The sequence below is a fragment of the Neopsephotus bourkii genome, unplaced genomic scaffold (genome assembly GCF_033783945.1).
Source record: "Neopsephotus bourkii isolate Nb327-2 ecotype Australia unplaced genomic scaffold, CSIRO-AGI_Nbou_v1 NB_795, whole genome shotgun sequence".
NCBI lineage: Eukaryota > Metazoa > Chordata > Aves > Psittaciformes > Psittacidae > Neopsephotus > Neopsephotus bourkii.
In genome coordinates, this window is record NW_026901291.1 from 66,920 (window position 1) to 1,057,455 (window position 990,536).

Here is a 990,536-nt window from a genome sequence, read left to right on the forward strand (position 1 = left end):
GACTGCTGCTCCCAGCATTTGGACCCCTGCCGGCCTACTGAGTGCAAGTTTGCAGAGGGTTACAATACTCTGTCTGGGCATTGGATGAAAACCACAGAACCTCAGAACACTGGCTTTTAGGTGTGAATGGTGTGTGCTGACTCGTAATGTGGAGCTGCTCTGACATGGGCAGTGGGGAAACATGATTTCTCAGGATTTGTTTACCCTTTTCTTCCCCTCCTAAACAGGAATCTTAGGATGCCCTGTTAACGCTCCTTGAACAATTATGTATGCAAGAAAGATATTATACATTCACTTTTCTGCAACAGTTACTACCTTGTGGAGGGGGGCAGACAGATGGAAACACAGTCTGGAAGAAAGTTCTTATTCTTCATTTAAATTTGTGTTGGAATATTTAGTCAACATATTTGAACTATACCTACAGTGTATGAGGAATTTCTAAAAACCTCACAGATGTAAATGTTCTTCCCTCTTTTCAGATGTTGTAAGCAGAAAATAAGTCTTTCTTCTGCTATTTCTAGCATAGAGGATTTTAGAACTGGTCAGATGGGAAGAACTGCAAACCAGTCACAGACAAAACACGCTGCAGCTAGCAACTGCCTTGAGAGACTGCTAATACAAGACCTTCCACTTCAGCATCCCTCAGGTAAGAACCTGCCCTAGGTATGTGATACACTTCAATAAAACAGAACAGTTGCAACACATTTCAACATGGAAAAACAGAAGATAAGAAAACAAAACAGTTGATCTACACAGAAGTTAACAGCTACAAAGCCTGCACAGTTGGACTGAATCAGGGTCAAAGTTTAAAGGTTTAATACAAAGAATTCAAAGTTAACATTTTGGCATTCAAATATGTATTCATCTTTGGAAGCCAAAGTATCTTCCACAATAAAGGATTGTACTTGTACATCTGAGGGAAGCTTAGCTTTAACGATGGAACTGGTAGAGCCAAGCAACAGAAGAGCAAAGTGCTCAGACAAAAATTCATAGAGGGGTATAAAATTCTAGGAGACTAGGCCGATTTAGATTCAGAAGCAGAACAAGAAAAGTGAAAATATCACAGTACAAAATAAAAGTAGGTAGACAAACACACACAGCTGCCTTTTCGAAGGGACACTGAACCAAAGATAGCCCCAGAACAGGCAATGGACTCTTAACATGCAATTTAATATATAATGGTGGTAGTACACATGTTACAAGAAGCAGCATACATGCAGTACAGCAACTGTAAATAGAGAGGACAGCCTTGGGCTGAAGAGCAATGTGTTTAAGAAAACAAAAATTGGCACAGGGTACCACAGGTATTTCAGACTCAAGTGTTAAGAGAAGAAACAAGGGGAATATAAATCATTACTGCTCAGCCACAAACACCAACCTCTAATTAGAATTAGAGGCTTCTCTAATTCATAGATACTTCTAATTATGCCATGGTAAAGGTTTTGTAAAGCAAGGAGTGTCTGTACAGCCCCACAATGTAAACCCTGCCCAAGAACCTAGAAGTAAACCATTTTTGTCTTTGAAGGAGAAGGAAACTGTTTCTACCTGCACGAGGAGCCCAGAAGAAATGTACCATTCCTGAAAATTAAGCCCACCAGTGAGTAGAATTGAATGGCTAGACATCAAGACAGTTTTAATATCATAACTAGTTACTGTTACTAATTATAAAGGAATGCAGCAGTAATTCTCCTGCCCGTGATAGACATGCAGATGTTCCTTTTAGTGTGGGATGCTAAGTCTGGTTTTTAGCAGTACTGTAGCTCATGGCCATCGGTGCCTACTTGAGTCACCAAATGAGGTTTGAGATCAATAACCTCAGATTAACTCCTTAAAAAACAGTTAAGTGTACCAACCGAAGTACACCTCAAAAATAACAGCCTCTACCTGCTACCTCAACATGTGTTGCTTAGAGCCTCAGCTGCTTCTAAGCAAACTTGCCCTTCACACTGCTGGGAATTTCAAGTCTATTGGAGAATAAAACTGAAGAAGAGCAGAAGTATACACACTTGAAAGGTGAAAAATCCAATTTCCTCATTAAAACCAATATTAAGCAGAAATTACCACTTTAAACAGTTCTGTCACCATAGGGAGGTCTCAGCATGCTTTCTACCTAGCAGGAATAATATTTTAAACATTTTCTAATGGCTAATTTGTTTCATTTGTGCAGATAAGCTCAAGAAGCTGTTGTTCGACACCTAGGATGCTGTAAGGTAACCAGCTCTCCTTTGGAGAGAGATTCTGTAGCACTTCTCTCTGGATTTTCAAGAGCTTCTTAATTAGAACATGCATTTTACCTTTCCATACAGGTGGGAAAAAGACACACGCAAAGAACTGAAGGCATAGGCATGGAGTAAAAAACAGAATTAAGAAGTTTTATATTCATTTGTCCTTTAACTCTTAGTCAAATGCTGAGACCACACTGCTTTGGTTTTGCTGAAATTAAATACTTTGTGGCAAAATACAGAATTATATTTGTTTTGGGTTTATTCAGGTTTTCAGTTTGTATAGAGAAGGGTAAAACCAGAAAGGTCATGCTTCAGTGGGATGCTGGAATATTTTCTCATTAAGAAATAGTTTCAATAATTCAAGAGCAAAGAGTTTACCACCAAAAAGCTTTTTTTAGCGAAAGTGACAGAACATATTCACAAGTTAGTGAAAATGCATTGGGCATGTGACAGTTATCTGTGCCTTTCACTCTATGCATCAGGCAAATCACTCCTTGAACTGTGTTTTCTTCAGCTAACTCGTTCAACCTGCCCTGTCCCTGACCTTCAGGGAAATTCTCCATAATGCCAAAGAAACACAAAACCTGCTCTACCTAAAAAAGAAGTTACGTTCAAGAACAACTGGAAAGACATGACACTGACACCTGTCTTTATGACTTTGGACTTACCAGGTATTTGAATCCTCTAGGCCAAGGAGGAAAGCCACAGAAACGGAAATGTTCTTTTTTATGCCTAGTTTTGGACCCTCAGTGAAACCTCTGCAGCACTCTGCAGACTGAACCACCTCTCTGCAATACAGTGCAAGTGGCAGAAACTGTAGCTGAAGGCCAGTTTGGGAAGCATTTCAAGGGTAGAATGCTGGATGCTCCTTTTTCAAAACTAACCCACCTTAATCGTTACTCCCACACCTCATCTTCAGGAGTTGCAACGCCCTAGCTCAGTGCCAGAGTTGCTTTCTGCCAAGTCTGACACAAGGTTTTGCCAGGCCTGTGGGCTGGCATACAGAAGATGTGCTGTCCTGCTTTGCCTGTTTGCTCTTGGCTTTCAAGACTGCTTTAATAGGCAGCACGTACAAGGAATACGAACTGCTGATTGCCACCAGGGAGTCCATGTCAGGACCACAGGACTTTCTTTCCCCCCTCCGGTTTAGATTTAAGCCTAGAACAAGGCAGAATCCCCCCAACCCCTAAGTATTAGGAAGCCAAGCCAGAGGGTGCTTCAGTCTGCATTCCTAGGAAGCATTTTAACCATTTAATAGAAAAGCACATTATTTACTTCCAAAAGGTGTGATAGATATTAGCTAGCTATGACTGAGATAAGCCTCAAAGACAAAGTTTAACAACTATACTGTCTGCTCAGGAACACGAGAAGGCATGATCAGCCTTGGTCTTACCAAATATTAGGGGCCTGTCATTTGCTGCCTGCCTTGGGGCAGCAGAACATTTTTCCTGTTCAGGTCTGAGGATGCCAAGCTCCAGACTACCCTCATCACCCTTCACTGTTCCTTACATTATGGGTTAAGGACAAAAATCACACAGCATAATATATTCCTATTATTTGTCTTTAGAAATCTATTTCTCACAAGATAGGAAAACTCACACCAAATTTCAACATACTTCAAGTTTTGAGAGAACGACATAAAAGGTTGTATTATCTCTAGCTTACTTTTCCTATGAAACAGTGACTAGATACTGATTAAACTGAACACTTGTATCTCACCACGAGGAAAGAAGCCTTACACACAACTGGTGTATAGCTATGGCTACTCCCCTGCTGATCTACTGGAAGTTTTGTTTCTTCTTCGTAAAACAAGTACAAACGCACACCAGGAGCCAGATACTTTTTACATTTATCTTCCACCTGGTTCTATGTGGTACACGCTTAAATGAGAATTCAGTGACCACCACAGGGCCCATTGTACAATGGGCATTACTGCTGAATTCTTCCACAATAAAGAAAAACCCAGCCTGTTTGGCTATTTAAGCGTAGTAACTCATTGAATTCCTTCCCACCTGCTGCCAGAATGGAGCAGGAACAGCTCATGATCTTCAGATAAATTTTGTTATTCAGAAATCATCTATGGAATTATCTCCAGGAATTACTATTTACTTATACCTTCTCCCTGAATAGATAGGTGCTCTTATTTGCTGTTGGAAATTCCAGCTGTTTTCGTTGGCACTTAGCTCACATCACACATCTCTCCTCCTCCCCTGAGCACAGGCACTTACTAGGAATTCATACAATTATCTATTTTAATCTTAAACCTCATCCAGGGATTTGTTTTCTGCAAACCTGGTAGAATATTTCCTTGCAAGCAGAGAGCATTCATACCACTGCTACAGGCTATGCAGCCACACTGAAAGAGCTCTGAACACAGAGACCTGGGCTCTAGGTCTTGGGCAGATGGTCACCTCTCAATACTCAAGTACTACCTGCATCAGAGCAGCTTCCTTTAACAGCCACTACCAGTGGATGACAGTGTGCTGTAGAGGACTCAGGTATTAACAAACTCATACAACAGGTATGAACCTGGAAACGTTCACAAACCTTCTGTGCCATATTTACTCCAGCTCTATCAACACAAATACACTGCTCATTTCTAAAACCCTCCTGCCCATGTGTGAATAGAATGGTCTTGGGCTGAAGACTACATTAGCTGTGCAGAGGGCTGGACAACCTAGAGGATGTTCCAGATGACTGTTTCCAACATAGCAATGTAACAGATGATAATGTACTCTTTACAAAAGTGTATCTAGTTTTCATGGGTTTTTTTCTGGATTTACCACCATTTTTAGTCAGATACTTACTTTGTTCATTCACACAAAAAGCACTTGTCAAACATATGCCCTAAACTTCTTAAAGCTTTATCTCCAGATGTGAAGTCTTTAATCTGCTGTCAAGTAATCTACAAATAAAGCCTTTGAAATTGGCTCTCTCATTCAGGATCTTAGTATAAAAGTGCCCTTAATTTCTGTGTTAGGAACTTGAGAAAGGAGGTAGTTGTTTGGTTGTGAGGTTTGATTTTTTTTCTTCTTATTTAGAAAGAGAATCCCCCTTACGACCAACTTTTTTGTCTCTTTGGGAAGCAAGGGGAGCTGCTGAGCTGAAATACAGTTGCTCAGGATAGCCTGTGTTCAAATCAGTCACTCTGCAATGTGAATCCTGCAAAGCTATCCCTAGAGTAGTCAAAACCCCCACACATTTCAAAGGAATGTGTTTATTTTTTATGGAGAAAGTGGAACTTCAATAGCATTAAAATATTTTGGGTTACTTTTATATTAAAAAAAATCAAAACGCAACTTTCACTGGGTTTTTTTTCCACAGTTTGAAGTATGCACAAAAAAATTAACAGAATAAAAAAGCAAAAAATTATCACTTGGTTTCAACTCCAGCAGAAATACCTTCATGATCTCGTATAAGCTGGAAAAGACAGAGGGAGGGATTTGATAATGTTTCAAAACTCAGCTTGGCTTTCCAACAAAAACAAACTCATAAAGGTAAAACTTCCTGACCAAGCTTGGGTCCAACAACCAGTCCAGATGACAACTCTGCTAAAAGCAGCACTACTTCTATTTAGGAACAACCCACCAAGGTCCAAAAAAATGCAGACCAAAACAATGGGCAAACATAGAGAGAAAGGCTTATAGTATCTCACTATTTAGTTGTAGGCAACATGCACTTTGCATCCTACTTCCATACAGGCATCACAATGAAATCTGAACATTAGGCTCATACCCATTAAAGTGTCAAAGCAATTTTGGGATGAATGTGAAGCAGTTAAGTGATCCAGGGCCAGTTTTTAAAGGTCAAATGCCTCTAGAAATAGTACATTTGTCAGCACGTCAGCTGATGCAAGGAATTGCACTAGCACAGGAATTTAACTACTACTCATCAGCGCTAGAGCAAGTCCCTGAGGAGCAATGCTAAGGTACATTAATAGGGCAATGTGGAATAAATATTTTTAAAATGTGAAGTTGTACTTCTGCCAAAGCAATTCACAGGCCTTCAAGTGAGACAAGGATGTCATCCTTAGCACACCAAGGATTCCTGTGCACTAAGGATTACCTACACCTATGTAGTACCTAGGATTATTCTTAGTAAGCAATGCCTAATGGAAAAACCAATGATCAAAAAGCATCCTCCTTGATGCAAAGGACAATTAAACCATACAGAAAGGCAGTATGCACATTTACAGCATGTGTTGCTAGAATCTTTCAGCTACAGGTGTCCAAACACTTTCCAAGCAACTTGCTGTGTGTTCTCGCAAGAAAAGGCACAGTAACTTGGAGAGGTTAAGCAATTTCCTCAAGAATATTCAAGGCTGGGCAACAACAGCTCAGTGACAGCCCTATGAATAGACTCCTGCTCTCCTGATTTCCAACTCCCCATCCCAGAAAGCAGGCCAGCAGCACCAAGCCTTCCATTAAGAACTGCCTATCAGGTAAGTTCTCTACCCACAGAAGATATATTAACCAAGATGTTACATATACTCCAGCAAACACATCCACAGGATAATGAGAGGATGACACAGCAGCATTTGCATGAAACAACACCTCACCAAAGTGAGTGATGCCAATATTACATCTTTTCTAAAGGCCTTGGCTACAAACTTAAAATATTTGGAAGTGTAAATATTGCCTCTGCGTTTTATGACACAATAAAAACTGCTTTAATACACCAATAAAAACTCAAATATGCCTTGACAGAGTTACTTTTAAGCTATGAGCTTTAGAACTGCGTTTAAGTTTTAGACAGATATAATTTCATTAGGGCCTTGACACAATTCCATTTAAAATGAAAGTATTCTGCATATCAAGACTTACTAAATAAATCTCAGGGGCTTTTATTGCACTAATGAATGAGTATGAGCACATAGGGACTGTCGAGTAATTTGCATTAAAGCTATATATTGCAGATGCAAAAGCAGAAAGTGGCATATGCCTTAGTAGTGAAAATGGCGTTATGCACGCACACATACACACACATGTGCACACCCTGAGCTCTCCACTTCTCCTACCCTTCCCACATTTAGCAAGCAGTAGAAGTGTCAGAATGCTCTTGACAAGTAATGCTTGTGTCGACAGGAAGTTTTCCACTCCATGCTGCCTTCAGAACTACCAAGTTTATTGTTCAAGGTCAGAATTCTGGAAATAGCTTGCCTGTTTTTTTGAAAGTGATAACTGAAAGACTGATCAAAGTCATAAGGGATAACATTGTGTTGTCAACCAAAAATACCCCATTTTGATAAATTCCAGTTTGTACTTGACTTTTCAAAATGCCATTCAGGATGCACAAAAACGTAGGAGAATCTTTCTTCCAAAAAAAAAAAAAAATAGAGTCTTTTTGACACCTCTAACCACATAATTTTTAACACTTTAAATATGAAAGAATGCCCATTTTGAAAAATATTGCTAAAAAATTAGCTGATTTGCTTTTCATCAGCATTAACAGCTGCTCAAAGGAGCAAGAGATGACCTGAACTCTTGTCTTCCCCGTGACTTGTATGCCGACTCCAGTCCAATGGCTGTATAAAGCAGCAGCCCTAGGATCAAGGTGGCAGCCCTGCCAGCATGATCACTGGGCTAGTGCCATGATGACAAACCTGCCAGCTAAAGCAGTCTCACAGCTAATCTTCCTGTGCAGAGGAATGTGGTTCTGCCTATATAACATCCATATAGAAATGCCTGCAGCAAAACCCCAGCCTAACATACATTAGGAGCTTATCTACTCATGGCATGCTCAGGTAAGTCAAGGCAAATCAGCTGAAGGCCCAAACTTAAAGCCAGGAAATGAGAGTATTATTAGATGATAGCTACTTCTAAGAGGGAATACTGAGATGATACTTTAAAGCAATATACCCTTATTTCCAATTTGCAGTCCCAGTAGGGAAGTTAGGGAATAGACGGGCACATAGAATACGCTGCTTCCCGTGTACTTGTTACAAAACTTCCTGCAGCAGTAGCTCCAACTTTTGGGACATTGAATTTCATTTGCTTCCCACCACATCAAAACCCTCCACACTCCAACAGGGTTAACCAGACACTTCAATGAGATGTTCTGCCTCTTTCCCCCCACTGGCTCTTGCTGCCAATTAAGTTTTGCCAGTGTATGAGAAGTCACACCATGGATCTGTATTCTTGACTGACTTCAAATGCTTGACCTCATGCCAGACTCATGGCTATTACGGCCACAAGACTATCATGGCTGTATTTCAATATATTCATCCTTTTCACTATATACAGAAGCATACTGCCCAATTGAGCACAGAGTTACAGGGTTAAACACAGTCAATTCTGCGACTGAAGCCTTACCTCCTTAAAACTTGCTCTGCAGTCACTCCCTATCACACTGAAACAAGCACAAAATCAGATCCAAAACCCTGGAAGACTGGCTTGGTAACACAACCAAACCAGGCTTGCTCAAGAGGTGTGTGTGAATTTTTGGCACACATAACACTAGAGAACCTATGTCAAGCTAGTTCAAAAAGCATAGGTAAGTATTGCTGGAGGCTGGCAATTTGACTACAGGACTACCTAGGTGACCTGGTTTTGGGTAATTGCAACACCACAGACCTCCCCTGGGAAAATGGCCAAGTCCTGTTGATTGCAGGGAGGTAAGAATCTCACTTTCTCCTTCTTTCCAGGTTTTCCTTGGCAGATTATCCTCATTATCCCATACCAGGCACTTCACAAGACAAATCTGTTTAAGAAAGGTGCTCAGATACAAGATGATTATATACCACCAGCAGTTAGAGAAGGTATTACTTTATTTTCAGTGTTTATCTAAAGCTCTTCCAGCTCTCCATGAATGTATGCTGCCCAGTATACCTGTGCTAAAACAAGTAATACATGTTTCCCTTCAAGAGCCTAAAGGAAAAAAAACCCGCTTATTTTACAGCATCCATCATTAGAAGGTTTCTGGAGCCCTCCCAGTAGTAGTAATAATAATAAAAAAAATAAATAAATCAAAACAGGCTCATTTTACTCACTGATTTTCCTCCCAAGGCATTCAGAAACATTCTCCTGCTGGTCTGCGCATTTATTTACTTATCCCTCTTTCCGGTTCCCTCTCTTTCCCTATCCTCCTTACTTATTTATATTTCCTCACCTCCTTTATATTGTTGTCCTTCTTTTCACCTCTCTAATTCATTATGGTCTGCAGGGAAACTAAGTCAAATTGTATGCTTCAGCCTGAGCACAAGAAGACCGGTCGCTCTCTTCTCCTCTCAGAATGAGTTTGAAAACTTAGGTCTTCATACCAAAACTGCACTGTCTGTGAAAAGAAGCATAAAGCAGAAGTAAGAATTGGGAAATACCAAATAATAAAGACTTACAGACAACAGGGTGCCTCTGGGCTCTGACACATGCTCTCCCACCACACACACAGATACAAGAGGACAACATACTTGGCATTGGCAAAATCCAGGCTCTGCAATAGTGTTTGGCCAAATTAAAAAACCAAACCTCCCATCAGAGATCAGAAAACAGTGGCAGGTCACTTTATAGGCAAACACCTAAAAGCAGGAATGTACCTGGACAGGGAAAAGTCACACAGCTCCTGGGCAGCCCACTAAGAGAAATGCATCCTGAAATCCTGCTCAGAGAGTTTCAAGTAAACACATCAGTGGTAAGGACTATTTGTGCAGACAATTAACAAATGACACAGAAGTCAAATATGGGCTTTCTGTAAATCCAGTTCTATTACTAACCTTATTTCAGAAGTCAGTTGATTTATTTTCTCTTTTCAAAGGATGGATGTGAACAGGAAGACAGAAAAGAAAGCAGTAAAGGGACAGTAAACACCAGTCTTTCAGAAAGTACTAGTCATATATGTATCATCCAAAGAAACGTAATTATATGCAAATTCCATTCAAAAACAGAATACAGAGACTGGGGGGTTCTATTCTGAGGCAACGTGCGTTCATTCCCAACACCAAACCTGAAAGAAGGAAGTTTGGGAACCTCTTTTGGAAACCCTTGAGAATGCTCTCTGTTCTAGCACCTCTGTTGCTACTGTGGTAGGTCTACATTTCTGTTTTCCTAAAATCAGGATTATAAAACTACAATCTTACTGCAATTTACCAGCACTAACTCCAGTAGGTCTCACTTCAGTACAACATCAGCCACTGTCTTTTCAGTCTGGAACAGCAACATTATGAATCAGTGTGAGGATGGAGGCACAGACCCAGAAGTAGAGTGCAAGCTGAATCATTTATTGCGAAGATTACACGATATTTATACGCTTCCAAGCAAATAGCCAAGCACATCTGTTTGCCTTGTGGTTACATCAGGTGAAAGGTCCATCTGATTTTCTTATCGACATCCTCTTCCCAGTTCCGACATCCTTGTTCCTTGCCAGTTCCAACATCTTCCAAGTACCAGTCTGGGACAGGTCACTCTTGATTGCCTGCTGTAGTTCCTAATTCCTATGGTCACTCTTAATTGCCTGCCATAGCTTCTCCTTCCCATGGTCTCTGACAGTTTCGATACATTGCACCCCCCCAAATCAGGGACCTGACATCTTGCGCAAGGCAAAATGTCATTTAGTTTTAAAACAAAAACCACAATTAAAAAATCTTCATAAAAATACAAAATGTGCACATTTATCGAATATTATATACCAATTACATGGGACCTTGGGCATGAAGACAACTTTATGCAGCTCACTACTGTCCTGTGTCCCTTAAGAACCCCCTGAGCTCATTTCCCAAATGCTTCTTTAAACCCTTTCACCTCTTGATGCTCAGATTCTTCACCTACAACTACAGCAAATTAAGTCTAGAGAAATTCCTGCAGTGCAGAAAGATCAGTGCCATTTAACCTTTTACTGGTTTGCATTATTTAACCAATAATCTGAGCCAAGAGCTAATCCTTATAAAGTCCTTCCAAGCCTTGTAGAGTCTGTTCCTTGTGGCAAAATCATCCTACACATACCAGGAGTTAAACCTCCAAGTTTTTCTTCTCTTGAGATTTTATATCTTTAAAATGAGATTATCTAAGCTTTGTTCAAAGCATTCTGAATTCAGTTTCAAGGTACAATCCATTAAAAGAAAAAATTTCAAACTGCAAAGTAAAAAAAAAGGCTGGCTTCCACACAGGCTTCTACACCATTCCATTTGGGTCAATTAACTTGAAATTCATACACCAGTTTGTGCAAATGGGACTGTAAGTATTCAATAAGATTACGCATCAGTTTCTGTTCCTCACTGAACTGGTCTCCTATATGTGATTCTTTTATGGAGATAAGTATTTCAGAGGGAAAAACAAAAAAAAAAGAAGACTTGCTAGAACTCTTCCATCACCCAAATAAAACATGAAGACAAGAACATGGAAATAATCCCGGCCTGATATTTCGGTCACATGTCTATTTTACTTTGTTCATCTCCATAAAACGCTATGAATTATAATTGCACAGATGGAAAATGCAACTCCTAATTAATGAATCTATCTGAACAGCATTTGAACTACTGTTTTAATATAAGGAGGCTTATGCTTCCCGCCTCTCCCTCCCAAAAGATTATGCATTCCTTCCTTGCTCATCTGCAAGGAATTTACAGGTGTTAAACTAGCCACAGCAGCCTTACCTTTTGTTCCCTGAATGCTATCAAAACATATTGAGAATTACAATAGAAACATATTGAGAATTACAGAGGAAAAGTTAATTAAAAACTTAAGCACTAGAAAGTTCAAACAAAAGATTTTTCCCCAGATTATACCAAGACCTGGCTGCATGCAAAACTACACAAAAACCAGAGTGCTTTGCTTCTTCAAAGAAGAAATCACAAACCTTTCCCCTTGTAATGTGGCTATACATTTATAAATAGCCAGGGCTCCTATTATGGTCAATTATCTTACAGATGTGATGTTGAAGTGATAAGATATGCGCAAAAGGACCAAAAAATCCCAGTGATTCGTACTTCCGGGGCAGTTTGCCAGGTTCCCTGTCTGAATCCATCCTATAAATAGAGGTATTCTAATGGAAAAAAAGTTTCACAAGTATCCACTCTAGTCTAAAGACAAGTTCTGTGTCAGCTTTCCACAAATAAATGAGTTTAGCTCATAAATGTCATCTGAAAGCAAATTTAAGATTGCTGCCTCCAATATTCATACTAAAATAGCAAGTTTTATGTTAAAGGCCACTGTCTGATAGACAGGAAGAACCTTCGCCCCATTTCTCAGCAAAGCTTCGGCACCCAAGTACTGTGATTAACTAGGCAAGGATCTGATTACACTCCTTATGGAAAGGCTGATGCGCATCCATTTATTTATTTCATTTTACAGTAACCAAAACTTAAAGCTGCCCATACACCTCAGAAGCCATCATTGTTAACTTCTCCTCTCAAACATTATTTTTCTACCACAGCTTCTGTAAGGCAGATTTGATTAAGCATCACTGGGGAGTGTTCATGATTCCAGTTTCTGTGGCTAGTACTAGTAGTAGAAAACTCAAAAAGGTACTCATGTAAATGTTGAAGATGTTAAGAGCCAAAGTAGAACATACTGCCAGGAGAGCACAGATAGAGCATGATACATCCTAGAAAGCTCATGCGTAGAAGACCTGACCATTACACTGCCCTGACCTGGCACCAGTACAGAAGATTATTTAACAGGTACCACCCGTTAGGTTCTGCTCTTTTCACTTAGCATGTGCACTTCTGTCTCTCCATCTTTGCTAAATTCTTATTCCAAGCATACAACCTGCTTTCTCCAGATGAAAACACTCCAAACTAAAGCAAATATATAATCCAGCAACACATTTCCACAGTAACAACAAATACTCCTCTCCTGCAGCAGCCATCAAAATCCATGCATCCTACACATACTTTCTAGAGCATACTTGCATTGCCCTAAGGAAGAAACTAGGCAGCCACTATGCTGACAGTAACTCATAGACATGTCTATGAAAAACAATCACCCAACAGTTAGCATGACAACTCACAAAAAACTCTAACTCATCTCTCTGTCTTCAAGGAAGACCTAGAAACGTCAAGTGATTAAGATTAATAACTCTAGTAGATATTACATACCCAACATTGAAAGTAATCAAGAATTTGGAGAGATCCTTTGGTAACCCATTAAAATTTCCCCTCTTTTCACCCTAAGGGAACCTCTCCATGCAGGGAGGAAAATGGCCACCCCCACAGAGATGAGCAAGTCTCTTAAAATGAGATCATGAACTTTTCAAGTGATGTGTGCAGCAGTTAAGTATAAAAATTAAACCCTGTGTTTGTTTATCTTCTACTAGTCTGGGAGTGATTTAAAGGTTTTCTCCTGATAAGGAAAAATGCAGCTCAGAAGCTGAAGGTCAAGGAAACTGCTCAGCTTCCTTCCCTGGATTAAAAAAAGGGGCAAATACTGAATTGTGTAAAAGCCTCTGACAAGTACTAAATTCAAGAAAACTGCTATCTGCCTCTGACCATCTCAGCAGTGAAAAAAAGAAGCTCAGTAAATTGTTAATTTCTAATCACATGCACAGTTAGAACCAAATGTAAAAGTAGCTAGCACTTGGGCATTGTTTCCTCTCTCTCCTCGTAACTTCACAGGCTAATCCTCCAGCACTTGTTTCTAGAAGCTGGGAATCCCATGCTGTGTGCAGGTTATGCTCACTTACAGGGCACAAAGACTCAGAAAAATATTTCAGGAGCCCCAGTCCTGCAAAGAACTCAGTTTCATGACTAACCCTGGGAACCTGGGCCAAAATCAATTCGATAGAAAGCCCAAGTTACCCAGAACCAATGCAGAAGTACAAAATAGCCTAACGTAACAAGGACTAACTTTAAACAGCTGTACATATACAAATAATCACAAGACATGCTTTTTAACTACATGATAGACATATAACAAAGGGTCTCAATACAGAAAATCTAGCATCACTGCTATATAGTCTTAAGCACCTCTTTACAGAATCACAGAATCCCAAGGGTTGGAAGGGACCTCAAGAGATCATCTGGTCCAACCCCCCTGCAAGAGCAGGGTAACCTAGAGTACATCACACAGGAACTTGTCCAGGCAGGCCTTGAATATCTCCAATGTGGGAGACTCCACAACCCCCCTGGGCAACCTATTCCAGTGCTCTGTCACTCTCACAGTAAAGAAGTTCTTCCTGATGTTAACGTGGAACCTTCTATGCTCCAGTCTGCACCCATTGCCCCTTGTCCTATCACTGGATATCACTGAAAAAAGCCTAGCTCCATCATCCTGACATCCACCCGTTACATATTTGTAAACACTGATGAGGTCACCCCTCAGTCTCCTCTTCTCCAAGCTGAAGAGACCCAGCTCCTTCAGCCTCTCCTCATAAGGGAGGTGTTCCACTCCCTTAATCATCTTTGTGGCTCTGCGCTGGACTCTTTCAAGCAATTCCCTATCCTTCTTGAACTGAGGGGCCCAGAACTGGACGCAATATTCCAGATGCGGCCTAACCAAGGCAGAATAGAGGGGAAGGAGAACCTCTCTTGACCTACTAACCACACCCTTTCTAATGCACCCCAGGATGCCATTGGCCTTCTTGGCCACAAGGGCACATTGCTGGCTTATGGTCATCCTCCTATCCACTAGGACCCCCAGGTCCCTTTCCCCTTTGCTACTTTCCAGCAGGTCAGTCCCCAACCTGTACTAGTACATGGGATTGTTCTTCCCCAGATGCAAGACTCTACACTTGCCCTTGTTGAATTTCATCAAATTTCTCCCCGCCCAACTCTCCAGCCTGTCCAGGTCTTGCTGAATGGCAACACAGCCTTCTGGTGTGTCAGCCACTCCTCCCAGTTTAGTGTCATCAGCAAACTTGCTGAGAGTACACTCGGTTCCCTCATCCAGATCGTTGATGAAAATATTAAACAGCACTGGTCCCAGCACCGACACCTGAGGCACTCCACTAGTCACAGACCTCCAGCTAGATTCTGCACCATTGACCACAACTCTCTGCCTTCTTCCTTCCAACCAGTTCTTGATCCGCCTCACTACCTGATCATCAAGCTCACACTTCCTTAGCTTATCTATGAGAATGCTGTGGCAGACAGTATCAAATGCCTTACTGAAATCAAGAAAAACCACATCTACTGCTCTACCATCATCCCTCCACCTAGTCACTTCCTCATAGAAGGCTGTAAGGTTGGTCAAACATGACTTCCCCCTCATAAAACCATGTTGGCTGTTCTTAATAACCCCCTCATCCTTGATATGCCTAGAAATGGAGTCAAGAATAAGTTGTTCCATCACCTTTCCAGGGATGGAGGTAAGGCTGACCGGTCTATAATAACCCAGGTCCTCCTTCTTGCCCTTCTTATAGACTGGTGTGACATTTGCCATCCTCCAATCCTCAGGCACCTCTCCCGTTTCCCACGACTTACCAAAGACGATGGAGAGTGGCCTAGCAATGACCTCCGCCAGCTCCCTCAGCACCCGTGGGTGCATTCCATCCGGACCCATCGATTCATAGACGTCCAGATCGCATACCTGATCCCTAACCCAACCCTCATCTACCAAAGCAAACTCCTCCTTTGTCCTGACTCCTTCTGGGGCAAATAGGAACCTGGGGCCCCCGGGGAGAGTCTGCAGGAGTAAAGACAAAGGCAAAGAAGGCATTCAGCACCTCTGCCTTCTTTATATCCTCTGTCTCCAAGGCACCCACCTTGTTCAGCAGTGGGCCTATATTGCCTCTTGTGTTAGTTTTATTTGCTATGTATTTGAAGAAGCCCTTTCTATTGTCCTTAACCCAACTAGCAGGATTAAGTTCCAAGGAGGCCTTAGCTATCCTAATTGCCTCCCTACATCCTCTAACAACTGGCTTATATTCCTCCCAAGTGGCCAGCCCCTCTTTCCATAATCCATAGATTCTCCTTTTCCACTTGAGTTTGCCCAGCAACTCCTTGTGTAACCACGCTGGTCTCCTAGCTCCCTTACTTGAATTCCTGACCATTGGGACGCTCAGATCCTGAGTTTGGAAGAAGTGGTCCTTGAATGCTGACCAACTATCTTGAGCCCCTTTACCACCTAGTACCCTTTCCCATGAGACTTCTCTTAGCAGTTTATTGAACAGGCCAAAGTTGGCCCTTCGGAAATCTAGAACTGTGGCCTTGCTAGGTATTCTATTCCTCCCACACAGGATCCTAAACTCCACCATCTCATGGTCACTGCAGCCAAGGCTGCCATTGATCACCACCCCTTCAACCAAACCCTCCTCATTGGTGAGTACTAAATCTAGCAGTGCTCCTCTCCTAGTTGGTTTGTCCACCATTTGCATTAAGAAGTTATCATCAATGCACTGGAGGAACCTCATAGACTGTGAATGATTGGCTGTGTGAGTCTTCCAGCAAATACTGGGATAGTTAAAATCCCCCATGAGGACTAAGGCATGTAGTCGCAAGGCTACTTCCAGTTGCCTGTAGAAAGCCTCATCAACTCCTTCATCCTGATCAGGAGATCTATAATAGACCCCCACAACTGTATCACCCATACCAGTCTGTCCCTTAATTTGTACCCATGGACATTCCACTTGCTCCTCATCTGGCCCCAGACAGAACTCAATACAATCTAGTTGCTCTCTCACATAAAGAGCAACTCCACCACCTCGCTTTGCTGACCTATCTTTCCTAAAAAGGACATAGCCAATGACCACATTCCAGTCATGTGAGCCGTCCCACCATGTCTCTGTAATTGCCACTAGATCATAGCCTTTAGACTGCACACAGACTTCTAACTCCTCCTGTTTATTCCCCATGCTGTGTGCATTGGTGTACAGGCATTTCAGGGAGCGAGCAGAGCAAGCTGATGGCTCCCTCGGGAGGCAGGAAGCCTTCTGATCTTCATTAATACTAGAACAATAGTCCTCCCTAGTCCGCCATCCTTTAAGCCCTAGCATGTTCCTCCATGGGCTTGCCCCTAACAGGCCCAGATAAATCCCCTCCCCCCTTCATATCTAGTTTAAAGCCCTGTCAATAAGCCCTGCTAACTCCTGCCCCAAAACTCTTTTCCCTCTCTGGGACTGGTGTATCCCACCTGCCACCAGCAAACCAGGTGTCTCATACAGCAGCCCGTGATTGAAAAACCCAAACCCCTGCCTTTGGCACCAGTCACATAGCCATACATTCATCTGCAGACTCTTCCTATTTATCTCTTCACCCTTGCTTGTAACAGGTGTAGAGGCAAACACCACTTGTGCACCAGACCCTTTAACCAGCCGTCCCAGGGCTCTGAAGTCTCTCTTCATTGCCCTTGCCCTTCTTGTAATAATTTCATCACCACCAAGCTGAAAAACCAGCAGCGGATAGTAGTCAGAGGGCTGCACCAGATCAGAGAGTTTCTTTTTAACATCTCTAATCTGAGCCCCAGGTAGGCAGCAGACTTCCCTATGGGATGGATCCGGTCAACAAATAGGCCCTTCTGTTCCCCTCAGAAGGGAGTCACCCACCACAATTACTCTTCTTTTCTTCTTGGTTGGTGAAGTTCTAAGGCATGGGGGTGAGTGGCAAGCCCTAGGTGACTCACTAGAGAGATTTACCTCTCCATCTCCATTTACCTGGCCCTGTAGTTCCAAGACCTCATACCTGTTATTCAAGGGCAACTGGGAGGGAGGAAGGGATTGCGAGGGTTTTCGCTTACCTCTGTACCACCCTCCATACATCCTTGTCCCTTAAGTTCTCTCCTGTCTGATGGTAGGAGGGAAGGGGATCCATCACTTGTTCAACCACTTCCCTCTGCCCTTGCCTTAGGGTGTGGCTCCACCAATCTATTTCCCTTTCGCATTCTCTGATGGCTCTCAACCTGTCTACCTCCTCCCTCAGTTCAACCACCTGCCTGAGCAGATCACTTACTTGCTCACAGCGAACACAAGCAGTGCCACTGGCTCCCTCCAATACAAGCGCCAGGCCCAGGCATTCGCTGCAGCCAGAGACCTGCACAGCCACACGTCTGCAGAAAGGCTCAGTCTGGATACCCACATTATTACTCACTACAGCTTTTGATTGCGTTACAACCATGATCTACCTGATCGATCAATCCATCTACGTCTCTCCACACAAACAGCACTCTTTCCTCCTCCTGTTCTCCAGGCGAGCCCTCTTGATGAGGCGGTTAGCCCGCTCACCGGCCCGCGCAAACTGCCTCGACCTGCTCTGGTCGCCGTGCTCCCTGGGTAGGTTTTTTAACCACTCACAGCTGGTGCCACCGAGCATCCTGGCTCCGCCCCCGGTGAGTCAGCCCCTCGCGGGAGCGGAGCTGCCGGCTCCTGGGCAAGTCCTATGGAGGACTCAAGGCTTCCTCCTCAGTTGCTCTTGTCGCTCTGACGTGAGGCTCCTGGACACTGATCTCTCATTACCACCACACAGGTACACTTCTTTTCCATAAGGCATTCCCTCCCCAGCCAGCATAGAAACAGGGTTAGACACAGCTGTAGCCTCCCAGACAGAAGGATTCACTCACTGCCCTGAGGAAAGGTAATGGAAACCTCACCAGGCTGAAGAAGATGGAGCAACACCTGCATCACAGGTTCAACCAGCTCTGGCAGGCCTGTAGCTCACCTGAGGAGACAAACACCATGCAAAGACATCTCTTCCAAGACAAACCTTGGAAATACATGCAGTATTGTGTACCTGTGCACACACAGTAATACTTGCTCAGTTACTGAGACCCATAGAAAGCTTGATTAGTATCTGTATGTTTGCTTTCAGTACCCTTGCAGCTCCTGCTAAGCCTTACTCTGAAGGGCTTTATCACCTGGTAGCTGTACCAACCCTGAGGAACACCAGAGCACACAGACACACAAAATAGCTTTCAGATGCATTTGAGACACATCAATAGAAGTTTGTCTATGCAAATATACATAGAAGCATTTACATATGTTCGGCATACTGCTTTAAAAAGTCTTATCAGTAAAAGCAATAAGGCTCAACACTTTTACCTTGCTTTAGCTGCATTAGAAATGACTGCTTGAGACTGGCTGAAGCTCCTCTTAATGGATTGTGAATGGAGAACTCTTTCTCCACCTCCTGTTTTAGAAGCCTCTTATCCTCTTTCGATGGACATCTCTCCATGTCTCTCCAATTAGCTGGTTAACTCGCAGTCAAACTGGGAGCTGTGTCAGCCTCAGCAAGACTCCCCCCACAAGCTTGACCTGAAACACTGCAATTAAATGCCACTTCCAAGCGAAGTGACATATACAGCAGAGCACAGGGCACACCAGTCCCACATGGTCAAGCCAGGCAGTCAGGCTACAGCTTGAAGTCCAGAATAAGAAACTTCACAGGCACAAACAGAGCTCAAGAGAAGCCTTCCCCCAACAAAGCCCAAACAGAGAGCAAAGGCACAGAGCTGGGTTTAAATAGGGCTCCTGGGTGTGGTTGGATGCACAGGTGAGGCTGCTTAGGGTCATTAAGGCTTACTGATGCCCTCAGGGCCTCAACGAGGGCACCTGAGAGCAAAGGAAAATTCTAGATCTATCCACTGGGCACATTACCACAGAGTGAGGGGTGATTGCAGTGCTGTGATGGGGTTTTATTCCCTCGGCTAGCTGCTTGGTCTTCCTCCTCACCTATCCCCAGAAGGATTCTATCAGATCAATGTTCTGTGCATGAGAAGACACAGCCAAGCAAGCACTTTATTTCTTTGTGGTCCAGTAAATTCTCTTGGGGGCTTTCTGATTCTGTTCACTTCTGGGAGACTTTGGAAGAGAGGGTACATAAATACAACCCTCAGCAAGGCAGGCACCATTCCGAATGGGTAGTTCGTAGTAGCCCCTGTACTGTTTATCTCACCCTACAAGGAAGCAAGGTGTTGACTTTCCATTCAGATCTGAACAGAAATCTAAGACAGGAATTTTGCCTGGTCTCCCAGAAGGAGGAAGGTAGAGAAACAGAAGACAACAACCTGATGTCAAAGCTGGAGGGATCAGGATGAGGGTTAATGTGCAAATCTGGCAATCTGTTTGGTGGTTGTTCTGAATTACTGCAGAATTTGACAGTCTATATTAAACTTTTATAAGCAACAAGGATAAAAAAAATCAGCTACGCAGAACACAAAGCCTATGTCTACTCTTGAATGAATTGATGCTCCTTGAGATAACTTTTCTCCCAGCAGATGCCAAGATATTTTTCTTGAAGCTTGACAAAGAAAATGCTGTCACTTTCACAGAAAAAAAGAGAGGTAGAGGAAACAAGCAAAAAGTAATACAAGTGTTTCAAATAGAAATACTGCTGAAGAATTCCTGGAACAGGTTGCTTATGAAATAAGCAAATGAACATTTGCCAATTGTGCTTTCCTGAGGCAACTGGTATGGTATTTTGGGTTTGGTGGTAGTCCTTCTCCAGCTGAATTAATCCCCTTTGGATTTTTTCACCTTGACTCACCTGAAGTGGTCTTGAAAGAGCTTTTTTGGCTGTCTTGACTGCAATTATCACTTCCAAGGAAAATCAAAACAATTGTGCAGTCATCAGTGTATGATAAATCTTGCTCCTTCCTGCAGCTCGCACGCCTAAGGTCCTCAAAGAGTAAGGGTTCAGTTTCATGAATCACTGACTGGGAGCAATGTGTTCTTACACTTTTATCTCCCAAATCTAGGTGATGTTTCTCCATACACACTATACATGTTGTCTCATAGAAAGGAGGTCTGCCAATGAAACGTATGCAATTGCAAAGAAGTCTAAAAAGAGAAGAAGGAAGAAACCTTTGTGCTATTACATCACTTAAAGTTGTTAAAGTAATGATAAATCCTTTATCAGGTTTTTAAGCCCATCCCAACATAGGCAAAGTTTCAGTTTTCTGCTTCGTCTGTGCTAGATTGCTACATTGCTTATAGAAAGGATCACATTTTACACCCAGACACATGGATGATCATGTAGTGACAAATTTCCTGGCCTGTCCTTCTGCAGCCCCATGTTTTATACCCCATAGTCACTGTGCTCTTTGATTTTTGTTTTTTCCCTCTGCAGGTTCCTCGGGTATTTTTGAGGAAATCAACTGGACAACAGTAGCAATTAGCATAGTGAGGCAGAGGCTAATTGCACTGATTAGCTGCTGGATGCCCAAGGGAGATTAAGAGACCAAGGCCAATTAGAAAAGGAAGGACAGATAGAAAAAGGTCTCTCCAGGCGGTAAAAGGTATGAAATTTGTATGCATGCAGTACAGCTAATGGTTGAAGCAGGTTTTGGTGTCTTCTGCCAGTTTTACAAAGCCGGCTGGTAACGTGACACTTCTTCACCTATCTAAAGGAAAAAAGTAATCTGGTTCTCATGCATGCAACAGTGAAGCTGACTAGCTAGGATTACCTCTTCTTGCCCCATGAAAAATTACATTCAATTGCCAGAGAAAAGGCTATGAAACTGTGGGGAGACGATGCTTCAATATGGTTCTCAGAGAAGGCCCATGTATCATAAGGCTACTCTGAGTTTGGCTCACACTTGGTAGCAAGCACTTCAGTATCCCCCTTCTCCTCCCTCCCCTGCCACGCAAGCAGAGTGCATCAGTCAAAAGGACAACAGCTAGAAGAAAAATTATAGTAATAGCTAGTTCTGAAAGAAAAAAGAGTTTTCAGTAAACTCAGGCAAATGAGGCTAATTTGAGAAGGATGTTCCTACTCATAAAAGTGAAATAGTTCAGAGAGAAGTTTTAAAGAAACAGAGGGTGAAAATCCAGAAGAATTTGTGACCGGTTTAAGGCTAAAGAGCTAATCCTGCAATTGCAGTTAGCAGTCATGGTAATTGAGCTCGTGATTAGAGACCAGACAGTGATTACAACTGGGAGAAAACACCCAGAGAAACTGATTACTAAAAGGTTTGGTTTAACTTGAAACTTAAAATAATAATAACACATTAATTAAAAAAAAAAAAATAAAGAGAGACTATAGCAAAGACATTTATTTACGTCAGGTAGATGCTGGGAATGTCCAAAGTGTTTGTTGCTAAAGCCACCACAGAGAATGTAAAACTGACAGAAACAGAACAGCATGAATGACTCAAAGAACTCAGAAACGTAGCACAAAGACCTCCTCACAATGCTCTCATAAAATGGTAAATCTCAAGTCCCGTAAGCCCGGGAATGTATAAATGATTTTCCCACAAATGCTTTCAACCAAGGAAGTGTCAGAGTCCTCCTGAAAAGATGAGGTCAAACCCAGAGACCACTGATTTACATCCCACAGGTTGAATAGCAGACCTACGCTCAAGCACAGAAGGTGACTGGGACTTTGCCCACATGTGGAAAATGTTAAGTGATTACATAAAGCCCAGATGAGCTGAAACAGCTATGAACAATTTAATGTCTTGGTCAAAATGGGCTTGGCAAACAGCCTACTTCCCTAAAATAGGAAGATGAGGTTTTCCATCTGCAATGTATGAGTTATAAAAGTCATGCAAACTTGAAAATGATTTAATAGCTAATGGCACAAACAGTTCACCTTTGACAGAAATCTGAGGAGCCGAGTTTAAACCTGCAGTACCTACAAGTCACTAGCCATTTCTTTTGAGTTCAGTTTCAAAAGGAGTGTCAATTGCTAGGTCATCTTCCAAAGCTGGAAATACCTACAGAAAGAAATGACCAAATTCATCATCATCATCTTCTGATCTAAAAATAAAACTGCAATAAATTGAAATGTTGACCTTTAGAAAAGAGAGACATGGAGAAAGGTGTTTTGCAAAGTCAACCAACCGAGTCCTTCATGGCAGCAGGGGAATAAATGATGCACTGGAGCAAAGCAGGCACATATATGGATGCCTGAAAAATAGGAAAACAACTGTCCTATACAAAACAATCTTATTTCCAATTCAGCCTCTCTAAAAGTTTCTACAAATAAAGAGTTGATTGTCAAATCCTATTTTTATTAGACCCACTGGTGGGATTCATATAATTTAGTATTAGCTGTCAAAAAGTGAGTACCTGGTCTAAGCTAGTTAGTTAGCTTCCTTCTCCAGTAAGTGAAGAAAATTAGGTACTTTGAGAGGATACATAATTTTCATGTCGTTCTAGGATGGTTATCTAAGGTAGTAGAATCAACTGCTCTCTGTAGCAATTGATCTTTATTGACTACAGACAGAGTCTATAAACATTTACCTTTAATGTGATACTTCATTTTTAGATGGCTAAAATCAGATACAAAACTCCCACTTACTATGCCTGGGAGAAATGCAGAAATACGAAGTCTTCACAACCAAACCGTATGAAGACTGAAAACACATCCTCTTGTCTGAGAATCAGCAGGAGAAAGTCAGGACCGAAAAAAAGATTTTTTGTTTTTACTTTCAAAAGGATTCCAAAACTGGGGTTTAATGTAAAATTAGGGTTTAATCGTGCACTTCATTATTCTCTAATGAACTAAATGGAGAAACACAAAATTACATACTTTTTTCCTTCCCAGACTTCACTGGGGGAGTTATGAAGGGGTTAATTCCTTAATTTAAAAATATATATATATTAAAACACATTAATACTTATTCTCCCTCAGGTAAAACTGTAATACCAAATGCTATCTCTGAGCATGCTGTCACAGTGCATTCATAATTTCTTTTGCAAAATTACAGATGTGTGAACAGAAACTTAAAATAATGAAAAAAAATAACCCTGAACACCTATTGCCAAAAAAAAAAAAAAAAAAAAAAAGCGTGGTAACACAGGATAGCAAATAATTCTCTTATACAGTCGGGAAGCTCTACGCATGGGAGAATAGAGAAGCCTTGTTGACTTCAGGCATGTATTCACATCATCTTCCTCGCCCTCTGATTCCCTCCAGCACAAGCATCTCTGTTTCATTCCTCCCTTCCTTCAGCACTGCCTGAGCTCCCATGCTGCTGCTTTCAGCTCTCCCATATCCCCATGGGTCTCCCCAGGGAGAGAGCATGGGAGGATGAGTGCACACATGTCCCACCTGAGCCTCATCAGCCACTGGCTGGCAGGAGAACCTGAGGGTCCCACAGGCTTCACGTCACCCCTAGACCGTGCATCCTGTGGGATTTCTTGGTCTCTACCTGTCTGACAAATTTGCCTAAAATTAAGCAAGAGGTGACGGACAGCTGGAGAGTGGGAGGATGGCTGACTGACATACTCACAGAGAGCAATCCATTGATCTTCATTGCTGCCTTAGAAAACAAGATATGTAAGAAGGCTTCCGAAAGAGGAAATCATACCTTAACATCAGGCCCACACTACTTAACTCTGCATGTGGGTATGACCACTTACTTGGAATAATTTTAGCTTCTAATTAATCCAACAATTTTCTAAGACATTGAAATCTACTGCCTACAAGCTCATTTCTATTTAGTCTATGAAGGAAAATGCTTAATGTTGTTTGAGCAAGTTTGGAAAGTCCTATTTATGATATGTACTATTTTTATCTGCTCTTATAAATACCACTCCCTTAGAAATAAAATGTTTCTGGAGTTTGCTACATTAAATGGAAAAGAAAACATAGCAGAAACTTTGAGTCCTGTTTTAAAGCATAAAAAGGTTTATCTTATCTAGAGCAACCCATACAGGATAACCAGTGTTATCTTATCACCACATATTGATGTCAGGGTTTAAAAGGACATACCCACATTTATTTTGTTAGAAGAGTGTCCACACAGTGATATTTCAACAGCAGTGGTGTTAATTTTAAAGTAGTTGCTTTTAATTAACATGAAACTACTTCTGTGGAAGTATTGCTTGAGAAAGCATTATGGGGCATTTCCATTTTGCATTAAAAGCTGGGACTAAGTCTCTCTGTGAAAGCCAGTATATCCATAAATCTACAGCACTGACTCTTCAAGCAGAGACTACATCTTTGGAGAATTTAGAAACACATCCACTCATTAGTGAGTTAAAATTAATAACTAGGTCTTTTATGAAATTTAGCACTTTAGTCTTGTTTGCCCCAAATGATTTTAACAATGGAGTAACAGACTCTTCACATTTTCCATATAATTAAAATTAATTGAAATGATGTGCATTAGTTGTAATTAAGCTATGCAGCTAAGAGTGGTTGTATCTAATTGCTATGATTATATAGGCTACAAACAAGCTCTAGTAATAAAAGTGGAGTTATTGTGACACAAGAACTCAACCACCTGCCACCTTCCCATAACTGACGGTCTGCATGGGGGGATTCCCTGGTCTGTAGACTGTTCCCTGGGATGAGGCAGTGCTAGAGCAGCAGGAGATGCTTTGGTAGTTGAGCTGGCTGCCCATATCCTAAAGCTCACGACAAACCTGAATGTTAAAGGGTGCCATTGCACCCTTTGCTCAATATGGCACTAGCTGGGGAGAAACTGAGGCAGGAGTGCAGCTCATGTAAAGCACAGAAGCCCTTGGTGCAGGGTCTGGCACAGTCTATAGATCACTGAATTAACTGGAAATTTAGCTCCATGTTCACCAATGCATCCTAGTTACATGAGGCACCCCCTCAGCCCAGTACCAGATGTGCAGTATGCAGGTGACCACTTGCATAGCTCTGACTATCCCCATGTCCCTGTGAAGACATTCTGTGGCTGCAAAGCATATCCAGGCTGCTTTGTCCAGCCACTTCCCACCGAAACTGCCCACAGCAGTGCCACAAAGGAACAAGGAAACAAAACAAAAAATTCCTCCACTGCTCCTTAAAGCTCAGTTTGAAGTAATCAGGCCTAAATTGCAAATTTGTGGTCATTATGTAGGTCACTACAGGGTCAGGTTGAGGTTGCTTTGGATGTCGTACCCATGCGATCACCTTTTTTTGCATGCTCTGCTTAGACTTTTCTGAGCAGACTTGAGAGTGGAACTCTAATTGTGGGTTTCGTACATTCGTAATGCACGGTTTGGGGAATAAAAAGTCCTTTATATTATTTTTTTGGTTGTTTTTTTTTTCCTTTTCACTGCCCTGTGGATACTGAGCTTCATTCCATGGCAAACCCAGGGGAAAATTGTTTGTAGGCTTCCTGGTATAGATATAAAAACAAAGATTTGAACTGATGCTGTTGTAATCTGCCCTCTCACCACCTGCAGCTGGTTTGTGCACAATGGGCCCCAAAACACCAGGCTGTGTCATGTCTTGCAGGATGTTAGAAAAATGAACATTTCAGCAAGGTTTTGGCCTCTACAGCACACAGGAGGAGGAGGGATATGGCTTAGCTTTGCCAGCTGTTCAGATGCCCACATTACTAAGCAAAACAGCCCCATTAAAACATTTGCCTGGTACACCAGCAGCAGAGCAGATGCAAAATCTCAATACACAGTAGGCAACAAAGAATTATAAGCTGCCCAAATTTCCTCTCTTACAGTGCATTGGGAACAATTGACAAGGCTGCCAAGCAAAGCCTCTTGGAATGTGTAGCACATGGAAACCTTCATGTTAATTAATGGGGCATCGTGCTTTGGGTGACTCCTAAAGCACTTCTCCCACCCCATCCCTAACTCAGGGCTGGTCTCTGCCAAGGAAGCTCTGTTTACTTCCATACTCCAAACACTCCAGATGAGGATGTAACCTTCAGGCATCCACCTTGGATGAAACTTCTTGGCATGCCTCAGCCTGCTCCCCCATAAAATCCCAGAAATCAACTTTCTGCAGTACTGTTTTGTAGCCCAATGTCGCAATACCAGTTTTAGCCTTGAAAGACTCAGCTGTCTACCTTCAGGCTGAGTAACATGATTGAAAGAAAATATTTATTCCTTACACATAGGTGTAAATTAGTGACACACTCTCACAAGTGTGGCAATCTGCTGACTTCCATCTTATCATTTCTTTGATGATCTGCATGCTGTGACGTTCAGTGTACATATTTAGATAGCCAAGGGATAACCACAGGGCCCGTGTGTGCTAGCACTAATGAAGCTCCACTAATACTATTACAGTGGGGAAACAGAGCCTTAAAAAACCCAAACAAAACCAACCCCAAACCCAACAAAAATCCAAACCACTCAGGATGGAGAGGCTGTGACACTGGATGGGGGGGCGGGTGGGAGAGTGCAGAGAAGTGAGAGAAACCCCATTAACACTTTGAAGCATTAGTCAGGAGCCTGAGGACCCAATATGGCAAATAAAATGCCAGATAATTCAGTAAAGGAAATTCAGCCAAAAAACTGAGAAGTGTCAGTTTTTCAATGTCTTTTTTTTTTTTCACCATTTAATCTCCTGTTTAGCAATTTGAACAGATGATAAAGTACTGTGAGATAAGAAATAATCAGAACTGAAGTAAAGGTGAGAAATAATGCTCAGAAACATGTAAGAGTCATCCAGTATACCAGGAGGCAAGTAAATCAGGACAAAACCAGAGCCTCCTACCCCTATCCCAGGAAATGTGAGGAACCTGCTGTGCATTTCCATCAGACAGCAGTGCAGACCAGCACAGGGCCTGTGTACACAAGATCCCACCAATAACTCCAGGCCTGCAGACTCTGTGCCCTCCAGTCTCCAGCTATTGCTGGAGAGTTCAAGTCACACACTCAGCAATGAGACATTGGACTGTGACGAAGGTGCAGCTCTTGCCATTGCCCCTTCTTACTCAAAAGGAAAATTTCGATTTGGGATTTTCTGCCAGTGAAGCCAAGAACCTTAGCAGGAGCAGAGTCAGACTTTGATGTCCCATTTACTCTGTTTAAAAGTTAGTATTTTAACTTCTGTACACCTTTTGTCTGTACTTACCTTTGCTAGTAAATATTTCGGAGTGAATTAAGCAGCTGAGATTTAATTCCACCCTTCCTGGTCATGTTGTGTCTTTGTCCTCTAATTATAGAAATTTCAAGAGGCTAAAATATAGATATAAAAAAAGCTGAAAAATATAGGTTCAGGTATACATGGTAGTGTGCATCTCACCACTGCTCTGCTTATGTGATAGGGCACGTGCTCACACACATACTCAAAGCCATGCTCCTATTAAAGTCAAAGCCACAGATGAAGATACCAGTTAAAGTCCAATATTTCAAACATAAAATTTCCATCATGCATTTCTAAAGATCTGAGTTGCTACAATGTAAAGTTTGGGGTTGAAAGACTATGAAGGTGAGAATATGGGGAGCTTTGGTTTTGCGCCTAGTAAAACCGAGACGCATCCTGGGGGGACAAGATGTGCACTGGTGTGGAACAGCAGGCATAGGCCAGCCAGAGCTGTCCACCCAGGAACAGAACTTGTCTCCTCCACTTGCAAGAAGTGGTGCAGTTGCCCAGCCACTGGGATTGCTTCCCTGTCCTCTGCCCAAAATAAAACTTCATTAAAAGGAAAGGCTGATGGTACATGAGGTCTAAATGGATTCATGTGTCTGGGGGGCAGAGGTGCACAACACCGATGGATTCATGAGGTTGAGCTGCCAACCATTTTAGAAGTGAAGAAAAACATCACATTAAAGCATTCAGTAGGGATTGGGGTTGGCTGAACATGAGACATGCCGCTGGAGCCCAGCCAGGAAAGGGAGCTCAGCACAAGAGGGCTGTAGAGGGAGCAGACAGGGGCTGGCAGGAGCCCAGCAGCCATCCTATGGTACCATTGCAAGGAGAACCACACTACCAGTGATCCTGCTGCTGGCTAGGCTAAACAGAGAGGAGCTGGGAGTGTGCTGCTACTGGAGTGACCTTGTGAGCAAGCCAGGGACACCAGGACAGGTAGCTGGTCCGCTTGTGGCAGCAGCAGTCCTCTCACTGCCTGGCAATCCCTGCCTACCTGTGCTGTGGGGAGGCAAAAGAACCACAGCAACCAAAGCCAAACCAGGCCTATCTTGGAAGAACCAATGCTGCTGGCCAGCTCTGCAGACTGAGGTCAGGCAGCCTGCTGCTTGGCAGCCGGGCTTGAAAGGGTCTGCTGCAGGGCGGGGGGGGGTGTTTTCCCCAGGCTGTGCAGAACATTTAACACAGCACCTCTGAGGCTGGGGTGTGCAGGCAAGCAGGGCTGCCTTCTGAGCTGCAGGAACTACTCTGAAGTATTTAGTATCTGCCTGGTGTGATCTGAAGAAAACGTTTTTTGACTTTGTTCAAAGCAAACAAGCAAGGTGGCTCATGTCTAAAAACAAGCACTTGAAAAAGGATATGTTTTTAGATATTAAAACATGTGGATTCCTTAAGTGTACATGCTTCCCAATTGACCTTATTTCATACTCATTTAGTATCTGATAGTCAGTTTTCCAAAAGATCATCTTTGTTTAATGATCTTTAAAGGCTGTGTTATGTCCTTTGCCCCTGATGGATTTCACACAAACTGTATAGCTCTTAAACACATCCTAGCTAAGGTGTTTGGGCCTTTGGTATCCAGGCTTTCTACAAATATTTCCTATCTATCTTCCTCACAATACTCCCGTATCCTCCCCAAAACCTCAAATACATCTTGAGAGTAATCAAGAAGCCACAGCAACTGCTCCTGGCAAGAAGCTGCTGAGCTGTTATCCAGAAGCCTGACCGGCATTATTTGGAACAGATGCTCTTTCAGCTTTGTAATTTTCAGCCAAAAACAATGGCAGTAAGTAAAAGTAAAGCTGTAGGTCAAAGGAAGGCTAAAATGTATGAGAATCATGTGAAAATATTTTTGATTTCACACATCCTCTCATTCACAGCACGTGCTTCTGAAATGCTCTGTGAACTCTAATGTACAGCTGCAGGTTTGACCTCCACACCCATGACCTGCATTTGCCACCAAAACTCACTGGGAGAAGCCAAGCACAGAGTCACCATCCCAATGGAGCCCTGGAAGCAGACAGTGCTGCAGGAAATGACCCATGTGCCTCTGTGCTGGGGAGCTGGGACAGACCTCAAGATCTGTTGCTGCTTGTACCTGTGACGACTGTCAGCCCATGGGAAGCTGGATGACACTGGATGAACTTGATGACATTACTGGCCAAGCAGAGGGATGCTCTTGACACCGGCCAGCATCTGGATGGCTGAAATCTTTTGGCTTACGTGAGAGCAAACACCAGCTACCAGTGTAGGAACCAAGGTGGCAGCCTGCTCACCTACATGGCTGTCCTAGCACCCAGGAGCTCATGTGGCCTCGGAGGCAGGTCCCATCCTCAGGGGATCCCAGGGCTGCTTAGGACAAGGGCTACAGAGCAGAATGAAGCTTTCAGTTACTACGACCAGGTAGGCAAATCTAGGTCTCCCCAGCTGAATGGAGGGTCTGCGGGCTCTTGCCATCCCTTCCCTTCGCTAGGCATGTGCAGTTTAACAGAGCTCAAGAAATGAGCAAGTCTCAGGAAATAAATGTTTTCAGTCTCTCTTTTTTATTGCCTGTAAAATAGCAGGAGGCTTTCAAAGCAACAGCAAATCCTGTTAAAAAAAAAAGGTAGAGAAAATTAAAGAAATGTTTCTTGTCTCAGATCCAGCCCTTTTCACCTCAACTTTCCATCATGGTACATAAAATTTTGTATATTTTGGCAGAGCAAAGAAATAGCTTTTCCCCCTTCTCTTCCTTGCACAGCCCAGGAGCTCCGAGTGAGCTTTAAAACAGAGTTTTGCACAAACACAGAATGGCCGAATAGTAGAGCAAGAAAACAGCATTAAACTTTGTAGACAATCAGCTTCATTCTGTGTCCAGCAGCTCGTTTCTCCTGCTCTGAGCAGAAATAAAAATTTACAAGTGTTCTGGGAAAGCATTAAAACCCAAACACGTCCAGACAAAGTCTAGTGCAAACTACTTGGAAATAGATCTGTGCATCACCTTCTGAAAGGCTCATTCCAGCTGCCCTGATGTAGCTAAGCTGACAGCATCCAAAATAAATACACCCTGAAAGTTCAGGGTGGGATTTGAGGGTTGGGATTTTGATACCAGTCATTGGTGTGTCCCAGAGAGATAGTCACAGTTCTCTGCTCTTGTGAATCTTCTCATCAAAGACCTTTCCTGCACCATTGCTTGCACACTGTCACAGAGGGAGGATGCCTATGTATTTGGGAGAAGGTGGAACCTCCCAGCACCAGAAGGAAAAACCCAGCTACTAAAGAGAAGGGATCAAAGATAAGATGATGGGATGCATTCACTGACACACACCTCAGCCCTTTCCATAGGGAGCATATTAGGTTTGCTGTACAGTCTTATTGCACCGAATGTCATCTTCCAAGCATAGCAAATAACATTTTTATAAAGCACTGCTTTTAATCAAGCACAACCTTCACATCCCCAAAGGAGCTATCTGGAGTCTATCTCTGTTGTCTACTGTTCTTTTTTTTGCCCCCCTTTAACCCCCTCCCTTAGAGGCTTGTGCCTCCAGCAAGGAGGGCTCCATGTGGTTCCCTTCGGAGCTCATTAACACAGGTCCATCCATCAGGCCATGGGGCTCAGAACAAGATGCATGGTGCCCACAGCCCCCGGGGAGCAAGCACGCAGCCTGTGCACAGGGCTTGGCTGTCACACAGCAATGCATCAATAACCACAGTGCTCACATGAAAACCCACTGCAGTACCTGATCATACAGCCCCCTGCATGCTGGGACACTCAAGCAGGATGCCAGGCTTGATGAGGCAGTGGGATCCATCACATGTGCTTGTGCAGTATATGAAAACTGCTAATTCAGTGTCATCCAAACACAGAGTGGATTACTTGCATGCCCAATCACTCTTGCAGATGGGGTCAGAGGCTGGGGCATCTGGATTGAAACTGCCTAAAATTTGTTTCATAATATCAATCCAAAACACTACAGTCATTACTGCTGCAGTAGTGACCAGTCCCTTTTCAAGCACCAGCTCCATGACTTTATGAGTGATCACCAGTGAGCCTGTTGATGGGCGAGCAGCATGTGGGGGTGTCAGCAACGCAAGCTTCCCAAAGAGTCAGACAGTTATTTCCTGTGTGGCAGATGCTTTCTATCCAACACAGAGAAAAACGTTTGAAATGCGTTTGTTTCTTCAGCAAGTACTAATGCCTGGGGCAAGGGGCTGAATTCCTCTTCCTTGCACAGTTTGCAGTAAGTGTTCCTGAACAGAAAGGCAGAGCCACCACGAGCTGTACAGAGGATAGGACTGATGTCTAACGAGTGGCCAAGGAGCACTGACGCAAGCACAGTCTTAGCTAAACACATAGCACTGTGGTCAGATTTACCTTTCCTCCCGGCTGGCTCTGGGCAGAACCTATGATGTCTGAGTCTCAGAGCACAAAGACTGATCAGGAATGTAGCAGACAGAAGGCTTTTGCTCTCAGGTGCAAATGGTTCATTATGGCCTTTCTCAGGCTATGCTGATGAGAGGAATCGTTCTTCATTGATGAGAAATCCTGCATTTTCTTCTCTGGGAGAACACAGCTTTGTTCCCTTCCCCCATTTAAGAATGCACAATTTATCAGGCTTAAATTGGTGAGCCTGGTAGCGAGTGATTCAAATCAACTTCAGCAGCTATGAGCAATCACGTATACTTGAAGAAACCCACTTATACCACTTTCTGCAAAACCTGAGAAAAGCTGCCTATGAATGCACTAGTGTAGGCTATTAATGCTCAAGAAAACCCATTTAAATGAACCTCTAATGGCTGACTGAGACATCTGTAACGAAACTCCATAAAGAGTCAGCTCCTTCCTTCAGCAAAGTGCCTCCCTGACTCTCTTGCTAGCTGTGGGTAGGGAAAGCAAAAGGACATGGAAGGATGGAAGGACAGCTGCTGTGCTGTGGGGAGAAAGGAGGGAAGTGATCTTGTTTTCTAAGGGTTGACACTCTCAGATAGCCTCATCAAGGTCACAAGGTTGTAAGTCTCACCTGTGTCTCCTGATGCTCTGGGAAGCAGTTTACTGGAGTGCAGTGACCACTGCGCACAGAAGAGCTGTCTGACACCTTCCTCCTACACAAAGCACAAAAGTGTCTGAAGGTGCAGAAGGGCGGGCTGAAATCTGACGCAGTTTCGCAGACTGAGCTCTGTCCTTGTTCCCACAGGAGACCTGCCAGGCCACATGGGCAGCTCTGATGGAGCCCTTCCCCTAATTTGTCACTGATTCAGTGACCCAGCAAAGGGCACCGAACCCCTGAGGGTGCTTTGAGTCCTGACGATGAGCAGAAAAGCCTCCAGCACACATTTACTGTGATGGCACAGAGGGTGTTTAACCCTTGGTGGCTGGTCTGCATTCCACCATGGGGTCAGGACTGCCCTACTCAGCTCATTGAGCACCTTTCCCCTCCTAGCATTTTCAATAGCTCAAGTCACAGTTTGCTAACAAACAACTATGCTTCGCTGCAAGGAAAAAGCCAGTCTGCAGACTGCAAATCCAAGCATTGTCCTACTGGCAAAAAAGGCATCTCTATGTTCCCTTACAGCCCATATTAGCCCAGTATTTTAAGCCTGCCCAAAATTAGAGATGCTACATAGACTGAAGGTATGGACGGGGAAGACACTCCCTTCCAATCCTAACTGCTTATCTCACCTCTTCTCATCTCCTGCTGCTGCCTGTCCTTGAGTGCATCTGAACAAGGATGTGGTCAGCAGGGAGCTGCCTTGCCCCATCAGCCTTTTTCAGCATGTAGCAGGGCCCTCACATAGCAAAACATGAGATAAAAAACGGCCACAAACCTTTCAAAAGCATTTATGTGCCAAACACCCACCTCCCCTTCCAAGCAGCAGCAGCACAACTGAAAAACATCCCTTTGCTCAAGAAAGAAGCAGCATGACTCCCTTCCCATCCCTATGAACCCTTCAGGTTCCCAGTGCCTCCCAGGTGCCTCTGTTTTGGGCAGATTGGCACTTGCCAGCAGCTGAGGGGGGATTTGCCAAGCACTGTGTCTGCAGGCAGCTGGCAATGGGATCCTGTGAGCCTGGGCTGTGGCACAAGCCTCCTCCTGAGCCTGGCTGTCCTGTGCCCTCCCCAGGCCACAGCCACCGGCCCCGGTGGTCCCTGAGGGGTTGCATCACGCCACTCGAGATGTGGGTGGCCATCAGAGGGAGTTGGGGCACAGAGCTCAGCACGCCTGAGCCCTCCAGCTTGCAAAGGCTGTGGGTGCCTCCAGAAAATGAGGACTGTTCTCCCGTCCCTGCTTTGTGGTAGCAACTGCTGTGCTGAGATAAAAGCTTTTGTTTGCATTTCCTCTCCTGCATTCCTCATCTCCCCCTGTGCTGGTCTCCCCTATAGTCCATCAAGCACTTTTAATCTCTAATTGCGTATGACTGATGAGCCTGAACTCCATACACAGGGTTGCCAAGAACCACTTTTTTTCAGAGCCTGCTTTAGCTCTTTAGGCCAGTCATAACACACTGCAGGACCATTAAGAGTTTATCGTTTGTATACATAACACCCTTGGAGTACCAGAGGGTGGTTTATCCAAACAGAAAGGAATTGAGATGAATGAATGCAAAAATGACTTTTGGCCAGGAAATACTTTAATTTTAATTAGGGGGGAAGGGGGCGCTGGGGGAATGAAGAGGCTTTCTTCTCTCACAAAAGACAAGACTAATGAGTTTACAGATGCAGGCACTGACCTTGGAGCATCCCGTAAAATGCTAGTGCTGAAATGTTTGGATGTGATGTTAGACCCGATAACCTTGCTTCTAAAAGGAAGGAATAAAGGGAAATGGCTGAATGGGGAGGGATTCATTTCATGGGGATGTACGGATGTATTTATTTATTTCCCCCCCCCCCCCCCCGCATTCCCGTTCAGCTGCCTTTGGCAAAGCAGCCGTTCGCCCAGCTGCTGACATTCCTATGGGCCTCCTCTCTTTTGCAGACAAAATAGCCGCCTACAGCAGTTTTCCCATATTTAGGACCCTCCCTCATACCAAAGCCTCTCTTTGCAAGTCCTCACCTCCTTGGAGCCATGACTGGAGGGAACAGGGTGCCAGAGCCCAGTGGAGCCCCAGCGCTGGGCAGCCCCTGCATGGGGGAAGATGCACCCACAGTGCTGGGCTCAGCCATCCCCAGCCCGGGGGGCTCCTCCTGCCCTGGCAGCATCACAGCGCGGGGACCCCTGTCGAGGCAAGGGCAGGCAAGGAGCCGCCTGTCCATGGGTCATGAACTGACTTGAGTTGTCAGTGGGGTCATCCTGGGGCTGGTGTCAGAACAGCAGCGACAAAGCCCTGGGATCGCTCTGTCTCATGCTGGGCTGGTCCTGCTCCTCCATCCCTTGGCACTGCTGCACAAGGGTGCCGCTTGCACGTCTTCCAAAGCCTGCAGAGCTGCTGCTCCCACCTCGCCCGTCCCCTCCGGGCTGGGGACATCAGCCATAAAGTCCGCCAGCAGCTTCCAGGCACCCTGGCACCTCCTTCCTCCTCTGGAGCTCTTTCCATGGTCCCATAAAGCCTCATCTGGCCCTGCAGATCCTCTCATGGATGCTGCCATGCTACAGCCAGGACGATTATTAAACTCTCGTGCCACAGCGTGAAGCTGCTGTGAGCTGTTGTGGCTGTGAAGCCAATTTTGCCTCCTAGGAATCAACACCCCCTGCCCTGCTGAGTCGGCAGCCAGACAGGCTGGAACAATAGTGCAAGTTAATGGAGCAAAACAACCATCGGTGTTTCCTATTAAAAGTATTTTTATGATGATGATTATTATTAATATTATGCAGGGGCTGTAATTTTCTCCCGACTCACTGCAACATCTCACAAAATAAACAGTTGCTGTATTATCCCCTTGTAAATGAGACCACAGGATTGTAAACTTTAATTTGTTACTTTTGGCTGCTCTCAGGTTTGGCAGACAATTAAACCAATTCATTAGTTCACAGAGGCACATTTTTGGCCATGTCTGGCTGTGTGAAGTCATCCAGTGAACACACTGGAGGCAGGGTGCAGAAAACCCTTGCAGTGTCTTTGCCACTTGATCTGTCAGTAGTGGTCCAAGTGGGCTGGCAGGGACTTTGCAGACCCAGGTGGGAGGCGTCTGGTTCCTCCTGTTGCTCTGCTGTGCCCTGGGCACATGCCATTGGCAGCCCTGTGCCCTGACGTGCTGGCCAGGGATGCAGTATTGATCCTGTATCTGACCAGAAGCTGGGTCATGCCTGAGGCTTAACCTTTAAGTTCTGCAGAGTTTGATCAGTGAAGCTCCAACTGGAGAAAATGCTGAGCTCTTGGAAAGGCTCATCTGGCCATGGGGGACCTCCAGAGCCATCCCCACCAGCTGAATTAACTCCTTGATTAGCTAGACTGCTTTCCACCCCTGCTTTCTCAGCCGCAGACACACAGTTAGCCTGTGTAGCCCCATGACAGCAGTGCCTGGCTTTTGGCCTTTATGGGGCTATCAGGCAGTTAAGTTGTGTTTTATCAAATGGAAGACATAACAGTGTATTTTATGGCACTATCACCTCCCCTGTACAAAGGGGCTTAGTTCAAACCACCAGCCAGGTGAGGTTCCCTTGTCAGACGTTTTTCACACGCTGTAGTTTCTTAGATGTCCATAAAAACCCCAAGGGAGCCTACAAGAAATCTGGAGAGAGACTTTTCATAAGGATGTGCAGTGAGAAGGCAAGGGGATAATGGCTTTAACCTGACAGGGGGGAGATGAGCTCTTAGGCAGAAGCTCTTCCCTGTGAGGGTGCTGAGGCGCTGGCACAGGGTGTGCAGAGAAGCTGTGGCTGCCCCATCCCTGGCAGTGCTCAAGGCCAGGTTGGACACAGGGGCTTGGAGCAAGCTGCTCCAGTGGAAGGGGTCCATGCCCGTGGCAGGGGTTGGAACTGAATGAGCTTTAAGGTCCCTTCCAACACAAACCAATCCGGATTCTATGATAGGCAAAGTATGGCTGCCCACATCCTAATGTTTTTATAGGAATCTACACACAATTGCCTGAATGCATCCTTAAAAGCAGGCAGGAGGTTTTCAGTTTGCAGCTCATATTGGTGAAACATCAAGAATAATACAGATTCTGTAAGGGAACTTAAAATGCTTCAGGTCAGTTTTCTTCCAGCTTTTTCACTCAACAAGCCATTAAGGACACGCTCTTAAAATCCTTCCACCCTCCTTCTAAAGCATTGCATTGGCCCCGTGTCTGTGACAGTAATGCAGCAAGACCCCAGGAAGGATTTTACAGGTCATGGTGGTTCCTGCATGTTCAAGAGCCATTGACCTGGATGAAAGGACTTTCCAAGTCACACAGGACATGAGTCAGGAAGGATTTTTGCCTTCTGGTATAATTAAGAGGAATTTCCAGCATCTCCACTCTGCTGGTACCATTAAACTGATGTGGAAGAGATCCCAACTCTCTGAGGCTTGGTCTCACCAGCACAAGGCTCTGATGTGGTGCTCAGCTGGATTCATTCCCCCTCAAGTTAAAATTAAACATTCCTTTCTTATTTCATCAAACTGCCTCTCTCTCAAAAATTGCTTTTTCTCAGGGGTTTTGGAGTCAAAATTTTGAGTGCTATTCTATAGCACTCAGAATGAAAGATTTTTGGATGATGAAACCTAAAAGCTCCCCCAGAACAGGTCCCCACTGCTGCGTTTATCACTGCCCAGTCCTTTAGATTCGGATTTCCACAGATTTCTCCTGGTCTGCAGTTTTCTCTGATCAATCCCTCCACTGCCACTCACTCCACAACAGATGCTGAGGAGCATTGCTGGGCACTGACTCTCCATCGGCTGGCAATGATGGAGAGAAGGAGAGGCTGCCATAGGGAGCACAGCTCCCATATGTGAAAAGCTGGTCACTTCCTTCAGTGTCTGGGTTTTCCTTTTCCTGAAATAGTATTTATTAACAAAAGTGTTGGTAAACCAGCAGCAAATGCTGCAGAAGAGCTCACTGACTGCTCACATTGAGACAGCTTTTCTGCAAACCAGCAGCAGAATCTTCCCTGCCCCGGCTGAGCTGTTGTCCTCAGTGGCTCCTCCTGCCACTGGCAAGGACAGTGTGTGACGGAGGCTGATGCGGGTGTGAGCTGGGCTCTGGTCTCCTTTGGGTGTTCGATACATTCTCTGCTCCACAAACTGCTTTCTGGGGGGGGGGGTGGGGTGGGGTGGGGGGGGTGATGAAGGACTTCACCCTGCTGTGGGCAGCTGCATGAATTCATGTCAGGAGCTGGAGGATGAAGCTGGCTGGGTTTGGAGTCAAAAAGTCCTCTCTTTTTCTCCTCTCAGCTGTTTACCAAGGCTCAGTGCAAAGGGCCTGACATCTGGCCCAGCTGCTGTGATCTCTGACACACACAACCTGCCATGGAGCCAGTAATGAGGGACCTTCTGCTGCCTGCGCACAGCTCCATTGGCTGGATGAGTATGTCTCTATTTGAAACATCCTGGATGAATGAGGAGCAGAACAAGCAGAAAATGGCTGATGATAAATGCAGCAATTAGGGGAGCTTAATGGAGCAGAAGGGTTTTTGTGAGCAGACAAAGAAATCGCCGTGCTGACACCTGCAAGGAGGTCCCAGCTCTGCCACAGGGAGGGCTCCAACTGTGCCGCAGCAGCAGGGGCTGGGGTGGGGGGAGAGGACCCTTTTCCTTCACACACATCCCTCAAAGGCCTTGGAGAAATATTTTCCAGGTTAAACTCCAAAACACCGCTTGATTTTTCCTTTTTTCCCCATCATGTTCAGAAATGGCAGCCTGTAACGTAGGCCCGTCGTAGCCCTCCCCTGCTCCCTACTATTGGGTTCCACATAATGCAGCGTGCTACAGCTACACTCTTCCCAAAGCACCATGCTTCCGAGCTAAGCCGTGGGCTACCAGCTCCCCAGGATATCAGTGGAAGTGCTAGCTTTGCCAAAGCCCCCTTTAACTGTATTTCCTTGGTTGGCCTCTTCCCAAAGAAAAGTGCCTGTGCGAAGGGACACCAAGAAGCACTGGGAAAGCTCTGTAAGGGGGTGTGCAGAGAAAGTCCCGGAAGCCCCTGGCATGCTGAAGCCCAAGTTTCAGTGATGGGCAATGCCACTTTGGTCTCTCAAGACCATTACCAAAATCCCCTGGCCCAAACCACAACACAGACTGGCAAAGAGGAATTTCCTGAAGGAGGTGAAGGAAAAGTTTCCTTTCTCTGTTCAGTACGAGCCAAAGCAAACACAAACCCTCTTTTCCCCGCCACCGAGGGCTTCCTGGCTAAAGCCTGAGCTGCGTGCCACTGGTGCACCCCTTCTCTTATCCTGGGGCTCGCTCTCCTGCTCAAAGCCAAGCCGGTGCTCCTGGCTCTTGCCTCAGCTCCCAGGATACTGCATTTCTGTAAAGCTGGTTCCTTGTGCTGCCGCTCCTCTGCACCCAGGTGATACTGGCATTGCAGATCTGGTGGCGGCAGCTCAGGCTGCTGCAGAGTCCTTGGGTTCCCCTGCATCAACCCTTTGTTCGTCTGACTTGGGGTCACCGGTAACTAAGTATTTATGGTGTCTATAAAGGCTGGAATGGACAATTGCCACCTGCTTATTTTAGGCAATAAAGCTTGCTTTTTAGGGAAGTACTAGATCTTTTTCTCACGGAACAGCTCTGAGGATTCATTACAGCTTTACAGATTGGCTCTTTCCCTCACTCCATGAGCTCCTGGATATTCGTCTGTTTTATTGACCAGTTCCCCATTAACTGAGGGGGGTGCACACCAAATCCCATCCCACTGAGCTGCGGTGGCATGCAGCATCCCAGTTTAGACAAAAGGTGACACAAGTACAGGAGCTGATCTCCTTCCTTGTGCTTTCCTGAGCAACTTCTCAAAGACTGGTTGCCTGAAGCAAGCAAAGAGCCTCACAAATCCCATCCTCTTCCTCCCTCCCACTGCCATTTGTTTGCTAAATCCCACCCTTTGTCAGTGACGGAGAGAAGTCTCAAGGGAGGCAAAAGAATTAAAATGGTGAAAACGGCACAAAACAAAAGCTCAACAGTGGCAGAAATGCACAAACCCAGGGAGTCCTCGTGCACCAGCCCTTTCTAGCAGAAGGCAGCTCAGCTGGGGTGGCTTATAGGAATAAGCCTGAATTAATCACTTTCTCTCTTTAGGTAATAAAACCATTAATCACGATGAACCATTCCGTGAGCAGGCGGGTACTCGGCACTGCGTAATTCTGCAGGAATCCCACTGTAGTGCAGCATTATTGATGGCTCATCCTCTGGAAGCTCAGAGCAATGCCTCCCAACACAGAGACTGGCAAACCCCTGAGTCTCTTTTAATATTCAGGCTGCCACAACATCAGTCACGATGAATTCTTCTGGCACCGGCATGGCTGCAATAAGCAGTCCTTCAGGAATGACAGGGGAGCATGGCATCGATTTAATGTTCACTTTTTAAATTGCACATGGAACAAATGCTCCCAAAGGGTAAAGTCTTGCATCGCTCTGAAGTGTGCAGTAATCACCCCTTGCTAGCAGCCATCTGCACCTGGGAGATGCAGTTCTGGCCTCTTTCCAACAGAGGTTTGGGAAGCCCATTTACATGGCTCTGCCTTAGCAGCGGTGTCAAGTAAGATGCCATGATGGACAACGGCACCAGGAGAGAATTACAATCCCTCAGGCCAGCATTATGAGTATCTTTGTGCTGAGCCCAACACACTTTTCACTTCCACCATGTGTTATATGTTCCTCTGATTTCAGCTGGCAGAGCAGGTGCTGATTTTTAACTCCTATTTTGTTTTAAGCCTCCTTTCATCAGATTAAGCACCCTGCTATTTTATTTCATCTTATTTTTTTATGCTCGGTAATTTAGTCACATGCAAACTTAAAACCAGAAGCTGTAATATGCTGTTAAAGCACAGGCGCCCACTGTTAAATCAGTTACTGAGAGCGAGGGGGCTTGGAGCACTTCTCCATCCCCCTGCAGATGTCTGCTCTCAGCCTACGGGAGAAGCTGGGGAAGTGAATGCAAACGCACATGGGGACAGTGCTTGAGGCAATGCCCTTTCTGTGGTGGTGCTGGCAGCACCATCCCTTTAGCAAGCTGCTGCACAGAGCCTGTGCTGCCCTTTCCATCCTCTGTCCCCCAGCAGAAGTGTCAGATCAATGCACGAGCCAGGAGCACCTCTCTCCTCCCCAAGCCCTGATCCCACAGCGACCGCTTCCCAAGCACTTCATGGGCCACACTGCTTGTGCCGGGCAAGACCCACCAACAAAACAAACACCTCTCCCAGCACCGAGCCATTCGCCAGCAGCCGAAGCGCTGTCAATAATCCATTAGCCTCCGAGTCAACAGCGGTGGCTCCGACACACAAACACTCAACTGCCTTTTTCATCCAAAATCAATGTTGTATTTATCTTCATTGATCTACAAGGAAACTGAATGTTTAAAATTACAGGGGGTGCAGGGGGGAGGATGGGGGGGGGGGAACAAGAGTTACAGAGCCAAGAAAATAGTAGCGGATGGCTGAATTAACTAGAGAGAAAAAGCCCAGGATATATAAAACATGGACACTGAAAAATAAAATAAGGGAGGGGGGATGGTACAGCAAGTAAAACATGGCAAAATTTACATATGGATGAAAAGTAAAATTGGAAATAAAAAATAAATCATGCCAAAAAGCAGTTCAAGGCAGAACCACACTGAAACAAACATCTGCTGATGGTCTTCATGTACTAGAGAGAGTATATCAGAATTGCTTTTTTTTGTTTTTTTTTTTTTTGTTTTTTTAATCAACCATTAGACTTTTTTTTTCTTTTTTTTTTTTGTTGCACTCCTAAAATTCTACTTTGTCTTGTATACAGATTCCAATAAGAACACTGCACGATTAGCACAAGGGGTCCACGGAAAATTGTCCTTTGTCCTTGCTTGCCAGCGATCCTGCCCACAACACAAAAAAAGAGGGAAAAAAAGAAAAAAAAAAGAAAAAAAACAGGAAAAAAGAAAACCAAAAACCAAGGAAAGGGTCTGCCGCATGGGTCTGTGCCAGTTCCATCTGTTTTTGCCAGCTTCAGAAGTAGGAAACCAAAAGTCCCTTCCAGGAGCGTGTGCCTCTCTTTCCTTGACAAACTGTCCCTTGTGTTTGTACAAAAAAATACAGTCTCTCTTTTAGCTTCTTTTGTTGAACACAAGCATCCCTCTTGCCGCTCACTTGCCATTCCCGTTCTGTCTCCAGCGTTGCGAGTTGGTTGTTTTTTTTGGGTTGGTTGTGGTGGTTTTATTTTTTTTTTATTTTTTATTATTTTTTTTAAACCTTCCTCCCCCCAACATCCACTACGACCTGCCTCCGAGTTCTTGCATAGTTGAAGTATATATGCCGTACTTAGCTTTCTGAGTGTGAATTTCTGACTGTGACGAGAGTATGAGTTGTAACCATGTTAACAAATAACCAGAGTGGTTCTAGAAACCATTTTTATAAAGTCTACCTATGTTAAGAATTTAATATTGGTGTACATTTATATTAACAGAGTATTTACAGTTTGCTTTGTTTTGTTTTTTTTTTCTTTTCTGTTTTGTTTAAAACAAGAAGTCAAAAAAAATTCCTCTTAAATTTCTGCATAATATAATAAGGCAAAAAACAAACAGTTTTGTACATTATTATTATTATTAATAATATTTTAATATATATCTGTAACTTCGGTTCCAAAGTACCAAGGTAAGTGATCAATTGGCCTCAGAAGGGAACCTCACAGTGGACTGTAAAACTACAGTATTTCCATAAATAATACTTTTAAGAAACCCTGGGTATTTTTTTTTTCTTAAGGATCTGAGGCCTTTCAAATGCAAATTTAACTAAAAACAAAAGCAAAATTTCTTTTTTTTTTTTTTAAGTGAATAAAGAGCACAAAATTAAAAAAAATACAAATTCATTAAAAATGTTTCTCACATTTGGGAAAAAAATGTACAAACTTGCTCTTTGCATTCCTTTTTTTTTTTTTTTTTTTTTTTTTTTTTTAGCACAGAAACAAAAAAAAAAAAACCAAAAATCAAGACCTATATATTAAATTCCCATTCTCAGCAACCTTCTTGTTGGAAAGTCTGCATCCCCGACCCCGTTATTTATGGAAATGTGCTTAACTTCTACAAATTTTACATTTAAAAACAAAAAAAAGAAAAGTTTACAGCAGTGCATTTTGTAAAAGGTTTGTTGGTTTCTGGTGTTGGGTTTTTCTGTTTGTTTTCCTGTTTGTTTCTTTGTTTGCTTGTGTTATATACAGGCAAGTTGAAAATTCACTGGTGGGGACTATCGTGCCTCTACTTCTTTGGGGTTCCTAGAGGGGGAGTAGTCCCTGGCCTCTGAGTTTGTGAGTGGAGTAGTCCTGCGTGGGGAGGCAGGTCTGGTGCTGCTTGCTGGTACAAGAGGTGGTGGGGCGCTCAGCGCTGCGGTTGGTGGGTTCCTGTTTAAAATCCCATTGTGCATGGCAGCAGATGGACTCAGTCTGGGGTAATGCATCCCGCTTAAATGAGGCATGAAGGATGGCACGTGTGCCAGGTGACTTTCGATGGGGGATGAGTGCAAGTGGTGCATTCTGGCACGCTCAAGTTCTTCCCGTAAGTGCAAGCGCTCTCTTTCCTCCACTTGCCGCAACCGCTCCTGCTCTCGGCGGGCTTCAAGAAGGTTTTCATGGTTATAGTCGTGTGGTTCCCTGTCTCTATAAGAACGCTCATGGTCGTAAAATCCGGAGGTGGTAGGGAACCTATGGATAGGATCTGTCCGGAGCTGGAAGTCCATTCGACGGTGCAGGTCTAAGCTCCGGTAGGCATCTCGCAGTGGGTCCCTCATTGGGTCCCAAGAAAATCCAGGATGTGGCAGCCTTTCTCTTCCTGACAAAGGATTCATGCCTATGAGCGGTGTCATCATTCTGCTGCGGTCCAGAACATTCATGTTGTTCATCTGGTGCACGCTACCCATGGAGATGGGCATAGAGGCAGCCATTGAGTGAGGCAATGATAATCCATGCAAATTAGGTGGTGGGGGATGCTCCACTGATCGGGAGTGCTGTGAGGGTTCAGATCCTACCACCAGCACATCACTGTCTTCCTTCCTCTCCTCTTTGACTTTGATGTCATTCTTAATCTTCTGGAGGTCGCTGGGAAGCTCTGTCTTTCTCTCCATGTCCTTGCTCATTAGATTGGTAAGCTTCAAGCTCTCACTTAGTGCAGGTTTGCTGTATGGGGATACAGACTGGATTACTGGCTTTGTGTTGTCCTCAGAGGGTCTCTTATCATGGCTTGGAGTTTCCTTCACTGGGGAACGGCTCTCTTTAATCTTGTGTTCTGCTATGGGCGGCTCTCTCAGCCGGTCAGGGTGCTCTCGCTCGGGTTCTTTGGACCTTTCCCTTTCATTGAGGCTAACCTGCCTGATGGGATCACTGGAGGTTTGGCTGTTGCTGCGGATGAGATTGCTTATCTGATGTGTCACTGGAGCCGATGCCGGTGAGGATCTGTTTGAATGTCTGTTTTTATCCATGAGGTCTCTGTAAGAAGAGAGAACATACACCCCTGGTTTTGTGCGAACAAACATGTGACACTGGACATGCACAGTGCTGTGTCTAGTTGTGCAATTTGAGGCTGATCAGAAAGCTATTTGAAAAGCTCTGCTAGCATAAGTTATAGATGTGATGCTACACTAAAAGACATGCACTACCTGCCTTTACATACTACATAGAAAATAATCTTAAATGTCCACAAGCTGGGGGCTAAACTGGGGATGCATTTGACAGAACAGTCTATTCACCCTAAGAGAAAGACCACTTCACTGAGAAATGGAGGACAACAAGAATTCTAGACAGCTTATTTTAAAGAAATGATACTTATTGTGTGTTCATGTACACATCTGGCTGCCAGACAACAATCTTCTCGGCTGCAACACTCTTAACTCAGGTTTCTTTCCTAAAATACCAGTCCAGAAGCCTACAGAAATGTATGTAGGCCCTTCACAAGATAGCCTGTTGACTGGAAGCGGTGATAATGCTTATTTTCCTATGGAGCTGCAGGGGAGTTTTTGCTGTTGCTGGTTTTGGCAGGTAAGCTAGGTGCTTAAGGAAAAAATCTGTGAATAGGCCACAAAAGCGAGTCATCGACCTCTGCTTTGAGGACCTGCTATGATGAACAAGGGGTTGATGACAATGACCATGGTTTAGAAAGAGAGGCATGAGGGTTTACATTTATAAATGCACCTCTGTCTGAGCAAGCCAATTAGTCACGGTTAATCCCACCTCTTTAAGATGGGAATAAATAATGCTCAGCTTTTAAAAGCACTTTGCTCTACCTGAGAGACACTTTAAATGCAAAGTATGATGGTACGATTGAGAGAACTGCATTATGCAGCTGAGAGGCTCACTGATGCTGAAGTTTTATGCTGGGTTTGCTTTAGAGAGCTGTAAGGCCCCAGTGCTAAAAGCTGAGTGTTCTGGGGAGTTCTGTAAGTATTTATCCCTTATGATTACATTTGCTAACCCAAATTTCTTCCTCTGTGGTAGTCTTGATTGCTGGTCAAGGATGTGGTATTTAAACCATATCCAAATAGGGATGCTTGAGGACAGCTTAAGCTGAATTAATAGAAAAGTAATAGACATGTTAACCCCTGTGTGAACACTCTTGAGAGTAACCTTGGTTTGCAAACAAATTACACTAAAGCCAAGAAGGGAGTTTCCTATCTGGATGACTATCCACGCAAAGGTGTCAGACAATTTAACATTTAAAGCAAGATGTTTTTCAGCCTATTGCTTCCACATAATCTTGTTCACAGGCACTGCCTGAAGATCTCATTAAAAGCACTCCAGGCAAACTATTCACTACGCAAATACACACATCTAAGACTTGCAGGCTGTTATTGCCTACAAAGAAATAGCCTGCTGGGGACAACTGGGCTTTGAAATACAAAGGGCTTTACATCTTCAAAATGATATAACTAGAAGCTAATGAAGTATCTATAGCCCAGGTGATCCAGTCCTGTCACTGTTAATAAGGGTTTGTCTACAATGCAATTTTTTAAGATCAGTTTTATTAATGGCTTCATGCACTCTGCTCCACACACAGGCATTTGCATTTTTATCTCATTAATGTCCAGCTAACATTTGAATTCATCAGCATATTTGTACACTAATGAGAACTATGACTGTCTCCAAAGGATCCATCACAATGCTACTTTCCTGATTTCAGAACATACAGTGACCCTAAAGCAGCTGCACTGAAAACAGCCAAGTATACCTTGAAAACACACCAACATGCTCATTTCCTCAGACTGGTGCTTTTTATTAACCTACTAGCAGAGACTGGTTTACCATATTTTAACAGAGGACAAATCCTAAAAGAGGTGGTTTTTTTGCGTTGGTAGTCCTTGTACTTATCTGAAGAAGAGGCCTATTGGCTGCTTCAAAGACAAGCAATGCTTTGCTGTGAAGATCATTTTACGAGTGGAAAATCTGGGAAAAATATAGAGGAAAAACAGGGCCAGAAAGAAGGGCTCAAAAGCTGCTTACCTCTCTTTGTCTCTGTCGTCTTTGCTCAGAGAAAGATCCCTCTTCTCGGGCTCTCGCTCCCGCTCTCTGTCTCTGTCATGGTTTGTCACTGACGAGCTTCGCTCAGAATCAGTGGGTTTGGGCCACTGTGGAGGTGTTGGGAAGGACGGTGGCGTTCGATGGAGTCTATTCCATGGCTCATGGGGATTGTTGAAATTCTGCAGGTTTGGGCCGTCTTTGTGAGTAAAAATGTTGTTGTGAGCTACAATAATGGCAGGGGGAGGTACAGTTAAAAATAATCAAACCAAATAATTACATACAAATTTTGGACAAGGCTAATCACAACCAGAACTGTCCTTTCAAGTCTTTTTCACATGGAACTAATGGTGAGTGGGAGCTACTAATAGGTGGACACAGATACCTCCAACACTGGGTTGGAGGCTACGGGTGGAGGAAGCTTTAACTACACATCTGAGTAAGTCAGGGATGACTGAAAAATGCCCAGCTCCTCCTCTCCCCCCACCCCAGCAAAGGTTCCAGCACAAACTCATTATTTTTCCTCAGCTCCTCTCACTGGCAGAAACTTTTAACCTGTGGATAGTTACAAGCTATCAGCTGCCTGCAGCTGAAGGCTTCGAGGACTTTTTTTGTTAAAGAAACAAGTCTATTTGGTGGTATGTATGTGTGTGCATAAGAACAGAGCTTGGCTGTAGGCTTTTCAGAACAGTCACATGATTTTCTTCCATCAATCTTAAGCTGATTTCTGTTGAGCCATAAGATGCAAAAGCATGCTCTCTTATGTGTGGCTCTCAAGCATGTCTTGACTACAGGTAAGATGTTTTTGAACAATTTTATACAGGTAATTTAAACTTTAGACAATGGGTACAGAGGAAGTCTACATGCTGCATTAGGAGAAGTATCAATAGCTGTTCCACTATGCATCTTCGCTGTTGAAGGGTGTTACTTTAGATGCCCATAGGGACCCAGAGCTCAGTGGGCTCTTGCAGCTATAGCACCTCTAGGAGCACACAAGGTACCAACCTTCAGCAGTGAGGAGACACAGAGCACAGCTAGTGATGTTTGTGACATGCAGAAAAGCTCCCACCGCAGAGACCTGGAAATCTTAGGTGCAGTGTTTTCAGATAGGAGAATGGAGGTTAGGAATTAAACTTCTTTAAAAACTACCACCAGCTGCTGTAAATATTAGCATGTGGCTTTTCTGGAAGGGATGTTTGTCTGCAGTAACCCAGCCAGTACTTACTCAGAGCATGACTGCCTAATCCTCCAAAGGCATTGCTGCCTAAGTTCCCAAGGCCGCTGAAGGTGCTTGACCTGCTAAATGGATCTGGAAAGGCAAACAGGGATTTAGCAGGCATTTAGCCAAGAATGCTGGAGAATGAAATGCACCCCTCCCCTTCTTAACGGTCTGAATCCAAGTAGGATTAGGCCAGACTTTAAGCTGATCCTTCTCATTGAAAGGTTCTTTGCGCGGAAAATTCCCATCATGTTAAAATGGAGAAGGGATTCAGTGCTCTGCAAACAGATGCTGTAATAAACTTTTGTATGCCAGAGGGGAGCTAGAAATTAAGGTCTAACAGCTGAAATTAGGGTGGCTGCTGCTGAGCCTTCCTTATCAGTACTAATAGTAGAAGCATTGCTGTTGCCTTGAAAGAACCTCAGCATGCTCCTCAGTCAGCATACTGAGGGAATGCATCGTTTCACTCTTTTCTCTATACAGTCTTCTACCCTCTTTGTAACAGGGCAGAGAGACAGTCTTAAGCTAATTGCTATGGATATGTACTTTGCTACATCCATCCTTACACCAATTAACTCTGGCCTGTTTGTGCCAAAGTTCTCTCCCATAATAGCTTCCTTGATCCCAGTGGTGATGGAAATGATAGTGTAGTCTTAGGAGCTACTACAGCAAAGGGATGGGAGGATTGTAGCCTTTGAGGCGAAAGATGAATCTTGCCTTTCCTCATCAAGTATCTATTTGGCTACTGGCACTTGTTTTTATAAAAAGTCCTGCTTTTCTTTTTTTTCAGTATAAAGATTCCTCTCTGACTGGATACAGCCAGACTCAGGTTTCTGCCCTCCAGAGATGGCTAGCGGTTAAATCATACCAATGTATTTGTTTTCTTTCTTACTGGGCATCTCTAAACAACTCCTTCTGACCTCCTCCTTCATGACTGCCCCTTTAAAGTCTTTATCTCACCATATTACAGGAGCTATTTTGCTCTCCACTTCCTCATGGATATCCTTATATTTAAAATACCAGTGCAAATAGCACAAATAGCTTGGATCCTTAAGCAAACAGCTCTTTGCTTATTTACTTATTTTTAAATAGCCATTCTTGCTCTTTCCCTTTGACATCAAGTAACCGAGTGACTCTAGAGATATACAGTTAATTTTGACAGAGTGTTCAGGAGTTGATGTAAATCTGGGTATCTGCAATAGAAAAAAGTCTACCAGGTCATGTGGCATGCCACATGTACTGATTGGATGAGTGTTACTAAAACAGTAATCAACAGAGCTTGAACTTTAATTGGCAATGAGCTGCTTGTGAGCTTCTAAAATGAGGAAATTTGAGAAAATCAGGCTCTACCTACTGCCAATTAGGAAACTGAAAGCCTGGCAGAACGTGCAGAACAGCTATTTGCCAGGAACTGTTCACTGAACTTTATTAAAGAACCTAGCCAAGAACTCTCATAGGTGGGAAACAGCATGGGAGGAGCCCATTTTAAGCTGTGGCTTGTTTGAGGTACCTTTGCATACATTTCCCCCCTTTCCTTGGGCACATTCAGCAGCAAAGGGCTCTAAAGGTCACATTTCAGCTCCTGTGCAGTGTCTCAGCAGTGACAGACTTGACTGCTTTGCAATGCCCTCTTCTCTTGCAAGAGAGGGTCTGCTAATCCTGCCCCTTCTTTGGAAGAGAGCAGAGGGAATGTGCTGGGAAGCTGGCATGGGTGAGAACCTGGCTAGCTTCTGGTTCCTGAGACAGTTTAAACCTCTCTCCCTCCCCTTGTGCTACAGTGCCTCAAGGCAGGACCACGCTGGAGAGCCAGAAATGCATCACATGTATAAAGGTGTAAGGGTGAAGGTGTGATTTACTTACACTTACCTGCCAAGTGGTTAGTGGGCAGGAAACTGCTGTGGTGAGGTGAAGGACCAAAAGGGGTGGTGGCTGGATGTGTCGCACCTGTGAGAACAAGGTCCCTTTTTAGTTCAGTTTCAAGTGACTGCTTGCATACACAGAGGTCCTGGCCACCACATTCAGGAGCCAGATACAAAGGCACAGGACAGACTTGAACACAGCAAAGGCAGGGGAAGACCCTGAACACCAGCTGAGTGAGATACAGGCAGGATTGCTCAGAGTGCCCTTCAAAGAGTCCGTGGGCACTAGGAGGCAGGAGGAGACCTTTCCTGATGTGTTGCTGTTCACCTGTAGTCATGAGGAAGTCAATCTCTTTGTCTGGCATTTTCAGTCATTACTCTGTGTTTACATTAAAAAAGGTCAGCCCAGGTTATGGGCCCAGACAGAAGGTGCTCGGAAGTGGCTGATTAGAGTCTATATGGAACATCAGTTAATGACAGGCATGCAGGGAACATCAATCATGCCTCTCCCATGAGAGCTCCATCTACGCCCTCACATCTGTCTCTGCATCCACAAGCTCCCATTGCGGCTCCCCCCATCCTCCATCCTCTTTCCTAGACACTACTCATTGCCATGGAGCCATGCTACCTCGTGGGAAAGCAGCATCACTGCTGAGCATGCTGTATTACATTAGGTTGAAGCAAGGGGCAAGAATGGGCTGAAACAAGCTGCTCTGCCCTGTATTTCAAGGTGGACCAGGCTCACACAGAAAATTTTGCTCTCCTTTCAAAGCAGAAAATGAGAGATTTGCTTCCTTTGCAGGCAGACACATGCAAACCTGAACAGGCTTGCAACTGCAGTGTGAAAAGCACTGATGTCACCTGCCACTGGGATACGTGGCTTTTGGAAGAACATTAATTCCCATGTATCCTTCAAATGACTGTATGTTTGGGCAATCTCATGGGCCCGGCTTTTGCTCCCTCAAGTTACTAGAGATGATTTTCAGGATGCACCTGAAATCAACTTTTGAATATTTATGTTTCAGATGTGAGTGACAAAATGTTCCTGTGGCTCCAGTATTATACTGACAAAACCAGCCCTCTCCAACTGTTCAGACTATGAATGTCCTTTTGGTGCCTCCTCCCTGCCAGTTCTTCCACCACTGCAGACAAAGCAGAATTAGCAACTATCATAACTTTCAGATGCTGCCTGGAGGCAAACACAACTTCTGCCTCCCTTGCAGGAAGCAAGACTTGCCATACCTGTACATTAACTGTCTCATTTTGTTAGAAAGTAGTCATTGCACACAATGATAGAAGCAGCACTTTCCCAAGGATACGTTACATCATGCGCAAAACAGACCAACCTCTAAATAAAGATTTTCAGTGCTTGTCTCATGTATTTTGTTGGTGAAAAGTTAACTTCCCTTACTGGGAAGTAACAGGTCAACTCTAGCAAACATCAGCATACTACGTGTAAGCGTGGGCTCTTCACTAACAGCTCCCTTACCCAGTCACTGCTTTCTCAAATGGTAACTCTACGTTATAGAAAAGAGGATTACAATCCTTCTCCTCCCACCTGGCACTCAGCTCTTCTGTCACCTTCACCACAAAGACTTCTCCTTGTCTGTGGCCCATATGGATGATTCCCACCAGAGGCAGGCCTGCCCCTCCAAACCACATCAAATGCATGTTTCCACCATATGACATCAGTGCTGGTAATGCTATGGAAGGTCACAGCAGAAGTGGAGGGAAATGGAGAGATGAAATGAAAATGCACAGGATAAACTGTATCCCAAACACAGCCCAAACAGTGTTTCATGGAGGTGCTGGTCAGTCCCTGATCTGGTCTTGGTATCAGCCCAACAACAGACAGCCACTGTAAAATGCACTTATGTGTTCAGAACATGAGCAGACTATAAAGCTGGAGAGGGAGACAGCACTGCATGTCTCTCACCAGCTTGGGCACCACAAACCTAAGCAATCAGAAAATGAGTTGAGGAAACTTAAGGGAGACCATGGCAACGAGATCTGGAGTTATCTATAAACATTCTGACTGCTCCAATGCTTCAAGACGGATGGAGACTGTCATCTTTCTAATCCTTTAAGATTTCAGGAGGTGTATAATGGATGGGAGATTTCTTCAAAGGAGATGGCTTACAAACTCAACTACACGGGCTGACAATAAAAAATCCTCTGGAGAAAGCCAGGAGCAGCATTGCAGGCTGTCAGGTAGTTATTAAATATAGCGTCTGCCAGGCAGCTGAACATCCGTCCTGCAGACAGGTGGCCCTCCCTAAGATAACTTATGTCTCCCACAGTAACTAGGCAATGCAGCAGAACCAATGATTCACATCAGCTGCACACTTGCTGGATAAGGTGAAAAGAATGCCTTGGATATTGCAGAGTAAAAGATTTATTCATCTATATATTACTGCTGCAATGTTTGTTCACTTTGATAGCACTCTTTACCTAGATTTACTGTGCGATGGCTCTTGTGATTAATATAGTCACAGACAAGTTGCTGTAAGGATGTTTATCTCTTGTGAAAGTTTTCTATTAATTTGCCTCCTTTAATCTTTCTATTTCATACTATTTCCCCTCTTGCTTTTATGAATGGAAAAGCAAACCATGCTGGCATGTTTAGGAGAAAAATCTCAAGATACCAACTGCACCAGTGCTTTTCTGCTTGTTTGGGTAAACTCTGCCCAATAGAGCCTCCAATAGCAAAATCATACACAAAACAATAATGACAGCACAGGACAGACTAAGGACTGTGATTAGGAAAGAGCTGCCATATGAAAACTGTCAGAGGTTTTAAATAAGCTGTGCTTATGCATCCAACCAGATGCAACAAATATCTTGGCCCTGTACTATCAAAGTAACTTTACAGAGACCAAAATACAGGGCAGCATTCTACAATGTACAGCTAGTATGAGCACTGATTGTATGTGGTAGAAAAATGCATCTGATGTTTAAGAATTTCCATTCAGATAAGGGAAAAAAAGACAGACTGAATCACTGGTGGGATTCCTGAAGGCTATCTGAGATCTGTATTTGAAACTCAGCTCTCACAGAGGTTTCAGCCTGATTCTTACCTGTTGCTTCAAACCATTTCTACCCTCATTCATTTCAAAAGGGCTGAATCAAGGCTGAATATGACCATGTCTGCAGTGAGTTAGAATAACAGCACAATACTGCATGATAAAAACAGATTAACATTAGGAAAGAAAATACATTATTTGCTAATTAATTATACACACAAAGAACTCAGTTACATCTCATCAATTGATACAGCTCATTCAGAAGGCAGATTTTAGCATCTCAAACACAGAACAAAAACCTGAAAAAGTCTAGAGGGAAGATTAAGCCTGGGAACAGAGCAAAACCAAGATCTAGTAGACTGACATCGACATGAATTTACAGTGATCTCCAAAACCAGAATGTCAGAGTTGCAGTCTCCTATGGTCAGAGCCATTGAGTACAGTGCAGTGGAGCCTACTTCACTTTGGTAATTACATTAATTGTAATTGCTTCGCCAACAGATTGGAAAGCAATTGATCAAGGTAAACTATTTAATTCTTTGGGTTTTTAAAATCCAATATGCCATTTTAAGCCTTAAGGACTGCTGGACTTTGTAACACACAGGGGGGTTCATATTTAAAAAACAAACACTTCACAAACATGTTCTGTGATATTTTCAATGCTGTTACTTGGAAGTTTTCCTTTTACAGGAAACCCTTGTTTTCAGAAAACAAACAGAAACTTGGTGAGTGGAGGAGCTGAGAAGAGCAACACGGCAAATATAAGAGCGAGAAAGAGACCGAGACCACTTCCAATCCTGTGCAATGGAAACATTTTCAAGCGTTTTGTCAAAATCACTTTTAAAAATCACTCCATAGCCTATTAATCAGGCACACAGGAACCAGCTGCACAGACTTGAATGTAAGAGCCAACTGCTGCAGCTCAGCGTTGTGCAGAGGATCCTGCACTGGAGGCGGTGGAGAGCCCAGCCCAACTCTGAGAGCCCCAGTCACAACAGTTGTCAGTGTCTCCACACCCTCTGAACTAATCTTGTCTGCTTCTGAGGCATACATATCTGTATGGATACACATCATGTATATTGACTGTTTTCTGTTTTTTTTCTTTCTTCTACAAATGATGATGTTCCCTTACCTGTGGTAGAAAACAGAGGCCTGGCAAGATCCTGTGGATAATGGAAGCCTGGAAACACTCCAGGGGCAGGAGGTCTGCTGAACAGGTCAAGTTTACCACCTATCTCTAGCTTGTGGGGATCCAGCTGCATCTGCTGTCAAATGATATAAAAACAATCTCATTATACACTTCCTTTTTTAAGGGAGAAACAGAGAGGGAGTTCAGGCTCACTCCTGCTTAGCCCTGCCAGGGAGAGTTAGCGAGAGTGACAGCAGTGTCTGTGGTCACGTACTGCAGTCATGCTCTGACAGCATCTGTAAAGCCGTTTTGCTCCACAGCCTCTCGGCTGCCTGCCTCATTCACATGAATAAGGTCTGAAGTGAGCTCTCAGCCCCTCAGCACACACAGTGGAGCATGCAAGATGATACACTGAGTGTACTGCACCCTAGGATCACTTGGTGCTCTCAGCCTGACAAAAAACATTCTGCAGGCGGAAAGCTGCTGGCAGAAGTCTTGAGAGCGGTGATGGACTTGTCTGTTTTGCTTCTCCAGTTTGGAAAGAGTTCCTAGACTATGCCCTTCTTGCAGCTAGCCTAGCTCAGAATGCAGACAAGGGACAAAAGGATAAAGAAAACTATGATGCTCCTCCAGAGGCTATATTTATCCTTCCCTTATAGAAAGGAGCATGGTCAGAACTGCACGAAAGTCCTGTAAGTCTCTCAATAGCTTAAAGGTGATATACTTGTCTATTAAAAAAAAGGGACATAAATCACTTGTAGAGACACTAATTACAATGCACCTACTTAAGCACTGAATAATCTTCATTAATGGGACAAAAAAACTACAGCAGGAGCTATGAAAAACCAGACAACTGAAGTCCCATTATCGACTACTCTGCCTGTCACAGGGAACTTTGAGTCTGTAACAGCACCCCAGAGTACCTACATCTTGTTACCTCTTGAGTTGTAACAAGAGGTTACAACTCCCTCTCCCTCTGCCCATCATCGCTGCAGTGCAGAAAGCCCAACACAGCCTAACACAGTAACTATCTATCTACTCGCCTGCTCTGTTTTCTAATATGCTCTTCACCGTATCTGTCATTTCATTACCTCCTCCCAAGGAGGTACCAATACAGAAGGGGAATGACATTAAATATATATGCTTTGTAAAAAAGATTGATCTGGGGCAAAATTACCCTCTGCCTCCATCTCTTCAGCTCTTTCTGGCTGTGCACTTAGTATCTCTTGCTCGTTTTGTTACCCTTCAACCCAATTCCTTTGCCCTCAGATAAACTTTATGCTTGCTACAGTAAATGTTAAAGGACTGAAAGTGTTAGTTAATCAATACAGGCAAGCTTGAGAATCACCAACAGAAACTGCTTCCTGCTCATTACTCACTAAAACATAAGCCAGAAGACTTGGCTTTGTTCCAGAAACTGTCTGAATTACCTTTATCTTCTGCTGGTGATGGTAGATCTGCCAGGCAATCTGTACATGAACTGCACACCACTTCCCGGGTTTCTGCAATGGAAAGCACAAGAATTTAGATTAATTTATACGTTAGCAATCTACATCAGATAGAACGTTTCATTTCCCTTACTGTCAAACAGGCAGCTAAGCAAAGAGAAAGGCTGATTACTAAAATGGCACAATAGGTGATCAACACTTCTATGTGTACTGCAGCAGATGATGTTTAAATTCAGGAAACAAACAGGAAGAATGTGGGATACCTTTCTCATCTCATGGAGACCTGAGATGCTTGCCTGTCCTACTTGCGCTCCCCACTTCCCAAATGGAAATAAATAGCAGCAAAGGCAGGTATGCCATGCTTGAGAGAAAGCAAGTAATAGTTAACAGTTCTGTTTCTGAAAAGAGCCCTGTTCATTCATTCCTGCTGCATTGCAGGCCAAGTCATGTGTGGTTATTATGGCTACTTGCATTTGAGGAGGAAAAGGGTACAGACAAACAATCACCAGGGATGAGCAGGGGCACAGCTGAACAAGTTACTGTTTCACAGCTGAGCTGTGGCTCTCACTGCTGGGTGACTTTTTGAACACGAGAAGCACAAATAAAACTCACAGACCTAAGCCACCATAAATCTGATCACTGCTGAATGTCTGTCCATGCTTACAGTTGCTTATTTCTGTGACCCTTATTTCATACTGTGGACTATTAATGTACATAAAGGGATGCAAAATAAGGTTGGGATTCAACCTAAACGTTATTAATCAGAAGCAGTTAAGAGTTTATGATGACAGTTTGCTTTAAATGAAGGATAAGCATGACATTTTCTACTAGGCATGTTAGATTTCAAAAATGCATGCACAATATTTGAAGTGTGTGTATATATATGTATATAAAATCCCCCACAAACCTTACTTACTCTTACTGGAGGCCTGTAAGGGTCTGACACCTAGGGAAAAAGCAGAAATAAAACAATCAGCCTAAAACTAGCCAATATACCAAAAGGCAGAGAACTTCCTTCCTCTGAACAGTAAAAGTGTTTAAAAAGCGATGTTCCAGAGAAGTCCCCTGTGACACAGGAAACCTAAAGGGTTTAAAGAAGGCTTAAAACTTCTCTTTCATTCCTTGCACCAAGCTCAGCAGAATTTTATGATAAACAAAGCAGCTTCATGCCAGCAACTGAACAGTGTGAGTGCTTTTCTGTACCTTATAATCATTCTGAAATGGAGCACATAAAACTACGCTCCAAGCAATGCTTAGGGGAAAGACCTTGAAGGGGGTTCCTGCCCCACTTCCCTCTGACTTTGAAAAAGTCAATACATCCCTCTGTATTCACGACCGGTGGAGGCTACTGTTGTCTCACCAGAAAAAGAAACTTCTGCTCTGACTGCTTGCTCCGAGTCTAGAAGGCAAATTTGCTCAGCAGCTGCTCTATTTTTTATGAGCAATCACTGTGTTTACCATAAAGCCAGATAAGCTGAAAGGAAGGTTATATATTGTTGCCTACCCCTGGAGTCTTCTGCAGCAGTGTATGGTGGACTGTGCCTGGTCTACCTGCTACATCAATAGGGTTTGAAGTCTGAAAGACAAGAACAGAGCGTGAATAATACTGTATCACACCAGCGGTACATTTAACATCTCTATCTGATGTTAATGGCATTAATTAGTCCATGTTTGTACTGTGCTTTGAACACACATATTGCTACATTAGTGCTAAATGTTATCTCTTAATGACAGCCAACGGCATTTAACCACCATGTCATCTATTATTCTTTAGCAGCAGCAAGAGTATTACAGCAGCACCCCTAAGCCCCAGTTAAATCACAACCCCATTGTGTTATGCAGTATGCAAGTAGATGTGAAGAGATAGTCCCTGCCCCCCAAGCTTACTCTTTAGACAAAACAGGCAGGCAGTAGGACAGAGAATGAGAGGTGGACTGACTCCCTCCGTGTTTCAGGCAGCAACCAGTACAGCAGTCAGGAATGGAACAACTCAAGCATCCTACTCACATATTCCACCTACTGGACTGCAGCCCCTCTCCAACTGGGGCTAGATAACACAATGGCTAAAACGGCAACAGCCCATCTATTTGCTTTGACAAGGCAAAATGAGAAACCTTATAAGGTGCTTGTGGGTCTTTTATAGCTCTGTAGTGTTTATCCCATCATCTTCCAGCAAGGATTAAACACTCCATTGAATGAATCCCTGTTCCTCCTCCGGATCCCACCTGCTGCCCTGCCCTAGACGATCCCTAAGAACTCGTTCATCTTCTCACTCTGGCATTCCTCCATCTCCCACTCCCAGAGCAACTGCAGCTGGTGCCTCCACACAGCTGAGCGCAGAGGGGTTAAACCTTATTCCCCAAAAGATTATTTCACTCACATTTTAGGTCAAATTACAGTAGATTTCAAATAGTCAAACTGTACGAGCCATGAATATAATCATGGGGGTGGGAAGAAAGATAGGCTTTAATTTGGCTAAATCTACGTAACTTTCAGACTCATTAAAAAGAGAACTCTTGTGTGTTGGTAAGTCAATGAACTCCCCAGGCAGATCTGTGCTCTCAGGGGCTGTCTGACAGCTGAGGTATATATAAGGTGGCAAATAAGTTACAGCTATCATACAGGCAAGAACTTTAAGATCACAACATGTTAACAGCATGGTGTCATCCTGTCCCTTTGTCCCCTGGAGAAAGACGTGACTGCTTCCTCCAGCAAAGTAAACTGAATACTTCTGACCTTTTCAAGTTCTTAGCTTGTGAGAAACGGCCTTCGGGACACTCACTGAGAAATTTACCGTCAGCCTGGATTTATGTGCAGTGGATTTACATGCACAGCTGTAGGCAACTGACATGGGAAGGAGAAAAACAAAACCAAGACCTCTGCTTTGAAAAGCAAGAAGTGCTGGACTCAGTGTGCCAAAACCACATCATCAGGTCTGTAGCGATTACGAAGGCTTTAGTCAAACAGCTTGGGAGGGAGAGAGCATAGAAAAATGAAACAGTAATGATGACAAGAGTGGCTATGCCTAGCTGTTCAGCTCTGTCTCCTCTAGGAAACTGGAGAATAATGTGCCAAAGTGGCAGATCCATTTTTCAGCCTGTCCATCTTTTTTTCAGATGTTAGACTGCATCTAAACACAGCACTGTACAGAGATCAAGTGATGGTAGTGATTAACCATGGCACCAGAGCATGACCTTCTGCTCCTTAAACTCAACCTAGCACATATTCTATATATCTATCATTAAAATGAATTAAAAGCTAAGTTATAATTCAGCACAAAGAACTGTTCAAAAATGTAATGGATCTCCTTCTTTCTCGCTACGTAACTGCTTCTCTTTGGTCTAATGATATTTTGCAGTGAGATGGTATCTATAAAGCTCTTTAACGAAGATGGAAACCAGAAGAACATGCTATTGTTGTATCAGAAGCTGCTCATTAACAGTAAGTAGCCTTATGGCAAAACTGAAGCCTATCTTCACATCAGCAAAAAATTGCCAATTCCGCCTTATCTGTGCAGCTCTTTTGCTTGGAAAGTCAAGTTCACACCCTGACACCTCAGGGTCTGCAGGGACTCCATGGCATCCCTTGCAAGAACAGAAACAATTAACACTGGCAGGCAACTCCATCAAGGGATAGCTATGTTCTGTCCCTCCTGCTCCCTCTGATTCGACTGCTCCTTTTCTATGCCTGTAGCAACTTCATACAGAACCTGTGTTGAAAAAAGCCATTTTAGAGACTGCTATTTGCAATGTATCCAGAAAATAAGGGATTTGATAGACACTGAGGAATACTCCAGCTTCCATTAAAAATATGAAGTGGGAAGGCTGCTAGAGGCCTTATTTACAGCAGTTGCTAACTACTGACTTCCACTGACGTCAATGAGACTGCGGAGGGAAGCACACCCCACAGCCCTGCTCGGTGTGATTACAGAAATCACCTTCCAAATGCAAACAGAAACAGCCTGGCTACAGTGCTGCTCCTTCCAGGCTTCTGACACAGCAGCAAAGCTCTATGGAAATGCAGTTCAAGATAAGAAATCTCCAAAATCACAGAATGTAAAGAAACCAAACACATCACCTTACAAACAGAGTAAATGCTCCATTTTCAAACAAATATTACATAGATACAATGCATATTTCTTGTTTGGAAAGATTTCACAGTTTCTGTACATTCAAAAATAGTTAATAAAAAGAACACGTTGGGGAAAGAAAAAAAAAAAAGCAGTGCACACCACAGAATTTGTCAAAAATGGTGGTTATCATGGCAACATTTCCAAATGCCAGTCAGTGCTTGTTATAATGATATGTTACAGTCGCAGTGCACCTTTCAAACACACTATCTCAAAGGAGCTTGCAGGCATTAATCAACCCTTATAAAACCCACTGCAAGATCAACTTTATAGATGAGGAAGCTGAGGAACAGAAGATTTAAGCGACTTGCCCAAGGTCAGACAGTGCTGGAGCTGGGAATAAAGATTCAGTGCCTTGAAATTGCTCTACGCACTTACAGCAGTCTCTCCCTACTGTTCCCACACTTACACAGTCAATTTATCTTTTTTTTTTTCTGGGAATAAACACAGTTTATCTTTTGCCATCTCAGACCATTAAATTTATAAAATGATTTGGGACTCTTTGGTCTATTATTAGCTATAAATATTTCAATCAAATAATGCATTTGACTGTATGCTTCTCCTTCAGTTTCAGCTGACCTCCTGAGTGAACCACTATATCCTTCTTCAAGGAATGATCTGTAGCACCAAGAGAAAATGCCTAAAGTGTTGGCTGTTTTGTGCAGAGGATGCTCATAGGTCTGCAGGGTGATCAGTTCCAACCCTGTGCTGCACGTGCTAGTTAAATCACCAGAGACACGACTCTGAATACAGTAAAAGAACAAAGCCTTCAGAAGAAGAAGTTTGTACCTTCGGTTGAAATGCTCCCTGAAGTGACCCAAAGGGACCTGAATGTGGAAGCATGGGTGGCATTCCAGGCATTGCTGGAGGATAGGTTGGAAAGAACTACAAAAGAAAAAGAGATGCTTATGTCACAGGACAACTTGAACAATAATGGAGGTAGGTGCCAATCCTGGCACACGCAAAAATAGTACTGTGTTGAACAAGTGCCACGGTGAAAACACGCACTGAATTTGCTTTCAAAATTTGTGAGAGCAAAGCCAAAACTTGAAAAATGCGCTCAACTGATGAATTTTCTAGATAGTGCTGAACAAGTGTGCCTTTAAAATTGGTGGACTATTGCAGGAAGCACAGAGCATTCATTCACCATTTTCAGAGGAATCAGAATAATCTGGGTTTTATGTTCACTTCTTGTTAACTCTGCATTTTTCTGCAGTAGCAAACAAATCGACCCTGTTTTGAAATGTGCCCTGCTTTAATTGTCAAAGCAAAAAAGAACCACAAGATGCTGCATTGCACACCAACCACAGGCAACATGCACACCACCTTGTAGTTGTGTAGGCTGGGTTAAGTTTTGCTTAGGCCTCTCCTGAGCTCATACAGAAGTTTCACAAGTCCTAGAACATGTAGTTTTTGTGCTTTGGAGCAGTGGGGAGCACCAGGAGGAAACCACCAGTTTGACTTACTCCTGTGACCTGAGCAAAATCTTGTGAGAGAGCCATGCACTCCAGGCTGCGGCACTGTGAGAAGCACCAGCGGCAAAGATACTGCAATGACCACTGATTTAGCCATTTGTGCGCATTCCCTGCCATCCCAGGCACAGCAATATAGAGCTGCAGCAGCAAAAATGCAGTAGGCAAAGATTAAAAAAAAAAAAAAAAATAAAGCCCAAAGAAAATTCTGTACCTTAAAAAAAATAAATAAATCAAGACAGAAAAAGAGCTTTAGGAATGGATGAATCAAACCACTACCAATCAATCAAAAACAAGCAAAGGAAGTGCAAGCAGAACCATTAGCAAAGACACCACCTAGAAAGGTAAGCACTCACGTTGGAATGTCGAAAGTAAGGGTTGTCTAATTTGGGAGCGTACTTGTCAAACTGGAAAGAAAAAAGAAAAAAAGGAAACACGTGAGTCGGGTTTCAATAGTAGTGGACACACCAGGATTTCAACACAGACAAATATCACGGCCCATCTGTACAGCATTTAACAGAGCAGAACTGACTGGTTATTCCATTCTCGCTCGTCAGGGAGCTGACTGATTTCCCAAAGCTAATGGAGACAGAAAGGTGCTAGCCCCTGGGTTGTGCTGGGTACTGCCGAGCATCTCTGCAGAACCCTGTTTGCAGGCACTACATGAAGAGGATCCTTCACTATGAAGAGAGCAGTGCTGATAGCTGCAGTGCAGTGAAACACCGTGAAGTTCAGCTCCAGGTCCAGGTCTGAGACTTGCCCCTGGAACACTGAACTACATCACAACACTAGAAGGTAGGGAATACTTTCCACTAGACCCCAGCTTCTACTGTGGGGCAATCAATACCAATTCCCCATTTCCTGAGTTCCTGTAAGTGCCAAAATTGTTTGGAATAGGGCTTAATTGCTCCGGATGCACAGGTCTCTCCATATTCCCCCAACCCCTGCAGAAGACAGAGCACCCCAGAGAAAAGGTGATTGCTATTGTTTTCTCTTCCAGCATGGGGTTTTAACACCTCCATGTGTGCAGTCTGTGCCCCATATTTATTTTTATGACCATTTGTCCTGTACCACCTTGGAAACAAAACCAAGCATATATACATTGCATTTTTGAACAGTATGTGCATTCTGCTGGGGAGGAGGGAGAGGGGAAAAGGCAGGGAAGGGAGCTGTAGGACCCCATGAAAAGCTGCTTATTTGGCAAGTCAGCTGCTGTTTCACACTCCTCTATGTGCAGGAGAGTAGATTTGTAATTTCATTAATTACAGTTATTACTGGAGCCATGTCCCCTCCAGTGTAAATACCATAAATTACCAAACACATGCAGCTGTAAATTTCAACACTCTTCTCTGGTGTTGGGATTAGCAGACCTGATCTAGCGGAATATAAGAAGATGTGAGTGAAATATAACAAAGGAGCCTTGCAAGTTGTTTTTGGTGTGAAGGCTGACATCAACAGGACAGTGGTGGGAGGGGAGGAAGCTGTTCACAGGATCGGAGATCATGATTCTTAAATAATGGAGGAAGTTTCTGAGGAAAGATTCAAGAGTGTTTTACACAGACCGAGAAGGGAAGGTGCTTACACACGAGTACATTGAGCAAACACCTGGGGCTGGATTTTGGGTGGATGATACTACTTCTAATTGTCTTGCTGCTAAGCAGATTACAGCCCAAGAATGTCATCAGGCACTCAGCAGTGGGAAAGAAAAGTGAGAAACATTCTCCTCCTCGAACCCTTGGTAGTTCTTCCCAAATGCTGCTGTTGTTGTTACTCTTGGCTTTTGCTAGCCTTAGCAGAAGAGGGCTGTTTCTACATTTTGGACACAGTGTGAAACTGAGAAGGGGAAAAAAGCTAAACCTTGTTCTTTCAATTTCACAAAGTAAGTGCCAGAAATGGGGAGAGTGCGTTTTAAAGCACTGACAAAATCCATTTGTGGCAGACCTCTAACAATTCTGTAACAGCTGCAGCAAATTCAATGGTAAAACGCTAACGCTTATGACATGGCCAGGAGGATCTCTCCTGCAAGAAGAAACAGCTCACACAAATTACTGCTTGTTGATGTAATCAAATAATAAATGCCAAAATTGATATAGATTAGGGAATTAGGAGGAAGAGGGGCAAAACTCATATCCGATGAGATGCTGCATTGGTGAGAGTAAGTATGGTCTGGGTAAGCAAGCATGGTCTGCCCTACAATCAATAGCTGTGGGGACTGTGTTTGGTACATTAGATGCCATTGATCTTGTGGTGTTTTGGTGTCATGGCACCTGGCTCTGGGAAAGGGAGAACAGAAATACACAGCAGGACACACAAAAAGGGAAACTAAAGGGACTCTGGACTTGTCTCATGGGTGTGCTATCTGCTCATGGGTAGCAGCGTAGCAGACCCAGAGGCTCAGTGTGGAGGCTCTGGATGGAAAAGGGATCCCTTTGGGAGTGCTGGGCCTGTCTGTCCAGGCCTCCAGTCAGAAGGTCAGGGACAGCACGCCTGGCTGAAATGCAGAGGACTGGGTTTTGTCTGACAAGAGTGGGTTAGGCTTTTTGACCAGAGATGCTCTACTTATCCTCACATTTTGGGCTGGGGTACGCACCATGGGAGGTGCAGAGGGCGGCATGAGCGGCGTCTGGGGCAAGCTGGATGGAAAAGGAGTGAATGTGTGCTGGTGGGTGTGTTGGTGCTGATGCGTGTGTTGGTGCTGGTGAAACTCCGCTCTCAGCAGCGGCACCGGGCCAAGTGAGGCAGCGGCCCGGTCCGAACTCTGAACCAAAAACCGGTTGTTCAGCTCTTGCCTGAGCAGTTCGTGATCTAGAGGAGAGAGAGAGAGAAAAAAAAAAGACACAGAGGCCCGTGGGCCCGTGAGTACCACAAAGACGGAGGAGAAAGAGTCAATATTCACCTGGCATTCCCTGTTTCTGCAGGTCATGCTGTGGTGGTTTTCTACGTGAGGACTCATTGGTGGAGGTAAGAGAGATGCCTGTGACAAAGTACCAATCAGAATCCCCGAATGAGGCTGGCAATACATGATTGGTTGGTTGAATGATATCAACAGGCTGGTATCTAAAGACAAGAGAGAACACCATGAGTCATCACAGCAGAAAACATCATGGGGGCTCAGCAAGCACCGCCCACCGCCCCCCAACCCGCCCCCCGCGCGGCTCCCAAAGGATGCTCCTCCTCCTCCTCCCCGGCACCTGCTGGCCCATGGCTCCTAGGTGCCTCCGGGAACGGACCGTGGAGGTCTGGTCTTGAGGCCACGGTGGCCGAACCTTCCCATGCCAACGAGATGCTAGGGAGTGCCCTCGAGGACAATGGCTCGCTTTAAAATGAGTAATACTGACCTGTTTCATTTGGAAGTGTGAAAGGCAGCAGCATACATGTACACTGAAAATGGATAGTGGCCTAATGCATGTGTTAAATCAAATATATATACTTAGAGAGGTGAAATTGTGACAGGATCTACAATGTGGTGACATAACCATGGATTTGGGTAGCTGGAAACTACCTGCTTGGCCTGTACCATCATCCTCCTTCTCAGCCCCACGACACGCACACAGAGATCAAGAACATCCATCCTACAAATTGAGGCCTTCTTTGGGTTTTTTGGAGATTTTAAATACTAAGCAGTCCTTTCCTCAACGTCTAACAGGTTATAATCATCATTTTTTTGTCCTTGCCTCCAGGCTTTTCTCCTATGAGAAAATCCGGAGGAGGATCACTGGCAAGAGGAGAAACATTGAACTGGCTCAGGGTTGCAACAACTGCAGAAACAAAATTACATGTGGCCTCTTCTCAGCATCTTCCTCCGGAAGAAAAACCTCCACTGAATTTGATGTGGTTTAGGGCAGTGGAAGATACCAGCACTTCAGAAATGACAGAAATGGTGTGACTGAATACAGTAAGGACAAATTCCAAAGTCCACTTCCCCAGAAAGTTGGCTGGTATCAATTAAATCCGTCTGTGCTTTTGCCTAAGAACTTCAAACAGGAATCAGCACCCAATGTGTTATGTATTTTCTAAGCTAAGAGTAACCTCTGTCACCAGCTGTGGATGACATCCACCCAGTCCTGACTGACCTACTTGCTTCTAAATTTACATGAATCCACTTTTTTCAGTATAACACCCCTTTTTAAACTACAGCACTGAATATAAAAGGGTGAAAGAATACATGTGCTTTGAAGTTTTATTTCATGTTCTACAGGCATTTCTTTTACTTAAATTTTCTAGAGTAACATTAGAAATGTCTAAATCAATCACCTTCTGAAGTGACACGATTAAGATCTATAAAAACAGGCACTTTGATGGGGAACTTCAAGGTCTCTACTACCACTTAGAAGCCTACATCCTATTAAAAGTAAATTCTGAAAGCAAATTTTAGGTGCTTTTCAGTAATACATGTACTGCTAAAAGCAACTACTGTGTACTGCTACAATCTTTATAATAATTAATATAAAAGCAGAACGTATATAGACTCGTGATACTGAAGCCTAAGGCACTGGAGAAAAAGAGCCTACAATGGAGCAAGCAAACAAGAAAAAAATAGTAACTAGGCTTGAAAGCACTTAGGTCCAAACCCTAACCTCTTTAAATAATATGAGTATTATTTCATGTGTGTGTGTTTACGCATTTAAATCTGGCATGACTTAAAGAAACTGAATCCTTCTGTTCGCATCAAGATAATCCACTTTTCTGGAGGGAGAGATAAAAGCAAGCTGGCACTTGTAAGTGCTCTGATATCCAATTTCTTTTAAGAGACTTGAAGTCAGACTGATAGATTTGCAGCTGGCTCTAGCCCATAGTCCTGTACCACAACTTTGGCCTTTGTCAGAAGAAGCAAAGGCCTGGGGATGTTTGGAGAAGCAGTGTGGCACTTGGGCGAGGTGGCTGCTTCATAGTAAGGATGGGACTGCACAGTAATAACCAGCTCTGTGAGGGGCTCTGGGCAATGTCAAGATCAGAACTGGTCTGGTTATGTAATAACACAACTAGCAGAGCAACTGAGCAGCCCTTTGAATGTCCAGACACTAGTGCTCTGTGTATACACATGAGGTGGGCATGGCAGAAAAAGATCAACCCTGCTAATGTTGGTAAGGTGTCCTCATGTGCAGAAGATAAGACACAAAGACGGCTGTTTCCTCTGTGTATCCTACATGAGGGCCAGCCTCAGTGCCCTTTAGTAGAGGGCAGCAGCCCACACAAGGGTTGTTCCTAACTTACTTGTATAAGCTTCAGGTTTCAAAGGGAAGAAATGCCACCAGAAGTACATTCCTGTTATTCAAAGACCTGAGTCTGAATCAGTGAATGCAGGAGCTCTCAGCCCTGCTTCTCTTCTTGGTAACACCAACAAGCGTGCCAAAGTAAATTTAAAGGATGAGCACATTTTCATCCAAAGTGTGTGTGTGGGGAAGATGACAATAAGGAGACTTCAAAGGGCCATACCCTCTCCTGATGGTTTTTCTAAGCTGCGCTTTTACTGAGAGCACACATGCACTCAAATGGCACAGCAAGGACTATGCTGCTAGTGGCAGTTGGATCCTAGCTCTTCAGGGCTGCTTAGCAATATTGTTTGCTTTTAAGACACTTTTATGGGAATGACAACAGAAGCTCCTGGCTCTGCAGCACTCGGTATTGATTTTATGATGTGCCAGTTTGCAGGCATTTCATATAATGCAGACAAGAGGCATTTCGCTGTCTGCAGGGTTAGACGCCCAGACCTTTCTCTCCACTAACTTAGGCTTCTCCTGCTTAAATTGCAGGAGAAACCCTTTTAGTAGGAGCAAGACTGTTACCGTTTCCTGGCAAGCTGCTGAATGTGAATAGGTCACTTGATCTTGCACCTCCTGAAGTTAATGATGAAAACATACTTGCTTTCAGTGACTGCAGTATCACGCTTTTAGTGAGCACACTGCTATTTCCTTTTGCAGTACTTTCAAAGCCTCCATCACAGTAGTCCTTTGCCTTAAACAGGGGAAGCAATGAATAGGTCTCCCACAGTGCTGCCAACATCTTCCCAGCCATGTGGTTGAAATTCTAGATGGTGCCAGGGCCTGTGAAAGCCAGCAGCTTTGGCCTATGTGGTCCTGTTTCTGGCTGGAACCCCAAGCACTTCTGTCTATCAACATTCTGAGAGCTTGCTTTGGACCAATTCACATGTTTCTTTCATTTAAAGAAGCAGTTATAAATAACGGGACATTATTTAGCTCTTGGGACAAAAAAAAAGGGGATGCAAGGCCATCACATTTTTCCACAGCAAATCTGCCCTCTCCTTACTCCTTTAACTGGCTTCATAGGAAACAAGTGAAATGCTTGTCCTGTGTAAATCCTTGCTGAGTTAGTTGTGGAGTCAAATGCCAGATCAAAAGGAGGCCCCAGCAAGTCAAAGTCGCAGGGAAGTCTCCAGCTGCCAGGGTCTCTTTCAGGGACAGCTGTAGGCTAATGGATAAGCTATAAACAGGACATTTAGGGCAGAAGTGACAATAGAATGGGGGCCAGGGTGAACAAAGGAAACGTTTTTAAAGGATGCAAAGACAGTGAGAGCTGAACAGCAGAGCCTGTCAGCTTGTCTCTGCCTCAGACAGAGAGGCTACGGAGCCACAGGCACACAGAGACTTTGTGCTGGCACAGGCAGAGAATCCTGCTCTGCCAGCAGGATGTCCTGCTTGTCTAAAGGGGGAATAGGTGTTCAGTTACAACAGCTTTCTGGCATGATTGGAAAGTTTTTTCAAGTCATTTCTAACAGCAGAGCTTTCATTAGTGGGGACAAAGAAGGGGAGAATGGAAAACCATACATCAGTCCTTTCTTAACATAAAAAATGTCTGATGACTGTAGAATGCCACAGTGTTTTGAGACTTCTTACAGGAAGCTACATGCTGTCTGTATGAAATCTCTCATCTGGTAAAACATGTCCATGTCTCCTACCTGCTTCACAAGCACTTCCAGTTCCAGTACACACTGCCTGTGGAGGGGTCTGTGTCACTATATTTTACCTGCCCACCAGCCAGCCCATCTCTCAACACCCTCCAGTACATGCACAGTACATAAGCCCTGGAAGAGGAGGGGAACCTACCTGCAGGGTGACCTGGTATCACGAGGCTGTTGGTAGGTAACGCTGGTGGAGGTGGCAGCGTAGGTGGGGTGGCGAACATGGCCGGATGGTGCTGGTGCTGGGTCTGTGATCTGAGAGAGAAGTGCGAGGTAGCAAGATTAGATATGGAGAGGGGCAGAGCTGGGCCGGAGGAATGGTGTGGAGGAATCTGGGGCGACAGGGGAAGGTGCTTCGGGAGGCTGATGCTTGTTGCACTGCTAGCACTGCTGCTCCGGCTGCAGAGAGAAAAAGATGGGGGGAAGAGAGGGGAGAAAGAGTGTGTTACAAGATTGAAAAAGTGCAAGAAATGTACCACCAGAAACAACATAACAATGTAACCCTGACCTCCCCAAGCTTATGTTTTTGTTTTTCATAATGGCAGTGGTGACGTTAACAAATCTCAGTGAACTTCTCCAGCTGGGCAGGATGGGGCTTGGGATCTCCAGAGTGACGTTTCCTCTGGTGCTTGAACAAGTTATAATCCTCAGAGCTATCTATGAGGTAATGATGAAGGCCACAGAGGCAGCTGAATTTTCCACCTTTATTTAGCCTCTGATGACCTTGCAGTGGCCATGTGCGTCCTTGTGATCATACGATGCAATTACTTCAATTCTGTTTTCTGTGGCTCTGGGTACACACAGTTGCATAGTGTGAGTGACTTTGGGAACATGCTGTATTTGCTGTGCATGCTGTGCAGTTACATTCACAAGCATTCACACACACCATCTTAATAATTTTTTTCTTGTAATAGTTTTGTATTTTACATCTTCTTTTATTATTATTACTCCACTGTGAGTGACTGAAGTTTTTCTGGGGTGAAAGGCACTACCACTGCAGTTAGTATTCAGTGTAATTCCTACCACAGCAATTAGTTGTTGCCATCTAAACCTCTGACGTATCTTGAATAGTCTGCAAGATTATTAACCATTTATTTTGTGGTTGCATTTACAGGGTAAAATCACAACAGAGCTTAAGTATGCAGGATACTATGAAATACACATTAATGGCAGCTCTCCATTCATATTTTGACCCTTGTGTGGCCAAATACTATGTTTTAAACCAGTTTTTTCATCTTGTTTAAACTAGCCTGGCTCTGGTTTGGGAGGCAAGGTGTGTTTTCTGTACCAGCACAAAGACTGCCTCCAGTTGACTGGCTAAACCCTTTTCTCTAGAAACATTTTATCCATACCATTTTCACCCATCCTACTTACTGGATGGAGGTAATTTAAACAGTGAAGCTAAGCCTCCTTCTACATCTGAATGTGTCAGATTGAAGCAGATTTCTCAGCCTACATGGAAGCCCTGCTCTAAGGGACACAGCATTTTCCAATATAGGTATCCCTCTTTTGATGCTGGTGAACAAAAAAAATCCTGTGATAACCATGAACAAACCTACTTCAATGGAAATCGTTCTTGATATGAAACAAGGGAGTTGCTCAGACTCTAACCACCTTAAATTTCTAAGGCACAAATTAGCTCAGACAAGACACTGTGAAACTCCACTGGAGGCTGGACAATAAAGGTTCAACCTTAACCATGTGTAACCTTGGTTACAGATGCCTTTTTCCTAGAAAGGGAGAATTTATCACCATGTTTCGGTTATCCACCACTACTGGAAAATCCAGCCCGTGGAGTCAGAAAGTCCAGTATCTAAAACCTGCAGCATCTTAGACAGACAGAGTGCTTGTCTTGCCTCTCAGCAATTTCTAACCCATTTGAAACAAGCTGTAGCCCAGCATCAGGACAGGATAGATGACATGAGTATCCCTTTCCCATACCTGATATTATTGAGTCCGTTGTGGGCCACCTGGTGATGCACTTGGTAGTTGAGAGGTGGAGGGATGTGACTCGGAGGCTGGGTCCGAAGCTCAGGTATTAACTGAGGCTGCGACTGCGGCCGAGGTTGAGGTTGTGACTGTGGCCGAGGCTGTGGCTGAGGCGTGAGCCTTGGTGGTGCTGGTGCTGAAATGACTGGCTCCTTCTTCAACAGTGGGCTTGCTCTGGCACTTGACGTGGGCGCTGAGGAAGTAGAAGTCACAACGGCAGCTACTGGCTGGGGGCTGGGGATAGGCAGGGCGAAGGGCACGTCGGTGCTCAGTTCCCGGCTCCGCTCTAGCCCAGACACCTTTGGGACATTGGCTGCCTTTGCTTCTGGCTTGTCATTCAAGGTGGGACCTTAGAGAGCAATGAGAAGAAGAACAAAGCGCATGCTGAAAGGTCTGTTTGTTTCTCTGCCTGGTAGAACATATGCCTGAGAAAAAAACAAGTCATGTTTCAGCTCGTGGGAGCACTGCTGCTACAAGATGGATGTGTGTGTGTCTGTCCTTCTGCTGTCCTTGACTGGCCAGTCTACAGTACTCGCTAGTGTGTGTAAGAGACTTAGTTGTCATTAAACGAATGCATTCATACAATGAATATACAGCTCTATGACTTCTACAGAGTCCCAAGGTTACGTACAGTAGGAGTGTGAACCTATCTCAGGTTACTGCTACAGTATTTCCTGCTCAATCCAAGTTTTGAGGCTGATAATGAGCTCACAAACAAACCTGATCATGAAGACATTTCATTTCTCAGCACTCTTTCAAGGTAATCTACACTGTGTTCAGGCTCAACTCCAGCTATAACTCACTGAGACCCAAGCACTAATCACAGAATCCCAAGGGTTGGAAGGGACCTCAAGAGATCATCTAGTCCAACCCCCCTGCAAGAGCAGGGTAACCTAGGGTACATCACACAGTAACTTGTCCAGGCGGGCCTTGATAATCCCATGTGGCTTCTAGGGAGGAAGCTACCCAGAATCTTCGTGTAGCAAAGGATGGGACAGTTCTGCAGCAAAGCCATATCGCTGCTGCTCCCTGGACACATGCTTGCTTGGAAGAATGGAACAGAGAAGGCTGGAAAAACCCAGTCAGAAGCACAGTGAGCAGCCAGGTGTAGTCCTGCTCACCCTAAGTATTGCACACGCCTGTATGCACAGCATACCAAAACTATCAGGAATGCTGCAATGTTGCAAAATGCACCTACAGTGAGAATTCCATATGGAATTACTCAGTCTACAATGCCAAGCATTTCCTTTTTTTTTTTTTCTTCCAAATTAAGCTAAACAAAGCAGCCCAAAGGGCTGGAAAGAAAAAAGAGAAAAGGGAGGAACAGACAGGTATTTCAGATCAAACAGTATCCAAAAGGTCAAAGACAAGTGAAAGGACCAATATGCACATGATTCAACTCCCACTGTGACTCCCTTTTCGACATTATCTCTGTATCCTTGTGTGCACAAATACTTACAAGACAAGCTGTTCATGGGTTACAAGAACTAGTATTGTTTCACATGCATACACCCCACTGCACACACAGCACTTCAATCTGACGTTTAGGATACATACTTCTATTGTCCACCAAAACGTGTTGGGGGCTGTTTGCTTTTAGCTGGCTTGCAGACATGCAAGAGATGCTACCTACACTCACTAACATGTTCCCAACACCCTCATGAACGAATTCCACCTTTGAAATTTTCCCTTCTCATCAAAGGACTGAGCCAGTTCCTGATGTAGGAAGTGTGGAAATACAACACACACCACAGGCTAATTCTGGCCGTGCAGATGCTCTAACCAGGCATTTGTGAACACAACCTATGTGAGGCCAAGAGTCATCACTGCTGCTGCTTGGGTGACTGGAACACCACCCTGCTGGTGTTAGGTGAGAGGAGGACAGGGATCAATCAGAACCTGTAGCACAACCGCTTGCCTTCTGTACAGAAAATGCCTGCGTGGTGATGGCATCTCCTTCCTTGAGATGAAAGGCAGTTTCCCACAGTGCAGCTGGCTTGCTTGCACACTCACCATTGCACCATTTCCTTCATCTATCAATCAATCAATGAATTAATAAATCTGTATAAATTTGGAATGTGAAAAAAGAAAGAATGGAAACATATGAACTGTATTTACCAGTTGAAGAAGGCTGAGGACTTATGGCCTGAAACTCACAAATAACAGGAGCAGAAGTCTTTCCAAACACTAGCACTTTGGCTGGCCACAAGTATGATCAACCCTGTATTTTCCAGCACCTTATACATCTTCACAGGTTTGACACAATGTCTGAAGGTCCTAAATTATTCCCTACAACAAATATAAGGCTAACTCTTGTTTCAGTGAATTTCTTTTTCAAATATGAGATCATGAATCACAGGTACCCTGGTTCTGAGATGTACCCAGACTTGGTTCCAATGTTATTTAAGGTGTCAATTTATTTCTAAAATAGATTTCTCTTGTGCACCATTATTTTTTATAATGCCACCTATGTTTGTAAATTTTCCTGAACTGAAAAATTACCACTGACTAGGCAAGTCAGGAATGCTCACGCTGGGTATTTAGGATGCCCAATGTAGATCCCTCTTTTTTTCAGGAGCTACACATTAAAAGCAATTGTGTTTCATTCCTGTTTCATCCACAGGTTTCCTGAGAGCCTAGAATTTAGCCCAGCAGTAGGATAAAGCTGACGTGAGTATCACTTTCCCATGAGTCTGTTGTCGGCCACTGGCGGAGCACTTGGTAGATGAGAGGTGGATCCCACAGCTGTAGATCCCACTGTTTTTCAGGAGCTACCCATTAAAAGAAATTGGCTTAATTCCTGATTCATTCATAAGTTTCCTGAGAGCCTATTAGTTCATTCCATCCAACAGGCCTCTTCCTACAGTTAAACTTATTGTGTAATTACAGACAATGTAGACAACTGGTATATATTCAAAACACACTGGCACCACAAAAATTAGTTGAGTATAAAATCAATTAGATCCAAAACAAATCAGTGAAGTCCTGTATTAAAAGCAGCTGTTTGACCAGTGTTATGTACAACTATTGATTCCCTGTGGTTTTTGCATTAGTCTTCATTTGCAATTTTCTCCAAGCAAAAGCTCATGCTCCCATGCTGACTGCACTGACCAGTCACCAGCCAGCCTGGTTGTACGAGTTGCCACTAGGGGTACTGACTGTTTTTTGCTGCTAACTTGCATCTCTCAGGTTGCAGTACTGAAATTTTCATGTGTTTCATTCTTGACAACAGTGAAAATAGCCCAGTGCCTTTTCCCCCCCTCTGGAAAAGCTACAGGCATGAGTGTGTGGGAGTATCTTCTGTAGCCACACAGCGCAAAAGCAGAAGCAATGAGAAGGAAAAGATACAGCGTGAATTCATAGGCAAGCATGGAGAAGCACGTGAGAGACAGTAAAATCCCCAAGCCAGCGCAGCCACCACACAGGAAGGATGGTGGTGAATCCTGGTGTTTTGGTGACTTTGCTGTTTTATCTTCTGATGGCTATGGTGCAATACAAGACAGAGAAGCTGCTTCGTGTGGCTGACTTGAGGGTGAACTGCAATAGGTGAAGGGGAGGAAATCACATGTGAACAAAGGCAGGACAAACTTTTTTCTTTGAAACTTCTATCAGCACTTATTCCTACCTGTTCACTGCCTGTTTCCAGTACCACTCAGTAGCTAACCATACCCAAGAGGAGTACTTTCCCTGTGCAACCAAAGAAACAATGAATTTTGAAGGCTATAATTACCTTAGGGTTTCTTAGGTACTTAACAAGATCCTTATCACGTTACTTATCACAAAAATCTCTTCAAGACCTTCTTTTCCATTCACATGGAAGTCTTGGAGCTACCTTCCCTGAAATCAATCAGGGAGTTAATTTTAATGATTTTAACAAGTCCATGGGTCCTGATGAAATCCATCCGCAGGTCCTGCAGCAGCTGGCGAATGAAGTTGCTAAGCCACTGGCCATCATATTTGAAAAATCATGGCAGTCAGGTGAAGTTCCCGACGACTGGAAAAAGGGAAATATAACCCCCATTTTCAAGAAGGGGAAAACAGATGACCCGGGGAATTACAGACCAGTCAGTCTCACCTCTGTGCCTGGCAAAATCTTGGAGCAGATTCTCCTGGAAGGCATGCTAAGGCACATGAAAATCAACAAGGTGCTTGGTGACAGCCAGCATGGCTTCACTAAGGGGAAATCCTGCATGACCAATTTGGTTGCCTTCTGTGATGGGGCTACAGAACTGATGGACAGGGGTAGAGCAGTTGATGTCATCTACCTGGATTTGTGTAAAGCGTTCGACACTGTCCCACACGACATTCTTGTCTCTAAATTAGAGAGACATCAATTTGATGAATGGACCACTCGGTGGATAAAGAACTGGCTGAACGGCCGCACACAAAGAGTTGTGGTCAATGGCTCAATGTCTGGCTGGAGACCAGTAACGAGTGGTGTCCCTCAGGGATCGGTGTTGGGACCGGTCTTGTTCAACATCTTTGTCGCTGACATGGACAGTGGGATTGAGTGCACCCTCAGCAAGTTTGGCGATGACACCAAGCTGTGTGGTTCAGTTGATCCGCTGGAGGGAACTAATGCCATCCAGAGGGACCTGGACACGCTTGTGAGGTGGGCTGATGCCAACCTCATGAAGTTTAACCATGTCAAGTGCAAGGTCCTACACCTGGGGCGGAGCAATCCCAGGCACAGCTACAGGCTGGGCAGAGAAGAGATTCAGAGCAGCCCAAGGAGAAGGACTTGGGGGTGCTGGCTGATGAGAAAATGAACATGAGCCGGCTTCAGTGTGTGCTTGCAGCCCAGAAAGCAACCGTATCCTGGGCTGCATCAAAAGGAGCGTGACCGGCAGGTCGGAGGAGGTGATCCTGCCCCTTTATTCTGCTCTCATGAGACCTCACCTGGAGTATTGTGTACAGTTCTGGTGTCCTCAACATAAAAAGGACATGGAACTGTTGGAACAAGTCCAGAGGAGGGACATGAGAATGATCAGGGGACTGGAACACCTCCTGTATGAAGACAGACTGAGAAAGTTGGGGCTCTTCAGCCTGGAGAAGAGAAGGCTGCGTGGAGACCTCATAGCAGACTTCCAGTATCTGAAGGGGGCCTATAGGGATGCTGGGGATGGACTCTTCATTAGGGACTGTAGTGGTAGGACAAGGGGTAATGGGTTAAAACTTAAACAGAGGAAGTTTAGATTGGCTATAAGGAGGAAATTCTTTCCTGTTAGGGTGGTGAGGCACTGGAATTGGTTGCCCAGGGAGGTTGTGAATGCTCCATCCCTGGCAGTGTTCAAGGCCAGGCTGGACGAGGCCCTGGGTGATATGGTTTACAGCAAGGTGTCCCTTGCATGTCCCCCCATGGCAGGGGGGTTGGAACCTGATGATCTTAAGGTCCTTTCCAACCCTAACTATTCTATGATTCTATGTTGCCCATTTTGGTCATGATCTCAAACTTTGCAGTTTCTCTGTAGGATGCTCAACTATCCCTCCTGTAGGAACTATACTTTTGTATGCCCAAGTTCCTTCCAACTGGCTGGGGTGACTGCTTGTCACATATGGAAATATCCCAAGGAAAAAACCAAAATATTCCTTTTTGTGCATGCTGGATCAGGTTTCATCAAGATCCTTTCAGGAATTTCTGTACTTTGGCTCCTCATCTACCCCTTCTGAGCAGATGGAGCTGAGCACAACTGCTCCGACACACAAGCCCATCAAACCACACCTAAATGTTCTAGAGGCAAAAACGTGTTTATTTTTACTGAGTCCTAGAGTAATTTTCGTGCTTAATGATAATGGGCTGAGCCAATTTGCCTAAGACTTGACAGTCGGCTCCAATAATTCAACTTTAATTAAACCTGAACGCATGTCAGTTCAGCTCGTCCCTTCACAGGAAATCTGACATTTGCAATGATTCATGTTTCAGCCATGCTATGGGAAGGCTGGATCACATCTGCCACTCTCCACCATGCAGAGCACTACCCCTTTTCAGCATGCCAACTTTATTTTCTAACCAAACACTTTGGACTTCTTCCATTGAGAGGCTTTCTTAAATGAACAGACAGTGAAACATGTCTTGATCTCACAGGGATGAATGATGACCAGGGAACAGGGAAGAAAGGGCTGAAACTGCTCTAACAAGAAAATAACAACCACCTGGGATTAGCAATTCCTGCCCCCTTGATTGACTGATTCTTCATTTGGAGTGTTGCAAAGTTTTAACCTCTCTGTGTCTTGGGCTATGTCCCATTCCAATTTAACCTGGTAAAGATGAAAACTTTCAGCAACTTTTAAAAGCACAGAGATATTCAGCTACTGCTGCTCTACGTGAAGTGTAAGGGAAATCCCAATGTTGACCACAGTTGAATTTGCTCCTAAAAGTATGTTTCAAAAGGAGTTACCTGAACCTGAAAGACCATCAGCACAGATCCAACATGAACCTTGTGAGTTCAAACTCTGTGATTGGAATAAACATGTGCTGCCCATCCCCATGGCTGCATAGGGTGACATGCTTGCCAGGGTATAACTACACAGCATTATAGGCTAAATACAATACAGAAAGCCCCAGACACAAATTAAACCTTTCTGCTACAGGAATTTGCTTTCAAGCTGATTAACAGCAGCTCAAGTGCAAGGGATTAAACATGTAAAGGCTGCTTTGAGAAATCCAATAAGCAGTTACTGCGTCATACAAACAGTACTTAGGGCAACAGCAGTTCCAGCCCTGCCTCTTGCTCTTTGCAAGCTGCTGGTTGCTGCTGAAAGCGGACTGTCAACACACGTACAATGTGATTGGAAATAATCTAATCTTGCCTGCACGCCTTTCCTTTGTCTCTTGAAAAGAAAGTGGAGTCATTCAGATGTCTTTCTGCAGTCTCCCTTGTTGTATTCAAACAGCACGGGTGATGGGGTGATGTGAGAAAGAAATTCCTCTCCTACATCCATCAATGACATCTTTACCAATGGCAATTTCCCAAGAAACACAACAACCACCATCTGCAGCCTATCTATCCACCCTGTACACATCCCTGAAAACAGACACAGGCCAGGCTGGCTGTGATGAACCCTGCTCCGTATTAGAATTCCAGCAAGAAACACTGCAAAAGCATAACCACCGCAATTAACGACGTATGTGGCAAGAAGCTGAGTATTTCAAAGTTGGCTGATGAGTCCCAGAGACAAGTTTTGAACCATCAGCACAGGGAATGAATACAGAAGAGCATGATTTTACAGCAAATTGCTTCAGGAGTGTATTCAGTGAAAGCCAATAAACCCTCTTTTTTAAAAAACAGAGCTTTTAGAGTGCTGCATAATGTATTGTGGATATGCAACATATATAAGCACAAGAGAGAATGAAGCATTTTGCATTGGCAACGATAGCACTGACACTGGTAGAGTGCTTACAAGTGAAAATCAATATTTAAGTGCTAATTCTTTACCCCTAGCTGGCTTTTGCTTTTATACAGATCGCTTTTTCACTGCATTTTAGGAGGGAAGCACTACTTAAGACATGAGACAATTAGCTTGGTCTGCAAAGGTAAGGCAAGTGGAGCTACAACACAGAAGCTACCCAGTATGTGGGACACCGAGTTCCTCCACCTATTTCAAGGCAAAACAGATTAAGCTAAGAAATAAAGACTTGGGACTTGTACACAAAACCACTGTCTGGAGGCTCCATGGTGTGGAACGTGAACCATTTTTAACATTATAGTGAAGCAAAAGCCAAATTTCCATGATGACAGCAGTGTACTGCTCATGTTAGGTCGTGTCAAATAAATGTTCTCCTGTGACGAGGTCTCCTCAGAACATCACAGGCCGCTGCTGGATGTTCCACAAGTAACTGCAGTGTTTTTTCACTGAGAAAAGCTGAGAGTAAGCACAAACCCTCATGCGTGGCCTGGGACCCGCACTGCCGAGCACAGCGCCTGCATGCAGGGAGCAGGGCTTTGTTCATGGCTTTCAGTGTGAGCTCCTCTGCAACCTGGTTTGGATCCAGCCCCTATCACTCAGTTCATTTGTACAGAGCTGTCCATCAAGTCAAATCGTCTTGCTGTAATCTGAAACACCCCCCGAACAGCTGCCACTATCAATTACTCTCCCAGACAGCCTTGACTATCAGGAAGAGAAATGGAGTGAGCACTTGCCAGTTTTAATAAACTGTGTTGCCCAAGTCACTTAACCTGCTAGATTGCTGTACGCTGGGGCTGTAACAAGCCTTCAGCTTTTCAACCTAGAAGAAAGCAACGGTGGCAAAAAGCTGTCAGCTTAGTCCTCAGAATTAACATCCAAGGGTGTCTTCCCTCCCCCCCCCCCCTTTCTGAAGCACTCAAGTTTAGGAGTGAAATATCTTCAAGTCATTTTCATAAAGTCATGACAAAGAAAGCATCTCACATGTTTAACACAAAGCCAGCAAACCCAAGACTGATGGCTGACATGCTCCACAAGCTTCATGTTGGGAGCACACGGAGAGATCTCCTCTCTTCTGTCACACCTGTGTGGGCATGCCCCAGCATCAGCTCTATCCATGGTCACCACCACCCCAGCGATGCTGATGCAGCCAAGGGCTTTAGGCTCAGCTCCCCTCCACTCCAGCCAAGTTCCTTACACTCTCAGTACAGTTTCCCATCCAACTGAAAACTCAAGCATGGCCAATTTACATTTACTCTGGTACTTTCAGGACCAGTAGGAAAGATTACCTAAGGAAACATTTACTTAAAACACTTCCATCTGGATCAGTGTTTTCAGTTTGTGGCTCATGTATATACCACCATATCTGTGAATGTTAATGAAAAAGAAAAGGTCTGTTGTCATTAGGATTAATTTGCCATACAGGAATCTGCACTTCCCGTAGAAAGCTTATTGGACTCTGCAAATCAAGAAGATTCAAAACCACTGTGCTAAATAGTCTCCTTAGCCAGCTATGTAGATAAGAGCCTTCACTGTGAAAGCTTGGAGCACAGGAAGATTTCACGGCCTCCCCTAGAAACTGGGAGCCTCAGCATTAAGACCTACGGACCTGATTTGCTGCATTATGGTTCTTTAATGGGATGTTTTATTCCTAGAGATTTGGGAGCTTTCCATGCTCTATCCAGGCATGTTAGCTGTAAGCATGCACGATGACACTCCAAAGCTGCAGGAGCTGAATGAAAATGGGTGCCAAACACAGGGATTGGGGCCAGAGCATAAGGAAGAAGGATCACCATTCAAATCCCCCCAAAGTAAAGTCACACTGCATTTGCCTAGCAATGCTGCTTCTGGCAACATTTCAATGCAAAGTTGAGACTGGATTTGCAGCTAAAGCACCTACTGTGGATGCTGGTGTTGTAATGAGATTGAAAGTTTCATACAGGCTTTTAATCTAAGGCTATAATGGTGGATCAAACGCTGCAGGGTTAAATCTCCTCAGCAGTGCTCCTAAGCAGATGCTGGATGCCAAAAAACCAGCGACGTAAGAGTCACTCTATTGCTCTGGCCATAAAATGCTAGTAAAGCTTCCTGTAGTTACTACTAAAGGTGTATTAGTCTTGTTTTGTTCTGGGTTTTTTGTGTGCAATGGCATAATGTACACCTAATCTGAGCAACACACAAGCAACAAGGTAAATAAGCTATTACAACTGCCCCCAACGTGAAAGCAAGCAAGCACAAATACTAAACTCCAGATGTAAGCTTTTAAACAGACAAAATTCCTATATACCAAGGAATCTCATGATTTTAATTAGTCAAACAACGGCAAATAATAAACCATCAAGTACTACATTACAGGAGAAAATGTACTACTTCTGCTGTTTGAAATCTGTATTGATTCCCATCTAGCCTGCGAGTGAGTTATTAATCACTTCAATTAAATCATGAACACAGGTCTTTATGCTGAAATTTAACCCCCACCAATAGATCGATAACTCAAACCTCCAAGAGCAATTACCGCTCAGCATAATAGAGCAGCCTCTTAGAGAGCGCTTCATGCAGACCACAATTCTCTGTCACATCTTTCACAGGCAGTGCAAACAAACTGGGGAAAGATTTTATAACTATTATTTTCACAATAAACAGACATCTGCTTAGAGTTACCTAATCTCTCACATCACAGAGACAGAGCTGCCAAGGTCACATTGGAGACATGGTTACATTTTTCCCCAATTTGTTATTCTAGCAAAGCCCTGATAAGATTGAACTATTGAAGTTCACACTCTGCTTTAATTTCAAGAGGTTAAATGCCAAATCCTTTTCTTATTGCTACAAGGAAGGGATCTGCCAGGCAGCATAATACCTTGTGTGGGCTAAAACAACAGTTTTGTTTCATCTGCACAGCCTTATGAAGGTTTTTATTTTTTTTATGACATAAGAGAACTCCAAACTCCCAAAGACTCATTCAAAGTAAGATCAGAAAGAGAGACTGTTCCGCAGGAGTGCGAGTGACCTTTCAGACCTTCCAGCTTGGAGAAGTTAAGTCAATGGCTGGCTGAGAAAGCACACTTGCTAACCAAAACCAGAGAAAGGCAAGAAAGAACATTCTCAAACACCAGATCATCTCTGCTGGGAACAGGAGACAATTACCCTAACCAGCCAAGCATATGCAGGGTCACAGAAATGACCATCTCTGCCTTGGAAGACAACTGATGCTTGTCCTGATGCGAGGAAAAGAGGAACTGCCTGCGCTCAATCTCTGCAAGTGTTGCCATGCTGCTTAGCTCCACCTCCCATGGCCTTTCCAGGTGAGAGCTGTATTTCTGCACGCATCCTTGCTTCTCATGGGTTGGACCCTTCAAACAGGTCTCTGAGCACTATCCATCATCCTTCATTAGGGAAGCTATTGGCAGCCAATTAAGTGGTGATGGACCCACACCATGAAGCTAATCAAGATGAGTTCATACCATACCCTTTAGCCTGCAGGCTCTGGATCCTGTTTACCATGTGTGTCAAATTACTGCTCTGTCCCTTGCTGGCTCACTGCAGATATACCAAAGCAGCCTTCACCAAGGCTGAGCATACATATGGAAAACTGACACCAAATCAGGCAACACAAGGAAACAAGCAGGCAGAGGGGCAGTGCTAGGATCTCTCCATGGCTTTCCACCTCTAGACACACAAGTAGCTTTTATAAAAGAGAGTGGAAGACAGATCATCTATTCCCCACTGCAGCAGAAAGAGCCCAAAGCACAGTTTTCTTCGTACCTGAAGACCTAGAGATTGTTATTGGGGTTTGAAAGATCAAATCGTGTTGCCCAATCATCTAGACTGTGGTATGTGCTACTCATGTGAACTACATCAGCTCAAAATCCAACATCCTACACAGATTTCCTGAAAGAGAGCTCATCTCAGGTCTCTAGATGACCACTTGTATTAAAGTCTGTGTTCATGGTTGGCTTTCCAAACGTTTTTACTGGAAACACACAACAGAAGCACACAACAGACCCTTTAACACACGCACATCCAAATTCGGCAACCAGACAGACGCATGGATTTAAACTGGCTTCTCAAGGAAGAGGAGAATGCTGTAAAATCCAAAATTCTAAGGGAAAAAGAACTCCTTCATTTTCACACCTTCCCGAGTCTACAGATAAGAGCATTACTTAGAGCAGAGAATTGTTTGTAACAGTGTGTGGGATCCCCCTTCCCCAGAATTCAAAGGCCAAGATGCACAAATTCTGTTAGGCTTCTAACTGACACCATTCTAAACTACTGATCTTCAATGCTGAACAGCAAAGGGATCCAGACTTGCTTGAAGGCAGCTGTGATTGACTTCCTCAGTTCCAAGCATAAAGTAGGAGACTCTGTGCTGAACCCTACCATTTAAATTTTCAGGGATGACAAAAGCAGCAGTAATAATTTCTGATGCTTAAAGCCTGCACTGTTTTGTTTCAAGATGTCAGAAGAGTGCAGAAAAAGACCTGGTGTGCCTGTGTGCAAGACAAAGCTGCTTTTCTGGCCCAGGAGGGTCAGAACTGAAAGATGTAAAAAGGTGACAAACAGAACTGTTTAGATACCTGTCTCAGGAACTTGACTAACTTCCATACCCGATGTTATGGCTGGAGTTGTGAGAATGGGAAGTTCTGCTGCAAAGTTACTTGGTCTCTGCTAAACAGGAACTGAAAGGAGTGACTGACATGTACAAGTTAGCAAAATCCTGTCTCACTTATTTGTTAAGTGCAGCCCGCACAGCTCAGTAACACATTAGCACTAAAATGCTTATAACTGGGAAAACGTCAAGTGGGGCCAGTGCTTTCTAGCCAGCAACTCCACATACCCTGCAGGTTTCCACTGTCCTCCCTCTCCATCCCCAGACACAAGGAGGCACCTTCCAGGCAGATCCTTCCCTTACAGTCAGTGGCAGCACATCACTACTCTACACCAATACATCTAGCTGTTACCAAACCGCCCTCATTTTACTGGCAGTTGTGCAGTAGCACCTCTTTCCCTGAACTTTCTTGAGAATTTAGAGTCAAGATAAAGACAAACTGGAAGAATTTTCCTACAAGCTGAGGAACAATCAGGTCTCTCCCACCTCACTCCTATCTGCCTGGTCAAAATCCAGCTCTAGTGCTGGAATAGCATCTTAAGAAAAAATTGAGATATCGAAATTAACAGACTGAATACATTAGACAACATTTCAAATTGCCTCATGGATAATTAAAATATTTAATGGACAAGCTGCAAGTTGTTAATCAGGGAACATTTACTTGAATGGTGTGTGCCCTTTGGATTGGTCCCTATGGCAACCAAATACCCACTCCAAAAGGATGCGCTGGAAGAAGCATGTCAGGAGCTGCCTCAATGTTTTAATTCACAGAGTGAGCAATGAATAAAGCTACTGACAAGCACAGCACAGGCAAAAAAGGTTTGTAAACAGCATTAGGAAGCCACAGATGGCCTTTTGCTTTTTAAGCTTGAAAGAGTCCACTTCTCCTTTAAATACACCCACTATAAAGATCAAGAAAACTGAACTGCATTGCACATGGGGTGTTGAATCACATCTATTAGCTACTGATAATAGAAGTTTCATGATAAAGGAGCTTTTCTTCTCAATTCTTCAGAAATTGTGATGGTTTCCACTCTCCACGTTGGAAGATGTTACATCTAGCTCAAAAGGAGACAAAACTCTGAGAATGCAAGACCACGTGAAGGACAGCTTGGCAGCATGCTCAAGAAGGAAAATGTGAGGGATGACTGGCTTTTCCTTCAAAACAGGAAGAGTGGCTTGCTATGCAATAAACAGAAGAATACTTCATTGCACTGCAGAAGGCAAACACCTTCAGCGTGATCTCAGTGTGCGCAGCTGTGAAGCTCCTTCCAGCTTTCTCCTTTGATGAAGTGTGAATTCTTCAATGGGCAGTAGAAATTTTGGAAGCACTTTGGTGCCGGATATGCTTGAGGATCATGTAGGATCTGGCATCTAGTAAGATCTAACAGAGGAATATTGTGTTGTGCACTGCAATGGAATCACACCCCATTAATGAGAAGGTACTCTTGAATCTCTTCTTGCATAAAGGTTTATGGCTGTGGAAAGAAACCTTACAAGGCTAGAGGTGCTGGACTGCCGTGATGCCAGCCTGAATGTGCAAAAAGCCTGAAACAGTAACTCAAGACTTGTAAACCCAAATGCTTGCTCTACTCCTCTTCCTGTTAATTCCTTGGAGTCCCTTTCTGCCCACGGTAGTGGCCCTGCAATGACTGTTAGACATAAGCACAATTTCTACAAGCTGCAGGTTGTCAAGGCCATGGGAGGCACTTGTGATTCTGACATGCATGAGGACTACTCATTGTAGTGAGGGAGAGCCAGTCAGCTGAGCATTCACTGAGCCACCAAGTGATGTATTTTGTTTTCTTGGTGCCAAGGGTTTGCTGGGAGCCCCACAGCATACACCTCTGTTCTCTCCTACTTCCCAGGCAGAACCACAACTCGCAATACCCATGTTACCTCTGAGATGGAACTGAGCTGGCACAACTCAGCACAATCTTAGGCAGCAAACCAGTACACACTCAGACATCTGTAAGGATAATCACGGGAACTGTTTCATACAAAACTGCTGCACATTTTTATTTCAGTATTGGGTGAAAGAAAGAGACAAGTATCTGGGTTTAGCCTGAAGATACTTTTCCAAGACAGTAACTGCTGCATAATTCGTATTCTTGTTTTCGTGTGTTTGCCATGTGTACCAACAATCCTATTGAATTCACTGTAAATTTTTCCTTCAAGCCTTCTCTATCACACAGTTTTTCATAAGCAGCAGAATGACAAACAAGCAGAAACCTGGTGTTAAGCAACAACTTGGGTTTGGCAATTTCCTGTAATCCCAAATTCTTGCACATTAGGAGGGGAAAGCAGGGTCCAAGCTAATACTTTATAGAGTTTCCACTCCACATTAGCACAGCAGACAACACCTTTCACTCATTAGACCTGTATTTTTCCCTGCAATCAGTTCTCTGTAAAGTCGGAACTGAGCCTTCATATCTCTACCCAAAGCCACCTGCTCCCCATCAAATCCAGACCACACAGGCTGGAGGAATGCTGCCCCCTACATGAGGCAAGACTCCCTAAGTAGAATCATAGAACCATTTGTACTGGAAAAAACCTTTTAGATTGGGTACAACCATTACCACCACCAGATTATACCCTTAAAAGTGCCACATATACATGCCATGTAAATGGTAAGTATTTGTGACTGATAGAAAATCTTGGCACAGTTAGAAGGAATTCACAGATTCAGCACCAGAAAGGCTGACAAAGAAGTGGTAGTGATGATGCGGGTCCTCAACTCAGCCTTTCAGCAATGGTTTGAGGCAGCTTTGCTCATATTAAACAAACTGGAGATTACACAGAAGTTACTTGCAGAGAGCAGATTCCTTCTGTTAGGAAATGCATTTGTTCTAATGGACACCGAATGGTTAATCAATCCAATGATTACAAATCACATGCCTCATCTCTCAGTGGGCAGAATCCAAGTTCTGGTGCCACTGGTTTTGAGGACACAATATGGTTTTGGTCTTGAGGACAACACTCCAAACTGCCAGCAGCGAGTTTCAGGGAGCCACCTCCTCCCACATTAACGTATTAATTTGCAAAATCTATCACATATGTTGCGTGCAGACTGGCTGAGAGTTTGATTCAGCTTTGACAGCTGAAAACCCTCTAGCCCAAATATCTGAAAGTAATAAAACCCACACCATCCTCCCAATGCCTCACCCTAACTGTGAATTCACTTAGGTTTACTTTGCACTATCAGTAGTAGGGAATGTACAGAGATATGTAACCACAATTACAGACAAAACAGAAGGGGTATCAGTTTCTAACATCTTCATTTTAGCTTCCTTCTCCCTTGGTTTGAAGTAGGCATACCAACCCTGCATCTAGTGTTTTGATCTTCTGCTCTAACAATGGAAACAGGAAGCCCTGTTCAGCCCTCAGATGCAATTGTAACAAGGATGACAGATGAAGCTGAAGGACCAGAGCAATGCAGGACTGGGATGCTGCAGTGGAGGAGAGCAAACCTGTCTGGCTGGGCTGCTAAGCATGGAACACCGCAGAGCATCTGCATCCCTCTGCCCTGCCTTCTTGCTTTCCCAGCCCATTCCAATGCGGTTTTCTTGGGTATCTAACCAAACTGCAACAGCAACTCTTCATCTTACGCAGAGGCACATGCATGTTCCTAGGAAATGGCAAGCGATATCAGTGGTCCATGGCTGTGGATTGCACAGTGGGATAAATGTCACATGAAATCCACAAGCAATAGTGCTTTTTGTTACAGTATATGCCCATGGCTAATGTTAATGATGGGACTACCACAGCCTACCTTATGATCACTTCACAAACAGAAATTCGGCCAGAAGGGACAGAGCACCCATTATTTCCTATACAGACATGTGAAGCAAAGAAAATCACAGAATAACCCCTTGCAGACAGTAGGTGTTCCTGTGATTTTTAAAACCTTCTCCCCACCCCTTTGGCAGGCAGGCGGCCTCAGGGCTGGGCTGTTCCCACAGACCCTGCGCTCCCCAGATCTGTCCGGCTGCCACATGCTCCAAGTGGCTGCTCTAAATGGTTTCTTCCCATTAATTCATGAAAACTAAAGCCACATTTTCCTTACAAAAGGTGCTGCGTGTTTCTGAAAAACCCCATCCTCTTCCAAGACCAAACACAGCCAAGAGTGGCAGGAAGGAAGCAAGGATATTTCCTGTCATGAAAGGAGGAAAAATGCACAGAGGGAGCAGTCAGCCTCTCTGATGCCACACCGCATCTCCAGGGACTGAAGCTTCACTGCATCCACAAGATAAATCCACCTTCTGCTCCTCTTCCCACAGCAGCAGAGAACAACTCCCCTGTTACCAGTGCTGCATGCCAGTAAAGGTCTCCCTTTTTCTTCCTTATGTAAGGCATTTCCCTCTCCTTTATTTTATAAATTACCAGAACAGACATTTAAATGTTCAAGAGTAATCAGAACAGAGTATTCATGCCTTGGGCATTTTTATGCTCTACAAGGAGAGAAACAAAAAGGCCTCATTTAATACCTCCCTACAGCATTCCCTGTTCCTGCTCCTCCCTTGTGAATCTCCACAGGCAAACCCTCAGTAGTTCAAGGCTTCTGCAATACCCCAGGCCTTCCCCTCTCCCCTTTTAAGAGCAAGGTGGGCTTTTAATACAACCCTTGCTGGCTGACTGGAACACGTGGTGGGAATTCTTTAAAGGACAGAAAAATCATTTGTAACTAATAAAAAGAGAAGGAAATTCTTATTCCCGCTGTTCTATTAAGCCTCCAAGGGAGTCATTCGGACTATAGCACATCTGCTTCTTCTATGTGCTTCTGTGGCTCCCTTGGCACCCCAGCACCGGAGCTGCGGGACAGACGGGACAAACGGCCCCTGTGCACCTGCAACCTCTCCTCCCAGAATGCGGAGGAGAGGGGTGGCTCTGCCTGCTTTATACTTTTATCTGGGACTGATACCAGCACTGTTACCAGTCCCAGAGCCTGATGGCCAGGGGCTGAGCCTATCTTCTGCCCAGGATCTAGCTTTACAGAACCAGGAAAACCCTCTACATTCTCCAACACACAGAAACCATCCAATGTTTGAACAAAGTTTTGTGCTAGATCAAAAAGCAAAACCTGCAAAACCATCCCTGGGGCTTTACTTTTGTTCTTTAACAAAACCCTCCCTTACAGTAAATTTCAGATTCTCAGCCTCAGAGAGAAACATCACAATATACCCAGGCTAACAATATACCTTAATCTCTTGCCTTATAATTGTCATGTAAAGAAGTGTAACTAGGAAAGGACCCCCAGGGCACAGCTGGCAAAAGGTGGGTTTGCTGTATGGCACTTGGAGATAGCAGCTTTCCCAGAAGGTAGGGAAAGAACTGCAGCCCTGGGACAGCAGCTTGCTCCCACCTCCCCTTTCCAGCTGCGCCGTCCACCTTTCATCTTCCCTTATTGTCAAAACTGAATAAGGGATAGGTGACAAACTGGAAAGGCATAGCCAAGACTCAAGAACGAGAATTCAAAGCACTCCTGCTGCACTCCAAAGTGCTGTTACGGCTGCTCCAAGTGTGCAGGGAATTAGGATATGGTCCCAATCCAGCTAAGATCAAAGGAAGCAGGGAAATAGATGTGCTTTCTGCAGAGACCTCAGGTACTGCTCCTTTTCTGTATTAGCTGGCAAGCACAAGGTACAGAAAGATCCATGGCTATGAGCAAATGCTGGAATCCAGGTTTATCTGAATGTGATCTAAGGGATGCTTTGCTATGATGTGGCTGACACAGTTGTTAGTTCAAGAGCTAAAAGGAAAGGATATTTCTTCCTATGGAGGAGGATCAGGAAATTAAACCCAGACTTAACTCAGATCTCCTTCCTTTCTCATATGGGTTTCTCTCCACAAAGAGGGGGTGGTGGTGGGCTGGAATATTCTCCAAATGTGACCTCCTTTTCCTCCACAAGTAATTTAGAGAGAAAAGGGTCTGAAGTTCCTGCAGTCTTCTACAGATAAGCTGCATTCTTGAGCTCTGGGCTTCCCCTTGATTCTCTGTTTTCCCATATCAATTTAACCAGTTCACAACCTGCACTGTTGTCATTTCAAGACGCATATGCCCACTGGTCTCCATGCCCAGCAACTGGTGATGTCTCCATCTGTGTCTGGAGACATGTTATCGCTGAACAGCTTTTCAGCAGCCATTCCCAGCAGTATCAGAAAGCCTATTTCATTTGTAAGTCTACAAAACCTGGCATATACCTTTACACAGTCTGAAACACCACTGCAGCATTTATATCCCTTCCAAAGAACCACAGAAACATTTATCACTGTATGATCCAGCTCTAGTCACATACCAGCACTGGCATCCTGGAGAGGAACTGTACGCAAACAAGCGCCCGTCTCAAGCACTTCTGGAGTATTCAGCATGTTGTGGCTGCACTGAATTAAGTTTCTGACCAGAAAAGGGAACACTTTCTTCAATCACACCATAGAAATATTTTCCTTATGGCCACACTTTAGAAATATTCTCCACCCCACACTGAGGTTAGTTTCTCTAAAAGCTGAAGATCATTAAGTAGCCATGTGTTTAAACAAGAGGTCATTATCCACCAGCTCCAGGGTTCAGTGCAAGCTCCTCAGCAAAGAGCAATTTGAAAATAGAGCTGTTAAAGCACTAACAGTAATTTAGAACAGTTTAAGTTTCTGTTTTACTGATTTTTCTGGCTAAGATTCACAGGGCTATCAAATTAGCATCTGGATATCTTGTTGAGGGGAGTAAAGTCAATAATCTAACAGGCCCATTTCGCTTCTCTTTACTGCCGCAATTGTGTGACTTCACTGATACTCAGACCTGAAGGCAAAGGACGCAGGGACAATGCCCCATGGCAGGTGTCGAGCCCCTGTTTAGTGTGTCATACAGCACAGTCCAACGGATGAGATCTCTGAAACAGCAGCCAGAACTGGTTCTACTCAAGATTCCACAACACCAAAGGTTTAATACTAACTTATTGGTTCCCACCACAATTACACGAAGGGAGATCTTTCAAAGTATAAAGCTAGCAAGAGATTGAGGGTTTAACCCAAACCTTTAAAAGCCTCGTAACCACAGAGTCCATGGGCATCACATGCTGGAAACTTTTCTGGGCCAACAACAGCAGCAAATAATATTTGTAACGTAAATAAATCATAGAATCACAGAATAGTTAGGGTTGGAAAGGACCTTAAGATCATCAAGTTCCAAGCCCCCTGCCATGGGCAGGGACACCTCGCTCTAAACCGTATCACCCAAGGCCTACTCCAACCTGGCCTTGAACACTGCCAAGGATGGAGCATTCACAACCTCCCTGGGCAACCAATTCCAGGGCCTCACCACCCTAACAGGAAAGAATTTCCTCCTTATAGCCAATCTAAACTTCCCCTGTTTAAGTTTTAACCCATTACCCCTTGTCCTACCACTACAGTCCCTAATGAAGAGTCCATCCCCAGCATCCCTATAGGCCCCCTTCAGATACTGGAAGTCTGCTATGAGGTCTCCACGCAGCCTTCTCTTCTCCAGGCTGAAGAGCCCCAACTTTCTCAGTCTGTCTTCATACAGGAGGTGTTCCAGTCCCCTGATCATTCTCATGGCCCTCCTCTGGACTTGTTCCAACAGATCCATGTCCTTTTTATGTTGAGAACACCAGAACTGTACACAATACTCCAGGTGAGGTCTCACGAGAGCAGAATAAAGGGGCAGGATCACCTCCTTCGACCTGCTGGTCACACTCCTTTTGATGCAGCCCAGGATACGGTTGCTTTCTGGGCTGCAAGCACACACTGAAGCCGGCTCATGTTCATTTTCTCATCGACCAGCACCCCCAAGTCCTTCTCCTTGGGCTGCTCTGAATCTCTTCTCTGCCCAGCCTGTAGCTGTGCCTGGGATTGCTCCGACCCAGGTGTAGGACCTTGCACTTGGCATGGTTAAACTTCATGAGGTTGGCATCAGCCCACCTCACAAGCGTGTCCAGGTCCCTCTGGATGGCATTCCTTCCCTCCAGCGGATCAACCGAACCACACAGCTTGGTGTCATCGGCAAACTTGCTGAGGGTGCACTCAATCCCACTGTCCATGTCACTGACAAAGATGTTGAACAAGACCGGTCCCAACACCGATCCCTGAGGGACACCACTTGTAACTGGTCTCCAGCCAGACACTGAGCCATTGACCACAACTCTTTGTGTGCGGCCATCCAGCCAGTTCTTTATCCACTGAGTGGTCCATTCATCAAATTGATGTCTCTCTAATTTAGACACAAGAATGTCGTGTGGGACAGTGTCGAACGCTTTACACAAGTCCAGGTAGATGACATCAACTGCTTTACCCCTGTCCATCAGTTCTGTAGCCCCATCACAGAAGGCCACCAAATTGGTCATGCAGGATTTCCCCTTAGTGAAGCCATGCTGGCTGTCACCAAGCACCTTGTTGATTTTCATGTGCCTTAGCATGCCTTCCAGGAAAATCTGCTCCAAGATTTTGCCAGGCACAGAGGTGAGACTGACTGTTCTGTAATTCCCCGGGTCATCTGTTTTCCCCTTCTTGAAAATGGGGGTTATATTTCCCTTTTTCCAGTCGTCGGGAACTTCACCTGACTGCCATGATTTTTCAAATACGATGGCCAGTGGCTTAGCAACTTCATTCGCCAGCTCCTTCAGGACCTGCGGATGGATTTCATCAGGACCCATGGACTTGTGCACGTTCAGATTTTTAAGATGGTCTCGAACCAATTCCTCTCCTACAGTGGGCCCAAGGTCTTCATTCTCACAGTCCCTGCGTCTGCCTTCCAAGACTTGGGTGGTGTGGTCAGAGCCTTTGCTAGAGAAGACCGAAGCAAAGAAGTCATTCAGAACCTCAGCCTTCTCCAAATCCTGTGCAGCTAGCTCACCCAAGAGCTTCCTGAGGGGGGCTACGTTCTCCCTCATCTGTTTTTTATTTGCTATGTACCTGTAGAATCCCTTCCTGTTATCCCTAATATCCCTAGCCAAGTTTAATTCTAACTGGGCCTTAGCTTTCCTAACCTGGTCCCTAGCTTCCTGGACAACATCCCTGTACTATTCCCAGGCCACCTGTCCTTGCAGGACAATGTAAATGTACCCTATTAACTCTGCAGAGAAATCTGCATTACCCAACACCAACCTCCTCAGTCTCTCTAGCTTCATCTACCCAATGTGACAAGAACAGAAGCTCCTCCTTGCCCTTCCCTCCTCTCCCTCTCCGCCTCTAGACATCATTTCCAGTATGGGTTTGTGCTGCACTCAGGGCTCCACGTCGACAGACTGGTCAAACTTGCAGATGGAAGGAAAGATGCCTTTCCATCCCCACCTCTGGAAAGATGCAGATGTGGTAGGAAAAGCCCTCGTTCCTTTTGAAACCCGAGGATAACAGATGAGCAGCACATTTGAAATTAATTATAGCAAAACCTACTGCATTGTTCTCTCCTCCCCTTCCTTTTTCCCCTGACCCCCTCCTCGCAGAGCTCTCACTGAGACCTCTGTGGTGTGTATATTTTCCTTAAGTTGCCAGGGCCAGAACGGTACAGCTGAGACATTCACAGAAGTCAAAGAAAGTGCAGACCCGGGTTAGTGCACAGGGGTACAATAGTTCCTTAAGAGTGAGCGTCAACCCCGCCACTGCCCCCCTCCTCCCAAACCTTCCATCTCTAATGACCCTTTGGTGTCTGTCCACAAAAAACAAACATCAATCAGGCAACAGGCTGTTCCTTTTCCCCCGTTGCTAGTCTGAAATAACAGTCATCCCTCCGCTGGGCTGGGAACGCCACTTCCCTCTCCAGCACACATACGGGATAATAAGGGGGAGGCGAAGGAGGGAGGAAAACCCGCTCCAAGGTGCCAGAATACACAGTGAGCCGTGCCTTTTGAGCCAGAAAAAACTTGGGAACACAACAGCTTTTGATTCCTCCTGCCCCACTGGGTACGTTAATTATTTAATAGCTGGCCTGTGAATTGGTGGTGGTGGTAGGAACAGGGTGGAAGGGAAATCAGGCTTTTCCCCCTCCTTGTGCTGGCAGTGTGTGTGTGTGCGCACACACAAGTGTGTGTGTGAGGCTTCAGGCATGCCTGGGAGACTGCTCGGAGCTGCATCCTTCCCCACTGCTCTCACAAGACTCTCCTTGTTGGCTTGTGACCACAGTGGCTGTAGACAGCATGGGACAGCATCTGGATCAAATGAGTTACGGGGCAAAGAAACACACCCAGTCTGCTCTCTGTTTGGAGGCCAGTACTTTTCACATATCAGGGGAAGGGCACGTCAGAGTTTACATTGGATTTCGACAGAGTTGGAAACGGAGCTGCAAATCAGAGATTGGCTTATGATTTGCAACCAGGGCTTTCTAGGTGTCTGAAGCAACACTTTGGAAGGAGCATGGGGAAAAAGAGAATGTAACTACATCTCATTTGGATGGAGAGGACTCACAGATGTTAGGAATATTTTTGATCAACAGCTTTCCTGGCACTGTTTGTGGTGGAATCCACAACCTTGACGGCTAGCTGAGTAAGAAAGTGCTGGCAAGCTCCTTTCTGCATGCAGGCAATTTGCAATGCTGCCAGTCAATATTTCAGTGAAAACAAAATTGCAGGGAACATATTAAAAGAGGGGAAAAGGGAAAATAAAACAAAACATACCCCAGCCTTGCTTTTTAAGAGAAACTCTGATATGACCTGATGGGAAAGACCTTCCCAAATCAGAACACCCTCTTTGCTTGTTTAAAATTAACACACTGTGATGGGAGTCCTGCCGTGAGCATGCAAAGGCAAGCCTGCCAGCAGCAACAGAAGTAGGCTCAGCAAGAAGTGGCTTTACACGGGGACACCTGGGTGGCATGTTTAGTACAGGCCTGCAGGAAATGATGCAGAAAGAGGTTTATAGTTGTGTCCATTTGGTGGAGGAAATGTATGCAGCAGGCACGGGTCTGGGCCAAAAACCTGGAGCTAGTCCTCTCCAGCTGCTGGGAGGGGAGGGAAAGGGATGGCAGGAAAAGAGGGTGGCAGTATTTTCAAGATCCACGTCTGATGTAGCCATGCCGGCCTAGTCTTAGCTTAAAACAACAGTATTCTTGGGGGAGAGTGTAAGCAGTGTAGCCCAGGCAGTATTTCTCACTGGACCAGTCTTGCGATGGCTGACACAGGCTCTCTTCAGGGGCACCTAAGCTCCTTGTGCAGCTCTCACCACCATTTGGAGTATCTTTAGGGTGTCTCTGAATTACTGCATGGATTGTGGAAGGGGTGCTCTGCTGCTCACTGCCACTGGAGTCAGGCCCTTCCCTGCCCTGGCCTCAGGACTAGGCTTGGCTGACTACACTGCCACTGCCAGTGGGGAGTCCTCAGACGTCTGCTTGCACTGAACTGATGGAATGACACAAAGGGTCCAGAGACTGGCCTGCAATGCAAAAATATTCCAGGCCAAAAGGTACACTACGCTCAGAGAATTTTTTCATTGAGCCAATGAAAGATACAAAATAATCTGCTCTGCTTTGGTTATTAAATCACATGGGATGGACCTATTCTAGTTGCTGGCTTCAGGTTTCTAGCTCAGTTTTGAAGAACGGTTCACTAATAAAAATGATGACGATGTTCATTATTGTATAAACATTCAGTGCTCACACCATAAATTTCTTCCTCTAGCCATTAAGCCTGTATTAAATCAGGTTGTCTCTGCAGAGCTTGCACTGTGAGCACCTCTTGCTGTGCTCAGGGAAGGCCAGCCACATAGGAAAGCAACTGGCGGGGGACAGCTTAGCTGTTTGGAAGCCAAATCACATAGTACTGAGAAAATTAAAATGTTAGCTGCCTCATCCAAGGCTGGGCCTTTCCTGCCACCCAGCTCTGTGGATAGCTGCCCAGGGAGCAGGCTCTGGCTGCGCTTTCACAGTTTAACATTCACAAGTCAATGTGGTTTGAGGTGGGTTTGCAAACTCTGGTGTCATCTTTGGCGATGCTGCCTGGCCCCACACTTCCCAAGATGTCACAGGGACTCATAGGCCTGCAGGGACAATCTCTTCTTCCGTGGGTTTCACACCGTGAGACAAGGAGACAGTCTCAAAACTGGATCATCAATAAACACGGAAATACAGAACAAACTGAGCATACACCAGCAGCAGATGCAGGTTCATAGATGTCTGCTTATTACCAAACCTCACTCCAGCTGAGACTTAAACAGCCTCCTTTACGCAAAATGGGAGAGGGAGCGGGATGGAAGGAAACTGGCAATTACACAATTTTATTTCCCTCCTAGCCCATTCGCTTTTCATCAGGTGGCTCTGTGCTCACATACGAAAGGCGCTTGTGAGTGCTAAGTTAAGCACAAAGGCAGCTTGATACTTTCACTGGGAGGAAGTCTCCGTGGGATGTTCTGCATGCAGTGGAAAAGCACAGTGCACACATTATTTTATATTACTCTGAAAGCACCAGGAGTGCCTGACAAACAGGGACTTCCAGGCTGCAGCATCCTCTTTTCCACCTCTCCCAAACTCCATGGCGCTCATGAACACATGCCAAGACCTAAGTTTAACCCCACGCTGGGATTTATCTAGATGTACAAATCCATCTGGAGTCTTCTTCCTCCTCACCTTTTAAAACAAACTCTTCCTTTCTAAAACCCCCATCCAGACTCTAGTGGGTTGACGGGTGAAGAACCCCCACCTCACAGTGCTGGATGACGTACCTGGCTGCAATCAGGCTTTTCCAGCTTGGCTGCTCACCTTGCTGGTATCTTTGAAGAATATTATCTCCAACAGGGAAAAAAGTTAACATCCATTTCATTGGAGAGAGATCTGGAAGTCTGACTATTCCCTTACGGATAAGAGTTAAAGAATTTATTAGTGATGAAACCAGTATGTTTCTTCAGAAACTTAACAGGGTTCCATAAAAATTGCTTCAATAACTTTTAAAATTTAATGGCAAATGAGAACCTTTCCACAGGCTTTTTGAACTGTCCGACAGGATCCCAGAGCAGGGATTTAACTCTGCAATAAATTCTGCAGGATGGTTAAAAAAAAACTAGAGAGATTTTAATTTCCTATTACCTCCTGTAAGACTTTGCCATCAATTTAAAGCAAATAAATGAACTGAAAGCACTGCAGTCACTTTTCTGTCCCAGCGATTTACAAGAAAATATTTACTGTTTGGGAAGAAACCCAACAAACTAGAACAAGTATCCTTTTCAGAAACACAGACACGCAAACACAAACACTGTGCCAAGTCCTGCTCTTTTATACATAAATCCAGCAAAGTCAATGGAGTCAGTATGGCTTTACCTGGCTGAACTGAGCCCGAGAGCCAGGGCAGAGCGCAGAGCAGCAGAGATGGAAGGAAAGCCTCACGCTGCGAGTCCCCAGGCAGCCTGGCAGCAACATTAATAAGGCTCCACAGGGAACTGTGTTCAGCCCTTGCTAGCAGGAAGGATGGTCAGTGAAGCACAGAGGTGAGAGCACTGGCGAGTACATGCGTGCTTGGCTTGAGCAGTTATTAAGGGAGAAAATGGCAGGAACCCTGTGGGCTGAAAGCAAGCCCCAACCCTAGCCTCCCTCCTCCCCTCCCATGGGACAGGACCAGAGAGCTACATCACTTACAGCAGTGATTTCAAATGGAGCTAATATATTAAAACAAAACAAAAAACCAGCATGAACTACTACTGCTTGCCATACAAGCTGATTGGGACAGCAGGGTCCTGCTCATCAGCCACATCCCTGTTCCAGGAGGAAGTCCTCGGTCTATGTGGGGACAGAGAGAGGAGAGGAAGAAGCAGTGAGATGCTGACAGCATCCCCTTTTCCTGAAGTCTCCGCTGCTGGATGCTGGGGCCTCGTTGGCACTTACAGACCCTGCCAGCACTGCACACAAAAGAGTAACCTGATCCATTTACAATTCAACAGCACACCCTGGTCCCATTGATCACTCCCATTGATTGCCCAGAAGAAAACACAAGCCAGCCTGGGGTCAGATCCAGCTTTCCCCAGCACCAGCCTCCTTATCCCCCACTGCCTTGTCAAATTACCTGTCGACCATCAGGCTACCCTGTTCTATGCTGGTGACCTGCATGGACTGTGGGGTTACCGTGTCCCCAGGAGTCCCTAATGGGCTATTACACAGCACAGGATAGCTGCCCATCGGTAACCTGTCAAGAGCTTCACTGAGACACAAACACAGAGAGCAGAGTGGACAGCAGCACGGAAAGGAGCATCAGAGAGCTTAAAAACCCAGCAGTGAACACACAGTGCACACCTCCAGCACAGGCCATGGGCGGCTGCAGATGAGGAGGACTTTGTGAGCAGCGAGCCTGATGTAAATGGGAAATGGTGGTCACAGCATGCTCAGACCTGTAGAAGTCCAGACACCTCCCCAGCATTAGTTCACATGAAGAGTGAATCAGGTTTATACCCAGCATTTAATTTTCTAAGAAACTGAAGCTTTACAAAATCTTACATGAATAAAACATGTCTCTGAGGGATTTTAAAAGCAGAGTTGAGAAGACCCGATAGCTTTGTGGGGGTTGCAACTGCTGCTGTTAACATCAGCACCCAACAGCATCCTTCTGGTGCTGAGATAGAACCTGTACCGACATCCTGCAATCAGGGACAGCAGCTGGAAACAGCACTAAGGCTTGGCTTTTGCTCCTCAGGAAGGCAGATAAGCAAACTATAAACAAGGAGTAAAAAGATGGTATCTTTCAAATATCCTTTAAAAGTCCAGGCAATGTAAACTACTGCATGCATTTGGAAGGAACTTCCTTTTTCTTCCTGATTTACCATTTGATGATCCTTTTATCTACTTTCACATGAACCAAGGAAAGCTAGAATGTGCCTCCTCCATCAATACAAGTTTATGCTGGCTTTCAGGGTTTATTTTAAATAAAAAATATAATTAAAGAAAATAAACCACTCACTTCATAACATTTATACAGCGAAGACTTTCTTTATTTTATTTACGTTTTGGTTGGCAAGGCACAGCATGCAGTTAGCTTGCCGTGACACTTAACAAAGCCACATTTGAAATTGAAAATCTTGGAGGAAATGAACAAATCCTGTGGAGGAAGGGCAGCCGAGCAAAGAGACTTCTTACGTTACCCTAGGTAATTGTGCATATATATGTTTCTGCGTGCCTCCCTACTCCAAAAGCATAGCCAGAACTTGGATGCTTTAAATCAAAAAAGCAATCTCAGTCTGTAATGCTCAACTAAACAATTAAACACATTTTATCTCCTACAGTATTGGTTCTATTCATTTTAATCCCATTGACAGGAATGCAGCAACATACCCCACATCCTTAAAATAACAAAACAAACACAAGATACCAACCATAAGGCCTGGAAATGTTTATAATTCAACTTTTTAACTCTCTTGGCTGCAGCCTGAAGCTACAAAGAAAGCTCTATGCTGGCTCATTTGGAGGAGACAAACCCGGAGGTAGCTGTGCAAACTGCTCAGCAAATGGTGCAAGAAATCCTGCCCACTTGAAGGAGGCAGCTCTCACCCTGGGAGCCATACAGCTCTGTGCTGAAATTAATGAGTTATCCCCTTCTGCAGCCTGAGTTTTCCACAGTTCACCGGACAGTGTGGTTAAGGTGAATGGTATCTTCTACCCGTCCATCATATTTTCACAAGACAGCTGCTATGGATAGGGAACTACCAACAAATACATGTAACATAGCTAACGGGAGACACAGAGTACACTGCCATTCCCTGAAGAAAGGCTGAGAGCTTTCCAGAGCCTGCAAAACCAGAAACTGCAAGAAGACTGAGACACTGCACCGAGAGCACTATTTTCTGTGTTGGGTTTTGTTTTGAAATGCAGCTAACTGGCTGTGATTTGGGTGATTATCTCAGTTACCCACACTGTTTGAAAATCAAAGTCCTCTTCCTTCTCAGGCCGCTGTATAATTCCATATCTGCATATGCAAGAAAGCCAATGTTCTCATCTAGGGTGACAAAATTAAATAGAACTTTTCAAAACGAGGGTGCCAGGATGGGTGCACAGGCTGGATTTAGCAGTAGTTCAGGGTATCAAGTACTGCCAACTCCCCAAGCACTTACAAATCACAAACCATCCTTAAAAGGTTAAAACCAAAGTACTTGGGTTTCTTTTTGACTGCCTCTGGCTTTGAAGCACAGAAGAATCAGAGTTCCAGGCTCTTCTCTGTAGCCAGGAAGACTAAAGTCTTGTGTAAAAAATGAAACTAAAGCACAGATTTTTGTACAGTCCTCCAAGGGCATGGGTTTCATGAAAACACGGAACATTCTAAGGTTGTGATAAAATCACAAGAGATGCAACATGGGGAGCACAGCAGCTGCAGAGCATTCTCAGCACTGTGTAAATCATAACAAAGTGGTTGCTATCTAAATAAATGTATTACTTGATTTATTATTACAGATGCTGCTGCTGCGGAAGATTTTGCATGCCTGTAATTACGGTGGATTAGCGTCCAAAGATTCAGCTGTAAATTATCATCCCCTCAAGGTCACTGACTGTGCAGGTAATCACAGAAAAGATGGTGACCTCATTGAAACGTAACCAAAACCTGGGTATAAAACAGATCAGGAGACAGGATACACCACTGTGTTTCCTGCATCTCAGATCCCGCTGTGGACCCACACAAGAAAACTGGGCAAATTTATGGCATCTCTGTTGACCTCCATTCATGTAAAACACAGCTAATTGCCTGACAGGGTGCTGGGGGACTTGTTTGTCTAAGCAGACCTTCTTGTGATGGAAAGCCCTACATCCTGCATGCTAAGGTGGAGGCCCGAAGGAGAGGTGGACTTGATTACAGGAGATGCTGTCTCAGCCTAGACAGGAAGTCTCTGACCCTGACAACTGCAGAGAGCGCCAGGGGAACAGACCAAAGCACGTGAGCAGCACAGCGAGCACAGGACACACTGGGCTCTTGATTCCCCTGTCAGTGCTGAGCAACCATTAAGCTATGCTGCTGCTGCAAACCTGTGCCAAGCACGTAACTTGCTGCTCAGCTGCATTCAGGTTGTTTTCTGCTTCACTAGGCACTCAGAGGTTCCTCCTGGAGAGAGCTCACTTGCTGCCCTCCCATCCTGCTCCTGCCCTGTTGCCCCCCTTTTCCCCTCTCACCCCATCTCACAGTAATAACCATCAGTTTTTAACAGCATGTCCTACACTGGAGGTTTTGTAGTTTTAGCTTTTAAAATGATTTAGTGTGATGGTTTAGTGCTGAATTAAAAAAAAAAAAAGAAAAAAGGAAGAGAAGAAGCAGAGAGAAAAAGGAGAGACAGTCCCCTTAAGGCAACAACATTATGAAGCAGTGATCTCAGAGGAACAAGGGTTCTTCTCTGGTTCAGATGTGCTTGTCAGAGTTCAGCGTCGTCTCTGAACAAGAAATCTCCCTTGCTGGCTCAAGGCACAGTTTTATGGTCAAGAGGACAGAAAATAAAGGGAGGGAACTTCAAAGAACCATAAGCTGCATTAGCCCGCTGGGGCGGGTGGCTGTGGCACATCCCATGGCTGACAATTACGACCTGCACGCTGGGAGAGCTTGCCTCCCTCTTGTCAGAGGGATAAGACACAGGCTGTGAGCTTTAGAGCTTTGAGGATGTGTACAGTTCATGATGAAAGATAGCACTTCAAAGCCCTCTGCCTAGAAACCAAGGGAGAAGTGAGAGCAGAGGGTAAGCAATCTTTTTTCCTGGGGGGTGCATACGTGGGGGAAGGATAACTTATTTTCACTGTCATTTACTATTGCCATGAAAATGGAGCCTTGCACTGTTTATGGAATCTCTCATTAAAAGGATCTCTTGATAAATTCCCTGATAAACATTCATTAATTAAGTCTCTCAGCGCACTTGGCTGACAAGCATTACCCTTCATTTTGCAGGAAGGGGAAATGGAGGCATGGAGCTCAGTAAGCCCCCAACCAGCCTGGGGCAGAGCTGGGTCCCAGACAGTCGTTCCATGCCACCAGACAGATGGATTACGCTGCTCCCTCCATGTCCAGCTTGATTTTGATCCAAGGATAGGAGCCATATACTTGGCTTCAATAAACTTCAAAGCTCTTGTACTGCCAGTGCCACTCAGGGCCGCAGGGCAAATGTAGCTGTGTAGGTCTGTCTCCTCCATGGGAGGCTGATGCCCTGGGGGGCCCCTTAACACCCCCACACCAATAGCCTGCTTGGGATTATGAATGGAGGAGACACCATAGCTGCTGCCCAGCCTCTACTTACTTCCTGATCAATGTTAAAGCTGTTTGGGAGACATATACTGTAACAGTCATTTCACCCTAACCTCACTAGTGGCCATAGGTTCAAACACTGGCAACTCAGCAGGTCTCCCAGGTTACAGCTGCAAGGTTACTGTAGTCGCAGACACCACATCTCTCACTTTCCCTGGCATACAGCAGGGCTGGAACAAGGACAGGTGGGAGACAACTCACCCGCCTTCAGCCAGACCCGTCAGGGAAGCCCACTGTAGGAGAGAGCCAGCAGCAGTAACGCATCACTCAAGTCCTTAAAACACAAACCATCCTGCCCCACACACACCTGAAAATCTCATCACAGCCGGTAGGCAGAGGTCCTCCCAGTGAGATGGGGGTGAACATCCCTCTCACCTCCTCAGACCCACAACACATCTGCCCTCCTATCAATCATTGTCACTCCCCTTGCCTCATCCACCCACTGGGAGACAGAGGCACATATTCAGCTTTCGCCTACACCTCCTCAGCCAGCAGTCCAGCACTTGCCCTTCAGAAAAAGAGAAGGACTGGTGGGAGATCCCTGTGAGAAAGGAGCTGCATGAGAGAGCAAACAGGCTTTTATTATTTGTTTATTGATTTATTCACCAGGAGGATGTAACACCCCGCCCTCGGCAGCAAATGCCCTTGTAACTCTGTGCTGCAGTGACAAGTTGGCTCAATAAATGCTTTTCTTCGCCAGAAAACAAAGACCTGTCAGCAGAGCAGATCAGGGATCCTCTGCTTTTACTTTTAATTATTATTTCCTTACACAGAGGATTTAATCTCCTCTTCTCCTGGAAGCTCGAAGTGCACCATTCAGCCTGTTTCACAGCTGTGAGTACCGAGGTCACCCCGGGTCAGGACACCTCTCACTGTCACATAATAGCGACTGGTCCCTGAAGTGGACATCTACGTTGTGCATCTGTTGCTGCAGATGAACTGATGTCAAAAGGAGGAGCACCACCACTGCCGCAGCAAGGGGGCAAAAACAAAGGTTACCCACAGAGCCTCAGACAAAGGATGCTGCTCCCCAGGCCTTTTGTGGAGTTGTGAAATACGGTCAAAGGTTATGTTTTACAGCTGTTCCAGCCTCAAATAAGCAAAACCTGTCTAGCTTAATACTTAATTGCATTGGTAAGCTGCTGATAAACTAGGACAGCATAAAACAAATACATGGGGCTAAATGCATCCCCAGGGAAAGTTTGTGGTAACAGGGGGAGTTGCACCAGACAATGAATCCACTTCACTGTGCTTTAAAAGCCTCGTTACCTTCAATAAAAGCTGTAGCATGGATGCTGCAGATTGCTACTTCATATCTCTCCAAAAAGGCCGCAAGTGTTTACAAAAGAAGGGCACAGTGCAAATGCCCACGGGAGAAGACGAGCACGTGCTGCACCACACGTGTGCCCATCGGGAAACCGTGCTGAGCTAATCCCCTCCCCAGGCAGCCACCAGGGCTCCAGCCCTGCAGAACACGGCCTTAAATCAACGCTCTTATCTCACAAAAGGAATTTAAGCACAACACTTTGAAAGTCACTTTCTCTTGGCCATATGGCATCACTGAGCCTGGTCCTGTCGGAGCGGCCTTCATCTGCATGTGCGAGAGACAAATCTGGCTCTTGTGTTGTGGGAGTGGTAACAAGGCGAGGGGTAGAATTTAGCAACTGTTTGGGTTTCTACACAAAATCTCACCAAAGCAAACTTCCCCCACCTCTCAAGCCAAGGGTCAAATGCTGATGTAGCCCAAGCAGAGCTTGCCCTCAGCTGCAGCCCATGCTGACCAGCCAGGCTCCACCAGTATGGGGCCACAGAGAAAGAGATGTCCAAGAAAAAAATGATGAACTGAACAATGTCTACACCCCCAGTACACCAAACAGGAATATGCTTAAGCTACAGGGATATAAACAGCAGTGAACACAAACTTCAAGACAGCAAATTCACAGGCATTCACACATTTAACTTCCTGATAGGGAGGTATTTTGAAAACTCATGTTGCTGAGCTGCGCCATGACACGAAGGGGTGGGGGATCTCAGGCTTCAGCACAAGGAGGAGCCAACAAAGCTGCTAACGCTTCAGCATAAGCCTCTCCGGCAGATCTCTGTGCCATGCATTTATGTAGGATGACAAGATTTGTGTTTTGCTGAGGCAGTGCCGTATGGGCAATCTGGTCTGCCTTATCAGTGAGCCAAGGCTGAGGGAAGAGAAATGCTCTTCCCCACCATTTGTTTAAACTTCCCTCCTTCCTCCAGATAAAGCTGCATACTTTCATGAAAATATCTGCAAATGTAATAACATAATGGGCTTGTCATCAGTTTCCACATTTGGCATTGAAAATCTGCAAAGCTTGGAAAGAAAGAGAATTCCTAATACTTGCTGCTGATATAGAGCCCAGCTACACAATGGGCCTGGATCCAGGTAATGAAGCACACAACCGCCAAAATGCCTTTCCATCTCCAGCACCTACTCCTATGGAACTGCAAACTATTCCTTCCTTGGCCCTCTTGAAACAATGCAAGAAGGTTATTTCATCACTCCTTATTAATGGGCTTCATCTCTCCTCTTTGGAGTATGTGCATGTCCTTAGTATTCATTGCTGCTCTGAACTGATTTTAGTCTGCAGAACAGCACCAGGACCTGACAATGCATTCAGAGCCGTACCACCAACCTCCTCACATGATAAAGAGGAACCATTCCCAGCGCAATGCTTTCCGTCATGTACCACACTTTCCCTTTCCAAGGCTGTTCCTTCAGTATTTTTGCCCAGTGAGATTATCCCTGGGAACACATGAAACTAGAGCAGCCTGTTTTACAGCTGTACCGAGCCCTCAAAGGAGGGCTGGGTGTATTTTGAGATCTGTCACTGCTCCTCCCCAGGGGAATGGGAAATGGCACAGTCTCTTAGCAACACCCAGCACGTGTCACAGGTAACTCTCAATTAATAGGAATAGTAGGAGCTGTGAGCTGAGACCCTGCAACACACCAAGCACCTTCCACCTCACTGTGGAGAAGTGAGACATACAGACACAAATGCTCGCTGTGCACTGGCAGCTCTGAGAAGGATGTGCAAGCCCTTGTAAGGATAATACAGATAACATTAAAATATTGATTTGTTTAAAAGAAATGAGGGTTTGATTGTATTAGAGGGAAAAGCGTATCCCCTACAGTAAAGGCTGACTTCTCCTTTGTCCTTCTCTTGAAGACATTTATTACAAATCTCACTGGCAGGGAAGAAGTCCCACCCCACACTGAGACAATGCAGCTCTAAATTTTAACTTAATCATCGCAAGGCTGTAAAGCTGATCTTTATGACAACGTGTGTGGCACAATTAAAGGCGCTGGCGAAACCGATGTCCTGCTCTTCACACGATATGGATTTACAGCTCAAATCTCTTGCTCTAAGATAAGGAAAGCATTTCTCCAGATCACTTACCTTTATTTGCTGCAGGGGAGAACAGCTTCTCAGAGCCTACAGAAGCCTGAAAAAGAAAGGGAAGAAAGGGATGAGCAATACTAAAGGAGACTTTAGGAAGGCTTGCTCACAAAAACACAGCTCATAAAACAAGTTGGTTATCTGTAGACCTGCAATTACACATTGCACCTGGAGGGTGCAATGTTGTGCCATTAAAGAATAAGCATGCATCCTAAGATGAAAGCAAAGCAGATACAAGTACTGTCCTGATCTCACCCAACTATACCCTCCTGTCTCGTTTATTTAGGCAGCCATGCAGTGCACAGCTATTTTATCCACGATTCCTCTTATAAAAACAAAACTAGTGAAACTGTTATCAAGCTAAGGAGAAAAACAAATTAAAAAACAACAACAAAAACCATTTCAAAGCCCCTCTCATTGAAAATAAGCTCTTTTTTTTGCTGAACATGCAAAATGTAATTTGTGTATTGGGTACACAAGCTGCAACTGAACACATCCATATGAAAGAGGGTACTATTTAACATTATGCCAAATGATAGGTACGTGCTGCTATGCACTTAGTTGATTATGAAACAGAATGACTTCCTCTTGGAAGAAGCCCATCTCCTTGCAAACTGGGTTGCACCATGCTGTTTCAACTCCACAGCAGTGTATTTGTGCTCCTCACAGCTCTGGGAAATAGTTAAAGAAATCCAATTAACCTGAACCTTGTAAACAGCTTCACGATAATCAGGGTCACTGGGTTACAGACAAGATTATAACGACAGACAGGGAAAAAAGTCCATTCATCCTAAATAAAGCTTTTATGAGTTAATTTAATGGCTTCCTCCCCCTCATTCCCCGATATGAAACAGTCAATGTATTTTGGCATGAGCTTTTCCTCCTCACTATCTGATAAAACAGCAAAAGTAGCCTCTCCAGAATCAAAGCTGGTCTGAGAGCAAAGAGCATGATCAACATTACCACCATCCACAAGATAGCTGAAAATACCATCAATGTTTTGGCACTGCTGCACGAATTAAATGGGGTGAAGTACAGAGCTGAAGAGCAAAAGATACTGAAAGTGGAGAAAGTCTTTCTCCCCTGGCTCTGCTTTAAAAACAACGACTTAATTCAACACATGGCTGAATGAAGTTGATTTTCTTTTTTATTTTACTGATTTTATTCTAAGGTGCCTTGGGAGATCTGCATGAAAAAGAGCACTATGAATTGCATCACACTGTTACAGATTTTAAATGACGATTCAGAAGGAAAAAAACAAATAGTAAAATGCAAGATCTACATGAGATATAGTAAGGAGCAAAAAAGAGCGATTTATTAATGTTACTTCTAAGGAAAGTGGCACTGCAAGCGCTGAATGCCTTACTAAACACAGATGCATAAAAAAGAGGGAAAACAACATGAAAAATAGGTTAAGGCTGAGACACATAAAGAAATTCTGAATCATGTCCACGATAAAGCTGCATGTGTAGCTGTGGCATGTATGATCGTTACACAGCTCAGCAAAAGGATCCTGAAATTACCTGCACAGTCCCTTCACTGCATGGATTAAAGAGAGGAAGAATCAGGATTAAACAAGGTTTTGCCTAGGCTGGTTTGCAAAGAAAGTGTAACAGCATCACACAGCAGCGACAACAGTGGTACATAAAACATCTGACAGCCAACTCTGAATTTACAACCCATTGTTAAGAGATTTTTCACTTATAATCACCCCAAAGTCACCACGGATGCAGAATGCATCTGGCAGGTTCCAGGAACTCACCCGTACTAACAGCCCACACAAAGGCAGGACCTAGGCTCAGAGCACTCCATAAGCACTAGGACACGTGGCAGGTGGATAAATAAGATTCCCCCATTTTACAGGCAATGAAACTCTGGCATGGCTTGCACTAAAGCCCAAGCAGTAAATTGGCAGCTGAGGCACAAATCCTAAGCACCGGGTGTGCAGCCCATGAGAGGAGCCTGCTCTTTGGCAGCAGGACCCACTGGGAGAAGCTCTGTGTGTCGCCTGGTCTGGAAAGTTGGGTCCTGCCCACAGGGCTTTATGACAACCACCACCTTCTGTATAATTCAGCACCAAAGATCCAATATAGACTGGCACTGTTTAATCATGAGCCAAATGTCTCAGTGTTACAGGTCCAGACTACATAAAAACAATGTTTAAGGAAGACAAGCAAGAAAACACACTTTTAAGAGAAAGTAAAACACACGGATTATTGCTCAGTCTTCTGATATCACTACGTGGCACCGCCTTCAACAATCAGTCAACATTTGCAGAGCAGCATTTTCAACATCACAGCCACAGTTTACAGACACAAACCTTCACACCTAGAGTTCACAGCAACTTTTGCTCTCACTTCTGATGATTCCTAGCTCCAGATCTGAGCAGTTTTTGGCATGAGCACCGTTCTGAAACAGTGAATGCCTGTTATTAGGATATTCTGCGAGCTGCTGTAAAGGCAGGAGGGAAGCTGGGGGAGGAAGAGCCTGAATACATAATTCAATTCCATCAGCCACCCTTTAAAGGAAGCGTACAATAAAACCTATGTGTCTGAGGGAGTCCACTAATGAGTGCAAAAATCCAGCAAACCAACGCATCTGCTAAAACAAGTCTCCTCCCAATTTTTCTGCTGTTTCAAGCAAATCATTTGCATATGTTTAAGAAGGGATTAAAAAAAAAAAGAAAAAAGGAATCTTCCCTTGTGAGCAAACCCAGGCGTTTGGAGTCCGTTTTGTGAGAGGTTCAAGTCATCACAGGAAATCACACTTTTGATTACAAAATGAAACGAGGCATTTCCCTTTCCCCTCCCTCTCACTGCCTCCTGCCTGTTTCCATCTGAAGGACCACCTCAGGGATGAGGGCAGCTGGAGCAGCTCTGTGCACCCCTTAAGTCTTTCACTGCCCCCCCCCCCCATTTCTTTTTGTTGCTTCATAAGGCAGAGAGGCATCCCCAGCATGAAACCTGGACAAAAGCCACCTCCAGCCTTCCTTGTACTGTTGCTGCTCATCTCCCTCCCCATGGAGCACCACCACAGAGCCCAAGGCAGGCCTGTGTTCATAAAGCTGCCGCTTACAAAGTCCCACCCCCAGTAACGACCTTTGCATTTTAAACGTATCTAAAATCTGTCCCCAAAGTGAAACACACACAAATGCTTTCAGAGAGCAGCAGATTCTGAGGCAGACTCATGTTACCCAAAGTTTTAAGACCCAGCACGCTGTTGACACGCTAAGATCTGCACCAAGCATTGCAGGCCACCATTTGTGGTTTATTCAACAAAGTGAGCGATTCTCTGTCCCATTTTGATTTTCTTTCTTTTCTACACCAGATCTAAAAGGCAAAATGTCTCCACCCAGTTCTGCAATGGTTTGAAACCAGGCTGAATACACTGCAGAGAAAACACATTTCTACCCTTTACTACTTTGTGCAGAGCAGGAGCAGTGGGTGCTCCAGTCCCTCATCCCTCCTCCCCTTGATCACATACAAACACTGAGTCAATTTTCCTCACTAAAAGCTTATCAAAGGCAGCTTTTTCCTCAAAATACAAGGTGGTAACCACAAAGGATGTAGCACACCCTCTCCTCTGAAGGTGAACACTGAGGTATAATGAAGTCCATGACTCATTCATCCTGGTTTCCACTAAACCAAGGCAGCTGAAAGGTGTAAGAGCTCTTGCAGATTAATAATTTAATGATTATATATAACAGAACAACATCATCTGGCAGGGACAGCATTATAAACTATGCCAGGCCTCACAGTAGTTACTTTTGTTTCTTTCTTTCCTGTAGCCTATAGAATGGCTAACAGGGAATAAAAATGTTCCTTACCACCAACCACAGAGGCTCTGCAGACTTCCATGCAGTCTCCTGGAGCACCAAATGCCAGATCCAAGCCTGATACTTCAAGACACTGGAAAATTGCTAATAAGGCTGCAGTTCTGGTTCACAAGGAGCAAGGGCACGTGGTGTTAGGGATCTAGCACATATGCTTTGTACAGGGCAAAAGCTGAGCATTCCCCCCAAATATGAGTCCAGTATGGCAGGCAGGAAGAAAAGGAGGCAGTAAATTACAGATTGAATGTGATTTCTGGATAGCTGCCTATCTTCTGGACAGCCAAGAGCCAGTCTCAAGAGTGGCTGTTTTCACACTGTTACGGAACTTAGCAAACACTAAAATGCCTACAAGAAAACCCTTCTCCAGGAGATTTTCTACCTAGAAGTGTCAGACAGATTTAGAGAAACCTTCGGGATAAAGCATGAATGCTACCTGAAAATTCTGGATGAATTTTCATTCATCCCTTTGTTCCATTTCCCGTGCTTTTACCTACCACTCTCACGCCACTTGACTGCTTCTCTAGCGGAGAATTTCACTGCATGTCAGTATTGCTTTACTAGTTTCCACTTAATTCTATATGCCATTCATAACAGACCCCTTCAGTAATATGAGAACAATAACTAAAACAGGAAGGTATTGTTTGGGTTGTGATTCTTCTATAGGAAATGGAAATCGATATGTATGGAACGGTGCAAGAGAAGCCTAGAAATCAAACACACGCACATACAAAAAACAAACTAAAATTCCCCCTTAAGACCAAGAAAGTATTCAACACATTCCAGCATACAGAAGCAACCCACGGTAACACTGCCTGCATTGTGAGGGGGTGTTTCAAGTGAACCTATGGTCTTTTCAAAACCGGGATTATTTTTGGGAGGAAAGCTCAAAAGACAAATTAGACCTGTAAGTCAGCCACTTCATGCACCACCACTGGAAAAAAGCTGGAGTAAGCAGTACATGGACTATCTTCTTGGAAAATCCAGCACTCTGGTACACATCTGGCTCAGAAAGCGCACAACCCATCTGTGTAAGGGATTAACCAAGAGGGAAACAGGATGCACGCACACTGGACTACAAATCCACACTGCTTATTGTGATTGCCTTCACCCAGAATTTATAGACCGGGCTTTCAAGAGGGCTCAGTGCTCAGCAGCTGCCCTTGGGGCACAAACCTGATGAAGGTTTCCAGGTATGGAACATTTCCAGAAATCCATTTAGACACTTGAATGGTTGTCTATTCCAGACCAGGTTGTTCTGAAAAGTCTGGTTCTGGCTGATGGTGCAGATCACTTATGCAATGCTGGCTGTTGATGTCAAGTAAGAGCTAATAAGAAATAATATTCCCGGAGCAAGAATGAATGCCAGTCATGTCCAGCTTTCTAGCAACAATCCTAATACTTCAGTTGTGCCTTTAGCTACACTATAACATGTCACAGTGAAACACTCTAAACAGACAACTGCTTATTAAAATGGCAATGCCTTAAATGATACTTCTAGTTCAATTTTGATTCAGTGCTCTCTCTAGGATGGCTCCTCCTTATCTTGCATGAAAGCTCAGTCTACAGAAGGTCCACTAGAAACAAAAAGCTTTTTAGACTGTACTTTCACCCAGCAACATACTTGTTTGGGTTCACACCTCACATTCATTTAGCACACGCATATTCAGTACTGCTGTAGCCCTGGAAAGGGCCTTTCACCATGCACCTCTCTCTGTGTCACTTTTTCTTCCAAGAACACTTCTCTCGCTCAGCAGTTTATATAACCAGGACTATTTTTTGCAACAGCCCCTTTGAGAAGCTAGCACAAGTCTGGGAACCAAGAATTAAATTAGGCCATAGAGGGCCCAGAAGCAGAGATCACTGGTCACAATTTACCACTGAGTTACATTGACTTTACATGCCAGCAAACGGAAAACAAGGCAAACTGGATGATGACTGGAAGGCACCAAAGGAAATGCTGTGTAGACAGTTTGATTCAGCGCAGGACAATGAGGAGCCAAGCCCATTGCTTCAAGTTTGATGTTATGGTTTTGCTTTAGACCTTCCCTTCTGGTGAGCTTACAATAACACCATTCTAAATCCAGAACATGTTCCTTATTGTTTTATAACCATTTGGGGATAGATCAAATTAGTTTAGATTAAGCAGCAATTGTAATTCTTAAACATACGCTGCTGTGGTCTGTTGACGTGCCTCTCACCATGATGAAGGCTGACCTAGTGCTCTGAACGCAGCGGGAGGCCTGACCTACAGCATGTCTGCTCTCAGAGCCTTGGGGCACGGCCTTGCTAACTCCTCTTCCCTCTCATCAAAAACCATCCCTTCAGCCCCTGGAGAATGGCTATAGCCCAGAGTTCTCCCCTTCCTATCCTCTCCATTAGCCAGGCTTTATGATTCATCTTCCTCTGAGCAGTTGCTGTCTCCCAAAGGAGAAGATCAAACTCCCTCTCCTTCCAAGCTCAGCTCCAATAAATAAATAAATAAATACATGCACTGAAAAAAACCTCAGTGAAGGAGGAGAAGGGAGGAAGCTGGGGAGTTCCTGGGTCTCACCAAGGCTGGTCATAAAGCTGCAATAGGTCCCTTGGCTGTTTGCAAAGACTCTGAAAAGCAAATTTCCAGCTGTCCCCTATTAAGCCCAGCCAAAACACTTGCTTAATGTTACTGTGCCTGTGTGTTCTAATTTACATTAAGGTGCACTGTGTCCTTATCTCAGTATCCTCCTCCCTCAAACCTCAGCTCCTAAATTGCTACCAAAACCAACCCTGGTTTTACACTCCTGGCTATTTTCCGTATCAACCAGCACTGATTTCCCCTTTACTGCATGTTTGCATGCTCCATGTCCTGACTTACTCCCACCAAGCAAGTGCCAGTCACAGTTAGCAGGAAAAAAAGGCAAAGCAGAATGTGAAGATGCTCCTGTTCTTTTTCTCACACTGGATTGTGTTTGTTTCTGCTTTCAGGGACATCACCATCAGCATAGCTTCTGGGCTGTCTGGTCTGTGAATGGCATCCAGAGGACAGTCTTCTCCCTGTGTCACTGGATTAGGCTGCACCTCTCACCATACACCAGAGGCTGCAGTGTGTCTATGCTAAGGGCAGCTGACAGATGCCCCAGCCAGTGTAAAGCAATTCTCCACGATACACTTATAAAAGGGCTTTGTGCAACATGCTGTTAAGCATCTCAAACATCAGAGATACCATGCTTTTTCCCGAGAGCTGATCTCAACCCTGAACAGATAGGCTTGTCAGCCTGGACTTCCACAGTTAAAATTCTTCCATTACCCAGGCATTGACTTGGGCAACCACAGATCTGATTACTGATCGAGCTTTTTCTACACAAGTAGATGAAAACCTGACTATGAGTAGTGAAGGTTGGGACCACTGTGTTACATGCTACTACAGTAGTTTGTGTTACTGTTGTTACAGCTTGAAACTATCTAGCCAGACCATCTATTTGGCTGGGATACGGGTTTTTATTGCCACTAAATCAAACGGAATGGCGAGTGCTCTTTGCAGAACTACCTAAAACTTCTTATAATTCAAAGGCTGCATTGTAGGAAGAGCGATGGGGGAGAGCAGGGACTGTACTGCAAATGACAGGTGGCAGACTGTTGTTTGGTACCTACCAAATTACTCTGCTGCTCCCAGGGCTGCCTTGGCATTTCATTACCCCAACTCTCTCCTGGAAGGATGCAGACATAAATTCACACCTCATGTCCTGGTTTCCGTCAAACTGAGTAAGAGTGCAAATGCTGGCACCAACTGGGAATGCCAAGCAGCGCCTGGCATGCTAGAACAAACTCTCAGCTCTGGTCTTTGCCAGCTACCTGCATTTATCATTGTAATGGCCTGCCAGACAGGACTTGGCAACCGACGGAGGAGGGTGGGAGGAGGAGGGCCAGGCTGTGCACTGCCAAGCAATTCACTCCTGTAGCTCCTGCCATCACTGTACCAGCAGGGCAACCTTCATTTTATTTTATCTTTTAACCAATTACGTGTCACCCAAACCCCACCTGCAGCCTTCTCCAACACAAATGGCTATAAATCACAGTTCAGAGACCAAGAGGGCTTTCTCAAGACATCTGATTTCATAAAAAGGTCACTGTCTGTCTGCGAATTGCTGCAGTTCAAAACCGCACTGAGTAACAACCTGCACTGGCAGACAGGGAAGGAACCGCTTCCATGGTCTGCTGCATGTTGTCAGATAATATTAGAACAATTAGGGAGGCCAACAATGGCAGAATCATTAGGATTGAGCCGAACCAAAGGGCTGATACAGATTCAGTGAAATATCTCCTCCTTTCAATTTTTGATGACAACACAACTGATTCAATAAAAAAGTGAAAATTGCATGAGCACTCCAGAAACACTGACATAACCACCCCGAACAGGCAAAAGCGATATACTCCTGTCACCACTGCAGCCTGCTCCTGTCCGCCTGGTTGCTTCAGAGCTTAACACCATGCTTTGCTACTCCCCAGGACGCTGCAATACTCCATGGCCTCAGACCACTCAGGCTAGTCTGCTGCTCAGGGGAAATACTGTCATCTCCATATGGTGGAGATGCAGTGGACCTTCATGTGAACACATCGCAGAGGTTTCGGGACACTCAAAAATGATTTGACACTGATGGTGTTCTGGATGCCCTCTGTGTCCACCCCTTTTTTGCAGTAGGTTACCCTGCTCTTGCAGGGGGGGTTGGACCAGATGATCTCTTGAGGTCCCTTCCAACCCTTGGGATTCTGTGATTCTGTCAGACAGCCCTCTGACAGACCAGAGTCCAATTCTCTGCACAGGATCAGGCTAAGTGCAATAGATACACGAGATGCAGAGAAGCCTGCACTGTCCTCCTAGCCTGGAACACAACGTATGACACATGGACATCGTTCTGACACAAGTCTCCAGTTAGGGGTGGGATCCTGGCGTGGCTCTTTCCTGGCCTGGGTGGTCAGGGAGCTTAGGGAGGCAGCTCTTGTCCGCCACTATGGAAACTTGCTGTATTACCCGCAGCAACCTCAAAGGAGCGCCTCTGCAGAAGGCTCTTTTGTTGTTGTTGTTTCTAATTCACTGCTCCAAAATACGTCTTGGCTGCATCCCAGGGCTGAAGCCTTATCTGCCCATCCCCCCGGCAGACACACAGCAGCTGCGGAGGCTTATCACGGCTGCCTGTCCACTGAGTTTACAAATTAACACCCCATCGAGGCTGCACGAGGGCTGATTAATCAGAGAGAGGCAGTCTGAGGGCCTTTATCACCGTGAGCGGCTGCCGGGAGAGAAGTCACAAATCTCTCCGGAGGCCGGAGATGCCTTACAAATGGAAGAGCAGGAGGCCAGAGAGGAGGAGGGCGCAGTGCTACGGGAGGCAGATATTTTAGAGATAGTGGTGGTGGAGGTAATGGAGCTGTGGGAGGGGGCAAGCTGCAGGCAAACGCCAGTACATTATGACAGCTAAAAAAAAAGATAATTAACAGCCTATTCCTCATGATTCTAGCTTTCCCTCCCCAGGCTATAATTTAGCCTATTGCTCCTTTGCTCCAGAGGACAATAAACATTTATTATGTTAAACACATAACTGTGCTGCACAAAAGCACCGTTCTTTCCCAGGTCCACTCCTTTCACAGCTGTGCAATCCAGGAGGAGGATGGGGCTTCTGAAGTGGGTTCCCTTTTCATGCACAAAACAACTCTGCTTGGACACAAAACGCTTCCCTGGCTTCATCCAAAGCTGCAGCATGCTGGGTGAACATTCGTAATGAAACTGGAGGCAAATCCTAAGAGACCAAGAGCGCTTACATGGGTCTGCTGATCCACCAGCATCTGATAGCCAGCGTAAAGGATGCTCCTGGGTGAGAGCATCAGCACTCTGGAGCAGCTCCCACTGCAACTGCACAGATCATGTGGCTCAGGCACGCTTCACCACCTCAGAAGTATCTCCTCTTAATTCACAGCCCTGTTAAGAAGTTTACAGGGAAATTTCCAATTCCACCAGAATTACACATAGAAGATATTCTTATTACAAGATGTGTATTACAGTTGCGTGAATCATTCTGGAGCAGTGCTGGCCCTGCCCCCTCTGAGCACTTCATCCACTGTAATAGCACAGAGATTCAGGAGATTTGCCTATGCTAGTGCACTGTGGTTCAGGCACTGCTCTTCCTTTACTTCACTGCTAGTACCCACTGCAGCCCTCCAGCCTTGTGCTTGTGCCAGGACAATGAGAGGTAGTTACACAGATCAAGGGGTCTCACACTAAAGAGATTTAAAAACTAATATATCTTTAAAGGAAACCAGACTGGCATCTGTCTGCATTTGTCAACGTTCTTTTGTATCTTTTCAAGTATAATCCTTGCAATAAAAACACAGATCTATCCTTTGAAGTGTAATATATGTCAGCTGAAATTCTCATGCAGCAACATGGCTCTAGAAGGCTGAGCTTTTAGGAGAACATTACCAACATGAAGACACGCATAAACAATCACTGTGATCACCTCCTGCCCAGTCCTTTCTATTATCACACCAGTAAACAACCCAACAAATAACCTCTGGATAAAAACCTCATTCACTGCAGCTTTGCCACCAGCAGCCCTGGGCTTGTGCATGATGCTGGGCAATGTCCATTCCCATTCTGCCCATGGAAATTGCAGAAATCCAGAGGAGGACTGGCAGGCTTACTGAACACCTTCAGGCTAGCTCTGTCAGACAGCATCAGAAAGCAAAATCAAACAAGAATGAATCATCTGCCTTCTCCTCCTCTCTTGATCCAATGAGAAAACTATTTCCTGAACCACCCCGATTACTGGTCTGTGAACTCTTGCAGATGCCCAAGTTTTAATAATATCCATTAGGTTAATTAGAAATGAGCAAGTAGATTCTGAATATCAGTCTAGGAAAGGAATGACAGCTTTTTTTTATTAGAGAACTCCCTGCCAGGCTCTGTGCAGTAGGCAGCTGCAGGTCTTCTGATAGCTTCGCTCCATGAGCAGACACCAGATTAACCTGAGCTGGGCTGGCCACCATGCATCACATCCAGCAGACCCATGGGTAATCAGACAAAGCAGCTACAAGGTGATGATACCACCCATCACCCCAATCAGATAAGAGCAACTCTATGCATGAAGGAAACATCAAATATTCACTGGGTAAGCAATACCAATGTGGTAATCCCGAAACGTGAAATTCTAGAAGCTGTCTCTCCGGTGTTTATCAGATCGACTCTTTTAACTTCATTATCAAGTCTGCCCATCAGCCCTTCTCCCTCTCACATCTTGTGTTTCTATGTTGTAGGGAAAATATGCTCCTGTTGGGCTAGCTGCTCCCCATAGCTCTGTTCCTGCATGTGGATACCCCCACACTGCAGAGTGCAGTAGTATTTGAAGACCCAACAGATGGGATAAGGAATACCTAAAAAAGGGAACCAGGACAGCACACAGGTTTTCCTACAAATGGAGGCTGTAAGGGAAAAAATATGGAAGACAGACTACGGTAAACATCTGCAAAGCATCTGGCTCCCTACCCCTCACTCATTCAAGGACAGTGCAGTGCATTCACCTACTTTTTACAGGGAAGAGGCACCAGGCATTTCTCCTGTGCTATCAAGCAAGTCTTGAAAGAAGCTCTCATCATTATACTTTGATTAAATATGGCATTAACTGACCTCATCTTCTGTGTAAGAAGGCGGTGAAGGGGGCAGTCCACCGTTTGCGGCTAACATGTAATCTGTCTTCTCCAATTAGATATGCTCTCCAACAAGTGTGGTGGATCCATTTATTTCCATACTGCAATAATGCAGATAAATCCAACTCTGGCTCCAGTCCCACTGCTTTCAAAGCTGGGGCTCCGCATTTTCAGTCCCTGCCCTCATTTTTTTTGTTCCCTTTCTGCTGCAAAATGTCACCAATTTACTTTAGCCTGGGGGCCCATTTCGAGTTTTACCGCTAATATACGAGAAATGCATTTTTCAAGCTGTTACCACTTAACTGTACTGATATCAGCCACTCAGGGGACACAATATTGTTTACACATCCTGCTCTATGGAATAAGCACGGATGCCAAAACTCTGCCTGGGTTGTGAAGGAGACGTTTACTCTCTGTTTTATGAGATTTCCTCGATTTGTGGCTGCCTCAATGGTCGTAAAACCAGCTGTAAATCAAAAGAGCACCACAAAATTGCAATAACAACTGTCGAACTCGGCTCTAAAGAGCATAACTCCCAGCAACAGAAGGTGGAAGGCTTTCTTCTGATTTAATACCAGGTGTGGGGGAGCCATAGCAAGTCTATGTGCAGCACCGTGTCTGCCCACAGTCACACACACACAAGGCTCAGCCAAACCCCTCTTTTTGGGTGCTCCCCTACCACTTGCCCCCACTCTGCCCCATGTAGCTCCTTCCGGTCTCTTTCCTCCTCTTTTCTGGAAAACAGAAGGCTTTTTCAAATGCCTGGAGAATGCTTATACAAATAACTGCTGAATGCACAGCCCTGTTTAAAGCATTAAAATAGACAGCAAAGTCAGTCCAGTGTTCAAACACGACTGTGCTTTGAATTGTGGCTGCTTTGCAACATGGGAATGGCTTTAGCAGATTACCTCAGCAAGAGCCCGTCGTCTTGCTGCTGGCCTACCCGAGAGAGCCCAAATTCCTGCACAGTCTCTCAGCCCACACTTTTAGGGAGTGGAGTGAAGGAGGAGAGGGCTGGTGAGACATGAGTTATTAAAACCCGTCTTCTGGGAGCCGATTCTAACTAAAATGGTTCCAGAACAGGCAGCTCCATTTGCCCTGACAGTCTCCAGCAAGGACCGGCCAAGCAGCAGATGCACGAATTCCATCGTTTCTGTTACTCTGTGCCACTGGCTACAGTCCAAACCAAAGAGAGAGAGTTTCACCTCGTGGGTAAAACAGCCTTCCTGGATTTTTCCATGCCCCATTCCAGTTGCTTTCACAAACAATCTTCTCATCCCTGTCTCCAAAAAACCCTAAAAGCCTCTCAGTTCCTGAATCTCACCCCCCTCCGCAATCTAAGACTATCTCAGCCAACAACAAACTTCCTTCACCACCTCCCAGCTCCTGGAGACGTCAGCTGCGGCACTGACAACCCACACTATAAACCCCAGGCCAGGGGTTTGCCAAGCTTCTCTGTGTCCTCTGTCCAAAGCACAGACATCTTTCCTGTCCTCACCAGCCAGGTCTTCACTCTCTTTTTCAAGTTTCCTCTTAAATCAGTCTTCTTTCACAGCATTTAAATAGCCTGACTTCCTTAGAGAAGGAGGTTTATATATGAATAAGCCAAAGTACGTGAAGAAACTGAGAGATATTTCATGGGAAGTAAGTTTTGATGCTGCTCGTCTCAGTTCCCTTTCTATCATCCACACTAGACTAAAACACACTTGGGTTCCAGTGTATCACTGTATCTGTGCCTGGTAGTGGTTTTTTCCAGATGCATATCCTAATTATGCTCTTCAAATAAATGTCCCGTGGAGCAAGGCAGTGGAATAGAAAACCTCTTTACAGTCACCACCATGCTGTGATCCATTCTGGACAGGAACTCCCCCCTGCACTGAGAGGGCAATTTAATTTCCATGGACCACCTGATGTGAACGAAAAAAAGGATCTATATTCTTTTGTCTGAACCCCACAAAGTATCAGCCCTTCTTTTCCCATTCTTCTGGTAGACATGTACATTTACATTCCTGAGAAAATCCCCAATAGACGGGAATGGTCTTTCACTTCCATACATTATGCCTCCCTGCTATAATCTTTTCCTTCTTGTACAATGCCTCTTGACTTTCCTTTTGCTCTCTTCTTTGCAATTTTTCCTTTATGAATACAATCAGAGACAAAACAAAAAAATCCCCCAAATTCAAATGAACAAACCCCATCATTCAGAGCCTCTGCCAATGATGTTATTGGCTAATCCAGTTGAGAAACCATCTGTACAGACATGAACTGATCTGACATAGGGAACAGCTAGTTTTATTTGAAAAAGCTATGTGTTCTCAATGTTCTGGGTACAGGAACTCTACAAGCCAGCTGAAGCTAATAGGGTGAAAATGCCATCAGCTACACCCATGCAGCTCTTCCAAGTGTGTTTCTTTTGTACAACAGCAACTATCTCGGGTGGGGTTGCAAAAAAACCCATTAAAGCAGTCAAACATATACTATGCCAACTGCTGACCACAAACCAGGCCATTCCCTCACGCACAAGCCATAAAGAACTTTCTTCCAGTTACTGGCCTGTAACAGTAACCAACTATTTTCAACAAAAACCATGGTTCTGCCTGCTAAAAGTTACCAGATTTGGAGCCTGGTAAGTCTCAAGAAGGATGGAAGATTGAACTCTAGATGCATGTCTTGTACTGGGAAGGTGGTGTACTTTAGCAGGACCGTCCATCTAACACCAGTTGTTATGATAAGGCTTAATTACATGGCTCTTACTACAGTTATTTTCCATACATGCCGATACGATTTCACCTGTTAAGTTTCATTTGCCTGTGGTGAGTGGTAGATGTCTGCCAAGGGGTTTGTGTTCTGAAACCTTCTCCTGTGTTTGCTGATGGACCTGTGACTAAGCAGAGCACCACTGACCTGGCTTTGCTTTTCTCCCTTCATGGTGATGTCTAAAGGTCTGGTTTTGAGTCATCAGCTAATGCTTGCCATGCTCAGACACCTACTGGAAACTTCCCAGGACACTCACATACACAGGGACTGCAAAGGGCCAGGCTGGCTCTGGACAGAAGCAAGCTGGCCAAGTTGGAGGAGAGGGAACACGACTGGTGTGTGTGCTCAACCACCACCTTTGCACAAGAGATGCTTTAAGAAGGAATAGGTGAACAAGCTGTACTTGACCTCTCTGGCCAACTATGTGCTCATTTGCCAAGACGAACAACTCAATTGTGCTGTCAGGTCTTTTACCCCTCCCCCAGACAACTGCACCTTCAGGAGCCAAGTGCTGAGCTCCCTGGCAGGGTCCTGGCTCATCTCCCCTTGGCCTCTTAGTGTCTAGGGCTGAAGCCACCAGTGCCCTTTCCCTACCTCCCTTCAAAAGTCATACAACACCTAACAGTGCCTTTCACTGGAGCTTGTTTCTTGAACTGAAGGCACAAATGTAGTGCTGCAAGACACCTCTGTGAATCTGTGCCTGCTTAGTAAGGAGATGAAAAGCCTACAGTGAGAAAAGAGGCAGAATAATCCTGTATGTTAATACACAGTAACTAACACCTTCCTGGTGACAATCTCCTTGTACTCACTGCAGAGGGATGCGTGTAATGATCCTCCAGAGACACTGTCTTGAAAATGCACAAAAGGTTCTGATCAGATCCCAGCATGTTCAGATTAGCTTAGCAAGAGCAGTAAAAGGGACATAAATTTTCTAGAAAGTGCATTCAGAAAAGCTCTTGATCACGCACTGTCCTGGGTTTAGCAGTGGCAGTCATTTTTCTCTTTCTTGGTAGCTGGTGCAGTGCTGTGTTTTGACTTTTGGCCTGGGAACAGAGCTGAAAAACAATGATGTTTTGGTCTGGCCAAGGACTTTGTGAGCCTCATGCTCTGCCAGGGAAGAGGGAAGCCGGGAGGAAGCAGAGACAGGACACCTGACCCAAACTGACCAAAGAGGTATTCCATACCACAGCACGTCATGCCCTGGATGTAACTGGGAGTGACCCGGAAGGGGCTAGAAGGGACTGCAGGGTTGGAGGAGGTATCGGTCGGTGCTTGATCGGGCTGGGGGGGCAAGTTATCGGTCAGCTGGTGCTGAGGTGTTGTATTCTCTTCCCTTGTTATTTTTCTTTATTATTACTGGTGGTAGCAGTAGTGATTTGTGTTATACCTTAGTTACTAAACTGTTCTTATCTCAACCCGTGGGAGTTGCATTCTTTCTGATTCTCCTCTCCATCCCTCCAGGAGTAGGGGGAGGGCAAGAAGGGGGGGGAGTGGGTGAACAAGCTGTCTGGCTGGGGTTAAACCACGACACACACTTAGCTCCACGTATGTGTTTAATCTCATTGTAGCTGAAGCACTTTTCTAAACCTACATCTTGTTTACTTCCTCTGCAAAGACGAGGATGCAAAGTGATGGAAAGGCCTCCGAAACTAAAAATGTAGACTTCAGTAAGTCAACAGTTCAGGAAATTCTGATGAGGCTCTGGATTTCTGTGGCTTTCAGCTTATCTGCAAAACAATCTGGAAGTGCTGACTTTGGCAAATGAGAGGAGGAAAGAAACAGAAAATAAAGAGAAATGGCCACAGTGAATAAAGGTGCTACTGTGTTGCAAAGATAGGCTGGATTCGTCCAAAGCAAATGTATATACTCTCTGTTGGGAATCATCCTCAGATTTTACTGATTTTTTTTAACTTTACTAAAACAATACCAGACATACCTTGACACATCTGGCACGCTGCAGCCAATCCCTCTGCTTCTCTGCATGGGGCATGTTGCAGGAAATGGAGTTTTTCTCTCCCATTTGCCTCCCAGTCTCACTGCTGCTGCGCCCCACTAACACACTCCAGCTCCTTTCCCTGCTCCCCTGGCTGGTGACTGATTGCTGGACTTGGAGCAGATGGCTGATGGAGCCAGGACTGCTGTTTCCTATGCACCTCAGTAGTTCCAATCTGACCTCAGTGTTTCCTGCGTAGCTCTGGAATAACACAAAGCAAAAGGTGCAGCAGTTCTATACCCAATGAGCCAAAGCCACTTTTTAAGCTCATTCCAAATACATATTTTGCTAGATATTCTCAAAGTAGGCATTTGCAAATGAACAAGCTAAAAGCAGTGAAAAGTCAGGCACTTAATTTGTAGTTTTAATCCATTCCCCCCCAACACACCTAGTCCAACTTTATCATTTTGGACAACACAATCTTGTGCAAGACCATACGCACAACTCTGCAAGACTGACTAAGCTCCTCTTTAGCACAATCAAGGAAATGCTGGGTTTTCTACCTTTAATCCAACCTTTAAGGTCCCAAGACTTATTGCTGTACCTCATGGGAAGAGAAATGCAAAGAAGTCAATCCCTACACCACTACCTTAATCTCCAGACAAGCAATTCTAGTGCCCAAAGTCCTCGTCCAGAGACACAGGGCAGCCTGAAGGTGGTTCTGAACTGGGTACTCACAAAAAAACCACCGTGGTTTTTGTTGTCTTTATTGTGAACACTTCAGGGCAATGACCACCTTTAATTTGTGCCTTCCACAACATCAAACATGATATTAAAGCCTAAGAAACAGTCGTGCCTCTGCACTATAACCTGAAGGCTTTTTATTTGCTCTAAACCACTTCCAGCATGTACACACAAAAGGAATAATGTCATCCTGCCTCCAACACTCTCAGCCATCAGAGGCAACATTAGCCAGAACTTTGCTTCTGCTCTACATTAATGTTTCTCTGCATTATAAATAAGCACCTCATTCAAAGATCTCTCCCCAATTTATTCCACTCCAAAAAAGGAGACAGATGGCAGAAGACAGAGGGTTTTACAGTAAGAGGGGTTGGGGTTTTTTTTCCTCTTCATTTGTTCCCTATGCTGTTTCTTATCCTTGGGGACCTGGAGTTTCTTTCGATAGCACCATGCTGCCTAATAGACACACATACAAGCACAGTCACAAGTATACATCTATCATCAAAGAGCCCTTCTTGTCTCCACTCCCCACAAAGTTGATTAATGATTACGTGTTTAACACATACATTATACATGGGAGGGGGGGACAAAGAGAGTAAATCCAAGTCCCTGTATACATTTACATATATTTACATACTCATATAAAAAAAAAGCAGAGGAAAGCAAGACAGGGCCATTCCCAATAGGGCAAAAATCCATTTTGGTAAACATACCCTCCTGGTTCCCCTTTTAAAACATAAAAGGCATAGGGAAGGCTCTACCTGGCCTATGGAAGACACTAAAGAAGAAGCAAGCAGCCTTGCTTGGTTCCTGCAGCTCCATCTTGACACAAAATTATTAACTCCTTTATCAGCAGGCACATTACTTATGGTTTGTAAATGTGATCTTACAGCTGCAATGTGGTTTAACAGAAAGGGGTTAAGGTTTTAAAGGTGCTCTTGGTTTGTATTATTAATTTATCCAGCTAAAGTCCCAGTTTGGCAGGCAATAAATTAGATAATTAATTCAATTAAATGTCTCCTTTATGTAGGAAGAAAAAGAATGATCTATCTTGTCACATCCATCAATACCCAAGACGTACTGAGAGAATTTCATGGACTACAACCTGGGGTGACTGCAGCTCAGCCACAAAGCCAGGCCTGATCTTTAAATGCAGATGAAGGAGAGATGTAATGCAGAAGGGGTACAATATGGCAAACTTCCTTCTACATCTTTCCAGGCTGAGCCAAAGCTTGGACCTGGATAACTGCCCATGTAAAATAAAGCAGCCTGAAGGCTGCTTTAATGATGCTGACTGCCAGTGGTCTCAAGCAATTGTTCTAGCAGCTGGGGTACCAGCACTATCGTAAAGGACTCCCTTGACAAAGTCCCTTCTGGCAACTGGGACAAAGCTGGCACCGAAGCTGCTATTGTGGCTCTGCTCTCCAAAGTGTCCTCGTGCAGAGTTAATCTTCCAGCCACCCGTGCTGCTGGGTTTCAAACATCTTTGCAAGGTTCAGATTTAATACTGCTCCATTCAGAGGGGGTTCTTGTAGCACACTGGTGACAGACAATTGTGTCTGGCACTAAATCACTGCTGAACCAAGCTTTCTGCTGGTCCAGCTCCACCAGACAGAGCCCCAGCACATGAGCTGGTGAACACAAAGTGTCCAGCAGCAGCCACTGACAGTATTTCTGTAATGTACCTGCCTAGAATCAATCCTAAAGAGTGGAAGGCATAGACTGGGGAAGCAACTGGATGACACATTAGAAAAGGAAACTTTCCTTACACAGGTTTAGCCATGTACCTAAGCCTGTGGTAGCTGGACACCCAGAAAGCTCAACTACCCAGAAGGCACAAATAACAAGCTCCATTATTCTCCCTCTTGTTTTTCACCCCATAACCTTTCAACTCTGAGTCATGACCACTGACCCTGGGACTTAACACTTTCTCATTCCATAAAGCACAGGTCCTGAACTAAACAAAGCAGTCACTTTCTTACACCTTATTTCAAATATAAACACAATCAAAACACAAACACAATCAAAACACAAACATTAGCTTTAGAAGTGTGGAAGAGATTTGCCTTTTTTAAATAGCAAAATTCACTAGCTGCAGCTAGGAGCCTCCACTTAAATTCAATCACCAGCGTGCTTTATCTTGCCTGTATCCTTTCCTTTGCTCCCTGATCTCTCCAGGTCCTCTCAGACCAGGTTGTTTCAATACACTTCACCACGCCAGGAACTGAAGTGGATGTAGAACATTGCCACAAACACATAATAACATAAATCTGCAGCAGCCATTCTAAAGTATTAAGTTAATTTGTGCTGAAATGAAGCAGTCCAGAGGTGAACTGTGTCATGATGCATGGCAGCATATCCTTCTGCTGTGCGTGGTCACTGCGTACCAACATCAACTGTAGGACCAGGGCTTGCATCGGCTAAGCACACACGATTTCCTGGGTACACTTTATCATTGCCTTATATAAATACAAGCATACTTATTTTGCATTCTACTAGTAGGTATTTCAGCTCTACCCTGGCTACAGCCATGAGATTTCATCTTTACAACAGTAAAGAAGTTAATAAATAAATACAGCTCCATCAAAGTACTCTTGGCTCACCTCCATTAGTACTGACTGTGTACCTGATCTCAGCCAGTGCTTATTTGTTTAAAACCCTAAAAACCATCTCCAACACACAATGGAAAGACATGCGTAGTAAAACTACAACAAATATTAAGGCATCCTTTCCCAGTCTAGAGGTTTGAGAGCCACATCTGCTTTGTCTGCGTTTGTATCTAGTTGGCCTCCAAACCAGAGAGCCAGATTTCTGAGATGAGAGGTAAGAATGTAGACACTTTTGATTCTGAGACAGGGAAAATGATCCCATTCAAGGTGCCATGGCTCAAGCGAGATGTTAGCATCATGTCCCTTCTACCACTCCTTGGCTGATGTCCAGATGGAAGTCACAGCGCTGTCTTTCAACAGCAGCAGTCGCTCATGCCCACTGTTTATGTACTCAGTGAAATGGGTTACGGTGTCAAACATGTGCTACGTGAGCTGGCTGAATGTGCTGCCTGTTCCATTGTCTTGCATGTGTCCAGCGGTTTGACAAGCACTGTAATGAAATTCACTTTTACCTTCACTACTACTAGATTGCAAGTTCTTTTGTTTCCAAACTGACAAAATGAGCAGGACAGTGACCCTGTAGACTGTTCCAACAACACATGGCCGAAGCCTCAAGACTACATAGCTGCCATCTCTGAATAATGCCCTTGCACAAATCTGTGCCAGCAGAAAAATGGCTCAACTTGCAGACTCTGGGGACTTTGGGGTTGAAGAAACCAACAAATGATGCATGCAAAACCTGTGACTGGTCTTTGCACCTTTTAAAGCATGGAGATTATGGTAGAACAAAGAGAGAAAAGCCAAGAAGAAAGAAACTCTTTCTAACCGAACAGTGTGTAAGACAAGGAGAGAGCCACCACTGACTAAACAGGGACCAGCACTCCTGCACCCGCCTGAAGACAGATTACAGTCCCAGCTGAAGTGATATGACATTTCTAAATCAAAGAGATTTTGAACTATCTCAGACACAGATGCTATGAAAATATGAAGCATGACTGGAAGATCCCCAAATACCATTTGAAGAAAAGATTTTGCTCTCTGAAGTAGTTTCAAGACAGTTGATATCTCTATCGTGTCATCTTGCCAAAACAAAAGCCACATAAAATTCCAAGTGGGATAAGGGCCATCTTCAACCTGCTGTCGGGTAGGTACCCAGGAATGATGCCCCATAGTGACCACACCTAAGACATCTTTCAACAGGCAACAGTGAAGAGCAGGACATGAGAAAGCGAAGGGGTGCAACAAGCCCAGAGGGAAGGTTTGGATTATCAGGTTCAAGGTCTGGGATTATTTCACTTTATTACACAAAGAGGCTTACGAGTTCATATTAAACACTCAAAGGGAAAGTGGTGGTTTCAGAGCTTGCCTTGAGGAAGCAAAATGTGCGAGTGACCAAGAGAAGTATGTTGCACCTCGCACCTGGTGCCTTACCCTGTGCTTTGCACAGGAATGACATGCTGGGCTGCTGGCATGGCTGCATTGCTGCATCTCTTCAGCCACCCAACCAACAAAGATGGCTGCAGGGCCCTTCCTCACTACATGGAGACAAACTGAACACATGAAAACATGGGAGGGGAAAAAATCACATTAGACAGGAGGAGCAGAAGTTTTCCTGCTGTTAATGCCTTGGGTGGGCAGCGAATCCAGTGTTGGGCACCAGAATAAAATGAAGGCAAACGGGTAAGAAATAAGGAGCACGCAAAGGAGCACTACAACTGAGATACTCAAGAGACTGAGCAAGGTTTAAAGCTCTCGTATTACACAAAGTGTAACATGATAGAGTAGGCAAGCTTCTTCAGTACTGAAGTGACTCAAACTTGGACATTCTGGCTTTGAAATTCCTGTTCCAATATGACTTTCTCTCCAGCTACAAAAGCAACGAAAAAACCCCATAGCCACATCTCAAAAAACCTGAGTCTGCTGCACAGAATCCTTCTTCCCCCCTCCATGTTTGCACAGCATATAGTGCAGTGAAATCCTGGTCTGTCACTCAGGCTTTCAGGTGCATGCAAATAGCAATAAAAGCCCCACCCCTTGAAACAGCAGTCTTGAAAAACGTTACCTTTGGTACCACAGATACCCCTATAATAATCTCTACGTAAATTGAAAATGTTACAATCGCACCAAGAGGAGCTGGACATATGTGGTGCTACTGTTATCAACCTGGGTTTAGTTTCATTAGTAGTCCAGACATATGGTAATGAAGAACCCATTCAATTCTCTATCTCTGTTAGTGGTACACTTCATGGGCTCAAGGAAAGCACGCATAAACCCGTTATCTCTGACAGGGACGGACACATGTGTGCATGCCCCAGATTTGGAAATTGCATTGCAGCGAGTGCAGCCTTCACGTCACTCAACTGCAAAGCTTAGAATTTTACATTTTAATTTTTTTGATGTCTGGGGAGATTAAAATGAGAACTGGCAGCATGTGCAAGGGATACTGCACTTTGAATGTGTTATCTGTAGTGATTCAGGCTTCCCAGAGCTCCAGCTGAAGCAGGTTTTTCACGATGGAAGAAACCACATTACATTGCTCCCTAGGAAGTGAAACAAAACAATAAAGGACGGTTAATCTCTTCTCTAATTCTGCTCTGTGGGACAACTCCTTCAGCAAGCAGCGCCAGGCTGTATCTACCTGGGAGGGGGTCATTTTACTTCGGCTTCCTCTTCTGCTTCCCTCTGTCCCTGGGAGCACTCTGTCTCCCTGCTGCATCTTTCAATGGCTTTATCAGAGCTTGCACCAACTCAAGCGTGAGAAGTAGCTCTGGGCCCAGCAGGGAGAGTTGGGGGAGTGTGTGTCTGTGTGTGTTGCAGAGGGGGGAGAGAGGGGAAGACGAGGGAGGAAATGTTATTCTGTCCTTTGTCTTTTCAACAATTTCTTTTTAATGCAACTTGCAGAGCAGCATATAATTAGGGGTCTTGCGGAGCAGGCTTAAACTCAGGAGTAACCCTTCTAACGACCTCAGCAACGGATAATCAGGTACGCGGCTGTGGGGCACAGCACGCCAACCCACCCGCCGCGCAGCTCGGCCTCGTAATTAGAAGCCTCCACACTCCGCTGCATAAAGGCAGATTGCAAGGACAGCGTGAAGCCCTTGTTTGAAGCTGGGGGCACAAAGATTGCAGTGCTTGTGATGGATGGAGACAAAGACTCCAACACTGGAACACTTCCAGCAGCCTCCGAATACTTGCAGCATCGCTGATGGACATTCTCTTGGATGGATTTCTTACAGCGACAAGGTTTATTCTCCTGCATCCCCCGCAGAATTCCTCCACAGTTCAACTAAGGCAGGGTATGGATGTGTCACTGCTCAGGCACACATCTCCAGAGATGCTGCCGCGGTTTTATCACAAGAAAAATGTGTTGCCCCCTTTTTCCCCCTTCTATTTTTGTTAGTTCTTGTTCTGACTGGGAGGAACATGTTGACACTTAGAAATACATTGTGCTGAGGACATGGGGCTCAACATCCCCCTGAAATTCCCAAGCCAGAAGGGTGTTTTAGCTGACTATGTTCACATCAATTTGAAACTGTGGCAGCTAGCACTATGTTTAAGTTGTAGGTGCTGTTAGCGTAACTTCCCTTAACCCTTCAGCATGAATACAAAAAATTCCCCTTCTTCAAAAGGCACGTAAATCCCCTCCCTCTTTGCTGATCACACCTTGTTTTTCTCTCACTATCTGCATAACCTTAAGCACAGGAGTAAATGAAAACTGACACTGAAGTGTACCCCAGCTACAGGAGGGAGAGAGGGGGAAGAAGAAAAGGATGGAGGACAGGATCTCGGGGTAAAAGAAATCTGAGAGGGCAGGGTCAGTTTGTATCACACAGCCTCTTACCAAACAGACACTGACTTCTCTTTTACCCCAATTCCAATGCCTTCTCATCTTTTGGGCTGCTGCTGTGGCTTGTCTGTGACTCTGTGTACCTGACCTCTCCCAGCAGCGCAGCAGCAACTCATCCCACCGTAGCCACGGAAGCAGCAAAGCAACAGGGAGAAAACCAGACAGCTCAGACAACTCCAGCACAGCAACAGGCTGAAAAAAGCAGCAAGGCCAAAAGTGCTTGAATAATACAAAGGGAAGAAGAAAAACCAGTAGGGCCACTCAGCAGCTGCCAACTGCCAGGCAGACAAGCTCCCCTGGAAAGAGATAGGAGCAGGTTCAGGGAAGAGCAATATCCGTAAGGCAACATAGTGCCAGTGGTTTTTTTCCCCTTAGTTTATAACGATGAGTTTAAGAAGGGCTGGAAGAAAGCAAAACATGGAGGATTTCTGCAGGAGAAATGAGGACACCCTGTCACGGACAGCTGCCCTGAACTCACGTTATCCAAGAACTCACATTTGTAGGCACTTAAAACCCAGGAAGATCATTAACAAGATAGTAAGAACCACCAGCAAAAGGAACATAACCTGAACTCGCTAATGTGCTTCGTTCTGAATAATGAAAGGGCAAAAGCACCCAGACTGAGCCACTACAGCTAAAAAAAATAACACAATGTGCTGTGATTCATACTGTCTCCTACCCTATTCCTTCCTTCCTCAACTGCTGTTGCGTGAAAACGGCCTCCATCCTAGTTCTCAGTGTCTTTCCTGTGTTCTCCCGACTGCTCAAAAAGCACAGTGATTTCACATGTGCTACAACACTCCCCAGAACAGCAGACTGTAACATACTCTGTATAACACCGCTTAAAAATACCCTCTGCCTCTGGCAGAGATCACTGAAACACAGGGCTCCAAGAGCAGTCTCTGTTCTTTGGAAATCAGGAGATGCAATAGCATGAAGGAAAAGCAACCTTACAGCACTGGATCCCACAGGATTTCAACTCCAGACTCGTGCCTACTTCCAATTGATCAGGGTATGGGTAGATAACAGCATGGCAGTCCTGATTTGGCAGTCCATTCCAACCTTGCACTCTAGCCTTTTGCTCTGGCTAGCTGTATTCAGGGGAAAACCTGTTCATGCCTTCTCTCTGAGTTGATTTTACAAGCTTCAGATCTGCTTTTATGTGGGTTGTATCACATATTTCAGCAAAAAGCAGCATGGTTTCATCACACAGCAGCTCTGCTCTACTTTTTCTGCAGCAAGACATGCAGTCACCCGAACAAAATCTTTTCACCAGATCTTTTGGGGGAACTGATGATGAATACAGATTTGGAGACCTAGAAGGAGCAGAGAACTTCTGAATGTTTAAAAGCTGGTACAGATCTGTGACATTCAGAAATAACATAAAATAAACCTACCTTTGCTTCTTTCAGCTTCCCATACAATGCACTTGCTGCACAGTTTCACTACCTCATACATCCTGAATTTACTTAAGAAAGCACCTCTGCCAACACCTTTCTTCCAGCCCCATTAACTTCCTACAGCTCTCCTCCCAAGAGAACATGCATTAACTCCCATTAAAGAGGTGGGAGAGCACGGCCTGGCTCTGGAGCGTGCAGCCCATTTCAGCACAGCCACAAGCAGCCTCCTACCCACCATCAAGTGGAGAAATCCCTTTCTCCCAAGTCCCATCCTGCAGCCCTCCAGCCTCTTGGAAAAGCAACCTCCCAGTTTATCTCTCTGGGCTGTGAAGCCATGCAGAGGCTGCTGCTGTCCTCAGTGATGGGGGCTCCTCACTGCAAAGCATGGCAGGCAGAGCTGGATGGGGTCGGACAAGGAGAGTAATAGAACAGGAGTAGGAGATTCCAGAGGGCTCTTCTGCCTCTGAAGTCGTGTTACTGTTGACTCCTTTATTGTGATTAACTTCTTGACATCCTCCTTCTGTGACAAGTGGGGGAGGACAGACTGAAGTTGGTGATTAATTTATCAGTGAATTACCCTCTTCCCTTTCAAACCTCGCCCCCACCAATAATCTTTATGACTTGGTTCTACCTCATTAAAGGGTTTACAGCCTGGTACAGGTTTGACAGTTGTCATTTCATCAGCAAGAAATTCAGTTTGGGGCATGCCACACTCCTTTGCCAGACCTCGTGGTAATACCATTTGCAAGCTTAGGCCCACCCCACGAGCTCCATATGAGAAGAAACCCTCTCCTCCCCAACCTCTCATTCAAATGACAGTAATTAGAGAATCTCATCACTTCAGACCTGGAGAGGGAGGGGATGAGCACGGTAATTGGAGACATTACATGAAGCCACACTGTGCTTAGAAAAAAAACCCCAACCACCACACACAGAAGAAACCAGCCCCCTGCCCCCAACCTGGCTAGCATCTCCTGAATAAATTGCCTTTTTTTCAGGCACATTGGTGTGCTTTTTAATACTGGAGACTACTGGAAGGACTCCTGCAGCCCGATTAAGTGTAATGCAGTGTAAGAAAAATAGGAAGGAGGGGGGAAGCCCTCAGAAAGGCAATTGAAGTGAAAAATCTATCAACAGCGCGGTGGCTCCAGTGGAGCCAGGAGTCCTGCTCTGAACACGCTCCGACTTCCCAGTCATTTGCTCTGCCGGACACTCTGGGGACCCCAGCACAGCAAACTACAATTTCTAGTAAATATATCCCAGGGACACAATTAGTTTTTCAGCTGGGGGCATGATAAATTGGTCATGCATAATTCAAAGCCAGAGCAGGCTGGAGTGTAAACTGCTCCATGGCAGCTTCCAGCTCCCTGACAGAAGAATGCAAATGGGCTGCCTGGCGCAGGGGCTGCTGGACCCTGCAAACGCTGCCGACTTCATCCCACTGCCTGCTTGTTCCCGTGTCCTCCTGCACGCACAGAAGCCCTTCCTCTGTGCATCAATGGCAATTTTAATTTCACAGCAATGCATCCATCACTGTCTGATGGCCTTTCGGGACTGAATTCACATTGTCATCACAACAAACACTGCTCTCCGCTCGCCCAACTATGTTTTCTTCCATACACAGACACAAGAGAATGGTTTTGGCACAGAAAGAGGCTGAGGGACTGTGTGGTCTACTGTCAGCATTAGGTGGCCTGGGGCAAGTAATTTCAAATCTGCCTCAGTGTTCCCATCTACACAATGGAGATAATTCCAACCACACAACTGCAAGATTAGCAAGAAGGGCTCAGTCTGGTGACTGATAAAGGTCTGAGAGGTGGCTGAGGAGATGCAGCATACCTAAACAACAGCCAAGTTCTCTGAGCTTCTGTTGGGTATTTAAATAAATGCAACTATCTGTTCAGAATGATCACGTAGAAGAAGAGCACTTGCTGCTTTACAGAAGTTAGCTTAGTGATGAATGAAACAGCACCTTCCAAGGGAACTTTGGGAGTCCTTCAAAATGATGTCCCTGTGTTTCTCAGTGCGTGCCCTGCCCAGTCTCCCAGCTGGGCAGGGATCACCGTGTACATGCTGGAAAAATCATCTGGTTGAAAAATCATTCCAAGTAGTCTCACTGCATGTGAAATTTGGGGTCTCAGGCACGGGCATCTGTCTCCATTTCACCAGCTGCAGTTCTGCTTTCTTACACAATTCTGAAACCACTTCCCTGGATGCATTGCCATTTTCTGCTTTCCAGGAACAGAACAGGCATTTTGAGTCCAGTGTCTGGGAAATATTCTTAAGAAGCAGGGCTGAGGAAGAGCTGAGGTGTTCATAAAGGAACGCTTCGTTTTATTTTGGCAGCGTATCTAGAGATATAGCAGCCCTTTAATTTCACAGTCAGTTCGCATACACAAATAGGTGACTCTGGTTTACCTAACAGTTACAGACAATACTCCATGCTTGCCTGTTTTAATGGGAATACTGTTGGGTTTTTCTCTTGAGCTTCACTGTCTTGTATAGAGCTGGGTTTTCCTAGAACGAGACCAACTAGAATCCAAGCAGAGATACACGGAGTACAAATCCAGGGACCACAGATGTTAACCTCAGTAAGACTGGACATCCTCATCAACTTAACTGACACAATTCTGCCAATACTGTAAGTATCACTGACAATCATCAAGTCCAGGGAAAAACACACTGCTTAACGCAGTAACACTGTGATTAAACAGTTCCTCATTGTAATGTTCTGAACAGAAAACGTCAGCACTCCCGTCCCTTCCATACATGGCACTCCTCATTTTTTTGTCTCAATTTCCATTTCTCTAACTAAGCTGGTGTGCATCCATGTGCACACACACAAATAATTACCTGCAAAACTGTCAGAGGACTAAGTAGGCCAGCCCAAATTTCCCTTTGGACTAGATTAATAAAATTAGTTCTTCAAAAATACACCACATCTTTAACTACACTTGCATAGTTTTACATGATGCAGCAAGTCTGGCCTGTGGGGACACCTTCACCCTAAAGAGCAATCCTGCAATGACAAAGCATTGAGAACTATATTTACGGGGCTTGTCCTACAGGTGCTCCTGAAGCCCAGACATTTGCAGGGCTGAATCTGAAGACTGCATTTTGGTCCCTGAAGGCTTTTTGGTCACAAAAAGCTCTGCAAGCTTGGATGTTTGCCAGCAGACCGTGGAGGAGCTGGTGGGTGCAACAGCAGTAACTTAACCAACAAATCAAGTGATGCCAAGCTAAATTCTGGGCTGGAGTGCAAGCCAGTACAGAGCAGGAGGTGAGGGTGGACTGAGGGACCAAATCACTGCACTCTTGGCAAGAATTACATTTCCTCCAAGCCACCAAGTCCCTTCCTTTCCCAATTACATGAAAAAATATACAAACCTTCTCAAATTTAAGTAGGGTTTCAAAGGTCAGCTCTGTTCACACCAGCCCACAGGGATTACACGAAAAGAACCCACCAATAACAACATTTTTTTGCTTTGTGAAACCAGGGGGGACAAAACAGAGCTAACGAGGATTATTATTTTTATGCACATTGCTCGGCTTTTTATCCCCACACATGAATGTCTTCTCCATTAAAATAAAACTCCCTGACACACATGGTACACTAACTGTTGGCCCAGCTGAAGTTTATCTGCCTCATAGCAATTACACCCATGTAAACAATTTGGTCAGTTTGGGGGTTTGTGTGTGCGTGTTTATTTAATTTCAGCATATGTTAAATCCTGTATCTGAACAAAAGTGTTTAATTTAATTGTATACAAACCCAGGAGTGTTTGTGTATTCAGGTATGCAGTCATATTGCTCACAGGCTGAAGTATAGGTACAGCCAGAACACCCAAATCAATACACAGCTGGCAACACCGCAGAACACCAGAAGATGGTTAGGAAAAAAGTTGCAAGTGGAATCCCATCAGGAAGAGAAAATTGGGGATAGTCAAGTATTGAAACCATTGTCCTCAGCTTCCCAGTGAGCATTTCTAGGTAGAGAAGTGAAAAGACCCTTAATATCCGCTATCAGAAACATGACCATGAACTGTCAGTGTCAGAAGCCCTGTGAAGACGGCTTCACAAACCATCCGTTTAAGCATGATTTCCCTATCCCTATCCACACAGGGAAGAAGAACAAAAAACCTGACGTATTAAGTGGCACTGCTACATAGCCTGAAGGCCAACAAGCACTGGCTCTGATGAACCAAGGTGTAAGAGGCAATTGTGGCATGAAGGGCCCTCTGTGGAGAACTCGCTGCTGCCAGCCATTACAGTCAAGAGCCCGTCAAGCCTTGTGGCCCAGATGCTCTCAGCTGGCAAGGTTAAAATGAGCAAGGAGGAAGCTTCAAGATACTACAGCACAACAACAGTCCTCTGGGATAATCAATGCAGAAGGCTCTCCACAAACACAGCGAAAGCTTTGTCCTGGTAACCCTGTCCACACACAGGGTTATGGGATGATGATGTGCAGAGAGGCAATACCTGTGTAACCACCATCATTTACACGGCTCATACGTACAACACATCATAAGCGGAGCCTCCCAGGCTTTTACAAGGCTACAAAATTAAAACTGCAGCTTGGTCAGAAATATTAAAAAGCCTTGATGGCTCCACGAGGCCAAGAGCCCCTGATGGAGGCTGAACCAGCAATTCCTTCCTGGGTTTCAACTGGAAAAAGATTAGAAGCACATTAGATATAATATACCTGTATGCTTTGTTTTGCTGGCTTTTTGTTTTGCCTTTTAAGAAAGGAAGAGCAAGATAGAAACTCCCCCTCCAGAATATTAAAAGTAACAAATTTCACATTTTTTAACAAACCCTCCCCTCAGATCATTAGCCAGCCTGGCAACCGACCAGAGAAAATTTATAGCCAACGTGCAACATCAGCTTTCATCCAGAAATGCTAATTTCAGTAAAATGAATAGTGTGTGGGCTTTTCATACTGCTTTGCATTTGGCTCCTCACAGCCCTGTTTAAAGCCTGGGAACCGGCCATATAGTTAAACTGCACAGATGTTCAACAATCTGTACTTGTGTTAATTACCCTAATGTGAGCAGAAACTCAACAGATCCCTGCTAATGAAGGAGAAAGTTTTCCAGTGTGATTACCGTATGTTTCATTGTCACTGTATTACCAAGCTTCTCCCCCTCCTTCCTCTGCCCCCCCAACTCCTATTCTCTCCATCTCCTTTGCATTCACATCACCCTCCTACCTCAGCACGCATGAATTGGACCAACTAATGACTGTGTATTCTCAACATGGCAGACACTATTAGGCTGATCGGAGGTGCGGCTGCTGAATTTTAACAGGCAATTTTAAACAAGGTAAGAAAAACAGATTCATCATGCTCCTGATTCTCTCATCCCCACCCATCTGCCACACTTCTGCCCTTGCCACAGCTCAAAAACACTCGCAAAGTGCAAATACACTTCCCCTTCTATAAAACACAGAAGCGTACAAAGCAATGCAAATAGATGTTGCTGGGCAATTACTGGAGATGGAAGCCAGATAGTCGGGTGCATCCAGGAGGACAGAATAACAAGATGGCTCAGAAGCAAGGCTGGAGCCTGGGCTCGGGGAGGAGCACACTGCTTCACCTCGACAGGCAGCACAGTAGCCAGAAGAGGCTGAGGGTGATTCTGTCTGCTGCTCTGCTCCCCTATCAAGAAGTGAGAGCGACAAATTTCATTGTGGAAACCAGAGAAGCAGCAAGTTGTATGTTCAGCTGCAGACAGGAGGCAAGATGGGTTTTCTAAAGGGCATGATGGGAAAGAGTAAGGCAATGCTCAAGTGATCAGTGCTGCCAGTAGCAATGAACCAATACTGCTGCGCAACTTAACCTGGCATTAAAACATACTCAACCTCCGAAGAACTGTTCCTCCCACTGAGGATCTCGCTTTCTCTTCCAGCATCTCTCTGCTCCGCTCCCTGCTGCCAATCATCACGTCCAGCCACTGCTCTCAAAGCAATCTGCTTGGCAAGTAAAAGGCAAAGGGGACCGGGTAAGGGCAACTGACTCTCAGCTTGTTAAGCCTTAGGTGACCTCTGAATGATATCAGCCCTGGCCTAAGCCAGAGTTCACATCTCCCAGGTGCCACCACTTCACAGTCAGGCCAGTCTTCACCAGCAAATTGTATTACAATGACCCTCATGGGAACAAACGTACTTGCCATGATCGACTTGACTGGCAGACTCCCCCCTACAGAGGAAGGGGGGGGAGCAGACAACTTCGCTCATTTACTACATCCATCCTGCTAGCTCAGCCTCCTTTGTCATTCACAGAGCCAACAGCCTGCAGACTCAGGGATGGAGCAGCAGCTGCTGATCCAGGGAACTCACCATTGTACACCACCCCTCCACATGGGACAGGGCACTAGCTTCCAGCTCTTTATCCACAAAAACTGGAGTTCCTTCTCAAAAACCTTGTTCTTCATGAACTGAGGAGAGACGGAGGAGAAACGTCACACAAAAAGGTGGGGAGGGTATGCTGCATAACCCAGAAAGAGCTGAAAATTATTTGGAGAGCACTTGGCTCTTTTCTCCCACCTCTTCATCATTAGCACTGGAAGCAACACAGCTGTCTAATGGCAACTTCAGGCACCCATGGGCCAGCGAAGCGACATTTTCCACACTTAAATAACACTGAGCTGATTTAATTACTGCACTTAATAGTAACAAAAGATGTCTCAATTTAATCTTCAAATGGCCCTCCAAGATCAAAACACAGCTGGCTGGATAACAAGATGGCCTAGGCCAGCAAACAAGTAGGTCCAATTTGTTCAAGAGCCACATCCACTCCTCGGTATGAAAGGCCAAGGAACACTTGTGTGTCGAATGAATCAAAGACAGCAGCAGTCCCGTCACCCTCCTCCCTCCCTGCCAGACTTCTGTTATATAGAAAAAAATTAAAAGGCAGCTGATTCACGGGTAAAGAAATGCAACATGATAAAGGAACAAATGATGATGTTGGGGGGAGGAAGAAAAGAAGTAAGAACTAACAGGTTTTGCTTTTATAATCCTTCAAGATGATTAGGAATGAATGGATCACATTAAAACCACATGGAGACAAAGGAAGGCCTCTAACTCTTTTGTTTTTCTTTCCATACTGGACAGAAGGAGACAGCTCATTAGGGAAAGCCTTCAAGAAACAGCTACAGTGAGGAACAACCCAGCTTTTTTCATTTAGGGTTTTTCTAAGTGTCTGTTGGCTCTGTTTGGGCAGAAGAAGTTGGAAATGAACCATTTACTTCTAACACTCTCTAATTGTCCCTGCTGGGATGTGATTGTTACTTTGTGCAGACTACTCTGCGGAACGTCCCTCCCTTGAGCAGCGGTCAGTGTGTACTGCTACCCGCACCAGGGCTGGGTGTCTCCAGGCTCCATCAAGGAATTGTTATGCTTTTGCACATTCCATTACAGCTAAACATGGAAAAGTTACTGCCAAGCTTTCAGCCACTGCAACATTCCTGTGATCCCCTGAGCAGTGTAAGAGGCCAAATTAACTTCCATGTTGTACACAAGATGTATGTAGCTTTCCCGCTCCCCCTTACAACTACTGATAGTAACATGAGGGGCACACAGCCCAGGTTCTTGATCCAAGTTCTACTAGAATGAGATGCAAACAAGTTCAACAGACATCAATTTGTTGAGCTTTGTGGAACTACTTTGGACTGACAACAGCTTGTGGGATATCATTGCTGACAGCTTCAAAGGTTTTCCTAGTAATTTTTCCTAAACTCTCTCTTGATGGAGAACCATGATTAGGTAACTTAAGTGTTCCATTTTCCTGGAGCCCTGAATCATGTGTTTTGGGGATTATGGTTTCTTTGAGTCCTGTTTTTCATTATATACAGAGCTTACTCCATCAACAGCGGCAGTTCTTAAACAACAGATGATGTCACTGGCCAGTGCACAATGAATATGGAAGACTTGAGGACAAAGTGGAATTTACTGCAAGTCTCGTGACTCTCCTCTCCATGGCCCATGACATGATAGAGGAATACGATGTCCTTCTTTACAATGACCGGAGTCAGACAATTGAGTGGTTTGCTCAAATACCCTGGGAAGGCATGAGACATCAAACAGAGAACCACAGAGTCACTTGAGTGGGAGGGACTTCGAGACATTGCCTGGCTCAACCTCCTGCTCAGACAGGGATCTTCTATGAACTTCTATGTTCAGCCGAATCTGCACACAAATTCTGGACTAATTCCCTCACTGACCATTTAAGTACCTTCTTTTCCAGTGACTTTGACCCTGGATAAACCTGTACTTTTAAAAACACATTATCTTGCAATAAACTGGTGAAGAAGTACTCATAGCTTCAATTCATAATGCAGCTTCCCTACTGATCTGTGCTGAAGCTCAGAGACCAAACCTTCACACTTCTAACGAGCTCGGTTCAGCCATCTGCAAGTAGGAATGAAATTTCCCATCTCTCTGCTGAATTGGTTTCATTTAAGCAGGGTTGAACCTTAGCTTAAAACCACATTCCCAACCAGTTTCAGTTCTAGATCAGTAACAAGAGCTCTTGAGGAAGCATTACTGCTCAAACTTGAGCAAGTGCACGTTTCCACTTTGCCTATTTGTTTAAGTAAGTGACAAAGATGGGGGGCACCAAAAGCAATTCCCTTAACTAGAATTCACAAGTGCAACCAGCTAGAAAACCTCCTGCCTGCTTCCAAGGAGGGAGTCAAGACTTTCTCAAAGCCTGAAAGCCGGCCCCGCTCAATGTACATACAAAGCGCCAAGTGTGAAATCCTGACCCCACTGCAGTCAGCAGCGAAATTCCCATAGATTTCCTCAGGGCCAGGATGTTCAAACCTGTTCAGACAACTCATAAACCACCATTTCAAGGGCACACCTTTGCATGAGATTCCCAAGGGCCTTTTGAGTTTTGACTTAAATGCCTGGATTATTTTTACAATTCCACTTATGGGTTCTTTGTTCGCAGGGAGTTAAGCAATACAAAGAACACAGTGAGAGAACAATGGAGGTATTACCATGCATGATTTGCCTTAAAAAAAAAATTCTCTTTCTTTTCATGAAGTTATAGATCCAATTTCAGCCTTTATTATCACTTTGCCATGTGAGAAAGTGCTTCTTAATTTTAATAAAGGAAAGGAGCTTCATATTTCAACAAGAGCTAAAATGCTTCATGTGATACAGAAGGTGGAAAGCTCTTGCTAGCAGCTACTGCAAACCAGATTTGGGGAGAGAAAGGGAAATAATCTGTCCACACCGAGTAAATCAATCTTGTCTAGGACATACCTAACAGTGGGCAGTAGCCCAAAGACATCTTGTCCCATGAGATCGTTCCTGCCTCCTCCATTTTAAGGGAAATGAAGACCTTGCTCTGCCAAGCACGTATTAACATGTCACTTATCACCAAACTTGGGGCCCAAGCAAGTCCATACCTTCCTGTAGTCTATGGTGCACCACTGGACTACTGAGCATCCTTCCACTGTGTTAACCAATCTGGAGAAAGAGCCGTAAATGATTCAGAACCCTTAAATCTATTTTGCCCTGAAAAAGGAGTCTGTGGTATATTTAAGGAGGTTCTCATCTAAAACTTAACTGCATTCTATTTTACGTGAAGAATGACAAATTTAACCCAATCCACAAAGGCATCTAAGTGCCCTCAGTAGACACAAGCTTGTGCAGTTTACCTCGAAAAAACAGGATTAGAGGCCCACCACTCCCATTTCATGCTACTGTACACATTTTAATGCAGAAATGTTAGTTGTGTTTGGTCAGCCAAAGCTTCAGATCCATTTCAGTTTGAAGTGCATTATGTAAATTCCTTTTTCCCCAAAGATGACCAATAGCCCTATTACTTTACAGCCTTTCCCATCAGATCCTGTTTACACTAGCACTGGAGCTGTAATAGAAAATCCATCTTTAAATATTGTCTTCAGTGGTAAGAAGTAAACATAATTTAGTAAAATTATTTCTAATACTGTTCCATCTCTGTCTGTTCTAGCAAAGGAAATGAAGTTCTGTTTAAGCAGAGTACCTACAATCTGCTTTAAACATGCCCCACATGCAGCAGCTCTGCCACAGTGGGGGCAGAACAGTGAAGCCCCTTCACCTACTGTCAGGGCCCATTTGTTTGATATGAACAAAAAGCAAAGCGAGAGAAAGCAGTTCCCTAACCTCAGCTCTATAATATTTGTAGCCTTTTTTTTTTTTTTTTTTTGCAAAAGACTGAAAAATTCAGTTTTACAAAGTAAAAACTCTCCTCTGGTCCCAATACCAACAGGCTCCTTTCAACCACGTGCAACTTCTTCCTTCACTCCTCAACCTTGGCAAGTACCACACAACAAACTGAAGGAAATACAGAGTCCTTTGTAAAAGGCCTTACTTGGGCTGCAGCTACATGGTCATCTAAACAAACGCTACCATGCACAGTCTCAGTCTTCTAATTTTCCACCAAAAAACCTCAGGCACAGGTAGGTGAGGTGTCCTGCACAGCACGGTGTGCCCTAAGGGAACACACAGCACAGGTCTCAGCCCTGGATGCCCCAGCCACTGGGGCATGTTACCTAGGCATTTGACAGAGGAGCACTGAGAGGGACAACATGCTATTCACTGCACTTGTTATCCATTGTTATTCATTCTGTACTCTGAATCTCAGCACAAGGGAAAAAGTAACCCTATGAAACTGGGAGCCATGCATGGAACACGTTCCTACTCAAATGGTAGCAACAAAAAAATCAGCAAGACACCTCCTGACAAATTTCAAGCCAGATCCAAAGAGTGAAATGGAGAAACCAAAGCAGTAGAAGCAATTAGCATTTATATATTCCAAGTCTCTTGCATACAATTCCCAGCAAAGGGATTTAGCTGTGATGAACAGGGCTGCAAGATACAGAGGCGAGATACAGTGTGTTTTTATGATTCTTTTCAGGTAGCTGAGTACGAAATCCCTGCCCTTCTCTCTCCTAGGGCTATTCATCTTCTGCAGGTGATGGAAAGCCGCTCTCCCAGCGGGTGGTCCTGCTCTCACAGACCTCAATGTTTAATTGCCACAAATCAATTCCAACCTCGATGCTCAGGCTGCAGATACCCTGTCCCGCTTTCTACCCCTTTCTCTTTACACTGATCGCAGCCCAGGATCCTCTCATGTTACTAAATCAATCTTCAGACACACCACTTCGGAAGAACAAAGAGGCAGCACCAGGCGCTGCTCACCATGGCCAGCGTGATGAGTGGACCTTATGCACGACCACCAGCTTAAAACCAAGAGTCAACGCCGTGTGTCTGTGTGTGTGCGCATGTGTGCACACACACACACCTCCTATTTTGTTTTTTTGATCAACTGGAATTAATCAGGGACGATAAACACTGTTTGTCTCCTGAAAACAGCAGCAGGGGGATGAAATATGCCTCTTAAGCTGATCAGCTTCAGTGCCACTGAAGAGAAAGCTGGCTTCTAAGCCCAGGGATAATGGGCTGTCCTTTCAGGAAGGTATCAGAGGTCTCAGGAGAGGGAGACAGCACAATGGTGTGACCTTCAGCTAATAAAGCCCACCCTAGAGTCCAAAGAAGCTTGGGGAATATTGACAAAAGTTCATATTTACAACAGCCTGGACTCTTTCCAGATACCATTACCAGTTAAGAGCTGCGGCCTCTCTACATACACTCACACAGGCTTTTATTCTGCCTCCTCCTTTATTTCTTTGTTCCCAGGCTGGCAAAAGAAAAAATTAGTCAGAAAATGGCAATTCTTCAAGCTAATGAGGCCCCACCAGCATCTTCTGTAACGAAGACACTTCTTTAAAATTCCAATTTCAAGCTCAGCACTATCCTCTACTCGAAGGAGATTCAAGGCCTCTCGCAAGGATTCGCAGTGCGTCATCACACTCACCAGGAAGAAAGCATATGTGTTTTTGTGGAAAATCTGCTGATGTATTTATAATTCTTTAAACAAAAAGGCAGCCAACATATTGTAAAATGAGAAGGCTGGGGTTTGGGTTTTTTTGCTGCTTTTTAGTTTTTCTTTCTTTTGGAAACAGGCACCCTCAATCAATGCAGCCCCAGTAAGAAATACAAACCCAAAGCTTTTTCAGGCAGAAACTGATCCCCCTCCCCCTGTCTGCATTGTGGTTAGCAGAATGACGTGTAGGCCGTAACTAGAGTGCATAGGCATGACTGGAATACAAATAATAAATAATATCTTTTAAACTGTTCATACAGTGAAAAAAGCCGATTTCAAAACATAAAAACTGTTTGAAGCAGAAGTTTCATTTTTTCTGCCTCCTAAAGGAGTTCCAAAACAAATACCTAAAAGTAAAGGTTTGGAGGAAATCTGTTTTCAAGGGTAATTTCACTGAAATCAATAATAAATCTCAAAACATTTAATGGAAATAATGTCCTCGGTGACAGAGCTGTTTTGACCGCACTTTTCAATCCAGTCATGCCACTCTGCCGCTTTTATTTATCTGCCTCATAATTCATCTTTTCCATCCTGAAACTAACCCTGCTCAGAAGGGATCCAAAAACTGGAATATGTCAGAGCTTCTCCCATTAACATCTTCTAAAAGGTGCCTCTGTATCCTGGCAGTCTCATTTACCATGCTGGTATTTAACAGGCAGGAAGAAGGCTGAACCGACCACTACAAAGACCACAATTTTCTTGCTTTTGCCTTACAGTGAAGAACCCGTTTCCACCAACCGCTACAGTTATAGCAACTACACAGGCTCACTAGCAGGTTTCTAGTTTCCTACAGTTTAGGCCCAAGCATGCATTTCATCTATTCTCCTTATCCTGCCCAGCCATATTCGCTGTCAAGAGAGTTCAGATGATTGATTACAGCCTGTCTGAATTCAAAGTAGTCAAATTAGGTATTAATGTTGTGCTTAATGTGCTCACACAAACAAGGTCACTGGTTGCATCAAGACTAATAGGAGATGACACACACTGGGACTGCATGGCCCAAGGGACTGGTAGCAGGATGAAGAATCTTCAGTTTATGGCCACTGTTTCAAAATAAAGCCCTACAGAGTGTAACAATTACTCAGCAACCTGCCCAAGATCCACTCAGAACAAACCCAGGGTCCTCCATAAACTCATGACAGAGGCACTATCATCTCGACTGCAGCCAGATTTTGATCACTGTCAAGATTAACTACCCTCTGTCCTTGCTCCCAAACATTGCTCCAAATCACATCTATCCTCCCTCTAGAGGTGAGCTAACAAAATCAATAAGCAGTACTGAATTTAGGACGTAGTGTAAAACACCAGGGAAGAAATATAGAGTCCTAGAAAGTCAATAGTGTCATCAGAAAGACAAAACCATGTTCCTCCTGGGAAAACAGAAACTAATTCATCTGTGGAAAAGTAACACAGAACCATGATATTCAGCAAAAAAGAGAAAGATGGAAAAGGGAAAGGTGTTAGGTTCTTCCAGAAGGAACCTGCTTGGAAAGCTAGCAGCCAGTAGGGCAAAATACCCACTACGTGTATGGGGATGCTACTGAAGTAAACCACAATTTTCTATGGATGAGAGAAGGTGCTGCTAATGATAACATGAAACACTTGGAATCGGTCTCCAAGACCACCTCTCTACACACTATTTCAAGGATGGGAGGTTGTGTCTCCTGGCTGCCACCAAAGCCCTAGCTGACTGCTTTTCATTGCCTAACCTTTAAATCAGAATTGTTTTAACAGTGAGTTCCTATTGAGAAGCTCCAGCAACAACTGTGTCTGGTTGTAATTTTATACCTGTTTTCCATGGCAGAACCCCCTGGCTTTCAGGAAGCCATGGGGTATTAACTGTATCCCAGAGAAAGAGGCAGATCCAGGACACGTCTTCTGCTGCAGTGGATGGCCAACTGCTCAGAACTGCTGCCTTCTTCACTTTCAAATCCCAGCCCTCAGAAAGTCTGCTTTTAAGGTATGAATTTAATAATGAGTATTGGAGATAGGAGGCTGAAAAATCAAGCTCTAGCCTGAGAAGATGTGAATCTTCAAGGATTCAGATGCCATCTGTCTTGGGCACGTTCTCCTGTACCCTGCCTTTGAGCACCATAATGAGAAACCTACATGACCTGCTCATGTTGTTGCACGACACGGCACAAGACTTTGTCTTCCTTGAGCCAAAAGGCAAAAAAATATTCAGGGCTTGAAACTGCAAAGAATTAAGGCTTAACATCAGCCAAGATGGTGATTGGATCTCAGAGGCCCGTTTCCCTCTGAATTTCTTGCTGCCGTGACGTGTTCACACTGAAAATCCTCCCTTAAGCAACTGCCTGCCTAAAATACAGCACACCCTTACCATAAAGCTCTTTGTTAAAACATCTTTACCATAAAGCTGCAAAACCTTGGCTCCTAAGTACATTAAATCCTTATAAACCTGCCTTCATTTTAACCGCACAGTATTTCAAGACACAAAGCGCTTCTTCCGAGAGATAGCACTTTAATGAGGAAAGGGGTAAAATATATAAACCATACCTCATTATAGCATAATTTCTAGGAGACAAGCATACTGTTATAAAAAGAAGCCATGGCAATTGCATTTCACATAGCTTGAAGATTTAACACTTCTAAGGAGCCACTGCTACTTCCAGCCATTGGTGGTGTTTTGTTTTGAACATAACTGAAAGCAACCAGAAAAATGGGTCCACTGGCAGCTGTGTACTTTATATTCCGTAAATTGCTGCAAACGGTGGATTCAGCTCTGCTGCACACTCACAAAATGTAAGGTGGACTGGACAGTAAGAGACTGACTACAAGTTACTGTGTATACTTTCACCTTTAAACCTCTGTGCTCTTAAAGGTTGTTGCTTTAACACGTAGCATGGACATGGTAAATTACCCAAACCACATCCAATTCAGACTGGACTGAAAGCACTTACAGTGATACAGCTTGTTCACGTGTTAACAATGAAGTAGAAGAAACCCATCAACTAAACACACTACAGGATGTATCTGGGGTACTGACAGATAAATGAAAGTGATGGATATAATGCCCTTTAATACCACCTGCCAGATAAACCAGTGTAACTGGTGCACCAAAGGGACTCAACTGGTTTCAAAAAGTGAGAATACTCAATGTTTTTAAAACTGAAACTCAGTTGCTTTCTACAAAATGTCAAATGCAACTCCCCTCCCCAACCAGAAAACCCTTACTGGAAAAAAACGTTCTCCCCAAGAACAAACTATCTATCAAAGGAGCATCTTGAATTACATTGGTCTAGAAGACTTTTAAACTTAATCTAATAACAAAAGCCATTATTGATTACAGTTCTTCCACATTAGTCTTCCAGTTGTAACTTCTGAAATAAAAGCTTAGCAGTGATTAGGTATTTACCACAATCAGCAGAGGGAAATAGTGAAAAAAAGATGAGCAGAAAGGTCACCAGAAAGACAATGAACCTTTTGGGGTTTTTTGAGAGGAGGAAAACAAAACCAAACACAAGAAACAACCACCCCCCTCCCAAGCAACCCTCCCCAAACCCCAATGACAGCAGGGGGATGCACTTCACGGCAGCTTTGACTTGAAGCACATACAACACTGATTGATGGATACTGAAAGCAAAGACACCAGTGGAAAATTAAACCCAACCAAGCACCAAAATTGGGACAGGTTTTTTTTTGTGTTTCTTGGTACGACTTCACTAAATTGTGCAAGAAGAGTCAAAATTTCAGCAAATGATCCTTCTAGCTACTGTTACAGATCTGGGTCAACAGCGGCGTAAAAACTGACATATAACTGACGCCTATAACCTGGTCAGGATAAGTATTTCCTCTTCTCTCTCTGCTGTAGCTTATAGTGAATGAAATTCTGAACTGAAGGGTGCTTGTTCTCCCTGATTACCAGAAGGTTCAACACTCACTTCACAGCTACAGCGATGGAGTAACACTTCTGATTGCAGTTCTGAGAGAGGACATCTGAAGAGAACATAATACACCAACCCTTTCTCTAAGTACAAAATCAATAACCTTGCCTTTGGGTCCTGGTTCAGAGATACTTCTACAATTTTCATTTCTACTGACTCTTCTTCTTTCCATGTTTACAGTGAAAGGATAACAGGTCCCTCCTTCACCATCATCACTCCCTTGTAAGTCACAAGGGACTTTTCCAGCTCTTATCAACTTTGCCACAGAAGACAGCAGACTGGACAAGTCTGGGCCAGCATGTCAGCACAGCACACAAATCCTCACAGCATGGCTGGTATTAAGGTAACCCAGCCTAGCACGTGCCTTCCCTGAACTCAACTTTAATATGTTTTTCTGCTTGGCTGTGCAACTAAAGCTCAAGAAAGAAGATAGCTGCAAGCAAGAGCACGTGTTACTTTTGTTTTACAACCTTCCCACTTCCTCGCTTAATAACAGAGGGTTTGGGGCGCTAAAAATGAGAAACCTTATCACAAACGTGTAATGAGACCCTGAGCTAACAGGTTAGCTGACATGGAGCTGTTAACAGTGAATTGGCTTGGAGACAGCGGAGGGGAAAAAAAAGAAAGCAAAAAGGGGAGACAAAGCGAGAGACACAGAGACAGCAACCAATTCAGCTGTAAGAAATAAAGCTAAATCAGTCCCAGGTGCCCATGTTGGAGAGACTTGATCTCATACCTTGCTTGTTATCAAGGCACTCCTGATACGAGTCAGCTCCAGTTCCGTTGCGGTCTACAGACAAAACAAAAAGTTTCATTCATATCAAACGTAAGTATTAGAAACTTCTCAAACGGCAGCCTTGCTGGAGCAACATGTTACGTGCAAACAGTGCTAGCTCTTTAGGAGGCCACGCTGGTTTGCTGACATAAACTGAGAGTTCTTACCAACAAGCTGCAATGAACTGACACCAGCCTGCTTGAAGGAATGTGTTTTATGTTCGGGGCAGTGGGTGCAGCCAGCCTGCCCATCTTTCTCCACAAAGCAAGTACCTTAAGCACATAGAAGATGAAATACTTGGAGTTAAATTAGTTATTACCCTGTCTACTCTAGGCAACCAACAGTTTAAACCAGCAGAACCCAAACTATTGTCTGGAATAAACTTCCCTGTGGCTCATGGTGCTGAGCTCCCTTTTGGTTTTTGGCTTCTCCATCATATTAAAGGTAACTGAAAATACAAGAATATGGTTTCCAAGCACTACTCTTCTACAGAAGCAATGCTTACTGTAGTTACAACTAGGGTTATTTGACCCAGCAGGAAAGGAGTTGGTCTGTGCCATGAGAACAGGCAGAAGCTGAGACTCCTGTACTCGTTGGTGCTTCACACAAGGAAGAAACCAGACAGCTCCCAAACACACATGTAGTCACACACGTGGTTTTCACAGCCAGTATGGATATCACCTACCAAACCCCTTCATCTGCATTAAACGTTCAGCTAGATCTCATTGGCTGTGTGTAAAAGTGGTTTAAACTGCAGGTTAGCAGAATCAGGTTACAACATGCTTGGTCCTCAAACACAAACCAAAAAATGTTCCAGCAGGGCTTCTCCTGCTTCCCAATTCAGTTCAACCACAAAAAAAAAGTCTGGATGGTCCTTGCGAAAAATATTAAATACATCTGTAAGCCCTGGATAAGCTAATGCTTTTTCAGCAGCTTACATGCACCTTACATGCTTTGTTGAACATGAGGAATAAAGCCACTGAGCCCATGAGACAGGTGTTGGCCCACACTGAGGGTCCTCAAAAAGTGAATGTCCTGTACATCACAGGCACAAGAAAGCACACAGTGCTAACTCAGTCCTGTTGTTTAACTACCAAGCCATTTGGTGAGCTCACCCATGGCACATACTCCTACCATACCAGCTCCAGTGGCACTGCAGGCAGCTCCTCTGCCAAAACAGTCTTACCTGTGTGGGTATCACAGCTAACAAAAAAAGCCACAGCTGTGGAACTCTGAGTTAGCAGTACCCCATGAGGCTGAATGGGCGGACAAGCTGTCCAGGAATAGTATTTTAGTCTCACCATCAAGAGAACCAGCACAACAGCACTATGTTAATTTCTTTCTGAAGATGCTCTTCAGGGCCAAAAGATTAGAAATGCCATTCACAACAGGAAAAATGATGCTACTGGGAATCCTCCTGCCCAGGCACCTGCAAACAGTTGTATTTCTGCACCTCCAGAAAGCGACTGGCCCCTGAACATGATGGGGTCTGGCACTTCTCATGTGTGGCAAATGCATTCCCACACGAACTGCCCTTCCATCTTTCCTCAACCAACAGCGGTGATGGCTCCTTGAAATGACGAAGAGATCCAGATCAGAGTTAAAAGGCTTCACATTCAGCAATACTATTTAGCGAACAAAGCAGCAAAAATTAAAGTTGCCCCAGTGTTTGTGTTGTGTAAATCCCAGATAATAGATCTTCTCCCTAATCCTAATGAGGCCTTCCTATTAAAATCTTTATTAGCTTTCAGCTCTGCAGATAGCCCAAAGGCTCATCAGTTTCCCTATCTCTCAGTACCAAGATCTGCTTTAACTTTTACAAATAGCTCTAAGATATTTCTCACCTTATCTGCATTGCCAAGCAGTCTGTCTTATCATTACTATTGCAGATAAAATAAATGAGCTCACGATGATATGAATAATGGCATTTTCTGTAGGCTGGTTTCCTATTAACGTTTTCAACAGATTGTAGATTTCAACTTAGGCACGAAAGCAAGGACTACAAGAGGAGGGGGAAGGGTGGGGGCTTTCTTTCCTGTCTTAGGGCACAAGCTATGGTTTTAGGTTCACCTGATGCAAGCTAGCAATTAGTTTTGAAAGGGAGCAGAAGCACCTCAGCTTTGCCCTCTCTGAAGACCAAAAGCACAGCTACTTGTGGGATGTTTTTTCAGCTGCATTTGCTGGAGAGAAGCAAGGGCTAAACCGCACTGCCTAATGAAGCCATCTTCATTAGTTTGCTCCCTTCCCTTGCAGACTAGGAATACCAGTCAGGTTGGGAATGGAAAGCATGAAAAGCAACAGAACTGCATTGGAATTAAAAGACAAAGCTACAAAGGTCTCTGACGCCTGCTCCGGGCTGATTAGCAAGATGCGCATATGGCACCAGGGTGGCACAGAGAGGATTCCACAGCGCAGGCTGTGGGAGAGGCACCGCATCCGTGGGGAAGGAGGAGGATGAACACATCGCTCCCCTCGCTGACAGCAAGCAGGGAGGTCATGTTCTGGCAACCATTTTCTGGCTGGTCCCTGCAGCAATCACTACAGGGTTAACAGCTTCTCCGCTCCCCAAATTCCTTGCCCTGTCACTGTATCAAGGTTATCTATTATTGGCAGTGACAGGTGAAAATTAATCTCCTAATTATTTCTTGCTGTGTAATCTGCACTGAAGTAGTAACGTAAAAGGATTACAGTACACCCTCTACGGAAGGCTTTGCTGGAGAGCCAATCATCCAGGGAGATAGGAGGTACATAGTAAGGAGATATTTATGACAGATTTCCAACCATTTTGAAGGCAGACTATAAGTTTATAACCTACAGTTCTGGAGGAAGGAGCTCCCTGCAGGTCTCTTAATGGCCAAAAGGCTTTCTATTGTTGATTAATCCATGGGAAAAAAATCCCTCAAATTTATACCCGTTATGTCCATGATTCCTCTTTGGTACAGCAGTTACTCCAGAGCCAGCATCCACGTACAGATGTTTTTTACCCCTAACAACATTATTGCAAACAACGCACCCAGCTTGCTTTGACTCAGTATTAAAAAGCCTGTAGCTATCTTCCATGGCAACATTCTTTCCACAAGAAGCCAGGCTGAGTGCTTTCAAAATTAAAAGTATTTCTAAAAAATCTCATTTTTTAAGCAAGCTAGAAATATCTTTGGTAACAGCACAAACAGCCACCTTGAAAAGCTGCCCTCATGTAAACTCTAACACTTCTCCTACCACCCACCAGAAAGCAAGGCTTATTTTTATAGTATTAAAGAATACACTTTTTTTAATCATTTACCCCTTCAATGCAGCCATATAAGGTACAGATGGATGTTCTGGAGAGCCTATTTTTCTATATCCATGTCAACAGCACCATCCTAGTTTAAGTTTAGAAGAACCAGCAATCACAGGTCTCCATTCTTACAGTTTGAAATGGCATTAGCTACCTTGAGAGACGCTCTCATGCTAAATCCCGCCTGTGAGGTGGTTAATGCAGGGATCACTGTTTGTAAAGCTCTGGCAGGGTAAGGGGCTGGGGCAGCAGGGAAGATGACCACCCTGGTGTCACCGTTTACAGTGAAGCCCTTCCACCAGTATCAGTCACAGTTTTCAGTTCCCTTGATGGCAACCATTTCTACAGGGCACAGAAACATCACCGATTCCGCCCTCAGTACTTAAATCTAGCACTGTTCTTCACCTTTTGGGAAAGCCAAGCCCTACCACAAACTTTGAAAGCCACACAGTAGTCAGCAGCGAGTGGCCACCACTCTGGTTTGCATTTCCACCCGACTCACTGTTAGGTGAACCAGAACAGATAACTGACACAAAGCAAAACCACCAAGACCACCCCAAAACGGGTCCCAGGCACCCCTCCGGGCTGCAATGTGCGCCCGCAGCCACGAGGTGGCACACGGAATATTATGAAATATCAATGAAACACTGAAATCAAGGCCAGGACTTGAGAACAGCCACTGCACCTCCAACTTCCTCATGAAGAGACAGCAGTGCAGACCTGCCTCCCCCTCCAGAGCCTCCTTCTGGGGTCCCTGCACCACCTCGGCTGCTGGAACCGGCCCCAGGGCCATGTTCAGGGAAACTCGCGCATCCCTAACTCAGGGGACAAAAGCTGGACAAGAATTACCCGAGTCACCAGCACTCGGGTTTTAACCTAGCAGCTCCAATTAGGCAAATTCCCCAGCAGTGACAGAGGTGTTAAGGCTGTTCACCTTTTCCTCTGTTGGTTTTAACACCTCTGTGCCTGAGCAGCTCCGTGCTCACCACTGGGCTCCGAGTGTGAAACGCGGCGAAGGGCAGGTGTGTGGGGATGAATTATGTTCCTGTTTAAAGCAACTGCTACTAAAGAAGTTAAGGCTGTATTTAAGTCACTTTAAAGTGTTTTCTTCTCCTTTCTTCAGTCAGCTCCTAGGCAATCCTTCGGATATTACAAGGACTCTGAAAACACGTATCCAGCTACCAAGTTCTATTGAATCCACAGCATCACATATATGCATTTCTACGTATCTTATTCGCACCAGCATGATGATAAGGTCATTTGTGTTTACACCATTAAGACTAGAGATTTTCTTGTCCTTAGGACCTATTTTCAATACAGAAACAGAAATAATTTAATGCAGCCTAGAACAGAACATAAGCCCTTAATGGTTTACCCTTGGTGTTAAATAAGTAAGGGAATTATTCAAGAGCATCTCTCGTTTTGCAGACGTTTTAATCTTATGGTTACCTAATCTCTTACATAGTAGTTATGAGAACAAAAGAAATGTGTGTAAAGGCAAAGCACGCACCTACTAACGTATCAGTACTACTTTTAACAAGCCTATTTTTCAATAATACGTTTTCCTTATGGAAATCTGAAGAAGAAATTCCTATCCATAGGTATTTTCCCCAAATGCTCCATCACCAACCTCATTACGCGATACAGAAATTATCCCAGGGGATATTATGTAATGGCAATCCCTCCTTCCCCTCCCTAAGGAATATATTTCTCATTACATCTCCTGGTAATTGATCAGTGTAGGAAATAATTTCTGGTAAAACCATATGTTTCTTTACCTAGTGCAGAATTTCCGTCTTATTCAGAAGAATAAAAGGCTGCAAGAAACCCTAAAATTTCCATTTCTGATGCAGAAAGCCAATCTTTGCTCAAACATGCTATTAGGTGAGGAGCAACATGTTCTTATACCTGTCTGACTTCAGATCTTGTGAATTCATAAAGTCATTAAAATTAAGGTTACATTTCCTATTCCAATGATACAAATATTTTGACTTGCCTATATCTTCCATAATAGCCTTCAAAAGACTGCTTCATATTCAAATGTATCCAGACAGCACAACCCCTAGCTATTATGGGTCACTTGACACAAGGATGATGGGAGCCAAGGAAAAAAGAAGAAATAAAAGATTTAAGGCAGAAAATGACATACACACATCTGTGCTTCCCCAAAGCAGTGCAGCACAGGGGCTCACTGAAGAACGCAGCCCTCTTCATTGCCACTTTTGTCAACATCTCACCACTAAACATCTTAACAGCTCTTGGTTTAAAAAGCAACAACAGCAAACACTGGTATCTGTACCCCTTACCAAAAGTTAACACTTTAAATTGCATCATTCTTGCAAAATAAAATACCAACTACTGCTAAATATCTGTAGTTTATCACTGGAATTTGAAGCACACTCCAATCCCTTCTTTAACTTAAAAAGGCAAGAGCTACTTGTGACACCACTATTCGATTCAGCCAGCCCAGGCCACAAGGTCCAACATGACTGCGTGTCCTGCCAGAGTAATACTAGGTTGTATTTTGCTCCTACATTTATTTATGAGAACAGAGTGCCACTCTCCGATAAACAAGGCTTTAGGTTTCACTCAGAATAACACACCTTCCAATTTAAAAATCACTCTGTACCAGCAAAAACTAAGTATCCAGCTACATAAAACGTGCCTGTTTGTTTTACACCATTAATCTCCTCTGGAAAAGAGGATCCGGCAGCCCGAGCTAGTGCCTTTTGGCTTTAGCACAGGGCATTTTGAGGGAACCGTGTTCAGCAAAGAAGAAAATTCTTGAAGAGCTTTGTAAGTCTGCCACTTGTAGGAAGTTAATGCTGTGTGTATAAATCAAGCAGCTCGCCCTTGTAAGCCTGTATGTGGGGAAAATCGGATTTATACATAAACATAAACCTCTGATCAGGGATGACCAGAGATTTAACTCTCTAGAAAGAAGAATGGGGAGACTGTTTTCCTGTAATACCTCAGCAGCCTTTCCCAGCTGAGCGAGGCTTTCTGTCAAGAATCGATAACGAAGTAAATAATTCCAGTTTTGGCGGCGCAGGGGAGAGCGGTTAAGGACGATCTCCAAGACCCAAAGCAATCATTCAGAACAGTAACTTACATAACAAGAAATTATCTTTGTTACAGAATTAGGTTAAAAGGACCTCAGATACTGTAACGTTTCAAAAAAATCAGGACATGCCTTGAGAAGATTAGCTCGGGAGCAGCCTCCCGAGATAAATGCGCAACTTCAAGAAGATTTTACAAGCCTAAAAACCGGTTTAAATTCCAGAGAGACATACAAGCCTTTGCCATTTAAAAAGGTCCCCTCTTGCCTTCCCTCTGCCTTCGCCTTATTCCTGAGCTCTTCTTCCAAACCATCTTTAGCTAACCAGTGATCTGGAAATCTGCCTTCACCCTCCCTTTCCCCTTTCAAATTTGCCACTTTAAACACACAAGGTTTAGTTTCTTAATTGGATTAATTTTTCTCTGGAGCTGGGAAGTGGGGCACAGCAGCAGCGCCTCCAGCACCGTCTGCCAAGCTGGGAGGAGGACGGGGCAGCTCTGAGGCCAAAAGACACACGGAGAAAATAACGCACGAAAACCATGTTAAGAGTTGTCGTTTCTTTGTGCGCAGACGGGGCTCGGGCCGGCTCCGAAGGGGTTAAATCGCCGGCTACAGATCTGGGAGTTTGTCACCGGTTTTGATCGCCAGCAATGCCGGACCTTACGCTGTCCTCGCCCGGCCCCCCCGGTACAGCTCCACCTGCCCAGAGAGCACCCCAAGGAGCAAAACCGCCGCGTTCTGCCGAAGAGGAGCACTAACGGGCAGCGGTCACCGAGGGGGGAAAACCGGGTCCGCACGGCTCGGGAGCACCTGGGTATCGGAGAGGGGGGGGTGTCTCACCCTGCCCCGCTCTCGGTACCCTGACGAAGACAGCGGTTCAATCGCTATTAGTTTTGTGTGTGTATCCCCTCCTGGAAGTGGGATGCGGTCGCACTAGAGGAATGTGCGAAACGGGGTGAAAAAAAAACCAGCTTAGGAGCGCAGCGCATCCCAGCAGCTCCCCGCTGCTGCGGCTCTGTTTTATTATGTTATTTAATTCACACACACACAGTCTCCCCCCAGAACAATCCTTCTCCATAATTCCGTACGCAGAACTCCCCGGTTCGCCTCCGGCAACGGGTAAAGGCCGGTTTCTGCCTCTCCGCGCTTCGCCCCGCCGCACCCCAAAATCCCACCCCCCCGCAGAAAGGGACGTGAAACGGCCTCGAAAGCAGCCGGGGCTGGGCAGGGGAAGGGGGGTACCGAGCAAACGGCGCGGCCGGAAAAACCAAACCACCTCGTCGGCTGCACCGAAAAAGGCACAAGAAAAAGAAACAGACAAAAAGCCCCGCACGCACCCAGCGATCGCAACGGCGGAAAGCGCGGCGATTTCCTTCTCCCGTCTGCCCGAGAACCCGCCCAGCTCCCCGGCTCCCACAGCCCGGCAGAAAAGCGCTGCCCCTCAGCGCAACGGGGCTCCGGGTATGGAGGAAACAGCGCGGGGATCCTACCCGCCGCGCCGGTACTTACCCCGCGGCGCGCAGACCATGGCGAGCCCCGCCGGTGAGCCGGGCCCCCGCGGGACGATCCACGGGGTGAGACCGGGCGGCCCCCGCGGACGCGGTGAGGAGCGGAGCCGCTCGGGGCCCCCCCGCAGCGGCACAACGCGGAGCACGGCCCAGAGGTGCCCCGGGGGTCCCGCCGGCCCCCGCCGCAGTCCTCTGCCGCTCGCAGCTGCTCCTTCGCTCCTCCGTGGCGTGCAGGCAGCACGTCTCTTCACCTTTCTTTATCCCCTTCTTTTCTTCCCCCGTGTTCTTTTCTTCCCCCCGGCCGGCCAAACCCAGGGCTAGAAGTTCGCGCCCAGCGGGCCGCGTCCAAGCCGCCCGGTCAGCCCCGGAGGAGCCGCGCAGACGGCGCTACGGGTCCATCACCCTCGGGGCCGCGGCGGGGCCGAAAACAAGCGGGGAGGGCGAAAAGCCCACGGACACACCAAAAAAAGGAAAAAAAAAGAAAAAGGAGGTGGGGGGGGAAGAATAAAAAAAAAAAAAAAAAAAGAAACCAGCAAAAGAAGCGACCCCGGCTGCTCCGGCCGGCATCCGACGAGGGAGAGGGGGAAAGCTCAGCCCCGCAGGCAGCCCCAGCCCGGCCCCATGCAGGGGCTTCCCCCAGCGGCGGGTGTCTCACTCTCGCTGCGGCTCACGCCTCGGTAACCATTATTCCCACACATGGACGAGGAACGCCCGCTCCGCTCCGCCGCGGCGGTGCCGCTCCTCGAGAGCTCCGCGGCGCGACTGCTCCGCGCCCAGCACCGCCCACCCCGCGCCGCGCCCGCCCGCCGCCAGGCCAGACCAATCCACCCGCGAGACGCCGATCCCCGCCGCGCGCGCCCGCCCCGCCCCGCCCCGCCGCGGGGCACGCGCGGGACGCGCCGTCGAGGCGGCTGCCGCGGAGCGCGCGCACCCGGATGAGGGCGCGCGCGCGGCCCCGGAGTTGGGGTGGAGGAGGGGGGAGAAAGCGCGCGTGTGCGTGTGTGTGCGCGTGTGCACACTGTGAGTGCAATGTGTGTGTGTGCATGGCCTACAGCTCTGGGCGGTCTGGGCACGAGCTGTGTCCGCGTGCACGGTCAGCATGTGCCTGGCTCATGCATGCAATTTACATGTGTGTTATGTGTGTGCAGGTGGTGTGTGCATGCATGGCATCTGTATCAATGCGCATGGCCCGGGTGTTATGCACGGTTTGTATTCATGGTGTGTGTGCATCACTGATGTGTGCATGCGCGCAGCCGCTATCTGTGCACTCATGGTGATGGTGTGTGCACGGTGTGTGTGTTGTGCCTGTGTGCACAGAGCATGTGCTCACGGGGGGGGAGAGGGGGGGATGTGTGTGCACAGTCTGTAGCTGTGTGCAGCGGGTGCACATGGCCCCCAAAAGTGCACAGAGCACATGTTTGTGCTCTCTGAACACACAGACTTGCGTGTGCACACTGACGGCCACCCAGTCCTTCTGGTGGGCTGAGGTTGGGCACCTTTGCCTTCTATGCTGGTTGCAGCCTCCAGTGTCCCTGACGTGCATTTGGACCTCTGGGGTTTGGATCCGGGTGGAAGGATAGAAGAAAACCAAAGGAAATGTTTAATCGTGATTAACCTTCACATTGCAAAGCGGTTGTTAATAGGTACATTTCATACAGTCACCACTGTGGTGATTCATAGGTGCTTTGAAGGGTTGATCAATGGCCACACTGCTCCCTGCGGTGACCCCGCACTCACCAGCAGCCGGCACAGCCCCAGCACTGCGGCTGCTCAGGGGTTGGGATCGGAACTGCCCGAGCACGGCCTTGAGGAGCTGTATGAAAACCTTTGGGGAGAACGGCGGTAAACATCTGTATACTATTAAACCCATTAGATGTGTTCATTATTTTATATTGATTGGTATATCACTACACAAAGTTAATATATTATGATTATTAGTATATTGTTAAATCATTAAATACGACAGCAGATGCAATAAATAATTTCCAGGGGATCTCTGCTGACATTTAGAAATTGATGGCTATGTTTTTCCTCTTGCATCCAGGCTGCCTGCAGGACTGCAGCAATGCACTGCCTGCTCTGATCTCCTTCCCCTGCTCTCGTCTGCAAGTAAAGGCAGATGAAGGAGCCTGCTCTGCCATGCCCAAGTTTGCATTTTAAAAGATGAAGCTGAATTATTACAAGCCCCAAAGAAACCTGTTGGACAAGGATATTCAAACCGCTTGCATAGAAAGGGGAGCCACAAGAAGGATCTGCACTGGAGGCCGTATCTCGGTGTTGCTCAGGGAGAAGAACACCTCCTGCAACACCGACAAGGTTTTCACGTAAAAACACAAGGACAGAGCTTGCCCTTCTACCAGCAGCACTGCCACCTGCATCTTGCAGGTACCTGTCCTGTGAGCTGTCCTGACCATGAAACACAGGAGCAAAAGCATCCCCAAAGCCTCAGCTCAGACTCCAGGTCACTGGGGCTCATGGATTTATGGCACAGCTCCTCATGAAACAGCAGATGTTGGAGAGCGCACACATCTGTATCTCTACAGCAGGGGAGCTGGATGCCAATCAGGGTTAATTCGGGATAAATTTACAAGAGCGCACAGCATGACCCAAGGTACCTCTTTATTGGCCTACTACAGGCCTGCTAAATACATTGGCCGACTACTACACATTAAAGCCACATGAGCTTATATGTTCAAAATGAATTTTACAGGAAGACACAGGGATAGAAAAAGGAGGAGAGCCTGTGTCACAAATGACATCCAGATGTGAAAACACTGTAAATACAAACATCAAAAGGCTCACCCCTCCAGATTTTGCAAAGACAACATTGGAGAAAGGACTTGCTGCATTTAAACAAGTATGCTCGGCAAGGAAGCCAAGGAGTCTGCTGGCCTCAGTGCTCAGCAAACCCCCACGATCCAACTGGGAATTAATCATTCATCAAGGCAAACACAGCAGATATTATGCCATCCTCTGGATAGTCCAACCTTGGTTCAGGGGCAGTGAGGTGTTTTCATAAGAAGACCAGGAGTTTAGTAACTCAAATCTGAAACCTGCACACCACAAAGCATGTGAGTATTTAGATAAAGTCTCCAGAGCTATGACATACTTCTCACTAGACTGCTATCATCCAGGGATGGCTCTTAACCCTTGCCAGCTGCATGGAATTACTAAATAAATAAGTGCCTCTTAAAGCCCTGCTATTTTCTGCAGTGAAGATATGACTGGAGTGATATCCTAGAAAACAGGGGGTATCTGGTAAACTACTCGGTACCTTTGTCTCAAAATGTGGCAAAAGGCCATTGCCCTGGAAGAGCTCTTGAGCTCAAAATCACCATTCACATTGACCTACAAGAGGAGGATAAACCAGCAACTAGTCACCGTGGACCAAGGACTCCACCCATCCCATCCATCACCTGTCACACTGTCCTTTTGCCTTCTTACATACATGACTGCAGTGACCACCACAGGGGCAAAGCTGGCTTGAAGCAGGGCAGAGAAAACCTAAAGGAGCAGAAACTGCCTAACACCCTTCCAGGAAAGCAGGGAATGGAGGGGTGAGTGGAGCAGGAAGGGTGCAATATAGGATGCTTATTTTTAGTGTCCTCTGTTCAGCCCTTGAATGTGCAAACCACAGTGTCAATGTTGAGCATTCCTTGCTTGAACTCTCCCCTCGGAGCAACGTGGCCAGGCATGGGCTGGGGCACTGTGAAGGTGAAGCTTAGGTAAGGTGTATTCTTCCTTTCTCATCTTTTCAAGATGCTGTCTGACCACCAACACCTTACACATAAGTGTGAGAAGGCCACACAAGGGACTCCATACCAAGCTTGAACTAACCTTGTGAAGATGCTAGGATACCAGGGCGTGGGGACAGTGTGAGTACTTGCAGAGAGATGAGATGAGATGAGATGAGATGAGATGAGATGAGATGAGATGAGATGAGATGAGATGAGATGAGATGAGATGAGATGAGATGAGATGAGATAGGCTGCTATCACTTTTACTCAGATCTGACTCAAGGCAGCAGTACCCCAGCCAGCCTTTCTACCAGCATTGTCTATCCCAAGGGGAGAACCCTCCCTCCAGACAGGTCTCCATCTGACCTGACTGGTGCTTGGAAGAGAGCACAGAGAACTCTCCTCACACTCCAAGCCAGACCATGCTACTTGTTTTGGAGCTAAAAGCTTCAACCAGTTTGCGACTGGCAGTGCTAACAATAGGAGAAGAAAGCACTTAACCATAGCGCTGCATAAAGATGTCATGGGGAAATCAGGATTTTACAGTAGGGAGAGTAGAAAAACACTCAGGAAGAGCTTGGATAAACTCCGAGCTAGAATCAGTAAGAGATGCCAGCCGCCTCCTGTACTGCATGCCCCCACCTGGACTTCCACTGCGAGGCAGACAGAGAGAAGTTTTAGTGAATCTTGTCTCGAGTCTGTCTCTAGGCTGGTAGCTGTGCCTGGTACCCTCACCAGGGCCTAAAAATAGAAATGGAGTGACACAGGAATTTGCAGGGAGACTGTTAAGATATGTTCTGATTTGCTTAAAGAGAAGGTGCTGGGAGCCAGTGTGGTGTTCTAGCCTGCTGGACACTGGGAGCTGCTGGACACTGGAAGCCACGGGCCTGAATGCGGACTGTGAGGCTGAACTCTCCATCCCTGAGTGCTGGTGGGGCACGGCTCTTCTCCCATCCTAATAACACTGCAGAACTATTTAGCCATTGCAGTATCACATTACATGCAAAATCTACAGCTGCTCAAGAGCTTAATTTCGACATACAATTTTCACTTGCTGAACAGAAAAGGGAGGGGAAGCCTGAAACTGTCTAAACAAAAGAATGTTTTTTTCCACTGCACTTTCAAATGCTCATGAACCGAACAGAATACAGTTAGAGACGGCCCTTTGCCTCAGGGCATCCAAGGCTATGGCTCCAATTAAAGAGAACAAGGATACAGGAGGTGGTACCTCCAGTCTGATTGCTCTCGCCTGGGGCAGCTAAGCCTCATGAATAAACACTGTTGACTCTAACTCTCAACAAAACAATTACACATTTGTTTTTAGAATACATTTTCTTAGCCTTTCCACTTGCAATTTTTGCTACTATAAACTAGCCAGGACAAGAATAAATACCTTTGTGATTCTCTAAACATCCTTGTAATTGCACTACTTCACTCATGAATGTGTATTTCAACAGAAGAAAAGATCCCAAGCAATATGAAGAAATGTTTCTTTGAAGGAACCTTTCAGAATTAGATGCAAAATGTTTACAGCTTATTATTGTTACAAGAACTCCTGTACACGCTGCCAGCTACAGGAGTGAAAACCTCAAGCACAAATCCAGTTAGACACAAGGAGATGGCAAGACTTGTCTTCAGGACTCCTTGCCTGTGTGGTCACCAGTGTGGGGCAGTCCCCAGGGCTCCTCAGCTCCCCATGTACCCCTCAGCCCTGTGGGACCTCCTTCCTGGCCACCCCCCCATGCAGCCAGCCTGCAAACAGGGACCCAGAGGGATGCTGCTGAGCTGGGAGAAGGTGCTCCCACACCTCCTAAGTGATGGCTCAACTGTCTCCTGGATGCAAATGAAAGGAGTGGCAGGACTTCTGTTGTTGGGGAAAGCCTAAACAGAATAGGCAGCAGATGAATCGAAGTGAAAGTGGACGCATAACTTCCACCCACCCCAAGTACCCAGCTATTCCAACAACCAGGACAAAACCAGGATTTATGAAGAAGATAGCCCCAGCTGGCCCTTACAGGCTTAGGGTTCTCATAAAGATGAGTGCAGAGGTAAAGCAGAACTCTCTTTCCTTTTGAGGACAGCTGGGAAGGAGAAGGAGGATTTAGTCAACTTTCTAAGGATTTTTCCCAGAAAAACAAGCTACTTCTGCAAAGCTGAGCAGCCAACCACCAACCATTATTTCAAAATACCAGGCCTTAAACTGCAGTTTCTGTGCTTGGCAGAAAGATTCTGGCCAATAAATACACTTCTTTTTTTTTTTTTTTAATTCCTTAGAAGTGCTTCCTGACTGGATTATTATCCTCCTCCTCACTGTTAAGTGTACGGATGAGAAAATACGGAACAGGAAAGTAAGGCACAGCCTGCTACCCTGCACGGGCAACACGCTGTGGATTTGGGAGCGACTAAGCGATACGTTAGCGATACTGGTTCCACATCCAGAGACAAGCAATGTTGCCTGTTCCGAGATGTTATTTATATATTGTGTTAAGCAACAATGTGTAAATGAGCTGGAGAACAAAATATCAGACGTGGCAAGATGTTACAGTGCAGTACTACACAGCACAACAAAGATAAGTGACTCTCCGTATGGGGCTCTGTATCCTAGGAGTGTTTATACTTGATTGTATAATTGGGACCACAGCCAGCTCATCCTAAAATATACAGCATGACTATGGTTAGGCATTGCATCTGTAACATATACAACTTTAGATGTCAAAGCATCTTTGTTTGAAGTCAACAGCAATAAAAACTGCATTTGTACGAGAGCTTAGCATGTGGGAATACATATTGCTAAACCAGGATGTTAACACATGGCCCTCCTCAGCCTGCTGCTGCCAAAAGTATGCCTTTCAAAATTGGGATGAGCATGCCAATAATCTGTAGGTTATTTTAAAACTTGGAGAGATGTACAGCAATCATCCAGTGTTGGAGGAGACTCTTTCTGGGCAAATTTGCCTTTGGTGGAAACTGGCATAACTTCTCCGCTTTGAAAGATTTGGGTCCTTCGCATATATGGTCATGGTATGTGTAAAACACCCACACCAGGATTTTCCCGTTGTGTTTCCTATTGCAGACCCTTTGCTTAGTCACTTAGTGATCAATTATTCACTTACATAAATGAAACTTTCAAATGTATATGAACTTTCAAAAGCATACAAACCTATCTTTTGAAGGCCTCTATCTTGATATTACTTCATTAAGGCACAGAAATGACATTAGAACTGTGTTAAACTCATGGGATTTCTGTGAATTCCTTTCCTGGATATTAAACTTTAAACAAATACTATGATTGTATTCCAAAAGCTTGAATGGGCTCATAATTTTGAAAGTGCTACTTTGGCATCAGTGTACAGCTTCGTTCTTTTATGTATGTTTTGTTAAAACACAAAGAAGCTCTATTTATGAAAAGCCAGTCTTAAATCTATAGTTTGTGAAGCCATAATTTGTGGTTGCAATTGTGGTTAATTTAACAAAGAAAGCCTTTTGGTTCACAGTGCACCATACTTACTATTTTTCATAAACTATCAGAGCAAAAGAACACCCCTTCAACATGTCAGATATATGATGATCCAGCAATGTTGCAATTTTCCAACTCCTATTTTGTGGTATACCATATTACAGGCACAGGAATGCTACATCATTTATTCTGGAGCACAGCCCTGTAATTATTGCTGGCAAACTACTAATTACATACCACCATCAAATCTAACAATTTTCCCAATAAAAAAAAATAACTACTTTCGTGTGGAATATAGCAAATAGAGCCGTGAGTGCACGCATGTTTTTATTTTAACACACATGCCATATGGTATTGATCCTTCACTCACATACCCTTCACCTAAAATATCCATCCCGACCACGGGATACTGCAAGCTCTGCGTTATGGTACAACACCATGGGGCATGGGAGGTCTCACCCCTGAGCTCTGGGTCTGAACTGGCATCTCCGTCCACCCGAGGACCAAACCTCTCAGCTCACATGTTTTTTGGCTCGGTCTGTTTAAGATTCAGGCCCTGCCACAAAATGGGGGTCTTGACCCTGAGCTCCTCAAACTAAAGGATTGTTTGGTTTGGAATTTTGCCATTGGTTCATCTTTACAATATGGTTCTACTTCTGTGTCCCTCTGTGAAAGCAATGGTTAGACTGTGGAGAAAGCCTGTCAGCTGGGCAGAAACCTGCTTCTGTGCATCCCAAGGAGCTCCAAGAGCCATGGCAAATTCCAATTGCAGAACTGCACAGCTTTGAATCACTTCTAGGAAAAAAGGAGTGATTGTGGGGAACAGGGAGCAAGCAACAACAATTCCCTTAAGATAATGCCCTACATGCACTGACATTTCCAGAAATCAGCCACAGATTCGACAGCTTGGACCAGCACCACCGTTCCCTCGCAGTGCAGGAGGAGCACGGGCAGGAAAGCAGCAGACGCAACGTGGAATCTACATGCTTCTACTGGAGGCTGTCAGTGCCGCACACACTGGGGTGATGATTTAATGTACTGTCCATAGCCGGGCTGCCCATGGGCTGTCAGGGCACGGCGGCAGGGACGGTGCTGCAGCCTCCCAGGGAGATCGCGGGTGAAGAGGGAGCCGCGGCGCTGCAGGGAGCCAATTACGGAAGCGAGGCTCCAGGCTGCTCGCTCGCAGCATCTGCCCGAGCGGCTGCGGGGCTCCTGCGCTCACAGCATGCTACCTGCGGGGCGGTGCAGGGTGCCGGGGGAGCTCAGCAGCGTGCCGGGATGCATGGCACTATAGGAGTCTCTTTCCCCCAGCGGCAGGTACAGCCCTGGAGGGTATTCCCAGTGCTCTGGGCTGTCCAGCGGCCAGGGGCAGGGGGGAGAAGCCCAAATCGGCATCAGCTTCTGCTGCATAATTTTTCTCCATTCACAGAACCCCCTTCTGGCTCTTGGGGGGCTATTTTGACAGGCAGGAGGAAGGGAACAGCGGTGCCAATTCCCCCCGCTGTGACACAAGTTCCCCTGTGCTGCACCCTCCCGAGCGGTGCGTCTCTGACTTGGCAATCAAACCATGTGCCAGACTCGCTCCCTTCTAAAACCATGACAAACTGCGTAGGTATGCGAGGCAATTTTCTTAATCTTTCTCAATTTTCTCCTGTTTCAAAACTGCAGTTAAAAATGACGGTGGAACAAAACCTTTTCCTGCTTGTTTGAAGGTATGGAGCAACGTAAGGGGCTTGCTGCACACTTCAATGATAATGTGTGAAATGAAGCAGCCAGGGGCGTTTGTGAAGGATGTCAGAAAAATCCCATCAGAGAACAGTCACCTCAACACCTCCATGGCAGTGCAGGGCACATGCTGCCAGCACAGAGCTGCAAAATCTGGCACAGTTCTGGTAAAGCACGGGCTGTTCACTGAAGTTTCTGGCATTTACTCCTCAGTGTCCTTAGCAGCTTCCACAAGGATAAAGCATGCTTTGCATGCCAAGCCAGCTGGCTGATCTTAGCCACGGCCTTGGTCAAACACAACTTGTTGCTTGACAAGAAAGAACTGCAACTAAAAACATTTAAAAATGTTTGCCAGTTCGGTGTCGTATCTGCAGCCTGATGGTCTCTGGGAGCTACCCTCAACACCCATCGCAGCAGCAGTTCTCAGGCACCAACACTGCTCCTCTTTATATCCCTGTTCTTGTTTATTTTGCAACTACAGAAATGGTCTGGTTATATTTAGAAAAAAAAAGGGGGGGGGGGGGAAGAGAAGTGACAGGTACAAGACTGAGCTCATATGGATAACTCTGGAGAAAGAGATTTCCTTCCCCAAGTCTACTTTCAGGTTTGCTGCTATCAGTCGAGGATTAGTCAGCTAACATGGCATCTCTGTTGACATACATTTTCTCCTCACAGCTAAGACAGCTTAACTACTTTATACACCAGAATATGCAATGGTTAACCAGATGCTTTCAAAAAAGAAAAGTATCTCCTACTTGTTCATTTCTAATTCTGTTTTTAGTATTGAATTGGAATCCACAGACAAAGAAACAAGCATCCAAACCCCTTGTGCCTCTACAATATGCACACATGCAAAGCTTGAATTATGGTTAGATAAATAAATGAACAGAAGTAGTTACTTGGCCAGTCTTGCAAGCACACAGAATCCATTCAAAATCTTGCATATGTTTTCTTCTTCAGCATATACACATTACAAGGATTAAACAGAAAGGGAAACTTACAGCTTTAGACACACTTTGTGTCTCAATACCAACTGCAGCACTAGCTTCTCTGCAAGGATTATCAAGGCTACACCCCCATGCAGCTGTCAGTCCCTGGGGCTGTAATTCAGCTATCCTGCTCTCACTCTATCCATCACATTTACAGAAATCCCCAAGGTGGACTGCCTTCTAAATGTCTTTACCTTGTGCATTATCCTGGGGCTTAACAATCCAATATTGGTGCAGCCAAGGATAATTACTCTCCATTGATGATAAAACACCCTGAATCCTGTCAGGCATGGCAATTTGCATCTTACAGTGCTGAGGATCAATAGATACAACAAAGGAGTGAAACCTGATTAGATACTGCTGCCTCTCAATGGAAAGGGAAGAGCTGATTGTTTTGCTGGGTTTAAGTCCTGGTTAAAAGGGAAACAGAGGTTTCCCATTACAACACAGTCCCCAAACCTGCTGCTCGCCCAGAAACTGCTCCAGGGAGTGTGAGACTCAAGGAGAAACTAGGTGAATAAACAACCAGGTCTCTCAGACTCCTGGTGAATAAGGAGTGGTATTTACTTGTGCTGGTGTGGCTTGTGCAGCTTCACCCAAGAGAATACAGTGGATGTGAATTGTCTGGAGCTCCCCAAGGTTCTACTTTTCTACCAGTTTTATAGACTTACAGTATAAAGAGGTCAAGTGACTAGTTCACAATCACACACTGCTTCAATGATGTGACTGGGAGCTGGCTTTTGCCTCTCTGAATTGATCTGTTTCTGAAGCATCCTCTAGCAGTGTGGGCCCAGCACAGAGCTCCTGCCCTGCCGAGGCAGCAGAAATGTCATATGTATTTAAAACCAGGGCTTGCAGGATTTTTCAACCACAGCTAACCAGGTAAGCAGATGTATGAAGGTGGGGGTGGAATAAAGAATTATCCCAACTCATTCAACAGTCTTCTAACATTAATCTAACACTGAATCTGATTGAAGATAAGAAGAGCAGTGGGTGAACTTCAGTTCCCACATATAATCTAGAGAGACATCACAAGCTTCCGCCTCTTCAAGTCTTTATTTGGAGGCCAGCAACACATTGACAGAAAACCACGGTTTGGCTCACAGCACTGCTGGGCTGCAGGCAGGGAATGCAATCCCATTTGGACGCGATTCTCCACCACTGACACTCCCTAGACTCAGCTGTGCCCATATCCCACAGCACGCCCAGATCCGTGATACCAAAGCTCAGCCCTGGGCTGGGGACCAAGAGCTTCCAGAATGGATGTAGCTGTGTTAAATCTGGATTTTTATTGGTTTTCTGATGGCAGAGCTACATTAAGCAGCGACTGCATCTCTCCATGCTCTTGCCAGACTGGAAGAAATGCAGTCTTTTCTTCCAGGGAAATCAGTTAGTGAAGGAAAAGCAGAATTTGAGAGATTCTCAACCATGCGAAGGACGATGTTTCAAAAAAGCCTCAAAACATGAATGATGCGGAAAACAAACCAACAACAAGAACAGAACTGGGCACATCCTTTGAGAATGCATGCTCTGAGCCTGATGAAGAAGGGATCAAAGCAAGAGAAAAGGAAAGCAGAGAAAAACTCTTCAGAAACCAGCTGGGAATAGTCTGTTCTTATCAAAACACACTGCTGACACAGACCTGTCACAGAGCCAACATCTGCTCCTAACTCGCAGAGTCAGTCCAAGGCATGCTGAGCATCTACTACACAGGAACACCAAGAGTTGACTTGGCACATTGGACATAAATGAGAAGAGCTTCTGAAAGCACCAGTGAGCTCAATGGGAAGGAAACTTGCTCCTTTGATGGAAAAATGTTTTATTTTGACCTACAGGCAAACTTGCAGATTTTCTCTGCAGAAAGGGAGTCTCTTCCAACATGGGAAATAGGCTGATTCTGGACCTCTGACACATATGGTAATGTCTACTAAAGCCATAAGGGGGGTTGCATATGGCAAGCATGAAAAACTGAGGCTCATTAACATTATGGCATAGGATTATCAGTATTTGATGGTCCTAAGGATATGTCTCTTTCATGCTGATGGCTGCTCAGCATCGGTTGGTTCAGTTGCCCCATAATAATGCCTAAGAATAAATTTAATATTGTTGAGAACTACCAACCCCTCATGTGAAATCCTTTGCCTCCTTCACTTGTGCAATGGAGTAGAAGCATGCTTTCTCACCCTGACCTCCTATTAACCTGAAATCTACTCTAGACCGATTGAAGGCTTTCACTCCCCTTGCCTGCCTCCATGTCCAGCATTCTGGGGGTACCAGAGAGGATTTGCAAACAGCCTGAGACACCACCACTACAGCACAGATGGCAACCATCCCACTTAGGGCAAGACACCAAACAACACCCGCTGGATTGTCACACAGCATCCACCTGTGCCTCAGCAGTGGCACTCCAAACCTCTCCTGCATTGTGGGAACCCATCACTCATCATGAAGAAAGGGACGTTATTATAGCTTTCCATCTGTCAGTACAAAGTGAAATGTAACTTTGTATTGGGCTCTCCACTCTGCACTCAGGCATGGAAGATTTAGAGCTTGCTGCTCTGTGTTTGAAATGGGAAATTGGAGTGGAGCTGCTGAGTCATGAGAACAGAGGCCAGTATCACCAGTCGTTTCTCCCTGGAGAAAACCACTAATCCCTTTGGATGCACCTGGGTGCAATGATTCCTCAGGACCACTGACACAATCTCAGACTGTTGGAGGTGCATTGATTTGTTCAGCAGTGGAGAACAGAATGGGTATAAATGGAGGTGATTTTTAAGGAGATGATTGCTATGGATGGGTAAAGATGTAGCTGTACTAAATAAGCAGCCATTAGAACTTAAAACTGAGCAGCTCAGGTGCCTGCTCCTGCCCTCTGAAAGGAGGATGATAATACTGCCACATGCACCTAACACAGGTGAGCTGGAGTGTAATGAATTCACAGGGTGTAATAAACCTGATGGAAACTGGCTGAAAATAGACTTGTGGTAATAATGCATCCTCTTACAACACAGGGCACTCAAGGACATTGTCCTCATCAAAAAGACATTATGTATGGTGGAAGAAAACAGAAGACCATAAATGTAGGGACCTCATAAACAGCCACAACCAAGTTCCGGACAAAAGCATCCTATTAAAGACAATGATGCTGAACCCTTGAAAACAAATGTAAATTAGCAAAACTGCTAGGCAGAGATTGCCAGGAAAGCTTCTGGTCATTGTTAACTGCTCTGCACAACTGGAACAGAGAGGAAAAGGGTCAGCATAAAGACCTATTTCCCTATCATTTCATCACATCACTCCTCACATAAGCACCCTGCTGACCAGCCTTCTCCCAGAACTTCTCTAACCAGTGATTAGCACCATGCTGTTTCTTACTGTGAATTCAAACAAGAGCAGCACAAAGCTATCAGCAGGGACTTCAGTGATCAGAAACTGCTCAGCCAATTTTCACTATCATTTTTCTGTGTCAAACAAATGCCTATTGTCACCGCGCCTGCTCCTGTGGCATGTTGAGAGCTTCTGCAAATTGCAGAGACCCGTCTCGGATTTTAAATCATTAAAATGTTAGCTTTCACATTATAGATCAACAGATGAGCAAAGGACAGGGAGCCAGGAGCCAGGTGGTAATTCTGGCTATTGATGTGCGGTATCCTAGGTACCCTGCCCCTGCCTCAACCATACCTGTCTCCAGAACAGGGATGGAAAACAGCAGTATCTCCTGCCATGAGGCAAAGGGAACCTAAGATTTTTTAAGATGCAAAGTGTTAATTGCTAGTATTCAGACTGCAAGTCTTGGAATTAGAGGTAGCAAAACTATGCAAGCTACTGTTGCAGTCACCACATACAAGAGGCCTGCAACAGACTTTGCCATTAAGAAAAAGGGCAGTGGGATTTTACCCAGCTGCTTCACAGAAAGGTTTCAACTGTGACCCTAGCAACAAGTTTTCTCCTAGAACAGAAACCTACTCTGCCTGCAGAGAGACCCTGTTCAACCTTGAGTGAAGCCATGAACTTGGACTTACAAGATCACAATCAGCTGCGATGGTCATGTCACACACTGATGTCATCATTCAGCAATATGACTCAGGTGGAAGCAGAGAGAGAAGGGGCAGATGGACTATGAAGTGTAGAACCCTATTTGATGTCATTAATGCCATTTGATAACTAGCAGAGGTGTTACAGGCCTTACAGAAGAACAAGGGAAAGAGAAATGGATTTGGGCAAATACAGGATGTAATTTAGAGCCTCCTCCAGACTGCAGATTTCTTTTCAATGCCACATATATTGCATTTTTTTCTTAAAGCAGCCGCTGTAGGGGCCAGGGCGTTGTATAACAAGAAGAATGGTCAAACACAATTTTAATGTGTCTAGTAAGGCAGAGTGCAATCCTTATATATATATCAGAACAAGCGATGTGCCAAAGTGCCTGATGATAAGGAAGAAATGTGTCCTCAATCAAGAAAAAACAGTTTAATGTGCACACTGGGGGCAGAGTATTACACAGATACCGCTTTCTCCTGGCCATGTGAATTCAAGGAGCCCCTGCTGGTAACTGAGATTCCTTGCAGACACCCAGACCAGAAGCAAAATGTTATAAATTCCTAAGGTACTGTACAACGTGAGATAGATCCTTACATTTTATACAAAACCAAGAAGGGAAGATAGCATGTAAGCATCCGAACTCCCTTCCATACAACAAATGCCATTTCAAGCACCATTTATTATGCTGCCTTTCACAGACTTTTACAGTCCTCAATATGGTTAGCAATTCCAGCTGACTCGTAAAGCGCTTTTAAAATTCATCACTGAAAAGAATGTTTATCTCTGTATTTTCTCCAGTTCGGGAGTAAAATTAGACTCTTAAAACCTGGGGATGGCGTGTCTTTAATTTTGTTTAGAACAGAAAATAACTGCGATATGAAAGGTTTAATGAGGTTAGAAATCTAAAAGGAAATGGAGTGGGAATAGATTATCAAGAGAAATAAAGCCAACCGCTGGAGAGTACACTAATATTAAATATTAGGTTTCTAAACCAAATATATATAATCCATTTAGGGACTTAATGGTGGTTCTCAGAAGCACATTTATCTACAGCTTATGGTTCAACAACCAATATTATAACTCCATTTGTCATTGTTAGGCGAGGGGAATGGATGTCAGGGAGGCGAGGGTCAGCAGATGAGGAGGAGCTCGGAGAAGCCTCAGCTACCGTAGGTTACAGACTGCAGCTGGAGGGGAAGAGCTCACCTGCACATTGGCACATTGGTGGCTCCCTGCTCAAGAACTGATAGCTGCCCCAAAACCATCTCCTTACAAAAATACTCGTTTCATTTTCCTCATGAAGAACAAAGGCAGCACACTCAAGCAGGAATTTGCCTTAAATTAGGCTTTATACCCATTTTTCATTCAGCGAGATACTTACACGTGTGCCTAACTGAATGTGGGATTATGCACTTGATTAAAATTAGTGACATGCTTAAACTATTTGATGAATTGGGTCATTAGACACCTAAGTCAATATGAGATAAGGAGCTCTGGAAATCAAGACAAATGGAAAACTCAAAAATGGATTTTGGTTCTTAGCTTTTGGCACCTACATTAACAAGTTTACAGCATAGGCAAAGATTTAAGTAAACCTCCTGATATTAACACCTAAAGTGAAATCCCTGCTTGGGAAACACCTGTTCTCCTTCTGGGTCTCCCAGACACCAAAGCAGTAAGATGATGAGCTGTGGGACAGCTCTGCCCTCTGCAACTCCTCATCTTCAAGTAGCCCCTGAAGCTGAAGAAAAAACTTCCACCACTAAGAGACTAGGACATGGAATATTTAGGGAAAAAGTATGGAAAGATGCATGGGTTTTCACACTTCTACTTTAGAAAAAGCCAAAAGAGCCCTGTGTTCTATTACTGTCAGATACCCAGCAATACGAAAAGAGAGCTGCTGGATGAATGATGATTCCTTATCACCTAGTTAAACCCTCTGTACCACCATCAGAACAGGCTGAGGTTTATAGGCAGAGGTGATCTTTTTAATTACATTAACCAGATGGATAGCAAATGCCAAGTACACTGATTCCTCCTGAAGAAGCCTTTGCTGTGGCCTTTCTGTAAGGGCTGTGTGCCAGAAAACTTACCCTTTTGCCACAATTCCATCTGCTGGCCAAACACCAGGCACCCTCTCCTTCCCTCTGCATCCTTCCCCCCTGGATCCCCTCAGTGAAGAAGGAGGCTGATGTTCCATTTCACACTTGGGATCACTGTGTTATTTTGGCTATTCATTGTGTTTTCCCTGTCTTTTCCTTTCTGAAGGAAGGCCTGCTGTCAGGGACCCACCACTTCCAAGTGAGCGCTCAGCCTGCCAGCTCCAGGCTTCTGGAAGCAGTCAGCAGCTCACTGAGGACTCCCAGGCGTGCTTCCTTTCTGGTTTTGCGGAGAGGGGGGAAGCTGAGATGGGAGGATGACACAGTAGGAAACAGAAGTGTGCTCCTTTCTCTTGAAAGGCTCCAAATCTGCTCCCTCTCCAGCCCCGGAGTAATTCTTGGGCCAATTCTCTGTTGACTGAAGTCTTGAAATGTCACCAAGAACTGGAGCAAGCCAATGCAACGTGTTTGTTTGAAGTGGTCAAAATGAAGTAAAACATGCTCCACTACAAATAACGCCTGGCTACTTCCAGCACAAATGCTTTTTGCTATCAATGAAACTGTGAGGAAACTCAGGGACTTCAGTTAGCACCATATGTTGGCTATCACTCTACTCCTAGGCTGGGTATTAGTAAGCTTTTACTACTAACACCATCAATAAGAGCAACTGTAAGCTGTAAGAGTCACAAACCCATCCCCTGAGTGGTATGACCAAATTCTTTCACATAATTTGCCTGAGTGACAGAAAAATATGTTGTGAGTGTAAAACAAGTCTGGAGACTTAGAACACTTTTAATTCTGACCAAAAAATATAATGAAGAACTTCTCATTGACTTCAGAGAGCTCTGAATCAAGACCTCGCTTCAGAAAAGTGCTTACTTTTGATGTTTACCTTGAACCGAAATCAGTTTCGCTGAATGAAACCTGTAGACTTCTTTTTTAACAGCGAACTCAAGGAAGCAGTTTTTCCACATGACATGTCATTAAACTGTGGAATTCGCTACCACAGGATGTTACAGAGGCCAAAAATATAAATGAGTTCAAAAAAAGATTAGACAAATTCACGGGGGGATAAGCCCACCAGTGGCAATTAAACACAATGGTCTGGATATGACCTCTGGCTCAGGAAGTTCCTAAAGTACCGATTGCCAGACGCAGGGAGGATAAGACCGGGGAAAGGTTCACGCTGTACAATCCTGTTTCTTATATTCCTTCCTGAGCATCTCCTGTTGACCGCTGATGGAGCAGGGATTTCTGTGCTAGACAAACTGTCCCCATATGGCAATTCCTCTGATCTTCACGTTTGGATCTGAGCTAAAATATGCTGCAAAGCAGGGAATTTGGTAACATGTGGAATGCTGTTTTCTCACATCTTGAAAAGTTTTCCACGATTCTCAATAAAAACAAAGCTTTACTAATCACTTCAGTGACAATTCATCTCGCACTTCTTGCCCCTCTCCCCATTTAGAAAGGAGATCCAAAGACACTAAACCTTGCAGAATACATTGTTTATTCCTATAGGTATCATGCAGCTGTACTATAACTGGTTTTATTCTTTCAATCAAACCCTGGCGAAACAGCTGAACACATTCAGCAGTTTCTTGACTCATATTCCTTTCAGTAATTTAAACAACGGTGTGTCCAAATGTCTTGCAAAAGTAGAATTATTACAGCTTTTTATGCAGGAGGAGTCTGCTTCAATGAGGTGCAGACACACAGGGGTATAACTGAGGGCTAGAGCTCCTTCTCAGACTTATTTACAGTGCAATTCTTAAGTCTTATGATTGTTGGTGCTTTTCGTGAAGCCCATCTCTAAGTGTAATTTTGTGAGAATCTTGGTGTTCGATGAAACAGAAAATGATAAATTTCTAGCACTGTGAAGCTTAAAAATGTGATCTAAATGCATTCCCTCATCCCCAAAGGCTGGGGTAAGGTAGAGAAAAAGACCTCATTTAAAAACCAAGACCTCCTGCTTAAAAACAAAGTATTTTCTGAGACCCATAATATTTGATGATGTGGCTTGAATCTCTACTAGACACAACTGAGACCTAAAGTGCAAGCACCTAGATGTAGTTTAAATTTTCTATTCTGCGAGCCCCAGAGTAGCAAAAGTTCTCTGGTCTCATATCTCAATTATAGAGCATGACACAGATTTGGAATGAACCTGTATGAGTCTGTTGCAAGATGTAAGGAAAATGTCATGAACCAACATCCTTGGTTAACCACTAGCCAGAGACATCTAATCCGTTAAAAAGCCAAATTCACAGGAACAACCCATCTATATATAAATTCCCACTGGTTTAAAAACCAGCTTTGCTCATGTGTGGCAAAACTTGCATCAGTTGTTTCAAATTCAATTTGATTTAAGCTTAGTCAAATTTAAATGAAGATCAAGATAAATCTATTCAGCCCCAGTTTAAAAAGAAAGAAAAATGTCCATGCAGAGTTTCACGTAGTTGAAGCTCAATGATTTAAATCATGCTCTTAGCTACTGACTGATAATGACTGTGAATACAAACAATACCTAGGGCAGGAGTTTTACTTTTTAGCACTTCTAAAATGATTCTTAGAAAAGACTTCTTTAAGAAGCTGTTTGCTTGTGCTTTTTGTGTTAACTTGTCCTGTACAAGGCCCTTCTAAATATATTTAACATTATGTGTATACACCTGCTGAGATTTTATCCACTGTATTTGTAACACAAGAAACTTCAGCAGCAGCAAGCCTAAACAGCACCAGTAAAAATATTTTTTTCTTCCAAGCTTTCCATGTCATGGTCCTTCATGGGTGTGTAATTTCATGGATTCCATAGGTCCTTAACAGCCTGCTGGACAACGCATGACCAAATGTCTAGCAGAAAATCACCAGGATTTAAAGAACAAACCAACCCCCTAACTTCCCCAGTCAGCCTTTAGCTTTTTAAAGCATGGAGAAGCACACCAGCCTCTCTTTTCCTTTCTAAAGGTACCATCTGTAGACAAGACAAACATTGGTTTCTTTCAGTTTCTATTAGGCACAAATTTAGCAAAATTAAAGAAAAGGCATGAGCAGGGCCTGAGTGCTGAAGCCAGTTTGAAGCCAGGGATCGAGATGAATGCTCACACAGCGAGTTCCACACCATCAGCATATTCTTTAAGTAGATCTAAACTATATTTCAGTGCCATTTTATTCAATTTGTTCCATCAGATTCAGTTGTTTTCAGGTCAGATATCAGCAACCACTTAGTAACTGAACATCTCCTTAATTTCAATCAGAACTACTCTATGCTAACGCAGTTCCAGCCATTTTAATTTCTGTTGCCTTATCCTAATTTGCTTTTTGTCTTTTAGTCCCAGAAGTCCGTAAGTGATGGTGTTACCACTTATCATCCCCATCAGTTGCCAACATACTGGAAACTGCACTAAGTTGCCCGCACTGAGCTCAAGGCATCTGAAATCAGTGTGGTGACATCAGGAAAACCCAAGCAAGGCCTGGTCCCCACTTCCAAACTTTTCCCTGTGGTCTACTCTTCTTTCTTATCCCCTCCCGTCCTATTTTTCTCCTATTTATTTGGAGGCAATGGGAAGGCAGGAAGAGGATTCTTCAATGATTATTAGGAAAGGTTTTTTTGCTTCCAACCTGTGGCAGCTTCTACTAGGAGGAAAACAAAGAGAGTGAGCAGATCCTGTTGTGGTGACGTAAAGCCTAAGAGATATTTCAGGGTCACCAGCTATCTTATGCAGACAACATCTGGCAAACCCATCCAGCAGCAATATGGATACCAGCCCCAGGAAATACTGGTACACATAGCCAGAAAAAAAGTAGAGTATTCAGCGTTTTATTTAAATAAAGTCCTTTTTTGTCGAGAATAAAAAAGTGACATAGCCACAAACAGCAGCGGAGACTTGCCGGCGCAGGCAGTGATAGATGAGGACTTTTGCTCACTCTCAGATGATTGCAAGAGAATAGTTTTTTTGTGTTAAAAGTTCATTACAGCTTCAGCCCTCCTACTGCACTGTTTCCTCTGAAATCAGGGGCAAGATTAAATCTGTTGTAGCGGAGCGCTCCGTAATGGCTCTGACAGACGTTGTTTTTCCTCGGCCTCACATCTGGGAGTTAACCAGCAGAGTGCTTGAAACCAACCAGGTCAGCTCTTTAGTTGAGTTTCGTGTCTAATCAGCCAGGAAGGCTGAGGCCTGAGGTCACACATGGAAATCACTAGAGCTATTTAAGTCGCCAGAGGTTATTAATAAATCTCCCACTATTTCCTTAAGTAAATAATTGGAGGCCCATCTTTCAAACAAGTTATGTCTGGCCATGTTATGGTACCAATTTTATCCTTCCTTTTTTCCCCCTCACCAGGCAGGAAGAACAAATCTCTGGTGACAACAATGGCAAAACTGTGAATTATAAACATCCATGTGTCTCTCATTTGAATGCCTCCTCGAGTTTCCTTGACAGCTGGGGGAGAAAGAGACTCTTTAAGTCTTTCCACCGGAGCCTGAGCCACCGAAAGTGCTCTTACACCAGCAGAGATGTTGGGGGAAAGCAACTGAGCACTGACTGACGGGCGAAATACGAGCACGGTCTCTCCATGTGGAGCTGTTAGGTAGCCAGCTCAGGTCCTTCTGGGCTGCCATGAGGGAAACGAGGGGAAGAGCCTGACCGTGAAACACAGCCGGAGACAGGGCTTGGGGGGTTCTGGAAAGGAAGAAAGGTGCTGAGGGAGATCGGGTTCGCGATGCTGCATCCTCCCTTCAAGTCACTCACAGGCACAAGGCTTAACTGAGTGCAGGGAACTGAATCCAGGCCTGACACACATGGGTCCTGTGAGACCTGCAACCACTTGTCCCAAGGCCAAATTCACCCACAGCCGCAAAAAACAAATCCTGGCATACCAGAGACCCCAGTCTTTGCTGCGTATCTTACCCTTTCAACTTTGGAAATAACAGACCACTTTGTTTTCACTGTCACTGCACTAACTAAAGTAGATAGGCATGTGCTTAGACACGGAGAAATTAATACCAGCCCAGGCCATTGCTCATTGCCAGAACTGCATCGAAGCATCAATTCACTCCGCTGGTGTGACCAGCCAGGTGAGCACCCAAGGGGCTGTGACGCCTCCAGCACGTTCCATATCCCTCCTGCTCACCCCGACTCACACGCATTCAACTAGGGGTGGTTACTGCCTGCCTCTTGTGCCCCTACATACGCCAAGCCACTGCACCAAGCTCCTTGCAGGTCTCAGAGATATTTATGGCAGCTGCAATAACCCCAACACATCTTCCAGCTGCCAGATCACCTCCACCGCTGTACTGTTACAAGTTGCCTTTGAACTTCTTTCAAGATGATGCAGAGCCTCAGACATTAGGAATACAGAATGGGTGCTTTAAACGAAGCAAAAACCTACATGCAAACATATATCTTGTGAATATATGTGTATACAGATGTATCTGCTCCTTTACAACAAATAACCTAAAGCTTGCCTCTAAACAACACCGGCTCCATCCTTCAAATCACATCAGCAAAACAGCAGGTTAGTAACCACTGCAACCCGCACACATACGGAAATATTTGTAATTTGCATAACAGACTTTTCTTGGCATTTTTCAGCAAATGGAGGATCCACTCCCTCAAATGACAACACTGTCTTTTATTTGGGATCTAAATTGTCATACTTGAGTCATGGCTGCTTTCCCTTCCTTTACCTCACTCTTGCAAAGATTAATGCCTTGAACCTAAAAGCCAGTCTTTCGGTAGGAGGATTCTCCTCACACGATCATCACTTTGTGGCATTTCTAATAGGGTCTATCGACTTTATTAACTACAACTTTAGACCTGAATCTCCCAATGGAGAGCAAATGTGAGCTGTAGCTATGCAGAGCTTCAGCAAGCCATATTGAGGTATCATCCTGTAAAAAAACACAGCCTTCCATCTTTGCGGCATGCTCAGGAGATGCAGCCACGCTGGACCTGAGGAGTCCCCAGGCAGGCTGACGGGTATCTCAGGTCACCAGCAGCAGAGCTTTGTTCACAGGTGACATACTGAGTCCGTATGGGTAGGGGAGGATGGGGAGAGGTGGAGGTAGTGCAGCTCCCTGGCACCTGGCTGTCACCCAGCCATCACTGATGCAGGCACTGCAGGGAGTTGCTTGCCAATCCTTCTGGCAGAAGAAAAATTGCTACAGATGGCAACTGCCAGCAGGGAACGAACAGCAAAAACAGAGGAATTCATGACAGAAATTATGGAGAGAAAGAGAAAAAAGCATTTCCAATGTACTCATTTCATCTTTCCAGTTAGAGGAAAACCTGTTATCAAGAGCCCAAATGAACAGCTCCACTAAAGCTGAAGGTGGAAATCACTGTAGAGCCATCAGTGCCAGTGGAGCTCCTTCAATTAAAAACTGCACAGTGCTCACAGACAGTACACACACATAATGTGTGCATTTGCCTGTAAGGACTCGGGTGCACTAAATGAGCGACATTATTTATGCTCGTACATATTTTTGTGGCTGTAGCTCAAGAACTAGGTTGAAGCCACGCAAAATCTGTGGAACTTGCACATCTTTCTGTGTGACAGAAGGTGTCAGATGAAGATATTTGCTGTCCTATCCACTTTAGAGAGCAAAAGGAGGGAGTGGGAAAGGAAAAAGAAGAAGAAAAAGTGCAGCAAGCAGAAACACTTAAAATGAGTTACTGTGTCTGGTCACTCAATCCTTTAAGCCCTGCCAACACTTTTCTGTGATTAGTTAGTAAATCTGACAAGGCCTGCGTTTGTTCACAGCTTATTGACAGAACGGTATTGATAAAGCAATATCCAAGCCTGGGGAAAGAAAGCCCACAATCTCATTTTACTTTCTCAAGTCTTTATTGCACAAAGGCGTTTTTTGTGGATGAATTCATTTTCCCGAAACTAAAAGTTTGAATTTTCTGATAGTGTGGCTCTTATATCATTGCTTAATAATTATTTACCAACTGGCTTGACATTAAACACGGGAGAGGAAAAACAAGTCACATAAATTTTCTTGTGCAGATTTCTGACCTGATGATGCAGGGACATTTGTTCAGAGTCCATGAGAGACAGAACAATGGTAGCTGTGGGGGTTATAATTTCTCCATGTCCCAGAGACACCCTGTGCCTTGGTTCCTCATGCCCCATTCATTCCAAGCTTCTTCCTAGAACCCGCCTCCATGTCCCCTGGAGGTTTGTGTCACGGTTATCATGTCCTGGATGAGACTGCTGATGGGGTCCCTTGAGGGCCCGTTAGTGCTGCTCATAAATTAGCCAGATGGGGTTTGCCTTGACCGAGCTGCAGAGGGTTGGAGGGGAACCCAGGGCTCCCACCCCATGCAGAGGGAACTGACTGTGTTCTCAAAGATCAGGAGCACTGCAATATGAAACAGTAGGAAGGGACAGGATTAAATGCAGAGATGATTTCATGTTAAAACCACGTTATTACTGAAGCCTAATTGCAGCATTTCACATCCAGTTGAATTTTACAGCTTGACAAATCCAGAGTGTCAGTAAAGAAGTGGCAGTGGGACTGTTCCATGATTTTAAACCAAAATGAGGGGAAATGGGTTCAGTAACAACCTCAGGATATAGGCACTAGGAGTGAGCAATCAGTGGTGCAACAGCTTTGCTTTGAGAGGCTGCAGAAAGTGCCAAACACTTCTATGTGCTCCTGCTTGAGATTGCACAGTTTAAAGAGATCTAATGGCTACTGCTGAAGCTGGGAGTTGACAGAAACTGTTGAAAAACCCAAATATTTTGGTGTTTCATTTACTGTTTCTTTTTCTCTTTGCTGTGAATAGTGGAAATTGGCAGATGTAAGCCAGTGAAGAAATGGAACATCACCGAAACATGGAGTTACAGGGAAAATCTCTTTTTAAGTTAAACCATCATCAGATATCAATGAATTGTATCTCAAAAGCCTACCCAGGCTTCCCTGGCATTACAAAACCAGAGAGTCCTCTGGGCTCTTCTGCAATCTCTATTGATTATGACTTTAAAACAAAAAAAAAAACTCCTCCTCACAACAATAAAAACCACTTGTTCTAAAGGAAAAATAAAGCATTTTTCCAAAAATGGGCTGAAGGAAGGTACAAACTTCTCTTCAAAGGCCATTTTCACTATTGTAGGCATGCATGTATTAAGCCTAAAATTTATGAAGTAAAGAATAAGTAGGAGAACTTATCACTACCTGAAAAATAGGCTGTGCTAGGAAGAGGCTAATAAAATCTATATTCTTCAAAGGGTGACATGTTTATTACTAATAATCTGTAACAACACTGCCCCTTTATTACACAATACTTATAGAAGTAAAATATAATTCTTTTGCTATAAGGGAAAGACGGGAGTGTAGGTGATGTCATGGAGGCTGATCACAGAACCTGGACCCAAGGAATCTCAAGGTCCAAGCATCACATTCATGTGACAGCATTCTTTACCTGGTAGGGTGCATTGCGTTGTATTAGTAAGGAAAGTAGCAAGAACCTACAGATGTTACATGTGTTTTGAAAGGATACGTTCATGTACCATTGACTTTCTGAAGCAATGGAGGCATTACTGCAGCCTCAGGCTTACTCAACTCCAACTTGACAGTGAAACTGGAGAAAGGAGCCACCTCTTAAGTGTGGGTTCACAGAAGTGATGTGAGGTGTTCACAGTGAGTGCTCACATCTCTCCCTCCCCAGGTCTTGTTTCCCCAGAGGCAGATCCCCTCCTGGCTGACAGCTGGGCATTGCTCACACTGCCTGAGGAGAAGCTGTGCTCACACAATGTCTTTCAGGACGGTGGTTGTGGCACACTAGAGACATGACTCAGCCATGTAGGTTCTTGCTAGCTTCCTTATGAATGTGACACTGGTGAGACGCCACAGCTCTTGCTTAAGCCAAGTGGGGTTGCAGTCTCACAATTCTTATTTTGACTGTAAACAAAGAGCCCGGCCCTCTGTGGTAAGGATCTGGGGCTGACTTATTGTTAGAGCTCAGTGTTGGAAATTATTGCTGTGGCAACACTTTGTTCTGCAGCAAATGCCATTTCATAGCATAATCATCTTAACCCCACCACAAACATGGATGATGTTCCATTCAGAAGAACTTTTAACAGTTTGTCAAATGCTATTTTACAACTGAGTTACCTCCAGTGCAGTCTGTGTTTCATGCACTGCTGAGCTGGACAGAAGGAGAATGAAAGAACAAAAAATTAAGCTGGTACGTAAACAGTCCTTAGCAGTACAGTGGCATGAGAACCAGTGCAAGTCTTCTCCATTGTTGCCATTTCTGAGCAATGTAAATTTAATTTCCTCACTACGGCTTTTCAAAATACCCCCAGATTTGGAACTGAGTCTTTTCCTGACAGAATTTACCATTATGGCACAGGACAAAATGTTCTTGCTTTTCAGAAACTTCCAAGAATGCAGATTCTTAGAAGTGGAAAGTCTGGTTTTGTCGAAGATTTGCCACATGGAACTGGACACAAATCTCATAATCACAATGTCTTAAGAAAAAGAACAGCAAAGTAATCCTGTGTCCCTGAATTTCAGGATGTGTTTCTTGAAACATCTTTGGCCCAGCTTCCCAAGGAGGTGAACATCTGCAAACCCTCCTACGGTCACAGGAGTATTGAGTGCTCAACAACTTTTGCACTGGGTATTTCAAGGGACAATTCTTGAAAATCAATCTCTGTACCTCACTTGCATCATCTGTTTCATGGCAATGCTCATATAGGTCACATCAGAGATATGAGATTTGTTACATTATGAATATCTAACAAACACTTTGCAAGTGCAGGTTGGAAGAAGCTCTGTGCTTTAAACACCTTCAACTGCTGAGTAGTCATGTGAATACTGCCATGCTTCCACTGCTTCCAGCAGAAGCAAAACCATACCTGCAGATGATGATTTACTCTACAGCCATACATCCCTCTCTAACCCTTGGCTGTATGCACAGTTTGGTGGAGTAACAGTGGAGGTGGGATGTCTATTTGAAGAGCAGAGATGATGGGGGTAAGATAGGACAGTTTATGCTCTGTTGATCTTCAGTGTAATTATGTTCAGTCTACTCAATGCTGTTCTGGCTGCACAGGAGAATGTAAGGAGTACAAATACAGTTTCTGTTATACATTATCTCATAGGGCCACACTAGGTATGAATGACCTTTAGTTTAAGTGAGAACCAGGCTTTGCATGCAAAAGAGCTGTCTGTTTGACCATGAGAGCTATTAGGTTCTGCAATGATATGCTAAGGGCGCTGATGAAGCTGTCATTTGGTTACTTAAGGCTGAATTGGACAAGAACTGGAAAATATATTTAAATAGAAAATACTATCTTGTCATCAGGATGGATGAAGTGACCTAACACATGTTCTCCAATTACGACTACCTGCAGGTTAGGCCTTATGTATGCTGAAAAGGATCTACCAAGAAAGTTTTAGCAGAAGATGGAGACTCAGCTTCTGCTGACCAAGAGAATACCAGTTTCCTAAAAAAACAAACAAGTTGAGCCAACGACAGAATTTCTTGTTGATAGAACTGTATCTATGCTGGTGCTTGGTCTTCCATTTTTGTTTGGTTTAAATCCCTGTCTTTCTCTACATTGCTTGTTGACATAACTGTGCCATCCTAAAACTTAAGTGATTTGATCTCCAACCAGGCTATATCTACACCACACCAAATAGAGATGGGCAATGCACACACACTAGTGGAAAACAGACCTAATCATGAAATATGCCAGCTCACTGTCATTATATGCACAGCTACAAGCTCTGGTTATAACAATAAATATTCACTAATCAGTAACATGATTACTCAAAAGGCAGGAGGAGGAGGGCTGCAGAGGGGAGGAACGTGCCCCTTTTATTTTCACAGTTTCTCTGAAGCCATGATATATCTTTCCAGAGCATTTTCCTACCACATGTGTTGATCCAGAACTAAACAGGAGATGGATGCTGAAGAGAGCCCTTTTCATCACCCCTGGAGAGATTTGTAAAACAAGAGAGAGGGGTTTTTATTCTCCTCTTTCTCAAAGAGGCACTGGCTCCTTTCCACTTCCAATTTCATCATGGCTGCACACGACTAAACATCCATTTTGACACTAATGTGGAGTGGTGCTCTATACTAGGCTGGGTCAGCCAGCTCTCCTGCCTGACTGGCCAAGTGATTGTAAAATCATTAATGGTATATTTTACACCCCATATTTCTTAAAAAACACAATTACCAGGGAAATGATTCTTCTTTACTCCAGGATTTTTTCTTTATTTTTTTTTCCCAAAGACACATGTGCTCACTCTCTCATAACAGTCAAAATGAGGTCAGAAACTTGAACATATGTGGCTGTGTGTGCTTTCTCCTCCAACCAGAAATGACAAAGCAGAGTTTGGCAAGGCAATAAAGGAATGGCCACAAATCAGCCAGGATTATCTGACTTCCTTTAAGAAAGCCATAAATTGTTTACAGCAGCATTGGTCTTTAATGGCAGAATGGGGGGTGATGGAGGGGAAAGCTTTAATCTAACAATTTCAACACGTTGCCAAAGTCCTTTCCTGTAGTTTACAATAAAAGAACCTCCAAAGCATCTAACTTATGTTGGCTGGACTTTTTATTTTCAGGGAAAAGATCCTTCCCATGCTCCCTTCTCCTTCAATGCAGAAATAGACTGGAGACTAATGAGGTTAAGTTTTAAAGCACTAAGCTTTTGTCAAAAATGCTTGCAAAGATTTTAGCACTAGGAAACCTCTAGAGAAACTGGACAGAGCCTGGGATAATGCACAGGAGACTCCTCCAAGCTTAATGCACTGGGAATTGGAAGTGCATTAGGATTTTGGCTGCAGCTGGGCTTTTTACGGCCACTGGATTCTCGGCACCACTGCTGCTAATAAATACACATAGGTGAGGGGACATGGAGACAGGCAGTGTGCTGGGACTGCTACTCACCCTACACTGCAAAACAGTTCCAAACAGGAAAAGGCAGTAGTTAAACAAAACACTCTGGAAACAGAGCCGATCTGCACAATTCATATATACGAATTTGCAACACTGAACCCTCCTTGTCCCTCCAGTGCAATTCTAGATTCAAAGTTGTTTGGTTTTATCCTTTTGTTCTTGCTTATCCTAGAGGGCAATTGTGAAATTCAGAACCATCACTGGAATTTGGACAATGAATATTTGTGAAGTTTGAGGGCACCCATAGTGAGATGCTTAGAGATAGGGTTTATGCCTCCTGTGTCTCTTTGTATATCTTCCCCTTCAGGGCCGCTTCCCAGATGGCACGGTAGTACAACACGAACCTAACACAAATTGCACAAGCATCTCCACTGCCCGAGATGGAAATCCCCAAAAATCCTTTCCTGCAGCTCCTCTGAATTTTGGGATCATCCCTGCTGCTGCATTGTACTTCTCTGGTCACACACCAGTTTTGGCAAACACATTTCTACTGCAGGAATGACGTAAATAAATACAGCACAGCTCACATGGTTTGAAGAGTTTGTCAACAGAAAATATTCATTCCAGACTACTGGCTTCTGAGAACTGGAATGTTTCCAGATCTATTTATCTCATCACTTTGTAGAAGCTCTTTCCTCCCTCCTCTTCATATTTCAGAAATTTATTTGCCTCCCATTATAAAAATAAATACAAGTGCTCTCCCTCCCCAATGCCCAAACAGTAATTAGTTATCATGATTATTATTTATGTTGTGGCAGTGCCTTGGAGCCTCAGACACAGGCTGGGACCTGATATGGTTATATGTTTATAATCCCTTCTCTACACGCTGCTTAACAGCATATTGCTCGAAAGCCAGTAAAAGCAGATTCTTCAAGTATCACAAAGGAGACTGCCAGCAAAGTTTCCCCAAAGCTTTGGATAAAAACCCCAGGAAGATGAGTGGTTCCCCATACTCCAAACTTCAGAAGGAGTCGGTCATCCTAGCTGAAGTTTTTGTTTGACTGAAAACAAATGCAAAAGGCTGGAGTACAAAAAGGCAAAGGTGCAGTGTTGCAAGGGCAAGAAAGAAACCTTGAAAAGCTGCTCTTTAATAATTAAGGCTGAAAAATGACTTGCATTTTCCCACACGCTGATGAGAAAGTTATAGGAAGGAAGGAAACACAGGAAGATCCGAAAGGCACAGATGCATAGGATGGAGTACTTTTATGGGTAATTGCCATGTAAATCTCCATTTTGCTTCTGGTGCCTAGATATTATTGAATAAAACTAATTAGAAATGTGATAGATAAACATACTCGGAATTCCTCATATCCTCTGAGTGATTCCAATACCACCCATCGGAAGCCCTGCATTTGCTGGGTAGGGAAATGATTTTCTCATAAAAAGCTGGACGGCTGTTATCATGGTTCATTTTCTCCTTTAACCTATACTCTCCCTGCTCCTCCTCCTCCAAAGTGAAATACAACACCCGTCTGGACTGTAATGATTCCTTAACTAGAGATGCAAGGCAAAAGCAAAGTGAACCCCCCAAACTCTCAGCACAAAGGCAAGATGAGCACAGCTAGTTAGCCCTGGCTCTAATTAAGGCAGTTTGCTTTCCTGCCAGGTGTGGTCCCATTTCTCACTCACTGGTTTCCCTCCTCAACAATTTATTCTTCAAAAGCAGAAGCAAATGATGGAAACAGAACAAATAATGAAGCAAATCAGTGTTGCTTTCTTTTTTTCCTTGTTGCTCGAGAACTTTAAAGATGTTTGGAGGAAAAAAAGCAACAAAAACCCCCAACCAAAACAAAAACCTTTCCACTAAGTAATTGAGTCTATGCTCATGTATCAGACATTCAATGCTAATTTGGAGTCCTGTCTTATCGCATTACAGACAAACACAAGGCCCCTTACATCAAGTGCAACAAAATAGCTACACTCGGCATTATTAATGAAGTAGATGGATTAATTTCCTATTTATGAGAAGCTAACCAACTGGCTAGCTTGCTGACAGCACTATTAATGATCCTTAATGCCCCACAGGCGGTAATGGGTCCCGCTGGGAGATCTGGGAGCGCTGCAATTTGTATTGAGGATTTAGACATAACACACACAAAAAAAAAGCCCTCCTGGGAGAAGGCAGTTGATCAGCGGGCGCCCCAGCGGAACACAGCAGACAAATAATAAATGACAGCCTTGCGATTAAATCAAACCTTCTACTTTAAGTGTTAAAGTGTCTGACTGTCACTAACAATCTAGTGGTTGTTAAAGCCTCCCGGGGCCTCCAGGAACAGACGCAGTGAGCTGGAAGGTAAAAGCAGGGGGGGTGAGCGGCCATGGCAGCCGCAGAGCTGTGCTATCTGCAGAAGGGAAGCTGCACTGAGGTGGGAATTCAGACAAGCACCAAACCCTGGCTCTGCTTTTTGATGGACCACAGGCTGGGGGCACAGGATCCCCCCAATATCTCCATGATCCTTAAAAGAGGAAATTCATCTGGGAATAAAACAGCCGGAAGCTTCCCTAATCCCAGTTCTCCAGCCCTGCAAACCTGCTTACAGTGGACTTAACAGATCAGAGTGAGAGGGACTCCCTGGTGTAAGATCACAGCTTGGGTAAATGAACGGTCTTGCCTGCTGCTATCTAGGAATTTCAGTTTCCATTCATATGTCTGTGCATTCAGGATTGAAACCAGAGGGTCCTGCTTCTAGATTCAAAAGGGATAGGTCGAGGTGTCAACAAAAGTCCTGGAGGCAACATGGATTTCATTCACTTAGTCTTCTTGATAAATACTGCCATACACACTCTGTCTTCCTTTAGTTTCCTTGCTGCCCTAGATTGATCACATCCCAGGGCTGGGTGACAGCTTGGAGAAATCCCAAAGCTTTCTCTTCTAGAGATCAGTGTTCAGAGATAGAGATGAAAGAGGCAAGTAGGTGAGATTAAAATGAGCCCTTTGCCTGTCACCCTCTCTCAAAACACCAAAGCAAGAGCTGAGGCTTAATGAGTTAAGGAGGCACAAGGCCAACATTTTGTTCTGATTGGGAACATCTCCCTCCTTTTTGCAATCCTCTCTCCATGCCATGACCAAGCAGAAGCTTCTGCCTTCCTGGGTCTTCTCCCACCCTGGTTTAAAAGCCCAGTGATACATATAATTAAGGTGACTAATGTGAAGGTTTCAAACAGTGTTAGTTGATCTTCAAAGAAACATTCAGAAAATCCAGGGGGGTTGGATGCTGTGTCCCTGCCAACAGCAGGAATAAAAATACATTCTTGTAACCCAACTCAGGTAGTGTCAGATTCACTCAAGCCTCTCTCAAAGAGCGGAGGACGAACCTTTGTCTTGTGCAGGACAAAGCAATACCATTAAACCTGCTGGTAAGATTTCTATGCATGATGACTGTATGTATCATTTGCAGATGTTCTTAATGAAAAAACAAAAGCTAACAAACAGAGAAACAGCCCAGTTCTAAAGTCATAAGCAGTTTTTTATATTAAAAAAAAAAAAAAGTTTTTTCAACGGGTATTTCTTATAGTGAGAAAGAGCAAAGGGGAAAACAGAAAACCATAGAATAATTCCAACATATCTTGTGGGGTGTTTTTAAAAGGAAATAGAAAACAAATATCAGCCCCAGTCACATACTCATGAGTTAATTACTGGATATTCACCTTCAGAAATGATATACAACTATCACAGTGAAATTCAACCTTTCTCTTGAAGTCCCATAGAGTTACATCACTACAAAATCAGCATCCATTAAATCAGAAATCACACTGGGCATCTGTGTGCTCATACAAGCCTACCCCATTTGGGAAGTATGTACACCAAGCACGTATTATATCTACCATATATAAATGAAAAGATCTTGTTTCAGCACATTGACAAACTCATTCAAAGCAACATCTCTCAGCTACCTTTGCAATACCCAGAGGCCATAGGGCAGAGCCTGGCTGGGGCGTGAGTGCAGCTCCACCATGCTCTGCAGATGACAGAGCCTCAGGTGATGCCTAAACTGGAATGAATGTTCTGGCTTGTCAGAGGCAGTGGAAGTACAGTACTTCATTTTTTTAAAGGAAGTTACTTGCCACTTACTGCATGACACCCATTCAAGCTCTATCTCAATACTGTTCTACTGACGAGAAGATAAGAAGGGCACATGAGTAATTTGTCTGAAGCTACAGAGGGAGTCAACCAGAGGAAAGGAGATGGAAGTCACAGCTCTTACTCCTTCCTCCGCTCAGGCCACTTGCTGATAATAATATGGCAATGCTTTAGTGAGATAACCAGGAACACAATGCATGACACATGGCAAAGCTGTTCTCCATTCTCACACACATGGTGAAGACTGTTCTCTGTCCTCCTCTCCTGCAAGTGTCAGTGTACTTTTCAAAAGGACAAAACCCAGACAAATCTAAGAATGAAGACCAGCAAAAATGAAGAAAAGCTTGCACAAGAATTCCCATGCCAGTCAAGAGCACCTGAGTCCCAGCTCATACCCTTTCCATGCTGCTTTTCACGGACATCCCCAGACCCAATGCAAATTTTGAGGGAAGACCTACTGAAGCCAGTGGGACTTTTCCTGATGACATGTTGGGTCTCGACCAGGCCCAGCGTATCTTCAAAGTAACAATGGGCAGCTGTTCCCAGCCTGACCCAGCAATGCTTGGAGCTGGGATCCAGCAGGATCCCTTGTCCTCAGGCACCATGTTAGGAGACACACTGCTGGCAGCAGTATGCTCCAGCCAACACCTTCCAAGAGAACAACCCACCCTTTGATAGACCAGAATAATCAAGTGTTTGCTCAGCAAAATCACTGCCTACACACACCTCTTCATACCCCATGTTCTCTTCTGTGCTAACATACTTGCAGAAAACAGGAAAGGTCCTTCCACCTTCTTCCTCCTCCTCATCTGCTATTCCCATAATCCGTTTTTCTTCTAGATGCTTTGTAAAACCTGTGTGGAGGTTTATGACTTCCTGAACTGTAGCACTAGGTTTCACAGGCACTGAAAGCTGGTCCATCTGCCAGGACATGACAGAGAGGCCACGCAGTGGATTCTCCACCCATACAAGAACCTCAGTGCAGCACGTAGCTGTGAGAAACAGCAGTTCAGGAGAGGGAACTGGAATTCTGTCTTGTTTTTATACAGACTCCCCGAGGCCACCCCTATAGCCCATAATGGTGTGAGATGATACCTGCTCTGTTGCCTTGCAAGACACTGTCATGCAATTTATGGCATGATCATATCTTGGTACTGCAGCCTCGGAAGAGAGCCATAAATAATCATCTCAGCTCATATATATGAATTTATTCTTTTACCAATCCATGTGTGTTCTCTGGCAGAATTAGTCTTTTCTCTGTTTAATCACACAATTTAACAACAGGCCACTGGAAAGAACCCACAAAACACAGCAGCCAATTGGGATTTTCTTCCCCTTATGTGAGCTTCAGTAAAGAACACGTAATGGAAAAAAATACAGTGTATGATGGGGAACAATGGTGAGCACCGGCTGCCAAGAAGGTAGCATCTACAGAACCACACTTACTTATCGATGTTTCAGTTCATACAAGCTGCTCTATTATAGCCTCCGGGTGTGGAAACATCGATTTTTATACATCACAAGCTAAAGAACAACTGATCTGACAAAATGTCAGAGTAGAACAGCATCCTCCTGACGCAGAGAAGGCAAAGCACTGCCCTCACCCTTGGGTAGGAGCCTCAGTCCAAAGGCTGAGAGATGTGCCCAGAGGCGCTTGAGGGTAAAGGGTTGCTGAAGCCCCCCCGTGAGATCACTATCACGGTTTAAATATAGGGGCAACAAACAGGCCTGGCTCCACATTGGGTATCACCTGAATTATCACCATGGTCTAAAGAGCACAGGTAGGACTGGGCAGCATCACAGCAGCGAGGAGGTCTCTGGGTAGAAGCACTGACACCAGAGGGCAACAGCCTCTGAGTGGCTGTAGTGAGGACCCAAGTTTTGGAAAAGGGTCAAGAACTGCACATCAGCTTCATGAACCCATTTAGGAGCTCCAGTTTCTCCTGGGAAGACTGCCAAATTTTGCTTTGGCTGATGAACTATCACCCACGACTTATGGTCAAGTGGATCAAAAAAAGGTGGAACTGCATGTACATCAAATGACAACAAAGTCACTATGTATAGAAAAAATGCTCTTTGTAAGGCACCTTCCTCCCATTTGTCCCACAAAGAGTTAAGACACTGCTAATTTCTTTAGCCTGTCCTCTTCTGTCTTCCAAGTGCTGGCATAAAATCAGATGCTGAGCCTTGTTTGCTTGATCACACTTCCCCTCCTCCAACCTGTCCTCACCCCCTGCACCTCCCCATCACTTTGCCCCCACTGTCCTCGCTCGGGTGGGGAAGGCAAAAAATAACAGAGACAGCCCCCATGGGAAAGCCAAGAGGTCCTTGCAGAGTGCACCACAAAAATGAACGTGCCTGCTCACTCATCACATTTCGCATTCGTTCTGCCACTCGCTGTCAAATTAAAACGTGGCCAACAACTCATTTCTCCTGCTCTCACAGTTACAAATTAGTCCATTAAGCTGTCTGCAGAAAGCCTTTTTTCCTCTTCCCAGTAATGGCCTCCGAGAATTCCTTCATAATCGCCAAGTCCTCCTGGGATGCCCACCGAAAGCAGATGGAGAAGCTCCCGGGTAATACAAGGCACTTTTTAATGACACAACATGCTGTGGGGCTTTCTTTTGTATTTTCTTTTTTCACGTCCCTGCTCTCCCTCCATCCTCTTTCCCCCTTCCCTGCTTTTTTCCACCAGGATGATTAGGAATTAAAAGAAATAAATAAAAGAGAAGCAGGGACGGAGGGGCACGGATTCTTCTGTGCCGAGGCTGACAGCTACAGGAAGGGGTGGGGGGGACTCAGCTTCAACTCCCTAATTAAAACCTCCTAATTGAATTATCTTTATTGAAAAATTAGATCTTCCATTGGAAGCATAGAGATCTGGGAAGACAGACAACCAAGTCCTCCTGTAGATGACTAATCTCTTTCATTTATCGTGTCTCCTCCTCCCCAGGCAGAGGCTGCACAGACGACGACTGTCTCTTCTGTGGGCCAGACCTGTCGCAGAGTGAATCGCTCCTGACAGAACAAGTTGCTTAATGCAGAATCCACTCTCTTAAGGGATGTTTTGGAGAGCCAAAAGGACTTGAGTGTTATTAGCAAGCAAAGGGCTAGTATCTGCTGGGAGTTGTCTTTATTTATTTAAAAGAGCATCTTATAAAGTGAGGCTGTTACAGCAGTCTGTTCATGCAGGTGGTATGGGGAATGGGCTGACGACCCCAGCACTGGGAGGTCACTGTAACCTCCAGAAAGCTGCTGTGTATAGAAACATGGCATTTAAAATAAGGCAAACATTTTCTGTACATTGATGATGCATAGAAAAAAAATCATAGTGACTAAATACAGCCAGCTGGTATTCATGCTGCCCTTTAAATAATAGCAACTACACACAAATATTCTCTATCTGTTAACCCAAAGGCTTAGTCCTGGAGATGCTGTTTGAGAGCAGCACTGTTCAACCACAGCTCGTGCAGCAGATGATGATCCTGGTGAACACTGGGACTGGAGCATAGCTGTGACAAACTGGGACCTGTTCTGGGCTGGCATGGGCTCCCTTTCCCAATATGGGGCTTAGCAGCCACTGCCTTGCTCACAACAATGGGCACAGCTCTGAGGGACATCACCTTCCAGACACAATCCCGCACTGAAGAGGCTGGATAGGAGGATGCTTTGCTTTATACAGTAAGAAAAATCACTGTTTGGAGTAGTGGACTTGGTCCTTACTTCCCAGGATACTGACCCAAACTGAGTCCAGCCTCTATGTTTCCTTTGATGCTTACTTGGTGGTCAGAGAGGAAAAGGCTCAATCTGCCTCTTACTCACAAAATCACCTCACAAAATCACAGCCAGCCTTTTCTGGAAGTCTCTGGAGACAGAGGAAAAATTACTGGTGCCTGGGAAGATTCCACCCTATCCCATCTCACCCTTTTACTTCTTCATAATAAGGAGGAAAAGCTCTTCCTAGTGGAAACTACTAGTCATATGTGCTGGCAATTCTTATTTACAACAAATAGGTAAAGGGGTACAAAACCCAAATCAATCTTTGCTCATTTATCTTTCTCCTTCTCTCCCCACCAAGTCAGGGAATTGTTTCAAAATAGTAAGATGAAAACCTGATTTAACAAATACAAGTGCGCATTCCTTTACTATGCTTGCTGGCTTTGCAGTGGGGTGAGTCCTATTGACAAATCTCCTTAGTGACTGCATGGGTTAATTTTTCTTGAACATCAGACATTAGACATGGAAGTCAAACATCCTCTTCTCACTGCAGAATTCCAGGGGCTGTGCCTTTAAGGGAACACTTAGCAGTAAAATGACAGGATTCAGTGACACTACAGTGGTCCGTCCCTCTTCAGCCTCCTCCCACATCAAATAGCATTCAGCGCCTGGGCTGCCACCCTGCCGCTCCCCTCCCAGCTCTGCTGTGAGTGACAGCCATGCCGTGCTCACACCATCCTGGGGAACAGCCAAAGGATTCCTGGACCTTATTGCTAGACAGGCTGCGGTAAGGCTGTTCTCATGGCTACGCACCCCACAGACAGGCAGAAAGAGAAATGAGAAAGAAGGTGGCAACAGAGAGTAGAGTCCTCTCAACACCTTTTAGGAGATGATGCGTGCTTGAGGGCGAGAGGAGCTTTTTCATGGCAAGGAGCTGTGTTATGAATATATATTTTGAGTTGGGGAGGGGAAGGAATAAACCAGTTTCCTGGAAGTGAAGAAAAACTGTCTGTCTTTGCAAAGGCTGGGGCTAGCTGGGAAGACAGAGGCGTGATTCAACTTTTTGTTTAAAGAAACCCCATAAAAAGTGGCAGAAATGTCAAAAAAAAAAAAACAAACAACCCACCCCATAACCAACCCCAACCCCCAAAGCCCTGTACTAGGAGAAGGAAGAACTCAACTTTCTTTAAACACAGACAAGTCAGTGTGAAATAAAAAGTGTCCTTCATATATCATAAATTATTACTTTAGGAAGAAAACAGGCAGGTTTTCTTTGAACAGTAATATACAAATATTCCCACTGGCAGAACAGAAAAGGAAAGGAAGACTTCAAGTACATCACTGCACCCCTGGATTTTGTTACCACTATCTGCTCATTCATGCTATTTTCACAAGATAAAGACTTCCTGATTGTATTCTAACAAATAACGAGTCAACCTCCCTAGGCTTTTTCAAACCGTTCTTTTCTGTTCTTTACAATAAATGCTGTGGAAGGAAAGAAGTAACCTTTTATCTTCCCTATTTACATGTGTACTCTATACAAAGGTAACAGCTAGAAGAAATCAGCTAGAAATGCCATAGTGCTTAGTAGGTGGTGAGGGAAATAGGTACGTGTAGGCTTGGACGCAAATAGAAGAGCATCCATCCATGCGGCCTTTGATTTTGGAGCAGTAATTAGCTAAAGAAGGCTTGGCCAGCATGAAAACTGACTGGATGACATCTGCAAGGAGGTCTGCTAGCTCTTCTCTATTTCTGCTGCACTGTTAGACCAAAATATGAAGAGAAGGGACATGCTTTGGAATGCTAATTCATATTAAAAAAAAACCCTTAAATCATTGACACATGGGTTATGCAGATGCTTTTTTCAATGCACATACTCAACACTGCACATAAAATCAAGGTTAACCAGCTGAAGTCCCACTCACTTTCTTCAGGAGTCAATACCTTTGCCATGGCCAAGTGGGAAAGATTTTGGTGTGGCCATGTGTGACAGCAATTCAACTTGCACGCATCTCCACAGCCACTGTGCACACCCATCCGTCTGCATACACATCTTTTTAACTGGCTCTCTGCTGTGCTTGAAACGTCTCCTCGAAACAACACTGAACCTGCAGCTAAGTGCGTACCCAAGTTCAGTGGTACCATTATAAAAACGTTACAGTACAGTAATGCTTCAGTTAAGCACCAAAACTCCACAGCTTATAATTTTACTCCACTACTTGGGGCTACTTCTGAGAAATACTTCAGTATTTTTTACAGCATGTATACGAGAGACCATATATACTGCTGCTGGCCGCTGCTTTCCATAAATCTTTCAAGACCAATATTTATACTCCCATGAAGGAGTGCTGGCTGCTTATTTTCCATCTCCGTAAAAGTGGTCAGATCAATAGCTCTGTGTATGTTTCTTGGAAACATGTCACAGCAGCCTCTAAACCCTCTTTCTCCTTTGTCTGAAATTGATTTCTGTAATATGCAAATATTAAGAAAAAGGAAGCTTTAAGTTTCCTCTTAGGATCCTTTGTGAAGCCTGCAGAATCCAGATACCACTAGGGTGGAAAACGAAACCCCTGCCAGCAGTTTGCTGTCTCCCCCGAGCGCCAGGCACGCTGTGATCCCAACACTTTGCTCCAAGCTATGAAATCCTGAAATCTGCATATGCCTCACTTTGGGATTGTTTCAGCGAAAAGGTAGAACACCGCGGAGCCGCCTGCAACCACAGCCCTCTCCTCGGACAACCTGCCGCCGTCTGAACATGACAAAAGAGGAGAAGGAGGATTTCCACCGCTCCTCTGTGCCAATGCAAAGATAACACCACTCACTCTCTTGCTTTAGATGTTGCTGCACACCCAATTTTTTAGTTAATATGCAGAACGAGGAAAATTAAACTTGTGTTCTGGAGCCTTACTTTGAGAAGGAGCAAAGAGACGTGCTATTCACTGAAGCTTTTGGTGAGAGACTTTTGCCTCCCCAACTCCCTTTTTTTTTTTCAGCACAGCTTGAGCCCTGAAGCTTTTATTAAAAAAATAAAAAAGGGAAAAAACCCCAAACCAAGCAATGTACAAAAGCGGGGGGAGCAGAGAAGCTTTAACAAGCTCCAAGTCATAGATTATAAGCCGCTGCTAAAAATTTATGGCTGTTTGGATCTTTGCCACACTGAACAGATTGGCAAGCTGATCAGAATCGCAGCAGGCTGCCTAATGAGTCCCACACAATTTTTCACCCCATATTTTTCCAATAAAAAAGCAGTTAAATACCAACCGCAGCCACAGCAGAGCCTGCCATCTGGCTGCTTTTTTCTCCAGCCATCATTAAAATGGTTCTTGGCAGTTTACACCTCGCTCTTTTCTGTACAGATGTGGAATGAATTTTCTGACAACCCTTGGATGAAACAGGGGGCTTTATTGAGCTTTACAGATTAACTGCCTAACTTCTGGTCCTAATTTTAAGTGTCTTAGCACACCGGAGGCATCATTTTAAGTGAGCTAATTGTACATATCTGAGCCCACCAGCAACATTTGGTTAAGTTAAAGTGAGATTCACAATCAGCATTTTGAGGAGCTGTAGTGTAACCCACGCCATCATGGTCACCAGCGTCTGGCCCACGCTGTGAGTCCGCAGGGATTAACAATAATAACTGTAAGGACGGCGTTTGAAAGTGTCTACAGAGGAAACCAAAGAATTATGTTTTAAACCCATTTTTTTGCAGCAAAATGACTATAAGCAGCTTTATTTCTTATTATTTGTTTTTACTGTTATTCCCATGCAGCATTCGGGTTAGCCGGGGAGTAACAGAGCCCCGTATTTGTGGTTACTCCACTGACCCGAGCACAGTGGAACGAAGCTGCAGCATGAGTATCTAGTGAGATGTGTTCAAACCATGGGACAGCTTACTTAAAAGAGGCTCAACTCGCCTCTTTGTCAGCAGAGGGAGAAGAAAGGAGGCACAGTATTTATGCAGAGAATAACTGTTTTACAATCAAAGTTTTAAACGAGAAATGCAAAGCAAAGGGCCTTTAGAAACCTCAAAAAATCAAAATACAGCTAAGAAGCACATTTAAGAACTATTTAAGGGCCAAACAGAAGCAGGATAGGCTGGAGATGAATACAACTGGCTGAATGTCTATGGACAGCTTTGATTAATGCAGTCTGCAAGTCTGGGCAGTCTGGGGGATGGGAGCAGGAGGGCAGCCAGCTGAAAGCACAGTTAAGATGCTCAGAAGTGTTTCAGTTTTTCCCTAATGGCTTGTCAAGACCACAAAAGGAGCACTGGAAGTGCAGGGACTGGAGCCCAGGTCCTGTGAGGGCAAAGCTGGAGGTCTGTCAGAGCCCTCTTTCTCTCCAAAAAGATGACAAACAGCAGCAGAACATCAAGGAGGCTTTTTATCATTTTGCTTTCCCTCGCATCCCTAACACAGATTATTACTTATGCCAATCATTTTATAATGACCAGTGGATTTAAAAAATGAATAATTTATAGGAATGTTGATAACATTTATTTGTTTTCAGCAAGGACTTCACAGAATCATACAAATGCAGTACAGAAAGGGACCTTAAAAGGTCATTCTAGACCCCCTGCTCTGAAAGAGATTATGGTGGAGATTATGTGCATAATAATGTAAATGACCCTATAACTGTACTCCAGAATCAACATTCTCATTAAGAAATATATTGCCCTTGTAATCCTACTGGTTGGGTAGATAACCTTCAGAGTGCAAGCTGATGCAACCAGGCTATCTGAGCCTGGAAACAGGCAGAAACAGTGACCCTGAGACAGCACGAGTGGGCATCTATTCAGAAACCCACCAAGCACAGGCTGGAGATGAATACAACTGCCTGACTATGTAACAGTGGCTTTAATATATATTTCTATGGCTGTCCAGAGACACCAGCAGTTTTGGGGGACAGGAACAGCAGAGCAGTCAGGTGAAGCTGAGAGTTGGTGTGATAAAGACAGAGGGCTATACTTTTCTTATGCTCTGCTGTTGAAGTCACCCTTAGCCCCCAAACTGTGATGTGTCCTATCCCCATTACTGGAAATGGCTCGGCCAATTGCCAATGAAAAAGAGAAAAAAAATTACCTCCATCTCTTTAGTGGGTGCTGAAAGCTCCAATTTGTCTCCTACCGATCAACCTAAAACACCAGTTCACCCTAAAAGCACTGATGCACTTCCAGTGCACAACCCTGCAGCCCGCTGCAAACCTCATGGCAATAATAACAAGAATTGACTTGAGCATCGGCAGTCAGGTCAGACAGTTGTGGGGTTCCAAACCCTGTAATTTGGGCCTGGCATGCAGTGTAGGGTAAAGGACCTTGTTTTGTAGCAAAGTAAATTAAAACCCAAGAGCATCTGCCAAAGCAACTTTTTGTCGTATTACACTTGTGGTAAATTCTGCTTTTAAGAAGCACTGCTGTAGGAAGAGGTGTTCACATCCACACACACTGCCCTGACATTTGCACTTTTTTATATAAACATTTTTACAATATTCCATTACCACAGAAGGCACCAGCTAATAGCCAAATCCCTAAAGCTGCTAACAATCAAGTCTGGCTCCAAGTTGCCTCTGAATAACTTCAATTTCTTCAATGCTTTTGCACAGCAGGATCGCTAATAAACAACCGGGCAGTAAAACTACAAGACAGCCAGTACTGCCTCTGTCCTCTCCAGTTTAGGGAATTGCTCTAATACAATGTGGAAATACATCCTGTGACCAAACAGCCTCTGGGAATTCTTACATTTCAGGTTGGGTTGTCTTCATTTGGGTTATTTTGGGATATCCACAAAAAATGTCCCAATTCCCTTTCCCTTGCTCTCTACCCCCCACAGTCACACACTCCACCAAGCAAAACATTCTAGCTACTTAAATGTGGTCAGGGAATAAACTTTTTTTCAAGGAGAAAAAAGCAAATAGTCTGATCTTCAATGGTTTCCATCCATTAAATCAAATAATTTAGCCCAGAGGCTAAAATGATTTAGCCCTTACACAAGTCTAACACAATAGGGTTTGCATAACTTACTCGAGCTTGCTCTGTCCCATGGAGAGTTCCCAGCCCATAAAGAAGACACAAAGATAACTGGGCATTTGATCCAAGGCTAATTCTCCTTTTAGTTAGGACTCATTTAAAGTGAAGGTCTGGTAGGTTACCTGTGCATGACAAAAATCTCTTTGTTTCATAGATGCATCGCCAGCTATGTCCTTGGTGTTGCATGAGCATTTTCTAGCTTTGGGGCTAATGAAGAGTAGGAGAAAGGGCAGAAACCCTGAATCCAGGAGCCTTTTGTGCCCTGGACACGTCCCTATAGAACATCCTAAAATTCACGTTTCAGGGTTTCCATGCTTGGTTGCGCCCTGCAGTGTGTTCTATTTTTATTGCTTATTATTGCTAAGTCAGTGTAACTGACACGTTGCTTTTACAGATAATGTTCTTATGGTGAGTCTGAAAACTAGGTTTAGGGTTATTAATGATCCTTTCTTCCTCACTATTTTTAAGGGTTTATGGTTTAGATTTGAGATTTTAGCTGTAGGCAGAAATATGGTGCAAACTGAGCCAAGATTTTTTTCCCTTCGATCCTATTAAAAATAAATTCCCTTTATTGCAAAGGTAAAAGAAAATTCGAAGGGAAAAGGTAACAAATGGTTTGGGGGGATTTTCAAGTCATTCATTTTCAGTCAAAAAAAGAATAAACCGCATTTCCTTCCTAAGAAATAAGGCTTTGCTCTTGTCATTAAAAAAGGCTCAGTGCTTCAAATCCATGGATGCATGCAGAAAAAAGGAAAATAAATAAGCAGAGCAGCTGTGGACTCCTGATGGAAGAGCTGGACTAAGAGAGAGAATCATACAGCAGCCACTTGGACGTCTTGAGGTTATACAGTTCGAATTCTGCATTTATAGGCATCAGCAGGAATTTTGCCAATGACTTAACTGACTTTTATGCTATAAAGCTAGAATGATCCATTTTGATTAACTGTTCTGACCTCCTGCATACAGCACAGGGCCAAGATTTCATCCCAAATCTGGACAGAAGAGAGATGCACAGCATATGAGTCAGCAGGACAAGCACAACAATTTTGATTTTCAAATGCCAAGTCGTGCTGGCAGGGAAAACAGGCTGGATGATGGACAGATCTGGATACTGAGAGGTTTCTTCAGTTATTGTGAGATACTTGGCTGTGTCAAGCAAGCTGACTGAGCTAGCTTTCATCTCTTGCTTTTAATTATCTTTACTCTTTTAGAATTTCCTTGTTGTGCTAAAAGTTCTCCTGGTGTAAGCCTCCTCCCCAGATCTAATCTTTCCGCTTGCGGCAATTGGGGCAGGGCTATTTTGACATGCAAACGAAGAGGACATATGTTGCATGCAAATGAAAGGGCCACAGCTTAGAGCAGACAGATTTTTTTCCTCTGCCCCAGGCAGTTCTGTTGTTGCTTAACAGGATTTCCTGGGGATCTAGATCAACACTTTCACATCAGGGTCTCTAAACGCCGGCTGCCTGTCCGGCCACGCCAGGGCAGCCGTGGGAAGCAGGTCAGGCTCCCCTGGGTGCTGTGCATAGCCCAGCCACAGCTCCTGCTTTCAGAGGCAGAGGAAATGGGTGCTGGTTGCTTGCAAAGGCTCAGCCCCACCGAGGAGCAAGCTCACCTTCAGCAGGCTGACTTCAGAGCCCTGCCTGGGGAAGAGCTGGCCCCTGGCCACCAGACTGGCCAGCCTCGCTGTTTGTTGTTCTCAGGTATTAACATTGGAAAATTGGCTACTGTGGCAGTAACTTCTTAATGTTACTTAATACACGTTATTGTATTCACATTGTAAAGGGCCAACACCCTGTTCTGATTCAAGACCTAGATACACAGTCATTATGGTGCTATAAACACCACTTTTAAAAGCCTGACTACGTATTGACACAGTTTTTAATACGTGCAGAAGAGACTCTCAAAACTTTCAAACACTGTGATGATGTTTTACACTGGGCTCATGTGTCCCCAGGATGGCATTAATTGAAATAGTACCGTGAAAGCAAAGGGATACATACAAAACAGCAAGATCTGTGAAAAATAATTCTGCTTCAGAGATAAGAAATCAAGGCAATTTGGACAGGAGGGCAGATTCTGTGCTTGATCCTTCATCTCTGCTTGCCAAGTTTGTAACAGTCATCCAAGAGTGACTGTTACCAAGGGAAGCATATGAGAACCTGCCTTTGCTACTAAGAAAAGTGCTTAAATTTTGAAATACCCAAAGATAAGTACCCATCCCCAGACAAAAGTACTGGCAATCACACCACAGGGCTTAAATATGTGAATATTCAGGAAAAAAAAAAAAAAAAGAGAGAGAAAAAAAAGCCGGCCTCGTAACACTTGGCACAAATCACACCATTCATTGCAAGAAATCACTTCTGGCCAATCTATCCCCATGGGGTTAGAGGGCTGTCAGCAAACACAACCAGAATGAACTTGCAGGTCCCTCCCTTTGGTGGGTCTGCTCCGGCTGGGATGGGACTGCTGACTGTCGGGGCTTGGCTTTTCCAGGATAAACTAATTACATCAGCATACTTGCCCACCCCCCTAAAGAAGGCGGATCTGGAACAGAAGCAGAGGAAGAAAGTCTTACAGATGGTACTGCCACTCCGCAGTTTACAAGGATTTGGTGCCCTCCTGACCTTTGTGCTCTCCCCAGAGAGGAGCCCAACAGGCACATGCAAGAGCAAGTCAGATGGGGTCAACAGATGGCTGAGAATATGGTGCACATTAACACACATTCTTCATGGGCCTGTATCTGGGCCAGAAATAAGCAGGAGAGGGATTTGGCCCTGGTACATTCAGCAAAACCATGGTCATACTGCACTGAAACCTTTACTGGCATCCATGAGGTAGACAAGCACTTGCTGCCAGAGCTAAATATTTCACTCTTAATGCACCATGGCTTTGCTTTTGTGGTTTTGAGAGAGGCATGTTAAATTCTCTTCCAATGTGTTAGGATAAACCCTGGTGCATGATCTGAGTTCAAATGGATGCCGTGGTGTTGCACATGTCAAACTGTGCATATGGGTAAACTAATCATCAGATGATTTGCCTTGATGCCTCTCTAAAAAGACATCATTGTCCCTCTAAGTTTTATTCCTCCTAAATAACCAATCAATCAATCAATCAATCAATCAGCTAATCTGCTCCAACACTCCCCCCACCCCTTTATGTTTTCAATTCAAAGTGTGAAAGGCAAGTGCAGACAGATTTACACGACATTCCAGAGGCAATGGGTATTTTTTCACTGATCCTATCAGGTGCCCTTTAAGTATACTTGGGGTTTCTGGTGATCTTCTCTGCTAAGCAGTTCTGAGCATTCATTCTTTCTCCTGATGGAAGACATGTCTTTATGGGGTTGCCTTTTGGGAAATTCCTCATACAGACTATCCACCAAATTACGTAGGAAATAGTCTTTTGTTTTCAAAAGCTTACCTGTGCAACCATGAGGACTTTGTTCTCCTGAAAACTGATGCTTTGAATGTGCAAACTGATCCTTTGAGGAGTATTCTGACTTGTCTGGATCTGATGCAACTTTTGCAGGGATAGCAAAAGGCATCTGTCTCACACGAGGCTAAGCCCCTGCCAAATTTCACATCCTTACTCCAAAATACAGAAGTGTGCAAGCTTCTCATCAAATTACTTGCAAGTGCTTATAGGATGACCAAACCAATTTATTTCCCTCCCATCTTATTTTTTTGAGAGAGCCAAATCTTTTTATTTGAACTTTCAAAGAAAAGGAAATCAGCTGCAGGCAGACATACGACATGGAAAATTTCAGCTCCAACAGCTTAAGTTTGGCAAAGCTACAAGCAATTGACAGCAGCCCTGCAAGGGGAAGTGCCAGACAATCCCAGAGCTGGGAAGGGCTTCCAGCTCCACCTGCAGCCTGGCCAGGACTGCGTGGGCATTGAGTCAGGCCCATACCCTCTCCCAAGCAGCTATTCTTAAGGAGTCAGGAGAAGTGATTTGTGGTGTGTATTGTGAGCTGATTGCTAACAACGTGGAGGCTGGAGTGTAAGAAGGCACAGCCATACAGCTTGCGAACTTTACAGTAGTGGAGGATGAATCCACCACAGCTACTCTGTACAACATGAAAGACTTACCCATTATTCATATTTGGAATCTGCTTTAGACATTTCAGGTGACACTTGCTGCAATACATTTTTTACATGTATTAAATTGTATCGTCAATCAAAAGGAAATGGAAATTCCTCAAACTGCAAAATAACAAGTCAAGACCTTGACAGGATAAAAATCAAAGAAAAAGAATTAGAACGCCACAAAACAGAGCAGTAACTGGAAAGGCACATCACTTTCCCCATGCCAAAGCTTGGGGGAACAAATAAGCTTGTTATACAAATATGTATAACATATTCTTTCAGGAACTAGCTAAAGATTATGTTTTTGACTGAACACAACCAAGCTTATCATTAAATTTTAACCATCTGTAAGTGGCAAGGATGTATTTGTCAGCATAAAGCACTAGTGATCACAACGATCTCTGGTTTTCAGATGAGAAGTGGATTAAGAATGGCATTGCAGGTAAGATGCATGCAAATCCCCACAGGGTTATTAATTCCTGGGAGCACTGAGGCAATGCCACACTCACTCATTTCTCGCACATCACTATCTAATATCCTTTCTGTGACACAAACATTGCACTGGAGCTGGAAGGAGAGCCACTGGTACTTTAAAAGCAACAGCCAGTGATCTCAGTTATTCCAAGTGAAGATCTAGTTGCACTGGGGTCTGTTAGAATTTTGTTGTCAATTCTAATGCACTAGGATCTCACCTTTGGTACGATATTTCCCTAATAAAACAAGGATGATCACACTTGCTGATCTATTAGAGTGGGACAAGGACAAGTTAATGTGCGTTCCTCATTCTGAATGTGTAGCATAATAAGTGCATGAATTATTTATGTGTATAAATTTAAACTCTTTGATTGAAATGTAACACCGGTTGATTAGAAACTTCCTCCGTCTTTGATACTTAGGTGCTCTGCCAGAGCAGCTTCAAACAGCGTGGGCTCCCTGGTTGCATGTTTCCATCTCCTCCTCAGTGCTAGCACTAGTATTCATGAAGTAACATAGAAATCCAGAGCAGACCCAGCTGGAGAGAAGCCATACACAAGTATCCCTAAATCCTCAACTTTTCAGCTAGACGAGTCTACTGGACTAGCTCACTGCACGAGTACAGGTGGTGGCAGTGCCAGGGGAATGGGTGGCCACAGCAACACCAGCTTAGACCAGCCTCAGTTGCCATCAAACCTCACACCAGGCTAAACACCAGTCACTATTAAACCTAACTCCTTCTACAAATGTTCTCCTTGAAAACACACATCTATATTTCTAAGTATCAATCCCAGTAGTGCAGTAGCTTGAGAGGCCCATTGATGGTATCCTGCATGTAATGTTTAAACATTAACAATCATTTGATAATCTGCAAAAAGGAAAAAGTCCCAATGATGTGACAGTGATTTATCAGGGGGTCCCAAAAGCAGAGCTGCAAGAATAAGATGTGGGTTTAAGTCAGAGTTTTTAATGCTCTTTTCTCCAGTAACCAGGTAGGTATCAACTAAAATATGGCTTTCTGTAAGAAGAGCATAACTCTTAATCTGAAAAACTGACCACTTACTATCCCTTCTCTTCGTCATGATCAACCAGTGCTCTAAGTTACTGGGCGAAAAGTCTTCCAGCAACTTCAGTTGCTGTTGATACAATTTATGTCCATGGTACAGCACTAAACCGAGTCCCCGTCCCTGACGTCAGAGCAGCATGCTCAGTGAGGGAATGTGTGCAGTTCTGTCATCTTGCCCATTCTAGCTGCAGATGTGGAGTGAGGAGTTTGTATACTATATGAAATGGGGCAAGAGAACATCTATTATTAATGCAGTTGCACGAAGCAATTAATTTCTGGGCTATTGACTCATCATTTACTCAGGAATTTTAAAATCCCACAGCAGAAAAATCCTGTCCTGAGTTGCGCTGAAGAAACTTACATTTTGGGGAGTGTCTCCAAAGCCCAAGGCCAAAGACCTGCAGGAGTTCACAGTAAGTCTCGTGCTATGGACCAGTACAAATCCTACCACATTTACTCCAGTAGATCTTCATGACCACCCCAGTGGAGATCACCCCATCACTCCTCTGCTTAGTTTACAGCTGCCCTCATTAGGCTCAATGCATATTTACTCCAGGTTCACATAACCCATGATTTACACTGAGCAGAAACACCACACTTGGTTCATCTTTTATTTCTAAACCACATCTGCTCACTGTTTTGCTCACAAAGGGTGGCCTTTGCGCACAGGCACACGAGGCTGGACTTCCAATACATGTGAAGTCTTTCAGAGCAGCTGTATAACAGCGCTGACACAACTCGGAGCTGAGGCAGAGGAAGGTGAAGAGGAAATACTCATTTTTGAAATCATTTTCAATCAAATGACAGCTTTCACACTTCCCTGCCTCCAAGGTAAGACATGCTGGCTTCCCTTCACCTAAGGCAGCCTTCCCTCCCAGCCATTATCAATAATCACTGTTCCAGCAGCCTGATGCATATGCTGGCTGGCTTTGCCACATGAAGTCTCTCTCTGCTGGAAGAGGCACTAATTATAAGCAGGCAAGAAGAAACTTCTGCAGCATTGATAGCTGCTCTGCTGGGTGCTTTTCCTTGTACTAAGCTTGTTTTCATTAACTTTCCAAATAAATGATAAAAGGCACAGGCATGGGCAACAGAAAGACAAAACCGTAATCAATGGTGTAGCTGGCAGGCTTCCTGTATGTATATAAGGAGCACTGTTTAGATCTGTGCAAGTGCATGCATACACAGGCTTTCCTGCCGAGCAGTTTAACTAATCCAACCATGAGTATAAACTAGTGAGCTCCAACGCTTGCCTACCTTCTTGGTACTGCTGTTTCAAGCTAAACCCAAACTCACTTAGGATAGGGAGTTTTGTGTTCTACCTATAGACTTAGATAAAAATGAGTCAACAAAGGGGCGAATCAATGCCACCCTGTTCTTACCAAGATGCAATGATGAGAGTACTCAGGATTTTAATATGAAGTATTGATGACTGTTATATTGACGAGTATGTTGATTAAAATGATGGTTGTTGATTGTGTTGATAATTATCACATCTTCAATACAAGTAGGTATTCAGAGCCTTGGCCAGAAAAGAGACTTCCCTCCAAGTGCTGCCCAGACAAACAGCAAGAACATGTGAGAAACACTGTGCTTCAGAAGTTCCCAGATTCAGTTTTAAAGGAGTCCTGTGCTCAAGCAGGAGTCACAGCTTCCACTGGCAACTGCAGATCAACCTTCCAGACCTTTTAGATACATTAAAAAAGAGCCTGAAAAGCACCAGCAGCAGAAATACTGAAAGGCAGATTAAAACCCATACCCCTAATTCAATGCATTGTTCTGAATGATGATGTTGAAGAACAATCACATTATTTTCTGGAGCCTGACTCATGATTTTAAAGCATCTGGGGTTTGCCAAACTGCTTGTATAAATCTGGAACTGCTCCACTGACGCCACTGAAACTACACCGATGTAAAAATGGCATCAGGGAGAACAGAAACAGGCTGAGAGAGTTGGACAGCTGTGACCACTAACACAGGCTGCGCATCAGGCAAGATCAAAGACTAATTTTTACAAAACATTTTGGCTTGGGTTTTATTTTACTGAATTAGGGTAAAACATGGCCCACATTTACTCTCAGTAGCTTGATGGGCTAAAAATTCCTTACTGACTTTTGGACATAGCATAATACCAACGGGTATTCAGTGAGCTGTTCTTTTGAGAGGTATTTCTCCTGTTAGGAGGCTTCACTCACTCGAAATACAAGATTATCTTTCCTCCCAACTGCATGACTGCGGTGAGGATGCCACAGCAGATAAACACAACCTTCTGGTCTCAAGTCCCACCCCACTCCCAGACTTCATTACTCAGAAACATCCCCATCCTCTTGGCAAGGGGAACAGAGACCAACAGGAATGCCTCTAAAGGTTAAACACATGAACCTTTTGTCATGGTAAAAAACGAGAAAAGGGAGAGGGAAAAAAAGAGCGCAGGCAGAGGAGAGCATTACAAATCAGCCAACTGACTGCTCAGCAGAAACAGAGGGCAAAGGGTGGGAGCACCATTATGGGGCAGGGAACACACTACCCAGCACCACTGCTCAGCCCGGCCTCTGCTGGGAAAACAACCATCGTAATCGAAAACCCTCAGAGCTGCAACTTTTAGGCACAGATTCTGTATCAGGAAATGCTGGATCTTAGCAGCAAGCATGTTACTGATACAAATGATAAAACTGCAGGGTTATATGAACATGTCTATCTCCGAGGCCACAAGAAAGGAAAAGCTAAAATCTCCAAGGCCCTTTTTGGAGAAGAATCATAAACTCTACAGACTGCATTTCCCAGGTATTTTGTGTCGTGATTAAATCTGTTTCTAGCATTACACCTTTAAGGAAGATCAAAGGTAGGCAGCGAGGGAAGGAGGTGCACGCTGACTTCCACTAATTGAAGCAAGCTGAGGCCTCCAGCACCTTCTGGGTTCTCCCAGGTTTCCCTCTCTATCTCAGTATTTCCTCTGTCCTCCCCTGCGGCCTCCCTCCCTGCCCCAGCCTTTGTAAAAGTGAGTGCATCCAGATGACTGACACAACAGAGACGGCTTTTATAGCTGCCTGGGTATAGGAGCAGGAATAAAAACATCCCAAATCTCAGTATAATCACTGGCAGAAACTCGCTGCAGTTCTTTCATTGTTTAATGTCTGTGCCTCATTTCTTCCACCTCTAAGAAAGGACATCTAGGTTTAGGAGCCATTAACAATGTGTGTGTGTCAATACCAGCAACAGAAAACACTGCATGTAACTCAACCAGCAGCCAAACCTACCAAAGCAAAGCTGTACTGGAAAAAAACTTGTTTCTCAGCACAACTGCATGTGCAGCAAGGGTTTTTGCCGATCTCCTCCTACCCCAAACCAACTTAATTAAGCTGCTAGAACCTGTGGAGTAAAGATAACCAAGGCATCCCACATGGGGCTTTGTAATAACCTGACTGACTCAAGCGTGATAATGCTAAGAGCATCGTGGATTCTGCACTCAGCTAGACAAGCGTACTTGGATACCTCTTTTCTTACCATTTACCTTCTCCTGTGTCTCTGCTTCCTTCTCTCATGCATCTGTGCTTTGATTATAAGCTCTCAGGAAAATCCTGAGAGGCGCTGGCTTCCCTGGAAAGGCTGCAAGTCAGGGTCTGCACTGGCCTCTACGGAGGCTACAGTTTCCATCCACTAATCCCACTGAGCTTGTGTATTAGCAAGGAAGAGTTCCTTGTAAATGCCTCCAAGGGTCAAGCACAATTTTCCTTTGATGCTTAATAAAGTTTTGAAATCAAGCCGACTATGTAAATGTCGCTCTTATTATCAGGTAGGCGTGCTCTGGTTTTCTTCCAGGAGAGCTCAGCTGCTGGAAGTGGCTGGTATTAGAAGCAGGTCTTGGATGTTCAGCATTCAGCTTTGCAGGGGGAAGACTGACAGAAGAGCTTGGCACAGAGCAGTGAAAGGATGCAATCTGATTTGGCAAATTAGCCCCTGGGATGATGCAGTTGCCATATGTACCTAGGTGCCAAATTTCAAATGGAGCAGAGTGACCTGACCCTGACCTTTGGCTCAGAGTGCTAAATTCCCTCTCCAGGGAGCCTCTCTAGCCTGAAGCGTGTTTCAAAGCTGTGAAGAGAATAAACGTATTCACCCGGGGGATATTTACAGCAGAACATTTGTTTTCACTTATGCTGAAATCTAAGGAGAGTTTTGGTAGAGTCCCTGCATATCATTCATTCCAGCAACAGGTTTTGCAACTCTTATGCAGGTGTCTGAGGCCTGTGCAAATCTCTCTGGCTGACCACAAGTATCTGATGAACTCTCTGTTTTCATCAGTAATCTGCCTAATTTAGGCTTTTTCAAAAAGAAGGAACCACCATCTTGTTTCTCACTGCTTACCAAAGACACTGCTACAAGATAAGGAGCCTGTCAGTTACAAACCTTTACTGCTTTTAATAAATACACTCAAGAAGCTTACAAGTAGTACTGTGAATCATTCAACCCGCACTTCCCAGAAGCTGAATGTTTTATTTTGCTGTTGAATCCTTGCATTGCAAACCAGTTGTTTGCTTGCTAATCACAAGCAATCGCTTAATGGGTCATCAGACAGCAAGTTAGACAGGTTTGACAGAAGAATGAATGTTAACTAGAGGCAACAGTCAGAGCTTTCTCAGCTTCAGACTAGTATTATGATACCTAGAATAGAGGAACAGTAAAGAAAGATAAGAGAAGGCAAGTAAAGGTTTAAAGACAGGCACATTAGTTCAGATAGTTCTACAACACAAAACAGCTTTGGATCTTTATAGTATAGTTCAGTAATTAAATGCCACTTATGCTCAAAAGGCAACCTCCATGTGGACATGCTTTTACTTGGCTTTATCATTTTAGATGACTTGCGTTAGTTTTTCTCAGTACCCTGGTAGACACAAAGCCAGGGATCACCTCAAACACACCCCTGCTCTTCTGGAAAGCAGCATCAGGCCTAGAAAATCCTGCTTTCCGTTTTTCCACCCTACTCAAATATTGGTGGTTTGAAAACTTACCCAAACACTTTCTTCAGATTGAAATTGTACTTGAAAGAGATTGTAGAAGTATTCAGGGAAAAGTTGAGAGAACTCAATGCAGCATTATGGGCTATGAAGTAGGCTTTGGGCAAGGCAGCATATAGATAAACTAGGCTTCCACTTGGTCAGCTAGCAGAAACACATCTTTATTTTAAGGAACTGAGTCAGTTTTGAAATGTATCGCCTGTTTAAATTACAGGAAATAAAGGTTTACAATCAGGGACAAGTTTGGCAAACCTTGTTAGGAAAAAACAATGGCTTGTATGATCTGCAGAACATGAGCTCTGAAAGGCTGATACATCCCTAAAAGCAGCAGCAAAAGTGGAGAGAAGGCTTTGCTAAACTGTGTTTCTATCCAAGTTTCACATACAGAACATCTGTTTGCACCCTAAAACATACACAGGAATTTGATAAACACTTTCTTCTCACTTTAGGATGGCTCTTTGGCTCACACAAAATTTAACACCTTTTATGTAGTCTCACCCATTTTGAGTGCCATACAACCAGGCATGAAAAAAATAAATGCTTAAAGACACAAAGTAAAGCATTTAAAAAAACGGGGGTGAAAAATACTGAGGGCTATCCACACAACCTGAATGTAGCTCTCCTTTGCACGCATGTTTTAGTTGTGCAGTAAACCCCTTTTTGTTTTCAAAACTGGCACCCCCGTTTCCTCAGCAACCCCATCACAGGCTCTGGTTCCCCTATCAGCACATCAGGCCCACACCTCCGCCATGCAGCATCTGCCATCTTCCTCCCCACTGCTGGGTGCCAACAGGAAAAGCTGTAAGTGTAAACGGGATGTGCTTTTGCCATCTACCATCTTCTGTGCTCCAGAACTTTGCTGGCAGCCAGAAGGAGATGTAAGTGGATGAACATCCTGTGCTGAAGTGTTTCGGCTAAAATCCACCCAAATTATTCAGTCTGAAGAAGATTCTCAGCAAAGAAATTCTCAGTGACGAAGTCTGGCCAGACTGCAAGCGCAATAAAGCAAAGCCTCATGTACCAATTGTAAAGACAACCATAACATCTGGCTTCCCTTCCTGTCCTGTTTACAGGAGGATGGGAAAGACCTCTGTATTTTGTGACTTAGAGAATGAAGAGAACACACCTCTCAAGATCCACCCATATAAACAAGGACAAGTTGTGTATCCAGGATGACAGTAGAGCTTGTCAGTAAAGAAGCTTCTAGCAGAGAATGAAGCACATGACAGAGACAAATACCATTTCAAGGGAAAAAATAGTGCTGAGATGGGACAAGATTTTCCATAGTCATCTTGCCTTTAGAAAATAACCCTGAACTTAGACTTACAGACACACACTGAGACAAAAGCATCCTCTACCTTGCCTTGGCAGTTTCAGAAGAACGCTAGGAATAAATCGTAGGGGCAAACAAAATCCTCATAAAAATCCCCTTGTTGCATGACATACTGGAGCAGAGGATGCACTGAAACACTGATTCATGCGCAGTACCTCTGAATCTGCTATTGTAAATGTCATTTTGCAATACCTCCCCATTCCTACCACCAGGCTAAAGCAGCAATCAGAGAAGTGGGAGTGCTTTGCAAGCCTTTCCTGTCTGTAACAGACCCACATCCAGCTATTTATTAGGTAATCCAATTATTCTGATGTGACCTTACTCTACGCATTTATGTCTCATCAGACTACAGGATAGCCTATCAACCGGGTGTTTTTCTTATGATGCAAACCTCTGTTCCTCTAATAACAGAGGTTATTACAAAACACAGCTAGTGCAGAAAACATTGCATCTCCTTTGCATTTCCCTTTCTCTCATCATTTTCCATTTGTCTGGAGAGCAATTACACCCCCAGCCGCAAAGAGGAACAGGTTGAGACCAGTCTCCTGCACCCACTTCTTGGGCCATGCTTTGTTCCAGTCCTCCTCTCACACCTGGGAGGAGCTTCCCACTGACATCTACAGAGCTGCCTCATTATTCTCCTCAAGATTTTCCTTTATGGCAATAGCACTGATGGCAGCGAGGCCTATCAGGTATGATGAGGCCACTGCTTACCATGTTGGCTTATGGGACCCCTTTAGAGCCCATGCATACTCTCTCTTCCTTTTCCTTGGAACATGAACTCCCTACAGTGGGGACAGGCTTTTCATGAGTTACATAGCCCAGCATGGACATGGTCCTTAGCCAGAGCTTCTGGAGCCTTTGATAAAGCAAATAAGACTGGTATGATTTCCAGCATCACAAAACAGAGCTTCCTTTGGAAATCAATGACAAAGTTGCAAGACTGGCTATCAAAGCATCTAATCTACAGCCTCTCCTGCAACAAGGGTTCAAAAAGCTGCAAACAGACCCACAACAAAACTTAGAAGAACCTGGATTCCTAGCCAGTGTTTGAGGCAAATCCCAGTTTTATACTTCATTTGAAGCAGGCTCTTTCAAGGAGCATGGGGCTTTTGCTTGGAAGTATGCCAAAGGAGGACCTTGGCCTGTATCCATTGACTTCTGATGACAGAGATTAGATAACAAGTGAATGGAAGTGCTTTCAGCAGTGACTGTGTGCGCTGCGAGACATATTAAAGAGTATCATGGCAATACTCAGCATACAGAATTCTCTGGCGATATTACCCATCGAGAAAAAAAGGCTTTGGTATGCCCCTGTTTGTTGCACTGACTTTCCTGAAGTAAAAACCACTTCCCATCTTTCTCCTGCTCTTAGAAACACTACAGGCCCTGCAGACTCCTGAAGAAACCTGCAGTTCTTGATGTTCAAGGGTCACCTCTTTAAACACCCTTTACTTCCTTCTCTTCAATGCTGTTCACACTATGCTACAACACAGAGTGTTTGATAAAATAAGACCCAAAAGCTAGGGCACAGAAGGTGTAGAAATGGGCACACCTATGACCATGTGAAAATGGTAAATAAACCCCAAACCAGTAGGGGAGTTTCTAAAAGCAAAGGGTCACTGTGGCCTGTCTAAAGGTTCACGAGGCAAGGGCTCAAGGCTAGATTGCTCGCTAAAACAATCAGCTTTTCTTATTTTGGGGGGCACTATTATGCAACACAGCCCATAAAAATCTGTGCAGTGGCCAAAATTCGGAGGTTCGGACACTTTGCCAGCCTGTGCTTCCCAAAACACTTTGGGCTTTTCTGGTGCCATGGTAAGTAAATCAGTAATCAGTGCTGCTTAATACCCCAAGGAAGCCCGCAAACCAGGAAATTCTGCTGTATTAGTGAGAAACAGGTATCCAAGGCAGGGTTCACTTTGAATAGACACACTTGCCTATGCAAAATACAAAGCTGTGCAAAGTGTAAGAGGCTTGTTTCATTAGCTAAAGCCTTTGATCACCTGCAGGTAGAGGAAAAGCCACAGTGCTTGTATTAACTCACACAGAGATTTTGTCATGCTTCTGACTAAGCCTGCCTGGTTTTACACTCAAGTGAGCTCACACCTTTGGGTCTGCAATTATTTCTAATTGTATAATTTTACACCTTTCACTTTGCTGTGTCTTAATGCCTCTCTTCCAACCTTTGCCCCGGTCAAAGATGTGTACAAACCTCTGCCTATGAGAAAACTCATCTCAGGTGGCTTCAACAGAGGCAGAAACTACTGTCCACCTCCTCTGCACCTGGTGGTGCTACTAGACACAGGGTCTGCTACAAGCTGGACATCATGCAAGCCGCAGGCACCATCCAGGTACGGAGCCCAAAGCTATGCTCCTGTTGCGTGTCTCCTTCACCCTGCGCAGGCAGAGGCAGCTGCTACAAGGAACGCCTCTTTCCTGTGTGAAGCTTTTCCAAGCCCTGGAAACATCACAGCTGCCTCCGTGAGCAGCTGATTTGCACAGGAACCCCAGTAATCAAATCGCGGTGGTGGCTTCACTGCTATCCCTCCACCACTGTACGAAAGGCACCAGGTAAGGATTACCCAAAATGATTTAATCATGTGCAAAAACTGCTGCCAAGCTCTATAGGGTTTGAAGGCTGTTGCTCTTTGGATAGGAAGGGGGGAAAAGTGAAGGAATTAGATGTGGAGTGAGCTGGCTGAGGCTGACCTGTGATCACAAGGAAGCACAGTCACACACACCAGCCAAAGATTAAGGACTGATACATATGAAGCTGTTTTGTTCTAAGGATTTGCTTTTCATGACTTGTCACCTGGAACAGGGTCACTGTGACTCACTCTGTCTCCTGCACTCTCAGTGCCATGAGAGACGACCGCTCATTTCCTGCACCCAACTTCTCCATCAAAGCAAAAGACTGCTTTGCCACTATTTACCTATACTTTTGTGTTAAAAGACCATGGTGGCCTAAGGGGAAGTGAGGTGTATTCTTGCTGATATGAGCTGAAATCCTGGTCATATTAAATAGAGTTTTATAACTGCTTCTGAACACACCAGAGTTTCACCCATGAGAATACAGTGTCTGGAGAACAGAAGGTAACAAAGTCCAAGGAAAAACTATACATTATCTTTTGAACCACCTTGTCTGAGATATTTTGCCCTCCCCGATTCCCTTAAAAGGTCTTTGTGCCTTGCAAAATATCTGCAGAGGAAAACAAACCACCACAGAGAATAATTCACTTAATATTAACTTTCATCAGGCCCGATGACAGCTCATCAATGCAGTCAAAGCCGGTTGATTTAAGGACTCCCCAAAACATGTCTCATACAGAAATTACAATACATGTGGTATTTGTTTTTATTTCAATTTTATTTCTGGATTCTACTTTGCTTTGTAAGTTGTTTTTCTTGCATGACAAGCAATATCCAATTATTCGTGCACTGCCTTTTTTGTTTTGTTTGAAGTTGATATTTTGCCCAAGTTTGAGACACAAGATGCTTACTAGAGCAGTTCTGGCTTCAACCAGGTCTCCTGTATTGCTGGCTCTTAAAAATTAGTATACTAAACCTAAGACACATAAAAACATAGCATGAAGTGAGTGACATCAGCCACAATCTCCCCTCCACATGTGTGTGTATATTTCCTCCATCTATGCACAATGGTGTTTCCAACCTGAAAACAATGCATTCAAGGAAAACATATGGGTTTCTGTGATGGGATTTCCAATGGAGTCTGAAAGACATTGGTACCCCTGGACTATGAAGTCCAGAGAACAGAACGCTTAACATCTCCAGCCTCCTTTGAATTCCCAGCCTTACTGAACCAAGAATAAAGAAAGCCTGGCCCATAAGCAGGAATCCAGTAATTAAAGAGAAATGGGGCTTATTTGTCTTGGTTTCTGAAGTCACAGTTCTCCACTTCTGAAAACACAAGTTTCTCACCAGTTCTTTTCCGCCCTAGGGCTGTGACCTAAGCAGCTTAAATGATACACAGATTTTGGTCAAAATCTGGTCCTTATTTACTGGACTTCAAATGTGCAAGCAATTACTGAATGGGTCTCGTTTATTGAATAGAAGTATTTAGGCATTATGTTTACAAAGGCCTAGAAACATTAAAATCTAGTGAAAAACAATTATTTTTACAGAATACATCTGCAAGCAATATGAAGTCATTTTGTTTTTGTAAATTTCTCCGTAATAGACTTATTGTTGATGTGGAAAATGTTCACATTGCAGCAGTGAATTATTTTGAAATGCCAAACTTAATAAAGGAGAAATTATTGCAAATAATATCACAACCCTGAAGGAAAAAACCTAAAACCCCAAAAGCCTAAAAAGCCAAAATACCAGTGGTTTCCTGCCTAGTCAATCCTCTCCAGATTGGCAGACCTCTTCAGACTAATCAGGAAGAGTTAGACAAATAGTTACTTTATTACGGAGGCTGTCAAATAAATCAGAATCTGGCGAGCAACTGTTTCTGAGCCCCGCAGCCTGCCTGGCTTCTCCTCCTGTAAAACCAAAGCACTTCCAACAGAGCCATGGATGTGTGGATTTGTCTGCACAGCAACATGTAGGCTTCAGGCCTCTAAACAAAACTTCTCAGTTTGGGCCAGCATTTTTCTTGGCTTCCCCAGGTTTTGTTGTGGAACATGGCTGAGAGAAGAAATGTTTTCTAAGCAATTAATTCAAGTCACTGCTGTTATTTTAATGGAGAGCTCTGAAGCTCAGCTCACAAAGGGTAATGAGAAAATAATGTTTTAAACAACATCACGAGAGGAATTAGGCCATGGACTTGAACTGCATTATCCGATTCTCACCACAGTTATTTTGCCCCCCAAATGTTTCTCTTTGCAGTGGCACGATGAATGGGAATTTTGCCTAAGGTACAAGCCTGAGACACAGCCACAACTGAAGGTCTCAGAACAGCGAGTTTCAGCCATCAGCCACAAGAAATAGTTGCTTCTCCCACTGCATCCTGGACTCCAAACATGCTCCTAATGCCTGTAGGCTTTGTAAGTTTAGGAATGAGTGAAAACAGAGGTCTCGTTTTAGCAGGGCACTGGGGCACATTTAACCCCCTGTCTCACAGCATTTCAGCATGTATTTATAGGTCCCCGCTACTATCTGTGCATCCTGGCCTGTATCAGCAATAGTGTGGCTAGCGGGACCAGGGCAGTGATCATCCCCCTCTACTCAGCACTGGTGAGGCTGCACATTGAATACTCTGTTCAGTTCTGGGCCCCTCACTACAAGAGACACATTGAGGTGCTGGACTGTGTCCAAAGAAGAGCAACGAAGCTTGTGAAGGATCTGGAGAAAAGTTTTATGAGGAATGGCTGAGGGAACTGGGGTTATTTAGCCTGCATAAAAAGAGGCTCCGGGGGACCTTACAGCTCTCTACAACTACCTGAAAGGAGGTTGTGTCTTTTCTCCCAAGTAAAAAGCAATAGGACAACAGGAAATGTCCTCAAGTTACGCCAGAGAAGGTTTAGATTGGATATTTGCAAAAATTTCTTCACCAAAAGGGCTGCCCAGAGACTTGGTTGAGTCATCATCCCTGCAGGTACTCAAAAGATGTGTAGATGTGCTCAGGAATATGGTTTAGTGGTGGACTTGGCAGTGCTGGAGTAAGGGTTGCACTTGATGATCTTAAAGATCTTTTCCAACCTAAGCCAATTCCATGATTCTATGATTGTTTTGACTAAACACAGAAACGCACACCAAGAAGCTGTCGCTGCTGTCACTTCTTCCAACCCTGCTCTCCCTCCCTGAAGCCACCTTTTAATCTGTTGCAGTTGTATAAATGATCTCTGTATGTCCAAAGGAAACAGTCACCCAAAAAACATCTTGATACTCCACGCCTTAAAAGACACTTCTCCTGTGAAGTTTTGAAAACAGGCTCCACTGCCTCAGAATAAGATTTCCAATGTAATATATAAAGCTTTATGGCTTCTTAACAAAGCAAAACTAAAACATATTCCAGTTCAGCTAAAGGTAATTATTTTTTCAGGAACTGTCTATCACCAGTGGGGACAGGGTGTAGAAGGCAAACATCCAATGGTTAGTGTTGGCTGAGACAGCACAATCTGCCATCCAGGCTTGCATGGAGAGGGGTTAGAGCAAAGAACAAGACAATCAGGAATCTGTGTCCTGCAATACTTCTGACTGATTCACCGCAGGACCACAGGTAAGTTACATTTTATCTCAGCCTGTTTCTTCAGTGGAAAATACTGATAATGGTGTTTATTCAATCTCCTAACAGATTTTGGATAAAACATCCTCACAAATAACTTCTTTGTGCTATTTGTACTCCAGGAATTATCATGAAATGCTAGGTCTTCATAGGAGGACACACTCTCTGTCTTACAGGTCCTAAATATAATGTTTGCAGTAAATACAAACTACCACTTCATGCACACCACCTTGCATGTAACATTTGGTAGGCTTTGTGGGGAAGAAACTACAGCTTAGTCCTTGTAGACAGCCTATCTCCTGGAGAAAACCACCCATGAGAGATTGCGGGCTCACAGCCCAGAGGCCGTAGCGTGGGCAAAGCAGAGAAGGTGCAAGTGATGCCATCAGATAAAAAGAGAGATAGAGAAAAGTAGCATGGTTCAGGATCTGTAAAAGCAGGAGGGAAAACTCACATTTCACAAAAAAGGGGAGACTAAAAATGGACAAGGATGGGAGAGAGACCTTTTTGGTGTTATATACAATGTCTTTTTTATGGGGACAAGCTGAATAACCACAATACAAGAAATTCTACTTAAACTGCGCCTTCTCCTGGTAGGATGAGGTTATCTAAGGATTTACAGAGGGGGAAAGTGACTGCAGTCACTCAGTAATCAGGATCTGAGTGTCCATAATACATAGTGACATGTGTAACACATTGGTCACTTCAGCCACCTTTGTGGAGATTAATAAAAAGAACAGACTTTGTTGGTTATCAAAGGTTACTCTGCAGTTTTATCCTCATATGATATCCTTAACTCAGTTTATATATAAATGGGATCCCTTTCAATTTTAGGCTAATGTTCTTTTATATTTATAATATTCAGTATAGCTACACAAGCTTGATTAGCTTTAAAACACTTATCATGATTCCATTTAAAAATAAATGAATCCCATTTAAAAGTGACTTGTCCCTATCTTCTAGTATTTATGGACAAGGACATATGGGGCTGATTTCTCTCATTAAGCAGCATGTCTGAGGCTTAAATCATTTAAATTATTCATTGACAGCAATTGGGCTATTCATGCAAACTCCCACTTACATAAGGAGTCCCAGTGACAGGACCAGTCAAGTGGATGAAGATAGCTGAGCACACTTTGGGATGCACTGAGCATCCACAGATACTGCTAACTTTGACTGGGGTGAGGGGTACTTTTGAAAATTGAGCCCCTTCTTCACTAATATAATATAATTTAACCAGGACTTTCAACGTGGTGATTCTGAACAATATTTTATTCAAAGGTTACCAGGACTGATGATCTTAATGGTGACTGCCCATAGCTGAAGGAGTATGAGTGAGTGTGCACTGAGTACCATGACAAAACCCATGCCTGCTTCAAGACTTTTCTAGAACACTGCATTACCTCTTCAGTGTTGGTTCCAGGTGTTCCTGACGGTGGCCAGACACAAGGGGGACATCTCTGCAGAACCTAGGCTATGAAAGCCTTCACTAAGAATAAAATGGACTCTAAGCAAACGAAGAAAAGCATCTCCAAGCAGCAGAAACTGCCCATCTCTACTATGAATACTACTGTTCCAGCAACACTGAAATCTGAGACAGGAGATGGATAAATCAACTGCACTATTGAGCCTGGACTACGACAGTCCAAGTGACAAAGGCTGCAGACAATTAGAACTCTGCTATAAAGAGACTTTCCAGCCTATCAGAGATTACTCTGCTCTCTCACCACCCCCACTGGTGGAAGACCTTAAGCTAAGCATTAGTGTGTTTTTCATCAGTGGGCTCAGAGTGAGTGAACAGGAACCATCCTTCATGGAAAAACAAGTTATGGTTATTATTTGCAACATTTTCTTTTTAATTAAAAAGCCATATTTCTTGTTCTCTTCAGAATGAGCCCAAGGAATGTTTGTAATCAATTTCAGGTTACTTTAGATTGTACCTAATGCAGCTGATTTCACAGCTACGTGGTCAGATTACTGGTTTTCTGCACAACTGAATCATTATCAAGATACCAGCAGACAGCAAGTGTCACCAACAGCTAGTGGTTACAGTGCATTTTAGGAAAACATGATCTAGATCTGGGAAGAAGAAACTCCCATATTTCAGTCAGATCTTCCCTGCCCAGCCCCACCTCCGAGCCCCAGCATGTCCCGGACTTTGTCCCCTGTATGTGGTGTTGATGGTAAAGATTCTGTTTTGTTTCTTTTTCCCCTAAGAAAGGCAGAAAGGTTAGTAAGTCTTTAAACTCTCAGTTCTTAAGGCTGTTAATATTTCACATTGCCAGCAGGGAAAGGAATTAAAACTGCCAGTAGCTATCCAGATAGATTTTAAAATCCCCTTCCCTCCCCCTTCTCTCTGCCTCCCTCAGCTTCAGAGGATATTTTCCCCGCAAATTGGTTTTAAATTAAAGAAGGTGATGAAGGCAATGTGCCGTCTCAGCATTTTCCCAGGTGCACTTAATCTAATTTCATTAAGGAGATCAGGACAGATGATCGCTACAGTCGAAACATTAAGTCTGTCCATTTTTGTATAAAAAAACCATTAAGTCTGTCAAAGTGTCGGCGGGTGGGCTGTTTATTATTGGAGATGAAGGCGCGCTTTGCTTCCCCAATAAACTGTCAGGAGTACTAAACCACAAATTAAGTCAGCTGCTGCCACAGATTTAGGCAAAGATCTCCAACTCATTTTGACACAGGTGTATGAAAGGCCAAAGAAATAGAGGCTGTAAGTCAGGCTGTATGCTTTGGAAACCAAAGGCTTTTGTGTGTGTGTGTGAGATGTTTCAATCTGACCCATCAAAGAGTGGAAGACTAGGCATCAGTGGATAGGATCAAGCAGAACTGCTGATGCTAATGACACTCTGCACACAATACTGATGGGAATGTGCAATGGTGTGTACCATGGAGCCCAAACCACAGAGTCTGTCTTTGCTTTAACCTGCACTCATCCTGCCCAGACTCATCATCTTGTCTTATGCAGGGAGTGGGAGACATGGGAGGAAGCCAACCTACACCATGAAAAAAGCCTGGCTCAACCCTGGGCAGACCCAGAGCTGAAGGTTCACACGTGAATGAAAGACAAAGACTTTTCCTTGCTGCTGGGGAAGAACTGCATGGAGCCAGTGTGTGTACCACAGCCAGCACTAGAACCAAGAGGTGACCCTGCAGGGAGCAGAGGGAGACTTATTTACACAGTTGTTTCGATCTCTCTTGCTTTGAGTTTTCTCTGTTTGAGAAGTACCTCACTTGGTTTGTGTATGTGGAATGCCAGGACTCTGGCTCTGGGGGACTCTGTACAGCAAAGGCTGGGCAGCACCACCTGAAACTTCTCCCCTGACTCAGGGTGCCATGGCAAGCCCCTTACTGATTTTGTAGACAAAAGCAGCAGTTGGTAAGCAGCTGATAAGTGAAAACAGCAGCTGATAAGTGTTAGGAGACTCACTTAGGCAAAGGAATACCCATTTCAATCATGATGCTTTGGATAAGGGTGAATTCCCAAGCAAGGTCAGGCAGACATTACTTTCAGTCTTTACTACTGATTCAAATGTTGTTGCTGCCTCATACATATCTGGAAAACTCCCTCAGTAAAACCTAGTCTGGATTTTACTGCAAATTGGACCCAGAAGCAGGAACCCAAAGTTGACTCTTGGGCCACCCTCGAGCTGTATCCTTTATGCCTGCCTAGAACACACAGTGCTGAATACTGTGCTTTTCTGTTTTATTTAACCTGGTGAAACAATTTCGGAATACAGTGATGAGAAACTCTGTAAGCCAAATGAGGGCCTGCAATTGCAGCTATTGGAGTATGTGTTCTCCAAAATTCCCATCTTCTTGGCACCTTTACAGTTAATTAAATCATTCAATGTAATTAATGGAACTGCTTAACTCATCTGCCAATTCCCATCACCCGCCTGTTCTATCTGATCATCTTCCAAGGAGTTACTGCTATAGCACAGGTAGGCCTTTGGATTTGTGACTGTGTTACAGCTGATGTGGGCAGAAGCTGTGCAAGACTGCTCTCTTCCCCATTGCCTCAGGTCTTAAAAAGTTTCTGCAGAAGGTCCATGGCAAGATAAGAAAAGGCTTATGAATGGGGAACTGGAATAGGGAGATGCTAAATAATAGACAGTTAGGGACATTATGACTGCCAGCGGCAGAACTGGTATTATCCTGTCTTGCCCAAGACCTCTCCATAAGATCTCTTCAGTTCTTCTATGTGAGTTAATGATGGAGTTTTGTCAGCAAACTAGAAGGCTCTTCTCATTGTTTGCTCTGAATTTTTTTCCCCTACATTTTCAAGAATGAATATGGACACCACAGCCTGTGATGACTCAGCTTGCCACATAGAGACTAACGTACTTAAAATTTGAGGGTTTTGTCTGGATAAAAGAAAAATAAAATCTCAGTAGGAGGGGAGAACATTGGTGCTGAATCTTTGAGTCTGATTAATCTGTTCTATTGCATTCTTGCTTGACTTAAATAAAAAGATCATGAAAGACCATTATTACTAATACTTTTCCTGGAGTTGCAGACTCTCTTCTTGGGAAGGACAACTTAGAGGGCTCCTTTCCCCCTGGAAGGGCTTACAGGGCCTAACTCAGTTGCCCCAGTTCTCTGTGGGAACCTCTGCGTCTGCTCCATGCACATGGTGGGTGGAACAATGGAAGCTGAGGGCATGCCAAGCCTCTCCCCCATCTGGCATTTCCTAAAAAGCAACTGAGTGAGCTGGGTGTTCAGTGGGCTTGCAGGGTTCAATCTCCCTTGTAAAATTGCTCATGGAGAATGATGACATAAAAGAAATTCACTGAGTAGTGAATTTCTGTCCTCCTGTACTGCCAACAACATCATGTTTGCCTGTTTATAGCACCCGAATGTTTCAAGGGCTACAAGGTTATTCTAAATTCAGTATTTTCACATTGTTTAGAAAGCAGATCTGTTTAATAACAACATGCAGCTCATCTGTTGAACTTTCTTCCATTAAGAGAACTAACCACCTCTACCCAGTTATTATTACATGGGAGTCAGGTTTCTCACTGATTCTCACTCCCTACCACTTGAGTTTTAGTCTGTAAGAATTAAACCTTAGAAGAAATACCAATTCTGTGCATCTACGTGCACGCACATGTGTATATGCTATAATACTGCATGCTGCTAAGCCTGCAACACAGCCCGGGAACATGCTTCTGCAAATCCATTCAGTGCTGCTCTCCATAAGAAAGAGCATACTATGGTTAAAGGACCACTTAAATACTATCTGAAAACCCAGCTGGGAAGTAACTGGCAAATGGAGACTTCTTGTTGTTAGTTACAGCTGAAAACTGTCATAGATTGAAGAGTAATGCTAACAGAAGTGCAAATACTGCCATGTGAAAGCCCGCAGTTCAATTCCATGTTTGATCTTTCCCTTCTGCTGCAACTAGTAAGAATTGGGATTGCTGGAAAAGTACCAAGTTTCATTTATCAGAGAAAGGGACAATCTAAAGATGAATAAAACCAATTTGTGGACCTTGGCTTGTGTACGCTTCAAATACAGCAAACAGCAGATTACCTGAGGTGGGAACTAAACTTCCAGCCTCACAGAAACGATAGACAGATGGAACCCAGTTTTTCCATCACTAGGGTAAAATATGAGGCACAGGGACAAAGAAACCTCTGGCAATAATGGCCCACATGGACTTCAAACGAGTGGTATTGTGGGGTCTAGGGACTGAAGGCTTATTCCAGCATCATGAAACAACACACTGATGTACTGGTGCACTGACAAATGAGGCCATGAGAGCAGGATTGTAAAGATGCAACAAAACACATGGAAATTTGGACTGATGTAGGATCTTTGGGAACAGACACTGTGCAGTTTGGCTGCACTGAACTGCATCTCAATTTCAAAAGTCTTTCATAATCCCCTTCTCTGGATCTCACCAGCTATACGACACAGCTCTTTCCTCTCTCGGCTTCAGCAGTTCCTGTCTCCTCTGTTCCTGCCTCTGCAACCACTGCTGTAATTCTGAGCACTGTTAAGACCATATTCCTTGAGCTTTTTCATCTGGTGTCATGCGGCTTTATGTTATTTCTGGATAATCTACACAAACACATACATGGAGTGACCACTGCTACTACAGTGACTCCTGTATTTCTCTTCATTTCTCATCCCCTTCTCCTGCTGCCTTAACTATGAGTTTTCCTGTGTGCTTGTAAACACTCTTTCAAGGTTAACACAGCTGAAACAGAAGCGATAATTTCATCCCCCACATCTTCCACACAGTTTACTCTCCTCATTGCTTCCACTCTTATCACTTCCACCTCTCACACAAGCCCGTAGTTCTCAGCACTCTCTCTGACTCACACCACTCCCAACATCTTGACGTCCAACCTATGTTTAAGTTCCGTATATCCTCTTTCCTTATGACATAATGAGCATCCTCTGTTCATGCATACAACTGAGTTCTTGGTCAAGCTTTCACTACTCCACCCTTCATTTATCATTTTATCCTCTCCTATAGTGATAGCAGACGCAGCTGTCGTCCTTGTGCCAAGGAAAAAGCTGCTGCAAGATCGTTTTCCTAGTCCATGGCTTTGCTCCCTACACGGCTTCCCACTTCCCAAATTGCAAACTATCATTCTCCATATTTTGACTCTTTCACAGCTTACCTCTTCTTCCCAACACTGACAGTATGGATGTAAACTCTCATCTCTCACTAGTCTGACTTGATCTCCCCCTTGTTAAACTTTCAAATAAGCAGTAGCAGGGGAACCCAGTCTGTGGTGGAGCGATCAGAGCCCTACTATGTTCTCCTAGATATTAAGGGCTAAATCTCTACTGCTCATGCAGTGCTGCAAGCTTCCAGGCACCTACTGGGACTCAGAAATTAGCACAGCAAATGACAGCACAGCAAGGCTGAATTCACACCGCTGCAAGCAGAGCCTAATAAACTCACTGTGGTGGTGCAGAAAGTAGTGGGAAAACACTGTTTTTGACACCTGACTTTGAAACTTTCTTCTTCCATCTTGGATATAGCTAAAAAACTCCCATAAACTACAGAACAAATATACAAGAAACACTCATTCAACTTAGAAATATGGTATCATTCTTTGTACATCTCACTTAGCAGCACATAAATGAAGGAATGCCTGATATCTAACCCCTGATCTGGAGACTCACACAGTGGGGCCATGTAATTAAGCTGACAACCCACAATTTGGCACACAGCAGACAGAAGTCCAAGACTGAAGGAACATGAACACTGAATTACTTTTAAAGAAAGCAACAGACTTTTTTTTCAATGCAATCTTGAACACTGTTATTAAAGAAATGACAGCAACATTTTGGAGTAACGAGCAGAGATTACTCATTCCCTTGTTTTACACAAGTTGACTTTTGGCTTTCTGCAGAACACCATTTAACAGGGCACATTACCAAGCTGCTAGCCACTTTTCACAGTGAGGCTAAAGCAGGTAAGAGACAATAAGTGGAACTGTTGATGGCTTGTATTACTCTATTATGTTAATGTTCACTAAAGTATGCCATAAGCTCTCTCATTACATGTGTATAAACCAATTCTCTGTGGTGTTATTCCTGTGCTAAATGCTATAACTACATAAATCTTGAATTAATGGAGACTTTATAGTTCCTGAAAATGAAGGGTAATTGCTATCTGTTAATGCTGTTGTTGCTATTAAAGGAAGTATATATTTTCAGTAACAATGTTTATGGACCGTGAGCCTCACATCACAGCTATTGCGCGGAGCAGAGACAGTGTAATACGATTATCAGACTAACTCCCTTTCTCTCCCTCCTCCTTCACAAAAAACACAGTATCATTTCCACAGCTTCCACAAACTGTTCTGCAATCCTCCTAACAGTAGCAGAGTCCAAACTGACATTGTTCAAGGAATATACAGTAAAAGAAATAGGATTTGCATTTCCATTTCTGGGAATGCATGACTTGCTAAGTTTCTCGCTTGGTTAAATGGCTGGACAGCTCACTTCATTAGTTTGGTATTTCAAACAGCTGGAGAAGCATGTGGTGACAGAATGATAGGTGTGAGAACGTATCATCCCACTTACTTCCTTTGAGATTTCAGCAGTGATGCAGAAGTGAAAGGCTACACTTGGCCAGAGACAGTTCTCAGAAAGCAGATGAGATGGACAAGTCCTCCAGCTTTGAGCTGCTCTTCTCTGATTATTAAAACCAGCAGCGCACTGGTTGGAAATGCTCTCACAATCTGCTGCAAAACTGCCTTGCACTGAAATAATGGCTCCTCAATTTGAACAGACACTACGTACAACTGACTATGCTCAATTACTTTTCTCCCCTGGAGTCCTGCACAACACTGTGCAAGTTAAAAACCAAAACCATCAGGAGTGTGTTTATATTTTTCAATGCAGTGAAGGTAAAGCCTTAATTTTACTCTATGTTTTAAAACATCAAGAGTTCCAATAGCTCATATAGGAATGAACTAAATGAATAGTGGATAATTAGTAACATGGTATAGAGAGAGAAGTAGGAGGTAGAAAATTTCAGTTTTGCTTCACTGGCTCAATTTGTACTTGCACATGAACTTCTTTTTTTGTCTGCTTTCCTCATGAGTTACACACAGATGACAGTGATCCGCTGTTTATGACTAGCAAAAAATGTTAGGCAAATCAGAAGTACATTAGTACTGCCCTGCCCTTCATTAGTGCCTGTGTGTAGGTGTACCTAGAGAAAGCTGCTTCTTTCTGACCACGCAGGAAAGCAGGGTTGTTCCACAGTAAAATGAAGCCAACCCTACATGTCATTCAGGAAGCCTGGTACTGGGCTAGACCAGAGTTGAATAATCCATCTAGCTGTAATAGCCAGAGAGCATTATTAGAAGATACGTCTTGCCAACACATGGAAGTGGGGAAAAACCACTCAGGTAATCCCTCGGGACATTCACACCAATACTTTTATAGCTTCTTGTTGCATCAGCCAGGTGAAGTTTTAGACAAATACTGAGCATCCTTCCAGGGGAAGAAGCCAGGCTGCCCTTGTGCTCCCCAACTGGAAGGCAATGTTGCATTTACATCATTCCCATGAAAGGTTTGAAGTCTCTTCACTTCAACCTTGGTGAGGTGAGTTGAGTGCATGTAAACTTGGTGAGTTTACATGCATGTGCACATGTTTTTGCTGACAGGAAAAGCAACCCCACCTAATTCCAGAGACCTGTTAAACATAACCAATGACATGTCTCATATCTCTACAGATCAGGAAAGAGAGAGAAAGATTATGATCTCATGCTGTTCCCCTTATGGAGAAAATAAATGTTATTATTAAGATGGAGTCACCTTAAGGAGAAGGTAGCTGGGAAATATGTGAGCCTAGAAGGTCGAATTACAGTTGTAGATATGTAAAGAAATGCCATATTAATGGTAAGGAACACCGTAATAGCCTTTCACTGCTGTAAAGGACAGTAAGTTACCAGCCAAACACAATGCAGCTTCCTCTGAAGGTAACCTCAGATCCCACATTCTGAAAGCTAATCAATGTTGTTCAGATTTCAATTTCTTCTCTACAAGGTGAAGTCAAACGTAATCTAACAAATGTCAGTCTCAGATGTAATGCCGCTAGCTGGGTCTACCAGTGTAATTTAGATAATCATTAATAGCATAGCTGTATAATAAAACTACATGTCACTTACAACTTCATCTGGGGTTTGACTGGCAGATCTTTAAACAGTTTTCTAAGTGATTGCTTTTACTTTCTTTGATTGGGCAGCCTAAGAAATGTTTTAACCCCATGGTATCTAAGCTTTTAGGGAATCATTTTTCACCCTCACCATCAGCTCTGCTGCTATGTAACCTTGTGAGAAACAGAACTCAGGGAGCAGGGGTGGTTTCAGGGAGTGACTTTATACCTATAAATTAAATTAAAATAAAATAAAATAAAAACATGCACAGTATCTTTCACTCAACATATATGATTTAAGTGTTTCTCTTCAATCAAGCTTTCATCTCGGAACACAGCTTATGCCATACTCCAGGGATATTTGGTGTCTGATGGGATTTTAGAAGAAGCAGATGAAAAAACCTTAATGCTTCCCAAACTGTAACAATATTAAAATAGGGAAAAAAAAAAAAAAAAAAAGACCTAACCAGAAGAAGCTTTTAGCGTAGTCTCTTGAACTCATGGTAACCTCTGATATATGTATGGCTGCAGCCAAGTGTGCTGCCAAGGAGACAGGGCTATCTGAAGTCAGCCTTTACTTTTGTAATGCTGATCCAGTAGAAACCTCCGTGCCACAGCTTCTCATGAATGAATGCAAGAGACTGGACAGCCAAAATACGATAAAAGTTTGATGAAGATCTAACCTGAGACTGCAAGTTTGATCTGCCAGAAGAGAAGTCAGCAAGGGATAGTCGAGCCTTTTACACATTTGATGCTTAAAAGCACAGTGCAACTGTTGCTACATAGTGGGACTTCTCTGCCTTGCAAAGTGAAACAAGGAATCCCTATAGAAAACCACACAACTACAGCCTTTCAGTGACCAACCTCTATATCCAACAGAAGGTCAGGGAAATCATTGCTCTGTGATAAATATGCATGCAACATGACAAAACACTCCTTGACAGTTACCATACTGCCTTTGAGGGCAGGTACCAGTTGTCCCATCTTCTAAGCTGATTACAAAATTGATATCTTCAAGGTTAGTATAAATAAAATATGTGCTCCTGACAAGTTATGGGAGGAGACTTCCTCTGAAACAGCACTAAACGTTATGAGCTGGGTCTCACCAAATACTCACTAATCCAGAAGGACTATTATGTTAATGGAGTTCCCCTCCTGTAAACAGAAGCTAGTAAAGATCACACACGGCCAGATCCAATGTTTTTTCATTCAATCATAGGTATTTTAAATTTGACATGAAGACCGGAGGAAAAATATTATTTTCAAATTCATCCTTATTTTGACTATGAGGGATTTTCCAATCTAGTAAAGCACATGAAAGAAGAAAATTCAGTCTTACCTTATCGTCAATATCACTCTCGCTGTCACACTGTGGATTAGAGAGAGAAAAAAAGATTTTGATAAACACCTTTATGTATAGGGATCTGTTGCATCATCCTCTTAAATCTTTAGCATAGCTGTTTATGATGTTCTCAGTTCAATAAAACACACTTTTGATGTCTGTGGTAATGCCTTCTAGATTGCTAGCATAAACCAGACCAAGCCAGATTCTCCCTTCTTATACAAAAATATGGAATACTCTTACATGGATGGGGAAAGTGAACTTTAAACAAAAAAGACTATCAGTGATGCATTATAGTAATGACTGTAATGAATACCACAACAAAAAGCATGCCTTTTTATCATCTCAAATTGTGGAATATATAGTAACAGTTTTGCATTGCTTCACCTTGATAAGCACTTTGTCATCTAACAAGGAAACTGTGAAACTGGCAATCAATTTCTAATTTAATGAGTGGTACCAAGAATACTAATTAAAATACATCATAAATTCTGATACATTTTTTAGTTTGAATAAGATCGCGATCCCAGGAGGAAGTGTTTACTTAAAGAGTTTTGGAGTGTAATCTCTTACAGACTCTGAAAATGAAATGCTCGATTTCCACAGCACAAATGATAGCTTTAGCCTCGAACATATCAGGACATGCATATCTTGTTGGCTAGAGCTGAGAAAGATTCATAATGGGCAACAGAAATAAATCTCTTGGTGTCTCTTACACTGACAAAGAGTAGCCAGTGTATTTTGTAGCTTTTGTGCCTAATGGGAATTTTCTCCTTCAGCCACCCACTGATAGGGATGGATGGTCCATGGTTTTCTGTAACTGGCAGCACCCTATTGAGTCCCTTGTTTCAACAAGAGGGGACTCTGCAAGACAGTAATGACAAGCTAGAGATGTGGAAATGGGCCACAAGGATGCACATGGTTCAGTTTCATGAATGTAAAAGAAGGAATAGTTTGCTCATTTTGTCCAGATCCTGCTCCTCAGAGCAGAAAGGGGAAATGTTCCTGTCACACCCTTTTATCCTAAATGATGAAGCAGAAATTTCAGCTGTTCCATTCTTAGTTTTCTGTAGATTTGTGAGAGATTATTTAATCTCCTCTTCTATTTGGTACATAAAATGATTGACCCCAAGCATCTGAACAAACTTTTAAATTCTCTGAAACACACCAAGCATGTGAAGAACCATGATAGAGTGAAGGGGGTCCCCCATGGTGATTCTGCAGTAAGACTGCTCAGCTTCCCAACTAACTCCTTATTTCCATTTAACTGCAGGGAAAATGCTTGGTTTAAGGCACCTGGTTTTCTATAGTCTTGACTAAGCAGACCTCTTTTTCTTTCAAAATTAACCCATTTTACACTGCCCCGCCTGGTCCACAGCATGTTTCTGCACAAAGAAATCCAACCGTTTATATCTGCACACAGACCTAATCGTATTTCTAAGCATTTGGGAAAAAAGCAGCAGAACTGGAAGAAATGAGACGAAGGCAGGACACTACTCTGCAGGGGCTGTGGAGCCCACAAATTAGACATTCAGACCAAAAGTAGTATCAGTCCTGACAAATCGCCATCAGCAGCTTTTTGCTCAGTCTCCCAACCCCATGCCACGTAACCACCAACAATCAGAAGTCTCTGCTCTTGGCCTAGGATGGTACTAAATGAACATCACCACTGAGACACGCTGAAGCAGGTTTGGTGGGCAAAGGCTGCTCCAGTACCTGCTGCATTTGTGCCGGCTCAAGACAGTGCTAATTTATGCTGAGGAAGCAACACATTCATCAAAACCAAGGTGGGGGGCGGGGGAAGATGCAAGCACAGCAATACACTCGTTATTATTTACAGGCTCCAAGAAACCCTGGCTGACTCAAGGGAAACCTTTCACCTCCACCCGAGTGGCTCAAATCAAGTCAGAGTGCTGCAGGGAGTGAGTGTGCATCCCCTCAAATTACCAGCATAATTGAGTGGGTCACGAAGACTACGTTATTTTACCCTTTAAACTGGTCTATGCTAAAGTATCCTAAGTCACCATTTTAATCACAGTGCTCATTCAAGCTGCGCACTCCTATTTTAGAGGCAGAATATTTGGATAATGTGATTCAACCTGCACAGTTCAGACTAAAGCATGTTACAGGGGAATTACACCTATCACAAAATGGCATAAAACTTAGAGTTAGTATACTCAGACTGTGTTGCCTAAAATTGTATGTTTAGGCAATACAAGTGTTAATGTTTACAGGGACTTCAAGAATGATACACTGAAGTAATAAAACCCCCAAATAAATTAAATTCAGAAATATATTGACTAGAAAACATTCAAAATTATCATTAAAACTCAGACACTTTTGCCTATGAGCCTGGGTTTAATAAAACCACAGTACTGTAACCCTTAATCAGTTTGAGATTAAAAATATTTGACAGCAAATGTAAACAATTTTGGGAGCTTTATTATTCAAATAAAATTTAGTATTTCAGTCTTGCTCTCTGGTTTTGTAACAATACTTGTCTTCCTATTTCTTACAGCATTGTAGTATTTAAATAAAAAGTGCACAGGCTTTTTCTTGCTGAAACCAAATTTGACCTCAAAAAGTATAATGAGTATAAAACCCTACTACAGATGGGTTGCATTACTAAAAGGTGCAGAGTTGCTTTATTTAGATGCCTAATTTTGCTTTGTACCAATACGAAACTTTGTCTCATGTAGGTAAGTGGAAGATGCAAAAAGCCAGTGAACCATCAAATCCACATGCTAAATTTCATAAATAGGCATACAAATGAAGCAAACATCTGCTCTCTGAGGATGCATTTTTCCCCATGCAGGATCTGTAAATAGTCCGTAATTAATTGTTTTTGAAATGGAAAGAACAGCGGAGAACTTTGTTTCATTTTAGCTTACATCTTCCTTACTTTAATCATGACTGCATCAGTTGCAACCGAAGAAGCCAGCGGGGCTGTGGATGCAGGTCTACATGTGAATGCAGCTCTGTGCGGACAGGAAGCCTGCCATGCAGCTGCGACTGCAACATGGGTGCTTTAAAAACATATTTCTGACAGCAGGTTGCATAATTTCTTGTTTGCTGTATGAAACAGCTGTCCTCTCACACCTCTCCAAGCTATGCAGTGCTTACGCACACAAAATGTCCTCATCAATTCCCACAACGTGGCTTTTAAACCACCAAAATACATCTTAATCCACGTGGATGAAGTCACAGTCTGACCCAAAAGCAGTCTATATGATGAGAGATGTTGGGGAAGAATTAACACACCATTATTTATAAAATCTGGAGTTCCGCTTAACATACAGACAGCATCCTGGAAAATGGAGAGCTTGAGGCTCATGGCTGCCAACCCATCCTCATCCCCCACCGACTCCTGAAGAAAATACAGCCAGCTTTGGTGGAAAACCTCCTAAGCTTCATAATTCACTTAGGTTTTCTTCTTTTTGTTTTAAAGGAAAAGGGTCCCACATTCATATTGAGAAACAGGGACTCACAGGCTGCTGAACACGCTAAAAAACCCCAACTACAGCAAAACTAAACCCTCCTGAACAGACCTGTGAAAACCAGAGCCGCTGCTGACCCCTTCCCTTTGGGAGGGGGTGTTAAATCCCACCATTTCACTGTCCTGGTTCAGTTTCTGTGGTAACAGCCCTCGGTCTCTACACACCCGCTCTTCTCCAGCCTTCCTCGCCCCTGCAAAGCCCTGGGTCAACAAAGAGAGACCGAGGCTGGTGCTGCGTGGCTGGGATGTTTAAACTAATAATGAAGCCATAGGAGAAACTTCTGCTTTGACCCAGAGGGTTTTCTGTGTCTTAAAAGACAACTTACTCTGGTCTGGTGAGGAGGAGGCCGGTGGCGCTCCCGGGGAAGGCCACTGCCTCCCACACAGCTGTTGTGAAGGGACAAAAGCCCTCGCCAAAACAAAAAAGTTAAAGAAAACGTGGAGAATGGCAACTGTTGACAGCTCATTGAAAGACAAAAGCTTCAATTACCTGGATTTTTCTAAAGGCCTGTTAACACTCCTGGTCTATAAGCGAAACTGTAAACAGCCATTGTGCCGGGTTCATAAAGGCTCCTAAAAGGATTATTCACTGGGCTGTGCCAATTGCCTCTCAATTCCAGCAAGAATGTTTGCAAAGCCGACCCCTAATTGTGCTGCTTTCTGGAAACAATTTCTTGTAGTGACAGATTCCCGTCAGAAAAAAAAAGCCTCCCGTGAGGTAAAGTTAAGCAGAAACAACACGTAATTCAGGTGGAATTGCCTCAGTGAGCTGTGCAAAGGCCTCTTCCCCCCTCCTTCCTGCTGCCCCTCCACAGAGATGCCGGTGTTGAAGATGTCGGCCCTCCACACAGGATGACTTGGCGCCAAAAAACTTCCGCTCCGTGGTGCCCATGGGTCACCAGGCCAGGGCAGAATGTGGCTACAGATGAAGGTTCAGGCTCCAGATGAAGCAGGGAGTGAAGCAGGAAGAGAAGCTGTTGCTTTTCTAATCTCCACCTGAGCAACTGCAGCAAGTCCTTCATTCCCCTCTTGCACCCAAAACATCTGAGAAAGAGTTCCTGTAAGTGTAAACCAGGCCCTGTGGCTTCTTTCTTCTTCTGATGGCTCAGATGGAAATTCACATTTCAAGACCCCCTCCATTACACCAGGCTCCTTGCAATGTGTATTAAAATTGTTTGTCCTGTAATTCTGGATGTTTTCTTGTGACTTTGAGAACCATGAAAACATCCTTTGACTCTTTTCTTACTCCCAATGTTTTAACTTCCAGATTTCCTTCACATTGTAAAAGCACCACACTGGTTAACATGAAATCAGATACTTGTATTAACTGCCTCATGCCAGGAATGAGAGCTCCAAGAAACATAAATAAAAACAACGCAAGACTTGCAAGACTGCAACATTGGCAACACTTGGGTGTTATGCCATCAGTGAGGTACAGAGAAACACTCTTATCTGAAATGGGGCCACATCCTCCAAGCTGCTGAGACTGCATAGAGGTTACCTCAGCTTATTCACATCGGTGTGGTATATCCTATTCCACCCAAACACAGAGGTTTATGATGTAGGTTGTGCCTACACAGCCTCAAGGCTGTAGGGCCCTGTTGTGCCAGACTCTACACAGCACTGAAGTTACAGGTTCCTGCCCAGACAGCTGACAGAAAGGCTTGTTTTTCCTTGGCACACATACCTACAGATATTATTTATATTATGGTTAAGCAGAGGGTGATAGGCATCTAAGCTAAGCTGTGTGAAAAAACAGATCCTTGCCCAGAGGGACATGTAATCTAACCAGTCTACCTGCAACTAAAATTGTCTGGGGAAGTGTAAGGCTGAGAGGAGGTAAAAATGTTAACTATACAGTCCATAATATTACAATGCACGCTGGCAGGGTAGAATACATATGTAAATCATTGCACAGAACATGTGAACAACGTAGATACCTCTGGAGTCGGCACACCCACTCACACAGTCCCGGAGGACAGCCACGTTACCGCTATCTTATTATTTCCAACCATATTTAGTTACTGAATTTTCCTTTAATAGCAAGGCTCAGGGAAGCATTAGGCTTAAATCCCGGCCTGTTAATGTTTCTTTTAAAGGAAGAAGTAAAGTCAAGCCTATTTATAAGAGCCCTCCCCCTCTCCCTATCCTCTGAGCCAACTTCCCAGGAGCAGCTCGCAGCATCAGCAGTGCGTATGGATGCGCGCTTGTGTGTGCAAGGGGAAGGTGTTGTTTCCTATTAAGTCTGGCATTGGATTCGTGTCTGCAGGGGCTTGCTTAAGATGATAGGAAGAGAGAGTTTTATCATGAGCCAGACTGACAGAAAAGCCTGCTAATGGGACTTGAGGCATACACAGGAAAGAAAGTGCCAAAACATTAAGCTACCGCCAAGTGTCAGAGGGCCACTGATTTATTGCAGCAATTTTGCCACTGTGTCCTTTATAAGGTCCCACAAGTCCTTCCTCCTGGCAAGAAGCTGTGAGCTGCTGCAGCTCCGGGAGAAGTTTAGATCCAGAGCACAGAAAGTGTCCAAGCGAAAGGCGGGGGCCGGGGGGAGGATGGAAATCGAATGTTGACTTGAACTTGCCCCAGGCAGCAGAGTCCTCTTAGCTCCACTGCCTCCCTGACAGTTTGATGAAATGAGTCAGGGCCTCCCTATGGCTAGACCAGCTCAGGCTTCCAAGTGCCGGGGTAGAGCTGTAAGAAACAGATTGAGCCTCAGGGCAGCAATTTTTTTTTTCCCCTTCCCTTTCTCTCCTCAGCATTTGGCTGGGGGAAGGGGGAGGTTATGAGCACTACAGATGTATAGGCTGAGCCTTTGTCTGCGCAGGGGGGGTGAAGGGGAGAGAGAAGAACAGCAAGAGAGTATTAGCTATGGCAGCCGGGAATAGCCCTGAGCACTATAACTAATTTTGAGGGGCAGTGATGCATTGTACGGGCTATGTGCTGTTTGGTCTGAGGGGGCCCCTGTTGTGAAGCAGCAATCAAGAGGACATTTTGTTAAGTGACCAACAGCTGTCATCTGCAAGCCCAGAGTAGGGAAGGAGGGAGCAAGGGGAAGGGAAGAGGGAAAAAAGGAAAGGGGGGGGGAGGGGGGGGGGGAGAGCATCATTTGTCCCTTGGAGGCAGAGCACATTAATCCACCAATCTGCCACAGCTTTAACTCTAAAAAGGTTCGGTGCTTGCAAAGAGACAAACCCCATCAGCCAGCAGGAGAGATGGGTACCTCTCTCCCTGCTTCAGCCTGCCAGACACAGGGAGCTTCCCTACCTCTGCAGGTCGAGGAACCAATGCTAAAAATACTGTTTAAGTCTCTTTTCATTCCATAAAATTGAGTTGATCTGCTGCAGCTTAGGGTCAATCCCTCAAGGACTGTTTTTTCCCCCCTTCCCTTTTTCTTAGCACTCATAAATTAATCAGGAAGACCCTGACGAAGTCATTTCATGCTGTACAACATAAAAGAAAGTCCCCTGATGATCCATGCAAGGATCTATTAAAGCGGGAGGAGGGAGGGAGGAAGGGTTAGGGAAGAGGGAGAAAAGGAAAGGGGGGGGGGTGGGTGGGAAATCTCAACCTTTTTGATATTTTAGGATAAAAGCTGGAGGACTTTGTTACAAATTCTAGCCAACATCAAAACACCTTAAATAATTCAAAGAACATGTTAAAGGGAAGAAACTGAACGTTGCTCTGATGTTCAGTTGATGCAACGCAGAATATTACCCAAAACAGCACAGCCTGTTAAGGGAGACAGCAGCCTTGAGCATTTCAGTTCTTTAGAAAAATGTCAGAACCTGTAAAAATCATAATTTCCAGCAACTTTTTTTTTTCCCCCTTTTTTTTTTCTTTGCATGATATAAACTCAGCGAGACTGAAATGTAGGTTTCTGACAAGCTGTTAACAAGACAACTTTAGAAATCTGTCTGGAACTCTCAGGGAGATGGGCTGCCATTTCACTGCTTCGAAGAAGTTCATGACATGACAAGCAAAAATCAGGGAACAGAGACCTAAAAACCACGGTGTAATTTTCATTTGCTTCTGTCGTGAACGAATTCAAGCAGAAATATTAAAAGGCTGCGAAACTAAAAAAGCCAGCAACTGGAAAATCATTGCTGTGGTTTGACAAGCACATCTTTAAAGCTGAAAATGGTTTCCTTATTATTACACCTATATACAGGAAAGCACTCGTGGAAAAAAAAAGGGATAATCACAAATTATTCCTTGAGATCTACAAAGTAGGATCTACACCTGCCTACTTTCAAGCCAAGTCAAAAAATGGCCTAGCTCATGGGGAGTGACCAACCCATCTTGAAAAAGCTGTTAAAAGCCACCAGATCCCTGCCCTTCCCTCCTGTAGGAAAGGTGCAAATATCTTTCCATAATGCAGTGTTTCACTGGAGCCTACACAGATGAATATCGCTACATAAGCGTTTAATAAAGACACGTTCATTAAAAATAGAAATGTCAGCATCTAGGGCCATCTACACAGCAATGTTTGTACCACATTCAAGAGAGGCTTTCTGCCTGGTTTACCATATGATACCTCCTACTTTCGGCCTTAATATACCAGTATAATGTTTTTGCGTAATTTTTGGATGATTTAATGATGCCTTTTCCAGGATCAATCTATTCTGTTCTATGGTTAGAAAAAAAGTAGACTGATTGATTGATTGATCTCCATGTAATATATCTCTTCCAATATATAATCTCTCCCTCCCTCTCTCTATCTGGGCTCATTCTAAGTACGTAATGGTAGGTTGATATAGCTGCCTTGAAGTCAATTTACTGATTGTGATTGACTCATTGTATCCACGGTTGCAGAATCCTGGTACCCTTGGGATGGATGCTCTGGGAAACCCAAAGACAGCCATTTCATACTTACAATCTTACGCTTAATTTCAGCCCACATTTGCCAAGAAAGAGGGAGATCAGACAAAGCAGGAGGTCACTTTCACTTGTAACACCAAGGGGTAATGTGAATTACAGGCCAAATTTAGCTCAGCATTTGCAAGGACCACACAAACAATGAACTGAGGCTTTTTCACCTCTTCCCTATTTCAGCTGATTTCCACACAGCCCTGGTGGTGCAATCCTACAGCCATGCTTGGGTAATTGAAAGGAGAGTGCACACAAAGTTGAATGGCTGACACTGCATTTCACCAATTTATGAAACGGAGGAGACTCTGACAAGAAAAGAGATGCTGTTTGCTTCTCCTGTGAAGTGCTCAGAGGTTCTTTTCATTCTCCCCTGGCTTGGGCATTGTGTCACCTGTCACTCATTTTCTTTTCATTAGACAGACACTCTTGGAGACATTTACAGCTTCAATGCTGTATGCGGGTTTTCACGAAGGAACCAAAGAAACACCCATTACTTTCTTGTTGTACAGTTTTAAGCTATGAGCAACATGATTTGCTTGCAAGAGACATCTTGTCTTGCTGCCTGCCCTTTATCATGAGACTCCTGGCTTTGAGCTACCTGGACCCCTCTGTCCAGGTGCTTTGGTGCCTCACACTCTCCAGGGAGGAGCAGAAACCAGGAGAGGATTTGCAGTGACTCCCTAGACAGAGCAACTCTGATTTTGTTTACTCCAAGGATGCTTAGACAGGACATCCAACAGAAAAAAAGTGGCTACAAGCCATTATTTACAATGATGAGAGGCTGCTGCAGTTTGGAGGGAGGGTTATAAGCTTTCTTTAAAATTAAGAGGAGTTTAGGACTTCATATGCATATAGCCAAAAGCCACTTTAACCATAATGGTCTGTCTAGTAATTCTCCACTTACTATAAACATCAGTTTTCTTCTTCAATTTGGACTGCAAACCTAGTCCATTACTATGCCATGTCCATGTCACTAAGGAGTGGCCAAAAAGTACTCGACCACTACGAAACAGTAAGATTTGTTAAAGTAGCCTTGCTTTAATGGAAATCATTTAGTTATTCTCAGCTCCATGACTCCACTCTGTTTGGAAGTTTCATTTACATATTTATTTAGTGGAGCACATGCATGGCTGTCTTCCCTCAGTGCAGAAACATTATTAGCTGCAGGCAGCTGTTAGAGGGGATTTCAGCATGGAACTCAGGAGGAAAGGCACTTCTTAATACTTTAGTATCCTGCTTAGTAACAGTCACCCTCCAGAGTGAGAGTGATGGATTTCTGGTTATGAAACTAGCTGTGGTTTGTTAGAGCTGATTCACATTAATGTTTATTTTATTTCATTTATGCATTTCAATCTTTTATATACATACATATACATTCACACACAGTTTTTCTGACAACTGCTTTCTTCCTTACTTCTCCCTGCAAGTCTAAGTGGTGCAGTGACAAAAGAACATACCAGACTATGCATGAAGACATCCACCTGATGACTCTGAAGTTCCCCCCCTATCACAGATTTTCCCATTCGAATGTGAGCTGGACACCCCAAGAATTCCTAACACAAACACTCAGAAGCAGGGACTATTTTCAGAATCAGAACCGGTACTTTTTAGGTATGAAGGCAAATATCTGTTGTCCTTGTAACCATTCATTCTGGACCTGGCAGGATGAATGCGCTGAATTCAATTTGAATTCAGGTGGAGTGACAGACTACCTTGAAACATAGCACTATGATGCTATATGTAATATTTTAACACACTATTCATTTAGGAGCTGTGGACTTGGAAAACAATCGAAAGCACTTACTGTGTTCTCAACATACATGAATTCAGTAAAATGAAGTAGAGTTCATTCTTAATGAATCTAGGAAGTTATGTGAATCAGCTGCTTTGTTTTTTTGAATTCCTTTAGCCACTGAGAAGACAAGTCCCTGTTGCTGTCAGGGACAAGATTTACAATACTTATATATAATTAATACAATAAAATTATTTAATTCCACTCTATTTAACTCATATCAAGGTTTATGTTGTTGCAGCTGAAAAATATAAAGCTTATAATGGCTCCCAATAATGTCTGCATTATTGAACATTAAAATTCAAAGCTGGTAAAAGATCTAGCACAAGAATTGAGCCATCTATGGAAGACCTATTCCTCCAAGGAAACCCTCAGAGCATGTGCTTGCAGATTTCAACCACTGCTTTTAACATAAACCTTGAGGATGGATGCCTCACTTGCCACAGGCAAGCTACCCTGCAACAAAGAAATTCACCAAGATAGAAAGAAAAGATTTTAAATCTGAAAAGTAAAACCACACCTACCCCACAAAAAAAAGATCTCCATCAGAAGTCATTAATACAATGCTAATTAATTTTTTTTTTCCTTTCATTCCATTTAGATCTTAAAAATATCAAAGTAGGTAAGTCTTGGAAGTGAAGGACAAGCATTGACCAGGGCATATGCTTGGGTGTCTTCAATATAATCTAAGGAATATAGCAGAGGCTGCAAGCTAAATGAATAAGAAAATAACGTAGTTGGTTATTTGCTCTTACAGAATTACGTCTTGACAAAGCTAAACATAAAAGATTCAAGGTCTATGCCACTACCTGGAAAATATTTCTTTGGACCACTAAATGACAAGCCTTTAAACATTAAGCAATTTTAAAAAATATATTTGCTATTTGAGGTGAAATTGTAAGGACTCTCCACTCTCTCAGTCCTGCTTTAAGTACTACTGCTCCTCTCTTCTGACCCCCCTGAGATACTAATTTGTTCTTGTCAGCTCCCAAAATGTCAATGATGGATGTAAATGTAATGATTTACAAGATGAAGCCTCCTACCTCACTGTTCTGCTTTCACATTGCAAAGGTAGTTTGACCTGCATTGACCTCAGAGATCAAGCCATGGGCTGGTAGTACATACTGAAAGATGGGAACGAAAGTATCTTCAGCTAAACTATCCTGAAACCTTCTGAACAGGCTTGGGGATATTTATCCTTCCTGTTGTCACTACAGACTTCTTTAATTTGTGTTTTTCTGCCAGGACTGAAGTGGAAATGCTCATTTGTGTGGACAGATGCCATTCATGAATAGAAGCTCCAATACACTGAAGTCTTTCCTCAGTAGTGACAGCTCCCACTATGGCTAATGCAGACCAGAGTGATGAGAGAATGAAAGAGGAAACATCTCAACAGGAAGGGAAATAAGGAAGAACAGAATACTGAAGAGCAAGAATGAAATAAACAGCTTACTGAACTGTGGACCAATAATGAGAGGGGAATACAAACATTGTTTGGAAATGAACTCTGTCACCTTTAATCAGAAACCATTATTACTAGCACAAAGATAAAACTGCTAGTAATTAGATGGAACAAGCCACTACGTATTCATCATGGAGTGAATTATAGAAACTTTTCATTTTCCAATAGGTTATTATGAACAAAGGTGAATGTGAAATCTGTTTGAAAAACTGGAAAATGCCTTGACCATGGTGTTTCAGCTCCTCTCAGTCTGTGTGCACTGGCACTATGCAGTAGGCAGGTCTTCCTGCTCCAGAGGGATGTGCAGCACAGACAGTACTTCCTTTGTCACTTGTGATTTTTGCTGCATCAGCTGTGATAAACCAACCAACTCACGTGTGGTTTGCAGCTACACGTAGCAATAAAATGTATAAACAGCAACTCATGGTAATGCTATTATTAGTATGTGTCGCTACTGCACATATAATAACAACAGGGGCTTTCATGGATTGCAGAGTAATTAGGCATCTTTAAATATGCTTTAAATCCTTTTCACAGAGATGGAGTGTGGGAAGGTTCTCCTCAGCATTTATGTGAAGTACTTACAGAGATAACCGAAAGCTCAAGAACTTCTGGCCGGCTTTTAGCAGCACAGGTTGAGAATGACAGGGTCTCATGCTAATCAATGTGCATTAAAGAAATTCTTTTACATTCACCCCTAGCACTTTTGTTTATGAATCAGAAACTGCATTCAAACCAAAGCACTTTGTTAGCTCAGCCAGCTAATGAAAAACTGACACAATTACAAAACCAAATCTTTGTTTTCAGTTTTTAGTAAGCAGAGTTTTAAAAGAAGAAGCTTCTCTTGAAAGCATGATCGGTCTTTTTTTCCTAAAAAAGGAAAGAGCGAAATCCTTCCTAGCAACTGCAATTATGATACTTTCATGTCAAATGAATTATATTACTGAAAATAAATCTTTCTAAGATGCACAAGAGGGTTATCTGGCTCCAGTCAGACTTATGCATTACTGGTTTTATATGTTGTACTCTACTTGATTAATATAGGTAATCAAATTATATTGCCTTCCACTGTGCTCTCAAATTCAAGGCTATAATGTTTTCAATGACAAAGTTCATAGAGTTGTATAAAAATGTACCTCATGCTGTACTAGCCCTTTATTGCTGTAGTAAAACACCATTTTCAATTTAGTAATAAGTGATATAAAACAGAGTGTCTTGATTGGCAGGGTCGTATTCATTATGCAGTGCCCTATGACACAGCACAGTTCAGAATGAAAATTTAAGGACAGAATCTACCACAATCTCAGATGCTCATACTTCAGGGAATAAAATTACACCCTTTTCATGAATTGTCCAAAGGAAGGACAAGGAATCAGACACAAACACACACATATCTATGGATGGAAAGGACAAAGGAGCAGTAGGAGACTCATCATAGCATGCTACTATTCCATACAGGCTTTCACGTTCTGGAGCCAATCCTATGCTAATGAAAAAAGGGAATAACTGAAAAAGAGGAATTGCTACACTCTGAGTAGCAGCAAATACTGGAGAGCTCTCTTTGGCTCTGCCACTGGCCTGACTTGTGACCAGAAGAAAGATTTCAGGGCTTTGCGATTCTGAGTATCTAACTCGAGGTGCCTTAATGAAGTTGTGTTATCAATTGCTCTTCACTTCATGAACATCAGGATTCTCTAAAGGCCTGCAAATTAGACTGTCAAAACTGGTAAAATCTTAAGTTTGCAGCTACCTCTGAATATGTAAATCTTAAGCCTTCCCTTTGTTCTTTTCCCTTCTGTATATCAGGAATAATATTTACCATATCTGTAAATCATCAGATGAACCAATCTGAGTTCTATAGAGGCAGAGTGTTCTGGTGAGCCTTGTCATCACTACAAACGCTATCTAAAAAAGCAAGAATTATAAATCCATTTTCTGTTGAGCAATTGGCAGAGATACTGTGAGCTGGTATCTTTTCTAAGCATGTATGTTGAGCAAATGATATGATCAGGAAAGACAACTCTTGGACTCAGGAATTAGTAATGTTATCTTAGTTTTGTTTCCTTGGCAACTTGACCTTTCATAATTTGCCCAAAGGCAAAATATGGGCAGCATATCCCTTTCAAATCATACCTCAATAATCTTGTGATTAAAAGCATCACCAGAATGTGGCCTTGCCGTAAGATGGAGAATTAACGACTCTCTACTAAATGATCCACTGATGTTGAATCTAATTTAAGTAGCCTTGCAAGAATATTTAACACTTAATGATAGGCTCTGTATTAGAGTAGGTTTAATCTAGGATGCAGCCACAGATGTCATGAGAAGGAATTAATCAGCATTGCTTCCACTAAAACAGAAATGCAAAATTGCTGAACAGAATGTATTAGAAACAGATTAAGGAACTGGGACTTAAACATAAAAGAAACAGAGCTGATGCCACCCTCAGAGAGCTAATTTGAAATACAGGAAAACTTAATTCGCCTTTAACTGAAGAATTGGGCTGTTTGAAGTTACTAAAGAGAAGCCTGTGTTATCAAGAAGGAAAGAAAGGCAGACAGTCTTTTCCCTCATCAATTAAAAATGAAAGCCCAACCCAAATATTAATGCCTGCCTCAAAATCCCAACAAAATGAAGTTATTGATGCTCTAGGGACTACTGCTGCATCCTACAGAAAGCTCTAGACTCAAAGAAGTGCTGTGCAAGTTTCACTGATTTGGAAAACTCCTGCCCAATGCAGGTAAGTTACGTTTCAGAAAAGCAAATCTGGGAAATAGGGAAATGTAGCCTAGGGTTATTCAACTGCTTGCAGTTGGGATTCACTCCATATAGAGAGAACTAGTCCATTCAAAAGTTTGTGTAAAGATCTACATTAGAATTACTAATTGTTGCTTCAGACAATTTACCATCTCCCCTATTATTTGAGGACTTCATGCTGTGCACAGGGTTTACGCTGCCCAGACTCTTTCATTAACAAAGACAGGTTAGAGTATAAAGCCAGAAGTGACCACAGTCCATCAGTTCAAAGCACCTACATAGCACAGGTCATTAAGTTTCAACCAGTTCTTCAGTTAAAGATATTGACAGTGAATCCCCTGATCTTATGAATTATCAGAAGCACATGTCATGCATTAAATACTGCAATCTTCAAATTTGTGAGTTACAGTTAATGATCCTGGTAATGATGAGGACAACCTAAGTTTAGCACAATTGTATTTCTGCTGAAAACATCTGGGAGTATGCTGAATACTCCAGTGGCCTGATTCAACTAGTGCACTCCTGATTGACTATTACTGCTGTTCAGAAGGTTTTTGACTGGGTTGAGTGGACATTCCTTGAAAAATTACAGAACAATCTAGCTCTGCTCCTGATTTTCATTAATAGCCTAATAGAACATACAAATCACCTCAGTGCTTGTTCCCAAATTAATGAAAAACTTATACAAAGCTTTGATCTTGATGGAAGAATCCATCAAGACTTCCCATTTGTCTCCCTAATTACTTGCTTTGATGCTCACGGCTTGCAATCACTGCATAAGTTAATGTCCTGAGGTTGCCATAGCTACCATTAGTGAAGCAGAACAAGAGGCATTGCTCTGCACATGAGCCACCTTTGCTACATGTTTGCTTCTTGACCCTGGCCCTTCCTCCACCAGTGATGGTACAAAGGTACTCCTCCACTGCACCAGGAGTTGATAAAATAGTTCCTATTAATTTTATTACAAATGTTACTGGTAAGATTCATTTTTCCTTCCTCTCTGCTGCTGCTCAAACACTGGAGGTTTTGAAAGCAGTGGTTAGAAAGCAAGAGTGCAAGCAAGGACTGAGTTTACTTCCTAACTTGAACAACAGTTTGCTGTGTGATCGTGTGCCTCAAACTTCTTGACTCCTTAAGGATAGCAATGATGCATCTTTTATCACACAGTCCTGTTTTGAGAACATTCTGCTCAAGAAACTGATGAAGAAAATGTGTAACTATTCACCTTCCATAAAAAATCTGCTTGAAGTGAGTGCCTGCCATTTCTACAACTTTCTGATTACCTAAACCCTTTCACTAAACCTCTACACTTCTCCTTTTTTAATAAGGACACTGAACAACTAATGATGCATAATATACTTCAACATTACTAGTAATTACTCATTGAAAATAAGAAATGAGAAATCACTTTTTTATTTGCTTATCGGATGACCTCTAAGGACAATGATGTGCATGGTAAATGCACAGTGTAGTGTATTTCCTCCTTTACTGTATTGATCTGATTTAATGTAATATCAAGACATGCAGTACTAAGCCATTAAATACCCACAAAAAGTACATTTTGCTCTAAAGTGTATTTGTAACTTTGGTCCACACATGTTTTTGTACTTTCTGAAGTTAGTTCATAAAGGTTTTCAGCACAATCTGTGCTCAGAAGTTCTCCACACTAAACAAGATGACAAACAAGTGAAATATCTGAGTGGGAACCATCATCCTAACATACTTCAAATAACTAACCAAGGCTGACTGAAAAAAATCCTACAGCAGCAACACAATCCTGCTTATTTTGGATATTAGGAAGATACATCACTTTAATATTCTATTCAGGACTTAGTTTTATGCTTTCTTCTAAGTGTATGAACTCTAAATCTTTTTTGTTCTGAATACAGTATTTTCCTCTGGGAGGTACAGTACATGGTAAGTATGGGAAGTTAACATGTAATTAGCATGGTAATGTCTAAGCAAATTACATCATGCTAGAGTTAATAGAGGTTCAGATCAGAAACAATCCCCTGAGCACAGCCAGCCTGAATTACAAGTTCATATGATGCTCAGTAACCTGAAAGCCTACAGGATTGTGCAGTACTCACAAAACACCCTGCCAACTCAGATGCTCTGCTGCTCATTACCAACCCATGGTGCTAGGCACTGCTCCTGGAGGATCTGTCTGAAGTTTGGAAATCACTTGGGCACAGCTTTTGCAATGAGCTGTAGATGGTGGAAAATGATGAACTCGTATCCTGTAGGACTGGGTTCTAAGTCTTCACCTGCAGTGTGAGAGCAGGCCACTTTATTAGATGCTCTCTTGCTAATTTTCCCCACAATTAAATTTGCTTATTTTCCTCAAGCAGTGATTATTTAAAAAAAACCCTACTGTGGTTTTATTTTTAGCAGATCCTGTAACTAAGTCACGCCTGACAAGATGCAAATCAGAGCCATTGCACTAGCAACAGGGTTGCATTTATAACAGACAGACCTAGCACAGTGCTAATGCACTCATTGAATGACCCACTATTGGTATCCTAACAACTTTTTACTGTTTTATTTAGGAACAAGTAATGAGGACAGAGAGGGAGATTCCAAATTAATTAAATGGGTTTAGTGAAGAATACTGATAGTAATCAATTTTGGCACGAACACTATGCACATTTTTTTTCTTAAATTAAACCAATACTACATGCTATTTCGCTACTCCAGAACCCACATAATGACAGAGAACAGCAAAGGGAATCAACAATCAGAATAAACAGAAATCAGAGTGAAAGTATTACAGCAATCGTCATTAATCCATAGAAATAAGGATACTCATTTTTCAAATGACTAATGATAGTACCAAATGTTAAGGACAATGAAGAGAAGCAGTAGCAGTTATTTTGAGACAGTTGCCTTTTTCTGAAGAACACAAAGCTGAAGAGCTTGGATTCATCTCTCAAATACTATAGCTTATAATATGACAGGTTGTAATGCACAGCACACGAGAGAGAATTCATAAGCCAACATAAAACTCAGCATGATTAATATATGATTAGTTCACGTTTGTACAATGCTTTGAAGATGTGAAGTGCTAATTAGAATTTCTGGATTAGGCTGGTTGTTGCCCCAGTGCAATCCAGATCAGTAAATAAAAAACCATGCACAAGTTTAAACTAACTGCCCAAAGATTGACGAACCCATGAGACACTAAGAAATGCTTGAAAATTCAAGTCGATAAACAAGTGTATTAAAGAGAGAGAGAGGGAGGATTCAATGCCCCAGTGAAGACATTTACAACAGAAACATATAGCTGGTAATTATATGAAAAACACAGGTTCACCTCCCTATACCATCACCAGAAATACTCCTGTTAGCTCATGAGATACAGACGTATCTCAGCACAGGAACTTGTAAATATTTGTGAACCAAAACTTTAAAATCTAATGACTTCAGTGGAACATAAACAAGTATCTTCCCAAGAGTCGTTCTGTAGTAATGAGAAGGAAAAAAAAACTTAGTTTGACAAGTGCAAAGGAGACAAGGATGTAGCCTCAGACTGGAGAGTGGAAAGGAGAGAAAAAGAGGAAAATCCTCTCTAGCTTTCATCATAAATTTCAAAAGTGAACTTGAGGATGGGGGGACAGAATGTGCACATGAACAATACGTGGCTCACAGCATCCAATTATTTTTAGTGAGCAGAATATGTAAAATCACCTACAGCAAAAAGGCCACCCTAATACATCACTTGCATGGGGCCAATATAGAGCTCAGAATCAAACCAGAAATGCCACCCAACAGAGAGAGGTTGACTGTGCTACTGATCTGGCCTTTTCCTGCTTGATTAAAGCTCCTGAACACTCAAGCTGGAAAACCCCATTAAAGTGTCATTTTAGCCGTAGGTGATCAGACCTTTCAAGCTACACTAAGTAATTTTGCTAGCAGGAACCATGTGTAGTATTAATGCTCCCATAGGAAGATGGTTACTGCACAATCTGGTAACCAGCTAAGGATTCCCAGGCAAACCAGTACTTTCAGCTCCAGCCACATCTGGATTGAGACTGATGTAGCAGGAGGCAGCTGTGCTCCGTGCCACCAAGAGGAGACGTGTGGCTCCAATTCTCTATAGGTACTAAATTCCATTGGACAACCATATCTGTGGGAGGAGAGACTGCATGTAATGGTCCTTTACCCTTCGGTTTGAAATCAAATAAAGATGAAATGTACTAAAACAGTAGGTGCCAAACAAGGAAATACTTGGCATATGTATATTTACTTTTGATCTCCATTATGATGCAGAAATAGATGTGGAAGCGTAGAGAACAAAAATTGGTTTTGTACTGTGGTATGTTTTATGGAATAAGAAATGTGACTGAGGAAAGTCCCAGTAATACAAAAAACATGTAGACTTAAAGCCACTACAGATGCAATGCAGTTGCACTTCAAGCTTAGCAAATCCTTTGTGAGCTGACTTCAAAACCAGCATTTGGGGGACAGGGAAAGAGGGGTCCGCTGGAGATGCCCAGTGGTTAGAAGGCATGTTGTCATGATGCAGAAACCACATTAAACCACTCATCTTCCAATGCCTGAATTACTGGAAAGAACTGAGAAAAAAGAAAGCCAAAACAAAGCAAAGCTCCTAATTAGTGTTAAAATGAAACAAAGGCACTTTCTTATTAAGCAGGAGGCACATTTTTCTGTAGCGTGCTCTTGTAGAGGTCTAGGACTATCACTCACATAATGTATGAACAGATGTAATCCCTAGGTATATACAAATCTTTTCCAAGTGTTTTTAAAGCTAGCCTCGGTAGCAACACATATTTTGCAGCAAATATTTAGAATAAAATATTTCATAAAGTACTTCAGCACTTCTTTGAGAGTTTAATTTATCTGACAATAAAAGAACAAGAGTGTGTAGCATTTTCCTGTAAGTGGATGTAAAATACGCATTGCATGGATCCCTATAATTAAAAAAACAGCAAATCATTGTCATTAATGCATAAGCAAGATCATAAATGAATACATTATTAAGTCCTACTGAATTAATGTTTAACTGCAATAGAGTTGAAATTGAATGAGGCAATTAATCAGAGTAAGAACTGGGAAAAAAAAAGCCACATCTGTCTCACTTTGAATACATTGAGCACAACGACCTTCAAAACGGTGCTGCCAATCAAACCACGCCGCCCACCGACTTGACAGGCTGGGTGCCACCACAGAGAGAAAGTGTAGTCAGTATAACAGATACAAGCTTTCCATCTGAGTCACTTCATGGGTACATCTCGCCCCCAGGGAATAAAACATTATGTCTCAAGGGTCTTATTTCATAAAATCATGAATGTTCAGATGGTGAAGATCATGCTGGTTATAAATGTGAACTACATCTGCTCAAAGTCTCTAGAAAATGAAACTGGGGGAGTTGACATACATTAATGCTAATTTTTAAAGACTTAATGCTCTTCAACATCTAGGGGAGGTGAAAAGAATTATGTTCAGAAGCTTTTGTTCCATGGATTGTGCTTTGATCAACTAAAATACATTAAGTTAAATTTTTCCTCATCAGTCTTAAACTGTAGTGGAATTCTCTTTAACGGGTTAATTAAACTCCATCAGGTTCTTAACTGTTGAAAAGTCTTAGTTCAATTTATTTCAGAGTTTAAGGAGGGATAAAATGATAATACTAATGATGATAATGACCCTTATCCTAGCTAAAGCTTTTTGCATTTCCCATGTAGAACAGTATCTATTGTTCATGAGTCCTACCTTTGACAGATAGGCAGGTATATGTACTTTTCTTTGGTGTAACAGATTATGAATATTAAACAATATTTTAAAAGAAAAAAAATCCATTGGTATTTTTGTAACAAGTTCTTAAGCAATAATTATCTTTGAATAAAGATTTTTTTTCTCTCGTAATGCAAATGAACTGCAAATTTTCCAAACCATAATTGTTTTCCTACACTGACTTGATGGAGCAACTGGCATGTAGGTAATCAGCATACTCATTTCCCTTTCAGCAGCAATAAGGACTAGATTCAGGATTTTCCATTTAAAAACCAAATGCTGAGATATTCATTGATAAAGCAGCTGATAATTAGGGGTTAGGAGAGTTTGCCAGCAAGCTGAATGGTGGTTAACCTGTTCCTACACTCCCGCTATCATATCGCGGATCACGCTAAAGCCATTGTGCTACTTCATAATGCACAATAATTTGTCATCTGTGCACAATCCATCACTTTTTGCACCAAAAAAGCCAAGTGAGATGATACAGTTCTTTACATTAACACTTGTAATCTCACATTTGCTCACAGTGCACAGAACAGGTACCACTGCTTGGAGATCTGCACAACTGGGTCTACACAGCACGCATCATCTCAGTTCATCAGGGGAGAGATGGTACCCCAGGCTCCAATGTACCTGAGTTACTGCAGTTTTTACGGCGCATTTGAAAAGCAACTCCCAGCACTGGAAAGTTTAAGAAGTTGTTGGGAAGCTGAAGCCTAGCGTGGGGAATGACATCAGACTGCAGGATGAAAATGGTTCTGGGCCAGAGAGGAGGAGGATGCCAGGGAGGGTTCCTGCTCTCCTCCAGCTTTAGGACGTTGAGGAGTTTGCTTCATGTGCATTTCCTCACACCTTAAGCAGAAGAAGTCCCATCAGTGAGAAGGGAAACTGTGCTGAACTCCTGGGTAGTAGTCTAGAGCTACACTCTTGTGTGCTGCTCCACACATCCCTCTCCTTCAGTAAGAGTAATAGTAACTCTATAATAACAAATACTGCAGAGAAGCTTATTCATCTGTTATTTGGTTTCAGACTCAGTACAAAGAGATGGTGGGCTTGGTGGGAATGCACAACAGTTGTGCAAACGTTTTGATTTTCATAATCCTCTACCAAAACCAGCAACTCAAAGCCACAGTCACAGACTATGAGGAACATTAACATGATGGAAAGTTCATTTCAGCTACTATAGAAAGGCTGAGGAATACAGATCTCATGCATCTTCTCTCTGGTCATACTTATTAATGAGTGCAGGTCAGAGAAGGAACTGGAAAGTGCAACTCTAGGATGCATCAGATCTCATTTCCTGAGAAAAGTGACACCTGGAATGTGCCAATTCTCACACTGGATAAAGATTATTCCCTTTGAGGACAACGAATCTCTCTCTATATTTTAAGGGCTCTTCCACATTTTAAGGGCTTTTAGATAAACTTTAGACAATTCCCCAGGATATATTTTCAGGCTGGCAGTATTATACTGGGATAGCGGTGTGAGATCTAGGCATGTCTGGATACATGCCAGTGTGTCTCAGTCTACCCTTCTCCAACACAAGGTTTGTTCTGACTGTAACTTCAAATATGAAGCTTTTAACAGAACTGTGATACTGGGTATCAACCTGATACAAACTCAGGATGGAAGAGCACAACAGGATGGAGTAATTGCTGCACAGACTGTTTCAGTCTTGGCTGCCAAGTGCAAGATACCATCACTTTTACTAAACCAATCATGACAAAACAGTTTATCAACACCTAATGCAAAGGAAAGCAACTGTCTGCAGGGCTAGAGAACTAATCCTGTTAGTGAGAAGATGTAGGATCCAAGACTGAATCCTGACCTGACCATAGCCAATGGTCTACAGACTAATGCTGACATCTGTAATTTGAAGGGCGAGCCAGGAAGAAGGAAGAGAAAGAAGAGAGGGTGAGCGGGGGCAATTCACTAACAAACCCAAACCCAAAAGATAAAATTAACAAAGCAATTAGGCTTCAACAGAAACAAAGAGAGTTCTTTTCGTTTTGTTTTGGGTTTTTTTTCCCAGTGTGAATGTTAATTACTGTGCCTTACAGCACCGATAACAAGAGGGTTTTACTGCCGAGCATTTTTCAGACAAAGACATAAAAAATTCATGAGCAGGGAAGACCTTGGTGTTGAGCTTCGGTTTTCTTGTCAAATACTTCAGCTCTGGAGGTCCTTGGGAAGGTTACACAGCAATATTCAAGTCTAAAGGATGCCTGTCAGCTGGATCTAAAGCAACAGGAATTTTATAGGCTACATGTGACCTTGTCAATGTATTTTCACTGGCCAACAGTGTCTTCCAGCATCATTCACCCAGCTTACAATAAAACTCAAACACTAAAATGCCTCTCCTCCTAAGGACAGAGCACTTTCAACACCAATCTGCCCATAGCATAGCAACTAAGATGGTTCATCTGATGTCAAGAAATGCCGATGACCGCACATCACTCCAAAATGGTCCAGATGTACCCTTGTGCTGACAACCAGACACTGGGCTCCAGGGAAACTTTGCCAGTTGCAGATTGTGATTGGACTCTGTGCAGTCCAAAATGTCACCCTTTAACTGGGAGTAGAGACCCCACCATGTCTGGCATGGCTTCTAAGATCTAAAATCTCTTCTCAAAGAACTGGCTTTAGACATGTGGCTGTTTTGCAAGTTGGCTGTTCCTTTATTAAATCTCAGCTGAGGGTTTTTTTAAAGGTTACAAAAAGGAGCTGCTGTTTGCTGACATGTAGGTCAGGCACAGATCAAGTGTGAGGAGAATATGGCTGTTTAGTGGACTAACAAGAAACAAGTATAACACAAAAGCTTTTGGGATCATGTGAAACTCCCTCCCTTCCCTAATCAAATTCACCACAGCAGAAGCAGGAATTTGATGAGGTCTTTGCAGTCTGAACCGCTCAGTGTTTTCTTTCCTTGTTAGCTTAATATAGAGAAATCCCTCAGGTGAGTCACGAAGAATCATTCTTCAAATAAAAACCTTCTTTAATCCATGGCCCCACACTTTTAAAAAAGATTCTGCACCAGAAGTCTCAACATAGCACCTCTTCCAGAACACAGACTATTGGGCAAGACAAGGTGACAGTCACAAACATAATCTCTGTGCTCTACCTGCACTGATCTTCACACAAACACGACAACTTGGTAGCACAGAATATGCTGCAAGATAAGAATCCTGAACTGTGAATTTAAGCCAATTTTTTATTTCATTTCCTTCCCAAAAAGCCTTTAGGTAACATATGCTGAAGTCTCTGAAGTTAGGCAAGTGTCAGCTAAAAATACTAAAAAACAAGGCGAAACCTCTCATAATCATGTAAGTGTTTAAGAACTCACTGCAGCCAAAGGCTCAAACATGTACACTGATTCTCTCCTCAAGTAAGTTTTGCAATTAGACTCTTCTTTAGAACCAGTTTCCTAGTCTGAATGGTTTGCAGGTGTTTCCTATACCTGTGCTTGGCTCATATTCCTGAGTTTCATAGCTTGGTTTCATAAGGGACACCACACTGCTGCATGTACCTGAGAGATGTTTCTCTTACTAGTGTTGGCACCACTAAACTCAGAAGGGTTTTCACAGTCACAGAGGTACTTAGCAGTGTTTTGTAACAAGGACACTGGAACTAGAAGGCAACATCCATTTCCCAGCACTAACTGGAAACTAAGGAGTACTTTACTCCTAAGCCTTTAGAAGTAAGGCTGTAGCCCATCAGTTAAAGCGGGAGACTGAACACTCACATGACTCTCAGATGAGTGATGTAGACAAATATATCTAGGGCTTTTTTTCCCCCAAGTTGTTGCCACCAAAATAAAGAAGTTCCAGGTTCCAGAGAACTACAAACCATTACAAGCAGCAAACCCTCCAGTCAAAATACTTTGTCCTTCACATCTGCTGAGATGTCACTCAATTGTTGCCACCATCTCCCTGACTAGAAGAGCAATGGTTCAGTTTCTAGGCTAAAAGCAAGAAGTTACTAAGAATATTAAGTCTTTGTTTTACAATCAAGTGACAGGAAAGAATGCTAGCAGCTTCCTTTATAAGCCGTTGCTGATGAATGCCATTCTGGTCTTTGAGAGATAACTGTTGATGTTTAGAGAAAACACAGTAAATTGAAATGAAAAGTCAAAGGAGAAGTAAATAAGCACACTGGTTTCATCAGTTCTGTGTCTAGACTGGTGCTAAAGAAAGATACAGTGCATTTAACCTCAACATGCATCTCTGGAGTACCCACACTGCTCTGTGTGCTGTGAGCACCGTAGCTCTCAGCTAACCACATTCAGCTTTCATGCCGCAGCCTTCCATCACTGCCTCCGCCACCCCCCTCAGCTCTTCTGGGTGCAACAAGGCACAATATTGCTCGTCCCAGCTGTTCTTTTCCACACTTTGCTCCCTGGCTGCACTCCTCTGAGCAAACAATCCTCTCCTACTCACATATTTTTGTTGCAGGAAACATCTTTCAGAGATTTGCCTTACCAGCAAAATTGTGAGGATGGATTCTCAGATGCACTCGAAATCTGCTGGGAACAGTGAGAGGGGAAAGAGCACTGATGTAAATTACTGCTTTTACTTTCTTAAGGCTGACCCTGTGCTCACTGTGTCCTTTGGACAGACCATGCTAGCAAACCCCGTCCATACATGGCTGTTTCAGTGCTTGTGGACCTGGCAGAGATTTCAGCATGGGGTGGGGAGCATTTAAGTTGGATTTCTGGTCCCAGCTTGAGCCTGATTCCAGCATGACCCAAGCACAACAAGACACTGCGGTTCCTAAGAAACTACCTGGCCTGATAAAAGAACAGAATAATCCAAAATCCAGTTCTTCATCACACAAAGCACTGGAATGGGTTGCCCAGGGAGGTTGTGAATGCTCCATCCCTGGCAGTGTTCAAGGCCAGGTCGGACGAGGCCTTGGGTGATATGGTTCAGAGCAAGGTGTCCCTGCCCATGACAGGGGGGTTGGAACTTGATGATCTTAAGGTCCTTTCCAACCCTGACTATTCTATGATTCTGTGATTCTATAACACTGCTGTGACCCCAATAGGAAAAGAAAAAATAAATATCCATCTGTAAGAATTTCTGACTCTGCACTTGGGAACAGCAGAGACGACTGATGCAAAGTTTCCTTCTGCTGGTACAGGCTCCCACTGAGGTTACTGAGATCCTGACCAGCTTCCTTCTGAAATGAGTGTTTGGACTCCACCACTTGCTTTCACTGTGAGCTACCGTGAATCCTACACAAACCATTTTTTTCCAAGTTCTCACTCTTGCCAAGTGCCTTCCTCCTTCCTGTCTCTTCCCCTGCCTGCTCTTCCCTCGCAATCCTTTTTGTTCCTGCCATGGTGGGAAGCACTGTCTTTCATTTCAGATCACTGCAGCTGCAGGTGAAGTCTGCCAGACCACAGAGCAGCGAATGCAACAGAGTGCCCTGTAGATTTTCGTATCAGTATCTCAGGTTGACCAGTTTGTAGTTTGGGTTGTGCCCTGGGGCTCCTCACTTAGAACATCATGGGGTAAATCAGGGCAGGTTTTGTCCTGTGTTCCTCACCCAACACATTTATCACACTGGAGCTGCAGACACAGCAAACTGCACCACGGTGCTCCAGTTTTGAGTATGAAAGTGTCTAAATATGAGTCACCAGTACTACCAGCATGACCAATTTGGTTTCTACTTTACCAGAAATCCTGTAATTAAACCTCCACGGGAGTAGACAAGCCTAATGACTTACATATTCAGACAGTGGGTCCCTTGTGTTTTTCCCAGATATCCCTGGAATCAGAAAGATTGAGCTGAAACAGTGCTGGAAATGGCTTTGCAAAAGATTAGTACGTCTCAGTATTCAGAAAGTAAAGAAGGAACTCAGAGCTGGTGTATCATGTGTCATTTAAAAAGGCATTTGCCTTAGATATGAGGGGAAACTTATATGGTACCAAACTAGATGACACCTTGAGACACCTCTCTTTGCTTGTGTATTTTCCCATTTCAGCTCTGGGTCCAACGTACAAGATAAACTCTGACTGACGACACAGAACTCAGAAAGGAAAAATCCTTGATCGAAGAAGAGAAGATTTAAAGCATGTCTGTTCCCAGAATTCTTTCATTTAAGAGGTTTATTTCCATTTATTACTTGCTAATAAGTTTAAACTGCACTAATATCTAATCCTGACATTTTAAAGATCTAGGTTTAAAGAATGATCTGTCTCCACTAGCAATGCAAATAAGATTAATAATCACAGATTCATCTCTGTGGAAGCGTGTCAATATCCCTCGAACACCTGACAACTGGATACTGCTGAAGGGTACAGTTACACTTGAATAGAGTGGCAGTTTCGGGTCTCAACTGAGGTGCAGAGCGCGGTTATGACTGGAGGGCTCGTGCAGCACCTGCACGCACTGAGCCTGGCCACCCTTCACTTCTCGCTTTCATGAGAACCAAAATCCAGCCTCCCACACACCCACCACAAAGACAGAACTCTCTATAGATATGGCCCAAACTGAGCGTGGCTGGTGGGGAAATGGAGGGGAATATAACCCAGCAAAGCCAGTAGAGCAGTGACTAATGCGTTGCGTGAAACAGTCCCATGGCAAATCTCCACCATTTTGATCTTGCAATCACAGCATCCTCCATCAGATGGTTATTTACCCAAGAAAGTAATGCAGCTGCAGGGTCGGTTTTTATCATGGCTTAAGCTATTTTCCTGCTGAGCTTAATAAAAGATGGAGAGTACTCAAGTGATTTAGGCATGTCTTACACTGGGTTAGTGACTCATCTGGGTTTAGAAAAAACTCAGGGTTTTTCCTTGCTCACAGGCCTATATTTCAAACACAGTGTTTTCTTTTGACTATTCTTGTTTTCATTCATCTGGTTTCCATTGAGTAAAATTAGAAACATAAAGTTCAAGCTATATTGTGGACTGGTGAAACATTCAAACACACAAGAGAGTTTATACTGAATGCAGGCCATTTGCTGAGACTCATTATCAGCTAAGCATCGACTAACGAAGGCAGCCAGATTAACTGTCCTCAGCCGTGCAATGGTAGGACATTTTCCTTGTCTCCAGCTGGCTATCCAGGGTTTTTTTTTTCATGGATATGGCCTATAGAACAGAGATCACTAGACACAGGCAGGCTGCCTTGGTTGTGCTGAATGTAATCCCGAAGGAGTTTTTGAGCATATAAGCCTGATACCTGCTATTTCACCAGCATCAGAAATATTGCAAGGTACAGATATCACAAAAAGGAAGCCATACCTTTGTGATAAAAGAAAAAAACATTAAGAACAGAGTAGATTTGTTTTCAATAAAGCAACTTTACAGAGTTTAGAGACACAGTTCCTTTACATCCATCTGCTAGATCATCTTCATAGTAGGATAAATGGTTTCAGTTCACCCTCACATTCACATGTTAGATTCTAAACTCTAGATCCAGGTCATTCACTGGGTTAAGAACACAGGAAAAGACAGTGAAAAAGACTTAAACTGGAGAGGCTATCCAGTATTACTGCCTCACATTAAGCATTGCTTTGTATGCAATGAACACAAACTTTCAAGCAAACTCATTTGAGGGTTTAATTCAAAATAGATCAAGCTGTTAAAAGTCTGTATTTGTATGCAGTCTACTGTGAGCTACCATTAATGAAGAAATGGCTGCAAATTGGATTCATTATGCCCTGTAGTGCGCAGAAAACTTCTCGTTGAGAGAACTTGCTACTGCAGGTAACCATGGACCCACTCAGGAAAACAAAATTCACCCAAAGAAGAAATCAAACAGGATTGCTCAGATGCTTGTCTCAGCCATGGCAGTCCATGGCAGTGCATGACCATAGGCACAAGTGCTGGGTGCCATCGCAAGGCATGAACCTCAAGCACTGGCAGTGCCTGGCAGTAACAAATTGCTTTCAGCCAAGGCTGAGCCCATCAGTGATCATGGTAATGCCTCTGGGATAACATATTTAAGAAGGAGGAAAAAAAACCACAACAGAAGCAACAATTGCAGCTGGAGAGAAGAGTGAGAATGTGTGAAAGGAACTCCTAGAGCCTCACAGAGATGCTGTGCAGACACCAAGGTTGGTGAAGGATGAGGTACTCCAGACTCTGGAACAGAGACTCCCCTGCAGCCTGTGGTGCAGATTATGGTGAGGCAGGCTGTGCCCCTGTAGCACATGGAGGTCCATGCTGGAGCATGGGAAGAGTGTAAGGTGTCCTCCTCTGAGGAGGCAGGAGTGGCAGAAACAATGTGTGATGAACTGACCACAGCTTCCATTCTACGTCCCCCCCTCCTTGCTGCTGGTGGGGAGGTTGTAGGGAAATTGGGACTGAAGTTCAGCCTGGGAAGAAAGGGGGGGGGGGGGAGTATTTTAAGATTTAGGTTTTTGTGGGTTTTTTAAATTTTCTCATTATTCTACTCTGATAATAAATTAAACTGATTTCCCCCAGTTGAGTCCGTTTTGCCTGTGAAGGTAATTTCTGACTGATCTCTCCCTGTCCTTCTGTTGACCCAGGATCCTTTCATTGTATTTTCTTTCCCCTTCCAGCTGAGGAGGGCACTGATAGAACAGCTTTGGTGGGCAATTGGTGTCCAGCCAGGGTCAACCCACCTGAAAAAGTCTGCTGTGAAAAGCACTTTTAGCCACATCTGAACTATGAATTGAGATTCAGAATCAAGGCGGGGGGGGTTGTTCATTTCTGGTCTATGAAACCCAGAACTGCTCGTCGTGGAAGTAGCTCTTTTACCAAAACACTGAATCATTTTTGATGTTAGCAGTATGGGAATTCACTGTAAGAGTGATCTATATTCCCATGCTGCTTTCAGATTGGTTTAGCAAGCAGAATTTATGAATGCTGAATTATTACAACAGATATATCTACCACTCCTGCTCTTCTGAGAACAACAACAAAAAATCACACAGGCAGGCAGGCAAAATCCTGTGTTTTCTATATGAAAAAGAACCTGTCAGAAAAAAATGTTCATGATTAAAGGTCCGGATTATGTCCCAGTTAGAAACCAGGCCTATCAACACACTAAACTCTTGACAATTAGGAAGAAGTTCTTCTCCATTTGAAGGGAACTAAGACTGTCCTCCCCGTTATCACACTATTAAGCAGGATATTATGCCAGGATTTCCACATGGGAATGCTTTTTTTTTTTTTTTTAATAACACCACAACACTTCTTTAAAATGGTATGACAAGTGTCATGCCTCTTAATGACACTTTGTTATCTGAGCAGCTGGCTTTTCAAACGACACGTGGCACAAGAGGCTTGAGAGGCAGAAGCAGGCTGCCAATCACGGCTACGTCCCACAGACATCTCCTTCGCTGTCATAACTCACCCTTGCCCTATTTTGGAAGAAGACAAAGGACTGGAATCTGTTATTTAGATGCTATTCAACAAGCCTGTTTAGCATTCATGGCATTCTCCAGGGAATCAGTGCTCAGGGATCCACCACAGCAGTTGATTGGTTTTGCTCAGCACTGCTGGTGGCAGGTCCCTGGCTGGTGGCTCTCGCTCGGGTTGAGCGGAGCCCAGTACAGGCATACAGCCCAACTCATTATTATATTTAAACTGTTTCAGGAACCTCAAAAACAGATTAAGTAATGCAATAATAAAACTCTCAGTGAACCTGTGCAATAAAATCCATCAACAGAGGAGATGGGTAATATAATCTCTTTAGGAAAAAAAAAATCCTCTGCTCTATGCCTGAATTACCTTGTGCACCAGAAGATAGAGGATTTAGACTATGGCAACGGATTGAAATCTCTCTTCAGGGACATCCTTCTCATAATTGTACATTCATGCCTCTCTCCCCAGTAGTAGCCTAAATACAATTTACCATTGCACACATTTTTATAGGGTTTCTGCAAATCCGCCACTTTATTACCACCCCGGTTATAAGGGGCCACATGGCAATTCCTAAGGGTTCACTAACTGAGCAAGATATTAAGCTTGAATAAAAAGAATGAAAAACGTCTATCTACAATTTATAGTTCTCTATAAAGGACCTTGGGGAACTGCAATTTGAAGGTGAAAAGTAAATGGAAAGCAGATTTCAGCTGAAAAATTCCTTATGATCGATGGAGGAGACTTACGGAGAATTATCCAGAGAGATTTTTAAGGTGTGCTAGAGGTAAAAACATACAACTCCAAATTACACACAAGGCACACAACAGCCCGGTGTGGATACATCAGATTAATCAGGTCTGTTCAGAGCTTGGTAACAGCTGCTGCCTTTATACACTCCTCGTGAAAGCAATCCTATTTAACACCTTTCTTCAGAGGAAAGAAAGGTAAAAACATGATTTGAAAGCCTTTGAGGAGGCCCACAGAACCTAACAGCTTCCCAGTTTGTCTGAGAGATCCTGAGGTCCAGAGGAGAGACCTCTGCTCCTAACTGAGCCACAGACCATTTGGTTCAGCTGTGCCTTGGTTTCTCTGTTGGGGGAGTTTCAGTTCCTTCACCACTGCTGGGTTTTCCAGAATTGGAATGAAAATGCTACAGAAATTAAAGCTATTATCTCATAGTAGCTTTATAGGTTTTGTCTTCCTAACATTATAAGAACAATAATATGAAGTCACTGTAACATGTAATTACAACTGGCAAAAATGGAGAGAAGAACTATGGAGTTATTTATAAGTAACTACAGAAACCATGGAACAAATTAAACTATTATTAGGAGTAAAAAGGAGTAAAAAGTAGATGATGTGGCTAATGCCAAACACAGAAGGCAGGTGTCTGAATATGGCAGTCCATCACTAACACCATAATACCTTGTAACACTTGAAAATCAAGATGGGATATTTTAGTGAAAGAAAACCTGCCTCCAGAGCTCCAACATACCTCCACATCTGGCTGACTGCAGACCCCCCTGGGCACATTAGGAACCAGGCAATGAAGTCAGGATAAGTGATTCTTACTTCTGAAGAGATGGCCCAAAACCTCTGCTGTCCTCTTTCCTTAACTGCAAAACATCCAGTGATGAGTTCAGCCACCAATTCTGTGAACCAGAATAAGCCTACAGGAATGACTTGGTTCTGAAATGCTTTCCTTCCTACCCAAGAGTGTGGTAAAACGTAGTCTCTGCTTCAGTTTGGGATCACATGTGCTGGAAGGATGGGATGTTTCCAGAGAGGGAACTTTCTTGTTGATGAGGAGCAAAACATTTACCTTTGAATCTCTGGCAATTTTTTGAATAGTGTCATAATTCCCAGAATCTGTAGATTCTGATGCACTAATATGGGGTAATTAACCCTCTTTTCACCTCATTCTGATTCAGTTGCAGAGGATGAGTACAGTAATGCAGAACTGGTGGCAGAACCTGTGTGTTACTTATTTTTGCTTTGAGGAGATGGAGATAAGAATTGTAGACTGTATTTGATGCTGAATCAAATGAAGATGTGGTGCATTCGGACTGCTGCATATCCACTACTGCCAGGATGTTTCTATTAGCTCTCCTTCTAAGTCTACCACTAAGTCTAGGAATAATGGTTAAGAAACCAAGCTGTGAAGGTGACACTTTTCTGCATGTGCTGTGACCTTCATCATGCTGGTGCTCTGGACATCAGCACAGCTCCACCAAGCTCAGATCCCATTATTTACGGCATTTTAATTTGAGCCTTAATAAATCATACTCAGAGACAGTGTGATTTCCCAGCTAAGGAAATGCACAGAAGGAAGAGGTAGGTGCAATCAAATGTCTTGGGAGTTCATGGATGATGAGCTATTAAAGGAAGATGTGTGGGGAGGCAACCTTGGTTTTATTCTGCCTCGGCTGCAGGCTTTCAGTGGAGGGTTTTTTTGGAAATCCAATTCTCTATTGGTTCTTGGTTAATCCTCCAACCTCCCTTTCCTCCTCCTCTTCCATACTTCTTCCCACTTCAGCTATCCAGAAGGCTTTTGGCAAAGACTATCTCTAATATGTGCTTGCATATGGCAGAGCATCTATCTTGATTGAAGCAACCAGTCACTAATGTAAAACACAAAGAATGAACAATGATTCACTGAACAGGCTTGATATGAAGGGCTGCTTTTCTTCTAATCTGGGCCTCAGTAAAGCTTTGAAGGCTGATTTCCACTAAAAGTTGGATCAGCTCCACCAAGAAGAACACAAATCCCTGTTTCCTCCAGATTGTTTCACTCGATTCACTAAAATGTTTATTCTATACTCAGAAAAAAAGTTGCTGGAATTTCTAAACTGCATTAAAATTAATCCTTTGCTTCTTTACAGTTGCCTTTTTCAGTGTTTCCTTTGTTCCAAGCTGGCGCTCATGGGAGCTTTCATAACCAGCAGGCAATCACATACATCCTTCCTATTTGCAGCTTTTACTGTACTTTACACAAACAAAAAATGTAGAACAGTCCAAAGTACATCTCAAACATCTGAGAAAGAAGAAAGTAAATGCTGCTAATAGTTCTCAGCAGAAGACACGAAGTGGATAAAGACACCTAGGCTTTGAAATGGAGCTACCTTACGAACTCTCTTTCTACCTTGCAAAAGTAAGTGCACAGGATGATGCAGCAAGACTCCAACAATCCCACAGTGCTCCTGAAGCACAGGTCTGCTCTGAAGGGTCCATTCAAAAACCAGGATATGAGCCTTACAAAGGAAGGTGGACGTTAGTGCACAGAAAGCCCATTGTAACAGCATCAGCCCTGGCAACTAGGAAAAGACATACAGCATTTATAACAAATTAACATGTAAAATACCATGAGCCTCCTCTCCCTGCAGTGCTGTTCAACTATCCGGCCCATACTACGCTCTAATTCCAACTGAGTTTTAATTAAAGGGCTCTTTCCAGCGCATACCTCAAGCGGGTTTGAATAGCTTTTTTTCAAGGTAACAGTGAACAGTGACACTTTTCTGTCCCTCTTCTTAATATGTGGGGAACAGATACAGTGAATGTGTCACAGCACTGGCCAACAAATGTCCTTTCCCATCAGCTGACACTGAAAACAGACACCTACCTTTGGAGCAAGCACTGCAGGATGGTTAACAAACTCTTATTACCTTTTGTGAACCCGTGTCTCATCAAAATTTAAACAGACACATTGTCACACTTCAAAAACATCTTATTTCCTGCCAACGAAAGGGCGAATTGCTGCTTAATGTTCTCCCGCGGTATTTGTTACAGACTGAGAAGCTTGGTCTCTGTGGTCTCTGGTACGCTACAAAACATACCCATTTTTCAACAGCCATGTACCTGAAAATAGACAGGGCTCAGGTGCTATTAGTACAATGTCATAAGAAAAACTGAGAGCGCACAGATAAAATAGGCCTTGTCTACATGAGCATTCGGTTTTTGCTAGCCCTGCTGCAGCTGTACCGCTACTGAAAATAGTACAGAATATTCAAGCGTACTTGGAGGTGAAAAGAAGCTGCATGGTTTTATGCGCTCACCTGATATGCATCAGTGGGAGAGGGCAGTCTAACTGCTGCAGCTTGAAACAGAATAAATATTTTTAGTTGCATCCTTATCTATCTAACTACGCACCTATCTATCTATTTGGTGGTAGAGCAGGAAAAAAGAGTTCTTTCTCACTTGCACCTTTTTGCTGCTCCCAAGCTAAAGAAGCTGCAGGGAATTGCCCTTGCCGAGTATTGCTGCAGCTTTGGAAGTGGAGCTGAAGGCAGAGCCCTGCTCTTCTAACAGACCCACCACATCCTGCCTAAGGCTCACACTTGGTACTTGGAGACAGCTCTTTATTCTCTGTAGGGTGATGCAGCCAGCGCAGAGGGGTGGAAGGAAGCTGAGTCCTATAGTGTACTAAGCGTCTGGAATGCAAACAGCATCAGAGGGCAAAACTGCCTTTGGTCTCACAGCAAAGGTCTCTGAAATTACTCTCCCACCAACACATGTTTGCTGTCACACAGCTACTGCTTGACCATCAGCCAGTTGGTAACATGCTTTACTTTCTTCTGAAGGAGAACGATGCTTTTAATAGCAAAAAATAACAGTTAAAACGTCTTTGCAGACAATTTCAATTGGGGAATAATAATAATGAATATATGTATGAAACTTTAAACAGTCACAATGGATTAGAGACAGTCCTTTGCCAAGAAGGCTGCAACTAGAACAAAATGCAGCCTAGATTTTTTTTTTTTCCAGTGTTTATTGCTTGAATGAATGATGCTCATAAGGCTTCCCATAGCCGCTCAGAGTACTGATTGATATCAGTGCCATGCTACACAGGTCAATAAAGAAGAGAATTTCTCTATTACCACAATGATTCATGAAAGTGATTACTCCCACTTTGACTTGCTTTCCAAAAAAACCTGCATGCAGCAAAACACTTGCCAAATGCTCCTTGTGTGCTCCTGGTGAGCATCCTGAATGTGCTGCAGACACAGATTTCTGCAACAGGACTGGAAATACTGAGAAATGTGGAGGACATGGAGCACGCATGGGCTCTGATGTAGCTAAGAACAATTTCCATGCTCCTGGACTGACCAGGAACAGTGGAGTGTAACAGCTTCCCACTCTGTCACACCTCTTGCCACAAGGAATACAGAGAGATGGGATGAAGTCAAATGTCACCTGAGAACTCTCAGCTCCCATTCCAGCCCCACTTCAGGATTTCACTGAGGAAAAGCATCTCCGCAGCTGTAACCCAGATCCTGTCAGCCACACCCTGCATCCCTCTGTCCATCTCCCTCACACACACACTCTTGCTTTCTTTTTTCCTGCTGGCAGGAGACACCTTATCTGGAAGGTTATGCATTACTGCCATACATTTGCTTTTGAAGTACTGAGTGGCTTTTAGACTCTGGCATTTTGAACTTTCAGGAAGGAAGAATGTTACTCTCACAACAAACTTTGAAGTCTGTTTCCTGAACGTGTTAACTGTTTACTCTCTTCTCTTTCTTGGCCACTTTAAGCTCCTTTAGAGTAAACACAGTCCTCACACCCAAAAAATCTTATCATCCAGGAAACAAGTAACATCCCAAACCCAAGAAATCAATGCAACTATTTAGAAAACATGGAGTCTGAGAGAGGAACAAGATCACTGCTGTAATGGAGACTACAGCCCCTCTTCACACATTTGTTACTGACACTCTATGAATGTAGCATCTTTTCCCACGCAGGTATGTACTTCACAAGAAGCAGAAGCTATCACCAAGTATTTCCCCTTTTCCACATCTCCTCAACACAAGCAAATCTGGGTCTCAAATACTCTTTCAAGGGCAAGCATTTTGGTTCCTAATCATCACCTTTGTCTCACAGGTTTTAGCAAAAGCTTATTTGCATGCTTAAAAACTACAGCTTCAAAAAAACAAAGACCACATCAAAGAAATCTTTGGTTGTATTTGTGTATTCTCCCACTTCCAAAAAACTAGGTCATAATTTCACATTCAGTTACACAATCACGAAATCCAGCAGTGACTAGAGAGGAACCCAATCCTGTAATTTATTCTATTCCAAACAGAAGTTTAGAATAACAAAGATTCAGCCTGATAACTTCCCCCATTTAATGTAATTCTTTGTCATGAAAACAGAAACAAAAGCAAGTTCTTTACGCTGGGCTGTGTTGTCAATTTAAATACCTTTGAAAAGTCATCTGTGGTTGAGTGACCTGGCATGGCTATGTGCTAAAAACACCCAACCTTCCATTTAGGAACAAAGAAAGTGTGCTTTTCATCTGATAAACTTACATCCTCATCTGAATGGGTGGGACAGTTTTGCAAGATTTGTCTTCTTTTGCATTAAAGAAACAAAATTTCTTACTAGTGCCAGATTATTTTATTAAACCTGGCCATTTGTAGGATATTAATGTCAACAAACGTAAACCCCCAAAACTCCACTCAACACAGACACTGGAGTTTTGTCAGTGAGTCACCCTTCCTTCCTTCACAGCAATTAAAATATATATTGATTCTTTAGCTTCTTTGCAGCAAAACACATTCAAAACAAGCGTTAATAAACATTTCTCAGTTCCTGCTTCAACCTGATCTGCTTCTCGATGTCCTTCTAAGAAGCAGGAGGAGGAAACTTGCTCAACTCACTGAAAAGAAATGGCTTTTGCATAACTGTAACTTCATGAGAAAGCCAGTGACACAACCACCCTGCAGGAGCCTGGGTGATGATGTAAACCAGGCGGTTTCAAAGCACAACTCTCCTCCTAAAACTGGAGTTACGGTCTGAGCTGAGGAATCCAACAGAAAGGTGCACCAGGAGGGTAGAGCAGAGAAGATACAAGCATGTCTTGCTCATACTCATTCTCCTTTTGTCCCCCGTCACAAGTGCACCCAATGAGAATTCATCAGGAAAATGCATCTTGTGCCCAGAGTTCCCTCTCTAGTGCCTCCATCTTAAGAGAACATTCCTTCCACGTGTGTATTCCCAAGTTACTGTATCATTTTCCCTGTGAAGGCTTGCGAGAACATTCTGTACCTTATTTTTGCTCCCACCCTTTCCAAGAACAGAGAGATCTGAGAATCTCATAGCTTTTGAGTTCATACTTACCCTCCAAATTTGGGTGGAATCCCTACGGATGATTCAGGAGCTTCAGAAGACAGAAACTAGAATTACATATATGCTGGACACCCAAGGGTTTCTTTCCTTTAAGCCAAAGCTAGGGCCACAACATCTCAATTATTTCACAATTTCCTTCACTGGGTTTGAAGATATTTATTGCTAATATAATTGGTTTTATTCCTTAGTGAACAGAGAACTTATAAAGAAGAAATGGTGGGATGGTAAAGCTGGACAAATTCAGAAATATGGTGCAAGATGTTGTTGAGTCACCACTGCGGATAACATACACCAAAAGGAGAAAGAGAAATGGTGGATTTGCCCTGTTCTGAAGGATGCAGCTGTGGTATGCAGTGTGTGTGATATGCAGGTAAGAGGTATCTGTCCAGCTGTTCCCACTAAGGTGCCACTCAGAACACTCCCTGCCCCAGCTGCCAGCCTAGCTGCTACACTGCATCACTGCCCAAAGTCTTCTGATCCAGACTAGGCAATCTGATGGATGACGTGAACTAGTTGAACACAAGCTAACTGCTCACAATAAGACTGAAAGGATAGTATTACTTGGCTTGGGTAATACATAAGCTGAAGTGACTGAAGGAGCTAGTTCCATCTGGCCCTAAAAACTACTTCCTTTGAAAGAATACTTTGCTATGTTGGCTTAAAACTCCCTAAAGTTTCTAGCCAAATGTATTTGATTCCTGCAGTCTGACTGTGAGGTGACTGCTTGGCATCACTCATCTAGATACCCTCCTAGTGCTCAGTCTGCTCTCATGCACCTCCTCTTTCATGCCTTCATAGCTGCTCTCTGCATCACAAGCACCACTTTCACTCTGAAATTTAAACATTTCTTTGAGAAACCAGGACATGAAAGAATGGTAAAAAGAATACATTGAAAATCGGCTTGAGGAATCAGAATTGTACACTTCTGTGTTGACTTCACTTGTTTTTCCTAAAAAGTCATTACTTCTGCCCCGAGAACTTGCTTTTCCTAAAAAGAGACTTGGAGGGCTCTTTCCTTTGGAAAAACCCCACTGCCACCAATACTGGCTGCTTCCCTGCAAGGGAAGGGGATCTTTCGCCATAATGACTAATTACCACATGTCAGACTGTGCTGTGCTCCCACTTGCTGGCCTCTGGCCTACGAGCTGCACTCTGCTTCCTGGCTGCCTTTTGGCGTGTTTTCCCTATTTTTGGTTTAACTCTTTTTCCTTTCTTAGAAGATTTTCCAGGCTTGGAAATTCAATCGTAGGCTGCCCCCAGCAGCTTGGCTGCCAGCAGGGAGGTTTGCCAGCCTGGAGCTGGCAGGGTGAGAACTGGATGCTTCTGCTCTTGTCTCCCGATGGAGCTCGTGTCCCTGGCTTGGCCTGCGCACTGCTGCTAAAGCAGTGGTGTCTGTGGTTTCTCTGCTTCCCCACTTCCCTTGGGCAACCACCAGGACTCCTGTCTTTCAGGAACTTGACTATTCCTTTCAATGACAGCATATTGAGGAAAGACAGGACGTGTTCTCATCCTTGCACTAACAAGTCAACAGCAACGGCTCTTGAAGGCTCATCACCATGGAATGACCTCAGTTTCAAGAAGGCAGAAACAAACCCAAAAAGTCTCCAAAGTGTCACATGCCTCCATCACTTGACTTTCAAGCTGCCACCACTTTTGTGTTTTCACTGCCACAGAAAGCTCAGAAACTTCATACAAGAATGGATTTGTCTTCATATGAAAGATCTACATAGAAAAGTTAAAAATCTGGGGTGAAACTAAAGGACACAGTCAGGAGGGGAGGGTGGACTGCAGTTGCCATGCTGTTGTGTAGGTCACACAACTGATGGCATGAAGTATACAGCACTCAAAAAACCCTAAGTAATATAAAATACTGGAATTTGTCCCATTGGCAAGAGAACTTACTGTAAGAACATAAAAATCTTCATGTTGACAATAAGTTTCCATACAATTTTGAATCAAGTTCAAAGCCTTGGACCTTATTGCTACGGCACTCCCCGGCTTACATCCAATTTATCTAAGAGATTATTGAGTGTTCTGGGATGACAAAGGAAACGTTGACATATTTACAGTTAGCTTTGCTGGAACTTTTAAGTTACAGAACTGATATCTGGTATCCACAGACAATGTGCATGATACAGACACTGGAAAAAGAAGGTATTTGCTCGTTTGCTCCTTAGACCTTTTGCTGCAAGGATTCATAACATAAGTAACAGCTACAAATATTATCTCACTCCCAATGCAATTATTTATGCTCCCCTACACAGCCTAATAACAAACATATTTCTTTTGGGGGAAGAGAGATCGCAAGGGGTTTAAGGACTATGCTGCTTTTATCAGAATGGCAAAACACACCGCAGCCACGTCGGAGCACAGGCGCAGTCAGGGTAACCCTTCAGGTTATTGGAAGAGTTATAAATACACTTAGGCCACAGAAAATCCATGTGTGTGTATTTTTCTTTTGGAAGGAGAAGAATCTGTCAATAAGTTTCAAAGGTCCAAGATAAGAGCTGAGTTTTCTGACCCGTCACCAAGCCAACATGGGGGAGCACATGGTCCATCAGGAGGGTCTTTTGCTGGGGATGCTCACAGAGAGAGGGGCAGTTCACCCTCTTTGCTTTCAGCATGAGATAATTGCACCTCTCTTGCACTTCCTAACCCACCCATGTCTGAAGGATTTCCTTGGGGAAAACCCTGTGAAGCACTTCTGGCCCTTGTGCCTACTGCTCCCTTGGAAGGGTGTCTCCTCCATAGAAAAAGGTAGGATTTCCACCTTCTGCAAGCACAAAGGGGATCTGGACCAACCTACAATAGATGTATGGGCACTTTGTGTCCCCACATACAGTGATACTAGAAAGAAAGTATTTGCCTATGTGCTGTTTCTATCAACACAGCATGGTACTACAAGCCAAGGCTGAGTAAGTATTGCAACATATGAAGCAAATACTGCTTTTTCTGCTTCAGCCATGATTCGTCTCCAGCCCCGTTTTAACTGTGCGTGTGTGGGATGCAAGAGAATTTCAAATAAATTATTTAAAGCTTTTTTCTTTCCTTAAAAACCTGCCCAAACAGAAACCCCGAACACTAACACTAACAGTTTGACAGTTAAGAGTAACCCTCCAGTTCAGTGCCAGACTCAGTGCAAGAGAAAACATACGGAAACGTTTTCATTTTGAAGCTCCCCAGAGACTCTTCCAAACAATACCAAGAAAAAACATTTCAGAAGTGCCAAAAATCAGGGGAGTGCTCCATTTACTTATTTTTATGGTCAGTCACTGATGATGCTGATACTTGATTTTTGCTCTGAAATCTTAGCTGTGTTAAAATTCAGATAATACACAACTCACTCAGGGTAAATCCACAGACAAACCGAGGCGTCCACAGGACTTCAAGAGAACTGCAGGCTGTCACCATCTCTAAATGCTAACAGAAATTTGTAGTTCATTTTGTTATATTTTTACCTTACAGATTACTAGGCCAGCCTTCTGTATCTTCCTGCATTACATTCCATGCAGCAGTTAATTTTCTATTTGATTTTCACACGACTTTGTGTGCAAGTACCTAAAACAGTTATTCTTTTAGCAGCAGAAGAACAAATTGATATGTTTAAACTACCATGACGCTTATCACAAGTTTTAAGACTCTCAGTGACATCAAAAGGCTTTAAATCAAAGCATAAGGTGCTATAAAATACAAGAAATAACAGCAAGCGGCCAATTAAAATGACTTCCAACCTTCCCATATGCTCCTTCAGACTACGGCAATTACATATCTTCAGACAACAGCCAACACTGAAATCACCTTTAAGGTACCAGCGGTCTCAAACACTTAAGCCTCCACAAACATCCAGGCTGTGCAGTGACTGGGAAAGCTACTGACTCCTGGATGCTATCCAATAGCACATCCAAGCTCTGCAGAGCCCACAGGTTGAACAGATTACAGAGGCAAGACCTGTCACAAATAATGTGCTCTCCCATAGTACCTGGTGATGTATTATACAAAAATCACTGTTTCTAGTGTATTTTTGAGCCTTGGTGCAATAGGGAAAACATATCAATTCTCAGATTAGGTACCACCCACCGAACAAAACATGCCAGGCTGCATGCTCCTCAGGGGTGAATTCAAGATTTTACAACATTCCACAGATGAAGCATCTCACAACACCTCAGTGCCTGTATCTGGGTTTATTTGACGCTGCCAAATTCCCTCCTCCAATCCCATCTATCTCCTTTCTCACTGGCCTTTGTATCAATGAGACTGAGGTAACAGATTGCGGCATGTCAACATGCTGAGCTGACATCCTGCTGCCCCCTCCATGTCTGTCTGACTTTTAAGCTTTTTCTTTCCATTTCCCTTCTGGATTATGTGTAACACGCACTGTAGTCCAGGAATGCCTCTTGCTTTGGCTGCCGTGTCTCTCTTTTTGGCATGCTCATGGAGCCAGAGGGGATCTTGCTGAGGCTGGATAAGTCACATGCTTGCCCTTTAATGAACATTAAAAAGAAAGCAGAATCTATGGCATTTTGATGTTTCCATTAATGCAGGCCACAAGAAAGCTCAGGATCCTGCTACAAAGATCACAAAAACACAAAGGGATTTGTAGCAGTTGATGCACAGAAGGGCTTGATCGTGTTGCAAAGAGCAGTTATTAGGCAATACAAGGCATGTGTATTTAGTTTAAATTTGCTCAGCACAGCTATTTGGTATATTTTGCTGTCACTTTCTGGCATTCCTGAACTTCCTCTTGAATGACCTTTACTTAAGGGTTTATCTTCACTCACTGAGCTAAAGAAGTTCAGCACGACGGGAACACGTTTGTTAAAAGTCACTTTATGGGATACATCTTGAGGCTGGAAGCTAGAACAGTGATGTTCTGCCATAACCCTTTCCTGCCCTCTCTTGGATCCAACAAAGGTGGAAAACACTTGGGGGATTATAATTTGTTTTTCCATAGATGTGCCACACAGCAGGGTCTCCCAGAGAACAACAAAGGCAGGTGCAAAGGCCAGGGGAAGGCAAGAAGAGTGAAGGACAGCACCCACAGCACCACAATTTCAAGTTCAGCTATGAACATGTCTGAGAAACTAAAGCTCAGGTTCCTGAGCAGTGGTTTGCTGTGTCAAAAAAAGCAACCACCAAACCAAAATATGACAGTGCTCAGCCAGAGTGACCTTTGTAAGAAATCCAGGGAAAGAGAGAAGAGCAGGATCTTCCCTTCCTAGGGAGGCTTGTGAATTGTCTCCCAACTGCACTCCTGAGCGTGAATCAATTTTCTTCCAGTCGATAACTAGCGCAAAGGTTCTAACCTTCATTTGTGCTCCAAATACTCAATCGGGGATGTAGAACACATACCAATTAAGCAATTCAGCTAAAATAAGAAGGCCGTGAACCAACATCGTTGCTGCAGCTGCCCCTGAGGGATCGAGGGTTAGCAGCTTGGGGAAAAGGTAATTTATTGAGCTTAATACTCTGCGAAATGTTCTCATGATAATAAGATTGTAAGATCGTTTTAATATCTGAAGTCATGTTGAAAAGGTCATTTCTCACTTTTTACGCCTACCTAAGTCATGTAAATTAGAGCTACTCAAACAGAGTTGAGGATGTTTCCAGACTAAGTTTTTCTGTATTTTTGAACGCCAGAGAAAAATATCACTAATCCCAAGTGGCGGACACAATCAGACAGTGCCCATGAGTTTTAGAATAGCAGCATTAAGGGATGCAGCTAATTTTGCTATGCATTAGGCCAGCATTTCATCTCTGACCTAGTAGATTTTACTCATACTTTTAATGTTGTGATTTGGGGAATGTTTAAAAAAGTATTTTAAACGTTATATGTAACTCACAGGGGTGGGGAATACAGCTGATATATGCCAGAAGTTTTATATCCCAGGGAAATGGGGCATTGGCAATTTCACAAGGTACTCGCCTCTTTTCCAACATGCTTTTTTTCCATAAGAGAGAATTAACTTTGAAGGGGTGTTTTTTTTTCTGTTTTTGTTTTTTTTTTGTTTTTTTTTTTTTAATGCTTTCTAGGCAGAAACTGTGTGGACTCCCAGCCAACATCCTTAAATCACAACTCGCAGCTGCCCTTGCTATTGCAGCCTTGGAGCTTCCATTTGGCAGAGCACCAGCGTCATGCCAAGATGTGATGTTTCTGTGATGTGCACAATTACCCAACAGGGATGGAGCTGAGATCCCCAAACGCATTTCACTAAGGCCCTTGAATCATATTTGAAACTAGGTCTTCAAAATTTATAACAGCATTAGGCTATCTAGGCCCTTAGTTTCATTTATGTTTTGAAGCTTCAAATCCATCACACAACTGAGCTAAACGAGGGCATTATTCAGAGTAGTAATGCATTGGATCCCGTATAGTCTGAAGGATAGAAATCCCTTCCTGCTCTATTCTTTTGCTTTCTAACAGTTCCAACATCTTCCTCCTTCATCTTTCAGGTACCCCAATAGCCCCAACTCCTGTCCTCTTCCACAGCCACTATATAAAACAGCCCTCTCAGGAAACACTCCTTTGCCATTCTGCTTCCTAATAATTCTTCTATCTCCTCCTCACTGCCCCATTTGTGACTCTCCACTGGTCAGGCTGAAGGCTTTTCAGAGGAAAAGTGGTCTCTATTTTTCTGCTGGCAGTGTGCTCCAGAGGTGCTATGCAAACGATTTACTGTAACAGACTGCAGCCCACAGTAATTTAATAGAGTGTAAACCCCAGCTCAGGAGAGCTGGCCATCCAGCATTTTACAAAGCATGCCACGCTTGTATGTTTCAATACATAAGACATAAATCTCTCTGTTGCTGTGGCTCTGTTTGCAGATTTGCTGCCATTTGTATGTGAAATTTTCTCACTATTTATCAGCTGGATCTTCCCCATCAGCCTTTACCATCCCCTACAGTCCTGAAAACTCCCTGAAGACAGAGAGATTGAGGCAGCTTCCAAACAATATCACAGCCTTCCAAGGGCGGGACTCTCTACAGAGGGCTGTATCCCTGGCAGGACAAGACTCTCACCCTTGTTATTATATTAGCGATAATAATGATGACAACATCAAGCTGAACCACTCCGTCACAGCAGAAGAGCTGGGAGGGAGAAGAAACGTCTGCATGCTTGTCTTCTGGTTTCATTGGTTTGGTCCAAAGGCTTGAGGGGAGGATGCTTAAAAACAAGAATCCCATCCCATCATTCATTTGACATCTGGGTGATTCACTGACAAAGGCTCTCCCACAGTAAAGCTGCACCCCACTGCAATCTCTCTGCTTTCATTACTGGGTGGCCACATCTAATAACAAGCCTGCCAGAAACTTCGCTGATCCCTGTTACCGCTAGAAGTCAGTGCCAGCTTCCAGGTAACAACTCCCCTCAGCTCTATCAGTGCTCAGTTTCTTCCTTAAGCTCAATTTTGGTAAGGAATACATGGCACACACTAAAGGGTTTTTCCACTATGAACTGTGCTTTCAAGGAAGGTGATTCACAAATGAAAATGGAAAAATATAATCCTAAAAAACAGAGAAAACGTAGTAGCAACAAAGCTCTTGTGCAAAAGTGAGAGGATTTTTCATTTGGCCGGTGAGTTAAACCCACTGAAATGGGTTAACCAAATGGGTAAACCTACCTTTCACTTGGTTAGATATGTGTATGAGTGTGTATATTGTGTGCTTCATCAAAGGCAAAACACACAAGAAGCTCAGTTGCAAAGATTGTCTTCACTGGAAGAGTTCCAATTTGGATGCTGACTGCTACTAATAGACTATTGCATCAAAAGAGACAGATAGTGCACAACTCACTGAGCACTGGTGCTTACCAGGTTGCCTCCTCCTTTTCCCATTTCCTACTGAGCAAGCAAAGTTTCCAAAACACAAGCAGAACCTACACAACTGTGAAACAATAAATCAAGTTTGCCTCACTTCAGCAGCAGTCTGCTTTGCAAATCTGCACCCTGTTTGGGGTGAACGTGGATGTGTGTATTTCATGTGCAGAGGCAAGCAGTGGTAAACGGGAAACCTGCCGTCTACTCAGTGCAGCATGTGCCAGACACTGCAGCCTGCATATTAATAGATGACAAATTGCTATTTGGTAGAAATATATATTTTACACATAGCTTAATAGGTGTTCATATTAAAAGGTTGAAATTTGTTAATCCCGGGCATTTAAACCTTCAGCCAAGTTCAGAAATTCCAGTCTAGTTTTGGAGGAGCCAGTATTTCATTGTAGACTGGAAAAATCTCTGCAAAAGGGAAAAATAACCCTGAAACTACACGAATAGTACAAATTATTGAATACATTTTCTGCAATCCCCCCAAACTTACCTGGAATGCTTCTTAAAAAGAAAGGTAAGTGTATTAAGATTACATGGAAAAAAAAAAAATACCCACCTTTTTTAACTCAGGGTTTTTGTAGGGAATTTTGCAGCACGGACAATAAAAGCACATCAGAGAGACAAGGTATTTCAAATAGCTTCAATTTTTTTCATTAAGATCACTCATTCAAGTTTCCTCCAATTCTCTTCATACCAGCAGCCTGTCTCTTTCCTGAGTTTTTATAGGTTTTGTACAGCCCAGTGCCTCAAGAAGTAAAACAGTAAGTGATGGTCTAGTGGACTTACTGCAATCAACTAAAGAGAAATATTTATTGCTTAATTAGTGACTTCAAGAAAGGCCAGGTCTGTAAGAGGTGATCAACACAGGATTCATGGGGCTACTGTAACTCCAGACACACAAGTTCCTACACCTGGCCAGGCCTTCCTTTTATTTGAGCTGTACTTGTGAATGAAATGACCATATCCAATTGGCATTTTGAACAGTCACGGCACCAGCTAGCCATTACCATGCTCTAATCTTTTATAACCCAGCATTGTCTACATGGCAAAATTCTGCACGTTAGTGACAAAGGGGTTTTAAGTGAAAGCACACACCAAACCAGATCTCAAAGAAACTCTGCTCCCAGGAGGCCATCTGCAGCCAACCTACAACGTTGAAGGGAACAGCCTGATGCTCTCCTTCACAGGCCATTTAGCCCTTCGTTAACTGACAACCATACAGAGCACAGCCAAGAAAGCAACCATAGACAGTGCTGAATCTGGAAAACGTGCTGCATGAAAGAAGTGCTTGACTTTATAAGTATTCAACCAGATCAAAGATTTCTAACTTAAACTTTCTATGCGTCAAACTTCACAGCTGCTCCCTTTATCAGCTCCCTAGGAAAAAGCCTCCGTGGATTGGTTCCAGTCTTCGTAAAACCTCAATTGCTCTACAATAAAGGAGGTCTAATTTTTACAGTAAAGTTCTGCTTATATTTAGTATCAACATCTGACCACAAGTGCCAAATATAAAAGTTACTAGGACTCGCTTTCATTGCGTTTTGTGAGCCAGATCCTTTAGCTGTACTCAGTGCACGCTCAGGCAACTATGACATTAGCTTCTACCAGTAAATACTTAACCTCCCTTCAACGTGGAAATCCAGCATTAACTTCCATCACATTATATTGGGACCAAAATATCCTTTACATGTAGAATTCTACATGCAATATTATACTACACAAGTAGTATTCTATGTCAGCTTCCCTCCTTTTAAGTTCTTCTCTAAAGCAAGGATAAATATTAAAAATACTCACACATTCCTTTCTTGCCAGCTGTCCTCCTCTGGAGGCATTCTCAAAGCCAATTAAGACATCATTAAACAGTCAGGCCCAGCAATGTAAGAAAGAGCAGCATGGAGCACCTACAGCACTGCTGCAACTGCTCCTCAGAGCAAAGGCTGTAATCCCAATTAAGGACACTCACTGTTTAAGCAGTGCAAGCAATTGCAGTCCTTCCGGCACTCAAGACCCTGTGTGCCCCTGGCAGAGACAGGGGGGGCTGCAATCCTGTCTGGGGTGCAAATTAAGCCTCCTATAGTTGGGTGCAAACAGGATTTCCATTAACTTTTCCCTCTTCCAATATTTAGTTTAACTACCTGTGTTAAAGCTGGGAGGAATATTTGCTGCTAAGTGCATTCATTTGCAGGTCCATCTCTTGCCCAAATACCTAAAGTAGTACAGCAACAGTTTCATGATAATGCACATCTTGGTTAAATAAACCAGTTTTCCAGGCTGCTAGGTTTTCATTTACATTTCTGGTAGATTAGTCTGCGCTATGGAACTGAACACCACGTACACTGGGAAATGGGAAGAGGTAATGAGTCCCTTCTTGTGCAACTTCTCACCTAAGAGCCACTTGGCTCCACCAGGTCCTGGCCGCTTGGGCTGCCCATGAACCTCTCTACTTCTGGGGGCAGAGAGTGGTGCTGGGGCTGTACACAAACTACCTTTGACTGCGGAATACAGGTACCAGCCTCAGCTTAATGAGATGTACTCGGGACGCCTTCCTTGGGGTTTGAGCTGAGATGTTTACCCAGCCTACCTGAGGCAGTCACCTCAGGCGGAGGGGGAAAAAAAAGGAATGATAATAAAAGGTTGATTAATTATGTGCAATATCTGGGACAGCATAGCATGAACATTCCATTCTTGTTTACTCAGCTAATTCACTTTTTATGAGTGTTTAGGCTTTAAAGCAAAACAAAGCACTAATTACCCAATTAACGAGCAATTAAGTTACTGCAGCCTAATAGCCTGTACAGTGGCTGCCTTTATGAGTCTGATGGTGAGTTAGAGACCCATTAAACAAATTTATACACAGCTGTAGCAAACATTACATTTCCAGAGATGTTACATTACATGCTAATATTTTCACAGCCTTGGAACATCATTCACTGCTTTAGTGAACAGAGTTTGCCAGTTAACTCAGCCAAGGCCTGCCAAAAGGAAGGGCTCTCACACTTTACCAGCAGCTGTTGCCCAGGGGGTGAAAAGAAGTGGGACTCTATTTTAAAGCCTTCTTGAAATATAAGGTGACTTTTAACCAAGGTGAGTGACATTTACCTTTAAACTTTTAAGTTCTGCCTTAATTTAGGAAGAAATCTTATTCCATTCCTTTTCAACAAATGTGTGTACTTATTTGCAGGAGTCTAAGATGCTCTGGAGCAGGTGACATTGTGCTGAAAGCTTTAGGTTTGCAAACAGGTTGTGAAGGTTTTATTGTGTGAAGAGGTAAGTTTTAGTAAACTCCTTTAGGCAGATGGGATTACCTTTGGCAAAGCATGATAACCCCAAATTATGGTCTACTGTTAGAAGTGGGCTCTCCACTCATACACACTGAGCAGTGCCAAGACATAGTAGCATGAAAGTGAAGGGCAGAGTTTTGGTCTCAGCTCCTCTGCTGTCTTCTCCTCAATGATTATATCAAACCCATGGTATTATAACTGTATTTCAATGTGGCTCAATTTTCACATCAATAGTGGGTGTCTCTTTTAATACTTTGGATTGCAGGGAGAAAAGCCTTATTTTTAAAACATCCATTTCATCTTTGTTAAAGAAAACGTATTTTTTCTGAGCGAGACTAACTGAAGCTCAAAACAGATGGGTCATATAGCTCATTTATTTCTCCCCATACTAGACAGGTTTCCATGTACCTACTAGCACACATAAAACCTTAGCTCACCTCTTTCACAGGCATAGTATCACTTCAAAACACAGGCTGCACTATATAAATAAGGTATGTTTCACAGAGCAGAATAACGTAAGCAGTGCAGTTCTGCAAGCATGTTTTATTTCCTGAGTAACACCACAGAAACCTGCAGTAAGCAGTAAAGATTACTGGGTATATTGTTGGCCTGACTTTAACCTGATGTTAAAGATAAGCCATTATCTGGAAGTCCAGGAGCTGGAAGTGTATATTTTTCCACGTTCCATCCACACATCAAACTCTCAAGCTGGCATCACCACAGTCCCACTGAATCCCATGAACTGCACTGATTTATAGCAGTCACTAAAGATCTGGTTCCTGCACATTCCTTAATAAACAGACACACCTATGTTAATGAATGCAAAACCATGAGGCTCTCTCACTTGTCTTAGGGATAAAGAGAGTTCTGCTCATGCCCTGTACCTTACAGACACTTTCCCAATCAGAGCTCCTAATGAGGCCCTGTTGCCTTTGGCCTAGTGCTTAGAGTTCCTTCTTGCATAAATTCTCTGATATCTAATAAGGCATAAGCTTAAGCTTCCACATTTTGCCTCGTGGGAATACTGAAGATGAGCTCTTTTCTTTTCTCCTCATAAACATTGCAAGAATTTACTAGGTTTGAGATGTTTATTCCAACAAATCTGATGGACCAACTAGCTTGATGGGCTTAACAAAATTAATTAGAATGGGGGAAGCACAGGGAGAGACACAAGGACACATGATTGTATAAATCTAGTTTTCTTAGGAAACCAGGCTAAAGTATAAAACAATCTCCTTTTAGGGTAGATTGCTGCAAGGTCGAGTGTATCAAGGTAGGTTTTGTAAGGTATTTAAAACCAACATGGCGTGGAAAAAGTATGGGAAAACATCAGGCAACAACAGCACAAAGCCAGAGCAATACTTGTTTGGAGATCATAAACAGTGCAGGAAGGTAAATGGTCAGCCAAGATAAAAAATGTGGAAAACAAACCTGAAGGCAACAAACAAGATTCAAAGCAACTACATCTCACCTAGAGAGGGCCATCTTTTAATCATGCCTATATTAATGCTTTCTTAGAAACTTCATCACCCACCAGCCACTCAAACTTGCAACCCAGCAGCATCTGTGCTTTGATTGAATGTCTCCCAACTCTATCTTTAGTCTTTCATTTTTTAATTTTAAGTTTTATTAAAGTAAAGGTCTTACCTGGCCTGTTTTGTATTGTTCTCTCTGCTCTCTCTTTTTTTTTAATCTAAAGTCATTTCAAAGAGTGAGCGTCAGATATCAAACCCAATATCCTTTTTCTCATTAGCACTTTTCCCGTGCAGACCTTCAAATGCGGTAATAATTAATGAGTCTGTGTCAGAAAATGAATAAAAGATGGCTCAGATGCTTCACTGTTCAGGGCTGACCTTTAGCTGAGCCTACTGTATTAATATATTCTTGTGTTGTCAGACTCAAAGAGCTAACTGCCTTATGAATTATTTATCAACACAAAAAGTCTTAACCAGAAACAGTGTTAACATTAATTTCTAACCCTCTGTGTCACAGCAAAGCCTGCCTGCACTGCATAATTGAATTTTAGTTTTAGACAAGCAATCAAAGCACAAGTCGCTGTTGTTGTAAGTGTGGCTGCCTATGATAGCAAGAGGAACGGCTGCTCTTTTTGCACATCTGGTGCATTACAGGCAGTTCAGGTTTCTGTAAGCAATAAGCCCAACTAGAGACAAATGTGGAATGGGTCTGCAGCAGCGAGAAGTGCTGTGACTCCCTCCTCCCCAGAACAATTCTAGATGCTGAACTGCTTATTGTCCTGCTATTGTTACTTCTGATTGGGTCTGGTATGGACATGTGTTACGTCTTCATGCTGAGGGGTTGTCTGGTACACCTGTACCACAGGGCATAGGGCTGGGAAGACTGTCCAAAGGCTCTGGCACTTGGTTCTGCTCTTCCATCTGTCTCAGCTGAGTCCATCAATCTCCCTGCTCTCCCCTGGATGCTCCCCAAACACATAAGCTTCTGCAACTCCCATCATTTGCAGCCACAGAAGTGGGTTTCAACTGCTGTCCCCTGCTGATTTTGCGTAATGCTCAAACTGATTTACAGGTTAGGCTTCATTTATGTCAACCCAACCCTATCAAGTCCTAAGATATAAGGGCTCAGTTAGGACTTAAGGCTTGTATTCACAGTTGTTCCCCCACAAGTGTCTTCGGAAATTATGTTCGTGCTGGACCAAGAGCAGAGATGTACCAACACGTGCAGGAGGGAAACGCCTCTGCACCCTGGTGGAATACACCAGCCTCTGGTCACAGCTCCTGCAAAATCAGCACCAGCCCACTATTTGTTTTTTTCAGTTCACACTCAGCAACCAAAGTTTGCTCATCCCCGAAGAAACAGTTCAGAAATTACCAACAGAGCATGAGGGCCTTCCAGAAATGAGACATGACTTTAGGCTCTAAATCCTGGAACAACTCAGCCAAACAGCAGCTTTGGCAGGTTTCTGTCTCCGTTCTCAGGGTCAGCAAGGACAAGGAGAGAGGAATTAAATCCTTTCTCATCTAAGTGAAGAACGAAGTGGGAACTCTTTAGCCTTGCAAAGGTATCTTCTCTTTTCCTGGAAACCTAAACCCAGAGGCTGAACGGGAACCAGGACAGTCCAGCACAGGGAAAGGCTGCTGACAGACCTCCAGAAGAACATGGGTCTGAACAGTAATGACAGAAGCACCAAGAGCTCAAACAAGTGACCATGCTGCTAAGGAAGAGAAAGGCAGACACTCTGTGAAGCATGTAAGCTGCAGCTCAAGGAGCTACTTCAAGGGACAGTAACCTCACCTAAAGAAAAAAGGGAAAAAAAGAAAAGAAACCTATCACTTAGCTATCCATCATCTTGTTGGTCTGATAAAGGGAATGAGTTTGACTACATTTGCTAAACCTGCTGCTGCTTCACGCTGAACCTCTCCTCCCTGGCTCAGGAACTACAGCTGCTGCTGGGGATGTTGAGATCCACACGAAAACCTCTGAACCAGAGGAACATGAACTGTGAGACAGGAAAGCTGTGCTTTCACAAAGCTGCCAGCAGGATCTGGAGCCTTAAATTAACGGAAACTTGGTGCCTTAATCCCCAGAGGGCTTTGAAAAATCTTAATAAAGAACATCTCCACCATCTCTGAAGTGAGGAATGAGCATTGCCCCTCACCTAACGACTAACCTGGTAATCAGACGTTCATTCCTCTCAGGAGCTGTGCCTATCACACCTTTGCTACAAGAAAGCAGAAGACTACAAGTGCTTTAATCTGAGCTGAAAAGTGCTGAGCTTTGCGGGTGTCAGGCTCCATGATCCTGGGTTTTGTGTCCAAGACTGCCAGCCAAGTTTCAATGGAAAACAAGACATGACATTTTTCAACACTCTGCTAACTCTTCTGAAGACTGATCTTTTATAGGCACTGGGATCTTCAGAGCAGACTTTTTTCTGTAGTTGTTTTTATTTTTACTCTGGAGCCTATGATGGAATAAATCAGTCTTTGCCAAACCAGATACTTTTCTTTGGCAGACATCTGCATATTAAATCTAAAATTGTTTGTCAAGACACAGTGAACAGCAACTCTTGAAAGCCACTTCACATCCTTCCTGCAAGATCTCACTAGCACCTCCGTAAGTAACACCAACCTGTTTTTCTGGAGACCTGATAACCTGGCACATTCAGCTGCTCCTTGTACTGTCAGTGCTCTGAGCAAAACCCATGATAGAAGGTCTGGGAGACACGCACTTCTGCAGTAAATCCCTAAGACAGCTCAGGTCTCCCTTCAATTTAGTATTTATTAGTTTTTTCCCCAAACACAGCAGAAGATGGTGATAACTAGTTCCCATCAGTACATGCGTGCTCCCGAGCTATGGAAAATGACTCTGTAGGCCAACTGGAAGCTGAATAGTTTCTACATGAGCCAAACAAATGAGGTTTAAGGATGACTGATATGCTGGGATTGACTCTTTGCCCCCACCAAAGGCTCATGGAAGCTATATCCTACACAAGGCGTCGCAACGTTGGCAAACAGATAAAAATAGCTCCTTGCTTTATAACTCTTCAACAGCACGGTGACCTGCTTCCTATCCCATTGCTTTCTGTGTCCCAAACTCTGTCAGTTGGATAAAATATGTTGCAATTGGGGATATTATGACTTTTTTTAATCTTCCACTTCAATATACCAGACTAAGCTAGTAAAAAAATGAGACGGTCATGCTCTTTTAAAATAACAAAACACCCACCCTGGCAGTTATGACATAACCCGGCAGATTTTTCTTGTTACTTTGCTGTTTTAAGTGCCTCACTCAATGTGAATCCAATTACCAAGGCCTTTGTTTTCTCTAACAAAGGGACTGTGTTTCGGGGCTCTGTCTCATCTGGCTTTAATCACCTCTCATGAGGGGAGCTCACTAACAACCACCTTGGGATACCTTTTATGACAGATTTGGGAAGGCGCATGAAAGAAGGGGTGGTTTGAAGAAAGGGGAGACGAGGTAGGTCCATCCCCCCCCGGTTTTTGGTTGTTTTTTTTGACAAGTGCACAGGCTTTGCCCAGAGCTCCAGTAAACCCCGGTGTGACATACCCCCGACCACGCATGGAAATCATTTTGGAGTGGCTATTTTCTTGGCCTCAACCCTGGCTTATTTTAGAAGTCTCCAAAGTCTTCTGAAAGAAGGAAGGAAAAAAGCCCAGTTCTGGATCTTCCCTGGCCCATGTGGCTGAAAATTACCCATTTTACTACTACGGAGGCCTGTGCCAGTTGGCCCGCCTGGACAGACATGTTTTCTTTCCCCTTTTAGGCTTATTCTGTAACAGATTTTTCCTCATAAAACTTACAACCGGTGCAGCTCTTCTGAAGTTTAAAAAGCAAAACTCTTGGAATCAGTAGGACTCAATTAATGCGGCCAAGCACGACAGATCCCTCAAGCGACACAAGGAAAGAGACTTTCCTCTGCTAGAAATGGGGATTTCATTCTCTCCCCCTTCATTGCACCAGGCAATCATGATTGCTCAAGTCACGCTTTAAAAGTAATCATTTCAGTACCAGCCTAGTAAACAAAGTCTTATTCCATCCTGAAATGTTGTATTTAAAAGGGAAAACCCTTCCCCAAAGCAATCTTTCCCTGTTAATTGCAGTGTAAAAGACCATCAAACATACTGTTAGTATTATTTTCTCAGTGTTCCATGTACAATTTACAGTGCAATTTCCATTGTATTCAATAACCAGCACAAGAACTAGTGCTAAGCCTAGAAAAGCTTGTTTTAATCACATATTAATCTAAATTGTTTTGGTTTTATTCAGTTTATTTTTTTCATAGGGCCAAAAGCAGGCAACTCCCAAATACCTGATAGAGAAAAGCACTTGAGGTTTCTGGGTCAAACCTTTTTTCACTGCATGTGATGAGGACAGGAATCTGCCAACTTTCCCCTCTCAACATTTTGGTAACCCCAGCAAATGGTTCACACTTATACAAAGCCTTCTGAAGACTGGGCTATCGTCTCAAAGGTTCCTGGCTGTTGCAGCACTTGCTCTCAGAGCCCATCATTCGCTTGGGTATTAGGGAAAAAGAAACCTCCAAAGAGCTGCCATGACAAAAAAACTCATTGGGAATTAAAGAGGAATAGAGAACTGCCCAACCTTTGGTGAGAATCCCAGGTGCTTCCTGAAGCCCCGGGAAATGAGTAAAATTAGGCAAACGCTCAGTGAGAAGTAGCAGCCTCCAGGCCCTGCCACCCAACTTTGGCTTTTGACTGGTTAAATTGGGATTATTATTTGGGAAGAACTTCATCACCCTGCAGTGTTCACAGCACGACAGCTCCAAATGGGACCATCTAGTCCCTCCTTTGCCTTAGCAGGATCAGCCACCAGCTGCTGTTTGCTGGAAGAGCAGTGATCCACCCCAGCACGTCTGTGCCCTCACCTTTGCAAAGTTTTTCATAGTGTCCTCATGTACTTTTCCACCCCTGTTTGCCTCTGGGTTTCAACAGCCATTTTAGATGAATTCCCAAAACACAGGGGAGAATCTTGCTCTGGAACAGCCTAATCACAATTCCTTTTTGGTCTGCAAACAACACATAGACCTGTACCAGACACAGCCCTGCACTGACAACCCAAACAAATCACAAGAGCTACTGTGTTAGGCTAATGTGGGCAATGACCCAGGCAACATGATTTACCAGTACAGTAAGTACCATACATTTCATGTTGATTTACTAAGTCCTTACATGACTGCTGGAACTAAAACTTATGTTGGATGTTGCAGAACTCAAATGATAATTGTTTTGATGTACTCAGAGCTCCCTGGTTTCCAGCTGAGCTAGAGCACAGGCACCCTACCTCCTACCAATCCATAATGCCCACCCAACAGCAGGTAATAGAGGACCACACAAAGATCATAGAGTGAATCACAGACTGTAGAAAAAGTAGCATGTTCCTCCTGGAACAAAGGAAAATGTTTACCTACTTATGTGCTTTCCCATCTGGCTTAGAAAGTTTGTTGAAATGGGATTGCTCTGCTAGGCTTGCAGAAATGTAATGGGATGTGAACCACTGGGTTCAAAACCGGTTCAAAACAGTAACTATGCAAACCTTGACATCAGTAGTGAAGGGTGTAACTGAGAAACATTCAGGTACTGTGAGCTGATAGGTGTACTGAGGTTAGACAAGATGCTGCAGCCAAGACTTCACAAGAAACTAAGCTGCCTTCCATAGCCTATCATTATTATTTACTATCTGCTGAGCTTCAGTGGACTGGCTTCTCTTCTTCATAAACGCATTTGCAGGGTTAAAGCCCACCATTGCTACAGAGCAAAAAGCCTGTGACACGAAACCACTGGAACCCCAAGAGTTTATGGGCTTAAGCACCTCATGCGATTTTGACAAACATTCCTATACCATCACACTCCTGCTGCCACCCCAGCCCCTGTTACTTGTAGGTAGTTAACATCAACTGGACAGCAGAACCATTCAGGCACAAGGAATTTATGCCTTGGGTTTGTGTGGGTATTTTTAATATACAGAAATATGAATGCATTTTTTTTCCTCAAGCACTCACATTCTAACTCTCACTATGAATAATTAAGAGCATTAATCATATTTCAGGCAAATATTTCAATTCAGTTTATTAATATATCCCAATCAGACCAGAAAGACTTAAGACCAGTAATAACTGAGCTTCTAAGCCCTACTAAAAACAGCCTTTTAAGACATACTGTGGTTCCAGATGTTTTGCACTGCTATTTATTTAGCTTGTAAACAAGCCACCAAAAACATTCCACATAATGATGGGAGAACCACAATTACATTGTTGTGGGGATTTACAAAGAGCTCGGCATACTTTTGTGATTTAGAGAAATCTCTCATTCTTTCTGAGAGCCGATTTCCAGATTTATGTCTGTGCTGTGAAGCACCCTGGGAATCATTAAAATGGTGACAAAGAAAAGTGATTTTCTTTATTAAAAGACGAATGATGGAGGGGAGGATGAAATAAGAGAAGCCTCCCTGCTCTTCCCCCTCCAACAGATTGCTTTCCTCCTCAGGGATTTTAAGCAAATGACCATCAGGTAGCATTGGTACTCTTTTGTTTCTATTTTTATACATATTTATTAACAGGACATTGCTAGAATAGCAGCTCTTCAGTTTATCATACAACAAGCACCATCCTCTGCCTTATCAAACCCTGCTTAAGGCAGGATACCACTAGTACAACAGCACCAGGACCTGCTGTCCATGCAGCACCTTAAAGTTTCTAGTTCCAGAACTTGAAGAAATGGCACAAAATTCCCTAAACACCACAGCAGGTTCCTGCTCCTGTACTGCTATGGGGTCACATTTGTGCTAGCTAGCTTGGGACTACCACAGCTGCACCTTCCCTAGGCTGTCTCCACTCTGGCTGACGCAAAGGTGCATGCAGGCTTCAGAGTAAGATCAGAGCCCAGCATCCAAGGGGCCAGCCCCACTGCAGAGGTGTCTGGATAACACCCACCACTAACTGCAGGGACACAGTATGACATCATCCAGTCCATTTTTTGGACTGAGTGCTAGCCAGCCATCAGGTACCTACAATTTTTAACTGATACTGATTTGCGCTGGTCAGTGAAAACGGAAATCTCTGCACCCCACTAGCGGTCCCCCAAGCTTGGGAGACCTCATCATCACCTTCTCTCATTCTGTAATTTGTAATAGAAGCTAATCACTCCAAGCCAAACAAGGCGCTGCCTTCATCTCCAGATGCTGTTCTTTGGTCTTGCAAAGAGGCACTCCAGTTCAACAGTCACACCTTATTCTACTTCTACAGCATGAAAATATAACTATATATTCCTTAACAGAATAAAGACCAAAGAAACAAATCACTGTTTTCAGCACTCCAAAGATGTGCTGCTTTCATTCAAATACAGCTGCAACTCCAACCGCTCACTCCAGGAATTCCTTGTTTTCCTCCAAGTCCCACACTCTGTATGGCTACAGGAGCACAGCTCACCTTCCTGCTGTGGCTTACACTGTCTGCCTGCTACTGCGAGCAACGAGGAACACTGCATCATCAAAAACCTGCCCTGGGGCTTCGATCTAAAGGCAGCCACCTACAGAACCAAATGCTGCTTAATTCAGCCTACAAGGACACAAAGGTCCCTTTTTGAGTTTAATTGTTTTTACTATTTCACCAAAAAGCCCAGGTTTTATAACTGCTGGGTAGGTGGCTCTAGCTGAAGATCAAGCCCTAGGGCACTGTTAGTCCCTGAGCTGCAGGTGACCTACTCCCATGGGCAGAGATCACTTGTGCCCATGGGCTGGACAGCATGCTCCCTGTGTCCCCCATGTCTCCGAATGAGCACTCACTGAACAGGTAAATCCTGAGCCTGCCTGCAGTAAATTAATGAAGAAATGACATCCCCACCATAATTTCTAGGAGAGAGTGATGAGAGGCCTTAAATGTGATTGCTTTCCATCTGTATATGTGCTTAAAGACTGTAAAATAAATTAATGAGGAAATCTAAAGCATAATGATAAGGATTCCCCACTGAACAGGTGTTTTTTCCATCCATGAAATTACAAGTTGCCAAGAAAAGATATGGGCCCAGCTCAGTTTTATTTCAGTCTCAGCTCTTTCCGTTAAAATAATAACAGGCTTTATGTTCCTGAAGCTGTAATTAAACAAGTGCTTTGGAAGGAAAACCTACAGCTTGTTGTACTGGAAGTAAAAGGGAAGCGGCAGCAAACTGCTCAGATTGGCCATCCCCCACTTCTCCTTCTCCCCACCTCCTGGTGTGACCTTGCTCCCCCATGTACTGTCCCCCGCATGTCTTAAATGGAGAATATATAATCACTGAAGTACATTTAAAATGTAGCCAGAAAACAAACTAGAAATAAAGTAGAACCTCCAAGATCAGCACAGACACAGCCTGTGCCTCCATCCCTCACAGGCATTTGCCACCAGTATCTGACAGGGACAAACCCAAACAACTTGTGCATGGCACTGAGCATCCTTCCAGTTAGAGTGTAAATGATGAATTCTGCTCTCAAACATGTAACATAATGTATGGTGTGAAAAAAGAGAAAACCCACGAGTGCTGTCGCTGCATATTTATGATATAAAATGAACATTAGCATATGGGAGAGCTCTAAAGGGAAAACAGAGCAGAGCTTCCTCCAAATTTAGAACAATTGAATCAGTTTTAGAATATAGGACTTTCAAGAGAAACACGGGTTTTTACTAAGTCAGAAGTTAGTTAACCTGTCTGTAACCCCTTTAAATAAAAGATCTGTCTTTGACATACATGATAGGAGAACAGTAACATAAGCTTAAGATGCAGTTCAACTTGTAATTCTTAGTTTTAAATACAATTATAGAAGATCAGGAGGACTTTCTGACTCCTCTGCCATTCACTTTTCTAAGTAGTGGAATATAATAATGAAGCAATGGTATAACACTTAGAGAGAGCACTGAATATGGAATGTTACTACAGTAACTAACAGAATAGTTACTAATAAGCAGCTACAGTGAATTTTTTATTTGCACATGCAGTCCAGAATTTCACATTATGAAATAACATGCACTGATGATGGGTACTCTCTACCAGTACATGCAGCTGATATGCAGCAAACATCTACCTCAACAAGGTCTCTAGTCACTAAGCTTTATATGATTTAGCAATACAGTTGAAATAGAGAACAATTTAACACTGGGAGAATACAAGTAGCTCTAGCAGACAGCTCCTGACTATCAGAAGAAGGCCATGGCTGTGGAAGGAAGAAGTCACTCGATGGGCACGACCAGGCTAGATACCCAGGACAGCACTGGTGTCCACCTCCAGTTCAACTGAGTTCACAGTTAGTGCCTGCTGGCTCTGACTAGTGTAAAGATTTACAGTACAGAGGCTCTAGCTACAAGCAGCCCTCAGTGAATGATAACTGGCGGCAGCACGAATGCAGTTTTCCAGCCATTTGGTATGTAGAGGCTGATTTCTTTCTAGACAGTGCAAAATGGACATCAAGTTCTTTTTATTCCAAAACATACAATGCTTGGCCAGAGCAGGAAAGCCATGAAAGACAACAGTGGTACAGCCATCAGTAAAACAATGATGAAGATGAACCCTAGCTGTTTGCCACCACCTCTTTGCTGTTTCAGCTACAGAGTGCCCAGAACATTACTGTAAGTTTGAAAAACATTATCTTCTCGTGCTTCCTTAAAGACACACCACATGAGGAATTTCCCCCCCTCTTACTGTATTTTAACTGTTGTCCAAATTGTTTCCAAGCAGATATCGCCATGCAAATGTAATGTTTTGGGTTTATCTTTCAGCTTCAAGATTAGAGTTCAAATGAAAACGGAAAGGTTGGGTTCCAGACTTCAAGAAGTGAGGTATAAATAACGTCGAGTTAATTAGCAGTGTGCTGATAGGTGCCGGCACAACAAAGACAACACCCCTGTCTTTGTGCCTTAGCATAAGGGCTCATCTACTCCAGGAGAGCACCACGCTTCCCACCAGTCCTTCAGAGTAAGGTGCTGAGATGGTGTATTTATGAGAGCTACAAAAGGGTAGATGTAAATGAAGGTCCCACATGTTGATAAATGCTCAGTATCACGGAAGAAAATGTAACCTCAGGAGACTGACTGTGAATTCATCAAAGGTCTGCACAAGCTTCACCCACAGCATACAACATGGAAATACAGGGCAGCCTCGTGCCAGATGGGAGGAGAGGAGGAGATCTACTCAGACTCTGTAATTTAATGTTGTCTTTTTCAATAAAAGTTGAAGATACTTGGAAGCTCAGGGTACATAAATGCTGGGATTTATAGCTGTCTCAGACAGCTGTATGATATACAGTTTGATGGGAAGGCCACCACAATTAGCCTGGCTTCCAGGATTATTTTATTGGAGGAAGGGGGTGATAGGCACTGTTTAGAAAGTGGGAAGTAACAGAACAAAGTCTGTCTTTAGAATCATTTTACAAGCATACGTAAGTGTAAGATAAACATACATGCAACTCATTTGATGAGGGCGGGTCCCAAATCCAGGACCCAGGCAAGGGAGGGGACTGCAACACAGCACTTGTAATACTAAAAGGTATTTTGCTGCTGCAGGATTACCTTTCTTTTCTTGTGTTGTCCATGATACTGTAAAAACTCACAGTTCCTAACTCCCTTAGGAGGGTCACGCACAACACAACAGACACATTTCTTTTCTGGTGCCTGCAGATGGAATCCAATGTGCTGCAAGGTATTTAGGAGCCTTCGTACCATGATAAGATCACACTGTACAAATAAAAGCATGTAGGTCACATAAAGTAATTAATTGTTAGAAAGTTGCCTTTGTAAAGCTCCCAACGAGAATCAAACAGCATTTGCCTAGGAGGTAACAGGCACAGATGGTAGGTACCTGCCTAAGGTCATACCACCAAGATTTTACGTTTTCAACTGAGGAAACACAGAAGTGAATGTGCAGATACAGACTGTGTATGCAGAAAGGGGTGTCTGATCAGTGTGCATGTCCAACTTCATTTACTGATTTTGCAACTCCATTAAATTGATGTTATGTTATGTATCCAACTATACACCTTGAAGTGCATTGTAACTCAGCACTCCCTGCACCAGGTTTAGTTCTCCCGTACAGATCCCACACCACTAATACAGGGAGGAAAAAGCCATCACGGCCACGGAGGAATGCTGTCGACAGGCATTTTTGTGGGAAAACGGGTATTTCAGCATACAGAGCAGGTACTTCCTGTGTCACTTCACAGTAAGCACCTCCCGGTCCATGCTAGATAACTACTCTGTTTTCATGAAGAGCTGACACCTCACAGTTGAGGCCGAGTTGAGAGTTCTGAACAATATGCCACATGTTTTGCCTAGTGTTTGAAATATCTAATGCCTTCCAAGAACATATAACCACCCAGCAAGAGAAAAACTTACCACATTGTGAGCCTCAACAGGCTGAATTAAGCTGGATTTGCTTTTGCTTCCTTGTATTTTATATTTCTAACTAAGACTAGAGGTGCTTAAAGAACACAATAAGCTCATCCCATTTACCTGTTCCCAAGCTGCACTCAGCGTGAAGTCTGATACTTCTGCTCCAGACCTAAGGAGGGGCTTGTCTGTTTTCTCCAGCTAGAACAGTTTGTCCAATAAAAGATTGTCTGGGTACCTCACCTCTTCCCTAACCTTTCCTGAGGAAGCTTTTTACTGAGATTCAATGGCAAGTAAAGTGAGAAAAGGATAAAGCTACAGCTGCTGACTTTGCGAGGAAATCACTGCACCACCATTTTTAAGGAAAAAAGAAAAGGAAAAAAAGAAAAAAGGAAAGGGTGAGGATGAAGCCAGCAGTGTTTCAAATGCAGGAGCTGATGTGGTTAAACGTTATCATCAAGGGATGAAGACAGGTAGGATGGTCTGTGCTCTGAGTGGAGAAGTATCACATTCCTGGCCTCATCCTCAGCGGCACCAAGGCCGTCCCTGTTGTACTGAACATGCTCCTCAGGGGAACGGGGCAAAGAGAAGGGAATTTCAGGTGTCTTATTTTAACTCTGTCTTTCACAATAATGGGCCATATGTACAGCAACGCAATTAGTCCACAAAACAGGATTGATCTACCATTCCTCCCCTTTGAATCCAACTTACGTGTTAATATCTGTAGCATTCTTTGTCTCATTACCTATACAGGTGAGTAAGAAACCAGGATGCCTAGGACCAGTTCCCAGCACCAGGGAGTTTTGTCATCTTCCACAAAAGAAGCACTGGCAAAAATTTCCTTCAGCTCATGTGAAACTTAGGGGAGGAGTAAATGAATTGCTCTTGTATCATCATGTTTTATTAAGAACGCTCAGGATATAACCCATTCTCCAAATTATGCTCTGTTGAAACAGTCAGATAATCATATTAAAAACGTGAATGGAAGAGGAGAGCAGCACAGTTAGTACCTGTCACTTTAGTAAAAGCAGATGTGAGCATGGCTAATAGGTTTGTTTCTCAACCAGGACTCTAAAATAGTGTATGTTAGAGCCTTGTATTTCACTAAGTAATACCATGTACTGCAATAATACACTGTAATGTTACTCAAATTGCTGCCACAAATGAAAACTCAGGTTCTTAAATACAGCTACTGTACTGCAGTAGTATTTCTTTACCACCACCACCACCCCCCAGTCACTACAATATGAGGGAGGCAGCAGGGCTCTGGGAGAAAGAAGCTCACAGAAGGTCACACAAATGCAGTGGCATCACAGAGAAAGCACATCCAGCCATCTGCAAATAGACATTTTAGGCGCTGGAATAAAATATCTTCACCTTTCATTGCTATATAAGTATCAAACAGTAAAGTACATCTACATAATATGTATTATGCAGCTTTATTTTTATCACAGGGCTCTTCTAGCTGAATGCAGCAACCACTTTGACTCTGCTGTCATGATTTATTTTATCACCCTGAAACCCCAGTGAAAGGGAGCCTGTTATATGCAGTTTGACAAGAGATGGTCTCTATTTATTTCACACTACAGCACATCACAGGGGTGTTGTGTTGCTCCTCTGTGCAAGGGACCCAGACTGAGCTTTACGGCTCTCTTCTGTCATTCTCATTTCTGTATTTCTCCATGTGAACACTTGCCATGGTCCTACTAGCTGCTCTCTGATGCTTTGCACAGTGGCAGCAGGAGGGTCACCAAGTGACTTGACCCTTCTTGTCTTTTCCCAAGAGCTGCTGCTGACTCAAATCATGGTCTTTACCCAGTCAGCTAATAAAGAGCTGTGTTACACTGACGTGCAGGATCTTTTCAACAAGAAAATACATGCAAACCTGACCCACTGGCTAAAAATTTCACCCACTGTGTAACACCACAGCTCTCACTATGCAAGTGAAGATTTTATCATGTGATGTCTCACATTTGTCCTCACAACATCTGGTTTAAGAAGAGAGTGTTCTTTCCAGTGCTTACAGGAATGTTCTGACAGCAAAAGGAAAACAATCCGTCTGTTACAAGTTAAGGACTCTTCAGACTTTTACATTTGTCGCTTAGCATGTTCAAGGCTTTCCTTATGTCTTTGTACTTTCCAGCAGTAGAGATCCCTCTCCCACTCTGCAGTTCTGACCAAGGCATCACTTCATTTCTTTTTCTGCTTCAAGAACTTTCTTTAAATGATCACTGAATCATGAAATGGCCTGGGTTTGCCAGTCCTGGGCTCTCCACTGAAGTGTTCCCACCAGATTTGCTTATCAAAGGTCATAAACCTTATGCTGCTGCTAATAACAGCAGCAGCTCCGTGCTATTGTTCTGCCAAATTTCTGTACCTAGCTGCTGGCTGCAGTTAAACTTCTGATCCCATGTACAGCAGATAAAAACATGGTACCATTTCACCTGGAAACAGCTATGCAAGAACTGAGGTTTTGGGGTAACTTTTTTTTTTCTTAAAGTTTCTTTCTCCTTCCCAAAGTAAAAGCTTCTTTTACTTACAGCTCTGACGTAGGAGTCAGGAATTTTGGTTCCTGTAGCAGTGCTGCTACTATTTTCTATGCTAACAATCTGCATGTATCTACATAAAAAATATATGCATTAGCACGTAGATCTGACGTGCAAGTATACACATGTGAACGCACATACATACACAAAGCTGGCAGGTTAGAAATAGAGAACTATTTGGAATATGTCTTTTTTTGTCGAAATCATTGACAAACCTCCTTAAGAAGCACCAGTAAGGCAAGTAAGCTAATCAGTCTACTGCTAGTATTAAGTCTAAAACAATCTCCAGCTGAAATGTGATTAATCCATGCATGACAGCTTAAAGGTCAAAGCTAGAATGCAGAGCTTCTTGACTGCAAAGAAAGAACTGACTTATTTTTATCTCTTCTTTAAAAATTACAGCAGCCATGAAGTGGCTCAAGGAGCAGAGTAATGAACGTCATAAACCTGCCTCATAAAAATGGCATTCATGCAGTAATACAGCAGGTCAGATGAGCAGGGAACATTTCATTAAAAATTCCCCTTCTTGCCTACCCAAGAGAGACTTAAAACTAATCATATAAAATGGCTGAGTGACACCATTAACGAGCATTAATATTTTAAAGCTTTAATAGTACAACAGAGCTAGGCTGTTATATCAAAATTATACAACCTTATTAGACAGTGCACTTGGCTGCATTGTACTTGAACTGTCAGTACCCCTGACTGGAAACATTAAGGTGGCCATGAACCACAGCACAAATACTTTAGCTGTTGTTTTTCCATACTTTAAAGGCTTGGTAGTTTCCTGACATGTACCAAATTCTGGACAATTTGGCAAGGAACTAGCTGATTTACCTTACCTGTACCAAAGGAGGGACCTTTGCTGTGGGGAATGGGAAAGGCTGCTTTCAGAAAGCTATTCATTTTAAAAGATGCCAATTAGAATTCAGATTCTTTGATCAGAATTACAGCTTTGCACTACATTAGCACAACCATGTGGGTAAGAAAACATCTTCTAGGCTGCCCCTCGGCAGCAAGAAGTGATACAACTGGAGAAAGCAGACTGGTGTATACATGTATCCTTAACTCTAAAGACAAAGGTAAATGTCATCCATATTACCCTTCTGGGGACAACTAAGGATCTAGTTGACAAGCTCGACTAAAAGCTTCACTGGGGATCACCTGCAATCACATGCAGTAATCCTGTGAATTAGAACCACTTGCTTGATAATTTCTAACTTTGCCTCTTTTCCTTGTGGCAAAATCCAGTCTTGATAATAGCTCCTGGACATGAAATGCTTGAAAGGGAACTGGAGGAGGAGATACAAATACAGGGTTTAAAGCAAGAGGTGTATCTTTCGTTTTGTGAGGAGCATAGATGCTATCAAACCTCCTCAATGTAAGAAACGCTCGCTGCCTTCACTGCTGCTTTCTTCCATGATGTTGTACTTCCAAGCATACACAAAACTAGCAGCAACCAGCACTGCTCTTCTTTTAAACTTTAATGATTTGTAGGGCAGTAATTAACTGACTCTGACAATAATGTAGCCTGTACATTGCAACCTTAGCAGACATCCTACTTTAGGAACATTTGAAAGCTCAGCAAAGTTGTCATTTAAGAGAACCTCTTAATTACTCTGGCATTATAATGAATGTTTCTCATAGGCACCCAGCTGTTTTGTTTCCTCTTGCATAGAGGCAGAGAAATGAATTGCTCAACAACTGCCTGAGTGATAAGACACTGGTATTCTTTAGATTGAAGAGATAATGTTGATGACTGTGAGCTATTTCCCTCTCCCTAAATGGTACAATTTTACTGAGCAATTTAAGAAGGGATTTCTCAGACAAGAGAGGAATGGAAGGAGTTGCCTCACTGTTGGTTGCTTAGGCAATATTTATAGTAAATCGATAGTATGATTTTCAAGAAGAGAGACTTAAGGAAACTGCAATAATCCAGTACTGGGCAGTCTTGTTGAATACTGCACATAATCCTAATCAGCACTGCTTTCTGCATTGCATAAATGAGAGAGTTGAAAGAAATATTAATATTCCACACCTAGAAATGCCATTGAGCTCAGGTAATGAATTTTCTTGGCCATATGTAATGACAGGTTACCAGATCTTGAGCTTGCTGAAGGAATAGCCTCCCTCCCAAAATGTACGAGCACCTGACAACATGGCAATTCATGAGGTCAAGTAATAAAATGGTACCCACCAAAAAACCTGCAATAGACCTTCCTGAAAAGACATAAGACAATAAAACCATGAAATGGGCAGCAGTAAAGGCTGGTTAAAACATCAAGGGGTTTATATTCAGTACCACATTCTCAGCCTACCCATACAGTAGTCTTGCAGAATTCTGTTCCTTTGCTCATCCAGAACAAACAAGTTGACATCTACATGTACTGCTGCAGTATTGCTGTCTTCTGTTTCCAAATCACAAGCATTAATACCAGCATTAGTTAAGGCTAGCTGGTTGGGTCATATGTTTTCAGTTCAATACACTCATTTAAAAAACTTATAGTAATGATGTATCACCATGTCGTATGACCAGCACTACATGACAGAGAGGAGGAAGATCCATCATTCTGTGTCTAACAGCTTTGACACTGCTTGAAGACCATGGTCAGCAACAGACCTTTCTGAATTACAATGTTACTCAACTGGAGAGAATCAAACAGCAAAAATAATTAGGGAACTGAAGCAGTCTGCTCATGAGTTACAACAGAACAGACTGAACAAGAAGGCCCTGACAGCAGTAGCCATACAAAAATGCAATGACAGAGTGCAAGTATGTTGTCATTAAAACAATGCTGAGAAAAACTACAACAAAACACTGAACAACATAGGCACCTAAAAGAGGGAAATATTAATGTAGCACGTGCATGGCAGGGCACATCCCAGTTATCTGCAAGAGGATGAACTGAGACAAGCTGTCTTTTCCATCTCTATCTTCCACAATAATTTGAAATTCAAATCTGGCCTGCCTGTAAATAACCTCTCTCACAGCTAGAAAATAAAATATGATACAAACCAGAACTTTTCATTTATCAGTGCTTTAGGATTCAGACTCCCCTGAGAGTCTCATACTTGGTTACACAAGCAAGCTGCAAAAGCAGAGAGAAGCTGCTGCAAAGCAAGCTGACAGTAGCTCCACTCGAACGTCAAAAGAAACATAATTGATAGGACTGTTTGGAAGGCTGAGAAGTATCTCTGACAACTGAAACTGTGCTAGAAATACGCAGTAATTTGCCAGATAGAGTTTACAACCCATAATCATTTCAGAAGTTCCTCTCTTTCAATAGTGGATCTTGACTGAAAATTAATATGAGACCTGCAGGGAGCAAACATCCATTATTAGTCGCACATAAGTGTAAGGTAATTGCCACAAAGCAGGTGCAGAGCTGCTCTGAACTGCAAGAAGGGATGAGGGAGGTGGGGTAGCACACCTGAATTCAGGAATCAGCGCAAAATGCCTGGCCTTAAATACGACATTTCAGCCCCCACCAAGCTTGTTCTGTGTTCCAGTGGTAAGCAGCTGCTCCTCAAGCTTTTCATCCATACCTCAAGGCTCTCTACTCCCTGGCTGGTAAAGAAGAAATGGCAAGTAAGAAAAGAGAGAAAGGGGCAACACACAAAACAGGCAAGCAAAACGCTAAGGCTTTGGGAATCACGGCAGCCTACAGACTGCTCTGGAGGGCAAAACTACCTGGTTTCTATTAGCCTTAGCAAACCGCTCCTCATACAAATGAAGAATGATTTCAATGTTGTCATGGGGGCATGGTTTCGCTTTGCACTCCAGAGTATTTACAGAATCATGCAGAGAAAGAAATCTCAGTACCCAGAAGGTTAACTGAGGAAAACTGTACCGAGTCTGATGTACACCAGCAAAAGGACTAAAAAGAGAGACCAAGTCATCATACCCCTCCTGCCTGTCAACCAGTTTGTCTCATTTCCAGCTTAATCCTGCATTTCATACCACATATCCTGAAAAGCTTCCAAGCCCTCCACTTCCCAATTTCACCTCTGCTTTTGCTGCGTTGTTCTTAAACCAGGAGATGAGCAAACATGATGATGATTTCAGTAGTATAAACACTGTGGATGGTAGAGTTAAAAAAAAATAATAAATCAGCGCTGAACTGTTCACTTGCCCGAATAATTACTGAGGATGCAGAATCCCCTTCGTGGGATGTGTTCTTCTGTGGCAGTGAGGATGGAGGCAGAAACAGTCCATCAATCAAGCCAGACAGAGCAAGCCTGTCCTTTTTATTCAAAAAGGATTTTGCATTTCCAAGTGTGTTGCTCCACTTTAATGAAACCAGCCATTGCAAGCTCCCATGTAGCACTTCAGCTCGGTGCAAGGACACGCAAAGCCTTCCAGCCTTTTACACAATTTATTTCTTTATCTAATAAATCAAGTCAGGCCTTTTTGAGTAAAGCATCGCTCCTTGTGAAGGAGTGAAGAGCCGCCTCATTTGACAGTGCAAGGAAGGGGAAAAAACCTAATGGGGGAGCCAGCTTCATTTCAAGGTGACACTAAGCAGAGAAAGAGGAGAGGCAGCAGATTGGTATTCTGTGAGGCTCCACGCAGGCGTTGGACATGAGATTCCTCTGAATTGAGGGAGTCTCACTCCATTAATTCAAAAACCGATTGAGGTGGAGGGAAAATAGAGCAATATGCATTATGTATTTGTTACAAAACTATTGTGTCAAAGCAATATTTAGTGGTAAATTATGGCACTATCAGGAGTAGGATGCCACATACATAAATCAATTTGTCTCCTCTGCTGGCAGGAGTGTGACAAAAAGATAAGAGCTCATCAGTGGCGTTATTTCCCTGGGCTGGAGGAGGAGAAGGGACGAGGGGGTGGGGAATAGCTGCCAGGAGAGCCAAACACACCATTGATTGTAAGTGACAAAAGGAGGAAGGCCTTTAACTTGGAGGAGCAGAGTTAAGATGCTATCACCAAGTTAAAACAAAGAAACCAAACCCCTGCTAAGGGAAGATTGTTCAGTACAAACAAACTCATCTCCTCCCTACAGGAGAGGGAAGGGGAGGACACTGACTCCTCGTCTTCTTTTGTTTTTCTAAAGTCAGCTTGAAAATTCGATGAAGATTGGAACAATAATATTTTCCATGGCAGAAGAGGATAAAAAAGGAGTAAGGGTTTATTAGAATAAAAGGAAGTACAAATAGCACCCTGCTAAATGGCAATTATGCCTTTATGGAAATATCCTGCTAATTACTAGGTCATTTTTTGTTTTACAATTGAGTTGTCAATTTGCAGTTAATTTAGGCCATGCCAGTCTAATAGCTATTTACAGATCACACAATTGCCTATACAGGAGGAGCATGTGGCCTCCGGGCAACAGATGCCATTTTGGGAGTGCTGGAGGTAAAGTATCATTGAACAAATGCAAGCTATCAACCGAAAGGCTTCTCCGGCGGGGGGAGATGTGCACAGGAACAATAAACACAGCGAGTGGAATAGCGAAGAGGCTTCTTCACTTCACTTAGTGCTTAGCTTATGGTAATAAGATAAAGCAGCATGTTAGAGGAGCTGTTAAATAAAATCATAATTATCCCTCTTTAACAACACCAAGCAGTTGTTAGCTCTTCTCTAACTGTAACACATCTCAAGTCACAAACCCAAAATAAAAACACTATGAGCTACTAAAACACCACCAAAACCAACGTTTGATCTGCGGTGTGTCCATTTACCTGTTCACCATGGGGATCTTCACATGAGCTTGGCCGTGAGATAGCTGAAAGCATCTTTATTTCTGGCATCTCTTTAGCGCATGTGTGTTCACATCAGGGTAATGGGCACAGAGCAGAAGAGGATGAAACATGAACATGAGAGCCAGAGATTTAGTTTGAGAGGTGAAGAGGTAAAACCACCCAGAACAGGTGTTAGCCAGGCTGCAACCAAATACTGGTCCAAATGAGCAATCTGCCACGGTACCAGGGAGGCATCATCACTACTATGGAGGAGGAACACAGAGCTCTCGGCAGTGGAATATCACATAAAATATCTCCAGAAATGGCCTTCCCCTCTGAAAATACAAAGATCTTTGAGGCACCCACAAGCATCTTTGAGGCATCCACATCTACAAGTCATTTAGCTATGTAAAATACAAACCAAATACTTGATGCTTTTCAACATGCTCATTTGTTTGTTCCCAAATACAGCTTTACATATTTCAAAGGATAAACCACCACCGGTGTCCATGTAATGACTGGAAATACAAAAGCCTAGCATAATTGTCTAGTCATGAACTTCAAGGAAGCCCAAAAGTTGCTCCTGAAGTTCCCTTCCTCAATGTCTTTGAGGACAGTGGGAACATGCTAGATTGCTCAGTTCCAGCCTTCAGGTTTTAGGAGTTTAAAACAGGTGAAGTCAGAGGACTTCTCACCAACATATGTTTGAATATAACTAAACTAATGAAACAAGGGATCTTATGCACTACATTTCACATGGAGACCTTATCTGAAGACCTCCTGAGGTGCTGTCATGCGTATTAGAAGTTAAAGCCCTGATTTTGTTTGATGAAATGAAGGGAGTCTATTCTTAGCAATATGTTGAGACAACAACATGAGAAGTCTTGACAAGCCATTGTACTTTCAGTTTACTCCAATGCATGATATCAACTTCCCATAATAACTACAAATGGAAGTAATGAAGGGCAAAGAGGAAAAACACAAACTAAAATACAACAAACAACTCAAGCAGATTAGCAGGCACTTTATGAAATTATCAGTTTGCAACAGTATAAACAATTTTAAGTCAATTTATAAAAAATATTCCCAGAAGGCAATCAAGTAAATCAGGTAATTATATCCTGTAAAGGGAGATAACATCAGGAAAATTAGAAACACTTCTGCACATAAATCAGAGGAAGGAAAGCCTTCACACTTCATTTACTTATTATCACATTTTATGTGTTTCTTTGCAGAAGACAGGGAGCTGGCATGGTTAATGTTGGCTGCTGGGCACCCTGATAATCATCTGTGCTTATGGCAATGCTTTGAGGTCAGCTTACTTAATACTGCCCATCAAATAAACATGGAAAATTTGACAAAGAGATGACAGAGCAGTGACAGGACCTTACCCCACAGGAACAGGGTTTGCACTGTGAATACACAGGAGGGAACCTTAGATTTCAAAACTGAACCTTGCTCAGACAGGATCAAAGACATCCAAGGCTTTGGAGGAGCTTGGAATTTCAGATCCGGGGTCAGCTCATACATTTAGTGCTGCAGTGATCACACCAATGAGCAGCCTCCAGTGAAAACAGAAGTCTAAAAGAAGAAGGAACTCTGTGAGTTTCTCTGGTTTCTTGTCTAGAAGCTTAGACTGTTTACTGGCCACACTAAAGGCTTCCTGAAGTCTTGGCCATGAAAAGACGGACCACTGACTGATTTTTAGATATAACACTTCCAGCACAGCTCTGTGTTTGGTGTGCTTAGTATCACATCTACCTACCACAGTTCTATCTGCCTTAGGATGGAAACGGCAAGCAACCTTCATAAGCAGACTGAAAGGTGGAGTCTAATTCCACTTCAACTTCTGTCATCAACACCTGCGGTGTGTCATTTTGCTCTCTCTGTCTGCAGTCAATCACAGCACGTCTCAATGTCTTTTAGTAATCGGAGCCATGGGAAATTATTGTTTCTTTTCATGAGAAAAAGAAGACCACCAGTGTCACATATCTAAAATGCAGCACTCCACCAAGCTGCTAAACATCTATTTAAAGTTAGACACATGCTTAAATTTCATTAAAATTAACAGGACTTAAAGCAAGTGCCTGGAGCTAAGCATGTTTTAAGTGCTTTGTTGAACAAGAATGTACTTAAGCAAATGCTTAAATGCTTCCCTGAATTGGTGTCAAACTTGTATTAAATTGGGGTGCTTGCTGTTTTTATTCCAGCATGTCACGAGTCATGCAGAAGAGATTGTATTTAACCAGATCTTCCATTTTTTCCTTAGGATACATAGGAGCTGTCCTGTGTCCTGCTGTAAGCAAAACACATTAAAAAATGTCAAAGGGGAATCGCTAGTTGCCAAAGCATCTCTAAGATATTATGGCAGATAAGCCTTTCAGTAGTTAATATTTGTCCCCAGCCACATCCCTACTTTATAGATTATCATTTCTCTTTAATAAAGGAAAACTCTAAATCCCGCAGCTTCAGCTGGAGATGGATTTTCATTTATTTGGTTGCAAGAAACCAAATTAAGAAAATTACTTTCTAACTAATTTTATAGTGCTAAAGAACATCTGATGGTGTGCTGGGGAAAAGCTTCAAGCTTTCTGGATGAAGCCGTTCAGACATGAGTAATAATTGGAAATTTACTGTGAATAAATCTTGATGAAATTAAACCGCACTTAAGTACATTCTATAAAACGCAGGTCAAACGGCAAATGACGAATGCCCTGTGCCACTCAGTGTAGGGAAAGGTATTGCACAAAACCAGAATAATTAGTTCCTGCAAGCACTAAGCACAGGTAAACTTCACCCCCACCCCCCGTTTACAAGAAATCGAAGCATAAAAGTACCAAATTTTTCTTTGCCATTCCTGACTCAAACTCAAATCTGGAAGGAAATGGCTGGAGCTGCATGTGGCACAGTACAACAGAAGACAGAGCCTCCTTTAACATCACACTCACCACCATTACACAGTGCTTTGTAATAGTCTTCACTGAATCAGCCCAAATGCTTTTGGCACAGGGGTGGGATTATGTACGTCAAAATTCTTCTGTGATAATTTTTATAGGTTGATCCAGATTTCTAACTGATGTGAAATAAAGACAATGCTGCCCATTTATTCCAGCTGCTGACCCAATCTATTGTACTAAGCCCTCAAACTCACAAGCATTCCCCCATCACTGTACATTACTGGCAGATAATGTGCAAGTGCAGTACAAATCATACCCTGTCATTCATGGGCGGAGGTTTAAAGTGGTAACTATAAAGGAGAAGGTCCAATTCAAGTCCCATGGAGCTCAGATTTCACCAGCATTTGCAAAGCATCCTCACTGTGAAACAAATACTCTGAACACAGAAAGAGATCTCTCTCCTTAAGAGAACAAAAAATAATAAAATTCAGGAAAAAGGACAAAAAGATAATTCAATCATGAGCCATCATCCTTCTAAAGACTGTCACAGTACATTAAAACAAGAGAAAACTACAAATGTGATAATCAAATGTTTTTGTAAGTTAATCATTTCAGCTTACAGGACAGATTTTTCACTGGGAAAGCTGACATATTCAGTTGAAATCAATGGAGCTATGACAATTTACTCTTGCTAAAGGTCTGGCCCATTGGTTTCTGAAATTCAAGCAGAATTAGAGGAAGAAACCATAAATTCACATGAAAAAAAGATTGAGAGAGGCAATGAACCATCCTGACCCTTACTTCCCAAGTCACAGACCAGAAAGCACAGCCCAGGCTAAGGCAATGGGGAAGAAACTGCGCTCTTCATTTACTTCACCTGTATTTCCTAAAAGGGCAGAAAAATAAGCAAATCAGGATCAGATTTGCTATGTAGAAATGCAGTTTGTGCAACAAATTAGTAGCTATACAAGTAAAACATGCTGTATCACCTTAGCATTAATGACACCAGGAACAGACAGAAAGTTCATCACAATCTAATTCCCAGAACTCACTTTATAAAGCTCAGAACCTTGGTTTTACAAAATCTGCTCATCAAGTCATCTTAGCAGAGTTAGCAGCAAAGCTAGAAACACAACATACACCTCAGATTCTCAGCCCCCTCCTATTCCATAGCTCACCTATATTTCCCTTTTCATAATTCCCTTCCTCAGAAGTCTTTCGTACCTACAAGGAATTTATCCCATGTCACCTTTTGAAGCAGGAAAATTCAACCCATTTTATGGGTGGACAAGTAAGTATAACCAGTGCGAATTTATCAGCTCAGTGCCTTGTGGATATAGACCACAAAAGTTAATTGAAACTGAACCCACACATCGTCAATCCCAGTCCAGCATCGTATGTTATGAAAGCATCCTTCTAGAAAGCCTAGGCTGAAAAGATATAAGCTAGGACAGGAATGTCAGAAAAAAAGTGGATACAGGGGAAGAAAATCAACTACCAGCATGAAAAGCACCTGCATTTGGACGGAAGAGACAATGAAGCTGTGAATAGCACCTTCTCTGATGGTAACATGGGCTGTGGGCAGAGAAGGGGCAGGCCAAGCACGTGGCTCAGAGATGCAGGGAGGGAGGAAGGCATGGAAAATTCCATGGACATAGCTCAGACTTCAGCATGAAACAGAAATACTATAATTTAGCATGACAAGCAAAGGTTCTTCCTAAGGAAAACATTGGGAAGAAGGAATTTTCTTGCAACCCTGAACAGAAGCATACTGTCCTTTTATGAGATTATACAGCAAGTATCTGCTGGCAGGTATGTATTAAATACTACTAGTTTTCCCTTCACAATATGTTGCATTTATCACCATTTGGTTAAAACCAAAGAACCCTGCTGATCCAAACCCTTTCAAGTAATGTTTGTTGTGGTTCCTGCTGTTCCTATTTGTACAGTAATACTTTGCTACAGAACCCAGGCAAGCTTATCACAGGAAGTGTTTTGAGATCCCCAGGGCAGCTGGCCCAGAGCCCTGCCCTGCTCTCACACCAGCTCGGGGGCCTCCAAACTGCAAGACAGTTTAGTTTAATCTAGAGGAAAGGAAGATAGGACTTGATGTTATTGATCAGCCCAACTGACCATCAAGACTTAGCAGATATGGCTGCTACTAATCTATACTTTCTGGTTCACAGGAAGGTAACTGTACATGACATACGTGCAATTCATCTCTGATAAGGCACTGAGAATAATTAGCTTGTGATGTTTCTTTGTACCTACTTATCTTTGTATCTCTGCCTATCTCTGTTTTCTTTTCTGAGACATCCTTTTAGACTACCCTATTTTTGATATTTATTTGCCATGAGCACACCACTAGCAGACATTGTTAACTTCAAGGCACCAAGAAGAAAGAGCTCTATGCTATTTAAATTATTTGTAACATTTCTTGGCTGAATGTGTTTCAAAAATCAGAACATCAAAGAGGAGAGAGAAGGATGAGTTACCTGGAAAGACTTTATAAAGGGTTCAGGGTAGACTGATTAGGTAACATCTACTCACAAGGAGGCTGCAGCTCTAGGAAAAGGTGGAAAACAGCCAAGGCTGTGAATTACATGTTGTACCCTCCTGAATACAGACAGCTTTGTGGAAACGGAGCACACTGTCAGCACAGCTTCCTGACAGCCTCAGGTAGCACTTGCTAACAAGGATGAGCTTTACTTACTTATTTTTCAAGAAACTCATTTTTACAATTACTCCAAACCAAAGTGAGATTTTGGGATTCAGTTTGAGAACTACTATTAAGTGCTGCACAAATGCAGGGACCCTTTCTGGAAGGTCACAGCTCAGCCAAACAGGGAACCAATTACCCACGTTCTCCCACAGCTTGCACTTCTGCTACACTGAAGTACGATGCCAGTTTCCTCTTTCAAGCATTGGGGATAAATCAGATCTGGGAATAGATATCACCACCTCTTTAGACAAGCAGGGCTACAGTTTCCTGGAGTGAACTGTCCAATTCTTGCTGCCTTTAGTGGAAAGGATGAGGCTTGTGTCTTCCCCTAGGACCAGTGTTACTGCAGCCCCTGGAGATAAGGATGCTCACTGAGCACACAGCTCTTGCTGCACCAGAGAGAAAATAACTTCTGCTTCAGGACAAAATATATCTTGGTGGCATGGAACAGCAGTACTCACTGCCTTTTGCCCAATTATTCATCAGCATTAGCCACCAACTGAGCTGGTCAAAGGCTGCCTCTGACTGTTTGTTGTCCTCCAAGAAGTCAGCAGCAGGATGCTGCTTTTACACTCCAGGTTAGGTTTCCTCTCCCATCTGGCCTCTTCTATGTCTTCAGAGAAAAGATTTCATTTACAGGCTGTCTGCCATGAAGGAGCTGTCTGATACTTCTGTTCTCCACAGGGATGATGATACAGCGTGCTTGCTCCACTAACTATCTGCTACTGCTCTGTAGCATACAAGAAAAACATCTACTGACTGCCACTGGCTGTTACTAATAGTCACGAGAAATACACCTATCAATTTCATCATGAATATGCTGCTCTTGAGTCCCCACTCAGGTTAAAATTGGCACTTTTAGAGGAAGAACAACGAGATGGGCAATGGCAGTGGAGAGGGACAGGACTCTCCATTACTTGTAATTCAGCTTTGCATGGAAGAGATGAATACAAGCTTTTCCTCTTGTCCTCTCCAGCTGTAAAGCCCAAGGGATTCCATCACATTCAAGAAGACAGCAAATGTTGCTGCTCTTTCTTCTTTATGCTTTGTTCTTATTTCCTTTTAAAAATACACTTCACCAGGATGCTGCAACTCAGTACCCTGGATAGGAGGAAGGGGAAGAAAGCAGATCTCTTGCCATTGAAGGTTTTATGCATGTGGCATAGCCTCATCACAGGTCTCTTAAGGAGCTGGTATCATTCCCCTATGGATATCCGACAACTGTGATTTTCTCCTGTCTTTTTCAGTTCAAAGTGCGTGAAAATCAGAGAGCTACACTGCAGCCTTCCCAGGTGGCATCCCCACAGCACACAGCTGAGGCTGTGCCCTGACATGCTGGGCAGAACTGGGCACACTGGGGTAGTGCGGGAAAAAGGCCCAATGCTATGGGGCTGGTCACCTGAAGTCACCTTCTGCGTCACTTGTACCCAGATGACCTCAGGAAAGGAGCCAGCCAGGCCCATGTGGACCAGAGCCCAGGAGCAAACTGAGAGGCAGGCTGGCGGGGACAGCTGCGGCCCCTCTTGTGGCACACAGGACCAAACATTCCCCTCAGCTACGGCTTCCCATGGCTCCGATCCACGGAGCCAAATTCACACATGCATCCTGCTCACTATGAAGACAAAGGGATTTTGATGATTAAAGTTGCAAGAAAGTAACAAAGAATATTAGGTTTTTTCCCAACAACCTGAGCCTCATGTTTACGGTTCAAGTTCAGGCTTGGGCTTGTGTATTTCCTTAGCCCTCCCCCAACCCTCAAACAGTCCTGTTATTCTCAGCTCAGCTGAGGCACCTGCAGTTAAGCCATCAATACCCCCCTCCTTCCACTGTCTCCTTTTAATTGTACCAAATTCCTTTGGCACTGATCCCTGGGTAGTACATAACTCTGCAGGAATTCCACTGTCATGTAGCATTAATTTAATGTCCACTTATTATAAAGTATTATGCAGAAATAATACACTCTTCGTGGATGAAAAGATTACATTAGAAACCTGACTATAATGAAGATGACGTTTTGAAAGGTGCTGCCTATTGTTCAGCATCTTACACTCCCTAGAAGGAAAGCGCTGCTTGTTTTGACAAGCAACTGAAATTTCCGTTTGCTGCTTTAACAGCAATGTTTTAACTGTCATTCTGCAAGGCTAGAAATGTTCTGTAGCTCAAAACACACTTCTCAAGGATTGATTTGGACATACTTACTTGCCTGTTTATATATATTTTTAAATGTCAAATTAACTCGGAAGTCTAATTTTCTTGTCCTGCCTGATAAAGGATTTCAGGGCACAGGACCCAGCGGCATTTCAGACCACACCTGTTATATGATTAATGGGCAATTTGCAGCTCCTGGTTTTATTTTACTTCAAAAGACAAAACCTGTCTACTGAAGACAGGTGCTCGCACTGTCAGTCTTTAAAAAACATGTTAATCTACTTAGTTGGAACAGATACCACTGAGAGTACATAGCTGTGCTGCAGGGAGATAGCTCCTGCTGCAGTTCAACTAGGATGCTCGAATTAGCACCCATGGCTCAGTGAAGCCCCTGTGTGACCAAGGGAGACGACAGCTCATAGGACTGTAACCCTCTGGGGGCTGTGTGCACTGCTCTGCACCATCGCTTCTGAACTGGATTTGGTGTGGACCGGAGATGATTAGTGTCATTTTAACATCTCATCTGTGCCCCATCTGCACTGGCACTAGGAAAGTAGCTGCTGGTACTTTTGTAATGATAAGCATCTACACAAACAATTATGAAAAGGTGCTAATGACTTTGGCAGCTGGTTTCAATAGTGACAGGATGAGCCCTGGCTAAAGTTAAGCTGAACTGAACAGAACACAGGGCTTGGCATTTAATGCAAGTGGGATCCTTACACATTGCCACAATAAACATAATGACTAAAAACAACAGGAACGTAAAAATACCGAAATCCACAGGCAACGTCTAAATAAATCCAACTGAAAGAGCACTGAAGTTGCTGAAACAATGCTCCTTCATTCCATATTTTCCTGTTTTCATTTGCAATATTGCCAACAATGTTCATTTCACAACAATAGGCAGGGGGTTACCATTCTGCTAGTTATTTTCATATTTGATGCTGTGAGACATAACTGAGACACAAGCTTTCTCCATTAAGATGCCTGAGTTCGAAAGCTGAAAGTGTTTTGCTAAAGCAAAGATGTTTCAGTTGGATGCCAGAGGATGGTGAACATTGACAATCATGTAGCAAACTCGCCACATTGCTTCCAATGTCCCCTTTTGTGCCTGTCAACACTCTGTTTTAGTCTCACAGCTATGGAACAGCAATGAAAAAGTAGACACAAGCTGGAACTAATGTAATTAAATTCGTATATTTAATCCTCTGGGTCAGTGCAGAGGTGGAAGACTGTGGGCATCACTCATCAGGACACAGCAGAGCAGGGACACCTGACTTTGGTCACACTTCAGCCATTTTGCTTCCAAAAAAGCAGGAATAATTTCCCTGTCATTCCAAAGATCACTTTCACACTTAAGATTACAGTGTGTTAACTCAGTGAAGTTGATGGCGTGAATAATTAAAATTAACCAGTAAAGGAAAAATCAAAAAACTCTTTTCTCCCAAGTTTGAAACAGTTGTGGGATATTAATTAAAAAGTAACCAGAGGGAAAAACCCCACAACATTATGCTCAGATAAAACTCTCTGAAAACCACAGGCTGAAGTGTAACTAAGCAGATCCAGGCAAGACAATGCAGATGGCAGGTAGCCCTTTCCAGTTTCTCCACAGTAGTCCGTGAACAATATAGGGTAGTGTTGGAAATGAAGTGTCTGTAACTTTTCTAACACAGTGACAGTGACAAGGCACATGTGTCTGTTTAGCTTCAATGAAAGCACTGTAAATACTGATGGTAAATAGTTGTCTGGACAATTAAATCAGGGGAAATCATTACCAAACATTGCCAAAGTTCCTGCAGCACGAGGCAGACCTGATATCTTCTCATAGCACTCATCTCCCAGGCAGACAAAATTCCCCTGCACCAAAGGTGAAGAGCAGGGCAAGAAGGAGCCCAGAGAGCTGATGGACCTACCCATAGCATGGAGACAACCTCGTGCCCTAGAGCACAGTTCCAGGGCTTTTCCTCTCACTGCTCAGCCCTAAATTAGGCACTTGATCATGGAAACAGATTTTTGCCCAGATCCCTACCAGCAACATTGCAAGGTCTTGTGCCAGCACAGCTGTCCCTGTCCCCCCTGCGCCTCAAAAGCAAAGCCTTATCCTGGGCAAGGCAGTAGCTTCAGGGTAGGCTCCCTGGCTCACACAGCAGCAGGGCTTCGAAAGACTGGATTGGCTGATGGCTTCAGATGCTCACTGACAACTTACATCAGCGTATGGCAACAATCCACCAGCACAAAACTGATATTGCAAGTTATCAAGACTATTTAAAGATGAGTGGCAGCTAGGAGAGCTCTCAGCAGAAGGGATGAGGTAAGGGAAAGTTCAACAATGAGAGAGAAAACACAAGATGGGGAAACAGAGAAGGAAAACAAGAACCTATTCCAATCTGTTGTTTCCTCTGTTATGACTGATACCTCTCCCTGCTAAAAATGCAGCAGGCTGTCAGGGGCTAAAGACTCATAACTTATTTGGTCTGATGAAATTGAGGGAGATGCTGTGTAAGTTGCCAGGCACAAGGCTATGCAGACGAGTTGCTGAGGATACAGATCCAACATGCTCTGCTTCCCTGTTTCATCCCAGGTACGTGAGATTATCTCAGTGACATACAAGGACCTGTATTTTATATTAAGACAATAATCACTTTAATCCTCCAGGATAACATCAGAATTTCAATTATCACTTACAATAACAAGAATTAGGAAGGAAATCGCTGAAGGAAACATTTATTTTGTATTTTAACTGAAGTTACTGAGTGTGTTTATTATTTCATTTGCATATCATCATGGGATGGGAAAAGATGTCAATCTGAGAATAAGTACCAAGGTCTTAAAGTCTTACTGTGTTCCTTCAAAGCTGATCATTTCTATATCCATCAAATTTGTGCTCATGGTAATATTATTCCTCTTGAACATGCCAGGAGCTGCTGCACAAGAGCTGTTATTTACTGAAAGCAGGTCATGAAGGTGTTGCACTTCAGGGTACAAGAACATTCTGTATAAATGAACACAAAACCCGTTAGGTTTATCTAATGTGCACCTTGTGACAGTTCTGATTTCACCGTCCCATGGGCCAGAGGTCTCATTACCGCATTCAAAGGGAGATTTGGAGAAAACTGGAATTGTCTTACAACCATTTCCATGACCAATGTGCAGCCATCCTCCACTTTAAACAGGGGTGCCTCACTGGTTGCATTGAATTACATCACTTTTCAGAGAGGGAGAGGAACTATCCAGCTATCACATGAAGGTGAACCTCAGACCTATTTATTTGGTATCAGCATAAAGCCTCAAACCTTCTGTTACACATACAACCAACATTTTTTTCCATTAAGTGAAAATTTACAGCCTCTGAAACAATACATGAGATACAGCTGTTAGGCACCAACTAATAACATCTATGGCTAATGATCCCTACAGCATTTAAGTATGAGCCAGCACAAAGATCATAGAGAAGAAATAGAGAGACTACTGCTCACAGCCCCTGTCCCCAAGCAAAGAATCAGTGGTAATGACTTGCTTAAGTTTCTGCCTTGTTTTCATATGGAGTGCTGTGCTGGCATTTGATTTAGGGGTGGTGGAAGCACACAGATAACAGGGGATAAAGAGCTGCAGGGAGACACGTTCTTTGTAAATCCACAGGAGCAGAGAACTCTGGCATAGAGAAGGACACACTGTGAGGGTGATTGTTGCTCTTTTAGATGGATGAGACAATTTTACCCAAATCTAAAGCCCCACCTATAGCACTTTAGAGATCCTTTGCCATTCAGCTTCTGCTACCACTGAGTAAACCATATAGGAGCAGAAGGCACTGGAGAAGCAGCAAAGCTGATAGCAGTGGCTCCAGCCAGCAGCCATGGAGACAGGGGTTTTCTGCCTCACCATACCATTTTCCTCTGTTGTTGCAGGGCTATGTACATCATACATGCCTTTTGCTTTACCAGTTGTACCTTGGCAACACAGAATTCACACTCTTTTTAAAGGTCAGCCTTTAATCATGCAGCTGTGCAGCTGTAACTGCAATGGTGTACAGAAGGCTCACAGTGTTCTCCAATATGGGTAAATAGCAGCCAAACCTAAATATTTCAAAGTTCCAGACAAATTATCTTCTTCCATACCCACTGGGCTATAGTCCAGTAAAGTATGTTTCAACTTGTATTTAATGCAAGACTCTACAATGGCTTTTTCAGCACACCTTTAAAGCACACAGGTACTTGCCAGAGCAGACTGCTCAACTGCATTCCCTATATAATTTCTATGGCTTCCAGTAGAGATCACTCCATAAATGTATTTTTCAGTGCTACAAGGCAGGATTCTGGTCTCAGTCACGCTGGTGTAGATCTGTAATAATATCATAATCTAGGCTTTAGCATTTTTAATTTCTAAGAATGCCACTGGGATATATTTACTTCCTATTTTCTACAGCCTGTTAGGTGAGAATTATAGTCATGGTGTCCAAAGCACACTCTAATCTTATATGCATCCATTAGTGGCTTAAGAAAAATAATCAGAGTGTCCAATCAGCCTAACAGATAATGCAGAAGCCATCATTTACATGTTATCCCTTTCTGCAATCCTGTGATTTCCACTTGGCCCCAGGGTAATACGCTATCAGTATTAGCAACTTTCCTTGTAAATTAATCAGAACCACCTAGCAAATAATTATAAACTTCTCTTCCAAATCTATTATCTTCAAGTTTAAATGTGGGCAGATGGTAGGCCTCAGGGCATGTTTTATTCCAGGTATGGAATTAATTGATGATTCCTCACATTATAAACAGAGAATTTTGAATTATTGTTGAACCTCTAATTTTTCCCCCTCTCATCCTATTAATGCTCATACTAGGTAAATGTCTGGCAGCAATGAAATGTGCATTTTAAATACTTGGCCAATTTCAATTCAGGTATGAGAATCACAAGCTTCCTTCCCACCAGCACACTGATATTCAAAGTTTCTCTGTAATACTCACTCTCTGATGGGTAAGAATTAATTTGTTCCTCAGGCTGCCTGCCCTTGAGTGAAGTTAGACACTTTTCTAAATAGGACAATGACATGCACAGGAGTTTCAGAATATAAATGGTCTAAGTATAAGACATTTGGGTTTGAAAATCAATTTTTCCTTCAAATTGATACCCTAGAGCTGAGAACTGATTACTCATTAATTAATTAAGCTTTCAATGAGCACAGGATCTTTGGAAGCCAAGACGAGGGGGACTCCTGGAATACCTGGTCCAACACATACATGGAATATCTAACCTTCATGATTTAGAAGGCCTTTTCTTATTAAGCCAATGAGCTGAGATACCATCGCCCTTAAAACCGGTATGTAAGGACAGGTTCATGAAAAAGCCTTCCCTTGCCTGTTAGACGAGTTCTGATTTTCAGGATTAGACATCCAGGGACCTGGGAAGTCTCCATTCAGTTTGAACACCCACCTAACACAGAGTTAGACAGACAGCAAGGTTTGCCTTGGAGGCAACAGCATTGTACTGCGTCATTTGAAGCCATCAGATCAACAAAAACAGTTTTGTAATTAAGAATGTATTTTATGCTAAATACCTTTTCCTCAGAACAGGGTGGTACTTGTTACTCATTACTCCTCTCAAAATGGGGATATACCAAAAATAAAACTGTTGCCTATTGCTTGGACTTCCAGCATCAGTGCTATTGTCTGCTTTGCAATACCTAGTATATCTAGTGTAAATAGAATCATAGGCTCATAGAAGAAAATGAATGTGAGCTGATCACAGACAGCCAAGGTCCAGGATGGACACAGGAATACTTTATTTTTAAACATTAGTATTCATCTTACCCTATGCAGATGTGGAATTCTTTCAGCAAGAAATAAATAAATACCTCTTTATAAATCACAGCCATACAACAAAGCATTGGGACTTTAATTCATTGCTTCCTTCCTTTATTATTTTTCTTTATGACTTCCTCATTTGGAACTTCTCCTATTCCATCAGTCACATGAGTAAAAACAAGCTTATGCAATCATACATCACATTTCCCTCCCTTTCCTCCAAGAAGGGGGAGGAAACCAGCTCAAAACAATTGAAACCATCAGAGAGCTTTCCCCAGTTGAGACAAGTGACAAACATGCAGCTGGCACAGCGTCCCTCTCGCTATCATCTGTGACAGCCTATCAGCACTGCACATGGAAATACCTCAGTCAAGGAAAACCCCAGCAAAATAGCTATTAAAGAACATTTGTTCTTAGATGTTCTCAAGAACTACATAGCTATTAATATAAAGCCAGGGTAGGATGGTATGAACAGAAAGCTTTGTTCTTGCTTTTCACTTGAGGAATGCCTGTTCTTTGTCAGCAATTCACGATCAGCAAAATAAAATCAGAACAACTAACTGGGTAAAAGACTGAAAGACAAACAGCTTTTAATAATGTATAAGGTTGATCACAGCGCATTCCCAAGACTGAGATCCAATGCCAGTATCTAGCAAACAAACCATTATGATTGCATTAACAGAAGATGCCTGATGTACAGGGAGCATGATTAATTTTAAACAAGTAACTTCACTGGCTAAGGTTCTCAGGAGCAATGTATCACTTTGAACATCCAACCTTTCCCCTAGCCGTGTCTGCAACTTGAGCCACTTGAAGAGTAGCCTTGCTTTCAGAATATGAAGCTTATCTTGAAGTATCTAGAGCTACAGGTGGGAGAAAGGGGTTGTTTGGCATTCAAAATCATTACTGGTAGCCAAAATTACAGGCTTTCTTTGAAACAACTGGTACTGAGTCCAACCGGAAGGGTGTTAACAGAAGCACACATGTTCTGCTGCACAAAGCAAGAGCCTTAAGTGGCACAACCAAACAAATCAGCCATCACAGTGAGAGTGGTGATGGACGCTGTGATGGGAAATGGGGTCTCAAATGATTACTTACCAAGCAGTGTATCCTGAGGGGCTGGAAGAAGGATGTATAAAGAGATGGAAGTTTAAGAAACAGGCAAGGATCAGGGTTTCCACAGATCAGATTCAACTTCCTTGAACTGGAAAAATCTGATTTTGTTTATCTTAGTGAGGAAGCTTCTATTACCTCTGTTGGCCTCTTCCCTGATTTGGAATTGTGTAGGTAATGCTTGGAAAGGGAAAGGCAAACATGGTATAACCAGAAACCATGAACTGCATTCTCTCAGTGACACACTAAGCCTTTTGAAGACAAACAGAAATATTTAATGGTACTTCTTTAAATAAAAAGGATGGATGCAACTTAATTCTATAATTAAAGGGTTAATTATATGCATGATAAAAATAAGTTTTATGTTTTACTGTGCACACCCAATCCCTATAATCTGGTCATAAATAAAAGGGCTGGTGATAAGGAAAGCTGCAGGCAGGAGAGCAACTCACCATCTTTAATGGGCAGTTATATGACATGCTGCTAGTACATTGGCAGTAAATCAGCAGAAACATCTTTTATAGAGTTCTAGTTTTTATGATGTCATTAACTTTCCTCCTTATACTTAAGGGATAATGAAATAAAGTCATGAGGAGGGATCAAAGGATGAGCCCGAACTGTGTAGTTTGAAACAGCCACAGGGGAATGAATTTTGCCCACGCTTTCCTGCAGACATTTTGACGGCGGAGAGGAGTGAAGAGTGGAGGAGGCAAGACAGACCACAAAACTTCTGGCAACCCCTTAATAGCACACATACTAATGAGCTGTTTTATGAGAAGAGTTCTTTAAGCAATATTCCTGTGGCTTCAAAATCATGCACTTGAGCAATAATTTAAACACATGAGGTAGCGGGACCAACACCACGGTCAAAGAAGTGGCAAGATAGGCCCCAGTGTTAGCACCCCCATACTGGAAAGATGCCATGTACAACAACTTCATCTCAACCTCTTGTGGATTAGAAACATGAGTCGGATGGTGATCAGTAGGGTGATGCACACCAGTGGACACCATTAAACTAAGGCAGTAACACTGGAAAGTTATGATAGCTATGAACTGTCTAGGTCGAGGCAGGCATCAATCTAACACAAATGGAAGCAAACATTGCCAACAGAACTGCATGTAATTAAAAGAACTAAAGCAAACCTGCCTCTGCCTAGCAGTGGTCACTGTGATTAAAATGATTCCCAAAATGTACCTATCAAAAAGCCTTAAAAACCAGGATGAAGCTTCCTGGTTTTCTGTTTAGAAGCAGCTTTCAGAGGGATTACCAAAGGGGACAGGCTCTGGATTCCCTTTCAACAATACACTATGTATGAAAAAGAAACAGAACCAATATAGGGTGGGTGTCAGGGCCCACTTTTGAGCAACACCTACAACAGCTCTGTGAGCAATACATTATGTCAACACGTATTAGCTGCCATTTATAACTCACAATGCCATTCAAAAGTCATGGCCTAGTTTGTGTAGAAAAACAAGAAAACTTTGATATCTTCTACAAAAAAACCCCATTTCTTCTATCCCAAGGAATGGCATCCTATTAAGGCAAAAGCACAATGTCTTTTTTTCCATTATCACAGAGTATCTTACATATTAGCTTAGACTTGCACAGGAAATGCCATTTATTCAACACTTCTTGACTGTTTACAGTTGCAGAGCTCAGATGTGATCCAACTCCCTGTGAAGTGCAGAGCCTGCATAGCCTGAAACAAGCAACTGGAGGGTGCCTGCAGCCAGTGAGGCGTGACAGCTCCCTGGGTTCAGGTGAGCATTTACTCCATTTGCTCACCCCAGTGATTTGTTCAGCTTTAGAGGAGCTATTTCCAAGTTTAAGGTCTTCTAGATCTGTCCCAAACAAGACCCCATGCTAACTCTAGTTTAAAACTACTGCTATCAGCCTATTGAGGGCAAATAAAGCTTAAAAAAAATGCCATTACTACTGAAGAATTGAGAGCTTCAATTCTATTAAATGACAATCAAAAAATTTGTAGGGAAAACATAATCCTGACTTTCTGATCATTCCTTACTGTCTATTATACTCTTATCTACCCACTGAAGAGGACATTTTGTGTCTTTCCACTGAAGGAAGACATCCAGCATTGGCTGATTCTTAACACGCTAACTATATGCAACCTGGGTCTCCTCCTCCTCATAGCCCAATGTTTTCTTTTACTTGTTTTGCATAACCCTGTTAAGTGGGTTTTGCCATGGAAATGAAGATGGAGAACTTAATTAGCCCATCTCAGGGATCTGCACGAGCATGTGGGAAGCTTTAGGTCAGCACATCTGTCTGCAAACACGGTGGTCAATTAGCACAAAGAACATTTATCAACAAGTGCTGCTGCATTTTCCACAAGCAGCCTTTTCAGCACAACACTGGCCATGCTGTACAGCAAGGATCAGACATGCTAGTTAAGATTCTGGAAGCTGCTCTGCCCAAGTATCATGCATCTTGTAGCAAGGTACTGACTCCACTCGTCTTCTCGTTCAGACTGAAACTGTCTTGTGTCTGATATATGCGTGCAGCGGTGCAATGGAAGAGAAACCCATCCTGTCTGCCATGGAATAATCATGGCCATGTCAATGTGCCTGTCAATCTCCTGCCCGGGGATCTCTCACGGGCCCCCCCATCCTCCTCTCAACTGCAGCTACACTGAAAGTTCAACCCTGACAAGGCAGTATTAGAGATGGAGGTAAGCTCAACTGGAGTTATTAAAAGAGGGAAGGGGAGGGAATGGAGGAGCTAATTGTATGCACTGCAACTCTTCCTAAAAAGAAGAAACTGAGTTATCACAGTGTTTCTTAGAGGGCTTTATGCATTCAAACTTCTCTAAATGAGGGACTACACCATGCACAGCACATCGCCGTATAGATGATTATATACCATTACCTAAAATTGAACCGAGCCTGTTCAACCTAGCCTGCACTCCAATTTGTCAGAGAAACAGTTTCCCTGGCCTATTCACATAATGGATGTGGATATGAAGTTAATGCCAAGGAAGATAAGCACCATCAGGGTTATTTAAGCCTACCCTCCCCTGTCATTCTCTGCATTATTTCTTAGGCAGCATTATATAGGAATTAAAAAAAAAGGCAGAAGGAAGAACAGGATAGTGGGACCATTCAGACCTGAGGCAGGCATTTACAGTGACCTTGATTGCTGAAAAATATTTTACTGTTGCCTATTTCAAAATCCACCAGGATCAATTTTAACATTTCTTTTGTCTTCAGAGAAGATACTGAAGGACATAACTGCATGAGTGTACCTTTTCAGGCTGATGTCCCTCCTGTTTCTACAGGAAACTTCTCAAATTCTTCATCATATTCATCCAGTGAAGTATGAAACACATACCACAAAGCAACAAGTCACACTTCAGAAGCTCAGTGCTTTGTTAAACGCATTCTGGATGAAGTCTTTTCTACCTGAAAGGAAAGGCTCACCTCCCATTAGTACCAGCCAGGTGAGAATTTAACTTTTTCTAATTGTCCCTTTTAGATTAAACGTTACCATACAAGCAAGAAGAAGGTAACGTAGACCAGCTTCTGGATTATGGTTTCAGCCAACCTGTCCAGCTGCTGCTGGAGTCCATGATCCAACTAAGAAACATTGAGCAGGCTGTAAAATTCTCCAGGGTTCTTTGTCACCTAATGAGCAGCAGTGCACATGCACTGATCCAGCCTGTACTTGGAAGATACCAGCAGAACTGAGGTGTCTTGAAATGCAAGGCTTGTAAGCTGGGAGGTTAAAAGCAGCATTAGAGAATTAGGTGTCCAATTCCCACTGAGAACTAGTGGTAATTAGTATCTACAATACAAAGGCCCATGCAATTAGTATGCAAAGATGCTTGTGCAGGAGGCAGGCTGACTGAGGTTTAATTTTTAGGGTTTCCACAGAGATTTTATTTGTGACCTAACACTTGATTTTACCTTCAGCATCTCACTATATCCTACCTAGCCTACCCTTACAGCAGCAAGATTGCAAAATAAGGCTTCTCTACAGAGTTTCCCTGCCATAAACCTGTGATGTCGCTCAATTTAAACTGCATTGGTTTCTTCTTTGAAGGATTGCTAAGTGGCAAGAACAAAACCTATGACTGTCAGGCTCTAAGCATCACAATTTCTTATGGCTTTACAGCAGAGCATTAAGACAGGATGAAGAATTAGCTGTGTCAAGGAGAAAATTTGCTACTGTCAAATTTGTTTAGTTATTTGGAGTTACAAATATGATTTGCTGTTACCAAAAAATCAACTAGGCTGTATTAAAAGTGTAATTTGATACTTGGCTATAAATCTCTTTAATAAAGGTGTGGTGGAAATGATGTTATCCATATATAAAGATTAATCTCTATTTAAATATATATAAATTCAGGAAGCTGAATGCTGCTGAAGCCAAGAGAGGCGTCTTCTAAAGTGCTGAGTTGTTTTGTTACTGCTAGTAATGCTAATTCCTTTTGCTGCCTGTTGGGTTGTACTTTACATTTAACCACACCGTTTTATTTATTATTCTCATTCTGAACTTCCACGGCATCCCTTTCATGGGGGAAATTCCCCCTTTCGAAACAAACATCTATTTGAACAAAAACAGTCTTCTAAAAAGAAGGAAAAAGGAATCAAAGCATTTTTAGTGAAATGAAGTTTTCTGGACTGAATTACCCAGCCTACACCATAGCATGCTCAGCCACTGGAAATTATTTAGAAACAACCGAGGGATAGGGCCAAAGGCCCGAGGCCTTTATCTGGGCCAGATGATTGATGTGCTGTGGGCCCCGCTGTGGTTAACAGTGATTTTTATCTGTTGCTAGCAGCAACAGTCGGGGGCGCAGCGTGAGGCCAGCAGCCGGCCGCGGCGCTGCAGCAGGCCCGCACACAGGGACAGACAAATAGTCTTTTCAGCCGGACAGGTCTCGTGGGGGGCTTTGACATAAAGGGCCCTTTGGAAAGGCTGGAATTGTCAGCCCTTTGATGGCCGCATGCTGGGCCATTAGCTTCTGTTACTAATTAGCGGTGCATGTGAGAGGGCAGATCCACGGGAACACCTGCGAGCAGCTCGGGTGCATTGTGGGATGGGTTTTGTAGGGAGAGCCGAGGAATAAAGGACGAGGCATAACCCTTCCATCTAAAGGGCAGATGACACAGGCTATTATCGTTTCCAGCCATCAAAAGGACTTCTCAGAAGTAACATCAAGCCAGCTAACTCAAACCTGGAAAAGCAAAGAAACTACGGAAATTCAGAGTTAATAAGGGGCCATCTGTAACATGCTGTGCCAGGCTTCTGCAGAACTTTTACAGGGAGAGGTAACCTTACACATGGATACCCAAGCGGGATTCAAGCACAAGCCATCACCTGTGCTTTCACTGATTCCAAAATTCCCCTTCTTCTTGAGCCTCTCTATGCAAAATATAACAGAGGAAAATACTACTGAAGATGAAGATGTTCAGAGCAGATGTCAGCCCTGTATAGAAGTGGAAGAAACTCCAATTTTAATTCTTGGGGTTAAATTTAAACCCACAGATTCCTGTGCTTTGAACAACATCACATTCTTCCACCAGCAGATCTCACAGACCATTAAAGCCTTCACACAACTGGGCCTGTCAACGCACCCCGAAGGTCTCCCTGCCCCACGCATGAGTTAACTGAGGCACAAAAAACAGCATGCCTGAGATCGCAGGGCAAGATTATAGGAGTACTGGGAATATAACACAGACCTCCTGTCTCCTCCTCCTGACTTTGAACACAAAACCATGCTTCCTTTGTTGGTTAACATTCAGGATGCTAAAATTATAAGCATTCAAGGCTGCAACTTTAAAGATTAATATAAAAGCAACTTTTGTATTGCATTTGTGCAAGCAACCAGAGAAGCAGCTACTGTAAAATAATCCACAAGCCATACTACTGTAGGCTACTTCAGTGGCTAATGAACACGGTACCTTTCAGGCTTAGTTTCACTGCAAAGCAATTCTCCAACCAAATTCAAAGTCTATTTGAGTAATGGGATCATTTACAGCTCTCACGGCACCACAGTGTCACAAAAATACCACTGACAAAATTAAGTAGGAGTCAGAGTCCACCACAACATCCAAACCAATCTGACCCTACTCCAGTCAGAAGGAGGGAAGCCCACTGCAGCAGAGTCTGCTCTGATGCTAAATATAGACTTTTATAGAACACAGTTTCTGTAAAATGTGGTTTGCAGAGTCTATATACATGCTACAGCAGTGCTCAGAGGCAGAGGCCAGAAACCGCCCTACGGCATCAAGCTACCGGTTTTCAGCACTGGGACATCAGACCTCCAGCACTGCTGAGTACTTCCTCAATGAGCTGTAAAAAGATAGTGAAGAAAACCAAGCCTGTGGTCAAGATGGCCTTAAACTGAATGTATGGGGCTCTGCAATTCTCTGGGTCTTTCTCTTAGGGTGTTTGCAAACTGGAAGAGGTTGAAAACAACCAAGTGAGGTATGAGAGAAACCTACCGTGATACAGGAGATTTGGGTGAAAGAACAACAGACTTTGAGCCAACTGAAACCCCCAAAATATTAAAAGCACATTACTGTAAGTCTGAAATCAAAAGATGCCAACAGGAAGGCTCCATGGAATTCTGAATCTGGCTCCTCACAATGCAACTTTAATTGTGAGTCCTTCCTACCTGTGCTCCCAGCTTTACAGCAATTGAACCCATTTAAATGCCTGAAAACCTCAATTCATGAGATCTTGATCAAGCCATTGTAAGCTTATTTTCAGTGACATGTTTGCCTTAGGTTTCACAACTGCTGATAAGAATTCACTTCTTTTAACTCAAATTCTGACAAAATCAATCCATTTGATTGAGAAGGTACTGGTGAGTGAAAAACATCACATGCAGTAAAGCCGCAGGTCACAACCACGCTGTGGTCCTGCTTAGCCAACGAAGACCCTCTCCCTCCATGTATTGGGCTTTCTTGGGACTCCTGCAATTTCCTACAGCTGCCACTGGTAGAGATGAAAGAAATCCTACCGTTCTCCCACTCATTGTCTGAGGCCAGTGAGGTAAAGAGCTACCTGAACAGAACACGCACAGGGATGTTTGCCCAAGGCAAAGACAGATCAGAGATAAGGTTCTGATCAGATCAGGTGTAAAACATATGTGAGGTGAAGCAGAAACTAGACCTATTGAGGATCTTTCACATTCCTCAAGTAAAACAAAGCCAAAACCTCCAAAACCCCCTTCCTTGCCCCTCAAAAACTCTAGATAAAACCAGTAGGTGCCAAATGTGCTGTTGTTCTAGTCTCAAGGTAAGGAGATGGAGCTGTTGGAGCAAATCCAGAGGACTCAGCTCTTCCATGCAATCATCATCTCACTTTCTCTGGCTGTGCAGCATAGCAATGAAGAAAATTAATGTGAAACTGCAAACTGCCCTTCTAATTTCTCTTTCTCTTTTGTGGACCTGCCCTCCTCTTTGATCTTCCCAGTGAGCCTGTTTTGATTGCTGACCCAACCACCTGCAATGAAACTTTAAAGCACAAGTTGCTGATGCACACACAGTGTGCCAGAGCACTTTGGGCCAGCAAGATGGGCAGCACGTGGGCACTTCAGTTAAAAACATGTCAAACTCCTCCTTCCTAAGCACCAGGTTAATCCAAAGTTCATTTGCACTGCTCTTCATGCATGTTTAAACATGCACACTTCATTTAAACTGCAATGCCTAGAACAGGTTCCATTATTTCTCTCATTCAATGCTGCAGTAGTACTGGAAGCTTTTGAGGAACTGACTTCCTCAATATTTGCAAGACTATTCAGATTTCAGTATTTAGTTCCAAAAGGCAACTGCCACATCAATCCTGCCAACCCAACAGCTCAGCAGCCATCATTCAATGGAGGAACTCAACAGAAACACTGCAAAACCTCAGGGTTGGTTTTCTGTCCCTCTCTTCCCCAAAGATGCTTCAAAACCTATCAAGTTCATGGATGAAGCTGGGCCTGACAAACCTATGCTCTCTGCACCAACCACAGTGAAACCCATCAGTGATGCACAGACTGCCTGCTTGTGCTTACACCTTTCAGATAAGATGATTAACTTTACATCAATCATTGGCCATTACACAAATAAAGTCACTGAAATAAAACACCACTGCAGACATTTCGTTTTGATAATGAATGCCTTGGCTCTTATTTCCTCCATATTTGCCTATTTTTTTCATACATATATCAAGAACCCATCATACCACAGCAATGTAACAGATTGGCGAGTTTATCTTGTTTAATGTCTACTAAGGATTTCTATATTGCCCCTCATTCTGCAGACCCAGCCCAGTTCCCTAGGCCTTCGCCCTGCTGCTTAGGTCCTCAGTCTCTGCCCCAGTGTCTGATGAAGGAAATAGTGCAGAAGAAACATTGAGAAGAAAAAAGAAAGAAACAAACCAAAGCCTTTCTTCCAGGGAAGTACTATAATTTCCTTGACATATTAACTAACTTTTACCCCACCTTCTTACATGACACCACATACAGAGTTTGTGGAAACAGCCTCTTTAATTCCCTGCCCTCTCATGCTCTAAATAGGATCCATAAATAGGATTCATATAATGAAGCTGATTCTGGCATGCCTGAAAGAGTTCTACTTGTTAAGAAAAATATTAGAAGAATGATGCACTGAGAGAAATACCATTGTTTGTTTGTTCTGAAATGCAAATATGCAAATAAGGACATAATGTGTTTTAAAAAATAATAAAAGTCTTAAATAGCTGCCCAAAAAAAATGCAGGCAAGCTTGAGAAAAAGATGTATATCTGAAAGTCGTAATTATCTAGCAGTAGGACTAATCCAAAGAGATTAGCTGGAAATAGGAAATGAAAGAAAACAAGGAAAGTGATAAACACATGAGACTGCAGCATTTGGTTTCAAAGTGGGCCAGGTGGCTTCCTTGGCACCTTGGCAGCAGAGAGCATTTCAGGCTCTCTGAAGTCACAATCTGAAGGCAGAGAAGCTGCCTGCTCAAGCCCCAGCCTGCTTGGTCGGCGCAGGTTCACAGACCATGCTCACTATCCTGCAACAGCAGCTGTACTTGCCCACTAATGGCCAGATTTAGATGGCAGAGCCAGATATCTTCATACTACCATGTGTCTTTGCAAATCTGGGCACTGACTAATGCTGCTGCAGGCTGCAGGTTAACCCAAATTAGGGATCTGATACTCCAGTTCATCTTATCATCATCATCCAGGTGGGTGACAGGTGGACTGAGCAGTGGCTTGTACTTTGAGAGTGTCACCAGGACATCAGAGACCAGGGCAAAAGAGAGATGCCATCAGCTCTTGGTTCTGCAGGTTCACAGTGACCTGTTCTTTTGTCACTGGAGCTGATGACTCCTAGTCCTGTCTACTGCCAGTGCTGCTCTGCTTTGCCCTTTGAGTCTCAGCTTACACTCCACACAATCTCATCCCCTGGAGCATGCTCTGGGCCACAGGCTCTCCAAGACCAGCAAGACAGTTTTGGATATGGTGAGTCCCTGTTGCATCCAAGGGATGCAAACAGGGAAGGTCATTGACCTGATATTACCCAAGGCAAAGGGCTGGGAGGAAGAGGTGAGAAGGAAAGAAAAAAAAAATAAAATAAAAAACTCTTTCAAGTTTGTGGGCAGTGTTTTAAGAATTAAATCTTTTCTTCTAGTCCCTTCAGGTGCTCTCTATCCCACACCCTCCAAACTGGCCCATTATGCTGCAGGAATGATCTTCACAAAGCCTGGCATTCTAGGAAGGGCAGCAGTTTAGCAACCTCCTCAGTGTTCTGTGCAACAATTAGTAGGCGCTTCATCGCTATACATCAAAGATGTGGTCTTGCCTTGGATAAGATTTCATAGGAACTCTTAAAAGGGATGTGTTAAATGCATTTATCAGGAAAAACAGTGTAACAACAACAAAACCTGCGAAGAAAACCCACAAGAAACCAACCACACACACACAAGCTTCCAGACATTTAATTACAAAATATATGCGTATGACAGACATCAACAAGCCTACAGGAAGATTCCTGTTTCAGTATTCAATGCAGCCTCAATAAATATTTCAAGGTTTCAAATGGATGCTTTGCAATAGCACAGTTTCCATTTGCACAAGTGCCAGAAGGAAGATTCAACACAGGCTTAAAGCTAAACCAGAGTATTTTCCTGTAAAACTTTAATTGGGAAACTGATACTATATAATCTGTACATCATTGCCCTCGAGCTGTTGTTAAAAAATTAAAGCTGTATCAAAAGAACTGCTTTGTTAAATTAACACATTATGCATACCAGACATAATCTGCACCAGGAAAGGAAATAGCTTTGAGTCAAAAATGCACTGATTGTTATGGTTGTCATTGACAGAGGCTGAGCCAAGCAACATCAGCAGACAAAAGCATCCTACATGCCTCCTGTACAGACACATGCCCTTACAAACACATCGGCTTTATTTCAAAACCTGAACAAAACCAACAGACAAGCAGGAGCTGAGGAGACGGATAGTCAGACAGGGACACAGGACAAACAGCACAGAGCTCCTTCTGCTTTAGGCACAAAACACAAAAATTAGGAGGCCCCTTTATTCAGAACTATCTTGCCTGTTTTAGTAAATACTCGGTAAAATTCAATCTGTGCATCTCATTGTACAAAGGAGATGAGTATCATACCCCATTTTAAAGCTAGAGAAATTCAGGCACTGAGGCTCAAATCAACCTGCTCAAGGCCACTTTGAGAATACTAATTTAAAATCTCATTTGTTCAAGGTCTCTTACTGAAACTTGTCCCTTCTAACCCCGGGGTTTGCTCATCAAATATATGATAAAACATATGATAAAACCAAACCCTAAGTGGTCCCAAGGATGTGACCACCTTCTCTGGTTTAATCCTTGAAAGCCCATGCCACAGTCACCATCATTTTGGCTTCAGGTTAGTACAGGCTCATCAAACAGGCTATGCTTTAGAAAGTGTCTTTTCACTTTGCACCCCTACCTCCTGACAATGTGTCAGCCTGAAAAGAGGCTGAGTTCCCTAAAAATATGGAGGGAAAACTCCCTTAGGAAACACTGGTTCTTCTGATACATTTCTAGTTGTTCACCTCTGAATTTGAAGCACCAAAGTAATTTTGGAAGATCTGAACTATAACATTTCCTCAGTAAGATTTTACAGCTTCGCACGCGATGGTCTGTAGGCTTCATTCCGTGCACCAAGAGTCTAAGGCCCTGCTGTGGTCTGCAGCAGCGAAGACAGGTTAACTGTTCTGAGGCTCTTAAGATAAGCAAAATTTCCCTTGACGTTGTAACCTCCTCAGGTGGTTAGAGCCAACAGATTCTGCTGCTTTGATATCTTCTCAGAAAAGAGCTAACATAATTTTATCAGTCTCTGGGGTGACCATCAGATAACCAAGCTATTCCTGTCTGAACCACTCAATGCATCTCCTTCCTGTCACTGGCAATCCACAAGACAACCAGGGGATTCGAGCTAACCACACAGCTCACAACTTAACTGATTAAGTAGGTGGGAACTGATGCCAGCTCAGCTCAAAGTGTCTTTCTCTGCTAACCAGAAGCCAGCCACAAGCTGGGGAGGGGAATGACCACAGATAACACACTGATACCGAAACTGTTTGGTGAATTTGCAGCTTCCTGTTTGAGTGCTCTCACAATCTCTTCAAAATGAATCTTCAGCAGGAAACTGGCTGCAGTTAAACAGGCTGTCTAGGTCCTCACGTGGTGTGCGTTACTGACTCTTGTTTTCAAGGGACCATTTACTACTCTTTCCTGCCCCCTTTCCTGGCTCTCCAGAAATGAGATGAATTAGAGCTCTTCAGAGCACAGGAAGTCCTTAGTGGGAGGGGAAGATGCTTAGAAGTCTGTGACCACCCTCCACCTGTTACAACTCAATGCCTGCCAGTTACACAGTGCCTAGTGGCCTTGGGCATCTTCACCGCGATATCCTAATCTTCATGCTTCAGGCTCTTTTTCTCTTAAACCAGTGTGCCACCTGGCCTAAGTGCTATTAAGCAGCTTTAGAAGAACAACATAAATACAGCGGGGAGAATGTCTTCTGCAAGGGGAGGTTTGATCTAACTTTGATCACAAGCCTTACTATCATGCTTGTGCCAACACCTGCTTGTATTTTGCTACAAAGAATGCTTACAGAGAAAAGCCTTTTAAATAAGTGATTTTGAATCTCTGGTTCATTACAAGTATTGCATTAAGTTTAGCTTCTCGGCTGCTCACACTGCTGCTCCCAGAGCCTGTGGTCCTAGTCCTCACCTAGTGAAACCAGTCAGAAATGTCTCTCACTGCCACCACTGTAACCATTTCTCCTTTGGTAATTACCAACTGCTGTGAGTATGATGCTGCATAAGTTAAAAGCACACACTACTAAGCAGTCTATACCATCCTTCACCTGTAGCACCCCAACTGCTATGTCATGTCCATCATCCTGCTTTGGTTAGCCAATTTCAGGGGTAGCATGAACCATTTCAACATCAAGCATGACCATGTACAGAAGACTCCAGAACCACACTAACAGCTTCTGAACCAAACCAAAAAACTTCTTGCTGCTTACAGATAGCCAAGTTCCAACAGAACTGAGGTTTGCAAACACATAGCATCTACATAGCCCTAACATGTTTCTCAAAGACTGCCAATGTCATGAGGCTTTCTGGAGAACACATGCGCTGAATTAATCAGACAAGAAAATTTCTCACAGTACTACAGATCTAGGCCCTAAGTGTTCAGGCACATAAGGTCTCATACATCTTACAGTACAGGGATGAAACGCAGACAATAAAGGTGTGACTCAGGCTACATTCCTGTAGAAACCGCTGCAGGCGTGTCCACAGTCATGGAACTGTGTGCTGATTTTCCATCATCCTGGTTGCAAAACTTCGAATATTCACAACCATTAGCACAGTAGTAAAGAATTAAAGCAGTTAATTCCATTAAAATCTAGATGTGATCCCATTTGAGCATGTCACTCAGCAGCACCATGTGAGAACCACCAGTGCTTGCTGGATTTCTTGATTTTTTTCTGAGGCACATACTAACACCATAATCAAAAGCAATTTTGAGCTTAAAACTGACCCCAAGGTTACAAGAATCTATGGCAGACTGCTTCCTTTCATTGGAAGTGCATTGTACAGCCAAGACGTTAGCACATACACACCGGATGGACCACAGGGCTAATTAAAAAGCAGCTTTGGTGGTTGTATCTGTTTCAGGAGCAAGTTAGTAAACCAAACTTTAAAAAAGCCATGAAACCAAAGGTCTACAGAAGCAGACAATTCCCACAAAAACAAAGCAGAGCTCGGAGTGAGGAACTGTTGCTTCACTCAACCTCAGCACCTTTCAGTTCCTGACCTGTGATAAGCTGAAAAACGAGAGAACAGCTACAATCACTTGAAAACTAGGCTGAAACGCTGAGTATTGGGGACTGGAAGTTAAAAATGTCTCCAAGAAATTAGTCTCGTTGATCAATGGTTTTAAAACAACTTTTGGGTATGGCAGTGCCTGGATTACCTCATTGTTTCCCTAAAGCCATTTAATAAAACAAAGAGTTGAAGAAAAAGCAGAGAGAACTTGGCCTTACCAGTTGCCAGATGGTATTGCAAAGATCTCCCACCCTGCATGATTCCTACCTCAAGTGCAAGTTATGTATAATGCAGTTGCCTACATTTCTGCCTCTGCCCTGCATTCCCTGGTTTTCTAGAATTGCAGTTGGTACTTTTGCATCAAGATGAAAACTCTTAAGTTTCATTTACTTATTTGCTATAAAAAGGAGAAAGGACACCTTTCTAACACAATACCAGCAAGTCATGGTGACTGGGGCTGGAGCTGAGCATGAGGAACTCAGTGCTGAAATGCTAAGGTGGTGGGAATTGAAAACGCTGACCCTGTGCTAGAAACATTTCACGTGGCTGACCAGGGCTTCCTCCCAAACACTCCCCTTCCAGCAACGTGAGCACTGCAGATGAGAAACCCAGGCTCTTCAGCAGCCATTTTACTCTTGCAGCAGGAGCTTAACCATTCCTAGAAAGGCAGCCTATGAACCCTGGGATCCTTCCTGAACCACCTTCTTACAGAAGCAAGCACAGAATCATAGAATGGTTTGGGTGGGAAGGGACCTTAAAGCTCATCCAGTTCCAATCCCCTGCCACGGGCATGGACACCTTCCACTGAGCAGGTTGCTCCAAGCCCCTGTGTCCAACCTGGCCTTGAACACTGCCAGGGATGGGGCAGCCACAGCTTCCTCAGCGCCTCAGCACCCTCACAGGGAAGAATTTCTTCTTAATACCTAATCTAAACCTCCCCTCTGTTCGTGGTGAGGTGCCACTTCTCTGTTCTCTCACTCCTCGGGAATGGGGGAGTGCTGCCTTTCCACTGCAGATGCAACTACATGCCTCAGTATATTTACATTTTAGCAGCCAGGTATATCACAGCCAAGCTGAAACATGAAGCGAGAAAGAGAGAAACCTCAGCCTACACCAGATTTCCCCCCATTTGCAGTTTTCACAGCAGAGCCACCACACCTTCAGCATGTTACTGAAAGCTTTCTTTGGTGTGAGATCTGACTTAGGATTGCATCTGTTGTTTTGTTAAAGTTGCATCTTTATCTTCTGTCAGGACAGGGAAGAAACTGAAGATCTCTCTCCAGCCTTCAATATATATCCCAGATAAAGAAAAAAACAGTGAGGAAAAAATACAAGTGATGAAACTGAGTAAAGACCACTGACCCACAGAGAACCTTCCTCATCTTCAGGATGTGTAGTGACCAGTTTTATCACTAACCTAAATAACCTACCCTCTGGAGGCTAACTTTTTTCGGTGCAGTTTAACACAGGGAAAACCATTTTGGGACTGAGCAGAGATTACAACAGGGTATTCCACTGAGCCACACAATTAAGTATTTTAAATCTTATAATGCTTTAAGACAATGGACAATGTTCTCTAAGAGAACACCACCCACAAAGTTGATGCATTCAATCCTTTTTCCTTGTTCTCTTTTATTTACCTGCTATTGTTCATCTTTTTTTTCTACAATAGCATTCAGAGTTGGTGCTGCTCCCCTTACACTCCGTGCTTTTGGGTGCAGGTTTCTGCAAGAGCACATTGAGATATACGATCAAACAAGAGCGTGAACCCTGTTTCCCCCCTCCCTCCCCAATGAACCTACCACAGCACCCAGCACAACAAACACTGTGCTCTGGCAGCCCTCAGAAATGGGCTATTTTAACACCTTCTCTTGTTATAAAACCCCAGCACTGCCAATTCTCACTGCCCAGGACTCTCAGGGAATTAAAGAAAAATCAAAAGTAAATCCCCCAAGGGGCCCCACACTTAACCCCTGCTCATCAGATAAGTAGCCCTGATTATAATCAACAGTCTGCTTTAATCATCTTTTGCTTGGGTTTGGTAAAGGGAAAAGAGAATTAAAACAAGGCAATGGATTGTAAGGAAAGAGAGCCATGAGAGCAAACAACAATGTGAAAACAGCTGAGACAGACAAGCAAACACCTAGCCCTATTACACAAAGAAAGCTACAGCATATCTATGACACAACTGCCGCAGGACAGTCTTAATCAAAAAGGTCCAGAAAAAAAGACCAGATACTCTCCAAATCCTTTGCCTTCCCTCTTCAGCAGGATGTAATCCTTTCCAGGCTGGTGAATTCAAGATGGATTTAGGACAACTCTTCATTTTAACACGCAAGACCAGTGACAGCAAGGTTATCCTACCCCAAAAACTACGGAGCACTGGGAATTTCGGGGGCTTCATCTGTGTAACAATAGTGTCTTTCTAGTCAGGTTAGAGAGCTGTTCCACCACCACCCTGAGCTGAGTTGAGGGCTATGGCAGGGGAGATTAAAAAAGTGGGCAAAAATCACACAGCAGTCATATGCTCCGTTCCCCAAGGGGCTCGCAAGGGCTCGTGGTGTCAGCTGGCTGTGCTTCCCCTGCAGCTGGGAGGTATGGAAATCACCATCGTCCCATCGTGCTCCAGCTGCAGAAACAAAGGGGCACTGCTACCAGGATGGGAGCCCCTCAGTAGCCCTCTGCCATGCATGGCCACTGGTTAAAGCAGAGAAATTCAGCCAGAGAGAGCCCTTTGTGCTGATTTACAGCTGTGGAAAGGAGCAAAAACTTATCAGACTTTCTGTCCTAATTAAAAACAGAGGTCATCTAAGAAGAAACAGACTTTCAAAAAAAGGAACTTCAAAAGGAAAATGTGTCGTAAGAAGTTCACAGACTACAGTATTTGTAAAGCTGAAGTATGTAGTTTATTTATGTTTGTACTTCTGCTCACGCTTTTCATGGGACATTTCAAAAACCCTCAAGAGCTCCCACAGATCTGGGATAATACGTGCACTAATTGCTCCAAAGCATTTGAGTTCATGGGTTATGGGGCAACCTCTGGAGTGAAGGGGACAGCTGCCTGGTTGGTTTACAGCAACCTGGCTCCACTGCACACAGCACTCCCAGCAACTCTTCATTTCTTCAGTGAACTCAGCTTACCCACATGAATTCAAGCATGGGGATAGTTCTTGTAAAGTTAAGCTTAAAAGCTGTTTAGGAACACATGAAAAGAAAACCAGCAGAAGCTAAGTGCTTTGGATTGACACCCACCATTATATGCCTGGCTCTCCAAAATTCCTGCTGTCTTAAGAGGGAAAACTGCTTTCAAAATTATTTATGTTTATATTACATATTATTACTTATCTGTTTTATTTTGATCTTTTTTTTGCTGTCATTGCTCTTGCAGGCCACATCACTTCATTATAGTCCCTTTTTCTTTTCTCTAAGTATCTGTCTTCAAAGAAGACAGAGTATTGTTCCACCTCAAGGAGACATATCTGCTATTCTTTTTCTTGTCCAGAAGAAAAAGACAATTATAGTCCCTCTTTTCTACTTGGCATCATGGCAAAATGAGATTGATACTTATTTTGGAATTATTACTTCCCTGTTCATAAATCTCATCCAGAATGTCTTGCTCATGTTGCCAGATCACAGGCACACTACTGTAGGAAATACATATTAAATTAACTTTTATCATTTAACTTTGGCTTCAGATCAAGGATTTTTAGATTCTTAACAAGAGCCCTGTTTCCAATATTGATTTTTGGCAAGGAAAAATGCTAATTTATCAAAGGTCCTAAAACACAATGGATTTTCCAGTCCAGCTAAAAAATGTTACCTTCCTACCTACAGAGGAGAGCTTTTTCATTAGTGGAGAAAGCCCATTAGTTACAATTCAGGTTTGCCTCTCATCACCCATCCTGCTTCCACACCCATGAGCTGAAGCACACTCAATTCCCAACCAATACAGCAGTAACTTTGTTGATCATGTAGAAACATATCCTTTTCAGGACAGCAGTTTCTCTATTGCAATCTCAAGGACAGCAAGGTACCTGAGGGTCTTGGACCATGGTCCATGTAGAAAATGGTACTGACTTAAGCTCTGTAAAGATGCTGTTGAAGGTGCTTTTCCAAGACTGCCAATTTGGTCCCCAACCACAAAAGCATCCTTGAAGCACAGAGCGGATCAGGAGAATGCTGCTGGCATGATCTTCAGCAGGCTTCTGTAACCATTACACTGAGACAGAGAACCTGCCTGTGCATGCACTGAGGATTTCTGGCGTAGGAACAGCCTCCTTAGCGGGAACCATCTGCTTCAGTGTTTCACAGAACTGCACTCAGCTGGCACAGAACTAAAACAGGCCATAAGAAGAGCTTTGTAGGGTATACAAGGGTATATAAACCTGCTAAGAGTCAACAGTTCCTAGGCTGATGATTACCCACTGCTTTGCAGTCATTCATATCTGTGCTGCTGCCCCCTGAGCTCGTTGCACTGGACACTACCTCCATGCTGTAAATCAGGTGAATTACAGCTCAGCACTTGCTGTTCTGGCAAGTGTGTTCATGGGTTTGAGCTAAAAAGATGCGAGTGGCAGTCACAGGCAGCTGTTTTGGGTGACAGCCCACTGGACAGCAACACCAAGCACATAGCACAGGACAGGAGTCCCGGGAGGCTGCTGTAAAGATCATCATTAGCAATTGGAAAGCCAGTCCTAAAAATCAACAATATAATTAGAGAGAAACACCAAGGAAGGAGCAGACTGGCATGAAGGCAAAGGCTCAGGGTGCTCACTGCTTGCCTGTACCACCTCAGGTTCCAGCTTCATTGGATAAGGTGTTAATCACTCTCAGGCTACATCACCAAGCAGAAGGCAAGAAGGATGCAGAGAGCACTAAGTGGATTCTGGATGACCCAAATGTTTCTGCAAGCCTTATGGTGCTTTGCATGTTCCTCTCTATCCATGAGCTGCAGTCTGAGTTATCCGAGACACTGGTTTCCGGCGCTCAACAAGGAAGATGTAAAATCAACAGAATCTGATGAGCTGCCAGGGATTTGACTAGGCTGCAAAGACTTTGATATTTTACAGAAGCTCGGAATAAGAATCAGCTGCTGCTGTTGCCAAGTGTGTGTTACTGTTTTTATTAAAAAAATAATCTTCCAAGAACAAATAAACCTAAACAAAGACATCTCATCCTCCTGTACTTTTGTTCCAAGGTACAGGTTGCTTCACTGGCTTATCCATCTGCCATATGCTTTCAAGTTTATTCTTTCATTCATTCCTACATTTTAGCCCCTTCCATTTCAGCAGAGGAACAGCTGCACAGATACTCTATAAATAAGCGACATAATTTATTGGAAGAGGTTTCTTGTTTATTTTTTTAAGCTACTACATATTTCCAGTGCTCTCTACAAAACTGAGCTGAGTTCAACTGCAACTTGGGTTTGCCTACGCAATGTGCTCACCCTTATAAACAATTGCAACTATTCAGCCACTAACAAGAAACTGCATGTACTGATTCTATGTTCACTGTAACTACTTTCTGACTTTGTTAGGTCCTAAATTGACTTCACGATCAGAAATGCATTTGAAAAATGCTCCACAGGATGGGTATGTATCAGTGATTTATGGAAACCTCAACATATGGCTACTTTCTAATTCTCTCTGTATTTGTAGGCAAATTGGTGCATTTTCAGGTACACAGGCCTCACCCTGTTACCATAAAGAAAATATGTTTTGCCTGCTCAACAGGACAGACCAACGTTTCTGACTAAAATCATTAATCTCATTTGTGCGTGCAGGAAGTGTGACAAATGGCTGGAGTAGTTTATCACACGTATGTAACCATCAAGTCATAAAGGGAGTAAGATACCAACCTTCAACAAACTAACATCTATTTCTCAGCACAGCGGAATTATACATTTAATAAGATAAGGATATGAAACATATGCTGCTGATGAGATAAGGAGCTTGCAGAAACAGCACAGGCTTTGATATGTCTCATGTTATCCAAGTAAAAGTAAATGCCACTCAAAACTTTATTTTGGGAGATAGATTTATAAGAAATGTTGTCGGTGATATCTGCAGATACCGTGAAACAATGTGCCAAATCTAGGTGCAGCTGAAGTTAACCAGAGGTTATGTGGTAACTTCAATCAGACCAGAATTTCGTGGAGTTATTTCAAGCATGGTCTTTATTTAAGCACTTAACATTCCATGGGAAGCCTGAAGTCAATGAAGTTGCTGGAATATTCAATGCTCAGGAGTTATTATTTAGACATTTGAATTTAGTTTTCTTTTTAACTCTAGCTCCAGTGTCTGTACCTTATATATGAGCAATTTGCCAAGGTTTTCAGTAGTAGCCTGGCTGTACAGACAGGCCTTGCCTGCGTTCCCTCTGCAGCCCAGCCTGGTGAGCTGGACTTTCTACTATGATCTTTCATACAAGATTACTCCTACAGGGTTTAAGTCCTCTTTCTGCAAATGCACATTTCCTTTAAATGTTCATTTTCTACAAATGCTTCTGAAGCAAGTATCTCTCAAGGAGGGATGAAGTGAGTGGATGGTGAAGCATGCAGATCTGAAACGGGCTAATTAAAAAGGAACAGGCACAGAATAGTCTGTGGTATTTAAACAGCTAGCTTATGAAACCCAGTACAAGAACTTCACTGAGTAACGACATATATCATCACTCCACTCCACAAGTGACAGTCTTCCACACAAGCCCTGCACAGATATCAAGAGGAGCACTCAGTGCAGGAACGGTGTTTCTATCATCCCTCCTGCTAGCGCTATTTTCTATCATGCTTTCACCTTGTCTGGCAAACTATTTGATGTAAACAGGGGTAGAGCCAAAATACTGACTTAGTGTTTCATATACAGCTGCTTTCAAGAGAGAAAGAAAAGTGTTACAAGATATTATGGACAACCCCTGGTTTGGGGCCACTTGTCTTGAACTGGTGGGTTTGAACACCTCTCTGCCACCTGGGAGAATCAACTTCCAATGCAGGTTTGGGCCAGCAAGGTCTGGTAGTGCTGGAAATGATAGTGTCTGCCTTATGCTAAATCAATTTAGAGCGGCGTCAGAGTCTTAAGGGAAATGGTCAGACTCAACAGCTGGTATATGGTGAGGCAGAAGGCAGCTTAATAGGCAAAACGACAACCCATAAGGAAAAGCAACCCCAGCTCACACTGCTCATGATCTCAAAATGCTGCTTAGGCACACAGAAAGCTTTTACCTCCCTTGAGAAGTTATGGGTTGGCTGAAGAAAAGAACCTTGTCCCCATACATGCACAGAGAAGGAGCTAGAAACTTTCTCCAAATCATTTCTCTGAGAGACAAAACCAAATTTCTTAACAGCCAGCAAGGGAGGAAAACAGCCCTATGATTTATTGACCTTGAGACTGCAAAAAGAATTCTTTGGCCTTTTTCCGTTGAGATTTTGCAACCTATGTTATAGCCAGTGGGAAACTGTTTAATTCCCAAACCATGCCTTCAGCCATAAAATCTGTGAAGATGATTCATTATTATTTATGTGGTGCCACAGGCATGCATGGCATTTTACAGACAAACAGAAGATACAGCATCTGCCTTTAGAAACTTAGGTGAATCCAACTGTTCATGTGTATGGGAGGCAGCGCTCAACTGGTCCTAGAACAAACATTCCTCATCACTCAATGAATTAAGCAATGATACTCACCTGGGATGCTGAAAAGATTTAGGATACTTAGGAGATGTGTCATTACTGTCTAAAAATTTGTGACATTATTTCATTAAAAGCGTAAGACTTTTCAAGTCACATGTTATCCTGTAATGGCCTTATGATTTAAATGGAGTCTTGTATTATGGATTTCTGACAGCATGTATGATAGCCTGCGACAGTGGCACTATGACATAAAACCATAAATTCTTGCACTGCCAAGTAATTTTTCTCTGTGCACACAGCACTGAGTAGGAGCTCACAGGATCCATCACACAACTCTGAACATATGACAAATGTTGAAAGAAAAATCAGTCATATGATTATCACCGACAGTGTACCAGGTCTCCACCTCAACTTTCTGCACTATATAAAATCCAGCCTTGTTCTGCTCTATGAAAAATGAAGTTATAGCTCTAGGTAAGAAACAGAGTTTGGAACCATCCCTCTAGGAGGCCAAACTTTATCACATCAGAGGGGATGAAATGGCAACTGTCAGTAAGAGCAGGCAGGAACTGTAGCTGGACTGAGACATTCTCATTCAGACTTGCATATGAGGTTAGAATTACACCTTCATCTACAGTCTTTCCCCTAGCAAGTACACATGACTTACTGGCTGAACAACCAGGGTTTGATAACAGACATCCACACATCATACATTTGTTATGAGAGTCAGATATAATGTGATTCTGGGAATTTCCATGTTGCAATTACTAAGCCACTCACACCCTTCTCCTGTTTCCTTATTAATATATAAAATAAGGTCTACGTGCCTGTCTTTGGGACAGCTGAGCAGCAAAGGTACTCAAAACACACAAAACTATACCACCTCTATGTGAACAAATGTCATTATTGCACATACAAATAAGGTACATGTGAACAGAAATGGGTAATTAAACATCACAGTTGTATCGCATACTCATGCAGACATGTCCTGGCCCAGTAACACTGGTACCTATAGCACTCCTGTAAAGAAAACACCAGCAACACCCTTCTCTGAAAACAAGGGATCTTGTTTTCTAAGTCACAGCTTGTAAATAAGAGAATATTGATCTTTTTTTGTTCACACTGGTGAGGGTCACAGTTCTCAAAACGCACTAAATTTGATCCTTGTATTTAATGCACAAATGAAAACCTGTATGGTGGAGGGAAGAGAGGAGGGAAGCACCTCCCTCTAATGTTGAAAACTCCCCCTACTCTTAATTCTAAGGAGGTAATGTAGCTGAAGTCCACTATTTAACAACAAAAAACCCTCTCTAGAAGTATAAAACTAAACTGAAGCAGCTCCCAGACTCTCTTCATGTGCTCTCGCAGATTAGGGCTGTCCCCTTCCGGGTGCCTGATGGTCCTGTGCTCTAACCCTAGTTTTTATGTTCCACGTTTCTTTCATGTCAGTGGATATGCAACAGGTAGTGTAAACCTCTGCAATCAACATCAACAGAAGTGAAAGAATTAGCTGTAAAATGACTTACGGAGTAGCCTCTTCCTGAAAGCGACTGAGCAGAACTCTGTGGGAGGAAACAATATGCCACAGTAAGTAATGCAAGAGATTCTGTGTAATGTAAGATAAGAATCATTTTGTGATTCCCTCCCCCAGCCCAGTATTCCTTAGGGGAAAACTTTACAACCAGAACACCTCAAATGATCTTCTGACATTCTGCGTGCTGCCACAGGAGTAACAGCAAAAGCATTTCCAGGTGAGGGCTCCAGGGCTGTGTCAAACAAGGGTTTCATAAGCTACAGCAGGGCTTTGACAGCACCTCCCAACTAAGGTGAAAACTCTCAGTGTTGGATATGTCTTCACAGCAGCAGAGTACATGTTCTGAACAGTCCTTCTTCAGCTTCCAAGGAACAGCACGCATGTGTCAGGATGCTCTCCTGAATCGGGGCTGCACATTTTGCCTCATCAACTCCAACTTTCAATCATGTAACCATATATCCCACTTTCATTCCCCTGTATGAATTCATGAGCCTCCAGCTTTCATCACTGCAGTATTACCATATGACAACTCTATCTGGAACAACAATAGCAGCAAAGCTCTGATTTATCATCTCTCAGAGCTTTAATAAGCATTCTGTCCCTTTTGAATAAGTTAAATTACATTGTTTACTCCTGCTCTCCATTTCAGCTCCTCCTGCTCCTTTCTCTACCACATCCTTACCTCTTTCACATGCTGCCAAATCATTTGGTTCTTTTCCTTTTCATTACACCATCTACAGTCACTTGGATCCTTTCCCCTCTCTCAGACCCAAGGGCTGTTGAGCGGCTGTTTTCTGCTGCCAATGGCTTTCTCAAAGCGGCTAAATGAATTCCACCTCTATCTCCAGCTGCTGCTATTTGCTTTGTTTTCAGAAATTAAAAAGAAGCCAGGAACAGTGGTGGCATATGACACCACATGACCCAACAAGTACTCTGCAGGGCAATTTCCAAGTGTGATTTATAATCCTGATGCCCTTGCTATGTGATTTTACTAAACAAGATTCAGGGAGGCTTAGCAGTCCTGTTTCCAAGACTGATGTTCGAGAGGGTACCAAAGCCTGAACAAAACCAAGGAATTGTTGCAGGCTGGTCTTGACGATTATTTGTCCTTTTGTAGCAGCGCCAGAAGTTATCGTGTTACTAAATCAGCACAACAGCACAAAACCCTCAAAGATTGATGCAAACTGATGGCAGGCTACTGCAAATACTTGTAATTTTCCACCGGTAAGATAACAGTTCCTTTGTACTACCAGTCTGCAAAGCTTTTGATCAGAAGATATCTAGGTAAATGCTGAAACCTTTCCAGACTCCTGCTCTCAATGGAAGATGTGATTGTCTTGTTGGTCTGCCCATGCATGCTCTGTGCCACTGTCTTGCAAATGCCCTGGGCATCAGAGAGGTGATTTGCCAGCCAAGTGCCCAAGGAGAAAAGTTTCCAAAGCGAAGAGGAGACAACAGCAAAGCCCTACAATTAAGTGAGTGTAACCATAAACCCTGTCAGCAGCTGGTACAGGAACCAGGGTGCAGCAGAAGGAAGGCTGGAGCACAGCTCTTCATGGTCCTTACACACAGGTCTGCAGCCAGTGTGTGGCTGGGTGACAGTCCCCATCCCTGGCATGCAGCACCCGCACCTCTGTCCTGCTGTAGCTCAAGAGACCTCTGTTCTGCAAGGAAAGAACAGCTTCCACAGAGTGTCTGAGATAGCAATAACAAACCGGTGACAGCATTTAACTTCCCACCTTTTCCATATTGCATATTGATTTGGCCTCTGCCTTCAAGCACTACAAAAAAGTAGAGTTATTTATAAGCCTCTTTAATGTAAACTGTACAGAAATAAAGCCACAGACTGGTGAAATGAAGGGCAGTGGCATTTATCTGGTTTTGAGAAACTAAGACAAACCTATGCCTCCCTCCAAATACTTCTTAAAAAAACCCCAAACAACTCATGGAATTCAGCCTTGCCTAGAAAAAAAGGTTAATAACAATATCCTGCTATCTACACAAGTATGCTGAACAGCTGAACACGATCATCTGTTCTGACACTTTGGATAGCTTGATCAAGCAGTTCACCTAAAGTACACAGAGAAATGAGGAGAAGGCAAATTACCAGCTTGAAGAGGCAGGAAAGGAGAAAGGGTGGCAGTTCTCTTTCCCCATCAACTCAGATTTAACAAAGATTGACAACATCTAACAAATTGGAAATAATAATCAAAACCAGAAACAAGAGGTTTCATTAAAAGCTTCTCTCCAGGGAAACAACCTCTCAGAGCATTCTCACTGTTAACAGTTATTTTCAGTCTTTGAGTCTTGTGCACGCCCAAAATATTTTCCTGGGATGGAGCAGAGCCTTGGATAACACACTCAAGCATGCTAACAACAGACCTGCTTTTCATAGATAACTTTCAGGCATCCCAAGCTGTCCAAGAACCCCAGGAATCTCCAGACCACTGGTTTAAGACCACTGAGTAGAAAACAATAAAAACAGTTGCTGAATAAAGTGTTACATCAGAAATAATTAAAACTGAATAGCAATTTACTCTGGCATTTCTCACATCTAAGAACTTCCTCCCTTTACAAATAATAACATTAGATTTCCTGGAAATCAGGGGGGGAAAGGGGACTTCCCCTCTCTCCCCCCCAAATTTTTATTGCATGCATGAAGTTAGTAACTGGTGAATACTTGGATTCAACTCATAAAATCCCTTCCAACAATTAGGTATATATGCAGCCATGTCCCATACTCTCCAGAGCTGTTTGCATGCATTTTTCTGCACATGTAGCAAACTGCTATTGCTTTCTTGGTTAGCTGGGAACCCTGCGGGCTGTTTAGGAGGATCCACACCAACAGCCACATGGAGAAACTTTGAAAGCCCCAGCTCATATGAGCTATGAGTGCCAGGGCAGAACAGTTTGCGTGCAACTGTAATGGATGTTCCTAAACAAAAAAATCTTTGGGGGTTGATATAAACATAGCTCAATCCATATGTCTCTATATCAAGATCAAATAATGAGAAAAGTAATCAATTGTGGCTGCAAATACAAGAAATCTTAGTGGAAGTTTAACTTGGCATCTACCCAAAGTTGAAGAAACCTCCTTTGACTATGAATGAGTGCTTGTCTGGCAAGAGCAGTTACTAGGGCAGATCTTCAGCTGGAATGACTTAACAGAGGCTCTTACCTATGTGATAGGAGCACTTACATCGAGGGCTGTTGTAAAATTCTTCTCAAAATAGTCAATTTGTTATTTTGGCCAATTTTTAACTTGTCTGAAGGTGCCTCAAGCAGCAAGGCATGATGGTCACTATGGTACCCAGCAAGCCAAACACATGTTAGTGCTGCACTGACCAAAACAGCATCTGCCTAGTAGCTTTAGTTCACCCAAGAGCAAAACCCAAGCTAGCTCTTACTGTGTCAACCCCGGCACCAAGCAGGCTCAGCTCTGGTCCTCCAAAGAAGAAAGCAGCCAAACACACCATTCAAAGAGTGCGGGTCCTGACTCCACCTAGCCAACTCTACAGCCAGATGCAGAACAGCTGCCACATCAGACCTTTCCAAAACCCTCACATCTACAAACCCCAACACTGTAGAAGTGAGATAAGTGAGAGCCACATGTCCGTGATCCCATGTATTTCCCACTCAGAGGCAGCAGGGCCAGTGGGCAGGGACTGAAGTTGCTGCAGCAGACATCCATGCCAAGCTTACAGACACTGCTCCCACTCGCTGCAGCTGCCACTTGGAGTGATCCTCAGCAGACCCCTGGGGAGGGCACAGACCCTCCTGCCTGGCTTAAGCACCGGCTTTTGTGCCTCCCGTGCCTCTTTCAGTGCTGGGTTTCTAAGGGCGACTGTTACTAGTTAGGGGCAAAATGAGTGTGGTCTGTGCATTTAAAGATGCGTAAGTGGAACTACAGTGCTAGATGGCATTTGTGCATAAAGATAAATGGCTCATAATACTTTGCAGATGATGTGCTCTTTTACAACTAAAGATTTTTTGTTCCTTTTAAGCCCAAGGTTAAAAACAAAACCAGACAGCACAGACAAGACATTTCAGTTATGTCACAGAGTGAATTATTTCTACCCCGGGATAGCTCTCGTTTAATTACACTGGATATAAAAAATACACCTTTCTGGCAGCAAAGACAAAATCTCACTGTTGAAAGACTCTACTATCCCAGACCCCAATGTCCTTGAGAGTTTGAGTTACACTACAATCTGCAATAGTATTTAAAAGATTTCTTCCTTTATCCCTGATAAACACTGTAATTACAATTTAGGAAAGAAAATCATACAGGTTTTCCAAAGATCTAGTCTATTAAATTGTCAGAAAATTTATTTCCCTTGTACAAATAAAAGCATGGCTTTCCATGGTTCTCATGATGCAAAAGAAATCAAGACACCCTCTGTTCAGTTTCTTAAACTAGAGAGACAGTAGGAAGCACTTTAAAATCCAGTAATAATCAAAGTAATAGCCAATTCACCACTCTCAATGGGTCAGTCAGGTTTCAACTTGGATCCTCTGTATCCCTGATATATGAACTAACTGTAAGGAGGTGACGCAGCATGGCAACAGAATTAGCTCTTGGGTTTAGTATACACTCCCCTCCTTGTACACTCCCCTCCTTGTTAGCTAAAAGACTCAAATTCACATATTCCAGACATGTCAAGAGTTCATTCCAGCTTTTCTGAAATGTGCCACTTCTGTTAGCTCAAAGGAAAAGTGCATCAAGTGACTCCAAATCAGCTGCTGACACAACCAGTTTCAGCAAGCAGCTACTCCTATGTGGGCACAGGACCATCCCCCAGAAGAGCCTCCCAGCACTGCCGTCAACACTACCCCCATGGTAATGTGGAAACTGAGGCAGAGAAAGACTGAGACATGCCCAGTGTCACCTGAGGAGACCCCAGCAGAGGGGGGAACTGAGGCAGACTTCCCAGCTCCTACTTAGCGCCAAATACAGGCCTAAACTACCATATGGCCTGATGCTACAATCCTGACTTGGCTGATGGGTGCTAAGCAGCATTCAGCAATAATACAGAGAGAACTAATTTGCAGTTATGTTTTAGAGCACTGATGAAACTCGTGATGAAAACTCACCTCAGCTGTACCTCTCTCCCACTATTTCTCAGTTACTCCAATCCTACAGCTAGATAGGACCGAGGCACAAGGAAGCATGCACATTTACCCATCTGCTAGGTCATTTATAGAGCATTCAACAACAGAATACCAGGTCATCTTTAAATACTGAAGAAATCTAGTATTCCCTTTGCAAGCAAGTCCCTTATACATCTCAAGTGTCTTGGAATGAGAGGAGTAAGTGGGAAGGAGGGCAAAAAGGGCCAAGGGCAGAAGATATCCCAGACCTTAACACCGAGTCTCTTAACACAACTGATTTCCACAGTCACATGCCTGTCTGTTAATACAATGAGTTCAATTGACTTGGCAAAGGTCACAGAGTGCATCTGATGTTCAGTTAGATTAGAAGCCAGGACCTGAGAAGATAATCACAATACATGATGAATGATTTTGGATGTCATGCAAAACTTCAATATGTTCCTTCTTTAATTCACTTATTATTTGGATAAGCAAAGGAGGTTATGCTTGGAAATACTGCAAAACCAGTTAAGTAAGACAGCAAACTACACAAGGTCTAAACATCTGTAACTGGCTTGATTAAGCTACATAACAGCTTCCAACCAAGACACTTTGATTCCTACAGCTGATGGCCATAGACAGTGGAAGAAAAGATGGAACGAGTGAATTGCATCCAGCAACCCAGGAACAATATGAAAAGACCTCACATTTCCAAAAGATAGGGAACATGCAGAAGTGCTGCTCCTGTTCAAATCATCACGCCTCAGACAACTTCACAAAACCTTCTCCAGACTTCCTTTCTTCCTAGCTATGCTTCACTACCTGAAGTTTCATGCAAGTCTTAACTTCTGCTGCAGCAGCTTTCATGCAACCTTTTGCTATTTTGAGGGCCACAAACATAGCATGCTCGAGGGACATGAAATTTTTGCCTACAGAAGAATGTGACTTGAAAGGTTTCAGAATCCTTGCATGTATATTCAAAGCAGTTTCCCAAGACTCATGGTTTGAGGAGGGGGTCTTAAAACTATCCTCTTGCTGCCTTTATTTCAACTAAGCCATGCAATGCTCTTTAAACTGCAGATGAGATTCTAGTGTGCTATACATAGGGAATAGAGACAGCATGTCCCACAGAGTTTGTAGCCCACATGTTGCTCTCTCCCAGGCTTTCAAAACATCTCCTTCAACACACTCTGTAACATCCCTGACTATTGCACTCGCTTGAGACATGCCAAGCTCTGCTGTCCCACCACCACCCTGCCCAAAGCCAAGACCAAGCATGCCGCATGTGCCAAAGTTTGCAAAGTACATAAATATGGACCTTGTGGTACATCTGTGGTCCAGTTCTCACTTCAGAGGCTCATTTGATCATGGCAAGGTACTTAAGCCTAAGGCACACACAACGGACCTGCAGCTTTGTATCCTGCTGCTGCTTTAATCCTTTTGCCCCAGGAGAGGAAGCATAATACAGAAAGTAGGAGGGTAGGAAGAGACGGTGCCTGTGATGGCACACAAAGAAAAACAGATCACTGTGAACTGTCTGAATTAGAAATCACAGAAGTTATTTTGCATTCATCTACCAGAGAGAGAATTTTATATCTAGTCTATACAATATGCTAAACACTTATCAAAGAACATTTAGAGAGAAGAAAATCTCCGTGCTTCCTGAAAGACTGCTTTTCGTTTATTATGGTTAAAGAAAAAACAAACAAACATATGAGTATAGAGGATGATGGAAAATTAGAGAAGATAGCCTGGGGCATGGGGGACGAGTAGAAAAAGCTCTGAACAACTTAGTAGCAGCGCTTGCTGCTTTTACCCGCAGTTGAAGCCAATCCCTTGAAAAGGAGAGTTTTGACTCTTAAGTGGCCAGCACCTCTTGCAACATATTTCCTAATCAGTGGGTATTTATGGTCGATATTTTATATTTTCAATTTCCCCCTAAGGGCTCGTGAGAAAGCAGCACACCTGCCAACCTTTTCAGCTGGGCCAATAATTGCCAATTTGCTCTTTGCCTTAGTATATCACTCAATTTAGCCCTGACTGTGCCCTGCATACATCCTCATTCATCTCTGTGCCCCCATGACAATTAGAGTGTTAGCTTCAGCTAACTAGGGCAACTATTCTACTAGGGTTGGAAGACAATTATTAGTCTATTTTCCCATCTTGTGGCAACAAAATTGAGAATCCATGACAATTACATTCAGCAATTCTGCACTCTGCCGCCTGCTCCCCCTCCGTGCCCCCACCTTCCGAATATTTCAAATTATCACAGCTCTACTACCACATTCAAATCTTCCATGTTCACAGGGAGTGAGGCTTCTATTTAAATGATAATGAGGGACGATCCATTCAATTTAGTGAGGGAGAAAATCCATTAAAAAGCAGGCAGTTCTTAAGCTGATGGGTCAAGAAAAAGATAAAACCCTTTTTTTTCAAGCCATTATACAAGGTTCTGTCTGGATTTTTGGACTGTTCAGGACATCAGAAAAGATTAGGTCAATTATGGAACATGGGGAAAAGCCAAAACAAAATGCCCAAGCCGTCCACTTTTACTTGAGTCAACACAACAAAATAGCAATATGGCTTATCTGGCTCTTAATTCTCTGGCAACTTCCAATTACCTCACTATGAAAGACAGCAGAGGAAAATCCCATTTTGGAAAAAGGCTGTTGACTCTATGTTGGCTGTAGAAGACCTGAGAGTACATGTGTAAGAGGGATGTCAGCTTTGTAGTAGATTTTAAGGGAATTTTACATTGACACTGGGAACATAAAGGACCATCAAATTCCCACCCTCTCTCCCCACACCCCACTGTCTGCTGTGCAGACCTGGGCTAAAACTTTAGTTCTCTGCTCTGAAGTTGCATCATCCCAAAGAGGAGACCTGCCTCAACAAATCAAACCTCTGCAGCCAGAGATGATTTCACTAGATCATAATAAGCATTTTTTCCCCAATGACCCATAATAAATGGCACTCAGTGTAATGTCTGTGAAGACATACTAGACAAGACAGACAACTGCTGTCTTACTATGAAGTTGTAGCCCTCTCTCCCCACAGAAGTTTCATTGTGGCAAAGAAGCAGCAAAACGCTCTGGGTTTTGTTGTGGACAGACCAATGTCTCTGTGTGTGCTTGTGCAAGACATAATCAATCATTTGCTTCAGTTTTCTTTAGAGTGTAATTATTTCATGACAGACCAGGCCACCTTTTGACTTCATGGTCCATTAGAGACTAATGACATGCATTAATGTAAATAAAGAACAACTTGCTGGCATCCCATTGAACAAGTCACCTCAAGAAACAAATCACACAGAGGAGCTAAGCTGTTCATAATAGTGCTTTCTAAATGGAGACCAACAATGAAGCCAAAGGGAGGACGCCAGTGCTCCTGAGGTGGCAACACTGAACACTACAGCCAACACTTTCATACACACACATTTCCCACCACACCTGTTGTGTGCTTCCATACAGTAGCCAAACCTGCCACCTCCCGCCTCATTTACTCCATTGTTCACCCAAGCTAATGGGGAAAGAGATAGGAGGGAACAGCAGCATGAAAAACAGTCCTGAAGGCCAAAAGCACCAAGAAACAGCAGGAGAGCTCCTCAGGGGAGAGTGAGAAACAGCCCAGGTGCCTCCTGCCACAGAGCATCCGTCTGCAAGGGCAAGAGCAACCCCAGCACAGCCGTGTGCTACAGCCTCCATTTGTAACTGCTACATCCTTGCCTTCCCCTTTATGCCCTTACTGTGGCTTTTTAATCCTCAGTATCACATGTATAGGGTTGCCTCACTTCAGCCGCACACAGCGTGCTGCTAAGTATCCTCAGAGCCACGCAGAGACCAGGCATGACTGGACAGAAATCCTGCAGGAATCAACACTCAGTAACACGTCCTCATCTTCTCACCCCTTCCCTGCTCCCTCTATGAAAAGGAGAAGCCTGCTGCCTTATTCCCATGCACAGAAATGGGGAAAACCATCTGATTGCACCTGTGGGACTTTCGAAGACTTTCTGACAGTCACTAAATAGACTACAGAACATTTACTAGTACGCGAGGAAGCGTTATACGTAATTAAAGCTAAATTGCACTCATCAAATAATGAACGAAGAGCATTCTGTGATTCATGAACCTTACTTTTCAAACTGTTTAATTACTAATTTGAAAAATTCTCATTTGCAATGGGTCGCCAGGTCATGGGAGCAGCTTCAGCAAAGCTCTGAAGTGTGCCCCAGCCTTCAGGCACTGCCTGCATGTCCCCGTTGACTAAAAAGGAATGGAGTGCCTATTTCCCACTGAATTCCACTGACTGCTGAACTACCTTTGAAGATTTTGCAGGATTTAGGCACTTAGATGCAATTCTTGCCTGTTCAGCTGCAACTCTGGGGGGCAAAAGGAAAGGAAAAACTGCAAGTGCATCAGCTTGACTCAAAAAGTGTCCAAAATGACTTCCTGCTTAGACCTAAGCTAACCACAAAGTCTGAAGATCTTACTCCTCTCCCACAGCCCCACGTTATGGAACAGCAGTGCTAGCAGGCGGCCCTGCTCAAGTACCTGTCAAGAGCGGCCAAGGGGAGGGGAAGGAGAGAATCACGTAAATATATGTATATATAAAATGACGATCATTACCGACTAATAACACAGCCAAGACACCCCGCAGCAAGGGGATTTGTTTAAAGACACCCTCCCCCCCACTGACTTTCTCCACCACAGCGCGTGGGTTTGCAATCCTGGAAGCAGATCACAGGACAACGTTATTTTTCTCTTCCTCCCACTGCGCCGGCTGTTTACAGCGCCCCATTCGCACTCCAAACATGTAGAGAGAATTTTCCCCCGTCACATTTCCCTGTCAGAGCTGTCAAGCTGAATCCCGCTTTAATCTGCCAAAAGCACTTTTCTGCTGACATTTTTAATAAATACTTTCAGCTTTTAAACACATTTGTGGGAGCCATTTTTTCCCCTTTTTCTCCCTTCTCCTCCTGTAGAATGGGCTCTGAAAGCCTTAATAGCAAATACATTACACTTATCAAAGGCTTCCCCCCCCCCTTCTTTTGCATCCTGAAGCGGATGTAGTGTTTTCAATTTTAAAGCTAAATTAACTGTCCAATTGAATTTAGCTGGTGTGAGCCGTTTTCTGTGACAGGTTTTAGTTATGAAGCATATTTTACATTAATAGAACTCAACATGAAAACCACTCACTCTGGGATTTCTGTGGCTTGCCATTGAAATGGCAAATTTAATATTTCAGACATGCTCGTGCCAGCGTTTGATTATTGTTCTTCATTTAAATCTCTCCTAACGGGAAAGGTCCTAATTAGTAAAAAATCATGTTTTAATGAAGGCGAAATGCTAATTGCTAACACAAAAAGCCTTCATATAAAATTATCCCAGCACTGCCATTGATTTCTTGGTGACTCAAAAGCCCATTTGTGTGTTTACACACTAAGGCACCGTTTGCTTTTGTTTTATCATAACATTTCACTCAACATACCATAGAATTTCCTGAGAGAAAGGCAGCTTTCCCCAAAAAACCTTTCTTATCTTGAAGGCAGGAAGCACAAAATCAGATGAAGTGACTTTGCACCCAAACTACGTGGTTATGTGCAGTAGCTAAACCCAAAGACACTGTAAGAAGCTTTTTAACACAACTTCTTTGAGAAAACAAAACATCAAGCCATTTCTCCCCAAGGAATAACAATTCCATTTTGTTTTCCCATCTCTGATCTTTCGCTTATCATATTATTTGCACCATGATTATAGTGTTTGCAAGGCAGCTCAACCACTTATGCCATAACACTCAATCATGACATAAAAAAAAGTTATTACACAGTGACCTCTGGATGCCAACATTTGTTCAGCAAGATTTATGAAAAGCCATGTCAGCAGCGGGAATTGCTGCAATGAAGCGATGCTTTCTCCTGAATGGTACTTACATCACTGAGACGGTCCCTTGAGCTGCTCCGCTGAGAGCTTGTGGCCTCCCTGATGCTGTCTTCCTCGCTATTTCTGCCACTTCTGCTTGTAGGGACCTTCATCTAGAGGGAGAAGAAGGAGGGGGAAAAAGGAGATTTTCAAGCACTGCTCTGCCACCTGTTCCCGAGGTTGCCAACAGTGGTTTACTCAATGTCTCGCTCCTACACCCATGGCACTGTGGAGAGGATGCATTTGAGTGCATGGGGCTTCTCTGGAGTTGTGCTTGATCACACGTGTCCGTATTCCCTTTCACTCACATGCAAGGGAAGGAGTGCTTTTAGCACTCCTGGAAGCAGGCAGGGCTGTGCCAAAGTCCTGGGGCCCAAGGCAAGAGGGAAGCAGACAGACAAGCCCCCTTCACTCTTTGCTACCAGCAAACCTTAACTATGATGCTGGTGTTTCAACAGTGTTATTTGCTGACAGGCTGTAACTGACCCAATAGGCAGGTCTCCAGTTCCTAGTCCAGAGATGTGTCCTGCACTGGGAGGTCAGTACCAGCATGATGGCTGGGTGCCTAAATGCCATCAGGGATGCTGGCCTGAAACTTGCTTGAGATAACACAAAAAACTTGAAGTAGAGCATGATTAAATCCTATAGCCGACGCGAGTTTTCTAACCACTAAATCATCCTTCTTCCTTGTCTTGAAGTTGTGCTTGTCATTTGTACATAAGGACAGGTACCAGTGTTTGACATCACAGCAACTTTCCACTTACACCTGCAGAGTTTTACAGGGGAGGAGAAGGATAGGATAGATGTCATTCACAGCTTCATTCCTGGGCTCATTTACTAACAAATTATTCTGCTAATTCCCTTGTGAAATATTGGGTGGAAAGAAGTGTTTAATTTATTAATAGGTTCTATTCATATCAGTTTGGTTCCATTAAAATTACACTATTTAAAATGTCGGCTTGTACAAATTGGTACTTTAGCTGGCAATAAAATCCCCTTGTTTCTTTCTGTCCTGTCTCCCTGCAGTCTCAGCAGCTAGTGAGGTTTGCTATGGTGCTCTGATAAAACCTGCCTGCCCCTGCAGCCCAAGGAACCGTGCTGGGTGGGCACACTGCCACAATCCACGCACTGCAACCTTACCCCCAGAGCACACTGAGAGCTGCAATCCCATGGATGTTTGACACTGCTGCCAGCTAAGCTCCCCACAGCCTATTCATATTTGAATACGATATTCAGAATACTACATGGAGAACAAGTTCCAGTACTCATCCGCTCTGGAGTACACAGCCCCATAGAGTAGAAGACAGGGAAAATACCATGCTCATTTTCAAGCAACAGTACATTTCTGATTGAAGTCCTTCCTCTGCATGCTTTTCTGCCACCTTACACCTCACCAATACGCTTCTTTCCTAAGGATAAGACTTTCAGACTCAGCCACATCAGAGTGTTAGAAACAGGAATTTGCTCACAGCCTTGTCACACAACCACTGCTCTCACCATCAGCTGCCTGTCTCAGCCATTGTAAACCAGTTTTTCAGTATGTTGCCCACCTGCAAACTTTTATCAGGAATAATTTTTTGTCTTTGCTCCTACATCAAAATGTTCAAACAACGCCGCAATGGGAGGTAATCCCTGCTGGGATCTGCTAGGAGCATTTCCAACCAACAGTGATCCTGCATTCACAACTACCAGCATCAGGTGTAAAAGCAGGAAATAATCCACTTGAAATTCAGCGTGTTGAATCCATACTATCTGTTTCCCCAATAAAAAGGTCAACAGAATCAAGCACAGAAATTTAGTTATACTACATCAATGCTATGGCCATTATCAATCAATTTTTTAAACCCACATTTAATTCAATAAATTTGATAAGAATTTTTTCTAAATATATGATTGCCATTCACTTATTTTTTTCTGTTTTAGGTCTTTATTAACCAACTACTGTTTCAGCTATCCTGTTATCCTGCCAAGGACTGATGCCAAGCCAATAGGCCAAGTGGTAATACCCCATTAATCACAGCCTTCCAAACCCACTGGCACACCAGCTTTTTTGAGTCATCTGGGTCTTTGCACACTTACTCAAACCCCAACTCTACCAGTTCCCAGTCATCAGCCAGCTCTCCTGAGAACCCAGACATGAAGTATCTGACCTGCCAATTCTAACGCTTCCAGACACAGCAGGTGCTGTTTCTCCCTGAAACAGGAGCACTTCACCATTACAGTGGAATTACAATTTTCCTAAATACAGTACAACACCCCCCATGGAGTTCTGTGGCTTACTGATTTCTGACCCATAGACCCAGCGCTCCCACCCAGGAACACGTCAAAGCCTGTCAAAACCATTATGCGTTTGACCGAAACAACCCATAGACAGCTGCTTCAAGTTAGCACAGTCTCACCCAACCTGTTACCAGACTCAAGCCTTTTGCTGTTTTCCTTGAGTTACAGTCGGCTCCCAACACCACCTGCTTCTTTTCTCCAAATTTCATTAAAACTACACCTACACCCACGGTAACAAATTGAGACAATTTGACCTGACAGGGTCTTGCACGGGCAAGCAAATTAGAAGCATCACTGCTGCCATTAACCTTTCCAAGTAAATATCAATTATTAAACTTGCTGCACTACCTCTGTCCCCAGTTTGCTGCTGTGAATTAAGAGGGTCATCAGCCTTTTTGACAGATCTTGTTCATTTACACCTGCTGTCTGCCAGCAGGGGAGCCCGCACACCCGCCGCCGAGCGCTGAGCCAAGCTGCCTTAATTCATCAGTAATTACCCTAATGAGCCACATGCAGGACCCAACCAGGGGGACAAGTTGTTCTGCTAAATGGATGCATTGGTTTCACGGGCACTCTCTGCAGACCTGGGTATTAGCGAACTGGTCAAAAGCTTCTTTCCCGAAGTTGCTTCTGGCTTGGCTGCTTGATCTCTAGTGATTTTCTCTGGGTGTTTTTCCTTGAGTTCCAGGAATTCCTCCTGACCATGCTCCTTGATTGAGCTTTACTATTAAAACTTGTAATTCCTCTCCCTTTGGAAAGGTCACCGCTTTTCCAGAGCCTACAAAGTCTCTGAGGGCCACAGGCGAAGTGGGCTCCCAGCCCCAGCACGGGCACAAAATGGCAGCCACACCTCATACCCAAACAAGCACCTCCCTGAAGCCACCCACAGAACATGCTGCGTCTCCTGGTACAACACATCACCAGAGAGACGTTGCTTACCAGAGCAACCAGCTGCCATTATTAATTACCTCAGGCAGAGCAGCCACACAACCCACCTGAACACAGGCTTGGGGAGGGGAGGGCCATCTGAGAGAAGCTGCCTCCCCACTAAGATAAAGCTGCCTTACTACTGTGTCAGCAAAGCATTAAAATCACCTACAAGCAGCATTTCGGAAGGAGCCCCCTCTCTCCTCTCATTGCTTTGCCCGTCTGAAAGCACCCAGAGCGCTGCTGTTTTCAGCTCTGAGGGCAGCGAAGGGCCCTCCCCAGGCCCTGCCACGGTGCCTTCCCATCAGTGCCACAGAAACGGGGGATGCAGCAGGTAGAAGCGTATGTGGGCCAAATCGGAGCGTGGTTGGCGGTGCTGCCTTCAGGTCTGCACAGAGTATTTCAGGATGAGAAACAGAAGCTCTCAAAATAACCCACAGCTCAGCAAGAGACAGTGTGGGGAAGGTGCTCCTCAGCCTCGCCTCCGGGGGGCAGGGGTGGGAGGGAACCTGTTCTTAAACGTAGGCTGGCTGCTGTGCCACTTCGGGACAGCTATGCTGGAGCAACGCAAAAAGGCACAAGGGGGAAAGTGAAGTTTTCTGGTGATTTATCTCTTCCAAAGGCCAAATCCTGTCCACATCCAAACCCTAAGTCAGCAAGACATTCACGTCAGTATGTATTCACTGAAACATTAAACAGGTGCCCAAGTTTCACTCAAGCAGAGCCTATTTAATCACTGAAGTTAACAGGAGTCTCCAAAAGCATTAATTCAACCCAAAGCTGCTTTAAAATCAGTCCAGTGCAGCCTCCCACAAGGTAACTAACACACCTCACACTGCAGAGAAAACTGGTGGTAAGCAATCCCACCTACGTGCAACAGCTCCCATTCGGCCTCTACCACAAACCGCACATTCCTGTTAGAGAGTGGGGAAGACGCCATTTCCAGCTCTTGTGAGAGTGAGCCAGCACTGCAGCCTGGGCTGGCTTGGCAGGGAGCAACCAGGGGCAAGGTTTGTAAAGCCATGATCAATTTGTATGCTGCAGGTGCTCACGGACAGTCCCAGGCCATGTTCGGAGCCAAGAATTATGAACCTTGCGCTGTTGGACATCATGTAGCATGATTAAATATCATAACTCATTCCGGTAATAACTCCAGCTCTCATTAAAGCCCAGCTCTGCCATCCTGGATTGCTGCTGCCTTTTCATCTCTCCCATCCAACTTCCCCCTCCCTAGTTCATCTTATGGGGCAGGGGTGGAGGAATATATGAATGGGCAGAGCAGGTCTTGCTTCTCTAAAATGGCTTTTTCATTATTGCTAGGCTGGCTCTCAGCCCCTGCTTTTTCATCATAATACATCAGCCTACTCACCATTTATTTAAGCTTTTCCAGTGTCAGAGGAAAGCACACTTTTACTGGGTGCACCTATTTTCAAATCATGAGCACGCTGTCCCTGCTCATTATTAATAAATACACTTCGATTTATCACAAGCTCCGTTTGAGTGCCATGGGGAGCCTGGAGCAAAAGGAGACAAATTCTTTTCTTAAGTTGTTCTGAAAGGTGCTGGGCTTCCTGACCCTCACCCCCATTAACCCAGCACAGCTAGTGTGCTCCTACTGGGAGCTCCACGGCTTGCGCAGCGGCAAACTTGGACTGATCTTGTGCCATCTCAATATATTTGTTCATTATCTTGCGCACACACAGAAGCATTTGGAAATGTACTCGGGGCACAGGCCAAATTGAATCATCTGCCTTCATTTTCCACACGATCTGAAGCTACAGCTGCTACAACAGGCTGTGGGATTTTTATTTTCCTTCCTTAACAGTTTTTTTTCCTCACTCTTAAAGTCACAGCAGTCTGATTTTAAACCTCTTGCTCGTGCTTGCGTTTGTGTCTGCTTTTTACGAAACAGATCTTGCATATACCCATGGTGGGAAACGGATCCTCAACAACCTCCCTCTGTTCTGAATGCAGGAGAGAAAGCAGCACCCTCGGGGAGAGACATCATTAAAATACTCATCTCAGATATGCCTTCTCCAGTGCCTCAGATGGGTCTATTACTACACTAATCCTCTCACTTCTGCCAGTGGACAGGCTCCCGCAGGAATGGCACCCACACCTCTGTGCTACACTTGGGAGCAGGGAATAGTCCCATGAAAACAAGCAGCCCATCCAGATCAGAAGGGGCAAAGACTCCCCTCACAGCAGTGACCACACTGACTCCATTCAGGAACACATTAACTCCTCAAGAAGGAAAGTTTAATTCCTTTTTTAGAGCCCTGGGAGATCAACTTTCATTTGTCTTGCGAGAAAGGATAGACCAAACACAACCTTCAGATTCAGGATTTTACTGACTTCATGGCAAATCTGTTTTGGCAGAAGCTACTTGGAGATAAGCAAGTACAGCTGAGAAGCGTCCAAGTCCCAGAGCTTAGGTCCAAGCTTTCAGATCACCAGAGATAGGGATGGATTCACCTTATCATGCTCATCTATCTAAACTAATGCTGCTGAACGCCACTTTACATCTCATCAGTGTGTAATGACTTTATCATCTGTTCTGCCAAAGGATTCTTTTCCAACTCTTTCTATAGGGTCAATCTAAGGAAGAAAAATGTACTGCAGGCAACATTTCCTGCTAACAAAGTTGATGATTCCCCACGGCTATAAGGATTGTTAAGAACAACTGTTCCAAAAACTTACCAAACTAATTGTATGGCCTGTCTCCTTCCCAACACACATGAACATGATGCTTAAACAATATTTTGGGAAGACGTTTTTGCTAACATATGCCTGTGCTTTATTATCCCAGATAAGCTCATGTTTCTATTGGTAGACTATCAGCAGTAGCAGCTTTCTGCAGCAGGAGACAGTAAACTGCCTTAATAAATACAAATGGACAATTTAATTAAAATATATTGAAGACTTGGAAAAAAGTACTATTTGTGGACGAAACAGTCTGTTAAGGGATTGCACTCAAGGCTAGTTCAGTGTATTTTAAACAGGCAACAATAAGTGGCAGTGAAACATACTGCACAGAGCTCTACCCCGATGATTAAAGAGCATGCTGAAATTATAAACGTCTGTTTTCCAGCAGGGAGAAAAACAAAAGTCACCCAGTTGCCTCTGGTTTTAATGCTTGAAACAAAACAAACCATTTGGCTTTAAAAATGTACTCCTTTAAACCTGAAAAGACCCATGTATCAAAACAAGGTGGAATCAGCTAAACACATTACTTCTGATTTGTTTCCTTGAAAATCCAGCCTTAATGCATTCTAACAAAATTTATCTATCCCAAGCATACCTCATAATGAGATCAACTGGGAAAAATATCAGGCTTGTTTGTATATTTTATACTTGCTCTAACTTGGCAGTTTGGAGATTATGTATTCCCCAGGTCCCTTCTTAAATCGTTTCACACGCTGCAATTTGATTTTCTTTGCTTGCCCTTTTCCACAATTTTTTTGATACATTTTATTGAGCTCTGGCTCAGAGGGAAACGTTCCCTTTGAATTAAGGGTGCAATCATTTTTTTTCCTCTAAATAAGGACATATGGTGTAGAAAGCACTGTTATGGTCCAAGTATTTTATGATTGAAGTAGGACTCATTTTAAAAAATGACAGTAGCATCAGGTTAGATTAGAGCAGTTTTTCTAATTGGGTGGTGCTGCTGCGGATGCTGTGACCTGCTCCCTTTGCTATAACTCATTTTAAATATGACATGGCCATTTTTACTTATTGGGATGAAGAAGAAAACAGCAGTAGTGTTATGAAACTGAGGAAATTTGTCCTTTTCCTTTTAGCATTCATTCATTCATTTTGAAGGTTACCATTTGAGACCTCACCTGGACTATTGTGTACAGTTCTGGTGTCCTCAACATAAAAAGGACATGGAACTGTTGGAACAAGTCCAGAGGAGGGCCATGAGGATGATCAGGGGACTGGAGCACCTCCCATATGAAGATAGGCTGAGAAAGTTGGGGCTGTTCAGCCTGGAGAAGAGAAGGCTGCGTGGAGACCTCAGAGCAGCTTCCAGTATCTGAAGGGGGCCTATAGGGATGCTGGGGATGGACTCTTCATTAGGGACTGTAGTGATAGGACAAGGGGTAATGGGTTCAAACTTAAACAGGGGAAGTTTAGATTGGATATAAGGAGGAAATTCTTTCCTGTTAGGGTGGTGAGGCACTGGAATGGGTTGCCCAGGGAGGTTGTGAATGCTCCATCCCTGGCAGTGCTCAAGGGCAGGTTGGACAAAGCCTAGGTTGGCATGGTTTAGTGTGAGGTGTCCCTGCCCACGGAAGGGGATTGGAACTGGATGATCTTAAGGTCCTTTCCAACCCTAACTATTCTATGATTTATACATTTAACTGGCATTCAGACTTCTGGTCTCTAATCCTGGCTTACCTGTTTCCTCTGGTTAAGCTACTTCAATAATGTGTACTGCACTCAAGCAGTCTGTGACACTGTGGTTAATTTTAACCTCTCCCTGGGATGCAGGGAGGTTGAATTAATGTTAGCTAAAGGATTTCTGTGCTTAGAGGCTGTCAGAGTCAGCTGCTGCAGGAAGGCAAATACAACAACCTACTGTAATAAAAGGTATTACTAGTGAAAAATCTAAATACTCAAAAGCTATTATTAGTTTCTCAGCTACTTAAGCAGTGTTAACTACTCATTAAAAACCTGTCCTTGCATCCTAGCAAACGTGTGGGCCACCTTCCATTTTTAAAACCAAATGAAAGCCAAGTTCATTTTTGGGAGAACTGCTAAAGAGGGCTCTGATTAGCCAGTGTAACATCCTGCAACAAGCACAGCTTTAGCTCTCAAAGAGACACTTCTCCAGATCTGGTGCCATATTCTCACTAGAGAGGAAATATCTTTGATCTCATCATTTTTGAGAGGTGCAGCCAAATGAGTGGGCCCATGCCGTCAAGGACTGGGGAAGCCTTTTGCACTAGTGCCCAGCACAAGGAGGCCATAAGGACAAGCGGGGTTGGTCTTTCTGCAGTTCAACGGATGCATTGGAATGGCTGCAAAGATTTTCCACAGCTTCTGGGCTGGCAGGTGGCCACGGAGCAGAGCCAGCACCGTGTCCCGCAGCAGCCGGCGCTCTCCGGAGCGGGAATGCACTGCCATGCGAGACCTAATGCTTATTTTGGAGAAAAGCTGGTGCTTAAGCAGGCAAAACTGCTTGATTTTACAGCTGCCATCAGGCCTGCATAGCTAACTGCACTCTGCATGCCCCCACCCGTACTTGGCAGATGGTAGTAGACAGCTGGGAAAATCTGGGTTTGACATACGTCAATGATAAACTGTGTCAGTGTAGACCTGCTTAGGTTACAGCTCGCTAGCATGTGTGCAGGAGCGAGACTTTCACTGGTGAAGGGTAAATAGCATTCCTAACTAATTTAGCTAAAACCTGCCATCCACAACAGGGTACACAGATGGCAACAACGAGCCCTTGGGGCTGTCTGGAGCTGCAGGCAGGGTGATAAAGAGGTAATGTACTGGGTTTGTGTGGCAAGGTTTTGGTAGCAGGGACGCTACAGAGGTGGCTTCTGTGAGAAGCTGCTAGAAGCTTCCCTCATATGCAACACAGCCAACACTAGCCAACTCCGGTGGACCTGCTGCTGGCCAAGGCCAAGACCCCCAGTGACAATGGGAGCACCTCTGGGATAATGTATTTAAGAAGGGGAGGAAAAAACCTGGACAAGCTGGAGACAGGAGTGAGAATGTGAGAGGAACAGCTCTACAGACACCAAAGTGAGTGAATGAAGAGAGGAGGAAGTGCTCCAGGCTCTGGAGCAGATTCCCGTGCAGCCTGTGGTACAGACTATGGTGAGGCAGACTGTGCCCCAGCAGCACATGGAGGACCCCATGCCAGAGGAGGGGCATGCCCAAAGAGCATCTAAATAAACAAAAGCATCTGCAGTCACAAAACCCCCCAAATAACAAAACAAAAAACCCAACCAAAAAGACACACACTACTTGGTGACTAAATAGAAGCAGCCTGTAGAGCTGGGAGATAAGAACAAAACCATAGGTGGGCTAGGACAGACATAATCACTGTCAACAAAAAGCAGCACTCAATAATTATTGTACCAGCTGTAGTGCTCAGCCAGAATTAGATGCCCAAACTACACTTTAATTTAGTGACAGGTCTAAAGGAATAGCATCCAGTGAATACGAGTTAAAAGCCTCTGAGCAAGTTACAATATAAGGTTTGTAGCTTCAAGTTTCCCATTAAGGTGATTCAGACCCAAGACTCTCAGTTACACAATGCCGTCCAATACGCATCAAATTAGCAGCTGATTTTGCACATTTTTTTGGTGATGGGAAAAAAATGGATACACTAAAGATCAGCTCAGGGCTCTTACAACAAATGCAGCAAGTGTTACCGACACCAGTGCAGCTGCCCATATCGAAAGGATCATTGTAAGGAAAGTAATTGAGCAGGATGGAGGTATGATTGACTTAAGCATCCATTTAGCAAGGATAGAGCTGTGTTCAGCTGGAGCCAATGGCCTAAACTAGGTTGAGTTTACAAAGTGCTTTTAGACATCATGTAGGAGGCAATCAGAATTGACAGCTTTAACATTGCTATCATCTATGCATACAGATACCATCTATTAAAGGCTAATATCAACAGCTGTGATGTTCTGTGATGTTCAAAGCAAAAGTAGATTTAATATACATATGAAATTGTCCAAAGCTGCAGGAGATGCTTTAAAATATATTAGGAAATTCAACCAAGAACAATCTGTATCCTATGATATTTCTCTTCTAGTAATATTACCCACCAAAAGCAAGGGTTTTGAATCCAATACAAAAATTTGTGATAACCTTCAGAAGTGATTCTAGGAAGAGAAGATCCCCAAAAGCAAGGTAAATAGATTACTAATGATGTCACATGGGCAAAACATTTAATCCAGTTCTGCTTTGTCCTGGGGAAGGAAAGAGACTCAGTCCTCAGTCTTCTGATAACAAAAGGAAGATATTAGACAACATTTGCCAAGAACAAAGTCCAGGCCTGTTGCACAAGCCATAGAATGGGAGATCATGTGCACAGAGATGTTTTAATAGATCTTGGAATAGTCACTGAGAAAACTGAAAAAAGACAAGTGTTGGAGAAATATTTCAAAGGAGCAACCAGGCCTGGCTGGGCAATGCTGTGAGACCAGGAAAAAAACAGTTCTGGATTCAACTGACTGAATTAAACTATTCCAGTCAACGAGGTTTTCTGGAAAATCAATCTTCTTGAATAAGCCTTCCTTTCTTTGATGTGTTTGTTTGAAAAGGGAGCTACATAGATGTGATACATTTAGGGGTTTGGATGCACTCACACTGCAAGACATTCTGATAAAAATTAGTGCTATATAAATAGCAATAAAACATATTTTAAGTGGGGAATGCATCAGCTAAGTTATCAACAAGTCATGTCAATAAATGATCATTAATGCTTGCTACAGAAAGTAAAAGGATTTAAACAAAGCTTGCAGTTACTCAATAGCTCCATCAATAACTGAGAAAAATACTATCAAAGGCACTGCAAACCACATTCAGATGCCAACAATACCTGTTTAGAAATAAATAAGGAAGAGGAAAGAAGCCAGTTTTAGGCAGCAGCTTTGATTTTTTGAAAAACACACCTCATCAGAAAAAAACGTATCCCAAAAAGAGAGCTGTACTATGATCATGAAGAACAAGGGTGGAAGCCTTGTACAAACTTGGATAGTTGTCTTGAACCGCTCAAGTCCTTCTTACATGGACCACAGAGATCAATCAAACTGCCATTAGAGCAAAAATTGCCAGCAACTACCCATGAATTATGAAGAGCAGATATCTCCTTACGGAGAGCATGGAACAAAAGTTATCTTCCTGACACTGATGGTGAAGGAGGATTTTGCAATGGCAACCTGCAAAGGCTGTGGGTTCTTGTCTGTAGTTCAAGGCAAGGACAAAACCATGCACACAATCTCACTCAACAATTCACTCAGTGCCTCTAAGCATCCCATGTGAAAACCCATACTCAGTGCAGTAGAGTTTCAAGTTCATTACTAGGACTCTGAGGCACCACAATAACACAATTAAAACACCACCAGATGCGTGTCATATAATACATGTTAGAAAAAGAAAAGACATACTCTGTGCAGATACAACAACAATTTGCTGTTTGAATTAATTCAGGAATCAGTACCATCCCTATAAACACAATACATAAAACATATGCTACTGTAGGCATGCATAAATTGCATGCAGTTTTTTCTAGATAAAGCCACACATGTAATTAATAAACTAAAGTGAAAAAAGAAAAGAAACAAAGTAAATAAATAAATACAAAGGCTGCCCAGAGAATGCTGAATTTTGCAGAAACTGCTGTCAAAGATCATGGTGCTGAGCACAGAGCCACAGGCAGGAGCAGTGCGGGCACAGCCTGGCCTCAGCTCACCCGAACAGGGACCCTGCTTGTAGTGGAAACAGACACCAAACACAGATCAACCTGTTTTTTTTTTGTCCATTGCTGCCATAAGGTAAAGCTCCAGTGCAGGGTTTAAATCACAGGAGACAGCAGTCAGTCTTTCACAGGCACAGGATCAAGCATAAGTTGCGTGTTTTCAGCCGTTCCACAAACCAGCCCACAATCACGTCCCTCTTCTGTCTGAAGACCCCGTAAAACCTAGGAGCAAGGCTCCAGCCTGGCAGCAGCTGGGGAAAGGCAGGAGAACCACCACTTCAGTGCAGAGGGAATGGATGAATGGTTGGCACAAGCTGTGGTATGATGTGAATTTAGCAAAGCAGAGACAAGCCCCCATGCCAACAACACAGCCATGAATATTTTTATTCCAACTTGTTCTCATCAGACCTACAACTTACTTTTCTGGCTAATTCAAAGTCTATCAAGCCCCTACCTGTACTCTGAATAGACTTCCTGGGACCTGCCCTTTTCCTGGCTGGTCTTCATCCCCCAGCCAACTGTCCCTTGTCATCCACAGGTACTGGAACACTAACCACAGCTGCTTGAGCTAAACCCCAACAAGAACAAGAGCCATTTTCTCCCAGCTCCCTGCACCAGCAGATGAACCAAGCCCTCTGGCAAAAATCAGAGCAAACCTTACACCTCTACAGGTCTGGAAAGCAGGCCACTGGCTCTGCACTTGAAGCAGAGGCAACCTGAAACACCACTGCTGTCTGGTTGTGATCAGTCAAGACATCAGTGTTGTCAAGGAAACTTTCACTAAGGCCATGAGACCCTACCCTACCACTGCAAGTCTTCTGATTTGAGAAAACAGTGTTATAAATACCAGAGCAAGCACAGACAACTCCACAATGAAACAGAGAAGCAATTTCCTCTAAGTGCCCAGGGGACATCCTGTTTGCTGTCTGACATCCTGAAGAAAACAAAAATCTAAGAATAATTAAAGCCAAAGCAACTAAGGTGAAGCCCTTTGGTAATTTTCAGCCCTGAATAACTGAAAAGGGGTAACAATTAATTTTAGCTAAAGATCACTGAACTTTGAGATTAACATCCGCAGCTGAGCAACAGGAAGCAGCTCTTTAGAAGGCAACACTGCTGTTCAGCAAAGCCCAGGGCTCTGTGAAATAGCTGGTTGACACTTGCTATCAAGAGGCACAGTGCATTGCCCAAAGAAGCAAGGAAGTAAAGAAAGCCCAGAAAGCTCAGTAAAGATGGACTGGGAGCCTGCCCTACCTTCTTCCTGCAGAATACATCCCATAACATACCGTCAATTTATGGTGGAGTAAAATGATTCCTGTTGGCCTGTACTATACACTCCTGATGTGCAGCACAAGAATGGCTTGGCATTATCTATATATACCCCACAACCACAGCTTTTAACATTTCTCAGACACAAAAGGACTGGCTGAAACACTGTAGCTGTGAGTGAAAAACAGGATCTGGATTTCACACAGTATTTTCTGTCATGACAGAACAGCTAATTCAAGTGTCCTTGTGTGCGTGGAGTGTCAGGAGTGCTCTTCCGGGCTTGGATGCGCCCAAAATCCAAATGCAAATTGTTTGCTCAGGTTATTCTTCTTGTGATAGTTACAGATAAAAATTGAAGGAAACTTACACACACACACTAGCATGTCCCGATTGTCCAAATGTGTAAACTATGGTCTGGTAAGAGTTGAAAGGGCAAACTGCAGAAGTAGCAGATACTCACACCATCTACTGAAGGTTATCCAGCTGGTCTGAATTGCTCCCTGTGAGAGAAGACATCCTCTCCTCACTGATTCTGGAGAGCAAAGCTGTGCTGGTGCCTTTCAGAGAGGAGTCAGGCTGTGCCTGGGGATGAGCCAGGGTCAGAGGAGGGGAAACCTGCCTAAGGCTGGCCCAAAGGAAAACAAGCCATTACGCCTGCATCACTTCATGAAGGGCACAAAGACTTCTCAAGCATCAAAATAAAGTCCACTACTTGAACTAAAAGCCTGATTTGAAGCTCATCTAAACTGCTGTAAATGGTGTACAGCATGCTTACTGACCTTTAAGACAAACTCTGGTTTTGTTCACATTAACTAACTTGAACTGCAAGAAGCAGCTTTTAAAGCAAAATTCAAGTAACAGCCTAGTTAAGACTGCTGCAGTCCTTCCTGTAAGAATGGTCTGAGCTGCAGGAAATGCTCATCTCCCATGTCACATTCAGTGCAGAAAGGTATTTTAAGCAGTAATAGGTATCTGTTTTCTCTACTTGTTCAGTGGGAATGTCTAGAGTTATACAAAGCACCTTAGAGAATAACGTAGTAATAGCAAGATGCATTTATTAATGATCCTACTAACATTTCCTGAGAGCATCTCCAACACTCTGCAAATGCCTATCAAGTTTAAACAGCACGGATGTGCAGTGGACGCTATTATCATCCCTTCTCAGCAGGCACAAAAAGATAGATGACTTTAGGAACATCAAACAATGGATCTAGGATAAGGCTAGGACTACAGCTATAGTGAAAACTGGATGGCTAAGCACTGCAGCTTTTAATAGCAAACATCTTGCATCTTGACCACAAACTGTTCTCCCTGGATGACGTGCAAGTAATTATTTCTTAGAAAGAAAGTATAATGTTAACTGGGAAGAGCTTATGGAAAGCAAAAAAAAAAAAACCCTGCTTTTTTGGATTCTGCATGGAAACACGGCACATTCACAGGAAATATTTTAGTAAAGAGGCACAGAAATACAGTGTGAAAAAAAAGAAGCCATCACATAGGAAGGTTCTGTGGAAGAGGGGTAGGGGGGCACACCTCTGCTTACTGGGAGGTTACAATGGGATCCAGGGCTGCTCTTGATACAAGGGACCATGAGGTTTTACTCTGGGTATAGAAAGACCTGTGTCTGAGCACTTCAAGGTACCATGGACGTAGATATGGGAAGTGGCCGAAGTCCGCCACACCACAGGATCTTTACAAGCAGCACTGGGGCCCACAACTGCTATAGCCAAAGAGAACAAACCTGGAAACTCAATCGAGAGACCAAGAGTCTGCAGAAGAACTTCTCTGAACTGCAGCTCTTCCTGTAAGAGCAAGCGCAAAAGAAGGAACAAAGCCCAAAATAGCAGAGTTCACAAAGGCAGAAGTGTGGGTAGGGCTGCATAACCAGGTAATTATTCAGATCTTTAACATTCTCTTGTTGCTGCTTGTGGATGAGCAGCAAGAGGACAGCAAAGTTAGCAAGTGGGAATGGCAAAAACCTCTAAAATTGTGATGCAAAAACTGAACAAGTCTCCTAGGATGTAAAACTGGTCTCACATGGAGCTTTTATGCTAATAGTTGTCTCAGTCAATACGCAAATTGTATGTAACAGTACATGTCTACCTACCATAGCACTATAAATATCCTTGCTCAAAACACTTCACCTTACTGCTGTTCACAATATACCTGACAGCTTCCTATTTAAAACAGTATTACTGCTAAAGGAAGCCATTAACAGAGGGCTGAAGGAAACAATCTTATTCACTGAACCAACACTGTTGTCTCGCCTAAACAAAGCAATTAACATCTGAGTTCACAGGAAAATATATTAGCACAACAGATGCATGTGCATGTATCGCGGCCCTTTGGTGAAATGCACTGCTTTGGGGCCAGATGTTTCTGCTCATGCCAAAGAAGAATCCAGCTGCATCAAGCTGTGAATATTTCTTCTGATCTGTCAAAATCTGCTATGAACTAGAAGAGAAAAAAACAGCACTGAAGTTTGAAATAGAAGCCTGTTTTCCACTGGGGATTTTACCACCATCTGTATTTTAAAAGCTTTAGTACAACTTGACAAGAGTCTGAAAAAGTTTGCAACACAATAGGTAAAGCACATTGAAATACCATTCAAGAAAGGTTTCTGGTAGAGTTGAAACATATGGTAAAAGACTAATTTTGTGCACATTTTTTCCCCCTTAAAAAATCAATTCATACTTATTAGTTGGATTTACAACATGTTTAAATATGGCCTTTTTTGTAATGTGCTGCCACTATCAGCTGAACTCTCATTACTAGGATGATAGAGCAATATTGAACTACTGGGCAAACAAAGTCCTTTTCCAAAAGCACCAGAGGTGATTCTTTTTCTCACACTTTCTAAACCTAGGTGTTTGGGTTTGTTTCCTTTCATTAATAAAATTACTATGGATTTGCACTGATGCAAGAGTAAAATTATATCCCTTGCCTGAAACCACAAAACAAGGAGTCAAAATGGAAACAGAACAGCTAAGCATAAAACACGAAAGCATCTCATACAAACCGTGCCATGGTTGTCAACGCTTGGTATTGTCCTTACTAGAAAATCATCCACCCAGCAGGACCAGCATGCTCCCACCTCACAGCCCACAGCTCATCTCACAGAAATCTGTTGTTTTATCCCCTGAAACAGCTCTTTCTGCCCACAGCACAGCAGCAGGATCAAACACTGACCTGCTTGACTAAGTGGCGGCACCTTTATCTTCTGCTGAGTCCCAGAGCTGAGATTTTCTGATGTGCCTCAGGTACCTTGACTCCTAAAGGTGTTGAGATTCCGAATCCCTCGTGTTCTACCTCAAAATTTCAGCCTTAAAAAATAAACCCATCTCCCAGAACAGACAAATATATATAGTACAGAGCAAAGGAAGCAGAATGCAGGTGGATATATCCAAATTCAGTTTGAATTCTGATCTCCTCCTGCTATTGCCTGCTCTCCACATTTGCACAGCAGCACACAGGCAGCTGTGCTGCCTTCCAGGTGTGCAGCACAGCTTTGCCACTGACAGGGTTATCTATTTTATAAAGAATGACGCTAGCAGTGAAAATCACAGTAGAATTGTTTTGAAAGAAGCAAGCCTCAGATGGACAATTTAGATTTCACAGAAGTTGAAAGAGGATTTGCAGGTTCAAATTATTAATCAACACCCTGCCAGGCAGGGGCCAGGAGCAATCTGCCGGTGCTGGCTTTCCTTGAACTTAGACTGTAAAATCCGGATTTTAGATTGACTCAGTGGGGAGACAGGGTTTTTTGTGCCTACAGCCCTTTCCTTCTGAAGCATCCAGACTAAACCAATACATTTTAGGGGCAAATATGAGCTTATGGATGATGGGGGAAGTTGTTCTTCCATAAAACTGGAGATTCAGGGGGTTTCCAAACCAGGGAATAGCCCCTGCCACTACTGAGTGGATCACTGGCTTCTGCAGTCAGGTCAAGCAGTGGCATTGATTCAGACAAACCTCTCAGTGATGACTGGACGGTGTATTTCAGAAGAACACCCTATCTGTGCAGATACTTAAAATGCAGCTCTCACGTGCCAGAAACTGCCCCATGTCCCATGTTTCTGTGCTCAGAGCACAGGAGGCTGGGAAGTGGGGAGTCCACAGCCTGGCCATGCCAGCATTTGCTGCAACCCGAGTTCATAAGCAGCTCCTTGTGTTCTCACATCTGAAGCCCAACCGTGTGCACGGGTGAATGTTTCAGGGTCTGGGTGCACTGCGCTGCAGGCAGCATCCTGGGACTGGATGTGAGCAGTGGAAGAACAGGGGGAAGATGCAAGACCAAGTGAGAGAGAAGGTGCACAGATGCCCACGTGCATGAACAAAATGGGACTGTCCAACACACGAGGCAGACAGCATTCATTCCAGGCGTGATTTCTCTTTTCTCCGGTACATCTTTATTACAAAGAAGTGTTGCTAGATGAAAATTTGAAGCTTGAGGCCAAAATCAAAATAGAAAGAACAAGATAAGCTCCCAGAGACTCTGACTGAAAATGGTGATTTATCTTCCCTTTATTGGTACCTCACCTGTCTCTCAGTGATGCTATCCACACAAGTGTTACGGTGCTGCTCCTGTTGCACTGCATTCTTATAACACAACTTGCTTCCTCCTGCCAGCTACTCATCACAGCTTACCCCAGCACAGCCCTCTGCTCTTGCAGTTCTAGTCAGAAGGCAAATTAGTAACAGCCTGATGGGGGAGTGCTAAATTTTTCATTACAATCTTTCTCCGGAGGTTTGGTGTTTAATAATTTGTACTGTATAAAATTTCACATATGGGAAAACACGGCACCACACAGCCTCTCCAGATGCCTTTTTTTTTCCTTCCTTGCTGCTAATCGTGTGAGCCCCCCAGCTACAGGAGTGGATTTAGGGCATAATTAAAGCTTTAGACTTTAATAGTAATAAGGGTAAAGCTCAGTTTTATTTTGGAGAAGAACACGCCACATTTGTAAATTCCCATTTCGCTGGGGATCAATTTTCAAACAGGCTTTGTACCCGGGCTGCTTTGTTCCTGATATACCATGGAAATATAAACCATGTAAGCAGCTCGGGGTACTATGAAAGATGCACACCCCTGCTTAGCCGCTGTGAAGGTTCTTTAATTCCCTACGATCGATCCAAGAGCAGTGGTGGTTGTGCTGGGGACATCTGTAAGAGAGCCTTGACATCATGTGCTCTGGTTTTCATCACGACATTTGGCAGGGGAGCCTCTCACATTGGACACATGAACTTCAAATCTCTGCAAGTTTTAACTGCAGCCCTAAGCACAACTGAAGTGATTTAACTTTGCTGCTGCTCTCCCAAGCCTCCCCCCAGCCACCACCCTTCTTCCTTCCTCACACAGCCCAGAAACCACAGAGCTGCTGTCACGCATGGGAATGCGGAGCCTTCTCCCATCTTCCCACAAAACTGCTTTCTTCTCACATTTCTGATGAGAGGAACAACCTGGAACACACTTTTGGGATTAACTACAGCTGTGTGCAGAGGACCAGCACAAGGTTTACATACTAACACATCCAAAAGCCTTATTGTAAAGACTTAAGTGGAACCTAAGTAGGGGACAGGTTCTGCAGTAGGTACTTCACTGCGAAATGTAGTCATATACTGTAAACTACTTACTGCTGTTAGCTACCAAGGGCCATACCATTTCTCATCTCCAGACACTTTCCCCCAGATCTTGCAGATCTCACTTATCTTCTCAGGAACTCACTGAGAACTCAGTAAGACACACTGCTGCAGAGCATGACAGACAGGAAGGGTAAGTGAAAGGGAAGAAAGAAGGGGTGAGGGCAGAAAGGCAGGAGACAGATTCCCTGCATGGTTGAGACAAGAATAGTTATGCAATGGTCAGCATTCTGAGGACTAATTTTAATTACTTGATGAACTTACAACCAAACCCATTCTATGACTGTGGAGTACAGCTCCCTTAAAGAAAAAACTGCCCCAGGGACTATATTGCCAGCATGGTAACTTGCAACATCAAGTCCTTTCCCTCTTCTCCTAAACATGCTCCTAAATAAATGCAGGAAACACACACAGAGTAGGACCATGCTCACCCTTCACAATATGGTTTTAATTCAACCCAAGTCTCTCCCATCTGCTCAAGAAACCCACAGATGCCTTAAAACGTAGTGCTTTGGTGTTCTGATGGATTTCTGATTTCCCATGGAGAAATCGGGTGATAAAGAGCAAGTGTGAATGAGTGTGGTTCTAATTTACAGTATTCTTTGACAAATCTCACGGTTCAAGACAAAGGAAGAGATTCCAGTTTTGCCATTAAATGTTTCTGTGTCCCTATGTTGTGGTTGAACGCCAGGTTTTACTCCACCAATCAGCAGCAATACTAGGTGGGGTAAAATGAAACTGTTACCATGGATAAGCAGCTACTCAGAGCCTGCATTACACTGGCAAATGCATCAAATGACCTAGAACTGAGAAATAATGACCTTGAAAGCAAAAGCTCATTTCTGGTTTTATCCATTTTTAATATCACAGCTTGAACTAAACCAACCATGCTTCTTAAGATCTATATTGTATCCTTCCAAATGTATTTGAGAACACTTAAGACTTGACATGTTACTTGCTGATGTACAGGGCTTGTTACAGGCCAAAATTCTACTTCCTTTCTGGCTAACATTTGTCACTTAAGTGAGTAGAAGCAATACAGGCCAGACAGCTCCCCAAACTTAGTGAACCTGCTTAGTGGCCATGAAGTTATTGAGATAAAACCTATGAGAGTAGTCAGATTTAAATATAAGAAAGGAATATATGCACTTAAAAGTGTTTTCTAAATGTCTTTGTTGAGATACAGTTTCTGTGGCATGTATAGGTCCTGCTGGGTGAAGACTCGGCTCTGTTACGTTTTTCACTACGTAGCTTTGGGAAGACTCGATTACTCACAAGAGAGGCAGACAAGAAAGTGACCTTGAGGAGGTTCACTCAGCTCAATGGCTAGCAGTTATTTCCATGAAATCCCTGGGTAGGAAAATACACATACGGAGACATAATAAAGGCAGAGCCTCCATGTCAAAGAGCAGATTGCACTCGTGCCATCAGGCCATGACAGCAGTCCCTAATTCTCCAGGACATCTGCTTATCCAGCAAAAACCAAGATGGTCGTCCAGCAGACAGGACAGCACAGGAATTAGCATATGTGACACAGACACAAGCTCTATGCCTAGCTCTGACCTTAGGCATGTTCATCTGTACTCCCTCCTCCTCCCTTTTTGTACATAATGTCAACACGCTCCATTTGTGAGGCAGAGTTTATCTGTGACTGCCAAAAGCATGGTAATCTTCAGTGCAAAGTCCCATTACTCTGTCATCATGCATCTCTGCAGATAGCAATGCTCATGTTATCCTTTGAACAGAGAGAGGTCAAACCACTGTTGTTAAACCCATGAGGCCTGAGAGCTAAAGGACAAGCAGCAGTATCAGTTTTTGCCAGAGGAAGCTCATCCATGTTCTGAATTGGCAGGAGAAGGATTTATATCAACTAACACCAGATAAGGAGCATGGGAAATAAATACATAAGTCAGAACTTACTAATGGGTATTATTTCTCCAATAGTAGCAAGTTAATGGTATATAGCTAGGCAACAAGGCCATCCCATCCGTGATAAAGGCATAAACACATTAAAGGAATAATCCCTGTGTGACATGAGGTTACTTGTGCGTTTACAAAATCTTCACTGCTTCTGCCAGCACTGCCTTTTAAAAATCACTGTTCTGTCCTAGCTCCATCAAACCCTGCAGCCCGTGATCTGCTTTTCCTTCTATAGACACAAGCATGCAGAGAATCCCGTTATAAATCCCTTCTGAAGAATAAACAGAAGTTTCCTGTATCAGAGACAAACCAGCAGTTTGACCTAACTTCAGTAGTTCTGGATTATTTCCAGTATCAACTTATCTATCAATTACACCCTGAAACTGCTATGAAAACACCAAGGTTGTGCTTTGCACCCAGGCCCTGTTTCAGAGGAGGAACTACCGGAAGCAAAGCCCTATCACCTCTGGTGCCTGAGGGCCATTTAACTTGCCCACTGAATCTGCAGGATGCTTTATTTTCTGCACATATACTGGGTATTCAGTCCTGATCCCCACAAGTTACAGATTATTTTCCTATTCAGGAGAAGCGGTAATTCAACACTAAGGGTTAAGAACATGTTTGCTGTCCGTTATTGTACCAGGTCTCTTTATCAGTTGCCTTTGAAGACAGTACAGATTACAAAGTATATCACAAGTAGCAGACTCTGTTAAAAACAAGCACTGTTAGAAGTTGCTATGTTATGGGCTAGCAAATTGGTAGCTCTTCTTGAACTTGTGAAAATAAGCAGCTAATGAAGCAGGAAATAATAATGTGACTTTATGACAGAGAATCCAGCTTGAACCAACTCAGTATTTTGTGATCTTTTTCTTCCCCTTAAGAAAATTCATGCAGTAAACCCAAAGCTCTCAAAAAGAAGTACCTTACCAAAACCATTCACTGGGGGATAATTTTCCATTCTTGGCCCAACACCCAACATTTATTATTATTTCAGCATTCTGGATGTGGAATCCGTGGGTATTTTGAAAAATGGATTGATCCATCTCAATTTCATAAGCATCATTTCCTCCCACAGAAAGAGTTTGGGAACTCTAATCACCTCAGGGCTCCCTGCGCAGACAGGATAAGCAGCAGAACAGAAACTATGAAAGTGGCTATTCATGAGAAAACTTTATTCAGTCTCTTAAGGACACTGAGAAAACTTGCAGTAAGATCCAAATTAGTGGTGAAAGCTCTCATGCTACAATAGCTTGTTACGCTTTTCCTGAGTAGAGTTAGGGCCGTAATTATCTTTCATTATAGAAACACAAAATAGAGCACAATAAGACCTCTTGAAGTGTATTTCCTCAACTTTAGTGTAACAACACAGTTTAAAAACTGACAGTTTCCAAGGTTTGGACTCTCTCCAGATATATTCATCAGTTATTGCAAAATACAGGATTGCTTCATTACTGGCAGGCACATTTGAAAATAAACACTCTGCTTCCTTAGAAGTTCAGGAAAGCCACACTCGAGTAATAAGCCAAGATTCACACATCAGGATACGAGTTGTCAGAGCTCGGCTTAAATCACTGAAGTTCTAACTGCTTCAGTTACAAGGAAGGACAATAATGAAAGGAGAAGCCAAAACAAGGCCCCATCCTGGAATACTGAGTGTAAAATTACAATGTAGAGACTTTAACAGCGCAATTGTTATTCTGAAGCACCTTTTTCTTGTGGGAAACCACAGCAGAAGATGGTAATATCTAAATGTGATTTAGAAAAACCCCTAAGGGTTAGTGAAATGGAGGGAGGGGAAAGAGACTATTGCAGAGAAAAGTAGGGAACCTCCACTGCTGTCATCTCTGCCTACAATCCTTCCACTTCCCTGAAATCAGGATCTTGGGGTGAAAGAGACAGCTCTTGCTGGAATTTTTAAGTACCACAAACTGCTTTATCAGCCAGTAGTGACCTAACACTGAATGTGGCTCCCTCTTCCAATGAGTAAGTTGCTAAAAGCAGAACTCTGAGGCCAATTGGTAAGATTTAATGAATATGCAGACTGTTAAATGAACAGATTATGCCCCAGAGCTGCTCATTTAGGATGGTGCTGTTATAATAAAATTAGCTCAGCGTCCAATGAGAGCTCAGGACCCTGGGCTGGTGCCACCTAATTGAAGTTTACAACTTTATTGGAGATTCCTTGCATCTTATATGTTTGCTTTGTAGAGTGCAATAGCTGGTGGCCTTGACTCTAATGTAATTACAGATCAGACAGGAAGGTTGTGTCAGCATGATAACATTTAGCTAAGCTGAAATGTCAGTTTCAGGCCTATTTCACCTGTTCTCATCTTAATTTAACTGGACTAATAGGTTCTAATCATACAAAACAAATGGATCTTTAAAATAAAGATATAAAATTAAGGGCCAGGTTCTCCTGTCCCTCACCACCAGTGAAAGTCCTGGGGGTCAGTGGCACCAAGGGCCTATCAAGCAGCCCTGAACTGCAGCTGATGACAGACAACATGGTCCATCCCAATCACATGGACCCAGGAAGGCACAAAGCAAGGAGGGGAGCAAGTCGCTGGTTAAGCCTTGTGAACAGCCATGAGATTAGAGCTTGAAGACATCCTGAAGGTAGGTGGGGATGGAGTAAAAGGTGGCACCCTGTACCTGCCAGCACTTAAGTTGTCATTAGGCAGTGTCCCTAGTGAAGGAGAGCACATTTTATCCAGTATCTGCTGCAAGGGATGCGGAGGGAGAGGTGGGAGGGTTTCAGCACATTCCGAGGTGGTGCATACCCACAGCTTTCACATTCACTTTTCAACACTACAACAATAACCTGATGGAAAGAGTTGATTGGCAGATGCCAAGTAAAACACTTGGAGAAGATAGAACAAAGCCATGGAAAAGTAAGACTATACAACTTTGCAGAAGATAAGATAGAGTGCGTTCACTATAAACAAAACCACCTCCACAACCCACATACAGAGACACGTACTATGCAGTTGTCCATTAACACTCAGTGTGTTCCACTGATTAAAAAGAAAGTTTAATACATCTGTCGGAACACAGAGACAGAATAAATACCCTTATCGTTCCATTTACTGTAAATAATACTTAAGTGCAAGTCAAATATTAGCTATATTCAGCACAGCATCATAACAAAACAGGCACTGCTAACATTATGGTCCCAAACTGTTATTCTTAATTAACATCTGACATATATCTGCTTTTGCAATCACCCATTACTGATTAAATGACAAGGCACAATGTCAGATGCACAATCTGATTGGTTACTACTCAGTTACCAAGGTGTTACGTTTGGAAATTGCCTGTGAATTGATTTCTTTTATTGAATTAATAAGTGTTATCATACTGTACAGAAGGTAAAATTGCTACTGAATGTGAGTGATAACATATAATTACAGAAAATCAAATCCTAATCTGCAGAGCCATGCCAGGTGTCAACATTTTAATTGTACTTAGGGAAGCACAGGAACACCAGGAAGGAGAGAAATATCTCAAGTGTAGGAAGAGATATAGTGCTTAAATACCAACTTTAGTTAGTCATGATAGCAACCTTGAGGGATGTCAACCACTCATGTATGTAGAAAGATTATACTTATTTTTCCATTTTTGACTCGATTCCCACATGCTGGGACACCTGTCATCCAGACCCAAATCTAGCTCTCAAAGAGTCTTAAGATTTGTACTTTAGGAAGAATGGTTCTGAAAGATGTTAGGTGATACAAGCTTAAAATACATCAATTATGTACTTCCCCATATCTTTCCTTTCTTGAAAAATAAACAGCATTAAGATCCCTTCTCTCCCCAGAAAGATCAAGTCCCTCTGAGAAGTTACCATAATTTCTGCTCTAAATACTCAAACATTTTATTAATTTCACTAGCTTTACAAACTGAGTGCAAAATACCTCTTCAAGCTGTTTCCTAGTTGCTCTCCCTGGCAGTCTGCATTCACACCCTGCACTAATGCAACTACTGGCATCTAAATTGATGATGTTAAATTGGCATAACCCCCACGCATGGACACTCTCAAATTAGGCAGTTCCAATACATTTGATCTGTATCAGCCACTGTTAAACCAATTTGAGCTCTCCTGCTAACGGAGCACACCAGTTTAAATACGTGTACTCAGAAAATGAGTGCTTAAATTGCTGCAATTTCTTTGGATGAAGGAGACCTCGAGGGCCCCGTATTCCTCCCCACGCTGCATGAGGAAGGAGCCATTCAAACCACTGTAATCAACTTTGCAGACTTGGATTCTCACTCGCTGGTGCATGTCCAAAACGTTTCTGTATCATCCCCCTGTCTACACAACATCACACAATTCCAGGAGCCCGTATCTCCACCCCTTCCTCCTCTCTGGTGCTGCCTTCCTACCATTAGTACCCAACAGCTTGGCTCGTGGAGCTGCTCCTCTTGAGGGCTCAGTGTGGCTGCCCACCACCAGGCACCATCTGCCAGCCTGCCCTGTTGTCAGCTACTTTTGTTTGGGATTCTCCCTGTGATCACTGTCCTTTGGAAGAAGGACCAGCCCAGGCACAAGATGAGGTAGCACACAGACAGGCAGCACTGAGGGCAAATGACAAAGCTTTGCTCAAAGACCACGCTGCCTCCCTACTGCCCCACAAGCCAGCTACCAATCTGCAAAACATCTGTTCAAATCATGAGCTTTTTCTTTTGTTCAGGGATAAAGAGGAAGAGGAGAAGCCACCCTGTTTGTATACAGAGACAGAAGTTAAAAACCATGCTACTACCACCCAATTGGCAGGATATCTTGGCAGCAGGATGGCATATAAAATTTTTACATGAAGCTCTTTCCAAATTAATTCCTTCCAGGCTTCTCTTTTCAGGGTAATAGTGGAAGTTTCATTATTGAATTGAAAACCCCTCAGCTTAGCTGTGAGATTACCAGGCCAGTAAGCATCTTATTAACACAGTCAAACAGCAAAGTAAGGCAAGAGTGGCTTTGTGTCTCGAGAACTGAGTGCATCTTGCACATACAGTGCTCAGGGGTGATGAGGAAAAACAGCATCCCAGGCAGCATGACACAGCGTGGCACTGTGGAGTGCCTGGGCAAGCCCATCACTGCATGGAGAAGGGAAAGAACAGCACCTCTGTGGTGAGAGTGCAGCTTAACTGCAGACACTAATACAATTGTTGGAAGGGAAAAAACCACCAAACCTTATTATTGGAGTTGAAGTAACATGTTTTTAAAAGAAAATTTCTAAACCATGAGATGTATAACTTGGCTCTGCAGTGATCACAGTGGGGAAAATAACTGGGAGCACTTGTTATATGCCTGAAGAATATGAATGCTGCAGAGTAGGAGGAATTAAGAGTAGCAGAGAAAGGCTAAACTATTATAATGGGAAAAGAATAGCTATATAGAAGAGAGGCCTTTTCTCAATTTCTTTCTACAGTTAAAGGTAAGTACCAGGGAACATCACTGCAGGAGAGTGAAAGCCTGTATCGATTGAGATGAACTGCACCAACTTGGAGGCCTTTGCTATGACGAACATCAGCATGACCTCCATGCAGGGACTCTGGAAAAGTGGCACGCAGCTAATTGGGTTTCCTTTCCAGACACTCAATTTACGGCTGTTTCCTGACCTCGACTTCTGGAGGCTTGTGGTTTAATGAGCTCAAATTCATGTCTTTTCAGAAACAGAACCTGTCCAGGTACGTGCCTGGATCTCTTCTACGTTCTGACCACTGCGATGCAGCAGCAGTTGCTTGTTGCTCCCCAGCCAACCCAGTTTTTGGAAGAACATGACAAGGATGCTGCCTCCAGCGCTCCTTCACTGGAACACACCGTGCAAAAAGCACAATAGCACTGACACTGACAGAGAAGGAACAGACAGCACCATGGAGCAGCAGTGGTCTGTGCGCTGCCATGTGCGAAACAGCTTCACCACAGCTTCACGAGTTTCTCCCATTCTCAGGAGACAGAGGTCAAAAACAGAGGATCCTGGAACCCACCTGCTGTTTCAAAGGCATGATGTCAAATACACAGGTTTTTTGCTGTAATAAGTTCTTTGAATTCTCCTCTGCAAAACCAGAGCTACAACTATCCCAGTCTTGCTGTTCTGTGGGAGAGATTCCCGGGATGCATCTTCCTTCAATCATCTCCTGTATATTGCTGCAACCAACTTGGGCACCTACTTAACCTCTGACCTTACAGCTCCTGTCAAGCAAACTGTGACCCCCTCTAGACTCCTATTATCCATTACCAAATCTTCATTTTTATTGAGCTCAGCAGAGACTCCTTTCCTTCTCCACTAGGAAGCATGAATCCTCTTGTGTCATTTATTCACAGTTGATTTATACCAAGAGCCTGTCAACTACAGGAGGTACTTGCTTGTGCTTACTACACCTGCAAGGAGCTCTGTCCTTTCAGGTCATTACTAATAAAGCACTTATCCCTCATACAAGCACAAATGCCTCCCTGTGCTCTCGCAAGTATTTATCTGAGCACTTCAGAGTCCTCAGTGGATTTATCCTCACAGTGCTCCAGCAAGCTGGGCACTGGCATGATTTCTGTTACACAGATAAAGAGCAAGGCTACAAGACTGAATTCAACTCTTTGATGCTTTGAGAAGACTTTATCTGAATCAGGACGCTGCAACTACCAGCTATTCTTCCTCCTACTCCCCACACCCATTTCCCCATGGGATAGCAGGAAACAACTCATGGATCATCCCAAATTCTCTGCTTTATCAGCCAGCCCCACACTAGCAGAGTACTGCTGACCCACTCTGCAGGAGAGAAGGCTTCGTCCTGTGACCACTTCTTGCTGCTGAAGTGCTTATGAAAGAGAATATGGAAAACCCCATAGCCCAGCCTGCATGACCCAAATCATCACCCTCCCATCCTACTCCCGATTCACAGATGACTCATGAGATTAAGCCTCCTTCTTCTTAGCACCACTCACTACGCAGCCAGATTGCACCAACAACAGTAACACAAATATATTTGTCTTGCAACTAGAGTGCCAAGACAAGCAAGAAGCAAAGCTGGGGGCCAACTGTAACACCACCGAGTTTGGCAGCCAGCCTCTTTCCAGCTCCTTATATATTTTTGTCCCAACTTTCCACCTCATGCTCCCTCTTTGCAGTATTTCTGGGCAGATCATAACACCCACTGAGGAGTGACAAATGGCTGCGTGGCTAAGTGCTTGCCCTTGACAAATTAAGGCATCTCCACGCTCTCTCCTCTCCCACTCTTTCCAGTGTCACTTTTATCACAGGCGAGGCTGAGAAACGTGGTGCTGCTGTTCCTCTTTCAAACCCCAAAGCCAACTGGCAAACCAGACTTTAACCTTGCAGCTGCTGAACAGAGTCAGATTAATACACACTGGCCAAATAAAATACTGCCTTTAAAATGCAATTTGTGCTTGGCACACCAGGAGAATTCACAGCAATCTACAATACAGACCAGATTATAACCCTATGGAGAAAGTGCTTCGGTGCCTTCAATGTACATCTGACAGCCTTAGCGCATTTTGGAAAGAGGCGGTAGAGTAGAAAGCCTTTGCACTAATCACAACTGATGTAAGAAAACCGGAAAGCATTAATCGCTTCTAATTTGGTGTAAAATTCTATGCATGTGCACCCTTACTTCCCAAAAATCTGAAGTCACAGCAAGATGGTGGAAAAAGTGGGGCCATTCTGGCAAGTTATGATGACTCTTTTAGCTTAAAAATGCTCCTTATTGATCCTAAATATACTTCCAGTTTATTTCTGGTGGGGTAGGGGAAAAGAAAGGCATAATGAGAGGCTTTTACCTGTTATTATCTTGCCTGACTCTCACACAGCTTCACACTGCTGCACCACATGGCAGATGTATTCATCTGCACAGTTATTTACGGTCAATCTCTTGCAGACAAAATGCATATTTCCCCACCACAGTAAAAGTACGTTCAAAGCAGGCTGCTCTCACTGAAGTCCATGGGAGATATTTTTCCCTCCATCAATTTTAACAGGGGTTGGGATGGGCCTGTTGAGATAGTCTGCTTCAGGAAAATCCTTTCTTGTTGATTAGGGCTCAGCAGGAAAAAACCCCACAATGAATGGTTTATTTTTATTGATTACGCCCATTCCCCAAATAATTTGAAATTAATCCCCCAATTTCATCTCAAGCTGCTTTGCTGCTGTGCTTGGCTGCTGAAGAAGAAAAGATTCCAGGGAAAGGAACACAGGTGAATTGCATTTGCTCAATGTTTTCAGCATTAAATAATCTGCACATAACTCAGGCTCACTCAAAAGGGACGCTACAATGATCTGACATAAAATATGGCTCTGCTGAGCCAGAAAAGATAAAACAGGGGTACCTTCATATTTAAAGGAGAAACAGTGAAGGATTTCATATTTTAATGAGATACAGATGCTGACCACTGAATGAATCACTCTGCCCATAATTAAAGAGTCTTCTGATGTCTGAAGACTCTTCCTGTCATGGAAACACTTGGATGCTATTTCATCTCCATCCCGAGCCCGATTTCAGACTGAAAGAGGGGGATCCAAATGTTGATGTCACCCCAGACGCCACTTACATTCTCCATTTCCCTTTTGAAGAACTTGGTATTAATTTCTGCCTATTCGGGTTTTCATGTTTTTATAGGACTTTGGGCACCCTTAATGCTAGACAGGAGATATGAAAAATCAACAATGGAAGCAGGAATTTCCAGCGCCATACTTCAGCACTTCATGCACAACAGCAAGGTTTAAATTAGGGTCTCGCTAACATTCAAACCACAATAGAATAAACTTAGAAAATGTAACTTTCAGGTACACAGAGAACACAAGAATATTTTACAGTTTTGCTGATGCTTTAACTGGAACAGCCTATGGATCCAAGTGACAAAGTTACAGGGAGGAGTTGGACCTTTACTGTTATTATCCATCTGGGGCCAAAGAAGAAAAGAAAACAAAAGCCACTTCCAGGTACACAGCCTTTCCATGAGATGCCCCAAAGCTCATGTCTTACCTGGCTATCTGCATGTTCAAGAAAGCTCTTTTTTTCCAACTATGTAGGAATTCTGTATTTTCATTTACTACCCACTACAACTCCCTGGGCATGAATAAATCTCTCAGCTTTTCTGCTACAAGGTAAAAGGATGGTTTAAAATAAATAAATAAATTTCATATTGGGTAGAAAAATCATCTGGTTCATTCCAGCTGCAGCCACCTCAGGGAAGCTGGTGCCCATGCTTAACCAGCCTTCTTGTGGCAAGTTTCCCTAATGTCTCTTTTGACAGCCAGTATCCTCCTTGAATAGTGATGTTCCGAATGAAACATATTGCACCCACCACCAGAACTGAATTCAATGAACAGAATGCCTTGCATATTTTATAATAAACCATATTTCTACGTCCTGATGACTTATTTTTTTCCCTTATAACACGATGGCCTTGCAGATCCAGGGAGATTTAGTGATCTGCTGTAATCCCAAAACCCTCCATGCACACTGCCTGTTAGGATTTCTGGCAGAACAAGTACCTGACCAGTTCTGGTCTTTTATAGTCATTCGTTCCTTCTCTGCTGAACGTGGATAAGCTGTAACTACTCTTTTCCAGACCATTTCTATCATTTCAGATCCCCCTGAATTCCTAGTCCTGTGCTTGTACCTGTCTCAGCTTAGCATGCTCTGCAAACTGACTGAGCGTGCTCTGCGATGTCACCCAAGTATTAACGGAAGCAGTGACTACAGCAGAGCTGCAGGTCTCCAGCTCTTCCAGACACTGCTGCCTTCTATGTGCTCAGAAACAACTTGATCATCTTTATGGTACTGTTCTGAAAGAAATTCTCTCAGCTCCTTCCTTCCTCCCTTTTTGAAAGAGAGCCCCATTAAGTTTTCTTTTCTCCACTTTTCTCAAGCCTCATTTGTTCTTCACAGATTTTCAAAGATTATCACTAATGGCACTGAAATCGCTTCAGCCAGTCTTCTAACTCCCCAAAGCTGAATTCCTCCAGGCTCTGCTAACTTAACCATTCAAACCTATTCCTCCCCTGTTCCCTGATAGCGTTCTGGCTGCAGGGCTGCAGCTGACCCTCTCACGAAGAACAGAAAGGATAAAAAAGTCATTCAACACTTCTGCTTTCTCACTTGCAGCTTTTGAGAGCTTTTCCTTTCCACTGAGCAGTGGACTAACTCATTCCCTGGCCAGGCTCTTGCTACAAATACATTTATAGAAACCCCTCTGGCTGCCCTTTATGTCTTTTGCCAACTGTAGCTCATTTGGACTTTGGCCCTCTCATTTTTCTTTGCATGTTCATGCTAAAATTGTTCTCAATAGGTCAACCTACTGTCCAATTTTTTTATGTTGCTTTTGAGTTTCAGATCATTAAAAAGCCCGTGATTTAGCTAAAGTAATCCCTTACTATGTTTCCCATCTGTCCTCTCCATTAAGGGAGTTCATACTTGCGCCATTATATTTGCTTCTCTAAAACACTTTCAGCTCTCAAACTTCTTTTTCACTCCGAGCAGTTTGCCAAGCCCATAGCTCTGAGCTGACTGAAATCCACTTCCTTGAAACCCATCATCTTCCCCGTGCTGCTGCTCTTGCATTTTTCTTAATAATTAGCAGTCTGGCAATCCAGAAATGCTTTTATTTCAGAAAAGCTGTTCTGCCCAGGAAGGATTATTCCCTAAATTTCCCAACCAAGGACTGATTTTGAGCTACAGATTAGCTTCCACATGTTCTGCTTCGGGTTCTGGACATGAATAACAGTGTACTTCAAGCACTCTGAATTAATTCCCCTGCCAAAGTCTCACAGCCAAACTTGTCCTGCTACAAAGCATCACCTCAAACCAGAGGAAAGTGCAAAGAATGAAGGGGGTGATAAATAAATCTCAGACTTTTCTGGAAGGACAGGCACATCATCCAAAGCATCCGAATCTCTAGGTTAGCGGCCTTAGAAAAGGCTGCAGAATCCGCCTTGCCGCTGGCACAAGATATAATGAAGGATTTAAGTACAGGTTGTAAAATTCTGTGTTGTCCTAGATAATTTATACCTTTCCAAATGATGCCTCTCCATTCCTTAAACATGGGAGATCACCCTTGAGGAGGCAGCCCTGACCCCAGTCCTTTCAACATCCTCTTTCTGTACAAGGGATACTTATATCCTACTGTTGTGCTTAGCTGCACAGTAGCAGTCAATAGGAAAGAGTGACTTACATGGAGGAGCTAAGAAAGAACAAATATTTTTATAGCAGCCCCTAATACTTCGAGTAGGGAAGGCAGACGACAGCCTGTACAAGGGAGCCATTGAAAACAGCACTGCTCCTAACATCTGCTTAGAAAGATATCTGTTATCTGGGGTTTGCCAGCTGGCTCCTGTATGCACAAGATCACACTGCCTTTAACTCTGTTTGCTCCACCATTCCCAGAAAGGCAGTCTTTGCCCTCCAGGAAAATCCCCTCTGGCTGTGAGCTGTGATTAGCTGGTCCCAACCAGCCCCGTGGGTGCCACACTGCTTCTTCTGGCACTCAGGGAGCTGGGAGCTGGCCTGAGGAGGCCTGTTCAAGAAATGCATTTGAGGTCCTCTAAATCCCCATCACCACTATCACACATTATCTCTGCAGCAGCAAAAAAAAAACATGTTTTAGGTAAAATCCACAAACAATCCTAGGGAACAGACTGTACCCTGCATTCAGAAGGAAAGGAAGTCCTCTCCCCAGGGTCCCTGTTAATCCTACCTGCAGGAAACCACCTTGCTTCCCAGCATCAAAGCTGTCAATTTAGCTAAGATCTGTGATCTTTGCAACCAGGCACTGAGCAGCATGGCTGGGAAGACCAGCACCCCATCTCTAGCTCCACCAGCAGTCCTTCAGCAAAGGCAATTCTCCTGTCCCCAGCCCTGAAGCCCAGTTATTACGCAGTCCAGAAGAAATCTTGCTTTGCCCTTGCAGAGAAGCTGGAAATGTCAGCCACAGGATTAATATGGTATAAATCTGGTGCGAACAATGACTTATCCACAACCTGATCTGTATTAAGGATCCGTACTACCAGCTGAATTTCTGGTAATATGGATCCTTAATACATACATTCCCTATCGGGATGAACAGCTCCTTTTGCAAACGTTTCAAGCCCCATCTTAAAACAATTTAGGTCCTTGCTCCCATACTCTTTGGCCAAAACCCACTCCTAAGAAGATCTGGACACAGTATTGCCCTCTCACAGAAATTAAGATTATGATGTTCCCTACAGAAGCAGTCTTTCTCCTTCTAATTTCCTTCTATCTAACTACTTGTACCTCCATCAAACATTCTAAGCTGTCTGTATTGATATTTGTATTGCTGGTTTATTTTTTCTTTCTAGTTTGTTTCCATTCATGGTGCTGCTTCTCCATTTAATACTAAATCAACAGTGACAGATCATCACCCTTCCTCCAAATTCACTAAATGGTTTAATAATATAATTTTTATCAGAGATTTGTGGCTCACATGCACACACCCACACCCCCCACCAAGGCAAAATAAAGATGACAGCACATTTGAACAAGGCAGCAATAAAACACTGATAGTAATAAAGAATAAAAATGCTATATCAGGTTGCCATGGGAACCAGCATTCAAGGACTCCAGGTAACGTTGTAAAACATGCCACTGAGCATAAAGCAGCTAAGCAGGTTAAGAGGTTATTTATTAGGCTGCAACATGTTGTGCAGTGCCCTCTGGTGAGAGCGCAACAGACACACAAAGGGGTCCGACACCCGGGTGGGAGATGTGAGGATTTGTGCCATCATCGCCCCAGAGCCCTCAGCTTGGCAGTGGCATGGACAGAAAGGAACCACGTGCGCCATGGGCAGTGCACAGAAGGTTTGGCTGCAGGCAGAGCTATGGAGAGGTGACACCAGGACACGTGTCTGTGCCAGCATTCATTGCCCTCCTGGAGGAGGCAAGAGCACCACAGAGCACAAAGGAGGCTACCAAGGGCTCCGGGAAACATTCAGACCCAGGGACCTGCTGACCCCTGTGAAGTGCTGCTTTTCCTGCTGAGGGTAATGGGACTAGCTAAGATGAAAGCTGCAGTAGGGATGATTAGGGCCAGTAAGTGATCCTTGGTAGTGGTATGTTTTCTTTAGGACTGAAAAGTGTAATTGTTCCACATCCAGAGATTTCACTAAAATTAGCAGCAGTTCATCATGTGGCTATAAGACCAGGCTCAGATTCCCTGGGGCACCGCATACTACAGACCCAGCAGACGAACACAGAGAAACTACTCAACAAAGGAGCCCATGTGAAAAAATCCAAAAGAGCAATTCACTAACTCAGTTCAACTCAAGGTAAAACCACCCTAAAGTGTCCTTTCCTACATGAGACAAAAACACGTAGATATCAATGGAATGCAAGATATTCTTAAGCATCCTGACAAGACAGAACCTTTCCCACAACACTGCCCCTGCCCTGTACAAACCAGAGGATGCTCAAAGCACTTTGAGTGCAACATGCTCCACTGCAACCTCGCAGTGACAGTCCAAGCTCTTGTGGACCTCTGTGGCTGATGGCCATTTCTTTAACTGCAATCAGCAGACATCCATGCCTTTTTTCCAGGTACCCTTAGCATTCATTTTTGGGGAGCAGAGTAGGTTGCTTATAAACACCACAGCAGAGGGTTTGCTTTTTTCCCACAGGCCCTTCTGTGGGGAAATCAATAGCAAATCTAGTTAAATGATTTTGAATAAACACTGCTAACATCTTGTATGGATTGGCTCCTCCAAAAGTAGGATCTAAGCTAACACCATCCTATTCCATCATCCTTCCTGTTCTACCTAAAACTGTGGAAATCATAACACACACGGAGAATGACTTTTAAGCCTGCCAAAACCTTGTGTAACACAAGGCATTGCTGGATTACCTTTTTCTACCAGCAAAGCCAGACTATTTAACCTAATACTCAGCAGTGCTTGCAGTGCAGCTTTCCTGTCGGGACAAGGGTCAGCACACATCCAGTCTGCCAGCACCACGACAGCCACTCCCAGTGCCCACAGCAGCTCTTGGGTGACTGGAACACTTGAATTTGACTTTCAACTGCAGAAATCCTGCTGGTGGGGAGAGGTGGGGCTGCAACACGAACCCCGGCTCTCCTTGTTTTCCCCTGCACTGTTAAAGCTGTCAATTCAATTCTCCCCCCACTAAGTGGCACCAATGCACCGCAAACCACAACGAAAACATCTGTACAGACAGCTTATAAATAACTATTCCCCGGTCTGCTGCGCCTGGCCCCCAGCGGGGGGATCAACCCACGGGGCTGCCAGTCCAGCTCACCCCGGAGGGCGGCCACAGCCACTGTGCTTCGGGGCTTGCTCTACCCCATCAGGGTTTTTTCATTACATTAGCCTGAAGGAAATGCAGCTAACAGGGCCACAGTTCAAGAGGAAAAGGCAAACAGGCAATCTTGTGTTAACTGCACACCCCAAAACCTGCTCTCGCTCAGAAAGGCGTGCAGGGACACCACACACATCAAAACCCCAGCAGTGCGGAGCCAAGCTCAACCCAGACTCCCTGCAGTTGAACTGCATGTAACCTGCACCACAAACCAAACCCTGAACGACAAAGCACTGCCGTTGCTCTTTCAGACAGCCCTTGCGAGGCCCTTCAGCTGAGCAGAGCTATAAGGACAGCCCTCAGCTCCTGGCTGAAGCACCCATGGCTTCACCAGCTTTACCGACCACACACTTGTGATAGCACAGAGCAGATACACGGGGCAGGGACAAATCCGCTGTAAATCAAACCTACTGTAAGAAACCAAATCTGGGAAAAGGTTATAAAGGCTATGCAAATCACAATCCGCATTTATGTTAACCATCATGCAAGATTAGAAGCCAATACAGAAAAATGTCTATGAAATACCTTCTCGGCAGTGCTCTGAGAGAAGTGGTAATTGACCAAAAACATATCAAAGAACAAATTACTAAGCAAAAATGTACTTCACTCATATCAATACAAACGGGAACAACTGAGCAGTCTGGGACATCAGTTTCCCATGTCATGGCCTGCTATTTGGATGGGTGATGTCAATGGGCCCTTCTAACTGGGAAAGCCATGCTGTGTACTGAGCAAAGGTGAAAGGACATCTTGTTCAAACTGGCACCTCTGGATTAACACACGAAATACCTTTAAGACAACTTATTTGTGATTGCATATTATAGATATTGCAGCTCAAGTGCAACATCAAGAGGTGTGATGATCACACAGAGACAGACAAGACACTGCAAGCCTACATCTCAGAAAGGATCAAAAGAGGAGCACTGAGTTCTAGAGGAGAAGTACCAACTCCACACATGAACACGGCACTGCCCTTGTGGCAGCTCTTTTCATTATTGATCTGTGGTAACCTCTGGTATTTATATAACCATGGTTTGCACAGCAGCCAGTGAAGGCACGGCTGACACCAGAGTGCTGTGTTGAGGAGCAGAACCTGGCAGCGAAGGAAGATGTGTCTCAGTGGCTTCACCAGCATGTGACTCACATTTGCTTCAGCAGAATGCTGCTAGAAGAGAGCAGCCCAGCAGCACATTCCCATGCAGACCAGCCTGGCCAGACACCCAGATCCCAGTGCTGCAGGCCGACAGACATTGCCTGCCACAGGCTACACAAACTGCCTGTGGCTGATGGTCACCATGCTCCAGGCCAGACATACCAATCTGCCCTCCTAAATTAGCAACATGCAATGGTCACAGAGGAATAACTTCCCTTCATCTACAACAGAGCTAAAGAGCCACAACCACCAGCTTACTCCAGCAGATCTGAGCAGTTATCCCCAAGGAGACAAAAAAAGAGTTCATAGGTGCCTCCTTAATATGTTTTTAGAAATAGTAGCACTGCCATTAAACCTCCAGTGCACTGAATCCAAAACAGGAATAGAAGAATCCCATCCTACACTGAGCACTGGGCATTGTGTCAATGGCTATGGATATTGACTTGCTGCTTTATGCTCCCTGCACCTTCCCCCATGCAATATCCAACAGCTGATGATGCTGCTGTTTGTAGTAGACTGAAGTAATTAAGCTTAACCGAAGTCCTGGGGGAGCCCCAGAGAAGGTTAGTGATCCACAGGCATGACACGCTGTTATTTATAGCTGATTAAGTTCTATTTATCTACATTTAAATGTTGCAGGAGATGGGAGAGATCCCAAAACACATCTGTGTCTTATTAGAAACACCAGCTGTGCGTGGTAGCTTAAAGTTTGCCTTTCTTGAGAAGTTATAAGGGAAAAAGGCAAGAAAAAACCAAACCAGAATAATTCAAATTCTTCACTGTAGGAAATAAATTGGTGTGGTTTAGTCATGAAGTTCAAGATGCAAGCCTGACATCCCATGCAACTGAACTGGTTCTGGCATCAAGCTCAACCCCAAGATTAGCTTGGCCACTTTGAAACTGTTCTGAGCACTGCAATTGCATTCTGAGCACTGTAATTGCATTTAAATTTTTACTTTAAGATCATTCATGTCTTAAGAGACATGAGAAAGGTGCCCAGCAGGTCATAACAGAGTCATAACTTCTGAGCATCTGCGCATTTAGGAACAGCACTGTGGTTTCACTAGTAGGACCATCTTTGTGTATATGCTCTGTTTTCATACACATACCCAAAGGAAGATGAGCAAACTGAGGGTTGCAGTTCTGTCACCACCCTTTCCTTCAGACAGACGTGGTGTAAAGGTCCACAGCCACAACAGTGATTGGCCCTGTCTCCTCAGTGTAAGTTCCTGCTTTTGTGGTGGTAGAGAACAGTCACTGAATTACTGGTATGTAGGAGATACAAATATTTTCAAGAATAGTGTAACAGTAACTCAAAGTCAGGCTCTAGAGGAAGGGGCACCACTGTCCTGTCACTATTAGCAAGCACCAGACCACAAGAAGTAATGCAGAGTTTACCTCCTAATTGCCAAAGCAGCGTGTAATGAAGGGAACAGTAAGGTGATGTCGCCTTCTGCATGTCCTGAGTCAAACCATCCAGAAAGCAGCAAGTGGATACAGCAGGTACATCTAGGTCTTTGTAACTCTCCAAAAGGTGCTTCTCAAGAACCAGAAGAACAATCTATCATGTCTTTCCTATCCTACTGCTTTGCATGCATGCAAGCTGCACACAGTTTGTGAGATAGTCTTTGGTAACTGTTCCAGCCAAGAAGAGCTAGCTGAGTTTTGCTTTCAGCATCACCTGAAATGAAGCTGAGACTCAAAATGAAACTTTAGGGTGAAAAGTGAAACCTCGGAGTTTTGCAAAGAAATCTTTCAAATGCCCCTCCAAAGCTTTGATCGTATCTTGCACAGGAACCAGCGAGACTGTACCCTCAGGAGCTCTATGAAACTATGCATCTTGAAGGGAGGACACCCACAAGGACTACTTTGACCCAAGCCATTGACTGCAAACTTCTGATGGAAGATTAACCAGCTGCCAGTCACCCCACAAGAAACTAAAACTGTCACGGCAGCTCACATAGGGCTTCACTTGCAATCCTTGTGCACAGCCTGACCTGGGTGGTAAAAGCCATCCAACTCTCCCTTTGCAAGCTCCAGGCTCCGACCGGCCAGCAACTCCTCTTTCTTAACCAGTCCCAGCCCACATGCACTCAAGTGATGGACTGGTATTAACAGAGCGTTAAACCTCAAATTACAGTATGGCTGGAAGGAGCCTGGGATATTTCCAGTTTCCCCAAGAAAGGCAGTGCTGCCAGCTCTTTGTTTTGTTGTGAGGCATGTGATAATTCGGCATCACCCTTTAAGTTCTGAAATTTGCTGGAACAAAAGAAATGTCGAGCTTTCATTAAGAGGAAAAAACAAAGTGTACAGTCTCAAGTCATAAACACAGACTTGAAAATACAACCCATGAGCGCCTGAATGCAATTAAGCAGCATCTAACCCAGTACTCATTAAGTATCTCAGTTGCTGAGTAGCTTATTTGTTCATTCTTACTATTTGATTAGATAACTCAAATACTTTGAGTTGTATTTCTGCTGTGGTTCATCTTCTGCTTAATTGCTCTTTCACAGGCCTCCTGTATGACCCTGAGGAAATCATGCAGTCACCCTACACCTCAGTCCAGCTTTTCTAACAATAAAGGCTGATCGTTTTTATTCTTCCACCTTTGACAGTCCTATTTACCCACTGTCATCTCTTCTAGGGCTAGAGATAGTTTACACTGTGCTTCTCAAAGTCTCCAATATGAGTACCTAACTAATACAAAAAAATCAACAAATCACATTGGAAACCTAATCTTTACAATGTCAACAATTAACCTGCTCCTGAACAGGAACTGGAGCCCCAACACATGTGCTGTCCCATTAAAAACTTGCCAGGTATATACTCTCCCCCACATATGAGGAGCCTCTTAAATCTGGATTTCTCTTACCAGTGATTTAGACGATGTGTTTCAGCAGTTACAAACACACATGGGCGTACATTCAGTAAGTCAACTGCCAAAAGGGTTCCTCCCATATTACAGGAGAAAATGAAGCCCTTTGGGTTAAAACCAAGGAAAATAAAACAAAACAAAACCAACAACCAAGTAAAGTTTGGTTATTCTGGAGTACCTTTTCCCCTGTACTTTGTGTTGCAATTATTTACACATCCCCAGATAGTCAAACTGATGTGGTTCAAAGTTTTGTTGTGGACTTTGTAGAACACATTGTGCCTGTGCCAACCAGAGTGTGTTATCAGCCTGAATGGTGGAACAGACTATACTCTAGATTTACTACTAAAGAAAAACCCACAGAAATCAGTAAGCGGCATGAAATCAGCTCGTCACAAACACCAAGTCAAAAACCCCCAACAAAATACAAAAATTCAAGCACATTACACAGAGTAGGATGTTGTAACCCCCTTGACATCTCAAAACTCTTTGGTCAGATGAACAGCACTAGTAATCAACACCTTCAGCTCTGCACCATCCAGCTTCTCAACAGCCTCAGCTGTTGAGACCTCAACAGCTCAACAACAGGGGCTCAGTCTCAAACACACTATCCTGTATTTTAGCCCAGAACATAAAGAAGTGTACTTGAAAGCTGCAGTTAAGGCTTCCTCACATACTGTCCCAAGTAATCTTTTCTCCACTCTTGCACATGCAAGGGCAAAACAGCCAACTTGTAAATCTTCACCAGTGAGATATCTGCCCTGTTCAGCACCTGCAACCCTACTGCCCTGCCTGCCCCAGCTCCCGATAGAGCTGGACCCTCAACAACACAGGACAAAACCATGTCATCTGGGAAACACAGTAGCAAGGTGGTGATCCAAGTCTTACCAACAGGTCACTCCTCTTAATATTTGTATAGCAAGGGTATTTGTGATATATCAGTATGTTACCAGTGCTGCTTGCTATACGAATTACAACTGTCATGTTGTGCTGGCAAAACCAGGTAGTCATCTGCAGTATGCTGCTGAAGGTGGTAATGCTTCTAGGTGAGAGAACAAGCGGTGTAATGCAACAGCTGCACTGCCAACCAAATCAAGAAAGGTTTAACTGTGACCAGTCCCAGATTATTTCAGGATTTTCTAAATACAATACACAAGATGTGTCATTATCTCAGCAGATAATTTCTTCCCCAGGGTTATTTCATAACATTTTAAGTTTAGCCTTTTGCTGGACAGACCGAAAACCACACCTGTAGACAAGGAATGCCTGAACACACTGCTTTACTATTAAGCCGAAAGAGCATAAGCAAAATCTAAAAGCAAACAACACTAAAAAAGGTTGTCACCATGAAAATTCATCTTGAATTTCTATTTTCTAGCCATAATCCTACAATTTCAGTATTTTCCTACTGTTCATCTGAGCACCGTTGTTCTCAGCTTCCTCATTTCAAATTCTATTTACATGAAAAACAAATCAATTTAGATTATTTTGAAAAACTAAGCAGCAGCAGTAGCACACTTTCAGATGTGCAAGAGCTGCGGAGGGCATCATTATTACAAGAAAGGCAGAACCGAATAAGGCCATACTGCCATACCATATAAACCGCCTTCAACAAAAACACCACACTGGTTTCTGCAACCCTGCTTCTGTCCCATTCAGCACATATATATGGGATGAGGTTTGTTATTAGCATCTATCTAAAAAACCCCACAAAATCACAAACCCCAAAACATAACAGTCAAAACTAGTATAAGCAACAAAAAGGTACTGCCAAAAACACGGTATATATTTTTAAAGACTGGTACTTTACATCCCATTAAATGAATTGTGATAAAGTAATAGATTTTTACAGGAACCTTGTATTTTGGGAAGTACCAGGAGAATGCTACACCAAGCACACTGAGCCTTGTGTGTCCTCGTAGCTTCTGAAAGCCTGCATGCAGCTCAGCATCTAATTAGATCAGATGGCAAGAGGTGCAGGAGTACCTTGTTTTTCTTCTTCCTCTCAGCATTCACTTCCACTCCTCCGCACAGGTCCCTCCTCTGCACACATGCACCGTTCCCAGAAAGTGCCTCAGAAGAGGCTGCGTGTCTCAAAATAACAATGATCCAAACCAAGAGCTTAAGCACTTAAACAAAACCATGAAACACAAGAAGAAAAGGGGAGCAGAGTTAAAAAAGGTACGCAGTGGAATAAATCCAACCATAGCTTCTGGGCAGCTCAGTGAGCCCTGAGCAAGTGCCAGCAGTTTCAAAAGAGCTGTAATCTCTAAACTGTTATCAAGGTTTTATCACACTCCAGTTCTTATCTAACCCAAACAATCACTAGAACAGCAGCTGATAAGGCATCCTGACAAGGTAATTTCAGCAATTTAAATCCACAGCTACAGCCATCATACATGGAGAATATTTTAACACTCTTTCCAATTTAACCTCTAATCTCTCTTCCTCTGCTCTTTCCAAACACAGGGCCAATTTTTCTGTCTTACAGCCGGGCGTACTTCCTGCCATCGCCTGTGTTATGGGCAGGTGCCCTTTGAGCTCTCCCCTTTGGTGTGTGTGGCCCATCCACCAACGCTGGCTTAATCAAAAGGATCATTATTTTCTCTCTGAATTCAAGTGTCCGTTTTCCCTGGCTTGACAAAGGTCCATCATTAAAAGCAGTGGCTACATCTGTCACAAGCTCCTATGTAGGAATGGAGAGGGAAATCAAAGGCAGCAAACACAGGCAGAATAAGCCTTGGCCCTGGTATGACTGGGTGTAACACAATACAAATGTTATTTGTAGCCCTGTGGGATTTTCACCTAGAACATCTCACCCACAAGTCACAGGATTGGCTCAGGAGCCTTTTAGTTCAATGTCTCCTGTTCCAAAATCATTAACTCGCCAGGAAATCCAGTACTTTTTTCCCCATTTTTTGCTTATAACAGACTTTTTTAATCAGGCCAGACTTTGATTTATGGGACATCTGAAAAGGCTTATTCATGCTGAATGCAGCTGGCAAGTGACATCCAAAACCAAAACAAAACCAGCTACCACAACTGGACAGAAGCATCAGTCCATCTGATGCAATTTCTTCTGGAGGCTAGACTCTGCCTTGACACAAATCCTCATCATTTCTCTCCTTATGCTGGAGCAGAAGTGATCTTAAGCTACTAACACATTCCTGTTCTCCAAAGCTAAGCAGCAACTTGCCTGTATCGCATAACGTTTATGTACATAAGTCAGGGCAGAACAGCTTTAGAATCAAAGGAGTTTACCACTGGCTTTTCACTGCTCTCACGAGGTTCTTGTGCAAGCACCCTGGACACACCCAGCATCTGCAAGTGCATCAGCAACAGCAGCTAGCGCTACTAAAGCTACTTGAGAAATTAGAGGAAAGTTCCTGGAGCAAACTGCAAGCAGGGTCCCTTCTGGGGTGCCATAACTAACTGTGTCAGAGCTGTTGTCTTCATCTGGACAGAAAGTGAACGGTGTAAGCGAGAGAAATTGCTCAATTCCCCCAGGTTGAACTTACAAAATCAGGAAAGGGAATTCAAGACTTCTTGGCATATGCACAAAGGGAAAAAAAATCCTAACCAGATGCTGCAGAAACCAAGAAATGCCTTCGCTGAGGATGGAAAATTCCTTTACACCCTATTTCAAAAACTTTCTTCAATCAAAACTTAATGAATCAAGAGACAAAACAGATGCAAAATCCCATTTTCCTCTATGAATGATTGTGTGTGACACATGAAATACAAACTAATTTGTTTAAATTACAAGACTTAAATGTGGTTATAGAAATAATAGAGTGTCTTCAGATTTTAATCAGAAAAAACATCTTGAGTTCCAGAAAAATCACCCAGCTCAAGTAGGAACAGAACATATAAATATAACAGAACCCTCACTAACCCAAGAGCCACGAGTTATTGCCTTTCTCTCATAGTATGAAAACTAATAGTTTCTTCACAGATTCAACGATTTGGGGTGGAAGAGACCTTGAGGCTCATCCAGTTCCAACCCCCTGCCATGGACAGGGACACCTTCCACTAGAGCAGGTTGCCCCAATCCCCATCCAACTTGGCCTTGAACACTGCCAGGGGTGGGACATTTTCATTCCTGAATACCTCTGATTGGGATGGTACCTGGTCTCTGGCACCAGGGAAACCCACCAGATATTAATTGATTTACTAGGTTTGAAAGTCTTGATGTGTCTGAACATTGCTCTGAAGGAGGCTAGATCATGATCCAGATTGTGTCTCTAACATAAAGGAAGAAAACAATCATCTAGTTCTAAATGGACGTGCAGTTTGTACCAAAATACACATTATCACTGTGCTTCTCCTCTGTGGCTTTTGGGGGGGGGGGTTATTTGGGCTTGTATTCAAATAGACTCTGTTGTATATTTTTTGCAAGGCCTGTGATTTTTTCCTGGGTCCAACTGGTCTGCTTCAAAAATAAATGATCATCAGAGTTCAACCCATTTTGTCAACCAACCCAAGTGCCCAGCAAACTGGCCTGTGAAAGCACAGTTATGATACATCCACTCAGCATTTAAAACATCCAATCCAACCTGTCATAAACTGTCACTTCAGGCATTTATGGCAGACAGTAAACACATGCTTATCAGGGAACAACTACACCCTGTGAGCTCAACCAATGGAGCAGCATTTCTTATCAAATCAACGGCTTATCAGGGAACCTAACAAAAATAAAGGTTACACCACTTGGCCTCCTCCTCTTTACCTCTGCTCCATCAAGACCCATGACTTCGATTAAAGCTACATTGCCCAGACTTCATAGACTTGCTTCCTCCTTGTCTGCCCTTGAAAGCAAAGTCCTATCTTTAGAGCTAGGCACGTGGGAACAATCCCCTACAGAACCTTGCTGAACTGGACAAAAATCCACAGACCCAGTTTGTGCCGCCAGAGGCCCTCGGCTGTGCCCACCTGCAGGGATCGATGGCCACCAGGGCAGTGTTTGCTTGCGCCAGCCCTCCCCGTGCATCTGCCTGAACCTCAACAGCACAATGAAGGTTGCTTGCACAAAGGGCATGAACAAGTTGCGTGAACAAGGACATTTCTGAAGCACACAGAAGCAAGTATTTTTGTTTGACCAATGCAACTATTAAAGCTCCCTTCAAAAGGCACATTTCTCCATGCAGAATGAGTTACTCTTCTGCGGTGGTGGTTAGACTTCTGCTCTCTTACTGGCAAAGTAACAAAAGCCCCTTCAAACAGAATTAGGTTGGATCCAACTTACTGCCTGTAACTTAAATTAACTTAATTAACAATCGTCTAATTAACTATAGCTTAACAGTTGATACCATTATTAGATCACCCTTCATCCACAAGTTTACAGCAGTGGCACTGAAAAGTAACCCTGTAAACAGCAGCCAGATGGATACCGAGAAGCAGGTTTCTTGTATGATTATTCACGCTTTCTGAAACAACTGTTATTAAATGCAACTGTTTGTACTTACATGCATACAATTAGGTTCCTAAATTAAAAAGGATCAGAAGAATTTCAGGTGCTGAGCTGCTGACAGCTGACTTTACACTACCCACACACAAAACTGCACAGTCCTGGTGAATCCATGCTCCTGAGACACGCAGGAGTTCCTTCGAACACATCTACCTCATCAGAAATGATAAATTAACCTGAAAAATGGAATTACCCTATGAAGTGTCTGTTCTCTCCACTTTTGATAGGATCTGAGAATACAACATTTGGCATCTATAACCTGTTGTTGACAACAATTTTATTTTGCTGAGCTGCATGATCTGGAAGAAGGAACGTTCAGTTGCACTTCCAGAGATTGATTTTAATCAGTATTATCCAAACTGCTGCAGTGACATTTGCCAGGTTTTGTGCGTGTACAACTCACTTTTCTCTGTGCCATCACCAAACGTAATCAATGTTAATATTTTTCTGAAGACATCTTCCATTATTCTGCTGCCACACAGCCAAGCACACTCTCTTCTACAGAGCTCTGCTGAGCCCAACTTGGCCATTGCTGCTTACAACTCTTACAGCCTCACTACAGACAGAAAGTCCTCCAAATTGAGGCAGGATATGAATTTCTATGCACAATATTCCTTCCAGAAAAAGAGCCTTTTCCAGTTCACTTTATTGAATTAAGGTAAACTGCTGAGGGAGCCACATGGTGAGCTCTTTAGGTCCTTTCTCCTTGTAAACAAGCCCTAAAAATCGGGGGCTGAAAATGCTGCATGGGATGTCAGTTCTGCCCTGAGGAGCATCCTGCCACTGCGGCTCCTGGTACCTCACCTCCTACCTGAGCTCCTCCGTGGATGACTCTGAGTGGTCTTGATCTAGAAGTTGTTTAGCTGATTTATTTTTAATTAAAATCTTTTAAAATAGCAACCTCTCTGCGGAAAAACCATGAAAGCACTTCCAATTTTTATTGCTTCTTCAAAAATCATTGTCATATAAATCTGTTCTGTCTTCATGGATTTCCTGTGTATGCTGTTGTTACCAAGCCAGGTTAAATTTGGTTCTAACGTAATGCACTTACAACTCAGTGAACTCATAAACACAAGCCCTCCTTGATAAGCAAGATATAAAAACCTGTCCTTTATTGCCACCAAGGTAATTCATACTTTAATATATCTATTATTTCGGTACTAAGATTATTTTACTGCAGTAAATTGAATTCCTCATGGAGGAAATAAAAGAAAAACGCATGAAAAACGCTGAAGCAAAACTCAGGTTCTGTGAGAGACCAGAGGAGATAAAATATCAGAGAAACAGGAATTGGTGCTGATATTACAGGAAAAGATAACTTAGAATAACATGATTTCTCATAGCATTGCTGGGATAATTTCAAGAATATCAAGACAAAGCATTTCTGTACTGCACTTCCCCCAACACTATCAGAGAATTAAACAGCTCATTTCACAGCCGCCTCAAGGACAGGATTCCCAGCTTCCAGAAAAGCAACCTGCAGTAGGCAACATGCTATCAGAATCTGAGGTCTTACTTCTGACTCATGCTTTGTGACTATGGCAAAATGCTGCCCTTTCCACAGCCTGAGCTGATTTGCAAATTATTCTTTTACTAGTGCTCAAAAAATTGGGAATGGGTTGAAAGATCACGGGTAGTCCTGAGAATTTACTCAATTTGTCGAAGACTTAGAAGGCAAGTTAACCATCTGCTGTTGTTGGAACAGCTGAGCATCAGAACTGTTGTTCCCGTTCATGATCTTAACTCTGCAGGCTCCAGAAATGTTTTCATTAACACAGATTTGGTATTCAGAGAATCACACGCCGCAGCCATCATTCAAAACCCCTACTCCATGCTTTGTACTACACAACATTGCTTGATCAATACTAACATGATTCACAAATTGGTAGAGGATTTGGAAATATGGTTTGTATTTTATTCCTTTGGAGTTCTCTAAGACTTTAATTACAGGGAGGCTAATCTTTTTTTTTAAAGAGGAGCACGTTAACTAGTTCATTTCTATTCACCAGTCAGTGCAATATAGCTGGTATTTCAGTGACGCCAGTTTACTGTGCCTTAATAGGAGACTGGAATACAGATGAAGCAGCTCAACATGAGCCACAGCCAATTCACGCTAAAACCTTTCCACTCCAGGCAGGTATTGCACAGCTGTGAAGTGGTTTAAATGAAATGGGTTGCTCTTGAAGTCACAGCAGACTGATGTCCCGTGTCAAAAGTCCCACTGCCACCCCCAGTACTGCCCGATGGCTGCATCAGCAGGTCAAGTAGAGAATAGCCCACCAAGAGCCTGCAAGCACAGGCAGAGGGAGAAACAGCCTCATTTGTTGCTGTTCTTAGTGTGTGCAGCATGGCAGCACACACAGGCCAGGATCGGGAGAGAAGCTCACCAGATGGTGAGAGAACATCCCTCCCTAAAAGCCCTAAGTCTACAGTTTAAAGATGCAATGTAAAACTGGCAAACCTGGGCTATAAAGAACTGAATCGCTTTGTAAACTTCATTGAACTTGTCTTTTCTCATTTTCTAAGCTGAAGTTACATAAGGGAGAGAAAAGGGAAGGCAGAATAACCCCAGCTGAGCTAGCATGACTTCCACAGGGAAAGGGGGAGTCTGGAAAGACTGCAAAGGAAACTAAAGCAGCATCCATTTTGACTTGAGATGGAAGGCTTCCTCACACATTAAAAAACAGTCAGGTATGTTTTATCTGAGAGTTACAACCCTCCTTTGGTGCTCAGTAAATGGCTAGGACACTTGTGATGGAAAAATAGGGCTGATGTCTGCACTCAGCAGATGCCAGATGAAAAAGACAGACATAATCAATGGTGCTAAAAACAAAGGACCCTTTTTATACCTACAGCATTACAGTACAGAACCTCCCATTGGAGGATGAGTCTATTGTCATTGAACACTTCAAGCTTCTCCTTCAGACGGAGATCTGCCCTATGCAATAATGAGGCTCTAAGCAATTTACAGTGTATTTTCATTTTCCACTAAGAAAACTAGAGTGGTTTCTCATTTACACAGGACTGAAAACAGAATTGGGATCTGCACTCAGTACAGTGCACTGTTCTAAACAACAACAACCACCCCCACCAAAACCACAGAAAGTTGGTTTTGGAAAATAAAGAAAAGAAAAAACTAAACAAAAATAAGGTCAAAGTACTAGTACCTTCCATCACCCCACTGAACCAACAGCAAGCAGCCAAAACATGCTGGCTGCACCCACACAACAGAGAAACTAAAGAGGAAGGCAGGACCAGAACAATCTCCTTGCTATCTCCCATCTTCAGCTATATGCAGCCTCGATTCATAAGGTTTGTTTTCACTGACTGCCACTGAAAACGCATCCTGCCCAGCCACAGTCCAACACCAGAGCCCAGGGTTACCTGGGCTAACACAACCCCATGCTGTTCACTGGAAAGGGAAAGCTTGTTCTTCACTGCAAGGAGAACAAGAAATGATGGGAGTCACCACGATTAACAGCCACAGAAAAATGCAAAGCTGGGAGAAGTGAAAGCCACAGTGCAGGACAGTTACAGAGACAGGTTAATTATTAACACTGAGGACTTACCATCCCCTACATCTTTAAAAATGTTTAACCAGCAGTTAAAGCCACAGTAAGGAAAGCACATGGTTGAGTCTTTCCTCCATTTTGCAGAGGGGGAAACTGAGGTGAGGAACGAGCTTACAGCCACACAGAAAGGCACAGCAACCTGAATGAAGTGCGTCTGGCTTCTAATAGCACCTCTTAGATTTTAAGTCTTCTCCTCTGGTTTATTCTCTTACAAACCTTGATGAGGTAAGTGGAAATCAGTCTCTTTTAAGCAGCAATGCTCTTGGTTGTGAACTGAAAAGTATTTGCCACATGGGACAAAAAAAGGACTGACCTTTGACATTTTTGAAAGCTTGGTAAATGACAATAGGAAGCAAAATTGTATCATGCACCAATAAAGTGTAAATTATTTTATGATAGAGAGGTTATTTAATCTAAAGCTGTAACTATTAAGGAGAGTGATAAGAGATAAAGAAGGTAAAGACTCAGGGACTTTCCAGTCTCCTATCTTATCACTTGCAGTGTAATATTAACCAGCTCGATTCACAATATCCCCGTCACTTTGTGATCTTTCCACAGTTGAAAACAATTAGCAAATGTGAAGTGTCCAGAACTTTGTCCAGTTGTGCCACTAAAAGAATACAATCTTGGGTTTGATCATGCATTCAAGTTACAGTAGCACCAGCAGAGGGAAGACGTTAATCCTGTAGAGTTTTCCTTGTTAAAACTGTGTAAGCTTCATTTTGATTTTACTCTGCAGAGGAGAGTCTGAACTGTTACTACTCCTCTGCAGAAAACATGCTTTTTAATCCACTTGGCAAAGATTAGTAAATTGCTGTCTAATATATTGCTTTGACATCTCTCTAACCAATTATGTGATGTTTTCCAGCAGGCATTGATTTATGTTGGAAGTCTACAAGAATAGTCACATTAATAAAGCTGATTGTGTCTCTCATCGCAGAAGTTATTTAATGATGGAGGTACTGTCATCCACATTCACCTGCACCCAACGAAAAATCAATTTACCAGCTAGGCCACCCTCCTGCCACTAAATCTTTTATTTAGCTTACACCATTATTGATTTTAATTGAAGAAGTCATTATTTGTCATAGCTTGTACTGCTGGAGAAATAAAACCTTTTTAATGTGCAGCTAAAATTACAGGTGGTTTTGTCCACAAACAGTGGCAGAGTACTGCTTAACTAAACCCTCACATGACAAACCTGCAATCATACACCACAGCCTGTGATTGTTTTAGCTCTTGTAAATTGTTGTGGTTGGATAAGGCAGCTCCCAGCAGAATGCTGGGGCTTGCTGGTTGGAGATATATAGATATGTATAGAATTTTGTTAAATGTAAGTTCTCCTCCTCTCCTCTAAACCTTCTGTGCTGTCAAGATGTATTCATCTCAATAATCCCTCAACTTCAAGAGGTTAACGAGTATAAAATATCGGTGTGTGCTGCAACCTTAAGGACATAATTTCACATGTGCTTCAGTGTGACACAAGCCAACAAAGCAGCCAGAAGTGTGGCACCTTCCTGCTCTGGGTCACTGCTGCTCCTGCACCACAGCAAAAGGGATGATGCACATCAGGAAACTGGCAAAAACTGGGGGAAAAAACCCCAAAACCCTAACAAATAGAACCACAATAACAAACTCACTATGATCCTTACCCACAACAGCAGGCATCAGGAAGAAATTCCAACTGGAAAGTGCCTCTTTGCAGCAGTATGACCTCAGAGCCTATACAAAACCTTGCTTCAAAAGTATATGCAGTAAATGCACCCCATAGAGTGCAAGGAGCAAACTCTGGAGGTGGCTGTTAGGTGGCTATTTTGAGCCTCCAAAGCAACAGTGTTATTTTCCCTGGTGACAAGAGTGCTCTGTTGAGGAAAAAGGGCATGGAAATAAAATACAATTCCCACTTGCACATTTTCCTCCCTTCTAACACAGAGCTGTCTTCAGCCATTTTAGGTACTGATAGCTGCTTGGCCGATCCCCACAGATGCTGGCTAAAATGAGGTGTTTCAACACATGCTTATGTTGCAAACAATGTTCACAAACTTTCTTTTGTTGCAACATTGAACCAAAGCAAACTTTGCAATCTCAGAAGCTGCAAGAAAACAGATTTGGCATTCTTCAAGCCAGTTTTAATCCTCACACCACAGGAGCTTGAAAGCAGAGCCAGGGATGCAGCCCTGAGCAGAAAGTATGAGCTCTATTTCAAGCACGTTCTTGGAAGCTCACCATCCAGCTCCTCCACAGACTGTACCACCAAGAGCCGCTAACACAAAGAGATGGGTGAGGCCTCAAGCATTTGATATTTCTCAAGGGAAAATAATATCCTGGTTTACCCCACTGGAGGATACATGGCAAAAAATAACCCATGAAGGCGGCCTGCAGCCACCATTGCATCTACAAAAGCACAGTGAAGAGCACAAACATATCCCACCCACATAGTTCACCCTTAACCCCATGTCCTGAGCAATACTCCTGTTTATCTTACTGCATCTGCTTTGTGAAACTACACTGCCTGTTATTACAGCAGCTACAGATAGATGGAGGAATGGGTACATTACCTCATTAGATTGAGAACAGATATTTTATAACAAACATTTTTAATGCACCTGCAGAGCAGGTTGAGAGATGAGAGCTGACCTACTCAGACCCCCAACTCACTCACTGCTACCTTTAGCTCTGCATGGCAATAGCAATTACATGCATTTTCCCCTCCTGGTATAAATATTAACTTAAATCCAAAAGCCTGGTCAGGTTTGAGTTGCTGTTGCACACCTTGTCATTTGACACACACACGTCATCAAGGACAGGGTTCTTCTCCCAGAAACAGATCTACATGCTCTGTGGGTGGGGGAAATACAGACACCTCCAGCCTCTGATCAGCTATGTAATACCTGCACCAGTTTCACAAGAACAATTCTCTGTCAGACGTTTCAACGAGCTATCACCAGGATACTCTCCTCTAAATTACCAGGAAACCAGGGAGGCAGCAACCCTGAAAAGCTGTGTCAGCTCTTTGCACTCTCTGACAAAGCATGCCTGGAGCAAGTGGCTGTAAATAAGAGGGTAAGAGACATTCTCCAGCTCAGGAAGAAGCAAGAGGAAAACAAAGCTGCAGAGTCCCCAGGCTTTCTGAAAGGTAAAAAAAGACTCCAGCTCTAAAGATTTGAAGGATGGAAATCTCCCAGCATCCTGCAGCAGCAGCCAGATGGTGTTTCTTCACTTACTGAGGCCTGGAAGAGCCATCTGAGCTAAAGGGCAAAGACAAACAAGCACTTGTAATCACACAGCTTACTAGCACCTGGCAGATAATATGTGCTACCACTTAAGAAACCTATAGCATAAGCTACATTTGGCTCCAGAGCCTCAGCTAAAGGTAGATGAACAGCTATGAGTACCAGCCTGTAACAGCAGGTCAGGACAGTGCTTTTCTATATTCTTTCCCATTATATTTGATGAGGAAACATTTGGGAGCCAAAAGTCCTCTGAAAATCCCCAAAGCTAAGGATCTGGTCAGGAATCTTCTGCTTAAGCAATATGATGAATTCAGGACAGGAAATAAATAGTTACCGAATGCCTGCAAAGCCTCCAGAGCTCTGTTTCTGAGCCCACATGGCACGAATACTACCCCATATCAAAGCATGACTGATGACAATATGATGGTATAGGAGACTTCCTTCTCCTCTTCTCGCCTTTCTGTACTCTGTACCTCCTGTTACTACCTCCCAGGCTGCTTTTTCAGATCCCTCCCTTGAGCTGCACATTTGATTTCTTCCAATGTGGTTTCCCTGTGCTCTAACTTTAGTTATGGGAGCAATTCCCTCTGTTTTTGCAGCAAAGACAAAACCAAGAGGTGACCACGCCTGTTGGCCATCCCATCATGATGCAGGACACCACTGAATACAGAGGTTTCAGAGAAACTGCCCCTGCTCTTGCATGGATGTAATAAGATGCTGAAGTCATATTTACACACAATAAATCAGCATGAGACCTGAAGGTTACTAAACTTTCCTAATACACCAGTGTGCCACTCCATTGACTCAGCAGCAGCTCTTCTAAGGATCAGACTTCAGCTTCATTCTCTCTGCTGAATTAATACTGGTCTCTCAGTTAGGACTGCCAAAAGAAAAAAGGAGCCAATGAGTGCAGATGCTGGCACTCTGGGAGCTGGACCAGATCCACCACCTCATTCTGTACAGTCAGTGCACAGCTGTCAGGCAGAACAGTTATGGTCATTACCAAGCAGTGAAAATAATGGAGCCAGATACCTACACAGAAGCATCCGTATTTTATACTCAACTTTACACCACAAAAGCATTCAGAGATACTCTAGTGTGGAAATATAAATTAGCAAACTTAAGATACTTCTTTGTGAGACACATTTTTCATATAAGTTACTTACCTAACTAGTTATTATTCATAAGAATATACCCAGCACAATAATGCTGGAACTACCCACAACTTTCTCCACAACAGGAAAGTAGATAACTTGGAAGTATGGATGGATCCACAGCTGACTTAGAAAACTACTAATCCATCTGACTCTGGTTCATCCTCTCCAAAACTGAGATCAAGAACACTTCTGCCCCTTAGTACAAAGAGGGCTCGGGGTCAGATGTGCACGGGCATGCCGGGAGCAGAAGCGGGGACACAGATTAAAATGTTGGTTTGTTGCATTAAAACATCAGCTGATAAGCACTCTACACTGCCTGCTTATCTCCATTTATCAGTTATGTGGTATCCAGAGAACATCCAATACAGGCCTTTCACTATTTGGTTCATACTGATATAAACAAATCCACAGCATCCCTTCTGTGTCTCTCACCTGTGCAGCACATTTGTCTTTTATAGTATAAATTGTTTCCCTTGTTAGATGCTGCTTGAAATAGTCCTGTATTTTATGCTCCTAATCCAGAGCTGCATTTCTTCTGGGTTTCTGTATGCTCACAACTGGCAACAGCTATTGATTACTGCAAACATTCTCCTTCTCCTTACCAGTACATGAACAAATGTAGAAAAATCCTAGATGGCATTTCTCAAAACCCAGGCTGGTAAAACCAGGAGCTATCTTATCTCAGTGCTGTATGGAGTATGTACAGCCATGTACTCCCAGAGAACAGCTCCAGCTAAAGACGATAACTACAAGAAAATTATTAATGCAGGAAGCAATTCAAAGCAAATACAGCGATTTCAATACAAGTGCTAATCTTTTAAATAACCTCCCTCCTGCTCTGCAGCTTTGCCTAAAACTGATTTTCTGACAGCAAAGGATGAAGTGTCAGCGTTGGTATTTTACATTTGTCTCCCTGTATTGATGCACTTTTATACCAGGACCATACGGAGATAAAAAATAAACGGATAGTTTCTAGAATGTTTAAATATATACGTTAAAAGTCATATATGCAGATACATATACTCATAAACCATATATATATACACACACACACAAGCAGTATTTATGGTTATTTCAAAAATCTGAAAGAAAAATGAAGGCAATAGGTACTTTTCTCTACATTCTGTATTTGCTATTTGTAGGACATTAGAATATTGTTTAAAACTGTATTTAAGTATTACTAGAAGAAAGTAAGCCACAAATTTACATCCTGCAAATCTGTACTATTAGTCTGCTAAAGATTGGATCACTTTAGGCTTCCACAAGGTATACTGGATAAATAACAAGTAAGGGAATGATTGACATATACTGCATTTAGCAGGACAGCATGTTCCTCAATAAATGTAAACGGCAAAACAGGATTATGAAAAAACTTCAGGAAAAGATCTGGAAGTAGTGATTTTTCTCTCATGTTACTGGTATGCCCCCAATAGCAAATTCATCAAAGACTAGTGGAGATGCACTGATGCAAACAATTTGTTTCCAGTGAGGCACCCGTGTCCAGGAGATTAGTGGTATCTCACATACCTTTACTCTGATCTAAGAAGTGCCCCCCATTTGTGTGTCAGTCTGAGCTGAACCGTATCCCGCTGTGGTTACAGTGCCTGCAGTGACTGGTTTCAGTTCAGGAAATAACTACATGGTCAACTGAGCTGGAATTCACAACATACATGGGGATAAGAGAAGCCAACAAGAACTTCACCCGTATCTCTTAGTGCTCACACTGAGCCCCAGATCCTGTGAAACCTGTTTCCATACCACACACACAGCTGCATTAGGCAAATTCCCATAGAAAAAATCAAAAACAAGCCAGAAATAAGCAGAATGCCATCTACCATGGCAAGTGCAAGGTCCTACACCCAGGTCAGAGCAACCCCAGGCACAGCTACAGGCTGGGCAGAGGAGAGATTCAGAGCAGCCCAAGGAGAAGGACTTGGGGGTGCTGGTCAATGAGAAAATGAACATGAGCCGGCTTCAGTGTGCACTTGCAGCCCAGAAAGCAACCGTATCCTGGGCTGCATCAAAAGGAGCGTGACCGGCAGGTCGAAGGAGGTGATCCTGCCCCTTTATTCTGCTCTCGTGAGACCTCACCTGGAGCATTGTGTGCAGTTCTGGTGTCCTCAACATAAAAAGGACATGGAACTGTTGGAACAAGTCCAGAGGAGGGACATGAGAATGATCAGGGACTGGAGCGTCTCCTGTATGAAGACAGACTGAGAAAGTTGGGGCTCTTCAGCCTGGAGAAGAGAAGGCTGCGTGGAGACCTCATAGCAGCCTTCCAGTATCTGAAGGGGGCCTATAGGGATGCTGGGGAGGGACTCTTCGTGAGGGACTGTAGTGATAGGACAAGGGGTAATGGGTTAAAACTTAAACAGGGGAAGTTTAGATAGGATATAAGGAAGAAATTCTTTACTGTTAGGGTGGTGAGGCACTGGAATGGGTTGCCCAGGGAGGTTGTGAATGCTCCATCCCTGGCAGTGTTCAAGGCCAGGTTGGACAAAGCCTTGGGTGGCATGGTTTAGTGGGAGGTATCCCTGCCCACAGCAGGGGGGTTGGAACTGGATGATCTTCAGGTCCTTTCCAATCCTAACCATTCTATGATTCTACTCTCAGAAACGCCACTGACTCAGTAGGACATTGCCTAAAAGACAGGCAGGGTTTTTTCCCTCCTCCATGGGCATGGCTGTGACTGAGCTTTATTTAAACCCACCCAACCACCAACAAACCCCACTGTGGAAGGAAGGGGGATTAACTGTAATTGCTAAAGAGCAATGCACTTACTTAAGTCCAGCACAAATATGGCAGAAGCTTAGGGACAAGACAGTTTAGACAAAATGACTCAGAGACACATTTAAAAAACCTTTTGAACTCTTTCTTTCTGTGCAATCAGCCTAATTACACTTGTGCTGAAGTCTAATTACACGTCTGCATTAGCTACCAGTGAAGTGTTTCTTGGGTTATTTCTGAGCAGCCTACAATTAAACGAGCCTCACACATTAAGTGACACTTTGTGTGTGTAGTCTTACTGCTCCAATTATGTACCTCAAATCAGCCCCTGAAAATCCTCCTTGCTGCCAAAGATATCCCTGTGAAAAATGAAGGATATTGGAGGTGCCTTGAACAACACTGCCACAGGAAACCCAAATGCTGCTACACAAGCCCTGTGTTCTGTTTAGATTTGTGCTGCTTGAGATGCAAACAAGATTCATTTCACTACAGGGCTGTGCTATTCATTTATTAACTATTCTGCATGAAATACATTTCTAAATGATTTCACTAAAGTTCATAAGCCATTTTAAAACTCAGAAACTGATGAAAAAGGAAATGATCCAGCAGTTACAAACCCCGAACTAAAAGCCTGATGGAAATAATTTTATTTCTCAATCTAAACAGCATATGAAATGGATTCAATCCCAAAATCATTACATGCTCCTTTTAATTAAAACTTATGAAGGCTGGAGAAAGTGGCTACAATTCCAGAAAGAAGGAACTCCTTTCCGAGTTCACTGCTGTAGTAGCCTATGACTAACATCTGGCAACAGACAACAAATGAGGCAAACAGAACAAGGTTGCCACGTTTTCCCTTTGGTGATACATGCTTTAATATCCAAACCCTGCTATTAACAAACACTATGACTTTAGCTGTGACAGCTGAGCTTTCTTCTCTATTTTCTAGGCATCAGTAGTTCAATGTAAACAAGAAAAAAACCTGCAGTAGGCAGCAATTTGCTTAGTGCCATTAGCTCCCACCTTGAGAAGGGCTCTAATACACTATTCTACAAGTAACACTGACAGTAAAGGGGTTTGCAGGGGGGGTGACTTACTTTTGTATATTTATTTACATTTTAATTTGTATTTTTTAATATGACACTTTCCCACTCTATTCAAGCAGGTTCCTGGGCAAAGCAGTACACACTTCCACGCCCAGCTGCCCAGACCTAAGGACAGGCTTTCAAGAGTAAGTGGCTCATGCGCTCAGCTGCTCTCCAAGCCCTCCGCAGAGCAGGTGAAGAGCAGGGAGCTGCATTCCCCGCAGAGCTCAATGGAACACTTGAACCACCACTTGTGGTAGAAGAGACACAGTCATGCCTTGGCTAGGTAAGCAAGGGAGCAGAGTTGTGCCTCTGCAGACCTGCCTGCCAGCAAACCCAAAAGGATGACTCCAAAGGTAGGGTAGCTCAGAGTACTGCTATCACAGTGCTGACATCCCAAAGCTGTTCTTTAACCTCATTATTCTTCACTTCAGTTTCCACACCAGCCTTTCCACAGACTACTGTTTTCAACTGAAGACCCATACTGTGTTTCCATAACCATGGTGTTTTTAAAACATGTTCCACTTTACTAACATCTCTTTTCTTTCCACAGAGGTGAAGCACTTGCCCAGGACTGCACTGTGCATCCTTCGCTATAACCACATTAGCATCATTTACCTACTCTGTCATTGTAGGGTAGCTACAAAGCTCCCTGCTACTTCCCTGCTCCAAGTCAAGCATCCTTCCCTTCCATCGCTTCAACACACAACTGGATTTACTGACACTAAACCTGAGCAGCTTTTCACTTTCAAGCCCTCCACAGCCTCCAAATACCCCATTCAGCTCTGCTGCAGTGATGCCAACTACCATGGCCCTGTCTTCCATTTACTCTTTAAAAAAACAAATACCATCATCCAGCATATTTCTTGGGCAAGACACCTAGTCACAATGTGACCCATGTGTGTTTGCACTTACAGAACAGTAGGTTGCCACAATGCAAATACTCCCCCTCTCAAAGAAGTTAATGGAAAGTGCAACAGTGCAATGATGGATTTCTCTGCTATTCCCTGAGCTGTACCTAAGGGAAATGTTTATCTATGTGACTTGGCAGGAAAGACCCATCAGGCAAAAGGCAACAAAAAACTCAGCCACGTACCCCTTTTTCAACAAGTATGCTGCATGCAAATTAAACCCAACCGAAGATGATCACTACAATGTTAATGAAACCCTGAGCAATGAACAAGTGTCAAGGGAGAATAAATGTGTATTTTGAAACCAGGGTACATTATTACAGAAACAGCTTATGACTACCACGGTCACCTTCACCCAACAGCTTCTGCACAGTACAGAAATATTTGCCATCTGCAGTATTACTGAATAGGCATGTTCTCATTGCTCTATTAAAAACGACAGTTGTACTTGCTTGGGTCAATAAGACAGCTATTGAAAATCACATCATGCTTTCAGAAGGAGATTCTTTCAAGACATAGTTTCTTCAAGTAACTTCTGTTTCATCTGTGAATAAGCAGTTACCTCTCGATCTGAGCCAGTGCTGCCAATTCCCATTTGCAGGATGCTCCACTTGTACCTGGACCCACAGGGAGCAGATTTAAAGACCTTGATCCTGCATTAGCACGTAACTTTATACGCTACCAGTAGTCCGACTGAAATTACTGCCTGGAAGTTAAACAGTAGAATAACTCCTGCAAGAATTAAGCATTACATGAAAAGCATCAATCAATAGGATTGCTGGTACACCACCAGAAACAGAGGGACTTTCCTTTAACTCTTAGTTTGACTCCACATCCACTGACGGCTTCACTCCTGTCAGCTCTGAAGAGTGGAGGGTCACGCACCCGTATCAGATACAAAAAGAGGGCCTCTCACAAGATACTCATAGCTACCTCTCTTCTTAGGTACACTGAATTACTGTATTTGAAACTTTCAGAGTGAATGTAATGGATGTACCAAATCCCAGAAATGACAAAATTCTGTGTAACCTGGGACCGCTGTGATATAATTGTAATATGGAGATTCTTATAGAAGATCAAAGTCAGGGAGCTGGTTAGGGTAAAATATAGAAGACAACAGTTTGCACACTGCTCCCATTACTGTATTTGAGTCTTTCCAGCTACTGAATATAAGACTGTAATACTCCTTCCACATCTATTTTTGTACCCTCCTTTGCTCCATTAATTTGCTTTCTCAAAGAACATTCAAAATGGTGCTATTCCACAATGCCATTTCACCTTACTAATGGTGCAATTTACCCTGTAAAAAAACCCTCAGAGAGGAAGAATCAGCACTGAGCAGTTTCTTCATTATAATGCAGAACAAAATAATCCAAACCAAGCACCAGCAAATTTGCATTTCAGCATGCCAGCAGAGATCTCAACAGCAGGACTGCACTGAGCACGAACAATTGGGTTTGTTGTCAGGTTTGGACAACTATTGCAAATCACCTCTGCAAAATGACAACTTCACAAGAGCTTTGCTTTTAGGACAAAATCTCCATAGAACATGTAACCTGGGTACAAAGGCCAAGTGGGAACCAGCAGGACTCTTCCCTCTCTTCCCTGCTTGACCTCATTATCCGCTCAGAGCCCACTTAGCAGCTCAGTCTAACCACTGAAACCTCACAAATTAACAGCACTTACAAGAGTGCATGAACCATAAGTCACCTGGGGCAACCTTCCAACACAGAGGAGCTGCCACATGAAGTCTCACAGTGGAGCCTGAAATGAGGTTATTCTAACAGCAAGGAAAAAGCCTCTCTCAGAGAGCTTTTCCCAATTCTTCCCAGCATCAATTTTAAATACAGTTATTCACTTTAAATGAGAGAACAAGTGTAGTGTAGCATACTAGTAGCTTTCTTGAGCTCAGGTTTCTGTTCAATAATCAGTAGCTTTAGAAGGGTTCAAGCATCTTGTTTTAACTGTGCCCTGACAGCAAGCCTCCTGCCCAAGGAGGTGTGCTTAAGCACTTCACCATGTGCAAGGCAGCAACTTTTCCCTCTGGAGGGAAGAGCTCTGCAAATCACAACACTGCTTGTGTAGTGATTTGCCTGAACGTTTGCAAATACCAGTTCAACAGCAGCAGAACAAATCACCAGCAGGACTGGTTCCCACCACCACTTCACATTCAACAGCAAAGGCAGCCCTACAGCTAAACAAGGTCATTAAGCAGGAGGTGCTTACCAATACAGACATCAATAGGTATCTCCAGAAACACTCTGTGGCTCTGGCGATGCTTAGGAACCAACTTGAGATAAGATTCTTAACCAGTTTCTCACTCAAACATGCTTAAACTTAGATTTGCTGCTTTTTTCAATTCACTTTCCAGCATTCTTACGGTAAATGATCACCATTCCTCCAGCACTTGAGGCTTTCTACACACATGACAACTCCAGGGCACACTCACAAGCTCCCATTCCACTGACATGGTTTGGATGATGGGGCTTCATCCAGCTCACTTGATGGCACACCTCCAATGCTCAACAGACATTCAGTTTCTCTCTGCCTACCCAGCTGCATGTTTTGCTGCAGACCAATATATACGTTCTGGGGTGACACGCGGGGAGAATCAGGAGAGCACTGGTATTTGCAATACCCTACCACAAGCAAAGCCTATTATTTACTGTAAGAGGAAATTCCTAAAATTAACTTCCTCTTACAGTTTAACAACCAAACACTATTAAACTCCATGTATACAGCAGGACCTCTTAAAAAAAAAAACTTTTTGAAAAGCATCATGATCAAAATAGTGAAGACTGCTGTATGAATTTTTATTGTCCTTTTTAAAATACTAGTGAAATATGAACAAAGTTCACTAGGATGTTTTAGAAACAAACCACCCAGACACACCAGGAGTACCTGGCATTCCTGTCTGTCAGGGTGGCCTCATTTAATCCCAAACTGGAAAAAGGAAAAGCACTGAAAGGAAGAGACAAGGTCTGACCTCAGAAGTGCACACGCCAAAGCTGCAGGCTGCCCTCGCCTCCCTGGCAAGGGGCAGAGACAGCAGCACACCCCGCTTTAGCTGTGGAGAGTTTGAAACATTAAACTTACTCCGTGGAGAAATCCCACATGGAAACGCCAGCAAAGGAGCAACAAAGCACTGATTTGCGATCTGTTACTGTACACAGAGACAAGCAGTTGTTCCTCCATGCAGAAACACAGGAGTAAGGTGCAAAGATGAGGAATATAAATGGAACAACTGCCTTCAGGGACTGTTTCTGCACAGGGTATTTTGTTTCTTATATTTAGACATCACCAAAATGGGGAATAACAGAAAGGGAACACTGCATCACGTACAGCCCCCCATCTTGCTAATGAGACAAATTAACAGGAGGAGTCATTTTACAGATCTCACTTCACACGTCAGACCCATGCTGAGATTGCAAGGCAGTTCTCTCAGCTGGGTTTCCTTTGATTTGTCAACTAAACACGTACTCCGAAAGAATGGATCAATCCCTTGAAATGTATCCCCTTTCACTAACGTGTTAAGAAAGCAATGTGCTGCTTTTCCAGATGAGAAGCCTGCAGGAAACAAATCTGTTTTTAAAAAAACTTCTTTCAATTGTGCCTGTTTCCATCACCAGGTGCAGATCTCCATGCTGATGATGTCTGAGCTGCAATTGAAAAGCGCTGCCTGTACCTTTTCCAGGCAACTCTGGTGTGCATTAAGAAACCAAATTCTGTTATAGTACAGGCACATCAGCAACCCCGAAGCCATTCCTCCCCATCACCTCTGCTTTGCTCTCTCCTGATGCAGAGCCACTCACCCAAGCACCCATCCTGTTGACCTACAGCTGAGGGCACTAAGCTGCTCTGGCTCTGCTTTGTGCTGGGACGTGAGGCCAGGATTGCCCCTCAGGCACTGCCAGCTGCTGTTTGTCCTGTTTAAGGCGGATGTGACTCATGAATTTTGTGTGCTCCAGTTCCAACTATCCAGAAAGTTTCCACAAGGAAAGAGGAAGAGCACGTGTGGTCCCAGGACACTCTGCTGGAGAGGCTTTCAGCAGCAGGTGACTTTTTTTCAGCAGCCCAGTGTAAGCCTCTCTATTACACTATTACCAGATGCTAGCTCTGAACAGAGTACCAAATCTCTCTGAAAACATTATCCTCACTCTTCCTTCTAAATGCAGTGAATACTACCTAACAATAAGCATCATATGTGAAGACTTTCCCTTATTTTTTTAATGTCACTCTTCTGATTCACATACCCTATCTGGAAGGGGTGCCTTGAATCTCTAAGTTCCATGTTAAAAGTAAAAAACCTTCTGGGAACCATGCACGGAGATACTGGAAGAAACTGGAGTGAAATAAAAAGTAACTATAAAAATTCTCCACTTCTGAAGGAAGCCAATTACAGAAATCCAGCATTCACAGCATTTGAACTCGTGTTTGGTCAGCAGTATATTTCTCTATTCCTGCAACTCCTAAATGGTCACTTCATGAATATCTGGATCCAAAAGTCATCAACAGCATTAAGTGCGAATACAGGCAGTGATCACAGCCAACAAACATACAGTAACTAAAAACCCAAATGCTGTTAAAAGCATAAGTATAATGTAAATTCTTCCTGCACAATCCTCATTTGACTCAAGCCCACCATCATACCAAGCACACCATGCGCTCTTACAGTTAACATGACATTTAACTGTCAGTAGGTTTCACAGATAACAATTCTCTACACCAGCAGCATTTCACATTGTTCAAAACTACCATTTTGAGCTGTAAACAGAAACAGACAGAAATTGCCCTGTCAATTCAATAAACGATTTGAATTAGGCACCAAACCCCCCTGTGTCTGAATTCCCGGGTGTCATGGGTTGCAAGACTCAGCTCTGTGATTCTTCTGAAATCAAATCTGAAAACAGGTCAAAGAGTTACTGTGCACCTGAAATGGGCTACCTTTACTAAGAAATCAGCTCAGAGTGCAGGCAGAAGCTTTGGGTGTCAATTTAATGGTACTGGGAGAAAGGAATGAATAATTCACCGGGTCTCAACAGTCAAAACTTCCCACTTTTGGTGAACTTTACCTCTGAGGTTTTAGATTCATTCAAACCCAAACCACAGCTCAGCAGGTGCGAATTCATAAAAGCACAGAGTTTGCATGACTCCCTTCTAACTGAACCCACCATCTTTTTGCAAAGCAGCAGCTGTGGCAAGAGCTCTGAGAGAATAAATATTTATTCCTCCTTAAATAAAGCTGCTTTCCCACCCATGAGCACAGGCAGAACAATCAAAGGCTTCTCAAGGACAATTATAGGAAAAACTCCTGCCTGCCAAAGTCAACCATTGCCAGAACAGTGAAACATGGGACACCAGCACTACAGCTCCTTTGAGGAAAAAGATTTCCGTTACAAATCCCTGAGGATTTCAAGCTTGTTTCATAGCCACAAGGATTATTTCCCTCTTTTCCTGGCCAGCTCTTCCTTCAGAATTCATCAGTATCACTTCTCGCTGCTACATAACATCAACACGATGCATCACGCGGCAGCTTCTCTTCCCAAGGGGCATGAACAGCATATTAGTACTAACAGTATTTTTAAGTTTAATTTATCTATTTGCTCTGATTTCTGCTATTTTTATATCTCTGACTATTCATCTTCTAAAACAGTCTTTTGTGATGAGAAATAACAAGAGAGATCAATTCCTTTTTGTTCCAGATGTGAAGATAAAGTATTTTAGATAAGAAACAGCCCTTATCACTGGAATTGCTGAAGATACTCACAACAGAGTACCGAACAGCTGAAACATGATACACTGAAGTTGATGGGTTTAGCTGGATTTTTATTGTTCTTGGTTTGTTTTTACTGCTTGTGCTTCTACATACTCCTCAGAGGCCAAGGACTGATGGATCAGAACAGCAACACCTAGTCGGAGAAGGCCAGCAGCTGAACTTACAGCAAGGATCTAACTGGCAAGATCTCTATTTTTTGCATTCTGATATAGTCCATTTTGCAGAGTAATGGGTTTGTGCCATGGGACTTGCATGCAGACAGAGCCTGGACTCTTTCCAGGTCTAAAGGAGGTCCAGGTTGCAAGCAACTTTGCAAAAGCCATGCTGTCAGGAAGGCTGGACACCCACAGAACCCCATGACACCTGCAGAAAGCATCTGAGCACTTACTTCCTGACATGCTTTATGGTCACTCACACCAATATATTCCCCAAAGCTCTTCATTCTCCACCCTTGAAGCCCGCTCTACACAGTCCCATGTAAGAGATGAAGGAAGATGTAGAAGCAAGAACCACTGAATTGACCAGCAGAGCTCACATGAATATTCCTGCTGTGGCAACAGAATCACCTGCAGGTTCAGACTCAGGTAGTGTCTGTACTTAAGATCTGGAGCCTTGGAACAAGAAGGGCTTGCTGGAGGAGCTTGGCATTGACACTGCATGTTTCATCAACGCTGCTCATGTAAAACAAACAAGAGTTAAATCAGGGCTACTGAAGGCTCCTTCCTAGCTCCATCCCTTTTTTATCACTTGTTTCTTTGCCAAGAGTGATGCTATCTGCACAATATTCACACCCAGATTCTTATCTTTCATGCGGCAATATTGCAAATGCAAATTCCTGTTTTCTGTTCATAAGGAACAGAGCAGTGACTGAGCAACCAAGCACACGTGATGTCAAACCCTAATGAAATCACAGACGCCACTAATACCCAGTGACATGTTCAGACTGCAATCCCTACGGGGCATGTAATGGCAAAGGCAACTGCTGAGAGCATCCTGGATGATATCCAGCCTCTTCCCCAACAAAAGAGGGTAATTAAGCTTTTGGGTATCAGCTGGAAGCACTGTCTGGAACCGCTTCTCCATGCAGGGTTTTCCCAGCAGAGGGCACTTTTGATTCACAGACCACTTCGGATGTTGTTGGTTTTTTTATTCTCCATCACTATCTCAAAGAGCTGAAGCAGAGGTGGTGCTGTCTGCTTAAAAATAAAGACATCGTTGCTTTAGCTCCACTTTCCTTCCTCCCTCTCCCCTCCAACAAGTTTTATTAAGTTCTCATCTTTAATTCATGCCTGCAGCAGAGCTGATGTCACTTTTTTTTTGCTATTAAAAAAGGATCCACAAAGCACAAGCCAAGCTTGCAGTGGTATCTCACCTACATTCCTTCTCTATTTTTATTTTCAGTGATCTGCTAACATTCATTATCCTCAAAAACAGGAAAGGTTTTCCAACAGCAACATGACTACTCACTTTGAGAGGAAGCAAACAAACCACCTATCAGATTAAACACTCCATTCGCTGTGAGGACAGGACACAGCCCACCAGAGACATGGCACAAATTAAACCCTCCAGTTTTCTGGGGGTGGGGAAATGGCAGGATCTTGGGGATCCATGGAAAGAAACAACTTACCAACCGTTAAGGTGAATTCCCCTTTGGGAAACTGTCGTTTTACAAAGTGAGAATGAGGGAGGATGTGCAGTAAGACAGTGTCTGGGGGAAATTTTCCCAGCAAAAGCCCTGGGAATTGAGATGTGTTTAACACTTCTAAAATAAAAAGCAGTAGTAAAAGCTAAAAAGCAAAGGATGTTTTAGTCAAGTAACGGACACATCTGTCCTAAGTTAAAACACTGGGAAGCACTGCAGTTCTGCCGTAATTCTGCTTCATTTGCATACAGCTGGGATGTGGTTTTTAGGTTGGCAGCACCATGTAGGCCAGACAGCCTATTTTAGGGTGGTAAAGATGCCAGGAGTCCTGTTCTCAGGTTTCCTGCTATGCAATCCTATGTCTGTGCCTACTAAGGCACCGTCCTGGATACTAACGACTCAGAAGAGTCCACCAGCATGTGCTTGGACCCACCAGCATCCACATCTGGCATTTCAGCTTCTACAACAGCCCTCAGACACCTGTGTGTAATAGAAATTTCATAGAGGTTGATCTATGTCATGCTGCAGACAAAGAGAAGCTGATTCAGTAGTAAGTAGCCCGACTGAACAAGTCATTTCCTCTACAAGTTATCCAATTTAGAATCACTCTGGTCCCTCTTGGCTCATGGATGAACAGTTTTGTTTTTCCAAAGTCAGAGCAGTGGGTGGTGTGGTCATGTTGTGTAAGATAATACAAAGAGCAGAACAATTACTGCCAAGGGAAAATACACTGTGCCATAGGCTTTGTATTTGTTACCATGTTTTTAAGTAGGACCTCTTGCAGAAGCACTTGTTTGTTTGTGTCACTTTGACTGGAATGTACGTTATTACCAACCATGGCTACAGACGAGGAGAAGCTGTCGTAAACATGCTGAAATTGAGTGCAAGAAAGTCATTGAAGATCTCTGAGATTGTGCAATATTTGCATAATAGTACATTGGGGAGGAAGGTTATGGGGAAAATCAAACTCCGAATCACAGAGACTGTTGCTTTTGAAACAATGAAGAGCGAAACCCAAGTACGTCAACAGTTACACTGAAGTCAGCAGAGCTAAGCCAGCTTACATAATAATTGCCCAAGTATTTTATTCATCTGTTGCAGGGAAGGGGCACGTTATTCAGCCTATGCAAGGCAGCGAGAGGAGCTCTGCACTGAGAGGGCAGCACAAACACAGTGTTAAAAAGTTTAAGTCTGGACTCAAAAGCAAAAGAAATTTGGAATTAGGCCCTTTCTACAGTTCTACACTTTGCCTTTAGGGCTTGTAATAGGATATTTAATTACTTGATGCCGTAATTTCTTTGCTATTATGTTACAAGAGTTGGAACTGTTGATACTAGATATTTGAAGTTAGCCCCATGCACCAATGTGATGCTGTGTAAAGCCCAGCACTGAAATGCCTCTCCACATCAGCCCCAGCTTGCAAATCGTTAACAACATTGGGAAAAGAGGATATTTTCCTGTTGGCTGTTAAGTGCTAGCAGGCTTCAACATATATTGAGTAGCAAAGATTTTAAGAAAAATACATGAAATCTGCAATAAAATGAAGTTTGGCTGGTTTCCAAATCCTCCACAGGCACTTTTCTACTGCTTCAGCATGCTCTGAAACACACAGCACTACAGGCTCTACTACGGTCCTTATAAAAACAAAACCCACCCAGAGAATCCTCATAGCTATCAACTTCAGTTCACACACACATGACCACGAGTATCCAAGCTATGGCCTTCACAGAAGCTACAAGAGCTTGGTGTTCATACCTGGATCCTGTAATTCATACAAATGAAGTAACAAAGAGCACAGTGGTCCGAAGATTCATGGCAAAAAGATGGTTATTTTAATGCAGACATAGCTCTCGACTGCGTGGCCCACATACTGCTCTGGCATCAGCACTGAGGGCACGATATTGGCACTATAGCCAGAAGGAATCTGTATCCCATTGCAGGCTCCAGGAATAACAACAACAAAAGCTAGCAACCAAGCTTTGGGCAAGAATGGTAAAAGACTTCTGAGCAAACTTTCTAACACAACCTACAGACCCAAGCCTAATCCTCCTGCTTCATTTACCTCTTCCTTTAAAACACTGCTTATCCCAGCAGTTGGCCAGTGTGCCAGTGGCAATTTAGCACAAGGAATAATACAGTCAGCTCCCAGCCCTTGCAAGACTGCAGCAGCCCTGGAGACTTTGGCTGCTTCCACCTACCAGCGGCTTCCCCAGTGAAGGGAGAATGAGAGGATTGTTTGCATCTCTCTACAGCCCTGAAAAACGTCATGCCACCACTGAGCTTTTGCTGAATAGACACAGTGCCAGGAAGTCAGTGCCTGTGAGCTCCTGCTTGTTTTCAGGCCTGGCAGTGATGGATTACGTACAACCACAAGTTGGGCACAAACCAGCTGTCTATCTGTCTTTTCCAAACATCTTGCTTCAGTTTCTGCATTATAGAGGTGCCAATGCCTTGTTTCAGGATGCCTCCTGCATAAAGAGCACATATTTCCCTGAATATTTTACTGTCATATAGAGGAACTGGACTTTTTTCTTTTTCTTTTTTTTTTTAATGCTATTGCTCCTTCCCTGGCACATTCCTCATAATAAAAGTCTCTCTGTTCCAGACCTGAAGCTGAAATGACAAACTGCACTACAGCTTTCCTCTGCACTGAAACACACACACACAGATCTCGCTGTCTTCTGAAACACAAGAAACCTGTGCCACACACCACCCCCCATCCCCCCCCAAGCCTCCTTCCACCCCTGGCAAGGCACTTGCCTACAACAGCAGCAACTCTGAATGTCATGGTCCTGCTGTGCTTCCATCATGGACTAGAGGGGAAAAAAGCAGAAAACTCCTGGCCCTTCACACAAACACTAAAGGGCAAAGCAGCATAACAGCTTTGCTAAGAGTCTAAACCCACCATGTCCAAGACTGTATGTTATCCTTTGGATTAATATATACAGACACTACATGTACAGGCATATATATAAGTTTGTGTGGAATTCAGTTACTCCAAAGGACGTCTGGGGGAAAGGACTGTAAACAGCATCTCTTCAAGACAGCTCCCTTGTGGTGGGGAAGATATAAAATACGAGTTACCGAATTGGGGTCTGTCAACCACCAGGACTAAGTGCTGAACACACTTTGAAAACCTTCCAGATTTGCGGCAAAAGACACGGTAACAGCTCTGTGCTGTCCTGCAAAGTCAAAGCAATTCCCTGGGAGCACCCTGGATCTGACTGCAGCACTGTCTACACAGCAAAAGCAAACACCAAAACACAGATGAAAGATGTTTCCCCTCTTCTTTCCCTGAGGGGAGAAAAAAAACCCAACCCAAACCAAAAAACAACATCCTTCTTAGGTTGAGGAGGAGATCACAGGGAGGAAAACATGTAGGAGTCCAGACGAAAGGCTAGAGCTGCAGACAAGGCATCGTGCAGCTGCTCCAGCTACACACACTTGTTTAAAAAAAGCATTATGCATTTTTCGTTTCTCTTTAGATGTCTTGCCTGGATGCTTTAAAGCAGCCTTGGAGGAATGTGCTCTTGGGTCTGAATCCCATAGGAAATTATCCTTTGTGGTGGATGGTCTCCCCTTGGGGCCTGTCTGTGTGTTTTGATTTCATGTAATCCTCCCACCTTGGTTTTCTAATGTAATGCTATCCATATTATTACAGCTCTTTGATACTCTCAAATGGTACTTACTCATGCTGTTGTATTTTCAGCTCTTCCAGACTGGGTCTGACTGGCTTGGCTGGCTTGTGGTTCATGCAATAAATATTGAGTTAAGTTACCAGAAGGTAGCATGGAGTGGTTGCATGCCAATGGCAGGCATTGCACACAGGAGTGCCTGGGCCATTTGCTCTTTCCAAGTGGGACGTGCTGGTGATGTGTGCGGGCATGTGCTCTACAAGAACAGAAGTCTAAGATACAAGCACTCTGGTGTCAGAGTTTGCTTACAGCTGCTAACTAGTTTTTTGTCCTAGCTCCCTTCTCTTTCTGCAGCTTCTGTTCCAAGAAGGTTCAATAGATGACATGCAAAATTTTAAGGCAGTTCATTACTGTGGTTTAGATCAATTTACCAACAGCCCACCATGTCCATCATCCTGACCTGTAGACAAGGCTCCTTCTACACTGCCTACACCTGAAGCTTTCTCAAAAGACATGAATCTTCACATGAATCATTTGCACTGAGAGCAGGGTTTTGTGGTTTCCTTTCTAATTCCCCTGCATCACACAACCTCAGTATTAGGTTTGCATCATCTTCATTGTCTCACTGATGCACCACGGGAATTTAACCATAAAGCAAGCCTCCACTTTGAGTGTTCTCTTTTCTTCATTCTGGCATGAATTTACACTCTGACAAGCTGGATCTTTAATAACGCTCCTACACACATACACAGAGACAACTTCAGTACCTCCTCCGCTCACACAGTGGATACCCTTAAAAACATGAATCAACGTTTACCCGCAGTTTTCCTACGGTGCTATCTAACTACCAGCAGTTATCGCCCATGTGTACGAACAAACTCAAATACCACTATATGGCTGACTGCTCTCCTGTGGTTTCTCTCTTGAAAGTTATCTCACTTGTAATGCAGGCTTAATAGCAGTGAGGAAATGCAGCCCCATTAGTCTAACAATATAAAGGACCTGGTCTCTGATTCTAATCCTCCTGCTTGCTTGCTGGAGGCGCACAACTAATCCAACACTCATCACAAACCTGATTTCAGTTTTGCCACCTTCAACACTGCAATAGTAATTCTGAACTTTTCTGCAGAAGACTAAGAAATCAATGACAAAAGGTAAATTTTGTGGCTAGTTATTACCAACAATTGTGTGCTGCACTCAAGCTTTTCATCTAATACAGGGAAGTATTTCATGCAAGAAGGCAGAGAAACTCCATACATGTGAAGAGGTGACAGCGATCATGCTCATTAATGACACTTTTGCCTAAATTTTGAAGGCTTCTCTGAACAAGAAACTCGGTGTTGGCTAAAGAAAACAGTGATCACATCCCATTCCAGTTGGCCCACTGCTGTATATGCTTCATTGCTACAGCTATGTGAATTTCTGCCTTTAACTGGCCTAACATTAAAACACGTGGAGAAAAAAATGCCAATTCACTGTGTCACTGCCCCCTATTTATTCTATTACAGAATATATATTTTCATGTTATTACTACTTATGATATTATTCTAATTCTAGAATGAGTAATCCACAGCCGTAGGGTTAAGTAAACCTTCCTTATTTTTCTCCCTCCCTTCCCTAAGGAGAGTAGATACAAAGGAAAAATGTTCAATTCTATTTACGAGATGTGTCCTGAGCCAGCACTCAAACCATGTCGTGTGGCAGCAGTCCTCAGGCCATTCCACCAGAGTAGAGCTCTCACAACAGTAGCACAGCAATTCTGCTTTGTCTTATTGCCAACTCAGTTGAAAAGCAGCAAAGTCAGAAGAGGTTTTGCTTCATTCTCCACTGCACAGCAATAAATCGACACAGCACAGCTGCAATCTGCTCAAGCTTAAGGAAGGAAGAAAACAATTTGGGGCTCACATCTGTGCAGCAACTATTAAGAGAACCTACCCACCTCTATTCCACCAAAGAGCTGACCTAGCTGTGCAGTTCACTTCTGCTGATGATATTAGCTTGAGGAAACTCTCAGCACGCTTATTTTGCAAACAGCATTTTGCTTGGAAATTACAAAAGAATCAGAAGTGCCACTTGCTGTTAGACAACATTATAATGCAAAATGAAGCACAACCATTGTGATGGGAGAACACATTCATTAACTCAAGAGAGCTGGCAGTCTTCTGATAGTTGATTTTTCTCAAATTCAAGCCCCTGGACTCATGTGATCTGAAAATCTGAATTTTCTTCCTTCATTAAAAGCATTTTCTGGCCACCCTCATCACTGCAGGGGTTCAAAGTTACTCACCTAAAGGGCAAGGATAAAGATTTACAATTTTATGTTGAAGCATCATCTATTTTCAGGGCAGTATTATCATTCTGAATCACAGACTAGTTTGGGTTGGAAGGAACCTTAAAGTTCCCACCCCCTGCCACAGGCAGGGACACCTTCTGGTGGAGCAGGTTGCTCCAAGCCCCGTCCAACCTGGCCTTGAACACTGCCAGGGATGAGGCTTCTCTGGACAGCCTGTTCTAGTGCCTCACCACACTCATAGTGGTTACCAAACATCAGGTTTGGCAACTATACAAACAACATGCAGGGTTTCTGTTCCTTTTCTCTATATAAAACTTTGATCGTTCTCAAAAGTCACAGGCCCAATTCCCATTTTTGTTACAGCTACGCAATTGTGCTGACTTACACACAGTTGTGACTGATGTTAAGATAATGGAGCAATCATAATCTGTTCATTCTTACGTGATGTAACGGCCTTATTTACTTTTTTGAGCCATCTTTGACGTGGAAATACCTCTGAGGATATCCACAAGGTGTATGTTACTGCAGAAGCACTAAGCAGTATTCTTGGAAAATTTCCTTTCTGGAAGATGAGTTTTCCAAACAGGGCCCCCTTAGAAAAGCACAAATGGATCTATGCAAAATCTATCACTTCTGCAAGAAACCAAACTGGACAGGTCAAGTTGCAGAGGAACAAAAGGAGATGGTCACATCCTTTGAAGATGCATCAGTAAAAAAACCAAAGACAAAACACATTTGGCTATCACTCAGTTTCTTCAGGTACCACTTGTCAGTGAAGCAGTAGCTCAGTAGAAATCATAAGGAAGGAAAAAGGAAAAAAGCAAATGGAAAGAAAAACAGACGGTTTACTACCTTTCAGTACATTTGGGAGTCCACCCTTCACACTGATGCACACAGAATAGCCTCCCTGACCAGGCCACCGACAGAAAACATCAGCAAGTTGAAAAGACTTAGATGAATGAAACTTAATGACAAATGGGGAAAAAGACCAGAACAACACTGAATCTGGTTTTCTTCTGCTTCCACAGTTTGCCACACACCCAACAGAGCCACAGTGATCTCAGGGCTGCGAGCACTAATTAGACCTGCACAGCCAGAATGGAATACATTAAGGTTAATAAAAAAAAAATGACCCTCTGAACCCACTAGTACATGTCCACAGGAGCTATTCATTTAAACTTCAACTTAAATACGTATTTATCTTTGTGCTCTGAAGTCCAATATACCTCATTTTCAATTTAACCTCTCCTCTTTTATGCTTTGTAAAAGTTGTACGAGATCGTTTATGTAGAGATTTAATATTTATTAAAAATTCAAGCAATTGGAACAGCCAAGCATTTCAAAGGGTTAGCAATCAATGCACACAACCCTCACACCCTGCCCAGCCAAAGAAAGACAGGCAGAAACTGTCAAGTGCACGTTAGGCAATGTTCTGCGGTTCACATCCCTGGCAGAGCATGAGAAGACATAGCTGCAAAGAGGGAACGCCGGCCAGATCCTCCAGTAATGTAAACTGTAAAAATAACTCCTCTGATTGCAAGCTGGCTTGCAGAGTTGGACTCACATACTCACTGAAGTCACTGGGGCAGCTCGTAAGGAAAAGCAGTTCCCAGGAGGAGGAGAAGGTGGCAGATACAGAGCCAAGGGGGGGAAGTATATCACTCAAAACCCACAACCAGAATGGAGACCTGGCTATGCACTGCTCCCCCAGATCTTCAGATCCATGTGCTTATCTGGGCCATGCTGCACTTCCCAAGGAGAGGGGAGAGCTGAGTGCACGTTATGCTGACAGACCTAATTCCCCTGCATGTTTGCTGTATTATTTTAAGAATTACTCAGAGGATCCATCATCCAGAGACATCTTTCAAATACAGACAAAATCCCCTACACTTCCTGTAGGCTGCATTCAGCCTGTATACACAGTTGTAAAGCTATAACCTCTCCTTTGCTAAGCAGCACTAACTCCATGCAGAAGCCCAGCATGAAATCCCCCTGCAAACATATCTAGCAAGATGCTCTCAATACCTTTGTTTATTCAAGCTTGATTTTATAATGTTTTGACAGGATCCAGAGGCTGCCATTTGTACCCTTGACCCACCCACCATCAAGAGCATTTACATGTTTTTTATGAGATGTAGATTTAATAGCTTTCTATTAGGCCTGTTCTGATGGGGTCTTTGAAAGTCAAATTCCTGCTAGTAGCACAGGAAAGGTTAGAATGTTTTCCATTATACGCTATCCAAGCCTCTCATCCATACTAGAGTACCTAACGGTCACCAAATGTCAGCTTGTAACTTCTGTGTGCCTATTTTTAGACATGAAACAGGAAGGAGAAAAGTACCTTAACCAATCTGCCAAAGGTGGTATGTGAATCTATAGATGACCCATGAGCCTTTCATACCCTACTGTGTATTCAAGAAACAGCTCTTCTTCCTTATGACTGTGTTAGTACCTAAAGGGGATTTTTACATAGCATAAAATACGGTGAAACACTTCTTTCCACTGGAAAGACCCCAAAAACACAACTAGACACAAACATCGACTTTTAGTCATTTCAAGAAGCCTTTTTTAGAGGTATTATCTTAGCCACTTACTTACAGGAATAAAACATGTTAAATCTATGTAATAAACAAAAATTACGTTAATTAGGGAGAAAATCAGCACATAGTGCTCAGGGTACCTCAGAATTAGAGATAAACCCATTTCAACTTGCAAACTAAATGCTAGAATTAGAGTTTAGTAGAAGCTTTCTGAATTCCTCTGCATCATCCAAAATCTTCTCCCACCCTTCCATCCTTCTCCTTTACATACAACCTCAAGTAACTTTTGTGTGATAATATCCCCAGAGAGCTGGAAATTCTTAATGAAAGCCCAATAAAAAATTGGAACAAATATAACTCGAGATTTCAAATGTAAATTGTAAATAATAACATGCAGCACCTCCCCTCCCCCCCCTCCTTGTTTGGATTTAGAGTGAGTTTCTATCCATTCTCTTTTCTGGAGGCTTTGCTGCACTGAAGTCCTCATACATGAGTGAATACACTCATAATGTAATATGGGTCAGCATAAGCTAATGAAAGTAACTTTACAAAGCCTACATGCACATACAAAATATTCTGCAAGTATAACTATAATGGGCTTCTCTCCTCAAGGAGAGTGCTCTTTCGAAACAGGATCTGGATGTGTGCCCCAGCTTGGCTCTCAAGAACCCACCACGTACTGGGTTTAGTGGCTTGGATCCATTTTAATACTCAAATACAGCTCAACAAGCAGCATTATCTAAGGGTAAGCAAACAAAACACACCACCAAACACTAATAAGCTTCTCACTAAACCAAAATACAACTCCTGAATGTATGTCTGGCATGTATGGACAGCTGGTGACACCTGCATTTTGCTGTAGTCTCAGCTACTACAGAGATCTGTGCACGCAGAAGGACTGCACTGATTATTTCTTTTAATCATACATGTGAACACGTATCCAAATGTATGACAACAAACAAAGCTTATTAAATCTCTTGTACATACTGCAAGGAATAGATCCCAACGGGCCATAGAGACAAAAATCAAGGGACGTAATGATCTAATGGTTGATTGTATCTTAAAGGTCTTTTGCAACCTAAAGGATTCTGTGATCCTGTGAGTAAATAACAGAAGTAAAGCAATATGTCCACCTTGTCTGAAGAGCTGCCCATCCCAAAGCCTGCCTTCCAGGGAAGGTGTACGACAGCTCCCAAGCACCTGGTGGAGCAGCTGTATAGCTGTCGGGTAGCAAACACTAGCCCAGAGCTTACTCAAGCTTTGCAGATAGGAGATAAGCAATACTTTATATTTCACTCAGATGTAGATTATGAGCCAGGGAAAAGCAAGCTTAAAAGGTGAACAGCTTCTTTTGGCATTAGCTGAAATCTCTGTATAGTCTCCAAAGAAAGCCGACAGAGAGGTCAAGCTACAGTGTGGGAATTCTACAGTCAATAAAAACCCTGGTTTTTAAGCTCTGAGTCAGAAAAATTCAATGTGGATGACCACTTACTGAAAGGGTCATCATCCAACAGAGATAAAATTGCTAGAGCAACAAAGAGCCCAGAAGTATTCCTCAGTTTATAGAAACCACAGAGAAGGGTAAATTCTAAATCTGTCTCCTCCTAGTATTTATCTAGTTTGCCTCCAAGGATCAATTTATCCAGCAGAAACCGCATTGTGATGGTGCAGTCAGGTTCCTCCTTCTCTGAAATCTGAGCTTAAATCATAAAACACAACTATTGTTTTATGGCTGCACGCTGATGTTTAAATCCTTCTCTAGCACTGAACGCATAGCTCAAGCACTGCACTGACAAGCAAGCAAGGCAGATGTGAGCTCTTGCCCCAAGCTTTTATTCAGTTTTCCTCAGGGGAGCAGCTTTACTTTCTACTGTGCATTGGCACTCTCAGGGTATTCATAGAGTCAAAGCTCAAGAAGAACATTTACAGATTTCCCTCTACTTCCCAAAGCTCCAGCTATTTCCCTACTGGAGAGGATTTTACAATGCAACTGGTCTAAAATGATTGTGCCCATTAGGCTATGCCTGCACCGACTGCAGGATTCAAACCCAGCACTAACCTTGCCCAGGCACTCCTGTACCACAAACATTGAAGCAAAGCTTGAACGGGCTCCTCCATGGATCCTGTAGCAGGACTTTCCATGCATTAAATTAATCACTGTGAGATAAAACCAGCTCAAAGAGTCCTACAATAGAATGTCCCACTGCAATGCTATTAAAAGCCTTTTATATGTAAAGGCAGAGAGATATTCCTCCCCTACAAGTCCTCTGCAACTGTCCTCCTTTCTGACATTCATTCTTAAAGCATCCAGTTTTATTCTTTCTTCACTGGGGTTAAACCATGATACTCCTATTAGTGCTCCCACAGCACTGAATTTGGTTTGCTAATTACTGCAAGCAGGGAAGATCGGGAACATGAGGTGCAGATTAAAATACTGCTCAGGCTGGGTTCTTTCTTAGCAGTTCACCCTTTTGGTATATCTGTGTGGTAGCTCAACACTGAACAGCACATCACTCAGCCTCACTTTGGAGTAGGGAAAAATTAATTGCAAGCTAATAGGATTCAAATTGGTACAAGGGATCCCATCATTATGGGACAAGAAAGAGTAAAACTGCAGTACATCAGCCAGCTAGCAAAGGGCTTCGGTCAATGCAGTGGAACAATCAACACCATTGCTGAGACATGATGAATTGGTACCTCAATAATCGTAATTTATTAGTTGGTGGTGCTGAACTAGCACACGGACCAGGTGGGAATGGACTAAGCCTACACAGTGTCTGCAGAAGGAACACCAATCCCTCTGCAAGGGCTAACTTGAACTGATTTTACACTGATGTGAAGATGTGTCACAGCTTAATTCAAGCAGCAGTTATGTGTACTGGAGGATGAACGTGTAAATCAGCAGCAGGCTGGGAAACAGAAGGCTCCTGGTATCAAATGTCAGTGGAGTTGCTCCCTCACTCTGCAACCTCGACAAAGTCATTTGACCTCCTGGTGCTTCAATCCAGACAGCTACAGAGCTGTGTTAGAAGCAAGATTCCCATTATAAACCACATTCACCTTCTGAGCCTAGAACTCGGGTAACCTCCATCCCCTATGCTGCTGTATTTGAAATCAGCATTGGAATTATTACTTGAACTGGCCTGTGGATTTTTAAAGCCATGTGTGACAAACAAGCTTTATGTAATGAATTACAGTTAAGCTGTGAGAGTAAACTTGACAGACATGTGATGCATCTGCATTCACACAAAGCCCAACTGTCCCACTTCCACATGAGAAGCTCCAAGGGAACATCTACAAAGCAAACTGAAGGTTCAGTTATGGCATGGATGAATGCACCTGCAATGATTTCCTTCCAGGTAGCACACAGACAGGGCAGCAGAGCCCAAGGCAGCAGAGATTAACAAGTGTGGATCCCTGTGGGCTTACATTCCTGTTCCTCCTCTCTGCGGAAGCCTGTGCCACTGAATAGTCATAACTTGTTGCTAAATGAAGCAATCATTCGCATGGCCAGTAATGCCACCCTCCCCCCTCATTCTGCTGGGCAGGCAGAATTTTAGGAATCTGGAATATTCTCCAGTTAGTTTCACAAAACAGAATGTAACCCACCAGCACTGGAGGTGCCAACACAGCTCACTGGCAGCTGCTATTCCACTCACATCTTCTGTTAGGGAAAATCTTTTGGATGCCAAACCCCCTGGAAGCACAGCTCCACCACCCTCACACCCAGCTGGACCTTAGCCAACTCCTTTTGCCTCTTCCCACCTGAGGTAAGTGAGGGAAAACCAAAGCTCCCCCAGGCACTGACTCCAGGGAGGACTGGAGGAGCATGCTGGAGGTGAAGGCCTGCATCTCTGGGCTAAGGGTAGTACATAAACAAATCCCACCACTGGGAAGACTAAAAGGCATGAATTCATACTGAATTGCAAAAAATGTTTTGCTTGGCAATCCAGGGCTTTGAAAGCCCTTTTAATGTATATCCTATACTCCAAACTGCATAATTGAGTGGGGCTATTTCAGAGGAATAGATACCTGAGCCCTTTTTCAAGCATGGCTAAGTGGATCTATTCCCTGCTAAAGCTTCCCAGGAAGCCAGATACTGAAGACAGAAAAACCACAAAATTATACACTCTGTATTTATAACCAGCTATTCACCCTAGAGGACCTCTGGAGGATTTATAATTAAGAAAAAGAAAATGCTCAGGCTAGAAAACTGGCCCAGCGAGTTTGCTATCAAGATCCTTCCCTGGGTTTGCACAGTGAAAACACCCTCAGCATTCACACCTAGTTCTCCATCATGAGATAATGATTAACACCAGCATTAGATCATCCTCAGAAACTGCCTCAGCTTTCTGCAAGGCTCTTGGTAGACTGAATTATTGAATGGTGCTCAGCAGCTCTAAGCAAGCTGTTTGAAAGCGCAGCTGGCATCCATCCTGGGCACCTCGTGTGCCACATTCACATGGCATGATGCAGAAATACTGGCTGGATGGAGAGACTTCTCTGATGTCCTTCATCTGAGCCGGTTTGTTGTGCTTTGGGTCAGCTCTGAGCTGATGTGGCAGTGCTGTTTACAGATCTACTCATGTCTCTGTGTGATGTTCCATAACTTCAGGCCAGTCCCTTAAATCTTGCTAGCAAGACCAAGACTCTTACAGTGATGACCTCCTCCCTTCCTTTTGAGCTTGAAAAAACAGCCTTGTATTTTCCTGTATGGTAATAAAATAATCATCATGTCCCTATTACTTCTGTATATTGCAAGCATTTTAAAAAGGAAGTAAAAATTGTTGTCTCCATGTCACAGATAAGCAATCAGATGGTGCATTGCTGAGTAATTCACCATGTTGCCCAATAATCTAGCACCAGAACTTGGTAGCATAAATCCTTTAACCTCAACAGCTCCACCAATTATCACTACTGGCAAGAATACAGCCTTTCCTCTCCCAGACAGTTATTTTTTGAGGAGAAAAAAAAAAAGAAGGTTTTAAAATCATGAGTCTGGCAGCATCTGCAAACAGAAAAAAACCCCAACTTGGATAGTAACATGCATCATGCCAGGGATCAAGATTCCCATTCAATTCAGAAATAAAAAGAGCACACGCAAGTTAAGTCCTTCTGGAGTGACTACCAGGTGGAAGCCAGTATCTGACAGTGGAACAGATCCTATCACTTCTTCAATTTTTAAGTTAATATACATAGTGCAGCATTGGGAACGACTTGATTTTTGATTAGTAGAAGGAAAAGATTGACTTTTACTGATTAAATCCTAATTCTGTCAGAACAAGCTTCAAGTCAACAAGTACATCAATACTTAACTAGGAATTAACAACAGGCTCTCATTGGGGTACTTGTATTAACAACCTTTGTTGCATAAAACAACAAAGCTTTTCAGACTGTTTTAGCAGGTATACCTTAAGCACTTACAGCACATCTCAGTAAGTCTTTGAACAGCAGGATACACCTTCCCAATGTAAGTCACAGGGTGCTGAACACCCCCAAAAAGGCTGTTCTCTACATTGTGCAAATGAATACAGTTGAAGCAGTACAAATTCCTGTCATTATCAATGTAAGTTATTCTGCCAAAAAAAAAAACAAACCCAACCCATAGGAAAATAAGCACACAATGCCACAGAAGGAAGCCTCTGAAATGATCAGAAATCCTATTTTGAGTCCCATTAATAGAATACAACATACATCTTGCAACAGCTTGCACATTTTATTTGCCTGGATCTATCAAAATAGAAGAAACACATTTATTCTAGTAAGAGGTATCAGAATACAAAAATGGAAATAAGAGTAAAGTGGTAAGCAGGATTTATGCACATGCTGGAGTGAGGAGCACACTGTACCAACAAGTCACTGGGATTTAGGCTCTCAACTAACTGAATCCTTATAGTGGTAATTTTTTTGTAGGAGCATCATTTTTATTTGTTTACAAGCAGAGTGCTTACTTATTTCCCGTTTTCCCATACAAAACTGCCTCTTACCAAAAGAACACAAGTCTAGAAGAGCTCCCACTTCTCACCCTCCTAATCCGGCAGGATGACACTGAGGAATATCCAAGAGTTGACTTCCCAAGCTCTTCAGGACCAAAAGCCTCGTATGTGTGAGTTCTCGTCTACCTGATAAGGGCAGAGCTACGCAAGTGCAAGCTTCCAGGGTCCACATCACTGCTCCTTTCCTGATACAATTCACACTTTCTTGTTCATTCTGCAGTTGAAATAATTTTTCATAAACCAAATTCTTCCCTGGGCTCTCAGTTTCAATAAACAATAACAAGCAGGTATTTGTCAAGTTTCCATACAACTTACTCTGTCACTCATTTGCCTTTGGCTTTGCCTTAGGCTTATGCCTACCTGAGGTGACCCTACCAAGTAACACACACGCACACACACAAAAGGACCAATACTCCCCACAAAACATACTTCCTTTTTTTTCCTCTCTGGGACAATGCAGACTTTATTACATCTGCTATTACAAGTGCCTATAGTAATGCTCTCTAACAAGCAGCCCTAAGGTCAAATGTGTCCCTTGATCAATTTACTAGAGGTCCGTGGTGCTGCTGCTGTGTGGAGACTGTCTGGGGAAGAAAAAAATATTCCCTTTATTCCTTTGCTTCACTGCAAGGAAACAAAAAAAGAGCTGCCACAAAGACATTTTTCTTCTCCCTCTGCTCTTGACAAGTCAGGTACACAGGGAGGGAATATCTAGCTGCAAAGGACTGTAAGAGACCAGCGTTTGTACAGGCATGTAAAAACATACTGTTTATTTACCAAGCTGTTCGATGCATGAGGATGATTCAGAACAAGGCTAAGGGGATTGGGAAGATGTCTTAGCAAAACACCTGCAAAGCTATTTTGCATGAGGACAAATAAAAGGCACTCTGGATGCGAGTGTCATGTGGTCTTCTTTATACAGGAATTTAGCAATTTGGTATGTTGCCAGAGTGAAAACACTCTGACAAGCAACAGAACTAATTCAGAGATGCGCCTAGCAGCGTAGCCATTGCATTAACCTACTCTTAGCTGTCAGTACAGCTGGGACTGTTTATCAACTTTTGCCCAACAGCTCCATATCAACCATTAAGTAATGACTATAGCCATCAAAGCAGACTCAATGTGAGGAGACCTGCTACAGAAACCGCTTCCTGTTTGCAGACAAGCAGCAGGGAAAGAGTTAAACTCATTGGCCAAAAGGGCTGAGTACCACTCTTACTCATGCCCCATGGCATGACTTTTGTTTCATATGCTGTGATTTGTTTTCATCTCTATGCATGGGTTTTAGTCACAGACTGGCACTGACGTTAATGGAAACAGCCCTATTCAGCCCTGCAACTGGGGAACAGCAGAGCTTCAGGTACCTCCAGCTATTAGTAGAGGATTCTTAGGACTGTCTTTGCTATGTGCAGATTCCCATCACTTCTGATGAAACGTGGGAATTCCTGCAAACATGGAATGAGCAGCCCCATTATAAAACAACTCCTCAACAAAACAAGAAAAAAAGTCCCCTTTGCAAATGACCTGTAATGCATCTAAATAAAGCTTGAGCTGTTCCTTACTCATGCATAACTTCATGGCTTCTGTTCTCTCCACACCCTGCCCAGTTGGCATAATTTGCGGAAGGGTTTTGGCATGGACAACTGAAACACCCACATGCTGCCTGAACGAAAAGCTTGTTCCCAGAGTCCTGTTCTTTCTGAGCGACAGCTAAATGAGATTTTTCTTTTGAAAGTAGGTTTCACCCCATGAAGACTAAACTCCATCACATTCCCATATTAGAACAGCTACAGTATCTCACCCCACACCATGGCTGGAGCAGGCTTAAAACCTGGCAAAACTCCAACCTCCACATTTCATGTGATCAGAATAAAACTCCCCCTGAAGTAACAGAGTTCATCTCTGAAACCCCAGAAGTCACCACACATGTAATTAGCACACACCTTGGTGTGGTACAAAGGCAAGACACGAACAACAAGCATGGGCACAAGGAACTGTCACAAGCTTCTTGAAGGAGCAAGCATTCCCTCTCCACATCTCTGGTGCCATACTCTATCAATGTTAATCCATCTGTTTCTTTAAGCAGAGACAGCACCGCCACTGACAATGATACGACAGTGACAAAGGAGGGCTGAAATTCAGACCAAATTGTTATTCCCCTCAGCTAGGCAGTTATGCACAAGAAACACTGCTTGTAAACACTTCTTTGTCAAACACTCAATTACAAGCTGCTTTATGAACAAAACGAGCCAGTCGCAAGGAAAGCAGGAGAGGCAAATGGGGAAGTGATGTGCAGTGGTATGAAGCCATCACACCACCACACACCCAGTACGGCTCTGTCCCTGCTGCCAGCCCCTCATGCAGGGCAGCACAGACACGTGCTGGGGAAACACTGAATTCAGCTCTTCAGAATGGGGTTCAGGTTTTGTGGATCTTTGTTTTCTGCTGAAGGGATTATTTCCTATGTGGTAAGCAAAGAATAACTTCTGTATTTTTACATTATTGGTTTTGGCAGTATGCACCTGGATGAAAAAGAGTGCACGTACAAATGAGGAACAAATTTTAAAAGCCTCAATTCAGGCAACGCTTGTAATACAGCTATCTTGGTTCATGTCATCCCTGTGTACACCTTCATACACTGAAATGGCTAATAGGAGATGAAAATTAACTGGAAGTACATTCATTTTTCACGTTAAAGCTGCAGATGTACTTCACAGCAGCCCTATCTGACCAGCAAAACTATCTCCATCTTTGATTTTAAAACACTGAGACACTAACTCCAAAAAGATATCCATGACTGACACTATAACCAATAAATGTCATGTTACATTACAAAATGTTGCCCTATGGCCACTCCAAAGTTTTGAGAGCCAACAAGAAGACAAGTTTATGAGATCCAGCATCACCTTCCAGGAGGCTGCAAAATTACAGCATCAGAGGACTATTCATCATAGCACTATTATTTTAGCTGCCCTGGACAGCATCCACTACTTGATCCATTATCTAGCCCCTGGATTCTTTCAGCAATATTATTCCAATAGATAAGGTTTTGTCTGGAAAAGGTTTTTCCCTTGTTTTTACTATTCAGTGTCCATGAGTCAAACAGGGCTGTGAGAGGAAACAGAGTGCAAAATGAAACCTATTACTAGCCTTCAACTTTAACTTGCATTTTGGATCTGAGCTCAAGGAAGAATCGAGCCTGTGCTCCTTTCCCCAGTGCCAAAATCAAAGCCTTTAACCAGAAGAAAGTGGAATGTGGAAGGAAGGATGAAGACAAAAGGTTAGTTTTTAAATTAAGAGCAGCACATATTTATGTAATTGATTTTAGACACTTATATTCAGAATCCAGCAGCCACCCAAATTATTTTGCTTTATAATCTCCACAACTCCAACTGCAAAGAAACAGAACTGAGAGGAAGCTACCAGAAAAAGAAGGGGAAAAGACCACTGAAACTGTTACATATAATAAGAATCTGTAAGTGCAATTCCTAAACTTAACATCTGAAATACCCTCCCTTGCTAGGGTATTTGTTTTTCTTTAAACAACGTAATTTCATGGCTCGGCTTCAGAAAAATATTAGAATCAATTTACAGTGCTAACAGTTGCTACACATAGAGCATATTTCAACTGTTGAGTTAAAAGATATATACACATCCAACTATGCCTTAGGACTCCCTCAACCACTAAGCTTGGAAGAGCTTTAAATCTATGACAAACCCCTGCTGGCTTAGTTAATTCTTTAGTTTCTTTTAGACATGATGTTAGAGAAAATAGCATGGGTTTAATAGACTGATTTTGCCAGAGAAATAGTGCAACAGCATTCATGTGAATAGCTACCAGTAACCTTGCTTGAAGGTAAAAGTAAGTGCTTATTTTACTTAAGAGATGTCTCCAAACCAAAGACATGCTTACTCAAGCTGTGCATATTCTCAACAGTTCATATAAGCCATCCATCAGCCAGAAGTATTAAAATTACCTCCCTTCAGAATCCACAGAGAAAAGAGGCCGAGAGATGTGGGTAACACCACCTGAGGCTGCAGTTTGCAAGGCGAGAGCAACTGAGAGGTGGAAAACAGCATCATCTTTGATACGCTTCCACGTGGAAAGCCAAGTGAGCTGGACCAGCGCCACTGAATGACTTCAGGCTAAGACTGGCAACTGCCAAAGTGGTTCTGCTACAGCTCCTGGTGCACTGATCCTAGCAGTCTCTTCCAGAAATGGAGATCCATGGCCAGCAGCAAGGAAGGACAATTTCTGCATCTTAAAAGTAATGGTATTACACGACAAAGATATTTATTCTGCCTCAACCACAAATGACATTGGGATGTCATTTTTATGTTTGTTTCAAATCAGCTCAGATTTAGACTGGAGCTGTACAGATGGTTTAGTTATTATACTGATAAGCATGCAGGAGAAAGAATATTGTGATAGAATATTGTCCATCTGCATCTACTATCCTTGTTTCCCACACACACACAAAACCCCAACCTGCAATCATGCCAAAAGCGACAGAAATGCTCACAAGGAACCACACTCTACCTGCTGCCCTTCAGAGACCTTGTATTTTACTGCAAACACTTGGTACAAGCCCAAGAACAGTGACTACAATCAGGTAACAGATCCCAAACCCTTATGCAAAGCTAGCTGAAGTATTAGGCAGCTGGTGCTTAAACCAAGCTGGAATAACCCTTTAGACGCTTCTTGTCCAAACCAGAAAAACAATACACAAAAAGGCCATGGCTGCTTCAGCTACTTCTAGGTCCCAGCCTCTTCTGTGGCATCTGAGCTACATCCAAGGAAAAGGGCTCTGCACAGCCCACAGGAAACCTGGAACAGGCCCTGTCTCACTGTCATGAAGAGAAGTACAAGAGACCTCCAGCCAAGCTCCGAAACTCTTCAAACAGCAAGATTAGCAGGAGACAGAGCACCATTCAAACACTGCTGAGTTTCACCATCCTTCAGTTTGCTCAGATCACAAGATACAACACAAGTGCTCTATCTTAGTGCCTTCTCTTCGCCAAAAGAAAATATACAAATAAAGCAACAACAACAAAAAGAGAGCAGTGAAGAAGGAAAAGAAAGAACCTTTTGTGCATTGTATCAACCAATTAAATTCAACAGAGGAAAAAGATACAAGTGGTTATAGCTGCCTGTAAATTACTTCATGCAATTAAATCCCCCTCTCTAAATTACAAACCATTTAGACTCTTCTTTTATAACAATGTAACCAATGACCACCAACAACCTTTTTAATAGCATCTGATGCCATATAAGTTGTCAGCAATGAAATTTCCTCTTTATTTCTTCTTTTCAAAAGAAGCCATTGTATGAGATTCATTCACAGCTACTTAGAGAACACCAGCGAGAAGAGAGAACTGCTTTGTTTCTCCTTATTCTGCTCTTGTCTGAGACTATATTTAAGCCAATGTGACCTAAGATCCTTATCAGTTATCTAACTGCAGGCAGAGAAGTTAAAGATGACCTGCAAGAGTTTTATAACATGGAGCCTACAACTGGTTTGATTCTTCAATGCACGCAATCTAACTTCCCTACACCACAGCAGTGTGGCTTAACAGCCTTTCTATTACTTGAATTTTCTGGCCTTTTTTAACTTTGACAACACCAGGAATGTCAGATGAAACCCTGTTTGCCAGGAAGGAGTCTTGTGAGATGAGAGCTGCTCTGAGCAGCTTCCTTCACACTGCTCCTTTTACAAAGTGTCTGTGTGTCTTGATTACAGAGGTCTGCTCAGGCACCTCACTGGGTCTGCAGCTACTGCATCTTCTCAGATGGGCAACGAAATGGTGACATAAGGCCCTGAAGACACTGGTTCAGCTCCACTGGTGGTAGTGCAAGAAGTCTCAATGCACCGGTAGGATCCAGCACTTTCATCACCGTGCTCTCTAAACCTGCTCTAACATGTTAAAAATGCCAACAGCCACCTGGGGGGCTGAACACATTGCTTCTGCCCAAGTGCTATGAAGTCGAGAGGTGAATGGGGACAGACAGGGAATTCTGGAGAAGAGGAAAAGCAGAAACAAGGAAGGTTGAAGCCAGTGCTGCAGGCAAAGCCTCAGGGTCCAGATCTGAGCACAGCAGGATCAATACCATCACAGCATTATGATCCTTAAATACAAAGCAGGGAGCAGAGCACATGTGTCAAAACACTGCATCGCCAGGGCCACCCAACCTCTGCTTCTTCTGTCACCCACCCAAGGCGCATGGCAGTAGGGTGCTGGCTCAGGTAAGCCCTGCAGACCCAGCAGCGTGCCAGCATCCCTCAGCTCTGCTCCTTAGCTGGGGCACACCAGAAGCTGTGCTCAGAGGTGGCTGATCCTCTCTGGGAAGATCAGGTGAATCCTAAAAGAGCAGGGACAAGTGGGGCCTGTTACAAGTACCAATATTCGCAACTGAGGGTCAGCTATGAAAGGGAAACCCACTGGTACAGACAAGTAAGTATTTCACTACATTAGTGAAAAAGATAAATCCAATTTCTCCTGTGAATAACACTTTCAGCAACCAAAACACAGTTTACATCACTTCATTCAGAAAATAGTATTTGTGGTGTAGTGAAACCCAGCCTATGCTTCTGTTCCATGCTTAAACATTAGTCTAAAAACAGCTGGATCCTCCCAGTTCTAATAAACATGGTCTCCTCAATTTGTGTTTCCCTACCAGAAGTGCAGAGGGTTTGGAAATCCATTTTTCCAGCTTAAGCAAAGGCCATCTCATGCCATAGTTCCCAGCAGTTTTATGGCACTACTTTGCAGTACTCCTCCTGAAGCACAGCATGTTGCAGAGAGCGTTATGGAAGCTGTGTTGTAGCTCTCAAAACATGGCTGCAGTGATGAAGTTACCTGTGCCACAGCTATAATGCAAACCTTCAGTGTCTAAGATTTGTAGAACACTTTAAGGAAACACTGAACTAAACACACAGCAAAGCTCTTCCTCTCTTGCAGAGTGGGTTCTGCAGCCGCTTCAAGAATCTCGATGAATTCCTGGATAAATTTAGCAAAAGAGCAGTTCTTTGTAATAGCAGGGTTTCATTTGGGAAATAAACATCCACCATTTATTTACAAAGGATTTTTCCTCCTCCTGCCACTGCTGTGCTATGCCCACTGCTTCCCCTCCACTTTGATGCAGAAAACAGAACACCAAGTGCCTAACCAGGACTTAAAGCAGATTTTTAAATTAGTTCCTGACAGTGCAAACAGATTGCTGTTGATTGAAATGAGGCTGATTTTAGGCCTTGGATTAGCAAACCTAATGACTAAATACTGTATTGCCCATTGCAGTATTTTGCACTGTTAGTCCCCAGTGATTTCCCAGGCAGCTGTGAAGCCTCTGCACTGGCAGATTAGCGTGAGAGAGCAAGGCAAGGCCATCTGTGTCTGTGTGCAGCACTACTCAGCCGGAAATAAGGACCTCCTCCGAAATCCCGTGGGACAGGGCCCCCAGCACTACAACCTCAGTAAGAGCTTTGAAGCTAGCGAGAAACTGATCCCATGCTGAACAGCAAACACATACTTGAGAAAGGTTTGCTGGAGCAGGATCACACCTCAAAGAGCCTCCACTGGAGCAGGCCTCCAACACTGTCCTTGTCTCAAGCTGATGGGACTCCCAAGCACCAACCTAAGCCACCTCCCGGGCTTGAGGTCAGTGATAGAGGGACTTCACCCAGACAACAAGCACCATGTTAACAACCCAACTCTCCCAGGAATAATAAATGTGTGCTTAAAACTAATTGGCACAGAGATTTCATGTCCAAATTGTAAGTTCTTGTACTTACAAAGGTAGAAATGGATCCTGGGTTTAAGCAATACACAAAGCAACATTTTCCTGATTAAAAGAAAATGTTTTTTTTTTTCCCCTTTTGCTTTGTTGTTTAGTTTCAAAGAACATTTAAATAACAATATCTGCTAAGAAAAAGGGTAACATCAACTAGAAACAAAAAGAAACCCGTTTCTATAATTTCACTGTTCAAAAGCAGTGAAATGCAAACACCAAAGCAGCACACACCAAACCAAACCAATCCCCAAAACCCACATTAAAGGCAACCTTTCTTGCAGGCTTTTTTTTTTGTAAGCTGGCTGCCTAGAATTCATTTGCTTTATAGTCTGAAATACTGATGGCAACTGAGTAAGTTACTAATATGTTTAGATCCTCTCAGACACAGTTCATTTCTAAATGCTACATTATTAAGTCATAGAAGGACGGACATATCCATACCTGTCCTCTGGCCTATAGACAAAGACTCCAAAGGTTATTCTCCTACGTGGCTGCTGAACCTCAGCTAAGAAAGGTACACTTCAGGCTCTCAACTCTGCATCACCAAAGGAGCAATCAGCCTTCAGCCCACAAGCAGCTTCAATGCATGGCCGAGTCTTTGATTTACCATTACTGGAAAAATAAAAATCAAGCAGCTACATGTTCCCAACCATCAGCACAAGCAGCATGATGCCAAAGGAGATTTCCCACACAAAGTATTCCATTAGCCACGTATGACCATTACTCTCTTGGTAAGAGCCCCATAGCCTTTCAGTACCAGCATCACACACAAAATGAGGCTAAGGCTATGTAATTAGTTTGAAGACAAGCAATCAACTTTCACCTAGACATCAGAAGAAACAACATGCATCCTAGATGGAAAAGGCCTTAGCTCAGATCAGCAGTCACCTAGAGCAGTGCTCTCTAGAGGAGCAGAGAGGATGTTATATTCATCAATGAATGTTGGATAACAAGCTGGTGAGCATCACAGAAAAAACCCATGAATAGGTAATCAAACATGTTAATGTAATTCAGCAGTTCCAGTCCAGCAAGAGCCACAGCAACAATACACATGAATCACCAATAGTGCTGAGCAGTTTGATGAAGGCTGGGGAGTGAATGAGACACAGGCATTAACTCTGCTTTCCCTCCCTTCAGGAAGCTCTGCTGAAGTCACAGAGATGTCACACCTTCAGAGCAACGTGACAGCATTAGCTTTCCTGCCCTTTCCTCCCATGCTGCAAACCCAGAAGGCTATTTATGAGCACTAAATACGTGCTACACCACCCTGTTCTACTCAGCTTCTTTGAGACTCTTCCTCATCTCAAGTGATTTAAACAGTGGGTGAGAAAAGGAAGGAGGAGGTGTAAGACACTCATCTTCGTGACAAATCACTACTTGCAGAACAGAGTGTTATTACAGCCACATTTAACATCTAAACATATTCAATACACCATGATGCTCCCGAGCTGACTAACCACAGAGCTTGAGGTTAAGCTAACCTAAGTATCTGCAACTCTTTCCCATTACTCCAACTCCTTACAGAAGAAGGCCAGCCCATATTTAGTCCATGTACAGAAAGGGCAATGGGTCCCGAAGCTCAGAAACCTCCCACTGTTCCGCACCCAGGGTGGCCCCGGGCAGCTCATACATTCAGAGGAATAAGCAACTCCAAGAATGAACCCAGAAAAGAGAAAACAGCTCAGCTAAGGCTAATAAAAGACAGACTCAGAGCTCTAAAGGGTGTCTCTCACAAAACTAGATTGACTTAGGACAACCCAAGGAAACAAAACTGGAACAAAGAAGTTTCATCTTATGTCTACCTCTTACTTCATTTAGGTGAATTATACACCCAGCTATCAAGGAATCTTTTACAGAGGTGATGGTGTCTTCTCCCCGTATCTGTCATTAATTCTCATCATAGAGCAGCAGTTTCAAGTCAGTCCCTTTCACTACACAGACATGTTGAGAACAGCCCCAAATCCTGACAAATCTTTAGCCAAATTACTTACAACTATATAAAATGCCCTTTTCCCCCCTCTGCTTCCTTACAGTAGCAGGTAAATGTGTTTGAACGCTGTTTATATGCAGCTGTAATAATAGGCTGGAAAGGGCAGACTGGCTTTTGCAACTGTCTCCCCACAGGCAGAGGTACAACAGGACCAGATATTCAGGAGCAAATCTTAGTCTGGATGCTTTGTCAAAAGGAGTGAAGTATTAACCTAATTTTCTAAACAAAGCAGACAACCTGGCACTCCAATCAGCTTGCCACTTTGCACCTCTCTACAAGGATTAGCAGAATGCCATAATTATAATGCCCAATTTGATTTATTGGAGGAGGTGTGTAGAGAAGGTGACAATTCAGTAGCCTTGTGAAGAGAAAGAATGAGAATGTAAGGAAAGCACCAAATAGAATAGTAATTTCTAAGCAACCTCTCAATATAATTAGCATTAATTACAGTAAGCTTTCCAAATTAGGTATAAACCTACATTTAATAAGACAGGGATGCAAAAATCACCCCCAAATTCCAGGAAACTTCATATTACAGCCAATTTGTCTAGACAGCTTGGCAGGAAACGTCAGAACTCTAGGTGTGAACTTTGTGGGTATTAAAAAAAAGGAAAAATTATTGAACTTGCCTATATCATTTACATAATGAGTTTGAACTAAGAATAGCCTGGTTTATCCAGCTTCAATTTCCCTGCTACTTCCATCAACCTTACAGACCTGCAAACTTGTCTGCTTTTCACAACTCTATCAGGTAGGATAATAAAAAGTATTTAAAACCCCTCCCTTTTCAATAAAAGATGAATTCAAGTGTGACTTGTTTAAAGAGGCATCATGTATTAATGAGTCACTCATCACAGGCTTTATTTTTTATACTCTTTGTGCAAATCCTCAATCTTTTTGGCATTTGTTACTTATTCTTGCAGGGAAAGAAAGATTAAACAATGAAAGATGAATTCAGGTTTTCATTAATATGGCAGCAAATACCCTATTACATCATGATGGCAGCCAAATACTAGCCACAAGAAACAGGTAACAAAGTAGGTAACGATGTCCTCAGTTTTCAGAGCTGAAATACAAACCATTTAAATGGCTGGTAAACTGAGGTAGCAGCATATCATTACAGGAACCCGTGTTTGGTCAGTGTAACAGAACTTCTACCCCAAAGCTTTCTAAGGAAGTGTCATGAAATCCCCCTAACTGGCCACAGCGCCTTGAAACTTAAAGGTGTCACTACTAACAACCCTTCACTCCTCTGCAGGGGGTGAGGAACCAGCACCACGAAAGGGCCTCCCCACTACCCAGCAGGGCACAGCCTCGTACCTCCACAGCATTGAACTCCTGCAGGGAAACACTGCACCTGAAGGAACAGCTCTCTAACCCATGGAAAGGCAGTTATTCACTGAAGCCAGGCTTTCATGTTAGAGATACTCAGGTGGCAACCAAGACCTAATGACCTCCCAATGTTCCTTGTTTCCATACTCCAGCTACACCCACTCTTAGTTTCATCAACATGAGCATGTGTAAGGTTACTCCCCGGACTAGACCGGAAAGTGAGCCAGCTCCATGTATGCTTTGCAAGGGTCACTGGATTGGTGTTTGGGGCCTTTTCACATAAATAACCCCCCCCTGACACAACAGCAGCTTTTAGAGGCAGAGGAGCTGGTGAAGCACAATACCACACTCCTGGCATAAGCAGCAGGCAGCAGTAGCATCCAGCATCGCCATTCAGCACCACTGCTTCAAAACATTCTGTATCAAAGCCAGGAGCTTCTGGTGAAATACGTGCTTAGCATTTTGTGGCTTTAGATGCCAAAAAGAGGATCCTATTTGTTCAAACTTCCATCAGAACTAAAATGTGCATCTATTCACCCATAATAAAAAGTCATTTTAATTTGCACAAAGTGAACAGTTGTGCTCAAACTCCTTGCACCTGTAACCAGAGGGGGAATTGAAACCCTATCACTCAATTACTAGGAAAAACAAACAAGAAACTCAATACATTTTAACTACATATACACTGATGAGCCTAAAAAAACATTTGGTATCACTCTGGGGAGTTAAGAGAAAACAAACCTGGCAAATGTTTTACAAGATTTGCTACCTAAATGTTTGCAAGCAGAAAAGTACTGACACCTTCACTGAAATTATTCGTATGAGATTATTCCAACTACTCTTTTTAAATCAAGAACAAAAGCCTCCTAATTTGTTAATGAGAGGGGCCATGAGCAGACCATTAGAATTTCTAATGTTAAATGTGATGGGCCCTTCTGAAGGAATATGCTACCAAAGATTGTGTGTGGTGGTGAAGTTCTGTGGGGGGTTACATTAGGTAACCTTAATGATCCTTTCAAATCCTAAAATATTCCAAGTCTAAAAAAACACTGTCAGTAACTGGACAGTTCAATCTTTCACAGTCTGGCGCACACACAGAACTAGGTTCACAGAAGTGAAGGTGTGCTTAGGTTAAACAGCTCTTTTTTCTGCATCACAGAGAACAAAAGTAGTTTTCCATCATAGTGCACTTCTTAGCCCAGAACAAATGCTGGAGGGTCAAGTTCATTGCTGCCATTTGGCACCATGTTAACAGACGACTGGGAAAGTGTTTGTTCATAGCTATATGCTGCTGTGCCACGTGGATTTCAAACCAATGAACGCACACTGAGTCACCAACAGCTCTCCCTGCTGAGCAGCAGTTAAGTGATAAACAGCCTGCCAGGCATACTGCCTCCTCTTTGTCACCTCCTGGCTCTTCACAGGCTGTGGTTCAGATGGGAGCCGGCAATCGTGCCCTCCAGCGTAACAACTCTTCATTCATTACTGCTCTAACACACTTTAGAAGGGCACAAAGAAAAGCCTCCCCAGAGCATGACTTCCTCCAAACTGACTTTCCACCTAAAATACCTGAGTATTTTCTCCTTCTCAGCATACTGTTTTGGGTCACACATGAACTTGACTCATGGGACAGACACACTCATGTTTGCAACTTCCAGGCAGACATTAACAAGCACATCTTCCCCAAAGAAGGCTATGGTCTGACTGATGATTTCTATTTGCATTTAAAATTGTAAGAGCCACAAACTAATGGTGTGAATTACCACACTGTCTCAAAGCTGCAGGATACACAGGAGGTCTGCTCCTTCCTTCCTACATTACCTAGTACTTCTGATCTTCCATTTTAGCTTATGAAACTTCTCCACAATGCAGGATTTGTGCACACAGCCAGAAGTCTTGTAAAAGACATTGTTTTTACCAGCACAAGTTACCAGAGAAGCCAGTTACATTAACAACTCCAACCTTGGACAACATTTCACAGTGGCCAATGCCACAGTACAGTCGCTACAAATGAGAAGTAATTTCCCTACCTGTTTGGACAGCTTCAAGGGGAGCTTCTTCTTCATCCGTTCTTTGCCTCTCTCTGCCTCTCTCTCCGAGCTCCCAGCATCATTGTTATGGCCATTTTCACTTGGCTCAGCAGAAACACAGTTTTCAGATTCTCTAGGTTTCTTTCCCGGATGCCTCTCCCATTTCTCCTTCCGCTCCTGAGGCTTTAGTGACATGTCTTTCTGTAAAGGAGGAAAAAGAAATAGTACATTAAGTTCTCTGAGACTACTTTTAAGCAATAAGCAATATAAATATTGAACAAAAACACAAACAAGACAGCATGTTCTTTCCAGAGATGACTTAAGATGAATAATTAGGCACACACAATGCAAACAGTAATTTTAGATTAGATTAGGATGAATACTCTCCAGGCTATGTGTTTGATTAATTTCAGAGATGCTGGAACTGGTTATGAAAATGAGTTTGCTTCAGATTAATTCAGGAATCATACATCAACAGCACATGAACAAATCAGCATCCCAAAGGAAAGCCTTTAACCATTCAGCTGAAACAGAGGTGGATTTTATTTTGCTTCTGTTCTCAGAAAGCAACATATCAGCCCCCCTGGGCCTGACAGTCTGATTCACAGTAGCATTCATATGGAGAAATGCACTTCTAAAGCCTACCATGCATTCAATAAGCAAGCTGAGATCAATGGGATCTAAACACATAACAGAGGCTGAACACTTCTAAGTGTTAGGTGTCTGCCCTGAATCAGGACTATAACATACAATCTAAGCACACTTTAAAAGCGGGTATGTCATGTCAGAATGATTAACATCGGAAGTGAGATCAGAGAAGGGAATTACTACTGCTATCCCTGGCATCTTTGAGGACTGAAAGCTGAACTCATGGTGACAGTGTCGAACTCTCCCCCTACACACACCACTTAAAGAGAGTTTAAGAAATAACATGCCAAATCACTATGATGTTAGCTCACAACAGCTAGATACATTTTTTTCCCCCAATGCTTTTTATTAATTGCTCCAGGGTAAAAACTAAGCCCTTTTTGGAATGTTCCACAGAATCTCTAGCCCAATTAATTTTTTATGAGAGGAAAATATATCAGATTAGGAGATACTTTAGAAAGCCCTGTTTACCATGCCAAAATTTGTCAGCTTCAGCCACAGCAATTTGTCATCTCCCCTGCTCTCAGTGCCTTGCTTCCGACTCAAGCCATTACATCATGGAAGGAACTCGCAATACAACTACTCACATTAACACACACACCTTCAGTACTGCAAAAGAGCTCATGAAAATCATTAGCTCTCTAGTCTCTCGAAAACTAAAGCCCAACAACAAAGACAATGAGGAATGGGGATGAAATGTCCTGCTGACTGCTCCAGATTACTTCCTCCTCCCTCGTTTAATTAGTGAATTGACTGCCTCAGTGTGCAACATGCTGATTCCACTCCAAATCACTTGCTGCTTAAAGTTACCCTTCCTTGTGAAGCGAGATGATGTACTGACACTTCAGGATCACAGAGACACTGATCACAACAACAACATACATGCAGCTGCTTCCTAGCCCAACACAGGCTCAAAGACAATCAGCCAGTATCCAACCCCTAAACACCCTGCACAGAGGTCCTGTGGGTCTGGCAAGCTCCTCTTACAGCACATACATACACAGCAAGTTTCCAAACCCCCAAGATAAAACTCCCACTCCAAAATTAAAGCCAGTAGCACTGTCTCAAAGATGTAGAACACACCAGAATACAGATCAGCTCACGAAGGCCTTAAGTAATGAATGAGCAAGGAAAATGAGTGCCTGGCATTATTCTCCATGAATGATAAAATGAGGAATTTAAGTAAATGTTTAATTGCTCCCTTTGGTTTTTAGCTTTAAGGTAACACACTAAACCACCAGTTTCAGATGGCACTTACAGAAAGTCACACTGATTGTCCTATTTACTGGGAAGTTGCTGAGATCTAAACGCTAAGCTTTAGTATCTAATAAAAAACTAGTGCAATGGAAATGACACATTAACTAATACTGAGCAAAATATCAGAAACAGAAGACACCAAAACCCTGCACTTCTTTACAAAGCCAGATGCGGCTGCAACGTGACAGCAGACACATGGAAGATGTTGCATGAGGTGACAAGGGCCCCAATAAGGGAGAAAGCAGGAATAACCCCACCTGAAAGCACCAGCAAACAACTCATTCCTGGCTCAATGTGTAATATTCACTTTCAAAGATGCTTTCAAAGGCAGTAAATGGCCACTTTTGGTTTAAATTCTACCTGGCTTCATATGGTGCCTAGTGACTCAATGCTTTAGGAAAAGCCTTCCCTCAGTGCCCACAGCACATTCACTGCAGGTTTTAGATAATTTGCTTCACTGCATAACTAGTCTGGAAAGCTGTGGTTTTCCCCTTACTGAATCCTATAAAATTCCCTACTTAATAATTTAGCTTTTTATCCCCATTTTGTCTGAAGATTTAAGGCCTGTCTCATCACTGAGCTACTAGCAAAATTAATTCAGGGAATATAGTCATAGCTGGATTAAAGCCAAGGAAATAATGCATTCACTTGTAGTGCCACTTGCATCCAAGAATCTCAAGCACTTTCCAAACAGCCGTGAATTAAGCCCCGAGCCCTGGTAGCCAGGCTGCTGCTTGTCTCCCGCAGGAGGAAGGCAGAGGGAGTCATCCTCAGCTCTGCAGCATGGGGCAGCTGTGGGGAAGAAGCCAAGTTTTCCTGCCTTGGGACAAGAAAAGCTATTCCATGTTCCTCCCCACTTCAGCAGAGGATTCAGCTCACAGTTTCTTGTCACTGACAGAGGGTGACAGCGGGGCTGCTTTCTATGCTGCTAAATGTAGACCTCTTTGCAGCCTCAGGCAGAGAGCAGGAGGGGGTTAATGGGGTTTCTGTTCCTGCCACCTTTGTTTCCTTTCTATTTACTCCGCTGAAAGAGTCTTCCAGCAATTGCTCTTTTACTCAAGTTTATGACCTCCAAGTTGGGGACCTCAGTACAAGAGCTTACTATTTTGGGATGTGCATCTGTGCTTGTGCACAGGCAATCGCTGGAAAACTTAAGCACATACACCTTGACTTCAATCCAGAAATGCCAGTGGGGAGGGGAGACCGGCCTCTGACAAACTGCAGCATTGGAGCCTTGCCCCCAGACAAGCACAGACCAGCAGTTAGTTTTGCCTTTTGCACACCATGTAAAGCCTAAGGGCTCACATAATGACAATGTCTGAAGTCAGGCCCTGAAGTCAAAAGGTCTTCATATCCAGCCTTTCGGTTTCTGCCCAAGCCTGGAGCCAGTAGACGTGGCTACCTTTGCTGTCAGGGCCAGTAAATCCCCTTCTCCAAGGAAGGCTGATGGATCCAGGCCCATTCTCTCTTCTCAGTTCCAGTAAGGAGATTGCCAAATTCTGTTCCAGAATATACAAAACTATTTTGTTCCTTATTACTCACTGCTTCCAGGGCTGTCTCCTACCTGTCCTCACTTAGGAATCTCTCTTACACCTTCCAGGTCAGGCTGCAGCCTTCTGTCTGGGCTGCAGACAGAGAGCAGATGGTTCTAATTGGCTGCATGGGTACAGATAAGGAAGAGTAGGCATTTCTTTAGAGCCTCTTTCTTGGCAGCTACTGCACAAAGCATACAAATTCCACCTCCCCATTTTCCTATTCAGATGCACAGATACCAAAGAACACTTCAGCTGAAAATGTAATTGTGGTACCTCCTTGAGCTCTACCTGACATTACTTGCAGACCCCTAGCTGTGATGATACACTGGCAAAGACCTCAGCACAGGCTGGCAACCCAAGTGTGCAACCTCAGCTCTGCAACACATTTTGAGAGTCCAATAAAAATCTGAGGTTTTTGATCACTATTTAGCCCAAGCTAAAGTTATGCAACTGCTCCTCTGCTTGCAGCAGAGCTGGCAGCATCCTTAATCACTTGGAAGACTCCTTCCTGAAAAGCCATTTTTCTTCTGTCACCAAGGCACAGATGCAATCTCCAAAGACACTCAAGGTGCACACACCACTCTGTGTATAAATAAAGCTGTGAATAATGCGGGTGCACAGGCTTCAGCTTTGGAATGAGACTGTTCTGACCCCCAAAATGCCACATCAAGAGACTTCTGCACAGTGGACTCCATGCTGTCTGTTGGATCAAGAAATAATGATCAGCCCTAAAGGACCCTGATGCAAGATCCACATTGACAGCATCCATGGCTGGAGCTACCACTGTGTATTTGCTCAGCCCAGCTCTAACTCTGCCTTAATCCTCCAAGTTTACACAGCTCTGAGATGTCAGAAAGCACGTGGGGGAGGCTGGAGTTGAAAATGCCTTTCAGACACAGGGAACACTTGCTGAGCCTGAAAAAAAGGTGGAAAACCCACACAGGTAGATGAAAAACCTCGAGCATGCTGCAGGGGTGCAGAGGCCAAAAATACACCTATAGTTAATAAAATAACTACCCTCAGCCCTCAAGCATCCATTCAAAACTCAGCCCTGGTGTGAAATCAAGTCCATTACAAGCCCCTGTCCCCAGGGCCTGTTGGACATTGCAAGGCTCAGGCAAGGCCTGGCTACAGTGCTCCTGCCAGACAGCCTCTGCCAACTACACAAGATTATACGGGCTGATTTCCCAGTAGGGGAACAGCCTCCAGCTTCTCTCTCCACAACTCTTCACTGCAGCACTTACTCCTTAAGCTGAGGAACGTGAAGTATCCCACTGAACATCAAACAGGAGAAGGATCCACACAAAGGAAATAAAAACCCCACTGCTGTCTCTAAAACAGGCCGTGCTTGTCCCTGTTTCAGCTTCGCTTCTCTCAACAAAACAGCAATGGAAAAGGCTCTGAGGATCTAAACACCATCTACCCTTATATCAACTTCATCATGCAATTAGCATAGGGTTGTCAAGTGTGTTTGTTTAACAGTTCAGGGAGAGATCCTGGCTCAGAAAGGAACTGAAACAGATTTATTTTTAATTAGGTTACTTTTAAAATATTCCTATTGACCTGATACCCAGTTAATAGAACAGCAACATAGAAACAAATGCTGACTTATGTCATGTCGTGCTTTTCATGTAGACAAAGCACATTACAAATACAGAGAGGACCACTACTAAGGGAAATCTGCTGTCCATTTATTTACATAAAGGTGGCACAGGAGACAGTCATTCAAATGGAAAGATAATATTGGAGATATACATGACAAACATACATCAAAGAAATTAACTTTAAGGCACGGATTTGAAGATGGGTCCATAGAGAGAGAAACCGCTGCAAGAACAGGAGCCAGCCAAGAAGAGTAGCCAACAGGCAAACAAAATGAGGTGAATAATAAGGAGAGAAGAAAAAAAAAGGGAAGAAAAAAGGAATGGGATAAGAGGTAACGCTACCGGAGGGTATTGCTTAGGACCACACCAAAGTGATTTAATTTTAACTCAATGTGGTGAACAGGCAGCAAATGCAAGTGGAGATCTCAAAACGAGCAGGAACGCACTTGAACAGTGGGAGAGGAGAGCTGGGAGAAGGAGCATGCAGTGAGGCTGCAGCATTGCTGGGACTGGCTGGCAGCATGGCACTGCAGCTCCGGCTGGGAGGGCAGAGGGCACTCAGGGAGGCAGCCTGCAGCCTGCTGGAACCTCCAGCCACACGCTGCCCTTCTCATGGACAGGAAAGTTGTCATTTCTCCTCCAATATAACAAACACTTGGTTTACTTCCCCTCCCTCTCTTCTCCCCCACTGCAAGCTTCACTGAAGACGTAACACAAGGCCCAGCCCTGCAGCCAAAGCCACCAAAGCGTTTTTTAAAAGGCAAAAAAAAAATAAAACCTAGATCCAAAGTGACTTTCTTGCTTTGACCCTACATTCAAGTAACACAATCAATATCAGTTAAAATGATTCCAAATGAAACCTTTGCTTTTTTAATCTTAGATTGCAATTCTCCTTCTGAAGCTGACATGTTCCAGATGAATTTGGGTCTCACTTTTTAAAATGTGTCACGTTTGCTCTGACCCTGTCCCATGTTTAGCTCAAGAATAAGATGACTTTCTGACCAGACAGCTTTGGAAATGTTAAGACATTTGAAGCAGCCATTGGTTTGCAGGTTTATGATACATAATTTAACTTAAAAATAAAAGCAGATGAGTCAAGAAACTCACTGTAATTGAACCAGTCAAATTTATTACCAGAGGCTGCGCTCCTGTCACCTGTGAAGAGCTGAGGAGCAAGCTGCTACTACTGTGCTAAAAACCCACTTGTAATGACACCCAAGAATTAAGACTTGATGCTAGGACCTTGAAGACACAATACCAAGTAGAGACACCTTGGACAGTCGTCCAACACAAAGTAGCCGGAAGATACAACAGAGGTCAAAATCACTCTGCTTTTAAATGTATTTCAATCACTATGATTTTACAAAGCTTTGAGTACTCTTTTAGTTTGCATGAGATCTGAATAAATAAAGTGCTAAGCAGTAACTGGTTTTAAAAGCTGGGGAGCAGGGGCTGATACTGTTCCCTTCCTTCTCAATTACTTAGAAAACCAGGAAAAAAACCCAGTCCTGTCCCACCCCAGTAGCATCAAGTTCCTGGAAACAGCGTTTAACAGTAATTTTGGGAACAATAAAAGGAAAAACACATAAAGCAAATATCTTCTCTTTAGTAAGAGGTCAAGGAAATCTGCATGAATGCACACATAAGGTTGTCCACTTGTTTAGTAATAAATCCTTCCCCACCACCACCCATTAGGGAGATGGATACACAAAATCTACTGGTTTAAGCTGCACTTTGCAAGCTCAAGAGGAAGCAGGGTGGCTTTCTCCCTCTCCTCCAATTGTCTCTTCAGGGCCTGCAGGAACGTCATTGCAGAGAGCTGCACCCGTCTTCCTCGCTACTAACAGACATAGTGTAACAGCTATTAAAACTCCCACAGGTGCTCGCTGTCCATCAGAAAGGAAATGATCCCATTTTAAGCCATCAGTATTTCCTCTAGTGATGGCAGTAAATGCCTGACGAGTGCTCACAGAATTACTGTCAGCGGAAAGTGTGTCAGAGCAAGGGAGCTTGAATGATTGAAGGGACGCTGGGGCACCATTTGCAGGTAGGTGAAATGAGGCATACTACAGGCCCAGCCTGCCCAGCTTTCACAGCCTGCAGGAGTGCTGAAAGGTGCTGCTGGGGGTGCACAGCAAAGCCAACCTGCCCAGCTTTCAGAGCAGATAAAAGCACGTCTGGTTGAAGCTGCTTTTAGCCAGGACTGGGAACTCAGCCTGCCCACTGTATGTAGTGCATGGAGCAGCTGGGAAAGAGCTTGTGCTTATCTGACAGCACCTACTTGTGCTTATTTGAGCAGCACTGCTGGGTATGAATGCAGAGCACGTGCCTCCTGCAAACTCCCTCTGTCTTGGCAAGTGCCCTCCCAAGCTGTCAGGATGGCAACAGCACCAATGAAACCCATTTCCCAAGTGACAGGCTATGGATAACACCTCCATTTCAAACAATGCAATCTGAGGGACATCAACCTCAATGAACTTCCAAAGGTATCCAGCAAGTAAGAGGCACGGGCAGGCGCACACTCCAGGTCCAGTGGTTTGGGAAGACATTCCTCAAACATGCCAATATTCAGTGACACTGCTGGGCTCACACTGCTGATAGGCAGCAACCACAAGCTTGTTTACAGAACAGCCTTTAACACTTAATCTCTACTAATTCCCCTTCTCCCCAGATTATTTAAACAGACACCCATATTGAATTCAGATAGCGCATGGTGACAGAATCAGGACCTGAAGCAGCAGTTCTTTGCTTGAAGCCAGATGTGGCCGTTTTATCATTCATTTCTAATCTTGCCAGGAAGGTAACGCAAGCCCCAGTTTCCAGCTGCACCAGCTGGCCCCACGCTGCTGAAGGAAAAGGCAAGAGGGTCCTACCAGCGCAAACTGGTACAGCAGCTGGATGCTTTCACAGCTTACAATTTTCAGCTGAACTACTCAGAAAAACCAGGAAGGCACTGTGGAATAAAAGATGTCTCCAGCCTATCTGTCACTATTGACAGGAATGCTTAGGAATATTGTCTCTTTAAAACAAATAACAAAAGAACACGCAACTGTTTCAAACTCTGCTGAAAGGGGGCTGTCATGCTTCCATGAGCTGGACTCTGGAAATGAAGTTCAGCCAACCTGAGGCTGGGCAGATGGACTGGGCATACGGCTCATTTACCAAAGGCAGAGGCCTGAACTGGGTCTCCTCCATCTGTGCTTCTGCATTCAAGGTTCTGGTCTTCATAGCACAAAGTACGCAGCAACCACATTATGATGGTACTGTCATATGAATAGCTTCATACTTGAGACTTGAAAGATACCGCTATAACCTAAGGTAGCTCAGTCATGGATTCAAGAATCTCAGGCCATACTTCTTGAGTAATTCAAAGCTTCCACCCACCAACTACAAATGTGAAGTTTTATTTTCTAGGATTCCTGATTCAACCACACGTGTCGTCTCCACTCATTTGGTACCTACTTTTAAAATACAGCCATGAAACTGTACTGCTCTGAAGGCAGTGGCACCTATGGAATGAAAGCTCCAGACGGATCTCCCACGTGGTGACAGCCTCAAACACATTCACTCCACAAGTAGGTGTGGACGTTTTTGAGACTCTGCTTCCAGCCTACACTCTTTATTGCCACTCTCTTAGGAAAGGTGCCATTCCCAAAGATGCTGCAGTACAGCGACACAATGTTCTGCAGCAGCAGAGCAATCTGCAGGCTTAATTTCAATTGGGATTTGACACAGCTCACACAAAGCCAACGAACAGTCACAAATTCACTTCTGCCAACTCTACTGTAGGGGTGAGAGTCCCCAGAGGGAAAAAAACGGCCATACCCTGACCCCTGGTGCTGCAGGAGAGATTAATTTATGTTTAAACACTATGACACTAGAGGCATCTTTTACCAACCCTGCAGCTGCCCTCAGTGGTAAGCAACAATTTTCAGTTCAGCTGTCATGAGGTCTACAATGTGTATTAAATAATCAGTCCTCTGGTAGTTTCTTTTGGCGACGAAACAAATAAGAAATATAAATGATCCAACAACAAGAAATATGTAGAAGCAGCCGTCTCCAGAAACAGCTGCCCACAGCACACAGCTTCAACCTAAGGGGAAAACCGAGAGGTGACTTCTAGCTGGTGAGAAATTCTTTTCTAAGTATCTAAATGTCACAAGGGCTAATGAAAAGTCCAGGATGATGCATCTGTGCCACCCTCGGCACCCTTTTCCTCCTCAAACATGCTGCTGGAGACATATATTGTACAGCAGAGGTCTACAGCTGTCAGTCTTGCCAGCAGCTATGTTCTCCCATGTCAAGCGGCTTAGCACACCACGTGCTCATGAGCAGCTCATCTATAACTGGTTTGCTAGAACACACAACAAGCGACCAAATGTTTCCATATATCCTTAGGGCTTCCCAGAACAGTTCCAAATATTCTGATATCTGTGTCAGGAATGAAGCATTCATTTATATCCTAGGCAAGTGCTGAGAAAGAGGAAACATGCACAATAGTAGCAGCCAATTTTGATGTATTCTATGTTACTAAACATTTTCAGTCAGAGAGCTCAAAGGTCATTAATAGATTTTCATGTGTTTACAGACAGCAGCAATTTCAAGCTCTGTAATTTCAGAACTACATGTCAGTCTCTCAACTTCCAGCTGTTATGTCAACATTAGATAATGAACACAATGCAAAGGTTACACAATCACTTGAACTGGCTTGTGCTGTAGATCCAGTCGCACAAATCATTATTAAATTCTAATTACACATATATTAATCTACAACTCTTATTAGAACAGCAGGGCAAATCCTCTTTATGAAAGACATCGCCAGTTTAGAAAAAGAGGCCAGGAAGGTTATTCTTGTAATGTGACAGAAACGCTCCTCTCTCTCCCTCCATCACCTAAACCACTGCTGATTTACAAGTCTCAGAAACAACACTGCACCTTGTTAACACCACCCAGCAGAGCACAACCAGCCATCAGCCCACATTTTGTTCAAGTGCTTTACAGATATCCCTAACACAGACATTGATGCCTCCTTAAAATAATCATCTTTGATCAGAGGAGGAATTAAAGAAAGCATTAAGGCATTTAGTGGTCTAAATATGCTCCCACTTCTTTTTTATGCAAGTACTTAGAAACTGACACCTTCCAAAACCTAGAGATTTCTCCGAAGGAGAGTGTTGAGATCTAAGTTGAAGCTTTGTAAGACATCAGGCTTCCACACTACAGATTTTTGTTTTATTTTCATTTTGGACCAGAGGAAACCATGGTAATCATCTAATCTGAGCCTTTTATCATGCAGTCAAATGAGCAAAATCACCCAACTGGGAAGCAGTTTAAGGGAAAGACTGGAAATGCCTTAGCAAACTACCCCCTTCCCAAATATGAAAATCAGCAAATTAGGTTTTGCTCTTGCCTCTTACTTCTTCCCCTCTATTCCCAGGCAGTGGGAAGTGTTACCCACTCTGGTTTATTCTGCCCAAATCCAACTGTCACTCACACAGCATGCAATCTCAATGGGAATTGAAGAATCTCATCCCCAAGATTTAGCTTTGAAGCAGGACAGACCAGCAACATCCCTTTGTGCAAGTGAGGTCTCCTGTGGTGACAGCAACGCTGTGCTGGCAGTGATGTCTCTCTAATCCCCAGTGCATCCTTAGCCAGCAATGAATTTCACACTGCGAAATTCCATGCTTTGACATTAAATAATTCCAGCTGGGATTTTCAAAGGATAAGAGATAGAAGCCCAATCCCATCACATTCCAATAGAAAGCCCTTAAGGTTTGGTTTATTTTCTTTTTAAAAAGGAAACCCGTATTTCATTCTCATTTCCATCCCAGTTTCCTCTGGGAGATGAAACTGAAAGCAAAGAACAGAGGGCAAGAGCAGTGCTAATTGGAAGAAAGACTTCTCTAAGACATTTGTCAGACTTCTCTGACAAATGACAACACCGATTCTTGGGTACAACAGTTTGCAACATGTGACACAAGAAGGAGCAGATAAATCAGCACATTCATTAACGTTCCTGAAAGGAGATCCATACTTTTGTCTGGTTAGTCTGACCTGGCACTATGGAAGAAGCAACCAAACAAACAGTCCACCAGGACAGCAGACAATTAATGCTCAAGAGTGAACAAAACCAGCAAACTGCAGAGAGGAGAACATGTGCAGAATCAGAATGATGCGACCCACTTATCCAAGCATGTCAAATAAGGCCTCAGGCAAGCAGAACTGACAGGACAATAACCCACTGCAGAGAAAGACCTCAGCAGAGCAGGTGCCATCAATCACTCCTGGCTGCCTCACCAAAGCCAGAACAAGTTTTCATTGGCTTTGCCACTCTCTTTCCATTATGCTTAGAGGATTTGTGTTTCCCCCCATCCAAGCAGGCTTAAACTGGGCCTCTGCAACCACCTCCTCAATCTATGCTAAATGCTTAATTTTCAGATCCAGAATCCTCTATTTGCACTTCACAGCCCTGGAACCAAAGGCCAGCTGCGTCATAGGACCTGTTTTCTTCCTGTCTGGAACAAGGCTTTACCAGTCACAGCCGAGAGAAAGGGGCATTCATGCAAAAGTTTTCCATTTGCTGCTAGCCCTCAATTTTGAAATTTAATAGGGAATTCAAACATGATACAGAGCAGCAACTTTCATCACCGTTAACCCACTCAAATTAGTTAAGAGCCCTTGCACATCTCACAATTCACATCTCTTGAGGGTTTAACTTTGCTTCTCGTTTACTGTTCACAGCACCTTGTCAATGCTAAACATCACAGAATGAGAAATACAGATGTAGCTGTTCAAACGGGCATAACCCTTTGACGAGAACTAAAAAAACCCCACCAGTCTATGTGGGAAGGGTTAAGACACACCAGATGCAACCAGAGACTCTGGAGAACAGCGTGCATGGAAGCAGGGTTTCTTATGATTACTTCTTGTAGCTCTTAATAAGCTACATCACAGCTGACATCTCCACCAGCTATCTGCTTCCTTATGTAGATAAACAGAAACAGAAAAGCTGACATGACAATTATATTACACACACACGCTACCTTAACAGCCCTCACTGCTACAACAGCATGGGCTATGGAGAACAAGCACATCTTGAATTCTCGTCCAGGCTCTGACACCAATTCTCTATGCAACCATATGCAAGATACCCGCTCTATAAATGGTTCTAAAAAGCACTCATAAGATCAGGTAAGAGCTGCAGCACATCTCAAAGGCATTATTATACAAAGAACTTTCAAGATGAAAAACAGAGCTAGAAAAGCATTTCACAATTACTGTTTATTATGAATAAAGCTCTCATCCCACCACAGGTGTAACCCAGGGGGCTCTTGGTGCACACCTATTCCCACTGCCTATCGTACAGGCAGGCAGAGCAGGGATATACTCAGGGCATCCATCCTCTGCCACTTCCATCTCGGGAGCCTGTTGCTAAGCGACAAAGTGCCGCCGTTATCTGCAAAATCCTCCAGCTCTGCCCACCCAGACCTCGGTCCCGTTCCCAAACGCAGCACCCAATGGGCCACACTGTGTCTCTGGTAGCCCTTGATAATCTTGCTTTCATGTGTAAAGCAGCCCTTGTCAAGGCATTCAGGGAGCCCTCTGATAGTAAAAATTGCAGATAAAAAGATAATATCAAGAATACTCCATTTCAAAAGCAGATAAAAGGGCAGAAGGGGAGATTTCACACACCAGAAGCTCTTGCTCGAAAACAGGAATGTGTTTAAAACACAGGAGTTTCCAGGTATTTGTTTCCAGTGAAGGATATGGATTTCCCAAGGTCCCCAGCATGACCCAGCAAAATTATAGGTGTTAGCTGTCAGGCTGCAGCAGAATCTATAAAAGCAGATGACCAAGTCACAAGCACCCTTTTTGCAATGATGCCAGAGGCAAATGTCTTGCAGACACAGACAGACAGTATAAAGGCTTTAAAAGTCAGAAAGACCAGCTCTAACATCCACCCACCCCACAGAACCTGAGGAGTGCAAGGCCATGTTAATTAATGTCTACTTAACAGCAGTTCATTCCCCAGCTCTCTCCACACATACTCTCATACTGATACATGAGGTCTGTAGTTTTCAGATCCCATTAGGAAAAGCCTCCATCTAAGAAAAAAAAAATAAAAATTAAAGAGGCATACTGAGAAGGTGGGGGAAAATTCTTCCATAATTTATAAATAACATCACTCTTTGGCTTTTATCGGGCCTTTTTCATTAGCAATTCTTATAGCACCAGACAAAGGGAATCAGCATTTTGACCTCTGTGCTACAGAATGAGAAATCAGTAAATACAAAGCAACCTCCCCAAAAGCAACCATCAGTCCTCTGGCAAACCTAGGAGGAGAATCTGCATCTCCCAACTCCTAGAACATGGAGCAACAAGAGAATCCACAGTTAAACAGCACTGAAATCTCATTCTGACACTAGAAAGCATTTCATGGTGGTGGAGAGCAGATTTTTCTAGGACACACACTAAATGCAAACACAGATACTAGCTACAGAGGATGCAACAGGTGGGATTTGTACAGCTTCAACCTTATATCCTTCTGAGAGCCTTAGATAAAATCAGCTTGAGAATAGCAAGGACAATATGATCAATATATTAAGTCAAGCTGTTTGTTACCAAAAGAGAAGAACTGGCAGCTCTTCTTGGCTTCTGAAATATGACACATAACCCGGCCTCTCTAATGCACTGCTTTGGATGGCACCCAAATCCAGCACCATCTGGCTAGCATGGGCATATGTATACAAAGAGGACAGAAGAGACTCCTGGTTGACAGATAAAGTGACATATCAATGCAGCAACATGGACTTGAAATCTCGTCAGAGTTTTCAAAGCCAGCTAAGCACACGGGAAACAGGAGGCCAGTTTAGTGACTTGAGGGCAATATGAGGGCTGAGAATGTCTTGCACACATGTGGTCCGGCTAAATGTTTGTTTGTAGGAAACACTGCCAATAGCACAAAAAAAACCCCAAACAAACACACACACACCCCACCCCACCCCCACCCCCCAACCTAGCAAACTGCTTTTCCTGGTGTAGAACTGAAGCAGAATGCATCACATTTCCTCCCATGCCTCAAAGCTAATCCCTAAATTCAAAAGCCTGATTTTTCCACCTCTGTTTTTACATTCACTCTTGTGTGCTGTTCTCCTGGCATCACATGCAGTCAAAACCAACATGTTATTCCATGGCTTAGAACTTCTGAAAGTTTGGCCTCTCCACTATGACACAGGCCACTCTCCTTCCTTCTCTCCTGCTGTCAGGATGCAATGCACAGATTCTTCTATATTCATTTTCTAGCATTTAAGTGATGATTTGGCAGTAAGGAAATGGGAGTACTTAAGTAACAGTACAAATGGCAATCTGTCCAAGAGAACAAGTGGGTTGTCTCCTATCCACCATAAACCATGACACATGGGGTGGTGCTTACTTCCAGAGCCAAGAAACATGGGGACAGAGGCATAAGGAAAGGGCTCCACTGCTCCCGAGCCTGCACAGCATGCTGTTCCCATGCAAAGGTTTCATTTAGGCAACATCTACTAGCTTTGCCCTCAGCACACAGTTGCTGCTTGCCCTTATCTAATCTTACTTTACAGTACTTTATAGTATCACAGGTCTGGCATTTAAAGCATCTGAAAGAAAAACAGACTGCAGAAGCACCCAGTGAGATTAGAATTAAGGCACTAATTGTCTGTGCTGGCCAGTGAGGAGGTGTTGGTGCAACAGCCTCACTCTGCAGCAGCAGGCCAGGTCACCAGCCCTGCTACCCACCCCAGATGTGCCTTGACCTACTGGGAATGACCTTGGGAAAGCCTTTCCCCTTCCTTCCTGGGCAAAGGGCGATGCAGTGACCCATGACACAACTCAAACTGCTTTAGCAGTCCCTGACGCAGCACCAGCACAAAGATTCGGGCAGCAGCACAGTGAGCTAGACCTGTTTGCTGAGCCAGCTACAGGAACAGCAGCACTGACACATGCAGCAGACAGCAGAACCTGAGGAGCCGAGGACACCGCATCCCCGACTGCCTCAGTCAGCAGTCACCAAAAAGTTTTAAAGCAAAGATAGCCCTGAGCTCAAGTTGAAACATAGCGTATGAGAAGGGAATGCAGAGACAGAAGACAACAGGGAGCTGTAAAAGGAAGAGTGAGCCCCTTCTCTGCTTAGCACCAAAGTATAAATAATTAGGAAACACAAATTAGCATTGCAAGAGGATGCAAGGGAAAACCCCAAAACACTGAGTTCTATTCAGGTTTTGCACTTCTGAAACTTGATAGATAAACACTTGAGGCTGATACAAATATGCAAGTAGAAACCCCGAATGATTAAACTCACACATCAGTCACAAAACCCCTTATCTGCATTAAACCAACCCCTACTGCCCTCTGCATTATTGCACAGCACCTCAGTAATAAATCAGTTTAAACCGCAGTGTGATCAATGAAATGCAGATTACCAGGACCCAGCTTCACTTTCTGTTGCAGAAGCAGCACCAATTATGATTATTATTTAGGTCTTTGACACAACTTCCCCACCTGGTTCCCTGTCCTTTTCCATTTACCACATTACAAACATTTTGGAGGTTTGAAAAGCACAGTATTTAACATTTTATAGAAACACCTGCCAACAGAGCTGCTAAACACTCTTGTAAGAGAGACGTAGATGTTTATTTAGACATGCTGCTGATGTTTCCTGTGCATTTTGATCCTAAGGCATATGTGGTCCTTCCAAACCATTTAGCATGTACTGTGGAAGCACAGTTCTTAGAGAAGTGCAGCTGAAAGTAATTGAGATTGAAATTTCAGGACCATTGCAAGAAAACCATTATCAAAGCTCCTCCCAAGGCTGCAGGCAAAACAAGCACCTGCAACAAAGGCAGGTATGTGGCTTCCGGAGTACCACCATCTGAAAGGAGCAAGATTTGGGGTTTGGTTGGGACAATTTAATGACTGAGTAATGCTGGTTTTGCCAGGAGGCACCAGGGGACTGCAATATGCAGTGATCTGTCAAAGCAGGCCATGCCGTCCACAGCCATGGGACAGCACAGCATCCTGTGCAACAAAGTGCAAATCTCACACCTGCAGCAGCAGTGCAGATGTCCTGAGCTGGGTGCTGCTGGTAACCAGCCAAACTAAGCTGGGTTATCCCTTTAGCTGTGTGAATGATGTACAGGTGTGTCCTTAATGCTCTGGACCCAGGATCTCTGCTGGAGTTAATCACAGTGGCTGAAAGAGCCATCATGTGCCTCCTCCCTCCCTTCTGCAGGAATTTACCACTCCACGAGTACAGCTGACAGAAGAGTGTATCCAGCCCCCACCCCTGTGGTTCATAACCTGATGGATTACTGTAAACTATAAATTGATCACAGCTGAATCACCTTCGGCTACTGCAGCAGAACCCCACAGGGATAATGAATCTGAAGCCCCAGTGTCTTTGCTTTTGTTCCTTATCTGTTAAAAGAAGAGTAACCCTTCATTACAAAGTTAAAACCATTACATTCGGCTACTGAATTTTCAGAGAGGCTGTGTAAATCTTCCACTCTTCAGGAAGATTTATCCTATATCCAATAAAGAAGCAAACTGTAGCATCAAGAAGCACTACAGCAATCTGAAGAAAAAGAGAATTCCAAACTCAACTGCTTTTGACATCTGATCCCTAAGAGCAGAGGATAATGCTTCCAACAACAGATTATTAATCTATGTATACAGAAAGGATTAACGCAGCTTGTCGGTTACAGAGGTGGGAGAAATAAAATAAATTAAAAAGGAGAACTGTGAATTAAAGCTAACCACACATTAAGGGGTTTGTTAAGATTTAAAAGAAGCAAAGTACTTGTGTCCAGCAGAGGAAGGGGAAATAATCTACTCCAGCTGAATTTATTCACTCAGCAGTGCAGATTTCATTCTCCCCCAAAAGAACACTTTTACAGAAGTACCTGACTTACCTTGTCTTTGGGCCTAGAAAACAGTGAAGAAACTGGATTTCACTGTTCTAAGGCCCCTGTAACTTCCTCATGGGCACAAAATTAATCTTTGCCTGCAAAGCTTGATCGTGCATAATAATGTATAATGCCACAGACTGGCTTCTCCTCTGCTGCGTGTTTTAAGTTACTTGTGTAAATAATCATGCTGGTTACCCCACCTGGTTTCCATAGGGAAGCATTTCAACTGTGAAGACAATAAAGACAAAACCTGGTATATTGTGGAAAATGCAGAAATTCTCTTTCACTTCAGCCTGCTTTAGTAACGCTGAGACTCTGCACATACTTGCATAGAGCAAATGACTCCAGTTAAAAAGAAATGGTTCTGCTGTCTCTACCTACACACTCAGAATTACTCTGAAAGCAGTCAATTCTTTTTTTCATTCTTCTTTTGAGTCCAGAGGTTTTAAATTCCTGAGAAAGGCCAAATCATCTCACTCAGAAGAAATGATGAAGCTCCACCAGAACTGGTCTGAAAAAGGTCACCAAATCCAAATGCTCTCATATTCTTTAAATGAACTCATAGGCCTTTGCTCAAGTATAAAGGATATTTAAGGACACTGAAGTAAAGTGTATATACTTATTTCCAGTCACTCTCATCAGTCAAAGCTGATAGTAAGTGGCTATAAATCTGAGTAAGGAACTATCACTGCACCTTCTAAAAAGTTTCATCTATAAGAAAGAACCATGAGCTCCTGTTGCTCTGAACATGATGACTTATGTCAAGGATGCATGAAGGATGTTAATTTTAAGGGAAAGACAAAAGAACAATACACAAAACTCCGGGTTTGAATCTCTTTATAACAGATAAAATGGATTAATAAATCAGAACAAACTTGGGAGATTCATAGTGATAACTAAACAGCAAACACTGTTTCAGAAGCAGCAGATGCACTTGGTGTCACATTAATCAGTTAAGATGTACTGCTGCGTTTTCTTCTTTCATCACAGACACCATTCCTAATAGACAAACCCACTGAGTTTAATCTGCTAAATAAATGAACCAGTACGTAGCCAACTGCAAAAAACACAGCACTCAAATTTGTTCTGTCCAAAAACTGCAAGGAAGAATCCAGGTATGTCAGTTCCTAGCGATCACTACCACCCAGCTGAGAAGTGAATCTCTGAGCCAAAAAGACTCGCAAAAACTAAAGGCAGCAATACACAAATGACTAGTTCATAAATTAGGTGTATTAACAGGTTAAATATTAAACATTACCAACCATCGGAGCAGCTTCTGATCCCAGTACAGAGCAGAGAGTCAACCAGTTGCAAAACTGCAACCTGAAGTCGCAACTTCCTAAATCTGCTTTTCTTCATTCCTCAGCAGTGAATATTCACATTCACACTGCAATTTACCAACTGGCAGTCAGGGGGATCCTGAAAACAGCTCCATGCTCACCACCCTGGCAGCAGCAGGTTGCTGTATCACACAGTTTTTGACAAGTTGCTTGGCCAGTCAGCCCAATAAGCTTTCCCTGCCTGCCTTCCCTCCCCTTTGCTGCTTGCTTCCCAGAACACTTCATTTGGGATCTTTCTCTAATACTGGAATATGTAATTTGAAGCTGTCTGCACAGTCCATACACACAGAGTTAATCTCAGCCTTCAGCCAAGGTAAAAATGGGTAAGTCACTGGAAGGGAAGTGCTGAGAAGAAGAAAATACAGATATTGGGAATGAAACAGTAAAGGAAATAAAGATTATTTTTCAAACAGCTGGGCTAAGAAGGAAGTACTTCTTTTAAAGGTAGTGCAGGAATTTGATGCAATCCTCATCCCTCCAACCCTCAGTTTTCATGCACACTGAAGAAAACATCTGGGCTCTCCAGCAAATTTGCCCACAAAGAAATCCAGCTGTTGAGAAGCCAGAAACAAAGACCCTGGGCAGGTCCCCCAGTGCAGGGGCTGGGACTGAGCACTCTCCACATAACCTCTGCAATGTTAGGCAGCAGCACCTACATAGCTTAAGGTCTCAAACATTTATTGTCCCAAAAGCTCTTTTTGACATAAATTATTTTAGGCACAATTCAAACACCTTCCTCTGAAATCAATTCCAACAATACAGAACCAAAAAGCCTCAAGCAGGTTCTCAAGTAATGTACTCATTTTAAAGAGTGAGTGCAAGTGTGAGCTACCTGCCAACTGAATTATTTCAGAGCCATGTACACAGTGCTTTCAGGCATTCCTAGTACTGCTGCTGGAGTAGTCCCTTCATAACCCCTTCACTTTCAGGATAGACAACTTGGTGTCTGGCTCAGACTGACATAGAAAGGAGAAGATCCCTTTGTGCTGGAACAGAGGCTCTCTCGTGGCAAAACCCACGAGGTAAAGAACAGAAATACAGTGCTATGTATAAAAATCAAGATGGCATAAACACAATTACAGACTCAGGATGAGACACTGTGCTTTCTATAGCAAATTAGAAATATACCCCCTACTAACAGTTCATGTGTGTGTGTGTCCCAAACTTATTCCAAACTTAGTACTAATAAACACAAGTGATACAGAATTGGTCAGAGGTTGATCGAGACAGACACGTTTCCCCATGAAGCCTTAATAAAACACATTCAGCCTTTACTCGAGGAACGTTTCCAACTGCCAGATAAGCCACATATCATTTATAATGTGCACAAAAATCCACCAAGAATTAGTTTAAACCCAAACTCATTTCCTCTTCAAGCTTGGGCCAAGATTTGAATCGAGGTCTCTTGGAGGCAAACAAAACTACAGTACCATAAATCATCACTGGCTGCCTATTTGCCTTCCTTGCATATTTTTACACTGATTTCAAATCCACATATGTGTAACATTAAAAAAAGTGGTGGGGCATTTCAGATTATAATTCAAGAGACAATAGCAAAGGGTTGCTTTGATGGTGTGTGAATTGAAACTTTGGTGCTGTTTGCATTCATCAGTGGATTTGTTATAAAACAGAAGAACTGAAATTAATTCATAGTCATTTAATCACAGCAGCCCCAAAACATAAAAGAATGCCACAACTCTGTATTCCCAGGGCTTAAACACCTTAAAATCCCTGGATAAGAGTTAACACCTTTGCACTAACTGAAGAGTAATGTCACTAAGAAACAGTCACAAGTGTAGTTTCACACCTCTGCGTATTATTTTTACAGGAGTGAGGGCACTCACCACTATGAGCAAGGGGTTTTATTTGCAAGTTGAAAGCTACCCAGGATATACAGTAGGTAATCAATTTTAATTAACATTTCTGGTGGGAAAACTGCATCCAACATGGTCAGTCTACACACAAAGTAGACAAGTCGTACTCAGAAACGGAGCTTTGGTGGTGCCACCTTTAAGCCTTGCTCCTTGGGACACTGTCTCAGAAAACTTGGCTTACATGAGAGGAGACTACCTTAGGATAGAAGATCAAGTTAGCAACAAAATAAAACTCAGCAGCTGCTCTGCCTGGAGGATGCCACTTAAGTCAGGAAAACATTTAAAATCCCGCTGAGGGGATCCAAGAAAAGGCCTCAGAGGCAGAACAGATATTTCCTGGGGAAGATGTCAGCAAGGAGGTGCGCTTCAGGAGATGGGGTGGTAAAGGATAAATCAAGTCTCAGCAAAGGCCAAAGTCCCCTCTGCCATCTCAGCGCTTCCCAAGCTGTCAGTAATGAGGCTGCTGCTGTCACTTACCCCCTCATTCACTCTCTCCCATCAGACACTGATAGCACGCCTGTCACAGGCATCGCAAAGCAGGAGTCAGAGATGACAAATCACAGGGAATACGTGTCAACACAATCAACTGGCCTGAAGACAGACAGCTGGTGCGCAAATTCCACCACAGACAGTATCGCTTGTGAAATCCTTCCAAGGCATTTTTAGCAATAGCAAGCTCTCAACAACAGCCCTGACTGCTAAAAATAGCCTGATGAAGACTTGTTCCAGCATTAATAACAGCGCTGGCTAAATTTGAGTCATGACCCACTTGGTGACATAAAAGCAAAACAAGCACAAACCTCATAAAGCAGCAAGAGATTAGAGTGCTTAGAGCCCCAGCAATCTTAGTGCACCTACATTACAATGGTTTCTCAACAACATTAATGTCAGTTGCTAATATATTCCCCTGAAATCAGAAGAGGGAGGCAGGCAGGCAGGATCTTTTACAGCTACGTAAAAAGTGAAGGCTTAGATAACTCTTCAGCACAAACATAGATCAGTGTAGTTCAAAACAAACCCTGCAAACAAAAGGGACCAATGCATCAAAGGTGCTAAGTGTCCCCATCTCTCCCATTTCAAAAGTTCCTCCTACACATCCATCAGCTTACAAAGTACCACTGCAACATTCTGGAAAAAATAGCACATGCTGTTGCTCCAGTGGTTTTGAATCTTGAGAAGTAGCAGCATGACAGGGAAAAAGAGATCCACTTCCCTTTGCTACACAACTAACCACCAAAAAGCACTTTTCCTAGCAAGAGCTGTAGCAGCACCTGCAAGCTGTAACTGTTCAAGACCTCTGAGAACAACACAGGAAAAGGACTAGGGCACAAAGCACTCCTAAAATTCACATAGCCTGGCAGCAGCATTAGCTCCTTAGGTGTAAACAAGGACAGAATTCATCCCCAGGCTGTTTTAACAGAAAAATACACTGCCTCAAAACCCCTCATTGCAGGCACACTACCATGACACAAGCCACTGGACTGGTCTGAACTGATCCCAGGCTGAAACACAGCCTCTTGTTTAAGAAAAGTTCAGTTCAAAGATCTCTAGAGATGGAGGAGTCATCACAAGCCTTGATAAACTTCTCCAGTTATCCATTCTTTATCCTGGTAAAATTTTGCAGCTTTTCTCTAGTCTAAACATATCAATGTTGTACCCTCCCAGCCACTGGATCTCATTATAGTTTTGATGCCAGACAGAAGAACTCTCTATTATCAAGTTTCTCTTCCATATAGAAGCTGTTATAAATTAAAATCATGTCCCCCCTTACCCTCTTACAATAAACCAGGCAGAGCTCCTGGAGCCCTTGGATCCTGGGCACAGCTAAGCCATGAAAACTCCAGTTCAAGTGGTTATCCATCTTGACACCCAAGCCCTTTCAGGTTAGCCATTTCTCAGGACACAGCCATCCCCTCCTCCACCTCCTCATTATACATGAAGGACCCTTATTCTGTCTGTGGAGTAGGGCATTTTCTTGCATCAGAACACACTGTTCACGAAGCAATCCCAGTCACTCAGGTCCTATTCCTTATCTTGCACTCCACCTAATCTGTGTTACTGAGGACTTTATGAGCAATGGTTTCTTTTTTTTTTTCTGGGTCACTGATTAAAATAAGTTGAACAGTTCTATGCGAAGGACCTACTACAAAACATACCTTCTGGAAGCGGCTGCTTTTTTGCCTGCCCTATTTTGAAACCTTCCAGTTAGAAAGTTTTGAACCCAGTTTTCATGCTGCTTCTAGAAATATTTGCATTAACAAAATGATAAACCTGAGACAAAACCACCCAACTTCAAAGTATATTGAATCAAATATCAGGGGCTTTCACAGCTGATTGAAAAAGATCTCAGAGAAAAACACATCTACCAGCTACCATGCAGCTAGCGTAAAACATATTTTAAGAGTCCAGTGGCCCATATCCAGCTGCCTGCTCTGCTGCTGTCCCTCTAGAGAACAGAGCTGCACGTTTAGTGGTTGCTGCTGGAGATGGTGGCACACACCTGACACACTACCCTGCATGAGAGGACTACTGGCAGCACATCCAGCAGAGGAAGGGATAGCTGCTGCTCCCAGAACAAACTCCTCCAGGTCACATAGGTGCCCTTCCTCAGATTAGACAAACCAGGGTTGTGTCTCTGAAGCACAGAGCAGCTGGTGCTCTTAACTTCTCTCAGTGAGGTCCCCTAATCCTAACATGATAGAATTAGATTATCTGTAATGCAAGGAGATTTAAGTGCAATGAGAACAACACTCTCCAAATGAGTACAACAGCAGAGTTACAAGACCATGCAAGACATGCCCCATTGCTTGCACAGCACTGAGTGGCCCCAGCATGAGCTCAGCCTGCTCCACCGTGCAGCTACAAGCCTCACCCCACCCACAGCATGCAGCTGCACAGGACAACCACGCTGTGCAGCTCTGCTTGAAGAAAATAGGGTACTTTAAGAGCATGCCTGCTGATCTATAATATTGCAAGTTATTTTCTGGGGTTACTCCATGATTTCTTCTAAATCCTAGAAAAATGTGCGCTGCAAATGAGTGTTGCTGCTCTGGTGGAGAAGGGGCAGGAGGTCATGCAGACAAGATGGTGAATGCAGTGGTGAAATGCACCCCCCCTCCTCCCACATCTCCACCAAATGACAGATCAGGAAACCAGCCAACACCTCCACTTGCCACCAGACCTCACACTCCCCATTTTGTGTTTAACTTCATTTCTCCACATCAAAATACCGTAACTGCCAACTCTTTCTTCTGCTTCACAGCCTCTTAGAAAAGCCACAGCCACAGACAAAATCGTGTTTCCACAAGCCCTGTTAGAGGTAAGTCCCTGATGGACAAGCAAACATGAGAAATGGGATGCAAGGAATGCTCTGAAGAAACAGCACAATACCTAAACATATACAGTTGAATCCTCTGGGTCTAAAACTCAGAATCCATCCTCGTGACACCAGTGCCTGCCACTGCTCTGCTCTTCCTCTCAGCAGCACCACCACCATGCTTGCACAGTGCGGAAGTCAGTGATAATTTCTACCATTTGTCCCTTGGATTGCTGCTAGTTCTCAATCAAAGCAAATTTTATTCTTTAAGAAGTGCTCCTGTTGGCATAAAATCATAAGTAGCTTAACCTTTGAAATAACTTTGATCATGAGCCACTCCAAACCTAAGATCTGGAAACCACAGACTTTAAATGCTACTCAGGGGTCTAAACAGCCAGTGCAAGGAAAAGTGAAATGGTGTTTTTGCTGCCTGTGTGTGCTATGAAGAAAAATGACCATTTTCTGCATTAGCGAGACATTTTAAAAAGGTTTTCTGCTCTGAAGTCTCACCTGCACACAGAAACAGAATGACTTAAGAGCGAGACACCTTCCTCTTATTGGGCTTCATCCTTCCTTGTGATGACTGATGACCCAAACTGGGGTCCCTGGGTGTTTATGGTTAACAATTCTTCAAAGCTTATACCATGACACAAACCCCATGTGATACAAAATCAGAGGAAGGAATGTCGTGTTTTTGAAGCATGAGTTACTACAGCATCCAGGTAACCTTAATGGATCAATGACACCAGTGAAAACAAAACCAACTTCACCTAAAAATTGGTGAGGTTGTGACTGAGTAGCCCTTGTCAGTGCTGAGATTCAGCACTAAGGATAGAAATAAGAGGCATACAATTAAATACAAAGAAAATCTATTATTAGCTGCAGAAAAGGTATGTCTAATACCCCCACATCTAGAGACATGAAATCCCTGCTTAGATTCCCCTTCCCACTCCCAAAGTTTTATAAAGATAGCCCTGGATAAACTTCCCAGGGGCAACAATCTGGAATTTCTTATGAGAACAGCATGATAAAGCTGTTAGTGATAAATTCACGGAGGGGTGTAGGAAATCAATGTAAAATGGCAGTTTCATGGGCAACACTGCTTATTACACAGTAGCAAGTGGCTGAACAGAACCTTGTCCCCTGCGCTAAGCACATCCTGAGGTGGAAGGAGTATGCTTTTATTTGTACTTGGCAGGAATAGCTTGGAGTAAGGCAGAGAGCAGGAACGAGCCTGGATGAGCAGGTCCCAGCAGCAGAGCCTGGGAGCTCTACTGCAACACCCAGGCCTGGAGAAGTAGGCAGCTGTGTCAGCCCCACACAGCTCTGCAAGCAGTTTGTCTGCTCACTGAGGATTTTTCTTCCTTACATTTTCTCCACCACTACTGTCAGAACACCAGGGGAAGTACCTGACAAATTTGGCTGTGGCAGTCTTCAGTGGCTTTGCAATTTGTGTTCCTGGAACTCAGAAGCCCCTTATCCTGCCTGACAGGAACAGCCACAAGGACTTCTTGAATCAAGTCTGCAATACCAGCCAGGCAAAGCTCCTCATTTTCGTTTTAGCTCTGAAAGTGCTACAACTGCACGTGTACCCCATGTAAGTTTTTGTTTAAACACCCCTAAAAAGATGATCAGACTCATCTCTGCAAAATGAGGTTTTGAATATATTCATACAACAACTTATTACCAAAATTATATAAATGAGCTTTTCTGATGCTTATCAATGTTTTTAGCCACGTCAGTGTAAAGCCTTTATCTTGTCTGCCAAAAGTTGGCAGGTTAAATCCAACATAGACACTTGAGACTGCACAAATGACTGCTGCCAGTCAAGAAGCCAAAGCATCCAATCACTCTAAGTGCAGGCATATTCTCTCATAATCACTTAATACTTCAAGGCAAACAATAAACACGCCTCACTTCCCCGCAGCCTTTACGTAAGTATCTTCCTGAAGCACTGAAATTTGGACTAGAGTCACCATCTCATTTTCAAGGAATTTTTCTTTCACCTCCATTGCCAACACATTTCCCACCCCCTCAATGCCTTTTTCTTCTTTGTTAATAAATAACTAAATAGATAAATAATTCCCAGGTCAAAGAGCCCTCTCACTTTGTGTTACTTATTATGTCAGGATCTACACAATAAATTGAGAATACACCATGCAGTGAGGGCAGTACATTATAAATACACAATAGGGAAAATCCATGAATAGAAAACTTACTCTGAAGAGAAGCAAGTGAAAAGAATATTAAGAGCAGATCAAGTAGAGCTCAACCAAGAAATACAATCTTTTCAAACTTCAGAAGAGAACTGGTGTGGCCATAAATATCTGCCTAATGAGGTCTTTAATGGGATCTGTGTTCCTAACTCCTTCAAACTGCTAAAAAACAAAGCAGCTCTGAATGTCAATAGTGCCAAAATCTTCAAGAATTTTATATTTGCTCTGCTTATACAAACCTCAGACATTCTTACAACCATCCATTCCCTTTGCTCATAAATATTTATCTAGTTGGAGCCAAGTGCATAAATGAACCTTCCATCCCGCTTATGGCTGCTCTCCCTTTAATCCCTAATCCCTTTGCACTATCTTTCTTGTCTCTAACCTGCAGAGGACTCTGACTGTTTGCATTTAATGCTTCTTACACATGCCCTGGAGCACAAATGGCTTGTCAGGTTAAAGATAAAGCAAACATGTACTACTACCAATAGAGTAACCAGGCTTTTTGATATCAGAACACCTGCAGCCAAGGCAGGATGGGTAGTGAGAGAACGAACAAGTGATTCTGCTAAGATCTCACCACACAGCAAATATCTGGACTTACCTGGGACGAACCTCTTGTCTGCTGCTCACTCTCACTAATTCTGAAGGTGGTTCCTTTCGTCTTTTTAATACAACACAGGACCACCAAGGATAGCACAGAGAGATTATGTCTAAATTGCATTTCAACAACTGTGCAAGCCGAGAAAGGAAAGGTACAGTATCTATGTAGAAGAGGTCAGCAATGAGAGGCTTAAAACCATCAAGAGATGAGAAGGACCTGGATAGTGTTTTATCGATACAGGCAGAGAGGTCAAGTCAGAAGGAGCACTTGGAAGAAAGTAACATTCGTATTTAGGCTTGGAGAGGGTCAGTGGAACAAAAAGACAAGAGCTTGTCAGTCAAGAGCTTAGGTTCCTGAACAAGTCCTTTCAATTTTCCTCCTGACCTGCATTTCCACAAAACCTTCCACCTTTTTTTTTTTGAGCTACACTTGAATTAGTCAATTTTAGAACAAAGGCACAAATGAAATCCTAATACACTTTTCTTCAGTAATAAACATCTCTCATTGCTGCTGAGGGCTTTAAGACTATCCACCTTCTTCACTCCCTGAAAAGCCTTCCCCTCAGTCTAAGCAATGCGTTGGCTGTGAAGTCTGCCACCTTAGAGCTGCTGTCTGTAAATCTGATAGACCACTGCCCAAGGCAACTCCATGGGATGATGCTGCCAGAAAAAACAAGTTGCCAAGGCCCTGCCCACACCTGCTCCTAGGACTTTGAATGGATTTTTTAAATGGGTGTTTCTTTCTGTTGTTCTTTCCAATCAACTTGTTACTACTTTTCCTTCTGAACAGAAAAATTCGAGGGTTTGGAAAATGTATCTAAGCATGCAACTGCATCATCTGGCAGATGAGGCATTTAACTGCAAGGATAACATTACATAAATCACCGTGATGAGCCTGTTAAAGCACAGTGTTTCCACCCTGCTTCCATTCTGAAATGTCAGATTGTCAAAAAATGCATCAGATTTTGACATAATTTGGAAAATATTTACCCTTATTTCTTTTAAAAATCCTCCCTTAGATCACACCCCCCACCCTTCGGCCACAGAGAACACCAACAGCAGCAAAAACAAGGAGAAAAGGAAGGAAAGTGGTGATCAAAAGAGAGTAAGTGGAACTCTTTAAACTGCAGGAGTGCCTGGACAACAGGGCTGTATTGCAAACAATGGCCCCCCAGTCAGCTCCAGAGCTCTCACACAGATCTGCAGTACATGTACATACACTGGTGACTCTTTGATATAATTAACATTGTTTGTCTCAGCATCAGTAAAACAGGCTTTTGCCTGCTAGCGAATTTTTTGGCTCTGCACACTATTGTTTACTTCAATAAGAGGCCAAAGAGCTAACTGAAGCTTTTTTCTGTTGCAGAAAATTCCAGTATTGTCTCTGTTTCTGAACAAACCTTGTTCATTGACACATACAAAGCATATCCCTTAAAAAAATAACACCCCCCCCCCAAAAGCCAAACCTGATATAATTTGTTTCTTCCAACATTTATCACATACTTTCAGATAAAGCATACAATAATCGCTCAACATCTGCTTATAGAAAGCTGTTTAAGGAGTCATGAAAACTACCACTGTACCTACATCCACTACTGTATATTTACATAGCTTCTTGGAAACCTTAGCCTTGAATAAATAAATACTTGAAAATGGCTCATTTTGGACAAATGGTTCCTGCTGCTTCAGCCATTACAAGGAGATTAAGCTGTGATCCACCTACTAGCAGGAAGGAAAAGAGGTGATGCCCAGGACAGGTAAGGCAACAGCTCCAGGGAACTCTGCTTTCTGGCAAATACATACTGCAGCAGGAGGGGATATGTTCTTCCTACCACTGGAACAAATCCACTAAAAACTGCTAGAGGTGACCCAAATACCTCTCTCTACTCTCCAAACTTGGGAGAAAACCCAGATTTAAACCTGTTCATTTTAATTTACCCTTTCCAGAATTTATACTTTTGTTCATTTGATGGCTGCTTCTCTTATGAAAGTGGAGATTCAGGACTAGAGGAATTAGGGTGAGAAATGGCTCAGTAAAGTCACTGGGAGCTTAGTCAATGGATTGAGTCCTCTGCAATTACTGCAACCAGCATCCATGGCCAAGGAGTTTATCACCACTAAAGAACACAAGCACCAGAACCAAAGGGCCAGGTTCACAGTGATCGCAGCAAAGTGCCGGGGCCAACGCCTGCCCAAATCTGAGACTGCGGGCACCAACTGCAAGTTGCAGTAACTGATTAGCAGGCAGGAGCAGCAGGTTCATTTAGAGAGACATGAAGAGATATTCTAGATGTTAATAATATGGGAAATAAAAACATCCATAGAGTACTGGGACTTTGAAAGTGGCCTTTTTTCTTCTTTAATGCAATGTTTGAAGTTAGTTGTAACAAAATAAAAGAGGACTACACAAACCTTACAATAAGCCTTGACTTCACACAACTAAGAAACTACTAAATCCTCTGATATTTCCTGAGTAAATAAAAGCACTTCTCTGTCCCTCATGCCTCAGGTGACTTAGGAGTTAGCCAAGTTTAAGCTTCCTCTCACATAGTGAAAGTCTGGGGTGTTTTCACTTCCCCCCCGATAGAGGTACTTATTAAAAACATATCTCCAGTAACCCCACTGAGCATCCTCTTGCTGACACTTCACTACAGGCTGAAACAATCTGAGCATGCCACAGTTACAAAGCCACAGGACAAAGCTACAACCACTCTCCCAAACTGGTTATTAAAACTTCCGAAAGCTGAAAGCACCAAGGTCCCAGGACACTGTCTGCCCACAGGAGCAGCCAGTCTTCAGGCATCTGAACACTGTGCTTCCCACTTCACACCTCCCCCAGCTGCTTTCATTTAGATGCAGGTCACATTCACACCGACTAGAAAGCATCACAAACCCGTACAAATTGCTAACATGGGAATTCAGGTCCTTGAAACCCCTGTGCAGCAGCCAACTGCTGCTATAGTCATAGTCTATCATTTCTCCATTAAATTTCTCCATTTCTCCATTTCTCCATTAGTCATAGTCTATCATTTCTCCATTAAATCTTTAAATACTAATAACACTGCTGTTAATAAATAGAGTGTCTTTCTTTTTAGTACAGTTACTGATGTCTCAAATAACTTTGTATAGATTTTTAATTATTTTTTAACAGACTGATAAATCTATTACGTGGCCATAAAATACAAAAGTTGAGCAGTCTGAGGAAACAGGAATCTTCTTCTCAATCCACTGGTCGCACTTCATACATAATTGCAACATTTCAGGAGTGGGGAAGGAAATGTGGGGAAGAGCATCAGTTGAAACTATTTTCCAATGGCAGATCAGAGAGCACACAGGCAGCAGCAAAGAAACATATGTTTGAACACGAGCCAAAAATCTGGCTTCCTTAAGAAGTGTAGGATGACAAACCTCTTGTAGTGGCTAATAGCAGGCTGCAAGTGGGGGTGGAAAAACTCCCTCTGCTCACGCAGAAGTCAAATGCTGTAACATCTACCTAGCAGTACTTAATTCAGGACAGCTAGGGTTTGGAGAAAGCTGTCAAAATGACCCATTAAAGACAGTAAAAAGCTTGACATTTTGTGCTTTGGTATCATTGTCTCTTCACTCACCACTGCTTTAAGAGATATTTGGGAAAATGGTAAATAACACATCAGTGTCAGAAACCTAAAGCACTTTGCAGGACATACACCCATACATTACTGGGTTGAGAGCTGATAAATGTTGATGCCTTTGCTATCTTACATTAACATTTCCATGGAATTGGGCATATGAAAATTGATGGTGATCAAAAGTTAATTACAGTGTTTATGTCAAAAATCAGAAGAGCAGAACGGTGACTTTCAGTTTGGATGTCACCTAAGCTCAGCTACTTCCAGCATGAGACACTCCAAGGGAACAGCATTTGCTGTTGTCAGCAGGACTGATGGTCTGTTATAGCCATAGCTCACAGCAGACTAATAGTACCAGCCTAGAGCTGAAACATATTATGATGAAGCAGCCCCTCTGTTGCCATCAACTGAAATTCTGGGTGCAGCTGAGTATTAGAAAACTGCACAATCTAAAAGATAATATCCCTGGGAAAAAAAACAACCCCCCAAAAAACCCAGAAAACAAGACACAGTGTCTCAGATGGCAGCAACTCCAATACCCCTTCTATAGAAGGCCAACAAACTTTGACCAGGGCCATGTCTCAACTCTGTAGACTTGGTAAAACCCACCACTTCGCTGTTTTTCTGCTGCATGTCATCCTTCTTCTTGGAATAGATAGTGCTGATTAACAGTTTTGTGCCATTTGATGAAAAGATACTCTAGCAACTGGCTTGCATAGCTGCTTATACAGCAGCAAATACCATATTTGTGGAATACAAGTGAGCAGAAAGACATCTGCTTGCTTGACTTCAGTAGGTACAAGTGGCTTATTCTTCAGGACACGCTTGCTTTCTCTGCTTGAGTGTTCATTGCCTGAACTGCCTTGTCTCAGATGGTTGACTCCAAATCCGCTCCCTTTTTACATATCAAAGAGTTGATTTGAGGAGGACTGCAGGCAATAGATGCACAGAGGCTGCTGTCCAAGATGCCTCTTTGCACCTGCACACAGCTTACAGACTTCAGCTCCACTACGACAACTGAACAGAAATTATTTCTGTATTCCGTTTCTTTTTGCTGCTCCTCAGCTTTAGCACCGTTCCCACATTCACCCAGTGCTTGAAGGGACTTCAGAGCAAAAACAGTCACAGCTCTTTTAAGAAAAATCAGTGCATTATAGCCACTACTCCCGAATGCAGTGGCAACTGTCATGGATTAGCATCCTTAAAAACAACACAAAACCCTGGAAGCATAGAACAGGCAGCTCCTGAGGTGGGAGGCAGCTCCTCTGCTGCTCCTCTCTGTGCAGCGTGATTTCACAAGGGAAAGAGCTACCTCATGAGCTGCTGGAATCTGCTTTCCTACCTGCACATTTCTATCTCATAAGCCTGGCCCACCTCAAGTATCAAGATATGTTTTCTTAAATAAAAACAAATACCAGCCCACTGTTACCTGAAAGCTGCTACTTTGTGTTCCGTGAACAAGCAGCATTGATTGCTATCTACATTTCAAGACTGCCCCAGAAGCAGATGAATTCTCCTGAAAGATTGTGTTTTCATGTTAGCACTCGTGGAAGTAAACAAGCAAACTGAGAGAAATGCATCATTTGTATTATTTCTAGACAGCAAAGCTTCCTGCACAGTGCCAGCAGGTCTGGCTTTTGTCAGCTGGTTAGAAAATGAAAAGCAAGCCAGCCTTAACATGCTTCTCTTGGTCTCAAAGCACACATGCAAAACGATATCAGAACTAAGCTTGTCATTGGTATTTCTCCATCCAAAAAGTGACCAGATTGAAGCCTGAAAATTAAGTTTTCATAAAGTAGCATCTTCCAAATCTGCCAATTCCCACTACTTCAAGTGACAGTAGCTTTGACAAAGAAAATGTTTTTATGCTTTCCTAGTAGGCAGAGCTACTGCCAAGAATTAAGAGAAACCACCTTTCTTAAATTAAAACTGTTTAGGCTCCTTGCTGTGGGTCTGGAACCTGAGGGGAATGCAAAGAGAACACAGCTGAGGAGTAAGGGCACAACTGATTACTGGAGAGCTTTTTCTTTAGGGTTTTTTTTTTTTTGGTGACATCAAGGAAACAGTTGAAGGTGCAAAATATATATGGACTGATTCATAGGGGTTCACTGCCCAAGAGCAGTGCAAAGAAAGCCAATTTGCTCCTCATTTTGGGATGTGTGTTTCTTTTTACATACAGTAACATTTCATCTGAATTTCAGCTTGCAAGACTAACGTGCATGGCTCAACTGCTGAATAATCCATGGATTTAAGTGTCCCTAAATACACAGTGAAAAGATGGATTACTCATTAGGATAAAATAATATACGCAAGCCCCTAAATACATATGTACACTGTAATACACATTTTAAATAGTCTCTCTGTGTGAATTTAAATGATAATACGCATGCTAAAAAGTTTCAAAAGACATCTTTACAAAGGAGCCATTACCACTGTGTAAATAATACATCATTTAAGGCAAATTCTCTGAACTCCCATGAAAGGTTCTTATTCAGTCAACAGAAAAAGAATCAAAGAAACTAACACATATATGAAATACAAATGGTATTATGGGTTCAGTTTAAATTCATAACGGAGTGCACATGTGAGTGAGGGGAAGGGATTTGGTTCCTAACATGACCTATTTCATATTCCTTTACCAAGAAATCTTGCAAAACATAAAGAGCCCAATGGATGAATAAAGCAATGATTTACAGCCTTTGCAAACTGGGACCTCCTGCCAATTTTCCAGTGAACACCTTAAGAATTTTCATACACAAGCACTGCTCTATAGCACACACAAACTTGCTTTTCTTACTCAACTTGCATGGAGCCTTGATAATTATCCACAGATTCTAGCCCCAGAAGGCTAAAACATTTCTTCCAGACATTGAGACAGCACTGTGTGGAAGGAACCGAAACACAAACCAGTGCTTTGGAGGAAGCAAACTTTGATCAAGGCTTGGGAAGGTGCAATGGTTGAGACGCCAGTCTTAGGAGGGTGAAACAACTATGCAAACCAGGAAAATCTTAAACATGAATGATTTTTTACCACTCCAGTTTTCAGTACAGTCTGTTTGGCATACACGGTTTTGGCAAGCCTAATAAACTAGAACTTGTTACTAAAGCTTACGTTACCGAGGACCAAGTAACAAGGTGTTTTAGAGTGACACGGCAATACACACAACTCTATTCACACATGGATACTACAGATTTTGCACCACTAGATTCATCAATATACTTAAAGACACATAATGAATCCGTAACAAAAGCCCAAAGGAATCAGGCACCTAATTTTCTTCACAGGAATATTCAGACACCTCATCTGCACATACTGTTCTGAAAACCCCAGATCTAAATTATTTCTCATCACGTCTCATTGCTGAAAATCAAGTATACTGTTAACTATCCCTAGCACATTTGTATTTGAAGGCACACCTTCACATGCTAATTCCTAGTGGAAGCAAGGACAGGTGGCCTGGGAAGGGTACAAGGATGTTGTCCGGGAAGCTAGGGACCAGGTTAGGAAAGCTAAGGCCCAGTTAGAATTAAACTTGGCTAGGGATATTAAGGATAACAGGAAGGGATTCTACAGGTACATAGCAAATAAAAAACAGATTAGAGAGAACGTAGGCCCCCTCAGGAAGCTCTCGGGTGAGCTAGCTGCACAGGATTTGGAGAAGGCTGAGGTTCTGAATGACTTCTTTGCTTCGGTCTTCTCTGACCACACCACCCAAGTCTTGGAAGGCAGACGCAGGGACTGTGAGAATGAAGACCTTGGGCCCACTGTAGGAGAAGAATTGGCTCGAGACCATCTTAAAAATCTGAATGTGCACAAGTCCATGGGTCCTGATGAAATCCATCCGCAGGTCCTGAAGGAGCTGGCGAATGAAGTTGCTAAGCCACTGGCCATCGTATTTGAAAAATCATGGCAGTCAGGTGAAGTTCCCGACGACTGGAAAAAGGGAAATATAACCCCCATTTTCAAGAAGGGGAAAACAGATGACCCGGGGAATTACAGACCAGTCAGTCTCACCTCTGTGCCTGGCAAAATCTTGGAGCAGATTCTCCTGGAAGGCATGCTAAGGCACATGAAAATCAACAAGGTGCTTGGTGACAGGCAGCGTGGCTTCACCAAGGGGAAATCCTGCCTGACCAATTTGGTGGCCTTTTATGATGGAGCTACAGAACTGATGGACAGGGGTAGAGCAGTTGATGTCATCTACCTGGATTTGTGTAAAGCATTCGACACTGTCCCACACGACATTCTTGTCTCTATATTGGAGAGACATCCATTTAATGAATGAACCACTCGGTGGATAAAGAACTGGCTGGATGGCTGCACACAAAGAGTTGTGGTCAATGGCCCAATGTCTGGCTGGAGACCAGTAACGAGTGGTGTCCCTCAGGGATCGGTGTTGGGACCGGTCTTGTTCAACATCTTTGTCAGTGACATGGACAGTGGGATTGAGTGCACCCTCAGCAAGTCTGCCGATGACACCAAGCTGTGTGGTTCGGTTGATCCGCTGGAGGGAAGGAATGCCATCCAGAGGGACCTGGACACGCTTGTGAGGTGGGCTGATGCCAACCTCATGAAGTTTAACCATGTCAAGTGCAAGGTCCTACACCTGGGTCAGAGCAATCCCAGACACAGCTACAGGCTGGGCAGAGAAGAGATTCAGAGCAGCCCAAGCAGAAGGACTTGGGGGTGCTGGTCAATGAGAAAATGAACATGAGCCGGCTTCAGTGTGTGCTTGCAGCCCAGAAAGCAACCGTATCCTGGGCTGCATCAAAAGGAGTGTGACCAGCAGGTCGAAGGAGGTGATCCTGCCCCTTTACTCTGCTCTCGTGAGACCTCACCTGGAGTATTCTGTGCAGTTCTGGTGTCCTCAACATAAAAAGGACATGGATCTGTTGGAACAAGTCCAGAGGAGGGCCATGAGAATGATCAGGGGACTGGAACACCTCCTGTATGAAGACAGACTGAGAAAGTTGGGGCTGTTCAGCCTGGAGAACAGAAGGCTGCGTGGAGACCTCATAGCAGCCTTCCAGTATCTGAAGGGGGCCTATAGGGATGCTGGGGATGGACTCTTCATTAGGGACTGTAGTGATAGGACAAGGGGTAATGGGTTAAAACTGAAACAGGGGAAGTTTAGATTGGATATAAGGAGGAAATTCTTTCCTGTTAGGGTGGTGAGGCACTGGAATAGGTTGCCAAGGGAGGTTGTGAATGCTCCATCCCTGGCAGTGTTCAAGGCCAGATTGGACGAGGCCTTGGGTGATATGGTTCAGAGCAAGGTGTCCCTGCCCATGACAGGGGGGTTGGAACTTGATGATCTTAAGGTCCTTTCCAACCCTGACTATTCTATGATTCTATGATTCTACACATGTATTGAGCATAATGATACGCCATCAAGAACGCCAACATGACAAAATCATAGCTCAGCACTGAATCCATGCAGGAAAGGGAAAACCCACTTCCACCCACTCTGCAGCGATTCACAAGGGGTGACATAGGAGCACAGTTACAGATGAGCAGCTCTGCTGCTACTGATGTAGGAATACGTTCCTTTTTGTTGTTTTGCATTCAAATGACACGCACCAAGCCCTTCTCTCCTGACCTGGCCTTCTCCCAGACAGGCCAGAAAAAAAAAAAACAGGTTTCACCCTTTCAGGGACAGGAGATGGAGGAAAATAGCACCCTGGGGGATAAAAGCAGACAGAGCTGTTTGAACACAATCCTGTCCAGATCAGCTCTCGGCATCAGAGGAACTTCTGCAAGATTCAGAACTCCAGGACTGGCCCCAGGATCATGACACAACCCTAACCAGAAGTGGCATGTGCTTTTAAAAGTCAAGATGTCACTTGCCTGGACATGTGCCTGGGCCAGCTGCTCCTGCTGGCTCCAGCTTATGCCTGCAACTGTTTTGCTTCATTTTCCTGGCTGCTCTCAAGTTAGTTTTTGACTCCCCCTTTCCAAAAGTGGTTTAAAGGAGAATAAAACTAACAAAAGTACGCAAGAGCTGGTAAACTTTCCTCCAAGTGAAGCTAAAGAACAAAGGCACAAACGTTTTAGTCTAACCAATCCCTAATGAAGTTTTTAAGACACAGTCTTACCTAGACAGTGCAACTTGAGCCTATGGCCTGCACTCTCCACTCACTGTCAGCAACTGCATGTCCCACTCCCACTTTCACTTTCCCAGAAGTTATTCCCATTTCCCAGTGGTTTAGGGTGGAAGCAGGGCAGATGCACCCCACCCAGAGTCAGCATTAACTGCCGAGTGCCCCCTAAAGGGCCACAGCACCTGAGAGCTGGGTGGGGAGACAGCAGAACCCAGCCCACTAATAAAGGCTCCATTTACATGGCTAACCAAGGATGCTTTGTATGCTCCACCAGCCAGATTCATCTAAACCACATATTAATATAATTAGGCCTAATATTTAGCAATTAATTTTTGTTACTATGACCTGGCTTCAGTCCTGTCAGAGGAAACCCTGTGTCCTCAAAAGGCAATGTTAAAAAGAAAAAAAGACAACAAAATACACACCTGAAGACCCAGTGAATTTGGAGCAACAGGAAAAACTGATGCATAGTGTCTGCTCTGCAAGTTATTTTCCACATGACATTTCCCCCCATCCCTCCCTGAAGATTCCCATTCAGGCACTGCTGTTTGGGTTACTGGAGAAGCCAGAAACCCGCTCAAGGACCCGGTTCTGACAGTACTTTGCCACACAGCCAGGATGATACAGCCATCTGGGGTTCTGCTGCCAGCCCTCCCACCAGGGGACACAGCCATACAACACAGAAAAATACTTCATTCCCAAAAAGCACATATTTACATCCCTAAACATGCCTTTAAAAGAATACATTCATCCACACAGTGCTGCTGAGAAGCACACAAGAAAGCAATTTTAAGAGCTCTTTGATTTGGAATGTAGAAGTATCAAAAGTGAGCTTGGTTACTAGATTCAATAAACTACTGCTCCACTCTTTGCTCTTAACAGTTTGGCATGCAACCATCCCAGGAAATTCTTCTAAGCTGATCCTGATTACTTCATGACATCTTGCTTCAAATTGATTAAGGTTGAGGAAACTCAGAGCTTCACTTAGGGCTCATTCCAGAGAGGAACAGTCAGCTTCTGAAGACAGTGTATTTCTGGGCTTTGGTTTAAATCCATTTGCCAAGTTCTTTATTAGTACATGTTTGGAGGCAGGGGGGAGGAAAGCATCCTTATCATCTTTAATTTTTTGTTGGTGTTTTGGGAAAAAGCTGCTTACCCAGCCTAACCAGAAAGGCTCAAACTGCCAAATGAAGCCAACAGCACAAGGATGCTGCAACACAGAAGACAAATTTGGCTCTTTCTGTCAATGCCAGGACTAGCTTGAAAAAGTGGAACCCTTCTTCAGGGTGAAAGAGCAAATGCAGAACAAACAAAAGACTACAGAAATTTGGTAAATGAACTGAAAAAAAAAAATCATTAAGGGGATTTCTAAGTCGCTGTTTAATGCAGCATAATAGTGTTGTTTCTGCTCTTGACTTTCTGTAAGGTAAGAAAGAGCTTTGGTGCTTATAGTTTTTCTACTGTTTCTGTAATTTTAATACAGCAAAGCTTTGCACAGAACATTCAGACGCCCACACCATTCAGATACACCAAGCACATCAGAGCAATTCTGTAAGGGAAGCAGTCTCACTGCTAAGAGACCTCAGAGAATGGCCATAAAGGCACTCCTTAAATCAGTTCGGTCACCAGCTGTCATTAAGAAATGACACCAACCTGCAGCATTTCAGCAGAAATATGATTCATGCTGCAGCTCTAGAGGCAAAAGGGGCTGGGGAGAAGGGGAGCTGCCCACTGCCACACATCTTTCTACAAGCAGTATTAATTGTTAACATAGTAATAATAAAAAACATACTTTATATACTTCTGTTATGCAAAACTCATGACACTTTCTGCAGCCAGAACTGGCAAGTTGATAACATTAATAAATCATGAGTAGGCTGAATTTCCAGCCTACAACAGAAAAGTGTTATTACTCACATTTTCCATGAAGACAGGAATCTGCCATCTTTCCTTTGCAAAAATTTTAACTTTTGTCCAGAGCTGGAAAAAGTCTCACTCCATATCCTAATGTCAGTGCTGGGCACTAAAATTAACTTGCTGGTTTTGTTTTCTTACAGCAAGTGTTTCAGCGAATGATTCCCTCTTTGGAGATGGAAAGCACAAAAGAAACTCACTTGATTCAAAGCTCGTCTTGTGCTGCTTTTCTTTATCCCTAGAGTAATGCATTCTTTTTTTTTAAGCAAAGCAAACAGAGGATTTAGTAGAAAACAATTTCTTTTGTTTTATTGCTCCATTAATTTTATATGTTCAAATACATTGCTTTTATCAATTTGGTATGAAGGAGAAGAGATGCATCAGAAGAAAGAAACTTGACTGTACTTCACAATGAGGCATTGGCAAGGACAGGAGCAGGAGATGCCCAAACCACCTCAGATGAACAGTCATATTAATATAATGCAGTTTTGATAGGTAGCAATTGCTGGGTAACAGATAGTCCAAGCATTATTCTGAAGTCTACTCCAACTCTGCATTTAGAACTGTGCCTTTACATTGCAGATACAGTCTGTACTTATAAGCTGTCTTATTTATTCTTTATTAGCAGTATATTTTGGATTTTCTAGTTTGTGTTCCTTGAAAGTCTGCCACCTCAGGAAAAATGACCAGTTCCTGCAGATTTCTTTCTTTATAGTGTTACTTTTGATCTCTCAACTGTGCCTCGGTCATCAAAGCAATAAATAGTCCTATCTTAAGGAATTGTAACTATGATAACACCTCACCAAGAGCTAATTAAATCTTAACTAAAAAGAATTCAGAATGAAACAAATACTCTTGCTAAAAATTGAGCCCACTGCACAGGACATTTCTGGGTTAACAGGCTGCCATAGAGCCTTTTCTTATGTGATACAAAGGACAAGAGATTTTTTTAAGGCACCATCCTTGACAGCAGGAATTGGATAGAAAAGAAGAAAAAGCAAGGCACCTAGCTACAAGAAATGAATGATGACAGAGACCCTGCAAAAGGACTTTCCTAATGACAAGGTATTACTCCACAGGTTAATGAAAACCAAATACCAATTTAACATGGTAACCTTTGAGCAAATTGAGTTCAACTCATCAAGAGCCCTCCAAAAGGGTATTTTGACTGAGAGAAAAGACTGGAAAAATCATTTACATAAGATGGCTGGTAATGGTGCATTTAATGGCATTGGTGATAGGGAATTATACTAAGGAAATGAACACATCATGTACGACATATTCCCTAAAGCACTTAATAGGAGGTCTCTGAAGAGCCAAATTCTACCCACTGGTAGTGAAGCACAATTCCCTTTAACAAGTAAGGCAGTAAGAGCCTCTTCCTCAGGACACCCTCTCAAAGAAGTTTAAACAGAAACAATACCAAACCCTGGCTGGACAACTTCACTGCACAAATGGCTCTCTACATCATGTTTGATAATGAAAGGACAGTCCACCTCTGAATCAGATCATGCACTTCCCCCTCTGAACTCCTCTGGCAGAGAAGAATATTTATTACCCATGATCTCCTATTTCTTTTTGGACTCTAGGAGGATGTGGCTTCCATCTCTGAGCTCCTCTGCCTGAAGACTACTGGATAAATAAATCTTCACACACTTCTTTTTAAAAGATTACCCTGGCAAACATACTTAGAAAAAACCCTGCATTTGTGCGTGTGTATTATGCACATGTTCACCCCTGCCCTCACCTTGTCCCAAGTACCAACAGCAGCTGTATTTCTTATGTCTACTTAGCACAGCTCAAGTACAAGAAAATCTCCTTCATCCCCCCCTAAAACTGAAGGCAATGCAGTTCTTCAATATTTATCCAGTCAGCTAAACTAAAAGTGGTATTATGCCACATACCAAGAAAGCATAATTCCAGTAAAGGTGGAAGATGCAACTGGCTTTCCAGCCCGTATGTGCACGCACAGGAATGGTGCTGAGGTTTTTCCTCTGTTGTTTCCCTCTTGCTTCCACCAAACCCTACAGTCCCACAAAACCAGATCTGGAAGTCGGCTTTCCACCACCACCTTCACATACTCTGGGGATTATGGAAACTATTCAGCAGTCCCCAGCTAAGCACCACACCTGTGATTTATCACTTGCCACTCACACCGTGACAACTGCAAGCTACATGTCTGTCAAACAAAACAGCATCAAATTACATGGTTGGGAATTTGTCATAACAATTCCAGGTCTTAATAGATGCAAGATGTTAGTTACACCACAACAAAAATAGCAGCATATAATCTCCAGAAGAATATTAAGCTCTGCAATGTTATATTTGATAATACCACATAACACAGCCCCTTAGACCAGTCTTTTTGAAGAGGATTGAGGAGAAGGCATTTCTCCCCTACTCTAGCAGGGAATAGCTGGCAACTGACAAGTGCTGGCTTTGCCAAAGCATTTAACACCTCTGGTGTGTGCTTTTGCTAATACTTTCAAACTCCTTAAAAATGACCCAACCCATCTGGCACCTTCAGCTTTTCTAGCACACCAGTGTTTTCTTCAAGCACTCTCAGTCTTGATCATTGGAAAGCCAACATTGTCACTTAAAGGAACATTTAAACAACATGATTACTGAAAATCTTCTTTACAAATGTAAGGGAGGCAACTCTAATGGAGCAGGTTAAGACAGATAAGAGGAGGTCTTTACTCAGAAAAGCATCAGTGAACAATGGAGTCTAAACTTGTAACAAATGCACTCCAGGATCTTCCACCCAAGAGCCATGGTGACTTTGCTTTCAGTGACACTCCCGGCCAGGGATGCACTCACTATGGTTTTAAGTCTTTCATAACTTGGATTTTATTGTTATTTTTAAAGTATCACCTGCTGACTTTCACTTTGGACAAGTACTGAACTATTACAACAGCCACATGATGGATACACTTTAGTGCTTTTTTTATTTAAAGAAAAATATCCACAAAAGAGTCATCAAAAAAAGATGCAAGCCACAGGTACATTAAACTATTTAAATATCCTACTTACATTTCAATGTATCACACAGTAATTTTTGAGTCAGGTGTCCTCCTCCCTTTCAATTCAGCTAAAGTGTAAGTACTGTGATCCTTGCTGGCTGTACCAAAACCACTAACCCAAGATTTTTGGCCAGCAGCTGCCCTTCAACCCTGTCATTCTTCTCTTCATTACTGATTCCCGTTTTCACTGTCTGAACAATAAGAATCACATTATGAATCTGAAGTTCTCCACTACTCTGAACTTTTACATTAAATTGAAAAAAAAGATCCCATGGAAATGTGCCTACCGGTAATAAAAGACCCAAACCTTTGGTGAAACTATACCTTTCACTTCAGGGATTCCGTAATTAGAATATAATTACTCAGCCATATAATGTGTTAAATTATGGAGAATGATTATTTGTTAAACTACAGATAAAGAAAATAATGAATAAATCTGGAGCCACAGATAAAACCAATTAAATCAGAGTCTTTCCCTTTAGCATTCTTCTGACACTTTGGAGACCATCTTCGTACCCAGTACTAGTTTACATGTACAATTGCTGTGATAAAACTTTTACACCATATACATAGCATAAATCCCAGTAGTAAATAATTCAGTACAAGAAACTGCTGCAAAGAGGGACAGCTGGTGCTGACAACACTATCAGCATCTTTGCTACTACATGACATACAGTCACTTATGAGTGGAGTAAGCTTATGGAGAAGCCAACACAAATTCCAGGTTAAGCTTGGAGCTGTTACAGGATTTCACTTATTACTTGAATAAGAGCCAGCACCTTTTAAAGCAGTGCTCCAAATGAAACTACCTGTCTTCAAAACAGACTGCGAAGGTCTTTGCATACAAATTCAAAGCACCAAAAACAGACAGAGAAAAATGACACTCCCCTATGTTTGGTGTAAATCCTGCAACTCAGTTATTGCAGAGAATATAATTAAACTAATGAATTCAGTCAAACCTACCTTATAACATATGGAAGAGTAAAAGAGAGGGTAGGAACCACATAGGCAGCCCTGGTGCCCTGCCAAGCAGGAAGCACTGTCGAGTCAGTACCACAGACACCTCCTGGAGCAGCACAACAGCAGCTTGTCCTAAAAGCAGCTGCCTGCCCTTAAAGTTGCAATGAGCCTTGGCAGAGTGATGACATACAGGAAAACTCACTAGAAACAATAAGGAATCATAAGAACAAAAGACATAAAAACAGTCCCAGAGGAAGCACTTACTTCAAATTAAGAGCTATGCATGCTCTTTTTGCCCAAGCACTAATCACCCCTAAGTTGGTCTGGTCTTCAAATTCATGGATTTTACCCCATAAAATAACCTTCCCACCCATGCATCTAGAATTAGAGGTTTTACCTGACTTCCTTGCAAGTGCATCTTGACTTTTTCCTACTCCCCAAAGCTCATTGAGTCACAAAAAGAAACTGCCAAGTTTGCTGCTTGATCACGCGACACACAATGCTTCTCCTTACTCACCATAACATTCACAAAGAGTGCTTGCAACCACAAAAATCAGACCCCGGGTCACCCAGTTTTCTCTGCCCCTTCTTTACACAACAGTATGATTCCTGCCTCAATATAACTTTGGCAATGCACAATCCATCCATAAGCTGAAGAGTGACCTGTAAGAACAGAATTACTATTCTGTAAAGCATAGATTAAAACAATCAAGAAAAGAATTAGGTAAACCACACTGAGAACACAGCAAGTGATAAATTAGGGATCCACCATCCTAATCAGTACCAATAAGTACATTCTCTTTCAAGGGAACCAAGGTGCACGAGACACTAATGGCATCTTCTCCTGCACAATAATATCATATTGACTTTTTTAAACAAAAGAAAGCACACTGACCAAGTCAGAAGATGAATTATGGCCATTTTAGAGCCCCTGAATGTAGTATCAGGCCACAGTGCTCACACTGTGGCAACTTTAAATAAAGATAAATCCAGTCAGTGTAATCTTTTAACTGAGGTGGGAGACTGGGAATCAACAGAAAAGGGTCCTGGTCTCAGTACCAGACCCAGGCGCACAATAACAATATTTACGTAGCTTACAGAAGTGCTTAACAAAACAGAAACATTACGTAAAATACTACACATGTGAAATATAAAGTTCTATTAATATCACTGTTTTTAAAGACACTGATTCAACAGTATATACTTTTTAGATAATATACTGACATTTTAACTTGACAAAAACTTTGGCAAACTCCTTAAAAATCCAGATTTTGTTATCAAAATATCAATCTAACAGTGATGGAAAGCTTCAAAGACTATTCAAAGTGAGTAAATGAGAACTCAATTTTCCAGTAAATGCTTAAACTAGCCAGAAGAAACAAAATAAAAAGGTCCCACTGAAAGCAAAGAACTCCACCCCTAAGTTACTATCACAGGAATGAAATCTGCTGGTGCAGTATCCATTAGTCACTGGGCTTCCACAGCACCATTGTGCACTGACTCACAGCCGCCTCCTTGAAGCTGACAGCTGTAGGGCAGTTCCCTACCGAAGGGGCTCAGGGGACAGGAGTAGCTTTGCTATTCCTCACAGACCCCACACACTGCTGAAGCACACACCCAGAGAGCAACAGCTCTACAGAAAGGTGCATTTTAAATTAAAAGCAATTTATAAGAATGTTACATTTGAAAGCCTTTTTTTTTTTTTAAGATCTCATGCTATGGAGGCATTTTACTGCTGCTGTGGCAACCAGTGTTGTTTTTCCACACCTGAGACCATCAGCAGTCCCAGAACCACTAAAGGTTTGCTTCCAAAACAGATATTCTTTTCAGACAACTGCATCTCCAATCCTTACAAACAGCATAGGACACATTATCAAATGCTGAACAGCTTTTCAGTTACTTCTAAAGGACTTTAGAAAACTCATGAAACCAGGGCCATGAAAATGCACTTCTTATTATTCTGGTTAGACCATCATCAAAATACCATTTGCCTTTTTACAAACCAAATCAGTCCCCAGATCCCCCTAATGACACTCACTTTTTCTGGCTGGTATCAGAAATCATTATATTTAAACTTGATGCATTTCAGCAGGAAACCAGAAGGGCTGATTTTTTTTGTATTTATTAATACTGAATAAGACATGGGTACCTCAGAAACACACAGCTAAGATTATCTGTTCTCTTTATGCAGAAAGCGTGTCTCCATTTGACAAGAAGTGAATATACGATCAGCTAAACTGCTGCTGAAACTCATGACATTTAGATATTTTACTTAATGTGAGAAAAGCAGCACTACAAGCTGAACAGTTAAATGTCTATTACACAACTTGTGCCATAATACAGTATCAAATTCAACAGCACTGAGCACACCATCCAAGCTTGATTTATTGCAGCTAATTGCTAATTAGGGTTATTTTTGAAGCACTGCTGTTTGCATTGCACCAGATTTGCACTTGGGGAGGAAACAGGATTTACAAGGTCAGAATGAAGTTTAAACATTTGTATACAGACTGCTCCACTCCCCTCAGTATTGCTAAAAGGTCTTCGCAATCTGAAGACAACAGTATTTACACATGTGATGTTATTAAAACCAGGCACTCCCAATGCTGTATAAAGCAGTTATTAACATGCAAAAATTCAAAGGAGGATTGCAATGGTTACCCAGACAACTTTCTAATTAAATAATGGCAGTAATATCACTATGCTGCCATGTACCACATTAAAAATTGAACAGTGCCTCGCTAATAATGCACTGGTCATTTGCATAAGCTAAAGACGCTCCTGGTTGCCAGTATCAGCTATAGACCAGCACATCATTTACCACCAACATGCAAATCCCATGCCCGCTCCCATGGCCAGAAATTATAAAGATGAACACATCAGTAATTCACGGGGGCTCCTGTTTCAAACTTTGTCTACTAAGGTCCATTTAAGCATTGCTAGTAGTAAGATGACCCTCAAGATCAAAACTTGGCTGGCTTTTTCAGTAGGCTAACCGCACTGTGGACTATACTATTTTACCCTCATTCTTCCCATTCCCTCAGCAGACACCTGTTTGGTGTTTTAGGCACCACAGCAGCACATATGCAACCAAAATACCATCATGCTAACTGGTGCCCAAACGATCAGCCTGTTGTGCTGGATTCCCTGGTGCCTCTACAATGTCTCTGCCAATGCCCAGCACAGCTATGTTCATCTGTATTACAGGTGAGCTATGATGAGGCAAGGTATAAAGAAGGGAAGAGGAATAATCCACCTTCCAAAATTCAACTGTAGCTGTCAGTAACTATAAAAGTAGGCTGTCAGAGTGCTACAAAACAATCCCATGAAAAATAAAGGTTTATTTTGGTTAGACCACATAAAGGATGCTAATATGCAGGCTGTACAGAATTGACTAACTATGGAAAACATGATATGCCTGGACTTACAAAAGGTTCCTCCTGAATTATTACCTCAGTTCAGTTTTAGTTTTATGATTTGTTACAACTCTTTCCAAATCTTCTCCAGTCATTAGCTGTATCAGCAGTATGATCGCCGTATGACAGATAGCACACCGTTATTTTTGGTTTCAAGAGACCAATTGCATTTCCAGATATACTACTAGTGTAATCCAGTCAGTCGGTAGTTTCATAAATCCAGGGAGTTTTTTTGGCATATTATCCCAGAGATGAAGACAGCTAGTAGAAAGCCTCAGGAGAGTGGGGATTCACAGCTTTGACCTCGTGAACTGTAGTACAGGGTCGTGCTTAAATGTTAAAAGAAGAACCAAAAATGTAGTTCTTTGTGTTGGCTTCTCCTGTCCAAGGAGACGGCTCAGAGAACTTGTTTTTGGTAGGAATGAAGAACTTGAGTCTTTCCCATGTCCCTAGAAAAACATTTGTATTTTGGCAACATGCAGGGGCCTGAACAAAGGAGTTCCGACAGCAGAGTGCTATGGAAACAGGATAAAGTCACTTTTCCAGCCCCAAAACATCAACACTGCGGCATTGGCTCTTCCCTTAGCATGGGCACATGGTTCCCAATTGTGTCTTAATGGAAAATGTATTTGCATCAGTAGAAGGCTGCTTACAGATCAGCTGTTCCTTCCTGTCCTCCACTCTGTTTTTAAAGGAAAGCTGCACTTCTCCTTCCTATCCCCCCCCAACCAGACTTCTACAAGTACAAAAGGACATCAGCACACGCCAAGGGTCAGACCTCTTCAGCACTAGTTGACAGGAAGGCGCTGGATGCCACAGGAGTTGGTGTTTTCCTCCATATTACATCACATATACAGATACATTGCTATTTTGAACAATCCTCCCCCGTCATCACAAGCTCCCAGAAAAATTGCAGTATAGCAGATTTGGCTTCCACACTCTTCACTTGGTTTTTGCATCAGTAGCTTCAGCTCAAGGCACAGAGATCCACAAACAGCTCAGCCTCTACCATAACCGTGCTGCCATGCAACACTAAGAACACATGGTGGCCAATGGAAGCCCAGTCCTCCCCATGAAGCGCAGAGCATGGGCCCAACCCACACACTACAGGGAGACCGACTCAGTGGATTACATCTGACCTCAGGATCTTTCAGGAAGAGTCACTGAGGAAGTACTGGGAGGTGGGAAGGGTAAAGAAATACATTGCAAGAAACAGTTACCTCTTGACTCAAGGAAAACCAGATCTGTTTGGAACTTTTGAGTAAGCTCTGAAACTCATTCACTTTTGCTCACTCCACCCTGTTCTCATGCACTATTTTAGTGCTGCAAATATTGTCCTTGTGACAGGCTGCACATGTTCAGACAGCATGCAGCAGCACAGCCTTTTATGAAAAATCTTGTGGACATTGCTACAACATAAATGTTCAGACTGAGCAATTGTGACTGCACTAATGAGACAAGCGTGCTGTTTCTGTACTATATATATGCACATTATACACAAATCTCATTTAACAAGTATCTTAGCTGTGATGTGAACCCATCCCTACTTAATTTATGTTTGCATATATTTAGACTGAAAATTAAAATTAATAGAAAGCTAAAATAAATAAAAGAGCTCCTGCTGCTCTGCCTGATCAAGAAAGCAATGAACAGAAACACTTCATTCCCTCATATCCCAAGCACAGTTTGCCAATTCCCAGTTACTAAACAGCCCACCAGACACCATGGATTGACTTGGTGTGTGTGTGTGAGGGGGGGTACGTGAGGGGTGCACAGAATAGAGGAATTTTCTCCATTCATCCAGCAGTCTTCCCCTCTGGTACAGAGTGGGGACTAACTCATGTAAATCCCTGGTTCATCAAGAAGTGAATAGACCTTTTGTTGCAGTCTATTACATTTATAAAGATTCTGTCCACGCTTCTCTTACCACCATCATCCCCTCCACCAAAATGGAAGGTAGACCTTAAAAACACAGAAGCAGATCAGGATTCAAAACACGCTGGAACAGCCCGGCTGCACCAAGAAAAAAAACCTGCCAGCCCCCTTTTCAGGGCCTTACGACACCACTTTTGAGAAGTTTTGCTCAGGCAGCTGACATCCAGTTTTCGCCTTCCACTGCAGATGTGCGGCTTTCCTGCACAATGGGCGCCTGCAGCCCTGGCGCTCTTCCAGGTCCCACTGTGTGACAGTAACAAAAGGCGAAGCTGGAAGCCCTCAGCTACAGCACAGCTCTAAATGATTTAGTGACCAGGGCGTCCAGACCTTGGCAGCAGCTGCTGCTTTAAAGGGACATTACCCAAGGAGTCAGTAAAGCGCGAAGGCAGGCGTTTTTTCACATTAGATTCGAAAAGTTCTGTTAAAAATTGAAATGCTCCTGCCACAGTTCTTTCAAAATCCGACGCAGAGAGTGGGGAGATGGGAGAGAACAGGACAGGCAGCGACTGTCTTCAGAAGCTGTTAGTGCAATACCACAAAGCCTGAAAGACCCTCTGTTATAGTATCCTCCACATAAGAATTTCAAGGCACTCTGTAAAGCATTAGTGATTGTAACCTTCTACCTCCATGGCCATGTGTTATTTTCACTTCAGAGTTATTTTAACTAACCCTGAGATTAAACCAGCCACTGGTGACCAGGACTACTTAAACCTAGGAAAAGCTACACAGACATCTTTTCGTCTAAATATGTGGAGAAAATTAACTCTTCACATCTTAACATCCCATCCTGTTACGAATTTCTATTTTCTTTAGTGCATAACTGTACAGCACCACAGTGCGACAAAAGGAGTTTTACAGAGAATTTTCCATTGAACATCATTTCTAGCTTGTGAAGGGGAGATATTTATGAGCACCAGCAAGCTCAGGACTGGACATCAGTGCATACCATAACTTAATGCCTAACTGCTCTTGGAAAGGCATAGTGTCAGTCCCCTGTCAAACTCCTCAGCCATTTTGAGCAGCTATTCCGCAAAGGTGTGGTCTGGAAGAGCCGGGGTAGTTTTTAACACAGTGCAAGATCCAAACAAATCCACAGATTCCTTCAAAACCCATGAGGTATTTTACTTCCTCTCCAAGCTGTAGAATAGCTGAGCTTTTACTACAAAACTTGCCATGTGCATCAGAGAATTAATGAACCAAGCTACTGCAATCTTCCAAAAGAAACCCAGAGAAAACAAGAAGTGCCTTTGCGCAGCATTGAAGTCCCTCTGCTGAACATTTCTGCCTCTGATAACCTGCAGGGTTGAGGCCCTGACACAAAATGGGTCCTTGTTTAATTCTGAAGATGTGTCCTGTCACCTTCTCTCTTTGAATCCTCCTTCCAGCCACTCTGGGTTCAGTCACTCTATGTTCATGATCAAGGGCTGCACTGCAGCTCCAAACCTCTAATGGTGCTACTGCAAAACCAGGTGACCTCAGCTTCTTCCCATTGCTCAGCTCCCCTGCTTCAAACCACCACAGTCTGTACTGTAAGTACTGCCTATGGGAACCCTGCAAGCAAATGGAGGGCAAGTGACTGGCCAAAAAAAGCCACTAAGTGTCTGGTTGCACAGGGGAATCAGTAGCCAGCTGTGCTAAGTTGCAGCAATAACTTAGTGCAAGAAATAAACATGTTAATTCAAGGAAAAAAAAAAAAAGAAAAAGATTTACATGAGCAGTAACTACTGTGCAGTAAATACCCAAAATAATTTGTGTCAACAGAGCGTTAATTAAGATGGATAAACACTAGTTTCATTAATCTTCCTCCTCCTCCCTCCAGAGTCATTTAGTTGCCCACAGGGAAAAAATGTACAAGAAAAGACTGATAAAAGAGACATATCAAAAGGTGCACATATTTCTATATGCCAGAAGCAGGTAACACAGCACTGCTAGAGCTCTGCTGGAAGAGGGAAAAGTACAATTTTATATTTCTTTGTAGAGTCTGAAAGTAATTTTAAAAGGACATTTTCAAGCCATCCTTCACCACCTGCAGTCAAGTGGTCATTAAAAAAAAGCACTGTAATCAAAGCAAGCACTAACTGCTGAGAAACACTATTAATCCACTAAGCAGCACTGCTCCATCACTTCACTCTGCAGCCACCCCAAGCAAGTAAAACAAAGCCTCCCTCAGTCACTTCGATTTCCAGCTCCTGGGGGAGCAGTTGTGATGAGGGTGGGCAATGAATGTGAAGCAAAGACATCACTGTGTTAACTCACAAACAACAGCAGGTTTAACTGGTACGCAGGACAGCTCATGTGGTTAACCCCTCGGGCCAGCTGCCTCGCCCCAGATTTTAGGGCTTTCTGCTGGGCCAGCAATGCATGAGCAGGTTCGGTTCTGCACCTGAGCTCTGTCAGTTTTCAGTTCACAATATTAAAGTGCTGACTTTTTCAGTGACTTTAATATGCAGGGAAGGAAAACGAGCAGGAACTGGTAATGCTCTGTTGGACCTTTCCTGCTTAGAACAGTGGGGAGAGAAGAAAATGCCTTTGCAAAACATATGGTTTGAGCAAGTAGGGGCAGTAAGTGCTTTGCTCTACCAGCATGCTGCTACACACAAGAAGACACAAGTGAGAGGCAGGGAACACAGTAGCAAATCTGGTACCAGGAAATGTTGTGTAATGTCAAACACACAGAACAAAAGAATGGTTTCCTATTCCCTCAATGGAATATATTGTATCTACATTTATGTTGTGCTCTAAAACACAGCAGCTGTCTGACCAACATAAACAACATGGATTTGGTAGGACTGGTGATGTTTTTACCACCTCACTGAAACAAAGCTCAGGTAAATGGAAACAAGAAGCCCAGGTTTCTACAGCACCAAGCTGTAAATCAGAAATCAATGCATCTTCCAGCCTCCTGCTCACTAGAAGCATCAAGAACTTAAGCAATTAAGACCTGGAAAGGAGAGGGAAAGTAGAGGAATTCACAGCATTTGCTACACTGTAATTTGTCTTTTAACAATCCTGGATATGGTGCTGACTGACCACATTAAAGAGGGTGCTTCCTTAAACTGGAGCAGCACTGACCCTTAGGAACAGAAATCAAGAGCAAGAAAAAAAAATTCAACCACCGAGAAGAGAAAACAGCAGTTCTTGCCTGCTACTGAAAATCATTTTTCTGTTGCATAGGAGCCTGTAACTTCAGGTGACCAGGCTGGGTGAGGATCCAGCCTTATGCTCTTAAACAGCTCTGCTTTCAATAGCACTAACAGCAAAAGCTGCCTCCTGCAACACATGGACCAGATCTCCCAGTAGTTCAAACAGGCTGAGGCTATGTCAGGAAACACCGCTGACTGCTGGATCACAGACAATGCCTGCCTGCTGCCTGCCACCACTGCTATTTGACAGGCAGCATGGAACAGCAGAACCATCACTGGTATTCCTGCACAACATGGGGCAGGTTTATCCAGGATAATTTCACAGCATTCTCTTGCTCCATTTCCTGGTTGTTTTCCAGGTCCATTTTGTTGTGCTGTAAAAGCATTACATGCCTGTGATCATGGTGACAAGATGTACCAAGACGATAGTGCAGATAAAGGCACAAACAGGTCTGCTTTGCTCTTGGCAGTCAGTTCCAGAGTCCAAGCTACCGAGAGACAAAACAGGGTTTTCAGGGACAGGGTGCCAGGTATCCCATGTACTGCCACTGGCTCGTTGTATCATAGACAACAAGTCACTGTCTGCTTTGCAGATGCAAAATTGGTCCAGAGGCCCTTCATGTGTACACTGAGAAAGGTAGCAAAGGTTTATTACAAAAGACTTTGAGCTCTTTCAGTAGGACCAGGACTCTTCCTGGACCACAGAATTAACAAACTCTCAGGTTTTTACATTTCCTAGGAGCCCAGACTGACTGCAACAACTTAAACCCAGCCTGAAACACATGCAGAGACTCTCAACTCACCACCCACTTCCAGAGCTGAAAGAAGTGAGGACTCCAAAAGGTTGAACTGTAACAGGCAAATGTATTTTTAACAAATTCTGTTTCTATAAATATTACACAGCTTTCTGCTCTTCCTAGGCTGCTCTGCTCCCAATGCTGCTGACATTACGGTGACATTTAGGAGGCCTTCACATTGCCTTACTGCCTTTCGTATGCTGGTTTTGTTTAAGGGATCAGAGAGACATATGAAGGCACAAGGGCTGCTTATTCAAACTCTGCTCACTCGCTGACCTGCTGCTCAGGAGCACAAAGGGGCTCTCCATGTCAAGTGTGCTGGCTGCTGCCGTTTCTACCACTCTGGAATGCATATAAATGCAGAGGACACTAACCCCGAGGTGCCACCAACAAGGCACAGGGGTGAGAGAATGGGGAATTGATTTCTGAAGCTGTATGATGGCTTCAGGTAGTCCAGCTGGTACTGTACCTTGTCCACACAGCATAAAGGCTGCTCTTTTATCAATCTGTGCGTTTGCTCTCTCTCCTCTTTTTCTCAAAGCTATTCTCCCTGCATCCTCTGCCCTCCCCTCCATTTCTTCACTTTCTTGCACTCTCTGTGCAGACTGCTGCCAGCATGTTGCGAGGCCGACGTACAGCATGAATGGCACCAAACTGGCACGCACCCCAGATACTGACATCATCTCTTCTCCTGTCCTCAGCCTCCACCAAGCTCGGCTCCAGATCCTGCACCTAATTCACTGACTGCTGCCTTTGCCCCAGCTCCCAGCTTCATCTGTAGCAATTCTGTTATTAAATCACAGCAAGAGACAATATATATTAAAAAAAAAAAAAAAGAAAAAAAAAGAAAAAGAAGAGGCGTCTTCCCAAATCAGGGTAAGACAGACACCAACACTTGGGTTACTTTCCCAAGCCCAGAGAAACACCTTGCATACAAGGTAGGAGATGACTGCTACATAACTAAATAGGTGCCAGGTGACCAGTTACTGGGATCCTATCTGTACATCAGCACATATTTTAAAGAATGCTGCAACTATTAAAAATCCAGTTTAAAAAAATAAGAACAGAAACTCAGTTATGCTCAGCCTCATTCAGGGTGATCTGCCACTGGAATATCCAATAACACTTTCAATTATGATTACATGTTCTTCATGTTACAAAAATGCAGTATAACGTACACAGTGTCCTGTTACCTTCTGGTTATTTTGAACAGAAGTTACTCTCATACTTAAGGTGCAGAATCCCTGTTCTCACTTAGCAGGTGCTTAATTTTAGGGATGAAGAAAGCTCCAAACTAACACAACAGACCAAGGACTCACTGTACTGTATGTTTTTTGGACTGTGTTTTATTTTGCATAGATAGCCAATGTTTTTCTTAAAAGGAAACTTCCACACTTTCTTTTCTCATTACAGGATATGAAACCCTTGACAATGGTGGTGTTACAGCTCCAAAACAATTCTCCCCATTGCAGACAAAGGAAAAAAAAATAACACATCTCACTTCAGTTTGCACCAGAAAAGTTTGGTTTGAAGATTTGTTTGAACGAGGTGGTTTTGGCCTCCTCTGACATTCAACACAGGTTTTGCCATGCTAAGAGGATTGTGATTCACAAGAACTGAATACTTGATAGGATCATTCCACAAAAATTTCAGTCTACCCTAGAAGACTGCTCATCACTTTTTTGTAATTCGATGAAAACACAGAGCACAACTGTGGTTACTTAACCTTTCATCAAAAAAACTGTGAATATCTAATAGCAATAAGTACAGTCTATAAAAGCTTCAAGTCAACACTTTTTATAAGCAGATTTGTAAGGTAATAAATTTTCCATGACTTAACGATCAACTTTGCCTATGAAAGCCGATGTTGTAATTCCCAATCGATTGTAGATGTTAATCTTGCAAGATTCTTGTTCTTATGCTGTGATTTATTAGCTGAATTAATGACAGATTGCACTGTTTAAAACAAGCTGCTGTTTCACACAATAACCCAGGAAACTCTGTCCAACTGAGTCACTGCAAGGATGGGAGGAGGGTGGTGTGCAAGGTGAAACTGCTCAGATACCTAACCTAATTTGTCTTATTGCCTTTGAAATGCAGCAGTAATTGTTTAACAATTAACCCTATGACTGAACACCAGGAGAGCTGAATGACAGCAGCTATTTAGGCTCTCTGCAGAGTTTGGGATTCACTTACAATCTCTGGAATTCATTTACATTGAGATATTCTGCTTTCTCACTGAAAACAACAGAAGATTCCCCCAACCCCCTCCTGCCACACACACTTACTCCTTCAGGTTTGATGACAATGGAAAATAAAAATCCTATGTGCTTTAAAGACACATCTGATTCTTCAGGCCTTATCTCATTGCTACCACAAAGCAAAGGCCGTTGTAATAGAAGTTAATAAAGTATAATAGAAGTTATAACTTTCCTCCAGATTATTTATTCTCTACTTCTACACCACATTTCTAGTGAAGGAGAGAATGTGCCACAAACATGCTCTAACAATGCAGTCACACTGATGGCCAACACGGTAGTGCAAACAATGACAGTTCCTTGGTTAGTTTTAGTCTGCAGGTTTTATGAATTGTGACGCTGTAATAAACTTACACCTTTTCCTGTCAATTCTGCCATCGAGGCACAACACAGGAGATGAGAGCAGGAGCTCTGAGCTGGGAAGGGACACCCAAACCCTACAATCACAGGGCAAGTATCAGAGGCATTTAATTCCAATGCAGGAGCCCAATGTTCTGCAGCAAATGGCTTCCCCCCCTTCATCTGCTTTTTAAAATCTTGCTTCTGAAGGGATTATTCTATTTTGCAATGAATTTGAACTTGCTTCTGTGCTTTTTTGCAAGTGCTTCAGTGACTGGAGGCACTTCCTGTGCCGCAGAGCGCCAAGCGTTGCCAATTCCCATCCAGCCGTCGCTTGCAGCTCCAGTGCCTCACTCGCTTTTCCCTGCTGCTCCCTGCCTAGCGAGAGCAGCAGCATATGCTGCCCTGTGGTACGGCTTCGGAGGCGAGCACAAACTCAAATAAGTAAAATAAAATAAAGGAGCCAAAAGGATGGAGCTTTGTGTGGCTGCTTTTGAACAGGTGTAATTCACAGGCAGTCACCTCTGAGGAGTCACACGAAATCCCTGGGACCACTGCTGTGATCACTTATTAAAAACTGGCCGCAGCCATCTGCTGGTGGTCAAGCTCCATGATGTGGCAATCAATTACAGCTGTTATCTTGTCCTTGCTTTGACAGATGTTCCTCTCTTTCATTGTACAGTAATTACTAGTGAGCTGCCAGCAGGCTTCACACTTTAATTGTGGCGTTAATTTGAGACAAAGAGAGGAAAAAACAGGGAGAGACAGACAGGGAAAGTCAAAAGCTAAGACAGATGTGGCAACTGGAGCACCCATGCATTAAACATTTATTTACAAACAAGAGGTGAAGGCAGACAGTTACCCCAGTAAGACTTCAAAAAGCAATAGTCCAGCACCATCCAACCACACCACAGCCTGCAGTCGTTGTTCCTTTCAGGGGGGAAAGAGGGATACTTTTCTCTTTCCTTGCCAAACAGGCTATGCTAAAAATACCTGCCAGCCTTCTGGCAAGGCATGGTTTCATACTGCCCCGCAGCGTGGTGCAAACTACTTCACAGCAGTGAAAATTGGATGGATAAAGACACAAGGTGAGGCTTTGATTTTCGGGGTATTTTTTAAACCTTCTCAGAGAACAGGGAAACGACTTAAATTACCGCACAGACAAACTACTGCTGCAAACCACAAGCAAATGCACTCCATCACCTCACTAGAGAGCAAGAGTCACATAGCACCTGGTCTGCAATCTGGTGTTCATTAAGAGCCTTTGGAGATGGGCAGAAGAGAACAAGTGCCCTAGTTGATCAGACCAGGAGCCAGCAAGGAAGGAAACCTGGCAACTCACTCCTTATGTAACCCAGGGCTTTAAAGAGTCTTCAGAAAAGGGACCTAACCAGGTTTATCCTTTTCTTCTTGCCCGGTTTAGATGCAGCATTTCAGTGTGATTTCTAGAGCTATACCATGTCTCAGCTTCTGTACACTACCTAATGATGTACATCCCTATAACCCATTAAAAAGACTCAACAGCCATAACAACATGCAAAGACCCACAGTAAAATCCTCATCACCTGCTTTTTAATGACATTCAATAGTTTAAGATGTGCTTATCTCCTCTGTTTAAGACTGCAATGGAATTTCCCTCCCCACCCCTCCAAGGCGCTAAACAGTCAAAAGACTGTCTTTAAATAGGTTTCAGAAACCAAATATCAAACTTCCACTGGAAGTCCAAACAATAAGCATAAAACAATTCAATTGTTAAGAGTAATTCTGCAGCCAACTACAGAAACCCTCCTACCAGATGTACGAATCTGCATTAACTATTTTCTTTTCAATTTAATTCACAATGGACATATTTCTGCTGTTGAATATTTATTAAGTCTTTCAGTAGCACTTAAGCTGTGGTTCAGTGATGTGATGTGTTTGGCAGTAACAGTGGCTTACAGCAGTTCCTGTCACGCTCTCTCCCTTTCCTCTACTGCCCACTACACGCCCGGCCTCATGCCACTGTATGCTCCCTGCTGCAAGTTGTGGCAGCACAACTATTTCAACATCCATTCAGATCAGGAAATGAAGAATGGCAGAAGGAATTAACACCCTCCTTTCACATTAGAAAATAAAATATTGGAGGGGAGGAGACTATCTTGTGCTGGCACAACTGACAATGCGGTTTCATAGAACAACTCACTGCCCTCAAGGATCTACCAACTGCCTGAACTGGTGAAGGGGAGGGGAACCAGGCAGTGTGGAAGAGGTCAGCCATCTTAGAAACCTCACACTTGGTTCAGCACATGATGTGTGTGGCAATGAGAAACACAAAACCACTCGTACGGGTATTGCTGAGAACTGCCTACCAGCAAGACACGTCCCCAGTTTAATTGGACACAGGCAACTGCAGGCATCTGGACTGGAGCTCAGATTTCTGGTGTGCTCAAATCCACTGATGTTTCCTGTCCAAAAATTTGTTTTTTATATGGTCTCAGATTTTAGATCTCAATGCCACTTACCTTTATTTTTCTGACATGATTTCAAGCAGTGTTTGTTGATTTCATATTTTATTATCACTTGGTTGTTGGGAGAGCTTCTGAAATCAAATTGCTGGAAAAATGTATGAGGTTTTGGTGGTTGCTGAACACAACCAGCCAGCTCCTGCTGATAATGGCAGTGTAAGTTAACTGTCTGGGATCACCACACAGCAGCTGTCTAGGGAAAAAGCTGTACACCTTTAACGTGTTTCTAGCACTGCAGCTAGCAGAAGTAGTGGTTTTAGAGAAGCAGAACTGTGTGGTTCATCGACCAATGATTTGAAATGGCTTCTCTGCAAGAACTGCCGTTTATATGGATTACTGCCTTTTGAAAAGGGAATTTGGGACAGTAACATCTGTAAACATCTGCCTGACAGCAAAATGTTATGCAGATGGGCAAGAAAAGTAGGTTGACCAAAACCCACTAGGGTCTTCCTACCTGACAAAGTAAAATCAATGACTTTGAAAACAGTATCACAGGAAGCATAACTGTACCTGGAATAATCTTCACAGTCTGCTTACGAAATGATGTTACTACTTGACTTCCACACGTCCTGCAGGCAAGCTGTCTTTTCCCTTTGTTTCAATGCACTGGTCCTTCGCTTCAGAGACACATTCAAGAGTGAGTTTAGAAAACATGTTCCCTATCAGCTGAAATTCTCAATAACATTCCCCACACTGCCTTCCAAAAGATGACCAAATACCACCTTTAAATCTCCAACTAACCCAAGACATTAATTGACTGTGTGATTTCTCCTTGAAGCATTTCCTATGACATGCTAGCCAAACCAGCCATGATCCCACAAAGTCCTACCATTGTCATTCTTTTCAAAGCCACCATACCAGTACAACAAGCAAGACAAGTTAAACTACACTGCTCTCTCCCCCTGTATCCCCCCAAAAAGAGCCACATGTTCCTCAGGGAGTGGAACCCTGGAGTCAGAGGGTGTTGACCTCTGAGCTCTGCCTCAACCAGAGACTTGTTAAATGCAGGGCAATCTCTCAGCTGTCATCAATGCTAAACAGGCAATTACTATGCTGATTGATTGATTACATTTCCCTGTCTAAATTGTATCAGGAGAGAGGTAAATCACTGCAAAACCAAGAAAAACCACAACCTTACTTTGGAAAAAAATGCAGAGAACAGTTTTTGCCAGTATGAATAACAAGCAGGTGGACTGGAATCAAACTGAGGCCCTGAGCAAACAGTCCTGAAAGTATAAGGATCCACAACCCTCCTGAGCAGGATTTTGCCAATCAGCCATGACCACAGCAGGCCATGACCTTTTGTGTGAAATTAACTGGAGGAAAAAAAAAGAAAACAAAAGAAATAAAGGCCTCCAGAAGCAGATGTTCCCCAAGTGCCACAGAAATGCATCCATTCCCCGCACGTGCTGCAGAAGCATCACTACCCCAACAACACACCCTTCCTCTCCTGGTTGCACAGCTTTTCCCTCTTCCAGATTTTCACTTTGTACCAGCTGACCTGAGTGTCCTTATTGTGCTTCTAGTTTTCATCAACACTTTCTCAGCACCCTTGGTCTGCGGCTGGCAGCTCACAAGCAGCTGCTGCAGGCATGGCAGAGATGGTCTGAAACCTCTGCCATTTTGGAGACCAACATGGCCTCCCCAACACACGGGACCCTATGATCTCTGAGGCAAAGCTGCCCTGCCAAGCCCTGCACAGGGCACCAAATCTGCCTGGCTCTGTGTTTCTGGCAGCTCTGTGGCAGTTTGCCTGCAGGGCTGGCTCAAGGTTTTACCTCACGCTCCTGCCTCCACCCCTGTTTCCACATGCACCCCATAACTATTTTAGGCCTTCATTTCTCAGCACTGCTACTTCTTTCCTGCAGGCACATTCACACTCTACAATTCATCCTCAAATAAAATCCCAACAGTTTTTCCTCACAAACTTCATATTTCATCCCAGCCACCACTCAACTCACTTCTTGCTGCTCTCCTCCCCGCTGCCGCTCCAGCTTACCTCTCACTGCTCTCCTCCCCACATGCTCGCCACAGCCTCCCAAACAGCAAGGACCACAGCTCATGGTGTTTCCAGACATGGAGACACAGGCTGGCAAGCAGGACCTCTGAAGACAGAGAGCACTGCAGAAAGCAAGCCCTGTTTGCTGGGGATGGGGACCCATCCTGCAGAGCTGAGCTGGGGCACTGCTGATGATGAAGAGAGATGAAGGACAGGCTGCACCATCCTTGGCCTCTCTCCCCAGCCTGAACATGACTCAAGCTGTGGAGACCCCTCAGGGAGGGATCTCCTCAGGCAACGGCCACACTGGCACTGCTGGGTGTCATGGTTAAGCTAACCAGGGCACCAGCACAGCCCTCTGTCCACCACCAGGCAAACACTAAAGAAAACATGGTAAAACAGCTTTCAGGGCCTTTCTAGTAACCCTCTCCTTCCTTCAATGAACAGATAAAGGAGCAATGACAAGGGGATGGGCTACCTCCCCCCTCCCCTTCCCCAGTGCCCATCGTGGTGCCAGCAACATCCCCACAACAAGACCCCACCACAATCTGTGTCAGCTTTAGAACCACATCCTATGGCAAGAGTAAGCCTTCAATTCTTATTAAGGGCTCCCTCACTCATAGCAGGAAAGCCAATTACAGCTGCCTCACCACAGAGCACTGCCATTTCCACTCACCCAGGCACTGCTCAGCCCCCAGCTGCCCTGCGCCCATCCCATGCAGACAGTAATTGAGGCCAAAGCTCCATAGGGAGTGCTTTTGACGGGAGGAAAGGGAGCAGTGGATGAAGCCCAGCTGCCAAAACTTTTAATTCCTTCTCACAGGATCAGAGCTGAAATGCTTGAAACAATTTCTTAACAAAAAACAAGAGGCTGCTGAAAAGAATAACATTATGACAGCTGCTGGGAAAGTCACCAGTGAGTGAGCACCGGTCGCCACACCGATCCCTGTCCCTGCGCCACTGCTTACAGGAAGGAAGGGATTTTCATATCCTGAGCTGCAGTCTGCACTTTTTATTTACTTTCCCCTTTCTCCCAAAGCCACCCTGGCTCAAGCTCACTGCTCTCCTGTTTCCAGCCTTCAGGACAGCTCTCACAAGTCGGAAAAGGAGATTAATTGGGCAGACGCCATGCTATGCGTTTCAGCAGCGATGGTCTGGTGGCCACAGGAGACAGGACAGGCACCTTGCACAGGCTCTGGCAGTAAACATGAAGCAGATGATCTATTTAATTCACTTCAAAGTAATGCTACACAAATGGGATGTTTGGTTGGGTAAGACAAACTTTATGTCACGAAGAAACCTTTCCTGAATGGAAAGTGTTTTCATCAGAGATCTTTACCCTCTTTTTAAGACCAAAAGCTCTGCTGCTTTTACGTTTTAGGACAGACTCACTTGCTGTAAGCATACTCCTAAGCCAAGTTTCCACACAGCAGAGAAAACCGGCCTGTGCAGTCATTATAAGAAATTAAACAGAGTTTCAAATGAAATTAAGCTTAATTATGTGCACTTAATGACAGGTATGTGCTTTTAAAGTAACAGATGTTGCATAGATGTGGTTCAAGGTAAAGACAACAAAAATGCTTCACAAAATGTTTCTAGAGAGCAGCTCTGCACTGCACCACCCCACTTGTGTCTTTAACCAGTTGTCAGTTCGGTTTTATTTCTTGCCTAGGTACAGCAAACCTCCCTTGCCCACAGCCTTGTTTCTGTGTATTTAGGGGGTGGGGGGTGCTCACTTTTAACCACAGAGGCAGCACTGAAAGATTTCCAGGTGAGAATTTCCTGATCATGCTCTCTGCAGCTCCCTCTGAGGCTTCTCCTGCCTCATCACCATCTCACTTGTACACAGAAAGCAGAGTACATCAGAAATCTCTGTCCTGCATTTCTCCTTGGTCAACTATATTTTAGGAAGTAGCTAATTTGGCCTGCAGGATATGAAAACCAAGGTCAACCACATCACTAGACGGCTGCTAAGAAAATAACAGTACATCTGAAGGGGAGGCCAAGAGAATTAATCTGAAGGGGAAGTTATTTAGGATGAAGCTTTGTAAAATGGGAAAAACAGCGCTGTTATGTTTCACAAGACCACTTTCCGCATCAAGGACACTGTGGCTCTGAGGTACACATAACAAGGGACATACACATTCCTAATAAACACATTTACATACTGTTGCATGTGATAATTGCTTTTATTCTACAGTCACTGGCTACATTTCCAGATCCTTTGATTTCTGTCCAACACAAAAACCTAGCTTGCCCTTGCTCATGAATTTTGGAAGCCTGCATGAAAATATTCCAACTATGGAGAACAGGAGCTTGTACGAATATGCCAGCAAAAAGCAGCTCCACATCACATGTGTGATCTTACACATCATGAACATAATGCTTGCTTTTTTTTTTTCCTTTTAATGCACAGAAGCAAAGGGTCACTTTATGAATCACAGAAGAAGAAAAAGAGGAGAAAACACTGGGGGGAAAGTGCCTTAGAAGTTTGTAATTTGAAAAGAGGATTTGAGAAATGTTCCCAGATTGTAACTTGCATTTGACAATATCAAATTTGATTGCAGTTTACAGCAGCTTTGAGTGGTGCACTGGGAAAAAACAGAGCCAACCACCAGCAGGTGAAGAGGAGCAAAAGCACACATCTTGGCTGCAACTCTCCTCACTATACCACAATTCTTCTCTGCCTCCTCACTGTTTGAGTTCCCTGCCTGACTCGATAAATTAACTACAGGATGCACACCTTAATCTAGCAGCAGCTCCAGGCTACCTGCACCTTCATCACCCCAGGTCAGCCAGACACGCTCCAGAAGAGCAAACACGACCATAGGGAGAAAACCATGCTGGAAGGTGTGGGGAGGAGCTCCAATCCTGCTCAGTCTCCCACTCCAAACACAACAAGTCTCTCACCAGACCCTGGCTGAAATTTGGCACCTTTGCTTCTTTGCATGCACTACAGATGGCAGGATAGACGCGCCTGCTGGTGCAGCAAAGCTGTGCCAGTTCTCGGGAGGTGGCAGGGAGGGAAGGCATTAGCAGAGAGGGGTCACCAAGATCAGTGCTCACTTCCCTGATCTCAGTCTCTTCTCCAGAGGCTGCGGGAAAGATTTGGGAAGAGGATGGGTGTCTCTCACTACTGGATGCCACTATCCAAGTACTTAAGAGATCTCCCCTCTTCCCCACAAACCATGTATCCTGCTCCATAATTTTTTTCTCCTCTGCAAACAGCTGCTTATGTACCACTCCTTCCCCTGTCCATTCCTGTTGATTTAATTAATGTTCCTCTCAATATTCTCCAAGGAAACTAATGGCTTTGTTGGTCACTGAAAGGTGCCAAGTAATTTGCATGACTATTTCCAGTTAGGATGCCTTAGAATATTGCTGTCATCTAGCCTTGTTTTACAACAAATTAGTTAAGCACATGAAAATGTTCAGCTACTGCAATCCGTAGTCTATACTGTGCAATCGGAAAGAGATAATACCCGTCGCTTCCTATTTCTCTTCTAACACCACTCGTACTGCATTCACTGCAGTCTTGTACCATACTCCTGTTCCACCAGAACCCAAGTAAGCCTGCATTACAAATAAACAGAAAAGCTTCACTGATTTTATTTTTCTTTGTTTAGCTTCTGTAATGTCTGCCAGAGCCAAACAGAAAGCCCAGGCTTTGGTTTCAACTGAGATATTAAAAGTCCTCCAGAGGCTGAAAATCATGAAGGGAAAATTGGATTTTAAGGCACAATAAACATATTCATGAGATACTAAAAACCTCTGCAAAATAAAAATAAATGTTCATGTAAACCAAAACATCAGCCATCATATATCTCATCAGCTGGGCCTGCAGGCCCAGGAGAATAAACATGTACGATCCTACAGACTGCAAGACTGGGTTTTCAGGCAATGCAGTTGCTATTTGTACCTCCATTCCCCAGCCCTTCTGGAAATGAAAATTACTTCCTCTTTCTCTGTCTCCACTCCCAAGCCTAAACAACTGTTCTCCAGTTCTCATTCCAACCCCCTGTAAAATGAGGAAAATGAAACCAAACCTTTAAAAAGCCTCAGTACTGAGACAAAACACTGTGTAAGACCCAGGTATTACCATACAGAGTGAGCTTGCTTAGGTGCTCAAGGATTTTTATGTGGATGTAGTAACATTTCAAAAGCAGTCTTGAGAGCACATGACACAGCACACATGCTGTGAATCTGAAAACTTTTTAGTGGCCATTTACACGTTAAAAAAAGCATGGTTTAGAAATCCTCCAAGATCAAAGCACATCAGAACAGAGTCTTAGATAAAAGGAAAGATAACATGGTGCAGAGATCCCTAGAGTCAAGCCAGCGGTTTGCCTGACATTTTAGTTGCATCTTTATTCCTTTCTAGCTCAAAAAACCCCAAAGGTCAATTTATTTAAATTGGTTAAGATCAGCTGGAAAACTGAGGAAGACTAGAAATAAACAGAGATTGACACACAGGGCACTTGAAAGACGCTTTTCAGAGAAAACACTTTTTCCTGTATTTGGCAAACACATGGTGCACTTGAGGCACTAAATACAATGTCAAATAATCACCCAGGTAGGTTTGTTGAATTCAACTCAGGTACATCAGTGACCAAGTACTGCAAGTGAACCTTGCTTGCTCTGTGACAGCATGTAAAATTGCTCACATGAAACAGAACTCTCATCTTGTATGGGAACCAGAACATCCTTCTGACAAGCACAGAATATGCCAAATATCGAAGGTTATCATTCACTAGAAATAGCTTCCAGGAAAATAATTCTAAACTTCTTATGCACAAAATCTGAGTATATTCATGCAACTGTATAACTACATCCAAAGAAGACATTTCATCTTGTTCTGTGGTACTCTGTATTTGCTCAAAAGTAAGCACAATTCGCCACAGTTTAGCCGAAAAAGGAAAGCATCTGCAAGAGACATCCAAAATTGTTGCTAAAGGCTGGAAGTATGCCCATAAGCCCCATTTTTGTGGCTTTTGCCATCAAAATGGTTTTGTACCACTAAATTTTAAGAGAATAATGTGAACTCTTATAACCTTTCATGAGATACCAGTCTTCTGGACTGGTGGTGGGGCAGAGCTAGAAGCATAGTGGTGTATCAGCCTAGGGCTGGAGCATGACATGCCATCTCTAAAGCAAACCCCTTGCTAAAAAGCACTTACAAGAACATGATGTTCTCTCCCTTGGAAAGACAGAACACCCGTATCAAATCATTTAGCCTTCATGTTTCCAAATCCTGCATAGTGGTCAAAATCTGGAGCTGGACCGCTGTCAAGAGTGAAAAATGCTACCTAGCTCATTAATGTACAACCCAGCATTCAAATTCAAGACTTTATGGACAGCTACAAAAAGTCAGCCAGACAACATTACTTCGCATTAATCAAGCCACTGTTGACACTTGACAGCAGTGAACACATGATTTGTCTGGTTTGTTTTCATACAGAATACTGTCAAATTACCAAAATTATTTTATTAAGCACTTTAGAAAACCCTGAAGTTTCTTCAAAACCCAGACCTGCTGGTTCTGTAAAAATTCACTCTGCTGCTTTATGAACCAAACTGTTACCTTAATGCAGGAAAAGAGGGATAGACTCATCATGATTTGAAACAAATTTGGCCATGATACAAAAGAAGGTCATATATATAAATTGGAAACTATAAACCGAATGGACCCCTCAGCTGAGGATGCAGTGATTAAGATGAAAGCTATTTTAATACCAGATGGCTATTTTCCACCAGTGTTAAAACTTAGCTTTGGCCCTTTTTACAATCAGGGACCCAATTTTCTGAAAATACCTCCTGTGAAGATCCTCTTAAATCACAAGCTGACCAGCTAAATAAAACACACGTGTTTATGAATCATCTGTCACGGTCACAGGTCACTTCACAGCACTGGTGAGGATGTTAGAAAGCAGACACCTGACGGTCTAGAGCAGAGCTGAGTAAAGGCCAAGAAACAGCGGTAGGTACTATCTATGCTGTATATAGGCTTGCATGGCCTGAGGTGGAGGCAGAAGATGAGACCTCTTCGTAGTCTGCAGAATGTAATCCATCCACTCTATACCATCAGACATCTCCTGGCTGTTAGCCACTCTGCATTTTGCTTTTTTATTGCAATAATTTTTACCAGATGTTCATTCATCAATATCCCCAGAGGCTGCTTCAAGCACATTCACTTCTCCCCTTAGCCTTTTCAAACTGGTAAAGTGTACCAGCAACCCTCCGATTCCCCTCAGCCTTTTCACAAATCCAAAGCTGGGACGGATGGAAAGACAGTAGACAGCCTATCCCTTTCCGAGGGTACAAAAGCCATGTCACTGCAGCAGTCACCTATGTTTCCACAGCAATGATTTCTAGTTTATGGTATTCTGAGTACTTTCTAGAAGAGCCTGCAAAGGGTAACTATGTACAATACAAGCCAATCACCAAGTAAGCCTGAATTCCCTCCACTGGGACTAGCACCTCACTGATACCTTTTTACTTAATTTTTTTTCAGGGAACTCAAGAAGAATAAAGTTGAAAGCCACTATTTTAACCAGAAAAGAATTTTCTGGAGGGCAGTTATGCACCCCCATGGGAGAGACTACAAAACACAAGCCATACAAAACCTTTCCCTCTCTCTTGTTTTAAAGGTAGAGTGGGTGAACACAGAGTGTTGCTCTTGGAAGGAAGACCCGTTGGCTCAAATTCTGCAAACATAAAATTACTGAGCTTGCTTGGGAAATCTGTGCAAGTTGTACTATTACTTCAAACGCTAAAAGATGGCTGGGGGAGTGCTAGCCAAGTGTGCGGGTCATGTGGTGCTTTTATTTGCTCATGAACACTGAGGGTGGGCTGGCCCTGGGAACAAATACCTGAGAAGCATCTAACTTAGCTCAGGGCATGCTCTCCAATAAATGCTGGGAATATGTATTGGAAACAAATACCTTAAAGGTCTGCCTGGAATAAAGCTCCCTCTCATAGCAGCAGGTCAGTCAGAGTTTTTTCCACCTACTACCCTCTTTGAAACTGGGGTACAATTTCTATTTGCAATTTCTATTTTCATTTAAGTTCTCCCTCCAGCATAAATGCAAGCTGGGATCTTCACAGCCCTCAGGAGGCAGGGGATGCACCAAAAAACCTGGGCTGTCACCTGGTACTGCCACAGCAGCCAAATGGCTCTGGTTAAGTTTGAAACCCCCATCTTGCTGCTTGGGCTGGATACACAGCAATTCCACCCCACCTTAGACCACCAGATCTTCACATCCATGCTGTTGAACTCATGTTTTCAACCTGCAACTCCCTCCACCATACCCTGCCTTCTTTCAACCTTTTTTAACTACAAAAGTTTGTTTGAATAAAGAGGCACTCTTGGCCTCAAAGATATTTTAACTTCTTTTCCCATTCCCTTCCCTTGCCCTTTTCCCAGCAGAAATCACCCTCACGTGCTGTGTTTGTTCCACATGGAGGAACTTCCCTTTGCCCCTGCTCACCCCTCCTCACCAGGGCTTTGAATCACAAGTTTTATGGTGCCCCTTGCACTGCAGCTGAGACAGAAGAAAGAAGGATCAAAGCAGCTGTGAATAAATAACACTAATAATAATGGTGGTGTTATGAACACTAATTATTAATACACCTTATTTCTAAATCATCATGACAGTCTAGACCACCCTGCAAAAGATGAGGTACATCTGTTACACATTCTCCTCCCTGAGAGCAGCATTAGAGTGGTTTGTGGATTTGAGAGGTTTGAACAGTGTCAGCAGTCAGAAAATACCCCACTTTATATAAACTCAATAGGTTAACATCCCAGCAGTCAGCAACCAGTTCAGCAGATAGCGTGGTGCAGAGACCAGTCAATAAGAGCTTCCTGCAGAGCATGCACGGGGGCTCTAAGTGCTCTCTGAAACAAGAGACTACAGTAAGTCTGTAAGAAAATTTAGGCTGGAGATGTCTCTAGCCTAGTTCTGCTTAACTCTCATACACCAATACATGATTTTGTTGTTATGTTTTCAAGAGATACTTAAGCTGTAAGTGCTAACGTTTCAGTCCTTTAAAATACTCTGTGAGTAGAATGGGCACGAAGGTGACAAGAGGCAGGAAAGTACTGTGATGACAAGATCGATAATTTTAAAAACCCACTGCTCTTTCAACAAGGTGCTAAACACAATCAAGCCTCAGCACCTTGGTGTACCTGCATTAAGTTTCTGCTCTCCTGACGGCACCCCATAATACTGACCAGCTTTGTGGCAAAACAGCAAACCCCAGAGCACCTGAGCACACAAGCCCATGTCAAAGCCAAAAAGAAAATGGAGTCAAACCCAACTGTGTGGCTTTCTGCTATTACTGGGCTGAGGACATGCCCATTGCTGGCATCACGAAGCCCAAGCAGGATCTGCATGCCAGAGGTTTAACTTCCACGACTAACTTTCAACACTTCAGTCTCATGAATAATCACCATGTGTGTGTAATTACAGACCCAAGGAAAGGTGCTATTTTGCATTTTTCTGTCGAGTGCCAGGAACTGCCTACTCTATTAGGTATTCCAGAATGAGGACTTAATGGTCCTGGGTTCTCCACAAGTAATGTCTATTCTGGGGGGAAGGAAGCAACCCCATTCTTTCCTTTAGAGCTGGGGCAGATCTGGGCTTCCAAGTCTCACACAGACGCTCCCCAAGAGGCAAAAAAAAAAAAAACAAACAAAAGCAAGAAACCTCCATGGATTTGATGGGAAAAATCACAACTCAGAAGACAACAGTGATCCTCTGAGTCTATCACTAATGCATTTCCTAAGAGGATTTTTTCCTACCTAGTCTTTTTGTTTGTCTGACTGAGTGAAGGCCCTAGTATACATGCAAATGTGTAAGTTGTTGGGTAAAGCTGTGATGTTTGTCACCACCTTACACTTAATTTTACAGAAAAGGAAATTGACATTTAAAAAGGAAGTCTATACAGGCAGAAGAGATTAGACAGAAAATACCTTAAACACGGTTTAGACTCAAAATTAATGCAAATGTTTTTCAACGGTTTCTAAAACCCCTCTACTAGTACAGAAAAGAAATTAAGATGTACCTTCCTTCTCTCCAGTACAATGTCAAAGACTGCTGAACTGATTTTCCTGAATCTTTTTGATTCCTAACTCATCAGTCTAGTCAGTTATCAATGGGGATGCTGAAAACAGTTCACATTTCTGTACGACAAGAAGCCTTTTCTCAAGTACTAGAGACAGAAATGAAACCCCAACAGCTCCAGCCTACAGAGCTTTGGGCTGTAACTCTATTTGGACACAGACATTCTTGACAGGTGGAGGATAATTACAAGGCTTGATCCAGGCATGCGGTTCCACCTCCTCCAACAGAAAGGTGTGATTTTAGAATAACATAGTAAATAGGTGCAGTCTCCTGTGGACAAGCTCTAAAAACACTTCAAATGGCTTGACCTTAAGTGGCCTTACAATTAGGGACTAAGCTGGTTTAGAATGCCCCTGTCTGAAGAGAAGCTCCTGCACTCGCTGTGTAGGTGCAACCCAGGCAACTGGAATGACCCAAAAATGGACTTAACCCTTTAACAACTCTCAGCTTCTAAGTGAGGAAAAGAAGAAGGTGGTGGTGGTGGTAAGGGGAATCAGGGGTAAATTTCAGTCATTTGGTACAACAGTTTATTCCAGTGTCACCATTTACTGCTTCTTTTTGAGCAACAAGCTTTTACCACAAGGAAAATGAAAAATCTAAGTGGAAAAGACCAGTGGAAACAGTTTCACACCCTTTTTAGCAAATCTTTAGATTTTCTTTTTCAATTGAGGTTTGTGAATTCTGTTCACTGGAAGTCTTTCCTGAATTCACCTGAAAGCTCATGTTAAGAGACAGAAAATCCTGTACTCTACAGGCATCACTGCTGTATCAATGCTTGAAAAACGATGTTACATGGACTAAACTTTACAACAGTGAATATTAAAGATAGCGAAGATGAATCTGTTCAGTGCCCACATGCCTCCGACTGTGCAAAAATAATACACTGTCCCTCCCCAGCATCCCCATGGCCTGTGCTTATGGCCAGTTCAGTAGCTGCTTCTAATAATCTTTACCCTTCTAACTGGTCCTCACACTAACTCAAAGCACACTATCTTTTGTATTTCCTTTTTTGAGGGCAGCAGGAGGGATTAAATTGAGAAAAGCTAAAATATAAAACAGATGCTCTAATGTTTGTGATCTTTAACATTTCCCAAGTTTTCACTACTGTGTAATTTTAAGGGCTAATTATGAAATTACTCTCTAGGTTCAAAAGAATTTTCCTCCAAACCAACATGCGAGTTTCTTACCAACATCCAAGTCACCCATAGAGACATGTGAGCAGGGGTAACAGTCCCAGTCTGAGTGGGCTTCTCGGCTAACCCTTCCCCTGTATTATCTGATTTGGTCTCAAAAGCATGATGCTTTTGGTAATCTTCAATCACTAAAGCTGAAACATAACAAATGCCAGACTGTGTTAGTTTTACAGTAAGCTTTATAACCCTAAACACAACACAGCAATAATGTGGTAGATGCCATTGGCTTGTCTTCATGATGTTCGCATTTGAAGAAACCAAACTAAATAAAAACCCTCTTTCCTTAAATTGAACTTGACAGCCCAAGTTTCCGGACTGGTCTGATCTTGCACTGTGCAGAGACACAGTTTGGTGGTTCATGCCAAGGGAGACAGCAGAATGATTCAACAGCTGCATCAAAAGGAGTGTGACCAGCAGGTCGAAGGAGGTGATCCTGCCCCTTTACTCTGCTCTCGTGAGACCTCACCTGGAGTATTGTGTGCAGTTCTGGTGTCCTCAACATAAAAAGGACATGGAACTGTTGGAACAAGTCCAGAGGAGGCCACGAGGATGATCAGGGACTGGAGCGTCTCCTGTATGAAGACAGACTGAGAAAGTTGGGGCTGTTCAGCCTGGAGAACAGAAGGCTGCGTGGAGACCTCATAGCAGCCTTCCAGTACCTGAAGGGGGGCTATAGGGATGCTGGGGCTGGACTCTTCATTAGGGACTGTAGTGACAGGGCAAGGGGTAATGGGTTAAAACTGAAACAGGGGAAGTTTAGATTGGATATAAGGAGGAAATTCTTTCCTGTTAGGGTGGTGAGGCACTGGAATGGGTTGCCAAGGGAGGTTGTGAATGCTCCATCCCTGGCAGCGTTCAAGGCCAGGTTGGACGAGGCCTTGGGTGATATGGTTTAGAGCGAGGTGTCCCTGCCCATGACAGGGGGGTTGGAACTTGATGATCTTAAGGTCCTTTCCAACCCTAACTATTCTATGATTCTATGAAATAAGCTTTACTTTCAAGAGAGTTGGGATCTAAAGAAGCTCTGGGGGGGTGGAGAGGACAAAAAGCATGGCCTGCAACTTCAGGCGAAAAAAACAGTTCATTTAACCCATACACTCTCTTTGCTCTTCAATTCTTCACTGCCTGCCTTTTAGTTGTGATTTACTAAAGACTCTACACAGGTATTAGGTCAGCTGCAGATGAATGATCACTGTAAGAAATGCTCAAAATCAAACTATAACGACTAAGGAAATATTTCACACACCCCTAACAAGCAGAGTCAGCTTTCAGAACCAGTTTGTGATCTGTAATTGTAGTCTTCAGCTACAAGCTTTCTCACTGAAAATATATTTAACACTTTTGTTTTAACCAATACAACTACCAAGTTAGCTAGTTATTTGCTATCAGGGTCTTCGCATTTCTAGTAGCTGAACCCAAGAAGGAATTAGTGCATGTATAGTCCAAAGATAATCACTTAAAAGTGCGCAAACAAGGATACTGTAGGAGTGCATTAATGGCCTGCTGCTTGCATTCGGCTCCTTGACTACTGTGCTGCCTCACTGCCAATACACACTGCCAATTCCAGTAACCACATTTTATAAACCAATTGTTATGAACAGGAATCATAAGCTGCATGTGCACACACAGACGACTCCACACAGAAAATAAACTTCAGTTTCTCTTAAGAATTATATAAATTTCATGAAAAAAATCTATTGTACTTGGAGTTTGCAAGGAAGGAGTAGGAAAGCACAGAGTGCATGTACTGAGCCCAGCTCCATCCCCATCTTTTAATCACCTGGAGTGAAGTCTCCTGGACTTCACCAGTAGCTTCACTGAGCATCTATGAATGTGATCGTTTTGGTTAGGAACAGAACTGGATGCTACCAAGATAAATGTAACCAAGCCGACCGTTCTGAGCATTCATGTAAGTAAAATAAGCTTTGGGATTGCCCCATGCACCCCTACAGTGCAGAGCTCTGCAGAAATAAAGCTTTCTTGGTCATCTTCACTATTACAGTTTTCTTTGGGGATCTGCAGCTGCTCTGTAATTACATTCCATCAGAAGAGCGTACAGTTGCTGTCACACTCACATGGCAAACCAACTAATTGTGTCAACACAGATAAAGCTCACTTCCAGCCCTGGAAAGCACTCAGAAATACAGGCTGAGAGAAAGGGGTGAAGGGAGGAAAGCTTTGAAAGCTCCAAAAGTAACTGAGCTTATAAAGGCACACTTTCCAGTTGCAGGATGTATGGCCACAAAAGCATGTTTAAAAATTCAGGCAAATAAACAGAGAGAGGAGCAAAATTCACCCAGATAAGGTGATGTGTCATAAAATCACTAATGGTACCACTAAGAATCAATTGACAGCAAGGCGACAACAAGCAAAATATATTGCTTCATTTCATTTTTCCCCTCATGCTCCCTCAACAAATTTAAGGCAGGGAAAGAGAGTTCTGGAAGCACAGAATGGTGTTCATACAACAGAGAACATGAAAAAAACCCAGTAAAATTCAAGCCTGAATCAGAGGAAAACACACAACAGAGAGATGGAAATAAATTCAACTTATCTCAGCGAAACCATGGATGTCTTCAGAGCAATGCTGTGCACACTCCTGCTTTCCCAGGGAATATACCACAAGTGTATCTATCCTTAAAGTGCTGCAAATGTTATTCCCAAATCCAGGAAGACTGATCTCTCTGCAGCTGGGGAAAATGGATAGGCTTCCCTGTGTTCACCGCACACAGCTAGGTATCACAGGTATTTTCTGAGTCCATGCCCTAACTTGTTCCATGCTGATTTCTTCACACCCCTGTGTCAAGTTTCTTCTTCCCCTTCTCCCAGAAAGGATCTTTCCATTCATTGGTCAGCTTTTGCTCCATTAGAGCCCAAATAATTTACCTTTTAGATACATCAGAGAGCACTCCCTTTCCAACCCCATCCCAAGGATAAGGTTGTCCAGGACAGGTTTTTATGTGTCTCTTTTTGTATTACAACTTGAAGGAGCAGACCGCAGGTTTGGGAAGAGTCACCTGTGGTTAGTTACGTAACGGTATCAAACTTCTCTTTGCCATTCCTGCTAGTTTAAAATAGTAAAAGCACTGTTCTTGCACATTCTGCCATGCAAAACAGGCAGGAACAAATGCATTGAGCTTTTCAATGGAGATTGTTTCAGTGGATTTGGCATGCAATGTTTCTGAAAGGGTCACAAAACAAAGCTAATCCACTGATTTCAACTTCAGCCTAAGTGCTTCTGTAGTAAACAAGCTGTGCTTGAAATTCACCATGAGTTCAAAACTTAAGGAGCTCAAACTGAAGGGACTACAGTGTCCACATCCACACCATTCAAAAGGATGGAACATCCTTGACTGCTTTCATCAGAACTAAAATGCCAATTATGTTTTCTAGGATCAGTTAACTGGAAGGTTTGTGTTTCTCTGGTTTTAGCTCAGCAAAGATAAAAAAAACCAAACTCATCCTTTTACCTACTCACCAATTCAATAAAATGTCAGAAACACATAGGATCACTTGGGCATGTAGATTTGACTCCATTATTATACCATATAATTTCAACAGCCTGTGGTTTTATTGTCCACAGAAAGCAGTAACTTACTGAAGCGAAAACTGCAGCAGTACTGCATTTCATAGAATCATAGAATAGCCAGGGTTGGAAAGGACCTTAAGATCATCCAGTTCCAACCCCTTGCTATGGGCAGGGCCACCTCGCTCTAAACCATCTCACCCAAGGCTTCATCCAGCCTGGCCTTGAACACTGCCAGGGATGGAGCATTCACAACCTCCCTGGGCAACCCACTGCACTTGTGGTACAGCACCACAACACACTCACAATCTTAAAGCTGAAACTTCTATTTCCTCATATGCAGAAGTCACCAAGGCTTTTTGGAACATACAAATATTTGTTCTTTAAAAAAAGTGAATAGGTGCAAATACAGCTTCATACTTAATGAAATAAAAATGGAAAGTCATCATATGCATTACAAGAATTGCTTTACCTAAAACGACTCTGCTCTGTCGGGTCAGAGGGCAGGCAATGCTGATAGTGCTCCGTCAAAACCAGATTTCATTCCTTACCTTCCCTGCACCATGTATCTCTGATATTTATGGGCAGTCTGGTAATGGGAGATTAGACTATGACTTATCAGGCTGCAATAAGGCATGTTAACATGGAATTATGGCCTTTAAGCATAACCAATAATGATGGGTAAAGTTATTTACCTGAGGAAAGAAACATCGTTGTCACAGCTGCAGCTCATTCTAGTGAGTATAATTTAGTTCAATCATTTATAAATGCCTGGTTATGCTTTCCATTTTAATTTCCTTGCACTCCTAGTACTAAATCTCACCATATTTAGAAAGACACTTTGGATGCCCTACATAATACTATGAAAGTAACCAAAAGGAAAGCCTGACACGCACTACTGTTTCACCAAAGTGAGATCCATTGACCAGTCACGTCAGCTGAAGACTAATCCTGCAACCACAGACACACACCTGAGGCACAGCCCGTCCTGCTGATTGCCACACCATGACCAACACCTGCTCATCAGCATTTGTGGAACAGATGGAAACCTAACGCATACAAATAGGTCAGAGGCCACACTTCAGGTCCCTAAGATATTTTTCCATCTCTTCCTCTCCCTTGATGCCACAGAATGATCACATATAAAGCTGCATGGTATTCTGCACCAACAGTTCATGCACCCGCGCTCACCACTTAAGACAAATTCTGTCAATTCTGTCATTTTTTCTCTCAAAGCTCAACTCAAGACCCTGTGTTTAAATCAGCCATCATAAAAACCAGCCAAATGCTGTTAGCAGAGAAGTCATTCCCAAGCAGATGAGAGAGTGCTCCCGAGCCCCCAGCAGCAGCTGGGAACACACACACGGTATCTCTTCTGGGATTCTCTTCCCATCCATCTTCCACAGAATGGTTTTCCTCAACTGGGCCTGATTTGCAAACCAAGGAAATCACGGCAAATCACAGTGCATCAGTTACACCTCAAACACGCATCACAATTTCCCTGCGGTGGATTTTTAACTCTCAGGCAACATCAGTTCTTCAGAAAATCCTTCTTATTTCTACACAGTGAGCATTCAGGGGCTGCCCCACAGCTCTGCCAGGAGGGACATGCACATGTCAGGCCAAGCAGGCCACAACAAATCTGTAACTACATGACAAGATTAATATAGCAATTCTATACTTCTAAACAGTTTACTACATATTAGAGGATTTGAGCAGCCTTCAAGACTTAAGACTATCAAGCTATTATGCGCATTAAGACAGCTGATTTGAGGCCTAGAACAAGGAATTTCACAGGAGAACAGGTGGACAAGAAGGAGTTCTTACATATAACAGCAAAAAGCATCGTGATGATGACTAAAAGGTGATAAAACCTCTGAAAAACACCCTCTGGATTTTTCTTTCAAGCCTGCAAGCTCTCTGACCAATTTTGCTAGTGATTAACAAAAGAAGCCCTTCAAAAGCCTGTTCATTCACAATCCCACTCAGTTATTCTCTGCATGCACAATGTGATCTTGGCACGCACGCAGACACTTGAAAAGAGATGATTTTCATCCACCAATATAGTTACAACTTCACTAATACGTCTTCCTTGTCCAGGATATTTTTAAGCAATCTGAAGACTAATGAATCATATGGAAGAAGAATGTTACTGGGCAGAGTACGTGAGGCATGAAGGAAGCAGGCTGACAGCTGAACAATTCCCTTTCAATTACAATTAAGTGAGGACATCTTCTGAGAACTTTTCCTCCAAGAAGACATTGCTGGGACTTAGTCACTTTCTGTGACACCAGCAAGATCATTCAAAGTAGGCAGGTTCACACAAACAGAAAATAGATGGTGAGTTTAACACAGTAAGCAAGCTAATCCCACATATAGGATATGAATACACTGAGAAGAAAGTGTAATTTGTAAAACTGAATTCATTCCAGACTTTAAAGCACTGTCTGGATATAGGTCTTTCAGCCTGAGTTGCTCATCGAACAGGCCTATTCTGCTGAAGCATAATTATCATCATACACCATCATGGGATTGACCTGAGATGTTCTTAGTGTGGCTTGTAAAACTCTGGCTGTGCTAAATTACTGTCAACCTTGTGTAACTCTTACTTCTGAAAACACAGGATGAATAACGTATCATCTGTCTGGAGAAGGGGGAAGTTACTTGGATCTATGTGACAACTTCCTATTTTACTTCCACTCCGTTAACACATGGAGAAAAGAAAAGGTGAATTCATAAGGCAATTGATTTTAAAGAAAACAAAACCTGGATTACATCCATGAGATAGTTAAAAGACAACACTACACTCCAAGCTCAGAATTGCAATGCTCAAAGAAAAGCAAGCTAGAACAAACTAGAACAGAAACAACCTATGGGCCATTAAGTCAGCAGTAGCAAAGGAAAAAACGTGTTTCAGAGAGCTTTTTAATTACTTTGCAAGTATTAATACTTATTAAGAATTAATATTAAGTATTAATTAGGGAGGGTTTTTTCTGAAGTGCAACACAGTGTATGAAATACTGTCCAACAAGGCTACTCCTTTGGAGAAACAAAGTGGTTTCTTTGTTTTTTCAGTCTGCCGTGTTACCCAAGAGTTTTATGGTATTTCAATCACCAGCTATGGTGAAAGTGTAACTGTTGTAACAAGAGGAAATAAAAACACAAGTGGCTCTGATTAAAAACTTATACAGAAGAATTAAGCATTACAGAAAGGTATTGTCTGAGCTGAAAATAAATCCTTCACAAAGAAGAACGCTGCTAACTTGGGATGAGTGGATAATACCTCTCAGCCTTTGCTCTTCCCTTCTACTAACTCAGTAAAAGGGACTCACTGGCTGTAGTACCTACTCAAGCATGCTAATAATGAGACCAGGTGGAAAAGGACAGGAGGACAGACAAGCTCTGCACGATTTAGCAGTCTGCATCCAGGCTCTACAACTCTGTGCATACGAAAGGACAAGCTCTTTTTAAGGACATGCCCATTGAAACCTTCATTATACAAACTGAAGGGTAAAAATGCCCCTGAAAAAGAAAAGTAAACATCCAGAGGAGAAGGAGCATTACAGTGTTTCTTTATTATTGTTACTGTAAAAGGCTTTCAGCGACTGAGAAATTAACTCATCTGCTTTATGCATGTAACCTATTCATACACACATCCTGTTTGTTCATTATAGCACTCCTCCAACCATGCACATACACACAAAGTTCATCTGAAGCTTGAAACAACCCACCTCTAAGCATAAACTACACAGGGAACCTGCTTCCTAAGGGTGGGAGGCAAAGGAGGACATACATCCAGAGACGGCTCACTTCTTGCTTTAACAGCCATTTGTAAAGGCAGGAAACTGCAAGCAGCAATCAGTTTCAGTGCCAGCCAAGTAAGGTTGCTTGGAAATGGCAGTGGCCTCAGTCTTACTACCGTCTTTCCAATACTTCAATACAGAAAGAACAGGCAAGTTCTGAAACACTTTACACACATTCCAGTAAAAGGGAGCTATGGAAGGACATCAGTACCAGAGGGAGAAGCTGCAGGACATATTTTATCCCTGAAACAAGTACAGAAGGATCAGCACTGGAGCAATCTGCAAGAGATTTCTGGGCACCACCCAGGCTGCCACTGCAATTCATTCCCCCCCTCTCCCAAGAAGGTATTTGCTCATGCCATGCCTGTCTGTCTTCAACACAGAAACCCTCTCAAACACTTCTTAACCACAACACATCAGAAGCCCTCAGGACTACCCCATGCCCTAAAAAACTGCATCCACCAACCAGCTCCTCACACCCCATGGCAAAGGAAACCACACTGCACGTAGGGTGAGATGGAAGGCTTGCCCATTTCTGGGGCATGGCCCCATTCACAACACAACCCAGAATAAACTGGGTGTAAAGTAAGTAAAAGCCTAGAAAATGTTTTCATCTCCTCCACTTGAAAAGCAATTAACGTTGCACCAGGGATGTGACAGGCTGCCAGGGCCTCCTCAAAGAAATCACTGTAACCCATCTCACCCCACATGGCACAGAACACCAGGGAAAAGTTAAATGCTCCTCACTTCCACTCCCAAACCCAGACAAGGGTCGCATCTGTGCAGTGCCCACACCATCCTCCCCTCTTGCACCAAGTCATCATTTCCCACACACAGACCTCTGCATCTGCCTGGTACAACCCCGCACAGAAGCAGGTGTTCACAACAACTGTATTTTCCAGGGTTTGAGGGGTTGTTTTGTTGGGTTTGGTTGGGTTTTGGGTTGGGGTTTTTTTAAGCATGTTTCAGAAGCTGCATTTAGATGCCAGGCTCCTGCTTTGGGGGAGCAAGGGAAAGCATGTGAAAGCTTCTGGAAATGCCACGTGAGATCCTTTCAAAGCAGCCCCTGCCACCCAAGAATTGCACCTACCAACCAGAGAAATAAAAGGCTGTGAAAACTTGGCAGGGCCGCTCATCCCTGCTCCAGTGTCAAATGACTTCTTGTGGCACTGTGTGACACTTCCAGCATCCATCACTCAGCCACTGTTGTGGCACAGCTTTGTTTTTGGAGAAATATTCAAAGCCAAGGATTATCAACACACATCTTCATCACCTGGTGCTTCTTCCCAAGTACAGACTGAGGGGACTTCCCTGAAGCTGTGAGCAGCACAGGAGCACAATTATCCTAATGGCAACTTTCCTCCCAGAAGAGTCCACGCGTTTTCCAAGAGGCACTAAAAGTAAACGTAACTCTAAATGAGGTACCCAGTGAACAAGCTGACTTCTCTTAAATGAGAGCAATGAAGTACTTAAGAGTATGTAGCATTTAATAATATTTAAAATATAGAGGCAATAGCCAGGCTTTAACAGCTCAGAGATGCCATTAAAATTAATAGAGCTACCTACTAATTACCTCTGAGGATCAGACCACTGGGCTCCTCGAGGATTTGCACTCCTCCACTTGAAAAACACTGGCTTATTCTCTGTTCAGTTTTCTTCACCTTATTTTATATAAGCACACAACATAATGGTCTTCTTTTGCCCTCCCCCCCCCCTTTTAAAAGCAGCAATGTATTTCAGATTGCCATCCACAAAGGAAAGAAACCAAACAGGACCACAAATACTGTCAAGTAAGTCAGTAACAACCACCTACACGCTGATGTCTCATGCAGAGACCAGCGTTAAGTTGAAGGCCCAAGATTGCTGCTGCCTTGCAAGAACTCTTCTGGCTAAATACATCAAGCAGTTCTGCTCAAATAACAGAAATTGTGCCCTTTACACAGTTTTATGGGCTTAGTGAGATTCATTCATCCACTGCTTTGAGCTCCCCAAAAGATTCTGTGTTACTGGATATGAGACTTGCTCCCATGAAGGAAGAACAAGCGATCCGAGCATTGGGATGATGTGTATTTGTATTCACCTTCCTGCCACCAGTTGCCTCCGGAGTTGGAGGAAATGGCTGCTGAGGCAGCTCCCGCTGCCATGCTATAAGCATTGCTCCATCAGTGATGGCACGTGCTTTGCTGCTGGGGGTACTCTGAAGTCTGGTGCCTAATGGACCATTAGGAGACAGACAATTTGGGAATTCCTGCTCCTGCCTCAAACTGCTGAACTAACACCGAATTATAGTGAACAAGAGCTGACGTTAAAACCTGCCTCCATGGCACAGAACAGCCTTTGGCTCAGCCAGGCTCACTCTCCCCCAGTCATTTTCCCTTGGGAGCTGCACTAACATCCAGGAAAGCACAGGCCAGCTGTAGCCCACTGCAGCAAGTAGTGTTTTCTTGTGGTTTGTTTCATTTTTCTTTTCCTTTCCTCTTTCTTTCAAAGGATCGATATGGAATTCTGTCAAAGGATGTGAAGCAAACACGACCTGACTCCCTGCCTTCTCTCCCAAAACCTCTCCGCTGTGCATTACTCCGTCAGCAACCCTGGCATACCTGCGGCAGTCTGCCGTCTCCCCTGCCAGCTGGCCTGTGCTGGAAAGGTCAGCAATCAGAAACTCAACCTCTTGCTATATCAAATACATTTGATCAGTGATATCAAAACAAGATGCCAGGAAAACTATGCTGTGGTGTGCAATAAAAGCAGTTGTTACTCATGCTACTCACACAGAACTGTCCTGGTTAACTGGGATATGTTTTATTTAAGGGCTGCTTTCCCCTGCACCCCTCACTTCTCTGACTCCTATACCAAGCTACCCGGGATTTACAAGGAAAAGCAGATTCAATGAACACAGGAAGAAGGCTTCCCCCATCATATGGGTGAAGGAAAGCTATGGTGGAAACTAAACCTCTATGAATATACAAGCGCTGCTCTGCCTCCATCCCTCTGCAGGAAGAATGCTAATGCTTGAGGGTCCACTTCATTAACTCAGCATCAAACCCAGAGCATTTCCTCAACCGATACTCAGAGATTTCTGATGACAGCAGCTCTAATCAGCAGGAACACACCCATAATGGTGAAAAAGCGCAGGATGTTTGTATGAAACAACAGAACATCCCTTCCCAGACCTGACTAACCAGCTTCAGAGCAATACTGGTAAAGGGGGAATGTTAACAGAAGGTTTCTGGTGCCCAGCCCTGTGTACTTCAGCAAGCTCATGATTCCTGGCTACTGCAGCTCACATGCAACAAGCACCTCAGTGGCAGATCTCTGTATCTCGAACATGCAGAGAGGTACCTACCCAGGAATGTTCAAAAACCGTTCCATACTTCACTCTGAGTGACTTCACTGAGAATTTAATTATACCTTTACCTAGTTAAGGTCTGGCACTTCATCTACATCGAAGCCATATGTCAAAATACCCTGTTGAAAGCTCCCCACAGAAATCATACACAAAATGGATTGCTTTTACGTCTGAGTGACTCCCCTCCTGTTCGGGAGAGGGCTATCATGTTCTCCATAACTTGCGCAGTTTATTGTCTGCAGTGAGACAGCACCGCTAGCATTGTTACTGCCAAGTAAACCATGATATTATTATTCTCCTGAGATTTAATCCACAACCCACTGAAGACAATGGAAAGCCTCCCCTTCACTCCTACTGGCTGCACATCAGCTCTCTTAGCCGTGCTGCTGCTTAAGTACACATTTAAGACATGAAAACCATCATGAACACCAGTCAGGAGAGGGTGGGTGGGCACCCAGCCCCAACTGCTGCTTCGTGCTGGTTCCCCAGCCTACCCATGGGTTTGTTGGGCACCAAGAGCCCTCTCTTCCCAGCATGATCTGCACATTTTCATCTCACACACATCAAATCAAGTCCCTCCACAAACTGAAGTCCCGCAGGTTAACCCAAGGGACTCTGGTCAGGGCTGTCCCCAGCCCAGAACAGCACTGTCAGACCCAGGGAGCCAGGACTCTGCACCCTCCTGGGGACAGAATGGCTCAGGGTATCCCAGAGGAGCATCACAGGCATTGGATTCATTAAAGCCTTTGTGGAGATTCATAGGAGGGAAGAAATAAAACCCTCCAAGTTTTGCCACTGCTTCTCACTTTTGTCCTGCTAAGAGGCTGCACCAGCATGCTTTAAGGGAGAAAAGAATATGCACACTCCCACCCTGAACCTTTTCCTGGCCACGCTGCTCTCTTCAGAGGCACTCTTGTTCTACCAACCATCCTAAAAGCAGAGAAATGCAGAGAAATGCAAGCTTTCTCTTCCCAACAGAAATGCCAGATGTCACTATATCAGAAATACACTTTCTTTTGACATTTTCTCATTACATAAAAAAAGGAGCAGGGAAATATTTAAAAGGCAGCAAATTAAAGACTGATAAAGGAAAAACTTAACCACCCGGTGCAGAGCAAAGCCCATGAGACTTGACTCAGTGCCCACAAAGTTTAGTAAAATTCTTTAAAAGAAGAATATTTATATCAACAAGAGCATCCAGATTTATAGCGGCAGGAAGGAGAGGGGAACAGTATGCAGCAAGGCTTGGAAGGGATATAAATCTGCCTGCTTCAAGAGCAATTTCAGCTCTGAACTGTTATATAAATATAACAGTTGGAAACTTTCTGTGTCAACACAGTCACTCCCTTCTCTCAGTTGGTTTATTGCTCCTCCAAAAGCCATGCAGCAGAGCTGTCTCTCCTGCCCTCTGGCACAGCCACCAGATACTCTCACCCCCCTTGGGGACTCTGGCTCCAAGCCCCAGCACTGGCCCAAGACCTCCAAGCTGTGCCTCCTACCAGCACCACAGCAAAGCAGAAGAGAGGGCAATTTTAGCACTTCAGCATTTTGGTCTTTGACAAGCTGGGATGAACCCTCAAGGGTCCATAACCCTGTGCTCAACCCAGAGGAGCTAAGGAGTGAAGACATTTAAGAGGTGTATAGACATGCAGAACATAGTAAACTCAATTTGAATTAGCACTGTCTGAAGCAAGGTCACATCAGTGTCCTCCTCTGGAAGGGAGGCAGCAGGGCTCTTGCTGCAGGGTGAACACTAAGGAAATGTCCCTGCTGCCCAGAGGGTCTGTTCATCATTCAGCAGTTTCAGGACCAGTGCTCCCACACTGCATCATCATCATCTTCATCTATTTACCCAAGTCACAGATGAGAATTTGGCAGGGGAAAGCACTGCCAAAACTTCCCAATGTGGAAACTAGGACATCAGAGACTTATCAGAGACACTCTGTTTTAGAACAGCAGGAACTTTCCAAAACTAAAAGAACAGAGGTCTTCTCCAAGTCCTCTGAGCTACAGTCCCTGCCTCCACATGCACATTGTACAAGGCTGCATATGCCATGACAAAGCTGTGTATACGTGGATGCAGCTTTCCAGAAAATTCACTACCACTGCAATGAAAGGATCATTTTCAAAGCTGCAAATCCAGGTGCTCAGAGCTAATTAACTCCATTATTACACTTCAAAGGGGAAAAATATAGTTTTAAAAAATCAAAATGAAAATCATTTTCTTTCCACAGCTATAAAGCGCTACACAATCCACTCTACCTTTACACATCCCACATCCTCTTTACAATGCTCTTGAAAGCTGCACATGAAATCCTATTAATTTATAGGTGCTATTAAAGGCATCTGAATTTAATATCCAAATGGCCAAGTCTTCTTCTTTTTTTCTTTGTGTATCTTTCCATAAAGCAAAAGCCCCTCTCATTATGTGTGCCTAGTGAAGAAACACAGCTAAGCAAGGCCAGCATCTATCCAGCACCTGCAGTAATAAACATCAGAGACAATATTCCCTGAACCCTAAAACATACACCGTCTCTTCCTTAACCACCTCCTTCCTTATGATGTGCAGCTGATGAGAAACCAAGCTACTTCCCAGAACTTCCCCCAAGCTCCCTGAGCAGGGAGGTCTAAGGTTCACTCCATGCTGCTCCATACCACACTTCAACCCTTCCTCCCTCCTAGGAAGAGCTGAATCTCCCTCTCCAGCTGAGCACCATGGCCAAGTTCCTTTTGACCAACAGATCCTGAATTCCTGTATTGCCCCATGACTGCCTAATGATTGAGAGCAGATAGCATGGTGGAGGCAATACATAAATCATTCATTTCTCTCTGAGAAATGCAAAACCACTGCAGGCGAACTTTCCACTGATGTTTTGGTTGCTTCATTGAAAGCAACTGTGTGTTTTGTTCAGACAGTTGTCTTGCATGATTCATTGCGAGGCCATTAGAAGAACTATACTCTCACATTTTAAGATTATTTGCACTAAAGCACATAACCATTCCCACTTTTCTCTCTCCTCGGCACCAATATCCCCTTAACCTTACTGCTCTCTCAATAACATCAAAGAAAATGATGCACAAGAGAAAAAGCATCCATATTGTCCCATCCATGCATTAGCCTGGCAGGATGTAATTCTCACAGGGCAAGAAAAGGGGGAAAATTCAGCTGCTGGAAAATTTTCAGCAGCCAATATTCCTTAGAAACATATAGATTTGATTAAAAACATTTGCTTTCTGTCCAAATCTGGTAGAGGAAAATGAATGGTGCTCTTTGTTAGCCATCAATCTTCCCTACTTGTCCATGTGCCAAATGGCACTGCACTTCATAGGAGAAAGAACAATAAGCAAAGAGTCAGTTGTGCAGTAAGTTTGCTTATTATCATTTAATCTCAAACAAAAGGAGAATAAGGATGGAAAAAGGGAAAGAGTAATATTAACTCAGTGCTCATTCACATTATTACTTCAGTAAAACCCCTCTCCTGACAATGGTAACTGTTGACATTGCTGACATTTCTGTTCCCCCCAAATGGATTTTTGCATTTTTAAGACAGTTTCAAATGGATCATGACCACTTTGTTATTCAACAGAAATCTATGTAACCTGCAAGAGCAGTCTGAACTCTATGGCACTGACAAACACCCCATTTCCCAGCCCCTAGAGCTTCCACACCATGTAGCTGAGACGGCGAGAGGGTGGGAGGACAGGAGCAGTGAGCAAGGACAACAGCAAGGACAGGAGCAGGAAACATGCACCAGCCCTGCTGAGACCTCCCCTTAGAACAAACAGGTTTAGTTTGTGGAGACTGTTGAAAACAGTCAACATCTTCTACTTCTTAAGAGAGAACTTAACGTGCAAATCACCAAGACACACAGGAGGAACCCTACGGTGCCATTTTCACAGTCACACTTCAGAACATAGCTGCACTTCAAGATTTGATACAGCTCAACAGCATCTGTTGGTATTGTGCCAATAGCATATGTTGGGAGCAGATACGGATTCGAATGCCAGCAACAGCATATATTTTAAACCCAGCTAAAGAACAACAGAGCGCAGGGAACAGCAAGACTTCTTGAGTGAGAAGCAGAGCCTGGATGAACTCCCAAAGCCAAACTCAAACCCAAAATTAGCTGCAGTTTCATGATTAACGGTGAATCAGTGCCATGGAAGAGCTACATGAGATCAGAGCCCCAGGAGTATGGAGGCAGGGCAAACTGAACTGATCTGCCCAAGCACAGGCAGCAGGAGAGCCAGGAAGAGAAGTTTCCTGGCTTTCCGCACTGTGCAGGATGCACAACTGGCTGCCTCCATGATTTATAAACCAACAAAGCCCTGTTCCCACTACTCCCCTTGCTAGACCTGCTGCAAAACATCACCAAGGGTATGGAAAAGGTGCCCAGCATACTGATCTGGGGCTCAGTAACAGCGCAAGGATCAATGAACTAAGAAGCATTTTGCTTTTTCTATTTACTATTGTAAACAATGCAATAGGTACTGCAAAGATTAGACTCGCTGCATTCCAGCCTGAACCAGGGGGCCTCAGGGCTTTGGAAAGCGTTGGATTCACAGAATCATAGGATAGTCAGGGTTGGAAAGGACCTTAAGATCATCCAGTTCCAACCCCCCTGCCATGGGCAGGGACACCTCACACTAAACCATTTCACCCAAGGCTCTGTCCAACCTGGCCTTGAACACCACCAGGAATCTCATTCTCAGACACACACACACATTAAAGGGGGGGGGGGGAAGAGAATTAAAATAAAAACAAACCCAAACCTTGACAATTTCAGCCCTGTCAGTACTGCAGATGAAATAACCCTTGGGGAAACATCACTGCCTCGGCTCTAACAGATCAGATTTAGACAGCTGGGATTCATTCTTTTGGCTCTGCTGTTGACCTGCTGCTTGAGCCTATTCATCTCCCCTCTGTACTTCTGTTTGCTCATCTGCAAAATGAGCAAGATACTAATCTCCTGTTCAAAGCATTTTAGAACTGTGGATGGAATAGCTAAGTGCTGCTGGTGTGCAGAATCACATCACTCGCAAGCTTTTTTCCAGCTGTTAAGTAGTTAATTGCTCAATCTGAAGTGATCAGATGGTTTCCTTCTCCATCCAGTTCTTCCTATCAAATTGAGATCTTGAAGTATCTCTAAAAACATCTTGCAGAATTAATAGTCTAACTCCTCTACCAAATGTATTCATTCCTCATCTGACAGGCTGGTGAAGTACAAAGTCAGGCAGCAAAGAAGCTCTACAAAACAAGAAGCAGCAGAAATAACACTCCCCCCCCACCACCAAAAAAACCCCAAATCCAATCAACCCACAGTAACCAACTCACCTGAACTTCAAATGCCATAAAGAATTACATCTGCCTAATACATTAAAGATAAGAGCAATAGCCCCATGGTTACTGTATTATCCAGCACCAAACAATTTCATGCTCTTAAACTACTTCATGGGGAAAAAAGTCACAGCGAGTCTTGGCAATATCTTAAGTGGAACAAAGTGAAAAACAGCCTGAGTTACAATACAGGGAGCTGTTCCTGTTCAAAGTAACTTAATCTCCTAATACACTGTGTACTTTAAATGCACAGGAGGAAGGAGCTTTGAGGCATTATCTGCTGCACACAGAGGATCCAGGGTAAGCAATACTGGCTGGCGCTGCTCGGCTCAGCAGTAGATCAAGGCTGGCAATAGCTGGAGAAGGAGTAAACCGAGACTAAGGGTCAATGACTTGTGCTGTCTCACATAGGTTAAAATAAACTATTTCTATTGGTATGTGCCCCAGTTTAAAGGAAGAAACCTTTGGCCCTCTATGAGGCTCCCTGCACAGTGTGCAGATGCAATCAGTAAAAAAATGCACGCAGCACTCCTGGATTTAAATACCTATTAAATGAAAAAGGCTGAAGAGCTTCAAGTGGCAGAGGAAGATTTTGTTACTCCTGTTGAAAACCTTGGGAAAGGAGCCACAGGGAGATTAAGGTAACCTGTGAAACATCAGAGGTCAGAACTGCATTTAAGTCCCAGTCTTACCCACGTAACCAACCTCTTCCAGGCTTTTGAGCCTGAAATTAAGCACTGCTCCACACTCATCGTGAGAGGTACTCGGTTTCCCCAAGATACCACCTCAGTTTCTATCCTCACACCAACAAGGCAGCAGCATCTTCACTTTCCTATGAGTTACAAGCATTCCCATGAAGGAGAAACTTCTTTTTCCTTTTTAAACTCATTTAGTTTTAATGAGTTCAGTTCCCATTTCAGTTTCTCTGCAAGACACAAAGCTATCACAAGAGGCCTGGTAAATTATGCACCTTTCAGGATAAGGTGAACTTCAGACATTACAGAAAATCAGAATCTTAAACCAAGATAAAGCATTTTTCAGAGTAGAAATGCTGAAGACATCCAGTGCTATGGTGGGACTCCCTCCCCTTGGAGGGTGAAAAGGGAAGTATCAAAGAGTGACAAACAGAGAAGAAAGGGAGCGTGCCTATCAGGTTGTCAATCTGCCAATAAATCCCAGAGCTCTGCTAATGCCTTCAGTTCCCCGACACGTCTCACACTGTTTAAAGACACTGTGATGTGCACTCTGAAGAATTCAAGGAGGTGGAAGCAAAGCCCAAGGCCTTTATGCTTAACTGCTGAGGAAGAAAAGGGAAGAGAAGAAAACCCTCAGCTACAAGGATTTAATAGACCCAGCACTGAAGTGCACCTGCAGCCTCTCCCACTTATCAGCATGCCTCTATAATTTATAGATACGCACTTTATGCTGATATCCAGTCTGACATGTGAATTCCTGTGCATGGCAAAGGCTGAAGGAAAGCCAGAGAACACCTGCCTGCCCAATATTCACCACCCTGCATGAAATGAGGAGGAGGAAAAAGCCACCACTGCAACACAAATTAAACATTCAGGTTTGTTTTTCCCTCAGCAGAATAAAATGCATCAGACTCCCAAAACACTGAACGCTTGGGGTAAAACAGCCTCAGCCAGATTACGGATGTTGAAATGGGCTCCAAAAGCACTACTGCTCATCAGAGCAGACTTATACAAACACCAGCACTGCGGCATTCCTGCTGTCCATCTTTATCACCACAACTTTCTAAAGTGCCAACTGAGGTCAGGACCTTGCTTCTTTTTATACTTCTTCCTAAGACCCAGTAGCCTGCTCCATGGTAAACCGGGCACCCGCGCCTCCAGGGTGGGTTAACAATCACAGTAACGTACTTGTAACACTGCATGGATTGTGCTTCTACAGCAGCATCACATTGACAGCGACTTCCAAAAAGCATCTTTCACACCAAAACCAAATCAAATCATCTTTTTCCAGCACCTGCCAGGGCAGTATGGATATGGATTCACTTTGGTAGAAGACATAGGTGGATACAGGCCATGAAACATCAAAGTGCATCCCAAAAATCCATCCCCTTGCATTTTCCATTTGAAATCCTCGAAATGGTTACTTCAGTCTTTTAAAGCATATATTAATTAAGGTGCATACTCTTTATATATATTTATTTGTTCGTTTCCCTTTAGAAATCTTTCCAGAATTATTCTTTTCCCCTTTTTTCCAGTCTTTAAAGCTGTCCTTAACAGCCACCATGGACAACTCCAGCTGTTTAAAAAAATCCACCATGCTCTGGTTTGTGCTTTTCACCTCTTCAGGCACACAGGCATTTCCTGCAGCACTTACCCACACATGCAGTTCAGGGGCCAATTACTTCCCAGCACACAGCAGTCAGTGCTGCCGTAGCATTCCCCAAGGACAACCTAAGTTATCCCACAGCAAGTCTCCAGAGCAGAACAGCCAGGCAGTGATCAAACATCATTACAGCCAGACTCTGATATTTGTGTGCTGTATCAAAGCCAAAGAACAATTCATTTAAAAACATTCACCAAGGGCCATTTTAAATTCATTTCTAAATTTATAAAACCATGATAAGAAAGGGAGATTTCCTTTTTATGAGGGCTTTTTTTAAAATCATGGATGTTAAGAAGGGGTAAGGAATACCTCACTTTTAATAAGGGTACGATTTTAACTGCTAGAAATGCATTGCATTTGCCTGATGAGTCTCAGAGCAACCCTTAACCACTCTGCCCTTCCCGACATTGATGGATTGCATGATTCCAGGAAGTAAAATATAATTATGGAGACAGATGAACAGACACCCAAGAAACAGAATAAAAAGATACTGCACAGCCATAAAAAGCAATATTTCATATATAACATTATTAAAACTAAGAAAATGTTATCTGACAAAGTGTTATCTGCATAAAGACTCTTTGCCTATTTAACCTCGTAAGGGATAGGTGGAATTTTGTTCAGTGTATGATCTACCCAGAGCTTATTTGTGCAGTGATTTTACAGAGGTATTTTAATACGTACGTATCATTAAGTAGGCACAATTTATGAACTCGGAAGATACAAACATAATGAAGCTATCAGAATTTATCTTTTCCTAGTAGCCAACATCCAAACATCTTCTGTATTACCTATTTGGGAAGGTGATCAGGCTCTAATTTCCAGCACTAAGTATCTACTTTAATCACCTAAGTGTAGAGGTTGGACAGGAGGGACCTCTGGAGACCACCCAGTCCCAACCCTGCTCAAAAGCAGGGGCAGCCAGAGCAGGCTGTTCACGACCATGTCCAGTGGAGTTAATGCGATGGGTCACTCAAGTTATGCACAACTGCATCCCCCAGTTAGTCAAATAATGATCACGAATCTGACAATAACTAAGCCTTAAACACCTCTCCATCTTAAACATCAAAATATTTTCATTTCTAGAGCTAATGCATGAAAAGATGCCACCTTCTCTTCATTCACACAGTGTCATCTTTTCAGTCCATTTTTCCCAACTGATATAAAGAGTTCATCAACCAAAAGCCTTCCAAAAAGAAAAAACCCTCTCCCCAAATTTCTTCACCTAAAATACCATGGACTTAGCTCTTTCCGGATCAAGAATTCCACAACAAAGCCTCACATTGTGGCCTAAAGGTCAGCACTGAGCCTTGCTCAAAGAGGGAGAGCAAGTTCACTGGCTGGGGGCTGATCAATGCAGCCAGATTAGGTCTCTTAAAAGCAAATCCCAGGGGAGCACCTGAGCTACAGGCACTTCCCATTCCTTGGCAAAGCAGAGCACTAATATTTCTTGCACATAGGAACTGCTGGGAGCCACCAGAGAGCCTGCTCCTGCTTACGATGACCAATTCAGTTTGCAAACCTTTAATCCAGACTTTAAGCACTTGAAAACACAGACAGTTTTTGTTGCTCTTTTATGTTCCTTACCACAACAGGGCTAATCCTTGTGCAACATGAACAACCTCCTCCTCAACATACAGTTAATTCTTACCCTAACACTGGAGTAGTTCACTGTAAGTAGAAAGAAAATCTCATTTTCTCACTAAAGATTTGGTCTAAAAAGCTGTACTATAAGGTGCGTTTTCTATCTGTATTTTTAAAAGACTTTAGCACCTAAAGGACGGGAGACCACTGAAGACAAAAATCCCCAAACTAACCAAAAAGACCCAAGCAACACACCAAGCAATATGTACATGTATCTTCCACACACAGCCTTCCCCTTCAAATCACTTAAGAATGTCTTCTAGACAGATGGTGTTTTCCCTGTCTTGACTCCAGTTCAAATCTCCTTTTTGGAGAGACCAAGTTTTCCACTGAACTGCACATTACACACCAACAAAGAATAAATAGGCTAAATATAGCTTGCAGCCAAATTGCTGCAGTCTTGCAATGCAGCATATTCAGGAGTCCTTTAAGGACAGCCAGCATGTTGGCAAATGCAGCCTGCTCTAAGTTTAGGTTCTCCGCTTTATAAATCATTACCTCCACATCAATCAGCACCATCCCCTTTAGAGCTCACTTGAAGCATGCTGCTTCTCAGACTGCAGGAGTAATGGGATACGGAGCTATCCCTCTGCAAGCTGCCAGTTCCTTTATTATGTTCTCCTCGCCAGTAATGACTAGAATTCATTATCCCACCACTGCTCTGCAATAAATTGCATGGAGCAACTAGTAGGACTCTGCACCACTGGGGGATGCCCATCTCCTTTTGAGCAGATAGCCCACCGACGGAATGAAGACCCAAAGGTGGAGAAGGCAGCTGCTTATCTTCTCACCCTCCAAAGCATCTGAGAGGGGTCATAGCTGAAGCTACCACTGTCAGACACCAAGGATCAGCACTGCTGCTAACAAACAAAGATAAAACCCCCAAAACAACCACTATATGCACTCAAAAATGCTGTTTAGGGAAAAGCAGAGGGTCCATGTACTGTTTGTGATGCTCCCTGAAAAGTCTGTGCTTCCTTTCTCCCCCATTAGGAAGCACTGATGAATTTGCAGTCTCCCAATGTCAGCTGCCTCTTCTATGTGTGGCAGCTCGTCCAGAGCACAGGACACATTATGCCTTCCAACAGCACAGCACTTGTGTCCCACAAACGGCATACCATGACATTCACAGACCAAGCCCCTTTTTGCAGGGCACAGGGCTCACTGCAGGATCCACCAGCCGCATGGTGGAAAACATCAGAGCGCACAATCATAGTAACAACACATAATCGTAATAATTGGCTCACCTAGCACAAGAAATCCCTTTCATTGGGAAGGAACTGGGCCAGTGAAAGCCTTATCAATGTTTTCCTGGAAATCTCTTAACAAAACTCACTCCACTTCTCATGCCTGCTGCATGACATGCATGCCTCAGCAGAAGGAGAGCCGAAACACAGCAGAAAGATTCACTGTTCAGGCTAACCAGGCACTCACAAGAGACCTTCAGTGTGAGCTGCCCCTCACACACTTGCAACTAAGCCCAGAGGCACAGCAAGGGGCTCAAGCTCACCAAGGTTTCCAAACCTTACGCAAACCAGCACTAAATTGATGGTGCAGGAGCGCATGCAGCAGAAGCAGATGTACGGTGCCAGAGGCTGGCAGCATCCCAATCAGCTTAGACCATCTACATATAGCTGGGGAGAAAATGAGCCAGGACTTTGCATTCAGCACTGCTTGGTTTGCAGGCACAGAACAAGCACTGCTCTCATATGTGTGTACCCCACAACCGCATGGCTTCAGAGCAACTCTGTTTTAGCTCCATCTTGAACACACTAATACCCATCTGCTAAAGCTTTGTGGGAACTCAGGTACACCCTGAGATGAGCAACTCCAGGGGGTGTTTGCAGGGGAGAAGAAACAGTGGAACGGGGGAGGAAAAGGTGGGAAAGGGGAGACAGAGCTGGCCAGCGATGAAAAACAAATGGGTCTGGGCTTCAAAAATAAAAATCTAGGACCTTCCTACCTACAGAGGAGGTTTCATTGGTTTCTATTGGGTTTTGGGTATTTTTATTGTATCTGTTCCCTGACCCCCTAAGAGCCATCTGGCCCCAGGTGAGCTGCTGCCTTTGCACACATTTATATTCCAGCAGGCAAGCTCCCTTGTCGTGGTGGCAACACAGGAAACGCTTATTGTTTTACATGTTTACAAACAGCCCCTTCAGATCTCCCTTCCCTCGCTGTCCCCTGAGGTAACATGTATTGTAATAAATTCATAATTCGCATTACGATGATTTAAACAGCTCTGGAGTGGCATGTTTTAGTGCCTTGATTCAATTGTCTGCCTCGCAAACTGACAGCCTGCTCGCTGCAACTCCCCGGCGTGCGAGGCTGCTCCCTCATACACGCGGGGATGAATATGTTGGAAGAGTCACACTTTCTAGAAAGGGAATTAGTAACACAATTGTTTAAGCTCTTCACCAAGGACATGGCATAAATGCTGCTGTCTCAACCCCAGCACATCACTGGGATACAAAGCTTTATGCTTGGGGTAGCTTCTGGACTGTGCCATCAAGGAGCACCTTTTCATTACATTTATTAAGAGAAATTCGTGCCATCTGGACGAAAAATCCCATCAAGCTTATTAACACCAAACCTCCTTTAATTGCTGCAGCACCGTGTAAGATGTATATAAAGGAATGAAGCCTGGGCTTCCACAAGCTCTTCCCTGTGAGGGTGCTGAGGCGCTGGCACAGGGTGCCCAGAGAAGCTGTGGCTGCCCCATCCCTGGCAGTGCTCAAGGCCAGGTTGGACACAGAGGCTTGGAGCAAGCTGCTCCAGTGGAAGGGGTCCCTGCCCATGGCAGGGGGTGGAACTGGATGAGCTTTAAGGTGCCTTTCAACCACTGCGTGAGTCTATGAAGGTGTGAGGAAATAACTCTATCAGAGGAAAATGTCACCCAAGTCCCCAGCTCTGTTTAAGGATGTTGAGCAATGAAAATCCACTGATAAAACATCAGCGTTTCTGCTGCTGTCACAACACAAGGAAATTGTCCTACAACAAGGTGACAGCAAAAGTTAACTTTTAAATATTAGAACAATTACTTCTAAAGGTAAGCAGCTGCACGTAAATACATAATAGATCTTGGGTAACTGCTTAGTCTTTTAACCTTGTACTAACCCAAAGTAACTCTCGTAAGTATTCACAAGCTGTTAGTCACTACCTGCTTCCCTATAGATGCAAGAACACACAGATGAAGAACAAAAGAACAGAAATCAATGTCACAGATCTGCTTTGATGTTTTTAAAACTGCAAAACTTAGTACACATCCTTTCTACATTCATGCTGCAACTTTCATAAGCCACACTGGTGGAAGTATCAAAGCATCAGCAATTACACTTACGACAGGAAAACCATTATAAAAGGGCCCCACTGTGATTAAAGCATATTTTGCTATTACAATCTGGATGCCATTTTTGTTGTTGTTGTTGTTGTGTTTAATTAGGTGCATTCCGGTTAAGATAAAAATACATTTGGTTTGTTGAGGTTTGGGTTTTTTTTCTTTGTTTTCCTATTATTAAAGCACCCAACACAGAAGATGCTGTTCAGCGCTGTTGCTGACAGACCTGTTCTATATTGCTATACCTACTTCAAGAGACAAAAACAGTCATGAGGATCACTGATACTTGGGCTTAGAAGAGCTGGTTTTTCTTTAGGAGTACCTAAATGCAATTATTAGACAAAGTAATCACTCTGCATCTTCATAAACAGAGGAACAAGAGGGACTGTCCCATGCTGGATCCAATCCCTTAATCATAGAATCATAGAATCACAGAATCATAGAATAGTCAGGGTTGGAAAGGACCTTCAGATCATCAAGTTCCAACCCCTCTGCCATGGGCAGGGACACCTTGCTCTAAACCATATCACCCAAGGCCTCGTCCAACCTGGCAGACAAGGGACTGTAAGGGTTTGAGGACAGATTGTTTTTTCCACTACCTTTTCCAGATCAGTTGCCAGGGAAACTGGGACTCCTCAGTTTCCCAAACCTAGTCATTATTTAGTGCTATAACACCTATACAATCACAGTTACCACAGCAAGGATAACAGCTTCAAGCCACTTCCTTTATGAAAAAGCCTTGTGATGCCCCTCCTTAGTCCTAACAGACCAGTCTGCAAGACAGATCTCTACACATAGAAGACATTAAACTTATGATTTGCTTTCTTAAACCAGAAGTATTAAGTCACTTTTTCTAACAGACTGAGGTGAAATATACTATTTGCACCAGAACATAAGGGAATGGCCAGCAAAATGCAGAGATGCACTGAAGCAGAAGGCATTTGCTTTTTTTCCCATATCCAACCCATCCCAGAGGACTAGCCATCTTTGATCAGTTACCACAATCATCTTTTTCTGTCTCTCCACATAATTCCTCAGTTTGTTTTTGTTTTTAGTCTCTAATCATGGCATTTGGTGCTATTAAGTTTTATCCTATTTGTTATACTTCTGTTCTATTCCAGATCATACTGTAATTTTGAACAGCAATAGCAACAAAATTACTTATTGTACTGCAATCAGCCAACTACACAAAGATAAAACTAATCATTTAATAAGTCATCCCAGGGATTTATTTCCTCTGTAGCAGAGGGCAGCAAGGCATCAGATCATAAATTAATCAGACTCCAAGACATCTTCATCTTTGCTCTTCTTTCAACCATGGAAGCGATGTTTTCCACTGCCTCGCAAATTACTTAATGCACTTGTTCTAAACCCAGCTGTCTTCAGAGTAATTTCAATTACAGAATTCCTCTTTTCTCTGTTATGACCCTCAAAGATTTGAAGCACATTGTACTCTCCGTGAAAACGCTGAGCTGTAACACCCTCGGATCCCATTTATGTCGGATAAGCCACAGCTCCGATTTGCTTCCTTCCCCTGGAGCCTCGTGAACGGGAGGGAACATCAAGCAAGCAGAGGGATGCACAGACACTGCAGTAACCACAGCTCCACTGCCAGCTCCAGCACTCCTCACCCCAATCCTCAACATCTTTTCAAGCACTATAGACACCCTGCACTTTGCTCAACAACTCAATACCAAAGCAAGCATTGATCATCACAGAGCACAGCACTTTCTAGGTCTCGAAGTCTGGTGAACACACAGAAGAAGTTGTCAGAGCAAGGACAAGCTTTTCATCCTTGTATCTCTGACAAAATGCAAGAGCTTGGACAGAGTAGGATATATGTTACACAGGATATATTATACAGGACGTGTATTTCAGCACAATCCTCCTCCAAACCTCGCAGCAGACTGTCACACCGTATCAGCACAGGTCTGTCTCACAACTCACTTGGGATGCGCTTCTCAAAACTTCTAGCCTCAGACCATATGTACCCATTGATATAGGGCATAAAACAAAAAAACTCAATAGAAAAGTCAACAGAAGTTTATAAAGAAGGATTACAGACGCAAAGAGATTTGCATCTGATATATAATCAAATCCCAGTGATCTGGATTAAAGCAGGAAAGCCCAATTCACACACCCAGAAAGTCAGGGAGGGCAAAAAGAACTAAAATTCTACAGGGGCATCACTTAGGCCCTAATGCAAAACAAAGTTTCATTATTGCAGGATGGAGTTCAGAGGACATAATGCCTCCAGCAGCTTGAAAAGAGGTGTCTGGGCATACCAGGAAATCAAAATCAGTTTATCCAAAGAAAATTAAGGAGATTATATGAGGTTCAGGGAAAAAGGAGAAGCCACATAGTCCTTTCTCCTTCCACCTCCTGGCATCTCTCCTTCCCAGAAAATCAAGCCTCAGCAGTGCACACGATAGGGAAGAAACGACCCTAAAATGTTCGCACTGGAGCACTCAACCAAAAACTTCAGGTTTTGAGAAAACCTGGTTTTAACCAATGTCTCCAGTAATAACTCAGTTTGGGTTAAAGGCGCAAAGTTGAGTGGAAGGAGAGCCAGGCTCCGCACACCGTCCCCATCCCTTTGCTGGCAGCAGAACCTGACCTGAGCTTCGCTTCGCTAAGGAAACAAGATGGCACTTGGCATCATCAGCTCCTACAGCAAAGGGGTGTTTTAATTAATGCAGTGTCAGGCAATAGAGGAAAAACATATTTAGAGCTGGATCAGCATATGCCTCACTTAATAATCGCCATGTTCACAAAGAGCTTGACAGATAAAGCACACACTGATCCAGGTCTCAGCAAGCTTTCTTCTCCTGTAATGCTTTGCATAACATCAGTAAAAAGGTTTGAATTCAGAAAAATATTGTCTTGAGCTCACTTTAGGACCTGTTAAAATCATTTTATTCCCACATCCTACGGAGCAGAACTCTCCCATCCAATTCACATTATGAAGACCAAGACAAACTCTGACTCCCCTTTCACAAACTGTATATTCATTGTGACAACTGGTTGTTTTCTAAACAGAAAAGAACTAGTTCCATCTGCATTTTAATGAAGAAAAGACTGCAGAACTGTTATCCAAGGAGGTTCATGGGGACTTACTAAAGATAAAAGGTCTTTCAGCCTCCTCACCCTCTCCAGTGCCTGAAGAGGAATGAGCTGTACAGCAAAGCCAAAGCAAACCTGACCTCCAAATGCTCCCCCCGATTGACCTAATACTTAGTTACCAACACCAGCACACAGTGAACTTACAGAAAGGAAATACCCTTGCTTTCAAACTGGCCAAATACTGAATTAGAGAAGTTACAAGTTACTAGATAATGGCAGCAACCAGTGCGATGCTTAACCACTGACAGTAAAAGGTAGCTAAGTAAGCCTCTGAAACTAGGAAATTCTCTGTTCTTCGCAAGGGGAGGGGAGGCCAAAATCAATCACAAGTTGTCATGATATTCCATTGTTCAGCACTGTTAGCATTCAAAAACAGTCACTAGGGATTAAGCAGGCAGAGTATGTACAGTAGTTACCGACTGTTAAGCAAATGCAGGCTGCCTGGTAACACATGGTACAAAGCTGTGATTAATCATTACGATGTGACAGAAGGCGTACTACTGTGAGATAATGTCAGGAACTGAACTGTGCCCTGCCTCTAATGACAAGATGCTTATCCTAACATGCTCCACACTGGTGTGACTAAGAAAGCATCCTCGACTTATTTCCTTCTGACCCATGGCCAAAGGCTGAAAAATGCAGCCAGGGTACCACTGGAGAGGCGAAACACTCAGGGTTCCATCCTTGACGATACCTAAACTAAAAGCATCTTTGGTGGTAGCTGGTGCAAACCGTTTCTCTAGGAAACCACTGAAAACCACTGTCTTTTACACCCAAGTCACACATGAGAGAAGGTTCTCTGCATTTTCAGCAACGATATTTTTCTAGGTCAACTGCAGTGGGTGGTAGCTTGCGATGAAAACAATGCTGGTACTTTTATATTTGTTTTATATACTATTAAAAAACATCAAGAAGGAACTTAAGCTTCAGATCTTCAAAGTATCAACATTCACCTTCACAAAATACTTCGCAAAACTGTATCTGCATTCTTTGCTTTCCTGTAACCACTGCAAACTGTGCAGGTGGCCTGTGAGCCCTGTTTCAGTCTATCCCCAGGACTGACTTGTTCGGGGGACTTAAAAACATGAGGCAAGAGAAATCTGAAAGCTCTGTACCATCAGCAAGGGAAGGAAGGAGAACCTACTACATCCTTCATTCTGCCCACTGCAATGGGCCATTAGTGAAGTTCTACATGGCGCTAAGCTGTGTTCCATGGAAACAATTATTTATTAAGGGTATGGACAATAGCACTGATTGTTACAAGTCTGACTGGTTAAACAGACAAACTGGCACAGTTTCTCCTTCCCTGCCTGCCATATGTTTCTTCTTAAACATCTGGTAAAGTCTTTGTATTTCCTTGAGTAACCTAACAGGTGTTGAACCAAATCCTTAATGCTTCAGTTTTCCCATTGGAAGCAGATGGGTGAAGGAGACAGAAAGAACATTGCATTTCCAACATCTCTCTCCTTACTCCTCCTCTGTGGTGGCCTCACTAATAGCCTGAATTTAAAAGCAGTAAAGGAGATTTCAAATTAATCATTAAAGTGATCTGATGTGGAGAAGACTCTTTATATTGGGGCAAGGAAGTCAGAGCTTCCTCCATCGAGGCGATTTTCCCCTCTTCCTTTTCATAAATGTAAAGGATACAAAAAAAAAAAAAAAAAAAAAAAAAACAAAACAGACTTTTACATCAGCTCTTCATATTCCTGTCATTAAAAATGTTTAAACCCTGCCTCCTGTCTGAAGGGGGTTATCTGTACGTGGGGCTCAGGCCACGGGGTAAATGCAAGCCTCAGCCCCCTCTCCTCTGCTGCTGGAAGCCACTGAATGCCACCGGATAGCAGCCCTCGCCTGAAGTCATATGTTGGGCTGAGCGCCAGAGATGTAATTCTAGCTGAAAGAGCAGAAACACAGGTGCCTAACATTGAGAGGGCACTCTTTATTTTGAAAAACGCAACACCACTTTAGCTAATTAGGTCTTATCTGTTTAAAGCTACAGGATAGTTTGATAACAATTAGGAAGGACTCCCAACAGGCTGCTGGGATCAAAGGCCCTTTCTGCTACGACGTTTAACAAGGAAATTAACACTTTTGCCAAGTAATTTGCACATGCTGCCAAAGTTGTTTTAACTTGCTGTAATATTTTAGTTTTAAATATGTACCTGCAGAGATGCTGCTTTAATTTGAGCCTTCAGTGTGCCAGCTACGGGCTCCCAACCACACCACCAACTCCCATTTACTGCTGGAGGGGAGGTTCCACAAACGGTCTAGCACAACACAAGTGCTTGCTTCTATTCACTTGAAAGAGAAATAAAAGAGTGGGGAAAAATAGTTGGGAGGCAGAAATTCCCTCACCACTTTTTTTCTTCATGGAAACTGGAGTATTTCCAAAAGACTGCCTGTGGGATCCCAACCCTTAATGTCACCAAAATTAATGAGAGCTCTGATGCCGAGACGCCATGCGTGCTTGGGAAATTCCAACTGGACTCTTCTGATGGGCTTTTAATACTGGAGACTGGGGAGCAATCATGACTCCAGAGAGCTGTAATGATGAATGGCTGGGGGACAGAGAATATAATGGGGAAAATACAAATTCAACAGCTGTATTTCATAAAGAGACAATAAAACTGTGCACAGCAGTTTTTCTTTTTTAATTCAGTGCAATATTTAAAGAGACCTTCTGATACCCAGTAAGTTATGCTCATATCCACTGCTGATGACTCTGTAATAAAATCAAGCTTCCAGCAGATTCTGGTTCCCGAGAATCCAGGGCAGACACCAGCACTCACAGCTGGACTCCTGTGCTCCTTTTAAGTACAACATGCTGCATTCTGAGAATGACTCTCATAGCTCATACCTCGAGCCATGTACATGCCACAGCCACTGCACTTCAGGCCACTAAAACTGTAGGATCGATCCTGGAAGGAAAGTCCTTCCCCAGGCTGCTGCTGTATGGAGACGATTCATTCAGCATTAGTCAGCTCAGGTTAACAGCCAAGAAGCCAAAGTTTATCAGGAGATTTCCTCAGCACAGTTCTGCCCAGCCAGGAGGCTGGGCACCAACTCGAACCTCATATTATGTTTATTTCTTTCAGTCAATCAAGAGTAGACCCAATTAAGAGAGACAACAGCACTGTGGTTAAAGCCATGCTGTGAAATGTGGAGGGCTGGGGACAGCCTGACACTGGTTTACTTCAATTTCTTTCAACGAGGAGGGCAGTGATGGTTTTCACTGAGCGGTGACAGCCAATGTTGAACATTAAAGCCTCCAGCCTTCACCATCACCTCACCCACAGCTATGGCATTATCCAGCTTCTGGACAGACAGGAGGCTGCCCAGCCACAGCAGACTTCAGCTGCCCACTGCTCCTAATTAAACACCAGTCCCATTTCATTAACACTTCATATGCAGATATTTCCCCCCATTCCCTCAGTGGCACTGCAACTGCTGATTAGAGCAGAGGTACAGCTCCTGCAGCACACCAGTTGACAGGGGCAGGATGGAAGTGCTACCCTTGGATGTGGAGGCAAAGAATGAACAGATTTTAATGCTGGAACCACTAAACACAGACTCTCACCATGCAAGCATACCACTTCCACATGCTAGATGCTAGCAAAAAGCACTTTATTTTTACTAACACTTCTGTTCATTTCAGTAACTTGACCACATCACAGGCAGTGACCCACTGCAGCATTGAGCAAAATACACAGTCAAACTAAGATGCTTCTGACTGACTCAGTAAGACATTTAATGTACCAAGACACCAAAACGTGACAGTTGGAGCTGCCGAGGCGGCGGCCAGGTACAATCAGCACAGAACCACATCCTGCCTTTGCAGCAAATCCCATGACAGCACCACAGGCTTGTCCTCTGCAACCAGCTTTCAAAGACACCTTCAGATTTGTATGGCCCTTCAAAGAAAGCTAAATTTTTTCCATCACTTTTAATTAGAGTGCACCAGGTTCTCACGTTTTTAATCAGCAAGCTCCGTGAATTTATTACCAAGACAGCAGACAGCACAAGAAAAGGAATTAGAGTATTCGCAATCCTTTTGCTACTTCTATCCAAATGATGATTGTTACATGCTGAGAGACTCCAAGGGCTCAGCATTACCATATAATGGTAGCTCCCGTACTCTTAAATCAAAGGCCAAAAGCTTAAATCAAAATCAGACTGCTAGGTGCTAGGTTGCTCCTGACAAATTCTAAGCAGACAAGGCAAGCAAAGAATAAGGGGACACCAGTAACTGTACCTCTTATTTGACCTCAGGCAAATTGTTTACCTGTGCCCTGGTTTCATATCTGTAACAATCTCACTGATAACACTATCTGTATTTAGAGCTCCCAAGCTCCATGCCTAGGCCAATACACTCCATTTCTAAAAATGAAGAATAATGTTGCAGTCAAGTAAAACCAACAGTTCTGCATATTTCAGGATATGATTCAGTCACTTCAGGCTAACTATTGAAACGTAAAACATTGTTTTATATGAAGGATTTTCTCCCTAAAAATTAGTTAAGAAAGTGGACACTAACCCAAATTAATATCTGATTTCAACAGTGATATTTAATATTTGGCATGAAATATGTGTACCTCCCCCAATCCCTAAACACAGCAGCATCTATGACAAAACCAGTGTACATCAATCTGCCATTACACAGAGAAAGCTGCACTCATAGATTTGGCTCAATATACACATCAAGAGACACTCAAATCACCAGAAACCTTGCTCTTCACATGGCTCATTGAGTTTCTCAGAGTGAAGAGCTCTTTCCGGCTCATACATACAGTAAAGCACAGCCAGAAAATGATTCACTTTTGAGGACAGGTCTATTTTAGCCCAAGCCAGAGAAGGTTTCGAGCCCTGTTTTAGATGACTAGCAAGTGAAACCCAAAACCAAACCCAAATCAGCCCTCCCTTCCCCAACAGTAACAAGAAGCCAACCCCAGAACACAGTAACTGAAGCCAGTTTTGCACGGTACTTTCTGACAGGTGGAAATCTGGATGGATTCCAAAGTTGAATTTTCTTCCAAGGCGCTCACAAGCTAACTGCACGGATGGGTGCCCTCACCCTTGTAGGAGAAAGTGGTCCCCACCCCCTTGCACAGGGACATAGCCCTCCATTTATTCAGGAAACCCATTCCACTTCAGATAGCTCCCAACAGTTTCTCTGACATCCAGAACTGTGTTACAGAAGAAGCATCCTTGTAGCCCTTAAAAGTTAAGGATGATGTGATCATGTCACAGGCAGCCGACACACATCCAGGTAATGCCGCCACTGGACAGACACACGCTGAAGTGGTCACAGGCCTCTTCAGAGCAGAGATTAGAGTCAGTCGGTTATAGGAGGACAGAGGTTGTCCAAAGTCAGTCTGATGGACATTCTCCTTAAAACTCCTGGCTTAATACCGAGTTGAAAATAGCCTGGATTAATGTAACAGAACTGTTCGGTCAGGTCTACTGATGGCACCAAAAAAAGTCACTGGGAACATTAGCTGAGAATGAAAAATAAACTTATAGGAAATAAATCAAGCCCAGAAGGTTCACTTCCATTTCTAAGAAAATAAGTTCCAGATTTAACAGCATAAGGAGTACTCAGGCACAGCCAAGTCCCATTGACTTCCCAAAGCTACTAACGAAGGCTAAGGGATCAGATTCACCCAGTTTTGAAAGCAGGATCTATTAGCACAAGATTTTGAACCTCTCATTCTATTGACTGGAAAGGGAAAAGCTACAATGGTTCTTAGAAAACATCTGCGGAACAACACATAAGCTGTGGGGATCATTCTCCCTGTGCTGAGCACCTCTGGGTAACCAGATCCACCTGCAGCCCAACAGCTCAAGCTCTCCCCTATCTCATTGCCATAGCACTATATATGAGCCCTGTCTCACTGCTCCAAGAAATACAAGGAAGCTTTAGCAAGTACGAGAGCAGCGGCAGGCAATGAAGCAAAGTGAAAAGCTGCCGTGGTGAGGCCCGCCAGATCCCTCAGCCTCTCGCTGTGTGCCAGAACAAAAATAAGAGTTTAGACAACCCTGCCTGGTGCGGTCATTAATCACCATCACCAGCTGAACAGGTTCCACACCGGCGGGACGACCAGCAGAGCAGATGGGGAATTATGCTTGGAAAGAAAGGGACTGCTCGGACTGAGAAAGGTAAGTCAGGGAGCACAAGGCAATACAAGTAATTGAAATACAGGTGCCACATGAGAAGGGAAGTAATGAAAACAAAAATGAAAGCGCATTCTGAGCAGGCAAGACTGCTAGATGTGCTAAAGGAATACTGCACCTTGCCTTCTGCTCTGACACACAAACATGCAGCTCAGCCTTGTGTTTGACCAGTGCATTATTACTGTAAAACCACTCCCACCACTTAATTCTACAGCCAAAATCTCACCATCCAGTTCTAATCCTTTTAAATGGTAGGGGATTTCTGCTGATTTCCTGTATCTAGGGATCAAACCTGCAATGCAGCAACAGGAGGGAAAAGAATTGAGTTTAGTTTGGTTTAGCACTGGGATTTTTCCAGTTGTGCAATGAAGTTAAACATGGCATAGCTTTAAAATAAAATCCATAATGCTCTTCACTGCAAGCATCTTTGGAAGCCTCCTCTAAGTATTAATAGGAGCAAAAGAACCTTATCTTCCAGACCTTCCCCTTTATGGTTTCCTAACTCAGGCTTATATGTGCTTAAGAAATCCCCACTGCAGACTTGGACAAAAGCTCTCTTTTTCACACTGTTTTCCACCTAGAAATGGTGCTAGCACATAAGCAGAAGCATTCTGCTTCCACTCACATTTATGAAAGCCTCAGAAGGGGAAGCTCTCGTATAAACAGCACAATTCTATCTCCCAAGCTGCAGGCAAGCTGTATAGATGTACACTTCTGCACCGCTAATAGCAGTTTCATTATGGACGTTTCGGCATCAGATGCAGCAAAAACAAACCCAGGTCTCCCCCCAGTAAAACTCTTTCAGATCTATCAGTAACTTGTTCTAGAGTGACTGGGGTTTTTTCCCCACAGATCTCCTGTGCACTGAAATGTCAAAACTGAAAAGAATTGAGACCACATGAAATAAGTAGGATTTAATAATAACTGCAAAGAGAATAAAATTAATATTCTCCCATTTCCACACTTCTGTAACGAAAACTTTAACTTCTGGAAGACCAAAGCATCCCTGGTGTATCTGATCTGCTCCATTAGCTGCCAGTTTGGAATCAAAGCTATCAGCCCGTGGCTGGTTTCATTATTTAAAGACGTAAATCAAGACAGCAGCAGAGGGTCCTTGGGTCGCTATAAGAACTCAGGGGTCCCAGGCACAGGAAAACACACATTACAACTAAACTCTACACACTTGTCCAGTAGGACATTTCGGTAACACTTGTGACGCAGGATCGCCTGCGTCTGTACTTTGCCCACCAGAGTTCAAAAGCCGACTGCCAAGTCATTGGTGAGGTTTATTGACACTGCAAACTCTATTAAAGCCTGATTTATAAACACTGCTCAGCAAGTTGGGGATAAACTTCTGAGTCATTACACAAACAACCCAGTAGACTCAATCTAAAATTCAGCTCTACAGTCTGAACAATTCCTTTTTAAAGTATAGTTCCAAGAGCACGAGGAGTTTGATGCAGTTCAGCTGTGTGGGACACCGTGCCAACAAAATACATCTGTCACTAATAAAAATAACAAAATGGAGCCTGGGTAAGGCCTATCTGTACTTCTGCATCAACTTCCACTCATTCCTACCAAGTTAGACTATTAATAGCACCATCAATGCAGCAATAAACTAAATACTTTTAATAGTAGTAGAAAGTTTACCAAACAAGTAACAAACCATGCAAGAGCAGCAGCAGACTTTAATACACCATAGATGCAAAAAGAAGCTTTATAAAACACATGTACTGCTGTGCTACTAACTCGTCTTCTTCTTGCAATTAATACAGCTTTGTTCCTTACTGAAATCAGCCTTGTGACGATTTGGGCAGCTCCTTCACCCTGTTTCAAGGAAGAGCACAAAGACTGCATAAAGACAGTGTGGTATGGGAGGGGACAGTGATGGGCTGAGTGACATCAAAAGCTCTGAGCCACCAGGCCATCTCAGGGTTGCAGCCATAATCACATCTCTGAGATCTGGCATTAACAGAAACACTGAGGACCTTATTTGTAACATAAGAAGCAAACTTTCATGTGCTTCACTATGGCTGGAGTCAGGAGAGCTTGACTTTTCCAACCTTTGAGAAAGACCAAGTTTCTCACACACTCTCCCTTCTAAACCTACTGCTGGGAATTGGGAGCGATGCAAGACAAAGAGGGATACACCTTCAGAGACAGAGGTTGATAATGGTACATCACAAGAACACAAAGCTTTTCTGTTCGCTCAGCTTACACTGAAAACTGTCACACATAATACACTGGGAACTTCAGGCAATTCCTGATCCACAGATTTCCTCTGCCTTTTCAAATCCTTATTTTCTAATCATGTGGAAAAGGCCTGTAACAGCACAAGGGAAACTCCTCAAGGCCTGTGGGCATGTCAGGGAAATCAATTAAAACTTTCTAGTTTCATTTTTAGGAGAAAAAGGGTCATTCTGCTTTAACCACCTTATCAGATGAGTGAATGCAGAAACCAAACTAAACCAAGCAAGACAGGCAGCTGCCATTAGGAAGTGCTGATAACATAACACAGCTGCCATCTAAAGTACTCCTAACTGCATTTTACTGTCTTGTAACTACTATCTCAGAAACAAGCAAGTTTTATAAAGAGGTTTTATAGCACACGAGTTGCCAAAACATAACTTTCTGTGTCCATAAGAATTTATTTTGGGGGGGTCATAAGTCAGCCTGGGTTCTCAAGTTCCCCCCATCAGACTGGTTTATATACTGCAAATCATGCCTGACAACTTCACTTGCCCTCTCAATCTTTATCCCTTACGATACTCTTAATTCTCTACAAATACCACATCTCCCTCAGGCATACTTTTACCTATTTAGCTTCCTTGCCATAGACTGCAAGCAAAGTAGCATATTCACTGCCACCCATAAATATGCTGCAAGATGGGGTGTGTGTGTTTAATCTACGTGCACACACACATGTAACCATGCCACAAACAAGGAAACAGGTTGAAACCCCTGGGAAACCTTTCAACACAGCTTCAGAAAACTGTACCTGCAAACTGGGGACCTGAAGCACAGCTCCCGCAGCTCGGGGTTAATAATCTTCCTTTTCCTTTTTGTCCACCGCTTTTGCTCTGCAGACCCCTGGGACAGAGCTCTGGGGGCAGCTGAGTAAAACACAGCCCTGTCACACAGGATTCAGCATCGCTGTAACCTCACTGGGATCTCTACAACCTACGGCAGCAGCAACAAAATAGTACTGTATTTATTTATCCACTTATGTGTGCGTTTCGAGCCAGCATCTGCTTTAAGAGGTATACACACATGTAAGTCAGCAGCAGGAAATTGGGTCTTCTGGGAGATCATTATCTCTCAGCACTCACAGGGACAGGATCCCTTTGAGAAAAGCACCAGCTTCTAGAGCATAATGCCAAGCACTGGCAGTCTTCATGATGCACCTACAAAAGGTTCATCCTTCCACCTGCACACCTGAGATGGGGAGCGACTAATGCACATTCCCCCCCAAATCACATGTAAACAAGCATCTCTTCCACACCAGGCTCCAAGCTTAGGATTCAATGTCTGCAAGGAAACAGCTCCCTTCTCCCCCACTGCTTTGGATACAGGAACTGACTCATCCATGTGGTTTTTTTTTCTTTTCCTCATTCCAATGCAGATATGAAAAATAATAGTCTTCATTTCAATATTTAATCATATGCTTCATTTACTAATGAGTCCAAGAATAATTTAATGCTGGCTATCAACATAAAAGAGACACTGTTCCTTTCACTTGATTATGTAAGAAAATAAACCCCCCTCTGCTCTCTGGCTTCTCGCAGGCCAGGGTTTTGCTCACGCTGACTTATGCCATACATACAAATTATACTCTATATTTGATTACGTGCACGCAAAACCTTGACCTGCATTTGGAAAGGGGCATGGGATGCTCCTCCTAGCAATTTCACCTGCCTAATTGCAAATGCTGCCATCTCCCTTGAATGAACAAACTCACTTATGAAACAGAGAGGGAGCTGACATTTCATGGCACGTCGCCTCGTGCCTCAGTGAAGAAAAACACATCATGTGCCACAGATTTCTGGAAGCATCACCGCTCCCTTATGGTACGTGATCTCCTGCCAGGAATAAATAGGACAGAGTCCAGCATAGGAATCACATCGCTTTTGGCTCACGCATCATTTTTCTGTTATTGTATGTTATTACACTAAATGCACTGTTCAGGTGCTGGCCACTCTGGAAAAATCTCATCAGCTATGAAAAACTTGGACTTAAGGTGATTAATAATCCGGAATGTCTTGCTTAGATACTCAATGTAAAACTTGAATAGCATCCAAATCTCTGAAGGGGGCAAGCACTTTCTGCATATTACCTTTATGTGATTTAAATGATCCCCCAAAACATGCTGCTTTGAGAACAAATGGTACTTGTTCTCTATACATTTGCTAATACCCTTGGGACTGATCTCTAAGCATTCTGTTCATCTATAAATCACAATAATGGCAAAGCCATTAGTTTAGATTAAAATATTTTAACATAAAATTACTTCTAACTTGGTGATATTTATGCCTGTAAACTCCCTGCTTTGTTTTGCTCTTAAAAGCTTTAATTTCAGCTCCCCAATCTTTTTCCTTCTAAAGCATTTCTGCTCAGTATTACGCGTGAGCACTCCCACACCTTAATACCTCATCCTCCTCTATTTCTCACAATGCACACTTTACTTTGGAAACAGTAAGTAGAATTTATCCCTCATTTCTGGAAGAAGAAAGCATTTAAAATCTGAATGGAAGTCCTTCAGAGATAAAGCATCCCAGGTTAAATGTAATGATGTCCAGGGGAATTCTGTGCAAATGATGAGCTGTCTGTTAGGATGTCGATGCTTTAGGGAAGAAAAATATCAATTAAATTTCATAGTATGCAACCACATACTGACCTTGAAAGCTACCTGTAACTTAGTTTAAACTTGAAAATTCACACTCTAAGTCAGAACTTCTGCCCTAATTGGTTTTAAGTTAACTGAAGAACAGCACAGCTCTATAGAGACCCCAGAAAAATTAAGAGAACCAATCTAGAGGGGAAAAACAGAATTCCCCCAAATCCTATTAAGTATTTAACTGTGACATTTGTGCATGCCTCTGGCCTCCCTCCCTCAGGTTTTGGCCATTGTTTCAAGACGTATTAGTGTTTCCTTTCCCTTTCAGCCTTCTGATAACACTAACAAAAGTCAACAGTCCCGATAGCCCAGGTCTGCCACAGCGGCGTTGCACCAGCACTTGGGTGACCATTTCTATGATGAAGTACTTTATTACCAAGAGAATTACAGTCCTGTAGCAGACGGCACAGCCCTTGGAGAGTGAGGGCAAGTCAGATGGAGGAAATCTGCTATTATAAACTGCTTCATGGGTCAAAGGAAACCCAGAATTCAAATCTCTTACCTGGAACTGGATCTTTAAAGCTTCTCCCGCTACGTGCCCTTTACACTAAGCAAACTGTAATTCAGATTGTGCCAGATCTTCCACTCTAGCTCTAATAGTAGGGCTTTTAATTATAATTTTTACCTGTACTGATGTAGCTTCTCAGTCTGAGAAAAAGAGTATTTTTATCTTTGGTTGGTTAGCATAGTGTTTTCCCCATCAGGAAGAAATAGGATAGTAGGATATGTGCTTGTCTTTCCAACACAAGCAAAGAATAAAGTCTTCCACACTTACTCAGAATAAATCACTTAATTCCATCAAATATAAGTTGGGTACCCAAGCGGCCTCACAGGAAAAGGAGAAGGAAGTCATGTTTTGTATTTATTGTACTTGTCTACCAACGCAAGCTCCTTGTTATCACGATTCAATCTGCCTTCCACAGAGGTTTACAGAGGGAAGCAGGAACAGCAGGACCGAGCGCACGCCTGGCTGCTGGAGGACAACCAAGCATGCCTTCGCACTGAAAATTTTCTGGGCTTTGTATCAGGAACAAAAGATTTCGAAATTCCTCCAACATTCCTTGGAGGTTGAACTGAAATCGGTGACGCCTGGGCTGATGAAAGGGCACGATGCTGAAGCGCCCTCCTCGCCAGCTAACAGCACGCACTGCAGGCAGAATGAGGCAGGAGCCATTCGCTTTCTCTAAGAACTGATGTGATGACTCTGTGCAGGTGAGAACTTCATTTACACAGTGACTGGCAGCCTCTTGGACCCCCACATCAAGTGAGCTGATAAAAGCCATTCACCTTATCAAACAATTAATCCTTATACTGGTGGTTTCCTTCCCCTTGCGGCAAGAGGAATGTAAAACCCTGCACAATTAAAGAGGCAACCAAGTCTGCTTCAAAACTCATTTTAAAGTTGATTTTAAAGTTTAAAAAATGTGAGAAACTAAAAATGTTTTGTTTGATCGCATTTGATCAGACCCCCTGATAGACAGATCTGATAGATCTATAGATGTGATGATCTCTATGATCTCACAGAGACACTTTGCACACCATAGCTTAACAAACCTCTTCCTGCACCTTCACCAGCTAAGCAGACCATGGCAAATTCTGCACTATCCTGAGGCATCCACATCCCACCTGACACACAGGTATACAAATATAAATATATATCCATATATACACATGCACCTACACACATTTGCTCCCTCTACTCTGCAACATCTTTCAGAAGCTAAGGCACAAACCCTCCTGCAGAACAGCCTGGACTCTCTAACGTAAGAGGTTCCTCCATCATGAAATATGCACTCGGACTTCTTGCAAGTTTGAGGAATTATTTGAAGAGGAAAAGACAAAGCAGACGGCTCCTAGCACTGCATTAAGGATCCCAGAAGCAACACAGCAGCTCTTTACCCACAGAGCATGAGCACCCGGCCTCCGCTCACAGAGAAGCCTATGAGCAGACAGAGCAGGAACCCATCGGACTGAAAAGAAATGCCAGAAATCCACATCAGAGGCTCAGGCAGACCCTCGCAAAGCACCACTCAGGTCCAGCCCCAGCATGGCTGCAGTACTCAGATGGCTGTATCTTTCATCAGTCTATGTATAACGGGATAAAATGAGATGCTGCGGTTCACTGACACAGACCCAAGGGAATTAAGGTCTGACACGTCCCTGCTTATAGGGGATAGAGATAAGCCCAGAGAGAGTTCTTACCTAGAGCAATACCAACAGACAAAGCTACTGTACACACTTTTGGAGTGCCGTAGCACTTTAGAAACAGGAATATATAACATAAGCAGGACTGCCTGGTATGGACACACAGCACAGCTCCCCTGCTGAGACACAGACCCCGTGTATTTGCCCAGAGACCTGCATCATTCAGAATGAAAAGAGAGACCATCTTATTGTCAGAAAGGTGTTCCTTCCAAAGGCCACCCATGGTAGTGTATGGTAGTGTATGTCAGCTTTGGAGCCTCTCCAAGGTGACATGTTGTATCAGCTCCCAATCCAGTACTGTAACAAGCTCCAAGTCAAGAGAAGTGGGAGGCACAAAAAGGAAGGGGATACTGAGCATCGACAAGCCCAGAACAAGCTGCATTTGTGGCAAAAATTGTTACAAGAGCATTGTACCTCGAGCTTCTATTCCAAAATTGTTTCCAGTGCCTCTGGCTCCAGGGAAGAAATGTGGCTTTGCTTCACTGCATGGGCCACGAGCCTCGATGCAAAGTTCATCCCCTCAGTTCCAAAACTGGTATCAAAAGGGAATTTCACACCTTCCCCAAGGCATCCATCAAGTTGTACATCAAAAACAAAAGCCTCCTGGAGCAGGAATTGGGTAAATTACACTGGATTTTCACACAGCTGCTTGTGGCTTGGATCAGACATTGACATCTCAAAGGGGATAGTTCTTTGGATGTTACTTAACCCTTTGGAAGGGCTTTAAAGCTACCCTCAGCCAGCGTTTCCCTTAAAAGGCTGCTGGCACTGGCCTGCACTGTTCTGGACTGTACACAGCCCAGGAGGGGACGGGCCAGACCTGGTGCCTCAGTACCACTTTCACCTCAGCAATAAAGCATCAGAAGTCGGAGTGTTTCTAAAAGCAAACGTTCAAGCTCGAGCCCCTTCCCTGATCTCCCCAGTTTTACCACAACAGGAAAAAAAAAAAATTACAAAAACCAAACACAAAAACCCCTTTGAGCATTTCATATCTGGGTGGGGGTTCAGTGTCACTAAAGCCTCTCACTGGTTTTCAATACAGCTTTATTTTAAGAAAGCATCTATTATATGAAGCTCCGGCTTTGGCAGGCACAGCAGAAGCCTGGCCAGTGCAGGAAGGACACAATACTCAAAGTGCACTATTATTTTGTCACTTTTTCACATTTCTAAATACCAACTTAGTGAAAAACTTCACTACTTACTGGAAGTTACTTACCTTATGATTTCTGCATTATTCTGCAGCCAGGATACAGCCTCTCCCTTTCTATCCTCCTACACAGATTTAGTAGAACCATTTTCCAACAGTTAGTCTGAGCCAGCTATTTAGTTTTGGCTTGGCAATATTTTCAACTAGAGGCAGGTCCAGCCTCCAGGAAAACAAGTTATGCAGCAAGAGGGTGGGACACTATCAGAGAACACATAATAAAGTAAATAGCAAGTATGACCTATGAAAGGAGGGGAAAACTCAGATCTTGTTTCCATAATAGTGTAAATTAAAAGTCACACAGATGTAAAAAGTGGAATTCCTTATGGGCTATTATTCATTGTTTGGCCATAAAGGTGGAATAACAGCCTCACATCCAAAAAGAAGAACACTCCAAAAAGCCAACACCAAGCCCGGCCATAACCCAACATCAAAACAACATCCCAGAAGGCTCAAGATCACCAACGCATCTCAAAAACCTTCCACCAGATTTCTGAGCAAGAACAGCTTCATAGCAGTTTTGCCTCTATTGCATTCAGAGTTCTACAGACCTGAAGTGGCTCCTTCATCAACCAGGGTCCTGCTGGCATGGATGGAGAGATATTGCTGTGCTTCTATTGATTAACTTCAACCGAGAATCTTCCAGTTGCCTGAGAATCAATTTAGTATCATGGCTGAAAGCAATAAGGATAAAAAGAAGCTAGATGGATACCTTTGATCTATGCAATTCTACCAGGCACCAGCAGCTGAAGCAATGCTGAGACTCTCTTTAAGACATTTTCCCCTCCTCGGGATTATTTTACAGTTCATTCAATAAAGCAGCAAAACAATTTCCTGACAAACTAGGAAATGAGTGTTGGACCGAATTCAAGAACTTCAGAAAATATTAGAAACAGAGATTTAACAGAAAGCACTTGGATCCCCCTGACCTTACAGACAAGTCACACTGTCATTTCCTCAGCCATCAAACCCAACCTGTTCAAAGGCAGGTGGGAGGGAAAGAATCCTCACTGCTAGGCACGTTCCACTGCCTTCCACCTCAGGCACACTTCCAAAAGCAAGCCTGAAGGAGTTGCATACATGGCAATCCTCATCCACTCAGCCTCCACCACAGTACTTTGCTGCAAAACTACTGCAACTGGCAAAAAAACACATTCAAAAGTCTGAGCAGTCTCTAGTTGTGCAGGAAAGACTCTTTGGAGTAGGTGGGCAGGGAAATCACAACTCCAAATACAACCCGCAGTGGCAGACAAGTTATTTCAACTGAGTCCTTGACTGTTTTTGCTGTCCTAGATGCAAGGGCAGCAATACCAGTGTGCAGGAATACCAGTGTAGCCATGTGGACCACAAGCTCCTTGGGGGAGAATTTGTCCCATCTTCAACAGCAGAGCAAGCAGAGCAAGGCCCTGGTCTTGGTCACAGCCAGGAGGCACTGACTGAGGAGTTCAAATAACAGCTGCAGTTTTCTGCCTTAGTTCAACACCCTCTGCTTTCCCAAACATGCTGCATCGTCTGCAGTGTATGATGCCTTTCACCAACAGCTCAGCTGGAAGCAAAGCTAGGCAAGTTCCTGAATTACAAATGCTCCCTATCTCCAGAATATGTTCCACTGCCACCGAAAGAAAACCCGCACAAAACCAGAAACCCCCCAATAACTAAGTAAGAATCACTGAAACTCTATTTTACCTGCTGCAAATGAAGAATTACTGCTCTTACTTATTTCAGCTCAATAGCTCACTTTCCATCTACTTTTGACTCCGAGCAGTGCCCAGACAAAGCAGTATTTCAGTGAAACACTGTTTTGAATTTAAGACCCTATGATGAAGTTAGAGGTTTGCTCCACTGTAGCTGTCAGACATCTCCCTCTCTCTACAGTTACAGCAACCCTAAAACCAAGAAACCAGAGAAAGCTCAAGTTCATTCACATTCACTGCTCTAGAAGAAGAATCTCTGCTACAGGAATGACATACGGTGCTCATAGAAAATGCACTACATCACCATGTTTTCTGCCAACAAACCACAGCATTTCTTGAAGTTTTAATTCTACTTTCAAAAGGCCCAAAAGTGCTTTGAGCAATGGCCGGCACAAACCCTCCCCGAGCATTGCCAGGCAATCTCCCATCTGGCTCCAAGGAGTGGATGAAGCTCACTAAAGGGAATTAAAAGATTACACAGGCTCATCTATAGGGCATAATATTGTAGCACAGTTTATTCCTCTTCATAGAGTAAGTGCAGTGTATGGTGAAACTGCAGACAAGCACGGAGATGAGAGACCCAGCACAACATGTGTGTGGGGAGAGCAGGCAACTGGGCTACTCCATGAGGGTTTGGGGTCAAGTCTTGCAGGGACTCCACTGCAGTCCACCCAAGCCCAGGTAAAGCAAACTGCTGTTTTGTCTCACTAGCCAGGTTGATATCAGCAGCAGTGAAATGAGGGTCATCTCAACAGCTTACCAAATAACCTAGGAATCACTCCAGGCAGGACTTTGTGAACAGCAGTTCAACTGGAAGCACTGCTGTACAGTTACAGTGCAACGTTTAGTTTTTTCGCCAACAACACCTTAGTAGAAGGGGAGAAAGAAAAAGAAGGAATAAAAAGAAGGAATATGGCATCAGCCTTGATCCAGCGGAGATCCATAGCATGTTTCCAAGTACTTCCCACAACTTCCCATGGGACTTCCCATTTCCTTAACTGTAAACATGCGAGAAGTCTCTGCACGACTGAACTAAAAGTAGTACATCTGCTTTCTCAACAGTTACACTTGCCCATTAAACTTTAAACTCAGTTCTTAAGTACGCAAATATCCATGTGCTCGGTTAGGAGCATCGGATTCCCTCACAGAAGTGTCTCCAACATGCTTTTTCCCCATCAGCTCTTCCAGCAGACACTTTGAAAGGAACAAATGTAGCTGCTGGTTACTGCTCAGCACGCTGGTTTTTCCAGAAACAGCTGTATATTGGTTTTTTCCAGAACCAGACATTTCCATGCAGAGCTTCCACATGTTTCCTTTGAAAAGGAAATCATCCCAGGGTTTTTTTCCAGTAGGAAAGAGCAATTGTTTCAGCATTTCAATTCTCAAGTTACTGCTTGGTCCCACCACTCACAGGGGGCACTGCCAATGCATTTGAATGAAGTGAATCAAGTCAATGAACTGCCTCTATTGGAAACTCATCTCGGGTATGTGTACTGAAGGAAATGTACCAGTGTGTTTATTTATTCTGCCCTTCCTTCCCTTCGTTTACAGACAAAGCAGCTTAAGCCAGCAATGTACCTGTTAAACGGGTGTAACTATTAGCATCTATGTGACCAGTCTAGTCAGGTTAATCTCAAAGTGTACGAGCCTCCAGTGCTTAAGGGTATCATTCAAAAGGCCTCATCTTTGGAACTCCTAATCTTTGGGGAAAAAAACGTATTATTATCCCAGCAATAATACAAAAGCATTTAGGAAAACTCAGTCCCTTTATGGAAAACTTTCAGTAGCCATAACAAAAGGTGGGTTGAGAGTAACCCACGGCAGGAAAAGCTCAGCTCTGCTGGTGTTAATTCCAGCTTCAGTGCCAGGTACCAGGGTTTTGCCAGCCAACTGAACTAAAGGGGTTCACCCCCACCACTATCAAGTGTCCTTCCCAGCAACACAAGTGAGAGAAGTGAATCAAACTCCAGCTTTGTATGGAGATGGTTATTATTGATTCTCATCAGATACAGCTAAGCAGACAAAGAGAATAACTTGAGCCAAATAAACCCTTAATTTTTTCCCCACCGAGATAAGATTACAATAGCCTTCCAATACGTAGCTGCCCTCCTTTGTGAGACTTGCACATATGTGCTTTTTATTAGTTTTTGGCTTAGCAATTAGATGGATTTTCAGTGACTTCCAGAAATGTTGCAGGATGACTGAGCTGCAGCTAATCTCTGCTTCTCACTAAATGGGAATATGAAAAATGCAGCAGGGCTCTCCAGCACTACAGCCAATGCATCTCAATTCTGCACTTTCATACAGAAATGTAAATGCTGTATTTCATAGCTGAACTCTTGTGCAGTTGCCAGAAAGGGAACCATAAGTCAAAAACTAGTTCTAATCATCGATTTGTAGGGAGGGGAAAGAAAAATGACACGGACATTCCCTGCCAGGAGATGACCAATTTTCCAATAGTTCTGCCACACAAAAAGCAACCTCTTATGATGTGGTGTTTTTATGGTGTTTTTTTTTCAAAGCCATTAAAGCAAAACAGAAGATTACAGCTGCAACAAGCTATCCATTAACTCTAATTAGCAAGTATTTGTTGTCTGGATTTAAAACTTCCCAACTTGGTGTTAATGAACCATAACACTGTAGCAAAAGGTATTAATAAAACCAGACTGTGGGCTAGATAATAGAGCTCTGCCCACATGTCAGTGGAAGCTGGGGGGGATTTTGCTTTGCTGCTTCAATCCATGAACTGTAAAACAGGGAATACAAGTATTTAAAGCAGTTGCACTGGAAAACTGAGGGAAACTATTTACCTTGCAAAATTCTATTTAAACTTCTACTCCATATTCTGTTTTGAGAGGAGTACATCTCTTGTAACCTACAAACGTAGACAAATTATGCTTTAGGGTTTTGCTCCTCCAAAGAAAACAAGCAATGGAGCAATTGGAGGGAGGGAAAATAAAGAAACTTGGGTTTTCAATTGAGGGCTTTCTGTTGTTGTTTGTGGGCTAGGGTTTCTTGTTTGGTTGGGTTTGGCGGGGGGGGGGGGTGTTCGTTGTTTTTTGTTATGGGGTTCTTTTTGAGGTTCAATTTTATCTCCTAATGATTCCATAAAGGAGCAAACACAAAGCAACCCGGAAATCCCTGCATCCTGTGCCAGTTTTATAGATCTTCTATCAGAAGTCAAGTCCTTCTGATGTGACAGCAACACCCCATGGTATCAAGTCCTCAGCTGGGCAGGCCCACAGTCTCACTCAGCCCCACTGTATACCCAGGTCAACCACCCATATCACCCCCCATGCAACTAGGGTGAGGGACCCCCAGGCAACCCCTAACTCAACATCATAGTAAATGAAAATCTGCCACTGAGAAGAAAGCCATCTTCAGCGAGCTGCACAGGAAAGCAGCTGCTCTGCCAGTGTGATGGGATGCAACAGCAGGAAAGTATCTAACCTCAGGTTCTGATGTCTCACCTTCCCAGATCCCTCTCACATGTGAGGAAAGCTCTCCTCTTCCCTGGGTTAATTCTGCCCCACAGATAGCAATGAGCACCCAGCTGCCACAGGTAACTGACGCCGGAGAGGGACTGGAGGACCAACATTAAGCAAGAAAAAAGCTCCCTTCCCACCCACCTCAAATGCATTTTCTATCTTTCAGAAGATGTCCCAATTGTTTTCTAAGGCAATCCTCTACTTATCTTTCAAAAGGGTGTTTCATTCATATCAAAAGCCTTCATTTCTGCACATTGCTGTGATCAGACTCCTGCATTACAAGACATGATCTATTTAATACACTGCATGCATGCTGATTTCATACCTGCCTGGATCTGCGTACAGACCTGATCTCAGTGGCCAAACAACACCATGAAGCCACAGCTAGAAGTGATTTCAGCAGCTTCTGCCCCCTCTGCCAAAACTGTACTGGCCCAGTTCAATGCATTGGCCCAGTCTGGCTCTCCCTGTAAAGCAATGCTTAGAAACACAAACAGCTCTCAGGGTCAGGATCAGTACAACAGGCATATTCAGCCTTGTCTGCAATGTGCAATAGCTTCTAAACGGCTTGGGTTTGCTGGAAGTCATTTCACCACCCCAGCATCTTCCTCCTAGGGCGCCCAGGGCCAGGGAGCAACAGAGAAGTCCTCCAAAGATCTATGCAAAAGGAGGAGAAGGGGAATAAATGAAGAGAGAGGGAAGAAGAGGAAAACCATTTACTGGTCACTGAATCAGAGCTGTAACTTGACCCTGGCTGCGTCTTGCTACCAACAGCATTAACTACAAGCAGCTTCCATTCAGCAGCTCCTGCCAAAAATAAACAGTGCCGGCTTTCCTGGCTGCTCGCTTGGGTTGGCTCTCAGTGTTTTTCTTCTTGCCTCCTCTGGCTAATTGGGATATGCCAAGTTTCCTCCAACCAAGTCGTCTCTGAAGCTGGTTTTGACCCACTACGGTACGAAAATTGCTCCAGTTTCTCATGTTAAAGGGCAAAAGTAAAAGTTGTTTGATCAGAGATGGCCACATCTCCGTGTGCCCTGCACTTTAGTTGAAAGATGGGAGGTAGGATAAAAGGAGTTAGAACAGGTAAACAACATCCCAATGAAAGCACTGCCGCTGTTACTCTCCCTCCACTGTTCTCCCCTTTTTACTGCAGCATCATCTGTTTACAAACAATATTGTCAGCTAATTTTAGTATGGCAGAAATAATTCAAGCTACCCATCTTCATTAGGCGCTGGTGGTGGTGTTTTTAAGGGGGGACATCGCTTTTTATGTTATTATACAATCCACTCAAACACAGGTGAACCTCAAATCACTTCCAGCCTTCAGATACCAACACCTATACCCAATCACTTGCACTCAGGTCCCACATATTCAGGAAAATCCCCTTATTTCCCTTGCAGACAACCAGGCATCACTCCCACAGATACCATTGTGATTCCCCACCTTCTTACCAGCTCATGCACTCCTCCTTCTGCATGGCAGGGAGAGGCAGGGGACAGTCCTCTTGCCCATTGCAGGGGTTTACTCGATAGCTCCCTCTTCCCCTGGAGACAGCCATCATCAGCTGTACCACAGCATCACATGAGGAGCCAGCACAGCCAGCTCCTCCAGCTACAAACAAGCCCTTAGAATCACAGAATGGTTTGGTTTAGAAAGGACCTTAAGATCATTTCATTCAATCCCTTCTCCTGGGTTGTTTTCTTCTTTCCCAGCACATTTTCATGCACAAGCAAAACAAGGAACTAAATCCTCCTGCTTGTAGAACACTTGCTCTATACTTTCTAAATTCAAAGTAGATACTGGTGCACAGGGGCATTCATGAATAAAACCAGCTTAAAGCAGTAACTGACCTGCAAACTGCTAAAGGTGATGAAGATGCTCTAAAGGTGTTACACAAATAAATTTACCTTCTGGAAGAAGCTCCAGTGGCCAACAGCACCCACTGGAGCAGAAGCCTTTTGAGCTGTGGTGGCAAAAGGATTTAATAATGGCAAAGCAAGGCTTAAGCCATACATGATCAGTGCTAGCAGTGCTAAGGAATATTTAGGAAACCCCAACAATAAAGTCAACTGATTTTGCAAGCAAGCTTTTGCACCAGCCTGCTTATGTAAAATCTCCTTTCTTGCTTCCCCTCAACCCAGCAATGCAAGCAAACAAAAGGGGAAAGAACAGTTTTGTCAAGCTAAACAGCATGTTTCTGACCCAGCCACTGAAAAATAAGTTCAAAGGCCCTTTAAAACTGTGCCATTTTAATATGCTGCAAGAAGCACTCACTGCCTTCTAATTTGTTCGGTTCTTTGAAACACCTAATTTCCTCTGCACTGTCACTGCACAGCACTCTGAAGCCTTGTGGAGTTCTGCCACTTGATTCAACACCAACAGTCACATTTCAATAGGCAATTCCACTTGAAAGGCTATAAATGAAAGGAAAAAAAAAAGTCTTCAAACTAGAGAATGCAATGCAACACGATTTATTTATATCCAAGTCCTCTTTTCTGTGGCTAGCTGCTGTAGGCATAAGCCAGGGAAGAGAGCTTTAAAGCCTAGATAATTAATTCTAAGTGGTTTTAAAATGGCTAGAGATTTAAGGTAGACAAGATGCAACACTGGAATCAGAGTCAAGTTGCTGCTGTGCTCTTTACTCCGCGCTGGAATGCACTGGCATCACATAAAATACGTAATTGATTTCTCAAGGAAAAGAAAGAGAAAACCAGCCCCATAAGCCTCATTATTCTATAGAACAGAAGTAAAAAGGTGTGTTTCAGGCCAAATCAGTGCTGTATTTCAATAGGGTAGGGGAAGTGCAACAGAATCATAATTTCTTATTTATTAAAATTCATTTACTGCAATTGCCATCAACAGGACCACAGGGCTGTTAACAAGAACCTCCCTCGAGTCAGAAGCATCCACTTCTACCAGCATATACAGATTTAAAGAAAAATTAAATTAAAAATAAATTTAATAATATGACTTTGGAGAACATTTATCATTCCTGAGTGGGTTTCTTTTTCCCTTTCCAAACTTCCTTATTAAGATTTTGTGAAATTATAATGAAACTTGACAATAAACCACATGGTGCCTAAGTACACTTCCAAATGAGTCAGTTGGTAATTCCACCAGCTGCACAGGAACTATCTGTGTGTCCTCAGACTGCAAATACTCCTCTCCCACAGGGGCCAAGCCAGGCTCTCGGGGGGGAGGGGGGCTCCAGAACATGCTGAGACAAAGACAGTGCAGAAACTGGGGAGCTGCTCGGCACCATCCCACTGCTCTGCAGGGAAACAGGATTTAAGATGCTCAGCAGGTTAGACATCAGGTCAGAAAGAGGGGGGAAAGCAGCGCTGAATATTTTGACTGGAGAAAAGAGGAAGCAGGGACACAGAGAATAAATTTCTAAAGGGTGAGCAGATAAAGCCATTGTACATATGCAAGCCTAGCCAGGCATGGTGATCAGTAACAGAATGATTATCCTCCACTTCGTTGGCCTCCAGTAATACCAATTTATTCTCCTTCATGCTTTGTAAGACAGAGTCTTCATGTATCACAACACTCCAGCAGCCAGAGCGCAGCCCTCCACAGAGATTTACCCTTTCAGAGCTATTTTAAAGCAGCTTTTCAGCCAGGAGTGTTAACATCACCTTAAACACTTTGAGTGAGAGTGACCAAACTGCAGTGCTCCTACCATTACAGCCCCCAAAAGGACAAACTGCTCTGATGCTCTCCATCAATAGGCTGAAGCTAGACATCCCACAGCAGCTGTAACCTCCACCCTTTGCCAAAACATCCATCCGTTCAAATCTCACTGAATATCATTTTCTAAGGGGCTGCTACTCAATTTCTCTATAGGAAATATACCATATACTCTTATTTATACACCTTAGCAGCCACCTCACTAAGCAGAGGGAATCAGACAAACAAGAGAGCTGTACTGTATGCAGCACTGAACAGCAGGTAAAAAGCCACAACAACAAACCACTCCAGGGAAGTCAAAGCTTGGGGATGATGCAGTGAACTACAAGCAACTAGTCCAAAAATGAAAAACTACAGCAAATACATGAAGTGGCCAGAAACAGTTTTGCAGCTCCATCCATTATTTCTCCTCTCTGTTCCTGTTTCTGCATCTTTAAGTGTTTGTCTACCTTCGCCAGCAAGACAAAAAGAGGAAAATAAACACTTTTGAGAGAAGCAATGCACTGTGCTGCTCAGTTCTGGACAAAAGAGCAAATAGCTGGTGGCACTCAGAGCCACCGGCAGGCTGGCAGCAGCCAGAAACCTTTTCTCTTTGCAGCATGTCTGACACACCACTAACATCTTTGCAGCTGTAGCAAAGATAGAAGGGCTGATTTCTATCTTGAAAGGAGCTGAAGCCTGAGGCCATTACAAGCACAGCCTGAAGAGAGGCTGATTTCACTGGTTTGCTGGTTTGCAGCACAACTCCCACTCGTACTGCCACCACACAGCACAGCATCTTCAAAGCATCCTAATGACTCAGGACGCCGGCTGGCCCTTTTGCTTGAGTCTGGGGAGCAAACTACTACTAATGGCTTTCTAAAGTGACCCATGCACGTCACCAGGGTACCAGTGACATACAAAAAGCCATGGGCATCAACTATATCCTCACCCTTGCAGTCTCCACCATGAGCAAGTGAGGAGTCTAAATCATAGCTTTGCTTTTCACTTCCCACAGCCAAAAAGGAAGTAATATCAAGTGCACTCACAGGACTCACTGAAGACCCTGCAACTGGAGGACATGTACCTGTTGGGCTCCCCAGACCCAAGGGAGGAAGAGCAGCTTACAAGGAAGGTGAGGGACCTATCCAGGCTGCACTGCATAAGCTGGCCCCCAGGGAAGCTGTGACCCAACCTGCTCTGCTTTGACCCACAAAGCAAGCAAAATGTGTCTGTCACCCAGCTGAGTCTCAGCTCTATGAAGCGAGATGAGTTCTTCAAACACTCCAAGAAGAAAAACACCAGGTTCCAGTATAGGCTGGGGAACGACCTGTTAGAGAGCAGTGTAGGGGAGAGGGACCTGGGGGTCCTGGTGGACGACAGGGTGACCATGAGCCGACACTGTGCCCTTGTGGCCAAGAAGGCCAATGGCATCCTGGGGTGTATTAGAAGGGGGGTGGTTAGTAGGTCAAGAGAGGTCCTCCTTCCCCTCTACTCTGCCCTGGTGAGACCTCATCTGGAATATTGTGTCCAGTTCTGGGGCCCTCAGTTTAAAAAGGACAGGGACCTGCTGGAGAGAGTCCAGCGCAGGGCAACTAAGATGATTAAGGGAGTGGAGCATCTCCCTTATGAGGAAAGACTGAGGGAGCTGGGTCTCTACAGTTTGGAGAAGAGGAGATTGAGGGGTGACCTTATTAGTGTATATAAATATATAAAGGGGGAGTGTCACGAGGATGGAGCCAGGCTCTTCTCAGTGGCAAACAATGAAAGGACAAGGGGTAATGGATACAAATTGGAGCACAAGAGGTTCCACTTAAACCTGAGAAGAAACTTCTTCTCAGTGAGGGTGACGGAACACTGGAACAGGCTGCCCAGGGAGGTTGTGGAATCTCCTTCTTTGGAGACATTCAAGACCCGCCTGGACACGTTCCTGTGTAACCTTATCTAGGTGTTCCTGCTCCGGCAGGGGGATTGGACTAGATGATCTTTTGAGGTCCCTTCCAATCTCTAACCTACTGTGATACTGTGATACTGTGATACCTGTCAAAATGCAACCAAAGAAATGCCACCAAAACCCCTACCAGAGCAAATTAAAAATCAAACACACCAATAAATGCAATTAAAGTACAGAGTAGCAACAATGCTAGCAAAGGGGAGGGGGAGTGAGGAGAGAAACTTGTCACCAATTCAGAGATGATAGCTTTTCATTTCTTCGTATATTCAGAAATAATAATTAAAAGTCAGAACACAACGAGACCCCATTTGTCACACAACACCTGCCATCAGCTGAGTGAGAAAACCTACATAAATAAAACCAAACCAAAACCCCCACTGTTCAGCTCCTACACTGCAAAGTATACTTCATGATTGTTTAATTAAAGTCATTTTTAGCTTTGCATGGCTGCAATCACCAAACATTGTCTCCCTGTCAGCCTTTGAGGGGCTAACACACTGTTGCCAACAATTAGCACAAATCTGGCTGACATTGTTTTCTCTAAAAATAAACCATGCATGTTAAGTAGCTTGAGAACAAACATGAAAACAAGATTTTAGGATAACATTTTTCTTCCCAGTGGAAACACAGTCCTGCAGGAAGCCCAAGTCATCCCTCCAGGATCTACTCAACCACCACCACCACACCTTCGCTGCTGGTGAAGTACCACCGGGGCAATTGGAAGTTCTGGACAGCTGTGATTAAGAAACCTTTCTACGCAGAGGGAACACATTAACTCCAGTCTCTTGGCAGAAATCTCTGGGAAAATTCCTGATTTCCCATCTTTAGCAGAAACGGTCTGAGCATCACAGGAGCGTGCAGGAAAGCAGCCTCTGTGAAGCTCTTTTCTTTTGGAAAACTGACTTTTCTCTAACCTGAGCCATCCAGAAGAAAATCAGCAACACCAAAATAATGACATGAGCACACAAGTCACAGGGCTTGGGAAGGATGCAGTCCTCTGCATTAGCAGCATTTGAAAGGCAAGCATGTGCACACCTGTAATAGCTGCTTTATCCACTGCCTTCACCTTCAGGACCCAGGTGCTCACCCAAGACATGCTGCATCCCAGAGGCGGCTGCCCAACAAAGATGGTTAAACATGACTCAATGAACAGAGATGACTCTTCAGTTCTCCTGAGGAAACAGTACTTTAACTGCCAAAAAAGGAAGAAAACAGCTTCTTATTGTTGTTTACACTGAGGGCTATTTGAATTCCTGCACTGAAAACTGAAATTGTGAACCTCGTCTGAGGATTACGAGCAGACACACACTCCAGTTTTGACGCCAACACATCTCCTTTCCAGCACTTGCCTAACACATTGAATAGAAGTAAAGGTGGTTTTGGGTGGCAGAGGAATGGGCAGGGGCCTTTCTTGTTCATATCCCAACTATTCCCTCTTACACTAAATATAATATGTCATTACAAAACTGATGCTGGAAACCCTTTACCACACTGAAGAAGTTAACGTTTTCTACTCAGTGGATAGGAAGTCTATAACTGCTTATTTTATACCCTGCTCTCATCTCTGAAGGCTTTTATTCTCTAGAGCAAATTAATCAGGCAGCTTGCATTATATGTTCTTTTTCCAGGCCTGGCTCCTCTCAGCATCTCTATTGATCTTCACTCAGTGAGCCATTAGCAGAAGGTTTTGAAAATCTGCTGGGTTTATAGTTCCTAGAGAAAGCCAAGTCCAATTTAGGGGATTGCCAGAGCCAGGCTGGAGAGCTCAATCCTGCAGGGGCAAGAGCACCAGTTTTCAAAACATGCAGCAACCTCCAAACTCTGTTCTGCTGGTTACTCGCATTTGCCTCTGTCCCTGCTGCTTGATGCTCCTTCTTGCCAAAGGAGGTTTTAGATGACCGGGGAGAACCAGACTGAGAAAGAACGGACAAGTGGCACACACGTACAGCCAGCAAATAAGCCAGCAACAACAATCTACAGGATTGAGGCAAAAATCCAACTGGGGAAAGATATGAAGAGGGGGTAGGAAGGTGACAACTTTTAATAAATAACTGTAGGCCTTTGGACAAATTATTTTTCCCTTGGACTCCAAAAGGTCATTTCTCCAATATATGTCCCTCGGGGTCCCCTTTCCTTTCTAGTCCAATAAAACCACAGCGGTAAAGAAAATCACTTCAATTTCAATGTGGTTTTGCCGTGCCTTTTTGGTGTGTGTGTGCACAACAACCTTTATTCCTTCTCCTCTCACGAGTTGTCTTCTCTATGCACACATGAAAGCAACTTAAACTAAACCAAACTAAAACTGATCATCCATCCTTCCCACTACATATTGCATTAGACCCTGCGCATGCAGTCAGACCTGCCGACTCAAGCTAACAGACCTGGACTTGCTGAAGCGTGCCTGACCCCCACCCAGAAGGCAGAGGACCACACCAGAAGACGGGCAGGCAGACAGAAGCGCCGGCTGTCCCGAGGGCTTCACGCACCACGTGCATGTGCACACTGCAATTCTGTTGTGTCAAGTCTCCAGCTGACTTTCACACTGTGCAGACATTATCCCCCCACAAACAATGGTGCTCATTCTCCCGCCTGTTCCCGTGTGTCCTGCTGAACCCAGGGAACACAAATGCCAGCCCGGGATAACGTTACCCGCTCGCAGCCTCTGCACAAAGCCTGGCTCACTGCTCAGCCCAAGCCCGTTAAGGGAGCTGCAGCCCGGCCCTGCATCTCCACACCCTTCGGAAGGAGAAAAGCAGTGGAACGAGTTCAGCAGCCAGAGGAGCCCAGGCAGGGGTGGCAACAAGAGAGAAGTGCCAGAAATGAGAGAAAAGATGATTCTGCCCTCAAATAAGGCCTCAGTTTTACACCTGAACTTGCCCAAAGTCAGGGATGTGGGGATCTAAATCAACAAGGAAGTAAATTTACTTTCAATTATTTAAAGACCAAGCACCTATAGGACTATCACACTGAAGATAACCTGAAGCGAAACACCTATGTCAACTGCTCCTCTTGCCCATACACTAACTGCTGTTCTGAGGAGTGCATGGTTTTAAAACACAACCTGAAACCTGAGGTTTAGTTCCTTTTTAGCTGCTGCAATAATAACAGGAGAGCCAGCCCCATGTGCCCCCAGCTAACCCCCACTGAGCCAACCACTCCTGATTTCTCAGGCTCAAACTTCTTTATGGCCAAACGCCAGTAAATCAGGACACGTAGCGAGAGGGCTGATCAAGTGAAACCTAGCACTAAGCCACATGCTAAAGACAGATCTGTTGTCTACAGCCCGGCCCAAGGAACAGTGGCTGAAGGATGACCTACTCACCAGCCCCTTCCCCGGCTCACCAGATCTCATAGCAGGCACCCTGCAACCACTGGGAGCACTGGCTAGGAGCTTCCTTGGAGTTCAAGCCCATGGGGATTAGATCCACTTCTGCTTTTAGCCTGCAGCCTTGAATGTTTTATTCAGGCTCCTTCATCTCCCTCCTGCTCCTTGGCAATAGGAGCAATGCCCAACGGGAACCAGACCAGAGCCAGCTCTCCCCATATGACCAGTCTCAGGGTGAAGGAGGTGATGGTGGGGGGACCAAGCATGGCTCGTTCTCTATCCTTTCAACATTTATTGTAATTCAACAGTGTCCTTCACTTTCAGCCATGGATGATACATACACCCTCCAGCATGCCCACCCCACCTCTGAAGCCCCCCTGGACCCCCCAGCAGCACAGCAATGGTGGGGAGGCAGCAGCAGACGGAGGAAGTGCAGCCCTGCCATTTCCTGCAGCTTGTTCATCTGCACCATGCAGCTGCAAACCCCTGGCCAGGGCACGGCTCCGTGGCATCACTGACCCCACACAACAGCAAGGCTCTGCCTGGCCAGCCTCAATCCAGGGGAGGCAGGACTGCAGCTCCTGCAGTCAAGGCAAGGAATCCCCGTCACGGTTACACTGTGTGTTCCCCAGTTCTCATGAGACTGAGCTACTCGGGCAACACAAGCCCAGATAGGTCTGCTTGTGCTGAAGGGGTGATGACTGGCCCTGGCTGGTCAGCTCTGGAGAGAGCCTGGAGCAGCGTCACAAGCAATTAATGTGATTTAGGAAGTCCTCCGCCCTGCACCAAAGTCCCACTAAAAGGAAGGCAAGAGAGAAATTAAATTAGAAGAAAAAATAAGAAGAAAGAAAAAGGCAAAACACAGCCTGCAGGCAGCTCCCACAGCAGCCACCGGTGGGGAAGGAAAGACAGAATCAATCCCCTTTGTCAAGAGAGGCTTATAACTCACAGGGCATCCCAACTCTTCTGACAAGGGGGATAAATCTGTACTCAGGAGGAAATTGAGCTCTTTCCACTATAGATCTGATACAGATTGCATAATGAGGTGCTTCCTTGCCCACACCACCACAAACACAAGCCGCCTGCATGCAGAAAAATAAGTATATATAGTTTCCTTTAAAACTCGACCACCCATTTCACCTCCCCCTCACTTCAGGCAGTGAAAACAGCTTCTGTCCAACTGTCACGTGAGGTTTAAGCAGAAATGACAAGAAAGGCAGCTTTGTGCAAGTCTCCCTGCAATTTCCCCATCTCTGATGTCCGTGGAAAGCAAAGAGAGACAGAGTTTTCAACAACACACAGAGGATGACTCAAATCACCAGTAACAAATACTGCGTGTATACACCCCACACACTGACCAACCACCACTGCATGCTCTGCTATAGCTGGGCACTCTGCTGCTTGTCGTCGGGATTTATTATAAAGGTATCAGCAGAACAATAGGAATGAGGTCCCAAAGGAGTATTTTCTCCCTGGTGCTCCTCTGCCATTGCCAGCTTCCCTCTTTAGGCAGTGCTCTAGAGAAAGTGCCCTAGCCCTGACTCAACACTGATTTGATGCAAACATGGTAATATGTGGATGCAATTTCCCCCCAGTCCCCTCTTAGTACAAGGGCTTGTGAGGGATGCAGAGCTGCCCTGGCAGCAACTATTACAGCACCTACATGCATAACTCTCCTGGTTATTCCAGCTACAACCCCAGCACTGTGGCCCTCTGCTCTTTTTAAAATAGCCTTTCACGCAGCTGACTCAACTATAATTTGCTCATTTCCCAAGATCTAAGGCTTGTGCTAGCACAAGCTCTCTTATGCATAGTTAACCCACAGCGTGGGTTAAGTGGTGCACTAGTTTGAATTCTGGGGAAGCAACCTGCTCCCAATCTTGATGATACGCATTATGCAATTTGGGGAGTTTTGGGGTTGGGTGCTTTGGGGTTTTCAATTATTACTTTTCCTTTTCTTTCTACCTTTGATCCACCACTGAAAAGCTTTCCAGGACATCTGTCTCCAGCAGCCCAGTGTTAGTAACAAGTCCCCTAAGCAGGTATGAAAAACCTTTGAGATTTTCTGGCTCAAAACCACAAGGGAACAATCCAAGGCACAACAAAACTATGAGCTGTGTTTGCAGAAGAGGCTGGGAATGAAGAAGAACACACAGATACACATCCAGGAATAGGATTCATCTTGCCCCTCATGGATGACTGAAAATCAGTTTTGGATCTTGTCACCAAAAAGCAGTTGCTCCATTAGAGAGAAGGGAAGAGACAACTCCAGCTATTGGTTATAAAATCATACCCCAAGGCTGCCAAAACAATTTCCCCCTCCAAAATTCTTCAGCACCCGCACAAACACACTTCCCCCCTCTAATATTGACACTAAATCCAGAAGAGCTGGGGATGGGGAGGGGGGATGTGGATGCTGTGTGTGCACAGCAGGGTTTGTACTGCTCTTGGCAGACCTCCGCAAGATGAGACGCAGAAATCCCGAGGGCAGCATGCGCAGGAAGGAATCTGCTCTGGGCAGCTCTGCTCTCACGTGCTTCAGCAGTCCCGGCCACATCAGCAGGCAATGCCAAAGCTGTGCACGCCTGGGAGAAAGGATGAATTCACAAGCATTTTACAGAACCAAGGAGAGGCAGGAAACAGTGGGGAAAATGTGATCATTGAGAGCAACCTCTTGCATTGCTATGCTGCTGTCTGCACTTTCCAACTGATTAAGTCAAAGGATTGCGGGGGGGGGGCCCCCCCCCAATTTCACAAGCTAAATCCTGAGAATGTAGAAGGCGGCAGGGGAGGAGAGAACAGCGACAGCCGAAGGATGTTCAGCAGTGAAAGATGCTTTTCAGTGCTAGTCACAGAAATTCACAGTTACTAAACAGGTGGAGAGAAGGCTCTTAACAGGAACAGCTGAAAGACTGATTTGAGAATGAGAAAAAGATCCCTTCTAGAGAGGGAAAAACTCTACCCCACGTAGCTATCTGTGGCTGGTGGGATACACTGGATTTCTTGCCTTTATCACCACAAACAAGAACCTTTTTGTAACGTAAAGCTGCGAGTTACACGGCCACTACCAGTGCCTCTTTCTTTATACTTCATATCCCAATTTTATCATAAACGAACACACATCTTACGGTTGCCTGTAAATTTCATCTTCAAACTCTTCAGAACAAAACACTATGTACTTTAATCTTAATGTACTTCCTATCAAAAAGATCCTGCATGCTGGGTTTACAACTACTAAGCAGTAGAAGTACAGGAGATGAGTTATCCTTGTTTTACAGAAGAAACAGAGGGACTGAGATTAAATAACTCATCTAGATGGGGGGGAGGGAAGGACATGCCCCAATTTTCAACTCTCATTTTTGCAGCCCCCACCCCCAAGCTGTGCTCGAAGTCCTTTGGAGGGGCTCTTGAGCAGCTACTGCAGAGGAAGTATCTGCAAAGAAAACAAGTCACACTGTTTAATACAACTTACACACTGATGCTCAATCAGCAGGACATGAAAAGCCTCACAAGTTGAAAGAGCTCAGAGAACTCCAACTAGGAGCTTGTGCACCTGTAATATGGGAACAGTAGGTTGCATGCAAGGCCAGGAGACTTCACAGGTGCTGCACTGTTCAAAAATCAATGCACACTGTCATGAGAGGCCAGTCCCAAAAGAACAGGCAAAGGGACAAACATGCAATTACAAGAAAACTGAGGCAGGTCCAACTACTGTAAGTACATGAAAGAGAAAACACTTGTGCTCATGTATGGATGTGCGCACACACACACTTTATTCTAGCTAGCATATGGTGAGTATATGATGCAAAAGAAGAAACTCCTTCAGCTACCAATGAAGTTGGGTTACAACTGCTTCCTTTGAACCCACCTTCTAATGTACAAACTTATTATCAGCTTAAGATGAAGCTGACACAAGAAAATAAATATATAGATTCCTTAAAGTACTTCTCAACCTACAATCTTTATTCTGTGAGTGCAGCAGAAGACTGCTGAATGCTCAATGAGGCATTGCTTCACAGACCCTTGGAAAGGTTATAAAGCCCTCTACCTTCATCAGAAAAGGAAATGCTTAAGCAGTTTACATTTGCATAGCAAGAAACTTGAATACAGAATAGCTAATTTATTTGCTATGATGTTGCAAGATACTGTTTTATTAGCTTAATTTGTCTTTAGCAGCACTGGAGACCAAGGTAACTACAGCTGAGTTGCTGGAGCCTGTATGGGAAAAAAAATGGCTTTTGAGAAAGTATCTTGTTATTCTTGCACTTGCAAACTGTTATTTGCTTTTTAAAAAGGACTTGCTTATTTGAAGCAAATGAAGCTTTTAAAGAGCTAGCTGCCTGTTGGCAAATATTTTAGACCATTTCTCCACTTCAAAGACTGCTCATATCACAGATTCTACAAAGGCCACAGCATGCCAAATTGACACAAATCCCCGACACAAACAGAGCTTGTATTTAACCTACTAACAAATTTCAGGTACCTGAGCAATTATATTCTTCAAATTCAGACTCCACTTGGCTCTCTAGGTGCACAGTGTTAAATCCAGTACCATTTGCTCATTTTTAGCCCATCAGTGAAGACCAAGATCAGAGAGCAGACATGGAAACTTGGCACCAGTGAAGACAAAGTTTTGACACTGGCTTCAGGGAAGCAGGATCTCACCCTTGGTCACTCTATGCTGCTTCAGTTTATTTTTCCTTCTTTCCTCCAGCTCTTTTTTGTTTTCTCCTTTCACAGCTCTTCTGAAACACACTGCAGCTCCAGAGAGTCCCTCAAACAATGTGTTCTCAAGCTATACAGCTGAGGACACCAACATAAATGAAATCTGGGCTGCAGCTTCTACAGAGCCGGGGCCACTTTATAGCGTCCTGACAGATATTAAAAGGAAAAAAAACAAAGAAGAAAAGGCTACAATAAAAGTGAGCCATCTTGTTTCCTTTGAGTGTGAAAAAGCTTTCAGAGTGAAGAAATACAAAGCACCTAATGGTAATCAGTTACACAGAAAGCATCATCAGTGGATTTTGCTTCTAAGGAGCACCAAGCTTATGAGACCAAAACGCAACATCAGATGTACGTGAAATCCTGCACCTAATCTGCAAACCAGTTACCATGACTGCACATGCAAATTGGGCAGATAAAAGCCAGTCAGAGGAATAATTGGCTATTTGGAGGTACAAAACGACTAATCTATCACAGCCACCACATAAGAGTTTTCTCCCTCTCCATAATTGCACCACTTAATTCTCCAAGTCCAACTTACTATTTTGGACGCAATATGGTACAGTAAGTACTGCAACAAAGTGAGAAGCAGATAAAATGAGGCTCCATCCAGAGCTCCACAAGTACAGACTTTAATCTGCACCCTGCAATTCCCAGAGGGAAGTCGAGGGACAAAAAACATAGCCATTCCCAGCAGTCTTGGAACAAATCATTATAGGAACTAGACCTGCTGAAGAAGCCTTAGAAGCCACCAGAAGCCACCTGAAAGCCCCAGCATGGGTTGCACTGCTGCTTTGTGTCACCAGTGCCACTCTTGAGCCCAACTATCTGTCAGGACAGGTACTCTCTCCTAAACAGAGCACCTTCAACAAACAACCTTCAGCATTGGTCTTCTGATGTTATTCCAACAGCACTTTCTAAAACTCACAACTTTGCAGAACTCCCACATTTTCCTGCCTAGGAAAAATACAGCACAAGTATAAAACCCCATCACCATTTAGACTTTTAGTAACTACAACCAGCTCCATCAGAGATCCTCACACTAAGGCAGGAGTAAAGCATTAGTCATCTTTCCCCTCATCCAGGAGGCAATGGAAACCAGTGACAAATGATTTCTGTTACTTGCAAACACAAAGACTAGCCAGCTTCAACTCCAACACCACTTTTATCTGCTAAGATACCAGCTATTTTCCTGTTGGAAGTATTGATAATTTTCTTTTAATGCTGCCTTTGTGGGATATGAAATTAAATCAACTAAGGCAGAACTATAGAAGAACATAGGAGGCAAAGCAGAACAAGTCCATCTAAAACCTTGCACTCAAATGCTTAGACTTCTAGGACTCCACACCAGCAAGCTTTCTACTAAACACTTGAATAAAGCAGGAAAGTTAAAACCTTGAATATTCTCTCTTCTAGGAACAGAGCACATGGATCAGTTGCTAGTAATTATTCGCTTTCCCTGTGCTTCAGGCATTCCCATCTGTGGAATGGGCCTAATATCTCCATCAATCTAGACAATACGTTTTAGTTCTACATAGGAGTCGATATACCACTGTCATCTCATTTCTTATCTTCTCAGACTTACAACAAATCTTCATCCTCTGTTCATGTTTTCAGCCCAAAATACAAACCTTAACACATACACAAGTAAATCATCTGCACAAAGCTGTACCTGTTCAAACCAAACCAACATGGCAGGATGAAAAAGAACTTTTGTACATGTGAAACTATAGGGGAAACCAAGGCAAAAAGACAATCACGTGTCCAAGACTGCCCAAATATGAGATTACCAAGGGAAGCTTGCAGGTTTCTTATCATTAAATTTCAAGTCCATCTTCTAGGAGCTGGGGGTCTGGGGTACAACCAACTGCTCCTTCTCCTGCAACTGGGGTCAAGAGAACCCCTGGCTCCAGACAAGTTCCTCCCACGAATTTCTGGCAGGAGCTTTCCCATCTTCTCTTTCCTTGTGTTTTCTGATGAGTCCATATGCACTGCTGGAGATGGGATTTGGCATGCATGCTCAGATGTAAAAACCCCCTGCCCAGATGTTCTAATCCCCTGTGGCAACCCACTTCACCACACATGACCTCCAATGGCATGATTTGACAAGGTCAATGACTACTGAGCCACAGAGGTTACTTAAGCTCACTGAAGTCTCCAGTGTGCACACAAGAGGGTCCCTCCCCCTCTTTTAATGCAATTAAATGCTTTTTATTTAGAAATCTGCACAATTTGTGTGCCATTTTCTCACCATCCCCACACAAACAGCCTCCACTAAAACCATTTTCTGCAGCAGAGCCAGTGCTTAGCTGGGCTCAAACACTGATTTTATCCTCCCAACACTTTCTTCAATCCCTCCATGGGATTACGGCAGGGCAAATGACACTGATGAGAAGAGCTGCTTCTTCCCCTGCTTGCTGGATTTAATATCCAGTAGAGACTTCTCCTTTATACAACACATGCACAGGATATAGTACAGAAAGACAGACAGAAGGATATAAAAAAGAAAAAAAAGGGTAAAAAGAAGCAATTCCTTGTGTGAACTGAGCTACAAATGCCATTTGCAGACTGAACTACTTTCAACCTTCTGCCATCAAAAGGCTTAGATACCTCATCCACTCCAAGCACCCAACCAAGCACAAATAAAAGCTTGTCTCTTCTCTCTCCCTGTCACATTGAAACTAATCAGTGAAAACAAGGTAGAAACTGGGTTTTCAGAGCAATTAAATTGCAAGGGAGGTTTTATCTTTCCAAGTAACCCCTTCTATCCTCAGCCACTCTCTGCTACTCCATATACAACCACATCATCCTAACTTCACAAGCAAGACCAGAGTCATTCCATCACCATTTTACACCACTCATAGAGGCTCTGACTTAGAAGATTACCTGAAACACAGGAAGAACATGCAGCTATAATCCTGCTACAAAGGCTCAGGCCATATCTGAAGGGTTTCCTTAATCAATAAACATCTGCTTCACATCCCCCTCTCCCTGTGCCAGAAGGACATTTGTGTGGCTGCGCAGTGAGCCAGACCACAGAACCAGGGAATTAGTCTTCCTGGCAGTACAAATGCTAGCGCTGGCACAAGGGAGGTAATCAAGACAAGCAGCCAGGGCAGGAATGGACCATCCCCTTCAGCAAAAACACATTCTTATGTCAGACTCAAGTGGTCACAGCCTCAGCTCCCTCTCCCTGTTTCTGCAAGCGTGGGAACTACCAAGCACCACGGAAGATCAAGTTGTTTAGCTTTGCAAAAGGGTGTCTGTCTAAACACAGAACTGTTTTCACAGCTTGTTTCTTCTCTCAGTAGTTTCCCCTCCCTTTAAAAACAAAGTAAAAACTGAATAAAGGGATTTGGACCCCATCAGTCACCATGTTCCTGTAAGCAGGTACGGAGTGAAGGCCACAGTGCTGTGCTGCAAGGGACTCCTAAATGGAAGGGTGCTAATGTTTTCTCTGACAAACAAACCCCACAGTACAAAGATTGAATGACTCCATGGAACAAAAGGGAGAATAAGGTCAACCAAAAAAAAAAAAAGGAAGAAGAAAAAGAAAATGAAACAAGAAGCAGCGAGATGAGAGAGATATGACAGATACAAACACACAGACCAAAGGCCCCAAGAGGCTACGTGTTAGCTCTGAAGCCGAGCACATGGAAAAAGAGAAGAATTTACTTCTTCCTCAACCAGAATGTTTGCATAATTGTCACTTTCAATTTTACATAATTCCCTTTTCTACACAGTTGTTTCATGTCTAGGCCACCATGCATGAAATAAACCCCTGTATCAGAGCACGGCCTGTCTGTGCGACACAGTGCTAAGGAGATTGGGTTTCCCATTTATTCCTGTGTTACATTCCAAGAAGGTGTGAACAATGCTTCATCAGACTTAAAATAATATCGACCGAACGGGTCTCTGCCCGGATGTGTTTGCTCAGGCAGATGTTTCTAACACCATCAAGCTCAGTAAGTAAGGCATCACTTAAGCACTAATTAACTACCATCTCCCCCCTTCCCTCCATGGGGCACCCTGAACACAGGACAAGCACCACACCAACCAATGCAGGCTGAAGTTTTAGGGTTGTTTCTTCCCCCACTCCCAATTAAAGTTACATGCATTCACTTTGGCTGTAAGTTCGATTTTCTTCACATTTAGTGTGGACACCCAGGTGTCCTATTAAAAAAATCTAAATTATAAGTCCAGATACTGAAATATCAACACTAATTAGGTCTTTTAAACACATTTTTAGATGCTGTTTAAAAAAAAATCCATTAAGAAGAGTGGGGGCAAAGGATGAACTTTCAGCATTCAAAGGAACAGCTCTAAGTATCTAGGCACCCAAATTCTCATTCTTTATTTAAAAATACAGACAACCCATTTCAATTACCATAGTCTGAAGAGAACACAACACTATTTCTTTCCTCAGGATTAACAAAACAGAAAACAGAAAAATTAAATGCTGTTAAACACTGATGATATTTAAAGTTCATTCAGCTTTAAAACTTGACAGGGTATTATTAGAACTAGAAAGTCTTAAAAAAAACCCTCTTATTTCTGTAGTCACTGCAAAGGTTTTACCTTACAATTCAGTTGCAACCCAAATTGTGACCTTCTTGAAAGGTACCTGCAGCTCCCAGAAAAACACATCTGAATTATTCTAGTTTGGCAGCTGTCTGGGAAGCGTCAGCACTGAGATGTCAATTCAGTGGTCAGGAAAACCTCCAGCCTATTTCTGCTCCTTCCCCAGCATCAGGAATACTTTGCAAGACACCAGCATTTACTCTTTGAAAAGGCTGCATCACCATGAAGACACAAAGCCTGCTGATTTATTTTCTTTGCCATGCTTTTTCACTTCCAGTCCTGCCTCCAGAAGCACTCTGGTTAAGCTGTAGTGCCACAAGCTGCTACTCTTCCCAGAGGATCTCTCTACCACTGGGGGAAACCCACATCTCACATCACTTTCTGCTCCCGGCATCAGAAAAGCCAGTTTTACCCCATGATTAACCCTTTCCCAGCCCCAAACTAGGTACAAGGATGCTCCAGTGAAATTGGTAAAATAAGCTGCACTTTGCATCTTCCCCTCCCAGTTCTCCATTCTTATTGGCATGCTTTTTGTGTCTGGGTTTACACTTTAGGCACAGACTCATTATTCCTAGGGTATTCAGCAGAGACTCAGTGAATAATCACATTTTGCTTATGTTCTGAACATCACAAAGGTAATACTAGGAAAAACACCAGCGACTTCATCTGCTAAACATTTATAAACAGGGAATGGGAATTTTAACACACAGATGCACAAAAGGAGAGAGATGTAAAAGAACAAAAAGAATTAATCTATTGCTTGAGACAAAAATCTATTCCCCCTTCTTGGTAGCTGCTCTTTTTTGCTCAGGTAAGCGCAGTGAAACAGTGACGATTCACCTACTGGTAATTAACAGAAAACCAGAATTACATAGAAATCAAACCAAGAAATATCCTAAATGAAGGCATGCTTTATTTATTTGCAGGAAACACCACCAGAAGCTGCTCATTTACTAGCCCTAATGCTGAAGCACACTCTACATTACAACACCTCGCCACACTCAACAAGACCCAGGAGCAGAGGACAGGCGCACCAGGGAAGCAGATGCCCACCCAACCCAAGCGGGCATGGCCAGGGAGAGCAGGACCTCTCTAGCTCCTGGCCCCATAGCAGCACAGCCCACCGGCAGCCTCCTGACAGCTTCTGCTGCCCATTTCCATCCAGCCCAGATCCGGCATTTCCTGAAAGCCAACTCAGCTGAAGGCTGCGGCCAGTGCATGAGCTTACCCGTGTTATTTCAGTGACTCCACATCACTCGCTTCCCAACAGCGAGGGGTTTCTTGCACAAACGAGTTGTCTCTTAGTCCTGTTGGTGCAGTGCACAAACCTCTCCTCTCCAAGCAACTGCAGGAAGCGATGGCCAAAGAATCTGCCAATTGCTATGTGTTAAAAAGAAAGGACCCATCTTTCTGGCAACACACACGAGCCACAAAGTAAACCGAATAGCTTGATTGTGGATGACTTGTACTTAACACAGATGAACACCAGCACTCTGCGTTCTGTTCTTTTTGAGGTCAAATTAGTATCTTCCCAGGTTGTAGCAACCTTACAAAGTTACAGAGAAGTATCACAAAACATCCCCCTGTTCTGGCTACATATCCTTACACCAGAGCCACACCGAAGTCATGCAACCACGCATATGTACAAGTGCAGACCACAGACATACCGCAAACAGCTATTTAGTAACAGTCACAGCTAGCTGACCTTCAGACAGAAACTCAGTAACCCGATGATGATGACATTCCTGGCCCTGGATTATCTGCAGCATTTATTTTGGCAGCGCTATAGAAAATCCACTGGATATGTTTTGACCAGGAAGCAGTGATCAGGAAACCAAAGACCTCACTCCTGTCCAACAGGGAGGCTTTAACACCCTCCCCTGGAAACCCACACACCCGAGCAGCACAGTACATTTCAATCATGGATAGATATAATTTTAAGATCTTAAAACTCAGTAGCGTGGCTTGCCTCGAAGCTGCATCAGAAGAGCAGTATTTCCCTAGAGACCAGGAACTTCGTAAGCCCAGGGATGGCAGCCTCCTGGGTAGAGGAAAACCAGGCAATACGCTCAGAGACTTCACAACCCGTTAATGTATTCCTTGGGACACCTCATGGCTGAAGCTAAGAAACCAGAGATGCTCTGTCTGGAAACAGCTTGTGTAAACACTTTGGTCTTTTAGAAGGGACTAACTTCAGATATAATTCCTGGGAACCTGTCAAGAACACAAAGTACATATAGTTCCTTATCCCAGGTATCACCTGGGAGTTTACTTTACATAAGGCCCCCATTACAGCAGTTCATAACCTCTGTTTTGGAAATGGCACATCCTACACTCACCAAAACACAAGCTCATTCTCTGAGGTAATCTGGTTTGATGTTAACAGGAGGCTCCAGACACCCTCCTAACCAACAGCTGCTAAAAAGATCATCTTTTCTCACAAAAAGCCTAAAACTTGTACAAATGACTTAGGAGCAATCATGAGAACATTCTTCTGATCCAGCCCTGCAAGCACTTCTACCTAGATGCAGATAGCAATTTTTTAAGTCACATACCCTATGTGACTTAGCATCATCCAGCGATGTGGAAGAAGAGTCATGAGCTGTATGAAATCCAGTTATAGACCATGTGCAGCCCAGAGGCTCTCATTTCGCTTTCATTAACCCTCTTCCCAATAGAAACAGCATTGGAAACGTCAGTGCCTGTATTGAAGTCATCTCAAAATGGTTCTCTCTACACAAGTTACATTAACCCCACAGATACAGCCACCTCCACAGCAATGGAAAGGATCTGAGAAAGCAGCTCAACTCCAAATTTCCATCTAGTACCTGGAGGGACAGCCCAAACCCACAGCAGGGGGGTTGCCCAGAGAGCATTAACAGGCCTTGAATCCAGTTATCAGTTTGTTTGTTGTAATCAATAACATTACCATGTGCACACTGTAATGAACATATACACATCTGTGGAGCTTGATGGATGAGCTGATAGCAGACAAGTTACAGAATCCATTTGGTTGAATAACCATTGTCATTTTCAGCTAAAAAGCACATTAGCAAACTCACATCACAACTTGGTACTGTTTGGCTTCAAAGAAAAAAAAAGGCAGGAGGATTTTGCATATCTTGCAACAAAACCTCTGTTGAGATATATGTCTGTTCTGCAACAGGAGGGTTTCATAGTAAATGCATGAATGAGTGCTCTATGAGACACAAGATTATAATCCATAGCATCAGTAAAGACTGATGAAACCCAGGAGAACTTAACAAGCCCTGAGTCAAACGCCTGTACTTTAAGAGGAGACTGAGAACTAAAGCTTGGGAAAATCTCATGCTAAGTTTACACTTGCAGCAGTACCCTAAGCGTAGCTCACTCGGCAGGGCACTGCACCGGTCAGTACATCCCACATGATGCTTACACACCACACGTGAACCTGAGCTGGGGCAGAGGGGACACATTTCACTAGCGGTTCACACAGGAGATACCAACTTGGGCGTGAAGCTACCCAAGCGACAAATGAGGCCAAAGGGCACCAGTGAACATCCTGCACATGGCCAGGACCCATCACTTGGAAGCATCCAACCATAGACAAGCACATGTCTATGCCATAACATGGCAAACACAGAATACTGCTGTGGCTCCGAAGCACCGACAGCACAATCAGCTCTTTCATCCAAGGCTCTCCCATCACCTCCTTCACAAACACAGCATGCATTTCAAGTTACACATACCAGGGTTGAGAGACACCTCCCTTGAGTCAGAGGAGGTGACATGAGATCCCCTGAGCAGCAATTCCAGCCTCCCATCACGTACTCAGCAATGGCACCGGCAACTGAGGCAACACAGGCAGTGATGAAAAGACTTGCCTGCAGCTCAGAGAGGAAACTTGTGGCAGAGTCAGAAAGAAAACCCCATTATCTCAACTTCCGGACCCCTCTGCTAACCACCAGACCACAAAACACTTTTATTGTAGGATAACATTTCAACAAATAGCTATTTTCTGTTAGCAGAAAACCCACTTTACAGTTTTACTTTAAAAAAATCCATTTTTACTCCAACTCTGCGGGATTGCAAGCCAGCCCTGTGACGCAGCATAAACAATTTCTGCCTCCTTTCCATGCCCCAGTTTTATTAAGTAATCCCCATAAAGGCAATTACTGAGCTTCTAGAATGAAAAATAACTACCAAAAAGAGAGAGACAGCAAATTCTGTGTATCTTCATTTGCATACGGATTTCCTTCCTCCCCCTTTCTAAGGTTTTTTGCCATGAGGTCTTTTATGTCTCTTTCAATAATCATATAATTATATGATTCCTAAAGTACACGCTGGCAACACTTCAGGGGATTTTAGTCATTACAGGTGACAAGACTTTTCTCTCATGTCTAATGCTCGCTAGGATTTCCTTCCACTTCATTCACAGATATGATGAAGAACTGAGCGACACCCAAAACCCTCTCCCAGACAGATTTTAGGGCAATCAGCCCTCTTCCTTCTCCATTACGGATACAGGATGCAGGCAGAACTGAACTGCAATGAACTTCAACCGGAACGAAGCATTTTTTCAATTAAGCAGCCCATCATTTTTCCCAGGCATCACGTCCAACTATTTTAATGGCTTTCACATTTTTTCTTTAATTTTACAATCCAAAAGAAATGCCAAGGTTCCATCAAGGACCAAGGATGCCATAATTCCATTTATTCCAATAGCTGCAAGTTATTAACAAGCTGCCAAACAGCATAATTATTTTATATCAAGTTTGACTGATTCCATAAACATCTCTTAGCTACACACTATCTTGAGCCTTGCTCCCCCTGAGTGCAAGTATGTGCTCAGGCTAAGTGGAATAAAGAGGCTGCACGTCCTCTTTGACAGCAGTGCAAGAGACATTTATGAGCCACCAAAAAATCAACAGCAATAATACATTTACTAGCTGACGCACTCCATGTTATTGTGAAGTCCAAGACATATTTTACCTTAAAATTCTTTGGGGCTTTAGCTCCTCTGTACAAATAAGAGCCGGCAGAAAAGAAACTGCAGCCTCACTAATCAACAGGAGGGGTTAAAGACATGAGCTCAGTGTCCATCAGCACACCACAGCCCACTGAACAACAAGAAGCCCTAAATTATCATTTGGTTCCCAACTTGGGCTGCATGCTTCCTCCTAACCTAAGCACCTCTGCACTAAGTACAGGCTACATCAGGGATACCCTAGCATCAGAGTCAATCAAGCTATATTTAAAACTGGGAAAAATTATAACAATTATAACTATATTTTCAAGAAGCTAGAAAGAACATCTGTTGAGAAGATGACAATGCAATGATATCCAACCGCAAATACTATAGACTACAGGCACAAGTGCATCATGTATATATATTTTTTATATATATATACACACACATACACACACACATACTTTCTGAATGTGTCTGTATCACAACCTGTTCTGAGCAGACCAAGGCAGGCTTTGGACAGAGGAGAAGAGCTCAAACACAGCTCCTTTACCCTGCTGACAGTGCCCAACAGTCCCCAAAATAGAGCTTTTGACTTAAATTGCCATGTTTGTATGGCCCAGCTATAGATAGCCAGCACAAGATTAAAAAAAGCTTTGCTCTGAGCACAAAGAGAGAGACAGGAATGGTGCCATAAGCTCATGTTTTGCAGCCAGCAGCACAGGGAAATGATTTTGATCCCTTCAATCCCCTTATCCATGCCAACCGCCGAACTTGCAGATGCAACTTTTGTTCAAGTTTAGTCCCTTTTTGGCTTGAAACAAGACAGAGCTACAAAGCAGATACTGTCCCTTCATCTCAGATCATGGAAGTGCTATGTACAGAGCTGCCCCTGAGCTCCCTTTCACCAGGTACTTCTGAACTTCAGACCCAGTCACTCAGTACAAAATAATTAGGCTACAAAAATTGATATGCCCTTATTTGCCTGTCATTATGGCCCAACACAGCTGCTGGCCTGGCTGGGCACAGGGTGGGAGAGCCCTGCAGCCGGTGCAGTTTGTACCTGCCCAGCTTTCACAATTGCTTGCACCAGAGGAACTGGACCAACAAGTAAATGCTGGCAGGTCTAGGCGGCTCGGAAGCTGTTTAACCCTCTCCTCCATTTTAAACATTTTGGATTAATAACATAAAGGATGATTCTCCTTTCAGCATCTGGGCAGTACCCTTAAGAGCCCATCCATTTTGGAAAAGAGACTGTGTTTCAAGGAGATGGAGCAAGGCCAGTAAAACAGTGCTCCAACTCTTCTCTGAGGAGCACGGCTGCAGTGGTCACAGCCTCTGTTGTGCAGACACAGCAGAGCCAAGAGATATTTAACCAGCAAGAGCCACTTCACCTACATAAAACTCTTTTATACCTTTACTGTGATAAACTGGAGGCATTAAAGTGCAGTGAATTGGAAACTGTTCCCACTTAGAGCTGGATGTTCACATACAACTGATACCAAGATGCACGTCCCACACACTGTATTTCAAACCTTCATTTAAAAAACCTATTGCATCAAGCAGGACACAGTGTTTCAGTTCTGCTGATACTGTTGGCTCTCAACTACTTGCTGCAGCAACACAAACTATACAATGTTCCCCACAGCCTTTAGCACCAGAATAAAGACCAGGCATAAGAGAAGATGAAGCAATAAGCACATTTTGGTAGCACTTTTCCCCAGTCAAGGTGCACACAGGTTTACAATCCTAGTTAAGCCTGATGCAGGGGGAGCCACCTGAAGTAGCAGTGTGAATTCAACACTTGACATCAAGAAACAAAAAGCGGGAGCATACCAAGAGGGGAAAAAGAAAGCCCGTACCCCAAAACCTTTCTATCAGCGTAACTGTCCCCATGCCAGGTATCGTATCTCTGTACCTCTGTGACTTTTTAAACAGCTGTGCGATACATCAGCCCTTCTGCAGGACAAGCAGGAATCTATCAGAGAATAACTGAAATAACCAGGCTCATATTGTCCTACCCAGCTCCCTTGGCCACTGATAGCATTTCCCAGACAATAACACTGTGATAGTCAGTCACATTCTGCAAAATAACTGAGATAAATGATAAGAAGTGCGCCATTTTATCATACTGAGAGGACAGTGAAGTTTTGAGTTCTTACTACATAAAAAAGTCAAATGCACTACTAGAAGTAAACATGAATTTGGATCCAATATCATTTATTATTTGGGTGAAGTGGAATACTAGTTTTATTTTATCCCTTTGATTAAAAGAATCTTACCTGTGCAATACAGAGCACCTTATGTTATCAAATATGATAGATTCCAGTTTTCAATTTACTATCATTTATCTTCTGAATTTGCCTGTGCTGGTTGGGCCACCTGACACTTCAGCAAGCTTCATCTCATGTTCTACCCCAGGTTTCAGACTGCTGAAGAAAGGCAGAGCAGTCGTGCTACAGGAAACCATTTTGGAAAAATTAGTATGATACTAAAGAGGTCATTCAAAACACCCGGACAGACAGAGCCAAAAATGAAACCTCGGGTGGGGATGGGGGTGACCCCTGAGCTTAGCTGGGACTTCCACAGCCCAGCCTCAGGTAAGCAACCTGTGTCCTCTCTCCAATACCTTTGCAGCCATGTTAAAACCCAGCAGGTTTTACTGATGAGGTAGAAAACTCCACCAGAACAACTGGATCATTCCTCATTACTGCCTGCCACCCAGTGTGTGCAAGGAAAGCTGGGTGTCCAGGGAACCCACCTCTCCTTAGTGCCTGGTCTAACCAAGCACATACTTCTGGCTTTCCAGAGCTCTGTTTTAGCTCTGCATTAACCACCTCTTGCTCCTTAACAACAACAATACCTTAAGTACCTGCTTAGGACAAGATGCAAAAAATCAACAGCTAGGAGAACAAATCAATGGAGTCTAACCAGCCTTAGGGAAAACCAGAAGGCATTTAGTGCCTTTAGGGCATCATCCAGAAAATCATTAGCCTTCCTGAGGTTAAAAGCACCTTTTTAAAGGAATAACCAGCTATCAGAAACACTAACTTGTTACACTATCACTTGACAATTTAGTAGAAGGTGAAAATACTTAAATATCTAGGAACCTGGTTTAAAACATGAAACTAGCTGTGGGGAAAACTAAGCTGCAAAGTAGATAGGCAAAGATACAAGGATAAATGAGAAGTTACAAAGCTAGGTCCGTGGAACTAGAACAAAACCTTTGGAACAGGAAGCTGCAGTTAAATACACCGGTTTTCTTATCAATGAGAGATCAGAGCAACAGAAACAGCACAGTGTACAACACACATGTGAAAACGGCCTTATCAAGATAACAGCCAAAGAACTTAGGGATTCTGTCCAGAAGTCTACTATCACCATCACCTTCTAAATTCTGCTACATTCAAGTGCAAATAGCAGAGAAGGGACTGGGATTTAGCACCGCCAGATCTCTGGATAGGAACAAAAGTGGGTAAAGTGTTAATCTCCTCAGGGTTTGCGACCAGATGCATCTGGGCCCTAACTCAGCTTGTAAGGGCAGCATCACCACTTCAACAGGACATGCACAAAGTCAGGCTATGCCCTTCTCAGCTCAGGGATCTACTTCTAGACAACAGCTTGCTCCCCACACATTTGCAAGTGGATTCTCCATGAAATTCTCTAAATAAGTTAAACATTCCTAAAAAATCCGTACGCACACACACCAAACCCATACACACAGACCAGGAGAGTTAAAATTTCTAACGGCATTCCAAAGCTTTGTTGGAATCCGTAAAAATGGCAAACAACAGCCAAAAAGAAAACACAACCCCTTGTCTTTCCAACTACTTTGGGAGAACAATTGCTCTCAAAGATCGCATTCATTAACATTCTGATGAAGTTCCCTTTTAGCGCTGTTTTTCATACTTGAAAGGAACAGCTATGATCAGAGAGAGCCCTCAACTACCGACTCACTCATTTAGATTCTCTCCCTCTGATTCACCAATCACCTTCAAGAATAATTAGCAGCTCTGTCTGAACGTAATGAATATACACACATGCTCACATCCATACCATTCATTTCGGAAGGCGGTGAGAAATCCCCTGTTTCTCAGCCTGCCAGATTTTCTGACCCTAGCACAGGAACCATCACCTGATGGTGTTCCAGCAGCTGCCAGTCCCACTGGCCACCTAAAGCCTGCAGGTCAGGGCAAACTAAGCTTCCAGGTTAACTCCAAAGTTGTGTTCAGTGGCTGGGTATTAAAAACCAACAGCACACACACCCCAGCTGCTTATAACCTGAGTTGGAGCCGGATTTATACAAGAAGATCCAGTGGAAGGAAAGGAAAGGGGAAGTTTTAACTTCTTCTGCACAGAAGGAGGCTTTTGCTGGCTTGTCAGTGGGCTTTATTTAATCTTTTCCCTTAATTTAAAAAATGCATATATATAATCAACTCTGTCTTTATGTGAAAGATGGTAGGAGAGAGGATCCGTAAGTCCAGTCACAAGTGTCACTGAAACAAGACACAACAGTTTCAGGTGACAACTGCCAAAGGAAACACTGCCACATGAGTTAAATCAAAATCCAGAATGCTTAAAATTCACATCAAAGTGCTAAAGGAGATTGCATAAAGCCATTCCTCAGTATTAAACTTAAGTGCTCATACACCTAGGTCAACAGAAAGGAAGAACATATTTTATTTATTCTTTAAAGAACCCTTTATTTCCAGGAACACCAGTGGTGAGAATTTTCTTCAGTGGGGAAGGGGAATTCACAATATTTTGAGATCTAAAGAAAAATGAACAAAAAGCCACTATAACCCTCCCAAATGCTTCCACCATTAAGCTCTGCCTAACCACCGAGAAATCTGATTTCCAAGGGGAAGCCCAGAGCTTAGCTATCCTGCTATACGTAATCACAGACCACTGTAACGTCAAGAGACAAGCCAACCGAAGACCACCACCACAAGAAAGGATCACAACTAACTACCACACATGCAACAAAAGCTCCTTTTAGGATTAGAAATAAAAGTCTTTTTTTTTTTGTCCAGTACTGTCCCTAGGCTGCGTACTCTTATTCTATCTCCCCCCTCATAAACATATAAGGTTTCCATTCTCATTTATTTTCAATATATCATCACAGATTATTTTAAGTCCTTTTAAAAAACAAACACACACTGAAATACAATTCTCCAAAGCAGAAGAATCCCACTTGCTGCAGTCAAGTTCCTAAGAACACAGCTCCATACCATGCAAGATGACCTTGCTGTTCCAGCCATTTAAATGGGCATACATTGCTTTAAAGTAGTTTTGCCTTAACAATCCCCTTGCCCTGCTGCTGCATCAAGCCTGCCAGACATCACTTACGGTTAAACACAGCGCTGCAAGGAAAAATCCATGTAACACAGAATATTTTCTCCTTTTACTCTTACTGGTATTTACAAAATGCACACTATCGTTAGAGGCCCTCCAAGACAACACATCTCCTAGTTCAGCACCTGAAACAGGTGAATTCTGCTCACACTATTCCCCCTCTGAGGTGCCAGCTACCATCCAAGATGCCGAGGTGCACACAGTCTCTTGGTGCTGGTGAATACAGTAGTAACCAATTAATTTTACTTGGTACTTCAGTATTTTGTGAATCTGAGAGGAGACACTTTTGTAAAAACTTTCAGTTATCTATTTTTAAGAAAAAACAAAAGTGTTCCCACAGACAGATGTACTTTAGGGTGGCAGAAGTTTAAGGTCACCTTCTATCCTGGTGCGCCCTGTTATCAAGGTTATGGTTTGGTTAATTTGATAACAAGGCTTATCCCATTTGAAAAGCCCCGAGTTTTCCATGTCAGCCCTGGAGGGACTGCACTATCATTTGAATTCTATTTCCTGTTAATGTACTCATCATGCTAGAAAATGTCTACAGGAAGATGAATTTCACTGTCTCCACTGACAGCTCAGCAGAGACTCAAGGGTTTAATTGGACCTACCTGCTGATGCATATTTGACTAAGAGCATAGCATACCCAAGAAAAGAAAAAGATGATACAGACAGGTGCATAGCTTGTTTTAAAAGCACACAAATTACTCTCATTATCAGCAGCTGGTTTTCCTGTTGGGACAACACCCCAAAAAAGGTGCTGTGAAAGGCCAAAGAATAAGCATCAACAAGCTCACACAAATCATCTTCCCACCCCAGTACCTGCACACCTAGTGCTGCCCGGGGACTGCCAGGCTAAACTAAAGGTCCCTCCTGAGCAGGAGCACAGATCTCCAAGCAAAGGTTTCATCGCCCTGGCACCAGGTTAGGTGACCAAGGCCATTGCTGACACCTCCATGAGAGCACAGGGACCATCTCTGGGACTTTGAGAAGTTCATTCCATGACATCAGATCCCAGAGGCCTTCATGCAGCAGGGGAGGAGAAACAAAGCTCATGGACAAAATGGGATCTCAAAGCCCGAGCCAAAGATGCCGGAGATCCCAAAGCAAGCCTGAGAGTATTAATCAGCCTGCACAGAAGCCCTCAACACTGGAGCACTGGCTAACAGACACACAAGTGACAGGAAACCTGAAGCAACAGAAGCACCTAAAACTTTGCCCACGTTCCTACCACTGCATGCCAAAGAAAGTGGGCAAAAGCACCAGAACTGCTCATATTTACTGGGAATCCAAGTTACTGCACCCATCAAGCAACTTGTTGGGTGCCTTCTCTCAACAACTTACTTCTTCCCCTCGTACACAACCAAAACAAAAATCCAAAGCCAAAGCCTTAGTTTGTCAATGTCCCTCTGAAAATATTAAATTTCCTGCTCTGCTTAACTTAGCTCAGACAAGGCAGGCAGTATTTGCTCAGCAAATATTGTTTGTAATAAGTTAGACAAGCAATATTTTTTGCCAGCCTATTAACATCAGAAAAATATGTACAGTCAACAAGAGATGAAGAATTTGTTCAATTACTTCAAAAATGGGAATTACAACCAAGGGATTATTATCCATTTAAACATCTCTTTTCCACAAAATGTCAAACACTAGCCATTCGCTAACAATCTCCGGAGACAGATAAAGTAACATTTTGGCAAAGCAAACACAAACTCCTCGAACCGGGGGGGGGGGGGAAGGAAGGAGGGCGGGAGGGGGAAGCTCCACCATTCACAACACCACCGGACCATCCCAACACGCCAGGAATATTTTGCAGCCCTTCGCCAACCAATTAAAACCCCAAACAAACATTTGACTTGCCCTAAGTGATCGCTAACACCCGCCGGAGCCGAGAGCAGGAGGGAGGGGTGAGTAGGGGAAGGAAGAAGGGGAAGAAGGAAGGTGGGGGGCAGCAAGGTGCCAGCGGGGCTGCGAGCACCCGGGCTTGCTCGCCACCCTGCCGACCGCAGCCCGAGATCCCTCCGGGGTGACAGCAGGATTAATGCACCTTAATTGCTATTTGCAAAATTCAGCAGCCTGAAAGCACGCCACTTTTTATGTTTTATTGTTATTATTTTCTTTCCTTTTTTTCCCTTCCATCCCTCCCGCCCCAGCCCCCGCCCCGCAGGAGGTCAGAGCCCCCCGGCCCCCTCCGCTCTTACCTCCAGGGCTTCCAGGGTGTTGAAGCTGGCTATGGCGAAGCCATCGATCAGGTCCTCTTCCTGGGAGCTGGACTCGCGGCGGCGGCGGCGCGGGGGCCGTGCGGCGCGGGCGGCGGGCGGCGGGCCCCGCGGGGCGGTGCAGTTCTGGCCGCCGTTCTCCTTGCCGGGGCTCGGCTCCTTCTCGGAGCCCGAGGAAGGGCTCTGGTTCCGCGGGTCGCGGGCCGCCGCCTCCCGCCGCCGCACGCGGTCCCGCTGCGACCTCGACCTCCGGCTCTGCCGGATTTTCCCATCCATCGCCGAAAGAAGCAGCGAATTAAAAACAGTATTTAAAAATAATAATTAAAAAAACCCCAAGAAAATAAAGAAGGCCGGGCGAGCGGGGTGGGGGGGGAGTGGGGGGGTGGCACGGAAGGGGGGGGGGGTGGAGAGAAAAGTCGCCCCCTTCAACTCACCGCTTCCCCTCTCCAAACCCCGGAGCCCTTCAAATATAACAATTAAAAAAGGGGGAAAAAATAATAATCAAACAACAACAAAAATCCTGCTGTTCAGACCCTCGGATCCAGGGCGATGATAATCCACAGAGCAAGGCTGGGTGGCGGTGGGGCGAGCAGCACACACACACACAAAAAATATTAAATCCACGGAATGACCTTGACAAATTTCCACCCCCCGCCTCCCCCCCACCCCCCCAAAAAAAGCAGAGACGGGAAGAGGAGGGGAGGAAAAAAATAAAAAAGGAAAAATAAAAAAAGAGGGGGGCAAGATCTATCTGGATCAGGACGAGGACACCTCGGCTTCACTCGGCGCGGAAGAGAGGCAGATCCAGGAGGCTCGACCCAGCTCGGGATAATCCAGGCGCGGCGCCCCCTCCCCGGGGGCAGCGCCGCTCCGGGGCCCCGCTCCGGCCGCCGCACACCGCGGCGGGGGGGCCGCCGCCGCCGCCGCGCTCGCCGCCCAACTTTCTTGCCGCGGAGCGAGCGAGACAATCCCTGGGCAGCCCCCGCCGCCGCCCGCCGCCGCCGCCCGCTGCCGCCGACCCCTCCTCGCCGGGCGCCGCCGGCGGCTCGCAGCCCCCCGCGGCGCCCCCGCGGCCGCCGCCCGCTGCCGGATGGCTCTCGCCCGCCCGCCCCAGCCCGGCCGCCCGCGGCGCGGCGCAGCCCCGGCCCCCAGAAGCCGCTCAGTCGGCGCTGCCCGGATGCCGCCCCATTCTCCCCGAGCTGGGACGCGGCGCTAGCACCGCCCGGCCGGCCGCGCATGAGCAGGGCTGCCAGCTGCGCGTCATTCCCCGGCGCAGGCCCGGCCGTGCCCCCGGCCCCCCCCCCTTCTTCCTCCTCTTTCCCGCCCCGCCGCCGCTTCTCCCCCTCGCTTTAGCAAGGAGAGGGGCAGAGGGAGGCCCCAGGCCCGCCCTCACCCCACCGCCAGGAAAAGTTTTCCCCCGGCCCGGCTCCCGCTCCTCCTCCCTGCCCTGCTCCCGCCTCATGGGGCCGGTGGTAGTCCCAGGAAATGGCGGGGGGCCGGCCGGGGTCGAGGGCCAAGGGAAGGGGACAGGGGGCGAGCTGAGGACAAGGGGTGGGCTGGGGATTAAAGGATAAAGCGAACGGAGGAACAGGCTGGGCGTCAGAGGATGAGCAGGCGTGAGGAGCGACCCCAGGGATGAGTTGGGGGTTAAACGACGAGCTGAGGTATGAGGCATGGGCTGAGGGTTGAGGGGGAGCTGAGGGACACAGGGGGAGCTGAGAGAGATGGGAAGAGCTGAGGGATGAGCCGGGGAGCAACCTGGGACTCAAGGGACAAGTTAGGGGACTGTGATGGTGAAGGCACAGGGGCAGAGGATCTGGGCATCCACAGCCGCAGGTGGGACATGTGGCAGCACAACAGAGCCAAGCGTGAAGTCTGGGGTCACAGAAATGGAGGCAGGAGAGCCTTCTGTCCTTTAGCCCCTGCTCCCCGTCCGTCCACCTTGATGAGGCTTATTTCAGGCTCTGCAACACCTGAAGTTCAGGCGTTCCTATCCTGTTCCTCTGCTGTTTCAGGCCCTCTCTCCAGGATGACCTCCACGGAGGCTTGGTCCATGGACACTTCAGAGAAAAGGGGATTGCTTAGTGGGGAACTGTATAATGCCCAGCTCTAGGGAGAACACTGAGGAAGGTGTGTGGGGTTCAGGGCTCCAGCACAGAGCACTGGCTGCCTCACATATCGCAGTGGTAGCAGCACCTAATCCTCCTTGTTATCATCTTTTATTGCACCCAGTCAGATACTACCACACGTTACCATTGCTCCTGCATACTCCCTTCCTTGTGTGTGGCTAGCTTTGCTCCATTTGACAGTCTCGGCTTCATTCCTTGTGTCTTTAGCTGCTTTTGCCTTCCCCAGGGGGTAGCCTCCAGTTCTGGATGTGAGAGGAGCTAGAAGGATGGTGTGAAATAAAACCTGAAGAAGTCCACCGAGCTTCATAAATAAGTAGGGGGAAAATCCATTAAGGAGATTCAGTGTTCATGGGAGCTGTGGAAGTAAGGGAAGCCAAAAAGTGCCTCTTGCCACCTACTCTCAGTTATGTTCCAGTTCAGTCCTCACCAGGGATGGTGACTTCCTCGGGCCAGTGTCCTCCACGGTAGCAAGCTGGTAAGTGGGTGTCTAACACAGCCATCAAAGGCTTTAATGGGAGAAATGCAATGCCTACCTTTCGTCCCTTTTCCTACCTTCCTGATCTAACTGCAGTAACAGAGCAGTCAAAAATCAGCCTTCTTCCACCTGGTCCCAACAGGCACAGTTAGAAAGATGGCTGGTGTCTGGTAACACCTTTGCCCTACCTTACTTAAACAAGAGCTAAAAGTATCATCCTTTCAAAATGTAGCATAGAAATGTCATTTAAATTTAAGCAATTTAAAACCAAAGGTAGAAATCCCATGTGTGGTACAAATCCTCTTAATGCAAATAGTCAGTCAAGCATTGCATGCCTCAATCACACTTGTATCGGTGTCATTTGTATCCTAATAAAATCCTATAATCTTTTCTGTGCCAATTAAACAGGGAAGATAGCTGAGTCTAGCCGCTTCCTTGAGTAATTACAGGCTAGTTGGGAGTCACAGTTATCTGCTGTGGGGTTTGTTGGACTGTGGGTTTCCAACAGGGTGTTTTACTCCTGTTTCTCTAAAGGACAGTACTATCATTTTTTAGATGTATGGTATTTTAAAGCTATAGCCAAAATCTAGGGCATGGTTGTTCATGAAAAATCTGGAGTTTAGATACACCCAGTTAAACAGTGAATTGAGATTAACAACTGTATTTGCTTCACCAATACTTGAAGAGTCACTTCATAGAAAAGAGCATTTACACCAAGTCCAGTAATCTGTTTTTACATCTGTGAGCCTGTTCCTTCATTTACAAGGTAATTTCTCTGTTGCTTATAAGTGCATCAGAAGAGTAAGTCATTAAGAAAGAGAAACTGGGGAATTTTTAGGCTCATTGCAGTCCCATTGTGCTTTAGGTCTGCCATCATTAATATGCATTTCTAGGTCTCTTTTTTTTTTCATTCATTTCCAAATTTGCTGACCAACAAGGACAGTGGAAATTGCCTGTATAGTTCTTTTCTTTATTTCCTGTCAGCAGGGTCATCAAGATTCAAATCCCGCCTATGTTTACATTCTGGAGTTTAATGTCACTGCGAACATAAACCAAAGGTGCCTTCTGGGGAAAGTTGTGAATACGATTTCTTTTCCAATTAACTCCACACCTTCAGCAGCTCTGTGATATCCATCGTTATCCCCGGTTTTGTATATATGTATATTTTTGTTGACTCAGCAGAAGGGTCGTCCAAAGGAATTAACAAAATCAAACTGTCCATGTGTGAAAGAGCTCTATTTGAAACAGCATCTCCAAATCAATCGTGCTTTTCCTTCCACCAAGGCAATTTCACGTTTTCAATAGAAGGCAGACCTACAGTGAATTCCTCCCCCTCCCCTGCATCAAATGGCTTTTTGCACAATGATATTCATCGTGTTACAACTCTAGGTGAATGGTAATGGATCAGAGGGAATGAAAACAGATGGATGTTAGAACAGGCAATTCCCTGCCACAAACCTGGGAGCCCTCCACTGCTGCTTGGTCTTCATTCAATTTGTAATTGTATTAGACATTCCAACAATAGAGAGGCCTTCTTCATTAATTCTGAATTTATTGAAAAGCAGCTTTGCAGACTATAGCTCTTGTGGCGTTTAGACACCACCAGGCAAAATTTACCATGGGCTTAAATGGATAAAACTAGGTAGAAACTAGCACAGACAATTCCAAATGAAGCCAAAGGGATGGGCCAGAGAGACAAAGAGGGAAGATAGCCTGACAGCAGCACCAAAGGCACATAGGAGATACTCGGGGACCATTGCAACAGAGCTGCAATTTAGGTGATACTAAGGCGATCCATAGAAAAGCTTTCCTCTTACAGGAGAGCAGGTATAGCTGAACTTCTCAATACTGCACTTGTATTTGATCTGATTTCCTCTTCTCAGCCCACAGCTAACCACACCAGGCAGTGGATGCTGATCCCTGCCCCGTACAGGGCACAACCTTTTTTGTAACCCTGGTCTGCATCAAGTGACCGGGGCTAAGAAATACAGATCAGGTCTCTTACCAGCTGTCCTGCGAGTCAGACCTTGATTACAATATTGACATTAACATTTTAATCACATCCATGCTGCTGCAGATTTTAATGACCAACTTGCTCTGCCTTTGTTTTTTGAGGATGAGAAATTAAAGCCTTGTTCACAGCTTGAGTGCATACAGCATCAGAACAGCAGCTACCCTAACAGTAAACATGGCATTGCTCTCACCACCAGCTTCCCCTGGATATTAACCTTGCTGGCACTGGAACACCTCACTGGAACGGGGACTTTGTTCTCAATTACTCTATTCCTGTGTCTGGGGTAGGACTGGAAGTTATGAGGAGAAAGGCGGTGCTTTTATATTCTCTGTACCCTGAGGCAATATGAAAATCGACCTGGTCCCTGTCTAACTATCATTTTCAGATTCCCAGGGACTTTAATCAGAGCAGTGTAATCCAGCGACATTTCCTTCATCCTGTGGAGCTGGAAGCAGGGCTGCTATTACACTTTCCCTGCCTTTTGCTCTCAGAGCAAGGTGAAGAAACCAGTGCAAATGAGAATTAGGCTCCAAGCCTGTAGTTGTTCTTCTCACCCCGAATGTACTTTACAATCTGTTGCAAACACTCCAAGCTGAATCTGTGAGGCCTTGCTCTATTAAAGACTATCGTGTCCAAGGTGGAAAGACAACCAAAAGGTCAGAATAAAAAAAAACCCACCCAATTTCAAAATTGATTAAGTCTGTAAAATGATACCACATTACAGTTCTGACATGCACCAGAACACACTTGATGTTAAATAAGCTGGGTTTTGCATCACTGGGCTGAGCTGGTATCTGTTGTTTCTCCCCTGCTACCCCAATGATTTGCTATAATGATCAGGCCTTAACTGCTTGGTATCCCTTCCGCAAACATAGGCTGCCTTTATCACTTGCTTCAGCATGGTCGTTTGCACTGAAAATACATAATCACTGTCAGAGTACAAAGAATCATTACGAATAATTAGTTACTTCCAATATGGCAAGTTGGTCTCATAAATCTTGAATATTTGGCTTTGGTTTTGGAAGGAGATTCCTTAATGGTTACACTTGTGAGACTCTGTTAATTGATATAAAATTGTATTCAAAATTAAATTTGTTTTAACTGATGTAAATCACCCCAATAAATCAGCTTCAGCCTGTCTGCATTAAGGGTTCAAGTATGCCTTTCTTTGGTTTTTCTGCTGTTGGGAGAAAGTGTGTGCTTGCAATCAATGCATAGAGGGCTGCATCTGACCCTCCCCTCGTTTACTAACCGCTTCCATATGCTGACATTGTGGTGATTTTGCTGGCCTGTGAAGGCATAAAGGAGGGGTAGGGGTACTGTTCTCAGTTATTTAGCTCTCTTGCCAGGCAGGTGAGGGAACACGGTATGGTAGTTGGGAGTTTAGCTGGTTTTAACTCACAGCCTCAACTATGATGGAGCCAGTGTGTAAGAGGAGTTGGCTCTACATTCCAAGTGGGCAAAGGAGAGGGAAGGGAATTATAATCAGGAAAAGAAGGAAATCAAGTCTATCTATAATAGCCAGAAAGCAGTGTTTTGGTTTTATGAGTAATAATAGTATGAATGGTAGTTCCTATGATGTTCTTTTGTTCAAAGAAACTTTTTTTCTGATATCATAGGTGAGAGAAGGTGGTAGTTAATAGCATCTTAATTTTACTTGACCCTATATCCTCTATTTAGCTGCTGACATTGTTTCAGGACAGGATGTTGTTATCTTTAGTCTCATTTTAGATTGGAGAATTAGAGATACAGGGCAAGCCCTCAGTATTCTTCTCCCATAGCTTCAGTAGGCTGTCTTCCTCAGCTATGTGGTGGTGAGCACAAATGCTTTCTGGGATCCTGTGTGGTAGAAATCTGTTGGAAGAATTCCCCATTTGCATCCTGTCTGCTGTTACTGTCTGTTATCTTAAATCTCTATTTTTTTTTCTCCCCCCGAGATTCCTTCTTGCCTACTTCATCTCAGTAAAACTTTCCCCACCCTTCTCCTACCTAACTTGTTGCCTGTATTTTTGCCTGTCTGATCTCCCTCAGGTTCTAGTTGTCGAACTTGTTCCATGTGGGCAGGCTCTGACTCCTGCCTGCAGCCTTATGAAGTTTGATGTTCTCTGCCTGTGGATTTGCATATGTATGGGTCAGATTTCAGGAGGCTGTACCCCTTGCAGGGTATGCGCTGCATCTTCCTTCGTATGTGTGAAGTCTGAAAACTGCTGTGTCTGTTGTCAGGCCCTGCAGCAGAATGATCAGTACCTAATATTATGTCTTGCTTGACTAGGTATGCCTAAATCCTGTTGGGCTCAGTAATCTATTTAATGATTCTTCTGCTTGCTTTTAGAATGTTGCTGGTATACAGCCACCTTCTTTGGTGCTTAGCATGCTGTTTGTTTGGTACATGGTGTTTTGGGGTGAATACAAATTAAAATCTTCTCAATCAGCATTATTAAGTGCTACCACTGGAAATTTTCCCTGGATGGAAGTTGCTTCTAAGTGTGTTGTAGGTTGTGTTCATTTTACTCTTGAGTTTGTTAAAGTTATACATTTTATTTTAATCTCTTGGTGTATATTATCATTCAGCTAATGTTGGAAAGAAAAACTCTTAAAAATCCCAAACAAACAAAAAAAATCAAACCCCACCCCCCTTGTGAAACCTGAAAATTTAGACTGTAACTATATTTTTCTGTTCTAAGCCTGGAAACTGGGGGGAGAGCTAGCAAAAACCAGCTCAGAAGATGTATCTGACAACCTACAACTTCCAGAACCCCCCTAACAAAGGAGGATGTGCAAATGTAACTTAACAAGTGGTCAGCTACTAATGATAAGCAGGTGCTAAAACATGTTAGCAGTATTTCCGTATTGATATTTTGTCTCTTTAAAGCAACCATCAGGAAGATGTGTAACTTAATTACAGTATCTGGAGCAAGGAGTTTGCTAGTATGTAACTTGTTAATAAAAGCTTCTGCGCTGGGGATTTCAGCTCCCTGTGTACCAGCAGCAGTCTAAACACAGCTGTAGACTGGCAAAATCACCATGATACATAATTTATACTGGGTTAAGTTACCCTTTGTGGAAAGTAGGTGAGCTGGACAAGTGTTAAACAGGGCTTCAGCCTCACTGTTGTCAATGGTTATAATGGGGAGATTTTTCCCAGAATGGACAAGGCTTAACAAATCACTGCACAGTTACATGTTCTAACGGCTTTGGGTGGTCTGAACAACTTTGCACAAGCTAAATCAGAAGTGAATTAAAAGATATTAGGAGAATGCAAGAGTTAAAATGTTGGCTTGATTGTCTGGAATTATTTTGATCCCAGAAAGATTTGAAAGGGAAAGGCAGAACTGGAAGCTAAATGAAAGGAAAACAGGGGAGGTTGAAATGTGTTGCTCGCTATTAGAGTGAGTGTGTAATAAAGAGTGATTTATTCTTAATGCAGAGGACTATTTTTTGCATGCTCTTCCTACTATTGCTGATCTTTTGTTGTTCTTCATCTGATTCACAGACTTAATTTCACTTCTGCAAAGGAAGCAAGGAACCTCAATTTATGAGGGGATTGTGAGGGCCTTTGCAAGGGGCTGTATTGAATTTCAGAAAGCATTTTACAAGAAGGAAGCCTGCCACAATCTTGTGCTATAGGACTTCCTTTGGAAGCATATATTTCTTCCCCATAAGTCTTTTGAACAGTTTTATACTGCACATGTTTCAAGAGAATTAAATCAATAACAATCTGTACCTTTCTAACCTGAAATGCAAGCTCTGCATGGCAGGAGATCAAGCTATGCAATTAACTGTTGTCCTTTCAAAGGAATTCTGACAGATATTTATAGTTTACTGTATTCCTTTTTCCTGCCATTGGAATATAACAGTACAACTGAATGCAGCTGACTGGAACTATGAAATAATTATAGCAATAACTATTTCCTTCTCTACTGGGGAGATCTTGTAAAGTGCTGAATGTGGGAACTTCTGATGTTCTTACCCCTCAGAATTCGGTCCTTGCTTCCAGTTTATCATGCATCTACTGATAAGTCACTCGAGAGGATTTTTGTTTTCCATTACCTTCAGCCTTTTTAAATGTCATGTTCTACATCTCACATTCAACTTGATGTTGAATGAATCAACTTTGTACAAATAAATACACTTTAAAAAGCTTTCTAAATCTGGGCACGGTCAGTGTATGAAGTAGAAAGACTTCTCTGTAGTAAAATAAGTCATGCTTTTGTGTGGGAGTTTGGAGCAGTCTATTAAGAACAAACTATGCAATATTACAAGAAGTGAATAGATTGGCATTTGACTGCTAGCACTTTGCAAATTCCAATATAAAGGCACTTATTTTATACCCTGAGCTGTCACTGTAACTTATGTGCTCATGCTGGTGACTTAGTAGCATAATGACAGGCCATTGTTACTAAGCTAATTAATTTTAAGCAGTCTTTCCTAACAGTATGCTTGAGAATGACATTCATCTGCTGCAAACTTATGAGACATTGATGCATCAGAAAAATAGTAATGCTGAATCTTTGCACTACCTCTCTTGCTGGTTCAGTACGAATCTCCTATTAGAGAATATTTGCTGTGCTGGGTGCTTTAGATGCCTTTTTAACCAATAATGATATCCTCAGCTACTTTGTTTTGTGGCTGTAAACCAGCAGAGGCACACTGCGAGTTCCAACCACCCCTTAGTTTTGCCACTCAACCATTTTTCAGGTGGGTTGAAGGTATGTGGGTGGCTCACCAGAACCTAGCAAGCTGCAAACCAGGATCAGGTACAGCCAGTGCTTGATGGAGGTGCTTTGGGGGAGCAAGGTAGTAGGGAGTTCTGGCATCTTCAGGTGAAGTAGTGGAAATGTCTCTTCAAATCAAAGTAAGTACTGGAATGATTCTCCTACCAATGCTCTCGAAGGGGTAGAAAGGAAGGAATGTCCAGATGCCCTCTGTCTTGGCCCACATGGACTGGGTATGAAGTTAAACCCTTCCTCCAACAAGGAAGGAATAAGAACAGGGAAGAGGAACTATTCTCACAGGTGGGACAGACTCCTTGTGGTTGTTGAATAATATTGTATTATATGGCTGCCTCAGAAAGTGATGGTACTGAGCCATTCCTAGGTAACACTGTTGGTTTGGATCCCCCCCAAATTGTATTAAGACTGGGTGGATAAACAGTGATACTGTAACAGGAGAAAGAATCCAACAACCAGCTTCTCCAAAGCTTCCATTTCCTGGGAGTATTGTCAGAAATGTCAAGTCCACTAGGAGGAAAGAGGTGAAGGAAATGGAAGATATCTTCTACATTAACCAGATCTGGAAATTCCCCATGATTAGGGTTTGTTGTTTTTTTTTTCCTACATGAGGCTGTTATCCAGAGTGCAGCTCTGGCTCCTAGACCTGGTATGACAAAGCAGCAGTCTGCAACCCAACCTGTGCAGCCCAGCTTCTGGAAGTTACTTCTGTACGTAGAGAAGAAGATTTTGGGTTTCTGCACAGTGAGCTGGAGTGTATGTGAGTATCAATATCATAGCTGAGAACTCTCCTCCTGAGACACCTGCAACAAACAGTACATTATTTATGTGTTCTTCTTGTGTTTCTCTGTGTGTTATGTAAATACTAATCAAGATGAAATTGGACTCAGCCACATCTAACTTTGAGTTCAGTTTATTTTGGCAATATCCAAGCAGAAGGCAGTTGCTAAATGGTCTTCTAGAGGGGCCTTGGGGCTTTCTAAGACTTTGCATGGGATTAGGGCAGGGTCCCTGCATAGGCATATAACTGACTGTTGGAATTCCAAGAGCTGGTGTGCTGTCGTTCCCAGGCCTTGCACTTTCCTTTGCTTATATAAGGAATGAGTAAATACCAAGTCCTGTCCAGCCATTGCCCATTGACTGCAGCTGATGTTACTCATTCAGGTAAGTGGCAGGATGTTTTATTCCCTTGATTCAACATTTTGTTAGCTTTGCATCCACTCCCCATATCCGTAGCATTTTGTGTTTATGACTCTTCCATTGTGATTTTATTCCAGTTCATTTGGGAGCAAGGAGTTTCTTTGGGAATACTTCATAGTTTTCTGTTTATCTTGTGGTTCCAAAAGTCTAGTTTTGGTTGGTTGTATTTGCTTACATATAATATCATTATATTTTTTTTCATGTCATTGTAGATGTGGAAAAAAAAAATGTGCCTTGCTCACAGTGTTGCTAACCAAAGTCTCTTGTTCATAGGTGGTAACAGCTGGAGCACTGCAAGGTTTCCTTAATGTGCATGGGTGTGCCTGCCAAGCAGGGCAGCTATTAGTTCTGTGCATGATGATGGTTTCTGTGATGAGCGTGAATTTTTCTATTGGGAAATGAAGTGTGAACACCTACTCATTTTTCATAGGCCAAATTACAGTATCTTTCAGCTCTCTGAATTGCCTACACCTCAAAAAGAAAGTCCCTAGGACCTTTTAGAGAGCTGCTAATGAAATAGCTGGGGCTGAGCAGTTGTTCTATAAGCAGGAACCACCTCTATGAATCTAGCTATTTGTTTTCTGCCAGGCAGACTTCTGATGCACTTGATGTACTTCACCCTTTTCATTTGACGCTTGGGTTTGAGGTAGGTTTTAGGTACTTGTTTCTCAAGCTTTTTTAGCTGTGATTAAACCAAAGGAAGAGAATTTGAAGTCAGTGAAGCTTTGTGTAGACTTCTGTGTTGCTCTGAAAAGCTCAAAGGTAGCAGCTAAGAGAAAACAAATTAAAGAAGGCATTACTACTTTTTCTTGGGGGAAGGAGGAAAGCATTGCCAGTAGCATTGCTGCTAAGAAATATAATACAAATACAGACCTTGAAAACAAAGGAGCTTGACTCAAAGAGTTTAGTCCTAAAATTGGAATTCAAATGCTTCCACAGTTATATCTTTGCATGATTATTAAATCTTTTTTGTGCTTTCTAGCCTAATTGTTCCCCAGTGACACTTCTCAGGCACAAGTCTTTGGAGCTGATACTTTGTTTTGCTTTCCTCCTCCTCTAGTTCTGGGGTTGTTCCTGACTTCATCTAGCAGAAAAAACAATGTTTAGTGGAGCTTTTGACTCTCAAAATAGCAGGACAAGGCCAGTAATAAGCTTGTAATGGAGCAGAGCCCAGCAGATGGAGAGGACATGGCCCTTGATGGAATGGGAGCTGTGGGATCTGTCTCATCAAGCAACTGTCGCAGCTGTCTTCCTCCTCTAGGATGACCACAGAGAATTCATACCAGTGTATTAGCTTCTCCTAGTGTATCAGGTGTGTCTGTATACAAAGAGGACTTCAATCTATCTCTGATTTTCCTAATGTTACAGCACAGCATGCGTGTATACACAGCTGTCCGTTTGTTATCTTCAGAAAAAAGAAAAAAAAACACTTTTTCCTCAATGAAGAGCTCTGTATATTCTGAGATGTGGATGCTGTGGTCAAAACAAAGGTTTTCATTAAAGCCAAGCATTCCAACACAGCAATACAGAAAGAATCTTAAAGACAGCCAATTTGAGCTCTGGAGCTATGCAAGTACTTAGAAGGGCAATCCATCAGGTGCTCCAATCTACAAGTCTGGCTGAAATCTTGCAGCAGTCAGCATGACATTACTCCCAGTCACAAGTGTGTTGAATAGCTAATAGATGTTTTGAAAGGAGGAGTTAAATTAGCTTCCCAAAATTCACCTCAAGAATACAGGCTCTGTCTACAGCTTGAATGTGGAGGTGTGATTTCAGTCCACTTAGAGAAATCACTGACATCTGAGGTTTTGTTTCTTTTTCCCTGAAGCTGCCATTTTAATTTGCATTTAGGTAGCTGTTAAACAATCCTGTGTTCTTCTCTAGCAAACAAAGTGTGTTGGCAGGTGACTAAGATCATAAGAAAAACTAGTTAAGTTTATTTTGGTGGGTGTGGCTTTCAGTTCAGAGCAAAGGCAGGCATTTTGAAGTGTGTGTAATGAGAGTACTATAGGATGAGTGTAGGTCTCGGGTCAACTCTGATTAACTTTGCTTATACATATAGTTCAAAGTAAACTGCCACATGGTCAGCAAAATGAACCATTATGTCATTCTGAGCAGTAAAAAGGGTTTAATAATCTGGATTCCTTGTGGAAGAGTGCAAAGGATGTTCACAACATGTTTCCTCAAAGCAGAAAAAAGTAGTCAGTGTCTGCTGGGTGCCAAATTCTTTGCTGAGACAAAGTTGCTCAGCTTTAGCCTAAGAAGTTGTCCCTGAAAAAACAAATGGGCATTGAAAAAGTGCATGTGAAAAGGTTGATCCTCCAATAAGCAAAAGGAATATGGAAAAGCATATTGCCAGAGAACGTATGTGCTGCTGCTGGCTGGGTTCGCTGCTATGCTATGCGTGGTGCTCATGGGCCCAGGCTTGGGTTCCAAGCACAGTTTGTCCCAAAAGTGTGCGTGTTCATTATATGTCAGTCATTTACGTGCCTCAGTTGTCTTTTTTTTCCCTATATTCAGTTTGCCTTGACAGTAGGGAGCTGCTCTAGGGGACAGTAGGACTGAGGGCTGGAACTCACTTGTAAGTACTTGGTTTATGCTTTGTGAGAGCAGCTAGATAGAAGGTATAAATTACTATAAATTGCAGGTCTATGCAAAAAGGTGTTTGCATAAATTATTGGAGAGCCCACTTGAACTTGTTGAGCAGTGCTCCCACCAGCATTAAGAGGTCACTTAACCCTCTGTGCAGCCCTGCTGCAGAGCCCAGTCATGCATTGCAGAATTAAATGAGTTCCACCATTTTTCTTCTGAGCATTGCCCAGAACTGATGCAAAGTGACATCTGGCAGCACAGGCAAAGTAGTGACAATGCTCTGAGACACTAATAATAGCTGCAGAGCTAGAGCATTTTTCCTCTATCCTTATTTTTTATTAGATTCTCTCCAATTTGGTGAGGAAATGTTGTCATCCCTGGCACAGTTTATCCTTGGAAACCACCTTTGCCGAGCCATTTAATTGCAAGGCTGGCTGCACAGTGGAGTCAATGTGCTAGGAATGCTCCCACTATAATCTCTCTAAAGAACAGCTGATGCCTCACTGAGAGGTTTTGGGGGAAAAAAAGCCTTATTCCTCTTGGATGATCCTTGCCAGAAGTTGGGAGCAGTGAAGGGTGCTGGTTGGGGAGAGGCTGAATGATCTCTGGAGCAGCAAGGTAGCAAACTCCCCTAGAAAGGCAGGCTGCAAATTCTGTGCAGACTTCTCTTTCTCCCTCCATTTCCTTTGTTACTAAGGAGATTTACATTGAAATAAGCTCTGCAGGAATCCTCAGGTTCCTATCAAGGGGATCTTAATATTTCTACTCCTTTATAATTAGTAAAGGAGAGAAGGTATTAGAAAAGGCTCCTGTGAGGCATTCTTGGGGCCGAATTACAGTAAAAAGGGAAAAATGACGAGTAGCCCTCTCCACTTCAATTGTGTGGCTGTGGTCAATTTGATGAGATCCCAGAGGTAATCCCAGGGTCAGCACCAATGATGTGATTTACTTCACTGAGGCAGAAGTAGATCAGCCTGTTTTACCTTTTTGATACTTCTTGGCTTGAGTCCTCCTGCTGTAGTTATTTGTTCCCTGCACTGTTGCCTGTTTCTGTGGGATATTTATCTGTTGTTTATCTTCTGTTTAACATTTGAACTTGGTCTTAAAGGTCTTTTCCAACCTAAGCTATTCTATGATATCACTCTACTGCACTGAAGTCAGCTGCAAGACTATGAAAAGCAAATGAGGCTTCAGATGCCAGGATTTATTCGGATATTCAGGTATTTTTAACCTGTGCTCCATGGATAGGGAAAAGAAGGGATGGCGATTTTTGAGTGCTGGATTTACAGAAAGGAATAGGTGCCTAAGGAGGAACTTGAGGAAGATTTTAGGCACGTAAATCCAAAAGGATAATCCTCACTGCTCCCATCTACCTCCGTAAGCAGCTGAGTATCACCACCAAGAGGGTTCCTTAGGTACTTAAAGCTCATCTCTATATGTCTAGAAATATTCAAGTCTTGCTGATGCTGAACTGTTCAAATCTGATCTCTCTTCTAAGCCCTGTCAAGATTAAGAAACCATGCTTTCTCCTGGCTGCCTCCTGAGAGGCCCTGCTGATAGCACAGACAGAGCATGCCTACAGCATGCCTCTGCACCAACAAAACACAGACAGCTGCTATTTACATTCCAAAGCAGAGGAAGAGTCAGGGATATCCTGCTGCTATAAAATAGCACTGAATATTAAATGATAAAAGAGGAGGTGTTGCACGAGCCATGGGGTTTTGACCAATGTCTTGTGTGCTACTCCACTGCAGCAATCTCTGTAGCCTTTTCATATTCCCTATGATTTTTCCTTTGCAGTATCCTCAGCTCTCCCATCTTTCCTGCTGTCAGTCTCCTCTATCTCTGACACCATTAGGCATAGTTCTACCATGTTTCTGACTTCTTCCCATGCCCTCTAGGTTTAGTCGTGTCATAGCTTCTGCTTTCTCCTGTGTCCCCTGTTTGGCCTGCTGCTGGGAGGGACGTGGCTCATGATATGGGTTGTTGAGAGCAGCTTGTGCTCTGCACAGTTGGGTATTGTGTGTAAGTTGAAGTTCTGCAAGAAAGTGGGTGCTGAGCAGTTGTCCAGTACTGTCTGCCTGAGTCCATGTGGCAATGTGTAAGCACTTGAGTTTCTTAACACCTGAAGCTATTTTGATGCAAGGCATAAGTGGTTAAAATTTTAGTGAACATGGTGGACAACTTGAAAAATGCTTCAAGAATGGAACTGCTGGAGATCATTCAGTGTGGAAGGGAAGGGAAAGAAAGTACAGAGAACGGAGAAATTGGTAGGTTCCTGTAAAAAAAAGGTTGAATATTAGAACAGTAATTCCTCCCATTTAATCCCCCGTCTCTTCTGCTTGTGTCTTAATATGTATTCAGCAAGTTAACAACATCAGGGCCTCTTTCACCTTGGCAGCACTACTTGTAACACTATTATACAGCTCTATGGCTGCTGGTTCTTTTTTCCAACTGTTCCACACCAACCTTTTTTTCCCATGTTGATTATGCAGATTCTTGTGACCTTTGGAAATATGGCACTTCTGACTGCTGCAGTGGAAGCCAGCCTTTCCATTTACATCTCTCCTGAATTCCCAGTGCGTTGCTATGATATGTTTTGTTGTTGTTGTTGTTTTCAATATATTATCTTCTTGTAGAATTAGCCCTCAGGAAATCAGCATCTGGTACCAATTATTGTTCTTTAGCTGAGGTGGCTGAATCTTCTGCCTTACAGTAGTGAAGGTCTAGAATTCCTTTACCCCGGAGTTCATGGACACCATAAGGAAAAGCAGAAGCTATTCATGAGACGAGGGACATTGGCATGTTTCCCAGCACCTGTTGGTAGCACAGAAGTGTATGTTACAGGCTGGGCTGTACAATCCCATGGTAAAGAAACACTATGAGGCTGTTAAACACCCACTTTAAATTGCACCTTTGATCAAATTGCTAACCAAAGGCAGCATTGCTGTGTAGTTGTGTTAGCGTGCCTTGCAAATTGCATCCCCAGATGTACAAGATCTCTGGAGACCAGAGGGAAAGGAATGTCATGCACACAATAGAGGTGGAAAAACCTTCTGTCTTAATGGTGTCCCATCAATTCTTATCTGATAATCTCTTCTTTTGAAGGTGTGTGGAAAGCCAAAAATAAGAATAAAGTGAAGCATAGACATAGTCTTGCCCTGACCCGTCTTCTAGACTGTGTCTCTCTGGAGCTCTGCTTGCTTGCTATACTTGTCTTGCTGTGACCTCTCTCTCATCTTGCTATCAAGCTTGCTTGCTGATGTGAGAAGCTCCTCTCCCTTCTTCCTTTCCCTCTTTCCAACCTCTCCTCCAGTTTGTAACAGTCTCCTTGTGCTTCACTGCCTTATGCACTTTGTCTTATATTTTCAGCAGAGATTAGAAACATCTTTTCTTCTGAGTCTCAAAGTTCTGAATTTGTCTGTCTTCCTGCCACCGCTTATCTTGTTGCTGTATTTTTAAAGTCTAATACACTCCAGGATATGGCTGTCACAGGGGACACTTGAACAAAGTCAAGAGTCGTGTAGCAGCCTTCCAAAATTCTCAGCGAAAGTGCTTTGTCAAAAGGAGAAAGTTCAAGGCATAAAAATGTGTCTATTTCTTGTTGCTGAGTAGTGACAACATGTGATAGTGGAATGATTTTGGAGTGTGTTAAATGCACTCAACCCCTGTCTAAGATATCTGTGGCTGCTTTCATGGGAAAAACCATTCTGCTATGATCTATCATGCATTGTATCACTTCTAGTTCAAGGCCTCTATGGGACTGGGAAGCTTCCAGTAGCTGACTACAAGTAGTCTGGAAGGTAAAAGATTACTGTTAGCACAGTCTGACTGCACAGATGAGATACCCAAGCAGAAAGAGGAAGCATGAGTCACAGCTGCTTGCACTGGGGAAATGAACTCTGACTTCCCTGTCCCAGCAGCACAGGCTTTGGGCCATCCTTCCTCTCTCCTCTGGTTCTCTCCAAATACTCTTGGAAGGTGTGAGAACAGCTTTACCTTATCTAGTGAATAGATTCTTATCTAGGTGCTCCAAACCCACTATTAGTGAATCTCTTTGTGCTCCATGGAAAGGTTCTGAAACACTACCATTTTCAGGGGCCAAAAGAAGTACCTGCTCTTATTGTGTTTAACTGGGGAGGTTGGATTCCAGTTGCCCTGTGGCCTCCTTGAAATCTCTATCCTAGAATCTTGGACTGTGGCTTAGGAAGCTCTCTCTGACTGTAGGCAGAGGTACTTGCCATTTGAAACTTTCTGGTTGGTCCTTGAGACGGCTTTGCACATTTTACCTTAAAGGAGGGGCTATCAGGCATTGTCAGGAGAGTAGTAAACAATTTCCTTTCTTGTTGCTGCCCACTTGGGACGGTAAGTTGCCATACTCAAGCAAGGAGCTGGCTCTTGGTGGTTATTTTTCTTTCTCCTTGGTTTGCTTAATTATACTTGCCCTAAAGACAGCATTAAAATATGTGTCTAGCTTTTCAAGTTATGCTCTTGCAGTCTCTGAAGCTCACTATCACCTTACAATGTCCATAAATGTTTTCAGGAACCCTGTCATTTTTCTAGGGATTGGATATTAGTAGTGTGCTACTGTGTTCCACTGTCTCCATTGGAAGTTATTTAAGAGGTCATCTTACTGTCTCCCCTTTGTCTTGTGCTTTGTGGGTTCATCTCTCCCCCCATTTTAGGAGAAATACAGGCATAATTACTCTCTTTATGGAAGCAAACCGTTTTATAAATGTTAAACTTGGCAATTAGTGAATTGCAACAAGCCTGTGGCTCTGTGGTGGCTGGGCACCTGCAAAGCACTTCCTTTCCATGGGAGGAGGAGGATGCCCAAGCCTGCTCTAAAACTGCCAGTTCCTATTCAAGCAAAAGGCAACCTTCCACCTGATGTTAAACCTGTAGAGCTGATGGGACAATCCAACAAGCTGCATCTAATGCTGCATGTGTATACTAGGAAATTAATGACATTATTTTTAAACTGGTTTTGTTTTAGGGACAGTTGGTTTGCTATAGGGGAAAAAATGAAAAGGCACATGTTTTCTGCTGCTTCTGAAATCTTTGTATTGCTATACTGAATAGCTGCAAACAATTTGCATTACAATGTAGCACAAATAAGAGATGCCATGAACTGAAGTGTAAACTGAGCAAAATGTAGGGAGCTTTCAGTACAACTGAATGTAAGTGGTTTGAGGCAAGACTGGATAGAACTCAGAGGTGAGACTACAAGGTGCTGTTTGTTGGTCTCAGACAAGTCCTGTGGTCAGCAAAAGTCCTAACTTTAAGATGCCCACTTGATTTTAATTTTCAATAGAAGTAGCACAGGGTGCGAGGTGTAGATGCCAAAATTGTCAGGCAGAGAGGACAGGGAGAGGGGTGGAAAGTGAAACCCTGTAGAACAGGATTAGGTAGGATTAGAGTCTGAAATGATCACACTGCACTGGGTAGTACATACTGCCACAGCCAACTCAATAAAACTCAGTGGGAAACTTGACATTGCACATTTTCAAGCAGCAAGTCATAAATCTATATTCATGTGAAATCTTCTGCACTCAGTCTGATGGGAACAGAAACACGACACAGCTTCAGGTGCTGGCTTAGGGGAATAAAGCACAGGTTACTGCCTTGCAGGGACAGATCTCTGCTAGGGAAAATGGAAAGCAACTTGAATGATGTATGTAATTACGCTTGCTTGCAGGGCTATGTAATTTCTACAACCCACTGAGAATCCTTAAAACCTGAGATTAGAACCAGCTACAGATATAGTTTTAACAACAGTTGTCTATATATAATTATATATACATATCTAGCATTTGGTATAGTAGTCCAAAGTCAACAGTCCAAAGCATATAAACATTTCCTTACCTTTTAAAAATAAAACCACATGTTTAAGTGCTTTGCTGGATAGAAAGTACTTTAGTATTTTGCTTAAATGGTGGGCTGAGTCAGATCAGAATGAGAGTTCTTCTCTCAGTGTTGGCATGAAATAACCTTAGAGCTAACCTGTGCTTTGAAGACCAGTGTCAAAGGGTGGTACAGAGAAGATGTGATTTTGCGCCAATGTTGTTTTATTAACTCTAGGTACGTGGTGCACTTGTTACTGATGATGCTTTGAGGATGCAGATCTGTGTGGCAGGGCTGGTACAGTCTGCAGCTCTTTATTTATCCCAGTGTTCTTCAGGCTTTGGATCAAATAGAACTTTGGACTGCTGCAGACTTCTACTCTGCCAGTCCCTAACCATGAGGTAACTGTGTACTAGGTCCAGTATGAGTCATAGATGAGGAGGATATTTCTGGTTTCCAATTAAAGAGAATTTAATGGCGAAGCTCATAATCATGAGCAAAAGGTCTCTGTGCTGTAATGGGAACCAGCTGGTGTGGTAGGCCATTTCAGACTAAAATCTGTCTTTGTTCAAAATGTGGCCCCACCATTATCATGGTTGGAAACAATCCTTGGTGCTGACACAGTAATGACAGCTTCATGTTTTAGACGCATCTAATGGCACTAAGTCCTGATCTTAGCTGGCATTTATCAAGATAAGCCAGCCAGTCAGGCAAGAGCATGGTGGGCTGACTGTATTCCTTTAGATAACGACGTGCCTGTTTCCTCTCTTGGAAGAATAATGAACAGAATATGACTGTCAAAATATTTCTCTCTGGAGAGACTCCAAAATAACTGACACTCACATGAGCTCAGTGCCATCAGCAATATGAGCTTCCTCACACACCTGCAAGAAGTGAAGCTGTGGCCAAGAGCTGGGAGGGTTTCTCCTTAAAACAAACCAGAACCTGGGAGAAGCATTTTCTCACAGCTCCCCATAGTTCTCACTTGCAACTGGACCTCCCCTGGGAATAGCTCCATCATCATGGTTACTAAATGAGATGATACGGTATGTTCTTTAAGTCTTTTGAAGCTGATGGACATGGTCCTGGTGGTTTTGTTGAGGCATTATCTTACACTTGCTTTAGCTGAAATTTTCACTACGGTTTTACAAAGCAGCAGAGAGTCAGGGCCTGAAACTTCAGCTTTACAACTCTTGGATTTTCCTCTTAATCGGACTGGAAAATAGCTCTGCTAATGACTTGTCTGCAAAATAAAGTGCATGCACGGATTCATGCAGAGCTTAATGTGCTTGTCTGGCTTACCCCCTCTTCAGCTATTTGCCTTTGAGAATTCTGAGAAATGCATCTAAGTAGCAAAGAGTCTGCTTCTAGAAGCTCTTGTTGTTTTAGGGACAAGCCATTAAAAAGGCATAGCTGGGAATTTGAAAGGTGTTCAGAGTGCTAGTGCATTTCTGTTTAACCCAAAGAGGAGCATGGCTGAGGTGATTGGAGACAGCTACTGCCGCTTTGGGCTCAGAGAGTTAATGGGCCATGCCACACAGGACACACTTCTCCTGTGACAGAAGAGTGTGCTGTAACGGTAGAGTAAGCTCCAGCAATGCTGCAACACAGGTCAGAGCTGGAATGTGTACATAAAGGGCTCTCCCTGTAGAACAGGTCAGGTCATGCTGCTGATTAGATGCATCCTGCAAAGGTGTCATAACACTCTCCAGTCTGGGCAGCTGCGAAGTATGAGAGCAGCATTTTGCAAGACTGGATTAAGGTGAATTTATTCGCTTTTCATTCTTTCAAATGTAGACCTGTCCCTGTTGAGTTAAGCTGTGATGAACTTCCTTTTTACTGTAGGCAAAGAGCTGGCACTCATGCTGATGAAGTGACTCTTGCATTTTTGCTGACCTCTGTTCCATGCTGTTCACTGCAGATTTCATGAATATTCTGTATGGGCAGCCAAGAAAATTTCCTGTAGCTGGAAGCAGTGTACGTGTGGGCTCTGTCAACTGTTCAGCTGCCAAGATCCCACTTTTCCTGAGTGTTTCAGGGTTGTCTGTGGGATGCTAAGGTGATCAGGACAGTAGCATCTCTGATACAGGATCTGCTGCAAGGTGGACAAAAGGATGCCTTCTGCAGACATTCAGTGGAGTCAAGTAGGAAAGGTCTTCTAGTCTTCACAGTACTACAGGGATAATACTGGAATCAAAATTTACCCATGTGTTCTTTGGAAGCAGAGCAAGATGCTGGCATAGGAGTTGCTCTTTGTAAAATGTCCCATAGCTACAGAAAGCATGGAGAAGAGACAGCAGGGTGCAACGGTCAGGACAGTGTTGGGGGAGCAGGGACCACAGCTGGGTTAAGGTGCTCAGGGGGTTGAGGAGGCAGAAATCTGAACTTTCACCCAAAGCATGTTACCTTGTTCTTACCTACTGTATGCTATGGGCCTACTCACCGGTGCTTGTGATGCTGTGCTGGGTGGGGAAGCTGCTGGGACAGGGTCATCCTCCTGCCCACACCACACAGCACCCTGGCCTTCTCATCTGCTCCCCTGCTGCACATGTGGCACCAAAGCAGGCAGCAGGAGAGAGGTAGTTCTTTATAACTGAGAAGCAATGAACGGTATTGCAGAAAAGACAAATGTGCAGCTAAAAGTGGGTGGGTATAAAACCCCTGCGTTGTTCTTTGGGTTTTGTAACAATTGGTATTAACAGTCAGGTCTAACCCTTCCCTCCAGATAAATGATTTTACATGAGATGGTTTTACCAAGAAAGGATAGTAAAACATCAGCAGTAAAATAATATTTATAGAGGTATGAATTGGTGAAAGTGACTGTGGTTTTCTAAGTAAATAGTTGCTGGGATTATCCAAAACACTCTGTATGTCTGTCAAAATCCTTATGTCACATGGAGTATTTCCAACAGAGATTCAGAGACAGCATTACAAGTTTACCACCAGCAGTTAAAAAGAGGCTATGTTAGGTTTTTTTTAATAGCTTGCAAAGGTCCCTGATTGATTTTTCACACCTTTATTTCCACAGCAATAAGATTTTACATACTGAGATGTGGGAAGGGGGGTGGGGAGGATGGGGTGGATGGGATAGTCACAGGATGTTGAACGGGTTTCAAAATCTCTGCCTAATATATGTCCTTAACAGGCTCTCAACCTGGGGTTGGTTAAACTAATTACGTGAGCAGTACTTGAGGAGAGCTGGGAAGTTTGCACTTTCCCAAGTACAGGATCACTTATTTTCCTCAGAGATGAAGCAATTTGCACAAAACCCTCTGAAAATCTGTTGCTGAACTGCATGCTGATTGCTGCAATATGGATGTTTCTCCTTGTGGTGTTTAACAGCTGCAGGAGCTGCATGTCCTGGTGTCTATGGTAAGGTTATGGTGGCCAGGACCACGCTTGGCATGGGGCACACAATTTCTAGTTGCAGAGGTTGGCCATGCCTTGCCCCTGCCTGGCTGCTGGCCTCCAGGAGCTGTATTGTACCACAGAGCAGAAGAGAACCCCTGATGTGACATGAGGGACCATCATGGAACTGTCCTTACAAGGTAAACTTCAAATATCTGCAGTCTTCATGAAGCTTAATGGGCAATTTTGTCATTTACGTAGCAAACATCATTATCAGTGATGTTTCCTTCCATATCTCATAGCAGCTTGTCTAAAGACTGGAGTCCAGCCTGGCTCTTGAGTAAATAAAGAAGCAAGCATCCTACTTAAAATAAAATAAAAAAGACTGGCAATTAAAAAAGACATCTTGCGTGGTATGAACAGGAAGGACTGTAAAACACACTTTGCAGGGAGTCAGTGGAAATGCATTCAGTCTAGTTTATAATCACAGCACAATGAAATACCCTGAACATAAATAGCAAGAAATCAATTTTCTTTAGAAAAAGTAAAATAAAGAACATTAAATGATCATTTGACTAGATAACTGCAGTTTACTCAGTGGTATAACTGTCAGCTTGCCTGTGCACGATAATGGAATTAATGCAGAGGGGGTATGGTTTAGATGTCTCCTTCTTTACAGTGACAATAACTCCCTTGTTTTCTCTAGTGAGTAGATGTTTATATTCTAATTTTGTCTCTGCAGGCTACACAGAGCCTTAAACTTGCAAAAGGGATTTGTGAGCAGCTTGCTTGTCAAGAACAAATAGTAGTCAAAAGGGATGCATGACTTACTGACCTTGAGTTCACTGAACCTTCGTCTTGATGCTTCCGTACCACTAAGGGATCGGCTTCTCTGAAAATTAAAGTTCCCAGGTTAGAATAGAAGCTTCAACAAAGGACCTGTATGGCTTTACAAATACACATCGATTAGAGGACTTGAAAAACGCTCTGTTAGAACAGTGGGATTATGAAAAACAAATGTTTGAGGGCAAAACTGATGAAACCAGACTTTCAAAAATATGGAATTTCTCATTTGCATTTTGGTTAGAAACCTTCACGTTTGTCCTTCCCTGTTATGTTATTCATTCAGAGATACAGTGACAGTATCTGGCTGCCCTACTCACCTTGTCAGTGTGGTGATATGAAAGCAATGACTTTCACAAAGACCTCATTTCTCATCTGTGCCCAGTGTTTATTTTGCAATACCCAATTTGGATCGGTTTATTGCATCTTCCAAGTCTGTATAAGCTTTTAATGAAGCTTACAGAAATACTTCAATTTCATGCTCTTTTAATACCTGTGCTTAATACCTGGGTTAGTATCTGTCTACATAGCCATGACATCTTTTCCTGTAGAAACATCTCTCCATAAATCAGCCTAATTTTACATACAGTGTTAGGGCTAAATGAACCTTTAATTGTTTTAACTTGGTCACCAGACTTTTCTGAAGCTTCAGAACTGCACCTCTTTCCAAGGCACAAATGAGACTTAATGTTAAGAGGGAACTTTTGACAGATTAGTAGTTCCTATGCAGAACTGCGTAAAGGAAACCATTTCTTCCACTGCAGAACAGTGCCTTTGTGCACATATGTGACTATGATGTGGATGTGTTAAATACTTCTGTTACGTGTATGCATGTCCAGAAAATCAGAAAAGATTTTATTTAAAAGCAGATACATAATAAAATTGCATATGCTTTTCATATGCTCAGGAAACATCTTCTGTGTAGATGGTAGTTACTTTCTTTTTCTAGCCAATTTACTACATTGGTTCCAAAGTTGTAATTCCTGTATATTTTACTTGTTTAATTACAAAGATATTTGTATGATGAGAAAACTTGGAAAACCGAGAGAACTTGTTTTGCTTACCCCATGAGCTGCAGAGTTTGCTTTGATGATAGTATGTCATAATTCCGCCTGGGTGCCAGTCAAAACAGACTTTGCCCTGTACACAAGCGGTTCTTGTTTGGATGGTTTTGGTGTTTTGAAATGTGGAGTAAAATCTGAGCTAGATTATTTCCTTTCCTGCAGCTGAAGAGGGATAAGATTGAAAGTGTGAAGAGTCTTTCTGCTTAAAGTAACAGAGAGTTTGATCTTCTGATCTCAGGATGCTGTGCTGCGTCATGGACAGTTTAAAAGCAAAAGTAGGAGGAAAAAAAAAATTGAAACTTTTCCAACTGTTTTGTTAGGAATGAAACTTCATGGAAAATATTTCTTTAATGTTCTGGTGCTTCTAGAGTTAGAGTACGTTTCAGGTGCATGCCTGTTTTCATGTCTTTTTCTAGTCCCTCATCCCATTTACTTGAATTAATAGGGTACTTTTTTAGCTGGCTATCAGGTGATGTTGTAGTGGTACTGTTGAATTATGTCACCTAAACTACAATTGTTGCACTTCTGGGCACTTACTGCTATTTTTCTAGCTGGAAGGAAGTTTAAATTTGTCTTTTGAAGCTAGGATGGATGGACAAAGCACAGTATCCCATGAAATTATATATCACCAAGAAAATGACAGTCAGTGTTGAGAAATACCCTATACATGAGCTGTTCATGGCTCAGGTTCACTGGTGCAGATGACTTGTCCTTATATCCCTGGAGGAGAATGTTTGGTTGAGTCTGAGATTAGGCTTATGTTTAAAGACAAGCTTAAGACTTTTGATTTGGGATATCAGTTAGAAGTGTGTTTGGGGAAATGTGTGGAGCTGCAGACTTGGAGACCAGCTGTTTGCTGCTTGTTTAACCAAACTACTATGGTCCTAGGTCAGTAAACCGGTGCCAGCAGTGACAGGAGTGGCTTACTCAAGAGGAAGCAGATCAGGGTCTTTATGCTAGGGTCTCTCTCTGTTGCCTTAGTGCAGCTTTCCTTAGACAGAAGTTGAAGGTTATGTCATGCCTTGAAAGCCTGGTAATTCACTTGTCCTTGTCTGTAAAATGGGCATAACTTCTAATTTTCTGAATTGGTTTGAAATCTGGGTTTGAAAAGACTCAGTTATTGTAATTAAGCTGTCTCTTCAGTGAGTCTGGTTTAGATGTTACGGAATCAAAACCATCCACTCTCTTGCTCCTGAGTTCAGAAATTACTGAGAGTTAATTTTTAGGCTGAGATAGTTTTACGACTGTCCAGTAATCTGAACTAATATTATCTACTGTCTCAAGTAGAAGACATGAAAAATAGTGAATAGCCTCAGACAAGACACACAACGAAGCTTCCAGCAATGTTTCCAAAGTTAATCTTTTCCCTGCAGCACCTCCTTGGTATCTAACCACTATCTGTCATGCATTAATGAAGGGACTACACCCACCACAGAAGGGTAAACAGGGGGGAACATCACCACGCACATGCTGGTGACCATCCAACCACTGTTATACCCAGAGCTCTGCAGCTTGCTTTGTAATGCAGATTGCTCTAGCTGGAGGTTGAAAGTATATCAAAAGCAATGCAAGTGCAAGCTTATTTAATAATGCAAGTGGAGAGCAAGTCCCAGGAGCTGTTAAAAATACCAGCACAGAAGCTTTTCTGTTGACCATTTCCCTTTGGGACCATTGCCAGCACCAGTTTATGTTTTTTCTTCCTAGAGCTACAGATTGTATTTCAAGTGTCAAACTGCTCTATTTTAAAGGTAGCTCAGTGCTCACTGGAATGACAGTGGCACACAGAGCAACCAGCTGCAGCTCAGGCTGCCTGTGGTACCCAGGTGCTGCAAAGGCAGGCTGGCTTTTAAGTTTGCAATGAGCCAGGGGTGAAAAAAGGTCAAGAAGAATCTCTCTGTTCCCAGTGTCTGTCAGTAAGTAATCATGCAGATAAAAATCACACCACTCCCTCAGCTCAACAAAAAATTTCTTTCTCTATCTATATATCCATATAACATTACAATACAAGCCTCAGGGCATCTCTTGTCCTTATCAAAACAAAAGTCTTCTCTGAAAACCTTAGTCATGCAAGTTATGGCATGAAATCACCCTTTCAGCAGAAAAATGGTAATTTTGCATCTGGAGTCAAAGGAAGACTGGCTTGGTGTACAGAGCTATTATGTTTCTCAGATCCAATCACCCTTAGTAATTTGGGAGCAACTCACAGATCAGTCTATAAGGGGTTTTTTTCAGTGCAGGTATCTATCCTGCTGAAGCTGTACCTGGATTTTCCTTTGGGTCCTGCTGGCATATAAATTCTATGTAGTGTTCTCTGCCCTTTCTGTAGAAACTTAAGAGAAATGACAGGTGCAAGATGTTAAATGGGAATGACCTGCAAATAAATGCAAGCCCGCAAAACTGGATCCTTGTACTGTGAATTGAAGAAGAGTTTCTGGAGAAGAAAAGGAGGTTTGCATAGGGCAACATGCTGTTGCTGCAGTTTCTGTGAAAGCACTTAAGAGTTTTCATGGTGGGTTACTTATAAATTAGAAACTGTTGCATGTAATTATCAGTTGCCACCTTTCTTTCCCAGATCTGGTGCAGAGGAGTAGATGTGTCTTCCCTCTATGGCATGCTCTTATGCTCTTCGATCCCAGTTGTCTGTGGGCCAACACACAGAATATTTCTGCAAGCCAAGAGGAGGAGGAGGGAGCTCTGTGCCCTGTTTGGGTAGTGTCTCTAGTTCTCAGTGGGCTGTGGAGGATGCAGGTAGGTAAGCAGATACAGCTATCTCCTGGGAAAGAAATCTCTGTGAGAGAATTCTTTTCCAGAATGAGAAACCTCTGTGGGCTCCTCTGCTTGTGTAGCATTAACTTCACATTGAAAAGGACATTAAAATACTTACATATAATGATCCTTTTCTCTGTCTTCATGCTTTAAAAATAATTAAGTTGTTCTTATTGGTTGAAGCACAGTGTGGAACTGAGCTAAGTCTTCCTTTAAATAATCCTGCTCTCAGCTGGTTGCATTGTTCACACCAGCCTGTGTGTGAGCAGCAGTTTAAAGGCTTGGTTCCCATTCCTGGTATAATTCAAATGAGGTGTCAAGCACCCCTCTCCCTGTGCGGGTGTTGGGATGCTGGGCAGAGGTGGCTGGCTCCATCCTGGGGGTGGAAGCTGTGGGAATGGGGCTGTGCTGAGGTTTTGCTCTGCGGGAGGAGGAAACCCATTCTGGATAGCTGGAAAAGAGAAAGAAAACAGTGTGTGACCTATGGGATGGCTGCTGGTGTCTGTGATGGCTTTTCTACTTCTTTTTCTGTTCCTGATACATCTGCAGTGTTGCTCTGTGGAAAGATCCTATAGTATCTTCTCCTTCCCTGTTCCAGGCAGATGGTAACTAGTAAGCCTTGATTTCTTTCTTTAGTTATAGTGTCTCAGGATGAAACTTACGGAAGATCTTTAAAATACTGATGCTTATTAAGAGCTGCACTTTGTGTGCAATGATATTTCTTGACATTACTTCTGTTTTGCTTTTTTCCTTCTTAGAGAGGAAAAAAACAAGCTTTTATAGTTTTCCTCATGTTTAGAACTTAAACAATATAATGTTGTTTCTTCATTAGTTTTTAATGTTTGCATTCCTTCTCAGTGGAGACAGGGACCCCACCCCCTCCTACAATCCCCAAATGCATGGGTACTATGAAAGTGCTGTTCATGCTTCTCATTTCACTGTTTATGATGCTGGGCAGTGATGCATTCAGATTATCACAGCAAGGATAAAATAATACCCACTTGTTCGCTTGCATCCTATTACTGCACCTCAGAGCGCCCTGTCACTTAGATTACTCAGGAGAAAGTCAATACATATGGTCCCTTGATTTAAAATACAAACTGTTGTGGAGAGATTTAAAAGATACCCCAATTTATTTTGAAATGGCCTGTAATGTGCTTGTACTTTTCTGATGGTTTTAATAGACTGACTTTTCCATCTAGCTTCTATTCCCCAAACCTATCAAATGATCATGATTTACTCTGGACATCTGTTAAATGCTGGGCTGTCTTGGGAACAAAGCAAGGGAGCTGCAGTCCTGATGGGAATATCGAAGGAGAGCAGTGAAACTGACTGTGAGCTCCCAACAATAGGGTAATTTGAACCACACAGCCTTGCTGCAATTCCTCTAGCTTGCATGGGTTTTGCACATCAATATGTTCATCTCTGTACATGTTATGATTAACTGTTGTTATTAAATATATTTATCACGTTTAAGACCACCTCAAGCCTTTCCCTTTCAGATCTATTACTCTGCTTTATTTTTCCCCCAACAAGAACAAATCTGGAGCGTGAGCATGAGTATTGACAGGATGCTGGGACCTGTTTGATTCCTCCACCCACAAATGCTGTGAGATTTCTGTTTTCAGCTGTCGCTATTAGTGTATTCTCAGTTCTCCTCTCTTCCACCCCCTGTTGCAACCAGTACTAAAAAGGTTTTTTGATTCTTTCCCAGCAGCTGAAGCAAACCCTGCTGCATTTCAGCTTCCTCCTGAAGGGGAGATTTACTCACTGTGGTTACCCTGTGGTTGCCACATGTTAGTTACATTAAAGGCACTGCTTCCTAATCTAGTGAAACAGAAATCCATGAGATGTGTAAAAACATTCTACTATTCTCCTGGTTTTGAGAACATTTCCTGTTCTTCCCCCCCACCCCCCAATTTCATAAGCATGGCTTCAGTCTGTTGGAAGGGAGCTTGAAAGAGTAAGTGTCAGGCTGGGTTGTTAAAATATTTCCCCCCTGTTTGGATTTTGGCAATTGTGATAACCAGGAGCATGGAGGTGATATTCCTGTTTGAAGAAGAATAATAGGTATTTATCCATGAAGTATGAGTCAGTATCTAGGGATCTTAATTGCTTGATAGCATTGCAAAAACCACACTGCGAGTCAATAAAAGTTTTACCTGAATACAGATGTTCAAAATCCTTACAAAAAGGTGATCTAAGGGTGATGTTTAATACCATTAAATACGTAGCCAGAGATACTGAGGGCTGTTTTAGTTGTCTATTTGTATCTGAAGAAGAAGCTATAACCTATATAGGGGTTTAGAAAAAAGTATTCAAGACAATTTAAGTGTGTTAAAACACCAGCCCTCAAAGTATCTAAGAATCAGCAGATGTTTAAACACTTCGGCCACAAAACAGCCAGTGACATCTCTCAGGCTTGAAATGGTCTCTATTCTGCTTTTGCATTTGTAAGTTTTGCTGTTGTAGTAATAGGAAGCTTAAGAGCACACAGGGCAGGAAAGAAAGTATTTTTTGCTTATAGATTTTCAAGTGGAAGGATCACTTGTATAGGAGTCCTCAAATGGCTGAGAGCTGGGAACTGGAGTTGGGAGTGCTGGCTCCCTCCGACTGCTCACACTCTTCATTGAGTCAGATCATTTTGTATCTGGACTTCAGTATGAGGTTTAGTCAGAGATGACAGCAACAGAACTCTCCTGCATGAGTCATCTACTTAATCCTGCTCCAGACAGGGCTCTTCCTTTTGCTTTATAAGTCAGTCTGAGCTTCATTGTCTTGCTGGTTGTTGGTGGCTGGTTTGGGGTTTTTTCAATTTTAAATCTAAATGAGGTTCTCTTTTTCCTGTGCTTTCAGTTCTCATGGCAGTGGCATTTTCAGCCATTGCAAGGATTTTCTGTCTCTGCAGGTTAGGCCTGGCTTGTGCTGTATTCAAGCAGATTACTTTCAGTCCTAAAGAAAAAACTGTCTAGGAGGCTTCCCATGAAGAAGCTCATCTAATCCGTTTGAGCTGGTAAAAGACTTGTGTGAGCTTTGAAATGTGCTAGACTGTACATTACAAGTAATACCTGTCACTGTTAGAGCAAGGCAATGATTATTTAAAGTGAGGATGATATCGAGAGGTCTGAGGGTCTGTGACCCAAGAGAAGCCCTCCTAGTAGCTCCTAGAAATTTCTCTAATGAAATCCCAAACCCTGCAGGAGATTCCAGGCTTTGCTGCCAACCTGAAACCTGAGATAGGGTTATGGAGGTCTATGAAACTTTCAAGAGAACCACGGCCCCGTTTTGGTTTCAGCTGAGTTTGCCAGTGGTGCCATAGGTTCATTTAAATGCTGAATATGTGGAAATGAGCTCTTCTCCTTCCATGTGAATGTTAATTTAGTACACTTTGTTTAGCTGTGATGGCAACACAGTTTTTGGAAACGTTATGTGTGCATTAGTCATCAATATCTGAACTATGTTTCTATTGTGCTCCTCTGCCAATGGTCCTAAAAAGCATCAGCAATTCATCTATTCCAGCTGGGACAAGAAAGACTGACAAACTGCAGCACTGCATTGAAAAGCGACTAAAAATGGAATCATAGGGCATGTTTATTGTATTTTCGTGACTGCAGCAGCGAGGGGCTGATTTTCTGGCATACTGCAGCATTTGGGATTACCGCTGTGGGCTGTCCTGTTTCATCCCACAGGATGACTCAGGCGGTAGTCTACTCTTCTGCAGCCCCTGTGGAGGATCAGCTTCTCATAGCTGTACTGGTGAGGGGGAGGGAGTTCTATTTGTATCCAGCTACCTGGTGTGGTGGTAGTTTTACAACCTGGTGCTGGGATGGCAGTCCTCAGTAAAGTTGAGGACTTTGCATGTGTAGAACTGAATACTTGTAAGTTCAGACTCACGGGATCACATGAGGAAGAAGATAAACTCACAATTAAGAGCCTGTGATGGAAACTCTTTAATCTGGGCTTAATTTTTGCTATGAGATCCTTGCCTGATCTTGTGCTAAAGGTGATGCCAGAGGCTTGGTTTCAGTCTGCAGGGTGGAAATACTATTTCTCAATTTGTTTTGCCTTTTGTTTCTCTATAGAAATGATGTGTGAGGAGAGGTCTTCAATGAGTGAAACAAGAAGAGTGGTCTCACCAGGCTGACTTCAGCTGAGTAAGACTAGTTCTTGCAGTGTCTGTCTGTATCAAATAGGCATTTCTAGAGGCTGAATCAGAGCTGCTAAATGGGAAATGCTGCTCTCAATTGCCTTGGTTTAAGCTTGTCTTTGTGAATCCCCACTTTGCTATCACACACAGAAAGCCCTGTCCACCAGGGATTTGAATGCTGCTTGCATTTTTGCTGTGTTTTCGAGGCAGCCACTATGGAAAGAAGCAACTCCCTTCCCCACTGCAGCCTGTACCCTGCCTTGTGCTCCTGTGCTGGTGCCTGTGCTGCTGACACTCCTGAGCCAACTGCTTCCAGATGACTTGATTTATCTGTAATTTGTCAAGAGGAAAACAAGAAATAAGAAAGCTCTGCAGAGCATCTCCTCCTGGGTAGAACTGCCCCAGCTGGCTGCTCCATCGTATGCTTATGAAGAGGAGGACTGAGTCTAGGAGGTTTTTAAGGTCAGCACCATCTATTCCAAGCGAGAGTAGAAGGTGTGACCTTTTTCAAATGATAAGCTTTGTCAGTGCTCCCATTGGGATTTTCCCCCAGGTGACTACTTAAATGTCACTTCTGGTAAACCAGGGGCTTGGAAGCACTAGGAGCTTCCCTTTCTCCTTCATGAGGCAGCACTGAGAGCTTCTAATGAGGTTCTGTAAGTCTTCCTAAAGTTGAAAGCATCAGAGAAGTGAATACCAATGCATTTTTCGTATCATGTTTTGTTCATAGTTCTTGAAGATGTCTGTTTCTTCAGCAATGCGTAAAAAAATCCCACCCAAACATCTTGTATAGCTACAATTAACACTGCAGCAATAACTCAGTGGCATGCATTCCTTGTGTTTATTGATTAGCAAACAAGCCCCATGGGGTTTACATTGCTTCCAACACGTTTGGTTCCAGCTGAATACCTGCAGTGTGCATTGATCCAAGTGTGTGATTTCTCCTAAATATCAGCCATCCTGTCCTATTGCATCACAGCTGTATATGTGTTATTGTAGCTGTGCAAAACAAGTGGCTGAAAATGAAAAATCACCATGTGAAAAATGAAAGGGCACCTATTCCAGTTGCTGCTGACATCCATGAGCCCTCTCTGTCACACTGAGGTTACACCTGCATAATTCACTTGGCTTCAATAGAGCAACTTCTGATTTGTATTTGCATGTGTGAGAAACTCAAGTCCCTCAGGGCCTATAGCTGCCCAGTGCTTCAAAGAATCAGGTCTCTGCTGCAGAAAAGGACCAGATACCAAAGTTCAAAGTGAATGGATGCTTATTTCTTTACAGCTTTTGTTTTCTTTGTGAGCATAAACTACAGATCATTGCACAGGCATTTCCAGTATAGGTGTGGCTGCAGTAATTGCTGCTTATTCTTTTGAAGGAACCTGCACATACAAAACAGAGCAGGATATGGAAGCAGATGAACGTGCTGTCTAAAAGGACCCAGCGTGACCAGATGAAGTTCAAAGGTTGGGAAGAGTTGCTTGGATAAATTGCTTGGCAAAATAAAGGGGGGCTACTGAAAGGTGCAGGTACTTGCTTGAAGTACCCCACTGTGTGTCGGTGCACTGGCTGAGCAAGTGCTTTGCGCTGATGCTGAAGGGACATTGCAGATGGTGAAGGCAGAGACAAAGGAAGGATGGATATGAAGGAGAGGGAAGGCTACGGGGAGAGTGGTGCTAGTGCTCTAAGAGTAATGATCTGGATTTGTTTCAGCTCATCAGCCTCTATTTTAAAGTTGATATTAAAGTATGAAATAGTGTGTAGCAAGGAGGATGGAGATGCAGACAAGCTTTCAAACCAGCACTGGTGTATAGGCTAATTCTGTATTTCTATTCATAGTTGTATAGCAGAAAAAGCACAGGCTGCATGTGAAAGAGTGAGAAGAGACTGATAAGCAAACCAGGGAGCATTAATACATCAGAAACAGGAAATTTATTCTTTCAGATCACCTACAGAGAGTGATGCCTTTGCTTTCATCTGTCATGGTGTCCTGGTTTTGGCCTCACCCAAAGCTTGCTAGGAAGGGTCATGTTGTGAGGACTCTGGCTGTGCTGCTCCACACATGAAGTGAATGGACTGGTCCTACTAACTGTAAAGCTGCTCCATCAGGACTCTGGTACCTGGGCTCCCCTTGCTGTAGCCAAACAGCGATGAGGTATTGACCTCTGAAGTTCTCTCTCAACCCTACTTTTCTACAACTTCAGAAAGAGTGTCTTTCTCCCTTTGCTGTAGGGGACATGGTCACACCAGAACTGTTTCCTGCCAAGATCTTAAGGAATGTGTTTTTCTAAATCACATCTTTTCTTTATCTTGTGCTGTATTTTAATGAATACTGCAGCCAGCAGTAGTGAAATGGCTGCAGCAGGACTGCAGATGAGGGTCTGAAGGTGTTACTCATGCTAAGAGATGGGGCTGAGGTTTTAGTGGTAAGAGGTTTGGATGCAGAAAGGAAGGAGGGTTTCATCCTGAGCTCTCCTAGCTCTGCTCACCCACAGCAATCACAGTCGTTGCTTTGGAGTGTGGAATAAGAAGCAGTCTCCAAGGTTCATTAGGCTCTTGCCTATTAAGGGCTTTAAAAACTAGAGTCAGGACCTTGAAATAGATCTGCAGGCTGGGACTGCGTGGAGTATGTTTGCTATCTATGCAGTGAGGGGAGCAGTTTTGTTTCAGCTCCAAGTTGGTCAGTGCCTGCGGTACAAAACCACCTGGAATTGATTGAAAACACTGGTGACTGTTTTCAGTGGAGAGGCAGAAGCAGGCCAAGAGACTGGGAACACACTGCCCTTATCCCCTGGTTACACTGGTGGAGGCATGTGTGGGAGGCTTACACTGACACTTCCCACACTGTATGTGCTTTGTGACCTTTCAGTTCCAAGGCTGTCAAGATAAAGTCTTTCGTTGCAATTACAGACATGTTTTATTTTCTTGTAATGAGTTGCACACATTTATTTTTACTCTAAGCACACTGTCCCAACAAGAAGCCGTTGCTTAGAATGACAACATCTTCTTGCTTTCAAATCCTGCTCTTCTGCTCATATGTCTCTTTCTGTTTCCATAGGCGATGTGCATGGCAGATTAGCTGTGTAGGTTACAGGACTCTACTTGTTAAACCCATGGAGATGATCTCCACTAGAAAACTATCTCAGGTTTGGCCAAGATTTCCAGGTGAATTCCAAATGTCATTAGAAAGATTTATTGGTTTGTATCTGATAAAGTGTCCTTTGTTTCCTTTCTGTTCTCTAGCTTATGATTCTGGAAGAGTGTCTAGTGGAAAGAATACTTGTTTACAGCTGATGACTTTTGATAGTCCCTTAAGGAAGGCTCCATGCTCTTTGCTGATGAGCCCATTGATATTTTAGCACATGGAACAAAGTTAGGATGCTCTGGGTGTTTACAAATGTAATCAAAGAGAATTATCCAGATGTCCTGTACTTCATTTGAGAAGTACAACTAAGTATACATAATAAGATCAATACATTCCAGTATTGATTTTTGTCAGCCTCAGAATCTTGGAGGATATAAGAAACTTCCTGCTCCCAAAGTGTTGTGACTGGAAACCAGGTGGGACTATAGCTGCAAGTCTGAGGATGTAATGTGGAAAAAGGATGCTTTAGTCAATGTGTAAGAGGAATTGATTGCAACTTGCCTTAAGAAAATAAATTTGGGAATGAAGACTCATCTGTGCTGAGATGCAACTTGTGTAGTGTGCTTCGGTGAGAGGGAGTGATATGGCAAAACAGGGTTCATCTTGCCAGTGGCAGAAGGAAGCCTCTTAGTTCCAGTTCTGCCAACAGACTTTTGATGGGCATGGGTAGTTTATTCTGCCCCAGGTTTTCAGTTGTTTGGCCTACTCTGTCCTCCCAGCATCTCCCCTAGCTCTTTGCCAGGCAATGTTGTTCCTGCAGGAGAACTTTGATTCATCATTTCTCTGTGGAACTGAGGCTTTCTTCTCTGCCTTCCATCTTTGGCAGTTCTTGCAGAACACCCTTGGTATCACTGAACTTTCTGACAGGACAGAGAGATCTCTCATGCTGTGATGCAGCCAGTTTTTCCAGTGCTGATGCTCCTATTTCAATTAGTGCAGGCTTTTCCATGTGCAGTATGGTGATGTCTGGATGAAATCTGGGACTGCAGCTCATACATATACAGATATAGCTGCTGGGCCAGTAATTCTTCTGTCTCCTTTTCAGCTTATAAAACTCAGCTCTAAATAGAATCTCAGCAAAACAAGGTTCCAGGTCCAAGAAGTAGGGTAGCGATTTGGAATTCGTTTTTCTCCTGTTTTCTGTTGTTCCACCCAGGTGTGGTGGTTTTCTCCTCACTGCAGAGGAGGTAGGGGCTATGTTTTTCAAGGGGACATTCCAGTTTGGGATAATGCAAATGAAAACACCATGTGTGTCCTTTTTCATTCAAATTACTTACAAAAAAAATAAATTGGTGATATGAGACATGAGCAAAGGCAGAACAGAGCCTAGAGTCTTTAATCTTTAAAATCTATTTTACATGATTAAAAGGATCCTGCCTGGAGAAAAGCAAGATGGGCTATTTATATCTCCATTCTTCTCCCCACTGCTCCCCCCCCCTTTTTTTTCCCAGAAAATACTGTTCAGTCTTTCACATCTGAAAGACCACGGCTGGCTGCCATTAATTTTAATGCTAAGTCCCCATCAGCATTTCAAAACATTATGAAAATGTCTAAGAAACTGTCTTCTAGTAGCTTGAAAATATCGCAGGCAGCAACCTAAATAATACTGTAAGAGCCCTGGTAAGTACAAGAGCACATGCTGGAAAGGAAAAGAGAAAAATAAAAGGCTTTAGACCACCAAGTAAACGTCAGTTCTACAAAGCAGGCATAAATGGATTGCAGGATTTCATGGATGCTGAGAGTTTGAATTACTGACTGAGCTGCACCTCACTTACTGGAAATGTGGTTTTCTTTTTAGAGAATGCCTCAAATATTGAGTGCTAGTTTGCTGTGCAGTCTGTTCCATGGGCAAGTACACAAATAACCCCACCTTTAGGGTTCTGTTTAGGCTGACAAATGCAATTATATGGATGGAATATGTCTGGGACCCCAATATTATCGCTCTTTTACACTGTATTGGTGAAGATGATGGATGCCAATTAAATTGAAATCAATAGTCAAAGGTTAATGATGACTCTGATCAAAGCACTTCTTCAGCAAAGCATTAAATTTATCCTAAAGCTCATGTATTTAAGACCTGCTTAAGATTGAGCATATACTTAAGTAATGTCCTGCTTAGGGAAGGGGTGGACCATGCACTTGCAGGTTAATTTTCTCAATTGGGAATATTCATGCTTACCTAGTTCTCTATGTATAGGTTTCATCAAGGCAGTTAGGCATACACCTAATTTCAGCAGGGTGTCAGGACATGCTATTGCTCTCTTACACTCATTTGTATTTATAGTGCTCTCGTAGGCTTGGGGAACTGTATGAGGATTTCCAAAGCTCGTGCTATTTCTGCTTTCATTTACGGTGCTTCCACCAGAGCTCTACCTTGCAATGGCTTGGCAGCAGGCGGCTGACAAGTGGTCCTTCTCTTTTGGTAGTAAGTGGTAGTGAGTTGCCAGTTGAGGATGATTATCTATATTGTTATGTTTTACAATAATGATTTCTTTTTTCTTTGGCTAATAATTTTTAATATTGCCAAGTCTTTCTCCTTTTGTAAGAATTAAAGTGATTTTTTTAATACTTCTCTTTTTAAGAGATCTGCAAACCTGTAGCTCCATTTTAGTAATAATTAGAAGAGACATGTCATTTTTTCACAGGGGAAAATAAACCTTACTGTTTTTCTGAGTTCACACAGGACCTGGGACATGAACTCTCTCCAAGCAAACAGAGTGAAAATCTCAGCTTTACTCAGAAATCCTAGGCTTTAGGAGAAAATGTAGAGTCAAAAATGAAGGAAGAGATGGGAAGCTTTATCAGTCCCTGAGCTGCTTTTTCGCTCTTTGATTAAACATCAGGTTTAAGTATCATCAACAATGTGAATTGTGAGGAATACAAGAGAATGCACTTCAGGTTGGAAAGCATGTCTCTTATTCAGGTATTTAAAGAAAAAAAGCCACTAGACTATTCTTGAAATAAATCACTGAGAGGGTTAGACAGAGGCTGGAGGTGCACACTACATTTTTCATTGCCATCTCGTTGTAGCCAAGGTACATTGTCGAGACTAACCTTGGAAAAGCACTTCTCTCTTCTGCCTGCATAGCTCTCCATGGTGATATCATTAATGTTGATAGCTATAATTGACCACAAAGAGCAGACCTTTAGTCCCTACCTGATCTTCCAGAGTGTTTATACACTGCTAGCCTGACCACACCAGCAGACTAATGAGCATTACACTTGACAAATACTGTCATGCCTAAACAGGAGATAGTGATTCTGCTAAGCCAAGCAGTAAGCCTAGGGGCATGGCATGCTCAAATAGGAAAGTTAAGAATTACTATTAATTCTCTTCCACTCACTAAGGGCCTGATCCAGATCCCTAATGTCAGTTAAGTCTTTCCACTGTGAGCTTTGCATCTCTCCTATGAAGTAACCCTTTAAAATACAATACAACAAAATATAATAATATAGATTTGACAGTAATAACAGATGGTGCAAACTGCTTTTTAACTAGGATCAGGACTGTTTCAGTAGCTGGACAAGATACCACTTTGAGATTAAAAAGGCCTAATTTCTTCTGGTTTTAAATATGTGAAGTCTTGATATGTGTTGGATAGAACTCAAAATTTTATGTGCTAAGAGCAAAACATGATGAGCAGTTTAGAAGAAATAAGAACCTGTGATTTGATTTGCATTGAGCCTGTAATGTAAAACTCCTCATGGCTGCTGTATGCAATCTGCATGCGGAGCTTTGGGGGAAGCTCCACTCTGCCCTGTACCAAGCCTGCTCATAAATCCCAGGGAGCTGTAACATCCCTGTTGCTGACTTGCCTTCTCCCTGCTTTGCATGTATGTTTTTCTTGATTATAAACAGCATCAGAAGTTTAATGACAACTGGAGGTTCTCTTTCTAGATGCTATCATTTATTCTTGGTTTATATAACTTAAAATAGCTCTTCTTGTGAAATAAATGGGGTTACAAATTATGTTTGCGTCTAAATATCTCTTTGGTCTGTTTATCTGATGTCTAGGCTGTGAGGTTTTTGTCATAATTTGCAATGATTTACTCAGCTTGTCTTCTTTTCATTCATCCCCCCCGACAGAATCTTTGCTGTCAGGTAGAGTCAGCTATTCCTCAAGTTTTGGGCTAAGTTAAGTAACTTTGTGATACAGCAGAAGAGCGTGATGCTGAATAGAGGGGCAGCCAGGTTTCCAACCTGCTGAGAGCTGTATCTGCTGTGCTGGCACTTGCTTTTTTGCTTTGCAAACTTGCTTGTGCTCAGAAGCCTTCTAACTTTGAAGAGCTGAGTCAGTCCAACCTTCTGGGGTGCTCTCCTGATCTGCTCTCCTTGCCTTGGCCCTCAGCTGGTGAGACCAGCATTGACTGAGCATGGTGTCTTGTGTATGAGAGTCTGTGCGCTACACAGATCCCGATTCCCCTTTTTATCATCTCTCCTTTGTGTCTGAAGCACACCACTGCAGCCTCATGCTCTTGACCAAGTGCAGCATGGTGCTGCCTGCAGGCAGAGGTCAGATGCTCGCTCTGGACTTCTGGAGCCTGGAAGTGCTGCCTTTAGGCAAGGGCCAGAGCAGGTTTTCCAGCTGGGGAACTGCAGCTCTGTGCTGACTTGCTGTTTGCTGGAGATTTGCACTTTAGCAATGTGATCTTGTAAGACAAAGCTTTGCTGATCATTCCTGTCACCAGATATTCATCTAGGTCAGCAGAACACAGCCCACCCCACTGAAATGGGAGGGAAGGAGTGTGCCACCAGACTTTTCTTCGGGAGATTGTCCTGTTGACAGGGGATGATTTACTAGGATATCTATCCAGGGCAAAGTCAAACTAAGACAACAGATCAAGTGGATCTTGATTTAGGTCAGGACTAAATGCAGCCCAGAGCATATAGCCTGCCTTGAATGCAAGCAAAGCTTTGGCTGTTGGTGCAGAATTACTTGGAAGCAGCATTTGAAGGCACAATCCCGGGATGCAGTGAGCATTCAGAGGCTTGCCAGTGCTGCAGGGGGCATGCAGTGGCTCTGTGGCATCCCTGTCTCAAGCACACCCCACATGTTCAGTCATCAGGCAGATGTGACCCTTTGTATCAGGGCCTGCTAATTTGTGTTCAGAATCTTTTGGGCTAAATGAAGGTGAAAATATCCCCATCAAGTTTATAATCTAAAAGAAGGGAGGACTCTCTTTCTTGGCCATGCTGGAAAGCAGGAGCAGAGAATGCTTTCCCCCAGCCCTGCTTGCTTTCCTATGGGAAGGACATGCTCAATGCACCCATCATAGCCCCAGATCCTCAGGACATGTGGCCAGGCCCTCAAACCACACTCAAGGGCAGGCAGTGTGCAGTAATTGAGCTGTGCATGCTCTTAGACTGTCTTGATCCATGATGTTTGCTGTCAGCAAGATCCCAGTGGGAACTGCTGCAGGCTTGTCAATGTTTTGCTTCCTCTGCAGAGAGGCTCTAAGCTGCCAGGGCAGTTTTTTATCTCAGTATCACCAAGTTGCTTTCACCTGTGTGCTATTAAACTGTTAATATATCAAGGGAAAATACTTATCCAGGAGAGTGTATTAGGAATACCTAAGTGAGGTAGCTGTGTTATCTTCTGCAAAATATTGTTGTTATTAAATGTTCCCACCAGATACTTGGGCAGCTTGCATTTCAACTGCAAAACTAACATTTCATTATAGGAAGATATATATTCATAATGGATTGCAATTTACCAAAATACACAGAGGGCCCCAGATTTGTCAGTGTACATTTGCTCTGCAAGAAATGCATCTCGCTAAAAACCAGATGTCAAAATTAACAGTAGAGCTTTTACAATGTAGGGAAGAAAGCTGACATTTCTGAGCTGGTAGTCCAGCTGTGTTAACAGTGACAGGGAGCTTTTTTTGTTATTGAGTACAGTGTTTAGCAGTAGAATTGCATTAGCAGCTAATTTAAATTGCAAGTGGTGGGAAATGACTGTACTGTGGTGGTGGATCCTGGATCCCCTCCTCCAACCAAAATTTCCTCTTTCCATTCACTTGCTATGTTCTTGAAAGCTAAATTTCAATTACTTCAGTTCTGAGGAAATTGCTGAAGATCATTGTCAGGGTCAAGTTTTGGAGAGGGATGAGGGGGACAGGCATTTGAAAGCTCTTGTTTAAGTAACTGTTGTGAGATGTAAATCACTGATTCATACCCTCCTGTTTCCTAATGTGCTTTATCTTTCTGCTAATTTAACTAGTTTTCAGCGTATTTTTATGTGTAGCTTTCCTGAATCTGTATTGCCTATGTATTCTATATCGTCTTTTTCCTGTTCTTCGATGTTAGATAGTGAGTCAGGACACTGATTAGCTTGATTAATTTGTTGGCATAGACTTCTATAGGGGCCAAAGGGCCTGCATTTTTAGAAGTGAAGGTAATTAGCCACCGGAGAACAAAAGCACCAGTGGGTTTTCCAGCACTAGCAGTAGTAAGGTCAGGAGGTATGTTTTCCTAAGAGCCGTCTCTGGTTTTCCACTGGCATTAATTTTTGGAAGTTATATGGCCTTTACTAGGTGGAAGATGAATGATCTTGATGGTCTGTCATGTCTTGTAGTTCCCAGACCTGGTGCTTGGGATCTGTTTAGCTCTGATCTTGCTTGCAGGAAAAGATGGAAGGATTTGATCACATGTGCAAAGTCTGTGCCTCAAGAAGCTGGAGAGCTGTATCTCAGGTTACATCAGACTAAGGGCAATGAATTACTTGCAAAGTTGGGGGTAATCTTGGCTTCTGGAAGGCTCCCGGGGTCTCTATCAGTGATTGAAATACGGGTTGCAATCTCACAAAGCCTCCAAAAGTGCTTGCTAGAGAAGACACTGCATTAGAGGGTGCTGATATGGATTTATTCTGCTCTATGGGAAGGTGGGTCAGGGATGATGCTCTGGGGACCCTCTCTAAGGATACTGCTGTGTGCAGGCACGCAGCCTCCTGGAAGAACATCCCCTCCCTGCTGGGCTGAGAGGCAGGACTGGACCAAGCACACAGGTTAAAAAGGGAATGCAAATATGGGCAAAGGAATCCTGTGGAAGTCAATAATAGGTCAGATAATAAGACCTATTGTATTTATCAGTGGGTGCTGTCTTTGTTCTGGCCACTCATATTTGAACACCTGCAGAGGAGGATCCTTACTGGTGCAGCTCTGTTGTCTGGGGAAGCAACATCCCTTTTCACAGAGAGCAGGAAGCACTGACTTACCTGCAGGCCAGGGAGACACTCAATTTCAAGTCAAGACCATATTTCCTCTTTGAAATCCAGATAGGCAGAGATTGCTGTTGACCTCAGCAGCATTATGTGACCTTATCTACCACACAGATATTTTCCTGAGGTTTGCTATTAGAGAGGCAGGCCTGCAGCCGCAGGGCTTTGAGCGCACCCACGCTGGGCAGAGGTGCTTGGTGGGGCGGTGTGAGGTGCTCTGTGGGGCTGCCTCAGAGAAATAAGGGGAGAAACACTGAGTGGAAAACAAGAGCTCCCCAAAGCCAGCAGAGACACGCTCAGCCCTCTTCACTAAATCACCTGAGCGTGGTCTCAAACATCGGTTGCAGTGTTTTGCTGAACAGGGGCCCAACAGAGGAAGTCCTTAGGCAAATGAGTGTATAAATACCTCTGCTGTGAGTGTAACTGGGGCTGTGGAACTGTCACACAATGCAGTCAGCAATAAATAAGTTCCTGAATTAGAGAGAATCTCTGCTGTATTTCAGCTGTGACTGTTCGAGCTATGTGTAAAAAATGTCTTTTGAAATAGTAGCTGTGTCTGCGTTATCTTCCTCTAAGAGATAAGCAATTATGAGTATGCTATAATGATTTCTGAAAGAAAAAAATAGGATCTAAACAGCAATTACTTCTTAGTGCAGGAGATATTTAACTACCAGTACCTTGAATTGATTAAAAAGAGCTGTACTGATAATGCAATTTTGTAGCTTGTGACTTACACTGAATGGCACAATGAATCATGATGAAAGGCTGGAGAGATCTCTGATGGATCTTCCTGCTGCACTGGTGGCTCTGAGGTGGTGTGTTCATTTCACAGAGAAACCTGCTCCTGCATAAAGATTCTCATTGCTGAATTAACGCTAGTGTGGTTTTAGTGGCACGTTTTTGTTCATTAATGGTGAACATGGGAATCCCTCGCTTTGCTGAAGGGCCTCTTAGGAGAGCCGTGTTTCCAAGGGATACTCTGCATTCCTCTGCACACTGTTATCTTCTGTACTTATACCTGGAAGGATTTTGAATATCATACTTTTATGAAGTTTGCATTTTTCTTGTTTATTAATCATAGCAATTACATATGTTTTTCAAGCTTTCCGAAGTGCAAACCAGCTTTCCTCAGCTTGGATAGCTAACAGCTAGAAAGCAGAATTTTCCAGCTAACAGGTAATATCAGTGAATTCTTGGATTGTAGAAGAATTTCTATTTTCTCCTTAAATCACCAGGCAATTTATTTATTCAAGCTCTCTTGGAACCTGTTGCCTTGCAACATTGAACCCCAGTGCTGTTTTATGAGTCAAGTTAGCTGAGAGGTGCTTATGGCTTAAGTGTGTTCACGTATCTAATGGGCAGCATTGGGGTGTACGTTGCTGTAAGCAGGCAGAGCAGTTACCAAGCTGAGCTGGACTCATTCACTTTGATATTTTAATTCTTTCTTGCACTGTGTATGTAAAACAAATAAAATAGAAGGGGGGCTGGGGGGTGTTCAGTTCTCTGAGCTGCACTCTGAGCATCAGGAATGTTACTTCTGCTTGAGGTGGCACTTAGGTCTGAAATCCTTCTTTACCCTGGCTCCTGTAATTAGTCTGGTACCTCTGCAATGGGGTCTCAACTGTCTGAATCCTTGTCTTCAAGCAAGTACTGACAGCCCCCTCGTGTTAAGTTTTGTAAACACTAATTTGTGACATCTCCTGTGGCTTAAATCAAAGCACTCAACTAAAAGTAACATTCACTTTATCAGTGGTATTATTACAGAAGAAAATGCCTGTCACCCGACACCAAATGGATATGACACAGAGGGTGTTTCAGGAGACATTTGTAATGAGGAGGTGCCAGGGGAAGTAACGCTGCTTTAGCAGCCCTGAAGCTATCTGTTCTGTGGCCTGCTGGGCAGAAAACAAAAAGGGAGAATGTTGCTTGTTTCTAGTCTGGTTTGTGTTTTGCTCAGGTGCACATAAAAGAGGGGAGAATGACCTGGCTCCTGTAAGTCTTTATTTGAATCGCAGCTGTGCAATCTGCTGGTGCATCTAATCAAAGACACCAAAGCCCTGTTTGTGATAGGTGCTGTACAATCACGGGACACAGGTTTCTCCTTGTCTGGTAAAACTTGCAGTTTAGCAGTCAGGGGAGGCTATTATCTGAAATTATGCCTGGATTATACAGCTCTTTCCTTTTTGTCTCTTTTAACCAGCATTTTTGTCTTCCTTTCATATCCATGTTGGTTTAATTGTATGCATCATTCCTCTTTTCCTCTGTAATGTCCTCAGTTCCATTGTATTACATGAACTTTTCCTGTCTGGCAATACTGGAAACAGTAGAAGCTCCTGAAACCAAAACTTCAATGTCACACTTGTTAATTTTCAAAGAAGGTTCTGTAGGCATTCATAGTGTAACCATAACACAGACTTTCAAGCAGTTACCAGAGCTGGTTGTATCCATCTGCTGTGTTTAAGCAAGTTGAAGGATATAACAAACCTCTGTCAGCATGTAAGAAGCTCAAGCACACTGGGAAAGCAGACAGGGTTATCAGTAAGAGAACCATCACGCTGTGTAAATTCCCATCACATGGGAGGAGTAGGGAGCAGGGCAAAATGCCTGGAGGTGTGGCCCGCGTACAGACTCTAGGCTGGGAGTGGGTGGGTATCAGTACTGGGTGGTAGGTGGCCACTGGCTATCACCAGCCTGGAAACCTGACAGGTAGGCAGTCTTCTCAAGTGCTGAGGTTTTCTGTCTCTCTCCAGAGGGATTTCTCTGATTCTGCGTAATCTAAAGGTGTGGAGCACAGCATGGAAGTGGGAGGGAGAGAATGGAGAACAACCAGGTGAAGAGGTGATTACCCAGGAAGCAGTCTGGGCAACTCAGCTGGAGCTGAAGGTAAGAAATAGATGCAGGAATACAAGAAACACCTCTGTATCTGCAGTAGAGGAAGAGGAGGTTGTGTTGCTTCATGTGAACCAGGAGTACACTTGGGCTGTGTTGGGACATCAGTGGGCGGCAAACAACTGCACAGAGGTACATAGCAAGCAAACTCATGGGACTTGGGAGGCCGCTGCTTCTTTTACTTCCCCCAGATTGTAAACTGGTGCAGTGAGAACCCAGCTGCCCTGCTCACTGTGATACCCTGTGATGGAAGGAAACGACTGCTTTGTGGAGCTGGTGGCAGGGTGCCGGTGCTCACTAGCTGCATCCCTGACCCACACTCCACTTCAGCTGAGTGAACATTGAGCTGTGCTGCCATGGGGTATGTGGGGACCAGCACTTGTGGCCCCAGTGGCAGCCCAACTGCACCAAGTCCAGAAGAGCTGGACCATGCAGAGCTGCTCACAAGTCATAGAATCAACTAGGTTGAAAAAGATCTATGAGATCATCAAGTTCAACCATTACCCCAGGTAAGACCACCACTGAACCGTGTCACTGAGGGCCTCATCTACATCGTTTTTGAACACTTCCAGGGATGGTGATTCCACCACTTCACTGGTAAGCCTGTTCCAATGCCTGATTACCCTCTCTGTTAAGAAATTTTTCCTAATATCCAGTCTAAACCTCCTCTGTCACAGCTTGAGGCTGTTACCTCTTGTCCTAGCTCTTGTTACTTTGGAGCGTGTACCAGCATCAAGTCCAAAGGTTGAGGTCTGGTTTGGAGCCAGGGTGCAGAAGACTGCAGTGCCATGTGCTGGCCAGCTCTTCTTATTTCTAGTGTTCAGTAAGTCCTTTTAAAAAGGCTATAAACCTGGGCAGGTGCTGCAATGTCAAGTACGTTTCTCGTGTATTTTATTTCCTTTTTAATTTATTTTCTCTAAAAGAATGCACTTTTAAAATTTCTCTATTCTTTGTAGAATTAGGGGAAGCCCCATCTAGCGCGTCTGAATGCTTCTACCATGGAAATATTTAGTACCAGCCCTGGCATATTTATGTTGGCTCCCTGGTTAGACAATGTGCCAAGCTGTCCTTTGTGGCCTTAATTATCGCAACTTCAGGCCAGCACTGCCTGCTTACAGCATAATCCCACGGCCTAGAGTGAACCCTCAAAATGCTTAATTAAATGACATTCCACAGCAGATTAAGGAGTCAGAAGCCCAAGATAAAGAAAAAGGGACACTGTGACCATAGCAGTGGCAGGTGCTCTTCCCTTTCAGCATAATGCTCCTGACATGGGCCATATCATTTTGAGCATATAAAAAAACCCAACATTAACTGCTAGCGGTTTAGGGTCTGTGCTTGGCTTCTTGCATTTTCGGTGCAAAGTGATTCAGAGACATCTTTGGCTGGTGTATAAATGGGATCTGTGGACTCTCACTGATTTACATCAGCTGAGGGTCTGCTCTGTGTTCAGCATGATTTGACTGTCTCTGTAACCACTTGTGAGTTATGGCCTCATTGTGAAGATTGCTCATGTGGGCAGGCACTGCCAGCCAGGTTGCAGAGTGAGGCTCACAGTTCACATGGTGCTGCTGCACCTTCAACCAGCCTGGAACCAGCCTGCACTGGGGAAGGGCTGTGGGATGGACACCCTAGAGCAGCTTTTACAGCAGTGACCAGAGACTTTGCTTTGGGCACCTGGATGAGGCCCTTTGACAAAGTTGGTGGATGCCTTTGCTGCTTTGCAGTTCTGAAAATCCAGAGTGAGCGTCAGGGTCAGGCACCAAAAATAAGTTGCTATTTTAAAAATGATTTTTTAAAAGAAAACCCCTTTTCCCCATATAAAAACTAGCATGCAGTTATTTGGAACAGACGTGATTAAATTGTGTTAGGGAGTCCCCCTGGAAGCAGAAGCCTATGCCTAACCACTGAAGATCAGCATACAAATACAAATGTTGTAGATAATGTTACATTGCACAGATTAGGGCTCAAATCTTCAGCAAACCTGTTTGGAGCAAGGAAATGACAGCGAGCAGGGCATGTGCAGCACACTGAGCACATCTCAAAGGCCCATCAGTAAAGGCAGCTATTGATAATACTGTGGTTTATCATATTATTCCTCAATTATTTGCTCCAACAGCTCTCTTGTCTTTCTGACTTTGCTGAATAAGCTGTGTAGAAGCTGACCCAGAGTGATGTCTTCTTTGCAAAGAGAGGTGGATTGGGGTTGGGTGCTGGGGCGTTTCCAGGGCTTTGGTTCGTGTATTTTGTGTCCTCCAGTTCTATAACCTAATTTTGGTAATTAAAGTACAGGAGAGGGGAGTGAATTAAATGTCCCTGCTAACACAGGGGCAGTCACTGAGGGAAACAACATGCAGAGAGGGGTTGGAGGTGGCTGTAGCTGCTCAGCATGGGGGAGAAGCTTCTACTTCCTGCCTCTGGGGACCTGAGCTTTACTAGCTCTTATCATCCAAGTGAAAGGAGTTTAGAGGTCCCAGCCTAATCCCCAGTGCATGTTTTGCCCATGTTACAGAATGTACCAGATGCTTTGACACAATTGGAAGCTTCGGGTGCGTAGAGGCAAAGATGTTTTTATATTTGGCAGCAGAAGCAAGGCGGATTATTCCTCAAGAGCATCAGCTAAGCTGTGCGAGGAACTGTAGCGCACAATTTCCCTATCTCTGAAATGAAGAAAACATTTTGCTGAGCAGAGCTATTCAGGTGGTGAGTTTTTAGCATGCGAGTGTCTCCTCACTACAGTTCAGAGGCTGCACACACTTGCTGCATGTGCTTAATCCCTTGCCCAGTGCCTAGTCACAATTGGGTGCAGAGCAGCATCCTGGAGCATGTAACAGCATCAAACCAGCCCTAAGCCTGATCTCCCTTCTGAAGCTCTTTTATAGAGAGATATCATCTGCCTGAATGCTGTATGACTTTACCCAGCGCAGTGCATTTACCAACATTAGCATTTATCATCTTCTATTGCAGCTTTCCTTTTTGCAAATGAAGAGTAAAAGAGTTTAGAAGAAGCATGCATCATCTTACAGCAAAACCCTCTTTTTAGGTATTCCATGGAGGAATAACCCAGGGCAATACATGTGGCATAAGGATTTTTATTTACCCAGAGGTATTTTATGCTAGGAGCCAGCAAGTCTGCACAGATTCCTGTGCAGAGCTTTGTATGTGATAAAAGACATGAGCTCAAATATGTTTTCTTTCTTATATGTTTACTATTATTCGTCAAACTGAAAAGTCATCTTGTTCCAGTCTGAAGACCCAGTTCTGCCAGACTTAGAGCATCCTCGGTTTCTCCCATGACATCTCTTAAGTCATCAAGCAACATGTAGCTCTTGGATGCTTTGCTCTTCAGCTGGGTAGAAGCTCAGCCTCAGTGAAAGCCTAAGGATCGTACCCCAGTTTAGTCTTCCTGAGGCTTGTATGCTCACAAACCAGGACTCCCCTCAGCTGCAGCAGAGCTTTGTGCAAGTGAAGCCCCAGTGCTGAGCCCATCTGAAGGCCTCCTTTGTGCCGGAGCAATATAAAGGTCTTTAGATCTAGTCTTCAGCCTTGAAAGTGCTTCTTTGAAGTCTCTGGGCCTTCACGTGTCCTCCAGACTTTCATTTAGTGTAGTGTTCTTTGGGTAGGGTTTTTTTAAGGTTTCACGTAAGATTTCAACAAGCTGGGGATGTATCAAAGTATAAAATACTTGCTTGGGCCTTAATCAATCCAAACTGTTCTCTTAAAAGGGAAAAATAAAGGCTGTTAACGCAGGCCAGACACTTACAAGGCAGCAGATGTTTCTCTTTATTGTCAGAACAGCAGTCTTTATTAAATACCAAAGAAAGCCCTCTAAATCCAGGAAGGCAGTTGAGTCTATGCTGAGGACACCTCTTCCTCAGGGTAAACAATCTTTTCCAAGTCATTTGTTTTTCCTGCTGATCCTTCAATGGTGTTTCCATGACATAAAAGCAAAAGGGAAAATGAATATTTAACTGTGGAGATAACCCGATAGTTAAAGCTTGAAAAGAGAACTTGGTGAAGTGAGGTAAAGAGCTGAGATGATGCGTTTCACAGCTGTGCTGTGTTCTCCTTGGTGCCAGGACTAATGTGGGCCTGTTCCAGGGGATGCCTGGAGGTGCCCCATGTTTAGCAGTGGGCTGGTACACCTGGTCATGACCCAGGTAATGGTTAGGCATATCATCTCCCAGGAGCATGCCTGATGGAAAGCAAACAATGGGTTGTTATTGCCTGGGGATTGCAGAGTGAAGCCTCTGTAGTATGGAGCGAGCTCTTTTGGGGTTGTCTGGAGAGGACCCGCTATAATGAGTCTTGCTAATGGCATCTTCCACTTTTAAGAAATAACAACAAGGTTTCGTGAATTAATAAAAGTAAGATTGTGATTGACTAGCCAAAGGGTGTGCCAGTCTATGCAACTGCTCTGCTTTAACTAGGTAATGACCAGAGATATGGCATTAATTTAATTCTCAGTTGAAATACTCCAGAGGAAATGTCAGATCAATAACGTAGAAAAGGGCAAAGATTCGCTAAGCCTGGCTGGCTTGTGTATGTTAACTACCATGAGATAGATATGGATAAATGCTGAACATTAAGGTGAGTAATCACAACTGTCTTGGGTGTCTGAAAAATCATTCTGCGTAAACACTGTACAAAGCAAACATGTTTCAGGCACGAAGCTGGGTGTTAAGGTAACAGACTGCTCTCTCACACACGACGCCGCAGTTAAGATCTATGGGTTTGCTTTTTTAATGGAATAAGATAAAAAGCCTCTTTGCAGGCATTTTCCCATCCTCCCTAGTGTGGTGCTGAGTTTCCCCATGCCTATCCCTGCACTGACACATCTTCAAGATTGCATACACCAGCACCAAGCTCTTGGTTTCAATCTGGATTTTGCCAGCATATTGTCTGGATGCATCTCCTACTGGCTTCAAACTACGACCCAGAGGAGATGCCAAGAAGAGGAGAAACCTTATGTTTGTGTTCCAGAGTCAGCATGAGATTTGCTTGCATTAGGGTTTTCTGCTTGGCTTTTCAGGCTGGTCTGCCTCCCCAGGCCCTTGTACCTGCTGGTGCTCTGACATCATCCAGCATCACCAAAGCTGGGCAGGACCACTCAGCTTTCTGAATTCACTCTTCAATGTCCAAATCTGGATCATTATTCTGACTTGAGCCCATTGTGGTCCAGAGATGAATCGCATCCTGTATGTAGATGGCCATAAAACACCTAAGAGATGAGTAGGTCCCACATTACATGAGATGCTTCCATCGGACTGGGTAGCAAAGGTTGCCCCAAAAGCAAATCCCACCTTTTTGTGGGAGCTGCTTCTGTAACCAGCAGCTGTGCTCAGCTCTGGTCATGGCTGCATGTTTTCCTTCCAATGAAGATAAGAACCAGTAACTTTCTTGGCCTTTAGGCCTGAATCTCAACTGTTTGAGAATCACAGAGCATTTTTTCCATGTAACCTTTGTTAAACCACTCAGAAACCTTGAGGATTATTTTACATAAATAACATTATCTCTTCCAGTGCTGAGAGCGAGGGCTCTCCCAGAGCCCGTGTCTGTGTTTGGAGTCTATGGGAACACTGTGATTTCAGAATTGCCAAAGCAAACAACAGGTGCCTGTGTTATTTTGCAAGTAGGAGCTCCTCAAATATCAGACTTTGGCAAAGGAGATGCTTCCTCACAACACTGCTTTTCTAATCCCAAAGGCCCCTGGAAGCCTGGGTGGTGTAATTACGGTAAAGGATGCTGAGTTGGAAAATAGTTTTAAATCTCCTTTGATGAAAAAGTCTTTAAAGTGCCTTCCCAACTACTTGTTCATCTGCTTAATTTCTGATTTCAACAAAGGTATGGGTCAGTATCAGGTTTAAGTACAACTGGAGAAGGCACACGGTGACTCAGAGAACCCATAATAACCTTTTTCCTAGGGGCTTGGCTTACCTACTCCAGAGAATTGAGCATGGGTGTAGCTACACCAAGGTCTCTGTACCAATACAAACCTGTGGTTCAGAAACATAATGAGATTGGAGAAAATGCTTACACCGATGCAATTCATCAGTGCAGGTTGCACTGATGTCCAAGCAGGGTTTGTCATGGCGGTGACTACTATTAGGTATGCTATAGTGGAGTGAGACTGGACAGAGCAGTTCTTCAAGTGGGGCTGCTTCACTACTTCAGTGTTTAAAGTACCAGCTGCTGGATTTTTGGGGAGCTGCTGAAACCTTGAAGTGATTTTTCCCTGCTCCAAAGGACCAACTCATGCCACAAGAGCCACCCACCCAGTATTTGCTTCTGTACCTATACCAATAGATGCTGGTTTCCTAGCAGGATGGTGATATACAGGATCTGCCCCCTGAGCGACAGTAAGCCCCTGCATGGGCAGGATGGTGTGGGAGATGTGTGCTGCTGTGGTGCTGTCTGGGGATGTGGGGTTTGGAAGGCAGCTGAGGGCAGCACAGTGCCTCCGCCTCAGTGTCAACTGGCCTTACTGGGCTGCTCCCAGCTGTGTTTTAAAAGGGAGAAAGAGCTGATAGAGCTGGAACTGCTTTAAGGTGGAAATGAAACAATAGCTTGTGGCTGGCTGAATTAGTTCCCTTGTTCCGTGAATTTGACTCAGAGCTGAGTATTTCAGAGCCTCAAAAAGAAAAAGGCTTATTTCAGTTTTGGTTCTAATAATGGGCAAAGGTCACAGCAGCTGGAAGGAGAGGGGAAATGAAAGGCATGGGTTTGGCTATTTTCTCTGAACCAGCTTCACCCATTCCTGGTTACAATCTCAGCAGAGTAAGAACTGATATTAAGCAAAGCCAAGAAATGAAATTAACACATGCAAAATTACATTAGAGCCATGGCAGGAGTCCTGCTGCCCAGCAGCATTAGCAAGGCTTCCTGGTGCAAATTAACAAGGGCAGTGAGGAGCTCCTCGCTCTGCCATGCATAGCCCATACCTACAGCAGTGGCAGGGCAGGGCTCTGCTCTGGCATCTACCTGCACCGTGGTTGGGGCACCCACAGCTCTGCCCAAGGCTTGCAGAGATGCTCTGCTACGAGTGCACCCAGAGCTCAGCCTTCTCTAAGCTGCCCATGATGCTCTAACATGCTGTAACACATGCCAGCAAGCTCAAGGCTCGATGTGCAGAGCTGGTGCTTGAGCTTCTCCAGGGATTTGGCCAGCCATCAACAGCAGACCTTGGCATGCTGCGAGAGCTGTACGAGAGGAGCAGCCAGGATCCCAGCCACGTGGGGTCATGGCCAGGCTTCCACGCACCAAGACAAAGGACATCACCTGCCCACAGCCTTCTCATGGCTCCAAGTCCCAGTTCTGGTCTCTGAGATGCTGCAGATCTTTGCCTACTCTTGAGATTATCTATAGCCTGTTATCTATTTGCCTATCTAAGAGTGAATGCCTTCACTTCCAAAGTGTTATCCCTAGGGACTGCCCCTAAGGATTCTGACAACAGTTCGGCTTGCAAATGCGTTAACCTGGGGATGGTGGCCCCGGGAACCAAGAGCTTCCTGCCCTGTCAAACTTTTCAGCGTGCCTGCTGGAAGTACCTCTGCATCTGTGCAGAAAATGCATAAAACACAGGCTGACATATAGAACAGGGAATGGCACAGAAGGATGCATTTTATGTACATTAATTATAACAATAAACCTCCTAAGGAACAATTACATTTGAGGAGATGAGAAGAGCTGATGGGATACAATAGCCATGGAAACCTTTTTTTTCATTGCTTCTTGGCAGTGATAGCGTTGCCTCACTGGGCTTAGTATAGCACTGCGCGTCAGAAGGGTTGTTAGTGCTGGGATGTTGCCTTGAACAGGGCTGAGCTTAGCCCCTGGGGACACGACCAGGGGCTAAGTTTCACCAGTTCACCAATGTGCTGTCTCTGCTCCCACCAGTGATGCAGAGACATGTCTTGGTGCCGCCTGGATGCACGTACAGGCAGCAACAGCAAACACAGGCTGGTAAAGCTGGGTGCCAGGGAGGTGAAGGCAATGCTGCTGGGGGGAGTGGGTCAGTGGTGCCCACTGCTGTGAGGAAGATGCTGCCTATGCCCTAAGCCTGGCTCTTGACAGGCTTGTGTTTTGCCTGGGAACCAGCCAAGCCCGTGCTGCATGCCATCTGCTCTCTTTCCTGAGAAATCCCGTCGGTGAACACCTTGTCCCAGAGCCAGACACCCACCTGGAGGTGTCCTGGGTCCTTTGGCCTCTGTGCAACACCTTTCATGCTTCCTCTGCTGAAAACCCCCAACCCCTGGGCACTCTTTTCCTTGAAAAAGACCCAGGTTTTCCATGCACTGCCCTGTATGAAGTCTTGGGGGAATAACCCATCAGCAGGTGTCTGTCTGCATCTGGTCTGGGGTTATCCCACAGGGCAGGGGCTCAGCCCCAGGCTGATGTGCCACACTGGCTGTACTCTGTGGGGCTGGAAGCACGGTGGCCGGCACTGGGGGGAGATGCTGGAGAGTGAAGGGTCAAATGGTGGCTGTGGGGAGCCTTGGCCAGGGTCTCCCACTGCTTCTCCATTTGCAGCTCAGTGGGAGCCAGCAGCAGGCTCTGGCCTCGCAGCATTCCCCGCTGCTGAGAATGTGCCAACACACCAGTTTGACACCTGTGGCTCTGGTGCAGCAGCGCAGGTTTGCACAGAGCAGGGAGATTAATATGAGTATTCCCATGGCGTGGTTAACGACATCATTTACTTCAGAGGCTCTTGGGACGGCGCTGACACTCGCTTTAGCAGCTCAAGTGTTTAATGTGTTCTCCAAGACACTCTCTAAACACAGATAGAGCTGAGCGACACAAATGTATTTGCAGAACATTTTAGGGCTAGCAAGCTCCAGAGCGAATGATGGTGGGGGTTAGGAGCCTTTGAGAGGAGCGTGGTTCTGTGAGGGCTCGTGCTTATGAAATACATCACAAACCTCCCTCTCTGTATTTTTCATACCTTTTCTCTCAAAGTATTACTCATATAATTTTCCCTCTGAAAGTTATTACGAGTGACTCACCTTTAGCTCTAGTGAGCAAACATGACCAAGTGTTGATTCTGTTCACAGCTGGGCAATTTTAAGCCCAGATCCTGACCTTAAGAAAGTCCCCAAGCAAGTCTGGTGGATAAGACAGCACACCACTGGTCCCTGGAGCATCGTGACTCAGAGGCACGCTTCTTACAGAAATGTTTCTGCTTTTAGCTGGAGGCAGTCACATCTTTGCTGACTGGCATCCAACTGAATTACCCCATCCCACCCCATGCAGCATGTGCTGGGCTGAGCTCCCACTGCCTCCCCAGGTGCCTGCTGCTGCCAAGGGGACATCAGCCCAGTGGCCTTCGCTACCATCCCACCCGAGTGCAGGAGGAGAAAAGAGAAGGGAAGCAGTTATTTTCTTCCATAAGCAATTAATGTAAGCCGTTACATATATATAATGACATATATATGATGGGTGCATGTGTTGCTCCAGAGGGAGAAATAAAAGTGAGCATCCCCAGGGCAGGGTGGGGAGCAGGGGCTCAGTTTCTCATTGTGGCTGGGGAGAGCAGCCCCAGCCCATCCCATCCTGCCCCAGGCAAAGGCCAACTGTGGAAGGATTTTCTCTTTGGATCAAGCTCTCATTAGTGTTCTTTTTCTTGGCACCTGAGATCAGCAAATTCTTGTTATTTGTGAATAACACAAAAGCAGCACAGGGAAGGCAGAGCGTGTGCTACCGGCCTGCCTCTAAGAGCCTCTGTCGCCTGATGTTAATCTAGGCAGGTTTTGCAGCCTCTTTGAATGCTTTTGTCTCGAGTTTTGTTTTCAGTTTGGGTCTTGCCACCGATCTCACATGGTTTCCTGGCTGGCAGAGTAATCTCTAAGCTTAGCAAACAGACAGCTTATAGCAAGTCAAAGGAGCAGGTGAGGGAAACCGCACACCCTGTAAGAGGGGAGCACAGGCAAAGGCAGCAGATGTGATGGAGCATGGATGAGGGAGCTGCAAAGGGCTTGGGCTGGGGAGGGGGGAAGGAGTCCAGCAGGGAGGGCAGGATTGAAATAAGAAAGAAGAATAGGGAAAAAAAGGCAGTGCAAAGGCTGGTGTCACATGCTTTGTTCTGGGCAGTTTGAAGAGAGGAAGGGACTTTGGCAGGGGACCAAGAGCGCTGGTTCCTTGCGTTAGGGTTTATCTGTAGCAGCAGCTGAGGTGGGCATCGAGCTGGGGAAATCACAGCCACTGCATCATGAATTGCCTGGAGCTGGGAGAACAGCAAAACCGCTCAGAGACAGAGATGCATGCTATAACTGAAACACATGGGGAACAGGCTGGAAGGAGCTTTAGTCTTATCTTGGGAAGCGGTACCCTAAAAACTTCTGGGCCCTGGAAGTTAGGTTTAATTGCTAGCTAAGTGGCTGGGATGCATCTCATTTGTAACAAATGAAGAGGAAATACGAGAGGCTGTGTTTGATGGAAGAGAAACTCCTATTTAAGGTGGCAGAAGCAGCTGTTAGCCTGGGCTGTAGGTGATAAATGGGTGGGCTTTTGTGCTGCTTCACAGTGACGCCGTTCCCAGGTAGGTGTCCCCAAGAAGTGGAGGATATTGCCTGTAAGGTGTCATAGTTCAGGCTCTTCTGCTTGTGGACAAGGCTTTGGAGATTGCTTGCTATTGTGTTTCATGGACTAATGCTCATAAGAAGACAGGAGTAAGGTAATGTGTTACACTTTAGGTGGGTCTATAACCTGGGAAATTGCCTTTTGAGAGGGTCAGAGGGGGAATAAAGCAGATTGACTGTAATTCTGTGAGCCTTAAACTTTGTGACAAAGCTGCTGTAAAAAACCTGAATATTTCTGTTGGGGAAAATATGAGTAGCCTTAATCTTGCATTGCCTGCTTTTATACTGCATAATTTAAAAACATGCTGGTATTATTTTTGCATGATACAGGAAGCAGCTGTGTAATACTGTCCCCTTGAAGGTTTTATTAGAGCTCCCTCTCTTTGCTCAAGTAGCTACAAGGTCAAATCTCAGTTGATAGAGGAGTTGGGGAACAGCTGAATGGATGCTAAGTTGAGCCTATGACTTGGGGTGTCCCTCTCCTTGCTATGCTATAGATACTTATAATAGCAGATAACCAAATTAACTTGTCTGTGCTTCAGTCCTTGCTTTGCAATTAGAAGAGCATCAGTTTGTATCTTACAGATTCCATGTAGATCAGCGCAGTAAAAGTTAGGAGGGAGTGGTGATGGGATCCATAGCAGAGCACAGGAAAAATGCATGTGTGTGATGGGGAACAAAGAAAGCAATAGGATTGAATTTAGGGTTGGAATGCAGCAATCCTGTGTTCAATATTTGTAATACTTCTGAAAATACTGATCTAGCGGCTTAGGCACTGCATCTTGTTGAGCAGAAACATTTCAGTGAGGCTACTGAGATGCAATTCCTCCATACTCCAGTTGAATTGTCTTTGCCACCAGCCCTTGGAGCTGCTTTGCTGTACTGTGTGCTCCTGACGTGCTTCTGGGAAGGTGCAGAGCCCTAAATCTGCCATTTACCTCCAAGCTCTCCAAATCAGGCTGTATCAGTTGGGGACTGTGCCTTGGCACTCTGTGAAATGCTGGCCTTGTTCTCTCACTATTTTGGCCTATCCATATCTGAGACAGGATTATTAATATGTTTTTACCTCCCAGGATGACTGAGGTTAATTGAGATTTGTGAGGTGCTTACATAGAGCAGTGATGAGCATGGCAGAAATTGGAGGCAGCAGGAATGTTGGTATTTGGGGGAAGGCTTTTAAAAACAAGTCTGGAAGTGATCAGGAAATCTCTTAAAAATCATCCCCCTTTTTATAACTAAAAAACTTTAAGAGTAATTATTAAGGGGATAAGACATATTTTGTTACAGCTTTTAGGAAACCCCTCCACTTTTATCTGATGGCAGAACAGATAAAACAGAACACTTCTGATAAGAGCCATGTATTTGCTAGTTGTTTAAACAAATACCCGCAAGCCTTTGCTTCAATATTTGCCTTTAGAGGTTGCTAAGGACAGTGGCTGCCTGTAGCCCCGAGTCTTGGAGCTTGGTGAGGAAGAGGCATGGGGGAATCAGAATGGGACTGGAAAATCCCTTGGGTGTGGGTTTGAATGGAGTTCATTTTCTGGTAATGATGGAAACAAATCTTGAAATGGAGGATATTGCACTGGAGGAAACACAACCAGTTTCCAAGAGGAACTGTGGAGGACAGGACGTGCTTCAAATACCAATGGGTGTTTCACGAGGCTTAGCAGCTCCCTAGCAGGCTGGTATCTCACCGCTGGGGGTTATTCAGCACAGTTCTCAGAGTCCCAGCTGCTTCTCCTGATACTTAAGTACCTCCAATAGAACTGTCAGTGACTTTCTGCAGTACTGATTGTGGAACAAGGCTCAGATGTGTCTGGGGCATTGGTGAGTGTCTGCTGATCCCCGGCTTAGGGGCAGGTACCTTCACTCTGCTGTTCTGCTTTGCTTTCTTGATCTGTTTTTAGATGAAGTCTGTGATTTGGATTTCTGACATAGGTGTGCAAATGAAAGGTTTGCTCCAGATAAAATCCATTGAGAATAGCATGGGAGAGAGCAGTATGTGCTTGAGCTACTGATACCAGATTTGTTTGATATGCTCTTCGGGATGGCAAGGCTAAGTATGTGTTTGCACATGTTGGTATTTGTCTGCCTCTGGTTTTCTTTCTGTAAGAGAAGTGATATGAAATGGAATGGCAAAATGCAAACTGGGAAGCTCAAAGCTTGTGTAATTAAAGTGCGAGTCATTATGCCATAATCTAATGGAAACCTGTATTACAATAGTTGCCAGCAGGTAAAACTTCTTGTCCTGCTCTGCAGCAGACTGATTAACATCGACTGGCATTTCACTGCTCCATCCTCCTGCTCCTTCAGTGTCTTTGGGCCACAGTTTCTGACATTGTGCAGTTGTTTGTGCAGGCAAGGAGCATCCCCTCTTGATGCGCAGACACCCATCATGCTATGCTCCCTGTCCTGCATCCCCATTCCAGCTTCATCATATCCCAATCCCATCATTCCCTGGAGCAAAGGTGTTACTACAGCAGTGATGTACAGGGAGCAGCAAAAGTGAGACAACTAACTGATATTAGGTACCCCCCAACCATCATGTCCACTGACTACTGGATTACATATTGCTGACCCTGTATAGCTGTGCAGGTGTGCTAACTGGTGTGGTGATCCTCAAAACCACCACAGGGGAAAGCTGGGATGAGCCCCTGGACCTTGGATCCCTGGTGAGTGCCTGGGTGGCCAGGGAGCAGTACCTGCCCCTGAGCTTGGGGCACTTCATCTCAGGGATCACTCTGGGATGTGTTTGGTTGTCAAGGGCCAGCACTGCATCCCTGCAGGCTTCGCTGGCGTGATGCAGTCAGGAGAGCATTGAGCTTTGCAGCAAGGATGGAGCCGTGAGGCTGCCCAATCACCCTCATCTCATCCCCATTTCCTCTCCTTCAGTAGCACAAAATGAATCCCTCAGAAGTTAACTAAATAAACAAATATGGAGCTATTTATTTTCTATTGTCATAGAAATGCTGTGGGCTCAGGCGGGATTTTGTATTCCCTGTTCACATCTGCAGCCCTGCTGTGCGCGGGGTGGGGGAAAGCCGATTCCTTTTATTTGCGCTAGCCTCGCCTGTAAATCAGATGGGAAGGATCCCGCCCTGAAGCCTCCCCTCTCCAAACATTCTCCGCTTTCTCTCCAGTCCCAAGGGAGCAGAGCTGCACCATCCGCACAGTAAACACTGGCCCTAAGACAAACACTTTTCCCTCTCTGGGTGGGGGGGAAGAGGGAAGAAAAAGGCATTAGCAAATGTAACTTGTCCCTCCCAGCTAAAATAACACAGCAGTGTGGGCTGAGGATGCGGCTCTGGTTCAGAGGGGGGTTATTTTGATTTTCTTAATACACCACAGGGAGTTCAAACAACGTGTCAGGGATGTGTCGCCTTTTGTAGACAGCAGCGTCTTTGTCTCCACCCTCTCTTTTTTTCTTGAAGCATTTTAGTCATCCTGTTGAACTCGCAGCTCATCTGGATAAAAGCCTCGGCTGTGACATCCGCAGCCTGCATGGGTGCACGGAATTGTTGGTTTCAAAGCAACAGTCTGGGAGAATTTATTGAACTGGCGTCTCTGCACCCCCACCTCCCTTGTAAATTAATGAAATGTATGTTCTGTGGCACTTGTTAAAAAGCAATAAATCCTCTTGTGTTTATTGCTTCGAAGGTAAGGAAAAGAGAAGATGCAGTTTAGGTAGGACAGCTGGAGCAGCTCTGCTCTCCTGCTGCTTCATCTCAAAGGCAAGGTGCTTTATTTTAGCAGCCAAAGCAGTCTGAGGAACCAAAGGTGCCCCTGGACCATGGAGGCTTTGTCCTATCAGCTGTCACCCCGACAAAGCCCCCATCCTGAGTGCATTCAAATCATAGAATCAACTGGGTTGGAAAAGACCTTTAAGATCATCAGGTCTAACCATTACCCCAGCACTGCTAAGCCCACTACTAAACTATACCACTGAGGGCTTCATCTACACTGTTTGTGAACACTTTCAGGGATGGTGACTCTCTGGGCAGCCTGTTCCAATGCCTGAGCACCCTCCCAATGAAGAAATTATTCCTAATGCCCAATCTAAGCCTCCCCTGATGCAGCTTGAGCCATTGCCTTTTGTCCTGTCACTTCTTACTTGGGAGAAGAGATCGATCCTTGCCTCCTTTCAGGCTAATCCCTGGAGTTTTCATCTGAAAGCATTGCATCTCTTTGTAAATCCACAACCCGTGCTCACACAGGTACCTCCAGGAGCAATGAAACAGCTCAGGGAGGTTTAAATGAGGTACTTGGCCTTCCAGGGGGCCTTTTGTAGGCTAAATGCCTCCTTATAGACAACTCTGTACATCTTGACACTTGGTGATTAGCGTGTGGTGATGTTAGTCTGCACTTAATGGTGCCTGAGTATCTCTCCCTGCTTTGCAAGTCCTGATTAAACAAACCTTAGTTAATGGCTTTTTAATGTGTTTTTTAAATCCCTGTATTGTCAGGATGTGGTAAAGCCACCTTCTTAACCTCTCTCAATGGCCGTGCTGCAAATAGAAGCAGGTGCCCTGGAGCTGGTTGCTACTGCTCTGGCTGACTTAGGGCTGAAAACAGCCACAACAGGAGGTCTGAGGTGGCTTTGTTCCTCTCTCCCAGTGCTTGTCCTGAGCTGCCCTGTTCGTGGTGGGGTGCTGGTGTGGAAGAGCTGTGGTCTGGATTTGTTCTTACTATCTGGGCTGGCAAGTGACCACAGCGTAGGAGAGAGCTGGGAGTCCGCACCTGCAGCCCATTTGGGTTCGGTTCTGTGGATGCAGGCAGCTCATACAAACAAAGGCTTCTCCTGGGTGCCAAGAACCTCATTGCATCGTATGCACACATGGGGAGAGGGACCAAGGCTGCTGGTTCCTTGTGCAATGTGAATTTAAGGGCAGATGTGGGCATTTGTCTTCAAGGATGCTCAGCAGATTGAGGGAGCGAGCACGGGCAGAGTTGGGATGGTGGGCAATGGAACCTGGGATAAACACAGCCTCTACTTCTCCTGTGGTCCCTTCCGCACTGTCAGCCTGACTCACAGCAGAAAGGGGTATTTATTCCTCCTTCCACCTTAACCTCACAGTGTCTTTGACTTAAAAACTTCTTCGTGGCTGGCTGACCAGAGGCAAGAGCACCTTCATGGGCTCTGTGTAAGGGATGCTTTGCAGAGCGTTGATAACATCAGCTTCACAGCAGGGGAGGAAATGAAAGTGATAGGGGGCACCAGCCCCTGCAGCATCCTGAGCCCCTGAGGGAGACTGTGCTGCAAGGGGACTGCAGCAAGGTTTAAACGTATCTAACTCCTGTCTGATACGGAGAGCAGAAAGGATTGTGAAGATGTTGTCCATAGGTGCTTAAGTGCTTCTTTCAAGACCACAAACCCTGGTCTTTTTCCTTTTTTTTTTTTTTTTTTTTTTTCCTGGGATAATACAAAACCGATGTCTTGTGGCCTTTTCTGGGACTAAAACCGAGTTAAAGGCTGGCTGTAAATACTGTGGAGGCTGATGGTGGTTCAGATGCTGAACTTGGAGGTGTTGTCTTGGGGTGCTGCAGTTGTTTCCCATTCCAGCTGCTCTTGTGGCTCTGAGGAAAGCACAAACAGAGCGACCTGTGCAGAGTGACCAGGCTCTTCCAGATTAGCCCGTGGTAGGTGCAGTGGGGTGGCAGGAGCCTTCCTGCATGAATTTGAATAGACAGTGAGAATAGATTAATTTCTTATCACTGCGGGCAGAGCATTTTGCAATTGGGTTTTAGGTCTTCTTGTTGCAAGGTGTGCTTGGCACTGCAAAAATGTACTTAGATGCTCAAATGCAAGAGACTGGGATAAATGTCACTCTCTTGCCAATATCAGCGCAGTTGCTGTTAGCATTTGGCATTGAAGATGCTCTTCAGGGTGGTAGATGCTTCTACAAATGTGAGCTTTGTGTTGGTAAGGGTGTGGGGATTTTGTTTAGGCTTGGTGATTTGGAAAGTGGTTCCTCATCACAGGAAGTCTCTTAATCCATGTTTCCCTGCACCAGGACACCTACCAGATGGGATTTCCTTCCCTTCTCTGCATCAGAAAAGGCCTTAAATGGCCATGGGAGCTGTGTGCTGTCTTTCCCTGCCAATAAACCCCTGATGGTAATTGTAGACACGTGGTCAGTGTCCTTGATCCGAAATTTGTCATTGCTGTTACAGCTCACAAAGCCTTGGCTCAGCCTTTCAGCTGGAGCATTAAAACTGATGACAGATGCCAGCTCTTCCAGTTCCATTGTGGTGTCTAGAGTGAGTGGGATCAGGAGCATTTTGCTGACTATATAAGGGCTTCAGTGTAGTGTCGGGGAAAGGTGATGGCTTTTCTGCTGAATGTGTTTGCTTGCAGGGTGAGATGGGCTTGAGCACTTGATACTGGTGGCCGGAGCAGTTAATGTGGAGATACAATGGTGGGCAGGGGCAACTCATTACCCATGGAGCTTGTGATGCAAGCACCAAACCCTGCTTGGCTCCTGGGACCTGAATGCCTGTTGCCCTTGGATACCCCAGGCAGAATCTCAGTAGGATTCATCTCTTTTTAAGGATGTTCTATACCTAGCAGCAAAGTGTGTAAGGTGATGTTTTCTTTGACTTATTTACTCTGGGAAGTGACCCATTCCTTGTGTTTTTATGGAACAGTGGAATTTAAATCCAAATGCCTGAGGATTTAAAGTAAAATAAACCCCTTTTTGAAAAAGGTGGTGAAGGAGGTTTAATTCCGTTTAAAACATTCTTGTGTTTAAACAGCATAAATTGGAATTCTGAATAGTTCTATGGAACAAATTATTACCTGGTAACAGCAGGAAAAATTAACTCAATCTTTTCTAGGTATCCAGAATATCACAAAGCAGAATTAAAGCCTGAAACTCAAACCTCAAACCACTTCTGAACAGTAGGTTTAAAAGTAGCTTGGGTGAGAAGATGCCTGAACATGCATATTGTAGGTGGATGAGCAGCAATGAAGTGTGGCATTTCCTGTCTTCTGGAGGGTTTTCAGTATGTTGGCTGATTCTGTTCTCCCAAGGTAATGAATAAGAGGGGAAATGGTGCCTGTGGCTCCAGGGAAGGAGTGGGGAGAAATGAGGCAGGAGGAGAAATAAAATAACATGGATTACAGACTAGAGACGTGTGGGTCCTGTGGTTGATGACTTGGTAGGAGGCAGCTCCAGCAGCATTGTGTAAACACTCTGGAGACCATTCTATGTCTGTTTTCACCCTGAATCCAGGAACAACTAAAACTTAAAGGTCTGGTTTTAAACCAAACAAATAATATTACCCTATACTATCTCATTTTCTCTAACCTAAACAGGATCCTGAGGGCAATGTTTCAGTTTCATGCTTTTTCTTTTTTTAAGCTAGGTCTTTTTTGTTTGTTTGTTTTCATTGTAAGAAGATAAAGTTGGGACTTGATCTTTATTCCCTAAAGGATTTCTTGAAGTCCTTGTGCACTGGGAGCTCACACACTTGTCTCATCCTTCTCTTCTCTTTGGAGACAGAGGCCTTGTTAGATGGCATGGGAAAGTGCGACATTTCAGCTGTGATGGAGACCCCTGAGCTTGCACATTAAAGCTTCATTCCCTTCAAGTCTGAAGCAAGAATCCTTTTTTCACCCTTCTCATGAAGGTGATTTACAGCCTGGCTCAGAGTTGCCTGTAATGCTATGATGTCATGGTGATGAAATCTGTGCTCCACTCCTCAGTGCTCACCTTGAGCCTCCTCTGCACATGTACAGACCCTTAGATATTAAACCAGCAAAAGGTGTCAAAACACAGCTGAGCTGCTGTGATACACAGCACTTGCAAGCTCTCTCTCGTGCTGTGGCTCCTAACCTTGGTCACTTGGATGTTGCTGAAAAATGAACAGCAAAGCACAGTATTGGTGGATTTATAGTGGGCAAAGCTATCTGCAGTATCTTGTAGAGTAAATGTTCTAGAGAGAGAAATAAAAAGTAGTTATTCTGCTCTGTTTCTCCAGCATCTTCAGGTTGGTAATTTAATGGTTTTGATGCAAAGTTTGAGCTGCAGAAATAAATTAACCCCAAAATCTTTGTGTTTCTCCCCAGGAATCTGGCTTCTGGAGCCATCTTGCTTTGCCAAGGAAGATGGACATGGTCAGTGACACTTAAACCTTTTGTGTCCTGTCCCTTGAGAGCCATTGATGAGACTTGGGAATTAATGCCTCTGGGCTGCCTAGAGCTCAGTGCTTAGATTGCATGTTTTAACTAAATCGGTTACAAAACAGATCTGTCTAAATTGGTGTGAGTCCCTTTGTGTGGACACTCCTAAATCAGTGCAAGAGTGGCTGGTATTGATTTTAACTTAGTGTGGTTTGTTACTGAAGTAAGCTGGATCAATAGTGCTAAATAGGTGCAATTTCTTGTGTTGACTATGCCATGGAAAACTTTCATAGAAAAGATGAGAAAGGGAAAAAATATGGAGTTTGTTCTCCTGTTGCTTCCCAGTGATCATTTATCAATTCTTATGGTGAGCTTTGGGGTTTCTCCCTGAGGACGAGTTGAGCTCTTTGACTGAAGCGATTGAGGTGGGAATAAGAAAACTCTTGAATCCAAATCCACCTAACAGGGGATTTCTAGGAATGCAAAGCTCTGTTTCACTTACTTGCCACCTTTGCCTTTGAGTTAGGAACCCATGCAGGGAACCAGCACCTAAAGTTGTCCAAGGGCTGCAGGAAGGATGCTGCGTTGTCTGGGCAGTGCTTGGAGCTGTGCTTTGCCATAGGCTTTCTGCATGGCCTTGGAGAAATCACAAGGACCTTTGGTCTCATTTACCCAAGAGTACTTCTGGTTGTGCAATAGCATGTAAAGATGAAATTAGGAGAGCACGGAAGTGCCTTTGGATCCCAGTGTGCAGGCTTATAGCCCTTGTGCCAAAAGACTTCTACTCTCCCTTAAGGTGAGGAAAAGGAGCCAGGATCTGGGGTTCCATCAGGAAAGATGGAGTGGAGTAACGCTGTAACAAGAACAAGCTGCTCTGTTGTCTCATTAAGACTCAGGCTCTGTTGAATCCAATGAGGATCTTTTGCCTCTCTCTAACCAGTTTTCAGCTCTTGCTGTCAATACCATGGTTTTCCCCTCATACATTATGCAGCCAGCCTTGCTTTCTCACTGCCTTTCCAATGATGTTGAGTTCAGTGCTGTTATTATAACCCTCTGAGTTTAGCTACTAAATTTTGTTTATTATAACCATCAATTACAGATCCATGCTGGCCACAGGGGCCTTCTATTGAGTCCCTTCTGGCCCCTGTGGATTAAGTGTGTCCCTGTCTGATTATCCTAATGATGCCTGCGGTGCCCCAAGGCTGTTCCCTGCCTCCAGAGGGGCTGGCACAGGGGCTGTGCTGGCTGTCACTTCACACCCCTCTTGCTCTCATAGCCTTTGCAGCAGGAGAAATCCAAATATTTACATTATTGCCCCTACTGACAGATCACCTGTGCACAAGTGTTTGGTTTCCACTAGGTCTTGGTCAGGTTTCCCTTTTTTCCCCTCTCTTTCAGATCTCATTCCTGAAAGAGGCGTGATGGAGGTGCATGCTCGGCTCATTGCCATGCACGTCGCAGTCAAAATCTCATTTTCATTCCAGAAACAAAAGGTCTGTCAACTCGTTTAACTACACAGAAAACACCAAACAAGAAATAAAGCTCAATTAAGAATAAAGAGAAAGAAGAGGCTCACTATAATAGATTGTTTTGGTAAGTGGTTTCGTCAGCTCCATTTGCAAGCTGTTGCTATGCGAACCTGCCGCAGGACTGGGGCTGGCTTAGGTGCAGGCAGCATTCCTGGGGGGCTGCCGCCTCCTAGCTCTGGGGGTGATGGAGCAGATGTTGATTGTGTTTCCCAGGAGGGGCTGTGCTGCCAGACTCTATGACCCCTTTCCTTCTGCTGGTGGGTATGATGAGCCAGGTTATTGCTCTCTGCCATCACCTTGTTTTACAGAGGCAACCCCACTGTGTGCTGCTGTTGAATGTGCTTTTGAAGCTCTGTCCCGGTAGCAGCAAGACGGGATGGAGGAGGCCACTGCCATCACTGCTGGTGTCCTTCATGCAGGCTGCTTTGGGAATGGCCTTGCACTTGCAGGCTTCTTGCAAGCTTTCCCTTGACTTTTCCCTTCCTTTCAAGAGATGACCACTTTGAACAATGGTTCTGCTTTCTGATGCATTAAGACTTGGAAATTTGCCATTCATCACAGCTGCAAGTTTGAGCCTGTGTGATTATTTTGGGAAGTGAACCATGGTGATTTGTGCGTATGTGTTTTATTGGTGAGCAGGATGTTCCCTATCTGCCTCTCCCTGGCTGTATGCATTTGCATTGGTTAATACAATGGATAATGTTCAATGGCTTTCTGATGGGTGAACAAGATTTAGCATACAGGATGTAGCAGCTTTTCATGAAGGCTAAAATTTCATCCCGGGAGACTGAACCCTCTGTGGCAGTCATACACAATCCATAATAACAGAAGCTTTTAACCCATCTGTAATTGCTTTCATATAGAAAATGATTGCTGTAAGTTAACTTCATAATTCTAAATCAGTGGCTCTCAGTAGGATTTCAGATGCTTTAATTTGCCCTGAATTATCTTTAACTCACAGGCAGTTCATCTATGCTCTTTTCTGATTGTGTTCTGTGTCACTCTGACCCAAACTTTGTCTATTTAATTTCTGTCTCCTCTTTCTGAAAATAGACCTATTTTCAGCAGTATCTCACCAGTGCTAGTGATACTGAGTGGTGAATGTTGTGCATGATGAACTCTTCAGCTGCCCCTGTTGGAAGGCAGCCCATGGTTTGAAGCTGTCATGCATTACTGATATGGTTGGGAGGGACCCAGCTGGAGTCCCCACCCGGGGTTGAGGCTGCAGGTACCTACCAACATGGCATGAAAGTAACCCAAGCAGGGTCATCACAGTGGTGGGCTTCCATGTTGGGAAGGGTATTGTGACCACCTCTGTGTACCCAGCACATGGGGGTTTCCTGAGCATGGTGTTTGATACATGGTAAAGGCACGCACAATGTGGATGTGGTGTCAAGCTGGGGATACCTCCCTAATGGGAACAAGCTCATGGCTTGGTTGTTTGACAGCCTCAAACCAAGGAGAGTGGCTACTCCTTGCCTTATGACAGCAGTCAGCCTGTGCGATTGAGTGACAGCAGATGAAGGGATTGCATTACATCTTGTCTCTAGAACTGTTCGTGTGTGTCAGCTCCCTGCTCAATCAACACAAGATGCTGAAGGAAAAATACTTTTAGGTTTCTTATGTCTTTATGCGTCACACTGATGGGGCAATGAGAAGCTTGGCTGGTAGCAGGCATCGCAGTGTGGTGGGATGATGGAGTTTTTGGTCAAATTATAAGTCAGGGCTGGGTCTTGGAAGATGCTGTCAGGTTGCTCCCCCAGAGGAGGCGGCAGTCATGTGGGTTCCTCTTCAGGGGTAGTTACTATGCAATCTGGATAGAAATCTTCAACCAAGGAGCCTGAGGTACAGCATCAAGAAGTGGAGAAAAATCACTTTGCATGTTCCAACAGACTAACAAATTACCTATGGAAATGCACTTGAGAATATTCCTTCAGTAATTGGATTTCAGCTGTTGTTTCAGTGTATGTGCCCCCAGGCTGTGAAGGTAAAAGGACTCCACTGAAATGCTTTGAAATGTTCTCTGGCACCTACAAAATGTGTTTACTATTAAAAAGTGAAACCTGCAAGTCAGAACGCTGCTAAGTGCAGTTGAAAAACAAAATTGCACCCCTGCAGCGTAGCTGAGGGTGCCGAAGCATCTGGTTTATCCAGACGGTCTCAACCCAGAACATTCCTGTGACTTGAGAAGTCTTGTCTGCTGCCTTCTGCCGGGGTAACACGAGCATGTCTGCTTTGTGCAGCAGGACGTGGAGAAGGAACCCTTGAATAGAAGCTGTTTTGACCTGAGGAGTCCACATGGCCTGGAAAAGGGTCAGAAATGCATAGGAGGGTTTGCAGGGTGTGTTCTTCAAGGTGGGTACCTGTTGGATGCACTGACCCTACCCCTGGACCCAAAGTTGCTCTTTATAGGCTTGAAATAGATGAAAGCTGCTGTTTTTGCAGAGCATGAAGCAGTGGCTCCTTAAAGTACCTGCAGTGTGTTTGGTGTAGACAAGGTGTGCTCTCAGGAAGCTGACCCTGCATGTTTGGCACTTCTTCCTTTAAGTGCCAGTGCCGTCTCTGATCCTGACCTTGATGCTGAAACCATAGATGAAATCAGAAGGAATAAGTTGTCACTGCACATCACATGGTGACTACTGGGTTTGACATAGAAATGGAGGGCAATTTGAGGTGACAAGTTTGACAGAATTGAATCTGGGCACTGAAAAGTAATTTTCAGTTTGGGAGTAGAAGGGAAGCAAAGCTGTTTTCCTGTTGTAAAACTGAAGCTATGTTTTTTGTTGGTTTGTATTTAAAATGGTGGTGTGAGTTGTCCAAATCCTAATTATTAGTGGCCACCCTCTGCAGTCACATGCTTGCACTGGGCATTGTTCAGTCTTTTTCAGTGGAGATGTATACTGAGATGAAAAGGATTAGACTTGCACCTCAAGAGCTGTATGTACAATTCCAGACCTAATTGTGAATTTAAAGCATGGTGTCCTAAAAGGATGCTGATTTTGATAATGGGAGAGCTCCTTTGGGAACTTTGCTTCAGGGGTTGTCTTCAACTTGTTTTGCACAGAAAGACATTTCTAAAATTCTATAGCACAATAAGATCCAAATGTCCCTAACATGTAAAAAGCAGGACTTCTTTTCACAAGAGTTTTGAGTATAAAACAAGTTGTTCTGCATACGTTATACCTGTCAGGGCAGGGAAATGGATCTCTTTTTTCTCTATTAAAACAGTGTTTAGAGAGGCTGCTTCTAGAGCTGAAGTCTGCCTGGCTGTGGGTCACCTATAAGCAGAGGTGATTGAAAATCACCATATTTTTTTCCCTTGGATTAACTCCTTCTGAATCTTTCACATCTCTCTGCTCTTTGCAAGGAGCTGAAAGCAAATCTGGACCTGGCAACTGCCCTGGTTTGCTTTGTGGGAGCTACGTGGAGGGAAATAAATCTGCTTTGCTGACTGTGGCAACTAGTTCTGTGGGTTTATAAATGCTCCAATTGAGTGTTTTGACACGGCAGTCAGATATAGTTAATCTTTCCCTTGACCTCCCAATACTGGAGAGCGGGCTGAAACCACTAGTTAAGCACGTCCGTCTCCTGTTGTACCATTTGCGCTCCAGCGCACTGCCTAATCAAGTGTAATATATCTCTGGGTAAAACACACACAGTGCTTTTCACAGCTATTTAAACAAAAACAGACCTCTGTGCATTAGTTACATGCACAAGCCACACAGAATGGCTGTTCCTGTGGTTAGGGAGAGTTGGATGGGCTGGGGTTGCTCCAGGGAGGAGGTGTGGGAAAGGTGTGGAAAATACTCACTTCCATCTGCCTGAATACAAAAAATATACCCACTTGCTGTCATCCCAAAGGATGTGCATCCTGATGGGAGAATGGCTTCGTGCCTGTAGTCATGGACTGAGATTTAAGGCAGGTGGAATTGGCTCTGAGCCTGCAAAAATGATCTTGTGTCCATGTTTAATGATAAGCCTTTCCTATAGCACAGGGTAGCTCAGGAGACAGGCAACCTTGGGGAGGATAGTAAGCTACAAGGGTTAGAGGCATAGTCTTTATTTGAATAACTGGGCTTTTCTGTTCGACAGCATAGCTGGATCTGTAAAACGTGCTGTCCACATAGATTTGGGGATGACTCTGGTATCTCAGAGCAATCTTTCTTTGCAAGCCTAGTAAGACCCATTCGCTTTTCTTAGACCTATTCATCCCAACTTTGCCTTGAAGAAACTGGGAATGTTTTGACAAGAGGTGTGTTAAGAGATGCACTGCTTTAAAAAGTATATAGTAAGACAACATCAGAGGATGTCTGTGTGCAGTGACCACAAAGGTGAGGCACGCAAACCACAGGAGCCCTGAACTCAGCTGCATGAGCTGTTGGATGGATGTCACAGAAGGGAATGGTGTTTTGTCTTAGGCTGGTGCAGGTGGCTTTGGTGGGACCTGTGATTTTAGAAGTGAGGCCAGGAGTGTCCACAGGGCAGCTCATAAGACAGCCATAAAAGCTAATGGGAGAATGAAAAATGCCAGTGCTTTAGCATTGATCCTAATATTGTTTATGTTTGCAAGTATGGCAGTAGAGCCAACAGTGTACAAGGTAGTGTGTGACTTCTTAAATGGAGTGAGTTAAGTGATTTTTAAAGATTCAAAAATACTGGACTGGATTACCCCTTGATACCAAATCAAGCTTTATATTTTGCTATGATGCTTTGATAGTTTCCCCCCCCAAAAGATCCGAGATGCTTTCTCCTATGTGTTATTTTCTATCCTCCTGTTTAATCTCCCTAGGATATCAGTGGGGATTCATTGAAGTGTGTCTGTTAAAATTCAACAAAGCTGCTGTTTGAGAACTCTATTTTACAGAGCAGCTCATCCTGTTGGATATTGAGAAATTACACGGCTTGGGATGAAATAGATCCTAACCCACCAAAAGTCTCATATGCCCAAGTACGAGGTTCCTCCAGGCAGTACAATGCATAAGCCCTCTATAAATGTCTGTGTGAAAATAAGATACTTAAACCTCTTTTGAATCCTGGCTCTCCCAAGACCATTGCAAAACCTGTCCGTGACCTCCGTGCCTCCCCCTGCTCCCCGTGATACTGAGCTGAGCCCTCCTTCGGGAGGCAGAGGTGAGACCCGCCAAGCTAATGTTTGTAAAGCTCTTTGAAGGTGGATGTTAGCATGTACCTGCAGCGGCAGCCTGCCTGGTGTGTGCTTGTTAACATTCAGGGCATGCTCAGAGAGCAGCGCTGTGGCGGTGTGTTAACTGTACTGATAAATCTTGGGTAAAAACAGCACTCCACTGCACAGTTAAAGCTCCTTCCACCCGGCAACATCAAAGCCTGACACAAGCATGGCTTGATCCTTGGGGTTGCTTTGTGCCATGGTGCAGACAGTGCTGTGGGGTCACTCCTGATTTTGGCAAGAGAAAGGCAGTTTTGGGGGGTCACAAAAGCCCCAAGTTTTTATAACCATAAATATGCTGGTGGGAGCTGACTGGTGCTCCCAGGAAGAGGAGGGCAACATGCAAATCACTGCAAGAGAATTTGGGGTTTAGCAACTAGGGAGAATAATTGTAGCGTGTTTAAGTCTGTGCCTCCCATGCTATGAAAGAGAATTGGATGTTATAATAAAATGAAATAGCAGTGTGTGTGAAAGCAGTTGTGCCAGCACTAGAACCTGATGCTTGCCTTGTGTGGAGTGCTACAGGATTGCATCCTGTGCCTTCCTTTAAAGGCTGTGACTCCTTTCAAATGTCTTTACCTCCCCTAAAGCTTTGAATCCAAAGAAGCTTCAAAGCAGGAGGTACCTGTTATTACACTTTTTCTCCTTGTGCCTTGCAATATGTTCCTTCTGTTAAAAGGAATGGAAAATTTCTGTCAAAATCACAGGATCAAAGAATAATTTAGGTTGCAAGGGATCTCTAAAGGTCCTGAAGTCCAATCTGCTCAAAGGAGGACTGACCTCAAAGTTAGATCAGGTTGCAATTTAAATGTGACGACATTTATTTATACAGCGATAATCATGTAACACTTGAGTGTGTCAGTTGCTATTTGCCCTGGGCCTTCTGAGTAAAGGGGTAACTGGAGAAAATGGACTGGGATTTTGGGGATTGGTATCTAGATAGTAGCTGAACCGTCACTGCCTCGGGATATGTTTTCCTAGCCTGGCACAAGCCAGGACCTGAAGGATGTTGTGTAGAGCAGGGGCAGCCCAAGGCAGGTGACAGATGTGGCCACAGCTGTTGAGAGCCAAGGAGGGTGCTGGGTCTCCCATGAGCCCAGTTGCATGGGTACCTCTATGCCAGGTTAAGTTGTCCAGGCTGCCTTTTGCAAAGCAAGACATACCCTTAAACCTGAACACACCAATCTCAGCTTAACTCTTACAACTCCTCACCTCCCTCCTCTCCCAGCATCCAGGAGGAGCTGGATGAAGAGCAGGACAGGAAAGCGTTAGTTCAGCAAATCCATAAGTCATTTCATTTGATGATTATTTATGAACTAGATCACAGGCTTATGACAATAGCTTTTAAGAGTTCCTGGCTGCTGAGCAGTTGGCACAGCTCTCCCCTGAGAGCATTAAATATGCATTCAACACAGGTGACTCTAGTGGTTCCATTAACCTACAGTTTCCAGCTTTCAGCCATTGCTGCACATATAATGCCCAAACATGTTAGCACTTTGTAATCCTACCCTAGAGACTGGGTTAGGAGTGCATTGCCTTCCTGCCGAGGTGTAGCAAAGGTCTTGCCTTGGTTGTATTTACATTGCCTGTGTTGTCCAACCTCTGCCTAGCTCTCCTGCCTTGCCTGTTTGAAAGCTTTTCCTTCAAACTATGTTTAGCACTTGGGGATGGAGAATTCTGTGGTGAGGAAAGATCAGTGCAAGTTGGTGTTCTTGGCTGCCAAGCATGGCAACAAAACAAGACCTCCCTCCTGTCCTCACTGCTTCTGCCTTCTTGAGAATGTTTTCTGGCTTTCTTTTGTTGGGCTGATGCATTCTGACAGTGCTGTGCCCCTTGTTCCTGTGTCTGGAAGGGATGCAGCAGCCCTTGCAGCCCTGCATGCTCTCACCTATCTGCTCAGTGAGGATTGAGTAGCAGCAATGCACTGGCTGAGTGTGAACATGAGAGGCGTTAATGTTGAATGGAAAAGAGCTGCAGGGTCCCACTGCAGCTCTGGGGCAGGTTTGGCACTGTCACTTCATGGTGTCACTTGACAAAGCAAATGCAAGTGGTGCTGCAAAGAACAGATTAATTAGATTTGACACTAACACCAGGAAACAACTTAATTTCAGAGTAATCTGTTTGGGGAGGGAAAATATTTCCATTGTTTGCTTCTTGGCTTTCACTTTAAAAATAGACACAGATTTCCAGCTCTCGTGTGGGAGTAGACATCCTTCTTGTGTCAAAGAATGGTTTCAATAAGCGAGTATTTTAGGTACCACTGCCGTGGCACTTGTCACTCATCCCTCGTCCCTCAGCATGGACTGGGGAAAAGTTGCTGGGTTTTCTAATATTTGAGAATCCTGTGCAAAAATTCCCCCCTAACATGGGAAGTTGGGTGGATCTGAGGAGAAAGGGTGCTTGGGAAGTGCCTTCCTTCCTGCCCACTCCCACTGGAGAGCTCAGTGCCAGCTGTTGGTTTCACCTTCAGCTGAGCTCAGTGCAGCAGCTTCTGGCTCCTGCAGACAGACTGGGTGATTTTAATGGTGTTTAATCCCCATCAATTACTCTTTTCTGGAACCGCTTTGCCCTTAGTGGCTACATAAGCACTGGAAATTGGCGATGTATTTCTAGTAAGGTGGACACATCCACCTTCACTGTGTCTTCCCCACCTGCAGCTCCCCAGGTCTGCTGCCTTACTTCTCCAGCTGTAAAACCCTAGACAGCCTCAGGATAAAATACATTAAGTGTAAAAATCCTCTCAATTTCCTTCTTTTATCAAGAGCCTCATCCTTGCGCAGGCTCTTATACAGTGAGCTTCATGGTATAAACCTACTAGTATGGATTTACACTTCAGTTTCCTTTAACGTTAGATATTAGCATTTAGTATTTATATAGTGCAAACAATGTGTGAAATTTAGTATAATTGTCTTAGTTATAGATGGTGTAAAACCCTGATTGTTACTTCTGTGGCTTTGTAAATCCAGAACTTCTGATGCTCCAGTTATCTGCCTTTGAAATGTGGCATCTGCAGTGCTTTGGCAGTATTTGTTAAAGGTGGGAAGTGAGCTGATGGCTTCTGGAAGACTGTACCTGAATCGCAGTGCCTGTATGAATAGACTCAGACGTTGCAGTTGTAGCACTTGGGTGCATTTTCTTGCGGATGAAGGATTAACAAATGATGGATTAGGCAAATTAATCTGTGGTTTGTCAGGAGTACATTACACAAGGTTCAATTTAGGTTGATGGATTTATTATTTATTATTTATTATTTGCTGTTGTGTGTCAGAAAGTGGCTCTTCCTAAGATTATGATGTATGATAGGTGCCTATGCCTGAGCTGCTGTATGTAAAGGTCATTGTTTCTGTAATTAACCCCATTTTTCATGGTCTTTTAATGCCAATACATTAATTTGTGTTGGTCTGGAATGTGACAAAGAAAGAAATGTACTTCCTTGGGTTAGATTTTCTTGAGCTGAGAGCTCCAAAACACATTGGACCACAGGTTTTGGGGGTACAAGCACATGTGATCTTCAGTGGAATGCCTATAGCTGAGTTTCTATGACTCAGGAATACTCTCAGGGAGACAGGGAGGACTTTAAGGTGCTGTAGTGCTCATTTTAAGAAGAGGTGTGAAGTATAGTACTTGAGCGGTACAGCAGCATGAACCCTTCAGTGAAAGGTGGGGATCTGGGCCATAGCCACTCTTGAATCTTTTTCTCTTCTGGGCCCCATGTTAAACATTGCAAACAGATCTTTGCAACAGAGAAATACCCAAGGCTGCAGGCTGTCCCTAGGGATGCCCAACAGCTACTTTACAGTGTGGGTTTTTTTAAGGTGGTATGATCCCATTTCCCTCTGCCAGCTCATCCCTGCCAAGCTGGGTTTTTGGGATGTGCCTGGGACTGCATTCTCCAGAGGGACACCTCTTTGAGTCCTGCCTGAGCTACCCCCTTGCCTGGCTACTGCTGTCCCTGTGCCCAGATAGTGCCAGCAAACAGGAAAATGCTCTTTTTTCCCCACTCTGGGTGCAGGAATTGGGGCCAGCCTTTCCTATAGAGCTGAGCCTGCATCACCTGTGTGCAGCACCATCTCCCCATCTGTCTGTGAGGGCAGGGAAACAGCCGGGTCCTACTTGCCTGGCTGGTCCCGTGCACAGGCAGCAGCAGGCTTTGCGCTGAATTTCCCTGTCTTTATGGCTTAAATCAGAATCTTAAGGCTGGCAGAGCGCCCTGCTCAATGATACCACAGGCTAATCATTTACAGCAAAACGCAAAGGCAAAGAAGTGTGGTTTTTAATCTTTATAACTGTATCTAGATAAGCCAGGAGACGGACTTATCTTTTGTATGACAAGAAAGACAAGGGGAAAAATCCACAGCAAGGAGCATTGCTGTACTGTCCTTGGCCTTTTCTTCAGCCTTTGTCTTTCTCTCTGTATCTTGCCCTGTTGGATTAATGGGATATGAACTCTGAATACTTAAGCGATGTATTCGTTTTAATTAGCTTCCTAATAGCTTCTGGACAGTGACTGAACATAACATCAGGGACTGTGCTGTTTACTTCCCAAAGTGGGGGGGGACTGGCGAGATGCCTGATGATGTGCTCCTTCTCTGCCTTGGTCACTGAGTGCTCTCCAGGACTGGGGGAGTTCTGGGCAGGTTACACCGATGCAGGGTGTGAATGTGAGGGGGATGAGAAGCACAGCTGCGTGTTTTGATGGCTGTGAGTGCCGCCTCCTCTTGTGAGGCCTCGTTTCCCCAGCACTGAGCATGGGTGGGATGTCTGGTCTGCCTTGGGCTGAGCAGCCCTGATGCGAGCTCAGCTGTCACCAGTGGGATGTGCTCAATGCAGGAGTTGCTTATGAGGGTCGCCTACTCATGCATGCAGAGGGCTGCTGATGCTCCTCACCGCCCTGCCAATGCATCAGCCAAGAGCTACATCATTCTGCAGTCTCCGAGCTGCCGATACTGCGAAAGTGTTCCCAGCAGATGGGCCTGTCTGGATTCTGACGGCATCCTCAGCAGGAAGCATACGGCAGGAGGCTGGGGACGTGGAGGTGAAGAAACCAGCAGGGCTCCTTGCTTCTTGCTGCGCGCGCAGGAAGCTGTGAATGGGAGAGAAGTCAGGAAGCTCTCGAGCAGCCAAGACTGGGGGCAGAGAAATTCTCACTGTTCCAGTTTACCAAAGCTGTGAAAGATGTGATAGATGAATCACTTTTGCAGCAACCTTCTCTGCCACCAGATTCCCTGAGATGTTCGGCTTTGCTGTGCGCAGCGTGTACTTGAGGAAAGGAGAGAAGGGATGTTCTCTGAACCAGGGGAGTCTGACGCACAGAGAACGTTTTTCAGGGGAATCATTTACATATGCATTCCCTTTCTAAAAATATCAGTCACAGTATTGCCTCTGTTTCTGCGTGTGAGGCTCTCCAGGCTGCTAGGTGGATAGAACTTGGAATCCAAATACCAAAGGTCCATGGGGGCCACAGCATGGGATGCCTCATGGTTTGCTCAGGAGGAAGAGCTTGGAAATGGCTCAGCTCCAGATTGTAGGGAAAAAAGGATATATTTGGCCTGACAATGCCCCAGATGTCATCTGCATGTGGTCTCATGACTGTGGTGTGATGGGCAAGGGTGAAAGTCAGTCTTTGCCTGTTCTCTTCCGGAGAAGGTAGTGGGGCTGAGCAGAGGGCAGTGAGCCCCTCTGGGGCAGAGGAGTACGTAGGAATGTTTCATTTCCTTGTGCAATGGCTAAGAGAGATGGTGAGAAACTGCAACACGCTGTGGTGATTTCCCTGGTGGGTAGACATGGTCAGCTGAAGGGCCTTTCCCACCACAGCTGCCCATGCATCACTCCATCTCCATATCTGCTCATGCTGGAGCCCTGTGGCTCCAGCCCCACACTGAGGGAGAGGAGGGTTATCAAGGATTTGCTCCAGCTCTGCCTCCTGGCATGAGAGGGGAGCTGAGTTTTCAGATACTTTTGGCATTGTCCTGCTCAGCTCTTGCAAAGCCAAAGGTGAATTCTCTTTGGCAGCAGCAGGAATGCATCTGGGTGTGCACTGAGCTCAGCTCATAATTTATGAGTGCTGGAGTTTCCTCTCAGTGAGGAAAAGGCAGTGTGGGGTCGGAGCTCACCCTGTCATTTCTTCATCTGAAATGGTCCATTCTTGTGCCCTGTTTGTGTGTCTGGGGACCCCCCCAGCCAAACTGTGGTCCCGGAATCTGAAGGGATAGGACTGTCCTTAGCGTACATCCTGGGGCCAGGCAGGACTGCAGGGTAAGATCACCTTCCTCCCAAGATGCTTAAGGCAGAACCTGTGTCTTGGCTTTGTAATAAACGAAATAGCTCAATAGAAACACACATTTATCTTGAACTTCTGTCATGTAACATCCTACGGAAACAAAGTTGGAGGAGTGCTTTGATGTCACTCCAGCAGTCTCCTCCCATCTGGGATTTACCTTAACCTTTGCCTTGGGTCTCTTAAGGAATGGTGGGAAAAGAAAGGAAAAGAAAAGGAGGAGGGTAGAAAAAGGTACAAACTGGGCATTAATAAACTGGAAGTAAAGCAGGTATTGCTACCACTGGTGGGGTGAGGTTATGAAACATCTGTGCAGCAATAGCGTGTCTGAGTGTATGTGTGGAGCCTGTGCGGTTTTATGATGGAGGCTGATAAATTTATGGAGGGGATTACACAGCCCAGACTTTGTTAGCAGGGACTGGCCTCTGCGGGCCCACTGCTGGGAATCTTGCAAAGCCAGAGCTATGCTGAGGTACAAACTGTCTTTGTGGTGAAGATGTGGCCAAACGTGGTTTTTGCTTGGGGTTACAATGACTGATCTGAACTAGGGCAGATGCTCTCCATCGGTGTCACAGCATCCTCAAAATGGGCACGTAGGACTCTGACTAATGAGGAGAGGAGAGAACAGGCAAGGCTGAAGCTGAAACACTGGGGGAAAATGTACAAAGTTTCTTTCTCTCTTTGCTCTGTGGGTTTTGTTAGTATGCTCAGGAAGTCCCATTAACTCCCACTCACTCCAGTAACACACATCATTTTGCACCTTATTGTGCCTTCTATGAAAAGCTGGTACTGAGGAAGCAGTCTTGTGCGTCTTTGAAATTGTCAGGGAAAAAACCATCACCCTGAACAAACAAACCCGAGCCTGCCGGAGATGGAGATTGATTTGTAGCACTGTTCTCCCCCACCTTATCTGCTCAGAAATGTTTTGGCAAGCTGTGAAAAATTGGAGCCCTTTGCTGTCAAATGCAATCTATTTCCGAGGGAGCTGCGTTAAGGGCTCTGGGTGGGTGTTTGGGCTCTGCCAAGGAGCTGAGCAATTCCCATTGAAGGGATGCTTGTCCAGAAGAGCAAACGCAGCTGGGAAGTGTTTTGCAGACTATGAATGGGGACAGGAGAAGAGCGGTGAGACTGGACCATACAGGCTTTGGAGGGAGCTAGGGGAAAGAGATGCCACACCAAATGCAATATAAATGGGAGACAACCTGCCTACTCATTTGTATCTAGTATTTTTCTAAGTGTTGCTGTTTTTCTACATCCCGTTAAGCTTTTTGATTTGTTTCCATCTGTTCGGTATAGATCACTTCTGCAGTTTACTTAAAACACAAATACCCTTTATGAATCTCTACAGATGGTTTTCAAAGACTTATAGAAAGACAAAGATAAGATCAAGAAAATCTTGAGTGTTTGCCTCAGGGGGAAAAAAATGGGACAGTCGCTTTGCCTTGCAGCTGCAAGCCACGTCAAATCAGACACTTTGATATGTTTCATTTTCTGTCTGAAGTCTACATCTGAAAGGCAGCCTGGCTTATTTCAGTCAATGCGCAATTTTTGTTAGTTGGGGCTCTTTCTCAGCTTCTAAAAAAGATGCTCATTTGCATCCTAGAACAAAGACAGCACTTTTCCCCCCATACATTCAGTGTGTCTTTGCCAAAAACTATTCATGCTGCAAAGCGTGTGTGTGTGTGCAGGGGATGTGGTGTGTGCTATCGAGGCCGTGCTGGCCTGAGCAGCAGGGATGGTGCTCATCTCCTCTGCAGTGGCCTCAGTTGAGGTCTGGTTGGGTTTGTGCTGATGCCAGAGTCTTGGTAGCTCAAACAGAAACCCCAGAGCAGAGCTGGTTATGCAGGGCCAGTTGGCAGGAGGTGGTGCAGCCATTGGCAACCCCCTGCATCCACGGGCTGAGTGCGTGGGGCTGGTCTGTGTCCCCATGCCAGGGCCCTGCTCCTGGGCCCTGTGGGATGGGATTCAAACCCCTGACAGCAGCGAGCAGTGCGAAGTGTAGAAGCTGGGAGAGTGCAACGGCTGGAGGACCACGCTCTGCTTGGCCAGTTTCACCTGCTTTGCATCAGCTTCTCCTTCAGGCCAAGGCTGTGGCTGGCATAAGTGGCATTAACTCTGCTGGCCTCTGCGGGAGACGCTAAACCCTGTCTCTTTGTGATGCACCGCTCGTGTATTTAAAAGAACCCAAATAGTTTCCCAGAGAAACCACATGAGGTAGGGTAACTGCTAAATTTCTGCTGCTCTTCATCTGCTTATATTCCTTGCTAGGGAGTGAGGGGGCACTCGCACTTCTTGCCTTTTCTATTTGGGCCCTGTCCCAAAGCCATTTGAAATCAAAGGGACTCTCCCCTTGGGCATTCATGGACACTGATGTGGGCTCTTGGAGGTTTGCCTCAGGCAGAGCCAAAATCTTTGCAGAAATGTATTTGCATTGCAGATAGGGAGCTGTCAAATAGCAGAACAGGTCCACCTTAAATATACAGCATTACAGAGAGCTGATTGAAAAGAGCCCAAACCACCAACTTGTAGGAGTCATGCACGTTAGCATTGGACTTTATGTGCAGAGACAAGGTGTGTATTGTTTGCCCAATTAAAAAGATAAAACCTGTAGACCACAGTCAGCGAAATGAACTGTGAAATGAATGATGACTCGCTGAACAGGCAGGTGCACGCACAAAAGCATATGCAAACTGTTCTACTTATCTAAAGACAGGTTTATTGCCTGGTCATCAATTTACACTGAGGTTGCTTCGGAAATTCATGGCCTGCCTTTGTGCTGCGCTCCCAGATAAGCTGTAAAAGGCATATCATCCCCTGAGCTTTTCTTGGCTTTTGGAACAGATTGGTTATCAAAGGTGGAAAAGAGAGAGGTGGTGAGTGGAAAAGCAGCTGAGATGCCCAGCTGAGGTCTGGTTCAGTGGTGTTCTTGGTGCTGAGTAAGAGAAATGCATTCAGTCCTGAAGTGTGGGATGTGAAACGAATACCTTGTATGACCCTCGTTCCCAGACATAAGGAACTAAACTAGGGAGGCACAGATGAGCAGTGCAGTTCTCTTGTCTGGACCCCAGCAGAGATTTTAGATTGAAGTGTGTAAAAATCATAGGTTCCTATTCTCTATGGATCCAACCTGCCTCCTGCAGCTTGCTGTAAGAATGGGTGCTTGGAACAAGTAACCAGATAGGTGAAGTTCGCAGACGTGATACTGAACCTGGATCTGGGGCATCTGTGGTCACTTCCAGCTTTGTCAGTGTTGCTGGGGGGCTGTGAGCCCCCAGGAGAGGGGGCATCTCCCACACATGCTGTGTGAGCAAGAGGTGGCATGAGCTTTAGTTTACTAAGTTTAAACCTTGGTATGATAGAAATACCAGCAAGTTCTATAAATACGGGCACATATGCAATGTTGCTTGGTGTGATGATGATAAAAATCATTTTGCAGGGAAATCAGAAGACAAGAATGCCTAATTTGCAAATGAAGCAGGCTTCCTCTTTACAGCTTTCTTTATAAGTCAAAGAGCGTATGCTTCCTACAAGAGTTTTACAGTCATATAAATCAAGCCTTTACCGATGCACATGTGTGGCTTAGGGATTTAGGATTTGCCCCAAATGGATAATTTCACAGTTTGCATTAGAAGTCTGTGTTTCTGGAGATTAATGTGTCTCTTAGGCTCAGCCGTGAGACTTCAGCAGAAGACAAGTTTGGGTCCATTACTGAATTTTTACAGCCAAAAATAACCATATTAGATTATTTTGCATCCAGGTAGTGAGTCTATGAGCCAAATAATTGTTGGAAAATTACAAACTACTTGAATTGAGCATGTAATCCATGATGAATAACCTCATCTGATGAAACTCCTCGAGAAATCACTACGGCTCGATCGTTAGCCTGCTCCCCATCTCGAGTAATAGAGACACATGCTCTTTAACCAAGAGCTTCAGGAAATCTGAAGTTCATAAAGCAGGCACATCTGGTGGCTGTGCTTGTGATAGATTTCACACTTCAGCCCAGCTCACTGACATTTGTCTTGAAAGAACATTCATATCAAAAGCAGGGGTGAGAGAATGGCTGAGACAAATTGGTTTTCAAATTAGACTGATTACAGATTTCTTCTTTTTTATAACACCATTCTGTGAAATTTCCTTTTCTCAGGCTTCAGGGAGTCTCCTGCTAAAGCCTCACATTTAAGCCCTGCCCAACCTCCTCATTTTTTCAGTTCAGGCCCCTGTCAACTTAAAGAAACTGCAGTTACATCCTAAAGGGACCCTTGCCAAACATGAGGCAGCAGAGAGCTGCTGGAAGCAACGGCACTTCTGAAACAGGGAGAAGAGAAAGGCTGCAAAGACAGAGGGATAATCAGCCGAGCTGAGATTTCAGAGGTTTGTTCTTTGGCTGGCTCAACAGTTTTATTGTAGGACATAGGGAGAAAAAGGACTTCCGGTCGCTGCCTGTAATGCTCTTTAGCTGGCGTGGATCAAACAGGAGGCTTTTAAAGTTAAAGTGTGTGCATGTGTGCCCATGTGCATAATGCAGGGGACATCTCTAAAGACTGATATAATAGAAAAGAGGGGGAATACAAGATATGAAGTTAATATATTTAGTTGCCATATGATGGAAAAGGAAAAACCTTGCCATTGCCCTGCAGAGGATCTTCTAACACTTACCTGCCCCTTCTTAGTGGTCAGCCAGTGTTGCCACAAGCTCATCCCTGTGAGAGGAGGGACAGCCCCGCAAGTGCCCAGAAAACCCCTGACTGGGCACATGGGTGCGGGAGAGCTCAGTAAGGCGCCAGTTAACTGAGATCTATGGAAACAGGTCACATGTACCTAGCCTGCATGAATTCTGTTGCGATGTCTTTGTGTGTCAGTCCAGACAGAACGGTGATTTTATGAAGTTCACTTTATAAAGGATTGACTCTGTTATCCCAAGGTAAAGGCTGCCCCTGCACTAAAGCAGTTGGACAGTGAGGACACGTCTCTGATGTTGTGCATAGTCATTTTCTGAGAACAGAGGAAAGGATGGAGAAGAGAAAAGACAAGAGGGACTGTGTGTGGTACAGCCCTGTGGCAACATCAGATCCTGGAGTGGTTCAATCTGGGATCTGTCACTGATGTAACATACACCTGTAGGTACATTAATAGCACAGACCTTGTACTTTCAGTGCTTGTATTTGCTAATTAGTATATATGTATTTTTTAATCTTATCTATAGACAAAAGAGTCTCTTCTTTTGATGGGCCAAAACTGCATTAAAATTAACAAACTTTGACTTTGCATGTACTTGCCTGTAGCAATATACTGTGCTATAGACCTTGAAAAAGTTACGTGCCATTGCTATTGCTTGTTCCTGGCCACTGCAGGGTTTTGGTGAAGCTGAGTTACGACTGCAGCTGCAAAATACCGTATGGTGTTCATAATGTGGGGATGTGGTTCTCATAATGAATTCAATTAAACCCTGTGTTAAAATGCATGGTGTGCAGCACCGTATCCCCCACTGGCTGCAGTGTTTCCAGCAGCTGTGTTCTGTTGACTCGGTGCCCTTCGCTTTGGAGGGTTGCTTCACCTTGTGTTTGGTTGTCTCCATCTGGTACCCACTGTTGGTTTACTGCCGTTAAAGCGTTGTAGACTGACACGTAAAAGGTGCTACCTGGTACAAGTGCAGGTCTAGGGGAGGATGAGTGAAGCATAGATCCAGGCTGGGTCTGGGGGATGCATGTGACCTTGTGTGGTGGAGAGGATGTTTATGTTCTCAGCAATGACGAAGGGAGGGACAGGAAGGATTTGGGGGTAGGAGGAAGTTTTGGCTGCAGTAAGAGTCAACTGGTGGCAAGACATTGACAAAAGGAGACAATTTGTGAGCTGAGATTTTTCACTTTTGCCGTTCTATTCCTGACCTTTGCCATTGGGAATGGAAGAATGCAGTCATCCCTTCATCCCTCCATCCCTCCACATGCAAGAACAGTTTCCAAAATCTGTCCTTAGCTTTCGGGACCTCTGGGGACTCCTCACAGCAGCGTTTGAAACAAATCCCTCATGCATTAAGTAATCAGGTTTTTCCATTCGCCTTTTAGAAAACCCCTGTCAGTACCCCCCTGAGCCAGGATGCTCCACAGAGGGGCTGTGCCCCAGGAGAAAGTGTGAGCACGGTGGTAACACAACTGTGCTGTGATCACCCCCTTCTCCTTTATGATGTATGAAGGCACTTGTTTACCTGGTAAAGAGGGAATACCAGGCTGAGGGGGAAGGAACTGAATTTCACTGTTGCAGAGAAACTAGAGCAGGGATTTTCCTTTGAATAAGAAACTCGCCAGCTAAAGAATGGTCCTTGGGATACCCGCTTACTGTGTCTGCAAAGGGGGAATGTGTGGCATGTGTATTTATTTTTAAGAAAGCAATAAAATACCTTGAAAGAAATGTTTTAAAATGTTCCAAGGATCCAGCAGCTGTCTGCAGTTTCGCTCAACTGCTGGAAGTAAAATGCCAATTGCACAGTGCACTGCTGTAAGGGATTAGCTCCTTCAGATGTCCTTCTGGGTCTTGATGCTGGCTTATTCAACAGCCATCTTCAGCTGAGAAATCCTCAACTTGAAAGATCATTTCTCTGTTACTAAACACTCAAATAGCCTTTCACAGCATAAGCAGTCTCCTCTCCTGCAGGTGAGCTCAGGCACTGCTCCCTGTGCTCAGATTTTCCTGGCACTTCAGCTATAACCCAGGGTGATTTGTTGCAGGTCGCTTGGTATCTGTCTTGGAAATGTTTTGGTGAGATGCACTTGGATGAAAGATTGCTGTTTTCAAAGAGTTTAACTTCAGTGACCCACTGGAAGGGCTCAGATTCCCTGGTTTGTTGGTTTTGCCTCCAGCAGTTTGTTTTATTGTGAGCTCTCAGAACAATCCTCATCCCTAGGAAACACCTCCATCGGGTTAGACAGCGACCGAGCCTCCTCCCAGCGGTACAAACACAGGCTGTTCTCTGCACAGGCAGACCGCAGCCCACCCGGCCCAGGATTCCCTTGCCCTGCCAGGCCCTGGCGTGGCCCCTGCATGGGGAGATCACCAGAGCCTGGCTGTGCACTCTGTGAAGTGGGGCTTAACTCGGGGCGAGCTCCTCCATCGCATCACTCATACAGCGGGAGCTGGGCAGGGCGCGGGGCAGGGCCTGGGTGACCCCGCTCTGGCAGTTTTCCCAGTCAGTGATGTAAAGCCACTGGTTGTGTAAGGAGCCTCTTTGGGAAGGCTGGTCCTTCGCACTGTGTTAGGAAACACGAGCAGAGCTGGGTTTCTCAACACTTGTTAAGGTGGCTGGAATTGCCAAGACCTTCATATTACAGATTGGGAAAACCATGCTGTGGGCAGTGGTGCTGTTTGTGGAGACTCCTCTGTGCTGGGCCGCTTCACCAGCCTGCTGACAGGCAGAGTTTTGGCTGATGTGAACGTGTGTTAACAATATTCATGCTGTTAAAAACCTTTGCTGAGTCAAGGAGCACCTCTGTGAGCTGGGACTGCTGCTTGTGAGAGGATATCAAAGCACTTGATTGTTGAGGATCACAGGGATGTTTGTTGCTGTGGGTGTAATGAGTAAAGCAGCAGTGAGTGTGGGGTTGAGCAGTTATGCCCCAGACACACAGCTGGGCTCTCAGCCAGCAGCAGTGCAAGGAACAGTGAGCAGGGAATGGTATGGAGGAAGGAGAGCCAGGTCTGGTGTTTGGTATAGCTGTTGCTGGAGAGCAGTTCCCAGGACATGCATTTATGGGTGCACCAACAGCAGTGGAAAATGAAGCTGGATGAGAAGCAAGGCAGAAGCACACACTCCCCAGCAGGACATCCATACAAGGTCCTGTGGAGGACCCTGATACCTGCCATGGAGCTGGAAAGATGGTGAGTTTGAGACTGCTTGTTTGCCGAGAAGCAGGTGGCGTGTAGGAGTATTCACATCACCCAGACTTTGATGAAGGTGTTTTGATAGAAACACACAGGCAAACTGGAAAAAAGGGTCTGTGATGGGTGTCACATTTGCTTGGAACCTTTTATTCAGTGCAGTGGAAACTGCAGCTAACCAAAGCTCCCTCAAAACCTGGGTGGTGCCATGGGTGAGGGCTGGTGTGGCTCTGGGTCTCATACAGGTCCTGCTGATGACGCAGGGCAACCTGTTCTTGGGTTTTGATGTGTCAGGTCTCTGGCACAACCCTGGTTCTGCACACACACACTTCAGGGTTTCTATCCCAAATGTCTTCATGTGAATAAGCAAGATGAAAATGGTTTAACATGAGCATTTCTCAAATCAACAAATGCATTTCTTTCCCCCGATCTAAATCATAGAGCAAAGAATTTGTCAGAGCTTCAGCTACAAAGGATATGAAGCTGGTGTTACACCTTGTAAAACAAGTGCTGCAAACTAGAGCCATGTATAATGCTGAGTGAGCAACTCTGCAGCTAAAGTGCAATAGATTATCTCAGCTCAAGCATTGAGAAACATCAGTCATGTGGTTTCCAAGAAACTGAAGATTTAGACTGAGAAATGGTTTGCAGAGAAAAGCTCTGTGACTGCATCAGGGAAAAAAGTGCATTTAAGGTGAGATCTGTTAACTAACACGGCCTGAGCAAGGCACTTCTAAAGTACCCTTTTTCTTTTCCGAGGTAACCAGATCTGCTTGGTTTATCTAAATATACGTCCTGCCTCCAAAGTTAGTTTCTTCAATGGGTACTGAATGAGAAACAAGTTACAACCAGGTTATAAGTGGCTGTCTTACAGAATTCCCAGGGGTCCTAGGCCTTTTATCTAGCTACCTTCTCCTTCTCTTTGCAGAGGCAGACTGCTCAGTACAGCAGAGTAGAAGAAAGGCTTTTTAACCAACAATGAATTTGCATGACAAGACATGGTACAAAATAAAAAGCAGCAGAAGAAAGGGGTTTCCTTTGTTGTTTGTTTGTTCGTGACCCACGCTCTGTGCACCCGACACCTTTGCTTGGCTTCACTCTGGATCTAATGCCAGAAACTGGCACAGTCCTGCTGCTGTAGTTAATTTTAAATGCACCAAGATTGTACTATGGTACTTGACACATCTCTAAGGGTAACATCATGACACTGTTGACACGGAGTGTTCGCTAATGGCATCCTCTGCCAAACACAAATGTAGAAGGAGTGGGATAACAACAGCAGCCTTTGAAAAACCCCAAACTTCATCCAAGGGAGCATTTAAAATTTTATCAGCACTAACGGGCATGGGAGATTTGCAGATGTGGAGAATATCCACTTTCTGTTGCTTACTCACAAGCTTCAATGTGCAAGCCAAGTACAGCTCCTGTACCTGAGGGAAGGGTACCCACAGATACAGCAGCTGAGATATGCAAACATGGAAGCATCTGTCCTAGAAGAGTTGTGGTGTCTGGTTGGACTAATTCAAGGGCCTAGCTCCTGTTTTTTTATCTAACTTCTAAGCTAAAGCTTAGTTATGAGGTTATTAACAGCCTTAAAATAGCTGTACAGATATTTTAGAATACATTGCTTTAGCTTTTCAGTCAATAAAGTGAAAAATAATAACATAAAATGAGAATCAAAGTTCTATAAATAAATATGGCTGAGTTAATCATTAGCTAATGATCTGTTTGTGAGGATGTAAGCAGAAAAGAATTACTCTTTTCTGTGCTATTGCTCTGAACGTGTCAAAGTGTGGATGCAGTTATATTGGTTTCAATCTCCACAAACACAGCTATAGTGTAAACATTTCATACAAATATAACTTCATTCACACTTCTGCTAACACAAGCTACGTTACCCAAAAGCACTCCTATTTTAGAATCTATATAAAAGAAAGAATGGGGGGTGTTTAAAACTCATACTTAGTTCTGAAACTGTGACTCATTCAAATCAGCAGGACTAGGTATAAGCAGGGCTCCTATTTTTTGGAGATGGTGGGAAAAGAATCATAGGGAAAGATATGTTTTTATACTGATGTTTCAAACCCTGTTCACTTCCAGCAGGGAGCTGTGGTAGAATTAACTGACATGTTTTGAGTCCTGGCTATCTAATTTCTGTATCAGTGGCATTTGAAATTTAAGCATTTTAAAAGTTGACACTTTTATTTGGGGGAAGTCTATGATTTTTGATATTTTTAAGTGGTTCTGCTCACAGAAACAGGGCTTGCATGACTTTGGTTACTCATTAGGGGCCAACGGGTAAGAAAGGGGAAAGAAGATTTTTCTCTCTGTACAACCCGCAATGGAAATCCTGAGTGGGGCTTTGCTGTACAACTTCAATTCAGTGATGATGATAATAAGTTCCTCCAGTTGTTAAGTATGGCTAATAAAGTTGAAAAACACCTTTTGAAAAATGATTAGGTAGATAATAAAGTATGTCAACTTGAAAATATGCATTCTTCATGTGATGACTGGAGATAGTTTATCACTTTATGAGTGACACATCCATTTATAAATATTTATTCTCTCCAGTGGTACTGATAAATCTTTTGAGCCTATAAGCCCATCGATACATGCACAGTAATATCATTTGTCTTTCCAATGCATTTTATTTATTATTGACTAATTGCCTGCCAGATTGTAAATATGATAGGGGTGGCATTGTGCTTTGATTAACTGTATGTTAAAGTACCCAGAGGAATTTAGATCTAACTCTGAGCAAAGACATCCAAGGCAATAAATTGTATATTTTGAAATCAGCTATGCAGTGTGGAGCTGCAGTGCTAGTTAAACAAGCTGAGCAGAGGCATTTTCCAGAGCAGTTTATTTTGATTAATGGGCTCCCAAAAGCCTCTTGCTGCTGTTTACAATGGATTTGCTGTAATATTTACAATAAACAGGGGTTAGTCAAGAGAGTTTTAATGTACTTTGGCAGGTTACTTGCACTTCACAGACCTGGAGCAAGAAGTACAGTGCAAAGTCAAATGGGTAAATGTTTTGTCCTTCTCTTTTTGGCACATGTGGTTTGTTGTTTGGTGTTTTAGCCTCCTTTCTCCCTTTCAATTCCCCTCTCGGACATTTCCTTAACCAAATGTTTAAAACCAGCTTAACACATCTCGAGCCATCTATGTGATGACTGGAGATCATTTATCACATTGGAGCTGACATGCCATTTATAAATATTTATTCTCCGTGGTGGCACTGATAAACGGCTGAGCGCTGGGACCGCTGGTGGAGGCTCACTGCAATGCTCCTCTTTGCCTTGTCCTCTCCAGGCAAGCGGGTCCAGCAGCGACAGTCTCCTGGGCAGGCTGGGAACACAATTAGGGTGGCAGTATCTCTTGATTAACTCAAAGTATTTCAAATCAGAGCACCCAAGACCTTATTAACCAGCCGCTCTTTAACATAGCAGCAGTGAAATCCAGTGTTTTTCATAGTACAAAAGCTGTAGCAGTGGGAGGTTTTTGAACTCTTGACACCCACCACAAACACATGCTCTTCCTCTCATCTTCCTTTTCATATACTGAAACCATAAAGTCCAAATAAAAAATCCCTCTGTGTAAGATGCTTGCCTGAGATATGGTCTGAGACGGGATATGTGTTAACTGATGGCAGGGTTTTGCCCTGCCTCTGCCTGAGAGATGCCTGCCAACAGCATAGGCACTGGTAGTCCCTCAGCTCCCTCCCTCTTGTCTAAAGATTGAGCTAGCTTGTCAGGCTGTATTTATGCACCATGTAATTTGACAGAAATTCCATTGTAATTAGCACCCACTAATCACTGTCAGTAATGTTAGTTAGCTAATTGTACCTTGGGCATTAAACACCAAAGCAAACCCAAACCTAGTACGTAATTTGGTCACAATAGATGAAATAGCAAAACGTGTGTTCTCTACAGGGACCCTGTCATCTCCTTTTGAGTCCTGCAGAGACACCTCCCTTGAGGACCTTCTGGACCTTCCCCAGAGGTCTTGTAACCTGAACTTGTGAGGTAGTTTGTGGGTGGTGCTTTGTAAGCAGGCAGGAGGAAGGGTAAATTTTGCAGGACTGGGACAAAGAAATCCCCAGGATTAGAGAGTTCCAGAAGTGAAAATGAAAGCAGGAGCCAGGGATATTGTCCTGATGGATGGGCGAAGTCAAGGAAGGGTTTGGTGTGTCCAACTAAGAGAAATGATACTGTTCAGATTTTGGTTTGGTTTGGTTTAAGCACTTATTTCTTTACACTTAAAGAATAAAGGAGTGCCATCGTCCAGCACTGTTGCAGCAGCCTTTCCTCCATGGATGCAGGATAATCTAGCTCTCTTTGATTTCCATTATGCTTTCCAGTGGATCTGAGATGTAATTAATTAATTGATTTTTGCTGCCATTCCCCTAATTAACACTAAATAAAAATTCATGCCAGGGTTAATAGCTTTAAAGGTTGGAGGCAGGAGGTTCTGCTGCTCAGGTCCATTGTCCATTCAGCAGTGCATTTCGGTTATATTCTCTGTCATGCTTTTAATTCCTAATCAATTGAAAGTTAATTTTGTTCTTAATGAAAAGGGAGCCAGAAGTGGGTTACTATTATGCAACTGGTTTTGCTTTATGGCTTTTACAGGGTTGTGATCACAGCACAGTTAGAGCATCACTGCGCAAATTGGGATAGCATGGGAGGGACACGGTCCTGCTATAACACAATCCCCCAAACCACTGAGATTTTTACTGTGGAGAGGGCTGAATCTTGTGCTTCCAGTGCTTACTGTAAATGCTGCACTCTTGTCTCTTTATTGTACTGGACAATTACCATGTGGGTCCGTTACTTGGTATTTGTATGATGCTTTGAGGATGTGAAGAGCCAGGTAATCATAGAATGGTTTGGGTTGGAAGGGATCTCAAAGCTCATCCAGTTCCAAGCCCTGCCATGGGCAGGGACACCTTCCACTGAGCAGGTTGCTCCAAGCCCCAGCCAACCTGGCCTTGAACACTGCCAGGGATGAGGCAGCCACAGCTTCTCTGGGCACCCTGTGCCAGTGTCTCTATTTTCCAGTAAAGTTGAGCTAAAAGCCCTGTTCCTGTCCTTTCTTTTGGTCTGTGCCTGGGCATCTGCAGCACTGAGCAGTCTGGAAAGAGAAAAGAGCAAAAAACCTAATTTCAAATAACTGAATAAAATGTATTTTGTCCTCTCCAACCCTCATAGGCTTTAAAACATTATGGTTTTTAAGCTACAGGGTGGTGCAAGTTGCAAGGTGTTTGAGAGTGTAGCAAGCTCTGTCTCAGTTGGGATCCCTATAGCTAATCCTCAAGCATTCAACTCTGGTTTTATCTTTATTTTTATCAACTTCCTTCTCTGGTCCAACTGGAGCTTTATTCCATGTTCTTACTTTAATGATCTGTTGCTCATTTGCTTCTCTGTGCAAATACGGTGCTCGGGATACTGCCAGCATTTAGCCTTGGCCATACTAATACATAATGCAGATGATAAAAGCCAGTGTTACAAAAACGAGGTCCCAGGGAGAATACAATCCATGACAAAATAAGAAGGAAGCAGATGGTTAGGTATTAAACTGCAGTAATAAAATAACATCTGGCAGAATATCACACACACGTGCTGATGCCCATCTGAAGAGTGCACTGATTTAAGTAATATGTTTCTCATTTTGGTGCAATTAACACCAAAATTTGCATAGCAAACAGTGACAGAGCACACAGAACCTTCTTTAGAAAAATACAATCCAGATATGCCTTTTCTACAAGGAGATTGGCCATAGCAGACACTGATATCTTCCTATGCTGTGGTGTAAAGCAATTAATGAGTCATACCATCCTGCTGGCCAGAGAACCCATTATTCTGTTTACATGCAGCCTGGCAGATGTACTTGTTTGGAGGGCTGGAAATTAAAAGATGAAAGAGGAATAGCATTTGACCAAGTGGAACGTCACTCCACCCTGCGCCATGGAGAGAAGGATGCTGTACAGACTAGGTAGATGTCTAAAACCCCCCATGTAGGCAGATCTGGCTGCCTCAGATCCTCTCCCAAGTTTCCCTTTGTGCGAGCTAGAGAAAGAGAAACCTTGGGGCTGGGTTTTTCAAAGGAAGTTGGAGGGAAGATGAAATCCTTGCCTGGTTTAATGAGCCACATGGCAGCACCAGATACCCTGCAGTCAATTAGGTGGTGTCTTTCACAAGCCTTGACCTGCCCACAAACCAAGCCCAGGGCCAGACAGGCCTGATGAAAGGAAGTTTAATTTGTGTTTCTGAGCACGTGGAGTGCTGATGAAGGGGTGTGCTGGGGAAGCTGCTGGTGGGAGCTCTGGGGAGGTGGAGGGTGGCCGGGATGGAGCTGGCCATCAATAGAGGCATCAGCACAGGGCTGGTTTCAGCCATGCTTTCTCTGGAATGGGCCCTGCTGCTAGCCTGTGCCATTAGCAAGGGGATGGAGCTGCTCTGTGGTGGAGCTCACAAGCCCCTTCACAACCAGCTTGAATAACACCTCACACATGAATATTGTGATGGGGAATGTGGAGAGCTGTGTGAGGGTCCCAGTGGGACCCTCCTGCTCTAGATGCTTGCTCAGCAGTGCCACCTTTGGGGGACAGCCTACAGCTGCCTGCTCACCGCATACTTCACAGGATAGGAGGATTTGAAGTTTGGAGATGGAGAGCTACTGCATCTCTTGCATGCTGGAAGTTATGTCTGGAGCGCTTTGGGATTTTGCCTTTCTCTGCAGTAGGATGAGGTGCATTAACCCCCCTGACTAGCTTCTGCAGAAGCACCCATTACTGGCACGTGGAAGCAAATACCTGATAAAGTAGGCAATGGCTCATTCATCAAAAACCCATAAAAATAATAGCAGGTGGCATATATAAGATTGCTAGCATGATGCGCTGTGTGAAACAGGAGATGCTCTACACTCTCCAGCAAAGGAAGCTACAGACTTCCAGGTGCTGAGGGCCAGTCTGGACCTGGAGCCAGGCATAAATGTCATCGCCATTTGGAAACCTCCAGTCTCACTTGGAATGAACACAACTTTATTTTGGAATTCTCTGGGAACTAGAGGTTTGAAAAGAAAAGAAGCATGGGAAGAGCTTTGCCTCCATATATCTGCTTGTCCCTAGGAATGCAGGCTGGAGGAGGGTAGCAAACATCTGTACTCAACTCTGCCGTAGAGAGAGGGTAAGGGTGCAGACCCCCTCTTCCAACAAGGGGAAAGGTTTTGTCAAGTATCCAGAAAGGTTTGACCACCTGGGCTGGGCCTGGATGCTGTAAAGACAAGTATATTGAATTTTCTCAGTGTAATTGGCCCTCATGGTGTGGTCCCAGTGTGCTGCAGCTGGCAGCCGTTTTGCCTGCCTTTTGCAGAGTGGTGGGGCTGGCTGGTATTCCAAGGAAGGGAAAGTGTGTTTCTTTCTGTTTTGCTGTGTTCAGTGAAAGGCCTGATCTTGCTTCTTTTGAAAGTGGTGACAATAGTCCCATTGATTTTCTTAGAAGAAAAGAGTTAGGAATACACCTAAAGTTCTTATTCTTTCAATAAAATGGAATAAAGGTGTGCTTTCAATGCACCTTTATTCCATTTCCTTCTGCTTTTTGTATAGGGGTTATCTGCTGGAAGTCTGAGTCACCCCTTACACAGAGAGATCCAGCTTTTGACATGAGCCTGTGAATTCCATCATATTTTAAGTGATAATGTAGTGATTTATTTCCACCAAGTAGAGTGTTTAGGTCATGCAGTATCTACTTTCTATGACAATCTTTACAAGTAAGAATAATAAGGATGCTGCTCTAATGTGTGTTTTTCTTAGAGCAGTAGCAGATCCAGGACACGAACAGAAAAAGCTGAGGGGTGTCTGAAAGCTAGAGGGATATTTATGGGTGGAAAGGCTTATTTATATTAACAGCATCTCTGAGGAATAATAGCAGGCAGAGTTTTGCAGTTTTGGGGACTGTGATGTGAACAGCAACCTTCTTGCAGTTGTTAATTGTCTTGAAATCCGATTTCCAGAGGTAGCAGCCTTAATTTGGCTTGTTCTTTTGCTGGGAATCCCCTGGGAGTGTGAGCTTCAGTCTCCAATAAATCAGGAGAGCAACTTGCACTGTAGGCTAAGTCTCAAGCACGCTGGGAAACTCTCATCCTCAGTGGGCTTTGGGTGGAGCCTTTGACTCTAAACCGGATATTATTACAATAGCCTTAATTCTTATTTCTAAGGAAATACTGCATTTAAGGCACTATTGCTGCCAAAGCCAGGGAATGAATGCCTGCTCTGCAGTTTGCTTGCTCCTGCCCCACACCATCTACTCTCTATGCCAAACTGCAGCCCTACAGGGATACGGCATCTTTGATCTCTGCAAACCAGCGTTCACGGTTCAGGGTACCGCGATCCCACGTATTCCCAAACACGCATGGCTGCACGAGCACAGCCACTGAGAACAAGCCAACATCCTTCCTGGAATAACTCCAACGGAATCGGTACAAGTGTAGCTCTGACCCAGGGACCCCTGGAGTCAATGAGCTCTTTTGGCTGCAAAATCTCACACTGAGCACATAGCCTTTACTTCTGCTGGGTTGCTGCTAGGTTTAAACGCTCCACTGTAGTGCAAAATGGGGCTCTGATTGTGGCTGAGGAGCGGGTGACGGTGTGAATGTGACATTTGCAGACAAATTGCCTGTTCCAGCTAGTTGTACTTTGGTTTTGCATTTCCCTCTGTTACTTTCTGAAGATGGTTTAATTTCCCGTGTGCTGCTTGTATTTTGCTTGTATTTCTTCTCTTCAGCCTCCCACAATGATATCCTAGTGCCTGCCTTCTCAACAGTAATAATAATAATAGCTGCAATATATTTAATATCTACCCACTGCCAGCCTCTCTCAGCCTTCTCCATAGATTCCCCAAGGTACCCCATGCATAATGCATTTCCCAGCTAGAAATCAGACCTCGCTAGGATCTGCTCTCCCGAAAAACCTCCTTCCTGGCAGGCTCCCCGGCTCTGTGGGAATTAGCAGAGGCACCGGGAGAGGTGGTTTCCTTTCTCTTTGTGGGTGTGAAGCACATGGCTTGGAGCTATATCAGCTGCTGCAGACACACAAGGTTGCCCTTGCCACCCAAAGCACTGCGATAATTACCCACAGTGCAGAAGCACTGATGGGACCTTTCCTCCTGTCCCCAGCTCTCCAGGCCAGTAAGGAATGGGGGTGCAGGGATGGAGCTGGTGATATGAGGGAGATTTTGGTATGAGAAACAGGAAAATGCAGAAACCAGCCTGATTGAGGAAAGCTGTTATATCTTTTGTGCTGAACTGAACACAACTAACCCAGGCTGACCAAAAGCACCTTGGTGTGGCCAATGTGGCCTTTTAAAGGCCCCAGTCACACCAGCTTCCCTGTCTATCCTAAAAAAATTGCTGGCTGAGAGGGCCATGGGAGCAGGAGGATTACATTTATCTTAAATTTAATCTCTTCAGGAAGAAGCAACTAATTTCATTATTAATTTATTTGGCTTTATATACAAACAAAGAACAATTTAAAGCAATTTACTCAGGTGAATCCCTGCACCTTCTGGTGTCCTTCAGGACAGGCTTGTTTTATAGCGGAGAAATTCATCAACTGACTCGCTGAAGCTTTAATAAAAGAAACGAGAAGAAAAGGCCATGGTTGAGCTGGGAAATGAACCCAGGAACGTTGACTTTGAACTACATGAAACCAGTTGCACTACAGTAGCGCGGTCGGTACTTTTTTGCTTGGTTTTCAGCCACAGCTTTAAAGTTTGGCCAACAAAGTTAAGAAGTCAGGAGGGGGGTAATTTTTATTCTTCAGATGAGAAGGCTGAGGAATCTAAAAGCCTGGTGCTCACAATAACTTATTATTGCTCTTTATTTGATGGAGTGACTCATATAGCATATAGCTTCAGGAGCAGGTTTGGGGAAAGCTATAGCTGAAAACACAGCCAGCTGTAAAAAGCTAGCCATTTCCTAACAGCATCTACTTCAAAAGAATAAAATAGATGTCTTCTTTTTTCTATCCAAAAAGTCACTGCAGAAGCAGCTTTCTTTTGTTATCTCCCAATAAATGTGTCTCTGTAACAGTGGAATTTACTGCTGGGGGTGTGTGTTTCTCACCACTGCTTCCCCTTACAAAGGGTCTAATCTGTCTTGTGCTGGGAGAAGGCAAATGATGTCATGTTTCCTGTATTTCAGCCTACTTTGCAGCTGCTGCAGAAAGGCAGGGCTATAGGTAAACATTTCACCCTGCAAGAGCAGAGCAGGAGCTCTGGGGTTGAGCTGGGTTAAGAGCTCTGGGAGCAGACTGGTGGTCACAGCATTTCTGCATAGAATAGTAGAATCATCATCATCATCATGGCTTGACGTCGCGAACGAAGATTTGGGAAGGGCATTTACCCACGCTTACTACAAGCGCGCTGATGACTAAGAAGGCCAATGTGGGATAGGCAAATCCGGCTACAAAAAGCACAGCAGAAGGTCTCCTTGGGTGGAACAGGTGGGACACGATTCTTCCTGCGTTGTCTTTTCTCCTCGAGACTAGTTCTTCGTGAACTCTCAAAGGAGTCAGCGGCATTATGTATGGTGTGCCTCCAAGTCTCCCGATTGGAGGCCAAGGTGGACCACTGATGGTAGTCAATATGGCCAAGGCTAAGGTATTGTTTCAGGGAGTCCTTGTATCTCTTCTTTGGGGCACCTCTCTTGCGGCTACCAGTGGCAAGTTCACCATAAAACACGATCTTGGGGAGGCGGTGATCCTTCATTCTAGAGACGTGCCCTGCCCAGCGCAGCTGCAGTTTCAGCAATGTGAATAGTGGAATCAATTGGGTTGGAAAAGACCTTTAAGATCGGGAAGTCCAACCATTAGCCTCCAGTGCGAGCTGAGGTTAGCTTTAGTTTTCCCTTTGGACTACCTGACTTCACCCCTGTGGTCAGGGATGATCCGGGCTGGGATGCTGCAGCAGTGGGGAGCCCGCATCCTGGTCATGGTGTGCCCTGCCCCGCTGGCAGCACTGGCTGGGGCAGGGAGCTTGGCAAGTCAGGACATTCTGCCTTGGCACGGCCAGCGTGGAAAGTTTGCAGAGCACCGCCTGAACTAGTTTTACTTCCAGCAAGGGAGTCCTTGACATTCATTAAGGCTAGATTCACTCTCACATTTTAATCAATGAAATGGAAAAACAGCAGAACAGGAATGCGTAAGCAAGTCTGACTACTTTGTCTTTGTTTTCCTCTAGTACCAGCAGCCTAACAAGCCCAGGATAACACCCGCCTGCTGCCAGGTTCGCCCAGGCAATTATCACAAACGCAGAGCGAATAATTATGCATGCAAAGACCCGTCTGGTACCTGCCACATGCAGTGACTCAGTCTGTGTGCAGGTGCATGTGTCTGCCTGGTGCGCACGCCACCTCACACAGCGGGACCAAGGTGCTCCGGACCACCCAGTGGAAAACTCAGCTCATTCCACCACGTCACTGTCTTGCCTCCACACAGAGAGCACTGAGTGCTCAGGGTCTGCAGTGGGGAGGCATCGAGCTTTGTGCTGGGTGCAAGGAGGTTCCCTGGGGTGCTGAGACCCCCTGTGCTGGTATAGAGTGCTGGAGGGCTGCAGGCAATGGCTCCCTGCTTTCCACTGACCACATCCCAGAAGTGGGATTGTTTGAAGGTGCAATGTGAAGCCTCACTTTTCCCCGTTGCGATGACAACAGCCCTTCCTTGGTGAATTTACCCCTATCGGTGGTATCCCTTTCCCCATGAGAACTGCCTGCAGCCTATGGCTCTGCTGCCTGCAGTTTTGTTTCTCTGTAATTTTGTCCCTTGCCTTATACCAGCCAACTATGGCTTTCCTTATATATTGTACCTTGAGTGCAATACAAGGAAGTAAAAATGAGTAACAGCTTGTTTCCCAGCCCTGGATGGAGCAAAAATTTTGATGAATGAACAGACTACTTGCATGAAAAAGAGCAGGAGTAATTTGCAATGAATAATATTCAAGTGTTACCTTTTTTTCTCTTCCACTCATAAATTGCTTGCAAATTATTTCTTCCCCCCCCAAAGCTGTTAGTCAGCAGAGTAAATACAGAGCAGCTTGCTGGAAGCATTTGTTTTCTGCTCCTCTGAGCTGTGGTTAGAGGTGCTGGTCACTCTGATTGATGGGGAAACTCACACTAGCATCTTTTGCTGGTTGACACCTCAAGGCTCCTGGGGCTTTGCATATACTTCTTCCACAAGCAATGGCAGATGCTGAAAAAGCTGTTTGTTTGCTACTGTTCATATTTTATCAAACATTGCTTCTACAAGTCTCAATCAACATTGCAGCTTGACAGGGACCCGAGTTAAGAATGTATGATTTTATGAAAGATAGGTGTAGATCTTTAGGTTGCTGGAGAGTCACAGTTCACCGTTTCCCCCCATTTCTCTGGAGCTTTGCTGTTGAAAAATAACATGCCTATCTCTGAGGCCATCCCTCACCTCTGTCTTTACTTGTTCTGCTTGTATTAATGCAGGAGGTTGCCTTCTGCCCTGCTCCATGTGAGCTGCACACATGGAGGTTTGATTTTGTCCTTCTAATCCCTTGTCTGTCATCACCTTTGGTGAGGGACACACATAATTCAGAGGAATGCACTGTAGAATTAAAATAGCCCCATCTCCCAAGTGTCACCTCTATCCCTCTCATGTTTTAGCCTTTCCTCCTGCTGGGCCCTGCATGGGACAGGCATGTGCAGGGTGAGTGTGCAGCAGGGACAAGCTGTGGGAAGGGTGGGAGAGGCATTTCCTACTCTGTCCTCCATCCCTGTGCATCCCTGCCACTCAGCACAGTGGAAGGATAGAGGTCAGCCCCTGACCAGGGGATGGTTATTTGCACATGAGCTGTTTCTCATCCTGCATTTTTCACCTTGAAATGCTAACAGTCATGAAGAAAAACTTACCACTGTGCAAAGCTGATGTGTTACCCTGCCCTGCCTTCACTTCAGGCTCTTAGCTGAGGCCAGGAGAGGCTAAGTGATATGCTGGTGGTCACTGTGTCATGACCAGGTTGCCTGGCTCCCTGTGCTGTGCGTCATGTGGACACTGCAGTCTAAGTTATTTTGGGATCTCTCCCCTCCTCTCCTGTTTCCTACTCCTTTTCCATTGACCTATTCTAATCAGTTTCCCTTTTTCTTCTTCTGCTTGAACTCAAAGCGGTGTGAAGGAATGACCTCTCTTTCATGCACATGATTGCATTTTAAACTTTAATAGCTTCCATACCCTTTCCTAGGAGGTCTCTGCTCAGCTGAAGGTCTGTGCATTGCACTCACGTTTAGGGAGCAGCCAGAACATGATGGAAAAGTACAGTCTCTGTATCAGGTCTCTTTTTGCATGATGGACACTTCAGATTTAAGCTACACTCCTTTCTAAGCTGAACATATGTGAGGCTGAGGTTCATCCCATAGAGCACTTATTGACATTATGCAGGCCTAAAGAAATCTGGTTTGCCCATGAAAAAAATGGAAGTGTAATGTAGCTGCTGTTAATTAAGAGATATCTTAATAACATGCAGTGATTTCTTCATAGATACCAACAGAACAGGCTTAAGAGGAGATAGTGAAACACACCCAGAACCACTTTTGCTCTGTCACAAGCCCTCCTCTCGAGTGCCATGGAATGTTTGTGTGCATGCGTAGAGCTGGCAACAGAAACCAGAGCAATTGAGATTACGACAGTTCTGCTTATCCTAAACTGAATATGGCTTTTTTGAATGTTTTGAGTTTAATCGCTTATTTCCTCTTAGTTCCCCCTTGACTAACCGTTGCTTTTCTCGTGGTAGAGGGCCTGGATATACAAGGAATGATCCAGAAAGAGTGGTTTGTTAACGTGGATTCCAGAATGGAGAGGTTAAAGCCCAAATTACTTCCTGGTTGTGAAATATATGAATTATTAGCTCCTGGGTGGATACCTTTGTTATGAACTTTGATGTTATGAATTTTGATGTGACAGTAGCTGTTCAAAGGAGAGGAAAAAGGATGTGTGAGAAGTCTGCAAAAATCAGAATATGGGCTTTTAGCTTATAGACTCTGTCTTTTTCTCTCTCAATGGAGTTCTTTCTTCTCAGAGGCAATTAACTACATCTAGGACAGGGATGAGCGGAGGTTTCTTCTTTGCTTCTCTTGCTGGAATAGGCTAAATTGGTAGGTTTAGAAAGATTATTGAAGTACAAAGTGTGAGGGAGATGCTGGTCCAGAGGTTCAGACCATTCCTAACATCACAGGAAAAACAAGCGAACAATACCACACTGAAAAATAACTGGTTGTTGCCTGAAGCAATTGCCATATTCTTAAACTGCCTTTATTCGTACCAGTAATGCTGTGGTGAAAACTCACTCATCTTTGAGGAGCTCCTTCTGGTACTGAACCTAGGTTTTCTTGACCCTGATGTTACCCACCACCGCGGGGAAGAGCCACCATGGGGTGGGGAGGGCACCCCTGCAATGAGTAGGACAGTGGTGCTCTGTGGTAGATGAGGGTATAGGGGGAGTGGGCATGGCCATGCTGTGGAGCTCCTCACCACCTCTCAGCAGCTTTCCCCCGTTGTCTGGCCATCCTCAGAGGGTATGAAGGACAACATGCCTGGCTGTGGAGAGAAAGATGAGACCTGAGGCTGGAATCCAGCTTGTGGTGGATAAATGCTGGAGAGGCGGGCTGGTCCCCACAAAACCCTCCAGACCACCCCTAGCAGCAGCTGGCTTCACTTACAACCCCAGCTGAGATGAATGGCATTCCAGCACTCACCACCAGCCCACTGCTGCTTCTCCTTTTACAGCTGTTGCCTGATTACATCAAGCCTCTTGCTTTTGCTTTTGATGTAAATCCAGCTGGGAGGGTGCATTGGGGTGGGAACTGAGGTTATTTGCTCAAACCCCACCTTCCAATGTGAAAGCCTAGTTGAGGGTTAGCAGTGGCAAGCGATGCCTCCGTGACCTCTGCTTCCTCTGCCGTAAGAGTTTGCATTGTAGAGTGATGAATACATAATTCATTCCCACCCACCAGGGAAATGCCCTGGCAGCACGGCACAGACATCCGCAGCACAATATTGCAGGAAGAAAGGAGGTGGTTATACAAGATTTAAAGATATGGTGCACAGCCCTATGGGAGGGACGTGTGAGATGGATGTTGAGTGGGAACTCAGTAATAAGCCTGTGCGGCTGGATTCTTAGCAGCTTTTATTTTACCACAAGCACTCAGCACTATTGACAGTTTTCCATAATTTCAAGACACCTTTACTCTGGCTGCAGGGCACAGCAGCTCTCCCAAGGGTTTGTTTAAGGGGTAATCCCATCAGTGCTCCCCACACTGGGCAGTCACTGTCAGCCCTGCAGATGGGGTAGGACAGAGGCTGGAGAGGTACTTTGCACATCTTCACCTTTGCCATGCTCATGTTTAGCTCCTGATTTTTTTCTTCTGTTTTTAAATGAGAACAGACTTCAGGAAGAAAACATGCATGCCAAACAAGCCATCATCAGAGCTTGTACCCAGCTCCCCAGGGCAGTCTCCTGCCAGCCGCTGCCTTTTTCAGCATGGCCTTTTCTAATGTTTGTGATAGACTTGTCTTCATATTCCTCTGCTGAGCAGTGAGATTGGAGGAAGCCCAGAGATGTCCTGCTCTTCTGGGACATGAGTAATTTTATACACAGGCCTTTCCTGATGGGCATTTGTCAAGCCATACTATGGGAAACCGGAGAGGAACATTCCTAACCCTTAACCTGCCCACAATAAGCATGTGATAGGAATTATTTCATGGTATATTGGTGATTTCTCCACGTATCAATCTTAAAAAGTCTAACCTGAAATTTATCCCTTTTTCCTGTGCAGATTGGAAAGCAGAAGAGCTGAGTCATCCCCTGAGAAGACATTTCCCACAGCAGATGTTATGCCATGCGATCCTGCTATCTTTTGCAGTCATTGCTGGAGGAGCTTCTGTGTCACTCCAAGACCTGAATGAAGATAACATGGTCCCATTCCTCCAGTCACATCACTACAGCAAAGATAAACAGTGCTTGCTGCAGAACAAGCGTCAGTAAATCCTCTCTACTTGAAAACATCCCTGTCAGTACCGAGACCTTACCTTTGAAAGGCGATAATGTGAAAAACATCCTGCTACATTTTGCAATGAACATCTATTTACATATGTTATCTGGGAGCTGTCCTGTCATTTCTAACACCGTGACTTCTGGGTGACTTTTCCTCTGGCACCGAGTGCCAGCTTTGTGCCAATAATCTTCGATGACAGCTTATGAGGTCTAAATTCAGTCCCCATTTCCCCTGTATATTGTGCAAGTCACTTAATTGCCTTGTTCCTCATCTGTAACACAGCACCACATTTCCCTCCCTGTTGCCTGCCTGCTTTCTGTGGGTCAGACGGTGGGCCAGGCAGGGATCTCCTGATGCAGGGGTCTCAGCAGACTGATTTAAATCAGTAAAGGACTTCGGGTGGTTAACGTTGGGATTTGGAGCTAAAGACATTCCAGTTTCCCCCGGTTCACTGCTAACCAGACTGTGAGCTTTGTGAGATCTTCTGCACTATTTAAATCCCAGCTTCTGGACTTCACTGATTATGTGAGGACCCTGTTGTTTTCGGGGTTTTTTTGGTGGTGTTGGGGGTTGCCTCATCTTTTAAATGTACCTCACTAGCACCAGTGCAACAAAGATCCAGAGGGTGATGACTCCAGGTGGCTGGAATCTGTTATTCCTTCAAATAGGAAGAAGTTTGGGCCAATCTCATGACTTGAGCCAGGCTCAACTCATCGGTCTTGTGTGTGGGGATGGGCCTGTGCAGAACCAGTGCTGAAACCAGGAAAGAAGCTACTTTTCCTGCTTTATATGAGTACATTCCAGCTGAAATCTGCATGTGCCCATTCAACACACAGTGGAGGCACAAAGAGTCATCAGTGAACCACCTAACAAAAGTAAAGTCCTGCCAAAAGCACCAAATGCTGCAGTCTGTGAAGCAGCCTTGGGGGATGCACTCAGGGCAGATGTGCAGCAGTCAGCACTGAAGGGCTCAGAGCTTCTTGGAGCTGACACGATAAGTATAAAACAGAGTCCCAGCAGTTTCTTTGGACAGCCTGCTGCTGCGGAGTCTGTATCTTAATAAATGGCTCTCTGTTGTTACCGAACCTGTTTGCCCAGTGGCACAACGCGTATTTTGGGTATTAAGAAATAGCATCTGCAAAAAGTAATACATATTTAACAGAAGTATTTTAGAGCCCCCAAGAGTTAAAACCCCCTGCTTGGGTTTCCCTATGGGTGCTCCAAGACAGCTATGAGAGTTAAAGTTATGTATATGTGCTGTCCTATATTAAAGGAGCTACATTGATATATTTCATTCTCAGCCTCTGCCTCCTCCTATTCAATTTACAGTCTAGACTGTTAAAAAATATCTTGTTAGTGCTTTATTTCTATGGAAAAAGGGCACTTATGAGACAATGCACTCAACTGGAGATTACACAAGCTTGTTGCATGTTAGTGCATGATAACAGGAGAGGTTCCAGCAAGCTCCAGTATATAATAAACTGTGAAGGCAAAAATTGCTTATGATTAAACCTTTGATGGTGGGCTGTTAGGAATTCCCAGTGCAACATGCCACGCTGCCTTTTACATCAGCCCTAACGATGACACTGCCAGACTTGTTGGCTCCAAGGGGTTAATTATACATTCTGGATAAAAACAATGCAAGGATGCTTGTTAATACTCAAATCATGGCATGGTAACCCTGGGTGACTCCTTTACCGCTGCTGCCAATTTGCAACGTTCACCTGGGGCAAGATAGGAAAAGGCTTGTCATCCCTCACCCCTTCTGCTCTCTTTCCCTCCTGGCTGGCTTTTTCCTGTTTGCAGCATCACTTTGCTTGTCAAGGTAGCTGACAGGTGGGAAGCCTACCTGATTCTTGAAGTAGTAAGGTCAAAAGAAATTGAATCCACTTGCCACAGGTGGCAATTTATAGCCAATGCTGGTCCAGGGCAAACACAGATAAGGAGCAGGTGAGGCAGGCAGAGGACTACTTATGAGAGTGGTAAGGTAGGGGTAGTAAGAAGGATTAAAGAAGAGGTTTTGTTCTCAGTTTTTGTTCCCTGGGCTGGTAGTGGGGTGAGGAGCCTGAAGCCTTGGGTTTGGGCTGAAACATGGGCTGGGAAAGCTGAGTGGTGTTTTTCTGGTACACCAAGGAACTGCTGATTGTTGTTCATTCTTTTTGCTGTCCCGACTCCAGGAGCCTGAGTGCTTTTTATCTGCCAGAAGCCAGTGCTGATATCAAAGGTGAGCAGAGATAAGGTGTCTGTCTAAATGTTAGAAACTAAGTGGAGATGTCATACCACAAGGAAAATACTTGTAGAACTTTTGAGTCCTCTCTTTTGTCAGAAGACTGTATCAAGCAAAATTAGCATCCATAAACCCAGGGTGAAGTTGTGCTTTCAGCAGTTGCAGGCTTTGTGTTTTTGTTCTTCTAAAAATAGCTTCAATGAAATGAAAGTCTAGAAACTGCTCTGGTTCCCTTTCCTGCCCTGCGTGAAACCTGCCCCACTCTGTAGTCAGAAAGCTAAACTGATGTTCTCTGTTTATGCTGATAAATTTTCCTACCTAGACACATCCTGAACGTAACCAGAGTACTTGACTTAGCAAAGGTCTTTAAACGCTGGCTACAGCAGATGTATTGCTGTGTAGATGTGGCATGCTTTCAAACTGGAGCTTTTGAGCCATGAAGCATATAGAAAACTTGATAACCCAAGGGGTTTCTTCTTTTCCTTACATCTAACCTGAACTTCCCCTGGTTTAAACTTAAAGAGGGGAAGTTCAGGTTAGATATAAGGAAAAAGTTCTTTAATGTGAGGGCTGTGAGGCACTGGCACAGGTTGCTTGAAGTGGTGAATGCCCGTTCAAGGCCAGGTTGGGCAGAGCCTTGGGTGACATGGCCTAGTATGAGGTGTCCCTGCTCACGGCAAGGGGTTGGAACTGGCTGATCTTAAGGTCCTTTCCAACCCTAACTATTCTGTGATTATAACGGTGTGAGATTTGCCTGGAAATCTACTGTCCTGTTCCTGGAGAGCCCCTCTGCTGCAGGTGTGCAGGCAGGCTGCTGCTTGGGCTGGTGCGTGCAGGCTCGGAACAGTTCAGTTCACAGAATCAGTTTGTGCTGGTGTCTGTGCTGCTCCAGCAGGAGCGACTCGCGCGCCAGTGTGTGCAGAGCCCAGTGACTGACTACGTGGGGAGCAAGTATTAATCTTCTAAAGGCGAGCTAGTTGGTGTGTTTGTGCCCATGTTCTCCATGCAGTAACAAACCCCTGCCAAAACCTGTCCTCCTACAGGCTTTTCCCAGGCTGAAGGAACGTTTGATGGCTTAAGGAAGCAAATAATAAATAAAATTGGGGGATGGGGGGCCAAAGCACACAGTAAATAAGACTTTGACCTTATCTGAAGTATTCCTGTGCACTGAATTGAGCCAAGGACTCTTGAATAAAACAAACTTGAAGTTTCTAGGCCAAGTAGGTTTTGAGATACGGCTTTACAATAAATTGTTAGAGGAATATTTCAAGGGCTGAACTGCACCTCATTTTTCAAAGTCCCACATCTCACAAACACCTTGTCCGATCCGCCACAAACCTTGTCAATAAATTACCCCCTGGCTACTGATTACATATGCAAAGTTTTAAGCCAAGAAGCAGCATAAATCTTTGCTCTTATCTTGAACACCTCCCTCCCCAGGATACATCCCCTGCTGCCCTAAAAAACGGGTGGTTTGTATGATCATAACTGTGGAAAAGCACGGCCAGTTTTGAACGGGGCTGTGTGGTTGTGATGAATTGCTCCATCCAGTAGCTGTCTGAAGAGGCCATTTGGGGCTCTCTTGCCTCCTGGCCAATAGCTCTGTTCAGCCTCCTGAGGGATGCTCTTTCCAAGCCAGGATACGAGGAGGGAGCTCCACTGGCAGGGTGGCATAGCCCCTGTCCCATGGGAAGTGGGGCTGAGACCCTGTGAGCTTTGGGGCTGCCTGTGGGATCCCATCACTCTTGGCCATGCTTCCCAAACAAGAACATTTTAAAGGTTTGTACCACCCATGTCAGACCAGGAAAGGGAGCAAAGGAAGTGATCATAGGGTTTGGAGCATGTTATTTTAAAATTCTTTATTATAGGGAACTCAAATGAAACAGGAAGCTAGAAATAAAGTAGTTTTAGGCTCTTATTTTGTGGTTGAACTCCAGGTGAAAGTAGAGCAAAGGAAAAGGCAAAGGAATTGAGGCAGGAGCAACAAATAAGGCTAGGACATCAAATGAGCAGAGATTCAATACTGCTTAGTGTCATCTTCCATAATTTTTACCCGGAATAATTAATCTCAAGGCATTATGGCTCTCTGGCAATCGCATTCTTAGAAGAAGGGCTTGATAAATCTGGGCTTCTATTTTAGAGACTTGGGTAAGCATTCTTTGTTATTTCCCCCCATTTGTACACTTGCAAAGGTAAGTCTCTTTTCCAGTATCTGCATTTGGATCCAGAGGGAGTTATTAACTGTGCTGGCAGCAGTATCCAGCTACAATGGGACAATGACCCTGTCCTCCTGGTAATTTGTTCTATGACTTTATAAGGATTCAAATGAAATAATCATTTTATAGCAGACTGAAGAAATTTTGCATGCCCATGGTTATGATTATTATTTCTTTTCACACTTGTCTCGTTTTCCTTAGCTCCTAAGGAAATAAAGTAATTGGAGATTCTCCTGCTCCTCTCCCCAGTCAGATCCTGTCTGAAGCCCCTCAGATTTTCAGTGGTAAAGATTTCAGTGAAGATTCACAAAATTAACCATTTCTCAGACATAGATATTTGATCCATACTTTTATTTGTGAAACACTTGTAATACATATAGAAAGAAATCACTGAGGAACCCCCTACACTAAAGCATGAAGGAGGAATTTGGGATGTTCTCTTTTAAGAGTGCAGTAACTTGTTGATGTATTTCAAAGTCAACACTTCTAAAGAACCAAAAGGTAACTGCCTCGGAAGTGTTTTCATCTCCAATCAGTTATTTCAGCAATTGGGTTAATTGTCAGATTGAAATCCTACCCATCCTCATCACACAGATGTAATCAATGTCAGTAATTTAGAAGTTAGGGAACATCTTCATTAATATCTCCTAAGTGTGGTTTAAAAGTCATTGCAGGCTTAGCCAGCTATTGTTTTGTCACAGTATGAGACTTAAAAGTAATTTTTCAGAGCTCTGATAGGCCTTGCTAACCCGTGCCAGGCTGACAACCACCTAAGAAATAGGTGAATAAACAAGCACCGCTAAAAATGCTTTTCCACCAGACATTGTTTTTCTTCAAGCTGCTGCCTCAGAGCAGCACTTCTGAGCAGTTTATGTCTTTAAAATACTGCTCTTTTTAACGTGCATTTCCTGCTCCACCGGCTGAAGCTGCTGGGCTAAACTTATCCCTGCTGACCCCCATGGGGCTGCTGCAGTGTGGAGAGGTGATGCTCCAGGTCTGGAGTGGGGATGCAAATACCAGTTGCTGGAGATGCTGTGGAGCAGACATGAAACCACGTTGGTGAGTGGTATCCATGCAAGCAGGCTGGCCTGAAACTAAAGTGTGTGGGCTCAGATACTGGGGATCTCTTCTGTGCTGTTGATGTACAACTGCTGCAGGACTAAAGTTAAAATCCCAGGGTGAGGAGGAGTGTGAGCAGAGAGGGCTGATACCTCAGTGTGCTGTGGTCAAAGTCCTCATGAGTAATGTTTTTTCCACCTGGAGAGTCTCTTTAGTTCCCCTTTGGCTACAGCAGTCACAGAATGACTGTGAGTGGGAGTTATTGGGTAGCAGAGGGGAACATGTTGTTGGCAGGGTGTATCTGGAAGCTTATGTGGGAAACCATCCTACGCTCCAAGATACAAGAAAAACCCTGATGGAGTGAGTGTGTGGTTTTCTGGGAAAGCTCTGTATGAGTGGGACTCCAGTGATGGCCCCATCCATCACAACTCGTGGCTCTTATCTCTGCAATGCATGGAAGATGGGGCTTTTGAAAAGGCTCTAGGTGATTTTCTTTTCCTCCTCCTCTGCATATGTGTCAGGAGTTGCTTGGAGCAAGCTTTCTGTTTGGTGGTGGCATGTGAAACAGGATCTTCCAGGAAACTTCAGAGATCTTTTTATGAAGTGTAGTAATAAAAATATCCATGTGGTGCAGCCCATGCAAAGCAACACTTTTGGCTAGGAGCAGTACGTACAGTTCCTACAGTGCACAACTCTTCCACAGGGAAATCTTGCAGATGGATTTCGTCTCCCTGGTATTTGAAAACCCATTGCACAGCACCAAAAACGTTTTTTTAGGGCAGTTGTAGAAGTAGTTATCTGTGACAGACCCTTCCAGCTCAGATCAGGGGCTGTGCTGCACTCAGTCTGGCCCTGCCAGGTTGGATCCAGCCCAGTGCTTCTGGCTTTGCTCCTGGAGAGACCCCACCAGCCGTGTTGAACCAGTTAACTGGGGGCTGTGGGCCCCATTGCAGGGCTGGAGCAATGCGGGCGGTGATGCTCCTGATGGGATGTGCAGGGCTGAGGCCGTGGGAAACTGCTTGAGGGGACGCAGGGAAATCGTGCAGAAGAGGCTTTGCTTCCTGGGAGGACTCTACCACAGGGATGATCTGGACCACCTTTGAAGAGAGAAGATTAGAATGCACTCCTGATGTATCAGCTAATTAATAGAGCTCAGATACAGGTTGTGCTTTGTAGCTTTTGTTGCTGTGCTCTGTAAGGAGTTTGCTACATGCTTGATAAGAATCCTCCTGTGGCGACAAGTACCTTGCCTTTCTGCTGGTGTTTTGAGGTCTTTGGTGTAAGGTCTGATGGGATATGAGCAAGGCTAGTATGCCCAAAGGACAAACTGGGCAGTTCTTCGGGGTTGGCATTTCTAGATCTGATGAGGGATCGCATGCAAATTACCCCTAATGAATGTTAATTACTAGGAGAGTTACATCTATTTCTTGATTCTTTTTTGGCAAGCCTGTGCTACTGTGTTTTTATATACCTGGTACTTGAAACGTTTGATTTAAAAAATAATAATCCTCTGTAATTACAATTGCTTTATTAAAGGTTGCAGGGCTTATATGATCTCTTGTGAGTTCTTCTATCTAGGCAGTGATCTTCTGGCTCTTTCTCCTAAAGAACGATGCAGGGTTTGCTAACCACTCATGAGTTTATTTGCCAGTTTGGACCCCATGATTTCTAGTGGGAATCCCATGATGTCTGTGGGTGGAAGATGAAACTGTCAGCTTGAATTTGTCCTGATGGGTGACACCGGAGGTAGCTTCCCTTTGTACAGCTCAGCTTCCCGTGATTTGCTTAATGAGCGGCTTGGACATCAGCTGAATGTTGCAGAGCAGAACTCCAGTGGAGTTCCCCTGGTCTGGAACATGGAGCGCCCCAGGATGCAGAGGCAATAAGGGTCTCCTGCTCTTGGTGCTGTGGGGAGCAGGAGGAGGGTCTCAGTCTGGGCTTCACTGAGGTACCCCAAGTTCCAGTGGGTGCCAGGGACCTGGTTTCATGAGCTTTGAGGAGGTCCTGAACCATGGCTCTGCTGAAAGACAGCCAGGATGACTCCGCTACTGGCTGGTTGGACAACATGGCCTGCAGTTAAAACCCTTTTGTGTCCAGACTCAAAAGGACTGGAAGGCTCAGGGTACCCTTTACCTGCCTGTTTAGGGGCAGCTGCTTTGTATTATCACCTTAGCCTTGTGGGTGGGCAGGAGGGAAGCACTGCTCTGAGATCAGCGTCTGGCCTTTCAGTGCAATCCCTTCTAAAGGAGCTGTGCCCAGAACCCTTGCTGCTTTCCTGTTCAACTGTGTGACCTGCAGGAGCCCCAGCTGTCCTGGCTCAACCTGGCTGAGTTCTGTGGTCTGTTTGAGCAGTTACATCTCCTTTCCATAACTCATCTGGAGGAACATCTGACTTTCTCAAGTTCTTCATGGCGAGCTTATCCTATGTGGTTTTGCAGACAGGTCACACGCAGTGTTTGGCAGCGTCGGTGATGATGACCTTGCCAGAGACAGCAATTCAGAGCCCTCGTGCCCGTTTCTACTGGAGCTACAATCACTGGCGCTGGGTCAAGTTTCCTGCCCTGACTCAGAGCTGCTGAGTCATTTTTAATTTTATCTGCCTTTGAAGGGAAATGGCGTTTGGTCTCAGATTCCTTTTGTTATTATTTTTAATGTATCACAAGGTTTCATAAGTTTTGGTTCACACTTGACTTTTGCTATTAACGCTCTTCCGGTTTCAGCCTGGCTGCTGCAACAACATAATTGCGTGTTAGGCTCTGAGCTGGAGTAATTGGTGTTGAAATAGTTGGAGTAAGTACTGGAGTGTTTTAATATAGCAATTCCTGCCTGTCTTTCCTCATCTCCAGCCAATGATAGATGATCTGGGGAGAGGTGTAAGACCCACACAGTGGATCTATCCAAAATGTGCACTCGAAGGAAGTCTTTTTTTCCCCCAAAGTAGGAGGTTGTGTGTCCCTCGTGTGCTTTTGTGTCTGTTCATCACACTGATGAGTTTTGCATTTTAGCAACACATAAGAATTGTAGATTTGGTCTTAAATGAGTTACCCAGCCCCTGAACAGGATCTTCTGTGTGCTTTGATTTACAGCACTAATGGTGAATGGGCTTCTGTATTGTCAATTGTGTGGGAGAAGACACTTAAAGCTTGTTCAGAATAGTTTTGCCTGGTGATTTTGAGTACTGAATTTCCATGATGCTGTGTTAACTGCCAAAGGATGCAGTGCTGGTGCTCAGTGAGTGAGTGGAAAAACTTTCGTGGTTCAGTGGACCCTGCATCAGGTACATCAAGCCAAGTCACTTCAGGAAGCAAAGCCACTGTGCAATGTACCTCTGTACTTCAACATGGTATATTTTTCAAATAGCAGTGGTTTTCTTCTTTTTTGTTAGTGTTTGAGGCATAAAGGCACTGAATTCTACCTCCCTTTGGGCTTGTAGCTGAGATAAGGTGGGTAGGTTTTACTGTTGCTCTCAGATAGACGGTAAACTGCTCGGGATGTTTAAATTGGGAATACGCTAAGCATTCAGGAGTGAAGAGCTCTGAGCTCAAGGGAAGGTGCTTGGGAAGTGGAATAATTCAGCAAGGGGCAAAGCCAGAGGCTGAGCTCTGCCCTAGCTTTTAATGCAATGCCATCTGGGGAGAGAATGAGGCAGAATAGTACAAGCAGCAAGTGGAAAGGAGATGGCAACAGCAAAGGTGGGGGCACCTGGGGTTGAAGAGAGCAGCCTGGCTCAAGCCCAAGGGACTCAAGTCCATCCTCAGTTGCTAAAATCATGGCTGCGCTGCCAGCTTCCCTCTGTCTGAACTCCAGCGAGGTGAATGGTGGCATGTGCCAGAGCACAAGCACCGCAGGTGGGAGCGGGATTGGACCCTCTCTTGGAGGAGGCCACCTCCTGCTGCTGCCAGCTAATGGAAGCTCAGCGCCCTCCCTGCCAGCCAGGGGTTTAATGGGTTTGAAAGAGCCGTTTCTGTGCGGCTCCAAGCCCAGCGCAGTCGCGTGAGTCGGTGAGTGATGCCGGCTGCAGAGCGATGGTAGTACTCATACAGAGCCTGGCTACCTGCCAAGAGCAGCAGCAGCAGCTTTTCTTTCCTGGCTAATCGCTGATAAAACAGGAAGACCTTGATCATCCCTTTTGACATGAATAACGATGTTATCTCCTGTGATGTATGACCCAGAGCCAGATAACGTCCTCTGGCAGGCCTTTTTTCTCGTGAGATGTAAAATACAATGATTATGTTACAAGGGGGAGATAAAGTGGCACAATCTTCACTAGTTCAAATAACTAATTGAAGCAGGAACTAGTGGAAATGGCTTCCTTTGTTCCCCAGCCATTGTTGATATAACAGTGCTTATAATGAAAGCCGAAACTGTTGCCCTCTTTTTATTTTTTCTTTTCCCTTCTCTATTTTTTTCTCTCTTTTAAGCTCAAGTGCCTGCACTTCTGCCTCTCTCCCTCTTCCCCTGGGGAGCTGAGGACAGTGGTGATTTCTAGCAAGGGGTCCTGTTTTCCAGCAAGTCTTGTGTTTAAGCGTCAGGAAGATGAAATCAATAAGTAGCTCTCATTCTTTGTTTCCCTAGAGGACTTTTGAGAAGGGAAAAAACTGAGACCGGTGCTCTCCAAACCATAATTACACTTCTTTTATTTTATTTGCTTTCATTTTTGTGAAAGCAACAAACCTAATTACCTGGCAGGGATGGTCACCAGGGGGATATTGATAGTTCAGCGAGTATACAGTTCTTAGCACAGTTGAGTTCAAACATTAAAAGAGCCCCCCAGCCCTCAAGCAGGTTGGTGTAAAAAGCAGGAGGGGTAACAGGAACAGCTTCACACGAGAAGTGATACTGCATGGTTGTGGTATGTAATGATCAAAGGTGTTGGGAGGTTTGATGCTTCATAGCCTGGTCTGAGCACTAGAAAATGTGTGATGCTGCAGTGCCTTTCCTCCCAGGTGGGGCAAAAATCAAAATAGGCCTGAAACATGAAACAAAAATTCCTTGCTTTCTTAAAAAAGCCGTGATTCTTGAGATGATTTATCACTGTCTACATAAGGACCAGCATTAAATATGAGACTGTTGTCAGAGGCTATCTACTATGGGCTTTACAGCTGTGGCAGGTGTTGCACTGCTGAGGAATAGGCTGTGGCCTGATGGCTTGATAACCTGGACAGATGAAGTCAGTAGAGAAGTATCTTACCAGTAGCAGAGACAGAGGATTTAAGAGAAGTGGTCATATTCCTAGATGACTATAGTGATATCATAATGAGATTAGACTTCTTCTCTTGTGGTCCCAGACCACTGATGATGTGCTTTCTGATGTCTCTCAGAATCACTACACTTTAGTCTTATCAAGATTCATTTTATGGCATTTTCAGAAGAATATCAGAGTTGTGTGATGCAAACTTGTTCTAGCTCTTTGTCCCTGGCCTGTAGCCTCTGCAAAGCCAAAGGGTTTGCAGTTGGTGCTTTTTTCTTCCTTGGGATCAAGTCCTGTACAGCTCAACTCCCCCAGGCTCCCACAACTGCAGAGCACAGAAACCTTGCTTTGAGCCCTAATAGGGAGGAAGAGCTGACCGTCAGCTGGCTGAAAATCTTCAACTGAGTGCCTGGGCTTTGCTAGGCATTTGAATGACTCAGTCTTTTATTATATTGATCATAGAATCACAGAATGGTTTGGGTTGGAAGGGACTTTAAAGATCACCTAGTTCAAACCCCTCTGCCGTGGGCAGGGGTACCTTCAACTGGACTAGGTGGTGGAAGCTGGTCCCATCCAATCCGACTTTGCTTGATGGATGATACAGATGTAAAAAGCTTGTAAGTTCACCTGACAACTGGATTTGCGGCCTCTTTGGTAGAACTTTTTGTTGGAGCCATAGAAGGAGGTTTTGACCTGCAGATACCTCCTCAGTTTATTTGCTTCCAGGTCCCCTCTTAATGCACCGTTTTGAACCCATGTGGGAGGACCCTCACAGCCTCTTCCCAGCAAGCAGCAGCAGCCACCCATGAGTGTGAGCTGCTTTGGTATCTGACAGTCTCTCTGCTGCAGGGTTTGTGTTGTTTGCTACGCATTGCCATGTTCACGCTGCTATGCTGCTTGTTGCACCTCACCCAGTGCACGTTATTACATGTTTCCTTTACACCAGTGCTGTTAAGGAGATGTCTGTGCTTGGCTCAACCAGCTGAAGACCAAGAGGCGACAGGAGGGCAGTGAGCCACAGGGCACCATGGATCAGAGCAGGCTGGGTGAAGCGGTGATGAAGCAGATTCAGGACAGGCCAAACACTGAGTGGGTTCAAAACCTCTTTGAAGCTGAAGTTACACTCCCAAAATACTGTTGAAGCAGTGTGAGAAAGCTCAAGTTAGGCAAGAGCAGGGCACCTGGGTGCTATTGATGACTGAGATACTGTGTGACCTTGAGCAGCTCCCTGCACCTCTGAGTCATAGCTCTGCTTCCCCAACTGCAAGATGAGTGGTGCAGTAACACCTACTTCATTCACAAGGGGCTCGTGTGGTACAATTTTGTAATTAATTGAATATAGGGAAATGTTGGGTTTTTTTCCTGTGCTATAAAGGCTGCAGTGCTATGGTGTGATCCTCCTGATGCTTGCTTGCAGGCAGGGAGTGGGGCTGAACTCAGACTTCTACAGGGTGCTTTGTTCTCCATGAGTGCAGGAGGAAACACTTGCAGAATTGGGATCCCGGTGCAAAGTTTTATGGCTTACCACATGGCCACAGTGCAAATCAATTACTGCAGGAGGTCTGTAATGAGACCAAGTTACAAATGGTGATTGGTTCTACAGCAACTTGAGCATACGCCAAAAAATGTGGCCAATAATTAGTGACCGCCTGACAGATGCAGGGTTTCTGGGCCCATGGTTCACAATGCAGCTGATGCTGGAGATGGTCCCTCTCACAAGGTCAGATTAGCTGTCGTTTTGTTTCGTGTCAGTCTTTGTTGGAATGCCAGTTTAAAAACCTTTCAGGTGTAAGTATAAAGCTTAAAAGCTTTTCCACAGCTCCACCCTTAAGAATGGGTTTAATCCTTTTAACAAAGCTCTGATCTGACAGTTTATTTCGCTCTAGGCTTTAGCTTCAGTGGTTGCAGCCAAAACCTGACAAGTTCTTCTTGTTAATTCTGAATGTATTATCCAGTGACAAATGTATCTCCCACTTATATGTGACACTGAGAATGAAATGCATATGATCAAATTTCTTATTGCTGGAGTGGGGCTGGTTGTTAAGAACATCTCCATGTCTTTGCGGGATGACAGTCAATCTAAACCCATTCTTTTTCAGCAGCATATCTCAGCCTAGTTTGGGACGCTCGTGGTGGGTTGCAATCTGCTGCCATATTCTGCAAAGATTAAAGAAAGGCTAAAAATAAACCTGTCACTTTCCCTGGACATTTTCTTGTGAAAGGCAGAGAGATACGTCACTAGAATGCAAGATAAATTCATATGGATTTCTTTTAATGCTATGTTTTTTTATGGACAGATGGAGTTGGTGTCGTTTCTGGTTTCTCATTTCTAAATACAGTGGTGTTATGTACAGCCTTCCACCTGAAAGCTTGTCTTGGAAGCCAAAGAGAATGAAATGGATGAATGGAAAGCCAAGAAAGTTCTTAATTCTTCTAAGTTTGCCAATATACAGGATGCAGATAATGTGTTTGATGAACTCGGCCTCCTTCTCTGCTCATAAAATATTGGCATGATGATGAAATTTATTTTCTGGGATATAGTCTGTGTCATGAGCTGGGGTTTTTCTTTATAGGATTGATCTTTTAGTAGTGATGGATTAACACCTCCAGGAGGATAATGACTGTGTGCAGTGGACTGAGCACCAGATCTCTGCCCATAGTCTGTGTGACCCTGTCCCTCACTTAATCTCTCTTAAGCTGATCTCCTCTTGCTGTTCATCTTCTGTGTGTTTGACTACACCAGCAGCCCTCAGACCAGTGCCATCACTATTTGCTCCTAGTCCTTTCAAGTAACTGCATCTTTGAAGTGACTGTCCTGAGGCCTTCACATTTCCTCTTCCCGCCCAAAGGGCAGCGAACCCTGTGGCTTTTGCAAATAGATGCATGAAGGAGAAGCACTAATGGGCAGGATGCCTTTGGCCAGTGCTGGCTTGTGTCGCTGCAGTCGAAGACATGAGGGTGATGGAGAAAGTCAATTTCCTGTTAAATTACCTTGGCTGTTTCTCTAAGAAGGTGGAATTTTAATGAAAGTACTTATTAATGGATGAGCCCAGAGGGAAGTGGATTTGTGGCGAGGCCAGAACTTTATAGGGAAAGCCTTACCTCGTAAAAGGCCACAAAAGATGCTTACAGGACTGAATGTGGTCTGCTCAGGAATCTGATGCTTGTACAGAGGGACAGTCTTCCTTTTCCCATAAAGCATGCATTAATGGTGCCAACTAAGTTGGTTCTCTTTTATATCAGTCACAAAAACAGTGGGAGGTTTAGTTCCTGTCAAACTTTATGGGCCATTTACGAGAAGGCCTTCCCCGAAGTATTTCACAGGCCAAATAAAAATAAATGGCACTGAAAAATTTGATAACACAATGCCTGAACTGTTGTGGTGGTGGGAAAACATGTGCTGGAGACCTCCTCCCTCCCCTGCACAGGGGAACCGAAATGGAGCTGTAATTACTGTAGCTTTTACAGGCTTCTTCATTTTCAAGCGTCACTGTAGACTCATGGTTACCTTTGGGAGGGAGAGGTCATGCCTGGCTTAAAGTGTGACACCTTTGTATAGGGGTGAGAAGATGTGGTGGCAGAGGTGCAGCCTCATGGCTCCGGTGAGAGCTGCTTTGCAGAGAGACAAGGAAAACCACAGGAGATGGTGGATGTGAGGAGGGCAGGGTGATGGCTTGCAGTGTTGTTGGAGCTGGGGGTTGATGTCTGATGTGCCCGGGCATCCTGTCTGAGAGGAGAGAGGCAGACATAAGCACGCAAGTGCCTGCTGAGCCCATGAATCTGATCTCTCTAAAAACCCAGGTTTAAACCCGGGGGCTTGGCTCAAGCTGGTGTGGCAAAGGGGAGGCACTTCACACTGTTACTTTGTTTTTCTATTCAAAATAGGGGAAAAGAAAGAAGGCAATTTCTCCCACTGCTAGGAACAGATACAATATTCAGAGGGGAACAGCGTGGTGCAGCTTACAGTAAGAAAGCTGTTAACAGGAATAGCTACAGTTCCCACCTTACACATTTATCCTCTGCTCTGAGCTGTAGGGAGGAAATCACCTTTGTCAATGGGGGAAAGCAGCATCTAAATACCCGTGTGGAGAGGGAGCAGAATATGTTTAATAGAAACGGGTTGAGCAGTCTCTTCTGCCAGAGCTGTCTCCACTGACGGGTGTGCTTCACAGCTCGCTTGGTGAACTGTTGCACTGTTGAACCCTCTGCATCTCGATGCTGGATTTACCATACCAACAGCTTTATCGGAGGAGTGAAACAACAGCTTGCTTCGACGGGAAGGGAGAGGAACAACCTACCCCTCAGCAACCAAATGGGCAGCAAGCAAAGATGTTCTCCAAATAGTTTCTCTTCCCCTCTTGTGCACGTGCTCTTGGCAGCCCTGCTCAGCAGAGGTCAGGAGGTTTTCAGGCAGTAATGCAAGTACACCATGGCTGCTTCAGATTGCACATTTGATAGAAGATTAACAGTTACAGCCCTTTGTTGCCCTTACAATGGTAGAGCTGCTGTTGTTTTGTTATTTTTTCTCCCCATGAGGGTGGTCAAAGATTGGAACTGGAGACCAGAGAGGATTTTGGATCTCCATCCTTGCGGATGCTCAGAATTTACTGGGACATGTTTCTGAGCAGCCTGATGTAATCGGAGCTGCTGTGAGGAGGGATGTTGGACCAGGTACCTCCAGCTAGCCCCTTCCTTATGTCATGCTCTGGTTCCTCAGTTCAGGCTATTCAGATTTGGAACAGCTTGAATGACTCTGAATCTAGTCTTGCTGCCATAAGCATCTCAGCAAGAGCAGCTGCCTCTCCCTCTGTCCCAGCAGAGTCCTTGATTCTTCCTCTGAGACACATTGTGCCATGCAAGGTCAGGAACAGCGTCTGCGATTAGGTGGATGTGGGGATCTGATTTAACCTGACAGTAAATAAGTTCCACTGAATGAGGGCAAAGGTAAGATTTGGTTGCAGGTACTAACTTTATTATGATGATGGACTTAAAATGGAACAAGCCCACAAAGTCCTTTGTTTAAGTGTAAAATTGAGGTTAGATGAACTTTCTCAGTGTGCAGTTTTGTGGCTGATGATGGAATGCAGAGGCAGCATAAAAAATTTCAGAGCATCTCTGAAACCTTACTAGGAAACAAAAATCCACGTTTCTGTGTGCTTGGATTGGGGTTTCTTTGAAGGCAAGCAAACAGGGTTTGTTTGGCTTTGCCTTTTTTTGTCTCCTCTCTTGTTTCCATCCCTTTCTGGACTTTCTACTCACAAGATCTTCTGAAAAACGTTAATTTCCAAGCCTTTATTAATCTGGCAGTCTGCTTTAGTGACACATCCATGTGGTTCTCTGACAGGCTGAATTTGCGTTTGCTGCAATGCTGTACCCGTTCTGGTTCAAAGTCAAAGTACCAAACAACAGGACACGGCACTGAAATAACCCCCGGGATAATCAGAGCTGTAAAGCAGTGCTCTCAATAATTTTGCATAACAATGTAGAACAGGGAGACATTATTCTCCCTCCTCAACTACCTGTGACTTCATGGTTTTGATTCAAAGCTTTAAGGCAGGGTTACTAATGCAGAAGATCTGAATGCTGTAACACATACAAATACCCAATTACTTCCTAGATTGTGTATCAGGCTACAAGGAAATAATATCAACTAGTTACTTAACACGAAGACATTCTACTCTAGAAGTGACTAACTAGATTAATTCAACTTTTAATTTCTTCTGGGTAGCATCAAAGTAACAAAAATGCTGTTAATCTTCCTACTCTGAATGAGACATCTGCTAACAGGGAGGCGTGAGGGAGGGAGACGCCTATTAGGAGGTTTTAATTAAGTGAAAGTGGCAGTATTACCCAGGGAGAAAGTAGTCTTTTATTCCTAAGTGGCATCTAGTTGAAGGCAGGCAGTAGCACCCTGTCTGCCTTAGCTTTCCTCTGAGCTGAAGTAGTTGGTAGGAGTTAGATAAGGGATGTTTGTGATGATGTCTGGGCTGTGATCAGTGGCTTAATGCTGCAGAATTGTGCTAGGTTTGGGGGGCTGGTTGGGTGCTGGGTGTGTTTCAGGAACCCCGTGAGGCTGCTGGAGTCAATCAGCCCATGCTGTGTGGAGATCATCACCAGCCCCAGCAAGCACTCCCAAGGCAGATGCCAGGCCTTCTTCCAGGTCCCTGCACGTGGTGGGAGGTGAAGATGTCTGATATCCCACTGTTTTCTTCTGCTTCCTGCTGAGCTCATCATCTCCCTGGCACTGATAGGCAGAAGAATGACAAGATGGTGATCAGTAACAAAACACAAGTTTAAGACCCTTCCTGCAATGCGCATGCAGCCCTGCTGATGAAAGAGGGCTGCACATCTGTAAGAAGAACTGGAAGCAAACCAGCAAAAAGCGACTGGATGGGGAAGTCATCTTCCTTTTCTTCACTGCATGTGTGACTGTGGGAGAAGGCTGGTGGTTCTGTCTGGTTTTACAGCCCATGGTCATGTCTGCTTCCAGCCAGCAACTGCTTTTCCTAAATTACAGTCCATGTGAACAGAAGATAAATTAATGTTATGACCTAGCAGATTTCCTAGTGCACAAGAATGCACCAGCTCTTAAGCAAGGGTTGTGGTGGCCCTTGCGCAGTACCTTCCTCTTGGGGAAAGCACCCCTTTGATTGTAAAGTGTTTTGCTGGAATGGGCTGAATAACTAAAGGGACCTTAGTTCTTCAGTCTTTACTCTGACAGTTAAGTTTTTGCATTGCATCACACAAACAATAGTAATCAAAATGAGTACAGCCGAGTAAAAAACCAACTCAAAACACCAGAAAACCATCACAAATCCTCACAAGCCAAATTGCTGTTTTTACATAGGAATTATTTTGAATTGTATTTTTGTCTTGCTAGAATGGCTGGAAAAATATTTGCTCATCAGTAAATTGCTGAAAGGCTTTTCTCTACTGGCAGAATGAATTTGCTTGTGTGTGTGTGTGTGTGTGCATGTGCATGTATTTTTCAACCTCCCCCCTACAACATTTGGAGAAGAAAGCTGTCATTTTAAATGAAAAATAGATTCTTACCTAAGAAGTCATTATCACAAACACTTCCAAAACTCGTCAGTTTTTGATTACTCAGCACGTGTATTGGAGTTAGTCTACTCATGTGAGTCATAGGGTCAGGTCTTCCTACTCAAATCACCTTTCCAGTCCACAAGAGGCAATCCCTTTAAGACTTAATGCCCGGCTGGGCAAGGTCTGAGTAGGATTCTTTATGCTGCTACACAGAAATGGTGGTAGTTAATTTAATATAATCTCAGTAATCACTGGCGTTATTGCCGAGGGAAACTTCAGACCTTTCAGGCTCTTCATTCTGCCAAAAGCTGAGATCATGGTTTCTAAACTTTGCTGCTTTGTACCGATATGCAGGTGCTAATCATTTCCATACAGCTGAGCCATGATTTGCTGGCCTCCTCTATAAAACCTGCCAGCTTTTCACAGAGCCCTCTTATATACGCTGCTTTACAAGGAAACTGTAACTAACAATAAATATATTATTTTCTTAGTTTATAGAAGATTGCTTTATGGGGCAGCATATTAACAAGAGATGCCTGGAGGTATATGGTTCATAGGGTCCAGTCCTTCAGTGGTTTAGGTTTATGCACAGATATGAACATACAACCTTCACTGATAATCAGGTTGCAAGTGGTTTGGTTGGGTAATTGCAGCATTAGTCTTCTCTAACTGAAGCTTCAAAGTAATTTCAGCTTTTTATAATTACAGAGCCAGCGGACTGTAATAATTTCCGGCTGTTTTGGAGCTGATTTTAAAGCTGATCTGCAGCATGTAGTTAAGTCCCAAAGGCCAAGACCCCCAAGGGATGCTTTGGCAGGTGGGCTGGGACACTTGTTTTTAAACAAAGCCTATTGGGGAAGTCTTCACTGATGCATATAGACTTACATTAGCCACAAGCTGATCTGGATAAAGCAGCATCTCTGAAAGGAGTGGGGGAGAAGGAGGGGAGGTGCAGAGAGGATGCACAGACATGACCCGGTCTGTGATATTGGGAACATTTTAATGACAATTTTGATGCAAACCTTTTTAGAAAAATATTTTTTCTAGTAAGTTTTTCTAAAGGTTTTTCCTAAATGTTTTTCTTTCACTAATGTTTTCTAAGTATTTTTCGCTTTCTTTTTAAAGCACTTCAGATACTGCTGTCAGTCTAAATCTTAATGTATCTCAGTGGATGGCTTTGAAGCAAGGTTGTTTTATTGATTAGAAACACCTTATCTAGGAAATTTGGGTGGCTTATGGGGTTTCTGTGCACCATATGTAAAGAAGAACTTGGAGGTCGAGGCTTCAGAGGTAGTAAAGTGCTTATAGCTGGTGATGAGTACCTTAAGGGGATTCTCAAAACCACCTGAGCATGCTGACTCACTGGTTCATTCTTGGTATTTGTGCAGAAGTAAGCCTGAAAACTGGGCCTGAGGGACACAGAGGATGGTCATCATCTCAGTTTTCTCATCTTGGTGACCTAGTCTTAATATCTTTCCCAGTAAAGCTTCTCATGGCTGAACCTAAGGCTGGATATATTGATGCACTTGACATATTCATTCACTGAACAACCCTCAACTACTTTTCAGTGCTGCAAGGCTTCAATTACTGTGTCTAGGATTATAAAAAATACCTCATGATCTCCATTGTTTCTCAGACTGCCTGAAAGCTATAGGAAGCTATATTATAGGGAGGAGAGCTCGGGAACTATTAGAGAATACCTGGAAAAGAGGGGAGAATGATGTAACTGGTTCTGGCCCAGCAGTTATTTAACTATGAGTCTGACTTGTGGTATGGGGAGGGAGTTGAGGAGGTTCCTGGCCAGCCCAAGGTAACAAGATCAAGTTAAAAAAATCTTTGCATTGGAAATAAAACATTGGATTGGGAGGAATAAGTAATGTGCAAATGGCAGCAAACTCCAGAATTGAGTAGAACTAGCAAAGTTTTGCTCTCTTCCATTTTCATGGTATTAGAGCAGGGCTTGGTCCTGCTGGTGGTTAAGCTCTTTGCACTTCTCTCTCAAGGAATAAGTGAATGTTTCTGCAGAAGTCATGAGCAAATCGTGCATGCCTGTGGTGCATGCAGGCTCCTTGGCAGGGCAGATGGCTCTATCAGCAGCTTCTTGGTTCTTCTCTTTTGAGCCATGGAATGTTGTTTGATTTCAGGTGAGTAAGGGCTCTTTGATGCAGTAGATACTGCTCTGGTAACAGAGGCACTAACTTTCTGAAACGGTGAGGTTCTCAAAAACAGGAGGCATTTAAGATTTACTTGAAAGGTAAAGGTCTTCAGCGATTTCAAATAAGAGCAGAGCAGTGCTAGTGGTACCTTATGGCCCTCTAGCCCCAAACCCTGCCTGTAAGTGAGATGGATGATGATGAGTGCTAATTAAGTTGGTGAGGGACAAGTGTGTGCTTACTGCATGGCTTGAGCAAGGCAACGTTGTTGAGCTTGGTTTCTCCTGCCTTGTGCATAACACCTTGAAAATTAAGTGCAAAGTGTCTTTGCCTCCTTACCTCTGAGCCTTCCTTGCCTACTGCATCATCGTGAGGTTTGTGCTCAGAGATAGAATCTTGCATGTGTGTATGTTTTCAATGTGAAAACTAGCTTTTATTGGAAACCAGAGTCATATTTAAAATAAGAGAGCAAAGAATTTTTACCCTTTTATGAAGCTGATCCAAACCTTCAAAGTGTTTTAGTAATCACGTTTATGGTTTAGAGATTGATTAGTTAAGTCTGTGTTAGAGTACACTTTTTAGTATGAAGTAATGGCTCCTTACAAGCCAGCTCAGGAATGCTTTGGAGTTTTTCAGGAATTTTTGAAAGCTGGATGAGGAGGGAAGAGCGGGAGGCACTGGGTTTAGCATTTCAAAACATCTGGATCTGCTCTATGGTTTATTTTTTAATGTGTTTTCCATGAGGCTAGTTAAACAAGCACATGGCTTGATGGCAGAACAAATGGAAGTGCAGTGTTTGGAAGGGGAGCCCAGATAAAATGTCAGCTAGTTAACTAGAGTCAAGTGGCATGCTCTTGTTTCTGGTCAGGTTGTGTGGATTCACAGCAAGAGCCCATCTTGGCTGCTGCTGTTCCTTTTCTCTGCCAAAAGCTGCTAAATATAAAGCAGGCAAAGGAAGTACTAAATTACAGAACACCTAATCTTTAGTCTTTTTGTTTAATGTCAAATGAGTCTCCCAGATCTCATAAACTAGAAATGAGGACAACACATAAGGCCAAACACAAGATGGTCTGGGACCTGCACTTGAGCAAAGGGTCTGCTGTGGCTGTAGCAGCAGGAGGGATGATTCTGATAGTGCCTCTTTTAGGCTGTGCTATTACAGTGCTGTTGAGTTGTTCCGATGGGCTGCCTGTGTTCAGCAAGGTGTAACAAGAACTGCTCCCTGCTTAGTTCCTGCTAATCTGGGGCAGTCTGATATATTTTTTTTGTTAGTAGAGAAAGATGTTGTTATATTGCTATGAGATTCATAAGGACCTTGTTGCTGATAGACATCAGCAGAGGTAATGACTTAAACTCTGCTTGCAAGTGATCTTTAGCCATTGCTCTTTGCCATTCTTCCTTTTCCCTTCCTACCTATTTTCCCACCTTTTCTCTCTTCCAAGCATGCGTTTTTATTTTCTTTCTGTTTTCAGTTTAGCCCAGATGCTAATGAGGCCTCAGGTCTTCAATCCTGCATTTGCATTAGGAGAATGGGGCTGACTAAAGTACAACAGGGGCAGCTCCTGAGGACTGTGGTGTCCATCTCCACTGCAGTTTTATGACCTTCCCTTAAATCCCTGTCATTCATTGCCATTCTGTCTTAACAGTGACATGCAGTGGCAGTACGGTGCAACAGAGGCAGCTGCAGACATTGTACAGACTTGTTACTATATCACTTTTTCCCACTGATATGTGAGCACCTTAGAGGATCTTAGTGCATTTTGTGTCCCTGCATTAGCTGTCTGTAAGAGTTTCATTGCAGGCCAATGTAGGCTGAGAGTGGGGACAAGAGAGGCAAGAGAGATAGTATCCTTTAGAAGGCAAGGATGATTTCCGTGTTTTCTAGCATGTAAGACTAAATCTTCTTGTCCTACTTGATATTATTGTAATACAGAATTATCCACTCTGTTCTTGTTTTGTGTGATATTTTTCTCTTTGTAATTGCCTGCATTCTATGCATATGCATGCATATGCAAATCTACAAGTGTTTCTGTTGAGGTCCCACCATCTAAGAAGTTTTCACTGCTGCTGGGTACAACCCAGGTTTCTTTGTAGCTGGGAATGATTTGTAGAGGTCATTCTGCCAAATGTGTATTTCCCAAGGAAGACTGGAAACTGTGTGGAGTCGGTCTTTAGAGGATTGATCCCTTGCAAAATGTTTGCAGGAAGGGTTGGATGGCGATGTTTGTACAGGCAGCAGAGGGAAAAGATGGATTCCTCAGGAAAGAAAGGAGGGTGCCCCAAAGGAATAAAATGAATGATATCAAGGGCAGGGGTAGGCTCCAGAAGGACAGAGAAAGTCAGGTGTTGATACTTCACAATACTACTTTTGGGGTGCCTGTCTGCTGTGTTTCAGGGATGCAGCTAGTCCACATGCATAAGAAATAAGGGATGTTAGTGTGTAGATGTGAAAAGAACGCTGGAGATGGAGCCAAGGGTAGTGTTATCTGTCTTCCGTCACTTGTACCGATCCCTGAGCTGAGGCGTAGAAGGGTTAACTACTGTGTGTATTAAGGCTACAAAAAGCTTTTCAACTGGGAACATAAATTACTGAAGCTGCTATTCACAAAAACACATATCAGAGATAAAACAACTGCCAAAGCTTTTCAGATGTCTTATTGTGCTTCATCTCATGGTGATGACTGGAGTGCTCTGGGACTACTTTTCAAAGTATTCTCCTTTGTACTTCAAGAATACACAATGGCTCAGCCTTGACATCTATCTTCATATGTAAGGAGACTGATAGGTCACTGGTGATATAGCTGCAAACATGTTATCAAGCATCTTCTGATTGTTTTCAAGCAAGTGTTCTTGTCCTGTATAACACAGAGTATTTAGACGTTTATTTCCTGAATATCTTACTCGATTGTTATATACTTTGATTTACGGGAAGAGCAAGCATTGCACACATTTTTTTCCCTTCAGCTTCATGGTTTGCAGGGAGTCTGAGATCAACGTTTCCAGTGGCCCCTGGATTCCCATATTCCCAGCAGGGTCCTACCCTGAGGTGAGTATGTAAAAATCTCAAACCCAGAGAGCTGCTGAGGTCCAGATCTAGAGGGATAATACTCAACTAATCAGATATTCATGCACTTCTGCCCCCTCTGTTTAAAAGCAGCCAGATGCTGCCATGGTCTTTATCAAGTTGAACCAAACAAACAAGAAATTAATGTTGTTGTTCCCTTCCCAGTCACTGTGGGCAGAGGCTGTTCAGCCATCTAGCCAGAGTGATTATCAACTTGCCAGCCTTCTGCCTTCTGCCTGTCATGCATTCATGCTCGGGAAGCTGCAAAATTGCCTATACACAATTTATAATGGATCAGTTAGATAACTCAGTTCACTGTACGGACACACAAAACACTGGCACAGCTGTTGGTGTGACAAACTGGTGTGTGGCCAGGCTGAGATTTGAGAGCTGGAGGGATTTCTCCATAAAGCTATCCTTTCTCCTCCTTCTGCCTGCTGTTATGTAGTGACCTGAGCATCAGGCCTCTGACATGGAGAAAGTCTCACCCTTTTCCTGGGCAGTGTGATAGCCTGTGGTGCTATAAAGGCCGAATCCAGAGCATCAAGTACATCCCCTCTCTGCACTCAGAAAATAGGCTTTTCCATGTATTAATTCATGTCTTGTGTGCTGCCATAGCTCAGCCACAAACATAACCCACAAATGCTGCCACATGTAGACAAGGGTCAGTTTGATATCTGTTCATTCATAATCCTGGGGAGATCAGCTACTTGTTCACATTGGTAACATGTCTACTTCCACCTGGCTGGGAGGCAGAGCTGATTTTGGGCATCTCTGCTCAGTGACACCCAGCTCCAGCAGGTTTTCCGTGCCCTGCAGGTGTTGGGGGGGGTGAATCCAGCCTCTATTTCCCCCAGTCACTGATGAAACAATCAGTCTGAAACAATGACGTGGAGTTTCCGCTGTGGTGTTTGGGGAGAACCCCTTGGAGGATGTTTTTTGTCTTGGTGTTGGAGTGCTTTCACTTAGGTACAGGACCTTAAGGATACCAGAAACTGGTAAAGCTTTTCTCTGGCTGTTGTTTGGAGCTTAACTAATTTTACAGCAGGCTCAAAGGAGGCTGCACGCTGCTCTCTGAGAGGGTTTTGAAGCTGAATCGTATTGAGATGAAGCAGCACAGTGGTGGTTGGGATGGGGAAGGCTTTCTCTCTTTCACAGACAAGTCAGAGGCTTCCTTTCTGCAAGGAGTGATGGATTCTCCAGGAGAATGGTAGGTGTCCTTGTGTAGTGAGGGATCACGACTGTGGAGCTTTTATGGAGGCTATTGAGCTAAAGATCAAGGAACTGGAAAAGCTAGGGAACATCTCCGCAAGCTGAGGTGAGATGGCTTTTGGGACAGGCTCAGGCGGCTCACATGAGCCAGTAGTGTGAGAATGTGATGAGAATAAGTAAGATATTGTGTGGAGAGTCAAGGACAATTCACCTGCTGCATTTGTGACAGGTAGGTAAAATACCTTGAGGAAAGAGCTTGAGGTCAGTTCTTTTTTCTGAGATGGAGAGGCTGAATCAGAAGCCTACACCTTTCATGGAAGGCAATCAAGTTCCTTTTCAGCAAACATTTGGATGTCAACACGAGCAGCTTGAGCCGATGCAAGATTATAGACTTTTTCATGTGTCAGTCAAAATATCCCGGGGAGAAAAATGTCACATTCTCCCTCTGTGTTACTGGCATTTGTGTTTTGTAAAACACATAGCTTTTTATTTAAAATAGATCTGCTGATATAAAAGCTGAACACAGAAGATCAGGAGGTTGCTGGTATCTAAAAGGGATGCCTGCTGAGAATGTAAAATCAATTTGCTGCATGTGAAAATGCTAGTTGTGGGGACAGATGACAGGGAAGGTGTCTGAAGGAGAAGAGCACGGATATGTTTCTTCTATCTTGCCAAGCAAAATAGCCCAATTTGGTTCACAAAGGGCTGTTTCTGGGCCAAGCTGGTAACCTGATCTTTATCCATTTCACACTTGTTTGCTCCTTTCCTAGTCTGTCTCTTCCAGTACCAAACATTTGTGCATATCTTACATAAGGACAGCAAATATGTGGAGGGTCCTGTTCTTTGCCAATGACAAATGCCTCTTTCACTTGCTGAATAATATTACTGCTCTCTACAAGGTGCTCAGGGTCTTTAGGGAACACGCTGGTCCAGGTGTTCCCCATGGCAGAGCTCTGCTGTTAGGATTTGGTTCATAGGTACAGCTTAATAGAAACAAAGAATGGATATTCTTGGGGTGAATTACTTGCTCCCCTGATTAAATAAACTAAAGCATCAACATTTTTCTACATGTGCAGGAAAATTGCACAGGATGTCCTAAACATACCAGACCCAAAAGTACCAGAAATGGAATGGGCCATTTCTCTCAGTTGCTGACTCTGCCCTCCGTAACACCTTCCTTGTTTCTCTGGCACCCAGCTGCATTTACATCTCTAGGTTCAAGGACTCTAACAGTAATAGCAGATCCCGGGATGCAAGCTTGCATTTCAGACATGGATTGACTGTTGGCTGTGTGACCTCGGCTGTAAGAAGATACAGTAGCTCTGTGGTGCTGAGCTGAATTTCGGTCCTGGGTTAAAACAAGCCATGGTTCTCCTGGTCTGCAGTAGATTTACCCTTACACAGAAAACATGGGGACAGATGGGGGCTTCATTGCCAGTTTGAGCCAAGACTGCGTAAGGAAAAGTACATTTGTATTTCTGCTTTCAGAAGATGATTTGAGGTGCATGCTTCAACCTGCCTCCACAATTAACACCTGTGGGGTCCAGCCTGGAGGCGAGGAACCAGGAGATCCCAACTGTACCTTCAGGATTCCTAAAGCTTCTTGGTTGAATTGAACATTGCTTCGAATTGATTGTTAAATCAGGCAGTGTGGGTGTAGCTTGCTCCATTATAATCCCACAAATTGCTTTGTAATCGAAAGCTTTTGTTCCAGTGTCAAGTGGTTAAGCACCAAGTAAGAAGATCCATTTTACAAGACCAGACAAGATCTGACAGACAGCGGAAACTTAACTTTCAACAAATATAACAATCAACATGAGAGAACCAAAAGGTCCTCATTAAGCACTGCTGTTTTTAATTAATTGGTCCTTCAGATTTACTTCTTTAAAGCTGCTAACAGCCTTAAGCCTTTCCTAGATTAATTACAAAAGACGAGCAAATCACAATAATTAGTTTAGCCTCAGGCTCTCGCTAGGCCTCTGACCTATGTGTGTAGGTTTGCTCCATGCAGCGTAGACAGGGGGAAGCGGTTTGCCTTCTTGTCTTGTTTCTGAATCAGAATTTCTGGCAGGAAGTGGTTTTTTATTTTCTTCAGTTGTTGAAAAGTGTAATTTTCCTTTCCCTAATATATTCTTGTCACTTAGCTTAAAATGATCCCTCTGCTGTAACGACTCCCACTTGGGCTGGAAACCCTCCTTCACCAACAACTGCTCAGTCAGTGATGATGACTTTCAAGGCTTGTAATTCTTGGCTTATGGGGCCTACAGACTCAGGGAAGTGTCATTAAAAATGAATCATGCTGCTCCCCTGGGGAAGTGCTTGCTTCCCGGGATGCACATTAATGCGAATCCATCACCCCTCCCTTGCTGCAGAGGGCTGGTAAGTCAACAGTGCAATGTAAGAATGAATTGCAAAGAGGAACATATATATGTATCTATTCATAGAGAGACTTTCTGTATGTGTCTGCAAGAGGCAGAGCCACTGCTGCACCAAGGAACTGATGTTCTTTAGGCCTTTTCCTGTCCCTGTGCTTTTGTCTGTAACTTGATGCAGACTTTTGGGGCTGTTTCTATTCTCTTCATTCATGAGACAAATTTTCCCATTTCAACAGTCATCCCCTAGGTTGTAATGAGGCTGTTGACAGTGTAATGGGAAAGCATGGTTGTCTGTGCTTGGAAACTGCGTGCCTCAGTTTCCCTACCTCTAAAATGGGCACAGTACCATCCCTTGGAGAACAGCTACATGTCTTAACTTACACATTCTGTAAATTGCTTTGAGATCCTAGGCTGATGTGGAGATAAGGGAAAATTATTGCTGTTTGTGCTCTTGATTAGATAATCATCTGCTTAATTTCCTGTGAGTTCTATGAGACTTATCAAGGCACCTCAGAGTTATGCTAAAGTGTGGTTTAAGAAGTGACATCACCACTGTGCTGAACCGTCTGACAAACCCCAGTGTAACCATGGATAACCACTCAAGAACGTTGTTCTGAGATGCCTGCTCTGCCCTTCCATGGGGCTTTTCCCCAGGGTGAAGCTAAGTGGGAGGTCCTGGGGTGAGGATGGGGGGGCTGCCTGCTCCCTGTGCCCACTGCAGGCAAGAGGATCCATTGCTCCAGAGCTTTTTAGCACAGAAGCAGGGTGCAGTCCTGCTGCCAAGAGGGGAGAATCCCCTGCAAAGGTACTTTTTAAGCACAGTAGTGCTGTGTTAGCACAGTATACTGAGGTGTGTTTTCCATCTGAAAACAAAAGGAGATTTAACTTCTTCATTGGAGTTTTTTGTTCCCTCTTGCCACCTACCTGACCTCTGTCTCACTGCTACCGGGTTCAGGTTTAAAAGGGGTATTTGTATTTATTTTTAATGCTCTTAAGATCGTAGAATAGTTAGGGTTGGAAAGGACCTTAAGATCACCAAGTTCTGTCGTCTTTCAGGCCAGAACACGCAGCTGAACTGCTGCATGCTGAACTGCTGGGCATTGCTTTATTATCTAGAAGCTGTAGAGTGCCATCAGCTCACTGCTGTGCCCCAGCTAATAAATCTGGGCTATTTCTTGCTAAAAAAATCCCATCTGATCTGGCACAAGGGATAGAAACTAATGATTATTTTTTCACCTTAAATATGGACTACCTACGGTGGAGTGAAACCCCATGTGGGAAAGACTTTGCTCACCTCTAGGACAGTCATTATCACGGATGTCACAGCAGCAGCTGGACATCGGGAGCAACAACTGAAGCTCACTACTTCCGACTCCCTCCAGGTCCGTGAGGAAACTCCTGGCCAGCACAGCAAATCCACTTTCCTTTTATTGCTCTGACCAAAAAAAAAAGGGTCCTTATCTCTCTAAACTAGAAGTGTAATGGGAATCAAACAGGGGCCTTCCTCTTCCTTCTACTTATCATTTCTTTGTCCCTCTAAATTTGTCTCTGTTCCTGGATCTTAACCTCCCACCCCAAGGGCAGGACAGGGCAGGCTGATAAGCTGTCTGCAACCATTGGTATTGAAGCAATCATTCAGCAGCTGCAGCCCTTTGCAGCTGAGCAGAGATTACCATCTCTATCCCTGGGAAAACTTTCTCCATGCCTCCCTAATGCATCCTGGCCTGCAGACCTCATTTGTGTCACCTCCTGGCTGAATGACCAAAGTGATGCAGTCCTGAGATCTTTACTGCTCTTTCTTTGAACTCTGTCCTCAAAACAAAGGTTTTTCCCCCCTCTTTTTCCTGTCTTATGCTTAATTCTGTTCATGGGATCATGGGATAGCAACGCTCCCACTTGCTTCAGAGAGCTGGTCCTGTGTATTTTCTGTCCTTTGAGAATATATGCAGTGACACAGGCAGACTAGTACTGCACGGAGCTGCTCTGCTCCATGTATGCTAATATTGCCTTAGTTACTAGCTCAGATTCATAGCTAATTTCAATGCAGTTGGGAAATGCCTGCAATATTTCTATGGATTTTTAAAATGATTTGCCTGTCGTTTCTGGGCAAAAATTGTTGCAGAAAGCAAATACTGTATTTCAAGATTTGCAGACTCGATGGCCTGGAAGTGGGATCAGTCCCCAGGACTGGGAGGGCAATCTCAAATGTCTGCATTCACCCTCAGCTCAGAGCTGAAGAAATGTGAGGATCAGTAATTGTCACCAGTTTAAGCACTGAAGGCAGGGGAGTTCTGATGCATTCCAGAAGTTAAAAGCAGAAATGAGGGTCATCTTTTGGGGTATTGTTTTCAGAATGTGTTTACTGGTACTGTCCCAGTAGCTACCACCACGGACATACTCAGGCAAGAAATAAGAGAACTCACAATGCCTCTTTTCACTTCTATGAATTGATGATAGTTATCCAGCATATGAAATGGGTGCAGTAATAGAGCAACCTGCTGCACTCTCCAGCTCTCCCTCCTGTGACTGCATGTCTTTAAGAAGGTCTTTACCTCTCTGTTTCATCACATTTGTTTTGTACTGAGATTTCATTATCAAGCTGTTTGGATAAGAAGGGGGTGATGAGAAGTGCTGAGGAGGCTGCATGAGCAGAAACAGGCAAGACAAAAATCACTTCTGCAGAACTTTCCAGGCAGGAGTTTCCCTGCTTGAGGCAAGAAAAGCCCTATGGGAGTATAAAGTATTTCAGCAGAGAGATTGAAAATACAAATAGTTTCAGCCGAGCAAAAACCCCCCCACCATTAACACCAAAGCCCTCAATGGTAACGATGGCAGCTCTGCAGGCAAGATAAAATGGACACGGAGGAAAAATGGGTTTGGCCTTACCGCTTTCCCCCCCCCCCCCAAAAAAAAAAAGCAACATTTCAAAGACTTTGAATCAGCAGTCTAGCTTCTGCTTTCCTTTACACCTGGCATGACCTAGACCTGCGCTGCTTTTGGTGCTGCTCCTCCGGACGTGTGTGCATGGGAGCATGGAGGGACCTGTGCTGGGGCAGGATGGATGGGAAGATCAGATCTGTTTTCTGAGTTATGGATCTAGCAATAAACAATGACAATTTCCCCTTTATATAAGCAGCAATAGGGGAAAAGAAACAAAACCTTTGCCTCATTTCCTGTTGTGTTTTTGAGGTTTCTTACCAACACTGAAAACCGCAGTTCATTACGGGAAGTTTTAGTGGTCTGCATCTACCAGTGTTTTAAATCAGTATTCAGCATCAGCAAATGAGGCGTTTTTCCCTTGAAGTAGGAGGGGAATTTCACTCTTTCATGTGTGTTTTGTTTGAGAAATTGTGTATTCACATTTCTTGTCAAGTTCCTCATTTAGAACATTTCGAAAAGCTACACTAGCCAAACCCAGAATGTTTTGAATGCTTTTCCTTCAAGTCTGGTGAATAACACTGCACCGTTAGCCTGCGCTTTTGCTAGGAGCTTGGGAGCGTGGCAGTCTCTGGTCTGTTGTCAGCTTGGTTTTACGTAGCAGCCTCTTAGTAGAGACACTGGTTTTCAGTAGTGCACTTGTTCTGGAGATACTTGTGAGACTGAGATGCTGGTAAATGTTGATAAAGTTCGTAGGCTTATGTTTTATACCAGTTAGGATGCTGGGATGGCATTGCATGAGGTGCTGTACAGGTATATGGGTAATGGTGCCTCCTCAAAATGCGCCGTAGACTGGAATTAGCAGGCAAATAAAACACATCTTCTCCAGGGGAGCGGGATTTTCTTCAGAACCGATGGCAAGTGGCAGTCAAGCAGATTACCTGCTTACCTTCAGTTTGCTCTCTGCATGCATGGATGGTATCCAGTGGTTTCTCCCATGCTTTGGAGAAGACAGGTTGGGATGCTGTGGTTAGGAGTGTATGGGCTGGGGGAAACACTACCTCTCGCAGTAGGGTAAGCCTGAACTGAGCCCTGTCTTTTTCACTGCCTTGGCTGTGATTCAGAAGAACCCTGTTAGTCTTTCCCTCCCCAGCTGCCAGTCTTCAAAAGCAATAGGACTGGTTGTATAAATCTAATTTTGTGGAGTACCCCAAGATGCTCAGGTCAGAATAGGCACAAGAAATGTCGGGCTCCCCCAATGGCTGTGTGTTTCTGTCTAGGCAGCCAGGCTCTGAGCAAAGCCAAACCTCCCTCTTGGGCTGCTATGAGAGTTTTGCACTGTAAGGAAGCCAGTGCTGCTCCTAACTTACAGCACAGAGGCTAGAAAAGTTGACCAGCAGCACTAGTTTGGGCTGCCCCAGCTGGACCTGGGTTGTTGGCCATGCCAGCAGAGGACTGCTGGAAAGAATGCGCCTTTTTGTTAACTTGTGCATGGACCACATAGATGTGCAGCTCTCTGTTACTCACTCGCTTGGATTTCCTACATTACAGGGTTTCTCAGCTCAAGTCAACCAAATCCAGCAGTGAGGCTGACAGCTGCATGACTGGCATCTCCATTGTGCCTGTAGGAATATGTTGCCTTCATCTCCTGGCTTGTTGCAGCCTCTGGTGCCCCTTTCTCATGCCTGATCCCTCTGAAGGGATCGTGGCTCCTGTATACAAGGGAATCGGACAAGGATGGATTCATTTTGAGTAAGAGCAAGTGGAAATCTGTGACGGGCTGGTGGGGTTCTGCACTGGCTGTTTGTGGGACTAGTCATGGCTTGGGCAGACCCATCCTTGGATTTCACAGTGTTACTGTTGTGGAGTTCAGGTGAGGAGATGGGAGCAGAGGAAAGCAAAGAAGGCAGAGCATCTCTGAGCCCGGTTGCTTCAACACTTCTCATGCACACATGCGCTTCTATTTTTCCAAAACCCTTCTGCTGAAGTAGGAGTTGTTATTCTTGACAGAAATCACAGAAATAGCTGGTTGCAGTCCTGCTTAGTGCCACTCCAGTCAATGGACCGGTGCCCACTTTATGAAACAAAATAGATTCATTCTATCCTTACTTTTTGCATAGGGATAGCAGAGCTAAGTTCAAATCACATCTCTTCTCCAGCCTGAGGTGGACAGAAATGTGAGTGTACGGCAGCTCTTCACAGCTTCACCATCTCTCACCTTACCTCAAGCACCGTGTCAGAAAAAGCTGTCTCTGGGTCAAAGCCTCCAGAAACACAGAGCTCTGGGTGTGGTTTAGAGATGATGGAAGCGTTATCTTCCCATCTCTTTGGAGGATGCAGGCTCCCAAGTGAGATGGCTTCATTGCTGTCCCTGTCTCTCTATGGAGACTGTGCGAGTCCCCAGGGAATGTGCTGCAGGCCTGGGCTGTGGGTTAAGTGCTTTAAAGCACAGGAGGCATAAAACAAACAGGCTGAGTGTTTCCATGTGCCACCGGGATCCATTTAATTTGGTAACATGGAGAGGACTGCCCTTTGGCACCCTCCCCCAGCTGCTCACAGAAGGGATTAGCAGGGATTTCATTAATAAGCATGGTCACTTTTTTATAGCACAGCATGTCCTACCTGGGCCTTGCCCTATGTGACAGTCAGCATTCAGGCTAATACCCCTTTACCTGAGCACAGGGAATGTCACACTGAGCTCTGTGTAACCAGGGAGTGTAACACTGTGAATACACGGTCCAACAGTCCCATTTCCCCTTCTAAAGTGGCTGTGGCCAGTATATATATGAGGGGAAAAACAACATGCTTTAGGAATGAGGAGGGAAAGGTCACACTTCAATCCTCATGCTGCCTGTAATACTTTGATCCCTTTGCTTTAAAAGGGGATAATGCAAAACATTGTCTAATGCCCCTTGAAGATGCAATGGGCTAGGGAGCCCTGCAAGTTTTTCAGTTGAAACTTGTCTCATCCTTGGGGTTTGTGCCAGATAACATGTTGCTATGCTGCATGCTGCCAGGAATCGGAGCACTCCGAGTGCGGGGCACTGAAGATGCCACACGGAAGGCTCTGCGTGCTTGCTGTGGTTTTCCATAGCAACAAATGCGCCTGATTACAGCACATTCATATGATCTATATAATGAGAATCCCATAGGAAATTTATTACTGTGCATCCTGCATCATAATTAGAAATCAGACCCCGGTAACTGAAATGAATTCCCCAGGCATAGGATGGTGGATATGCTCTCTGTGGAGAGGATGATGGGGAGCAGGAGGGGGGGCAACCGGCAACCCTGCTTAGTGCTCTGGTCCAGTGCATGTTGCTGAACTTCACAGCTGATTGTGACGTGTTTGCGCTGTCCCTGCTGCAGCGTTTGCATGGGTGAGGAAAGGCGGGTTTGAGGGGTTTATATTCTCTTCTTCTAGCCTAATTCCTCTTCTGCTCCCGTCTGGCAGGGAGAAATTGAAACCAGCAGCATTTAGCCTTCAGTTTCATAGGCAAAGCATGTTCTCCTGGGGGGTTTCTGCCATGGCTTGGTCCAGTTGTTACCAGTGTATCACTTGCGATGCTCTTAACTACTTCAGACAAATGCAGCGGTGCTCTAATGAAAACTAAAATTCGCAAGCATGCTTTCAACCAGGCAAATTTAATAAAGGATTTTATTCACCTGACAAATCTAATCAGTTTTCACCAAATAAGGCAACATTCAGCCTCAGGGCTAGGAGTTCACTGCATGTGTAGTGTATACATCTTTCCAGGTTCAAAAGACTTGGGGTTTGGGGCTAGTGCTGAGTTCAAAATGAAATGTTACCTGCAGGTCAAAAGCTGTTTTCTAACACAGCAATCATGTTAGGTATTCATATGGTTTATTCAGTGATGACAGGTATTCAGGTATCTACTAATACTTGCCATCAGCACCACATTAAGTTTTTTGTTTTTCATATGACCAGGTCTGTTCAGATTCAGATAATGAAATTAGCTTTCTTCTCCATTAACCTGTGTCACTTCAATTTATGCACAAATGCTGCCCCTGACTACAGTCTGGTCTGAGCCCACAGGTTTTCAGTATACCTCCAAGGACAGAATTTTGTCACTATTGGTAAGTAGAATCTCAAAGGAGAGGTCCAATTACACGTGAAATCTATGCTATATATGTAGCCTGTTTAATATTAATTATGTCTTTCTAATTAAATCAGCTGGCTTGATACCAAGAGGTTAATTTTCCAAGGCCTTGGTGAGATCACGGCCAGAAGTGGGTTGGAAATCATGCAGAGGAGAGATTTTTTCACACTGAGATTTACCATGTTACATCACCTGCCATTGCCAGGGGTATGTGGGAGTGAATCAGGTGCCCAAATGTAGGCGTCTTGTGACATTTGTGATGCCCTAGAGCATTTGCAACATGCCGTATGCTTGGCATCTAGGATGCAGGAGACTTGTGCCCACTTGCAACAGGCGCAGTTGAATGTCAGAGTGGCAATAGCTGCTCATCAGGTACTCAAACTGTTCCCCTGCATACAGAAATAGCTATATTCAGTAAATGGGCTAATTTAATTTCTCAGAGATTGAGCTGACTTTAGGCATGGTAATTTGTATTTCAGTGAAATTATTTAGGATGGGCTCACAAAGGTTCACAAGGCTTCTAGCTCTTCCTTTCTATACTAGAAACAGCTAGGCAAACTGCCTGCTGCCAAACTGAACTGCATAATGCTCATGTAATGACTCTAAGTGATGCTGTTACAGCATTGGGGAAGTATAATATTTCAGACCATTGCTATCAAACAACGTGCTGTGTGTGCATGTGTACATGTGAAGCAATAGCTGAGACTTGCTTCATCTTGATTTGGGTTTTAATCTCCATTATTTATTTATTTATTTATTTATTCCTGCTCAGGCACGAACCAGGTCTGGATCTGGGGCATGCAAAGGGCAGCCTGCACCTAACCTTTGCAATGACATGAAGATTGCTATGGCTGCTTTATTATTTCATGGGTGCTTGAGTGCACACAGAGCTCACTTGCAACTCACTGTCATTAGTGAGCCTGGGGGATTCAGGCCTGGTGATCAGGCAGGAGAACTTGGCCGTACCATGGCTCTCATTGCAGTTACCTTGGAAATGACTGATTCACATGGCTGTGTAAGGTAATGAGAAAGCAATGCCAGGTTTCTGGGAGTGACACTGTAAACGTTCTGGTGAATTAGCAGTGTGTTCCATTTGCTAGTAACTGGGTCTTTTAACTTGGACTCACTCTGCTGATAAACCAGTCCCATCACAAGCGCACCACTTCTTCCCACAGCCTCCACTTTGGAGTTAAAGTTAAAATGAAGTAAGCCTCTTTTCTCCTGTCCAGGCCTGAATGCCAACATTTGTGCCAGCCCCACAGCTCTGCAGCATTGATGAAATCATTGGATATTCTATAAATTGAAGTGCCCAAAACACTCCATTGTAATCTTCAGATTAAGTCCTGCTCACCAGACCCTGAGGTAAGGCAAGTGGGCAAACAGCTTGGCAGCCAGCCCTAGTGCCCAGGAGGCACTTGCTGGGCACCAAATGGCATTTGTGCACCATGTCCATAGCTTCAGCTGCAAAAGGTCCTGCTTTCAGTGCCTGCCCCTGAGTGAGTGTTATTCAGTCTCTGGAGGGGATGCTACACCAGCTCCCCTGCCATTATTTCCCACTTTCTCTCCAAAGCAGGCAGGCCAGGTAGAAGTGAGTTTTCATCAGGAGGCACTGCAGAAAGTGCTAGGGTCTTGTTTGGCACAGGCTGGGAAAGCATGATTTTTAGACTTCTGTTTCTCCCTCTTGCAGGCTCCCTGGGCAAGGGACAGGCTGTCACGGGAAGGGGAAGAGTAATTTTCACCCTCAGGTTTCCTGGTGTGGGGGCCAGCAGGCTCCCGGCTGCTTGACATCAAATCTTGCTGTGATTTATTGTAACTGAGGGCACACCACTCTGAAACTTCCTCTCTCCACAGTCCTGTGAGGCTGCAAGTGAATTTTAGTCCTTTTCAGAGCATTTTCGTGATTACAGGCAATGAAAAGGCTATTACTGTTGGTTGGCACCTCTCCTGCTCCAGATCCAGACAGCGACTGGGAGGGGTCCCCAGGGGTTCTTCCAGGTTTGTGCTGCAGTGTCATCTTCTGAACTTGAAGTGACCAAGGGATTATCATCCTAAGAGCTCCCTGGGTTAGGTTTTCCTTTGGGAGTCAGGTGGTGTTCTTAATAAAGAATGGCTAAGGCAGGGTGTTCAGGTGGCATCCTGTGCTGGTTCAAGGTGACTGGGTTGACAGACCATACCCTCCAGCACTTACTGCAATGCTTATCAGGGCAGCAGAGCAGGCTTTAAAACCATCCACACATGAAACAAGTTTGGTGCAGCAAGAATAGATCAGAGTAGCAGGAGAGAGATGAGTAAGGAGGAGGGGATGGGAAACAGACGGATGTGTCTTTGGAAGGAGGAAAAGGAATGTGTAAAACACACATAGGAACAGCAGATCAAAGTAGCCCAGCGGGAAGAGGAGAAAGAGCAAACTAGTCGTTGCATGAACAAAAATATCATTGTGGATGAGACATGAAGGGAATGACAGGAGGAAAGGAACAGATTGAGAGGAAAAAGAAACATTTTCCTTTTTACAAAAGAATAGAAGAGTAATAAAGCATAGGAGTGGGAGGTGAAAGGGAATTAGATGAAGAGGAGGAAGGCTGGAAATCAAGAGGTACCAAAATGGTGTCTGTATGACCCCAGGGGAAGAGCAGCAGCTTGGAGATGTCTTGAAATTCACTTTGGGTGAATTATGAGACTTGGCTCAAGCAGGAGCTTTTTACTTTTGGGGAAGAACAGCCCATGTCTGCACTGAGGTGGTGTCGGTGCAGGCTGCAGGAGTGAGTATGAGGCTGAAGCCCTGAAAGAGGGAGCTGGGACTTGTTTAAGGTAAAGAAAAGGAGACCAGGGAAGCACGACCAAGCTGCTGAGGCTCAGTGAACTAGGCAGTGTGATGATACTTGCCTTAAATCCCTGCCTTGTGATTAGTTTGCTCAAGGGAAGCCAAGATGCCGAGGGCTCGCAATGGAGCCACGCAGCACCCTGTGGATGTGCCTGGGCTGCCTGCCCTTTCAGAGACAGGGGCAAGGGAATTGGAGCACTTGAGAGGTTGAAAGTAATCCTTGGGAAATACGTTGAAGGGAAAGTAAATGAACCTGTCTTTGCACTCCTGGTGTTTGTGCCTTAACCCTCAGGCTCCTGCTCACATAGGTGACCCTCGTACTCCTTCAAGAGGGGATGGAAATAAATCAGGTATAAGAAGGAAAAAGGAGAAGGCAGGCAAGCAGGGAGAAAGATGGGTCCTGCAGTGATAGGGCAGGGTGGAAGAGACAGAGGGCATGGACAAGAAGATGAAAATATGTTCGTATGGTGGCTTTCCCTTTGAAGGTGTTTGGTCCTGTTTAGTGGCCAGGTGCATGTGTTTGTATAAAGCCCTTTTAACCCCCTCTTCACTGTGACCCCTCGGTTTCTTTGGGTTATTGAACCATTACAAAGTGGGAATCAGCATGCAGCTCCCTAGAGGCTGGATGTACAGTCCTGGCTCTCTGCTTGGGACGGTGTGGGGAGCTCAGGGGCTGCATAGCTCTGACCTTGCCATGTGCTTCAGTTACCCCGGTGGGTTCCAGATGCAGCCCTCTGGATAGCTGCTCAGGACAGCAAGAGGTGTAGCCAGCATCCTGCCAGCATTCACTGAGCAAACAGCACTCGGGCCAAGAGCACTGCTGATGAAGCTCGTTAAAGAGACAGTCTCCCAGCATCTGCTTTCCATGTTATCCATGTCTTTCATAGCCTGAGCTCATTTTTCAAGTTTGCCTGTTTATGAGCTTTGCAAAGCAGCAAAAAAAGCATTACACTCTACTTGTATTGACGTTTGGGTTAGGAATCTCAGTGTGTGAGGGAAAAAAGCAAAAGACTTCAGGGAAGCTGATGCCAAGTATGAATACATCACTCCAACTCCAAACCATGTCTGCCACTATGCTGCCTGAAGCTGTAGCAACTAGAAAGTTGTGTGATTTATGTTCATATTGTGGTAGTCTTGCATTTAGCAGGATTTGAGCTGAGGCAGACAACTCAGTGAAAAAGCAGAGCTGATCTGTGGCAAGGACTTGTGTGCAGGCAACTGGTACCAGTTCAGTATGAGTAAAAACTCACCTGAGCAGTGCAGTAAGGGTAAGCCTGGTGAGGCTTCACTGAAGCTTTCAGACATACTCAGTTCTAGTGCTCTCCTGCCTGGCTTTTCCTGCCTCTGGCTGCCTGCTCAGGGTGTCCAAAGCCTGCCCTTTTGGCAGCCGGAGAGGCTCTTCCTCATGCTGCCCATCTCCTGCAGGCTCACAGGGTTAATGTGTCCCTCATTCATTAATCTCAGTGCCTATTGCTCAGTGGACCAGATTGCTTTGTCCCCAGTTGTAACTGGCATTGTTAGTTTTTTGGCTCTAATAACCTTCATTTGAAGCTCTAATGGATATCCTCACAGATAACATGCTAATTTATTAGTTCAGCTCAACTGGGCTGCAGGATGAAAAATGATCGCGGAAGACTTTTAATAAAATTCAAAGGGATTTTATAGGTCTCAAGCCACTTTTAAAATGCAAAAGAAAGCCAAGAATAATACTTTGTTAACCCACATAATTCTATCCTGCCTAATGAGGTCTGGAGCTAATCCTCAGTGCTCTGCCCTGGGATCAGAATTATTGGAGCAGGTAAACACCACTAAGTACTGCACTGCATCTCTGAGTTTTGGTTGCATTTTCACTGTGCTCTCTGTTCCTTCCCTTTATGAGCTTTTCATAAATCTCAGAATAGAGATGGTTATGTAAAAACAATGACCTGGCTTCCTGTGGTGACTTGCATGTAGGAGCCTCCTTTCCCCTCTGCTGCTAGGGTTTGGGCAGTAAGGCAAGCACAGTGTGCTGGCTTGGGGGAGAGCACGTGTATGTTTTCAGATTGCTTCTCCAAGGGATGTAGAGAGGTGAGCTCATGCGGGCACTCTCATGAGCTGCAAAACTCATGCTCCGAGCTCAGTTTAGGCAGTGTATTTCTTTCCTTTTCATGACAACTTCACTTTTCTTACTCATTTTTGCAGAGATATTAGCGTTGGAGGGAGGGAGGGGAGTGGTGTATACACACAGGAGAGAAACAGTCTGCCTGATCCTGTTCAGGAGAGCACAAAATCTTCTAATCTGACTCTGGAAGGAACAGTTATTCTTCCCTATATGTTTTTTTCTTCTTGCTGTTAGAAACAATCAATGCAGTTTAACAGAGTCAGAGTCAAAGAGGACAGGAAATACAGACCAAGACTACCAATTACTATAAACTGGTAACTCCATTTGATTCAGTGGAGATACCCTCATCTATACTACCTCAAAATCTGCTTCCCATCTGAGAAACTGCAATAAACTTTGTCCCTGTCAGTAGTATTTCAGCTCAGACCTTGCCACTAAAATCAAACAAAGCATTAAAAAAAGCCAGTCTTGTTAAAAGGTTCTACTGGATACTCACACAGTTCCCCCTACCCGTATAGGTTGTGATGAAGCTTGTTTTGGACTAAGTTACAAACAAGGCAATCAAACCCCAGTTCTTAGAATGGCTTGGAGAAGCTTATCTATGTTTCCAGAACACTGTTTCACAGTAGGCTCCGCTTTGCTGGTTTCACAATGTGCACAAGGTCATAACCAGCAAGAAAACAGAAGTAGATGAGGGGTAGAGTTCATTACTACACTCACTAGCTCAGTCCAGCAGCGTGTGTCCTGTGTTCAGGGCAACATTTGTTAAGAGTTTTAGGACTTATAACAGCACCATTTTTTCCTGGCTCCAAGCAGTGCTTGCTGCAGTGAGCAGCACAGCTCCACACGTGATTTGGATGCTAGATGGTTTTGTTGAACTAAGTGCCCTGGCTATTCGCTTTGGTCCCATTACTCAGTGATTACAGTGCAACCTGGGGAATAGCAGCCACAGTCAAAGCAGAGGAGGTTAAGGTGGCCACTTACCAGCAAAATGTAGTTTCCCTGTATAATTTGTTTACATGTATTTAATTGCAGTAAATGAGCCAGGCAGAGGGTGAGGAAGACCTGAAACACAGAGGAATAATGAATGGACTTATGTTGATTTAAGCATTTATATCTTTTGAAGCTGGGCTTGGCTTAGCCTGAAGACACATGGGGATTAAGACATGTTTGCAAAGCCACTGGTGGTCTTCCATATCCCACTTGTTCCCCTATAATGCCAAATCCTGTATCCCCTTGCAGGGGGGTCAAGCACTTCTACATCATTTCCTTTGCCTAACATATTCTGCCTTGTGGTCTGCACTGTTCACTCCTGTGAATCCCTCTCCCAGCCTTTTCCGTGGGTCTCGGTAAGTGTCACTCTTTCAAGCTGGTTTATATTCTACCTTCCTTTAACCTGAGTGCACTCCATGCCTGAGTGTGTAAACTGGGTTGTATCACTGTAGGCCAGCTGAAACCTGTACATTTCACAAGGGTGGAATTAATTCAACAAATCCCAACCCCCAATTAATTTTTGGCAAAGCTTTAAATGCTCAGCATAAAATGAATCACTTCCTTAACTTTTCTTATTGATGAATCTACATTTAACATTGAACTACCCTTGAACTAGAGCCTGGGTTAGGTGCAGTAGGACAGTCAAAATGGGAGAAGTGGCCCCATGGCATGGTGGCTTATACTTTGCATGGGGTAACTGCTGTGGCTGAGATGGATCCTCCATGGTAGTTGCTTTTGGAGAATGGTGTAAGAGCTTCACCTGCACTTGACTGATGGGCACTAATTAGCCTTGATTTCTCTGATGGGCCTCATCTGCAGCTCTAGGAGCCCATTTTAGCTCTCTTTGCAGCCATTCTCTTTTCCTGGTGATCCTGCAGAGTGTCTCCAGCTTTGCCACGGCTCTGCTGGGCCATGGGCCCTGCTGAGACAGGCACTACCCATGGGTGGTGGTTTGTCTCAGCCTTAACTGAGAGGTGCCTGATGCCCAGGGCTGGGGCTGTCTCAGCAGCTGCCTTGCTTGTTACCTCCTAAGGCAAGAGCCTTTGTTTCTCTGAGTGTTGCTTGAGTCTCAGAAGATGCTCCTAACTCAATAACTGAAGACCCACAGAAATGCTTTTCCTGTCAGGTAAGGGGATATTGTTATCCTTGTTTTATGGATGAAGACAGGAAGTGTATTTTCCTGGCTGTTGCTGATTTTTATTGGTTGTCTTCATTTTTATGACTTACTATGGTTGTCACTTTCTGTTTATAGAAATTATGCTTTCAGCGTGATTCTCATGTACCTGCAGCTGAACAGCCCAGTATGGGCTGTGCTGCACCACCCTGTCTCCCTCCCTCCACCATATGCTTCCCATTTGGGCCCCTGCCTGCTGTGCTGGGAGGTTGCCTGCATCGCATCCCTCACTGCAGTGCTCAGGCACGCAGGATGTGATGCATCCAGCTTGTTTTACACTGCTCCACAAGGAGCACGTTTGCTGCCCACAAATCCCAGTTAACACCTCTGAGGCTGCAATGACATATCATGGGCTTCTCCTTTCATTTCCAAGTCCCCTTTTCTCCCCATCGTGTAAGACAAAAGGAGAGCAAGCAGTGAAAGCTGTCAAGCATGTTAGTTATGATTCGATCAGCTCTATTTATGATCTCATGATTCATGTGTCTGGCTTGGAGAGCAGCGGTGCTTATGGGCTTGTTTTGTTAACAAGCTCTTACAGGGTGGCTGCTGGAGGGAGAAGCCTTGTGGTAGCTGTGGCTGTTGAAGGAGCTGCACAAGGCGACTCGTGAGGTGCCTTGTTCCTGTGATTTACCCTAGACCCAGGCAGACTTTCCCCCTTGATGCTGCCTCCTGCAGTTTGTGGTCTCTGCAGCCAGGGATGAAGCTGGGAGGAACTCGTGCTCCTGAGGAGGTTTCCTACTCTCCCCTGGTGCAGAGCCAGCCCTCACTGGCATGTGTGAGGCTGATGGGCTGCAAAGCAGTCCTACAGACCCTGGCACATTGCTAGCTGTGGCTCCCATACAAGGTGCCTTGCACACGCGGCTGGTGTGTGTGTGCCCTGTTTGTATTCATTTATCAGTCAGCCTTGAGGGGCAGCCACAATAATTAACCACCACAAACCCTTGAGACCCTGCTCTGTTGGACACAGCTCCTGTTTTTAGGTGCCCTACAAGCAGCTGTGCTGGTCAGATGGAGCTGGGAGTATCACTATCTGGGTATGCAAAAGGTCGATCGTCAAGGTCTGTTCCTAATGTCTGGCATCCCAAGCATTTACTGTGTCTGTCTCAAGTCAGGGACTGTTCCAATGTCTTCAGTTAACCCAGGGTTTAGTTCAGTTCCTATTAAAACTCACAAGAAGATTCCCATATGTTTCTGTTGTAACTGGACTTCCTCGTTTGCCTTTCGCTTTCTGAAGAACAGATTAATCACATGGGATTTGCAGGGAAAAACTAAGCCGTGCCAAAAAATGTAGACAGCTTTGCAAGAGCAGACATTTCAGATTGCTGGGCTGCAAATGACTTGGAGCAACTTGTAAAGCTCTGAAATGGAAACATTTTTCCTCATTTTAAATAATGATTCCCACCCCCCAGTTGTTCTGGAAATGCAAATAAATAAATAAATAGATGTGCTGTTATAAGGGGCTGCTATTTGGTTTGGGTCGTGCTGTCAGTGGTTTAAGATAACTGGTGTCTCCTGGTGTTGGGAAACTCTGCCCCGTTTTGTACAGGTTCTGGCTCTTGTGCTACTCCTTTGGTGTCCGCTGTGCTCAGACAGGACCCTCAGCCTCTGTGTGATGGTTTCTTGGTGGAGCTGGGGAAGACCCTTCTGGAGCAAAGTAACTTAGCTGTGCTAGTGTACATCAGCATGCTTGCCCCATGAGGAGAGCACTGCTTATACAGGGAATTGTCTGAGGGGCACTAAAGCAGTGAATTTCAGACCGCTTGGGATGCTCCCTGCTGAGCTGGAGCACATGGTGCTGCAAAAGCTGCCAAGCCAGGCAAACACCCGAGTGTGCCCACACTGCTGGGCTGTGTGTGGGGGAAGCGACCTGAGCTGGCCTGGCTGCTGGCTCCCGGGTTTTGGAGCCCTGACATGAGGTCTGCAGTGTCAAAGAGCGGGCAGAGAAGGGAAGTGAAACGAGATAAAGAAGCTGAGGGAGTACTTTGAAGAAATGGGTGGCTCTCTTATGCTGCAAGAGGCCATGACCGGACCCAGGGCAGTGCCCACTCTGATTTCCCCGACCCTAAGACACAACTTCTTTCAGTTCCTTCTAGACACTTGAGAATAGGGAAGACTGAATACAGGCTGCAATGGGCCTTGTAGTCACCTTCCTGAAGAGCTGCTTGCCCCAGGCTGGTCAGAAGTCCTCCTGTTGCATTGCACTTCCCCTGCTCCCTGGGAAGCAGAAACTTCCCATTCAAATAAAGGCAATGTGAGCAGCAGAAGGCCCTGAGAAGACTGTGTCAAAGCCAGGCAATCATCCCACTGCCTTACAGGCTGCGTGGGTGTTGGTGTCAGTTTGTCCCTGAGATTGCAGTGAAGGTTAGCTGGACTGTAATGGGATTCATCTGCTGGGGTTTTCTGCTGTTGTCATTCTGCTGGGGAGTTAAGCAGTACAGGGGGAAACTGCCATGCCTGGCAGTGCATGACTGTGACTTGCACTCCCCATTTCTACAGTAAAGGATGTCATCTCTCACTGGGGGCTGTGAGGGAAGCTGTGTAATCACTGCTCATCTTCCTGCCTCTGAGTGTGGCTGAGAAAGGGAAACAACATCTGATCCCTCTGTTCTGAAGACTTTTGCGTCCAGTTTTTGTGGGTAGAGCTGGGTCCTACAGCACCCACCTGAAAGAGATAGGAGACTATTTTATACTTTCAGATATCCCTGCAAAGGAGTAGCAGAAGTAGACCTAGGAAACCAGGATGTAATTTAGGGGTGTCATTTCCCTAAGCACATGTCCAGCTTGCCTTAGAGTATTCTCCTAGCATTTACACGAGCACTTTCCCTTTTATTTATTTATTATTTATGGTTTGCCTAATGGTTTCAGCCTTATCTCAAAGTATGATAGCAGCCTATCACTGAAGTACAGCTTCCAGTCTGCTATTGCAGTTATGAGTAAGTACTATATAGCCCATTCTGAAAAAATAAATGATGCTTTCATCACTCTGTCCATGGCACCCAGATGTCCAATTTGGGATTGATTTCTCATGCAGAAAAGCAAATAACGCTAGGCACTGTGCTCTTAGACTGCACAGAAAGGTAGGGTATGTGACCCCACAGGCCTGGTACTGCGCTGCTCTATCTGCTGCCAGATTTGGTTTGCTTTAAGAAGGTGGCAGATGTGGAGCAAGAGACAAGGAAGGGAAAGGGATAAAGAATTTGAGGCCTGGTTAACAGAATACGAGATCTAGCTTTCACCTTACAAAGCTATAGCCAGACTGCTACAATTCCTTTTCAGGACTCACACATCAGACCTGAGGAAGGGAACAAACACTTCTGGCCTAGAGGAAACCAGAAATCTGCATGGAGCTCCCAAACATGGACACATTTGTGTGTAAAACAGTGTAAAAACAAGAATGAACAATCTACACTATCTTACCCTGGCTCTTCTGAGCAGCAGCTGTATCCTCTGAATATTGGAATGAATGGTGAAATAGCCCCTACCTCGAGTCTTCATTTCTTGACTTTACCAGCGAGGGAGAGGTTTAAACCTCCCGATGTTTGCTCTTTGCGTAAGGGGCTGGGGTCCCTCGGTGGTTTCTGGTCTGTTTCTGGGCTTTCATGGTTCTGGGCTGTCCAGGTCTGTTTCTTTGTCATTCAATGAACTCAAATGGAGATTCTAGTTTAGGGGATTTTTGAGCTCTGAAATGACACGTGGGTCAGGTGGGATTCTATGCTGCAGTGTTTAAAGAGGGCAGGAAAAAAAAGAAGCTCCCCTCTCAGCACTGCTAGAAATTACAGTAAATGATATACCTGTATCAGCAGTTTATTTGACAACATAACTACAGATTGGTGACAACTAGAAAAGAAGAAAGAAAAAGGAAGAAAAGACATTTTGATTATATGTTAGCATCTCCAGGAGTTAGAATAGGAGAAGAAAAAAGAAGACTGAGAAACCAGATAGAGCCTGGATCTCTCTGAATGTTCTGTAACAGCAAAGGGCTGAAATCTTCCACCAAGATCCCTGAAACCCAAGATCTCATTTTCATTCTCCTGACTATGTCTCAGTGCTGAGAATTGGACACTTCAGAGTGACAGCTTCTTGGTAGCTGTACAAAGACCAGGGTGCTGTGGGAGGAGGCACAAAGGCACAGGGTATGTGTTAAGAATAGAAGTGCAACCGCCAGCTGTATTAATCTCCCTAGGATTTTACAATGTGTAGAACAGTGCTTGGGAATAATAGAGCTTCTTAGTAAACGGCCAGTCTCTTGACCCTATTGTATGCTATCAAACAGCAGGGAAAATGAAACCAAACATAGCAGCCCACTCTAAATTTAAAGCGTAATGAGAGAGAGAGTTACAAGGTGCTGCCCTGCCCTTTCTGTGGACTGGGGGATCCATTGCCAAAGGGAAGAGCAGCATGAGCCTTCGGGAGCTGGAATGGACATCTGTGAATTGAGTGGCTCTGTGGTGGGAAGAGCTGTGTATTTTAGCTCTTGTAGTCTGAGTGGCTCATGTATTTGTAACAGGTGCCATAGGAAGGCTATTAACCTCTTCAGTAAACATGTGAAAAAGAAACACCATCCAACAGCTAATACTGCAAAGATGTTACTATAAAGGGCACCATCTTAGGACATTTATGGTTTTGGCTGAGTATTTTCTATTCTAGTAACAGAACCATTTCCCTTAGGTTTTGTTGGGCTAAATGGCTTGGATGTCATGAAGGATCTGGCCTTCTTCATGTGAAAAAGAAAGCTAAGATTTATCTTCATGAGCTAGGGGAAGATTTCCTTTTTTTCTTAATAGACCCAGCTCTTTAAAGCCTCTGAAAGAAAATGAAATATCTTTAATTCCCAGGGGATATCTCAGAGCATCAGCACTAAAAGAGTACTCTGAACTATCAGATACAGAGACCTCTGCATGACCCTTTGCGTTGCAGAGTCTCAAGGCTGTGGATTCTCCAGAAGAACCTATTTCTTCTATAACCAGGGGCTGAACAAGAGTGGACTGTTACAGAAGCTTAAACAAACCACATAAGGTCAGCTGCTGCTTAAATCCTTGCTACCAGGTCTATAGATATTTTCGCCTTGTTTCTAAGCAAGCTGAAAGTCCCAGTGCCAAAGGGCAACCTGTAAATTGTGCTGTTATTCTGAAGCATGCAAGGTAATAAATGGTGCTGTCAATTGTTCTCACTCAAGTGACAGATTTATTCCCTGCAAAATGAATGGCCAGGAATGGTTATTATTGCAAAAAAATTCACTGCGTATCATCTTGTGCCTGTTGTTTAACAAATAATGCTGACGTCTAATTGCCTTCCTCCATGGCCAACTATCTATGACTTAATGGGGTTTTTTATTGAAGACGTGTAATTTGCCATTGCTTTTGATGTGCCATCTGATTGAATGTCTCTGTAAATCACATCTGCAATCTAGCACCACGTGTCCCAAAGGGAATACTCCCTATCCCATTGTTTTCTAGTGATCTGGGTAAAAAGTCCAGGGTTTTTTTGGTTTCTTTACATAAACTGTTAAGCTTCTTATTCCTAGTTTCTAGATGCACTGATGTTTAGTAAATCAGTTGCATGTGGGAATGTATGATACTTATACTGGTAAGGAGGGGTTTTAAATTTCAATAGCACTTTTTCCAGAGCAATCCTGGAATTAGCCTGGAATCTGATCCTACAGTTCTGTCCAAACTCCCCTGGAATCCAACCTGTAGCCCTTTTTCACAGAACCTTGCTTTTCAGCAGGAAAACGCTGCAGCTGGTTAACAAGCAGCCTCGAGGACACAAACCTCATCACTGCTTTAAGATTTCATGATTCAGCAAAGCCCTTTTTTCTCTAAGTCTGTCTTCTATTTTTTTCCAGTCAACACTGCAGCCTTTTTAATGTTTTAAGAGGTTAGAAAATAATATCTAAACCTGAAAAGCTTACATAAAGCTTGTGCTTCAACAGTATGTCTTACAGCTGACTGCAGACAAATGGTGAAGTTAAGCCTTGCTTCCTTTTTGAAACACTACGCCTCCAGGTGCCCGAAAGAAGGCGAAAATGAAACTTCTACCCAACAAACTTCTCCCTTGTAACTATTGAGGTCCGTTGTGGTTGAATGCACTGAAGTGGTCCCAGGAAAGCCTTCAGAGATGGGAACAGAGGTGGCAGAGACAGCCTGTGGGACATCGGTTGCTGTGCCACCTGAGGCTGCGTGCTTCAAGCTTCCTCTGTTACTGAGATTGAGAGAAATGCAAGTTTTGCACTGTTGTAATTAGACATACAGTGATTTAGTCTGAAGCTGTTCTGAACATTCATATTGACACATTGAACTCTCCTCTAGTTAAAGGTAACTAATGCTACTGGCATAGCTTATTTGTTCTCTTTAGTTGTGTTGTCTTTAGTTGTTTGGTTGTGTTTTTATGACAACATCAAACTATATTAGTCATCCTGGTGTAGTTACAGCAGTATGACTTTTCCATGGAGATAAATCTTTGACAAACACTGCCAGGGCTTGTGTTTGCATTTCTTTATTACAATAATGCTTTCTCAAGCAGCAAAAGCCAATGTCTGGTTTGCCAGTAGATGGGAGTTAAAAAAGGGGAGTACAAGTCGGACAGGAACTGTGACTTGCATTACAGTCAGTCAGAAGTCAATGGAAGCACTGAGGACAATCCCTGAGCTGATGTGCCAGTGCTGTTGCCATGCCCTGGGGCTCAGAATGGAGTCTCTCAGGTGAGGGATGTCTGAAGCCCCATCAGTGAGAGGGGAGACCCCAACTTGCCTTGCACCTCTGACAGTGCTCTGGCGAAGATGCTTGCTCAGCAAGCTGCTATTCTTCAGCTAAAGCAATTTGCTAGCAAACCCAAGCATGGGTTGTTTTGTTAAAACAAACATCCAGGAAATTCAGCTACAAACTTTTGCTATCACTCGGCTCTTATCTTGCTCTATTGCAATAACTATTTGATGACCTCAGCAGAGGCCTTGAATCCAGTAATCAGCTCTTCAAGCGTGCAACAGAATCCATTCCTTTTTCTAAACAATTACATTTAACAAGAGGTTGTCCTGACCTTTTATCTGTTTTGGCAGACTGCAGCCCTAGACCCCCACCTCCACATGCTGATCTGCTTTTTCAGGCTCCAAACAAAGGATGTGGTTTGGCTTCTCAGACTCCTGCCTTGGCTGAGATATGTTAGATATGTTGTCTCAGGCAACTGCCTGGCAAAGCAAAGGAGGGAACTATATCCCAGCCTGAAAGGCAACGCAGGCTGGTTGGTTTTACTCTGGCTACACTAGGAAGTTATCTGGTTGGTTTGCAAAGACAGTTTTTAGCTCCTATTTAGCCTGGACATGGAGGGATTTGGAGAGTAAATGATCTGAATGATCCCCTTGAGGAGATGACCACATATTTACCCTGATGGTTTAGCACCAAGAAGCCAGTGATGCTGGTACCATTTTGTCCCTCCATAAGTCTGTTAGGTGTGGAACACATTAAATTGCAACCAGTGACAATGTAAACTCAGGGCCCTGCAAAGCATTTGTCTGAGGACTGGGACTGTGCTTATCTTTACAGTGAAATATTATCCCTTCATGGTTAACAACTAGCAGCAAACCTGCTCATTGTGGAAGCAGTTTGGCATAATTAGCTGGTTAAAGAAGTCTGCCTATTGATTAACTGAACTAAATGACCCATAATTAATAGCACAACTGTGGAGCTAATCTATCTGGTGGTGTTTTCCTTCCCCTTAAAGATTTGGAACCTGCAGGTCTGTTCATTATTAGGGGATGGGTTGGTGAGGAGTCCACATCGTGCAGTAATTGAGTTAGTGTGCCCCTGCGGGGCTTTAAAGCACACACTGATGTGTTATAAAAGGCCTGCTGGCATATTGCTTTAATCTCTTGGACTGCAGAGGTACCAGCATGAGCCCTGCTGACTCAGGGTGGATTTGTTGGCTTCCTGAGAGCTCACAGCAACACCTGCTCCAGATCACCTCAGATTTACTGGGGCCTGGGGAGAGTCAGCTTCAGCCCTACAAAGGGCCACACAAGCGTGGGCTTCTGTGCCCAGAGTCGTGCTGCCCTTAGAAGTCCCTGTGTGCTACAGGGAGAGCCAGGCAGTGGTTAACACGAGAGACAAAGCTGGAGCTGAAGTTGTGTGGAAGCCATTTGTTTGGTTAGCTTGCAGTGTTATTTCCTTGCTAAAAGTTTCCTATTTATAGTTGTAGCTTATGTCTAGCATGATGCATAGTCCCTATAAAATGTATCCAGACTGGAGCTTAATTTGGATAGTTTAGAGGAGCTCATATTTAGAGCAGACCATTACTGCATCTCTCATCACTGTCTCTGTGAAATGCTGCTTGCTTTCTTCTCAGTTTTTCTCAGACGTCCTATTAAAGATCATGCCAAAATGAATTCATTGCTCTGCCCTCCCTTTGATGCGATGCTATAAACCTGGAAGGGTTGCACTTCGGTGGTGAGACCAGCCAGCCTGTGCAGTATGCTGGTACCATGGCTATACCAGGCTCGTACTGGTAAAATTAAGCTACAGTTTCCAATAGAAAGAAAAAAAATGATCAGTTTTGGACCCCAGCTCTTATCTGCCTTTTCTTCCCAATCAATCCCCCAGAAAAACCCAGGAATAGAAATCTGACCAGACTGGCTCTTGGAGAGTTGAATCTAGGGTTAAAGGATCCTTCAGCACTGATCTTTCCTCAGGTGGGCCCACTGAAATAATCACAGAACATTTCCACTGACTTTACTGGATATTAATATAGGCCCCCCAAATCCCCACCCTCTCCTGCATGCTGAAAAGCTTTTGGCTATGTGCTTTTCTGGCACAGGAAGGAGATTCTTTCCCCGTGTTGTTTCCCTTAATCTCCAAAATCTTTCAGCCAACCACAATGGAAGTTGCTGGCCACAGCGTTTGCTTTGCTGGTGTCCTCAACCTGAACCACTGAAGGAGCCTTTCAAGAAATTAGACTGAGACCTTTGCCCTTGCTCTGGTCCCACGGTAGTGAGTGGCTGAGATACCTGCTGACACATAGGCTGAAGCCTTCGTGGCCGTATAGCATCCACTGGAGACCAGCTGGGCAGCACACCCAGTGTTTGTGGTGACTTTACACATCTGGACCACATGGGAGGACCACATGTTGTTGGGAAGAGATGAGATACCTCCTTTCCTCTGCTTTGTAAGAGTGGTTCTTCTTGCTATATTTGGTGCTGTTCAAGAGTTTGGATTTGCCCAGTAAGTGCTTTTGATTTAGTGGCCAGGCAGTGACAGACCAGTTGCTTTCAGTAGTTTGGCAAACCTTGAACTATATATATATATATATATATATATATATATGTAAGCCCCTATTATTATAATTATATACAATACATAAAAATATAATTTATACATTATGAAAGAGGCTATGATTGTATCAGCAATTGCTTCTTAGCAGATCATATTATACCTCATGTATCACCATGCAGCATACAGATACTCTTAAGAGAGTGCCTTGCTTGCATAATATAGCTTTAATAGCTGTAACAAGGCAATTAGCACAGTGTTCCACTTGAACTTTAACGTGGTAATTGGCAATGTGTAATCCCCCTCTGATGCTATACACAGCCCGTGTTGTGAACAAATCAGAGCAGCCCTGTTTACAAAAGGAGATGAAAAAAGTCTCGGCTGCTGATTATGACCAAGGGGGTGGATTTTGGGTTGATGTTCCACAGTGAAAAACAAGTTGTAGACACCAGATGTGGTCCAGGAGCACGGTGAGACCTCTCACTGGATGTTATACCCAAATCCGCTGTGTCTCCGTGATTCTGGATGAGGAGGGTGTATTGCTCAGTACCATGGCTGTCCTCCAAGCAGGAGGTAGCACAGCACTGCTGTGCTTTCTTGTGCAGGAGAGAGGACAGGGATGTTCTGGCTCTGCTTTGGCAGCTCTCCTGGGACTTCTCCTGCCACTGCTGCCCTAAGTCTGGCCAGGGTGGGATCAAAATGCCCCATCTGACTGGTGTCTGTCAGCATAACTACCACAGGAAGCGCTTGTCCCCTGTGGGTGCGTTAGCCTGGATGCTCTGCACCTAATAGTAGCTGTGGTGGGTAACACCACCTAAACCAGCTCCGTACTCGATGCCCCAGGGGAGAGGACAGATTTATCCCCTAGCCATGGCAATGAGGAGTACAGAGCAGACTCTTCTTTCATCCTCCCTGCCCAGAGAGAGATCAGCTTTGAATAAATGACATTTAGATGTCAGAGATCCTATTTGGTACCAAATAAATCAGAGAGAGCCTCAGGAGAGGCCGGCAAAGGTGGGAGCAGAATAATGATTGCATCTCTCAGCGTGCAGTGCTTAATCCCAAACACATCTGAATTTCCAAACGAGTTTCTGATCCTCTGTTCCCATGAGGTCAATGGGGAAATACAAGCTTTAATGTAGCTTTGTGATTTGAGGCTCAACGTCTAACTTGTGCTCTAATGCCTACTACACCTCGTGTCAGGGGAAAGCATTTGTTTCCCATGATAGATAAAGTGGCCTGCTCCTTTTGCACCCACGAGGTGAGCCAAGCTGCCCATCAGTGTTCCTGGTTTTCCTGGAACTGTTGGTTGTGTCAGGAAAGCTCTTCCAGGCTGCCTTAATGATGTTCACGTCTTGCCTGATCTCTCCTCTGATCACGTCCTGTGATCCTCCCTTCTGGATATCTCAAGTGTGGTGGTTGCTATGTGTTTGCTAGCAACTCTGTGTTCAGCTTTGTGAAACACAGAGGTAGGAAGGGCTGCTTGCCACGGGGAGTTTGTGATCTGGAGAAAACAGGAAATGGTATTTGGGGCAGTACTACAGCAGATGGGGTTTTTCTTGACCTCCATGCTTTTGAATAGAATTGGTTGCAGTATTGTCTAGGACCAAATGCATAGTTGATGATTTATTCTATCTTTTTTTGCCTTTTTCTATGATGTGGGCATCATAAACATGTTTCCAACCTAGAAAGATGAGGAATATGTTTCCCAGACTTCTCAGATAATGGCTAAATGCTCATTTTGATAGCAGAGAATGTTTCCTATGGGATGGTTATTTGACATATGCATCATGGTAACATTGAAAGAAAACAGGCCCTGGTGCTGGCTACTGAAATGGTAGCACAAGGGATGCCTTTGTCTTCTGGAGTCTGTGCTCAGTGGGGAGTAAGCACAGTTGGTCAGGGCCATGGTGGAGAAGAAGGCAGCAACATTTGGGTGAGAGGAGCTGGGGAGTCCCAGGATACCGTGTCCAAGTCCAGCCTTACCCCTTGTAAGGAGCTTCTCTGCTGCACTGAGACTGCCAACAGGCAGGCATGGATGGAGAACGTGTCTGCAGTCTGCAAAGCCCCTGGCAGGACTGCAGCATTGCTTGGTCCTGGGGCATGGCTTTAACCCCAGTACATCCTTCCCTCCTCACTGCTGGCCCTGCAGTCCTGCCTGGGTGGCTGATGCTGTGCTTGGCCATGCCACCACCACCAGCGGACCCATAACAGCAGAAGGGTGTGCTGTCTGCACTCCTGCCATGTGCCTCAGAACAAACTCCAGTGACTACGTATTTCCCATCCCAGCATGGGAGGACCTGCTCTGGTTGGTGGCAGGCAAGCAGGTGGACATTAGGTACAACAGGGAGCAGGTGCTCTCCTTCCACCCAGCTTCCTTTGGCAGCTGGATTCCCCACTGCTCCTGTTCATAAAACCCAAATGACTCCTCAGGTTTATTAGTTACCTCCAGGTGTAATTTATCAGTCCCAGGCTGGTCTCTGCCCAGGCAGCTGGGGAGGGGCCTGTGTCTGTGCCAAATGTGCTGTTCCCCACCACAGTGGCACGTTTCTTACTGGGGTTTAATTCCAACAGATCCTGCAAACTAACAAGAAGCACATTCAGTGAGTGGTTTGAGAGGATGCGGAGCCAAGGTGAGGTTGGTTCTCTGAAGAATTTACAGAGGGACTAATAGGATCTTCATAAAAACTGGGAGGGTGAAGGAGGATCTTGCTGTAGGATAAACTGCAAAGGGCGGAAAAAGGGAACAGATACAATAGCTCATAATGGAAACAGGAGACTGAAGGGTTTCTAGATAAAGTGAAACTATGGGAAGTGAGATATCAATAAGCCAAAAAGGTGAAGGGATTCCTCTAAACAATGCAAAGTTTGTTCCTCAGATTGTTGTGAAAGGGCAGAGGGACATTGAGTGGAAAAAAGAAAAGCCAGGAAGATGAGGGAAAAGGAGAAGATCCCAAACCTTGAGCTGTGGTATGGAAAAACTCTGAAGCTCCATTGCAGCCCCTTCCATAAGGCTGTTTCCTCCACAGACATACAGGACTGCATCAAGAGGGTGCCTTTTCCCATCTTTAGTTTCTTCTCCTTTTAGCCATGGTTAAGAACAAAAACATCACCTTTTGGAGACAGAGTCATGGGAAGATCTTGATCCTTTGGCCCTTTTTTCACAGACAGAATTATATTAACTTTTCCCTCCTTTTCAGTGATACCAGAGTTGTTTTCTCACAGTTCAGTGCCATGCTGGAAAGCAAGAGAGGCCCACATCAAGCCAAGGGCAGAGCAGTTTGCTGCTTTCAAGTGGGATTAAGATGCTGGACCGAGATGGTTTGCAGAAACTCCACCATCATCATCTTGTCCCCTCTGTGCCTGCATCAGCTGCTGACAGCCCTCCTAGGTGCAGTGGTTTAGATTTCAGTGTGACAAAGTGTTTTCACACCCTTGTTTAAAGAAGAACATCATAACCCAGTTAAAGGGCAGCATACTCCAAGCTTCCAATGCATATTTATACCATCTATTTTAGGTATCTACTTTCAGATCTTTCTATATGGTCAGTTCAAAAACAGATACGTCTCTGGAAGGTGACTCACACCACCTAAAATAGACTCCTGTTCTCAGACATCACTTCTCTGCACTAATTATAGAAGGAGGCTGGAGATGTTAAGCTCCAGCTTTCAGCACGTGAAAGTTGATGCATGCAGGAGACAGCAATAATACCCACTTTGTTTTCCTTCATGCAGGGAGTGAGATGATGGGTTGTGGGTGATGCAGGCAGGTGATCTGCCTGCTGGTTTATGGCTTCACTGCCCTGGTTCTGTGTGCTCCAGAGAAGGGTGTTGAAGTCCAAGCAGGCACTCACAGGCTTGTTCAGGCTGATGATCTGCTCTGCTGCTGTTAATGCCATACCTCTGTGCACAGTCGTCAGGGCTGGAGGGGCTGCTGCTAGCTGGAGTACTCAGCAGTGGTAGGCAGCAGTGCGGGTTACAGTGCCCACCCGTGTCACACCAATACTGCTGCATGATGCTGTAGGAAGTGTCCTGAGATGCCTAACTCCATCACGCTTCTCCCTTAAAGACCTCTGGAGGAGAAACCCACTGTGGTCTCCCCTTGTGTTTTGGCACTGTTTTCTCAGCCGTATAGCAGCAAAGTTAGCTTTGAGAAGGATGCATAAAAACCTTAACATGTGGGGGTTAGCCTGACACTTGCCATTCACTTGCTTTTCTGCTGATGGAAAAAGAACAAAATGGTGCACCTCTGGGCAAGGACACAGGAACATGAGGTGGATTTGCCCCATAGTGTTCCTCCCTCAGAGTAGGGATACCACAGCTCAGGGTGGCATAGGGTTTCTCCCACCCCTAACCCCACTTTGCATAGCGATCTTGGAGCCACAGTTGAGAATTAACCCCACAGTCAGCCATTTGTAAGCCAAGCTGACAGAAATTGCTGGCTTTGTGCTGAAGAAGTCATTACCTTAAGCTTTATTGCCGTGTGCAGAGTTTACTTGTGACAAAGTAAATGTGCAGAGATGTCTGTAAATAGGGCTGGGATATTGCTGTGTTAACAGCTCCGTGGTAAGCTATCAATCAGCAGAACAGTGTGAAAGAAACCATTAAAACCCACTGTTACAAACAGTCTCCTACCTGTGCATGTGTGCAAGCTCTGCATCCCACCAGCGTGTTCTTCCATCACTGCTGCTCTGGTTGATCAAAACCAGCATTTCATGTGGTTTTTCAGAGGGTGTTTTATAGCCCTGATGTGTTATCAGAGATAGTGATGCCATCTGGAAACAGAGGTAGCAGGCACTGTTGGGCTGAGGGTGGACATCTGAAAGAGCTTGCTGTGATCTTTGATACCCCTACCACTTTGGAATATATATATGGATGGAAAAGCACTGCTGTAGAGCTGCTGTGAGGACCTGGAATTCTTTGGGGTCTTAGTCCTGTCTATCAACGTTATGGCTGTGAAAGGGAGAGAGGTTTGTTTCTCTAATACCAGCAGAAAGCTCAGTTAAGGTAAACGAGGTAGCAAGATGCACCACTCATGCTACCTGAACTGCAGGAGGAGCTGTGCTAGGGGGCAAACACACGCATTGAAAATAAGCTGGTGCCTGTGTGATTGGTGTGTGTCCGAATGGCATAGGTGATGCCTTGAAAGAGCATCTCTCCTAAATCCGGCTGCTGGTTGGAAGTCTCTGGCAACCAGGCAGCTCTGGCTGCAGGGAGGCTGAGCTCTCCAGCTCACAGAGCTCTGGCAAGCAGGAGATGTGCGTTTCTGCCTTATCTGTGTTTCCTCAGGGTGGCCGGCAGCCTGCCTTCGCGTCGTCTGAGCACTTCGGGATGTCTGGAACATTTAATGTGCTTCTCCCCTCGGAGTCAGGCCCTACTTGTGATGCTGTTTTGTTTCTTGCCGTAGCTGAGGCAGCCCAGACAAGCACGTAGTTCTGGCCTCTGCCACTGGTGACAGTGATAAGCTCAGGGAATAAAACCCCATCGCTCGGGGTCACCAGAGGGGCAGACCAGAGGAATTTCCCAGGCAGTGCAGGGCTGGACTCTGCGCTCTGGCGAGGGGCAGCAGCTGAGGAAGCCGGAGCCCTGGGCTTGCATTTTATACTGACTCTTTCCTCTGGGACAGCCCAGCTCTCCTGGGCCTTTTGCAGGTGCCACAGCTTCGGGTGGTGTGGGAAGGGAAAGGGGATGGTTGAAAGGTGACAACAGAAACCAAACGGTGCTGCAGATTTCCTCCTCCTCAGTCCTTGTTCTCACAGCTCTTGCCTCTCCCATGCCCAGACCTTGCAAGGTTTTGTGCAGGCTCATAAAACTGTGTTTCCCCATAATGAACCCCCCTTGCTATCCTGAGAGTGCTGCTCCCACCACTTGGTCTATGAGGGGAAGACAGAGAACTATGGTTTTTGCTGTCTCCCAGCCTGTGACTCTGGATGATGCTGGGGAAGGGACTCATTTTTTACCCGCTCTTCAGTGGCCCTTTTCCTGCAAGCAAGGCCCTTTGGCATGCACAGTGAATGGGCACCCAGCCACCCTGCACGAGGAGCATGGAGCTATAACTCTGCATTGCCTTCCTCCATCCCTGGGCTCTGGAGCACAGCTACTCTTGCAGCCAGACTCCTGGCTCTCACTGCAGAGTGAGCCACGGAGAGCTTGGCCCAGAGTGTGCAAAGTTCCCTGCTGACATGGAGCAACTCCTTTTCATCCAGAGCTGCAGCAATCCTATGAGCCCAATTACCCTGATTCCCATAGTGCCAACCTGAGAGCTGCATCCCTCTTCCACCTTCTCCTTCCTGCAAGACTCCCTGACCCCTGCCTGAGTTTGTGGCTGTGATGCTGGCAGCCTCTGGTGCGCTCACCCCTTATCAGTGGGAAGCAAGAGGGCTCCCCGGGGCCTCTGCCAAGCTCAGAGTATCTCTTGCAGTCGCTGGGAGCTGCTGGCAGAGCACACAAACAGCTTTGAGGGACCTAAAGCAGAGCTGAAGCTCTGTGGCATCAGGAACCAGATGAAACTCCCCCAACGTTCCCTGCTCAGGGAGTGTGGGAAGGACAGCCAGCAGCTCCTGGATCCCCACCTAAAGCAGGGCCATTGGCTTGCTGGTGCCAGCAGTACCAGCTGGTGCCCAGGCAGCTGCTGTCCCAAGGGGTGAGATGGCAAGAGGTGGTGGGGAACCTTCCCATCAAACACGTTAAATGAGAAAAGGCTTTCCTTTGCTTTCCAAAACTCAGCTCAGTAAAATAAATACCCCGAATTCACACGTGTGAAACTGCAGTTGTAACATTAAAACAGAACGGTCTGGGTTTTAATTTGAGGTGACTTTGTGCACTGAATCTTCAGTTGGCTGTTACCAAATCCACTTGGAAAATAATCCTGGGGGCCCTAAGGGTGCTGGGTTAAACTGGGTTTGCTCTGTGGCTGGGGAGTTCAGGAAAAGTGTCCCCAGGGTAGGGTCTGAGGGATCTGCAATGACTCTTTCCCTTATGGATCCTGCAGTGTCTAATCATGTCTGAGCACACACTGCAGCCTCTTGTTCAATTGAGGTTACTCACAACATCTCCCTCGTTGTATGTGGATGTCTGTTTTTGCGACCCCCTGAGAAACTGACTCGTCTTGGAGGCTGTTATCTCTCTGTCAGATGTGGCTGAAATTGCTCAATGGGTTCAAAGATGTTGAGGGAGGCTCAGACAGTGTGAATGTGCGAGCTGTAGGAAATCAGCCTGACAGGCTGAAATGGGAAACACTTTAAAACTGTCAGAACAAAAACCCTTCCCAGTGCTCTGACTTTTGGTCCCGATTATTGGTTCCTAAAGCCTCACAAGATCCTGCCCGCTACTCCAAGGGGCTCCCGAGAGCCCGGTGTTGGAAAGCACAGCGCCAGCCCTGCAGACAGTCAAAGGGACCTTTGGGAGTAGCAAGAGACTTGGTGCCAGCTTTTCTTGTGGCCCCTCAGGTCTGGGAGAGTGGAAGCCCATGGCCACACTCCCATCCATGCCATTAGAGCCCACCCTGAGAGGAGATGGCATGACAATCCTGTTTGATTTGTGGTTCTTTTTGCCAAATGCCTTTGAAAAGGGATCTGACACCAGTTAATTTGACACAGGAGCAGGTTAGAAAAATAGTTGCAATAATGAATCTCCTTTTACTGTTCCAGTAGTACTATCACAGCCATTCACAGGATGGTTAATCTTTTAGCTAGTGCTTGAAGCGTTCTGTGCAGGGAGCTACGCACCATCAGAAAGAATGAATGACCCTGTTTCCCTTCCCTATCGTGGCTATCAACCAGAGCTGTCTTTGGCATAGCTTGTAGGTTGATTTCTAGTTGAGCATTAGAAGCAGAATTCATCTGTCCAAATGGAGACATCTAATTGTGGATGTCTACATCTGAGTTACTTGTCTAGACTCTTGTTTATAGGAAAGAAATGGGCACCCCAAGGACATGAGTCACTGTATGCTAGAGTAAATGTTTAAAATAGGTCAGATGAATCATTCTGTAAATGGGCCTCTTTCTCTCCTGTGACTATAAAGGGAGTCCAGTGTCACCACGCAGAGGAGAACAGGGAGATGTCTCTCAGGTACAGTGAAATGCATTCCATGTCAGGTCTCTGGGTATGCATAGCCATCTGCTTTTCTGTTTGCACATCTTCTGACATCCTCTGTTCACTTCTTGCTCTTCCCATTATAAATTAACCTGGGACAGTGATGCTGTGTTGTTGCTGTAGCTTCTACTGCAGTTACATCACAGACAGCTCTCAAGTACCTGCTGTTCCCTTCTTCTTCCTGGGGTCATCAGGCTGGAGTTACCTTTATTGCAAACCTATGCTGGAACTAGGGCTCTGCTTTATCCTCTTGTGCATCCCTCTTTTTCCCTCTCCAGTGAGCTGCTGCTGGGGCTATGCTTTCCCTGCAGCCAGGTCTTCCTGTGCTCTGTCCTTCCACATGAGCCATCTGCAAACATCTTGGGTGTCCTCGTGTTCCTCGGGCCAACACAACCTTTTCTTATCTACTCACAGTTTCCTTAAGCTGCTGGTAAGTGATTGCTGCCTTTGTCCATCTCTGTTGTGTCTGCTATGGTGGGCACTGGCACCTGACTGAGAGGGACTCGTGGCAGCTTAGTGTCCCTGCTGCTCCAATGCACTGCATGGCTGACTCCTGTTGGTGCTCAATCTCAGCTGCGAGGTCAGGGGTATTAGCCTGAAGCTCCTTCACTGATTTGTTCCCATCTTATTTCTGTTCGTTGAACAGAAGAATGCACAATACTTCCAGATCCTTCCATGTAGACTTGGAGCCTGGTCCTAGAAATTTAGCATTATTTTAACAAAAGCAGTGCTGTGCTGCTAAAGGGGATAAGTGGGAGGAGGGAAAGAGACTATTAATAACACATGGTGCAGGAGATGGGGAAGGGAAGAAAACTGAAGAGCACAGGTAAGACTTTTGCTGCAGGTGTTTTCTCAAGTTTTGTCTAGGAGACAAGGGAAAACCCACAGCCCATCCACATAAACCCATAAACCAGGTTAGCTGAGCACTGTTTCATCATTTAGTAGAGCTACCCAGGCCTTTCAGCCTCAACAGATCCCAACTTTATGCTTTTCTCAAATAGTATTTTATTAAAAAATCATTTCTGTGTGAGAGGATTAAAAAAAAATAAATGTTTAAAAGAAACCCAAACACGTTAGAACCTGGGAATACTTTCACATGCTGGCAATCCTTGTGTGAGTATGAATAGGACACAATGTGCCCACCGTCTCTTGTCTCAGTGGCAGGGAGATTCTTTTCTAATTCGTTAGATCGAGCCCTGGATCCACAGGTCCAGCTCTGACCTTTGTGAGACTCGGCTCTTTGCACCCAGAGCTGACGAGGGCTGAGGGGCATTGGTCCAGGTCACTTGCTTGGGAGGCAAGAAGAAAAGGTCCTCCCTCCCTGGAGACCTGAGCAACAGGAAAGGCTGTTTGGCAGCAACTGCCTTTCTCAGCATGCGAAACAGCTGGGACTGGTAACCATTAAATGAGGTTCAACAACCTTCCTGGGCACGCTGGATGAGTGCTTGAGTGAGGAACCCAGCTGCACTTCCTACTGGAGAAGTTAAATTATGGATCATAATACATATATTGCTGAGAACTGGGCACGCCGGGGTACTTGATGGAGATAAAAGGCGGAACATGCAAAACTGAAACCACAGCAAGCCTCACTCTGCTCTGAACTGTTTCCCACTAGGAAACTGCTCGCCTCAGCAGACAGCCTTTCTGTTTGCTCTGAAAGTGTTGCCCATTTGTATGTGGCTCTGTGGCAGAAGGCTGCTCCTTTCCCAGCACTCACTGCTAACAGTAAACACAGTTGGGATGACTCAGAGGGGTATTCCCTTTCACTGCATAGGTTCAAGATCAGTCAATGTTATCAACAAGTGAGCGTCCTTCATTCTCCTGATGGTGTTCAGTGCTTTGATATGAGTTGTCGATTCCTGCCTAGTTGCTAGTCAGCTGACAGCTCCTTTGTAGAAAGACCTGCCCTGACACTGACCAGAAAGGGTGACATTTGACTGCATTAGCTGCCCAACATAAGGTCATACCTCCCACTGGATAATGATGCTTGTCAGGACAGATGTCTTCTGCCCTTGCACAATTCCACACCTCTTTGTGCAACCCAGCTCTTCTCCTGATACCTTACAGGCCCTCTGTGTTTTCTCCTTATATCCAGAGCTAACCTTAAAACTAAAGCTCTGCAAATCCCTTGAAATCCATTTGTTCCTGGAAGCTTTCTCACTGTGATGATACCTGTGTGTGCTATTGTCCTGCAAATACTGAGTCCGAGATTTCCACTGATGCCAGGAGTTGTCATTACTGAAACTGAAGCAGATGGTAGAGTGGGACTGAAATGATACTATGGGGATTTTTCCCAAGGTGTCACACATTTTCCACTAATATGAAGCACTGGAATGGCTCACCTGAGGAGGCTGCAAGACCTCCACCTTGGAAAGGTCTTTAAGAACAGTAAATGTTTGTTAGGGACAACTTCATTACCTAGTCCTTCCCTGGGGAAGGGGAACTATGCAGTTTCCTGAGGTCCATTCCAGTCCCAGGAAATCCCACCAAGAAACCAAGCAGATACTGGAAGTGGTGTAAGGTTCAGAACCAGAAGAAATGTTCAAAGAAAAGAACATTCTCAAAATTAAGGACTGTAGTGACAGGACAAGGGGTAATGGGTTAAAACTGAAACAGGGGAAGTTTAGATTGGATATAAGGAAGAAATTATTTCCTGTTAGGGTGGTGAGGCACTGGAATGGGTTGCCCAGGGAGGTTGTGAATGCTCCATCTCTGGCAGTGTTCAAGGCCAGGTTGGACGAGGCCTTGGGTGAGATGGTTTAGAGCGAGGTGTCCCTGCCCATGGCACAGGGGTTGGAACTTGATGATCTTAAGGTCCTTTCCAACCCTGACTATTCTATGATTCTATGATATATCTCAGATTTTGAGCTGATTTCTCGGCAGTAGTACTGAGTTTAACTAGAGCAAATCTTGCAGCACTTGGCATTTGAAATGCTCGGGCACACATTATACCTAATTCTTAGGACAGGAGGAAATCAGTGCAGTCCCATTGAGGCAGAGCGTGTGGGAGTTTGCTTTGTATTCTGTCTGACCCACACGGGCAAAGTATAAGCACCACCACTTGAAATTTCCTCCCAGCATTTATGTTCTTAAAACCCAACAATGGTATTGGATAGGGAGCAGATAGGCTTGATCTGATCCTGGGTTACTTTGCATTAAGTGGTTTTCAATTCTTTCTCTTTAATATCATTCTCATGCCTATCCTGTGTGTTGCTCATTTCCTCTGGTGGGGAAGTGAGAAGGATATGCTGCGGAAACCAAGCAAGCCAATAAAAATGATGTGGCAGAGGGAAAGAGAGGAACACTGCAAACAGTCTCTGTTTTGGCTGATAAAGGCATCCTCAGGAAGCTTGCACGTTGTAGGAGTCTGTCAACCACATGCTGCTGAGTCAGGAAGCCAATAGTGCTGTGCTCCGGGCATCCCACCATTGCCAGGCTGGTTCTGGACCCTCACTGAACACCAAGCCCCTGGATGGGCAGGCTGCTGTGTCACCCACTTCAAGTGGTGTAAGTGGCAGTGCTGCTTGTAGGGACATGGCATCAGAAATCCCCGACATGCAACTGCACGAGAAGGTCACAGCTCAGTCAGAACAGCACATTAAACGCTCCATTTATACGCACTAGTGGCGTCATGCCAAGATGAATCCAAAACAATTACATCTCCAGCAGCGTTGGTTCCTTTCACAGCAACATAAGGCATTTTGCTCCGCTAGTCAATGTGATGATGTTGCGCCGAGGACAACAGGCTCAGGCTCTGAGCTGTGCTCATCCCAGTGATTTGTCATTGAAATACATCTCTGGCTGAAACACACTACTGGGCTTCCCGGAGGTTCAAGCTGCCACTTGGTTAAGATGCATAGCAGTTTCCACTGGCCAGATGACTCACCTCAGCCTCTCTCATCGCCCGAGCGAGACAAAGGCAATTGGAAGGCAGAGAAGACAATAACAAACTGTTGACCACATCGTAAATCCAAAGACGCGGCAACAACAGGGCTTAGCTCCTTCATGCAGGAAATATTGTAAATGAAACCACAGTGTTCGGATACAGTGTCTGCTGAGAAGGAAATCTCTTCTGGTAGCCTGCACCTGCTAGATATAAAGAGGAAGAGACTGGATTTCTTCATTTTGCAGGACTCTTTCCTCAGAAGGCAGCATATTTATAACTCCAGTAAATCTGCAAAAATTGGGAAATAAAAAGAACCCCGCAAGAAGAAGAAATTGATTTCTGGATGTGATCAGAGCAAAGCTCTTAATCTTTGTTCCTGTTTTATAGAATTGCTGCCTGGATGCTGCTTCTACGGGCTCAGGACATAATGCATTATTTGGTCCATGCTCAAGTGGAAAATGCTGGGAAAGGGAAAGAAGCTGAACTTCTTTTCTCTTTTCTTGACAGAAAACAACCAAACCAACCAACTGAAGAAACAAACCAACAAACAAAAAACAACTGAGAAAAGAGATGTTTTCATCGACTGCTCTGCTTTGCTTTTTGTGCTCCTCAGGTGAGGGCTGTCTCCTAACCCCTTAACCAGGCATTTCTTCACAGCAGTTCTGAGAGCACAGAGATGGGCTCCCTGATCCTGTCCCTGCTCCAGGGCAGGGAAGGTGCAGTACAAGGTTACACAGAAAGGCAATGGGGGCATCGGCCTGAGCAAGCTCCAGCTGCTCACTGATGGTTTGGAGATTGTTGCCAGCAGGCACAGATGAGCACAACTCTGACTGCTCTTCTGTATGCCTAAGAGTCTTATGCAGAGTGGCAGTGAGTGAATCCGAGCCAGATCCAGCAGATACGAAGACAATGTGGTGGAGGAGGGGTTAAAACTGGTCCTGGAGGCTGTAGGTGATGTACATGCACTCATGTGGTTCTAGAGATCCAGAAATCTCAGCAGCTGACTCTCACATGATACATAGAGCTCTTTACAGATCAGTACACTTGCTTTGTGGTAGGAACATGTAGCAGAAGGAATTTATTCACAACTTCATTTTTAAATTAAAGGCCTTGGGGCTTTAAGTAGCACCAGAAACAAGTTCTGCAAAAGGCTCTGGAATTGCCTGCAGAAGTCACCTGTGGTGGCACCCTGCATCAGACAGAGCTTTAAAGAGGACCTGCTCCATCTTCAGTTGAGGTCCCCAGAGATGACTGAGAAGCTTGAAGCTTAAAGAAAAAAACTACAATAAAACCTCCTCTGATTGTTTAATTAGAATAAACCCAGGCAAATGGAGCTTTGCACAGTAGCAGTCTCTGCTCTCCCTCCCCTGTCTGCCTGCAGGTGTCTTTGCTTCCAGAACTGGCTTTAACTTGGTGATTATCTCAGCTGCAGCAAACTGCCATGGAGCATCCCTCTATTGCAGGCAAGGCCTGGATGCCTGCCCTGGCAGCCTCTGCCCCCTTGCCCAGGGCACTCTGGCGTCCCACAGAAACTACTGTCCTGAGGCAGCAGACACTGACACTCTCCTGGGTGCCCAGCTCACCTCTTCTTCACCAGGGAGAAAAACACTGTCATCGAGGGAGCAAAACCCCATACACCAGCCCCCATGCTGCTGCAATGGAGTGCTCCTGACGGGAAACACGTACCACAACAACACACTTAGAAGTAGGGTGTCTAGAAATTTGGCAGGAAACCTCCTCTGCAGACTGGCACGAGATCAGGAGATAGGCAGGCAAGCATCAAAGGGAGGGAAAATTAGCATCTGGGTTTCATTTCTGCAACTGTAGTTGAGTCAGCCTGGTACGATGCCCAAGTTGCTGCCTCAGCACTGGAGAGGCAATGGTCTCCTCATGCCACTCTCCTGCACCGAGGTCTCACAAGGGTCTCCAGCAGTGCCTCAGCATTCGTTTCCTGTTTGTTGATAAAGCTAGAGGCTTTGAAAAGTCCTGTCTGACTTAATCCTTATTGATCACAGATCCAGGAGCCCTGATGTGAAGGCATTTTAAATCTCCAGCCACCGACTGCTTAACAGCTTCTGACTTCAAAAGCTCTGGGAGCCGCCTTCTCCTTTTAAATACACTTTTAAGTAAAATGTAGTTGGTCCCTCATTAACGTGCACCTTTCCCATAATTATACAACTGTTTGCAGTGCAAAGGGTCAGCTCCCATGCCATGTGCACTGCCTTCATTCATGAAATCAATGGGCAATAAGCAATGTCCATTTCTGGTCTTTATAGAAGTCATCTGCTGCAAGGATGAGATTAACTTAGCTTCTCAATGTAGATATCAAATAGGTGGTCTTAAAAATCACACAAACCTCCTCTGCCAACAACCCCAACTAAACCAGTGTATGGTTTCCAGGACAAGCTCCATGGAAGCCCAGGACAGGTTTTGTCCTCTCTCTAAGGACGTTACGCTGCCCATGGGCAGGGAGGGAGGTTGTCTGTAGTGTGCTGCACTGCTCCTGCTGCACACTCTGGCAAATCAGGGGCTCATTAGGGCTGTGCTGGGGGTCTGACCTGGGGCAGGTCACAGCAGCTGACCTCTGTCTCCTGGTTTCTGTTCTTGGGGGTCTTACATGCAGAGCTCTTGCACTGGCACCTTGGAGGGCACTGCTGCATCAAGCCGCCATGCATGGCACCAGCACCCTGTCCCTCCTGCCCAGGACATGGGTCTGTGTGTGCAGGCTGGTGCCCAGGCAAGCTAAAGAGCTACCAGAGGGGCCTCTTGAGCACAAAGGGTGACAGCTTGAGTTACAGCCCTGAGTCAGGGAGCATGAAGAAAGCTGGAAATGATTATGGAGCATACGGGGGAGCTTGAGTAGCAGAGAGACTGCAGAAACCATGCTAATCCCTAGGGAACTCAGACTGTATGATTTACATGGGTTTAAGCCTTAACTTACCTTTCCAGTCATGCTCTTGGAAGAGAGCTTACTTAAAACAGAGGGGATACATAAATCTCTGGGGCTAAAAGAAAGGCTGAATGGAGTCAGGTTTATAGGCCAGAGATTTGCATGCCTTCAAAAGCATGAAGCCTTCCTTCGGGCAGGCATGGGGGTAGGAGAGAGGCAGACAAGCCCAGCAGCTTTGTCCTGCACTGGTGTGAGCACTGCATGTCAGCATGTGAATGCAACTGCAGGGACCACAGGGCACATGGTGAGGTGGTACTTGGTGATAATCAATGGGAAGTGGTGTGAGTGGCTGTTACAGCCTCCTGGAGACAGAATTATTCTGGATGCAAATGCTTCAGGGAGCTTTGTGAAGGTTCCTGCATAAAACTGAGACTTGGTTCTTCTGGGTTTTGTAGGGTTTTTTTTCTGGTATTGTCAAAAAGAGAAAAGATTCGCATCTCCCCATTGCCAGATCACCGGGGTGACTAAAGAAAGTGAACTAAAAATGCATGCAAAGCACAATGTGCACCTTCCAGCTTCTGAAACAAATGAAGTGGGGGTCCCAGACACTACAGCTTTCTTCACTGGCCAGCTCTGACTCACCCTCCTTCTGGAGAACTCATGAGACATAGTGAAACCCCATGGTCTGAAGCTGTTTACAATGTGTGGGAAGGCATCAGTCCAACTGACTTAGTAATGGGTTTTGGTACTGAGACACACTCAGCTGTGCAGCCCGAGACAGAAAACCTGAGCTCTCTGGGTGAAGCAAGAAGCTGCATCAAGCTACACAAGCTACACTAGGCCTGGGATTAGTGCTGGGCAGGGAAAAGATGTCCAGTGATCCTCAATCACACCTTCCTTGAAGGTGGCAGAAAACTGGCACTGGGCTGATACTTGTTTTTTTCCCTCTGATTACATTATATTCGGATATATATGAACAGAAGGCAGGGGGACACAATCCAGTGGCTTTTTGCCTCAACTAAATGCTGTGGTTCAGGGTGAAATAGTTGCAACGCTTGCATCCAGATGAGTAGGAGAGGACGCCTCCCTGTAGTATGTTGGAGGGGCAGAAACCTGCTGGAATTACTTCCATGCTGGTTGTATCTTCTGTGGATAAGGGATGGTGGAGCTGGTGCCTGCAGCTGTAATGAGAGTCCCTCTGGTGATCAGGCTACTTGTGTGTGCACACCTCTGCACTAAGTGTGCATAGCTGCTGCACTTGTGCCAAGCTACTCTGCAATGGAGGTCAAGTTTTATTCTATCATGCAGTGTTTTACTGGCCTTTGGATATGTTTGTAAGCCTGAGCTTGTGCCTTGATGAAACTTTAGACAGGCAATTAGACAGGAGTGTTATTTATTCATGTCAGGTGGAACCGAATCATTCCTGGTTTCTTGTTTATCCTGCCAGAATGGTAAATGAAAAAAATGGACTTTCTCTTTTGGTTCGTGCTGTGGGTCCCCCCAAAAGAAAACATCTCAGCAGTAAGTGTCTCATTAAGAGAAAGCATCTGCAGAAGGAAGAACAATGTGTTCTGGCCCAAACTCACAGCTGTGGCCACCAGCTGTGACATCCCTTACTCCAGCTCTGCCTTTACTACGTTATTTCAGTGGTAGCTTTAAAGAAGAGAGAGAAGACCTCACGGAGAGTCTGGCTTGGAAAAACTTGCTGCAATCGACAGGAAACCTCTTGGGTCTGTGAAGGACTTCAGCAGCCCAGGGGATAACCCTGCGCTTGGAGCCAGGGCCCTTGCAGCAAGCCAGGGAATGCTGGAAAGCCTGGGGATCTGGCAAGTGAAGACGCATTTAGTAGCAGAAATGAAGTGCGTGCCTTCCAGTCACACAAGTTATATAAAGCCTTTGGCCAGACTGGAGACATCCCTTTGGAGATCATTAGTACTCTTTCTGTAACTTTGTGTCTTTCAGACTTAAGTTTGATTTTATACATTGGGAAATGTTCAAAGGCCTTTGTATGGATCTTTTATGGCTGTTTCCCAAAACTGCTCCTCAGGTTGTCTGACTGCTGGGGGCTTGTGCTTTCACTAGCTCCTTCCAGTATTGTTCTTTCTTTGAAGCAAGAACTGTGTAGAGCAACTGGCACCTTCTGAATGTGGGAACATCTTACTATCTGCTGATGATTTCCCTGACCTACTCCTCTGCTTTGTCCACATGCAGACTTTCTGCTGGGGACCTAATTTAAAGCAGGTATCAGGCAGTTCTGCTTTACTGGGGTCCCTACCAGAGTGGCTTGGCATCTTGGGCTGAGATGAAATGATTTTCTGCACCCTTTGGATTTCAGCTGCTCTTTACAGAGTTTGGGAGTTGTTCATGAGCTCTTGTTCATGAGCTGGTCCTCGAACATGCGTCAAATAACACATAAATAAATAGGAGAAAACACATTCCCCTCACCTCCACCCCAATAAAACCTGTTGTGTACAGCTTTCTCTTACATAACCCATCTGACTCCAAGAACAAATGTCCCTAATTTCTTCTGGATGGTAGGCTTTGTAGAGATTTAAAGGGCAATTTCTCTCTCTTCTCCTTTAGCTCTCACAAAGTATTACAATAAGGAACTGCAGTGACAGATGATACTTAAAGGCATGGTTTAGAAGTGATTCATCTGTGAAACATGGTGTAGCATATTTTATTGTATTTTAGCTAGTAAAAGCTGTGCATTTTAGCCCAGCTATATCATACTGCATGGTAAATTATATTTATAGGAATCCCAGCCACCATGCTGAAAATAAGTACTCTCTATACAAGAGTTAATGCAGTAGATTTGTACTTAGACATGTATTTGTAAAATATTTAAGCTGCATGAAAAGGGCATCTGTAGGAAGATATGATTACAGGATCACGTAAGTGCAGCACAGTGCTGTCATATTTTAAGGTTAAAGAGCTGTAATTAGGCACTGGTGGCTGTCACTGCATGCATGCATGGAGGGAGGGGAGCCCTTTCAAAGGCTAAGTGGGGCAGGAGAGAATGGGGAACAGCCTGAGTCTTGCATCTGCTGCCCCAGCTGCAAGGTGGCCCCAGACTGAAGGATGGTGTTTTTACTGCTTCTGGGGCCCTCCTGTATCATCTTCTTATGGCAGGAGAAAAAAAAGCTATGGGAAATGCTTTCTTGCGGTTCATGCTTTATGCCTGCCACTATCCAGGCAGGAAAGCACAGATGAACAGGAGATGCTCCTCTCAACTTTATAGCAGTAACTTGTCATTCCAGGGCTCCTACTGCTTTCCAAACTCACAAAGCGGTTTCCACAAGCTTTCCAACATATCTGGGCAGTGCCCTGTAGCCTCTTGGCACAAAGCAGTTCAGTCAGCTAGTGCAAAAGCTGTCAGGAAAGCAGAAAACCAGGGTATTGAACCTTACTGCAGAGCGGCTGACTTAGGCTTGCAGAAAGAAACACATCTCTGTACCGTGACCACAAAGCTCTACTGAGTCTTACGCAAGCCCATCTTCCTTAGACATGAGTCTGTCTTATTTTCACAGCACTAGCAGTTTTGCAGCCACAAGGAAAGGAGGATGCGTTCAGGTACTACAGTACAAGGTAGAGAACAGGGAATTTTTGATTGCTGGTGCCTATCCCTAAATCACACACAGACTAAATAAGCTCCAATTCACTGAAGCATTTTAGCAGCCTTCCACTGACTTCACTGAGCTCAAAGTGCATGTTTGAACTGAAGTGCATGCTTGAGTTTTGCTGACTCATACAGCAAATAAAGTATGCAGAGCTGGTCTTTAATATAACTTCATGTGAAAACTACACATTTCCCACAAAGCCTACTTCAAGTTAATTAATGGGCATTAAGGACTCCCATTTTCCTAGCAAAGAAGGGCCCCAAGGGATCGCAGCAATTTATGTTCATACCCTGAACGATACCAATACAACCTTCCCATGGAGACAAAGCCCCAAGCACTCCCTCTGTGATAACCAAGCACTTACATTTGATGGATGGGTTTCAGGCCTTCTGACACCACATGGGTCAGGAGGGAGGACCTGGCCTCTGACCCGTCCCTTTCATCCCTTCTGGCTGGAAGCGTGCCCATTGCCTCCCTTTGTTTGGGGGGGATGAGGAGTGTCTGCAGCCTGGGGAAGCAAGGAAGGGAGCGGAGGGTCTGCCTTCTTGAACTGAAGTTCCCCACATTTTACCCACTCGGACCAACTCCCATTGCTGTTGTTACAGCCTTCTCCACGAGCTTGACGGAACAAGGCTGTGATCTGTATCCACGGACATGCCAACCACAGGAAAGCCTGGCTGCTGATTCATTGAAGGAGCAGAGCCACATGAATCAGAGCAGTTGGGTGGGACAGAGGGAGGCAGGCCGAGTGCCACTGGGACTCCCAGTGCTATGGCAAGGCACCCCAGGGCTTCCTTAAGGTGGGACCGTCCCAGTGCAGCCCCTGCCGCAGGAGGGAAGGGAGTGTTCCATCGGGAAATGAAGATATAGTTCCCAAAGCGCGGGGAGCACAGCGGAAGCTCAGTGTTGCAATGCTGTTCTCTGGGTTACTGCTTTGGTGTCCCAGCTTTGTTTGTTTGTTTGCTTGAAGAAATGAACCTTGGTGGCTGTAGGCTGCACAGCTCAGGGCTTTCAAGGAAGTTGGAGGGAGCACCAGGCTGGAAAGACCCCTTTCATCAGCACGTGTGATCCCATGTGTCCCAGGCAGCCATTCCTATAGATTTATCAAGCTCCATCTTCAAACTACATAGATTGGCTAAGGGGTCTTTTTGTCCTTGATTTTTACCCCCCACTAGTGCTCTTCTAGGTCTGTTCAGAAGCTCACTCTGCTGGTGAGAAACTGTTTAACTTCCACTCAGGCTTATGTCAACATTGTCTGGTAGCTGTTTCCCTTCTTTCTATTTATCCTCCCAGGAATCATTGCTCAGCCCCATTCCCAGCCCTGTGTGGTCCTCCTTCAGCTGGAAAAGCAAGGGAAAAGGAGGATGTTGTTATGGGAAGCACTGGAGCAATGAAATTGGTGGTGCAGTAAGATGTGTACGAGGAGTGAGCCCAGGAAGGATGCACACTCAGAGCACAGGGCTGGGGGAGAGGGTTGTCTGAAGGAAAAGTCCTGTGTCCTCACCAGGTGAAGCCACCTCACACTTAGCCTTGAACCAACCATTTCCACAAAGGGGCTAAGAATGTGCTGCTGCTATGAGGAGCAATAAGACAAGGTCGGTCACACTGTGATATATTCTTTCATGAGGATGCGGAGTGCTTGAGCTGGACTTGAAGCACAGAATTATGTTCACCAGTTGTTAGCTCTTTGGCCTGGGGAAAGCCACATTTCAGCCTCTTTGTCCCCATCTGTGAAAAACAGGATAATAATAGCCAGTCAGCTCTCCCCCGGGTATTTCGAGGGTCAACGTCTGTAAAGGGTGTGGAACACTTAAAGCAATAAATAAATGCCGAGTATCATTATTATTAATCTTCCTGTGCCTCGGTTCCTCATTTGTAAACTCTCACCTAGTGCGTTTTGACTCCTGTTTCCCAGGGAGCTGTGCCCAAGGAGGTCTCAGTTGGAGACGAGCTCTTCAGCTTCTGCCACTTGTAATCATGGCCCGCTTGCAAAAGACCCTGGACGTGCTGAGAAGCTAAAGTGTTGATGTTTTGGAGGGTTTAAACCTATTGATGATGCAGATTATTACCAGTGTTGTGCTTCCATGTCATTGTTGCAGAAGAAAGCAAAGCTGGGTGCAAACACACCACTGTGCATGCATTCTTTTGGTGACCTGAGGCTTCCCCAGTGTCTGCTCTGGTCATGGACCCTTTCTGTCATATGGCTGAAGTCCAATTCTTTCTTTTTTTGGACATTTACACTTTCTGGTGTCAAGTTTATAGTCTTTATCCATTGGCTTTAAGCCCATTCATGGTATAACTGTTGACATCTGAACTGACTTCCAAGACAGAGCTGCAAGTGGCCTTGCAAACAGTTGTAGGCAACAGTTGTAATTAAAGAGTAGACAGAGCAAACAGAAACCACAATAGCAGCCTGTAGGAGTTATGCTGCTTTAATGCGGAGAAGCCCTTAGGGCCATATCAGTGCTTACAAGGGCTTGTTGTTGGTTTCATCTCCTCCCACCTCCCTCCCCTCTTCTGAAAGGGACAAAACCAACCCTTTTCCTTAGGGAAGGCCAAGGAGCTGGTAGTGTAAGAAATGCCATGTGCCTATTTGACAGTGGCTCAAAGGGCCCTCCTGCAACAGAGATGGGACAGAGCTGATTCATCCCCCTTCCACAAAAGGATCCCCAGGGCAAGAACATCCATGTGGACCCTGAGCATCAGCCATCTCACTGGGGTGGGAGGTGGAACAAGCTGAAGGAGACCAAGACATGGGAGGGTATTGCTAGGGGTGGATCCGCTGGCCCCAGAATCCTGAAAGGGTGTTTACAGCAGAAATTATCTACACCAGGATTTGGTTGCAGGTTAGTTTATCTCACATTAAAATAACCCACAGCCACCACTTTGCTTTGTCTCGGTGTGGATCATTTGACGGTTTGGTGCATGCTATTAAGCACACTCTGGAGGTAAGTCTGCTCAAATTTGCCTGCAGCAAGAATGAAGCCAATGCCAAAGAGAACCCACACCCTTTTGCTCCTCAGCTGGAAGCAATGGTCCCATCACCTATGTGGTCTCCTGCTGTAAGATCTCCCAGAATGGGGATCACTTTTCCATTTAAAAGGAAGTTCTCAAGCAAGTGTGGTTTTCTCTGTGTCCAGGTCCTGGGTGATGTTTTTTTGCAGAGAATGGACCCACAGGGCTTTATCTTCAAGCAAATGCATCCAGTGTGGCTGGGAGCACAGCCAAGGTGCTGTGGGAAAGCAAAGGAGTTTAAAATATGTGGTAAGAATGGGAAAGGTAATAATGGGATTTGTGGGGCTGTGGGAACTGGGAATGCTCCTGTATAGGATATTTTGGTATTTCCTATCCTTTCCTGCATCCTGGTTTTCCCAGGACATGAGGCATCCCTGCTTTGAACCCATTCAAAATGTGAAGCTGATTTTCAGACTCTTCACAGGGATTTAATTTTTGTTCTGTTCCTGCTGGATTCTATTTATTTTTGCAGTGCCTCCTATTGCCTGTTTCCTCTTGAATTTCCAGCTGATTTTTTATTTGTGATTCCAGAAAAGGAACTTGGAAGATTAAAGGGGTGCCTTGTAGAGGGTGTAATTTCACCCACTCCTGCGGTAGCATATGGCATCTTTCAGGAGAGCAGAGGTGAACCTCCTTTTCCAGCAGCACTGCAGGTTTAGGTTGGTAACCACTTTTGATTGATAACCACTGGGTCAGAAGAATAAGAAATGCAAGTAAAGGGAGCAGACTTCATGAGACCTAAGCCTGTGGATGGAAAGCTGAGTAAAGCCATGGGTTTGTAGCTGGATGCTGATTTGCATGTCTGCTTTGTGCTGCTCTAAGGAGGTGCAATTTTGCTTCTGCACACTTCTTAAAATACAGTGTTGTCAACTTTGCAGCTGGTTCAAAGTGTGGGGAAGGGTTTTGTGGGTTTCAGGTCTGTATGCTTATCTGCCTCGTCTAAAGCCTCACTGCCCTCTTACAGTGAAATAAACCCTGTATCTGGTGAGCCACGTGTCACTTCAGTTCTCCCTGATATCTCCTTGCTCTCTTAATCTAGCAAAGTTGGTTTCTTGAGCTTAGCTTGTTTGTCAAGTGAAGCATCATACACTGCCTGGAGCCAGGATGAAACTCTGGAAATCAAGTATTTTGCATGCTGCTGCTTCGGAAAGCTCCATTTACTTGGGATGAGTTATTCTGAAGTAATAGTTTTCTTTTCTGTTTATTTTCCCTGACAGATCTTCTGCTTCCCCCATGCCCTGTCATATTAAACCATTTATGCTACAAAGTAAGCAGCTTGCGTCTGCCCTTGTGACTTCACTGGAACTGGTTGCTTATTCCTATCGTGCTTCTGCCAGCAAGCGCTTCAGCAAGAGAAATGATAAACTACCCACTGCAGCTACTGCACTTCAGTGCCGAATCGTAAGTGAAATCACATCCTCATTTTAGGTTAATGGTCTGATACGTGAATGCTGACAGCTCTCTTTGAGTCCCATCTTGTGCAACGCTGCAGTGTCCAGAGCACGGTGTGAGCCTGAAGGAGAATGCCTCCTTTTCAGGAGTGAGCTCAGCAGTGGTGCCTTTCGGCAGAGGCTGTGAGGGTGGTGTCACCACTGAGCACAAACACAAGCTGCACCCAGCCAGGCAAGAAAAGCAGATCCTGAAATCCAACCAACTCATGCCTGAGGCCACCTCCTCTGTCTTGCTTCTGTGGGCTGCAAAGAAACATTCCTTAATTCACAAGTGGTGTTTGAAGCATCCTCCAAACGTTAGTTTTATATCACTTCCACAGCACTGGAAGTGTTGTGGAACACAAGGCTTCCTTCATAATGTTGTTTTTGTTCTAGACTACCATATCTGAATGTCTCTTCAATCTATTATCTCTTAAGCAAAGAATTACTCATGGGACTATCTTTTTTTAGTTTGTCTTGAAGGCAGTCCCTGTTACTCCACAGCATGGAAACCAAGTGGGGAAAGTAATCTGTGCAAATTACATGCGCGTTTCTGGTTGAATCATGTTCCCTTCACTCATGGTAATGAGTCACTTGGCATAAAGTAGACTGTTACTATGAATGGAGAAAGCATATCAGGGTTCTGCTTCTCAAGAATCATTTCCAGTTGCTGAACCTCACTCAGGCTTGGAATCATAAGGGGTGAGATTGTCACTGGTATAGCAGGGGAGAATTGATCCCAGACTCTTTAGCCTTTGATGCGGAGGATAAGGTTCAAGAGCAGCCATCGAAGCTGTCTTATGCAGTTCCTAATTACTGCCCATGTAGTCATCTTCCTCTGGGAATACCGAAACTAAACAAAGAACTGACCTCGGTGAAGAGGAAGGCAGAAGTGAGTCTTATCCCGTATGCAGCATCTGAAGCGCAGTGCTCAAAATGCAGCCTGCCTAGCCAAGGGGGACTGATTACTGCACAGTCATCAGTTTTCTCACAACCAGTCCTGTTTGTATGGAACAGAGCACCCTAAATTACATTGTCACTCTGGAAAATCTCATTTTCTTGTATTTTTCCCTATATAGTAATCATCCCAATGACCAGATAGTGTAATCTGGTGCATAGACCAAAAGTAAGGGTGTTGGAGAGCTTGGACTTGCTGCTCACAGGATCATAAGCAATACTGCAAAAGAAACTCCCATGGGCAAAACATGCTATGCTCCCACCCCCTGACCTACACAGGATTACAATGCTTCTTCACTAGAATACATAATTCTTATTTATTATAGTGGAAACAGGCAACTGACACTGAAGTATTATGACACCACCAATTGATAGTCAAATGACAGGTTGCAATGTCACCTTCTTACAAGAATAACTATTCCAAATTATAAGGGTAGTGAATTGAAATGCAGCCTTTATAAAGATGCCTAATTTCATTTTTAAAGCTCCAAGTGATGGTGAGCCCCCTATCTTTTCAAGTAAGGTGTTAATTGCCCTTACTGTTAGGATAGTGCACCTTATTTCAAATTGTTGGGGTTTTTTTTCTTAATCTAATGGCATTGACTTGCTGTGTGACCTTGGATGAGAAGGGATGGATCAGTTGTTTCAGGCTAAATTGATCTTGGAATTTATGTAGTAATATACCCACTCTGGAGAGCCTCCAGGGTTGTTTTAAAGGGGTGAACCCTGGATGGAGTTTCAGATTCAGTTCTTATTTTTTCTGTGTGCTTTGTGGGTGTTGCTTTGCATTGTCATTAGCTTAGGGTTTAAATTTTGTTAGCAGGTGACCTGAGCTCTGTCTGTGCAACAGCAGGTAAGATGCGTGATCCGGCCTGTGCCTCCTTGCTGTGGCAGTATTGTTTCCAGACTTAGGAAGAGCAGTGAGGATGAATCTCTGTGTGCTTTTGCAGTTGTGATGCCATGGTAAGCACAAAAGACAATAAAAGCCACAGTCATGGTTTCACCAAAGCTGTATGCTTGTTAGAATACTTGCTGAGAAGAAATAAATACAGTCTGAATGACAGCCCAGGTGAACCGTCACACATCTGTCATCAGAGTAGCATTTAACTAATTAGGAGATAAATGATGATGCCATTAAGAGTATATTGAGACCAGGGAGAAATGTACCAGTGTTGATGGAAATCACATAAAATAACAGTCACTGAAATAGCTTGTCAGGTCTACACTGCTTTCAGCGTGACTTAACATAGGGGAGCCCCTAAGCTTTAAAGAACCATCTTTCTAACCTGATCTAGACAAATTACCTTTGTACCTTGATCTAAACAAACTCTGATCTCTCTGCTGCCATTGAACTCACCTTGTCTGAAACCTAATCTGACTACTTTATTCTACCTCTGTGCTGGGAATTCACTCTATCATTAGCATTTCAATCTATTTAATTCACTGAGGGTCGCTGAGCAATGTAACTGAATCCATGCTAAGCTACCACTGGCAATTTAGCTGTCAGATAGTCTCACCTGCTATTTTTAGTTGCACTTAAATGCCTTGCTTAAGGGGGTGCACACTGAATTTCTGGATTAGCTTCCCCCTGACCCCTCTGTTGTATCGCTGTCAGTCATTTTTGAGTTAGAGTCCTGGTTACATTGTTCTATTATACTAATTACAGCTTGTCAAAGGTATGGACAGTGTTCTTGGACACTTGTCTACAGGCCTGTGACTCTTGGGATTAAGCCCTTGTGATTAGAGCTGCAAGTAGTCTTTATCTCTGCAGTAAAGAAAGGCTTTGCTAAAACCAGCTTTTTTAAATTGCAAAGCCAGCACCTCCAGAATCTTAAGACCTTATGCTTTAGGATAGTTGGTCAGTCTCACTTTTGGCTCTCCACAAGGTGCTTTATAGTGCCTGATCCTTATGCTTGGGTAGGGGAGGAATAGCATTGCCAAGGTTCATGCTTTCAGAGGCAGGGGGTTAGAATAAGGCATGCAGCTGTATGGTTTCTGTTTGAATTATTTCAAGCAGCTGTGCTCCCTGGCCTGCTGTGTCTTTCACTTCTTTTCTCTTGCACAGATTCCACTGCATCTTATTCTTGTGTTTACTCTCTCCTGCCACACAGCTCTCTACGAGCTCTAGGTTCTAATGACCTCCCTAGCAAGCACATGTGCTGTGGCATATATTTAGTTTTGAACCAGCTTATGGCTCTTCTTAGGTGCACTTCAGGGCAGGAAGCAATTTGTTCTTGTTAACAAAGCTGTGTACATGTGCACACCCCGCCTGTGTTGGCTACAGTTTGGTTGCCTATTGAACCTGCTTTAGCCTCTATATTTGAGTCATCTTGAAGTATAATTAAGAAATTGACAATGGTAAAACATGTACATAGGCAGAAAGCAGGATTTCTTGGAAGTAAAACAGGCAGGCTGGACATTTATGTAGTAACATTCATCAGTAAGCTTACTAAATGATAGTCTCTCACTGATTATTTCTCTTGCCCTCTGGAGATCAGACTTCTTTTTCACCTTTTCAAACGAAGTTGCAAGCTTCTCTGAAGTCAATAATTCAACTTTATGGGAAAGAGAGAGATTGCAGCCCTGTAGGGTAAATGCAGGATGGTGATAGCATATCACAGAATATTTGACTCTAAGGTCAGAGGCTTGGCTTCACTAGCTCTATTGCAGATCTGCCCTGTGACTTTGTGGTAATTTCTCTTACCTTCTCCAGGCTTCAGCTCCCATCCAGCCTTTGAGTTCTGGTGCTGTAATGCATGCTCAGCACCTGCAGCAACTGAGCTGCCAGTGTGGGGCTGAGCAAGGCTGCTTTGGGGGCTGAAGCTCTGAGGTAAGCAATACAAGACTGCCTTCCTTCCTCTGACTCCAGCTTTACCTGCCACTGCCTAAATATCTTCCTGTGCAAGTGCCGTGCAAAGACAAGTAAAGAGCTCCCTAGGAGGATCATTGCTGGGGATGAAACCGGAATGTTCGTCAGGAGCCTCAGTAATACCCAATTCAGATTGCTGATGAATACATCCTGACTTTGGGCACATACCTCCTGTTAATACTAATGGGAATGTCACACATGAATGCTGGAGAATATTGCCCATTATTTTTGGTCCCAGAGCTCTGAGCTGAGAGATTCCCTGAGAAAAATGGCCATTTGCTGTATGTTGCAGGCTTCAATTCATTATATACAGTGCATGGTGGCTGTTATTTACCTTACAGAACTGTAATGTGATAAGGAGTCTATGTAAGCCACTTAATGGTCTGTCTACCTTAAAGAAAATGTGCACCTGATCAGCATCTGATTTATGCCACTTTCATCCCAGTGCAACTCTACTGGCTTCAGTGGTGTTATCGCTGATTTATGCTAGTCTTAGTTGGACTTTATGAGTTTATGTACTTTATATGACACATGTACATGAGGAAAATGTAGTCTAATAAAATACCTGGCTGTGGATCGTAGCCGAAGGTTCTTCGCAGTCCTGTTAACAGGGGTGCTACAAAACCATGTTCTGCTCCTCTGCAGTGCCTGTATATTTCAAGGAGTTATATCCTGTATCTATAGAGATGTAACTTAATGTCTTATACTTGACTAATGTGCTGCCTTCTCGGCATGGTGGAGTGTTAGAGCTACCAGCAGGCAGAGTAAACCTGTAGGATGAGAATAAGAATTTGACTGTGGTAATTGGGACATTCTTATTTTGTACTTGGCAGAACAAGTTCCCTGCCTAAAACCAAACAAACTTCCCACAGATTGTGTCTTTTCACTCTGAAAACAACTGTTCTTATCGCAATCATCTAGCTGCATCAGCACTTATTTTCTAGCTTTGGGGTGGGAAAGCAGTCCATTTATGATGTTTATATTGCAGTAAGAGCCAGGGCACGGTCTCAGATGCAGGACTCCTTGTTCTACAAAATATGTAAACAGATGGGGAAACTGCTCCCCATCCTGATGATCCTGTGCTCCCATTCATGGAGGCCTCTCTGATAACTGCGGCAGCTTTTATCACATGGCCTTGTGTGCATGGGAAGGGATCCTTCCTCAAATCTCTGGAGCTGGAGCATCAGTCTGGGGTTGTTGGAGAGAGATCCATTACCACCACTGGATTCCAGGTCAGCTTACCTGGTACTGGATTCTCTGGTGCATCTGGGTGCTGATGGTCAGATTTAACACCCCAGACCCCTCTGGAGCTGATTCTTGTTTCCCTCATCATCTTTCGTTACAAACATTACCTGCTTTCCTGTTAAGCTCTCAAGCACATTTTCACCTACTGAATAGGAGTCGCTGGTACACTCAGGTGTCAGGTGTATAATACAGAGGCTGGCTCAAGTGCTTGAGGAAAATGGCAGTCCCTCTTTAGGATTCGCCCTACACTGCAGAGACAGTGTGATACATACTGAAGTTCCAGAGAGATGCACCTTGCAGACCTCCGTAATCCTAATCCAGTACCTTAGTTTGCCCAGGTTTGTGGATAGCTTTTGTTGAGCAGTGTGGTGGTAAACTGAGATACTTTCATGTTTTGCTGCAGTATTTCACCAACTGCATTGGCTCGATCCATTAAAAAAAGATGGTAATTAAAGCTGCTAAATTCTTAAAATGCACCTTTTTTTTGCATGGTAAAGCAGAAAGCTGCAGGATTGCTCTGCCTGTACACAGCTGTAATTCATGCTTCTGCTCGCAAAAGGCGTTTGCTTGCCCTTGATGCATGTGTGCAAGTTCCATTAGGTTAACAGAAGCTTAATGCAGGGAGGTTTAGATTGGATATTAGTAAAAACATCTTTATCAGAGGAGCTGTCAAGCACTGGAATGGGCTGCCCAGGGAAGTGGTTGAGTTGCCATCCATGGAGGTATTTAAAAGATGTGTACATGTGGCACTTGGGGACATGGCTTAGTGGTGCACTTGGCAGTGCAGGGTTAACACTTGGACTCTATGTTAAAGGTCTTTTCTAATCTAAACAATCCTATGATTCTATGATTAGCTGAGGCTGAATTCCCTAAATGCTGCCTTCAGTTCTAAAGCCAGGAGCTGGTCCCTGCCTCTGCAGCTAATCAGCTTCTCACCGCCCAGAGCTGCTCTCCCTCCTCTCTGGCCACCCAGCAGCCAAACAAGGCTTTTGTCAGGGCTGGGGCACTGCAGTTGTCCTCCCATAACGCAGGCTGAGGGCAGTGCACAGGGGTGGCTGGTGGGAGGTGTCCAGCTTCCATGGAAAAGTACCAGAGGAAAGAGATTCCTAAGCAAGGGATGTTTTCTGCTCAGCTGACACTGTAATGAGCTCAAGTCCCTGGGTGGAGAAAAGAAGGGTGACAGGAGGAGATGGGGAGATGGGAGTGGAACAACTTGTTTCAGGCAACAAATCAGTTGCTAACTGTAATTCAAAGCCATTTGCATAGATGAGGTTGGCCCAGGGTGGGTTGGAAATACAAGGCATTCTGTAGACAGCTGCCTGAGGGAATGCTAATTAGCTGGCAAGCAATTAATAATTAATCAGACTTTTGTTCATTGTGAAGACAGTGTTTTCTTTGGCAGCTTCATAATGTTCTGAGTTTGCCTTGCTTTTCTTCCACAGGCTGATATCATCGTGCTGGAGCTAGGCTTTGTGGGGACATGCTTCTCTCTCCCTCTGGCATCCAGCTCACCCGTCCACATGTGGAGCCCAGGCCACGACCTCAGCACTTGGCTGGGCTCTGACAGCCCATTTAACAGTCAAAGGCTGGAAAGGGAGTTGCTGGTGTGCTATTTTTAACCAGCTGGACAGTTAAATAATTCAGATGCAGGAACACACAGCGGTCTGGGCTGTGCCTGAGATTTGAGAGGGGAAAAGAGCAGTGCATCGCCCCTGCTAGGCTTGCTTGACCTTATCAAGCACAGGTTCCCAGGCTCTTTAACAGCAATACAGAGCAAACCCCAAACCTCCATGAGCGAAATCCCTGTTTCACTGATGTTGGTGGGGTTCCTAGCTCTGACTGTGATGGAGTCTGAATCACACCCCAGGGCAAGGCATGCACTGTTCAGTATTTCCGTGCTTTCTAATGCTTCAGAACCTTTTTTCCCATGACAATAAACCCCAGTTATGGTGTGACCAGGAGTCCAGAATGAGGAATGTCAAAACTTCTGGGGGAAAATAAAGGTAACTTCTCTTTCTCTTTAGAAACAGGATGCTCCATGCATGGCTACTCCCCTCCATTTCAGACTAAGAAGGAAGTTGCACAGAAAGACAGTTCATCCCTTCTTTCCAGCTCAGTCCTCTCCCCAGCTGTCCTGTGGAGTGGTCCACAGCCGTCCATCTCACACATGGATGCCTGCGAGAACACATAGCCATGCTCTTCCCACCAAATAGACTTCATCTGGAGTTCCAGAGGCAATGCTTCCAGAGAAAGCATGGAGCAGTGGTTTGGTTCTGAAGGCGAGCAAGCATTTACAGCTGGAGTTGTTCTGTAGAGCAACAGAGGTGTCTGTGCTACTGAAGGGCAAACAAAACCAGTGGTCACCTGCTCCAGTTTGGGCATTTTCTAGTTTCTGGTCAATAAACAGTGGGAGCTAGTCACCTCTTTAATTTGTTCAGGAGACATACATTGCTCTGAATGGGGTTTTTTCCACTGTGGAGCTGAAATGAGAAGATTTACTACCATTGAAAATTGATTTGAACATAAATTACCTAGCCTGGTCTGCAGATGCTTTTATGAGTATTACACTCAAATTTCATGATACCAGTGTGGAGCAGGGTGATACTATCCTTGTCTGACAGATGGGGAAGTGCTGGAACAGTCTATAATAATTCACCTGCCCATGTACCCAGGAAGTCTTTGATCCAGGAACTGCGTGAGTGAAAGGCCTTGAACTTCTATAAATAAGCCCATTTTTGTGCTCTTTTCCTTCCAGTCTGCTTGCCTTTACCCATGGGTAATGCTCACTGTTTCCAACAGAGACACAGTTTGTTTCATTCCAAGCAAATCCGATTTGGGGGTGGGCTCAGACTTGGCCAGCTGCAGGTCCATCTTGGAGCTGGCTGGCATCGGCTCTGTTGGATATAGCGGAAGCTTCTAGCAGCTCCTCACAGAAGCCAGCACTGTAGCTCCCCCGCTACCAAAACCTTGCCACACAAACCCAATATACTTGTTCATCAAAGAAAAAGTACAAACTTGGTCTTTTAGGCACGAAGGAATCCACAGAGGAGCTCAACTTTGAAAGATAAATGCACAACAACCCCGGCTTCAATGATTCTGCTGTTAAGAGGACTGCTTGTTTCCTTTGATTCCTGTATGTTAGCTCAGCTGCGCTTTGGGACTGAACAAGATCTTTCCACTAGTTCAATTTCAAGCACGTGGTAAGTGACTCCGTGCCTGAAGCTCCCGAGTGGTCTCTGTGCAGAGACCAGGGCTGCTTCTGCTGCTGAGCAAAGGCAAAGCGCGGCTCCTTGCTCTGGTACAGTCAGTGCCCACTGTGTCGTTGGGAAGCTGGTTGACGTGAGGAGGAGGTTGTGAGTCCCCTGTGGATTCCAGGCTTGAGGTTCTTCCTGTGTCTCCAGCTCCCAAACCATGACAAGGTTTCTCAATGGGAGCGTGTGAAGTGTCCGTAAAAGAATGCGGCTTGTGAGGATCCTCGGTGGCTTTAAGGAATCACTTGTGGCCAGGGTGACTCAGCCAAACCCTGCTGGCAGCCTGCAGCTGGTCAGAGGAGGCTTGCTGAAGGCAGAGGCTTGACAGCACATGTGCTAAGAGCATAGCATTTTCTAATGGCCAGCTGTGACCCGTGTGAGGCCTGTGAGTTTCTGAAAGCCCGTTAGTGGAACACCAGTCAGGAAAGTGAACTTGGCATCAGAGATGCCTTTTGCTAGCCAAAAGCATAGGCAAGTGGGTGGGAAGGCTGGACACCCAGAATTCCTCTTTGCAAATGGAACTGATAAAGCACCTGAAAAATGGGACCCTGGGTTTACCAAATCCCACTTATTTTTCTGCAGCTGCATGATGTCTATCTGTCCTTTCTTCCAAGCTGTGAGAGGTTATTCCCCTGGGAGGCAAAAGCCCTGCCTGTTTTAGAGTGCATGCAAAATAGGATGCTATGCCCTGTACAGTGCAGAAGTTCAATTTTCAGATAATACGGAATGGGGATGTCTTATCTAATACTGCTGACAGACTCTCCCGAGAATCCACACAGCAAAATTCACCTGCTTAGTACAGTGAATTTAAATCACCAGAGCCACACTGGCAAAACTCTGCTGTGCAGAACCTCATTCCACACTAAAGTCCTTGAGTAATTATTCTGTAATAAAGTCACTTAAACTTCAGAATAGAGTGTCCATGTGGAGAAGTTATACAGGCACAGCTATAACAGGATAATTATTTTGTTATAGCTATGCCAGTCAATTTCTCAAGGCCTCAGTCACATGGGAAAGGTGAAATGATGTATTTTTTACAGTCTCCAGCAATTCTATATCTTTTAATGTCCATTAGTGCTCAGCTAAGGCTGAATGAGAGTGGAAATTCCCCAGGACAAAGGCTGGGCTCACAGTTTCCTCGTGGCTATCAAAGGAATTTGGATCTATCCCATTAAAGCTGATATGTAATGAATTGCTGGTGATTGGGGGTTTAGAGCTGAATTTTCTGGGAATTATGAAGCTACTGTTCACTGAATTCAACTGAAACAGCTGAAACTCATAAATTTGAAGAAAAAGCCCTTATTTATGTGTTAAGAATCAAGATTTTTTGAAGAGAACACACTGAAACAGAACAAAGATACAAAATTCACTTATTCCCACACAGTATTGGAGGTTTGATACTTCAACATAGGATTTTATGACTAAGCTTACCAATTTTGGGGGTGTCTGAAATAGTTTAGTTCCTGAGTAAGTTATTGCAAGATATGTGCATTATGAATCATTACTACTTGTGGTGGAAATAGTACTTTAGGATAAAACTGCACCTGTCAGAGGACAATGACATATATGAGATTTCTGGAGAGATGACTTGAGCTAGCTTGAGTCTGGAGATTAAAGCAGAGTAGGAACTCAGAGCCTGGCCCCCTCATGCTAGGTGTAACAAACAGGTGCCAACTGAATTTGTTGCAGTCATACTCGAATCTATATTGATGAGTTACCAGAACAGGAAAGGCAAAAGCCCTCAGTGCACATGAATTCACTGTGTGTTTCCTGCTTGCCAGCCTGGGCACACAGCAAGCTACTTGGAGACCTAAGGAACCAGACCTGATGGGTTCTTAATTGAAAGTGTGACTCAAAATGAAACCTGCCTATGGTTGTCAGCTCTCTTACAGCAAAATGTTAACTACATGTACAGCTTCTCCCTTCCTAGAAAAGGAAATAGGGTTGGTTTTGAGGTAAAGGATGCCATCTTGCATGTCCATGTGGATGTGTCAGCTGGGATGTACAAAAGGACAAGAACTGAGTGTGGGCTGTAAGGCCACCTATTGCATGGGCACTTGGGTAGTTGGACCACTGCTCCTATTTCTCTTGGCCCCAGGTCTCCCTGAGCACAGACTGTTGGGTACCAAAGCTGCTCCTTTGTCATCCTCTCCCAGTATCACCACCCCTACATGAAGGGAAAATGCTCTCCTGACTCCAGCATTTCTTGCTGTCTTGTGAGCCCTACTAGAACATGTAGGGCAAAACCACACAGTTTTGACTTCACTTTACCTCCATGTCTTCATCTTTGACTGTGTATGTAAATTTGGGGTTAGTACCTGTGGCTGGTGGGAAAGGTCTCTTTTACAGTGTATGGGCACAAGGATAAAGAAAGGACATCTGTTTCCAGGGCTGCAATGCAAAGACTTCATCATCTTTCAGAACGACTGGAGTTACAAACTGATGGGGCATTTAAAATGTTATCTAGTTCCTAACATCAAGTGTTCAAATTCTGCCTTAAGGGGACATTAGCTGATTATCAAATCACAATGAGATTCTTATAACTTCATTTTAATAAACAGTTTTCATAAATGTTAACATTTTAATGGATGATTACATTCATATTTAGCTAGCAGATGCATTCATTTTGATTGATGTTATTTCCATGAGTACCAAAGGAATTAAATAATGATTTGTCACTTATGGTAAAGAGCTGCTCAGATATCTTTTAAATAAACAACTTTATTTGTAGTGTTTGATCAGACGGCGATGCAGAACTGCGGCATGCTGTGGCGCAGCAGTGACTGGGTAGGTGCTGCGTGGGACCACACCATGCTTTTCCACCTGGCTGCATCTCATACGGTTGGTAGGCAGTTTGCCAACAGAGAGGAGAGGCCCTAAACCCAACACCCTAAGCATGTAGAGGGTAGATTTAGGTTAGGTGTTAAAAAGTTCTCCCCTGTGAGGGTGCTGGGGCGCTGGCACAGGGTGCCCAGAGAAGCTGTGGCTGCCCCATCCCTGGCAGTGCTCAAGGCCAGGCTGGACACAGGGGCTTGGAGCAACCTGCTCAGTGGAAGGGGTCCCTGCCCGTGGCAGGGGGGGTGGAACTGGATGAGCTTTAGGGTCCCCTCCAGCCCAAACCGTTCCACGTGAGGAACAGAGGGGATCAAGGGGAAGCTGCCCTCTGCCTTTCCATGGCTTCCATTATGCTTCGCCCTGGCCCGGGGGCGGGGGAGCAGGGGTGTGCTGGCGGCCACGCACAGTGCATGCAGTGCAGTGCTCTGTCCCCCTCTTGCGGCAGGAGAGCCGGAAGCGGCTTCGGCCAGCGGGTGGCTGGGCCGGGGGCTGCGGTGGGGTGCCCGCAGGCTGGGGATGGATGCTGCTGAGGCAGGGCCGGGTGGGGTACGCCATCTTGACTGGGGTGGGCTGCGTGTGCTTCTGCCACCAGGGCCTTCCCAGCCCGGCCTCTCCCCCGGGTGCTCCGTGCTCCCTACACCCCCCGCCCTCCCTCAGCTGTTGACCCCGGCACTTAACGCTCATCAGTGCTAATGACCAAGCCTGTGGTCATCAGCCCCAGCTAACGAGCTAACTGACGGCACGTGCGGCCATCGCCCGCGCGGCCCGCGCTGTGGTGAGGGGCGGGGCGGGGCGGGGCGGGGCGGGGCGGGGCGGCTCCCTTCGGAGCAAGGGCAGGCACAGATCTTTCCAGAAAGAAGCACATCTGGGGCTCCCTGTGCTCTGTGGTGAAAGGTGAAAGTGCTGCCGGATGCCCCCCCCGCTCCAGTCCGGAACTGGCGCTGAACGAGGCCCGCGTTTTCCTTTGGGATAGAGATGAGCAGAGGCCCGGTGGCAGTGAGGACTGGAGGTATGTCGGAGGCCCGGTGGCAGGAATCGAGGAACGCTGGAGGCCCGGTGGCAGTGAGGACTGGAGGTCCGGCAGAGGCCCGGTGGCAGGAATGGAGGTCCATTGGAGGCCCGGTGGCAGTGAGGAATTGAGGTATGTCGGAGGCCTGGGGTGCTCGGCCAGGGAGGGATGGGCTCTAGGCAACTGTTGGGTTGGTGTTGGTGGTGCTCCGGAGTCTTTGCTACACTCTTTGAGCTGGGATGGTGAACGAAGCCCTGTGTTGGGAGATGGCCACTTTATTCAGGGTCAGTTCTTGGTGGCTGGCTTTTGGATGGCTCAGCCGGAGAGCCTGCTGGACTTCTGTCCTTCTGTAGCTAGTGCTGAGCTTTTCCTGAGAGACCTGCAGCAAACCTTTGGTATCTTGTAGACCTTTGGGGCCTTGGTTGCTCCTGCCTGCCTGCAGTGACGAGAAAGGCTGTGTCTTTAAGAGGCACAATTAAGCCAGTGTGGTTTTTGCCTGCTTTCCAGAAGTAGTTGTTAAGTTTGATGGATTAGTTATCTGATCCAGCATGACAGATGGGTGCAATGTTTTTGTCTATGGCTTAAACCTATAGAGGTTGCATAAATAACTTCATAGTAAATATTCCAATTTCCTTGTAAGTATGTTTACATGTGGGTGTATATATATTATATATATATATTTTTTTTTTAGCATGAAAATAATCGTGAGGATCCTCTGCCATAAACTGCTTTGAAAACCCTTCCTTTTGTTTGCATCTGTACCCTCCCTTCTCTGGAGTGACTCCAACTAATTTACCCTGTGATCCATGAGCTGTCTGAGACTTTCTGGAGACAGCCCCAAACCCCAAACTGATTCTGCCCTATTTTCTGCAGAGGTCTTGGGGGAGCCCCAGGTGCCACCAGGGATACCCAGTGTCCTGGCTGGCTGGCTGGCTCAGGGGTGGTGTGCTCCTCTCTCTGGCTTTGGCAGAGTATGATATCTGGTACCCAGTTCTCTGGTGCATATAGCTCATTTTTACTAATGAAGCTTGCTTAAGGCAAGTGCACTCAAATACTGCTTAAACATCTCAAGTCAAAGAAGCAGCTATGCAGACACTGTGAATGTCAGGAGCTGTTTGATAAGCACTAGTTACATCCTCCCGGCTAGTAGCCTTGTCTGGGCAGTAGGAGGTTGCTCCCTGTGTGGTATTACTTTACTTAACTGTGGAGCTGTGAATCCCATGCTCTTAAGCATTTGCCTCCTGTCATGTATTTCTCTGCAGTTATACTTGTGTTATGTCTTTCTTCTGATGATACACTGTGGCATTTCTACTGCTCGGTGAACTTGTGCACTGTAGATGGCAGTTAGATGTGAAAATATGTGCTTCTGAGGATTGACTTGTATTTAGCAGTAGACCAATAGGAAATTCCCTGAATCAGCAAAAAATGACCTGGGCTGTTGTTGTCTACTTTAATGAGCAAAGGTACCTGCCGAGACCCCTCCTGAAAGCAGCCAGGAAATCGTGGTTCAACTCCTATGAAGTGCTCCTGGAGACACTCCTGTTGCGAGATCGCTGCAGACCTCCAAAGTCACTGGGGCAGTTCTGACTCTCCTGGAGATCTTATCTAATACAGGCAGGCTACAACTGTTGTATGGCAACTGCCTTGCTGCAAAGGCGTGAGTGTCTTGGGGAACTGAATGACAGTATTATAAGAGGTTCCCAGGCTGGCCTCTGGGAGCAGTTGCTGCCATTGCCTTCTTTTGCCAACAGCCACCTGTTGTGGTGGTTGAGTTTCATTTGATGTTGAGCTAATTTATAAAGAAACAGTAATTGAAAGACAAAAAGGAATTTCTGTTTATTAAATAGTTTGCCTGTGAAACCAATTTCTATGCAAACAGTTTTTACATAGATTCTTGTCACGTTGATCTCATAGGGCGTCTTTGATGATCTTTACAAGAGTCATTAACAAGTCTTGACTGCTCATTTTAAGTGGCTACATTTAGCCATGAAGAAAGATAGATTTTTAACAGCTAATTGGGCTATCAATATGGTGTGTGTGTGTGTGTGTGTGTGTTGTGGTTTGTTACTCCCCCCCAATTACTGTTTCCAAAAACAACCAGTGATACTGTATGGGGGAGAACTGTTTGAGATAGGTGTCATATTGGCCACCCACGATTTCCAGCAGAATTGGATATGTAATGGGCTTTCCTGGATGGTGGACAGAGTAAACTTTATATTCAAGACAGTCAAAATAAATTGCAAACCAAACTCTAATGTCTTAAAGGAAATCAAACATTAAAACAAACAAACTCCAACCAAGAGTCACAGGTCCCATAGCTATAAACAGCATGAAGATGGAAACCTGATGCTGCAATCTGCTGTGAACAAGAGCAGGGTGGACAATTTGCCTGTACTGTTCTGCTGTACTTTTGAGACCAGCAGGTGCCATTTTGATCACAGACTTTCTCTACAAAACCAAACATTATTAAAACAAATGCTGGCCTATATTTCTCCCTTGCAAAAGTAGTTACGCTGTGGGCTCTTCAGAGTGTTTACAGGGCAGGTCTGTCTATGCCTTGGAGCTGTTTCTGATAGAAGGCCTTATAGGAGCCAACTGCAGAAACTATTTCCCACACACGTCAGGGGGATTAGCTAATGCACACTGGTGCAGTGCTGCAGTGATGAAGAACAATGTTGTCATGTTGTTGGCAGAGTTAGTCTTGGACTAGAAAAGCCATTGAGCAAGGATATTGTGGGTTCCTACCTCTGTCGTACAGTTTCATGGGTGCTCTTGAGTGGTGATTGGTCCTAAGGGGAGGTTCAGAAAGGATTTGTCTCAGGAGCTGGCTCCTAAGGCAGGGACCCCCTACCCTGTCAGATCTGAGTAGGCAAAGAACACTGGGGCTCTTTGCCTGCTGATGAGCTTGCAGGGTTTGGCACCTTTGATTCTGTTTATCTTCGTGACCTCCTTTATGTCCCTGTTGGTGTCTAATGTGACCTGTTAATGCAGAGTATGGTACTTGGCAGTTAAAACTGACTTTCCACGTACTGGCTGACAAAGTCTCTGGGCTGCATAAGCTGTACGTCACAGGGTGTAGCAGCGAGTGAACCACTCTTGGTGCCAAGAATGAAATGAGAAGCACCATGCACCCAATGGTGAAGATGAACCAGGTTTGCAAACTAATTGTATGCCTGTGGAGGTTATATATAGGGACAGTCAAGAGAAAAAAATATCAGGTATTTGGAGGCATAGTAGCTGTTAAGGCACTACCATCCTTGGAAGCCTTAAAACAGACACTGGAGATGTTCACAAAAACAGATCAGTGTGAAGCCTGGTCTCTTTGAAGCAGACTGGTCCAGCTGTCTCACACTGGGTCCTTTCCTCCTCCTATCATCTGTGAGTAACTTCAGCTCCGTAGTTTGTCTCAGCTGTTCTTGACATGTTTCATGCTGGGAGCTCCTCAACTCTTGGTGGCCAGAGGTTAACTCAAAATGAGAGCTGGCTTCCACTGAAATGTGCCTACTTTCTCAAGACTGGGTTTGTGCTTTTAACAGATGTCTAATTTTCTTTTCCCTCTAGGCCGGGGAGGTTAATTGGAGGAAAGTGACTGTACATCGGGCCCAAGAGCCTCCTACAGAGATACTTGGCACAAATAAATCAGCCTATTTTTGATGAATAACAAGGCCCCAAAGGCTCGAGTTCTTGCTGCCTGCACAAATTGCAGGTATAAATTTCACAGCTGATCACAGGGACTCCAGAATTCAATTAACTCTCTGCTCATTTAAAAAAAGAGAAAAGCTGCCTGCCTATTTAATTATGAGTGTCACTGATAGTACACATGCTGTTCAGGAAAACTCCAATTAATAAAGCATTGCATCATTAATATGAGTGACAGCATGAAGCCTGTGACTCTCTGGAGTCTGCCTTGACCCTCTGCAATGACAGACTTGGGATTTATTGGAAAGAGCCAGCCTTCTCTTCAGGCTTGGGTGATGCTGAGGGAGCTCAGACTGTCCATGCTTTGCAGGCTGTGCTGCTTGCTCTGTTCTGGGTGGTGGTTGGGATGTAATGTAGTGCTGACAAGTGATGAGATCAACCTTCTGGTACTTGAGTAATCTTCTAGGGTCTCTGATTATGGGGATGGGGGCTGCACAGGGGACAAAAATTACCTATGTAAGGCATGGTGAGAAGAAGACAGCAATGTTCTTGCTCTGCCTTTACCACATTAAAGCTCCTTTCACTGCCAGGAAGGGTGTCAGCCAAAGCTGTACAAATAACCACATCTCTGCAGAATGTTTCGTTTCAGAGTGCTCTTGATCTTAAATTTAGCTCAGTTTCAAATACCTATCAATAAACAGATGCCTTTCGTTTTGACTTTGAGTTATCTTTCATTTTAAGCTGAAATTGATCTGACCTGCTCATTCTGTACCTCTGCTTGTGCCCATCCTCCTCCTTTCCGGATTTTACATCTTGTGGGTTGTGTTATTGGAAGTGGTCTCCAAGTTTTGCAGTTGCGTATTCCTGATTCGGGAGGGTATCTGTTCCCAGTGGCTCTTACCACAGCTTGAATACCAGCATGATACACAAAAGGTACTTGGCCTTTCTCACCCAAACTGTGTCCCTGCTTCCTTAGTGTAATGCATGAGGATCATAGCCTAGCTTTGATTGCCTTGGCTTTTTCCAGTCCTCTATGATAAACTGCTTGCCTTCTCACCCCTACATGTTCTACATGCTGCTGTTCCCTGATGTCGGTCAGAGCTGCAGCTTTCACTGCCCGTTTGTCACATTTAACTAGAATAACTCCACCGTTTGCCTTTCAGCACAGGGTCATCATCTGACAAATGCCTGCAGGACCACTGTTGTCCACAATCTGATTTTAAAAGCAAAACCAGACGAGAAGCTTTCCTGGCCTCCTGCATGCCTCTGCATTTCTGGTGCATCTCTGGCAGCTACTTCAATGCTAGCAGACGGAGTGGGTGTTTTGTTTGAGCTTATTTCTGCTCAGTGAATGGCAGCACAAGCCTCAGAGCTGTTCCAAGGGATGCAGTGAGGCCAGTGCCTCTGGCACTAATGAGAGTTCAGATTTAAACCTATTCTTGAGCTGACACAATCTGCAAATAAGTGGCTGCTATGCTAGGACTGCTCCTTTCATGCTACCCACTTTCATTTCATACTCACTTTGTTTCCCTCTTGCCTCATCTTCAGCTGAAATAACCTGTGTCCTGGGCCTGGAGCTATCTGTCTGTCTTGTACAGCCTGAGGCTTAACATGACTCTTATTTATGACATGAGGCCTCAGGGCAGTGCTAAAACACAGCTGTTGGATTCAAGCGCTGTTTCTTGCCTGACCTTCCCTGAGCAATATAAGCCTGGGCTGTCAGGAGGGCTGTTGCTTGGTTGTGACCAAACTCCCCTGGGACTCAAGTGTGAAAACTGTGTTAAGAAGCTGTAACCCAATTGGAGCAGCATGGGATGGTGGTTGCTGCCACAGCCTTAAGATAGCGAATTCTGGTTTTCCTGTTCCAGCTGTGCACTGGAGATCACCAGTTCCTACCTTACTTTCTCAGCTGGGACTTGGTAGCTGTATCAGTATTCACTGTGGAGACACTGACTAAGACTCAATGGAGATGAGGGCATAGGATGTTTCTGATGGAAAGGCTGAGGTAGTTCTGATTTTATCCTCCTGTTACCTTCACACAGCTCACTTTTTTTTCTAATTGTGGGATTTCAGGATAAAAGAAAATCAGGATAGCACTGTAAGCCACATGAATATGTGAGCTTTGATTTCATGTGAATAGTGACCATTTTGTATGCAGTGGTTGCCAGTGATTTAGGAGAATCCTTGTTTTGGACAGAAGCAAGAGAAGTAAGGCTGCCCTATGGGAGGATAACAGGCTGTTTCTGGTTTTGCCAACCGTAATCCCCATTCAAACTGTTCTGCAAAGTTTTGTTTGCTATAAAATGACACTCCAATTAAAAAATGTGGCCAGGCTTCCTGACCAGCTGCAGCTGGGCATGTAGGTTGTTGCCATTTCTTGTCTTATACGATGACAAGGCAAATGCATTGACCTTCCTGCTGTCTGTCATCTTCTGGCTACCTATGGGAGTGAGGGATGAGTAAATGTTGCGAACACTTTTAATGTGTGCCCCTGGAACAGCAGTGAGTGAGCTTGCTGAGATGCAGTGTTGTTTATGCAGCCTTCCCACACATCCGTCTTTCTGAAAGCATCACTCATCTGCAGTGAAATTCCTTGTAACGCTGGAGGAAATGTGAATGTGAGACTGCAGCACAGTGATGTGCAGATATCGTGAGCTCCCTGGGAAAGGCTGAAACCCTCTTAGACCTCCTGCCTCCAGCTCTCATCACAGTATCACACAGTATGTTAGAGATTGGAAGGGACCTCAAAAGATCATCTAGTCCAATCCCCCTGCCGGAGCAGGAACACCTAGATAAGGTTACACAGGAACGTGTCCAGGCGGGTTTTGAATGTCCCCAGAGAAGGAGACTCCACAACCTCCCTGGGCAGCCTGTTCCAGTGTTCTGTCACCCTCACTGAGAAGTTTCTTCTCAAGTTTAAGTGGAACCTCTTGTGTTCCAGTTTGTACCCATTGCCCCTGGCTTTCCTGGGAGGCTCCTAAAACTTCTGCTTCTGTGTTGAGGCTGATCTCCAAGTATTCGCTTTAGTTTTCAGCATCATGTTGCTGTTCCAACCTCAAATCAGAAGTATAAGATGGGCAAAAATAAAGAAATGATTGAGTGTGTGGATGAAGCCTGACCTCTGTGTTCCCTTGGTATCTGCACACGCAGCTGTGCATATGTGTTTCTCTTTTACAGATCTGCTTATTCTAATCAAGATCCACCTTTAAATGAAACAAAACTGACTTGAGAACTTGCTCAAACTCTGAAGATTTGGGGCTTGAGTTTTGATGAAGTGTGGTGCAGTTCTCTTTAATGTTTCCACAGCTCTGAGGTATCTGGCTGCAGCTGGGATCAATAGCATAGGTGCCAAAATAAAGCAGGAGTGGCTGGTCTTGGGCTTTTCCAAGCCTGACAAAACAAGAAAGCAAGAGGGCCTGTTGTTAGCTGGAGTGTTTTCTTACCTCATTGTGTAACAATTTGCCTTGAAGGAATCCAGCAGTGGAGATAGAGCATCTTTTTCCTTCCAGCCCTTTTGGGAAGCAATGTGAGGATAATCAGTGAGCTTTATTTGAAACATTAATCTGTCATGGAGGTATTAGGCCCTTAGATAAATCGCTGAGGAAGGGACATGTTTAAGAGGCTGTTGTTGTTGTGCTGCTTTGAAAGAGATGTCACCTGTCATGGCTCCCAAGGAAGATCCCAGCTCATAGAGATGTTGCTCAGGAAAAGACTAAATAATCATTGTTGGCATTTGAGAAACTTCCATCACTGCACTCTGGAATATTTGCAAACAAAATGCCATAAGAGCCTCAAGAGAAAATTAGCATTTCTGAGTTCAATTATAACAGTATTCCTTGATGGGTAAGAAGCTGACTCTGGTTTTGGTTGGTTGGGTTTAGTCCAGTGCTTAAAGTAAAAAACTTCCATTTTTTCACTCAATTTTTCCTGGATTCTAGATAGAATTCCCCCTTTCCCCTATCTTTGTTATCTGAAGGGTGTGGTGTTGGGAAGGTGGGTTTGTGTGCAAGCTCTCCTTGAGGGTCTAAATCATTGAAATCCATCATATAACCCTATTCTGCCTGTTTCTAGTGCTGGCTAAACAGTCCCTAAAGAGTGCAAGTAAATAAACTGTGTCAGGGCCTTATCTTGAACGAACTCGACTTCTCTCGTTTGCAGGAATTATATATTGTAGTGTCAGCTTTGCAGGGAATGACAGAAACCAGAATCCTGAATGACCATGGCTTGTGGCTAATTCAAGCATTTTGCTGTCAGGTGAAGCTGAATTTCCTCTTCTTCTAATTAGAAATCCTAGCTGGCTGGGATGGGATGGTTTCGCTGGAAGCATTGGCAATGCACCTAAAAAACCAGATTTGAAATGCTGCTGGTTCCCTGTATAGAATTTTGATAGCTCTTGTACTAATGTATAGGGGAAGGAGGAATGGAGTGCCTGGCCGCAGTTGCAGATGTAGGGAGCAGGGTTATGCTGAAGATAGATATCTGCTGGCCTACCACCTGTCAAATGGGCTGCTTGGGTTTGGGACTCTTAGGCTAGTTCATGCAAGCTGGCATTCAGTCAGTGCCTGAAATGACTATTGGAATTAAATACACAGATTTAGAAATACCTTGCGATATTGAGCACAAAGGGAGGTGGCATCCTCTGTATTTCTCCCCAGCTTTTCTGTTCTGCAGGCTTTTGCTTTATTGTTCAAATAAGAATGTGAATTTTGCAATGTGCAACCAGAATTACTGGTTCAGCATATGCTGTCAGGTTTTATCCAACTCTGTTACTCTCACTGCAAGTCCAGAAGGTTGGCCTTTCTTATAGTAGTCTCAGCTTCATGTTTTGACTATAGATGACTTTTTGCCATGTAAGTTAAGTGCTCTGGTTCTCAAATTGCAGTATCATAGAATCGTAGAATGATTTGGGTTGGAAAGGACCTTAAATATTGTATAGTTCCAAACCCTCTTCCATGGCAGGACACCTGGCGCTAGACTAGGTTTCACAAAGCCCCATCCAATATCTTGGGTTGGTGGTCATGTGTAGTATTTTGTTCTTTCTATACAACATCTCTTTGCAGAGAGAAGCTAGCTATGCACCCTTCGAAGGTGCATCAACCTCTGTTAGACCTTTGTAAGCAATATATTGCAATATATTGACCCAAACTGAGCATGCTGCTTTGCTTAAGCAAGGCTGTTCATCTGAAGATACTCAAGGAATATCTGGACATGCAGGAGGTACAACAAGTTGCTGTAGTTCACTCAACAGGAAAGTTTGGGGTGAAAGCGCCAGTCTTTGGGAATGATGGTTATTTCTGCCAGTCATGGTAAAGTGAGTATCTCTTTGAGTTACACAGTATCTGGCTCAATTACACCAGTGGTGTTGCAAGCATGTTCTTGAAAGCTGGACTTGGCGCTTAACTACCACCTCACCATTATAGCTTTGTGTGCTCTGGCTCTTGGCACTGAGTTTCTACTAGAAGTAAGGTGGGTAAATGCTGTGCAGCTAATCTTTTATAACCCAGTAAATTTAGGAGGTGGAAAGGTCTTTAAAGTGGCTGAGCTGTCTGGAGCAGTTATGAAATCCTATTTGGAGCCAGAATAGGCTAAATAGGCTAGGTGTTTCTCCTTCATCCACCTATATTTCTGTGGGGAGAACAATCTGGAAAACCTTCAGACTAAACAGAACTCTTTGACCTCTTGATATAGCCTCTCTTTCCCCCTTTAAAAGAATAAAATACAGGTAACAATTTGGCTATACAGTAATTCAGAAACCCTTTTAGCCATGCCAGAACTGCACTGTCTACTCCCACTCCCCAAATTCACTCTGCTCCATTTAGTAGAGTTTGTTGGCAAAGATTACACGACTTCACACTGTGGAGAATATTTGTTCCTTAATAGAAGATGGAGCAGAAGTGGAATTGTGCTAGTTGTGTATATTTTGCCTTCTCAAGATTAGCCCCAAGCAATTATCTGACTATGGCCTGTGCCAGAAAAACACAACAGAACAATTTTAGCAGTGCCAACGAAAACTCCAGAATGTGTTGCACTCAAGAGTGTAATTTTAGATTCTGTTTTCAAGTAGTATTTCTGTGACATCATTGACTTTAGGAAAAATAATACCCTAGGGCTTGCTTTACAAACAGGATGGAGCTTTATGATCTGGCAGCTTTCCGTAGGCAGAAATACAAATGTTCATCACTTGCAAACCTCTGCACGACAACAGGCTTTGCTTCCTATCAGAACTTAAAAGTAATAACAAAAAGTCAAAACTGGTGTGGAAAGGGACTTGGTAGGCATTTGTCTGCTGCCCTGAGGATACTCAGATCACCTTCAGGAGAACCTGAGCTCTGAGGAGATTTGTTCTGGGAGCAAGAGCTGAATCTGGCTGAATCCTGTGTTTGGGGTTGCCCTGGGCAAGATCTGGGAAATACAGTTGTTACTGCTTGTGCTGCCTCTGGTCCGTGTTTCTGACATAGATGTACTCAAATCTGGTGATAGGATGAGAGGGCTCTGCTAGTCTCCTGAGCAGGCTCCAGCTGCGTCTTGGAGCCTGGTTGTTCAGATGCAGCCTGTCTGGTATGTGCTTGAGGGACTTGGATGTAGGGGAAGCTCTCCCCATGTGCCTAGCCCAGAGCTCTACTGTCAGGAAATGCTTTGAATTTCTGTACTACTGTTTGTTTCCAGGAGTTCTCTGTTGATTGTAGGGCTGGAAGGGACCCCGTGAAGCTGTCTAGTCCTTTTTCCCAGCCCATGTGGGGCCATGTGTGCTTGAGCAACGCTTTGTTGACCTCCAAAGCTGAGGTGCCATGGCCTCTCCTATTCACCAACTTTCTTTCTGGTAGAAAGGGTTTTCTTCATCCTAATCCACATTTTCCTTTCTGTAATTGTAAATCCATCACTTCTCTATTCTGCACATGCACTGTAGATAGGATAAGGTCTTTCCAACCTGCAGTACGCTGCTGTGCATTTGATCCTTATTGGGCCTTTCCCTTCTTCTCCTGCCCATCCTAGGCCTTTTCTTAAACTGAATAGTCTGTGTGCTTTTTTCCCTCCCTCCCTTCTTTGTAGGTAGATATATTAGAAAGCTCTCATAGTGTCTGCACCAAGCAATTCTGGGCAAATACAAAGTGGATTAAAGGAAAATTAATGTCTGTATAAGCCGTTTCACTCCTGACGGCTCTGTAAGCTCAGCGGGTGCCTTCAGGTGTACGAAATAACATTTTTCCTTTCAGCAAAGGATTTCTTATGGGGGGGGGGGGACCGTTCTCTGGCTCTAGGGCAAACCATGCTGCAGCTTTCCTTCACTCTGTGCCTCTCAGCATATGCCAGTGGAAAACCGGTTACGTTAACTGCCGTGAATCAGTTGAGGCTTGAAGAAGTGATGACACCAGCTCTGTCAGCAGCTGGTAGATTCAGTGTACTCTAAGGAATCCAGCAAGTTCATGAAATCAGTCACATTACACACAGATTTCTTTCACAATAGGCTCCAGTGACTTCAGTGGAGCTGCTTCCAGGGTGGATTGGTGCATCTGGCACAGCGTGGCTCTTCTGTTGCTCGACCACAGTCCCGTTTGGCAAGTTTGGGCACAGCCACCATGATCTGAATGAGTAGGCTCATTGTTTGCTGGAGTGGCCTGACACAGGCATCGGGTTGCCTCTGGTTTGTGTGAACTAATAGCTCTATTCTAGAAAAACACGTGAAACTCATGCTGATTTCCATGGAAGCAAATAATTTGCTATGAGCATGAACCCTGCTGGGGAGGGGCTGCATCTTCCCCTCAATTTTGGGCACTCTTGTAATATAAATAACAGATCCTCATAGCCTCATCAGCTCCTAGACTCCCTTGGGGAACTTTGCATTCTTCTGTAAATACGAGCTTTGTGGGAGAAGTCTGATGCTACACAAGCATGTGAGAATTTCCTTCCCAGTTGGCATGAAAAGGCTATAAATCTGTGGAGACAGAAGCCCTTCCCCCTACCCCATTCTGATAAAATTAATGGGTGTTCAGTTAAGCCAAAACAAAGAGTGCTTTCCCTCAGGCAAAGTTGTCTTAAAGAAAAAGAAGAGTCATTTTAGCATACAGATAGAAAATATTGTATAAATCTGTGTTTAATAATGCAGTAAGTGTCCAGGGAGAAGAATCGTATCTCCGGCTTTGCTTTGGGCTTTCAATTTCCTGGGAGTAAAGGTTGGAAAATAAACAAGGGCTAATGCTAATGGAGATTAAGGGTGACCTTGGCCTGTGTGGTCATTTGCATGACCCAGTACAGATTGAGTTGTTGGATAATGGAGACTTTCAGACTCTTGCCTCTGTCGGGGAGAGCTGTGTCACTTTGACTGCAGTCTTTCTCTCTCTTCACTTCGTACCTCCATGTTGTAGAGATGTTTTAAAGCATAGTGGCAGAGAACTGATAACAAAGTCATTAATTCTCCAGTTTTCTTCTATAGTCCCTTTGGACAAAGTGGTGGCAATAATCTGGAAGAGCAACTATATGCAAAATGCTTCCTATTCACCATACCTGGTTCTGTATTCCTCAGAGTCTTGCAAGCAAACAGAAGTTACAAATCTCCATGGTCAGAAACAAGCTGAGGTTCATATCCCTCAGAGCAAACAAAGAAAAGCAGTTGAAGAATAGTTAAGTTTGGATCACTGCTTGGCCAAGCACTCAATGATGGCTGTCTCCAGCTTTGGTAGCAATGAGAAGCCTGCAAAATACAAGGCACACTGATAGCTGGGATGCAGAATGCCTGCAGGCTCATCTGGATGTTCAAGTGATAGGAGCTGTGAGGCATTTTTCATGGTGTGGGTTTGTGTTTAATAAATCAAGGGAATTTTTTTTTAGGACTTCGTGGCAATTTTGTTTGTTCTTGGAGTATCTAAGCTTGAGTGGATGTTCTGATGGAAAGGGGCTTTATTTACTTATTTTGGATATGTGAAGCAATGCCTCCCAGGGCTTCAAATACTGCTCAATAATTTACAGCAATGTAGAGCTACAGACAATTTCATAATAGCACTAAAGGCAGCTTTAGGGCAGGTGAGAGCATGGTCTGTGAGGAGGTAACTGCACCCAGAGGATCAGAGGCACAGCTGCATTTTATGCTTGGTAATGCCCCGGGGATGCGATTATCTCTCAATAACAGAACTCCCCATGTGCCTTTCTGCCTGGCAAGGGCTGGGGAGGTGATGGAAATGGCTCCTCAGTGAGCAGGTTTCCCTGTGGAGGATCCTTTTGAGAGTGTTTGGGAATTTGAAGCAGCTTTTTGTTGTATGGAGAGCTGGACAAGAGAGGTCAGGGTCCTGGAAAGCCTGGTGTGTGTGAACCTGCTGCCTGTGCACAAAGGCTGCTGTGTGGGAAGGGAGGACAATGCCATGGGGGCTGCCCAGTTCTCTTGCCTTCTTTCCCTCCCTCTAGCCTTTTGCCTTTTCTCCTGCTTGCAACAGGAGAAGCCAGGCTATTGTGCCTGGAGCAAGACAACTCCGTTTTACTTATATGGTTGCCCTCAAGCCATCTCGATTCAAAAATCCTCTCCGGGCAGAGTGCGTGTGATGATTTTCCTCTCTTTTTCTCTCTCTTTAGATTTGCTCTGCAGCTGTTCTCCTAAACACAGCTCCCTGCTGGAAGTAGCTGCAATGTGATATGGCAGGGGTTTCATTTTTGCTGCCATAACCTTCTGTACTCTGCTATTGATGGAGTTTTGATGTGTTTGACTGAAAGTAAGTATGGGATTCTTCACCTTCAGGCACCAGTCCTGCTGGATCCCAAATGTGCTAATGCTCATTTACAGCAACATCAATTGGCACATTGCAACTGAGGTTTGATCCTACAGCAAGGGTTTATCTGCTAAATGACTGCAAGGGTGTTGATGTCCCTAAGGGTTAGGTTCAGCATATGTGTGCACAGGGAAAGGGCAGATACTTCAAAGTGGTTTTCAGCATTTTCTTGGATGGGTTAAGAAGGGAGACAATGTTACATACTGCTTTTGGAAGGAGAAAACCCCCATAAGCCCGCACTCTATAACCCACAGTTTCCAAAGCCTGTTACACATTCCCTTTTTAGACAGCTCTCTCGTTCCTGGGAGAGGAAGTGAGGGGTAAGGTCATCTGCTTAATTCTTCCTTTTTGTCATTCTCTTGCAATGAGTTTTTGCTGTAGCCTGCAGACAGAGGGAAGAGCTGGGTGGGTGGTGATGAAACAATCATCACTTAAAACTATTTGCTGATAATGAGTCACTCTTCATGGAGTCCCAATCTGTTCTCCCTTCTGTCAAATGCTGAGAGTGCAGCAAATCTGCTTGCTTTGCTGCAGATTATTTCTTTTTCCCTGAAGGATGGATTCTAGCAGGAGGATTTGGTGAGAAAGAGGAAAGAATGAGATGTGTGTTTGTGGGGGAATATTAATCAGGAGGCTCTGCTCTTGTGCCAAACCTGAGTGTGAACCTCCTGGTAGCTCAGATGAGGAGCTGTGAGGGTTGTCTGTAGGCTGCATGCTCTGGAGCTGGCATGGGTCTCACTAGATCCTCATGGCCATTATTCTGCAGCTGAAAGTGATGTCTAATGCAGAAGCTTTAGGTCAGGTGAGACACAGGGCTATCCCTGGCTGATGGGATGGTATTTAAAAGAACATATATAGGAAAGCTTGAAGACAAATCTTGCTATGTCCCAGCATAAAGTAAAATAGGGCCTGCATGATCCCAACAGCCAGCTAGGTTTTTCCTTCTCTTGCAGTTCCAATCACAATGATTTATAGTCTGTATCTTGATAAATGCCATCCGGTGTGTTAAGTGTGGTCTGGCTTGTATTGTAGTAGAATGGCTATGATGTCTTCCCTGGTATGGTTCCTGCTGTAATAGACAGTCCTGTAGATTTCAATGGAAACTCAATTTTCTTGTAACAAGGTTTAATGGGAAGCTTATTGGAGTATTGATAGTGGAGAGTGCAAGAGATGCCATGTTCCAGAGTTAATATACTGTAAGACATGAAGGTATACATCACATGTTTATCACTGTCAAATTCAATTAAGATTTTAATTATAAATAAAAAGAAGTGGCCTTTCAAGTACAGGAAAGAATGTGCAAGGGAAGGGCCGAAAATAGGTGCAGGGTCAGACTGGACTGAAGAGGGCTGAAATCAAGAAGAGAATTGAGATATTGGCATTTCTTTCCCAGTACTGCATGGACCTCTGAAACTCAGGCATAAGTTCTGTTCAGTAGCCTGCAGAGTGGAGCTGGGGGCTGATGGTGAAGTGGACCCATGTCACATGCTGAAATCATGTCTAGGAGGTCTGGGGTGTTCTCAATGTGTGTATGCATTACTGCTAATGCCTGTGATAGATATGCAGTTTTCCATCTACACTGTCACAAATCCAGTGAAACCTTCCACCAGCGTATTACTGCCTTTCAGTTTATCCTGATTGTACTCGACCCACTTCAAACACAATAATCCTTCTTGCAGATCAGATATACAGTAATCCTCGTTTACAAGTGAGAGCACAATGGGCCTCTGCCATCAGACATGATGTAATCCTGCTGCATCAGATAGAGAATTTCTTTACTGCATCGTGTGAAACACTGTCCTCTGTCTTCTTGCACTAGACTGCAGCCTTTTCCTGTCCGATGACTTTCACATCCATTCACTGTAGTTCTTCTGTAGGCTCAAAGCAATAAACTCCATTATTTCTTGCCATGCTCTGCTACAACATATGTCCCTAGGAATGGTAGCAGTGGCTGAAATGGGAATCTCTACATTGCGTGTGACATGCTCTTTTGAACAGGGACTCTGCCTTCTGCTTGTGCATGAATTAATGCCATTGGAGATAGTAAACCTTGGGTGTTATTGGAATATAAAGAATAGCTGACTGCAGTCTCTCTTGCTTGCAGTTCTCCACACTGCACAGGCATTTTAAAGCTTGTGAGCCTGTCTTCGAGCTATGCTCAAAGCAGGTGCTGTGTTCTTACAGTAGACACAGTGCAAACGGTTGGCTGTGTGGCATTAAGCATCTGCCAGCTCTTCCAGCTGCACCCTCTTCTCCTCCCGGTGGTTCAGGTGTGTTGGCCCTGTCTTGTGCAGACTGTTGTTTTATAATCCTTCTGCTGGGGATGATACAGGGGAGTTGTCTTTGTATGCATGTTCTCTGTAACCTTTCTCTAATCCTTTTTGTTGGCCCTGAGCATTGCAAATCCTCTTCTCTTTAAGTACAGCCTCTGCTAGTTTCTTGATTGAGGAAGAGAGTAGAGGGAGATGCTGTCATGTGGAAGGGAAGCATATATTCTATTGCTCTCTTAATCCTCCAGTCTGTTAAAAAGCAGCTACACATCCTGCGTGATTGAATACCTGCCTTGTAACTCAATCTAGGGGTTCTGCTGCCATTCATAAATAGATTACATTGCTCTGCTGTGGTGTGCTGGAGGCAGGCGGCTTGATTGAGCCGTGGGTTTGTGTATTCCACCAGTCAATATACAGTAGGGATTTTTCCCTCTGCTGTAGGAAGTGGAGTAACCAAAGAAGATGCTGAGTTGGGTGTTAGAGGGCAGGGGTTGCCAACCTTCTGGGCTTTAGGGCATGCATACCCAAATACTCCCTTTATGTGGCTCTGAGCCACATAATGCATCCCAGGTCAGTCAGACTTGGGGGGTATGGAGGAATGCCCATGATATCTGGTCCCAGTGGTTACTCAGAGATGCTGCAGCTCCCTTGTATGAGTGGGTTAGTGTGGCTTGCTGCTGCTAGATGTGAGACAGCAGAACAGCTGGTGACCTGACAACTGCTGAGTCAGCACCTCTTTAGTGCTGCGTGATGTGTTTGCAAGCTGTGCAAGGATCCGAGGGAGCTGCTGGCATAGAGGGATGGAGAGAAAAGTGATGGCATTTAGGGTGTGCTGTTCAAAGTCTAGGTATTTAGATATTAATGATGAGATGAGTGCTGTCTTCATGTGATTTTAATTTGTCCTGTTAATGAGATGTTTGGTGACTTGTGCAGTACTGACCTTTGCTTCTGCAGGAAGGACTATGTGGTGAAATGAGTCTCAGTTCCTTTGTCATCCAGTGTATACAACACTGACTGTCCCCATCTTGGTAGCATCAACACAAGCTCCACTTCAGATTGCATGGTGCCAGTAAGCACTTAGAGAGACAAAACAATCAGTGGTTGCAAAGTGCACGTCTGTCTGTAGTCTGAGAATTAAGAGAATGACATTCAGAGCCGATAGGAAATAATCAGATTTGCTTAAAACCCAAAGAAACTGTGTTTTGCTGGGATCAGAACTATGAAACAGTGTTTGCTTGTGAGCTCTTCCTGCATTTTCAGGGTCTCCTGCTATTCTAGGCTTGTGGTATGGGGAGGACTGACCAGGGCAATCTGGCTATGCAGCCTGTTGCATGGTAAGGTGGGTGATGCTCATTTCTTGGGGAGAAACTTGGTGGTTCCTTCTCAAGAAAAGTCTTCCAAGGCACCTTTTCAAGCAGCATGGGTGGATCTTGCTGCAGTGTTTTTTCTGCTCTTTTTATGTTCATTAAATGCTATATATTCACATGGAGGCTGTAAATAAACCACTGTTGCAGACGCACCTCTTAAAACTTGTCAGCTGTGGGGTTTTTCCCCCAGTACCTTTGCCTCTTAGGACCATAAATGGCTTCCTAAAGCAGGGGAAAGCCATTATTAATTACACTGCCTAATGAACTCATTTGGCTTTCTGCCCAGCTTCCAAAACCAGCAGTAACACCAGGCTGGATACTGTTGTCTCACTGTAATTATGTTTATATGGAAAGTTAATTTTTGTTTTCATAAATTGATTTGAGGCTTCTGGAAGCTATTTGGAGATAATTAACTTTGCCCACACAGACCTATATAAGGGCATTTGTTTACAAGGCAGTGCTCGTTGCTGGAGCATGGAGGTACGTTCCTGGGTTCATCTGGAAATATTTAGTTAGCAGCTCGGGGCAGCTGTTTCCAGGCTTGATTCCCTCTTTTTGGATAGCAATAGCAAGCAGGCAGCATAGTCTTGGGATTGTTCAGTCTGGTAACAGCCCTCCGGGTGGACCTGCAGGCCCCTGCTGCAGTCCAAATCAGCTGCAGTCCAAATAATTCAAGCACTGCAAAAGTTAGTGCTAAAATCACAGACGCCCTTAATGTGAACAACAAACATGACAGTTCCAAATGGAAAAGGCCTGTAAGGAATGAGACCAGACCTCCACAAATAAGTCATTGTGAAGTCAAAAGCAGTTCCCATATATCTTTTATAATGGTGGAGTGGAGAACAAGCCACAGAAGTGGAAGGTGATTTAATGGGACCTTCACCAGCAGGATGTGATATTGCAGAAGTGACTTATTTGTTCAGTTTTAGGTGTGTGTCTTTGGGTTCCTGGCCCCTGCAGTGAACCCTTCCTTCAAATCAATTCATTAATGAGCTAATTTATTATGCACAGGGATCCATTAGAGTAATAACCTCAGGATGCAGAGCCCTGCTCCTGGCACATGGCTACTGAAGGGAAAAAAGAAGAAGAAAAATGGAGGCCTCTTTTGGCAGCTCTAAGCCTGTTTGGAAGCTCTTGTCTGACCCCTTTAAAATGTAGGGGAATACATAAGACACTGTGGGTCATGTCTAATAAAGCAGTGGATGACCTGGCTGAGTGAAGCAGTCTGCGTAGGTCAGTGCCCAGGGTGTTAAGTTTTAAAGCTACATTTCCAAAGTTCCTGTTTTGGTGAGCCATGGGTTTTCTTCTTTAAACATAGAAAAAATTATTCCCTGAAAGCCTAAAAATGTGCTAATTCCTTACTGCATACTTGAAACCCGTGGAAAAACTACATCAGGCCTTCATGCTAGGTTGGCGTAAGTGAATCTTTACTTTTGCTGGGAAGCAGTGATGAGGAACTGGTTTGTATCTGGAGTTCATAGTTTGGGGTCTACAGCTGTGACTGTTCTGGGCTGGTAGCAAAGGGTGACTTTTCCCAGCCTTTAGCCAGACTGACAGCAAGCCCATAAATCCCAGCTTTGCCTTCTTGAGTCGTTGCGTTCCTGTCTCTTGAGCAAATCCCAGGGGTGTTTTGGAAGTTTTATCTAGTGCTTTGGCTGGGATCAGGAAATACTTACAGGCTGAAGGTCAGCATACTAGAACAACAGGCCTTGATGAGATCACAACAATAGGAACTCCAGAAGATGCTTGTGGTGTTTCATCTGCAAACCATGTTGCTGTAGAACAAGCAGCAAAGCGAAATGTTGAGAGAGAAGCTGTAGATTTCTAAAGCTTGTTGATCATCATATTCTCCCTCTCCCCCTGTCTCCCCTCTTATGCAAAAGTATGGCTGTAAGTTTTATTCCTAATTTGCTACTGCAGTTTCTAGCAGGGAATATTTAAGTGACTTGGGGTCCAAGTACTTTTACATTTACAATGCTGAGAAAAAGGAAACTTACCTGCAGAGGAAACGTACCCTTTCCATTTTATTAATAGAGATGTTCAGAGATTTCTTGGGAAGGAAAGGAGAACTTCAGCTTTGTACTAGAAAGGTGGATAGAGAGGGGAATTGGTTCTGCACCAGCAAAGCACCACCTGGGTGACTTTTCTAGTTACTGGAACACCACCATTTGTAGTAACTAGAACACAGTGATCCTTTTAAGCGTGTAAAATACCCAGACATTGCCCATGTGAAATATGTGCTGTATCTTCCAATCATCATGTGGCTGTATTAAAGATGTAATGGGAGGCCTGGATGGGTGTCAGATTTTGGGGTTGTGTGGGAGAATGAATTGCAGCCAGGTTTGAACTGAAGGGGGTTAATGCCGATTTCCAGCAAAGCTTGCAGCTGGGGGAGCTTCTGTTTGCTTAGCCCTAAGCTAAGGTGCTAATCCTCAGCTCTAAGTCAAATGCCCTGGTAGGGTCATGTACAAACTTGGACAGGAATTCAGCTGGAAATTTAAGCTGACAGCCCATGACTCCAGTGCTGGGTGAGCACAGTGTGCTGGCTGCTCGAGCTCTGCCAGCTCTCTGTTGGGATGGCTGTGTTCCAGGAGGCTCCTCACAGCCCCTGGGGAGGAGAAGGAGGCAGCAGTGATGGCTGCTGTGCAGTCAGACATAGCCGTGGGTTGTTCCCAGAGCTCCGTGTTTGCAGGCGAAATTCCAGTTCATAACACAGGCACTCAAGTGTCTCCAGGTCTTCCATTTCTGGATAGCTGCCCACAGTGAGGGTGCAGCAGGGGCTGAGCCACCCACTTTTCTCTAAGGTGCTCCTGCAAGGTAAGGGGAGGTAACTGCAGTGAGGACTTGATGTGATCTGAGGCATGTTAGCCTGCTTATGGGGCATCTGGGCTGCAGTCAATGGGTTAGCGCACTCAGCTCTTTCTGCTTCCAGAAGTGCTGACAGTGGTTGCCCTGTCCATCACCTCTGGATGGGCCATCTTGTGTCACCTTGTTGGACGTATGGCTTGATGGTGTTGCATGAGGTGTTATAACTGATGGGGTATTTGCTCAGCCAGCCACGTTAAATCTGAGGTTACGTATGCATTGCATAGCGTTCACTGATCAGGCAGCGTAACTGATACTGTTTCTTGCTTTGCTTGTTTGGTATTTGAGCCAGACAAGTATGTATGTACCTCCTTAACCTGGATAAGCACTTGTGTTGACCAGAACTATTTGTGTTTAATTAGCTGGATCGGGGCCTCAACTTCCACTGCTAGAAAGAAGTGTTAGGATGTTGTTGATGGTTCTGGCAAAGAAACCCATGTAATATTGACTGTCTGATCCTGCCCCTTTAAGCCATCCCTTCTCTTCCTGCCCTGAGATTAACCAGCACCTTGGGAGACATTGCAATTCAAGGCTATAAGCGATGAGAGCAGTTAAAGTGGAACTTCTTTTGGATTCCCATGGCTCTGTCACTGGGTGGTGAAATGGGTTGAGTATATATGTGAAGTGAAGGCTTAAAGCAGTAATGTTAAAACAAAAATCCTGGAAGCAGGTGTTCCTCAGACGTGAATGAAGAGTTGTGAATTGGAAGGGCTGCTCCCTCTTCCTCAGTCTGCTGAGCTCTCCCAATGATAGGTGAAGGGTTTACCCTTCATCTCCCCAGTTATTTGCTTCTGTGTTTTATGGAGACTGTTTATTGTGCGCTACAGGCTTCTCCGGAGCTGTGTTCCCATGCCAACCACCCTGCAATATGGTGTGCACACTCACTGAAACAAAGCAACTTTAATCCTCAACCTTTGGATGTCTTCTGCCCATCGGGGCCAGGCCTCCAAAGGGGATCCCTGCTGCTTACAAAGTAGAGCTCCAGGTTCCAGTTAATTGGGCCCAGTCATTAAGGGAAATGCAGTTTATGTCTACTGGGACTGTGAATGCAGTGGGTTTTTAATAGCAAATATCTACAGTGTGCATTGGTTTTCCTCAGGTTAAAAAAAAATAGGCAGACTTTCAGCAGAGAAGAAATACTTGTAATTACTTGCCTTTGGCAGAATGGCTGGCCTGCTCTTTAGAAGCTGTATTTATCTCCTGTAAGAACCAGCTCATTAGTTCTACTGCTCACACAGATAATCAACAGCATAATTAATAATTATTTATATGGCACCCATGGCAGAGGCCTTTGGATCACATAACAAAGCATCACTTCCTTATGATCACTCAGGCATTTCTGTATCTTTTTATCCCTTTTTTTCCTGCTTGTCCTGACTTTCTCTAGCCTTTCAAACCAGTTTCTAATGCTTGTCACAGGTTTTTTATTAACTCTGCACCAAGTGCCTTCCTCTTCTCTTTTAGAAACCTCTCTGAAGTCCCACTTGACCCACAGAGAATTTCAAGTGCCAGAAGTCTGTCACCAGCAGAGCAACCTGAATTGGCACAAGAAGCCATAGCTCCTTTGGCTTCAGTTGCATCAGTTTATACCGAATTTTGGACTGATCTCTGTCTGCACTTGCAATGTCAAAAAGCAGGATTTCTCTTGGTCAGGTGCTTCATCTGTTCTTCAGCATTTTCCCAGGCCAAAGCAGGACTGTGGAACACTATGTTTGGGCTATAGCTTGGATATCTATCCTGGGGAAGACTTAAAGCAGTACTCAGACACTGTTCCTAGGGTGGGATTTTTATCTAAGGTGTGTCTTCAAATAAAACTAATCTTCTAATAGGTTTCCCTGGGGTGCTTTGACTGGCATTAGGCAAGACAGCTACAATATCCTGACCTGCAGGGTGACCCACAGGGCACCTTTCATTGTGTTCTGCTAATGTGGTGAATTCTTGCAGGTGCTGGCATCAAGGATGACATGCAGCAGAAATCCTGCAGCCAGATCCCATAAAGCCACTGGATACCTCTTTCTGTACAGTGGTGTTAGCCTGTCCTGTGCCTCCCTCTGCACAGCGTCTTCCCATGTGTGACCTGGATATGACAGGCCAGCAGAGCACTGGTGTGGGACAACATAAGTGAGCCTCATTCCTTGCCCAGGGGAGAAAGGAGGTAAAGGAAAGAGAGATAAAACTGCTCTGAGCTGAGCCTTTTTGGGACAGGCTGTCACTGAGAAAGATGAAAGGGCTCACTGGGAAATGGGAAGGAGGAGAACATGAAATCAGGTAGCACCTCAGCCTCTGGGCATTTGCAAGGCATAGCTTAATGCCACAGAGATTTAATTTCTTATGCAGCTGGTTTTGGAGAATAAGGTGTCAAAATGTATTTGAGAAAATCTGAATACATGTTTTGGATGGCCAGTGAGGAGGGAGGAGTGCCTGATTAGAGATGTTCCTTCTGTGTTCTAGCAAAGGTGTGCTTACACAGGGGATCGTTGTACTGAAGGAGCAGAGGAAGAGGGTGCATCTGAATATCATTACAGAGAATAGAAGACTGTAAAGCAGATTGTTATTGGTACATGATGCTGTGTGTCCTGCTGAGTGGATCTGCCTGCCATGGGAAGGCCACTCTTGCCATACCCCCTATCTGAATGCCTGTCTTTGGAGTTGGGAACCCAATGTGACTTTGCCGTATCCACAAACCTCAGCCTGAGGCTTGGAAACAGTGTTTGCTGGCACCGTGTGTTGCTAAGCAGATGGGCTGCTGCGTTTGTACCCACTGAAGCTTTTTGGAGAGGGTGGCTTTGGTGTGGCTTTTCAGTCATGGTTGCCAGCATGGAAGGAAGCAAGGAAAAGCATCTCCAGTTCCTTACCACCTGCTTCTCCTCCCTCCCTGTGGCCCTTATTCCTCACTTAAGTGTAGGTACTTGCCCACACAAAACGCATTGAGAATAAAAGGAGAGAGGAAAAGGAGCCCACCCAGACTGATTGTAAGATGTGACAGGTGAAACTGTGCTGTGAGGAAATAGGAGAGAAATCCAAACTAAGCATGTTAAAAGTATGAGGGTGAGGCAGCTGAGTCACTAGAGGGGAAACTTGAACTACATGTGCTCCATGGAAGGAGAATGAATGTAAATGATTTGGGTGTGACTTTCCAAAGCATGTGCTGTTCCCTTTCTTATGGGCTGGTGCCAGCTGGCGTTGTGGCAGGACTTTAGGACGTGCCATGCCCACAGAGACAGGCACTGCAGACAGCTGTCTTTTCCCTTCCTCCTTTGCTGGGTCCCTTGGCTTGACCTGAGGACCTGGTTGGGTCTCCCAGTGTGTCTTCAAGAATCGCTAAGCACACCAGAGGAGAGCAGAGGTTCAGTCTGTTGCTGTGTCAAACGACTGAAGACATGAATGAATATTGCTTCCATTAAAGCTAGATGCAAATAAAATGCTTTTGAATGTTCTACTCTAAGGCTTGGATAAGAACCTCTTGTAATTAAGGTCTGGAACGCTGATGCTGACCTTTATTTCCTTATGCAGAGCTTCCCTTTTTGTAGCAGATGAAATGTAGGGTTGTCTTTCGATTAACCATAGGGGATCAGTTTGCTGTGTGGTACAACAGTGAAGCTGTAACCTGTCTGTGCTGTCCTGTTCTTTTTGAATGGAGTGAAAGAGTGAAGAACAACACTTTGGAGTTAAAATAAAAAAGCACCTAAAATGTGTTGGGAATTCTTACCTTCCTCCATTAAGTTTTCACAGCCTTGGTACCTCTGGCTTCTCCCACCTGGTTAAAGGGGTTATTCCCCCTGAAACACACATTCTGACAGGTTGCCTTGGCCTCGTCGGCAGATCAGATACAGACTGGCTCATTTCTCTTGGTTCAGGTGAGTGATCCATCTCTTATCCATTGATTTTTCTGTCCTTGTGTCTTGAAATTTATGGAACTAAATGTATCAAAGAGCAGACTCTGTCCCCAAACCCTTTAAAGACTGAAGCGGTTTGTTTCATGTCTTCCATGTCTTTACATACAAAAGCTGGGCTGCTTTGGCACCTTTCTGCATGTCCATTTACTCCTTGCCATGGCTGTTCAAACACTGTCATGGTTTGTGAGCTAACAGGCACTGAGCAGATGGAAGAATTGAGTTTGTATCATTTTACTTAATGTAGAATTTTTATCAGCTCTCTAGCTGATGAAGAAAAAGACATATTGGGAGAGAAGGTGTGGGTGAAACAAGGACAACGTTTTCCCTGTACTTGGCCACATGGTTTGGTTTGTTTTTTGGAACGCCCTGTCTTGCAGATGATCTGCCCATAAGTATCTGCTGCGCTTTTTGGTGTTATTTCCTCCCCAGCATTGTTTTTCCTGTCTCTAGCACACAAATGGTAAGACTTTTTGTGTGTGTGTGTGTGTGTGTGTGTGTGTGTGTGTGTGTGTGTGACCACATTAACCATTTGGATCTTTCACTTTCCCATCTGGAAAGTGGGAAGAACAAGATAGCTTTTCCCTCATCCTTTGTCACGACTACTTTTGATTAGAGTGCCAGGGTGAAGATTTTTCTTGAAGTGTTGATGAACAGGACCCCTGTATCACTCCAGGAGTTGCTAAGAAATTGGCTGATTTAAGATATATTTTAGAACATTAGGTCTATGAGAAATACCACTGTATTTCTGCTGTCTTTGGGAAATGTAGCAGTTGCTGCATTGCTACTGGAGGAGTGAATGTGCACCCTTTATCTGATCCCCACTTCCCCTTCCTTGATCCTTTGTGGCAGCATCAAGTGTGCATGCTGTGCACAGCTGATCTTTGATACGTTTTGCTGAAAAGCTGAATGATGCATTATATTGTTGAGCAAAGCCTGTTGGTGTGTTTCTCTGGCTTATTTCATGAGCATTTGGAGAACCAGAATCAATAACATTTATGTAACGCTCCTGTCATCCGCTTCAGTCTCTCCCTTGCAACTGTGGATGCTCTTCCTGAAATGAGTAATGAAATGTATTTAATTGTACGGTATGATGGCCACAGAACAGCAGCTCTAAAGCTGTTCTGATCACCCCAGTGTACAGTAAATGTTTAAGTAATTTTCATGTGCAAACAAGCATAAGTTAGTGCAGTGTCTTGACTGTAAATGAGCATGAAGAGCTGTGCTAGTCTCATGTTTTCATTGTCAGGAGTATTATCCCTCTGAAGGCGTTGAGTCACTTGTCGCAGGTGTTTTACTGTGCGTCCTGTAGAGAAGGTCCTTGGCTGAGCAGAGGAATCCTGTGCAAGGCAAGACAGTCATGGTGCTGCTGCGGCGATCATGGTGTGTCTCCAGTAAATAGTATTTTTCACTCTTCTGTAGGTCTTGTTGGGTGAGCAAGGACTAGATAAATCTTCATGGTGAGTCTTACTAGTTGAGAAGCTTATGAAACGCTTTCTCTCCTTTATTAATCTGCATGCACTTACTCTCTGCCTCATGGTCAGAGCCTGTCCTTTGTATTTCACTGGGCATCTTGCGATCAAAGTTTACACACCCTCTCTCATCCTAAGTGACTATAGATCACTTAAGGTGAAATGTTGCTCCAAAACCTGAAGACAGAGATGTTCCTTTAGCAGTGTGGTTGCTTTCCGCTGCATGTCCCTGGCCACAGAATAATGTCCTGACTCTCCAGAGTGTGATGTGTTATAGGGACAGTTTAGGCACCATCCCTGTCTTACATGATCTGTCTCCATCAGGAGGGACATGTCTGCTTCAGTGTGTGGTGCTGTTTTTTTCCTAAGCTCTTGGGAAGGAGGAACTGGTACTTTTTATGGGACATTTTGTGCCTGATCAACTTGGTGACCTACATCGACTAGGGGATGATTATTTTGCCAAGTAACAATTAAAAGTACTGTAGCTGCTAGCTTGGGTTGTGTTGCCATGCAAGCTCATTGCGTAGCTTGTTTACTCTCTTTTAGTACTGTAATAAAGCCATTGGGCATTGTGATCTCTTGCCTCCTTACAAGTAGGTTTTAAAACAAAGTAAAACCACCAGCATTCAATACAGAGTAAGTTTACAGATGTAAATATAGGGGAGGTGATGCTGATGGAGTCTGACCAACTGACTGCTGATAAACACCTTGGGTTTTAATACTGTTGGACAAAGTGTGGTGAGCAGAATTAAAGAAGAAACCACCATGGCAAAGATCCAGTGGCTTTGCTATGGGGTTTGGGATGGAATCTACCTGTAGGGGCACTGTGATTTTTGTGTCTTTGCCTTTCCTGTGTGTAGATGTGTTTGGGTGCCCTCTGCCCTGACTGTCTGCCTCAGGAGGCTGCTGACAACTCCCCACACAGATTAGAGGAGCAGAAACTTAAAGAAATGGTGGGGTTTAGTTGAAGGCTTGGGGAAGGACCCATGTTGTCCATGTCTTGTGCTTGTTCTGCATTTGAAGCAGCCTAAGGGCCTGGAGAGGCCATTCTGGGACCTGCTCACATGCTAGTGCTTAGTCAGAGGCCTCCATGAGGCTTTGAAGGCTGGGAATTTACTGAAATGTGTGTGCTGCAGGATATCCAGCTCTCTGCTCTTTTGAGTTCTTTCCTCTTGTAAAGGTTCTCTGATGTTCCTCCTGGGGTGGCTGCATCTCTTTGAACGCAGTAATTCCCTTGCATCTCTGTGAATATGGTACCATTTTCTGTCTCCTCTTAACACTAAAGTCTGTGTGCTCAGGGGGTGGGATGATTGCTCATTTAAGGGCAGAGAAGGGACAAAAGCATCCACCAGTCTGTAGGAATGAAAGAAATGTCCCATTTTCTATTCAGGGATGAGCCACAGATGAGAGTCAATTGTTAATTTTATGTCTTTTCATTTGTGAGTTTATCCTTCCTGAAATTGCAAATAGAACCTCAGTAAGACCAAAACTGAGTACATTATGCTGGTTCTTTATTTCATTCTATTCAGTCCTATTCTATTCTATTCTAAGTTTACTTTTTAAAAAGTCTATTTTCATTTTGGTTTGCCTCACCTGGAAGTAGAATCTTCTCTGGCCACTGCCATGTGCAAAGATGTAATCCCCAAAGAGTAGTGTTAGTTCAGGCCCATGGAAATGTTTGTTTCAGCCCCATCAGGGACAGCTAGAAGACTGGGACTGGCTTGCTTTGAACTTATCTCCAGATTGCATACCAGGAAAGGAGCAGAGAGCCCAACTTCATGTCCCGTTGGAAGAGCATAGCAGGGCAATTGATGGAAACCGCACATCCATCTCTCCCTGTGGACCTCAGACCCCATGGCAGGACCCCCACAGAGGCAGGGACTTTGCTCCTGTTTAGTCCTTTTGTGGCTGCACAGCTGGCTTAGTGCTGGGTCCCTCTGAAACCAGCTGTTTTGTGTGGTCGTGGCTATGTGCCCAAGAGGATGGGTCGTCTTGTCCCTTTACACTTTAAGCAGGCCAAGTGAAATAAGCTTTGCTTCACTGTAATAAGTGCTGCTTAATTAGTTAATCCCTCCAGGCCTGCAGCAACACATAGATCTTCTTGCTTCCCTCCCAGCTGGTCTGACCTCTCTCCTCAGAGGTAAGAGGAGAGGAATTTACTGGAGTCAGACTCCAGCCTTGCTCTGTGTGTGATGGGGATTGCTCATGCACAGCTGCACACCACCACCCAGACTCCTGGGTAGCGCTCAGGGAGGGAGCCGTCTGCTCTCATTGTATTTAAATTGTGTGTTGCTGCTGTATTTATCAGTGTGTGCATGTGGCTGGCTTTGGGGTGATACTAGAAGGAAAGAGCCTTTGAGGTGTAGGAGTCATTAGGCGTGCCATGCCTCCCGTCCCATCTTCTGCAGGAAACCGTTAAAATCGGTGATTATTTTCCAACAGAAAGGTGTAAATTAACTCTTTGCCCTCTGCCTCCTACTGTTGCTCCCCATTGGCTCCTGTGATTCACAAGCTTTCTTGTGCTGCGTGCCCTTGGGACTCTTGCTGTATGTACAAAGTGTGTAGAAGCTGCAGGGCTGCACATGAGAGCTGTAGTATGGACTAAATAAAGGATATGTGTAGAGGGGCTGTTTTGTTCATCTCCCTCTCCACCCTGACCATTTTAATAGCAGTACCGGAGCAGGAGGCAATCTGCTGTACCATGTTACTCATTTCTTACAGCACTTGTTCAGACTGAGGCTTTATCTGGGGACAGCGACTTCTTTCTTTTCCCTTGGCTATTGCTGAAGGAGAGGCAAGTCAGCATCGGGAAAACTTAAAGGGAATGGCTGACTTGGCACAGCTGGCCAAGAGCAGCAGCCCAGAACCTTAAATTAGGGTGGGGATTACCTTACTCAGCTGCAGTACCAGGGTCATTTCAGGAGGGGAAATGCCACTGGAAACTTATGTCCCTTAAAAGTGGTCACTTTTAGACTTGGAAGGTGATCTATGAAGCTGGATGCAGAGGAGTGTGTTCCTGGGTGGCCATCTGGGATAATGGCATGATACCTGTTGTGTTGTCATGTACTATCAATTATTCTGGTTCCCCAACCTGAAACCCAAGGTGTTGTTTTTTTTTTTCTCCAGTGAAGCATGTTTTTTGCTTTTTTGTGTGTGTTCTATTACATGCCTCAAACATCTGCTGTGTCACTTTGGAATTGCAGCTTGCAGGGGAAGAGGTGACAAGTGGCTGCAGTTTTCACTCTCCTGCACAGAGCAGCACATGCTGTGCCCTTACAGTTCACCTCTGCTGTGGCAGACACTAAATGGTAAGTAGACTTCTTTTTTATGCCCAGGAGGGAGCACATTCCCAATATGTTGTTCAATAGAAGTCTTTTTACATCGAGGATGATTATACATTTGTTTCAATCTCAAGTATGTCTATTGCATTGCAGAGAGTGGGGAACTGATGTTCAGGTCATCATTAGGTGGATTGTTTTCCTAAAATAAATGCATCACCAGTCTAGACTAAATTTTTCTTCAGTGACCTGAAACTCTCATAAATGAGCTAACGGGTTGGTGTAAGTCAACGATGTGGGTCTGTAATGCATCTCAGCCTGCCAATCAGTGTGCTTTTCTTGGTCCGCTCAGAAGTCATCTGTGTACTCAGGCTGAAAACCACTGGGTAGATCACACTGAGGTCCAGTGACAGGTCATGGAAGGCAAAGAGGAGAGGATGAAATGAGATTACAAATATTCTTGGCAGTGCTCTCGGCTCTTTAAAGAGATTGTTGCTCATATGTTTACTAGTCGTTTGTCTTCTCTCCCGATCGCAGCGTAGGAGCATCTGATTATTATAGAAAAGATGTGGGATATCGTACTGAAGCAACTACAACAGAGTGGGACTTGTTCTTGGCATAATCCAAAGCCTGTTAAAGCTGGTAACAATCTCTGCTTTCATTGCTCAGCCTTGCATAACACTATCTTCCAGTATAAGAAACACTGTGTTGGAACATAGTGTCTGGTGGGTGAGTGTAAAGAGCCGCAGGCTAAACAAGCCTGTGCGGTATTTACCAGAGGCTGCTTGTGTTCTCTGAAGCTCCTTGTGTAATGCTATTGCAGTCAACCTGGCGGGAAGCAATGTTCTTCCCTCGCTTTGGTGGACCAGCTGCTCACCATCCTGTACTTCAGCCGGGGGGAACTGTGGCTGAGACAAGGGGAGCAGTGCGGGATCACAAGGTTAGGGCATATGCCATCCCCCTGAGAGTCCCGTAGAGGACAGGCAAAGTGAACTTGCAGTCCAGACAGTTTCTGGATTCCCTGACTTGGATAGGGGTGGTCAAAAGGCTGGGTAACAGCAGTCCTGTGGCTAATGAGAGCTGGAGTGCTTTCCCTGCAGGCTGAAGTACAGAGTAAAGGGGCTCTGTAGGAGAGAGCTCTGCATCCTGCCTCAGGCAGTTTCAGCCTGAAGGTGTGGTGAGAAATCCTACAACTTGTGACATCTTTCTTAGCAATGTCCTTAATCACTTCACAGGATTCCCCCCCACACACACACCTCTTCTTGCTGCAGATGTGCTCAGGAGGCTCTGAGTTTATGCAATCTGACTCAGCTCTATCCACTACTTTGTTCTGATTCAGTCCCTTCTTAAGAGTGCTGTGTTCATTATTACTTCATTAAAGACCTTTGACTCCAGTTGAGCAAAGCGGTCAGGTTTAGGTTTGGAGTCATGCTGTCAGGGGTGTGCATATAAAAGGTTGGGGACCTGGGCCAAGTGTTGGGGTCTGACCAATGAAGACAGCAAGTACCTCAGTTTGGCTGGGAATACCTGCCTGGGATGCATGGGCAGTCCTTACTGGTAGGAGAGCCAGCTCAGAGCGTGTCTGTGGTACATGGTGGCCATAGCTGGGTTGGAGATACAGGTCTTCTGAAATACATTGCACTTGAAGGCCCATCTCTACAGAGGTTTTGTTGGAGGTCCACAGGTCCACAGCTGGTATGTGAGGCTGTGCATGCTACAAGCTCACCCAGTCTATACTCCTGTTTGCTGAATTAGCTGGAGCACTGGAGGTGACTTGTTATGCTTCTGCACCATCTGTGGAAGGACAGGTTGAGCTGGGACAAAGCCAAGCAGTACAGTCAACCTGTCATCATTGCTTTGGACCAGCAAGGTGAGCTTGTCCTGGATCAGCAGAATAAGCAGAAGAAGGCTGAGGTAACAAAAACCTCCAAGAATTACCTTGCCCTGTGGGGAGCTGAGCAGTCCTTGGCATTATTTTATACAAAACACTTAGCTTGACAGCTCCTAACTGCAGGTGATTTTCAGAAGCCTCTGGGGACTTTGTGTGAACATCTGGCTTTGTTAAAGCAGCTCCTTCTAAGAGTACAGCCATGCAAACAAGTTACTTGAGCGTGGAGGTTTACACTGCTTTAACTGCCCTTGCCAGGCAAAACTCTCCATTTCTTTGTGCATAGTGGAAAATGCCTTCAAGGAACATTTTGGTACCATTGTTGCTTAGATCTACAGCCTCCTGCTAGTGTCAGTTGTCTGACACATCATGGAGTGTCACCTTAGCCTCTCCATAATGAAGATACTCTTTGCCTGCTTGCTCATGGGTCTTCCCTACCACTCCAGAGGTTTAAAAGACAGAATAGTTTTAGGTGAACTTACATGAACGTGCAAGTTTGTACTGATTTCATCTGCAGAGCCCTCTTGCAGCTTCTTCCCTATAGCTGTACAAACAGCAGCAATCCTTATTTCCCTGGACCTCATTAATCACCAACCAGGGCTGAAACTCTGAGGCTGAGGTGGTGAATTTTCTGTGGCACTGGAAGGTTTTGTTCTTAGGAGTGCAATGCTCTGTTGCTGGTGCTGCAGAGATAGGTACAAAGTGTAGGGTGCTGGAGGAGAATCTCATTCCTTGTTTCCCAGGCTTATCCTGATCTACCCATTGAACACCACCACCTGTGTGGCTTTGTTATAGCACAAGAAAACTTCATGTTAACTCCTTCACTCCAGACATTGGATGTGCAGGGAGGAGGACAGAAGCTGTGGTGATGTATAAAGCAGAGCTAAGGTTCGCTGCTGAAAAGATGTTCTTTGACAGGCAGCTTTCATTTCATCAAAGGCTTTTGACATACAAGAAAGGAAAGGCTTAGCACCCCAAGGACACCACTGCAACTCTGTGGCATGACATTGCTACTGTGGCCTTCCAAAGATGGAAGCAGCACCTTAATTTACTGTGACTCTTCGCCCATGCTGCTCACCAGCTGGCAAGAAGGGAATCCTGCTCTTCCCAGCAACCCACACCAGGCAGGCACATTAAAACACAGCAACAGGAACAAGTCCTTTCTGAATGTGCCCTAAAACCAAGCCTCTGCATGGGATTTAAAGCAGAGATGGGCTTTCCTGATGTGAGTAAAATTGGGACAGCAATGGAGATGAACACAAAGCACCTACCTTTTGGTGTGCAAGCTGCTAAAGTTGCTCTCACCAAAGCCCAGACCCTGCTCTTAATCTCAGCAAAACCCATTTATGTCCTGGAGGCATTTCATGTATCTGTTTAATATTGCAATTATGCTTGTCTTTGCAGGTGAAGGCCAGGGGCGTGCTGCACTGAACTTGATTGTTCTAGTACTTCCTTTATCCTCTCTAAGCCTGCTTTAAAAATGACTGTGTTTTTACTCCTTGAGCCTGAGGAAAAGGACTGTGGGCTAAAGATGTTTCAGTGATGCAGGTGGGCAGCTGGTAAAGGTGGAGCTTTCCTTGCTGAGACACCAAAACTGGTGATAGATGTTGATGGGTGTGACCTTAGCTCTGGCTCAGGCAGCCAAGTTGGCACACTTTAAATCATGGTTTCTTCATATAGGTTATGTTCTCTGCCTCACTTTCCTCTTGTGCATATGTATGCAACCCAGTATAGTGGTAAAATGTCTTGAGAAAGCTGGTGGAGAGGATTGCCTGAAGCCTAAGCCATGTGGAATCCAGGAAATGGTATTTGTTTTAGCATCTCCGCTTTCTTTCTACTGACCTCTGACTTTCTTAGTGCTGAGGGTGACCCTGGCAGGTAGAATGGACACTTAGTGAAGAAGTGCAGAGCAGCAGTAAGCCTTCTTCACTGTTTGGCTCTTGTATCTCTTTACTATCTGTAAGCTGGATAAAAGCCTCAGAGGAATGATTGTCTGAGCCAGATTGAATCTGGAAGAGAGGCTCATGGATCCCAGGAATAAACTGGCTGTCAGAATGTAGTATTGACTTGAAGAAAGCAAGTCCTTGGAGGCACTAGTGACTGTCATTACTGATGTAGCGGAGACTGCCTAAAGTGCCATTTCTTGAGAGTGGCGTTTTTTGTTGTGCTGCTTTTTTTGTCTTCTCTTTGTTGCTTTTGAAGAGGGTGGGCAGGAAACCAACGCTAGCACGTGTCATGAGTGAAATGAAAATACATGCTGAGCTGGAGCCTGCTCAGGGACTGGTTTCAAAATGAAGGGCAGAGAGGAGATCCTGAAGCACTGGTTCCTCTCAGTGTGTACCCAAGCTGAAAGCGTTTCCAGGCCTTGTTTGCAGAAAGCAAACTCCCTTGCATTCACCCAGAAGTAGCCTTCTCACAGCAGTAACCAAGGCTTTTTCTTTCATCTGCCCATAATAGACTTTGCCCTCAAAAGGAGGGGTCCCATTTAGGAAACACAGTGCCAGGTCACAGACAACCTGGGAGAAAGCTGGCATCTGTGGTAGCAAGTATAGTGGGAGGAGGGTGGTGGATCTCAGTATTATTTTAAGGCTTGGCAGAAATAGCCCTAGGGAAAGTGAATACAGCTGCTTTCCTCATGTTTGTCACTGTTACTCCTCCTTCACTTGCTCTGTCGATGCTGAGCCTAAAACAATAGGGGAAAGAGCTTGTGGCCCTTTGAGAATGTTGGCTGTTTCTAACTCCTACAATTAGGTGGGGCAGAGCAGCGGTAATTGAAACAATGCTGTCCTAGCCCAAGGGGTCATCTTGGTGTTTGGGATGGAATTTCAAAGCCACTTGGTGGGCAGGGACTTTTCTTTTTAGGTTTGTTTTGGTGTGGGTTTTCTGGTCTTCTTTTCTCTCCGAGGAAGCCCATCCACACTGCTTTAGTGGCATGCCCAAGGGGACTTCTAAGTACTCTGGCTTTACTGATGCATTTCCTGAATGCCAAAAATCCCTCTGCAAAAGCTGTTATTTTTGGTTGGTGTTGTGTTTTCATTTGTCTGTTCTCAGACAACTCAACAACTGCTTCGGAGTGTAATGGATTTGTGCATTCCACAGAGCAGCATCCAGAAAGTCCTCTAGAAAAGCATGTGGGCATCTATTGTAGCTGTACAGCAAAATTCCAGTTTCTCATGTACTTTCTTAATGGCACAGCCTGAGGATAAGGAAAAAAATAATGTAATAGGCTTGTGCATGTTGGTGCTTTCCTTATCCAGTATTTAACTCGTAGTAAATAAGTCATGAAGTCCTTCACCACTTAATGTGGTGTCTTTGGGTACTAAGTACCTTGTTAGTAGCCTGCTGACCTGTTCTTGTGTCCCCATCTAAAACTGGGGTAGAATGGCCGTATCTAGTCAATGTCCAGTCGTGTGTGCACACAGATCATTATTCTTAGGATGTTTGATAGAAAGCTGTATTTGGGAAACATTCCCATTCCCAAGGTAATGTGAGGGGCATAGGGAACAGATGCTCCCCAGGCTGCTGGGAATTACTGGGTAGTATGAAGATGAAAAAGCAAGAGAGATTGAGAGGGTAACATCTCACCTCTTATCCAGGGATCCTCACTTAGAATGGCACTGCTTTGAAGTGACTCTGCCTCAGGAGGGTGTCTGGCATTGCAGGGTGTCCAAGCTGAATGTCTGGCTTTTCCCCCTTAAGGATACATTGGCTGGGATACCAAAGTGACTTGGTGTTTGAAGGTCTGGACATTGCTTTGGACAGAGGATTCGTTGTGTTGTCCTTGACAGAGATGGTTTTGGATACTCCTGTTGTCCAAATCTAATGAAGTCCAAGATGTAGGTACTCCTTGGTTTGTTCAGGTAAGGAGGTAAAGAAACACTATGTTAACATTACATTCTTGATTTGAGGTGCTTTTTCCCTTTTCTTCCAAAAGAGTGTTTTTTTTGGAAGTGATTTAGTGTTCATCCTTGAAATCTGTCATCTCTCATTTCCCCATCTGGATGCAGTTAGGCTTTACATCCTCTTCCCTGGGACTCAGCCACTCCTCTGTGGCCTTAACCCCCAGGGCTCTGCTCCAGGGCTGCCTTGGAAGCACCATCCCCTATAGCGTGTCTTCTTGGCTATTGGAATTGGGTTTGGAAAGCTGCGTCTGGCCACCTTCAGCAGCTGTCCCTCATCTTCAAGATACACCTCGCAAGGCTTTAACTCAAAGCCTTGGAAATGGTCCGGGATCCAAGCTATCTGTAGAGCTAACCCTGCTGCCCTGGCAGCTAAGATCATTTTTTTCAGTCCTAATTAGAAACACTGGGGAGAAATAACTGAGAAATACATGTTAAAGACTTCACCAGCTCTGCTCATGGCCTATTTGGGAGCCAGGGAAGTATTCCATCAAAAGGCTGTAGCGTCTCATTTGTTTGCTTCTTTGCAGGGGCTGTAGTGGCTGACCTGAGATGCATGTAGGTAGGAGGCAGCGTGGGAGGGTGGCTCCATGGGAGAGGAAACCAGGGTGTGCAAGTCAAAAGGAGTTTGCCAAGGTCATTGGGTGGCTTAGTGGCAGAAGTGGGAGTTAAGCTGAGTCACCTGAAGTCCTTGCTTGGAGAGAGGTGGAATATCAGCTGTGAAGGTGTAAGGAACCAAAGCATTGCGTGTGCCTCAGTCCTGGCACTGGTGGCCAAGAGGCTGAGGCTTTGCATCCACCTGGGGGGAGGCAGCTCAGGAGGCATTACCACCACCCTCAGACAAGCCTACTGACTGCTCAGGGAAGCTTGCCAGAACCCTGGCAGTGACTGAAGGGGTGAAGGTAGTGACAGGGTTGTTAGGTTACCACTGCTGCTGACTTCTGGGGAAGGCTGACAGAGGGGAACCCAGTGGATATTTCTGGGAATATGGTACCTGACTCCCCTTTGTGCCTTTGAAAAATGTCCATCCTGGATTCCTTTTTCCCCTGAAGGGGAGAGCTTTGTGCTCAGCTGTCCATTGTACTGCAGCAGAGTAGGAGATCTGGTTAATTTAGGTGCCTCTTACTTCAGCTAAAACATCTTTGCCATCAGAAAACCATTCCTGCTCTCTGAGCAGAGCCCTGGAAGGCACAGACTTTTGTGTGAGAGATCCAGTTAAAACTCAAAATAGAGAGATGGAGTAAAGCTCTCCCCCAGACTCTGAAAGGGACTTCTTGCATGGAGCCAACCTTGACCTTGAGCATTTCCAAGTCCTTTCCCTGTGATGCTGACCCAGTGTTCATAACTCATTCGAAGCATGAACTGATCTTTTTATTTAATAATAATAAAAAAGAAAGTAATTGGATTGACATAAATTAAAGCTGAGTTAACCTGTCTGCAATAATTGGATTGGTAATAATGGACCACAGTGTGGATTGAAATAGGTCACAGTTTAACCTGGGGGCCCGTAGGGGCCTCCCTTTTCCCTTTTTTCCCCTCTGAGAGCACAAAGAAATGTGGAGGGAGGGAGCAGATCACCAGTGTGTGTCATGTGCACAGGGCTGCCGATGGCTGGGGAGCTGCTTTAGGGGAGCTCTGGTTGCAAACTTGGATGTTCCTGGGAATAAAGTTCCCAGGTTCACTGCTGGGAAGAGATGGAAACTGTGACAGAAGCTGTGTTGTCCATGGTCGCAGGGATAAATGCTTTCACAGGGATTAATCCTACATCCCTTCTATACTGTCCTCGCATACCACTGATGAAGAAAAGGCTGGAGGAGCTGCTTTTGAGTTAGGGCTTTCCCATGGCAATGAGATGTGTAAACACTGGGATTTGGGGTATCTCTCATCATTAGTGTATCTGTAAATGCTCCCCCAGATATTCCATGTGTTTAAGTTTGATTGAGCTCTTCTTATGTCCTTGGGTAATAACAAAAATGATAAATTATCCATAGTGTTGAATAAAATCAGGAGGTTTAATCTCAAAGTAGCTTCAAGCTAGTTTACATTGCTCTGCTGCTGACTTGAGACCTTTAACACTCTTTGAGTGCTGGTTAGAAATGATGAGTGCTGCTGAAATGCATCTAGAAGGAGTCAGGCCTCCATCCCTCTTCCTTGCTTCTTCCCAGGACCATTGAGGTCTTGTCTGCTTTATTTTGTAGGAAGTTGATGACGTGGTTGCTTTGTTAGGAGGTAATTGGGCTGGCTTCTGGTCTTGTAGCCAAATCCTGCTGTCTTTACAAAATTGCCTAAGTAGTTTAATTGTCATATTAGAAACACTTGCTGCAAATAGCTTATTTGGAACAGTGGTCTGCGTAAAGCACATCTCAATCATGCTGTGTTACCTGCTTGGCAGGGAAAATAGCTTTTGAAGAATTTACATTGCCAGCCTAGAGATTTCTGTCTGATCTCTGTGGGCCAGACCATGACTGGGTTCAATGATAAAATTCCCTGGGTTTTTGGTGGGACGCTTGCTACAAGAAGCACTTTGCTGTGGGCTGGTAAAGTTGCACCTATGGCAAGGATCAGCCCGCATTGGGCTTCCCTCAACAGGGCTGGTCTCATACTGTCCTGCTGCTCCTTGTGCTGGGGCTGGCTCCTAGGGGAAGGATTCAGTCCCAAAGGGGTCTGATGTGAATGAAGGGCTGCTTCCTTCCAGGGCAAGGGAGGACTGAGGGAAAGGGGATGCTTCTGGGGCACCATCTGCTCAGGGGCAGTCCAGCTAGATGCTTTTCTTTGCCTAGAGCTTATGATAAAGCCACAGCGTGGACTTTAATAATGAAGAGTTGCCTGGGTTTGGAGCAGAGAGTCCTTTCTTTCCCTGCTGACCTTGGCTGATTAGCAAATATTTGGTATCGTTTGTGGAATTCTGTCAAAGCGGCCCAGAGGTATTCATCTGCCTGAAAGCCTCTGGGGGATCTGTTCTCCCCCATGGGGGCACAGCCCATCCTGGCTCTTCAAAGCAGGGTTTTGATTAGCTGACTGGAGATGCTTGTTTAAGATCTTGTGTGTTTTTTGATGCCTTTTTTCTTTTTGTTCTCTCCACCTCCTTTCAAAGAAGGGAGAAACTTAACATCACACTAGTCCCTTTGTGGCAGTTTGGAAGTTAAATTTACCAGGACCATTATCTTTAACAGCTGCTGCTGTCTGACAGATTGAGTTTATAGTCGGTCTTATAGGCACTAAAATCACTTTTATCCTTGTGGGTCCAATTTCAGAGCTATTCAATTTATTATCTCTAAGAGCTTAACAGCTGTTCTCCCCACTCCCTTGTATGCCCCTGCCCCTCAGTCCCTCTTGCTCCCCAAAGCTCAAGCCTCAGGGTCACCCCTTAATCCTGGAGGTAGAAGCAGTGATGTGTGCATGCTTTCCAGCCGTGGGTGGAGCTTTACTGTAGGCAGGCAGCCTCCATTGATGGAGAAGTCCCTGCTCCTACATTTTTATTCCTGTATCATGCTAATGTTGGGTTGTCTCAGCCATGGCAATGGTCAGAAGAGGTGGCCCTTTCTCCATGCCTCAGCAGAGAGGAAAGGAGTTACCAATGGGGTTTGCAGAGAGGTGAAGCGGCAGCCCGGACTGTTATAGCTTTACTCCTGAGCAAACAGAAAATGTAAGGAGTGATGGACTAAATTGGAAATGGCACATTAAGATGTTTCCCTTGTGGATCTTTTTAACAGTGACAGCTTGCAACCTGCTCGGCTGTTGTTGGCTGCTTCAAAGTTCTGTATTTCTACCTTGTAGCTCTGTGATCCCAGGCTGCCGTGCTCCACCCTGCACAACCTCAGAATGAAAGCCTAGATTTATCCTCCTTCGGCTGCTCTGTTCTCTTTTGCTTCTGGTGGCACTTTTCCCTGTGCTAAACAATGATGCTCTCTAATCTAGGAGTTAGTAGGACTGGGAGCTTTTTCTACAAAGGCACTTTCTCACCCCACATATCCCACCTCTGCTTTGTATATGAGCTGACCCAGTTTGTGTGCCAGCTCTTGCCCTGCTGCAGTGTTGATTAACCTCTTCATCTGTGCCTCAGTTCCCTTTCAAATGGAGGTAAGGCTTTGTCTCTGTGATTGGTGAGGCCACCTTGTACCGTTGCAGCACATAGCTGTGTTAATGGACCAAAGGGGAGCTTGTTCTTGCTGCTGTTACTTCTCAGCAATGGCACACGTTTTTCTCTACCACCTTTCTCATCTGCCCCATCCCCTCATTTTACTCACAGCTTTGCAAAAGCATTGATTTATTGTGTGAGTAGACACTGTGGTGATGAGAGATATTGTGAAAAATTGCTGGAAATTAGTAGTGAGAATTCTCAGGTGGATTTCACATATTTCCTTGTAACAGTGGGACATGATCTATTACACCTTGGCTTGGGCTAAGTTTCCCTGAAGTTTAATGGAAGGCTTCCTGTTGACACGTGTAGTCTTTGGATCAGACTTGTGGAGTTTTGGCACTTGTCAAGCGATAGCAAAATCTCAGCAAGTCTTGTGGCACAAAGGAGACTGTTCAGACCCGTCACTGAGTGCCTGTTCCATTCTTTTCATCTTCTCCTCGGTTCTATTCAAGTTCTTATGCTGTTCTTGTTCCAGTGGTGCCTGAGTGCCCTCCAATGGTGCTAATGCTCCCACAAAGAGATAATAATGATACCTGCCTGCTTCAGAGGGTCCCTTTTTGCTCTGCTTCATTTCCCTTCCACCTTGCAGACAGTCTGATTATACCCTGTGGCTATTCCTACTCTCTTGTCAGCTTCGAAAAGGGAAAAAGAAGTCATTAGAAACCAACGAAAATGTTAATTGTATCATAAATCTCTGCACAGAGCAGCATTTCAGCAGTTCGTTCTGATTTGGGTGTGTGGCACTGCAGCTAAATCTGCTTTTCTGTTTCCTCTAGATCACTGAAAAGCTCAGGAAAAAATGGAGGAGGCAGCCTGTTTTGCTAAAGCGATACGCAACATCAAATAGGGGTGCAGAATCCCAGCATTTAAACCTTAGACCTAATTTAGAAGCAAAATATGGGGAAGTACTGAGTAAATTCCACAAAGGAAGAAGTGGCTTTCTTTATTAGGCTAAAATGAGTGGGGTTGTGCTTTCTTTTTGTGTATGTTTCAAGGACAGCTTTACAATTATATGGGACTGAGTGTACATCCAGTGGAGTAGCCTCTCTTTAGAAGTGTTGGGCTGACGCATCTCCCTAACAGAGGGAAGGCACCAGTAACAAGTGTGGCCATGGGAATTGATCATTATGCCAAAGAAACTGCAGAATTATGTTAAAAGTCTGGAGCTGTAGCACAGAGCATGGAAGAAGAAGAAAGGCTCAGAGCAGAGGAGTGCTGCCAGCTCCCCTTGCAAAGGCTACGGGAGCAGGTCGGAGAAACAAGTTGGTAAGCTCAGAGAGCCTTTAATCCATGATGTAAAAGGTATATACAAGGGAAATGACTGAAGTGATTTCAAACACATTAAATGGGGAAATACAATCTACATGAGCTCAAGGACTGTTGTTTGCTCTTAGCAGTATGATTATGAAAGTAGAGGATTCTTCTCCTTCAGGCTATCCTTCAGTGTCCATCTGGAGCTCCTGTCCATGCTGAGACTCTACCCACCGCCCCAGCAATCCAGTTTCAGACTGCAGCCAGCCCCTCATAGAGGGGAGGCAGGGAAGAGGAGGGTTAATCCAATCCTTTTATCTTGCCCTTTGTCTAATTAAAACCACAACAAATGGCACAGTTTAGGTTTAAATGTAATTGTGTTTAATGAAACATTAAGGGCAATTAAAGGAGTTACCGTGGCAGCCTCTCTATACCCTCCAGGGTTATAATGGTCTGATGAAGTGCTCTTATTGGCTCTCTTGGCAGGGGGCTGTTAATTGCATTAGAAACTAATAGTGGTTTTCGTTTAATACTGAAGTTTCTCTGGTTATCCATCTCAAGGCACTTGCATGGGATCAGTTGCTGGAAGTTGGGAGCAGCCCATGGGCATGCTGGTTTTCCAGGAGGATGGATGGGGCAATGGGAGGCTGCCGAGGTGGTTTTCTTTGGCAGAGCCCTGGAGCTTTGGTCCAGACTGCCACCAGGGCTGCAGGCACCCAGTGAGGTCTGAGTGCTCATCCTGGCTTAATTATTAGTATTATGGCTTTATTATTAATGGGAGGCAATGCTTTATGTTGTGTGTTTTCCCTGGGCAAGGGTGTCTTGATACAGTTAAGTTAGTCTGAGAGTTCTCAGCAAAACTGCACTTATTTTGTAAACCCATGATTCATGCTTGTAAATATTGTATATTTACTATCAATCTCAGACCTACAAAAGGAAGTCTCAGCATCTAGAGGTCATTGCTGGAGATTTCACATGTTAAAAAAACCCCCAACCAGACCCAGCAACACGGCATCTTCCTCTTTGAAACACAGCCTGAATTTAAAACCAGATCCTTACATTTTAGGGTATTGGTACATGCCTGACTCATGCTATTTTTAAACATACAGATGGGAGCTGGCAGGAGTGAGAGAAACTGAGGGCAAAGGTGGCTCCAGTGCTGCTAAAGAGGCACAGGAGGTCAGGCTTCCCCATCACCCCCAAAGGTAATACAGAGGGAACCAGGAGCGGGGCTGGGAACAGGATGTGCGGCTCTAATCGCTTTCTGCATCTTGGAGAAATAAACACTGCCAGAGCAGCAAAACCAATACTGGGTTTAAAACCTGATGGTGTGAACAGACAGCAAACAGTCCCCCTGCAGGTGGAGCAGACTGGGCTTTGTTGCCTATGTAGGTGGCTTAAGGACTGTGGCTTGAAGACAGGGTTAACTGGTGCCTCCTGACCGTGGTGTAGGCTTGACAGCAGCTCTGTGGCAGCAAGGCTGCCTTCACAGCCCTGACGGGATGGCTGCTCTGTAAATCTTAGTAAAAGATGTCACAGCAACACGTGTCCCTCAGAGACTGGGAGGGGAAGGGAATGATCTATGGGCAGAACCTCTCTCTAGAGTCCTGCCATCTATTTCTCACGTCTTAAGAAAATGCTGCCACTGTGCTACTGCCATTTATCTCGAGTAAATACAGAGAGAAACTTTTAAAATAAGAGGCCTTTATTTCATTCTTTTTCTGACAGGTTATTTTTAACACCAAACGCTTTCAACTCCTCAGCACATTTTCCAGTTGCTTTCACAAATAAATAACTTAATGCACCTCCTTGTCTCTACCTGCTTCCTGCCCCATTCAGTAAGCACTTCCTGAGACTGTGGGGAGAGCTCACCAGTTATCTCAACCTCCAAAAGCCCCTCACGATGCTCTGGCCTTGCTGCAGCCGTGACGGGTAACAGATGGACTCTTATCTCCATCTTGCAGCCAAGGAGCCAAAGCCTGTGGAGATCTGGGACTTACTCATTGCCACTCAGGAAACCTGTGGTTGAGCAGGAGCTAAATCCTGTTCAGTGTTTTAGGGACAGGGGTAGGGAATTGTGAATTTTATGTAATAACTGTATCTTTGGGTTGTTGCTTCCCATATGAGCCATTGTGGGCTCACTTGCTCTGAATGGTCCTTTTACTGGGGTGTGTTTGTACCTTAGGTGACAGGTGCATGTAGCTTGTGATGGTGCATAGGTGTTACACAGCTCTCCGTGAGCTGATTGTGCTGTGGGGATGAGCGATACTGAGGCCTGTACCGATAGCAAGCTTCATCAACTTGCCCTGGTCCAATGTGATGGAAGGACATGGCATCCTTCCTCTTTCATGATGTTGAGATAGGCAAGGAGGTATATATTAGGGGCTGTTGATCTTGTCCATTCAAAAAACTTTCTCCCCAAACCCAAAAGCATTCTGAAAGCATTTTTACTTGAGATTTCTGTTACTTCTTTACCAAACTTGGTGCCTGCCATGTGCCCAGACTGGCTATCACGTGTCTGCTTGTCTCTGGCAGCAGGAAACCAAGGAAAACAGAAGTATAAACCTGTGCTGCTTCTCCCATGGTCCCTTGGAATGCTGTTTGGTAGTTCTGCCCATGCCATGAAGAAGTGCTTTGAACAGCCGTATGAAAAGGTTCTTTAGATGACTCCCTGTGTTGGGTACTGAGCCCCATTAGCACACCTGCCCGTCGCTGGCAACACACCATTTCTTCTGTGTGCTCCTGTAGTGGTGCTATGGGGACAGGGATGGGGCATTCACAGTGCTTAAGTAAAAACATAATGATTTAAGTTTCATTTAATTTAAACAATAAAATGGCCATTAAAGAAGTTATGTATTGACCGCCTTACCATGCCCTCTAGCGCTAATCCTGATTAAGTGGCTTTATTACTTGTCTCAGTTGGCCTTTTTTAAATGACAGCGGAACACTTGATGGCACGAGTACAAACTCCTTCCCTCTTGGCAATTATGTCCCTTCCTACTGAGTTCTGCAGGAAGAAGGAGAAGGGAGAGGGGGTTGGCCAGGGGAGAAATCCAGCAGCACCTGATCCGTTTATCACACAGATATGCCATAGTGGAGGCTTAATGGAGATTTAAATAATTCAGAGCACTCAGCCCCACTAAAGCTGTATAATGAGCCTACTGCACTGTGAGCCACTGCTCGGCTGAGCATACGAGCAGGGAGGTCGTGTGGTTTTTTCATGCATAATTAAAGGGATAAAAGGGGATTTGGAGCAACAGTGTTACAATGAAGCATGCGGACAGAGGCTTTGCTTTTATTTAACTTGGAAATGCCAGGCTGTGTCTGACTTGCAGAATAAGCTTCCCTCTTTCCTTTTGTTTGTTAAAATGCTTGTTTCCTTCCCCTCTTCCTTGCTGAGCTGTCCCATCTCTCCTCTGCCCGATGACCACGGGGTTGTCTCTGAAGAGGATTCACAGTGATTCCTGTTTCACACTGGGACAGTAGCTCTCGGCCCTGTGGCTATTCAAGGTCTTCGCTAGAACAAGCAGGCATGAGCTGAGTAGCTTTTTCCAATATGTTCCATGTCCCCTTTGTTTCTGCCAAAGGGAATGGCTCCATGTGAAGAGAATGAAAGGGGAGGTGGGAAGACTACAGGGAATTCCTTTAACTTTATGGATTTATCTTTTTCTGCTCTTGTTTACAAAATCTGGGGCAGAATGTTCTGCTTGGATGATGGGTCTGAGAAACTTGGTCATTCCTGTTTCTTCCTCCCTCTGTTCTCTTGTCTTGCTTCTTTCTGCCTCTCTGCCTTGTTCTTTGTCAGGAGCCACCAACCTCCACAGGCCCCTGGGTCCATGCAGCAGAGAGGAGACTGTGGCAGGCAGGAGTACTCGCTGCTCCCCATGTACCATGGGGACTTGGGTACTTGCCTGCTGCACAGTTGGGCCAGGAATAGGGTTTCTTACTTCCCATCAGCAATTTGCTGATCTGCCCCTCAGCCCATGCTGTTGACAGAAGGAGAAAATGGCTTTGCATTCTCCTCCTCCCAGGAAATAGAAGATCATATTTTAGTGCCAAAAGCTGTTCTCAACCACATCTCAAACTGTGCAGGTCTGTGGTAGTTGTGGTGGTGATGATAATTAATATGTCTTTCATTAATCCCTCATTACTGACTTAATCTGTTGTGGGAGAGCTTTCTCACAGCAAACGGGTGTGACCTGCCTGCATTACTGTGGGCCAGTTCTGCCTCTCGCCGTTAAAGTACTTTAGTTTGATCACAGCTCTCCAGGGCAGGAGTGAGTCCACCTCTGTCCCTGTGAAGTGGAGACAGACTGGAAAGAGATTCAGTGCTCTTAGAGGTTCCTGAGAAGGTGAAGGGCAGGCATTTGCAAGGGATTAACTCCACCTGCAGCAGGACTTGTGCCAAATCCCTTGCTGTGCCATGGTTGTGGTCTGCCACACTGAGCCCTGTTGCAGTGTAAATCGGACTGGCATCCCTCCCTTTGCCACACAGATGCTCATGAAACTGGGGACTATCAAGATGTGGGGAGGAGTCATCAAAGGGGGGGTTATGCTGATGCAAATCTGTAATATATCCCCTATGATGTTGGTAGCAGAAGCAGAGGTATGTTAATGCTGTGGTACAGAGATGTTGCCCCACGTGACTAAGGAAGATGAGCTCAGTTTGGCACGGCTGTAAAAGGAAATCACTTGGGTTTTTGTTATGAGTGGAGGTTGAAGAGATTGGGATGTTCAGCCAAGCAAAACAAAGGCTGAGGGAGGTTACAGGGCTCCTCAGACATATGGTGAAGGATAAGCATTCATAGGGGCGAACCATCCCTGCAGGTTATGATCAAGACAAAACACAGCATGGCAAGGGTGCATAGTGAGAGTGGTGAGGTTTAAGAACTAAACTGGATTTAAGGTGATATGTGGTAACTTGGAGAAAGGGATGATCTGATGTTTCTGCCTGCAGGGTATGTGGATCCCTAAATCATGAGGTCCTTTCTGGCCTTTAATCCTTAATAACCCCTTGGCCCAGGGCTGCAGAAAGGTGCTGCAGGAGCTCATGGCTGTCTCCCTACACATGTGTGTACATACCCCTTAGGGTTCTCCTGCCCTCACCACCTTCTCCAGGTGGAGCTTCAGAGCTGCTTGTCAGTGATTATACAGCCTGGAGCACAGGCTCCTGCCACCCTTCATCCTTAGAATAAATTAAATCTTTTTCTGTAGCTAAACAAAATGAGGAGAAATCTGTGGCCACCATATTCACTGTAATGGCGTGTGTCCATCAGTTGTTTGTTGCTGGGTGAGAAGAGGGGGGACACTGCGACACCCAGCACAGTCCCTGTAATGGGAACATCCATCTTGTCTCCCTCAATGCACTCTCTCCGTTTAGGAATTTCAGAAACACTTCTGTCAAATATCACTCTCTGCACAATCCCGTTAGCAGGGCTGATGAATGGAGCCTCAAATTAAGACCGACCCCTCTGATAACCACAATGCTGTAGGAGAGTCATCTGCTCAGCCAGAGCTATTTATTAATTTTGATTAGCTGGGATGGCAATCTTCACAACCCACTGTAAATTCTATTAGGGGCACTCTGAGGCCCAGAAATGCAAATCAGACATCGCAAAACACATCCGCACACATATAGCCTCTCCTAGCAAATGGGTAATTTCCTCACATTCATTTCAGTGTTGTTTCACGAGAGATGTTGATGCGTTCCCTTCCCTTTGCTAGGAGCAGAAGGAGAGGAATGACAGAATGCTATTAGGTGGCAAGACAGCCACATGTTCTCTTTCTGCTCTTCCTAGTGAGACCCTGTGTGGCAGCAGCTCCAGTGGGGTGTTCTGTGAGCACTGGGCTCTCTGCCTCTCGGCTCCCATTAGCCTATATCCTACAGGTATTCCCATCCATATGGGCTCTCTAGAGAAACCTCATGGGAGACTTGCTCTAAAGATAGGTCAGGTTCTTCATCTACTCCTTCCCTTCTTCTTCTTTATAATGTGATGCAGACAGGCCCCTGGCACCTCCAGCTGGCTGTGTGCAATGAAGCCAGGTTGGAAGTTCAGGGCCGGCTCTCCCTCTGGCACAGCGATGGCAAAAGGAACAGCGTAATTTCAGCAGTAGCTGCGTGGATGGGTTGCTGCACGGCTTCATTAATAATTATTGATCAGGTACTCTGAGAGCTGTGGGTGGAAGGCACACTTTAATCACACTGTTCTTCTGGATGGCATTAGTACAGGTGTGAGGTACCCCAGAGTTAGCATGAGCTGTATGCCGTCAGGGGAGGAAGGCGGCTGCCCCATAGGCTGCTCAGTGAATAGTGCATCCACAAGTTTTATTTGTGGTGATTAATTCAGCCAAGAAATCAAGAGGTTTATTAAGGGAAACAAAGCAAAGATGATTTGCGAGTTTTGCGGCACTCCTACTGGTTTCTTTCTTCTGCTGGTCATGTTTTATTTTAAGGACAGTTTTCATTGTGGCTCATTAATTTTTGCATTCCATAGTCATTTATTAATACATGCTATCTAATAGTGTGCTCTCTGTCGATGTGTGGGTTAGGTTCACTTTAACTCATTATTCTGCAGTCAGTAGCTTTTTAATAAAATCTTTTAAAGGGTTAATAAGACTTTTAAAGAACAGCATTGACATAAAATCTGAGCTTTATCTGTTTCCCACCTCCAGTTCCCGTAGCTGTTCAGTATGAATCTTATAACACCTGTATCCCTTTGATGTGCTTTCCATTGTATGTTTCCTTAGGATTTTTATTGAGGCAAGCTGCTGCAATGATGCATGGCTAAAACAAAACCCTTGTAGAGCTGGAGGTACCTGGCAATGTATTTGAATCTGCTTAAGCAGTGAAAAAACCCCAACTCCCAACATGTTGAATGAAAATCTTATCTGGGCATGATAAGGATCCCTTGGTCCCTGTAATATAATACAGTTTGTTTCTTCCAGCCTCACAAGTGCTTTTGTTATCTTTGCTTTGATATTTTTTTTCCTTCCCTCTGTATCACTGTTTTTTCTTTTCTCTTTCATCATTATTGCTTGTAAATCTTTCCCCTGGTAGAGATTAGAGTAGGAATGAGTGATAGGTGCTGTCAGTAACAGGAGCTAATTTTGCCCCTGATAATGGCAGATGCAGACACGTACCCAGCGGCCCATCCTGTCTGCACTCAGCTTGGAGGTGCACCAGACTTGGCAAGGGGGATGTGAGCTGCTGGGGAGCGTGTACGTTGTGCTGGCAAATTGTTATCCTGGGAAGAGTCTCTGCGTGCTTCCCACCAAAGAATTCCTTCCAAGCACCCAACTGCAGTGATAGCAGTTTGGGGTTCTCCGTGAAGAACATTTTGCCTCCTGCCGAAGGGTGTGCATGTAGCTGGGGTGGGGGGAGAGATGAACGACCTGGGTTGGATTCAGATCCCATTTTTGCTGGAATGCAGCCATCCACATTGCTGTCAGTGCAGCAGGGAGGGTTTCAGGGCATCGCACGCAGGTTACATGGCCATGGTGCCAAAAGGCTAATTTAGTAACACCATCAAATAGCGCTCTGGCTGGTATTTAATGCTGGGTTTTTTTTTTCTCCCTAGGTATGTGATATTTTTCCCTGCACCAGGGCTACCAGCTCGCATCTCAGCTTGTCTTACAGGTTGTATTTTAACACCTGCAGCAGTGACTGAATGGGTGTAATACGGCAGCTTGCTCTGGTGCTGTCCCCTCGTCACTGCTGATGAAGTAGAGCCAGGGCATCCCTTTATTTTGAAGTGTTTCAGGTATAGCAAGGATTATTCTTCAGGAAACTGTCATTAGTTAGAGAGGTGGAGGAAGGATAATTGTAAAAAGATGTGGCACAGCTGTTCCAGCCCTGTTTCATTATGGGCTGGGAGCAGCTGACTTCCTCTGATTGCTGGTGATTTGCTCAATTACTGTTGGAGAGAAACGGGGTGGATGGAGAGCAGATGCCATCTGTGAGGCCAAGTCTTCTGCTACTTGCAGGGTCTGTGGTAAGGAGAGCTCTGGCTATGAAATAGTTTGTGCCTACTGGAAGTGTCTGGGTGCTAATTCAGTGTGGCCTTGCTGCCTTTTGACGGCGTATTTGTAATCTGTTTAATTACAGGGTAGTTCCTCATTAAAAACTATTTCAGTCATTTCTTCTTGCCTTCTCCACCAGTTTCTTTTATTCTGCAACTTAGAATGGTATTACTCTAGATCACAAGTATTTGTTTTGTCTAATGGAAATACATACAGTGGTAAGCAGGGTGGTTACAGAACCTGAGTGCTTGAGTGGGTTGGTCACTGGGACAGTCAACAGAGAAGCACATGGGTGTTTTCCAGGCCACTGATCTTGTCTCCTGTAGCAGTCTCCTCATCCCTGTGGAGCACCACCAAAGGCAAGTGGTTTTGTGCACCATTCTGCCTTGACTGTGGTTGCTTTGGACCCAAGCTTGTATTAAGAGATACGCAGTTTTTGGCCTCTGCCTATGCAGACTCCTTCCTCCTGCGTAATGTCCTACCCTTCATCTTCTTCCTTTTTATCACGCTGTCTCTTTGCATTTTCAATCATATCTTCACAATGAGCTAAAAAGAAAATCAAGATCTGCCAAAACAGTCATCATGCCTTTTCTTTTCAAAATAGCATTAGAATTCAGGCCTGTTTCAGGGCCTCTGCATCGAAAATGATGCATCCCAGAGCTGGGAAATTGAAAAGTCCTGTGAGCACTGTATGAATTTTTAACCAAATTCCTGTCAGCTGCATTTTTTCCTTTTATATATTTTCTTTCTATTAATATTCTAGCGAATGAGTTTACAAGAAACAATGAATTTTAAACAAAGCGTGGAACACTTTTTCCAGAGAATTAACTTCAAGTCATAAATGTGAATATTCTCCTGGGTCGCAAGAAACTGCTCCTTGCAGAACAGAGATGTGACATTGATTCTTCCATCCAGAATCAACCAGAACATTCTCTGTTGTGAATATGTCCAGCAAACAGCTTAGGAGAAGATGGGCATCTTCTTCCCTTGTTTGCACCAGTGAAAATAGAAAAGAGGTTGGGACAGAATAGACTGAATGGTTTATGGGGAAAAGGTTTTCACTTAACTCAATTTTTATCATTAAAGAAACCTCTCTTAATATCCTCGCAGTTTCTGGAAGGACTTTCTATTGAAGGAGGAAGTGGTACCATGTGTTTCTCAAGAAACATCTGGCCTGTGTCTGTGAGCTCCTAGGTGACTTACAAAGCTAAAAACATATTGCTTTGAGAGGCACTCTGCACATATAGCTCCTTCTGGAGTTGTTGCGAATCAGGCTGGTGGCACGGATGCTGCTGTCATCTTGAAGGATCTCCCTCCCTTGCTTGCTTGCAGGTAGTCTCCTGATGAGCTTGAGAATGCGTGGTTAGATTTTTCTACTTGGTTTTCATTTCCTTCTGCAGAGGAACAGTTTGTGGGTTCTACATCCTGTCTCTTCACCGCAGGCTTGTCACAGATTGGTGTGGGGAGCCAGCATCCACAAAGGTAGGACTGGAAGCACCTGTCGCTGCAGTGGTGGTCCTGGTGCAGGGGTGTTTGAGCCATCGCATAGGCTTCCTTAATTTCCAGAGATCTCCAAAGATAATTATGCCTTTCCCAAAGACAGGAGGTGTGTGAGAGGGTCAAGGATACAGCTCAGAGGTGAGGCTTGTTAGGAGGGAGAGCTGCTAAAAGTCATGTCCTTCAGTAGGAGCGTTGAGGTCACCTGCTGGGAGACAGGGAAGGAGGATCCTTCCCCATGGCTCCAGCCCTGCCCTTTGCCTGAAATGCGGATAAAAATAAGGTGCCTTTTGCAGGGCTGTGACCTTCGTAAGTACAAACTCACACAGACCCAGCCTGTGGAATGCAGGTGAAAGGGTGATAAGGAGAAGCAGTTATGTCCTGACAGAGCTGCAAGCAGACGTGGAATTGCTCAGTCCTAGTATCCAGTTCACACTGGGACTTGCAGACTATCAGTTTCCTTTAGGAGCCACTCATGCCATGGCTCTACCTGACGTGGCAGACATTCACAATTCGTATCTCCTGTTGTCTTCCCAGGCTGTTACTAACTTGAAAACTTGTATTGCTGCTTCAGGAGTGAGGGGAAATTTGTGTGAGATGAGACCTTCCCTGTGCTTGAGGAGTGAGTTACTGTGGGTCTGTGTAAAACCAGATCTTTCTGGCTTGTTTGGGTGAATTCAGGCAGCCCACCTTCCTTCTACAGCAACCTCAGCCTGCTCCCCACTGAACCTATCATGGCCAAAAGATGCCACAGCCTGAAGGCCATTGGCTTTTGGTCTGAAAATGTCATATTGCTTCCTAACTGGAAATGAGAAGCTTGCTGCTTCCCCCCTGCAAACAGAGGCAACCTGCACTAATACAGTGCAGGTCCCATGCTGCTGCTCCATTAGATTCCATTTGCTGGGACTCTTGCTGCTTTGAAGGCAGCCATTGCGCTATCATGTCAGAAGGTAATTAAATAGACCCCAATTCTTTTAATTACTGCTCGTTCCTCAGTACATGCTTGCATCCAGGGGTGAAGTGAAGGGTATGGAAATAATCACTGACAGATCCCAGCTGGAAACCTGCGGCACCTTGGATAAACACTGAAGCGAAGGCGCTGCACGCAACCCGGGTGGCTCAGCTTCACAATGACTGTGAAATCTGTCTAAAGAGATTGGGGCATGGAATTGGAAAACACGGCAGGCTCCTTCTCTGGGGAGCGGGATGTAACACAGGGCTGGGTGATTGCGATCAGAGGCGTACCTAATGCACAGAATGGGTTTTGTTGTTGTTGGCAGGAAACTGCAGGCAAAGGCGAGGTGAAATAAGCAGATTAGCGCGATGCTGCTCGCTAGACAGGGGCAGCAAGGTGAAGAAATGCTGAGACCTTGCAGCTTATAAGAGATACAGGTCATCCTAACAGCCCTTGTCATTGTCGTGCTGATGGGGTTTTGATGTTAAGGAGGTGGATAAGCCCTGGCCTGGGTGTCACAGTACTTTTCTCTGCCTGAAGACTATTGCTGGAATGAAATAGAAGTGACACCAGGTCCTCCCATGTGCTGTCCTTTATACCAGGCGATATGAGCTGATATGAGCATCTTTGTTTCACACCTGCACAGCTATTGCTCACATAGGTGAAAATGTTGCTGCCTCTAAGGCTGCTGGTGTTTTTCTGCCTAAAAGTCAGGGAGAGTGGGATCTTTTGACAGCCCAGCATTTGGAGAAGTGTTAAAGGTGGTGTTGGATTGTACAGACATGAGTTTTGTGTGCAAAGCATAAATGCTCCTGAAGCGTCTTGTTGAAGACAATGTGATGCGTTGCTGCTTGTTCCTTTGTGGCTATGCCAGAATCTTTAGAAAGTCATCAGCTGCTGGTAGCCAAGTGTGTTTCTGTTGCAGAGCTGGTGGCAGAGCCGTGGCTAGAGTGAATGTTTCAAAGATATACCAAAAGCATCTCTGTGGGGAGTAAAGCTTGTTTGTCTGGAAGCCCCTTCTGCTTTATTACCTTTCCCGTTATCTGTCATTCTGCTCCTGAAAAGCCCTCTAATGCCTCACAGGGTCAGTAAACCAGGAGCAGAGGCAGGGTACTTCATTTTGAGTCCTATGTGATTTATGGGCTGGGGAAGTTGCTGATTGCCAAGCATCTGGAAGGTAACAGCAAGCGATACCAGCAAAGGGCTGTGTGCAGCTTGTCTGCTCCAATGTGCTTCGTGGCATCAGCCACAGAGGAGTCTGAAGACATGTATGCTGTGGTTAGAGAATTGAACAGGTAGAAGAGCAGAGAGACCTCTTACTCCCCAGTTGCCTGTTTTTTGGCATAAAGGATCAAGTGAAGTGGTTTCTTTCTTTGGAAGATGAAAAAGCCTATTTTGAGCTCTGAGCTTGTAAGGGTAAAATAGCATAATACCTGAGACCCACTGGTATCTGAAGGTGCAACAAGGGCAGCGTTAGCTCCTGCGCATGGACGGTTGTTGGCCAAGGTTGGGGGCAGGAATCTGAGCTCAGACTCTCACTTCTGGGCTGGTACAAAAGTACCTGCCTTGGGTGGGTGGTGCCAGCTTGGTATCAGTCATGGGCAGAGCTGCTGGTGTTCATGAAGTATGCAGGCCAGTGCTGGTCCCCTCCCTGCAGCGTTTCATGGGAGATGCGTTCCTTCTCTGTGCTGTTGCATTTTCTTTGTCACATTGCATTTTCTTTTATTCTTTTGGGATTGGTATTACTCCTGTCCTCAAAATTTGCTTCCAGACAAAGTTTATAGGGGGCCTCTGGCAGAAAATCTTCCATTTTTTAACTGGTTTTTGGGTGTTGATTGTATTCTCTCCAGTTTCGTTTGCTTCCAGAAGCAGTAATCTAGTGTCTGAGCCTAAGGGGAGGATATCAAAGCAGAGCTGCCTACTGCCCAGGAGAAGTCAGCTTGATATTATGCCTTGGAATCCTGCTAACCTTAATGATCTCTCTGGGCTTAATCCAAGTTGATCAGATTAGGGCTTCTGCAGATCATGGACGCTTTGTGTACAGCAGGTACTTCCTTCACGAGCTACCTCTGCTTTTTGAACCTGTGCCCGTGCCCACCTCAGTACATTGTCCCTGGGGGGGGGGAGTATGTGCTATCTTGGTGGAGATTTTTCCTCCTTCAGGGGGTCTTCTGGGATCTTTCACTCCATCACCTCCCCAGAGATCAAGGTGTAGTTCTCTGGATCCTCTTTTTTGCCATTCTTGAAGATGTCAGTGTCGCTTGTTCTCTTCCAGTCCTCAGGAATCATCCCTGATGTGCCATGACCTTTCAGAGGTTAGAGTGGCCTCCCAGTGATGTCATCCAGGTCCCTCAGGACTCATCCCGTCAGGTTCCAAGCCTACAGTGCCTGGTGATCCCAAACAGTCTCTTATCTTTTGGGTAGACCAAATGTGTGGTGTCAGTGATGGGTGGGAGAGGGTGGCTCAGCAGGACAGGAGTGGGAGATCCTGTCTGAACTGTTGAACTGTGCTATTGTCATACTTGGTTTTCAGTCTGAAGGAAACAGCCTGGGTCATGAGATACAGTCTCACAGATCAGTGGTATCAGCTGGGATCCCAGAGGTGACATGGAGTGTCTTGGCAGTATCGACAGCAGAGTGTGATGGAGACTTCCATGGCATGGAAGTGGCATAGAGACTAAAGACAGAAAACAGTTTCAGTTTGGTCTGACCCCTCAACCTCTGCCTAAATTTTATGGGTATTATTTATCCCTGTATAGCACAAGGTGCTCAAGTCCTAAGCTGATTTGAAATCAAAGCAATTCCGCTGTCAGCTGTGGAACTACATCAGTTTACAGCTGCTGGTGAGCTCAGCCAGTTCTGTATCTACTCAGGTTCCATAGAAACCACATTTTTTTCAGAAACAGACTTCTTGGTGGAAGAAGCAGCAGTGATCTTTAACAACTCTATTGTGCTGTTCAGTATAGTGTTCTTATTGATCAATGGTCTTGATGTGACAGAAGGATGGCTCAAAGTTTTCATTCCTTCTATGTATCCAGCATTTGGTGTGTGGCAGGAGCTCCTGCTGAGCAAAACCTGTTGTTATGTTACAGACTGGTCGTCTGCCTGTGACAATTACAGAATGAGAGTAGTGTTTTTCGGTTGTGACTGTGTTTGAGTAGTACAAAGTTAAAAGCAGCCATGGTAATTCTCTTACTGCTGTCTCAAAGCAGATGGGGATGGACAGTGAACTGGGATGGAGGAGTTTGCAGTAACGTCCTTTTGCCTTACCAGTGGAAAGGCAGTGTGTTTGGGATAATAGGAAAATAAGAGTTGATCATTTTGGGCTGTCATTGCAGAGCTGAGCACTCTTGAGTGGAAGGATTATTTATCCTGTCTAGGCTTCTGTCTCCCCACCAGCTAAATGAGTTTAATAATGGCTTCAGCAAGGTCCTTGTGACACTGATGTTTTAAAAGAGCTTTGAGGTCTTCAGGTGAACACAGAGCATGGGAGCAAAGTGCTACTGCTTTATGGCTTCTAAGCCACTTCTGCGTTTGGCTCCAAGGACTCAATTACTTCAAGATGCTGAGCCGGGAGTGTGTTGTGATTTGGCGCAGTGCATGTAGACATTGGACATCCTCTTGTGCTGGAGCAAGAGGTGGTAGCAGGCAAATATCCCTGAAAAGTAGTACTACATATCCTCTCCAGGTACAAATCTCAGTGAAGCAGGTCTGCACTTCGGGTTAGAGGCAATGATTAGAGTGTAATTAAGCCTTCCACACTAGCACTGCATTGTGGTGATGCTGAATTTAATGGATTCCTTGGGGTCTTTGCATTCTTTTTGCAAACATTTCCTCCCTAGGCAGACATTCAGAAAGCACTGTACATTTCCTCCCATCCCTTTCTTCCTCTGCAAGCATGGCTTTTATATGTTTTTGATGGGTTTTGCTTAATGGTTTCTTCATGCTGTTTAAAAGAGTTTTTGTGCTGTGGGTTAATGTTACGTTAGTGTTGTCGCAGATATGTATCAAAAGGGCTTTTTGTTTTCAGCCCTGGCCTTTATGAAGCCTCTTTGAGTAACTCTTAAATGGTCTCTGGTGAGTTGTTGGCAAACAAGATCATCCGACTCCTTCAGTGCTGAGAGTAACAGCGCCTTAACCGTAATCCTGGGGTCCTGTTACGGGGCAGGGTTCTTCGATAGAGGTCCGACTCTGTAATGACATCCTGGCAGCCAGCAGTGATTACAGAGAAGCTGTGTAGCTTTAGGAAAGTGAATGTGTGCTTACCAGGTCCAGCAGTCAAGTTCTTGAGGCCTGACCCTGTGACAGCACATCTGAAATGGAGAGAAGTTGACTGCCCCGTTACCAGCACATCTTGCAACATTGGCAGGCTCCATCTATTTTTCTTCTATCTCTTCTTACCCTGTTTTTCTTCTTCCTTTCACATAAAGGCTTCATGTCTCTGCAGGGAAAGCATTATCTGGTGCCAGAAATGCCAGCTAATACTCCAAAGGGTGTCTCTTCCTCTAATAGCCTTGCCTTAATGCAGAGGAACATTTGCCTGCAAGTTGGGCAGTGATGTGCAGACCCATTAAGACTTGTCTATTAGCTCATGACAGCACTTTAAGCTGTTTCTTCATGTAGAAAAGGTATACTGAGTGCTGTGGGACTGAGGCAAAAATAGTGAACGGAAAAGTTACAGATTGCTTTCAGGAAATCTTGTATTTGTAAGAATCGTCCATGGTCTCCTTGCCTCTGGCAGCAGAAATGAGATTCTTTCCCATACCACCTGCTGACAGCTGCAAATGGGAACTGTGTAGAAATAGCCTGGGGAATGGTAATTTCATGTTTCTGCTCCGTACCTTGCAGAAAAGTCTCTTGGCTGGCGATCAGGGATTAGTCACCCTTAACATCCATCTGTCTGTAGTGCAATAACACATCTGAGCCTTGCTCTGCCCTACCTTGTTTATAGACTTCAGGAGTGGCATCACTCTGTAGGTATGCTAGTGGGACAGCCGTAAGGATCCAGCAGAAGTGATCTGCTGGGAAGATGTTTGTTCTTTTTTGGTGCTAGGGATGTGGTCTGAGCCACTGCGGAGGGATCCTATTAGATTCTGTTTTCTTTCACTGACCCTGTTGTATACATTGTGGCTGTGGGGTTTGCTTTGCAGTTGTGATCAGAGAGTTGTTAGAAAATCTCTGCTACGTTAGTCTTAGGTAAATCAAAAGGCAAATATCCCTCTTTCCTTGGTGACTTGGATACTGCTGCTGTAAGGCAAACAAAGTGACAGATCTGCCCCTGTTTGACTGAGCAATGCCTGCATCCTGTGGTGTGAGAGTATCTCCTGTTGGTTGATACTGGTGGTGAGGAGAGGCGGCTGTGGTCCAGTGATAAACCCAACTGGTGTCTTTTGGGTTGTTTGATTTCAATTTAAAGAACCTAAGACCACATCTCCAACTGTCCCCCAAATTATTACAGCTACAACTCCGTTCTCCTTCACCTGCTCTGCAGAGGAACCCTGTGAAAGTGGTTTCTCCTCTTCCAGCTCTTGGACATTCTTGGTCTAATTTTGCAGCATGGCTTGGTTAGGGGGTCTGAGATCTAGAGACATGCCATGAAATCGGGATATTCTGACTATGGATATGCAAATTGATGGAAGAAGGCTTGAGAAGTGGAGACAGTTTCTAGGCGAAGACAGCATGCAGTAATCCCTGGAAAGTGAATGGAAAACCAGATTATGTTTGTTCTTAGATCTGTTCAATAATGGAGCAGTAGGCAGCTGCTGGCCTGCTTCCCTGGGGCCCTCGCAGGAGCAGACAGCCACTACATTATTAATTGTCTGCTGCTGGGAATCCAGCGGGATGGAATGTGGCTTCTGGAGAGTAGCCTGGTGCTTTGGGAAGCAGCCCCTTCCTCCTGCCTCCAGGGTTATTCCTATAAATGTGTCCCTCTCCCTTGGATATGCCTCTTCACAGTATGGTGTCCGTGTGGCTGTGGTCACAAGCACTGCAGCTCAAGGCAGGGAGTTTGCTTAGTATTCCCGATTTACTGTGTGCCTGTAGCACCTCTGCTGCTCTGCGCATCCTGCTGCGGAAACACACAGTAAAAGGCTTCGCTTCAGAGAGCAGTCAGACAAAGCAAGGCTGTAGCTGGATCTTGTGATGGGGAAACTGAGGCACAGGTTTACTTCCATGGCCTTTCTATCTATGTGACAGTCAACAAGCATCTCATAGCATTTCTTTCAGTTAGAGCTTGTTCTGGTTGTTGGGAAGTAGTCTGAAGATGGAGGCGAGTCAGAGATGCATCAAATCACACAGTGGAGACTGTGACTGCACCACTGATTTTAATCTTGGAATTCAAATGTCAAAATGTGCATTTGGTGACTTTTACAATTGTGTCCTTTAAAAAAACCCAACTTTACTGAGAGAAGTCAAAACAGAATCACAAAAAACAGTTGTAAAACCTGAGAGCATCCTTTGGCTTTTTCTTTCCTTGCATCCTTGCTTTCCCATGAGCCCTGAGCTGCTGATGGCGGTGTATTTGTGTGAGGATTTCTTAGTTGCCTTGCCACAGATTTCACTTGCCCGTGCAGCTTTTGTGTTTTTCAATATAATATCGCCTCACAGTGGCTTCCTTGATAATTTTTGCACGGAATTCTGGCAGGTGCCTCCTGCAGAGCTGGCCTTCTCTCAAAAACTGCCGCCTTCTGCTTCTGTAACTGAAACCAGCAAAAGAAAATGTTATCTTTTCCTCTAGCATGGCTTGTGATTGAAATGTTCCTGTGCTTCCAGTGGGATGGGGACTGCCTTGAATTACAACCAGTAGCCACACGTGCTTTTGGCTGCTTCTCACCTAAGCAGTGGCTCACATTTAGAAAGCTTTAGTGATAAACGCCCATGGATTTTTTTTTTCCTACCTGGAAAAACTTGTTTGCTGCTTCTATCTTTTTAACTTTGTTTTCCCTCTGGGCAGGGCTTTTCTCTTATTGCTGTGCTCCTTTCTCGCCATGAAGTGACAGAATGCACCCTGTTGCCCACTGCCTGTAGCAGAATTGCAGCCAGAGGGGGATCTGTTGGGAACGGGTGTCTGTGAAGCAAGGGTCGTCCCAAAACAAGGTGATCAGAACGAAGTTCCCGATGCTGCCACAACAGTCTCAGTGGGACAGCATCTTGTCATCTGCAGTGTCTTGGGACTAAACCCGAGGTGAACGATACACCCCATCAGAATGACAGCTGGGTGAATATACATGTGTCCTGGTACATCTGCTGTCGTTTAGAGGTTATCGCTTCAGGTCCTGGGGACCTGCGAATTACGATACAGGATTTTATCTGTTCTTTATTCTTGCAATCAGCTAATTCCTTGTTGTGGATATTCATCCCCACTCTGCCATCAGTCTCTTGGATCTGCGGCTTCCCTGCAATATAGGAGAAGACAGAGCCAGGCTTTTCGTATTGGCAAGAGAGGAGAGGACCATTGACACTGTTAGGAGGCCTGTGTGCTTGCAAAGGGGTGTGCAAACCCATGAACAGCCGTGGACCTGAGAGCTGAATGATCTATACTCCTTTTTATTCTTTGCTGGGGGGCAGGAAGAGTGTAGAGTACAGAAACAGAAGTTGGAGCATTTATAGGCACTGAACAAAACCAATATTCTGTTCCAATTAGCACTAAAGTAATGATATAATAAAGAAGCAAGGGCCACTCCTTATTATTTTTAGCTTTGCTGCCATCCTGGACAGCTTACCAGGCCCAAGTTAATTTTGTGATGGGGAAGGAGAGAGGGAAGCAGCTCAAACATTCAGTTTTCTGCTGTGCATCTCCAGGGAGAAAGCTGGTTAAATGGAGATGTGAAACTTGACTTGCTTCACAAGGAAATAGTCTCTTTTATGTGTATCTTGCCTGTGTTGATATTTGAAAACTATTTTGGGCCACAACAGCAAATTTAATCCATGGTTTGTTCTCTCTCTAAAGTATTGTACCATAAAAACTCAGATCAATTTTGACAGCTCCGACTATTTAGATTGGAGAGAGAAGCCAAACAATGAATCACTCTGAATATTTACAGTTGAATTCATCCCAGGGTACCTGTACCCACCTCGCACTGAAATGAAAGCATTATCTGAGATATGAGCAGAGGCTTAGAGGCTCCCAGCTATTTTCCCAGCTGGTGTGAAGTGGCGTAGCTGTATCACCGTGCCTGGGCTGCCAGGAGCAATCAAGGGCTAATATCGCAGAGGGGTTGAGGAGTTCAGAGTGGTCCATGCACTCCCTTTGGGAGGCTTGGGGACTTACCCACTAGCACTTGAACTAGAATAAATACAGCTTGCTCACCTCCTCGGAGCTGGCTGAAAACGTGGGAAAGATGTGTTCACAGATAATTATACAGTAGTCAATTTTCAACAGACCACGGGGAAAAACCCACAACAAAACAAACGAGCACACCACAACCCCCCCCCCCCCCCCCAAGCCCTCACAGTAAGTTATTGAATGAATTCTCTTAGAAATCTTATCATGTTGTAGCCTATGGCCATGATTTGATATGCAGGAATCGGTGTTCAATTCTCAGCTCTGCTCCCTACCTTCTGTGGTTTTTAGCTGAGAATGTTCCATTTCCCTCCTGTCTCAGCTGGGAAATCTGTTTTCAGGTTTTTGCCCGTTGCCCATCATCACAGCATCTTCTCCATTAAATTGATGGCAATTGCAAAGTCCTTTGCAGCTTTTATGGGCTTCATAATACTTCCTCGCAGGGAGCTCAACAGTCTATATTGGCTATCACTGTCATCCTTTGAAATATTGCTGTCATTCACATATCTAATGTCCCTAATCCCAAAGGATCTGCCAACCACCATGCTAACTACAAATAAGTGCAGGGGTTGCTTTGCTGTTAAAATGCAGCTGTCTCCTGAGGCTAGAGAAGGAGCTGCATGACCGAGTTACCTGCGAACAGCTTTCTGCCCCCTTCTTGGGCGATATGACCAGCTTTTGGCTGGAGACAGGAGAAACAAGTCCTTCTATATAGTCTTTCCGCTTTAATGCTCAATGCAAGCAGATCCAGGGCTGGGCCTTCAGAAGAAATAAAGGGGTGTGTATATCTCAAACTCATTTTCTCTCTCTCTTTTTTTATTTGGCCACTGATCACCATTCCCTTTCCTGGGCAGAAGGCAGACCTGGGACCAGGGCAATGCAATGAAACAGGCAGGTCTATGAGGCTGGCCAGCCCCCTGTGCGTATGCATGAGTTGCAGCCCAGTAATCCCCCAGCCTCTGATTTGGGAAATAACATTTATCTCTGCTCAAGTCACCTTCAAGCCATGTCTAGGAAAGGATGCAAGTAATGCTTCCTGGACCAATGTGCAGGAGAAAGAGAAATCACATATATTTGGTGTTTTCTGAGTTGCTTATCCAGAGTTAAGCCCACAGTTCAGTGGGAAAAATACATCAGCCTGATTTTCATGAGCATCGAGTGTTCACCATGGAGCAGAATGGCTTTTGCCTGCAGGACACATGTCCATGGCTGCAGAGAGAGAAGGGGGCAGAGTCATCCCAGTATCATTACTTAGTCTCTCACCATGCTAACTCCTGTTGTCCACAGCACCCTGCTAGGAGGCTGTGCAGCCTCTGGTCCTCCCACTGCCATTTGTTTCTCCAGGCAGCAGCCTGTGCTAGCAGTGAGGTACAGCCATGCGTGCCCACGTGTTTGAACAAGAGCAGGAGGTGGTGATGTGCTGACTTTTGGCCAGGCTGTCAGGACTGTGAGGTGTTGTTCCCCGACTTGCTGTGTAAATTGCCTCCCCTCTCAGCCTGTCTCTGTGTGCACCTGTGCAGTGCATCTTTGGGGTTACTGCTGTTCGTGTCAATGCAGTGTCTCATACTGTGGGCCTCTGAGGTCCCTGATACCCAAGTGCTATTAAGCTCTAGCTTAAAGCAGTCACGTAAGATCTGACCAACCTGTCTCCTGTGTGACTGGAGCCACATCTGACCCAGGAGCAGGGATTATAATGGTTAAAGTGAGTAGAGACGGGCTGCAAGACCGACAATAGCAGCAAAGCTCCTGACGTGCTTTTCCCTTAATCCAGTGCCTGCCTGCAAATGCCATGGATAGCACAGGCAGGACAGGGGGGAGGGAGCTCTGAGGGAGCTCAGATGAAAGGAAAAGGGGATGGGGGCAGAAATCCCTGGAAGCATGGGTGAATGACTGCTGTGCTTGTTCTGCACCGTTTATGTGGGGAGAGGGACTTATTTGACTTCATGGTGTAGGTGGTTTATAGGAGTTGAAGTCTCACCTCTGCAGTAAAGGGACACGTATGCATGTTACCAGGAAACCATAAAAAGTGCCAATAAAAGGCTTGTCACTCACACATCCAGAGGGTAAGAGCAAGGGGAAGCATCATTACACTGGCTTGAGCTGGGGCTGAAGGTGTTTCTATGGGGAACAGTCTGAGGTGTGGGGCACTAGTCCACTGAAGAGCTGGAAGCAGAAGCAGGGTGTGATCCATACAGTCTGCGGCGGTGGCTGGAGGATCAGGTCCCTGGTACCAGTATCAGGGGTGTTGGTGGTGGATGCTCACAGCCTTACAGCCAACACAGGCAGTATTGAAGCATCTGTGAGCCATCAGCAAACTGCTCACTGCCTGGAGCAGGAGCAGAGCAGGGCTGGAGCAGACCCTTGGTGGGTGCCTCCACATCGCAGTACCTCGCAGGGTGGCACAGCTTGCTCACCAGCCCAGAGTGGCAGGCAGCTCCTCTGGCCACGGGTGAGGCTGGATATGATGAAATCCAACGGCAGAGCTCTCTGATGCCGGCTTCGCATCCAGGGAAGAGCCTTGCTGCATGGACCATAAACAAAATGCTTAATTTACAGCCATTGATTTATTGTGCTGCTTTCTGAAATGATATTACAGCTGGCTGCAAAGTGGTTTATGTCCTCTGACAGTGAGCTCCCGTAACACCAGTGATGTAGAAGCTATTGCTGCTCACCAAGAGCAATGCCAGCAGGCTGAGAAATGCCAGCTGCAGTTCACGAGAAGGGCTCACAGCCTCAGCTGGTGTAAGCCAGGGCAGCAGCACACCAGCTGGTGTTTGCCCAGGCCTGGTGTGCTGCAGTGGAGGGATCTGGTCCATTTTCTGCATAGAGAGAAGCCCTTTGCACCAGCACAAGGCACTTGCAGGCTGTGTGCTGAGAAAATGGGGTCTTGCTCCTTTTTCTCAATGAATATTGAAAAATATGTTGTCCTAATGCAAAGAAGTCTGGAGCAAGAGGCACCGTGTTTTGTGCCTTCTCTGTATATCCAGCTCAGTCTCTACACCATTGAGGGGAGGACTCCATGGGCAGCAGCTTTTGTTTCTGGTGCCCTCATCGCTGTGGCACCCTAAACCTCTTGGGCACCATGTGCACACAGGTTAAATAAGAAGAGAACAACCCCACTGTGTGTGGCTGGTGATCAAAGGTAGGGAGCTCGCAGCCTAACAGGCATTTGAAACAACACTTGAAATTCCTGTTGATCTTTTATCATTGCTGGCTGCGCCTGCCAGCTCTTTGGAAAGCTGTGGTCTGTGTATTAAGTTTATTGTGGCTCCATTTGTGACAGCTTCTTGGAGACAGAAAGCGAACTCATGGGGCAAACACTGGATGGTGGCCAAAGAAAGGCAGTGTGCGTTAGGAAGATGCTACAGCTCATTCAGTGTAATCGTAGCAGCAGGAAAACATTGATGGTGGGAGGAAAGCTTGCTGAGGTCAGTGATGAGAGATGGTTTGTCAAACACAGTCCAATTTTGAGATGGTTTCTTCTCCCCTTGCCTCTGTGGGCAGCTGCCCAGGTGTGTGGATCTCTGAAACGCGCTCTCCTGTAACATGCCAGATTTGCTTTGGATGGCTGTGTAATGGGATACCTTGCAGAAAAGTGACATTATCCTTTGAAGCGCTCAAGGCTGGATTGCGCAGGGGAAGCCCCCTGGGTGGCAGCTGTGCTCATCGAGCATCCCCCCCAGTCACATGAAACTGGGGTAGGGCAGGAGACTGATGTGACGCACATCCCACAGCAGCGACACTAACTGGGGACAGCTCAATCCCAACAAACTCAGCCCCGGTGTAACTGCATCCTGCTCCTTTTTTACCAGTCTGGGCTGGGAGTAATCAAGGGACTGCTGGAGAAGAACACCGAAGCATTAGGGTATCCTTGGCAAAGAGAGAGGGGCTGGAGGGCAGGCAGACCCCGTCTCACTCTTGCCTCTTGCCTTGGGTTATCTGTGCAGTGTGTTGAATCCAGAGTGGATTTATTGCCTGGGCAGGATGCTACTGTGGCATTTAGCCCTGGAGACCTCGACTAGATAAATGAACTCATTGCCTGTCCCTGCTGGTCAGTGCATGGGGGAGCCGGGGAGGCAGCAAAGTGTCTCCTCGCCTGGTGCAAAGGGCTGCTGTGAACCAGCATCACCAGACCTCCAGAAATGCTCTCTCCCCTTGATGCTTTTTCCCTCTGCAGGGGAGGCAGGTTCATTAAGTGAAGAGCTTTGCGGCAGCAGGGAGCTGGGCTGCTGCGGGGAGAGGATTGTCTGGTGCTGGGCTGCACCATGCAGGCTGCCTCTCTTAAATCTCTGCCCTGTTAAACGGGATTGGCTTGTTTGCAAGCAGGCAAAATGCCCTTCCAGCACATGGGCATTAGTGTAAGCGGGTGAAGCCGCCAAGACATCATTGCTGATCATTGAGTGTGTTTATAAAGGCAAGGCCAGGAGCCAGGAGGGCCCCACTGATCCAGACCTGCTGCTGTAGCTGAGCCAGTGGCAGGGGGATGAAGCCTGGGTGATTCTGCTCCCAGCTAGGCTCTCTTTTAAACTACAGAATCCCTATGCAAGTCAGGTCCAAGGACTGGCTGTGTGCCTTGCTGGATGCAGTGCTGTTCTGTGTGCATGGGGGTCCCCTCCATGGGGCCACATGCTTTGCCCTGGGGTGGCAGAGTTGCTTCTTGCTCTGTAGTGCAGGGATGGGTCTGCAGCCTGGAGTGGCCCTCAGTGGTACCTGCTCAATACTTCGGTTCCAGTGCTCCTTCAGCCCAAAGGCCAGAGCAGTTAAATATGGCAATGCTGGAGTTAAAAAATACCAGCGTTGGCAAGAACAAAACCTTTCCCCACTGTCCTGCTCCTAGGTTTCCTAAAGGGACTAGCGGCAAGGGTTTTGGGAAGGAAGGAGCCTTTGAAACAAACCCACATGTCTGCATCAGCCACTCCACATGGTGTTTCACTATTTCATGGCATTCTCCCAGCCCAGCTGAGGGTTGGAATTAGCTGTGGGCACTGGGAAAGGAAACAGCAACACCAGCTTTGTCTCCCTGATGGAGGAAGGCCCCATCTGGAAAAGTCATTTGGCTTAAAGTCAAAGCTGCCACTTGAACTTTTGGGGACTATTAGTAGAAGCTGAGTAAACATCTCCCTTCCCCTCCAAGCCATTATTTTCTGGTTTATTTGGGTACCAGCCAGCTGCAGAAATGCTGAAAATACAGTAAGGTGAGAAGCTGGGTTATCGGCACCATCAGAGGCAGAAAGCAACAGAAACCATGTCTGAGGAACATCTGCTCTAGCAAAACCGACTGCCTGCCTAGGCTGCTATAAAGCCATTACTAAAGAACAAACAAGAGTTTGTTGCTTAACTGGGCTTGTGTCACAAGTAATGGAAGAGCTGGTGTTCCTATTGGGGCTGAATGCTAATGGAAAACAATCTTATGGAAAGGCCTCTGTGCCCGCTTTTTCTTTCTAATGCTAATTTCCAGGTTTCCCAGTCTCTGCCTTCCTGGATGCGGTCTGGGTGGTTGGCTTAGGAATGGCTGGATTGTAATAACTGTTTAAATAATTGTGTCTCAGCTCTTTGCCAGCCTGAGTAAAATAATCCCCTGTTACTTTGGGTAGAGGACATGGGTGTTTATGGGAACCTGCTGACAGTGCATCCCCTGGAGCTCAGAGCTAGTGCAGCATCCCCTGATGAGATCCTGGAGAGTGCTGGCCATCACTGGAGTGGGGCGAGTGTCCTGCTGTCCTCATGAGGACATGTCTAACTTATAGGAGCACTGCCCATGATAGGGTAGCAGAGAGATGCCTTTAGCCAGTGCAGAGATCCTCTGCCTGCCCAGTGTGTTGTGTACACTTAAGTGCAAGGTAGTTTCTTATCTCATTCAGTAATGGAAAGAAAAGGGCTTTGTTTCCAGCTGTGCCTGGCAGTGGAAATCAAATGCCCCTTTGGTGAGCAGGTAGCGTGGCTCTGTGCTGAACATCTGTGAGTGATGGATGGTACTTGGAGAAGAGGTGTCACAACCCATCACATGCTTGAATCATGACAACAAAGGGTTTCTCCTTCCATGCCTGTCTTCTCCGCTCTGGCAGCATTAGCACACATCATTCCTGAGGTTGAGATCAGTCATGCTGGAATCAGTGCTTTATAGGGATTTAAACTTCTCTTTCTCTGCAGCCTTAAAAGGAAGGAGCTAAAGGCAGGATACACAGACTGATGAAAATTACTGATTTTATTGACTATTTTTACCACATTTTATTCCCAGGATAAAATTGGATTGGGATAATTTAATAGTCCTGAAGTGTTATGGGTGGGGATGCAGAGCTGAAATGTATCAGCACTCAGCACTCTGGAGAACCATGCTGTGTTTCTGGTGTTTAGGGACTGTTTTGGGATTGAAACTCTAGTTGATTAAGACAGTTGACGCCAATACATTGCTTCTACCTCATTTACTTCACTTTTTTCATAGCAACCTTTTTCTGCAAGCAGTGTAATGTAAGCACACTCTTATTACACTGGTTTTTAAGAAGTGGACTTGCAGAAATGGGACTGAAGTGCAGTGGTCCTTCCCATCCCTGCCTGAGCAGTCAAGGGACAGCATTAACTGCATTTGGAGTGTTTGGGGACTGGATGAGGCTGAACATCTTTCCTGGGCAAAGGGGAGTTTATCTGCTCGTACCTTGTAGAATACCAGGATTGAAATAAAGCCGGAGATCTGATTTGTGCTGAAAGAAAGAGATGGGAAAATAAAATCCAAGTCAGATACTCATGTTGCCCTAGGCCAGATCTGATGGTAGGTCTCAGGCAAGTGGGCTAGTGAGTCGGGAACCCAGGACAAATGACTAGCCCAACCTGGTGGGCTCGTAGCCCAAAACCAAGTTACTGTTTCTTCATTCCTTTAGCCTGCGCTGTGTTTTGTCACTGCCACTGCTGCGAAGTGGTGTTAAATACTAGTGCCTCAGAGAGAATGGATTGGGCTCTGCAGGAGGCAGGTAAAATGTATGTTCTTCAAGGCATGCTTGCTGCCAGCCACCTTCCCTGAAGGTGGGATGTTTGTTATTATTCTGGGAAGGTGAAGGATGTGCTACTGCAAGATGTAATTCACCCCAGCAGAGGCCTCCTGCCAGAGCCATCATCCATCCCTGCAGCACAGTGGAGCCCTTGGCTATGAATAAGTAGACAGAACTGTCACCTTCTTCCGGGTGGCATTGGAATGGTGCAGTGCCAACGTGCTGGATCTGTACTGGCAGACAGTCAGGGCTGGCTGTGGCTGAGGGGATAGGAGCCAGTGGTGTACCTTGATCTACCTGCCGTGGCCAGTCATCAGAGCCAGCCCTGCTGTCACTGGAGTAGGGGCTTGCCATGGATGATAGAAGTAAAAGCCTTAAGGTCAGGTTTCACTGGGATGACCATTCCTGCATGTTTAAATCATGTTTTAAAGCAGGGCTTAAGTGAATAAGTAACCTCAGCACGCTGATTCCATAGTAATCCCCATGTCCACTTGATTAGTGGATAGGAAAATGATTAACTGGGAGATAATTTCCCATCATTTGCAGGTTTCTTTATGTTTTTCCAAGTCTGGGCCCATGGCTCTCTCAAGGGTGAGCAGTTTCTCATGTCCTTGACAGTAAATGCCAGACTGCTCAGGCTTGGCTGTGGCATTAGCTTTATTTGCCAAGGACTTCAGAGCGTGCCTGAAGAACAGAGCAAGAGGGAAGAGGGAAAACAGACAAGTAATTCTGACACACTTTAGTATTCCTGGCGGTGCTGCTGCCATCAGCTGTTCTATCAGTTTTCACAGCCCATGCTATAATTAAGATCTGTCAACACTGATAAAAGGGAGAACATTCAGTCAACTAATTAAGGATCGCTTTAATACTCTAATATTTAAATTCAGGTTCCTAAATCAGCAGAATAATAAAATGTTTTATGTCTGCTTAAATGGCAAGGGAACAGAATGTGAATATCTCAATAGCAGATTTAATTATCAATCTGCCTTTCCCCTGCGGAGCAGAGCAGATCTCAGAGCTGGTGAAGTGGAACCAGGATCACTGACGGCTGCACAGGGCGAGTGTGGAGGTGCAGAGGTGGCCCTGAGCCGCAGGGAGCTGGTTACCCCCAGCAGCATGGCTGGGGTGGTGAGGGCTTAAAATAGACCTGAGGATGCTTGGGAAGAAGGGAGGAGGGCTGGCTGAGCAGGGGGAGGGAGATGGCTTCCAGCACTAGAAAGAAGATGGGAGTCGTATCTGGGCTCACTGCCTGCAATTCTGTGCTGCTGCTCTTCATTTTATGGGCAGCATGGTGTCAGCTGCGTGTGTTTCTGCCCCAGCATCACCCCTTTGCGGGGGTTCTTTGGAGCCAGTGTTGGAGATGTGCCCCAAGCTGGAGATGTGCAGTCCTAGCTGGGCAGCCAGGGCCAAAAGGGCTCCACTAAGCACCCATGTGAAAGGCAGCTTGTTCTGCTCTGTGCTGCAGGCACATTTGTGCTGCTTTGGTCTAGAATTGTAGCTGATGCTGGTTTTCTGCTGTTATTTTTAGCAGATTGCTCCTTGGGTCTTGGGTTGCAGGCCGTGCTCAAGCGGTAAATCTGGATGAGATGCATATGCTGAACTGCAGTGTGCAGAGATGCCTCTTCATCGTTTCCGAGTTTGCTGTGTCTAGCGATGGCTCTGCACACCAGGGAAGAGGCAGCAATGTGCAGAGCATGAAGGGGAGCATCCATGGGCTGGGATGCTTAGTGTGTCATCCGTGGCTCCCAGTGTGGGAAAGAAGCTGAGCAGGGAGAATTGTGTCTGAGCTGGACCAGGTATATTAAGTTGAATAAATGCTTCAGCAGGCCTGGCTTCTGTATTGCCTTTGCTTTGTCCTTTTTGTCTTAGTGGTCTGTGCACATTTTAGCAAGCGTGTTTACCAGCAAGAGTGTTCATGAGATCAGTTAATGACCCTTCCTCATGAGGAATTGGATCAGCTCATGAGGAACTGGATCAGTTCATCTCCAAGAGGATGGCAAACCTAGATATTCTACCTGTTTGCACTAGAAACCTAATGGTGACTGCTGTATTCATCCTAGCAAGAAACACAAGCAGCTGAACGGCTCATGTGTGCTAGTAAACCAAGTAGGACAACCATGATGGTAATGAGTTGATTGCTGCTAATGATGGCTGTGGTCAACTGTGAGCTCTGTGCAGACAAGGGTCCTGGTTCTGTAGTTCTTTAGGGCTTAAAGCTGTTCCCGGGTATTACATAGAAGGGAAAAAGGCCTGGGGAAAAAATCCACCTGTATGGAAAATCCCACTGTGTTCAAGTGTAATTTGTAAACTGAAAAAGAGGCAAAATTCATCAAGCAAATCAATTGTTACAAATGATTTGTTCAGCTGTTGTAGGGAGGTGATTTATGAATATTGATCTACTTGTAATTGTGAATAACTCCCTGCGGAACCTGTGTACTGTATGAAACATGGGGGATCTGAAATCAACTGAGTAAGTGCATTTCTTTTTAATATTGCAGTTACTCCAAAAGGCTTTAGTCCAGATTGCAGCCGTCTTGGGCTGCATTTTTCAGATTCTGCTCAACGATTACTTGGTCCAAAAAGTTTCCAGAAAATACCATTCCTTCCATTTTACAGCAGGGCCTCAGCAGTACAGAATGACCTGCCCAAGGTCACTTAGCATCTGTAGCAAACTTTGGGAAAGAATCAAAGTTGGCTTAGTCCAAGTCAAATGCTTTGATTCATGTGAAATAATCCCAGAACAGGAGTTACTGGTATGTCTGCTCTAGAAACCTCACCTCTGCAATGCTGAGGATTCTCTCTGAACATTTGAGTAGGCAGTGTGAAATCCTGTGCTGTTTGCCCTCTCTGTAGGAAGTGGAGTGTTGCTCCTCCAAAAGGCAGCTCAGCTGTTGGGTAAGTGTGTAAGTTGGGGTGGATGTCCTATTGCACCTCACCCGAGGTTAGGCATGGGCAATAGTTATTCTGAATTGAGCAGCTAAGGAGAAAGCCTCTGTGGAAGAGAAACGCTGCAGAGAATTCACAATACAGCACTAGTGTGCAGCTCAGGGGCTGTTATCCTTCCTCCTCCTAGCAGCTTCATGTCGCAGTTAGTTTGGATGCTGTTACTGTGTGACTGGCATGGGTGCTTCACAGCAAATGACTTTCTGTCCATGCTGCTCAAGTGTTTCTGCCCAGGGCATGGCACTGGGTAAATGGAATGGGATAACCAGGAAAAGCACGGGGTTATTTGTTCTAAACCAGGGAAATGTGGCAATTTCATACCCTGCAGCTCCTTCCTGACAACTCATCCTCCTGCATCATGTTGCAGTGAGTGACAGCAACCAGAGGCTATTCATAAGGGTGGCATCTCGGCATGTAATAATCATAATTACATGAAATAATAACTATCTAAAGGGCAGCACGGTGAGTGACAAGGCAGGGAATGTACCTTGACACCTGCCAAAGATGTACTAAACACACAGAGGAATTTTCCCCAGGATCCTGTCACTTTGTCAACTAACAGAACCAGCCAGAGTTAATAAAATTACCCCAACAAAGTCACGCAGGGCTTTTTCCCTTGCTGTCGGAGGCTCAGTGCTGTAACACAGGTTCACAGAGTCACTGAGGAGTTGGATCTAGGTCTGGCGATGCTTTTGTTGTTGCTTTTTCTGGCTGTAATTAATTGGAGAAGTTTCTCTACATGGAGTTTAATCTGATAATTATTAGTGCTAATACCCGGTGAAGTGCAGGCGGCAGCAGGTTTTGGGGACCCTGGGAAGGTTTGACGTTTGTTACCTTCCCTTCTAATGTTTAATTGTGCGTGTGCGCAAGGGCTGGAGTCTGGGATGAGAAGCGCTGTGTGGCAGCTCATAGCACTAACAGTTTTCATCCTGATGTGCAGCAGCAGGTGATTTTATGTTGTGCAATGTCTAATCCTTTCTGTAAAGCAAACATGGAAATTGCTTGGACAGACCCCCTTCCCCTGGTAAAAATGCTTATGGGAACACAGGAAGGGCAGTGTGTGTGTGAGCAGGTAATGTCTGTAGGTAAAAGCTGGAATGGCAGATGCAAGGGCTATCTTTGCATAGCTCCATCAGATTAATTATGTTCTTTTTAAGTGTGTCTTTAACGCTGTTCTTTGTCACCTTAAAAACCTCATACAGGACAATTAATATTGGTGGTAGGACTCATTTTGTTCTACATGGTTGAGAGATGTGATGTTTGACCATGTCTTACTACATTCCTGGCTGTAGTCCCTCACTTCCTTGGGATCTGGAGCCTCTGCATTGAGGTACATGTGGGCAGAGCACTGTGCTGGTGCACCACAACCACAGAGGTGCCCCTGTCCCCAAATAAGAGTGTTAGACATCGCAGTTGTAAAATGACACACAGGATGAAGTTCATCCGAGAGGTTTATTTATACTCCTGGCTGGATGCACCGGTGGTTTCCATGGGAATGGGAAGGGCTGCACAGTAGGATGGCTGCTCTTTCTGCTCATGATAGAGAGCTAATGGGGAGGGCTGCAGCCTCCTTAAGCCCTCATTAATTGAACCCCCCGCCAAGTTCTCAGCCATACGTAGCTCTGTACCTACACATTGCTCGAAGCCGGTGCCACTTACAGCCAGGTCATGGGTCATGATGTGAAAGATGTGGTTTTTAGGAACAAGTCTGTGTTTCCATTGCAGTGAAAGGATAAAGATAAATCTCTGCGGCCTTTGGGTAATGATTATTCTGGAGAGTGAAGGTGAGGAGGGTTGGTGTGTTTGTGTATTTATTTCTGTTTCCACAATGAAACTGCCCTGGGGGAGAAGCAGAACTGCAGGTGGAGTTAATTTCCTTATCACCAGCTCTCAACTTGTGTGTGGCTGCATGGGTAACCCAGGGGAGAATGCAGGTGAATTTGGTGTTAGCTCCTGTGCTGGGGCAAGTTGTCTCCCCTCTTGAGAGGCTGTCAGCCACACTCTGGTCCTGGGGCTTTCCTGGGAGTTTGCTGCAGGTATTTTCCAGGTGTGTAGTATGACCTGCCCCCCTGCTTAGTTTTGCAGGGAAAGCATCCCAGAGGGAAGCAGTCCCAGGTAGCCCTAAGCTGGACTTGTTCCCAGAACCCTTACAGTAACTGGATGGCTGTAACACCTCCCCTTTGGGTGCCTTAGCAGGTTTTGAATGCCAATACAAACTCCACCCCACTCCTCCCTTCCTTGTGGGCTGACCAGAGAGGACAGAGGGTGCTGTGTCCATCCTCTAGCTCAGACTGCTCCATGGAGGGCTTGGGGTGACTGCACAGCACCCACCCGAGTCCAGCAGCCCTCCTAGCAGGGAGCAGCTGTGGCTCAGGCTTCCCTGCACTAGGGTCCCTGCATGCAATCCCAATTCTCCCATCATTGGCTGGATGGGCAGGCACTTCTGGAAGCGCGTGGGTTTCCGGGGGGGCACCGAGTGCCATCTGCCGGGCTAGGGGCTTTGGTCTGGGGGCTGTGACATGTCAGGAAAGCGTAGAATCATAGAATAGAATCATAGAATAGTTAGGGTTGGAAAGGACCTTAAGATCACCTAGTTCCAACCCCCTGCCATGGGCAGGGACACCTCGCTCTAAACCATATCACCCAAGGCCTCGTCCAACCTGGCCTTGAACGCTGCCAGGGATGGAGCATTCACAACCTCCTTGGGCAACCCATTCCAGTGCCTCACCACCCTAACAGGAAAGAATTTCCTCCTTATATCCAATCTAAACTTCCCCTGTTTAAGTTTTAACCCATTACCCCTTGTCCTGTCACTACAGTCCCTAATGAAGAGTCCAGCCCCAGCATCCCTATAGCCCCCCTTCAGGTACTGGAAGGCTGCTATGAGGTCTCCACGCAGCCTTCTCTTCTCCAGACTGAACAGTCCCAACTTTCTCAGTCTGTCTTCATACAGGAGGCGCTCCAGTCCCTGATCATCCTCGTGGCCTCCTCTGGACTTGTTCCAACAGTTCCATGTCCTTTTTATGTTGAGGACACCAGAACTGCACACAATGCTCCAGGTGAGGTCTCACGAGAGCAGAGTAAAGGGGCAGGATCACCTCCTTCGACCTGCTGGTCATGCTTCTTTTGATGCAGCCCAGGATACGGTTGATCCGGCATCACAAGGAGACAGAGATTGGCAGGGAGAGGGTGAGGGCTGTTAATGATACAGTAGGTGAGGGAAAGCAGAGGATGGAACACACCAAAAGTTGCATTCAGACAACACAGATGACAGTTATTTTGATTTGTAAATGTCTACCTAGTTGGAAAAGCTGCCATAAATAATACCCAGCTGTCAGGCTGTGCTGGTCCATGGGCTGTGTGCTCAGGCGTGGTGCCGATGGGGGGACTCTATTTTTCCCAGTGTACCTACAGGGTAAACATACACTCTTCTCACACATTTGTCATTGAGAAATCCCTGCTGCACCTGCACTGTGTCATTACCGTGCTCAATCACTTGAGTCTTACTTCAGAGGGATGTTGAAGTTTTAGATTTAATAGTTTTCCTTCTTGTCCCTCAGTTAAGCAAGGAAAATCCCTCGTCCCAGAGCTCTGGTTTTGCTGTAGCACAAATTGGCTCTTCCTTATGGATTTGCTGTAGCAGCCAGCAGTGGTGGTAGTGCTAGGTGGCAACCACTGGGTAGCCTGATAATGCACCGTGCTGCAGATTTCTTCTCTCCAGGCTGGGAAAGAGCATAAAACAGAGCCATTTCCAGGAAGATACTTGACTGTTGCCAAGATTTCACCTGTTTTGTGGATAAACAGAGCACTTAAATCTTCAGGGCTATCAATATTTATAGATTAATCTATTTGAAGGCCAAGAGGGAGCGTTTATCATTATCTGCTCTGCCCTCCATAGGCTGCAGGGCAGCATCAGCCCATCTGCAGTCTGGCACATGAGCCAGGGCCTGCAGCAGTGCAAACTAAATTGTACTTGCTGTTTCTTCTGACTACAATTCAGGGCATGGAGATGGGTTTCTTGACTGGAGCAGGAACGAGCACAAGGGCAGGTGGGATTTGCCTGAGTTTGAGGTGTCTGCTAGCCTGTGATGTGATGCAGACAACTTGCTTCCCTACAGGAGCATCCCACAGCAGCTGCCTATCGAACACAGCTCTAAACTGTTGTTCCCACACCTCATGTCGGTTCACTGCTTGGTTTGAGGCTGAGCTCTAAGCCGTGTCTGAACTCCTATTTCTCTTGTCTGGCAAAGTAAGAGCTGAGCCAAATGGTTGCTATAGGGGGTCTACACCCAGGGCTAATGCCCACTTACCCCCCATTACTGGCTTCTGTAGGCACCAACCAGGGGGTTGGGTTTATGGTCAGGTAATTGTTGAGAAGCAAGAGAGAGTGAGGAGGATTTCTGCTTTTCTCCATCAGCTCTGAAAGGCTCAGGAGCAAGCCCAGCACCCTGAGAGGATCACCTTAGCTCAGCTGCATCCCGTAGCTGAAATCCCACCAATAAATAGCTGAAGAGTCACCTAAAGGCTTGGCAAACATTTAGGGGCAACGCTAGGTGGATTTATAGCTTCCCATAAAGGAATTCATGGCTGTGTGTGGCTTTCCCTGGGTATTTGACTGATTTTTGCTTCACATTCTGAGCTCAGATTGATTTTCAAGAGAAGTCGGGGAGACAAAGTCTGCTGCTTGAGCTGAGCATGATATTCACATATCCTGGGGAAGCAAAGCTGCCGAGGGTTTGGCACAGCTGTGACCCCCGGATTAAGAAGGAAATTTCCCTGTTAAAGATGCACAAAACTTTTAACAGCCCTTTCTTTCAAGGTGCACGCCACTAGCAGTCAGTGCCACAGCTGAAAATACGCTTTGCCCTGTGTTCAGCTTTCCTGCACTGTTTCAGCCTTCCTGGGATAGCAGAGCAGGATTTGCTGTTAAACCAAAGGGCCTCTTCTATTTTCTTCGCTCCATGATTGATATGTCTCATCGTGTCACAGAACTATACATAGCGTCTCCCTTCTGGGAGACACAGCGCTGCTCCTGGCCATGTCATCTCAGGTCGGATTAATTAACCCTGACATCATCCATTTTCATGGACAGAGATCCCATTCCCTGCTGCTTGTAAACAGAAGCGGCTTACAGGGTGAATGCAGACAGGAGGCGATGGGGGGGGCTGTGTAAACACTATTGGCTCACAGCGAGCCAAGGCATTTCCAGTGCCTACTGAAAAGGGCAGAAGCCAACTTTTCATCTCCTTGTTTTTCTTAGGGCTTAGCAAGGAACCAGTAAGTTTGCAGCAGCTCTGATTACAAACATTTGCTCTTTTCTTTAGCCCCCGATGACTTCGCTGTTGGCTTGCTGACAGCGTTTATCCAGTGTCAGGCTCTGGCTGTTTGACAGCACTTGGCTGTTCAATCCAGAGCCAAGATGTCCCCAGCGAGGCTGCGGTTTCCTTTGGAGGGGCTGTTTAAGGTGCAGTGTTAAGGGGGATGCTGGGGGTGAGGAGCCAAGAGCAGGCAGTCAGGGGAGGGTCAAACCTCCAGCTCTGAAGGGCTGTAATTGCCCCCCCAGCTTTCTGAAGGGGTTAAGGAAACAGGAGAGGACTGTTCCTGCTCCCTAACACCTCTTTGTCTGTAGGAGCTCTCCAGTGCAGCTGCAGTCTGCAGCATGGCTGCTGTGCCTCTTGCTTTAGTACTTTTCTAGCTTGTGCTGCTCATCTGCCCTGACATCGAGAGGCCCTATTTTGAGAGCAAAAGGACAATCTGTGCAGTTGCAAGGCTGAAAGTGCTTCAAAGATGAGCTTCAGGCAACCGTTGTGCTTATGTTTGCAAGAGTTCAGGAAAGGCATTTCCTTTCCCCTTCCTACTGCTGTCTCAGTTTCTCATTTCCCTGCCTCATCTCCCATGCTAACAGCCTCACACTTCTCTGCCCTAACCCCACTGCCAGGAATGGCCCCTGCCCTTGCAGTGCTGAACCTGCTGTGAGTGCTGGTGTGTTTGTGCTTGGTGCTGCAGAGCAGATGCTGGGGAGAGGCTTCAGTGAGAGGTGGGAGCACTGATGGGCACCTGTGTGGGACGAGTGGCACCGAAGAAGGTGGCATCATGAGCTAAGGGGGACTTTTCAGGAGGCTTCTTTTGAGAGCTGAAGTTTTTTATATGTGGTACTTTCATCCTGTCTGTTCTGTACCTGCCTGTGAACTGGTAATGGGTGGGGGGGGGGATTTTTGCCTAGTACGTACCCTCATCCACTCAAAGCCAGCAGGATTTTCTGATGATTCCTATGGGACTGATTTTCATGTTAGGTCTGAGCTTTGTGTATGATGTCCCATATTTCTGCCCTGCTTTTTACTTACTTTTCACTAACAGCTCCAGAGCTGATCATATGGATACGAGGGAGCAAACCCAGTTCTCTGTCTTCAGAGCCGTGTAGTTAACTTGACCCCTTTCAAAGGAGCTCCTACCTGACTAAAGAGTGAAAACAGCATTCTTTCACTGCTTGCTTTGCTGCATTTTGGGACCTCATAGTCTAAGACCCACTTGTGCTGCTCAGAGAAGTAGCCAAACAGGGCTTAGAGAGTAATGCATGATACTTCATTGCTCTCTGTTTTCCCTTTTGCAAGGAGGTTTTTGTGAGCCCAGCCCTTTGCAGGCTGGTGCATTGCAACACTGCCAAGACCAAACACAGAGGGCTGCTCCTCTTCAGATTTGGGCTCTCCTCCATTCCTCTGCTGTGATTTTTATTCTTCCCTGTCTCACTGGTGTCATTCCTGCTGGGAGCTGGCAACCGAGGCAGCCATCAGTCAGTGGGAGTGGGAGGCAGCGGGGTTAAGACGTGCTTGGTAGGTTCCTCCTGAAGTTGTGAATCTGCCAGTGCCCCTGCAGGACAGCTCGGAGGTCACCCCGTGTTCAGGACTGGTGATGATGTTAATTCCCCAGGCCAGCAGCTGGAAGGGCTCCATGCAGGTCTGGGGGTGCAGGATGCATGAAGAAGCAGCAAGCTGGAGGTGAGGACAGGGGTGACACAGCAGGGTGAAAGACATACTTATGGGGAAAGAGCATCCAGCTGCAGTGCGCCCAGCCCTGAGCATCCTCGGTTCCTATGGGTTCTGGTCTCTAGGGAGAGAAGGGAGCAGGTACCTGAGGTCCCAGCAAAGCTCACCCTGCAGTGAGCCCTCGGCAGATGTTAAAAGGTCAGACTGAAACAGCTTTTACAAGTTCAGGTACGTGCTGCTGGGATTGAGGAGATCTGGATTGGTTTGGTGACCTAGCCTCCGCTTGCCTGGGTGACCTTAGGATAGCTGCTGTAGCTGACCCTGCTGCTGGCATCACCGAGCACTGCCGTGAGTCTTTCGAAAGCTGGCATTGTTTGGTTTGGTTTATTTGGAACACATGTGCTTCCTTTTTGTTAGGAAACACTACTAAAAGGTGGCAGGGGCAGAGAGCAGGATAGATTAAGTCTGCTCAGGGGCTGGATCAGAGTGGGATATTTTGTCTCCCACTGTGCTACCAGCTGTATGAGGCAAAAATGTCAGAGATCCTGTAGCAGGCAATTACAGCCCGATGGCAGGCTGCTCACAGCCTGACCTCAGGTAGCTCGCGCTTGGTTATATCCTGAAATGAGGAGGCTTTCTCCCAAAGCTCTTTGTTTATGCTTCCTTGTTGAAAGCTTGAACTGCCTTTGTTTCCCTCGGTATGACCCTTGGAAAAGCTGAGGACAGTGGGAAAAGGGAGAGAGCTCAGCAGCAGTGTTGTGCTGGCCCCTTGCAGAACACAGGCTTGCTGTCAGCCCAGAGTGTTCCCCTTATCGTGCCTCATGAGCATCTTCCTCTCCTCAGACTGTTGCACCTGAGATTTATTTCTCCAGCCTCCACTGTACACATTAGCTCTACGTTTTCCTGGCTGGAGCATCACTTTGCTACTCCATCCTGTGTTGTGTGAACTTCCCTGGGCCTCTTATTTTCCTTTTATTTCCTTGCAATCCATTTCATTTGGCATTGATCTGAACTTAATTTGTGTGCTGTTTGCTCTGTGCTCTGCTTTCAGCACATTAATAAAAATAATTTAAATTGTACTAGACTACAGACACATCCCTGTAGTATCCCATGAGTATCTCCCTTCAAGCTGATGCATTTTTGGTCCTTGTTTTTCCTTTGTTCATTAAAGCAGCATTAAACAGGGATGGAGGTGTGTGTAGCTGAGCCAAATCGGAAGCTGATGGGTAATAAAAAGTTGCTGTACATTTGTGAAATGAGGTGTAGAGTAAAATAGCCTAGTGAAGACAGCCCTGAGGAGAGAGGATGGCTCATGTTAGTGTTGGTAAGTACTGAAGGTATCAATCCAGCACAGCTCAGGTGCTGTGATCCTCGAACTGAGCCAGCTCTCGGCCGCTGGCTGCATGACAATGTGGCTGTGCGGAGCCAGCAGCAGACAGCAGTGGAGGGACAGTGAGTGCATGCCTATGCCAGGACAAGGTGTGAGACCCAGACACTGCCGGGGTACCTGTGATGTGGCCTTGACACATAGGTGTATGCATCCCTGATCACCCAGCTATAGGAAGGAGAGATGAGTCTTACACTGGTAAAGATTGTCACTGGCAGTGAGGAGCATGTACATGCCCGGGCATAGCTGACGTACCAGAGGGCTGTCAGTATCTGAAGGTTCATTACCAGTCACCTTTAACCACAAATGTACCAGTCTACATGGTGCCAAACTCAAACTTTGCAGACATTTCCTATCAGGACTTGTGGCAGAAGGAGATGTCTTTCAAATGCCTTGAACAGTGCAAACCAGAGGCCTGGCTAATTGCTGTTAATGCTTGCCATAGAAATACCTTGCCTAGTCCTTCTGATCAGTGGGGACCAGGTATTCCCAGGGAGCTGATGACGAGCCTGTGCCACCTCAAGGCCTGTATGTGGAGAAGCGCATTTCTCAGTGGGCATGTTTTCTTTCTTTATTCAGTGTACTTTGCTGAAGCACTATTATACTAACAGCTGAGAGAGCCGGGGTCGTTCAGCCTGGAGAAGAAAAGGCTTCTTAAAGGGAGACCTTACAGCAGCTCCCAGTGCCTAAAGGGGTCAACAAGAAAGTTGGAGAGGGAATCTTTACAAGGGCAGACAGTGATGGGACAAGGCTTTAAACTGCCAGAGGAGAGATTCAGATTAAAGAAGTCCTTTACTCAGAGGGTGCTGAGGCGCTGGCACAGGGTGCCCAGAGAAGCTGTGGCTGCCCCATCCCTGGCAGTGCTCAAGGCCAGGTTGGACAAAGCTTGGAGCAAGCTGCTCCAGTGGAAGGTGTCCATGCCTGTGGCAGGGGTTGGAACTGAATGAGCTTTAAGGTCCCTTCCAACCCAAACCATTCTCTCATCTATAATTGCTTCTGGATTAAACTGCTTTCAAGTAACACTTAATCACCTTGGGCATAGCCAATGATACATAACAGACCAGCAGCAGCATGCTTGGGCTGAAGGGCCTTATATGAGTGTATATTTTGTCATCTTTCTGTTTTTTAAATGCGTCTCAATAAAAAGATGCATGTTTTGGGCAAGCACTTTCTCGCACAGATCTGTTTTGTTTTAAAGCATGAAGTGTGTTCCTTCAGTGGGTCAACATTACTGTGCTGATGCAGTGCCAGTTATGTTTGTTTCTTAGTGAAAATTATTTCCTCAACAGATTTGCTTTTGAAAGGACACTGTTCTGCACATATCTTGTTCAAACCTAAGCTTTTCTAACTACCACTCTTCTGATTCACATCTTGCAGATAGGGAACAGTATTATTAGCAAGCAAATGTTCATGCTTAAGCCATCTTAGAAGTACTTCAAAATCAGTATGAAACAAACTTTAAGCAAATGAATTCTAAAATCCTGGGTCTGATTATCTCAGAGCATCGCTGCTGAAACTAGTAAGGCAGCATCATGCAAAAGGCACGCGAGGCCCAATATTACTAAGTATTAATTATTGTTATCTCTTTGCTAGCTGGTAGCAGTGGTTGCAGCCCTGCAATTTAGCTTTCCAGCAGAAAGAAATGTATTGGAACAAAGCTAGAAAATAAAGCTCAATATATAAACATACCAGACCTGAAACAAAAGCTGTCATGGTGCACTGTGGTTCCTTCCCCCAGCCACAGCCTAGCATGCCTCTGCTTTAAGAAATAAGCTTTAAAACCACCCATGCCAGAGAGCAAACTTTGCTGCTGCTCCCTTTGCAGAACCTTCTCTTGGGCTGCTGAGGGCAAGGAGAGCCCTGGAGGGTAGGTAAGGGGAAAGCCCAAGTGTCTTTTCAAGTCTACCATGTGCTCTCCCAGAAATTCAGCTTGGATGACTTTGTACAACAGTGACATCTGGTGATACCCATCAATATTTACTGTTTCCATCTGCTTTTAAAGAGGGTGGAGTTAAAGTCTGCAAGTTCCTTGTGACTTGAGAAGTAATTTAGAGTGAAGCACTTGGGTTGCTCCTGGCAGCCAGCTTGCTCTCTTTGGTTTGGGTATGTCTGTGCTACAGTCTGCTAATGTTTCATGGGCTAAGGCTGGATGCAGAACACTGGCATCACAGGGAAGGGTGCTGTGCTGCTGTGCATGGATGAGGCTGGGTGACAAACTGCCCTGTGCTACTAAAGTGAGAAGAAGGGATATAAATTTGATTCTTGATGCTCTCCCATCACCGGTTAATGCATCCTGAAGGGCAGGGACTGCAATCCCTGCTGTAGGTGCGTTATTCCTATTGCAGACCTCGAGCTTTGGTTTTACCCAGACTGGTTCATCCTTTCTAATAAATAGGGGAAAACTGTTCAGGTAAGATGGAAAATGCTCTCTGTCGATGAGAAATATTTTGCCAATCTCTTTGTCAATTCTCCAGAGTGAAATAGTGAAATGTTAATGGAAAGGCTATGGTTAAAGCCACGGCTTATTCCCTGCAGGCCCTTCTGCAGCAAAGGAAATGGGCAGGGGCGGGTTGCCTGCTGACCACAGCATCTTCACAATGAAGAGGGAGAACGGCCACCCCTTCTGGTCTCCGTTCTCCCTTACTGAATGTCCTGCAGGAGTTAATGTACCTTTCCTCTTTCCTTCCTATGGTCTGTCCCTGCCTTGCTTGCTTAGAGGGGTGTGATCTGGGGAAAAAGGGTACATTTCCACTGCACAGTGGTGGAGGATGCTTACTGACATGTCTCTAGCACCTGGCGGTCTATGTCCCATAGAGCTGTGTGTCACCCCTTTTTCTCTCTCCTTCCCAGTATTTGTGTAAATCAGAACAATTCAGGAGAAAAGGTTTCTATGGGTTAATTCAAATACGTGGAGTGTTGGAAAGAAATCAGGTTATTTCCCCCCTTTGAGGGGTTGTAAGTGGCTTTAGGCCTAAATCCTGGCAGTGTACCTAGACCACCTCCCAGGATCAGTGCTTACATGATGAACACTTGATGCTTGCTTTTATGTTTCTTGAAAAAGGAGATAGCTGTGCTCCTGAGGGCAGGACTGGGTACTCTCCTGTACTGCATCAAGCATATAAATGTTGCTTAACACAGAACTAATAGGAAAAATGATGGTGTGGACGTGCAAATAGGAGGGACAGAGGGAGAGGCTTGTTTCTTTAATACCAGGTATTACACATGCACAATAAGAACTGGTGTGCTTATTCTATACTTACTGCATTCCAAAGGATGGAATATGAATTAAAAGACCCCTTGGAGAGCAATAGTAAGATAATGTTTTCACACCATTACTCAGATGCTAGAATACTTTTTCTTTTCCTTGGTAATATAAAACTAGAAACAACAATCCAACAGGAAAGTAACACCTCGTGTGCTGTCCAAGGAGTTTTCTTTCAGCTCTGGAACCTTTGCTGTAATTGAAAGCTGCAGCCACAATATGTTTCCAGAAAGTCCTGGTTCTCTTAAGGGGATCTGTAGTTTACTGCTTTCTCTGGTTCATGTGTGCCTGGAGTTTCTGATGTGATGCTGATGTGACCAGGTTTAGGATGTAAAGGACACCCAAACAGCTCTGTACTTGTTTTCTGTTGAGCTGTCTCGGTGTGCTGATGAGGTAGGATGTGGGGAGACAGGATGGAGGGAGTGAACTGACAGTGATTGTTAGGAGCAACAATACTGGGGCTGCACAGGTACAAGAAGTTGTTTTAACATAGTAAAGACAGTTTCCTCTTTTTTGCAAAGTGAGGCTCCTCATAGGGATTCACACAGAAACTTTCCAGTGAGTTTTCCACAACAACCAGAAATGTGCAGGCTTGCTTAGGAGAAGATGGGGGAAAAAAATCACTGCAGCCTGTTCAACAGACTGCTCATTTCTATGACGTTGATCCTGCTGCGTGCTCTTGAGCATCCTCTCAATTCCAGTTCATCTCACCAGCTTCTCTGAGCCTGGGCAGGGCTGCCCCAAAGAGCTCACTCCTTGTGTTCCTGGGCTCCTCTGCTGTCTATAGCATCAAGGGCCTTATTCCCTCTTCACTCCTAACTCTTGTACTTGGCAGCCTCCAGAAGCTGCTTCTGCTCCTGGGAAGCTGGGGTCTGTCCCATAGCCTCCTGTATTTCATCTCCCTAAACCCACTGCTGTGTTGGAAACCAAAAGTTCCCTTGTAATCCCTCAGGGATCCCTATTGACTTTTATGGTCTTTAAAAGACCTCTGCATGGATTTGTAATCATTCTACGTGTACATGGAGAAACACTAACATAACTGGTAATTAATTTGTTTTAATTGTTTTTATATAATCCCCGCGAGCGACCTCATGTTTTGTTTTGTGTCTGTTATGTTTCTGACTCAAATTTTAATGCCTTAATGGGAACAGTGCCAATTGCTGTTACACTGAGCTATGAGCAATCTCCTGGCACACTTCCAGTCCTTTATTGTGGAACTAACTATACAGCACTGTAATTTAACTAGCAAAATGTGGCAAATCACTATTATTAATAACAATAAATCTATTTCTGCAGGTTGACAGCATTAAAATAACAAATTACTTTGCAAAGAAAGATGGTAATTTTGGGTGCTTTCCACTGTGATCATTGCAGAAGTATAATATCCATTATTAAGAGCCTTTTGGTGTCTCATGAAAGAGCTGTTTGCACATGACAATGCATCACAGTACTTACTACAGGGGAGGATACAGAGGCCTTGACCATGGCTATTCCAGTAATTCATCATTTCAATTTAAATGTTAATGGCAGGATGGGGCAGGTTAGGGAAAATTGTCTGCCTCTCCTGCTTCCCATCCCTGAGTTTTTAATAATCCTGTCTCATCCAGTTAGTCAAATCTTAATGCCCAAAATGTTAATTTCTGCTGCTCTCCTCCCCTCCCCTCTCTTCACTCTGTTGTCCTCCTCATTCTTGAATCCACAGTGCCCTGCAGCGTGCAAGCCCCTGAGGTTTAGCCGAGGGCTTGGTTTGTGCAAGGTTTCAACCATGAGAGCAATGCCCACCAGCCGCTCTTGTTTTAAAATGAACTGCAGACTGGCACTGGATTGCAGCAGCCCCCAGTTGTAGCAGAAAGAACAAGCCAAGATCACAGGTTTAAGATTACTTTCAGACTGAAGTTTCTGGTGCAATTCACGATACCGCACCTGGAAGCTTTCCTGAAACTCTTGGAGCAGTCCACATCCAACCCCATTAGGGGAAACCTGAGCAGTAACCCTTGTTCTGTGTCACCCTGGTACAAAGCAACCCTCATTTCTACAGACTAATTGAAGAAAGCCACATCAGCCCCTTCCCATCTAAGCAGCTGTAACAGGCAGTGATTGCAGGGGGAATGAAGTGTGTGTGCTGGCTCCTGGGGGTGAGGGTGGGGAGATGTGGGCTGTGTGTGGTGAGAGGGAGGTAATTGAGGTCATGATTGGGAACTGGTGATTGTGTGGGAGTGGGGGCTTGACTGACTTTACTGCTTATTTCCTTTGTTTCTGTAGTTTGCGTTTGGTGGGGTAGGCATTCCAGTGAGCTTAAATGGGAGTTCAAGTATTATGGAAAAGTGAATACCGGAATTTTTGCCTCATTTTTGCAGGCGCCGAAATGTTGTTGTAGTCTGTTTGTAAAGTTACTGTTTGTCTAACAATTTATAACCTACCCTGGGTTTGACTTGCTTTCTGGTTGTTATTTCAGGACAGTCTTGTCCAAACTCACTGCAGGTAATGAAGAGCTTGTTGCTGGTCATAGAATGGGCAGAAAGCTTTGAGGTATCATTTATGAAGGGGGAATGTGAGACAAGGATGTCTGTTGCTGCTGTTTCTACAGGCTGATGAATGTGTTCTCTTGCTCTGTAAGTTCTTCCAGCCAGCCAGACTGGGAGGTGTCAGTCTGCACAGGGTTGGAGTGAACTGTGCTGGAGATCTGCAGTGTCTTCTGCAGTCTGTCATCTGCTACTCACTAGGTGATGCTAATAAACACCTCCGTAATTCCAGCACTGGTTACAGTGAGTAACTCACAGCTCTGTAAAATACAGCTTTGGGAAGAGCAGCATATGCTTAAAAGAATGTAAAGAAGAAAGGGTGCAAGGTGGTGAGGTCAGAAGGAGTAAATATGTGATGTGGGGATAACTGAATGGAAAAGAATGCTAAGGGAATGGGAATAAAAACATTTTGGGAAATTAAATTAGAAAGATACAAAGAGAACTGGTTAGTGAAACTGCTGGAAATATGAGGCACTGGGAATCAGGGAAGAGGCTGTGGGTCAGACCTTGGTCACCCTGTGTTTGCGTCTGCACCAGTCTCAATGAATGTGGAGTCAGGGTGCTGAGAACTATGTTGGGTGAGCAGGAAGAGACTGACACAGTTTGCTAAATGGTGTTTGAACAGTGCAGTAGTGAGTGTGAAGAAGCTGCTGAGACACCCCAAATCTAATTGTTGCTGCAGCTGAAGAAGTTGCCATGGGGTGGTTTGCAGTGGGCTGCCATGTTTCTGCTTAACTCTTTGCGTGCATAAGTGGTGGCTTAGAGCTGCTGCCAGTGTTTTGATGGGTCGTTTTCTTCATTTTTCCCAGTTCAAATCGTGTGTGTGCAGTTAGGAAAGGGGGAGGCTGGAAAACACTGACTCTCTGTGCTTGGCAAAGATGGAGGATATTCATTTCCTCACTCAGCTGACTTGCAGCGGGATGGAGCCTGCCTGCTTCCACACAGCCCACATCTGTGTCTGCACGGTGACTTGAAAGCTCCCCTTGCAGAGCCCGCACTTGCAGGCTTCGGTGGCTCCAAGTGCTTAGTAAGTTTTCTCAGAGATGAAAGTATCTCCTAGGTAGCCGAGTGGGCTCAGCAGGGTTTAATCCATGCCTGTCTGCAGCTAAGGTACCAGCCATGCCATAAGGCGCTGTTTAGAGATGCAGCCCCTTGTGAGCCCTAATAGTCAAATACGGCTGTGAGCAGTTATCCAGCATAAGCTGCTGATCAGACTGGGATAATTCAAGCTTAGTGAGTTTGAGACCAGCTGCTGCTCTCCCAGACCAGTGCCTGCATTTCCAAAGGGCAGCAGTACTGATGGGTTTCTGCAGGGGCATGTGGGCCCCAGTTCTCCTTCAATAATTAAAACCCCTAGTTTATTCTCTGCTATTTTTGTTCTTTGCATCCCACCCTTTGCTCTCAGCCAAAGATCTTGTGGCACTTGATGAGCAAGAAGAAAGCACTTGACCCTTCTGAGTGTTTTCATCCTGTTGGTTTGCAAAGCAGCCAGATCCTTGCTCTGACATGGCACAGTAGGGACATCCCCAGGCTTCGCTCCACCATTGGAGCATTCAGTTTGGTGTACCCCAGATTTGCTGTTCTTCCAAAAGTCATGACAGTTTCAAGGCTGTGTTTGCAGCATGAGCCTGGCTTTGGTGATCTACTTGGTGTTCTTTTGTTCTTCCTCTTTGTCCCTTTGATGCAGCACTAGATATCTTAAGGTCTTTTCCAACCCTGACTATACTGTGATTCTATGAATAGGCAGTTGTCTTGCAGGCAGACTGCTTGGGGCTGTAAAATCTCATGTAAAATCTCATATAAAATCTGGAAAAGCATCAGGCAGAGGCACATGCATGGGTAAGCCCATACTGGGAGACCTATTTTTCTTTACTTAACTCCCCCACTAAGTAAACTCCAGTTTCCCACTAAGCACGGCACACAGTTTGTATGAATAATGTGCTGCAGATGTGTGTATGTTATCTTTGGGAACAAGTGTGGTTATTGACATCAGATCTCAATTTCTTTGTTCCTGGCCTTCAAGGATGAGAGGAATGCATTTATAAGCCTCACTCTTTGACATGGCAGAGCTTCAGCTTCTGGGAAGCAAGTTCATGCAAGCAGTAGGCCATATACTTGGTGAGAGCTCTGCTGTCTGCAGCAGAACATGGTTAATTTAAATCTGACGGTATTTCCAGCACCTTGTGATTTGAGCTTCTGTTTTCTGCAGGAGTAGAGACACAGAGGAAACATGCATTGCTGCGGAACTGCACTGAATGGAAAGTTGGCAAGTCAAAAGTGATGTGATTTTTATCTCCAAGACTGTTTCACAGTGATAAACCTAATAAATAAATAGCTTCTCTTAGCTTAAAAGGCAGAGGCCAATGATATTAGGGAGGGAAAGCATTAGCTTCTGTGACTGGAACAGTTATCTGCAAATTAAGCAACTGATGCTGCTGTTTGTGACTAGATAGTGGGAAATTAAAATAATGAACCAAAATGCAGACTACCTGGAGCTGACTCAAGTGCTAAGAGCTCCACTTTTAAAGATAATATTCCTTATGGAATCCGCAGCAGGAATTTGAAGCAAGATTGTACATCTCTTGGGACATCATGGTCCTCAGATCTCCACCGTGCAAAATAAAATGGTCTTTCATAAGGGGAATATATGTGAGATCTGTGCAGAGCACAGGCACTGCGCACACCACCCCATCACTAACAGCAGGCTGATGGTGCGGTCAGGATCTTCATGCGCATGGCTGGTTTGGATCCTGTTTCCCACCACTGGAGGAGCACTAATCGTATGAGTTATGTGGATTAGGAGCTGGCAACTAGAGCGCTGCCTTTTCTGTGAGGTTTTTTTTTCCTTGTTAGCTTCATTTTCTATTGCAAGTAACCAAACCAGATAAACACACTGAAAATTGTCCTTTTAACTTCATTGAAACTGCTCTGTGGGTGTGGGACATGGTCATGAGCAGACTGTTGGACTTGAAACTACCTTTTGGAAAGAGCACAAATGTGGTGGTGAAAAATGAGCCACTGACCTGCAGCTGTCTGAGAGTAGCTGCCTTGGGGGCTAGTTGAAGTGGAGGGATGTGATAGCAATAAAAGGGATTAAAGACTAGTTTCTTTCATCTGAAGATACTTGAAGAACTTTCCATTAGTTTAAATTGGGTTGCAAATGAGCATCACCTTTGATCTGTAATGGGACTTTCCAATCAGTGAGGCCTGAACTCAAGGAATGGAAAGTGGTTTACATTGATGAGACCAATAGAAGGATGTGAATCCCTATGAGCAACCTGCTCCAGCACTGCTGGAACAAAAGTGGAGGTGAATCTTTGGGAGGCAGGAGGAGGCAAGGGTCAGAGAACTGAGGTGGATTGCCCCCATGCAGGGAAAGGCAGTGACACTGCTGAGGTTATTCAAGCCGTGAACTCTTCCATGGTGATCCTTGCTCCAGGTCTACATCATTAGTGAGAGGGTCTTGACCAGTCTCCTAATTTGAATGATGAGGCATTTGGGGTCGACAGAATGACTGGTGTGTGTGTGTGGCAGAGCAGGGTGGGAGCAGAGCATTGGGTGGGTGCGTTTACTGCTCCTATTTTCATTAGGGGTCTATTCATGCAAAACCAGAACAGGAAAAAAACAACTTTTCCTCAGATACTAACAAAATATTGTCTTTATTTAAAACCATCTGAGTACATAAATAGTGTGGTTTATTTTATTGGTTAGTATCTAGAGGATATTCCTTATCATGTTTGGCAGGTCAGCTTGTTGGCCTAAATTATTTAACAGAGCCTCTTTAATGCTGAATTCCCAGCTTTTGTTGGCCTGTATTTTAGCCAGGCTGTTATCTAGCGTATGGAATTTGATTTATTTCTGTGCTGGCATGTCCAGAAGAATCCGTGTAAAGAAAACAAACTGCATGTCCCTTCACAGGAGATCTTGGCTGCTGTTTCTCTACCCACTAAAAGCTTTATCACTCAGCCTTGTTATTACCATACTAAACGGAACACTTCAGAGCTTAGCGGCTTAACAAGATAAAAACACGCTTTGCGGTTAATGTGGTTACTGTAGGCATGCACATGGGGCCGGCGAGGAGAGCGGCTCGCTTCCTGCTGCTGCAGCTGTGGATAGGCGGAACATAACTGGCTTGATAAAGCCTATGAAAGCAGGCAATTCAAGCGAGATTTTAGCGTTATCAGGGTAATGTGCTGAAACCTGACCTAAGGTAGAGGGAAGTATCCCTTCCTCCCCAGCCCCCTGCTGTGTAATCCGTGTCCAAACCAGAACTGCTGTCTGCCAGGATCTATTTCTGCAGTTCATTCTCTAGACAAGTGCTGTTGGATGTTTTCCAGTTCAAAGGGACAGGCTGGGATTCCCCTCCTGTCCTCAAAACGATCCAGAAAGCTTTCATTTGTAATGTTATGAGTGTCTCGTGTTGTCTGAGATGTGCAAATTTAGGACAATTCTCTTGTTTTTTGGAAACCCATGGGTGTATGATGAAGGCAGATGTCAGGTTCTAGCAGCTGAGAATCCAAAGTACTTGATTTCTGGTATTTCCTTCTCCCAGAAATCCAGGTTTGACTCTTTCCAGGATAACACTGGAACACACGCCTTCTCCTGAAATACTTCTGACAAAGTAAATTTACCACTGCAGCTCTGGGATCCTTTTCATGGATTTTCATGGATGGACCTTCCCAGAATCTCTGAATGTATCTTGGTTTTATTTAAAGCCTTTGTTTTCATTGTGTCTGTTGATGTTCTGCTTCTATTGCTTCCTTTCTTAACTCTACCTTTTGTTCTTTCTTTTTTAGTACTGTCCTCCCATAGCACATTTACTCTCCCAAGGCCCTTTGCTTTGACAAGGCAGCCATTTTCAACCAAAGGTGGTGTAAGCAAAAAGAATATCCATCTTCCAGGAAACTGCTAATGAGGACACTTTTGTGGTTGCTATTGCTTGTTGACTTCGTATCAGCTGGAACTGCTGTGAGCTGAAAGACAGCCCAGGCTGTTCATGGACTGCACAGCATCACTTCACTGTTTTTGCATCTCTTCTCAACTTGGATACAGGACAAACAAGCATCAAGATGAGAGAGGTGGTGACATATCATGTCACATTGTGCCATCACCTCAAATCTGTGCTCTGCACATCAACCCATTTCATGCTGAGATACCAGCCCTTCTCTTGCCAGCTCTTATTTCTTAATACTGTGTTGCTTCTGCTAAAGCTAGCAGTTAGTTAAACAGTCCACAGATGTGTATGTTTTAGTGTATGAATTAGCATAGTTTGCTGTGGAACATACTTTTCATGCACAGAGCATGCAATAAAAAAGCAGTTTCCAGAGCACAGTTCCATCCCGATAATTATGGCAATCTTTCACTCACCAGATGCTTAAACTCACTGCTAAAGGTTCCAGTGTGGAAGGAATAATAACCAATTAACAAATATTATTGACGTTTACAGATAAGGCAATGCATGTGCTCTAATCATCAGGAGCAGGTGTTGTAGGTAGGGTGAAAGGAATATTGATGAGCAGCCTCTTGAATTTTCTGCCTTCTGACCTGGCTAAGGACTTAGAATTTAGTCATTAAGTATCTGTTGGTGCTTTAGATTATGCTTCCATACAGAAATAGTTTATAAAGCGTATTCAAGTGTTTCATTATAGCTCCTATGCAATGTTGTGATCCTCAGCCTCTTGGCATGGTGTGTGTATGTAGTGGCCTCGCTCAAACTGTGTGTCATGACTAGAGATACAGCCTGATCACTTGAATGGTTATTGGACAGCATTGTGCGCCATACGAGAGCTTTGTGATTATTCTGTGTGTTACAAGTCAAACTGCCTTGTTGTTCACTCAGAGATGCACGTACAGCTGGTGTGTTTAGAGCTTTGGAAGCCTAAAAATGCTGTTTGGTATGTTACAAAGACAGACACCTGTCTGCATAGTCATGAGCCAGTTTGAGAGGGGTTGCGCCCATTCTAATTCTGGTGCATCCATATAGCACCCATTCCTTCCAAGGGATGTACATAAGGAAATGGTTGAGAGCTGGTGTTCCTCAAACCTACACATAACCCTTCCCCAGCACTGTTGTGGTGCTCAGTCACATCTCTGCAGTTCTGTTCCAGGCCCGATGGCATCACGCTTAAAGAGCAGAGATAGTTCACAGAATGATGTGTTCTGCTCATTGCTAGTGGCTCCAAAACTCACATTCATGGATAAGTCCTGCCAGGAATGTGCCTGCCACATCAATATCTGCAGTTTATACATTATGCAAGTTGTTTGCAACGCTGGAATGCTAAACCAGCTGAAAACATTTGAATTTCGTACAGAGCATACCCTTTGCATTACCTGTACTGATTGCAATGTATCTTATTTTAATGAAATAAGTATGGAATGTAAATTTTAATAACTTGTAATACAAAGTAGCTCACTTACAATATTTATGTAAGCCTCATATTTCATAAGCATTTGAATTTCATATTAATTGGCTTGGGGTTTTTTTGCAGTTATTTTCTGCTTTGGACACATTTGCTGTATCTCCAGTGAAATTTGTCTCTCTGGTCGAAATGCAGAGGTGAACTCCATCCACATTTAGCTGCATAAACATTGTTTTGGCATCCATGAATCTCTTTTTGCAGAGAATGTGACACAGGAATTGGACGTTACCCTCTGCTCATGCTGGGTAGCATCTCTGTTAAGTGTAGAGGAGAGTGGTCCTCAGCAAGGCACTGTCTTATTATTCCAGCTGTTGACATTCAATTATCAGACCTTAGGTGTGTGTTTCATGGTTGGCTAAGGTTGCTATGTGTGCTTCAATGTGTGATCAACTAGTTAGACTGAGCTTCAGTATCTGAGCCCACCTCCAGCTCATCTCCCTGCCCCAAGGCGGAGCACTTGAGGAGATCCTCAAGGCACTGTCTTCCTCTGTGCTCCACTCTCAGCTTGGCTGGAGCCTCAAGTTGCTCCTGCAGTGGCAGTGTCATTGCATTCAGGTGGTGCTGAGGGCCTGGAAGTGCCTGTTGGGGTGTCAAAAGGAGATTTTAGTCAGAATGAAATAAGCTTCTCAGGACAGAGAAAAAAGAAAAGGGGGGGGGGGGCCACACACGAAAAATAGTGAAATAATTGCTGTATCTGGAAGTTTCAATTATCAGTCAAAATATCCTGAAATCAAAACCTTACTGACATTCAGCCTCAATTATATAAAAACCACTGGGGATATGGAATATGTTCATATAAATGAGGTCTCTGATAACTGAGGGAATTTTCAGTGTACTTAATGGATGTCAAGAGACTTGACCCTGTTTTGAATACCAGGGAGTTTTGGATAATTGAAGTCTGGATAATCTGGGTTGAACTGTAGAATTTAGCAAATTAAGATAGCATTGAGAGTGTGTGTGAGTTAATTTTAGTTCTGACAAATGGAACCGGTTTAACTAGCTTGGAGACTACAGCCAGCAGACAACAGGCAGTGTGCCACAGTCTGCAGTTAGCCAAGGCATCACGTACAGCCTCATTAACGCGCTCCTGCCCAGCCTCTGGAAGGATCCGTATGTGGAGATGAAGGGTGATTTAATTTCTCCAGATTGCACATAGCACATGCTGTCAATAGGGCTTTCAGTTAGTACAAGTGTGACTTCTGTGATGAGGATTTGTGTCTGTTTGAAAGTGAGCAGAGTAGTGAATGCTGGCAGCACAGCAGGCTCTGCAGTGGCTATTGATGATAATGATACGGCTGATGAGAGACGGGTGCAAGACAGAATGCAGTTCTCCCAAGACTGCAGTTCCCAGTGCTGTCTCATGTCCCCCAGTGCACATGTATTCATCCTCCTCTCTTCCCTTGCCCCTCAATGAATATAACTTGAATATTTTAATAAATTTCTAGGTTTCCAGGAAGGGAAAGGAATAAATTACTAACAATTAATTACTTACACAGTGGTTTAAGGATACAAGAGGGGTAAGTTTTGTGGGGAGCATAATGCCCTGCATTAAATCAGCAAACAGCAGGTACCGAATCAGACAAGCTCACAGAAATGTCTTTATCTGAGAGGTCCGAACAGACTCCTTTCTTGTCAGAACAAGCAGCAGTGCTTCTCTTTCCTTAATACTTTTTCACCTGAATACTAGACCCTGAAGTATTTCAAGAGAGAACTATTGAGGGGCAGGACAAATGTTCATGAAGTGACAATCCAGTGGACTCCTGGGAGCTGTTATCTTGTATTGCTTAGCTGTTGCTCTTGGCCAAGACAGTTGACATCAGTAGGAGTTTGCCCCCTCAACTTTTTAACAGCCTAGATCTTAGCATGTCTTCACTGTAATGTTGAGGGCTTAATCCTTCCTTTCCTGGCTGAGGAGGGAGAAACATTAGATGATGTTGTGCAGAGGGAGTACTTAAATGCGGGTAGATGAGAGGCAATGGAGGAATCTTTGGTGGAGGCATATATGAAATATTTGGCCAGTGCATTGTGTATCATAAAATCTCATCTTTCAGATAGTAGGGTAATGACAATGTGGTAACCAGTGAAGGCATTCTTTGTGAACGTTTTAACTTGACACAGGCTCCGTCTGTCTGCAAGAGTGTTTATCAGAAAGCATAACTGATTCATAACATCAGTGGAAGGATGCTCTGCAAGTGGACTGTGTTAGTTTTATTATGGTAGCAGCTGGAAACCCCAGATCACCCTGGGGCTCCACTGTGCTGGACTTTGTATAACCCTCTACCTTTTAAATAGTCATCCCCATCCCTCCTGACCCACGTAAGTGGAGTAAATGAAAGGATTGGCCTCTTTTTTTTGTATGGGAATAGAAACATGGTGTCGTCGAGTGACACACATAAGGTTAAACAAGAAAGTAGAGAGAAAATTAATCTCCCTAGTTCTGCCCTAGGGTCTTAAACATACAACTGTCCTCCCCTCTTGGATCTCAATTTGAAACCCATTGTATTAGAGTGGATGGAAAATTAACCAAGAAGGGTTATTTAATCCTACACTGAAAAAGCAAAAAAGTGCTTAGTTATAGAGAAGCTGAGAGATAAGACACAGCAACGCTTCAAACAAGTACTCCAGAGGATACTAGCTAGATATCAGAGGGTTGTTGGAGAACTGATAGGAATTCAGTGTGTATCAAAGTGCAGAGCTACCTTTGAGGGGTAGTTTAGACCTGATGTTTATAGGAAAGAGCAATAGAAATAAAAGAAACAGTATTACTGTGTAGGTGTGATAGCTGCAAAGGTCCTCTCACCCTGACAGCTGTATTAGAGGTAGGCTCTCCTTGCAAACATCACCAAAAAAGGAGAGTAGACAATGGCAGCTATTTTCTATAGCAGAATTACCCTATAGAGAACCATAGGGAAAGTGCCTGAGACCGCAAACTGTAAACAAGCTGAGCCACTGGCAGGCTTAAAACCCCAATGTTGTTTTAAAGTGTATGTTAACCCCAACTTTGTTTACTTAATGGCAATGGAACATTGTATTTTCCTTGAGAGAAAATTGAGGAAACCTGGAGGGTGATTCTGTGGCTTGCAATAAATAAACACAAATGTGAAATCGAACACTACCCAAATTACAAAAGCTAAGTACACGAAACGCCCCCAGTGCAAACTTGTCACTCAAGTGGCAACTGTCAAGAGCTGGATGCTTTTCATAAAGCATAGTTTTAGCCTTTATCTTAATGGCAGTGCTTTGTTATGATTGACCTCCTTCTGGCTGGAAGCCCACTTAAACTAAACAATACTATTCTGTTCTGAAGAGGGCGAATAGAGAAAGCATTGTTACTTGGTAAAAGGTCTTTGGACCGAATCCCAGATGGGAAGGAAGTGGTGTAATTACTGTACTCAATACAGAGCACTGTAGGGGCACATAAGGCAACCGGTTTGCAGTGAACAAGGAGGAATCCTACACCTCTGCTGACTGTGAGGCTCCACTAACTGAGCAATTTTCATATTACTGTTTTATTTGTTCTGCTTAAGCAAAAAAAATCTGCACTTGACCGCTGTAAATGACAAATTCAAACCAGGCTCCCTAAGCTAGTAGGGGGAAAAAGAGCCTGCTCAGCTCACAGTGGCTTTTTGGCACTGGTAAGCGCAGTCAAATTGAGCTGGTTTTTGTTTCTTCTTTACCTGTAGAAGGTAAGCCGTGTTCTGTTCCACATCCTCCCACATTATGTTCTGATTACAGTTCCATTAAATATAGTCTGTGCTATGAAATGTGTCTGATCCCACTGCTAGATTCTCTGCTTTTGAACTTCTCACAAAGTAATGTATAAATGTCATTTTAACGTGTATTTATTATGATATGCATTTCCCCGAGCACTCTTTTTATAAAATAGCATAGGAAGTGCATTCATTACAAAGCTTTACCATATTGTGATGAGAGACTTCTAAATGGAAAATGAAATCAGTTACAATGTTCTGATTCAGTTTTATCTTAAAAGCATCTCGGCAGACAAGTGGGGAAGGTGAGTTATTCCACATGTTCTGTCTACTCACTGTGAGAAATGCTTTTTGCCATGCACAGCTCAGTCTTAACAGAAATGGGCAAAGGACATGGGAGGAATTATGATTGCTATTTTAGAAAGAAGTAACACAGACATACCAATACCGTCACTCAGGAGGCTTGGCATAACCAGGAGCTGAGTGCAGCCTCCTGAGGGGCAATCCAGGTGCTTTCCTCCCCAGGATAAGCTCCAGTTTAGAGAAAAGCTTCACTATCCTGAGTGCTATCTAAAATCAGACACAGGCAAGGTCCCTGTCCCAGCAGAACCCCCTGGGGCAGAAGACTGCAAAGCATTTTCTCTGGGCTTAGTTTTAGTTCAGGAGCTTTCTCTCATGATGTAAGCCATACAAAATGAAGTGTATCCTCGCTTGAAAGAGGAATCTTAGTATCATGGGAAACTAGTAAATACATCCTCAAGTATGCCTGTGCCTTGCTAGACTTGTGTGGCTTGCTTCAGTTGAAAAGCTAAACCAAGTGCTTCTTGTTAGCCACATACCTAGTTTTTTTGGTATTCTAGTTGGCATTTTTGCTGCTGGTTTGTTTGATGTCTTACATTGGTGTGCTTGGTGTGGCCAATGGACTGGGTAGTTCTGTGGATCATAGGCATTAACATTGATCTTATGTTAACATCAGGGCCTAGCTGTCCTTTGTAAATATGTAAGAGGTGGTTTGTAGCCCTTGCCTGACTCTGGCATCAGATGCATCCTCTGACTCTTTCTAGAAAAGTTACTCCTTTCTAGGTGGAAACGTACAGCAGGAGCTTTGCCTCATTTTTATGCCATCTGCATTAAGAGCTTCATGGTTTTCAAGCAAAGAGCAGCCTGAATGGGTTAACTCCAGAGGATGTGGCCCAGCTGAAAAGAGGTTCCCAACCAAAATACTTTTAATGTGGCTGCAAAAAGTGTTGGGAACTAATGAAGGCCTACAGCCCTTCCAAGGGAGAAAGACAAGGTGGTCATAACTTGAGAGAAAAATACTCTGCCTTGCCTATGAGGTGTAGGCTTCTCTTCTTTCTGAGGCTGAATCACTTGGTTTTTGAAGAGGAAAACCATAGGTTTCTCATTTAAATAATAAGCTCCCTGGGTCCCATTTGTTTGTCGTGCAACTTTATCCTCTATAAGTAACATGGAAAAACTGGAAGTGCCATGTTTTGAATGGGTGCTTTGTTTCAATGTGAGAGAGGCAGCTCCAACAGTTTTCTGGATGCTTGATGTGGTTTTGAATGGCATCCAATGTTTGGGTCAGGATAGACAGGAAGCCAGATGGGAATGTTTCTGTGTTTTCTGAGTCAAATTGCTTCCCATGCTATAAGGAGTTTCAGTCTCTGGAGAACCTGGCTGCGATGGAGTCAGAGCCTTTAATTCCTGTAATGCTGACAGATCTACCAGCGGCTGTGTTGAAGACGTGTTCCTGCCTGGTGGAGCAGACAGTGGTATCCTGCGTGTTTGGATGGGCGTTCGTTCCTGGAAAACTTCTGTGGAGACATACGTGTGGTCCAGCAGGAGTGAAGGGTTTGGTGCCATATGCAGAAAGATGTATGTTTTCATGCATATGGTGATTATTTGAGACAATCGCTGGCTTAGTGCTCAGCTTTCCTTGGGGACCAGTTTTTCATGATATCTGGTGTTCTGTAAAGGCACTCAGACAGAGGAGCTGGAAGTCAGCCACAGGGATCAAACTTAAATGGAAAAAGATGCAGGTTTTTCAGACTGTGTTTTAGGATACTCACTTCACTGGAACAGTTTCTCAGGGCATCGTTGATGGGCACAGAGGAATTTTAGCAAGGGAGCATTCTGCCACCATGGCTGTGTTTTATTGCTGGTGGACTGTTAGATTACGGAGAAGATTGCAGCCGAGGGAGTGGGGGAGTTCAGTGGGAGCTGGAATTTGGATAGATCTGAAGGGGACAAATCATTGCTTGGATTGCTTCTGGTAATGAAATCACTTTTGACAAGTCAGAGGGAGGTGCTGGCCTCCAGTACGCTGGCTGTATCCACAGTGCTCAAGTTGCTATTGGATGAAGATAGGGAATTCAAAAGGCTCTATCTTAACTGGCTTTACTTAGGCTGTAGGTGGGTTATCCTGGAGCAATAACACATAGACAGTATCAGAGCCTTGGTCTAGGGTGAGGCATCCCTGCCTGTGGCAAGGGGGTTGGAACTAGATGGTCTTTCCAACACAAACCATTCTATGATTCTATGTACGTTCCTAACAGCAATGTTTGGGGCATTGGGAAATCTTGTCATGCAAAACAAAGAAGAAATAGATTGAAAACACTAAAGGTAGTGTTTGGTGCCTTTCACATCCATCCCTTGCAGCTGAGGACTCTCCCCTCCTTCAGTTGCCAAGGGGAGAAGTGGCCAGTTCTGTCAAACTTCCACAGCTGTGGAGGCTGAAAGCACCAGTCCAGGGGAGAATTTCCAGTGCTTTGGAAGACCACCCCCTGCTCCCTGAGGTGACTTACGAGTGGTTTGAGCACCCAAAGTGGGGTGGATCCTCAGGACAGCGTGCCAGCACTGCCCCATCACATACATGTCACAGGCAGGGCCACACCATGCAGCCTGGGCAAGGAGTTGAAGGGTTGGATCCAACAACTTGGAAAAGAACCTGTCTCTTGCTAGCACGGCCTCATGCAACAAAGATGAGGTTTTAATTACTGTCCCCTCTTTCCATACTGGCCCATGACAAGCAGCTAACTCCTTTTGAATGGAGAGCATTGGAGTGTGATTTTATTTTCTCCCCCCCCCCCAACTAATTTCCAGGATGCTGGCAATTGACATGAATTATTTATACTGCTGCAAACCTTGTATCTGGGATGAGAAATCCTACTGCCAGGCTTCCTGCTTCTAATAAGCATTCCTTTCACTGCATTATCTGCTCACACAGCCCAGGGCTGCTCTTGCCAGGGCCCCAGCTGGTGATACTTGATGATTCTGTGGCGTGGGGAGCCTGACTGCTGTAGCAGATCTGGGAGCTCGCGCGTTGCTCATCAGCACGGAGACACAGGCTCCTGCAGCAGCGAAAGGAGGGGGAAGCAGAGGCGGATCTGCCGTGGGATTGAGTGACAGGAGTTCCGATTTTCCATGACCTGCTGTCTTGTGCTGCTGCTCGAACCTGTGCAACCTGAATGTAAAATGCTTCCATCTTCCTCCCCCCGCCACCCAGTCTGGATGACAACAGAAGGTGAAAGAGGAGGACAGCCAGCGCAGCCCCTGGAACAAAATGCTTTTTGGTTCCTAAATCTGTCTCTGTCACACTGGATCAATTGCCAGGGCTTATGCCACCACCTCTTTTTGTTCATTTAGAAGATAACTCATTCCTTAACAGCTGAAATGGCTTCTGACAAACCTCCCCTTTGAAAACTGTGCTCAAGGACACTGCTCTTCCACTGTTTGCACAGGCTAAGATATTCTGGGGAGGATTTTTTTTCCCCTCTCTTTTATCTGAGGCAGCATAATAAAATACCTTAGATAAACAAATTTATTCTTGGAGGGATGTTTATTAAGTGCTGGCAATCCCTATGATAAATAATTTCTCTAGGAGGAAAAAAAAGAAGAAAAGGAAAAAACCCAAGTAATAAGTAGGCCAAGGAAATGATGTGAGTGCAGGGGATAAGGCAGGGAGCAGAGGCTCCTCTTGGCTGCAGGGAGCTCAGATGCTCCTGCAGTGCCATCTGCAGGGGGGGGCACGGGGGTCTGCACCAGGAGCAGTTCTCCCATCATTAGATGCTCATTTTCTGAGGATTTGGGAAAAGCAGCCAGACAGCATGTGGCTGTGTCCCTGTGGTAGACGCTTGCATTCACATGGTAGATGGTCCCAACCAGGTTAAGCTGTATGTCAGCAGCTGGGTGAGCAGTGTGAGAAATCAAGCAATAATACTTGAGAATCACTGGTTTATTCTGTTAGCGCGGAAACTAAAGATGGGTTCCACAGTGAGAGGTGTGAGGGGAAACAGTTTGTGTCAGTTTGAGACAGTTATTTTGTTTTCAGTTATTTCAGTGAAATGAAAACCACTGAACTTTCATTTTGGGTCAACCTGAGATGTCCCAACTGATGAGTTAGCTCCAGACTGAAATGTTCTGTTTTGATTTGGGGTTAAGACGGCAGCCTTAACATTTCTGCAAGCCTTCCATCTGTAATATGTTTTTTGTACCATGTTGCTTTCTAAGGAAGAGCCTGGATTTAACACCAGTTAACTGAATCTGCCTACGCCACTGCAGGCAAGAATGAATAGATGAGTTGTCCTGGCTCTGGTTAAAACTATGCCTAAGCTTAAAGTACAAAAGGGGACAGTGGTTGTAGCCAGAGGGAAAATTCATCTTTGAAAGGACATAGGATGAAGTTAGAATGCTCTAACTGATAGAAACAGGTACACAGGCAGACTTCTCTTCAGCGAATTTCAAATACAGAGCAATTTGCTTTATGCAATGGCAGCTGGAGTCTCATAGGTCAGGCTGGGACAGATCCTCAGTGAAGGTGAAATAGCAGCTCCTGCTGCCTGCTGGTGAGCCCGCAGGCTGCCTAAATGTCGCTGGTGATGCCAGCACTCAGGCAAGAGAGCTTTCCACCTCCATGTAGATGCGAAGCAGTGGGAAGGCTGTTACTGCTGCTGAGACACTGCAAGCAATCTCCATTCTGGGAGTGTTTTGAACTTTCAGGTATTGAAGTGGAGAGGGAAAGGAGAGAATCAGAAACGGGAAGAGATGAATTCTTGAGGCCTGCCTGCATTTTTTTACATAAATTCTGCTCTGCATCCGGACATGTAAGGCCCAGGCAACAAAAATCCCTGCTTCTGCTGTAGGCAGAGCAGAGGATAAATATATATGGATGAATAAACAAGGCAAGTAATCCAATCTCATTGCTAGTATTCAGTTCCTGCACTGTTGCTCTAGGCAACCAGCTTGAGTGGGGATATTGTCTATAACCTTAAAAACTGATTATAGGCTACTTCACTGCCTCATACGGTCTTAAAGAGGATTAGAAGAGAGTGTAAAGCTGGCTTAGGCACTATGTTAACAAAGCCTCAAAGGCATCTGCAGATCTCCTTGCTCATGAAGTGATTAACTTATGTAGTAACTGTGGAAAAAACGTGACCATTCGGGGAGCCAGGCTGGTAATAATTAAGAGCCGTAACTGTGCCTTGAGCCTTGCTGGGGCTGACAAGTGTCTGTTTCACACCGACACATCCACCTTTGTTTCAGAGCCAGCAGTTGTTCTGTATTCAGGCTCCTACAGGTTTCTCCATTGTTTTCCAGCGTGTGTGGTGGAGAGGCGGGGGGCTCCCACTTGTCAGGAGTGCCTTTCACTGCTCATAAGCGCCGTGTGGTACCCTGACTGCCTGTGTTTGAATTGTGCGCATCCTGTGGACGGTGCGATGGAGGCGTTTGAGCTGCGCGGCAGGGGGTGTGCTGGGGCAGGGCTGGGGACCTGCACCCATGGGAGGAAGCACACGCCAGCACTCTGCTTCCTTCTTCAACTGCTTTTAAACCAAAGGATAAAAATGGCAATTAAAACCAACACCCTTATCCTGAGCTGAAGTGTGCGGGCTGGGGGCAAACATGGAGCAGCCAAAGCAGGGGTGCCAAGGGATTGTAAATGGTAGGTGAGCTAATCCTCATTTGGTTCTTGACACGTTAACAGCAAATGCTTTTCTCCAATGATAATGAGGCCAGCAGGCCTACCATAGAGGGTTGTGATGAGACCCTCATCTCAGATGATGCTAATGAGGGGGATGCACTTAGGTTCCACAAAGCTCCCGTGCTGTCTTGGCACCCTGGCAGCTCTGTGTTTAGCTTGGCACTGGGATCCTGTCAGCAGGTTTGGACTGGGGTACTGCTTCCTAATGGAGAAGTCCCGTGAGACTGGCCTCTGCTCTCATGGAATCCTGTTTGCAGGTTTTGAGATTGGCAGGCATTTGTGCCCCTCCGTGGGTGGGAGGAATAACCTCTCTCATGTGATTGTCCAGAGACTGACTGTAGTCCAGAACCACATGTCTCATACAGATAAAGCTTTTTATAACTGAAAATACGCAAAAATTGTTGAGTACTGTTGGATATGTTGGCTTGTATCTATGCTGAGAGTAAATCAAGTAAAAGCGGTTTGAAATGGTGCCAAAACCAAGTCTTCAGCTTCAGTGTGTTCTCAGTTTATGAAGATCCTCAGACATCCCAAGGATGAAAGAGAGATCTTGAAAGTGAAGATGAAGACCATCACCAGTGCTTCTGGTGTGGATCCTTAGTTTTTGTTGGCTCTGACCTGGATAAGCTGCAAGACCTCTGGTAGAGATGTATGGTCCGTAAGTCAGTTACCACCTCTGACTTTAGGTTTTTCCCCAGGTCATTGTTTTGTAGTTTAATGAGATGATTTCACAGATTTAAACAGCAGTTCCATGTACATCTGGATTAGTAATGGAAAAAAGAAAGAGATAAAGGAATTCCCTTGTGTTTATAGCAGACAGTAGTTAAACTCAAGCGCTTTACCATTGCAAGCTTAGATGTGTGTGAAGCACCAGGAAGATGAGAGCAATGCCTTCAGAAGGGAAAACAGACACTGAAGAGGTAACGTAAGAACTGTTTGAAACCAAGAATGGTCTGAAGACAGTGAATTAAGTGCTTCGTATTGAATTAATATGGGGTGGTACACAGGGCCTGTTAATAGTCCATGAGCTTTCTGCTAGTGGATGGAGATATGATTTGATATGAGTTGAACAGCACTTTGTATTCCATCTCTCCACTTGTTTTCCTGTTACTACTTCATCCCCATATAAAGGATGGGATTTTCAAAGTCACACAGCCTTGACCTGTTCAGTTTGTCACCAAATTCAATTCAAACATTGAAAATTCTGCCTGCCTTTCTATTTTTGTCTTTCCCAGGAGAGGGGGAATTCATGAAAGTGGATGGAAAGGCAGCATTATTGGTTTAAGGAAAACAATTAGGGACCTATGTGTGCTTCCCCACTTAGCTTCTTGCAGGAAAATAGGTGCTTTCCAATGCTGCTTTGGTGTTAACAGCTCTTCTAAATTTGTCATGTAGCTACGTGTGTTTCATTCAGCATCTCAAGAAGGAGCAGGAGTAGCATCTTATGGATGAAGAATCTCCATTTTAACCTCTACAGATGTCAATTGTTCTAAACCTATATGCAGCACTTAGCACCGGGGCTTACTCACCAGTTAGTAACAGCATCCCTTGCTACACTTGAAAATACATTCTCAGTAAGTGTTGGCTGGAAAACAGCTTAAGTACTTTGTTATTCCAGTCCTGTCTGGTTTCTTCCCCTTCTCTCTTTTTTCTTGAACTACTGTGCATTAACAGTTTCCCCATAATAATATCATTTTATCTACTTCCCAGCAGACCACAAATACTTAATATGTCCAGTAGCTCCCAGGGTATGGCATGAATTTGTCTGGATTAGTTGATCTTCATCTTTAAAAACCCTACAGTAGGTAAAGTGTCAGATGTTTCTATCTTGATTCACTGGGCCTGTATTTATGCACAGCAAAGACTATGCTCCTTTCACATGTGTCTGGGCAGTGTCAAAAGGCAATTACTATTTTGTTTGCTCTTGCAGAAATGCTTGTGTTCATTGACATAGACTGTAAGAAGTGTTTTCACAGGAACATTAGCCTGAAAGAGATCTCTTGACATGAAATCTGGTCCCTTTGCTGCTGTGCAAAATCTCTCCTATGAATTCACTGCAGAGTGAATCCTTGTGATTTCCTTGAATATCGCATGCTAAATTATAGCAGCAACAGTAACATTTAGCTCTTACAGCCATACTTTCAGTTGTTATGCATGGTCTCTCTATCCAGTATTCCTCAAATCTTTGCATTTACTCACTTCTAAGCTGTGGCAGCTTCCCAAGGAAACAAGTTATTTCAGTAGCTGGGGTGTCCTTTGCGGTTGCATTCAGTAACACTGAAGCCCAGGGTCCTTAGGCTGGGATAGTTGCCCATCTTCTGTGGGCAGGTAAAAGAATTCATTCTCATGCCCCAGATGTGTAGGAAAGGAGGCCTAGATGTTTTCCTAGCTGTAACAGGCGTTTCATGTGGCATTGGGCAAGACATTCACTTTCTCTTTACAGCATCTCTCTAATCTGCAGCGTGTATCGCAATCTTTATCTGGCTTTGTCAGCTAAGAACAAGTTCTTCAGGGCAAGAGGTTTCTTCCTACGTTTATGTGTTGTTGTGTCATAATTAGGGTCTCTGGGTATTGCCCTAGTTCCCACTAGAACATCACCAAATTATACTTGAATAAATTACACATCACGGATATTAAACGCTCAGCTCAGTTTCAGTGCAACATAAAAAGCTCAAATGATGGTAACTTAAACTGGCAATAAAATAGCCAACATTACGCTTGTAAATACTTAATTTGCAAATGTTTAGAGAATGAGGCACCTGCTATAAATCCTTATCGTGGGCCCTGCACCCTGTTGGCAATCGGTGAGCTGTATCTCGCTTCATTATGCATGAATGTGTAATTTTCCAAAAGCATAAACGTGGCCTCCAAGGGCTCGCACATTAATAGCATTCGAATGAACCAATTTGTTTCCTACCCAATGTGTTTATCTTTCAGCTCTTGGTTGCGAGTGCCAATGGAAAGGTTAATGGCCCACAGCTCCCTGTCAAATGATGCACTGATTTAACCTCCGTAGTGTCTGGAGTTTTCATTGTCTTTAGCCTTTAGCATGTTGAATGTTAAGAGCTGCATCCCGTGTGCTGGCTGGGATGTGAGAGGGTCTTCTTTAAATTATTGTGCATGTCCAGGGTTAAATGGGATCCTGTTTCCCTCTTGCGTGATGCGGCCCTGATTCATTGGGTACATGATGCTTTGGGAGCAGCACATGTACTTGCTCCAGCAGAGTCTTTATGCCATTTAAGCACACTAATAGTCACCAGTGCAGCTGGGTCTGGTCACCTGCCAAAGGTCAAGCAGCTCTTACCTGAATCAAGGCACAGAATTCCCGAAGTCAGTAGGAATAGCTGGGCAGGAGTGAAGCACAGCCTAAAAGGAAGTACAGTCTAATGGAAGAGATGAAGTGTTAGATGGGGCAAGGTAGGTGCTTTCAGAGATAGCAGAACTACTGTGGGACACAACTATTTTGACAAAATGGACAGAAACCCATGTGTTTGAAAAACACATTATATGCAAAATTTTGCCCAGTTCTGTTGAGAAACCAAATGAAAGGTGCCTCTAGAAATACAACCACCTTCCCTGTGAACCAGTGCCAGTGGAGGTGTGTGCTTTTGAACTCAAGGCTCATACTGATCTCTGGGACACCAGTGGTCAGCAAATGAATCACCACAGTAGAACATGTGAAGGCCATTCCCAAACTGCCTGCATTTCCCTTGCCCAGCAAGCAGTGTTTGTGGATGAATCTGGGGTCACCCACTGCCACTCACAGCAGTATCGTTGCCTGAAGTAAACCGTTAAGCGAAAGCTGAGAAATACTAAATGCACTCAGTGAAATGAGGTTTAGTGCTGAATGGTGTGGAAACACGGATAAAGGGAAATGAAATACATGAACATCATTTCCAGATAGAAGCAATCAATATTTACACACACAGATGTCCATTTTACTGAGTATGTATGTTTAAAGATGTGTAGAAGTTATCCTGACACTCACAGGTATCAGGCCCAAGATCATTTGACATTAATATTTAGCCCCTCCAAAATGAAGATGTCTCTTTAGATGTTTAAATACATGCAAGCGGGGCATTTTCAAGGCAACTTGAGTGAAGTAAGAGCAGAGCCATACTCGGTGATAATGCACCTCATTAGGCACCCAAATTTGAAAACTACAGCCCAATTAGATATGCTCCAATTATTAGTGTTATTTGCTACTTAACAGCTGTCATTGAAGGGTCAGGACAGCTTTATGCTGGGTGTTAGGAATACATACAAGAGGGAAAGGAAATAACATGAAGGTGCTTAAAATCTCTGCCTGAGAGACAATGAATAATTGAAATGGCTGAGAAACCAGAGGTGATGGGAAGATAGCTGTGAACATTTGATGAAGTCTCAAAAGAATTCAGTGTTGTCTAAATCTGGACTTTGAGCTATTACAGTGAGTAAGTGCCATTAAGTAGGCAGGAATGGCTGTCTCTGAGCAAGAAGGAGTATTTATTTCTAAGCCTGAGTAATAATTAAAATGGTGAAGCCAGTGAGTTTTAAAGGAAATAATTAGGCCAGAATTGCAGAGGTGGGATGAAAAGCCAAACCCCAACCATGCAAGCCCCCTCTCCCTCCTTCAACCTTCTCTCACTTTCTTTCCCTGCCGTCCACTTGCTGTGTTAATCTGGAATTTGAATGAAAACTTAAGTGTGTCTAAATGTAGCCTTGTCCCTGGGAGAGGGGATGGATATGTCATCAGGGATCTGTCGGAGTCAATAACATCCCTCCTGCAGCCCGGAGCTGTGCCTCAAGATCTAACATTTCTGTCTGAATTATCAGCTAATGCTCTGACAAATTGCCTGTGATTTTCTTTTTTCTCCCTGAGTGGATGTGCCTGGGCTGCAGATCAGGTAAACACCGCCTGGCCCTGGTGTGCAGCGGGGGCTCAGGGGTTCCAGCCAGGCATTCCTGTCAATCCATGAAAGCAGGAGGGTGTCAGGGTATCAGCCAGCTGGACTACCCACGCTGGCTGCGGATGCTCTCGGGTTTAGGGCTGTGATGGCTACAAGCCCATGTTTAGGAGATACCCAGTGGCCTTGACAGCAAGATGTGTTGGAGCTCAGGACCTGATAGTTTGAGTCGCAGGGCTGCAAATGAGGTTTTGCTCTAACTGAACAGCATGAGCTGTGTTGCTAAAATGGGTGGCAGTGCTAGATTTATGGGGTTTTCAACTTGCAGAAGGAAAGAGTTATTGCTGTCTTAGTCCTCAGGCACAGAGGAGTTCAAAACTACCCTGTGATTTTGCACTTGTAAACTGAAGTCATCTTTGAGAGGAAAAAAACATATGTAAGGTGCTGCAGAGAGGTACCAAGGTGTTTGTTTCTCTGGCCGTAAGATTCCAACATCTCTTGAACTAAGAAAGCCATCACCATTGCCTGCCCCTTCTCAGGCTGTGTGAGATCCAAAGTGTCTGTTTGTGTACTTGCCGCAGAAGTGATTTTCCTTGAAGCACGAGCTGGGTTTTAAACACCCTGGGCATAGCGGCAGTCTGTAATTCAGATCATGAATGAGGGAGACGTAGGAGGAATTCTCATCTGAGCTGTCATCCTCGAGATTTACATTAGCTGTTGCAAGTCTTTTCTCCACAGGTCAGGATATACTCTCCCTCCCTGGCCTTTTCCCAATTCCTAAGTTCATATGCAGATCCTCGGCAGTGTGACACCCTTTGCTGCTGCTCCTACCTGGAGCAGCCCTCCCAGCCCCTCTGCAAAAGCTCATTTTCCATTGCATTTTGAATTCCAGCTAAAAACATGCTTTGCTCAGCCCTTCCCTTGCTAGTTATTAATGGATGTGATAATATTATTGGCTCTGCTGTGAAATCTTTGGGAATTCAGCAACACTGCACTCTTCCTTTTGGCTGAGAGTTCTGGTCTCCTAAACCCATTTGTCATCGGTAGAATTTGGGTGCCAAATTCCCCTCTGCTCCCTTTGCAAATTCCAGTCTTTTCTAGGACTGTGGAGTAGGAAAAGCAGTTTGGATTATTTTGTACTGCCTTCTCTAGGGGTGCGTCTAAAGGGAAATAAACCTGGAAGGAGGAGGGTTGTGGGACTGGACATACACACACCATAGAGACACTGAGGTGCTTGACAGGTGAGTGGTGGCACCAACCAGAAATACTCCTAGAAGCCAAATGACTAAAAAGTCGAGATACTTATAATGTTTTTCAGACATCCATATAAACAGGCACAGCACCCAGTAATAGAAATGCCGTTCTGGATTCTTCCTGAGCGTCTCAGGCTAGGCACACTGCTTTTTTATTGCATGCACTGCAGAGATTTCAAGAGGGAGGGATTGAAGGGGAAGGAGAGACAAAGGGCTTTGGTATTGCACTTAAAATAATGATTAGTCATAAGTAATTAAAACGATGATAGTTGTTATCAGTATTTGATAATTAATATGTAATAGGCATAAATGAAATCATTAAAATGGAAATTAGTTGTATAAGTTACCATTTCTATTAAAAAGTGTTTTTTCACCTGAAATTCCTAATGGCTATATATAACATTTGAGCTGCCCAGAAGGAGATCCCTTCCATTTTCACATAGCAGTGTATGTGTAGAAGGCACATAGATAAAACCTTTAAAGTACTGGAAGACAGATTGCATTTTCAATAGACTGGAGATTCGGCAGTTAATAGATACAGCAGAGGCCATCTGAACAGATGGAGGGAAATGAATGGCTCATTCATTCTGAAGAGTCCCTGTGTGTGGCCAAGGTTTGTCTAAATATAGAAATAGTGGATGGCTTGGGCTTGAGACTTGTGTACTTCTTCAGGGCAGCTGCATCCATGAACCCCACCTCATGCAGAGGTAGACCTTTGGTGAGCCCTGTTGTGGGTCACTTTGGTGAGGGTAGAGGCTCTAGAGAAACCTCTGAGCTGGGTTTTTTTACTTCCTTTGAAGAAAACGCTGCCTTTTGCTTGGCTGCAGTGTCCAGTTGTCCCTGATCTGGGAGAAGGCAGAGGTGCTGGGATGAGGAGGGGAACTGTGTCACCAGCCAGTGTTAGTAAGCAGTGCTTCCCTGAATCCAAGCATAAAGCAAGAGGGATAATACAAGACCCAGCACCCAGGCTTTGGGGTAGAGAAGCCTGAGGGTCATGAACGCATAAAGAAATCTTTTCTTGATTCTGCTACCTACTTCCACATTAACTTAGTGTAGGCAGAAATGCAATAAAGAATTTGCCAAGTGCAATACATTAAGGCTGTTTCTCTTACCATTAAAGTTTCATGTAGAAGTCCCACAGACAGGTCTAGGTCCTATTTATAGGCATCTTTCTTGCCTTCAGCAATATTATTAAACTCTTTTGTTATAGAAAGCTAGTCTGAAAATGAGCTGACCTGGTAAATAAAACATAATGCTTGCTTTTGCTAGCATACTTATCTCCACAGAGCAATATACGGAGGAATATTTTCCCCATACATTTCTGTCAACACGTTATTGCATATGCCTTTTTAAGCAGTAAACCAGTTTGAGTACATTCCCAGAGCACTTGCTTTTCCCATTGATTTGAGGTGGGGATTATGGAAGTCATGAGCAGCCAGCACTGGGTGATTTCTGACCCAGTGTCCCAGAGGAGCATGCAGGGTAGAAGGGAATTTTATTACCCATTTATTCTTAGGCATCCCAAGTGTCTGCCTGGTCGTGTGCCTTTGAACTCTTTTTCATGGCAGATGCTTTGCAGAGCTGTTAGATGCTGGTTTGGGCCATGGTGGGTGTGAGACAGTGCAGAGATGCTTCCACCCTGTATGAGGAGCTCAGCTGAGTGCCTCAATAGCAGTGCAGGGACAGGCTTTCAGAAACTGAAAGTACTTGCATCTCTGGCCTCATCCTATTGTACGCACCTCAGGATGCTGCATGAGGACAAGGGTCATGCAGGCAGGGTGCAAGAGGTGATGGAGGAGGACAGTGTGGCCATTCCCATGACGGTTTGGCTCTGCTGAAGGGCAGATGGATGGAAGGCCTGTTGGGGCCAGAGTATGGGTTTGGGGTTCATTTTGGATGCATGAGCCATGCAGACCGAACATTAAAAGCATGGGTCCTTTGGGATGGACTGGGAAGAGGAAGCAGGAAGCTAATATAGGATGGGATAGATCATTTTAGGGGTACATGACTAAGTGTATGCCCTGGAGTTTCCTCAAAGTCTAAAGTATTTTTGCCCTTCACCAGCTTTGCTGGTCAAGATATATTATTGCTTCAACCATACTCCAATTTTACCCTCCAGTTCAAAGAGTCAGCCTACAGTATCTGCTACAATGAAACATGCTGCCATAAAAAAACCTAAACAACTTCAAATGCTTGTTAATTATTTTGTTAATCAGGGTTTTCTGCTCTGTATTATTAACAAGGCAAATTAAAGCAGGAGTCTGTGGTGCCCAGAAAACATCTGCTCAGCCAGAACAAAACACTAAGCAAAATGGGTCCCCCTCTGTGGCTTGTTTCCATCCAGCTGTGCCTGTCTTTAGGAAGGTCTGAGGATGCTGCCCTCACCGCTAGCGAGAGCACCAGCATCATACACGATGTGTACAGGGCAGATGCTCTTGTGCTGTGGCTTGCCGTGTTGTACCGTGCTCAGCCCTGTGCTCTGCAGTAGGATGGTGTAAGCCAGAGACTGGGTGCCACTCACTGCACTGTAACTTTATAGTAATGTTTTGACCTTGGTTTTGACCCCTTTTCCCTTTTCTAGGCCATCCTGAAGCTGTCATTTTCATCTGAAAGCGAGTGTAGCTGGTCTCTGAGCAAGTACTCAAATCACCCTGTTTGTGGGGGTGGTTTTGCTTTTAGTGGGTGCATTGGCCTTAACCTCAGTTCTAGGATCCACTTCTAATTCACATTTTTGTATTTTGAGTTTCTTCTCCTGTTGTCTGGTTTGAGGTGGTTTTGGCTGTGAGCACTTAGGTTTCAAAGCAGAATCCTCCTGTGTGGCCAGGATCTTTGTTAGTTGTGGATTCAAACAGTCTCCTTAAAAATCCCGATGCTCTGCTCACCCGAGTGAGCATCTCACTGCACTGCTGATCTGAAACACATTTAACATGGCTATTGATGGTTTGAAAAACTCTTAATACAATTACTTTGGGGACTTTTAATTTGTAAATGAAACATACCCACAGCCATCATCTGCCCTACACTGAACTTGGTTAGTGCTCCCCCAAGGTGCACCTTGATAACTGGTAATTAATAACCAGGATAATTGTTGAGAATACCTTATAGCTGCTATAGCAAGAGTAAAATAAGCCCTATGCAGAAAATCCAGGAACTCTTCTGAGAGTTTTTCCACAAATATGCATGAAAGTGTATCTTTAGTCAAGTCTATAGCTCATAAAAGACAGAGTTTTATCGGCTCATCAAGTTTTTATAACAGGAAAGCATTCTGGATACTTTTGAAGTAAGAAACCAGGAAGAGGTTTTGATATTTTATATGTTTATAATATGAATTGAGTAGCTCTCTCCAAGATGTTTGAAGACAAAATCCTTTCTCTGTTTGCTTATTAAGCTCTTTCCTTATCTGACAAACTGGATAGTGTACTCCTGTTTCTCTCGCTTAGCAGCTTCAGGAAGTGTGATGGAGTATGTTGAATCGGGAGGTACTGGAATGGAACCAGATGCGGTAGATAAGGTATCTTATCTCCCAGAGGAGGATATAAACAGCTTTACTTCAGGGCATGCTCCAGCTGTGGGTTATGGTGGGAGCTGGGCACGAAAGGCTTTCTTTTGCAGGTTGCTTAGTTCCTTAATTTGTGTTACTTCTGTCTGTTTAGTTCCTTACTCTGGTGTTTTCCAGAGATGAGACATGAATTTACACAGACCTCTCCTACACTGTCAATTTTGGCAGTGCTAATACTCTGGAATTGGTATTATTTGGTTTCTCTGAGTCTGAGACTAAATCTGAGTTTGCCTACAATGATCATAGGTAACAACCCCGTGGGCTTTCCCAGGATTTATACCTAAGTTCAGGGAATTCAAAAGCAGAAGTGCATGTTACTGCATTGACCAGATTTTCTTTAAGTCCTATAGTACGCATGGGATTCAAATACAGGAGGATCAAGGGCTCTTCCTGCAGTTTAAACTCCCTTACAAGGAGTTGGGCCAGTCTTGGAGAAAAACACTCTCCAGAAAAAGAGGGTTGTTGTGCAGCTTTGGTGCTTGCTCTCCTGGATAATCGGCAAGTGCTTTAACTAGTTCCAGCTCCTTAAATAGCTTTAAAAGAGGAACCTCTTTTGTAATTATTATGTCTCAGTTCATGCCAACAAATGTGTGGATTTTATGATATTTTTACATTCAGAGCTTCCAAATATTTTGGAATTCCCAATATTGCAGCACTCTGCAACCAGAGAGGATTGTCCTTTACCAAAACACAGTAGAATGGAAAACCTGCCTGCTGCAGATTAAGTCCTCTACCGGTTTGTGTGAACCCCACACAGATTAGTGATGGTTTGGCTCAGGTGGAAAGATACCAGTGAATCTTGTTCACAGCTCCATGCGCAGGGCTGCAGCTATTTTTCAAAGGCACAGAAGGAAACTGCTCTAGGTGGTTCAGTTACTAGTTGAGCAAGTTGTGTTCAGTGCTGCCTCATAAGGAACAAAGATAAGAAGTAGAGACAGTAAAATCAACCAGGGAGGGAAGATTATCTCATATCTCATTTTAACTGAACCTTTGTCCACGTGCCTGTTTTCAGTGGTGGGGCCATCGGGGTGGCTTCACTGTGCAGTTGGCAGTAGGCAGCCTGGGAAGTCATGGCAAGTGAACCACCCTTAGCTGGTCTGTGGTGTTTGATCAAATGCTCTGTTCATGTGTGTTTATGCTGTATTTCTTAGTGCCTGTGCACAGCGTTAGGATGGAGCTGAACGCTGGATACTCCAACACCAGAGTGGAAAACAGAGGACCCTGTGTAGTGCACATGTGGGATGTAGAGGCCCTTTGGGTAGACGCTGAGATTCCCCTCAGTGCCTTGATCAAATGCCAGTTCTATGTGTTTTGCTGTGGCAGTGTGAGCTATAGATACATGCAAGGAGGATTCCATCTGACTCCAACCTGGTCTCTCTGGAGAAGCCATTTGGCAGCGTAGCTCCTTGTGAATGTTAAGTGCAACATGCCACAACATGCAAAGTAGGAACAGGGACACAACATTCAAGCTGGAGCATTGAACACTGTTGTCTTGACTAGTGCATCAGTGCCATCATCAGGGTGGCTGAAAAACAGAAATTCCACATGACTAACCCTGCATCTGCAGTGGAAGAAAGCAGGAATAAAGTTGATGAAATAACATGAAACATGCCTTTCAGGGTAACAACACAGCTGGCAAATAAGAGGGTTGGGAATGTGAGAGCCTTCGTTCGGACCATTGCACTGGCTACTAGCTGATGGTTTCTTGCGTTGAAGCTGGGAAATGGTTGTACTTCTTCACAAAGCTTTAGTGAATTAGTTGTTCAATGTAGAAGTGATGTTTTCTTAATAGAAGAAAGTATGTGAAGAGCTTGAGCTTGCCACCAAAGAGTCCATAGAAAGTTCTGATTTAGAACTTTCCACAGGCCCCTGTACTTGATAGGGTGAAGCAAGAACCAAAGAGCAGCTTGCTCTGTAGTGCAGTAGCTCTGTTTAGTAATTGAGAGAGCGCGCTTCCAAATAATGGTAAAGTTACAGCCATTAGAGTTATAAAAAGAGCCCAGGCAGCACCTAATCTAAATCCGATCTTGAAAGATCAGTGATTGTCCCTATCATCAGTGGCAACATCGGCTCCTTCTGACTTGCTTTGATGCCTCAGATGCCTGGCATAAGAACCACACATCTGAATTCAAATGGGGGAATCAAGAAGCTGTTTCTAGCTTGACTTTTTCCCCTCAGTCTCAGGTATGGATATGTTTGTTAGAAACTTGTTCACAGCTTCCTTGATGATAACTCAGAACTCCCATTGATTTGGTGTGCTGTCTATGCCTCTTGCTAGAAATTACCCTTTAGAAAGTTTATCAACCGGGTAATTTTAGCTGAGAAGGTTAAAACAACAACAGAAATAACAAAATCCATCGGAGATGCTTTGGCTGTCTGCCCAGTCTGCCTGGCTGAAGGGAGCCCTTTCTCAGGCTGTCTTCTGCTTTCTCGCCCTGCGTATATGCTGCAGTACCAAACACCCATTGACACCCCTCACCCCCAGCCAGGCTCTCCCATGCAGGGTGCAAGGGACACTGGTGCAGCCAGTAAGAAGCTGAACAGGGCTCCCAGCAGCACTCTCCATTTCCTCAGGGGGTCCTGAAAGAGAGAAAGTTGATATATAACTGCAAGCGCAAAAAGTTACTGAGCGCCTGTGCTGTTGTTTGTACATTTAGATGCTGTGATTAAATTACATACATAATGCATAGTGTTTGTAATACATTATTAATAATAATAATACTGTCTTGTGTTATTCGGCTAGAAGAGGCATGCTTCGAGTGATGGTTCATTGGTCTATTCACACACAATTTTCATACATCTCTAAAGATTACCATTTTAACAGCTTTCTCTATGGATACTGCCAGGCAGTTACATTTAACAGTGCATAAATCTAATTCCCTCCGCACTCAATTTTCTCAGGCAGCAGAATCAATTTGAATCTGTCAGGATTTTATTCTAAAGTCTATTAATGCCTCCTGCCTTTTTCTGTGCCCCCCCCCCCAACAATCTCACTCTTTCATGAATTCATTCAGCTGCAGAAAAAGATGCCCCACTGATACAAACACTCTTTTATCTCTTTACAAGGGAAGCCTAATTAGGTGTGAAGGAGACAGAAGGAAGGTCACAATTAGCCCTCCAGCAATAAAGGTTAACAGTTGTGAAATCCGGTAATAATGCTGTTGAACTTTGTTATTATCAATAATGACGGCCTTTGACAAGGTCAGGTTCATTATTCTTAACAGCTATTACCGAGGCGCTTACCATCCCCACCTCACCAGCCTGGCTGTGCAACACCTTCCTTCCCCTTCCCTTTCCCTTTCCCTGCATGCTCACAGGGCTGTGCTGGGACCTGCTCGCACCTCAGCCAGCAGTTCGACCCCCTGGGGAGGTTTCAAGGCAGGCTTTTTAATTATTAGTTAAAATAAGAACACGAGTGGGTTTTCTTCTCATGATGAGTGATTCTGCCCAGCTAAGAACTTACATGGAGATGGTAACGAGAAAATAATAGGGAATATATCCTGGTAACACAGCATTTCAGAATAGAGTGGAAACAGTTACATGCTTTGCTCTTAAAAGCCAATGGATCTCTGACATCTTCAGGAGGTTTCTGGGGAACAATGCCAGTGTTGGGTACCTGCATCCACTCTTAAATCCACAGAAATGGATGTATTGTAAACCAAGCATTTTAAACAGCCCTTTATGGGGTTGGTTTTATGCCTGTTGAAGGCTTCCCTGCAATGTAAATCCACCGGAGGTGTTAATCTCTCTGTTTTTAGTAGGGCTCTTGAAGAAGCAGGATCACATCCCTGACTGCTAAATCTGTGACTTAGTTCCCAAGCTTCCTTTGCACTCAAAATGTGGTTCCACAATCGTTAACTCTGAGATCTGTGCCCTGCCAGAACGTCCTGCCACAGCCCTGTGTGGGCATGGGATTTCATTTCCTCTTCAAGAAGTGGAGCACATGATGGGGATTTGATGCCAACTTCACTCTTCCGTGCCTGCAATTTCAGTTTGGATCATCCCCCACATGGTGGGAGGTACCCAGGAACACGGTGAACAGTGTACACTGTTCACCTGCTGTTCAGTGTACAACTGGTGGTGTACAGGGAACAAGCAGAGCAAGCAGTCCTTTGGGCCATCTGATAATGTTGGTTTGGGTCTATCATTTAGATCTAGAAGGCAGCTTGCCTGAGGTATTAGAAAATGCCCCAAGTTGTAGTTTGCTGCTGTTTCTGTATGTTTACTTGATTCTGAGATTGATGGTGGAAAACATGGTGCGTTGAGCCTGCCTTCACTCTTTCATATGCTCGCTCTTGAGTTTTTAAGGGTCAAGAATCATATTTAACCTTTATTTTCTAGCTCACCTGGAATTTGGACAGTTACTCAGTGACAGGTAAGTTGGGAAACTCTTCTTCTAGGCTACTCCTAGAATCTGTGGAGGAAGAGAGAGAGACAGGGAGAGGGGCAATTCGGATCTTAGCTGGGTTGAACAGCCCTTGGAAGTTGCTTCTCCCTTTCCCTGTCCTTGGGGGAGTCTTGGATGATCACATTTCTAACTTAGACACCTCAGGAAAGTACTTACTAATGCTTAACAGTGTCAGTCTTACAGAAGGTAAAGCTACAAATTGTGTGTTAAGGTTAGAGACCCCAAAATACCAAATATTTGATGTATGTACTAAGGAACAAGTTACAGGTGAACATAAATGTTTAGTTCTCTCACTTTAACTTCTTCTCAAGGCAGACTCGTGTCTTCTCAGGTACCATGTATCATGATTCTTGTCTTCTCAGTGCAGCACTCTATCATGACAGGCAGCAGTGGCTGCCCCCTGCTACGTCTCCCGATAATGCTGCATTTGGACTTCTGCTGGCATTGAGCCACATCCCATTTAGTGTTTTAAAACATTTGTAATGTTCAAAATACTTCATCTGACCAACCTGATGGAAGAATATCACTGCCCCAGGGTGATGTGGGGGCGATTTGTGCCTTCTAGAGAGGAGTGTGTGCTTGCAGAGACAGGTGTGCAATTTGAAAAGCTTGTGAGAGCCTCAAGCACGAGCAGAAGTGTAACAGCATCCATGCTGCCCGGGAGCTCCAGGGTTCATGCAGTGCTTGACAAGAAAAAACATGCTGTGAGTAGTCTTAATTCATGATTTGAGGCTGAAGTTCAAACCACATCCTCAGAGAGTGCAGACACAGATCACTGAACACCTTAAGGATGTTCTTCCCATTATCTTGCTTCATTGACTCTCTGCTTCCAGGTGCACCAAACACTCAGAAACCCATTTGAAGCTGGTATAAACTGGCTCTCCTCCTCTGATGTTCGCACAGTTGTGCTGATTTATACCAGGGGAGGGTCTGGCTGAGTAGACACTGTACAGTTGAATGGAAATACCTGAATGTGCAAATTTTTGTGGGAAAAAGGATAATAGAGGCCAAAGTTGCTGAGTATCTAGAACTGATGCCAACAGCTGTCCCATTATTGAGTTAGAAAAAGGAATTAAGAACCTGCCAGGAAATGTGCTAATTTGAAATCCTATCAGTCATGTCCCTTGGACATAAAACTTGGTGACATGGTCCCTGATACGTTTAACCCCCAGTTCTGAGAGTAGCAGAATATTGTATTCCAAGCCCATTAAGTGACAAGAATCCTCCTGTCTGTGTAGCTGCTCAGCCATCATTGTCAGTGTGTCTTACCCGTGACTGCACTGTCCTGCACCCCTCCCTCTGACAGAGTATACAATATGCAGAAACTTGGAGAAAGGACATGTTATGGCAGGAAATTGTGACTGGTATTCGTTAAGTGATTCAGCTATGGGAGGAAGATTAAGCTGTTTAGCTTCCCAGTTGTCCTTGTCTTGCTGATGTTTCTGTATTGCTACTGCTATCCAGTTGGTAGGACTTCTTATTTGCATAAGGCAGCAGATTTTTTATTTATAAAGCCAAGGATCTGTCCTTGCACTTCAGCAAGAAGTTTGTCAAATGATTGACATTAAATGCCAATTTTATCAAAATATTGATTGGGAAAGTTCGTATGCTTCCATTGTATAGATCTATCTAATCGCAGCTTTAGCCAGCCAATGCAATATGTTGCTTGCCAGACTAGAAAATAATATATTAGCCATCTGGGCAATGGGCCCAACCCTGGGCAAGATTAGTGCTTCAATTAGCTGTTGATAGCATTCCATTAGAATATCAGTTTCAAAGAGCACTAAACAAGAATGATTTTCAGATTTAATTACTTCCATCAGGGCTATAAATGAACTCATTAGTCTTAGTGGCTCTAAAACCTAGAGACAATAGAATGTTATTGCTATTGTTCTTATGGTTTGTGCAAACATTACTTTCAAAATGCTATTAGGAATGGCTATCAACCTTTCTTCTCTTCCTGATGTAGCTGGCTGGTGGGCCCTGCAGAGCAACTCTAGAGTAAATGCGAGCTTGAGTTCATTACTGTGGTCTGTTGTGGGGATCCAGTGCCCATCAGCAAACGGCAGCTTTATTTGTAGGGCCATTACATACAGAGAAAGTTCCTGCAGATTAAACCCATACCTTGGCAGTCCTTGGCTTCTCCTCTTTTCAACGTTACTGGAGCGTTCTCGTTTGTGATACAATATTCTTTCATGTTTATTTTCTGTTGTCTTTGCCTTGTTCTTCTTGGCCGAAGCAGACAGGGCACTGTGCTCTGCAAATACGCAGTTTTTCTTTGAGCATGGTTTTGCCCTATTCTTCCCAAAATAGAAGGAAAAAAATGAATGGAGAAGGGGAGTGCAGACACTGGCAGTCACTGCAGCCCTTCTGCCCCACAGCACTTCCACTCACCTGGAAGCCCTGAGCTGAGCTGTTTGTCCCTCTAAGAGAAACCTTATCCTGGGCTCTGAAGTCAGCACAGCTTTGAGCAAAGGTCCATTTAAGCTAAATTGTACAATAATTCTGGGAGGAAAAGGGAAGAGTGACCAAGCAGCCATGGTGGGGAAGGGGCAAGGCAGCACTGCTCAGGCAGGGTTACCAAATCACATGGGTGTCAGCTATCAGATACCACTGACATTTATTAAATTAAAGCTGTAATCAGTACAGTATGTCTTAACCATAATATTAATGTGGCTAAACCAGTAAATGCTATCATGTTTAAAGCCTGCCACCTGTTTTGAGTTAGCATCTGGATAGTTACTTCATTTTTCATTTTAATAGAATATTCTTTGATAAAATCCATAACTTGGCTGTAACTTTTAGCTCCCAACCCTGCATAATACCAGAATATGATTCAAAAAGGCTACCATCACATCTTGAGTAAGTTTTTCCTAAATTCTGCCAGACTTTTGTGATAATGTTGGGAGTTCAGGGAAGCAAATGAAGATGCTGAATCCTTTGACATCACTCAGGATTTTACCCAAGTCCTCTGCAGTTCACAAGGACAGTGTGACTCCATCCTTCCTAGGCTTCTGCTGGTCACACACTTCTTTCCCCTTAGGCCTCTCCTCTTTCACTCTGCCCTGCGGTTTGATGGGAATCTGCAGCAGGTATGCCGAGGTCCATAGATCTTGGAAGCAAACTGGAGGAGAAGGGAAAAGCACGTGGGGCAGATGGAGGTGCACTGCTGTAGAGAAGGGAGATGAGGTGAGCTGCTGGGGAGGAGCAGAAGCCAGGTTGGGCAGTGCAGCATCCTCTTCTTGGGTCTGTGTTCCTTCCTCAGTTGTCCACTGGCAGGGCATGTGAGCCAGCACAGGGAGAAGGAAACGTCTGGTGGAGTGCAAAGCCCATGATGTAGTCAGTCAGGGTTTGGATATGTACTTGAGTCATTTCTGTCTAGCTAAGTGCTTTCCATGCCATTCTCAGGAGTTCTGGAGCCATTCTCAAGTGTTTAAAAATAGAAGGATGTCTCTTGCTTTTCCCCTCTCTCCTTGTATTTCCTGTCTTCAGGGGAACAGTTGGGTGGCTGTGTTTGTTCTTCTGGATCCGTTATGCTGAAGAGCTGGGAAGAATGAGAGTGAGGAGTCTTTCTCCGCGGTCACTGTTTTGTCTAGTAAGCTTTCTGTTCTCTGGGGCCAGCTCCCGTGAAAGCTAAACTACTTCTGTTTTTAAGGCAATTTGTACTAGAGAAAATCAGGCAGACTGCACAGCTGTCAGAGCTTCTGTCAGCAGATGAAAGCAAGATCACTGTTGGCTTCTGGCAAGTAGTTCTAACCTGGTCTTGTTCTGCTTTCCTGGTGTGTCCTGCCCCAGCGGTGCTCCTGCAGTCAGACCTCATAGAATCATAGAATAGTTAGGGTTGGAAAGGACCTTAAGATCATGAGGCTCCTATCTCCCACCATGGGCATGCCCTGGGCTGAGTTGTACGATGGAGAAGGAAGAACGGCCATACTGGGATGCTTTCCAGTCCCAAAGGAGGGACTTTGCTTTCTCATGAGCCAACCCTGATGATTTCTTGCAGCTGGCTGGTGCTCACAGCACATTTCATATCTAGGACATACCAAGCAGAAAGGAGTTGTTGTGCTGCTAGTACATAAAGCGTGATCCTACCAAGTGTGGGACAGGACCATGAACACAGTGCAGATACTCAAGTGCTGTGCTTAGGCTGTCCTAACATCAGCTGCAGCAATAGGCCAGTCCTCCTTAGCATCACCCTGCTCAGCCTGGCTGTTAGTCGTGAATGAGACAAGTTGAACTGAGTGAATGCATTAGCAGAGAACCTGCATAAAGCTCATCAAAGACCTCAGTTCTAGTGTTGCCAGCCATAGGTTTGGACAGTATTACCCTAAATATCCTGAAATAACTTAGAAGGAACCCAAGCTGTAGGGGGTTGTCCGGTTTGATGTACAGATCATCCAAACCCTGCTTGCTTTCAGTGTGTCACAAACCATGGAAGTCTGAGGAACAAACAACACATGTGAAAAGGAAAGGTTTTCCTGGAGCAGTGTGTTGCCTCCAGCCGGTCTGCTGCTGCGCTGGAGTCACGTTCAGCCTTGGAGCAGGGCTGCACCCCAGCACGGGCTGGTATTGCGGCTCCGAGACCTCTCCAGCCAAATCACTCAAGAGCTCCTGTTTCCTAACGACAGTACAGCAGTGGTTTATTTGAAGGCTGAGCCAACTTTGTATCAAAGCCAAATATGTCTGGCTTGGCAGCGTGAGCCAGCACCAGAGCCAAGCAGCTGGAGCACACTGTACATGTATTTAAAAGAACAAAAACAGAGAGACTCTTAAGTTATCTCCTCCTGTAAGAGGTCAGTCAGAGTGCCAGAATGCAGTGCCAGGTTTTGCATCAGGCTTTCTCTGGTCTATCCCCGCATACCTACAGACCCAGCTCCTAGGCTATGGTTTGATTCTGCTCTGATTTCCCACCTCTCCTGGCTTTCCTCTTGCAGCCTGCTAACTGCAGGCATTACACCCCTGTAAAGTGTAAGTATCTTGCTCCTGTACCACACTTTTTATTCTTGAATCCAGGTCATGGTCTTTGCAATCCACATCACCACAAGGGGAAACTGCTCTAGGATATTCTGCATGGACTCACCTCAAAGCTGTGTCTGTCTGAGAGCTAAGGGGATGACTTCTTCCACTGCACAAAGAAGCAACAATGACTCTTTGGCCTCCAGGTTCAGTTATATTCTGTGAGTCAGGGATCTGCTGCTTCTCTGCTGGCTCCAGTCAGTGATGGCCTATCAGATAATTAATGATGATGAAGGCTGTGGCTGCCCCATATGACTGTGGTGGAGAGGCTGTGTTCTCTGAGCTTAAGGTAGTCAGCTGCTGACAGTTCTGCAAGCCAGCATGTGGAGAACCATCCTCTGCTGAAAACTGGGCATGCTTCAAGAGCAGAGAGGGCTCTAATGAGGACGCTCCCAAGTGGGACAGTTGGCTGTGGATGTCTGCTCTGCTTTACCCTTCTCCAAGAGCCTGCCTCTCCTGCCGGGGTAGCTCAGCTGTTTGTGGAGTAGCTGCTGGCATGCTGTGTTGTATGAGGCTACAACTGAAACACCCTAAGCAAAGTTGTGCCATCACCTGAGTGGTGCACTTAAGAGCATACTTTCTAGTGTAGAGAAGGGATAAGCACAATTACTCTGGTATTTTTTATCTTTCAGTCACCTACTAATTTCTTACTATATCCATTTGTTACTGGGCCATGCTTAGGACAGAGCTGTCAGGGAAGTCTTGTCTTCCCAGTCACATCCAAGAGGTTCAAGCCATCTTGTGAGACACTTGCCCTATTAAGAAATTCAGGTTTTTTTAGATAGAAGCATTTAAATTTGAGTGAACTTGACTAAAGTTGCTTTCATTCAGGGTTTCACCCAAACTGCCCTTGGTTTTGTGCAAAATGCCTCGGGGAAGTGCTCAGTTGCCAGCTCATTTCTTGCCCTGAATTTAGAAGGGAATTGAGGTGCAACCCAGTCAAAGGTAATTGCCTCTACCCCATTTCTGTGCTCTCTGAATTGCCTGTGAGATTCACAGCCCTTGAAATGAGAAATCCAAGACCTTTGCATAAGATGTTTGTTCAGGACTCCCTATAAATGAGGGAATGTGATTGAATTGGAGCCCTGGTGAAGGCAGGCTGATTTCAGTGGCACTGCATTAATTTTGCATCAGATGAATTCTTCGCTCCAAACTGCTGCTTCAAAGCTAACATCCACCTATAGCACAGACAGATGTTGAATGAGTGACTCAGTCTCAGCACCTGTAGGGTCCAGCTTGGGGCTTTTAGCCATTTCTATGAGGATGAGATACACAAGGAGAAATGGTAGTGACTGAAGATCTTATTATTGCATGGCAGAGAGCTGGCAGGGCTTGACTCCTACCTCCCTTGCACAGGTTTTACTCCTGTGTCTGGTTAGCTGATGTGCAAGTGAGGAAGACCTGCACTGACTGCACATGGAAGCGTTAATAACGCATGTCCACATCCAGCTGTGAGGGGCTGGGCACATGGTTTGTCTGACAGCACACGAACACAACTGAAGGTTTTAAGCAAAAGCAGATGGCTACTGTGAAAGAAGCAAATTGTTGCCAACAAAGACTGAGCTGGGGGCAGCCAATATGATTTAGAGGAGCCCGGATGTGACAGCCTCGTGTGATCACATTGTGCTAATGGGTGGAAGCGAGATAGGAAAGCCTTTTGCTTTAGACCTCTTGGTCAGGGTTCCTTGGCCAACTCCTTTCCAAGGCACAGCTCCACAGCACAGGGCGAGCAGCAGGAGCAGACCTTTTGTTTCATGAGTGGCTGCCCGGGTTCCCAAGGAGCAGTTGCTATGCAGCGTGTGCCGCAGGCATCCGTCTTACCAGAAACACTTGCATTGAACAGTGCAGAGCAGAGCTGCTGGGGCTGCCACTGCGCAGGGCTTGCACCCAGGTAGGGGAGGGAGAACACGTTTGGGGAGTGCTGCCCTGGGGGTTATCCCTGGTGTTTGCAAGGCTCTCGCTGCCGGAGCGGCCCTGTGCAATCCTGGTTTTTCTCTCGTGCTCCTGTTCTAATTGGGTTCTCTTTGTGTCAGCTCAGGGGTTTTGAAGAACTCACACCAACAGATAGATCATCTGCATGGAGAGACCCAGCTCTGGGCCTTGGTGAGCCCACTTCTCCCATTGTGCTCATCTGGAAACACAGTCTTAAGGTTATATTACCTTAGAAGATAAATGGAAATGTCACCAGCTCTGGCTATGGTGCTTAGTAGGTGAAATACCCTTTCAAGGTTCCTTATTCTGGCAACAGTGGGCTTTTAATGATTATGTAGACATGCACAGGAAAATACAGGAAGAATGTGTGTATAGGGAGCATTGTGCCTATTATCTAAGTATATGCAGCATTGTGTGTATTATCTGTGTTTGTTTAGCAGAAGTAGAATGGGCATTAACATTCTGTTTCAGTCTTAATTAGTGGCTGATAAAAGCACAAGGTGATACTTAACAGTCTTGACAGTGTAATTTATCTAAAATTTCCTAATAATACAGTTGCAGCAGTCTTGGAAATGCTGCTTTAATGACTTTCACACACTTAGGGTTTCGTACCAACAATACCCAATATGCTGGTTGCTTAGGAGACAAAATTAAACAAAGCTGAACACATTTATTTCTCCCCTTTTTTCCTGCACAGAGGATTTTCTCACTGCAGTATTTTTTCTCTATTAAATGCCTAAGCTTGAGGTGTTTATAAAAATGAGAGAAAATAACCCCTAACAATCCAGATCCCCTATTAAATCAGCAGATGGCTCCTAGAGCTGAATTAGGGACCTGTGATAGAGCAATAAAGGCTCTGCTTTATACAGTGCACATGTTCCGAGTTGGCGGTGTTAAATGAGACCTCCATGCAATCTGCTCTGAGAAACAGCCTTACTGGCATTGACCTCTTCCTGTGTATAATCCAGCACTGTGTCATCAACTGCAGTTGCACAGACGTCTTTGCAATTTAGCAGACCTTGCATGGGCTGACTTTCCCAATATTTGTTTAAGATGAACTGTATACACTTGTTATTAGGAGTCTGCCAGAGTGAGGGAGATAACAGTGTTTGCATTAGGCCACATAAAACAGAGCACCTGGGCAAGGTGCGCCAAGCGTGTTCATAGCAAATGTTCTTGTTTCAGGGCCTGCTGCTGATGCTGCTGAAGGCAAAGCGAAAACTCCCAGGAGCTTAAGCCAGAGCAAGAGCACGTCTTGTCCGGGTGGTGCAGAGGTTCTGAGCTGCTGAATTTACAGTGCTTTTAGAAATTCTCTGAAGTCACCTCAGAAATGCAGGCAGCAGAACACAGCTGCAGTGGGATCTGACTGATCTCATCCTGGTTGTATGTCTGTGCAATCCTACTGATTTAGTCCTGGTTCTCAGTGGCTTATATGATACAGAGATACAGCCCTTTTGGAGTCTATTCTCAGGCATATTGCTGGCCCACAGTGCAGCCTGCCAGTCATTTTGCCCCTCTGTGCTGCCATTTCCCCACCTGCAGCATCAGAGCAGAAGCCTCAGCTCACACTGGGAGACACTCTGTGTTTATCACGGATAAATGATGTCCCTGAAAAGTTGCTTCTCAGCCAAAAACGATCCCCTACTTGGGGAGTCACTGGGGTAAGCAAAGAGGATGTCTGATGGGGAATCACCAGTACTGGTAACTGTAGTGCGTAATTAGAGGTCAGGAAAAGCATGCAGACATCTAAACATACAGAAGCCTTTCCTAAGCAATCTTCACTGTTTGGTCATTAAGTCCTCCTGAAGACGGAAGAAGGAAACTGTCCTGGGTTCAGCAGTAGCAGCCATTTTTCTCAGTCTTAGCTGGTGCATTGCTGTGTTTTTGACTTTTCTGCCTGGGAGCAGCACTGATAACACCGATGGTTTCAGTTGCTGCTCAGTAATGTTCACTCTGACCAAGGACTTTCCTCAGTCTCATGCTCTGCCAGGGAGGAGGGGAAGCTGGGAGGAAGCAGGGACAGGACACCTGACCCAAACTAGCCAAAGGGGTATTCCATACCACAGCACATCATGCCCAGTATAGAGACTGGGGACAGTTACCCAGAAGGGCTAGGTCACCGCTCGGTCAGGCTGGGTATCAGTCAGTGGGTGGTGAGCGGTTGTATTCTCTTCCCTTGTTATTTCCTTTATCATTATTACTATTGGTGGTAGCAGCAGTGATTTGTGTTATACCTTAGTTACTGGTGTGTTCTTAGCTCAACCCGTGGGAGTTACATTCTTTTGATTCTCCTTCCCATCCCTCCGGGAGCAGGGGGAGGAAGAATGGGGGGAGTGAGAGAGTGGCTGCTTGGTTCTCAGTTACCGGCTGGGCTTAAACCACGACAGAATCCAAAGACGCCACTAACCTGGCAATAGTCTTCTCTCTCCCTTTTAACCTAAGCCCTGTCAGGGCATGGAACTGATTTACAACTGTGAGTAACAGAAAGGGCAAGTGGTTTGTACCCAACTGTTGTTTTTCAGCTGCTCTGTCCCGATCCTCCTGCAGCGGAGGGACCCGCCGAAAGTGATGTGCAGGGATGCAGTGCCCCCGTCTGTCGCCTCACTGCGCGACGCTGCCTTTCTGCTGCCTGCACAGGCAGCATAGTGCAGGCAGGGCAAAGGAGCCTGCCCAGAGCTGTGCCATGTGCTCCTGGTGAGCCGGTGCGCCGTGCTTTCTGCGTACCTCATGCATCCAGGGCTTTCTCACAGACATCTGCTCATATTCGTTTCGCAGGATGTCCCAAAACGTCCTGGTGATCCTGGTCCAGGCCAGGTTGTGAGCACTGATTACTGCAGTTGAGGGCAGCCAGGGCTCCAGAATGAATTTATCCCAAACCATCTTCGAGTTTCCAAATCTAACCTTAGCTTAAGGAAGGAGCAAAATTAGTGTCAGTATTAAAACCACATTGTTTCTTATGGTTGATCATAACAAAATGTTTTGGTTTTTCCATCCTGCACAGAAAGCTTGGGATAGGTAGGATTAAGGAAAAAGCCTTGGAACAGCAAGGCTGGTGGTAGCTAACATATGGGCACTATTCAGTTTTTCATTGAGTTTGTCTTTTCTTTCCCTGCTCTCTCTTCCTCCCCACAGTATCTCTGCATTGATTTTTCACTCTGCCTGTTTATAAATGTTTATAAAGCATTTAGGGAGCCTAGGGAAGGAAGCGTCTTTAAGTGCTTAGCAGAGGAAGAACTTAACACTGGATTGCTGTATTCTCACTGACACTGGGCAGTATTTCATGCCATGCACAGTCCTGCTCCCAGGATATGGTGCTGCATTGCTGGGCATCATTAAAGCGGGAACAAATCTTAGTGCAGCCCATGAACAGCCACTGCAGCGCAGGTGGTGTTGCAGAGAGCAGGACTTGAAACAGCACTGGCATTTACAGCTTCAGCAAAACCAACACTCCAGTAGATGCTAAAGGAAACAAGTACACATTATTCCACATTTACCATTTGCCTTGGGCGATGAACTTTATTTTCACATGAAATACTAAATGACCTCCTTGTCTTGCTGAGTGGAGTCTTCTTGATGAAAAAGGAATGGAGATGTTATTAAGCCAATAAATACATTTATTAGTACTATCATGCTGTTTATTAGAGAAATGAAACCCATCAGGGTCTTTGTTTAAACTCACAGAAAGATGCAGGAATTCATATCCCAAGCATCCCAGTGTTTTTGGTAGCTGGAATGAATGTTGGTGCAGCAGTAGCCATCCTTTTTCACTAGCATTTCTCTGACACATTACTGAGTGTTTCTAATTCCACACTCAACTTTGGCAGCCTTACAGCGCTCATGTCCCTAGCAAGGATAGAGAACTGCATATGCAAAGGTGTAAATCACCTCTGCCTTGCACAGGTGCAGGAGGCTCCACAAAGCGCTGGAGTAGCTAGGTTCAACCTGGTTTGCATCACTCATTTCAGTGTAAGCTTTTAGCAGTGTTGAAATAAAAGTCTAAAAGGGGCTGAGAAATGAGGGAAATCATAAAAAGTTGGCTTTTTGAAATTCTGATGTCCCTGTTTGGGGGGAAACATCTTCCTTCTTAAACATATCAAAGGGGACATCTTTGAAACCACTGATGCTTGGCCGATGCTGTCTTCTCCACCCCTTTTCACACAGCTTTATCTGATTCCTCTTCCAGGTGCCCAAGAGCTAATGACGAGACCCTGCCTTTCATTCCTGCTTGGTGCTGCTGCCCCGCATTGCTGCTGTGGCACGTGCTTACCTGGGCCCTTCTGGTTATGGACTTCAGTGGGATACAAATCAGGAAAGCAGCTACGTATCCATGTTGGACTTGAGTGGGGTGAACAGCCGAAGATGAGACAGCCAGAGCCCGAGCTGCTCCTCCTCTAAGCCTGCTTGCAGTGCTGTTCCTTACCAGGGCTGTACAGCACAACTGGAGCTGGGTAAGTTATAAAAGGGCAAAGTGCCAATGGTGTGTTTTGAACCTTAGCCAGTGTAATATTTCAAAGGGATTGGGGTGTCTTAACAAGGTGGGAAGCTAAAATGAAGTCTACAGCAATTTCCTTCTGTTGCTGCATGTTGAATGCTCATTTTTTTTACACTTGAGGGTTTAATTTTAAGAAAGTGCTTTTGGTTGAACTTCAGCTGATCCTTCTGTTCAAATGTTACAAGGTTCCATTCAAAGAGCGCTGTGTTTTATTGGAGGCTTGGGTGCTGAAGGTGCCCGGATAATTGCACTGCCCTAGCTAGGGGATGGCGGGGAAGCCACAACTTCCAAACCACAGTGGGTGATTTTGTGTTATGGATCTGCTTCTAAGCATTCCGCAGGGCAAGTTAGCAGAGCCAGTATCTCTTGTAAAGCATCTTTTTCTGCTGAAGGTGAAGTGTTCTGCAGGGAGGTGTCTGTTTCAGGATGTTTTGGTTCTTGACAAAAAAGATTAAAGAGGTCTCAGGGCTGCAGCACAGGTAGGGCCTTGTGGGGCTGTGGGAATTGGAAGTGCTGATGGAGGAGGGAGTTACCTGGTCTCTGCAGCGTCATGAACCATCCCAGATGGAGCAGCATGGGTAGACATCATGTATTTATCCTGAGAGTTTGTGCTTTAAATAGATGGAGCTGGTTCTTTTCCACACTAATATCTCAAAGAGGAGACATCTGCATGGGCATGGACTGGTTTTAGTAGGGGTTATGTTCAATTTAGGGTGTTTTCTGGGCTGCATTGCTGTTTGCTCATAGCCGCTAGCACTGGCACTGTGAAGAAGTACCTGTTCTCATGAATGCCTTAAAATGACTGGAATGACAAGTGTCAGTATCCCAGTGGGTGGGACTGGGAAAGCCATGCTGTCAGGAGGCAGAGAAGGGGCTGCTTTCAATGCTGCTGGTCCCAAAGGGCAGGACACTGCATCTCTGAGAGCCCAGGTGCTCCTTAGACTTCCGTATCTTTGCTGTATTCTGCTAAAGCAGTAAAGGCCAGGATTATTTTGATTTAGGCAATCCAAAGCTTGAAAACAGCTGGACTTACACAGCCAATAAAACAAAACTGTCTCTTCAGCACTGCGCTGACAAGGCTCTGAAGAAAGACACACAGAGAACCTCTCCACTGCTATTAAACTGATCTGGCCATTTTTATTCTATAAAGGAGGCTGGTTATGAGATTTAAAAAGACTCATATATCATGCTGCCTCATTAATTTTCCATTTGGGCTCAGCTGTCAGAGGATACCATATTAAACTGCTGCCTGGAGTAGTCTTCGGTGGCAGAAAAATGATGTTTGATACCCTTTGCATTTCACATAGTCTGTATAAAAGGTCTCCTTGATTTGCCATCCCTATTATTTTCTGTCAGAGAACCCTACATGGCCTCTCCAAAATAATATCACCTCTCCAAAACCCTGAAGGTCTATTTGTGGTTTCCATGGTGACAAAATGACCCATAACATTCTTTGACTACTTCAGTAAATGAAGGACACAACTGGGCCTTTGAAGAATAATAGATTTCTTTTTCCCCCTTTTCCTTAAGAAAAGACATACTTATGAGCTCAAAAAAGCAAGGGGGGAGGATGAAAAAGATATTAAGGGAAGAGATTTGGCTTGTAACTCAAAGGGCTTTGTGTCAGCAAGTACAGCAGACAGCACTTGTTGAAAAATAGACCTTGAGCCATCTGGTACCAAAACAGAAGTGGGATGCAGTGAGATGAAGGAGCTTTTGCTGTAGCTCGTTTTTACAATAGCTGTGCTACTTAATTGTGCATTCGGTGACAGGCAGGGCCCGGCGCTGCAGGTGCAAGTGTAATGTGTGTGGTTACAGCATTTTCCTCCAGGATCTGTCAAAACCCTGCTCCGTGCTGTGTAGGAGGGAGCATGGGATTTTCCAGCAGAGCTGGCCTGGGGGAGAAGTGGGTGGGAAGGAAGCAGCGAGGCTGTTCTCAGGGTGTTTGTAGACCTTGTGGAGAAGCCAGGTTTCCATTTGCAGCACTGTTAATGACTGCAGAGCCTGTGCTGTGTGTGCTGGGCAGGGTTTATGCTGTCTGGAGCTGCTGCTTGCTTATCTGCTGCTTCCTCCCACCGTTATGGGGCTGTCCAGGCAGAAAGCATCCCTTTCTATGTGATGAACTGTAAGACCCATGTCTCTTGGCTACTTCGCACAGAACCAGTAAGAGATCTGTAAACAGCTTAGTCTTGTGCTACCCCAGGAGTGTTCACAGCATGCTCTGGAAACAGGGTTTTAAACAAAATCACATCTTAGTGGTGAAGGAACTGAGAGCAAAAGCAGAAAACTGAGCTCAGTGGAGCCCTGCAGGAGTTCTGTGGGTACATGCAGGGCTGCTTGTTCCTTCCCTGGGGTACTTCGGGATAATGCTCTTTCTTTGGATGAACTATAATGCAGTTTTCTTCAGCGCATGTTCCCTGTCTGCCCAGTGATGCTGTCCATGATGGTAAGCTGTTAGCTGCATCATGCACTGGGTCAGATCTGAGTAGTTATTAGTTTAGAAATATGAAGAAAGGATGAATAACAAATGTGAGGTTCCTGGACTTCAGGAGCAGACACTTCCAGGTGCTTTATGTTAGCCAGGGTACGTAGAATCCAAACATCTGAATTATCTAAGCATTGAGGGGGCTGCACTGCAGAGCAGGAAAACTCGGGATCTTCCCTGGAGCCTGTCAGTAGTTCCTGCTTCTTGAGTTATTGAGCTTTCCTCGTGGTGTTTCTGGCCTTTTGGGTGCATTCTAGCACTTTACTTCCCAGTCCTGGAAGAAGCAGGGACGTACAAAGATGACTAAAGCTTGAAATCTAATTCCAGAGTGTCCTGGTGGTTTGCAGATGTCCCTGAAATGACTTTAACAGCTCTTCCTTCAGTGTATGCTGGTGCTGCAAAAGGGGACCAAAGTCTCGTGCAATTCCTTGCTGTTTACCAAATGTTTTGATGTTTTTTTAGCTTGGATGGGGCCTTTTTGGCGTGAAAATAAATTAACACCATTGAAACAATAAAAATTAAGATAATGGTTAAAACTGCATGACTGGCTGCTTGCTTAATGCAGGAATTGAGGCAATTAAATAATAGAAACAGAAATGATGGCAAGGTTAAGCCAAATAAACAGCCTAAACCCACATTTGCCGCCAGCCACGACAATGTGAGGCAAAGTCTTGCTTGGTTCCTCTATTCTTTGCATGTGCATGCCTTTGGCAGGGATGATTAAAGTCTCTGCTGCTTCCCCTCTAATGTGAACAAAGCCCTTTAGAGCCCTATTCTAGTTTCCTCTTAGCATCGTATTTGGCTTCCTTTGGGACTGACCTTTTACTGCCCACAGCCCACCTTCATCCTGTTAGAAGGCCTGCAGAGAGTTACTAAGTTAAACATCATAAATCCCACTATAAATGATTACACAGAGCTTTTCACTAACAATCTTCTGTGGGGATATCAGGCTTGATAGAAGCATAAATCATTTAAAGAACATCTGCCTAATGAGGGGTAACCTGGAACTGCTTCCCTGAGCCTGGCGTACCAAGGGGGGAAAAATGTAGGCAATTGCACTATTTTAGCTCGTGCTTGCTGGATGCAAGTGGTTGATTTCTGTTGTACAACTGTGCCTTGCTGGACACGTGGGATTTGCCCACGTTCCTTGACAGTGATATTTGCTTTACTTGCAGCCCATGGCACTAAGAATGAGGGAGATAAGCTTAGTTTAGTGTGTGTGTTTGTAAAGAAAGTCTAATAATGTGTCTAGACCAGAAGTTCTACAGCAGCAGATGAGACAGAAGAGGAAATCGAAGCAGGTGGTGTAGAGGCAGCACGAAGATGTGCTGTGCTCTGGGAGCTTTGGTTTATGAAATGGCAACAGAACTATGGAAGCTGAGAACAGAGCCATAATTTAAGAGGTGAGGAGGGAATGCACTCGGACTTACCGTACCAAGCTCTTGCTTGAAACATCATGGCAAGAGACGTAGCATCTGGTGATGGGAATATAGGAGGGTGTTGAACACAAGACTTGTAGCCAGTGTCACGATTGACTACAGGGGTGAAAAAGGGTGAATTTTAAGGAGTAGGACTAATAAACTGGAGAATCAAAGCATGACTCGTAGATAAGGAAGTTGCTGATAAATGTGAAGGGTGAATTTGCAAGAGATTCTGATGTGTTCCTTAGGAACCATCAAGTTTGAATCGGGGCTGACAGGTCTGTTTACAGATGATCCTGCAGGCACAGAACAAACTCAGCCCTTGAAAAGCCCTTTCTGTCCTTTCGTTAGGTGTGCTGTGAAGAGTTTAAGTTTCCAGTTGTCAGTCAGGGGTAAGCGCTAACCTGTGACTTTGACCATCTGAAAGATACGTGGCTGTCAACCAGGTGAAGGGAAGGATTAGTGGGAGAGGAGTAGCAAGGGAAAGCTTTTTCCATTTAAAATCACTGAATCATCAGGAAAGCTGTAAATAAACAGCAGCACTAACCTTGGAATGAAGTTGAATCACTCTAGCAGTGCAAATTTTACTGCCAGATGCTCATAGCAAGCCTCCGTAATGTGGTTTGAAGCTGCTTCTCCCTCATGATAGATTTAACAGAGATGACTGGCAAGGAGCAGGGTAATTTTATTAAACTAAGGTTGTTGCCACACTGAACTGGCCATGAGATTTTAAGAAACTCATTGCCTCCTCGCATAAATAAACTTGCTGAATGTGTGAGCTGTCAATCCCCTTATGGTGAGCTCGCTGTTGGGTGTTACTTCTCTCCATGACCCACAGAGGTGGTGCTTTGGGTCGTACTACTGTGGTTAGAGCTGAGACAGGGAGGTCAAGAATAGTTCAGTCTTTTCCTTGTGCTGTTTAGGATGAAGTCAATAGGAAGTAAATATTATTGACTGCTGGTTTCACTCAAAAATCAAGATTCATTGAGGTGAATCTGAGGTCAGTAGCAGCTCTCAAGGGGGAGGAGACTGATAAATCCTGACACTGAATAAAACAATATTTGTAATGCAGCTGATTTTGGATATTGATTTTGGATATGTGATATAGTGGGGTATTGGGGTTTTGTTTTGTTGTTTTTTCTTGTGGTGGTGTCTGTTAACTGCAGTAAGACTGAAAGTCTTTTTAAATGGCATAACCTACCAAGTATGAGCCTTTTTCTTTCAGTTGAATATTACAATGTGAACTAGACAGTAATCTCACTAAAGATTTTACAGTGTCTTTTGGGCACAGTTTCCTTTTTCTCCTACATGTGTACAAATGGCCTTGATCAGTGTGGCGGTGTGCTGTGGTTGAGAGCTGTGTACCTCCTCTTGGTCCAAAGCGGGGTAATTTGATTAGATTGTCAGCTGGTCTAAATAGCTCTTGCTCCACTTGAAGCCAGTGGAGTTGTGCCAGATGATGCCAGCTGAGAATGTGACCATCATTTTTACGGAGTCACGTTTCTAACCCTTGCAGTGCTCTTAAACTGCTGAGCTGAAGCCAGCCCTTGCGGCTGCTGAAGGGTAGTGTTTTCAGAAGCATCCAGCCTTGACCTGACTCCACTCTCTCAGCATTCAAGTGATGTTTGTTATGTTACTGCATCCAGCCCCAGAGTCAAATCGGTTGGATGCAGTTAGACTGCTGTCCTGAGGCTGAGGATCTGGTCCTACACTGAAGTGTATCAGCTTCTGTGCACTGAAATTGGCAGAGCTGGGCTGGTTCACAGCTGCCTGAGGATCAGTCTGCATGTTGTATTAGCAAAAGAAGGTTGCGGAGTGGTAGTAAAAGCCACCTTCTTTGCCACAACACTGCATTGCCTTCCCAATGTGGAAATGTTGGTTCTGGTTTGGCTTCCTCTGGGACGGCTCTTGAGAACCAGTGCAGCACTGAAGGAGTACAGCACTGACTCCAGGATGCTTTCCTGATGACCTGGCAGGTGCCAGCGTGGCCTTGCCATGTGCTGTCAGAGCTACTGGGCATGCATGGATTGATCGGTGTGCACGTGGCAGCCGTTTGGCCCTTTGTTGGCTTTTAAGTAACGTTTCAGCCCTACTGCAGATGGTCAACTACATACTGTTGCTTTGTGTGGAAACGTGCAGGCTGCCTTCATAGCTCAGAGCCCTGCGTTCCCAAACCAGATTCTGCTCTTCTAGGACTGCAGTTACTGGTTTGGTGTCTTTTTGCTTTTTTTTGGCTAGGGGATATTTAGGGTTTGGATGTGTTATTGCCAGTCACTCAAAGCAGGAAGACAGAAGAAGGGCTGGCCTTCTGGTTGGCTCTCACTAAGGCGTTTGCTGCAGTACTGCCAAGTCAAGCAGGGATTTCGGAGGAGGAAATCATTATCTGCACACTCCTTCCTCAAATCTGCCTCCTACTCTAACATTAGAGAGCATCTAAAAGGAGCTGCCAGAGCAGCTACAATGCCAAGTACAGCATTCCCCAGTGGGGCCTTCCTCCAAAACAAGCTTGAGCCTATGATGGGAATTAAGGCCAGAGATAAGGTGCTTGTGTTGACTGACTTCCCACTACCCTTCCAGCTGGCTAAATAGAACTGTGCATAACCCTCGTCTTCCTTCATAGCTAAAGCATTTCTGCCTTTTCCCCCACCATGCTCTTATCATGGTGCTTGGAGAGCTGGAGGTGCCAATGCAGCTTTGGCTCAGCGCTGTGAGATTGGTGTCTGAAAGAGGGTGGCAACTTGCCAGACCCCGTCATGCCTCTTGCGGTGTGAAATTGGAGTGGGTAAATTCCAGCTCCTTCAGTGGAAAATGGGAGAGGTTCCTCTGCAACCAGGGAGAGGTGCCTGAAAGCACCATCAGGCTCCAGATAGTTAGTGGGAAACGGCTATAAATACAACACCCATTCGTTCCTCTGATGCATGGGAATTTGTGCGTGTAGCTGGGAATCCCAGCATGCTTATCTGTGAATAAACCCTGAACTGCTCAGCTTCATGAGCTGACTCTGCACTGTGTGGCATCACTGAGGTTGTGCTAATGCATGTTTTGTGAATTCCAGAGATCCATGTTTGTTTTGTTTCCTGTTCATCCAGTGCTTTAGATTAGGGACTGATATTTGATGAAATCTTTATAGCTGCCAAAGATTTACGTGGTTTTTATATTGCCTAAATCTGTATGAGCTAGGCCAATATGAGAAAACAGGTTAAGCCCTTTACTACATTAAAGATGCCTTTTCTCTCCTGTAATTGCCAAGCCCTCTGACCTGGGGCTGGATCTTGGAGTGAGTTGGCTCTAGGGCACTGTTTAAGCAGGTCTTTGCTTGAAGCATCATGGTTGGTTCATTTTAGTCTACAACATGGCCAGCCTTGTTCTGCCGCTGAATCCATGGGGCATCTGCTGCAGGACAAATGGGCCCTGCTCTGGCTCTAACATGGTTCAGTAGATCTAGAAAAGGGCAAGGGCTCTGCTCTTAGGAAGGAGAGAGCTGAAGAGGATGTAACTGAGGGCTGTAAAATCCTGAGTGAAACAGGAAAACTGAATGGGGAAAGGCCATGCATATTCACTTTCCAGGATGTGTTCTTAAGGCATCAAATGAAACTGTCAGATGGCAGGCCCAAATCAAGCAAGGATGTCCTGCCTCACACAGCTCCCTGCCTTGCCACAAGATGTTGTAGATGTTGAATTTTCATGTGGCTCAAAAAGCAATTGGATGAATTAAAGGAAGAAATGTCCATTGAGGGCTATTAAAAGCTTTCATCAGCTGTGCCCACAGTGTGGGCTCGCAGCACTGGCACAGGTTAACCAGTTCCAGCAGAAGGGGCTTTGGGGACTGCACTGATCATTGCAGCTAACTTCATCAGGTATTTGTCAGACCACTGAGAGATGTTCCCGGCGCTAACCTACATACTGTATCAGCAACCCACTGCTTCTGCAGCCTTTCCTGCCTGCGTAAAGGTCAAAGATAATGATTAAAAATAAATAAATAGCCCGAGAAAACCCCATTGCTTCCCTCTCGGGTCATTCAGCCTTGAAATAAATCATCTTTCTATTTCTGAAGGCACAGATGACTTAAGCCAAATTGCATTTGGAGCTGTTATCCTCACACTTATTTATGCTGTCTTGTCTTGTGCTAACACTTTGTGAAATATTTATTTGCTCCTGGCCTCCTGCAGCTTAGCTCTGGATTCATGAGGCTGTCGCATTATGTCTCAATTCCGTGCAGCTGCATTATGTCAAGGAAGGAGAAAATGAAAACTCCAATCTGTGTTTTACATTATAACAACACACTGCACATCACCATGGGTGATGCCATTCCAACAGGTGGACGTTGTGTTTGCATATGTCAGGCACGTGGGTTGTGTTAGAGCAATGAAATGTATGGGTGGTTAGAAATAACAGTTCTTTGGTATTTGCTTCACAAGCCTGCCCTTGTGTTTGCATTACAGGTCCCAGGGAACTTGCATGGGATGAATCTGAGAGAAGATGGGCATATCCTAAAAGACACTGATACGTGATTTAGTGGTTCAAAGGATGTGTTAATTACACATATCAGGTTCTCTCTGTAAGAAATGGTCTAAATACCTTTATCTTCTGCTCAGGGTTGAAAGTGTGTGGCCAGAGTCAACCCAGTAAGCATCTGAAATGGCTTCCCCAGGCACAATGCCACTTTTCCTTTCCTCACCCTGGAAGGGGAATGAGCTGCAGTAGTGCTCTCTGCAGCTCCTCTGCTGCTTGTGAGCCAGGAAGGAGGAAATCTGTGTGCTGGGCTTCCCTCCTCTTCCTCTCTTTATCAGAAACATTAATGCAAGGGTCTGTCTGAATCTCTGCAAGAAGATGAGCTGCGTTTGCTGTGTTGGGATCAGGATATTGGCTGATTTAAGAGAGTGATAGCTTTGATTTAGTGGTAGCTCTGACACTTGGCCCAGACAGCAGAAGTCTGCTTGAGAGGAACTGTTCTCTTGTTTCCTGGCTAAAACCCAGACTGGCAGTGACTGGCTGTCATTTCAGTGGAGCTGTTGTTGAGTAGTTAGTGTAAAATGTGCAACCAGTTCTCACTCCCTTTATGGATGGACAAGTTTATCTAGTCTGAGAACTGCAGGCAGGGCTGGCGCCCTTGGCTAAGCCACAGCTGCCAGAGGCTTAGCCAGCACTGACTGTAAACTGCCTGCACCTTTAGAAACAGCGTCTGAAATATGTCTGGGTTGTGGCACCTGACTGTACCATGTAGAAGATTTTAGTGCTGTAAACTCGAGCTTGGCCCCCTGGTGTCATCACTAGAAAACCTTTTGGAGTCCAGACCCCATCTTAGCTAAATATATTTTTATATGTACACATGTATGTGGGGAAAAGAGCTGCTAAGCTGCTGTTGCCACTGCTCTCACTGAATTATACCAACAAGCTCCTTCTGGTGTTAGCTTTAAGTGACATTTCCTGTGTAAATGACACTGACATTCAAGATGAGATGTTGGCTTTCGCAGCGGCTTGCTAATTCCTCCCAGGGTCTCCCAGGAGAAGAGCTGCTGCCTCTGCAACAGGTGCTGCTTTGGCCTCCTGGGCTGTGTGCTGTTTGGGAAGCAGAGCCTTGCTCTTGCTCCATTCAGCACTTTCTGCCTCCTTCCATGTCTTTAGGCAGCCTGGGGATGCACTGATTCAATTGTCGTGTTTCCGCAGTCCCTACCAGTGAGCGCTGCGTGAGTGGGCAGCAAAGGACCAAGGATGTGTGGCCTTATTTACCAACTGCCTTTCGCTAATGGTGGAGTGAAGGTCGATGGGTTTGTGTTTAAAGGATCGATCATTTAAGGGAGGAGATAAGGGAATAGTGCTACCAAAACCTGCTGTGCAGTGATTGTGCACCGATCCTCTGTAGGATCAGAAATGTGTATTAAGTGGTGCATAGCTTTGCTGGAAGGAATTGGGGTTTATTTATTTTTAATCTGAGGAGAAGCTTTAAAAGCTGTGAGCAGAGATTTTGAAGGACAAGTGGGAGTCACTTGGCAAATTCACATTGATTTTTGGGGAGATCTGGCTGCTGAGCTGCTCTTTTTGCCTTTCAGAAATCTCCCCTTAGTCTACATAATCTCTCAGTAACCCCTTTTTAATTAGGTTGTCTTTCTGGAAGAAGAGACCAAGAACTCATGTTTGAAGATTATTGCTCTATCTAACAGCTGTAGAATTGACCAGTTAATGCTGCAAAATCTGACTCCAGGTCCCAGCAGTATGTCTGGTCTACCTCCCTTGTCTAATTTGGCTGGGGGATGTAAACTGCCCTCAAACTGTTGTCCAGACCCATTTCTAGCCAGTGCTGCTGTGTGCTGTAGCACCAGCTGGTCATTTATCCGGATAGCCTAGCTTGGAATCTCTTGGCAGAGCAAAACATTGGAAAGGAAGAGAATTGAGAGACTGGGGGTGCTACAGAAAACAAATGCCAAGAGCATGTTTATGCCAAGCAGGAGATAATGGTACTACCTTTACAATACCTGGCACTGCATCTGCAGTTTGTGCCATAGCTTTACTCCTGCTGCTTGGGATCCAGAGGAAGATGTCAGTCCTGCAGGTAGTATTTGATACAGCCTCAAGCTGTGTAGAGAAAATCGAAGTTGTCTAAATGGGAAGTTAGGCTTCCCCAATGAATTTGGGGTGTGGATGAGGAGAGATTTTTTTGAAGCTATTTAAATTGGTTTTGCATCTATAATAATAAATTCAACTTGGGATTGGTATAATGGATTGTAAACATCAAAGGTAGGAGCCTGGTGGATCTGGACCCTTGAGGGAAAATTGTCATGAGAAGACAGTCCCCTGAAGTAGATGGGGGGAAGCAGTCCCAGGGGCTGGGAGAGGCTGAGAAAGCAGGGAACTGGTGAACTTGTAACTGGAAGAGTACTGGGTATTGCAATGGGGAGAAAAAGCTGCCTTCTGTTTCCCTGTATTCTGGTCCTTGCGTGGATGAAGGACTGAATGATGGTTGTATATGCAGTTGAATAGAAAACAACTCCATTTTAACTTCCATCCCTTCTTGGAGGATGGGAGAAGAGAAACAGGGATGATTTGGGGGATGGAGGGAGGGCACTGAGCAGCTATAATTTCTCCTAATTTTTTCCTAGCTCTTGCCGTTAATGTGCCACTGATGTGGTGACATTAAGAGCTGTTATGAACGCATGATCTGTGTCACAGGGGATTAAAAGCCCAGCAGCTGGGTTTTTGCTTGAGCTAATTCGGAACTAGAGATGTTCATGGGATACCCTTCTGGGCTTCCCTCATACCTGCTGAGCTCTGCAATTGTGCAAAATCTGCACAAAAGCAATTGCACCACAATTTGTTAAAACTTCATCTCAGGTTTTGAGTACTGAAGGTTTAAGGTCCAGTTCCTTACTTGTGAATGTGCTTACCAGCAAAGACAGCATGGTCAACCTATATAAGATCATGTCCTACAGTGACATAACCTTCAAGCAAGGGTATCTAGGAATCGCAGTGGAGTTTGGGGTTGTCGCTGAGTGTAGCAGGCCTGCTCTTGGGGATCTGGGTCCACCTTGCCCCTCACATTTGGGAAGCATGTTAAGTTCCTCAGATAGAATATTTAGTAGAGCTTTAACAGAGGTTACAAAAAAGAACCACCTTTTGGTTCTTCTAGTATAAAAATGGTGCTGAGCAGTGTCAGTGACCACCCTAAAGGAGACCCTTCAGATTGAACTGGCTACTGTAAAGCTAGTTTCAGGGGAAAAATAAACTTTCCTATATCCTGGCTCTCAGCAGGTCCTTTAAACATCACCACATCCTAAGCACACGAGCTAGAAAAACAGCTGCCTTCTCTACTCCTTCTCTGCCTGATGAGGTTAATAATAACTTTGAATGCATATGTACAGCATTAGCTTTCATGGTAATATGCATAATTCAAATCCCCCAAAGAACAGTAGAGCTTTGAGGAAGCAAACTTCCTTAATGTACTGGGCAAGGATCCAGCTTTTACCAGCTGTTGAGGGTTGATGTACAATTTTTGGTTAAGTGAATAATTTATCATGGATATTATCTGTAGTGTATCACATCCCGACAGTTTGGAGGCCTGTGCATATGGCTCTCGAGATGCCACAGCACTGCCATATGCTTCATGGCCCATTACCACTTCAAAGTCCCTTAAGATGTTTTCCCCGATGTTAAGCATGTTAGAAGTACAGTGGGACCACTGGCTCAGTGCAAATGCTGTCTGGGTTTCCCAGTTTTAAAATAGCACTGTTCAGACTCTGTCCACAGCCTTCTCCTTTAAAATAAGCTGCCTGCTGTTTCCTAATAGTGATGTGGGTTGTAAATGGTGCTGAACACCTGCCCTAAGCTCATCCCCAGCTACCCCTTGTAACACAGTCGTGTTGTGTTCTTCTGAATCTGTTCACTGTAGCTTCAGTCCACTGTCTGCATAAATCAGGGCTTCTCCAGCCATGCTCTGAGGCTCCTCGGCCCCTTGTATTCGCAGCACCAAAGCAGAACTGGGACATACCGGCAGCCTCTGAGGGAGGTATGTAATACTGTATCCTGAATTCCCATTGCAGATGTCCTGTTTCTTGGTCAGGAGAAGGAATGCTGAAGTTGAAGAACTTCAGGATTTCTATAGCTGCTACAGTGCAGGAACGGGAGAAACATCTGGGTTGTTTGTCAAGTTGATTGCTTATATAGGAAGCAGCTTTGTGTGACAAAAAAGACTGAGTCACGATACAGCTGCTTAGCTGTAATTATAGCAACATGTCCATCATAAGGACCACTGAAGCTTCTTCAGCTACAGAATGTGCTCTTTTAAGTTCGGTGACTTCATGTCCAAGAGAAATACCTTTGTTCAGCTGCATCTTGAGCTCTCATGTGGCAGTCACCAGGCTCTCCACGACTGATGGCTGTAGCTTACAATAGATTAATCAATCCCTGCATGAGAGCGTTTCACTTCTGAGTATGCCTCAGGAGAAAAAATGTTAGACTGGGACCTTTAATGCTGGATGAACTAGTTTCAATTCAGTGCTACACATTTCTTTTGGTAAAAGAAAAAACCAACCCACCCTCTTTCCAAACAAATCCCGTTCTTTCGATCTGTTGCTCTCCAGTTGTCTCAGTATGTAAAGATGATATTCAGACTCTTGTGAGCCTGTTGCAGTTGGGTTGCTTTGGTTGTGTGAGGTAGTGGGTTTTTTCTGTTTCCTGACTAGATTAGAATTACTTTTTCTTTCTTCTTTTCTTACTGTGAGTATTGGTCTTTAGATCATCACTTCCATATGTTTAAACATTAGACATCTTGTGGGAAGTGGAACAGGAAAGGGGTGTCGTGACGGCCAGCACAAATGTGATGGGTTTCAGGAGCACATCTGCTGTTTTACTGACAGCAGGCATCCTCAGGTCTTTCTGGTAGTGGGAATCCTCCTCCCCCTGCACTTCAGTGAGGGGAAGGCAGTGTATTTTATGCATGTTGATTATTGCCCTCTCCTCCCTTCTGTGGGGAGAAACAGCTGTGATCAGTGAACTCCTGCTTGGCTGCAGAAAGCAAACAAGGACCCAGAGGAACTGACCCTGACTGAAAGAGCTGGCAGAGGTTTCTGCTGGTTCCAAGGGCAGTTCTGTGTGATCCCTTCCCTCAAAGAACTGAATGCGAGTCAATGCAGGATGAAGGTCTGGGTTAATCCTGCCAGGACTGAAACCTGTGCTTTGCTGCGATCTGGTCATGTCAGGGCTGTGCCTGGAGAAGTAGTGACCTTTCCTGGCTGGGATCAGCTCAGAGGGCACACTGTTCTGCGCCAAGTACACTTGCTGCTAGCAAGGGAATGTTTATCCAGTGTGTTGATTAATCAACCTTGAGACAGGGTCAGATGGATTCACTCAAGCATCTAAGTAACCTTCATGGCAAAAGGTATAATCCTGTGTGTGTAAAAGGACTGTCTGTAGCCCTGGACTTGGAATAAATGCTCTCAGGAGTTTCCAGCTTTTAGAGCATCATGGTCTGGAGCTGACACTTTTGTTTCTGAATACAGCCCAGTTCTTCATGTTGCTCTCCATGACCACATGTAGCTGTGTCTTTCCTGTGGTCATATTCTGGTGCTGGCAATCTTGAGAAGCTTCTTCTCAAATACTGCTTTCCTCTAGTGTTTCTAGAGGGGTTAAACAATGCTGAGGGTAAGATCAATGTTTAAACAGGAAGTTCTTGAAGCTGGTGCTCCTTTTTAGGAAATCATGCACTGAGCTATGAGCAGACCAGTTCTCATCTCATATGGGAGGAATTTGGTGTCTTTCCCTATAAGCATTAGGCCCAATATATTATTGTGGAGCTATCAAATTAAGATGTAAAATGATGGCAAGGTTTTCATTCTTTCTGGCAACTGGCATAACAGCTAAAGGGGGGGAAAACCCCCACCAAATCAAATAATGGCTTCAACTGGAAGTCCAAGAATGACATCTAGTGGCTTCAAGTGGGACTTCTGGGATAGTCTTGTGTAAGGGTATTTTAAAGCTTAATACCAGGGATTTGCTTCACTGTTTTCTATGCTTTTGAATCCCTCCCACCTACCCATTCACAGTAATACTGCAAGCTGAATGCTTGTTCTTCAGGTTTGCTTTGCTGTTACTGGCTTCAGTGGTCACAACTTCATTTTAGCTTCAGTAAAGTTCATGTAAGCTTAGAAACTCTCTATAGCTGAATGAATATAGCTGATATTTGTGTTTTCTTGAGCTTCTTTAAGTAAAAATGAAAGTAAAGGCAATGTCCATGGCATTTCCAGCACCAGATTTTTATCTGATAAGAGCAGAAAGAGTAACAGACAGAACTTTTACACAGTGGGAAGAGTAGAAAGCACCCATTCTCAGGTTCACAGTGAGCCTGCTGTGACCGTGTCCAGTGATTTGAAACTTAGAAAGGTGCAACTTTAGGTAAAGCATTTTTTTAAAGGCAGCAGTGCATCTTTCTTGGGTAGTGGGAGACAGCTATTTGGCAAGAGGTAGAACTCAGAGAGTGGGTATTGAGTTGGTATTTCTGATGGTATCCTTTTACTTCAAGAGAATTGGGAAGTTTCTCTCTGATACACAGAGTCATCTGAAAGTGAGACAACAACTGACAAATCTATTCAGACCTGGAGGTATTTTATAGGTACTTGTAGCCCTCCAAAGGATGTATCTGTAAAAGCAGCTCAAGATGGTGTTTGAGAGTGCTCCAGTCTTCTTTATAGACAGTGAAGAATCAATTGCTCTGAGGATGATGATAGCATGTCTGACCTTCCTGCATCTTAAAGGCTCCTAGAATCTGATGAGGGTCCTATATGTTCATCATAGCAAACTTGGTGATCCCAGTGCAGCACAGTTACCTCGGCTGGTTAGTTTGTGTTATATATGTCTGCTTTGGAATTAAGGCTCCACCTTTTCTTATGCTGTTCCACTTTTAAATGTAGCTCCATCCTCCTCTGCTGGGAATGAACAATTTGGAGTCTCATTAGCAATTGATTGCGCTCCCTCTTGCAGGGAAAGAAATAGAGAATGGATTTTAGCCACTTACTTTAAACCCGGAGCACATATGTGGCTGTAATGTCACATAATGAGGTAAATAGTTGCTGGCATAGATGCCCTGGTCCTTTTTATTAGGAGAGAATTTAAATTGACACAGGCAGAGCCCTTTTATCTTTATCCCCAGCACATGAAGTGGGTTAAACTCTTTGGAGAAGGGGTGAACTGCGTTGTAAACAGGAACTTTGCCAGGAACTGAAAGGAAAGAGGGACTGCTAGGAAAATTAGTGGGAAAATGGAAGAAAACCCCCAGAACACAAAACTAGGCGGATGTCTTGAAAGCAGACTCAGCTTTAAACAGGAGCTTGATGCAGCACATCGAAGACTCCTAAGCATTGTAACTTCCATGTGATATTCCCAGTGTTAGCTCTATCCTCATCCAGGCTCCAAATGCTGCTGAGAGGGATTACAGAAGGAGGACAAGCTTCCCTCAGCTCAGGACTGGGGAGGCAGCCCCACTGCTAAGCATCCTCTTAAGGAGTGTGCAGTGATGAGCAGTTAAAGGCAGGGCACAGTGACAATACTGTCTTAGGACAAGAGGTGGGAATTGGAGGAAGGCTGCAGAGTTGGGTTGGAGGAGTAAGTGTTGGAGGATAGCCAATGGACTCAGTGGTGAACATACAGAATAAGGTCTGGGTGCAGACCTAAAACTCTGCAAGTCAGAAGCAGCTGCAACCCTTCTATGCCTGGTGGTTTTACTGTTTTCTCCCAAGAGAGATTTTAGTGAAGAAGTTTCTTGCTACGGCTTTATTGGGAAGTGATTTCCTGAAGAAAGTATCTTTTTAAGGGGTATATCTCTAAGCTTTAATGAGACAAATACCTCCAGGTATGAATGTCCATTGTTTTCCAGCCTGAACTCTTCACTTGTTACTGGAAAGGAGTCTTTCTACTGATTGCTGAAAAGAAACACCCTGAGACTTGGTAGGGGAGGGTACCGTAGGAGCAGCTTTGTCCCTGAAAACCTGGCCATTTATGTCTGGAATTCCAGAGGGAGCTGCTGTGTTCTAGATGGTGATGGAGGAGCTCACAGAGCAGCTCTCGTGGGGGTCCACCGAGGGGACTCTGAGCTTGGTTTCCCAGGAGTGTGGTACCAAATCAGCGAGCACTTTGTGCGGTCTCAAACCAGGAGGAGGCTGAGGGAGAACGATGTTATAATTGTAGACGCCCACTAGATGACGGTGCTGTCCCACAGACTCGCTCTGCTCTGCTCCAGGCTGGCTGGCTGGAGTAATTTGGCTGCACCCGCAGTGGAGAACGCTCTCTGCTAAATTAAAAGCAATCATCATCACTTTTACCCTGCTTAAGTTTCTTGGTTTATTTTTATTTTCCCTTCCGAAATGAGAGGCAATTTCCACAGCAAATATTAAACAGCAGCGTACTTGTTTTCAGTTCATTCAGTCTGTTTAATTTGGGGTGTTAAGCCTGCAACACTGAAGATAAATGAGGCTAGCAAAGTTGTGGCAGCAGCGCTGAGGGTGTGTTTTAGGTGCCTTCACTTGAGTTTTATTATTAGTAATTATACCAGTAGTTTGAACCATGAAAACTTGTTTAGAATAACACTCAATGCTCCCTGCTGAACAAAGCTAAAGTCTATACGTGGTCCATTGGAGAACTGCTGGACCATGCTGACATGATGCTGCCTTATTCAAAGGGCTATCTCTTCCCTCTGTGTTGCTCCTTTAAAGTCAGTGAGAGACTGATTTGTATGAGACATATTCCAGACTCTTTTATGATTAGAATGGTGGCTATGGACAACCTTGTTGCCCTGCCTTTAGAGACTAATAGCTTAAACTCTAATTGTAATAATCCTATAGGTTCCCTGTAGGTTTAAAACAAAACCAAAACCAAAGCAACAAACAAACAAGAGCAAAAATCCTTAATAATTCTCCACATAGCTGCCCAGTATAGCAACAGAGCTCACTCACTTGTTGTGGGAGAAGATTTGCATTGAAAAAAGAGTGCTCTTTCTTCATAGTGGCTGTGAGCCCTCTATCATCTCATTCTGATGGACAACTATGAGCCAAGGAACCAGCATCACACCAGTTGAGTATTGGATGTCAGCAGCTCATTGCAAAGACAAGCAGTTGGGTGTTTTTCTACTTGGCTACTTGCTGACTATATCAGGGAGAACAGTCTCCTAAAGATTCTTGGTTTTGGGTGGCAGAGCATCCAGTGTTGTATCTGCCCTTTTAAACATCAGTGTGGTTACAGTCAGGATGCCTCAACTCTTGAAGGAAAAAGAATAGTCCAGAAAACCATTGCTGTTGATCCCTAAATTCCTTGGCACCGGTACAGGGCTGTTGTTGTGTTGGTACTATTTACAGCCACAGTAAGGCACCAGCAAGTAAGAGGGCTGGAAAGTACCTTTTCTATAAATGAGATTCAGGGCTTGTCTTTGCAGAGATCCCGCTGCAGAAATTTGGCAGGGATTGCTCGAGAGATTTTTTTCTCTTTGATTATTAGCATTGATCAGGAAGAGTGTGCTGAATTTAATATCTTAGTGGTGTCTCCGCATGATACCCTCAGCACTAGTCTGGGCATCCCACTGATGGACATGGAATGGTGAAATGCAAGCTCAAGCAGAACCGAACTTCCAGGGTACCCACTGAAAGGGCTTCCCTTCAGTGTCAGCCAGGTGGACTGAGTGGATATCACAGTTCAGACTCATAACCAAACTCAGCTCCATCTGGCTTAGAGTTGAATTTCATTCCCAGCAGCGCAAGTCTCACACCAATCTCCCTCTGTGTAATCCATCTTTCTCTCGCGTGTGCACACACACTTGTTTCTTTCACTGACTTGTAAATGGAAAAGGTCTGCTGTGCAGCTAGAAAGCACAATGCTTTCCCTGCTCTTCCTGACCACCATTTCCCTGCTTCCTTATGGACTGCAATAAAGGCAGAGGTTTGTACTCCAGTGGAGCATTTCCTACATCACAGAGGGGTAAGGAAGGACCCAAGGAGAATTCCCTGCAGTTTGAAGCCTTTTGTTCTGCAGATTTCTTTAATAGAAGCTTGGTTTTGCAATCTTATTTAATATTAAGGTTTTCTTTTCTTCTTTTTTCTTCCTTCTTTTCATCATTTAATGTTCTTGCCACAGGAGGGTTTACTTGAAATGAGCAAAACCTGTTTTCCATCTAGGTGTGCTACAGATACTGGTCTCTCAAAGTTGCCCTTGGTCTAAGATAGGAAGGGAATGCAAAGGTGGCTTTGTATCTAGTATATCTCTGCTTCTTGAAAGTGCTGACATATGAATCTGCAGACCAGTGGCTGGCAGAGAGATATCCTTTCCTCTGGGTCATTTGGACCTACTGCATCTATTGCTTGTCTCGTGAGGAGAAATATTGTGCACAAGGGTACCCAAGCAAGCCAAACTGGCTTTGTAGCCCTTTGCAGCACCATGGATGAGCCCCAGTCCCAGTGAAAGTATTCCATGTGCTTTTTCTTCCCTGGGAGTGAACAGGCCATTTTCAGTGCAGACACTTCTCCCCTTACCTCTGCTGCTCATTGCCTGCCTTCTGTGTGCTTCCATCCTTGCAAAGTGCCCGTGAAGGACTTGTGCAGGAGCTTTGGAACCCACCTCCACCAGAATTACTCAAGTTGTTAAACCCACAGTATGTAATGTCTTAAGATGTTGAAGTCCGAGTGAACCAAGTTAAAGAGGGCTCATCCCAACAGTTATGAGTGGAATAGCAGTTGGAATGATCCTAAAGTTAAGAGTTAACTTTTCTAGCTGGTAGAGCCATCACCCTAAAGGGATACCTATACCTTCAGAAACAGAAAAGCCACTTTCTCCTTAGTACAGCTGGTCCTGGCTATGTTGTCTGTTCCCTTTAGGGCTTTTATTCCATTTTCTCATTTCAGACAACCTTTTGTTTCTCTTTCTGCCTTGTTGCTTGTGGTTTTTCATTTGTTTAGGGTTTTTCCCCCCTCCAGCAGTAAATATTTGTCCCTTGTTCAGCTGAGAGCACAGTTTGGACATGCAGGAACTCGTGTGCCACTGGTGAACCAGCCCTGGCATTAAAACAGAATGACTTGCATCTGTTTGTGTCCATCTGTGCTCTTTTAATTACCTGACCAGCATGTTCCATGGGAGAGAGCTAGTGTGCCTGGAGCAAGGGAAAAAGTTATTTGGTGTTTTGTCTTTAAACAGCAGATTCCAAAAAGGAGAAAGAAAATGGCACCTCAGCTTCTCAGCTCATACCCTGGATACCTCCGATGGCACTGGTGATGCCCTGGTCTGACTCAGCATGCATTTAATGAAATGCCATGTAAATTATTTAAGATTGATTTTAATTAAAGCCAGACCTCTGACAAGGCAAAAGTGAGCTGTGTTATGTGAGTTAGATGGAAGCTACTTGCAGATTCACTGCTGTGTTTTTGTGCAATACCTCTTTAGCACAGCACAGCCCCCACCTGCGTCATCTTGGGAGAAGAAACTGTGATAAAATGAAGGTTAATTTTGCCCCTGTGCTCACATGTATTCCTTCTGAAGTCACCAGGGGCTCTCTCCCTGTTTTCAGCTTCCCTGTAGTGCCTGCTGTGCTGGCTGGAGCAGGGCATGCCTGTTGCTCTCCCTCTGCAATTCCTGCTCCATATATTTTCACTGTTCTTTTAATCCTTGGTGCTTTCCCTTACTTCCATAATAATGCTCTGTTCTCCTCTGGATAGAAATCCTCTGTTTCTGTGAGAGCAGACAGAGTTAATTCCTTCATTCTGGGTGGAAACACCTGGAGGAAAGTTACTCCTGTCTCACTGCTGATGGCATCTGTATTTGCAGCAGCACTGATTGTGGATAAGGATCTCTGCGTATCAGCATCTGTGTCTCCACAAGAGGATCATTTTGGAATTTGTTTCCCAACAGCTTGCTTGGCGTATTTCACACAAAGGTTGATGTTAGTTACCAGAAAAGCAGGACTTTGGTCTTAGAAGCAGCAACAGCTCTGGGTCCTCTTGACAGTACTCCACAGTGTAGTCAGTGATGTCCTACAGCTGGCAGAGGTAAAAATCATCTGTGCAGGCATCTCTTGCAGTGCTCCCTGGCGTAGGCCCTGGTGTAACTCTTTGGAGCTCTGTGAAGTTTCCAAAGCAGCTACAGGAATGGGAAGAGGACTGGGACCACATCTGTTGCACTGCACCGAGAAACAGTCGTCTTGTCCCACTACTGACATTCCTTTTTAACTATAGCAGGGAACGTCTTATGGTGACCTGCCAGAATCGATTGCAGTGTTTGAAGGAGTAATGTATATATTTATATAAAACAGAGAAAAGCATTTCATTTCAAAGCTTAGCATAAATAATACATTAGGTTTCCTGCCTAAGCTGTGGTTTACCATCATGCTGAGACACAAATGTAAGGAGGGGGGAAACCTGCTATACAGAGCTCAGCAGGCTTCCATCTTGTTACTTACACATCAGCTGCGGGTAGGTTGCCCCTCTGCTCACATTGAGGTGATTAGCATGTTGTTTAGCATCAATTATGCATGTTCCATGTTAGCAGACATGTTAAATTATGCAAGCTGTAGTCTTTAGACTTATTTAATCTGTTAAGAGGGAAAACAAGCTAACATCAAAGCAAACCTTTTAGTTTGATGGCCTTCCCTCTCCATCTCATCTGCAGCCTGGTTTTTACGGTCTGGGCAGTGTAAGTAAACGAGGTACCCTCCCCGTTTCTTTCTGCTGTCCTCCATCTCTTGTGGACATGTGGCTGCCAGCCTGGTGCAGCGGGTGGTGGTACCCGAGGTGCCTGGCTGAGCAGTAGCAGAAGAGATCTGTTGAGGTAGGCACCTGACCTGTTGTTGAAGGTCGTGACGCTTTGGGCAGTGGTAAATGCAGTGTCTGGAAGAATCCATCCTCCATGGCTTCACATAGTCATAAAGCACAAAATACTGCCCTGCACACACTGAAGACCTGCAGTAAAAATGACAAGCTACAGCTATGCCGTGCTGTAAGAAAAGAGCAGGGGGGCCCAAAGGCATGCTGAAGATCATAGGTCCCTGCAACAGCAGGAGCTTAGTGAGGTGAAATTCCCAGCTGAGGACTGGAGAAGAGAAATGCATCCTCAGCTGTGAAAAATCACCAAAGGCTGGAAAGAGAAACCAAATTGGCGCTGTATTTTAGTAAAGCAAAGCAGCTGGGAATGCAGTGCATGCATCCTGCTTTGTGGTGCTGGGGTGATCATGCAGTACCTCTGTGAAGAAAGAGCCTTATGTATGCTCTCTTTAAGCCCTAGCAGGAACAGTGACAAGTACAATGCTGTGATGACAGCAATGTGACAGGTTACCGGCAGACAACAGTGCCTGCTGGGACCAGTGGCTTGAGCAGAATATATCTGGCTGCTGCTCTCTTCAGCTAACCAAAGCACACAAAGCCATCCTAAGAACACTAAAATAAGCTGTCGGTTTGCATCCTGTGCTTATCACAATAACAAAGCAGCCCTTGGAACTGGAGCTTGCTCCTGTGGCTTTATACAGCTGCTGGGCTGATGTCCACCCCTGGACAGCAGGATGTGGAAGGGCTGCTTTGAGGGGCATGTCAGTCTGAGGCTTTTGGTTACTATTATGGACATTAATGATTTTTTTAAGGGGTAGAGGATTCATTTTTTTCAGGACCAAACTTGTTTACAACTGACCTTTATTTATGTATATAAGATGCATCTCCCCAGGGTACTATACTAAGCAGGAGGGTTTGGCAGTGCAATAAGATTCCTCACTCAGTATTTCAACGTTACATGTTATTGGCAGACAGATAAAGAGGAATGTGATGCATAAAATCCAGAACAATAACAGGCCAAAAATGGAGTCTTAATGCACACAAAGAGCTTGTAATCCCAAAACAATCTGTGTAACACCAGGGAGAGGTGTTACGTTGCAGGCTGTGGTTCAGTAAAGAGAAGCCAAGATGTCCGGCATAATTCATCATGGTCACAGGTATTAAGTGGGGAGCAGGATCAGCAGAAAAGCAGATTCAGAATCTCATTTTACAGCATTGTCACGGCAGCTCCTGACAGGCTTCATGTGCGTGCTGTGCAGTCAACAGACACACACCTTGTCTGGGTAATAGCTAGATAGAGAGATACACGGAACATGCACGCACATCTCACAGAAACAGATGGGGAGGCTCATAAAGTAACTTTATGGAAAGGCAAGATTAAGCTGGAGAGGCAACAAAATGCTCCAGGACCTAAAATGAAAAATACATGTTGGCAATGGGACAGTGCTTACAAAGAACAGAGAAATCAATTATTGTTCAGCTGCAGTGGAGGATACGGATCATTTAGCAAGGGCTTTTAGAAAATACCCCAAGAATAGTAACATCACTTCAAAGGACCTCAGAGAAGCTGGTTATTCCGTGAGTTACAGTTCCAGTGACACATCACCACCTGCCATACTGCATGGAGAGTAAGTCTGCTGAACTGAACCTAAGGGGGGGGTGGATTAGGATGCATCAGCAGTTATGTTACAGTTAACAGGGAGGCAGCTCTCGGGACCTGGAGATCCAGGATGCTGAATTTGTGCATCCTCCACATTTAGCAAATGATTTAAAATACAAAACAGCTTTCTGAGGGGAAAAAAAAAAAGTCTTACTCTGAGAGCTGTATCTTCAAGACCCAGTTCTGTGACATAAGATTTAAGGCAATTACTGATAATTTCAGTGAATTGAGTAGAGTTTGTGTATTTATTTTTCAGAGAAACTGAGGGCTCAAATGGTGTTAAGGCAGCAATCTATACCTGTAGCTACCACCTACCTGCATGGTGTCCTTTGGCATGCCTTTCACAGAGGCACTTACCCTTGACTGTGTTAGTGCTAACTTGAACCTCTTTTGTTATAACTGGATTGTGAGGGATTCGCTAAGTTTCATATACACTGACATGCAGGGTCTCTGTTATCTACTGACACCTCAGTGCTACTGCTGTAGAAGCAAATGGGAGCAGCAATGATGCAAACAAATTACTCTTATGAATTACCCATATAGGTAGATACCGTGTTGTGTGCGCAAACCAAACTAGTAAAGGACAAAAAACACTAGAAACTTTGATACTGGGCTGAGAAAAGGACCTCTTGAATCCGAGTCAGGCATCTGCAGAGTAAGGAAGAAAAAGCAGTCTGTGCATCTGATAAGGAGCAAGATTCCTTTAGTTTGTTGGTTTTCTTTACTAGCTTTGGATATGTGTATTTAACAAACTGCAAATACCTCTAGTGACCCAGCCTCTGCTTAATATTCAACTGTTCAAACACCAGAACTCAGTTTTCAGGTTGCTCCCTGAGAGCACTGTGATGCTCTCTTGTCCTTTTGATTCCTTACTTCTACCTAAGCTGGCAAAAGTCAGTTCTTGTTCTCCAGAGTCTTGTCATGCGTTGGCTTTTTAGTGTTCTAAAACAAGTGTCAGGAAATCATATTCCTGCAGGATACCTCGTGGTCACTTGTTCTTTCCTTGCATGGAATGTTGGTGGGTGTGCTGCGTGGTGGTTCATCTCAGCAGGATGTTATATAACATTTACACTTACAGTTTATCATCTGCAGGCAGGGGACTGCTTCCACCCAAAATGAGCCTGCAGCGTAGGAAAGGAGACTGTGCTAACTTTGATGTCATTTTTAGAGGTACGGAAGCCTTGGCATTAGATCAAACGCCGTGGATTCTGGGACAGGCGTTTTTTGACCCAGTGCTTGAATTCATAGTTATGAAGGTGCTTTAGTTGTGTTATTAATATAGCTGTTCTTTTGTGTTTACTCCTTAAAATTCAGGTTTCATCCATGTACATGGATAGGCATGTACAAATTGAAGGGATACAACAACAAAACTGAGCAGTGGGCCTGGTCCAAGCCTCTCTTGATAAAAACACAGGAGAGTTGACCTACAAATATGACATTGTGAGGTTTTCCCTCGGAGAGGAAAATACACCCTCGAGTTCCTATCTTAGCTCTTTCTCCCATTTCCACTGCTCTTTTCCCTAGGTAATTGCCATCTGTAGCATACAGCAGTGTGCTTTGCCTCCCAGTGCATTCTCCTTAGGCAAGACAAACTTTAACTGGCTTATTTCTGAGTCACATACACTGGGGTCTTGCTCCCTGCTGTAAAATGGCTCCTAGCTCAGCACTGCAAGCCAGTGTTTCCTTGCTGTTCCCAGATGTCCTTGGGATCTGCTCCTAAAGCCAGTATAAGAAAAAGAACTATGCCTTGCATGTGGATTCTGCTTTGTTCCTTTTGTTTGTGCTGCTGACACTTGTCTTCTGTTCTTGAGAACTGTTTCTTCTGTGAGCACTTGATAAGTATGTGTGAAATATGCCTGTTGTGATCTGATCAGGCCTGATCAGGTTTCCTTCCACACCAGTAACCGAATCCTCTCCGAGGGACCCGCATGTGTCACTGTGACAGACCAGCTTTATACTGATACAAACCCACGTGAATTATGCTAGAATAAACCTAGTTAGTGCATTAGTGAGTCTGACCTTTGTGGTTTGGTGGCCTGAGGAAACAGCAGCTCAACTCACATAGGTATCTCAGTAGTCATCACAATTTTCCATTCCCTTTTTCTTCTGGAGGAGGGAATGGGAATCTGAAGCTACTTGAAAAATGAAGCCTATAGAAGAAACAAACAGACTGCCTGCTTTGGTATTAGACTCATCAATCTTGGTCAGGCATTATTGCCAAAGGAGAACTGGGCTGGAGAAATATGCTCGTCAGTATTCAATCATTATGTCCATTAGACACTGGATGGCATTGATACATATTAAATAAAGGAATGTGAGTTGTAGCTGCTCCAGTTTTCTGTGTGTGGAACACCCAATGCAGTGATAACGGGCTGAAGATGCTCTCAGCAGCTCTATTTATTTATGTGTGTGGAAAGGGGGATTGGCAGCTGGACAGTCTTTAACACTATAAAGGAGAAATTTGGTCCTGTGCTAGGAGATCTACAGTCACAATCAACAACTTCTAAAGCGTTCAGCTCAGGAAGAGTGAAGGAGTAGAGCTAGGACCAGTTGAAGCATTTGCAGAGTGACATGAGTAGGTTTTTTTTGTATTAGGGCAAGAAATAGTCATGAATGCTGTTGCCTAGAAGTTGATTGGCGGCTCATAGAAGTTAACAGCTATTGATAAAGCTCCCTAGGAATTACACCTGCTGATTTGAGCTTGAAGGGAATGGTGCCATGGATGTGGTAGGAGCCGGGATCACACTGGTACAACGAAGAAAAAAATACAGTTAATGGGCTCAGGTCTCTTTTGCTTTGAAACTCATGCAGCAGGAGGAACAAATGCTGTCAGCAGTCACTGTTATATGGCGGTAAAGAGCAGCACACAGGGGCCAGCGGTGACAGAAGACAAGCACAATTGCGTACAGCGAGGGTATGAGTTGCCTTCCCATTAACAAAGCAAACTGCATAATATGGTGACTGCTCCAAACAAATGTCATCCTGCCATCTTCATTCCAGCTGCTTTAGAAATACACACACACAGGAGTCTGCAATTGCCAGTAGAATTGCCTCCCTTCCCAGGAATATAGCTCTTAGTGGTGATAGATATAGCAAAGGTGACCTGCCGCCTTCTCGGCATGTTGCAAGGCTTAAAAAGTACAGCACTGCCTTTCAAAAGCTTTCCGTGGCTTCCTTGATGCTGCAGCTCTGGGCTGTAGGGATCCTTGGCTAGAGAAAGGCACAGGTCTGAGCAGACCTGTTCTCTCCATAGAGATGATTGAAAGCACTTTAGTTGAAAAGCAAAATTTTCCCTTTGGAAAATGAAAGAAAATGTTGCTGAAGTTCTGATCATCCTTAACAGAAATACCTCATTCCTGCAGAGCCAAATGGCAGCTCTTGTTTGAAGGTCTTGTGCTCCTCTCTCCCTTGCAGGCTGCAGTTCTCTCCCTGTGCTATGTCTCAGGCCAGCCAAGGGCTGAAGAAATCAGAGTAGGGATGGGATCCTGCACAACAAAACCAGAACATCCCCAGGCAGTACGTATCGTAAAGTGAGGTTTTTCCATTCTAGCAGCAATGCCCCTTCTCTCTCAGGATGACATGGCAGAGGATCACAAGGCAACGGGGTCTCATTACCTGGCTATCTCTTTCACTGTGTGATGCCAATCTGATTTCAGCAGATTCTGCATCTGGATTGGCACAGTCGCATTATAAACCATAATGCATTCAGGATCTTTGGACACTGAAGAATCAACTTCTTAACTGCACCCAATGTCAGGCACTGTTTGGAATCAGCAACTGGAAAAAAAGTGTTATATCCAAGTGCATACTACTTGGGCCCCTGGAGCCCATTTCATATTTACTTCGATTCTATTTTGGGATGTAAAGCCCACATTTCTTGTGTTTCTTGGGATTATAGAGGAGTCAGTGCACTCTAATTGGAGGCAGTCCAGGCTGATTTGTCCAAGTGTCTCGCCTGCAGTGCTGGGAAGTGCATGCTCGGTTGTTATTCTCCAGCTGTCAGATGCTGCAGACTCCAACCGATGCCTGTGAAAGTGTTGGAAATGACAGGCACAGAGACTTTAGCTGTCAGTACTGCTCAGCGTCCTATGGCGGTTCTTTGACATGCTTGAGTCGTGGTTGTACTTGGGGTAAATCCCATTCTGGCCATGGTAGGGAAGGCAGTTCATCAAGCTCGAGCTATTTGGATCGTCAGGAAGGTGAACACTTAACTGAGTGAAACAATTCAGGTAAACACTGCATTTGCACTTGGGCTTTAGTTTCTTGTGCGTAATGAAATTCTTACCCTGCACACAGTGAGAAGGGTATTTACAGAAATACAGGAAAGATGTAATACAGTGTGTCCTCACAGCTTCCTCCCATTCAGACTGAGGTTGGACCAAATCTTTGGTGAGTGGCAGTTGAAGGCTTAGACCCTGTTTCCTCCTTCCTTTTTTGAACTGTATGAGCAAGTTTTGACTTATGGGAAATATGGTTTGTTCTGGTAACTTCTATGGATGGCCTCCTGGTTTCTGGTCCAGGGCTGCTGTGCAGGTGAGAACACTGCTGATTTGCATCCAGGCTTTAGCAGGAGTTCCTCCCCCAGGGGGATGCAGAGCTGTTGTGCACACAGACACTGCTTCTCCAGGCATGGCTGTTTCTCTTAGAGGATTGCTCTGCTGTTTGTCTGCCTCCTTTTAGACTTTATGTACATTAACAGTAGAGAATTGTGAGATTTATACTTAATTAAGAATTAGTTTTATAAGCTAATCTTTTGTTATAATTCAGGCTAATGATCTTTGCTGATTCAGGTACTTAGAAATGGGTTCCGGCTTTGACTGAAAGATGCAGCTGAATTCACCACATCCTTCTCAGTTATGCTTGTGATACCTGGGGATGCTCACAGGGTGTGAGAAACACATCTTCGTGTCTGGTTTCTCATTGGCTGAAATACAGCAGCTTGTGCTGGGTGTGTAGTGCCTGCCTCCTTGTTCTATCCCTCCTGAAACGTTTCAGGTGGCAAAGCAGAGACGTGGTACAAAACTACATATCTTGAATTGCATGCTGCTGAAATGGGCATTTTAGTGAACTGCCTAAAGTCTGGAAATGATTCATGCTGACTATTTGGGAAATACTTTCAAATAACGAATAGATTTGCAGGAATCAGAGATGGCTCATGAAAGATTAATGATAGTAGAGAAGACCTTTCCTTTTTTCCCCCTCCTTAAGTTTTGGCATCAGGTCCCTTCTGCTTTTGAAGTTACTGGAACAATGCTGATTCATTCCAGAGGAGAATTAAGCTCAGAATAATTTTAGGAAGCATGATGTATTTATAAGGAATGGGGGCAAATGGGGACAAAGCCTCCTGTTTTCTCCAGGAAATTATTTTAACTTCAAAATTTTTTGCTTTTGTTTTAATTTACCACTGCATTTTCTTTGACTGGTTAATTGATGCTGTACTACTACTAGAAGCTATTTCCTTCTCATAATTAGAATGTGATGTTCATTTTATTAGCCTGTTCTATTATGGTCAGTATTCATTTCAATGCTTAATCATTTCTCCTCCTTTCTGCTTATAAATCTGGCATTTGTTTAGAGGCACTTGCCCTGGCATTGGCCTCAGTTTGTGTCCCCCCCCCCCAGCGTACAGCACAATCACCTTTGCTTTGGGTTGTATTGGGCCCAAAGCATTACAACCCAATAATGGGCTGTATTATTCTCCAGTAGTGGAGCAGTCTGATATATAGGACAACAAATGCCCAACCATCCTAGCTGAAAGTAACCAGAAAGTATATCTCCTTAATGCTGGCATCTGTGGGAAGTGTAGCTGTGGATACATGATGCTGTGCGTCATATAAAATACTTGATATCCTGTTGCACAGTTTAAGGTAGGGCAGAGGAGGGGAAACAGGATCTGTTGAGAGCCTCCTTGTAAACTATTACTAGAGAAATCACATCCAGGAGAGCCTGGTGGTCCCAAGGGAGAAGGACAGCCCTAAATAAGCTGTGGGGAGGCTTTAACTGGGGCTGAGAGCTGAGCTGTGGTGACAAGATTCAGGAACCCATTGGAAAAACATCTAGACAAAGGTTGTGCTGAAGGTGCCCTGGCAGAGCCAGGGGCTATGGCAGGGGCTCAGGGTGGCAGTGTTCAGGGTGAATCTTGACTGTTAACCAAGGTGATGCCGAGGGGTGCATCCTGTGTGCACCTGAAGTCTGGGCTGCCTGTGTCTGCACAGCTGCACAGTCAGTAAAGGGCCTTGTTGATCAAACTGGGATTTGTAAATCCCGAGTTAAGTGCTGCTCGACACGGTTTGTGTCGTTATCCGTAATGATAGGCTGGACTGCTGCGCGCTTCCAGCTATCCCTTCTTTACCCTGAGCCATGTTTGAAAGGATTGGTGTAGCTTGGCTGGGAACTGTGAAACAGACAGAAAACAGTTTCTTAAAAATAGCTGAGCCTACACTAGGGAGCTCATTATTTTCACTGTACTGACAGACACTTCATTCACCAAGACAGGCTTCCATCAAAGAAGCCATCAATGCAGCCTGTCATCGTCTGTCAGAATACCTTGTTCTCCTCTCCATAATTAAAATACAATATGGCCTATTCGTTACCCCCTTGGCAGCATGCTCGCCACTGCTTGGCTTATGCAGTCTTGCTGAATGCAGGGCCAAATGCTGAGAGAATTCTCAATGAGCTGCCTTGGGATTGATACACAAGGGAATTATAGTTCCTCAGTGAAGGCAAAAGTGTCTTTGGGTGTTAAAGGGGAGCTACAAATACATCATTTCAATTCTTGCATCATAAACCTCTCATTCCCATTTTGCATTGCACTGCAGAGGGTAAACTTAAATGGATGTAGCCTGTCGTTACTTGCATTTCTGTGCTGTTTGAAGCAGCAGTCTTCACTGTTTGATTTCCTTGGCTTTACTCGTCACCGAGGGATGCGGCATTCTGTGAAACCAGATGGAGTGTGTGTGAACGGCCGGACTAACCTCCTAAGCAGATTTAATGGATGGCAAACATTGAGCAGGAATGAAAAATGCTGCTCCATTGTGGTAGACAAAACATAAACAGATCTTAAACTCCTCTGTGATCTCCTAGCTTCTGCTCTCTTCCTGTGCAATTTAGCTTTTAGCATCCTAGAGATGAAATTGTCCGCAGTACAAATTAGAGGATGCCCATTATATTAAAATACTCAGCATGGTGTGGATCATTTCTGCAACACTGATTTCTCTAGCGATCCAAAAGCCAGTGCCAAAAGAGAATCTCCTCCTCCCCTCCAAATAGAATTTATTGGTTTGTTCATTTTTTAAGCAGACAGTGGTGCTAATAAAGATAGAAATCCATTGTTTTCTGGAAGCAGCTGACTGGGTTGACTGTAATCTATTTGCAGTGTAGTGGCAGTCCAGTTTCTTTGCATATGTGTGTCCTGAAAATTGTTATTGCTGCAAAGTTCTTGCAAGTAAACTTTACATATTTAAAATACAAGTATCTGCAGAAGGCATTGTCTGGGTGTGCACCGAGGTTAAAGCATCAGTAAATTCTTTTCCTACAAAGCTTGTTGAGCATAAATGGAGAAGGGAAAAATGGACAGAAGAGAATGAAGCATATGGTTTGTATTTTGGAAACACGAAGTTCACGGAACAAATCTGTAAGCAGAATTGGAAAGTGACAGTGGCAAAGGTAATTCTGTTGTCCACTGGTAATGAATATAGTAATGGCATATCTGAAATGAAATTTACCTTGTGTTGATTATCTGGCATGCTAAGTAGCTGCTCTCTGCAAATGCCATCCAGATCCAGTTAATGATCTTTTTTTTTTTATCATGTTGCTTTTGATCCCACTGTCCTTACATGCACTGCATCTGTATTTGTGTTTCTAAAACACTATATTGCTAGTGCAAGGGTTGTACATCATAGTTACCCGTGCAGCTCTCTTTTCTGATAGTCAGCACTGGCAAGAACTTGATACAAAAGATGGGCATATGGGTTTTGTGCTGAAGTGTTCCCCAGAGAGTCTTTTCTGAAGTGGGAATCTGCCATCCAGCTCTCGTTTTTCAACTACCCGTGTAGCTGCGCCTATTTCTGTAAGCTGCAGATTTCCACCAGGGTAGCACTCCCTGTTTTCATGCTGGGTAAATGGCTCAGATGCCTGCCCCAGTGATTTATGCTGGCACAGCTATATCAAGATTTGGCTGTTAATGGAAGTAGTCCTAGGGGCAGATGATTCCTTGTTTCTATCAGGGAATCTACAGGACCCTATTGGCGGAGGCTGAGTCAGTGATGCATCTCTCCATCTCCTCTTTTGCAGACAGTACCACTGGGAGACTGTTCCTGTGGGCATCTTTTGGTGAAAAAGCAGATGGAAGGACATCATTGCATTGTGAGCCTTGGGAAAGACTTCCCATCTGTTTCGGAAATAGGCTTCCAAATACCTCCTTTCTTAAAACAGTAATCTGTGCTGTGTGCTCCATGGACCCTCTGCAAAGCACTGGTTACTTTAGGCATGCATGAACCCTAGGCTAATGGCATGTGATCCCAGAAACATGGGGGAGGCATGTCTGGCTGTGATAGAAAATGGCAGAATTGGACAGAAAGAGCTGGCTGTCATGATTTTTTACTTCCTCCCCTTCATACCTCTGAGATTGTCCCCTATACCCTTGGAGGGTATGAAGCTCAAAATGAGGCCTTTGTTTTCCAAAACTCCCTTTTCAGCTGTGAGTGGAAACAAGCAAACTTCTTCATAGCATAGAAGAGGGAAATACATTATTTTTCTTTGCAGGTAGGTTGGGCTGCCTTGCTTGCACCTTTCTCTCACTCTGAGTTATTACAGCAAGTGGTATCTGGTAGTGTGAATAATGCTGTGCTCCTGCCAACAGGCACAGAACACATTGGCTATAGATCTCATACATGTCAGAGGTATATAAGGAAGGTAATCAGGGATAGTTCAAATCTGAAAAACAAAGGGGCTGCAGTGCAGAATTTGGCTTCACTGATGTTCATCCTGAACTTTTATGGACGTGTGAGAAATGGGTGTTCTTGAAAAGCAAATTGCAATTACAGTTTAGCACTGATTTATCGGGAAGCAGCTTAACGAGGAAGTTTCACCGAATGCTTTGTGAGCAGTTCCTGAAATGCAGCCTTAAATCTCCCAGGGGCTTTTAGCACCCCCCACACACACTGATGCAGGCCTCTTACCAGCAGTTATTCTCTTACCCAAGAGAAACCACAGACAGAAAGCACTTGGAGGTTCTGAAGCAACTGTAGGACTGTTCTGAGCAGAGAACAGGTACTCCTGGTGCTTTTTGTCAGAGGAGTTTGCCCAGTTAAACCTGATTAAGTATTTCGACTTTTCTCCATGTTTATATACTGATGATTGCAGCCTGGCAATCACTGAGGTCTGTGAAGGGGCACTGTGAATTTCTTGGCATTCCTGTGCAATACCTGCTGCTCTTGAGTATGAAGTGATTGTGATCATCCAAACTTTTCTCAGTGTGTAGGTGCTTCAGTGCATTTCTGATCCTCTTCTGGAGGGACGTCCAGAGAAATCCTCCATGGAGTCTCAGATCTTTAGTGAAAAGAAGATCTCAGCTTTTATTTTGCTCTCCTTTCTTATGTTGGTTTGAAAAGTGTCACAGTATTTGCCTCTTACTCTATCCATTTTTTAACCTCTTGCTCTCAAGGCATTGCTGGTTTTCTGTCTGTATTTATCATCTTCTATGCCACAGTTCTCCCCTTTTCTACAGCTTCAACCTTACCATGACTCTGATTATCTGTAGCCAGTAAACGCGCTGCTGAAGTTCTTTCTCAGGCTTTAAATCTGTGCAGCTTTTGTCATTTTTCCCATATGGTTGACCAAGGGCATCTCAAGAGCAGAGACATGATGTGCTGCATTTCCTGTCCCATCAGGATGTGTGAGAGGTGGAGTTGACAGTGGGATCCTGTGATATTCACTCTGAATGTAAACAGGGTTTATGCTACCAAGTGCTGCTCACTCCTCTCTTGTGTCAGTGACACTATCTGCCTGTCACCTTTCCAGCTAAACTTCCTCATGCCATGAAGCTCATTAAAGGGCCCATCTTCCTAGCACAGTGAATGCCTCTGCAGCTGGAGCTTCTACTGTGGTATTGGTGGGGCAGAACCTAATGGCAGTGCTGTGACTGGGACCTGGCTGCAATGCATTAGAGCACGACAGGGAACTGCTCCTCATTTTGCAGTAAGAATTCCTTCCAGTGTGATAGCTTTGGTAACTGTTAGAAGTCGTGCTCTGTTCCTAATTACACAGTGACTCATGGTAACTCTGCCGTCCTCCAGATAAGTCTCCAATTAACTTGTGTCGCTGCTGGAGTTTGTTAAGTATGATTTAATAAGAAGAGACTAATTTTTGCAGCTCTGTTAAAGGTACATTTGTTTTTTCACTCAATAGACTCAGGAATGACACACTCTGTTTTATTTCAGGCTAAATGAAATCTAGAAATCTCATGGAACATAATGGGTTCAGTTACTCAGGGAGGAATCCCTAATGTTTCATTTCATATCCTTGTGTTCTACCAGAGAATGTGCTTCACCAAAGGAAGGTGCTCAGAGAAGTTATTTTAGGGATGAGTAAACCTTCAGACCACTGTACAGGTGGCATCCAGGATGTAAAGATGCTGATCCTTCCTGTGTTTAGATGGAGCTCTCTTGTGAATTTGCAGTGGTATTGTACTGCCAGGAAATAGATGAGGGGTCTGATAGGCAGGCTTTTCAAATGAAATGCTTGACCCTGTCTCTCTAGGTCAGGATAGAAGCATACTGGTAAAACAGTCGAGAGGAATTTGCTCTGCCTCAGCCCAAAAGGTACCTGCACTGTGCAGAAGTGCTGAGACTCCATTAAATGAAATACTTGTTGAAGTGGGCATCAGGTTCTTACTGTTCTCTTATCTGAATGGGAAGCAGCTTCAGTCTGTGCAGCATGAGTAGATGAGAAAGCAAACTGAATCCCCTACAGATCAAATGCTGCCATTTCATCACTGCTGTGGGATTGATCCTTAGGGATCTACCCCGGCTGCAAGTGGGTGTGTGTCTGTGCCTGTCGTCACAGAGAGGACATGGGGCTGCTATTAGTACTCTTCTGCTCTTTCTAATAAATCTCTTTCCACTTGCCAGGAAAGAGGCTTTTACCTCTAGTGGTTTGTTCTTATTACAGAAAGCATATTGAAGAATTAGAAAAGGTGCAGGAGAGAATAACTCATAGGATAAAAGGTCTCGATGGTTTAAAGCTGCATGGAGAGGTTAAGAAAATTAGGCTTTAATTCATTAGAAATAGGAGATTAAGAGAGGACATGATTGAAATATAAAATTCTGAATGGGGAAGGTGGATGGAGCTAAAGCTGTGTGGGAGCAAGCTAGAAACAGTATGAACTGAAACTAAAAGATAGGGAAGAAGACAGAAAGACTAATGCATCAAGGGGACTGCTAAAAGGAAGTGCAAGCATTAATTTTTAGGCAAAAGAAGAACGAACTAGAAAACCTGAGAAAGTTGGGAGACCAAGGGGAATGAATGTTGGTGAGCATAAACTGACACAGGCATAGTACTGCCTGGATTAAAACAGGCGTGTGATACACGTAATAGTGACTTCATTCTTCTGGATACTGGGCCTGTCCTTATGGTCTTAAAAGGTCTGTGGCAGCTGTGTTCCAAACTCCTCTTGGCCTATCTCATGTGAATACATAAATGTGCTCATGTCTTGCTGTGAGGCCAGTTCCGTGTCCTTGTCTGCTGTGTGTTTGACTGTTGGATACGGGTAAACCCAGCAGTTGTGCTCGCAGTGGTTTTGGGTTTGTTCCATCTGTGCTCAGCAAACCTTTCTCATTAATCAAAGCCAAATGGCTGCTTTTCACAGACGCTGCCCAACTCTCTGTGAGAAACCACCACAAACTAAATGAGCCCGTTTCTCACCTGTGCACAAGTCATTTCAGAACCCCCCAGGTGATCCTGCAGCAGCCCATGAGATTAAAATTGCAGCCAGACCAAAACCCAAGCGCTCGGCTTTTTGCGTGCCCCCGTTATAGTGCAGTTCAAAGATGTGCACTGCCAGGGGCTAGCGTTTCCTGATGCCAGGAGCTGGCACCAGAAGGAAGGTACAGGCACAGCTGCTGAGCATGTGCTGCCTGCAGATGCAGGAAGGATGCTCTCTGGACTATCATTTGCAGAAAGGCTTCAGAGGGAGCCTACAAAGAATTGAGTTTGTCAGATTTCCCAGCCTCTCTGCTATTTGGAACAAGGGCTGGAGATAAAAGTCCCACGGGGCCAACAGTACTTACACAGCTGACAACTTTCATTGTGAAGCTACAAATGGACAGTTAACTCTGCAGGCAAAGCATCCTAGTGAGGTGAAAGGGCTGCTGTAGACACACTGGTTGACAGTCCTCCTTGCCAGAGTCACAGTGCCCTGATGTGTGCTAATGATTTTGAAAACAGCCATGAAATAAGGAGGAGCTCACTGCAGGCAGTGCTGCAGTTAATGCTGGGGAAGTGGCCAGAGCGTGGCCTCATCTTTAAAAAGCAATCTCTTTTGCCTATCCCCTTCATAATCCCTGTAGGGTCCTGCTGTTGCTCCAGAAAGGAAGCACTGGAAGTGCTTTCCTGAAGTGCAGGTTGTTCTGCAGAACTGCCGTAACACCAACTTGATCATGTAAGCTCACTGTAAGGGAATCCTAAGTTGCCATCCAGCTGCTTGAAACTCTTAATACTTGCCCATGCCAGTTCCCTCCAGCAGTAGTTGCTCCTGGATTCAAGAGTGGCCCCTTAAATTTACACTGATTGACGTTATCCTCAAGTGGTCCCTGGCACAAGTCACAGCATCCAACCCAGTGCCTGAACACTTTAGGTTACGTATGTGTGCAACTGTAGCTAAAAGATTCCTTTGTATTGTCCTGTTGTCCATGCTGGTTTCCATCTGGATCAAAAGATCTGCAGGGCTTCTCCATAAAGCAAATGTGAAAAACAGTCTTATGTGCCCTTTTGGGCCATACTTGCTCTTATATTTTATGCTTGTCCCAACATAGAGATTAATAACCTGTTAGCTTATTCTTGCCACCAGCCTTATCAAGTTATTAAAAGTAATGCTGGATTGCCACTGGTTCTCACCTGAATTAGAAAGAGTGGAGTTTGGAAAAGGTTGAGAATCATGGAGCTATCCTGTATTCCCACAGCATCCTTCCTTGGCTTGTACTGGCTTCCTGCAGTGTTGAATTGTCATTCTTCAGAGTGAGACTCCATGCTCTCTGTGGGAGGGAGGTGTTCAGACACATAATGGCCCATGTGTGCTAGCCTGGGGAAAAGGTTGCATCTTCTTCCTAGCATCTGCCTGGTGCACGAGCTGGATAAATAAACATAGCCTGAAGCCTCTCATTGTAAAATACGCTTGTTGCTCCAGCTCTTCTGCTGAGTTACAGCTTTGGAAGTCAGCATAGCCTCTGCATCTTCTGTATGAAATCCATGCAGCTGAGGTGCGTGGCAGATCTGTATTTTACATAGGTGAAGCTCCTGCTGTAAATTGTGCCACATTAACTGCTGAGCTCTTTGCTTCGAGGGTCTGTTTAACATTTGGCAGCATTGAAAGAAATAGCAACTGAAGGTGAGAGTGGGAGCTATTTTCAGGACAGCTAGAACTGTGCTGTGTTTTCCACTGCCTCAGTTCCTAACACCAGTATAGTTGCAACTACAAAAGTGAGTCTATCTGAAAGAGGTGATGTGATCCAACACCTTAACTGGTGGAAGTGCCTTTTATTGAGCACATATCAGTCTGTAATTTTATATGATTCTGCACTGCTTTTCTTCTGTTAATTTCATGCCTGTTATTGTCCAGCATCTTTATAGCTAAGGAAAGTTTCAGTAAAATTGATGAGCTTTTCTGCATGCTGTTATTAGTATCAGTGCAAATCAAAGTGACTCTGGTTAAGCCTAAGATTTCTGGCAGTATTGACTCTGCTTGTGATGTCTGTCTAGATCTGGGAATGCATTCTGAGTTTGCCAGTGTAGGAAAAAAGGGGGATGTAACAGATTCTCAGCATCCTTTGGCTGTCTGTGTAACCTTGGTCACATCACTTAACCTGGCCAGGCTTCATCTGTCGTAATGGTATATTTGTTTCGCTTTTGGAGGCAGAGTTTGTGGGTAGCACAGCTGGATTCCATCTCTTGCACTAAATAGGTGTTCTTTCCTATCAATATCAATAATAAGTATTGCTTGGATGCTAGGAGAGACTTATTTTCTTCTGTGTGGCATTATGTATATGCAGATCTGGGTGTGGAGTGAGCAGGGAAGTGCTGTGCTTTATCCCTCATTAGACTCAGTGTGTTGTTTCTTGGCACTGAAGTTCTCTAGCCTGGTCCCTGTTCATTGAGTTTCCGGAGTTAAACAGGAGCTGTTAATTACTTTGCACATATGCTGGGGTTTTACTGCAGGAGGGGGACACTGCTTAGCTCAGCACAGCCGTGTGCCATTGATGAGGAGAGCTCTTTTCCTCTGGCAGTGCATCAGAAGCACGCTTTTCCAGTTGACCTGTGTTGTCAAAGTGTCCTGTTTGGCATTGCTGGCTCTTGCAGGACCACAGCCTGCTAGAGCCTCTCTCGTGGGTGCAACAAGAAGTCACTGAAGTTCTTTCCAGAAGTGGCAACACAACGCGCAACTGTGCTGCTGCCACATCAGAAGAGATCAAGCCATGCTAGGAAAAGCTTCCACAGGCAGCAGGCAGGAAGACTGTTCCCATCTCCTCAGGCAGAAAGCCGTCAGTCCTGTGCCAGTGCTAATTAGCAAAGTTCTGATTAAGTCATTGGAGCAGTGCCAGCTCACACCAGATGAGGAGCTGGTCCATGTGGAGCTGGTTGATATGGTATGATACAGCGCGGGCTGAGAGCGCCCTGGGGATGTGATAGGTGTGTGCTGAAAGCAAGGGCCAGAGTAGCAGCTATGCAGTCTCAGTGCCAGTTAGCCTGGCTTTCTTCTCTGGTACTTCATTTATTTACTCTATATGTATATCTCTATTTCTATTTAAAAACAAATCTTTCTATGTGCACACAATATATCCATGTACCTCCCTTTCCAGGGTGTAACTCTAGGGGTTGCTAAGACCTGCGGGAGCCAGCAGCGTGAGGTCAAGCTGTTGCCTGCACACAGACATAGTGGTTGCCTTGAGAGGATCCCAGTGGGGAGGAGTATGGGCACTGTACTTCAATCTTAAGGGAGCTAGTTAGGTTTATTTCGCTTTCAGCTTACCAAACGTTGCAGTTATAAGAAAATCAATCAAATACAGCCAAAATGAACTTGTTAATGTAAAAAAAAGATAGGAACTCTCTTCAGCTCTGGTAATAAATACATGTTCTTAATATAGCATCCTAACATTTCAAATTATCCATCACTTTAGTCTTCCAGTTACCCCATACCCACACACTATGTGTTATTCCACTTAAGTGTCTGAAAATGTTGCTAGATTTAATGCGTGAATCATCCTCTGTGGAAAGACAGGAGATTACAGTGTTTTAGGGTTTCTTGCATGACACTTTTAGCTCCTTCTCTATTTTCCTTCCTTGATCATTACTCATACTTACATTCAAGCTTAGATGGAAAAGTTCATGGGGCAGTATTTTTGTCCTTGCAAGTTTGTTCCAGAGGTGTATAGTTAGTTCAGCAGTATTATTTAAATGAAAGTAAACATTGTAATAGTCCTAAAGCACAAAGGGTTGAGCTATTTCTCTTCTTCCTCACCTAGCTAAGCCCACAGTTATATACTTAATACTCATTCAGTGAAAACACTCAGCACATTATAGGCTTGAGCTTATTCAGTAAATAGAAACTAATGTATAGTTCTCTGTTGTGGAGAAATGTGTCTTCAAAGCACATGTACCTAACAGTGGACAAGCATGGGGGGAACTAATAATATTTCTGCTGCTGGACAGAAAATCTTCCTCATCCCATACTGTTCAATGGCCAAGTACTACTCTTACTAGACACTTACCCACCAGGACCTCTGATTCTAATGGCAAGCTAGGCTGAGTTAAGAGATCGTATTCTTCAAGCTAGGGACTGAAGAGCCTCTTATGCAGCTGCAGTGTCAATGAACACATTTGCCTTTCCCAAATAAACTGTGTATGTTCCCTCTTTCTGGGGTCAGATGCACAAGCCATGAGATTGCCCCAGCCTGAAAAGCCAATCTGAACTCTGGTCATCCTGATCTCCTCAGTCTCATGCTGAGGGTAGAGCTGCATAAGAATCCCTTTTCTTGTCATGTAAACAGTGAAGCCTCTGGGGTGAAGTGCAGAAGCTGTTTTAAGGCTCTGTAGCAGCTCTGCGTGGTACTTGGCTGCAAAATCATCTCCGTACATTGAAAAGATGGACTGTCGGAAGAGAACAAAAGCCTGATGGTGTGGAGTGACGGACGAGCTGTGCGAGTTTGTCAGCACGTCTCTAGAGATCGCTCTGGTTTTCCTGCTCAAGAAAATGAGCATTTCATCTTCATTTGCAATCTCTTGCAATTTCTGACAGAGACAAGAGGTGTCAGTCACTGCTGTATTGTCACGCTGGAAGAATGTCGGTGGCTTTTAGCCTACTGCAGGCTGAAATTAGGTTTTGGGTTATTCCCCCCCCACACACACTTTTTGTGATGGATCCCAACCAATTATTTGACCCACTGAGCACTGTGAAGGTCCAGCAGGTGTGTAAATGCTCCTGAGTGTTCACGAGGAGTTTGAGAGAACCTGATGAAGTGAGCAGGGGGAATAACGTGAAATGCACAACTGCCATAGATATCTTAGAGTGCTTGCTGCCATCACAGCTCTGGAAAAAATAGATTCAAGAGTCTGTATGCACTATTTATCTCGGGCTGTGGGGCTATCAGCTTAGGGTTGCAAGGCTAGAAGGCATGACTGGCTAGAGAGATGCAGTGGAAAGTGCTCTGGGAATGGATTCAGCAACCGAAGAGCCCTCAGATGCAGTGAAGCTAAAGGTGTAGAGAGACAAGTCAGTGACCCTTTAAGGAATTGCCTTTCCAAATCGGATGTGAAATCATCAGAATGACAGTTCCCATCTCTTAGTCAGCTGGTGCTTGAGAAGTATGGAAAGCTTTGGAAGCAGATTCCTTTTTTGGTTAGTTCTGGTAGGAGGAGAGCTGGCTGAAGCTTGCGATGTCTGTAACGTTCAGCGAGAGGTCTGCATGCATCATGTCAAATGAAATCAAAGGCCTGGGGTTTAGGTAAGCACTTCAGTGGAGCAGTGTTGCATTGCTATGATATCATCTCACCTCTTGTGTTAATCAATAGTTCTTTTTGAGCCAGCACATGCTGGCTAGCAGAAATATGTAGCTGAGCTTCTGAGCCTTAAAGCTGCATCTGCTCTCAATGGTGTGTTGCCGAGGGAGGGGAAAACCTTAGCAGTTCTGAGGATGGCAGGAAATTAAACTTGCAGAAGTAAATGTGAAGCATCACAAGGAGCACACACAGCTACCACTTCTGCAGCAAAGCACATCCCTCAGTCCCATGTCTTGGGAATCAACCTCGTTAGGTTTTCCTGCACTGATTTGGCAATGCAACTGACCTTGTTGTTCGTTGCAGACTTACAAACTCCTTTTGGGGGTTATTTTGGTGGATTGGTTGGGGATTTTGTCTTCTTTTTGCACTTCTTCTCCCCTGGCAATTGCATGAAACAATTTTCCTCAACCCTCTAGTTTAATTTGAATAATCAGTTGGAGTTTTGCTAGGAGGAGATGCATTTCTTTTGTGTGCTGCTCTCTGCGATGAGTGTGGTGGGAGCGTTTGTCTTCCCCAGCTGCCTTCATTGTGTCCAGCTGCACAACAATTGGTGAGACACCATCTGGCTTCCCCTTATTTTCACCAGCTGCAGGTATAATTATCAGGATGATTGCAAAATCCCCCTTCCTTCCATACAAAAAATGCAGTGATGCATGGATGTGTAATGGGAGGTTGAAAACATGCCTTGGTTTTCAGAGGGGTACGAGACCTGCATTAAATTATCCATGTGCAAGTTTAAAAGTATCTGGGTTAACATGCATTTGGTGAAGGATCTGCTGATGTTTGCATATTGAAGCTTATCTGTGCTTGCCATTTCTCCGTGCAGCTGTGGAGGTAGGAAAAGGACAATCAGGTGTCCTGGTTTTACCTCCTGGTGCTCACTGGGGCACAAAGAGCTTCATTTCTACAAGTTTTTGCCTGTTCAGATGCATTTAGGTTTTAATGTCTTAAAACTAGGAAAGTTTTCTTAAGCATACAGCCAGTGAGGACTTAATTGTGTTTCAGGCTGAGAGAGTTAAGGTTGTTCAGCTTGGAAAAGAGAAGACTCCAGGAAGACCTTATTGCAGCCTTAAAAGGGGTCTAGAAGAAAGATGGGGAGAGACCTTGTAGCAGTGTCTGTTGCAATAGGATGAAGGGTTATAGCCTTAAACTAAAGAGAAGAGATGAAGGCTGGATGTGAGGAAGAAATGTTTTACAGTGAGGGTGGTAAAACACTGACATAGGTTGCCAGAGAAGTGGTAGGTGTGCCAACCCTGGAGACACCCAAGGCCAGGCTGGATGTGGTTCTGGGCAAACGGATCTAGTTGATGTCCCTGCTCATTGCAGGGGAGTTGGACTGGATGACTTTTAAAGGTCCCTTCCAACCCAACCTATTCTACATTACCTTGTGTAGATTCCAGCAAGATAAGGGTTAACTTTTGTTTGTCTTGACTCATTACAAGTGTCAGGATTAAGCCCTGTGCTAGTTTGCAGCCCTGCACTTGCCACATTACCTGTGGTATTTAAGACCTGCTCAGCACCTGCAGGTCATTAAGAGAATCAGATCTTCCAGAACAGCCAGAGCAGGAGGGCGTCTTGCTGGATTTTACCTTGGAGCTTACCTGAATTCCATTTTATTGAATGTGTGTGCTTTTCCAGCTAGTCACCGATGGCACAATCTCCTTCTGTTCCATAGAATCAGGTAGGATACTGTAGCTTGAAGGCCTGCTGGATGGGGATTTAAGGGTTGTCTTGGGCTGGTGAACTACTGTGTGACTGAACTGTGCTAAAATTGCTTAAAGCCATGTCAGCTGTAAGCCTCTATAGTGTAGGTTGGTGTAATGTTCTAGTTGCTTGCATTTGAATTATTTAAACAGTGCAAAGTACAAATAGCTAACAAAGCACCTTAATAATAGATTGTAGGGCTAAGGATTATGACAACCCTGCATAGAGATGTAGAGCTACAGTATGGAAGGAGGATTCTTTAAAGGCACGTCGTGTTTATGGTCTGTTGTGTATTTCACAGTTTATTTTCAGTTAAAGTAGCCAGTACTCACGTTCATTCACATCTGTCAAAAATCACTGCTTTGGTAAACATAAGTTCTCTCCCATGTGGCTAAATCAATATTGTCCAGAGAGCAGTTTGAGAATGTTCCAGAAGGGGTACTTTGTCCACTTTGACTTGTTTAAGCAGAGGTTCTGGGAGATCCAGGAGGCCATGCAGTATGACATAATAGGTTTTTGTTTTACCATCACAGGAGCAGAGTTTAACATGTTTAAGGGGGAAAAAGTGTCTGGGAAGCCAAATGTCCATTTAGAGTATGTGAAAGGGAAAGGATTTCATGCGAAGTGTTAGCAGTGACATTCATACCTACCTGGTGCCTGGGCAGCAGAGAATCTGCACCCTGCTGTGAGTATTTTAGACTCCTGTGAAGTCTGGGGCTATACTTGGTCCTGGCCTCTTGCAAGCCAAGTTGAACATGTTTGTCCTTGAAACACCATCAGCATAGTGAAAGAAATGTGACTGTCCCTGAAAAAGTGATAGTTGAGCTAATTTGAAGAACACAGCTGTGATTTAACGTGAGTCTGTGAGCAGGCCGAGTTTAGTTCCAGCACTGGAGGAACAGCAGATACCTCAGTCTTTAAAATTCATCACAGGGTGACTCTTTTATTAAGCCCAAGCTGCTCATAGGCTAGAGATGGAAAGATCTATAGCAAGCAACAGTTAACATATTGATTACTGTCATGTGAAAAAACACTGTGTTTTGAGAGTAGAATACAAGGCCAGGGAGAAGGTACGTGTTTGAGTTTGGCAAGAGCAATGTTAAAAATACAGAAAGCTGTTTAATAGGAAGTGATCAATTCTACTCCTGTCGAAGACTATTAATCTTGCTGCTAGTTCAGAGCAAAATGAGCTATCAAAAAAGCCAAACCCAACCACAAAAGACCTCCTCTATTGCACCTAACAGAAATAGCTGCATAAAAGCTCTTCAGTGGAATCTGGCTTTCTGATTAATTAGGCTGCAGTGTTAATTAGTGCCAGTAGTCCTGAGACAAATGTGGTGATTAGTGAGTTGCAGGTCCAGTGGGGAAGCCCAGCAGAACACCCGCTGTAGAGTGGCTCCTGGGTCCAAATGAAAGATTTGCTGCTTATGGCAGCACTGTTCATTTTCCTAGTCCTGGGGCTTGTTCTGCAACCACTTGTGTGCAGGTTTGAGTAGTGAGCAGTTTATCACAAATCATAAAAGGTGTGGTCTTCTGTTAGTGCCACATATCACCTGGCACGTGTGAAGGGGTGACTATGGATCTGGAGCATCTGTTTCCAATTGCTTGGACTGGAGTAATTAAGGGTTGATCAGGCTTGTGTAAATGGATTAACTTCACCTGAGGCTCTCAAGGCAAGTGTGTGTAAACTTCAGACCCCAGGCTGAATCTGATCCACAAAAAATGAGCAAGTGAAGTCTTCTCATTAAAGACATGCCCGATCACGTAAGGTTTCTCCTGGTTATCTCCAGTGTGAAGGGAGTGTTGGTTGCTCAGGGCAGCTCCTGTTCAGCTGTGATGAGAACAGAGCAACCACAAACCTGTAGAAGGTGGGTCCTCTCCTTCCTGAGACTCTTGACTCCTAGGAGCTCCTTGTGGGGTTTTACCTGTTCATAGCAATACTGATAAATGAAGACTTGTTCCTTAATTACATCCCTTTGTGTTTTGGTCACTTTTTTTGTTTCCCTTCTGCGAAAGGATTTAGCTTTTGCTCTGTTAAGTTGTAGAGACAGACATTACAGATTTCAGGTTTAAGGAAAGCTCAGTGTGAAAGCTGAGGTATCTGGCATTGGGGAAAGATGTTTGAGCACAGCTCTGAGCACTGATTAGTTGCCCTAGGAGCAGAGAAATACTGTCTCCATTCCTACCAAAGGCTTTGTGTTAAGCACAGAAACTTTAGTATCCTGACCAGGTACACTCTCTGCTTGGGGATAATTGTCTTCTTTTTTGGAAACCAGGCACATTCAGGATTAAGCTTTTACTTGGCCTTAGTTAGGGATGTCATTGGTTGGGTAACACATAAGGTACTGGAAAAGTACAGGTGCCCTCTGGGGCAGGGCTCATCCACATTAAATGCTACAGGTCCCTCTGAGTAATGATTTCTCCTGCAATATGAAGCAATGGCAGCTTAAGGGCAGGCTATAAGGCAGGTGAGGTTCAGAGCAATTTACCCCATCTGAATTTGACGCTTGGTGTTGACACAGCTCTGATCTGCTTCAGGTCAAGAGGCAGAATGTTCAGGACCAGCATGGACTGGTACTGAAAAACAAGGTTTTAAAAATGCTGGAGAAAGAGGTTGTTGCTAAGGAAATGGGCTTATTTAATAGTCTGTTTCTCTACCATCCTGTTCCCCATCAAGTTGAATATGGCCACTCTCAACTTATACAAATAGAGAGGCAAAATGCATCCCTTGGCCATGAGCCAAGCAGACTCAGCAGAATCTTGAAAGAAAAATAAAGCACCAAGCAAGCAAATAAAAGTGCAGATTTGTGTCTTCCCTGTGAGCACAGTTGGTGGGTTTTAGAAAGTCTTGTGACCAGAAACCTGAACATCTTCCAGTGCAGGTTGATCGCCATAGGGAAAATGTTCTGCAGCAATCCTTCCGGGGGGGTGTGTGTGTGTTGTTCTTTTCAGGAAAATCCACTCTAGTTGATAGTATTTTTGTCTAACTGAATAAAAATACCATGTAAGACACAAGTTAATATAGAGTGAGGGGCAGTCATGGTACAGGCTAGTCTTTCATCCTGTTAGTGTCATAGCCGTCTGGGGAGGGAGATTTATCTATCTAAGTAACTGTGTGAGAAAATCTCAGCAGTGTGTTAGGTGGGGCTGATACCTCTTGCTAGACCCATGGGTATCACTGTAAGAGAAAGAAAAATATGCTATTGGGCATTCAAGCCTACCCTGTGTCCTGAATTATAAGCCAGTTCTGTAGTCATCAGTCATCACGTGGAGAGGGAAGTTGACACTCTATGCCCAGCATGGCCTAACAGAGGTAAGAATGTTAAGGATCGTCAGTCCTGGTCACCAACCTAGCTGCAATCTCTTATCAAAGTAGTATTGTGTCAGGGCTTTTTTTTCTTTGTTAACTTGGACTGTTGTAGTGTTGATAGATATCCTTGTTGGAAGGAAGACAGCTGTGGGTGTGACACATGAAGGGATTAATCTTCATTTTCCTTGCTGCAACTTCATCTGAATTACATTGTTTCTGTACTTCAAAACTGTACTGATGAAAATGGCTTGAGCACCATTAAGTATCAAAGATGTTCAGGCAAAACTCAATGTCTGGGTTGTTCTCCCCACATGGCATTGAGGGGCTCATCTTAAGCAAGGTAAAGGAGGAGTATCAAAAGGAAGGACAGCTTGTCCAGAAGTCAGGCCTTGGAAGTACTGTACTGAGCTTGGGGTTTGAATGCCAAGCATCCCTTGGGGCTCTGTCACCAAAGCTTAATGTGTGTACATTGCCTGTAGTGTGATTGTATGAACTGTTGCTATACCTGAGCTTTTTTACTTGGCCTTCTCAATGGGAAATGTTAAAAAGACTGCTTCTTCATTGCTTTGGTGGGCAGCAATGATGAATATCAGCAGGGCTGGGCTTTCCCAGCCATGAGGATAGCCCAGGCTCATTTTGCAGCAGGCTGCCAATCAAAGGAGGAACGGTAGCATCAGTGAGGTCCTCTGGGGACCCTGTCAGTGCTCTGGTGAGATGCAGATACTTCATGGATGATACTTGATTGTTGAATCCAACAATCCAGATACCAGCATTGGTGCAGTGTAGCTGAATCTGTAGGTCTTCAACATGAAGTTGCCTCATCTCTGTTTGCATAATCAAATACCTGTGTTTCTACAAAGGCAAAATGCTAAGCAATGCTCAGAGGAAACAGCACACTAAGAGTTCTCACTGGGGCTCTGCTTTTAGCTGGGCTGAATTGGGTAGCTCGTTGCAACTGTTTGCTCAATGCACCTATACAGGGCAGCAGTAATCAAAATCTATAGCTGTATGGAAATCAGAGCTGGAGTGCAAGGCACCTTGTGGACTTGCAGTCTATCATAATAACCTCTTCAGATCGATAAATGCTGTGAACAGTCAGCTAAATCTGGCCTTTCTAACCTGTATCAGTTGCGAGAAAGGGCAAATGCGAAGGTTAAATGTAAACGATACCCTGATGATGGACGTGATGGAACTGCCCACGCACAGGGGCTTGTGGTTAAAATGAGCCAGTTAGCCTTGCTCACAGTGTTGTCCTGGAGCTGTCTGGGTAGATAAGAAAGCTGAGGGTTTCCTGAAGGTTTCTAGATGTGCAGGAGGTCTTCAGCCTTTTGGGTGTTATCTGAGCTCTGAAGGAAGATCAGGCGAACCCTGAACTCTGTGGAAACAGCGCCAAGGTTTTGGTTGGTGCTCACTGCTCAGCCTCAAGGTGTTAAAAACATGTTTCTTCATTTCTGTGCATATCATGGTGGGGCCTACAGAAAAGCATTGCTAATACTTGAAATCGTATTGTGCAGCAAGGAAACCTGTAACAGACTCTTTCGCAGAGGCACCGAAAGGGGCATTCTGCTTCGTGCTGTTTCCAAGCAGGGTTTCTACAGGAATGAAATATGACAGAGTCAGTGATAGCTCAGCTGAAAAAAATTAGCCAGTTAAGGAGAGGCTCAGCATCCGTGCCCCTGTGGTGCATGGTCTTAAATCACTCTAGCAGTCTGAATTGTCTGTTCCTGATAAATCTGTTCAACACTGCTGGATTTGGAGTATGTGGAATTAATGCATCCTTATGGGATACGTTCCAGCTTAATTCAGACTTGCGTAATCCACTGCATTAGAAGTGGCCCAAAGTGATACTTCTTGCTTTGTTAGTTTTGCTGATTTTTTTTTTCTTAAACAAAAGGGCAATTGCCATGCAGAGTACCTTTGAGAGTCATCAACATTCAAAGTATGTCACTACATACATTTGGAGTGCTCATTCCCTATCTGGAGTTGTACTGTAAAGAGATCGGAGCAGAGACTTCAGCCTGTCTTTGTTTATACAGAGCATCAGCTGCTGATGTGTGACTAGTTCCAAGAAAATAACTAAGGGAAAGACACCATTACTTGGTGTTAAAACGAATTCCCCAAATCCTGTTGTCCTTGGTGCCTCTTCCCAGCAGTGTGCGTGTCTTCCTGAGCAAATTCTGGTGCGTATCTGAGTGAAAGGAAGGTAAGACAAACCGGAGGAACTGAAACTTTGACAGGCAGTGTCTGAGTTCAGAACTGCCTCCATAGGAAAACAGTCAGTGGATGTGCTCAGGAACATGGCTGATGTGTCATCCGCTCTTAGGGGAGAAAGCATGTTGCAAACATGTCACTTAATGCAGTTTCTAATTAGCTACCTGCTCTACATGGTCTAATGTATGTCAGATAGTGTCATATTTGTATATTACCTTCCTGGTTTTCAGCAGAAGTGAGGGCTGGTCCTGAGAGGATCAAGAACATGGGCACAATACAGGAGATGATGGAGGCCTTGAGGTATGTGATAGTGAGGTTCTGTCACTCCTAACTTGACCTCTGGTAAGATACTTGAACAGAACAGCTATGGAATTATGTACTTAATGTGAGTACACAGGGCAGCACTTACCCTAGCAGTGGATCATTCCCTGGTTTGCGAGGATGAAGGAAGGATCTTATCTTACAAGTGTTACGAAATTGTCAGCATCTTGTGTCCGAGTAGGAGTACCAAAACTTAGATTTGCATGGGTGTGAGGCTTATCTGTGCTTATGACTGATTGCTTAGGAAGATCAAGGGCATCACTAAATCCTTTGCTGTTTGATTCACAAATGGTTTCTTAAGGACTAATAGTATTTCATCAATATCCAAAGAAAGGAAGAGTATAAATAAACGTGCATCATAGCTACAAATGCAGCATCATTTGAAAAGGGTGAATTTTCTGAGTAGAGTTCTTCAGCTGACAAGGAGACAGTTGTTTATGATACTGTCATTGTCAAATGCAAGAGCCAACTGAATAGAAAGAGGAAAACAAGGAATCATGGTTATTTAACACTGTTCAACTTCAGAAAGTTTATCTGGAATTGCATCAGTGACATATGGGTGAGGATGCTTATTGATGGCAGAATGTGCCTAAACAACATCTCAACCCTCTGTGTTAGACAAGAAACAAACAGAAAACCAGTGTGTGATCTGAACCATCCAAACCATGAGGAAGCTGCAAATACTTCAGATGTTTTCTTTTTCCTTCTAAATAGAGTTGTCTCAGGAATTTGGCTCTGGAGGCTTTTATAAAACCCAGGATGTAGTTTATATTCCATTATGTGGTGAAATATTTTTTGGTTTGGGGGCATTTTTTTTGTTTAATATTTATGCAGAAAGGGACAGTGCTTCACATCAGTGCTGTCTTGATTTTTCTCCCAATACAACTTTCCCCCCAGTCCAACAGTAAGGATGCAAGAGAAATTGAAAGTATTACCAATTGACAGTGTTATTGAACAGGGAGTAGCCTTTTACCAGTGCATAGTTTATTCTGGTAAATGAACTATCTATTCCCTTTATCTATGAAATGAACAAACTCCCATCAGCGCCTTGTCTTTTGGTACCTGCCCTTGGAATTCCAGCAATGAAAAAGAGTGTAGCAGGGCATCTGGAAAACTTATCTTCCACAACTCTGTATCACTGCTGGATTGCAATTTTCTGCCTGTTCTCTAGCTGACCTATACCTATAATAGAGAACTTTCTCCCGTATTTCTCATAGTCAAAAGTTGCCTTATCTTCAAGGAACGAGAAAATAGGTTCATTACTCAAAGAAAGACAAGGAGATGTCATCCCTTGCTAGGATTTTTGGAGTGTTTTGTTTGTAAGTGGCCACTTGTGAACTGAAACTTGCAGGGGTGGGGGGGAAAGCACCGCAGCTTTCCCCATTACTGTTTTGTTTCCTAATTAATCCTGCCCATTCAGGCTGTATCTGTTTTGCTCATGCAGCGTTTGCTTTTATAGCTTAAAAAGGGTTGAGGGGAGGTGTGAATACCCTTCTCTGCTAATGCATTTTGATTGCTTTTCCCCCACTGTTTGGAATGCTTTTAGAAACACCAAGGCTCTTAATTTTTCATGTGACACCGGTTTTCCAGTGCTCTGGGTTATTTGACTTGGTAAACATTTTGCGTGGAGGATTGCACTTACTTTGATGCACAAGGTGGCTGAGCTGCACGTTTAAACCAGCGTGATTGCATTTGATGGAGACATAATTAAGACAGGCTAATTTTTGTGTGTGTGTGTGTGTTATTAATAACTTTTGAATAGGCATCCGAGAAGTGAACAGCCCCTGCTACTAATCACTGCAAAGCAATCAGATGTTAGGCAAGTGCTTGGAGAAAAGGAATTCCCCGTGATAGGGGTTACATGGAAGTGCCCTTTAGCTTAGCGGGATGGCTGAAATTAAACTTCCTCCTGGGGCAGCTCTCTGTTGAAAATGAGCATGTCACCCTGCTGCCTGTGTCCCTGTGTGGCTCAGGCTATTTTCCTGCTCGCTAATTCATCAGGTCTGTCTGAATCTTCCATTTTTGGTAGTAATGCAGCTGAATAATACCTGAATGTATTTGATTTGGAAAATGAGGTGCTAAATGAATCCATGATCCCCATCCTTCCTGCTGCAGCGGTTTCTTTGGGACCAGCACATTTTTCTTCTATAAACCCCAGCTTTATCAGAACTGAACTTTGCAGCATGTGTCAGTTAGATGAAACCAGAGTTTGAAAGAAAAATGGAGTTGAAGTACTTGAAAAAGATCAGCTTATAGGGCTGCAAAGCTGTGGAACAGACCTGATATTGATTGACATCGATTATTTTCATGATTTGTCAATTAAAATGAAGCAGAGTGTGTTTAAAAATGCCTGAAAAATGAAGTTTTCAACAGAATTATTGCAGTTTGGAACAGAAGCTACACTCAGTGAGCATTTCTCCTGGAATAGAAGTTCCAATTTTAGCCAGTATCGGTGATACTGAAGAATAGGACCTGTCTCACTGGTCTGCTATGCACTTATAAATGAGTGCCTGTAACATCTCAGAGTTGAATAGGTCCATGTAAGTGCTATTATTGTTTATTGCTAATTAGCATTAGTGGATTTAGGTCTCTCAGGAACCCGATTAAAGCAGAAATGGTAATATTCAAGCCTTCATGTTCCTATTTGTCTTTCAAGGGGTTTTGTTTCATTACCTTTGAGACTATTTAAGAAATGATTTCTAGCCTTCCCTTAGTAATTTTTTAATCCATTAATGCTGAAATATCTTGGGGAGTCCAGGTCTTGGTCCATTTTTCACCCTATAAATGTTTCTTGGAGCCATTTAAAAAGCCCTTAGAAAGTATAACAACAAAAGCCAGACACTGTAAGTGTGCATGACTTTAAATTATATAGACCCTAAATCTATGACAGACAAATCCCACTTTGTATGCAGCATCATTCCCCCATCTGCAGCCTTCCCTGGCTAAAGCTGTCAGGGCAAAGTGCATTGCAATGCTGAAGTGTCTCGGTGTCTGCGCAGTGCTAGGCTGTCATTACTCCTCAGTGTTTAATGTGGTATTTAGAGGTGAGGTTGAAGATGTGCAGCATGCCTGCAGCTGGCTCTGTTCTAAACAGTTTAGGTCTTGAGGGCAGTTATGTGGTCCAGTCTCCAGGGTGTTGCGTGAGTATCTGTGGCTGCAGGTGGGCTCCAGTGGTCTGTTATAAAACATGCCCTGTTGAAGTTTCACAGCTCCCAACCTGTGCTAGCCAGATTAAAGCCATGACACGTGTCTGCATCCTATAGCTGCATTTTCCAACATCACTGCAGTCTGTCCCTTAAGAGTTGTGGAGTTTCATCAGTGAGCTGCTGGGGGAAAGCTAGGCTGAGGAAATTACTTTTGCACTTGAATCTAAAAGCAGTGCTCTGTGTGATCTGATGGGGGAAAATTCGTACAGTTCGTTGCCCAATTTTGGAGTAATTACATTTTCAGAGTGTTCAAACCTCCCTTCAGGTGCCGATTGTGTCATTGCACCATTTCATCTAAATGGCGTAGCGATAGAGAAAAGTCTTTGGTTGATTTGAAAAGGACACACACAAAGCTGGAGTTTGGGAATGAGAGTTGTTAAATAATGCCATACCCTAGTTGTGTCTTTCTCAAGATGACTGGAGCTGGCAGATATGTCTCTGATGGTTAAGACCTCTGCTGAAAGGCTTATATCTGTCAGACCCAGAGACAGCATCCTGCCAAACAGATGCAGATCCCTTTGCTCTGCATACAGTTATTGAAGCATAGAGCAGAACAGCGTGGAGGTGAGAGCATGCAGGGAGACCAGTGTTGCTCAGCAGGGACCCTAGCTGAATGGCTTTCAGCAGGAACGTGCCTGTGTGTGAGTTAAAGCAACTTGACTCATCACCACTCCTCACAAAATAGGTTTGGTCGTATATTTTGTAGCCGTTTCCCTGTAGTGGAATAACTCTTCTGATCTCTGTTATGTCTGGAGCTCCTGAGCTGGGCGACTCTTGCAAATGCCTTTGTCCTCTTGGTTGTGCATAAGAAGAAATCGTGAGGTGTCATTGATGGTGTTGTCCAGCTGGGTTCTGGTCCATAGGAGGCCATTTCCCTGGGCAAGGCACTTCCAAACCATAACATTTCTACATTCAGCAACAATTCTTCAGCTTCCAGGCTGGAATTGGAAGCAGAAATTTTCCCTTGAAAATAGCAGTGCGTGTGGTTGTGCTGGTTTATCTGCAAAGCCTTCTTGTAACAGATCTACCATTTAACTTAAACCATTTACTTTTCTGTTGAATATGTCTGAAATTCTCTTGCTTCCTATTTAGGGCTTCTCTTGCCCATCTCCTTTTCTCTGCTAAATGTTCTAAGATGAACAAATTTGAGGTCTGCTTTAGTGGTGAAGAAGGAAATTGAAATGGTCTAAATGAGGATCCCCATCCCTTCCCCTTTCCATATGAAGCCATCTTTCCTCCTTCATTGATAGCCCATATGCTTCTGAAATTCACACAGTGGGAGTGCTTACCTCAGTGTTTCTCTCACAGTTCTTAGCCTGTCTCTTCAGGCACACAATGAATTTGGGGTATTCACCTATTGAAAAGTTTACAGGCACGGTAGATTTGGGTAAGGGGAAGCCAGTGAGTAGTATGAAGGGGGAGGAAGATGCTTGGCTTATTCACATTGGTATCTTCCTCTGTATCTTTTGTGGATTGCTATTTTAAGCCTATCTCTCAGATGTGTCTTTGTGTTAAATAGCTTGATAAGTAGGACATTGAAAATCCACTGCTAAAACACCTGGAGAGCGGTGTCCTCCTCCTGCGCAGAAAGAGTGTGTAGTGCTGATGCTCTGCACAGGTTGAACTTTTCTTACTGCAGGCTGCTGTCCCAGTGATAAATGATCCTGCAAAACTTGAACTTTTGGGTGACCCTGTTATCTGCCACCGACTTCCGGGGTCAGAGCTTCCCCAGCACTTCAATTCTTCCTTTACCTGCTAAAGTTTTAGGTTTTGGAGCTACATGTTCTTTGGAACAGTGTCTTCTCATCTCCTTTCCCTCTGGATGAAGCAGCCATGTATCAAACACAGGGCTTCCACCTTTACGTGGTGAAGAAAAAAGCCATAGGTTCTGTTCAGAAGGAATAAGCATGTGTATGACTGGCTTTGCACCCTGTTCGTCACCCTTCTCCACTGTACACTGTTGGGATGCTGGTGCAACAGCCTTATAGGATATTTGATTCCAAGAGGCTGAATATTATAGAAATTAATGAAAAGCATTAGAGTAGTTGTATTTCCAAGCCACACAACAGTTCAGACTGTAAAGTAGGGTGATTGTGATATGAGAAACTGGGTTAGTGATAAATAACAAGGCCTTGAAAAGGGCTGATTGTGAACAGAGGGCATTTCACTAATGTTAATCATTGGTAAGGATGACTCAGATTGCCTTTTAATAAGTAATAATCATATGTGTGATGTGAAACAATGTGTTAAGCGGCAGTGGCAGACAGCTTGGGCGCTGGAGCAGGTGTGACTGTTAGTTCTGTAACTGCAGCACCATAGAATGGATCTGGATTTGAGCAGGGAGGTCTGGTGACAGTGATACATTAATCCCCTAACAGCTCATAGATGCATGATGAGAGATAAGTATCTTAGTGTTACACCCTGAATAAACTTTACTGTAATGGGCTGGCTTGCCAGATATCTGTGCTTTCCTCCTTCCCCCTGATCTGGTGATACAGTGCAAAGCCCAGATGCTGTCAGTGGGGATGATGAGTTATCTCTTCAGCTTGACCAGCTGGACACATGCTGAGTAAATCTTGCTGGTGTTAACAAGGCTTTTAGGGGTGTTAGGCCCAGCTAAGTCTTACAATCTGTCATTGCACCTTTACATCTTCATCAGAACTAGGGCACCGAGTCTTCCCAGAACTGTGTTAATTGGATTTCACGTGACTGGAAAGGTGTGCGGATTGTGTCTTGCATAGCAATTGCAGGCACAGCCCCTGAAGAGTTTAGTACTCCTTTGTCCTTTCTCCAGAACTGCCATTCCTCTTGAAACTGTTAATAACCCGCACCATGCCTTTGTGAGGCAGCGATTGGAAGGAGTAAACAACTGGACTAGCTTTGCAGCTGATGCAAATCACCCCAGTTTTTAGCTGACTCTGTCAAAGTGCCTTTCTTTTTTTCACCTTCAGATGGTTTTCTGTCACGATGGAATGCCTGACACCGTGGTGGCCTTAGGTCCATAAACCAAAGTAAGCATAACTTATGCATCTGAAAACTGTCATCTTTAATCTTGATTTCCAGAGTGCATTGCTGACCAAAAAGCAATTTTAAAAGCTTTATTCTCCCTTTTTCTGTCGAAGAGGTCTAGCCAGAAAATAGTGGAGAACAAAACCATTTTTCAGCCCAGATGAAGTGCATAAAAATTATAAATTGATTTTATAGTCCTTGTTGAACTTGCTTGTTCAATAATAAATTATTCCAGTTATAAAGTAACCAGTGCATTCCTTGTAACTACCTACTCTCTGAACAGTGACAACCTACAACTTGTATTAATATGAGCCATATTGAGCAACCAGTAGAGCATATGCAGTGTTTCAATGCAACAGCAGCACTGAAATCATGATAAAATACTTCAGAGTGCCAAGCAGGTCTGTGGCAGAGAGCTGGTCTGGTCTTCAGAAATGTTCTTCAGGACCTACAGTGGAGTTAATAGGGAGAAAAAGGGTTGAGTGGCAGTTTATTTGTCTGTTCAAATCAGGTATCAGATGCCAATTAAAAGTGTCTCCTGCGGTCACTAATTAAGAAGCACTGAGGGATTGATTAGCCATTTACCAATGACTGTCAGTACAGATGCCTTTGTTCTGTTATCCCAGCAGGTACCGCGGGGAATTGACTGGTTTCTATTAATGAATTGGAGCATGTTCGCGTGATAAGCATGAGAGCCTGGCTTGTAATTTGTTTTAATATCTAAATCTTTCGTTTCATTGAGTGGCCTGTGTTCTACAGTCATGCACGTGCCTTTTATTGCTTCAGAGGAGTTTGTCTCCTGGAATGATTCTCCATAAGGGGAATGCCCATCTCAGAGAATGGGCAAGGGCCACATTATTGTACATCCCGCTGGTTTGCTACCAGCACTCTGGATTTCCTGCTCTGTTTCTGGGCAGTGACCCAGAAAGGTGAAGATGTGAATGAGGAGACTGGTAATGAAAAACGTTCTTCTGGCAGGCATGATTTGAAGAGCTGTGTTGTGGTTCCATGTCACGGCTCTAGCCAAAATCTAGAAAGCTTTTGGGCAGTTGGCCATGCCCTGGCTGTGGCAACACCTCCACTGTAAGGTGCTGGAAATCCCAAGTACACCAAGGACTGTGTTGGGATTTTTCAGTGCTTCTGTTTCCTTCACAGTCTTTAGGAGACAGCTGTATTTTGGAACAGAAACATACTTTTGACACTGTTTATGGGGTCAGGAATTTTGTCTCTACTGTAACCTTCAGTAACGCTTTTCCTCTAACTTCAGTACGAGCCATTTGATGCAACTTGGAAAGGGTAGGAATGCAACAGAAGATGAATATATTGTCTTTATTTCAACATGCAGAGTCTGTTTGATATAAAGCAAACAAACAAGAAAACAAAAATCTCCTTACATACCATGATGCCTTGTTCAGCAGAACGTCACTTGCTGCCTATTCCAGACTTTATCCCAGTTTTAGTCCAATGCAAAAGCATCCCCTGGTTCTGATTTAATATTTGCAGAAATTGCATTTGAAATGAGATACAGTAGGAGGAAATATATCCTAAAAATTTGATGGTTGAAAGAAGTGTCTTTAATCTCTCCTGTTATTAGGACTAAAGGAGCTTTCAGAGAATAATAAAGCCATCACACTAAGCCTCTTATTCTCTCTCTTTTGGTCATTTCTTCTCCTGTTTTTAATTTGCCTTTTTTATTCTTCTGATATTAATTTTCTGGTCCTTCCCCCCCTGCAGTTTTCACCTCTTTCCTCCAGTTCAGCAGTCCACATTTAGTGCTCTTTGCTCCCAACTTCTCCCTCTTTCTTTTTAAAGTCTTGTGATTCCCCCCCCTTCCCTTTTTAAGTCTTTATTCTTCATATTCCATGCTATAATTCAGTCTTCTGCTGTCACGTCTCTATCAGCGTAGTCATGGAGGATGGTGCATGGTGGGGTGTAGAATGGCTGTGCCTGCTTTTCTGAGGGCTCCCTGCCTGAGTCTGCTGCTGTTGCATGACAACAGCAGCTTGCCTGATATTATCCAAGATGCTTTGCCTGCACACACCACTGTGGGATAGCTGTGTGGCAAGAAATGTACCAGTTACCAAGTAATTTGGGAGTGCACAGGAATATACCTAGCTAGTATTTTTGCTCATTTAAGTAGTTTCACTGCTCTCCTTTTACTTTGGAAGTAGCTTATGTAGTTACAGTTTGTTGCTGGCATTGCTTTGTATGTTAAGAAGCTGCTGTAAGGTCAGTTGTAGAAAAAAGGAGTCATCCAGATGGCTCATAGAATCAGGAACATTGGAGAAGACAGTCAAAATGAGACTCGCCTGATGCTATGATAATCCTGCTCTTGTGATTAAGGTAAAAGAAAATCAAGACTAGAGTAATAATTCTAATGATATTTGCAGTGGAAGTGGTTACATGTGTAAATAAACCTTTCTGAACAAAGTTGTTACCAATCATCAGCTGGTTATTCTCATGGCACAGCTATGTCACCACTGTGTGCCTTGTGGCCCCTTGGGCTATCTGTAGTACATAAGCATGTACTTTGAGACACCCTTGCTGTAGAGCGTTTGCAGTTGAAGTAGACAAGATGGATGGATGGTCCGATCTAACACCAGACACATCCAATGGAAATCATTTTGTTTACATTGAGTGCTGAATGGTAAGTTGGACTGGGGAGGGTTGAAAGGCTTTTCTCAAGATGATGCTTGGTAAGAAACCTGGATATTGAGTCAACCAGTGAAAGAACTCACTTATCAGTCTCAGACATGTTTGTTTTACATTATCAAGTGTAACTGATAAGCAAAAAAGGGAATTGAATATAGTGGTTTACAAATAAAAGACTTGTATTAAATTTAAGATGCAGTCCTAGTACTAGGATTTGGTGGCCTTAAATGCATACAGTTCCTGAAATGGTTCTTATGATTGCAGTGCTTTTGTTCACTGTGTATAATAAAATGTTGTAACAAATGCTTTTTGATAGCTGTGATCCATTATAGTCTATATAAAAACTTCCTGCGGTTGTAATAATATAAAAAAATAACAGTAATTCACAAAATTGGTTAAGCTGTGATACTGCAGAGGTCAGGCAATAAAAGAAGAAAAGGCATATGTTGCCTATATGCCTCTGATAGACAGAATCCATTCTTGGGTACCATTTTATTTCTGTCTCATATAAAGACCGAAAACTGAGAAAATAGCAGGGTTTTTTTCTTTCCAGTCATACAACTGAAGGAATCTATTTTCTTTCAGATGGGCAGAGAGAGGAAACTTTTATCTGTAGTAGAATGCAAGGGTCATGTCACCTGGCCTGTGTTATGTAGCAGATTACATTAATAGGCCTTTCTGTCCTGAAACTGGTTGAAGTTTTTACCTGTTGCAGTTATCTCAGTGTGAATTTTGAGTATTAAGAGTATGATAGAGGCTGAAGGTAAGAAAAAGTAGGGAGACAACAGAGAACACTGTTGAGAGCCAGATCTCTGGGTTCTTACAGAATGAGTGCTGGGTGGCCTTCTGGGTCTTCAGTCTTGTCCTTCAGTGCCATATATATCTGTGTCCATCCAGGGACAAGAGGGATAATGCTCATCCTCACCCACAAGCACTCCTGGAATAACAGATACTGACAGATAATCTGTAGGTTGGCATTTCCCATTTACATCAGGGTTGCTTCTGTCCAGAAAGTTGCTTTCACAAACCAATTAGTAATGAGTTCTGCATGAGTAATGTTTACCAGAACAGCTATGGCGGGTATTGAAATGATTTTAGATCTCTCTCTTGGGTCTAGAGTACATCTTGACTTGTGAAGTTGTACTCACCTCTGCCTGAACTAGGCATCTCTGAATCTCTTTGCTTGTCTCTGAAATGGATAAAATAATAGTCCATTGCCTCACTTTGAAGTTTTGCTTAGAGGATTCAGGATTCTGATGAATCAGCCTAATTATTTATAAGGATAAAAACTCTTTATGCAGATAAAATAGTAGGCTTTTGGCAGTGCTTCATTCTTTAAAGCAGAAAAAGGAGCCAGAGCAAAAGACCAGTTATTACTGAGGATGAAATGCAAGCAATTGTATGCTGGGATAAGCTGCTCATTCACTTGAATTGTGAGACAGATGAGTTTTCCTGATGAAGAATCTCACCTAATTTTCATACTGGTGTTTTTTTCATGGTAGTAAATATGGAAATGGGGGCAGTGCAGATCTGTTCCTGGCAGCAGATGTACCTGAGCAATCTTTTCTAGGTGTGGTCTACATAGGGAATTATGTCTGAGCATGAAGATACCAGCAACCCCAGTAATGGACATCGGGTAAAAAGGTGCATGCCAGGTAGCTCAACTGTTCAACCACCTGATGAGGTGGACTGCCCTCTCTGGGCTAGCATCACTTGCCCAGGGAGGTTTATGCTCTTGCCATTCTGTTTCCAAAAACTAAATAAGATCTCATTAGAAATTCAGCTGCACATTGGAGCACAGGGAAAGACAGATCAAGGAGGGGGGGCAAAGATTAATTCTTTGACATTGTGAAGATAAGAACATGCTTTAATGAACAATGAGAAGCATACTTCAGAAGGAAACCAAAGCCCTGTAACTGGCGTTGAGAAATACGCTGTGACATCAGATAGTGTTATCAAGCACAGTACGTTAGAAAAGGATCCAAGGAAGAACAAAGATCATATATTTTATAAACAGATTTTTGCATCTAGAGGTACTGCAATCTGCCTTATGTTCCAAAATACAGATAATGGTGTTATAATCTATACATGTGGATGCTTTGGTGCTCATGTCTAGCTGAAGAAGGATCTGAATGGGATGTGACTCTGAAATGTAAAACAAGTGGGCAATGGACTATGTCTGTAATCTGGAATGGCAAATTTTCATGAGGCTGGATTTTGTTTTAAAACCCCTGTAGGCTTTCTCCCCACCACCACCACCACCTCCCCCCAGATGTAGTTTCAAAGATACCTTTGTCTTAGGCAAAGATCAGTCCTTTAAAATCTATTTAGGCTATCCTTAGGTAGCAAACCGAATAGAGAAAATTCTTTACACAGTGAATCCATAATGAGGCAAGTCTGATTAAGCAAACTCCACGTAACTTCCCTGTAATATTAATGTACTAATTTTCATTAAATGCAAGATAAAGGTTGTTCAGTCTTGTCTGTTTTATCTCTACCATTAAAATAAAGTTTTCATGAAGCAAAAGGTAAAATACCAGATATGAAAGCAGATTTTGTAAACCTTTAGGCCCAAGGGTGCTCAGACCTCAGGTGGTTTCATAGAAATAGGATCTAGAAGTAGGAAGAGCAAAGGCTGTATCGCTTGTCACTCACCTTGCCTCCCTGTGCTGCCTGCCTGTCAAAGCGATGGGCTTAGATCTCTCCTGCCAGTATTTCCTTCACCACAGGACAGCTGTAACAGAACACAGCCTAGGCCAGAAACATGCACCTCACTGTGTGCCCTTGTGTACAAACTCACCCTACATGTGGCTCCAGCTGCTGCCGAGTGCTGCTGGGTTAGTCAGGTGGGCAGAGGGAAGCAGGTAGTCTTAGTGTCCATGTGATGCTGAAATAAGACTGGTAACTTGGTTCTCGGTACCATCTTCATCCAGTGTCCATACCTCAGCGTTTGGATTACACTGGCTGTAAGTAAAGTAATTTTCCAGAGTGTGAGTGTGCGTCCATCTATCTGATAGCTGTGCAGTTTAATCTGCTGTTATGTTGTTTTTCCCTCACAGCTGCCCTTGGGTCTCTGAGATGTGTCCATAGTGTTACTGCTTCGCTGCCAAAAAATACTGTTAAATCTCAAAATTTACTACAGGGCATTACACCATCGACATCAGGTTTTGCATCAGTAAGATGTGTTTGAACATGGCCTTGAATAAGAGAACAGGATGCAACTAGCAGTGTTGGCTCTTATTTTCATCATGCGAAGTCCCATCCTGCTTCTTTGGTGCTCTCTCGCCATCAGGCACGTGGGCCATCCCTTCCTTAGCACTCACTCAGTCATGTGTGTGATTCACCCTGCCTGGAGCGATGGAGCTCTGATGCTGCCTTGTCATTGTCACCCACTGTTGTAATGCTGTAATGCAGTGTCAGTGAAGCCATAAATCAAGTCTGCTCTGAAACGAGTACTTTTAGAAAGCTAAGCATCCTGAAAGTTCCACATTGCACAATCCAGGCAGCAGGGCCGTTGTCTCTTTCCAAGCTGGTACAAGCAAGGTGTTTCCTGTTATAAGTAGGGGGTGGCCACTGGCACAAAATTCTCTGTCAGGATCCATTCTTTGTTGAATTTATTCTGTTTCTCTATTTGATCTGCTACCCTGCCTGGAAGACGCCTTTTTTTGGCTCTTTGATTGCGGTCCGGCTGTGGGTGTAGGGTGAGGTGTTTGTGTCTTGGGTGGAAGAGGGATTGGCAGCAATTGCAAAAGGGAATAATGCAGAGAGTTGGAGAATAAGGGTTTTGGCAGCTTCTGCTAGCAGCAAATCCTGAGCATGTGATAACACTTACAAAGGAAATGTCAGGAGTCAGTGCCATATTAAAGAAAGCCTGAACTAATCTTTCCATTGAGGCTCTGAGAGAGACTGCTCTATAGTGGTGTGTGCACATGTCCACACACACAAAGTGTGCTTTTGTGTATGCGTGTGTGCATAAATAAAACCTGGCTCTGGTTCTTGTAATCCCTTCCTACTGGCAAATATTTCATGGTATTGTATGTGGTTTTGGTCGATGCAGAAGAGTTGTGTCTTAGCACACTTCCAACCAATTGCTGCCAGCAATGTTCATCTGCCTGTGCTTGTATACGGCCTCTAGGCAGTATGTATAAAGGCAGCAACCCCAGGAGCTCTAGCCCTGCCTAGCAAGGGAGCTGTGGCATGAGCTATCGTGCACGCTCTGACCATGCGTTTGTCAGAGAAGTGATGATGTTTTCATTATAGGTCACTTGGAATTGTTTTGTTCTGAACTATCATCTAAACCAGAGCCCACCGAGCAGCTGCCTCGGGGGTAAATCCCCTGAAGGCACAGTTCTTGTCAGACTCTTTCATGTGTCCATCTGGGTTAAATAATCCGATGTGCTGATGTGTGCTGCCATCAGGAGGTGTATTGGCTTGGGCATAGAGAGGCTAATTAAAACCAGGAAAGCTGGCCTCTCTTCGCCCTGAGCCACATTAAATTGTAGGTAATCTCGCAGACAGTGTCCTCTTGCAGGACTCCTTGTGACAGTCAAGAAGCAGATGCTGGTGGTGACTGTCGCGTTTCTTACACAGTAGGACATGCAGTCACCTGAGGATGGCGGAGCTGGCAGCGCTGGAATTGCAGCCCTGTTTCCATCAAGCCTTGTGAAGATGTGCTGTGGTTAAGGCTGCCAGTAGCCTTGAAACTGTATCTTGCTTAAGCAGATTCCTCAACACACTTATTTCTGTTGAAAGGCACATCAGATCTGGGAGGTTTATGTCCCACACTTTAGAGTCAGTGCATGGCAAGAGCTGTTGCTCTTAATTACGGCAGTGCTTGCTTCCTGGCCCTTTGCTGGTGTGTTTGTCAGGTGCGAGTTTGCTGTGCAGACTTCCAGCGTGTTTAACTTAATGCTTTGCAGCTTCAGTTCAAAGGATCTGTCCATAGCTCAGAACTACAAACACCTTCATCTTCTGTATCGGGATGACCTGGTCTTTTACAAAGCAAAATGAATGGTGCTTACAGATTGCTCTGACAGCAGCCATCATCTGTGCTTCAAGCTGCCTCACTTGTAAGACGATGGCATGCGTGCTCATCTTGCTCCTAAAACGTGTAAGCATCTGAAGGTTGATGTGTACATTGCTTTAAGTACCTCACAGATGGTAATGGTGAATCAATCTGACTGTACAGCTCAGTATAAGAAATGTTACAAAGATGGATTAACAGCTGAGTGTTCCTTAGCTGCAGCTGGACAGTGGTCAGAAAAATGGAAGGTGGCCCAGCATTCACACATTCCCTGGCAGCTTGTTTCTCCAGAACATGGCTTTCCAAATGCCACCAGGAAGCTGATGGTGAGTTCATCTAAAACATTGTAAATGGCAAATTATTCCACGAATGAACTAATCATCGTAAAAATCAATAGCATTTAAGATGCTGTTCCAAACAGTGGCAGCACTAATCTGAAAGCGTTCCCTGATTCAGCAGCTGAATGGAAATAACCATTAGAGAACAGGATGCTTCCTACTGTTCCACCTACGCCTTTCTCTCCTTTGGAAGTAACTCGTGTTCCTTTACAGCTGGGGATGGCAATGAAGTCCTGTGTGTCTATGAATTCCTGAGGCATGAAGAGAAATACTGAGATAAGGAATCAACAGCAATGTGACTATGATAGAAAGACTGTAATTTAAGGCAGGCAACCAGCTTAGGTTTGGGGTTGGCTGGGTGTGATTTGGTTGTTCTTGGGGAGAATATGGTTAAATGTGGGGTTCGGGGCTTATAGACATTGATTTGAGCTAGATCTTGTTTCTGGAGTTAACCAGTGCTTGGGTGTAGGATTGGGAAGAGTTATTGGATAGGAGTTGTAATTGGAGTAAAGTACAGGAGGTGCCAGAAAACCCCAAACACTCTTACTGGTGAGGGATGTAGTGCCTGGTACTGTCTGATGGCAGGGGTGTCCCATCTGTCTGGGCTGATCTTGTTCTGGGGCTACAAGCTGGTTCTGACGTCGGCCTGGGCAATGGGGGCTGAATGGATAGGAGAAAGCAATGATAACATGATTTAGAACTAGGTTTTGACAGGGATTTCAGGACACCATAATAGAAGCTCAGTGTATATACATATACATACACATATATACATGGGGTAGGGGCATCTGTATTTCTTGTTGAGTTTTGAAGGAGCATTTAAGTTACGCTAGGCTAGTTGATGGCCTTTAGTGTTTTCTTGCTATGTTAGATATAGGACTTAATATGTCCTGGTCTTCATTAAAACTAATCACTCATGTAGAAATCAGTGAAATATGTTTTCCCAAGGGCTACAGTAACTCAGCTCTCCAGAGCAAAAGGAGTGGTCAGTCACAAAAGACTGTCTGTATCACAGTGAGCTTTATTGAGACTGTGTGTGCTGCTTTTTACTGTAAGCTGTGTTTGTGGGCATGGCTTCTATTTCTTCCTTTCCAGACTGATGGGCATGGCTCCTGGCCATAGGGTGCAGTTGTGCTCCACCACATCAAGCTTTATGGCCTACTCATAAAAGTAGATTTAACAGTAGCAGAGGCCTAAATGCTCCAGCATTATTGTAAAGCAACCCAGGCTCCAGTCACTGCTTCAACAGCCTCATAAGAGGTTTGGCTAGACGGCAGCCTGCAAGCCACCAGGGTAAATGCAGAGTGCCTTCACATCTGGCACAGTTTCAGCTGCTGTTTAACACTGATTTCAGCTGGGTGAAATCCTCTGCAGGGATCTGCAGCACACAGAACCTCAGTACAGGCTTTCTTTTGCTGCATCACCTTGGTTTACCCGGAGGGAAGTCATGCGCATGGCTCTTTATGCAGCTGATTCTTCGCTGACCTCGATGCTCCCCCATTACTCCCAGCAGTCGGCTTCAAGAACAAAAGGAAGTTTCATTATTGCAGTTCAGCTGCACCCAGAGAGAAAGATGGGCTATGGATTTAGGGAAGAACAGACAGAGAAAGTGAGCGGGCATGTGTGTGCACACTAAATACTTAAAACACAATAAAACTGAAAAGCTAAGGAGAAAACAACAGACTTCAAGCAGAAGGAAGATCTTTGACTGGTAGCATCATTCCTGTACTCATCTCCGTCATAACAGATCCATTTCTAAATTCCAGTACCCTCTTCCTTCTTCATTTTTAAAGCAGTTAGTCCACACAAAACGATTCTGTCTCTGCGTGCTCTTGGCGTGCTCTGCCAAGAGGTCCATGTGAAAAATGACCCAGGGACAAACACAACATTAGAATAAACTAACAAATTCTGTGGGGAGCAAAGACTTCTCTTTCCTCCTGTATATAGCCCTCTTTTGTACTCTTGCTGCACAGCTCCACAGCTCTTATCTCCTGGACACTGTAGTGGAGATATAATGTTCTTTAAATTCCAGACGAAAAACCCTTCACCCCAAAACGCTCATTATAGGATAGAAGTGTCTTCATCTCTGTTCTTGAAGAGAATCATTTAGAAAGTCACTCCTTTTACTGCTGCTTGCAGCAGGACTCAAGTGCTGTCAAGGCTTTGATAAGCTGCGTCTACACAGTTCCACAGTTTCCTAATACACCAGTATTTTCCTTGCTTATTAGGCTGATCCTGAATGCTAGTTGAGCAGTCCTGAAGAGTTGGTAACTTACTTTGTAGTACCGTAGTATTAAAAATGTATCAAGTAGTTTGCTGTTTCCAAGAGCCGATTGTATTTAGGTGCCTTTTGAACCAAGTGCATTATTCAGTCAGCAAACAGCATGGCAGGCTGTAAAAACAAACCCATTCTGAGTTCAAAGCAAAATATGTACATTTTACCCAAGGCATGAGTCAGCGCGAAACCCAGCTGAGTTTCCTTTCTGTTCATCTCAGTATTGCTGTACAGCACTGATGCATTCCTATTGATCTCCACAGTACTCCAGCAGCAAATCACCTACTAGAGGAAAACCTTCTTTTCCCTTTTTCTTAATTAATGGGCAGGAATATGAAGCACACTGTAAGATTAAACTGAATCTGTCACTGTTGCATCTCTCTGGCTCTAGCCTGGCTGTTTAAAGTGTAAGCCATCTGCAAGCAAGGACCCCTACAAGCCATCAGGTAGGCTGCTCACCAGGTATGCAGCTTCTCACAAACATCCTTTCTTTGGGAAAGGCAAGGATTAGGAAAGACAGCTGAAAGCTTGCAGAGGGGTTAGGCAGCATCCTGCCTTGAGTACAAGCTGAAGGGCCCAAGGTGGGCTGCGGGGGGGTCCCACCTGGAGGGAGGGAGTCTCCAAGTGGATGCAGCTCCGTGCGCTCCTCCTTTGGAGAAGTATCTCTCATTCCAGAGGCGGCTGTGCTTGAGGCTCATAAATAACTCTTCTTTTCCTCTTAATGCTGGAAACTCACAGTAAAAACGAAGTCTTGTGAATCTGTTCTGCAGCCACCCCCAGCTTCCCGGGAGTGCGGAGGCACGGAACTCAAACTGCCTGAACCAAATGAGACAGCAGGAGCCCTGAGAGCAGGAAAAGCCATTTAAAGCTCTCCTGCTTATATCTTTTACTGCTGAACTTGCTGTGGGGGTAGATGTTAATTTAATGAGTACTCATTAAATTATCTTAGAGTAGCTCAGAGGGGTCCCAGCAGGTTCCTTGAACATGACACAGGATTTTGTTTTGTATTGTTTAGGCTTAATTAATTTTTCTGAGGGACAGCTCTAGATCTAACAGGAAAAGATACAAAAATAACATTGGGCAAAACCTTCTGGAGAGAACCGATGCTCCTGGTGTTTCTAGGGTGATGCTTAAAAGGTAGTTCAGCTTTCAGTATGTGTGTGTGTCCCCCCCAAGTATTCTAACTGAATGATTTTTGCAATGTTAAAAACAATAGCCTCAAACAAAGAGTAATAGTTTTAAGCAAACGCAGTTTGTGTGACCTAAATTAATTTGAAGTTAATAAAGATTTTTTTTGGGAAAAAACCTATCATTTGTCTTGGGATTCAGCTGAAAGGTTTTCACCATGTTTTTCTGGTCTCCCAGATGAGCTGTTCACACAATACTATTGTCAGTGTGAGCTGGGAGACATTAATTCCACCTAAGATGGACAGTTACAAGTAAAGTGTAGCAGCAGCAAACAAAGGTGAGGCTTCATGAAACTCATGCCAGGGGAGATCCAGGGGTAACACTTGAATCTTGCTGAAATGGACAAGCCCCCTAAACAGCCATAAGGTCCCTTCCTAGGTGGTGTGGCTGAGTTCACGTCTCCCAGTTCTGGATGTGCAATATCCTCTGGGCTCCAAACCCTCCTCTGTTAACAGTAAAGCAAAAAAATACCCTGAGGTCCTCTAGTGCTCTATTTTGGTGCTGCTGTTTTCTGTAACATTGAATGCAAAAGCTCAGATCAGGCACAGAGTGAATGAGCAGGATGCTCAACAGCCAATTTTGTGTTAATGAAATATCTTTTTCCCTTATTTGAACTAAGAACTTATCAGTGTGAATCAGGCCTGAAGAAATGAAACACTCTTACATGGATTCACATATAAATGAGCTCATGTTTTCTGAGAAGCAGATTGTTTTCCATTAGTGTAGCAGAATTTTCCAGTGATGGGGGTTTTGAAGGCCAGTACAGCCTCTGCAGTGCTTGGTGGTGTTAGAGGTCAGTTTTTGTTGGAGATGAGGCGAGGTCTGAAGGTTTATTAGTAGCTGAACTGTGTAGTTGGCAGGTCAAACCTTTGAAGGTCACTTTCAACCACAGCTATGCTGTGATTCTATGATTATTTAAACTAAGTGCTCCATGGTAGGTTTATTTTAGGGAAATATGAAAGCAGTTTCAGTTCCTTCTGATAAATAAATAAATAAATGTCAGGTTTGAAAACTGTATTTTAAAGGAAAATTTGGGTTAGTATTTCCATGCTTCTGAAACAGTCAAGGTGAATCCACCCCGGTTAGATTTCAGGTAATGAACTGTGGGGAGGAACATTCAAAATCATTTGTCTCTAGTGATGAAGATTGGGTGTACTGAGGTCTGATGGACAGAGCAATTGAAGGTATTTACTCAACAGCAATCCAGGGAGTAAGGACTACCATGAATTTATTTGGTGGATGAGGATATTCTGTACTGTGAATTATTTCTAAAGTGCCTAATCCTGTGATATAAAACATGGTAACAACAGTGCAAACTGCCTACAAGGGCCATTGCTCAGTGCTTTGACCTTACTGTGGATATGAGCAGCTTATTTTACTGTGATTGATGCCAAAGGTGTCCAGGAGATACAATACAAATGTAGCTGGACAGATGGGGAGCACCCCAGTGCTTTTCCCAGTTGCGGAATGGAGGGTGTTTCATTACCTTGTTTCATCAAGCCATTGTATCCACATAAACAGTTCTTTTGAGTTATCTGCTTCCAACAGTTCAGAATGGAACTGGCATCTGCTGAAATTCCGGATGTGGTGCAAGTGGATGAATGATAGTAGGAATTTAGTGCTGTGATGTTAAAATAAATGGATAAAGCATCGGTAATGAACTCTTAACTTGTGGACACACAATGGTTATCTGAATTGCAGACTGTTTTCATACTTCACTGCTTTCTACATTATGAAGCAATTAACTCTCTTCTATGGTCTTAAAAGAATGAAAGAATTTGTTTTAAACCTGGCATCTTCCTCTTTTCCCACATATCTTTTTCCAGTTTCTTAGGCTTTTCTGTTCTGGATGAGAGATTCACGTTCTTCACAGTGTCACAGGCACACGAATGGCTGTTCTGAATTTTCATGTGTTCAGCTTCCTAGAGCACAAGTATTGGTTAGGGTTGAGTTCTTTATGCATTTTCCAGTAAAACTAATATTTATTTAATTCACAACAAGCAATTGCAGAAAAATGGAAGAATCTGTATCCTCTCAAGGTGATGTAGATTTTAGCGTTTTGTTTACCTTAAATTGTGATTTCCTCTAGTCATCATAGTAAATCTAGATTAGCAGCATGATATGCATCATAGAATTTATGCCACATCTTCAGAGCATCTGTTACATTTCATAACTGAAACTGTTTGATTCCGCTATCTTGTTTCCACATCTTTTCCTTGCACTGCCTGCTCTTTGAACTGAGTAACAGCAATCAAAAGGGGAGAGGAAACAGTGTGTGTGAAAGAAAACAAGGTGCTGTAATTCAGTCCATGCTTGGAGAAACAAAGAATTGACTGGTACTTACTTTGATGGAAATGAAACATGATCTACATTTCTTAATATAACAGCAACAACACCACCACAAATCCAACGACAAAAGGGTCATGAATTTGATTTTGAGATAGATTCATATTGAATTGGAAACATGCCTTCATCACTGGGGGAACAGGAAACAACGCTGATGTACCGCTTCCTAATGTAATACTTACTTGTTTGTGCTCAGCCAGTGTGCTGTTAGCAGTATTATTAGCCAGGGTGGGAGGCAGGTAATCTTAAAAGAAAATACAAATTGCTTTCCTTATGGCTTTCATGAAGTCCTTTAGTGTTCTCTGCATGCAAAGGATATTATAGATACTGAATAGTTAAGATGGATGAGTTTAGAAAATAGAGTTGGGAGCATGAATTACTTGTAAATCTCTGTCTTGTGTATTTTGACTGGACAGGAGGTTCCATTGGGTAGCCCTAAAATCTGAAGGTGAATTTCTGGTCCAGCTGAATTTGATTTCTGCCCATACCTTCTACATAATGTTTACTCTTGAAGATGAATTAGTTCATATTGATTTTCTTACTGACAAACTGAACAAGCCTTTGGTTTGAGGTGCTGTATACATTAGGGTGACCTTATCTTAACACTTCTTACTCTTTCAAATAAAAAATCCCCATCTATTGACACAAAGCTATAGGGGAGATACAGAAGTTAAGCTGTGCTCTTTGACTCTGCTTTATAATGCCAGAAAGCTTTGAAAGACACTTGGAATCCGCAGGGGACAGCTGAAGTGATTGTATTTAAAACCTCTGAATATCTTAGATTAGATTAGATAAAATAAAATACTGGCAGGTCCCAGTAAGCTCAGCATCAGGCAGTTCAGGGGGTTGTGTTTTCAGATGCAGTTTGAACATTGAAGCCAGCCCAAACTGTTGAGTGTCTTTAGTTTGTTCTGTGATTCACCATCTTGCCCAGAACTGGTGTGAGGCCTTTCTGCAAAGTTCAGAGAAATTTGACGTTTTCCAGCATTTCTTGTAAGAGATCTCAATTTCATGCCTTGTTGATTAGGGTTCACCTTAATTCTCCAGGAGCAGCAGAAAAGTAATGCAGGGAGCTTCCTTGGTCTGGCTGCTTTCTGGCTGGCGGTGATAAGGTGGAGGTGCTGTCTTTGCTGCTCCTGAACGTGGCTGCAGGTGGCTAATCCTGCAGTTCTCTCCCAGGTGAAGCCATCACACTTTATCATATTGCTTCCTCTGAGCCCTCTCAGAGCCCTGCTTGGCACTTGGAATGCTGCTGTTTTCTTTCCATTTTCTTTATTTTTGTTTGACGACAGATGAGATCATGCTGAGTTGGCTGATCCAATGGAAACAATTACATTTATCATATTCCCAAAAAGATGTATTTAATTAACTGAAAACAATGCAGCTGAAAATGTCACTCATTGTCTTTGATCTTCTAAATATGGTCACAGATGTTTATGAGGCTCAAAACAGAAGCACAAAGCCCATGTATATTTTGCAGTCAGACAATGCGGGTTTAGTAGACTGAGACACATCATAGAGCATCGTGCTATGAATTCTTTTGGACAGAAAGAGGGTGAGTGCCAGACATCTGGTGGTGAGGAACTGGGGATAATTCTGTTCTACTTTTTCTATCCATTCATTCAGTTTAAAATGGAAATTTTAAAGTTTGATTTGGAAATCTGTCTTGACAGTGGTGAAACCTTATAAACTGGAGAGGGAGAAAGATACCTGGGTCTTGTTAAGAAATATTTCTTTGTGGGTGTGTTGTGCCTTTAGGGCAGCTTTGAGGTTCTGCTGCGAGATGAAACTAATGGCATCTTTCTGGTGAAGCTCTGATGTCGCGGACAGGATCACGTACCCCTCGGTCACGTGCTGGTAATGACTTCTCTACAAACGCTGTTTCATTTGATCTTTCTCTTTGCTAGATGTGGATCTTCCTCCTCCTTTTGAGAAAGGGAAGTGTATTTTACAGCCTTAGGACTGTGGTAGAATCAGAAGAGGCTGCTGAGATGAAGGTCAAGGAGTGTTGTTTCCTTCTCTTTGCAAAAGAAAACACAGTTCTTATTTCAGCATCTTAATACCGAGCTGCCGCGAGGGCTTTGTGCCCTTTGTGGGGTGACACCTTTGTAGCTGTGATACTGCAGCCACCGCTCAGTTCCTGGAGCACAATCGTTTGGCCTGTATTTGCGTCACAGCATGTGCTCTTGGAAACAGTGATGTGGAGGTGTGTAAAAACACATTTGCTCCTTGACTGAGCTCAAATTCTTTGATTTCATCATTGTTTTAAACTCTCCTGGAGTATTTGTTTTCATAGGCGGAATTGCTGCTGCTGTCAGTTGGGTCTCCGGGCATTTCATGCTCCTCTTGCATAGGAGTGCAGTGAGAAAGGTATGTCTTGCTGCAGAGTCAGGGCTGTGATTTCAGGAGATCTGCAGTGAGTGCACTCGATTGCGCTGCTGCTTCCTCCCTTTTTGCTCCTCAGTTTCTGGAACAGTTGCGTGCACATGAGCTCCTTTGCTAGCCTGATTTTTTTCTCTCCCCTCCTACAGACCCATCTAGTGCTTTGCTTTGTGCTGATATGGAGAAGCGCAGAGGGACATTTGCATTTAGGCAAGGCCCTACAAAACATGCCGGAGTGTAACCTCTTCTTGGGCAAGCTGTTTTCATTTCCTCACCTAACAGCGTTCCTCTGCCCTGTATTCCCTGTTTGTTATGTTAAAGGCACCTTTCCCCAGTAAACTGGTTTTTTCACAGCAGTGGTGGCTTGTTACTCAGTGAGCAAGTCCCTTTCTTCTGTGTGCTAAGGTGGCTGAAAGTTGGAGAGCAAAGAGAGTGAGTGCTTCCCCTGCAGCCACTGGTGCCGTTCCCTCTGTGGTACAATCCCCAGTGCAGCTGGACTCTCATGGCAGACCAGTTTTAGAGGAACAAGAGCTCAAGAGTGTTGTGAGCCTGAACAAGGAAGAGGCTGCACTGCTGAATTTCATGGAAGTAGGGAAAGAGAATATGCCTAAAGGTGTTTGCACTTTGTTTCCAAGGCACTTTTTCAAGTTAAGGAAACTTTATTAAAGTGACAAATTACATGCTGTGTGTAATTGCAGTTATCATGGGAAGACTTCTGCAAGTCTGAAAGAATCTGTAAAAAATAGTAGAAAATGTGAATAATGTATTCTGTTAGTGCTTGGCATTAGAGAAGACATGCAGTTGCATTATGTTCTTATGTTGTGGGCTTTAAGTGTCTGTGTGAACTGCAACAAAGATGAGAATGGTGAATTCTGCAGAAATAGACCAAAGAATGTGGCTCTGTGTTCGGTGGAAAAGATCCTGTTGCTTGGCAGGAGAGGAATTCGATGCTACACAGGGTGTACGTCTGGTTTCTTTTATCATATCTCTACATCAGTTCATGTGGATTGTATCCTCTAGGAGCTGGGGTGGATACTGTTATACCATTGACACTGAGGCAGCCCATCCCAGCAGAGCTGCCGTCACGGGGCACCATGGGGTTAGCGCTCCCAATCAGCCAAGTGAGCTGTTTCCCAAGTGGCAGGTCCCAGTATTCCCCAGTGTTCCTGTGAAGCATTATGGTGCAGTTCATTAAAAGACTGAAGTACTGGAGAAAAGAGAGGCGGGTTTACGGTTACACTGTGTTTCATATCAGATGGTATTGAAATGTCCAACCCAAACCGCCTACCAACTCCATCAGCAGTTTATGTAAATGAAAATGTGCCTCATGCCACTGCCAGGTTTTGTCACAAATTGATGATTATGGGGTACCAGCCTATTTGAGCATCCAGTCTGAGAAACCTTCAAAAGGCCTCCTGTACTGTAAGTGCTGCCAAGCTGCTCTCCTTAGGATGTTTCAGTGTTGGAGGCAGCTCAAGCTCCTAAAGCCTTTTGAAAATCTTGGCTGTAATGCCTGACGCTGTGAATATTTAATATGTGATGGCACCAGGCCCAGCTGGAGTACAAACACACGCATACAGAAACACGTGAGGATATGAACGGTGCTGACAAGATATAGATACTGTTCTCCGCTGCTGCTCTCATCCCAATTCCATAAAATGGCATATGGAAATGAGGAATTTACTCTCTGCCCATTTCTTCCAGCCTTGAGGTTAAATTCTGAACCTTATGGGGATTTCTGGTTTCTTCTTTTTTTCATCTCCCCTTTCAACTTAACATCGCCTTTTAGTTTTATTAACTCAAAAGCTCGGAGAGTTTTATCTGCAGGGAAGCTCATTTGTTTTTAAATGATTTTCAGTCTGGAAGTCTGGAGATTACAAGCAGCTGTAAAACAAATCACTTATGAATAAAGATGAGTTTCTTGGTTACCTGAAAACCAGGTGGGTTCAAAATAAGAGTTTAAAAGCAGAGGTTCTTTTGGTAAGTTGATCCAGTGCTTTTACAACTCAAAGCCTGTTTCTGCATCTCTTATTGTCTGCTGAATTAGTCCAGTGCTGAGCTGCGGTATGACGTGAGCTGTTAGATAACAAGCAAGCATGTGAGAGCATTGTAGCGCTGTTAGTCAGCTTTGCATCTAGAAATGGCACAATATGTGGTAACAGTATCACACAGTATCACAGTATGTTAGAGATTGGAAGGGACCTCAAAAGATCATCTAGTCCAATCCCCCTGCCGGAGCAGGAACACCTAGATAAGGTTACACAGGAACGTGTCCAGGCGGGTTTTGAATGTCTCCAGAGAAGGAGACTCCACAACCTCCCTGGGCAGCCTGTTCCAGTGTTCCGTAAGTGTGTTTCACTGCTCTGCAGGTATACGTAGGGTAAGGACAACTTCAGGGTTGACAGGCAGAATAGACCCACAGCTTTAGGTGCGGTACCTGGCTGTAACACTGCTCTCACCATGGGCTCTGCTTCCTGCTCTGAGCAGCTGAGCCTGGACAAGTGGTGAGAAAGGGAAAAATCCCAGTGTGCTCTGTGGAGATTGTAGTTCTACCATTGCATTCCCATCGTTAGCAAATCCAGGTTAGCAAAGTTTGGTAGCAGGATGATGCAGTCTCATTTATTCCTAGAGTGCCTTTGATATGAACTTTATTTCATGAAAAAAGGTGGGTGCATCAAGAAAATGATCTAACTGTCTGTGAGGCGTTTCTGTCTCATGAGAAATGTACTATTAAACTTAATGTAATTAATAAGAGATGATTCTCCTGTTCTGTGGTTAAGACAGATGATATATATGGAAAGCAGAATGCAGACCCTGAAGAATTAATCTGTTCTTCCAGGTTTTTGTTTTGTCTCCCCCTGTTTTGGTTTCTTTTTCTTTCCATTTTTTTTTTTTTTTTACTTTTGGCCACTTTATTGTCATTGTTTTGCTTTCAGGGAGAGATAATTGTGAAGAGAGAGAAGTTTCAAGTGAAGACATTTCTGAGTTTGCATTCTAATATTTTCTAAGGAAGCTCAGATTGTCTGTGTTTTTCCATTTCAAGTTGTGTGCTGTGCTGTCCCTGATAAGAGACTTCAGTGGTTTGAATGAACACCAAAGTACTAGCCTAAAGCAAGAAAACTGGCAAAAAACAACTCAAGGCTGTCTTTTAATGGACAAAGTTTGTTCCTTTCTGCTACGATTCTCCTGTGACTGTGATCAGGAATTCTAAGGACTGTGGTACCTGCCAGTAAACTGATGCAGATGCTCACACACAGGCACACAGTGGGAGGAAAAACACGGCATTTGATCTGGGGGATCAAACATTTTGGGGAATCATCTGATCTCAAGGATGTCTGCTCCTTCCTTTCCCCACGTCCTTTTAAAGATGCATTCCTAATCAGGCTTTGTAAACAGCAGTCCTGTTGGAGCGCTGAGTGATGAAGAGGCAGGCAAAGAAAGAAGAGAGAGGTTGTCTTCACACTGGTGTGTTAAATATTTATTCTAGATGTGTGCCAGACCACTGGCTTCTGATGTGGAGAAAAGGAACCCCAACGACTAAGTGATACAGAAACAGACAAGTATTAAGCAGGTTGCAGTCGTTGTTTGTTGTATTTCTATAGCATATATTGTCTTTCAAGAACGTAAAAGCTGCTCTTTCCAGTCACAAGCCTGGTCCCATCTTTTCTTCTCTCTGACTACCTCCAAGTAAACCCTTGGTACATAGGAGCCGTAAGGCTCTCAGGGCAGTACGTTTTCAATCCTACAGGCTGAGCTGTAGCTTAAATGCTCTCCCAGGGCTGCCAGAATTTAGGCTTACAAAGTCTTTCCTCTCCATGCACATGCTGAGAGCGATGAGGGAAGAGAAAAGAGGCTGCTGCTGTTGTCACTGGGCTACTGGTGAACCTGCCCCTCTGACCACTGGTTTCTGTAAGATGCAGGGAGCGTTTCAGTCTGTATTTATATAGGATCTAGCTTAATGACACTTGGCGAAGGTGCATTGGTGTTGCAGTAGTACATGTGTTGTACAGGGACAGAGCTGTTCTGTATGCACCAGCAAAAAGTTCACTTGTATCCTCAGCATCGTGTCATGCCTGTCCCATAAATGGAGCATACATATTTCACCTTAGGGGCCCAAGTGTCCTATAGAGAAGAGGAGGGCTCTGTAAACATGGGGCCAGCTCTTCTTCCTATGGACTCAAGCAGCATGTCTACATTTCTGTCCTTTTAAGACATCTGAGATTTTGTGCTTGCCTAAAGCTGCTCTCAAAGCTGTGAAAGCATTTCTGCTGTACCTCCATTAGAAACCCAGCACAGTCAAGCCAGAAATGTTCCTAAGTCCTTCGAAGTGTGCCAGGGTGCTCGGAACAGGTTTCAGTATGTGTACGTAGCATTGTAATTCTTTTTAGCCTCAGTGTGTACTTGGAAAGGTAAAAGTGTGATTTCCTCATCCATATCACCTTCACAAATTCTACATGGGATGACTTATCACTGGCTAAAAAGCAGTGCTTTTAAAATCCTTAACTCTATGGGTTTCCTGCATAAATCCCTACATTGCTACTGATCTGTCCAAGATGCTGTAAAGAAGTCATGTGCAGAATTTCTTCTCTTTTGTCAGGAGCATCGAAAGTGGACTTTGTGACTGCACAGCAGAAATACTCTGTGCTACTTCCATGAGCATAATTTGGGGACTAAATTACTGAAGTCAGCAACTCATTTCATTGCTGCCTCAAACCTACTTTAAATGAACAGGTATATTCATCAATCACTTCCCTTCTTCTTCAGGCACTGGACTAATCAATATGTGAAAAAGCTATTTAAACACTGTTTTTAATAAGAAAAAGAGGACCAAGTATGACTATATAAAAGCAGAATAAAAAGTAGAAAGAATTTTAGGGACAGACATTGCAGTTTGATGTTATCCTGCATTAAGAGTTTGTAAATCACTAAGCTACATTAACACTAATCCTACATTAACAGGGTATGGTGATTGCAACATTATAGTTTCATACAGATACATCAGCCAACTTTGGAGCTCCAGTAGGTTGAAAATGGATACATGGAAAGGGATCAAATATTGCTGAGCAGCACTTACAGCACATTGCTGTCATACAAGGCAAAGGAGGCACCAAGGACCGTGCCCTGTGATGGCCATCATATGTTCAGATAGCAGTGTCTTGCTTCAGAATCTTGTGAGAAAAGAGCCAGAAAGGGGTGAAATAAGGTCTTTGGAATAGCTGTGGCGTGTTGGCTCTTTTAGACCATACCATCTCCCAGTGAGTATGACTTGTTAATGCAATGCAGCATTGCAGATTGGTTGTAAGGATCTGAGTTTGTGTGTTCATCACAGCTGAACTGTACTGAATGTTACCAGTGCAACCTGCTGGCTGATAAAGAGGAGGCATTTTAAGTACAGGTATTGAAGGAATTGCTGTGCAGGGGTGCCTTGAGCCAAGAGGAATCAGAGACTCTCATTCTGATACTGGATGTGCTCAAAGATAACTCCTCTCCAGTCAGCTGAATGGTTCTGGGTGTATGTGGCTTTCGCAGAGTGTCGCTGCAGAGGTGAAAGGTGGGGACATACCCGTTGAGACTTCATACCCCATCAGCATTTGTGCTTTGGTTTGTGGTACCAGACTGGTAGTACAGAATTGGTCCTGGCTTGTGAGTGCTTCAGAGAGGGCTTCTCTCTTCTTTTACAGCTCTGTTTTTACCAGTGCTTCAACTGAAGCACCAGTTGCTGCAGAAGCACAAATAAGAGCACTGTGAGGTGGTCTGGGTCAGCTCAATAAGTGTGACCTAGGAGAGAGGGTTGTGAAGAACTTTCCATTGAAGCAGCCATGTTGCTCTCCAGAATGGTTTTGCCCAGAGCTTTGCATATTCCCACAATTTCCCAGTACTCTGCAGCACGTTCCTGAGGCTCTTTGGATTAATAGCATGTATTTGTAATGTTAGCTGTGTATTTGTCTTCTGGTCAGTGATCCTTTCCGCAGCGATCTATGTGCTGGGACTCTACCAGTGTGAGGGGGTTCATGTTAAGTCCTCACTAGGAGAGATGTAACACAAATGTGTTGCTAAGAACCCAGAAATAGCCTCAGTTTGCAGGAATGCCATAGAAAAGGCCACAGAGAAAGGAAAGGTGCAGAGGCATTATGTGACTGGTGGCAGCTGGTATGGTAGAAATCTTTGCTACCCAATTAAAACCTAAAAGCCCCACAGGGCTTTATGCATCACTGGGAGTGACCATTGTCCTTTTCGTTCTCTATTTTACAGCATTGAGGGCTTTTTGCCTTTACTGACTTATTTTGTACTCCCAGCTTTTTATTCTCATGCTGCGTAAGAACAAAGTGACTAATACTTGCATGCAAACCAGAAATGCTGATTATTAGAAACGTGACTATTACTTGTTCTAGAAAATTAATTAGAAACATAAATTAGATTTATTGAAATGTTCAGTTAGATGTAAGCTCAGTGTTCCGAGACTGAAGTTCTTGCATGAATTGACATCCTCTCTCCCTCTTTGTGTTTAAAACTCCCTACTTGCACATTTAACAAAACGTGTAGCTTTCATTTCTTTCTCTACATGTACCAGTTGTCACGTTAGTCTGTTCTCCCCCTGCAAAGCTGCATGTACATGCTTAATCGCATAATCTGTTAAATCCAATGTGATTTGCAGCATGTGCTTTTATAATAAGACATTTTTATAAGTAGAAGGATGCTTCACTATTCAGAAAGTAGAGGCCTCTCTTCTGGACATGGTGTAGTGCAGCTTCTGCATGTTAAAGAAAGCTGAGATTTGCAGATCAGCTTCCCTGTGGAGGAGACAACAGAGAATCACTATATGAAGTGCATATCTCTTTATTTACATACCTGTGCCAGTGTTGGAACAGAGGCCATCACAAAGCAAATACTCTGACAATTCCTCTTTGCAGAAATGACACCCTAAAAGCTAATGACACCTTCTTGGGATGCCTACAGATGTAGAGGAGGTAGGAAAAGATCCCCGGAAAACCACCTCTGGCAGCCACCACTGACTATCTCTAAGGGTGATGCTGAACCAAACTTAGCAGCTGTATTCAAAGACTAACACGTGTTAGGGAAACAGTTTTAAACATATCTGTAATAATAAAACACTTTGACTCCTGCTTAGCACTAATATCGACAAAGCTCGCTCACTTTGAAGCTAGTAAGAATCGCAACTAACTGTTGGCAACACAGTGTTAGACCTGATATTCCTGGGTATTTATGGCTGCATCTACATTACTGTTTTAGGCTGGGTCAGGAACATACATTTGAAGTAAGTCTCCCAGTCATTCCCATATCCTGGACTTCAGTTCACATGGAACTGAACTGGAAGATGTGTTCCAGCTGCTAAAGGGTGTTCAGTCTGTGGGATCAGTCTAGAGATTAATCTTGAAGTCATCAGTGCTAAGTGTAGGCAGTAAAGCCAGGAAACTTTCAGTGGTTCATATGGGCCTCTGTTCCCCAGCCTTTCGTGGCTTGCTCACTCAATGTCTGCTTCAGCTGGGTTCTCAGTGGTGGTGTAGAGGATCCCCTTCAACTACTAAGAACACCTTTATGTTTGTACATGGTAGTAAACTGGACCGGAGTGATGTGTCACCCAGGTTAGGAAAAGACTTCTCTTAGTAGTTATCCCTTGTACCATATCCCAATCCTTTTGTTTCCTTCCTCTGAAAATGTCTGGGGCTGTTTTTCTTCTTCTGTTTGTGTATACTTCTAATACACAGATCAGTGCCTCTAAGGAAAGATTAATTTTCATCAGTGCAGTAGGGTACAGCTCTGCCATCCAAACCCCTGGGCTGGCAAAGCAGAAATATTCCCTCCTACTGCTCCTCTAAATCCCTGTTGATCTGTGGGTGATGGGAGAAGAGAATTGTTCCCTTCAATTTTAAAGCTGCACGTTCGTTTCAAATGGATCCCATTTAGCTTGACAGTAAAAGAGCCACGGGGCTGAATTTTATTACACATTTGTGCAACAGGCATTAAATGTTTCATGTTAAGAATATATTAAATTGTTTTAAAGGAAGAACCACACAGCCACATTCGGAGAGAACAGATACAGGGAATGAGTAGCATTCCTCTGAGATTTTTGTGCATTTAAAACCTGAAGATTAGAAAAGAAAGTGCTGTAGGTAAAACAGAGATTTCATCCCTTCTCCTGTCCTAGCTGGTGTGGTGGTTTTGGTGGCTTTCTTGTTTAGTTGTTTGGGGTTTTTTGTGGTGTGGGGTGGTTTGGGGTTTTCAGGTGGTTTTTCCAGTTCAGGAAAGTTCTTGCCTTACTTCAGAGGTGTCAGTAATCCCATCATTACTGCAGCTTCTGATCACGGACTTGCTGGTCCAAGGCCTCCATGAAAAGTCAGGCGCAAGCTAACGCTCTCAGCGTGGTGTGAAAATCAATTTGGTGCATCAGTCCTGAAGAACTAAATCCTCCTGTGTTTCTTGTGTGGCCTCCTCTCCCATTCTGGCTCGGCAAAGGTGAGAATTCCGCCCGTTGATCTCTGCAGGGCTGATTGCAAAGAGAGCAGCTTCTGGGCACAAGTGAAGTGATGGAAATGGACCTAAGTGTGTTAAAATGTGGAAAACAATAACAGGCAGTGTTCTAACTCAATTTCCTCAGTTTGAATTAAAGGAATCTTTTCACTGCAGTGACTGTACTGTTCCTGCACCCCCAGCATTGAAAGGAAAAACATTTTGACTGGAGGTAGGTGTGGGTCAGTTCCTCACCAATTGATAGGTGGTTTGGGGGATGGATTATTTGGAGGTGTTCTGCCTTGTAGCATCTTGCAGTAGTGAAGAAGTGCTTTCAACACTGAAGCAATATGGGTGTGCTCTGACCTGGGGAGTCATAGTAATGCAGCTGCACAGGTTGCTAATAGAGCTGCCCATAATCATCTCCATTTCATACAACAACTTACACCCTGCATTCTTCTGTTTCCATCTGGCGTTATGCACACATCCTTTCATTTCTGCTTCTGCCTTTTAGCCACACAGCACTGACTATATTATAGATGTCAGGGTGGAAAAAAGCCATCCTTGGAAGTGAGGGAGGAGGAGAGGATTGGCAAAGAGTAAACGACTGGCATTAATCATGCTACAGTTAGGTTTCCTTGTTGAGGCTTTGATATGTCTTTAGATGACCAGACTAGCAAACTGCCAAGTTCTTGTCATCAGCAAGCTCTGTGCAGATTAATGTCTGCTCTTCTCAGTAACAGTTTCCTCTTCAGCATGTTAGGGTAGTAATCATGGTAAAGGGTACTGTCGTGTGTGCTTTCTGTTGGTGTGATCTAACCGTTGTGGACTTAGCTCTGATATCAGAATGGCTCCTTAGTGGCAAAGATAGTGAAACTGGAGCAATACAGAGAGGGTATTGCAATCCCATAGGGTGATACACACATCTGAGGGCACTGCAAAGGGCCCCATGTGTTCAGTAGACAAAACAAAGTGTAGGTTCATCTGTTCAGTTCCATAATACATGCTGAGGCAGCGTTAATACCGAGGTTGACTGCACAAGGCAGAGACCCAGGGTTTCACAAGGTCCAGAAGGAAGTGATGGCTTCCCATCTCCAGAATTCTTGAGCTGCAGCCAAATGCCTTTCTGAAATATATAAAACTTGGGCAAATACAAGTTCTTAGTGCAGCATGGGAGCAGTTCAGTAAAACAGAAGACCCTTGCCTATGCAGAGTAGATATTTTAATCCAGTCTAAACAATGTACTAGTAACACCAAAAGAGAAGAAAACAGGCCTGTAGGTACAGGGTTTCCTTTGAAAACTTCTCCTGAAGCACCAGCAGCACCACATCTGAAGGGTGATTTGTAATCTGAGCAGATCCCGAATTGCCCAGGATGCTTTCTGCAGGTGGAAGCCAACAGGACTCAAGTTTTCACGCTGGAGGTTTCTCAGAGCAGTGTTGTTTTGACAGCAGCATTGTGGCTTTTGTGTTATCCTTCAGCTTATCAGAAGACTTGCATCTTAGGTTTGTTATTAAGACTTCATTTCAGTGTCTGGGAAGCCTTGTCAGGTTATGACCGTTTGCTCATGTGAATGGCTTAAGGCCACTGACAAACACTGTTATCTAGACAGGATTATTTCAGATGCATTGTACTGTTCAGTCAAAGATGTGAAGCTTGGCATGGACCATCATCAGGTATAGAGGGGTCTACATATGTTACTCCAATCTGTATCCAGAGGAGAGATTTGCCAATATAAATATCTGTATGAGCTTGGAAGCTATTACAGATTTAAGATAATAGCTTTAAAATGTCTGAATAGTATTCTTTTGCCTGATGTCCCTTCGTGGTGGTCATTTTATATTTCCTCGTGTTTTTGTACAGTAACAAGTGCAGACTTCCATTCATGTTGTGGGCACCACAGGGTCATTTAAAAGCATGGTCACTGTACTGAAAGGCTTATCCTGATAAATGAGAGACAGTAAAGGTAAAGTGAGCATTACCTATGCATGACTGAGGAAACATGATGCAGGGAGAAGTCGACCTCACATAGCTGTCACATGCTGAAGCTGCTGATTGACTTGTGATATCCAGGATTTTGAGTCAGACCTTCCTTTTATTTGCAATAAGAGGGCTCTTCTGAATTGTTCTTGATGGCTTTTCAGTGGCAATAGGCACATCAAATCTAGAAGTAGTGTGAGAAATACACTTTCCAGTTTTGTGTTGTGGCTGGACACACACAGAGTAAAACCCGTGGAAATGATTGTACCAGCTTTCCAAATCTAGTGGGTAGCTCAGCTTTCATTTACCTGTCCAACGCAGATGCAGAGCAAAACTGAAGAGAGCAAACAAAGTGGCAGGTAAATGTGCTGCTCTTTCCTAGAGAGCTGTTGCCAGTGCATGGATGGCCTTAGGAGAGAGTAGGCACTTCAGGCTTCTTAATGGAAAATAAAGGAGCATGCTGGTGACTGTATGATTCATCCGTTCAGCTACACTTGCCTTCTACATGTGCTTCTTAGTATTATGTGGTACTTAAGAACAAGCATCTATTACCTATTCATCCTCTTAGTCACGGCAGAATGAAAAGCAAATGTGAACTTTCTCCCTCTTTTATCACCAAGTTCATTTTGTCTTGGCGTTCAGTAGACCTTGAAAGAAAGAGCCGAGTGACTTGGTCATGCTGGAGCAGCAACAAATCAGATGGCTTCTCCATATGTGATAGAACAGGAGGTTTTGAAGCTGTGCATTTGCTTTGAAGAATCTAGCTTAAAAATTAATTGGGAGTCACATCAGATGGGCAGCACAGAGCTACTTGGGTAGGTGATAAAGCAGTTGAAATGCAGAATTTCCCAGTGTACAGTTTGTGTGCAGTCAGCTGGATGTGTATGTGAACTGGAAGATGCAGAGTGGTAGTGTCTGGCCAGGCTGCTGTTCCGTGAGACATGCCATAGCATTAAAGTCACAAATTCCTTTAGCTCTTGCTGAGATGCTTGGAATGAACCTCCTCAGAAATTAATGACCATTTGTACTTCTTCAGGTGTCATGATAATATTTTGTCAGCAAAACTCAGCTCGATATTTGTTTCTTCTTCATCTTTAACTGATTTTGCATATGTTACAAATTAAGCCGTTGGGGCTGTCAGAATTTTACATACTGTGGTATTAATAGGACTTTGTGTCATGTTTTGCTCTAGAAACAATAATGCAGTTCTGAAGGTCCCCCATGAAGGCCACTGTGCTGCAGCACCTGTGGCAGTGCTGCTTCTTGCTAATCAGAGAACTTGAAGAGTGTAAAACCAGTTACCAGTTTCTGCGGTCTGTAAGGCTGGATTTGCTTCATTTGGTCACCACAGCACTGCTCACTCAGGCTGCTGCAAAAGATCCACCTTTTGTTCCCCCGTGGGATGGAAAACACTCGAGTAGGACTTTGATTTCTGAAGGCTCGCATTCCTTTGTCCAGAATCACAAATGTGCGTTAGAAAATGAGAGGCAGGAGCCTGTGTGTTGGTTTGAACTGTTTTCAGTGTTCCTGTACCCACTCTACTATAAGTTCATTATCCTGAACTCTGTTTCTAGCTTTGTCTGTGTAATTCCATTCCTTGTACCAGGAGCAGGACGCCAGCCTGGAATATAACCTCAAATAATTTAAGGAGAAGCATTTAAAACTTCAGTTACATGTGATGTAATTTACTAAAGGAATTTGTTAAAGAAGCCCAGTTGTTTATTCTGTGGCATCATCACCTCAATCTGCTTTATTGCATAAAGATTTAACAGGGGCCTTTGAAGAGAATAGAAAAGTATTACTGTGCATCACAAACACTTAATCCTGTGTTTGCCACAGAATTGTGAACAGTCTGTATTTATACCTTACTTAGGGTTTTTTTAAGGTTTACAAAACACATCAATGCTGCAAGTTCAGCATTTCCTCCACTGATGTTTAGAAATCAAGTCTTGGTTCAGTGGATACAAGACCAAATTTGAACAGAAAGACAGCTAATTGTTATTTGTTACTACGTACCCCTTGCTTTACTACAGATGCCTGCTACCTAAGAAGCACTGTGAAAAGCCAGCAAAGCACATGCAAATTATAGATGAATCCATGCAAAATAGGTTTTCCAAATGAAATCTGACATGCCATGATAACTTCTTAAATACCGAAGCAGAACAGTAGAATAAGATGTGGAAGAGAATAATTAGTTTGCTGATCTTTGCACTGCAGTGGCACACACGGTGGTCCTGGGCCAGGAGAGCGTTGTGCGACGTTCAGCTCAGGTACAGAATAAAGTGCTCTCCTTGCAAAGCCCTTGCTGCCTGTGTCAGTAAGCTGGCAATGGGTCGGTCCTTGTTGTATGTAGGAACTACAGCTAACATAAATTTCTCACATTCTAGAAGTCAAATTCAGAGGTTTAGGAGTTTTCCAGATGTTTGATTCCATCTCCCTGCATGGCACCGAGGGGTTAGTTCAGTTTATGCTCTCTTGGTTGCCATTTGTTACAAACAGTCTCAACATCTTCCTATCTTAATTATAGGCTTAATTAGAAAGAAAGATCAATATTTAGGATAATAAAGGCACACAGATAATTAGACTAATAAAACTCCAAGGATAATGAAAACAATTAAACTACTTTTCAGGGTGACATGAGGGTATGGAATGATCTTGGGTAGATCTGACATTTTGATGGTAGTGAACTTGTCTCTGACCTCAGAATCAGGAGTCAAAAAGAATTACAAAAAAGGTAATACTAGAAACTGCAGTAACAGAGCACTTCTCTTCCTATTCTCTGCACTGTAAATGCCCATTCACCTGAAAAATACTGAATTCATTGTCTTCAGGATCAGATGGTGGTGTCTGCTGTCTCTTTTTTGTACTGCAGCCAATAAAGTCTCACCCACAAGCCCTGTTTGAACACCTGTATGTTTTGCTGAGGGATCCACCTGCTAACACAGGTTGAATTTCAGAAGGTGGCAAAGGTCTTTTGAGTTCCTCTTAGTAGAAAGCAGGTAATGGAGAAGTTTAATTTCTGAAGGAATCTGCAAGAAAATGGCAGTGTGTCATTTCCCCCTTCCCTCCCCAATAATCTATTTTGTTTAATAAAATAGAAGAGAGGGGTTGGGCTCATCTTCCACCTTCCCTTCTCCTGTTTCTACTGTTTGTGATGATAAACTCCAAGCACTATCCTGCCTGGGCTTCTTCAGCCCCTTTCCCATCGAACAGGAGAACCGCTAGTGCAGATCTATAGTGGTGTGGAGCATCTTAGTGTGGTTTCCATCAAAAGGGCTTCGTGGCCCAGTTGTGCTGGCTTTCTTCCCATTGTTTCAGGCTTTTGGTTCTTAAAGTTCTCAGAATGTTTCCACTGGGCTGTGATCATCATCTCATAGTATTATACAGTTGCACCCACAGCCTAATGTTATTTCTGCAGTCGTTCCCTATGAAAGCTTTCTCTGGCAAGGGTTTCTGCTGGGTTTGGTTGCTTTTGTGGTTGTTTCTGTCCCCCTTCCATTAAAGCTGGTATTGCCTCTTGTTTCTGAAAAGGGGAACTTGGATATTTTATCAGGCAGTGACAAACCACCCCTGGAACTCTGTGCAGCCACTGCTGCTGTGGCTGCATGTTGGGCAGGATGCATTCAATAACACAGCTATGAGAAGAGTAAAATTGGTGTCCAAATCCCATCTGGGGATGCACTGTTACCCAGGGGAAGTGGAAGCAAAAGATACTTCTTAGTGACTGTGAGAGACCATGCTCTGTGGGCAGAAGCAAAGTTTCTGTGTGGCTGCTGGTGCTGCAGAAAGGTTTCAGCTTCTCTCTGTAGGTTAAAGGAAAGCTTCCCCTCCCCTCCTGAAGAGAAGAGCTGCTTTTCACAGAGAATTACTGGGGGATTTGTGACTGTGGAACAATGGATCGATGCTTGTTTGTGAAAAGCTTCAGTTAAAGTGGGACAAGTGGAGATTAGCTAGATGTTCTGCTTGTTGTCCATCACTGTAGATTTCTCCTTGTTAGCTGGAGAGGTTTGCCTTGCCTTCCCTGTTCACAGCTGAGAGCCGATCTGAGACAAACTGCCTGGCACTCAGGTATGGAAAATCAAAGATGTAGGTGCCCCAGAAGCAATTGGAAAGAAGGACTCCTCCTGAGGGAGCCATGTGGGCCCCTTCGGGTTTGTTTGTGCTCTGGACAGACTGCCCCTGCTTTAAATCTCCCTTTGCATTAAAGGAAGCCTGAGCAGGCAGAGATTAGGGGTTGGCATGAGGTTAATCAGCCTCCAGTTTTGCTGCTGTTCAAGAACAGTGAAGGAGGCTCCAGTCTTACAAGGAGCTGGGATTTCCCCCAGGCAGTTGTGCCAAGATGCCAGATACCAGCTTTGTGGCGTTCACAAGCTCACCCTCGCCATAGATTGCTCAAAGATCTATTAAATCAGGATGGGTCCGGGTAAACCCAGATGTTTAATCTTGTGGCTCAGACTGTAGGAAATGAGATGGTATGTGATTTCCTCTGAGATTCAGAAGTGTTCAGGTTGGAGTGAACCACACGGGACTGTTAAACTGAGGTTTTGAATTCCATACAGTTAGGTCATTTTTATACCGGTTGGACTCATTCCAGTGTTTGTATTTCAATAGGGACTTTATGTGCTTTTATTCAGTGACATAGACATATTAACCAGAAGTGTCTTAATTATCTTTATTGATTAACCTTATCTTATAAAGCAGCAGTCACTCACTAGAGCAGTCCATATTCTGTACACTGCAGAAGGAGAAAATGATTAATATACTCTCTGGATTGTACTGCTTTGTATGCTGCGAGAGCAGGTGATGGATAAGGGACAGCCTGCGCTATCTTGGGTCAGAACAGTAGGTCAGAGTCATTACATTTACCTTGTGAATGTAGAGTGAGAATTTCCTCTTTTTGCAAATCATGACCCCAATTCACTTGTTTACAGGGAGAGGTGGAACTGGGGACACAGCTGTGTTCTGCCTTATGTGTGTATATATATATACACACACGCAGAACTGCTGTTACAGCTAGTCTAAAGTGTATGTTGAGGGGAAAAAAGGACCTGTGATTTCTGAGATGAATTAGAAAAGCTTTCTGTTAAAACTCCATAGAACTTTACTTTCAAATCACACTTTTCAAACTGCCCTTTGCTGTGATGCCAAGGAAGCCTGACCACAGCCAGAGTGCCTATTTGCTTAAATTACTTTTTTTGTCAGCCAGTCATGTCTTGCTTGCTTTCTTCTGAGCCACCATTTGTTTGTCTTCTGTTATGTTTGGAGCTCTTGCTATGGTTTGTGAGTCTGGAACGCGGTAAGATCCTGATGTGTGTGACAGACCCTAAATGCAGGTCAATGACACAGCCTGACCTTTATCCACGTCTGTGTGTAGTGTATGTGTATGTGTGTGTGTCATGTGTGGGTATATGGGGTTTCTGTCCACATCTGGAGATACCTGTGTCTTACAGAAGTCAGGCAGGAATGCCCATCATACACTGAAATGATTAATATATTCTTGTATTTCTTGCAATGGAAACAAAAAGATACAAACAATAATCAAAAAAATCCCGGAAATGGAAAGAAGCTTAACCCAAGAATGCTGCATCAGTGCCATGTAGGTCGAGGGAGCTACAGGTTCTGGGACATTCTTTGGTGTACTTTTCAGCCTCCCCTTTGGTCTGTAGTCTTCCTATGCAGTATAGTTTCATTCTTTGCACAGCCGAGATTCTCCTCTAGATGTTCCCAGTTCTCATGTTTCATTCTGCCTTTTGTGTTGTTGGGTTTTGTCCTGGAGACAGTCTTATTCATGTCTCTGTCCTGAATGGAGTTACCTTCTTTTGTGTTTGATTGCTGTGCACATTAAGGAGGGCTTCGTCTCCTCCAGGCCATCAAACCAAGCCCCTTCACTGTAATAATCAGATCCTTCTCCTGCTGTCATCTCTCTCCTGTTTCTGAATCACTGTTCCCTTCCACTTTAGCAGTAAGGGAGCTGATGTACTGCAACCACTATTACTATAAATACTACATTCACCTTAATGCTGAACAGGGTTTTCACTCTCCGCTGTCTCTATCTGTAATCATTCATGTATTTCCAAAGGATAGGAAGCCTCATGTCCCTTGCTGCCTAGCAAACTGGGTCCCTATTGCTCTTTGAAGCTCTGGGTGCTCCCACAGTATCCCAAATCATCCTGAGGGATACTGAATATTTTCATGTCCATCTTTCTGGAGAGGCTGGATGAAATAATCTTCTGATGAGTCCCGTATTTCTTGCTGTTCTTAAGACAAACGTAATGGAGTCAGTTTTGCCTGTGAATTGTTTCACTTTCCTCAGTTCACACACAATACACGGACATTTTGACCCATGTCATACTTCTTTTTTAAAAACCCAGGGATTTGGGTGACATGTCCTTCTCAGAATTGCTTGGTTTTCACTGCTCTGAACAGTGTGATTGAATGTTCCACATTATGTGTTATAGCACTGTTGTAGCTTGGATGCTGCCTTTCCCAGCTCATTCATCAAGTATACAGAACACTGCCTGGCTTTGCATCATACAGTTTACTCCTGGGGTGAAATCCCTGAGTAAAGCTCCCACACGTGTCTGTGGTATAGCCCAAATGACACAAGTGTGTCACACATGCTGTGCTTTTTAAGCTGCCTGCAGTTTGCACATGGTCACCACCACAAAGGGGCTCTCAGTGAGTGGGCAGGCAAACCCCCCATTTTAGTCCAGTAAATCACAATGAAACAAGATGTTGGGTTTTTGAGGCTACTCCTCAATGGTGATTTTGCATACTTTTTGGAGGTGATGCCTTTAAGCATGTTCAGGGTGTTGCATGTCCTAACACACCTGATGTGTGCTTATCAGCGGCTGTTTGTTGTACAGGAACCCTTTCTGTCTCTAAAGGGCATGAACTCAGTGCTCAAAAATAAATCTCCTCCTCCTAGATGTAGTACCGATTTTTATGGTTTTTGACATCCAGTTCCTGCATTTCTTATTTCATTGCTCATGCAATTGAATTACACAAGTGTAAAATGATGAGATTGAATGATAGTGATAAAGAGGCATTTGTATTTATCACAGATCCTGCACATAACAGTTTTTCTGTAAGTCAAATCTTATTTACCCTACTGACATGAGCAGTACCACTCATGTGACCAAAGAACAGTAGGAATTTTCCTTCTATAGGGAGAAATGCCAACCTGACCAGCATTGCTAATAGTGTATTCTGTTGATTTCAAGTCTTTTGATTATGGAGGGCAGCTGGGGTTTGTTCTCCAGATCTTAAAAGAGAGGGGGTTTTTAGTTTTGTCATCTGTTTTACAAACTTAACCCACAACATCTATTCTAGATGGTTGTATCACACAGTGTAAAATAAACTTGGGCTAGATTAAAAGCCATTTCATAGAGTTTACACTTTGCTAGTTTTATAGACCAGCATAAAACACAAAGGTGTCTTGGGATTTTCTGTTCTCCACAAGAAATTGAAGATGTTTTTCTAGCTGCTTGAAAATAGAGTGCCAGAATGTGCATTAGTAGCTGGTAACCAATTTGATGGTGTTAATGGTTCTCTGTGGGGCAAATTCCACCTCATGAGGGCAATCTTAAATTTTTGTGCTATTGGAATAATTGTGTTCAATTACAACTTGTAATCCAGGGCTTAATTTAATCCACAGCTAAAACACGTGCTTTTCTCCATCCTCACTACCCAGCTGCTCAATGGAACAGAAGGGAGACATTTATCACTGAGAAAATCTGGTTTTTCAAGGTTCATGTTACAGCTTTGCTTTCATCAACTCCTGCAAATCGAGGATATAGAAGTTTTAGTGGCGAGCCTTCTCACTGGTTAGTCAGCAGGCATAGATAGCTTTACTGTGTCTTTTTTCACCCTTACTGCAAAGGCTGGTGGTCTCAGAGACTTTTGGGGTGGGGAAGCTCCTGGTGGAGGTTTTCCACTTCCTGCTTTATCTTTCATCTCTCAGGCCAGCCTGATCTGTGTTTCCACAGAAGCAGCTCATCCTGTTTCCTGAGGCCATTGGCCTTAGGGAGCGTACAGTGGGGATATGTCATATATCATAGTGTTTCATAGTGTGGAGAAATGTGATTAAAAGAGAACTTAACTGATCTTTGGAGGAAAAGCAAGACCTGGAATGGTGCGAGTTGTTTTAGGGTAGCCCATAAAGTATCATTTACAAAGTGGATGTCTCTAAGTTGTCTCTAAAATAATCAAGTGTGATTCTAGAGCTATAATGGCATCTTTGGGAAAAGGCAACAAACACCATGTAGTGTCCTTACTGTGTTTGTAATTAAGACTTGGGTGTGGGGCTAGACTGTAACATGCAAACAGTAGTTTGAGTTCCTCTTGTGGGCACATATAACCTGCTGTTCTTGGTGAATTCTGCAGCTAAGTTGGATAAACTTACCTTGGTTTTCTATTCCATAGGACAGAGCATCACTATTGATTTTTACAGCTTGATGAATTTTATTTCTGTTTTCTTGCAAAATCTGGGTAAAAGGGAAAAATCACAAATCATTGCCCAGAGCTATGGAAAGTTTTCAAACTTAACAGAGGTTTTGTACTGACCTCTGAAATCTTAAAAAGTGTGTGTTGGACCAGCCTGTTGCTAATGGTTTTGCTCTGAAAGCATAGTTGTTGGAAACAAACTGATGGCTGGTTTGACCATTTTCTATGTGAAAATCAACCTGTCATGACCTATTGCCTGTGCTGCCATCTGATGAGGCAACATGAACACCTAGCAGCCACTGTGGCAGAAGTGATTGAATGCAGCCACTCTGTGTGGTGTCTTCGTCCAGTGATGCTGCAGTGCTCATTCTGAAGTCAGAGCCGTTCACAAAATCAAGTGAGCATGAGCTTTGTGTATCAGAAACCTCAAAACCATTTCAGTTAGGAGAGGCTTTATGCTGCTAACCAGCACATGGACCAGCCTGACACTGTGTTGGCTGGGAAAGCATGGGTAAGGCTGATTTTAACTGGCAAGCCCTTCAGTGGGCAAGGGAAACCTTTCCACTGCTTCATACTGTGCTGACATATAAATAGATCAGGTGTTCTTCCATAGCAAACCAGCTACAGCAGAAAGAATTTCCTCCATCCTGCTAGACTACAGACCCACTTTTGATGTGGGTTTAAAGAAAAATAAAAGAAGAGAAGCCTTTCCAAACTATAAATTAATGGATCAAATATTTCTAAATGAATTTGGAACGGCGTCTGTGGGTTTATTATCTTTTGCCATACAGGGCTGTCTTTGAAGGAGGAAAAAGCTTAGTAAAAAGTAATTTCAGAGCCTTGGCTGCTTTTTGATTACAATTTGGGATTACTGTTTTAATCACCGCTTATCAAGTAATACCACAAACCTCAGAGCATTACCATCTCTCTCAGGGGAAGCCAGATTTAAAAGCCAATTTTCAGCAATCCCTCGTCTTTCTCCCAAACTCGTCTAACGAATACGGGGGGATAATAATCTGTGATGTTACAAGAGACCGTAAGCAATGCCTGAAACTCTCAGCTTCCTTCTGAGTTTTCCTTATTGTAGTAGAAGTGTTACTGTCCAGCAGGAGTCTAAGCAAGCTCTTGTTTCAAGGGAGCCTCCAGTTGAGTGCAAGATGTCAGGCATGTTCCCCTTTTCCAGGCACATGACAGATTTTACACACTGTGTAGGTACAAGCATGTGAATGTGTTCAGGGGAGCTCTGTACCTTGTATTTGCAGCAAATCACCGCTGCAGAGTGGTGTCAAGCGCAAGCTGAAGCTCTTGTAAGGATGTAAGAGCTAGCAGGTACAGCCGTGGAGATGCTGGAGTGAGAAGATGAATTTTAGCACAAAGTTACCAATATCATGTGTTTTTTCCTTAGCAGGAGCGGGGCAACAGCCCTGTGTCTGAAGCAGGGTGAGAGGAGAGGGAGCCCTTGGTTTTACAGCGCATCAGGGGGACAAGACTAGGTGTTTGCAAGAGGAAAGGCTCTGTGAGCCTCTGCTGTAGGATACCCAGTCCGTGTTGGTTCCTTCAGATAAATATTGGTGCTCTTAAAGACAGAGCCTCTCTCTTCAATGCAAAGAGCTGCATCTAATGAAGGTGATTGGACTGATTCTGGCCACAGTTAACTTTTGTCTGAATTATCTGAATTATTCAAGACCTCCTTACTAATGCTAAGGGATGGAAGAGGCCTGTTAGAACATCACATTGCTTCTCTGTAAAAAGCAGGGTGGGAGGTGATGTATCCTTTATCAAAGTGATGCTGTGAGTGATCTAAGACAACAGGCATAGAAGATGCTGTTACCTGCTAAGGGGGCCCCCAGAGCTAGGTCTGTTCAAGAGCAGATATATATGTGGTACATGAGGCTGTGGACAGTGCTTGAAGTGTATGTAATATGGCTAAGGTAGGCAGTGTTCATTCCACGGTCAGTGGTCAGTGAAAAGCTTGGGCAGGAATACTTATAAACAAATCACTGCTTTTTCTTTCAATTGTTCTGAATAGGCAGTGAGTAATGTTCATGAACTGGTAATAGTGAAAGGGGAGCAGGTGAACTGGTGTATATCCAGCTTCCTGGAGGAACAGATTGCTCCTCACTGCTACTGCAGGTGTCCATATTTTACCTACAAGTGAGTAGCATGCAAAGAGCTGTAATAGATTTACTCTGAAGTAGATCTCAATGAAGACCAAGTGCATAAGACACATTTACCAAGATCAGTCCTATCTCTTTTTAGTTAGCTGACATCATTAACACTGCTGATAGTGGAAACATGGTATGATAAGATTATCACAGACAGGAGAGGTTCATCCTCTGAGCAGTTTTCCTTTCTCTTCACATTTGTGTTTGGAAGGTCTCTACCTCCTGGGTAGGCAGAGGATGATAAATCCAGCAGACTGCTGTTGGAGCAGAACCTCATCTCTCTACATTGTGAGCAGCTTTCCATCTCTCTGGAATACGCAAAACTCAAAACCCCCACATCATAGCTACTTTTCAGGCAGCCTGGCAAGGGAGATACAGCAGCACAGGAGGCAGTCATATGGCAGATAAGTAGTTGACTTTGTGTTGCACAGTGCAGAAGCACTGGATGAGCTGGATGCTTTAGTGTTTAATAGGTGTGTTTGACCAGCTAAAATCTGGATGCCTACTGACCTTGGCTGTTGAAAAGCTGGGCAATGCAGCCTGGCAGTCCATAACACAGGGGTGTTGATGTTTCTCTGTGAGAATGATGCTGCTCTGGCCTGGGTTGAATTCATACTCTTCTGCGTTGTCTAGACCCTGCAGGACAGGACAGTTTTCAGGGATGTCATTTAAGTGATATATATATATGCAGGTCATGTTTTGCCTCCTTTCTGCTGAAATGCATGCTGTCCATCTGTTAGCTCTCTGTTCTTAGAGCACTTGGGCTGCTGACCAAGTGATCATGCCTAGCTGGTCAGAATGGCAGTAATTGTACTTCACTCCCTGATCTGCTCTTCATATAGATGGCTATAAAGAGGGTGGGGAATTGGCATCTGCAGATGGACCACATTGCTGAGTGTGTAAATAAGTTTCGCAGTACAGTTTGGGTTGGAAATGGCAGAATGACTGTGGTTTCTTACACTCACATAAGGCTAAACCCGGTTGTGTCTGTGTAAGGTATGGTTTAACTTGCCTCAGAATTTTTCCTTAATTGGTTTCTTTGGTGATTGCCCCAATTTCAGACCTGGGTGAGGGGAAGGAAGTGTTTTTACTGATTGGACGGAGCCTGGCATGTGTGTCTCCTGCTGGAAGGGATGCTCACAGAGTATTCCTCATCCTCCCTGTCTGAGAGATGCCACAATGTCATTATAGAGAGCTTTCTCATTTTTCCTAAAGGACATTAAGTTGAGTGATATTGTGGGGTTTGTTCTTCAACAGCAAGTTGAAAGCCAAGCAAGCAAAACTGCAGGAATGCTTGTGAATGAAACTAGGAGAGAACAGTCCTTGTAGATTATCTCAAAATTTAATTGTTCTGAGAATCAGAGTAAAAACAATTCAAAAAAACCCTATTAAATACACTTTCAAAGGGGAGTGAAATCTTTTACCTGTGGGTCCTCAGTCACAACACAGTCATGATAAGACTGGCTCAGAATTATGGTCCGGAGCTTGTCTGTGTGTAGCCTACTGTGATGATACGAAGAGCCTAAGATTTGTGTCCATGCTTGTTTGTGCTTGCAAAATTAACACCATCTTCATCTGCTCATTCTGCCAGCCTGAATTAATGTGCCAGTCTGCTCTGTAAACAGAAGAAAACAAAAAGAAACCAGAAAATACCCTCCACCTTGCTAACAAAATACATCAATGCCAGCAGCCCCTACACATGAATGAGCCTCAATAAGCAAACCACTGTGCATGGGTGGCAGAGGAGGATAAAAACAACAAATTGATAAAGAAAAGTATTTCACTTTCAGGCTTTGCAAGATGTTGGCTTTAGAACAACAGGGAGAGCAAATAAACCCAGTCATCTTTTAAACTCATGGAGGATGCGCTGACAGTGGCCTCCAAGCTTAAGTAGCTTTTGTTTGGGTGGGATTTTTTTGCCTGCAGAAGCAGACAGAAGGCTTCAGGCTGGGAACCGTATTCAGTTATTGTTCTGGAGCTCTGTCATGTTCCTCTGATATGGATTGATCTTAATCTGTCTCAAAGCATGATTCCTGAACCTCTTAGTACCTGTAGTCTGCTCACATGTTGAGTGGGTTGTGATTAACTGACTGGCTCATGGTCAGCTAGAAAAGCTTTAGTACAACAACTTTCCCCATGGTTATCTGCCCCAGAAGGACCTTGAGGGCTCTCCAGCTTCTCGGCCCAGACACCTCTTGGCCAACAGACAGATTGAATGAGTCAGGATGGAGGAGTTCCCTCTGGGCAGACATCAGAACCGATGTGCACGCAAGTGGAGACAGTCAAGAGGCAGTCTTGGTACTGACCTGGAGCCTCCTAAAATCATTGCAGAGCCTTAGGGCAGAGACAGTTGAGGCGGCAGATTAACTCAGAGTGCTGGGACATAAGATGCAGTTTAGCATGAGCTTCATGGGGACAGAACATGTTCACTGTGTCAGGAAAGAAAAAGATAGTTACTACCAATTCTGGCAGAAGCAGCCTTAAAAAGATGGGTTAATCGCACTGCAGATTATCGTGTGTTTGACATGAACACAGCATCTATGAAACAGGAGTACTGGCTGCTTGACACGAATGAGGATCATTAACAAGTCTAGGGTTTCATCAGGAAAAAACCCTACTACCTTCTGTTACATCAGTTCTGGAAGTCTGTGCCAGAACACACAGGCCTGTTCTGTGTCCTCGTCAGGAGAAGTGAGCCTGGGGAGACTTGTATCTCCATGCAAGTCTGTCTCTGGAAGTGGGGGGATGCACGTGTGCATTTCCTTCTGGTTTCTGAGCACTTCCCAAGCCTTTCACAGGGTTCCACATAGATCAGATACTCCTATTCTCCTGTAATGCAGGTGATTTACTGAGGCAGAAGGTCTAAGGGCCCAATACATAAACCCATTAACTTGTCTCAAGATCCTCATCTGGTTGGTGGTGGATTTTCCAAGTGCTGAACTCCCAATTGCAGATGCCCATTTGTATCTCCAGAGGTCTGAATGCTGTTTTGGTACTCCTAGGTGATCTGTCCAGATCATTGCATTAGTTTATTGCCTGTGGGAGTCTCAAATGTGAGGCTGGAAATGCCAGCTTTGTTATAGGTGGTCAGGGATAAAGTAGTGCCATGCAGATGTGGTGAGGGAGGGAGGAAAGGTACATCAGGGGACTTGTTCACATCTTCCTCCTGTGTCTTGGTGAACAGTTATGTCCATGATAAGCTAAGTCTTGGGGGGCTGCTTTGCCCTGTACAGGCAGAGGCTTTCTGGACTTCCCGTAGCTGTGGTCACCCCTTGCAACGTTAAAGCATTAGAACATCAGAGCATTAGGTTTTGCCATGTTTACCTAGTTTATTCCCCACCAGCACTGCGTTTGATTTATTGTGCCTTGTAGATTTTTTCCCCACACATCCATAGAAAGCATGGAATAAATGACATGGACTGAGTGAAATCATATCTCCCAAGCCTCCTCTGAAAACTTAATTAAACCCTCAGGGTCTTGTTTGGGGGCAGAAAAACAGCAGGATGTGGAGTACTGAAGACCAGTAAATAAATTATTGGTGCTCCTTGCTATTTCACTGGGCTAGTAGTGATGGGGAGGGGGAATCTAAATCTATTCTTTCTGCCCAGCCATTTTATTATTAGCAGCTTCTCTGTGTTTTATCCATGCCTTCTTTCCGAAGGAAACTGCGCTAGGGAAAAGAGTTTTTAAAGGTTGGACTTAGGCTCATAAATAAACAGGGAGCTTCTCCGCTGAGCCTGAAATTTGTTGCTCCTGTTTTTCATCCAGTATCTCATCACACAGCCTGAGCTGGAGACTTGGGGATGTGGTTTGGAGCATAACGCAGCTATGTGCAAGCTGCCTGGATGGTTGCAGGGCTCTAGGGGGACCATGCAAGTCTGAGGACAGAATCTAGTGACCTCTGCAGTAAAGAACAGTGTGCACCAGCAATCCTTAATCATTACTGCACTGGTTGGTAACTTGCCTGTTCCTGTGGGTTGTATTTTATCCTTCAGGTGCTCTGTTGAAGTAAGAGCTCATGGATGTCTCCCAGCTGAAGGAATGTGACCTGGTCAAGGTCGCATGGGAAGTCTATGCGGGAGTAGGGATCAGAACGCTTTTTCCATTGGGCTGGCAATGATGAATGGGGCTGAATGAGAAGTATGTGCTCTTGCCAGATGCAGGCAGCAAGCAGAATACAAGAACAGCATGCGTATAATGGATAAGAGAGTTGCTTGAGCTCCTGACAGCCACAGGAAAGGCTAAAAATTATATCCTGTGCCTGCCCTTCCTGTCCGTTCAGTGGTGGCAAAGTCTGGAAATGAATGGTGCCTGGAGCTGCCTCAGTGATACTTGGGAAAGGAAGGAGCTTCAGAAGAACATAGGTTGGATGGATGACAGATGGAGATATTATTCCCAGGCCTTTGTGTCTGGGCACAGTACAGTATGAAGCAGAGGAGTGTTTAGGGGACCAACTTCTGCTTCTGTGTAGGAGCAGCCAGACAGATTTAGAGGACATCAAACTCTTCTCATTAGGGTCTTTTTGGCCCACTTGCTTAATCCTGCCTTTACATAGGTAGATGTTAATGGAAGGACACTGTGGATTGGCCTTTTTGAAGACTGATTACTAAATAAGATGATTAGATTCAGTCTAAGTAATTGTTGAGCTTTCTTCAGCTTAATGAAGCTGAAGAAAAGGAAACTTCATAGCTTCTGCTTTACATGCAAGAACCTGTCCCCCCATTTTTCTTTAGGGCCTTTCATTTTAACATTATAAGTACAAATGGTGAACTTGCAGTTCTTGCTGTTGCTACACTGAAATGAATAATGGGCTTGGGCAAAGACCAAACTCAGTTTCCAGAAGGCTGCTCTTTCCTGCCTGTTCATCTACGTGATGTATAAAATGAACCCAAAATATACCGTCAGGAAAAAAAGGACTGTTTTGTATTCAGAGCCTCAAAGATATTTAACAACATTGTCTTCACCTAGGAACCAAATTATTTCTTCAGAACTGTAGAGAGAACACTTTGCTTTCAATTTACAGCGTGGCCTGTTGGAACATACTGCAGTGGTGGCTTGTGGCAGGGTTGCTGAATTTATAGCAATAAAGACTCTGAATACTTACTTGCAAATCTGCCTTGTCGGTCGGTGTGGTGGAGATTTAGATCAGGAGACATAGGTTCTGATGCTTTTCTTCCAGAGTTGTTGCTCTTTCTGGAGGATGAATGTTCTACAAGAAAGAAGAGTAAGAACTAGGAGCCCAGTAAGCAGTAGGTGTCCTTCAGACTGTGTGTGAGCTTTATTGAGTAAACTACTTAATGCATGCCTCAGTTTCCACTCTTTAAATTGGGATACCCCTGCCTCTCTCCTATACTTTTTCTCCAGCCGGAATAGGTTGCAAATACTCAGTTCCACAGACAGGTTTTATGCGGCTTTAATATGTTTTGGTGAGGCCAAGACTCACCAGGGCTGATCTGTAATAGCCACACTTGTATGCACTGCATGCAAGTATGAGGACAAAACTTTGTGTTTTACCAGGGTTGGAAGAGTGGAGTAGAGGTGGAGAATCTCATCCCTCAACCTGCTGGTCACATAAAGCTGGGTGCTCTTTCTTCAGTGTCACTGGCTTCACTCATTCTTGGAAATAAGGGGTTTTTATTACTTCCAGTTTATTAAAGAAAAATCATACCCAGATTCTGTGATTCTATGTTGAGAAGCAGAAAATGGGTCTAGTAAGTCAGTCTTTTAAAAGAAGAAGAAATTGTGCCAAATCTAATTAAATGGGGGGTTTTCTGTTTTGTTGTTCGTTTGCTTTGTATTGGGTTTGTAATTTGGCCTCTCCTGAAGTTCTGGAGCAGTTTTGTTAATGGTACAATAGCTGGCATGAGCCCATGCTGCCTCTCATCTGATGGAGGGAGGTGTGCAGCATGAGCATATGCAAAGCGAATGTACACAATTCACTGGGGACACAGAGGTTTCCACAGCAATTTCACAGAAATCCATAACAAATGCATTGTTAGGTCGGTTTATTCCTTCTCTTTCCTGCTGTGTAAAGTATTTGATATTCAAATTAAAATGGTGCTTGTTTAGGACAATTCAGTTATAGAATAAGCCTGGTAATTGGTGCCCGTGGGACTGTTTACACTCTGCTTGGTGTAATCCACTTATGGAAAATTAATGAAAGGCGATTTCCTCCTCCGTTGTAGCTGCTTTAGTATGTACACTGTGTCATTTCCTCTTCCAGCTGAAGCTTCAGAGGGCTGCTTGGGGACAAAAGCTCCAGCAAACTAACATGCTCCCTGGGGAGCTCCTTAGGGTTACTGGTGGCTTTGGCGATGCAGAGGTGGTGATGAGCCCGGCAGCAGTGTGACTGAACTACCAGCCATTCCTGCTTCCCAAGACCAGGAGGAGTCATTCACTGCCAGCTGATTGAGCTGATTGTAATTTGTTTTTCAGGTTCCTCAAAACAGGCGCTTTGGTACTAATGAGGAGAAGGGGTTGCTGACAGGGATAGCGAGGAAAGGAAGGGGTTGTTACACACCTGTATAGTGATACGCTCAGTGTGCAATATTTAATGTGGTGGGGTGTCAGTGCCACTTCTTATGTACTTGTAAGGACATTGCTCGTCCTGCATGTTGGTGAAGGGAGGAAACCTCTCAAATGCCTGACTCAAGCCTGATCTGAGGTGCTTCTGTCACTGTGCACAGATTCCCTGTTTCTCCTTTTGTCACATCAGGGGAGAAAAGAAAACCAGTATTGCTGCTTTCCTCCATATTGGAGGAAACATATGGGAGCATAGGAAATAGGCTCAGTTTGACCTAGGCCTGTTACCTAGATACCGTCTCTTCCCTGTCTTACCTCAGATTCCCTTCCCTCCCTCAGGCAGTGGACAGACTGCCTTTATAAACAGTGCCTTATAACTTCTAAGAAATGCCCCTTTTCTCTCTGTGTTTGGTCAGGGCTCTTACTTAGGCTGTCACTCCTTTGAAGCAAAAATATTGTAGCCTCCTTTCTATTAGTGTCCTTAAAGTCTGCCTCGTTCTCCCTGACCCAGACATAATTACAGATGCTGAAATCATCTTTCTGATTCTCACTTTGCCTGTTCCTGGGGGAACTCCCCCAGGCGGGTGCTCACCGTTTCTTAGATCTCTGCTACCTGACATCACCTTTGAAAATCCACGTGGTTTTTCTGTTTGTTTCTGGTGTTTTGTTGCTTGTCCGTGGAGGAGGTCTCTAGATGGAGGCATCTGCTTCGCTTCCTCAGCCCCTCTCAAGTTCTTTCTCTTCCATGCTTCTGTGAAGAAATGACTTGGGTAAGGTTAGGTTGACCAAAAGGGGCAGGAGAGGGGGTGGAGGGATTGTCTTTTTTTTACCCCCCTTCATCATCTCCTGGATTTGTTTGTATCCGTGAGTAAATAGCATGGGGTAAACTCTTCATAGATACCGAAACGGGAAACATGGCAAAATGCATTATTGTACATGAGTCTCTTTCTGTATGGTCTACTAATATTGCAGCACTTGTTTGGAAGATGTATTGTGTGCCAGGATAGGGCCACTGCTGGTCCGTGCTACAGCTGCCATGCTTTTTGCTAGCTCAGAGCCTGGAGTACAGGCGGCAGATGCTTTGCTCAGCTGTTGTTTTCCCCAGCTCAGCAGCATCTCACACCAGTTCTACAGACCATGCAGTAAACCTCACCTGCACAGTGCTGTGTCTTGACTATTAAAGGCTTGATGTATGGCTCACAAGGTCCAACTCATAACAGCCTGTGTTCCACAGCTCATTTGGTGTCGTTCTGAGGAGCATCTGTCTTAGCTACTGGCAGTGCAGTGTTTGAAAACAGGCTTCATTTTGCATCTCTGTCCTTTGGAAGATAGGGAAGATTTACAGCCGGCAAATAATGGTGATAGGTGAACTTGTGTCCTAGGGAATGGGATGGAGGCAATGAGCTTGAGAGATGAACAGCTCTGGGGTCATTTGGGCGTTCTCACTGGCATTATTAAATAGACATGAATCAGATTCCCTCTGCCTCACCACTCAGCAGTGTTCCTGTGCAAGGGCTGAACCTCTCTGTAACGTAGCGTTTTCCAAACACTGGGCCATCTACAAGATGCCCTTGGAGATGTGCTGAAGGGGAGACAGGGAAGCTTTTAAAGGCTTTTATTCAGTTCACCAACATTTGAAGGGAGTTGGGTGTTAAAAACACTTTGGGGGAAAAATTGCTTTTCCTCGACAATCACTTGAACATCATTGAGTACTTTCTGTCACCTCCAGGTGATTGGCACCTCCCACTCTGGATTGAAGGGGGCTCTTGGATCGTATTAACATATCTCTTATGCTTTTGTCACTTTTGAAGTCCCCATGGACTTTAAGTTTTGCTTTGGGCACAGTCAGCTGAATTAGAATTTCTATTGAAGAAAATAGTGAAAGGAGCTTGCTTGAGAAGTGTCACATTTCTGCAGGACTCCTGGGCTCAGTGGCCAAGACTTCCAGTTGTCTTTTAGCAAGTCCATCTTGGTTTCTTTCTATGTGTTTAATTCTGTTGATGGATACTAGATATAAATGATAACTATTTCATAACTGGGGGAAAAGTGTTACGCTTCCTGCCATGTAGCAGCCCAGTATTAAAAGGCAGAGTGCAGTCTGTGGTGCACTGCATGACCATGTTTTGTAAATGAGGAACTGTTTTTAAATGGTGTGAAGCTCAAATCAGTGATGATGTTGGTTGAAGCCTGCTGTTGCATACGGTGGGAAATGGGCAGTAACTTGCTGTATGTTGGGTCTTATGAATGCGAGGGCAGGAGCACAGAATGGTTTTGTTAAAATGGACTTGATTAGCTCTGATTCTGGGAACTACTCAGATGAACAGTTGTGGTCCAACAGTATTTTGCACAGGGAGGTTGCCTAAAATTAAGTGGAATCTCTGTATGAGGAAGGTGAGGGTATCTGGCTCTATGCTGCAGTTCTTCTAAGCAAGTAAGATGAAAGGAAGCAAAAAACTCCTCTTAGTAGCACATCTCTGTTACCTGGTTGTTATCTGTGAGTTATCAGGAGTAAAAGAGAGCAAAACTCCAAGAGTACTGGAGAATCACTCCACTCTCTGTAAAGCTTATGACAGATACTTTCCGTTTAATTCATTCAGGAAATCAATATGTCTTGCAGAATCATTTGACTGTGCTTGGCAGCGGAACGATAAATATACATGAAAACAGAATTGGATTGATAATTTTTGACAGGTAATATAATGCAGCTGTTGCTGAATGATATTAACAAGAGAAGGCATGTTAAGTCCCAATGTCAGAGTAAGGCTAGGTGGTTATAATGTCTGAATAAATTTCATGCTGTGACTGAAGACTCTCGATTGCATATGGAGATGGACAATATAAAGTTCCATTAAAAAATCCTTTGCTTTGCTAATTCTTGACTTTTTTATCGGTCGGTAGCCTGCTCATCGATCTTGGCTGACTGAAATAGTATTTCCCCATTCTGTCTGCCTGAGCCAATGGATTTCATTTGCAATATACCGAGTTATGAACAAGTGGGAAGCTTCGCCCTCCTGACAGCGTTCCCAGGAAGGCTGTCCTCATCTGGGCAGGGCGGTATCGCTCTCCCAGCTCTCTTCTGTCCCAGGTGAGACTGAGAGTTGTTTTAGTTTGCTTGCTTCAGAGTTTACAGAATGATTGTAAATGAGAAGGAAAGGCAAAATGCCCTTTGTGAAGGACATCGCATTGGGTTTATTGCAGTGCTCCTCTTTGAGTTTTGCTGTTCCCTTCTTCTGTCATCTTTTTTGTGCTACCTCCACAGTCCAGTTGTCTCTCAGCTCTCACCTGTGTGGGAACTTTTATCTCAAAGTAATGCAAAGAAACCATAACCTTAAACTGCCAGTGGATTCCACCTCAAAAAGGGCATTGCACGTGCCGGTTCTTGCAAAAGACACTGAGATAATCTCATGTTCTCACTGACCTCACAGAATACCTATAGATGTCTTCCACAGGGCTGTGATCTCTTTCTAAGCTTGGCTGTTTGCCCCTATCTCCTGTTGTGGTATTTTAAATACTAGCAACAACTTGATCCTTGAAGATGCTGGATATGCCAGCATCCTTTCAACAAAGCATTTAAGCACGCATTACCTTAGAGTATGATAATAGCTCCTGTGGGGACTGTGTGTCTGGCCGTGCTCACTGGCCTGTGGCTGAAGTGCCAAGTGTTTATTGGCTGAAAGATCTGGCAGAATTCACCCGTTGTCCTTATTCAAACCAGAAACTTCCCCCTTGCCACACGTGGATGGTGTGTGCCTGTAGGTTTGGCGAATGCTCTTAAGCATTAGGTTTTGTGGGTGGCAGATGTCATTTGGGTATCTTCTACTTGCTTGCCTGCAATGAAAGTTCCTTATGTGAGTGAACTTGAAGATGTAATTTTAAAAGGCAATTAAGGAGGAAAGGCAGTTTATTAGAACTATAGATGTGCAGAGACAGTAGGGTTTACACTGGGGAAAGCAAAACCAACAATTTCATTTACTGAAGGGAAATTAGGAATTAAGACCATATGGGTCAAATATTTCTCCTTTACAGAAATGTAAATCTGGAGGCACTGGCGACGAGGAATTTGGTGACTGTGACTTCTGTGCGTGTTGAGGTCTGTCCAGGTACATGTTAAATAGAAATAAGCATGTTTTACAGGTGATGGAAATGGCTGAAGCTCCAAGGTTTAGTTCTGTCAGTGTAGAAATCAGGACTTCTTATATAAATTCTCATCCAAGCTTTGCAAAGGGCTACAGTGCAAGAGCTGTTCTGCAGAGGAAAAGGAAGCCAAAGAGTCTTGCCTTCTCAAAAGTTATGTGGTAAAACATTGTAAATGCTAATTTGAGGCTTCATAGTGAATAAACACCTTGAATAAACATGGAAAGGTTAAGAAACATGAAAATAGCTGGACTTTTTGCTACATAGCTGCTCTGCGCCTTGCCAAGATTTAGACACGCTCCCTGTATCAGGCAAAGCTGTCTCTGAAGTGGAGCAGTGCTCAGCATAGGTTTCTGCTTCCATCTCAGTGGAGCTGGATGGAAGATCCTGTGGGATCTTTATTTGAGAGGTATCCTAAGGACAGCACTGCTCCCAAGTTTCTCCAAGCACTCGTACTCCAGCATGCAGGCAGGCCCTCTAGGTGAGCGTCTGGCAGTGAAAGCACCTAAAGGGAAATACATTTTCACATGTTTTGCAGCCCTTGGGGACATAAGGAGGTGGATGAGCATATGCCACGATCATTGTCCTTGCTTGAGCATGGAATCTCATCTTTAGAAGGGACAGGTATTACTTTAATAGCATATCTGTAGCTCCCGTTAGACAGAATCCCTCCAGACAAATTCAAGCCTCACCAGTTGTTCAGGGGGACTGATCAACTTGGAGAGCAGCTGCCATGCATTTCAATGCGTATTGGCACTTCCTTTGTTAGTTGTTAACTTAATCATGAAATTACTTCTTCTCCCTAGCAAAAGCTTTTTATCTGAAGAGTCCATGTCTCAGCCAGCGTCTGCTTCATTGGTGAGTGAGAAAATGGGCAATATGTGCAGACACAAAGCAGCCCCAAACCCGGTGTGAGTTAACGTGATTTACCAGAGTTTTAGCACCTCTGTAATTGGAGGACAAGAGGAACTAGTGGGCATTCTTCTGTAGAAGGTCCTAGTCTGCAGCCAGAAAGACAGTATCTCAATGAAGAGCCTCCTGTCCATCTCATGAGGGTGTTTGTGTTAGCTGTGGTTGTTTTCTAGATGCTGATAATTGCTGTAAGTGACAAAGTGCCTGGACTAGAAAAGGATCTGGTTCAATACTTTTTATGACAGCAGGTAATAGTTAACATGGAGAGGCTGGAATTAATTGGGTTGTAGCTCATGTACTGTTCTGTCATGAAACCATCAGGGCTGTCATTATATTACTCAGCCAGGATCCAGAAGAATATTCTAGTGAGACAGAGTAGATAAAGTGGCAAGGAAAAGAATAGGGAGCTCTGGAATTCTACAACTCTTCTTATAGCTTCTTTCAAAGATTATTTTAATTTAATTAGTCAGTTAGATAAAATGATCTACTAGTGTGGTGCTGGCCCAGGCCCAGGTGGGTGCTACCAGCACTTGTAATGTCCATCAGATCAGCCACAGATAGCTTTAAAATGATTTACTTGATGGAAAAGATGTTTTTCATTAGAGCATTGCTTGTTACCTTCACCGGATTATTTAAGCCAGCAATTGGAGTGGTGG

General features: G+C 44.1%; 1 protein-coding gene and 4 long non-coding RNA genes across 33 annotated transcripts; 4 read left to right on the forward strand and 1 right to left on the reverse strand.

The window, feature by feature from the left end:
- Positions 1-41,160: 41,160 nt before the first annotated feature.
- On the reverse strand, positions 41,161-578,261 carry FBRSL1 (fibrosin like 1). 28 transcript variants are annotated; one of them, XM_061355294.1, is made up of 20 exons: positions 577,933-578,261; positions 432,389-432,589; positions 340,381-340,482; positions 329,353-329,388; positions 223,348-223,377; positions 144,518-144,571; positions 103,149-103,194; positions 69,472-69,868; positions 67,676-67,929; positions 63,181-63,668; positions 60,968-61,018; positions 59,929-60,024; positions 56,515-56,586; positions 55,918-55,956; positions 54,993-55,064; positions 53,566-53,698; positions 49,418-49,495; positions 47,558-47,641; positions 46,318-46,558; positions 41,161-44,310 (listed from the first exon to the last, which is right to left on the reverse strand). In XM_061355294.1, exons 1-20 carry the CDS (start codon positions 578,224-578,226, stop codon positions 43,077-43,079), a joined length of 4,002 nt encoding a protein of 1,333 aa, XP_061211278.1. In that variant the 5' UTR covers positions 578,227-578,261; the 3' UTR covers positions 41,161-43,076. The 28 variants fall into 28 exon arrangements, with proteins under 28 accessions (XP_061211278.1, XP_061211283.1, XP_061211282.1 ...); XM_061355299.1 differs by having other exon boundaries at positions 53,566-53,695; positions 55,927-55,956; positions 63,181-63,416; positions 577,933-578,260; XM_061355298.1 differs by having other exon boundaries at positions 55,927-55,956; positions 63,181-63,416; positions 577,933-578,260.
- A 7,320-nt stretch (positions 578,262-585,581) lies between these two features.
- On the forward strand, positions 585,582-586,589 carry LOC133213259 (uncharacterized). Its single transcript, XR_009725743.1, has 2 exons — positions 585,582-585,957; positions 586,062-586,589. It is a non-coding gene; the product is annotated as an uncharacterized LOC133213259 (long non-coding RNA).
- A 36,194-nt stretch (positions 586,590-622,783) lies between these two features.
- On the forward strand, positions 622,784-626,285 carry LOC133213260 (uncharacterized). Of its 2 annotated transcripts, XR_009725744.1 has the most exons (3): positions 622,784-622,865; positions 624,869-625,059; positions 625,324-626,285. It is a non-coding gene; the product is annotated as an uncharacterized LOC133213260 (long non-coding RNA). The 2 variants fall into 2 exon arrangements; XR_009725745.1 differs by lacking the exons at positions 624,869-625,059; positions 625,324-626,285 and adding an exon at positions 623,313-624,433 and having other exon boundaries at positions 622,805-622,865.
- A 49,487-nt stretch (positions 626,286-675,772) lies between these two features.
- LOC133213261 (uncharacterized) lies at positions 675,773-678,082 on the forward strand. The gene is made up of 2 exons (XR_009725746.1): positions 675,773-677,004; positions 677,767-678,082. It is a non-coding gene; the product is annotated as an uncharacterized LOC133213261 (long non-coding RNA).
- Positions 678,083-749,548: 71,466 nt separating this feature from the next.
- Positions 749,549-750,887, forward strand: LOC133213262 (uncharacterized). The gene is made up of 3 exons (XR_009725747.1): positions 749,549-749,623; positions 749,882-750,033; positions 750,592-750,887. It is a non-coding gene; the product is annotated as an uncharacterized LOC133213262 (long non-coding RNA).
- The last annotated feature ends 239,649 nt before the right edge of the window (positions 750,888-990,536 follow it).

Coding starts and splice junctions, on each gene's coding strand:
- FBRSL1 (XM_061355294.1), bottom strand. CDS start 578,226: ATGGATGGGAAAATCCGGCAGAGCCGGAGGTCGAGGTCGCAGCGGGAC. Junction 55,957..56,514: donor TGCTGCAGAAGACTCCAGGG/GTAGGCAACAAT, acceptor CTTTTTCCCTAG/GTGTCAGACCCTTACAGGCC. Junction 46,559..47,557: donor ATTAGGCAGTCATGCTCTGA/GTAAGTACTGGC, acceptor CCATTATTGTAG/CTCACAACAACATTTTTACT.